The following is a 1,153,433-nucleotide window of genomic DNA, read 5'->3' on the forward strand; positions in this document are numbered from 1 at the left end:
TTGCTCTTCTCTTTTCTGTCAAAGTTGTCAAGAAAGAGGTGTGGGAAAAAGTATTGTGGCTGCCGGTCCACTAGCCGCCAGTGACAGCAACTTAGGAATAACCAGCTGATGTACCCGCGCTTTCCTATGGAATTCTACATTGTATGCAGAATTCTAGGTTAGGTAGTGTACACGTTGTGAGCAAGATTGTATTCAATTGCACAGCTCTTAACGTCACCCCAGAAACGCGGCGGTGAAATCATCAAACATCTTTTCTCATAGAAGACTGGATTAGGGAATTTTCATTGTAATGGTAGGCCCGCTTGCCTACCATCAGTCAAAATCAGGTTGGGGAGTATTTCTTATAATGGCAGACACTCACTCTCCACCTGCCTTTTTACATCCTCAGAAAGACTGACTTAGTTGTTTTACCCAACTGAAATGAACATAGGTCATTACAATGATGTCAGTAGGAATGGCAGGATTAAAAGCAATGCTTTCATATAAAATATTCTATCAAATGAAAAACCACACATTTTCTCACTTTTAACGAACAGTACTATGCTATGTAGGATGATAAAAGTGTTATTGTGCCCCCTTGTATTGAATAGGGGACACAATAAAACTTTTAGCATCCTACATATAGTATCTTCAATACGGATCAATAATGATATTTATCACTCGCAACAGTACTACGCTGCCGATCTAACAGTCCAAAGTTCTAGAGCTGGAATGACCAAGCCGCAGACAGCCTCAATCTGTTTTTTCGGCGGGGGAGGGGGGTCGAATAGTGGATAGTCCCAGGGCAAAGACTATGCCCTTTTACTAAATTTTTCCTCCAAGCTGGAGGAGAAACCCACTCTAATTTTGAATAAAGTGAATGTAGAATTTATAATAATGATAATAATGTTACTGGCTTTATAGGCCGCGCACCTTTTAGCGATATTATTTTGTACAGGGGTGAGGAGTAAGGAGGGAGCTCTCCCGGTTCCGGTTATACTGCCAGCTGAATGGAAATGAAATCTGAACTGAATGGATAATATGGTCGATCAATACGAATTTTCTAAACATTTATCTTACGTCAACAACTGTGTCACACATGCATTATTTAACATTATATACGGTAACATTTCCCGATGCGAATCTTGTTCCTAGCATGACTTCTATAGTTTGGCTTTGCTGCTTAAACAACAACAGTACTAGTACGTAAAGTGTACGCCAGATGTCGCACAGCGATGCATAAGCGATTCATAGTTTGTGTTTCAAAGGTTGTGAATACGAATCTTGAAGATAACCAAGGTCGACCAATTCACTAGGGTGTGAATGTATCACTAAAAGGTGCGCATACTGTACGTCCCACTAAGTACAATTTTACGGTTTTCGGAGACGCCGAGGTGCCAGAATTCAGTTTTGCAGACGTTCTTTCACGTGCCAGTAAATCTACCGACATGAGGCTGACGTATCTCAGCACCTTCAAATACCACCGGACTGAGCCAGGATAGAACTTGCCAAGTTGGGGTCAGAAGGCCAGCGTCTCAACCGTCTGAGCCACTCAGCCTGGCAATGTAGAATGTAATAAAAGTGAAGAGAAAGAAGCTTTTCTTAAGAAACGGCTCTTTTCAGTGTTGAACTTTGAGTTATTTAGTAAATTGTTGTGCTATAATTTGGAGTAAGCGAAAATTGTAATTCTAGTCCAGGGTATACTACTACTACTACTAATATTACTAAGTGAGCCTCAGTGCGTCAGAGTAGGGATCGAATAGCTGGAATACTATGATAAACCAGTGTGTTACGTACCAGCAGTATCAAAAAAGGTATGAACCTGAGGAATGGCACACTAAAGAAGAAAGTGTTCTAACACCCCAGCTATTTCCTGCTAGTATTCAAGCAGGCTCTTATACTCGGTACGCAGCAGTAATCCCATCTATCAGAGTTGAGTGGCGGCATCAATGACAATAAACAATGGTCAATGCAATGTTATTGTTGATCAATGTTATGCGCTTTCAATATTGCAGGCCTTCACATTTAGTTTCTGGTAAAACTGAATAAAACATAAATGATCGGAAATTGTATTCTCTATAACTTCAGTTATGTAGTACTTTCGATAGGACTAATAACATACGTAAAACTGAAGAACGTGCCATGGATACAAGATGTTAAAAATGATCTGGAAAAGGCCCAGATAAAACCATCAGAAATACTGGGCAGAAATATTTACCGTCACAAGATAAATAGTTGGGTAGTAAAGCCAGAGAATGAAGTCCCTAAGAGATCAGGGACTAAGTGGTCAGAAGAAAGGAAACAGGCACACAGTGAAAGAACAAAAGCAATATGGTCTGTTAGAAAGGCGAATCATAAATGTAATGCGTGATCCAACAGGGTCCACACGCAAATAAATAATAATTTTTTAAATGAGGGATTGTGGAAAATCTTCAAAAGACACTTGTGAAGGGTCCGCACTCCACGATGTGTATCATCACCCCAGAACCGCTCTCGCATTACTTCAGGGTGATATCGTGCTTTGTCTTTCAGACTTCTTCTTTCTTCATTTCTCCTTTATGAATGTTCGTACGCTTCCAAATCCTTCTTCTTCTTCTTCTGACGAAGGACATCCTCCACATACACTGCCAGGCCACCCCAGGATTCCTGGTTTCGCAGCATTGCAGAAATAATATTATCTGTTGTCAGTTCTCCTAGTTCAGTTTCCACGCATCTTCTCTGAATCGTCCAATGGCTGCACACAAAGAAGGTGTGAAATATATCGTCGATGTCATCACAGTATATGCATGCTGCGTCACTCGCTCGGCCCATTTTATGCAGGAATTTCCGGAAATATCCATGTCCTGTTAGAAGCTGCGTGAGGTAGCAATTTACTTAAATTCTAGATGCCTTCCCCTAAACTGCAATTTCATTCACGGTGAAAAAAATTGTTTATAGCTTAGACTGTAGTTTCTTATTCCCCGACTCTATATACCGATTTTCATTAAATTCTGTTAACCCATTTTCTCGTGGCACGGTGCTGATATGGACTTAGCAACAAAAATACATCATGAATATCTGCATTATCATAGCCAGTATGGTAAAAATTTACAAGACATAAATGATCAGAAATGTAATTCTATATAACTTTAGTTATGTAGTATTTATTGATAGGGCCACTAATAATATAAATATTTGAGAATTAAATTTTAGGCCTTCTCCTAAACTACCATTTCACTCAGCGTAAATAAAATTATTTATAGCCTAGATTGTAGTGTCTCATCCCCCGACTTTACATACCAATTTTCATTAAATTCTCTTGAACCGTTTTCTGTGATGCATGTACATACATACGAACAGAAATTAAGGAAAAGTAAAAAGTGCATTTTCTTGTTTTTTTTTTTTTGCTAGTTGTTTTACGTCGCACCGACACAGATAGGTCTTACGGCGAAGATTGGACAGGAAAGGGCTAGGAGTGGGAAGGAAGCGGCTGTGGCCTTAATTAAGGTACAGGCTCAGCATTTGCCTGGTTTGAAAATGGGAAACCACAGAAAACTATTTTCAGGGCTGCCGACAGTGGGGTTCGAACCTACTATCTCCCGAATACTGGCCGCACTTAAGCGACTGCAGCTATCGAGCTCGGTGCATTTTCTTGTTACTGTGGACATGACCGATGCAGAAATACCATTATTTTCCAATTCTGAGCAATGTACAAACAAAACTATTATTTTATATAGATTATAAACTACAGTGATCAAATTTTATTCAGATGATTATATGTGTGTGAGAAATAGTAGTATCGGATTTAAAAAAAATGGCCATATTTAAATCCTTTTCCACAACTAAATAATAATAATATATACCAAACAAAGTCTAATTCTATGAAAATAGGAGTAAGGCTAAAACCGACACAATGAAATGGATTGGTGAAATTAAAACTGATTTGAAACAGGCAGGAATTACACCAGCAGATGTCCAAAACAGGGTAATCTTCAGATCCAAAATTCATAAATGGCAAGTTGACCAAGAGGAAAGATCAAAGAAGGAGACTGGAACAACCTGTTCTGAAGACAGAAAGGAAGCCCAAAGTAAAAGAATGAAAGAAATATGTGCTCAGAGGAAGGCAAATGCACGCCTCTAAGTACTTTGCGTAGTCTTAATGGGCTTATTCTCATAAATAATAATAATAATAATAATAATAATAATAATAATAATAATAATAATAATAATAATAATAATAATAATAATAATAATAATAATAATAATAATTTGTCCCTGCTCATCAATTGTGTCTTTGAAAAAGTTATCCATGAGTGGCGCAAAGAAATTAAAAATGATGGGCTCCAAAGTGGTGTAAGATTGGGTTACAAGAACATGAACCTTTCAATTGATTGCCTAGCTTTTGCAGATGGTCTAGCAATTTTCTCTGATTCTACAAAGCAAAGGAATCACCCATTCAGGAGGAAACTCTAAAGCCGCTATTAGCTATGGCCGACTAGTGGCGCAACTACTAGTTGCCAGTGGATTTAAGTACCGGGCGATCAGTGGCGCAACTTGTGAATACTTGCTTGGTTCATACCGGGGAATAGTCGGTTGAGAGAATGGCGTCCTACGAAGTTCTTCTTGCTCTTCTATTAAAAAGGAAAAACCGAAGGGTTAGGAAAGTACGGAAACATCCTATATTTGTGTTTTGGCTGACTAGAGGATTATATTATACATTGAATAGAACCAACTTTTGGGTGGTTAGGCCGTGTGCATTTGCAGAGTTTCGCCCAGACGTGCCATTTGGACTCATCAGCTGGATTGGCACGCCCCTCCAGGACTCTGCTTAGCAGTGGCAGACCAAGCGCATGGTCTTGCCATGTTAGCAAATAGGGATTGCTAAACTGCTAAAGGAGAAGTGAATTCTCCGTTTCCAAAAAATGTTACTCCCCATGACCGTGAAAGCCATTTATGATATACACTGACTGACAGAGCAAATGCAACACCAAGAAGGAGTGGTCAGAACTTTATGCCAATTGCAGGGTAGACTGACGTCACTGAGGTATGCTCATGATGTGAAATGCGCCGCTGTGCTGCGCACGTAGCGAACGATAAATGGGACACGGCGTTGGCGAATGGCCCACTTCGTACCGTGATTTCTCAGCCGACAGTCATTGTAGAACGTGTTGTCGTGTGCCACAGGACACGTGTATAGCTAAGAATGCCAGGCCGCCGTCAACGGAGGCATTTCCAGCAGACAGACGACTTTACGAGGGGTGTGGTGATCGGGCTGAGAAGGGCAGGTTGGTCGCTTCGTCAAATCGCAGCCGATACCCATAGGGATGTGTCCACGGTGCAGCGCCTGTGGCAAAGATGGTTGGCGCAGGGACATGTGGCACGTGCGAGGGGTCCAGGCGCAGCCCGAGTGACGTCAGCACGCGAGGATCGGCGCATCCGCTGCCAAGCGGTGGCAGCCCCGCACGCCATGTCAACCGCCATTCTTCAGCATGTGCAAGACACCCTGGCTGTTCCAATATCGACCAGAACAATTTCCCGTCGATTGGTTGAAGGAGGCCTGCACTCCCGGCGTCCGCTCAGAAGACTACCATTGACTCCACAGCATAGACGTGCACGCCTGGCATGGTGCCGGGCTAGAGCGACTTGGATGAGGGAATGGCGGAACGTCGTGTTCTCCGATGAGTCACGCTTCTGTTCTGTCAGTGATAGTCACCGCAGACGAGTGTGGCGTCGGCGTGGAGAAAGGTCAAATCCGGCAGTAACTGTGGAGCGCCCTACCGCTAGACAACGCGGCATCATGGTTTGGGGCGCTATTGCGTATGATTCCACGTCACCTCTAGTGCGTATTCAAGGCACGTTAAATGCCCACCGCTACGTGCAGCATGTGCTGCGGCCGGTGGCACTCCTGTACCTTCAGGGGCTGCCCAATGCTCTGTTTCAGCAGGATAATGCCCGCCCATACACTGCTCGCATCTCCCAACAGGCTCTACGAGGTGTACAGATGCTTCCGTGGCCAGCGTACTCTCCGGATCTCTCACCAATCGAACACGTGTGGGATCTCATTGGACGCCGTTTGCAAACTCTGCCCCAGCCTCATACGGACGACCAACTGTGGCAAATGGTTGACAGAGAATGGAGAACCATCCCTCAGGACACCATCCGCACTCTTATTGACTCTGTACCTCGACGTGTTTCTGCGTGCATCGCCGCTCGCGGTGGTCCTACATCCTACCGAGTCGATGCCGTGCGCATTGTGTAACCTGCATATCGGTTTGAAATAAACATCAATTATTCGTCCGTGCCGTCTCTGTTTTTTCCCCAACTTTCATCCCTTTCGAACCACCCCTTCTTGGTGTTGCATTTGCTCTGTCAGTCAGTGTATTATACATTGTTTGACGATCTAAATGAGGATGATAGTAAATTTTTCAATTACCTGCGCATGTCAAAGTCGTCATTTTGCGAACTGCTTGGCCACATAAAAGAAGAAATAACAGGAAACGACATAGGACTAAACAAGTGTTTCCCAGTTGAGCTGTAATTAACTAATAGAGCCATATAATGAATCAATGGTACTTGTAAATGTAAACGATTATAGAATTTATATGGGCATTACATACTGTATTTCCATATAAGAGTAGTAAACGTTTTATAATACTCACACACCGGGCGAGTTGGCTGTGTGGTTAGGAGCGCGCAGCCGTGAGCTTGCATCCGGGAGATAGTGGGTTCGAATCCCACTGTCGGCAGCCCTGAAGATGGTTTTCCGTGGTTTCTCATTTTCACACCAGGCAAATTCTGGGGCTGTACCTTAATAAAGGCCACGGCCTTCCAACTCCTGACCCTTTCCTATCCCCTCATCCCCAAAAGACCTATCTATGTCGGTGCGACGTAAAGCCACTAGCAAAAAAATATTATAATACTCACCTAAAGTATTCTTCTCGCTTGCGGGTTTTGCTTCAAATTCTGGAATAAAGTTCTTTAAAATACTGCTGTTTTTATTTTGTCAGTGTAAGTTTAAGTTCTGGAATCCCAAGTGACCGGTTTTCATTCTAAGTCAAAAATGGTCTTCATTATTTATTTGACTTTCAAATTATTTTGCCATCTCCTTCATTTGCTGTTGTAGTTTATTTGATGTCTCTATGTTCAATAAATAAACTATCACAATAAGTAAAATATTCACTCTGCCACAGCACGAGACCAAACAAGGTAATGAAGAAAGATAATGGTTAGGTGGATTGCTGATTCAATTGCATTCCATCATCTGCATTATGTCAAGCTGGTGTGAGAACACAAACTTGAGTGACATTTCCGTATGCGCGGGGAGGTACACCGGGCGATTAGTAGCGCCACTAGTGCCCACGGCTAATAGGCTACATTTACTGCAATGCCCCGTCACGCATTTCAGCAACTAAAAGTCGCCAGAGCCGTTGCCGGCTCAGATGACGGCCGGCAACTAGTTGCTCAGTTGCGCCACTAGTCGCCCCTGGCTAATAGGCTCCATTTGATCCAATGGTACATGACTCGCCAGAGCAACTAGTTGCGCCACTAGTCGAACACGGCTAATAGCGGCCTAAGAGCACCAGTGATTTCAAGAAAGGCCAAAGATGGGAAAGACGTGAATGGAGGAAAGAAAGAATGAAGGAACACTAGGTAAAGATCAAAGCTCAAGATGACCGCTGAAATTACGTTGTCCTTTGTAGGCTGATACAAACAAAGAAGAAGAAGAATTCAGTACACTCATTCAATAGTAATTTGTATGTCCTGTTATATCCCCAAAAATCTTGTATAACACTATCAGTCCTTTGTATTCCGGCTCCATGGATAAATGGTGGTAGAAATATAGAGTCCACTCCGCAAGGATTATTTGATAATATGTTAGTTTCAGTGCTGCTATACTTACGTATAAATGACTATGGAGGAGAGATGCGTTCATTACGCCTGCCAGGGTCCAACTCACCCGCCCCTAGAAGTATATTTACTTTTATAATCTAAAGTAGTGGTCCAGGCGCCATTACCCATTGCTTCTGCCGAGGATCATGGGCAATGACCGACGTAAACAACTACTGCAAAAGAAAAAAGACTAAAGAGGCCTGCGTTGTTTGAAAGTGTCATAGTGTCGGATGATAACCTTACACTTTCTCAATTCCTCTTTTAATCTCAGGGCTTACGGCACGAAATAAAGGTAATTTATTAGCTTTAATGTATTTTTGCACATCCAGGCCAATTTCTGTCACGAGAATCATACAGACAGACAGACAGACAGACAGACATTATGGAAAAGTAAAAAGTATATTTCCTTATTACTGTGGACATGACCGATACAGAAATACCATTATTCTCCAATTCTGAGCAATGTACAGACAAAACTATTATTTTGTATATATAGATAATAAACTTCACCACTCACCTCTACTTATCACGGCAGAACTTTACAAAGAGGACCGCAAGAGGGCCACTAGGCGACGCACGTGAGTTCACTGTCCCACTAGTAGCGCAGACAGCAAGTGCCAAGAGGAAAGACAATGCTGCCAACTGTTAGTTGTTGGTTTCTTATGGCTATACTTTATTTTTCTTGCCGTGCGGACAGTATGCGCCGTGGCGCAATCTCATGACAGAGATTGGCCTGGATGTGAAAAAATATGTTAAAAGCTAATAAATGACCTTTATTTTTCACCGTAAGCCTCGAGATAAAAGGAGGAATTGAGAAAGTGTAAGGCTATCGTCCGACGTCATGATACTTTTAAACTTCGCTGGCCACTTAATAATTTTTCGTCCTGCAATGGTTGGTACCACAATCTCGGCCTCATCCTAGATGTCAATGACGTCATCTTCTCCCATACGTCAACCAATCACTGTTAATAGTACTGCATAAGCAATGAACTATGGTGTCTAAAACAGTATTTTTGGTTATAAAAGTAAACGTGCTTCTAGGGGCGGGCTGGTTGGTCGCTGGCAAGTGTATTGAACACATCTCTATTCCACAATCATTTTTTAGGTGAGAATAGCAGCATTTAAAGTAACATGTCATGTAATGATCCTTGCGGCCCTCTTTGTAAATTTCTACCCTTATCTCAGCACTACTAGTGGAAACCTAAGTATTAAACAAAACTCTATAGCTTTGCCCTCTTCAGAGGCCACACACCATTAAAAAGAAACGTACTTTATAGATAAATATTCTGAATTCACGAAATTTAGGTAAAATGTTAACTCTTAGTAAATGTTGGACCGCCCCCGAAATCCATTTCTAAATACGTGCCGCCGTGCGGCTAGGGGTGCGCAGCTGTGAGCATGCATCTGGGAAACAGTGGGTTTGAACCTCACTGTCAGCAGCCCTGAAGATGGTTTAGTGCTGCTTCTGTACCCAGTGTGCAGAGTTAGGGAATGTAAAAATTATGTTGCGACGATACCTCAAGAAGCAGAAAGGAGAGATCTTTCCTTTATGCTTGCTAGAAACCTACCGTCCTGCCCCACAAAGTATTCTTACTTATATAGCAGAATTACAACCGAGACTGTGTAAATCAGCTGAATGCGACCATGTGCTGTGTTCCTATTGACCAGACAAGCTTCGCATTGTCTCCGACAGAGCTCACATCGTGTGCAAGTACAGGGCTGCCGTATTCGCTAAAAATAAGAGAACCATATCCAGACCAATGGTTTTGTCACTAACCTACCCCAATCTATCCAGACCAATGATGGTGTCACACGGGATACTAGAGGCCTAAGGTCCGCTTTGCGGCTCTAACCTGGGGGCTTATGCCCGCAGACCGCCTTTGCTTGCCCCTGGTCTAGTTACTAGCCGGACCTAACAAATCCAGACCAATGGTTTGTCACTCCCCGGACCTAATCCATCCCGCACAATGGTCTTGTCACTCCCCTGACCTAACCAATCCAGCCCAATGTGTCACTAAGAATGCATAAGTTGGCCAGCCTGCCGAGTTTTACATGACGTCGCCCGAGCCGCGCCATGTTGGGCCTCTAACGTCATTTTCGCACACCGGGTACGGAAGTTTTACCGATGGTTTTCCGTGGTTTCCCCATTTTCACACCAGGCAAATGATGAGGCCATACCTTAATTAGGGTCACGGGTGATTCTTTACAACTCCTAGGCCTTTCCTCTCCCATCGTCGCCGATGAGAAGTAAAAAGTAAAACAAGTAAAAAACAATTCTAAAAATACGTGCCTGCTCGTGCCATAAAACATTTACATGAGAGGAATGAATATATCGGTTCTCTTAACTCTTGCAGCTTGTATAAAAACTAAATGTATTGCACCTCTATTAGTTTAACTCACTTTCTCTTTTAATCCATTGTAAAACATTATTAGATGCTCTGCCTATCAGCTGCCCTTTACGAAATAAATAAATAAATAAATAAATAAATAAATAAATAAATAAATAAATAAATAAATAAATAAATAAATAAATAAATAAATAAATAAACAAACAAACAAACAAACAAACAAACAAACAAATAAATAAATAAATAAATAAATAAATAAATAAATAAATAAATAAATAAATAAATAAATAAATAAATAAATAAATAAATAAATACAGAGGGTAGCCTAATTCAACCTGTTCTGATTGTATAGATTTCAAGTACCTACAGTATAAGCGACGAGATGTGATAAAAGCAAGATAATCGTTCTCATATTCTGCTTCTTAACCCCTATTGGCTATTTCATGAAACATTAATAAAAGTGAATTCTTACCGTGATATCAGTTTTATATCGCTTCAAATGAAGCCGTTGCGAACAGCATATGAAGACGTAGTTTACTTGTCACGTAGACGAGCTTCAGTCAAATACAGCAAAGAGAATAAGTAGAAATACAGTATTTGCTTCAGTACAGCGATTGCGCAGTTAGTTACCGAGCATCTCAATCATCAGACAGGGGAATCCCGCTCCCACTTTGTGAATAATCCGAAAGTTTCCAAATTTAAAAGCATTATCATAATAATCTTCCTAGTACTGTCGGTTTCTTGTTATAAGATTTTTAAAAGCCTACGTTCGAGCAACCTTAGAATTAAGCACACTTGTCTGTCGTCACATTCTGTCCTTCCGAGGCGTGGGTGTATGCAAGTAGAATTGCCAACAGTACGGCAGGGGCAGGAAGTTACCTTGTATCACGAGGAGGGAAGGGGGGATTGAGTTGAGGAGAGATACACCTTTTACGTACTATATGTCTGGTACATCTAATACACTGAACGTATGTTGAACATTAAAGCTTGAAATGTTCTTCACCAAACGAAAACGAAAAATAATTCATGCAGTAGAGGGTTAAGAACCTTGAGATGACGGGTGACGTAATTCAAATCTTGGGTATGAAGTTATCAGAAGTTATAGGCCTATCTCACGCGAGGTTATGACCTACTCCCACAACACAGTCTACTGCTACTCCCGTAATCTAAAGTTCGATATGTGCGTCGCATAGTTTCATGCATATTGCCAAGTATTTGGTATTGCGAAGAACATGCAGATATAGCTACTGCCTTCGTTATTGTATAATTATTTTCTTTCCTTCTGTACAGGCCGCACTTTCGAAAGCGCTCCAAGCCCATCAGCTGATCCGATCCAAGTGTTCGAGTTTGGATTGAGACGCTGTAAGCGAATGTTACAAGTTGTACTATAGTGATTGAGAGCATTGTTTGGATAATACATTGTGGCTGTTGAAAGATAGATCTTTAATTTTTAGTATTTTGCATGCTTACCGTATTCTCTAAATTTATCACATCAGGATGTACGTAAACAGCTCATATTGAGACTTTGGGTACCGTAGTGAGTACCGGTAATGAAAATTCAAGGGACAATAATGCTTCTCGTGGAATTTATTAATTGAATTATTACCGTGCAGCACTTACTTTTCTTGGAAATAAAATTTGTTGCGAGTTTCAGTAGGCTACAATGTGTCAAAGTTCGCAATTGCCACAAATTCCAAGAATTTGTTAACGGAGCGAGTTGGCCGTGCGGTTAGGGTCACGCAGCTGTGAGATTGCATTCGGGAGATAGTGGGTTCGAGTCGCACTGTCGGCAGCCGTGAAGATGGTTTTTCCGTGGTTTCCTATTTTCACACCAGACAAATGCTGGGACGTTACCTTAATTAAGGCCACGGCCGCTACCTTCCCATTCTTAGCTCTTTCCCGTCCCTCCGTCGCCGAAACCCTTCGATGTGTTAGTGTGACGTTGAAAAGTAGCAATAAAAAGTTGTGTGTACCGCGACGAAAATCCAACTACAGTATCTTCTTTTTCTACTGCTTTTCCCACACGTGTGAGGTCGCGGGTGCGAACTGCGTCGCACATGTGGATTTGGCCCTGTTTTACGGCCGAATGCCCTTCCTGCCGCCAACTCTACTGTATATGGAGGGATGTAATCACTATTGCGTGTTTCTGTGGTGGTTGGTAGTGTAGTGTGTTGTGTGAATATGAAGAGGAGAGTGTAGGGACGGACACAAACACCCAGTCCGCAAGCCAGAAGAATTAATCAGAAGCGATTAAAATCCCCGACCCGGCCGGGAATCGAACCCGGGACCCTCTCAACCGAAGGCCAGTACGCTGCCCATTCAGCCAACGAGTCGGACGACGAAAATCCAACTATACTGTACACCAATGTATTCATTTCCTTTGAATCAGCAGCGGCGATTGGGAATTGGACGTGGGATAAACATTTTTAGATTATATAACATATCCAGATCTGGCGGATAGATTATAGCGGAGGGGTGGAAGAGACATCAAATTTGAAAGAAAATGGTAAGATTTTTATGGTCTCTGAGCAAATTTTGTCAGAGAGGTAAAGGTTGACAGTTACCATCTTAAGTTGGTGTACTAATAATAATTGTTTTGAGATTTTAATTCAATACTATACCTGCAATGAAAGTTTCACCAAAGGAACAATTACAGATGTATTAGGCCTACAATTAAATGGAAGTACGGTGTGATTATACAATTAAAAAGTAATTTAGTATTTGCTAGGGGCTTTACGTCGCACCGACACAGATAGGTCTTATGGCGACGATGGGATAGGAAAGGCCTAGGAGTTGGAAGGAAGCAGCCGTGGCCTTAATTAAGGTACAGCCCCAGCATTTGCCTGGTGTGAAAATGGGAAACCACGGAAAACCATCTTCAGGGCTGCCGACAGTGGGATTCGAACCTACTATCTCCCGGATGCAAGCTCACAGCCGCGCGCCTCTACGCGCACGGCCAACTCGCCCGGTATTTAGTATTTGACTACACACTAAACAAATACCGTAACAGACACTGATAGAACTACATAGACATTGAGACTATCATACTGACGAATGTGCATTGCAAGCGAATAAATCAATATCAGTGTCCATGACCTTGGCAAACATGTACCCCTACTAACCTTTCCTCACAGCACATGCTGCATGTTGCTGTGCGAGTGTCCACTACTTGCTGTGGGTCTGTACCAGAGCCATCTACAGTTAAAGCCGGAAGGTACGCTTGGCAATGCTGTATCTATCTGCCAACCGGAGGCCGAGAGAAAAGGGGGCGTGTCCGACTTTGAATAACTTTACTCATATTCACTACATTTAGACCAACACGGTGATAATGATAACTGCATACTCGTCATAAAATTATGCTAAGAAACACACACATCAGTAAATGCATTCACTGAAGTTAGAAATGTACATTTTACATGAATAAAAACAAAACACTTTAAGAACAGTACTCACAAACTCAATTATTGTGGAGCATTGCTATCTTCCTCCGCTTAATGCTTTTATCCTCACTGCTGACATAACTTATTATTCATCTGCTTTCTATTTAACATGACATTAGAAAATATAGATAATGAACAATCTATCAGACCATTATTGTCACACCCACAATGACCACATTCAAACCAGAACTATTGATTTTTCATCTGTTCCTAAAGCAGCTCTGGCTAGAGAGAAGAGACATTCTTTATGATTTTCACAATCCAGGCAGTCTACCTTGTAGTCTTTACATACCAACAAGGTAAATATTCCTGTCACTGTTACGCAGATACACACAATACAATCTGATGGCACCACTAACCCACCTCTCTGTAGTTCTTCAAAATAGGTGTCATCTGTTTCATTTGTCTGGCTCCATGGCTAAATGGTTAGCATGCTGGCCTTTGGTCTAGAGTGTCTCGGGTTCGATTCCCGGCCGGGTCGGAGATTTTAACCTTAAATGGTTAATTCCCTTGGCTCGGGGACTGGGTGTTTGTGCTGTCCCCAACATCCCTGAAACTCACACACCACACTTAACACTATCATCCACCACAATAACATGCAATTCCCTACACATGGCAGATGCCGCCCACCCTTATTGGAGGGTCTGCCTTACAAGGACTGCACTCAGCTAGAAATAGCCACACGAAATTTAAAAAAATATGTTTCATTACTCTGCTAGAGACCTAAATATGTGTCACAGCTTATCCTTTTGGATATTGTTCTTACTGCATACCCAGAAACATATATTAACCCTGGCATCTCAAAATACCCACCAAAAAATTCACATGATAAAAGTGAGTCTAACTTGTGTATTACTTCCATATTGGGCCTAATATCACTTGTCTTGATGGAATCAGACATTTCTAATTGACTACAGCCAATTTGCACTTTTCCATACCACCACTACTGCAAGCCTTGTGTTGTATGAGTCATCAGTCCATAGACTTGTTTGATGCAGCTCTCCGTGCCACCCTATCATGTGCTAACCTTTTCATTTCTACGTAACAGCTGCATCCTACATCTGCTCTAATCTGCTTGTCATATTCATACCTTGGTCTACCCCTACTGTTCTTACCACCTACACTTCCTTCAAAAACCAACTGAACAAGTCCTGGGTGTCTCAAGATGTGTCCTATCATTCTATCTCTTCTTCTCGTCAAATTTAGCCAAATCGATCTCCTCTCGCCAATTCGATTCAATATCTCTTCATTGGTGATTCGATCTATCCATCTCACCTTCAGCATTCTTCTGTAACACCACATTTCAAAAGCTTCTATTCTCTTTCTTTCTGAGCTACTTATCATCCATGTTTCACTTCCATACAATGCCACGCTCCACACGAAAGTCTTCAAAAACATCTTTCTAATTCCGATATCAATGTTTGAAGTGAGCAAATTTCTTTTCTTAAGAAAGCTCTTCCTTGCTTGTGCTAATCTACATTTTATGTCCTCCTTATTTCTGCCATCGTTAGTTATTTTACTACCCAAGTAACAATATTCATCTACTTCCTTTAAGACTTAATCTCCTAATTTAATATTTCCTGCATCACCTGCCTTCGTTCGACTGCACTCCATTACTTTTGTTTTGGACTTATTTATTTTCATCTTGTACTCCTTACCCAAGACTTCGTCCATACCATTCAGCAGTTTCTCGAGATCTTCTGCAGTCTCAGATAAAATAACAATATCATCGGCAAATCTCAAGGTTTTGATTTCCTCTCCCTGGATTGTGATTCCCTTTCCAAATTCCTCTTTAATTTCCTTTACTGCCTGTTCTATGTAAACATTGAAAAGGAGGGGGGACAAACTGCAACCTTGCCTCACTCCTTTCTGGATTGCTGCTTCTTTTTCAAAGCCCTCGATTCTTATCACTGCAGGCTGATTTTTATACAGATTGTAGATAATTCTTCATTCTCGGTAGCCTATCTGACCCCAATCATCTTCAGAATCTTAAATAGCTTGGCCCAATCAACATTATCGAATGCCATTTCTAGATCTACGAATGCCATGTACGTGGGCTTGTCCTTCTTGATTCGATCCTCTAAGATCAGACGTGAAGTCAGGATTGTTTCACGTGTTCCTACATTTCTTCTGAAGCCAAATTGATCTTCTCCTAACTCAGCTTCAACTTGTTTTTCCATTCTTCTGTAAACAATACGTGTAAAAATTTTGCAGGCATGAGATACTAAACTAATGGTGCGATAGTTTTCACACCTGTCAGCACCGGCTTTCTTGGGGATAGGTATAACAACATTCTGCCGAAAATCGGACGGGACTTCTCCTGTCTCATACATCTTACACACTAAATGTGGGAAACGATAAGGAAAGGAACGTGATTGTAGCGGATGATCTCAATTTACCAAATGTCAATTGGGAAGGTAATGTGAATGACAGGAAGCATGACCAACAAATGGCAAATAAGTTAATATGGGAAGGGCAGCTGATTCAGAAAGTGATGGAACCAACTAGAGGGAAGAATATGCTGGATGTGGTGCTGGTAAAACTAGATGAGCTCTAGAGACAAACCGAAGTAATAGATGGTATTAGTGATCACGAAGCTGTTTTTGTGGTAATTAAAAATAAATGTGAAAGAAAGGAAGAGATTAAAATGAGGACTGTTAGGCAGTACCATATGGCTGATAAAACAGGCATGAGGGAGATTTTAATAACTATGATCGGTGGAAAACGGTAAATAAAAATGTAAACAGACTCTGAGATGGGTTTAAAGCAATTGCTGAGGAATGTGAAAATAGGTTTGTACCTTTAAAGGTGGTAAGCAATGGTAAAGATCCACTATATTATAACAGGGAAGTAAAGAGACTAAGAAGGTGCAGGTTGGAAAGAAATAGAATTAGAAATGGCTGTGTAAGTAAGGAGAAATTGAAGGAATTTACTAGGAAATTGAATCTAGCAAAGAAGTCAGCTAAGGATAACATGATGGCAAGCATAATGGGTGGCCATACTAATTTTAGTGAAAAATGGAAGAGTATGTATAGGTACTTTAAGGCAGAAACAGGTTCCAAGAAGGACATTCCAGGAATCATTAATGAACAAGGGGAGTGTGTATGCGAGGATATTCAAAAGGCAGAACTATTCAGCCAGCAGTATGTAAAGATTGTTGGTTACAAGGATAATGTCCAGATAGAGGAGGTGACTAATACTAAAGAAGTATTAAAATGTACCTATGACAGCAATGACTTTTACAGTCAGATACAAAAGTTGAAAACTAGAAAATCAGCTTGAATTGATCAGGTTTTGGGGGATATACTAAAGACAATTGGTAGGGATATAATACCATATCTGAAGTACTTATTTGATTATTGTTTGCATGAAGGAACTTTACCAAATGAATTGAGAGTTGCTATAGTAGCCCCTGTATACAAAGGAAAGGGTGATAGACATAAAGCTGAAAATGACAGGCCAGTCAGTTTGACATACATTGTATGTAAGCTTTGGGAAAGCATTTTTTCTGATTATATTAGACATGTTTGCAAAATTGATAACTGGTTCGATAGAAGGCAGTTCATTTTTAGGAAAGGTTATTCCACTGAAGCCCAACTTGTAGGATTCCAGCAAGATATAGCAGATATCCTGGATTCAGGAGGTTAATTGGACTGTATCGCGATTGACCTGTCTAAGGCATTTGATAGGGTAGATCATGGGAGACTACTGGCAAAAATGAGTGCAATTGGACTAGACAAAAGAGTGACTGAATGGGTGGCTCTGTTTCTAGAAAATAGAACTCAGAGAATTAGAGTAGGTGAAGCTTTATCTGTTCCTGTAGAAATTAAGAGGGGAATTCCTCAAGGCAGTATGATTGGACCTTAATGTTTTCTTATATATATATATCAATGATATGTGTAAAGAAGTTGAATCAGAGATAAGGCTTTTCGCAGATGATGTTATTCTGTACAGAGTAATAAATAAGTTACAGTATTGTGAGCAACTGCAAAATGACCTTGATAATGTTGTAAGATGGACAGTAGACAATGGTATGATGATAAACGGGGATAAAAGTCGGGTTGTGAGTTTCACAAATAGGAAAAGTCCTCTCAGTTTTAATTACTGCATTGATGGGGTGAAAGTTCCCTTTGGAGATCATTGTAAATACCTAGGTATTAATATACAGAAAGATCTTCGTTGGGGTAATCACATAAATGGAATTGTAAATAATGGGTACAGATCTCTGCACATGGTTATGAGAGTATTTAGGGGTATTAAGGATAGAAAGGAGAGAGCATTTCTGTCTCTGGTGAGACCCCAACTAGAGTATGGTTCCAGTGTATGGGACCCTTACCAGGTTTACTTGATTCAGGACCTGGAAGAAATCCAAAGAAAAGCAGCTCGTTTTGTTCTGGGTGATTTCCGACAAAAGAGTAGCGTTACAAAAATGTTGCAAAGTTAGGGCTGGGAAGACTTGGGAGAAAGGAGATGAGCTGCTCGACTAAGTGGTATGTGTGATACAAATTCTTATAATTTAAAAAATTGTATTGAATAGGTGGTAATTAACAAAATTATAAGCATTTGTATCACACATACCACTTATTGAATAGGTGGTAATTAACAAAATTATAAGAATTTGTATCACAAGTAGATCTTCAATACGGACAAAAAAGATGAATTTATAACCTGCAATAAGTGGTATGTTCCGAGCTGTCAGTGGAGAGATGGCGTGGGAGGACATCAGTAGACGAATAAGTTTGGATGGTGTCTCTAAAAGTAGGAAAGATGACAACATGAAGATAAGGTTGGAATTCAAGAGGACAAATTGGGGCAGATATTTGTTTATAGGAAGGTTAGTTAGGGATTGGAATAACTTACCAAGGGAGATGTTCAATAAATTTCCATTTTCTTTGCATACATTTAAGAAAAGGCTAGGAAAACAACAGACAGGGAATCTGCCACCTGGGCGACTGCCCTAAATGCAGATCAGTAGAGATTGATTTGATTGATTTATCTGAACCTTGCCATGCTGGTTTCTCCTAAGGCAGTCAGTAATTCAGAGGGAATGTCATCAATTCCTGGTGCCTTGTTCCTATTTAGGTCGCCCACAGCTCTGTCAAACTCTGACCTCAAAATTGGGTCTCCCATTTCATCAGCATCAACATCCTCTTCTTGTTCCAGAACCAAATTATTTACATCTTCACCTTGATACAACTGTTGGATATGTGCCTACCCTCTTTCTGCTTTGTCTTCTTTCCCTAGAAGTGGCTCTCCATCTGAGCTCTTAATATTCATACACCTAGATTTCCTTTCTCCAAAGGTTTCCTTGATTTTCCTGTATGTAGCATCTACCTTTCCTAGGATCATACAACCTTTGACATCCTTGCACTTCTCCTTCAGCCAGTCTTCCTCAGCTACCTTGCACTTTCTATCCACTTCATTCTTTAATCGCCTGTATTCTTTTCTGCCCTCTTCATTTCTAGCATTCTTGCATTTTCGTCATTCTTCAATCGGGTCTAGTATCTCCTGAGTTATCCATTGATTCTTAGTTGATCTTTTCTTTCTTCCTAACATTTCTTCAGCAGCCCTGTTGACTTCATTTTTCCATGACTATCCACTCTTCCTCTATTGTGTTTCCTTCAGCCTTTTCATTTATTCCTTTTGCAACATGTTCCTTGAAACAATCCCTCACACTATTTTCTTTCAACTTGGCTAGATCGCATCTTTTTGCATTCTTTCCTTTCTTCAAATTCTTCAGCTTCAGATGGCATTTCATGACCAGCAAGTTGTGGTCGGAGTCCATGTCTGCTCCTGGGAAAGTTTTGCAATCCATCACTTGGTTTCTGAATAACTGTCTGATCATAATGAAGTCTATTTGATACCTTCCAGTGTCCCCAAGTCTTGTCCATGTATAAAGCCTTCGTTTGTGGTGTTTGAACCAAATATTGGCAAGGACTAAATTATGATCAGTACAGAATTCAACCAGCCAACTTCCTCTTTCATTTCTTTGTCCTAATCTGAATTCTCCTACTGTATTACCTTCTCTTCCTTGGCCCACCACTCCATTCCAGTCTCCCATCACAATTAGATTCTTATCGCCTTTTACATATTTTATTAAATCTTCTATCTCTTCATATGCTCTTTCGATTTCCTCATCATCCGCTGAGCTAGTAGGCATATAGATCTGCACTATTGTGGTGGGCATTGTTTTGGTGTCTATCTTGACGACAATAATTCTTTCACTATGCTGGTCGTAGTAGCTTACCCACTGCCCTATTTTCTTATTCATTATTAAACCAACTCCTGCATTTCCTCTGTTTGATTTTGTGTTGATAATTCTGTAGTCGCCTGACCAGTAATCCTGTTCTTCCTGCCAACATACTTCACTTATACCAACTACATCTAACTTTTGTCTATCCATCTCCCTTTTCAGATTCTCTAATCTACCACAATGATTCAAACTTCTAACATTCCACGCTCCGACTTGCAAAATGTCAGTATCCTTTTTCCTGATGATCGCCCCCTCTCGTGTAGTCCCCACCTGGAGATCCGAATGGGGGACTAGTTTACCTCTGGAATATTTTAACCTGGAGGAAGCCATCATCAGTATGTCATTCATACAGAGAGAGCTGCATGTCCTCAGGAGTTAGTTACGGCTGTATTTTCCCGTTGCCTTCAGCCGTGTAACAGTATCAACACAGCTAAGCCATGTTGAGTATTATTACAAGGCCATATCAGTCAATCATCCAGACTCGCCCTTGCAACTTCTGAAAGGCTGCTACCCCCCTTTCGATGAACCATTCCTTATTCTGGTCTCTGAACATATACCCATCCGATATGGTTGCACCTGCGGCTCAGCTAACTGCTTAATTGGGACACGCAAGCCTTCCCACCGCGGCAACACTCAACACAATCCGCGGAATCGCAAAATTCAACGGCTTCAGCAATCATTTTATAGAAAGGATAATCAATAAACACAAACATCGCCCAAAAACTACCCTCAAAAAAGAAATAACCAAACCTCTAACATTTTCCACCTTCACGTTCAACAATGATATCTACAAGTTAACCAACATCTTTAAGAAACAAGGCGTTAAAATAGCCTTCAAAACCAACAATAAGAACATGAATGTTTTATACAATACTTCACACATCAACAAGACCAGCAGTTTTTTAAAATCAGGAGTTTATAGGATCAAATGTACCACCTGTAAAAAAACCTACATCGGGCAAACCGGGAGAAACTTCATTATCAGATACCACGAGCACACTAACGCAATAAAATACAACAAGTTTTCAGCCATCGGCCAACACATGCAAGATTATAACCATAATTTCACCAATATTGAACAAGACATGGACATCCTCGTATTAGCAAACAAGGGCCCTTTACTGAACATAATGGAAAATTACTACATACACCTAGACCAATACTTTAATGCCAGTCACAATCTCAATGAAATCTCAGAGAAACCCAACATACTCTTCGATCTATTTATCACTTTCCTCAGAAAAAATAATGCAGCCAACCTAAACTCAATCCTAAATTTAATCAAAGGTACTTTTCCAAGACAATTACACTTTCTCCCGCACCCTTCAGCCCCACCTTAAGCCCTCTTCCTAAGCCATATTTCATTTCAATACAAGAACTTACTGATTTCCATGATTATAATTTTTACAACACCCCATTTATACTTTATTCTTTGTTAAAAACCTCTTAGTATGTATATTCCTTGTATTATTAACTATTACCATAACATCTCATTTCACTTGTTATTCTTTAAAATAATATTGTCTTAGGATTTCGCCACAAATGATCTTTGCTCCAATACGGCTGATGATGACCCCTAGATGGGTCGAAACTAGTACCGTTTAATTTTGTAATTTTGTGAATATATTGTATTGAAAAGGTGGAAACATTTACGTTATTATTATTATTACTTATATATTAAGGTCACATGGTTCGCAGGGGAGGACTGCAAGCCTAGAACACTCTTAATCCTAACTTTCATCTCACTTACTAGAACTTAAATTGTAGTAACATTGTAGTTACAACCAGTACGGTATCGGTACTGACTAAACCTTCTTTTTCAAGTTATCACTTTGAAACTTCCCTAACAGTAAATAATTTGCTTTCACAGTTTCAAATATAAATTTTTGAGTAACTCTTATTATTTTTAGTGTAAAGTTCAAATTGTTCCCTTATTAATATAAGGTAGGACAAATAGTCTGTGCTTTCACTGCTTACCTAACGAAACTCTGTGGGCTTGTAGGATGCTAAATACAGTAGAGTCCCGTTAATCCGAAAGTCCGGTTAATCCGAACTGAAGTATTTGATTTTTTAAATCTCCTTATTGAAATGAAAGAACATATTATAGAATGAAGATTTCCTTGCATTTTACTAGTCATATTTTACTAGAATAACTTAATGTAAACATAATTACACATCATAAACCATCAATCACCGTTTATCTTTACAAAGTCTGTTGGTTTCTTTTGCCGTAGTGATTGGAACCTACTCGATGATGCAGTGTTAAACCAGCGTCTCATAAACATCACATCATTGGACGTAGGAGCGGAGTGTTGCTCGACGTAGCGTACGACAAGTTCTAAGGCGGCCGCGGCATCTGAATGTGACACTAGTTGTCCATTGTGGTCTTCTTCGTCGTCACTCTGTTGCTCATCAACTCCAGATTCTTTCTCCACCATAGCTACAATTCCTTGGTCTGTTTGTAATTGATGACAGTCAGCTTCCATCCACTCGCTAATGTCATTTTCACTGTCGTTTCCTCGTCTACGGGTTTTAAATACCCTACTGTAATTTTGTATTTTGTTAATGTAACTGCTAAAGAATGGACATTTCAAATTACAGTATGTACTGTACTGTATTGTAGAAACTATTTTCCTCAGACGGTGAGGCGCTGCCCTTCTGACCCTAACGTGGCAGGTTCGATCCTGGCTCAGTCCGGTGGTATTTGAAGGTGCTCAAATACGTCAGCCTCGTGTAAGTAGATTTACTGGCACATAAAAGAACTCCTGCGGGAGAAAATCCCGGCACCTAGGCGTCTCCGGAAACCATAAAAGTAGTTAGCGGGACGTAAAAGCAATAACATTATTATTAGAAAATATTGTCCGGTTAATCCGAAAATTTTGTAATCCGAACAGACTCCGGTCCCAATTAGTTCGGATTAACGAGACTCTACTGTAGTTTATTATGTCACCTATTCAATACATTAGAAATTTTAAACATTTAGGAATTTATCTTTATTTCCATATGAGACATGTTTCGCCCTTCTTTGAAGGCATCATCAGTGATAGTACTACCTCAAGGCATAAATCAGGCACCTGATTTGCAATTAAATTTTAGATACTAAGATATAATATTGACATATTATAGTAGGGACAGTCAAGAGAAAAACAATGTTCTTTGATAATATAGATACCAATATATCAACCGTTGGCTGTAAATTATCAGTTGTGAAGGATAACAGCGTCAAAATGTTAGGGTATGTCCTACAAAGGATGACTTAACATATTAACATAGAGCAGTCTAAGGGAAAGATAAGTGACTTGCACTAATAGGTAAGACAACAGGGTATTTGACAGTGTCCAGCAGCAGTGGTCCGTATGAAGTATTGACGTTATATTATCAGTAATGTTGGTAGCTGTTATTAAAATGTTCATTAAGAAACAATGTTCATTGAGAAAACAATGTTCATTAATCATGATTTGCAGTATGATTGCATCAACTAATGGCAGAAGTAATGTGATGCACATCCATGCCAGACATTTTGTATCCTTTCTCCCCAAACTGCTCCCTTGTAAATATGTATTATAAGCTTGTAATTTTTTCAACTGTTCAGTAGAATAACATCAATATTACTGTGTAGTTGCCCTGTCAAACTGTGATCATCAACCAACGGCAGTAATTATTGTTATGAACATTGGTGCCAGATACTTTGTACCCTTTCTCCCCAAACTGCTTCCATGTAAATATATATAAGCTTTATAATTTCCTAAGATTTTCTAATAGAGTAGCGTCAAAGATTCTTCGGACCACCACTGCTGGACACTGCTAAAATACCCTGTGGTTTTTACGCATTGGTGCCGACTACTGTATCTGTAAATAAGTTAATATAACCCCCTTTTAACTCCATATATTAATGAACATTGTTTTCTCAATGAACATTTTAATAACAGCTACCAACATTACTGATAATATAACGTCAATACTTCATACGGACCACTGCTGCTGGACACTGTCAAATACCCTGTTGTCTTACCTATTAGTGCAAGTCACTTATCTTTCCCTTAGACTGCTCTATGTTAATATGTTAAGTCATCCTTTGTAGGACATACCCTAACATTTTGACGCTGTTATCCTTCACAACTGGTAATTTACAGCCAACGGCTGATATATTGGAATCTATATTATCAAAGAACATTGTTTTTCTCTTGACTGTCCCTACTATAATATGTCAATATTATCTTAGTATTTACAATTTAATTACAAATCAGGTACCTGATTTATGCCTTGAGCTAGTACTATGACTAAATGTTTAAAATTTCTAAGGTATTGAATAGGTGACATAATAAACTATTTAGCATCCTACATATAGTATCTTCAATACGGATCAATAATGATATTTATCACTTACAACTATGTGAGCTTGTTGAGCATTTATAATACATTTATTTGTACACATTCAACACTAACAACACTAGCAGTGACTGTAGTATAATTTAATAAATATTCATTTAATTGACACCATTTGGATATTCCATCATCAGCTAAGCATGTCATTTCTTTTACCAACACCTGATAACTATTAACACATACAGACATTCATATCTTGGTGAATTTTGAGTAAATGGCTTACATTTTGCAAATCATCCATCTTCTTGGTTTCCCTACTTTTCATTTCCAGTCTCCTACTATTAGAATCTATTCTTTTAACACTTTTTGATGACAAATATTTTGGCAAATTTGGAAAAATTAATCTGACATGCATCAGGAAGGAGCTCATTAGATTTAGGTGGTAGTATAGTTACGTTGTCTTTACTATCATAAATTGTATCCCCTGTTGAAAATCTTTTGTCTGTGGAATGTCTTACGCACACGACTGAATCCTTACCAGGTTCCCTACTTACCCCGTTTATTATTTATTATTTATTTACATATTTTAGGCCCACATTGGAGCACTGAAATCAATACATTTGAGTTAATTTCTTCTTCTTCTCCCAGAACTTTTTCATCCTCTCCGACCTGGAAGCCCTTTGTGTGTCCGATATAGTATATTGTTTCCGTTCAACTGCTTTTAGTTTGAGACTTATGCTTTTGTTCTTCAAAATCCTCTTCTCTTTTCTGTCTTTGATTTGTTGCCGAGTTATACCCAATTCTTCCAAATCGTCCTGAACTTCTTTGAACCAATTATTATTGATTTTATTCTTCAAAAAGTAATCGAATAGTTGTTTCAATATCCTGGTGTCTGCTAATCTTGATATGTGACAGAAAAAGGAAATTCTTCTTTTACGCATTGTAGATATTATTGATTCACATTCACGATAGACAATGTTGTTAGGCAACAATCTCCACTGTCCATCAACTTGGTGTTTTTTATTAATAATTGTTCTAAGAATTCTTCTCTCAGTTTTCTGTAATTTGTCTGTTGTAGATTTTACATTTAATTTGAATAAAGTTTCACTAGCATAGGTTGCCTCTGGTTTAACTATGGAATTATAGTGTTTCAGCTTAGCGTTTATCGAAAGAGATTTTTTTTTATAGGTTGGCCAGGTAAGTCTTTGTGCTTGTTTAAATTTAGTTGTTCTGTGTTCTATTGCTTCTTTTTCATTTGTGTTCCATGTTATTATTTCCCCAAGATATTTGAATTTCTGAACAATTTTAATCTCTTTATTACTGTTCAGCTGAATAACTGGTAAATCAACTTTAAAAGTTGGCATCATTTCTGTTTTTTCAAATGAAATTTGTAATCCCATTTTTTTAGCTATAATTTCTAGTTGTTCAATTTGAAATTTAGCCTCTTCTATTGTATTTGCAAGTAATGCTAAATCGTCCGCAAAAGCAAGGCAGTTGAGTTTAATATTTCTACCGATCTTGATAGTTGGTTGGCATTTCTTGTTCCATTCACGCATAACCTTCTCCAATGCACAATTAAATAACAATGGTGAAAGTCCGTCTCCTTGTCGAAGTCCAGTTCTTATAGTGAATGATTCTGATAATTCACCTCTAAATTTAACTTTTGCCTTCGTATTTTTAAAAGTCATATTAATGAGGTTAACAAGTTTTTGATGTAAGCCAAATTCTTTAAGGCTTTTTAATAATGAGTCACGATGAATACTGTCGTATGCTTTTTTAAAATCTACAAACGTGATGACCAGACCCTTACTTCGAACTCTTTGGTGCTTCATTATCCATTTTAAACTAATGATTTGATCTGGACAGCTTCTACCTGGTCGAAATCCTCCCTGATATTCTCCAAGTTCTTGGTCGAGTTGTTCTTGGATTCTTGTGTATATAATCTTGGATAAAATCTTGTATGTTTACCCCGTTTAAAATGAAAAATCCATTTTTGTTTTAATTCCTCGTCTGAAGGAAACCTATCAATAATGATATTTATCACTTACAACTCTGTGAGCTGTAAAAAATAAGGTTTTGTTGCCTTACAAAACCTTATTTTTTATGTTATAGTTGCTATGATACAAAATTCAGTTTGCGCCTTCACAAATAACAATGTTATTTATTTAATGTCCCAGTAACTACTTTTACGTTTTTGGAAGACACCAATATGCCAGGATTGCCCTGTAGGAGTTCTTTAACATGCAATTAATCTACCGACACGAGGCTGACGTATTTTAGCACCTTCAAATACCACCGGACTGGGCCAGGATTGAATCTGCCAAGCTACACAGCCCTGCTGCACCTTCACATACACTTATTTTGATAATAGCTTCTACGTACTGTATGCTTATTCATTCCCTTACCTAATTATATATATGATAAAAATGTTGATTCCCATAGGGAACCTGAAATATTTGTTGCAAATGAGTAAATTTAAAATACCAAAATAGTTGGCCCGTTATTGGTCATTATAAATTTTCCAGCTAACTCATTCCTGGTTGCCAACCCAACTTAGCACACTGGGGTGAAACGCTAGCAACCAGGAATGAGTTAGCTGGAAAATTTATGATGTCCAATAACGGACCAACTATATTGGTATTATAAATTTACTCATTTGGAACAAATATTTCAGGTTCCCTATGGGAATCAACATCTTTATCATCTGATGGCCAGGCAGGCATCTGTTTTTGAAAATGAGACAAAGTCTCTCATAGTCCATTGGCACTGCCGGCGGCTCCAAGTAGACTACGCAGTGACCTCCTCAGTATGCACTAGCCAGGTGTCTTGGTAGGTGTGCTATTTACCAACTGATGAGCCCAACTTAGCACACTGGGGTGAAATGCTGGCAACCAGGAATGAGTTAGCTGGAAAATTTATAATGTCTAATAACGGAGCAACTATATTGGTATTATACAATTATATATACTCGAACATATCCGTGAAAAATAAAATGAAACACAAGACGAAGTTCACCACACATCAACATACATTGATAGCTCCCACACTTTCCCTGGGCCTCCACTGCACGTTGCCAAACTTACATGATTCCGGCTTGTAACTGTAGTCGGCTATGGGCTGTACGAATCAGTTGGCAGCGACAAATGATATTTTGTGCATATTTTCACTAAGTATTCTTTCTTAGCTAGCCTCGTGGTGTAGGGGTAGCATGCCTGCCTCTCGCCCGGAGGCCCCGGGTTCGATTCCCGGCCAGTCAGGGAATTTTTCTCGACCTGAGGGCTGGTTCGAGGTCCACTCAGCCTACATGATTAGAATAGAGGAGCTATCTGATGGTGAGATGACGGCCCTGGTCTTGAAAGCCCAGAATAATGGCCAAGAGGATGCATCATGCTGACCACACGAATCCCTCATAATCTGCAGGCCTTCGGGCTGAGCAGCGGACGCTGGGCAGGCCAAGGCCCTTTCAAGGGCGTTAATGTGCCATGGGTTTTTGTTTGGTTTATTCTTTCTTAATAGAGTCTCCGTGGTTCAGGCGGCAGCGTGCTGGCCTCTCACCGCTGGGCTCCATGGTTCACTCCATGTGAGATTTGTGCTGTACAAAGCGGAGGCGGGACAGGTTTTCTCCGGAAATGATACGGCTGATGATTCCCCATAGGAAAGGGCGAAACATGTTCCAACTCTCATTTTAATGAGGATTTAATTCTAACTTTAACATTTTGAGTTGTACAGAATAGGTGGAAGAGTAATAAAATTCTTACATTTATCATATAATACTTCCAAAACATATTCGCAATCATTTTCATTACTTGTAATATTCCGCTTTTTCCTGTCATTTTTCATTCCAGCAACATTCTTCAATATAATTTCATTTCATCTGTCAGTCACTAATTATTACCCTTGAGAAGTGCTACAGGCTTTGGCAGCTGGCACAGTTCCTACCCTTGCTGGTAGATGGGGCTTAACTCATTCCATTCCTGACCCAGTTGAATGACTGGGAACAGGCTGTGGATATTTATATTATTTCTTTTAATAATTAAAGATATTAAAGGAAAAAAATTAAATGAAATGGCATATGGCTTTTAGTGCTGGGAGTGTTCGAGGACAAGTTCGGCTTGCCAGATGCAGGTCTTTTGAATTGACTCCTGTAGGCGACCTTCACATGACGATGATGAAGACGACACATACACCCAGCCCCCGTGCAAGCGGAATTAACCAATTGTGGTTAAAATTTCTGACTCTGCCAGGAATTGAACCAAAGGCCAGCACGCTAACCATTTAGCCATGGAGCTGGTCATTAAAGGGGAAGGACAGGAGACATTTGTGGAAGATGGAAGTCCAAACCGAAAATGTTATGAAGAATACATGAGTACCATTATGTGTAATTTTTCCAAGCTGATGGAAGTTCTGCTTGTGAGTTTCTTCTTGTTACATGTATGGATTTATGCAGTGTGTTTTATTGTTGATGTAGAAAAAGCCTAAAAATAATGTAAATTGTCAATAGCGTAGCGAACCTACATTTGTGTTATTTCTTGGATTAGGTAATGTTGAGAATAAGATGCTTTCTTCCACCAAAATCAATGAGAAGTAAAATGCAAATCTAGCCTAAATTTTAGAACTAAAATGCAGTTTATAAAGCCCAACTTTCTATGAAATTATTTTGACATTCTTATACATACATTTTAAAAATGAAACTGTTGCTGATAGAAAATATTTAGGTGTTAGAAGCAATGCCAATAAATATTTTGGCAATTTCCCTGAAAGTGGCAAGCAATGGTAACATTTCCTATATAGTGCTGCTGGCTGAGAAAACTTGCAACATGTCTGCCATGTTTTTTAAAGGAACTTGCCAGCTGTTGGTTGTCAGCAAGCAAAACGGCCTATCGTGTTCTGCAGATAAAACAAGAAGTACATATTTTTTACATTTTGCTTTACATTGCACCGACACAGATAGGTCGTACGGTGATGATGGGATAGAAAAGACCTAGGAGTGGAAAGAAAGCAGCTATGGTCTTAATTAAGGTACAGCACCAGCATTTGCCTGGTGTGAAAATGGGAAACCACGGAAAACCCTCTTCAGGGCTGGGGTCTGAACCCACTGTCTCCCAGATGCAAGCTCACAGCTGCATCCCCCTGACCGCACAGTCAGCTCACCCAGTGAAGTATATGTATTATAGGTGAGTAGAATTGTTCCTTATTCTGAATGAAATTATCTTCTATTCCATATGTAATTAAAGTTGTAACTATAGAAAAATGAATGCAGCATCTGCCTATGTCCTAACTGTAACTTACCGTAAACATTTTTCCAGGTTTCCTTTACAAGATAAGGTCAGTGGATGCAGAGTTGACTTAGGCCGAACCGGTTACCACGACTGGACTGTGGCTCGACAGCTCTGCATTCTGACTGTCCCCATTTCTATCATCAAGGTAACTTGTCCCAGACTAGTCAGCCGATCCCAGGCGTGCTCAGTCCGATATATGTTAAAAATAATGCCCTAAAAATACATACACCCTGGATCTTGATGGGGAACATATAACTAAATACGGACACGGTGAGGTCAATTAAAACTACAAATAAAGCAAGGCAAAGCATGGCGTCAGTTTTGGAGGAAAATCTGTTTATTAAAATAAAGAAGATAAATATTTAAAAAATAGGAAAGTATCAAGTAATCAGATTTACATGACAGATTTTTTTTTCCAGCTGGATAAAGTCCATCTTGAGAATCAGAATATATAACAAATTTACAGTGTATGCCGACACACATACTGAACATATCAAATCAATATTTGAAGTTTCATTAATTTTAACACATGGGCTTGTGTGCGCGCAGCACGTTCCTGGCTTTTACTTTTTGTTAACACTTTTAACTGTAGATGGGTACGTTCCCCATTTCTGCACACTTGACATTGCAGTGGGGTCCCTAACCTTAAGAAAGGACGTGATCTAATGCGCAAAAGGGGGGGGGGGGGGGGAACTAACCTAACTGTACAATAACTATATAACACGCTGAGTGGTAAAACATCCTACGCACAAAATATATACATCTCGAGTCATGAGCAAACTCATGAGCACAGCAAACAATGTGGATTGGAACCACACAAAATCAAAGTCATATAAATGGCAATATATATATTCAAAGAAACAAACACATGCAAAGTCACACACAAGGACATATGTTCAAAGAAAATAGTGGCTCCAACCACGAATAAAAATGACACAAATTAACCAAACAAGATTAAATTATAATAAAATAATAGTGGAAAGCAATCCCAATTAAATGAAGTATATCAAGGGGAAAATACTGTAAACGTTCCCACTTAATAACAGAACACAGAAGCACACAACGGAAGCAACCATTTACCGATGCCAAGCCATCATCCCATAATAATCATCAAAGACACCAAAATTTAAAACGTGGCCATCAGATAAGATAAGATGAGATGACACATAACGTAACAATAATCAAAGGCAAGGAACCCCAAACAATGAGTAGTATGTGACAAGAAAACATAAAGAGAATGGCATATATTAAGTTAAATATCGACAAGCAAATTTCAATTTTTCACAGATTTGACGTTATTAAAAATAATAATAATAATTTATTCAAGAGGTGATAGTACGAAATTACATTAGCTTTTGTTAAACAGTTCACCTACAGCTTAGAAAATTTAGAATGAAAGGGGCTTTGGATTACGCTAGGATACGTACATGAGGTGTCATTAATTAAAGTCCCAAACAATGCAAATAATGATCACATCCAAATAATTAGCCATGAACGCAAAAGCAACACAGTTAGAAGACGCATTTAAACAGCGAAGAAAATTAGGAAGGAAAACACATCAAAATTAAATAACATAATAATAATAATAATAATAATAATAATAATAATAATAATAATAATAATAATAATAATAATAATAATAATAATAATAATCCCAAAGAATGAGCAGACAAACAAAGTATGAACGACAACACATTAAGTTACAACTCACACAAAATACAACCTCATAGACGCATAACTAGCGATACCAAATTCCCACATAATTTAGTTACGTACTTTCACGAATTTAGTCCATAACCGATACAATAAAATTTTGTTATCAGGCATTTACAGTTTTTAATTAACAAACCGATGTTTCCATGGGTATGCCTTATAATGTAGGTCAAATTTACGATAAAATCGCTTACTTTTAATCCGTGGCCGTACGAGATCACTTGAATTACTTATAATTTCCAGTACTTACTTGGAGTGGGTTATCCAATATTAAGACTTACAACACATTTAGAACTTGCCATGCTGGTAAACGGATAACACACACACGAAGTTTTCTTCTTACACTAATGAAATAATTAGGATGGAGCACACTGAGAAGCATTCAAAAGAGTAAAGGGCATAGCCCTAACATCCTCGCACTCATCCACCAGAGTCACGCTCCATTACTAACGCTCTCCCTCTACGCCAAGATGTCTACTTACGAGCTCTACTTAACAAAGCCATGTTGAACGGTGGCAGCCAACACACTGTCCCTTCGCTCACACAGACACGGCGGAAGTCAAACAGCTCCCAGCATTCAAAGTCCCCACTGCGCAACCGCGCAGCAATTGATCGATAATCCAGCGAATCAGATTAATCCAGCAAATACGTAATAATAGGAGATACAATTTTTGAATTAAATGTGCATGTTAGACGACAGTTCCAAACAATGGGCAATAATGTTAGATAACGTCTCGATACACAAGTAGACATGCCAGTAAAATAAATACTCATAGATGTTTTCATGTTACAATTCCATTATGCCAAATAAATATTTGTTGACATTTTCACGTTATAGTAAGGTAATATATTTTCTTGTGTGGCTTCATACACATACAGTATCTGCTGTACGTGTACATGCACCATTCTCTGTGACTCAAACAATTGCAGGTAACATTTTACCTTGTATTTCGGTGGCTTGCATGTCAGTGTTCCATGAAATTGTTGTAAGATGAGCTGACAATGTTTATTTGTTCAAAGTCTGCACCAACTGTAACACACTCTTGACAAAGATATTCGAACCCTGTTCCAGAAACAGTCATAAAATGACAGAGATCAGTTGCATTTTGACCCACTTCTGTGTAATGTTTCATTTCTTACAAATTGTACAAAATTGTGTTGATTATTCTCCTAGTCAATACTCAACATTACATCCAATTAAGATTCATTTTTTAATATATTAATATATTCATATGTTTTTTCTAGGAGAAATTATTGTAGACAACCTCTTACTTTTCAACATTTAAGGACACTTTTATTCTCTGTCCCGCATAGTAGGGAAAATAATAGTAATCCACCAGCTGTAAAAATCAAATAATCACGTTTCACGTGAGAATCTAGTGTAGACATGGTATATATTAGATAGTATCTTGCCTGCTATATTTCTCTGTGTCTTTGTGTACGATAACCCTTTCCATACTTCAGCATTTAACCAAATGGCAGTTTTCATTTTTAATAGAACATAGTAGGATAAAATAGTACTAATAATAATCTGTTTATGCATTTAACTTTATTGGTAATCCTTGTACAGTTCATGCAAATTTCAAACTTCATTTGCAATTTTCATTTCTGTTCGTGCTTGGTAAGAACCTATTGTAATTGAGATGCATCTGAACATAATTTATATATTATTGTAGTCTATTGTATCTTATTGGAAATTAGTTTGCTTATTTCATTATTGTGAAATATTTGTATAGAAGAAGTATCTGTAGAAACTCGCATACTAGAATTCTGTTGTTGTAATTAGGATAGGCTTAACTGCAGTTTAGAATTGTGTAATTGTTGTGTATTCCTTTTGATATTCAGTAAATGAAAGCAATTTTCATCCTGTTAGGGTGTTGTAGGATAAAAATAATGTATGACTATGTTGTAGTATGGTAGTGTATTAATTACCTTATTGTTGTGTGATCTTTGTGTTCTAACTTAGACAATATTCCTTTCCTTAATTTTATTGCACAGATTAAATTATTTTATTATTTTATTTTCATTATTCCATAAAGAATGGCTAGGGAGTGCAAGTATAGGAACTGTGGGTGTGGCCAGGCAATAAGGAGTATGAGGAAGGAGTTGGAGAGTTTGAGGGAGATAATTAAGATTCGCTCAGAGGACAGGAAAGAAAGTAAGCCTCCCACAAACAATGTACAGGGTACAGCAGGTGTAAAAGAAGGATGGGAAGGAAAGGAGGGAATTGTAGAAGACAGGTGGTCTAATGTTTTAAGGCAAAGGAGATTGCAGGCTAAGGGCTCTATTCAGGATCAGAATTCAGGATAGGTGTCTGTGAGAAATCAGTACGAGTCACTGCAGGTAGAACAATAGGGTGAAGATGAGGAACAGGGAACTGTTGCTGAGAAGTAGGAGGCAAGGGAAACGTAGAGTAGAGGATAGGAAAAGACAGGTGGAACAGGGTCATGGGAGGGAGAAAAGGGAAGAGAAAATAGCTTCTGCAGCCATCAGGAAAGAGAGGGCTGACCAGGAGGGGAGGGGATCACATGAGGTTGGTAGGGTTGAGGCTCTGGTCATGGAATATTTCATCGTTAGACATGTGGGGAAAGTGTGTGGAGGAATGGGAACCAGGGTAGAGTATTATCCAGGAATTAGGTTGAGGCAGATGTTGAGGAAAGTAGAAAAGAAGGAGGAGGGAAAGGAGAAGGTGGTAGTGTTTCAGGTTGGTACCTAAAACGAAGAGCAAGCTAGTATAAGTACCAACATAGTTGAGGATGTGTGGGATCTGGTAAATGCAGCACTGATGAAGTTTAAGGAAGCAGAGATTGTTATCAGTAGAATAATGTGCAGGAGGGATACTGACTGGAAGGTGATTGGGGATTTAAATGAGACTATGGAGTGGGTATGTGGGAAACTGGGAGTGAGATTTCTAGATCCTAATGGATGGGTAGGAGATAGGAATCTGCACTCAGATGGCCTTCACTTAAACCACAGTGGTGCAATTAAGTTAGGAAATTTGTTTTGAAGGGTTATAGGGAGGTACATTCATGGAACTGGGGTGGTCTAGGGAGTGGTGATAAGGGTACAGGGATCTGGAAGTCAAGTAGGGATGACATAAAAATGTTAGTGTTAAACTGTAGAACTGATGTAAAGAAAGGATTACAATTAAGTAATTTAATAGATACATACTTACCAGATATTGTAATAGGAGTTTACTCATAGCTGAGAAATGATATAATGGATTCAGAAATTTTCTCACAGAACTGGAGTGTGTATCGTAGAGACAGGATAGGAATGGTGGGAGGGCAAGTATTCATTCTGGTGAAAGAAGAATTTGTAAGCTACGTAAAAGTTAAAGATAACAACCATGAAATTCTAGGTGTAAGGCTCATTTCTAAATATGCAACTCGATGTTGTGATGTGTTCTGCAAGAGTTATATTTCACCTTTTCCAAGTAAATTCTTTATCATTTATAACTTTGGAGTGTACTGACTGGGAAAGGGTAGTGCTGATGCTGATTCAGAGTTTTTCATAAGATAATCAGCTATGGGGGAAACAATATGGAAAGGAACGTGATTGTAGCGGGTGATCTCACCAAATATCAATTTGGAAGTAAATACAAATGACAGGATGCATAATCAACAAATGGCAAATAAGTTAATATGGGAAGGACAGCTGATTCAGAAAGTGATGGTACCAACTAGGGAGAAGAATATACTGGACATGGTGTTGGTAAAACCAGATGAGCTCTGTAGAGAAAATGAAGTAATAGATGGTATTAGTGATCACAAAGCTGTTTTTGTTGTAGTTAAAAATAATTTGATAGAAAGGAAGGTCTTAAAAATAGGACTAGAGTAGTCATTTGATAGAGTGGATCATGCGAGATTACTAGCAAAAATGGGTGCAATTGGACTGAGCAAAAGAGTGACTGAATGGATGGATATATTTCTGGAAGATAGAATTCAGAGAATTTGAGTAGGCGAAGCTTTATCTAACCCTGTAATAATTAAGAGGAGAATTCCTCAAGGCAGTATTATTGGACCTTTTATGTTTTCTTATATATACAAATGATATGAGTAAAGAAGTAGATGTGAATGATGTTAAAAAATAAGGTACAAGATTGTGAGCAACTGCAAAATGACCTCGATAATGTTATGAGATGGACAGCAGGCAGTGGTATGATGATAAATGGGTTAAAAGTTAACAAATAGGAAGAGTCCTCTCAGTTTTAATTACAGTGTTAATGGGGTGAAAGTTCCTTATGGGGATCACTGCAAGTGCCTAGGTGTTAATACAAGGAAAGATCTTCATTGCGGTAATCACATAAATGAGATTGTAAATAAAGGGTACATATCTCTGTACATGGTTATGAGGTTGTTGGGGGGTTGTAGTAAAGATGTAAAGGAGAGGGCATATAAGTCTCTGGTAAGATCCCAAATAGAGTATGGTTCCATTGCATGGGATTACTTGATTGAAGAACTGGAAAAAATTCAAAGAAAAGCAGCTCGATTTGTTCTGGGTGTTTTCCGACGAAAGAGTAGTGTTACCAAAATGTTGCAAAGTTGGGCTGGGAAGACTTGGGAGAAAGGAGACGAACTGCTCAACTAAGTGGTATGTTACAAGTTATACATCTCATTGTTGGGTCCGTATTGAGCAATTTATATTTTTCCAAAATAACACTTTTTGAAAGTCCACCTTTTCAATACAATCATCATCATCATCATAATCATCATCATCATCATCATCATCATTTCCTATATCCAGTTTCCCGGGTGTGGTGTACAAGCGCTCGCCATCTCCTTCTGTCTTCATACATCTTCTGATCCAGTACATCCTCCCATTTGTATCCTCTCCTCCACATCTGATATTACAGTGTCTATCCAATGTTTTCTTGGTCTTCCCTGTGGTCTTCTTCCTATGAAATTAAGGTTGAAATATTTTCTGGCAGGTCTTTCCCTGTTCATTCTCATTATGTGCCCATACCACTGAAGTCTGCGTTTCTTTATGACACTGATAATAGGAACCTCAATACCAGCTACTTTCCTATTGACTTCATTTCTGATCTTGTCCTTTCTGGTTGTTTGGTTCATGGTTCTAATGAATCTCATTTCAGTTGCTTGGATTCTACTGAAGTCTTTGTTTAGTAGGGTACATGTCTCTAAACCGTACGTGAGGATTAGTACAAAGTAAGTGTGGTACATGATTGTTTTCGCTTTCTGTGGTATTTTGCAGTCCCAGAGGGGATTCCTGTCTTGACTGTAGAAGTTTGATGCTTTCTGTGTCCTGCTGAGTATTTCCTGCCTAACAGTGTTGTCTTTCAATATTGTGCTTCCGAGGTACTTGAAGTGAGAAGCTGATTCTATTTTTGCTCCTTCCAGAAATATATTTGAGCTTGTTCCTTCCCTGTTGATGGTCATTTCCACTGTCTTTGTTTTACTCATCTTCAGTCAAAAATTTTTGAATGTGTTTTTCCATTCATTAAGTTTCTTCTGAACTTCAGCTTTTGTCTCTCCCCATAAAAGCACATCATCAGCAAATACCAGGGCATTTGGTTCACTGTCCATTTTCTTGATAGATTTGATGACCTTGTCCATTACTATTACGAACAGGAGTGGTGACAGAGCACTTCCTTGTTGGACACCTCTCTTTGTTTCAAACCATTTTGATCGTCCGTTGCCTACCTGGACACAGCTGTAGCACTTTTGGTATAGCATTTTGACTTTGTCAGTTAAGTACTTTGGCACCTTTAGGTCTTCCAGACATTCTCATATCTTGTTTCGAGGAACACTATCATATGCTTTTACAATACACTCAAATGCAATCACAAGATTTCTTCCGTATTCCCAGTACTTTTCTGTCAGCATCTTTACTGCAAAGATAAGATCCACAGTACTCTGCTTTCCTGAACCCGCATTGTTCTTCCTCAAGCAAAGGTTCCATTATCTTCCTAAGTCTTGTTTCTGTGATCTTTTCCAGCAGCTTCAGTGAGTGTGACAACAGCGTGATGCCTCTGTAATTTCCACATTTCCGTCGGTTGCCCTTTTTGAACAGCGGGATGATGACTCCTTTACTCCAATCTTCTGGAATTTAGTTACTTTCCCAAATCACTGATAACACTCTAGGCCTATATAGCCAATTCAAGCCTGGTATTCCAGCTGCCTTTATCATGTCTGAGCTGAGATCATCAAAGCCTGGGGACTTCCCATTTCACATGCTCTTTAGTGCTATTTCTACCTCAAGCCATGTTAATGGGTATTTGTTGCTTTTGGCATCATCTACACTACAATCATTGGTGGTGGTGTTGCCCCCATCTCCATTTAACAACATGTTGAAGTACTTCTTCATTTCATCCCTGATCCCTTCCTCTGCTTGTATTAAGCTACCATCATCTGTTTCCAGTGCAAGGATGTTTATATTTTCATTTCTTTTACTGTTTACTATTTTGTATAGTAGTTTCCTACTTCCTTGACAGTCTTCCTCTATACTTGTAGTAAAGTCATCCCAGCACTTTTCCTTTTCTTCCTGGATCAGTCTTTTTACAGCCAGTTTCTTTTTCCAGTATTCCTGTATTCCGGTATTCCCAATACCTTGAGCTTACGCATCTCCATAAGGTCCACAAGTTCTTCATATTTGTTGGTGAGAGTAAGGATATTGAGTGTACCAATTTTCAGTTGCTCTTTCTTGGGAGGGTTTTGTGTCTTCTGGTATCTGCGATGAGCATCAAGCTTTTGGCCATCATAAATTCAGACGGTACGAGAAGAACTGTCATGTCCGGTATTTAATTTATTCTTCCATCCGAGGCTTGTTTTAGGTTTGAAAGCAATATATTCATACTCAACTGTTGACTTGCTAGGCCTAACACAAGTGAGGATTTTCTTTCAGGGTTTACTCCCTTAGCCTTTGAAGATCCCTCTTCAACAAAGGCAGTGGTGTCCTCTTCTAATTTTCCCCAGGGAGGATGGGTTGCCTCATCCGCCATCTCTACCATTCCGAAGGTCTCCTTCTCTGCCAAAGATGCCGTTAAGGTCTTCATCCGTAACCCTGGGCATGGGTTCCACGTTATACCCCGTGGTGCTGGGTCCCTGTCTGAACTTAGCCATCCTTTCACACCGGCCTACTAATGTGGAGGATGCCCACCCCCACAGCGTGGATGCGCTAGGCAAGAATTACTCAAGTGGAGAACAAGGAAGGTGACCCTCTCTCCCTTGATCCGGGTTAATGGTTGTGTATGATGCCACAACCAAAGGCCTTTCAATACAATATGGTTTTTTTTACATAAAAAAGTGTACATTAGTAATATTTTAATGGGACATGTTTCATCCAAATTTTTTGCATCATCAGCCGTTGTTCCTATGCTCAATGATCATAATATCCAGTATGCTGGATATTTGTATCCTGCTAAAACATTTAAATTTGCCATGCTAACTTGGATGTTTTTTAATAAAATATGTTTCTGTAATAATATATGATTTGTGGAAACAACTGGCTATTTTTGATTATTCTGACTGGTGGAATATGTTATACATAAAAGCAATGATATTATGTACAATTATTCTGTTAAAAGGCAAGTCTATACTTATTAAACAGTCAATAAAAAAAGATTTCTATGTTTCATATCTTATTATTTGATATTGGTTGTTTTAATTGTACAGTCTTTAAAGTCCAAATAACTTATTTTTCTGGTTAATTGAGATGCGTGAGCTTGAATGTCCAATTTTCTTGCTCCCTTGGAATGTTGTCGAACTTGGGTGTCACTTTGTGATTTAACTTCTGTGAGTGTATTTGTGAAACATTAAATGTTCTATTAGAATGTTACCTTGTTTTGCTAAAAAAAATGTGGAGTAACAAGCTGCCTGTCACTGTGGAATTTCGAATAGGGGACTTCTCAAAGAAATTAACAACAAAATGTTGTAATCTTGTAGCTTCAGTTTGAAGGTAGATTTTAGATTGTTGAGAGTCAGTAACGAGTAAAATTGTATGACCAAAATATGGCTTCCGATTTAGATAGCTAGAAATAAAATTCAGGAAACTCAATTGTCAAAAGTTACCAGTGTTTCGCCCAGAGTGCGGCATGAGCTCATCAGTTGGATACCGCACCTTCTCCAAGACACTGGCCGGGTAGCACGCCGGTAGCGACACCACTGCAAGCACAATGCAGTGCCGACGTACTAGGGAGAATTGCATCTCCACTTGCTATATTGCCCTTCCGGGCTAGCATGACCAAAATATGGCTTCCGATTGAGATAGCTAGAAATGAAATTCAGGAAACTGGGCGAAACACTGGTAACTTTTGACGATTGGGTTTCCTGAATTTTATTCCTAGCTATCTCAATCGGAAGCCATATTTTGGTCATGCTAGCCCGGAAGGGCAATATAGCAAGTGGAGATGCAATTCTCCCCTAGTACGTCGGCACTGCATTGTCCTTATCAAATGTATGGCTTGCAGTGGTGTCGCTACCAGCATGCTAGCTGGCCAGTGGCTTGGAGAAGGTGCGGTATCCAACTGATGAGCCCATGCCGCACTCTGGGCGAAACACTGGTAACTTTTGACGATTGAGTTTCCTGAATTTTATTTCTAGTAAAAATGTATGTCTTAGTTGTGTTTGGTTCGACTGGCTGTAGCTGACCCTGTGCACCTCATATTGTATCTGTGTGTAGTACGTGGAGGGGGATTGGTAGGAGAAAGGTGGGCGGACGATGTATTGGTTGTTCTCGGAGGAGTTTTTTCTGTGACAATTTGTTAAAGTTTTATAAGGTACTCTCTTTTATTTTTAATATTTTGTTTCGTAGATCGAGAGAAAGCATATGACAGGGTACCGAGGGAAAAAATGTTCACCATACTGGGGGACTGCAGGATTAAGGGTAGATTATTATAATCAATCAAAGGCATTTATGTTGACAATTGGACTGCAATGAGAATTGATGGTAGAATGAGTTCTTAGTTTAGGTTACTTGCTGGGGTTAGACAAGGCTGCAATCTTTCACCTCTGTTGTTTATAGTTTACATGGGACATCTGCTGAAAGGTATAAAGTGGCAGGGAGGGATTCAGTTAGAGCAAAATGTAGTAAGCAGTCTGGCCTATGCTGACGACTTGGTATTAGTGGCACATTGTGCCGAAAGCCTGCAGTCTAATATCTTGCAACTTGAAAATAGGTGCAATGAGTATGGTATGAAAATTAGCCTTTCAAAGGCTAAATTGATGTCAGTAGGTAAGAAATTCAACAGAATTGAATGTCAGATTGGTGATACAAAGCTAGAATAGGTCGATAATTTCAAGTATTTAGGTTGTGTGTTCTCCCAGGATGGTAATATAGTAAGTGACATTGAATGAAGGTGCAGTAAAGCTAATGCAGTGAGCTCACAGTTGCGATTAACAGTATTCTGTAAGAAGGAAGTCAGTTCCCGGACAAAACTATCTTTACATCGGTCTGTTTTCAGACCAACTTTGCTTTACGGGAGCGAAAGCTGAGTGGACTCCGGATATCTTATCCAAAAGTTAGAAGTAACAGACATGAAAGTAGCGAGAATGCTTGCTGGTACAAACTGGTGGGAACAATGGCAGGAGGGTAATCGGAATGAGGAGATAAAGGCTGAGTTAGGAATGAACTCGATGGATGAAGCTGTACTCATAAACAAGCTTCGGTAGTGGGGTCATATGAGGTGAATGGAGGAGGATAGGTTATCTAGGAGAATAGTGGACTCTGTTATGGAGGGTAAGAGAAGTAGAAGGAGACCAAGACGACAATGGTTAGACTCAGTTTCTAACAGTTTAAAGATAAGAAGTATAGAACTAAATGAGGCCACAACACTAGTTGCAAATAGAGGATTGTGGCGACATTTATTAAATTCGCAGAGGCTTGCTGACTGAACGCTGAAAGGCATAACAGTCTATAATGATGATGTATGTATGTTAATAATTGTGGGATTTAATCATATAGAGGGTTTTTGGTATCTATGGTATCCTTTAAATTGAGGTTTTTATTAAAAACTGATCTATAAAAATGTAGATATTTTTGTATTCGTTCATTAATTTGCCCCTTTTTATATTCTTTAGAATGGTTAAATCTTGTTCTATGGTCAGGTATATATGTCCAGTTTCTCTCATATGTACACTCATGGCTGAAAATTTATGAGGTTTATTAGCATTACAGTGTATTAAATATCTTGTTGAGGAACTTCGTCCTGTTTATCCAATGTACGAGGTGAAACATTGAGAACATGTGAGTTTGTAATTGCAGGAACCTGAGTATTGGTCTTTGTTGGAGTTGAAACTATTGTGATTTAAGTACATGCTTTGGTTTGTGTTTTGAACACAATTTTGAAATTACGTTTTTTGAATGGGTTCGAAACTTGATATATGTTGGACTTTTTGTTTTTCTAGAATTAATTTTGACATTTGTCTGTTTCTGACTTTTCTTATTATTCGGTTGCCCATATCTATATTAAATCCATTAAACTTGGCTATTTTCCTTATATATTGTAATCCCTTGTTGAAGTCTTGGGTAGGTGTGAGGGGTATTTTAAAGTCTCTATGTATTAAGCTATAGCCAGTTGTTTCCACAAATCATATATATGCATACAGAAACATATTTTATTAACCCTAGAGAACTAACGCTTTGTCAAAATTACGACGGCCATGATAAAATTTCTCTCCCCCACCCCTTCTCACAACCTCAGCCACTTGGATCCTTCAGTACCTTCATTTGTCCTTGAGCTGTGGATGATGTTACATCGGTCGGGTCAGAGACTTGTCTCGTTAGTGAGTTATGTGCTTTGCGTAGTCTTTCTGATGAAGCCTTAGCTTTGCCGTAAGTATAATCGCTATTCGACCGAAGTTGCAGGATTTTGTTTGCTGCTTTATTTGAACCAAGTTAACAAGAATCTTTTCTGCTCTCTGTCTAGGCATTGAATCACACATCTTTTGGATGTTTTCATCTGAATTTCCTGTTAACAAAGAGTGTCCATCGAAGCATTTGCAACAGTACAAGGGACAATTGGTTCACTTCTAATCCCTTGGAAACTGACCTATTGAAACCACCATATAACTTGACAATACTAGGCACTATGCATAAGAATGAACGAGAAATTCCATCTGCGTTACTGAATCATACGGCAAGAAAAGTAGGCACATCTACTGTCGTACAAAACCAAGCCGAACAATGTGGTCTTAGTTCTTTTGACCACTCGTGAACGAGCAGAGATCAATCCAACATCGAAGAAGCCGAAGAAGATGAAACGCTGGTTAATAGAGCAAACACCTGAAAAGCCATACATCTAATTTTTGATATGCTCTATTGGTGGAAAAATATATAATTCCCTCCATGGGAACTTAGAATTTCCATTAGGAATTGCTAGGCGTGCATTAATTCCATTGTGGAGTTTTATCTTCCGTATGCAGTAATCAGGCTGTGCCTCTTAAATAGGCTTCTGATAAGTTCATCTGCATACACCCCAGCGTCAGTGGGTAGGGTCTGATACATCCCACTCTGATGAGTCTAGGGTCAGACCTAAGACGAAACGCTGGTTAATAGAGCAAACACCTGAAAAGCCATACATCTAATTTTTGATCTGAGGATTATAACAACACAAAAGGTGGTGTGGACATGCTAGACCAGATGAACAATCAAATGAATTGTGGTAGAAAGACAAGATGATGGCCACTTTGTGCTTTCTTTGGTATGCTGAATATTATTTTAGTGAACTGTTATGTGATCTATGTTTACAATAAGTTCAACAATAAAGAAAAGCCTTTCACTAGGAGGCAATTTGCAAAAAAGCTGCTCAAAACTGTATTGTTCCAGAGCTATATGTGAGGAACATCAAGCAAGATGCTGTTTGGAATGCAACAATGGGCGATGAATGTAGTTAAAATATTTGTGTATGCTGACAAACTCTATCAAAGATATGCATCATATAAAATACATAAATATGTAGCAATAAGTCATTTTTACATACCAATAAATTTGTTTGTCAAAATGACTACGCATTAGCTTTAACGTTCCTTTTATACATTGGGACTAAATATTTGTTTTTGACTTAGCTTTCTAGGGTTAAATAACATCCAAGTTAGCATGACAATTTTAAATGTTTTAGCAGGATACAAATACCCACGATCCTGGATATTTTGATCATTGAGTATAGGACCAATGGCTGATGATGCCCAAAATTGGGCGAAACATGTCCCGTTAAAATATTAATAATGTAAAGTTTTATGTAAATAAAAACCATATTGTAATGAAAAGGTAGATTTTCAAAAAGTGTTATTTAAAAAAAAAAAGTGGTATGTTCTGAGCTATCAGTAGAGAGATAGCTTGGAATGACATTAGTAGATGAATAAGTTTGAGTGGTGTCTTTAAATGTAAGAAAGATCACTGTATGAAGATAAAGATTGGGGCAAATATTCGTTTTTAGGAAGGGGGGTTAGGGATTGGAATAACTTACCACGGGAGATGTTTAATTAATTTCCAATGTCTTTGCAATCATTTAAGAAAAGGCTATGAAAACAACAGATGTGCCACCTGAGTGACTGCCATAAATGCAAATCAGTAGTGATTGATTTATTGATCACAATTTTGTATAATTTATAAGAAGTTCAAGCGTCAGTATGGATCTAATATGAGATTTATAGTCTGTAATGTTTTATTTGATATCATGTGGTACTGTATTTGAAGGAAGCTCTGTATTAGGCTACACTTTACACATGTACGCTTTCTTACGGGTGGTAGTAGGTGCAAATGTCAATGAGGAAGCACAACGTTCATATGACACGTATTCTACATTTGACCATTCACAGTTGTTACCAGCAAGAATTATTCCCACATCTTTAGTAAACCATATTCCTTGATCTCAAATTTTCCTTTGACCATGTTTTTGGACTCCCGTTACATGTTTGCAATGAATGTCTTAGTGACTGCAAATGTGAATCAGCTGGACTAAATGTGGGATAATTGTTCAGACTGTCTTGTGCCAGGTGGTCGGACAGGTCACGCTCACATGGCATTGATCGGATTATGTCACAAGTGATATGCAAGAGTTGCCAATGTCAGAAAATGTAGAGGAGAGAAGGACATTGGTCTGGATAGGTTGGAATATGGTCTAGACAAAACCATTGTGTGAATAGGTCAGGATATGGTGTAGGGAAAATGACAAACTGGCGATAAGTAAGTTCATCTAGTGCACTCTTGACAAATTTAAACTGCATGATTTTACCAAATGTGGCAGTCCTGAGACCTTACATAATGCGAGCTCTTGTCTTCATCACAGCTGGCCAATAACAGCACATGTCACATCGCTCCATGTGTGTAACATTTCCAAGTCCAGCAACAGTTCACACACCAAAAGTGGCCATGACAGTTACTCACTGTCCGGCTTCTTGGCTGAATGGTCAGCACAGTGCTCTTTGGTTCAGAGGGCCCCGGGTTCGATCCCCGGCCGGGTCGGAGATTTTAACCTTAAATGGTTAATTCCCTTGGCTCGGGGACTGGGTGTTTGTGCTGTCCCCAACATCCCTGCAACTCACACAGAACACTATCCTCCACCACAATAACATACAGTTACCTACCTGGCTAGAAATAGCCATATGAATTTTTTTTTGCTAGTAGCTTTACATCGCACTGACACAGATAGGTGTTATGACTATGATGGGGTAGGAAAGGCCTAGGAGTTGGAAGGAAGCGGACGTGGCCTTAATTAAGGTCCAGCCCGAGCATTTGCCTGGTGTGAAAATTATTATTATTATTATTATTATTATTATTATTATTATTATTATTATTATTATTATTATTATTATTATTATTATTATTATTATTTGCTGTTTAAAACCAAGGACTACCAGGTGGAGTGGGGAACTGTTGGGAGGTATATCACCTCTGGACTTCTCAGCTCTTATTGTTTCTATCCCTTCAGCACCTCAGGGTTTCATTCCTGTGCCCCTCAGGGTCTGGGTTGTGTGGGTTGGGAATTGTTTACCCCTTCTTCGAGGGCTGAGTTGGTGGGGTTGGTTGTGCTCTATTTACCCCATTGACCATCGTGTCTTGATGGGCTTTAGCTAGTTAACTTTTATTTCTATAAGAAGTACATCGCTTAGGGATAAACTTTTGCCATCATCAGATACAGGATATTTTTCCCTCTATTTGGTTCCATCACTTTCTGAATCAGCTGTCCTTCCCATATTAGCTTATTTGCCATTTGTTGGTCATGCTTCTTGTCGTTCGGATTACCTTCCCAATTGACACTTGGTAAATTCAGATCTCCTGCTACAATCACATTCCTTTCCATGTCGTTTCCCACATAGCTGATTACCTTATCAAATAATTCTGAATCAGCGTCAATGCTAGCCTTTCTCGGTCTGTACATTCCAAAGACATCAAGTTGCCTGTTATATTTCGAAATGAGTCTTACACCTAGAATTTCGTGTTTGTCATCTTTAACTTTTTGTAGCTTACAAATTCTTCTTTCACCAGAATGAATACTCCCCCTCCTACAATGAAGATCTTTCCTTATATTAACACCTACCGTAGGTACTTACAATGATCCCCAAAAGGAACTTTCATCCCATCAATGCAGTAATTAAAACTGAGAGGACTTTTCCTATTTGTGAAACTCACTACCTGACTTTTAACCCCATGCATCATTATACCATTGCCTGCTGAACATTTTGCAACATTGTTGAGGTTTCTTTGCAGTTGCTCACAATCTTGTAACTTATTTATTCCTCTATACAGAATAACAACATCTGAAAATAACCTTGTCTGTGATTCAAAACCTTATGATCTTCGGTCTTGATGTGGGAAGTGTAGGAGGGGAATAAAGCTGATAAACAAAGGAAGAAGAGATCTCTAGATGGCAGTGTATGAAGATCTGGAGAGTGTCTTTCTCCCTCTGTTCATGCTGATCTGTTCCTGCCACATTTGATTAAGAACAAAAGATGTGACTTGCTTACTCACAGTGTTCTGTTTCTTCATGGCCACATCCAACTGCACAGCACCACCGCAACTTACCTGCATTTTGTTAGGAATCACTTATTGTCCAGTCTTGATTTAGAACCTAATCATTCTTTGCAGTCTTCCATCTGGAAAGGTTACTTGGTACTCATTATTCTCTTAAAGCATGTGAAATGTGAACATATGTTATTCATTACTGGTGGCATCATTCAAAGAGACGGGGATACAATGACTGATGCCTACTGAGAGAAATAATTTTTTAAGAAATGGTTGAAAGCAGTGATATATACAACCTTCCTTCAAGAATATCCAAGGTTGGCGAATTATCTGTGAAACGTATGTGCAGCGGGGAGTTCATATGTACAGTATTTGCTCTGAGTTGGTTGGAAACAAGAGTTCACACTTAAACATGTAACACTGTAGCAACGGCCTATTTACACAGTCCTGTGTAAATTAATTGGAACATGACAAAATATACACATGTTATGTTTCCTTTCTCCACTTGATAACCTATTATACTGTTGCTGATGATAAACAATCTCCTATGTGACAAAAATCTGATTTTACAGGAGGATGGAAAAACATCATCACCCAGTAATCATCATTCACCTGCTTGGCTTTTCAAGATTTTAGCACAGGGTATATAATGATAATTTCACTTCCAAATTCTAGTTATTGTTTGCACAATATATAAAAAAATAATAGAAACACCTCATATAAGGTTTTACATCATTGTTAAGTAGCACATAGCAGGAGTTCATTCATGTTTCAATACAGGTTGATGAATAATATGTCTTTTATTATAGAGCATTGCAACCTTCATTAAATTTAAATGGAATAAAACTTACTTTTAATAATAAATCATTACAGTGGGTACATCCAGTAACCAGTTTATTGTTTTTCCTTGTCTCGTTTATGGTTATCATAAAAGGTATCTGTTTTCAATTGCATCATTTGCCTCTTGCAGGTGTTAAAATTTACTTTCTCTAATTGGTATATCTGATGTATACATGGCCTTAGGAACTGCTGAAACACTTGTACTCTGCATCATCTTCTTCTTCTTCTCTGTGGCAATACAGTATAGTTTTCCACATCTGAGAGATATTTCAAAGCTTGAATACCTGTCACAATGTGATCTTCAAATTTTGTTCCAGGTTTGAGAGACTGAACATTTGTAGGCACTTCTTCAAAATTCAAGAAGAATGAGTAATCTGTGATGTTGACTCTATATGCATTTTGTGGCCTGGCTGTTCTCATTTGAGCAACAGAATCTGCTCTTCAGAAACCTCCTATGTCAAGATAAGCATCTGAGATAAGCAGTGACACCTATGAGTATTATCACTCATCCACTTGTTCCTCACATAGGAAGTAAATAGTAAACTCGTGTCATTTTCCCGAGGTGGTGCAGCTCTTTTCAGGCACACCCCCAATCGAGGTGAGCTGCATGTACCATTTCAACCACATACCAGCCCTCCTGCCATTCTTAAATTTCCGGAAGTACCGCGAATCAAACCTTGGCCCTCGAGGACGGCAGCTAAAAACCGTTACACTACGGAGGCGGACCACATAGGAAGTGCTCTCCATTGTATATAAATGGGAATCTGAATCCATTGATACCAAAATGACAAAAATGAATTTTCCAACACATAGGAGGTTGTCTGTCATCAACAATGATATACAGTAGAACCTCGTTTATCCGAAATAAAGGAGGTGGAGCCACTTCGGTTGACGCGTTTTTTCAGATGACACATGGCAAATATTTTTGAAAGTTAAATGTCAAAATAAAAATGCAAAGGTGCTTACTGTATATTAACATTAAAAGGTTTACATAATATCACTTATTGTATAAAATCCGTGATTTTCTTCTGAATTTTCTTGGTGCAGCGCTGTCATGCAGCTACATTGCGCCATCAACAATAGATCAACTGGTGTAGATTTATTGCTTTGTTCAACAAAGAGCAAGGCAGTCTGAAATAATGAAACATTTTTGCTACTTCTGAACTGAATATGGTATACAATAATTTTATTACAGTAGTGTAATTAAAGCGTGTGGTACTGTATTTTAATAAAATAATAATGTTATTTGTTTTACGTCCCACTAACTACTCTTTTACGATTTTCGGAGACGCTGAGGTACCGGAATTTAGTCCCGCAGGAGTTCTTTTATGTGCCAGTAAATCTACCAACATGAGGCTGACGTATTTGAGCACCTTCAGTACTGTATTTTAACAAAAATTTAAAATCAATCTTACCTCCAATGCATTAAATCCATCATCTGCTGCAACTCAATTCTCAGAACTGCTATTGTCAAAGTTGGAGTCGTCTGCATAATATTCTTGACGAGTAATACAGTAGTAATAATAATAATAATAATAATAATAATAATAATAATAATAATAATAATAATAATAATAATAATAATAATAATAATAATAATAATACAGTAAAAATAATTCAAGAAAAAATGTATCATGGAATGAACTAGAGGGTAAGAAACTGTTTGGTTTTATGCTACACATGCATTCTGGCATAAGTCATAATATTAAAATTGGGTTTGCCTAGTAGCTCTCAGCACGTATAGCAAGACAATTACTAATATCGACGGCTAAGAATGAGAGGGTAAAAACAAGATATTAAAATCCAATTTTACCAAAGCATTTCGGTTAAGTGAAGTTTGGTTAAGTGGGTTCTACTGTACCTTTAATCTTAAAGCCCACAGTTAGCACTGTTAGCTGCCGTCCTTAGTTCCTGGTACTCCCAGAAAGTAAGACTGGCAGGAAGGCTGGTATGTGGTTAGAAAGGTACATGCAGCTCATCTCAATCGGGGGTGAGCCTGCACCACGTCTGGATGAGGACACAAATTTACATTACATCTTTCTTTATAGCTTCCTTTCTGTTTTATAAGTTGCAAGCTTTGTGTGACTGTTGATGGCCTATAGAGCCTTCAGTTTAACAAGGAATCTGAACCACAGAGAGGTGACCTTTTATTTTAAAAATCTGACTTGCTTTGTCTCGGAGATTTGAGAGACTATGCCACTCAACTATCATGCCCCTACTTTATAAGTTGCATTACACAATTTGGCACAGATTTCACAGGCTTTAAGCACATATTTTCAAGGTCATCTATGGTTCTTTGGAGTTGTACCGTATCCATTGATGACTAATATTACAAATCTCACAAGGTAACATAAAAATTTCTCACATCATGACATTCATGGTACCACACTCCAATTAGAGACTCTTGTCATGTGTATTGTTGAAGAAAAGTCAACTTTTGTGAATCTCCTTTTTGCACAGCCCACATGTTTTCAATGAGATTATCAGAAGAGTGAGTTCCCTGGCCACTCTCCTATATGAACATTGTTATCACTAAAGAATTTTTTCACTTTCTGTAATAATAATAATAATAATAATAATAATAATAATAATAATAATAATAATAATAATAATAATAATAATAATACAGGGTTTTATGGTGGAGTAAGAAGACGGAGAGGCCCTTTACCAGAGAAGCAGAAGATAGCACTGATCAAAGGGCTCAAGAGATACTGGCAGGATGTCAACGCTGGCAGACGAACGAGACACAGATACTGAAAATGGGATTGGTTGTTAACACGCAGTCCGTAAAGGCTCATTTCAAAAAACAAAATAAATAAAAAATAAATGATACCACACTCCAATTAGAGACTCTTATCATGTGTATTGTTGAAGAAAATGTATTGGTTTTACATCCCAATAACTACATTTGACGATTTTTGGAGATGTTGACATGCCGGAATTTTTCCCCGTAGGAGTTCTTTAATGTGTCAATAAATCTACCACACAAGGCTGATGTATTTGAGCACCTTCAAATACTACTGGACTGAGCCATGATCTAACATGTCAAGTTGGGGTCAGAAGACCGGCACTCAACCGTCTGAGCCACTCAGCCCAGCTTCAGTTTCTGTGAGTTTGGCAAAGAGCAAATCTCGTTGAAAAAGTTCCGTCACCATCTCGAAACCTTTCCTGCAGCTCTCCTGTCGATCATGCCATGAATGGCACCAAGGTTCCTGACCTTCATTTATGGTCTCTTGCATATGTACTGAATTTCTTGACTCATTTTTCTTTTGGCACATGTTTTGAACATTGTGATCTTGCCATTCAAAGTGTCTTTCATCAGAAAAAATATTTTCTTCCAATTCTATACTCCACTTCTGAATATTCATGCCCGCAAGAGACTTTTTCTATGCATTTTCCCTGGTAAAAGGTGTTTCTTTGAAAATTTGTGGGTTTTCCTTCTGCCTGCTAGAAAACTGTGACAATTCACTTCCCTGTCACCTACTGTAAGTAGTGAGCCAAGTTCACAGCAGTGAGCCTGGGGTTAAATTTCTTCCTTTTGTGGAGAAAATGACTGTCAGTTGGCGTTGTTTTCTTTTCCCTGCCCTGATTTCCCTTTCTTTTGGGTGGAATTGACTTATTTAAATTGTACCGCTGAATAATTCGAATTACAGTGCCTGCATTGATGTAATATACAGTAGACTCCCTCTAGTTCGGTTTCAGTTAGTTTGACCACCAGGAAGTACGGCTGGCACCTGTCCTTGAATGAAGAGGGAAATATGAGTCACTCTGAGAGAAATGCAGCTTTTCAATCGACAGCAACTTATATCGAGAAGCAGACAGAAGCAACAGCAGTTGATGTAATGTTTATAAAGAAGTGGCATGATTTTGCTTCTAAGAAAGTAATCGAAAAAAAAAAAAAAACAAACATGACCAATTTCTTTTAATTTTTGAATTCTGCAGAGTTTATGACACCAGTACTACACTGTAATGTGAGTTCCTTTTGTTTACGACAGTCTGTGATGTTTATACGAAGTGTTAGCATATCTTTACAAATTGAATTCTGAGTTTTCGTAATATGTTTATCTGCATTTAATTTTCCACCACGAGTGTTCATCTTTCATCAGGAGACATCATAAAGACAACATAAACTTATTTCAGATTAGTACATTTGGTAAAGTCACATTAATGGTATTTGCCTTGGGTTCTTTATTTATGTACTTGTATTTCATTTAAGCTATTTATTGCTATTTATAACATATTGTCACTTAGTCCGGCTTTTCGTTAGTCCGGCCTAGGGTCTGGTCGCAAGGTGGCCAAACTAGAGAGCGTCTACTGTAGTAGCATAGTTCTCTTCCGCTCTTTGTGTCATAGAAGTATTCTGTGAAAATACAGCAGTCATGTATGCTTCCTTGGAGCTGCACGGTATCCATTGAAGACTAATACAGAGTCCGCCAGAAAAATGTATACACACTTTGTTAGACGATATCAGGATATGAACATTGTCAACTGTTATCATCATTTTTAAATGTTGTAGTATAGTCTTTCTCTCAACAGATGTCGGTACTTGCATCACGATAGTAGGAAAACAAAATGGCTGGAGCACACTTGACATTCGAGCAACGAAAGTACATTCTGAAGTGGTTTATCAGGTTTGATAATGCCGCTGAAGTGCAATGTCAGTGGAGGAGGGAGTTTGAAACAGAACCCCCAACACGCCTAACAATTAAACACATTACTTGGAAGTTTGAGTTGCATGGAATGATTTGTGATATTCACAAAGGAAGTGGGAAGAATGCATACAGCTACCAGTCTTGCTTTGTCGGCTCACGTGTTGGAAAGTTTTGCTAATTCTCCACAGAAGTCTGCTACACAATGTGTACGGGAAGTGGGAATTAGCCGTACAAGTGTACGACGAATTTTGAAAACAGCTAAGTGGAAAGTTTACATCCCACGATTACTGCATGCACTTAATGAGGACGATCCTGATCATCGAATGCAATTTTGCGAATGGTATCAGCAAATAGTAACCCAAGATGAACAATATCTGACAAAGTTAGAGTGGTCTGCTGAAGCCCTGTTTAAACTTAATGGAACAGTGAATCGACATAACTGTGTCTACGGGGCTCCGGAAAATCTGCATGTTCATGTGGACAAGGCGGTCAGTCTACCAGGGGTTAATGTCTGGTGTGGACTGTCGTCGAGGGGCTTACTAGGGCCCTTTTTCTTTGATGGTACTGTCACTGGAGCAGTGAACTTGGAAATGTTACGCACATTAATTTTACCAGCTGTACGTGCGCTTTATAGAGCTGATGATGAAGTCTTCTACGAACAGGACGGGGCGCCGCCACACTACCATGCAGTAGTACGAACTTTCCTGGATGACAATCTGCCGTGACATTGGATTGGACGACGAGGGCCCATTGAGTTCCCCCCACGGTCGCCAGATCTTACCCCTATGGACTTTTACTTATGGGGAACTGTGAAAAATCAAGTCTATCGACGTAAGCCACGTACGCTGGAGGCCCTTCACCAGGAGATTACAGCGGCATGTGCAGAGATCCCCATTCAAAAATTGATGGACGTAGTTGCAGTGACCGCTCGTCGTTCTGCTATGTGTCTGGCAGCCAACGGTGAACATTTTGAATGTATCATGTAACCATATGTTTAACTGAAGACAGTACTACTTGTGTAATCAAAATTTAAATGTAAAAAAAAAAAAATACAATGAATAGTTTTTGTTCCATAAAGAGTGTATACATTTTTCTGGCGGACCCTGTATTACAAATCTCGCAAGGTAATGTAAGAATTCCTCATGCAAATAAATGCAGTTGTAACCTAAAAGAGTCATCACTATTCAAACATTGCATGGACAGCACAGGATCTAAGATAAGTAATGTTTAATACATTGTTGTCAACCAGTGGGAAAATTGTAAAAAAAGGAAACCTTGTCCCAATTAATTCTCATGGAATTCTACCGTATTTACATTATAAATGCCAAATTAATTTCCTGCAGGAGTTCCACTATGCAAATGTTTCACCATAATCCAATCATCCAGTAGTTCCAGTTGCTAATAGTCAATCAGAACTTATTACTAGGTATATCTCATGCAGTCTGTCACTGGCAAATACAAGCAGATTTAAAACCCACTTATATGAACCATTCAATGTGGACAATAAAGAATTCAGGCAACTGTCATTCTACATTCACAGAATAAAAGATTAAGAAGGTGAATGGTAACACTATCTCTTCTTAACATTACACTCCAGGTAAAACATTGTAATAACACAGCCATATTGTCAAACTTTTTTTTTTATTGAACACAACATGTTATATCCAGATTTTGAGTCCTTTCATTAAATAATTCATCTTCTTTTTAATGAGTAAAACCCCATCAAGTACATTTAATATCGATTTGAAATTCATAATTAGACATTAAATATCAAAAAGTCTTGAGTACCGAGTCAAGAGAGGCACGAAGTTTATTAGTGAAAACAATAGACTCTAACAACAGAAAACAGAAATGCGATCAAACAGTGCAAATACTTTTTGTTTTATCTCTGTAACAAGTACCATACTTTATAATATAATATCTGTTTTTTATTTTAATATCGATATATTATTTACATTAGAAAAATCTGAACACTTGTTTTAAATATATATTTATATGTTATATACGATGAGAAAAGTGGGTAATATGGACTCTCATACCAGTGAGGGACCATATCGTTAGCATTTTGTCAACGAATCAGGATGACCAGATGTGAATTCTCTAGTTCTACAACAGTGTGGAAGACCGGAAGCCCCAGTTCACTCTGTATTGTGTGAGATCAGAGGTGCCTCGTAGATGCCATTGTGCGAGCCTTGTTCACAAAATAGCTATTGTCCATTAATTAGTTAAGATAATATGTAACTAGTCTAAGTATTTGTTCAGAAAAAATAGTTCTACAAAGTAAGATTATATTATACCATTGTTCAGATAGGCAGTTTGGCCTTCCATACAGGAGAACACCCCTGATCTTCAGAAATAGTTACTGTACTTTCTTTCTAATTCTTCATTTCATCAAGTGAATTAAGAATTTATCACATTACTATGGACCAGATTGTAATACTGAATGTAAAACAATTTCAATTAAAACTAATGCATCAGAATGAAGTGAGATTTCTTGATCTTTTTATTTACAGAGCATTTTCTATTAGAGATGGGACAGTACTGCTTTATCGATACTTTAATATTTGTCTTCACTGTAATATATTGTTTATATGCTAGATAATTGCTCCTGCTTCTTTATTTAAGCTGATAATAATCTGCTATCGCCCGCCACTCAGTTCGTGGAGTGAATGAAACTGAGGGAACTCTTACCATAGACCTTGGTACTTGAATCAATATTCCAGAAAGTAACAACACATTCCCAGCAAAACATTTGAATCACTTATTTCAAAAAGGTAACATGTGCACATTTTGTCATATTGCATTTTTTTCAGCCACACATCTGTTGTTCTCTTCCGGCACTGTTTCTTGTTAGAAAAGGTAACATATGATGTCTCCTGAATGTACAAACTGAAGCTTGCATCCAGTCGTTTGGTTCGAAACCGTCACATGAACAATATATGTTACCTTTTAAAACCAAGCTCAGCTTCTGTCTGCACGCAACATGGAAGCACATGCAGTGTGCATGTGCTAAATGCATGTGCTAAATGCTGTCCAAGTAACAGGTGATGTTAGGTCTCCAGTATGGAAACCATCGACTTCAGAAAATGGTGGCCACAGTACTACAAGAAGCATGTCTTGTCAGACAAGAGCATTGGGAAGAAGGTACCAAAGGATGAGAAAGTAACGTTCCAAGTGAGCACCTACAATGAAATCAGATATACTCCATAGGGTCCTCGTTAACTTACAGCACTCACTTTCATAGATGGAACACTTTCTGAAGACTTCACTCTTGTTACATAAAGCAGGGAGTTTACCAAATGCTGTTTCTTTTCCTGCCTACTCTAACAAAATATCTATTAATCATAAAAAGTTAGATGATCTCAGGTAACTGATCGACTACTTACCAGAAGAGGAAAAAGAATATTGGTCTGAAATCCTGAAGTGGCCATCCACAAGTTGAATTGTCAGAAGAAGACTTTTTACTGTGATTACCTCGGTGAACAAACATGTAAAGAACATATTCTCATTTCTTTTTGTCATGTTCATCCTTTGAAGCATATTTGTAAAAGAAATTTATCAGTTTAGTTTGAAAACATAACATGTACAGTTTGTCAATATTAATTTTGTGAGAACATATAGATATATCATCCAGTGCCACTCTATGGCTGTGATATCAAAAAGCTTGAGTGCTTCCACCAACAGAAAATGAGATTCATCTTGAATATTAAGTGGGAGGACCATGTGACCAACATGGCAGTTCTCGACAAAGCGCAGCTAAATAGCATTGAGGCAACAATCGTCGCTCATCAACTGAGATGGTTAAGCCTTGTTCACCGCATGGGTGATACCAGGCTTCCCCAACAAATTCTTTGTGGTGAACTTTGCTCTGGCAGTAGACCTCATAGAGCCCCTCTTCAGCATTTTAAGGACCAGCTGAAACACATCATGAAGACAACTGGTATATACAGACATGGGAAGAATGTGCTGTGGACCACTCACTGTGGTGGAACACTACATCCACCACTGTCAACTTGTTTGAAAGAAAACCTCGCAGACATCAAGAGGCCGAGCGACAAGCAAGAAAAACTCTGTCAATTACAGCCCCGCCCTCCTCCATCCATTCAGTGTGATTTGTGTGGGTGTAAGTTTTATGCCAGTATTGGTCTGTTTAGTCATCATAAACTGAGTTGAACTGGTCAATGTATGCAGGAAGAAGTTATATATACTCAGATCGAGTTACACCCGATGATCATCCAGTGCAAAAACCATCATAATAATGCTATTTGCTTTATGGCCCACTAACTACTTCTTTATGGTTTTCGGAGATGCTGAGGTGCTGGAATTTAGTCCCGCAGGAGTTCTTTTACGTGCCAGTAAATCTACTGGCACAAGGCTGATGTATTTGAGCACCTTCATATACCACCGGACTGAGCCAGGATCGAACCTGCCAAGTTGGGGTCAGAAGGCCAGTGCCTAGACCATCTGAGCCACTCAGCCTGGCGCAAAACCATCAGACCCCTTCATTCACACCTACACATTCACATTATAACAGTCAAACTATGAAGAGTGATGAATTTACTGGAATAAACAGTTTTATTTACCTCCTGTAAAATTTGTTTCTATGCATATATTACCTTTTTTGGAATAAGTGATTCATTTAAACCACAGAGGCGCTCATGTATCTCTGAATGGAACAGCCTTAGCTCCTTATCCTAAATTGAGGTATGATGGAATAACTATTGAATGGACGCTGTCCATCAATGAGCCTTTATCTTAACTTAATTTCTAAAGCAAGACACTTCAGAAACTTGCCAGATCAAGATGGGAAGATTCTGCGTCCACATTAAGCACCTCTCGACTAGTACAGTTCTGTTCTGCTGCTGACTGTTGAACCTTGGTAATCAAATTAAGAAGACTAATGAGGACTAACTGAATAACTTATAGTTGCAGTTAAGCCCACTTCACTATTTTGGCTATCGGTGTTATAAGATCTTCAAGTACAAGTAAAAAGACAAAATAATCTATTCAGAGAAACCAAAACTTTTTCAGAGAGGTTCTTTCCAGTCAGTTAGGATTTACGAGTAGCTGTAAGATTCCAATGCTTTGAGTCAAGAACACACACTATGAAAATAAATGCGGCAACTTATCTGCACAGAGTACTTGTACGGTATGTACTTGGAATGACTCAATGATTCAATTCTAAAATAAATGTTGATACTCTCCAGACTTTGATCTTTTTGTAGTTCTTGGAAGATATGACTCATGCAAGTGAAGCATATGAACTCCTCCAGGCCGGGACTGTTCATTATGCTATGTACACATGTAGAAGGGGAAGTCAAATTAAAACTTTAAAAATATTTTCAATTTATTAGCCCGCTGGTGGTGGCTACGATCGTTAAGGCATTGAAGTCTAAACGGTCTGACACTGTGGTTAGCCAGTTTGAGTCCCGTTGGTCAAAAAAGTATTCACCATCAGAATGTTGGCCAGCAGGGTAGGGGAGGTGGTGGTATACAATTTCTAATCACTAGATTGCGTGCCAAAACCCTGGATTAAATTCCAAACCTCTCTGCAGTGCTCACATGGAGTGGGGGCATATAATGCTGTTGATAGTGATTCGTATGTTGGATGGAGACATTAAGCCTTTGGTGCTATTCGACAGGAGTAGACTATGTACTGGCACTGTGTTTCACCCTCTCCCTTTCTACTATCATGTATCATGTCATTCACTTCATCTCATTAACTCCTCTGCTGAGGTTGACGTCAGGAAGGGCATCCGGTCATATAAAACCACCACAACAAATTCAACTCATACTCGACCCTGTAAAGGAACAGGACAAGGGTTGAACAAATACATTATTGTATTGAGTGAAAAAAGGTACACAACTGCATCATTTTTCCCTCATTGAGGGGCTGTCGTGACTGATGCAGGAAGTGTAGAATAAATATGAATGAAGAGATGAAATATAAGATGAACAGTCTTGGTTGCTCCTTTCCAGTATCTGTATCATTTTTCTACGTAGTCTTTGTTACATTCAATGCAAGTCCTCCAGCATTTACAAAGTGCATGGATTCCCTTAGGAAAAAAATTCTTTGACTGTCTGTCAGTTGCTTTGTACAGCCACTCGTGTATCACCATCATCTTCATTCAAATGGAACATCATTTCTTCCAGTGCCTGCTTGAGTCATTCAAAACCACTAAGGGAGAGGTGTGGTGAATATGGAGAACTGGTCACGGAAGACACTCAAAATACAGGTCTTCAATGGTCACAACCATTGCACGGGCAGTACGGGGCCAAGAATTGTCATGTTACGGTTGTGGCAAACATTGATCACCATTCTGAATCATCATTTGTCAATGAATTTCAGCAGGTTGGACACATTTACTACTCAAAACTGAATAACAGACCACTGTTCTTCTTTTATGCATGTCTGAAGTGGGGCTACCTTTGTTACGTAGGTACTTTGATGGTGTTTGCTTGTTGGCTACCGATAGGGTGTTCATTAAAGCCTTACCAGCAAATGTTACAACATTTGAAATTTTTATTTAAGGTTGTCATTTGACTCACCTCAACATAGGGCTGTCTCTGGGAGTGTGACTGTCTGAACCAATTGGATTTGGAACTTCAATATTTCTCTTGTATTCTGGTTCAGATTGTTGACATTTCTGCAATTTGAAAACAGTACTCACTGGAACATGAAAGGATACCATTTGAAGCAGTGAATTTCTCATTTGCTTCATTTGAAGCACTTAACAAACAATTGTTTGGAAGCTGTTTTGATATCAACTTGTTGGCTCCTGACACTAGCAGTTGTATCCATTATTGACAGGTTAATATTTGTAAAATTGCAGAAAGCATATGGTCATATTCTCTTCAACAGATTCTCCCTGGAAAACATTTACAGACTCTCTATGAGGAACATGCATGATGGCAGAATTGATGGGTCTGATTTGGGAGCAAGCTATCTAAAGTTGACTGTGAGAGAAGCACCCTTGACCAAGTGCAAGACAAGCAGTAGAGACGTTCTGGTCTTATAACTTGTCTATAGACATTACGAAGGAGATGCTAATCAGGAAATGAAGGTGCCATCATCCCTACACACTTCGGTATTCCAAACTGTGTACCGGTATTAAAATCAATGTTGTTATTGTGGTGGTTATAATAATGTGTGTTCCTTATAATTATGGCTAGGATTTGGGTTGTTGCTGCAGCAATTGCAACAAGGTACTATCTCAGAATTTCCCTGGGGAATGTGCCATATCCTGAGAGATACCTAGGATCAGACTTGCAGGGTGAGGGTGATCTTAGAACATGAGTTACGGCAGCAGGGTCAAGGTGGAGGGAAGTCACAGGTACTTTGTGTGACCGAAGAATGTGAATCCATCTGAGTTGAAGATCTACTAGACTGTTGTACGTCCAGTGGTGTATAGCCATGTCAAAGATTGTTACTCTTTGTATTGTTACGCATGATTTTCATTGTGATGTCTCATGGGCATTGCTCTATGCCGATGATGACATGCTTGGAGCTACAACTAGGGAAGAGCTCTAGCAACAAGTACAGCTGTGGGCTGATTACCTTTTGCAGTTTCAGCTTTGCCTTAACACTGCAAAAACAGAATATTTGGGAACAAATCCGGCTGATGGTTCCATCCAAGTTTATGGTGTAGATCTCGACAAAGCTAACTCATTCAGATACCTAGGATCAGACTTGCAGGGTGAGGGTGATCTTAGAACATGAGTTAGGGCAGCAGGGTTGAGGTGGAGGGAAGTCACAGGTACTTTGTGTGACCGAAGAATGTGAATCCACCTGACTTGAAGATCTACCAGACTGTTGTACGTCCAGTGGTCTTATATGGCTCAGAATGCTGGCCCATGACCAGAACTGACTAAAGTCAACTTTATGCAATGGATATACACATGGTTTGCTGGATGATGGATGTCTCTCTTTGAGATCATATCCGAAGTGACACTCTCAGGCAGTAGTTTGGTATCGCCCCCATTCAAAATAAAATGCGAGAAGAGCAACTACGATGTTTTGACCACGTCTTGTGGGCAGCACTTAGAACAATAGCCATTGATGGCTGGACAGTACCAACCAGAACCTGACAGTCTGCGGCATTCATCCAACTGATGCCCAAAAGTGAGTGAAGTGGCGATCGAAGATTCTAAAAGTTAATCCTACTCCTGTGGATGATGAAGGTGTCTATTTGTGCTTTTCAACATGAAAAGAACACATAGTTTTGTGCAGATGTACCTGTAGTGACTCCTCCTATCAGAATATTTACCCATTTTCATCATATGACGAGCTATGGTTGCACATAGTGGTTTGGCACATGAATCAAATGACGAGCTCAACTCGCAATGACACAGTGTCTCACTTATCTTTGTATATTAGATTCTCTTTGCAATATAATTTCTAACAATACATGCTGTAGGGAACTAGAGTCATGTACTGTTGGTAAATAATACTGTATGTATTTCTGTGAAAGTGAAATTGTTGAATAACAGTTTATTTTCGTCAGTATTCAGTATTCATTATGCAGTAGATGCGGTTTCACGGTAATATCGACGAGAGATTGAAATCGCTTGTAGACATTGATTTAGATGGCGATTGTGGCAATAATGATGGTTCAGAAAAGGAATCCAAGTTCGAGGATAGTGATAGCAACAGTGAAAGTTACTGAAGTGAGGAGAATATTGAAGGAAGGGCATGAAAATGAAAAAATTCCCTAGGATTTGCTAACGATCCTCCTATGGGGGTCAGAAGTTGACCAAGTGGGGATGGACAGGATAAATGAAAGTGGAAGCAATAAGGAGGACCCTGTAGTTAAGAGCCCTGGGGCAGGGGTTACTGTGGGTGTCATTCTACAATTTGTTCTGGGTGATTTCTGTAAAAAGAGTGGTTTTGAAAATGTTTCAACTTTGGGCTGGGAAGACTTGGAAGTAAGGATATGAGCTGCTTGACTAAGCAGGATGTTATGATATAGATGTTGATTCCCATAGGGAACCTCAAATATTTGTCTCGAATGAGTAAATTTACAATACCAATATAGATGGTCCGTTATTGGACATTATAAATTTTCCATCAAACTCATTCCTGGTTGCCAGCGTTTTACTCCAGTGTGCTAAATTGGGCTCATCAGTTGGTAAATAGCAAACCTACCAAGACGCATTGCTAGTGCATACCATGAAGACAAAGTCTCTCTTAGTGCACTGGCACTGCCAGTGGCTCCAACTAGCTTTTCATGTTTTTAATATGCATTGTGAAATTTAAAAATTTGGAAATAGAAAAAAGGATTTTTTAAAACTTATTGATAAAAGATAGTAGTTTGCATCAATTTTGAAAAACAAGGTATATATGCTTAGCTTAAATGTCACTGAATCCAAAATAGGTCTGTGACAGCTTATCAGTTATTTTTGTATAAAAATGTGAAAACACACAAAAATGTTCAGTACACAGTGTAAGACCTAACTTCACCTGCTCAGTCTTCAATGTGTTAAGAATAAAAACTGGAAAATATAAATTATATATTTTTCCTGCCCAACTCATTCTGATGTAAGCCTTCAAGACCTTCCACAATAAATCAGGCCTTAATATAAAGTAAACATGGCTGTTCATTAAGGTCTGGTATTGTAGATGATCTTCCTTCCATTACCTTCGAGTACCATCAGCAGTCAGTATGGCCAAGATTCTTAGGCTCTTATAAAAGCAGATTTATCCTTTTCCTATCATAGATTAGCTTCTTTGAGGCTATTCATTCCTATAAAATAGGAATGTTATGACAGATTTATGAAAATTGACATATTTGTAAACAAAATATTTAGGATGATTTCCATAATGACATAATTATGCTAATCTTTTATTGGACTTTGAATTTTATTGAATTTTAAGAACTATATTTAGAAAGTATAATTTGTTGTAAGGCAGCCTCTAAAGGAGAGGAAGTATTTCATAAATAAATAAATAAATAAATAAATAAATAAATAAATAAATAAATAAATAAAAATGCTGCTGTTGTTCATTAGTACATCAACTCCCGAGGGCAAAGGTCCAACATTGTGTTTTGGATTGACTTGTTTTTGACAGGTTTGGCATCACTGAAATTAGCATCTTCCCTAATCAAATGTGATATTAGACTTGGTTGTGAACACTTATATTTTGACATGTTGAATATGTTGCTATAAACTCCCCAAGCACTAGCTGAATTAATGGGCTTAATGATCTTCAGTATATACTTACCAGTAACAGAAAGGCGATGAGTAGTAAGATGCTACACAATTCCCAAAAGTGAAATTTAATTTTCAGTTTGTAGATTGTAAAGGCAAAGTTAATGGTCCACCCTACCTCATTCTGTTTTCAGGCAAAACTGCATTCCATTCCTTCGTATTCTGCCAGCAGCTCCCACAAAGTTTTGTGCTTTCATGCAACATGCAATAACTTGTACCTCCACATGGATTCGAGAATAAGATTAAAACTTACTTAACTGATTTTAAAAGGGACATATTAACCTATTTTAGGTCTTTAAGTCCCATTTATCCCTTTTTAAGTTCAATAAGATTCTGACATTAGAACACAGAATAATGTTCGAATTTTCTTATTAAGATGCAGGGAAGAAACTGATTAAAACATGATGATACGGGCCCCACTCGTCAGTAAACACAAACTTTCTGTCAGAATATTATAAAATAGTTTTATCTTAATTTTGTAAGAACAGTTCTTCCAGTGTAAATAGTTTTGACAAAAGTGGGGAAAAAGATATATTTGGGGCAGAAGAGGAAGTGTCCTGTAGGATTTTTGTGACATCAGCTGGTGCAATTTTGAGTTGGGTGAAATGAAAGATGCATTTGCTAGTCAGTTCAGTACAACTGTGTTTACAAGTGGCCAATTATAACTACAGTAAAAGGCGAATGGAAATTTTCAAGTCAATAAAAATAAAAAGACATTGACTGATTTTATCTTCACAGTTGTTACGTTGTTGATATTATTTATTGTGAAATAACTTATCTGGATTCAGGTGAAGTGAATTCCTAAATTAGAATGTGTTTAACAAAATGGGAGAACTTTTTTGTTTGCTATTTGTTTTACGTCGTACCAACACAGAAAGGTCTAATGGCGACAACGGGACAGGAAAGGCCTAGGAGTGGGCAGGAAGCGGCCGTGGCCTTAATTAAGGTGCAGCTCCAGCATTTGCCTGGTGTGAAAATGGGAAACCACAGAAAACCATCCTCAGGGCTGCCGACAGTGGGGTTCGAACCCACTATCTCCCAGATGGAAGCTCATAGCTGCGCGAGCCTAACCGCACGGCCAACTCGCTCGGTGGAAAACGTTTTAAACCTCTTGACTTAATATTAAGCACAAAAATGGTACTTCTTTGCTGCTATGTGTTTCCTTTTCTCTATTATGGCGTTGAAACATGGACTTCAACAAAATTGCACAATAAGAAATTAAAGGCCTTTGAGATGGGGCTTTACCAAAGGATGTTAAGAGTGTCATGGATGGATCATGTGACAAATGCAGAGATCTCTCAAAGGATTAAGAGTACTGACCACTAAAAAAGCTTTAGTATCTTGGTCACATCATAATAAACAAGCAGACACCATCTAGTGCAAGAAATTCTGTGAGGAAAGAGGTGTTAGAAGGAGATAAATCTCCTGGCTAAAAAGATCTCTCAGACTGGACTCTGAAGACATTGGCAGAATTATTCCAAGTAGCTTACAACAGAGAAAGTACACCTAAGATGATTGCTGACATCCAGAATGGATAGAGACTAGAGGAAGGAAATGAGGAGGTTCGCATCACAGATGGCTCATTACTGTATGTATCCCAGGCATAAGCATACAGTTTAATTCATTTGGTAATTTTCAACAGTTTTTACACTGTATAACTTCTGTCTTAATTAAACCACAGTAGTACTGTTACATTCTCCATTCATGGTACACACATTCTGGCCTGGTTTCACAGTATACGCTTAAGCCTTGGATCGGGCTTAAGCGGGAGCTTAAACTCTGGACGAGTTTCACAGTGGGGTGTGCAAGTGGTAAGCCGAGCTTATCTGTGACTGGCTTAAGCTGTATGAAACTGAGGTTTAAGCTAAGGATTCAGTTCAGATGGTAGAGCGCTGGCCTTCTTATAGCCCAACTTGGCAGGTTCGATCCTGTCTCAGTCCTGTGGTGAAGGTGGTCAGATTCATAGTTAGTGGGACATAAAACCAATAACATTAACTTATATTTCTGAATATATTTCGAGGCTCGTGAAATAATACAGTTTCCGTGTTCCGATATACAGTAAAAGAGACAAAAATGTCGGTCGGTCACTTGCTTTCTTGGCTTACGCTGCGTGAACCATCAACGATAGACCCCAAGTGTAAGCGTACGAAATGTAGAACATAGAAACCTCTACCAAAAAGTCCACGATGGTATATACCTATTTCCAACCGTTTGCCCTCTAGAAGCGATTTTATGCTATACTCAGCGGTAAAAATTATAACTCCTTAACATTAAATAAATATTTCGATATTATCCTCGAATTCCTCATCGAAATAAATTGTTTGACCTCCTCCAGTATTTTATAAGGATTACAATAACCTTGTCAGGACATTATTTGCATGAATGGTTCAGAAGTTATGGCCATTTTAGACTGTAGTGGTAATACGTGTCAGCAGGACGGGTGAGTGACCTTTTTTAAACTTTATTTTTGTTACTATTATTGGAATCACATTTTCTGTTCATTTTTCTAAATTATCTTGGCTGATAAACAATGTATAACCTACAAGTCAATCAATCATAGGCTACGGATGTAAACAAAGATGAGAATTGAATCATTGCGCATGCGCAAGCATTAACAACTTCGGAGATGTTCAGCTTAGTAAACCTGCACATGGTCCCCCTACTGTGAAACTTGTAGTGTTTAAGCCAAAGAGTAAGCCTTGCTTAAGTGGCGTGCGTGGCTTACTAAAGCTTCAGCTTAAACTCAAACTGTGAAACCGGGCCTCTGAGTCAGAAGTAATTATCAAGCAAAATGAGAAATTCTCGACATTTTTGACCTTGCATATTTCTCTCTAAGCTACATTGAAAGATAAACTGCTGGTGATGAGTGTGCCATGCTGTGACAATGTAGCTCTACGCAAACAGAAAACATTGCCTGAGTGTTCACAAGCAACACACTGTACGCCCAACTACACTCCAACACGACGCCTTGCAAACTGAACGTAGCCATGCTGATGCAGGCAGGTAGATCGCCCTCTTTCCCCATGGGAGATGGTAAGACCTCTCTAGCACGGGTACGGAATGCAGTGACTGACAGTAGTTGCAGCCCCATATGAGGGAGAGGAATCTACAAGAATGGTATGGGCTCATTACTCCCACTCTGTTCCGAGTTGCTGAGAACAAAAACCAGATCACTTTGATGACAGCCGACATCCAATGAGGACATGGTATGAGAAGAAGAAGAAAAAGAAAGAGAAGGAGTCACTGACTGACAAACTACTGTACTCTCCTATTCACTCTAAAGTAACTTATATAGATATAGGGATGTCCACTTATAAGTAAAACGAGACTACAGTCTTTTAAATTGGTTAATGTGCTCACACACTACGGAGTTCTGAAGTGCACTGAGTGCTCATAATCGAGTGTTCTAACTTTTTACAAGTTATTTTACGTTGCACCAGCACAGATAGGTCTTTTGGGGACGATGAGATGGGAATGATCTAGAAGTGAGGAGGCGGCCGTGGCCTTAATTAAAGTACAGCGCCAGAATTTGCCTGGTGTGAAAATAGGCTCGATAGCCCCAGTCGCTTAAGTGCAGCCAGTGTCCAGTAATCGAGAGATAGTGGGTTCAAACTCCACTGTCGGCAGCCCTGGAGGTAGTTTTCCATGAGCGTTCAAAGCACGAAGCCCCCATGCAAAAAGGTTGCAACGTCACACTAAATCTATCACTGTAGTATTTAATTGAGGCCTTGATTACCTTGTGTTATCGGAGTGTCGAATGTGATAAACAAGCTGGTTTTCGTAATGACAACTTTCTGTACAAGCAAGCCTGCTGTGTGAGATCCTAGTCTGCTCTAAGTAGCCCAGGCTCAAATCCCCCCACACTCAAATTTTTTGATTTTTTACTGATGAATGCCAAAAGGACTGACCAAAGAAATCATTACAGCTTAGAACTAATTCAGTCATGAGTTAATAGTAGCAATTAATTATGATTTAGAAGAAGTTTTGAAAGTTGTACCAGAAGATAAAAGGAAGTATTTAGTTCTGTGGCATCAGTTGAGTCAGGTTACATTTTAAAATATTTATTCTGTGTTGTGATTTGTATATTATATAGACTGTAACTTAACTATTTTGTGTTGTATTATCCATTCTATGAATATTAGCTGGAAAGAGACCACAGTGCTGAAGTTACTTAATTTTTGTTTTGACTAAATCTCCCTTAAATACTTTGCTGAGTGTTAGTCACCCTTACCTCATCAAATTAAAGGGAAAAAAATGTACCCAGTTTTCCCTTTGATAAAATCAAATATGTCCCTCAGTCGCGGCCATGCATCAACGGCAGCTAATTTCAGATGACCACCAGCCATAAAACATGTCGAATGCAGTCTTCGGTGAAACATCGGTACTATCATATGCTCCTAGACCATGGCATAGAAGCCTGGAAAATACAGCCATTCTTCATAGCCTGAATGGTTGCTAGGTAAAGTTGTCTGGCCATCCATCCATACCTTACATCACAGCCTGCACAGTTGCTAGGTAACATTGTCTGGCCATCCATGTATCACAGCCTGCACGGTTGCTAGGTAACATTGTCTGGCCATCCATGTATTACAGCCTGCACGGTTGCTAGGTAACATTGTCTGGTCATCCATGTATCATAGCCTGAATGGTTGTTAGGTAACATTGTCTGGCCATCCATCCATACCTTACACCACAGCCTGCACGGTTGCTAGGTAAAGTTGTCTGGCCATCCATCCATACCTTACATCACAGCCTGCACGGTTGCTAGGTAACATTGTCTGGCCATCCACCCACACCTTACATCACAGCCTGCACGGTTGCTAGGTAACATTGTCTGGCCATCCATCCATACCTTACATCACAGCCTGCACGGTTACTAGGTAACATTGTCTGGCCATCCATCCATACCTTACATCACAGCCTGCACGATTGCTAGGTAACATTGTCTGGCCATCCATCCATACCTTATATCACAGCCTGCACGGTTACTAGGTAACATTGTCTGGCCATCCATCCATACCTTACATCACAGCCTGCACGATTGCTAGGTAACATTGTCTGACCATCCATCCATACCTTACATCACAGCCTGCACGGTTACTAGGTAACATTGTCTGGCCATCCATCCATACCTTATATCACAGCCTGCACAGTTGCTAGGTAACATTGTCTGGCCATCCATCCATACCTTACATCACAGCCTGCACGGTTGCTAGGTAACATTGTCTGGCCATCCATCCATACCTTACATCACAGCCTGCACGGTTGCTAGGTAACATTGTCTGGCCATCCATCCATACCTTACATCACAGCCTGCACGGTTGCTAGGTAACATTGTCTGGCCATCCATCCATACCTTACATCACAGCCTGCACGGTTGCTAGGTAACATTGTCTGGCCATCCATCCACTTCCATTACACATTTTGTGATGGTAACTTTAGTAATGCAAATTTTCAAATGTTCCCCAGCCATAAGACATATTAACATCAAAATCAAATAATATGTTAATTTCCATTACACATAAGATTTAAGAAAATAATGATTAAGTTCATACACCTATTAAAAAAAGCATCATTACCCATTAAATTTTTATGACAATTGTTTTAAATATGGCATATCAAAGTACTACAAGTATGGATGTCCCATCTCTAATTTTAATCCAACTTAATTACGGTAATATGGTAATATTTTTATGGTAAAACTGAATAAATGAGCACAACCTTTTTAAAAGCTTCTAGTACATTAAAAAAATATGGTATGTTATATTTTGTCACTTAAATTTTGTAAGTAATGTCAACAGTATGGAAGGATTAATTAGCATATTTTAACTCCTTCCATTTAGAATATTATAACACAATATTTGAGTTTCTCGCATATATACATTTTCCACGTGCTAAGTTGAAGTTGTCCCTTGACCACTTCAAGTTACTACAGTTTTTTATCTGGTCACCCTGCAAGAGTCAGAAACTTTCAAACTGAACACTTTGTTTCGAATTCAATAGTACATCTAAAGTATTCATATTCAGTATTTTAATAGAAGTATGACTATGCTTCATGGAAGGTTTAGGAAAGTAATTGGTTCTCTTGGTTAAAATGGAAATGAGTGTTTTATTAGTGTACAGTTTAGTAAAGCAGTTACTGGGTATATGAGTTCAATATAATTTTTCACTTTTAAAGCTTGGGGTAGGTACATTATTTAAGTTTTAGTAAAAGCCTGTGCAGTTCAAGGAGCAGGTAACCGACTCTAAAAGAACAGGTGGAGGTACGGAAAGTGTTTGAGGGACTTGGAACAATTCTTTCTAGGCCATGTAGGCCATCCAGGTATCTTCTATTTACAATGCAGTTTGGATGTGGTATGCCTCCTGGCTAGTCATGCTACTTGATGTAGGTATATCAAATTCTAACAAAATTCTAGACCTTCTAAGTATGGGAATGACCTGCCAGTGACCTCCAATGTTAACTGGAGCAACTCTTGAGAAAAGATTGTCCGCTGTTTAATGATTTGTATAACACCTGGCTATCTAGCGTTGAAACTTCTGGGAAAGAGGAACAAATATTAGTCTATGAACTTGCATTTTCTGCAAGATGCTTATAATTTTGATTATACACTTTTTAAGTTCATATAAATATACTCTTCTGTGACCAAGAAGCATTAGACTTTAATGAACACTGACGCGTGATCCTCTCCAATGTCACCCCCACCCTTCTCGGAGTCTACCACAGTGCAATGGTCTTGAAACGTAGAAAGGTGAATGTACAGTGTATAGTGTATCAAGGGAAAGCATTTTGGGCATCCGACATTTAGAATGCATATCTGTGCAGCACCAGAAAACAAGTAAAAACAACTACAACAGGTCAAGAATCGTATTATATGAAGCAGACAAACTATAGACGTTCCGTTGTGCTCCGCTCTCTAATACATTAAAATAGTAAAATGGCACTAGAAGGAAACTAAATGAAAGGTCAGGAAAGACGGACAGTAATATTCTCGTCTCTGAAGAAGTTTAGTCAAAAATTACATATAAAAATATATCTCACTGTAATTTTAACCAGCTGAAACCACATATTCGAACATTACATACGATTAAGAACATTGTCACAAAAAAATATGGAGTCTCCTACAATGGTGTTTTTCTGTCGATGGCGTTAAAAGAACAAAAGAATGACAGCTAGAGAATATGCAAATATCCACTGGCAAATTGGGTTTGTAACCTTTCACCCGGTTGTTTTTGTGGGTGCAGCTTCCCATAATTCAACATCTAATTTGTAAAACTATCTGTTATATTTTGTTGGAAATGCAACAAAAATCTAGAAGCTTATCCACCAAATTTGTAGGTGTTGCACGCATCCCCTTCAACTAGCATTTCTGGTATACATAATAGAGACAAGTATCATATAAGTTTGGCAATGGTTTTGCTATGTTGCTCCAATCACAAATTTTATAGGAATGTAGTATGAATTAAACCGAAGTTTATTTTGTTATATAATTTACAGCTAAATTGATTGCACTGATTTCAGCAAACTGTTGTCCGGCAATTAATTTTGATATTACTTATGAACCATATTACTCCAAATTATATTGGAATATATGGAGGTAAGTGTGGGGGTACCATTGTTCCCACAACACACCAAAAGAATAAAAACACATACTGTAAACAATAAACTGTGCTTCCCTCACCACTTGAATAGTTTATGGGTAGTGGTTAACTAACTTGCTTCTCGACCACAGCTGTACTTTGCCAAACTTTGTACATCAAATTGGCCTTATTCAGGAGATAGGTGCTCCCAAACACCTTTGTTGATTCACCAGGTCAGATTGTCCACACTTGCACTTTCTCTGCAACCACACACCAGTTGGCATGATCGTAATATGAAGAGATGATGTGCAGGTTCTCAACATAACGTTCTATCAACTGGTCGAGTTCTCCCTCACGGAACACGTGATAGTAACGGTGGAAAGTGATCGCACCCCCGCCATTGTCAGACGGTAGGGATTCCTGTGAAGTAGAGCCACTGAGGGAAGACGCACAGCTTTCTGTCTTGGTCAGCATTTCTGGTGGCTCCTGGCGAGCAAGCATTGGACGAGGGGGCACTGGTGCTTCTTCGGATGAAGATCTACCATCGCAACGAGCTGTACGGCGATCAGCATAACGGACATCACGACTGCAATCTGAGCCTGCATCACTGGATTCCATCGAATTGGGACCCAGAGAAGCAGTACTTGCTGTTTTGTTACGGCTACAGTCACTACCGCTTGCTGTATCTCCTGCATCGCTAGACTCTATGGAATATCCAGTTCGTAATGTTGGTACATTTTCACTGGATTTTGGCTTCTCTGAATCTCCCTCTATAGCACTTGATGTGCTTGCATCACTAGCAGGAGCACTTGAGGTGCTTGCATCATGAGCAGGAGCAGCTGCTGCGCTTGTCGTTGTCACCTCTAAGTTCTCAACTACTGTAAGTGGTTGTTGGTCATCTTCGTCATCGTCAGCAGTTTCTAATTCTAGGTCAGGCTCGGGTTCTTCGAGGCATGTTTCCAAGTCCTCTGTTATATCCGCGCTAGTTTGTCTTGAATATGTTTCACACGCATTGTCCCTTTCAGGTATTGTGTCACTACTTAAGGGACCTGATGATAGTTTAGATTCACTAATAACCGCTTCACTAGTAAGACTAGGATTAGTATCAATTTCTGGATGTTCATCGACTTTATCAAATATTAAAGTCACTGAAGTGTCCTTCACAAATTCTCTGTCTAGTGTATCCCTACTTATAATCTGCGATTTCGGCGAAATTACTGTTTCAGTATCAACAGATCCACGTTTAGGTTTCCACATTGAGTCTTGAAATGATAAGTTCATATCTATTGGATCACTTTGAGGAGCTTCGTTTAAACTTGCAATGAAGGAATTCCTTTTCTGCAGTTCCTCACTGAGTTTTGTTAAGTCTTCTAGTTCTTCACTCAGTCGAGAAAGGTAAGGATCGTCTATATGCTCATAGCCTTCTGGCAGACCGGTGAATTTATTTCGTGACACCGGAAGAGATTGTGGTTGGCAGGTCTGTCTGCGATATTGATCGATCTCTTCCAATAGTTTCTCGCTGAGTTTCTCAGCGAAATCTGCCAAATGTTGTCGACAGCTCTCATCCCACGATTCATGAGCCTCAGTTTTCTCCTCCACATCTCGACGGGGGGATAGCTTACGACTACTGTCAGCTGATGCTTGCTGACTCCAGCTTCGACTACTGCGCCTGTCCGTCACAGGACTTATACCCGGAGATGAGAACTTGCCGATGCTTTCTGAACGATGAAGGCTACTGTTATAACCACCTTGGATCAACGCCAATGGATCTGTGCTCTCAAGCAACTGCAGCTTTCGACGACGTGCTCGTGGGCTCGATTGAATTACGGCGTCTACTGCATCCTCCAGTGTTGATGCTACATCGGCTGCTGCCTCCAGGAGACTCAGTGAAGACGGAGACACCCGGGGCTGTTCAGCAGCGGCACGATCCTCCTCAGTATCTGTCAGGTCGAGAACCAAGTCCTCCGTACTAGTGGCTACAATCTCCGGTGTTTTAGGAGCTGGTGGAGGCACAGGAGCTGGCGTAATCGTCGGCAAACTGGCTTCGGCTTGTTGTGACTTCACCTCAGCCTCTTCTTGAGGACCTTCTTCTACTGTTGTTGAGGACGCTGGAGCATCTGTGAATGAGAAAACGGATTATAAACAGTTACAAATAGTGAGACTTTCTGAAACTTTATTATAAGGATACACTGATACAATCTTTGGGTTGGGAAAACTTGTAAGTAAGGCGATAAGCTGTTCGATTAAGCGGGATGTTCAGAGTTGTCAGCGGAGAGATGGCGAGGAATGACATTAGTACACAAATGAGCTTGAATGGAGTTTCTAAAAGTAGGAAAGATCATAACATGAAGGTAATTTGGAATTCAAGAGGACCAATATGGGCAAGTAAATAATCATTTATAGAAAGAGGAATTAGGGATTGGAATAATATTCGTCACGGGAAATGTTCGATAAATCTCCGCTATTTGCTATTTGCTTTACGTTACACCGACACAGATAGGTCTTATGGCGACGAAGGGACAGGAAAGGCCTAGGAATGCGAAGGAAGCGGCCGTGGTCTTAATTAAGGTAGAGCCCCAGCATTTGCCTGGTGTGAAAATGTTAAACCACTGAAAACCATCTCCAGGGCTGCCGACAGTGGGGTTTGAACCCACTGTCTCTCGGATGCGATAATGAGTTTCAATGTATTGTGGGGAACTGAACTGAAGCATGTGGGGTTTATGATTCTCAGTGTCCAAAATGTTCCTTTGAAGCTAGCACCAGACGTCCCTGAATTTCTCCTTGTGTTTCACTGCAAGAGACTCTATTAACTGCAGATATTAGCAGACTTCATTTCACAAGAGAACTGGCTAGGTTAGACCAGACCTATTTAAATGGAACGTGGGTGAATGATCAATTAATATAGGTACCCTAAATTTGATGTTAGTAATCTTTTCGCGTAAAACCAGCGGTAATATGCAAAACCTGTACTTTACCCAAATGAAGGTCCCAAAATGACGTTTTTAACCACCAAACCAAATACACTACTGTATAGTGTATTTGACCAAAACTAACAACTCTCTCACATAAAAATTTTATGAGCAACTCCTTTCGTCCGAATCTTTCCTCTATACTTTCAATTACCTTAGAGTAGTTCTCAGCTGTTGGGAAACCTGTCCGCTGTTTCCCTAGCTCTGGATCCCTTCACAGTAGCTTGTATTAGATATTGGAATTTATCTTCATCTGGCATATTCTGCTAAACTGGCTCCAGAATGCCAGCCTCTTCCTCAAATTGCTTCAACTCAATTTCGGGGCAGTCTGAGCTTTCTGCCTGAACAAACAGAACACTAGAATATTGTGCAGCATTTTTATTCGGAAAAACTTCGTATCTTACTTTTGCTACGCATAACTTTTCCTTGTATTCTTCTATAATGGCACGTTTTCTTATTATTTTCCGTCTAATATTCATATTTCGGCTATGACTTTACATTAATGCATTGAAACAGTGTAGTGACATAAGATGGTAAACTTTCGGCTTCAGCACTTCCTAGCTACTCCTTGCCAGTCTATTTACTGTACGTCTGTTGTCTATGACACGCCCATAGATCCTTCACTTCCGAACATTTTCACGCCTTCCAAGATTGGGATTATTATTATTATTATTATTATTATTATTATTATTATTATTATTATTATTATTATTATTAATCTGGGAGTTATGACGTAATGTATTCCCTCCATGATGCGTGGAAAAATGATTGTCATTGTTGCATGAATCGCTCGAAATTGAATTTTTTAGCAGCATTTAGAAACAATTCAGCGAAAGTCCTGCAACATGGACAGACATCAGCCCCGGGGCTATCTGGACATGACATAATCTACCTGTCCTACCAATTACAAACTCCGAAACCAAGGTCGAAAATATTATCATTCAGGGACCTCAGACGAATTGACGCAGATAAATTAGAAGAAGATGCTCTTTCCGTGCCGTGGATGGAGATAAATCGCGCCAATAATCTACAGGAAATGGTCTCAACATTTAATAACCTAGTAACGCAACTCTACGATCGGCACGCCCCAGTGCGTACGGGAAAAGGTTCCAGAGCTCCTAAGCCGTGGATAAATGACGAAATTCGCCACTTAATGGCTAAACGAGACGCTGCTCATAGACGATACAAGCACTACCCAACGGAAGTGAACCACCAGACTTATAAAACACTGCGTAATAAAACGACCTCTAAAATTCGAAGCGCTAGACTACGTTACGCCCATAACTTGATTAGACCTGACGTACGCCCTGCGACGATGTGGAAATCTATGAAATATTTTGGTATCAATAACCAGAAATCTAACGATGAACTAAATGTTAACGTAGATGAATTAAACGACCATTTCATCTCGCCAACGGGAATTAATCCGGTCGTAAAGGAGAAAACTATTAATACATATGATAATACGCCATCTCCACAGAGAGATCAATTTTACTTCAGTCACGTCACACCGCAAGAAGTGATTGACTCAATAAAACGCATCAAGACCAGGGCTAGGGGCGTAGATAATATAGGCCATGAAATGCTCATGAAAATTCTCCACCACATCATTTATCCATTGGTGAATATTTTTAATTACTCACTGCAACAGGGGACTTATCCGGAAATATGGAAAATGGCCATAGTTCGCCCGCTTCCGAAAATAAGACTTGCGAAGGACGTCGGTGACTATCGGCCGATTAGCATCTTATGCATATTGTCAAAAGCTTTAGAATTCATAGTTCACAAGCAAATTACCGACTATCTTATTCAACACAATCTTCTTGATATCCACCAGTCCGGTTTTAGACCGAAACACAGCACCTGCAGTGCATTAACACATGTGACTGATGACATAAGGCAAGCTATGGACAACAAACAACTGACAGTTCTAGCGTTATTGGACTTTAGTAAAGCTTTCGATACTGTTGACAGGGACATACTTATATCTATATATATAAAAGCAAGTCGGGCTGGAGCGATGTATATATAAATATTTAAAAATGAAAAAAGACGTGAATTAATGAGGCACTTCCAGAAATCTCAGAAATTTGAAACTTGGTACGGAGGAAACTGATGCCCCCAGGATCCCTAGAAAAATCGGAAATTCTCAAAATTCCCTGAAGGGGGCACGCTGGGGGGGGCTCAAATTTTGGGCTCAGCATAAGAACACAGTCGTATAGTATATCCAAAACGATAACCTATAGGTTTCGTGGGCTTAAAAATTTTCGAGAATTTCCTCATTTTTATCCCCTATCCCCCCAAATCAAAATGGCGGCACAACCTGCCAGACGAAGTAGACAATTGAAATTTGGTGAAATTATAGCTTTTGGTCCCTAACCGACGGGAAAATTCCAAGATGTTCAAATTTTTCACTTTTTACCCCCCAAAGATATCGAAATATGGAGGCAATTTTAATGACTGTGCAGACATTCCTTTTGAGCTATTTTTTGGCTAAACGGTAAGTCGTATCACAAAACGGATGGCACAATGTCCCTTCAATTCGGAGTGATCTACAACTTTGGTCCTGTGACATTTTGTCGTATCTCTCTCCCTTATACGTTAAATTTGGCCGTATTTCTGGATTGTTCGTAAATTTGGTGATTTATACAAGTATATTTCATTGTTTGACACACTTATAAGAATGATAGGATCATCACGTTATGTGCGCACATTGGCACGATTAAGGGACATATGTGTACCAAATTTCATGATTCTAGCTTATACATAAGTAGGCAAAAAGTAATGTAAAATGTTAAAAATGCACCCAAATTTCACCCTATTCAAAATTTGATCTCAATTTACCCCCTTAATATGGGAGATACGAGGAAATGGTTTAGAAACAAACATGTAGAGCGATAAATGAGGCGTCTGATGGCGCAAACCGTTTCTTAATATCATAAACCGTTTAGGAGATATGAATCTCGAAGTGGAAGTCTGCACTTTTCAACGTGCTCATGCTTATCTGTCATCTATATATATAAAAGCAAGTCGGGCTGGAGCGATGTATATATAAATATTTAAAAATGAAAAAAGACGTGAATTAATGAGGCACTTCCAGAAATCTCAGAAATTTGAAACTTGGTACGGAGGAAACTGATGCCCCCAGGATCCCTAGAAAAATCGGAAATTCTCAAAATTCCCTGAAGGGGGCACGCTGGGGGGGGCTCAAATTTTGGGCTCAGCATAAGAACACAGTCGTATAGTATATCCAAAACGATAACCTATAGGTTTCGTGGGCTTAAAAATTTTCGAGAATTTCCTCATTTTTATCCCCTATCCCCCCAAATCAAAATGGCGGCACAACCTGCCAGACGAAGTAGACAATTGAAATTTGGTGAAATTATAGCTTTTGGTCCCTAACCGACGGGAAAATTCCAAGATGTTCAAATTTTTCACTTTTTACCCCCCAAAGATATCGAAATATGGAGGCAATTTTAATGACTGTGCAGACATTCCTTTTGAGCTATTTTTTGGCTAAACGGTAAGTCGTATCACAAAACGGATGGCACAATGTCCCTTCAATTCGGAGTGATCTACAACTTTGGTCCTGTGACATTTTGTCGTATCTCTCTCCCTTATACGTTAAATTTGGCCGTATTTCTGCATTGTTCGTAAATTTGGTGATTTTTACAAGTATATTTCATTGTTTGACACACTTATAAGAATGATAGGATCATCACGTTGTGTGCGCACATTGGCACGATTAAGGGACATATGTGTACCAAATTTCATGATTCTAGCTTATACATAAGTAGGCAAAAAGTAATGTAAAATGTTAAAAATGCACCCAAATTTCACCCTATTCAAAATTTGATCTCAATTTACTCCCTTAATATGGGAGATACGAGGAAATGGTTTAGAAACAAACATGTAGGGCGATAAATGAGGCGTCTGATGGCGCAAACCGTTTCTTAATATCATAAACCGTTTAGGAGATATGGATCTCGAAGTGGAAGTCTGCACTTTTCAACGTGCTCATGCTTATCTGTCATCTATCTATATATATAAAAGCAAGTCGGGCTGGAGCGATGTATATATAAATATTTAAAAATGAAAAAAGACGTGAATTAATGAGGCACTTCCAGAAATCTCAGAAATTTGAAACTTGGTACGGAGGAAACTGATGCCCCCAGGATCCCTAGAAAAATCGGAAATTCTCAAAATTCCCTGAAGGGGGCACGCTGGGGGGGGGCTCAAATTTTGGGCTCAGCATAAGAACACATTCGTATAGTATATCCAAAACGATAACCTATAGGTTTCGTGGGCTTAAAAATTTTCGAGAATTTCCTCATTTTTATCCCCTATCCCCCCAAATCAAAATGGCGGCACAACCTGCCAGACGAAGTAGACAATTGAAATTTGGTGAAATTATAGCTTTTGGTCCCTAACCGACGGGAAAATTCCAAGATGTTCAAATTTTTCACTTTTTACCCCCCAAAGATATCGAAATATGGAGGCAATTTTAATGACTGTGCAGACATTCCTTTTGAGCTATTTTTTGGCTAAACGGTAAGTCGTATCACAAAACGGATGGCACAATGTCCCTTCAATTCGGAGTGATCTACAACTTTGGTCCTGTGACATTTTGTCGTATCTCTCTCCCTTATACGTTAAATTTGGCCGTATTTCTGGATTGTTCGTAAATTTGGTGATTTATACAAGTATATTTCATTGTTTGACACACTTATAAGAATGATAGGATCATCACGTTGTGTGCGCACATTGGCACGATTAAGGGACATATGTGTTCCAAATTTCATGATTCTAGCTTATACATAAGTAGGCAAAAAGTAATGTAAAATGTTAAAAATGCACCCAAATTTCACCCTATTCAAAATTTGATCTCAATTTACCCCCTTAATATGGGAGATACGAGGAAATGGTTTAGAAACAAACATGTAGAGCGATAAATGAGGCGTCTGATGGCGCAAACCGTTTCTTAATATCATAAACCGTTTAGGAGATATGAATCTCGAAGTGGAAGTCTGCACTTTTCAACGTGCTCATGCTTATCTGTCATCTATCTATATATATAAAAGCAAGTCGGGCTGGAGCGATGTATATATAAATATTTAAAAATGAAAAAAGACGTGAATTAATGAGGCACTTCCAGAAATCTCAGAAATTTGAAACTTGGTACGGAGGAAACTGATGCCCCCAGGATCCCTAGAAAAATCGGAAATTCTCAAAATTCCCCGAAGGGGGCACGCTGGGGGGGCTCAAATTTTGGGCTCAGCATAAGAACACAGTCGTATAGTATATCCAAAACGATAACCTATAGGTTTCGTGGGCTTAAAAATTTTCGAGAATTTCCTCATTTTTATCCCCTATCCCCCCAAATCAAAATGGCGGCACAACCTGCCAGACGAAGTAGACAATTGAAATTTGGTGAAATTATAGCTTTTGGTCCCTAACCGACGGGAAAATTTCAAGATGTTCAAATTTTTCACTTTTTACCCCCCAAAGATATCGAACTATGGAGGCAATTTTAATGACTGTGCAGACATTCCTTTTGAGCTATTTTTTGGCTAAACGGTAAGTCGTATCACAAAACGGATGGCACAATGTCCCTTCAATTCGGAGTGATCTACAACTTTGGTCCTGTGACATTTTGTCGTATCTCTCTCCCTTATACGTTAAATTTGGCCGTATTTCTGGATTGTTCGTAAATTTGGTGATTTTTACAAGTATATTTCATTGTTTGACACACTTATAAGAATGATAGGATCATCACGTTGTGTGCGCACATTGGCACGATTAAGGGACATATGTGTACCAAATTTCATGATTCTAGCTTATACATAAGTAGGCAAAAAGTAATGTAAAATGTTAAAAATGCACCCAAATTTCACCCTATTCAAAATTTGATCTCAATTTACCCCCTTAATATGGGAGATACGAGGAAATGGTTTAGAAACAAACATGTAGAGCGATAAATGAGGCGTCTGATGGCGCAAACCGTTTCTTAATATCATAAACCGTTTAGGAGATATGAATCTCGAAGTGGAAGTCTGCACTTTTCAACGTGCTCATGTTACCCGTCATCTATATAAATAAAATCGTAACGACCGTGTGTCTGTACGTTGATTATTTTGGCGAAATTTCCGTACAGTTATCCGTTTCACCTGTAATTATGACCATCTGCATCATTTTTAGCTTTGGTGTCCGTTTGTCTGTTTGTTTGTCTGTTTGTCTGTTTGTTTGTCTGTTTGTCTGTTCGTCTGTCCTTCTATAACTTGAAAACTACTGGATATATTTCCACCAAACTTCATATTTAGAATCCACCTGTCCTTGGGTAGGTTTTAGCGCAAAAAATAAAATCGTAACGACCGTGTGTCTGTACATTGATTATTTTGGCGAAATTTGCGTACAGTTATCCGTTTCAGGTGTAATTATGACCATCTGCATCATCTTTAGCTTTGGTGTCCGTTTGTCTGTTTGTTTATCTGTTTGTCTGTTTGTCTGTCCTTCTATAACTTGAAAACTACTGGATATATTTCCACCAAACTTCATATTTAGAATCCACCTCTCCTTGGGTAGGTTTTAGCGCAAATATCGTTTCTAAATCCCTGAACTGAGTGGGGATTTTTACGAAACCGAAACCGTGATTTTGCACTCCCTCAAAGTATACACAACCGAACTTAATGGAAATCAACCTGCCTTAATGAAAATGTATTTCTAAACCTTTTTTTCTCATGTGCATCATTTCGATAACAGGATTTAGTAAGGGAGATATCATTAACGGACCGTTTTTCGGTACAAATCCCAGCGGGTGGGTGTAAAGCGTACTTCTTACAACTTGAAAACTAACAAGATATTTGAACCAAATTTTATATATAGCATCCATCTGTCCAGGGGTAGGTTTCCTTGGTGTCAGTTAGTTAGTTAGTTAGTTAGTTTGTTTCTTTGTTTGTTTGTTTGTTGGTCTGTTTGTCTTTCTCTAACTTGAAAACTGTCCGACTCGTTGGCTGAATGGTCAGCGTACTGGCCTTCGGTTCAGAGGGTCCCGGGTTCGATTCCCGGCCGGGTCGGGGATTTTAACCTTCATTGGTTAATTCCAATGGCCCGGGGGCTGGGTGTTTGTGCTGTCCCCAACATCCCTGCAACTCACACACCACACATTACACTATCCTCCACCACAATAACACGCAGTTACCTACGCATGGCAGATGCCGCCCACCCTCATCGGAGGGTCTGCCTTACAAGGGCTGCGCCCGGCTAGAAATAGCCACACGAAATTATTTATTATACTTGAAAACTACTGGATATATTTCCACCAAACTTCATATTTAGAATCCACCTGTCCTTTGGGGAGGTTTTAGGGCAAATATTGTTTCTAAATCCCTGAACTAATTGGGGGTTTATACGAAACCGAAACCGTGATTTTGTACTCCCTCAAAATACACACAACCAAACTTTATGGAAATCTACCTGCCTTAATGGAAATTAATTTCTAAACCTTTTCTTCTCATGTGCATCATTTCAATCACTTACAGGAAAGATAGTATGATCAAACTCTACACGAACATTGGCCCACCCAGTACCCATATGTGAGCCAAATGCTATGTCACATAATTATCCGAAAAGTAATGCAATGTAAGATATTCTTACACAAATTTCAACCTATTCAACGTTTTTGATTCAATCTGACCCATGAATAGATTAGATGCGAGAAAATATCATAGGACCAGCCATTTAGATCGCTAAATACTGCGCCTTACGGTACAATCCTTTGTCGATATGACGTACCGTTTAGCAGCAGTTAATCTGTAAATGAAGGTCTGCAATATTGTAAACATTCATATACTTTCGTATGTCCATCTGTATATATATTCATTGATGTCGATTTGTAGCGATCGAGAAAGGATGTGTCTGCTATTGTAATCAGTACTCCCTACACCGACTTTGACTGCTGGCAGTAGGAATGGGGTCCTTCTCCAACTCCTGTGTAACTGGCATTAGTAAGGAGGGCCTACCATTTTAATGAATAATTCACTTTTCGATTTGTCTTGCAGAAGGCAAGGGATCATGCAGTTTTGTTCGAAAGTCCCCTACTCTATTGTGTTTGGCTCTAGGCCAGGGTGCCCGCCATTATAAACAAATGTTCCAATCTAAAATTTGACTAGCATTAGGCATAGTGGCCTGCTATTTTCATGGAAACTCACTAATTCTGTGTGACTGGCAGTAAGCTGGCTAGCAGCAGTAAAAAGGGACTGTCATTATAATGATAACTGCACAACTCAATTTTGACTGGTGGTAGGGAAGTTGCCTGGTATTATAATAAAAACTCCTCAACTGTAACCTGTCTGAAAGTAGGAAATGGGTCTGCCATTGTAACTAAAACTCCCCAAATCGATTGTGACCGCGCAGTAGGCATTGGGGCCTGCAATTATAATGTAAACTTGCCAACTCGATTGTGAATGGCAGTAGGCAAGTGAGCCTGGCGTTATCATCACAACTCCGCAACACTCACTTTACATTGGAAACAACGTATGGGGACCTCCCCATGCTATTTCTCGGATAAGGCTAAGAGACATGCAATTTTAAAACAATCTCATTTGCTGCACGCACAGTATTTACGTCGATATCCGTATACAATGTAGAATACCGTAGCGAAGCACGGGTACATTTGCTAGTCCAAATTAAATAGTTTAAATTTCTCCGCGAGTGCACTCCAGTGGATCAGATCCTATCTCACCGGTCGCCAGCAGTGTGTACTTATCAACAATGAATATTCAAATTGGCGTACGGTCGACGTAGGAATACAACAAGGATCTGTACTGGGCCCCCTATTTTTCTCTTTGTATATAAATGGCATATCTTCCGGATTAAAACACTGTAAATACCACTTATACGCTGATGACCTACAGATATATATACACAGCAAACCCGAAAACCTACACTCAGAAACACGTCACTTGAATGAAGACTTGATGACCATAGATATATGGGCCAGAAATCACGGTTTAAAATTAAATCCATCAAAATCCCAGGCAATAATTATTGGTTACCCTAAATTACTTTGCAAGCTCAATCGAACAGCGTTACCACAGTTGTCCATAAGTGGTACTCCCATACAGTATAGCCAAAATGTTAGAAATCTTGGCATAATATTTGACGAACATCTGTCCTGGTCTGCCCAAACTATATCTGTGTGTAGGAAAATATACGGAACGCTGCGCTGTCTCAGTAAATTCAAATTAACTTTCCCTTTTAAACTAAAGAAAATTCTTGTTGAATCACTCGCATTACCTCATTTTGATTATTGCGACATAGTTTACAACAACCTAGGAGTAGACTGGGGAAGGAAATTACAGTGCGCTCAGAATGCCTGTGTAAGATTTATCTGTGGACTTCGTTACGCTGACCATGTCACACCGTCTTATATGCGGCTCGGGTGGCTTCGCCTGCAAGAACGACGCACACTTCATACTCTTTGCTTCTTGCATACTATTCTTAAAAGTTCTCAACCAGCCTATCTCCGTGATCGAATGAAGCTCCTCTCCACAGACCATAACAAAAATACCCGATCCTGCAGCACCATGTGTTTATCCCTTCCTGTACACAGAACAGCAATCTACACGAAATCATTCACCGTTACCGCAGCCCGACAATGGAATCTCTTACCAGTGGACGTCAGAAGCATGTCCAGCAGCTTAGCTTTTAAACATGCCTGTGTCGAAATACTAGGTAAACATGCATGAATCATCAAATTATGACCTGAAAACACCTACTCCTACCGCCTCTTCATCATCATTTCCCTCTTCCTTTCACAGATATTCTTCTTCTTCCTCTTCTTCTACTTCTTACTAATCCTTCTCTTCACCTCTCAACTGAAGGCGATATATCGGTGTACTGTAGAAATGTATATATTTTCTAAACTTTTTCTTAAGTAGTTGTTATAGTACTCATTATTCATAATGATATTCTTAGTACTCATTTTTCATAATTATATTCTTAGTACTCATTATTCATAGTTATATTCTTAGTACTCATTATTCATAATTATACTCTTAGTACTCATTATTCATAATTATATTCTGCACTTTACGTACGATTTATATTATATAGATGATATGATTTTTTTTTTAAGTGTGGTTACTTTTGTTAATGGTATTACTGTTACTATTGTCCATATTATCATATTATTGTCATCAGTAGTTATTATTAAGTGTTCTAGGTTAAGACTGGTTAAGTGTAAGAAAGGGAGTACATCCCTAACTTTGCCAGGATAAATAAAACATATTACTATTACTATTACTATATTTAAGGGTTGCCATTGATGCTTTCACGGCCCGTAGGCCCTACTTACAGACATGATATAGGCTAAGCCCAAAAGCCTATATCATGTCTATATTTACGGGTATTTCTCATCGTATGCAAAAGATGCTCCATAGCCCAGTCGATATCGTTTATGCTATTCATGCCGAAAGTTTTCATATTTATGTTGACATGCCACGTGTATTTATTATAATCCATATCATATGATCACGCAGTGTTTTAAGTGCCTATAGAGGTAATGTTTGCAATTATATGTAAATTCATTGCATTGTAACATGAACACAGATAACTTCTGAACTCGTTAAGCATATGGGTTGTGTAATTTTAGCATAAACGTTGTAATATATCAAACTTAACTTGAAGCGCGCCATCATGATTCAGCCATACTGATTATGCCATCAAATAAATGAGCGTCAAAACCACGATTCTGTAAATATTACGCACTTATATGCTCACAAACAGTTGCCACAAGTTTCTTTAAGTTTATTGATCTATACAGTCAGCAATCAACTCCAGGGCTATACAAAGCACTGCAAGCAATCTAAATGAAGCAACGCAGGCTGTGATCATATGGACACGCAAGGCGTTACAGAGTTGACTAGAAGTGTCAGTTAAAAGATTGATATATCCAAGCGTGGAATCGCAGTTCAGGTAAGATCAGTTTTCTTTGTTATAAATAAATGTTTAATTTTAAAAGCACATCACCGTCTGTTGTGGTATGAACCAAGTTAGGAGATAATATATTATCATATATATTATTTTTCAAAGGTGTTTCTTGCCGGTACGTCATGTCTTCATTAATACTTTATCAAAATTAATGGTTGAGACATAATTTTGAAGATTACGTTCCCCGATAATGACGAAAAACAAAGAAATAGTTTAAAATTAATGTTTTTATGAAACATAACTTTTGACAGTACACGACAGCTGTCGGTTGGAGTCGTTTACATTATTTAAAGAATGTAGAAGGCGCTGTTTATTTAACTATTGCCAGTTTCATATTGGAAGGGTATAAGGCATCATTTTGAGGATTTGGATGGAGTTGTTTACATTCTTTTCTCAAGTGTAATCTTGCCAAGAGGCACAAAATGCAGACCGAGAGGGAGACCTCGAACCAGAGGGCGTTCCACACCAGTGGAACGTGTCACAAGTCGCAGAGGAAGAAATTCCAGAAGTGACGAACAAAGACAGCTTCGAATTCAGAAAGATATAGAAAAGAAAATTAAACATATTGTATATTTATAGTGATTTTTTACAATGAGAATGATCTTTATTAATAACTTACTATTAATATTCGCACAGGTCGGCTAGTTTGTATTCTTTTTGTAAGTAATATTGTTGTATTTAGTCGACAAATTTCTGGGCTTCAGCAGGTTAAAACAAGCTATATTTGGATCAGATATAACGGACAAGGTAATGGTAGTTGCAGCAAACTCAGTTTTCCATTTTACTTGTAGGCAATAAATCTCAAGTCTGCTGACGAGAAAATAGGAGGGAGTGGAACAATGCCTGTTAGCGACGAAAAGTATGCACTAAATGCATGGCCGGTGTACGGTAATTACCACAGGGAGGTCTTCTTCCACTTCATTAAGCCAGGCCACAGGCATTAGGACTAGACTCCCTCGGGTCCCGTCCTTCTTCCAGTGTTCGTGATTACCAGCCCGCTCTGCCTTCAGGCCATGCTCCCTTATTGACATATATCACTGCTTTCTGTCGTCTCCACTCCTGTGTTCTGTATTTTGAATGTCTTATGGCTTATGGCAGGGATGCTCACTAACAATGGAAGTGTGTCGTGACGTGTTACGTAGCGCGCGCAGTACCTGTCTACATCTCCCTGTGTGTTCTAATATCAACAAAACACAGAGAATGTGCGGGGTTCGTGGACCTAAACTGATATACGGGTCCTAGACACTGTTTCATAAATTATCGCATAAGGGTAGTGTTTTTAATAAAAACACAATACGGTATTTCCTTAGATTGATTAGTACCGGTATGCTGTATGTTCGAAAATAATAACAAAACATATGAATAATTCTTCATTTTCGGAATCATAAACTTTTCCCGTACTTTCAGATAAACAAATTCACTTATCACATCGTCAAACTCCATATTGTTTCAAATTTCATATTCTGTACTCATTAATGCCGAGAGAATTGAATATTTCCTGTTGCAAAGTCCTTCAAAGTTCCTTTTTTTAAAAATAGATTTTAACTTGGAAATGCAGAAGTTATCAAACGTACCATCCGCTTCGAAATCTCAAGTATTCAACCTAAAGAGGTCGACAAGCAGAAAAAGGAGATTTATGAACCACGAATACCATAGGCCTAATGGTTCGACAAGTACTATCTAAACTACATCTAATACACAAGCTATATGAATCAACCAATCAATCAATCAATCAATCAATCAATCAATCAATCAATCAATCAATCAATCAATCAATCAATCAATCAATCAATCAATCAATCCCCACTGATCTGCGTATGGGGCTGACTAGTCATCTCTTAAATGACTACATAGAAGCTGGACATTCATCGACCATCTCCCAATTCCCCTTCTTATAAACGAATAACTGGCCGAATTTGCCCTCTTGAATTCCAACTTCATATTATGATCTTACCTACCTTTAAGAGTTGCACTCAAGCTTATTCGACTACGAATGCCATTCCTCCACTGACAGTTCGGAACATACCGCTTAGTCGAACAGCTCGTCTCCTTACTCGCAAGTCTTCCCGGCCAAAAGTTTGCAACGTTTTCGTAATAGTATCTACTCTTTTGAGGAAAAGCATCCAGAACAAATCATGCTGCAATCCTTTGGACGTTTCCACTTATAGAAAGTACCGTAATCCTTTTGTGGGTCCTATACACTGGAGCCGCACTCTAATTGGGGTCTTACCAGATACTTGTACGCCATCTCCTTTACATCCTTAGTACAACTCCTAAATACTCCCTTAATCATAATTATGAAGAGCTTTGTAAACTTTATTTACACGTCGCTAATATGCTGTAATGTTAATGTAGGCTAATTAACACCTGAGTAGGCCCTACAGTACTTTCAGTACTTCTTTCACCCCATCAAGATAGTAATTAAAACAGAGGAATTTTCCGCTTGGTGAAACTTACAACCTGACCTTTCATCTCGTCTACCATTATACCATTGTTTGCTGCCCTTGTCTAGGTCCACCTGCAATCGCTCACAATCCTGTAACTTATGTTACTGTCTTTTATGCAGGACATCATCATCTTCAAAATATCCGTGATTCCAGCTCATTACTCATATCATTTACATGCGTAAGAAAACACAGAAGTTCAATAACACTGTTCTGCGGGACCCACTTCTTAATCTGTACAGGATCAGATAATACTTCACCTATTCTAATTCTCTGAGTTCTATTTCCTAGGAATTTAGCCACCCATTCGACCACTCATTTTTTCTAGTCCAATAGCCCTTATTTCCATTAGTAGTCGCCCATGATTTACCCTGTGAAGAGCCTTGGAGCTATATCTTGCTGGAATCCTACAAGTTGAGCTTCACTGGAATAACCTTTCCGAAACCCGAGTTCCATTCTATCAAACAAGTTAGTAGTTTCGTAAATGTGTCTAATATATTAAGAAAGAATGCTCTCCCAGAATGTAACATATGACAAGCTGACTTTATGTTTATCACACTTTCCTTTGTACACTGGAGCTACTATAACAACTCTTCATTCATTTGGTATAACTTTTTAATGCAAACAGTAATAGAATAAATATTTCAGAAATGGCACTATCCCAACCCATATAGCCTTTAATATATCCCCAGAAATCTTACCAATCCCAGCTGCTCTTCTAGCTTTCAAATTTTGTATCTTTTTGTAAATAACCTAACTTTATTATCACGGGGAAACTTCAGTATTTCGCCAGTATTTGTAACCTCCTCTATTTGGACATTATATCCAACTACCTATGACGGAATACTTCTGTCTTTTGTAAATCCTCACATATACACTCCTATGGTTCACTAATGATCCCTGGAATGTCCTTTCTGGAACCTGTTTCTGCCTTGAAGTACCTATACATACCCTTCAATTTTTCGCTAACATTCATATGACGGTCAGTTTTGCTGACGTTTTTTGCTAAATTCAATTTCCTAGCAATCTCTCTTTGCTTCCATTATTTCTAACCTGCACCTTCTTCTTAATATCTTTACTTCTCTGTTATAATATAGTAAGTTTTGCCCATTCATTACCATCTTCAAAAGTACATACCTGTTTTCACACTCCTCAACCATCGCTTTAAACGCATCCCGTAGGAAGATTACGTTTTATTTTCCACTGCTCATAATTACTTTTCAAACACTTTCCCGTTCCATTTGTTACTGCGGTATAGTCCACTTTTACAACATTTATTTTTAACTATGACAAAACAGCTTAATGAACCCTTATGCCAGCTATCACTTCATTTTTCTCTATAAAGCTCTTCTGGATTTATAAGCACCACGCCAGGAATATTTTTCCATGTAGTTGGTTCCGTCACTTTCTGATTCAGCTGTCCTTCCCAGATTAACTTATTTACCATTTCTTGGTCAAGCTTTTCGTTATTTGCAATACCTTCCCAGTTAACCTTTGGTAAATCGACATCACTCGCTACAATAACGTTCCTTTCTGAGTCTTTCCCCACATAGACAATTAACTTATCAAATAATTCCGCACCGGGCGAATTGGCCGGTGCGGTTGGGGGCGCGCAGCTGTGAGCTCGCGTCCGGGAGTAGTGGGTTCGAACCCCATTGTCGGCAGCCCTGAAGATGGTTTTCCGTGGTTTCTCTTTTTCACTCCAGGCAAATGCTGGGGCTGTACCTCGGTCGCTTCCTTCCCACTCCTAGGCCTTTCCTGTCCCATCGTCGCCATAAGACCTATCTGTGTCGGTGCGACGTAAAGCAAATAACTGCGCATTAGTGTAAGCAGCACCCTTTCCAGATCTGTACACGCCAGAAACATAAGGTTGCCTATTATTTTCACAGATTAGTTTTACACCTAGAATTTCATGTTTTTATCCCTACATTTTTCGTAGCTTACAAATTATTCTTTTACCTGTGAAGGTTTCGGTAACAACCTGGAAATGCGGCATGGAAACCTTTCTGGACTCTGTTAAAGAATCTTACAAGGAGAGGCCAGACCCTGCGTCCAACCGATTTTGATGAGCTTCAGTGTACCTATATGTGGGGGGACTGAAAAGTAACTCGTGTATAAGGGTTTAGGTCAACACGCTTTCCTTTTCGAAAAACATGAGGTCAAATGTCATGACCCCGGATCCACCTCGGACCAAGTGGAAGTGATAGAAAATTACAAAACCAAACCAAACCAAACCCCATGGCACTACAGCCCTTGAAGGGCCTTGGTCTACCAAGCGACCGCTGCTCAGCCCGAAGGCCTGCAGATTACGAGGTGTCGTGTGGTCAACACGACGAATCCTCTCGGCCGTTCATCTTGGCTTTCTAGACCGGAGCCGCTATCTCACCGTCAGATAGCTCCTCAATTCTAATCACGTAGGCTGAGTGGACCTCGAACCAGCCCTCAGGTCCAGGTAAAAATCCCTGACCTGGATGGGAATCGAACCCGGGGCCTCCGGGTAAGAGGCAGGCACGCTACCCCTACACCACGGGGCCGGCAGAAAATTAAAAGGCGAACAAATTTTACTGAAACATTTCAGATTCGCTAACTAATAATAATTCTAGCTGAGTGCAGCCCTTCTAAGGCAGACCCTCCGATGAGGGTGGGCGAAATCTGCCATGTGTAGGTAACCGCGTGCTATTGTGGTGGAGGATAGTGTTATGTATAGTCTGTGAGTTGCTCGGATTTTGGGGACAGCACAAACGCCCAGCCCCTGGGCCATTGGAATTAACTAATGAAGATTAAAATCCCCGACCCGGCTGGGAATCAAACCCGGGACCCTCTGAACCGAAGACCAGTACGCTGACCATTCAGCCAACGAGTCGGACCGCGAACTAATAATTTCCGAAAATGTGATGAATCCCCGATTCGAATGCAATGCGGTGGCGGAGTGATCCCCGTACCTGCCTGCGCACCTCGGCGTCTCGTAGCACCTCCATCTTTTGTACAAAATAAATTATTACTTGAGGGAACGTGAAGATAAAAATGCGAACAAAACTATTACGCAATACGTGTTTAATAACTGGTCAGCGATTACTGCAGTGAGTGTTGCACTTATAGGCCAATCCGTAGTGAGCTCGAGGACGAGTAACTATCTTCCTGGCCTTTTCCTTTCCACCGGATGGGAGAGAGAGATCCAGCAGTAACTGTGAGAACGTTCAGGCCTATATTAATTTCAGGTAGAAAATAAAGTGTACTGCAATTTGCGCGATATTTTTGTTCTCATTTTTATCTTCACGTTCCCTCAAATAATAATTTACTTTGTTCTTTCTTTCTTAATCCGTTTACCCTCCAGGGTTGGTTTTTCTCCCAGACTCAGCGAGGTATCCCACCTCTACCGCCTCAAGGGCAGTGAGACTTTGGGTCGGGGACTTACAACTGGGAAGGAGGACCAGTACATCTCCCAGGCACCGTCACCTGCTATGCTGATCAGGGGAATGGGAAGATCGGAAGGGATAGACAAGGAACAGGGAAGGAAGTGGCGGTGGCCTTAAGTTAGGTACCATCCCGGCAAATACTTGGAGGAGAAGCGGGAAACCACGGAAAACTACTTCGAGCATGGCTGACGTAGGAATCGAACCCACCTCTACTCAGTTGACCTCCCGAGGCTGAGTGAACCCCGTTCCAGCCCTCGTAACACTTTTCAAATTTCGTGGCAGAGCTGGGAATCGAACACGGACCTCCGGGGATGGCAGCTAATCACGCTAACCACTACACCACAGAGGCCGACATAATCATTTATTTTGTACCAAGAATAAAGCTGCTATGAGACCCGAACTCGCGTCGTCGAGATTCGCAGACAAGTACGGAAGCCACTCAGCTACCGCACTGCAAGTCTCCAAGTATATATGCAATGAATTGGAATTGGGGATTCATCAGTTTTTCGGAAATTAGTAGGTTGTGGACCCGACATGTTTAAGTAAAATTTCTTCATCTTTTAGTGTTCTATCACCTCCACTTGGTGTGAAGCGGATCCTGCGTCATGACATTTGACATCAATGTTTTCGGAAAAGAAAGCGCATTGATCTGAACCCTTTTGGATGCCCTCCAATAGGTACACTGAAGCTCTCCTTGTTAGATAGGGAATAGTGGTTTCGGTAAATCAGGTGAATTCATTGGGAAATAACTAGACAGAAGGAAGAATTATATTGCAAAATCTTCTCTTCGAAAAAAATCGTCCTGGCGAAGTCGCTCATGACAGTGAAATTACGTTGTCAGAATGCAGCAGGACAGGTCACAGCATGTGCTCCAGATTTACATATCTAAGACCTGGCCGACAATCGAACCCAAGGCTACCTAGTAAAAGGCAGACACGCTATACGTACGCCGCAGGAAGAGAGTTGGGGTAGTTGATGGATGTCAGGAGGAGACCTGAACGTGAAACGCCACGTGATCGTTCAGTCAGAAGAAGGGTATACTTGGAACTTTAAAAACTTTGGAAGTAACGTTATTGTGTGACCTGTTTAGTATGTATTCCCTATCTTGCTTTTTGGCTCCGGTTTACTGGGTCAGACAAGACCTTGGCAGAGACAGCTGTATGGCCCAGTACTGCAGGCAGACAGCACGTGTCCCTGTTACTTAGACGATGTAATAGCTAGTGGTTTTAACGTCTCACAAACACATCGACAGTTTATGGCGATATAAGGATTGGAAAGGGCTCCATTGCTTGGAGTCTCTCACCACACTAGACGCAATTTACGCTGCATAATTTACGTGACACGATCCTACGCTTCCATGTATGAAATGTGCGCGGGCCATACTTACGCTTGTACGTCTGGGTGTGCCCGACTCACAGTGCTCCTGTAGCAGTCTCCACTTGCGATCCCCCTGTGGGTGGGGGCGGTAGAATAACACCCACGGTATCCTCTGCCTGTCGTAAGAGGCGACTAAAAGGGGCCCCAGGGCCTCTGAACTTTGGAGCGTGGATTGGCGACGACGGGGCCCTTAGATGAGTCCTGGCATTGCTTCCACTAACTTGTGCCAGGCTCCTCACTTTCATCTATCCTATTCGACCTCTCTTGGTCAACTCTTATTTTCCGACCCCGACGCTATTAGGTTTGTGAGGGCTAGGGAGTCTTTCATTTTCACGCCCTTCGTGGCCCTTGTCTTCCTTTGGCCGATATCTTCATTTTACAAAGTGTCGGATCCCTTCCACTTTTCCCTCTGATTAGTGTTATATAGAGGATGGTTACCTTGCTGTACTTCCTCTTAAAACAATAATCACCACCACCGCCACTCTCCACTTGCGAAGGTCGTACAGAGAGAGAAGAGACGTCAGTGTCCGTCTTACTCCTTCCAAACCTCGCCACATGCCGACCGGAGGTGCGTTTCCATTTGTATTCAGTATTCTGTTGAGTATTTTCTTTACATTTTAACACTATCCAATAAATAAATAAATAAATAAATAAATAAATAAATAAATAAATAAATAAATAAATAAATAAATAAATAAATAAATAAATAAATAAATAAATACTACGAGTGAAGATAATAATAATAATAATAATAATAATAATAATAATAATAATAATAATAATAATAATAATAATAATAACCCATGCACCATAGAGGCGGACATTAATTAATTTTTGCTAATGATTTAACGTCGTACTAACACGTGGAAGGTTTCAGGCCACGCAAGAATGGGAACGGGCTAGGATTGGGAAGGTAGTGGCTGTGGCCTTAATAAAGGTACAGCTCCAGCATTTGTCTGGCGTGAAAACAGAAGACGACGGAAAACTGTCTTCAGGGTTGCTAACAGTGGGATTCGAACCCACCATCTCCCAAATGCAAGCTCACAGCTACGCGACCCTAACCGCACGCCTAACTCTCTCGGTGATTTTAATCTTAAATCTTGGCGTACCTTGCGCGTATCTACTTAGCCTCTTCGGCGAAGAATCGCCGCATATTCCATTACAAACAGTGTAGCATAATATTTAAAACACATTCGGAAAGAAAGTCGCACAGATATTCAGAAACGACTTAAATAATTCCGTTTCCAGATTACGTCAGAATATCAGGAGATAACAACCGGACGGTCGCTCGCAGCATGTTCTTCAGCGCTACCCGTCTAATGCAACATCTTGGATTAGTGAACCTCGTTTACGACCGCATAGTACTACGCTGGGAGGTGTGAGGAGGAGTACATAACGCGACCTCCCTCGTATTATGCAGTAGAAAAGTGTGAATACGTCATACAAACATAGAAGCCTACGGTGCGGTACAGTAAGATTTATTTTCAGTAAGGTTCGGACGTTAAGGAAAAGTCATATTTATTTCCTGAGGCCGTTTTACCCGAATCCCGAAAAATAACTGTGAATGATGATTCCCTGACTCAGTTTAAAACAATTTTATGTTGCATATAAATGCACATTACGATCATATTTGTTCATTTTGGTGATGTAAGGTCATCTTCTTCTTAATCTGTTTACTCACCAGAGTCGGCTTTTCTCTCGGACTCAGCGAGGAATCCCACCTCTACCACCTCAAGGGCAGTGTCGTGGAGCTTCAGACTTTGGGTCGGAGGATACAACTGGGGAGAATGACCAGTACCTCGCCTAGGCAGCCTCACCTGCTATGCTGAACAGGGGCCTTGTGGAGGGATGGGAAGATTGGATGGGATAGACAAGGAAGAGGGAAGGAATCGGCCGTGACCTTAAGTTAGGTACCATCCCGGCATTTGCCTGGAGGAGAAGTGGGAAACCACGGAAAACGACTTCAAGGATGACTGAGGTGGGAATCGAACCTACCTCTACTCAGTTGACTTCCCGAGGCTGAGTGGACCCCGTTCCAGCCCTCGTACCACTTTTCAAACGTCGTGGCAGAGCCGGGAATCGAACCCGGGCCTCCGCGAGTGACAGCTAATCACACTAACCACCACACCACAGAGGCGGACAAGATATTTATGTTGCATATAAATGCATATTACGGTCATTGGTCATTTTGTTCATTTTAGTGTTATAAGGTCATACTTGGTTATATTCTCAGCATTTTTATTTCAATTGAGGCGTCGTTTTTAATAAGGTGTATGCTATGTTTGTCGATTTTCAAACACAGGATTTCAAAATATTGTACTAGTTTCTTTCTTTTCCCGAAAGAGATAGGTGGCAGGTTTAGAAGACATGATTCCGAGAAAGAGAGAACGTACACCGACAGATACCGCAAAGCAGGCTAATACTTCGCTTTTGGTTTTTTAAATGTTGAAAACATATCATAGCAGAGAAAGTAGGGGTCCCACACTACGAAAAACGTAAAATTAACCAATCTCCTCAATTGTGTCGAAAGTTGAAGGGTTAAAGGGTCCGAAATTGTTTCAAATTGTAAGTCTTGGATAGCTCTATCAAACTAAGAAAGCAAATTTCGAAAATCACTTCCGCCGGGTCCGAGAAAACAGCCTAAAATCGCTTGTTTTTTTACTCGTTTTATTTTTGATTCAAATCCCAGGTAAACTAACTCATTTACATAGTTCTTTCTGTAATGTCTTCTTTGGTTTAATAACTTCAGACGTTTTTTGATTTTTGACTGAATGCAGTTATTAGGGGTTAAGTGAAAACTGCATTGACTCACATGAGGTCCGTGATACCGTTTAATCACTTGACATGTACGACACCGTCTCACTGAAGGTCTCAGATATCTACACGTTTGAAGCTCTGACAAAACAGGATCTTGCGCCAACTCACGAGGCACTTTCTCGCGAATCTTCTTTACAGCATTTGCAGCTACATTCTCTAGAATTGCTTTTGGTAATGCCCTTAACTCTTCTTCAGTAAAAGTGTTTAGTTTTTTATTGTAAGAATAAAACTTTACAATAGCGTTACACGTCTTTACAAATGTTTCTTTCTATCGGCAGCCCTGAAGATGGTTTTCCAGGGTTTGAGGCAAATGCTGGGGCTGTACCTTAATTAAGGCCACGATTGCTTCCTTCCGACTCCTAGGCCTTTCCTATCCCATCTTCGCCATAAGACCTATCTGTGTCGGTGCGACGTAAAGCCACTAGAAAAAACAAAAGGAAATTGTTTCCGATAATCTCACATGTTGATGGTAGATACTCACGCAACCACTTCTTCACTCCACAACCCTAAAAAAAAAAAATAACAACGAAGATCAGCTCTTGACAAATGAGCGCCCATGATCACAGCTAGACAGCGATAAACCGGGCGAGTTGGCCGTGCGCGTAGAGGCGCGCGGCTGTGAGCTTGCATCCGGGAGATAGTAGGTTCGAATCCCACTATCGGCAGCCCTGAAGATGGTTTTCCGTGGTTTCCCATTTTCACACCAGGCAAATGCTGGGGCTGTACCTTAATTAAGGCCACGGCCGCTTCCTTCCAACTCCTAGGCCTTTCCTATCCCATCGTCGCCATAAGACCTATCTGTGTCGGTGCGACGTAAAGCCCCTAGCAAAAAAAAAAAAGAAAGCGATAAGAAAGGCAAACTGCTGATCTAATCTAATCGAACGGATAACGATGATTAACAGAAGATTGTAATTGTTAGGAATAAGTAATGAATATATTCCCATACTTTATTATATTTTATTTATCTACACTTCGTAGCTCATATCCCTTGGATGTTTTCAACATTGAGTTGCTTGCCTGAAGAACTGTGGATTAAAAAAAAGAAGCAGTATGAGAACTGTGCCTCAGGGCTGTGATACTGAATGAATGTATGACGTTTTAATTTCCCTACTGTAGCTCTGTCTGCTGTATTATCCCTTATCACTTTTAGACGCATTTAATGTTAGTAAAACTCTGATACTTGCTACCTATCCCTAAAATGCTTAAATAATATTTTACTTTTTTACGCCATATTTACCTAGTTTTTAGGGCATATTTTGTACTTATTTAAGTCATAAACTTCCGAACCCTACACATCAACATGGGAAAGAGAACCCAACGAAAAATGTTCTGATGGCTCCGTATTGTGTGTACTGGGGGGCGTGATCAGTGTTAAGGAATATCATTGTGGTCAGGGGCGAAACGTACGCGATTCGGGCCCCTCAAATAAAACCTAAAAACCTATGAATGACAAATGTAAATTTAATTATAGCAATTTTTTTTTGCTAGTGGCTTTACGTCGCACCGACACAGATAGGTCTTATGGCGACGATGGGATAGGAAAGAGCTAAGAGTGGGAAGGAAACGACCGTGGCCTTAATTGAGGTACAGCCCCAGCATTTGCCTGCTGTGAAAATAGCAAACCACGGAAACCATCTTCACGGCTCGAACCCACCATTTGCCGGATGCAAGCTCATAGCTGCGCGACACTAACCGCACGGCCAACTCGCCCGGTATTATAGCAGGTAGAAGTGATGCAATATATTGTCAAGTTACTGTATAGGAATAAAGGGATTATTCGTTATAATAAGATGATTAAAAATAATGTTTAATACGTTTTATTCCACTGCCTCCGTGGTTTCACGGCCACGCTGCTGAACTGCCGACCATGCACCACTAGATGTTCGCACTTGACTTTAATTGGTTTCAGTTTCCACTAACTACGGGGCAGTACTGTAGAATCGATACTGAAGTCTCGGTTACAATAATTTATTCGATTACAAAAACAAAAGGATCAAAATTAAATAAAAACTGTTCAAATAAAGTTTCAAAATATCAAACCACAGAACTGATAAGCATCATTAACTTCACGAGTTGACTGACTGTTACTACACCAACTTCTTATTCAAATTATACACTTGTCTAATAAATATGTATCATAAGTTAAATGTTCAGCAAAATTTGTGCATAATACGATCTTAGGTGCACTACACATCAAACTCTCATTTACTGACTAAAATGGGATACCTTGATATCAATTTTGTTGTAATTATTTTTCAATAATTTGATGCAGGTCTTTCATGAGGAGCGTAACACGGTATTGCGAGAGCTAGCGAGGGCAAACATGAACTGTTTACAGCTGTGTGTGTTCCACTCGGCGCAATAAACTGCTACTAGATGCAACCAAGTGGCAATTCCTCTACGTACAAATTGTAAAAACAAACAACTAATAGACTGGTTCTGCAGAACCGCCCTGATTCTTTCCATGCAGATATTTTAATTTTTTTTGCGAGGAGTCTGCGGGGCCCCTTATAGGTCCTGCAGGCCCTAACGTTAGGCCCCTGATTGTGGATTATGAAATACTTCTCCCGCAGCGACGATATGCAGAGTGTACGCGCCATCGTCAATTACATCACAACCACGCTCATAGTTAAAGACGTTCAGACGCTCTGAACATGTCGACTCGAGCTGCATGTCTGTTACGGTCGACGTAGGCCACATGACGGAGTTACCTGAGTGACACCTGGAAGCATCAGTACGATTTAAGGCCTAGAATTTCCGTATGCAAAATCCACAAAATCTTGGTCAACTGGTCTCTAAGTCCGGCGTAGTCACAGAGCAAATGATATGAGTTGTATTCCTTCCACTTGCAGCGAAAGCTCGGGACAAACCTTGACTAAAGACATGCAGATGCCAGTTGATTTACGGTCAGTGCCTTTCCTCCATAGATCCTCCGTGGCTAAGGAGGCAGCGCGCCGGGCTCTCATCTCTGGGTTCCAGGGTTCAGATTCAGGTAACTCCATGTCAGATTTGTGCTGTACAGAACGGAGGTGGGACACGTTTTTCTCCTGGTACTCCGATTTTCCCTGTCATCTTTCATTAGAGCAACACTCTCCATTATCATTTCATTTCATCTATAGGTTTCGGCAGCCGGCGTAATTCCTATCTTCGCTGGTCGATGGGGCGTCATTAATTTCATTCCTGACTCGGCCAAATGACTGGAAACAGGCTGTGGATTATCATTACCTTTCCTCCATGATATATACATTACCTTCATCTGTATTTCCTGCAGTTGCAGGCGACGCAGAAATGGTTTGAAGTAGCGTTATCCTTTAAAACGTTCTCTTTACACCGACGACGAATTCACTTTCTTTGAAGAACTGCAAACTAATTCAATTCGTATTGTGCCCTAGATATCCCTCTTCACGTGGTTATGAGGATATTTCGGAATGTAATGGAGAGGGCGAATAATTCACTGGCTATAATGAATGTCATGTGATATCCGCAGCCCTGGTGCATGCCCTTCGATTCGACGCACATGGGTAACTTGCGTGTGTATGAGGATGGTGTTCTACCTAGAATGAAATCTAACGTTAAAGATGCCACAAACAACGAGAAAAAACAATCAGTGAAGGTGAAAATCCCCGACCCGCACGGAATGAAACCCGGAATTCCTTGGACCAAGGCGAGCATGGTAACCAGTTATCCAGACAAGTCTCTGAGAATGGTTCCAGAGTATGGGATGCTCAACAGGATTACTTGACTCAGGAACTGGAAAAAATCCAAAGAAAAGCAGCTCGATTTGTTCTGGGCGATTTCCGACAAAAGAGTAGCGTTACAACAATGTTGCAAAGTTTGGGCTGGAAAGACTTGGGAGAAAGGAGACTAGCTGCTCGACTAAGTGGCATGTTCTGAACTGTCAGTGGAGAGATGGCGTGGGACGACATTAGTCGATGAATAAGGTTAGTGGTGCTCTTAATGGCGGGAAAGATCGTAATATAAAGGTCGAATTTAAGAGGACAGATTGAAGCAAATATTTTTCTATAGGAAGGGGAGTTGCCATTGGACACATCCCAATGGGGGCTTTATGGTTGGATATCGATCAAACAATGATCTGCATTTAGACGTGTCATTCAGGTGACAGATTTCCTATCAATTGTTTACCTGGCCTTTTATTAAATATTGTCAAAGAACTTGGAAATTTATCGAACATTTTCCAATCCCTTACTCCTCGTCCTATAATGAATATTTGCCCCAATTTGTCCTCTTGAATTCCAAATTTATCTTCACATTATGATCGTTTCTACTTATAAAAGCTCTGCTCAAGCCTATGCGTCATGTCATTCCACTCATCTGACAGCTCGGAACATACCACGTAGTCGAGCAGCTCATCTTCTTACTACCAAACCTTCCCAGCCCAAAGTTTGCAACATTTTCGTAACACTACTCTTTTGTCAGAAATCCTCCAGAACAAATTATGCTGCTTTCTTTCGGACCCTTTCCATTTCTCGTATCAATTAGTCCTGGTGTGGGTCCCATAACTGGAACCATACTCTAGTTGGGATCTTACCAGAGACTTACACGCCCTCTCCTTTTCATCCTTACTACAATCCCTAAATACCCTCATAACCGTGTGAAAAGATCTGTAACCTTTCTTAACAACTTCGTTAATATGATTACCCAAATAAAGATCACGGCTTATTTTAACACGTAACAGTGATCCCCATGAGGTACTGCCACCCCATCAACACCGTAACCCTCCTAAGTTTTTAACAAGAGCGCCAGTAATCCGCTTTATAAACTCGGTGACTGAGTATCTATATTACAGGTTAAGAACTTCATGTTTTATCCGTATTGACAGATAATCAGGAGAATAGATATGAGGTTATCCACCTTTCATAACACTACAAGTGAAGTGACAAAGAGAATTTAGATCATTTCACTATTTAAGGGACCGGTTTCAATCCAACCAGGGGTCATCCTCAGCCTTATAATTCTAAACATAGGCAAGTTATACAATCATTAAAATACCTTACAGTATGCATTACCACAAGACATAAAACACACATTGAAATATATAACGGCAATGTAGAAGACACTTAAAACACCAGAAGTGAAGTTCAAATACAAGTTATGATACATTGACCACTTGTGAACACGTTTTGTTGAATTGGAAGTCTGAAGTGTGTCGCTCAGTTCATATTTATTCGTTGTATGTGTCCTATTTGTTGATAGTACCAGTTTACACAGAGTTAAAACTTTACCTTCTTAAATAATGTTTTAAAATGTTGGCCGAACAAATGGGACACATCTTCTTTCTTTCTTAGTCTGTTTACCCTCCAGGGTTGGTTTTTCCCTCGGACACAGTGAGGGATCCCACCTCTACCGCCATGAGAGCAGTGTCCTGGGGCGTGAGACATTGGGTCGGGGGATACAACTAGCGAGAATGACCATTACCTTGCCCAGGCGGCCTCACGTGCTATGCTGAACAGGGGCCTTGTGGGGGAGGGGATGGGAAGATTGGAAGGAATGGACAAGGAAGAGGGAGGGATGCGGCCGTGGCCTTAAGTTAGTTACCATCTCGGTATTTGCCTGGAGGATAAATGGGAAACCACGGAAAATCACTTCAAGGATCTCTGAGGTGGGAATGAAACCCAGCTCTACTCAGTTGACCTCCCGAGGCTGAGCGGGCCGATGATCTCCGATGTTAGTCCTCTTTAAACAACAAGCATAATCATCATTACCGAGGCTGAGTGGACCCCGTTCCAGTCCTCATGCCACTTTCCAAATTTCGTGGCAGAGCCGGGAATCAAACCCGGGCCTCCGGGGTTGGCACCTAATCACACTAACCACTACACCACAGAGGCGGACAATGGGACACATACAAGGAATAAATGTGAACTGAGCGACACACTTCAGACTTCCATTTCAACAAAACGTGTTCACAAGTGGTCAATGTATCAAAACTTGTATTTGAACTTCACATCTGGTATTTTAAGTGTCTTCTACATTGCCGTTATATATTTCAATGTGTGTTTTACGTCTTGTGGTAATGCATACTGTAAGGTATTTTAATGATTGTATAACTTGCCTATGTTTAGAATTATAAGGCTTGAAACCGGTCCCTTAAATAGTGAAATGATCTAAATTCTCTTTGTCACTTCACTTGTAGTGTTCTGAAAGGTGGATAACTTCATATCTATTCTCCTGAATATCAATATGTTTGTAAAGTACAATACTGCTGACGAAGACACATAAAGTGTGAATACACATCACTTCCGACCATATAATGACGTTACAATAGCAACTGTAATGTGCATGCTAACTTGACCATTGAACTGATCGAGTTACGTACCGGTGTGCGTGGACTGCGCGTGCTGAACCTCCTCGGTCAGCACGCTGATGACGCTGCTCACGGAGTCGGGCGAGGACACTCCGCTCGAGTCGCTGTCCATATCATCCGTCTCGGGATTGAAGAGCTCGAGGGAGAGCAAGCGGGGCAATGGACGAGCCAGTACCATGGCGGAGGAGCGGCGCACCAGAGGGAAAGCCGACCGTGCTGTGCTCACAGCACCTGAAACACAACACACATACATTACAGACCGTTATGCCATTCTGTGTTCAGTCTGCAAGCCTCTGTGAATTAACTACGCGACTCCACAAACGTCTATTTCCAACTGAGGAGTGTCTGTCCAAAAGTTCCTATTTCCACCTTAAGATGTGGGAAAACGCAGATAACATATAATAAAAGGCACGTGGGACGTACCCAGGATCGGGTGTGGTACCGGTACTACTGTTAGAACTATGCTGTGATACTAAATGTACATGAATGGTGTTCTGTCATTAATCAATCAATCAGTCACTACTGATCTGCATTTTGGACTGTCACCCACGTGGCTGATTCCCTATCTGTTGTTTTCCTAGCCTTTTCTTAAATGATTGCAAAGACGTTGGAAATTTATTGAGCATCTCCCTTGGTAAGTTATTCCAATCCCTAACTCCCCTTCCTATAAATGAATATTTTCCCCAATTTGTTCTCTTGAATTCCAGTTTTATCTTCATATTCTGATCTTTCCTACTTTTAAAGACACCATTCAAACTTATTCGTGTACTGATGTCATTCCACACGATCTATCCACTGACAGCTCGGAACATACTATTTAGTCGAGCACCTCGTCTGCTTTTTCCCAAGTCTCCCCAGCCCAAACTTTTCAACAGTTTTGGAACGCTACTCTTTTGTCGGGAATCACCTACAACAAATTGAGCCGCTTTTTTTTTTGTATTTTTGTATTTTTATTAACCTCAATATAAATATAAACAAAGTGGAAATTGTTCCTTTTGATCGGGTATAAGTAGCCCTTCTTGTTTAGACACATAGGAAATAAAATCCCTTTTGAATGGGAATGAGGAAATGGCACACAACAAAACAGCAACAAATACATCATAGATTTACCTCCTTTTATAATAATAATTTGGGATAAGTTATACTCTAATTAACAAGGGAAGAGGACACCCTCTCGTCACCCACATCATGTTCAATGTGCTGACAATCCGTTCCTCTACAGTGTCACCCAAAACTTATTGTAATTAATCACTCAGTAATAAAACGAAAATACATTCTCGAAAATGCATTATCATAAGAATGGGAACTAAATTGTCTTGGATCGGACGCTCTGGTAGAGAGTGGCTCATGCAATTACCTAGGAATTCACATCAAGAGAGATCTAAAATGGTACACCCACGTAAGAAGTGTAATTCCTTACACTTCGTGATGAGGCTGCTAAAGGGCAGCAGTTCCCAGCTGAAGGCGCAGGGCTATATTATATTACTCCTTAGGCCAGTCCTGGAATACGGAGCCTAGCGAATGTGATCCATAGCAAACAGGACTCACTAAGGAGCTTGAGATGGTACAGCGAAGGGCTGCAAGATTTGTGCTTAACGATTTCAATCCTAGACGTAGTGTGACAAGTATGACAGAAAAAAAAGTGGGTGCAAGACACTGGGGAATACAAGGAAGCGAACACGGTTATGTGCCATGTATAAAGCCAGCTTGGGGTCAGTTAAACAATCGACTAGAAAAGCAGGACATATTATCCGCATAAACCAAAAGGTAGATAGCAGAAAACTAACTATGCTAAATACTCATTTGTAAATCGGGGAATTGATGATTAGAATTCATTACCAGCAGCTGCCTTAGAGCCTTTTCCCAAAAATGTAAGATGCTTCAAGAATAGAGTCCAGATTCTGTACATTTCTATGTGACGATGTCGTATTTTAAAGCAAGGCTCAACCCACTGCGAACTGTTTGAAACACTTAAGGTGCGTGTGAATTTGTATAGCCTATGACAGTGTTGTAATGTTAAGCTGGTAGTAAGCTCAACCCACTGCGAACTGTTTGAAACACTTAAGGTGCGTGTGAATTTGTATAGCCTATGACAGTGTTGTAATGTTAAGCTGGTAGTAAGCTCAACCCACTGCAAACTGTTTGAAACACTTAAGGTGCGTGTGAATTTGTATAGCCTATGGCAGTGTTGTAATGTTAAGCTGGTAGTAAGCTCAACCCACGGCGGACCCTTTGAAACACTTAAGGTGCGTGTGAATTTGTATAGCCTATGGCAGTGTTGTAATGTTAAGCTGGTAGTAAGCTCAACCCACTGCGAACTGTTTGAAACACTTAAGGTGCGTGTGAATTTGTATAGCCTATGGCAGTGTTGTAATGTTAAGCTGGTAGTAAGCTCAACCCACGGCGGACCCTTTGAAACACTTAAGGTGCGTGTGAATTTGTATAGCCTATGGCAGTGTTGTAATGTTAAGCTGGTAGTAAGCTCAACCCACTCCGAACTGTTTGAAACACTTAAGGTGCGTGTGAATTTGTATAGCCTATGGCAGTGTTGTAATGTTAAGCTGGTAGTAAGCTCAACCCACTCCGAACTGTTTGAAACACTTAAGGTGCGTGTGAATTTGTATAGCCTATGGCAGTGTTGTAATGTTAAGCTGGTAGTAAGCTCAACCCACTCCGAACTGTTTGAAACACTTAAGGTGCGTGTGAATTTGTATAGCCTATGGCAGTGTTGTAATGTTAAGCTCAACCCACTCCGAACTGTTTGAAACACTTAAGGTGCGTGTGAATTTGTATAGCCTATGGCAGTGTTGTAATGTTAAGCTCAACCCACTCCGAACTGTTTGAAACACTTAAGGTGCGTGTGAATTTGTATAGCCTATGGCAGTGTTGTAATGTTAAGCTCAACCCACTCCGAACTGTTTGAAACACTCAAGGTGCGTGTGAATTTGTATAGCCTATGGCAGTGTTGTAATGTTAAGCTCAACCCACGGCGAACTGTTTGAAACACTCAAGGTGCGTGTGAATTTGTATAGCCTATGGCAGTGTTGTAATGTTAAGCTGGTAGTAAGCTCAACCCACTCCGAACTGTTTGAAACACGTAAGGTGCGTGTGAATTTGTATAGCCTATGGCAGTGTTGTAATGTTAAGCTGGTAGTAAGCTCAACCCACGGCGAACTGTTTGAAACACTTAAGGTGCGTGTGAATTAGTGTAGCCTATGGCAGTGTTGTAATGTTAAGCTGGTAGTAAGCTCAACCCACTCCGAACTGTTTGAAACACTTAAGGTGCGTGTGAATTAGTGTAGCCTATGACAGTGTTGTAATGTTAAGCTGGTAGTAAGCTCAACCCACGGCGAACTGTTTGAAACACTCAAGGTGCGTGTGAATTTGTATAGCCTATGGCAGTGTTGTAATGTTAAGCTGGTAGTAAGCTCAACCCACGGCGAACTGTTTGAAACACTTAAGGTGCGTGTGAATTAGTGTAGCCTATGGCAGTGTTGTAATGTTAAGCTGGTAGTAAGCTCAACCCACTGCGAACTGTTTGAAACACTTAAGGCGCGTGTGAATTTGTATAGCCTATGGCAGTGTTGTAATGTTAAGCTGGTAGTAAGCTCAACCCACTGCGAACTGTTTGAAACACTTAAGGTGCGTGTGAATTTGTATAGCCTATGGCAGTGTTGTAATGTTAAGCTGGTAGTAAGCTCAACCCACTGCGAACTGTTTGAAACACTTAAGGTGCGTGTGAATTTGTATAGCCTATGGCAGTGTTGTAATGTTAAGCTGGTAGTAAGCTCAACCTATAAAATTGTAAGCCGCAGTGTTAAGCACTGGAAATACTTAAGTTGTGTTTGAATTTGTACACGATGAAGCTGGATTTAGAATGTTCAACTAGTAGTATTTCTTGTAATATTTCATTTCCATGGAATTGCTTGTTGTTGTTATTGGTAATTATGTTTTAACTTTATCATCACACTACTGTAAGTGATCATCGCCAATTGCGATGTGTTTGTTAATAATAATAATAATAATAATAATAATAATAATAATAATAATAATTGTCCACTCGGCCTCTGGAAGTTAACTGAGTAGAGAGTGGGGTTCGATTCCCTCCTCAGCCAGCCTGGAAGTGGTTTTCTGTGGTTTCCCACTTCTCTTCCATGCAAATGCTGGGTTGGTACCTAACTTAAGGCCACGGCCGCTTCCATCCCTCTTCCTTGCCTATCCCTTCCGATCTTTCCATACGCTCACGAGGTCCCTGTTCAGCATAGGAGGTGAGGCCACCTGGGTGAGGTACTGGTTCCTGCTACCAGTTTTAACCCCCGACCCAATGTGTCGTGCTCCAGAACACTGCCCTTGAAGCGGTACAGGTGGAATCCTTCGCTGAGTCCGAGGGCGAAACTAATCCTGAAGAGTAAACTAATTAAGAAAGAAAGAAAGAAAGAAAAGAAAGAAAGAAAGAAAGAAAGAAAGAAAAACGAAAAAAGAAATGTCTGTACTATAACTACTGCCTTTAAATCGAGCATACGGTTTTAGTGATCCGCTTTAATAATCAGACTGTAGAGCCCAGACTGGTCCCGCATTTCCCGAGGCGAACCAGTAAAACTTTGCGAGCTTTTAAAACTGAACCTCATTTTATTAAACTAACCAACTTTTCAACTTTACAGCGAAACAAAAAGTAATAACTCTGAAGAAAGATAGGACGTTGTGAATGGTGTATGATTTATTATGACAAAACCTGTTTATCACGCGAGTACACGCTACTGTCTTACAGTTAGCTCTGTAGTAGCCAGGGTTTGATTTCCGATTCTATCAGGAATAGATCTAGAACATGCAGCACTCAACACTCAGGAATACAACTCAGATAACTTGTAGGTTAAACTCCTACTCTCAGCCATGATAATGAGCTTTTGGACTTGTGATCTGTCAAGAAAACAAGGTGGGATTCTTTACGTTTCTCAGAGAAGTTTACTCCGCGTCTTCAGAAGTCCTCGACTGTTCACTCGACTGTTTGAATTTAAGAATGCTTTACCGCTTTGTTTTCTTGAGGCGGCAAATACCCAAACGCTTATTATCAGATCTACAATCACGCGCCGTGAAGGCATCAATCTAAATATTGAAAGCATTCCGTTATTTTCCACACGAGCACCAATAAGTGCAGGGATGGTACTTGATATATAAATAACGTCCCCTTTCCATCTTGATTAAGTACATTTTTTCAGTAGCCTTTGTAGTTACCATCTTCCTAGCCGAGGTCGTGAGGACGCGTTAGGTTTACCCGGACGAGTAGGGGTTCGAATCCCCAAAGGGAAGTTGAGAAATTCAGAACCGAGGCAGAATAAGAAGAAAAACATGGCACTGAGGTTCATTTAGCCTACAAGAAGTATGAGTAACAGATAAATTCCTGAGGGTAAAGATGTCCGAGCATAATGCTGACAGGAGATATGTATACAGGGTTTATCCATATTCCCATTACAGACTTCGAGGGCTTGCAGTGGCGGCCAAGACGGTTAATTTTAGCATAGGAACTTGTGTCCGGAAACGTACCGTCTGCCTACTACTCGTAAAAAACCACCACAGCACACGTTCAAATCTCCCGCACTGACTGGAGTACGTACTCATACCCCTACAGGTTTGTTGACATTCCATGCCATTCAGTTGAGTGCGTGACGTGTTGTACCTGCTGTTCTGTTTGGGATCATACAGCAGTAATTATTTGCTACGTAGACAGCGGTAAGCCGTACGTACAGTAGTTCATCTGCACCAAAGATTTGCCCCGATTGCTTGGCCTGCACGTTCACCCGACTTGACACCGCTAGACAACTACCTTTGGGGTCGTATGAAAACTTGATTTACGAGACCCCTGTGGAATCTGAGGAAGATCTACTGCCACAGGTTATTGGAGGACCAGGTATTGATGATCGTCTGTACGAGAACATGATATGTAGGTACCGTCCGTCTCTGTGTTGACATCGAATTAAGGCCACGGCCGCTTCTTTCCCATTCCTAGGCCTTTCCTCTCCCACCGTCGCCATAAGAGCTATCTGTGTCGGTGCGACGTAAAGCAAAATAGCAAGAAAAAGTGTTGACGTTGGTGGTCGGCACCGTAATTGGACCCAGACGACAAGCAGCAGAAGTCGGACAGAACGCCAAAAATGCGGAAGCTTTGAAAGTGTGCTGTGGTGGTTTTTTGCGGGTAGCGGGACGACGGTACGTTTCGGGACACAAGTTCCTATGCTAAAATTAACCGTCTTGGTCCCCACTGCAAGCCCTCAAAGTCTGTAATGGAAATTTAGAAACATTCTGTATATACTAGTAATGCTAACGTATAAAAGTGTGCACAGGATGTTCTGAAATAACGTGAACCGGGTATAGGAGTGTTAGAGGGTTGGCCATACTGATAAATAATTTGAAAATATTCGATATCTCACACCATTGTCACTTTATCAGTTGCCGAATTTCGCCAATGAGATACTTCGCGGGCGAATTGAAATGGGCTTTGTGACGCGGTGTTGCCAAATCTGCACGTGACTTAAGACCGGCGTAAGAGCACCAGTCAGAGAATAAAACTTTCCCATGAGGGGGATTTGAGTACGGACCTCCGGGCTGAGAGGATCGCGCCATAACAAGTAGCTATAGTGTGTTTGGGTTTATACTGATTTCTGTGCTTTGTTCTCAACCCGGTTTTAAGTCACGTGCAGATTTAAGAAGACGCCGCGCAAAGCCCATTTCAATTCACCCGCGAAGCGATCTGATTGGCTAACTTAAGCAACTGATAAAATGAAAACGGTGTGAGATATCGAATTATTTTCTTCAAATTTTTGATCAGTGTGACAAACCCTCTAACGCTCCTGTTGTTTCCGACCACCCTGTATACGTAACATAGAGAGATCTTCTTACGTACGGTAACCTATATTTTATCAACGGAGAAGTGTATGTGGGGTTCACTTTTACTCCATCTGCCGTCTACAAATTGTAGCAATAAATTTGAAAAAAAAACAGATAAATAAATAAATCATGCCGCCTCTGTGGTGTAGTGGTTACTGTGATTAGCTGCCACCCCCGGAGATACGAATTCGATTCCCGGCTCCGCCACGAAATTTGAAAAGTGCTACGAGGGCTGAAACGGGGTCCATTCAACCTTGGGAGGACAACTGAGTAATGGTGGGTTCGATTCCCACCTCAGCCATCTCGGAAGTCGTTTTCCGTGGTTTCCCACTTTTCTAGCCAAATGCCGGGATGGTACCTAACTTAAGGCCACGGCCGCTTCCTTCCATCTTCCTTGCCTGTCCCATCCAATCTTTCCAACTCCTACAAGGCCCCTGTTCAGCATAACAGGTGAGGGCGCCTGGGCGAGGCACTGGTCCTCCTTAGTTGTGTCCCCGACCTAAAGCCTCACGCTCCAGGCCACTGCCCTTGAGGCCGTAGAGATGGGATCCCTAGCTAAGTCCGAGGGAGAAACCAATCCTGAAGGGTACACAGATAAATAAATAAATAAATAAATAAATAAATAAATAAATAAATAAATAAATAAATAAATAAATAAATAAATAATAATAATAATAATAATAATAATAATAGTAATAATAATAATAATAATAATCTCTCTAAACACCACTAAACATCGTACAGGACGGATCACTATGCAGAATGCCTTCCAAGTGTCCCCCACGAGCAAAAAGAACACAGGCACAACAAGACCGAAGTGGACCGGATGAGTTGGCCGTGCGGTTAGTGGCGCGCAGCTGTGAGCTTTTATCCGGCAGATAGTGGGTTCGAACCCCACTGACGGCAGCCTTGAAGATGGTTCCGTGGTTTCTCATTTTCACACCAGGCAAATGCTGGGGCTGTGCCTTAATTAAGGTCACGAAGTGGATACCGGAGAGGAAGCCGTCATACAGCCGGAAAATGAAGACTTTCTGGGCCAAGAAGAAACAGCAGAACCATGTAAAGAGTTAAAACGAGCCCCGTGTCCTGAATGGGCCGAAACGAAAGAAGAAGAGTAACTACTTTGCCCGACTTTACGCCGAGATTACGCTTAATGGAGTATTTTAACTTCCACACTTCCAAGGGTCTTCATGGTTTTATATGGATGACTTCATCTTGTTTCCTTTGTGTTTTATTATTAGTTTTAGAGTGCGAGCCTACGGATCCCGGGTTCAAAACCGGCTGTGATAGTCGGATTTTGATAAGCTACTCAATGTCGTACGATGCCTGCATGTAGAAGATCTCAGGTGACACATTTGGCGTTCACGCGAAAACGTTCATGAAATCAACCATGGATCGCCCAAGGGAGATCTGGTTTACTCTGTCTTCTGACACGCAGGCTAATCGGCGTCACGTGATAACTGAGGCCATACGAATATTTTTCAATTTCATGTCATTATCCGTTTAAATTCTAGAGACCGGGCGAGTTGGCCGTGCCGTTAGGAGCCCGCGGCTGTGAGCTTACATCCGGGAGTTAGTGGGTTCGAATCCCACTGTCGGCAGCTCTGAAGGTTGTTTTTCCGTGGTTTCCCATTTTCACACCATAAGACCTATCTGTGTCGGTGCGACGTAAAGCAACTAGCGAAAGGATAAATTCTAGGGATGGTTTTTTCCCCCCAGAATCAGTGAGGTACCCACCTGTACCGCCTCAAGGGCTGTGTCCTGGAGTCCGGGTCGGGGAGGACCAGTACCTCGCCCACGCGGCCTCACCTGCTATGCTGAACAGGGGCCTTGTGGGGGATGGGAAGATTGGAAGGGATGGATAAGGAAAAGGAAGGAAGCAGCCGTGGCCTTAAGTTGAGTAAGATCCCGGCATTTGCCTGGAGGAGAAGTAGGAGACCACGGAAAAACACTTCGAGGATGGCTGAGGTGGGAATCGAACGCTCTCTACTCAGTTGACCTTCCGAGACTGAGTGAACCCCGTTCCAGTCCTCGTACCACTTTTCAGATTTTGTGGCAGAGTCGGTAGCCGGACCTCCGGGGGTGGCAGCTAATCACACTAGCCACTACACTACACAGGCGGACAGAGACGTTAAGTACAGAACAGAAATAGCCAACCGGACACCAGTGACTTTAGGAAGTTTATTTCGAGTACAATAGGGTCGTTGAGATTCTCGTAATTGGATGGTGGTGAGTGAGGACCATACACTGAAATGAAATTAAATAAAATGGCGTATGGCTTTCAGTGCCGGGAGAGTCCGAGGACATGTTCGGCTCGCCTGATGCAGGTCTTTCGATTTGACTCCGTAGACGACCTGCGAGGATGAAATTATGATGACGACGACACATACACCCAGTCCTCGTCCCAGCGAAATTAACCAATTATGCTTAAAATTCCCGATCCTGCCGGGAATCGAATCCGGGACTCCTGTGACCAAAGGCCAGCACGCTAACCATTTAGCTATGGAGCCGGACACCACACACTGAGTTGTAGCGCCATGCCATTGTTATTATTGTCGGCGGTCGGCTGCTCCGTGCTCCGACAGCTTTGCACAGTAGCGGAGGGGGGCGGGCTATATACTGAACCCATGACCTTTGTGCCCTAAGAATTTTAAGTATGAAAAGTTATTACATTTCTGAACATTTCTTGATACCACGGGAGTGACACGTGGCAAGGAGGTAGCTACTTTCCGTCCCACGTTCTGAGATGTGACGTCATCCGCACGTGTCGGCAGTGGAAGGATACAGAAGAAAGTTTATGTTGAATAAATATCATTAAATGAAAGAATTAATGGTGAACGCAATATAATGATGGTCCTGTATTTATCTATAAGACAATTGGTCTTTAGCAAGACAGATTTGAGACTGCTAAGGCATTTTGGTGGATTATTTCAGATGGGCGCGCGTGTCTAGCGTCCCCACGCGAAGTCGACAGAAAATAGTGCCTGTCAAATGAGGTCATTTAACCAGTTAAATTAATGTATAAATATGAAAAGTTCAGGATCACTACTGCTAGTGAGTTAACAAATATATGGTTACATCCAAAACTCTTTTAAATACGGTTCATTTAAGTCGAAAAAGTTACGCAAATTTTCTTGGCGGCAAAGGGAAAATGCCTAGAGAGAGGGGGTAATGGCTATAAATATAGAAGAGACGCCACGTTGAAACCCCTGCATTGTGTTATTGAATCTTGAGCGAGAGAGTTAGACTGTCCTGTAAATCAAGCGACAAAAAGTAGACTAAGTGAGACGAACAGATTTTGGCCGATGTGGCTGGTGACTTAAATCCAAGTGGATTTAGTTTGATAAAAAGGACGGTCAAGATACCGCAGAAGCATTACAAAGTTGTAAAATATTTTTGTGTTGTAAAAGTAATTCGGGTGCGGGCAGTAACTACCATCAGTCGAGTGCGATCAACGGAGACACGTGTGAAGGGTATTTCTTTTTTATGTTTTATTTCCAGGTAAAATAAATAAATATTATGATCTACAGCCAGAAATGTAAAATGGCTAGATAAGCGACGGAAGGTCGCGGGTGAGCCGAAAGATGGAATCCGACGTAAACCTAAGGTAGGTGCCTTGCCATCTTACCACCTATTATATCCTGTTTTGTGATGTCAAACTTATGCGCATTTGAAAATGGGTTTTTATGGCGCAATTGGTCACCCATATGTTTTTTGGCGAATGTCAGAAATATGACGAAAGGTCATTTGTTTTATTTTCTGCTTGGATAAATTTTTTAAAATATTGCGAGTGCCGTGTGACATGTAAAAAGTTATTAGTGAGGGTTTCGAAGTTATATCACGTCCAGAGTAGATCGTCATTTCCGTGAATTTATTGCCTATACTTTTGTGATGTATAATTAAGATATTTTATCTGACGTAAAATAAATTCTGTTTGAAATTTGATGGAATTAATGTAAGAAATCCATGGTTACCCATTTTCAATCGAGTGGAAGCGCGCTGTCGGGTTGAGAAATGTAGAGTGGTGAATTTTGTCACGAAGTGAAACGTTATTCTATGTCCATTTAAACTGTGTCTGACTGACAATAAAAAAATTGTAGAATTTTGACGGCCATTTTTGTGAAATCCAGTTTGGAAAATACGAGATCATTATGCGAAGTGTTCATTATTAATGTATTTGTGCGTATTATGCGTCGTGGATTCTAAGTATTTTTATTCCAGTTTTTTGTCAGTGAGAGCCGTCGAGTTGAGGCAAAGAGTTCAGATTTGTCGTATGAGTTGAGATAGGATTTGTAAATCAGGTGATTCGAAGCCTGTAAATGTGCCGGGATATGTATAAGCTAGAGAGAGATTTTGTGTAATGTTTGGGATGGAATGTAGAACTGGAGAATCCACGCCGGTATTAATTTGCGACGTGTACAATTATTGTAGGGCATTTTGAAGTATAATCTATGTGCATTTTGTTGGTCAGAAACATCGTATATTTTTAATTATGTCGGCGAAGTTAAAGGTGTCATTCTTAGAAGCCAGTCAGGCAAGACGAAAACAGATGTTTCATATCATAGCGGAGCGGGGGTCGTGTTTCAATGCCGTCAGCTGATAGGAGCTCGCAGAGTGTGTTACGCATTGAAACGAGATGGCATTTCTTGGCAGTGGATAACATTAACTACGGAATCTAGTTGAAATTTTCATCCGGGAATAACGTGTAGGTAATTAGATACTGTGAATTTGTTTAATTGAGATTGTAATGTATATCCGATACCCTAAAGTTAGAGTATAATGAGTAAGGTTAGCCAATTTCAGGGTTGTCCAAAATATAGAGCGATGGTAATGATGTTTGTTTTGTTTGTGAGGGGAGCACAAAGCTTCACGGAAATGTTATGACAAGATATGACATCGTAATCGGTTTACATTGTACGGCGAGTTACTTATGGTTTTGTACTTAATTATCAGGGTTATCCAAGCAGTAATAATGGTTAGTATTAGATGAAATTAAAGTGTAATGTCACGAAACAAGATACATACTGGAAATAAGTGATGTAAATTTTTTCCAGCTACAGGGATAAACAACCGACAATATACATCCAAAATGATTAAAAATGAATTACGTCAAGACTTGTGTAGGGACTTGTGAAAGAAACCATTCATCCGCATAGATAGAATTTGTTGTTCATTAAGATATCATTAAATCATTTGAATTTATTTAATTATTAAATTCAGTGGAAACATATTTTGAAATAACTTTAAATCAAGCGAATAACTTGAAGATGCATTCTGGAAATCTTAGTTTATTTTTCTGGGGAATATGTAAATGTTAACGTAACGATTAAGGTGACATATCCGAAGGTAATGGATTTTACTGCCACAAAGTATTGTGAGCATTATTGTTGTTGCATTATTTGACTTTGATTGATTGAGCACTGGGGTTAGTAAAGTGGAGACTTTGGTCATCAACCGATGTAACTTAATTGCGTTTAGCCTTCAGCTTAGAAATCCGGTGGTCATGGAGTCATCAACCTCAGTGACTTAGAGTAGGGCCACATGCCATCATAGCATCATTTTCCTTGCAGTCATCATCCACAATGACTTTAAAGTAACTTAGATGTTTAGATGTCGGTCCATGACATAGACGCAGGTCACATCGATTCAATTAAGGGTCCATGCCGTATAACCACTGTGCGGCACACACCGATTGGACTGCCTTAATTATACCCAGAGTCCCGAGTTCGTGTTACGAGGACTGGACCATAAAGAATCACTATGATGGTACATGTAGTCTCACATGGGAGCCGAATTTAAGGATTTCCAGACTTTCTTTTCTTTAATTAATAATTGAGACAATAGTTTCTAATACGGATGCCCATCAGGCAGTTATGTCAAAGGCTCACACCAGTGTTCTGACCCTATGTGTAAAATGATTGTGGTGTGCAGTGGACACAATTGGATCCCAATGATACCGATGATAAATGATTAATTCTTTAGAGATTACTTGAATAAATAGGAATATTTTTAAACGGACCTTTCATTTGAGTTGATAGTTTAGAATTACTGAACTCTACCTTTTACCTCAGCAAGTGACGAAGAACCCGATACGACCAAGAGACAGAGCTCATGAAATTTTGCTGATAGGTAAGGAAGGTAGGTATCCTTCATAGTGGACCAAAGGGTTCAATACTTTATATCAAAACAGAAAAAAAATAGCTACGAAGTTGTAAGTTTTTTTATGCTCTCTGAACGAATTTCGACAGAGAGGTAAAGGTTGACAATTTACCAACTTAAATGCGGTAATAGTAGGTTTTTGAGATTGTGATTCGATACTATACATTAAAACTTTCACCAAATGAACAATACACATGTATTAAATTAAATAAATACGGCGTGATTATACAAGTAAAGTAAACTTGTGTCCTAATCCCGAGGTGGTGCAGCTCTTTCCAGGCACACCCCCAATGGAGGTGAGCTGCATGTATCATTTCAACCACATACCAGCCCTCCTGCCATTCTTAAATTTCTGGCAGTACCGGGAATCGAACCCACGCCCTCGAGGACGGCAGCTAATAACTAGGGCCTGGATTCATATGCACTAAAAACTCCAAAAATATGCATGCACATATACACTAAAAAAAGGTTGAAAATTTGCAAGAAAAATGCACTAAAATAAAACAAATACACTTACAAACGCATTATTTAATTTTAACTCTGTGTTAAATTGATAAACAGTTTAATTACTTGCATAATGATGTATGCCAGTAGCTTATCAACTGTTTTTCAATGTTTTTAGGGGTCAGTGACTTTCTGTTGTCGGACAGAATTAATTTATTCGTTGAAAATGATCGTTCTACGTCGACGGACGTAACCGGGTAACACTTGTACACTGGCACTGAAAAATGAAATGTCGTATGGCTTTTAGTGCCGGGATATCCCAGGAAGGGTTCGGCTCGGCAGGTGCAGGTCTTTCTATTTGATGCCCATAGGCAACCTGCGCGTCGTGATGAGGATGAAATGATGATGAAGACAACACATACAGCCAGCCCCCGTGCCATTGGAATTAACCAATTCAGGTTAAAATCCCCGACCCGGCCGGGAATCGAACCCGGGACCCTCTTAACCGAAGGCCAGTACGTTGACCGTTCAGCCAATGAGTCGGACACTGGCACTGACTGCCTGATTCCGCTTATGTAACTGCTTAACTTCTTCAGTCCTTGGTTTGAGTCCAACACCGCACTGAGTTTCTTTTTAACTTTTTATCCAGTTTCACCAGGGACACAATGTAAACAACTAATGGTGTTTTGAATTAACTGAAGGGATTCGTGTAGGAGTTCACCGCGAGTTTCTAGGTCCTTAATCGCTATCTAAAGTGATGAATAATGCACATGGATGAAACTCATATCTTTATATACAGTTTCAGATTCAAAAGCGCACTTTGCTTCACAAAAACACGCAGTATGACTATCATCAATACTTTTAACTACATCTTTTACTTGATTAAAGTTCTCCTGGTAGAATGAAACTGCGGATAACCAAGTTCCCCATCTTCTGAGAACAGGTTCCGGTGGATATAGCTGTTGTGAAAAGGGTCATTGCGATTCTAAAAGCACTTTCCTTAATCGGGAAAGGCTTCGCGTATTGCCAGTGGATGTACAACATATAGAGTTAATTAGACTTTTCATTTCGTTCAGAAATCTTGGATAATCGATCACAGCACAAGAGAAAAATATATCCGTATATGCACTTAGTTCAAAATATGCACTAACCTTCAACATATGCATATGCGCATATGCTTTTCTTTAAATACGGCCCCTACTAATAACACTAACCGTTAGTCTACGGAGGGGGGCAATATACCGCTTAAAAACATTTAGTATTTGACTACACACTAAAAAACTAAGAGACATTAAGCGACTGCCAGACTGAGAAATGCCCGCGACAAGCGGGTGAACCATTCATCAGCGTCCTTGACTTTGGCAAAAAAAAAAAAAAAAAAAAAAAAAAGCCCTGCCACCCTTCCTCAAAGCACATGCAAATTCTCTGTTGCGCTATACGAATTGGTTAGCCGCGACAAACGACATTTTGAGCGTATTTCCGCTAATAATTTTTTTTACAACTAAAGAAAATAAAGGAATGAATTACCTGATAAGACAACAGGGCTTGTATATATTGCTTTTAAAAAAACAATTCCTATAATTTCTAGTTTCAGCCGGTTAAAATGGAATAAAAATATATTTTCTCCACAAATCGGCGGGGGTTTCGGTGCATTCGCGGGAACAGAGAAGAGCTGGTGGCCACCGTCGGCTGTTCCATGGTTTTCCATTCTCCTGCACTTGTCGTGACAGTTCTCCCTCACCTCCCCGGCGTTACCGTGTAACAGGGGAGGAATGAAAACGTTGTAGTCAATTATCACTGTGCAGAGAAGCCCAGGAAAGTAGCTCTGTTTGTAATAACACTAGCAGACGGTGATGTGATCCACCTCTGCAGAGTCATCTTCCTGATTCCTGGTCTCATACTTTCTCTTCATAGAAAACATTAGCACGTGATTGATGCACAATTTGTTTTGACTGCTGAAATCCGTAACGCACGCCGTGCATTCCCAGTCATTCCACTCATGTACTCATTTCATGACTGCATTTTTATAACATTTCATTATTGGAGCTGCTGTAGTAAATTATGGAAATTCCTAGTTTGTTTTAAATGGAAGCAAGATTTTTCTACAGCAGTTACTTGCTGAGTGCTCATCGGGTTGAGCTCCGGCTCAGTCGGTGGTATTTGAAGATTTTAAGGTAAGCCTGCTACGTATCGGCAGATTAGACTGCACGTAAAGCAACTCCCGCGGGGCGGAATTCGGGCACTTCGGCGTCAGTGAAACTTAAGGACAATAATACAGACTTGTATAATCTAATATGTCCGCCTTTGTGCTGTAATGGTTGGTGTAATTAGCTGCCAGCCCCGGACGCCCTGGTTCAATTCCCGGCTCTGCCACGAAATTTGAGAAGTGGTACCAGGGCTGGAACGGGGTCCACTCGCCCTCCGAAGGTCAAATGGGTAGAGGGGGTTTGATTCCCACCTCAGCCATCCTCAAAGTCGTTTTCCGTTGTTTCCCACTTCTTCTCCAGGCAAATGCCGGGATGGTACCTAACTTTAGGCCACGGCCGCTTCCTTCTCTCTTCCTTGTCTATCCCTTCCAATCTTCCCATCCCTTTCAAGGGCCCTGTTCAGTATAGCAGGTGATGCCGTCTGTTCGCGGTACTGGTCCTGCTCCCCAGTTGTATCCCCGACCAAATGTCTCACGCTCCAGGACACTGCCCTTGAGGTAGTAGAGGCGGGATTAGTCACTGAGCCCGGGGGAAAACCAAACCGGGACGGTAAACGGATTAAATAAATAAATAAATAAATAAATAAATAAATAAATAAATAAATAAATAAATAAATAAATAAATAAATAAATAAATAAATGAATAGATAAATACATAAATACATAAATAAATAAATAATTAAATAATTAAAGAAACAAATAAAGAAATAAATACATATATATATATAAATAAATAAATAAATAAATAAATAAATAAGTAAATAAATACATAAATTAAATAATTAAATAAATAAATTTTAATTAATTAGAACTGTGCTGTGTCGGTGTCAAGGCGTAGAGTACGTATCGCGTGATCGTCGGCGTGGATTAGGAATGTTGCTATTTCGCACTTGTTTTTAACAATTTGCTTTACGTTGTTCCGACGCTGGTAGGTCTTATGGCGGCGATAGTATTGGAAAATGCTAGGAATGGGGAGGAAGTGACCGTAACCTTAATTTAGAAGCCCCAGCGTTTGCCTGGTGTGAATATGGGAAACCACGGGAAACCACTATCTCCCGACTACAAGCTCACAACAATGTGAACAAAAGCTCTCGGTATTTCGTAATGCTAAACAAATGTAGTCCTACATATCTTCAATACCGCGACTTGCAAATCATTCTCCGTCCCTGGCGCAGTAGCTCAGCTGCCTTAACTCTGATCATCACCATCACTGATTTGAGAGTTTTTAGAATTTCGACAAACCACTCTATTCTTTCGAATGAGTTTTCAACGATTGTGAAGCCTTTATTACTGCGACACTTTTGAAAGAAATAATTTTTTAAACACTTCTTCGCACGGTAAATTTTCTCAAATATTTACTATTTCGTCCGCCTCTGTGGTGTAGTGGTTAGCGTTATTAGCTGCCACCCCCGGAGGCCCGGGTTCGATTCCCGGCTCTGCCACGAAATTTGAAAAGTGGTACGAGGGCTGGAACGGGGTCCACTCAGCCTCGGGAGGTCAACTGAGTAGAGGTGGTTTCGATTCCCACCTCAGCCATCCTGGAAGTGGTTTTCCGTGGTTTCCCACTTCTCCTCCAGGCGAATGCCGGGATGGTACCTAACTTAAGGCCACGGCCGCTTCCTTCCCTCTTCCTTGCCTATCCCTTCCAATCTTCCCATCCTTCCACAAGGCCCCTGTTCAGCATAGCAGGTGAGGCCGCCTGGGCGAGGTACTGGTCATACTCCTCAGTTGTATCCCCCGACCAAGAGTCTGAAGCTCCAGGACACTGCCCTTGAGGCGGTAGAGGTGGGATCCCTCGCTAAGTCCGGGGGAAAAACCGAACTTGGAGGGTAAACAGATGATGATGATGATTTACTATTTCATTTATTTTTGCTACACATAGAACTCACTAATACGAATCACGACGAGCTACCATGCAGGAGTCCAGAGCATGGCAGCATGGCACGGCGGTTTTAGTATATCAAGATGGCAGTGTTGTTGCGTCACCCGAATACGTAATACTGAGGTTGGATTCTTGTTCATAGGTACTCTGGTCCTTCCATTGCACAACGAGGTATTCATTACTGTCGTCGCACGTGCAACGGGCACGTATCTACGTTACAGTATGAGTGAATACTCATGAACTGTTCAGAATGTTATTCTTTTATATAACACCTATGTCTTTATGAACATTTTCTACCGGGCGAGTTGGCCGTGCGCGTAGGGGCGCGCGGCTGTGAGCTTGCATCCGGGAGATAGTAGGTTCGAATCCCACTATCGGCAGCCCTGAAAATGGTTTTCCGTGGTTTCCCATTTTCACACCAGGCAAATGCTGGGGCTGTACCTTAATTAAGGCCACGGCCGCTTCCTTCAAACTCCTAGGCCTTTCCTATCCCACCGTCGCCATAAGACCTATCTGTGTCGGCGCGACGTAAAGCCCCTAGAAAAAATGAACATTTTCTACTATTTTTAACTGTAACTTGCAAATTTGGAATACGCTAAACACCGGGCGAGTTGGCCGTGCGTTAGGGTCACGCAGCTGTGAGCTTTCATCCTGGAGATAGTGGGTTCGAGCCCCACTGTCGGCAGCCCTGAAGACGGTTTTCCGTGGTTTCACCGTTTTCACATCAGGTAAATGTTGGGACTGTACCTTAATTAAATCCATGGTCGCTTTCTTCCCACTCGTACCCGTTTCCAGTCCCATCGTCGCCATAAGACCTACCTGTGTCGGTGCGACGTAAAACAAATTGAAAAAAAAAACACTGAGCTAAATAAAACTTGATAAAACAATAGGCTGTTTGGCCCATAAATTGGAATCTTCAAGCTACTGCGATTTAAAAAGTGTTCCAGACAGTCGAGTGCGTATTAGTCCCATTAAGAAGCTTTTACTCTACTCTACTCTAGCCGTCAGATTGGCAAAAAGAAGAAACAAAAATATATATTTAAAAGTCTTTGCTACACGGAACATGGGGCTTACAAGACGAGAGAGTGAGCACAGATTCCCCTCTTAGTAGCCTCTTACGACCTGCAGAGGACACAGATAATGAATGCGCCCTGGCCTTCCACCCACCGGGGAAATAAAGAGATCCGATAAATCGAAATGACTAATTTTCTCTTCCTTACTTCCTTCAGAATCTTAATTCAAGTTTTCCCGTTAAAAGTGTTCGCCATTGCTTTGTTTACAGCCTCTCTTTATAGGTCAAATACGTCAACAACATCATCTTTCAAAAACATGACTTCCTGTCCACCAACAAGGCGTCGTTCTTTCTATATGACGTACACAGTTGCCTAGTTAAGCAAAATTGTTCAGGCTAATTTCAAATAGACCCTCAGTCAAAAAAGAAAAAAATCCCTGTTAAGAAAAGAAACCACTTTTCCCTTTGCGAAAATCAAATGATAATATATATATGTCTTTCGGTCATGGCCATCCATCAACAGCTGCTAATTTCAGATGGCAACCAGGCATAAGAGATAATCTGCACGGTTGCTAGGTAACAGTATCTGGTCATCCATCCATCCATACATTACGTCACACCCTGCACGGTTGCTAAATAACAGTGTCTGGTCATCCATCCATCCATACATTACGTCACACCCTGCACGATTGCTAAGTAACAGTGTCTGGTCATCCATCCATACATTACGTCACACCCTGCACGGTTGCTAAATAACAGTGTCTGGTCATCCATCCATCCATACATTACGTCACACCCTGCACGATTGCTAAGTAACAGTGTCTGGTCATCCATCCATCCATACATTACGTCACACCCTGCACGATTGCTAAGTAACAGTGTCTGGTCATCCATCCATCCATACATTACGTCACACCCTGCACGGTTGCTAAATAACAGTGTCTGGTCATCCATCCATCCATACATTACGTCACACCCTGCACGATTGCTAAGTAACAGTGTCTGGTCATCCATCCATCCATACATTACGTCACACCCTGCACGGTTGCTAAGTAACAGTGTCTGGTCATCCATCCATCCATACATTACGTCACACCCTGCACGGTTGCTAAATAACAGTGTCTGGTCATCCATCCATCCATACATTACGTCACACCCTGCACGGTTGCTAAATAACAGTGTCTGGTCATCCATCCATCCATACATTACGTCACACCCTGCACGATTGCTAAGTAACAGTGTCTGGTCATCCATCCATCCATACATTACGTCACACCCTGCACGATTGCTAAATAACAGTGTCTGGTCATCCATCCATCCATACATTACGTCACACCCTGCACGGTTGCTAAATAACAGTGTCTGGTCATCCATCCATCCATACATTACGTCACACCCTGCACGGTTGCTAAATAACAGTGTCTGGTCATCCATCCATCCATACATTACGTCACACCCTGCACGGTTGCTAAGTAACAGTGGCTGGTCATCCATCCATCCATACATTACGTCACACCCTGCACGGTTGCTAAATAACAGTGTCTGGTCATCCATCCATCCATACATTACGTCACACCCTGCACGGTTGCTAAATAACAGTGTCTGGTCATCCATCCATCCATACATTACGTCACACCCTGCACGGTTGCTAAGTAACAGTGTCTGGTCATCCATCCATCCATACATTACGTCACACCCTGCACGGTTGCTAAGTAACAGTGTCTGGTCATCCAACCATTCATACATTACGTCACACCCTGCACGGTTGCTAAGTAACAGTGTCTGGTCATCCATCCACACATTACGTCACACCCTGCACGGTTGCTAAATAACAGTGTCTGGTCATCCATCCACACATTACGTCACATCTGTATGGTTGCTAGGTAACATGTCTGGTCATCCATCCATACATTACGTCACACCCTGCACGGTTGCTAAATATCAGTGTCTGGTCATCCATCCATCCATACATCACACCCTGCACGGTTGCTTGGTAAATGTGTCTAGCCATCCATCCATACCATACATCACACCCTGCACGGTTCCTAGGTAACATTGTCTACCCATCTGTTAATACCTTACATCACACCCTGCACGGTTGCTAGGTAAGAGTATCCGGCCATTCATCCATCACAGCCTACATGGATGCTAGGGTTTCACTTCCGTTACGCTAAATTCTGTAATTTAATTTTTCATATGACGCCCACCCGTAAGACATATTTACGTCAGAATCGGGCAGGCTGGAGGATCTCTGAATAATAGTTAAATGCAATGTTTACAAGTGGTAACATTTGGATCCAACATTCGTTTCTCTCACTGAAGCTATTGTTGCGTACTTCAGCTACAATTGATCCTTTAATAAAAATATCATTTTCTTTCAAGGAGATGGATATAGCCGATGTATTCTCAGCCACAATGAATCCTTTCATAAACATATTATTTTGTTTCAGGAAGATATAGGTGATGTATCCTCAGCTACAGTAGATCCTTTAATAAGAATATTACTTCATTGTGCAGAGAAAGGTATAGTAAATGTATGTACCTGGTCCTGAAGGCAGTCGACTGGTACCGGGCAGCGCTCGAGCTCGTAGCATCTCCTGGATTTGCCGAAGACGCTCGTTGTGCTTGATTTCAGCCGCCAGTTCGCTGTCTTCCTCGACATCTTCAGCGGGTGGCAATGAAGGGGGTGGTGGAGGTGGTAGCGGCTCTACTGGAGCAGGTGGTGGGGGCAGTAGTGGTGGCAGCAATGGAGACTGCAGCTTTACCTTCGGCGAAGTGGGCTGAGGAGATTTGGGGGGTGATAATTGGGAAGGTAATCCTGGTGACGTGACGGATCCCGACGGCGTCGTCAACGTCGTAGTGTTCGTAGTCACAACGTCTGCTCCTCCTTGTTGCTGATCTGGTTTTGGCACAAAGATGACGGAAGCGAAGCTATCCTCTGAATCTACACTAGTGTCACTTTGGAGACTGCTGTCTTTCGATGAATCAGAACCATCCTCTCTGGAATGACGTCGTTCTCCAGGCTTGGTCGAGTCCTTCTTGTCGTCCATCGAACAGTTAGGCGGCCTCTTACTGTCAGGTGGAGGAGTCCTTGGCGAAAGACCTTCTGCAGACGTCGGAGTTGGAGGAGGTTTTGCCATTGGTGTCACCTCACTGCCCTTCCAACCTTGTAAGATTCGAACAAATCCGTTTTTGAAGGAGGTACCAGCCACCTTCTCAATTCCTGTCGTTGAACTCTTGAGTTTATTTGTAAGTCCGTTCTTCAACAGCTGGAACCTCTTCGCTGTCGACGTTGAGAATAGTGTGTCCCGTAAGGAGTCCAGTGTTCGATGTCTTCTGTATATTAACTCCTCATTAAGTGACGCTTGTTTTTGGATGTTCTGTCGAACTCGTTCTTTTTCTCTGAGCCTCTCCGTCGACATAAGTTCTTCATTCATAGAGCTCTGTTTGAAGACATTGCCGTACCGCCTGGCGCCACCGTGTCCAGACACTTTAAACTCCGGCAAGGCCTTGACAAGGTCCCGCATGTCCGTGGGTTCATCGCCATCCTCCTCCATTTCTTCCTCACACACAGACTTTTTCTGCTTCACAAGTCGAGGTTTGTTGCTATTACCGTTGCTGTTCGGAGTGCTGTCCATCCCAGAAGGTTTAGATTCCGATCCTGACGGCCCTCCTAGGCTCGGTACTGAAGACCGCGAACGCACCATTGCTCGTTGGCCGACAGTGAGGATGTCACTGAGGCTCTTCGACTTGTGGTTGAGGATGACCTCGTGTGGCGTGGCTCGTCGCGTGCACGCAAACGTCTGCCGCCTCTGCGGTGGTTCATGCTGCTCGTCTTCTAGGCGGCGCAGCTCAATCGGCAAGTCGTGGATGTCTTCACCATCGTTCTCCCCCTCTTCACAACCTTCAGGGTCATAACGGTGAGGGGGAGGCTCCTTTGTACAAGAACTCCACGAGTCCAGGAACCACGGCCGGTGACCCGATCCGCCTCGCTTACCACCAGCAAGTTTCTGCAACCACAAAGACAATTGTTAGTTCTATTTCGCAAATAATGCAATCTGTAAAATGACAATTTATTAATTTTATTGTTTCCAACCAAATCAAACAATATCCTGCAACATACACATCTTATCAAGACGATTGCTGTCCAGACAGGCAGACTGGGGGTAATGGAAAGTCACGTAATAACGCATAGACTGCCTCAGTTGTATTCTGTTGTTGCACAGTTACTCGTCTAAATTCAAGAGATGGAGTGAATCTGTTTTAAAACTCTCAGTACAGTATTTAAATACTTAGAATGGCCGGGAAACGAATATGAGGCTTTCGGTGGCTAATAGGCTGTCCGTGGTTTCCCGGGCAAATGCCGGTATTGTCCCTAACTTAAGGCCACGGCCATTTCCTTCCCTCTTCCTTGTATACACCTTCCAATCGTCCCATCCTCCACAAGGCCGCTGTTCAGTTTAGCAGGTGAGACCGCATGCGCGAGGTACTGGTCCTCCTTCCTTGCCCTACAACGTGCACGGCGCGGATGAAAGCCTTGAGACCTGTGCTAGGAGATAAGTATTCAGGTAAATATTTACCTAACATGTATCAAGCCCATCCTACTGTACGTTTGTGAGGCCTGGTGCTATATTGCTAAAACTCCACTCTCAAAATGGCAAGTTTTCAAAATAAGACACTCACAGTGATGATGAAAGCACCAGTACTGAGATCTAATAGTAAAATACAAACCGAATTTAGTATTTCGGCTATTAGATCCAGATTAATAAGCCATTGAACCGACCCTGGCATCTTACTCAACACGGATCGTAAGAACCGAGAAGCCGAACACACGTTATAAACACCGCGGCCTTTCGTTCACTTACGACCTCTTTTAATAGGCAATCGGAATTATTTCTTTTGGCCCTTTCCAAATTCAACTTCACTATCTACTAAATTAAATCAAAATTAAATCCCTGAAGGGGGCCGTTTGTTGAGAAGGGACGCTTTCCCCCGTGCAGCTCCAATAGCTCTCCGACTGAAAATTAAAATACAATGACTCAGTGAAGAGTGGGTTTCTTCTCTGACGGGAGGTGAATACCGCCTCTCATCCAAATGGTTTTTCCCCCGCCAGTGCAAAACCAGAGATTTTTAAGACTCATCGGCACGTCTCGGAAACAGATGAGTAAATGAACATAGTTTTCCCCTGGGGACTCTCAGATACTCTCCATCAAAAAAAAAAAAAAAAAAAAAAAAAACAACAACTCCCAAACTGTATCCCCGACCAATCCAGGACACTGCCCTTCAGGCGGTAGAGATGGAATCCCTCGCTGAGTCCGAGGGTAAGAAACCAACCCCGGAGGACAAACGAATTAATTAATTAATTAAATAAATAAATAAATAAATAAATAAATAAATAAATAAATAAATAAATAAATAAATAAATCTTTAGATGTGGCAAAGTTTGGCTCTAATTTTTTCTCTGTATAGTTTTGGTATACTTATTTCCTGTGCAAAATTTATTTAAATATGTATCCTAAATAGGCTACATTGTGACACGCACGAGTCAATGGACTTGTGAGCCAACATGAGAGAATGACCTGAAGGACTCTTAATTACGATTATTATCGACACGTAAATTTTCTACTTCGTGATATACATAACAATCTTTTTGCAATAGAAATGGTTTAAAAGTGTTTCAGATTGACTGTCACACAAGGGAATAGTAGACGATGAAATCTAATTCTCTGATTGAAATAAATAGCTACCCTTGACTTGTTCAGTTGGAGATCAGGGCGTGGCTGGATTGACTTTGGCCGTTTGCGAATATCCACCTGCAGAGCCTTGACTTAGTTCGAGTACCTGAAGGTAATCAGGAGCTAAGTGACAGTGGAATGATCATCGTATCAAGGTGCATTTCACCCCTCCCTTCCCATGGGGCTGCAGCCTTTATAGGATTGACCTACCAAGCGGCCCCTGTCCAGCTTACGTTGTGAAGCGTGGTCAGAACGACGCAGCTTCTCGGCCGTTATTCTTGGTTTTCCATGACCGAGGTCTTCATCTCACCGTCAGGTAGCTACTTAATTGTAATCACGTAAGCTGAGTGGACCTCAACCAGCCCTAAGATTCAGGTAAAAATCCCTGATTTGGCCGGGAATCGAACCCGCTACTCCTATGCCGTGGGGCCAAACCAGGGAAACAATCGTGAAATAGTATATGTGTAGTTGTCCCATGTTATGCATGCAGTCAACAAGCACGGAAAATGAAATTATTTCATTGTGGGCCAATTCACTGGATATAGAATATTCGTGACCGCAGTGCATTCGAAATAAACTTGCATGACTCAACAGTAGTGTGGGACCTTTATCTTCGAATAAATATCACGTACTGTAGGTCAACTGGTAAGAGCATTAATTGGAAGTCGGAAGGTTCGGATCCCATCGGTGTCCGGTTGGCTATTCCTATACTGTACTTTTCTATACAGAATGCAGAAAATTTTGTTTCCTAAATTAAAGCAGTGTTAGAGGTAAAAATAAAAGTATTATGAACACAACAATCATAGGTGTGTGGTAATTAATTCCGCTGCCGTCCTTCCAGACACTCGAGCGTTAACGAGCAACAACGTTTCGACATAAATATGTCTCATGGCTGGGGTCATCCGAGAATTAGTGTAACGTGAAGCGACAAAATGTGAGACGGTAGTGTAACCATAGCAACCGTGCAGGCTGTGATGTAAGGTATGGATGCATGGTCGTACAATGTTACCTAGCAACAGTGCAGGCTGTGATGTAATGTATAGATGCATGGTCATACAATGTTACCTAGCAACAGTGCAGGCTGTGATGTAAGGTATGGATGGATGGTCAGACAATGTTACCTAGCAACCGTGCAGGCTCTGATGTAAGGTATGGATGGATGGTCAGACAATGTTACCTAGCAACCGTGCAGGCTGCGATGTAAGATATGAATGCATTGCCAGACAGTGTTACCTAGCAACCGTGCAGGCTGTGATGTAAGGTATGGATGCATTGCCCGACAATGTTACCTAGCAACCGTGCAGGGTGTGATGTAAGGTATGGATGGATGGCCAGGCAATGTTATCTAGCAACCGTGCAGGGTGTGATGTAAGGTATGGATGGATGGTCAGACAATGTTATCTAGCAACTGTGCAGACTGTGATGTAAGGTATGGATGGATGGTCAGACAATGTTATCTAGCAACCGTGCAGGCTGTGATGAAAACATGAAATGGCGTATGGCTTTTAGTGCCGGGAGTGTCCAAGGACATGTTCAGCTCGCCAGGTGCAGGCCTTTCGATTTGACACCCGTAGGCGACCTGCGCGTCGTGATGAGGATGAAATGATGATGAAGACGATACATACACCCAGCCCCCGTGCCAGAGAAATTAACCAATGGTGGTTAAAATTCCTGACCCTGCCGGGAATCGAACCCGGGACCCCTGTGGCCAAAGGCCAGCACGCTAACCATTTAGCCATGGAGCCGGACACAGGCTGTGATGTAAGGTATGGATGGATGGTCATACAATGTTACCTAGCACCCCCCCCCCCTAGCTCGCAGGGAAAGGTAAACAATCTAATGTAGTCAGGTGTTTTTCTTTCAAGAAAATGATTTGAAAGCCGATATTACGTACGTATTAAGTGGTAGTACCGCCCCCCACCAACAGGTAGGGGTTACCGTGGATGTTATTCTACTGCGGAATACACGTCGCCATTCATCGTCCAAAATATTAAAAATACGACATACCCCCAGGTCTAGCACCTCCACCCCCACCCCTACAAACTGTCATATGCGCCCCCATGCTGGTGGTCATCTGAAATTAGCAGCCGTTGAAGGATGCTCATGACCGGGAGATATATTTTTGATCATTTGATTTTCGCAAAGGGATTTATTTTTCTGAGGTGCTGTTCGCGTAACTTTCTTCTGTCTGTCTGTCGCCATTCCTGCACATTGTGTCCGAGAAGCGCCGGGTATGTTCTAAGGTATACGTGAATCATTATTGCGTCAATGTGAATTGTGCCGCCAAGTTGGAGGGAGCCATTTCGAACATCTGTTCTGAGGTACATTTTCACGGTGTGCAGCTAAAATTTAAGTCAAAAGCAAACACAGCGTCACTTTTACGCTCAAGGACCTGAGAGGTTGGCAGCCGATCTGAAATTTTAAGCACGCGTAGGGGCAAAACTAATCACCGTAGACCTGTGTTTCCTATGTTCACAATACTTACATTCGTACCTCTAACACTCCTTTAATGTATGAAATAAAGTTTTCCTGCTATATGTACTGAAATGGACCTAATAAGATGAAAGTTTACTTCGAGTGCAATGGGTTCGTGAAAGTTCAGTAAGCACCAGAATATTTCAGAAAATGATGGTGAGGAGAACTGCGAAACAATAAAAAGAATAAATATTTTTGTCCCGGGCGGTACACCCCTAAGCCGCAGTTTTAAATCTTGCGCCAATAAATCCTCCTCTACAGGAGAAACTCTGAACTTTAAAAACTGGATCAACTCATAAGTTTCTCAGAAGATGTCACTACCGTAAATTTTGTGTTTACGAAGTTGTCAATACTGTGTGGATTTCAATTTGTTTTGTTTTCCATTAATCAAGAAGTGTGGACATTCTCTTATATATGTCTCTACAAAAAAAAAAAAAAAAAATACGATCATGCACCCTGGTGCGACGTGAAGGAACTTTTTTGAAGAAATTTTGTATTCATAAGTTTTCTCTTTACTAAATTTCGTTCATTCATTTGTGGGTTGGCAATATTAATCTTTTCTTTCCGCCAGTTTTGAATTGAGCCAATCCAGAATTTCTGTAATTAATTTTTGACCAATCATGTCTTTCTTCTTCGATTTTGAGTGTACCGTCTACACTGACCAATAAAATTGAGTGGGTGTGGCTGTTTTATTCATGAAAAGTCTCGAATTTTCCCCGAGGGTATAAAAACCGATGATTTTCTTGTCTCTCGACCACTTCATCAACTTCTAACCTAGTGTATGGACATGTATCAGGAGGCGGGAAGCGCCTTCTTCATCAGGCAGCAGCTCTTAAATAAGGTAATGGCCGTTTAACATCTTTATTTCTTGCTAGCTCAACAGTTTAACCCTCGGGAAAGGTCCGAATCCCCTTACTACGTAAACTATCTTTCCGATATGTAATTTTTGTTGCCGTTTGATGTAAAAACTTCATTAAATCTGTAACTGCAATTCGGGGATAGAGAGTGCTTTACCCTCTCGAGCTCCCCTTCATATTGGTTTGAGGTGACTACGTTTGGTAACTGGTTTTCTTCCCTTCTGTAATACTTTAAAATTTTTCTTATACGAGTCACCTCCATAGTTTGGGAATAGCCCCTGTTTCATCGGCCTAGTGCCTCTTAGGTTTTAAGAAGTTTCATGTAGGAGTGCAAGTACACGTCTCCATTCATCTTTGTATTTTGGGCAATTTACTTAACCTGTTCTTTTTTGCTAAGGCCCAGTAGGTTGGGTACAAGATACCCCTGTTTCCTTGTAAGTTGTGCCTTGAGGGCAGTTAATTGTAAAGTCTGTTATGGCCTTTAATAGGCTCAGAAAATTGAGAGCGGGCCAGCTCTTTTATTTGTGGTAAACGTGCCTCAGAGAGGCTTGATATTAAAAGTTGGGAGTAAGTGCTCCATGTATGAAGGGGATTTCTGCCCCTTTGAACAAATTGTGCTTTTACAAAACTAGGGGCGTGTAGCCCGAGAGTTCTGGAATCTTGGCTTTTCCTGGTCTTGTTTCTGATGGTCGGGTATTTGTTGACTTGTTATTTGTTAAATTTTTGAAATTCTATGTGAAAATTGTTAAGTTTTGTCATTTTCGAAAATATAACCTTTAATGAACTTTTAACTCATTTCTCGGCTTTGTAGTTAGACCCATTCACCCCGGCACCTTCTTTCACCTCTGCTAATCCACCAAACCTCGGTAACAATGTTATTCATAAAATGTTGTGGCATAAGGAAAATACATGGTTTCAAAATTATCGAATACGCACTCCCTAAAATAGAGTGACATCTGAATTCCAAAAGTTCAGTCTCGAAGTTAAGGTACGTGAGGGTCGTGAGGCGAGATCCTCAGCCGAACACATCTGAGTGGGGCGTGGTCTTTGTTTAGAATGTACATATAAATAAAGTTGTACGAGGTCCACTGTCTGTAATTTCGTTCGTTTTCCCAATCTTTTTAGATATGTATCCGTTTTAGGTCAACTCAAGACCGAATCAGTGGTTTTTAGCTTTCGTGTCTGTTTGTTCCACCATCAAGGCGAAACGGCTGGATAGATCTCGACCAAACTTCATGTTAGAGTATACTCATCCAGGTGAAGACTTTGAGATGCATATGATTTAGAAATCAGTGAATAGACTAGTGGTTTATAGGGAAGCCAGAACAATTTTCTTCCATTTTCTCTTATACTATTGATTTTCTGTTAAATACGTGTACTTTATGTGAAGCGTCCCTTCATTGTAAATAACTTTTGTTATGAGCATAATTTCGCTTACTCTTTAAATGACGGAGAAATTTATTATTTTCTGCGGCTTTCATGCTGTGCATTGAGTGACCGACAACGGACCTACCGGTTACCATGACAACGTCTCTAACTGCTTGCCAACAGGGAAGTAACGTGATACCATTTTCTTCAACATTCCTGTAAACTTGAGGTTGTTCCTTGGCTAGAAACCGAGAGAGACGTCAAGCTGCCATTTTGCGCGGTATTTCCGGAAAACCGTTGGGGGTTACGGTCATCCTCTAATAGCACTAAGGGGGCTGTTAATACTTGAACAGTTCCGTGGAGTGTAGCCCATTATTTAACACCGTAACGTGTTTTCTGGCATTTCGTGTAATTCTTAATTAATTTCTCTTCTACTTCTGTCTTTCGCTCTGCCTTGCCTCTTTAGGCTTAAGTAATAAAAACATAAGCCATCGTCTGGACACTCTTTCCATTGAGGAAAAATTCCAAACTGTTCACATGTATAACATTTTGGCCCCGGAAAATATCGAAATATCGAGGCAATTTGAATGACAGTGCAGATCTTCGTTTCAGGGCAACTGCTAGCTGAACGGTAAGTCATATCGCAAAACAGGTTGCACAGTTGCAGCTCAGTTTGGAAATATCTTCAAATTTGGTCCTATAACTTATTGTCGTGGCAGCGCGTCGGCCTCTCACCGCTGGATACCGTGGTTGAAATCCCGGTCACTCCACGTGAGATTTGTGCTGGACAAAGCGGAGGCGGGACAGGTTTTTCTCCGGGTACTCCGGTTTTCCCTGTCATCTGTCATTCCAGCAACACTCTCCGTTATCATTTCATAGCATTTATCAGCCATTAACAAATGACTTTGTGAGTGGCGACCCCATCGTACTAATAGCCTATATATGGTTCATTCATTACATCCCTGACTCGGTCATTGACTGGAAAACAGGTTGTAGGTTTTCATTTTCATTTTCAACTGATTGTCGTATCTTTATTTGTTAGATAGCGCTGCATTTCTCGACTATAATCAAATCTTTCCGACTTGATTGTGACTGGCAATGTCAAAAGGGGTCTGTCCTTTAATGAAACCTCTCCATTTCTATTGTGAATGGCAGGAGGAAATGTGGCCTGCCGTTATCATCAAAACTCCCCAACGCTCACCTTACATCGGAAACAGTGTATGACGTCCTTCCTGTTTTGTTTCTCGGATAACGCTAAGAGACCTGAAATTCACTATATTCTTACTAACTGTGTGTACAGTAATTTACATAGAAATCCGTGTACAAGGTAGAATGCCGTAGCGAAGCACGGGTACATTCGCTAGTTAAAAAATAAAATGCCAACTGTATGGCTTGGATCAAGTAGCTGTCAGCTTGGATTCGGGAGATAGTAGGCTCGAACCCCACTGTCGGCAGTTCTGAAGGTGGTTTTTCATTTCACATCAGGCACACGCTGGCGTTGTCGCTTCCTCCCCACTCCTATCAAGACCTGTCTATATCTGTGTGGCGTAAGGCAAAGTTGTCAAAACTGATAAAAAATTTAATGCAAAAAACACATTTAAAACACATATTCGAAAATACCTGCCGAGGTTTGCTCAGTTCACGTAGAAGGACGAGGGTGGGATTCCTTCAGGGGCCTTCATGGCGTCTACGGAGATGACTTTGCATTCTTCTTATAGCGCGTTACGTGTACAATGTCATTATTTGGAGACGTGATCCCAACACAGTCCCATACGCAGTCAGCGTTTCATAAGAAGTGCATTTTTTTCTGATAGGGGCTGCCTGGCCGAGGCGGAAAAGGCGTGCTCTGTTCGCCCGGAAGGACGTGAGTTCGAATCCCCATTAGGAAGTCGAGAAATTTATGAAACGAGATTTTCACTTCCGGAGGTGCACACGGCCCTGAGGTTCACTCAGCCTACACGAAAAATGAGTACCATGTTAATTTAATGGAGGCAAAGGCGGCCGGGCTTAGAGCTAACCACTCTACCTCATCAAGTCCCGAGGTTACGGATAGTAGAACACTTTACCTTCCACCCCTCCAAGGGCCATCAAGACCTGTAAGGAGATCACTTCGCTTTCTTTTTTAATTTGTTGATCACAAAGCTGAGTGTAAACGACTTATATATAGAAGATATCGTCACGATGCGCGTTGATCTTATTACACCTGTCGCTGAACCCTTAACTGCATGACTTTTTATCTTAAACGGAAATAATTGCCATGGTTAGCATTTAGTGACTACAAAGTAAAAAAACAAAATATTAAAATGTCTCTGACTAAAATTAAGGTGGATAATTGTATGTAACTCATCAGCTACATCATGCATTTACCACTTGCGACATTTTGTTACAGTAATGTGTTCACTCATTTTTATCTATTTCACAATATTAATCCTGAGGGATAGTTTCGTCCGCTCTGTGGTGTAGTGGTTAGTGTGATTAGCTGCCATCCCCGGAGGCCCGGGTTCGATTTCCGGCTCTGCCACGAAATTTGAAAAGTGGTACGAGGGCTGGAACGGGGTCCACTCAGCCTCGGGAGGTCAAGTGAGTAGAGGTGGATTCGATTCCCACCTCAGCCATCCCGGAAGTGGTTTTCCGTCCTTACCCACTTCTCCTCCAGGCAAATGCCGGGAAGGTACCTAACTTCAGGCCACGGCCGCTTCCTTCTCTCTTCCTTGTATATCCCTTCCAATCTTCCCATCCCCCCGCAAGGCCCCTGTTCAACATAGCAGGTGAGGCCGCCTGGGCGAGGTACTGGTCATCCCCCCAGTTGTATCCTCCTACCCAGAGTCTGAAGCTCCAGGACACTGCCCTTGAGGTGGTAGAGGTGGGATCCCTCGCTGAGTCCGAGGGAAAAACCGACTCTGGAGGGTAAGCAGATTAAGAAAGAAAGAAAGAAAGAAAGAAAGAAAGAAAGAAAGAAAGAAAGAAAGGATGGTTGCTCAATATGCAACACCAAACTTTATGCGGTCATATGAAAACCGCAAAAGCTGATGGTGGCTCAATGATCAGGCGTACAAGGCATGATGTGGGGGAATTTGCTTCATGTCGCACCGTCTTATGGGGACGATGGGATAGGAAAGTGCTAGGAGTGGCAAGGAAACGAGCGTGCCCTTAATTAAGGTGTGCCTGGTGTGAAAATGGGAAACCACGGAAAACCATCTCCAGGGCTACCGACAGTGAGGTTCCAACCCACTATCTCCCGGATGCAAGCTCACAGCTGCGTGCCCCTAACCGCATGGCCAACTCGCCCGGTATATGATATGAAATGATGTAGTTTGCCATTGGTTTCCTCAACGGGATAGTAGGCCTACTACAATTAATCCAATAAAGAAACAACTTTTTGATAAACATCCAAGTGAAATGCAAAGAATGGGATATAGTTGGTGTAATGAAAAGCGGTAGAGGGACTGTACCTCTACTGTGGATTTCTTGAGGAAGATAATAAACACTTGTATTCACTATCCGGGCGTTAGCAGATTCAGTGCTCAAACGTTCCTTAACAATATCAGTTGTATACCACGACATGACCATAGTATAAAATTCTTGTTGGTACCGGGACACCAATCAATCAATCAATCAATCAATCAATCAATCAATCAATCAATCAATCAATCAATCAATCAATCAATCAATCAATCAATCAATCAATCAATCAATCAATCAATCAATCAATCAATCCGCTGATCTGCCTTCAGGGCTGTCACCCAGGTAGCAGATTCTGTATCAATTGTTACCTAGCCTTTTCTTCAAAGAAATTGGAAATTCATTGAACATCTCCGTTAATAAATTATTCCAATCTTTAACTCTTCTTGCTACAAACGAATAGTTGCTGGAATTTTTCGTTTTGAATTCGAGCTTTATCATCATATTGTGATATTTCTTACTTTGAAAACTCCAGTTCAGTTCATTCCTCTACTAAAGTCATTCTACTCCATCTCTCCAATGACAGTTCAGAACATACCGCTTAGTTGAACAGCTCGTCTCTTTACTCTTTCTCTTTGCAACATTTCTGTAACACTACTCTTTTGTTGGAAGTTACCTAGAACAAATGGTACGGCTTTCCTTTGGTTACTTTCCTGTTCTCAAAGCAAGAAATGGTGGTGTGGGTCCCATACACTGGAACCACAGTCTGATTGGGATCTTACCAGAGACTTACACGCACTCTCCTTCACATCCTTAGTACAACGCCTAAATACATTTATGACCTCATGAAGAGATCCGTAAGCTTTATTTACCATCCCGTTAGTGTGATTACCCCAGTTACTATATGTTCTTATGTAACACTTAACAGTGATCCCATGAGGTACTTCCTACTGTCCGTCTCACGACATTATTGAGGTCTTCCTGTGTCTTATTTGTTACCCCATACGGTATAACATCACTAGCAAAAAATCTACAGTTCTAGCAACTCAATGTTGAAAACATGCTAGGGATATGAGCTACGAATTTCAGGCAAATAAAATATAATAAAGTATGATAATATATTATTTATTCCTAAAAATTACAATCCTTTTCTTAATCATCGTTAAATGGTTGATTAGATTAGCAGTTTGCCTTTTTCTACCACTACGAGCGTTATAAATAAATTTCGGGTGGCTATTTGTAGCCGAGTGCAGCCCTTGTAAGGCAGACCCTCCGATGAGGGTGGGCGGCATCTGCCATGTGCAGGTAACTGCGTGTTATTGTGGTGGAGGGTAGTGTTGTGTGTGTGAGTTGCAGGGATGTTGGGGACAGCACATACACCCAGCCCCCGGGCCATTGGAATTAACCAATGAAGGTTAAAATCCCCGACCCGGCCGGGAATCGAACCCGTGACCCTCTGAACCGAAGGCCAGTACGCTGACCATTCTGCCAACGAGTCGGATATTGTTGTTGTTTGAGTCATCAGTCCATAGACTGGTTTGATGCAGCTGTCCATGCCACCCTATCCTGTGCTAACCTTTTCATTTCTACGTAACTATTGCATCCTACATCTGCTCTAATCTGTTTGTCATATTCATACCTTGGTCTACCCCTACCGTTCTTGCCACCTACACTTCCTTCAAAAACCAACTGAACAAGTCCTGGGTGTCTTAAGATGTGTCCTATCATTCTATCTCTTCTTCTCGTCAAATTTAGCCAAATCGATCTCCTCTCACCAATTCGATTTAGTATCTCTTCATTCGTGATTCGATCTATCCATCTCACCTTCAGCATTCTTCTATAACACCACATTTCAAAAGCTTCTATTCTCTTTCTTTCTGAGCTAGTTATCGTCCATGTTTCACTTCCATACAATGCCACGCTCCACACAAAAGTCTTCAAAAACATCTTTCTAATTCCGATATCAATGTTTGAAGTGAGCAAATTTCTTTTCTTAAGAAAGCTCTTCCTTGCTTGTGCTAGTCTGCATTTTATGTCCTCCTTACTTCTGCCATCGTTGGTTATTTTACTACCCAAGTAACAATATTCATCTACTTCCTTTAAGACTTCGTTTCCTAATCTAATATTTCCTATATCACCTGCCTTCGTTCGACTGCACTCCATTACTTTTGTTTTGGACTTATTTATTTTCATCTTGTACTCCTTACCTAAGACTTCATCCATACCATTCAGCAACTTCTCGAGATCTTCTGCAGTCTCAGATAAAATAACAATATCATCGGCAAATCTCAAGGTTTTGATTTCCTCTCCTTGGACTGTGATTCCCTTTCCAAATTTCTCTTTGATTTCCTTTACTGCCTGTTCTATGTAAACATTGAAAAGGAGAGGGGACAAACTGCAGCCTTGCCTTACTCCTTTCTGGATTGCTGCTTCTTTTTCAAAGCCCTCGATTCTTATCACTGCAGACTGATTTTTATACAGGTTGTAGATAATTCTTCGTTCTCGGTATCTGATCCCTATCATCTTCAGAATCATAAATAGCCTGGTCCAATCAACATTATCGAATGCCTTTTCTAGATCTACGAATGCCATGTACGTGGGCTTGTCCTTCTTGATTCGATCCTCTAAGATCAGACGTAAAGTCAGGATTGCTTCACGTGTTCCTACATTTCTTCTGAAGCCAAATTGATCTTCCCCCAACTCAGCTTCAACTTGTTTTTCCATTCTTCTGTAAATAATACGTGTTAAAATTTTGCAGGCATGAGATACTAAACTAATGGTGCGGTAGTTTTCACACCTGTCAGCACCGGCTTTCTTGGGAATAGGTATAACAACATTCTGCCGAAAATCGGATGGGACTTCTCCTGTCTCATACATCTTGCACACTAAATGAAATAACCTTACCATGCTGGTTTCTCCTAAGGCAGTCAGTAATTCAGAGGGAATATCATCAATTCCAGGTGCCTTGTTCCTATTTAGGTCACTCACAGCTCTGTCAAACTCTGACCTCAAAATTGGGTCGGATATTACGAGCGCTAATGTGAGTCAATGAATTGTTTCACTTAAGCACCACTACGAGCGCTAATGTGAGTCAATGAATTGTTTCAGTTAAACCCTTATAACTATATTCGGCATGGGCATTTAAAAAAAAATCGAAAAATGTCTGAGGGTATTGAATCAAGGAACACATTACAGAAACAATTTTGTAAGCAAGTTAATTTGGCTAGGGTTTGAATAAAAAAGAAAACGAGTAAAGAAATGAGCGATTTTAGTTTTTTTCCGCAACTGCATTTAGGCCGGATGTGATTTTCGAGATTTGTTTTTAGTTTGATAGAGCTTTACCCCTTCAACTGCCGGCACAATTGAGGAAGTTGCTTAATTTTACATTTTTCGTAGTTTGTGCACCCCTACTTTGGCTGCTAAGAAATGTTTTTAACATTAAAAGACCTTATCTCTGATTCTAGTTCTTTATTCATATCATATGTTAGGGGAGTGTAGTTACCTGCAGAGCTCGGCGCACGAAGCTGTAGCAGGTCTCGTTAGGACTGGACAGGCTGGAGCTACTTTGGGATCCACTGGTCGGCCTCGCGGGGTCGATGGATCGTCCTTTGTGTCTGCTACGGCCCCTCTTCCTCTGCCCAGCTCCCGGCCTGTCACAAACAGCACAGGCTTTCAAGCACTTACAGGGTACATGCACACGTTCAAAGCTTTATTAGTAATAATCAGATTTAGGGGTTCATTGTTGCACAGCCTACATTAGGTTTACTTCACTTCATCAATAGGATTTAAAAGCTATCATTAGGATTTGAATTAGAAGGCTTTGTTTTCCTATAGTTTATACATGTACATACTGTAGAGCAATTAAACATCCAGTGAATTAATTTAACACTCTAAACAACAGTGAGTAATATTCTTAATAATAATGTTATTGGTTTACGTCCCACTAACTTACTTTTACGATGATGCTTGTAGTCTAAAAGGGTCCAAAATCCAGGTCATCAGCCCCTAGTAATGGTACTTACCGCTAGGAATGTAGAAGCATGGTATTCGTCATGTTGCGGTACTAATCAAAAGTAGCCTAGACTCGCTGTATTCCACACATTATGGTACTACTCACAGGCAATGTAATGCAGACATGTAACGCAGATCTATGGTGTTTCTCACATTAGAGCGCCATTTACAGGCAACGCAAACCTATGGTGTTCCTCACATAAATCACAGGGACTCGTACTATCCCGTGGTGTTACTCACATAGTGGGTACTAATCATAGGCAAGGCAGACGCATGGTGTCGCTCAATATAGTGGTAGTAGTAACAGGTACTGTAAAACCCAGCCGGAAGCACACACTGTCGCTAGTAATCACAAACCTATTGTGTACCTAACATAGTGGTACTACGCGAAAGTAAAAGTGATCCATGGTGTTTCCTGCGCGATGGTACTAATTACAAGTAGTCTCATGTTTCTAATTCGATCATCCCTTGGTCGCCCCTTTTAGTCGCCTCTTACGGCTGGCAGGAGATGCCGTGGGTGTCTCCCTCGTCTGCGTCCCCCACCTACAGGGGGACACGACGGTTTCTAGCCTGTCTTCGTTGGCAGTACGATGGATAGCGAAAACAACATGAATAATTCACCAAAGGGCAGCAAGAGAAAAGCTAATAACTGTGAAAGAAAGAGTAGCTGGTGAAACATATCAGGCACGGTGTCGGAAAGAAACACCCGTGAAGAATACATCGAGCAATGAGGTACAGTGACTTGCATGGTTTATTATATTTCCTCTGTATTAGTGGTTTCAATAATAATAAAGCACTCATATAAATTTCCATTGTATTAGTGGTTTCAGTAATAATAAAGCACTCATATAAATTAGATACAAGTTTCTGTATGGAATATAGAAACTAAACATCCATCATTCTTCTAATGAACACGTTCAATGAAAATATAATCATTAAAACAAAATCAAAATCAAAACCAATATTGCACAAAATTATTCCGACACTTGCCGTTTTACTTATGGTCCTAAAGGTTCAGTATCTGGTGGGCTTTCTTTTCATTATAATCACTTCCCTGAGTCGACTTGGCATGCTCTCCACTAATTTCCGGGTGTAATCGGGAGATATCTTCTGCCACTCTTCTTGAAGACCATTTTTCAGTTATTCTCTAGATGTGATTGTTGTTTTCCTTATTTCTTTATCCAGTTTGTCCTAAATATTCTCAATCCCCTTCAAGTCTGGTGATTAAGGGTGAGGATGAAGCACCTTTGCGCAATTAAACAATAACCACATCCTTACATTCCAGGTCATATGCTTTGGGTCGTTATCTAGATAAAACTTAAAATGTTCATCAATCCCCATCTTTTCGGCACTCTTTTTCATATTGTCCCTCAGTATTTTAAGGCACTGAAAGTGGTCTGCTTTACCCTCTATAAAAACGAATTCATCAGCTCCATTCGCCGACATGCACCCCCACACCATTACATGTCCACCACCATGCTTCACAGTTGCTTTCAGATTTTTCTCTTGAAGCTCAGTATTAGGACGCCGCCAAACTGTTATCCTCCCATCAGATTGAAATATGTTAAATTTACTCTCATCAGCAAATATAACGTCATTCCACCACTCATTGTCTTCTTTAACATGCTCTTTGGCAAACAGCATTCTCTTTCTTCGATTTACTTGATTTATGAAGGGCTTCCTTCTTGCAATATGGCCGTGAAAGTTACCTCTTCCGAGCACTCTCCGTATTGTTTGGGGATGCACTTTCTTTCCGGTGTCTGCGGCAATCCCCGTAGCGAGTTTTGGAGCACCTAACTTGGGTGCCTTTTTCATTTTTGTGATGATATAACACACTTCCCTCACAGAAAAAAGTTCTTGGACGTCCCGTATGCGGTAAATGTCAATCCTATCTTACTCCCGGAATCTTGTGATAATATCAGAGACTGTACTTTGCTTCATTTGTAAAATTTCAGCAATTTTACTACAACTTTTACCTTTAGCATGGCGATAAATTACTAGCTGCCGCTGTTCGATTGTGCTCTCTTCCTCTGCGGTCCATTTTCACCTGCGTTGTACACAGCACTCTAACACACTGAATGTTTACGTTCACACTGTCCGTGACTCTTTTCATGCGACCTCTGAACGGCAACTGACTTCTGTCCGAATAATTTTGTTGAAGCACGTTAACTGCGTTCTGAGGTTCCGTGGTCACTGGTTCTCTCCTGTTTTCTAAAAGTACACATTTGAACGTCGTGTTGAATCTGTCAAACTGGGTTCTGTCAGAAACTAGTTTGCGTGTATGATATTTTCTCTGAAATATAGGGCCAGTGTGTAGCAAAGACTATAGTTACTAACGTGTCCGAATAATTATGTGAGTCACTGTAGGTGTTTGAGAATTTCTTGTTTGCTTTTTATAGCCTACTGTTTAGGTAAGGGGTTGTTCTGCCCAAAGGCAGGTCCGAACCTCCGCAGAGGTATTCCTGAGGCGGAGTAGGGTGGCCAGTTCCTTTCCGCTCCTCCATTCCCTTACCCCCACCAACAGCGCGTGGCAACCCATCCAACTCCTGACCACGCCCAATGTTGCTTAACTTCGGAGATCTCACGGGATCCGGTGTTTCAACACGGCTACGGCCGTTGGCGTTTACATCTGGTGATTACTATTAGTAAACTGGGTATTGTCTTCTCAGATTCTGTATAACTGTCATCTAGATTGCACATCACTTGAAATGTTCTATGTTGAATGAAAGAAACACAAGGAACGTTTCTAATGGGATTGATTCACGTCATCCCACTGAATCGGAGACGAAATGGAAATAACCCAGAAGAAAACCGCCGACAAAATGCAAGGTGCGTCTAAAATGTTCGGTGAATATCACCATAGTCCGCCTCTATGGTGTAGTGGTTAATGTGATTAGCTGCTACCCCCGGAGACGCAGGGTACCAGGACTGGTACGGGGTCCACTCATCCTCGGGAGGTCAACTAAGTGGAGGAGGGTTCGATTCCCACCTCAGCCACCCTCGAAGTGGTTTTCCGTGGTTTTCCACTTATCTTCCAGGCAAATGGTTCCCAACTTAAGGCCACGGCCGGTTCCTTTCCTTTTTCTTGCCTATCCTTTCCAATCTTCCCATCCCCCCCACAAGGCCCCTGTTCAGCGTAGCAGGTGAGGCCGCCTGGGCGAGACACTGGTCCTCCTCACCAGTTGTATCCCCGACCCAAAGACTCACGCTCCAGGACACTGCCCTTGAGGCGGTATAGGTGGGATCCCTCGCTGAGTCCGAGGGAAAAACCAACCCTGGAGTGTAAACGAATTAAGAAAGAAAGAATGTTAACATAACACAAAGAAAACAAAATAACTTTTGTCGCCTTCAAAGTGTCACAATGCACTTTGGCACCGTGTTTACACATGCTGGAAACTGACAGGAAAGGCGTCATTTGGCTGCCCGGTATGTCAGCAGGATTCACTTGAGGCGAGGGAACTAAAGGAAGATCCCGGGAGTACGGTGTATGTTCAACATGTGGCAGATCATCAGGAAGCGTTTGAACCGGTCATACGGCTTTTGTTCCGTACACTTGCACCACCATCGCCGTTTGCAACAAAACTTGATGTTTATGCGTTACTCCATTGCACTGTGACACGAGTCTTCACACGCACTACGTTAGACTAGCCTGCTTCTACTCCGCGTGGCTCTTCTCGAGGTGTCCCTCTATTCACACGCATATGCACGCAGTGTTACCACACGTTGCCATTACGACATCAGTCCATTCATCGTACTTTTTAGACACACCTTGTATACAGGGTGATTCAGCAAAGTTGTCCAACTCAAATATCTTCTGATCCGTTAAAGCAGGGCCTCAATGCATCTGTGTATTGCGCGGAGCAAGGTGCACAAGACGACTTCGCTAGGTTGACCAGAGTGCAGACCCCCCACTCCTCGATTTTGAGCAATAGCTCTGCCTCTCCCTTTCCCTACGACTGTCTCGCTCACTCCGACTGTCTACCCCTCTTCCTCACTCACTCTGCAGCGCTCCACCATCCGAACCGAGTTGAGCCGAGATTAGCCAAGACAAAACGAGCCGAGTCGGACCGATGTACGGTGCACAGAACCTCTGCGCCTCGGTTTACACGCGTGAGATTTTGGGCGTTTGAGAGGTCTTGGGTTAAAGATACAGGCATTGTTTGCTTGTCCAACCTTTGTCCCGTTTCTCTACGGGGTCGGGTGTGAGGTGAGATGAATCTGTCGTTGCGGGTTTTTATGTCCGGGTGGCCTTCCTGATGTCAACCTCATCAGAGGAGTTAATGAGATGAATTGAATGACGGGATATATGACAATAGGGAGAGGATGAAACCCGTTGCCGGCACATAGCCCACTCCTGTCGAATAGCACCAAGGGGTCCGCTGAAGGCTTAACGTCTCCATCCGACGGACGAATCACCATCAACAGCGTCATATGCCCTCATTCAACATGAGCAATGCGGAGAGGTTTGGAATTTAATTTAGGCTTTTGGTACGCAATGCAGTGATTAGAAATTGTACACCACCACTTCTCCTACCCTGCCGGCCAGCATTCTGATGGTGACAATTTTTTCCACCAACTGGACTCGAACCGGCTAACCACGGTGTTATACCTTTAAGAGTTCAACGCCTTAACGATCATGCCTACCAGACTGGCTTAAAGATATAGACATTCTGTTTCCAAATTCGTAAATTGTATGAAGGGGCTCATAAATTACTGTCCTTTTCCTCTCGATCACACACGTAATTACCGAGAAACAGGCAGCAGCTTTTATTGTTTAGATAGGACTATACTAATTTCACCCAATAGAACAAGTAGGAGTTGAGATATAAATTCAGTTATGTGCTTATTTTGCAAACCCGACGAGTACTTTTGGAGATATTAAAGGATTTCCAATGTTCAGGCATTAGGCAGAAAGAGATGCGTCACTCGTCTGGATGTCGGGCGCGTAGTTCTCGTGGTTGACTCAAGCTTTGTCGATAAACACACATACCTCGATGGGGGGGGGGGGGGGAGGGGCATAGAAAGAGCAGTATGATGTAGGCGTACAGCATCTCGGAGGGCAAGTTTATGTTTCATTGCCGTTGAATCAGAAAAAGACCAGACAGGACAGTGAAATTGTAATAATTTATGTGTGTGTGGCTGACCATCAAACATTGTGACTGCACAATACCATCACAATATGCTGTGTATGGAATACGTTCTGTATGCTTGTTTATCAACAAAGCGTGAGTCATGGACGAGGACATCACAGCGAGAGGCGCATTACTTTCGGTCTAATACTCACACATAAGCAACCCTTTAATATTTGCAAAGTAAGCACATCACTAAATTTGTCTTTCGATTCTTAATTGTTCTGTTGGGTAAAATTAGTATAGTCCCACCTAGCAAAAACAAATTTGCTACCGGTTTATCGGTAATTACGTATGTGATCGAGAGGAATTGTAACAGAGTTTTATGAGCCACTTCATACAATTGACGAATTTGAAAACAGAATGTCTATGTCTTTAATGCATCAGAAGATGTTTAAGTTGGACAACTTAGCTGAATCCCCCTGTATATTGTACCTGGTGGCGAGGGAAATCATAAACGACTCTGTACGCGCAAGTGCATGGAATATTTTGCTATTTGCAAGAAAAAAATTGAAATCTCGGCAAAAAAGGAGAATGGCAAAACAGTACAAGTATACCGTGATGCTATAGGAAGAGTTCATGTTCACAAATTCTCACATCGTGACTTGCGCCTGATAAAAGAAGATCAGTTCAATACTAAGAAACAATGGGTACTCATCTCAAAATGTCCAGCAAGCAGCGTGCATCTGCTATGTTATAGAAGAGTCATCTGGAGTCATTTTTCACATCTGAGCTTTCAGAGCCCCAGAAGAGATAACATGTTGGAAGAGTGATCTGTATCATTAGCAGGGATTATCCACAGACCAAGAGGTTGCTAAAGCTACTTGGAATTTTACAAGAAGAAGCCTTGGTAACATGAGCTTCCGGCCGCTGCCTGCCACTGTTAGTTCCAACGTCAACGGAACGTGATTCGGACAACAGGACGGGATAAAGAGAAAGATTTCCCTTCATCCAATTGGTTTTTCTTTCGTCTTTCTCTTTCTCTTTCTGATAGTTTAATATTTCATATTCTCTCTTTCCAGACTTATCCACTTAACCGAATAAACTTGCAAACACTAGGCTATTTCACTCACCAATGTTTCCGCATTGGTTCAATAATCAGAAGCTATCCACACGAGTTCAAAGTCAATTTCAATGAACACGGGAAGTTCCTAAAACAACACGTCAAGTTTTTATATCAACAAGAATAGATTCACAAACACATTGTGAATTTTAACGGAACTCCCTATGGGTGAGGTAGAATAACACCTGCCTGTCGTAAGAGGCCCCGGGGGCTTTCAACTTGGGAGCGTGGGTTAGCGACCAAGGGGCCCTCAGCTGAGTCCTGGCATTGCTTCCAATTACTTGTGCGAATCTCCTCACTTTCATCTATCCTATCCGACCTTCCTTGGTCAATTGTTGTTCTTTTCGACCCAGACGATTGCGAATCCTAGTGAGTCTTTCATTTTCACGCCCTTTGTGGCGTTTGTTTTTCTTTGGCCGATGCCTTCATTTTTCGAAATGTCGGATCCTTTCCATTTTTTCTCTGTGATTAGTGTTAAAACAGAGGATGGTTGCCTAGCTGTACTTCCTCTTAAAACAATAATCACCACCACCACCAGTTTTAACGAAGGCAGGAGAAGAAGGTTTCATGACAGACTCTTCACTGAATGTTTTAATTAATGTTTCACCCACTCATTTCACTCATCATTTATTTGTCCATTTATTCATAGATTTTAAGATGTTCTCCAATGTTTTATTAATTATATACGACTGATGATGACCTCAAATGGTCGGAACATGTACTAAAATATAACATGACTAAACTTATTTCTCACCGAGCTCGATAGCTGCAGTCGCTTAAGTGCGGCCAATATCCAATATTCGGGAGATAGTGGGTTCGAACCCCACTGTCGGCAGCCCTCAAGATGGTTTTCGGTGGTTTCCCATTTTCACAGCACGGCCCCATCCTTCTCACTCCTAGCCCTTTCCTGTTCCATCGTCGCCGTAAGACCTATCTGTGTCGGTGCGACGTAAAGCAACTTCAAAAAGAACTTCTCTCTTCAATTGTTTGAGTGTTAGTGTAGGACAGAGGTGCTCAGCTGGGCGCCCGTTGAGGCTAGCCCAGTGCGGCCGGGGCTGGTATGACGTAAATGCAGGCAGCATACGTTACAAGTATACGTCACAGTGAAGCGAGAGAGTGAACACGCTTGGCAGGAAAGTGGAGCACGAAGCTCTCCTCCACTGCTCAGCGAAATGCTGAGTGAAGTACAGTATTTACGATGAAAATATATCCCTGTTTGATTTATACTGCGCTCGATGTAAACAGTCAGTTTTATTTTCTTGTATTTATACATTCAAGCAAATTATCACGTTATAATTTGTGTGCTACAATTTTAAGCATACAGGCTACGATTTATAATTCCATGGATGGGAATGACAGTATTTTCATTTCTTAAAAAAATAAAATTCCTATTATTCATTAAGCAAAAGGTAATATATTTACATAATTCAACAAGTTTACTGCTTTATGTTGCACAGTGTTGTTGTGTTGTTTGATTTTTCCCTGTTCACTCAATTTGAAAGTAGTATTTAAAACTCATGAGGTGTCCGATGATAATAGCCAGCCTCTAAATGGTGACGTCATACTATTATGAAACTCAAGAGAGAAAGAATCCACAAGGGGTATAGCTGCACTAGAACAAAGGGCACGGTACGGTAACAGCATCAAAGTGATCCGACAAAAGAGTAGCGTTACAAAAATGTTGCAAAGTTTGGACGGGGAAGAATTGGAAGAAAGAAGACGAGATGCTCGACTAAATGGTACGAGTATGTTCCGAGCTGTCAGCGGAGAGATGGCGTAGAATGATATTAGTACACGAATAAGTTTGAGTGGCGACTTGAAAAGTAGGAAAGATAAAGTCGGAATTCAAGAGGACAAATTGGGGCAAATATTCATTTATAGGAAGGAGACTTAGGGATTGGAATAACTCACCAAGCGAGATGTTCAATAAATATCCAATTTCTTTGAAATCATTTAACAAAAAGCTAGGAAAAGAACAGATAGGGAATCTGCCACCTGGGCGACCGCCCTAAATGCAGATCAGTATTGATTGATTGATAGTTGCATATCGAGTGGGGACATAGATATTTACTATCCAAGATTAATGTACAACAACAATGTAAATAAATGTACTATATACTTCAAATAAATAACCTAACTAATGTTATTCCCGGTAAGCATGATTGGATTGTTGGTGAGTTTATCAGATAATTTAAACCCATGCAACCACAAGCCATAACTTATCCACCTTTACTCTGTATTATATTAGAACCGTTTCTAAAGCACCTCTTCAAATGTAATAGTGAAGACTGTAATTCATTACGTACATTATAAGAATATTTAAGGTTGTAGGCTTAACTCTTTTTTTTATCCAGTACAATACATAAACTGCTATGAACATAAATAACTTGTTTCTTTCAACGTAAATTGAAAATGACGCGTATTTCTGCCCTCTTTCTTTCATTATTTTCTGTCTCCATTTCAAAGTCGTGTATCGCCGCGGTGATCGGGAGTGATTGAGAGAACTTCGCCCAACGTAGCCACGTCAGTGGCTGAGTAGTACACTCTCATCGCCTGCCCGCCCGTTTACATTGCTACGTGCCCGGGGACGAAGTGCCCAGAATGGAGCACCTCTTGTCTAAAGTATTGAAAGGAGGATCAAAAGAATAAAATTTTGTAAAATTCCAAAAATTTGTAAGTTACTATCGAACAGCAATTAAGTTAGTTCTGTGCAATGTTGGAACTACACTACAGCAAAGCTGAAGAGCGGTTGAATGTTTAAAGGAGGGCAGTGCCGATGCATGGATGCCTGGAAGTGCTACTGATATGAAACCTGCCTAAACTGAGTGTAGGTTACAGAGCATCTGTCTTGAGTCTGCGTGTAATGAAGAAAGTGCTAAGGCAAAATTGTCCTTCCTGCTGGTTACGTCTAACTGTAGTAAAATGTGGTTCATCTCATTAGAGTTACTGGAAGATTTTATCTGCTGCACCATAATATGAAGTGTCCACGGCAGACGTCTAGCACGCGTTTCAGTGGTTTCAATTGCACATTTTGTATTCGAGAATGACTGAACAAAGTTGTGGGACATTTTTCTTGGGTAGTATGGCTTCTTGAATTGCTATATACTCGTATGCGACCCGTTGCATGGAAAGGGACCCGAAGTCGGCAATGGAAATTTTACACCAGAGCTGAACAAAAGTGTCTATTGTGTAAACATTGTATTTCTGTGTTTTGACTTGTTGCGCTGCCTATGGGTCTCCTGAACAAACTAAGTTATGCAACAGTTCGAGTCTTCACCACTTGTTGTTATGAAAACTTTGTACAACTGGTAAGAAAATTAGTGCATTTTTCTCAAACTACAGTGTTCTTGAAAACAACAGGCAGTAATTAATGATTTCTGAAGTCTTGCACCTAGAAGCATGAACTCTTTTAAATGCTAAGTTTATTATGGCAATTTTAGAAACACAAAAACCTGAAAAATGAAAATTATCTTATGTTCCTTTCCGAGCAACGGGTCACAACTGCTGAAATTTTCCATTCTGCTGGAACGTGCATTCGGGATACCGACAGGGCTGATTTGGACAGTCACTGTCCTGAGAATGGTTTCCTATAGTTTTCCAATCTCCTACAGGCCATTCCTCTCACCTTCACAGTACATCTCCTTCACCGAGCCAAATCTCGCTGGCCTGGGAGACGGCGTTGCTGTCTAGGAGGCCCGCCGTCCCCTTCAGGGACAGAAAGGAAACTTGTGTGGTAGTGTCTCAAGGGTGCACTAGCCCATGGCATCTTGGAAAGGTGTAGCAATCCAACTAACGAGTCCGCTGTCAAACTGGGGTGAGACGCCGGTAATTTCACGACTAAAAAGGCTTAAGAGCTCGAATACTTGTGAACTTCAATTGCGGTTCCTTCTGGGCACGGAAACAAATTATTTCGAGTTTAGTGACTGTGGACTTACCTTGCCGAGCGGCACGAGTCGCTGTCTGAGGTCTGCGTGTAGGCGTGGTAGGGGGGAGGACCATCGTCCTCGGAGGTGGTGGTCGTGGTGGAGGTGAGCTCTAGAGACGGGGTGCTCAGGTGCTGCGGCCGATGCCAAGGAACTAGCACATCTTGCGATTCGAACTGAAACAAAACATCACACAGTGAGATGGCGACTGTTGTTCCCAGCTGCACACATCGAGTGAGGCGATGAAGGTAAATGTGGCCTGATTTGGGACAGCAGTGAGAAATGATGGTGGAACCCTCTTCATTTACTGTTTTGAAACATTGCTTGTGTTGTGTGTTGGACTTCTGAACTAAAAGGGAAAAATCTATTTACGAAATATTTTTGTGAATAATGCAGCTGTGAGTTTTAAAATGAATATGTATCTAAATTGTGAATCAGCGTTTACATGCAGGTGCCCTTTTAAAAGAAAATTTCTTGTGTCGTAAAAGAGCTCTCTCGAATATTTGTCAGCAAGAAAATGAAGAAACTTTATTGGACAAAATAAGCTCAAATATAATTGGTGAATATGAACATTTTTGGTTCGTCGTTTTATTAATATATTTGTTTACTTTAATGAAATGTTCAAGGGTAATTAGCATCTATTAATTCTTCATCCATAACGAATACGTTCCATTACCTCGAAGGGTCCACGCCATTTTTCACATCCATTTTGTAGTTGTCATGTTCCCCAACCTGTTGTTTACGTTTTATGATACTTCAATTCTATGAACTTTGAGTTTGTTTTGCAGTTTTTACTGCGTTCTTAAATTAATTAAATTTATCATAAAATTATTATTATTATTATTATTATTATTATTATTATTATTATTATTATTATTATTATTATTATTATTATTGTTATTATTGTTACTATTATTGTTATTGTGTAACCCAGCCGTTGAGCACTTAGAGTAAGAAATGAGGGCAGTACATCGATTTCTACCGCTTACTATCAGGATACTGAACTTTGAGTTTAAAAGCCATCGGCTGGTACCTTTGTTTGGGAAACTCGCAACTTGGCATTTCACCTTGTTTATTATCTCAGCATTGGCTGCTGTCCATCTCATAATATTGTCGACGTAGTTTTGCAGTTGCTCACTATCTTGTAACTTATTTATTAGTCTATACCAGGGCCTCTCAAACGCCCAAAATCTCACGCGGGAAAACTGAGACGCAGCGTCCCTGTGCACAGTGCATCGGTCCCTCTCGGCTCGGCTCGTCTCTGGACTACTCGGCTAAGCTCTGCTCAACTCGGCTCGGATGTAGAGCGCTACGGGGCAAGTGAGGAGGAGGGAGACAGGCGGAGCGAGCGAGACAGGGCAGGGAAAGAGAGAGACAGCGCTGTTGCTCCAAATCGAGGAGTGGGGGTCTGCACTCTGGTCAACCAAGCGAAGTCGTCGTTTGCACCGTGCACAGTGCATCTGCGGTGCACGCACTCTGACAGGCCCTGGTCTATACAATATGCAAAAAGCCTTACGTCTGATTTTAGTTCTTTACTCGTATCATATATATGTTATGAAATGGCGTATGGCTTTTAGTGCCGGCAGTGTTCGAGGACATGTTCGGCTCGCCAGGCGCAGGTCTTTTGATCTGACTCCCATAGGCGACCTGCGCGTCAAGATAAGTATGAAATGAAGAAGAGACAACACATACACCCAGCCTCGTGGCAGCGAAATTAACCAATGATGGTTAAAATTCCCGATACTGTCGAAAATCGAACCCGGGACCCCTGTGACCAAAGGCCAGTACGCTAACCATTTAGCCATGGAGCCGGACTTTGTATATATATAAGAAAACACCAAGGTCCAATAATACCGCCTTGAAGAGTTCCCCTCTTAATGATTACAGACTCAGATAAAGCTTCACCTACTCTAATCGTCTGCGTACTCAAAAGAAGGCGGAAAATGACGCTTGACCGGGCTGTAATGACTGTACGCGTCTGATTGATTGAACTCCGCTTGCAGTAACGTGAACATGGATGGCCACAGACATTATGCATCAGCGAACACCAAACTTAACCTCATTGAATTGCTTCTCCACCTGATTGCAGCACTGTGCTTTCACACTCATCGATATAAAAATGTCGTTTCTAGATTCCAAGCTCAAGCAATCTGCTGGCATTACCATATTGACTAATGTGTAGATAATCTATTTCCGATAGATATATGTCGCATTATATCAACAAGGTCGTTAATCCAGGATCGGAGGATCATCTTTACGACTTTGGTAGCTTAGTGGACTGTTCACTGCTTCGAATAACATTGATTCTGATCTTTGATGACCATATAACTGCACGCACACACCTCTTACATTTTACACAGCAACACACTCACAACAAAACAAAAACGTTAGTACATGAGGCAAGCATGGGTGATTTGGTAGCGTATCAAACAATGTTTATAATTAAATATTTACTTAAAAATAAGTAAATTTACGACAATATCAAAGCTGTCTCTGTGGATCAGTGGTAGAGTGTCAGCCTCGTGATCCCAAGAAAGTGGGTTCAAACCTGGCAGATCTAGTCGGATTTTTGAAGGGCAGAAAAATTTCCATTCGGCACTCCATGTCGTAAGATGTCGGCTTGTAAAAGATCTCTGGTGACACATCTGGTGTTTACCCCGAGGCCCTACACCGCTGGCTGCGCAGTAGCGTGTAACTGGGGAAGAGCTGTCCATGCGTGTACCGCCATCTTGCGGGCACTGCACAGCTCGCCGAGGAGACCGTAGTGTGGAATTCATGCATTAACTTCCATTACGCACGAATGAAAACACCTGTCGACAGATTATTTTTATTCCTGCGATACAGGATAATACGGTAAGAAAATATGTTCATTAGATACATCCAAAATAAAATGTTAGAAAGGTGCCGCATTAGAAAGCAGAAGCAGAAGATAGGTACAGAAATTCCCGTAAGTTCGCAAACCAAAACTACTGTACGAATTTTAAATGAAATACCTCGCAGAAGTTATACGGAGAAATAATCCTGAGGTCTGAAAAGTACAAGTAGACCGTGAATTGTGAAAGTCTGTGTGTTCTTTCACATTATTTTCCGGTAAACGTCTAATAGGCCTACTGTTACATTCCAAGCATCAGGGAAACAGACATTCCCAGGTCCAAATGGCACCGCCTACGCTGAATATACACGCAATAAATACACAAGAATCAAGATGGTAATAACACGAAAATGATACATATGCAAACAAACTGAACACATCTGCATTGTTATTGAACAAATCTGCACAAATCGTTTGGATAGCTAGCCTATAAGTAATAGACGTAATATAACAACATTTAGAAAACTGGATAAGAAGACACTAGAAATGATAGTAAATAAATACCTAGGTAGTTAAACACATCTCTTAAATTTAGAGAACACTCTCCAAAAACAGAAAAACATTGTATACCAGTACATTAAATTAATAATCTTCAAAAAAGAATATGTATGGTAGCTCACATTGGGCCTGCTATAATGATCAAGTTTGTGTTTACATATTCGGAATAGACACATGTAATAAAATCCTAGACTCTGCACTTAAGCTTTCATGAAAATACCAAGACATTTTCCAATCACAGCAGTTTACAACTTCAGTATGATTTTTACAACCTCAGTATGATTTACAGATCATAAGAAAAAAATTACCTGTGACTTAGCAGACTGAAGAACATCAATAATCCATCAATTCTTTCAATATTTACAGTATTTACAAACAGTTGTATCAAAACCAAGGATCTGTAATATTGGCAAAAAGAAAACCTGTGAAATAGAATGTTTTCTATGAAATTTACATAGCAGATCTTTCCTTTCTGATGAGTAGGTAATCACGGCAGGTATTATTCAGTACTATGAACAGATTGTTGAAAAGGAACATGACTGCAGAAATCTGTATTAAAAAAAAGAGCTATACCCAGTGTGCACTACAAGTAATTTTACTAATTCCCATCTGAATGAAAATTTTCCTTTTTATTATTTCCAGGGTATGAACTAATATATCAGGGTGAGTATACCTTCAATTATGATTTCTATATGGTTTGGAAAATAGATATCTAAAATCTACCAAGATATTCTTCTAATATAAGGAGTGGCTACTATCGATAAAAGTTAGCAGGGAAAAGGATTCTTACCTACTGGTTCATGAAGTGAATGGATTTAGTTAAATGCTGCCTGACAATCTTCTTGTGTAGACTCACACTGTATGTTTTAGCAGCATGGTGGAATCTCACTTTCATGTACATTTCCACAGTTAAAATTATAATCCTCAACACATGATTATCTAGGAATTCATTTTCCAGGATGTGATCTTGCAACTGGGGAAATAAGGAAGATACATTGAGCTGCTGAATTACCATCTTCTTTATAATGAGGGCAACAGGACCTTTGGGAGGTCTTCCCCCTGCTTCTTTCCACACTTGTCGAATTGCTACCTCACAATGATGACATATCTTAATGACATCTGGCGATGGTATTACAAGACCCCCATTATTTTTCCTAAGTAAAAAGGCCAGATGTATCACAGTTTCATCACCATAAAGTGCCTCCTTGCACTTATCGCAATAAACCCTGTCACTGATTTGCCTCACTATAAAACCAGCAATGTACACAATGACATTTTCCCCAGCAGATCTCTTAATTATCTCAAACATTACCTCAGAAAAGTTAGTATTTATAATTTCAAGAGTATGTTCATTAATTAAGTTCTGATCTTTTAATTCCTTGGTTAAGTTTTTAAGGTCACTGATTTGTATTCTGTGCCTGTCACACTGTTGTTTACTCCTAGATTTCTCTTTCTTCAATGCTGCAATTTGTTTATTTTTTATTTCAAGCCTTTCACTTAAAATTTTTATTTGTTTTGTGGGGCTTTCCGCACTACAATAATTATGCTCAGATGAAATGCACTGTGTAACAGTACTGACTGAACTACTACATGGACTGGGATCTATGGTGTTATTTTGTTGAGTCCCTCCAAAATCTAATTTCCTTTTTAAAATCCTACGGGGAACTTTTTCAGTCTGAAAAAAATAAAAATACATAGGCCTGTTCAGTCTACCATAAGCAAAACCTTATCATTGTTGTTTTTAAATATGAAGTAATACAATATCTAATCCAAGTTAATTGACCTACAAGTACCTTTCTTAGATGATCTGGAAAATCAAACAGTGTTGGCACTGCATCATCTTTCAAAATTTTGTTCCCTTGAGATTTCCAAAAACTTGCTTCTGAGAAGTGAATTGAACATAATCTATGGGAATAAGTTGGAACAAACTTGTCTCTTTTAACAGCAACAAGCCACTTTGACAGAAGTTCAGGCTTATTTAATGGAAACCTGTAAGCAGTATGTCTAAAAATAATAGCCATATATTCAAAACCAAAGAAATGTATAATACATTTCTATCCCTCATTTTTTTCTCAACGATTCCTGGTACAAAGACTCCCCCATTGATTTATCACAAAATATTCTTCTGCTCAATAAATAGAACCTCATGTGATATATTTCAGAACAGAGTGGTAGAGCCAGCAATCATTCACATTTCACTACATTATTTTACATTTTGAAAATCTTCTTCCTGAAAAAGCTCATTTACACTAGTGCTACTCTACCTCATAATTCTAAATGTAACAATGAAAATAATACCTAGCTTAGTTTGAGTTTCTATGAGTTTAACGTATTTTTAGCAGTTGTTTAAGTTTAACAGAGGAAAAATATATCATTTAGGATGCAAAATTCCCTCTCATAATATTATCATCTTAAATACCAATATTAGGCCTACTGATTTTATAAACTCGAACTGAAAGGAGATTTTCCGAACACAAATTAAAATTGAAAATGTGTTCTAACTTGTCTATTACAGGAGCATTATGATTCACATAAGGAAGAAGATAAAGGAGCTTGAATATTAAGCATATATGAATACAACAGTTAAACAGGTAATTTGATTAATGTGTTCTAGTGCAAAGTAGGAGTCAGCCCAATCAAACTTCTCTGGAACAGCATATTTAACAATTCTTTTATTATAAAAATGATATGAAAACATGGATAATTGTATCAATAAATCATTTTTCTCATAATTGTTAATAATTTGAAACCTTATTTTGACCTAAAATAGATGGGTTAGCCAAGCTTTTTATCAATCATATTTTCCGGATTCTAGGCCGTGTTACCGAAATTTTAATACGGGTAGCCCTACATAGTCTGTAAGAACAAAATGTGAGCTTTTTCAGAATAGCTGTTTAATTCTTAAGAACTGTCCCTAATGAAGTGAAAAACGCCAAGAAGGAGCCTAAACATTGAGAATGCCAGGTCCATACATCCTTGATCCACCACTCTATAGCCCATTCTCGATTATGGTAATTTTATAACATTTCAATTTGTACTCACTTGTGAAAAGAAATACCAGATCCTTTACGAAGCCGATTTGTACAATTGAAAGCTGCACAAGAGATCACCATCGTGAATACTTCTCCACTCCACACTTACGGCTTAACTTAGGCCTACTCTTTAATATCGCCGATCAATGTAAGCTCGCAGTTATCACTAAAAATAGTTGCCAATACTATATATTAATCACTTTATACATAACACAACCACAGATCCACTAACCGATAGGAAACACCATGAAAAATACACAACGAAATGTAAACAAAACCACGTGTTAACCATGCATTCAAAACTGAAGTGCCCGCAAGATGGCGATGCGCGAAAATGTTCAATTTTACGCATAACACCAGCGCACTCTGTGAGTCTAGATAATAATATTAATGTCTTTGGTTTACCCGACAACATTAATTAAAATCTCAGCCATAGACATGCAATAGAGATCCGGTTTACTCGGTCTGCCATCTAGTGGGCCTAGAGTAAAACGGGACGTCGAAATTGACGAGCAGATAGCGCCATACGATTATTACTATTATTATTACCACAACATGATATAAAATATACTCAACAGCCATAATAGTGATAAGCAGACATTGGATCTGTATGCAAATGTATATTTTGTTTGCCAATATGGAGACCTGAAAAACGGACAAGGAAGTGTGTCTGAACGTGAAATTGGCCGAATATATTAAGTTTAGTAGTGCATATCTGCACATAGTTGAGTTTAGTGAGTATTTTTCTAACTTCGGATTTATTTATATCATTTTTAGAGTTTTATCATGCATATTCTAATGTGTTTTACAAGCAGTTTTTTAAAGAAAATTTTAAAGCAATTAATGCCATGAACACTTTCGTCGATGAAACCACTTATCAAGACATAGTTCCAAATAATACCAGAATAGAAACTAGAAACACGTGGATTGCTTCTTGGGGATCCACTGGACATTATGGGGAACGTGTGAAATAGACGGTATCCCACGAAACCTCAGACTCCGTCCGCAAACAAAATATCGTGATGTTGTTAAACGAAATCCGGGGCACGGCATCATGCTAGGTATAAAAAACGTTTGGCTGATACTGATAATGTGAATCTACCAGAATGTTTAACAACTATACTCGCTCCCGAATTCAAGTACAGTCCTGTCACATTCTCCGATGGAAGCTAGTTTTAACAGACAAGCGCCACAGATTTAAACAAGAAGAGAGGACAGGAAAGGCAGGGTGTGCAGTGTACAATGAATGAGGAAACGAAAACCTACAACCTACTGTAATGTTCAGTCAGTGACTGGGTGAGGATAGGCGAGTATAGGAATTGTGCCGGCTGCCGAAGCCTGTCACACTCCTCTGGGGCAATGATTAATGACTGACAGATGAAATGGAATGATAATGGATTGTGTTGCTGCAATGAATGATGACATGTAAAACCGGAGAACCCGGAGAAAAACCTGTTCCGCCTCCGCTTTGTCCAGCACAAATCTCACATGGAGTGACCGGGATTTGAAGCACGGAATCCAGCGGTGAGAGACCGACGCTCTGCCGTCTGAGCCACGGAGGCTTTTTTTTGTAAAATGAAAGAGCAATGCGTACTTAAGTGTATTTCTTCATGTTTGGGGCTTTTTTTTACATGGTTTCCTTAAAAACTTACTGATTGCTTTATCATGTGTATTAATTAACACACAGTGTCTTATCTAGTAGACGTGTGCATATTGTTTTAACAGTGAATACGGATAGTTTAATGCATCTCACAAACTATACACGGATTGCTTGTACACTAGTGTCCAAAAGTTAAGCATAATCATTAAACCAGGCCATACCGCCTGATAGGAATGTCAGACGGATTGCTGAACGAACGGAAGCTGAATCACACACCATAGTCAAACATCTTCTCCGAAAACAGTGTCAGAAAGGCTTTGATAGCTAAGGAACACCTTTGACAACAACTAACAAAACTTGGCAATGTCTTCCACAACAAAATATGCTGTTAATAGGGTGTATAGTTACCGATAACGGCCATACATGCTCCTCAGCGACGTGGCATGCTCTCTATCAGATGGTCCAAGAGCTCTTGTGGCAGTCGATCCCATTCCTCCGAAAGTGCAATGCGAAGGCCTTGGAGGGTCCGTGGTGGAGGCTGATGGGATGCAATTCGCCTCCCCAATGCATCCCAGATATGCTATATAGGATTCACATCCGTAGACTTCGCTGGCCAGTCCATGCGATGAATGTCTTCCCCAGCCAGGAATTCATCCACCAGAGCAGCGCGGTGCGGTCTGGCATTATCGTCCATTAAGATGAAGTCTGGACCATCCGCACCTCTGAAGAGTCGAACATGTGGTCTCAGTACCTCATCCCTGTATCTCCGAGCGTTAACATTGTTCCTCGGACCACCCATGAAGACGTGCAGGTTCGTACGGCCATTCAACATGATGCCACCCCACACCATGATGCCGCCACCACCATAGTGGTCCCGTTCCACGATGTTTCTGTGGTTGTATCGGCTACCCGGTTCTCTCCAGATTAATGTGCGACGGGAATCGTTCTGCAAACTGAAGCGGGATTCATCTGTGAAGAGCACATTCCTCCATTAATTCATGGTTCATTTTCGATGTTGACGGCTCCACAGTAAACGGTCCCATCTCTGTGCTAGATTGAGCGGGACGCACACCGCTGGACGCCGGGCAAACATCCATGCTGTTCTGTGCGTCCGGCACACAGTTCGCCGGAAAACGGCAATCCCCGAGACGGCTGCAAGCTCCGCCAACATTTATCTTGCAGGTGCACTCCGATTTCGTCGGACAGTTAGGGCCAGATATCGGTTCTGCTGTGGGGTGATTACCGTTGGTCGACCTGGTACTGGCCTACGACTAACATCTCCTGTGTCTCGAAATCGTCTCCAAAGCCTGGAAATGACACTTTGTGGCACATTCAAGGATACGGCGACTTCGGTCTGTGTCTGGCTTGCTTCCAGGCAGCCGAGTATTATACCCTCCAAAACGGGGTCCAAATGGCGTCGTTGTGCCATTACGTTGTCACGTTCACCACGAGGCTACACTCCACACACTATAACAGGGCAAACACGAGTGAGGGAATATGGGGCGCAGGCACTGGCTGTATTTACCTTGCGGTTACGCCGCTAGTCAAAGCATAGAACACTCCTTTCCTATACAGAGCGAATATGTAAGGTTTGTAGGTGCATATCTCGTGCGATTTGCAGTCTATTTCCTGTTGCCCTGCTTACTCGTAACTTATGCTTAACTTTTGGACACTACTGTACTAGTAGAACAGCCGTAGCTGTAAGTAGAGCCTAGTAAAGGAATGTTACGTTTGAATTTCACACAAGTGTTTAATAGCATGAAAACAAGTGTATACTCAAGTGCATATTTCAAACTTACATTATACAGTATATAAATCTGATGTCTAGTGATAAGATTACCTTACTCGTTTCGATATTACGTGCTCGCCTGCGGCTCGGACGTAAACAGCTGATTGGTGATGTAAAATGTCCATTTCCGTGCCTGGTGCGTGTATAACATTTACTTCTGAAACGTTTTGAAATCGCTCGTATAATTTAGAGAACGTTTACTAAAATTTATTCATGTACAGTACGTGGTAGGAACCCAAAAATTCCGTCACGTGGTGTGAGTGATAAGTAAAAATACAACTAGTAGCGTTTAAAATGATATAAATAAGATGTACTTACTGTGTATTCGTGACATATTAGACTACGTACTCTTTCTTTCAGTTCACATTAACTCAGTCACACCGGGTGTTCACTCTAAACCGAGCGAGTTGCCCTGTATAGTTAGGGTAGCGCAGCTGTAAGCTTGCATTCGGGATATAGTAGGCCCGAATCCCAACGTCCGCAGCCCTGAAAAGAGTTTCCTGTGGCTTCCCATTTTCACACGAGGCAAATGCTGGGGCAGTACCTTAATTAAATCCACGGCCGCTATCTTCCTAATCCTAGTCCATTTCCACCTCCATCTCCTTCGCCGAAATCCTCGATGTTTTATTGCGAAGTTAAACAAGTAGCAATAATGTTCACTCTAACACTTACAAGTTAACTCGGACCCACAAGCTACACACTAAATATTACACCCTGTTACACTCTGTCACGTATACTCTAATATAGCTCCACAATTATACTTGATCAAACTCTTCAACCCTGCATCGAAAACACGGCGCTCACTCCACACCAGCTTGGCACGAGAGTCTCAACTCCTCGACGCCATACTCAGCTCCAAGGATGGAACACTCACTTCACGGCACTGACAGAACTCACTCGACGGATGCTGTACAATGACTGACTGACTGAAATGAACAAACTCCTTGAGCTCGTCCAGTCCGCCTTAAATAAGGAGGCCGGCTCTTCGAGGTACTTCTCGAAAGAGGAAGTCTATGGAGGCCTTTCGACTTGGAAGGCTCTGGGTTTGCCTTCCAGGACTTTCCTGTACAGTGGGAAGGCCTCCAGTGAGAGTACAGATACATGAGTGAGAAGGGCTGGCTAGTTGCCTCGCGCGCAAGCAGGCAGGGCCAATACTAACGTAATAATGTCAACCGCTCAGGCGGTGCCAAGCTACCTGGCCTCTCCCTTACAGAAAATGGCGGACACCATCACAATATTTTAGCGTATTCATCCTATACTCGTCCGCTAAAGGTTATCTTGATTTACAAGTAATTATTAATGACCTAGTTTCCGGTCAATACAATCTGGTCGTCCCTGTGGCTAAAGCTGGAGATTCCATGAGTGTGCGTCTTCCTTTTAGTCCCGTTTTCTGATACGGGGTGGCGCTGAGGTGAGATGAACCTTGGTAGACGAGAAAATGAGGATGAAATGAATGATGGTGAATGAAATTGGGTAAAGAGATGGAAAGAATTGACTGTAATCTATGAATAGGAACTGTCTGGGAGAAGCCACAGAAAACCATTCTCCAGACAGCCGATGGGGGATTCAAACCCACGCGTCTCCCGAAAGCAGAGCTTGGCTTCATAACCACAGCGCGTTCACACGCGCGGCCACTGCGCTTGGTCTGGAGATCCCATGAATACGACCAGAATACTGGTAGTCAAGTAAAACCGCAAGTTAGCTTGCTTGCCTTATGTACACCGTACCGTGAAGGTCTCCGCCATAGTGATTCCTAACCGAGAGGAGCGAGCTGTTCTGGCCTCCGTCCCTCCCCCACAAGTGAGTGACGTCACAGTGGGGCTATTGTCCGCTTCCTGTGCGTTCACTTAAAGAGGGTCTCGTAGTGGCATGTTCGGGCTTCTTTCTGATGTCTCCCTGGGTGCTTCTGGCGATTACTAGAAACCTCCAGACGACTGGGGGCCTAGATGTTTCTGGTTCTTCTCGAACCACTAGAGCTGTCTATTTGAGACGGACAGGTAGCCAGTCAGAGTGCTTGTGTGAGCTGGTTTCAGTTCTGTTACAGGTTCAGTTGAGCGATTGCAGCCGTGGAGCACTGGATACATCAGTGGACCTTGAAGACTGAGTGCTGCCAGTACTGTGTGTGACAGTGCAGCTGAGCGACGAGGGACAGTGAGTAAGATTGTGTTGCGCGCACGTAAGCTGTGAATCGTGTAAGCGCATTCAGGGCCTAAGTGACAACTGTAGAAGAGTCGCACACTTCACAGCACTGTCTCCGTTGACTGAATCACTAGCAGAACTGTGACGGCAGCTGCTCTCATCGTGGACAGAACGGGATATAGAGTGTACTGCCTCAGAGTACTGTGTATACTTCTGTGGACTGAGGACCGTCGTAGAGTCAGCGATTGGAGCAGCTATCATCATTGTAATTAGAACAGTGTTAATGGTTGTTTTGTGAGGAGTACTATCCTGCTATTTAGCATAGTTGAATTGTTGCTGTTTAGTTGTTCACTGTATGTGACTGTAAATGACTGGAATCGAACCAAGGAACAGTCATCAGCCCTGTTTTCAAACGTACCGGTCTGCAGGCAGCTCCGAACGGAGTGGCTGACTTGTGAGCGCAAGTGGAAGGTCTGTCAATCAGGATTACCCCCCCCCCCCACCAGACCTGCAGGAATTAGGATGTAACCAACAAATCAGCAATTTTTCAAGAGAGAGGAAAATTATTTGGCGGTTTATTTCAAGATATACACTACTTGAAACAATTGCATCTGCAAGTGTACAAATGAGTTGATCTATTAAAAACAATACTTTATTGTTATATAATAAGGTTTAAAAATAATGTATGAATTGGAAGTGATAGAGTGTAAAATTATCTGCAAGTGTGTCTTACGTTCTTATATAACAGAAGAGAAATCGTGTAAATGCACTTGAAAAACAATGACAGCAAATAATGTTAGCATAATAATACATCAATTACAGTAAAACTTCCAAGAACATATTTCAAAATATAGATGTAATTTCGTCCATGGTCTTTATTTAAGATCTATTACACCTGGTGATGAACCAACACACGTCCATCATTCTGACTGGTGTTCCATCCTCACACCACGGAGGACAAAGTTCTGCTTGAAGTTCAAATGTAAGACATACGATGACACCACAACGCAGAGGCGTGATGATACACACTATTTACACTGAAGTCTTACTTTTCAAAAATTTTGTTGTTTACATCCTTATTCCAGCTCGTCCAGTCCGCCTTAAATAGGGAGGCTGGATCTTCGAGGTACCTCTCGACAGAGGAAGTCTATGGAGGCCTTTCGAACTTAGAAGGATAAGATAAACTTGTAAATGGGCGGGAATTAGTGTGGTCATTGGTAGTTGAAAGGAACTCTGTGTGTGTGTGTGTGTGTGTGTGTGTGTGCATTTATTAGGTCGTCCTGAGAAAAACAGAGTATTAATACAGACGGAGTTTTATTCGTAAAAAAAGAAGTGTCGGAAGTGTCATTGTTTAGTTTGCAAGCAATGGAGCGAATAACAAGTGCGCTTGAATAATGAGGACAGACAAAGAGGGCGAAGTGGTGTAATTGAGTACCTGTGTCGTTGTGTAAGCAATTATTAGGCATTCAATGTATCTTAGAGTAATGTCACCGTGCTGGTTGCCCATTTGCCTACGTCACAATGCTCTAATATTGCCGAATGTTCAGCGTACTAACCTTCGCTTCAGACAGCCTCGGGTTCCACTCCCGGTGGGCCGAATGACTGTTCCTTGGTTCGATTCCAGTAATTTACAGTCTCATACAGTGAACAACTAAACAGCAACAATTCAACTATGCTAAATAGCAGGATAGTACCCCTCACAAAACAACCATTAACAGTGTTCTAATTACAATGATGATAGCTGCTCCAATATACACACACCGCACCGCAGTAAGAACCAATAAATATGTACGTCACTCCACGTAAGGTTAGCGTCGGTAAGGGCACCCGGCCGTAAAACTGGGCTAAGACCATGTCCAGTGCTTACCGCAAAGTTTTGGGAGAATGGTGAAAAAGCAGAAGAAGAAGAAGAAGAAGAAGAAGAAGAAGAAGAAGAAGAAAGAAAATGGTTTGCATTGACAGCCTGTTTTCGATTATTTTCATAAGTAACGATTGAACAAGCCAGCAATGATAAATCTCGTTTAGATTCTTCATAATTGTTCTTTAAGGACCAAATTTACTCGATTTCAACAGTAGAAGTACGAAGCGAATGGCTGCGCGGCTTGGATCACGAGACTGTCACCTTGCAGCCGGGAGATAGTGGGTGCGAGCCCCATTGTCGGCATAAGTCTTATCTCTGTCGGTGCGACGTGAAGCAGATTGTAGAGGAATCTGTAGATGTTTCTTCTTTCATATATTTTTCACGTTAAAGGTAATGAACGCAGAAGCAGGTCTCACTTAAACACAAAGATACACTTGGAACTACGATTTATTATCAAACTCTTTCAGTAGCTTTGAATGGTGGCCTTTTATACTGAGGTACAAAGAAAATCTGTGTGTACACACGGCAGAGCCGAGCGTGAGAAAGGGTGCAGCACCGATGGCGAAACGTTGTACTGCCATTTAACGTTAACACGGGCCATAACAAGTGCTTTATTCCCTGTTCTTTAGACTTCGACATTCGTGCAAACATGAGTTCTCTCTGCACACAAGAGCCAGGATACTTATTCTTCGCCTGAAATCAATTTATTTCTTCTTCTTCTTCTTCTTCTTCTTCCACGTTTCTCACACTTGGCCCTGTTTCACGTCTGGAGGGATGTGTTCACTATTGCAAGGTTTTGTCAGATCGAGCGGCTTGATTTGTGCGTCTTTTATTTCTACATTTGTAATTTAATGTTTAATAGCGTTTCGATCAAGAACATAAATTTTGAGTTATTCCTGGAGTATTTTGATAATGTTAATGGGAACTGAAAATAGTTTTTTCACACAACTAATAGTAAAATTTATGCGAATGAAGTAGAATAAATTGTACACGTATTTTAAATTGATATAGCCGAAAACATAATAGAAGAAAAGACAAATTTATGTTCAGCTAAATAATATTCGGAATTAAAATTTGAAATTGTAAAAAAAATATTTAGATCGATGCTTTCACGAGCCGTACTTGTAGATATGATAATACAGTGAAACCTTGCAATGCGAGTAACTTGGTCTACGAGTGTTTTGCAAGACGAGCAAACATTTTAAATAAATTGTTACTTGATAAGCGAGTGAGGTTCCGCGCTACGAGCATCACGTGTGCCTACGTTTTCCCCTCCCTTGTTCGTTCGTTGAATGGATGAACGAGGTCTTTGGTCCTGTAGTGAAGAAATATCGTTCAGAAAATAATCTGCCGCTCAAAGTCTTGCAGGTTATGGACAATGCTCCTGCTCATCCTACAGGCCTTGAGGCCTTGAGAACGACTTGCTGGAGGAATTTAAGTTCGTTAAGTTCCTTCCTCCTAACACTACTCCAGTTTATGGATCAGCAAGTCATTTCGAACTTCAAGAAGCTATACACTAAAGCACTATTTCAGCGATGCTTCGAAGTGACCGAAGAAACAAAACTTACCCTCCGGGAGTTTGGGAGAAATAATTTCCCGATCGTGAACTGCCTGAAGATCATCGATAAAGCCAGGGGTGGGGTCACCAAGAGAAGTCTCATTTCCGCTTGGGGAAAGCTGTGGCCTGACTGTGTTCTTGGACGTGACTTTGAGTGGATTGTTGGTGACAATTGTGTCCTGGAGGTGAATGACGTGCATATTCAAGAGCTGGTGGAAGAACATAGCCGGGAACTATCTACCAACGAACTGATGGACCTGCATCGCAAACAACAGGAGGAGGTTATGGATATCTCGTCCGGGGAAGGGGAGGAGTAAAAGTCAATGGAACCTCTCACTTCAACTGAGATTCTTGAGAAGTCCAAAATGTGTGAAATGGTGCAAAATTTTGTAGAAAAACACCACCCGAATAACGCTGTAGTGGTGCGAGCGATGAATCAGTTCATTGAAAATGTAATGTCACATTTTCGTGATATTCTCAAAAAGAGGCAAAAGCAACAGTCATTGTACAGGTTCCTCGTTAAAGCTGCACAAAAAGAAAACAATTCCAGTGAGCCAACAGATAGCAGTGATTCCGTTAGAGAAATTCGTGCTACACGTCATCTCTCGTCTCCCTCACACCAACAATGATTCTATTGTAAGGAAAAGTGTGCTTTAATTTGTTTTACGTTATATTTTGTTTTAGAAATGGTATGCGAATACATATTTTTGTGTTGTGGACGAATCATCCGCGTTTCAATTGTTTCTAATGGAAAAACTTGCTTTGATATACGAGCGCTTTGGATTACAAGCATGTTGCCGGAACGAATTATGGTCACAATCCACTGTACGCGTTTGGGCTTATACCATGTCCAGAAAACAAGGTGAAACTCTTCACCTTTCGCAGAGAACTTTGCACCGCATCTTCAGAAGAAAATCTCGACTATTCACGAGGAAGACTTCTACAATAATGAGGGTTTGAATTTAAGAATGCTTTGCCGTTGGTCGATAGTAAGTGATACTCTCGTTTGTCACTAGATGGCCCACTGTGCGCTAACCTTCCGAGCTCCAATTAAAATATTTCTTGTTCCATGCGTGCGAAGTAAACAGCAAGGTCATGAGGTAAATCAGGGACTAATCTTAACTGGAGCTCGGAAGGATAGTGCGCAGTGACGAACGACAGTACCACTTTCTGCATACATACGGTAAAGCATTCTTATGCCCGAGTGCACCTAGCTCGGTAGTTATCAGCTCTTACGAAACCGTGGTAACATTTTTACCATGGCATTGTCGTAAAAGCAGTGCACCATTACAGTCTCTCGGTTTCGTCATCGCGGTTGTTCACGCTTGTTTATCTCGCTATTATTCCCCTCGTAAGAAATTCGAAGTAGTATTTGGGAGGCAGTCATAATTTCGATAGTCACTTGTCTCTTCTTTACATTTCTTGTGGCAATATAATCCCTAGGTTTTTGTCTTCTTTCCTTGGTAACATAATCCCTAGGTTTTTGTCTTCTTTCCTTGGTAAACCATATTATGTTATCCATGTTTATCTTATTTCGCTGCTTATATCTTTCACTCACAATTTCACAACATCCCGCATACATTTGGATCTAAGTATTAAGACGATTAGTCGCGAAGCCAATTAAACAAACTAAGAAGAAGACGAAGAAGAAGTATTCTATTATAACATTGTTCTGCGGGGAGGTGGGATTTTGAATAGATGTAAGGACAAAGGATTTACATCGATAATCTGCATCACCCAAAAGATATGATAACATACAATCTGCTTTCCTTTCAGTGACCGGGTCAGGGATGGAATGAATGAAGCCCCATCTTGCAGCGAGGATAGGTATTGTGCCGGCTGCCGAAGCCTGTCCGACTAAGTGGTATGTTCCGAGCTGTCAGCGGAGAGATGGCGTGGAATGACATTAGTAGACGAATAAGTTTGAATGGCGTCTATAAAAGTAGGAAAGATCACAATATGAAGATAAAGTTGGAATTCAAGAGGACAAACTGGGGCAAATATTCATTTATAGGAAGGGGAGTTAGGGATTGGAATAACTTACCAAGGGAGATGTTCAATAAATTTCCAATTTCTTTGAAATCATTTCGGAAAAGGCTAGGAAAGCAACAGATAGGGAATCTGCCACCTGGGCGACTGCCCTATATGCAGATCAGTATTGATTGATTGATTGATTGACTGTCGCACTCCTCTGCGGTAATGATTAATGACTGACAGATGAAATGAAATGATAGTGGATAGTGTTTATGGAATGAAAGATGACAGGGAAACCGGAGTACCCCGAGAAAAACCTGTCCCACCTCCGCTTGGACCAGCACAAATCTCACATGGAATACCGGGATTTGAACCCCGAAACCCAGCAGTGAGAGACCGACGTGCAACCACCTGAGTCTCGGAGGCTCGCCATAATCCAAAAGATATCCATTAGCTATTTCTCTCGTCTCGAGATCCGTGAAATATAGTGCTGTCGTGAGTCGAACCTGGACATCTTGCTACTATATCTCTTACCGTGATGTTCGAATAGCTCACAGTTTGAACGTTTAGAGAGAAATAAACTTTCTTTTTTTCTGAATATCTCCCCATTTTAGCCTCCGGGAGACTGTATTCCCACATAAGTGCAGTCCAGCGCACCCAATATACCAGAGAAGCCAGCTATTCGATAACCTCTTTGTTCCCGTTGCGCCAGTGGTAGTTTAATGAACTGTGGCGAAAACGAAGCAGCTACATCAGAAAACTTATGCAGAAGTAGAAGGGCAAAGTATGTTCTAAAACAATGGGTGCTGAGTCTGTGTTTTCCCCACGCTTTTTCGAGTAGTAAAATTATGATGTAGGTTCTAGGTCATTGACCTAGTAGTAAAGCTATGTAGGTTCTTACCCAGGTTCAATGACCTCCCGGTGAGGTTAAGACGCGGAATAACGTCATAACATAGCCTACGAGAGCAAGTCTAACCTCACAGACTCCATTGGAGGGGCCTACTTGGCCAGGGAATGATCTGGTGTGCTTTTGACCCCTAGGCGAGGTTATGACGTCATACCCATACGTACGAGGGCAATGCTAACCTCACGGGCCACTTCGGAGTAGCCTAATCGGACGGTCCCCATTGGAGGAGCCGAGTCGGAAAGGTCACCGACCCCCTTGGACGAGCCACAAATCAATTAGGTGACCTGTGGATGAGGTTGACGTGTTAACCTAAGCTTGGGCATGAACGCTAACCTAACCTAACATAGGATTTTTATCGGTTCTTCTTGGAGGAGTCCAATCGGTTAGGTGACTGGTAGTTGAAGTTATGACGCCATGATAACCTGTTAACCTAACCTCGCTACGAGGAACGCTTACCTAAACTCAGATAGGCTATTTACGGGCTCCCCTTCGAGGAGCCGAACAGGTGAGTAACCTTGACCACGAACGCTAAGCTAACCTCACACAGGCTCTTTGCCGTCTCCCCTTAGAGGAGTGACGGAGCTGTGACGTAATATGCGCGGACGATTTAAAATGCATGTTAAACTTTACATAGCCGAACACGCAGGCCTTCTCCTGACAGAGCTGTGACATCACAGCGTGGGTGATTTGAAATGCGGACTGCTAGCTAAGTGTGCACGACGTTATAAACTAACGTGTGTGCATTCCTTGTCCCGTTTCTCTACTGTGTTGGGTTTGTGGTGAGATGGATCTCTCAAGATGGATTTTTGTAACCGGATTCCCTTCCTGACGTCAACCTCATCAGAAAAGAAAATAAGATGAAATGAATGACATGATATATGATAGTAGGAAGAGAGAGGATAAAACCCAGTAATGGCACAGCCTTCTCCTGTCCAATAGCATCGAGAGGTCTGCTCAAGGCTTTACGTCTCCATCCGACGGACGAAACACGATCAACGGTGTCATATGCCCTCACTCCACATGAGAACTGCGGAGAGGATTAGAATTTAATCGAGGCTTTTTGGCACACAGTCTATAACTAGAAATTATATACCACCACCTCCCTTACTCTGCCAGACTGAGCGGCTCAGACGGTTGAGACGCTGGCCTTCCATCGCAAACTTTAGGTTCGAGCTTCGCTCATCTGTGTGGGTGGGGTTAGGGGGAGATATATCAGCGCACTCTCGTGGCGTCTTCGTAAGTTACTGTAAACAAATATCCCGCTAGAGACATAACAGTGCACTCTTACGACGATTTCGTGAGTTACTGTAAACAAACGACTATCGGATCCCGCTAGGGAAATATCAGTGCGCTCTCGCAGCGACTTCGTGAGTTACTGTAATCAAATGACTAACAGATCCCGCTAGAGACATAGCAGGGTGCTCTCGCGGCGAATTCGTGAGTCACTGTAAAATGATGACTATTAGATCCCGCTAGAGACATAACAGGGGGAACAGCTAGTGCACATGTGCGGATGTACATCAGCTTGTGGAACACTCTGACGGCGAGTTTGCAAGTTACTCTGAAACAGATTATTCACGCACTCTGTTAGCCGTAGGAGAAAGTAGGATTGTGGGGGTCGCTATCTATCTAAAGAAATGACAAGCAGTTCTCCATCCTTCGGATAGGTGTCGCATGCCTGCATTCATGACGGATGACATAGGCGCTAATTTTAAACCTTTGTATGCATGTGTTTAGAAGGAAGGGGGTACTGTGCGCTCGACATCGAAAATAACAAGAGATGACTAAGGGAGGTTGGATAGGAAAGTGGTAAGAGACGAGTAACCATTGTGTCAAGCATTATGCTACTGAGGTAGTAGAATAACAACTGAACTGATTGTCACGTCAATACATCTCTCTTTCTTATGCAAGATAGCATGTTACAAGTAACCTTTGTACTTAACGCTCTTTATACTACATATTTCCTTTTATTTCCTTATCTCATCTATCTGAATATCCTCCTCCAAACAGAGAGAGTCCTATCCTCCTTAGAGAAGCGGTAGCTTTTACTACCTTCTCGTCCTCCTCCTCATCATAGACTTAGACTTCCTGCTTTCCTCCTCCTAGTTAAACGCAGCTCTACTTAGTTGAGCACCTGTGCCAGAGTCCATCGCCCGCGCTTATTGCGTCACAGCTAAATCAATCCTCCAACGGGTAAGAACCTACATAGCTTTACTACTAGGTCAATGACGTAGAACCTACATAGCTTTACTACTAGGTCAATGACCTAGAACCTACATAGCTTTACAACTCAAAAATGCTTCGGAAAATGCAGACTCAGCACCCATTGTTTTAGAATATTCGTTGTCCTTCTACTATGCGAGATGATATTGTTCTGTCAACAGAGGTCACCGATCACACCTTGAAATGAAATGAAATGAAATGGCGTATGGCTTTTAGTGCCGGGGGTGTCCAAGGACATGCTCGGCTCGTCAGGTGCAGGTCCTTTTATTTGACGGCTGTAGGCGACCTGCGCGTCGTGATGAGGATGAAATGATGATGAAGACGACACATACACCCAGACCCCGTGCCAGCGAAATTAACCAATGTTAGTTTAAATTCCCGACCTGCCGTGAATGGAACCCGAGACCCCTGTGACCAAAGGCCAACACGCTAACCATTTAGCCATAGAGGCAGACACTCCTTGAAATATTTCAGTTGCACGTAACCGCAGTGTTATTAGAAGGCGATATCGGATAGTTTCTCCCAATAGAGAATTCCAATTGTTGACCCATTATATGTAACATATAACTCACTCTTTCCTTTCATAAGCGAAATCTTCTCTGGAACAAAGTATCGCTTAGTTCTTCAAATAATTCCCGTCTCTTCTATAACTCTTCCTTCATTCCTTTCAAATATATTAAGACACTCTTTATATAACCTGTAGTTGTAAGCTCCATTTTAGAATCTTTTACCACAGAACACAAATAATTAAAAACATTGGCACGGTTTTCCTAGATGACCGCTCCTTCAAAGACGTTAAAAATTACTCCGCGGCAAAACGTCGGTAAACTCAAAACCGAGCTTGGTGCAACAGAAATACGACTTTACCCGGGTAAATTATGAAGTTTACCGCGGTATTTTCTTTATGAAGGTCGGAGCACGCGAGTATTCAAATAAAAACTTCGTTATTAGGGAAGTTTTCCTCGTGAAAAGTCGAGATTTTTCTGAAGACGCGGAGCAACGTTCTCTGTGAAACGTAAAGAATTTCACCTTATATTCTTGACACGGTAAAGGCCAGAAAGGTGATATCATGTTTAAAAAAGTTAACTTACTGTAAATTATACTCATAAATCAGTGACACTGTTACCATCTAACTGACATCCTTACGAGAACATAGAAAAGAAGTACAGTATGTACGTATTTGTGCCCAGCAACCTCTGGGCTAGTTTTAGAGCTTATCTGGTCCATAACACGGCAGAACAAGAGCAATAGCATTAGGGAGATAAACCTGTCTTTCTTCCACACAATAAAGAGTGCAAATGGAATAGTTCTGCGCGCTACTTAGCATGGGTTTGTGCAACTCGTCACACGGCGCTCGGCCGCCTTAACTTTGAGACGCTTTTGAGGCTCAGCATTCGGAATTATGATGAGCCACTCTATCCTATCGAATGCTGTTTCGATAAATATGAAGCCATTTGAATCTGTGAGTAAAGAAAAGGCTTCAGACCATGATTCATAGTTTTCAGAAAAAAAGAAAACACCGCAAAGCCAAGAAGCAAGCAAACAAACAAACAAACAAACAAACAAACAAACAAACAAACAAACAAACAAACAAACAAACAAACAAACAAACAAACAAACAAACAAACAAACAAACAAACAAACAAACAAACAAACAAACAAACAAACAAACAAACAAACAAACAAACAAACAAACAAACAAACACACAAACAAACAAACAAACAAACAAACAAACAAACAAACAAACAAACAAACACAAGTCTCTCGCTTCCGTTCATTGCAATTAATTAGTGAAATTTCCCACCACTTTTCTCAAATGATCATAAATATGTCTCCCGGTCATGGCCATCCATCAACGGCTTCTAATTTCAGATGACCACCAGCCATAAGACATAGGCTGTATGGTTTCTAGGTAACATTGTCTGGTCATCCATCCATACCTTACGTCACGACCTGCACGGTTGCTAGGTAACATTGTCTGGCCATCCATCCATCCATACCTTACGTCACAGCCTGCACGGTTGCTAGGTAACATTGTCTGGCCATTATTATGTTTCTGTTTGCTTTGGACTGAAATTCCTTTTGGCACAGTATAAGAATGACACTAGTTAAAAATCTTGCTTGCTTGTTGTTTAAAGGGGCCTAATATCGAAGGTCATCGGCCCAGTTAAAAATCAGTGAAAAAGGTACTTTAATGCACTTGCAATATTTACACGGTTTTGTTCAACAAAACTCTACTTAATTGAAGTTCTTCTTTACTCATTTGTATCCTCTTGATCAGCTAAACCTGTTCCAGACACAGCTACTGACCAGTTGTGTATCTCTTGTCGTGCTCACTAAGTATGTATGACATAAGCCGCCTTAGATATTTTATTTTGAGCTTATTTATTGGTACCTTTCTCTCAGAATGAACTTGCACAATTGGAAATGTGATTGTCTGGCCACTTGTGTGTTATAGTCGGAATATCTGGGTTACTATACTGTCTAGGAATTCATGGCAATGGTGCAATCTGGAATTAATGAGCGTGACCTGAAATGGTGCAAGGTGCTTGTTTGAAAGTGAATTTTGTTTTCTCCCCGAGACTGTTTGCTTTTGGTTATTTTGAGATACAGTTGTGGCTGTAAAATTCTGGCCACGACTAAATTTATTTAGTGCTAACTTCTTTTGCCATGAATTTTCCTGGCTTTGCACTGTGCATTACTATCTCCATGATATCATGAGATACGCTTCTTGGCTGAGTGATTAGTATTTTTATCTTTGTTTCTTAGGGTCCCGCGGTAGAATTCCCGCTTGGTCGGAAACGTTAACATTTAATGGTTTATTCCTTTGGCTCAGGGACTGGGTGTTTGTACTGTTCCCAGCATCCCTGCAAATCACACATTAAAAACACTATCTTCCACTACAATATCACACAGTTTCCTATACACAGTAGGTGCCATCCACCCTCGTCGGAGGGTCTGCCTTGCTAAAGTAGCCGCACAATATTTTTATGAGATACATAAAACCTGTCCTGTCACCTGATCAGAGCAAAGTCTCTGTCATGGCAGAAAGGAATGCTTGTCTTCTTGACCTAATGCAATGTTGAATTTTCCCTCCAAACTGCACAAGAATCGCATATTGCCAACACATTACAACAATGGCCAGTGGATGTTAATTCATTTAAATAATAAAGTGTGAAAAATGCATGACGTAAGATCTTTCTGCACAAGATCTAAAATTACAGCTTCCGTTTGCCCCGTTTTAGACTCGTGGACTGAAGTTTTTTGTTTTTTGTAGTGGATGGTGCATCTGGTGTTGAAATTGACAAATATTTGCACATATTAATTTTGGCGATTTTTGGACTGGAACCCTTTCTGCATTTACAGCAATTATTCGCTCAATAATTTTCACAAATGTTCATGACTTAATGTGTTTTTCACATTTAATTATAGAACTGAATGAGACGGAATCGAACGACACCTCATATGACTTGCTGCCAGGCCGGACTAATTGGTGGTGTGTTAGCGGCATCACCCCATGCCGCATGTGTTGTCTAGTTATTGTTTCGACTTTAAAACGTTCATATTCGTGTAATACTGAGCTATGTAAAACACACAAAGTGTAACAAATGGGCGTGCGGACCTAATACTTGATCCACTTCCCGTGTTCATTGGATTCTCCGCGATATGGAGTCCATCTCACTCTGATCGAGACCTTCCCAAACCCTGTGAAGTTGATCCCACAACTGGTCTGCATGCCTCGGAAGGTCGTAGTATAGACGTCGAGCCTCCTTCGTTTTAACGTCGCTCATATGTTGTACGATGCTCAGGTCTGGCGACTTCGGAGGCCAGTCTAAAATGAATTTTGGCCTCCTATGAGCAACTGCGGCTTGATGCTCCGGATGGTTACAGAGCTGGAAAACGATTCTTGGGAATAATGATTGGAGTTGAAGGAAGCAACATGTTCTCAAAACTGTCAATATACTACTACAGTCAATAAATTTGTGGAATGGCGCTTACAATGTAGGCAACACGGCGTACACTCCTGTACTACAGTTAATAAGTTCTTAGACTGGCACCTACATTGTAGGCGACACAGTGTACAACTGTGTACGTATTACAGTCAATATGTTCGTGGTTTGGCGCTAACAATTCAAGGATTACATAGTCTTTTGACCTGTCTTATTGTGTCTCTTCACATTGTGGTGATCTGGGCGATTTCGATTTCATCTCTTAAACATTTCGCTAGCGAATTTGCCTAATTTTGGCAGAACTGGACATTTTCCCCTTGCTCAAACGACGACGTTCACAAATTCTCAACTGTCTCTTGTTGGGACTGGCGAAGAACTGTCACGACAACATCCTGTGGTGCATACTCTCGGCTGCAGTACACCACCGAGACACTACACAGCCAGTCCACGGACTTAATGACTGTACTCACGGCCGACTGGATCCCTCGCTGCGCTCTTTTACCGGCCTTGAGAACCGCTTGTGAAGCCCAATATAAAGCTGTAACAAATTTGAAAAAATCACCATCTTGCCGCTGGAGCGCTGCCCCTTTAAGTCACTGGCTATATACCGCAAATTACCACATTATTTTCCAGTTTCAATTATATGGTTTTGTTGTCGTACGTATTGGTAATGTGCTCGTTACGTGGCGTTTGTTGGCTCGTTATTGAGAGTTGATAGTTATGCGTTAATTAGTGTATTTTTTGTGTAGTGTGATGATGTGATTTTTAAAATTGTGTTTACAAATCTTGGATTATATGATATTGTTGTGCGCCTTTTTATACTTCGAACGGAAATTTTCTGCAAACAAGAACAAATGTAATGAGTGGCTCAAAGTGATTTCTCGCCGTAACTTTGTCCTAAACAAGAATTCTAATTCGTTTCTTTAAATTTGTGTAGTGTAGTGATTTGTTTTTCGTTAACTATCTTTGGAAATATTTGAACATGTATTGCTGTGTGCCGTTTTGTACTTCGAACAGGGAAAAGAGCGAAGAGACATTATCAACTCACGATTTCCCAGTAGACCAGGAAAAAACTAAATAGCTTTGTCCCTAACACTGACTCTACTTCTTCTGTTGCCTGTAGCCTTCATTTCAAAGAACATGATTATTCAATTGTAGGCAAAAGTAGAAGAGTACTAAAGAAAGATTGTGTACCATCAGTGTTCCCTAAATATGCTGGTTATAAGGTGACTAGTACCAGAAGTCCTAGAAGGAAAATTACTAGGGCCGCACCACCCTCACCCAGCAACCGTAAAAGAGTTGAAGCTGCTTATCATTTTCAAAATCCTGATGCAAGCAATTCAACAGCCAAAATGAAGGTACAGGCAATTTTGCAAATTTCATTCACACTGTAGAGCAACTAGCATAAAGTGAAGATATGACTGAAGCACAAGGATAACCGAAACACCTACGTTTGTACGTACCATAGCTCCCTACAACAACCCTTGAATTAGCACTTTCATCTTAGTTTCCCGTTTCTATTTACGGGTATTTATTGCCCCTAAATTTTCTTTCATTGAATAATCCTTTCGTCGGAGTCATATTTGCCACATGACAGCAATACAACACATTTTTATCCAAGATAATCTAACCTTTAATATTTAAATACTGACAAGTAGGAACTATTACTGTTATGATAGTAAGGCCAACGTATGAAGCCAAGTGTTACCTGTGCTATGAGCAGATTACCAAGTATTTACTCAAAATACTTTTCTCTCACTTAATTTTTATTTAAAATTCTAGTGAAAGGTATGAATGAAATGAAATATGGAACTATATGTATTGAAATTAAAATTTAAATATGTTTCAGTCAAAATATTTAGGTTATCCATACACGAATATTTAAGTAGAAAAAATAAGACTTTTATGTCTTGACCGCGCCTCCTTCCTGACAGCAGCACTTGAAGTATTATAAAACTGTAATTGAACAATGATATCAAGATTAACATCAGAAGACAAAAGTATTGTGGTAAGTTCTGCTATGTATCTAAATGCTATGGATAATAAAATTAATTGCTATTATTCCTCACAGTTAAGGAACGCCAGTTGGACTACTCCATCTCTCCGTAGTTTTATTTCACGACATTATTTTGGCAAATATCAACGAAAGTGATCTTTAGGATTAATTATTTTAACAGTAACATTCTCCATATCTCTAAATTAAGATAAATCGGCAATCAAAGTCAATATCTTTTTCACTGAGGAGTATGCATTTCTACGGCAAAATCCCAGGCCATCAGCGCCACGTATCGAGCTATTACAGTGCTTGGACCCGATTGTCAAGGCCGGTAAGGAACTAGCTAGAGCGACGCATCAACTCGGCAGTGCTCTACTACGTACTTACTAGCGGTTAACCGGCCGTGGATTCGCTCCAATACGCTAGCGCCATTACGAGAGATCCAGCTCCAGAAATGCGTGCTTTTACATCTCTACCTTTGAGCCCAGTGTATCTTATATCTGGAATCAATCTCACGATACACTCTGCCAGTCAGTTGAGATGAACGTCTTGTCGGAGAAGACGACGTTTCCTCAATCTATATGCTCCCAGCTGTCGGCAGAGGTTTCGCTATCCACACCCTACTCCTCTGCCATGACCTTCTTCATAAAGGCCCTACGACTATGGAGATTACATTCCTCAAACGATTGATCCCATTCTGGATCAGTGCTAGAGTGTTGGCTTCCAGACTGGAAGATCTTGAGTTCAAACCGGCAGAAGCTCACATCCTAATGCCCATGTAAAGGAGAACGAAAACGTAATCTCATGTGTAATAGTAAAATGAAGTGATTGTATGTGAAATATTTTGTGAAAAATGAACAAACAATATTCAGTGTTGGGGCGGGGTTCACACCTTCGACGTCGAGGTTCATGAGCGAGCATGCCTCTACTGAGTCAGCTGGACGACCGCGGTGAAGCCGTACGTGTGTCTCTCTCTCTCAAACTAGACCTGACTCTTATTACTTTCGATGAGATGTGATCTAGCCAGCACACCGAGTCAGTGGCTGCACAGTTTGGGCCACGTAGTTACCACTGGGTTCGAACCCCACTGCCGGCAGCTATGAACGTGATTTTCCGTGGTTTCCCATTTCTCACACCAGGCTGTACCTTAAATAGCGTATAGCTTTTGGTGCTGGAAATATCCGAGAACGTGTTCGGGTCGCCAGTTCTGTAGCTGCTTTTCCCCATAGACCCCATAGAGGTGAGGATGTTGGTGTAATGTAGGCGGTGGACATCGCAGAATTTTTCTTGAGCTGAAATAGGAAACCGCGGAAAAACACTTCGAGGATGGCCGACGAGGAATACGAACCTACCTGTCATTCGAGTGCAGGGGTAGCGTGCCTGGCTCTTACCCGGAGACCCCAGGTTCCATTCCCGGCCAGGTCAGGAATTTTTACTTGGACCTGAGGGCTGGTTCGATGTTCACTCAGCCTACGTGATTACAATAGAGGAGCTCTCTGACGGTGAGATACTGGCCCCGGTCTAGAAAGCTAAGAATAACGGCCGAGATGATTCGTCGTGCTGACCACACGACACCTTATAATCTGCAGGCCTTTTGGATGAGCAGTGGTCGCTTGGTAGGCTATGGCCTTTGGGAGTGTGGATAAGGGTGTCAGAAATGTATTCTTCGAAGCCATCTGTAGAGTGCAATTGAACTTTTCAGGGTAGGTACATCTGACGCCGGTAGCTCGCCCCGACACCCTGAGCCATGCATCACAAGAACAAGGCAAAATCCATAATCTTAGCGCTGCTTTGAAAAACAATAAATATGAAATAAAAATTGTGCCGAGTTTTTATATTTCCACTACAATGATCCCCACATAGTTCTACAAGAACGTTTTGGTAGTGATACTTGCAACACAATTCTTGATGTTTTGGTGTGACTTTCCAACAGTTAAAAATGCATAACTTCCACAAAACTTGGCTTAAGTTAGAAAAAATGTACAGAGGTCGTGTGGCGCAATTTTTTGTTCGATGACATGACATGTGGCCGTAAACCTTTGACCAGTGCTGTACAGCGCATAACAGTCCAACATGTGTCCTTGTGTGCCACTACAGTACATCACATGAATTCACCACTGGGAATAGTTCATTCATTTTTAATTCACTCAGAGCTAACGCAGCTCTGACACATTCCATAAAGTTGTTAATTTTTTTCGCAACTACATTGTTTTCGAAAGACATTGCCGACCTATTACGTCATGTTAAGCACGTACAATAAATAGTGAAGAGATACTAAGTACAGAACAAGAAAGGCCCACCGGACAACAGCGGAATCCTAACCCACAACCTCCCCATTTCGAGTCGGTTGCTCTATCCAACTGAGCTATGGTGGTCTATGTCATAGTTGTTCTGTTGGGGGTCGTGCGTTCGGCCCTCTGAAGTCAAGGTCACTACGACTCTTTAACCTAAAAGCCGGAATTTTATGATTATTACAAAATGATTGCCGAGCGAATTGGCTATGCGGTTCGATGAGTGTAGCTGTTGACTTTGCATTCGAGATCCAGTGGCTCCTAACATGGCTTTGCGTGATTTCTCATTTTCACCCCAGACAAATGCTGAGATTGTACCTTGATTAAGATCAGTCCTTCGCAGTCCTAGCCGTGTCCCATCCCATCGTCACCCAACCACTTGTCTGCGTTGGTGCAAAAAAAAAAATTAAAATAAAATAAGAAAAGTAGATATGAGATATTACTGAGCGGAGAGGCTGCACGGCTATAGAGTCAAGCTCTGCATTCGGAAGACGAGAAGGTTCCGATGTCATGAGAATGGTTTTCTTTGGTTTTAATCTTTCACTTCCAGACAAATGACGCGACAATTTCTATTCGTAGGCCACAGCCGATTTCACTCATGATCAAGTATTTCGTCTTCATTAGCTCCTCAAATGAAGTTGGCGTCATGAAGGGCATCCGGCCGTAAAACAGGCTTTAACCCTGTGTAAAGGAAACGACGATAAGGCGAAGATATATAGTGCATACACAATTTAAATTCTTATAGGAAGATGTGGAAAACCCTGCAGTAAGTATCGATAGAAAGCACTGAAGCTCAACTTGGAGGATCCCAGCAAGATATGGCGGGTATCTTGGATTCAGGAGTTCAAATGGACTGTATTGCGACTGACCTGTCTGAGGCATATGATAGGATAGATCACAGGAGACTACTGGCAAGAATGAGTGCAATTGGACTTGACAAAAGAGTGACTGAATGGGTGGCTCTGCTTCCAGAATATAGAACACATAGAGTAGGCGAAGCTTTATCTGACACTGTAATAATTAAGAGGGGAATTCCTCAAGGCAGTATTATTGGACCTTATGTTTCCTTATATATATATATAAATTATAGGAGTAATGAACTGGAATCAGAGATAAGGTTTTTTGCAGATGATATTGTTCTGTACAGAGTAATGAATGAGTTACAAGATTGTGAGCAACTGCGAAAAGACCTCGGTAATATTGTCAGATGGACAGCAGGGAATGGTATGGTGATAAACGGGGTTAAATGTCAGGTTGTGAGTTTCACTAATAGGAAAATACCTCTCAGTTTTAATTACTGCGTTGATGGCGTGTAAGTTCCTTATGGGCATCGCTGTAAGTACCTAGGTATTAATATAAGGAAGGATTTCATTGCTGTAATGTCCGACTCGTTGGCTGAATGGTCAGCGTACTGGCCTTCGGTTCAGAGGGTCCCGGGTTCGATTCCCGGCCGGGTCGGGGATTTTAACCTTCATTGGTTAATTCCAATGACCCGGGGGCTGGGTGTTTGTGCTGTCCCCAACATCCCTGCAACTCACACACCACACATAACACTATCCTCCACCACAATAACACGCAGTTACCTACACATCGCAGATGCCGCCCACCCTCATCGGAGGGTCTGCCTTACAAGGGCTGCACTCGGCTAGTAATAGCCACACGAAATTATTATTATTATTGGGGTAATCACATAAATGGGATTGTACACTGACTGACAGAGCAAATGCAACACCAAGAAGGAGTGGTTCGAAAGGGATGAAAGTTGGGGAAAAAACAGAGACGGCACGGACGAATAATTGATGTTTATTTCAAACCGATATGCAGGTTACACAATGCGCACGGCATCGACTCAGTAGGATGTAGGACCACCGCGAGCGGCGATGCACGCAGAAACACGTCGAGGTACAGAGTCAATAAGAGTGCGGATGGTGTCCTGAGGGATGGTTCTCCATTCTCTGCCAACCATTTGCCACAGTTGGTCGTCCGTACGAGGCTGGGGCAGAGTTTGCAAACGGCGTCCAATGAGATCCCACACGTGTTCCATTGGTGAGAGATCCGGAGAGTACGCTGGCCACGGAAGCATCTGTACACCTCGTAGAGCCTGTTGGGAGATGCGAGCAGTGTGTGGGCGGGCATTATCCTGCTGAAACAGAGCATTGGGCAGCCCCTGAAGGTACGGGAGTGCCACCGGCCGCAGCACATGCTGCACGTAGCGGTGGGCATTTAACGTGCCTTGAATACGCACTAGAGGTGACGTGGAATCATACGCAATAGCGCCCCAAACCATGATGCCGCGTTGTCTAGCGGTAGGGCGCTCCACCGTTACTGCCGGATTTGACCTTTCTCTACGCCGACGCCACACTCGTCTGCGGTGACTATCACTGACAGAACAGAAGCGTGACTCATCGGAGAACACGACGTTCCGCCATTCCCTCATCCAAGTCGCTCTAGCCCGGCACCATGCCAGGCGTGCACGTCTATGCTGTGGAGTCAATGGTAGTCTTCTGAGCGGACGCCGGGAGTGCAGGCCTCCTTCAACCAATCGACGGGAAATTGTTCTGGTCGATATTGGAACAGCCAGGGTGTCTTGCACATGCTGAAGAATGGCGGTTGACGTGGCGTGCGGGGCTGCCACCGCTTGGCGGCAGATGCGCCGATCCTCGCGTGCTGACCTCACTCGGGCTGCGCCTGGACCCCTCGCACGTGCCACATGTCCCTGCGCCAACCATCTTCGCCACAGGCGCTGCACCGTGGACACATCCCTATGGGTATCGGCTGCGATTTGACGAAGCGACCAACCTGCCCTTCTCAGCCCGATCACCATACCCCTCGTAAAGTCGTCTGTCTGCTGGAAATGCCTCCGTTGACGGTGGCCTGGCATTCTTAGCTATACACGTGTCCTGTGGCACACGACAACACGTTCTACAATGACTGTCGGCTGAGAAATCACGGTACGAAGTGGGCCATTCGCCAACGCCGTGTCCCATTTATCGTTCGCTACGTGCGCAGCACAGCGGCGCATTTCACATCATGAGCATACCTCAGTGACGTCAGTCTACCCTGCAATTGGCATACAGTTCTGACCACTCCTTCTTGGTGTTGCATTTGCTCTGTCAGTCAGTGTAAATAAAGGATACATATATCTGCAGATTAAGAGGGTATTTAGGGGTTGTAGTAAGGATGTAAAGGAGAGGGAATATACGTCTCTGGTGAGACCCCAACTAGAGTATGGGACCTTCACCAGGATTACTTGATTCGAGAACTGGAAGAATCCAAAGAAAAGCAACTCAATTTGCTCTGGCTGATTTCCGACAAAAGAGTTGCGTTGCAAAGTTTGCGCTGGGAAGAACTGGGAGAAAGGAGATGAGGTGTTTGACTAAGTGGTATGTTCCAAGCTGTCAGTGTAGATATGGCGTGATATGTCGAATAAGTTGGAGTGGTGTTTTTAAAAGTAGGAAAGATCACCATAAGAAGATAAAGTTGGAATTCAAGAGTATAAATTGGGGGATTGGAGTAATTATCCAAAGGTGATGTTCAGTAAATTTCCAAATTATTTGCAGTTATTTAAGAAAAGGCTAGGTAAACAACAGATAGGAAATCTGCCACCTTGGTGAGTGCCCTAAATGCAGATCAATGTTGACTGATAGATTATTACGATTTAGATTCAGAATGTCATAGAACACTACTGGGCTGCCACTGGGAGGGGATACACATCAAGTTCATTCAAAATATTCTAGAAACTGTTTGGAGAAGTTTGTGATAAAAACTAAAACTTTCTAATGGATTTATTGGACTGCGTTTTATAAGATGTGTCTGAAAAGAATTCCTTGTATTGCCCCGAGACCTGCAGAAAGTGGGAATGTAGAGCTCTTAATGCTCAGTAAATGGACCAAGCGTATCTCGAGGCAGAATCAAATCAGTTCCAGCCTGCAGTTGTATAGAGCACGTTACAGAGTGGGCGGCTACCGTTCTCGGGGACTAGGAATGGAAGACAGTGATGAATGATATAAACCGCAGGCAAGCCTCTAATGGCTGACTGAAAACGGTGTAGACACTCATTGGGAGTACAACAACAACAACAACAACAACAACAACAACAACAACAACAACAACAACCAACAACAAAAACAACGTTCTCAGTACCATGTTTCATTCATCCCATTTGGCGATTTTCTGAAAGTTTCAGCAATGCCTGAAATGGACTAGCTAGTTCTTAAAATATTACGAAATACAGTATTTACAAAGTTACTGAACAATCCTGGAAGGGCAAAATTAATAATTGTTGCCTCTCTCGCCGGAAGTGAACAACACTGTGCGACCAGTTTCCACAGATTCATTCACTGTAAACTCGTTTTCACTATCATCATATAAAGCACAGTTGTCGTTATTGTTATTTATTTAATCCTCCAGGGTTGGTTTCTCGCCCGGACTCAGTGAGGGATCCCACGTCTAGCGCCTCAAGGCCAGTGTCCTGGAGTCGCGGGGATACAACTGCCGAGGAGGACTAGTATCTGGGCCAGGTGGATGTTGATCAGGGGCCTTGTGGGCCTGGGAAGATGGAAGGAAGCGACTATGGCCTTAAGTTAAGTATCATCCAGGCAACTTCCTGGAGGAGAAGTGGGAGACCACGGAAAACCACGGAAACCACTTCGAGGATGGCTAAGAAGGGAATCGAAACCCCATCTAGTCAGTTGACCTCACGAGACTGAGTGGACTCCGTTCCAGCCCTTGTACCACGTTTCAGATTTCGTGGCAGAGCCCGGAATCAGCTAATAACACTAACCACTACACTATACATACACTTGTCATCATTCCTGATATCAACTACTGAGTAGAGACATGCAGGAAGACAACTGTCAAAGTTGAAGAACACAAGACATAGAATTATGTCGTCTTCGCAGGGCACTGCCAAGAAACCTATCTGGAACGCGGACTGAACCGTACAGCATTTCCTTTTAAACTGACCGAAGTTTCTTTGCTTTATAACATTTTAATGTTTTGAATCTCCCACAGTGTTTCAAAGGTCAATAGTGAAGAACTTCCTTATCTAATCACTATTGCCAGCTGTATTTCTGCTCACACTGCTTCAGCAATCTCTGGAATGTGTGATATTGAATATTACTTCAAACTTTCAAACGTGACAGAACTTTTAATTTGTTTATTAACAGAAAAATTACTAGTTATTTTCAGTAGTATCGTTTCCGTATCGTTTCTTTCTTTCTTTCTTTCTTTCTTTCTTTCATAATTATGAATATCTTCACTGATAATTTACTTGCTTAAGGGAACTTCCATGAGGACATTGCTGTTAGTTAGTTGATGGTTATGTTTTCTGATTTCAATATGTAACTAGTGAAGTTGGCAGCAGTGATGAGCTGTTAAAAAAAAAAGCAGGGCGGCCATAGTGTATAGCCTTACGTACCGAGTGCTAGTCTACACCCAAAACATCAGCACCAACAGGAGGCAAACGACCTAGTTGGGAGAATTCTGTCTGTGCGCTGGGGAGCGCCATCTCACACCGTAAAGAGTTACACAGCTCTGCACGAACACCTCCTAATGACATAAGATGATCAGAACCTTAGTTTTAAAGAGCGTTAAATGTATAAAGGTCTCCGTCCTTATATTTGTTCACACGAGTTTGTGTTTAATCTAGCACTGATAATTGATGCCTTTTATGATGTTAGAATAATTCATGAGTTATTGGAGAATGATTCTACTAGTCTGACTGATGCTTATATCGGAGAAGGAGATGTGCCGAGAAGGTGAGAGGGTTAGCAGCCGTGGCCTATACTAGGAACTGTCCCGCCATTCGCCTTAGTGCAGCAGAATGGAAAACCACGGAAAACCATTCTCAGGACAGCCGATGGTGGGAAGCAGCCCTTCCCGTCTCCCGAGTACAGAAGCGTGGAGTCACGGTAGAGCCGTAGCCACCCATCCTCTGCTCGGTTGGCCGGTCAGAGTGCAGAGCCGTTGGAACACGGACCAGCTGTGGCCACTTGTACGCCGAGAGTCAGTCTGCATTCGCCAACGCGGGCGATGACTAACGCTCACGAAGTGTACAGTGGGTATTTAAAGCGATCATAATAGCTACTAGCACCACTCTTCGTCGTCTAGCGCCCAAATTTGAATAGGCGTCATCTTTCAGATGTGCAAACACGCCTCCCGAATTTCGTTTATCCACCACAACTCCTTCTTGCTGTAGGGCTTTCATTTTCTGCCAGTGTTCATACACAAAGGTTACATGTAGCATCACGCAAATGCAAATTCATCAAACCTTCACACAATGTGCAGCCATATTGGTGTTACAGCCGAGTACCAGATAAGAGATTCAACTGCCGCTCTATCTTCAACATAGCTAAACTAGAGAATATTCCTCAAAACAAAAACCAAATCAACCTCCATGGCTCATCAGACCCGAAGGGCCTTGGTGTACCAAGTGACCACCGCCCATCTCGAAGGCCTGCAGATTACGAGGTGTCGTGTGGTCAGCACGGCTTATTCTTGGCTTTCTATACAGGAAAATATTCCTCTACATTGCATATAATCAACAGTTGTAGTACGCGTTTTCAACCTAACTTCCGGATATGCAACCCGCCGGATAAATTTAAACCGTCGTACTACAGACCCTTTAAGTAGTCAGTGTGGAATGAAGAGGATGCTAGCTGCCATGTTGTACGGTGGGGCGTGTGCTTCCAAAAATAAAAGGAAAGTATGAAGAAGATATTCGTCGTCGGGATTTTAAAACTGAATTTTAAGAAGGGGAAGTCAAGCCTACTTGTGCTTGGCGTGTGGCAGGAACAAGCAAGCTTGCAGAATGACTTCCACCTGAGGCCAGGGGATTTCCAAGCTTCCGTGGAATCCATACCGCATGGACATGACCATTCTTTTAATGCATTCTCTGGGATTTTTACCCTTGGCACTTTTTTGGGAATATCTGCAATGATACCCCTCATTATTTTGGCACACACTTTCCTCAAATACCCTCAAATTTTAGTTTCATTTCACCCAACTCTCTGTGATACTCCGTGTCTAAATGACCACACGCCTACTCTAATCATTCCTAGGAAGTGCAGTACAGTGTAGCGTTCTGTGTTGTGCTTCAGGCATATCCCTGACCATTTCCACCAGGTGTGTAATATCCGTTCGTTGTGTCAGTGGTTTTAAAGGCCCATCATTTACGTGCTTTTGGCCAGTTGTAAGAACAGAAACATTTAGATGTATGTGGGAATGTCTTTAGAGATTTCGCTAAGAAGGAAGTACAACAGAACTTACTCTATGCTCCTCTTGGACCAGAGACAGCGAAGAAAGGTTCCGTATTTTCCTAAACAAATCGAAGAATTTCGAAATAACAGATCCGAAATCCAGAAATGCCTACAACTTTTTGGGGTTATCAAATTTACCTCCCGAAGAAATACATACACATACATTATCATTAAAGACTGTTATGCCTTTCAGCGTTCAGTCTGCAAGCCTCTGTGAATTTACTAAACGTCGCCACAATCCTCTATTTGCAACTAGTGCTGTGGCCTCATTTAGTTCTATACCACTTATCTTTAAATCTTTAGAAACCGAGTCTAACCATCGTCGTCTTGCTCTCCCTCTACTTCTCTTACCCTCCATAGCAGAGTCCATTGTTCTCCTAGGTAACCTATACTGCTCCATTCGCCTCACATGACAACACCACCGAAGCCGGTTTATGCGTACAGCTTCATCCGTCGAGTTCATTCCTAAATTAGCCCTTATATCCTCATTCCGAGCACCCTCCTGCCATTGTTCCCACCTGTTTGTACCAGCAATCATTCTCGCTACATTCATGTCTGTTACTTCTAACTTATGAATAAGATATCCTGAGTCCAACTAGCTTTCGCTCCCGTAAAGCAAAGTTGGTCTGAAAACAGACTGATGTAAAGATAGTTTCGTCTGGGAGTTGACTTCCTTCTTACAGAATACTGTTGATCGCAACTGCGAGCTCACTACATTAGCTTTACGACACCTTGATTCAATCTTACTTAGTATATTACCATCCTGGGAGAACATAATGCCTAAGTACTTGAAATTATCAACCTGTTCTAGCTTTGTATCACCAATCTGACATTCAATTCTGTTAAATTTCTTACCTACTGACATCGATTTAGTCTTCGAGAGGCTAATTTTCATACCATACTCATTACACCTATTTTCAAGTTCCAAGATATTAGACTGCAGGCTTTCGGCACAATCTGCCATTAAGACCAAGTCGTCAGCACAGGCCAGACTGCTTACTACATTTCCACCTAACTGAATCCCTCCCTGCCATTTTATACCTTTCAGCAGATGATCCATGTAAACTACGAACAGCAAAGGTGAAAGATTACAGCCTTGTCTAACCCCTGTAAGTACCCTGAACCAAGAACTCATTCTACCATCAGTTCTCACTAAAGCCCAATTGTCAACATAAATGCATTTGATTGATTTTAATAATCTACCTTTAATTCCATAGTCCCCCAGTATGGTGAACATCTTTTCCCTCGGTACCCTGTCATATGCTTTCTCTAGATCTACGAAACACAAACACAACTGCCTATTTCTCTCGAAACATTTTTCAGTTACCTGGCGCATACTGAAAATCTGATCCTAACAGCTCCTCTGTGGTCTGAAACCACACTGGTTTTCATCCAACTTCCTCTCAACGACTGATCGCACCGTCCCTTCCAAGAGGCCAGTGAATACTTTGCCTGGTATACTAATCAATGAGATACCTCGATAGTTGTTGCAATCCTTCCTGTTCCATTGCTTATAGATTGGTGCAATTACTGCTTTTGTCCAATCTGAAGGTACCTTACCAACACTTCATACCAATCTTACTAATCTATGAAGCCATTTCATCCCTACCTTCCCACCAGACTTCACCATTTCAGGTTTAATTTCATCTATTCCTGCTGCTTTATGACAATGGAGTTTATTTACCATCCTTTCCACTTCCTCAAGCGTAATTACACCAACATCATTTTCCTCCCCCCATGAGCTTGGCTGTTTGCAACACCACCAGGAAAATTTCCTTTTACGTTGAGAAGATGTTCAAAATACTCCTTCCACCTCTCCAGTGATTCCGTGGGATCTATTATGATTTCACCTGAATTACTCAAAACACTGTTCATTTCATTCCCCCCCTCCTAATATTGTTTATTACTGCCCAGAAAGGTTTTCTGCTGCTTGACCTTGCCTTTCCAGGTTATTACCAAAATCTTCCCACGACTTCTTTTTTGGATGCAACAACTATTTGTTTCGCTCTGTTTCTTTCATCTACGTACAAATCCCTGTCTGCTTCGGCCCTCGTTTGTTTTAAAGTTTACAAGCTGCTCTCACTTCATCATTCCACCAAGATGTTCGCCCTTTCCCATCTTTACACACAGTTGTTCCTAGGCATTCCCTTGCTGTTTTTACTACAGCATCCCTGTATGCAACCCATTTTCTTTCTATATCCTGAAGCTGCTTACTGTCTACTGTTCGAAACTTCTCACTAATCATATGCACATAGTTCTGTCTAATTTCCTCGTCCTGCAGATTTTTATCCTTAATCGCTTGCAGAGAGATTTCGCTTTCTCTGCCCTAGGCGTACAGATACTTAGTTGACTACAGATCAGATAGTGGTCTGTATCATCGAGAAATATCCGGAAAACTCGTACATTTCTAACAAATTTTGCTGAATTCGAAGTCGGTTAAGATATAGTCTATTATAGATCTGGTACCCCTAGCCTCCCATGTGTAGCGGTGAATAGCCTTATGCTTGAAGAATGTATTCGTAACAGCTAAACCCATACTAGCACAGAAGTCCAGCAAACGCTTCCCATTCCCATTAGCTTCCATATCTTCCCCACATTTACCAATAACCCTTTCGTATCCTTCAGTTCTATTCCCAACTCTCGCATTGAAATCGCCCATTAGCACTATTCTATCCTTCCTGTTGACCCTGGTCACGATGTCACTCAATGCTTCATAAAACTTGTCAACTTCATCCTCATCTGCACTCTCACATGGTGAATACACGGACACAATTCTTGTCCTAATTCCTCCAACTGCCTAATCTACCCACATCATTCGCTCATTTACGTGCCTAACGGAAACTATGTTGCGTGCAATAGTATTCCTGATAAAGAGCCCTACCCCAGACTCTGCCCTTCCCTTTCTAACACCCGTCAAGTACACTTTATAATCTCCTATCTCTTCCTCGTTATCTCCCCTTACCCGAATATCACTTACTCCTACCATATCCAGATTCATCCTCTTAGCTGACTCAGTCAGTTCTACTTTCTTTCTTCCGTAAGCCCCATTCATATTGATAGTTCCCCATCGAATTCCATTTCGTTCACCAAGTTGTTTCCAAGGAGTCCCTCGCCTGTAAAACTGGAGTGGGACTCCATTACTCCCATAGGTCCGAGGCTTGCTTAAAATGTTCTGAGCTCGGTAAATTCATGAAGCAGGAAGCTACCCTACTTGCACATAGTCCAAGTGAGGATCTCTCCTCTAACGGGTTATGGACCACCGGTGAATTGTATAGTCCTAGCCGCCTGAGCACAAGGAGGGCCATGACTCGGAATATGTCCGAGATGTCCACTCCCATTCCATAGCAAATAGTATCCCGACTCTCAGGACCACTTAGTAGGCCACTCAGTCGTTGCCCATGGTTCACGAACTAGGACGTGACTACAGTAACCCACACCATGAACCATCCCGAAGGAATATCTGATAATAATTGTTCCTTTGTGATTTTGTTTTTAGTGTATGGTTTTGTTGCCGGAAATGTCCGAGGACCATTTCAGCACGCCAGTTCGGCAGCTGTCTTTCCCCATGGAGGTGAGCTGCATGTATCGCTGTTTGAGGGTGTCTGTGGGCGTATGTGCAATTAATTGTATGTGGCCGGAATGGAAAGGAAGTGACCGTGATCTAGACCAAGGTACCATTCAGGCATTTCTTAGAGTTGAAAATGGGAAACAACGGAGAAACCTGTTCGATGATGCCGATGAGGGATTCGAGTCGATCTGTCTCCTAGGCTAGCAATAATAACCAGCCGTGTCGCAACGCACTGAGCCAACGTGTTCGGTTCTACATTAATAATAAATATTGATGGTTTCATGAAAGTCACAATTCACCTCCGTGGTGTAACGGTTAACACTATTAGTTGTCGTCCTCTGAAACGCGGGTTCGTTTCGCGGTACTTCCAGAAATGTCCAGTAATATTGTCATGTAGTTCAGCTCGATTGGGGACGTGCCTGAAATGCGCTACACCACCTCGGGACTAAGACATGAATTGTTAGGTTCGAGGGATAAATGGTTTACATGCGGGTTTTGTCCAAGAGGATCCGGGTTCGACACCATCCGACTGCATCGGGAATTTTAACGCTCATTCGTTGATGCCCGTGCCCTGGCCGTTTAGGTCGTATACAACATTAGATTACATTTTCAAGTACAGAGCCACACACCATTAATATTATTAGTCTGCTTTCCTCCCTTTTGGAAGATAAGCCTTAAATATTCACATTCCGAAAGCAGTCAAAAGTCACTCTGTAACGTTTCTGAATGAGAAGATCTTTACATTGTGCCAGCAACAACAACATACTTTAGCTCACAGCGCAGAATGAGCTGCATATTTCAATCAATCAATCAATCGATCAATCAATCAATCAATCAATCAATCAATCAATCAATCAATCAATCAATCAATCAATCAATCAATCAATCAATCAATCAATCAATCAATCAATCAATCAATCAATCAATCAATCAATCAATCAATCAATCAATCAATCAATCAATCAATCAATCAATCAATCAATCAATCAATCAATCAATCACTACTGATCTGCATTTAGTGTAGTCGCCCAGGTGGCAGATTCCCTATCTGTTGCTTTCCTAGCCTTTTCTTAAATGATTTCAACGAAATTGGAAATTTATTGAACATCTCCCTTGGTAAGTTATTCCAATCCCTAACTCCCCTTCCTATAAGCGAATATTTGCCCCAATTTGTCCTCTTGAATTCCAACTTTATCTTCATACTGTGATCTTCCCTACTTTTAAAGACACCACTCAAACTTATTCGTCTACTGATGTTATTCCACGCCATGTCTCCACTGACAGGTCGGAACATACCACTTATTCGAGCAGCTCGTCTCCTTTCTCCCAGTTCCTCCCAGCCCAAACTTTGCAACATTTTTGTAACCCTAGTCTTTGTCAGAAATCACCCAGAACAAATCGAGCTGCTTTTCTTCGGATTTTTTCCAGTTCTTGAATCAAGTAACCCTGGTGAGGGTCCCATACACTAGAACCATACTCTAGTTGGGGTCTTACCAGAGATTTATATGCCCTCTCCTTTACATCCCTACTACAACCCCCAAATACCCTCATGACCACATGCAGAGATCTGTACCCTTTATTTACAATCATATTTATGTGATTACCACAATGAAGATCTTTCCTTATTTTAAGATCTAGGCACTTATAATGATTTCCATTACGTTTTTCCATTACGAATGCTTTGTCACACGTGTAGCAATGTTTTCTACGCATTCGCATATTTGCAGAATGTGAAACACTTATGTACACGTCATCACAGCGAGCACAATGGTATCTGGTTCACAGATCAACTCATTACTACTTATTGTTGTCTGATGTCTGGGAATCCTTTCACCACTCAAGGTCCGCCTTCGTCTCTCACTCTCCTTCACCGACTACTTATACATGTAGCATGATGGAAAACTGCTCTGTCACTTTTATCTGCAATGACATTTCTAGTCCAGCTCCTTGTCTGGATCGTTCAACTCGTAGGGGACTGGGTTTGATTCCCAGCCAGCTCGGGGAATTTATCAGCATCTGGTTAATTCCTCTACACTACAGAGACACTCATTCTTGCACATAGAGCTGTCGTCAGGAAGAACATTAAAATTAGCGGTTACCCAAGATTACAAGGATTGCAATCTGATTTCTACTGGTTTCTTTACAGTTTCACCCCAAAAATGTATTTCACATTAATCGCACACGTTAAGCCAAGCCGGACCGAGAAATCCTATTTACACCTGTTCTCATTCATATACTGTACACCCTGTGATGTAATTAAGACCACATGAATTCTCATTCCTGGTTATAGGAAATCATTCGTTCACATTCTGCATGTTAGAAAGAAGGAATGGTTGTTCAAGAAATAAAAAGTTCTAGGAACTTGCTTAGAAATTGAATTAAGCCAAAAGGTCAGCTAAAGAAAACATGATGGCGAGTATAATTGGCAGTCAGGAATTTTAGGGGAAAACATGAAAGGCAGAAACAGGTTCCAAAAAGACATGCCAGCGATCATTAATCAACAAGAAGAGGGTGTATGTCAGGACTTGCAGAAGGCAGAAATATTCAGTCAGCAGTATGTAAAGTTACTTGGGTATGAAGATAATATCCTGATAGTGGAGGCGACTAATACTAGCGTATTAATGAAATTTACTTATGATAATAGAGACAATAGGATACAAAAGTTGAAAACTAGAAAATCAGCTGGAACTGATAAGTTTTCTGAGAATATACTAAAGGCAATTGATTGAGGTACAGTGCCGTATATGAAATAATTATTTGATAAAGGTTTGCTTGAAGGAGCAGAAACGAATGAATGGAGAGCTCGTATAGTAGCCCCAGTGTACAAAGGAAAGTGTAATAAATATAGAACTTATAATTACAGGCCAGTCAATTTGGGAGGTGTTGCTCGTAAGCTGCGGGAAAGCATTCTTTATGATTATATTAGACATGTTCGCGAAGTTACTAACTGGATTGGTAGAAGACAGTTCGCATTTAGGAAAGGTTATTCCCCTGAAGCTCAACTTGTAGGACTGCAGCAAAATATAGCAGATAACTTGGATTCAGGAGGTCATATGGTCTATATCGCGATTGACCTGTCTAAGGCATTTGATAAGATAGAACATGGTAGACTACTAGCAAAAATGAGTGCAATTGAACTTGACAAAAGAGTGACTGAACGGGTGGCTATATTTATAGAAAATAGAACTCAAGAATTAGAGTAGGTGAAGTTTTATCTGCTCCTGTAATCATTCGTGATCACTCGCGCATCGGCAAGTCACGCTATCATTCACGTTGTTAGGTGGAACCTAACATCTGTATTTCTCTTATAAAGTCGTTAATTTCTTATGTTTCTTTTAATGTTTTTATTGCATACTGATAATTTTAACATGATTTATGATTTTTATTGAATACTACATACTGTTAAACTTAAATATTACATTTATTTCAAATTAAATAGCACCGACTGGTAAAATTAGCCTATAAACGTATCAGCTTACTTACTAAATCACAAGTACAATTTGGAATATTAATGAAGTGTATAGTATATTGGTTTACGGTCTAAAATATAGGTTACTTTATCCTATGGTATTAATGTTATTTTCAGCACCTTTACACAAGCAACACATAATTATTCCCAGGAAACCTCATGTGATCAACGTAATTTCCATCTAACAACTAGCTGATAATTTTCTGTCTTTGACTTACACTCATATTTCCGGTTATAATAATAAATATCAATCAAATTATAGAAAATCACACACACGTGATCACTCGCACTGTGAGATAGCAACTAACACAACGCGTGACGTGCTTTTCCCCCCACTCTTTCCAATCCTCCAGAATATCACGGCTACTACACAAATACATCATGGCGTGTTCAAAGGACCGAATGAAGCATTTTCAAATGGACATCGATTCAAAGCTAAGGACAAACGATTTGTAGCAAAATTTGCAAAAAATGTTAGATTGAACCTCATAGCGCGAGTGATCGCGGATTAAGAGGAGAATTCCTTAAGGCAGTATTATTGGACCTTCATGTTTCTTTACATATATAAATTATGTAAGTAAAGAATTGTAATCAAAGGAAAGGCTTCTTGAGGATAATGTTACACTGCACAGAGTAATAAATAAGTTACTGGACTGCCAACGACCGCAAAACGACCTCGACAATGTAGCGAGGTGGACAGCAGGCAATGGTATGATGATACAAGGGATAAAGAGTCTGGTGGTAAGTTTCACCTAGATGAACAGTCTTCTCAGTTATAATTACTGTATTGATGGTGTATTATTAACTCATGGGGAACACTGTGAGTAAAATGAGTTCTTGAAATATTATTATTATCATCATCATCAGGAACGTATAATAAAAAGTGGCATAATTTTGCCCCTGTTAAGGAACTGAATACATTATTTAATAAAATAATACGCCACATTACTAATTGTATTTTAATATCATAATCATTCTGTACATCGAAAGATACTTCAGGTATATGGTTAAGGGCCCCTCTTTGGCCATAAAGAACTCCGGTCAGCCTAGTGTTACGTCATCACTGGGAATATCACATTCAAGATTCTGTAAATAAAGGTTACAGATCTCTTCACATGGTTGTGAGGGATTTTAGAGTTGCTGTAAGGATGCAAGGAGTGAACATGAGTGTCATTGGTAAAAATCCAGTTGGAGCGTGGTTGAATTGAATGGGACCTTCGCCAAGATTACTCGATTCCAGGACAGGAAAAGATCCAAACGGAAGCAGCATGATTTGTTTGGAATAACATGTGAGTAATTTTTCATTGTTATTGATATGCTTACTCCGCTGAGTCCGAACGATATCATCTCGGGTTATTGTTGCTTCATGTGGTTAAGATTTAAGGACCGTAACGCTACCCATTCTACCTTCAAGGAACTTGCGTTGCTTTAAGATGATAATGAATGGATTAGGTGCTTAAAAGAAGCGTCTGTCTTCAAAATGTCGCGTCAGCTGAGACAGTTATTTGCTCTTATATGCATTTTTCAATGTCTTTCGGTTGGGGGATACTTTTAAAGAATTTCTCAGCGAACATTACGTCTCTCTTTAAAAGCGGGATACGGTATACAGCAGCTTATCAGTGCAATCTGAAGTATTTCGAGTGAACACTTAAAATTTTATATGTGCAACGTTCAGCTACCAATTACAGACATTTTACCAGCAGCTGCGGTAACTGAATCTTCTGCAAATCCTAATTTCAATTATGATTCGATGGTAAACCTAGCTGATGGTGAACAGATTACCATCATTAATAAACTTTCACATTTCCTTCAGAAAAGTAATACAAATAAATGCTGTGCGTACTTTGTAGACGGACCAGGGGGAACCAAAAAGATATTTGTGTATCAGCATCTCATGCAAATAGGGGCTGCCTGGCCGAGGCGGTAAAGGGGCGCTCGGTTCGCCCGGAAGGACGTGGGTTCGAATCCCCGTCAGGAAGTCGTAAAATTTAACAAACGAGATTTCCACTTCCGGAGGTGCATATGGCCCTGAGGTTCACTCACCCCACACCAAAAATGAGTACCAGGTTAATTCCTGGGGGGCAAATGCGTAGAGCTAACCGGTTACGAATAGCGGAAGCCTTTACCTTCCACCACTCCTAGGGCCTTCATGGCCTGTACGGAGATGACTTTGCTTTGCTATCTCATGCAAATGCCCTGAGACTTAAATTTGAAAGTCCGGCAATGCCTACACGTTTGTTACTGAACGGTCGCACAGTACATAACACCTTTAGGTTGTTACTGAAGCTGCATGGCATATCTGCTTTATCTCTGAAAATAGCTGTTATCAAGTCAGCAAGACTGATACTATGGGATGAAGCGACGATGACCAATGTTTATGCATTAATGCGCTTTAACTGACTTCCGAAAATCCGGGCTGGGTGGCTCAGACGGTTGAGGCGCTTGCCTTCTGACTTCTACATGATAGGTTCGATCCTGGCTCAGTCCGGTCGTATTTAAAGGTGCTCAAATACGTCAGGCTCGTATCGGTAGATTTATTGTCACGTAAAAGAACTCCTTCGGTGCAAAATTACGGCACCTCGGCGTCTCAGAAACCGTAAAAGAAGTTAGTGGGACGTAAAGCAAATAACATTATTACTGAACTTCCGAAATGCATAATAGGCTTTGAGTTTTGTTTTAGAGGTAAAATAATTATTCTTTTGAGAGATTCTCTTCAGGTCTTGCAGGAAATACCACGTGCCTCAAGGGAAGGAGTAATTCAAAAGTGCATTAAGTTCTCTGCTCTTTGGTCGGAGTTAAAGTATTCCCTCTGATTAGGAACATGACTTCGTTCAGGGAGTACTGAACCACCAGGACCGTCAAATGTTAATCATTTACAATTCACTATTCTAACGAAAGAAGACACCGTTTCAGTAATTTTCGGAGACAGATTACTGACACCGGATCATGTTTTAAAATTCTCGAGTTTGCTGTTGTTGCTCCAAAAATGAACATTACAATAAAATTAATGATGAAGTCTTAAGATCTTGTTAGCGGAACCGAAAATGGTCTTAAATATGTTAATAGTTTAATTACAGAACAACAAAATGAAATACAGTAGCACAGTTTCCAACCTGCGAAATGATCTCAATAATGTTGCGATGCACAGTACGCAATGGTATGATGATAAACGGGGTTAAGTCAGGTTATGAGTTTCACAAGTAGGAAAAGCCTCTCATTTTAAATTACTGCGTTGAAGGGGTGAAAGTTCCTTATGGGGATCATTTTAAGTACCTACGTGTTAATATAAGGAAATGTTTTAATTGGGGTAATCACATAAATGGGACTGTAAATAAAGGGTACAGATATCTGCATATGGTTATGAGGGTATTTAGGGGTTGTAGTAAGGATGTAAAGGAGGGGGCATATAAGTCTCTTGTAAGACCCCAACTAGAATATGGTTCCAGTGTATGGGACCCTTACCAGGATTACTTGATTCAAGAACTGTAAAAAATCCAAAGAAAATAAGAGTGGCGTTGCAAAAATCTTGCAAAATTTGGGCTGGGAAGACTTGGGAGAAAGCAGACGAGCTGCTCGACTAAGTGGTATGTTTCAAACTGTCAGGGGAGAGATGGCGTGGAATAACATTAGTAGACGAATAAATTTGAGTGGTGCCTTTAAAAATGGGCAAGATCACAATATGAAGGTACAGTTGGAATTCAAGAGGTCAAATTGGAGCAAATATTCATTTATAGGAAGGGGAGTTAGCGATTGGAATAACTCACCGAGGGAGATGTTCAATCAATTTCCATTTTATTTGCAATCATTTAAGAAAAGGCTAGGAAAACGACAGATAGGGAATCTGCCACCTGGGCGACTGCCCTAAATGCAGATCAGTAGTGATTGATTGATTGATTGATTGATTGATTGATTGATTGATTGATTGATTGATTGATTGATTGATAATTCTCAGATAGTTTAGAATTTAGTGGTGTTCCACCACAGGTTCTTATTTTAAAACCTGGCGCTATTTTTATGCTACAAACATAAGTAAATATTTAGTAAGGCCTATGTACAAACATTGACTGGATCGAGAAATTGTTACATCAAGAGAAGAGGCCAAAGGGTGGAGCTAACACCATCATATACCCTTCTTCCTCTAAACGACGACAGTTTTCCCTTCACCTGCCATTTTTATAAACAGGCCAGCATGACAGAATTTAGATGGTGTTAGTATTTATTTAGCCACGGACAGTTGTGTGTTGCAACGTCTCGAGTGCGATCAGTGAGAAAACTTGGAAGTACAATTTCTGCCTAGAAAGTAACAGCACTCAAAGTTATGTCCTTTAACATGAGAATTGACGGTCGTGCATAAATTTCCATTGTGATCTTGTGCATCGTTAAAATTAAAGGGACTATTTTATAGAAAGAGGTATTTTTAATCAGAGTTTGTTTTATCACGTTTTCCCTATGGTAAAAACATTGTGTTGTTATTTTGACACCAAAAGGATAATACTGATGCTGATGAGAGAAAGTACATAGATCACTTCTTTTTCTTGCAATCTGCTGTACATCGCCATAGGTCTTACGGCGACGATGGGACAACAACGGGCTAGGAGTGGGAAGGAAGCAGCCGTGGTCTTAATTAAGGCACAGGCCCAGAACTTGCCTGGTGTGAAAATGGGAAGCCACAAAAAAACATCTTCAAAGCTGCTCATAGTGTGGTTCGAACCCACTATCTCCCGAACTGGATACTGGCTGGACTTGAGCGACTGCAGCTATCGAGCTCGGTGCATACGGACGTTATTGTGTAACTAAATTCATTTGAGGCCTGTCGGTTGACCTAGTGTCTGTATGTCCTTACTTTCCTGATCCGGCTTGTTAATTTAAGCGAGTATAAATGTTATAGTCCTCGATTCACGCCGGTGTGCCACGGGCAGTAGTTCACCTTCTCTCCGCACTGCTTCTTGGAACTCTGCTATTACGTATGGCCCAGTCAGCTGTAGCCCCAGGGTTTTCAGGTCTCATTTCTTGGCCCGGCAGAGAATTGAATGTGTAATCTTCCCTTTATTAGCTCTACGTTTCCTTTCAGCACTCAGTTGTCAAAAGTTCTTTGAAAATTAATTCCTTTGATAGTCCTTAATGCTTCTCAGTGTTTCCAAGATCCATATTTTCCATTTTCCACACTATGTTGATACATCGACTCCTTCTTAGCCGCGTAAGTGGTCATAAAAGGGTAGCTGAGCAAAAATCAAATAGAATCAGATTCGTAGGCTATAGGCTAACTAAATATTCGCTCTTTTCCCTATTATCTTCGTCTTGTATTAGTTTATTTTTCTCCATGATTTTTGCATTATTATACAGGGTGTATCAGAAATATATGGACAAGAACAATCAGGGATGCTCTGTGAGTTATGTTAAGAACGATGAAATGAAATGTCGTATGGCTTTTAGTGCAGGGATATCCCGGGACGGGTTCGGCTCGCCAGGTGCAAGTCTTTCTATTCGACTCCTGTAGGCGACCTGTGCGTCGTGATGAGGTTGAAATGATGGTGAAGACAACACATACATCCAGTCTCCGTGCCATTGGAATTAACCAATTAAGGTTAAAATCCCCGACCCGCCCGGGAATCGAACCCGGGACTCTCTGAACTGAAGGCCAGTACGCTGACCATTCAGCCAACGAGTCCGATGTTAAGAACGATGATGCAATGGGATTGGCGGGGAACATTTTTCTTTTCGATAAAATGAGATTATTATCGGCACCCTGGATTCAATATTCGGGATTCTTACTGGCAACCTTTGAAACACAAACTATGAATCGCTTAAGCATCGTTGTACGATATCTGGCGGACAGTTTACGTACTAGTATTGTTGTTTACACAGCAAAGCCAAACTATAGAACTCATGTTAGGAACAAGATTCGCATCGAGAAATGTTATATAATGTTATATAATGTGTATGTGACACAGTTGTTGGCTTAAGATAATATCGGTTTAGAAACTTCATATCGATCGATCATATTGTCGATTCAATTCAGATTTCATTTTCATTCAGTTGGCAGCACTACCGGAACCGGGAGAGCTCCCTCCTTACTGCCGTACACAGATAAAGTGTGCCGATAATACTCTGCTCCGAGAGCGCGATTCAAATTGACGAACTTGCTGTATTTGTTATGCCAGAGAGCTAGTCGCTGCTTGTTGCTGTGCGTCACAGGAGGGAAGAGGGAGACAGAGGTAATGCTCGTTTCGCATAGTCGCTTCCCAGCCACAATAGGCAGCGTACTACTCTGCGAACCCTGTAGAAGGAGAAGATGAACTTGTACCAAGAATACAGGCAGCTTTCTAGGTCGTTCACGACACCTCACACTTCTGAACCGAGTCCAAAAGTAGCGAACTGTGCATCTATTACAGGGGGGCATTTTGAACATCTACTGTATTGTTTCCTTCGTTCAGTATTTCATTCCATTTACAATGTTGCGAGTAGAGGAATACACATTCGTGTGGCGACAGTGTTGCATCTTCTTGCACTGATAAAGAATGTTACTGCGACCAATGGACGAGAACAGGACCGCTCTGGTACATTCCTTGACTGACAAGTGTACAATGTGTGTGCAGTTACAACAAACTGTGCCTGTAGGAGACAAGCACAATCCTGTGCGAGTCGAACGAGGAAACTTGTGCTGAGCATTATCTCTGTCTCCATCATACACATCACTTCCCTTCCCTTCCCTCCCCTCCTTTTCCCTGAAGCACGGCAGCGGATTGCGCCCTGGCATAGCAAATACGGCCAGTTCGTCAATATCAATCGCACGCCCGGAGGTAAAGTAGTAACCCCATGTTCTCCAAGATAACATTTTCTCCGACTATCCGATTGAACCATCTTTCTTATTATAACACGAAGGGCATACCTGGCCTGTTTGTTGGTATATTTCTGATACAGCCAATATTTATGTTCTGTTTTGATTTCTGAAACATGTTTGTCAGTGGCGTATGCTGGTATCAAGACGTGGGCTACCACTAGACTTAGGTTACACCTTTCGGATACTTGGTTTAGGGAACGTCAAGCCTTAAGCCTTTGGAGCTGTAGCCAATAGCCAACGGACCCTGGCCTCTGCCACTGCCAATAATCAACACCTGATCAATCGAGTTGGTAGCCTAAGATTTTTTTTTTTGCTTTACGTCGCACCGACACAGGTCTTATGGCGACGATGGGATAGGAAAGGCCTAGGAAGTGGAAGGAAGGAAGAAGGAAGGAAGCGGCCGTGGCCTTAATTAAGGTACAGCCCCGGCACTTGCCTGGTGTGAAAATGGGAAATCATGGAAAACCATCTTCAGGGCTGCCGACAGTGGGGCTCGAACCCACTATCTCCCGATTACTGGATACTGGCCACACTTAAGCGACTGCAGCTATCGAGCTCGGTAGCCTAAGGTCTAGCAAATAGCAGTTCAGCTTTGAGGTTAAATGGATTTAATGCTTGCCTTTGGCCCGACGGCCCCGGTTCAATTTTCAGAATCAACCCCTCATACTGTTAATTCGCCTGGCTTGGGGACTGGGTGTTTATGACGCCTTCGCCATTCATTTTATCCTTATTAGGTCACCACCAAGCCTACACAGATGCCATGCACCATTATTATTATTATTATTATTATTATTATTATTATTATTATTATTATTATTGTTAACATTATCATCATAATCGTTAAATAAACGTGTTGAATTTTACAGCGGTCGCACCCATCGTTCACTGGTTAATTATGTTCCTCGGAAGATCAGTGGTGGTGCCCGACCCATGATCACGGGTTCGATTCCAACCAACAAAAGAGAACACTAAACCCGAAAGATTGCATTTCATTTTAGAAGATCTACCTATAGAAATAAAACTAAATTACTATACTTGTATAACAGCAGTCCTGCAGTGTCTTCCTACAAGGATGTAGAAGTAAACGTGAGTGAACTACCAGCACTCTGCTATCTATGAGTATGAGGTGAAGAAGTATGGTTGATAGTTAGCTGTGGCGATCTGACGGACGGAAGCCTAGCTTACCTATCCCACCCGGTCCCCGCGCTTATCACACATACAGCAACACCCCGCGCTTATCACACATACAGCAACACCCCGCGCTTATCACACATACAGCAACACCCCGCGCTTATCACACATACAGCAACAAGCCGCGCTTATCACACATACAGCAACACCCCGCCCTTATCACACATACAGCAACACCCCGTGCTTATCACACATACAGCAACACCCCGCGCTTATCACACATACAGCAACATCCCGCGCTTATCACACATACAGCAACACCCCGCGCTTATCACACATACAGCAACATCCCGCGCTTATCACACATACAGCAACACCCCGCGCTTATCACACATACAGCAACACCCCGCGCTTATCACACATACAGCAACACCCCGCGCTTATCACACATACAGCAACATCCCGCGCTTATCACACATACAGCAACACCCCGCGCTTATCACACATACAGCAACAAGCCGCGCTTATCACACATACAGCAACACCCCGCGCTTATCACACATACAGCAATACCCCGCGCTTATCACACATACAGCAACACCCCGCGCTTATCACACATACAGCAACAAGCCGCGCGAGGTGAGTCGAGGGGAGAGGGACGAGAGTCTGAGCTGCAATATCAGTCTCCGAAGCGTTGTTCTCAGAAAAACGTGCGACGTCTTTTCTCGATTGCTTTCAAGGTTTGCAAATGGAACAATGTGTCAGATGCTTACAATATAATGTGCTTTAGATTTCCATTGCTCGCATTTGAGGTTTCTGTTTCACTGGTAGCCTTGGTAGCCCTCAGCATACGCCACTGATGGTCTTATTCAAAATTCCGCTCCATACGCCGTGTCGGCTGAACTAATGTTACGCTGGTTGGAGCCGTATCGAGTTATTGCATTCATCACCCCAGTGACTGCCCTTGTGCAATTTACTTCTGACGCTTATAATATGAAGCGGTTCATGTGGGTCAATTAAATAAATTTTACTATTCATAACAGTTGGCTTTCCTTGCTTTTACTGTTGTTCCTTCTCTCCTACTTCCCCGCCTTCGTGAAATTTGCATGGTGGTGAAAACAACGACATAGAAAAGGAACCTTTCTAAGGGAGATATCAACCCTTTCACTCATGAATTTTGTTGCATTGAGAAAATATATTTGTGCATTTCTTATTGAGACTTCATGTGTAATTAGGAGCCTCACCCAATTTCATGTTCATATGCCTTATGGTATACAAGATATTTGGAAGTCCATTTCTGTGTACATCATATTTGAGAAGTAATTTTGGTGGGGTCCGCCTCTGTGGTGTAGTGGTTAGAGTGATTAGCTGCCACCCCCGGAGGCTCGGGTTCGATTCCCGGCTCTGCCACGAAATTTGAAAAGTTGTACGAGGGCTGGAACGGGGTCCACTCAGCCTCGGGAGGTCAACTGAGTAGAGGTGGGTTCGATTCCCATCTCAGCCATCCTGGAAGTGGTTTTCCGTGGTTTCCCACTTCTCCTCCAGGCAAATGCCGCGATGGTCCCTAACTTAAGGCCACGGCCGCTTCCTTCCCTCTTCCTTGCCTGTTCTTCCAATCTTCCCATCCCTTCACAAAGGCCCCTGTTCAGCATAGCAGGTGAGGCCGCCTGGGCGAGGTACTGGCCATTCTCCCCAGTTGTATTCCCGTAACAAAGGCCTAATGCACGATCGCTGTCGTGTGTACTCCCCTTTCTAGCCATCCCTACGTTCCCTTTTGTGGTACACATCAAGACACACCCTCCCCTCCCCAGTCCCTTTCTTCGTACATTTCTATTCTACCACTACTTGTACAAACCTGCATATTTCTATTTGACATCTGGTAGAATTCAAGGTGAAATACAGAAGGTGTTGGCCTGTATTTACCAGTGCGACCTTCCAAAGCCATAAATTTGCGATAGTGCAAATCATGTGTGGATGCTTCTTATAAACAAGTCCTTCAATAAATACAGATCCACCACTCGTCAGGTTTTAACCTAAACCCTATATTTAAAACCCCCGGGTTTTCTTCGGGCAGTCCAACTGTGGTTCTACTGCACCAATTTACATAATGCTTTGTCTTAAATTAAGATGCTTCGCTAGAGGTCAATGACCGCACATTTTTGCCTGATTGTTGGTTTTATGTTCGATAAATTGCCGTTCCAAATATGAGTGGGTGGTTCGTGTTTACTTAGTGCGGTGTTTGGCCCAGAGATTACGCTATGTCGCTAAGTACCCCCACTTCCCATTCATACGCATTAAGCGCTAATGTCTAATTCAATATGCTGATTTGAGTTTATTTCACTGTGTTTCTCCGAGAATATTATTTTTAGATTTTTTTTCTATTTGCTTTACGTCGCACCGACACAAATATGTCTTACGGCGACGATGGGATAGGAAAGGCCTAGGAATTGGAAGGAAGCCATCGTGGCTTTAACCTTTTCACTCCCAAGTTTCTTTCAGCCTTATGCGTGCCCCATACCAGATTTTTCTGGGCATTTCGACAGTGGTTGTAATAGGCCAAAATACTTTGTATTTACACAGCTACTTAAAAGGCATGGAACGACAATATTAGCAATAGTTTTCTCCTAACACTTTTCCCAAAACTTGAAAGAACATAGCGTGGTAAATGTCGACAGCTTGTTTCACTGAAACTTATCTCCACCATATTCATAAAAAACAGACTCATCATCACCGCCTAAAATTTTAAAAATATGATATTTCGTTATGCTTTCTTTACACTCCCGTGCACCCATCTCAGAAGAAAATACAAGGTAGACAATTATCGACAAAAAACGGTAAGGCGATTTATGAATCGTCCGTCGTCTGAACAACAGCGTAGGACTGAACTCGGAAGTGAACAAGAGCGCATTGCTTATCCGAATTAACTCGTGTGTGGGACAGGGGGAGAAATATTGACATCCGAGTTAACTCGGGCATGGGATGGAAAAGGTTAATTAAGGTACAGCCCCGGCATTTGCCTGATGTAAAAATGGGAAACCACGGGAAACCTTCTTCAGGGCTGCCGACAGTGGGGCTCGAACTCACTATCTTCCGATTACTGGATACTGGCCGCACTTAAGTGACTGCAGCTATCGAGCTCGGTTTTAAATAATTTGCTTTACGTCGCACCGACATAGATAATTGCCCTGGCCTTAATTAAGGTAGTCCTACATCTCCAGTATTTGGCTGGTATGAAAATGGGAAACCAAGGAAGCAACCTTCGGGACTGCCACTATCTCCCGAAAGTAAGCTCACAGCTGTGTGCCCCTAACCGCGCGGCTAACTTGTTCCGTCCGAGAATATGTAGATTGGAGATTTTGTTCTTTCATTACGTTTCTTCTAGAACTGTCGTGTAATTCCAGAGTTCACAGTTTACTTTATGCTGTGGATCAAAACAAACAGCAAGAGCCAAGAGTTGTAACTGCTCTTTGATGCTATTTTAACAATGGAATTGCTTTAAGTGTTGGTAATTGTTTATTTCGTTCTGTTATAATTATTTATCCAATACGGACGAGTATCATCGTCAATTTCGGCTGCAAGTAATCGAAAATCATTAAGAATAAATAGAGTTACGACGACTTCACTGTCGGTGACCATTTTTTATAGACTGATTATTAAAAATTCAACGGTTTATGCTGCCTTTGGACGGCGAGTTAGATGGTCAGGTTGAATTGAACTGCGTTAGACAATCAGTAATCTAAGACGTCGCCGGTCGGTAAGAGGCAAGCACGCTGCCCCTACGTACTGCAGTTCTTTTGAGTGCGAGTTTTCAGCTGCAAGACACGGGGACGTATACGTGAAAAACAATTTACACACAAATATTGCCAGTGAAGCTGAGTTTCATCATTTGTAGGGAAATCATGTTAAGGCTTCCTGTTTTCTCTCTCAGTTACAAGAGCAGCAGTTGGTGGAGAATAGTGCGATGTCAGCGAAAGTGAAACTTTTACTTCTTACGACATAAATCCCGGATAGAAATGGAGATGTCAAAGGGAAGCATTCTGGACATCTGTTATTTTAATATGCTGCCTTCTCAACATAATGGCCACTGCTGTGGTTGGGGAATTCGTGGAAGTGGGGATTGTTGCTGCCTCAAGGAGCCGTATGACGAACTACTGTATTATCAACCTCCTCTAGTAATAATAATGGTAGAAGGAAGGGTAATGAATGGTGTTTTGATTGTTAGCTGAACACCAGCCACTGCCAATACACTTTTTGATCGCATTTTCTCGACCTACATACCTGTTCGGTCTCCTTTCTTTCTATTGCACGGAGCGAGTTGGCCGTGCGGTTAGGGGCACGCAGCTGTAAGCTCGCATTCGGTGGTTGCCATTCATTAAAGATTTGCGTACATAAGTTTCCTTCCTGTTCTTTCTATATTGTTATTTCCTTTGGGTGTTTTCCAAATTCGTACGTTCGTCATCACCAGTTGGTTGACTCCAAGCTATGCGTTATGTCATATTGGAGCTTAATGTTGTCGTCAGCTCCCGCTTGGAGCGCTGTGCCAGAATACAGAGCCACCTGGTGACGAACGAGCGTACCACTACAGCTGCAACGGTAAAGCGTTCTTAAATTCAAACCCTCATTATTGTAGAAGTCTTGCTCGTGAACAGTCGAGATTTTCTTGTGAAAACGCGGAACAAATTTCCCTGCGAAACGTAATGAGTTTCACCTTCTTTTCTTGACATGGCATAAGCCCAGAGCATGTTTACAAATAAATAAAAGTTCTCAGCTTTCGATCGTGGTGTGGAGGAGGACTTTTATTTTGACGTGAATATACATGCTGAGCCAAACGTCACGTGACAGCATTGTCATTGGAAAGGCTGGTGTGTTGGAAGTCGACAATGGCCATACTGGGTTGCGGCGCAAACCCAAGGACTCGTGACCACTCCGCCATCTTCAATCAACTAAAGTTTTTAAAATGGAACGATAGGCGTGCGGCTTATCATTTCCAATTGTTTCTTCTTGAGGAGGTCAATGACGTAAACCGTTTTGTATTATTGTTGACCTCTCATAATGTTGGTCTGTTTTATCTTTCTACCTTTGCAGGTTTCAGCGACTGAATAATGGAGCCGACGGCCGAAGGAACTGTGTAGATCATCCTCACGTGAATTCGCGTTCGCGCGTGGTGGCTGCAGAATTTACTGTAATGCATTACTGCCCCAATATTATAATAATAATAATAATAATAATAATAATAATAATAATAATAATAATAATAATAATAATAATAATAATAATAATAATATACACAATTCACGATTTCATTAACGTTTGTTGGACATTTTATTTTCATGATACATTATTTCAGTTTTTCTCCTCACTGACTGGAGGTCTGTTCAGCTACTGCGGTAGCAGCAGTCGTGCGTGGATTCAGATAATTAGTGAAGACATGCGAGCAGACTTTCCCTGCAGTGCTGCAATCACCATTACTCTTCTATAATAACTACAACTTTTAGTTATACAGCCCAACTTCGATATCCCCAAAGTGCTTTTTTGAGCTGGGAAAAGCTTCGCCTTAGGGGATGAGACATCGACAGAGAAATATTGATACACTGACGTTTCGACATCGATCTTCTTTCTGCTGATATTTTATTCGCAATTTTGAGGAAACAGAAAATTATAGACTTAGCTCTATCCCTAAAAACTGCAAGAATTGGCTAACAAAAATAAATAAAGACGTACAAAAATAGTTTAATAAAGAAACCATTGAAGATACTGCAAAACAAAATTCAGATCCTCAATAAACAAATATGTGTTTATTGAAAAACCTAAACGAATGGAAAATGGGATGAAAAGAATGAAAAGCAGGCGCGTAGTGTTCATGGATGTGTTGAAGCGCTGCTTCTGTCCGAATTTTAAATACTTCACGAATTTATTGATTTAGAATTTGTATGCGATATGATAATTTATTTTAATTCACGTATATCGGTTAAGTGAATTTTATCTTGCACTAGAGGTGAATTAAGTCTTGCAGTAGGCTGCGAACTAGCGTAGATGTATGTAAGTTAAAAAAATGTATTTGGCCTTTCGCTCCATCAACCATACAGCCAGCAAACCATTAACATTTACAAATCACACAACAATGTATATATAGACATGGCAGCCAGAAAGTGCCATCTGACACTGTCTCTTTCACAGCACAAACTCCCTGTATGTTGTAACATTCACAATTCCTGATTTGCACTTTTTTTAACATGACTAAAATCAGTACAAGTGTCTGATTAAATAAGAGAGGTAGAAACGATACAAATTATATATTTAAAACACTATTTTTGTGAAATTGGACTAAACTCGCATATACTCTCTGACAGGACAAAAAAGAACTGGCACGCTAGTTGGAGAGAGTCTGTTTCACACCATAAACTCCCTGGATGTTCTGACATTCACAGTTCATGATTTGTATTTTTTGAACGAGACTAAAAATCAATACCAATTTTTGATTAAATAAGAGAGATAAAAAATAGACACAAATTATATATTTAGATCACTATTTTTGGGAAATTCGGCTAAAATCTCATATACTGTCTGGTTGCCAGGAGAAAGGAGAACTCTTACACTGGTTGGAAATGAAGTTCCAATTTTAATCAATTTTGAGAGCATTACTGATCGTGCAGCGCTGTACAAACACAACGCGGTTCAAATCTGCGACACACTCACACGTGGGAGACGGTAGACATGATTGCGTAACATTCTTGTCCGAATCGCGTGTGTATGAGGGATGTGATGTGACGTCCGTCAAGCTAGATGCTGTCGAACCATGGTTTGTTAGGGATATTAGCTTGAAGTGCGGCGTAATATCGTTATTTGTGCAGATCCTGTGTATTCCATTCCGTTGACCATTTTCTTTTAGCTTTTATAGGGATAATGGGGAGAAAGTCTGCAACAACTTCCTGCTTGTATTACTCATTAGTTGGCTGCAGTTGTACTTTGTTTACCGAGGAGGTTTGTGTTCCAGCATGTCCCTTGACCCATAGACAGTGAACTGTTATTCCTCGGAGTTCTGCGCTTCTCACTAATTGCAGAATATCGTAGTTATTGGTCTTTATGATCCAGTCAGGTTGCAACACGCTGAAGCAGTCTGTTAGGAATTGTTGTGAGGTGCTATAAAGTATAGCTGCTCGAATTGCGAGCATTTTCGCTCTTTAGATGGAAGTTGGCTCTGGTAGGGATCGTTGTACAGTATCCGCTGTTAATGGGCAATCATAATGTATGTAAGCTGGAAACTCGCATCCTAATACTGGACCCAGCATGGAAGACTTGGAGACAGCGGGCAAAACTACGGACTGCGGTACAGAGATTACAGAAAGTTGCTGGAAGTGTTCAATTGAAAACTACTTAAGGCTCCTTTCTTTTTGTTACCATTTCACGGGAAATTAGATATTGTTGAAACTGATCCACCGAAACCAACTCTTCTTTTGAAAACAAAAACAAAGGCATTTACTCAGCGAGCGCATCTGTGTGGCTGTAAACAATTAAATAAAATGTATTGTTGGCCCAAAACAAAGGAACGTATGGAACACGCATGGGTACGATGATTTCAATAACATTTATAAAGCAAATAAAAGACACGAATCTAAACAAAGCTTCAATTATCTGAAAAAATACGCGCATTTAGTTTTGTTTAAGAGAGCAGTATAAAATAGCTGTGGAAAAGCGCAATGAAACTATTAAAGAAAGAGAATTATGTGTCTTTTAATAACTAGGCTCTCAGGGACTTGATTTTAGGGGTTAAAAAAGAAAGTACACTGACTGACAGAGCAAATGCAACACCAAGAAGGAGTGGTCAGAACTTTATGCCAATTGCAGGGTAGACTGACGTCACTGAGGTATGCTCATGATGTGAAATGCACCGCTGTGCTGCGCACGTAGCGAACGATAAATGGGACACGGCGTTGGCGAATGGCCCACTTCGTACCGTGATTTCTCAGCCGACAGTCATTGTAGAACGTGTTGTCGTGTGCCACAGGACACGTGTATAGCTAAGAATGCCAGGCCGCCGTCAACGGAGGCATTTCCAGCAGACAGACGACTTTACGAGGGGTATGGTGATCGGGCTGAGAAGGGCAGGTTGGTCGCTTCGTCAAATCGCAGCTGATACCCATAGGGATGTGTCCACGGTGCAGCGCCTGTGGCGAAGATGGTTGGCGCAGGGACATGTGGCACGTGCGAGGGGTCCAGGCGCAGCCCGAGTGACGTCAGCACGCGAGGATCGGCGCATCCGCCGCCAAGCGGTGGCAGCCCCGCACGCCACGTCAACCGCCATTCTTCAGCATGCGCAAGACACCCTGGCTGTTCCAATATCGACCAGAACAATTTCCCGTCGATTGGTTGAAGGAGGCCTGCACTCCCGGCGTCCGCTCAGAAGACTACCATTGACTCCACAGCATAGACGTGCACGCCTGGCATGGTGCCGGGCTAGAGCGACTTGGATGAGGGAATGGCGGAACGTCGTGTTCTCCGATGAGTCACGCTTCTGTTCTGTCAGTGATAGTCACCGCAGACGAGTGTGGCGTCGGCGTGGAGAAAGGTCAAATCCGGCAGTAACTGTGGAGCGCCCTACCGCTAGACAACGCGGCATCATGGTTTGGGGCGCTATTGCGTATGATTCCACGTCACCTCTAGTGCGTATTCAAGGCACGTTAAATGCCCACCGCTACGTGCAGCATGTGCTGCGGCCGGTGGCACTCCCGTACCTTCAGGGGCTGCCCAATGCTCTGTTTCAGCAGGATAATGCCCGCCCACACACTGCTCGCATCTCCCAACAGGCTCTACGAGGTGTACAGATGCTTCCGTGGCCAGCGTACTCTCCGGATCTCTCACCAATCGAACACGTGTGGGATCTCATTGGACGCCGTTTGCAAACTCTGCCCCAGCCTCGTACGGACGACCAACTGTGGCAAATGGTTGACAGAGAATGGAGAACCATCCCTCAGGACACCATCCGCACTCTTATTGACTCTGTACCTCGACGTGTTTCTGCGTGCATCGCCGCTCGGGTGGTCCTACATCCTACTGAGTCGATGCCGTGCGCATTGTGTAACCTGCATATCGGTTTGAAATAAACATCAATTATTCGTCCGTGCCGTCTCTGTTTTTTTCCCAACTTTCATCCCTTTCGAACCACTCCTTCTTGGTGTTGCATTTGCTCTGTCAGTCAGTGTATATCTTTGAACCAAGATATCTATGTTCAGATGTTAATTTAATATTCACTCTCTCTCTCCCTCTCAGAGGTGTTACTTATCTGTTGATGTACGTATTTTACAAGAAGTAAGGTAAGTAATATTTTACCTAAATGCTTTCATAACTATTCAGTAACTGTTAAAAAGCTAAGAAACAAATACTACTCTGTTAGTGTCAACGATAGTCGCAAATGAATACTGTTACCGTAGTTTGGTGGATTAGCAGATGTGAAAGAAGGTGCTGGGATGAATAGGTCTCAATATACGAAATTAAAGTTAATTTAAAATTTAACAAGGTTATATTTTCTTTTTAAGATCAAGAAATAACAAATATAACAGGTACTCAGTAGCCTAGCAACAAATCGAGAATGTACAATTACAGTATTACAGGATTTGGGCTCCGAGAGCCAGACACATAATTCTTGAGCAATTAGCCCAACTTTAGCCAGATACCAGGTTTGACAAGGGGGCAGAAAACCCCAATCATGCCCAGGAGCTCTTGCTCCCAATTACACAGTAAAGCCTCCTCGAGGCACGCAGAAACAATTTTTTTGGGAAGAGCAACCCGCTCTTAAAGTTCCAGCCTATCAAAGGCCACACCAAACTCCACCTTCAAGTTGACCTCCAAGCACATAAAAACAGGGGTAAAAATACCCAACCTACTGAGGCCTACTCAATAAAGAAACAGGACAATTACATGGCCGTCAAAATACCAACTTGAGAGGAGGCGTCCTTGCACTCCTAATACACTTTATTTAAAACCTATTTGGCACTAGGCCGCATATACAAGGGCTAATCCCATACTAAAGAGGTGACACTATAGGAAAACTTATTACATTACGAAACGAAGAAAAATGGTTGAGAAAACGTAGTCACCTCAAAAACAATATGAAAGGGAGCTCGAGAGGGTTAGGCACTCTCTATCCCAATTTGTAGTTTAAAGAGGTAGAATTTATACCAAGGGTCTATTACATTTTAGAGGAAAGTTACATGATAAAAGGTATCGAACCTGCCCCGAGAGTTAAACTGCTGAGCTAGCAAGAAAAGAAATTATTAAAAGGCCATTACCTTATTGATGAACCGCTGCCCAAAGAAACAGGCGCTTCCCGCCCCCTGCTACATAATTTACACAATGATAGATGTTACTGAAGTGGCGCAGGGACCCGAAAATCAGCAGTTTATATACCCTCGCGGAACATTCGAGACCTTTCATGAATGATAGCACCCGCCCACAACCATTTTATTGGACGGCCAAAAGATTACAAGTCAAAACTGAAGAAGACATCTAGGATTGGTGGAAAATTAATTACAAAAATTAATGATTGGCCAATTTCAAAACTGGCGGAAAGAAAGGGTTAACGTTGCCAACTTAAAAAATGGCAGAAAGAAATTTAATAAAGAACAAAGTTATAAATACTAAATTTCTTCAAAAAAAAAAAAAAAAAAGGTTCCTACACTTCGCACTAGAGTGCACAATTGTAGTTCGTAAGAGGTGCCATCTAGAAGAGAATGTTCACACTTCTTGCTACAGGGAAAACAAAAATACATCGAAAACGACACAGTTCAGAACACTTCAAAATTTACAAGTAGGGACATCTTCTGAGAAACTTGAGACTTAACACGGTAGTTAAAGTTCAGGCTTCCTCCAGTAGAGGAGTTTCAACTGGCGCAATGTTTGAATTAGCGGAGCCGAGGTGTACCGCCCGGTACAAATACAATAACATGTTTTAGTTGGCAGCTTCCTCTAAGTTACGCTACTCCCCTGATGAGCAGAGAATGTTAAAAGGGATTGGGAAGAAAACAAGAAACAGTGCGCTAAATAAGTTCATACGGGGTTCCTAGTTGGTCAAGAAAGAGACAAAGGAAATTAATCCCCAAACTGAATGAACCGCTGACGAAGGGCAGAGACTTGCAGACAACCTAGCACACTTAACTCGAGGCATTTTAAGACAGAGGATGTCGATCTCGAGTGTCATTTGACAAATAAAGTAAAAATGCCGTAATACCTGCAGCAAACGATCGCACAATTCATGGAAGCAAAATGCGGCAAAACTAAATGAATCATACAATTTAAAAAAGTCAGTGAAACCATTCGGGGGGAATGGAATAGAGAAAAATGTCACGGAAATTATGGGAAAAGCACAGCGATACACACATAGTTATTATTCTGTTAGTGATTTAAGCTCACTATGGAGAGCTCATGAGTAGTTATTTCTGGATGCTCATTCCCAATACCTCTTGAGTCTTGCTAGTAGTTTGTCCTTTCTTTACTGTGAAAGAGGTTTGCGATATTTAACAACCTTTCGTAGAGAAGACCACGAATTTATGAATTTACAAAATTTAGGGCAGTCTGAGATATCTGGGGAGGTATTAAAGACAATGGGGTGGTATATAGTGCCTTATTTAAAATTTCTCTTTGACTATGTCATAAATAATAGTGTGATACCAAAGGAATGGAAGGAATCTATAATAATACCAATTTATAAAGGAAAGGGTGATAAAAGGAAACCAGAGAACTATAGACCAATCAGCCTGACCAGTATAGTTTGTAAAATACTGGAGAGTTTAATAGCAAAGTACATCAGAGGGATATGTGATGATAAAAATTGGTTCATGAGGAGCCAGTATGGATTTAGAAAGAAATTTTCTTGCGAGGCACAACTGGTGGGATTTCAGCAGGACATATCAGATCAGTTAGATTCAGGAGGCCAGTTAGATTGCATAGCCATAGATCTTTCCAAAGCCTTTGATAGAGTGGAACATGGAATATTATTAAAGAAATTGGAGGGAATAGGATTGGATGTAAGGGTTATATGTTGGATAAGAACATTTCTAAATTCAAGGGTTCAGAAAGTCAAAGTAGGAAATAATATATCACAGGAAGAGAAAGTCTGGAAGGGAATTGCACAGGGTAGTATAATCGGTCCGTTACTTTTCTTAATATACGCAAATGATTTAGGGAACAATATAACATCGAAAATAAGACTGTATGCAGATGACATAATTATTTATAGAGAAATAAATAACATTGAGGATTGTTCAGAATTACAAAGGGACCTTGACAGTATCCAAGAATGGGTTGAAGAAAATAATATGAAAATTAATGGAGGCAAATCAACTGTTACAACATTTACAAACAGGAGCTTTAAAACTGAATTTGAATATACTTTGGATGAGGTAGTTATCTCAAAAGATGGCAAGTGCAAATACTTAGGCGTGAGATTTGAAAGTAATTTGCACTGGAAGGGTCATGTTGATGACATTGTTGGGAAAGCATACAGATCGTTACATGTCATAATGAGACTACTTAAAGGATGCAACAAAGAATTAAAAGAAAAAAGTTACTTAAGTATGGTTCGTCCATTATTGGAACATGCAAACAGTGTTTGGGATCCTCACCAAGAATACCTAATAAAAGAACTAGATGGTGTGCAGAGGAAAGCAGCAAGGTTTGTAACAGGGGATTTAAGGAGAAAGAGTAGTGTATCAGAAATGTTAAAGGAACTTGGGTGGGAAACTTTAAGTAAGAGAAGGGAGAAAACTAGACTTATAGGACTATATAGAGCCTATACAGGAGAAGAAGCATGGGGAGATATCCGTGAGAGGCTTCGGTTGGAAAATAATTATATTGGTAGAACTGACCACAAGTACAAAATTAGAAGGAATTTTAGCAGAAGCGATTGGGGTAAATTTTCTTTCATTGGGAAGGGCGTGAAGGAGTGGAACAGTTTACCAGGGGTAGTGTTTGATCCTTTTCCAAAATCTGTACAGATATTCAAGAAGAGAATAAACAACAACAGAGATAATAAATTAAATGTTAGAGGGCATTCGACCAGTGCAGGATATTTTAAATAATAAATGTGTGTGATTAAATTAATTCCATCCCCTGGTCTAAGGAGTTTGGACAGCCCAAGTAGGGGACTGCCTGTAGGGGTGAAGTACAGTGGGGACTTCGAGGGCCCTGGGACCGTTACGGTAGCTGTGAAGGCCCTTCAGGAACTCTGAAAAGTGGTGGCAAAAGGGGCTCTGGTTAAGACGCAACAGGTCGTTATGCTACTTAGGTTCCAAAATGGGTAAAATATAAATATGTAAAAAAATTCAGTGTTAATTTTAATCTTATACCAGTTGTATAGTATTATTAGAAGTAATTTCACATACCGTACTGTATATGAGTTGACTATGTTTGTAAGATATTATAAGTAGAATTTTGTAAACAATATAAATTTATTAAGGATGATGTGTGTGTTTAATAGAAAAAATTATTAGCGTAAATTGTATTCTAGGAAATTTTTCTTCGTCTCCTGTTAATTTAAAATTTAGTGCTTGACAATAATGTATTTTAGTGTACCATTTGCCACCGAGGTAGACACCTCATTTGCAAATAAAGAGATTTTGATTTGATTTTGATTTGATTTTGATATCAGCATCAGAAATCCTAGCGGAAGGTAAGTCTTTCTTTACTTCATCGATCCACATGCTTCCTGTCTTGTAGCTTTTGATGAGTGAGAAGATCATCGTAAGCCTGCCGTTGTCCAGTCGCGGAAGGTGCCTACGTCGCTTGTTAGCTATTTCCAACTGTTGGTAAAGTTCAGAGTTCGCTTTCAGTGGTAGTTTCCATCTGAGAGCACTCTTGGCCTATGAATTTTCCGGAGGATAGGTCTTTCGACTTTTTACCAGTCGTCCCTGGTGTTTCTGTTCATCAGTAAAGTGTCCGCAGCATATACGAACTGGTGTCTGACAACAGTTTTATAATGGTATAATAATAATAATAATAATGATAATAATAATAATAATAATAATAATAATAATAATAATAATAATAATAATGAGATTTAGCAAACCTTAAGTTTACATGAAGCTAGTCCATAATTTGTGTGGTTGCAGGGATACTTGATGACCGAAACTTCCAACGGATTTCCGAACAATGTGGGTATGCGATAAAATTTGAAATAAAGAAAGATGTCGTGTTCATTGCCATACATACTGAATTTACTTTTTACAGTTAAAGGACTACAGTTCCCCATCATCCCAATATATTTATGATAAGGAATAAAGCGCAAGGGCAATTCGTCAACAAAGTTGGTTCTTCTGTTAGAAGGTCTATTCTGACACAGCCAGCAATATGCTGTGATCAGCGAAAAAAAGTAAACAAGTTTTAAATATTTTCATTCAACAATGACTTACACTAGGAAATAAAAATGTATAAAATATTTTTAGGAGTTTTCAGGAAAAAATGATGCGTTGAAAAAAATTATTTCGTAACAATGAGACAACAACTTCTGTGTTGGAGTGTTTAGTGTGATTAGGTGCCACCCTGGGAGGCTCGGGTTCTATTCCCGGCTCTGCCACGAAATTTGAAAAGTGGTGCGAGGGCTGGAACAGGGTCCACTCAGCCTCGGGAGGTCAACTGAGTAGAGGTGTGTTCGATTCCAAACTCAGCCATCCTCGAAGTGGTTTCCCACTTCTCCTCCAGGCAAATGCCGGGATGACACCTAACTTAAGGCCACGGCAGCTTCCTTCCCTCTTACTTGTATATCCCTTTCAATCTCCTCACCCCCCTAACAAGGCTCCTAATCAGCATAGGAGGTGAGACCGCTTGGGTGAGGCATTGGTCTTCCTTACCAGTTGTGTCCCCCGACCCAAAGTTTCACGCTCCAGGGTACTGCCCTTAAGGTGGTAGAGGTGGGATCCCTCGCTGAGTCCGAGGAAAAAACCAACCCTGGAAGGTAATTGGGTTAAGAAAGGAAGAAAGAAAGAGAAAGAAAGAAAGAAAGAAAGAAAGAAAGAAAGAAAGAAAGAAAGCAAGAAAGAAAGAAAGAAAGAAAAGAAAGAAAAAATAACATGAGACTACATAAACTCTACTTCTTGGCCTTATCTCAATTACTTGGGGCCGGTAAGCTCAGTTTTATGGCAGGATGCACTTCCTCACGCCAACCCTGCGTGAAGACATGTATTCACCACTGTTGCGTGTTTCTGTGGTTCCTTCCAAGTCCTAGCGTTGTCGTCAAAAGACTTTTCTATGTCGGTTTGACGTAAAGCCGGTCATCATCACCATAATACTCACGCCCACCACTTGTAGCTGCAGCTAGTCGCTTCAACTTTGCCGAACACTTGCAGTTCATGGCTTTCAATAGGTTCCTGAAATAAGACTCTTGGTTGTCCTATTCTTCTCTACTTCTAAATTGTTATAAAGGAAACTGCTGTGCCGCAGAAGGTGGCCGAGAAACTTCACTTTCCTTTTCTTCATAGTGTTAATGCGCAGAGCCTGAACGTCGAGGCATTAATTGGTAGGAATGCGAACTGGCCGGTGCGCTTGCACGACAGATGTGCATTGTGAGCTGCATAAATATTAAGGAAACTGTCAGTTATGTTACCCCCTCTACACTAGGGAAGAGCGGGTCGCACGACACATCCTGACCTATTATTGCCTATACACCCGCCCCGGGTTCCACTGAGACTCTCCATATGCCCTGTGACCGGGGGTGGTACCACCTGCATGTCGTAAAAAGTGACTAATAGGGATTCCTTTCATCTTCGGAGCGAGTACTGTTTCTACTTACTTGTGCCAGACTCATCAATTTCATCTTTCCCATCCGACCTCCCTTGGTCAACTCTTGTTCTCTTCCTACCCCGACGGTATTAGGTTGCGAGACCTAGGGAGTCCTTCATTTTCACGCCTTTCGTGACCTTTACCTTTCTTTTGCCAATAACTTGATTCTTCAAGGTGTCGGACTTCTTTCAGGTTGCTCCTCATTACTGTTTTACAGGATGGTTGTGCAGTTGTACTCCCACTTCTCTCTGGACTTCATTATTGCGTTTTCTGTCTGTCCAAGTCGTCCGATTAAGTCCCCTCTCTCCCCATGTTTCTGCTGTTCTCGCCTTTCTCTGGTTTTTCTAACGCCCGCCCTTCACTCCGGTACAGAAGCACACTTCAAACAAAAGTAAAGTCGATAGAAAAGGAATTAAATTTTCTAGGTGTGGGCTGTTAGACCCTCAAGTGTTCTGCCGCGTGCGAAAGGAAGCCAATGACGGCCCGCGACAGGCACAGAGCGCGAACAGCTCACAAGCTACTCCGGGCACTGTTACCACAGCAACCCCGCAATAAATAAGCCATGGTTAGTTAAAAGGCTTGTCAACGCTATCCTTTTTATTGCCGAGACCAACATCGTTAACTAGGACACGTACTGCAGTACCTCTAACTTGTAGGGGAAGCTAGTAATCGTGTTCAGAACTTGTTCCAAAGAAATACGCAGCGCGGTGCTTCAGAGACAAGTGTGTATTTTGTTCTATAATGTTTCCCAGAAACGTCCTGACATTCAACATCTCGACCTTCGATGTCCTTTGTTTAGGTAGAATCTAAACGCGGGTTTATCGCCTGAAAAGGTGAGATGCTTGTCAAGGTTTATATAGAGTAAATTACGAGCACAGTGCTAGCTGAGAAGGGGCAAGAGTGCTTCACACTGCTGCAATTTCGTTCCTCACTTGTTCGTTTCCTGTCCAGCCCTGTTGCCAGATGCGTGTCAAGACTCGAACGAGGACATGTTGACAGTGCGTCCGCCAGCACGAAAATGAAATATTCCTAGGAAGACTTTCTTAAGTGGGGGTGCCTGTAAAATTTGTTCGTTGGATATGTTTATGGTCCATCTGGAATTAGTGTAATCAATTTGCCGACTCCCCTGTAACCATGGCAACCAGTGTACGTCATCTAGAGATATAATTCACCTGATAGCCGCCTCAATTACGGAATCCAAAGATCGGCCTCCTAATCAATTCACGTGAATAATATTTATTTTATATAATGTTTGGATTAAGCAGGGCTTGAGTCATAATTTAAGATTACTATTGCCACCATCAAGCAGATTGTCTCTCTCAGATTTTATTTGAGAAAAAATATACAATACATGCTTCTTCAGGTTAGGGAGTACAAGTGGTGTCTTACCATCGCCAATGAATTTTTTAACGCTTAGTCCACTATGGTCTGGATAACAGTGTCCGGTATTTTGTTTATTCTTGAGAAGTTCATCGTCTCCTTAGGAATCGTCTCTCTAGCGGCAGTCATAAGGACAATAACTTCCCACTTTGTAATTTTGCACTTATTTCTGAGATCCTGAAGGCTTGGTTCATATATGGCCCGTTTTTTCTCACACACTAATCGAGGCTGCTGTTCATTTTCCTCGAATCTTACAGTGAGATCAATCACCACACCCGTACGTTTCGCCTGGTCGATGACAATATCAGCTCGTCTTGTGGATCCATTCGTGGAAAGGCATCCTACTTGTTCATAGATCTCAAAATGTTGTTGATTACGGAGACTTCTAGCAATCAATTGACAAGCTGCATTGTACCTATGGATCCTCATCAGCTCTCCCTTACGACAGAACCTAATACATGAGGTAAGGTTTCGAACTCGTCACCTCTTCTGCAACGTGATGAATTAAGGCTCCTCTCAGGGAGAGATCGAACTGGGATGATATTACAGTTCATTTTAATTGCTTTTGTCCATTGTCCACATGACGTACCAGTCTTATTACTGATCCAAGTGTCTCCTTTATTCCAGTGGGACGGTAATGTGCACTAACTTCTAAAGGAATCTTCGCGGAGTACTTTTCGGATGAGCTTGAGAAGAGGATTTTCGAGATGTTCAACTTGTTCCTTGCTAAGCGGGAGGGCGATTTCAGTACAGAGTATTATTTACTACCTCTCCTACTTGGTGGTGATTTGAACATCGATCTGAAGTCAGCACCTGGTCAAGAGTTTCTGTCCTTGATGTGTAACACTTTCGTCCTGTAACGGTTCAAATCCCGTTACAAAGTGATATCTGTATTTTTATTATTATTATAATTATATTATGATTATTATGTCCGTATTATTATTATTTTATCTGTGAGATTACTATTATTACATTATCATTCTTATTCAATTCGATTCTGCAATGCTTGTCGCTTGCGTGATTGTAGTTAGATGTATGCATATATACGTGTGTGTAAATTAACACTAAAGACATGTACAGTAAAGAATTGCTGGATATCAGATGTTGGATATGACATTGCTACATTGTACAATACTGCTGGCATTTTTTCAAGATGGCGTCAGCGAAGGATGTAAGTGAAGAAAGCTCCCAGTTCTCATGCGAAATAATCGAGAATAAGTGTGGTGTAAAAAAGAAACGAGTGAAGAATGGTATCCAGTATGATAAGTGATTAATTTGGTACCATTTTGATTGTATATGTAGTGCTGGCTTCGCTAAAAATGAAGATGCTTGGACCTGTGTGAGCTGTGGCGGGAACAATTTGAATAGCGGTAACAAACCTAGGCTTACAACGGGCAACGAATCGCTGGCGTCTCATTCCTTGGAGGATGGAAGTAATGATAATGTACTTGTAATTCTCTCTTTATTACAACAGGATTTACAGGCATTAAAAGCGGAGAATGAGATTTTAAAGGAGAAGGTACGTTTATTGGAATCGAAACTACCGGTGCCAGTAAACACTCGGAACACAGGTGGCTCCGTGAATTCTAGCGCGTGGTGTCAAGTTGCTTCAGATTCTAGGAGGAAAAGTGTACAGTTAAATAAGGACAACTTTGTAATTGACACCAAAAATAGATTTTCAGCCCTGAGGGAAGTAAGCGATACGCACGGTATCCGTACGGGAAGCGGTCAAACGTATAGCGCAAAATCCGTTACGAGAAGCGGCAAAGTTAGGCCTAAAATCGCACACAGTGCACCGGCGAAAGTGTCGAACATTCTTATATTTGGTGATAGCCAGGCGAGGGGAATTGCGGAGAAAATGAACAATGAAGCTATTGCAGCATCAGCCTTCATCTATCCTGGGGCCCCAATCAAGAAGGTATAGGAAAACACCGAACAGGCAGCAAGAAATCTCGGAAGTCGTGATGCAGTAGTGATCATCGGCGGGACGAACGACGTAGCTCACAACGACGCTAAGAATGTTATTTCTGAACTTAACTGTACACTAGGTAAGCTGACTCACACTAACGTCTTTGTAGTGAACGTGACCCACAGGCATGATTTGATTAGAGACTCGTGTGTGAACATTGAAGTGGACAAAGTTAATGCAGATATGGTTAAAATTTGTAAACATTTTCGTAATACACAGGTAATTGATAGCAGCAGTTTCGAGAGACACTGTTACTCAAAGCATGGCCTTCATCTGAACAATTCAGGTAAACGAAAGATAGCAAATATTGTTCTAGATTTTATTAATCCTAAGATATGTACTGTAAATAAGGCAACTCGCTTGAGTTATAATACTGACCAGGAAAACTAGTAGAAAGAGCCAGCTGTACTTCAAGCTGGCTCAGTCAACTAGAAAATGAAACTCAGGAAAGTAAGGAATCTCAAGTTACCCAATTGCAACAGTCAAGTTTTAGCGAGGAAGGGGGTCTGAGATTGCTCTTGGTAAACTGTCAGAGTGTAGTAAATAAACAATTAAAATTCGGTACATTAATAGAATCTTATGAGACTGATGTGGTGATAGGAGTGGAAACGTGGTTGAGAGAAGGGGTGGGTAATAGAGAAGTATTTCCAGAAGGGTACACAGTCTATCGTAGAGACCGAGGAGATAAAAAGGGAGGGGGGTGTTTATTCTGGTGAAGGAAACTTATTGTTCACATGAATGATTTACCGATGAAAGGGATGAAATATTAGGGATAAAATTAGTTTGTGATAATATGAAGGAGGTGGGAATTATAGGAACATACAGGCCTGGAAGAGAGGAAAGAGACATGGAAATATTTGAGAAAATAGATTATACTCATAAAAACAATAATAATGATATGGTAATAATTGGGGGAGATCTAAACTTGCCTGAAGTGGAATGGAATGGAGCTGCAAGTGAAGCCCATGAACAGAAACTGGCAAATAAGTTAATTTTGCGAGGGAGGATTTACACAGGTAGTACAAGAACCGACTCGTCTCAATAACTTACTAGATGTGTTCTTGGTTAAACCATGGGAAATTGTTGATAAAACTGAGGTAATTGAAGGAATAGGTGACCATAAGGCTGTAATAATGGATGTAGGACTGGTACCAAAAAGGCTTAATAAGAGGGTCACACAAGACAAGAAATTGAACAGAAAAACTAAAGTTGATGAATTTGGGACTTTCCTTAAATCACAATTCAGTTGTTGGATAAGTGAAGGGAGTAATGTGGATACACTTTGGGCTAAATTTAAAGGAATCATTTGGGAAGGAGAGAAGAGATTTGTACCTGTTAAGAAGAGTAAAATGACCTCAGACCCTGTTTATTATACAAGGGAAATATGAAAATTAAAAAGAAAATGTAGAATAGTAAACAGGAAAATCAAAGAGGGTAGGGAGAGCAGAGAAACTAGAAAACAGCTAATGAGGGAACTGAATAGAGTGAAAAAGGAAGCAAAAGAGAATTATATGAATGGCATACTTCAAGAGGGCAATGACCACAAAGGGAAATGTAAAAAGCTGTATTCTTATATCAGGAATCAAAAAGGAAAAGGAATCCAAATTCCTACAATGGTGGGAGAAGGGGGTGAATACTATTTAACAGATACTGAGAAAGCAAACCTATTTAGTAGGGAATTCAGAGATTAAGTAGATGATAGAGAGGAAGAGACACAGAGGGAAAAAAGTGGCTTCTCATTCACAAATGAAGATATTTTCAGAGAAATCCAACTGCTTCAGCAAGGAAAAGCAGCAGGAAGTGATCAAATTACTGGGGATGTGTTAAAAACCATGGGGTGGTACATAGTGCCTTATTTAAAATTTCTGTTCGACTATGTCATAAATAATAGTGTAATACCAAAGGAATGGAAGGAATCTATAATAATAATACCAATTTATAAAGGATAGGGTGATAAAAGGAAACCAGAGAACTATAGACCAATCAGCCTGAGTTTGTAAAATACTGGAGAGTTTAATAGCAAAGTACATTAGAGGGATATGTGATGATAAAAATTGGTTCATGAGGAGCCAGTATGGATTTAGAAAGAAATTTTCTTGTGAGGCACAACTGGTGGGATTTCAGCAGGACATATCAGATCAATTGGATTCAGGAGGCCAGTTAGATTGCATAGCCATAGATCTTTCCAAAGCCTTTGATAGAGTGGAACATGGAATATTATTAAAGACATTGGAGGGAATAGGGTTGGACGTAAGGGTTACATGTTGGATGAAAACATTTCTAAATTCAAGGGTTCAGAAAGTCAAAGTAGGAAGTAATGTATCGCAGGAAGAGAAAGTTTGTAAGGGAATTGCACAGGGTAGTATAATCGGTCCGTTACTTTTCTTAATATACATAAATGATTTAGGGAATAATATAACATCAAAAATAAGATTGTATGCAGATGACATAATTGTTTATAGGGAAATAAATAACATTGAGGATTGTTCAGAATTACAAAGGGACCTTGAGAGTATCCAACAATGGGTTGAAGAGAATAATATGAAGGTTAATGGAGGCAAATCAGCTGTTACAACATTTACAAACAGGAGCTTTAAAACTGAATTTGAATATACTTTGGATGAGGTAGTTATCCCAAAAGATCGCAAGTGCAAATACTTAGGTGTGAGATTTGAAAGTAATTTGCACTGGAAGGGTCATGTGGATGACATTATTGGGAAAGCATACAGATCTTTACATGTCATAATGAGGCTACTTAAAGGATGCAACAAAGAATTAAAAGAGAAAAGTTACTTAAGTATGGTTCATCCATTATTCGAACATGCAAACAGTGTTTGGGATCCTCACCAAGAATACCCAATAAAAGAAATAGATAGTGTGCAGAGGAAAGCAGCAAGTTTTGTAACAGGGGATTTCAGGAGAAAGAGTAGTGTATCAGAAATGTTAAAGGGACTCGGGTGGGAAACTTACGTAAGAGAAGGGAGAAAACTAGACTTATAGGATTATATAGAGCCAATACAGGAGAAGAAGCGTGGGAAGAAATCCGTGAGAGGCTTCAGTTGGAAAATAATTATATCGGCAGGACTGACCACAAATATAAAATTAGAAGGAATTTTAGCAGAAGCGATTGGGGTAAATTTTCATTCATTGGGAATGGTGTGAAGGAGTGGAACAGTTTACCAGGGGTAGTGTTAGATCCTTTTCCAAAATCTGTACAGATATTCAAGAAGAGAATAAACAGGAACAGAGAAAATAATTGAAATGTTAGAGGGCATTCGACCAGTGCAGGCTATTGTAAATAAAAACATGTGTGAATAAATTAATTCCATCCCCTGGTCTAAGGAGTTTAGACAGCCAAAGTAGGGGACTGCCTGTAGGGGTGAAGTACAGTGGGGACTTCGAGGGCCCTGCGACCGCTACGGTAGCTGTGAAGGCCCTTCAGGAACCCTGAAAAGTGGTGCAAGAGGGGCTCTAGTTAAGACGCAACAGGTCGTTATGCTACTTAGGTTCCAGAATGGGTAAAACAGTAATAAAAATAATAGTAAGTAAATAAATGCAATGTAAATTTTAATCTTATACCAGTTGTAAAGTATCATTTGAAGTAATTCCACATACTGCATATCAGTTGACTATATTTGTAAGTAGTACAGGATATATTATAAGTATAATTTTGTAAACAGTATAAATTTATTAAGGATGAGATGTGTGTTTAATAGAAAAACATGTTAGCGTAAATTGTATAATATTGTATTATATGAAAATTTCTTCTTGTTAATTTAATATTTAGTGCTGGACAATAATGTATTTGAGTGTACCATTTACCACCGAGGTAGACACCTCATTTGCAAATAAAGAGATTTTGATTTTTTTGAAGTCATTGCTACGTCATGGCTACGTCATCGTGAGCATTTAGCGGTGCGCTCACTGCTGGGAGAGCTACTGCGAGCCCCAGGCTATTTCACCATTGTATGTAATATCCGTCGTGAGGTGGGAGTCGATAATAGTTATTTCTGGAGGTTACGTAGGTGCGTCAACCTAACGTCTATAAAAGGTGGCTGCATATTGTAGCGTCAGTCATTATTCAATTGGAAGGAGAGGCGACAGTTGGCCATTAAGTGAACGAAATGGAGTGGCCTCAGTCAGTCAACGGGAGTCAATACTTAAACGGAAGGTGAAGAGAGAAGAAGTGGATGGTGAACTGATGGAGTCATAGAAGGACACACTTACAAAGAGGTCATATGATATGGAGAAGAAGCAGTCACATGGATACATCACCAAATTAAGCGTGACACATCTACAGTAAACACCAGATCTAAGGAATACGTCATAATAACACTCAAAGTGTTGAAGGTACAGTCAAGTGAAACAGTGAGGGATATATTTCGTATAAATTGCTGAATGTCCGGTCAAGAAGAATTCAAATTCATGCTTAGTTTCTTTCAGTTGCAATGTCATAATTTCATATTCTCATCTGTTTTATCGCAACAAGACTCACTATTTTTTGATATGTTATTTAAAGACTATATATTGTTCTATCAAACGAATTCATAGTTTTATTTCAATGACAGTAAAATATCTTAACCTCAAAATTAATGGGGAAACCGAACGCCAATCTCCTTTTCCCAGAACTTATATGGTATGTTGTCAAAAGTAAGCTTATTACCCCACACCCTAGAGATAGTCAAGATTCTCATTCTATTATTGCTGAACTGAGTTGTAGCTGGCGCCCTTCAAATAACGTATGTGTAAGTAAGCAGGTAAGAAGTAAGTGTGAGTACAAGGTCCGATGATTGTGTATTTTATTTAAAGCATCCTCCTCTGCGAACCATGTGACCTTGCCGCGGTGGGGAGGCTTGCGTGTCCCAATGATGCAGATAGCCGAGCCGCAGGTGCAACCATATCGGATGGGTATCTGTTGAGAGACCAGACTAACGAATGGTTCATCGAAAAGGGGGTAGCAGCCTTTCGGTAGTTGCAAGGGCGGCAGTCTAGATGATTGACTGATACGGCCTTGTAATAATACTCAACATGACTTAGCTGTGTTGATACTGCTACACGGCTGAAAGCAACGGGAAACTACAGCCGTAACTACCTCCCGAGGAAATGCAGCTATCTCTGTATGAATGATGTACTGATGACGGCTTCCTCCCGGGTAAAATATTCCGGAGGTAAACTAGTCCCCCATTCGGATCTCCGGGTGGGGACTACACGAGAGGGGGCGATCATCAGGAAGATGGATACTGACATTCTGCGAGTCGGAGCGTGGAATGTTAGAAGTTTGAATCGTTGTGGTAGGTTAGAGAATCTGAAAAGGGAGATGGATAGGTTAAAGTTAGATGTAGTTGGTATAAGTGAAGTACGTTGGCAGGAAGGACAGGATTTTTGGTCAGGTGACTACCGAATTATCAACACGAAATCAAACAGGTGAAATGCAGGAGTTGGTTTAATAATGAATAAGATATTAGGGCAGCGGATAAGCTACTACGACCAGCATAGTGAAAGAATTATTGTCGTCAAGATAGACACGAAACCAATGCCCACCACAATAGTGTAGGTCTATATGCCCACTAGTTCAGCGGATGATGAAGAAATCGAAAGAATATATAAAGAAATAGAAGATTTAATACAATATGTAAAAGGTGACGAGAATCTAATTGTGATGGGAGACTGGAATGCAGTGGTAGGCCAAGGAAGAGAAGGTAATACAGTAGGAGAATTAGGATTGGGACAAAGGAACGAAAGAGGAAGTCGGCTGGTTGAATTCTGCACTGATCATAATTTAGTCCTTGCCAATACTTAGTTCAAACACCACAAACGACGGCTGTATACGTGGACGAGACCTGGAGACACTGGAAGGTATCAAATAGACTTCATTATGATTAGGCAGAGATTCAGAAACCAGGTGTTGGATTGCAAAACTTTCCCAGGAGCAGACGTGGACTCTGGCCACAACTTGTTGGTCATGAAATGCCATCTGAAGTTGAAAAAACTGAAGAAAGGAAAGAATGCAAAAAGATGGGATCTAGACAAGTTGAAAGAAAATAGTGTGAGGGATTGTTTCAAGGAACATGTTGCACAAGGACTAAATGAAAAGGCTGAAGGAAACACAATAGATGAAGAGTGGAGAGTCATGAAAAATGAAGTCAGTAGGGCTGCTGAAGAAGTGTTAGGAAGGAAGAAAAGATCAACCAAGAATCAGTGGATAACTCAGGAGATACTAGACCTGATTGATGAACGACGAAAATACAAGAATGCTAGAAATGAAGAGGGCAGAAAAGAATACAGGCGATTAAAGAATGAAGTGGATAGAAAGTGCAAGGAAGCTAAGGAAGAATGGCTGAAGGAGAAGTGCAAGAATGTCGAAGGCTGTATGGTCCTGGGAAAGGTAGATACTGCATACAGGAAAATCAAGGAAACCTTTTGAGAAAGGAAATCTAGGTGCATGAATATTAAGAGCTCAGATGAAAAGCCACTTCTAGGGAAAGAAGACAAAGCAGAAAGATGACAGGAGCATATCCAACAGTTGTATGAAGGTAAATATGTAGATAATTTGGTTCTGGAACATGAAGAGGCTGTTGATGCTGATGAAATGGGAGACCCAATTTTGAGGTCAGAGTTTGACAGAGTTGTTAGTGACCTAAATAGGAACAAGGCACCTGGAATTGATGACATTCCCTCTGAATTACTGACTGCCTTAGGAGAAACCAGCATGGTAAGGTTATTTCATTTAGTGTGCAGGATGTATGAGACAGGAGAAGTCCCATCCGATTTTCGTCAGAATGTTGTTATACCTATTCCCAAGAAAGCCGGTGCTGACAGGTGTGAAAACTTCCGCACCATTAGTTTAGTATCTCATGCCTGCAAAATTTTAACACGTATTATTTACAGAAGAATGGAAAAACAAGTTGAAGCTGAGTTGGGAGAAGATCAATTTGGCTTCAGAAGAAATGTAGGAACACGTGAAGCAATCCTGACTTTACGTCTGATCTTAGAGGATCGAATCAAGAAGGACAAGCCCACGTACATGGCATTCGTAGATCTAGAAAAGGCATTCGATAATGTTGATTGGAACAAGCTATTTATGATTCTGAAGATGATAGGGATCAGATACCGAGAACGAAGAATTATCTACAACCTGTATAAGAATCAGTCTGCAGTGATAAGAATCGAGGGCTTTGAACAGGAAGCAGCAATCCAGAAAGGAGTGAGGCAAGGCTGCAGTTTGTCCCCTCTCCTTTTCAATGTTTACATTGAACAGGCAGTAAAGGAAATCAAAGAGAAATTTTGAAAGGGAATCACAGTCCAAGGAGAGGAAATCAAAACCTTGAGATTTGCCGATGATATTGTTATTTTATCCGAGACTGCAGGAGATCTCGAGAAGTTGCTGAATGGTATGGATGAAGTCTTGGGTAAGGAGTACAAGATGAAAATAAATAAGTCCAAAACAAAAGTAATGGAGTGCAGTCGAACGAAGGCAGGTGATGCAGGAAATATTAGATTAGGAAATGAAGTCTTAAAGGAAGTAGATGAATATTGTTACTTGGGTAGTAAAATAACTAATGATGGCAGAAGTAAGGAGGACATAAAATGCAGACTAGCACAAGCAAGGAAGTGCTTTCTTAAGAAAATAAATTTGCTCACTTCAAACATTGATATCGGAATTAGAAAGATGTTTTTGAAGACTTTCGTCTGGAGCGTGGCATTGTATGGAAGTGAAACATGGACGATAACTAGCTCAGAAAGAAAGAGAATAGAAGCTTTTGAAATATGGTGTTACAGAAGAATGCTGAAGGTGAGATGGATAGATCGAGTCACGAATGAAGAGATACTGAATCAAATTGGTGAGAGGAGATCGATTTTGCTAAATTTGACGAGAAGAAGAGATAGAATGATAGGACACATCTTAAGACACCCAGGACTTGTTCAGCTAGTTTTTGAAGGAAGTGTAGGTGGTAAGAACGGTAGGGGTAGACCAAAGTATGAATATGACAAACAGATTAGAGCAGATGTAGGATGCAATAGTTACATAGAAATGAAAAGGTTAGCACAGGATAGGGTGGCATGGAGAGCTGCATCAAACCAGTCTATGGACTGATGACTCAAACACAACACATTTAAAGCATATTAATTCTCATATTTTCCATTTTAAATGCTGATATTCCATATTTTTCAATTTAAATGCAGTTTTATACTGTTAAAGTATATAAAGGAGTCAGGAACGATTACAGTCCTCAAATTAAACAACGAACCAGCCACTTCCACTACGAAGAGTAGTATGTGTACCGATGTTGTGTTCGGCAAAGTCATCTCCGTACAGGCCTTGAAGGTCCTTGGAGGGGTGCACGGTAGCTCGGCACTTGTTGGGTAGAGTGGTCAACTATGCTTGGCCCCCTCTGAACTCATTATTGATGTAGGCTGAACGAACCTCAGCACCGTATGCAGGTCCGAATGTGGAAGTCTCATTTCTTAAAATTTTCGACTTCCAGACGGGGAGTCGAACCCACGTCCTTGAGGGAGAAACCGAACACGGCCAGGTAGCTCCTATGTTGTGTTCAGTCGCCACGTAAACTACCTAGTATTTACAACCCAACTGTACGTTTCGTACTTTTTCTGTCACCGTCCTTTGCTGTGTCTGTACATTAATGTGTACATATATTCTTGCTTCATTCCATCAGCATTGTATTTTTTCTTCGCAAAAATAAATTCTAATTGATCGTCTACACTCCTGTATTCTATCGCAGACACTCGTACATTTTCTCCTTTCTTCATCCTTTCTCAGTCTGTTTACCCTCCAGGGTTGGTTTTTCCGCCAGACTCAGTGAGAGATAACACCTCTACCACCTCAGGGGCAGTGTCGTAGAGCGTGAGACTTTGGATCGGGGTGTACAACTGGAGATGAGGACCAGTGCCTAGCCCAGGCGCCCTCACCTGCTATGCTGAACAGGAGCCTTGCGCGGGATGGGGAGATTGGAAGGGATAGGCAAGGAAGAGGGAAGGACGGGGCTGTGGCCTTAAGTCAGGAGCCCGAGGTTGAGTGGACCCCGTTCCAGCCCTCGTAGCACTTTTAAAATTTCGTGGCAGAAGCGGGAAGCGAACCTGGGTCTCCGGAGGTGGCAATTAATGCCACCACAGAAGCGGTCGCTACACGTAAAAGCATGAACTCTCTCTCTCATTTTCTAAACCTCAAAACGCATCCATGCCGGCGGTGCTGAATATTTTTTCCACACCAAACAAATGCTGGGGACCTCGCGGCCACTTTGTTACCAATAAGAGCCCTTTCCGTCCATGTGCCAGCGCGACGTAAGAATCACCAAATATAATGCTCCCGTGTGCTTTAAGCTCGTTAAGTTCGTCCATTATGGGCAATGGTTAGCATACAAAGTTCAGGAGGTCCATGGGTCGGGTCGTAGATTTTAGCCGCGTCTGGTTTATTTCTTAATTTCGGAGATGGGGTGTTTTTGATAGTTAAAAGATAACACACCACACAACACGCAACTCTAACTCAATGCCTCGACCTAGGCTTGACATCTTGTAGCTCATCCGGCCGGAAAACTAGGCAACGAGCAAATGGGTGATATGAATAAAAATGAGATGTAACTCGGAGACAAGTCTCGAAGGAGGATTGAGACGGAAGTCACTTGCGAGACACAACTCGTCATGTATATGAATAAAGTTTGCTTCTCGCTAACGAGACTTGTCTCCTTCCGCTTCAGATGAGTCTCGCACACTGGCTCTGGTATCTGTCAGCTGACGAGTGAATTACTACAAAAAGTGGTTTTGTTGGGACAGATGAAAGTGTTAGATTTACAAGCGAAAAAGATTGAAAAGCGACAGTGTGTTCTCGAAAAAGCAGAAGAACTCATTTCAGTGCAAAAATAGATTTTGCAACTGCAAATGGAAAATCTTTTACATGAAAGGGAGAAAAGAGCAGAACAAACAAGTACAACCGAAATGGAATACCCACCGAATTTTTTTTTATTTAGAATAGTTCTTGACAGACTTTTCTTCTTCTTAAGTTATGTTTAACTTGGGAGCCTATTCTGCAAACTATAGGCTACCTTTCGTATTAATCAATATTCAATAATCACTCCAGTTATTATTTAAATTCTTTCTAGGCTTACATAAACGTAGTGGCTCGTGCACTCCAGCTTGGGAACGACTGATTTAAGTTTCCTTCAAAATATTGTGTAAGAAGTTGCATTGTATTTAGGATCCACATTCAAATGCATAATTTTCTGCGGTCATTGAAAGTCACTCAAACACTTTTTAAACACGCTTTGTACTTCATTCTTCACGAATATGAAGAGTTTATTGATCATACCTGTGCATAGTTAGGGGTGTTTCTGCATACAATGTACTTTTTCTACAATTTGTTTTACGTCGCACGGACACAGATAGGTCTTATGGCGACGATGGGACAGGAAAGGGCTAGGAGTGGGATGGAAGCGACCGCGGCCTTAATTAAGGTACAGTCCCAGCATTTTCCTGATGTGAAAATGGGAAACCACGGAAAACGATCTTCAGGGTTCCCGACAGTGGGGCTTGAACCTACTACCTCCCGGATGTAAGCTCACAGCCGCGCGCCCCTAACCACACGGCCGACTCACCCGGTATATAATATACAACCAATACCTATATACTGTTGCATAAACTGTCTAAATTTCAAACTTTCAAAACATAGAAATAATACAATATGCTATCCATATTCATTAACGAATATAACTAACAAGGGAGTTGTTTGATTTGGACCGGACAAATTGCAATGAAACTTAGTAACATCCGGAACTCAATGGTGATAACCGTTCTGCCGCGAAATAACATTTTCGTACCGGTATTTATTGACAGTAAATTTTTGCTCCAGTTTTAAATGGAACGTGGTGTGTAGATGGCAGCGATTTCAATGAAACATGGTAGGATGGTCAATTAAGACATCAGAACATCGCTGCATGATTGACGTTGTTATATAGGTTACCCGCAGTGTGACAAAATGAATCACTCTCAACAAGAATCCGAAAGTTTAAGGCTATTTATAGCATTCAAATGACGAGGATTTCATATTACATATTTTAGCCTCAATTGTAAACGACAGAGAAGTATTAAAAGCCTAATATTTTGAAATATTCATATACTGTGCATGTTAGTAAAATGGGTTTGACGAGCAAGACATTCTGTTCATGTTGTCAAAATCTAATTTTCACTCTAAAGCTCACTGTTTAATGTAACTTTAAAATAGAACTATCAGTGCATACGCGAGGTCAATACAGCTGCAAACCACCCAGCTGTTCTTTAGCAATTAATTATAACAATGTCGTTGATTTTATGACAAATTCATCGAAGTGTCATCGAAATCTGTCTGATCCAAACCAAATGCTTCCCTCGTAGTATTCGGCGCAAGTGAGATTTTGGTGCGATGGTTGAGAAAGAGCAGCACTCTTAGAGGCAGCAAATCATTGGCCAAATAATGTCATTATGCGAATCTGTTAAATGTTGTGAAACCAGTTACAGCATATTTTTCTCAAGGGCACGAGCCGCCAGTTGAAACTTTTAAATAAACTTAGAAACAGTGCAGAGAATTTTACGGCACTTAAACATAAATGGGATAGCTCACACCAGGACCAAAGATACAAGCGACCGCTGCTCAGCCCGAAGGCCTGCAGATTACGAGGTGTCGTGTGGTCAACACGACGAATCCTCACGGCCGTTATTCTTGGCTTTCTAGACCGGGGCCGCTATCTCACCGTCAGATAGCTCTTCAGTTCTAATCACGTAGGCTGAGTGGAACTCTAACCAGCCCTCATGTCCAGGTAAAATTCCCTGACCTGGCCGGTAATCGAACCCGGGGCCTCCAGGTAAGAGGCAGACACGCTACCCTTCACACGTTCTCCACGTTTTGTGAATGCCCATTATGTGTAATTATGATTGAACAAATTTTAACTTAAAACTAATTCCCAATAACTTATATCTGGGCGTTGCATGTCCTGAAAGAAAACTTATAATTTAGGTAAAGTGAGGCAAGTTAAAGAGGGGCTGCCTGGCACGGTAAAGGCGTGCTCGGTTCGCCCGGAAGGACGTGGGTTCGAATCCCCGCCAGGAAGTCGTAAAATTTAAGAAACGAGATTTCCACTTCCGGAGGTGGACATGGCCCTGAGGTTCACTCAGCCTACCCCAAAGATGAGTACCAGGTTAATTACTGGGGGCAAAGGCGGCCGGGCGTAGAGCTAACCACTCTACCCCGTCACGTGCCGCGGTTAACAATGGTGGAAGCCTTTACCTTCCACTCCTCCAAGGGCCTTCATGGCCTGTACGGAGGTGACTTTGTCTTTGTCTTTGACAGTATAGCGTTATGAGCCAAAGGCTTACTTCTGATTCCAATTCCGTAGCCACATAATTTAGTATACAAGAAGATATGGAGGTCCAATAATACTGCCTTGAGTAACTCGCGTCTTAATCATTGTAGGGCCGATAATGCTTCACCTCCTCTAATTCTCTGGTTCATTGGCTGAATGGCAAGCGTATTGGCCTTCCGTTCAGAGGACCTCAGGACCCAGATGATCGAGGATTTTAACAGAATGTCCTTAATTCACCAGGAGTGGTGACTAACGACAAACACGCCATGGCGAATATAACCCTACAAGAGGATTAGCGTCAGGACGGACATCCAACTGTAGAACTTAGCCAAATCCACAAGTGCCTCCTCCAATAAGTCTAGAAAAGACCAATAATAATAAGAAGAAAAAGAATAGTGTTGTGACCAAGCGAGTTGACCGTCCGTTTAGGCCCGAGCAGCTGTGACCTTGCATTCAGGAGATAGTGGATTCAAACTCCAATATCGGCAGCCCCAAAGAGGGTTTTCCGTGGTTTCCCATTTTCACGCCTGGTAAATACTGGGGCCGTGCCTTAAAATTAAGGATCATTGACTACATTTTAGACCTATAATGCTATAATAATGGATATTTTGACGCAAGTCTAATAGATATTGAAATATACTTATGGTATCATTCGTATTTTAATGTTGACAACTTTCCTTGGCAGACAAAGTAGAGGTTTTCACACCACGAAAAACGTAAAATAAAGGAATTTCCTCAATTGTGCCAAAAGTTGAAGGGATGATGGGGAGGGAAATTTTCAAATTGTGAGTCTTAAATAGCTCAATCAAACTATAGAAGCAAATTTGGAAAATCACTTCCACCCTAAATGCAGTTGTGGAAAACCAGAGCTTGTTTCTTTACTCGTTTTCTTTTTTATCCTAATACTAGGCAAATTGACTTATTTACAGGCCAGAGCTCGAAGTGTAGCTTCCACCGAAGTCCCAGTCTCATCCATGGCTGTAGTCCGACTCGTTGGCTGAATGGTCAGCGTACTGGCCTTCGGTTCAGAGGGTCCCGGGTTCGATTCCCGGCCGGGTCGGGGATTTTAACCTTAATTGGTTAATTCCAATGGCTCGGGGGCTGGGTGTTTGTGCTGTCTCCAACATCCCTGCAACTCACACACCACACATAACACTATCTTCCACCACAATAACACGGCAGTTACCTACACATGGCAGATGCCGCCCACCCTCATTGGAGGGTCTGCCTTACAAGGGCTGCACTCGGCTAGAAATAGCCACACGAAATTATATTATCCATGGCTGTGACAGTATGGAAGCTGCTGGGGTATGGGTGGTGCTGAGTAGTGACTAATGTCTAAGTGTTGCTCATAGGATCAGTCGTGCTGCAGTGGCAAACTACCTCACTCCTCATCTTGCCGCGAGTTGGCCGTGCGGTTAGGGTCGCGCAGCTGTGAGCTTGCATCCGGGAGATAGTGGGTTCGAACTCCACTGTCGGTATCCCTGTAGTTATAAGGGCTTAAGTGAAGCTCGTTGTTGACTCACATTAGCGCTCCTAGTGGTAGAGAAAGGCAAACTGCTGATTTAATTGACCGGATAACGATGATTAAGAAAAGGATTTTAATTTTACGAATAAATAGGGAATATATTTTCATATTTTATTATATTATTTTATTTGCCTAAATGCCTTTGTTGGCGCACCATTCCTTATCCAGCCAGTCCCTTTTATGATTGGTGTAAAAATATCACTCATAGGGTCGGATGGTGCATGCATTTCAGTGGGCTTGGCAGACTGATGTGTAATAGCAACTTCTGGCTCAGTGAGGAAAGCAACGGGAAAGTAAATCACCCTCATTTCCCTGGTATGCCTCTTCATTGACACCTAGGCTATCTGTGACATCTCTATGGTAGCTGTTGGTGGAGCTGTAGAGAATGAGACCATCCTTTGGGCTGAAGGACGAAAACTGTGGCTTTTCTAAGTGTAAATACTGTACCTTTAAATTTCTAAATACAGGATCCTAAAAATTCTCAAACATGGGTTGAAAAAAAAAAGGTAGCTTTATGGTGGGCGATCGGCTCAGACGGTTAAGCCCAAGTTGGCAGGTTCGATCCTGGCTCAGTCCGGTGGTATTCGAAGATGTTCAGATACGTCAGACCTGTGTCGATAGATTTACTGTCACGTTAATGAACTTCTGTGGGACATCATTCCGGCACCTCGATGTCTTCGAAAACCATACAAGTAGTTAGTGGGACGTGAAACGAATAACATTATTATTAATTTTATTTGTCAAAACCTAAAAGCCCGGTGTTTACTAACTGTACATGAGGCAGTCTGGATTGTTGGCACCGCGATCTACTGATAGTGAGTGTTTCTGTAGCAGATAAGGGAGTCGCCCATCGAGAGTGCGCTGCAAATGACACGGAATAAGTGAAAGTTGGCCAGCTGATCGCAAGGCCAGTGTAACCTGCTCGCTATCTGCCCCAGTTAACACGCAGGACACTTACGTTCTGTGGCGAAGGCCAAACACTTCTCAGACGAGGGCTGAAGAAACATACAGAACATCGTCTATTGGATCTACACATAACAGTTTTCCTCAAACGCTCACACATTTCAAACAGTTTTCCTTCATTTTCACGGGAGAATCTACGAATGTTGTAATAATACCGAAATGCTTTTTAATTAAGTTGGAGGGGCGATGAAATGAAATGGCGTATGGCTTTTAGTGCCGGGAGTGTCCGAGGACATGTTCGGCTCGCCAGATGCAGGTCTTTCGATTTGACACCCGTAGGCGACCTGCGCGTCGTGATGAGGATGAAATGGTGATGAAGACGACACGTACACCCAGCCCCGTGCCAGCGAAATTAACCGCTGATGGTTAAAATTTCTGACCCTGCCGAGAATCGAACCTGGGACCCCTGTGACCAAAGGCCATTAGCCATGAAGCCGAACGAGGGGATGATGAGTGCTGTTTTAAGGGGAAGGGCAACGGGGCAACTCTCTTCCCGTAATACTAGTTAGAAGAAAGCACTGGAAGAGGTCCTTAACTTTGAAGGACGGAAAAATGAAGGAAAGAACTGTAATTTTTTTTTGCTAGGGCTTTACGTCGCACCGACACAGATAGGTCTTATGGCGACGATGGGATAGGAAAGGCCTAGGAGTTGGAAGAAAGCGGCCGTGGCCTTAATTAAGGTACAACCCCAGCATTTGCCCGGTGTGAAAATGGGAAACCACGGAAAACCATTTTCAGGGCTGCCAATAGTGGGATTCGAACCTACTATCTCCCGGATGCACGGCCAACTCGCCCGGTAAGAACTGTAAAAAAGGAAACCCTAGGAGAGGTCAGATAGGGGAGAGGAACCTCGAGTAAGTTCCGTTCACTTCTATGTCAGTAGATGAATTTGATGTTGCTGCGTGAAACAAAATAACAATTTCATCTCGGTGAAAGAGACGCGTTCTCTCGAGAAAGAGTCCACCTGTGTAGTGTAGTGGTTAGTGTGATTAGCTGCCACCCGCTAAGACCCCGGTTCGATTCCCGCCTCTCCCACGAAATTTGAAAAGTGGTACGTGGACTGAAACGGGGTCCAGTCAGCCTCGGATGGATAAATAAGTAGAGGTGGGTTCGATTCCCACCTCAGCCATCTTCGAAGTGGTTTTCCATGGTTTCCCACTTCTCCTCCAAGCAAATGCCAGGATGGCACCTAAGTTAAGGCCACGGATGCTTCCTTACCTGTCCCTTGTCAGTCCCTTGCAATCCTCCCATCCCCCCATAAGGACCCTGTTCAGCATAGCAGGTGAGGCTGGTTTTCCTCCTCAGTTGTATTCCAGACACTAAGTCTCACGGTCCAGGCGGTAGAGGTGGGATCCCTCGCTGAGTCCGGGGAAAAACCAACCGTAGATGGTAAACCGTTTCAGAAAGAAAGAAAGAAAGAAAGAAAGAAAGAAAGAAGGAAAGAAAGAAAGAAAGAACCAAGCGTGTGAATTATATCTCACTTACAACGAAGCATTCACTATGGACATTTGTTACATGCCAATTCTCAAAATCTGCGTTGGGAGTTCTTCAGTAGTTGTGGTTATAGTTACATAAACCAGAGTGGCGAAGATGATACATTAAATTCACAGAAAGATGGTATTTTCCACGAAACATTTCAAATATGATTATCATCACTGCATTGTTCTTGTAGCGACAGTTTCACCCCTCCTACTGTTCTAGTTTCATCACTAATACCACGGATGGCAACCGAACTCAGGCTGTACGTAGTTGGAAATTATACCGACTTCCGGGGTTGCTTTCTACGTACCGAGCTCGATAGCTGAAGTCGCTTAAGTGCGGCCAGTATCCAGTATTCGGGAGATAGTGGGTTTGAGCCCTACTGTCGGCAGCCCTGAAACTGGTTTTCCGTGGTTTCCCATTTTCACACCGGGCAAATGCTGGGGTTGTACCTTAATTAAGGCCACGGCCGCTTCCTTCCAACTCCTAGGCCTTTCCTATCCCATCGTCGTCATAAGACCTATCTGTGTCGGTGCGACGTAAAGCAACTTGCAAAAAAAAAAAAAAAAAAAAACTTGCTTTCTACGTGAGCGGTAATCAAGTCACGAGGCTTCTCCTATCACTAGCTCCCAGCATCACTGTTTACTTGTTTACTGTTTCTCACAAACCACAAATGCTGTATTGCACCATCAATGTTTTACAGAATTCGAGTTACAGAGTACTTTTTGCTTCAAGGGAGGAAACGTCTGCTTCGAAAAATCGAGAAATTCGTCTAACCGAGCAATAGAGAAATAAATACACGTGAAGAATAGGACGAACGGCCGGGAAATTGAAGTTATTTCGAGATACTGGAGGTTCGACTGCATACGAACCGCGTGTAAATGCGTTAGAGTGTTGGTCATACTGATATCTCGCGCCATTGTCATTTTATCGCCAGTCAGAAGTCAAATGGCGCACCGACGCAGATAGGCCTTATCGTGACGATGAGAAACGAAAGGAATTGGAAGAAAGCGGCCGTGGCCTTAATTAAGCTACACACCAGCGTTTGCCTAGTATGAAAATGGGAATCCACGGAAAACCATCTTCAGGGCTGCCGACAGTGGGATTCGAACCCACTATCTCCCGGATGCAAGCTTACAACCGCGCGAGCTATTCAGTTGAATAAAATCTTTCTCACAAGGTGTACACTATTTCAGTGTAGAATTTCGTAGCGAAGCACGGGTACATGAGCTAGCCTTCTCTGGCAAGATCTAGTATTTACATTGCACTGTGTCTTCTGGTGTGGGTTACAGCAAGGTGCGTCCGCACTTGTAAAAACAGAGTTCTGTATCAAGATCCTGTAACAAATGATGGGATCGGGGATGTTCCCAGCGAGAGTCGTTGTTTGGCCGTCGCATGAAGCGTACAGATACGGCCAGTGTGGACGGAGCGCTTCCCCGATCAGCACTCCGTATCGTCGCCTCGTGTGGTGCGCATTCTCAGAGCCCCAGTCACTGTTGAACCCTACCCTATTCACCGTCCTTCAGTTTTGTATCAACCTTTGTTTAGGGATCTTCCGATTTGAAGAAAAATGGTTTCGGAGTGGTCCATGGAAAAAGTTTAACAGTTGGTAAATTATTATCAACAAAATACCGTTTTGTGGGATACAAAGGATCCGCACCATTGTAATCGGTTGAAAAACAATGACGCGTGGCAGGACATCGCGAAAAGACATTGGGAGCCCTAGCGAACAGTGCAAAAAGAAAAAGGATCTGATCGTGACTCTTGGAAGAGCTGGCAGCTCCAACCCTCAGCAGATGGTACGAGAGCGATGGGTGGATGCTAAGAGATACGTGATTGTCAAAAGACGTATTAATTCTTGATAAATATGCTGATCTGATACAAGTGTGGACGCACCTTTACTCTCTCTCATTGATCTGTCTCAGTCTTATCTTTAGCTTTGACGATGTGCAAGTGACTGAGGTATGAGCGATGCTTAAACGCCATTCCTTAAGCAGCCAGTTCCTGTTATGAATGGCGAGAAAATGTCGCTCATAAGGTCAGCTGATGCGTGCATTTCAGTGGGCTTGGCAGATTGATGTGAAATAGCAACATCTGGCTCGGTGAGGAAAGCAACGGGAAACGATATCTCTCCTCATTTCACCAAGAATACATCTTAAGTGTTGCCTAGGCTATCCGTAACAGCTGATGGAAAGGCTGTTTAGGCAACAGACAGCCTATTTCGCACCATTGTTGGGCGTTGTGCACTGGAATCACGCCAGGCTGTGAGCCGTGCCGAGCCACACCGTACCAAACGTGCTTTCTTTCGACACGTAATCCAGCTGTTTCTGTTATTTTCGTGGCAACATGATCATTACCCATATTTTACTTGCTCAGTTACCAAAGCCTGGTCGAACTGAAAGTGTTCCCTTGTTTGATCAGCCCATGGCGGTAGGGAGGGTTCCTGTCTTAAACCCCCACTCAAGCGCAAAATTAATCCTTAGTGCTCAGCTGGATCATTGTAAATTCGGAAAGTGAGATTAAAAATGGAAAGGAAATGAACAGAACGCTACCAGTATTGGCTGAAAACCTCTCCAAGTGGAATGACCAGTGGCGGTTCGTGACATGTTGCTCTTGGAGGCCTGTGTCGTGATCGCTTTCCTCTCCTCAGTCGGTCTAATTTTCACTGACCAGCGCCACGATACTTTTAGACGAATAATAATAATAATAATAATAATAATAATAATAATAATAATAATAATAATAATAATAATAATAATCCGATGACACTGGCTGAATAGAAATCTGCTTGCACTACAACATTAATCAATTAATTAACTACACTACAATGACATTTAATGCTCACATATTAACATGCCATCCCGACTACTACGGTACTGGACTGTTTCACTGATCACTATTACAAGTGATAATAATAACATTAAGATGTATTCTGCCCGAAGGCAGGTCCCAACCTCCGCAGAGGTGTGCCTGAGCCGGAGTTTACGTACAGTAGGCTGGCCACTTCCTTTCCGCTCCTCCATTCCCTTACCCCCACCAAAAGCGCGTGGTAACCCATACAAATCTTGACCACGCCCAATGTTGCTTAACTTCGGAGATCTCACGGGATCCGGTGTTTCAACACGGCTACGGCCGTTGGCAATAATAACATTCATGGAAACAAAATAAATAGTGCACTCCCGAATTTCTTTGTCTTTGCTCAAATTTCAAAGAATGACAACTTATTTAACAATTTGACCGTCACGTCAATCTTGAATCTTTATTGTAGGTTCTTTGTAGAAGTGAATTGTTTAAAAAATGAGTATAATGGAGCCATATTCTTTCACGGCCCGTACTTATAGACATGATCTAGGCTTTTGGGCTTATGGCGTATCAAGTAAATAAGGTGAAATTCTTCACGTTTCACAGAGAACTGTGCTCTGCGTCTTCGGAAGAAAATCTCGACTGTCCACGAGAAAGGCTTTACACTATTCCTTCCCATGACAAGTCCATATTGTCCTTCCAGGCTTCTCCCGCACCCCGCACACTTGTTTGCTATTTGCATTACGTCGCACCGACACAGGTAGGTCTTATAGCATCCCGCACACTTGTTAACTCCAGGGGCCTAGTGAGTGCTCTGCTGGACAGACCATACACCCGCCTGCACTCTTCCTTCTCCTGACTAGCCTACATCGGCCTTCCAGGCTCCTCCCGCACTCCGCGCACTAGCAAAGTCCTGGGACCTACTCAGGGCTCTGCTGCCACAGTCCAAGCGCCAAACTACTAAAGAGAAAACATCGTGCTTACTTGACAGCAGCCACGGTCTGATAGCCTTTGCCATTTTCTTGAAAATAGAAAAGCAAAATGTTTACAGCTGAAATAATAAAGATACCATTGTATGACTGAATATCACACCACATAAGTTCGACTTCGCTACATTTGTCCATCTCTTTATGTAATTACTCAGAGTGAAATAACGTTAAATGATTTTGAAAAGGCGGCGCCCAAAAGAACTTGATGCACGAACTGCTACTGGGAATGACAATGTGTATACGCAAGGCGACCCAAAGACCACACGCTCAAATAAACATATTTTTTTGGTGATATCTGAAGCAATCTCTGTTTCAGTTTCGATTCAGTTTCTTCAGTCTGCTGAAACTAATTTTGAATAAATACACTTATAAACTACATTGACAAGAAAACATATGGTACCATAATTATACCTGAGAAAGGAACAACTTAATTAAAATGGAATGGGACGTTTCGTTCTTGACAGGACATCATCAGATCACACTCAAAAATATTTAGTGGAGAGAAGTGAAAACATCGTTAAGAAAAGTTCGAAATTTCAAGTTTTTAAAGATTTAAACAGAAATAAACAAACATGTTTATATATTTCTAAATATTTGTGGTGTGATTTGATAGAATCTGATGATGTCCTTTCAAGTACGAAACATGCCATTCTGTTTTAATTAAGTTGTTTCATATTAATGTGGTTTATACATTTATTTAATGAAAATTACTTTCGGCAGATTTAATACCTTAACAGTTACAAACAAACATCGACAAATATAAAATGAGCAGATGCGTATTTGTTTCTCTTACCTTTGAAGCCCTATCACCAGTGAAAACAGAAGTATCCATGAAGTGAAGGGAAAACAGCCATGGATAGGAAAGACTTTCAAAGCTGAGCAGTAAGTAGGTGAACATAGCGACGAGGAAGAGCTTTATTGGATATTGGGGAGCCGCGAAATACAGTGATTGGAAGCAACGCAGATATGCATAGAGAGGAGAACGACTCGTACAAGTTGGATACAGAAGAAAAGTAACATCCAAGATGGGTGAAAACAGAAGCCTCATTAAAGAGATTGAAAGAAGGAAGGCAAAGTGTGGATTACATTTTAAACACGAAGGCTTCCTTTGTAATACCTTCGAAGGAAGAGGTAAGAGGCCGAGGAGAGTGGCGACTAGGAGCTCTGCTGCTCTTATTCAGAGCTAAAAAGAACTGCTCAACACAGAACTGCTTAGCTTTTATATCATGAATGAAATGGGGTTGCACACTGAAAGCCGACGTTCTCACATCAGATCTCACACGATACATGCCGAATACACGGATTTCTAATGTTAAATATTTTACAGAAAATCGGATGGCACCACAGCGAGCACCGTTAGACACATCATTCCTTCGCCCGGAAGATCGTAGTTTTGATTCCCCGTCAGGAAGTCGAACAGTCAAAGAAAGTAGATTTCCACTTCCGGATGTTCACTCAGCCTACATCAAAAATGAACCAGGTTAATTCCTGGGGGCAAAGGCGACCGGGCGTAGAGCTAACCACTCTACCCCATCACGTGCTGAGGTTACGGATAGTGGATTCCATTACCTCCAAAGGCCTTCATGGCCTGTACGAAGATGGCATCTTGCTTGTTTATATCATGTCAATGTATAATTTCTTGTACAATGGTAAATATGGCAAAGCAAAGCAGCGTACAGGCCAGGAATGAACCTGGTACTCATTTCTGATGTAGGCTGAGTGAATCTCAGGGCCTTGTGCAACTCCGGAAGTGGAAATCTCACTTCTTAAATTTTACGACTTCCTGTCGTGGAATCGAACCCTCGTCCTTCCAGGTGAACCGAGCACGCCTTTACCTTCTCGGCCAGGCAGCCCCCTGATGGTAAATATAGTTAGGATGAATTACAGTAATAAAACGTGTAGTGAAACAGTCACTTCTCCATAAGTGACCAGGGACACATTTAACTGTAAATCTAAGGATGGTGCGCCAGTCTCCAAATATAAGCGGAGATGAGGAAGTTATCCCCCTATTGGTAAGACATTTTTCAACGCAGGGCGCTAATTCAGCGTTGTTTACACTTCCCACACAGCACTGCCACCTAATAATCCTAAATTACTGGAAGAATGTATGAACATGAGGTACATACTCCATATGCACACCAAGACCTGAGAACAAAGAACTGGCTACCTATTTTATTTCCAACAATGTTAGCAGTGCGTTGCAAACTTACTTTACTGTCGGCTTGTGTAATGTGGGGATCATCTTTTCGTGAATCAGTTTAATGTTTTCAATTAATATTATATTGACGCCAATCAATATTTATTTTATGTTTTCGTCCAGAACAGCCAAATCTCTAGGTAGATATATATAGTATACTTTTATTCTTATGAATAACAGCTCACAAGTTACAATAAATCATTAAATTCTCTTTACAAATAAAAACTGTACTTTGTAGATAAACACATCATTTGTGAATGTAACATTTAGGAAGTTCACCAGATAGGTGAACACAAAGAGTTCTTTCAATATTAGAAAGATGGTTGTAATTCTCTTGTTAATGGAATATCGTCTTGGAAGGCACTCATCTGGGGAGAAGTAATTCGGATTTGTGCCCGAGGATGGTTAGTTAACACCCGTACTATACTCGTAATATTAAAAGAAGCGCTTTGACTGATAGTGCTGGAGGGTGGAGCATTGCACGGTGTTGTCACATTTCTGCGTTCCTTTCTCCTTCCCTGCACTTTCGGCTCAATTGTTTGTTCGCTCACACCGCTGTGCTCTGTTGTACGTAACTCAGAGGTGAGAGGTTTGGCAACTCCAAACAACACGAGCTGTCCAGCAGGCTTATCTCCATGGCAACCGCAGTGGGACCGCCCTCGTTTCCATGACAACCACACCTGCTATTCCCTTCTCTCCACCCAGGCACTCATCTTTCAGTATTACGACTATAGTCCTTTAAGACATCACCTCCATACAGGTGGTGAAAGTCGTTATACTAGTGAAAGGTAAAGTGTTCACCTTCCAGTAACCTGAATGGGACAGATTGGTCAGGTCTAGGCCCTCAGGAATTAACCTGGTATTCATTTTTGGTGAAGGATGAATGATCCTTCGATCATATATCACTCCAGGAGTGGAAATATCTCGTTTCCTCAGTTTTTCGTCCTCCCCATGAGGAATTGAACCCACGTCATTCTGGGTGAATCATGAACTCCTTTACCACATACATTCAGAGAAGTATTTACATACGTCAATATTCATCATCATCATCATCATCATCATCATAATCTGTTTACCCTCCAGGTTCGGTTTTTCCCTCGGACTTAGCGAGGGATCCCACCTCTACCGCCTCAAGGGCAGTGTCCTGGAGCTTCAGACTCTTGGTCGGGGGATACAACTGGGGAGTATGACCAGTACCTCGCCCAGGCGGCCTCACCTGCTATGCTGAACAGGGGCCTTGTGGAGGGATGGGAAGATTGGAAGGGATAGGCAAGGAAGAGGGAAGGAAGCGGCCGTGGCCTTAAGTCAGGTACCATCCCGGCATTCGCCTGGAGGAGAAGTGGGAAACCACGGAAAACCACTTCCAGGATGGCTGAGGTGGGAATCGAACCCACCTCTACTCAGTTGACCTCCCGAGGCTGAGTGGACCCCGTTCCAGCCCTCGTACCACTTTTCAAATTTCGTGGCAGAGCCGGGAATCGAACCCGGACCTCCGGGGGTGGCAGCTAATCACGCTAACCACTACACCACAGAGGCGTACGTCAATATTACAGAATAATATTCAAATTGCTTCAGTCTTTGCATTTTTAATAATAATAATAATAATAATAATAATAATAATAATAATAATAACTAATTATCAATCGAAAACTGAGTGCCGGGTTGAGTGGCTCAGACGGTAGAGGCGCTGGTCTTCTGACCCCAGTTTGGCAGGTTCGATCCTGGCTCAGTCCGGTAATATTTAAAAGTGCTCAAATATGTCAGTCTCGTCTCGGCAGATTTACTGGCACGTAAAATATCTCCTGCGGAACAAAATTCCGGCACCTCAGCGTCTCCGAAAATCTTGAAAGTAGTTAGTAGGACGTAAAGCAAATAGCATTATTATTAAACTGAGTAAACGCGAGAATGTATAATGGAAGTTATCGTGGTCCCTAGTTGGCCGATTAGCGAGTAATAAATGTTGTGTGTTGGTGGCTCATTCCACACGTGTACCCCTCTATATCCACAAAGAGCCATCTCCACGTTACGACGTGGCGTGAGCCACGCAAGGTACGCGGGCGGGTGAGTTCTATTCTTAGCTCGCTGTGAGAAAGTAGGTGAGGAGTGTTGATTATAAGAATACAATTTAGCCGTGTGCGCGCGGGGAACGTCGATATGGTTAGCCCACGTGACATTCCATTGCTGCGGCAGGGTCGAGATGTGGGGCATGCGATACAGACCGTGACCTCACACTGCTTGTTTACTTGCGACTGGGTGGGCACGCTACAGTGCAGCCGAGCACGGTGGCGCGTTCCTGGGGTGCTGTATATTACCACTCTTCTTCCCTCTGTTATGTACACTTTTCTTGGGGTAATGAAATGTCGTATGGCTTTTAGTGCCGGGATATCCCAGGACGGGTTCGGCTCGCTGGGTGCAGGTCTTTCTATTTGACATCTGTAGGCGACCTGCGCGTCGTGATGAGGATGAAATGATGATGAAGACAACACACACACCCAGCCCCCGGGCCATTGGAATTAACCAATTAAGATTAATCTCACCGATCCGGCCGGGAATCGAACCCGGGACCCTCTGAACCGAAGGCTAGTACGCGGACCGTTCAGCCAACAAGTCGGACTTTCTTGGGGTGGACGCCGTTCACCCACAGCTTTTGAGCAAACATCTCCAATTTTCTATTTAAGAAAACTCTGGTTCTCCGACTCTGTGGTTTAGTGGTTAGTGTGATTAGCTGCCACCCCTGGATGCCCGGGTTCGATTTCCGGCTCTGCCACGAAATTTCGAAGGTGGTACGATGGGTGGAACAGGGCCCGCTCAGCCTCGAGAAGTCAACTGAGTAGAGGGGGTTTCGATTCGCACCTCAGCTATCCTCGAAGTTGTTTTCCATGGCTTCCCACTTCTCCTCCAGGCAAATGGCACCTAGGTTAAGGCGGCGATCACTTCCTTCCCTCTTCCTTGTCTATCGCTTCAATCTTCCCATCTCTCCACAAGGGCCCTGTTTAGCATAGCAGGTGAGGCCGCCTGGGCGAGGTACTGGACATCCTTCCCAGTTGTATCCCCGACTAAAACTCTCACGCTTCAGGACACTGCCCTTGAGCCGGTAGAGGTGGAATCCCTCGCTAAGTCTGAGGGTAAAACCAATCCTGGAGAGTAAACGGATGAAGAAAGAAAGAAAAGTCTGAATAAATTTAAATTGCTTTTTATACACAATAAATAATTAACTATTTTTGTTTATATTGACGCTTTCACGGCCCATAATATAGAAAAGACATAAGCTTTTGGGCTTTTGGCGTGTCGAGAAAACATGGCGAAAATTCCTTACGTTTCGGAGAGAAGTTGGCTGCGCGTCTTCAGAAGCAAATCTGGGCTATTCACGAGGAAGCCTTCTCGAGCCCAGAAGCTTATATAATATCTACAATAAACCGTTTTATTTTTTGAACTGAAGTAACATGAGCATTTATGCGATTTATAATTGTTTAAATAATTAATTAAGCAAAGCAAGTGTGTTTAATGAGCACGCTTTAGAAGTAAACAGCTAGTAATTATCTTAAACAGCTCATACACTTTGCACTTACATTATTATTAATATTTGTTATTTAAAACATTGATCTTAAAAATAATGCAGAAGTTAAATAAATAAAAATGACTAAGATGCATTTGTTTTACCAATTCGATTGTCACAGAAGATAGATAGGATCCTGTCCCCACGGTGAACTGCTGAGTATTTCTCATCATCATACCATCAGATTTCTGCTTGCCCACAGTCTATGTCCAAAACGCTTCGCAACCTGTGAAGAGCAACAGACGTCATCGCCATCGACCCCCACACATCGACAGGCTACATAATCGACCCGGCTAGCCGCTTTGAGACAAATGAAGACCAATTCGAAGAAACTGACCTTGAGAAAAGACAAATCTATAAATACAAGTTTGAGTCCATGAACATCACTGGCCTCATGTTCGGTGCTGGAGAGACCATTCCCCGGCTGCTCATGGACTTTATGAACATATTTGGACTATGTCCTGACCTTTACCACTCAGTTGTGAAAACCGCATTAAAGGGGTCGACAGCCATCTTCAGAAACCAAACCTATAGATCATAACAACCACACTGATGCTATCCTCTTTTCATTCCAGCGTTAAAAAATCCACAGTTGTATCCCTTTAGGCGAGGAACTCAATGCTGAAAACATCCTAGGAATATGAGCTACGAATTTTAGGTAAATGAAATATGATAAATTACGAGAATATATTCTTCATTTATTCCAAAAATTGCAATCCATTCCTTAACCTTCGTTATCCGGTCGATTAGATTAGCAAAGCAAAGGCAAAGTCATGAAAGCCATGAAGGCCCTTAGAGGAGTGGAAGGTAAAGGCTTCCACTATCTGTAACCTCGGCACTTGATGGGGTAGAGTGGTTAGCTCTACGCCCGGCCTCCTTTGCCCCCAGGAATTAACTTGGTACTCATTTTTGATGTAGGCTGAGTGAACCTCAGGGCCATGTGCACCTCCAGAAGTGGAAATCCAGTTTCTTAAATTTTACGACTTCCTGATGGGGATTCGAACCCACGTCTTTCCGGGAGAACCGAGCACGCCTTTACCGCCTCGGCCAGGCAGCCCCGATTAGATTAGCAGTTTGCCTTTTTCTGTCACTACGAGCGCTAATGTGAGTCAATGGGGAGTTTCACTTAAGCGCTTATAACTACATTCGGCGCGGACATTTAAAAATAAAATAAATATCTGAAGCTATTGAACTAAGGAACACGTTAGAGTTATATAAATAAGATAATTAGGCTAGGATTTGAATAAAAGAGGAAACGACTGAAGAAACGAGCGAATCTAGGCTGGTTTTCCGGATCTGCATTTAGACCGGAAGTAATTTTCGAAATTTGTGTTTTTAGTTGGACAGACTTCAAGGTTCGGCACAGTTCTGGAAATTGCTTAATTGCACGTTTTCGTCGTACAGGGACCTCTACTTTGCCTGCTAAGAAAGTTTTCAACATTAAAACGAGAAATTCAATGAAAGATACTTCTAGGAATCCATTATGACACCTATTTATTGGACAGAGTGACTCAAGCCAGCTGCGGATCCACATGGACAAGGTCTAAAGTCTTACTGGCAGATCAACTGTGCGTTTTATCAAGAAATGGAAAGGGAAATAGGATTTCACGTAATTCCGTCTCAAGACATTCCTGTAATATGGTCTGATGCCAGGTGAGTGCATCAGTTCGAGTTTGGACTGTTGAAAAGACGTTTCCAGCATCGCTGTCGGTGCAAGCTGGGTGGTCTATGGAAATTTTTGGGTGGAGGAATGGGATAGAATTCCTATGTCTATACTTCGCCGGACTTGTTTCAACGCATAGTCCACAATGCAGTAGATCACGACCGGTGGTTGAGGCGAGGTACCTTTGGTAGAAACAGAAAGACATTCTGTACATTCTATAATCATGAGAAGAAGAGTCAAGAATGAGTTCGGTTACAATTCTGATTTTCGCACCATTTCTGGAGGGTTGTGACTGATGTATCACATTTTCGTTGAAACATAAATAAACTAGTGGCAATATTGATAGAACGAAACAAGTAGTTTACATTCCTTCAATGAGTCACCTTCCAAATGTTGGGAATCTCTTGGGGACCGTTGAAAAGGCGTTCTCTGGTAATGACAGCTACGGAGCATCCTACTGCACGGAGTACAGATGCTAGGTCAGGAAATCGGTGACCTCGGAGGGGTTCCTTCAACTTCGGAAACAGGTCGAATTCACAAGGACTCATGTCTGGTGAGTACGGAGGATGTTCCAAGAACTCATTTCGACCGGCATGGAACGTCTTGACCAATGGTGCAACCGTCCTGTACGGTAATGCATTCTCGCCATAGGCTTCACGTAATCCTCCATAACATTCTGATGCATTTTTGGCACGGACAGCCTTGATTTTAATACACCAACCCTGATCACCTTTTAAAAACATCCTTTAGAGCGGTGAAACCGATACTCTTCACTTCAACGCCACACAGCAACAACACTCCCAACTGATGCCCGTCAGATGCACACTACACATCGACAACAACGCCACCTGACCACTGCCATGCCCGATCTCCTGCGACTGTCTCGACTACGTTGCCATTACTTTATTTACAGCCCTCGTATGATAAGTTTTCCAATACTGAAATTATTGCCTTGCAAATCAAGTTGTCCTTTCGGTTGAAAGGACGTATGTCTTGTGCCCACTTGAAAGGTACGCAACACGCCAGACAGCTTAGATAGTTGGGTCACCTAAATATCATTTAAATAGGCGTGAGGGAGAAACATTAACCCTGTCTGTATTGTAACTTTAGAGCAGGTCTACTGTCACACTCTAATCAAACGTGAAGGCTCAAAGGGGCATGATGGACTACAGTTTGTAACCCACCCTCTCGCCTGAAACATGCACGCTCAAAGTCAATGCAATTTGTGGCGACAATTTCTCCGTCATGCATGTTCGGATGGAAGCAAGCAAAGTAGGATTATCATTTGCAATCTGAATTTCATTATAGCTTCTACTCATCTGGACCTCGTTCGGCTTTGGATAACGGGATGCCATGTTGGCCTATGGTCTGGTAGGGGGTCCTCGATTCGATTCCCGATCGGTCGGGGATTTTAACCTATATTAGTTATTTTCTCCGGCTCAGGGACTGGGTATTCGCGCCGTCTTTAGCATTACATTTCACTCTAGGTTTGATCCCATCCTACAGGATGCACAGGTTGCCCATTGGAGTCAACTCGCACCAGGCATTTACCGAGGCCACATACAATTATTATTATTATTATTATTATTATTATTATTATTATTATTATTGGACCTCAGTTCAGCTGTGCGGCAGCCAGAACAGGTCTTGACATTCGAACCTGTGGATCCCTGGATCGATTTCCGGAAGGATAGTGAGATTTGAAATATGATCGACTAATGTCTTGGGCTAGGGTCCTGGATATTTATACTATCCTAGACGCTACTTCAACTTAAATGCCTCATACAACGCAATCGTCTACCACACATAAAAGCAGGAGGCCCGCCCTTTGCGGAGATCTGTCCGGCTCCGTGGCTAAATAGTTAGCGTGCTGGCGTTTGGCCCAAGAAGTTCCGGATTCAATTCCCGGCAGGGATGGAGATTTTAACCTTAATTGGTTAATGCCTGGTTTGTATGTGTGTCGTTCTGAATATTAGAATTCATCTGAAGTAGGGCCCATCATCGCAGGTCGCCTATGGGCGTCAACTCGTAAGACCTGCATCAGTATTCTCCGGAGGCCATACGACGTTATTATTATTATTATTATTATTATTATTATTATTATTATTATTATTATTATTATTAGTTACCCACGGCTTCGCTCGCGAGGATTTCGTAATTTGTTAAAAGTAATCTCTCTTCGGTACTATATTAAGACATTATCTGAAAATCCCCAAAGAGTAAACGCTCATAAAAAAATTTAGTTTCATTTACCCCAGAAACTCTTTGTAAATCACGTTCGTGATATTGCCTTTTCGGGCTAAGATGACCATGCGACATAGAGCTTTGGATGTGACAGACAGTCTTATCTCAAGTCGAAAACAAGCAAAAAACATGTTTCTTTATTTTAAAAAGAGATTCGAAATACCTATTTCCACGTCTGTAACATCTTCCGTTTTTGAGGTATAAGTATCCCCATAAAAATAATTCAACTCCTTTATTTGTCCTTCTCCCATCCCCACCCCACCAAAGTGGATTTCCGTAAACTAAACAAAAATACATGTTCCGTTATTTTTAAAGAATATTCCAAATACCAATTTTCACGTCTGTAACATGTTACATTTTTGACATATACTGTAGATATACCGGTACTCATTTTAAAAGCTCACCCGATTTTTAAATTCTTTTCACCCTTTAAGTGGCTTTTCCGAAAAAAAATACTTGTTTCTCTATGTTTAAAGGAGATGCCTGAAACGTAGTATTCACGTCTGTAACATCTTCACTTCTTGACATATAAGTATTCTCATAAAAGGAATTCAAATTCGTCTTCACTTCTTTTCACACCTCTCCCCCTTAAGTGGACTTACTGGAAACAATAAATACGTGTTTCTTTATGTTCTAAAGCATATTCAAAATACCAACTATCACGCCTGTAACGTTTTCAGTTTCTGACATATAAGTATCCTCCAAAACACAATTCAACTTCTTGACTTTTGTTTTTGTTAGTGGCTTTACGTCGCACCGACACACATAGTTTTATGGCGACGATGGGGTATGAAAGGCCTAGGAGTTGGAAAGAACCGTCCGTGGCCTTAATTAAGGCACAGCCCCAGCATTTGCCTGGTGTGAAAATAGGAAACCACGGAAAACCATCATCAGGCCTGTAGACAGTGGGAATCGAACCCACTATCTCCCGGATTCAAGCTCACAGCCGCGCGCCTCTAACCGCATGACCAACTCGTAAGGCTTGACTTATTTTCACCCTCCCCCACTAAGTCGATTTTCCGAAAACAAAGAAATACGTGTTTCTTTTATTTTTAAAGGACATTCGAAATACCAATTTTCACGTCTGCATGATATTTAGTTTTTGTTAGATATAAGTACCATCATGTGTAATTCTACTAATTTTTCAATTCTTCCACCTCGGCCCTTAAGTGTATTTTCCGTGAACGAAGGAATACGTGTTTCTTTATTTTTAAAGCAGATTCCAAATAACAATGTTCATGTCCGTAAAATCTTCAGTTTTTGAGATATAAATATCCTCATACAAAGAATTCAACTGATTTTTCAATTCCTTCACCCCCCCCCCGTTAAGTGGATTTTATGAAAACAAAGAAATACGTGTGCCTTTATTTTAAAGGAGACTCCAAATACCAATTTTCACCTATGTAACATCTTCAGTTTTTGAGATATCACTATCCTAATAAAATAATTCAATCACCTGTTCAGTTCTTTTTACCCCACTAAGTGTTTTTTGAAAAAAAAATACATGTTCCTTTATTTTCAAAAGATATTAAAAATACCAATTTCCACGTCTGTAACATGTTAACTTTATGAGATGTTCTGCAGATATTCTCATTTTAAAAATTCACCCCCTTTTTTAGTTCCCTTTACGTGGATTTCTTAAAATTAAACGATCTATGTTTCTTTAATTTTACAGGAGATTTTCACGTCTGTAACAATTTCCATTTCTGAGATAATTATGCTGTAAATATAATAATTTTTTTAAATTCAGCCCGTTTGTCACTCCTGTTCACCCCCTCTCCAATAAATGAATTTTCCTAAAAATACGTGTTTCTTTATTTTGAAAGGAAATTCCAAATGCCAATTTTCATGTCTGTAACATTTTCAGTTTTTTAGTTTTGGCTGGGCGATGAAGAGTCAGTCAGTCAGTCAGTCAGTCAGTCAGTCAGTCAGTCAGTCAGTCAGTCAGTCAGTCAGTCAGTCAGTCAGTCAGTCAGTCAGTCAGTCAGTCAGTCAGTCAGGACATGTTATTTTACATATATAAGCTTAGATTATTATTATTATTATTATTATCATTATTATTATTATTATTATTATTATTATTATTATTATTATTATTATTATTATTATTATTATTACATCTATAATTTTGTCACAGTTCATCTCAGCGACCCTGAAAACTATGGGCCGACACTAATATCGGTCTTTCTTGATAATCTAGAATCTTTGATTTAACGTTGTCATGGTTACGGCGAGTCACTTCTTCAGCCGATTCCTAGAGCCGGGGTACTGAGGTGCTCGAAAACGGTTGGTTTTAGGGCCTTAAAATATGGTGTTCGGGTCCCGTGGGGACCTACCAAGTCGGTTTGTTCCTGGCAGTGCGAAGCTTCAAATGTCTCGTCCTTGTACGACAAATTCGATATTTCGCCTATATTAGCCTATTGTGATGTCCGGCTCCATGGCTAAATGGTTAGCGTGCTGGCGTTTGGTCACAGGAGACCGGGATTCGATTCCCGGCGGTTAATTTCGCTGACACGGGGGCTGGGCGTATGTGTCGTCTTCATCATCATTTCATCCTCATCACGACGCGCAGGTCACCTACGGGAGTGAAATCAAAGACCTGCATCTGGCGAGCCGAACTTGTCCTCGGGCACTCCGGCATTAAAAGCCATACGCGTTTTCATTTTTAGCCTATTGTGATGTGCCAAAGGGTCTAAATCTAGGGAATGGTGAGGACCTAACATGTCAAACCATTTTCATAACCCTCTCAAGAGCAGTAAGAACAAAGTATAAAATTTCCAGCGAAATGGATGCAGTAGTTTTTGAGTCTATAGAATACGATCAAACAAATATTCATTTTTATATACGGTATAAGACTATTATTATGATCAGATGACGCTTGTTATTTAGAGGGGCCTAACACCAAAGTTATCAGGTCAAGATGAAATGTAATAATAATTAAAATGTACCCACTGATTTGAATTTAAAAGATGATGAAGAGGATGATTATGAATGCTTTACGCCGCACCCACACAATCGATTTTATGGCGACGATCGGATAGGAAAGGCCTAGGAGCGGGAAGGAAACGGCCGTGGCCTAAATTAATATACATCCGCAGCCAGGTGTGAAGTTGGGAAACGACGGAAAATCATCTTCAGGGGTGTCGAGAGTGGGGTTCGAACCCACTGTCTCCCTAATGCAAATTCTCTTTCAGTCTCTAGCAGGAACTCGGGCTTGCGTTATATTAAACCTTAGGTTAATTAGACTGAGCTCAATATGTTCAGCCTAGGTCTTCTTGGATACTTTCCTTTCAACTTTCCACTGTGCAGGTTTTTAGAATCAAAAAAGTCATACATGGCCAAACCATTAAAATCTTCCCATCTGTATTATTCCTGTTCATCATGTTCTTTAACCGTACTGATATGCCTCCATACATAAAAATAAATAATTAGCTTTTGGTTTTAATGGATTAAGGAAACTTCTCGTGAGCCGTCATTTGCGTACCTCTATGCACGCAGTTTTTGTCTCCAATGCAGAGAAATATCCAGAAATGCGCAGTTCGCCCCTTGTAACTTCTAACTAGAAAGAGATGAACGGGATAAGGCGGATCAGACTTCCGTTCTCCCCCCCCCCCCCCGCTACTTTAATCTGAACACTGCCTGAAAGAGGGAAGGAGATGACAGCAAGAAGCTCATAAGAGGATATCGGAGACTACAGACAAAGGATAAGTCGCATGTCTTTGAATATACAAGGCTTTCACTGTGTTTAAGTCTTCCTTTACAAATAGGAATTCCAAGGCATTGTAAATCAATTCGACTTCTAGAACCATCTTCAGCAAAGTTTCAACATTGTGATAGTTCATGTTGACTATTGCAAGTAAAGATATTGAAGCTTCCTTTGCCGAAGTGGGGTTTGGTGTGGGTGAAGGCGAGCTTATAGAAACAGTTTGATTGATTTTTGGTTAATGATGTATTTATCGTGGGAAAACGAAAGAAAATTGGTCTTCTCTTGTATATAAAATGTTAATAGACTAGTTAAATGAAATTGTTTATAATTAAACATCAGTGGGTTCAAAAAGTTAGCGAACATGCGTAGAAACTTTCATTGGAACCTTTTACAAATCATCACTTGGAGCATGCGCAGTGCTTTGACTTTCGGAAATAGGTAGTAATTTGCTAGAGCACGCATGATGCCCAGGGCTTGGCCGTGAGGGCTTTTACGTCGCACTACATCGCGAACACGCCCAAGAATGGCAACAACGTACGTCTCCTTACGGTTAGTTCAACCTTCAGGAATTAATTCGAAATTTTGAAGTTCCTGGAATCGGACTATTCTCCGAAGATAAGCTTTCCGTTACACCTGGTTCTGTAGACTGCACTCCACGCAGACAAGGTGGAACTCTTCATTTACTCTTTGACAGTACTGGTGAAAATAACTTAATACTTTGTAATTAATGTGATACTTTAAATATAATATTATTATTATTATTACCTATGAAGGGTGATACGGCATTAATCTGATCGTCATTACCCTGATGGATATCTTAGTAATGCTATTGAAAGTTTTGTGTATACGAAATTACATGACAAAACATCATCAGGCAGTGTTTCCCAGTCTTCTTGCTGAAGGCCATCCTCTCTTGGTTCATCTTTAATGTGTCAGTTTCCTTTTTCTCATCATCATCGTAACTTGTTCGATGATTTTATAGAGTTATTGGTTCTATTTCAACCGGAAAGTACGTCGGTCTTTTGCCACACTTTTGGACCCAAGATTTTTCGGAGGAATTTTCTTTCTCTTTTTTCAAGGTCCGAGTGTGCCATCCCTGACAGTGTTTCCGGTCCGTTCTGACCGTTGTGCAGTAAAGAATTAATATGGTTTCAGTGGAGATGTACATGGACTTGTGAGTCTCATTGCATGACATGAACGCAAATCCATCCCCTTCACCGTTTCTATATGCCACACTTACATTCCCATTTCTCCCAGGAATTCAAATTCATGAAAGCGATAATAATAATAATAATAATAATAATAATAATAATAATAATAATAATAATAATAATAATAATAATAATAATAATAATACTTTCGGAAGACATCCCTGCTTATCTCTCCAGCAATTTTCGTCACCTTGGTTCTTTACATCTCCATAATACTCGCTCAGTGTCCCTCCTAGAAATACCTGTCCACCGAACAACCACATACCATCGATCATTTACTATCACCGCTTCGGGATGGTGGAATGCTCTTCCCAAAGACATCAAGGATGCTGCATCAAAAAGTATATTTAAAACATCTTACCAGCAGTTCCTCGTTAAGTGCTTCCAGCAAGGTACAGTACGTGTATGAGTGGAACGAGTGATTGTGTGCGAAAATGATATGAGATTATTGGACAATAAATCAAATATTGGTTTAATATGATAATTTAAATTAAATTAAAAACATCCATATTGTATTTACGAAGTAGAAGTAGCCTAAAAATAGCTAGTAGTAAGTACATTATTTAACTTAGATCTAGTCATGCAATGATACAATTAGTTAAATTTCATTTAACATTTTTATTAAGCTTACTAGTATTTTTACATTCGTATTTATTTCCTTGTTCTTCTTTGCGTGTATATATTCATATTTTTGTCTTAAAAATTAGTGTTATTTGTAGTTCTTGGTATTTTAACTTAATCAATGTCATTATATGGAATAATAACAATATGTGTGTGGTTAAGTGTAAGAAAGGGCCAAGAGCCCTAAGTTCGCCACAGAAAATAAAGGCTTTATCTATCTATCAATTTATCTATCTAATAATAATAATTTAATATTTAATATTTTTAATAATTTTCTTCTTCTTCTGCTTCTTCTTCTTCTTATTATTATTATTATTACGGAAATATCGTGGAACAGAGAGGTGTTATACTGCTCTGGGGTGAATGGGTGGACGGGGAAATGACCACAGCATAAGTTAAAGCACTAATTTTGAAATTTTATTTCTTTCCTCCTTTTTATTTTACTTTAAAAGCAGATTTGGGAGAAACAACAACAAATGAGCTCGTCAGCTCTGATAAGAACAGCGGGCTATAAGTCCAAAATCAGGTACAACAACAAGATAATATATAAGGTATGAGTCTTTTAGCTGTGAACAGCATGTTTGCTCCACCAATTTACATCCTAGGAGACTGAGCTCCAAAAGTTACTACAGTCCAGCCTCTCAGAGAGGCATAAGCTTCTTACAAAATTATGCCTGATAAGCTTCAAATACTGAGTTTACAGTCACTTCTGAACACGCTCACCTATAAACAATTACCAAACAAACAGGGACAACGACTGCCCATACTAAACGGTCTCAGTGTGAACGGTTTGACACGATCGGCCATGAGCAAAGGCCAGGAGGGGAAACACTTGCACTCCTTTTAGGAAAAGTTCTTAAAACCCTAAACGGGCTCATGGCCCGAAGTTGCCTGTACTACAGAGGGGTGACTAAACGAGAAATATTAAATGCCGAAGGAGTGAGAAGAATTTAGAAGTTTAGAAAATTTTAGTCACCCCATACCAAGTTGAATGGGTATCAACAGAGGGCGAACACTCTTTGTTCCCTTAATTTACAACTTTCCCAGCAGGGATTTGAACAGAGTCCTAAGTCTTGTGGAAAATCTACAATTAAAACCTAAAATTAGGACTTTATATAAAATTAAAGAAGTTTTCGGAAACTTCCCCTCACCCTATCTGCCATTACCTTGAGTAGTTAGGTCTTCCGAACGCCGCACTCACTAGACCGGAGCGATGAAGTTGACAATTCGGCCCCAAAGCCCCCAGTTTATATAACATTTACAAGGGGAAGTTTCCACAACTCTTTACAGATAGGCAGGATGCCTGTACAGACTCCCAATTTTAATCAGCTAGAGAAAATATACACAAAAATCCTGATTGTTAATAACTAAGGAAGAAGGAAGCCTCAGGAGTGTTGACAACGTTGATACATGAACAAAACAATCTACAAAAACTTAATTTTTAAAAACTTTGAAAATTGAAATTCCCTGAAAAATTAATTGTCCTTAATCCCGCCAGTGGGGGCACATATGCCGATGGTAGAGACATCTAATGGGGTAAGGTACAACTATCTTGTATAACATTAGTTCAAGATCCACAGTACAGGTGGCCTTCTAGAAGGCGCGCATTTCAACGGAACGGAGAAGGTGTACCCCTGTAAATTATTATTATTATTATTATTATTATTATTATTATTATTATTATTATTATTATTATTATTATTATTATTATTATTATTATTATAGATTGCCAAGCAAAGCCATCTCCGTATAGGTCATGTAGGCTATTGGATAAGTGGAAAGATATTCGTATCCTTGGCACTAAATGGGTTCCTCTATATCCCAACAATTAACGTGGTGCTCCTTCCTGGTGTAAACGAGCTTAATAGCTGCAGTCGCTTAAGTGAGGCCAGTAATCGGTATTAGGGAGATAGTGGGTTCGAAGCCCACTGTCGACAGTCGTAAATATAGATTTCCGCGATTTCCCATTTTCAGACTAGGCAAATGCCGGCCACAGCCACTTCCCACTTCTGGCTCTTTCCCGTCCCGTCATCACCAGTGTCCCGAAAGTTCGTATATGCGGATGATATTTGCCTTACAATTCAACGACCCAACTTCGCAGAAGCTGAAATAGTTCTTAACCGAGACCTTGAACTGTTGGATGACTACTTTCAAAGATGGTACCTTCATCCCAATCCACAGAAAACAGTGACATCTACATTCCATCTGAACAACGCAGAAGCAAACCACCATCCAAGGGTATTCTTCAAGGGCCATGAACTACAATATTGTGCCAATCCCAGTTACTTAGGAGTAACATTGGACAGGTCTCTTACGTACAAAAATCATCTGCAGAAAACCGCCAACAAACTAAAAAGTCGTAATAACATTCTCCAACGATTGGCTGGAACTTCCTGGGGAGCGGATGGAAACACATTAAGGACAACATCTCTGGCCTTAGTCTATTCTGCAGCAGAATACTGCTCTGGTGTTTGGCTTAACAGTGCTCACACACAGCTAGTAGATTCACAACTTCGTCAAACCATGCGAATCATAACTGGTACACTTCGTGCTACACCGACCCAATGGTTACCGGTTCTCAGCAATATACTACCTCCACATATCAGGAGACAGAAGGCCCTTTTTCAGCTATGGACCAGAATGCTAAAGAATGAGCGTCTACCTGTTCATGAGGATATCAGACAGAAATGCACACGCCTGAAGTCTCGCCAGCCTGCTTGGAAGACGGCCGTGAAGATAACATCTAATGAATTCAACCCCACCTCTAAATGGTTAACAGAGTGGTCTTTATCCCCACGTCGGGCAATAGTGGATATTAATAACCCATCCACAAAGCTGGCAGGCTTTGATCTGCCACGTTGCACCTGGAGTAGACTAAACCGCATGAGATGTGGAGTAGGTAGAACAGCATCTACTTTACACACCTGGGGCTGGTCAGTTTCTCCATACTGTGATTGTGGGGAGGTTCGACAAACAATGAAACATGTAGTGCAGGAATGTCCACTCCGTGCTTTCACTGGCACCATGGAAGACCTCAACTCAGCAACACCCGAAGCAGTGAAGTGGGTGGAGGGTTTGGACATTCACATTTAGTGACATGTACATCACTCGCACTCAGTGTGTATATGTGAACTGTCAGAGTTGATAGGTGGATAGCGATGTAAATATATTGTGTTTTCTTCTTGTACTTTCAAACTTTGTAAATTGCTTTCTTTGACTGTATAGATATGATAATTTGTATTTACTTTGTACTCATCTTTCACTGGTTGTGTAAATAGTTTATAGGTTGTCATTATTCATCATACTCCAAATAATAATAATATTCACCAGAAGACCTATCTGTCTCGGTGCGATGTAAAGCAACTTGTAAAGAAAGAACTTCCTGGTAGAGGCTCGGTGAATCTCCTAGCTATGTGCCTCTCAACAAATACAGGTCTAGTTTTAAGATGTTTCTGCTTCCTGCTGGGGGGAATTAGATCCCATGTCTTTCTCGGTGAACCGAGCACGCATGTACGGCCTCTCCTAGGCAACCCCCAATACTGTAGACAAGTGTATACATTCAGTGAAAATAAATAGGTGATGTGGTTTAAAGGAGAACTAATTTGACTTCCAGGATACATTTCTCACACGTAGAAGAAGAAATTATGTTATGGTCAAAGGTCCGGGAACTCTTTGTTTGCATGTTAGAACGCTTCTTCTACAACTTTACATACATACATACATACATATATACATACATACATACATTATCATTATAGACTGTTATGCCTTTCAGTGTTCAGTCTGCAAGCCGCTGAGAATTTACTAAACGTCGCCACAATCCTCGATTTGCAACTAGTGCTGTGGCCTCATTTAGTTCTATACCTCTTATCTTTAAATCTTTAGAAACCGAGTCTAACCATCGTCGTCTTGGTCTCCCTCTACTTCTCTTACCATCCATAACAGAGTCCATTGTTCCCCTAGGTAACCTATACTGCTCCATTCGCCTCACATGACCCCACCACCGAAGCCGGTTTATGCGTACAGCTTCATCTGTCGAGTTCATTCCTAAATTAGCCTTTATCTCCTCATTCCGAGTACCCTCCTGCCATTGTTCCCACCTGTTTGTACCAGCAATCATTCTCGGTACATTCATGTCTGTTACTTCTAACTTATGAATAAGATATCCTGAATCCACCCAGCTTTCGCTCCCGTAAAGCAAAGTTGGTCTGAAAACAGACCGTTATAATGATAGTTTCGTCTGGGAGCTGACTTCCTTCTTACAGAATACAGTCGATCGCAGCTGCGAGCTCACTGCATTAGCTTTACGATACCTTGATTCAATCTCACTTACTATATTACCATCCTGTGAGAACACACAACCTAAATACTTGAAATTATCGACCTGTTCTAGCTTTGTATCACCAATCTGACATTCAATTCTGTCGAATTTCTTACCTACTGACATCAATTTAGTCTTCGAAAGGCTAATTTTCATACCATACTCATTGCACCTATTTTCAAGTTCCAAGACGTTAGAGTGCAGGCTTACGGCACAGTCTGCCATTAAGACCAAGTCGTCAGCATAGGCCAAACTGCTTACTACATTTCCACCTGACTGAATCCCTCCCTGCCATCATCCATGTAAACAACGGAGTTTATTTACTATCCTTTCCATTTCCTCAAGCATAATATCACCAAACATCATTTTCCTCCTCCCCATGAGCTGGGCTGTTTGCAACACCACCAGGATGATTTCCTTTTACAGTGAGAATATGTTCAAAATATTCCCTCCACCTCTCCAGTGATTCCCTGGGATCTATTATGAGTTCACCTGAATTACTCAAAATACTCTTCATTTCCTTTTTCCCTCCCTTCCTAAGATTCTTTGTTCCTGTCCAAAAAGGTTTCCCTGCTCTTGACCTAGCCTTTCCAGGTTATTACCAAAATCTTCCCACGACTACTTTTTGTATTGAACAACTATTTGTTCCGCTCTGTTTCTTTCATCTACGTACAAATCACTGTCTGCCTCGGCCCTTGTTTGGAGCCATTTCTGATAAGCCTTCTTTTTACGTTTACAGGCTGCTCTCACTTCATCATTCCACCAAGATGTTCGCCTTTTCCCATCTTTACACACAGTTGTTCCTAGGCATTCCCTTGCTGTTTCTACTACAGCATCCCTGTATGCCATCCATTCACTTTCTATATCCTGAACCTGCTTACTGTCTACTATTCGAAACTTCTCACTAATCATATCCTTCTGTCTAATTTCCTCGTCCTGGATATTTTCTACCCTTCAAAGGTTTGGAAGTTGTTAATCTGTTAATGACAAAAATTTGTAGTCCCTTTGTTCTTTATTTTGTACATAAACGATATTTAATCTAATTTAAAGAAATTTAAAGAATTGTAGCTACCATTTCTGTGCGGATGACTTACAAATATACTGTCACTGTAAGATCTGTAATTCGCCTCAGGCCGTAACAGGCATCAGTGCTGACCTGTAGCGACTTAATGCTTACACCCTGAAAAATTCCCTCGCTCTTAACCCCTCCAGGACAAAAGCAATTATTATTAGCTCTCAACAATTGTTGACCACACTACGATACAAAACTATTCCTCCAGTTATACTGAATGGCAGAGTTATTCCATTCAGCCAAACTGTGAGAAATCTTGGAGTGACAATGAATGAAACTTTAAATTGGTCTGAATATATTAAACATGTTTGTAAAAATATTTTCAGTACTTCATTCAGTTAAAAGAAATAGCAATGTTTTGCCTTGTATTGTGAGAGTTCCTAGTGCTTCCCCTCCTCGACTAGTGTGCCGTCATTCTTTTAGACGCAACAAAAGAACAGATTTCGAGAATTCAGCGAGGGCTTAGATTTATATACAGTCTGAGTTATGATGCACATGTCACCCCATACTATCACACTATTTCATGGCTGAAACCTGATAAACGACAAGTGTATCACATACTGATACAGATATACCGACTGCTCTCTGAAGACAGACCACTATACATTTAATCCCAGCTTAAGTATTTGTCCTCCTTGCACAGCAGTTACACCCGCTCTGGTTCCTCCCTTTCTATTCCTGTTCACCGACCCTCTGTGTATAACAATTCTTTTGTTGTGACGGGTCCTAGACTTTGGAATTCCCTGCCGTTCAATGTCAGAAATACCACCTCATGCTTGCCGAGACTACCTGCTGAATGCAGCTGACTTGTATGACTGGATGATCGAATGAATGTGAGTTAGAAAAGTGTAATGTATTTTTGTGTAGGTAATTATTTACTATATAATGTTATGTATCCAAGCTCTGCTCCCAATGATGTATCACTACAGTGGTTAAGTGTAAGAGAGGGCCAAGAGTTCGCCACCTACAAAGGCATAATAAATAAATAATTTCCCACCGAAAAAATATCAACTTTCCTGAAAATTAACTTGAACCTCAATTTTAACATTGTATCATAACTTTCAACAATGGAAAGTTTATTTTTTCAAGCTTTATTATTGCTTCATTGAAAGGTACTCTAAATAGATAATTTTAACCATGTCAGAACCGGGCACTGTTCAGGATTGTCATCATCTACCTGACGGAGCAGCTGGCAGACCTGCCGTGGAACATTCTTTATGCAGACGATATTGTTTTTGTTGGTGATTTATATCGAGAGGTTGAGTCAGTGTTGGAACGATGGCGATTAATACTAGAAGCAAATGGATTAAGAATAATTCTCAAGAAGACAGAGCATTTGTTGTTCAAGTTTGCGCAGCCAGCGCAAGCGGGCCCACACAACACTCTTCCTTGCTGGGGAACCACTGATGATGACCGATAAGTTCAAGTATGTTGGATCAGTCATCGCAGCACCGCGTCAGTGTTGGTTGGATGAAATGCTGGCCTCTTACTGGTGTTCTGTGTGATAAGCGGATGCCACTCAAATTAAAGGGCAAAGTGTACAAAACCACTGTTGCTGCAGCTCCGAATGTTGGGCAAGAAGTAATGCATATCACAGAGATGCGGATGTTGCGGTGGTGGTCCGAGGGAGTCACTCTGAATGATAAAGTGCGCAATGAATATGTGAGAGGATCCTTGAAAGTTGTGTCCATCAGCGACAAGATGGAGGAAAACAGCTTCATTGGTATGGTCACGTCAGAAAAAGAAATGAACGCCATTTAGTAGCGAAAGCTCTTGTCATGGAAGAGCCGAAGGGAGGAAGAGGGAGTCCTAAGGCAACATGGAAACAAACTGCTGGAGCTGTGAAGTGCCGCTAGATCCGGTGCAAGAATGTCGGACATACTCTCTCCGAGTGAGACGAACCGACCCTGAGTGAGCTCGGGAGTGCCAGTTTTATTGGTGCATATACCATGTCAGAAGTGAGTTGTTTAATCATTGGAGAAAAGGGCATCCCGTAAGCTGTTAAAACGGGACAGTACGTTACAATAAGGGGCAACTGGCAACCCTAGCACCAACCCGCTGTCACACTGAATCCCGGGTGCGCTTGTGTATTGCTAACGGAGGGCATTTTGAACATCTCATATAACAAAGAGTTTAATTTTTTCGGCTAGTACGTTCTGTTTCAGTGTGTTTCCCGTGATAAGTGTACGAGGGCAAATCAATAAGTATCTGCAACTTTCCTCTAATTGTCTTCATGTGTGCTCACCTGCCGCTAGGTGGCACCGTTGTCTACGTCTGTGGTAGGTTTCAGCGCTATCAGATCAGTACAGCTTGCGCTGTTACGACACTCCCTGTTTGCACTCGCATGTTATTCAGGATCATATCACACACTTGTTCAATATTGGCATCAGTTAAGGCTACAGATGGACGCCTGGATCTTTCCTCACCCTTCAAGCTCGTGCGACCACTTTTGAACTGTTCAATCCACCGGTAAACACATCGCCGTGGCAAAACATTTGCTGAAAGTCTTCTGTGAATATACGGACAAAAACCGGATTGCGCAACACTGTTCTTCCTTGGTGCAAACAGAGAGGGGCGCAATCTGTACTGATCTGACAACGCTGAAACCTAGCACAGGCGTAGACAATGATGCCATCTACCGGCTGGTGAGCACACAACGCCATAGAGCCAACCTAAAGGCAATTAGAGGAAAATTGCAGATAATTATCGTCTTGCCTATGTACTGTCCGGGTTCATAGCTAAATGGTTAGCGTCCTGGCCTTTGGTCACAGGGGTGTCAGGTTCAATTCCCGACAAGGTCCTGAATTTCAACCATAATTGCTTAATTCCCCTGACACGGGGATTGGGTGTATGTGTCGTCTTCATCCTAATTTCACCCATATCACGACTTGCAGGTCACCTACGGGAGTCAAATCAAAACACCTGCACCTGGCGATCCGAAGTCCTTGGACACATCCCGCCACTAAAAGCCATACGCCATTTCTTTCTTTTTCTGTCTACATAAAGTTGTAGAAAATGACGTCTAACATGTTCATATAACATATTTTCTTGCGCATGTGAAGAATGTGTTCTGAAAGATTGGTCTGTCTTATTTTTGCACTCTGCAAAATAATAAGGGGTCGTTATCTCGAGCTGTATGTGTGTGATCTTTTCGCACATAAGGACGTAGGCACGACTTATGGACGGGAATACAAAGAAATTGGGAGTGAGGTTTCTACTTTTGGACAGGTTCACTCAGCCTGCACTGACAATGAATATCGGGGCCGATGACCTTCGATGTTAGGCCCCTTTAAACAACAAGCATCATCATCATCATCATCGACAATGAATATTAAGGATCAAGGCTGAAAAGCATTCAGCTGACCAATTACTGTCTTGGTGCCTACTCCTCCAACAGCCTGTGAGGAGATGAGTTTACTTTCAATTTCCTCAAAGGTTAGGATTTGTAAACAACTTATTCCAGCTGGGAAGGAGTAAGCATATCGGTCAGTGAAGGGAGACTGCTCCCACCGTGAAGTGCAATGTTATCTTTTGCATGCTGTTGATGATATTACCATTTCAGAGCTGTGGCATTGATAAGTAGAATGCACTTTCTCTGGACATGTTCCATTATGACAAGGATTTACTTCTCAAAGCCAACAAGTGCTGTACTTTCCCACCGAGTGTTCCCACGGCCCGTTCTGCTCATCGCCCTCACATACAGAGAGCATTTCTGAGTACAGTGTGTGTATACGATGCCGCTCACACTTTAGTTTTAAGCAATCCGTAGTTCATAGAGGATGTAAAGATATCGGTCCCTGTTCCTATTCCTATACATAAATATGTCTTGTAGCTGGGACCATCCGAAAATTTCTGTAACGTGACGCGACAAAGTATGCAACGGATATTTAAACATAGCAACCGTGCAGGCTCTGATGTAAAGTGTGAATTGATGGCCAGATAATGTTACCTAGCGGCAGCCCTGAAAATGGTTTTCCGTGGTTTCCTATTTTCACTCCAGGCAAATGTCGGGGCTGTACCTTAGTTAAGGCCACGGCCGCTTCTTTCCCACTCCTAGCCCTTTCCTGTCCCATCGTCGCCATAAGACCTATCTGTGTCGGTGCGACGTAAAACAACTAGCAAAAAAAAAATCTTACCTAGCAATCGAGTAGGCTCTGATGTAGGGTATGGATGGATGGCCAGACAATGTTACCTAGCAACCGTGCAGGCTGTGATGTAGGGTATGGATGGATGGCCAGACAATGTTACCTAGCAACCGTGCAGGCTGTGATATAAGGTATGGATGCATGGTCAGACAGTGTTAACTAGCAACCGTGCAGGCTGTGATATAAGGTATGGATGCATGGTCAGACAGTGTTAACTAGCAACCGTGCAGGCTGTGATGTAAGGTATGGATGGATGGTCAGATAATGTAACCTAGCAACCGTGCAGGCTGTGATGTAGGGTATGGATGGATGGCCAGACAATGTTACCTAGCAACCGTGCAGGCTGTGATGTAGGGTATGGATGGATGGCCAGACAATGTTACCTAGCAACCGTGCAGGCTGTGATGTAGGGTATGGATGGATGGCCAGACAATGTTACCTAGCAACCGTGCAGGCTGTGATGCAAGGTATGAACTGATGGCCAGATAATGTTCCCTAGCAACCGTGCAGGCTGTGATGTAAGGTATGGATGGATGGCAAGACAATGTTACCTAGCAACCGTGCAGGCTGTGATGTAAGGTATGGATGGATGGCCAGACAATGTTACCTAGCAATCGTGCAGGCTGTGATGTAAGGTATGGATGGATGGTCAGACAATGTTACCTAGCAACCGTGCAGGCTGTGATGTAAGGTATGGATGGATGGCCAGACAATGTTACCTAGCAACCGTGCAGGCTGTGATGTAAGGTATGGATGGATGGTCAGACAATGTTACCTAGCAACCGTGCAGGCTGTGATGTAAGGTATGGATGGATGGCCAGACAATGTTACCTAGCAACCGTGCAGGCTGTGATGTAAGGTATGGATGGATGGTCAGACAATGTTACCTAGCAACCTTGCAGGCTGTTATGTAAGGTATGGATGGATGGTCAGACAATGTTACCTAGCAACCGTGCAGGCTGTGATGTAAGGTATGGATGGATGGCCAAACAATGTTACCTAGCAACCGTGCAGGCTCTTATGTAAGGTATGAACTGATGGCCAGATAATGTTCCCTAGCAACCGTGCAGGCTGTGTTGTAAGGTATGGATGGATGGTCAGACAATGTTACCTAGCAAACGTGCAGGCTCTTATGTAAGGTATGAACTGATGGCCAGATAATGTTACCTAGCAACCGTGCAGGCTGTGTTGTAATGTATGGATGGATGGCCAGATAATGTTACCTAGCAACCGTGCAGGCTGTGATGTAAGGTATGGATGGATGGCCAGATAATGTTCCCTAGTAACCGTGCAGGCTGTGATGTAAGGTATGGATGGATGTCCAGACAATGTTACCTAGCAACCGTGCATGCTGTGATGTAGGGTATGGATGGATGGGCAAACAATGTTATCCAGCAACCGTGTTGCAGGCTATGTCTTATGGCTGGTTGCCATCTGAAATTAGCACCGTTTTTGGATGGCCGTGACCGGGAGATATATTTATGATCATTTGATTTTCGAAAAGGGAAAAGTAGTTTCTTTATTTCAACCGTTTGTTTCAAAGAATGAAATCATGTTGATTCACCCTAAGATACCATCAAGTGATTGGTTGAGGTCGAACCTTAATGAATGGTGTAAAACATGAATGAGATGTATGACACAGAAAGGTGACAAGGTGTGTTAAGTATAGTTTTCTTATTTAGCTATTGCAGCCCTTGTAAGACAGACCCTGCGCCGAGGGTGGTTGGCATTTGCCGTGGGTAGGAAATAGCGTCTTACTGTGGTGGAGGATAGTGTTGTGTGTATTGCAGGAATGTTGAGGACAATATAAACCCACAATCCGCGAGCCAAGGAATCAAACCTGGAAGAAATCGAACCCGTGGACCTCGAGCCGAAGAACACTACGCTGATTATTCAGTCAAGGTGCCGTACATTGAATTAAGTGATACTGGTATTTTAGCAACACAGGATAGACCGTATACTACAGGGAACTCGTCGAAATTCTAAGAAAGTTGTTAAAAAGAATCAGGCTATTTGTAACGATATATATAATAATATCCGCCTCTGTGGTGTAGTGATTAGTGTGATTAGCTGCCACCCCAGGAGGCTCGGGTTGGAATCCGGTCTCTGCCACGAAATTTGGAAAATTTTGCGAGGGGTGGAACGGGGTCCACTCAGTCTAGGGAGGTGAACTGAGTAGAGGGGAGTTCGATTCTCACCTCAGTCATCCCCGAAGTGGTTTTCCATGGTTTCTCGCTTGTTCTCCAGGCAAGTGCTGGGATAGTACCTGACTTAATGCCACGGCTGCTTCCTTCCCTCTTCCTGGCATATCCCTTTCAATCTTCCCATCCCTCACAAGGCTCCGGTTCAGCATAGGAGCTAAGGCCGCCTGGGTGAGGTACGGGTGCTCTTCCCCAGTTGTTTCCCTTTAGCCATATCTCATCCACCAGACACTGCCCTTGAGGCTGTAGAAGTGGGATCCCTCACTGTGTCCGAGGGAGAAACCAACCCTGGAGGCTGAAAGGGAAGAAATAATTTAGCCATTTATTTTGCATGATAAGTAACCGATCTCTTATTGATTGCATTCAGTGGTCCTCTGAAATCACCTCAGCACCCCCGAGAGTAGTATGACCTTCAGGAACAGTTTGCCATACATGGCAGCATATAACTGGCCATGGGCTGGGGGTGAGATACCAACACGATGTATAGTTCACCCCGGTGCTTTGATAATCGTCATGCAATAAATATGACGAATAGGATACTTCCTTCTTCTGGACAAAGGGGAAACCGTGTGTCAGGTGGTGTTAGAGTGATTCCGGAGATCAGAGTTCTTTGAACTATCAGTTGACCAGTCACGATTTCTATACGTGTCCTGTACAATTAATCGTGTTCCATTGAGAAGGTTTTACAAGTAAGATCATTATAGCAAAGGTTTTTACGGTGAAGTATTTGGTGCCAAAATACTTCATTCCACACTGTTTGAAAGTGCTATTGCATACTAAAAGAGTTATTTTTTATGTTTCATTATGTATATTAGATGCACATTTTTAGAAAAATGGATGTCGGCTGAAAACGTTGTTATAACCTATATCAAGAGGAAAGAAAATTGCAAACGTTGTGTTGTCTGTTGTGTAGGAGAAGTGACTGTACTCCGACGGAAACTAGCGGGTTGAATCTTGTTTACTTCCACTTTGCCTCATCTTCTATTCAAAGTCGCTAGTATTCCTTTCTGCATAATTTGTATAGTTCTTCCTAAGTAAGTCATTAAGTTCATATTATCAGAACTGCAGAGATCTAAGAACTAAGCTTGGAATTGACTAAATTCTTGATAGAGGTGATTTACTGGCTGTCGCAACAATCACGGAGCTTGGTATAGCTGTTTCAGCTGAGCATGTATATGTTAAACGTTTGAGTAAGTATCTCTTATTTGTGTGATATTCTTTTTGCCTAGTTCTACACTAGCTGCGTATAATGAATTTTACTAAGGTAATAAATCAAGTGGGAGCCTCCGTGGCTCACACGGCAGCTCGTCGGCCTCTCACAGCTGGATACCGTGGTTCAAATTCCGGTCACTCCAAGTGAGATTTGTGCTGGACAAAGTGGAGGCGGGACAGGTTTTTCTCCGAGTACTCCGGTTTTCCCTGTCATCCTTCATTCCACCAACACTCTCCCTTCTCATTTAATAGCATCTATCATTCATTAATAAATCACCTTGTGAGTGGTGACTCCATCGTACTAACAGCCCATATCTCCTTCATTCATTACATCCCTGACCCGGTCAATGACTGGAAAACAGGTTGTAGGTTTTCAATGAATGAAGTCTGGTTTTAAATAAGAAACATTAAGCACTATTAAGATAATTTAAAATATCATAAATTGCTGCAGATGACGAATTTATTATTGTGTACATCAATGCAAAACAACGTGATCTCCGTACAGACCCTGGGAGGTGTGCAAGGTAAAGACTTCCACTATTCGCAAAGAATGTGGTTAGCTCAATGCCCGGTCGCCTTTGCCGCCCAGGAATTAACCTGCTCATTTTTGCTGCAGGCTAAGTGAACCTCAGGGCTATGTGCAGAAACTTTCTGGCTGGGAATCGAACCCACGTCCTTACATTTGAACAGAGTACGCCTTTACCGCCTCTATATTGTGCACAGCGATACACGTAAATAATTTCTTGTATTTAATGGGATTAAAAAATAATGTTAACGTCAATGCTAATACAAGTGGCAGAACACCTCGTACTTATTGCCAAGTATCACTGCAATGATAATAATATTACAATGGCCCAAACAATAAAAGGGAGGGGTACGAGAGACCCACCACATCAGAATAAGTCACAAAATACTAAAAGGACCCACCCTAAAAAATCCCCCAACCAAACCGTCATGCCTCATTCCGTCAGAGGATACGAATAGATCCAGGGTGGAGGACAGGAGGATAGCCAGAATAACACAGGACGGAAGGTGGGTTCAAGCAAAAGAAGAATATTTGGAAGGCCGCAGAAACGCTGAATGGATAGGAGGATATCATCCTCAGAAACAGAATAGCATGTGTTGTTTGAAGTTATAGGTTTTAAGGCTGAGCCAAGAGGAAGAAATACTATGATTCTTCAGATCTGGTACATCAGACATTCATCTTAATGATGATGACGACGATGATGAAAATTGTCATTTTAAGTGTGCGAGCTTCAACTTGCCGCCTCTGTGGTGTAGTGGTTAGTGTGATTAGCTGCCACCCCGGGAGGCCCGGGTTCGATTCCTGGCAACGTGGTGCGAGGGCTGGAACGGGGTCCACTCAGCCTCGGGAGGTCAACTGAGTAGAGCTGGGTTCGATTCCCACCTCAGCCAAACTGGAAGTGTTTTTTCGTGGTTTCCAATTCTCCTCCAGGTAAATGCCGGGACGGTACCTTTCTTAAGGCCACGGCCGATTCCTTCCCTCTTCCTTGTCTATCCCTTCCAATCTTTCCATCCCCCCGGAAGGCCCCTGTTCAACATAGCAGGTGTGGCCACCTGGGAGAGGTACTGGTCATTCTCCGCAGTTGTATCCCTGACCCCGAGTCTGAAGCTCCAGGACACTGCTCTTGAGGCGGTAGAGGTGGGATCCCTCGCTGAATCCGAGAGAAAAATCGACCCTGGAGGGTAAGCAGGAAAAGAAGAAGAAGAAGAAGAAGAGCTTCAACTTGAGCTGTGTTTATAGTTCACCAAGTTGCAGAGCACACGGAGTGCGGTGGTGTATTGTTCAGGCTCGTTGGTCTGTCGTGGCCGAACAAGTGCAATCAGTTTGGCCAGAACCGTTGCATTTATATTGCCTTACTTTTCTGGGAAGTGTGTTAAGTCCCCCGGCTATACCCTGCTCCCAAACCACAAAGACTCACTCTGACGGAGAATAGTAAAGCCCCACTTGTTACGTCACGGATAGTCATTTCTCTCAAGGGATGTTGTAGTAATGTAAGAACTCCATTCGCTTCATTGCGAAACGCACTCTCTTTCGAGGACTTGCAGCGCTGTTCTGCTGTCACATGTACATAGCTTGGGACGATCAGTTTCGCCGTGCAGACTCCTCAATTGTGTGTGCGTGTTACTGGAAATGTATAAAGAATAATTCAGTGGGGATGTGTCCATATTTAATCTATTTTATTGGTAAGTTTACATTAACTGAGGGTCTCGGGAGTAAATAATGCTAAGGGACGTACCGATCTCGATAACTCCAGTGGCTCAAGTGCGGCCAGTATCCAGTATTCGGGACATAGTGGGTTCGAACCCTACAGTCGGCAGCCCTGAAGATGGTTTTCCGTGGTTTCCCATTTTCACACCAGGCAAATGCTGGGGCTGTTCCTTAATTAAGGCGATGACTGCTTCTTTCCTACTCCTAGCCCTTTCCTATCGCATCGTCGTCATACAACCTATCTGTGTCGGTGCGACGTAAAGCAACACGTAAAATAATAGGCACGGGACGTTTCCATAAAAGTTGGGTTAATGCATGTAAATAATGGTAGGGAACCTCCTAATCTCGTATTAGTTCCTTGATTGCTCAACAAATGACAGCAGAATGCAGTTTTAAGTATTTGAACTCATCTGCAGGTGACTCACTTTTGGCATCTAGACAGTGGTAAGAGGCAGCAAAATGGCTGGCCATAGCAGTCGAGTGTTTGACTCTTATGTGGACGTAATGGACTGTTTAGAAGAATCCGCGGAAGATATTGATGGTGGTGGCTTTCCAGATTATGCTCCTAACAAAGATGAAACATTTGAAAGGGGAAATTATCAGGAAAAATTATCTATAACTTACTCTCGTAAATACTGTTGAGTGCTGTACTTTAACATTGTTCACTTGCTGTACACACGCAGTAAAATAATTAAATGGCGTATGGCTTTTAGTGCCGGGAGTGTCCGAGGACATGTTCGGCTCGCCAGGTGCAGGACTTTGATTTGACTCCCGCAGGCGACTTGCGCGTCGTGATGAGGATGAAATGATGATGAATACAGCACACACACCCAGCCCCCGTGTCAGCGAAATGGTTAAAATTCCCGACCCTGCCGGGAACCGAACCCGGGACCCCTGTGACCAAAGGCCAGCACGCTAACCATTTAGCCATGGAGCCGGAAACATACTCAGTGAGAACTTACCATGAATGTTTAATAGGGTTACAAGCAATTTACATTTTAAATTTATTGTTTTAATATCATTGTGGGCAGAATGGATACAAAACGTGACCATAACTGTCACACATTCCATCTTGACCTTCTTTCGTTGAATTAAATAATCTAATTAGTGTGAAAGTGACATAGTATGATTTTCTTTTCTAGCACCATTAGCCAGTTTATAACAGTGATTGTCAACAGGAATAATGTAATAAAGATTATGGCAATACTGAAGACCAAAACGTTTTGCAGATCATCAGTATTTACAGATGTAAACAGCTTTAAATACACTCATTTATGACATAAATAATGTTAAGTACATATGAACATTTAGCTGCCACCCCCGGAGGTCCGGGTTCGATTCCCAGCTCTGCCACGAAATTTGAAAAGTGGTACGAGGGCTGGAACGGGGTCCACTCAGCCTCGGGAGGTCAACTGAGTAGAGGTGGGTTCGATCCCCACCTCAGCCATCCTGGAAGTGGTTTTCCGTGGTTTCCCACTTCTCCTCCAGGCGAATGCCGGGATGGTACCTAACTTAAGGCCACGGCCGTTTCCTTCCCTCTTCCTTGCCTATCCCTTCCAATCTTCCCATCCCTCCACATGTCCCCTGTTCAGCATAGCAGGTGAGGCCGCCTGGGCGAGGTACTGGTCATTCTCCCCAGTTGTATCTCCCGACCAAGAGTCTGAAGCTCCGGGACACTGCCCTTGAGGCGGTAGAGGTGGGATCCCTCGCTGTGTCCGAGGGAAAAGCCGAACCTGGAGGGTAAACTGATGATGATGATGACATATGAACATTAATTTAATTAGTCATTTTTGACACAAGAAAAAAAATGTTAAAATTGTTATTTGAAATAGGAAAGTTTTAAAAGCTTAAAGGGTTTTAGGAAAGTTTTTATTACCCTTGTGTGTTGAAGGAATTGATTATAAGATATTCCAGAAATTTATTCTCTTTATTTCTCAAAACATGCTACACGTCCCTTAATCACAAACTGGTTGTACAGTGGTACTGTAAAAGTCACAAGTAAAATTCATATGGGGAATGATTGACTTAACAATTATGGTAGAAAGATGGATATGGTCAATATTTTCCAAAGGTTGCCTTATTACTGCAAATATTTCTCTTTTCCTTTTTGTCTTGCTGTACTTTTAAATTTTTACAACGGACTCTCATGCGTGCGAGGTCATGAACGGCCAATGATACTGAATGCGCCTATCTACTTTATACCCCGCGTGCGCAGTATTGGCTGCTAATGGCAAGAGGGGGCGGAACCGTAGGTGAAGATGGGACGGCGAACGTATCACCAGGCGCGAGCAACACATCCCAAAACTTGTCCGGCCGTGGTGATAATGAGAGTTGTGAGTCGCTTTCTTTCCTCTGGACACAAGGTGCGCGTATCATGAGCACTGTCAAGAGCATGCTTGTCATATTTTCCATCGATTATTTAAGATGTTATCATTTAATTTATTCTTAAGAGGTCCAGTGACAACAGAGCTGTGAAGATTTCTGTTGGGGAATGAGGACTTCCATTTGAAAGCCCACTACCGTCATAAATAACCACCTACTGGGCACAGGCAAATGCAAAGGAGAAGACTGGGGTGATAAATATCCCACCCCCAGGAAATTGTGAATTTTAGAACTTGTGATTAATTGTGGCAACCATGTCAATGAAGATTTTACAGTAGGTAGCTCATTGTTTTGTTTTAATTTGAACTGCGGATTTGTTAACAATGTGTTGATGCTTCCATTAATAAACATAAATACACTCATGTTCATAGAAAACAGAATACCTTGAAAGACTAGAGATAGGAGGTTCATATTCGCAGGACATGTTCATTTGTATGTCCTGCAGAAACGATGAACATTTCAGTCACCCAGGTTCAGCATGTGTCCTGTTGCCTAGTAGGCACTGGGTCCTCCATGGGCACTGATAACTTGTTCCATGCGTGATGGCATCGACGCGTATAAGGCGCGAATGGCGTCCTGGAGTATCCATCCATGCAGCATTCACTTGGTTCCACAGTTCATCTTTGGGGTTGGCATGGGGTCACAGCGCCGCATCTGACATTTCACCATATCCCACACATTTTCGATTGGCGACAAGTCCGGTGATCGGGCGGGCCAGGGCAACAGTCTGACATCCTGTGACAACAAGATGGCACGTGGTCGCGCATTGTCCTGCTGAAATATGGTGTCTGGGGTGTCGTGCAGAAAGGGTATGGCTACCGGTCGCAGGATGTCATTAACGTAGTTCAAACTGGTCACACTGCCCTGGAAACGCGCCAACTGTGATTTGTGGTTGTACCCAATAGCAGCCCACACCACAAGGCCTTAAGTTAGCGTCGTATGTCTTGTGGGAATGCAGTCAATGTGATGCCTCTCCCCCCTGTCTGTGGCGAATCAGAATTCGGCCATCATTTTCAAACAAACAGAACTTGAATTCGTTCGAAAACACTATCTGCTGCCATTCCTATCCCCAGTGACGTTGTTCCATATACTATTTTAGTCTAGAATGTTTATGCACATCAGTAAAAGGTAGGCGGAGAAGTGGACGACGCGCCGGTAACCCAGACAGTAATAAACTGTCACTCCTGATAGTGTACTACTGTATGTGGTACACTGTTCCACTGTTGCGCCAGAGCCGAGGAAGACGCTGATCTGTTCTGCAATGCCATTCGGATGAGGTGTGGATCTTCTCGAGGAGGTGATCTGAGTGGTGTGACCAGACCCATCTCGTCTTCTGCGAAGCATTCTGTACACTCCCGCTGCACTGCCGACACACTTCTTCCCACACGAACAGCAATTTCCCGGATGGATGCATCATGTTCCCTCTTCCAAACTCACTCATTTGACGACACGGTTCTCGCATATACCTGCGAGGCAGGCATCCTGCTCGTCTGCTCAAGTCGCATTGATCCATTACATTTGGTTTATAGCGACAACAAGAGCCGCAGTCGGTGATGGTGCGCAGAGATATCGATGTGGACCTTGAACCTGAGGGCCGACATGGTTCAAATGGTAATCATTTCTTCAGAACATAAGACACAAGTCTTGTGAACGTGAAATTCCTATCTCTAGTCGTTCAAGGTGTTCTGATTTTTATGAAAATATTTTTTTTTTTTGCTATTTGCTTTACGTCGCACCGACACAGATATGTCTTATGGCGACGATGGGATGGGAAAGGCCTAGGAAATGAAAGGAAGCGGCCGTGGCCTTAATTAAGGTACAGCCCCGGCATTTGCCTGGTGTGAAAATGGGAAACCACGGAAAACCATCTTCAGGGCTGTCGACAGTGGGGCTCGAACCCACTATCTCCCGAATACTGGATACTGGCCGCACTTCAGCGACTGCAGCTATCGAGCTCGGTTTTATGAAAATATGTGTAAATATACAGGATATAAGATGTTCTTCTAAAAGCAATCATCCTGATCCAATGGACATCATTTCTGCACTTAACATTTGCGGCAGTGATGTGTTCCCAGCAGTACTCAAACTGTTTGTTGTCTTACGCTCTTTTTGTCCCTGAAATATTTGGAAGGTTATTTGCAGAATATGACTGCACAGAAAAGATTGAATGTGTTAGCTCTTCTGTGTATATATATCATCATATGTTTACCCTCCAGGATCGGCTTTTCCCTCGGACACAGCGAGGGATCCCACCTCTACCGCCACAAGGGCAGTGTCCTGGAGCTTCAGACACTTGGTCGGGGATACAACTGGGGAGAATGACCAGTACCTCGCCCAGGCGGCCTCACCTGCTATGCTGAATAAGGGCCTTGTGGAGGGATGGGAAGATTGGAAGGGATAGGCAAGGAAGAGAGAAGGAAGCGGCCGTGGCCTTATGTTAGGTACCATCCCGGCATTCGCCTAGAGGAGAATTGGGAAACCACGGAAAACCACTTCCAGGATGGCTGAGGTGGGAATCGAACCCACCTCTACTCAGTTGACCTCCCGAGGCTGAGTGGACCCCGTTCCAGCCCTCATACCACTTTTCAAATTTCGTGGCAGAGCCGGGAATCGAACCCGGGCCTCCGGGGGTGGCAGCTAATCACGCTAACCACTACACCACAGAGGCGGACTATATATATATATATATACAAAGAAAAATATGTGACCGTAGAAAATATAATCCATGCGCTGGCCAATACCCAGGAGACGTCTGCTATTGTAATCAACATGAATACAAACGTGTCTTAATTAAATTATTGTGTTATTTTGAAAGTTTTAATTTAGTGTTTATAATTTCACAATATGCACCCAACATTATTTTATAGAAGTCCTGATATTTTAATATTTTAATTTTCTGACTAACCCCTGATATAATCCAATAACTGCATTGTGTTTTGCTGATGATATAGCAATTGTTGGAAATGATAAAGAAACAGCCTCGATCTTGGTCACAAGCACCACCAATATACTGCAATTGATAGGTCTAGAAATCAATACTAAGAAATCTAGAGCTATTATCATCCAAAATGGAAAATTAATTTGTAACAGAATTCCAACAATCTGTGGCAATATCACAAGTGTCGATGGCGATGATGAAGTTAAATATCTGGGTGCGTCCTTCAATAAGACGCTGATAATAAAAAACAAACTTTATAAATCTAAGAAGTAATTTAGACAAGCTTGCTGCCTCCCATTTGCAGCAACCACAACAAAAATTAACTGTTATAAATCAGTTCATCGGCCCCACTTTAATATATCCTTTTCAATCAGCGCCTGTAGAGAAAATTCTCAACACATATTTAATAAAAACAAACAATTTAATCAAGGACAATTTTCAGCTACCGAGTGACACACCCAACAGTATGTTGTACACAAGAAGTAAATATAAAGGCTTGTCTATACTTCTTGCAACGTGGGAAGCATATCTCCAACAATTAAACATCAACCGCAAGCTTGAAGTAGTGAATGATCCTCATGTAAGTGCTATCAGACATTATAACGCCTTCAGTAATCATTGCTTCTCCGAGCTGCAGATAAATACTGACGACATGGCGGCAGAGTAAGAATGGTGTCATGATCGGCTCCTGAACATTGTGTAACATCCTGTGCAACCAGTGTAAATGTGAAATACTGCAAGCGTGAACGTATAAAGGTAACTAGAACTAGTTGAGAACGGCAGTTTCATTTATTATTAATAATTACTTTGTGGAGCCAACGAAACACAAGAACATGGCAACCTGCGCTGTGTGTGACAAGGAGCTGGGCAAGAAGAAGAAAGTACAGTGTGGACTATGTGAAAAATGGGCTCAAGGTAAATTTAGTGAAATGAACAATGGCAAGTACGAGTCAAAAGCAGTGCTATTCCATTGAGGACGTGGTAAAGTTGCTACTAGAGCTGCAAAGTGAAATAAGGGAACTCTAATCTGAGCAAATGAAGAGAGAGTGTGAGCTAGGGAAGTCTATAGATCTCTGCCATGAAAAGACAGACAGCAACACCAAGTCTATTGCTCAGGAAAATTAGTGAACAGATGGAAGCAATCCGAGTCCAGAATTCTAATCTCAGAGCTCAGCTGAAAAGTCTCGGTACTCGATTAACAGAGTCTGAACAATATTCTCGCAGGAACACACTTGAAATATTTGTTGTTCCAGAGAAAGCCAACGAAGACGTTCTGGAAACTCTAAAGGGCATAGGGAGAGCTCTGGACCTTCAAATAGAAGAACATATGATTGATACCTGTCACCGGTTACCCAGACTACCCGGCCAGTCTCACAGTGGGATCATCGTGAAGTTTGTTCGACGTTCCGACAAGGAGAACTTCATGCAGAGAAGGCGAGTTAAACACAACTTATCAACACGACACCTAGGACTTCCGGACGACAACATCATTTATGTGAACGAAAGCCTGGCGCCGGAGAAGAGGAAGCTGTTAGCACTCGCTCGCAGATTCAAGACGGAGCACAACTACAGGTATCTATGGGTAAGAAATGGAATCATACGACTAAGAAAGAGTGAAGGTTCCAAGATATGTGTAATTAATGAAACTGAAGTTTTGAATAAGTTGAATTAGAAATGCCAGCTATGAATTCAGTTATGTTTCATGTCCTTTGTATTGTCTGTAGTATTAGGAAAGTGAGTGTACTCCGAGTCAGGTATGTTCAGAGAGCAGCGGGCCTAATCTTCTTTACTTTCACTTTGCAAGGGCTTCTATTCAAAGTTACCGGCATTCCTCCCTCCCTTTCTTGAAGAGTTCTCTCTAAGCAAGTCATTAAACGTGTATTACCAAAACTGTAGAGGTCTAAGGACCAAGCTTGATTTATTTTATACAAACTTATTAGGTGAGAACTTCGATCTGTTGGCTTTGACGGAGAGCTGGCTAAATTCTTCTATTAGCAATTATGAGCTCTTTGATCAGAGATATAACGTATTTCGAGGCGATCGTAATAAAATATCTACAGGTAAAGAACTTGGCGGAGGTGTTGTACTGGCTGTCAGCAACAAATATAAGGCCTCACAGGTTGACATAGATGTTTCGGCTGAGCATGTATGTGTTAAACTTCTGAGGGAAAATCTTGATAGTATCTTTATTTGTGTGGTATACTTTCCGCCTAGTACTAAACTGGCTGCATATAATGAATTTTACGAAGGTATTGAAGCCAATCCCGTTTTAAATAGTAAACAGTTAGTAATATTAGGAGACTTTAATTTACCACAAATTATTGAAGAAAACGATATAACGTGTACATCCGTACGCATGAATAATTTCTTACAATTCATGGGATTAAGAAATGTTAACGGCGTTGTTAACAACAATGGCAGAATGCTTGACCTAGTATTGTCGAATATCACTCACATTACTGTCGACCAAAACTTTCATCCTCTCGTACCAGAGGACAAACATCATCCGGCCTTCAACATTACTTTTTGTTACCAAAAGAAGGGAGAAAAATGTAATGATGCGGGAAATAAAATTGTATACAATTATAACAAGGCAGATTTTGAATTGTTATACAGAGCACTTTCACACATAGATTGGAGCTTTCTGGACAATTACACTGATGTTAACCAGGCACTAGATATATTTAATTCTAAATTTTATTCTGTTTTAAATGTCTGTGTTCCGGCAACCGTCAGGAAAAATAAACGATACCCTTGTTGGTTTACGCAAGAGATAATAAGAAATATTAGGCGGAAAGCATACCATCACAGGAAAATGCGCGAAGGGCAGAGAAATCAGACTCCCATTTCTTGAAATTCAAAGAATTGAGAAGAAGTGTTAAGAAAGATATAAGCATCGCGTATAAAGCCTATATCGGGCAGGTAGAGCACGAAATAGGCGTAGATACTAAGAACTTTTGGGCATTCGTTAAAAGTAAGCAAAGGAACCCCTATGTCAGTGTAATGAAATACAATGGAAAAGAACTAATAAGCGACAAATCTGTTGCTGACAGTTTTGCAGGCTATTTCTCATCTGTATACTCAGAGAAACGGGCGCGGTATGATTTACCGAAATAAGAGAATACGGAAATAGATCCATTGATGAATGTACTAAATGTTAATGAAATTAGTACTACTGAAATTCAAAACGCAATACGCAAGATGAAACCTAAAAAAGCCGCAGGCCCAGATCTAATCCCTCCGTATGTAATTAAAGGCTGTGGAGATATTTTATTACACCCTCTCTCAATTATTTTTAACATTTCGCTAAAAACTGGAACTTTTCCTACAAAGTGGAAGACAACGCGAGTTAGTCCGCTTTACAAATCCGGAGATAGGTCAGTAATTAATAACTACAGACCAGTTGCAATTTCTTCCGCATTAGCAAAAGTCTACGAACAAACCCTATATCGGCATCTGTTCGAACATGTAGAAATTATCATCAGTGACACCCAACATGGCTTCAGACCGGGGAAATCGACAACGACAAATTTGTTGGAGTTCAGTCATGAAGTGTCGGCAGCCATGGATACAGGAGGCCAAGTGGATGTAGTTTTCACAGATTTTAGAAAAGCATTCGATAAAGTTGATCACGATGTACTTTTAAATAAATTAGCTTATTATGGACTCTCTCACACCTTAATAAAATTATTTGCATCATATCTCTCTGATAGACAACAATTTGTGTCTTACAAAGGATTTGAATCTGAGTATTACAATACTCGACCTGGTGTCCCACAGGGCTCAAATCTTGGACCATTACTCTTCTTACTACTTATTAATGATCTTCCTAAATGCGTACAGTATTCAAACATATTGCTATTCGCAGACGATGTAAAAAATTTCAAAACCATTCGTTCACAGGTGGACTGTAGATTTCTTCAGAAAGACCTCAATAGCATATCACATTGGAGCGTTATTAACAAGTTAGATTTTAACATTAACAAGTGTCATGTAATGGTATTTTCCAGGAATAAAAATAAAATTAGTCACTCGTATAATATTTTGAATACTAATCTGTCATCAGTGAATTCTATCAAGGATCTTGGCGTGCATTTTGACGCTAAATTGACGTTCTCTCTGCACATAAACGAAGTAGTTGCAGATGCTTACAGAATATTAGGATTTATTAAGAGATGCACACGTGACTTCACAAATCCCGAGGCAATAAAGCTATTATACAACTCCTTTGTAAGAAGTCGGCTAGAATATGCACCAACCATTTGGAATCCCACCTTTAAACTATATGAAAACAAAGTTGAAATGGTGCAAAACAAATTTCTTAGATACCTTACGTACAAAATAACTAATAATTATCCTAAATTTTATTCGTATGATGACTTAATGAAACAACTTGGCTATAAGTCCTTAGCAAAAAGACGAGTAATTGCAGTTCTTCTATTTGTCTACATATTATTTAACAATCTTATTGGTAGCTCTAACTTGCTCTCTCTGTTCAACTAGTCTGTCCCTAATCCATCTACACGCCCAAAATATGTTACTTTCTACTGCTCTAGATCAAGAACCCAACAACATAGTAATTCACCAGTGTTAAACTCAATGAAAATATTTAATAAATATAGCAATGAGTATAGAATAGATATATTTGCAACTACATACACATCCATAGTAAAACAATGTAAACAAATAGCTTAATTGTTTTCTGTTCTAAGTTAAAATCCCACTTTGCTGATTCCTATTGTTAACCTCATAACTTCAGTTAATATTCTAGTTTCTAGTTATACCATCTAGCTCATCATCATTATTATCTTCGATAACATCACTACCATCATGTATAATTACAGTACTAATGCAGCTTTAAAGCAGTTCGTAAATCATTATAATTGTAATATTTTAAATACCTTGTTATAATATGTGCATATGTAACTGAATATTTGTAATACTATGTTACTGAAGAAAAGTGTATTTTTTATTTCATTTATGACTTTATTTTACAAGGAATTTCATAAGAGGTATTATAATTTTAATTTAATATTTGTTTTTATCTAATGTAATAGTATATGTATATGTGTTTCACATCATTAGGTTTGTACCTGTCTGAAGCACAATAAATAAATAAATAAATAAATAAATAAATAAATAAATAAATAAATAAATAAATAAATAAATAAATAAATAAATAAATAAAGAGTGTTAAGAAGATCTGAGAAACTCTACGACCAAAAGAATTTGGGAGAGGAGTTCCATTTTTCGCTGAAGTACCATCCGCCAACTCGTGGGCGATGAAATGGAATGGAGAGACATGCTAAATATGTTGGAAATGGCCACCCCAGTGCACACCCTTCCTGGACAGGCCACAGCAGGCTCTGCAGGGAGTATGAAACCCTACCCGATGTGCTCGTGACCTGCCCTTAGGGAGAGTTACTTCGCACTGAGTGTCATAACACCGTGAGATCTTCGTTAGCGAGCAGTCCCTTGAGGTTCTTGAAGAAGTCCACTGTGTAGCAGAAGGTGGAAATAACCGTCGTATTGATATAATTGCCATCAATCGGAGACAAAACGCAGCGGAAATCATTGACCTAATGATAAGGTTTGGAGACTCTGTTTTCCAGCCAGATGACGTAGATAAAGGAACACAGGATATACGTGCACCAACAATACCGTACTTCCAGAGAGCCTACAGCGTCAGGAACATACGAGTAGGACTGCTCCTGGGTGCTAGATGGACCATCCCCAGAAATTTTGTTGAATACTGGCAATCGTACAGACTGGGCAGAAATATTCAAGAAAAATTCTTACAACGATTATAAAATTCTCAGTGGCAATGATGTGAAACCATTTGTACGGAAAACATAGTATTTAATTTCCTTCAGACAGCATAAAAGAATGTTCATATTCATTAGTACATTTATATTTCTTTTCGAAACCAACACTTCATTTTTTCAAATAACTTGTGAGCTATTCTGTGTCCTTTGGCAAACACGTATTCATATCGGAATAAATGAGGAAAGAAAAATAATTTTAAACGTATGCCGTTCTCTCTGCTGCCGGTTGAAGATCGGTTGCCCGTCCCAAAAGTGAACAGAGTGTGAGGCAATGAGACGCAGTACATCACAATAGTGCTATACGGCAAGTGGTATTGATGTAAACCAGTGAAATGGCAAAGCAAACATTCACTTACTGTATGTCTACAGCAACAGTTGCGGACGTTAACGTTCCGTCAGAAAGGAGCGTGCGAGTGAGAAGGAAGTGGCAGATGACATGTTAGATGAGACAATGACTCTGTACTATGTGGACACTGCACATGTCCAGGCATGTAGTTCATAGTCCATGTGAGAGCCACAACTTCCGGCTCCAGTGAAGCGTAGTAAAGACCAATCGTTGTCGAGTAAGCGGGTACAAGACACAATTACGTACATAAACGACTATCCATAACAATAGTAAAAACAAACAAAGCAATTAGTAACAGATTTCGAACAAGTCCGCAGCAGTATGGCCGTGTGGTGCATACGAAAAACGATGGTAGCCTACTTCAAGGGAGGGCAAGGCTAACCTGCTAAAAACGATTGTTGTTTGCACGATTCAAGGACGCTCGGGACAAGTTACACGTTGTGCATGATAGTCGTTAAGAGGTACCAAGAGAGTTACAGCACGAGCAACGAACATCAATGTCCTAACTCATTCGTAAGCCTACTCTTAGTCTGGGTGGCAAATTGACTGGGATGTTCTTTATTTTTCTGGAGAAGTCTAACTCCAACGAGACTATCCCGTGTCAGGGACCTAGCAAGGGCGTTATATAATGTTGACGTCACAGCGAGCGAGTGTGCGGAAGATACGTTTACCCAAACTACAGCTGTGTTATGAACACTGCCTTTGGCCCATAGCTGGTGAAAATATCTCGCTGTTGCTTCAATGCTGGTTTGCCTATCAAAATTGTACCATCCCTCCTGGAAAGTGTGTGCCATTTCAATTCATATCACCTGGAACCACGGGAAAAATTCAACCTCTGGATGCCTGTTTTCCCGTGCCTACAAAACATACTATCCCACCATCTACAGCTACAATAAACTGCACGACAGGCTGGTTCGCATTCGGTTGCACCTTTCTATCAGTTCCCGTCACCACGTTATAATAATATGATTATCCATGCATTCTGAAAGAGTAGACACCTAGATGATCGCTCTGAACGATTTATAACTCCCAAGGCGTTCGACTTTGAACTTCCTGGCGGTAACGTTTGTGGCCCATCATTTTTCATTCGGTATTCATGGTGTAAGTTAAGGGTTTGTTTTGAACGTCGATGAAGTCCATTTTGTGAAGTGTAATACATACGTTCCATAAAAGGTTGATCTCTGCGCCACCCAGACACTCACTCGCTGGCATCCTCCTATGCATATGGTGCGTCATTAGCGGCTAATATAGTTTCCTGTCCCAGTTGTTACTACAGCACTTTCAAATGCCCCTTACTAGACATCGCACCTGCGACCTCACACTCGTGTGGGTCCCTTGTTAAGAGTACTCACATCTGATGACATCCAGTATAAATATTCAATTCTCTTTTTACATTGTCTCCCTCTTCCTTTCATATCCATTTTTTGTCTGAATAAATGATCAAATTGTTCTATATTACCTGCGAGACCTCTTTGTACCTTTACTTGTTGAAAATTTTCTCACTGGCTTGTCTTTCTGTCTACCTAGTTATCTTTACGTAATATCCATAGTTACCTCTGACTCCTAAATCCCTTTGTCTTCTGTCCAACGTTTACAACCATGTAGCAATACATTCCAAACAAAACATGTTTTCTTCTTCCCATGGTGAAAGAGTTGTTTAAAAACAAAATTCTTTCCCTGAAAGCTCGTTTCGCTGTTGTTATTCTTCTTAAACATTTTGTTTAATTCTCAGCAAGAAAATTATTCTACCAATTTCCATACATCTCATGACTTTCGAAATGTAACTGCTTAGATGACAACATTTATTAGTGTATTGTATTGCGTCTCTTCCCATTTTATGGATTTACCATAAAGCACTACCCTATCGAGACAAATCAGCGAGGGAAGAGATGAGATTACCTCTACTGTTTGATATCTGGAGCACCTTTCTGAAAGAACTTGACGAGTCTTTATTCACCTCCACGACAAATACACACACACACGTAGCTGAAAATAAACTTAGCAAAGACTCTTTTCTCTCCACGTACCTTAAGGTAAGGACTCGTGTGAGAAGGAAGTCTTAATGTGTTTGGGGGAAATGTGAGTGTGGGAAACTTAAAAGATATATTGCACCATTGGCGAGACTCGCCTCTTGCCTCTCGCACCGTACATACGTGATTTATGTTTCTTGTACGTGCTGCGCCCTCTGTTTGTATAGAAGAGAAATATTCCGACTAATTTATAGCTACAAGGCGATAGAAAATTTGCGGCCCTACTTTATTCAAACTAAAATATGACTCACAAGTGCTCTTAAATACAAATATACATAGGGGCTCGTTGATTGAATTTTGAGCGTCGGGATCTTCGGGAAGAAAGACGAAGAAAATTATACCATTTCAATTTCCAAAGGAGATCTTGGACCTGTTACACTACAACTCCATTCAAAATTTGCGTGTGGGTAGCTGAGCTAATGTACATTCGAGAACTAAAAATCGTGAGTGCTCAGCTTAATAACTAAGACTGTTTATTTAATGCTGAATCTTATGGAAATACGTGCGAAGACTCGCCTGCAGTAGCGAATAACCAAGGCAAGGTTGCAGTCTCACGGTTCGAGAGTTGGAAGAAGAGCACTCGCCGAGGAGCAGGGGATATTGCACGATTGTGCAGCAGTGTGAAACTATAGCTCATTCCACTGAACACACGACCTCTGAAACACCCATAATTCCTCGTCATTAATATAATGTTTTATGAAAGACAGATGAAAAGTATGAGGCATTTTTGCCCATGAGTTATTAAAATAACTACAAAACATTTTCTTTTTCATTAATACATTTGTAGGGAGGAAGCACAACAGCAGGAACAGCCATCGCTTCGTTGCCTTCCTTCTTCTGTGCTGCTCTGGCACAAGTGTGTGTAGTCCGTCGCTCTGTGAACCGCCGGCAGCTCGCTTGTGTGCTTTGAGGCTTTAAATCAGTGCGCACTTGTCTTGTATTGAGTGAGAGCTGGTTGTATATTGCCAAGTATTTGTGTGTGTTCTATTATTTTCGTACTGTACAGAAGTTGTTACTGAAGATTTTGGTGTTGTGGTGTGCAGCGATAAGTCATGGCATAACTTTTACTGATAAAAATATTGCCATGTGTTTTATTTGTGCATGGTTTTGTCATTTAGTTGTTCTTTCTTGAACACATTTTAATTTTGGCACCTTTTTCACTACTGCATTTAATTTTTACTATTGTTTTTGCGAGCGATACGGCAGCATGGTAGTGCCCCGCGTTGCCTGGGGAAATGCATCCCTCACCCCTCCAGCCCATTCTCTATTTTCTCCCCAGTTTGCCTTACACTTCAATGCTGAAGTTTCTATGTGCCGTGGTTTATCTCTGATTCTGTAAAAACCATAAGTAGCCGCTTTATACTCCCCGTTTCCTTTAGTTCATAAAAATAAGTTGTTGCTTAGGTTTTTTCGCCTTTTATCTTGAACTTAAATACTGAATTTCACAAATTTGTGTGCCGACGTTTACCCGTTATGGCGTTGAGCAGAGCCCTCCGATATAGCAACCCTGTTGTCATAAGAGCAATACTTAACATGGAATGAACTGTAGAATTTATATATACATAGCAGCATCTGTTAATTATAAAAATGTATTTTATTTATACTGTGACGTAATTTCCTTCTTCCCGCAGTTAAGAGAGCACGGAAAATGGCACTTTACCGCACTCTAAATAATTATTTACTTACTGTTTAATTAGACATTGTTTTGAACTGCACAGTAACGTAAACACAGATAGTCAGAGAGGTCACGAATCAGAAACACCAATCTTACCCTTGTTGAATTGATTCTCCACCTGATTGCAGCACTGTTTTCCGTACCCATCTACACAAAAAAGGGCAGCTCAAGGAATCCACCGCCAATACAACACTGACTAATGTATGGGTTAATTCATTTCCAACAGATAAATTCACATATATCATAAACTTCGTATGACCTTCATTAATCCAGGACGAGAGGACCATGTTTACTACTCTGGTAACTTAGTGGGCTGTTCATTGCTTCAATTAACATTAATTTTCATCTTTTATAACTACATTATTCCATACGCACACGTCTTATATCTTTCATAGCAAGATATGAACAACAGAATAAGGAAATCTCTTTGCATGGATCAGACATGGACGATTTGCATCGCGATGAACCTAAACTATTTGTAATTGAATTGATTTAATTAAAAATAAGTAAATTCGTCACACGATGAAATAAAATATTGTACACAAAAGCCATTAAATTGGTAAGCTTACGTCACTCGTTTCGGAATTCCAAACATTTCGCTCGTAACGTAATAGATCAGTCTCCGTGGAAGTTGTGTAAATAATTTAATTTAATTATGGAATCTCCACTGTGGATGAGCTGTAACAATCTACAAAGAAAAACGAACACTAGTAGAATCATGATAGCCGAGTGGCATATCTACCGGCTGCCTACCCAGGCAGCCGCAGTTCGAATTCTGGTCAATGTATGGGGCATTTTGAAAATTCAACTACGCACACCCAAATTCAGTAACGGAACTGGTGTATAATGCCCAGAGAATCCCTCGAAAAGTCAAAGTTTCTGAAACTTCCCGATAGGATTCGAGGTTAGGGGTCAGAAACCAAACAGCTTAAGTAGGCCACAGTGCCATTCTTTTCACACAGTTTTCGAAAACGATGATCTATAATTTTGGTAGGCTTAGAAATTGACTGAAATTCGAAAGTAATTAAAGGAGGGGGAGCGGGGGGCAGGAGATTTTAGATTGGGAGCGGGAATTGGCAACCACAAGGTCCTTATTTGAGTCACGGAATTGCTACCAATATTTTTTTTACAGTTTGTATTATGTCGCGCCGACACAGGCTACGATGGGGTAGGAAAGGCCTAGGAGTGGGGAGGAAGTGGTCGTGGCATTAATTAAGGTACAGCCTGGTGTGAAAATGGGAAAGAACGGAAAAGCATCTTCAGGGCTGTCGACAGTGGGGCTCGAACCCACTTTATTCCGGTTGCAACCTAACAGCTACGCGCCCTTAACCGCACGGCCAACTCGCCCGGTTTGCTTCCAATTACTTGTGCCTAGCTCCTCACTTTCATCTCTCCTATTTGACCTCCTTTGGTGAACTCTTGTCGTTTTCCGCCCCCGACGGTATTAGGTTTGCGAATGATAGGGAGTCTTTCATTTTCACGTTCTTCGTGGCGTTTGCCTTTATTCTGACGATACTTTCATTTTTGAAGTATCGGATCTCTTCAGTTATTTCCCTTCTGATGTGTGATGATTGCGAATGGCTGCCCAGTTCCATTTCCTCTTAAAACAATAACAACCAACACCTCTACCACCACCACCTTTTTCTTTTCCGACCCCGACGTTATTCGGTTTGCAAGGCCTAGAGAGTCTTTCATTTTTCGAAATGTCGGACCTTTTTAATATTTTTCATCTGATTAGTGTTAATAGAAGATGGTTGCCTAGTTTTACTACCTCCTCCTAAAACAGTAATCATCACTACCACCTTGAGGAATATTAACGAAAATACTCGGGATATTAGCCTAACCAAATCAATTTCAAACCCATAAAAATACTGTTACTGTTAATTTAATCAAGGATGACCAATTAAAACACACACACAAGGTGATACTCGAAAATGAATGACAACACTTCACTGATTACTGACTATTTACAAGAGTCACTTGTCCTCACAGCGGGTTTTCGGCGGACAGTTTTTACATGGAACTGGAGATCTCTGTATTATTTATTGACTAGTTTCAACTCTGCATGCACTACTGTAACTTCATATAGCAGTTCCATGTAGTCAGATTCGAACACACGATCGATGGCCGTCATGACGGACATGAAGTGTACACTTGGCTCGACTCCAGACAAAACCTATAACTCACGTGGCTGCTCCATGCACTGAGCTATTCAACACATATCACTCGACAAGGCAACAACACAACACAACTCCTGTTCGACGGGAGCCTGCTTTTATACTGGAGACCCCAAGCCCCGTACCTTCTACTTATAAGTGTCCCGCATGCAATAGTGATGAATTGGGTGCCTAGTCATTGGTTTTCAAAGGAGCGCAACAACGTGTTATATTTCGGACGTGAAGCAAATAGCAGTAATTTTACTACACACGTTACAGGCTGCATTTGTAAATCCGCCAAAGATGCAGAAAATACAGTATAATAATTAAAAAATTTATACACGTACAAATATTCCACTCTAGTCTGACTCGTAGGCTGAAAAGTAAGTGTAATGTCCTACGGTCCAGGGGGCTCCGGGGTCGATTCCCTGGCGAGCCACGGATTTTAACAGCTTCTCATTAATTCTTCTGGCTTGGGGACTGGGTGTTTGTGTCTGTCCCAAAACTCAGCCCTTCATGTTCAGACAACACACCACAGAACCACGTAAAAGTGATTACATCTCTGCGGAACTTGGCGTGTTCTGGTGCAGCGTGGAAGAGAACATCAGATTTCAATATCGGGCTGCAAGTGAGGTTCTACCGGAGTGTTTGGACAGCGGATGCCATCCTGAAATTCAAGACTGACATTTGCTGGCTGTGAACTATGGACCGCGACAGCGCTAACGAGAGTAACTGTGTGACTGAGTGAAACTGCAGTGCTAGTGTCCGGCATCTGTGTGATTATGTGTGAATGAGCAGTAAGAAGTAACAAAGGGAGAGTGCGAACTGTGTAATTGTGTGTCATGTACTACGAGAGTAAATTGTGTTCTCGGTAAGCTTGTGTGTGTGATGGGTAGCTTTAGTAATCGGTAAATAAATGTTAGAAATAGAGCGATACCTGTTGCTGTATTAATTTATTTAACCAGTCTACAATACGTTACTTCAGGGTTATGGCATTAACGTATTAGAAAGACCACAAAACAACATTTAACTTCTAATAAATGTCCTAAATTAGATGCCCAAGAAGACCACTCCCCTAGGTACTTTGACCAAGACATCGCCTTCTAACTGCACAACACCTTATTCTGTAAGGAGTTTGTTAGTAAACGATACACGAAATTAATCGAGAAATTGTGCATTTATTTGTAAAATAAACATGTAAATGTCAAAATTTTCGAATTACGCGTTTTAACTCGTTTTACGACATACAATATATTAAGCTCCATACTGGGGAACCATCGGTACATAACATAGCCATCAAGGGAATTTCTTGACTCTTACCTTACGATGCCGTTGTTCCATGGCCCACACGGATATGATGAGGCGACCTCCTATACGAAGCACTCTCGCCAACTCCCGCAGCGCTCCGACGCGCCTCTCCGTTGTCGCGAAGTGGTGCACGACGGCGACTGAGAGTACGGCGTCGAAGCTCTCGTCTCGGAACGGCAACGACAGATTGTCACACATCAGCACCTGCAACACATCGTACATGGCGTGTAGACACAGCGGCAGATTGTGGCACATAGTATGGAGAGATACACTGAGGAGGATGTTGGTCGTCTAGTGTCGCACCACATAGTCCCAGCAAGAGGCATTTGATTGCTTACAGTATAATCAGATTCACGGTCTCTGTTATGAAGCGTAGCTGAACGACAGTGGTGGAATTTGAGAATGTCGTACTCTGAGTAACGGGCACATTTCAAGTTCTGCCAAAAATTATGCAAATCCTCCAGCGAAACGTTTGAGATGATCAAGTGGAAATCACCCGGATCACCACGACGGGAAAAAGACGCGAAAAGACAGGTCAGAAGAATATGTGATACTTGAGTTGTTAACACCAGTCCACAAACATATTGACTGTAGTACGTACACAGGTGTACAGTGTGTTGCCTACACTGTAGGCGCCAGTCCAGGAACGTATAGACTGTAGTACGTGAGTGTACACCATGTTGCCTATACTGTAAGTGTTAGTCCAAGAAGTTGGAGACTATCATACGCGAGTGTACGCCGTGTTGCCTATACTATAGGAGCCATTCCATGAACTTATTGACGTCAGTAGTATGACAGAGTAGTACGGGAACTGTATAACTGAAGACATGGAGGAAATAACTATGAGGCTGCATGAAAAGTGTAACAAAGTTAATTGTTATGTTCTAAAAGCTTTGTCGAACTATGGCATGGCATTTGGAGTGTCAGTGCATGTCATATTATTTCCACTGAACGAAATTATTGTTACTCATGGCAAGTAATCAGGAGGCATTAAAGGTCTGGTTTTTCTAGTTACACAGGGTAGTCGGAAACAACCTGAATAGGGAATAATTCTTGTTGAATCATTCGCATGACCTGATTTTGATTATTGTGATATAGTTTACAACAACCTACAGTAGGAGTAGAATGGGGAAGGAAATTACAGCGTGTTCACAATGCTTGTGTAAGATTTATCTGTCTCGGGTGGCTTTGCCTACAAGAACGACGCACACTTCATTCTCTTTGTTTTTTTGCATAATATTCTTAAAACTTCACAAGCCTCATACCATGATCGCATCAAATTACTCTCCACAGAGCATAACGAAAATACCTCATCCTGCAGCACCTTCCTGTACACAGAACGACATTCACCCTTACCGCAGCGCGACAATGGAATCTCTTACTAGTGAACGTTAGAAGTACGTCCAGCAGCTTTGGAAGATACCTGTGTCGAAATACTACGCAAACATACATGAATCATCAAGTTTTGACCTGGAAACACTTCTTCCTACCTCCTCTTCAACATTATTTCCCTTTTCCTTTAATAAATCTTCTTCTTATTATTGTTATTATAATTATATTAATTCTTCTCTTCAGCTCTCAGTTGAAGGCGATATCTCGGGATCGTCTTGAAATGTCTATGTTTTTGAAACTTTCTCTTAAGTAGTATATATAGTACTCATTACTAACATATTTTAATGTACTCTACGTACGATGTGTGTTACATGGATGATATGATTTGTTTCTTTACGTGTGATTACTTTTATTAATACTATTATTGTTAATGTACCGGGGGTACACCTCAATGCCGCGCATTCAAAATTTGCGCCTAAAGGAACTTAGAACTTTAATCAGAAGATGTCACCACCGAAATATTATGTAATTTTGTAATTGTGTAGTTTCCTAACCTGAGTGAATTTCTCCCGGTTTTGTTGCCATTCATTAAGAAGTTTGAACATTTTTCTACAGATGACACCACTAAAGAACATTTTTGATCATGCCCTCTGGTGCAAGGTGAAAGAACTTATAATTTAAAGAAAATTTGTATTTCTAGGTTTTTGTAACTGATTGATGCTCATTTATTTTTGAGTTGGCAATATTTCCTTTTTCTTTCCGCTAGTTTTGAATTTAGCCAATCACTAATTTCTGTAATTAATTTTCAACCTATCACAGGCTTCTTGTTCGATTTTGATTGTTACTTTTGAACTAAACCAATAAAATCGAGAAGGTGTGGCTAGTTTAGTCTTGAACGATCTCAAACCTTCCACGAGGGTTCATAAACTGCGGCTTTTCTCGTTTCTTGGCCAACTGATCGTCGTCTATCAGAGTGTGTGTGTTAAGCAGGAGGCGGGCGGTCTCTTTCGTCGGCAGAAGAACATTTATAAGGTAATGGCCACATAAATTATATCTTTCTTGTCATAGCTACCTACACAGATTATCCCAAGGGAAAGGTCCGAATCTTTAACCAAGTAACCTACTTTTCTAAAATGTAACTTTCTTTCGGCTAAGGTAAAAATTTCATAAAATCTTTAAGTGTAAATCGGGGATAGAGAATGATGTACGCTCTCGAGCTCCCCTTCATCTTGGTTTGAGGTGGCGACGTTTTCACAACCTTTCGTTTCTGTAATGTATTACAGTTATTTCCATCCGCGCCGCCTCAGTAGCTTGGGATTAGCCCCTGTTTCTTCGGCCGAGAGCCCTATTGGTTTTAATTTTTCATTATCTGGGGCGCAGTGTTCGCCTCCATTCAGTTTGTGTTTCAGGCCGTTTACTTAACCTGTTTCTTTTCTCAACGGCCCTGTAGGTTGGGTACGAGATACCTCTGTGTAATAATATTTCTATTTGTAAATAGTGCCTTGAAAGGCCAGAGTTTGTCACTTTTCATGCAATGTTGCCTTGAGTAGGCTTGGAAACCTGAGAGCCTGTTAGCTCTTTTTAAAGTTTTGTAACGGTAAAGTGTGCCTCTGGGAGGCTAGATATTGTGATTTACGGAGCAAGTGCTCTTGAATTAGGGGATTTCTGCCCCTCACTAAATAATACCTCTTCCTTTTTAAAATTGTAAAATTAGGGGCTTGAAGCCCAGAGTTTGTAAAAGTTCACTAATCTTGAATTTTCCTAGTCTTGTTTCAAGATTGCTTTTGTACCTGATATGTTTTTTATGTTCACCAAGTGAAAATTGTTAAGTTGTAGTTGTTTTCTGGAAAAATATAACCTTCAGTTCGAGTTTTAAATTAATTTTGATATTGCAGATAGGTCCATTCACCCCAGCACCTTCTTTAGTTTCTTTCTGCTCCACGGGTACATTTATTGTTAATATCGTTTTCATATCATTGTCGTCAGTAGTTATTATTAAAGTGTTCTAGGTTAAGACTGGCTAAGTGTAAGAATGTGAGTATATCCCTAACTTTACCAGAATAAACAAACCATATTCTTTTTCTTCTTTCTTCTTTCTTCGTTATGCCCAAACAAGGGGCAATGGAACTTATTTAACTGATGCCGTTGCCTTTTTCTTCTCCCAAAATATCTTCATCTTCTCGCTGTGGCTTTTCCTGTGAACTTCTGACCAGGTTTTGTTGGCGGTAGTGCTTGGAGGATGTTTAAAGTGTTGATCGTCGAATAATTTTCTTAACTTAGATCTGTCGAACACAATGTCATCTGTGATGTCTATTAAATAAAGATCTTTTCCAACTTCGAGCAGCCATTGACAGGACAAGGTTCAGAATTCTTTTGGTCAATCTCTAATTACTCATTCTGAGAATATGTCCATCGAATTTCCTAAATGTATCTGAGGTCTGAGAATTCTCCTGAGTGTGCAGGTCATGAGATTTCCTTATCACCCAAATTCCTCCTGTACAGACTGGTTCGAGAATTTCCATTAAGATTTTTATTTCCTGCCCTTCTACAACCTTAATCAATGATCTGCCCCCAATGATCAGTGTTGCAGATGCATGTAGTGCTTCAGGCTTGATTACAGTGTTATGATGTCTTAATTTTGATTTCGAGATATAGATCTTTTATTATATCTGCTCCAAGTGAGTCTGTGTGTTCTTTAGAGGTTAGGGACTCTTTCTTTGTTTGCTTATTATTATTATTATTATTATTATTATTATTATTATTATTATTATTATTATTATTATTATTATTGTGCCGGCCGGTACACCTCTACGCCGCACATTTGAATTTTCCGCCTTAAAGTACTCCTCTGCAGGAGAAACTCTGAACTTTAAAAACTGCATCAATTCATAAGTTTTTCAGAAGATGTCACTACCGTATATTTTGTGATTACGAAGTTGTCAATACTGTGTGGATTTCAACTTGTTTTGTTTTCCATTGATCAAGAAGTGTGCACATTCTCTTATAGATGTCTCTACTAAAAAACTATGACCATGCACCCTGGTGCGAAGTGGAAGAACTTTATTTGAAGAAATGTTATATTCATAAGTTTGTTCTTTACTGAATTTCGTTCTTTCATTTGTGGGTTGGCAATATAAATATTTTCTTTCCACCAGTTTTGAACTTAGCCAATCCAGAATTTCTGTAATAAATTTTTTACCAATCGTGTCTTTCTTCTTCGATTTTGATGTGTTACTGTAAGCTACCCAATAAACGCCTGTGGGTGTGTCTTAATTATTCATGAAAGGTCTCGAATCTTCCCCGAGAGTATAGAAATTACTGATTTTCCTGTCTCTCGGCCACTCTAACAACATCTAGCATGGTGTATGGAAGTGTAGCAGGAGACGGTAGCGCCTCTTTCATCCGGCAGCAGCTCTTCAACAAGCTAATGGCCACTTAACATCTTTATTTCTTGCTAGCTCAGCAGTTCAATCCGCGGGGAAGGTCCGAAACATTTGCTATGTAAAAAACATGTAATCTCCCATCGTTTTGCAAAACTTCAAATATCTTTAACTGTAATTCGGGGATAGAGAGTGCTTTACCCTCTCGAGCTCCCCTTCATACTAGTTTGAGGTGACTACGTTTTGTAACTGGTTTTCTTCCTTTCTGTAATGTCTTAACTTTTTTATACGAGACACCTCCATAAGTTTGGGAATAGCCCCTGATTCATCGGCCTTGTGCCTCTTAGGTTTTAAAAAGCTTTCACGTAGGAGTGCAAGTACACGCCTCCATTCTACTTGGTGTTGCGGGCCATTTACTTAACTTTTTCTTGTCGGCTAAGGCCCAGTAGGTTGGGTACAAGATACCCCTGTTTCGTTGTCAGTTGTGCCTTGATGGCAATCATGTGTAAATGTCTGGTATTGCCTTTAATAGGCTTGAAAAATTGAGAGTGGGTCAGCTCTTTCTTGTATTTGGATATGTGCCTCTAGGAGGCCCGATATTGCTAGGTGGGAGCAAGTGCTCCATGTTATTAGGGGTTTTCTGCCCTTTGATAAATATGTGGTTGTGAGCTGAGAGCTCAGAAATTGTGAAAAGTGGGGCTCGAAGCCCAGATTGGTAAATTATCTCTAGATCTTGGCTTTTCCTGATCTTGTACCTGATTTGTTAACTTGTTGTTATTGGTCAAACTTTGAAATTCTATGTGGAAATTGTTAAGTTTTGCTATTTTCGAAAATATAACCTTTAATGCAATATCTCAGCTTTGTAGTTAGACCCATTCCAGCTCGCACCTTCTTTCACCTCTACATTCCACGGGTATCCCCGTAACAATTATTATTATTATTATTATTATTATTATTATTATTATTATTATTATTATTATTATTACGAGCGTTAGAGGGTTGGTCATACTGATAAATTATTTGAAGAAAGTTTAGATATCACTCGCCATTATTATTTTATCAGCTGCTGAAGTTAGCCTGTCATATAATTTCGCGAGAGCGTTTAATGAGCTTTGCGAGGCGATCTTTCTAAGTATCCAAGCGGCTTAACCTCGGCTTGAGAGCGGTGCATCAAACACAAATACACCTGTTACTGCAGCGTACTTGCTAGGGCGCGAGGCTATCAGCTTGGAGATCCGTGTTCAAATCCCTACCCCGACGATTTTCTTTTATTAGTGCTCACATGCATATGCGATCCGTGAACACATCCGAGATTCATTGCAAAGATACACGTATCAACGCTTACTGAGGGCAGTTCGAACATTTCATACAAGAAAGAGTTTGATGTGTGACGCTGGTACGTTCTGTTCCTGCGTGTTTGAAATAAGACCTTCGAAGATTACCGCCTTTTTAACAATGTATCACTGTTTCCCATGAAAATTCTAATCTTATAAGGATAGTCGTACTTTCCCTCTTTAAAGTGTGTATTAAACCTCCACCTACAAAATGAACCTCAATCACTAACATACACTGTGCTTTTGTCGAGTTTTCATTCTGAGCACCTGGAAATATTATTTCTTTTGTAAATCTATATATATTAAAAGAGTTTACTGAAAACAGGTTTGAAAGAGCTGAGAAAGAGCGCTGCCAACATTCAGACGCGTAACAACATAATTCGAAAACTGTGTAATTCTTCTTGGGGTGCAAGTGCAACTACTTCACGCTGCTCAGCTCTAAGTCTGGTTTACTCTACTGCGGAGTACTGTTCCCCCGTCTGGATGAACAGTCCTCATGTGAAGAGAATAGATGTTAAGATAAATGACACAATGAGAATGATCACGGGCACGATCAGATCAACTCCAATTCAATGGCTGCCCGTACTAAGCCATATTCCTCCACCCCACCTCCGTAGATGCATTGCTCTGATGAATGAATACAATAAGATCCAGAATAATCACAGTTTGCCCATTCATGAGGATATCCCCACCTACATATAGACAGACTTAAGTCAAGACGTCCACCCATCTGTACGGCGGAGAACCTTGTAGCCAATCATTTCAATCTGACTGAGAGATGGTCTAATGAATGGAGACTATTTGCTTCAGCGGAATCCATAGATATTTCGTGTATTACACAGAAGGTACCTGGCTTTGAACAACCTCAGAAAGTATGGTCCAAGTTAAACCGGATCCGGACTAACCATGGTGTGTGTGCAGATCTGCTGTATACAGGGAGGAAAAAATCACCATCCTGCTGCGACTGTGGTGCTGAGAGGCAAACTGTGAAGCACAGCACACAAGAATGCCCACTGAGATGTTTCAATGGAGAAACAAGTGAATTTTTCCTGGTGACGCCACAGGTGATTACCTATGTAAATAATGTAGATATAAATCTGTAATTTATGTACTGCTCATGCCTCTGCCATAAGATAAATAAATAAATAAATAAATACTGGACCGATTTGCTTCATGTTTATTTTATTCTCTTCGGAATTACATAACGGTGAATCATGAGACACTGATAGGTCTCGACAGCTTTGCGTGATCATAAAATCAAGTCATTAAACGGTCACTCCAACAATTGCAGGCGAAAGCCTACGCTAACCGCAATACAGCAGGTTGCTAAGCGACCAACACTTGCATTAATATTCTGGTATATGTGATTTTCATCCTTAGTAATGTCATTGCAATGCAGCCATGTTTGATTACTACCTGTGAAGCCACAGAGTACACACTTCCTCTGATCGTGGAAGAATATTATTCTGTCCTATATACTCTTTCATTCTCTGACATTCCCCAGCTTCTAAATACCCAACGGATGGCAGAACTTTCCTAACAACTTACATGCTGCTAATAGAAAACATGGACGTGCGCACAGGCGGGAAGGTATCAAGTCGTATGACCATTACAGGGACAAGCTCTTGATAAAGTGCGTGTCTACTTACCCGAACCAGTGTTCAGTAACGGCCAGTTGTATGTTGCACCATCTCGGGCAAGATTCTTTGAAAATGTTAACATCCAAGTACGGCCGAATGGAGGAAGCACAGAGAGAAGTGTTCTAAGATGAGTCGCTTATTATCTACCGATATTATATATTGAAAAGGGTCGGTAAACAACATGACTACGCCAGGCCTATCCAGATGAGTTACCTCACCTATGTATAACGAATGCTGCGGATCCACTAGTAGATATGTTATATAAAATCTAATATAAATCCTATTCACCTGAATGAGGTACATATTGTAGTACAGGACGATGGGAGGAAACCCTGAAAAATTATCATTATTTTATTTCAAAATGTTATAATTTAAATTTTGACGTTATCGAAGTTGCTTCTCTTTGCCAGGAAGAATGCCAAGACTGGGATATGTGCAGCATTTGTCAACAATATGTGTGGCAGGGATGAAATGGCTTCATAGAGTAGTAAAATTAGCATGGAGTGTTGGTAAGGTACCTTCAGATTGGACAAAAGCAGTAATTGCACCTATCTATAAGCAAGGGAACAGGAAGGATTGCAACAACTATCGAGGTATCTCATTGATTAGTATACCAGGCAAAGTATTCACTGGCATCTTGGAAGGGACGGTGCGATCAGTCGTTGAGAGGAAGTTGGATGAAAACCAGTGTGGTTTCAGACCACAGAGAGGCTGTCAGGATCAGATTTTCAGTATGCGCCAGGTAATCGAAAAATGCTACGAGAGGAATAGGCAGTTGTGTTTATGTTTCGTAAATCTAGAGAAAGAATATGACAAGGTACAGAGAGAAAAGATGTTCGCTATACTGGGGGACTATGGAATTAAAGGTAGATTGTTAAAAGCAATCAAATGAATTTATGTTGACAATTGGTCTTCAAGGAGAATTGATATGTAATGAGTTCTTGGTTCAGGGTACTTACAGGTGTTAGACAAGGCTGTAACCTTTCATCTTTGCTGTTCGTAGTTTACAGGGATCATCTGCTGAAGGGTATAAAATGGCAGGGAGGGATTCAGTTAGGTGGAAATGTAGTAAGCAGTCTGGCCTATGCTGACGACTTGGTCTTAATGGCAGATTGTGCCGAAAAACTGCAACTTGAAAATAGGTGTAATAAGTATGGTATGAAAATTAGCCTTTCGAAGACTAAGTTGATTTCAGTAGGTAAGAAATTCAACAGAATTGAATGTCAGATTGGTGATACAAAGCTAGAACAGGTCGATAATTTCAAGTATTTAGGTTATGTGTTCTCCCAGGGTGGTAATATAATAAGTGAGATTGAATCAAGGTGTAGTAAAGCTAATGCAGTGAGCTCGCAGTTGTGATCATCAGTGTTCTGTAAGAAGGAAGTAGCTCCCAGACGAAACTACCTTTATATCGGTTTATTTTCAGACCAACTTTGCTTTACGGGAGCGAAAGCTGGGTGGACTCAGGATATCTTATTCATAAGTTAGAAGTAACAGACATGAAAATAGCGAGAATGATTGCTGTTACAAACATGTGGGAACAATGGCAGGAGGGTACTCGGAATGAGAAGATAAAGGGTAATTTAGGAATGAAATCGATGGATGGAAGCTGTACGCATAAACCGGCTTCGGTGGTGGTGTCATGCGAGGCGAATGGAGGAGGATACCTAGGAGAATAATGGACTCTGTTAGGGAGGGTAAGAGGAGTAGAGGGAGACCAAGACGACGATGGTTAGACTCTGTTTCTTTCTTTTTTTTTTTTTTTTTTTTTTTTTTTTTTGCTATTTGCTTTACGTCGCACCGACACAGATAGGTCTTATGGCGACGATCGGACAGGAAAGGCCTAGGAATAGGAAGGAAGCGGCCGTGGCCTTATTTAAGGTACAGCCCCAGCATTTGCCTGGTGTGAAAATGGAAAACTACGGAAAACCATCTTCCGGGCTGCCGACAGTGGGGTTCGAACCCACTATCTCCTGGATGCGAGCTCACTGCTGCGCGCTCCTAACCGCACGGCCAACTCACTCGGTGGACTCAGTTTCTAATGATTTAAAGATAAGAGTTATAGAACTAAATGAGGCCACAACACTAGTTGCAAGCAGAGGATTGTGGCGAGGTTTAGTAAATTCACAGAGGCTTGCAGACTGAACGCTGAAAGGCATAACAGTCTATAATGACAATGTATGTATGTAGGCTATTTATCAATCGAATGAATATTGGCCTTTTTTCCCTCTGTTACGATGGGTCTCCGCGATCCCCCGTATGTACTATGTAGTGTTGTAATAAATGAGTTTTAACGTGTAAATACAGCGTTTCTGGACTCATAAACATATAATATATTTTCTTCTTCTACGTGTGAGGAATGTGTCATGAAATGTATTGTTACACTCTGTATAGTCCATGCTGTCGTTCAATACAGTACCATTTTAGCCTGTAACCGACAGGTTCCGCAGCTAGATAAAAACAAAGATATTACACGGGAACAGAAGCAGTGTCAGCGCGTGACGGAGGTGCCTTCATTACGCAACGAAGAAGATAAATATGATGTGGCAACGGCACAATTATTGCCTTACCGCCTTTGTGAGAAGTAATTTGCTGACGCTCTTGGAACTTCACTGTTGTGGCATTAAGGTGTCCGCAAAGCACGACGAAACATGTAACTTCAATTGTGTTCTATCTTCCAGGAGAATGAGAACAGTCTATGCGTGAAATATGCGGATATTTTGTCACGGTGTGGTGAGTTTACCTTGAGTTTCAGGTTCACTGATAATGAATCATATTTCATGCATAAGAGACTTGGTGGGATAAACCTATCCCTGTGAAGAGGACACGGCAAGTGAATCACCTGGGGCAGGGGCTCATCTATAACAGGGAGTGAAATGTTTGTTGAAAGCTTGCCAACACTGTAGTTAATTTGTCGATGCACCCCATAGAGATGAGAAAATTGTACCGCTGTGTGAGGGTGTAGGTGTAATTGTAAGGGATAGGAATGGGAAGGAATTGGACGTTCCCTTGGGAAAGGAACAATCCTGGCATTTTCTTGGAGCTGTAATGTGAAGCCACGGAAAAAACATTTCGAGGATGGGTGACGACGGATTGAACCCACCTGTCTCTGAGTACAGAGCTGCTAGTTGGCACTTAGCACAGAGCTGGGTTACTCGGTGCAAATGTAGTGTTTACCCACTTCCCGGAGGCCCGAAGCTTGATACCTTCATACATTTCATCCTAGCTTGATGAGTATTATGACCGCCTCTGTGGTGTAGGGGTACAGTGATTACGTGCCACCGGTGGTGGCCCCGGTTTGATTACCGGCTTTGCTACGAAATTTGGAAAAGGGTACGAGGCCAGGAAAGGGGGTTCACTCAGCCTCGGGAGGTCATCCGGGTAGAGAGGGGTTCGATCCCCCATCAGGCATCCTCGAAGTGCTATTCCGTGGTTTCCCACTTCTTCTGCAGGCAAATGCCGGGATGCTACCTAACTTAAGGACACGGCCTCTTCCTTGCCCATGCCTTCCAATCTTCCCATCCCCCAATAGGCCCCTGTTCAGTATATCTTGTGAGCCCTCCTGGGTGAGGTACTGGTCCAGCTCACTAGTTGTATCCGCATCCAAATGTCTCACGCTCCAGAACATTGCCCTTGAGGTGGTAGAGGTGAGATCTCCCGCTGTGTCCGGAGAAGGGACCTACCCTTCGCGATTTTTGTGACGCAGCTATCAGCTTGCATTCGGGAGATAGTGTTCGAACCACACTGTCGACAGCCCTGAAAATGGCTTTCCGTGGTTTCCTATTTTCAGACCAGGCTGTACTTTAAGTAAGGCAATGTTTGCTTCCTTTCCATTTCCAGTCCTTTCCTATCCCATCGTCGCCAAAAGACCTATCTGCGTCGGTGCAACGGAAATACTCGCAGCCGAAAAACCGAAAGATTCCGGAAAATGTCGAAATGAAAGTTTAGGTGTTTCTTGAGTGAGGAACACTTGATGGAATACAAAGTATTGTTTTAATAGCAGCTTTTTCAACAGTAGTGAATGGGTACAAATAAAAGTCCACGTAAATCCGCACACAATCGACATAAAATTCACGTAAAGGATGAAGGTGTGTTTTTATCATGAAAAGTAAAAGATATTTACATTTTAAGTATATGTGAATTAAAAAGGAAGGAAGCTAAAAGATACAAAATATGTCCCTAAAATATTGATGTAAACATCTTAATAGTTCAGTTTTCTCGTAGAGTGATACCAAACAGAGCTGAAAGGAGCAAATTTGGCGTTTATTACTAATATAATGTGTTGTGTATGTATGTTGGGTATTCACCCTGAAGGCTGGTTTGATCCTCCACAGTTCCGCCAACAGCTGCCATAGATAGCCTAGGCGTCATTGAAGAGGCGTACTAGGGAAAAGAGGAGTGAGATATGTTGTCATTAATGCTTTCACGGCCCGTACTTAAAGACATGATACTTTATAGTCTTTTGAGCTTATGTCGTGTCAACAAAATAAGGTGAAATTCTTAACGTTTCGCCGAGAACTGTGCTCTGCGTCCTCAGAAGAAATCTCGACTGTCCACGAGAAAGGCTTCTTAAACAATGACACTTTAAATCTGGAACGTTATAATAGAAGTGGAAAATGGTACGTTCAATCGCCACCAGATGGCCCCCAAGACGTGGCATCGCCAGCGTTCGAAGCGGAAGCTGATCGAACCATCACAATCAGTCTAAGCGGTTCACATAACGTGTGAGGTGGTTTTCCATTGCTTTCCTCACTATTAATAATAATAATAATAATAATAATAATAATAATAATAATAACACTAATGGAGAAAAACTGAAATTCTTAAGTCTTGAGTACAAAATTTAAAATCTTTGTGGAACTTCTAGTTCTCACTCATAAAGAGTGTTCCTACGAACAGTCGATCGTTTGATGAAAATGTTCGCCACAGTTTCGAGCTTCAGTTTAGTTTTGCTTCTTCGTTATGGACATGGTTGATTGCATTGTGTGGCGTGAGACCTCTGGAGAGGTCTGGTGATGGTCTTTCGATTTGACGTCGTGGTAGGTGACGGGGACATATCTAAGATCAAATCTCATGATGAAGAGATCGGGAATCGAAGCCGGGACCCCTTGAACCAAAAGGTCAGCATGGAGCCGGACACTGCGCATGTAAGTTTTAAGTCTTCTCAAGGCGGTAAAATGACGTTCTCATTTACATGTATAAACCCATATATTTAAAGCCATCTTCAGTAAATTTAACATCTGAAATCAATTACCCTTCATCAAGTTTTGGATGAATCAATGTACATGAAGTGGCCATGTATGGTAGTTCGCAGAGAATTGACATCATAGTCTTTAAAGGACAACAGTTCTCAAGAATTCATCTTAGATCCTACTGTGAGGTTCGAGCACCATAGCAGTCAGCCAGAGGAGGTCAAATTAGAAAATATTAAAAAATACAAACCCACTGTCCCTTACTACAAGTCTAAATACCACCTTCATGGATAATGATTGGAGCTCGTGTACCGTACCTCGTCAATTTGTCGTCACGTGGGACCGTTTCCATCTTCCAATGAAGCTCATTCCCGGAATTGTGACTCTCGTCATCCGAGGCTCCTTCAAGATCCTGAGACACCATCTCTACAGCGCAAAACTGCCGCACTCGTTATACTGTTTCTTTATAATGTAGACTTTTCCTCACTTAATAGAACTGTACAGAAAATGTTATAAGTTTTACCTTGTTCTTAGTTAATACAGGAGGTTGATCCTAAATAAATTGAAATATAGTAAAAAACATTCACGTAACTCACTTGTTGTTGAGAATAAGGAAGCGAAACATTTTTTGTGGGCTCCTCAGCCTCCCTTACCCCGTTTGGTAGTGTAGATATAAAAATAACTTCGTAATGCCAGGGTTAAGAACTATGATTAAAATTCCCCTTATTTTTCATTTATTTTGCCACTATCTATTTTGTTCAAAGTTTCTTCTCTCTGTTTGTGGGGAGGGAAGTGTTGGGCACTCACACAAAAATGTCCGGGGGGTCCTTGAGCACCATAGCACCACTGGAGTCTCTATCCCTGATTACGGTAATAAATTTGGAAACGACAATTGCAGCCCCATAAAATTTATCATAAAATGCAACTTAAAGAAAAAAGTGGAAGTCATCCACTCTACAGTAGCTCCGATAGGGGAACCAAAACAGAAGTAATTACGACATGATGGTTGCCAACTTTCTGCGACGAAAAGGTACCGGGAGAAAAATTTACCATCCTGTCTTCTTGAAAAAAATTCGAAAGAGGAGATGCAGTAAAGTGTGAAAGAATCGTACGTGGTAGTGATGGTATAATCGAATACAAGTAATCGTATATTCGATTATTGCATTTTATTCGATTATTCGATTATATTTCCCATTCGATTATTTTTCGATTATTCATTCCATTGAATCAGGATATCGAATAGTGAATATTTTTTCCATCCGATATTTTCGATTATTTTTTGTTTATCTATCCGAAACTCGATTAGAATCCAGTAGTGGATTTTCCATTCGATTATTTTTTCGATTATTCATTCGGAAATGCATAAGAATGAATTAGTTCACTGCATTACTTTCAACATTTGTAGATACGTTTGAAAAAATACGTAATTCTACTTTTTATAAGAGTTCATCTATTCGCTTATTTGAATCGATTGTCTATCCGACACACTTAAACCGAAAAATGAATTTAGGACGCATCCGAATATTCTATACGACATAACTGAGTGATATTTGGAAATCATTCGATTACTTTATTTGATTATTTATTCCATTATCGAAATAATCGGATGGAGGTTATTCGAATATTAAAAGTATTCGATTTTGCCATCACTAGTGCGTGGGAAGGAGACACATAAAAACGCTTTCTTCAGGTTGAGCCACACATTTCTGAGGGCGCTGAAGTCACCCTGTGCTCTTCCTGCTCATATACTTTAATATTGCAAACATTTCTCAACAGACAAAGTAGGGGTCCACATACCACGAAAAACTTAAAACTTACTCAATTACTGCGCCGAAAGCTGAAGGGACAAGTCTCGGATAGCTCTATCAATCTACAAAAAAACAAAATTCAAAAATCACTTCCCGCCTAAATGCAGTTCCGGAAAAGCAGCCTAAAATCACTATTTTCTTTACTCGTTTTCTTTTTGATTCCAATCCTAGGTAAACTAAGGTATTTAAAAAAATTATTTCTGTAACGTGTTCCTTGGTTCAATACTCTCAAGCGTTTTCTGATTGTTTTGAAAAATATCCATAACGAATGTAGTTCTAAGGACTTAGGTGAAACTCTCATTGACTTACATTAGCGCTCCCAGTGGTACTTAAGTGAAACAATGCATTCACTTACGTTAGCGCTCCTAGTGGTGCTTAAGTGAAACTCTCATTGACTTACATTAGCGCTCCTAGTGATGCTTAAGTGAAACTCTCATTGACTTACATTAGCGCTCCTAGTGATGCTTACGTGAAACTCTCATTGACAAACATTAGCGCTCCTAGTGATGCTTAAGTGAAACTCTCATTGACTTACATTAGCGCTCCTAGTGATGCTTAAGTGAAACTCTCATTGACTTACATTAGCGCTCCTAGTGATGCTTAAGTGAAACTCTCATTGACTTACATTAGCGCTCCTAGTGGTGCTTAAGTGAAACTCTCATTGACTTATATTAGCGCTCCTAGTGGTGCTTAAGTGAAACTCTCATTGACTTACATTAGCGCTCCTAGTGGTGCTTAAGTGAAACTCTCATTGACTTACATTAGCCCTCCTAGTGGTGCTTAAGTGAAACTCTCATTGACTTACATTAGCGCTCCTAGTGATGCTTAAGTGAAACTCTCATTGACTTACATTAGCGCTCCTAGTGATGCTTAAGTGAAACTCTCATTGACTTACATTAGTGCTCCTAGTGGTGCTTAAGTGAAACTCTCATTGACTTACATTAGCGCTCCTAGTGATGCTTAAGTGAAACTCTCATTGACTTACATTAGCGCTCCTAGTGATGCTTAAGTGAAACAATGCATTGACTCACATTAGCGCTCCTAGTGGTGCTTAAGTGAAACTCTCATTGACTTACATTAGCGCTCCTAGTGATGCTTAAGTGAAACTCTCATTGACTTACATTAGCGCTCCTAGTGATGCTTAAGTGAAACTCTCATAGACTTACATTAGCGCTCCTAGTGGTGCTTAAGTGAAACTCTCATTGACTTACATTAGCGCTCCTAGTGATACTTAAGTGAAACTCTCATTGACTTACATTAGCGCTCCTAGTGATGCTTAAGTGAAACTCTCATTGACTTACATTAGCGCTCCTAGTGATGCTTAAGTGAAACTCTCATTGACTTACATTAGCGCTCCTAGTGGTGCTTAAGTGAAACTCTCATTGACTTACATTAGCGCTCCTAGTGATGCTTAAGTGAAACTCTCATTGACTTACATTAGCGCTCCTAGTGATGCTTAAGTGAAACTCTCATTGACTTACATTAGCGCTCCTAGTGATGCTTAAGTTAAACTCTCATTGACTTACATTAGCGCTCCTAGTGATGCTTAAGTGAAACAATGCATTGACTCACATTAGCGCTCCTAGTGATGCTTAAGTGAAACTCTCATTGACTTACATTAGCGCTCCTAGTGATGCTTAAGTTAAACTCTCATTGACTTACATTAGCGCTCCTAGTGGTGCTTAAGTGAAACTCTCATTGACTTACATTAGCGCTCCTAGTGGTGCTTAAGTCAAACTCTCATTGACTCACATTAGCGCTCCTAGTGATGCTTAAGTTAAACAATGCATTCACTCACGTTAGCGCTCCTAGTTTTGCTTAAGTGAAACTCTCATTGACTTACATTAGCGCTCCTAGTGATGCTTAAGTTAAACTCTCATTGACTTACATTAGCGCTCCTAGTGATGCTTAAGTGAAACTCTCCTTGACTTACATTAGCGCTCCTAGTGATGCTTAAGTGAAACAATGCATTGACTCACATTAGCGCTCCTAGTGATGCTTAAGTGAAACTCTCATTGACTTACATTAGCGCTCCCAGTGGTGCTTAAGTGAAACTCTCATTGACTTACATTAGCGCTCCTAGTGATGCTTAAGTGAAACTCTCATTGACTTACATTAGCGCTCCTATTGATGCTTAAGTTAAACAATGCATTCACTCACGTTAGCGCTCCTAGTGATGCTTACGTGAAACTCTCATTGACTTACATTAGCGCTCCTAGTGATGCTTAAGTGAAACTCTCATTGACTTACATTAGCGCTCCTAGTGGTGCCTAAGTGAAACTCTCATTGACTTATATTAGCGCTCCTAGTGGTGCTTAAGTGAAACTCTCATTGACTCACATTAGCGCTCCTAGTGGTGCTTAAGTGAAACTCTCATTGACTCACATTAGCGCTCCTAGTGATGCTTAAGTGAAACTCTCATTGACTTACATTAGCGCCCCTAGTGATGCTTAAGTGAAACTCTCATTGACTTACATTAGCGCTCCTAGTGGTGCTTAAGTGAAACTCTCATTGACTTATATTAGCGCTCCTAGTGGTGCTTAAGTGAAACTCTCATTGACTTACATTAGCGCTCCTAGTGATGCATAAGTGAAACTCTCATTGATCACATTAGCGCTCCTAGTGGTGCTTAGGTGAATCTCTCATTGACTTACATTAGTGCTCCTAGTGGTGCTTAAGTGAAACTCTCATTGACTTATATTAGCGCTCCTAGTGGTGCCTAAGTGAAACTCTCATTGACTTACATTAGCGCTCCTAGTGGTGCTTAAGTGAAACTCTCATTGACTTACATTAGCCCTCCTAGTGATGCTTAAGTGAAACAATGCAATCACTCACGTTAGCGCTCCTAGTGGTGCTTAAGTGAAACTCACATTGACTTACATTAGCGCTCCTAGTGGTGCTTAAGTGAAACTCTCATTGACTTACATTAGCGCTCCTAGTGGTGCTTAAGTGAAACTCTCATTGACTTACATTAGCGCTCCTAGTGGTGCTTAAGTGAAACTCTCATTGACTTACATTAGCGCTCCTAGTGATGCTTAAGTGAAACTCTCATTGACTTACATTAGCGCTCCTAGTGATGCTTAAGTGAAACTCTCATTGACTTACATTAGCGCTCCTAGTGATGCTTAAGTTAAACTCTCATTGACTTACATTAGCGCTCCTAGTGATGCTTAAGTGAAACAATGCATTGACTCACATTAGCGCTCCTAGTGATGCTTAAGTGAAACTCTCATTGACTTACATTAGCGCTCCTAGTGATGCTTAAGTTAAACTCTCATTGACTTACATTAGCGCTCCTAGTGGTGCTTAAGTGAAACTCTCATTGACTTACATTAGCGCTCCTAGTGGTGCTTAAGTGAAACTCTCATTGACTCACATTAGCGCTCCTAGTGATGCTTAAGTTAAACAATGCATTCACTCACGTTAGCGCTCCTAGTTTTGCTTAAGTGAAACTCTCATTGACTTACATTAGCGCTCCTAGTGATGCTTAAGTTAAACTCTCATTGACTTACATTAGCGCTCCTAGTGATGCTTAAGTGAAACTCTCCTTGACTTACATTAGCGCTCCTAGTGATGCTTAAGTGAAACAATGCATTGACTCACATTAGCGCTCCTAGTGATGCTTAAGTGAAACTCTCATTGACTTACATTAGCGCTCCCAGTGGTGCTTAAGTGAAACTCTCATTGACTTACATTAGCGCTCCTAGTGATGCTTAAGTGAAACTCTCATTGACTTACATTAGCGCTCCTATTGATGCTTAAGTTAAACGATGCATTCACTCACGTTAGCGCTCATAGTGATGCTTACGTGAAACTCTCATTGACTTACATTAGCGCTCCTAGTGATGCTTAAGTGAAACTCTCATTGACTTACATTAGCGCTCCTAGTGGTGCCTAAGTGAAACTCTCATTGACTTATATTAGCGCTCCTAGTGGTGCTTAAGTGAAACTCTCATTGACTCACATTAGCGCTCCTAGTGGTGCTTAAGTGAAACTCTCATTGACTCACATCAGCGCTCCTAGTGATGCTTAAGTGAAACTCTCATTGACTTACATTAGCGCCCCTAGTGATGCTTAAGTGAAACTCTCATTGACTTACATTAGCGCTCCTAGTGGTGCTTAAGTGAAACTCTCATTGACTTATATTAGCGCTCCTAGTGGTGCTTAAGTGAAACTCTCATTGACTTACATTAGCGCTCCTAGTGATGCTTAAGTGAAACTCTCATTGATCACATTAGCGCTCCTAGTGGTGCTTAGGTGAATCTCTCATTGACTTACATTAGTGCTCCTAGTGGTGCTTAAGTGAAACTCTCATTGACTTATATTAGCGCTCCTAGTGGTGCCTAAGTGAAACTCTCATTGACTTACATTAGCGCTCCTAGTGGTGCTTAAGTGAAACTCTCATTGACTTACATTAGCCCTCCTAGTGATGCTTAAGTGAAACAATGCATTCACTCACGTTAGCGCTCCTAGTGGTGCTTAAGTGAAACTCACATTGACTTACATTAGCGCTCCTAGTGGTGCTTAAGTGAAACTCTCATTGACTTACATTAACGCTCCTAGTGGTGCTTAAGTGAAACTCTCATTGACTTACATTAGCGCTCCTAGTGGTGCTTAAGTGAAACTCTCATTGACTTACATTAGTGCTCCTAGTGATGCTTAAGTGAAACTCTCATTGACTTACATTAGCCCTCCTAGTGATGCTTAAGTGAAACTCTCATTGACTTACATTAGCGCTCCTAGTGGTGCTTAAGTGAAACTCTCATTGACTTACATTAGCGCTCGTAGTGATGCTTAAGTGAAACTCTCATTGACTTACATTAGCGCTCCTAGTGGTGCTTAAGTGAAACTCTCATTGACTTACATTAGCCCTCCTAGTGATGCTTAAGTGAAACTCTCATTGACTTACATTAGCGCTCCTAGTGGTGCTTAAGTGAAACTCTCATTGACACACATTAGCGCTCCTAGTGATGCTTAAGTGAAACTCACATTGACTTACATTAGCGCTCCTAGAGGTGCTTAAGTGAAACTCTCATTGACTTACATTAGCGCTCCTAGTGGTGCTTAAGTGAAACTCTCATTGACTTACATTAGCGCTCCTAGTGGTGCTTAAGTGAAACTCTCATTGACACACATTAGCGCTCCTAGTGTGCTTAGTGAAACTCACATTGACTTACATTAGCGCTCCTAGTGGTGCTTAAGTGAAACTCTCATTGACTTACATTAGCGCTCCTAGTGGTGCTTAAGTGAAACTCTCATTGACTTACATTAGCGCTCCTAGTGGTGCTTAAGTGAAACTCTCATTGACTTACATTAGCGCTCCTAGTGGTGCTTAAGTGAAACTCTCATTGATTTACATTAGCGCTCCTAGTTATGCTTAAGTGAAACTCTCATTGACACACGTTAGCGCTCCTAGTGGTGCTTAAGTGAAACTCTCATTGACTTACATTAGCGCTCCTAGTGATGCTTAAGTGAAACTCTCATTGACTTACATTAGCGCTCCTAGTGATGCTTAAGTGAAACTCTCATTGACTTACATTAGCGCTCCTAGTGATGCTTAAGTGAAACTCTCATTGACTTACATTAGCGCTCCTAGTGGTGCTTAAGTGAAACTCTCATTGACTTACATTAGCGCTCCTAGTGATGCTTAAGTGAAACTCTCATTGACTTACATTAGCGCTCCTAGTGATGCTTAAGTGAAACTCTCATTGACTTACATTAGCGCTCCTAGTGATGCTTAAGTTAAACTCTCATTGACTTACATTAGCGCTCCTAGTGATGCTTAAGTGAAACAATGCATTGACTTACATTAGCGCTCCTAGTGATGCTTAAGTTAAACAATGCATTCACTCACGTTAGCGCTCCTAGTGATGCTTAAGTGAAACTCTCATTGACTTACATTAGCGCTCCTAGTGATGCTTAAGTGAAACTCTCATTGACTTACATTAGCGCTCCTAGTGGTGCTTAAGTGAAACTCTCATTGACTTATATTAGCGCTCCTAGTGGTGCTTAAGTGAAACTCTCATTGACTCACATTAGCGCTCCTAGTGGTGCTTAAGTGAAACTCTCATTGACTCACATTAGCGCTCCTAGTGATGCTTAAGTGAAACTCTCATTGACTTACATTAGCGCTCCTAGTGATGCTTAAGTGAAACTCTCATTGACTTACATTAGCGCTCCTAGTGGTGCTTAAGTGAAACTCTCATTGACTTATATTAGCGCTCCTAGTGGTGCTTAAGTGAAACTCTCATTGACTTACATTAGCGCTCCTAGTGATGCTTAAGTGAAACTCTCATTGATCACATTAGCGCTCCTAGTGATGCTTAGGTGAATCTCTCATTGACTTACATTAGTGCTCCTAGTGGTGCTTAAGTGAAACTCTCATTGACTTATATTAGCGCTCCTAGTGGTGCTTAAGTGAAACTCTCATTGACTTACATTAGCGCTCCTAGTGGTGCTTAAGTGAAACTCTCATTGACTTACATTAGCCCTCCTAGTGATGCTTAAGTGAAACAATGCATTCACTCACGTTAGCGCTCCTAGTGGTGCTTAAGTGAAACTCACATTGACTTACATTAGCGCTCCTAGTGGTGCTTAAGTGAAACTCTCATTGACTTACATTAGCGCTCCTAGTGGTGCTTAAGTGAAACTCTCATTGACTTACATTAGCGCTCCTAGTGATGCTTAAGTGAAACAATGCATTGACACACATTAGCGCTCCTAGTGGTGCTTAAGTGAAACTCTCATTGACTTATATTAGCGCTCCTAGTGGTGCTTAAGTGAAACTCTCATTGACTTACATTAGCGCTCCTAGTGGTGCTTAAGTGAAACTCTCATTGACTTACATTAGCGCTCCTAGTGGTGCTTAAGTGAAACTCTCATTGACTTACATTAGCGCTCCTAGTGGTGCTTAAGTGAAACTCTCATTGACTTACATTAGTGCTCCTAGTGATGCTTAAGTGAAACTCTCATTGACTTACATTAGCCCTCCTAGTGATGCTTAAGTGAAACTCTCATTGACTTACATTAGCGCTCCTAGTGGTGCTTAAGTGAAACTCTCATTGACTTACATTAGCGCTCCTAGTGATGCTTAAGTGAAACAATGCATTGACACACATTAGCGCTCCTAGTGGTGCTTAAGTGAAACTCTCATTGACTTATATTAGCGCTCCTAGTGGTGCTTAAGTGAAACTCTCATTGACTTACATTAGCGCTCCTAGTGGTGCTTAAGTGAAACTCTCATTGACTTACATTAGCGCTCCTAGTGATGCTTAAGTGAAACTCTCATTGACTTACATTAGCGCTCCTAGTGGTGCTTAAGTGAAACTCTCATTGACTTACATTAGCGCTCGTAGTGGTGCTTACGTGAAACTCTCATTGACTTACATTAGTGCTTCTAGTGATGCTTAAGTGAAACAATGCATTGACTTACATTAGTGCTTCTAGTGGTGCTTAAGTGAAACTCTTATTGACTTACATTAGCGCTCCTAGTGGTGCTTAAGTGAATCTCTCATTGACTTACATTAGTGCTTCTAGTGATGCTTAAGTGAAACAATGCATTGACTTACATTAGTGCTTCTAGTGGTGCTTAAGTGAAACAATGCATTCACTCACGTTAGCGCTCCTAGTGGTGCTTAAATGAAACAATGCATTGACTCACATTAGCGCTTGTAGTGGTACAAGAAAAGCAAACTGCTAATATAATCGACCGGCTAACGACGATTTAGAAAAGGATTGTAATTATTACGAATAAATAAAGAATATGGTATCACACATTATTATTATTTTTTACCTAAAATTCGTAGCTCATATCTCTAGGACGTTTTCAACATTGATTTGCTTGCCTGGTTTTTTTGCCGAGAACTTCAACCCAGGGTCGGCTGGGGAAAGCTCACAGCTGAGCCACTGAGCTGATCATGCACCCTATTCTTAGCGCCGCTAGGCTCTAATGAATCATGTGATCAACTGGAATGACTGCATATTAGCTAATTAACCCACATCCCATCCCGCCTCTACGTGTGTGCACTGTACGTCAGAGCGAGGAAAGAAGCAGTTCTCGCGAAACGAGGCAGGCAGTTCTGCGAATGACAGCACATCTTCGCACAAGAGGCACAACTGATATGGAACTCCTCAACTCTTCTTTGTGTGTGCAACTAATTAAAAGTCTACGAACATCAGGTTCCTCTCCAACGTCAGTATGGATGTGACAGAGAAATGTTCGACTTGAGAAAACGACAGCCATTATCAGTACAGGGAGCACAACAAGTATCCTGTTTGTTTGGGGCCTAACAGCTAGGTCCCGTCATGTATCTCCGACTAGAGGCATTGTAAAGTCAAACGCATTTTTAGCATGTTCGACACCATGATTGACTCTAGTCGATTACAACTGAGTTGTCCAAACTCCTGTGATCGACCACAGTTAATTACATCTGAGTTGTCAAAACTCTTGTAGTAAAATATGGTCAATTATATCTTTCTTTCTTAATGCGTTTATCCTCTAGGGTTGCTTTCCTCTCGGACTCAGTGAGAGATCCCAAGGGCAGTGTCCTTATGGGGGATGAGAAGATTGGAAGAGAGAAGGAAGCGGTCGTGGCTGTAATTTAGGTACCCTCCCAAAATTTGTCTGGAGGAGAAGTGGGAAACCAGGGAAAGCCACTTCCAGGATGGCTGGAGTGGGAATCGAATTCCCTCTCTACTGAGTTGACCTCCTGAGGCTGAATGGACCCCGTTCGTACCCTCGTACCACTTTTCAAATTTCGCAGCTGAGCCCGGAATCGAATTCCGACTTCCGAGGGTCGCAGCTAATCACACTAAACACTACACTACAGAGGCGGACCTCGATTATATCTGAGCTGACGAAACTCCTGCAATCGGCTATAGTCGATTACATCTGAGCTGTCGAAACTCCTGCAATCGGGTATAGTGGGTTAGCGGCCTGAGCTAAAGGAGATGTGAGAAACCTTGAATGTGGTTCATTGCATTTTTGTGAACGTGTCTGGCAGACAGCACTAGAATGTTGAATTGTTGCATTACATTTCTTTGTTGACAAGAATAGAGGACAATTGCTCATTCTTAGAATGTTTATGCAAATTAGGCGGTGCAGCAGTGGGTGGGAGAACGTGAGGTAACTGCGGACAGTAAAAGGGACAATCACAGGCGTTTTATTTGTGTCGTCACCTCTTTGCCGCCCTGCGCCCCGCCATTTGTTGGCCATCCAGGAGTGAACTGTGAAGTAAGGAAATAACGATGTTCGTTCAGCCTGTTGCTGATCAAACACACTGTACGCACACTGGGTGTCACGCCGCTTCACAACGTATTCTATACAATATTTGAGGAAATTTTCAGGCTTAGTGATCATCCCTGGCGTTGTACATGTGGAGATATTTTAGACTAACGATTCTGTCTTCAAATCTCCTATATTTTCTACAGTAATATCCTAAATTAGATTTGATTTTTTTCTCGAGTCTGTACATTTCAATGGCAGTAGTTTAAATTGAACAGAAAATGAAATGGCGTATGGCTATTAGTGCCAGGATATGTCCGAGGACATGTTAGGCTCGCCAGATGCAGGTCTTTTGATTTGACACCCGTAGGCGACCTGCGACGACACATACATCCAGTCCTCGTCCCAGGGGAATTAACCAATTATGGTTACAATTCCCGACCCTGCCGGGAATCGAACCCGGGACCCCTGTGACCAAAGGTCAGCACGCTAACCATTTAGCCATGGAGCCGGACTACACTAAGCCGATTCCAGTTAACTGTACACAACCGATTCGATTTTGAAATTAGAATGTAAGATTCGTAGTCTAAAATGACGGAGTGAGTTGGCCGTGCGGTTCGGACCGCTCAGCTGTGAGCTTGCAATCGGAAGATAATGGATTCGAACCGCACTGTTGGCAGCCCTTAAGATGGTTTTCTGTAGTTTCCCATTTTCGCACCAGGCAAATGACGTACAAAGCATATAATCTTAGAATGGGCAAAGATTCATTACGTACTGCGGAATATTAATACCACGAGTCACCGTTATATGGGAGATAGCCAGACTGAGTGGCTTGGACGGTTAAGCCGCTGGCACGTAAAAGAACTACTGCGTGACTAAATTCCGGCACCTCGGCGTCTCCGAAGACCGTAAAAGTAGTTAGTGGGACGTAAAGTAGATACTATTAATAAATCAGGGCAGATATTTAGGTGCAATTTCACTTTCATTTGTTCCTTTCTCGTGAACACCATGATCGGGCAGTGCCCAAGGCTGCCAACTTTTTAACTTACGAGCTAGTTGACCATTGTTAGGCACGGGAGCCGAAGGACTGCGTGCTAAGGTAGGTTGCATCTACGAAATGACCTTCTTTCTTGCCGTGCGGGCAGTATGCGGCGCTTCTCGAAGGGAGTGTCACTATTCTCATGACAGAGACTGGCCTGCGTGTGCAGAAATAGGCCTCCAGTACTTAGGTTTCCGTAGCGCGATAGGGGCGCATTCTATGTAGGATAGTGGGGAAGAGCTGAACTATTTCAGTAGTCAGTAGGTTTATACCGGATGGTGGTTACGTGCAGCAGGTTGCATTTAGTTGTGTTTCTATTGTGCGCGGGTTGGTGACGGAATGTATTTCTCTTGCTTGCTAGTAATCACACCATAGTAGATTATATCTGAACCAATGGAACTCCTAGTGCGTGCTTAAGCCATGGAGAATGGCGCGTTATACATTTAATTAAGTCATGAATGTGCAACGCCTTTGCTGGCGGGATCTAGTGTTTACAGTGCACTGTGTCTAGTGGTATGAGCTACAACAAATTGGTTACCTTCATTCCTTCCTTCTGTAATGACTGGTGTAAAAGTGTTGCTCATGGGGTCGGTTGCTACGGGAATTTCAGTCAGCTCGGCAGGCTGATTTGTGATAGCAACTTCTGGCTCGGTGAGGAAAGCCGCGGGAAACTACCTCACTCCACATTCCCCTAGTATGCATCTTCAGTGACGCCTGGGCCATCTATGACAGCTGATCTTGAGGTCCAAACTAGCCTCCCGGCTGCGCAGTCAAAATTCATGAAAGTAAATGTACTTCTGGGGCTGGCGGCTGGGTCTCTTTACATCTCTCTTCTACAAGGTATTTCGCTCATGAATAGTACTATTTCAAATCCATTATAAACTACAGAACTTCTGAAGTACACACTGAATTACTATCTTAACACTAAGATTACAGAGCATATTTCAGCCAGTAGACTACCTTGTGAGTGGATAAGGTCCAACCGGACACTCGAAGGCGGTATGACTGATTGTCAGTCGTTCACTTCAACAGTAACGTACAGGTGATTGTGTTATTCCCATTTTAAAGTCGAGCAAGCACAACATCCATGATGTTTTCTTATTCTGTTGAGACTCGTTCGTAGTGGACAGCATAGCATTGCGCCTTATTAGGGGATGCCACTGTGGAGGCGATATACGGACCGCTTGTAATCTCATTACTGTTCTAATTTAAGGTCGATCAAAGTTTGAAGTGCTTTAGGAGATAACGAATGGCTCTTTGAAGTTAGCCAATGAAACAGGTTCCTGAGTTATAAGTTTCAATTCATCAATCAGTCATCAATGATTTGCATTTAGGGCGATCGCCCAGGTGGCAGATTCCATAATATTTGTTTACCTCGTATTTATAATTGTTTAACTAGATTTATCTTAAATATTTTCAACGAACTTGGACATTTATCGAACATTTCCCTTCATAGTTTATTCCAATTCCTTACTCCTCATCCGGTAAATGAATATTTGACTTAATCTGTCCTCTTAAATTCCAACTTTATCTTGATAATATGATCTTTCCTACTTTTGAAAGATCCACTAAACTTATTCTTCTACTAATGTCACTCGACGCCAGCTCACCACTGACAGCTGGAAATATACCACATAGTCGAGCATCTCGTCTCCTTCCTACAAAGTCTTCCCAAACCAAAGTTTGTAACACTACTCATTTGCCGGAACACCCACAACAAATCGCGCTGCTTTACTCTGAATTTTTTTCCAGTTCTCGTATCAAGTGGTCCTGGTGAGGGTCCCATGCACTGGAGCCATAGTTTAAATGCAGTCTTACTAGAGACATACTACGCCCTCTCTTTTAAATCATTTCTTGAACCCCTAAATACTCTCATAACCATGTGAAGATATCTGTAACCTTTCTTAACTAACTCGTTAATATGATTAGCCCTTATATTAACACCTACGTGCTTGCATTGTTCCCAATGAGGTACCATTTATTTATTTTCTTTATTAGTACCTTTTTTACAGTGGCGAACTTAGAGCTCGAGGACTTGAGGGCCTTTCTTACACTTAACTACATACTAATAAAAATCTTCAATAAAATACTGAGTTACTTAAAATAGTTAAAACTACATAAATTAATAGAACTGAAAATAAGTTGAAATAAATTACTAAATTAATATTAAAAACTCCTAATAATGACTAAACCTCAGACACGCACACATTCATACTTCAACCATTCAATCATCTGTTCTCAGCAGGTAGTCTCGGATCAGAGGACTTTTCTTCTTCGTGAAGCTTACAACTGGACTTTTCATGCCATTTACATTCGTACCATTGTCTGTTGTCCATCTCACGACATTGTTTAAGGCCGCCTGCAGTCGCTCACAATACCGCATCTTGTTTACTACCCTATACAAAGTAACATCATCCGTAAATATCCTTATCTGAGGTTCCAGGCCTTTACTCATATCATTTATATACACAAGAAATTATAAAGGTCCTATAATGCACCCCTGTGGGACCCCACTCTTAATCATTACAGTTCTAACACGTCAGCATGAACTGCGGCCTGCCCTCAAAGAACGTTGTATATCCGTATTTGTACAAGTTTATATTTTCATGGAGTAACGCTGTATATCATGTAAGGAATATCTTGGCAGCAGAAGGTTACTTCATATTCAAACAAGTGAGAGAGACATTTATTTTGAAATTTGACTTCCCTGCAAGAACGTTGCACATCAACAAGCATGGCCGACGACAGTAATTTGTCCCCTTCATCGATGTTAACACCGAAAAAGAGCAGGAAGGGGGAGATTAATAAACTGAACTGGAAGGGAAGCGGAAGAAGCTATACATCAACACCGGGGCGTGTAGTGGAAGGAAAGTAACGTCCAGTGTAGGGAAGGGAAGAACGTTGTATAAGGAGTGATCAAAAAGTGTCCGTTTGAAGTCGTTGCTGTAGCGGGCATGCAAGGTAGCGCGACTCCGATGCGGGTGTATAAGCACGGACATGAAGGCAAAAGGTTTAGTGTGGCCGAGGTGCGTGTGTTAAATGCGGCCACGGGAACTACGGCAACGTTATTACCAAATGCGTCCAAACAGGACCAACGTGATGTTATTCTGTTTTTGGCTGCCGAAGGACAAACACCGATAGACATCCATCGAAGAATGAAAACCGTGTATGGGGCAGCATGTCTGTTGTGAAATGGTGCATTAAGTTCCGTGAAGGTTGTGTTTTGACACAAGACGCCGGTCAATGTGGGAGGCCAGCCTCGTCCATTACGGACAACAAGTGGACGGTGGATCCCTCCCCATGGCGCGCTCGGTCCCCTCAAAATGGCCTTGAAGTGTCGATGCTTCCTGTCGGACGAGGATGAGCAACAGGCGGGAACCGATCCCATGACTTTCTGAACCGTAGGCCTCAACACTGACCATTCAGCCAATGAGTCGGACAAGTAGATATACTTCATTAGACTGGTTAAAATGTTAAAAACATACCTTCTGGAGTGCTACCAGGTTTTGAAGTGAGTTGATCCACTGTGCGTCGCAGTAAACCTTCCTTTATCATTATTATTCCTTCTTTCCCGGTTAGCGTCTTGTAGGGACCACGTGACAATTTCAACGCTTCATCCTTTGTTGTTTCCTCTCCCTCCTCCAACACTCCTTCATCTGCTCACTTCCTTTTCTCAGACCGTGTTGAGACTGTTTTCTTTCCGTCGCGACCTTGGAATCCTTCCATTCTAACACTTTCCTTCTAAAAATCTCTCTCTGCTGCTTCTTCTTTCCTTATCTTGTTTATTTCCAAATCTTTCTTGACTTCATAAATCCAGGTCGTTGTCGACTTCCTGTTCCAAAGATTTGTTTGGTTAACCTGATGTCATCCATTCTGTAACTTCTACTTCTATTTCTTCCGCATTTTCACACACCCGTGGGGTTGCGGGTGCGAACTGCGTCGCACATATTGATTTGGCCCTGTTTTAAGGGTGGATGCCCTTCCTGACGCCAACCCTATATGGAGGGATGTAATCACTATTGCGTGTTTCTCTGGTGGTTGGTAGTGTAGTATGTTGTCCGAATATTAAGCGGGACAAACATATACACGAACACCCAGTCCCCGGGCCAGAAGAACGAATCAAAGGCGATTAAAATACCCGAACCGGCCGGAAATCGAAACCGGGACCCTCTGACCATTCACCCAATGAGTGTCATCCATTCTGTATAAATGTCCAAATAATATCAATCGCATCTTCCGCACTGTTTCTCTTATATTTTCTATGTTCCGGTATATTTCGTTATTACTTCTTGATTTCCAGAGTCTTGTAGTTCTTAGCGCACCGAGTATTTTCCGTATAATTTTTCTTTACAGTCCTTATAATTTATTCAGCTTGTAATTAGGTACTACACATTCACTCGCGTGTAGGTATTACGGTTTGATTACTGTGCTGTAGTGTTGTATTTTGAGGTTTCAAGATAAACACTTTTTTATTAGTATTATTATTAACAAATACATAGCCCGCCTGGTGGCCATGATCGTTAAGGCGCTGAAGTCTAAAAACGGTCTAACACCGAGGTTAGCCGGTTCGAGTCCCGTTGGTCGAAAAAATTTTCACCATCAGAATGTTGGCCGGCAGGGTAGGGGAGGTGGTGGTATACAATTTCTAATCACTAGATTGCGTGCCAAAAGCCTGGATTAAATTCCAAACCTCTCCGCAGTGCTCATATGTAGTGAGGGCATATGACGCTGTTGATGGTGATTCGTCCGTCGGATGGGGACGTTAAGCCTTGAGCAGACCCCTTGGTGCTATTCGACAGGAGTAGGCTATGTGCCGGCACCGGGTTTCACCCTCTCCCTACTATCATATATCACGTCATTCATTTCATCTCTCATTAACTCCTCTGATGAGGTTGGCGTCAGGAAGGGCATCCGGTCGTAAAAAACCGCCACGACAAATTCATCTCACCTCATACCCGACCCCGTAGGGAAACGGGACAAGGGTTGGACAAACAACATTAACAAATACATCGCAATTGGGAAATATCCCGCTGGCAATGGTCACTTACCGTAGTGCGATAATAAAGTTGAAGCATAAATAGTGGAGAGATGGCGTGGGATAACATTAGTAGACGAATACGTTCTTAAAAGTAGAACGGATTATAATATGAATATAAAGTTACAATTAAATTGAATAAACTGGGGAAATATTTGTCTATAGGAACAGGAATTAGGGACAAGAATAACATACCAAATGAGATTTTCGATAAATTTCCAACTTTCTTGAAGTGTTTTAAGAAACATTTTATTGAGAATCTACCACCTACATGGGTGACAGCCCAAAGTAGGTTCAGTGCTCAACAACATCAACAAAAACAAAGCAACAACAATAACAACATTAACAAAAACAGTTTAACCGATGCGAGTGGTTGTAATTTATCTCCTGTGAAGCAGACAGCAGCGATCCTGTCTCCAGGTAGTGCTGTAGTAATTTGTCACTGTCCTGTTCTGCGCCCTCGGATGTTTCAAATGTGCATGCAGTCTGTTTTTGAGGTCGTGCATCTGTGTGGCTGTTCGTGACAAGACCCTTCACTTTGCTGCGAGCCACACTAACATGCCCAGCTGATACCGACTTGAAGTATGGCGAGGACGGAAGTTCTATTAGTTTCCGGGCTATACCTCCGTATTTTCCCAAACTATTTCTCACAGATCACGATATCCTGCAATAACAATGGAAAAGTGTACCTCACTTGATCGAATTCCACGCTAGATGCCGTAGCTCTGGCAGAATTCCTCCTAAAAGCATCGTCACATTAGGCAACATTTTGACATAAAAAATAAACCACTTTTCCCTTTACGAAAATCAAATGATCATAAATATGACTTTCGGTCAAGACCTTCCATTAACAGCTCATAACTTCAGACGGCTACCGGCCATAAGACAAAGCTGCAGGGTTGCTATGGTTACACTTCCGTCACACACTTTGTCACGTCACAACAAAATATTGTTATCTAATGAAGTATGTGACGCGATGTTACCCAGCAACAGTATCTTGAGACCTGCACAGGCCGCAATACTTCAGATCACAGCCTGCAGGTTGCTAGGTCAAATCCGTCACTCGTTTGATTGAAAGACGTATTTATGATCGTTTGATTTTCCCAAAGGGAACTTTATGTTTCGACATAAACACGTCTTATGACCGGGAGTCATCTGAAAATGTATGTAACGTGACGTGACAAAATGTGTGGCGGATGTGTAACCATAACAACCGTGCAGGCTGTGATGTAAGGTATGGATGGATGGCCAGACAATGTTACGTAGTAACCGTGCTGGCTGTGATGTAAGGTATGGAATGATGAGCAGACAATGTTACCTAGTAACAGCGCAGGCTGTGATGTAAGGTATGGAATGATGAGCAGACAATGTTACCTAGTAACCGTCCAGGCTATATCTTCTGAAATGATCAGCCGTTGGTGGATGCCCACGAACAGGGGGCATATTTATGATTTTTTGAATTTCGCAAAGGGAATACATTTTTGTAGAATGCGTTGTTGCTGATCGTGACGACGTGCAGGGAGCGAGTTATCAACAGCTGTATAGAGCATGCGTGCCCACATTTACCATAAAATATTATCAAATATAATTTCATAGTATCAAAAGTAAAATAATCCTATTTCTTTCAGTAATAATGCTATTGGTTTTATGTCTCAGTAACTGTTTTTAAAGTTCTGGGAGGCTCAGAGGTGCTGGATTTTTGTCCCGCAGGAGTTTTTTTACGTGTTAGTAAATCTGCCGGTCCGTTCCCGCGATGTAGGGGGCAGATTTACTGCCGACTCGAGTTTGACCTATTTGTGCACCTTCAAATTTCACTGGACTGATCCGGAAGAGAACCCGTCTACCGGAGCTCAGAAGGAATAAACAAGACTTTGTAATTTGGTTGTTAGTTATTGTTAAGAAGTTTTGGTTGATATGGTAAATGCGATGAACATTAAACATTAGAATAATAGATAAGGTGAGAAATGTGTAGATAATAAAATATAGTTCCCATAGGTCTACCCTCTGAGCTACTCAGCTCTGCAATCCCTTTTTAAAGTGTGTATCAGAAATACTTGAAAATGCGGGTGGTTTTCCCGCACCGAGATCTGGAAAGAGTGCCCTATAAGTCGACACCTTCAAATGCTACATTTTGAGTTTATTATTATTAATATTATTGAATGTGTATTTTCGAGGTACATGCCAACAGTGTGTGTTAGAATAATTCATTTTGTCTCGCAATCAAGTGATGTTAGGAACAGCCAGCATAGGTGGGTACGTTGTTAGCACGTTGTACCCATATTCCCAATACCTTGTGTTCGATCCCGGCCGAGGTCGGTGATGTTCGTGAGGTTGCAATAACATAACGTGCCATGCCATGCCGTTTCCACACGTCAGTCTGTAATTTGGCAATGGACAACACCCACCCTCAGGTTTTACGACCGTATCTATGCTTACATTAGGTGTCGGCTGGAAGATTCATTTGAGTTTCCATGAGATTCCAGTGTTAAACAGGTAATGTGTCATTAATCTTTAAAGGAAGCCTTTTCGAATACATGTTTATAGAATACTTCCCCCTTGCTTTGGTGTGAGGATCCCGCTCCCAGTGCTTGTACAAGTATTTCTGATATAGTCTGTATATTACGTGTTTAGTTTATATACATGGCAAGCATTTACGAGTGGATTCCAGACATAGAGAGAAGAAAAAAGTTTATGACAACATGAGTCCGGAGACGTATACTTACAGATTCATTTACTAGATGTTAGGCTTCTGTAAACAACAAGCATCATCATCATTTAAAAGCAGGAAATATAATTTGAAGCTGAACTTTGAATTCAAGGGGAAAATTAGGGCAAGTATTAATTTATAGAACGAGGAACTAGGGATTGAAATAATTTACGAAGACAGATATTCGATAAGTTTTCAAATTCTTTGAGAACATTTCCATCGATCTGTTTTCAGACCAACTTTGCTTTACGGGGGTGAAATTCTGGTGGAATCAGGATATGTTATTCATACTTTTGATGCAACAGAAGAATCGCTGGTACAAACGGGTGGGAAGGAAAGGCAGGAGCGTACTCGGAATGAGGAGATAAAGGCTAAGTAAGAGATGAACTACACTGATGAAAATGTACGCGTAAAACGGCTTCGGTGGTGGGTCATGTGAGGCGAATGGAGGACGATAGGTTACCTGGGAGGGTAATGGACTCACTTAAGGAGCGTAAGAGAAGTAGAGGGAGACTAAGGCGACCACAGTTACACTCAGTTTCTAATGATTTAAAGATGAGAAGTATATAACTAAACGAGGCCAGAGAACTTCTTACAAATAGAGGATTACGGCGGAGTTTAGTAAAATCACAGCGGCTTGCAGACTGTACGCTGGAAAGCACAATAGTACCAAGATGTAAGCATGTGTACGAAATACTTTAAGAAAATCCTAGGTAAACAACTGGTAGGCTATCCACCACCTGGAGAACAGCCGTGAACTATGACGATGATGAAAATTATGACTTTTTCCTTCATCTCCAGTTGAATACTCGGACCGTAATGACGACATTCAGAGGCAACCGCGCGTTGATGAGGTAAGCGACAGTCGCGACAAAAATCTTAACTATTCTGGTTTTATTGTAATCATTTCTATATTATTGAACACTAGTGAGTGATATTTTGTTATTTATTTGCACATACTGTAGACCATGGGCGTAACGAATGCCAAAATAAAAATTTGGGCCCTCTCAAATAAAATGTAAAACTTATGAATAACTTAGTATACATTTAATTATAGCAGGCAGAAGTAATGAAATATGTTGTCAAATTATATGTAAGATTATTAAATAATATTTAATAGGTTTTATTTGCCCTCCTCCGTGGTTTAACAGCTAAGCTGCTGAGCTGCCAACAATGAACCACTTAGATGTTTGTACTTCATTTTAGTTGTTTTAATTTTTCACCAACTACAGAACTATACTCTGTAACCGATACCGAAATCTCCGACAATTTATTCGATTGTAACACAGAACAAAACTAAACCAATAACTGTTCAAATAAAATCTCGGAAATAGGATCAGCTTTTGGGTTTCGCCCAGTCGTGCCACTGCTGAGCAGAGTCTTGGAGCTGCGTGCCAATCGAACTGATGAGCCCAAATGGCATGTCTAGAAGAAACTCTGCAAACGCACACGACCTAACTACCCAAAAGCTCGTTCTATTCCAGAGATTTTAAGATCTGCGGCGGTGAAAGACATTGTTCAAATAAAGTTCGAAAAATATCAAGCCGTACAACTGATAAACCGAGCTCCTTCGAAACTGAGTTGATTGATTCTTACTACACTTGACAATGTATACTGTTGTTGAATAAATGTGTGACAATGGTAAAATGTTGTGCAAAATTTGATAATAATACCATCTCATGTACAGTACACAGCCAGGAAGTATAATTTTGTAGCTAAAATACGATATTTTGGTATCTATTTTCATTGCTATAATTGTTTTTAAATAATTCGTTGTTCCAAGAGGCGTGCAATCAAATGGCAATTATTCTATTAAAAGTGATAAAAAGCAAACTATTTCGACCGCCCTGACTATTTACGCGCAGAGTGACATTAGGCTAGATATACAAGACTTTTGTTTTTTGCGGGGAGATCGCAGAGCCCCTTAAAGGTCCTGTCCCACCTTCATTGCAGGCCCTACACATTGCAGAGGAGTTGAAATATTTAATCTATTCCGATAAATCTTCAGCTCGGAGACTTGTTGAACCTTAAAACATTACCATAAAAGGTTACATACGGGTCTCTCCCACCTCATAGCAAACCTGATCAGTCCGTAATTTCTCTCATTTGCATGTAAGATCTCCGATTCACAATCATTGACAAGTAAACAACATAAAAAATATATAGTACACGCAGACGCGTGGTTAAATTATTTGATAGAATTTACGGATGTTCTGAAAGAAGAAACCATGACATTTCTCGATTATTAGTGTGTATTTTACATGTAAGTTTTAGTGTTTATGCGTTATAATTAGCGTTCCGACAGACCGAAATGTAGAAAGCATTATCATCAAAAAATACCACCAGGAGAATATCAAAATATAAGTACAGTTTTGATAAGAGATTTGTTTTGAAACTTTGTCATCAAAGTGTGTTGCATTTCTTTAAATATTATGAGTGTCACTGTACATAAAGCAATGTCATTAAAAAACTACCTTTTTTATCAGGAAGTCCAGGAAGTTTCAATTTAAAATATCCTGTAGAACTACAGACAGGCTCTGGCTTATGTAAGTGCATTCAAGCGCCATTGGAAAGAGATGGGATCGAGCCCGTGACTCAGAAGGCCAATGCTCTATAGCCATTCACCGTGACATGTGGGGAGGAATGGCTAGAATAAAGTGGACAGAAAGGAAAAGTAATGATGATGTTGTTAAGGAAACAGATAGAAAAACTAAGTCTCGCCCTGAGAAGAAAGGAGCAGTGTCACTTCATCACACACAACTAATTTTACTTCCAATAACGCTGAAGAGAAGGTTATTGAAAAGGGGGTGGGGGGCGAGGGAAGAAGATAACCGAATATTAAAATTTTGACCAGTATGTTGACATGCAGCCTTTATGTGGAGATTAAATTTACAGCCTTGTTGGCAGCCCTGAAGATGGTTTATCTTGTTTCCTCATTTTCCCACTTGGCTGTACGTAAATTATGGCCATGGCCGCTTCCTTCCCACTACTAGCCCTTTGCTATCGCATCGCCACCATAACACATACCCGTGTCGGTAAGACGTAGAAAAAAAGAGAAGAGTCGACACTCGATATCTCGAAGCTCCATTCCTAGAATTTTACGTATCTGGAAGTAACTCGAACATCCCGAACGTACATCCTATTCTTCTTCTTCTTCGCGCTTGTTTATTTTCCTGTTGCCAGAAATTGGATGGCAAGAATTTCTCGTAGCAAACGTTCCCTCTCTAGAAGCTAACACTACTCTGTAGCTTTAACTGTGCAATACAACCTTTAAGGTTTGTGTGTTCGTGTTCTTTAAGCCCTACAGTGATCTATGGTGGCATTTTAAAGCAATCGAGCCAGAGGCTATACAATGAAAGCCGCTGAATGGATCATAATGTAATTACCTACGGTAGAAGTTGCTGTCCCTATAAGAGCGCTGAGGTCCTAAACTCACCACTGGAGGGACATGGGTGCACACCACGTTGATCGTCCACTGCACTCAGTAGTGCTGACAACAGTGAGGAGTAGCGAAGGGGCGTAGAGCGTTTGCTGACAGCAGAAGGAGTAGCGGGAAGAATGGCACAAATGTACCGAGAACACTGCATGTCCGTCGTAAGGGTCAAGGCACGGCACTAGCGATTCAGATAAGGATGGATGTCGCACGGTCTGGAACGTCACACCGCATTGCCGATGCCATTGTCCAGCAGGTGGATGCGCTCATCAGTAAGACGGGCGAGTTACGTTAGCAGACATTGCTGCAGAGGTCCTAGTGCGCGTCGGATGTGTTCACGTCATCCTTGACAGATTGAAGTTTTGCGCCCAATGGATGCCTCACAGTATTCAACCAGCGTAGGAAGCGTGTCGAATGGAGCTATCTCTTGAACATCTCATGTGCTACGCCAAGGAAGGGGACGAGTTCCTGTCACGAGTCTTCTTTAGCTCACATTGGATTGAAATAACGGTACAGCGTTCATTTAAGCCTCTGGCTCATTTCTTTTTGAATGGCCCTTATACATCTACTCGGTATGTTTACACAGCAGCTTACCTGTCTACCCCTGGTGCATAGGCAGTTTTAGCTGCACGAACACTCACCTGTACTGTCAGTAGACCAGGCGTACGGCTATTATTCGATCCTAGATACGGCTTCAGTCGAATGTAAATTATTTTGATTTCACAAGAAAAGCCACTGTTGAGAACCATGTGAAAAAAGAGAAAAATCGAAGAAGCTAATACATATTTTCGTAAGGTGTTAACGACGGTATGTTTTATACTCCTTTATTGTCTGTGTTCTCTCCTCGACGAGTGCTTATAATAAGTGTTGTAACTAAAATTATATTATTATTATTATTATTATTATTATTATTATTATTATTATTATTATTATTATTATTATTATTATTATGTGCGTATGGACCCAATGGATCATGCAAAGCTCTAGCGATTCTGTTTTCTGAGTTGCCAAACAGCTCTCATCCTTTCTCAGTGGATCATTTTTCGTTCTTCTGTCCACTTTGCTCCAGTCTTCTTTTTCACTTCGTTCTCTGGTTGCACTTTTCATCCATTAATTTTTTTACTATAGAGGTTTCTGTCCGCGGTTTCATTTGAGTTCATCTGGGCTTTTTCCAGACCTTTCTTCACTTCTAGTACCCATGGAATATTTTTCAGATGTTCTATGCAGGTGAGAATCTTGTGTGTCAGTCTACTTGTCGGCAATCTGCGGACGTGCCCATAAAATTTCAGACGTCTTTTGCGGATGTCTGCTGCAATGTTGGAAAGCTCTCCTGTCACTTTGCATGACCTCAGTCTATATCTATCTTCTGTTTTTCGGGGGCCGAGAATTTTCCTCAGGGTTCTTCTTTCTTCTTTTAAAATGTTTTCTAGGTCACTTTTATCATTTATTATTATTATTATTATTATTATTATTATTATTATTATTATTATTATTAAAAAGTATATCGAAGTTGGGAAATATCCCGCTGGCAACACTCTCCAATATCATTTCATTTCATTTGTCAGTCATTAATCATTGCTCCAGTGGAGTGCGACAGGCCTCGGCAGCCAGCACAATTCCTAGCTTGGCCACTAGATTCATTCCATTCCTGACCCGATCAAACTACTGGAAACAGGCTGTGGATTTTCATACTCTTATTGTAGCTGTCTTTTGTTGTTCTCTTGTTGTTGTTGTTTGTTATCACACTACTGTAAGCGATCATTGCCCGCCCAGCACTGTTGAGGCACTTGTCGCACTGCGACACAAGGTGGTGAATGGCCGTCTGGGGCTGCGTTGTGGACCAGTTCCGAACGTACTGCTTGACGTCGTCGTCCGTGGTCAGAGCCTTTTTTAGGTTTCACTGGAGACTTTCCGTTATGACTCGGGTTCGAAATGATGACATCATGTCTCGTCTCCAGCGACCACTCGTCGATCCGGACATGATGTTCTTGGCACCATCACATTCTAATTAGTTAGCACTGTAAATACAGCACGTTCATGCAAGCATTCGGATGCTTTAATGCAACAATTTCCACTGCTCTGTAGGTCTCCAGTATCAACCAGTGTTATATAATATACACGCTAAATACTGGAAATATCCGTATCCCAAAATTTCGATAACTCGAAATAAAATTTAGCTCCCGGCGTTCGACTGTATTGCAGCGAGAGAATGAAAGAATATATATGCAGAACGTGCGTTATGGCATATTTTACTACTTAATACTCCACTGTCATAGGAATATTTTACATTAAAAATTGATAATTCAAATGAAAATACATAGAGGTGAAAATAATTAGTTTGCACTCGCACTGCCTAATGCGTCATTGATTACATTAAATGATCCGATTTTATAATAATTTTGATTAACCAGCCTTTTCCGGCCGTATGCTATCAGTGTTGGTAGAAAATGATCAGTACTAAGCACGCAATAGGTAATTAAATGTATTTCATCACAAATACAGGAGTAGTGTCTGAATTTTTCAGCTGATTTTGTATTATCGAGTCAGTGAGTGACCAAGAGGGCGGCGTTGTCAGGTGGGCATTAGGCTGTGGTAATCGGACTAGAGGAGCGGATCACAGTGAAGTAGAATTGTTCCTGGATTCGCACCACTACGGCCGTGTTCGTATCCCGTCTAATACATGAAGGTTTTTTCAAATGGTTTATTACTTTCTGTTCCGGATTTCATGTAAACTGGAATTCCTGAGCCCATAACAGCGATATCAGCACGCACATAAAATTACACGCTTGTTACGTTTATACTTATGGCGGTACTGAGCGGATGTCCTGGCTAGAGAGGAGGCGTTACCGTCTAGGTGGCCCGCCCCACCCTCAAGGAAGGGGAATGAAAACTTTTCATGATGATGAGCGGATGCAGAGTGGGCTTCGTCCTACAGGTGGCCACGGCTGGTCCGTGGTTCGATGGCTCTGCACTCCGACCGGCTGACCGAGCAGAGGAAGGGTAGGTGCGGCTCTGTCATGGCTCTACGCCTCTGCATTTCGAAGACGGCGAGGGGATGGTCCCCACCGCCGGCTGTCCTAAGAATGGTTTTCCGTGGTTTTCCATTCTCATGCACTAAGGCGAATGCCGGGACAGTTCCTAGTATAGGTAACGGCCCAATCCGCTCAAATTCTTCGCACATCTCCTTCACCGTAACACGTCTCCGTCACGGTCTAGGAGGAAACATTTTAGTAGCAGTAGAGAGTGTGTATAACACCAGGCAACACATTTTTACTTTTTGTATTTTTGATCTTTTTGTTTGTGACTCGGTTCTCTTTACCCGGAACTGGTTTCTTTTGTCCTAAAGTAAATGAAACTTAATTGTATAATGGGCCTTAATTTGATTTTGCGGTCGGGACATTGATCTTTATTGCTTTCATATTTTTCCCAAGTTTCAAATCGGAGGTTGCTCTGGACGACGTATAGAAACTCTCTCCAGCCTAGGCGACCCTAAAGAGTCCATCTACAGTAGAATACTTAGTAAAATCATTGCGGAGCAAAAAATTACATTATTATAAAATTATGGTTTGAGAAAAACTCCTGTTCTTTCTGTTTTTGCACGTTTTGCTTGAAACAAAGATGTTTATGTTATCTTAAAATGCGAATGGATGGTTAAAGTGTGTTTTAATTGGTAACTACTAACGTATTCTAACGAGGGGATATCGGCGCTTCATTACAATATCCAGTTCTAGTTCATTTTTAGAACTAATGTTTGTCAGCTTTTATTAAAATTCGACGTACCCTGCTGTGCAAAACGTAAGGTTGAGATAGATAAAGCAACATAACCTATCAACTACTCGGTGAAAAAGAATGAAAGTGCGGTAAGATGTTGCCAAAGATCTCCTACAAGTGCATAGCAACCTGGCGTGAGGTCATCACATGGGTCTGGTGCCACAAAACGAGACAGTGTGAGGGAATCAACGAGCTGCTATGGTGCATTGTGGTGGTGTCTTCGCACGGGGAAGAATCACCGGAAAACTGGAAGAAGGACGAAGTGTGACGAGTGTAGCTCAGGAGTTTTGGTATTGCTCACATCACTGTTTCACGTGCTTGGAGAGAATTCCGAACAACAGGCACTGCTGCCCGAAGGAGAGGAGGGTGTCGACCACGATCAACTACAGCAGCAGATGACCGCTATATAATACAACAGGCAAGAAGAGATTCACATCAAACAGCGGGTGAAATTGCAACCTCATTTAACAGGACTGAAAGGCACCACCCAATGTCTCGCTCCACAGTAGCACGGCGACAGTTTGCCCGACGACCATTACGTTGTATTCCGTTGACACCCGCACATCGGCGGCATCAGGTCTGGACTGACGAGGAGTGGGGTCGCGTGCTCTTCTCAGATGAGAGGAGATTCAGTCTGAGTAGTGATTCTAGACAAGAGGTGAGAACATGTAATGCACCCAGGAACATTGTCGAACATGATCATTATGGTCGTCCAAGTGTTACGGTGTGGGGAGGCATAATGTTGCATGGAAGTACCGACCTCCAAATCTCTTGAACGGGGTACACTCACCGGTCAACGTTATTATCAAAGTATACTCCTTTCTCAAGTGCGTCATTTCATGGGTGCACTGGGCCCTGACTTCCTTTTTATGGGGGACAATGCACGAGCTCTTGGAACGATAGGATATTCGGCGAATGGACTAACCTGCCCCTTCGAGCACGTGTGGGACGTGTTGGGCAGGCGTATTGCAGCACGTCCACACAACAGTTATCAACCGCGCTGATGGAGGGATGAACGCCCTACTATAAGAACTCCTTACCAATCTTGTGGCCAGCAGGGGAACACGTTGCAAAGGATGCATCGCTGTTCGTGATGATCACACATCCTTTTAGGAACCATGTCCCTTCTTTTTTTATGTCCAGGGGACCATCATTAGTCGCACTGACTTACGAGTCATTTCTGTTCGTCTCAGTGCACATTCCTTTCAGTTGTCTACTGTACCATACTGTAGCAGTTTTTCCTACGTATATTTCAAGTTTCATCGAGCGATGTTACTTGGCAGTGACACAACATGCGAAAATTACTTTCGTCCTTTAGTTTTGCACAGCAGGGTACAGTAAATACACTTAAAATTACTTGTGTATACATAACGTGGGCTTTTTTTTGCTAGTGGCTTTACGTCGCACCGACACAGAAATATCAACCTGCAAGAAGTTAACGGGAAACAGGTTTCCATGTCCGTTGAAAAAGGTTTAACGGGAAATTAGCATTCATCACTGAATTAGCTCTTTGAGAAATTACACCGGACCGGAGGTCGGCGGATGCACAGTGTGCTTCCGCCTACAAGTGGCCACGGCTGGTCCGTGGTCCGACAGTTTTGCACTCTGACCGGTCAACCGAGCAGAGGAGGGGTAGCCACGGCTGGTCCGTGGTCTGACAGCTCTGCACTCTGACCGACCAACCGAGTAGAGGAGGGGTGACCACGGCTCTCTATTGGGAGATTGAGAGGGCTGGTCCACGCTCTGCTGAGAATGGTTTCCCATTCTCCCGCACTAAGGCGAATGTGGGGATAGTTCCTAGTATAGGGCACGATCGCCAACCCTCTCATCTTTTCCGCTACAAATCTCCTGGCCCGAGAGCGGGCGTAATCCTATATGAGGCTCTGGATTAAACTTTTGTAGCAATCCACCGAGGAGAGCGGCTTGGCAGAGAGTCGGATGGTCAGACCTAAGAATAGTTTACTGTGGTTTCCCATTCTCACTTCTGGCAAACTTTGGTACGGTTCTTTCATGCTCTCTCAGCCTTCAGCACACCTCACGTCTTCTGGCCAGAGAGAGGGCTAAACGTCTAAGTGGCCCACCATATCCCTTCACGCAGCTCTCCGAAGATGACAGTTGTGTACATGTAGAGTGTACGGTGGACAGAACAAGGACAACGGGAATTATCCAATACTTTCTGACATAACATTTCAGGAAACTTCTTCTTCTACCTGGTCTTTTCCACAATGTATTATCAGTCACGATATTATGGGGATTTGGCCCAATTTTACGTACGGATGCCCTTCCAGACGCCAAACTTATTAATTATTGCATATTTATTTGCTATTGACAGGTGTCGTATCTACACGAAGAGCAATCTATTGAAATGAGCACAAAGGTCCAGGCCCCGAGCAGTACAACTAAAAATCAGCGGCCCGGCCGGGAATCGAACACGGGGCTTCCTAAGTCGAAGGTCAGTAGCCAAAGCAGCCATACTCTCACATTCTTACTTTGTAACTAAACTGGAATATTTAAGTAATGCTGCAAAAGTTATCGTAAACAATCTGCTGAAAAAATTAAGAAGATTATGGATAGTGTAGAACAGTAATTATTAAGTCATATAAAGTAAGAAATGATTAATTAATAACTAATTTATTTCTAAGTAATAAAACTATAAAACATTAAACATAACTATTTGAGTCATGATTAAATGTTAATTTAGCAAGTCAGCGAGTTGCATTACGAGGATATAAGACTGATTACCGAGTCCCCTTAATAAACACCGTAATGTGTTCGAACCATCAGCAAACTGTACGTGCTGTACTTAAAACAAAGACACAGTCCAGCCATCAAAAAGAACGTTACAACAATCTGCAGAGAGTTAATTTGAAAACAGAATGTGCAATATTTATGTGATACGTGCTATGTGTTCTTACTTTTCTACGAGATATTATTTTGTAGGTCGTGAAGGAAAGTGGGAAGCATTAATAGCTTCGGAAGTCACGGAATTCAAGGTCGAAATACAGTAGTTGTAAATTTATCTTACAAGGATATTCAAGACAGCAATGATGGGCCTTAATGTGCGAAGCCATCTTCTTTATCTCGGCAATAAAAGCAGAATGGGAGGTGATAGCTGCATTCTGTTCCTCGATATGAAGAAATTAGACATTTTTAATAGTGTAATATTATCTTCGAGTTTCTTTTCATGGCTGAGAGAGGTATCATTAGAACAGGTTCTTGAAGGATATAATTTGTGATCGCTCAGCCATGACCACGTCCATTAATCGCGAACTGTTCCGGAACGGTTGATGGTGATACAATCATGAATGAAATATTTCAGTGGTGCAGGGTTGTTCTTGACTTAGTGGTGGCGTTCAGTGTAAGCTGGCGAATACTGCCTGGGGTTGGTGGATGATGTAGTTCCCTAAGAGTTTCACAGTGTATGTAAGAACCTCGATACTACGGGAGTTTGCTACGTGCTTTACGCTGTGTAGCTTCTAACTCGCGTTCGAGAGACGCTGGGCTCAAATTCCGCTATCGGGAGCCCAGAGGATGGTTCAGGCCCGTAGACAGACCGATTTTCTCGCATCGGCGTAGATCGCAAAAGAATAAACAAACCAAGAAAATACTTCTTCTTCTTTATCTATTTACCCTCCAGGGTCGGTTTTTCCTCGGATACAGCGAAGGATCCCACCTCTACCACCTCAAAGGCAGTGTCCTGGAGCTTCAGACTCAACTAGGGAGGATGATCAGTACCTCGCCCAGGCAGCCTCACTTGCTATGCTGAACAGGGGTCTTGCGGGGGATAGGAAGATTGGAAGGGATAAACAAGGAAGAGGGAAGGAAGCGGCCGTAGCCTTAAGTTAGGTACCATCAGGCATTTGCCGGGAGGAGAAGTGGGAAACCACGGAAAATAACTTCCAGGGTGGCTGAGGTGGGAATCGAACCCCCCTCTATTCAGTTGACCTCCCGAGGCTGAGTGGACCCCGTTCCAGCCCTCATACCACTTTTCTCAGTTTCGTGGCAGAACCGGGCCTCCGGGGGTGGCAGCTAATCACACTAACCACTACACCACAGAAGCGGACAACAAAAAGCTAAATTAATAAAAAATGGAAAGTAAATGAAGTAAGCCACCAAGAATGTCTGGTCGAACTTGCAATTCTTTACATTCTCGTGTTTGTAATATAATAGAAAAGGTTGTTGTCTACAGGGGAAGAGTGCGCGGTTGATAAGACTGCCTGTCTAACTCCCCCTCCTACATTTTTCTCGTCACTCTTCCTTCATTGTTGTAACGACGTTAATTGCTAATATTGTCATATACAGCGAAGTTCGTTTATCTGTTTTTTTTTTCGATCTTAATTTTCTAGTTGAGTGATCGCGTTCCTGAAGTAACTACGCCGTAGTAAGTTCACTTGTTAAAGTTTTTTTAACTGGTTGGTTTTCATTTTTGATTTTATTAGTGGCAATAGTGTAACATCAGTCAGCATGAACAACTACTATAGGCCGGAAGTTAAGTCGTATTTAGCCTGTCTTCAGTAGAGTAATAATGCATTCTTCTTTCTTTTTAATTGTAGTGCTAGGCCTACCAGTAAAGCATTAATAATCACGTTTTTGAGACAGTCTTTAAGGAACCAAAAATCATTAGTAACAGACCACGTGTATAATTTAGGTATGTTATTCTAATTTTAAGGCAGTTTTAAGTATTGTACTAAACTTTTGCATTGTACTGTGCTGTATGCTACGACCATGTCAGGTAGCTGTTATATTTTACCTCAGATCCACAGCCCGTTTCCAGTCAGTGACCGAGTCAGGTTATGGAATTAATGAAGCCCCATCTAGCGGCGAGGATAGGAATTTTGCCGGCTGCCGAAGTCTGTCGCACTTCTCTGGGGCAATGGTTAATGAATGGCACATGAAATGAAATGATATTGGAGAGTGTTGCTGGAATAATATATGACAGGGAAAATCGGAGTGCCCGGAGAAAAAACTGTCCCGCGTGCGCTTTGTCCAGCACAAATCTCACTTGGAGTGAGTGGGATATTAACCACGGAGCCCAGCGGTGAGAGGCCGGGGCGCTGCCGCCTGAGCCACGGAGGCTACTGTCTAGTGAAAATTACTTTCATTTCATTTAGAAAAGAAGGTATCCCGCACATCCACGTGGGCTCCACATTAAATCGAAGCCTCACTTTGCAAGTCCTCGTGAAATAAAAGGAACGTTAAGTTATACAAACAAACCTATTAGATAGAGCAGGGAGGAATGTACTCAAATTTTGTTTAATGTATATTATAATTATGTTGGGATGAACTAGTCCAGTGTGCCTATATAAAGACTTCGTTAAATTCTGAACGTTGGAGTAAAACAAGGAATAATTTTTAAGAAATTGAAAATCGTATTTTCAATATTTACTCATTCCAAAACAAGATACAGCGCATAATGAAAGGTTAAAAACTTAACTTAAGCTTTTAGAATTTTAGGTTTAATTTTATGAAAGTTGAGCTTTAAGAAATATATAAGAAATTTACCGAAAACTACTTAACTTTTTTGTAAGAGATGTCAACGAAATTTTCTTGCTCGAAGCATTTTTTGAGTAGGGCATGGGGGTGGGGTGCGGTCAAGTCATTCACCCGGGGATCGAAACAGCTATCTACGACCCTGGAATGATTATATGCTCGTTCTCAATATAACGCCAGGCGAATCCTGGGACTGTACCCTAAATAAAGCCACAGTTGCCTCCTTGATGTACAAACATTGATCTGGTTCAAAGCTTTCAAGTACTGTTTTGAGGATTATGGTGGATTCAGGCGTACGTTTTTATAAAGGTACTGGGGACAGGAAGGTCAACAGGGCCTTAGACTTGAGATTTATTCACTTACAAGAATGCTAATTTTTTCAGTAGGCAACTTTGAAACTTCGGGTATTGGACAGTCCGGCGCCAGAAGAAGAAAGCGTTCTACTGTCCATAATTGTCTATCTGGGTGAATTCTATGATCCTGAATATACTCCGATGCCATCGCTGTCAACAAACTGTCTGACAAGGGGAGCTTCAGTGACTTCACGCCGCAACATGTATGAAATTTCGATGACAGAGTAGATATAACATAAGATATCTTGCACCAACTATCGGTTGAGATTTCGAAGCCGGATTTCTTATATCAAGAGGCACTGTGACATGATCTATCAGCTTGTTTGGTGACTGAAGACCACAGTTCGCTCTTCGGGGATGAGAGCAAAACGAGTTGATGAATGCGGCGATTGCGTGCGAATGATCTATTGCACACCGCACGGACTTGCAAGGGCTGACCAAACCAACTGATTCTGAATCTCAGTAGATATATATGACTCTCTCCTAATTTATTGATAGTAAAGTCACCAACAGTAATAAAAAATGTTTTACCACATTTATTCCAAATATATTCTAAACATTTTAGAAAAACTTTGGAGAATTTGGTATGAGGGTAATATACTGCCATTAAGCGAATATCATACATAAAACCCTTTATCTCGCTTAATAATATACTATATGAAATAGCATTACTCTTAATAGATAACAATATATAAGCCTTATACGGTTCGTTTATATAAATGGCAATTCCATCACCCCTATTATGTGATCTAGAGCAAAAGCGACCATAATATCCAGTCAGTTCAAAATATTTTTCTTCCTCAGGAGAAACCCATGTTTCAACAATTACAATGATCAGGATTATGTGCTTCCTGTATTGTATAAAGTAAATTACTCCACTTATTATGAATGCTTTGGGAGTTGATATATAGAATTCTAATTCCATCTTTGTTTATAAGCTCCTGTAATTTAGTTGGAATTCAAAACCTTCCCTAAGAAATAACGTGGATTATTCATGTACCTGTAAGTAGATAGCCTACCTAAGTCCTAAGAGGAAGAAAGAGGTAAGACATCTTCTATGTTTCTGATATGTATAATGCCAGAGGTATCATTTCTCCTTACAAGAATTCTCCCTTCCCTTGACCACAAGTAGTAGAAGCCTTTAGCTCTAAGGTCTTCTTCTCTCTTAATGAGACCCTTAGATTTAGCTGGTAGGTGTCATTGTTATAAATAATATGGTTAGTGGCGTTAATATTAAGTGCAGTGGTTGAAGGTTGTCTAACATTTTTCTTTGCAATCATAAGATTATCCTTTTTCCATCTATTCACGAACTTATCCACAGTAGTTCTAAGCAGAGATTTATTTGATGACCTAAGAGGGATGTTTTCGATACATCGTGAAGAGTGAGTGATAAGTGACAGTCGTTTGTGGATGGGATGCTTTCTAAAGAAATTACAATTCTTTGTATTTAAAGTATTTATTTATGAGCATTAATCACTTTTTAATAAAATAAAATGTGTTTATATTAAAGAAGCAACCAAACCGTTAAAATAAATTACGAGACCAATCCAACCAACCAATCAACCAATCAATACTGATCTGCATTTAGGGCAGTCGCCCAGGTGGCAGATTCCCTATTTGTCGTTTTCCTAGCCTTTTCCTAAATGATTTAAAAGAAATTGGAAATTTATTGAACATCTCCCTTGGTAAGTTATTCCAATCCCTAACTCCCCTTCCTACAAATGAATATTTGCCCCAGTTTGTCCTCTTGAATTCCAACTTTATCTTCATATCGTGATCTTTCCTACTTTTATAAACGCCATTCAAACCTATTCGTCTACTAATGTCATTCCACGCCATCTCTCCGCTGACAGCCCGGAACATACCACTTAGTCGAGCAGCTCTTCTTCTTTCTCTCAATTCTTCCCAACCCAAACATTGCAACATTTTTGTAACGGTACTCTTTTGTCGGAAATCACCCAGAACAAATCGAGCTGGTTTACTTTGGATTTTTTCCAGTTCTTGAATCAGGTAATCCTGGTGAGGGTCCCATACACTGGAACCATACTCTAGTTGGGGTCTTACCAGAGACTTATATGCACTCTCCTTTACATCCTTACTACAACCCCTAAACACCCTCATAACCATGTGCAGAGATCTGTACCCTTTATTTACAATCCCATTTATGTGATCACCCCAATGAAGATCTTTCCTTATATTAACACCTAGATACTTACAATGATCCCCAAAAGGAACTTTCACCCCATCAACGCAGTAATTAAAACTTAGAGGACTTTTCCTACTTGTAAAACTCACAACCTGACTTTTAACCCCGTTTATCAACATACCATTGCCTGCTGTCCATCTCACAACATTTTCGAGGTCACGTTGCAGTTGCTCACAATCTTGTAACTTATTTTTCACTCTATAGAGAATAACATCATCCGCAAAAAGCCTTACCTCCGATTTTACTCCTTTACTCATTTCATTTATATATATAAGAAAACGTAAAGGTCCGATAATACTGCCTTGAGGAATTCCCCTCTTAATTATTACAGGGTCAGATAAAGCTTCACCTACTCTAATTCTCTGAGATCTATTTTCTAGAAATATAGCAACCCATTCAGTCACTCTTTTGTCTAGTCCAATTGCACTCATTTTTGCCAGTAGTCTCCCATGATCCACCCTATCAAATGCTTTAGACATGTCAATCGCGATACAGTCCATTTGACCTCCAGAATCCAAGATATCTGCTATATCTTGCTGGAATCCTACAAGTTGAGCTTCAGTGGAATAACCTTTCCTAAAAACGAATTGCCTTCTATCGAGCCAGTTATTAATTTCACAAACATGTCTGATATAATCAGAAAGAATGCCTTCCCAAAGCTTACATACAATGCATGTCAAACTTACTGGCCTGTAGTTTTCAGCTTTATGTCTATCACCCTTTCCTTTATACACATGGGGCAACTATAGCAACTCTCCATTCATCTGGTATAGCTCCTCCGACCAAACAGTAATCAAATAAGTACTTCAGATATGGTACTATATCCCAACCCATTGTCTTTAGTATATCCCCAGAAATCTGATCAATTCCAGTCGCTTTTCTAGTTTTTAACTTTTGTATCTTATTGTAAATGTCATTTTTATCATATGTAAATTTTATTACTTCTTTGGCCTTAGTCTCCTCCTCTATCTCGACATTATCCTTGTAACCAACAATCTTTACATACTGCTGACTGAATACTTCTGCCTTTTGAAGATCCTCACATACACACTCCCCTTGTTCATTAATTATTCCTGGAATGTCCTTCTTGGAACCTGTTTCTGCCTTAAAATACCTATACATACCCTTCCATTTTTCACTAAAATTCGTATGACTGCCAATTATGCTTGCCATCATATTATCCTTAGCTGCCTTCTTTGCTAGATTCAATTTTCTAGTAAGTTCCTTCAATTTCTCCTTACTTCCACAGCCATTTCTAACTCTATTTCTTTCCAGTCTGCACCTCCTTCTTAGTCTCTTTATTTCTCTATTATAATAAGGTGGGTATTTACGATTCCTTACCACCCTTAATGGTACAAACCTGTTTTCGCATTCCTCAACAATTTCTTTAAACCCATCCCAGAGTCTGTTTACATTTATATTTACCGTTTTCCACCGATCATAGTTACTTTTTAGAAACTGCCTCATGCCTGCTTTATCAGCCATATGGTACTGCCTAACAATCCTACTTTTAAGACCTTCCTTTCTATCACATTTATTTTTAACTACCACAAAAACAGCTTCATGATCACTAATACCATCTATTACTTCAGTTTCCCTATAGAGCTCATCTGGTTTTATCAGCACGACATCCAGGATATTTTTCCCTCTGGTTGGTTCCATCACTTTCTAAATCAGCTGTACTTCCCATATTAACTTCTTTGCCATTTGTTGGTCATGCTTCCTGTCGTTCGCATTTCCTTCCCAATTTACATCTGGCAAATTCAGATCTCCCGCTACAATCACATTTCTTTCCATGTCGTTTCCCACATAGCTGACTATCCTATCAAATAATTCCGAATCCGCATCAGTGCTACCCTTTCCCGATCTGTACACTCCAAATATATCAAGTTGCCTATTATCTTTAGAAATGAGCCTTACACCTAGAATTTCATGTGTCTCATCTTTAACTTTTTCGTAGCTTACAAATTCTTCTTTCACCAGAATGAACACTCCGCCTCCCACCCTTCCTATCCTATCTCTACGATACACACTCCAGTGCCGTGAGAAAATTTCTGCATCCATTATATCATTTCTCAGCCATGATTCAACTCCTATTACAATATCTGGTGAATATAAATCTATTAATTTACTTAGTTCTATTCCTTTCCTTACAATACTTCTACAGTTCAACACTAACAATTTTATGTCATCCCTACTTGATTTCCAGTTCCCTGTTCCCTTATCACCGCTCCCTAGGCCATCCCGTTTCCCTGAATATACCTCCCTATTACCCTTCCAAACAAATTTCCTAACTTATACGTACCACTGGGGTTTAAATGAAGGCCATCTGAGTGCAGATCCCTATCTTTTACCCACCCATTTGGATCTAGAAATTTCACTCCCAGTTTCCCACATACCCACTCCATAGTCTCATTTAAATCCCCAGACGCCAGAACGTTGCATATGGCGTTCAGTGTAGCTTTCTGTACTCGTTCCGCGGAGGGTTAAGTACTTTAGTAACTAATAAAGAACTAATCATAACAAGTACTTGTTGGATACTAACAGTGTAAAGGATGTTCCCTTTCTAATGATGAACTCGAACTTACTTCCCTATATGACAAGACTGGGAGAATTTACTATCGGGCTAAGTGCCTCGAGGAAGGAGCACTCGTTTCTCGATACAGTATGCGGTCGGGCTATCGACTCCCGATAAATCAATGCTGCACATATGGCGGTCATTAGCGTCCCAGATACAAGAACTCTCTCCTTGAGGCCGCATTAGCTCGCTCTACACTACTGCACCAGTTGATTACTCATTACCACTGAAACTGGGAAATGTAACCACGAAATGTTACTACTCTTTGTTGTTATAGGCTTATATTTGGTCATCTGAGACCGCACGTTGGGATCTAGGAAGAATAGCTTCCTAAACAAATTTACTGTAAATGAAAATTCAAAGAATATAATTAAATATGCTAACGATTAAGATTAGCGTTTTGACGCCGTCTGACGATTCTCGAATCTAATTGCAAAGGTTAACCTTACCTCATCCATATCAGTAAACGTTCTTCTGTGGATAGGTGAAACTGATTTATCTACTTAACATTGTATTATGCAACAAACCTATGATGCGCTTATTAACACCAATGTTTATTTACAAACCGAGCGTAGGCGAGTTTACCAATTACCAAGTGGACTTAGGTTCTGAGTTCGATAAATTGCTGTTGAAACTACATTCGAAACATAATTATCTAGGCAGCAAGTACAATAAATAAATAAATAAATAAATAAATAAATAAATAAATAAATAAACGAAACTTGAAACGAAATATTACGTATCTAGCCACAATCAATATAAACTCCTTGATCAAGACCGGAAAGCTTAAGCATACACTTGATGTACTGAACGACAAGAACATCAGTATAGCAGCTCTCCAAGAGACTAGGTTTCCGGACGAAGAAGCCATAGAGTCTCAAGGATATAGAATATATAAAGGGAAACCTGGTAATAGAGTAATGGAAAATGTACCATTCCTTGGGACTGGTTTCGCAGTACACCATCTACTGCTTAAAAGCATACTTGACTTTTCATCACCAAACGATAGAACATCGGTGCTTTCCTTCAGATGCAAGAATAGGGGATACTCAATGATTAACTTCCACGCTCCTACCAATGACTCTAACAGGAAAAACCCAGAAATGACAAACCAGTACTGGGATGCCCTTGAAGAAACCCTTGATAAAGTACCAAATCATCATACGACTATATTGTTAGGAGATTTCAATGCCCAGATCGGTAGAGAACAGAAATACCGGAAGATTGTCGGAAGATATCCTGCCCATAAGAGAACCAACAAAAATGGGGAACGCTTAATCAGTGTCTGCACCAAGTATGGATTACTTTTGATGTCTACAGCTTTCAAACACCTTCCCAGAAAGGCAATGACATGGCGATGCCCAAATAGCATGATGGGTGAATTCCAAATTGACCACGTAGCAATAGACAAGCTGCACCACAGGGATATTATGAATGTCAAAGTGATACGAGGAGCCAACATTGACTCTGATCACTACCTGTCTCTGGTTAAAACGAACCTGAAACCACTAATAAAGACCACGGGTATGTTAGCAAAAAACACGAAGATCCCTAGGTTTGATATCACCAAACTCAAAGAAGACAGCACTAGTTACCAAGAGAGGCTGATTCATAATACCAACAGGATTAACACATCTACAAAATGGGATCAACTTAGGGATGCCATAACAGTAGCGGCTCAGGAAACAATCCCCAATAGACCTAAAGGGAACAAGCATCCGTGGTGGTCCAGCGAATGTGATAAAGCTATAGAAGCTAGGCGGCTAGCGTGGATCAAATGGAATGTACATAAGAACGAAGCTAATTTACAAGCCTTCATTGCACAGAGGAAAACTACGTCGAGCATCATAAGAGGGGCCAAGAGGAAGCACAACCAGGAACTGATTAAGCAAGCAGAGGAGGATTTTGTAAGGAACAACTCTAGAGATCTATACAAGGGTCTCAAGCAACAAACAACCCAATTCGCTTCCCCTGCTTTACATCTCCAGAGACCAGATGGATCGCTGTGTCTTAATGACAGCGATTGTACCAAGACCCTAGCTAACTACTTCAAAGGACTCTTAAATGCAGAAGAACCTATTGAACGTCTCCAAGTTACAGAACCAACTAACCCCAATACTGAGTTTATCCCTCCTCCAACGTATGAAGAAGTCAGAGATGTAATTAAATTACTCAAGAACAATAAAGCTTCTGGAGAAGACGGGATAGTAGCAGAAATGCTAAAACATGCCGGAGAACACACCTTCAGGAGCATACATAAAGTAATTCTGGACATATGGACTAGTGAGAGGCTCCCAGATGATTGGACGTCAGCCATTATCCATCCAATCCACAAGAAGGGAAGCAAAACAGATCCCAGTAACTACAGAGGAATATCACTCCTTGCTGTTACCTATAAGATATTTTCCAAGATTCTGGAACGCCATGTCACAAGACAGTTGGATAAAGAGTTAGGAGAATATCAAGCAGGGTTCAGAGCATCGAGGTCCTGTACCGAGCAGATACAAAATCTGAAGACCATCCTTCAATACAGCAAATCAAGAGCTCGACAATGGGTAGCTATATTTGTCGACTTCCAGAAAGCATACGACTCAGTAGATAGAATTACTCTTTACAATACATTAAGAGAACTAGGACTTAACGACAAGATCAACAGGCTGGTGCAAGCAACCTTGCACAATACCACAGCCAGAGTAAAGTTTAGAGGACAACTCTCGGAGAGTTTCGCCATTAAAACAGGGGTGAGACAAGGAGATGGCATCTCATGTATATTATTTAACTGCGTTCTGGAAAAGATAATTAGAGAGTGGATGAGATTCCTTCCAGAGAACACTGGATTACGGATGGGGATTAAAGCAGACAACCTGAGGATACCATGCCTAGCCTTTGCAGACGATCTGACTTTATTGGCAAATGACATACAGGAGGCTACTACTCAGCTCCAAACACTGCACTCAATAGCGGCTAAAACGGGTCTTTTGATCAACATAGGAAAGACCGAGTTTGTTACTAACATCAAAGATGCCCCTGGAAAGATGAGAGTCAGTGATAATATCTACATCAAGAGAGTCAAAAGTGTAAAGTACCTTGGGGAATGGTTCTCAGAGGACCTCAGCGAAACAATGGCTCTTGAACACAGGAGACTCAAACTAGATAAGGCTTACCATGCCTGTAGAAAGCTGTATGCTTCAAAAAATCTGTCGATGAATGTCAAACTAAGACACTACAATGCAGTAATCAGACCGTCAGTCCTCTATGCAGCAGAGTGTCTATATTTAACTAAGAAGACCCCACTAAGAGCCCTCGAGGTACAAGAAAGAAAGTTCCTGAGACGGATAGTGGGACCAAGAATTTTACCAGATGGAAGCCGATGGTATCAACCAAATCGTGAGCTATATAAACACCAAGAAAATCTCATAGATGCCATCAGAAGAAGGCGACTGGCTTTTTACGGACACCTATCCAGAATGGACTCAAATAGATTATCTCATAGGATCTTCAAGGCTGCTAACAAGGGCAAAGCTACTGGGTTCGTGTGGATGAAGCAAGTGGAGAAGGACCTTTCGGAACTCCACATAAATCAAAACGACATAGCTGATCGGAGTAACTATCATTCAACTCTTAAAACTAAATCCTTTGTAACATCCCTCACAGAAGTTACCCACAGACCAAAAGACGAGACCAGGAAATGGTCTGAGGAACGTAAGATTGAATTTAGCCGGAAAATGAAGGACTACTGGGCCATCAGGAAAGCTCGAGGTACCAACAAGAAAACAGCTGCCAAACCAGCCGCTAAGAACACCAATTGTGGCAAACAACGACGATGACTTCAAGAAACAGCTAAAACACAAGCACCGTGGTCCATAGATGGCCCTAACGAATTAAAAAAAAAATAAATAAATAAATAAATAAATAAATAAATAAATAAATAAATAAATTCGATGTTTTGAAGGATTTCATGCACGTCTGCCCTTGAACATAGATCTGGTAAGTGATAGTAAGAATATTACAAATATTACAAATTTCACGTCATGTCTGTGCAAGATTATGCCACCTGGACTCCGTAGATTATTCTTGCACAGGACTTGAAGGTAATTTTAGTATGATTAATAATACTGGGGAACAATATTCCAAAACGGGATCTCATAATTATGCAAGCCACACTGTGCTTCTGTTCTAATATTTGTATAAACTGCAGGATTTATACAAGTGCGTCAGCGTTATGCAACCACTTTTGCATGTGCGTATGGAGGGTTACTGTTGTCATAACTTCCACAGCTCTCAAGAAAATTCCATTACATTTTCACGACTATTACTTAACGGTGTTTATAATTTGAATTTAAAATAATTAAGAGAACGTTTATTATAAAATATTTTCTGATGAAGTAATGCCATAATTTAAGTGTTGTGAAAATTATTTTCTAGGAATTCTTTCTTTATTCATCAACCCGTTTACCGTGCAGGGATAGTTTTTCCCTCGGACACAGCGACGGATCCCACCTCTACCGCCTCATGGGCAGTGTCCTGGAGCGTCAGACTTTCGGTCGGTTGGATACAACTGGATTGAGGGTCAGTACCTCACTCAGGTGGCCTCACCTTCTATGGTGAATAGTGGCCGTGCGGGGAGATAGGAAGTTTGGAAGGGATAGACAAGGAAGAGGAAAAGAAGCGGCCGTGGCCTTAAGTTATGTACCATTCCGGTATTTGCCTGAAGAAGTGGGAAACCACAAAAAACCACTTCGAGGATGGCTGAGGTAGGTATTGAACCCCCTCTACTCAGTTCACTTCCCGAGGTTGAGTGGATCCAGCTCCAGCCCTCGTAACACTTCTCAAATTCCGTGGCTGAGTCGGGAATCGAAGCCGGGCTTTCGGGGGTGGTTCTCGGAATGAATGTTCAAAAATGATGGTTTAGTGCAAACTTTACAATGAGAATTTTGAAAAGCTAGCATTCAAAAACCTTTCTGAATAAGGCAATATATTTTTCCTTTGGTTCAAGGGTAAGTTTCAAATTTCATTGTGACAGGGAACAACATGTGGTGGAATGTGTACGTGTCCCTTCAATTGAGTGAGTAGGAGGGCGGCTGGGTTGCGTTCTTAACAGTCGTAAATCCTCTACGTGAGAGGTGAGAGTGGCCTTGTGGGAGTCGTGATGGGCCCTGGTCTCCAGGGGAGAGACACTGTGAACGAGCGAGTTCTGTAAGAGGAGGCCTGGGACAATAACAGAGGTCTGACGAATGGACAAAGATTAATCAAAACTAGTTCTTTGAATTGGCGATTAATATCTGATTCATAGATATATTCTAATCTCCTGTCTTTGAATAGGTTAATGCACTGGTTTATAGAAAAATTCAGTTATCAGTCAGGACATGTTGGCGTAAAAGTGAGCAGTTTACTTGTTATTTCAACCTCTCGAGCCGTTCCATGTGCGGTTAATAAATATGAGTCCTTGGAAATTATTTAGGACTACTTAAGTTCACTTTCAGCCCCCAGGGAATTTGTCATTCTAGACCTTCTTCACTGATTCCGAATCTCTAAAAGCCAGATAAATATAATAACTGGTTTGAAAAGAGAAAGGTTCCAAGTATCTACTCCTACAATTATCAAAGTTATATGGTTCAACAAGGAGCGCGCTTATCCACCATGCTACTGCTAAATCGACGCTTGACGCGTGCGGTTAAGTTAGTATAACTCGGGAAGATGACATTTCGTTCATTTCGACTACGAATGATCTATCGAAAAAAAACCCCACCCCTTTGGCACTACAGCTCTTGAAGTGCCTTGGCCTAACAGACCGAAGGCCTGCAGATTACGAGGTGCCGTAGGTCAGCATGACGAATCCTCTCGGCCATTATTCTTGGCTTTCGAGACCGGGGCCGCTATCTCACCGTCAGATAGCTCATCAGTTATAATCGCGTAGACTGAATGGACTCGAACCAGCCCTCAGGTCCAGGTAAAAATCCCTGACCTGGCCCGGAATCGAACCCAGGGACTTTGGGTAAGAGGCAGTCACGCTACCCCTGCACCAGGGGGCCAGCAGATCTATCGATATCTGTAATAATATTGCTAAGGGAACGTCGTATAACTGTGTGAAAAATGGTTAAATATTTGACAATGATGTTAAATGTCTTTTATGTGTCAATATATTCATTTGAATACGATGCAAGTCTCCCGGAAATACAAAAAAAAAAAAAAAATTGAAGGAATTAGTCAAAGAGCAGTCAGGAGTTATCACCATCTGATTTTCTGTTATCGTTTGCCGTATTTGCATCACATCAACTACAGTAGTACAATCCTCTTGTTTGACACACTCCATGTATTCCGTCCCTGTCATGTTGTGATAGTGGTGCAGTCCTAAGCATCAAGCCTCGCTTTTCATTCATGGCCGAGCCAGTATTGGGTCTCACTTGCCAGCATAACGTCGGCAGCAGGGAACGGACTCTATTTGTGAAGAGTTTGCAGGTCAGCAGAAAATGTATCCATGAATAACACAATAGTGTAAGGCGGGTCCTTAATGGACACCGAGTCGGATGTTAAATGGCTCGCTGATGCCAGCAACGCAAGAGGCGGAGAAGAGCTGCACTGGACGGCGTAAGCTTCTGCTATACATTGGGAGCAAAGGCAGTACCAAAATAGCTCATTCGGGACCCGATCGAATGCCTGTTCCAAATCTAAGGTGGCTAGATGCTTTACTGTCTTTTTATGCTGTCTGTCTTTGTGAGCAGTCGGATGCCGTGGACCGCATTTGTTTTATCGTAGCCCCTCACGAAACCAGGCTAGTTCGATGTTGCGAAGACTCACATCATCGCATGGCAGGTGAGCCATATAGGGCGGTATGTGGCTCAGCGGTGCGTGCCTGCCAGGCAGGTGGGATCTCGTTGTTCTCGATGCATTTCTTTCTGCACGTTGCTCCATTCTTTCCCAGACTTCAGTAGGAATTCCATTGGGTACAGTCGCCTTGCCGTCGTCCACGGAACAAATGGTAGCCATGACCTCAGCAGGTGTGATCACTGGCACTGAATTCTGTTCAGCGGTGAGACTAACTGGATGTGCGAACTCCTAGTTGCGAATGTTATCAAAGTAATTCCTCCAACGCTTCAAATGTCTGTTCGTCTACGCAGGAGCGTTCCGTGTTCGTTCTTGAGCGATGTCCTGTGTAGCCCACTGATGAGACGAGTCCATACACACCATTGGCCCCCTCAGGCCTGTCTAGTCACTGGCAAGACTCATGAAGATGTATGAATTTGGTGACGGCAACAGACTGCTCCGAGAAAGAGAAACGCAGCGTGAATGAAATGTCAACCTTTCTAAACTATGGCCGTGATCTATCAGATCGGAAGGAAACAATTCTCCGTACACTTGGAAGCGTATATGAATCAAGGTCTTACCGTGGTAAGGTACAAGTACCATGAGCTGGGTGGCCTGATGTAACAGGTGCTTTGTAGAAGTCCCACTGTGACAGCACGATCTACACTAAATAAAGTATAATGCTACAGGTTCACGTTAGAATAAACCAGGTTTTCTACGACTCACTAGATGGCCGTTAAAACATCGTGCAGGAGGGGAAGGGTATCTCTTGACGTAACTATTTCGTTTACTGTAGAGAATTGGTAAACTTCCTCGCTGAATATTGTTGAATGATGTTGGTGTTTGGGGAATACGACGGGGCTCATCCGACGTAACTTTCAGCATTGCCTGATAAGAAGAACGATCTGGAAAGCCTTAGGACAGCAAATAAATGCATCAAAATTCTCAGATATTGATGGTGCAAGAAATCATATCAGGTATATAGTTGTTTCTGGGTATTTTGGACATGTTTTGTAAATACAAGGGTACTACAGGCAACTATATTACAGGCAACTATATTACACTCTTGATTTTTCTTCATTCGACTACTCGAAATATTCCCCTGCATAACATACCATCCCGCTGAACAGACAACGTAGAGAGGTTGCTGGAACATCTAAAGCTTGAACTGAAAATCCAGAGTTACTTTAGGCCACTCAACCTGCTGAGCTACATGTAATGAAGGATACCGTTCGGTGTACATTTTGTAGATCTTCCGGTAGGGTTTTAATATTCATTGTGACTATGATGGTGAGGTCTAAATGTTTAGGTATAATCCCGGCATTAATCTAGATTAGAAGTAAATACGGAAAAAATGAATGGCTGACTACGAAATTCATTCTGTTCCACTTTTCGTCTGAGTTGTGTTTTCCATTTTTGATAAATGTGTTAATTGAAACTTCAACATATGGAGAGAAAGCTACAATATTACCACTCATGCCATGAGTTCTCCATTTCACGTCAGATGAAAATTACAGTTCTGTAAAAATAATTGCAAGTTGCTTCATTCGCACCGACACAGATAGGTCTTACGGGGACGATGGGATATGAAATGGCTAGGAGCGCGAAGGAAGCGGCCTTAATTACGGTGCAGCCTGATGTGAAAGTAGGAAACAACAGAAAACCATTTTCAGGGCTGCTGACAGTGGGATTCGAGCACACTATCTCCCGGACGCAAGCTCACAGGTGAGCACCCTTAACCGCACGGCCAACTCGCTCGTTAGTTCTATGAAATTTTACGACTCAAACATTCAAGAATTTTAGAATCGTCATTTCTAAGGCTTGTCAAGTAAAATTTATGCCCGGAATGAAAATGAGAGACATTAAAATAACGACTGATAAGAAATAGTTTGAAACAATAATAATATGGCATTCGTCTTGAAATGAACGAGTATAGGAATAAAACTCTTCAATATAAAGGCTGAAGAGGTCATGTGAGGGGGTTGGAGAGGGTTACGACGGTAATGGGATCAGCTATAGATTGTAAGAAATCCAGAAGGTGTGACCCGAGTGATGATAGTTGGACTCGATTTATATAAATTACGAGAATATAGATCCAAAAAATGAAAGCGATACAGGTTCGGCTGTAAATAGAAGACCATTTAAACGCACAGTCCGTTCACATTGGCTTGCAGACTGAACGCTGGCTGTTATACTAGTCTAACATGAAAATACATACCGGGTTGCCCTCCAGCGTCGTACTTTCTAGTTATAATTGTCCCGCATGCAATAATGATGAATGGGATGCCTGATAACTTGTTTCCACAGGGGTATTGCTGCCTGCAGGCAAGTTACCTTAGAATACATAGAGATAACAACCGGACGGCCGCTCACTGCATGTTCCTCAATGATACCCGTCAAATGCGTCCCCAAGTGTTAGTGAGAATCGCTTTCGAACGAATAGTACTAGGCTGGTATTTGTTACAGTAGCCATAAAACTGCTGTTAAAATATGAACTACCGGGCGAGTTAGCCGTGCGCGTAGAGGCGTGCGGCTGTGAGCTTGCATCCGGGAGATAGTAGGTTCGAATCCCACTATCGGCAGCCCTGAAAATGGTTTTCCGTGGTTTCCCATTTTCACACCAGGCAAATGCTGGGGCTGTACCTTAATTAAGGCCACGGCCTCTTCCTTCCAACTCCTAGGCCTTACCTATCCAATCGTCGCCATAAGACCTATCTGTGTCTGCGCGACGTAAAGCCCATAGCAAAAAAAAAAAATATGAACTGGTGTGTTTAGTAACAACGAATACACAGACGTAATTTTAATCTATGGAGAATCTGGTAGGAATGCAGCCGAAGCTTGCAAACGGTTTGTGCAGGAGTCCCTAAGCAGCCGTCTGCCTTCTATACACGTATTTCGCTGAACAGAGCTGCAGTGAATATCTAGTGAATCGTTCTAGGCACATACCACGTATGAACAACTCCTTGGTAGAGAGGAATACCTGTATGTGTATACATTAGTGAGTTATTAAATCTTCGGCGTGTTTAAAAATGCACTCTGTTACAGGACGAGTGTAGTAAAATGACTGGTGTTTGTTTTAAATCCGAAATATAGCACGTTGTAGCGCTCCTTTGTAAACTAGCGATTGCGCATCGCAGTCATGCGGGACACTCACCTGTAGAAAGTGCGGGGCTGAGGGCCGCCTGGTACATATTCACTCATGTATCCATGCACATTCGTTGTATTGGATATATTCAAACAAACACCTAGAGATTCGACCAGGTCTCCTTTCGTGCCATCCACCTCAGATGGTGAAACTAGCAACGGAGCGGCCGAGCTATGGTGACTAGATCTTATAATCGGTCTTCGCTTGGCCGAGACCCAAGAATAGAATGTGGTTGGAGATGCTGATCCAAACTCTTTTCTGATCGTATCTGGGGTAGTTAAAGTGACTGCAGTACGGGTTCTGATTGGGTGTGGAGATAGTGGAATGTTGCAGAACGATCGAAGAGAATCTCTATAAAACAGAGATAACATTTATACACGTTTTGTGGCGACGTACTGGGAAATCAACTCAGCGAGGGCCAGTTCCCTGTTTAGAAGAAAGAGAACTCAGAGAGAGAGAGAGAGAGAGAGAGAGATTTATTAAAGAAATAAATTGTCCGTCCTCCAATGAGGGTGACCATTTGGATCCGGAATACAGTTTCAATTCCAATGGAGTTTAAAAATATTAAGAAATGAAGTTTTAATCGCTAATACTGTTATCTTCTTTTTCCCGGTGTTAGTGGGGGAGAAAAGTCAATCACGTTCTCAGGTACAGATGGAAGTGAATGATTTGCAGAGAGTTCCTCAGTATCTGTATTACTATTTCTTCTAACTCGCAGAATGGAACTTTCAAGTTTTGTAGGAAGTTCGATGTCTGACTCCGAATAGCAGGCCTCTCACAATCCACCGATCGATAGGTATTTTATACTTAGATGAAAGGTAAGACAAGCATGGAATATAAATAGCTTGCTTTTCTAGGTCCACATCCCGAGCCTGATCCAGGTCCCTTTCAAAGCGAATGGTGGGATCTAAGACCATCGCTTTATTTTCCTCTCTGTTGATGGCTACGATGTCCGCCCTCCGATTGGAGTCATCGGTAGAGACGCAGTGAACCTCCCATCCACGCTGTCTCAGGCCTTGAGCAATCGACGTTCTTACCCGGTGGTGGCGATGGTTGCGCATTAGCTCAGTGCTCCGGCAGAATTCCGGCACATGTCCAAGGGTTTCTGTCTGGTTGCAGCCATTTTGGCGGCAACCGGGTTGTGTTGAATGACCTACCAGGAGCCGGCCTGACTGCGGTGAGGTTGCATGTCATCTTCACTGCATTCATGTATTCAGAGGAGGATAGAGGTGATTTATGAGTCATCCAGGAGTTTGCTTTCGGGCAGTCTGAATATAACACTACTCCTTTTCCTTTATGTGGTAGCTGACACCACGACTGAAAGGATCGATTTCTCATAATTTCGCGTAGTTCGAGATGCCTGAGGTACCACCACCCACAACCGAGTACGTCTACTTCTCCCGGTGGAGAAAGATAGGCCTGAAGACAGTTGATTGGATATATTGGAACAAATAGAAGCAAGGAAAGTCACAACATCTGTGCAAAGTGATCTTTTAGTTTATGGGTGCGGTATTTGGAAACGAGTAACGTAGAATTTAGTGGCTGACGTGTAGAATATTTGATTTCATACCAATGTGAAGTTACTTCTTTAAAATTAAATATTGAATTAAAAATAATTTTGACACACACAAATTATCCATGTTCGACTCATGCAGTGACATGTTTTTGCTTTGTTGTGAGTTGTTAAGAAAGGTTTAAGATGTTTCTACATAGAGATATATGGTAATAAAACATAAAAATATTGTTACCTGAAGCATTTAACAGTCTACTAAGCTACCAGAGAGATAAATACGATCCTCCGGTCCTATACATTAGTCAAATATTGTGATGATGGCTGATTACTTCAGCTGGGAATGTAGAGACGGCACTTCGGTGTGCTGTAGATGAGTACGGAACTACGGTGTTGCAGTCATTCAGAAAAACAATTTAACAAGGTGAAGTTTGATGTTCGCTGATTCATAATCTCTCTGAATATCAGTATTTACAATTCTGTAAAAAGGAGTTCAACCGGTCAGAGACGATTTCTGATAAGGCAGTGTGGAAAGTGTCATTTCCGTACACTTTAGAGTGTGGGAAGAAGACAATTACGTTAAATTATGAAATAAAATGTTATTTCATACTATGACACACTTTCTGCACTTATATATTTGAAATCATCCCTGACTGGTTGAAATCCACTTCACAACAATGTAAACACGGACAATCAGAGAGAACGCCAAACGTAACCTTGTTGATTTGTTTCTCCGCCTGATAGCAGCACTGTGGTTCCGTACTCAAGTACACAAAATATGTCATCTCTACATTCCCAGCTCAAGCAATCTGCCGCCATCACAATATTGAATAATGTATGGGCTAATCCATTTCGAACAAATATATATCACATATATCATGAAGTTCTTATTACCTTCATTGATTCAGGACCAGAGGAGCATGTTTATGACTATGGTAGCTTAGTGGATTGCTTTAAATAGCCTTTGATGTTTTATTACCACATAACTCCATGCACACACCTCTCATGTCTTTCATAACAACACACACAGAAAGACAAACAAAAATATCGCTGAATAAGTCATGATTTGCGCGAAGACGTGTCAACATTGTTTCTCAATTCGCCATAGTTTGAAATATTATATTTCACGCGAAAACCGCTAAGTTTACGTTATTCGTAACGTACGTAAAACATTACTTAAATTCAGCAAATTCACTTGCTTCTAACACCCGCGTGACGTTTTATGCCCCGAAGAAGACACCTTCCCCTCTCCTACTGTAGTAATAAGAACGATGTTTGTAATTAATTTATCAACTCTGGAACCATTACAATATTCACCTGTGTTTACCATACTTCCTGAAACAAAGATTTAGTTGTGTACTCAAACGAGTTTTAGTCCTCGTAGTTTCCCCGCTGAGATTGCATAAATTATTTAATAGAAAGAATGAGTTAACAACATTAATAATAATGAACACAAAGCAGGACATTTTGTTGTTGGTGGAACATGAGACACACATCGTCTTATATTTTTAAATGATGCGACCTGTTCTATTACTGTCCATATCAGCCAAAGTAAGAACATCATTTGTAAAGGTTTTATTTTCATATGAGTATTGCGAAATATGTCTAATAAAGGCTGTACCCATGTAAAATAACGAATACTGGAGGTCCGAGCTTGAATGTGACCCCATGACTTTGTCACATACGTTACACAATTGTATGAGTTTTCAGGCTCTGAGTAACACCTGTTACGCAGTTCGTGAGGGAGCTACTATTTAGAGATGTGATTATCATAAAGTTTCGTTCAATGTTACATTCCATATTGAATTGTACAATTTATTTGCTTGTTTACTGTAACAGCTCCGCTTGTTTGATTAGCCCGCTTTTTTGATTGGATACGGGGTGTGTGGGCGTTGTTTACGCAGGTGATTTGGGATAATTTCCTCGCTCACAAATACGATAATGGACTTTACATTCGCTATTTATTCCACTTCCTGTCACTCTCGATGGTCATGTTGTTGCAGTCCAATTAGCTCCGTCAAAATATGTGATGCACTAAGTGCTGTTACTGAATGTAGTCTCTTTCGAGTGGGGCGTTCTCAGGTGTACTGTGCAATGTGAGGCTGAGTAAATCCAAAACTCTGGATCAAGAATTGTCAAATTGGGAAATACATATCATTAGATCTCGAATGTGTAGGTAGGAACAAGTTAGAATTCAAACTAATTTGTCGAGTAGGAGTTGTAGCCTAGCCCGTTCTTCTGTAATGTAACGATAGTAACATAACTGTCAGGGGCTTCTAAGAGGCCAAGCCCCTAATGTTTATGCAAAACTGATAACGTGTTTGTTAACCGGGTTAGAGCATACTTGGTCGAGTAGGAGTTATCGTGTAGCCCGCTCTTCTGCAGTGTAACGATAGTAACGTAACTGTCAGCTTGCACTCGGAAGATAATGACTGTCAGTAGATCTGTACACTCTGTACTCTGATTGCAGAAAGGATGTTAGAAGTGAATAGAGAAATGTATATATGTTTTATCGATTGGGAAAAAGCGTTTGACGTCGTGAACTGGTGTATTCTGATGAATACCTTGAAAGATATTGGTATAAATTGTAAAGACAGGCAGAATACTGATAAAGGAGTTGTATAAGAATCAGAAAGTGATGGTTAGAGTTGAAGAATATGAACAAGAAGAAGTGGGTGTCGGAAGAGGAGTTGGACAGGGATGGTGCCCGCCACCGTTGCTGTTCAACATATATGCCAAGAACTGTTTCAGAAAACCTTGAAAAAGAAAGGGCGATTTAGTGGGTGAAGAACCAATAAATACCATAAAATACGCGGATAATGTGGCGGTATTAGCGGAATCAGAAAAAAGATCTACAAGTCATGCTGGAAAATATTGAGTGAGTGGGCAAAGAGTTATGAATAAAGGTCAACATTGGGAAGTGTAAGGCGATGAGAGTAGGAAAGGAGAAAACTTCAGTTAATATAACAATAGAGGGAAAGAAATTGGAATAAGTAAAGTCATTCAGATATTTGGGAACTTTCTGTGCTCTTTCTGAGACCTTCCGGGCTGAGTGACTCAGACGGTTGAGCCGCTAGCCTTCTGACCCCAACTTTCAGGTTCTATCCTGGCTCAGTCCGGTGGTATTTGAAGGTGCTCAAATACGTCAGCCTCATGCAGGTAGACTTACTGGCACTGAGGGACTGAATTCCGGCACTTCGGCGTCTCCGAAAACAGTAAAAGTAGTTAGTGGGACGTAAAGAGAAATAATGTTATTATTATTATTATTATTATTATTATTACAATGTGTAAGGTATCTGGTGAGCCAGTTATTTAGATTTTAGTTCTGTAGCTTTAAATTGTGTTATGGAACTGTACTCCTGTCAAGTAGCTGTGACGAATTTCAAAGTGCTTCATGTGGACATAGTATTGGGGCGAGCGTACCCGCATTGACACCTTATAAAGCGTGGTTAAATCTACGTCTTGAAACTTTTAATCGAAATGTGATATATTTAGAGAGGACGTCATTCATTATCACTGTTCAAGGAATTCCCCATATAACAGAATGTTTGAACATTCCAGCCACCATTCACACTGTATATTTCCAAAACTACCAAAGACATCTCCCTTATAAACTGCAATATTACGGTATGTAAATGCTAGACATTAATCGTATACACATAGACAATGATTAAAAACTAGTATTTATACCCGTTGTTCGCATGGAAATTTGCAGTGGATTACATGTTACCTTCAGAAATTTGGGCCAAGTAACATGGCTCTATTCACACGTACAATGCGACATGTTAAAATAAAATTTTCCTACGACAGCCCGGAACAAGCTGAACAAATTCGAGACTGAGGACGATTTCCGAATTTATTGTACGGTACAAATTCTCCGTGCTTCTCAGGTTGCATTAGGAATATCCAGCCAGCCAGCCAGCCAGCCAGCCAGCCAGCCAGCCAGCCAGCCAGCCAGCCAGCCAGACAGACAGACAGACAGACAGACAGACAGACAGACAGACAGACAGACAGACAGACAGACAGACAGACAGACAGACAGACAGACAGACAGACAGACAGACAGACAGACAGACAGACAGACAGACAGACAGACAGACAGACAGTGTTCAGATACATTACATGGGGTTAATTTTCAAGCCGAGAGAAATATTAATAATCCTCTGATTTTCCCCTCTTATGGATTCTTCAAGTAACTCTATGTCTGCGAGATTGTCAGTCACTGGCTTTAGAATATGAAGCCCGTAGGAAATCGTACGTAGTATTTTGCTCTGTCATTTGAAGAGTGAGTGAATTTATGTACATAACAAAAATTATTTAAAATGAAGGGGCGTTTCACATATAGTCCACAGATTTTAAATATAATCAATAGCGTAAGAGGAAATTGAACAGAAACGTCTTCTTGTCTTCCTATAAACCCCAGTCTATTCAGTGATTTTTAAGTGATGTGCATATAAAAGCGTACTCCTGGGTGAGTAGACTCTAAATATGAAGTGCGTTTGAGGTCTATTCAGCCGTTTACCCGTGATGGTGGAACAAACAGACAAACAGACAAACAAACAAACATACAGACACGAAAGATAGAAACTAGTGATATGATTTCGGTTTGACCTTAAACGAATAAATATTTTAAAATTTGGCGAAATAAGTAACATTACATACAGCGGACCCCCTAGAATTTTATTTATAAGATGTTCACAATCTAAATAATATTCATATAAGGTGCACTACCGAAAAACCAGAGGAGTGGTATATCACAACTTCTGCAAGAGGTTTCGTATTACCATTGCCACCAAATTGCGCCTGGTCAACACACTGGTGTTCGCTATCTTTCTATACTATCTGAATGTTGGATACTAAAAGAGATCGATCTTCACTATATTAATGTCTACGAAATGTTCTGTAGGTTACAGATACTGGGAATTCCATGGACTCAGTGGTTATTTGATGAACTGTAGATCAAAATGAGCCTGAATTCCATAGTGAAGTAAATAATTGCGTTATATTTCGGGCACACTGTTAGGAAGGCTGAATTTGAAAAACTTATCGTGAAAAGGGATAATTGAAGGCTTGAGGGACCGTGGAAGACCTCCAACATTGCCGAAACTAAAAGAAGAGTAGCTATTGTAATGTTAAGCTAGTAATAAGCTCAACCTGTAGTATTGTAAGCTGTAGTGTTAGCACTGGAATTAATTAAGCTGCGTGTAAATTTGTATGTGATGATGCTGTATTTAGAATGTTAAAGTACTGGCATTTCTCGTAATATTTTCTATCAATGGAATTGCTTCTTGTAGTCTTGTAGTAGTAGTAGTAGTAGTAGTAGTAGTAGTAGTAGTAGTAGTAGTTTTGTTGGGTAATTATGTTTACATTTTACTTTATTATTACACTACTGTAAGTGACCATTGACACAGAAATATTTCCCAATTGCTATGTATTTTTAATAATAATAATAATAATAATAATAATAATAATAATAATAATAATAATAATAATAATAATAATAATAATAATAATAATAATAATAATAATGCCAAGAGTGCTACGGTGCAACCTTCAATATTGACTTACTTACAAGAGGTCATGGGAATGGCGGAAATATACTTATATGGCACAATTTACAAGTAGGATTTAAAATAAAATTTTCAATTTCCGTTTGGGAAAATGAAGTGGTCATAAATATGTCTTTCAGTAAAATGTGTGACGCGATGTTACCTAGCAACCGTGCAAGCTGTGATGTGAAGTACTGATGGGTGGCCGTGTCATACAGATCCATAGCTTATGCGTCTCTCAAGATACTGTTGCTAGGTAACATCAGGTCACACATTTTGTTACACAAAACTATTTCATTACACAAACTTTCGGATGTCCCGGCTATAAGACATATTTATGTTACAATAGTTCAAATTTCATGACACTCAAATCGGATGATCGGGAAACAAGAAGACCGATATATGTTAATGACCAGATGTTAAATATAGGGGCTGGTAATAGGAATCCATTACCTGTTCCAGTCTTAGAGCTCAAAACTATAAGTTCCTTCAAGGAAAGACTCCAATTTCATGAAGGTTTTCGGTAAATTTCTATGTGGTGATATTGTTTACCCTGTCAAGTCTACAGAAATGGTAGTATTAAGGTATTGGACGCATACACTATAAGCAGTGTGTTAATTAGAATGTGCTCAATCACTTATTAACTACTGATCTGCATTTAGGGCAGTTGCCCAAGTGGAAGATTCCTTATGTGTTTTTTCACTAGCCTTTTTTTGAATGATACAAAGAAATTAGAAATGTATTGAACGTCTCCTTTGGTAAGTTATTCCAATCCCTAACTCCTCTTCCTATAAACGAATATTTGCCCCAATTTGTCCTCTTGAATTCGAACTTTATCTTCATACGGTGATCTTTCCTACTTTTAAAGACACCACTCAAACTTATTCGTCTACTAATGTCATTCCACGCCATCTGACCGCTGACAGCTCGGAACATACCACTTAGTCGAGCAGCTCGCCTTTTTTCTCCCAAGTCTTCCCAGCCCAAACTGTGCAACATTTTGTAACGCTCCTTTTTTGTCGGAAATCACCCAGAATAAATCGAGCTGCTTTTCTTTGGATCTTTTCCAGTTCTTTAATCAAGTAATCCTGCTGAGAGACTCATACACTGGAGCCATACTCCAGTTGGGGTTTTACCAGAGACTTATATTCCCTCTCCTTCACATCCTTACTACAACCGCTAAACACCCTCATAACCATGTGCAGAGATCTGTACCCTTTATTTACAATCCCATTTATATGATTACTCCAATGAAGATCTTTTCTTATATTAACACCTACATACTTACAATGATCCCCAAAAGGAACTTTCACCCCATCAACACAGTAATTAAAACTGAGAAGACTTTTTCCTATTTGTTAAACTAACAGCCTGACTTTCAACCCCGTTTAACATCGTACCATCATACCAGGTATTTTTGCAGTTGCTGACAATATTGTAACTTCTTCATTATACATAATTACATCATCCGAAAAAAGCCTTATCTATGATTCGACTTCTTTACTCTATTATTTGCATATATATAAAGCACGAAAATTGAACAATACTGCCTTGAGGAATTCCCCTCTTGATTATTACAGGGTCGCGTACTCTAATTTTCTGAGTGGTCATGTTGAATTGTGCTAAACCTCTTGTGATGTATTATTTGTTCTATCTTTTTAAGCTTCGTGTTCATTGTTGTTTGATCACTACGCACTGGATTTATCTGCTGAATAAGTCACCAATATAAGCATGCAACTATGCTGGAAAAAGTGGAGATCTATGCATTTATGTATGCGCTTATTTTCATGCTATTAAACAGTTTTATGAAATTCGAAAGCAACATTCTTTACTATACTCGCGCGATTTAGCTACGCCAATACATAAAATCATGATAGCGGATAAATAACGGAATGAAAAGCAAAATTCACACCACTTACTTCTTCTAGTACAAACAATTCGTGTATAGATTGTGAGACGCATTAATCTGTCGATGTTCACTGTTAAAACACGTCTTCTAGATATGACACAGTGTGTTAATTAACTCACATGATAAATCAATTAGCAAGGTTTTAGGAAAACCGTGTAGAAAACCCAAAACATGAATAAATACGCTTAAATACACATTCCTCCATCATTTTACAGTGCACAACCTATTTTTTCTGTCCATAATTTACTTTGCAGCACACTAGAATAGTCTTATCAGACTTCTCTGGTTTAAATCTATGGTGTTTGTCTGTTAAAACTAGCTTCCATGCGGAGAGTGATCTCTCAACATCTGGGAATGTGGCGGGACTGTACTTGAATTCGGAAGCGAGTGTAGCTGTTAAATATTCTGGTAGATCCACATTGTCAGTACGAGCCAAATATTTGTGTATAGCTACCATGATGTCGTAGCCCGGATTTCATTTAAGGACATCACGATATATATATATTGCATACGGACTTCGTGGTTTACAGGGATACCTTTCATTTCACGGTTCACGTTCTCGATAACGTTCAGCAAATCATCAAGACGTAAAATAAGTGTTTCTATCTTCTTGATTGATTGTGGTGTGATTTGGAAGTGTGTCCTGATAAGTGCCAGTTCCCTTTTAAACGACTGAGTTCTTGGCATTAAATACTTAATATTTTGTTAAAGACTGCTTGTAAAACACTTTCAAATATGCATAATAAAAGGTGAAAACATGCAACTATAAAACTTAATATTTCGTCCAGTTTCAGGTCCATATGTCGGTAAACAAAACATATACATATACATATACATATACATATACATATACATATACATATACATATACATATACATATACATATACATATACATATACATATACATATACATATACATATACATATACATATAAATATACATATAAGTATGATGTCTGCTGGTCACGTAGTTGCTCTAAATTTAAGGGAATTTTAAAACTTATTTTCAATTCCTATCTGATTACTTGTAAGTTTGCAAGTAATTTTCGAATGTTACGTACTGTTGTGTTCATTCACTTCTCTTGTTTCGCTGTAATTACATTTATAATCTATCGTAATGACTGTTAACTTTTTGTGTTTCCTTGGACCAGATCACTTTAATGGCCTAAAATGACCCAATTTCTATTTCGAGGAAGCATCTTCATGGACGTGGCCGAAGCTTTGAGATACCTAATTAAATGGAAGAAAGAAAACTATTTTAAGAAAGGAAATATTTGGTATACTTCGTCTTGTGGTAACCTTTAACTTTGAGAAGTTGTTCTAAATAACTGAAAAGTTTTAACTTAATATCCTAGCTATGCTACTGTAAGGAAATTTGCACCTGGCATATCACCCAATTTCAAGTATTTGCTAATAATAATTATAGAGTCCTGAATCCCGTGGTTTGAAGAGTAGCCATTCAGCCATGGAGTCAGCATGTTAATATTGATGTAAGTAGGCATTTAATTCCTGCAATTCTTCTTGTGTTTCTAGCGTGGAGTGTTTAGCCACAAGCACGTGGTGAAGGCTATTTTGCAATTAGTTCACAAGATCGCTCCCTGCTCCAATAACATTCATTTCGAGAGCTTGTAGTATTGAGCACTGCAATGCGGTACCGGTCCAGGAAGTGTGAAGTGGGAACACTATAATGCAGGCTCATAAATACTGTGTGGTGGGGTCACCTTGCAGGTGGAGAAACAATAACAGAATCGGAGCAGATAATTGAATTTTTAGAATATCATAGATAGTTTTTCGTGGTCTCAGATAACCAGAGTATGGGGAAAGCGTGCTGTGTATTCGGACAGCCTCCTCTGCAGTCCTGGACAGGATTCGTCCACTCAAGTCAAGGAGAGCTGCTAGTAGTTTTATTTTCTCTGGGCAAGAACTGCGCAGCAGGTTGATACAATATGATGAACATTGCCTCTCACATCGACAATGGCATTAGAGCGACACTGCTAAAAAGGAATTTGACGAGCCAAATTAATGGGAGTGGTGATGGTGATTGTTATCTGAAGAGGAAGTACATTTGGGAAACATCCTCTATTGACATTAATCAGAGGGAAAAACGTGGAAGGGGTCTAACTCTTCGAAAAAGGAAGGCATCGTGTGAAGAATGACAAGGGTCACAAAGGACGTGCAAATTCAAGATACCCTGGGTCTGCATACGTAATACCGTAGGCGTCGAAAACAACAAGATTTGCCGGGGTGAGTTGGCAGGTTCGATCCTAGCATAGTCCGGTGGTATCCGAACGTGTTCAAAATAGTCAGAGTCCTGTTGGCAGATTTACTGGCACGTAAAAGAACTGCACGGGAACTAAGTTCTGGCACCTCGGCGTCTCCGAGAAAACCGTAAAAGTAGATAGTGACTAAAAACCATTATTATTATTATTATTATTATTATTATTATTATTATTATTATTATTATTATTATTATTATTGTTATTGCGTCTTGACAGATAGGACTGAAGGGAGATGCATTGCATGGTGTTGTCACATTCCTGTGCTCCTTTCTCCTTCCCTTCACTTCCGCCTCAGTTGTTCGTTCGTTCAGACCACTGTGTTCTGTTGTACGTAACTCAGAAGTGAGAGGTTTGACAACACCAAACACGAGGCGGCCAGCAGGCTTATCTCCATGCCAACCGCAGTGGGTCCACCCACGTTTCAATGGCAACCAAAGCCCCTAGTCCATTCTCCTCACCCACGCAGGCAGTAAACGAGCCTCCCTCTAAGAACTGTCAGAACACATCTTTCAGTATTACGACTATAGTGTGATCCGTAAGCCTGCACCCTTGCTTTACTGAGCCGCAAGCTAAGTTGTTTTTCTTATTGCAGAGCAGCTTGGGCCAAGCAGACCTAAAATAGAATTTGTACACCTTCGTCCTATACATGGTAGATGCCGCCCACCCTCGTCGAAGGGTCTGCCTTAGAAGGGCTGCACCTAGCAAACTGAGCTTGTCGTCGCACTCTCGCGCGACTAAATAAATAACAGTCATATTTATGACCGTCATACTATTGAAACTGCAGATGGTATGGAGTAGTGACATTCACAGCACGACCAGTGCGTTTGGATGTTATAAAACAAAGTAGGCCCGTTCATAGTGTCAGTAACACTTCCTGGCTCAGTGAGGAAAACAATGGCAAACTATCTCACTTCTCATGCCTTGTGAGACTTACTAAGGGACCAGCATCAGAATTTGGGATTTTCTTATAACTACATAATATTTAGTGTTGCTTTTTGATGATCCAACCAGCCTTAGTGCTGATTACCAAACTGGCGGACAAGTCACCATGATCTTTGTCGATCATCATGGACTTTGTGAGACAAATTGCGAGGAACGGGTTCTTTACTCGATAAGAAGCAAGGTGTTAAAAAACGTGTACTTAACGAGGTGAAAGTAAATGAAATGGCGCCTACAAAATCCCTAAGACGACTTGTACAAGAAGTCGGGGTTGCTAAGAGCTCAGCCTGGCGGACTACGAGGATACAAGATAAGTGTAGTTCATGAACTGCATCCACGTGACCGCGATAAGTGGACACCTTTCTTAACTGGATGTTCATGATAAATAATTGATCCAAACTTAATATTTTCCTCTGACGAAGCATGGTTCCATTTACACGGGTATGTTTCGAAACAGAATAACAGATATTAGAGTACAGAAAATCTCCATCGCATATTCGAAATTCCTCGACATGACGAACGGATCGAAGTATGGTGCGCAGTGAGTGGATACAGAATTATAGGACCTATCACTTTTCTGGGCACAATTAATGCACAATCATATATGGATAATATACTCAAACCATGTTTTGGTGAACTGACTGACACTGAATCTCGAAATGGATATTTTCAGCACGACTCTGTCACCACGCATAGGCTACAGCTAATGACATATAAAAATTAATTGAGGGAATGTTTGGATACCGTACGTATGGCCGTCACTGTCCCCAGATTAAACTGTGTGTGACTTTTATTAATGGGTGAGCTTAAAAAATAAAGTGTATGCCGAAAACCCTCACACGTTGGACGAACGGAAAGAACATATTCGGAGAGAAATAGCCTCAATTTCGGAAGACTAACTTATGCGTGTGAATCGGAGTTTTCCAGAAATGTGTGGATGCAGGAGGACATCTCCTGTCATAAGGTGCGAGTTTATTTTCATTAATTCTTAATTAATAATTTTGTTAATTTTAATGTTTATCTCATGTCATGCACGGATGAAGTGAACGAGGTGCGGAGCGGGCAGTGATGAGTCAAGGGGTGGCTGGGCGCCGCTGCCGGCCAACCGATAAGAGAAACTCACTGTCTATCTTCCGTGAAAGACTGAAAGTGGAGAATGATGGAAGGGAATATTGAGGACAGAGGAATGTTGCACCGAACAGAAGATCCTTGATTGTTTGTGATACGAGGTGAAAGGAGAATAAAGCGGGAGAAGAAGGCGTCTGTCTCTGCAGTGACTGTATCTAGCTTATCCCTGGGGAGTGTGTAGGCTGCATGTCTCTGATTGAAGAGCTGCTTGTACAAATCCGTGGCTTGCAACGCGTGGGTGGCAAATCTCGCAACCCGATACGAATGAAGTGCGTGGAACTTACCACTTCGCGGAACCGAGGCACGTGCGTTCGACGTCTACACAATATCAAGTCTTTATAAATCTCGTAATGTAAGTCGCCATCTGCTGTTCACATATATTATATAATATCGAAGTTGTATTATTCGTTGTTGTTTTTGGTCATCAGTCCATAGACTAGTTTGATGCAGACCTTCACTTCACCCTATTAATTTCATTTCTGCTTAACTACTACACCATACATCTATACGTGTGTGTCATTTTTATGCCTTGCTCTACTTCTGCCGTTCTCACCACTTACACTTCCCTCACAAGTCCTGGGTGTGTTAACACGTGTCCTATCATTCTACCCTCAGTACCTCTTCATTCGCGATTCGATCTGCTCGTCTCATCTTGAGCATTCTTCTCCAACACCACATTTCAAAGGCTTCTAATGTCCTTTTTCTGAGCTGATTATTATCCATGTTACACTTCCACAGAGGGCCATGCTCCAGATGAATGTCATCAAAAACATATTTTAATTGCTATATCACTTAGGGTCACGTAGCTGTGGGCTTGCATTCGGGAGTTCGCGGGTTCGAGTTCCACCATCGGCAACCTGAAGATGGTTTTCTGTGCTTTCAAATTTTCACACCAGGCAAATGCTGGGGCTGTAACTTAATTACGGCCGCTTCCTTCCCACTCCTAGCCCTTTACCTATCATTGCATCGCCAAGAACCATCAATGTGTTAGTTAAACAAGTAGAAAAAATCCTATATCATTGTTTGAAGTTAGCAAATTTCTTTCCTTAAGAAAGCTCTTTCTTGCTTGTGCTAATCTGAATTTTATGTCCTCCTTACTTCTGCCATCGTTAGTTATTTTACTACCCAAGTAACAATATTCATCTACTTTCTTTGAGACGTTATTCTCTAAGCTAATATTTTCTGTATCAGCTGGCAAACTGCGTTCCATTTATTTTATATTAGATTTATTTATTTTCGTCTTGTACTCCTTCTCAAAGATTCTGTCCATACCATTCAGCAATTTATTCTGATTTCTGCAGACTCACATAAAATAACAAATTACCGGACGAGTTGGCCGTGCGCGTAGAGGCGCGCGGCTGTGAGCTTGTATCCGGGAGATAGTAGGTTCGAATCCCACTATCGGCAGCCCTGAAGATGGTTTTCCGTGGTTTCCCATTTTCACACCAGGCAAATGCTGGGGCTGTCCCTTAATTAAGGCCACGGCCGCTTCCTTCCAACTCCTAGGTCTTTCCTATCCCATCGTCGCCATAAGACCTATCTGTGTCGGTGCGACGTAAAGCCGCTAGCAAAAAATAACAAATTTTCCGGGCTAAGTGGCTCAGACGGTTGAAGCGCTGGCCTTCTTAACACCATATGGCAGGTTCGATCCTGGCTCAGTCCGATGGTATTTGATGGTGCTCAAATACGTCAGCCTCGTGTCAGTAGATTTACTGCCACGAAAAAGAACTCCTGCAGGACAAAATTCCGGCACCTTGGTGTCTTCGAAAACAGTTAAAGTAGTGGAGCTTGCATTCGGGAGTTCGCGGGTTCGAGTTCAACCATCGGTAGCCTGAAGATGGTTTTCTGTTGTTTCCCATTTTCACACCAGGTAAATGCTGGGGCTGTAACTTAATTACGGCCGCTTCCTTCCCACTCTTAGCCCTTTACCTATCATTGCATCGCCAAGTACCATCAATGTGTTACTTAAACGAGTAGAAGTGGAAATAAAGCCAATAAAATTATTATTATTATTATTATTATTATTATTATTATTATTATTATTATTGTACCGGGCGGTACACCTCCACGCTGCTTATTTAAACTTTGCGCCAGTTGAAACTCACCTACTGGAAGAAGTCTGAACTTTGTCTTATGTGTTAATTTTCAAGTTACCCTGAAGATGCCACTACTTGGAAATTTTGAAGTTTCTGAACTGTGTTGTTTTCGATGTAATTTTGTTTTGCTTGTAGTAAGAAGTTTGAACTTTCTCTTCTAGAGGACACTATTGAAGAACTACAACGGTGCACCCTAGTGCGAAGTGAAAGAACTGTTTTTTTTGGAGAAAATTTAATTTCAAAAGTTTGTTCTTTGCTAAATTTCTTTCAGTCATTGTTTAAGTTGGCAATATTAACCCTTTCTTTCCCCTTATTTTGAATCTAGCCAATCCCGAATTTCTTTAATTAATTTTCCACCAATAATGTGTTTCTTCTTCATATTGTGTAGGGGTTTTTTTTATCCACCAATAAAATGATTGTGGGCGGGTGTTTTCCTTCCTGAAACGCCTCGAACTTTCCGCGAGAGTATATAAACTGCTGATTTTAGGGTCTCTGGGCCACTTTAGTACAATCTTTCAGTGTGTAAAGTACATAACAGGGGGCGGGAAGCGCCTCTTTCTTCGGGGAGCAGTTCTACACCAAGGTAATGGCCTTTTAATATCTTCTTTTCTTGCTAGCTCAGCAGTTTAACTCTCAGGGCGGGTCCGAAGCGTTTCTACCATGTAACCTTTTCCTAAAATGTAACTACTCTTAGCATCTATTATCTTTTAAGGCTACATATTGGGATAGAGAGTGCTTAACCCTCTCGAGCTCCCACTCATTTTGTTTTGAGGTGAACTTATTTCTCACAACCGATTCTTCCTTAATGTAAAGTAAATTGTTCTTTTCTAAAGTCACCTCTGTAGTATGGGATTAGCCCTTGCATTAGTGGCCTAGAGCCAGATTAGGTTTTAAAACAAATGCATTAGGAGTGCAGATCGCCTCCTCTCAAATTGTTATTTTAGAGGTCATGTAATTAACCTTCTTCTCCTTCAATAGACCTCAGTAGGTTGGGTATTTTACCCCTTTGTATATGTCCTTAGAGGACAGCTTGAAGGTGGAATTAGGTGTGGCCTTTGACAGGCCTGAATTTTGAGAGCAAGTTGCTCTTTCTTGAAAATTTTGTTTTCTGCGCGCCTCAAGGAGGCCTTACTGTGTAATTTGGAGCAAGTGCTCCTAGGCATGAATGGGGTTTTCTGCCCCTCTGTTGAAACTTGTGTTTGGGGTAAAACTGGGCTAATTGATCAAGAATTGTGAGGTTGGGGCTCGAAGCCCAAATCCTGTAAATATTGTAATTGTATTTTTATTGCCTTGCTACTCTGTACCTGTCTTTCGTGTTATTTCTGAATTTTGGAAAGAGAATATAACCTTGTTAAATTTTACATTAACTTTAATTTCGTAGTTTGAGACCCGTTCACACCCGCACCTTCTTTCACCTCAACCTACCACAAAAATACGGTAACAAGTGGTAGCAGAGCGTAGTTGAATGGGTCTCAATTTAGCCCCTTTTGACGGCTAAACATTGTTTTGATTCGAACTCTAACAATTTTCTCTGTTGCTGGAAGTTTTGACTTTTTTCCTTTTTCAAAATTGTTCTGTCATCATGCCCGGCCCTCGCGATGTTCTCCATCTTAATTATTTGCGCAAGGAGGAGTTGATCTATTAATTGACTATTAGAAATGTGCAATCTGGAGGCACGGTTGCAGTAGACACAAACAAGCTTAGAGAGTCCCTTGATTTGCCCATTTCCATCCCCCCTTTGGGAGAGAAAGAAATTGACGACTCTCTTTCCACGATCACCGAGAATACTACTGGGCTAGCATCTGTAGTTAGTTTTTTTTGACGAAAATGATCCTTCTCCGAATCAAATTAAGCGGGTGCAAGCCAGGCTATTTCATTTTTCAAATAGAGTTAACGATCTGTTGTCTCTGAAGTTGAATGACGTTCAGAGGAAGGAAGCTAGTACGTTGCTTGAAAGTATTTCGGAATTATCCAGTAAGGTTACCCAATTGTTAACTGGGGAAGTTCCTCCCAAAATCGATCAACCCACCACGGTGAATGTAGGTAGCGAGGAAGAGCCTCCTAAGGGAGAAGTCAATAGGATAACCGTTGGAGCTCAAACGATCTCTGCCCCATTGGACAACGAGTCTGAACGCCGTGCATCGTTGAATAATGTACGTTCTGAATTAACTTCTTTGCCACTGAAACCTTTACCTACTATGTCACCTGGGTTCAGCAGCTTGCCTCATCCATTGGCAATGTTGCTCAGAGGTATCTCGAAGTTTTCTGTTATCACCACCAGTGAAGTTATTTCTTTCTTAAGGTTTTTAGTTGAATTTCAGGATCATGCCCTTGTTTTTTCTCTTTCCCCATGTCAGATTTTGCAAATCATCTATCCCTATGCAATAGGTATTCTCTCAGACAAAATAGTTAGAGCCATTGCCGAGCAATCATCGATTGAAGACTTCCACGCCCACTTGCTAGCTAACTTCATCCCGGCTAGGGCAAGGTCCTCCCTCATTCAGAAGTACTATTATCGGGTACAGCGCTTGGATGAAAACTTGGCAGATTTCATCCAAGATATTAAGTTCTATACTAGGGTGTTTGCTCTTCACTTCCCTGAGGATCAGATTGTACAAGCTATTGTGGAAGGCATTTCACCATCCTATAGGTCATATTTGTGTTTCGCGGCGTGCCCGCAAACTTTCTCTGAACTTGAAGCATTGGCCGTCTCAGCGGAAGGAGTTAGATACGCCGATTCTTTGCGTGTCGCGAAAGAACCCCCTCCCTCTTTTAGTAATCTTCGGCCTCCACCTCGCCGACCAGACACACCCCGTAAATGTTATGCTTGCGGGTCGCCTGACCATCTTCGCAATAAGTGTCCACTGATCAAGTCTAGTAGGGCAAATAATGGAGCTGGTTCATCACAAGGCTGTTTTAAATGTGGGGCTTTCTCACATATCGCCAAGAATTGCCCAAACTCAAATAGCACCCCCTCCTGCTCAACTTCTGGTGCAAATTCCACCAATGCCAATAATAAAAAATGACTAGTGGCTTCGGCTGAGTCGACTAATCCCTCTTCCCGAGGCTCAGCCCCTGGTAAACAGGTCGAAAATTCAGGGAACGTTCTATCTTCAAATTCATCTTTTGAATGCCCCAAAGAATGTCTTAGGATTGCGGCGGATACCCCCGCACCGGTTCCTTTTCTTAAAATTGAGTTAAATAATGAACCAATAACTGCTTTATTAGATTCAGGCAGTGTTTGTTCAATTATTTCGGATCAATGGTATTCAAAATTGAAATCTGTTTGTAAACTACCTGACTATGGTTCATCTCCTGTTCAATATGTTTCGGCTAATTCATCTCCATTAGAAATTCTCGATTCTGTAAATGTCAAAATTCGTATTTTTAAATTTACATGGAAAATCATATTGTTTGTGGCTAAGCACTTGTCTTGCCCCATCATATTGGGAACCGACTTTATTTCTCACACTGGTCTTGTGCTCGATCTTCAGAGTAGGTCGTGCACTTTCAAATTTGCTTCCAATTGTAAAATCCCCTTGTTAAAATGTAATTCTGCATCATGTTCATCTATTTCGCCTACCCAGGATGAGAGGTTGTTAGACCTTAGACATCTACCTGAGGAGCAGGCTGATAGTATTCGTAAGTTGTGTCAGTCGTTTCCAGAGGTGTTCTCTGATACTCTTGGTGTTACTGACCTTATTGAATACAAAATTGAGGTCACGGATTCGATTCCTGTCCGTTTTCCACCTTATAGGCTATCTCCACCAAAAATGAAGGCTCTGAAAGAAATCATCGATCAGATGTTGAAGGATGGTATTATTAGGCCCTCTAAGTCGGCGTATTCTTCGCCTATTTTTCTAGTCCAGAAACCCCAAGGGGGCTTCAGGCCTGTCATTGATTATAGGGCTCTCAATCGGAAGGTGGTGTTACAATCTGTGCCCCTTCCTGACCTTCATTCTTGTTTTTCATGGTTTCGTAAGGCCAAATTCTTTACTATGCTGGACCTGAATCAGGCCTACAATCAAATTCCCCTAGCGGAAGAGTCTAAACATCTTACAGCGTTTGCCACGGATTGGAATTTGTATGAATACAACCGCGTGCCTTTCGGGCTCCCCACGGGAGCAGCTGTACTCACTAGGCTGCTAGATAGGGTCTTTTCTGACATCAAATTTGAGTACTTGTATCACTACTTGGATGATGTCGTCGTATTTTCGGAGACCTTTGAAGAACATCTAGATCATCTGCGAGAAGTTCTCAATCGCCTTCGTAAGGCTGGGTTAACTGTCAAGTTGTCCAAGGTGGCCTTTGCGAAGCCCTCTATGTAATTCCTAGGGCATATTGTGTCACCTGATGGTGTTGCCGTCGATCATTCTAGAACACAGGCCATCCGTGATTTTAAACCTCCCAAGGACGTTAAAGGTATCGCCAGGTTCATTGGTATGGTGAATTTCTTCAGGAAGTTTATTCCTAACTTCGCTAATAGAGCGGCGCACTTGAACCTTCTTCGTAGGAAAGGCATCAATTTGAGTGGGGACCTTCGCAACAAGCCGCGTTTGAAGATCTTAAATTAGCTCTCTGTAATGCCCCTGTACTTGCTATGCCTGATTTCTCGAAGAAATTCATCGTCCAAACCGACGCGTCGTCGTCGGCGGTAGCTGCAGTTCTTCTTCAAGAGACTGAACTAGGGAGGCGACCCATCGCCTATGCATCTAGGACGTTATCGGCTCAAGAAGCAAAGTATTCCATATATGAGCTCGAAGGTTTGGCAGTCTTATTTGCCTTAGAAAAGTTCCGTCTCTATCTGGAACATGTCAAATTCGACCTGGAGACAGATAATCAAGCCTTAAGCTGGGTCTTAGGTAGGCCGCGTCGTACTGGTCGTATAGCCCGTTGGGCCATCCGTATTTCCTCCTTCCAATTCGATGTCAGGCATATCAGAGGTACCGAAAATGTTGTTGCTGATGGACTCAGCCGTATGTTTTCCAACGAGGTCGAGACCCATGATCCGGACGATAGTTCTTCACCTCCCGAGTCCATGCTGTCTGATGTTAATGCCATCTTAACAGATGCTCCCATGCTCTTTAGGGATATCGAGAAATACCAACGTGAAGATCCGACGCTGGCTCCGATAATGGAAACCCTTTCTTCTGGGGAACATGTCGTCCCTTATGTTTTGAGGAATGTTGTTTTATGTTGCCCTTCGAGGCATGATAAGATGATGAAGGTTGTCGTTCCAGCTGTTCTTGTACCTATGATCTTCAAGTACTATCATGATACCCCATTAGGAGGGCATCTAGGCATCTTTAAAACTCGTGAGAAGATTCGTGAAATGTTCATCTGGAAGGGGATGGACTGTGAAGTCCGTGAACTAGTAAAAGCTTGTAAATCCTGCTTGCTTAGTAAACCCACCATGTCCACCAAGGTAGGCATGTTGTCCTCTCATCAGGCTTCGCGCCCCATGGAACGCCTGTATATTGATTATGTAGGACCCTTCCCTCAGTCGAAGGGAAATGCCAACAAGTTCATCTTTGTATGCGTAGATGGTTGTACAAGATTTTCCTGGTTATTTCCGACTAAGCTGGCTACCGCTCAGTCCACCATTACTTGTCTAAATTCTATCTTTGCTTCTTTTGGTCCGTGTCAATATATTGTATCTGATAATGCTAAGGCTTTCACATCTAATTTATTTCGTAAATTCTGCTTTGACCTGTCCATTTCTCATGTGACAACTTCTGCTTATTACCCTCAACCATCTCTGGCTGAACGGGTTAATCGTAATCTCGTGTCCGCGCTTATTGCCTATCATCATGAAGATCATTCTAGATGGGACACGTCCCTGCATTGGTTAGCTTTTGCTTTGAATTCGGCGGTTCATGAATCTCACAAGTTTACTCCAGCTTATTTGATGTTTAAGTTCGTTCCCAACACGCCGCTCTCTAACCTCTGGTCTCTGAGTGACATTCTACCCGAGACAATAGACCCAGACAACGTTAAAGATCTTTGGAAGAAGGCTAAAGCCAATCTTAAAGTCTCTCATGAAAATGTTAGGGAAAGATATGATCGTGGACGGAGACCCACCAATTTGAAGGTAAGCGACCAAGTGATGGTCAAGAATTTTGTTCCCGCGGGCAAGCTTGCCCCCAGATTTCATGGGCCGTGCATAATTCTCGATTTCCTTACGCCGGTTACGTTGTTATTAAGTAATCCAGCCACCGAGAGGATATTTAGGGTTCACCTGTCCCAGGTGAAACCGGTGTAATTTCTGTGTTAACTTGCTTCATATAATTTTAAAAGAAATAGGAAGGTTATATTTTTTTGAGGGGTTTCACTTTTAAGGCCTTCTGCCCTTGGGAGCTGTTTCCTTTATGTGTAATTATTTTGTGTAAACCTCCCCCGATTAGTTAAACTGCCATCCTGACCTTGCCACGGCCATTACCACGCTCCCGTCTCCTGCTCCACTATACACAGTGGCTTGCTTTTGAAAAGAATTTCTCCACGCCGCTGGCCCCTCAACCTCACCACCATGAATGTACCCTACTATCATTCTGGTTCAACAAAAATTCTGCCGCCGAGCTTTAATGTTTCAGTGCCCCCGCAGCCGCGCGGCGCCGTGCCGCGACTGGGATAGAGGAAAGGCCCCCTCTACTCCAGCGAGGACGACATGTGCACGGCGAGCCGGAGCTGTCCTCCCGGCCAAGGCTGGTGTGCGGCGCACAACCTGTAACTGGCCCGCGACCTGCATGTTCACCGCGGGCGCGGCGTGCTTCAACTCCACTGCTCCCCTCATAGTGCGGGCGAGCGGTATCTCAGGGTACTTGAGGGGTCCGAGCAGCCGCCTTGGAACACAAGCTGCAGCGGCCGGTCTGGCCATCCTATTTAATCAACTACATGGACATTTACTATCAGCAATTACTACACTTGGGAATTCAACAGCAATATTTGGTGGACTTTGAAAATTTTTCTTCACTTTCAAGTATTAAAAGTTTTCTTCTGAATTCAACTTCTACAAACATAAAGACATTACTTCAGCAGTTACTACGAGAATTTTTGAAACTGGATCAAAGCAAATTTCAACAATTTTGATAAATGCTTCTGCAAATAATCTCCATAGCATCATCATAACTTGGACCTTGTTTTCAGACAAAAGTTTATGTTATTCTGTGTTACCCCTTGGAGGAACTTTTGGGGGGGGAGGTCTGTACCGGGCGGTACACCTCCACGCTGCTTATTTAAACTTTGCGCCAGTTGAAACTCACCTACTGGAAGAAGTCTGAACTTTGTCTTATGTGTTAATTTTCAAGTTACCCTGAAGATGCCACTACTTGGAAATTTTGAAGTTTCTGAACTGTGTTGTTTTCGATGTAATTTTGTTTTGCTTGTAGTAAGAAGTTTGAACTTTCTCTTCTAGAGGACACTATTGAAGAACTACAACGGTGCACCCTTGTGCGAAGTGAAAGAACTGTTTTTTTGGAGAAAATTTAATTTCAAAAGTTTGTTCTTTGCTAAATTTCTTTCAGTCATTGTTTAAGTTGGCAATATTAACCCTTTCTTTCCCCTTATTTTGAATCTAGCCAATCCCGAATTTCTTTAATTAATTTTCCACCAATAATGTGTTTCTTCTTCTTATTGTGTAGGGGTTTTCTTTATCCACCAATAAAATGATTGTGGGCGGGTGTTTTCCTTCCTGAAACGCCTCGAACTTTCCACGAGAGTATATAAACTGCTGATTTTAGGGTCTCTGGGCCACTTCAGTACTATCTTTCAGTGTGTAAAGTACATAGCAGGGGGCGGGAAGCGCCTCTTTCTTCGGGGAGCAGTTCTACACCAAGGTAATGGCCTTTTAATATCTTCTTTTCTTGCTAGCTCAGCAGTTTAACTCTCAGGGCGGGTCCGAAGCGTTTCTACCATGTAACCTTTTCCTAAAATGTAACTACTCTTAGCATCTATTATCTTTTAATAAGGCTACATATTGGGATAGAGAGTGCTTAACCCTCTCGAGCTCCCACTCATTTTGTTTTGAGGTGAACTTATTTCTCACAACCGATTCTTCCTTAATGTAAAGTAAATTGTTCTTTTCTAAAGTCACCTCTGTAGTATGGGATTAGCCCTTGCATTAGTGGCCTAGAGCCAGATTAGGTTTTAAAACAAATGCATTAGGAGTGCAGATCGCCTCCTCTCAAATTGTTATTTTAGAGGTCATGTAATTAACCTTCTTCTCCTTTAATAGACCTCAGTAGGTTGGGTATTTTACCCCTGTGTATATGTCCTTAGAGGACAGCTTGAAGGTGGAATTAGGTGTGGCCTTTGACAGGCCTGAATTTTGAGAGCAAGTTGCTCTTTCTTGAAAATTTTGTTTTCTGCGCGCCTCAAGGAGGCCTTACTGTGTAATTTGGAGCAAGTGCTCCTAGGCATGAATGGGGTTCTCTGCCCCTCTGTTGAAACTTGTGTTTGGGGTAAAACTGGGCTAATTGATCAAGAATTGTGAGGTTGGGGCTCGAAGCCCAAATCCTGTAAATATTGTAATTGTATTTTTATTGCCTTGCTACTCTGTACCTGTCTTTCGTGTTATTTCTGAATTTTGGAAAGAGAATATAACCTTGTTAAATTTTACATTAACTTTAATTTCGTAGTTTGAGACCCGTTCACACCCGCACCTTCTTTCACCTCAACCTACCACAAAAATACGGTAACAATTATTATTATTATTATTATTATTATTATTATTATTATTATTATTATTATTATTATTATTATTATTATTATTATTATTAGTTAAAATAACAATCTTAGAGTTGTTGATTTAGTCTTCTTGGATTGTGATTCCTCTTTGATTTCCTTTACCACCTGTTCTATATACATGTTGAAAAGGACAGGGGAAAACTATAGCCTTGCCTTACTCCTGCTGTTTCCTTTTCTATAGACCTCCATTCTTAGGAATGCACACTGATTCTTGAAGTATTCTTAGTAACTGTGGCTGTCCGTTTTGAGTCCCGTTGGTAGAAAAAATAATCACTAGTAGGAATTTCACCAGCAGGGTAGAAAGGGTGGTAGTAAGCAATTTCTATCCACTAGACTGCGTGCCAAATTACAGGGCTCAATTCCAAACTTGTCGGCAGTGATCGTATGGAATGATGTCATTTAAATTCAAGCCACAGCTGTACCAGCCGCGCGGATCACATTGTTTCACTTTGATTTTTCCCATAGAGCGATTTTTCTTTCCTTCCTTATTTCTTTGGGAAACTAAAACAGCAAGATGCTGATCTATACGATTCCGCAGTGAGAAAGATACGAGAACTGTAAATAAAGTCGTAGCTATATTGAGATAAAGCAATATTTAATAAACTAACAAGTTCCTTCTCTGCAGTCATCCGCAAAGTCTGTTACCTTTTTCCAGCTATCGGGAAGCAGTTGAGGACCGTTTGCAAGGCGTTCTTGGTTGATTACAGCGACGGAGCTCAGACGCCAAGTCAGGAAATGGGCGTCCTGGGAGCGGTTCCTTCAACTTCACAAACAGGTCGAAGTCACAAGGACTCATGTCTGGTGAGTACGCAGGCTGTTCCAAGACCTCGGTTCTCCCCGCACGAAACGACTTGACCCATCGTGCAACCGTCCTAAAAAGTACGGTAATACGCGAAATCGCGAAATTCCCACGGTCAACTTCGATTTTAATCCACGAACGCTGATCACCTTTTGGTAACATACTTTGGAAGGCACTCTTCACTTCAACCCCACACAGCAACAAAACTTGCAACTGGACGTCTGTCAAATAGACACTACACTCAAAAACAGCGCCACCTGACGACTCCCATATCCCATTTGCGCATGCTCGATCTCCTGCAGATGTCTGGACTACGTTGGCACTACTGTATGTACAGCCCTCGCGTTTACAAGGGCGTGGCTCAACGCGAACTTAAACAATAGAAACGGAAGACCAGTAAGGAAATCAAATAATAACAAAACTAGCGGAAGAAAATGAAAGGAAACATGATAAACGTACGGAAAGAACAATCAACAATAAATATAATGTAAAATGAGTGAAATAAGGAAAATTAATGTTTAAAATGAAAAGCAGAACTTATAGCTAGGCACAGCATGAAAATGCTGATAAGATGCATATGCAACGGTGCAATAAAAATACAATAGAGGAGATAGCAATGAGAAGAGAAGAAAAGGAAGGTGAAGGAGAGGAGCTAGGTTAAATTAAGGAAGATTTAATTAAAAGAGGCATACAAAGATAAAACGTGCAGGTCCCTTGCAGGAGATAAAAGTTAAAGAGGGCTGAACAAGAGAGAGGCGGGAATACGCATTATGAACGGTAGATTTATCCTGGTTTTCCAATTCGGGACATGCAGGGAAAAGAAGGATACTGGTTCAGGAGAAGGAAATAAGCCGTTAACAGAGTTATATAGGAATTTTAATGTGGCTATTTTACCGCAAGAGATTGCGGGCGAAGGTTTAACTTTTCCGGTGTCCGATTGCTGCTCAAATTTCGACAATCATATACCCTGTCTCTAACAACGTTATATTTTTCAACCTTCCCTTATATTGAAATAAAAAAATTTCAACAGGAGACCATTACGGCCGAATCTCATTTTCATAAACCTCGTGAATTGGCTTGGGTCTTCCATGAACGGGAGGCGTAGGCTTCTCACGGAGCTCAAGAACGACTCACCAGAGGGCAGTGCTCTCTTGGTGCCAGGAATATTGCACCATTTGTTAATAATTCCCACCCTTCTTCACCATGCTTTCTCTCTACTTTTATCTCGTCCTGTCCTGACCAGTGCTGCTTTCATCCCAGAGTTCATATCTTAGTGCAATTGATTAATATTGTATCTGAATATCCATTGAGATGTTGTTTGAAGATGGGATAGGAAAGGCCTAGGAATGGGAAGGAACCGGCCGTGGCCTTAATTAAGGTACAGCCCCCGCATTTGCCTGGTGTGAAAACTGGAAACCACGGAAAAGCATTTTCAGGGCTGTGGACAGTGGGGTTCGAACCCACTATCTCCCGGATGCGCCCCTAGCCACACAGCCAACTCGCCCGTCGTGCTCCGCAGATAACTCGTCTTTATATGCCTTCCCTTTCCAATAGTTTAGGGGCTGCCTGGTCGAGGCGGTAAAGGTCGTTGGTTCGATTCACCGTCAGGAAGTTGAAAAATTTAAGAAACGAGATTTCCACTTCCTGAGGTATAGATGGCGCTGAGGTTCACTCAGTCTACACCAAAAATGAGTACCAGGGTAATTCCTAGGGGCAAACGCGGCCGAGCGTAGAGCTAATCACTCTACACCAGCACGTGCCGGGGTTACGGATAGTGGAAGCCTTAACCTTCCACCCCTCCAAGGGCCTTCATGGACTGTACGGAGTTGACTGCTTTTTTCAATAGTTTTATAAACATTTAATATCAGTATATAATAACCGATTTATTTGTAATGTAGCTTATAACACCTTCTTCCATACAATATTCACTGTGCTTCCACCATTCGGCTGTGTTTGGATCTAAACATTTTCAAACAATCTTGCCCGAGATGGTGCAGCATACAACTGGCCGTGACGGAACACTGGTTCGGGTAAGTGGACACGCACTGTCCCTGCGCTTTACTAATGGTCATACAGAAGGCCAGTCGACTTGAATACCTTCCCGCCTGTGCGTACGTCGATGTTTTCTATTAGCGGCATGCAAGTTGTTAGGAAAGTTCTGCCATCTGCTGAGTACATTTATAAGCTGGGGAAGGTTAGAGAATCAAGGAGTACATAGCACAGAATAATATTCTTCCATCATCAGAGGTAGTGTATACTCCTGACAGGTAGTAATCGAACATGGCTGCATGCAAGGATAGAATCAGATATATCAGAACATTAATGAAAGTTTTAGTCACTTAGAAACCTGCTAAGTAAAGTATGTATTGTGCGGTAGGGTGAGCCGTCGTCTGAAATTATTGGGGTTATCATTTAATGGTTTGAATTTATGATTATTCTAAATTGGCTGAACTTAGAGACCTATCAATGTCTCAGGATTCGCCAGCAGACAATTCCGGAGAGAATAAAACAGAAATGAAGCAAATAGGTCCAGTAGAATGGGCGAATTTGCCAAAACTGTTTTTAGTAAACTCTTCTAATATACCGTATAGATTTTAGTCATTTTATTGTCGCAAAGATCCCCTGAGCTAATGCTCATATTGGGGCAGTACAATGAAGAGCTGGCTCAGTTACAATATTAAAAACAAATTGAAATATTGAGAATACAGAGCTCATAAAAACGGATAATTTAAATGTAAAATACAATATTTTTCATGGATACAATTGAGTGTTTAAATCTATTATAAACAGGACCATATAGCTCGAAATGAAACCTGATAATAAGTTCATCTAAACAGTCTAAATCCAAGAGCATTAAATTTTGTCCATAAATGTTTCTTAATATTTCTGTTGAACTTACTGAAATCCTGACAAGCTTTTATAGAGAATGGAATGGAATTAAATGTTATTATAGCCCTATACAATGCACCATTAGTTCCAATCTTCACTGTATTCATTCTAGGGATATGTAAGTTTCCAGATTGCCGTGTTGCAAGAACACGAATACATGAATTACTGATGAATTTGTGTTTTACTTTCCCCCGAGCCAAACTATGTTTAATTTTGCACCGACACAGATAGGTCTTATTGCGACGATGGGACAGGGAAGGGCTAGAAGTGGGAAGGAAGCGGCGGTGGCCTTAATTAAGGTACAGCCTCAGCATTTGCGTGGTGTGAAAATGGGAAACCACGGAAAACCATCTTCAGGGCTGCCGACAGTGGGATTCGAACCCACGATCTCCCGAATACTGGACACTGACCACACTTGAGCGACTGCAGCTATCGAGCTCGGTGTTTAACTTTGAAGGCAAGTGTTACCAGACAGTGTGCAGTAAGACAACTATTGGTGTACTGCCTTAGTTCTTACTAGGAACAATTCTATATCGTTTCACTTGTAGCAGGTTGCGCACAGGATGCAACAATGCTCTGGACTATTCCTCTACTTCCATTATTATTATTATTATTATTATTATTATTATTATTATTATTATTATTATTATTATTATTATTATTATTATTATCATTTCTTAATCTATTTATCCTCCAGGGTTGGTTTGTCGCTCCTACTCAGCGAGGGATTTATCCTCCACCGCCTCAAGCGTGGTGACCTGGAACGTGGGACTTAGGGTCCAGGGGATAAAACTCGGGAGGAGAACCAGTACTTTGCCCAGGCGGCCTCACCTATTTTGCTTAACAGGCGTCTTTTGGAGGGATGGGAAGATTAGAAGGGAGAGGCAGGGAAGAGGGAAGCAAGTGGCCGTGACCTTAGGCATTTGCCTAAAGGAGGAGTGGGATACCACGGGAAACCACTTCGAGGATGCCTGAGGTGGGAATCGAACCCCTAAACTCAGTTGAAGGGTCGGGGGAAAAACCAGGTAAGTCACTTTTTCATCGAAATTGAGATATTGTTACAGTCCGCTTCAGAGTGATCATGCGCATCTATTGAGAGGTCCAAAATGAAAAAACAGCAGGCGAATCAGGAGAAATTAGCATTCAAATTTTCGCTTTTAGGGGAAAGAACTAGAGAAGTCAAGCACAAAAGTTGCTTTTTCTCAAGATGTACACATATTGACTCTCCTGCTTTTTTCCCCTGACCCTTCAGTTGACCTACCGAGGCTGAGTGGAGCCCTACCTGCCCTTGTACCACTTTTAAAATGTTGTGGCAGAGCCGGGAATCGAACCCGGGCCTCCGTGGGTGGCAGCTAATCGCGCTAACCACTATACCATGGAGGTGGACATTATTACTCATGCACTCATTCATTCTTTTATTCGATTAGACCATCTTGGGACCACATGAAACTGTCTTCTTCTTCTTCTTCTTACATTCCCAAAACTTCTCCATCCTTTCTCGGTGGTGTCGTTTACTTTATTCCGTCCATTTACTGTCTTATTTATTTTTGGCTTTCTCTGGATATTTCCCGTCAAATATTTCTTTCCTAACTTATTCTTACATTTGCAGTTTGTTGTTTTAATGTTTAGTTACTATTAAGTAGGTAAGGCATATTTGATGGTTAGGACGTAGGTATTTTTCGCTCCAATGTGAGATCTACTGCACAAATGGAAATATGCAGATGAGAGTGTGGAACGTAAGGAGCTGTGGATTGTGTGCATGATGCCGGGCAGGTTTACCAGGTGTAGAATATAAAACGAGCAAACTGTCAGACTTGAAATACTTGTCTTATATAATGTTCATTATTTATTCCGGTAAACCCCCAGACTAGTCTCCTAGTCACTTTGCCAACATGCGTGAGACGTCGGATCCAAGTAGCCGCACCATGTGTGAATTTTGCACTAGTATGTTGGCAATGTCCTCTTTTGTCCCAAAAAGTTTCCCACTCAATGGTTCTTTCACTTTGTGGATGAAGTCAAATCCTACGGAGACAGATCTGGTGAGTACGGTGGCTGTTCCACTACTTGCCATCCCTAGGATGAAGTTGCCTCCGTACAGCCTCTGCTGCATGTGGTCTGGCGTTGTCATCGAGAAGATCCAGGCATTTGTACTTAATGACACAACAAAACTGTCTCTGACGAAAGGTTGTGCAGTAAGTTGCCGTCGCCGTTGTAAATCTGGATGTCGCTATTCTGTAGACCAGTGTTCGTTTTCTGTACACGTCCATGCACTGGGTAATTACTGCATGTGGCACATCTACCCGGACACTAACAGGTCTTGTACGTCGCGTCTTGTTTCACGTCCTTGCTGTATCGCAATGCTTCTCCACAGCATCCACAAGCTCTATATGACATTCCCACAGGCCAGTGTGATGTATGCGCTCTGTTCTTGTCTCGTCACATGCATTCTCCACCAGTGGCGGCGATAAGGACACCGCAGACCCCGCTGGGTGGGGAGGCCCGCGGCTTGTAAAGGGCCCATCACCATTTCTTGCTTCAGTAGCTGAAGAGAGATTTTTCATATTGATAAAGCTACAGCACACAACACAGCATAATTTGTATTACAGAGGGTTATTCCAAACTTAGGCCGTCGTAGTGCAGAGTTTCCTTCGTCGGTAGGAGTACGGTGGTTATTTCTGAAAGAACATGGGTTTGCGAACCTGTTCCATAATAACTCACAACAATCAGCAAGGCTGTTTTTGTAATTAGCCAGATCTAAGAACCCAATAGTGAGCGAAGATGCGATAACGAAGACATCCTCCTTATCTAACACTGAATACTCAAGTTTACATCCTGTTTATAACTCTCGGCTGTCGGTGAAGCTAAGTAGGCCTACGATGGACTTTGATTTGTAAATAGTACTAAATTATTTGGTCTTGGGAACGAGATTATTTCTTAATATTGTGTCGGCCAGCGTGTTTTGGTTACTATAATTGGAATACGCATTTCCTGTGTGTGTGTCTCTGTATCATATTAATTCCATTGGATTTGAACACTACATTCTGACACTTATTATTATTGTTATTATTATAATTATCGCTGCTGTTCATTGTAGTAATACTACGAAATAATCTTGTAACTTTTGTAATCCGCAAACGATGGGCCCATTTTCAATTATTGCGGGGGTCCCCGAGCTCCTTACCGCCCCTACTGGGGATGACTCACTACAGCCATCTCGTGCTGTGTCCATGTACTATGAGTGTTATGCTTTCCATTGTACGGTAGCACTGATTAAATGTGAGGAAAATATATTTGCCACGACTTATGCCCCAAACCTCGTATTACTTGGATGTAAGAGAAATTGATACAAATACATCATCAGTACATAACGTGGCGCTTGGGTGGAGTAAATCAGTCTGGTTCCAACGGCGGACGAATAGCTGAGGTGCCTTTCCAATCCTCGCGCTACAACGGACAACTTATAGAAGACGAGACGGGATAGCCACTGCTGCCAACAGATGTCCCTCCGCGAGTGTGGAAGCGACGAAAATTCTGAACCCACCAGCGGCTTCTCCTTGTCCGGACAATTTCCAAGGGCAAGTCTCCCTATATAAAGGCGACGGACGTACGCGAGCGAGTTCAGTGTGAGCTGAGTCACTTAGCGGTTGAGAACGAGCGGTTCAGCGATCATAATGGTTCATTTCTGTCAGGAGAGCGCGGAGCAGTGAGTGCTGCAGCTGATCGGCGTGAGACTGAACATAGGAATTCACTGTGTGAATGTGTTGCTCTCTCGCACTCAACTCGTTCTACGCCCGTCCACGTCTTTTTGCGGCTGGGTGGCGCTCTTCTCTGCGCATCCTCAGCCGACCCACACAAGCAAAATTGGGCTGACGCCTAGTTGGTTGTCGCCTCCCCACTATGGCCTCTTCCTGTCTCGTCAAGAACGTGGACTCTGCCTATTCTCCCGAGGCAATCCGACAATGGCTATGTCACTCTGGGGTCGCTGTTCGAGTGGTTCTCCTCCTTCAAGATGCTTCCTCTGGCCAGCCCTCACCGGATGTCGTGGTCTTCTTCCACGACCCTCAACTGGCCTACTTTGCCGTCGTCCGTGGTGACCTTCAGCTCTTTGGCCGCGCATATCAAGCTCTTCCTACCCCAGACCATATCTTGTGCCAGTTGGCCTCCGATCCTGACTTCCCTATCGCTGTCACGGCTCCCTCCCGTCCTCCTCCCGTTCCCCCTCTCACACCACCGCTGTCCACCACCACTACCACCATTGTCACTACTTCTGTTCGTCTCTCCCCGTCTCCTTCCACTGCCACTCTTACCTTCAGTCATCCCTCTCCCATCATGTCTACCCCCCCCTCTTCCCGCGCTACGACCGTTCCGAGTCCCTCCCTGCCTCCTCCGGAGCTTATGGATACCGCCGCCCCTGCCCAGCTGGCCTCTGCCTCTGCGTCTGCTGAACCTGCGCCTGCTCCCCTATCTCACTCGTTCAGCTGTGTTCTTCGTGGCGTTGATCCTGCGATTGCCGAAAGCGACCTTTTGCACGATCTTCACCAAGCAGGGGTTCCGGTACGGCGTGTCTTCCGCATCCTCAACGCTCAAGGCCCGACGTTTATGGTTCGCCTTCAGCTGCCCACCACCGAGGACGTCCACCGCTTGCTGACTGATGGCGTTCATCTTCACCGGCGGACCTATCGTGTGGAGCCTTCTCGTTCCCCTCCCCGCACTGACCGCTCTCCTTCCCACCCCCCCCTCTCTCGCTCCCTCCCTCCCTCGCCCCCCGCCCACCCGCCGCCCCCCTCCGGCCTCCCGCCTCTCTCTATCCTGGAAATTCTCCGTCTCCTTGCCACTTCCATCACTAACATCACCACCAATCTCTATTATCTCCTTCTCCAATCCTACCCGTGTCCTTCTCCCTATACCTTCCCCGCCACCGCCCTCCCCGTCCCCCCACAACCAATGTAACTGCTGTAGCACCTCTTCACTTTAACGTTCTTTTTCTGTAATGCGCGCCCGAGGTACATTACTCTTAATAAAGTTCTCCTCTCTTTTTCCTCTTGTGTTCGCGGGGGTTGGCCTGTGCGGGGTTCTTTGGGGGGCTTCGCCCTGGGTCCCGGCTTGTTGTGATGGTGCCCTTGCGCCAGTCTATTTCTCTCACTTTTTCCTTTTTTGGTGTGTACGACACACGCCTCGGTTTTTCCGTTCACCTTCTCCATTCTTTTCCTGCTCTATGGCCCAAGAGCTCCTTGGTCGAGCTGATGGCCCGCCCCTCATCGCTGGGGGGAATGAAATAACTTCCTGACGACGACGACGAATGTGTTGCGGCCGTTAGAGTTTTCCAGAGAAGCCTGGGGGACAAGCCATAGCGTACAGTGCGTGTGTATGTGAACTGTTCAGCCTGTAAGTACTGGACTGAAATAGTAGTGTGACTGAGCACTGAGAGCACTAATGAGTGTAACTGTTCAGCCTGTAAGTACTGGACTGATACAGTAGTGTAACTGAGCACTGAGAGCACTAATGAGTGTAACTGTTCAGCCTGTAAGTACTGGACTGATACAGTAGTGTGACTGAACACTGAGAGCACTAATGAGTGTAACTGTTCAGCCTGTAAATACTGGACTGATACAGTAGTGTGACTGAGCACTGAGAGCACTAATGAGTGTAACTGTTCAGCCTGTAAGTACTGGACTGATACAGTAGTGTGACTGAGCACTGAGAGCACTAATGAGTGTAACTGTTCAGCCTGTAAATACTGGACTGATACAGTAGTGTGACTGAGCACTGAGAGCACTAATGAGTGTAACTGTTCAGCCTGTAAATACTGGACTGTAACAATAGTGTAACTGAGCACTGAGAGCACTAATGAGTGTAACTGTTCAGCCTGTAAGTACTGGACTGTAACAATAGTGTAACTGAGCACTGAGAGCACTAATGAGTGTAACTGTTCAGCCTGTAAGTACTGGACTGTAATAGTAGTGTGACTGAACACTGAGAGCACTAACGAGTGTAACTGTTCAGCCTGTAAGTACTGGACTGTAACAATAGTGTAACTGAGCACTGAGAGCACTAATGAGTGTAACTGTTCAGCCTGTAAGTACTGGACTGATACAGTAGTGTGACTGAGCACTGAGAGCACTAATGAGTGTAACTGTTCAGCCTGTAAGTACTGGACTGTAACAATAGTGTAACTGAACACTGAGAGCACTAATGAGTGTATCTGTTCAGCCTGTAAGTACTGGACTGTAACAATAGTGTAACTGAGCACTGAGAGCACTAATGAGTGTAACTGTTCAGCCTGTAAGTACTGGACTGATACAGTAGTGTGACTGAACACTGAGAGCACTAACGACTGTAACTGTTCAGCCTGTAAGTACTGGACTGTAACAATAGTGTAACTGAACACTGAGAGCACTAATGAGTGTAACTGTTCAGCCTGTAAGTACTGGACTGATACAGTAGTGTGACTGAACACTGAGAGCACTAACGACTGTAACTGTTCAGCCTGTAAGTACTGGACTGTAACAATAGTGTAACTGAACACTGAGAGCACTAATGAGTGTAACTGTTCAGTCTGTAAGTACTGGACTGTAACAATAGTGTAACTGAGCACTGAGAGCACTAATGAGTGTAACTGTTCAGCCTGTAAGTACTGGACTGATACAGTAGTGTGACTGAACACTGAGAGCACTAACGACTGTAACTGTTCAGCCTGTAAGTACTGGACTGTAACAATAGTGTAACTGAACACTGAGAGCACTAATGAGTGTAACTGTTCAGTCTGTAAGTACTGGACTGTAACAATAGTGTAACTGAGCACTGAGAGCACTAACGAGTGTAACTGTTCAGCCTGTAAATACTGGACTGATACAGTAGTGTGACTGAACACTGAGAGCACTAACGAGTGTAACTGTTCAGCCTGTAAATACTGGACTGTAACAATAGTGTGACTGAACACTGAGAGCACTAACGAGTGTAACTGTTCAGCCTGTAAGTACTGGACTGTAACAATAGTGTAACTGAGCACTGAGAGCACTAACGAGTGTAACTGTTCAGCCTGTAAGTACTGGACTGTAACAATAGTGTAACTGAGCACTGAGAGCACTAACGAGTGTAACTGTTCAGCCTGTAAGTACTGGACTGATACAGTAGTGTGACTGAACACTGAGAGCACTAACGACTGTAACTGTTCAGCCTGTAAGTACTGGACTGATACAGTAGTGTGACTGAACACTGAGAGCACTAATGAGTGTAACTGTTCAGCCTGTAAGTACTGGACTGATACAGTAGTGTGACTGAACACTGAGAGCACTAATGAGTGTAACTGTTCAGCCTGTAAGTACTGGACTGAAATAGTAGTGTGACTGAGCACTGAGAGCACTAATGAGTGTAACTGTTCAGCCTGTAAATACTGGACTGATACAGTAGTGTGACTGAACACTGACAGCACTAATGAGTGTAACTGTTCAGCCTGTAAGTACTGGACTGTAACAATAGTGTAACTGAGCACTGAGAGCACTAACGAGTGTAACTGTTCAGCCTGTAAGTGCTGGACTGATACAGTAGTGTGACTGAACACTGAGAGCACTAACGAGTGTAACTGTTCAGCCTGTAAGTACTGGACTGATACAGTAGTGTGACTGAACACTGAGAGCACTAATGAGTGTAACTGTTCAGCCTGTAAGTACTGGACTGATACAGTAGTGTGACTGAACACTGAGAGCACTAATGAGTGTAACTGTTCAGCCTGTAAGTACTGGACTGATACAGTAGTGTGACTGAACACTGAGAGCACTAACGAGTGTAACTGTTCAGCCTGTAAGTACTGGACTGATACAATAGTGTGACTGAACACTGAGAGCACTAATGAGTGTAACTGTTCAGCCTGTAAGTACTGGACTGAAATAGTAGTGTAACTGTTCAGTCTGTAAGTACTGGACTGATACAGTAGTGTAACTGAGCACTGAGAGCACTAACGAGTGTAACTGTTCAGCCTGTAAGTACTGGACTGTAACAATAGTGTAACTGAGCACTGAGAGCACTAATGAGTGTAACTGTTCAGTCTGTAAGTACTGGACTGATACAGTAGTGTGACTGAACACTGAGAGCACTAATGAGTGTAACTGTTCAGCCTGTAAGTACTGGACTGATACAGTAGTGTGACTGAACACTGAGAGCACTAACGAGTGTAACTGTTCAGCCTGTAAGTACTGGACTGTAACAATAGTGTAACTGAGCACTGAGAGCACTAATGAGTGTAACTGTTCAGTCTGTAAGTACTGGACTGATACAGTAGTGTGACTGAACACTGAGAGCACTAATGAGTGTAACTGTTCAGCCTGTAAGTACTGGACTGAAATAGTAGTGTAACTGTTCAGTCTGTAAGTACTGGACTGATACAGTAGTGTAACTGAGCACTGAGAGCACTAACGAGTGTAACTGTTCAGCCTGTAAGTACTGGACTGTAACAATAGTGTAACTGAGCACTGAGAGCACTAATGAGTGTAACTGTTCAGTCTGTAAGTACTGGACTGATACAGTAGTGTGACTGAACACTGAGAGCACTAATGAGTGTAACTGTTCAGCCTGTAAGTACTGGACTGATACAGTAGTGTGACTGAACACTGAGAGCACTAATGAGTGTAACTGTTCAGCCTGTAAGTACTGGACTGATACAGTAGTGTGACTGAACACTGAGAGCACTAACGAGTGTAACTGTTCAGCCTGTAAGTACTGGACTGATACAGTAGTGTGACTGAACACTGAGAGCACTAATGAGTGTAACTGTTCAGCCTGTAAATACTGGACTGTAACAATAGTGTAACTGAGCACTGAGAGCACTAATGAGTGTAACTGTTCAGCCTGTAAGTACTGGACTGTAAGTACTGGACTGTAACAATAGTGTGACTGAGCACTGAGAGCACTAATGAGTGTAACTGTTCAGCCTGTAAGTGCTGGACTGATACAGTAGTGTGACTGAGCACTGAGAGCACTAATGAGTGTAACTGTTCAGCCTGTAAGTACTGGACTGATACAGTAGTGTGACTGAGCACTGAGAGCACTAATGAGTGTAACTGTTCAGCCTGTAAGTACTGGACTGTAAGTACTGGACTGTAAGTACTGGACTGATACAGTAGTGTAACTGAGCACTGAGAGCACTAATGAGTGTAACTTTCAGCCTGTAAGTGCTGGACTGATACAGTAGTGTGACTAAGCACTGAGAGCACTAACGACTGTAACTGTTCAGCCTGTAAGTACTGGACTGATACAATAGTGTGACTGAGCACTGAGAGCACTAACGAGTGTAACTGTTCAGCCTGTAAGTACTGGACTGAAATAGTAGTGTGACTGAGCACTGAGAGCACTAACGAGTGTAACTGTTCAGCCTGTAAGTGCTGGACTGTAACAATAGTGTAACTGAGCACTGAGAGCACTAATGAGTGTAACTGTTCAGCCTGTAAGTGCTGGACTGAAACAGTAGTGTGACTGAACACTGAGAGCACTAACGACTGTAACTGTTCAGCCTGTAAGTACTGGACTGTAACAATAGTGTAACTGAGCACTGAGAGCACTAACCAGTGTAACTGTTCAGCCTGTAAGTACTGGACTGTAACAGTAGTGTAACTGAGCACTGAGAGCACTAATGAGTGTAACTGTTCAGCCTGTAAGTACTGGACTGTAACAATAGTGTAACTGAACACTGAGAGCACTAATGAGTGTAACTGTTCAGCCTGTAAGTACTGGACTGATACAGCAGTGTGACTGAGCACTGAGAGCACTAACGAGTGTAACTGTTCAGCCTGTAAGTGCTGGACTGAAACAGTAGTGTGACTGAACACTGAGAGCACTAATGAGTGTAACTGTTCAGCCTGTAAGTACTGGACTGATACAGTAGTGTGACTGAGCACTGAGAGCACTAATGAGTGTAACTGTTCAGCCTGTAAGTACTGGACTGATACAGTAGTGTGACTGAGCACTGAGAGCACTAATGAGTGTAACTGTTCAGCCTGTAAGTACTGGACTGAAATAGTAGTGTGACTGAACACTGAGAGCACTAACGAGTGTAACTGTTCAGCCTGTAAGTACTGGACTGATACAATAGTGTGACTGAACACTGAGAGCACTAACGAGTGTAACTGTTCAGCCTGTAAGTACTGGACTGATACAATAGTGTGACTGAGCACTGAGAGCACTAATGAGTGTAACTGTTCAGCCTGTAAATACTGGACTGTAACAGTAGTGTAACTGAGCACTGAGAGCACTAATGAGTGTAACTGTTCAGCCTGTAAGTACTGGACTGAAATAGTAGTGTAACTGTTCAGCCTGTAAATACTGGACTGATACAGTAGTGTGACTGAACACTGAGAGCACTAATGAGTGTAACTGTTCAGCCTGTAAATACTGGACTGTAACAATAGTGTAACTGAGCACTGAGAGCACTAATGAGTGTAACTGTTCAGTCTGTAAATACTGGACTGTAACAATAGTGTAACTGAGCACTGAGAGCACTAATGAGTGTAACTGTTCAGCCTGTAAATACTGGACTGTAACAATAGTGTAACTGAGCACTGAGAGCACTAATGAGTGTAACTGTTCAGCCTGTAAGTACTGGACTGTAACAGTAGTGTAACTGAGCACTGAGAGCACTAATGAGTGTAACTGTTCAGCCTGTAAATACTGGACTGAAACAGTAGTGTGACTGAACACTGAGAGCACTAATGAGTGTAACTGTTCAGCCTGTAAATACTGGACTGATACAGTAGTGTGACTGAACACTGAGAGCACTAATGAGTGTAACTGTTCAGCCTGTAAATACTGGACTGTAACAATAGTGTAACTGAGCACTGAGAGCACTAATGAGTGTAACTGTTCAGTCTGTAAATACTGGACTGAAACAGTAGTGTGACTGAACACTGAGAGCACTAATGAGTGTAACTGTTCAGCCTGTAAATACTGGACTGTAACAGTAGTGTGACTGAACACTGAGAGCACTAATGAGTGTAACTGTTCAGCCTGTAAGTACTGGACTGATACAGTAGTGTGACTGAACACTGAGAGCACTAATGAGTGTAACTGTTCAGCCTGTAAGTACTGGACTGATACAGTAGTGTGACTGAACACTGAGAGCACTAATGAGTGTAACTGTTCAGCCTGTAAGTACTGGACTGTAACAATAGTGTAACTGAGCACTGAGAGCACTAATGAGTGTAACTGTTCAGCCTGTAAATACTGGACTGTAACAATAGTGTAACTGAGCACTGAGAGCACTAATGAGTGTAACTGTTCAGTCTGTAAATACTGGACTGTAACAATAGTGTAACTGAGCACTGAGAGCACTAACGAGTGTAACTGTTCAGCCTGTAAATACTGGACTGTAACAATAGTGTAACTGAGCACTGAGAGCACTAACGAGTGTAACTGTTCAGCCTGTAAGTACTGGACTGATACAGTAGTGTGACTGAACACTGAGAGCACTAACGAGTGTAACTGTTCAGCCTGTAAGTACTGGACTGATACAGTAGTGTGACTGAACACTGAGAGCACTAACGAGTGTAACTGTTCAGCCTGTAAGTACTGGACTGTAACAATAGTGTAACTGAGCACTGAGAGCACTAATGAGTGTAACTGTTCAGCCTGTAAGTACTGGACTGATACAGTAGTGTGACTGAACACTGAGAGCACTAATGAGTGTAACTGTTCAGCCTGTAAGTACTGGACTGTAACAATAGTGTAACTGAGCACTGAGAGCACTAATGAGTGTAACTGTTCAGCCTGTAAGTACTGGACTGATACAGTAGTGTAACTGAGCACTGAGAGCACTAATGAGTGTAACTGTTCAGCCTGTAAGTACTGGACTGTAACAGTAGTGTAACTGAGCACTGAGAGCACTAATGAGTGTAACTGTTCAGCCTGTAAGTACTGGACTGTAAGTACTGGACTGTAACAATAGTGTAACTGAGCACTGAGAGCACTAATGAGTGTAACTTTCAGCCTGTAAGTACTGGACTGATACAGTAGTGTGACTGAACACTGAGAGCACTAACGAGTGTAACTGTTCAGCCTGTAAATACTGGACTGTAACAATAGTGTGACTGAACACTGAGAGCACTAATGAGTGTAACTGTTCAGCCTGTAAGTACTGGACTGTAACAATAGTGTGACTGAACACTGAGAGCACTAACGAGTGTAACTGTTCAGCCTGTAAGTACTGGACTGTAACAGTAGTGTGACTGAACACTGAGAGCACTAACGAGTGTAACTGTTCAGCCTGTAAATACTGGACTGATACAGTAGTGTGACTGAACACTGAGAGCACTAACGAGTGTAACTGTTCAGCCTGTAAATACTGGACTGAAATAGTAGTGTAACTGTTCAGTCTGTAAGTACTGGACTGATACAGTAGTGTAACTGAACACTGAGAGCACTAATGAGTGTAACTGTTCAGCCTGTAAGTACTGGACTGAAACAGTTGTGTGACTGAACACTGAGAGCACTAATGAGTGTAACTGTTCAGCCTGTAAGTACTGGACTGAAATAGTAGTGTAACTGAGCACTGAGAGCACTAATGAGTGTAACTGTTCAGCCTGTAAATACTGGACTGTAACAATAGTGTAACTGAGCACTGAGAGCACTAATGAGTGTAACTGTTCAGCCTGTAAGTACTGGACTGAAATAGTAGTGTAACTGAGCACTGAGAGCACTAATGAGTGTAACTGTTCAGCCTGTAAGTACTGGACTGAAATAGTAGTGTAACTGAGCACTGAGAGCACTAATGAGTGTAACTGTTCAGCCTGTAAGTACTGGACTGTAACAATAGTGTGACTGAACACTGAGAGCACTAACGAGTGTAACTGTTCAGCCTGTAAGTACTGGACTGTAACAGTAGTGTGACTGAACACTGAGAGCACTAACGAGTGTAACTGTTCAGCCTGTAAATACTGGACTGATACAGTAGTGTGACTGAGCACTGAGAGCACTAACGAGTGTAACTGTTCAGCCTGTAAATACTGGACTGATACAGTAGTGTAACTGAACACTGAGAGCACTAATGAGTGTAACTGTGTGTCTGCATGTAAGCAATTATTAGACTCAAAATAAAACATGAGTAACGCTACAATTTACGTATTTATTTATCCACCATCCAGTCATGACGTTACATTAACTTGCAAAATGTGTAGACCTAATATGCGCGGAGGAAACACAGATCTCACATCCTCGCCGCGTGTCTTGAAGACTCCGTCCCGTTTTAAATTTAGTGTGGTAGGTTCAAGTGACCATGTGCGACCTTTACACCTTCGACACCTTGATATGTTGGGAAGTAGATCTCGGTTTAGCAGCTAGCTTGTTGTGCGAAGTATAGTTAATCCAGCGGAGTAGGCTACGTGCCAGAACACGGTTTTGCCCTCCCCTACCTCATTATCATTATCGCATATCATGTCACGCATCTAGCCCACCGGCGTGTCGTCTGACACTGGTGGCATCCATCCATCCATCCATCCATCCATCCATCCATCCATCCATCCATCCATCCATCCATCCATCCATCCATCCATCCATCCATCCATCCATCCATCCATCCATCCATCCATCCATCCATCCATTCATTCCATCCATTCCATCCATCCATCCATCCATCCATTCCATCCATCCATCCATCCATCCATCCATCCATCCATCCATCCATCCACCCACGCGTCCATCCATCCATCCATCCATCCATCCATCCATCCATCCATCCATCCATCCATCCATCCATCCATCCATCCATCCATCCATCCATCCATCCATCCATCCATCCATCCATCCATCCATCCATCCATCCATCCATCCATCCATCCATCCATCCATCCATCCATCCATCCATCCATCCATCCATCCATCCATCCATCAATGCTGATCTGCACTTAGAGCTGTCACCCAGGTGACACACTGCCTATGATCCGTTTTCCTACCGTTTCTTAAACTATTTCAAAGAAATTAAAACTTTATCAAACATCTCCCTTGGTAAATTCTTCCAATCGCTATAAGAGAGTATTTACCCCTACTTATCCTCCAGAGTGCGAACTTTCTCTTCATATGGTGATCTTTTAAACTTGAAAAAACTCCACTCAAGCTTATACATCTAATAATGTCATTCCACGCCATCTCTCTATGAACATACCACTTTTTCTACCAGCTCGACTCCTAACACCTAAGTATTCCCAGGCCAAATTTTAAAGATTTTTTTTAACAATATTCTTGTTGAAAATCAGCGCGAAGAAATCGCACTGCTTTATTTTCGGTCTTTTCCAGTTCTCGAACCAACTAATCCTGATCAAAGCCCCATACACTAGAACCATAATCTGATTGGGGTCCACCAGAGTCTTGTACGCCCTTTCCTGTACATGCTCACGACAATCACTTAGTACCCTCATTACCAGGCGAAGTTATTTGTACCCTTTCGTAACAACCTCGTTAATATGATTACTTCAGTAAAGAACTTTCGTTACATTAACACCTGGATACTTACAGAGACCACCATCAGGAGCTCTAACTCCATCAGCAGAATGACATTGAGAGGAATGTTTTCTGTTAGCCAATCTTATAACCAGACATTTCATTCCGTTGAAATCATAGCATTTTTTGCTACCTATGGCTTTTTTTGGAGAATCTGAAGCCATCTGTTTTCAGCTTTGACGTAATAATTTAATTCGCTTACTATACGTTTTCTTTTCCGAATAGTTTATAATTTATTCGAATTTACAGTTATTAAAAGTTAAAAAAAAAAAGATTCCCAATTCATAACGTTGTCATGGTCTTCACTATCGTAACTCTCCAGACCGTTCACTATTTAATTCACTGCATTCTGCACAAAATGACTTTCATGTTACTGAAATCGTTAACCCGTGTGTTCGCTTCGCACTCTCAGTGTAGACAGGCCGCTCGAGATGTGTGAATTCCACGTCCTGACCTTGAATATGTTCAGAAACAGTTCTTATTACCCTACATTAGGGTGAAGAGACGTCCCTTTGTTTCGGGTGTCCTGCCATTATCCCCATGAAACTCAAATGGGACGCTAAATTGTTCCATTTTATTAATTCCGTACCATTTTGGCCTTTTTAAGATAATGGCATGACAGCAGTGGTTATATAATTTTTGAATGTTAAATACACTGAATGCCTTGCTAATAGTGCATTAAGTAATCGTTATATTCCGAAGTCGATTATATGAATGCTGCGCGATTAGCAACTACAAGAGATGGTGGATTATCCGGATTAATAATGGAAATTGCGGGCGTCTCAGTAACCAAATATCCGACTAATCTAATTCAAAATGTTAATAAAATGACTACACAATAGACACAGTACAATATATGAAACATTGGTGAACAATTATTTGTCAAAATTTAAACATTTGACTTTTGACATAAATATACAGTACAATATATAAAACGTCTATGAAAAATTGTGAAGCCTCAGATTTCAGGTAACATGTGGACGTAAGAAAAAAAACAAATCTCTGTTTTCGATAAGTTGATGCAACGTGAAGCAGTACGGCTGTATCAGCTGTCCTCGCAAAGAACGGCAAAAACGTCGCATTGAACGATCAGAAACCTTTGGACGAAATAGTTTCTTCAGAAAAGTATGTGAATAATGGCAGTCATAACTGGTAGTGCTATTCTCACTTCTGTGATTAAATCTACTGTATTTCTTCCAGTTTTCATATTTTAAGTCAGATATATCAAAGTATTATGGTTCGTAATTCATCTGAGTGATGTATTTTCGAACATATAATTTTTGAAACATTGTTAAAACCTTAATAAAACTTCAAAAGTCGATAATACACTTCAGCTCTTTGTTTCAAGTGGCAAATAACTTATTCAAGTGTGCCATATTCTGGTCAGGTACTGCTGAATATTAATGACATGTGTCTCGTTTTGACCCTACTTTCAGTCAAGAAAATCTTGCAATTTCACGTTTTATATGTTTTGAAAATCTGATCAGCCTTCTCTACATACATGAACATACAAGTGGATTGTACTGTGTGCAGTGTACTACATTTTACGTACAAGGTCGAAAATCCTCCCTATTTATGTCTCACTGAATTTGGTATCCTAATTTATGAGTTGCATTCGCTTCAAACAAATCAACCACGACAGCAATTAAAAGCAAAGTTACTAAGGAAACTCTACTTGAATGAGCTCACAGTTTGAGGTAAGCAGACTAAATTGAACTTGAACGTAACTTTGTAGAAGTGAATGTCGCTAGAGTGGAGCGCGCTTGCTAGCTCGGTGGTGGGCAAATAACTCAGAGTGACACTTGAGCGGAGAGAGTCAGTCACTGCGTTACGTGTCCGAGAATGAAGTCACTCAGATCTGTGGGCTGCTCTCACCTGCAGACAATGAATGACTAGAATAAAAAAGGTGGAGCACAAATAATTCATAGAATATTTATCGGTTTATAGCACGATATTTCATGGCATAAGTATGAGAACGCATTTTAAAGCGCAGTGCGGTATTGGTCTGTCCGCACCTGGTACACACGTCTTTCCCCTTGACGGGTCTGGAGGTTAGCTTCCCTTATTTTATACTGTGTTGAATTTCTTCGTCATCATCTATTCTGTGTTTCTTGGATCCAGTCCATGGAATGGTTTGACGCAGCTCCCAATGTCACCCTATCCTGTGTTAACTTTTCATATCTACGTATGCTACATTGTACAAACTACAGCGCCTTAAGGTTCCTAATTACATATAATTAGGTCATTATGTAGTTAAACTTAAATTATCGTTATAAACGACGGGTACATTTCTGAGAGTTGCTATAAAGAAACATTACATTATGTACTAATTTTTTAAGTCTGTGTACCATTTATGACATCTCGTTTAAACCTCCCGAGGCCCACGACATTTCTCTTTTGGTCAAATGCCATAAAAATGTATACTTCTTTAACGCTGCCTTGATGGGAGACAGTGAAGTGAGAAGCATATCACACCAAGATAAATGAATTCCCAATAAAATGGAACACCAACAAAAGGTCATTTTTAAATTTATTTTATTTTTAAAATATTTATTTTATGGGATATTACATTTTTAAACAGTGTCCTTTTAAAAAGACGATCCGTTCTCAGGTAACTTAGTGTGTCTGTACGGAGGGTGTTGTGGACAAGCAAGAGGCCAAGTGAAGGTGTTTACTCTGCCTAAAATATAACCACATCAGCTGTTCGAGACAGGACGACACATGGCAATACCTGGGCATATATTTAGAGCCTACACTTCCATCAGAAACCGACTGCACAAGTCCTGGGCCTCTTAAGATTTGTCCTGTCATTATGTCTTTTTTTCTCGTCAGATTTCACCAACTCGTTCTCTCCAATTCGATTCAGTATTTCTTCATTCAAAAGTCGTCCACCCATCTCACTTTAGCATTCTTCTGCAACCCCACATTTCAAAAGCTTTTAGTTTTCTTTCTGAACCAGTTATCGTGAAGGGGAAGGTTGTATGGTAAAGGGGGTTAGACAAGGTAGTTTCTTTCATAAACCTTGTTTGATATATAAGCTGAGGAAACAATTCAATGTTGCTATAAAGTTAAGCAACGTGTTATTGTGTGAGAAAAAAGAATGAATGCATCAGATTGGTTGATGACGTGGTCGTGTTAACGGAAACTGAGAAAACTATGAATGTCGTGCTGGAAAAATTGAGCAGATCGAGTGAAAACTTTGCTATGGAAATGAGCAGAAAAAAGACTAAGGAAATAGTCATGCATAGGTAGAAGGATGTAACAGCAAATATATTTCTCTCAGGTGAAGAAATAGAACAAGTGTTTGCAATCAGACATTTAGGAAGCACAATCAGAAGTGAGCTGTGTTGTTCTGGATGAGGATCGCAATAGCCAAGGAAGCAAAGCGTACTGATCAGTGGGACCTGTACAACAGGTTAGTGAAGTGAGCTGTGTTGTTCTGGATGAGGATCGCAATAGCCAAGGAAGCAAAGCGTACTGATCATTGGGACCTGTACAACAGGTTAGCGACGTGAGCTGTGTTGTTCTGGATGAGGATGGAGATGGCCAAGGAAGCAAAGCGTACTGATCAGTGGGACCTGTACAACAGGTTAGTGAAGTGAGCTGTGTTGTTCTGGATGAGGATGGAGATGGCCAAGGAAGCAAAGCGTACTGATCATTGGGACCTGTACAACAGGTTAGCGACGTGAGCTGTGTTGTTCTGGATGATGATGGAGATGGCCAAGGAAGCAAAGCGTACTGATCAGTGGGACCTGTACAACAGGTTAGCGACGTGAGCTGTGTTGTTCTGGATGAGGATGGAGATGGCCAAGGAAGCAAAGCGTACTGATCAGTGGGACCTGTACAACAGGTTAGTGAAGTGAGCTGTGTTGTTCTGGATGAGGATGGAGATGGCCAAGGAAGCAAAGCGTACTGATCAGTGGGACCTGTACAACAGGTTAGCGACGTGAGCTGTGTTGTTCTGGATGATGATGGAGATGGCCAAGGAAGCAAAGCGTACTGATCAGTGGGACCTGTACAACAGGTTAGTGAAGTGAGCTGTGTTGTTCTGGATGAGGATCGCAATAGCCAAGGAAGCAAAGCGTACTGATCATTGGGACCTGTACAACAGGTTAGCGACGTGAGCTGTGTTGTTCTGGATGAGGATCGCAATAGCCAAGGAAGCAAAGCGTACTGATCAGTGGGACCTGTACAACAGGTTAGTGAAGTGAGCTGTGTTGTTCTGGATGAGGATCGCAATAGCCAAGGAAGCAAAGCGTACTGATCATTGGGACCTGTACAACAGGTTAGCGACGTGAGCTGTGTTGTTCTGGATGAGGATGGAGATGGCCAAGGAAGCAAAGCGTACTGATCATTGGGACCTGTACAACAGGTTAGTGAAGTGAGTTGTGTTGTTCTGGATGAGGATCGCAATAGCCAAGGAAGCAAAGCGTACTGATCATTGGGACCTGTACAACAGGTTAGCGACGTGAGCTGTGTTGTTCTGGATGAGGATGGAGATGGCCAAGGAAGCAAAGCGTACTGATCAGTGGGACCTGTACAACAGGTTAGTGAAGTGAGCTGTGTTGTTCTGGATGAGGATCGCAATAGCCAAGGAAGCAAAGCGTACTGATCATTGGGACCTGTACAACAGGTTAGCGACGTGAGCTGTGTTGTTCTGGATGAGGATGGAGATGGCCAAGGAAGCAAAGCGTACTGATCAGTGGGACCTGTACAACAGGTTAGTGAAGTGAGCTGTGTTGTTCTGGATGAGGATCGCAATAGCCAAGGAAGCAAAGCGTACTGATCAGTGGGACCTTTAGAACAGGTTAGCGACGTGAGCTGTGTTGTTCTGGATGAGGATGGAGATGGCCAAGGAAGCAAAGCGTACTGATCAGTGGGACCTGTACAACAGGTTAGTGAAGTGAGCTGTGTTGTTCTGGATGAGGATGGAGATGGCCAAGGAAGCAAAGCGTACTGATCAGTGGGACCTGTACAACAGGTTAGTGAAGTGAGCTGTGTTGTTCTGGATGAGGATGGAGATGGCCAAGGAAGCAAAGCGTACTGATCAGTGGGACCTGTACAACAGGTTAGTGAAGTGAGCGTTGCGCTTTATGGTTCTGAGACTTGGACTTTGAGTAGGGACGAAGAAAGAAGATTGAAGTAATTTGGAATGTGGTTATTAAGATAAATGGAGAAGATCAACTGGCAAGGCAGATTAAGGAATGAAGTAGTATTGGAAAGAGTAGGTGAAGAAAGAACGACAATAATAGAAACCATTCAAAAGAGGAAGAATAATTGGTTAGGTCACTCTTTACGAAGGAAATGTTTGTTAACAGAGGTATTGGAATGGGAAGTTACAGGGAGAAGGATGGGGGGGGGGAAAGAGTGAAGAAAGTGTGAAAATTAGTGGAAGACACTGGAAGACTAAAAAAAAGGCAGAAGGCTGATCAGCTTGAAAAATACATGCGAGAATCTACTGATAGGCAGAGAAATGATGATGACCCTGTAGATTTAGTGTCGTGCTTGTGTGTTTAATGTTAAGTTTTCATTTAGTTAAAACTTTGCCTCATAATGTGTCCTCGTGACAGCCCAGATTTTCTGGGAAGTAGCTGATCCTTTCATAACCATTTGGCGCCAAGAAAGATTTATCTGTGGTCCCAGTCGGTGAAAGGAGAGATAATGACCGCCGACCTTGTCTACAGCCGGGGTCAGTAATGAGCGCTGTGGTGGGTGTGAGCTGTTCCCTTACCTCACGTGCAGCCGTCTCTTGACACACACTGCCGTTTATGAGTGTCCAGCTTTCGTGCAAGTCGGACTGTAGGTAACCACATCCTCTGAGTCCGGACAACATGTCCTGCATGCACTGGCTAGGGTTCGTGGTGAGAAACCTGTGACCATACACTCGTCTATCAGAACCCCTCACAGTTTTTTTGAAATGACATGTGTGAATTCTGATTTTAATATTATAGTGCATGGCTGAGTGGCTCAGACGGTTGAAGCAATGGCTTTATGACCCCAACTTGGCAGGTTCCATCCTGGTTCAGTCCGATGTTATTTGAAGGTGCTCAAATACGTCAGCCTTGTGTCGGTAGATTTACTGGCACATAAAATAACTCCTGCGCTACTAAATTCCGGCACCTTGGCGTCTCCGAAAATCATAAAAGTAGTTAGCGGGACGTAAAGCCTATAACATTATTATTAATATTGTAGTTTTATGGGTATTAGAGTGACTAAGTTCGTGCAATGACCGTTTTGTGTCGCTGTGGTGAACTGTAGCGGGTAGTTTGCATCACAGGATGTTGCTGTGCCAGTTCCTCGATAGTCTCAGCGAGGGGCAGTTACGTGCATACAGTATAAAAAGAACTACGATCTCTGTTGTGAAGGGCGGTTGAGAACTTGAGAATATTGTAGTTTGAGAAACGGGAAAATTTCAAGTTCTGCCATAAATTAGACAAATCTATTGGCGAAACGTTTGAGATGGTGAAGTCGAAATCGTCCGAATCACTACCACGAGAAAAAGACGCGAAAAGGCAGGTCAAAAGACTGTGATCCTAGAAATGTTAGCGCCAGTCCACGAACATACTGACTGTAGTACGTACATATGTGTGCACTGTGCGGCCTACACTGTAGGCGCCAGTCGAAGAAGTTCTTGACTGTAATATATGAATGTACGCCGTGTTGCCTAGACTGTAGGCGACGGTCCAAGAATTTATAGACTGTAGTACAGAAGCGTACGCCGTGTTACCTGCACTGTAGGCGCCAGTTCAGTAGTACATGAAGCAACGGTGGAATTGTATGAGTTAACTACTGTTTAGAGGTATGCTCGAACATTGTTCAGGCATAGCCTTGTTAAATTTTCAAAATAATGAGTATTTTTCGAGCCTCACGTTCTCATTATGTGTGATTTCAACGAAGAATCCATATTTGGAGTTAGATGTCCTTTCTGTTGCCATTCGAATGTGAGATGTCTTTCAAATTATGGGTAGTTTATGTCAAATGAAAAATCTATAATATAACGCTTCTCAAGAAACATTTCAAAATATTACAGCTCCTATATAGGAATTGTTTATATGCTGTTTTAAAGTACAAGAAGCGATCACGGTAGCTGAGGTGATGCCACCAAATAGACTTAATCTTACTTCGAAAATCTCTTGCTGGCGCAGTTACGTTCTCTCCACTCTAACATCGTAGCTTGAATATGGTTAATGCACTTATTTTCAAGAAATAGGGACAATTCGAATTGTTAACAGGAGCGTAGGCCATAGACTCCAAAATGAATCGCGAAAACACGAAACGTCTTGAAGAGGTTTTCATTACAATAGAAATTTTATAATATTAATGGAGGTCTTCACTAAGGAAGTTGTCTCCGCATATGTTCACTGAATATTCATTTTTGAACACTTTCCTTACATTTATGACGTATGTCTATGAGCTGCTATTATGATCCATTCTTCTTCTTCTTCCCTCCACATTACCGTAGTTCAGGAAACGACTGCAACATTCAGCCTGTCTCTCTCTCGTATCCGTTTTCTCCCTCAGGTTACCCACGATCCGCTCCCTCCGCCTCATCTTCTGCCTCCTCTTCTCTCTTCTGTCATCGTTTGATACTATGCTCTCTTCACGGTCTCTGTTTCCTCATTACCTGTCCATACATTCTCCACCTAACTTCGTTTATCTTTTATGTCTTGACAATCACATCCGTCCTCCATCCAAAATAGCCTGTGGCTAACGTCGGTTCATCACAAAACAACGCTAATATTTACATATATCGACTATAACTCTCAAACGGAAGTATCTGGATATTCGATGTTTCTGGTGTTGATAGATTCTGATTAGGCACATTCTGCCAACCTCTGCACATAAACATACACAATTATAGGGATTTAATTCATGGTAATTTTACTATAGTTAAAACGGTGTCCGCGATATAATGATTACTTCAATGTTGCGGTTTTCGAAGTTGAAAAAATCAATATATTTTCATTTGTGTAACGAAATATGGGACATATAGGCGTCCTGACAAAGTTCTACGGGAAAACAGGACAGGGTTACAAAAAACGTGGCGATCTCGTATTTGATGGTAAGTATACAATCCCTGAGCCAGAATACAAATTTCTCTATGCGGTGCCCATGGTACCTTGTTCATCTAAATTCTACCAACATACTCTTTGGCAGGTGGAGTATTCATGGGGCGAGCAGTGACATGATGTGTACACGCTACTTGTTTAGAAATCTGAGATCATAGCTGCCATAGACTTACGTTCTTACTGCGTCTGAAAACTGTTGTTTATATAATTCCGCTAATGATTTACTTTAGTTGTGTTAACGATCGGGAGCTGGGTTACAGCGATAATCTAGACGTTACAACCCTACTAAAATTTTAACATGTATTATTTACAGAAGAGTGGAAAGACAAGTTGAAACTGTGTTAAGAAAGATCAATTTGGGTTCACAAGAAATATAGAAACACGTGAAGCAATCCTGACTCTACGTTTGATCTTAGAGGATCAAATTAAGAAAAACACACCCACGAATATGGCGTTCGTAGATCTACAAAGGCATAGGATAATGTTGATTGGACCAAGCTATTTGAGATTCTGAAGATGATCAGGACCAGATATCGAGAACGAAGAATGAGCTAAACCTGTATAAAAATCAGTCTGCAGTGATAAGAATCGAAGGATTTGAAAAAGAAGCAGCAATCCGGAAAGGGTGCAATTTGTCCCCCATCCTTTTCAATGTTTATATAGAACAGGTAGTAAAGGAAATCAAAGATAAATTTTAAAAGGGAATCACAATTCAAGAAGAGGAAATCAAAACTCGGAGATTTGCCGATGATATTGCTGATTGGTATGGACGGAGTCTTGGGTAAGGAGTACAATATGTAAATAAATAACAAAAGTAATGGAGTGCGGTGCAAAGAAGTTAGGTGATGCAGGTAATATTAAATTAGGAAATTAAGTCTTAAAGGAAGTAGATGAATATTATTACTTGGGTAGTAAAATAACTGACGATGGCGGAAGTAAAGAGAGCATAAAATGCAGACTAGCACAAGCAAGGAAGAGCTTTCGCAGGAAAATGAATTTGCTGACTTTGAACATTGATATAATAATTAGAAATATGTTTTCGAAGACTTTCGTCTGGAGCGTGGCATTGTCTGAAAGTGAAACATGGACGATAAATAGCTCATAAATATAGGGGATAGAAGCTTTTGAAATGTGGTGTTACAGAAGAATTCTAAAGGTGAGATGGATAGATCCAATCGTGAATGAAGAGATACTGAATCGAATTGGTGAGAGGAGATCGATTTGGCTAAATTTGACTAGAAGAAGAGATAGAATGATAGGACACATCTTGAGACACACAGCACTTGTTCACTTGGTTTTTTACTACTTCTTTTACGTCGCGCCGACGCAGATAGGTCTTAAGCTATGGCAACGATGGGACAGGAAAGACCTAGGTGTGGGAAGGAAGCAGCCGTGGTCTTAATTAAGGTACTGCCCCAGCATTTGCCTGGTGTGAAAATGGAAAACCACGGAAAACCATCTTCAGGGCTGCCGACAGTGGGATTCGAACCCACTATCTCCCGAATGCGACCTCACAGCTGCGCGCCCCTAACCGCACGGCCACCTTGCCAGGTTACACTTGGTTTTTGAGGGAAGTGTAGACGGTAAGAACGGTAGGGGTAGATCAAGATGTGAATATGACAAGCAGATTAGAGCAGATGTAGGATGAAGTAGTTACGTAGAAATAAAAATCTTAGCACAGGATAGGGTGGCATGGACAGCTGCATCAAACTATCTATGGACTAATGACTCAAACAACAACGCAACCATAGTAGAACTTTCCCAACGTTAATGTAGAAGGAAGACCGAGCTCGATAGCTGCATTCACTTAAGTGCGGCCACTATGCAGTATTCGGGAGATATTAGATTCGAACCCCACTGTCGGCAGACCTGAAAATGGTTTTCCGTGGTTTCCCATTTTCACACCAGGCTAATGCTGGGGCTGTACCTTAATTAAGGCCAGGGCCGCTTCCTCCCCACTCTCAGCCCTTCCCTGTCCCATCGTCGCCATAAGACATATCTGTGTCGGTGCGACGTAAAGCAACTAGCAAAAAAAAAAAAGTAGAAGAAAGTGACTGGGGTATGAGCGATGGTAGTAATGCCATTACTTATGCAGCCAGTCACTGTTATGAATGGTGTGAAACTGTTGCTCATAGGGTCGGTTGGTGCACGCATTTCAGTGGGCTTGACAGACTGATATGTAATAGCAACTTCCGGTGCAGTGAAGAAAGCAACGGAAAACTACCTCACTCCTCATTTCCCTAGTACGCCTCTTCAGCGATGCCTAGGCCATCTATGACAACTGATGGCGGAGCTGTTGGGGATCCAACCAGCCTTCGGGCTGATGACTAAACATACATACAATGCAGAACTATAGTAAACATCGTATGAAATGAATTAATTTACTTTTTGAGGATAATTGAGGTGATTCAGCTTGAATGCCTAAGTGTTTCTACTCTTTTACGGTGTATTTTCTACGCTCAGCCTGAGCAATTCCTTTCTTTCTTGATTATAAGGCCCGCTAGTTATCTATGCAGCATCATTCAGCAAAATTATTGAGTATTCCAGCTCACACAAATGCTTGAATGGTACTAAATATACAGGCCTTAGCGTCCATCGCATCTTCAAAATTATGTGCTTAAATATTTAAATGAAGGTAATTTTTTCTACAGATATACTTAATATTCATCTTGCGACCTTTTTCCTCAGCACTTTGTTTCTATGTTCCTCCCACATTTTGAAAAATACTTTCATAACCGGCGAGACAATGCTTATTCTTAAGTACTTATGCTGTTTTGCTCTTGAGTCACTGTTTCGAATATCTCAGACAGCTCACTTCGCAGAGGTTTAAGGACCTTGAGGGTATCAGGATGAACAATTCTAGAGTGTTTGGAAGTGCCTAATGAAGAGTTGTGAGATGAATAGCCGACAATGGTGTGATTGTAAACCTGGCGAAATGTTAGGTTTTAACTTTCACCAAGAGGACGAGTCCCCTCAGTTTCAATTGTCGTGTTGACGGAGTGAAAATACCTTATGGGAGCCACTGTAAGTACTTCATGTAACGGAATATCTTAATTGGGGTAATCATTTTACGGAGGCTGCAAATAAAGGTTACAGGTTTCTTCGTACGCTCATGAGACTGTTTAGGGATTGTAGTAAGAATGTAAAGGAAAGGGCAAGTAAATCTCTTTTACCAGTAATTCGACCGGGTCAGGAATGAAATGAATGAAACCCCGTGGATATGATTTATGTTGGCTGTCGAAGCCTGACGCACACCTCACGGGCAATGATTAATGACTGACAGATGAAATGATATTGGAAAGTGTTGCTGGAATGAAAGATGACAGACAAAACTGGAGTACCCAGAAAAAACCCTGCCCCGTCTCCGTTTTCTCCAGTACAATTCTCACATGGAGTGACCGGGATTTGAACCACGCAACTCAGTGGCGAGAGGCCGGCGTGCTCTCGCCCGAGCCGCACGATTTGTTCTTGGTGATTTCTGACAAAACATCCGTATTACGAAAATGTTGCGAACTGTGTGCTTGGAAGACTTGGGAGAAAGGAGACGAGCTGCTCGACTATGTGGTATGTTACAAGCTGTAGACGAATAAGTCTGAGTTGAGCTTTTATAAGTAGAAAGGGTGAAGATAACATTAGAACTGAAGAAGGCAAACTGGTGTAATGATTCCTTTGTTAGAAGAGAAATTAGGGACTGGAATAATTTACTAAGTGTTATTTTCTATAAATTTCCAACGTTTTTGAAGACGTTTAAGAAAGGACTAGGAAAACAATTGCTGAGGATCTTCTGCCGGGGCGACAGCCCTTCATACAACCCAGGCTGATTTTTTATTATTGATTAATTTATTTTCATATCTGCCTTGATACACCACTTTACTTAGACTGCCATTTGTTAGCGTAGAAAATGAATGGTAGAACATTTTTTTTGGATCAGGTAATGCTAAAGTCGTACGTACTTATCAAAGCAGGTCATGGGGCATTTATAATATATGGCAGTCATTCCACAATTTGAAGGATAAGTGGGCCGTTTGATTAAATCATTCACGAAGGCCTTTTACTTTGTACGTTACTCCTGTCTACGATGTAAATACAAACACCAACTGTGATGTCACGCAATGTGATGTATGTCAGTAAACACCCTTAAGATTAATAATATAATTCCCAAGTTACTCTACATTATTGGTGGTCAAGTTCTGATGGAGCGATCTACGATGAATATACCTACGTCCAACTTTCTCACCCAATTAAAATTGTCTACAACTAATATGGACTCACTTTTAAACGAAGTGAGTGCAGTTCTACACTTACTCAGGAAGGACAGACGCAGGTTTTTATAGTTTCGTCCAAATGCTTGAAATCATGTATCACTACTTCGCGTCAGATTTCCACACTTAAATTATATTTCCTTCTCTGTACATCCTCTGCATATTCCCTCATTTCATTCTTCACACATAACTTTCCTCTCTTCTTTATTTTTTCTTTCTTTCTTTCTTTCTTTCTTTCTTACGTTCCTCCTTTTGTTATGTTTTAATCTTACCCATTATTCCTTCCTTTGTTTTTCTTCTTTCCTCTTTATTTTTATTGTATTTCTTCCTTTCGTATTTGCTGTCTTCGGTACCCATTTTACATATTTCTTTCTCTGTTCACTTTTTTCTGCTTCATTTTCCTTCTTTCTTCCTCTCTTTATTTCTTTGCTCTTCGTTTGATTTATCAATATTTTATTTCATGTTTCCAATGTCTAGTTTGTAATATGCGTAATTTTTATTTCTTTGTTTGGATTCTTTGCTTAATTCTTCATGATTCCTTTTTTCTTTCGTCTCTTCGTTACTAACTACCTTGAATATTGGGTTCATTTCTTTCTTTACTCTTCGCATTTATTCCCATTTCTTATTCCCCCTTTCTTCTCCAATGTTTTTGATTATTATTTCGTTTCTTACAACGATCCTACTTCCTCGACCTTTTTTTCTTAATCTCTTCACCCCGCCTACAATATCCTTCCCCCGTACCTTTCTTAACTCGGCTGGAAAATCATAGTACAAGAGTAACTTTTATTTAACGTATAATTCTATTTTGTGTTCTAATGCTCTCTTACAACTTTAGTGTTTATGTATCTCTTCAGAACTGTTTTACATTTGTGTAATACTGTATTATTTTCTTTTCAATTTTGGATCTTTTAATGTATGAATAGTTACAGTTAGCTACAGTTCAGTAGTTCTAGGGAGTCTAAATTTACGACTAGTCACTTTTAAAGATGTGTTAGCTATCAATCTAAATCGTGTTACTACTTAATTGTGAGGCAGGGACTGCTGTTGGCCCTATCTTCGGCAGTATAAATAAACTATCTATCTATATCTTGAGTTTATCGTTTTTAACAATAAATAGAAATGCGTGGTTTGGGAAGAGTGTCCCCAACAAGTGACTTCTAAGCCAACACCATGGTTTTTTTTTTGCTATTTGCTTTACGTCGCACCGACACGATAGGTCTCATGACGACGATGGGACAGCAAGGAGGAGCGACCGTGGCATTAATTGAAGTACAGTTCCAGCATTTCCCCGGCGTGGAAATGGGAAATCATCTTCAGAAATGCCGAAAGAGGGGTTCGAACCTACTATCTCCCGAATGCAAGCTGTTAGCTATGATACCCAAAGCGCGCAACCACATGTTCGGTGCGATTATTTTGTTGAAGTTGAAACACTGGATGCAGAATATGTCACCTGTTTCTTGGCTCAGGCCAGAGCAGAACGCAGCTTCTACTGAAATCTCGGTCTCATTTAAGCCTGTGCCAGTCTGGAAGCTGCTGGGGTTTGGGTAGTGCTAATTAATTACATTTGGGACACCAACAGTGTGTCTGAGTGTTATGAAAGGTGTTACTCATCGGGCTAGTCATGCTGCGATATCACTTTCTGGCTCAGTGAGGAAGGAAATAGCAAACTACCTGTCTCCTCATCTTGCCTAGCATGACTAATTTCAGCGCCGTCATTTGTTTTGGTACTATTTGAGGATCCAATCTTCCTGCGGGCGGATGACCTAACAAGCAGACTAAGCAAATTATTGATTCAGAGAATGTTTTGTTGCTAAATGATTATATTTTTCCCGATGTTTCTAAATATTTCACTACTATTTTTAAAAATAAAATATCAGATCGGGAATTCAAACCTGGAGCAGGTAGATCATTTTAGGTATTTAAGATATTATTTTCCTACTGCAGGGATGGCGAATCTTTTCCAACTAGTGTGCCATTTTAACTCTGGTTTATTATTCTCATCTATTGATTGTGCCACTTGTTGTTTTCCATTTCCATTAAGGGATGTCTACAACCTACACCCCCCCTCGCAACTTCCTTTCAATTTCCCGATTATGTTTCATAATACGTTATTTATTTATTCGTTGATTGATTCATTTATTTATTTATTATACATATTTGCATAACGGGTGCAATATATCTTGTAAATACATTTGATTGCATGTTCCGTAGGGCCGCGGCGGTTTCCTACCCACTCGTAAGCCTATCCCATCGTCGCCACAAGTCCTATCTGTGTCGGTGCGACATAAAACAAATTGTAAAAAAATTATTAGATATAAAAATCTAAAGTACTAATATTGCGAATGGACTTCACTTCCTCCATTAGCTTCATTATCTTCCCATGTTGTAGTTTGTACGCTCAACAATTAAACTAATTTCTCCCTCATCACATTTACTTAAGGAAATGTAAAAGGAAAAAAGCAGCTATCCTTGTTTGTAAGGTCACATTCAGGCTTTCATCAAAACATACTGCATATATGTGGGAGTTATCCAAATTAGCTTTCAACTGCTCCGAAATTTCTTCACTCATTTTTTATTATTCTATCCTTGACAACAGTTGAGCTGGCTGGGATTCCTTTAATCTTGTTAATTATTAGTTGTTTGTTAGGGAAGTTTTCAAATGATGTGTCGGACGTCAATAAGAAACTTTCTTTCAACAACTCACCGTCAGAAATCTGTATCCCATGCATGCTGTACTATGCAGTGAGACAGAGAGAAACAGCCTCACTGATATTATTCCTTGGCCGGAAAGATGATACAAAAGAACTAGTTTTTTTTGTGTAATGTTGGATATTTTGTGAAACGAACTCTCTTCTTTCTTCATTTGAAATGGAACAAACATTTGAATGGCCAGTCTCGAAATTGCGCTTTACATTAAATGTGGGGGATACAACTGTTTTCTAACACAGGCAACACATCTTTTTAACAGTCCAAATTCCCTTGGCCAGAGTTTTGAAAAATACGGTCACCACCTTTGTTAAGTTTCTGTTTTTTTTTCGGCACCGAAAACATATTTGCGATGTCCGTATACAAAACCACCAGAAAACGACACTATCTCACTTGACTTTCGGACGTATCAGTGTAGCAGTGTTGCCATATTGCAAGTCCGAATGGAACTAGTATTTATATTTTCGATATTTATTTCTTACACGTGAAACACTGTAAGTAATGCACTGTCTGCTGTACGAGACGTATATATAAAATACTGTATTATTATGTTGATGTGGCGTGCCACCGAAATCGTGTCCGCGTGTCACCTAGTGACACGCGTGGCATTGGTTCGCCATCCCTGTCCTACTGTAACTGAATGAAGGTGCAGAAAATGTATTGCAGTGGGTTAGCAGTTGCGATCAATGATATTCTGTAAAGAAGAAGTCAACTATGCGAACAAAAGGCTCTCCAAACTGATCTGTTTTAGGTCGACTTTGCTGTACGGGAATGGAATCTGGGTGGACTCACGATATCACATTCACAATGTATAAGTAAGAGAGATGAAAGTAGTGAGAATGATCGCTGGTAAAACAGGTGAGAACAATGGCGGGGGGTACTGGGAATGAAGAGATAAAGGCTAACTTAGAAAAGAGCTGATGAAACTGTACACAGAAACCTGCTTCGGTGGTGGTTGGAAGAGGAAAGTGTACTCTATGAAGGAGGAACAACATGGAAGAAAATGCAATTTTTAACCACATGTAGGTCTGCAGGGCTAATATGCAGTATCCGTCCTCTGTGCCTTGTGAGTGCTGTGTTACGCTTGACTATTACGGTTTCTTCAACGTAGATAGTTTTTAAAGCATTTACTCCGTAACCCGATGGAGGACTCTTCTACGGTGGCGCCCTGCTTATCGCCACGAGATTTGTTGCGGTGATTTGAGGAGTGGAAAATGTGAGAGGGGAGAAGCAGTGGCTTATAAGAGGAACGGTTCCATTACTTTCTTAGTGTGGAGAATTGGAAACCACGGAAAACCATTGTCAGGACAGCCGACGATAGGACCTGTTCACCGCCTTGTGAATGCAGAACTGTAGAATTGAAGCCACCGTTAATAAAAAGCAGTCCTCTTGATCACATCGGTTTGAAATTTTGAGCTATTCTTCCAATTTGGGATATTCACTTTATTTAGTTTTTAAAGTTATAATTGCTGTTGTGCTGGGTGATGGCCCCGAGTAAAAAACATACGACTGCCAAAGGAAAGCCTAAGGTGCAGTATGTATACACGTTTCGGACAAAAATCTATACTATTCAACCTGTTTGCTTGAGTTTTTACAGTGAAACGCTTGCATTTAGGGAAAATAAACTTTTCCGTAAGTTTCCAAAAATGATACTTTCCTGGAGAAAGTTAATTTAATGTATTTTTGTACAGAAATAATAACAGTAATAATTCTTATGATAGGCTAAACTGGAACAAAGTATAAGATATAAAATATAATGAATTATATGATCATTTTTCACGCATTTTTCATGGAATTTTTTCTTAAGGTTGCTTTTTATGGGCAAGCGTGGAGACATGGACACATACAATGACTTCTTCGTCTATCATCCAAAGGCAAATAACATCTTATATCTTCCAGCGCCATTCCCATAGACCTAACTCAGAAACATTTGTAACCACTAAGGTTAAGGTAAACTCGTCTCCTCATCCCGAGGTGGTGCAGCTCTTTTCAGACATTGGAGGTGAGCTGCATGTACGACCTCTACCACATACCAATCCTCCTGCCATCTTAAATTTCTGGCAGTGCCGGGAATCGAACCCGCGCCCCCGAGGGCGGCAGCTAATAACACTAACCGTTACGCTTCGAAAGCGGACAGAAAGTATGTTCCTGATGCTTAATTATAAAAGGGCCAATATCAAAAAACCTCTCTCCGAGTTGTAATGATTTAAATATTTGATTATAATTGTCCAACTATTTTTTTCAACAACTCATTAAAACGTATATAAAATCTTTGTGTAATTCAAATGATTGAATACTGTTTCTTCTATCGTATTCTTAAAAGAAAGTCTGTAATCTTGCAGTAATATAATATTATTAGATTAGGCTTATGTAATTAAATGTTATCTGTTCGCTTAATATTTATGTGATATATTGGTTCTGAAATATGTTTCAGGCTGGGATAAACAACTTTTGTGTCTATTATTATCTCAATTTCGTTAAGAGATGAGACTGGCCCATTTAGAACGAAGCCACAGATATATAAACATGAACACCTCAGTGGTGTGCAGTGGTATCAGCTGAGGGCAAAGTATAATGCTATGAGCTGCTTTAGTTTGGGAGATTTAGAAGACACACTGGTTCCATGTCTCCCTTTAGAACGGTACATATCCACGACTGTCTCACCTAATCAGTGACCGCACATCGGCACTCTGAAAAAACTCTCGATACTGCACATTAAAGAATTATGAGAATAATCCTGGAACACTTACCTATATGACGATAGCGGCGTGAAAAGATAGAAACACACACTGTTATTTATTTCATTTAACAACCACATATATATAGCACAGTTTATATTCATACTTAATATTCATTCCTCACATTAACAGAAGATTACGGTAGACATCACCTGGTGGGTTTCATATCATCTCCTACTATTTTCACAGCAGAATGCTTGAGGAAAACGTGATCAAGTTCACCTTTAGGACACTGTTTACACAATGCTGTGGGAAAGAGTGCGAAATAAGCAGGAAATGAAATTATTTTTGCAATGTTCACGTGATCACTCACAGAAAATGAACTTGGGACTTCAACATACACTTACCGAATGAAATAGCTATGCTACTTTTTACTTATGGCTTCGTCTGCACCATTGTAGTTCCCGATATAAATATCTCCTAGGTGGCTCGTCAGCGCCGTACTTTCTACTTATAAGTGTCCCGCATGCAATAGTGTTGGATGGGATATCTAATAACTGATTTTACAGGGGTATAATTGCTTCCAGGTGGATTACGTCAGAAGCGCTACCCGTCTAATGCGTCACCTTGAGTTAGTTATCGAACGCTGAGTAGTAGGCTGGTATTTAGTAGTGTAGCACTACAGTTGCTGTCAATATATCGAACATGACTGGTGTGTTCAGCAAATACGAATAAACAGACATAATCTATGGAGAATCTGGTTGGAATGCAACTGAAGTTCACAGACGATATGCGCAGCAGGAGTTTACAAATAGCCACCTACCTTCTATACACCTATTTTGCCGAACAGAGTTGCAATTAAGAATTAATGGATCGTACAAGGCACATACAAGCTCTTTGGTAGATTGGAATGTCTGTATATGTATACATTAATCACTTAATTTTCTGCAACTTTGGCGTATTTAGAAATGCACTGTGTTACAGAATGTGTGTAGTAAAGTGACTATTTGTTTAGGACGTTTTAGTTCTCCTTTAACCGGGCGAGTTGGCCGCGCGGTTACGGGCACGCGGCTGCGAGCTTGCATCCGGGAAATAGTGGGTTCGAATCCCACTGTCGGCAGCCCTGAAGATGGTTTTCCGTGGTTTCGCACTTTCACACCAGGCAAATGCTGGGGCTGTACCTTAATTAATGCCACGGCGGCTTCCTTCCAACTCCTAGGCCTTTCCTATCCCATCGTCGCCATAAGATCTATCTGTGTCGGTGCGACGTAAAGCAACTAGCAAAAAAAAAGTTCTCGTTTCTAAACCAGCGATCAGGCATCCCATTCATCATTAATGCATGTGGGGCACTTATTAGTAGAAAGTACGGGGCTTGGGCCACCTGGTATAGGTATGTATATCAAACATGCTGATTTGAATTAGAACGCATTGCATCCAGCATCTCGAGGATGGGAAGACAGTACTTAGAAATGATCAACCACAATCTATAAGTGTTGACCAATTGAAACTTAGACTTCAGTACGAACGTCGTTATTGTGAAAGAAATCGGGGGAGGCTGTGCCATTTTTACACGGCTTTTAATTTTAAAGACGCGTAAATATCCAAAATAAAATTGCAGGATCGTAAACTATGTCGCAACTCACATAAGAGCGCTGTTAATTTTTAAAAAATGTACTCCACTAAGGACATACGCACGGTAAGCCTACTTAATCCTCATGCACCAGGTCTTTCAGTCGTGAATGTTTTTCAAACACTGTACAACGTTTTAGGATTTATTTAGTACGGATTAATTCTCACCAGGCAACTCTTAAGTTACGGTTTCGTGATAAACAAACTTCGTGTAATTATTACTTAGGTTCTGCTTAAAAGGAAGAGAGATCATTAATTGTCGCTAGTGAACTTTGGGGTGACCACGGGATAAAAGTATATCATGTGAATAAATCTCCTGTCAAATGCTAAATGTACGCCAGACAGACAGCCTGTGACCTTGCGATACAGCGTTATCGATGGGCGAGTCTAACGCCCTGACGTAAAGTGTACAGGCAGGCAACTTATCGCCCACTGGTGTGTGGCACATTGCCTATCCATTCCGAACTACTGAACCGTGCTTCACGACACGGTGAAGCCCTGCTTATAGAAACTGCGTCGCAGTACTTGCCGCAGAACCACCGACACGGGCCTCTTACAGTGCTCAGGTTTAAGCTGGGTGATAGGATGTGTCCTTTTTGCACCGTTAAATATTAACAATGCTTCAGATTGGATTGGGGCAATCAGCTAAGACAGTGCGAGAATTTAAACCAATGAAAGCTGGATTCCCTCGTGAAATGAATTAGAGACCATCTGATTTAAACATATATACTATTAGTATTTACCTACGCCATAAATGAGTACCAGATTAATTCTTGGGGGCAAAAGGTAGCCGGGAGGAGTGCTGACCACTCTACCCCACCAAGTGGTGAGGTTACGGACAGTGGAAGCTTTTACCTTCCACCCCTCCAAGGGCCTTCATGGCCTGTAGGGAGATGACTGACTGTACGTCATAAAAATATTGCTGCTTGCATTGAGGTTAGTTTGTTATGGCAATGTTTAGTGATTTCAATGTGCAGCTGGTAGCAGTGACGATACATAAAGAAGAATGTTACACTTCTCTTTGTGAAAATAAAATGATCATAAGTATTTTTAAATACTACTAATGGCGTTAACCGTCTGGAGACCATGCGGCCAGCAGTTACACAGTGAGATAGCATACATTCATAGATATTTCTGGTTGGAAAGAGCCATAACTTTAACTTAATACTACAGTCTGACAAATACTGAAAAATTACAGCGCATAACGGTGAGTTAAGTTTGGTACGCAGATGATATCTGAAGTTTGCAGTGGGATATTTACCTGCACTAGAGAAGAGTACAGACAGTTCTGCTGTTGGGAGTACTTCCTACATGGCAGTAAGATGTGGTTCAAGTCAGCTATTTGTCCAGGGTATTCTGGGCTGTGGGAAGTGTCCAGTACCTTGATTCTCTGGTAATGACTCGGATAGCATCCATGACCCAGACTCATTATTATTAGAGATGAAAGGTGTCTGCGTGTTAGTTTCAACTTCTTGGGCTACATTTGCGTTGGGATCGTGGCTGTATTTTATCGTAGTGCTTGCAAGTTGTGCCGTCTTCTAGTACTTAGAATGGACGTTTGACTGTGGATATGAAATCAGAATACGGTAATAGTGTGTAAAGGTGGTGTTCACATGTTTTATGGCTTCTATCGCTAGCTGGTCTACTATCTCGTTCATCGTTATACCAACGTGGAAATGTACAGCACTTCCTAAGCGGCTCTCCGGGGTCTATAGATTATGTTCAAAATGTCTAATATATACTGATGAGAAGACAGGTCCCAACGAGAATTTTGTAGAGTTTGAAGGGCACATTCTGTGTCAGAAAGTATTAGAATGTTACGGAAGTGAGGGATCCCGTTGCTAATAGCTGAGAGGATAGCTAACATTTCTGCAGTAAGCATAGATGTCTCTTGTGGTAAGGAGTACTTTCTTGATTCATGTGGTGCAACACAGAAGATCACAGAGGTGTCCTTCAATAAAATGTGTGATGCGATGTTACCTAGCCACCGTGCAGGCTGTGATGTGAAGTATTGATGGATGACCGTGACATACAGCTCCCAAGGTACTGTTGCTAGGTAACATTGCGTCACTATTTCGTTATACACATTTTCGGGTGACTCCCGTCTCTAAGACGTATTTATGTCAATAACCGATCTACTCAAAACAAAGTGAAATTCAGGAAGTAAAATGATGACAATAAGGACTGAAGATTAATTGAAAAGCAATTGAAGGCGAAACTTCGGTGGTTAATGGGGTTGTCCTACGATAAAGATATAAGGAGTGGAAATAAGAAAGATGTATGCAATAAAGTTAAGAAAGCGGCGCATCTACTGTAGGTTGTGATCAGTAGCGGCGATTGGGAATTAGACGCAGGGGGCATGAGATATACTGGCAACATCAAAATGGGGGGAAAAGCTACAATGTCGTAAGATTTTTGATGCTCTCTGAGAGAATGTAGACAGAGTGGTAAAGGTTGAGGGTTTACTAACTTAATTGCGGTAATGAGAGTTTGGTAAAACTTTCACCAAAGGATCAATATAACACTTGAATTGCAATTAAATAGACATATGGCGTAAATATACAATTAAAATAATTTAGTAATTGACTACACACTTAGAAATTAACATACACTAAAGACTAAAGAGACTGCAGAATGAAAAATGCGGACAGAAAGCGGGTGAATAATGCCTTTCCGTCCATGACCTTGGCAAAAAACATACCCGTGCTACCCTTCCTCACAGCACATGTTGAGTGCCCACTACTTGCAGTGGCGCTACACAAATCAGTTGGCGTAAAGAAAGACGTTTTGTGTGTATTTCCGGTAATAATTTTGTTAATAATTAAAGAAAATAAAGGAAAAAATCGCTAAAAAGACAACAGGGTTTGTATAAATTGCTTTTTAAAAATAATTCCTATAATTCCTAATGTAATGAAAATGTATTATTTTCTCTACAAATCGACGCTACTGATGTCATCGAAGTAGGAATGATAATAAAATATCGGTTTTTGTAATAAAGTAACAGTTGGTTAGTGTGCTGTGTGTACGTGCGGAAGCAAGGTGACTAGGTACGGTTTTGCCACGAATTGCCTAGCACTAGTTACTTATGATGAAGATGGAGTTACGGGAGGACTTGTGTGTATCACGCTCTAGTACAGTGGAAGGAAGTATGCAGGCGCGGGAACGATTGAAGTAAAGTGAGGATTTGTAGGCTCTAAAATACTCGAAATAGGAAGGCAAGTGCATTAAAAATCTCTCCAAATTATGCACTAAGTTGGCAAAAATAGGGACTAAAACAATCCGAATATACCGTCCTCTTAGCATTTAAAACACTCAGCATTTGTGAATCGTGGAGCTTCGTTCACGGCTAAAGGTTTTACACCAGGACACGAATGGATTACTTGATTCAGGAACTGGAAAAAATCCAAACAAAAGCAGCTCGATTTGTTCTGGGCGATTTCCGACAAGAGAGTAGCGTTACAAAAATGTTGCTAAGTTTGGGCTGGGAAGATTTGGGAGAAAGTAGACGAGCTGCTCGACTAAGTGGTATGTTCCGAGCTGTCAGTGGAGAGATGCCGTGGGAGGACATCAGTAGACGAATAAGTTTGGATGGTGTCTTTAAAAGTAGGAAAGATCACACTATGAAGATAAAGTTGGAATTCAAGAGGACAAATTGGGGCAAATATTCGTTTATAAGAAGGGAAGTTAGGGATTGGAATAACTTACCAAGGGAGATGTTCAATAAATTTCCAATTTCTTTGCAATCATTTAAGAAAAGGCTAGGAAAACAACAGATAGGGAATCTGCCACCTGGGCGACTGCCTTAAATGCAGATCAGTAGTGATTGATTGATGGTCACCAAAATCAGAGAAAGGTAAAAATTATTATTATTACAAATAATAAAACAATTGAACACACTGTTATCCTTTCTAAGCAATAATTATGCCAACAGGACACATAAAATGTATCTTAGTCAGCACATTACAACCAGATATAGTTCCAAATTTTGAACAGTAATGTTTTGCCTGTTATATTCTTAAACTGAAAATTGAGAGAATGACCCTTCCACGTGACATGACGTCAGGGGAGAGTATGTAAGAGCAGCAATGGCCAAGGCGTCCTTCCAGCCGGGATTCCTCAGCATTACACTGCTCCATTGAGGTTAGATATTGTCGCCTCCACCTCATCAACAATCCCTGCAGCATTTACAAGAGGTAATTCTATCCCTTCCAGCTGTTTATTTCGGAAGGTAGCTGTTCAAACTTGGAATAAATATAGGTGAGTGCGCTGTAAATCTTGGAGTTGGCCAGTGCAGGGTGCACATTTAAGGCCAGCTCGTTCCAAGCAGAATCAGAGGACAGAAATAATGCTGTTGTCCCTTAACCATATTTCAGTGCCTGACTTTGGTAGCTACCTGCAAGGAATGCCTTCTTTTAGCGGCAATCTGGCAAGGAAAACCAGCAAAGCAGAGGCGGGTGGAAAAATACGATTTAAAAACGAAACAAATCTCGTTATAGGATCTTAACACGCAAATATTGAAAATACGCATTGAGAAACGAAATAGGAATTTATTGGCATTATGAAACCCATGTATTCCCTTCACAAATCAACTGAAACAGGTTTTAGACTTATGAGCTTGCTATTTTTAGTAGAAGATAAAAATAGGCATATATGAGAAAATCTGCGCTTTAGTTAATAGTTAACTATGGATATACAGAATGAACGAACAGTATTAAATTATGTATACATATACAGTACTATTTGAGTATTTTGTGAACTGTATAAATATTGAAGGTGCTGCCAGGCCGAGGCGGTAAAGGCGTGCTCGGTTCGCCCGAAAGGACGTGGGTTCGAATCCCTGTCAGGAAGTCGTAAAACTTAAGAAACGAGATTTCCACTTCCGGAGGTGCACATGGCCCTGAGGTTCACTCAGCCTACACCAAAAATGAGTACCAGTTTAATTCCTGAGGGCAAAGGCGGCCGGGCGTAGAGCTAACCACTCTACCCCATCAACGTGCCGAGGTTACGGATAGTGGAAGCCTTTACCTTCCGGTCCTTCAAGGGCCTTCATGGGCTGTACGGAGACGACTTTGCTTTGGTTTTTGTATAAGTATTGATCTCATCTTACGATAGGTCAAGGGAATATTTTCCTGCAGACCTTCCATATTTCTCAAAAGAACCGTGGAAAATAAATGAGACTAATACAGTGTTCAAATGGAACGAGGAATATTACATCTGGCCCAGTAAGGAAGTGCTCAAGCACAGTGGGGAGCCTGGGGAGAAAAGTAAAAGTAAGCAATCAAGGGCTGTCGGTTTGCAAGCAGTGGTCGGTCCGAGACGCTCCTGAAGAGTGTTCCGCTGCCAGCCATGGATGTTGTATCCGTTATGAAGTTATCAGGTGTTTAGTGTTAAACACTCCAAATAATTAAGCTGTGTGTTAATTTGTATATGATGGTGCTGGATTTACAATGATAAACTAGTAGTATTTCTTGTCATATTTCATTGCCATGGAATTGCTTGTATTCTAGTTGTTGTTGGGTAGTTATGTTTTAACGTTTTATTTTATCTTCCTTTACCTTACGTCGCACCGACATAGGTATGTCACGGTTGACGATGGGACAGTAACGGGCAGGAGTGGGAAGGAAGCGACCGTGGCCTTAATTAAGGAACACCCTCGGCATTTGACTGGTGTGAAAAAGGGAAACCATGTGACCCAAACTACTGAATATAAACAAAATGTAAATTTAACTTAGGGAAGAGAAAATAAAATGCACTTATAGATAAATAGCACACTGTATCTGGTCAGGATCCAATTCAAATTCTACTGAGGATTCCGTGAAACTGTTCCACGGTCGTGAACTGCAGATGGTTGTGAGAATGTAGGAATGTTGAGAAGGAAGGATTTATTAAACACTGACAAATCTATCGTTAGCTGAAAAGTGTCTAACTGGGAAATACCAAGTCTAAACGTACTCACTTCATGCCCCAGCCTTTCTCTACTATGCCTAACTTTCATCACAAAGGAAGTATTATAATTTACAGAGTTGCCACAAAACACGGTGTACTTGACAAGCACATAGCACATGAAATATCAGAGAGTGTGGTCTGTAGAATCAGTACTGATAAATCTATAACAGAGAGAAGGTAATCAGAACTGTGGGGAATGCAGAGAAAACTTAACCATTAAGAGTATGTTCAAAAATTCTCCTAAACTTTCCGCTACGATTAATGTTGGTACAATTAAATCTGCGTTTGGTAGGCGACAAAAATATGCCAGGGGTGCCATGGCACCCTCGGTCACCGCGTTGGACAGCCCTGTTCTAGGCTATATAACATTGTTAACGTCTAGGACAAAGAAAGTATATCTAGTGTAGTAATAATCAAATAATTGTTAGTAGGAGAATGTAATTCGTGTATCGAATTTAATAAATTGCAGTAGAATTCAGTAGATCCTGAACTAGGGGTCCCAATACTATGAAAAACGTAAAATTGAGGAATTACCTAAATTGTTGAAGGGCTAAAGGGCCTGAAAAGGTTTTAAACTGTGAATCTAGGATAGCTCTATCAAACTGAAAAAAAGAAAAATCGAAATTCACTCCCAGCCTAAACGCAGTTTCGCGAAAACATCTTAAAATCGCTTGTTTCTTTACTCGTCTGCTTTTTCATTCAAATCGTAGGCAAATTAACTTATTTTGCATAATTCTTTCTTTAGTGTGTTTGTTCGTTCAATATCCTCAGGCGATTTTTGATTTTTTGAAAAATGTCCACACCGAATATAGTTTTAAGGGCTTAAGTGAAACTCTACATTAACTCACATTAGCGCTCGTAGTGGTGCTTAAGAGAAACAATGGATTGGCTCACATTAGCGCTCGTAGTGGTGCTTAAGAGAAACAATGGATTGACTCACATTAGCGCTCGTAGTGGTGCTTAAGAGAAACAATGGATTGACTCACATTAGCGCTCGTAGTGGTGCTTAAGTGAAACTCTACATTAACTCACATTAGCGCTCGTAGTGGTGCTTAAGAGAAACAATGGATTGACTCACATTAGCGCTCGTAGTGGTGCTTAAGAGAAACAATGGATTGGCTCATATTAGCGCTCGTAGTGGTGCTTAAGAGAAACAATGGATTGACTCACATTAGCGCTCGTAGTGGTGCTGAAGAGAAACAATGGATTGACTCACATTAGCGCTCGTAGTGCTGCTTAAGAGAAACAATGGATTGACTCACATTAGCGCTCGTAGTGGTGCTGAAGAGAAACAATGGATTGGCTCACATTAGCGCTCGTAGTGGTGCTTAAGAGAAACAATCGATTGGCTCACATTAGCGCTCGTAGTGGTGCTTAAGAGAAACAATGGACTGGCTCATATTAGCGCTCGTAGTGGTGCTTAAGAGAAACAATGGATTGACTCACATTAGCGCTCGTAGTGGTGCTTAAGAGAAACAATGGATTGACTCACATTAGCGCTCGTAGTGGTGCTGAAGAGAAACAATGGATTGGCTCATATTAGCGCTCGTAGTGGTGCTTAAGAGAAACAATGGATTGACTCACATTAGCGCTCGTAGTGGTAGAAGAAGGCAAAGTCCTAATCTAATCGACCGGATAACGAAGATTAAGAAAAAGAATTGTACTCTTCAGGAATAAATAAAGAATATTTTCTTACGTAAGTGCAGAAGATGTGGTGAACTACGCGGAGTATAGAAATAGGGTGTTTGGTGGTAAAAGTCATTACAGTGTAAACACATAAGTGTTCAAATGTGTCATTAATCGCTATAGTTAGTGAGTGTGTGAAACCCAGCTTAGGAATAGTCAGATATAGAATTTATGAGTGAATTTGATGTCATTCGCTAGGTGTATTTTGTAGACGCCATCTTGTCAAAAAAACAAAATATCCGAGAACGACGTTAGTAAGTAAATACATGTGAATCCCGCGGCTTTGATATACGCATCTCATCAAGGAATAAAGGTGAAATAAATCCGCAAACATGAACAAAACAAAAGAAGATGGATCGTCGTGCAAGAAATGTGGCAGAGTTTTCAACAGCACGGAAAATGCAGTCGGATGCGATGGTGGATGCAATCAATGGTACCATAGAGATTGCACAAATATAACAACCACTGAATTTAATGCATTAAAAGGGAAGAAAGGCTCCTTGCTTTGGATGTGTAGCAACTGCCGTCATATGCTAGAAACATACGGAATCAACTCAGCACCGCCAGAACACACGAACTTTATCAAGGAAATGAGAGACGCTACAACCGCAAATACTAAAATGTGTGAAGTATTAAATGAAAAAATAAACATGATTAACGAAAATATGTTGCAGAAAATGCAACTACTATTGGACACACAACTTCAACTGGCAGCAACTAAAGCATGCACAAAAATAGAAGACAACGGGACATATCACCAACACACGACAAGAGAAGATACTGAAAACATAGACGTGAGCATAAGCTCTCAATCAAACAAGATAACGAAAGCGACAACTGGGGTGAACACATCACCGGAAGCAAACAGTGAGGCGGAAAAAGTAAGGCCAAAGGCACGGAAAATTAAACCGAACGAAGACACTCGAGAGCAAGCTGTTGATAACTCGCTGATATCAGAAGAGAGGACGAGCGAGAAAAAACAAGAAAGTGAATGGAAAGTTGCCACACATAGCCGTGGAAATAAGATTGCTACCAACATTAGAGATAGCAAAGCAACTAAAGTAGACAGAAATGACAAAGTGAGAGGCTCAAGAGAGGGGCAATACAGACTACAAGCTGCTGAGAAGAATGCATGGCTCTATATTGGCAGGCTCAACCCAGAAACCAAGAAGGAAGATTTGGAAGAATATTTGAGGGAAAACGGAATAGTAGGAAGGCTAGACTGCACGAAAGTCAGCGATACACCAACAAGTAGTGCTTTTAAAATAGGGATACCAATCAGTGAACTCGAGAAAGTGTATAGAGACAGCTTCTGGCCCTCCAATATAATCTGTCGGCCATTTCGTGCCCCATGGAGATACAGAGGCCCCAGAGAGTAATGTGATACGGATTTTAACCTGGAATGTGGAAGGTTTAAGAGGAGTCTTAAGCAATTCACCAAGTGATATATTCAGAGACTTCGATATTTGTGTATTAACTGAGACTTTTGTAACTAGAGAACAGAATACTGTGGTACAAGGCTTTTACAACATACTTGCTCCAGCCGAGAAACACACCAGGGGAAGACCATCAGGGGGCGTGCATTGTCTAATCAAGTCAAGGTTATCCCCGTTCCATGTGCTAATGACAGACGAGGACCTAGTGGTAGTAAGAACAAGAATAGGAGTCATCATCTGCGCATACTTTAGACCGGATTGCAGCTCAGTAGATATAATAGACAACATTCAGAAAGCATTTGATAGTATTACTAACAACCCCAATGTAATTTTAGCAGGTGATTTTAACTGCCCCTTAGACAGACCAAGCAGAAAAACAGAGTTAGTTCTGGAATATTTAACTGAAGTAGGACTAACATTAGTGAATGACCGGAAAACGCAAACATACATCTGCCACAACGGAGGAAGCGCAATAGATCTAGTCCTGGTAAAGGGCATAGAGGAGCAGTCCCAAACTCTTCTCACAACTACTGATGGCGCACTAATAAGAAAGCACATTCCAGTGATCACAAACGTGTACTGCAGTCCAGCTATAGAGACAAGACATAGTAATGAAAAGAAACTAAAGAGATGTCTAAATGTATCTCTACTACAGGAAAACTCAAATGAAACTGAGCATATGCTCCAAGAAATCAGAGCAGGAAAGATCGATGAAGCTGCACTTCTCATAGAGGACTACATAAAAGAAGCGACCGAATCGTGGAATGGTAATCGCAAAGCCAAAGAATGGTTCGACAGTGAGTGCTTCCAAGTAAGACAGGCAACTTTGAAGAAAATGCGAGTAGCCAGACAAAGTATGGACGTCGTCCACCTAGCAGAATATCAAGCCGCTAGAAAGACATATAAAACTCTTTTAAAGGATAAGAAAGCCAGTTACATAGAAGCTCAATATCAGGCGCTAATGAAGGAAATCAAGGAAAACCCGTACAAAGCAGTGCGCCCGCGCCAACCAAGATTCCCAGCAGACATACCAATGGAGACCTGGGAGGTATACATGGAAAATATACTTTGTAAACGGGGCTTAACACCTACAATGGAAGGAGAAGTTAAACCATGCAGTCCTTTCACTCAGGAAGAAGTAAGGAAAGTGATCTCAAGTGCAAAATCTAACAAGGCGGCAGGCTCAGATGGCCTCTACAACGAATTTCTGAAGACATCTCTCCCTTACCTAGAAACAGTATGGCTAGAGCTGATGAACAAGTGTCTGGAAACAGGAAACATTCCAAATGTATGGAGAAAATCAGTCGTTAAGATGCAATACAAAGGGAAAGGAGAAGTAAACAAACCGGAATCATATCGCGGAGTGGCTCTTGAATCAGCAGCTTTTAAGATTCTAACCAAACTGATAACCCAGAGAATCAATAGAATAGCAGACCCGCTTCTCCCTGACGAACAGTTCGGATTTAGAGCCGGGAGATCGACTCTGAGGGTAGTGGAATGCCTCCTCCAAGATATTCACGAAACAACCAGAGAAAAGCAAGGCAAAATGTTCGTAATATTTATTGACTAATCCAAGGCTTTTAATACAGTAGATAGACAGAAACTTGTTAGAAAACTAGAGGAAATCATCGGTCGTACCTGGCTCACTAGACTAGTTGCCAACATACTTGCGGAGAACTATATCCAAATAAGCGACAATCTCTGCACATCAAGATGGATTCGGCAGACAAATGGGGTATTACAGGGGGACCCACTAAGCCCTCTGCTGTTTAACATCTTCACACAGGACGCAATAAAAGAAATTAAGAAGCAAACACGAAAGGTTAACGCGTACATATATGCGGACGACATGGCTATTGCGTCTGAGAGTAAAGTGGAACTACAAGTTGCCATGGACTTAATTTTGAAATGGGCAGAAGATAATAAAATGGACCTTAATGCAAACAAAACAGAATTGGTTGTTTTTAGGAGGGGAGGAAAATTATCTAGAGGCGATTACATCCTGTGTAAAGGACAAAAATTACGAATTAGTAACCAGTACAAATATCTAGGGATCACAATACAGGTAACAGGAACAACATTCACAATACACCTAAAGGAGAGAATCATCGCAGCTATACGAAGCATTAGTGATATTAAACATCTTCCACAGCTATCTTTGGAGACAGCCATGGCTCTGTTTAATACGAAAGTTGTTCCAACAGCCATATATGGTCTAGAGCTAATATGGGAACATCTCTCAAAAAGACAACTGCAAGAGCTGGAAAGTTTGAAGGCTAGATTCTTGAAGAGAGTTTTATGCGTTTCTAAATATACATTATCAAGGCTAGTATACGTTCTGGCAAAGGAGACGTACTTCGTTGAAGACATAAGACTTAGATTGTTACTCTCAGCGACAAGGAGTTACAGAGAGCTGCTACAAGAACTGCAAGCAAAGAGGGCTATGATATGGGACGAGTTTTACTCAACTGATGCGATGTTAAACAGGGACTGGACACGTGGTGGATATGACCTGAGGCATACAGTGACCAGGTTTGCCGTACACGGGTTCCACCATAAGGTATGCAGAACCATGGAATTTCACAAGTCAGGACCGGGTTGCGTATGTGCCTTCTGTGACCAACGATGCGGCATATACCATGCTATCGAATGTGTCCATAGAAAAGGAAGCTTGACACAACTGTGTAAATAACTGATCATGTTTTGCAAGCATTGACTGCATATTATCACTATTAGTGATATACATCTAAGTGTATTTAAGTGTATATATCATGACCATTTGGTTGCAATACTATTATTATTTAATATATTCTCATACTTTAATATATTTTATTTACCTAAAAGTCGTAGCTCATATCTCCAGCTGCTTTTTTTAGGCTAGTGGCTTTACGTCGCACCGACACAGATAGGTCTTATGGCGACGATGAGATAGGGAAGGTCTAGGAGTTGGAAGGAAGTGGCCGTGGCCTTCATTAAGGTACAGCCACAGCATTTGCCTGATGTGAAAATGGGACACCACGGAAAATCATCTTTTGGGCTGCCGACAGTGGGATTCGGGCCCACTAACTCCCGGATGCAAGATCACACCCGCACGCCTCTAACCGCACGGCCAACTTGCACGGTCTCCAGATGCTTGCCTGAAGGGCTAGAACTGTATATTTTTGGTCAAGTCCAAATTCTGTTAAAACATTATAATTATTATTATTATTATTATTATTATGATTATTATTATTATTATTATTAGATCGATAAACATGCCTGTACTTATTTGAAGCGTAATGAAGAGTAAAGTTTGATACCAGTTTTATTTATATTAACATTATTTATCCGACCCTCCGAAGAAGGAACTAGAACTATTCTACATTGATTTCCGTGGCCGTATGGCGGTGTATCGCTTCCTGTCCACGGAAGAGGAGTGCTGTAGAGAGGGAGTATGATGCTCGTCTCTTTTCTCTACCGTAATTGTTTTTCTTTATCCCTCGTAAATAAATCAATACTCAACGGTCAGTGACCTCGGCCAGTTTTAGCACGTGATACAAACTCTGCTTGATAACGCAGGATGTTCTCAGGAACATCGCATTAATATTAATGATTGTGATTCGCGAACGCATTGAGCATTAGGTAAGTGGGTCTGACATCATAATTACCTATAAAATTAAACGTACGAGCCTTCGACCTGTAGGCTCAATGAGTGAGAGATTTTTTTGTTATAACCTGCCTTTGTCACATGCCAACACGGCCAGAATTTTGATGACTTCAAATGTTTAAAAGTGATCTACACAAATCCTGTAAAATGATCTGAAAACCTTTAAAATGACATAAATTTTTACAATTAATTTGCTAATCCAGTTGGTAGGCATATATTTATGTTATAGACATGAAAATAAGCTTTTGGGCTTACGCCGTGTCAAGAAAACGAGGTGAAAGTCTTTACGTTTAACAGAGAACTTTGCTCTGGTCTTCACAAATAAATCTCGACTGTTCATAAAGAAGAAGACTTCTCCAATTGGAGGTGTCTCCTAGAATGTGGACATTTCCAAGCAGTAACAAAGTTTCTTTAGTCTCCAGATTGACAAAGCGCTGTGAAGATTCTCATCTCCGTATTTATCCTCACTTTATCCAACACCACAAGTGTAAATGTCTCAGAATCCTCAAACATTCAAGAAAATGAATCACAAAGTATAAAATAGCCTAATAAATTCCTTAAAATTACCAGATAACGACGTATAATTTTAGGATATGAGCTAAAAAAAATTACAAAACATTACCTAATAAATGAGTATTTACAATGTGAACTATGATCAGTTAGAAATGTCTGTTTTGAACCAGTTAAAGGACGACATGTCAACAAGATCCTAGCCGGGCTTATCAAGTACACCTAACTAAGAGCAAGGACGGCTCTCCGGTGTCATCATTTCACTGCTGCATTCCGGGTTCATGTGGAATTTGTGTTGGACAATGTGAAATTAGGAACAGTGTTTTCCTGTGCAGCATTTAGGATGCGTGGGTGCGCATGTGTACATTTCATTTCATTTTACCAGGCGGTAGGGGGTCTGCTGCCATGTCCTAGTTGGTGAACCATGGGCGCCGGCTGAGAGGTATAGGTGGTTCCGTGTTGCAAAGCTTTTGTTTAATACATGATATGTTTTGCTCATGTATGTCTCCGTGGCTCAGCCTTTCACCGCTGGGTTCCATGGTTCAGATCCGGGTCACTCCATGTGAGATTTGTGCTGAAGGAGGGACAGATTACTCTCCAGGACTCCGCTTTTCCCCGTCATCTTTCATTCCAGCAGCACTCTCCAATATCATTTCATTTCATCTGTCAGTCATTAATCATTGCCCCAGAGGAGTGCGACAGGTTTCGGAAGCCGGCACAATTCATATCCTTGCCCCTAGCTGGCGGCTTCATTCATTACCTGGTCGAATGACTGGAAGCAGGCTGTAGATTTTCATATTGATGTTTTGTTTCTATCTTGAACGTAGCCTGTTTTAAATTCCTATAACTCACATTTAATATTTAATTATTCCAGAGCGTTGTACGTATCCTTCGCAGCTAGAGTAATTTCTGATACGATTAAAGAACTAAAACAGCAAAAGGCTGGCACATTTCCAGATGACGCATGGTTAGGGCAACGAAGTATATCGGGCTTTATCACTGACTGCAGACTGAGTCCATTATCTGACCTTCGGACACCCCCTGAGCTGTTCTCAGGTAGGCCTCACGTCAAACTCCCTGACTTTTCTTCCCACTTGTTTCACGTCGCACGGACACAAGGGAAGTTTTGGGTGACGAAAAGATCGTAAAGAAGTAGAAATGTAAAGGTAGCGATTAAGGTAATCTCCGGCGTTTAGCTGGTGTGAAAATGGAAATCCACGGAAAACCATCTTGTGGGCCGCGGACGGTGGGATTCGAACCCAATATTACCCGAATGCATCCTCACAGCTGTGCGACTCCAGCCGCATCGCCAACTCCCTCGTTAAGCTTCCTGGCCTGGCGGGAATCGGACCCGGGACCTTGGGTTAGAGGAAGGTTCACGAAAGGAAAGAAATGGCCTACCTAAATAGAACCTCGTATTACAATAGATGAAATGTTCACTCCTCAGTACCTGTAGGTTGATAGCATTAATTCATTCACTGACTTACCCATTCATTCAGTCAGTAATAAGGACTGTCTCCCCAGTTTGTAGTTATCCGTGATGGGCTGAGGGACTCCTTTCTCTTTTTTTCGTGCATGCATGAATTCATTGCATTCATACATACACTTATTCATCCACATTGTAATGATCTAACCGTATCTGCTGGTGTTCCGATGATGATGACTTACAGTAGAGCATTCATTCATTGCTTCATCAATTCATTCATCGATTCATCCAGTAATAAGGACTCTCTCCCCTGTTTGTGGTTATCTCTGACTGGGAGAGGTAGTTTTAAACTCAGCTCATTGATTTATACACACAGTATTTCATTCATTCATTCATTCATTCATTCATTCATTCATTCACACTGGAGTGTTCTGCTGATAGATATAGACTGAGAGCATTCAGTTCATCCAGTCACTTATTTAATTTTCATGAATGAATCCAATCCAATCATTCACTCTGTGGCATAGCCAAGCGGGGTTTAGTGGTTGTTAGAATCCCCCTCCCCCAATAGCAAATTTACAAAAGGAAAATACACAAACTGACAGTAAACAATAAACTAAATAAACCTTCAGAGACTAGAACCAAAAGATCTGTCAAATCTATTTTCTATGAAGCCTCGAAAATCGGATTTTACGTTGTATACTGAACACACCATTCGCCGTAAAAGTGGTAACCTTGTTCTATATTTTAATGTAAGATTGTTTAATGTCCTGCAATGTGAATGTCAAAATAATTCAGTTGTATCGGTGTCATTATAATGCGCGCACCACACTGCCACCTTCTCCCTCCCGCCCCCCTATCCTGGCTACGATAACGCATGCAGTAATCCATCCCTATAGTGACACAGTTAATTCACAATGTCTACTTTAAGTTAAGGAGAAATCTGTTTGGACTCCTAACAAAATGAGTACTTGCACTAATTAATAATAAGGTAAGATACATGTTGTCCTAGGCCAAGGATGGCGAACCTATGACACGCGCGCCACTAGGCGACATGCGAACACAACTTCTGCAGCACGACACACAACGTACTAATTGTTAATGTTTTTAACATACAATGAATTCGTGAACATTTTAATTTTTACGGACAGCCAAGCGGCAATCAAGGCACTAGAGGCAGTCCGGATAATATCCAGAATTGTCTGGTATTGCCACTCCCTTCTTCTGAAGCTCTCAAAGTACAACATTGTCAAAATAATATGGGTACCAGGGCATGCAGGTATAGAAGGAAATGAAAAGGCAGATAAACTGGTCAGGAAAGGGGCAGAAACACATTTTGTAGGTCCAGAACCTGTATGTGGGATTTCCTAAGGACAAGCCCGACACTACATAGGAAAATGGGTACAAGAGAAACAAATGGAGAACTGAAAAATACTCCAGGATGCAGGCTTGCAAATGAACTGATAAAATAACTAAACAAGAAGCATACTAAAGAGCTGTTGGTACTCTGCAGAGAAAATATATGTTGGGTACTAAGACTGTTGACAGGACACTGCCATCTGAAAAAACACCTACATAGAATTGTAGTAATAAGGGACAACATATGTAGGAAATGCAATGAAGCAGAGGAATCAGCTGAACACATACTTTCCGAATGTGACGCTCTGGCTAGAATCAGACTCTCCGCTCTAGAACTACCAGGTGAAAAGAGAGAAAAATCCAAGAAGACCCAATAAGAACAACCTGCAGCTTTGTGAAGGGAGCAGGCATGTCTAGGTGGGAATGAAGGAAAAACATGCATGGTAGCAGAAGATCTTAGAGGTCGACACTAATTAGGAACTAATATTTAGAGGCCCCATGAAGAAAAGAAGAAGAAGAAGAAGAAGAAGAAGAAGAAATAGGTCCTAAATCTACCAACGTAGCATATTTTAACATTACGATTTAATCAGGAAATATGTTACAATTAATTCTATGGCTATATTTTTTACACATTTTCTTAGGCTATAGTAAAATTCTTAAAATTTACCTGTTTCCTTGATGTAATTTTCAGTGAGGTTTGCAAATAATCAGTCGAATGGATTTATCTGTAATGCAACCTAATTTCTAAATGAAGTCAAATGAGAGGGTTTATGATAATTTTAAAGGAAAATAACCGATGAGACACTAGACGGAGAAAACTAATAAACAAGAATTTGATTGGCACGCTATTCGGAGAAGGTTTGCGTTCCTGTGCTAGACTATAAAACACTGTCAATGTCTAGGATAAAAATAAATCAAATTAAAAGAACTGAAATTTAGAGTCTGAGTGTAAATAGTGATTAGGTGTAATTGTAATGCTTAATGTAGTAGTAGGTGAATTAATTCTAAGACGAAAATCATTCCTTTAACAACACTGATATGAAGTGCAATAGTTCTGGAAGTAAGGCATGGGAGTACATTACTATTGTGATGGATGTGTGTATACTGATCAGTCGGACCCGGATGTTTATGCAGTAATAGGTTAGAATGCAAACTTACTGAGGCAACCAGCACGACGGTAATGCTATAAGGTTTGCATAAACATTAGGGGTTCGGCCCATTAGAACCCCTAGAATTTATGTTACTCCCACCACACTACGTTAGAGCGAGCTAGTCGACATTTTCTACTAACAAAATTATTTAGTAACAAAATTACTTAGTATTAAATGTCGACTAGTCCGCTCTAAGGTAATGTAGTGGGAGTAACATACATTCTAGGTATTCTATGGGCCGAACCCCTAATGTTTATGCAAACCTTATAGCACTACCGTGGTGCGGGTAGACTTTACTTCAGTAAGTTTGCATTCTAACCTATTACTGCATAAACTTACGGGCTCTACTGATTAGTTTGTATTGCAGATACTGACATTCCTTTTCCAGCAAAATGACTCTTCCTGTCATTTTCTGGGACAACGCAGTGTTACGTCTGGTCGAAGATCATGCGCTCGCTGCATTCTGCACGCTAGACGCGACTCATTGTCTGGCAAGACGGAAAAGCACAGCACGACGTTGGATGGCGCCAATCAATGGACCGGCGCCGCAGACTCCGACGCTAAATATAGAACAAATGCGCTAAATATAATATGTGCGCCTTCATCTATAATGCATTAGGCGAAGAAGATTCCGCCTGCACTGCAACCCACAACTCAGAGCTCTGGAGTTATTTCGGGAAATGTAAGCAAGTTTATAGTTTTGTATGGCTGTTGATAACTACGAGAACTCGTCTTTTACTTGGAATTCATAGAATTGTGACTTGAACTTTCAGTTCACATACCTCAAATGTAATGGCCGGTAATCGAATGGTGGACACTTTGATTAGAAGCTGCCCCTCCCTTCACAGTTCCAGAAACTGCTCCATTATTGTTGTGATAATGGAGAGTTCCGTTCGGTTCCTTGTGCTGGGCTGACAAAAATATTGCAAAGTTTGTGCTGGGAAGACTTGGGAGAAAGGAGACGAGCTGTTCGACTAAGTGGTATGTTCCGAGCTGTCAGTGGAAAGATGGCGTGAAATAACATCAGTAGACGAATAAGTTTGAGGTGTGTCTTCAAAAATAAGAAAGGTCACAGTATGAAGATAAAGCTGGAATTCAAGAGGACAAATTGGGGCAAAAATTCGTTTATAGGAAGGAGAGTTAGGGATTGGAATAACTTACCAAGGGAGATGTTCAATAAATTTCCAATTTCTTTGCAATCATTTAAGAAAAGGCTAGGAAAGGAAAAGATAAGGCATCTGCTACCTGGGTGACTGCCCTAAGTGCAGATCACTAGTGACTGATTGATTGATTGATTGATTGATTGATTGATTGATTGATTGATTGATTGATTGACCGAGGAGTCCTTATCAACCCAAGATGACGGCTACTCACATTCGTCTCATTCTTTCTTTTTTCTTTCTTTCTTTCTTTCTTTCTTTCTTTTGGAGACACCTACTGTCACCCAAGGCCCCGGGTCCGATTCCTGCCATTAGATTTCGATTATTTTTTACATGCCATCACTGGATAAGATACAACTTTGGAAGTCTTTTACAAAGGAAAAGTTGAAGACATGAAAATATTCGAGAGACACCCCAATTTGCATCAGAACGAGAGTAACATTTACTACAGACCAACGGTAAAGCTTTCTAGAATTCAAATCTTCATCACTAGAGAAATCTTCCTCATGAACAGTCGAGAAGCCGAGCAAAGTTCTCTGAAGAACGTAAAGTACTTAACCTTGCTTTCTTGACGCTGTAAAAACCCAACGCTACATTATTGGATTATCATGTCTACTGTATAATTGCGGGCCTTGAAATCATCAGTCTAATTTTTATATTAAACAAATAATAAACAGATATGGGGGGAATGAAACCAATCACTCTATACATTTGACTACATTACGACATACCTCCGTTTGTTCCAGTGCAAACTAGGTCGTGGTGCTGTTTATTGAATGTAGGGCTAGACAATTAACCCTTCAAAACACAAGAGTCATATACATCTTTGGAGGTCCGAAAGAGTGGTACACTGGAGAACAAACATTTTTCTCTCTACTTCTTAAAGCAATACTTGATTTCTAGGTTGCACTCTTGTGACATCACAGATTATTTAGATGTAGGGCACATGTGCGACGTTGTGGGAATCCTACTTGAAAGCAAAAACAGTCACTCATACAGTGGTGCTGTACGCAATTAATTGCTGAACAGCTAAAAATTAAATAAATAAATAAATAAATAAATAAATAAATAAATAAATAAATAAATAAATAAATACATAAATAAATAAATAAATAAATAAATAAATAAATAAATAAATAAATAAATAAATAATTATTCACTTCTATGGAGATGAAGGTGCTGCGATGAACCTTAAAACTTACATTAGAAAGTTTGATCACGCTGTCAACCACGATATTTGGTAAAATTTTGAAGTAACATTATTTGAGGAAGAGACGTGAGATAGTATGGGCATTCACTACTTATCGACGGAAATTCTGTAGCATAGAAGACACATAATAAGAATTTTGTACGCCTCCGACCTCAATAGAGTTCAGAAATGATTCTGTGCGACGATAACCGTGGTGTGTCAAATGGAAGTGGAACTTCACAAATTACGGTCTTCTTTGAAAATCGAGACAATTCCAAAGACACCTGCTTTGATGTTTTAAGTAAGAGATGAAAAGTATCGCATGTGCGTTTCAAGATATAAAATGGCGAAGTCACAAAATGCATTTTCTGAAATATCTCGCTTCTTATCAATTGATGTTACAACATTACGAGAGCATGGAAGTTTGTACCTGCGATGCTATTTGCACATTTTTACAACAAACCGTTTTTGAGATATTGCGCGGAGAATGCCAAACAAATACAATCATTCAAGGGGTAATGATGTATAAACTGCGGAGCGTGACATGCCATTAACTTCCAGACATTCATTAAATTGTAAAAAATTAAACAAAAGCTTTGACTAGTATCTTAAGTGTCAGGAGCACCTTCATTTCACTTTTACATTCCAACTTCTGTGCTCCTTCACAAAGGAAAATTTTAAGTCATAAAAATGTTCGAGAAAATCCCTAATTTTCACCAGTCAGCACAAGTATGTCATTAGGAAAATTAATCTCCAAGTACATTAACTGATAACGGAAGACGTTTTCTCCTAGCGATGTAAGGTCCTCAAAATCCGGAAAAAATCCATAGATATTTACAAGGTAGTTAAGCTAAGGTAACACAGCTCAAAAGTTGGGTAAAATTGTCATCTCTCCAACCCACAAGAGCAGTAGTTCATTAGCACCTGAATCAGATTTATTTACGGGGAGATAGTGGGTTCGAACCCGACTGTCAGCAGCCCTGAAGATGGTTTTCCTTGGTTTCCCATTTTCATACCAGGAAAATACTTGGGATGTTCTTTAATTGTTAAATGCAATCATATTTCCCTACCAGGATGTGGTTTTTGGGCAAACCGTACATATTGAAAAGAAGGACTGAAATGCTGCACAATGATGACTAAAGGCTTCTTAGACAAGTTCCGAATCACGTGATTTGGACGTCGAATCAAGTTTCAAACCTCTCGACATTTTAGCATCAAATGTGACTGGAATCGACGATGACGATTATAACCCAGAGATTGAATTTCATTGACCGGAAACTGAAGATGAAGAACTTTGAGAACAGACATTTCTGCCTACTGGTGTAGATATTTTCTAGCGTCATTCACTAGGAAGCTGTAATGTAACGCTTGACGCATTAATTTGAAAATGCTCAACTTGACAAATTATGACACTGATACAACGTGGATTAGGACTACCTCGGAAACCAGGTGACAGGGCTGCCGACATGGGAGTACGAAAGCACCATCTCCTGAATGAAGCGCACAGCTAATTGATCGCAAACATGTTGCCAACTTATTCAGTCAGAAGTGTTAGTGGAACGTTAATTCACAGTCGATAGCACAATAAACCAGTTACAGGCACTTTACAGAACTTTATAGATCTCTAAAAGTATTTGTAGGGAACAGAGTTGAGGGCTTCCAACTTGGAGCTCAGAAGCCACACAATATAATCACAAAGCCGCAATTATTTTTACATCCCTTGAAATTGTTTTTAGAAAACCATGAATTATAGATTTCGTTGACCCTAGTGTCCTGAAAGTCCAAATTAAATTTTATCACCAAATCCGGAGAAAGCGTTGAGGGAAATTTTCCATATATTAAAGTAGGTGAAGAGACTTGATTGCTCAATAAAGATGCTCCATCGAAATGATCCCGTTGGTTAGCGGTTGGTGAGAGCACAAGCTAGAACTTCAGTACTCACTAAAATAAGATTAATGTGGATTAATTGGGAGTATAACGTGACATTAACAGGTACAAGATTCCGACACGAGAGACATCAGACATACGTAGCAACAAAGCTGAAATTTTAGTTCGGCTTCTCCACTATTATCAGGACCTCGTGTTTTGCCTTATAAACATGTTAAACAATTTCAGTAGTTTATTGAAACATGTGGCCATAGATTTACCCTAGATTTTGCCATTAAGTACTAGAGGGCTCATAGAATGTTATAAATCAAAAGGCCAATTCAAGCAAAGCAAAGCAAAGCAAAGTCATTTCCGTACAGGCCATAAAGGCCCTGGGAGGGGTAAACGCTTCTACTATTCATAACCTCGGTACTTGGTGTGGTAGAGTGGTTAGCTCTACGCCCGGCCGCTTTTGCCCCCAGGAATTAACCTGGTACTCATTTTTGGTGTAGCTCAGGTCATGTGCACCTCCGAAAGTTAAAATGTCGTTTTTTAAGTGTTTAGACTTCCTGGCGGCGAATCGAACCCACGTCCTTCCGGGTGAACCGAGCAAGCCTTTACCGCCTCGGCCAGCCATAACCTTTTAAAAAAAGTGGGGTAAATTTTATATTCATTTTCACTACGAGAGGGATAAATTGATTAAATTGTTCGTTATGCTCGTGTTGAATTTACACGACACATTATGTCTGATTCTAGTCTGTTGTGAAGGGGATTATACTTCAGATTGTAAACGGCATATTAATGACATTAAATAATTTTTAAAGTTAATATTCTTACAGCCAATCAATACTGTTTATTATGCGTTCATTATTTCAGCATACATATCTCACCAAGTTTTATGGCTTCTTCGGGAAGTAATTTTTTCGATAAAACCCGAAAATCCTCAATGGTAAACCACCTTCTGCATTAACATACTTCAGTCATATAAAAACAAGTGTACACTCAGCTTCTGGAGGTCATCTGAATAGAGAAGGGTTTAATTCCCACCTCAGCCATCCTCGAAGTAATTTGGCGCGGTTTCCCACTTCTCTTTCAGGCAAATGCCAGGATGGTACCTATCTTCAAGCCACGGCAGCTTCCTTCATTCTTACTTGTCTACCCCTTCCAAACAACCCATCTCCCTACAAGGCCCCTGTTCAGCATAACAGGTAGTGATTCTCCACCCCACTTGTATCCCCTGACAGAAAGTCTCACGCTCCATGACGCTGCCGTTGAGAAGGTAGAGGTGGGATCTCTCATTGAGTTCGAGGGTAAAACCAACCCTGGAGTGTAAACGGATTAATAAATAAATAAATAAATAAATAAATAAATAAATAAATAAATAAATAAATAAATAAATAAATAAATAAATAAATAAATAAATAAATAAATAAATAAATAAATAAATAAATAAATAAATAAATAAATAAATAAATAAATAAATAATACGCGGTTCAGTGGGAATATTGCGATCTCATATGTACAACCTGTAAAAGTCAATTATATTCCACATTTGTATTTTTAGCCACCTTCAGGGAGCCTTCTCTTAATTCATGACAGTTAGCTTTATAAATTTACAAATTCATTAGCCTTTTTTAACACATTGTCGTTTGTTGACAGTGAGTACATGGGTAAGTTAATGGTTTTAATAAATAATATTTCTACCTCTATATGATGTTATCAAAATGTATTAAATTGTTAGAGTGTAATGTACTTTTCGTTGAGGTAACTCTAATAATCAGAGATGGGAATTACAGGCACGAATACGTTCGTTTGCAAATGTGTTTGAACAAGGCGCAAGTGTCATCTAACCCATCTACAGCTATGTCGGTGAGTTGCATACATATTAGTGGTTATGAGAGTTCAGGTCGCTACTCACTGCACAACTGTCGTGTGGGTACAAGACATGTGCGCCTTGGTTAAATACCTCATTCCATCTCTACTAATGATACTTTAAGTATTTAGCTTGATATAATAATTCTGGTCTGGCATATGCTGACAACTTTGTCTTAATGGCAGATTGTGCCCAAAGCCTGCAGTCTAATATCTTGGAACTTGAAAATAGGTGCAATGAATATGGTATGATAATTAGCCTTCCTAAGAAAAAATAATATCAGTAGGTAAAAAGTCTAAGAGAACTGAATGTCAGATTTGGGATAGAAATACCGGACAAGTTGACTGTGCGTTTTGGGCCGAGAAGCTGTGAGCTTGCGTCTGGGAATTATTGGGTTCAAACCCCACTATCGGCGGCCCTGAGGAGGTATTTCCGTGGTTTCCCAATTTTCAAACCAGGCAAATGCATGGGCTGCACCTTAAATTAAGGCCACAGCCGCTTCATTATCTTTCCTAGACGTTTCGTAACCCATCGTCGCCATAAGACCTATCTGTGTCGGTGCGACGTAAAGCCACTTGTGAAAAATGGGATACAAACAAGGAATTGATAGATAATTTCAAGAACTCTGCCAAAATGGTAATATAGTAAGTGAGTTTGAATGAAGGTGCGGTAAAGCTAATGCAGTGAGCTCGCAGTTGCGATCAACAGTGTTATGTAAGAAGGAAGTCAGCTCCCGGACGAAGCTGTTTTACATCGGTCTGTTTTCAGACCAACTTTGATTTATTAGAGTGAAATCTGCGTGAACTCGGGGTATCTTATTCATAAGCTAGAAGTAATACACATGGAAATAGCGGGAATGATACCTGGTATAAACAGGTGGGAACAATGGCAGGATGGTACTCGGAAGGAGGAGATAAAGGCTAAGTTACGAATGAACTCGATGGATGAAGCTGTATGCATCAACCGTCTTCGGTGGTGGGGTCATGTGAGGCGAATGAAGGTGGATGGGTTTCGTTGGAAAATAATGGAGTTTGTTATTGGAGGGTAAGAGAAGTAGAGGGAGACCAAGACGACAATGGTTAGACTCAGTTTCTAACGATTTAAATATAAGAGGTATAGAACTAAATGGTGCCGCCACTAATTAAAGGAAGAGTACATTTTTTATGGTTAGTAAATTCACAGAGTCTGGCAGACTGAACGCCCGCAAGGCATAACAGTCTATAACGAAGATGTATGTATGTAAATGTAATACGAATCACTGAACACACACGCGCCGACTGCAAAGTATTGGGAAATATGTCGCGAAGGCTCGCGATGAACAGAGGAACAGAATTTAAGCGATGGCTTTCTGAACGCACTGTGTCATTACTTTCTAAAGTGTCTAAACTCGTAAAGACTCGTGATAAAAATGTTTGTTTTCATTTTATTTTTATTTCCCGATTGAAATGGTTCTAATTAGGAAGTACTTGTGTAAGAGTTATCTCCAAGCAGCATCTTTTCTTGAGTTCGTCATGAATATGATGCTACTGCGACGGTAGTTAATGCTGAATGTGTATCAGACCGCTCCATTATCGTATTGAGAAATACGTAATAAAAAGTGGAATGTCCGGTTAAACGGTCAGCTGAGTGGCGTGCGAATCAGAGGATATTGGGTTCAGTTTCCAGTCTGGCCGAGGATTTTAACCACGATCAGTTTAGGCCTATTCTTCTGGTCGGGAACAAGCAGGGTTTCAAAAAAATTCATTAAAATATTTGCACACACTCATAGACGGAATTAGTTCGTCTCACTTTGTGATATAACGGTGCTGCTACTCGATGATAATAATAATAATCGCTGCTAAACGTCCTACTAACATATCGAAGGTTGTCGAATCCATGGCTAAATAGTTAGCGTGCTGACCTTTGGTCACAGGTGCCCCAGGTTCGATTCCCGGCAGGGTTGGGAATTTTAACCATTAATTGGTTAATTTCGCTGGCACGGAGGCTGGGTATATGTGCTTTATTCATCATCATTTCATCCTCATCATGTCGCGCAGGTCACATGCACCAGGCGAGACGAACATGTCTTCGGACACTCCCGGCATTAAACGCCATACGCCATTTCATCGAAGGTTTTCGGAAAATAATAGTCAATAGTCCATGGAGCAGCTCCCAGAGCCACTTTTTTAAAACATGGATATGTGTCTTGGGCTGCGGATCTACTTTGGAATCGCCCTCATCAATTCCCGCCACCATTGTAACCATGGCAACCAGTGTTGGTCAGTAGCGACATCTCCTCACTGTGCGCTTTCTTCACGTAACTAAGAGCTTGAGAAGATCTCGTATCAAGTGAACCCCGTTCTACTCCTCAGTCCAGAATTAAAATCCTTGTACTGGCAGGAAAACGAACCCGGGGTCTTGAAATAAGAGACTGGCAAGGTACCGCTTCACCACAGGACTGGATAATAATAATTAGATTAGTATGGTATTTACGAGGTCTCCTTCAAATGTCTTGAGGGTGCTCAGAAACACACAGCGTACAGTGTTGACATTGATGGTGGCGACTTTGCGGCTGATGTCTGATATTTCCTGTATTGGGTGTATTTGTTTCATACCCATTAAAGTTTCCTCATTGAAAAAACAGCAGTTGTTAGACCCGGAGAATGTGGTGCACAAAAATAGTTGCTAACCGTTCATTCCGAAATGAAGACATCATAGATTTGCTGCAGAGATACATTAGACTAATGGCACACCATCCTTCCTTTATGAAAGAAGCAGCTCTATCTTCCGTCTTCAGTCAGTTGATAAACAATGCCATATAGACAACCGTGTCGACGACAGTTCACAAGTTATCGATTCAATGGTGCGCGTTCCCAACACACCACGGCGAACACGATGAAATGTTTGACGGAGATACAACCATAGCAACCGTGCAGGCTGTGATGTAAGGTATGGATAGATGACAAGACACTGTTACCTAGCAACCGTGCAGGCTGTGATGTAAGGTATGGATGCATGGCCAGACAATGTTACCTAGTAACCGTGCAGGCTGTGATGTAAGGTATGGATGGATGGTCCAACAATGTTACCTAACAACCGTGCAGGCTGTGATATAAGGTATGGATAGATGACAAGACACTGTTACCTAGCAACCGTGCAGGCTGTGATGTAAGGTATGGATAGATGGCAAGGCACTGTTACCTAGCAACCGTGCAGGCTGTGATGTAAGGTATGGATAGATAGCAAGGCACTGTTACCTAGCAACCGTGCAGGCTGTGATGTAAGGTATGAATAGATGGCAAGGCACTGTTACCTAGCAACCGTGCAGGCTGTGATGTAAGATATGGATAGATGGTCCAACAATGTTACCTAGTAACCGTGCAGGCTGGGATGTAAGGTATGGATGGATGGTCGGACAATGTTACCTAGTAACCGTGCAGGCTGTGATGTAAGGTATTGGTGCATGGCAAGACTCAGTTACCTAGCAACCGTGCAGGCTGTGATGTAAGATATGGATAGATGGCAAGGCACTGTTACCTAGCAACCGTGCAGGCTGTGATGTAAGGTATGGATGCATGGCCAGACAATGTTACCTAGTAACCGTGCAGGCTGTGATGTAAGGTATTGGTGCATGGCAAGACTCAGTTACCTAGCAACCGTGCAGGCTGTGATGTAAGGTATTGGTGCATGGCAAGACTCAGTTACCTAGCAACCGTGCAGGCTGTGATGTAAGATATGGATAGATGGCAAGGCACTGTTACCTAGCAACCGTGCAGGCTGTGATGTAAGGTATGGATGCATGGCCAGACAATGTTACCTAGTAACCGTGCAGGCTGTGATGTAAGGTATAGATGCATGGCAAGACACAGTTACCTGGGAAACGTGCAGGCTATATCTTATGGCTGGTTGTCATCTGAAATTCTCAGTCGTTGATGTATGGCCGTGACCGCGAGACACATGTATGATAGGGAGAAGTGCTTCCTTTATCATGATGTACTCCGTATTCTGAGAACTCACGAGGCAGGTAAGACGAAATCGTGTCTCATCACTCATTATGTCCCGGACAGAATCAAATAGATCCGCGCTCATGTTATTCATAAGCCAGGTGCAGTAATCTACATGTTTGCGATTGTCAGCATCTTGCAATATTTACAGAGCCGTCGCATGATATGGCTTTTTAATATACTGATATTCCTCCCACTTACATGTGCTTGTTGTGCCAAGTTACGTGTGGACTTCTTCCTAATCCTTTGTCCAATGCCCTCAGTAACTTCTGGTGTGCAAATTGAAAGATTTATTCGCATTTCTGCCACTTTGCACAGATCTACCGCACCACTATTAATGAAAGCCGGTAGGCTATAACTCCCTTTGCCGTCTGTCCTCTAACCGAAAACTTCGGCCTGAACATCTGGCGCGTTTCCTTAAACGAACCTATTCGCACACATGCTTCCACAATGTTCACGTTCCATGTATCGGGTAAGTAATTGTGCAGAATGTGAACAGGCACGTGTAAGTCGAGTGGTACATTGCTGACTGGATGCAAAAAATAATCGATAAAGCTGTTAACTCAATACGTAACGACGCGATATAATACGGTAATAGAATTTCAGGAGGGTAAAAATCCACACTCATTTACAAATGGGAGGCTATTAATTTGTCGTGCACCGCCCTGTATTACCTCCTGTGTCTGCTGTAACCTTTTGTCATAGTAATACCTTCCCCTGTGAATACTGTTCTTACCCTCTACACTTCCCTCAAACTAACTGAGCAAGTGTTGATTGCCTCCCTTGAATCTATCAAGTCCTTTGTTCAAAATTCACCTAAATCGATTTATTACCATTTCGATCATAACCCGATCGACCCATCTCATCTTCTGTATTCTTCTGTAACACCACATTTCAGAAACTTGTCCTTCCTTCTTCCTTAGCTCTCTCGATTATTCTATGTTTCACTTTCACTCAATGATATGATCCTCTCAGAAGCCTAAATTAGTTTTACGTCCCAGTAACTACTTTCATACCTTTCAGAGACGCCCATGTATTGGAGTTTAGTCGGAGGAGCTTCCTGAGTGCCAGTAAATCTACCGACATGAGGCTGGCGTATTTGAGCACCATCAAATACCGCCAGGCTGAGACAGCAATAAACCTGCCAAGTCGCTCTCAGACTCTACCACCTGAGCTACACTGCACGTGAGAGAAGTCTTCGCATATGTGAGGTCAAACAATTTCTTTTCTTAAGAAAAAAACCTCCTTTTGTTCGTCTGAATTCATGTTCTCCTTACGTTTTCCACCGATAGTTGTTCTGATCCCCAAGTAATGATATTCATGTGCTTTCCTTCACAATAATTCCTCTAATCTAATATTTCCTGCACCATCTGACTTCATTTCGCTACTTCAGTACTGGAATTATAATTGTTTTGCATTTCTTTTCCAAGACTACGTCCATATCGTTCAGTAATTTCCTCGGATCTTCTGTAGACGCAAAAGGGATGACAAAATCACTCGTTCATTTCAGAATTTTGATTTTCTTTCCTTCAACTGCAGTTAATTTCCTAAATTATTACTTGATTACGTTCAGTGCCTGTTCTAGGTGAATATTAAAAGGAAGGGTTAAATTTACAGCCCTGTCTCACTAGTTTCTCAATTATTGCTTCCCTTACGTGGCCCTCTATTCTTAAACTGAAGTTTAATAATACTGACTAGAGGAACCGTGTTATTAACAGCCCACTTGACATAACGCGTGCACAATGCACTGCCCGGGTTCTTGTTCGAATGATTACTTTTATGATTATTATCACCTGTTAATTACGTGACGAGTGTATTTAGTAGATTTCTTTATTTGACGTTGATTTATATTTTGCGAACTATTTTGTAATTTAAGTCATAGTGTTACTTTACTTTCTTTTGGGTGGAAGTTCGGCCTTGTTACAGCCGATGTTGTCTCGGAAATAGATGATCTCTTCCAATAAATAATAAAAATAAATGATAACTGTTTTTTATAACGTTCCTCCATACCAGCTCCATCCCTAGGGGTGCTAGGTGTGTCTTATTCCCACAGCATCCCTCTCCAGTTAGTCTTGCGTGTACCAAACTTGACTGAAATGGTAGGTTTGTTTATAGTCACCTTCATTTATAATCGTTTAGCTTCGTCCATATCTTTGCGTGAAAATATAGTGCCTTCAGTGCATGCAACCCGCTAAGTACGGGATGTATTGCGGGATAGGAAAAGCCTTCGCCTGCAATTATTGGCGTGGTCATTTAGTGATATGATTTTATGATTAGTCGAACTTGACTGAGCTTAGAGACTTATCAGTGCCTGATGATTCACTGACAGGTAATCACGGAGAGAATAATAAACATGAAGCAACTCGGTCCAGTAGAACGGACGCACTGGAGAAATATGTTTTAGTAAACTTTTAAATATGTAGATAATAACACTAATAATAATAATAATACTAATAAATATGCACGACCTTCAGATATCTTTTGAAAACAGAGAATACATGAACCCCAATAAACATGCACCAAAATTCATGGAGAAACATAGCAAAACTAAACGATTATCACAATTTAAGTAAAAGGAAAGTGGACTCCAAACAAAAGCCAATGAAATTAGATGCCAGAAATTTAAAACTGCACATCGACTAATCCAAACTATCTACAACAAAAATGTATCTCCAAGCATACAACACTTAGACACTACAATATCTATTAAACCAAAATGTCCTTATGGATCAGAGACGCTAATTTTGAGTAGAAAAAGAGACATTGAAAACATTGAGGAAAAGGAACGCAAAATCATGAGAAAAATTCTACGCTTGAAACTCACCAACGGACAATACCAACTTAGAGGGAGACAGGAAGTCAAACAATACAAAAATATTTACAGCGATATTAAAAAACCTAGGATGAAATTCTATGGTCATATTAAAAGAATTCATCCAGGCAGACATAGCGATCAAATAGTCGAATTCTTTGAAAATATGAGTAAGGCTAAAACAGACACAATGAAATGGATTGGCGAAATTAAAACCGATTTGAAACAAGCAGGAATTAGTACACCAGAAGATGTCCAAAACTGGGTAATCTTCAGATCCAAAATTCATAAATGGCAACTTGACCAAGAGGAAAGATCAAAGAAGACTGGAACATTCTGGTCTGAAGACTGAAAGGAAGCCGACAGTAAAAGTATGAAAGAAATATGGGCACAGAGGAAGGCCTCTAAGTGCTTTGGGTAGTCTTAATGGGCGTGTGTGCATATATAAAAATATGCACAGAAACGTAACGGAAAATATACATAATGGACAGAAGAATGCAACAAGAACGAATTAAGACCTACTGGGAAGAAAAGAAGAAACTAAATAAGGTCAAACGCACTGCTTAGCTGGGCATAACGAATCAATGATAATAAGACCTGTACTCTGTCATTTTCTTTGAGGAAGGTCCGTGTCATGTTTTATGAACATCTCCGTCGAATGTCTTCTAGGAGAATATCTTGTGATGAAATCTACTACTCCATGAGGAACTGAAGTGAAGGAGGATGTGACTGGCGCCTCACTGCATTATTAGTCAAGATGAACAACTACTGGAGATCCACAAGGCCTGGCAATTGTTAACCGTAGTCTTAATTGACCAAAAAATATTATACCACCACTTATTGTAAGAATGAAATAGGGCATTCTATATGTGTATGGCCATTTGCGCTCACTGAGATGCATTTGTGCCGGCCGAGGTATCTGCCTCCGGAGAAGTGCTCTCATCACTGGAGTCGACCAAAATATTACGTGCACTCCAGTTTGAGCAGTAACACCGTCATATTTCACGTTAGGTAATTTAGGTTGTGGAATGTCGCAGGTGTCTTTCAACTATGCGGAAACTTTAAGACACTGTTCGTCTAAATAATGTTAGAAGAATGTTGTTCTCGAAGCGAGTGAGCAGGAGCCCAGGTAGGTTAGTGGAGATACACCGAGATTAAGCAAATTTTCTTGACCGCAAATATCCGGCAACCATCGTAAATCCAAAAAAAAAAAATTCACACACACAGAGACGAAAATTTCACGGCACTTTCAATGTAATAATGTCGGGTTTTTTGGTAGTGGCTTAACGTCGCACCGACACAAATAGGTTTTATGGCGACGATGAGACAGGAAAGGCCTAGGAGTTGGAACGAAGCTGCCGTGGCCTTAATTAAGGTACATCCCCAGCATTTGTCTGGTGTGAAAATGGGAAACCACGGAAACCATCTTCAGGGCTGCCGACAGTGGGATTCGAACGCTTTATCTGCCGGATGCAAGCTCACAGCCGCGCGCCCCTAACCAAACTGCCAACTCGCCCAGTAATGTCGGTTGCAAAATGATAATAAGTTTGACAGTCCTACGGAACATCGGTATTAAGGGACGTGTGACTGTGAGAACTTTGGCCTAAGAATAGGTTTCATTTAACCACTGCTCAACCCAAGTCCTTATCATGTGAGCACGACAGCAAGTGAACTACGCCATTTGTCTTGCTGGGATCTATATCCCTCGCAGTGAATTGCGGAGGTTCTTCATTAAAGTTGTCATACGTTGTGGGGAACCCTATTATTACAACATTTTGGCTATGAAATACACGAGTAACCACTTTAATGATGCCATGAGAAGAACTGAATATTGAGAAACAATGGAGGGAAAACTGTTTATATTTTATTGTTTGCAAATAATCCGTCTGCGAGGGCCAGGATCTCTGGGAACAAAGGGGAGACTATAATTAGCGGAGTAACGAGGTTGCGAGGGAAACAAATGAAGTCTCTTACGAAATGGAGCGTAATATTGAACAAGAGGAATCTTATAGGTTTCTGAGACATAAGAAAACAGGTCACTTGCTTGAGAGACCGGCTCCATGGCTAAATGGTTAGGGTGATGGCCTTTGGTCCAGATGTTCCCGCGTTCAATTCCCGGCCGGGTCGCGGATTTTAACCTTCATTTTTTAATTGCATTGGCTCGGGGCTGGGTGTTTGTGCTGTCCCCAACATCCCCGCAACACACACCACACGTACACTATCCTCCACCAAGACAACACGCAGTTACCTACACATGGCAGATGCCGCCCACCCTCATCGGAGGGTCTACCTTACAAGGCCTGCATTCGGCTAGAAATAGCCACACGAAATTATTCTTATTACTTGCTTGAGAGACATTGAGAATGCATCTGGGCTTAATATTGCACTGTGTTACTTCCTAAGGGACGTGATGGGCGGATGATTTAGTCACTGGCTTTTCATTACAACAGCCACGGCACGAATCCCAGCCATGAATGTGAAATCATGTGAAATGTAAAGTCAGAAAAATCAAGATAGATTTAGCAAAACCGACATGTTCGCTCTGTTACCCCTGATCTACATTTAGGGCAGTCACCCGTGTGGCGAATTCCCTGTGAGTTTTTACCTAGTGTTTCCTTAAATAATTGTAACCACTCAAACGTATTGTCATTCCACACCATCCCTCCACTGACAGCTAGAAACATCCCACTTAGTCGAGCACCTCGTCTCCTTTCTCCCAAGTCTTCCCAATCCAAACTCTGCACCATGTTAGTAACGCTACTCTTTTGTCGGAAATCATCCGGAACAAATGGAGCCGCTTTTCCATGCTTTTTTCCAGTTTTCGAATCAGATTTTCCTGGTGAGAATCCCATACACTGGAACCATACTCTAATTGGTGTCTTACCAGAGACTTATATGCTCTGTCCTGTACATTCTTACTACAACCCCTAAATATCCTAATGATCATGTGCAGAGATCTGTACCCTTTATTTACAGTCCCATTTAAGTAATTACCCCAATATAGAGTTTTCCTTAAATTAACACCTAGGTACCTAAAGTGATTCCTGTACTGGAGGTACACCCGCTCCGTGCATTTAAACTGGACGCCTTTTAGAATGCGTGTACTTCAAACTGTGTATTGAAGAAGTTTGAACGGTTATCGTCAGATGTCTCTACTGTCGACTTATGCGCCTCCTCTGGTGGGAGGATGGACAGTTAAATTTCAAGAGAATTTTGGTATTCACAAATTTTCTAAACTGAATTGTTTGTATATTGTTTTTGGTGCTCTAAGGTTTCTAGCACATCTGTCTATTTCCGCCTGCTTAACATTTTAGCCAGTCAGGAATTTCTGATATTGATTTAATTCTGGGACCTTCCTCTCTGCTATAGAGTCTGGGACGTTTTGGGCCATGTTGCCTTTTCGATCGCTCCAGTCAAGAGGCTTAGAGTATGTTCGTAGAGGAGCCTTGCTCATCATAGGAAGGCCCACCAGCTCAAGGTAATGGCAGACATCTTTTAATCATATAATAATCTCAGAAAGATAATTTGAGGGGAAGGTTTCAAAGTTCTTTCTTAATGTAAAACTCAGTCTTTCGATGTAAACTTTCAAACCGGTCTAGATACTTTATTCTAACTTAGGGAATACAAAGTGTGAACTTTCTTTTAATTCCCATTTAATTTGGTATTTGGTGGCTGTGATTTCGTAAACTTTAAACTTTATCTAGTCCTTTTGTAATTTAAAATTTTCCCTCCATCTAGTCACCTTTGTAATTTCGGGCCATAAGCCCACATAGAGTTTTAGAGTTTCGGTATGTAATGCCAAAGGAGTGCAAGTATGCACCTCCCAGCATTTTGGTTTACGGCCGATATTTAATCCTTTCCTTTTTTTCACTAAGACCATGTAGAATGGGCACTTATCGCCCCTGTTAAATGTTAACTGTCCATATTTAAATTTAGCTTAGGCTGCCGACCGAGTAAGACAGTGAAAACTGTTGGTATTTAATGTAATGTAAAAATAGAGAATTGGGCCTTGGAAAGGCTGGAATGTTATAAAGTTTGGAGCCCCGTCTCCTAAGTGATACTTAATTGGAGAAGTAGTGCTCTTTGTTTAGGCTAACATACTCATCTTTTAAAAGTCATAACGTCTATTGTACCTGAGTATTCTGAGGTTTGAGATAACTGTTGTTTCTTGAGCTAACGAGCTCTCCTTTTGTCTATCCACTCCTAATTGGTGCTGTTCATTTAAATTTGAATTGAGGAAAAACTTCTGCTTACTTCTCAGTCCTAAGATTGGTTGGCGGCATTTCGTCTCCTCCACTCTTCTCTGTAATCCGCTAATCTTTTCATTTCCACATATGAGACTGTTCCTACGTCATCTCTGATCTGTATTAAATATTTCAGTATAGGTCTTCCTCTTTTACCTTGAATCATTCCTTCCATGACATTAACTATGAAACCATTGTGCCTATAGCGATGGTCAATTAATTGGTCTCATCTCTTTCTTGTTGTTCCTCGAAGAACTTCTTCATTGGTGAGTTTTGCTGTCCATGAGATCTTTTCCATCCTCCTGCAGCACCACATCTCAAATGCTCCCAGACGTTTCTGAGCCACACTCCAGACAACGAAGGAAATAAAATTTCAAATTTGGGAGTTTCAAATTAAGATTTGATCTTTTCTCTGTCCATCCCTTCACGCCCGCACCTTCTTACACCCCTCTGCTCAACGGGAAGTGCGTGACAGTTCCCACAAGGAACCTTCACCCCATCAACACAGTAATTAAAACTGAGAGGACATTTCATATTGGTGAAACCCACAATGTATCATTTGATATGAATATCAGAATAGTTAAATGCTGAATTTATATGTTCGTCGCCATAAGACCTATCTGTGACGGTGCGACTTAAAACAAATAGAAAAAAAAAATATATGTGGAGTTGAGTCTTGAACACTGACCGAAGCGTATGAGGAGGAGGTCGAGGCCTTTGGAATGTGGATTCGGTTGTGGTGATGATTATTGTTTTAGGGGGAGTACAAGTGGGGAACCGTACTCTAATAACACTAAGTAGGAGGAAAATGAAAGATCTCCAACACTTGCAAGCAGGGAGGTATCGGCGAGTGAAGGGGAAGGGTTACGATGCGCGTGAAAATGAAACACACTGAGGACTTCGCGGGTCGGAAGAGAACGAGTGTCGACCAAAGGAGGTCGGATAGGATAGGTGAGGAACCTGACAAAAGTAATGGAAAACTCAGCTAGGGAACCCATGTTTGCGAACGAAGTGTGTGACTGAAGAATCTTGTGGACTTGTACGAGTTGAGCCAGATGTTCCTGTTCCATGTCGCTGAGATCGTCAACCTTCGCTGGAAAATGGTGAGCTCAGAAGAAGAAAATATATCTTTTATGTCTACTTACACTTTACTCACATGTGCTTAAGCCAGCTTTCAGTGAAACTCTGCTTCTCAAAGTGGAGGTACATATCTCCCCTAATGCACCGTCATTACATTATGCTAGAAAGCACGCTTGCAGTGGCGTCTCAACGGCGCACTAGCCACTACCACCTTGGAAAGAAGCCAAAATCATACCGAGAATGCGGCTGGCGGGAAGGCGGCGGAAACCCACGTAATTTCACAATGTTGACAAGGTCTAAAGAGATTAATACAAGGCGTGTTTTAAGTAAGGGCTGTTTGAAAATAACTACACAACGAAAGGCGATTTTCAAGCACCACATTTATTTGGAGATTCTACACACCTTACTCTATTTTCCAACACAGCCACCAACACTTATCATACCTTACAGCTAGGTTTTCATAGGCACTTTCCGCCTTCTCCGATAACCAAGAGTTCTTGATCTTGCGCTGGGACAGAGTCTGTTTGGCCTTCACCTTTACAGGCAAATGTGTGTGTCTCTATTCCATGCTCTGTTGCTTCGATTCCGGCGTGATATGAGAAATCTCTTGTTACGATCTGGCTCAACATGTCGTCACTTTCTTCGGCATAACGAGTCAAAAACGTCATCGAACACTCAAATCTGTACAAAAATAAAAGATGTGAGTGTTCGATGAGTGTTGTGTGTCCCAGCGCAAGATCAATATCAAGAACTCTTGGTTGTCGGAGCAGGCGACAAATGTCTAGGAAGAGTTATTTAAAACTTAGTTGTGTTGGTGGCTATGTTGAAAAATAGAGTAAAGTGTGTAGAATCTGCAAATTTATGTGGTGTTTGAAAATCGTCTTTCGTTGTGTAGTTATTTCCAAACGGCCCTTAGTTAAAAAACCACGCCTCGTACCTAAAATCACAATCGAGGGAACTGAATTATGGTTCCCTCTCGAGAACTTAATTTTTGATATTACTTGTTAACTTCACTGATGAACGATTTCCCAGGAACGATGAAATGAAAGGTGAAATAATGGACGTCCTTCTTTCGTCTGGGAAAGGAGAATCTCGTTTTACGACACGACAAATGGTTGAGTAATTTAAATGATTATAACCAAAACTAAGCTACTGTTGCCGTAATGATTGACCTTCCTTTATCTGCCCAGTTTTAAGGAATTAGTGAAACTTATTTTTGATATATCATTGTAAAGTGGAGAGCAAGAATTCTGCAGATATAGGAAAACTGTTTTGTATTGATAATATGATGTTACAACACCCCCCCCCCCCCCCAGGGCAGCCCCTTACTTACACTGTGTTGCTGTCAGCCCACCTGTGTTTGGCGGGTACAAGTTGCAGGGTGTAACGAGGTCAAGACAACTAATGACTAAGTTTTAACAATTTGATAGGCTGGAAATCTCACTCAGTATTCATAATTAATCGTACAACATCCTGGATCTCAGTGACCCCCTTCAGAGATGTTTACTTTCGTACTCCGTCGTATTAAGTGAAAAAAAATTCAAATGTTTTTTTGTTTTTTGTTTTGCTAGTTGTTTTACGTCGCACCGACACAGATATGTCTTACGGCGACGATGGGAAGGAAAGGGCTAGGAGTGGGAAGGAAGCGGCCGTGGCCTTAATTAAGGTACAGCCCCAGCATTTGCCTGGTGTGAAAATGGGAAACCACGGAAAAACATCTTCAGGGCTGCCGACAGTGGGGTTCGAACCTACTATCTCCCGAATACTGGATACTGGCCGCACTTAAGCGACTGCAGCTATCGAGCTCGGTAAAATTCAAATGTATGTCTACTACATGTGCATAAGTATAGATAAATACTGCATGTTTATTAAGGTTTAAATTATATAAATGTAGACTAATGCATATATGAAATAGCAGCTTGTTCACTAATTAATATACAAAGTTTGTAGTCCCTGTGCATGACTTCTGTTCACTTTCATTATTATTATTATTATTATTATTATTATTATTATTATTATTATTATTATTATTATTATTATTATTATTTCTGTCTCCTCACTCTAGGCGTATCGTGCCTACTTCCCCATCCGATGATCTAGAGTCAATTCCCGGTCGCGTCAGGAATTTTTACCTGGATCCGAGGTCTGGTTGGAGATGCACTCAGCCTGCGTGATTCTAAATAAGTGAGATGGAGACCGCGGTCTGGAAAACCAAGAATAACGACTGAGAGGATTCGTCACGCTGACTAAGCATCACCACGTAATCTGCAGGTCTTCGGGCTGAGCAGAGGTCTGTTGGTAGAACAAGCTCCTTCAAAGCCGTAGTGTCATAGGGAATTATTATTATTGTTATTGTGTGATATTGCCAATATTACCAAGTGTGTAATTTTTAGCTGTTGGGCAAGCAGGAAAGCTGAAGAAACGTTAATTGCGCCTGGCCCTAAGTGAGCTATTTGATCAGAAGATGAACAATATTTGATAGTAGGCCAAGAGTTCCTAACAAGTGTTTCCAGGAGGTGAGGAAGGACTTCAACAAGCCTGAGCTAAGGCGGGAGGACATCTCAGATCGAGCAGAGTACCGGTTACAAGTCAACCACTTCAAAGGCTTTCATGAAGAACAAAACAAAGCAGTGGTTGGACGATGAAAAGACGGCAGGCTATCAAGGAAAGAGTTAAGCGAATCTGGGCTGCATAACAGACCTCCAAATATGTGTAACAGTTATTTAATGCGGACTTTATTGGCCCTAAACGAAAACTACTAATCAATGTTTTTATCGTCATCTGTGTAGGTATGCTAAAATTGGGGACGTTTGTGACGTACTGTACGTCAGAACTACTAAAATGAACTAAAATACATTAATCTATTATGCAAATTCAAAGAATTTGCTAAAAACGGCTTGCAGTCTGTTCTACTGGACGGACTTGCTTCACTTTGTTTTATTCTCTCCGGAGTCACTTGCCAGTGAATTATGAGAAATTGATAGGTATCTAAGTTTGGTCAACATTGTGTAATAACAAAATCAAATCATTAAATGATGACCCCAATAAGTGCAGGCGAAGGCTTAGCCTAACCCGCAATACTTAGCAGGTTGCTAAGCGATTACCACTTTCATTAACATTCTGATATATGTGGATGTATCTTGGTAATGTCATTGCAATGCAGCCATGTTTGATTACTACCTGTGAAGCCACAGAGTACACACTTCCTCCGATCACGGAAGAATACTCCCTGCTACATATTCTTTGATTCTCTAACGTTTCTAAGCTTCCGAATATATTCAACAGATGGCAGAGGGTTCCTAATAAGTTACAAGCTGCTAAGAGAAAAACGTCTACGTACACACAGACCCCATCATGACATACACTTTAGACATTATCTGGGAATACCTATCGAAGGATAACCTAACTACACTAGAAAGAGTACAGGCCATGTTTTATAAAAATGTTCTCTGCCTGGAAATAATGCTCCTTCGACGCTAACCTATGAGCTCACAACACAAGACAACATTTCTATATAGAAGAACTGCGATCAAAAATACCGTTGCCTTCTACGACACAATACAGAATTGCAGGATAGCAAGGAGAATAAATGGAGAGATTTTTACCAAACAGATGACATGATGACGTCAGAATGGATGAATTCTCACTACGAACTGCGGCATACCATAACGAGCTTCTTACCAAATATTCATAAAACTATTGAATAGGACAGACTACGACAGGCCTATCAAAACGTGTTATCTGACCTGCTTGTGACGAATGCTGCGGAGCTGTGCTGGTCCTCTAGTTTTAATTAAATTTAATAAAATTAATTTAGTTATACGTCCAGTGTTTTGTGGAAACGAGGTAGTTTTCTATGTGGAATGTTTCGAGCTGTTAGTGGTGAGTTGGCGTGAAATGACACAAGTAGAATAAGCTTGAGCGGAGCTTTTAAAAGTAGAAAAGATCAAAATTTGTATTAAAGTGGGAATTCAAGAGGACAGGTTGGGGAAATACACTGACTGACAGAGCAAATGCAACACCAAGAAGGAGTGGTTCGAAAGGGATGAAAGTTGGGGAAAAAGCAGAGACGGCACGGACGAATAATTGATGTTTATTTCAAACCGATATGCAGGTTACACAATGCGCACGGCATCGACTCAGTAGGATGTAGGACCACCGCGAGCGGCGATGCACGCAGAAACACGTCGACGTACAGAGTCAATAAGAGTGCGGATGGTGTCCTGAGGGATGGTTCTCCATTTTCTGTCAACCATTTGCCACAGTTGGTCGTCCGTACGAGACTGGAGCAGAGTTTGCAAACGGCGTCCAATGAGATCCCACACGTGTTCGATTGGTGAGAGATCCGGAGAGTACGCTGGCCACGTAAGCATCTATACACCTCGTAGAGCCTGTTGGGAGATGCGAGCAGTGTGTGGGCGGGCATTATCCTGCTGAAACAGAGCATTGGGCAGCCCCTGAAGGTACGGGAGTGCCACCGGCCGCAGCACATGCTGCACGTAGCGGTGGGCATTTAACGTGCCTTTAATACGCACTAGAGGTGACGTGGAATCATACGCAATAGCGCCCCAAACCATGATGCCACGTTGTCTAGCGGTAGGGCGCTCCACAGTTACTGCCGGATTTGACCTTTCTCCACGCCGACGCCACACTCGTCTGCGATGACTATCACTGACAGAACAGAAGCGTGACTCATCGGAGAACACGACGTTCCGCCATTCCCTCATCCAAGTCGCTCTAGCCCGGCACCATGCCAGGCGTGCACGTCTATGCTGTGGAGTCAATGGTAGTCTTCTGAGCGGACGCCTTGAGTACAGGCCTCCTTCAACCAATCGACGGGAAATTGTTCTGGTCGATATTGGAACAGCCAGGGTGTCTTGCACATGCTGAAGAATGGCGGTTGACGTGGCGTGCGGGGCTGCCACCGCTTGGCGGCGGATGCGCCGATCCTCGCGTGTTGACGTCACTCGGGCTGTGCCTGGACCCCTCGCACGTGCCACATGTCCCTGCGCCAACCATCTTCGCCACAGGCGCTGCACAGTGGACACATCCCTATGGGTATCGGCTGCGATTTGACGAAGCGACCAACCTGCCCTTCTCAGCCCGATCACCATACCCCTCGTAAAGTCGTCTGTCTGCTGGAAATGCCTCCGTTGACGGCGGCCTGGCATTCTTAGCTATACACGTGTCCTGTGGCACACGACAACACGTTCTACAATGACTGTCGGCTGAGAAATCACGGTACGAAGTGGGCCATTCGCCAACGCCGTGTCCCATTTATCGTTCGCTACGTGCGCAGCACAGCGGCGCATTTCACATCATGAGCATACCTCAGTGACGTCAGTCTACCCTGCAATTGGCATAAAGTTCTGACCACTCCTTCTTGGTGTTGCATTTGCTCTGTCGGTCAGTGTATTTTTATAGGACGAGGAGGAAGGAATTTGAAAAAAAGTATCTAGGAAAATATTCGATAAAGGTCCAAGTTCGTTGTAAATATTTAAGAGAATGCTAAGTAATCTGCCACCTGGGCGAGCCTTAAGTGCAGATGATTAATTGATTTTAAGGAACTGAGCTGAAAGCGAATATTGCAATCCCCTCTTCCCTCCACGAAAACCTTGTTTTTTTTGTATCTGCTTGTCATTGGGATGAAACCGATTAAATGTGGATTATAGAATTAAACATTTTATTAAACACTTTACTGTAAAATATTTGAAATGTAGATAATTACATTTAAAATGTAGTTACACTTCAATGTGTAGTCTCTGTTTACAAGGCAGTGCATTTCAACCAGTCAAGTTTACCTTTTCCTTACTCTCAAATTTTACTTCTCACCTAGAAGGGATCTCTGCGAATGGTTTGCAGTTCATATGCCATAATTTACTTCAAAGCAATTAGGGACTGGCTTATCAAAGGGCTGGTGTGGCCAACATCAGATAAGAGAAATCACTTTTGGAAACGAGATTCCCTCCGCAGTAACACAGACTAAGTATTCTTGGATCCCCCTCGTAAGTGTGAAGCAATCCCCACCTTCCCAACGTAAGAAACAAACCACTGGCACGACATCTGGTATCTAATATGTGAGACCGATTTAGAAGCGTCCTAGAGAATGTGTGTGTTAGCGCGCATGTTTTGTTTCGTTCCTTAATCCTCCCTGGAAGTGTGCAGAGAAAATAGAGTGAGGAAAGCGAAGGAGGGTGAGGATCAATACGCAGGAGAGCGTGAGGTCGAGCTCTGGACCGGGAAACATACGTCTACACACCTCCTCTTCTCATCTACCAAAGAGAAACATAAAATATGACTAACACGAAACTTTCTATGACTTGTATATGGAGACACTTCTGTGGTGTAGTGGTTAGTGTGATTAGCTGTTACCCGGAAAATCCGGGTTCGATTCACGGCTCTGCTACGCAATTGAAAACTGGTGCGAGTACAGGAACGGGCCCACAGCCTAAGGAAGTCAACTGAGTAGAGGGAGTTCGATTCCCGCCTCAGCCATTCTCGAAGTAGTTTTCCGTGGTTTCCCACTTCTCCTCCAGACTAACGCCGGGATAGTACCTAGCTTAAGGCAACGGCCACTTCCTTCTCTCTTCCTTGCCCATCCCTTACGATCTTTTCCCTAATACCGTTCCTAGTTTTAAGGTAAAATTTTGTTTTATGTGCAGTTGACCTAAGTGGAGGCTGGTATTCGCTTCTGTATGTTACTACGGTGGATAGTATTGTTTAGGTGACGATGTGTATTCAGAAAGAATCCAAGGTGGATAAAATCCTCACCTGCCAGGATTCGAAGCCGTGACCATACGAACCCAAGTCTACGAGCCAGGCATTCGTATATATGTCAGCCATTGCCCCGTTTCTCTAAGGGGTCCGGTGTGAAGTGAGATGAATCTTCGTATCTTTTCTTTCTTTCTTTCTTAATAAGTTTACCCTCCAGGGTTAGTTTTCCCTCCGATTGAGGGAGGGATCTCACGTCTACCGCGACAAGTGCAGTATTCTGGAGCGTGAGACATTAGGTCGGGGATACAACTGAGAAGGAGAGCCAGTACCTCGCCCAGGTGGCCTCACTTGCTATGCTGAACAGGAGCCTTGTGAAGGGATATAGAAGGAAGGGGCCGTGGCCGGAAGGTGATTATTGGTGATTATTGTTTTAAGAGGAAGTACAATTAGGCAACCATCCTCTATACAACACTAATCAGAGGAGAAAACTGAAAGGGGTCCGACACTTTTTTTTTTTTTTTTTTTTTTTTTAAATCAAACACCTTTTATTACTCTATTAACCTTTTACAATAAACATGTATAATATATACACAAAAACTGATGACATACACTTTCCGAAGTTCATTGTCCTAGTTCCTTAATGATAAACAAATGTTGTCAAACACTGATCACATTTTAACTGTGGTTGTTTTTGTCGGTCTTTACGTAGTCTGTGGCACATTAACACCTTATAGCCTACTGATCTAATAATTAAAATATTCAAACACTGTTACGCCATGAATTAAAACTGATATAAGAATGAACCAAAACCTGTTGACATCTTCTCATTGCACTTATATGTCCATCTTTCCATCCGTATGTATTGCTGAAAAGATCGTAAGTTCAGTTGTCTTGGTTTCCGTCGGTGTTCCATAATGAAGTGAATGGTTGCTGCAGTGAGCCATAGAACTGCGTTGTTGACCGTGGCCGGGAGGAAAGCATATTCTATGTTGAGTAGTCGATATTCTAAGATGGGAGTTGGAGTCATGTGAAGTATGTTGCATATTTTCGCGAAAGACCACGCCCATATGTCCGCACTGACACAAGACTTAACACGATGTATTAATGTATCTCTTTGTTGACAATGTTCACAGATATTGCAGTCAGACCGTCCATGTCGAAATAACTTATCCTTTGTTGGTATAGTTTCATTTATTGTTAAGTATAAAGTTGTTTTCCACTGAAGAGGAATCCATTTATTAGCAATATTATTCCATACTAGTTTCCAGTGTCGCGAAGGATACTTTGCCTGTATTTGAGGTGGTTTAATATTCTGGTTCATTATATGGTTATAGATGGATTTTGTTGTTACAACTGAAGTTGGATCTATTAAAGTTCTTGTAAGGTTATCTACAAAGCTCAAAACTCGTTTGAAATGCAGTGGCAAATTATGATGGGAAGTGAGAAAGGCCACGCTTCGGATAATATTATTCAGAACCGCCTTAGCATAATCGCCATCAGGTCTGCACTCACAATTAATAAAATTTCGCGCGATAAGTGCAGTGCATTTAGCTTCTGCAGAAACTAGTCCTAACCCTCCACACTTAATGCTTTGGTACAATTGTGTTCTGGCTATCCTGTAGTGGTGTCCTCTCCATAGGTAATACCCTATAATTAGATCCATTTTCTTGACTATTATAGGTGGTGGAGGTAAAATCTGTGCGACGTACCACAGTTTGCTTAGTGCAAAGGTGTTAACTGTCCAGATTTTTTGACATATATTGAGGTTTCGAAGGTGTTGAGCAAATAGGACAGCGCGAACTGTATTGAGCATTTTTCTCCAGTTGTCATCTATCATCTGGGTCAAATTCGCAGAAAATGTTATTCCCAGGATTTTATGTGTTTCAGCAGAGGGAAGCCAGTGATCTTGTGTCGGCCAGGGCCCAAATGGTAGTATGGCAGATTTGTGGGGATTAATTTTCGCTCCAGAATGATGTTGATAGTCGTCGGTGACCAATCTTAAGTCGTCAAGCTGTTTGGGCTGTGTCAAGATAACAGTGATGTCGTCCGCATAGACATGTGCTTGTAAGGACGTTGCACCTAGTTGTATTCCTGGAAGCTTCAAAGTTAATTGTCTAATGAATGGTTCCACACTGATGGCGAAAAGAACTGCAGAGAGGGGACAACCTTGTCGAATCGATCTGCGAATGTGGATTGTTTTGGAGAGAAAGCCATTAATTTGTAATCTGGATGTTGCAATGTTGTATAAGTTTCGTAATGTTGTGGTTATCCTGTCGGGGAAAGCAAATCGTCGTAGAACGGACCATAGATAAGAATGTCTAACACGGTCAAAAGCTTGTTGAAAGTCTATACTGACGAGTGCGGCAGAGCTGTTGGGTTGAGAGGACATGTGCAGCACAAAGTTACGTAGAGTTGAGAGTCCATGTATGATGTTGGAGGTATTCAACACATTATGTTGCTCGGAACCAAAGATATGAGGCAAGGTGAGTCGTATACGTCTGGCAAGAATTTTTGCAAACAACTTGTAATCTGTATTAATTAGGGTCAGCGGACGGTAATCCGACAAGGATTTGGGTGATTTAATCTTAGGTACTAACACCATTATTCCTTCAGCGAAATTATTCATCTGTGCTTCACTTGTGAATAGTTCTTGGAAAAGTAACAGTAAGTCGTCCTTTATGTATTGCCAATAGGATTTGTAAAATTCGAAAGACAGACCATCAGGGCCGGGTGATTTTTTACAACATGCGTCGTTGATAGCTTGTAACAGTTCATCTTGGTGTATGTCGCTCTCTAGTTGCTGGGCGTCATCTATTGATAGTTGTTTCCGTAGAGGTTGCAAAAAGACTTGGACTGTTGTGTTTTGTTGAGGCGAGTCCTGAGCGAAAGCTAATTCAAAATGATTGGTTGCCATTTGAATAATATTGTCAGTTCCGGTAATGGACGCCCCTGTGATTTGTAGTTTTGAGATAAATGTCTTCCTATTTCTACCCTTCTCCTTGGCAATATGGTATAACGACGTCCTTTCGTCTTCATCTAAGGAAGGAATACGTGTGCGGGCCTGTACACCTTGTATATCAAGTTCTTTCAGCCGACAGAGTATATGTTTAATTTCTGTTAATTTATGCTGCACGTCATATCCGTGCTGTTGCGCGCGACTGTAGTCGTGTAAGGCTTGTTCGTAGAATTGCTGTGTGTGTCTTCGTTCCAGAGCTTTATGAAAGGACAAATTTCGGAAGAAACGTCGTATGGCAGGTTTAGCCGCGTGAATCCACCAAAGGAGTTGTGAGGAATAATGCCGTTTCCTATCGACCAATCGTTCCCACATCGTAGGAAAATGTTCTATAGCATCTGAAGTCTTTAAAAGGTTATTGTTCAACTTCCAATATCCTCTTCCTATCACTGGAACAGGCGTGTCAACACGTAATTGAAGGAGTACTGTTTGATGGTCAGAGAAAGGAACTGGGATGACGGATATTCTGTGTGTAATTGTGGACATTGAATGAGAGAGATAAACTCTGTCTAGTCGAGATGCTGAATTGTGGCGGAAAAATGTGAATTCAACATAATTCCCGTGTTTCATTTCCCAAGCATCTCTTAAACGGAGCTGCTGGACTAGTTCTGAGAGCGCTACCGAGTTGTTAACGTTGGGTCCGGTTTGATCCTTCGGGTGGAGGACGCAGTTGAAATCACCTGCAAGTACAATGTTGGTTCCTCGCGTGAGATGAATATTGAGGTCTTCGAGAAAAAACTTTTCTCGTTCTAATCGGTTTTGCGCTCCTGATGGACTATATATATTAATAAGTATGAAGTTTTCATAACGAGCGGAGAGCACTCTACCGTTTGGATGTGCAACAAAGTCATGAACGTCAAGACCAGGTCTATATACAATAGCTGTTCCTCGAGTATCCTCTCCTAAGTTAACATAGTATTCATATGGGCTTAATATATCTAAATTGTAGGTACACACTTCTTGGAGAAATAAAATATCAATGTCATGGTCTCTAATAAACTTCTTAATGAGTGCCCATTTCGTGATACTCAAAATGCCACAGATGTTTGCCGTAGCAACAGTACGCAGAATCATCTCTGGAAAGTAGGTGTCACATGTGCTCTGTGCACGGGTAAGGTCAGGATGACATGGTGAATCGGTCTTGGTGGAGTGCTGGTGCTGGAACACAATGGCCAGGAGACTAAAAAGTGTGAACAAGCTGTAGATCCGAAACATAGTGCGACCGTGATGAATTGAAAGGAGATTATTCTTTAAATTGGCAACTAAGAGCTGTATCCACTTCTTCAATGACCGACCTTCTCTTTACGCTGCAATGCTTGCATGTCCTTGGTCGAAAGGCTTTTAGTGGAATTAGGTTTATTTCGATTCCCGGAAGTTGGGTTTCCCTTAAACAACCGCGGGTCTTTGGGACTCACTTGCTGCGATTGGCATTTACGTGTTTTGGTTGTTAGAGAGCTATCGGAATCTTCTGATGTATCAGCTGGTGTATCGATCGTGGGGGTGTTAACTTCCTCCGCCAATTTAATTTTCTTGTGTGTGACGTGCTCTTTACTTAACTGGGCAGTAGTGTCAATATTAACGGGATCATCCTGTATTGTGGACTGATCTACTCTCAGTTGTGAATCGGGTTGCTCTGTAACCTCCATGTGTTGGTCTGTAGTGTGTTGTATTACGTGGCTTGGAGCCGGCTCTGATGTGGTGAGTGTGTGCATAGCATCTGTTGACACATGAACAGCTGTTTCGCTCTCAGGGTCAAGTTGTTCCCCAGCAAGTAAGGTGTTTACAACAGGTTGCGATTGGGAGTCCAGTGTGGCGAGGTCATCTCTGATAGACCTGTTTACGAGGGGAGGAAAGGCTCCACTCGTCAATTGTAAGTCAGATTGGAGAGTGGTGGCTGTTGTTGTGGGTACATAGGGGCGAAATAGTGTGGCAAGTGATGTCGTTTGTCTCAAAACATTGCCCGCACGACGGGGACAGTCAATACGCAGGTGATCCGAGGCGTTGCATATAGCACATGTTTTTTCTTGCCCCTCATATGTGACTTGTCCCCTGTACCCCTCTATGGTTACGAAGGATGGAATTTGCTGTTTTAACTGAATTTTTATTTGTCTGATACCATTGGGAACTGGTAGACGGTAGAGCTGAGACCACGATTCATCATAAATGTCTTTAACATGACCGTATTTCGTGAAAAAATTCCTGATTTTTTCGTTCGGCAATTCCGGAGGAATATTAAACAGACGAACTCTAGTCGCCTCAACTCCAGCTGCTTCAATAACTACCGGTACTGTCTCTCCACTAAAAAGTTTGAGTGTGCAACCTGTTTCAAATTTATGTAATATTCTCTCCATAATGGTTGATGAAATTACCTTTATGTATACTGCATTAGCCGGGGCATCCAGTTGGAGAGCTGCTAGCTGGTCGATGTTTACTTGCAGTGTTTCTGAAACCCAGGTGTGTATTTCCGCTGCTGTTGGCCTTGTATAATTCCTCTGGAAACTGCATTTCAGCGTATTTTTTCGAATGCTTTGCATGATTACTTTCAAACTGAACAATTACTAACTCAAAAACACTAATCACAGAGAATATTATCAAGACTTGTTGGTAAAAGTGCACTTATCACTGCGGTGTTCTTGTTGTACGTAAGACAAAACTGGCACGTCTAACTCGCTCCGCTCTCTGCGGACAACTGTCACTTCGAAATATGAAGATATTGGCTAAAGGAAGACAAGAGCCACGAAGAGCGTGAAAATAAAAGACTTCTAGGCCTCGAGTGCTCTAATACCGTCGAGGTCGGAAAAGAACAGGAGTTGACCAAGGGAGGTCGGATAAGATAGATGAACGTGAGAAGCCAGGCACAAGTAATTGGAAGCAATGTCAGGACTCAGCTAAGGGACTCGTAGTCACCAAACCACTCTTCAAAGTTCAGAGCTCCTCGGGCACCGTTTAGTCGCCTCTTACGACAGACAGGGGATACCGCGTGTGTTATTCTACCACCCCGACCCTCTGGGGGACGGTGGCCGTAAGTTAGGTACCATCCCATAATTTCCGTGGATGAGAACTGTGAAACCACGGAAAACCACTTCGAGGATGGCGGAGGTGGGAATCGAACCCCTCCCCTAATCATTTGACCTCCCGGGGCTGACTGTACCCCGTTCCGGACCTGGTACTACTTTTCAAATTTCATGGCTGAGCCGGGAATCGAACCCGGGCCTCCGGGGATGACAACTAATCACACTAACCACTGCATCACAAAGGTGGACTAAAAGGAAACATTAAGGCCCATTAATATTATGTTCCGCAACTCCTTAAAGATCAGATAATGCGTCACCTGTGTTCCATTTTCTAGAAATCTTCATCATTTCAACATCCATGATACAGAGTGTCTTCAGAAATCCAGTGCCTTAGCCATATACTTTTCCACTGATACACCGACGAACTTTTCATTCTTCATGACTAGTTCCGCTCGGTGCAGCACAGGCTGTTTGTGCATTGGTATATACTAAGGTGTTGTTATACCTGTCATAAGAAATACAACGTAAGAACGTGGAAATAAATGTGTAACAACTCTATTTCCAACTCATATCCTAATTTATTCCCACTGTCTTTTTAAAAACTGACGTCATTTTTTTCCCGTAGCGAGTATAAGCCTGGAAGCAAATACAATAATGTCCACACGAAATATTACTCGGGAGTTAATACGGCGATCCAGCACCGGCTTCTAATTCCGCGGCCTTATCCTGGCTAAATGAGAAAGTATTCTGTTGACTGGGCTGCTGATATATACCGCACGAGACATCTGCACTGTTATCTCCTCCTGCTGCAGCCAGGTCAAAACGTGGGCGGACTGACTGCTCAAAAGGTCGCAGGTTCAACAGCAACAATGTGTTTTACACTAGTAACATCAGTTGGCTGTCTAGGTCGAGCGTGGGTGACTTCATATTATAGATAGTCGTTGCGCAATGCAAACCTTTTAGTTTAAACAGGGGCGCAGATTAGCTCCTGCTTTTCTGCTTGACGGTACAGGTTTAAAACCCGGTGATTGTAAGATAGGATTTTCACCTGAAAAATGTCCGGCTCCATGCTGGCCTTTGGTCCAGAATGTCCCGAGTTCGATTCCCGAACGGGTCGGGGATTTTAACCTTCATTAGTTAATTCCAATGGCTCGGGGACTGGCGTTTGTGCCGTCTTCAGCATTAAAATTCATCACAGGTAGGGACCCATACACATAGACGCAATGGTCGCCTATACGACGTCAACTCGACAGACTTGCACCAGGCCTCCACGGAAGCCACACGCCAAAACTTAAAACTCCCACATTATTAAGTATTATTTAGTCGTAGCAAAGTTACAGCAAAACTACCGCGTACATGCGTGGAGCCCCGTGGAGGGGCTGAAGATAAGAGCCTGCATGTTCGTAACCTCGGTATTAAGATACAAAATTACGTGAACGGCATGAGGGAGAGCTCCAGTTTTTGCACTCTTCCTTTCAATATTAATGTAGAACAGGTGGTAGACCCTAAAGGGAATCGAGGAGGAATTTGGAAAGGGAATCTGAATCGAAGGAGAGGAAATCAAAACTCTGAGATTTGTCGATGTTGTTGTTATTATATCCGAGTGTGCAGAAGATGTGGAGAAATTGCTGAATTGTACGGACAGAGTCTTGCTGGTGGACCACAGAATGAAAGTTAAGAAGTCGAAAACAAAAGTAATGCAGTACAGTCGAACGAAGTCAGTGGAGGCAATAAACATTAGATGAGGAAATGAAGTCTTAAGGGAAGTAGACAAATATTTATACTTCGGTAGTGAAATAAACTAAAAATGGCTGATGTAAGGAGGACATAAAATTCGGACCAGCACAAGCAATGATGGCCTTTTGTCACTTCGAACATTGATATAGTAATTAGAAATATGTTTTTGAAGACTTTCGTCTGAAGCGTGGCATTGTATGGAAGTGAAACATGGATGGTAACTAGCTCAGGAAGAAATAGAACAGAAGCCTTTGAAATGTGGTGTTACAGAGGAATGCTGAGAAGGGTAGATGGAATCAGAAATGAACAGATACTGAATCGAATTTGTGAAGGAAGATCAATTTGGCTAAATTTGACGAGAAGGAGAGATAGAATGATAGACACCCAGGACTTGTTCAGTAATTTTTTAGTGAAGTTTAGGCGGTAAGAACGGTAGTGTTAGACCAAGGTATGAATATGACAAGAAGATTAGAACAGATTTAAGAAGTTTTAGTTTGGTAGAAACGGATAGATCACCACATGATTTTGCTGCATTAAACCAGTCTGGACTGATGACTCAAACAACAACAACAACAATTATGTAACCTATATTTATGCAGCTCATGGGTAAAAATGACCTTGATTTGCTCGGGTACAAAGAATCAGGTGAACAATATTCACACTCCCAAAAGTTTCAAATATAAGTTTATGTATTGCCGTTAAAAATAAATTATTTGCAATGAAACATAATTACTATGCTAATTTCTCGCCACATTAACATCGGATCTACCAGACAAAAAGAAATACAGGCCCTACCAGAAGTTTAAGGACACCTGCCTATTTCATGAACATGATTCCTGTCCTTAAACGTTTGATCTCAGACAGACGATTTTCTACACGAAACTAGCAAACAGTTAGAGGAACGCTTACTGAAGTCTTCATTAAGATATAACTCTTTGTTTTGTTGTTGTTACATTCTTGTTTATAATGGTTGGAAAGAAGATAGCTACTTATTAATACTTGAGGGGATTACAGTGAGAGGATTATATTAATAATGTTTTTATGGAGAAACACAGAATATTTATAATTGTAATAGAACAACAGAATGTGTCCCCCCCCCCGTCTTATTGCTCACAATAGAACCAAAGAAAGAACAAACAATCCTTGACCTTCGCTGGAGAAGAGACCACTCAAGTTACCGAGATCGTTTGTGTGTTTCGTTATAGTGTGAATACGCCGCTACCAACGTAACACACAAACGATCTCCGTAGCATGAGGAGTCTCCTGTCCAGCCAATGCTAAGTTTATTTTATGACCTCTCTGTGGTTCCATTGTGAACAAATTTTTTAATGGAAACATCTTCTGTTGTTCTATTACATTTATGAATATTCTACATGTATCTGTCTTTCTCCTTAACAACAATTATTAGCGTAATCCCCATATTGTAATGTCCAAATCTCCTCAAGTATTAAAACGTAGCTATTTTCTTTCCAACCATTCTAAACAAAAAATTGTAACTTAAACACAAAGAGTTATATTTTAAGAGATATTTCAGCAAATATTCCTCTACTGTAAATATTTCCTAGTTCCCTGTAAAAACATCTAATGCCTGATACCAAAAGTTTAAGGACAGATATCATGGTCATGGAATATACAGGTGTAGGATGTAAAGCGAGAAATCTGTCAGGCTTTTGATACATAATATTTACTCTCAGAGTGTACAGTAACCTTTCAAATTAGTCCCGTAGATAGTTCACAACACTTTGCCAACGATGCGGGACGCGTCGGATACCAATAACCGCACCAGGGTTGAATTCTTCAATCCCATATTTCACAGCGTTGTCAATGTCGTCCCATGTTCCAAACAGTCTCCCACACAATCGTTATTTTAGTTCGAGGATGAGATCAAAATCCCACGGGCCAGTTTGATGTAAGCCATTCTGCACGTAGCCTGACCCACTACTGCTGCCCCATCACCCTGTTCGTGGTAGCTGTGCAATACACCGAGATCGCGTACTGTATCCATGTACTACGAGTGTCATACTTTCCAGGACATATGCACATTGTATGGTAGCACCATGAACATTTGGGTAAAAATAGTTGCCATGACTTTCGTCACAACCGTCGTATTAAAAAAAAGATAAGCTTAGGTGCACCATAATTGCGTGTCTTTTGAAGGTCAGTAAGTATCCAGGGGAATAAAAGTTTAATTTGCATCACAAGAGCCAAATGTGAGGTTTTACCATTTGAGTTGAAATGTTTTTGTGGAGACCGTGATATAAGGTAGGGAGACCATATTTCGTCCCCTTAGCAGATTTGGACTTGCAGAAATTCAAGAGTACTGTGGACAAGGCTAAACATTGGTATATTACTGAATATACTCTCCACCTACGGGCAAGTTATAATGAAACCGTTATAAGGTAGTCAATATTTGACATAACCATAAACAATACAAAAGTTAAACTACCAAGAATATGTTCGTAATTTCCTCCCTCACCAAATTTATGAAAAGTACATTTAATTTTAATATAATTTTCCTTTCTAATGTTACCAAACACTTTCCCAGTAATGAATTACATAAAGTCTTTCAGCGTTGCTCGTGGGATGTTAAACATTTTACTTGCACGTTTGAAACGCATTATATTGTCCCGCACTGCCTTAATAGCCTTTTTATAGCCTCCTTATCCCACTGCTTGAGTTTTCCTATCTGATAATAATAATAATAAACTTCATAAATATAACAAATAAAATTTAACTTTAATAACAGTTCCATATTTCGTACTCGGGACGAAAATAGGAACGCTAAGGGGGACGAAATTACGAACATTCATTATAATGGCCGCTACAGTAAGTGACGCCAACTACCTTACTGTAGCGAATATAGGCCAGGAATTACACCACACGACTGAAATGCGGCCCAGTATTTCATACATATATCAAAGCTCGCTCTAGGAATAACAGACTCTTAATATGAATGCTATCGGGCGAGTTGGCCGTGCGGTTAAGAGCGGGCTGCTGTGAGTTCGCATTCGGGATATAGTGGGTTCGAACCCCACTGTCGGCAGCCCTGAAGATGGTTTTCCGTGGTTTCCTACTTTCACACCAGGCAAATGCTGGGGCTGTACCTTAATTAAGGCCAAGGCCGTTTCCTTCACACTCATTGGCCTTTCCTGTCCCATCGTCGCCATAAGACCTATCTGTGTTGGTGCGACGTAAAACAAATAGCAAAAAAATGAATGCTGCGCGAACTCAGTTCAACATGATTAATGAATCCACGTTGTACGCGGAAACTAAACATGGTGCACACAACCAAATGTCACAACAGATCAAGGGGTTGAGGTTACTTGTGTGAGCGTTTCTAAACATTAGGTACCAACTATGCAAACTGGAAATCCCTAGGGGGACGAAATTAGGTGCGGGGACGGAATTTTCCCCTCTCCCCTACCTTAAAGAAGCAGGTCATGTAGTGTGCGCGCATAGTTATTTACGAAACTGCCACCAAGAGTGATACTTAACGTTATGAGCGAGGTATTTAGAAATGAGTAACGTAAACTTATTACTTTAGTGGCTGTTGTGTGCAATATTTTATATCTTAATGTGATGAATTCACTTATTTTAAATTAAATTAAAGTCGTCTCGAAAAATCATCCATTTTGACACATGCAGAGACGTTTCTTGTTTAGTATGGAGTTATGTAGTATTAAAACACAGAACACTCCATTAAACTACCGCAGTCGTAAACATGGTCCTCTGGTCCTGGATTAATGAAGGTGATATGATTTGTTGCACCTGTTCAGTTCCCTGATTTTCCGTCTATTGAGTCTGTTCCTTCTCATAGTCTCAGTAATCTTTCCACCTCTGAGTCAGAAGTCTATTCGTTACTTTCCTCCCTGCCAGAAAATAAACCTACTGGTCCGGATGGTCTCAGTCCTGTCTTCCTTAAGAATACCGCTACGACTCTTGCCCATCCTATTGCTGTTATATTTAACCGTTGCTTCTTAGCCGGCTACTTTCCTGACGACTGGAAAATCGCTAACATCACTCCGGTTTTTAAAAGTGGAAAGAGGTCTGATGTCAGAAACTATCGTCCGATTTCTATATTACCCACTCTGTCACTCATCTGTGAAAAGATTATTCACCAGCGCCTTCTTTCTTTCACACTTCCTTAGATATCGTCCCAGCAGCATGGTTTTCTTCCTGGTAGCTCCTGCCTAACTAATCTGGCTGTTCTTCTCCATCGTGCAACATCTGCTCTTAACGCCGGTTCTCAACTGGACGTGTGCTACATTGATATTGCTAAGGCTTTTGATACCGTAGACCACGCACTTCTTTCCTATAAACTCTCAGAACGTTTTAATATACATGGTCGCTTGCTAACTCTCCTGCAGAGCTTCCTCAATACCAGAACTCAGCGTGTGGTTCTTGATGGGTTCAGTTCGACTCTTGTTATGGTACATTCTGGCGTCCCACAGGGCAGTGTCCTAGGTCCGCTTCTTTTTGTCTTATTTATTGACGATCTCATTAATTCTATATCCTCCGTTTCTTGTGAAATTCTACTATTTGCAGATGACTGTAAAATATTCAAACAAATCGATTCTTTATCTGACGTAAACTCCTTACAGAGTGGGCTTAATTCACTCTCTGAATGGTGCTCCACATGGCGTCTTAAGCCTAATCCTGCCAAGTGTTCCTCTATTTCGATCACGCTTCGTAAATCCCCTATTCTCAGTAAATACTCCCTCCTCGGTAACCCGTTCCCAACTCTAGCAGAACAAAATGACTTAGGAGTGATGTTTGACAGTAAATTGTTATTTGTCCCCCATATACTAAAGATAACCGCGCGAGCAATGTCACTTCTCGGTTTGTTGTATAGATTTTCTGACATCACCGATATCCGCGCCCTCCGAGCCTACTATGTATCTTGCATCCTACCGATTATTGAATTTGCGTCTCCCATTTGGTCTACCTCTTCACCCACTAATCTGAATCATATTGACCGCGTGCAGTCATTCTTCTGTGCCATTGTTAGAGCCAGAGTATCTGATTGTCGAAACTTGAGCAGTAATCAGATACTAGACAAGTTAAACCTTCACCTGTTATCTAGTCGCAGGAATGTAGCCGACCTTAGATTCCTATATAACGCTGTTAACGGTTTATTTCGTTCTCCTGAACCTGCATCCTTCTTTTCCTTACATGTTCCAACTCGCAAAACCAGGATTACTCCGCCCCTTCATATTCCGTATTCCCGCCTCTCTCTCGTTCAAAGAAGTTTATTTATCCGCATACCAACCCTCCTTAACTCTTTATTTCTGACAGGAACTTGGACGTTTTTTCTTCGTATGCCTCCTTTAATCGATTCTTCCTTAACTTAACCTAGTTCATTTTGTTCATATTCCTTTTTTCTCTTCTCATTGCTGTCCTCTCTTTTGTACATAATATAATATTTATTTATTTTTTACTGTACTATACAATTACTTAAGTGTTATATCTGTATTTATCTTATTGTGCCTAGCTATAAGTTCTTCTCTTCGTTTTACTTTCAACAATTTTTCTCGTTGTTTCTTTAGCCTTTATTTTTTGTTTTTATATGTTGTGTCTCAAATTTTGTTAGTTTTTAATTTTTTCCTCTATTTTTATCGTTACATGTTTTTTCGTCATTATTCTTCCACTTTTCTTTATGCTTGCCTTGTGCTATTCTATTGTAAATATGTATTTCATTGAGGAACTCTGTAATTCGGCTTCTCGCTGTTTTGGTTTCCCAAATAAATAAATAAATAAATAAATAAATAAATAAATAAATAAATAAATAAATAAATAAATAAATAAATAAATAAATAAATAAATAAATAAATAAATAAATAAATAAATAAATAAATAAATAAATAAATAAATAAATAAATAAATAAATAAATAAATAAATAAGTATTGTGATATTTGTCTCTTGGATGTACTATGCATTAGTCAGTATTGTGATATTTATCTGTTGGATATACTATACATTAGTCAGTATTGTGATATTTGTCTCTTGGATGTACTATGCATTAGTCAGTATTGTGATATTTATCTGTTGGATATACTATACGTTAGTCAGTATTGTGATATTTATCTGTTGGATATACTATACATTAGTCAGTATTGTGATATTTATCTGTTGGATATACTATACTTTAGTCAGTATTGTGATATTTGTCTCTTGGATGTACTATTCATTAGTCAGTATTGTGATATTTATCTGTTGGATATACTATACGTTAGTCAGTACTGTGATATTTATCTGCTGGATATACTATACATTAGTCAGTATTGTGATATTTATCTGTTGGATTTACTATACTTTAGTCAGTATTGTGATATTTATCTGTTGGATATACTATACATTAGTCAGTATTGTGATATTTATCTGTTGGATATACTATACCTTAGTCAGTATTGTGATATTTATCTGTTGGATATACTATACATTAGTCAGTATTGTGATATTTATCTGTTGGATATACTATACTTTAGTCAGTATTGTGATATTTGTCTCTTGGATGTACTATTCATTAGTCAGTATTGTGATATTTATCTGTTGGATATACTATACGTTAGTCAGTACTGTGATATTTATCTGCTGGATATACTATACATTAGTCAGTATTGAGATATTTATCTGTTGGATATACTATACTTTAGTCAGTATTGTGAAATTTTTCTGTTGGATGTACTATGCATTAGTCAGTATTGTGATATTTATCTGTTGGATATACTATACCTTAGTCAGTATTGTGATACACTGACTGACAGAGCAAATGCAACACCAAGCAGGAGTGGTCAGAACTTTATGCCAATTGCAGGGTAGACTGACGTCACTGAGGTATGCTCATGATGTGAAATGCGCCGCTGTGCTGCGCACGTAGCGAACGATAAATGGGACACGGCGTTGGCGAATGGCCCACTTCGTACCGTGATTTCTCAGCCGACAGTCATTGTAGAACGTGTTGTCGTGTGCCACAGGACACGTGTATAGCTAAGAATGCCAGGCCACCGTCAACGGAGGCATTTCCAGCAGACAGACGACTTTACGAGGGGTATGGTGATCGGGCTGAGAAGGGCAGGTTGGTCGCTTCGTCAAATCGCAGCCGATACCCATAGGGATGTGTCCACGGTGCAGCGCCTGTGGCGAAGATGGTTGGCGCAGGGACATGTGGCACGTGCGAGGGGTCCAGGCGCAGCCCGAGTGACGTCAGCACGCGAGGATCGGCGCATCCGCCGCCAAGCGGTGGCAGCCCCGCACGCCACGTCAACCGCCATTCTTCAGCATGTGCAAGACACCCTGGCTGTTCCAATATCGACCAGAACAATTTCCTGTCGATTGGTTGAGGGAGGCCTGCACTCCCGGCGTCCGCTCAGAAAACTACCATTGACTCCACAGCATAGACGTGCACGCCTGGCATGGTGCCGGGCTAGAGCGACTTGGATGAGGGAATGGCGGAACGTCGTGTTCTCCGATGAGTCACGCTTCTGTTCTGTCAGTGATAGTCACCGCAGACGAGTGTGGCGTCGGCGTGGAGAAAGGTCAAATCCGGCAGTAACTGTGGAGCGCCCTACCGCTAGACAACGCGGCATCATGGTTTGGGGCGCTATTGCGTATGATTCCACGTCACCTCTAGTGCGTATTCAAGGCACGTTAAATGCCCACCGCTACGTGTAGCATGTGCTGCGGCCGGTGGCACTCCCGTACCTTCAGGGGCTGCCCAATGCTCTCTTTCAGCAGGATAATGCCCGCCCACACACTGCTCGTATCTCCCAACAGGCTCTACGAGGTGTACAGATGCTTCCGTGGCCAGCGTACTCTCCGGATCTCTCACCAATCGAACACGTGTGGGATCTCATTGGACGCCGTTTGCAAACTCTGCCCCAGCCTCGTACGGACGACCAACTGTGGCAAATGGTTGACAGAGAATGGAGAACCATCCCTCAGGACACCATCCGCACTCTTATTGACTCTGTACCTCGACGTGTTTCTGCGTGCATCGCCGCTCGCGGCGGTCCTACATCCTACTGAGTCGATGCCGTGCGCATTGTGTAACCTGCATATCGGTTTGAAATAAACATCAATTATTCGTCCGTGCCGTCTCTGTTTTCTCCCCAACTTTCATCCCTTTCGAACCACTCCTCCTTGGTGTTGCATTTGCTCTGTCAGTCAGTGTATTTATCTGTTGGATATACTATACATTAGTCAGTATTGTGATACTTATCTGTTGGATATACTATACTTTAGTCAGTATTGTGATATTTTTCTGTTGGATGTATTATGCATTAGTCAGTATTGTGATATTTATCTGTTGGATATACTATACGTTAGTCACTATTGAGATATCGATCTATTGGACATACTATACATTAGTGTTGTGATATTTATCTCTTGGATATACTATACTTTAGTCAGTATTGTGATATTTATCTGTTGGACATACTACACATTAGTCAGTATTATGATATTTATCTGTTAGATATACTATACATTAGTCAGTATTGTGATATTTATCTGTTGGATATACTATACATTTGTCAGTATTGTGATATTTATCTGTTGGATATACTACACATTAGTCGGTATTGTGATATTTATCTGTTAGATATACTACACATTAGTCAGTATTGTGATATTTATCTGTTAGATATACTATACATTAGTCAGTATTGTGATATTTATCTGTTGGATATACTACACATTAGTCGGTATTGTGATGATGGCATATCACTTGAGCTGGAAATGCAGAGGCGTTACTTTTTGTGCGGATTATACGGAATCACAGTGCTGAAATCAGGCGGAGAAACAGTTAAACAAGGTTAATTTTGGTGTTCCTTGATTCATAATCTCTCCGATTATCCGTGTTCACGTTACTGTGAAGGGGAGTTCGACCAACCAACGTAACCGTGACAGTACGGAAAGTAATTATTACAGTACGGTAAAGTGGCATTTTCCGTACTCGTTTCAGTGCGTGAAGATGGCTATTACGTAACAGTATGAAATAAAAAATTCTAATGTCAGGCTGTTATAAAACGCCCAGATATTTTTTCGACAGTAGATAACAAAGGCCTCCGTGGCTCAGGCGGAAGGGCACCGGCCTCTCACCGCAGGGTTCCGTGGTTCAAATCCTGGTCACTTCATGTGAGATTTGTGATGGACAGTTTTTCTCCCGGTACTCCAATTTTCTTTGTCATCTTTAAATCCAGTAACTCTCTCCAGTATGATTTCTTTTCATCTGTCAGTCTCAGAGAAGTGCGGCAAGCTTCGGCAGTCGTCGCAATTCCTATCCACCCCGATAAATGGGGGCTTCATTCATTCCATCCCTGACCCTGTCGAATGACTGGAAGCAGGCTGATGATTTTCGGATAACACATATTTTTTCATATAAAAGGAAAATTAGAATATCGGGAGGAGAAAATGACGAGTTGAATGAAGTGACTCGAGTGAGTAAGAACCGCAGTTTAAATTTAAAATAAAAGATAAAATATAGAGCATGCTTTTATCCACAAAATGCTAAATTATCCACACATTTTCTAATTCACCGAACTCCTGACCTGTAATTTAGAGCAGTAATATAAAAGTAATTAACGACAGGTGATTTCTGTTACAACAGCGATATTTTTTCGGGACTGCTTTCTATGTTGATCCACGCGTCGGACTGAAAATGACAACATTTAATGGAATTGATGAGAAGGGGCATCAAAACTGGGAGCTGAGCATCACACAAGTGTGACCGAATGAAGCAGAGGATCGCTTGGGGCTGAATTACCTCCAACTCAGAAGAACGTGCAGCGGATTGGAAGCCGCATGAATACGTGACCGGAATGTTTCTTTACATGAGATCTGGATGTGGACCACCAGCCAGAGATTTCATCCTCATTAAGTTCTGAGATACATTTCGTTCGAGAAACCTTACCGAGAATTCGAGTTCGTTACCACAAATCAAATAAGAGAAAACTCACAGTCACAGGGTGGTGCAGCTTGTTTAACTTTCGTATGCTGAATACACTTGGTTGACAAATCTCCCTTACATGTGGAAATAAATAAATAAGTAAATAAATAAATAAATAAATAAATAAATAAATAAATAAAAGAATGGCATGATGTTTGTCTAAATCACTAAAATGGAATTTTATACAAACTCTCTCAGAGGTATCAGAAACATGAATTATTTCAAAATATGGATCTAAATATAATAATTGCGTGATCGTTTGCTAAAAATTGCATTATGGCTTACATTCAGAACAACTGTAATAATTACGTGAGCATGACAGTTTATCTGCTTAGCGTATGCAAACTGCATTTTTAAATTGTATACCACGTGGTACTGCAGTCCCCTACATTATGCTTACAAGTGTCCCTCATACAATAGTGTTGAACGGGATGCCTATCGCTGGTTGACAAAGGAGAGTTACAATGCCCTATCATTTCAAGGTGAAATAAATAGTTATTTCACTATACATATTATGTAACAGGGTGCATTTTTACACACCGAAGGTGCAAAAAATAACGTTTAATAACTCGTTGAATTATACACGTACAGACATTGTACTCTGCCAAAAGGTTGCTTCTATGTGGTACGTGGATTGAACGATTCAGTAGCTCGTAATTACATCTGTTCGGCAGGTAACTATTTGGAAACTCGTGGACATACCGTCTGCGAGCTTCGGCTGCATTACGACCAGATTCTTCATAGAATAAAATTATGTCTGTGTATTCGTTGTTGCTGAACGCACCAACAATTGTCGATATGTCGACAGAAGCTGCAGTACTACTGAACCAAATACTACTGAGCGTTCGAAAACGAGGCTTACGAATGCAAGGGGGCTTATGTGACGGGCAATGCTGAGGAGTACGCAATGAACAGCTGTCCGGTTGTTATCTCTGCATTTGTGACCGTTTGCGTGAAAAGGGACCTCAAGTAGGGCATTTTATATTTGAGTTTCTTGTGGTTCTAAAATTTCCATAAGATACTGAGCATTCTTAAAAATATTCATGCTTCTAGGTGCAATACTTAAGAAGACTGGGTGCGTTTTATCATGAACACAGTATTTTGACAAAATTTCAATCACAGTTTTCACTAATTTTCTTACCAATTTTACAAGTTTTATAACATCGAGTGGTGAAGACTCGAACTGCTGCGCAACTTGGTTTGTTAAGAAGATCCATGGCTAGCGCAACAAGTCAAAACATAGAGATGACATTTCTACATCATGGACACTGTTGTTGAGCGCTGCTGTAAAATTCCCATCGCCCACTTTGGGTCCCTTTCCGTGCAACGGGTCACATATTCCGACGTAGATAACCTGCAGTCAGTAACATCTCTGTGAAAATCAGTTATCAAGCAATCCGTTCGTCAAAACTGCATTCGGGACATTTATAAGTAGAAAGTAAGGCGCTGGTATATTTTATTCATTATTATTTTATTTATTCTTTCACGAAAGTTTGGGGTTACCAAACTGACAAAGAATATCGTTCAATACTAATTCAATAATCTGCGTAAAATTGATTAATAAACAAAAAATACCTACACAATATATCTAACGGTAATGTAAAAAAATATAGTTAGTGACAAAGATATATAGAGGAAGATAAAACACATAAACGTTCGATTGTTTAAATAAGAGGGGGGGAGCGTAGAGGCGATGCCTGCATGTCCGAGTTCACTTTGGTCTCATTCAGCACACCAAAGTGTCGTATGGCTACTTGCTTTTACGTCGCACCGACATAGATAGATCTTATGACGACGATGAGACAGAAGAGAGCTAGGTGTGAAAATGAGAAACCACTGAAAACCATTTTCAGGGCTGCCGACAGTGGGTTCGAACCCGCTATCTCCCGGATGCAAGCTCACAGCTGCGCGCCCCTAACCGCACGGCCAACTAGCCCGGTTCCTGATTATTTGTAGTAGGCAATTTCTACGTAACATACGACCTATCCAAGATGTCTTCCTCTCCTGAATCATCATCATGAAGTTCCTCTCCTGTCCTGGCCTGCTCAGCACCTCCTCATTTCTCACTCTATCGGTACATTTCACTTTCTCCATTCTTCTCCATAACCACATTTCAAATCTTTCTAAATATTGTTGTTCTTTCTGTCTGACTGTCCACGTTTCAGAACCATAAGAAACCACACTCCACACAAAACATTTGGCAAACCTCTTCCTATGTTTAATTTGTATGTTTCTAGCTGTCATCAAACCTTTCACTCTCCCGAAAACCCTCTTTGTCATGGATATTCTGCGTCTCACTTCCTCTGTACAAATTCCGCTGGAAGCTATCAAGCTTCCCAAATACTGGAATGATTGAACCTGCTCTGACATTATTCCATTTATTAATGTATTGATTGTGCCTTTTCCTTTTTTAATTTCATCACTTTTGTCTTGCCAATGTTCAGTTTCATTACACATTCTTTACCTACCCTTACAATATTTTCCATCATTTTCTGGAGCTCATCTTACGTTTCTGCTAGCACAGACATATCATCAGCATGTTTGAAGGTTTTTATTCTTTCTCCTTCCACTACACGTCCTTTTGAATTTTTCAAGGCCTTATTAATTAGATTTTCAGCATATATATTGAAAAATGTTGGTGGCATACAAAAACCCTGTCTCACACCTCTTCCAATATTTATCTCTTCTTTTACTTGAACTACCACTTTCTGGCCCATATAGAATTGCTTCTATCTTTACAATCTATACCAGTATCGTTCAGAATCAGCATAAGCATACACCAGTCAACTCTGTCAAATGCTTTTCCCCAGTCGATGAAACAAACATATATTTCTCTATTAAATTCCAAAAATCTTTCTGTCATTATCTGCAGACTCTCAACTGCATCTCTGGTCCCTCTTCCTTTCCTGAATCCGAACTGATCTTATCCTATATTCTCCTCTATTTTCTTTTCTATTCTTCTTAGCACTATTCTGGTCATAGCCTTAGTGATATGACATATAAAGCTAATTGTCCTTACATTGATTATGAGTATAATTCATACATAATTGACACCCTGAAAGTGATAGTGTTGTACGTCATTATTAAATCAGGCATTAATAACGTCTCATAAGTTTCATTGTCCTTGTTTACTACAACGCTAAATTCATATAATTCGATAATTAATTTTGTGGCTGATTCCAGATTTCACTTTTCCTGTACGAAAGTCCGAATTCTTTCCTGCGAAAAATATTAAGGGTAGTTGTGACTGAATGTTGAAACTTCTTCAGTGTAGATTCTAGTTATGTATAAATAAACACATACTTTACCAAATTAGAAATATGTAGATGTATTTTCCAGTTTTCTCTAATACAGTACTAGAAAGATACCCGAGCTTTGCTGCGGTTTTAAATTGAAAGTAATATTTCAATGTTTTAAATTTCGGGGTGTCCACTGTCGGCTAGCCTCACCCTCAGATAGCATATCAAACGGTTTTGGATCTAACATTCATTTGGACGCCATAAAAATGGATGGTTTTAAAACCCTTTGTTATTTAACATCTAGGGCTTAAATGCGACAAACCTGTGAAATTTTGACTTCGTGAATGTTTTGTTTTAGGAGTAGAATACTATTAAAACATCTAAGACATAAAAGACCAATCTTCGTGGAAAATTTTATGTCCATATTTGAAAGGTTTTTTGGAAAAATAAATATTGTGATCGTCAAACTCCTTAGGGGAGCAACATCATGGCTCAGATCGTTTCTGGTGCCCAAGTTGGCAGGTCAGTCCGGTGGTGTTTGAAGATGCTCAAATACGTGAGCCCGGTTTCGGTAGATATACTAGCACGGTCCGGCACGTTGGCCCCTCCGATATCATAAAAGTAGTTAGTGGGACGTAAAACGAATAACATTATTATTAACAATATTTTGAAGTTCATCAAATTTGACACCTAGGACAAAAAGTTACAACTTCGCACTTCAAACGGTTTTGAAGAGATGAATAATTTCGTTTCCGGAGCTAAGCTCATTTAATCCCTTAAGTGTGGAGTATTTTAAAATATTTCTTGTTTTACATCTAGGATTTAAAAATATATACCTCCACTTGAAATTTTGTCTTCGTACGTTATAAGGTTTTGGAGGAAGCAGTATATTCGTTTTCGGGTCTTAACCCCATTTTAACTTTTAGGGATTAATCTCCTTTCACATCAGGTAAATTCTGGGACTGTACCATAATTTAGGCAACGGACACTTCCTTCCCCATCCTAGCTCTTTCTACTAACACCTTGTGGGTGGCGGTGGTATAATAAGGCCCACGGTATCCCCTGCCTGTCGTAATAGGTGACTATAAGGGGCCCCAGGTGCTCTGAACTTTGGAGCGTGGGTTGCCGACCATAGGGCTCTTAGCTGAGTCTTGGCATTGCTTCTATTTACTTGTGCCAGGCTCGTCACTTTCATCTATCCTATCCGACCTTCCTTGGTCAACTCTTGTTCTTTTCCGACCCCGACGGTATTAGGCTCCCGAGGCCTAGGGAGTCTTTCATTTTCACGCTCTTCGTGGCCCTTGTCTTCCTTTGGCCGATATCTTCATTTTTCGAAGTGTCAGATCTCTTCAATTTTTCCCTCAGATTAGTGTTATATAGGGGATGGTTGGCTAATTGTACTTTCACTTAAAACAATAATCACCACCACCTTTCTGCGACTACTGTTAAATGTTTTCATTCCATCCCTGAAGGGGATGGCGGGCCTCCCAGACGGTAACGCCATCTATCAGTCCAGGGAGATGTGGTACGATGAAAGAGATGCTCTGAAAAGGTGAAGAGGTTGGCGGCCGTGGCCTTTACTAGGAACTGTCCCGGCATTCGTCTTAGTGTAGGAGAATGGAAAACCACGGAAAACCACAGGACAGCCAACGGTGGTGACCATCCCCTCTCCCTCTACCGAATGCAGAGGAAGAGCCATGGCCACTTGTAGACCGAAGCCTACTCTACAACCTCCTTTCCCGTCGGTTCGACGTAGCAATGATTTCTTTTTTCAACAGCTCCACACTACGCGGTAGAGTGGCATACTCTAGCTCTGCCTTATATTTTCTTGAATGACTGATTCATGTATCATTGCGTTATGCATTCATTTAAAACTCGCAGACTTGTGTAATATTTATTCTGACTTGGAAATCACACGTTCAATATGCTGTTGTTTGTTTGCATAAAAGTAATCATGGTTGAGGATGAAAATAAGAACAGTCCAACATTTGTTCCTTGCAGAAGCATTCGTTGAAATAAATCATTGCTGTGAAAGCTGAAACCCCAAATTTGAATGCGATTATCCCGCCAGCTGGCCACCGCGCCGCAGTGGGGGGCTGCCTACCGCGCTATTGATCTGGAGAAGCGCCAAATCTAACTGCCAGAGAGCGCTTCAAGTTCAAGGACTAAGGAAGGGAGAAAAGTAAATTATAACTCTTGGAAATTCTTTATTTCATCTTTCACTAGTGACTTGTAATTATATATTTTATCACTTATATTATAAAAGAAAGTAAAATTAAAACGAAGTAAAATTATCACCTTCCTCGGCAATCACCACATTGTGAGGTACCGATACCCTAACAAGAGGTACGTATTCCACAGGCATAGGCTACTAAATTCATATTTATTGTGACATCAAACGTGTAAAAACGTTCACCTTCGACCAACTGAACAAACCAAAAACCAGAGCTGCCAACTCCTCCACCTGAAAACTTGGTCTGTCTACCACAGTACAGGGCCGACGTAAGACATGTGAACAATACCATGTGGTGTAAAATGAATTGTTACAGCACCCTGCGACCTTTCAACGAACTAAGCGGTGGAGGTGGTTGTGATTATTGTCTTAAGAGAAAGTACAAGTTACCAACCATCCTCTTTAACACTGAAGTAAGGGATCCTTCATTTCCAAAAATGAAGGTATCGGCCAAAGGAAGACAAGGGCCACGAAGGGCGTGAACATGAAAGACTTCCGAGCCGACCTAACGTAATATCGTCGGTTTAGGAAAAGGATAAGAATTGACCAAGGGAGGTGAGATAGGATCCTGGTACAAGTAAGTGGAAGCAATTTCAGGGCTCAGCTGAGGGTCCCGTGGTTACCAACCCACACTCCTAAGTTGATATCCTCTGGGTCTCTTTTAGTTCCCTCTTACGGCGGGAAGGACACCGCCTCCATTCACAGGGGATTCAACACTACCAAGTGTCATAACAGCTTGTCACGATCGCTACGAAGCATTACCACAAATTTGTAATTTTTCAACTTTGTTACCCCGTAGAAGCTGAGTTTTCTAGAAAGCTTCTTATCTGTTATTTATAACGTAAGATGAACTTTCCATCCGATTGTTGGCTCCTAAAATATCGTCAAGTGTGTGAGAAATTTGTATACACCAGCTGTTGTGCCCGTCCTTCACAACTGTAACCTGGTGGGGCGGCGGAAGCGACAGTGTGCAGTTATTGAGGCTTATGGACTCGTGCTTTCACATGCAGAGACGTAATTACCTGGAAGAGTTGTTAAGAATATGCATCTGACCCTTTGTAGAAAAACTTGCCCAGTAATTCGTGCTGCTGATGTTTGTTGTTTAAAGGAGTTTAATATATAGGATATCGAACCACGCCAATAATTCGTTCAGGACGTAAAGTCCTCTCAGTTTTCGTTACTGTGTTGATGGGATGAAAGAACCTCATAGTACCTGAGTGTTAAAATAAGAATGACCTTCATTGGGATAATCATACTAACGAGGTTGTTAAGAAAGGTTACCGATCTCTTCACATGGATATGAGAGTATTTAGGAGTTGTAGTAAGGATGTAAAGAGAGGGCGTGTAAGTCTCTGGTAAGTATGATTACAGGGACAACATGATACGAGAACTGGAAAATCCAAAGGAAAACAGCACGATTTGTTCTGGCTGATTTCCGACAAAATATTGTAATGCTACGGAAATGTTACAAACTGTTAAGACTTGAGAATAAGGAAGGGAGAGGCTCGACTATGTGGTATGTTTCGAGCTGTCAGTGCAGAGATGGCATGGAATGACATTAGTAGACAAATAATCTTGAGCGGGCCTTTTAAAATTAGCAAAGGTTATAAAATGAAGATAAAGTTAGAATTCAAGAGGACAGATTAGGGCAAATATTCATTCATAGCACGAGGACTAAGGGATTGGAATAAATTATCAAGAGAAATGTTCGATAAATTTCCAAATTTTCTGAAAACATTTAAGAAGAGGCTTGGTAAATAACTGATAGAGAATTTGTCACCTAGGCGGCAGCGCTAAATGCATATCATCGATTGAATGATTGATTTATTGATTGATTGATCAATAGATTGTAGTGGACAAAAACGTGGAGAATTTCAGTAAATACCAAAAACTTTGGAAAAATTTATAGTGGACAATTTAAAAGATTCGATGACAATTTCAAATCATCACTTGTACTACTCCTAATGATAAATCATCTAGTTTTTCCTTGCTGCACAATAATTTTAATATTTTTGGTTATCATCATCTAAATTGTAAAAATCAGGATCCTTATTGTCGTTCACGCTTCGTAAACTGAATCCATTTGTAAAAGTCGCTATTTAGAAATGGAGAATTATTCAAATATCGTTTTGTGTTTGAGCTGAATACCTGGGATAAATCCATGCGAAGATTCAGCTCAATTAGTCGAATAGTTTAGGCATGAATGAGCGAGAAACAGACAGACACTATCTCACTTACATCAATTACGCGACTGTTTGCAAATAATTCCTCTATTAATATAGAGTTACGTGCCAGCCCTATCGCAGCCAGCCTGCGGACATCCCGGCCGGTCCTTGTATTCTGCTTTCGTCTGGTTTCCTGCGTGCCTTCTCGAAGAGAAAAGAGAATGTTCTGTCTCTATCCGAAGCTCTAAGATTCTAGTACTCCATCTTCAGAATACTATAAGTATCCTAGCCGCGGACATTTACGGACTGGTTGAAGTCGAAGAACAGTAGTGTTGGCTGTCGAGTTGTTGTGCGGGAATGTGGACGGTGTGGTTGATGTTCTACAAGAGTCAGTGTGTGTGTAGCAGTTGTTGTGAGTAGTATTATAGTACTCGTTAACGCTATTGAGCTGTAGCTCTTTAGTAGTTCACTGTCTGGAGTCACCACGTGAATTGAATATGTTGGTAGCGTGACTGGTAGACTTTTTCTGCGGTCGAATCAAGCAAGAGTCATCATGTGTTGTGTTGGTCAGCAATCCTGTTTTGAAACCTATCTGCGTGCAGCTGTTGTGCGTGAAAATGAATGATGATGCCTGGCAATACGGACCATAGCCGTAACAAGACAAAACTACCGAGCTGGAGTCCTGTTGTGAGAGACTTGTAGATAGTAATTTAGTGGAGCGTGGTCATTCGTGGTTGAATATAACTCTCTGTGTGTGTGTGTGTGTCCGACTCGTTGGCTGAACGGTTAGCGTACTGGCCTTCCGTTCAGAGGGCCCGGGTTCGATTCCCGGCCGGGTCGGGGTTTTTAACCTTAATTGGTTAATTCCAATGGCACGGGGGCTGGGTGTATGTGTTGTATTCATCATCATTTCATCCTCATCACGTGCAGGTCGCCTACGGGAGTCAAATAGAAAGACCTGCACCTGGCGAGCCAAACCCGTTCTGGGATATCCCGGCAGTAAAAGCCATACGACATTTCATTTCATTTTTTTCATTGTGTGTGTGTACTAATTAATTAAATTAGTTCGATAAAACAAACAATATTTCATTCATAAGTCTTGTGATAGTTGCATCGAGAAATGTTTGTGCAAAATGTCATAAATTTCCAGCCAGTAATTTAGATGTGATGGCGTTTCGGAAAACAGACAGACGCTATTTGATTTACACATATGTGTGTGTGTGTGTGTGTGTGCGCGTCCATAACTGTATCAAACTCGCACCTAGGCCTCTGCTGAGTTCAGCAAGCACATCGGGAAAGGCACTGCCTTTGACGAGCGACCTCGTATGCACTTCAATTAAGCTATCACAAACATGGCTTACTTCACGTATACAGAATTAAAAACCAGAATTATAACACTGAAGCACAAACCGGTAAGTCGTTTTCTTAAAATACAATACCATAATATTTTAAAATTAGTTTTGACCGAGCTCGATATCTGCAGTCGCTTAAGTGCGGCCAGTATCCAGTATTCGGGAGATAGTGGGTTCGAACACCACTGTCGGCAGCTCTGTAGCTGGTTTCCCGTGGTTTCCCATTTTCACACCAGGCTGTACCGTACTTAAGGCCACTACCACTTCCTTCCCACTCCTAGCCCTTTCCTGTCCCATCGTCGCCGCAAGCCCTATCTGTGTAAAGCAAATTGTAATTTAAAGAAAATTAAAACTTTAATTCAATAAGTTATCTGGTTTGATGTCACCTGAAACATGACATCATTTCGTTTGTGCTTCCTATGTATGTAACTGGTTCGAGTGCCGTTGGTCTAAAAAGTTTCACCATCAGAATGTTGGCCGGAGGGAACGTGGTGTTGCACAATTCTAATCACTAGATTGCGTTTTATTTCCAAGCCTCTTGATGTGGAGAGAGTGCGTATGACGCTGTCGATGGTAATTCGTCCGTCGGATGGTGATGTTAAGCCATGAGCGGATCCCGTGTTGCTATTCAACAGCAATAGGCTACACCGTCTCCCTTCGTACTATAATACGTCACATTTTTATTTCATTTACAACGTTTATAGTCGCTTTGACTCGATGAGCATATCGCGACTTACATTTTAAATGTATACATATTTTAAAAAATTACAATTTTACATAAACAATATACTTACGTTGAGCATAAAATCTGTGAAAAATAATCCTTAAATTTGAAATATATAATAAACCATCTTTAACAAAAATTAATTTTGAAGCATACTGAAGGAGGGTTCGGTGCTTTTGGAACCCATTAGGAATACTGTGGTACTTTCGCTGTTGATTGGACAGTTGGCATTCAGTAATTATATATTTGATTGTCAATGGAGAGTTAGATGCACTGCAGATGGGATGTTTGCACTTTTCTTAGCAGATAATTGTGGGTTAGCTTTGAGTGTCCAATCCTCAATCGTGATATTAATTTAATTATTAGGTCAAGCCCATGGAGGCCATTTTACAACAACAACAACAACAACAACAACAACAACAACAACAACAACAACAATAATAATAATAATAATAGTAGTAGTAGTAGTAATTGTTTCAGGGATACCATTAAACGCAGAGGCGAAAGAAGATTCAGGCATGAATGGCTGGATATATAAAAGATGGAAGATTAATTTAAAACATTAAAATTTATATTTCTTCCTTGTACCTTTAAAAAAAATTTAAACAGAATTAGAAAATAACAATTAATCAGGTACAAGAGTTTAGCTCGTAAGCTTGAGTAACACTTTTAGAATAATGAGATAAAAGTAATTTACAATATGAGCTTGAAGCTCCATAAATACAAACTTTGCATGAGATCTACTGCTCCTTTCAACCAACAGTGAAGGAGACGGATCTCCCAATTCTCACATCAGTGGAGAGCGTCTTTGCTCTACCAATTTACACTTTAGGAGACTATTCTCCAAAATTACAAGCTCCAGAACTATCAAAGCAGTATTCACTGCCTTATCGGTCCAACAGTCTGATTTTCCTTAAAATGAAATGAATGAAATTCAATTTAACAGCAGTAGCAAGCACCCACACTACATGGCCTTTGGTAAAAATGAAAGGTTAAAGTTACTGGCCGAAAAGAAAATAGGGTTAGGAGGCGAACGCTTGCACTCCTTGAAATTCGCATGATAATCCTAAAATCCTATGTGGGCTTATGGACCGACGTTACAGAGGCTAAGCCTCTGTACTACGGAGGTGACTAGATGCAGAGAAAGTTTACAAAATTAAGAGATAGATTTAAAAGTTACAATATCATAGTCACCTCAATACAACAGGGTAACTCACTCTTTATTTCCTAAGTTCTTCAGACTTGTCAGAGAATTTACATTAATAAATAAAAGTTTCATTGCGAAATAAATCTGAAACTTCACCTCGAGCTAGCTAGCGTTGTTAAACAGAGTCTGCCATTACCTTGAACTGGTGGACCTCCGTAAGATGGACGAGGGAGCCCTTTCCCCTACCTCCGCTACAAGATATTGTAAACCTCTAGACTGGAGCTTTTATAGCGGAGAGGAAGGTTCCAGACTGCTCTGGGCCTAGGCCCTGAAACACCCACACTTCCTATCGGATAATTTAATAAATATCAAAAATTTATTATTGATTACTTAAATAAATTATACACATTTTCCAATTGGCTAACATATTAAGTTGATGGGAAGAGATAGAAGTGTTGGCAACTTTTGAACACCAAAAACAAACTATAAACAATTCAGTTTAAGAAACCTTGATACACAAAATTACTTTGAGAATTAATAGTTCATCTTCACCCCAGAGGTCGCAACATAAGTTGATAGTAGCGACTTCGGCCGAGAAATGTTCTAACTATTTCCGAAATGAGTTTCAGATTTCCTGTTATAGATGACCTTCTACGAGGCGCTAGTTTTCAATGCATGAGGCGGGTGTAACTGCGGTACAATAATAATTTTAAGTAAGTATAAAAGTTAACAATCCATATAAAAACAATATGAAGTATCAACAATAAATTATTATCAATTATTGGCAATAACAATGTAACAACAATAATTAAAACTTGATCTTGCCTGCAAATATTCTTAACTTTACTGGGTACTGTGTTATGAAACTGGATGTTATTAATAATAAACACTTTATTAATCATCATAATTAATAAAGATACAGCACACAAATTGTGCATTGTATAAACAAAGTTTGTCATATGTACTGTCACTTCTCACTATTACAAAAGTTCACAATAGATAATCCCCGGTTTTTGCATGTGATTACGTGATATCGACTGCAATGTTCATTGTACAGCTTGCAAACACAGGTTTCGTCGGGGTCATGGAAGTACTCAGTGTTGCACAGTTTATGGTGATACCCATGGACGGCCATCGAGTAAACGAAATGTCGCATGTCTTGATTGGTCTTTGTTCATGTTCTATTCATCATCGCCTCCGCTAAGTAGAAATCGAGCCAGATTTCTTCTCTCTTCTTCACTCTGTCCTGCGTTAATTTTTCCCAAGCATCTGTGAATGGAAACCCTCGATTCATTCGGAGGTCCTCGATGAAGAAGGTTTCCTTTGCAAGCCTTGATTTTGTGTATTTTGATATTCCCAGTGTAGCTTTCACGGAGTTTTCTTTTTGAAGCGGCCAGCCATTCGATCTTCCATTGTTCAATCAATCAGTCAATACTGATCTGCATTTTGGGCAGTCGCCCATGTGTCAGATTCCCTATTTGTTGTTTTCCTAGCCTTTTCTTGAATGATTTTAAAGAAATTGGAAATTTATTGAACATCTCCCTTTGTAAGTTATTCCAATCCCTATCTCCCCTTCCTTAACGAACATTTGCCCCAATTCGTCCTCTTGAATTCCAACTTTATCTTCATATTGTGATCTTTCCTACTTTAACATTTTTCTGACATGTGTGACTATGTCTCGTAGCTTCTTTCACTGCCTGATCAGAAGACTCATTGCCTTAGATTCCACTGCGTCGTGAAGGTATTCACATTACGGTAACATGTTTTCTTACGTTCTTGATTTCTTGAAAAAACAACTGAATTTCCTTTATGAGAATGTGGGTTGATGAAGAGTTTCTAATTGCAGTTAATGCACTTTTGGAGTCAGAAAAGAATATAAATGAATTGAAATAGTTGGTTTGTAGAATCTGTAACATGGCCGGTTTAAGTGCGAATAGTTCGTTAGAAAAGACAGTATAGAAGTCAGGCAGTCTAATGAGCATGCTGTGATCAGGGTATATTATGGCACAACCATTTTTTTCGTTGCACTTTGATCCATCGGAATGAATTAGACTGTGTTTTGAGTGTCTGCTGCATATCTCATTGAATAATTGTTGATACGCAGATTTATTAGTTTGATCTTTAGCGTTGTTTGTTACTTATAGGTTGATTGTGCGCAGAGTCATTTTGCAAGGTGGAGGTATAAGAGATCGATGTGTGTGTGTGTGTGTGTGTAGTATAGGGGTATCGTTAAGGTTCAGATATTTAAGGTATTTAGATACCCTGAGATCGAAAGGCAATGATTGTGCATGTGAGACAGTAAATTTATTGCTATGTGTGTTAGAAAAGAGGGGCCGATGACCTTCGATGTTAGGCCCCTTAAAACAACAAGCAAGCATGCATCTGTTAGAAAAGAACTGAAAATTTTGTGAACGTCTATGATATCCATTTATTGAAGATTACCAAACACATTCCGCAGAAGGTTGTCTCTGTATCTGTTTCTTGTCGTTCTCCTAAACCCACGGTATGTCAATAGCACTTGTCACCATTGTTACTACCGATATTTTCAAATGGTCCTAACTTCTATTTTCGCACTCGAGTGAATTCCTGACTTCAGTGTTCTGTTCTTGGTCGAGATTTGCGTTTCTACGGAATCAATCTAGTGTCATGATAAATATTGGAGAGGTGAAACTCAAGGAATCATTCTATTGACGGCACATCAATTAGTAACCCACAAGGCAAGATGTTAGTCACTCTGAATCGCATAACATTCACAGGCATACTGGAACAACTTCAAATATCATTTATTGCCTCTATTTATGTGGATATTAAGGCTTATGTCGCTCTGTTGAACATAATCTCATAAAACTCATTAATAAGCATACAGCAGCTGCCACTTAATCTACTTCATAAACCACAATTAACTTTGACTAACCTAAATACAGGTAAGGGTTATTCTGCCCGAAGGCAGGTCCGAACCTCCGCAGAGGTGTTCCTGAGCCGGAGTTTACGTGCGGTAGGGTGGCCAGTTCCTTTCCGCTCCTCCATTCCCTTACCCCCCACCAACAGCGCGTGGCAACCCATCCAACTCTTGACCACGCCCAATGTTGCTTAACTTCGGAGATCTCACGGGATCCGGTGTTTCAACACGGCTACGGCCGTTGGCAACCTAAATATAAGTGGTTAAATATGACACAGTTACATTACAACATTCATACTATTGGTGGTAATTGAGTTATATAAATTATGTTTAAGAAACTCTTGTACTGAAATATTCCCTCACCAATTCCCGTTGAAAAGTTCATTTTGCACGGAGCCCTAATTCTATTTGACAGACCATGGATTCCTTAGAAACAACTCACATGGAAAGTTTGCTATCACTATCCACGTGGGGATACAGACGAGTGAGCAGATAGGATGAGCCTTTTTGTGTTCAGATTTATCGAATATAAGTCGAAGAAAAAGCAGGTGTTTTAAAAGATGCTAAAAGGTGGAAGACAATGTGTGGATTGAGACTGCTCATCATAAAATCTGCAGAATTTTCTTTTTAGTAGATTTGATAATTGGAGGAATAATTTTCCGCGGATTCCTTCACTGCACACTTATCTTCACTATCTTCAAATCTGTCTGTTAGATCATCATTCCGAAGGCTGGTTGGGTCTTCAAACTGGACCATCAAAGGTTATGCGGTCGTAGGACAACCACAAGTACAGATGGCGGTGAAAATATAGGCAGGATAAGGAGTGAGGTAGTTTAAATTTCTTTCCTCACTGATCTAGAGGGCGGCATTGCAACACGATTGACGCCACGAGCAGCACATTTCATAACCCTTAGGGGCAACATTTCTGGTTTGAATGTGATTATTATACCTCGGGTTTGTAGGTGGTAATAGGTTAGAATGCAAAGTAATTTGGTTTGTAGGAAGTGTCATGCAACCCGTTGTACCACAATGTAGTAAGCGTAGCATAAATTCAAGAAGTTCTATAGGCTGTACCCATAATATCTATGCAAATCTCATGGCATAACCGTTGTACAATTCTGAACCTATTTTATTGAGTTTCGTACCATAAAACAAAAAATATTAGACTAACAGTTTCGTATAATGCAATCAAAATTGTGTGCCTTATCTTCATCCAAAAATTTAGTTTAATGAAAAAACACATAAATTTTCAAAATGTCATAAAATTTCCAAAAATGTTAGAATCTTGAAATTGTTTTCACCAAGTTGAAGTATTTCATTGATAGAGTGTTGTGAACTAGGATCTTCTAATTATCAAAAACAGAAAGGGAGCTAGACATAATTTTTGACAAAAGTTTAAAAATAATTAATCACCCGTGTTACAATGGCTATAAAAATAATAATAACAATAACAATATTCACAATATTAAGAAAGTACTAGTTTACAACATTCCCACATTCATTAGCTTTAATATAATCTATCATTGATTTTTCTATCTCAATTTTAAGGATATTTAAATGTATTTGAAATGTGGGAAGGTGTGCAAAAAATTACATTCAAGAAAAACAGCACTGAAGTTTTAGGACTAAGTTATGAACATAACCCACTTGTTTGGGCACCTATAAACTTGCCTGTTCCATAGGCTGGACCCTGTTTTAGAAGTTTCTTGTCGTCGTTTAGTTTCCTTCTGCCTCTCAAGTACTGCCTCCTCTGCTTTTGTTCTGCAGTACTTTGATTTGCACCTTTGTGCAACCGTACTGCATCAGCTTCAAGTACACCAGATGATGTGTACTAGCCAGGAGCAATTCCCATCTTCTTCAGTATTTCCACTCTGTTTTCCCAGTTGAAATGGCAAACAGCATCCATCACTCCTAATTTTAAGGTTTCAAGCCCCACATATATGTCTCCTTAGGACACCTTCTCCATACCATGGCATTGAATGACTCATTATTTTGAGCCAATCCACATTTCTGGGTCGGTGAGTAGCTCATATATAGGCTTCACTGTTTGAAGAATGCCGAAGGACAGGCCTGGTTTGAATTAAAATTGTTCTATCTCATTCTTTGCTTTAGCTCACTGATATGAGCACCAGCTGTCAGTTCCTACAGAACTCCAATGGTGGGTGGGACGGTTCTTTGTTGCTGTCAAATGGTACAGTGTGGCCCATATGCCATTTGACATGGCGTGAATACTGCTTGTGTTGGAACGTAAAGCAATTCCAAATAATTTTGCATCTTATCGATGAGTGCTCCTGTCAGTTGCGGAATTCATAATCACAGTTGCTGCAAAACAATGCAAGGGACATTCCCCAACCAAATCTCAGAATTTCTAGGTTTTCTACAAAAACTGTACTACAGCTGAAGCAACTAGGGCAAGCTAATGCAGACAATATACGTGTAAAGCACTCTATGTCAATAATGATATTGTAAATGTCACTAACACTATCAGATTCAATATTTACAGATGAAAGTTTGGACTGAGAATAACTAGCAAATGATTCCCTTACATTAGGCCTACCTCCCGTCTCACTATTTATACTAATAGCACAAGTAACACTGACATTCACCTTGCTATGTCTGTTTCCATGAAATTTTCTCTTTTTCTTTGCTCTACATCGGCTTTTAGAACCCATTTTATACACACTCACAGAGAAACAAGCTCTTTGGTCACAATGTGAAAGACCACTTGGCCACAAGGAAGGTTTATTTATATCCGTTGCCTATCAATGGAATAAAAGTCTTTGGAATATACAAGTATTGACATCTGTTAGTCAGAACTATGAACTATGTACTCAGGAGGCATGTCACACCAAAGAGGTAAATTTGAATAAGAAAATCTGACAAGATGTTTACATGTAAGCAGGACACTGCAGCCACGCCCCTTATCACGCGCGCACGTGGCTATTTAAATCTTATTTTCGGATACTTACAGTTGGAATATATGTATGAATTATATCTCATTTTGAAGTATAGACTTCAAGCTTTCATTTCCAGTGAAAAAATTAAAATGGCATTTTTGGGCGAACTGCATTCTAACCTATCAGCACCTAATAATCCGGACTCTAGTGATTATACTCCAACTTCCACACTGTCTGCCATAAAAAAGCACTGGAGGCAACATTTTACTCTGGCCTGTGCCAAGTATTGTGTCCATAAAGAAATAGAAACAGGCCTAAATATGTTCATGTAAATCAGAATTACCCCTTTATTAAAACATCGTCTTTAGTCCTGCTTTACAGCAGATTATGTTGGAAAGAGAGAGACAGCTTTCGAAGTCCATTCAGGCTACGTTGATTATTATTGAGGAGATATCTGACGGTGAGATGGTGGGGCCGGTCTAGAATAACGACCGGGAGGATTTGTCGTGCTGACCACATGGCACCTCGCAGCTGTTTCTTGGTCTGCCATGGGCACAGACACCGAGCGAGCTGACCGTGAGGTTAGGATAGCGAGGCTGTGACCTTGCATTCGGGATTTGCTGCCTTCGAATCCCACCGTCGGCAGCCCTGAAGATATTTTACGTTCTTCCCTATTTCCGTACCACGCTGTATCTTAAAGCCACTTTCCTAATCCTAGCTATTCCACATTATTAAGTCGCCAAAAATCATCGATGTGTTACTAGTACATAGCGCTGCTATTGGTCGTTACGGTTTCCCCATAACCGTACAACTTTTGGTACATTTATTAGAGGATCCAGCCAGGCTCCAGGATGAACCTATTAGAGGCTGGCATCAGTCAGCAGAGTGAATCAGGAGTGGGAAATAGGTATATCAACAAGCCAATATCATAAATCTTAGGTATTTCATTTCACTGGCTTGAAATGTATTTCCTCCTCCCTATTTCCCTATGTCCAGGTCTCAGCTGCATAAATCAACTAGCAAATGTACCCGTGCTTCGCTACGGTATTCTACAAATTTACAGGGATATCGAAGTTAATACTGTGCGTGCTGTAAATGAGATTCTTTTAAAATTGCATGTCTCTTAGCCTTATCCGAGAAGTAGCATGGGGAGGTCCCCATACGTTGTTTCCAACTTAAAGTGTGTGTTGCGAAGTTGTAATGATAACGGCAGGCTCACTTGCGTACTGCCATTCACAGTCGAGTTGGCAAATTTACATTATAATTCCAGGCCCTATTTGCCTACTGCGCGGTCACAATCGATTTGGGAAGTTTTAGTTTTCTACTTTCAGACAGATTACAGTTGAGAAGTTTTTATTATAATAGCAGGCAACTTCCCTACTACCAGTCAAAATTGAGGTGCGCAGTTATCATTATAACGACAGGCCCTTTTTCCTGCTGCCATCCAGCTTACTGCCAGTCACACAGAAGTAGTGAGTTTCCATGAAAATAGCAGGCCACTATGCCTAATGTTAGTCACATTTTAGATTGGAACATTTGTTTATAATGGCGGGCACCCTGGCCTAGAGCCAAACACAATAGGGTAGGGGACTTTTGAACAAAACTGCATGCTTCCTTGCCTTCTGCAAGACAAATCGAGAAGTGAATTATTCATTACAATGGTAGGCCCTCCTTACTAATGACATTTACACAGGAGTTGGAGAAGGACCCAATTCCTACTGCCAGTCAAAGTCGGTGTAGGGAGTACTGATTACAATAGCAGACACACCCTTTCTCGATCGCTACAAATCGACATCAGTGAATATATATAGATGGACAAACGAAAGTATATGCATGTTTACAATATTGCAGACCTTCATTTACAGATTAACTGCTGCTAAGCGGTACGTCCTATCGACAAAGGATTGTACCGTAAGGCGCAGTATTTAACGATCTAAATGGTAGGTCCTGTGATATTTTCTCGCATCTCATCTATTCATGATTCAGATTGAGTCAGAAACGTTGAATAGGTTGAAATTTGTGTAAGATTATCTTACATTGCATTACTTTTCGGATAATTATGTGACATAGCATTTGGCTCACGTATGAATATTTGGCGGTTCAGTATTCGTGTAGAGTTTGATTATACTATCTTTCCTGTAAGTGATTGAAAGTATGAATTATGCAGGTAAAAAGTCCAAGTTTACTTAAAATCGAGAAATAGAGAGGAATGAAACGTATAAGCGATACAGATACGACAAATGTCATAAGACCAAGGTTGAAGATCACTCTTAATTCAACGAAGATTGTGCCATCCGTTATGTGATAAGACTTCCAGTTTATCCCACGAAATACCTCGAAACGAAAGTCTGCATCATCATTGAAATTTTCTCCATATTTCGATATTCTTCGGGGATAGAAAAATAATAATTTAAAGATCTTGGAAGTTTTCCGTCCGTTACAGGCTGAAGCGTATAATTTTGTCAAATTTTAATTTCCTTGCTCGTCTGGCAGATTATGCTGCAATCTGGATTTTGGGTGAGAGGGGTAAAAATTAGGACTTTCAGGAAATTAAACAAAAAAATATTCAGAAGATAATTATAACCCCTCAAACGGGTAGCTGTACGAAAATTTCACCAAAATAGTCAATGTAAAGGCACACACAGTCGTTACGATTTTATTTATATAGATAGATAAGGAATCTGCTCCACGTACAACATCTTTTGGCTACGTCCGCTGGACTTAACCTGCAAAACCAACCGTTCGTGATATTTCACTTATCAATCCTCCTGTCGAAAAATTCACATGAGAGAAAGTCTTGGAAATGGATTTCCGTTAAGGATTGTAGATTTCGACTAATTTCAGATGTGCATATTTTAAGGAAGTGCAAAATCATGGTTCCGGTTTCGGATAAACCCCCAGTAAATTTAGGTATTGAGAAATAATATTGGCCCTAAAACTTACACAAGGACAAGTGGATTCTAAATATCAAGTTTGGTAGAAATATATTCGGTAGTTTTCAAGTTATAAAAACTCATACAATCAAACCGACAAATAGTCACCAAAGCTTATAAAATATGCAGATGGTCATTACTACTACTGAAACGGCTAACTGTAAGGAAATTCCGCCAAAATAGTCAATGTACAGACAGACGGTCGTTACGATTATATTTACATAGATGACAGATATGCATGTGCACGTTTGAGCCTAATTGCAAACCTTCATTTCGAGATTTACTGCTCCTAAACTGTACATCATACCAACAAACGGTTTGCACCCTCAGACGTCCGTTTTATCGCTCTACATGTTTGGTGTTAAAGCATTTTCTCGTATCTCACATATTTATGGGTTCGATTGAGTTACGTTATTTGAATGGGGTGAAATTTGGGTACATTTTTATCATTTTACATTATTTTTCACATAATTATGTGGAAGCTAGAATAATGAAATTTGGTTCGCATATAGCCATTTGTCGTGTCAATGTGCGTGCCAAATTTGATGACTCTATCTTTCTTACATATGTGTCAATCTAAGTAAGAAAAGTGTAATAACCACAAAATTTACTAACAATCGAAATATACAGCCAAATCTACCCTATAAGTGAGAGAGAGAGACAACAAAATATCACAGGACCAAAGTTGTAGATCACTCGAAATTGAACGTAGATTGTGCCATCCGTTTTGTAATAGGACTTACCGTTTAGCCGCGAAATACCTCGAAACGAAGGTCTGCACCGTCATTAAAATGCCTATATTTCGATATTCTTCGGTAAAAAGTGAAGTATTTAAAGATCTTGAAAGTTTTCCGTAGGTTACCGGCTAAAATGTGTAATTTTGCTTAATTTCAAATTTTCAGCTCCTGTGGCAGATTGTGAGGCAATCTTGATTTTGGGCGAGGGGGGTAAAATTTAGGACTTCCAGGAAACTATAGCTAAAATATATGCAGGTGGTCATTATTACCCCTTAAACGGAAAGCTGTAGGAAAATTTTGCCAAAATAGTCAATGCACAGACATACGGTCGTTACGATATGATAAGATAGATAAGGAATCTGCTCCACGTACAACACCTTTTGGGCTATGTTCACTAGACTTAACCTGAGAAATCGACCTTTCATGTTATCTCCCTTATTAATCCTCCTGTTGAAAAATACACATGAGAAAAAATAAATTAGAATTGGATTTTCAAAAAGTTTGATCGATTTCCAGTCAGGTTGGTCTTGTACTTCATATATTGTGGGAGAATAAAATCACCATTTAGGTCCCTTATAAAACCCCAGTCCTTTCCGGGAATTTGAAATGCTATTGACCATAATACCTACCCTTGGAGAGGTGGGTTCTAAATATAAAGTTTGGTTCAAATATCTTCAGTAGTTTTCAAGTTGTAAGAAATACGCTTTACGCGCACCCGTTCGTGCGTTAAGTCCGGTGGGACTTGTACCGAAAAACGGTCCGTTAATGACAACTCCGTTATTAATCCTGGTATCGAAATAATGCTCATGAGAAGAAAAGGTTTAGAAATTAATTTCTATTAAGGCAGGTAGATTTCCATTAATTTGCGTTGTGTACATTTTGAGGGAGTGAAAAATCACGGTTCCGGTTTCGTTTAAACCCCCAATCAGTTCAGGGATTTAGAAACAATATTTGCCCTAAAACCTACCCAAGGACAGGTGGATTCTAAATATGAAGTTTGGTGGAAATATATCCAGTAGTTTTCAACTTATAGAAAGACAGACAAACAGACAGACAAACAAACAAACAAACAAACGAACAAACTAACTAACAGACACCAAAGAAACCTACCCTTGGACAGATGGATGCTATATATAAAGTTTGGTTCAAATATCTTGAGTAGTTTTCAAGTTGTAAGAAATACGCTTGACACGCATCCGCTCTTGGGTTAAGTCCGCTGGGACTTGTACCGAAAAACGTTCCGTTAATGATATCTCCCTTATTAATCCAATTATCGAAATGATGCACATGAGAAAACAAGGTTTATAAATTAATTTTCATTAAGGCAGGTAGATTTCCATTAAGTTCGGTTATGTATATTTTGAGGGAGTGCAAAATCACGGTTTCCGTTTCGTAAAAATCCCCACTCAGTTCAGGGATTTAGAAACCCAAGGACAGGTGGATTCTAAATATGAATTTTGGTGGAAATATATCCAGTAGTTTTCAAGTTATAGAAGGACAGACAAACAGACAAACAGTCAAACGGACAAACAGACAAACCGACAAACAGACACCAAAGCTAAACATTTTTCAGATAGTCATTATTACACCTGAAACGGATAACTGTACGGAAATTTCGCCAAAATAGTCAATGTACAGACATACGGTCGTTACGATTTTATTTATATAGAAGAAGAAGAAGATAGATAACGGATAATCATAAGCACGTTGAAAAGTGCAGACCTCCACTTCGAGATTCATAACTCCTAAATGGTGCATGATATTAACAAAAGGTTTGCGCCGTAAGACGCCCCATTTATCATTATATATGTTTCTTTATAAATCATTTCCTCGTATTTCCCATATTTAGGGGTTAAATTGAGTTCAAAATTTGAATAACGTGAAATTAGGGTACATTTTTAACGTTTTACATTACTTTTTGCCTACTTATGTATAAGCTAGAATCATGAAATTTAGTCCATAAATGGCCCTTGACTGTGCCAATCTGCGCACCCAACTTGGTGAACCTATCCTTTCTATAAGTGTATCAAACAATGAAAAATTCTTGTAAAAATCAGCAAATTTACGAACAATCCAGAAATACGGCCAAATTTAACGTATAAGGGAGAGAGATACGACAAAATGTCGTAGGACCCAAGTTGTAGAACACTCCGAATCGAAGATAGATTGTGCCATACGTTTTGTGATACGACTTACCGTTTAGCCAACAAATAACTCAAAGGGAATGTCTGCACAGTCATTAAAATTGCCTCCATATTCCGATATCTTTGCGGATAAAAGTGAAAAATTTGAACATCTTGGAATTTTTGCGTCGGTCAGGGACCAAAATCTATAATTTCACCAAATTTCAATTTTCTATTCCGTCTGGCAGGCTGTGCCGCCATCTTGATTTGGGGGGACGGGGGATAAAAATGAGGAAATTCTTGAAAGTTTTAAGTCCATGAAACCTATAGGTTGTCGCTTTGGATAAATTATACGACTGCGTTCTTATGCTGAGCCCAAAATTTGAGACCCCCAGCGTGCCCCCTTCAGGGAATTTTGAGAATTTTCGTTTTTTCTAGGGATCCTGAGGTCATCAGCTTGTCCCGTACCAAGTTTCAAAGTTCTGAGATGTCTGGAAGTGCCTCATTAATTCACGTCTTTTTTCATTTAAAAATAATATTTATATATACATAAGAGTCCACGGCTTGCCCGTAGTCCAACAGCTCTGTACTCTGACCGCTCAACCGAGCAGAGGAAAATCGGCCACGGCTCTACCGTGGATCTACGTCTCTGCATTCGGGAGACGGGCCTAGGGTACAGTGCCGGACTTCACGCCTGGCCTCACCCGTCGGCTGTCCTGAGAATGATTTTCTGTGGTTTACCATTCTCCTGCACTAAGGCGAATGCCGGGACAGTTCGTAGTATAGCCCACGGCCGCCAACCCTCTCACCTTCTCCGAGCATCTCGTTCACCATAACAAGACGGCGTCACCGTCTAAGAGGCCCGCCTCCCCCTTCAGGGGAGGAATGAAAACAATTAGTACTAGTCGGAGTTTTAATTAATAAAATCGTTGCATAACAAAAGTCGGCTTCAAGGTGTAAGGTGTAGCGTGCCTTCCTGTTACCCGGAGGCTCCGGGTTCGATTACCGTTCAGGTCAGGAATTTTTACCTACGAGGAGGTATCTGACGGTGAGATAGCGGCCCCGGTGAAGGAAGCCAAGAATAACAGCCGAAAGGATTCGTCGTGCTGACCACACGACACCTCACAACCTGCAGGCCTTCGGGCTTGGCAGCGGTCGCTTCGTACGACATGGCCCTTCGGAGCTGTTGCGCCATGGGGTTTGGTTGGTTTGTATTGCATGACAAAGGTTGCATTTTGTTAAATATCGTTCAACCCATTTTCGTACGGGTCTTAATTTCTGCATCTGCAATTGTGACGTTAGTAATCCAGCAGAAAATGGCTTATGTTAGCTGTTGACGTATATATGAAGCGGTTTCTTCTTTATCTTGCACATCCTATATTAGCTTACTGTTAACTTTTCAAATAAAGGATGAAGAACATGACATACAGCAGAGTTCCATTAAGCGAACTCTCCATAGAAGGTTTCCTGTAGCTAAAATAATCCCATCAGCTATGACAATGCCGGTTAGTCTGCTACATAAACTAATTGTCTGTCAAATTAGTTGTAAGCTACTGGAAAATCGATGAGTGGAAGCGCTTCTAGCGTGTTTCCAGTGGTTTCACTCGGAACACCGCCAACACGACCGTCAACTGTTCTGACATATCTCTCTGTTCATTTCCCTTCAGTAAGTAATCTGGAGCCCACCCCTGGTAGCCTCAGCAAACCATCAGTAATAACAGTGTAGACATTACTGCAGTGGACTTTCTACGGCTTTCTCTTCATACATGCAACGCATTTCTCTGTAGACAGGGGTTCAAGAACCAAAAAAATCTCATTTATGAGAACAATAATAGTTAAATACCTAAGAGAATAGATAGAAACTGGGCTGACAGGAAAAACGCAATGGGAGCTTGAATGTACAAAATGAATTTAGCATACAAACTAACAATGCACGTCTACAGTAAGAAGAATATTTCGAATAATAAAAAATTGAGACGGTAGCAAACAGTGAAGCATTATATGCAGCAGAAAATCTTAACATAGTAAGAACAGGAGTACTTAAGAGATGGAGCGAAACATCCAGAGGAAGATATTGGGAGCACAAGGAATAGAGGACGATCAATTTAGAACATGAGCGAATCAGGAACTGTATACCAAGATAGAAAAAGAAGGAGGGTGTTCTTCGGACACATCCTCAGAATGGACTAGGAAAGGTAAACACTGCAAAAAATTGTGAAAAAAATTACGCTGGGTCCAACATGTACAAAGGTTTCTAGAAGAAATGGGAATACAGGAAACAGAGATATACAACAGAGTGATTTTTAAATCAAAATTCAGACTTGCAGAGGTTTTCAGGACTGAACTAGGCCCAAAACGAAATAATCATGGACAGAAGAGCGGCGAAGAAGGTTGCAAAATACTGTTTGAAAATGAAAGGATAATGGACAAGGAGAAAGACTAGAAGAAAACGAACCTGAGATGAATTAATGTGATCCTCAGGAGGTCAGTACGAAAATAAGAAGAAGAGGTGGTGGTAGTGGTGATTACTGTTTCAAGAGGAAGTAGAACTAGGCAACCATCCTCTAATTAAGGAGGAAAAATGGAAGGGATTCGAAACTCCAAAATACGAAGATATCGGCCACGAAGGGCGTGAAAATGAAAAACTCCGTAGGCCTCGGAAACCCAATACTGTCGGGGTCGGAAAAGAACAAGAGTTGACCAAGGCAGTTCGGGTATGAAAGGTGAGAGCGAGGAACTTGACACAATTAAGTGGAAGCAACGCCGGACTCAGCTAGGGGAACCGTGGTTGCAACCCACGCTTCCAAGATGAGAGGACCTGGTCCCCTCTTTAGTCGCTTATTATGACAGGCAGGGGTACCGTTGTCATTATCCTATCACCCCACTTACAGGGGGACGTAAGGTTAAGTAGCAAAATGGGATGCAGATGTGCATTACCTAGCTTACATTAAACCATACTTGTTATTCTAGTGCCCATTTCTTTCATTATAAGTGGATATTTTAATTACTTTACTGACTATTTCCTAAATTTTATGTGTTTATTTGCAGCGTATTTTAGCCAAAGTAAAAGCCTGAACTACCGGGCTCTAGTTATATCCTTGACATTGGAGCACGGTATATTTCTCTTATTCGTAGATTCTGCGAGTCGCGCCAGCGCAGTAACTCGCGGTAAAGGCCTCGTACAGCGGCAGCCAGGCTGTGTTCAACTTAGGTTTTATTTGCCGCTTTGTGTGTACCCGTGGTATGTGAATTTATAAATTAAAATTATGATGATAATAATAAAATATTATTAAATTATTCATATTAATATAAAATCATCACAATGCCACTTCCAATTTAGATATGTATTAATATTAATTACACTAAATTAATTAAAATAGCATCCTCTGTCAGTCTGTTACATTTGTCGCAAGCTACTGTGCACGTAGCTCAACTGCATATTTCGCTGAATAATTACCCGCAGGTTGTTTGGCACTAGGAATCTATTCGCCCAGTCAATAATAATAGAGAATATACTACGGCGGAGAGTAGTGTTAACATGATAGTAGCTAATCGGCAGCATTGAGCCTGGGCCAGGGAGTAAATCACGGAGCGCTGTCCCTGAGAATGAGATATGCATTAATTTCTTTGTCTGATAAAATGATCCCCGCCTGCTGGTGGCAGAGATAAACCACGCTTGTGTTTTGTTGCCAAGATTAATGATAGTTCGCCACACTTGATACGAGCGCTAGCAGTGTTTTCACACCTCGCTCTCTGAGAACGGTGACAGATGGGACGAACGGACCGTCTCCGTGGAATTCAAGCCTTGGGGACAGAACCTGCTGAAAGACATACCAAAACAAAATGATCCAATCCTCAACTCGATAACTACTGACTGTTCTTGAGGGAAATGCTTCATTCCCGGGTAAGTCAGTGGCGTATTGTCACTTTTTGGCAGGTTTCCAAAAATAAATTCAGTTATATATACTAGTAGCCTGTCGCAACATTGGCTGCGAGCAAAAACTATAAATGGAACTCGTAATAAAAGAAGCGTGAGGAAAGTAACTGAAAATATACTGAACTCCGGAATACCGTATACAGGTAGACCTCGTTATACGCGATAGTTACGTTCCGCGAAATTGCCGCGCATAACGAATTCGCGCAAATCGAGTCATTTTATATACAAAATACAGGGTTAAGTTTCCGTTTACTCACATATTAAGATTAAAATATCAGAGATTCTAAGTATTTTTTTTACAAAAAATAACCATTGTCATGTTTCTAAAACGCAATTTTAATACACACTTTATACACAAATATTTAATGTACAAGCTTGAATAGCAGCTTCAGAGAGAGGCATGTGTTGTTGGTTGTGATGATCAATCCAATCCATTATTTCCATCGCTTCCGAGCGAGATTTGGTCACTCTAGTCACACTTAAGTTAGTGGCAGATTGACAGATTTCGAATTGATTCCGCATTCTCACGAATAGTTCTCACAGTGGATTCACTAACTCCCAAAGCACGCTGAATGTTTTTTTTTTTATTGATAAATGGGGTTCCAGAGAGCAAGAGCTCTGTCAAGAGGAACAATACATAGATAATCACAACAATGGCGGATTAACGCATAAGGTCTAAAAGTGAAAGAGTAATAATAGTGGTTTTACATATACTTTAAGTATCACAATTTATCTAATGGATAGGATTATATTAAGTGGATTATCATCAGAGTAACAATACAGGAGGAACAACTTTTTGACTTTTAAGATTTGGAAATGAAAATATCAGAGAAATAACTGTTACACATTTATAGTGCCTAACAGGTACTTCTTAAGCTTATTACGAAATGGCACAGTTTTAGAGATGATTGCTATATTGTCAGGAATGCTGTTATATTCAGATATTAGTAAGTGTTGCACTCCCTTAGTGCCAAACCTTGTTGTATAATTTCAACAATACGCTCACCTTTGTCATAGCGATCCAAAACTTCTCACTTGATTTCTAGCTTATACGACTTTGGTACACGCTTCTTTATTTAGATAGGCACTATTTTTTTCCTTTTACAAAGCATTTTAAATACGAAACCCGCCAAGTGCAACTTTACAGCTCTACTGAACGGAACTGATGATTCACGACAGAAGGTGCGTGTCCCGTTTACCCTGCCGCGCGACGTAATGTCTGTACCCGTCTTAAGGCATTACAGCTTCCACGTACTGTTAACAGATGGCATTACTAGACTTAAGTCCAAAATCGCGGATAACGTATTCGTGTATAACGGGGTTTACGTCTATTTGCTTTGAAACTTAGATTTTCGTTGCGACTATGTATATGGAATTTTTGAACCTTGGCAATTTATAAAATTGATAAAACGGATTCTGTCTGGCCGTATAGTGTTCGGCAATTTCCAGTAGGTAGCCAGTCCGAAATGCACCTACGAATCATCCCTTGAGTCTTGAAACAGTAACGGTCTAGTCCTGGAATGTGGCTACAGTCAGCAGAGGAGGATCAAAAGGACACTGTACTATTGTCCTGCCTCATGTGGTTCATGAAATCATTATCATGTATCATCATACCTTTAAGTTACTTGAAGGTGTGCGAAATAAACGAAACCATTGTGGCAACACGAATTAGAATGCCCATTTGAAATTTACGCAGTGAAATGTTGTGCTTGGCAGTGCAAACAGATTTCATTTAATAACCTTACAGTGAGTAATTCATTGTAAGTTCCATAACAAAGGACTTTTTGGAAGGTAGAATATCCTCAGATCGATTTATTTCTGTTCTTCATTGATTAGAACCAACATGGAGGAACAACTAACATTCTGGTGATAACCTGATTTCACTAACATAACTAGAAACAACTGCATTAATTCTCCCATGATACAGCCTTTTGGATTTATGGCGTGTCAAGAAAATAAGGACCGAGCTCGATAGCTGCAGTCGCTTAAGTGCGGCCATTATCCAGTATTCGGGAGATAGTAGCTTCGAACCCCACTGTCGGCAGCCCTGAAAATTGTTTTCTGCGGTTTCCCATTTTCACACCAGGCAAATGCTGGGGCTGTACCTTAATTAAGGCCATGGCCCTTCCTTCCCACTCTTAGCCCTTTCCTGTCCCATTGTCGCCATAAGACCTATCTGTGTCGGTGCGACGTAAAGCAACTAGCAAAAAAAAAAAAAAAAAAAAAAATAGTAAAATTCTTTACGTTTCGCAGAGAACTTTGCTCTACGTCATCAGAAGAAATTCACAACTGTCCACGATTTTCAGTAAAGGATGCTTCGCTAATTAGCAGTTACGTGTTATAGCGATGTTTAATTCATCCTGATCTATTCTCAAAAGCAAGTTTTCAAGACGGGTGATGTAAGGCCCACGGAACCATCGCAGCTGCATTCCCATAACATCAGACATGTCCTGACATGTATTAATTGAGATAATTTTAATTTCATTTGTTTAATACAAAGTTTATCTTCCTAGCATCCAGTTACATTTTTACGGTGACAATCAGTGTTCTACTCGGCTAGCCTGCGACGTGTTTGACCATGTTCAGTGTTTTGTATGCATAAGCTCTCACACAAGGTAATTTCATTTCCGCGCTAGATGTAAGCTGTCCGATGTCACGGGTAAGAGTTCATACAGGCTGGAAGTTCCGTCCCATACATCACAATGACTAACATTAACATGTATGATTGTATAGTTGCAGCAACTCAAACAAAGATGGCCCTCTCTCTCTTAATCATCCAGAACGAAACGCTTTATCGAATTCCAATTTATCTGCATTCATTATTTGCTCTTGGCTAAAGTTCTGTTGTGCATTCTGTCTGTCGAGGCCGTGAGTATATCCACAAACAAGGAAATGAGCTCTGTCTTCTGACTCGCAGAGTGCACGTTCAGAGTTCCTGTACCAGCTCGTTTTGTACCTTGGTCTGACATTCGTCTCTGCGCCGTATTTTGAGATCACTCACCTCCCGTTAAGGGGACACCCAGTAGGACAGAGAATGGGTTCGATTCCACGTCAGAAGTCAACAATATTCCGACTTCTGGAGGGCTGATATTGGTGCTGATTATTGATTGAAGGAAAAGTACAGCCATCCTCTACAGGAGCATAATGTTAGTCTCCTCGCGAAAAAATAAAGGTAATATACCATAGCGTAATGTCAGTCTGCATAGAAATGGTTTGGGTGGTTTTGTAGAATCAGTCGAAATAGTTCCTATTTTTACAATCTGTACGTACAGGAATTGCCAGTTTGTTGAATCTAGCAGCAGTTAATTGTGTTGTGTAACACAGCACAGCTATAAAAGAATACTTGCCCTTGGCGTCCCTAAAAACATCACGATAAGCTCTTCAGAAAATACCTGCACCAAAGTATTTTGAAATAATTACAGGAATGAAACTTATTACCAATATATCATATTTTAGTTACAAAATTATACTTTCTTAGTCTACGTGAGATCGTACTGTCCACAAATTTTGCAGAATATTTAACGTTTGTCACAGTAAGAAGTTGTAGTAACAACCACTCAGCTCAGTTTCGAGGGAGCTCTCTTTGCTTGAAGTTATAAACAGTTGTACAGTTTGATATTTTATAAGTTTTTGATTTAATGTTGTTCGTATGTTTTTTCTGTGTTGCACTTGAATACTCGGACTTCGGCATCAGTTACAGGTGCAGTTACTGAAAGTTAAGCACGAGTGGCTGGCTACTGAGCCACGGAGGAAGTAAAATAAAACTGTTAACGGCTCGTACTTGTGGGCTTATACCGTGCCAAGGAAAGAAGGTTTCACAAAGAACTCTGCTCCGCGTCTCGACTGTCCATGAGCAGCACCTTCACAATAATGAGGGGTTGAATGTGAGAATATTCTGTGGAAAACGTGAAGAGCTTCACCTTGTTTTCTTCACACGGCATAAGTCCAAAAGCCAATTTCATGTCTAAAATAAAACTATTAAGGGGGAGACCCAGCTTAACAAAGGGAAAAGAAAAGCCAATATTCTTTCGATTGTTAAATATGCTACAAAGGTGTCGACAAATGCTGTACTTATCCCAGTGTTGACATCGTTACTGGCAAACAGAACCAACTTTAATAATGTCAAAATTCTAATTAGTACATTTTAAAATTAAATGTTCACAATTTCCTGCCTTTTTAACAATATATCACTCTTTCCCTTATAAATTCCAAGTATATAAGAATTTTCATACTATTACTTTTTTTAAAGTGTGTATCAAACCTCCAACAAAAAACCAACGACAATCACTAACATAAACTGTGATTTAGATATTTTTGTCGAGCATCTATTCTGAGCACCTGAAAATATTAGTTTTTTTAAATTCATATATTATATGAAATATAATATAAATCCATGGAAAGGGAATCACAATCCAACGAGAGGAAATCAAAATCTTTAGATTTGCCGATGATATTGTTATTTTATCTGAGACTGCAGAAGATCTCGAGAAGCTGTTGAATGGTATGGACGAAGTCTTGGGTAAGGAGTACAAGATGAAAATAAATAAGTCCAAAACAAAAGTAATGGAGTGCAGTCGAACGAAGCCAGGTGATGCAGGAAATATTAGATTAGGAAATGAAGTCTTAAAGGAAGTGGATGAATATTGTTACTTGGGTAGTAAAATAACTAACGATGGCAGAAGTAAGGAGGACATAAAATGCAGACTAGCACAAGCAAGGAAGAGCTTTCTTAAGAAAAGAAATTTGCTCACTTCAAACACTGATATAGGAATTAGAAAGATTTTTTTGAAGACTTTCGTGTGGAGCGTGGCATTGTATGGAAGTGAAACGTGGACGATAACTAGTTCAGAAAGAAAGAGAATGGAAGCTTTTGAAATGTGGTGTTACAGAATAATGCTGAAGGTGAGATGGATAGATCGAATCATGAATGAAGAGATACTGAATCGAATTGGTGAGAGGAGATCCATTTGTCTAAATTTGACGAGAAGAAGAGATAGAATGATAGGACACATGTTAAGACACCCAGGATTTGTTCAGTTGGCTTTTGAAGGAAGTGTAGGTGGTAAGGACGGTAGGGGTAGACCAAGGTATGAATATGACAAGCAGATTAGAGCCGATGTAGGATGCAATAGTTACGTAGATATGAAAAGGTTAGCACATGCTAGGGTGGCATGGAAAGCTGCATCAAACCAGTCTTTGGACTGATGACTCAAACTATAAATCCTATTGACCTGAATGAGATAAAGATTGTAGTACTACACTATGGGAGGAAGCCCTGGAAAAATCATGATTATCCATGGAAAAGTAAGAGATTTATGAAGGAAACAGTGATATATTGTTAAAAAGGCGGGAAATTGCATACACTTTACTTTAAAATGATATAATTTGAATTTTGACAATAATGAAGTTGCTTCTGGTTGCCAGCAAGCACGGCAGTGCTGAGATATGTGCAGCATATTCAACAATCGACTGAATATTGGCCTATTTTCAGCCTCTGCCCACTTAAACATTACTTAATAATCGTCTTATAATAATGAATAAATATATTTTATCATGTAACTTCACAACTTACTGCGTTCCTTCTACAAGCAGTAATTAAATTTATATTAAGTTATTCGAAATTTGTACACTGATGACTCCTTCGCCGAATGGTCAGCGTTGAGGCCTTCGGTTACGAGTGTCTCCGCTTCCATTCCCAGCCAGGTCGTAGATTTTAACCGCATACGATGAATCCTTGTGGCTCTGAACCTGGGTATTTGTGCTTGTCTCAAAGCTCTCCTCTTCATATTCAGACAACACAACACACTGAACTACCGACCACCACAGAAACAGGCAACAGTGATTACTTCCCTGCTTATAGGGTTGGTGTCAGGAAGAGAATCCGGCGGTAAAACAGGGACAAATCCACCTGTGCGAGACAGCTCGCGTCCACGACAACACAAGGTGTGAAAAAGCTGTAGAAGTAGAAGAAGAAGATAGGATTTACATATCACATGTTTATTGTGGCTGGCGGCGCATATATAATTCGTTACGGCCCTGATCCTCTCTTAAAAATAATCAGAGGAAAAAAAGAACAGTTGCAACCTTTCGAAGAGTGAGCTTCCGGCAAGAGAAATAGAAGTAACACAAAAGACTCACCAAGCGAGAGGCTGCGTCGTTTGGGTCATATAGTTATCAGCTTGAATTCAGGAGATAGTTGGTTCGAGCCCCACCGTTGAGAACCCTGAAGATGTTTTTCTGTGGTTCCCGATTTCACACAAGCAAAATACTGGGGCTGTACCTTAATTAAAGCCATGACCGCTTCGTTCCCACTCCTAGGCCTTTCCTATCCCATCATCGCCATAAGACCTATCAGTGTCGGTGCGACGTAAAGCAAATTTTAAGAAGAAACCAATTTTCCCTTTGCGAAAATCAAACGATCATAAATATATATGTCTCCCTGTCATGGCCATCAATCAACGGCTTCTAATTTCTGACGGCAACCAGCCATAACACATTACTAGCACGGTTACTAGGTAACATTGTCTGTCCATCCATCCATCCATCCATCTATACCTTACATCACAGCCTGCACGGCTGCTAGGTAACATTGTCTGACCATCCATCCACACCTCACATCACAGCCTGAACGATTGCTAGGTAACATTGTCTGGCCATCCATCCACACCTTACATCACAGCCTGCACGGTTACTAGGTAACATTGTCTGTCCATCCATCCATCCATCCATCTATACCTCACATCACAGCCTGAACGATTGCTAGGTAACATTGTCTGACCATCCATCCATACCTTACATCACAGCCTGCACGGGTGCTAGGTAACATTGTCTGTCCATCAATCCATATATACATTACATCACAGCCTGCACGGTTAGTAGGAAACATTGCCTGACCATCCATCCACACCTTACATCACAGCCTGAACGATTGCTAGGTAACATTGTCTGACCATCCATCCACACCTCACATCACAGCCTGAACGATTGCTAGGTAACATTGTCTGGCCATCCATCCACACCTTACATCACAGCCTGCACGGTTACTAGGTAACATTGTCTGTCCATCCATCCATCCATCCATCTATACCTCACATCACAGCCTGAACGATTGCTAGGTAACATTGTCTGACCATCCATCCATACCTTACATCACAGCCTGCACGGGTGCTAGGTAACATTGTCTGTCCATCAATCCATATATACATTACATCACAGCCTGCACGGTTAGTAGGAAACATTGCCTGACCATCCATCCACACCTTACATCACAGCCTGAACGATTGCTAGGTAACATTGTCTGACCATCATTCCATACCTTACATCACAGCCTGAAGGATTGCTAGGTAACATTGTTTGACCATCCATCCATCTATACCTTACATCACAGCCTGCACGGCTGCTAGGTAACATTGTCTGAAAATCCATCCACAACTTACATCACAGCCTGCACGGTTGCTAGGTAACATTGTCTGAAAATCCATCCACAACTTACATCACAGCCTGCACGGTTGCTAGGTAACATTGTCTGAAAATCCATCCACAACTTACATCACAGCCTGAACCGTTGCTAGGTAACATTGTCTGACGATCCACCCATACCTAACATCACAGCCTGCACGGTTACTAGGTAACATTGTGTGACCATCCATAATGTATCTTACATAACCGCCTGCACCTTTGCTGTTTAACATTGTCTGACCATCCACCCATATCTAACATCACAGCCTGCATGGTTGCTAGGTAAAATTGTCTGTCCATCCAGCCATACCTTACATCACAGCGTGCACCGTTGTTATTTAACATTGTCTGAACATCCACCCATACCTAACATCAGAGCCTGCACGGTTGCTAGGTAACATTCCTGTCCATTCATCCATACCTTTTTTAACGCTATTTGTTCGGGGCGTCAAACCATGTGGATCTTTTGCCACTACTGGCAACATTTTGTATGATCTCGCGTGTAATTTGAATGGCGGTAGTGTGGAATGTCGTGTGTGAGGAAAGGAAGATTAGGGACGTCACAAACACCCAGTCGCCAGGCCAGGGATATTAATCATTACAATTAAAAATCCCTGACCCGGCTGGGAATCGAACTCGCGCCCGCCGGGTGACAAACGTACGCGTTGCCCCCTATACCGCGGGGCCGGACCAACCATACCTTACGTTACAGCGATGCACCGTTGCTAGGTAACATTGTCTGACCATCCACTCATACCTAACATCACAGCCTGCACGGTTGCTATAGTTGCACTTCAGTCACACATTTTGTAGCATCACGTTACATACAATTTCGGTTGACCCTCAGCCGTAATACATATTTATATCATAATAAAAGTCTCATTCGGTCTCGACAATGATAATGTAAGTGTTGGTCAGGAGAGGTCGCGTAAGGATGACCGTTTCTCCACTCAGCGGTCCTTGCCACAAATTTCCAGTCCTCATGCTTGCAAGTTAGAACTGCAAATACAACTCATCCCAAATGAAGGAAGAAAACTCCTAGAAGTAGAAATTGATGCAAAGAGCAATGCCGCATTGTACTCCCGCACTCAACTTTGCACGCATTCACAGGTGAGAAATTCTTAGTTGCAACATTTCATTCTCAAACTGGTGATCACTCTGTCAACATCTCCTCACACATCTGGCAACAGTGCTGGAGAGTGATGAAACAAGTGACAGACGAAATTGTAGCAGTGTGAAGCACCATTGCCTGTTTTCTACCGCCGATCATAACAGGTCGTCACGAGCGCACTGCTCGTAAATTGTTGGTATTAATGCTGTTAGGGTCTGTAGAAAACTGAATTCTTCTCTAGCATCTCTCTTATTGATGGTTGTGGTCTGTCCTAACCCGGGAACAAGTCGTTGAGTTTGAGATGTTGGATGTTCCTGGCGGAGTGGTAGCAATGTTTTTAGGATCCATAGTAGAGCCGAGTGTTCTCTTTCCCTTTCGTGCACCGCGGGACACATTTATTTGGAACGAGTTCTACGTGAATAATGGCCTCAATTTCCTCTCGAGCTGCGTACAGAACATAGCACGAGACAGAAGAGAGAATATCACAGGAACGCCAAAATGAGAAGAAATCTCCTCCTTACTCCATATAACTCTATATGTATGTGTTAGACCTCACATTGTGGTGGGGGGAACATTGCGGTCTATCACTGCAGCTAAAATCTGAGTGCTGAACATAAACTGACAATATATACTCAACACAGCCGAATAATTGCACAGGGTTTCTAAGCTATTTTTATTTTTGTTTTTATGAATCTATGTCAGGCATAGTACGTGGTAGAGTGGTAGCGTTCAGAGTCTAATTTGGCGGGTTCGAGCCTGTATCAGTCCAGGTGATCAAATACACTTGGTATTAAAACAAGTGGCACGTAATATAACCCTTTTTTCAGAGTAACTGAGTAACTGATCACATTGTAATAATAATAATAATAATAATAATAATAATAATAATAATAATAATAATAATAATAATAATTATTATTATTATTATTAATATTATTATTATTATTATTATTATCATCTATATAAATAAATTTGTAGGGTGTCCGCTGTCTGTAATTTCTTTTGTTTTTCCAATTTTTCAGATATTTATCCGTTTTAGGTCAACTCAAGACCGAATCGGTGGTTTTTACTTTTCGTGACTGCTTGTCTGTTTGTCTTTTCCACCATCACGTCGAAACGGCTGGATAGATCTCAACCAAACTTCACATTTAGAGTATACTCATCCCGGGGTAGGTTTTGATATGCATGTAATTTTAAAATCTATGAATAGACGGGAGGTTTATAGGAAGACCGGACCGGTTTTCCTCCATTTTCTCTTATACTATTGATTTTCTGTAAACTCCGTCGACCGTACGTGAAACGCATCTTCATTATAAACAACTTTTGTTACGTTCATAATTTACCTTACTCTTCACATGACAGAGAAATTTACTATTTTCTGCGAGTATCATGCTCTGCATTGAGTGACCGACAGACCGACAACGAACCGACAGGTTACCATGGCAACGTCTTTGATTGCTTGCCAGCAGGGAAGAAACATATTGCCATTTTCCTCATCATGCTTTTAAATTCGTGGTTGTTCCTTCGGCAGAAGGCAAGAGAGGCGTCAATCGGCCTATCTGCGGGATATTGGCGGAGTATCGTTGGAGGTTATAATCGCCCTCGAATAGATTAATAACACCATTAGTCATCTTCTTATCTGTTTACCTAAGAATCACTGGGCCTGAATTTCTCCTTTGTTACCGCTTTATTATATTCATAACTCACACTTGCATAATTTATTGAGGGGCATTTGATTTTCCAGTACATTCACTTGGCATTTACATATTTGTCGTTATCCGACTGTCCTCTGTTATAATCTACTTTCTATTAATTTCAACTTTCTTAACTGTATTAAATTAAATTAAATTAATTTAAATTAATTTAAATCTACCTGCCTTAATGGAAATTAATTTCTAAACCTTTTTCCTCATGTGCATCATTTCGATACGAGGATTAATAAGGGAGATATCATTAACGGACCGCTTTTCGGTACAAGTCCCATCGGACTTTACTCAAGAGCGGCTCCGTGTAAAGCGTATTTCTTACAACTTGAAAACTAATGAAGATATTCGAACCAAAATTTATATTTAGCATCCACCTGTCCAAAGGTAGGTTTTAAAGGTCAATAACATTTCATGTTCCCGGAATCGACTGGTGGTTTATAGGGAACCGAAATGGTGATTTTATTCTTCCACAATATACACAGTACAAGAACAACCTGACTGGAAATCAATCAAACGTGGTGGAAATCCATCTCTAAACCTTTATTTCATGTGCATTTTTTCATCAGGATAAGGGAGATATCATGAATGGTCAGTTTTGCAGGTTAAGTCCAGCGGACATAGCTCAAAATGTGTTGTACGTGGAGCAGATTCCTTACCTATATAAATAAAATCGTTTGGGGAAATTCTCGCACAGCTACCCGTTTAAAGGGCAATAATGACCATCTGCATAATTTTTGGTTTAGTTTCCTGAAAGTCCTAATTTTTACCCGCCTCGCCCAAAATCCAGATTGCGGCATAATCTGCCAGAAGAAAAGAGATAATTGAAATTTGACAAAATTATACGTTTTAGCCTGTAACGGACGCAAAACATCCAAGATCATTAAATTTTTCACTTTTTATCCCCGAAGAATATCGAAATATGCAGGCAATTTTAATGATGGTGCAGACCTTCGGAAAGTCCTATCACATAACGGATTGCACAATCTCCGTTCAATTTGGAATGATCTACAACCTTGGTCTTATGACTTTTTGCCGTATCTGTATCCCTTTTACGTTTGATTTTTCTCTATTAATCGATGTTAAGTAAATTTGGACTTTTCACATGCATAATTCATACTTTCAATTACTTATACGAAATACAGAATCATCAAACTCTTCACGAAAATTGGCCCACCCAGTAGCCATATGCGAGCCAAATGCTATGTATGTAGGTGTCACATAATTATCCGAAAAGTAATGCAATGTGAGATAATCTTACAAAACCTTTACCCTGTTCCACGTTTCTAACTCAATCTGACGCAAGAATAGATCAGATATCACAGGACCAGCCACTTAGGCCACTAAATCCGGCGTCTTATGGTATAATCCTTTGTCGATATGACGTACGTTTAGTAGCAGTTAATCTGTAAATGAAGGTCTTCAATATTGTAAACACGCATATACTTTCGTATGTCGATCTATATATATTCACTGATGTCGATTTGTAGCGATCGAGAAAGGGTGTGTCTGCTATTGTAATCAGTACTCCCCACACCGACTTTGACTGGCAGTAGGAAATGGGTCCTTCTCCAATTCCTGTGTAACTGTCATTAGTAAGGGAGGCCTACCATTGTAATGAATAGTTCACTTCTCGAATTGACTTGCAGAAAGCAAGCGAGCATGCAGTTTTGTTTAAAACTCCCCTACCCGATTGTGTTTGGCAGTAGGCAAGAGTGCCCGCAATTATAAACAAATGTCCTCATCTAAGATGTGACTGGCATTAGGCATACTGGCCTGCTATTTTGATGGAAACTCACCAACTTGGTGTGATTGGCAGTAAACTGGCTGGCAGTAGGCTGACATTATAACGATAACTGCACAACTCAATTTCGACTGATAGTAGGGTAGTTGCCTGCCATTATAATAGAAACTCCTCAACTGTTATCTGTCTGGAAGTGGGAAAGGGGGGCTGCCATTGTAACGAAACCTCCAAAAATCGATTGGGACCGCGCAGTAAGCAATGGGGCCTGCAATTATAATGTAAACCTCCCCATGCTGTTTCTCTAATAACATGCAATTTTAAAACAATCTTATTTGCTGCATGTACAGTATTACTTCGATATTCGAATACAATGAAGAATACCGTAGCGAAGCACGGGTACATTTGCTGGTAATAATAATAATAATAATAATAATAATAATAATAATAATAATAATAATAATAATAATAATAATAACAATAATAAATATGTTCTGGCGATACTAACAGAAGATGAGAAGACTGCCGTTAAACAGTCCGAGATACTTAAAGAATGTGCAGAAAATGTGGGACTATATATAATTCGAGAAAACTGATTTCTTTTGTTCAAAGACAGATATGAAGAGCCTGAGAATAAAATATGGTACCATTGACAGAGTCGCTTACTTTAAATACCTCAGAGAATTTATTGAACCGACCGTTTTTGGAAAGACTTCACAACACGCTCGTCTACAAAAAATTTAAAAAGCATAAGGTTTGGTCCAAAACAGCCACAACAAAAAATCCATGTCTAGACATACAAAAATTCGGCATTACAACAAGTCAAAAAAACCAACATTCCTTCACACAAGTGAAATATTGGTACTCAACAGAAAGCAAGAACTTGAAGAAATAAAAAAAGAGAGGAAGGTCATTAGGAAACTCTTAGGAGCAAGGTACACACAAGATGGTTACAGGATACAATAAATAAAAACAACAGAAACGTTCCCAAACATCGAAAATGACGTTAGGTAAGGACGAATGAAATTCTTCGGTCATCTGACTAGATTACCAGAAAACAGATTGACGAAAAGGATAATAGATTACGTAACCTCGCTTAAGAACTGAACACCCTGGCTTAACAAACTTCGAAAGGACCTCAAAAATCCAAACATAAGTTCAACAGACATCCTAGACACATAGTAAACCGTTGGGAAGCTACATCAGAGCAACCACAACGAAAACACTACAGACCGGAGTGATCGGGAGAACCTCAAATGGTGAAATATATTGGGGAGGCAGAGATAAAATGGCTTCATAGAGTTATAAGATTAGCACGGAATTATAGTGATCTATCGTATGACTGGACGAAAGCGGTCATTACACCTATCTAGAAACAAGAGAACAGGAAGGAGTGCAACATCAGTGTACTAGGCAAGGTGTTCACAGTCGTTTTGGAAGGGAGAGTGCTGTCAGTGGTTGAGTGTCAGTTGGATGAAAACCATTGAGTTTCCAGACCTCAGAGGGGCTGTCAGGATCAGATTTTCTGTATATGCCAGGTAATTCAAAAATACTATGTAAGAATAGAGAGTTATGTTTCATAGATCTAGAGAAGGCATATGGCAAAGTACCAAGGCCGATGTTAGCCGGACCGGGGGAGTGTGGGATTAAAGGTAGATTATTACAAGCAGTCAAAGGCAGTTATTCTGTCAATTTGACTGCGGTGGTAAATGATGGTAGAATGAGTTATTCTTTCAAGGTACTTACAGAGATTAGACGAGGCTGTATGCTTTCACTATTGTTATTCATGTTTATATGGATTATCTACTGGAAATTTGGTAAGCGGATGGGCCTATGCCGATGACTTGTTCTTAATGGCAGATTGTGATTAAAACCTGCAGTCTAATAGATTTCAGAGACCAAAGTGATGACAGTAGTAAGAAACCACAGAAAACTGAATGTCGGGTTGGGAGTACAGAGCTGCAACTCGTAGACCATTTTAGGATTTGTATTATTCCAGGATGGCAGTAACTGAGATTGGATCAAGGTGCAGCAAAGCAAATTCAGTGAGCTCGTAGTTGCTATCAACGGTATTATGTAAAAAAGAAGTCAGTTTCCGGACGAAACTACTCTTACACCGGTCTGTGTTCAGACTACCTGGGAGTGAAAGCTGGCTGGACAAAAGTTAGAAGCAACAGACATGAAAGTAGCGAGAAATATCGCTGGTACGAGCAGATGGGGAGAATGGCAGGAGGGTACTCGGAGTTGGGAATGAAATGGCTTGATGAAGATGTACGCACAAAACGGCTTCAGGGGGCTCATGTGAGGCGAATGGAGGGTGATATTTTACTGAGGAGAATAATGGACTCTGTCATGGAAGGTAAGAGAAGTAGAGAGAGAGACCAAGCGGACAATGGGTAGACTCACTTTGCAGTGGTTTACATATAAGAGGTATAGGACTAAACGAGGCCACGGAACTAGTTATAAGTCGAGGATTGTAGCGGCGATTAGTATATTCACAATGCAGGCAGACGGAGTGCTGAAAGTCGCAACAGTCTGTAAAAAGATGTATATATGTTTGTTTTTATTATTATTATTATAATTTTAATATTTCGTTTCGTCCTTCTAGGATCAAGGTTAACACTTATCAGCCTTTCCTTTACCTTGATGGAGAATTCAGTTCGGAGCACTTTGCGCCAGATCGTCTTCCTTTTGTTTTCAGAAGACACTTTATCCCGTGTACCCAGGTTCTGAACTTCCTTCCTTTACTGAACCAGTTTTTTCAGACATCATTATTAATTAATCTACTTATTTATATAAATATATTTATTTAGGATCGTTTCAAGCTCCTGTGGGTTACGATTACACATCTTCCTTGACTGTTGGTGTTCTTTCTTTTTACGCCAATACTCCTTCATTCTCTGGCTCGCTTTTGCTTTTTCCTCATCCGAGAACACCATCCTTGTTCTCTTGGGTTTCCCTTCGAACAGATCCGTCACCTCTTCAATTTTCCTTCTGAACACTGTTCTGTTTGTAATATCTCCCAACTCAATGCCACATTTTTTTAAGATCCTGATGAACTTCCTTCAGCCATAGTACTTGGGTATTTCTTCTTTGCTCGAAGATGAGGATCTTATTTGCTAGGCGTCCCGGTCCCATTCTTCTCAGGTGTACAAGAACTTTTTATTATTATTATTATTATTATTATTATTATTATTATTATTATTATTATTATTGTTATTAGCTCGCTCTGTTGAGCACGGTGTTCATCGTAGCATTTTCCACCAGTTGTCCATATCTCATTTCGCAATGTCACGATACTTGTTTTGAAAACATCTCGTTTGTGGGTGTCTTCTGGTTGTATGTCCATTCCTTCCAAGTTTTTCCTGCAGTTAACATACCAGAGAGTTCTCGGTTTATATTTATAATATTAATTATTATTAATGCTACTTCTACGTTCTAGATACGGTAATATAAGATATATGTTTTTCACACAGAGGAAATCAACGTGTGAGAATGTGACAACGTATGTTCAGAATCCAAACGATAAAATACATATGATACGTTAGCATAAAAATAGTAGGCTATATCATATTGCGTAGATGTAGGAGATTCATTTCTGGTACAGAAGCTTACAGGATCATATCTTCAGGAGGCTAGGCATTTTTGTCATGCATTGAAAACGGCGGTCTTACATGGAATAATGTATGTTACCAAGGATGTACCGGAAAGGAAGATTCCTGAAAGTTTGCACCTTTGCATGATTTATAATTAAAGAAAGTTGTTAATAGCATCACATGCATATTTTATAGAAGAAGTAATCTTATCCGCAGGTATTTTAATCAATATATGTCTGGAACGCCGCAAGGTGCAGTTCCTAAATTTTTAAACAAGTTGCCTGATGCACTTAAAATCGAAGTATCAGTTAATAGTACATTATGCCACAAGCCTACAACGGCAATAATTAAGACACGAGCATATAAATATTTATACATTTTTGTACAAGTGTCTCTTGACAGTTCAGATTAGTGAACAGAGCGCAGAGTGGATCAGAGACCTTGACAATGTCATATGTTTTAAAAACTTTGATAGCAGGTTACCATAACCTGACTTTATTTCAAACACAAATTGTTTATCGTACAGTTGGTGAAGTGAATTTGTGGGAATGTGCCGTGTGGTTGTGGAATATTGGAAGTAGAAAGTGCATTGATGTTAATATGTGTGTCCGACATGTTTGATTTTGCTATCCTTACCTAACTGGCCAAACAGTTGTATCATAATGAAAATGTGAACTCTGATTGGAGGATAGCCTGTATCATAAAGAGACTTGAGCCTCATTAAGATTCAGTTTTCTGGCATATAATATTTATATTTCGGCATCGTCGAGCATAAAGAAACATAAGAAGCTGTAGTTTATGGAAGATTACTTAGTCTGGGCATAAATTCTGTTACATATTGCAATAAGAATCTGCCGACTACATACATCTACTCACACTGGAGCAGCTACAAGCGGAGCGGTAACCTAGGACATGACACGCACCTAGTTTTCAGTTCTTTTTGTGTTCGATTGCTGAGCTTTATGCCACGTGTCTGACTGAGAGAGACAGCTGCTTCGCTTCTCCGTGCAAGATCATTTCTCACCCAGATTAATAAATAAAGCTCAGAGGTGAGCTGTGTTCGAACAGCTACTGAGTTACAAACAGCATGATTGTAATTACAGGGCACGTGACTTGTAACTCTAATAGAGGAACTGTGTATCAGTGGGTCGGTGACGAATATGACATTTATCGATCGAGTTCTGTAGTTCTTCATGAATACTTAAACTATGAAGTAATGCAATTATTACATCTGTAGTGCAGTAATTCAATAATTCGTAAAGAGTTATCTCCGTACAAGTGATGAAAGCCCTTTGAGGGGTGGAAGGTAAAGATTTCCATTACCCGTAACCTCGGTACTTGATGGTGTAGAGTGGTTAGCTCTACACCAGGCGGCATTTGCACCAGGAACTAACCTGGTACTCATTTTTGGTGTAGGCTCAGTGAACCTCAGGAAGTGGAAATCTCGTTTCTTAAATTTTACGACTTCCTGACGGGGATTCGAACCCACGTTCTTCCGGGCGAACCGAGCACACCTTTAAGGCCTCGGGCAGGCAGCCCCAATTTGCAAAGAAGGAAGGCATTTTTAGTGCCTCGACTTACTTAACATAACTTCAAGGGGAGTCATGACTGACAGGTTGCAATCCTTGTCCCAACAAATCGAATTTTCAATTTCACCTTAGTAATCCCCTTTCGATCCTCTTTCAAATGCTGTTATCAGTTTTTCCCTAACACTATTCGTAAACCTTTCATAGCCGGATTTAAATGGTATAAGCCCAGCTGCATAGTAAATTTCCAGTAGATGACCCTTTTTAACATGCATAACAAAGTTGAAAGATTACATCCTTGTCTAATCCCTGTAAGTACCTTGAAAGAAGAACTTATTCCACAATCAATTATCACAGCAGCCCAACTGTCAGGGCGTAAATGCCGAAGCGGTAGTTACACCTATATACGAACAAGGGAACAGGAAGAAGTGCAACAATTATCGAGGTATTTCATTTATCAGTGTACTTTTTTTTTGCTACGGGCTTTACGTCGCACCGACACAGATAGGTCTTATGGCGACGATGGGATAGGAAAGGCCTAGGAGTTGGAAGGAAGCGGCCGTGGCCTTAATTAAGGTACAGCCCCAGCATTTGCCTGGTGTGAAAATGGGAAACCACGGAAAACCATTTTCAGGGCTGCCGATAGTGGGATTCGAACCTACTATCTCCCGGATGCAAGCTCACAGCCGCGCGCCTCTACGCGCACGGCCAACTCGCCCGGTATCAGTGTACTAGGCAAAGTGTTCACGTGACTTGCAACATACCCCTTTCTTTCTCCCTGGCCGGACTGAGTGGCTCAGAGGGTTGAGGTGCTGGTCTTCTGACCCAAGCTAGGCAGGTTCGATCCTGGCTCAGTCCAGTGGTATTTGAAGGTGCCCAAATACGTCAGCCTCTTGTCGGTAGATTTACTGGCACGTAAAAGAACTCATGCACCACAAAACTCCAGCACCTCGAAAACCGAAAATGTAGTTAGTGGGATGAAAGCCAATAGCGTCATTACTTTCAGCCTGTCAGACAAAATTACCTTCAGAGTTCTTTCGGACTACCAATTCAATAATACCGCTGGAATATATTAACATTGTAGTAGACCTACGTTGTACGTAAGAGGAGAGAGACATCTGAGGGAGTAAGTTACAGTCCAGGGCAGTTTTAAAGCAAGTATGCTTCTCAAAACGTTCAATTGCTTTTGTCTACCTTAACACGTTTTTTATCTGAGTGCCATGCATAAATTGCTCCTTGCAACAGGGTTCTTATCGGACTCACCTGAAATTTTCAGAGAATGTGTGAATATGTAGATGAATTAAAAATAGTTCACGAAACTAGATTTTTGCCTATTGAACGAATACTGAAAAATTACAAAATGGTATCTTCAATAGATCATAACTGACTCCAAAACCCGCAGTTGTTCTTAAATATGTGAGAATATTTAACAAGGCTGCTAAAATAGAACGCAAAAACCTGAAAACTGTGCCGCAAAGAGAACATAAGAAGAACGTCCGCCTCTGTGGTCTAGTGGTTAGTTCGATTAGCTGCCAACCCCGAAGGCCCAGGTTCGATTACCGGCTCTGCCACGAAATTGAAAAGTGGTACGAGGGCTGGAACAGGGTCCACTCAGCCTCGGGAGTTCAACTGAGTAGAAGGGGTTCGATTCCCACCTCAGCCATCCTCGAAGTGGTTTTCCGTTGTTTCCCATTTCTTCTCCAGGAAAATGTCGGGATGGTACCTAACTTAAGCCCACTTCCGCTTCCTTCCTTATTCCTTGTCTATCCCTTACAATATTTCCATCCCCCGACTCTCATAGGACCCCTGTTCTGCATAGCAGGTGAGACTGCTTGGGCGAAGTCCTGGTCATCCTCCACAATTTTATCTCCGACCCAAAATCTCACTCTCCAGGACACTGCCCTTGAGGTGGTGGAGGTAGGATCTCTCGCTGAGTCTCAGGGAAAACCAACTCTGGAGGATAAACGGATTGAGAAAGAAAGAAAAGGAAAGGGAAAATAAAAATGTCAATAACTTTGCAACGAATTAATTAATCAACTCCAATTTTTTTGGCGAGGCCATATCTTATTAATATATGCTCGTGTTTTAAATTTGTTTTTGATAAGTAGAAAATTGTGGAAGTTCAAAATTTCAGTGGTGACTCCCTTTAAGGTTTGTTTAGTCTGTCGAAAACAATAATTGTAACACTATAACATACCGGTAACACTATTAAATAAAGAGGGACATGTTTCATTCAACAAGAACATTTTATCAAATCACTTTAAATCATACGCATATAGGTAAAATATTGTTTACATTGTATAAACTTTTCAATGATTGAGAGCTGTTGATATTATGAACAAATAGTAACAAATAATGTACAAATAATTGTATTAGTATTCAGCCGTCACCTTATTAACTTATAGAAATGTTTTTGTACTTACATAAGCTGCCATATAGGGTCTATCAGAACTATACCGAGAAAAAAAACTAGGGATGCTCATTGTGTTATTTTCAACACTATGGTGCAATCGGATTGGCGGAGAACATTTTTTTTTGAGAAAGTGAGGTCATTTTTTTTTACTTCCGGGCGCTGGATTCAAATTGACACCATGCCAGAGAGCGAGCCGCTGCCTGCTGGTGTGCGTCACAGTGGGCAAAGGAAGGGAGGGGAAGTGGGACAGAGAGGTAATGTTCGGTGCAAATGAACAATCTTCTCGTTCGTTTGGTATAGTCACTTCCCAGCCGCAGTAGGCAGCGCACAGTTTGTTCTACACAAATTGACTACTGTGCAAACCCCGTAGAAAGAGGAGATGAACTTGTACCGAGAACACAGGCAGCTTTCCAGGTCGTTCGCGATACGCCACACATTCTGAACACCGTTGTAAACTGTAGATCGAGGTAGGTGGCGGAATATTGAACATCTACTGTAATCAAACTATTGGGCGCACCGTTTCCTTCGTTCAGTATTTCATTTCATTTACAATGTTGTGTTTGAAGGAATACACAATCGTGGGGAGGAAGCACTGCATTGTTACTGTGACCAACAGACGAGAGGAGAAACGATCTGGTGCATTCTCTGACAGAAAAGAGAGTCTTTACTAGAGTGTGTTTTTGTGCTGTGTGTGCAGTTACAACAAACTGTGCCTGTGAGAGACAAGCACAATCCTGTGCCAGTCGAACGAGGAAACTTGTGCTGAGCATTGTCTCTGTCTTCATCATACACCCCACTTGTCCTCCCTTCCCTTCTCTTTCCTGAAGCATGGCATCAGCCTGCGCTCTGGCACAGCAAATACGGCGAGTTCGTCAACTTGAATAACACGTTCGGAAGTAAAAAAGGTAACCTCATTATCTAGAAGAAAAAATTCTCCGCCAATCCGATTGCACAATTGTTCTTAACATAATTCGAAGAACACCCCTAACATTTTTCGGTATAGATGCACCGTGTAGAGTAACCCGTTCCCTGCACTCACTGCTTCCGGACTGTGAGCGCGTTGTTGTAGGGTTGACTGGCTAATTGTTTAATAGTGCGTATATTGTAGGTGTTATAATTACTGTTTTCGACTGAATGAAACGCCTTGAAGTTACGTGTTTCAACAATGCAATTAGGAATTGAACAGGTACATTTTTAAGCTACGACGTCTAATGTATAATATTCCAATCGGGTTACTCTTCTTTGAACTATAAAACCAGCGACCGTAAATTCTCATTCCTATTCCGATTAGCCTCGCCGAGATGGTCATGCCGAAATTGAGCAATTTTTCTACGTGTTTCTGTGTTCGTTAGACTTTCGAGGTGTTTCGGATTTTATGACGTTATCTACAGCCACGGCCTGAATCTTCAAGATCATCATCATTAATAATTTCTTTACTTATTTCCTTCTTAATCAGTTTACCCTCCAGGGATGGTTTCTCCTTCGGACTGAGCGACGGATCCCACCTCTACAGCTTCAAGGGCAGTGTCCTCGAGCGTGAGAATATGGGTCAGAGTGTACAGCTGGGAAGGAGGACCTGTATCTCGTCCAGGCGGCTTCTCCTGCTATGCTGAGATCGGAGAGAATAGACAAGGGAGAGGGAAGGCAGTGGCCGTGGCTTTAAGTTAGGTACCATCCCCGCATTTGCCTGGAGAAGAAGTGGGAAACCACGGAAAACCACTTCAATAATGGCTGAGGGGGAATCGAAACCCCCCTCTCTAGTCAGGTGACCTACTGAGGATGAGTGGATTCCATTCCAGCCATCGTACCACTTTTCAAATTTCGTGGCAGAGCCTGGAATGGAACCCAGGCCTCGGGGAGTGGCAGCTATTCACACTAACCACTACACCACAGAGGCGGAAGATAATGATATTAATAGTATCACACAATATTGGAGATCACTGAGGACACAGTGATATGTTTATTTGCGACTTCACGGTATTAGTGGATATTTCCAGACAGTGATTTGTGATCGATGTTTGACGTGTTATGCGATGTGTTTTCGTCTTCATATTTTTGTGCAATGGTATTTTATTTTTATTGTATCCTGTCTTCTTTTTGATCATTTGCACAGCTTCATAGTGCTATATTCCTTCGCCTGTGAGTTTTACCAGTCCAGATAGTTATTTTTCATTATGATGTATTCAGTTTGCTAAATGATAAGTAAGATTTACTCTAGTGAGATAGAAATAATTTCTTTTGGTAACCAAAGTATCATCAGTCTTAAAGATATAAATCTAGTTAAAGTAATTTCATTGTAATTCGAAGTTATTTTCACAGTGTGTTAAGTTGTTCATTTCGTTTTCCAAAAGATTCTAAATTCTAAATTTGACGGGAATTAATCAATAATTAAAAAAACCATTCTATTCATACCACGAGTTAGTTCAAATAGCGGGGAATATTCTTGTAATTCACCCAATTTATTTGTTATACCATTTTGTAATTATCTTTGCCCACTTTCATGCTGTTCAGTTAGGAGTTACGTAGCGATAATTTATATAATTATTTAAGTGTTGGGGGACTTCTGTTGTTAATGAAATACATGTTTGTTTTGTTGCGTTTTAAATAAATTATCACTTATTCGGTTGAGCCCCGATATTAATATTTGAAAAATTTACCCCTTATCGAGACAACAATTCTTCCGCTCGATGCTCCCTGAGGTTATACACTCCCAGAGGGGCACGATCAATATGTACACGCGTATTTCTTCAATATTCATTGAGAAACTCAACGACTTTTAAAAAGTTCTGGATTGTCACAAGGACAAAGTTTAACTACATCAAGAAATGTAACAGAACATTTGAACATATAATATTGAAGATCATCTCATAAATAAATCTAAAAGATCGCATTAAAACATTTGTAAATATAAAACAATGAAAGAACAGTGTATTCGTGACGAGGACATTAGCGGGAATATAAAAGTAAATACTGAGAATATAGATGTGATTTTAAAATCCCCGTAAAGTAGCAACTAGGAAATGGTGGATTCCGGACTTATGTAAGCCGAATTATGTTCCAGAAATTATGAATAAAACTACTTCTTGTGGCACGTTCCCTACAATTAAACCCACTAGTTCCACCTCCTAAATGGTACTTCCCTATTCAAATTCGACTGTAGGTGTGTAGATGTTGTCCGTTTCACTTCTCAGTCTTCAAGCCTCTGTGAAATAATTATGTGCCTCCAGAACCATCTCCATGACCTTGTTCTACCGTGAACCCTCCAATTATAAATCGTAAACCCTCTTCTTCTTGGTATCCCTCTGCTTCTCTTACCCTTCATGACCGAGTACATTTCTCTCCTTCGTAACGTAACCTTCTCCATTCGCCTTACAAGACCTTATCACCGAATCTGGATTATACGCACAGCGTTAACAGATTTGAAAAGTGAAATACAATTTTTAGGTTTGAGAGAACATGAATTTGTACTAAGAATGTTAGCTTTACTTACACCATTCAAGATGTCCCCCTTCCTCTCGAACACAGGTCTTTATGTCACATACGATGTCCGGGAAAAGCTATTTACAACAGTCTTCTAGGTCGAACTTGGGCGTTTAAATCATATATCGTATGAGAACATGAGCTGAATAACGGTGAATGGTGAGGCGGAACTGGGATATCGCACAGTGGCACAACTCAACAAAAAGTATTTTTAAATAATTTGCTTTACATTGTACCGGCACAGACAGGTCTTACGGCGAAAATGGAATAGAAAAGAGCTAGGAGTGCGAAGGAAGCGGGCCGTAGACTTAGTTAAGCTTCAACCCTAGAATTTGCTTGGTCTGGAAATGGGAAACCACTAAAAACTATCTTCAGGGCTGCCGAAAATTTGGTTCGAACCTACTGTACCCGAATGCAAGCTCGCAGCTGAGTAACCCTAACTGCACGGCCACTTGCATCGTTGTCCTTTTCCTTAACTATGACATGCACCATATGCGAAAATAATCACTATTTCGATCTAGAAAACCGTCATAAGTGTAAATACTTTTATTCTAGCAAAAAATCACAAAATTCGTTATACCACTTCAGATTACTGAACATCGTCAATTAAGAGTATTGACACTTCTTAGCTGTGATTTATTTCATTGAAACTCTACAAAAATGTGATTTTATATATGTCAAATATTATAATGTTGAAATAGTCCGACTCGTTGGTTGAATGGTCAGCGTAAAGCCCTTTGGTTCAGAAGGTCCCGGGTTCGATTCCCGGCCGGGTCGGGGATTTGTATCGCTTCTTATTAATTCTTGTGGCTCTGAGACTGGGTGTTTGTGTATGTTCCAAAACTCTCCTCTTCATATTCACACAACACACCACACTACCAACCATCAGAGAAACACGCAATAGTGATTACATCTTTCCATACAGAGTTGGCGTCAGGAAGGGCATTCGGCCATAAAACAGGGCCAAATCCTCATGTGCCACGCAGTTCGCACCCGCGACCACACAGGTCGAGGAAGAAGAAGATTATAATGTTGAAATAGTCTGAAAGAGTATTATTCTTGCTTTGATATTGTGTTATAAATCTTAAAAATTGTTTCCTCGAAAATATTCATTTCTGATTTGTGTTATTATTCTTGTGGAGGTGGGATATGAACCATGAATGCTTCGAAATTAAATGCCTTTAGACGATGATTGAGGAAACGAAGTGAAATGAATATTTTGGGTAGGACTATTTATGCCGTATCATGGAAAACCTTTATGACGGTATGAAATTCTGATAAATGTTATCTTGACAGAAGGAACTTGTTTTCCTCTAGTCAATGGAGAATGCCAAGTGTGAACACAACTCCTCCTTCACTGGGGGTGAAGGTGATAGTAGAGGTGCGATCAGAAGTTCAGGTGAACCGATTATAACCTACAAAGAAACTGCAGCCATTCCGGAGCAAACTATCCCAATTAAAAGCCGATCCAAAGTCTAGATAAACACACGGATAAAATTGGAATATCGGTGGAGACACGAATGTCGAGCAGGTGGCTCTGATACGTACGAAAATATTCTGAAGTTGATGGGCTTGGTTGCTTAAGCAACCAGCAAGTCCTGTCCCATGTCTGAATTGGTGTTTGACCTCTGGCTGTATCGTATGCTACCCATACCAGGAGAGTTCCTGTTTCTCCCGGCTTGAGGCTAAAATTCTGTCCTCTAAAAGCAAACACGTTCTGAAATCCAAAGAATTATTCTGAACATATTCACTCGACGAATTGTGAAATGAAAGAATGGAAACAGCAAGTGAAACATAAAAAGGGAGGCAAGAGTTAACCCAACGTGGTGGTGGTAGTGATTATTGTTTTAAGTGTACATCTGGGCAACCAATCTCCATTAACATTAATCCGTGGTAAAACATGGAAGGGACCTGACACTTTAAAAAATGGAGGTATCAACCAAAGGAAGACAAGGGCCATGCAGGCGGTGAAAATGAAAAACTCCCTCAGCCTGGAACGGTGTAATATCGTCGGGGTCAGAAAAGAACGACAGCCGACCAAGGAAAGTAGGATAGGATAGATATAACTGTGGAGCCTAACACAAGAAAGTGGACTCAGCTAATGGCCCCGTTGTCACCAACCGAAACTTCCAAGTCAAGAGCCCCTGAGCCCCTTTTGGTCACCTCTTACGACAGGCAGGCTATATCGCAGGTGTTATTCTACCCCCCCCCCTCCAGTCCAGACCCACAGGGTGGTTAAACCAAAGAAAAATAAATATGCTGGCGTTCCTTTGGACAATTCATCGAATTCGAAATGCACGGAATGTAATAGTTGTTCAAATGAAATACAGACAAAGCCGGCAACACTGCAAGTAAGTGAAGGCACATCCAAGATGTGGCAACACGGAATGCTTGATTGTCGGCAGTAACAGCGCAAAAGTGGTGAGTCTGAGACATGCGCCCACTTAGTAGACGATAGTAATGGTTACGCCCAAACGAATACAACGTGACATGATTCAATTCCTGTGCAAACAAAAATCACGACGTGTGCTTGCGATTCCACGATACTTTTTTCAGGAAATCAGCAAAAACTGGGCCTTGGTATTTAACTAAGTGAAGTCAGTCCTAAGCTCGGCATTTTGGGGCCGATGACCTTAGTTGTTAGGCCCCTTCAAAGAACAAACATCATCATCATCAGCTAAACTGTGTTACGCTCTTCCAGTAAAAATATACCATAAAGTTGTTTAATAAGGAAATAACTGTATTGGGGTAATCAGATAAACTGAATTGTATACACAGGTTACAGATCTCTTCACATGGTTGTGAGAGTATTTATGGATTGCAGTAACGGTATAAAGGAGAGGTGAGACCCTCATTAGAGTACGGTTGCCATGTATGCGAGGGACCATCACCAGAATTACTTGATATGAGAAATGGGAACGATCGAAAGAAAAGCAGCTCGATTTGTTCTCGCTGATTTCCGACAAAATACGGTTAAGAAAACGTTGCAAATTTTGGGCTGGGAAGACTTTGAAGAAAGGAGGCGAGCTGTTTGACTAAGCGATATGTTTCGTGCTGTCAATGGAGAGATGGTGTAGAGAAACATATTAGTATGCGAATAAAGTGGTATTTTTAAAAGTAGGAAAGATCACAACATGAAGATGAAGTTGAAATTAAAGAGGACAGATTGGGGAAATATTCTTTTATAGAAAGGGGAGGTAGGGATTGGAATAATTTCCTAATAATGTTCTATAAATTTCCAAATTATTTGAAGTTATTTAATAAACGGTTAGGTAAACAACAGCTGGGGCTCCGTAAATGTAGGCTAAGAACATTCAATTAATCCAATCACTCATTTAATGATAAATGCTCCCTGCCCAGTTGGTGGCTATCCATGACTGGGAGAGAGGAATGTTTATTCATTCATGAATGCAGTCATTCATTCACACAATCATTCAGTTAATTCACAGTGTCTATTATAAGCTAATAATAATAATAATAATAATAATAATAATAATAATAATAATAATAATAATAATAATAATAATAATAATAATAATAATAATTTAGTATGGCTATTTCTAGCCGGGTGCAGCCCTTGTAAGGCAGACCCTCCAATGAGGGTGGGCGGCATCTGCCATGTGTAGGTAACTGCGTGTTATTGTGGTGGAGGATAGTGTTATAGTATTATAAGCTAAGGAGAAATCTCTTCGAACTCTTAACAAAACAAATATGTGCACTAATTAAATAAGGGTAAGGTACATGATGTCCTAAACTATAAAACACTGTCAATGTCTAGGACAAAAATAAATTAACATTTTAACAACTACAATTTAGAGATGGGGTGTAAACAGTGATTAGGCTTAATAGTTCTGTAATGTTTAATGTAGTAACAAACAAATTCATTGTAACAAGGAAATCATGCATTTAAAATAATTTGCACTTCAATACGTGATACTCTCTCCTCAGTTCCAGGTGGTCTGGAACAAGGGGATTGTTATCATCAACACAAATTCTCCCATGAAGAGGCTGCCACAACGACACGGTATTTGTCTTCTAAGTTATTGATGAGTTTGCTAGTGTGCCAGGTAGAAATAACAACAATCACAAGGCTCAGGAATAAATTTAGAAAGTGGCGTTCTTGCGCAGATGATTGCGGAGTATGGTTACTGAATCTCGTATCTCGGCTATAACGATGGCATGAAGTCGTGTCCGACTGAGACCGAGAGAATCCCATAGCTGTACAAGAAATTTAGGAATTGTGCCTCGAGTCCCGATCATGAGTCCATGGACGGAGATGTTGTCTAGGTAATATTTGTCTTTATAGTAGTTTACAGTTGGCTGGTAAATCGACTTCTTCTCGGCGTCCACCTCTCCGGCCTGGCCAATGTGGACCCTAAGCGTATTGTGGGATCTAAGATTAGTCCTTGCTTGCTATCATGTCAACACGCCTGTTACTCCCATCGGTAGGTAGGCCAGAAACCTGTTCTCTCAGCGAGTTCTATTCTAAACAACTGATAGGGTATCTGCCATCTGGATTACTGCACTAAATGTAGATTTATGGTCTTTTATTGATTGATTAGTCAGTCGGACGTAAGAATAATTAGATGATTATTTTGTTTTGTTAACTGAGTGTGAAGTAGGTTCAGTTCGATACTGGGTCGTGGAGAGTTTCTGATATATTTTCAAGCTGAAGACGGTTGTTTACAGTGATAGTAATGGTGGATAATAACTTCCTGCTCCGCTGCCACAGATGGTCATTGTAATCAATCATTAATACAAACGTAAGAGGAGAATGGCGCCCGAGGCGGTCACTCAAAGCGAGTTTCCTTTTTGTTAGGCGCACAGTGGCTGGTGATGGAGTTTCGTAAAGGGTTACCATTGTTCATTGTTATATCACACAGCAATTTTATGGCTGCTTGTTGAGTTCATGAGTAATGAGGAAGCTGGTGTAACATCGTGCCCTTCTGTTCAGAGGATCCCGCGTTTGATTCCCGGCCCAGTCAAGGATTGTAGCCGCTTTTGGTTTATTCCTGTCGCCTGGAGGCTGGGTGTTTATGATCATCAATCATCATCAATACACTCATCCCAGGGAATAACAAGATAAGTAAAAAATTGAAGTTCTCAGGGAAAGCAATTTTTAAACAATGTAAAATAACCGATGCACCAAATGTTGTCAAACCATTCTGCTTTATACAAAAGAGCTTTTCAAATGATGGCTTCGGTTTTATTTTGAATATTTCAAAATACGAATGACTTATCGGGTTTGGATCGTGAACGGAGCAGGCTTGCGCTGTATTGGCCAGGCACACCATTCAAAACCAGAGTATTTTTAGTGAAATTTGTGTATTGTTAGCTGTAAGAGCTAATAGTTCTCTTTAACAAAGGCTGCTGTGTAAATTCCCTACCAATAATGCATTTACAAGGTAATAATGTCCATGTCCACAATAACCACAGAAACTATACAACACACAAGTACACACAAGATAAGCTTTTATTAACAATATTCAGAACATTAACAGGATATCTCAACTTATCTGGTTTTTACCGGGGACTGTTTTGTATTCTTGAACAAAATGGAAGTAACATTAGGCTATTTCTTCAGTATTATGACGACATGACTTATCTTGTTAGTGTCAAAGGATAGCAAGTATTGACCTTAGTAGGCTACTGCAAAAATTAAGAAAACGGAAAAGACATGACTTATCTGTTTTTTCCCCGGGATGAGTGAATAGTACCCGGATGTTGACGACATGTGGTCGCGTGCATTGCTCCAGTATATACAAACTCTGTTTATGGCACCTCCATTACAAACATATCCTTTTTATTTTGCACTATTTGCATATTTTTGCATTTTAAAATGTATTTTAAGAGCATTTTCTTTGATTTTTTAGAATGTTCGTTCATACTTTGTATATTTTTGTCCCTTTAGGTCATTTTTTCCCTTTTGTCATGTTACCATACTATTTTAAGAAATTACGTCCGAAAACCTTCACTAGTACGTATAAAAATTCTGAAATAATATATTTCAATATACCGGTAATATTAAGTACTCTTATTCTTGTTCTTCTTGTTTGTGAATGATATTTATATTTTACACTTTTGTCCGTCTAGTTGGCTGAAAGATCAGCGTACTTGCCATCGGCTCACAGGGACCCGAATTCGATTTCCGGCCGGGTCGGGGATTTTAATCGCTTCTGATTAATTCTTCTGGCTCGGGGACTGGGTGTACGTGTCCGTCCCAACACTCTCCTCATCATATTCAGACAACATACCACACTACCAACTACCACAGAAACACGCATGAGTGATTACATCCCTCCATATAGGTTGGCGTTAGGAAGGGCATCCGTCCGTAAAACATGGCCAAATCGCACCGGAGACTCCACAGTTGTGAGAAAAGGCGGTAGCAAATGAAAAAATATTTAAATTTTACATTTTGTAGAAAATAATTTCTGAAGTTGCTTCTTTTATTTTTTAATATTTTTGCAGATTTTAATTTCACAAATCGTCTTTTATTATTTCGAGTTTTTTGGAACTGTTTCTTTTTCAACCAATATTCTTTGTATTGTGTATCCTTAGTCTTCGAGCGGCCTCGAAATAAAAGACCTCGATCATGTACCGTACTCTGTAAGTTTGTTTCTAACCTACTATTTTCTGAAGCGAATTTAAACATTAATTTCTTACATTTTATAATGCATTATCTTCATTTTTAGGTCCTTTATTAACATCATGTTTCTTTACATTTTTAAGTGTATATTTTCATATTCTTTACGTCATCAACATCCGGGCTTTACACATCTACACACCAAAATCACATTACCATCCAGGAAAGGATCACGAAACAGTGAATAAATACTTCCCTTCCTGATAGGAAGTGGCATGAACCTTCCAAACCGGGTTCAGGAGGCCAGCACCTCAACCGTCGGAACCACTGAGCCCAGCTTACTTAAAAGTTATTGGTTTGTAAAATGGTAATATTATTACGATATGAATGTAATATATTTGCAATTATTGTTGTGGTTATTTGCGACTGCTTGGATGCAGTTTCTCATGTCTCACGTTAACATTTTCATTTCTCCGTAATTACTAATCCCTTGACAAGTTCTTGTCTTGGTCTACCCTGATGTTCTTACTCCGTACAGTTTAAAGGGTAACTGAACAAGTATTAAACATCTCAAAATTGGTCACCTGTTAGCGGTAATCGTTAAGATGTCAAATCTATGAGTTATGTCAGCATGGTTAGCCGGTTCGACTCCCGTTGTTGGAAAAAAGATTCACCACCAGAATGCTCCCCGGCAGGGTATGTATATAATTTCTAGTCACCAGGTTGCGTGTCAAAGGGCTGGATTCAATTGCCAACCTCCCCGAAGTGTTCATGTTGATTGAAGGTTTTTAACGCTCTCTGTTTTGTCCATCGTACGGGGACGTTAAGCCTTGGTGTTGTTCGATACGAGTAGAATACGTGACAACACAGAGTTTCACCCACTCCCCACCTTATTATCATCACCATATCACACAGACTCGCAGGTCGCTCATGGGCTTAAAATACAAAAACCTGCACCGAGAGGGCAGAACATGTTTTCGGACACTCTCTGCAGTAAAAGCCATACGATAAATGAACTTCGAGATGCATTTTGTTAACGAATCCATCTCTTCTCATGGTCAATTTTCATCAAAAAATATCTTGACATCATTTCGATTCAGTATATTGACTTCGTTAAAAATGGCAAGAGTACAATATGATATCGTCATTTGTAATCCGACCTACGCATCTTGTCTTCAATACCTTTACAACACTTTGGAAGTTAGGTTTTCAATATTTCTACGCCATTTATCATCCATGTTTCATCCCTGTCAGTGAGGAACGCAGACGAAGAATACAGCCACGGTATCCCCTGCTTGTCGTAAGAGGCGACTAAAAGGGGCGACCAGGGGATGGTGGACTTAGGACCATAGACTAGTGTCTAGCGTGGGAAGGTTCCGAGCGCTGAGGTTGAAATATGTTGATCCCCCTGTGTTCAGAATGGTCTGTGTTACCTATGAGTAGTACCACTACTGTATGTGAGGAACACCACGAGTCTACGTTACCTGTGATTAGTGCCACAATAGGAGGAATACCATGGTTCTGCTATACCAGTGATTACTACAATTATAAGGGGCCGGTGATCTCGATTTTGGACCTCTTTGGACAACAAGCGTTATCTCAGAAAGCAAGGCATTGTGAATAGTATCCACTGACTGTCTTGGATTAATGGTCATTGTTATTATCATTCGTTTTAGATTTTAGTCAGTGGATACATTCTGAAGTTTTATTTGCTATTGGCTTTACGTCGCACTGACAGAGATAGGTCTTATGCAGACGATGGGACAGGAAAGGGGTAGGACTGGGAAGGAAGCGGCCGTGCCATTAATTAAGGTACAGCCACATTCTGAAATTTTAATTCTCATTTAATTTCGTTTCACCTCGTACCATTAGGGGCCGATAACCTAGCAGTTAGGCCCCTTAAACATCATCAGTCCACGTTTCAGACCCATTCAATGGCACGCTCCACACTAAAGTCTTCGAAACCTAAAGTATTTTTAATATGCCTCAAGTGAATCCATTTCTTTTCTTAAGAAATGCTTTTCTTGCTTGCGGTAAGGGCATTTTATGTCCTGCTCACATTGAAGTATTGGGATCGGGAACCATTCTGTCTGCTTTGGTTAGATCAACATCAGTCACGTTGGAAGCAGGCAAAGTAGTTAATCGGACGTATACCGAGTATCGTTATGTATTTCATACGATGACGAATTTCATAAGTGTGCGCTCTGCAAAATAATATGGAAAGTAGAACATAATTGCGCATGAAATGGGAAATATTATTTTCTAGGACCGGTAGTAACCGAAATATTTGAGAACTAATATTTTGACCTTCCCTTAAACTACCATTTCATCCAGAGTGAATGGAATTATTTATAGCCTGGGTTGTAGTGCCTCCGCTCCACCTTGACCTTAAATATCGATTTAGGCCTACATTACATTCTGTTCAGTCATTTTCCCGTTATGCGCGTACATTTTTGTATTTATTGTACAAAACTGCCTTCTATCGAAGGAACCCCTATAGGACTCAATATACTTACTTTACTAAGAGCTATAGAAAATTATGCTAAAATATTCGGACTGAGGTGGTGATTTAATATTTGGCAGGATTTCTTCAGCACCGCCATTACAATCTCATCTCTAAGACAGGATGGTACGTCGAATCTCTTCCTGAAATCTCCAAAAGAATCTCAATATGGCACCTCAGGCTCCCAAGATGATAATAAGCCTCGATTGACTCCAATGGATATTTATCTTTGAAGAAATTTACCGTGGGTCCATAAATCTTATTGTGGGATCCACAATTACACCTCGCTTGGAGTAAGCTATCATGTGAACCCTCCGAGTTGATCCATTCACAGCCAGGCAGGGAATTTCCCACGTACAGTTCCTCGTCAGAGAGACCTCAAAACGTGGTCACCAACATTGCTTTCAGTGTCACACTGTCCCAAGACGAGAGCCAGGGTGTCGATCTCCGGGCGGCCATATCATGTCATGTCATAACCAGACGTGGGACTTCGCTCTCTGAAGAATGTTGTATTAGGCACCTAAAATAGGCTTTCAAAACAAGTAAATGGACTTTTAAAGGAGAAAATTGGCATTTAAAACATACCTTAAAAATGTGTCTGGTCTAGAAAACCAAGAATAACGGCCGAGAGGATTCGTCGTGCTGACCACATGACACCTCGTAATCTGCAGGCCTTCGGGCTGAGCAGCGGTCGCTAGGTGGGCCAAGGCCCTTAAAGGGCTGTAATGCCGCGGGGTTTGGTTTGGTTTTAAAAATGTGTAAATAGACACAAAATAGACTTTAAAATATTTCAATATACACTTAAACTGTAAGGTTATTTTTATTTTACTTTAACAAGCTAGGCATACTTATTCTTAAGATAAAATATAATTAAAATTAAGACAGAATTTAAAAAATATTTATCGAAAAATGTATGGATTATATGAAAATTCATAATAGGTATTGAACTAAAACCTTACTACTAAAATCACTGAACACAATTATAAGCACTCTAGGCATCCCAAACGGTATAAACGCGAGCGGGGTATCTATTTTTGAGGAATATTCCTACAATACTTTCATTCTTAATTTGCTTCACAATGACTAATAATAATAATAATAATAATAATAATAATAATAATAATAATAATAATTGTTACCGTGTTTTAGCGGTAGTTAAGCATGAAAGAAGGTGCTGGGTGGTGAATAGGTCTCAAGCTACTAAAGAGAAATTAAATTTTAAAATTTAACAAGGTTATATTTTCTTTTCAAAATTAGGTAACAACAAATAGAACAGGTACTTAGTAGCCGAAATACAATTTGAAATGTACAATTACAGGGATTAAAGAATTTGGGCTTCGAGCCCTGAAAACACAATTCTTGAGCAACTAGCTCAACTTTACGATATACCAATTTCAACAAAAGGGGCAGAAGACCCCACTCAAACCCTGGAGCCCTTGCTCCAAATTACACAGCAAAGCCTCCTCGAGGCATACAACTCTCAGTTTTAGAAAAGAGCCACTCGCTCTTAAAGTTAAGCCTCTCCCAGGCCACACCAAACTCAACTTTCAAGTTGTCCTCAAAGGACATATACACAGGGGTAAAATACCCAACCTACTGAGGTCTATTAGGAGAGAAAAGATTAATACATGACCTCTAAAATACAACTTGAGAGGAGGCGAACTTGCACTCCTAATACACTTTGCTTTTAAAACCTAATCTGGCTCTGGGCCACTAACGCAAGGGCTAATCCCATACTACAGAGGTGACTTAGAGAAGAACACTTTACATTACATAAACGAAGAAAAGTTTGAGAAAATAAGTTCACCTCAAAACAAATGTGAGTGGGAGCTCGAGAGGGTTAGCACTCTCTATCCCAATATGTAACTTTACAAGAAAAAGAAGAAAAGAGTAGTTACATTTTAGGAAAAGGTTACATGATGGAAAACGCTTCGAACCCGCCGCGAGAGTTAAACTGCCGACCTAGCAAGAAAAGAAGATATTAATAGGCCATTACCTGGTAGTAGATCGCTGCCGAGGAAAGAGGCGCTTCCCGCCTCCTGCTATGTACTTAATACACTGAAAGATGGAACAGAAGTGGCCCGGAGACCCCAAAATCAGCAGTTTATATCCCCTCGCGGAAGATTCTAGGCGTTAGGGGAAATAAAACACCCTCCCACAAAATCTTTATTGGTTCGGGAAAAGAAACCCCTACATAGAGGAAAAAGAAACACATTATTGGTGGAAAATTAATTAAAGAAATTCGGGATTGGCTAGATCCAAACTAGGGGAAAAAGAGGGGTATACAGCCAACTTAAACAATAACAGAAAGAAATTTAACAAGAAACAAACTTTTGAAATAAAAATTTCTCCAACAAAATAGTTCTTTGATTTCGCACTAGGTTGCACTATTGTAATTCTTCAGTAGTGTCCTCTAGAAGAGAAAGTTCACACTTCTTACTTCAAGCGAAACAAAAACACATCAAAAGTGACACAGTTCAAAAACTCAAAATTTTCCACGTGGTGACATCTTCTGAGAAAGTAGAGAATTAATAGAATAGATAAAGTTCAACCTTCCTCCAGAAGAGGAGTTTCAACTGGCGCAACTTTTAAATAAACAGAGTAGAGGTGTACCGCCCGGTACAATAATAATAATAATAATAATCTTCTTCAAATTTTCCACAGTTAGGCTGTGTCTTTTGTCCATTAAAATCACTTGGAAAGCACTCACAGATGTTAGAGGGGCATACGAAAATTCACCTACGTTTTTCAGTTCAATTTGACTAGGTAAACTTAGTTATTCCGAATCCATTACCTGATGTGCCCTTTTCAGCACTGAATAACCTGGATTCTTCTGCAGCACACTAATCGACTTGTCCATATTTTATCCCCTACTTATTGAACACTGAAGTTTATAAACACTTCAGTTATTTTAAACTTATGACTTTTCATTAATTGAATTGAAAATATTGCTTTCATTATCGGCATTTTAGACACTAAAATGGTAAAACAGGCTCTAAAGGTCCAAATAAGCATTTTGAGGCGCTATAAAACTCTGTACATCTAAGGGATTTATAATGAAATATCAGATATTTTAAAAATTTCGTGTTATTTCTTAACGAACAAAATAAGCATTTGCCTTAAAATTCGAGATGTAGTCATAACATGCCGTTATTGTAGAGAAATTTAGAGAAATTTAGAAATTGCGATTCCTGTTTACTATAAATAATAAATCCTAATTTAAAACAAATATGATCAAACTGCAGTCCAAGTAATTATTATTATTATTATTATTATTATTATTATTATTATTATTATTATTATTATTATTATTCCATCATGGAAACACAGCTTCAACTCTGTCGTTATTGAATCAGCTCGTTTTCTTCGCCAGTACATGCAGACATTTTAGTATTCTCTTCAGGCTCGCGCATTGCGAAAGAGAAACCGCACGTGAGGACAGTGACTCGGTGTAGCGGGCAGGTCAAAGAGCGCGGGAGATGGGCGTGACACCTCATTCAGCGCTGGAGATCAATGGCGCACCAGCAGCCCTCAAACCACAGCTCGTCAATAAGAAAGTAAACACTTCATTGCGAGATGCCACCTCTTCAAATTGAACTTAGAATTGTAGCTGCATCTGTTAGTACCTCTAGTTTAGAGACCAGCGTTTTTTTAATCTCACTTGAAATGCAAGATCTTTATCATCATAATGTTTTCATTCTGCTCCCTCAAGGGGAGAGATTCGGGTGGACCGGGCGAGTTGGCCGTGCGCGTAGAGGCGTGCGGCTGTGAGCTTGCATCCGGGAGATAGTAGGTTCGAATCTCACTATCGGCAGCCCTGAAAATGGTTTTCCGTGGTTTCCCATTTTCACACCAGGCAAATGCTGGGGCTGTACCTTAATTAAGGCCACGGCCGCTTCCTTCCAACTCCTAGGCCTTTCCTATCCCATCGTCGCCATAAGACCTATCTGTGTCGGTGCGACGTAAAGCCCTTAGCAAAAAAAAAAAAAAAAAAAAAAATTCGGGTGGGTTCTGGAGAAGTGACAGATGAGAGAAGTGGGTAAAGGATGTGAAAACAGCAGGAGTTTGAAGGGGATTTATGGTCTGTTCGCAAACTGCTTTGTAACTCTATTTGATTACGGGAAAGAAATTGTGTGGTTGCTTGATCATGATTTGCATCTATACGTAATGTGAATTTCCAGAAATTGTGAATGGGCTGCATCAAGTATTGATTGTAACATTACGTACAACGTTTTAACATTCTTAAATGTTTTTGTGAATATATACCAACAAAGTTCACTTTTTCTTTTTTACATGGTCACAAATCTTGGTGCATCGAAGTTATGAGACCTATTTGAGAAAAACATCTTTTGTTATACGTGGTTTTTCGGACGGGCACCAACTCCACAATTCAGAAAAGGTCTAGGAAGTGTCCACTAATCCCCATACCCGAATTCCGCAACTTGCCCTTCAGGTAGGAAAGCCGATACCTGTACCTGGCGGCAAAGAAGAGAATAGTAGTGGTGAATCTAGGACTGAAGACGCTTAGGACAGTGATACTGAAGATGGAGAAGAGTGTAGCGAAAGGCGTCAGACACTCCTACTTCTTTTAAACTTTACATCCAGGCATTGTAGGGAATTATATAAACACAATACAATACAATACAATACAATACAATACAATACAATCAATACTGATCTGCATTTAGAGCAGTCGCCCAGGTGGCAGATTCCCTATCTGTTGCTTTCCTAGCCTTTTCCTAAATGATTTCAAAGAAATTGGAAATTTATTGAACATCTCCCTTGGTAAGTTATTCCAGTCCCTAACTCCCCTTCTGCTGGTGATCAGGGTTGCTATAAAGCCAGACTTTTAACATTGGGGAGTGACCATGTTTTGTCTAGACGCGTGGGAAATCACAGTAAAAAGTGAAATGGCGTATGCCTTTTGTTGTAACCAAGGTTGAAGTTTACAGAACACAACTTTTATTTGCTTCACTTTATAATATTTACACAAATAACTGAAATTTATTTTGAAGCAAAAAGGAATATTGAATCTTGAGAAAAGTCTGTCTTTATACAATATGTACAGGTTTGCAGTCTTTATATACACTTCTATCTTGAAAAGATAGTCTTGGTGAATTGACACGTTGATAGTCGAGAACTATCTGGCACACTAACGTAAATGCTCATGAGAGTCCTTGTTTGTTGAAGTGCCTGAATTCCTAAAAAGCAAGTTCAATTGATTGAAGAAATTCCACCTAGCGAAACTAAGGGAGCTTGCATAAGTTAGGGAATGAAAATGGCTTGAAAAAGAATTACGGAACATAGGCAGCGGAAACAGGTAAGGGAGCGGTGACCAGAGGTGAAACCTCGTACTGCCAGAAATTCAGTCCACCTGGTCGAAGCACATTTTCAAGAGGAGTAGCCTCCGTGCTCGACGTAGGGTGTATTCTGGAGCTGGACACCGGGGCAAGTGGGCAAGTGAGCTGGCAGGGAGCTCCTATTTATAGTACACTCGATGGTCAGGCACGCGCACTGAGGGCTGCGCGTCGAAGCTAGCAGAATGATACACAGGCGCGCGTGCAGCTGGCAGGCGGAGCGAGAAAGGGAGCGCCGGACATACAACACCCTCCCCTCCTAAATACGCCGGTACGGCGTGAAACGGCGGCGGCGCGGGCGGCGACTGCGATGCTGGGGCGGAGCTGCTGATATCTCTGTTGTATTGTCCGGAGCTGGAACTGGGCGGAGTGGCGCTGTCTCGTCCTGAAAGGAACCCATTGTTATTAAATGATCTAAGGCTCGTTCAGCAATAGATTTATCAGGTTTAGCAATAGCATCAATAGCTGGACAGGGGCGGTAGCGCAGACGTATCTGATCTTGATGGCGGCAGATACGTTTCTCCATAGTCTGTATCTCGTAGAGACGATGACCCAAAGATCTGCAGATAACTCCAGGTATCCAGAGTGGGTTGGATTTGAATGTCCTGGTGTAGACCTTGTCGTTGAGGGAGAACTTCGTTGGTGAGGTCTTATGCTGGGCCGGAAGAGGCTGTAACAGAGAAAGTAAAGTTCTGTGAGGTCGTCCATGGAGCTTCTGTGCAGGAGTGATATTATCAGCGCCGGGTAGAGTTCTGTAGTTGTTTAAGAGTTGGAGCAAGGCTTGGTCTTTAGTTAAGCCTGAAGAGACAGCTTTCTTCATACTTCTTTTAAATGTTTGTACGAAGCGTTCAGCTTCACCATTAGATTGAGGGTGAAAAGGTGGTGCTAGGATATGACGAATGCCATTATGTGTACAAAAGGTCTGAAAAGCAGTAGCTGTAAATTGAGGTCCGTTGTCTGAAATGAGTACTTGCGGTAAACCTTCTGTAGTAAAGATTTTCTGGAGAGCACGAATGGTAGCTTCGGTTGTAGTAGTCGAATGCATATCCACGACATATGGAAAGTTTGACAGTGAATCGATGACTATTAACCACATGGAATTGAGGAAAGGACCTGCGAAATCGATGTGAACGCGTTCCCATGGAGTAGTAGCAGGAGGCCATGAAGCAAGATCAGAAGACGGGGCGTTCTGATTCGTTTGACATTGCTCACAATGACGTATTAGCTTTTCGATGGCGGCATCAATACCGGGCCAGTAGCAGTGTTGACGGGCGAGTTGCTTTGTTCTGGAGATACCCCAATGGCTTTGGTGTAATAACTCGAGAACTTGTTTCTGTAGGCTAAGTGGGATAACCACTCGGAAGATGGTGCCTGCTTCTAGTAGTACAACTCCGGCACGAGTCGTGAGACGATGCTGCATACGATGATAAGGTGCCAGGTGGGCAGGAAGTGTGCTCTGAAGAGGCCAACCGTTGCGGATGTAAGTACGTACAGTAGCAAGTGTACTGTCCTTATCCGTAGCTTTAGCTATGCTGGTAGCATCAATAGGAAAACGGGATACAGTATCTTCAAGTTCTATGTCCAACTGAAGACATTCAGATTCTTGAGAATCGAAGGCAGTGTCAGGACCAACGGGTAAGCGGGAGAGGGCATCAGCATTACAATGCTGGGATGTGGCTCGATATACAATCGGATAGGAATAATCAGAAAGGAACATGGACCATCTTTGAAGCTTTCTGAGGGAATTCTCTGGGATCTTATTACCAGGATGGAATAAGTGTACTAGAGGCTTATGATCGGTAATGATCAGGAAATGGTTGCCATAAAGATATTCATTGAAACGGCGAATACCAAAGATGATGGCTAAAGCTTCTTTCTCTATCTGGGAGTATCGACGTTGATGGTCATTAAGTGTTTTCGAAGCGAAGGCGATGGGGCGTTCTTGTCCATGACGATCCTTCTGGGAGAGAACGGCACCGACACCGTAGTCTGAAGCGTCAGTAGCTAGCGTGATGATCTTGTCGGGCTGAAAATGAGTGAGTTGTATAGCTTGAATTAAGGCGTTGTTGATTGTTTTCCATGCCTGTTGGCATTGCGGAGTCCACTGAAACTTAACACCTTTTTTACGTAGAGCGTTTAATGGAGCGGCCACTGTAGCGAAGCGTGGAATGAACTTATTATAATAGTTCGCTTTGCCTATGAAGGACTGAAGCTGCTTAAGGTTCTGAGGTGCTGGCATGTTTACTATCGCTGAGACATTCTGTGTACTAGGACGAATTCCATTCTTATCAAGTATATGTCCTAGGTAGTGAACTTGAGGTTGAAAGAAGGTACATTTAGCGAGATTCGCTCGTAGGCCATTGTCTTTCAATTTTTGGAGAAGAAGGCGGAGATTGGTGAGATGTTCCTGATGATCTTTTCCAGTAACAATAATATCATCCAGGTAGTTAGCACAACCGGGAATTGAGGCGGTGAGTTGAGCCAAATAGCGCTGAAAAATAGCCGCTGAGGATGAAATACCAAATGGGAGCCGCTGGAGCTGGAGCAGTCCGAGAGGAGTGTTGAGTGTGAGAAATTTCTTAGATTCTTCGTCTAAAAGTAGCTGGAGATATGCTTCTTTAAGATCAACTCGAGAGAAGAATTGTCCACCAGAGAGACGACGGAATAAGTCTTCTGGACGTGGAATAGGAAAGATATCGGTTTCGAGTTGTGCGTTGACTGTAGATCGAAAATCGCCACAAAGTCGAACATTACCATCAGGTTTCTTGATTACCACGAGTGGAGTAGCCCATTGACTAGAAGTAACTGGTACGACAATTCCAGTTTGTATCCATCTTTCTAATTCTTTCGTGACCTGGTCTTGAAGTGCTAGGGGTACTGGACGTGCTTTGAGAAAGCGAGGCTTAGCTCCGGATTTCAGCTGTATGTGAGCTGTATAGTCTTTTGCTGTTCCGAGCTGAGAGTCGAAGACTTCAGGAAACTGCGCTAGGAGAGCGGTAACGTCAGAAGTAGGATGCAATGTAGATACGACGTTAATGTTGTCATGTATCTGGAAACCAAATAAGTTAAATAGATCCATGCCCATAATGTTTGATGCAGTGTAGTTGTTAACTACGAGAAGAGGAATGGCCTTCTGAATTCCTTTATAACTAGCCTGAAGCTTAATTTGACCTTTGATGTCAATTTTCTTCTTGTTAAATGTCACGAGCTGGATGTCAGCTGGAGAGCATGAAGGTGAACCTAAGTCGTGGTAGGTAGTCAGGTTAATAATAGAGACAGGTGATCCAGTGTCTAATTGAAAATCGACAGATCGATCAGAGAATGAGAGAGGAATGATGATTTTGTGAGAATCCTTTGTGGGAAGAATAAGATTGATCTGATCAACTTCCATGTCTTGGCGGGGCTGTATATGCTTCCGGCGCGCTGCAGTAGTCTTAGCAGGGCGGAGTGAACTTTGACAGACAGTCTGAATGTGTCCAAGTTTATGACATCGTTCACAAGTAGCTTTGAAAAAACGACAGTCACGACGTTCATGATGCTTGAAACAACCTCGGCAGGAAGGCAGGAGTTTCGAGGTGCTTTTAGAATTGGGCTTCCGTGTAGCATTACGAGAGGGAACCTGGCGAGAATGCTTGGTGGAGAGCGCCTTATCCGTACGGTTCACTGTAGCAGAGGACTTGCGGGCCTGAGGCGAGACTTGTGCAACTTCGTGTGGAGAAGCGATGGCTGCGGCAGTCTTGGTAGTAAGCTCATAAACCGTAGCAATACGCTGGACGTCTTCTAAAGAAGGGTTACTCTGCTTGACAGCGTCAAAACGTATTTTGTCTTCAGGAGTATGTAAAATTATCATGTCCCGAATGAGAGAATCAGTGTAGGATGAACCACAACCGTCCTTGGAGCAGATGAACTGGCAGGGTTTAGCGAGACCACGCAATTCAGTTATCCATTCAGTATGTGTCTGATGGGGTTGCTTTCTGCTCTGAAAAAATTTATAGCGAGCAGCCACTATGTGAGGAGCTTTGGCATAGTGGTCCGTGAGACGGGCCAAGAGCTGCGTGAAGGGTACCTCAGATAAGTGTTCCTCTGGACTTAATTTACGTAGTAATTCACACGTAGCATTGCCAACCGAACTAAGAAATAGTGCGCGGCGGCGTTGATCATCTGTGACAGAATGGCAGATGAAATGCTGTTGTAAACGGGCTAAATAAACTGACCATTCTTCCTTAGCCGGATCAAAAGCAGAGAACGGAGGAATAGCTGATGGCTGTGTAGAGACAGAAATAGCTTGAATAGCCTGAAGTAATGCTGCCTGTTGTTGTTGCATAAACTGTTGTTGTTGCTGTTGTAAGGCTTGGAAGACCGTAGCGAGTTGTTCCGCAGTAGCCATTGCGAGATGCGTGCAAGAAAGAGTAAGGTAAGCTGTGTGTCAGAACTGGTTGGAGTGTCGTTGTTGTTTAGCACGTCGCCGTAGAGTTGACAACTGGGCCTGTTGAATGAAGTGTTGGTTTCGTGTGTACCTCGTCGCTATAGAGTTGGCAACTGGGGCCGAAGAATTGTAGTTTGTTGCTTTTTTACCTCGTCACTATAGAGTTGGCGACTGGGGCCGATGAAGTGTAGTGTCGCTTTTTACCTCGTCGCCATAGAGTTGTGTTGTAACCAAGGTTGAAGTTTACAGAACACAACTTTTATTTGCTTCACTTTATAATATTTACACAAATAACTGAAATTTATTTTGAAGCAAAAAGGAATATTGAATCTTGAGAAAAGTCTGTCTTTATACAATATGTACAGGTTTGCAGTCTTTATATACACTTCTATCTTGAAAAGATAGTCTTGGTGAATTGACACGTTGATAGTCGAGAACTATCTGGCACACTAACGTAAATGCTCATGAGAGTCCTTGTTTGTTGAAGTGCCTGAATTCCTAAAAAGCAAGTTCAATTGATTGAAGAAATTCCACCTAGCGAAACTAAGGGAGCTTGCATAAGTTAGGGAATGAAAATGGCTTGAAAAAGAATTACGGAACATAGGCAGCGGAAACAGGTAAGGGAGCGGTGACCAGAGGTGAAACCTCGTACTGCCAGAAATTCAGTCCACCTGGTCGAAGCACATTTTCAAGAGGAGTAGCCTCCGTGCTCGACGTAGGGTGTATTCTGGAGCTGGACACCGGGGCAAGTGGGCAAGTGAGCTGGCAGGGAGCTCCTATTTATAGTACACTCGATGGTCAGGCACGCGCACTGAGGGCTGCGCGTCGAAGCTAGCAGAATGATACACAGGCGCGCGTGCAGCTGGCAGGCGGAGCGAGAAAGGGAGCGCCGGACATACAACACCTTTTAGTGCCGGGAGTGCCCAAGGACAAGTTCGGCTTGCCAGGTGCAGGTCTTTTATTTCACTCCCGTAGTCGACCTGCACGTCGTGATGAGCATGAAATGATGATGAAGACGACACATACACCCAGTCCCAGTGTCAGCGGAATCAACCAATTATGGTTAAAAGTCCCGACCCTGCCGGGAATCGAACCCGGGACCCCTGTGGCCAAAGGCCAGCACGCTAACCATTTAACCATGGAGCCAGACGGAAATCACAGTCATGATCCATCTTGAGAAGAGTACAAGCAGACTCTTGGACCATATTCAGCTAAATAGTGTCGGCTCAGGTTCCGTACCAAAAATCTGACAAGAAAACCACAAAACAACATGCAGACAAAAATGCTGCAATGGACTGGACAGATTGCACTTTTCGCAATGGGTTTTGTATAAAGATTTCATTTAGCTGACTGGCCTTGCTACGTCGACTATTTTGATCAGCTTTTAAGCTTTGAGAAAGTACAAATTTTGCTTCAGATATTAAACAATATTAATGTTTTTTTCTCCTCGCCGAGTGAATATGCATTGTTCTCGAAGAGGTGTGGCCGCGTGTCTCTACCTACTGGCCGAACCCCGCACAGCACAATCCACTGAGGCAGTGTACTGCGTCCACCACGCCTCTGAAAATATCTTCTCATTGAAAGTACTTGCAATTTATTATTGAAGCTCGTTAATGGCTTACTGACGTGTTTGGGAAGTGGCCAAGAGACAGGCCGGGCGCACATTGAGAAGCAGTTAGCCGCAGAGCAGGACAGCGCGAAGCTTACGAAACTGCGAACATTGCCACGCAGGGTCTCGTCGGTTTTCAGAAAGAACCTGTTTTCTTTAGCCTCTGTGATATTGAGGCATTCTGTATAAAGAGGCTCGGTTTTCCTTTTCTTCAAGCATTCGCGATTTTTCTCATTCTGATAGTCATCTTCACAATTACCATGGTGCTTATGACCACACGCTTGTTCAATCGCAATAAAAACAACCACCTTTGCCAGTTTACAAGACTGAACGATATTTCTATGTTAGCGATGTTCGGCGTTCATATGAAGCACCGACACAGATAGGTCTCATGGCAACGATGCAATAGGATAGGGATATGAATGGGAAGGAAGCGACTGTGGACTCAATTAAGATACAGCCCCTCCCCAGCATTTGCCTGGTGTGAAAATGGGAAACCACGGAAACCATTTTCAGGGTTGCTGACAGTGGGGTTTCAACCCACTATCTCCTGAATGCAAGCTCATAGCAAGGCGACCAACTTGCATGGTAAATTCATTAATAGGATCGGAGAGGGGGAGAGGGAGAGAATATTTATTTACAAATATACTGCTAGATTTTCATCTAGTTGCCACAAGACACAAGATACTAAAATCAGTCAACATTGACAATCTGCTGTGAACGCGTTTGCATTTATATTTGACAAGACATGATAAATTATTTTCCTTACTTGTTTCTTCACATAAATGTGATGGTGGATGATGGCGACGGAGTCGGCGATGATGCTCTCCATAATCAGCATTAGATCTTGGTGTTAAATACCCGATGTTGCGAGAACAAGGGCCACGGATTGTTTCATAGATATTTGAAGATTGCATTTTAGGCTTTCCTCTAAACTACCGGTACCTTGTTACCAAGCGTGAATAAAATGATTTATAGCCTACACTGTAGTGCCTTATTCCCCGAATTTACATACCGATTTTCATTAAATTCTGTTCAGCCATTTTCTCACGATGCGTGTACATACTGCATTGCAGTCCACATGATTCACATAGTACCTACAAAACATGGTGAGACCGAACGGCTGTGGTAATTTTCTCCTCCATTTCTTAACTAATTGCGTGACACGTGCGCAGGAAACTGTGTTTCGAAGACTGCGCGTGGTAAGCGGAAGTAGGTGCAGAACCGGCCGGCTCTGCTCTGCCCTGCCCCTGTCTGTCAACTTGCGATGGTGCAATGATTTGTGTGGATTACAAAAATCTGCTCTGCGCTGCGCTGCTTGAGCTGCTTCGCCTGAGTCCCAATGGGCGCCCGGCCTAAATCACACGTCTGCTGCAAGTTGTGGAGTTCATGTGAGCCGGGTTTTCCAATGCCGTCCTCCCGGTGTAGGGGTAGTGTGCCTGCCTCTCATCCGGAGGCCCCAGGTTCTATTCCCAGCCAGACGGGCGATATTTACCTGGAACTTAGGATTGTTTCAATGTCTACTCAGCCTACGTGATTACAATTGAGGAACTACCTGACGGTGAGATGGCGGACCCCGTCTAGACAACCAAGTATAACGGACGAAAGAATTGTGCGCACTGACTATGCATCATCTTATAATCTCCAGGTCTTCGGGCTTAGCAGCGGTCGCTTAGTAGGCCAAGGCCTGTAGGGTTCTAGTGCCACGGGATTGGGTTTGGTTTTTATAATATTAGCCTGGTCTTACGTCTACAGATACATAAATTCTAGAGTTTAACGAAGTATTTACTAGAAAATTTCCATTGATTCTTACGTCCAGTTGTACTACTATGGAGACATGCAGTGAAGTCTGTAAATATGCTACAGTTTGACATATTATACTACTGACTGACTGTCAACATCATCGGCTTGTGGAAGATGCAGTAATATGGTGCTTATTTGTTGAATTCAGAGGGCTGTGAGCGTGTTTAAAACAAGTGCACGCAATACACTCCTCTACAGCCGCGACAGAAGCACTACATAAAGCTGGCTGAGAGCCCGTGTGGCATAAGAGCGCGCTTCAGTCGGACAGTGGGACGAAGGGACTGCCTCGCTCTGTGACAGGCACAGTACAGTACTCCTCACCGGCTAGAATTAAACATTCCTTCATGAATTCTCCATCACCGACCGATTTAAGTTTCTTTGCAATTAAATATGAAATGTTAAAACTCAATCGAACTGCTGACTCACTCTTCGAATGTTCGACAGGGTTATGTAATTTATCTGTCAGATCTGCAATCACACGTACCCGTTCTTTGCCTTGATACTGATCATAATATGTAGCGTGACACAAACTGTACAGGCGTTGTAAATTATATATTTTTACACTGCGTAGCTCTTTTCTACAAACTAAACATTTAGCTTATAGCATTCCTATCATTTTCAGCAATTATATAGACATAGCCCATAAAGATAAAAATATAGGAGGTATAGATACAGTATTGTACCTATTCTATTCGCACGGACAGTTTGCGTTAGTACCTAAACGTTCTGCTAGAAAATAATAAACTGAAAAGGATTTTATTCACTGAGCACATATTCAAGAAAGCCTTCAGAAAACATATACCTACTATATCTGTGTACAACCATGTTTACAAAACATACAGCTTCTAATAAAGAAAAGCGTGCCCATAATCTTGTATCTTTCGTATTCGTACAAGCAAACTGAACACTTGAAGTAAACAGAAAGTAAAGGGTTCCTGGAACATGTTAGTTTCTAGTGAATGACCTCTAGCCTTTATAACTGCCTGACATCGTCATCACATAGAATATACTAATTTCTTGCACATGCCTGGGCTGATTTTCTGCCATTCCTGAAGAATCACACGTTGCCTTCAGAGTAGCCCAAAGATGTTCGATGAGATTTAAATCCGGAGACTGCGGAGGTGTTCTAAGCAGCTTAGGGATGTTGCAGATAAACCATATCTCATTAATGTCATCAGTGTGTTTTGGATCATTATCATGCTGAGCATATAAACAGGTGGCATCCCCATTATTCCGGACCGGGCGAGTTGGACGTGCGGTTAGGAGCGCGCATACGGGAGATAGTGGGTTTGAACCCCACTGTCGGCAGGCCTGAAGAAGGTTTTCTGTGGTTTCCCATTTTCATACCAGGCGAATTCTGGGGCTGTAACTTAATTAAGGCCACGTCTGCTTGCTTCCCATTCCTAAGCCTTTCCTGTCCCATCGTCGCCATAAGACCTATCTGTGTCGGTGCGACGAAAAACAAGTAGAGAAAAAAGCATTTTTCCTGCGCTCTGGTTCACATTTGCCCTCAGGATTGCATTATAGCCCTCCTTGTTCATTATTCCGTCAATGAAATGTATGTTACCCACACCTCTGGCTGACATACAGCCCAACCCACCACCGTATTTTACAGTTGGGAGTGTGTTTGCCACATCACTGTCCGTACCCATATTTTCTCCATTTTCTGTGGATGCCATCTGACCCGAAAAGGTTTAGTTTTGCCTCTTTAGACCAGATAACATCATTCCGGAATTCGTTCCCCTTATTGATACGCTCCTTAGCGAATGTCAGTGTAAGCCGCCCATTTTTTCAACTTACGTATGGCCTTTTTCCAGGGATTTTTGGATAGTACCCATACCGATGCAGGATCCTACGGATAGTGGAGATGCTCATCTCCTTTCCAGTTCGTTCCTCCGTAAGTCGCCTCAATACTGGTGCATTTAATTTAGAATCTGACTTTATCAGCCGAATAACAAACCGTTCTTCCCTTTCAGTTAAACACTTTGTCCTGGCGTGTTCTTAATAGTACCTTTGTATTTACATTTACCAACCACTTATTGCATTGTAAAATGTGTGCTATTGACGAGCTGCCCAATCTTTCGTGATGAAAATCCTTTCAATGCCAGTTTAAGTACATTATTCTTAAGCTTCGTACTTCACTCTGCACTCCTACCCATGCCCACCACATATACACTAGTCGTATGTTGTCACTGCGACTTTTCCGTGCATCGCAAACAAACGGTGCGCATCATCCTGTCCATGTGTACGAATACAACTGGTACACCCGTTTGTCGATGCGGGCACATGACGTACGTTATGAAGTAAAAAAGAAACTCCCAACATTGATTAATGAGATAACATCTAACAACGACCACAACGTCTCGAAACACATTCTAAACCTGAAATCCAAAATCCATAATAGCAACGTAGTAATGACAAAAGCAGATAAAGGCAACACCCTAGTAATAATGAACAAACACGATTATATAGATAAAACAGAAATATTTTGATTTTGATCGTTATTTTCGTCATTGTCTAATTGTAACCGCTGGTCGGTTAACATCTTACCACTTGTTTATAACAGACTGTTGCTTTGTTCATTATTATTATATTAGTAGCCTTCTAATGTCAATATTGCAAATACTTTCACCGATTGTAAACTCCTCACTCATTGCAATATCTTTAAAACTAACATTGTACGAGTCTTTTACTATATGTTAATTTTAGTTCAAATCTCTCCAAGGCTTTTAAAAAAATTAGTTTTATTTATATGTAAATCAGGTGCCTAATTTTATTTCAAGGTTAAGGCAATGGCTGATGATGCCTATATACAAGGCGAAACATGTACCATTTTAGTTAACATGTCAATGTAAATCAACAAACGCAAGACTTATTGTATTGATTAGGTGGTCAAATTAATAAATTAACTTATTGTTATTATTCCAATCAAATATCATCAATACGGACCAAAACTGATATTTATCACATGTAATAAGAAGCAGATGGTAAAATGTGAGTGTTGTGGGTGTCACTTTGCTGAAGGCTACTACCAGAGGAATTCGTTTGCGAGTGCTTTATCGTCGCGCGAGCACACTGGAAGGTGTCGTCGACGTAAGGATCGGAAATGTATAGAATTGGGAAGGAAGTGGGCGTGGTCTTAATTAAGGTACAACTCCAGCATCTGCCTGATGTGAAAGTGGGTAACTTAAACATTAAAACCATATTCAGGGCTGCCTACATTGGGACTCGATCCCACCATCTCACGAATGTATACTCACAGCTAGACGATCATAACCCCCTAGGTAAATATAGGATTTTGGATTGTCTATAGTGCAATGTTAATTATGTATGTATGTATGTATGTATGTATGTATGTATGTATGTATGCATGTATGTATGTACGTATGTATGTATGTATGTATGTATGTATGTATGTATGTATGTATGTATGTATGTATGTATGTATGTATGTATGTATGTATGTTTGTATGTACAAGATGAATGATAATAGAAGACCAGTAATCAGGGCAGTCCATCTGGCATCAGCTTGAAGGAATTAAGCTTCACAGAGTGTCGGTGAGGGAAGAAACAACTTGAGTGATAGCCAAAGCAGGTGGGTGTAATGTGCAGCACCAGGAAGCCTTCCTTGCCTTGAAATTGGAGCTTTCCACTCACCTCAGCCGTAACATGCTGCATTCACTTCAAGTCACGATGTGTCCTTGAGTAATAATAATCCGTATTGCTGTATCATGTTCCACCCGTATTAGATCAGGCTAGACTTTCCACTTCCGGAGAAAACACTCGTAGTTTCGCTGCTCCCCACGAAACATATGTTTGTCGTCGTCTTCCTGCTTGCTAGTGCCAAAGATGAAAGGTCCACTTATTTCCCTTCGCTATCCTCAAATAGCAATTAGTGAAACCAAGTACAAATTGCAATGCGCTTGAAGGAGAAATATTCGAAGTTTCCATGCAGATAGGCCTGCATACTTTTGAAATAATGTGACTAGTTCGTATAGGTTTGAATTATTACTGTCAACATTTTATTTCAGCACTGTGCCTAGTCTCACAGACCCATGGGTAGTTATTAAAATATTATTCTATATCATAGCAATAATAATGTTCTTAAGACTCAATTTTTCAATCGTGAAATTACCAGCGTTTCGCCTCAGTCTAGCAGTGAGCTCATCACATAGGCGCATGCTCCCCGTAGCGCACCGTCACTGTATTGTCCTACATAAGAGATGTCTCAACTGCACACCAACGCCAGCGTCTTGGGAAGTGTAACATTCCAACTGATGAGCCCACTGCTACACTGGGGCGAAACGCTGGAAATCTCACGATTGAGAAAGCCTAAAGTGGTTAAATGTTTTTTAACATTTGCAATCGGTGAAGATAAATTATGGTTTCCTTCTAGGAACCTTACTTTTTAAAATAATAATGTTATTGGCCTTATGTCCCACTAACTACCTATTCGGTTTGCGGAGACGCCAAGGTGCCGAAATTTAGTCCCGCAGGAGTTCTTTTACGTACCAGTAAATCTACCGGCACGAGGCTGACGTATTTGAGCACCTTCAAATACCACCGGACTGAGCCAGGATCGAACCTGCTAATTTGGGGTCAGAAGGCTAGCGCCTCAACCGTCTGAGCCACTCAGCCCAGCATTCTAAATTATTGTTATTATTATTATTATTATTAGTAGTAGTAGTAGTAATAGTTGCTACCACCGAGCTCGATAGCTGCAGTCGCTTAAGTGCGGTCAGTATCCAGTATTCGGGAGATAGTAGGTTCAACCCCACTGTCGGCAGCCCTGAAAATGGTTTTCCGTGGTTTCCCATTTTCACACCAGGCAAATGCTGGGGCTGTGCCTTAATTAAGGCCACGGCCGCTTCCTTCCCACTCCCAGCCCTCTCTGTCCTATCGTCGCCATAAGACCTATCTGTGTCGGCGCGACGTAAAGCAACTAGCAAAAAAAAAAAAAAAAAAAATTAGTTGCTACCTTTTTTGCTAGTAGCTTTACGTCGCACCGACACAGAAAGGTCTTATGGCGACTATGGGATAGAAAAGGTCTAGGAGTTGGAAGGAAGCGGCCGTGCCTTAATTAAGGTACAGCCCCAGCATTTGGCTGGTGCGAAAATGCTAAACCACAGAAAGCCATCTTCAGGGCTGCCGACAGTGGGATTCTAAGCCACTATCTCCCGGATGGAATCTCACAGCCACGCGCCTCTAACCGCACGGCCAACTCGCCCGGTGGTACTGGTAGTAGTAGAAGTAGTATTTACGATGAGGGATCACATATCAATTCCAATTCATCCTTCCTGTTCCGTTCTTTCCAGTACTCCTTCACCCTTTGTTCTTTTCTCCTCAGACCACTCTGGACCTGGTTTCCTTTACATTCTTCTTTAGAATCCTTCAATTTTTAAATTTTTCTTTTTAAAATCTATGTATACTTTCGTCTCTCTCTCATTTTATTTCTTTCTATATCTTTTCCTTACTGCTATTTCTTGATGGATTCAGGACTTTTACCCCTGTCTCTTGGCACAGGCCACAGCAGCGTGTAGCTTCCACGCAATTCCCAGCCTCATCTGTGGCTGCTGGGGTGTGAGTAGTGTTGAACAATAACATTCAGATACGAGCACTGCGTCTTAGATTTTCGGTGACACGAGGGTATGAAAGGGTTAAGAGTGGGAAGAAAGCCGCCATGGCGTTTTAAGGTACAGCTCCAGCACTTGCCTGCTGTGAAAAGAGGAAATATCGGAAAACTATCTTCGGGGTTGTCCACGAGAGAATTCGAACCCACCACGTGCGGAATGCAAGCTCACAGCTACGCTACGTTAACCGCACGTCCATCTCGCGACGCATGTAACCCAGATACTAGTACATATACTAGGTTATCTAGGTCATTGCCTAATTATTACTGTTATTATTTATTTATTGTTTACTTGCCGATATGAATGGTGAGGAGTTCCAATGAGGATAAGAATTTAAGCAACTCCAGTACTGCCCCCCCCACCCTCTCTCCCTCTCAGCTTATTTAGAAGATATTCCACAATTAGCTTGCCGCAGGCCGGGTTCAGCTAGTTGCATTACGTACTTACTGACATCTGTACCTCAGGTTGATCTTGATATTAAGGCCTTTTGACCTCTTTCACTTCTCCCTTGCTCTAGCGCGTGACTTGTCTGTTATATTATTATTATTTCCATTCACTCAGAAATTGCTCAGAATCGCCTCCTAAATCAGATCAGATAACAAGCAGACTTCGTAAGATCGTGACATGCCTGGCAAATTTTACGTTTGGCAAACGAGTTATTTTCTTCACCAGCTGACATTAAGTCATGTTTATTTCCCGATATAATTACTATTTATGCTGGTTCTTTTGTAGTTCTGCCTTTTGCTTCCTGGTTGAGTCTCTGGTCAGTCATAATGTCGTCAACGAAACGCAAAACTTCCGTCTGCTACGGAATTAATAAGTGGACTTTGCTTGGAAGACTAAACTCGCTCTATATTCAGGCAGTATGTGAAAGAAATCTGCTTGGATTAGGGTCATCTTGTTGATAAACTCGAAGTAATGACAAACCAGCTATGAAAGAACTCGCCTTGTTTTCATCATGATGCTCTGTTCCGAGATCTTTAAGCTGTTATTAAAAAAGCCCAATAAGTCTAGGATCACGTGAAAATACGCAATGCTTCTATCTAAACATCCAAGGTAAATATCGACTTGCACTTCCCATGTTAAATGGGGTGAAAAGCCAATTTTGTCCTCTGACTTTTAATTAATATAGTACATCAGGGGGATCACTGTAAGTACCTAGGTGTTAACATAAGGAAATATTTCAATTCGGGAAACCGCATCAACGAAGTTATAAATAAGACTGACAGATCTCAATTAGAGTGCGGTTTCAGTGCATCGGACCCACACTAGGACTACTTGATACGAGAACTGGAAAATATCCAAAGGAAACCACCACAATTCATTCTGGGAGGTTTCCGAAAAGAAGCGGTGTTACAAAAATATTGTAAACATCGGCTGAGAAGACTTAGGAGTAAGGAGACGAGCTGCTCAAATAAACGGTATGCTCCTAGCTGTCAATGAAGATATGGCGTGGAGTATTAGTAGACGAGTAAGCGTTGTGCTTTACTCACTAATTTAGAATGAAATGAAAATGAATGAAACCTACAACCTGTCTTCCAGTCAGTGACTGGGTCAGGGTTCGAATGAATGAAGCCCCCATCTAGCGGCGAGGATAGGAATTGTGCCGGCTGCCAAAGCTTGTCACACTTCTCTGGGGCAATGAATAATCACTGACAGGCGGAATGAAATGATATTGGACAGTGTTGCTGGAATGAAAGATGACAGGAAAAACCGGAGTACCCGGAGGAAAACCTGTCCCGCCTCTGCTTTGTCCAGCACAAATCTCACATGATGGGACCGGGATTTGATCGACGGAACTCAGGGGTGAGGGGCCGACGCGCTGCCGCCTGAGCCACGGAGGCTTACTTAGAATGAAACAGAATTAAAATATTCATGAAATAAAATACCCAATCGTCGGACTATGTAGTCTCACTTAGTGATTAATTACACATACAATTGTTGACGGGCGCCGGCTACAAATAAATGTAACGATAATAGAATGAGATTCTTGAATATCTCTAGGGTGTAGGGTAATAAGCTTACTTTGACAGCATAACATATATGTTCTGGGAAAAGGACTTTGCCGTTTGGTTTTCCAACTAAAATTTGAGGTTATCTGATCTACCATTGAAATAAAACAATTAATTGTATTTCATGCTAAACAAACCATATTCTTTAAATTTATAATTTAAATCATGAGATTTTCTGCGATAATTTAGATGATAATACGAAACTCTGAATTAACAACTTAAAGAAACTCAAGCCATTAAATTTGAAATCCTCTTGACCGGACATTTGAAAGTTGTGCAAGAAATTTATCCCTCACTCTTTTACTTAAAAGTAGCTTGAACACTTTGAGTGTTATTACAACGTATTCCTTTGAGTTGGTATCAGCTGTAGGTATCTCAAACCTAATTTGGTGAAGTATTCTTTTAGTTTCACAAACGAGATATAGCACGGCTTGATAATATAATTACACTTCACAATCAACTTCACAATTAATTCACTGATACAGTCTGCATTACGACGGATCACTGTTCGGCTGTCGCCAAACTTACACAAGAATTCGACCGAACAGATACACGAAACACACTCCGAACATATAATCCATTCGGTCACTGACGACTAAGTATCCATGTGGCTGCTGCTTCTCCATCTCACTGACTGACCAACTGTTGCCTCACTCTCCATATCACTACCAAGACTCCATCCAACTACGTCTGACTGACCGACTCACTGAGAGTCCACTTGCATGTGACTAGCTGGTATAGGATCCAACTCTTTATATGGACATTAGTTGTCACATGGTATAACACCCACGTCATAGTTAAAACAGCCATGATATTACTACCAAGTGTTACAGATTGTGTTGAATTAGCCTCAGGCAAATTAGGAACTCCCTAAATTATCTCATACTTCTAACTGCATACCATGACAGAGCGATGACTCGACAGTTACAATAACAGTATTGCATCATGCGTTGTAAAATCTTAAGTTGTTTCACAAATAATATATCCATATCCGATATTAGGCAACAAACCTCACTCTATATTATTTTAATGCTAACATACACATATATACATAATAAATTAAATACAATGAAGCAAGCGGTAATTGATCAATAAATAGCAAATCAGATGATATAATTGAATAAAACAATAATAATATTTACAATAATAATAACAACACAGATAATAATACAAATAAAATTACAATACAGAGGAATGCTTGTAACGGGATTTGAACCGTTACAGCATGAGATATATTTGGAATACAAGAGGACAAATTTGGGAACGAAGTGGAATTAGGGATTGTAATAATTTAGCATGGGAGATATTCGATAGGTATATACCCACGTTCTTTGAAATCAGTTAAGCGAAGACTATGTAAACAACTGATAAAGAATCTGTCGGCTGTGTGACATCCCTAAATGCAGATCAGTGGTGATTGGTTAAAATTAATTTATATTTTTGGAAAATGTTAGCGTAGTTAAAAAGAGGGAATTCACGTCAAACGTTCTATCACATTCAACTTTCAAATCCTGAATCATACGTACCAATTACAATTTGTCGTGACAGCAGAAATGAGCTTCGTTTTGAGTAAGCTACCTCTCTCTCTCTTTAGCCACGCTCCCCGACCGGTCCGAAAGTGAACGGGATACGATTCATTAACCACACAATCTCTGAGTCGGTATACACCACACCTTTGTGCTGTGTTGCACAATACACTATAGCTACAAAATTATTTCACCCTATTGAATTATGTTATTGTGTCATAACCAATTCGTTGGTTCATAACAAATTAGGTCAACCCAGGATTGATGACAACTGACAAAATGTAACATCTGGTTCTCCCAAAACGACATAGGATAGTATTGAGGGTACTGTGACCGCTTCGAGAGCTGTAAAGGCCCTTCAAGACCTCAGAAAAGCGGTCCCAAAAGGGCTCTGGTTTAGGCGCAGCAGATCGTTATGCTAGTTACGTACCGAAATGTTTAAAAAAATGCAACGTAAGTTATTATCATATAGCAGCTGAATAGTATTATTTGAAGTAATTCCATATACTATATATCAGTCGATTATGTTTGTAAGTACGTAAGTAAGTAAGCTTATAAATAATATAAATTTATTAAGGATGAGCTGTGTGTTTAAGAGAAATATTGTTAGTGTAAATTGCATAATACTGGATTTTAGGAAATGTCTTCTTTCTTTTAAAATTAAAATTTAGCGCTTGACAATCGTGCACTTTTTGTATAATTTTTTGCCACCGAGGTAGACACCCCATTTGCAAATAAAGTGTTTTGATTTGATTTGAACGATAGCTATTTACAATATTACAGAATGACTTGGAACTATTTCTGATTCAATATCGCTTCATGTGAATTTAATTTATTGGATATCATACCAATATACAACTGATCTTATCTCAGATATATTCCGGAGTTCTTCAAACAATGTGTTATTATTTGACCGTTAGAACGTGTCTCTTTGAATGTACATATATGCCACGATTGTATTTCTGTTCATATTTCATAGCCATATCAACAGCTGGTGTTTTACGAATATGTTTTGAATATGTTACCATTTTTACAGTTGGTCAAGTACAATAATTCACAATGCATATATAACGTCATATTATATGCTTTGCCATTTTGGTTCTAGGTTAAGTGTAACTGGTGATGATGACCCAACTGGTCCCATGTGTCCATGTATGTACTGCCATAGTCGTCTAATATAAATGTAAAACTAATTTACTTTGATATCTGATAAAAAAATTAAGGGAATTATTTTTGAGAATTAAGTAAAAGGAAGAAATGAGAATTTTGATCGTTTTTAACAATAGATTGATGAAAAAATTACTACACTGAGATATAAAAAAAATCAGAATTTATGAAGGGTTCTAAGTCCTACAAACATTTCATATGTTTCTTGTTATATTTATTAGTAACAGACGTGCAAATAATATCTTTATGATCTTCCTCGGCCAAATGGAATATTGGCTTTGAAATCGTCAATTTTTCGAGTGATATAGATCATACCAGCCACATGACTGTCTGATATAGCAAGAAATTAGCCAGCACAGACATCATCAACGAATTGGAGAACGTCTTACAAACTCTACACCTTGGTTCAGTTATTTGGAGTTCAGGAAGCTGTACTGCTGAGGTTAGAGAAGAAGAGTAATTCCAAAAATGTAATGAAGATATTTTCCAATTTATGGAAAGACCGCTCTATCTCGTCACCTCTGGAAATGAGAGTGGTATCCAGTCTGGTATTTTCAGTTTTCCTCTCTAGAGCAGAAACGTGGACTCTTCGTGCTGCTGACCTGAAGAAAAATCGATTCTTTTGAAATGTGGTGCTGGCGAAGAATGTTACGCGCACCTTGGGAAGCTTTTTTCACCAATGATTCCAATATTCAGGCAGGTTGTTTTACTCGGGACATATCAGTAAGCCCATCTATCGGAGATGAGTGGCAGCAGAAGAGATACATCACTGTTGTTGTTTGAGTCATCAGTCCATAGACTGGTTTGATGCAGCTCTCCATGCCACCCTATCCTGTGCTAACCTTTTCATTTCTACGTAACTATTGCATCCTACATCTGCTCTAATCTGCTTGTCATATTCATACCTTGGTCTACCCCTACCGTTCTTACCACCTACACTTCCTTCAAAAACCAACTGAACAAGTCCTGTGTGTCTTAAGATGTGTCCTATCATTCTATCTCTTATTCTCGTCAAATTTAGACAAATCGATCTCCTCCCACCAATTTGATTCAGTATCTCTTCATTCGTGATTCGATCTATCCATCTCACCTTCAGCATTCTTCTGTAACACCACATTTCAAAAGCTTCTGTTCTCTTTCTTTGTGAGCTAGTTATCGTCCATGTTTCACTTCCATACAATGCCACGCTCCACACGAAAGTCTTCAAAAACATCTTTCTAATTCCGATATCAATATTTGAAGTGAGCAAATTTCTTTTCTTAAGAAAGCTCGTCCTTGCTTGTGCTAGTCTGCATTTTATGTCCTCCTTACTTCTGCCATCGTTAGTTATTTTACTACCCAAGTAACAATATTCATCTACTTCCTTTAAGACTTCATTTCCTAATCTAATATTTGCTGCATCATCTGCCTTCGTTCGACTGCACTCCACACATCACAATGAATGTAATGCTTTTGTTGAACAGTTTTAAGAGCTTTTCATATTGTAGTCTTCACATTTAGTTTTCTTCCGACTCTGTGATATTAGGGCATGTCATGTAAAGGGAGTCCTTTCTTTATGACTCCATCTTTACAACATTTTATACTCTGTTTCACAATTTTCCTTGTCGATATGGATTGATGGCCACGCAGTATTACACTTTAAGACATTAATTACAAAATTCACCGGCACTATTACGATCAAGCAATATTTCCATGTTAGCAATGCTCGGCGTTGATATGGACAAAGAAACAAATGTCTAAATTCTTGAAATCTGTTCGTAAACCTGTATAAGACATGAGAGATCGGAACTTGTATTCTCTATAACCGGGGTTTCCAATTTGTACGGGCTCGAGGGCCGCACTTGAATAATAGGCCAATTTTCGTAAAATTCTGCAAATAGTACAGAAGTACCATTATGAAATAATGTTCGTAGTTCAATTGAAGTGAAGTTTTGATATTTTAAATTGTTTAAAACATTATTTTACAACTGGATAAAAGAGGGACATTTGGAGCAGAGCTGAGTGCCTCAGATTGTTGAGGCGCTGGCCCTTTGACCCCAACTTTGTAGGTTCGATCCTAGCTCAGTCCGGTGGTATTTAAAGGTGCTCAAATACGTCAGCCTCGTGTCGGTAGATTTTCTGGCACGTAAATGAACTCATGTGGGACAAAATTCCGGCACCTCAGCATCTCCGAAAAACCATCAAAAGTAGTTTTTTCAATTGGCTTTACGTCGTACTGACGCAGATAGGTCTTATGGCGACATGGGAAAGGAAACCGATAGGTGTGAGAAGGAAGCGCCCGTGGCCTTAATTAAGGTACAGCCTGGACTGAAAATGGGAAACCACGGAAAGCCATTTTCAGGCTACAGACAATGGAGTTCAAAAGTAGTTACTGGAACGTAAAAACGATAACATTATTACTTGTGTTTTAAATGTTTAAAAATCAAAAATAATATATTCAGATCGAGTGAATTCTTAAAAAAAGGAGGAAACAATATTACAGAATGAATTAGTTCTGATTTGGGTCTATTAGGGGCATAAAATTAATTCAAGGAAAACAAGGTGTGGCAGTTGGAGGAAAAAGAATTGAATGCACTCGATTTGCAGATGGCATGGTGATTCTAGCAGAAACTGAGAAAATGATGAATGCTATGTTGGAAAAATTGAACAGATCCTGTAAGATGTTAGGCATGGAAATTAATAGGAAAAAGACCAAGGCAATGATCATGGGGTCAAAGAAGGACTCAACCGCTAAAATAATACTTTCGGGTGAGGAGATCGAACAAGTCTCTAAATTCAAATATTTGGGAAGCATAATCGGAAATGATCTTTATTGCTTGGACGAAGTGAAGACTGGATTTGCAATGTTCAAGGAAGCATGTATGAAACAAAGAACACTGTTGAGTGGGCCTCTAAATAGGGGCCTTAAGAAGAGGTTAGTGAAGTGTGGCGCTTTATGGGGCTGAGACTTGATGTTGAGAAAAGAGGAAGAAAGAACACTAGAAGCATTTGAAATGTGGATCTGGCGCATGATGAATAAAATCAGCTGGCAAGGAAAAGTAAGAAATGAGGAAGTATTAAAAAGAGAGGGTGAAGGAAGAAGAACGATATTGAAATGCATTCAAAGACGTAAGAAAAGTTTATTAGGCTACTGCTTGCGACGGAATTGTTTACTAACCGAAGCATTGGAATGGAAAATACAAGAAAAACTGAAGAGAGGAAGGAAGTATCAGTTAGCAGACAGTGTAAAGGTAAATAGAAACTATTGGAAGAAAAAGAGAATGGCTAAAGACAGAACAGGGTGGAGAATTCATGCAAAGACCTGCAGATAGGCAGACCACCAGTGATGATGATGATGATTTCGATTTATTTGTTTACGCTATTATTATTATTATTATTATTATTATTATTATTATTATTATTATTATTATTATTAATCAACGTACGACAGGTCGTCAGTATGGACTTTATAAATCATGGTCGTATTATTTGTGTGCTGTATGATCTGTCTTGTGTAGCAGAACATGTGAGGTTATGTCACGATACTTCTGCTATATGTTTATTAATACGACTTTATTTCATGTTAGAACACGTAATTAATAGTATATAATTTATTATTACTTGTAAATATGATGCATGAATCCGATGTAGTGTTGTGCAACACAGGGTAAGGGTCTAGGACAATGCACCTTTTTCACTAGAGCTTTACAAAATGTTCTATTCACTTGTATATAGGTTATTGGAGACTCGAGAAAGCACGTTCTGTCATACTCTTCTAGAAGCCTGGCCAGGCAAGGTATATAAAGGACGGCCTTGGGTTGTATAGGCAAGTTGTTAGTGAGAGACATTAGTCGAGCCTATGCGAACTCATGTTGTGTTGGTACCGCATGTTTCGTAGTTGGTTGACATGTTAATGTGGCAGTCGATTGAGTTGAAGATGGTGGTTTATTTGATGCGCAACTATTAATGTGAATATAATTTGTAAATAAAACAGTTTACAGAATTGACAGTATCGCGTGTGTGCGTCTTTGTGATTGCGATAAGGTTTATCGTAAGTAGGCCTAATACGAAATGATTTTTGTTGAAAGAAAACTAGCATGATCCTTGGACCAACGAAAATGAAAATACACAGCCTGTTTCCAGTGATTTGACTGGGTCGGGAATAGAATGAATGAAGCCCCCATCTAGGGGCGAGGACAGGAACTTTGTCGGCTGCCGAAGCCTGTCGCACTCTGTTGCTGGAATGAAAGATAACAGGGAAAACCGGAGTACCCAGAGAAAATCCTGTCCCGCCTCCGCTTTGTCGAGCACAAATCTCACGGGATTTGAAACACGGAACCCAGCGGTGAGAGGCCGGTGTGCTGCCGCCTGAGCCACGGAGGCTCTTCCCTGGACCAATAAAAGTGTTAATTAATGACTTATCACAGACGAATAGGAGAGCTATGACAGTGAGTACTCAGTATCTTTGTTCATCACGCCGAGCGCGGGCAGTTCTAACGGGACGTACTGCATCTTGCTGGTTTAAATACTTGTGTCTTGTATAAGGCAATAATATTCATCAGACAGCTGCTTCAGGAACCATTAAAATCTTCTTCTTCTGGGAAGAATACAGTGAGTAATTTTACTTCAATCTTTGCTTATGGTAATGAAAGGATAACCCTTGAAATACTGTCAGCTGTCATCGGAGGCAGTGCAAGGCGCTTGTTTTAAAGGAAACAAGACAAAGGGCAGGTGGGACACCAAATTACGATAGTCTGCGATACATGTACTTCCAAAATAATAAAGCTTAAGGTGAGTATTCAGCGTGATGAAGTGTAAAGAAGAAAGAAGAAAATCAGTGCACACAGAAAATAGGAACATAGTGCAACTACTGCTATCCTGTAGAGATGTTACCGTACTCGTAATTATTCACCTAATTTTATGAAGTGCGAGTTCCAAAATTTAAGACAGTACTTAAAAAAGGCATAAAAAGAATTTAATTCTATTTTTAATAAATTCACTTTTAATAGTTCATTGTGAAATCTTAGGCTACGGTATGTTATTATTGTTATATGAAATAAAAATATATTGCTTATGTTGTTTGGTGTATTGTCTCTTCATTAAAAGTGGAAAAATCTGACTAGTGGATATGCACGAAGAATGGACTATCTTCTTCCCAATGGACGTAAGCCATAAAAATGAACTGCAATGTTGTCGCAGTTCGAAGTGTTTCCGGCAGAAGCCAGGATACCCGTTGCCGTGAAATCGCGACCCTCGTTCCTCCGAGGCTCCATTAAGATCCTGAGGCGCCACCTCTACAGCTAATTTTGAATTTTCTTTAATTACTACATATGTACATAAAATTGATATGTTTTGCCTTGTTCTTAGCGGCAGCCTGTAAATACATGAGGTCTTTCCAAAATAAATGGAAATTATATATAGATTCACAAGGTCAAATTGACTGTATGGCTATCTAAGGCTTTCGATAGGGTAGATTAAGGGAGATCACTGACTTGAAACAAGAGTGGTTGAATGAGTGGCTACATCTCTAGAAAATAAAACTCAGAGAATTAGAGTAGGCGAAGCTTTGACTGATATTGTAATCATTAAGAGGGGTGGGGGTCCCACAGAATAGTATTGTTCGACTTTTATATTTTCTTAAAGAGGGTTATTCACCTAAAATGTTACACGGAAATAACTTCTAAACCATTAAAATTATCGGCATTCTGTTTTCATATTCGTAAATGATACCCAGGTTCTTGTAAAGTAACGTGTTACTTATTCTCACGGGGTGAATAATAATAACCGAGATATTGATTCTAACTCCATATTCTTAAATGGAACGGCAGGAATGCTAGCCTAAAAGTTCAACTGCGTGCAAGTTAAAATATCTAAGTATTTTCAAAATCGGACAGTTACTTTTTGAGATATGAATAAGACCACATTTGGGCTTTTGCGTGCCGCATCAGACAGCGAACGGTCGGCCAAGGACGTTTTTTGCTGACCCTGCAGGTTTTTTAAACTAAATAATTTATTTTGAATTTTTAATATTACAGTTGGTTACATTTACTTCAGAAGTACCATTATACTATTTTTTCTGAAACGTTCATACAAGTTTAGTTTACTTTGTTATGTAATTGGATTTGATATGTATAAACATAAGTTCATCCAAATAGTTTGAAACAAGAACTTACAAACGTATCTAAAACACTCATAATTACAAGTATGCCATACAGTTCGGTGGCAAAAGACACTTTGACGAAGTTGGTCACCTATAGCTGGAATGTTCCCTCACTGATGTGACTTTCTAAGTCTCTAGCATCCTAGTTAGCCAACTGAAACATGTGCACTAAATGAACCAAGGCCGAAGGACATCCATTATATTGATCAAAGATCAAAAGTGATATAGATGGCGACCAAAGGCTGCATCAAGCTGTTGATGTCGGAGAAGTCTCCATCGTTCCTTCTTCAGATGATCCAGAAAGCCGGTGAGTGTGAGGAACATTGGTTGCTTATAGTTAGAAAGGTTCTAATGAATGGCAGCGGCTAGAAACCATAGGGCTGCGTTCTTCTTCTTGCTCGACCGTTGTGGAACGTCAAGTTGCAGAAGCGCTTGTTGGAGAGAATTATCAGACTCTGCACCCTGTATTTTTGTGATAACTTTCAACGTCCATTTCCATATGACAGTAGCATTTAGGCACGTAGTAATCCAGTGAAGCAAGGTGTCTGTAGAATCACAGAGAGGGCATCTGTCATCCACCAGCTGCTCATGTCTTATCAGTTTTTCACCTGTAGATAACTGTATACCGACACTCTCCATTCTAGGGGTAGCCACTGACTGCAGGTGTTTTGCCAGATTAGTTGCCAGTTCCTAGTGGGGTGTTTTAGTTGAATGTTCTATTTTGTTTATTTTGAAGCAGGAAGTTATAGAGCTGTTTCACGTGATCAAAGAAGCCGTCTAAGACTTGGTTATGCGGAAGCTGTTCAATAATTGCTAGTGCTCTCTTGTAACAATATTTAAATTCACGGGTTCTTTGGAAATTGGGATCTTCTCTTAGCCGACTGAAGTGACGATCGACGGATTCTCCCCTGATATGCATTGCCTTGATGACGTGTTTGACGAAGAGGGAACTACATTTCAGTCCCACTGTATACAGTCCCAGTCCGCCAAGATGTTCCTTTAATTTTAGCTGTTCTCGTCGCACACTGTACCGAAAGCCTTTCCAAAGATAGTAGCCAATTGACATTTCTATGCGTTGACAGATAACATGCGCAGCAGGTAGTATTTGTGCGACGTGTCAGATTTTAGATAAGGCGTAAGTGCTAATAAACCATGTTTTGAAATAAATTGAGACTTCGTGCGAGATTTTCTGCAAACTGGAAGCGAATCCCGTTCAAGAGAGCATTCCGATTTAATTCTATTGTCTCGAGTATGTTCTTGCAGGAGGTGATACCCAAGATTTTGCACTTGTTGGTCGAAGGAATACCGATCTCGTCTGCACGAATAGCACGTCGCTTCGATCCTAGTAGGAGCACGGAGGACTTTTCAAAGTTTACCCTTGCCCCTGATGCGCTTGAAAATTCCACCAGCACACGAAGCATGTCTGGTAGGTCATCGCCATCGGTAAGGAGTAACGTCAAATCGTCTGCATAAGCACGCAACGTAAAGTGTTCATTGTTTAAATGAAGACCATTCAGAGTGCTGTCTAGTCTCCGGATAAGTGGTTCCATGGTTAAGATAAAGAGCAACATTGACAGTGGACATCCTTGGCGTACAGACCTATTAATTGGAATTCGCCGGGACAAATGCCCGTTGATCAGCAGCCGTGATGTAGCCGTAAGGTACAAGGCCGTTACAAGTTGTTCAGGAAACCGAAGATGGCTTAGTATTTTCCAAATATAATTATGCGAAATCCTGTCAAAGGCTTCGCTGAAATCTATGTTGGCAATTGCAGCAGGCTCTTCAGGAAAAAACAGAATAATAAAGAATTAAGTCTTGGACTGCCAACGAATTATGCATAGTAGTCCTACCTGGAATACTACACGTTTGCCCAGTACCAATCAGTGTAGGAATAATCTGTTTTACTCTATTAGCTTACACTTTAGCAAATAATTTATAATCAGCATTTAGGATAGTTATTGGTCTATAATCCGACACATATCGGCAGCTTACTTTCTTCGGAATCATTATAATAATGTCTTCCGTAAATTCGGGCGGCAATCCTTCACGGAATGCGTAGTTAAGAACTTGGGTAAGGTCATCTCCAATCATAGACCAGAAGCGTTTGTACCATTCATAAGGGAAGCCATCCATTCCGGGCGTCTTATTAGGAGCAGCTTTCTTGAGAACTTGTTCTAATTCCTCTTTGGTGATAGTTCTCATGAGGAAGGAGCGATCTTCTTCAACGACGTACGTTTCCACAAGGGAAAGCATGTTTTCCACAACTATGCCACATTCGTCATCGTCTGCAAACATTTCGTGGAAGTATCGTTCACCCTCGCGTAGCAACTCATCTTTGGAGGTAAGAATGTTCCCCTGAGAGTCGATCCACTGGTGTATAAATTGTCGATTAGCAGATTTACGCATCTGTGCTACGTTGTGTAAAGATATCCTTTCCTTGTCCAAGAGGGAAGATCTTTTAACGTGTTGCTGAAGACGTTGTAAATTTTGCTCTTTGAGTCGTAAGATGGTCTGTTTAATCGTTTTCATTTAATTGAACACATTTTCTCCTCGCTTTTCTTTGGAATGTAAATAGCACATTACCTGCTCATAGAATTCTAGATGAATGAAGTTCCCGCCGGTGTTCATAATCTATGTTCCTTGCCACTGATTTCATAGTCGGTTTCAATTTCTTCATCCACCAGTCCATAATATTCCTATAACGCAAAACACTGCTTTTGCAGTGATGATACGTAACACTAAATCGCTGAACATCTTCCTCAGTCCTAAAAACATGTTTATTCATTTTCCAAATCCCCCTTCCTGGCTGAGAAATGGGTAATCTGGCAAAGTTTATCGTGAAGATTACGCTATGATGATCGCTGAATGCAACTGGTTTGACTCTGCAGTATTCTAGAATATTTGCCTTTGTTGCAGAGATATACGCTCTGTCTATCCTAGATTTTGTATCACCGCGGCAAAATGTATATTCAACACGAGGAGCATAAAGTGTCTCCCAAACATCAGCCAACTGCATTCTTTGTACTAGCATCTGCAGTCCTGGGCAGAAGTTAAAAACACCTGTTGAGTTGTAAAATGCAATTGAAGTCGCCCATCAGAAGAACAGTATTCGGTGTCGCTATATGCGGTAGAATGTCCTGAGTGAAAAATGAATTCCGTTCCTGTTTAAGCAGGGAACCAGATGGACTGTACACGTTAATGATTGTGATGTTATTAAAGGAGGCTGATAATATTCTTCCCGTGTGGTCCATTGTAATGTCCGTTAGGTTAATCCCTTTCCTATACACAATAGCAGTTCCTCGAGCACTATCACCAATGTTTACTACATAATCATAATTAAATAAATAGCCTAAATGACTGCTGTTCACTTCTTGTAACAAAAGAATATCAACATCATACTCCTTTAAGAAACGTCCCAACAGACCCAACATTGTGTCACTTCTCACACGTTTATGTTAAGAGTGGCGAAAGTCGCTAGAACTGAAGGCATAACAAGAAGACAGAGTAACGATAGGAACATGAGATTGATAAACATTTTGGTCGACTGCAAAAATCACCTTCGCCCAAACTATTTTTTATGTGACTTATGGTGGTCTTCCATCCGCTCAACACTTTTCCGAAGCGTACGCAAGCGAGGATCTCTCAACTCGGGTCGCTCCTCGTGGGAGACCGCCTCAGGTTGCACCTGTTGTGAAGTCAAGTTATGCAGGTTTGGTGGAGCTGTGCTATATTACTCTCTCGCTGTTCTACTACTTGATCAGTGTCCATCAGGTCCGACAGACGTATATTATTCCCTTGGGCGGTAGGTACAGGAGGAGTGCATACAGGAAGATTGGTGCTGTGAGTGATACCATCACTAGAGTGACGCGGATCAGAAGTTGATTGTTATCTACAAGTAATTGAGACATTCCCATATCTCGATTAGAGGATGGGATGGAAACATCAGTAGCCTGGGAAGAAGGTGCATGGTCACCAGTGAGTTCAGTTGTCGATGACAGAAAGGAATTATGGGAATGGGATACACTACTGTCGATTTTCATCCGTTTAGATGTTGTTTCTTGAAGAGTAGGAAACTCTGTGGGGTCAGCCACACGAACTTGTGTGTTGTTTATGTTCCGCACTTCGCCGGGCTGATTTGGGGTCGCTGTGTTGTCAGTCAAGGTTACTAGAGCAGGGTCCGGTTGTTTAGTCGCTAACCCACTTGAGTCACCTGTATTAGCTGCAGTGTTGACAAGCCTCCTTTCGGCTAACCTAGTCTGACGTAAGGGACATTCTGGTCGCAAATGAGTAGTGGAATTACAGGCTAGACATGTACGCACTTGCCCATCATAAATAATTTGCGCACGGTACCCTTCAATATAAATGGAAGATGGAATAGATGTTTTAATTTCCATTCGAAAAGCACGTATACCATTATCTACTCTGAAGCCATATTGCTGAGACCATTCTTCTCTCCTGTGCTCGATAAATTTGCCGTATTTACTAAGCACCGAGGTAAAAGATTCTATCGGGACTTCTGGTGGTACATTTAACACTCGAACCGTTTTCTGTACTGTTTCCCTATCCGACCACCCTGTAATGCCATATTGTGTGAACCCTGATAGTTACAAACCAGTCTTTCAAGAAGAGTAGTTGATATTACCTTGATGAAGGCGGCATTTTCTAGGTTGTCCAGCTGAATCATTTCTATCTGGTCCTCACTGAGTTTCAAGAAGTGTTGCATGCATTCACGAGTTTCCCATGCCGAAGGTCAGTTGTCGCGTTCGAAGATACATTTGAAGGTATTTTTTCGTGTGAATCTTGTTGCCCTGTTTGCTTTCTGCGTAGTTACACAATGAAATCACTTGAATTACAGTTAACTATCAAAGTTATTAAACTTGTTTACAGTACTGTTATACTGTTCAACACAACACGCTGAGAAACACTACACACACACGGAGCGCAGACACGTTACCTTCCTCTCACCGCGTGTAGCGGCCAACTGACTCGTATTGGTACGCAAGCTGTTTCCAGCCGCAGAACGGATACCAGGCATGTACTGTGAACTATCGTAGACATAATGTGATGTACCGTAATATACCCTTGGTGTGTAACGTTATTGTATGACTGGCGAACACACAACGGGGAAGGGAGATTATTCGGACATTATTCATTGTCTTTTATAGAAGGAGCTCCTCCGGTGTCCTGTATTATGTTTATTTCTCAATGTACTGTACACTCAAACCAGTGACAATTACAGCTTTCGTTATGTTCCTTTGAAGTCACAGTAATTACTTTATTCCTTTTAAAACATCACATCTCCCTGTCCTGTCATGAGTTCGTCTGTCATACAGACTTTGCTAAACCGTCACATGTGTACGATATACTTACATTCTTGGTATCCATTCTGTGGGTGAAGTCATACCCATGAACCTGCTTGCCCGATATCCGGATGATGTTATATTGTATGGAGTAGTCAATAAGTTGCAGGATTGTGAGCGACTGCAGGGAAGATGGACAGCAGATATTGATATGACAGTAAACGGGTTGTAAGTTTCACGAAGAGGAAAAATCCTCTGTGCTGATGGGTTGATACTAACTCATGGGAAACGCTGTCAGTGCCTTAGGTGTTAGTATGACCATCATTGGGGTAGATTAACGAGGTTCTTCACATTGCCGCTCAAGCCGGTTTGACGTGTACCTGTACGGACTGGGCTAGCGATGTTTTAGATGTACCCCTGCTTGCCTTCGTTTGGTTGTCAACGTGAGCATTTAGTACGGCTCGCAGCACAGGGTAACATTCTATGCACTGGAGTATCTTCTACCGTAATGCCGCATTGTGTTGGCGTAAAATCAATTTGTTTCATCAACGTCGGCGGCGTCGTCACGTGGTGTGTATTTACGTAATGCAGCTCTCAAATGCACACTTAAAAGACATAAAGTCAACAAATGTTAGAATTTAGATCTTTTTTATGTTCCCTCTCTCTCTCTCTCTCTCTTATCGTTTCCCCAATTCTGAGGACTGCGATCTCCGAGGGAGCTAGTGGTCAGTTGTCCCCATCTCTTGCCGTCCGCTGCCACAAGTCCGGCACCTTAGATGTTCAACCAAGTCATACTCTTGCAGCATTCGATCGTCTACGCCTACGAGAAAGGGTCTTTGATAACCTTAACATCGGTACTCGGACAAAACTTCATGTGCACCACGCTATTGTATAGTGTATCAACACTCCTTTATGGGTGTGAAACTTGGACCACTTACCGGAGCCACAGAAAATGCGGAATAAATATCATCCTGTCTGAAGAGGATCCTTAGGGTTAAATGGCATGATCACCGAAGTAACATCAGTATATTTGAAGAAGCCTGTTTATTACTTGGTATGCGTTTAACAATAACAACAAATTTCCCCGTAAATAATTTCGAACGGTTTGGACTACAAACGAATATTTTGAAAGTTATGCCTAAAGATCCTCTTCACATTTTACCAAACCAACTGTATAACATAAAATAACAGAATCCATCCGTGATATATCTACCCCAAAGTAATGAATACTGCGATTATTAACGTTCTTCAATGAAAATTAATTAAATATAGTTTAAATCTATTGTACTATTGCCACCTTAGAATCATCAGTCTTTGTGGTTATTCTCGTATGAGGTCAACTACCCGTAGTGGATTTTCATTTTTCTCCTCAATACCCTAAAGGGGCCCATTCACATTCGAGCGGATCAAGCGATAGTTACCAGACACTAGCGAACCGGCTGGCGCACCGGTCCGCCTGTCTGTAAGTATACCCCAAACTGGGAAGTTCACTACGATTTGAAAATAGTACGGGTACATTGCCCATATTTTCATCATGGCCTACATTGGCTGTAGCTGTTGCAGCATTACTGTGCGTTGATGAAGAAGAAGAAGGATCGCTTATGGATGAACAAACAGTTGAGACATAAACCGCCTTTTACTCATGTTAATCTCATAAGAACTGTGCACGAACAAGAGCCTGCAGGTTACAAGAACTTTTTGCGTATGCACAACAGTTTTTCCCGAATTGTTGGAGTTGATTCGGGCAAACATTGAGAAATAAGATACTCACGTAAGAGATACCATCAATGCTGAAGAAATGTTAATTATAACATAACGATTTCTAGTGATAAAGAGAAGTTATGAAGACATGAAATTCAGCATTGTAATATCTCTTCAGCTATTACGAAACAAGGACTTTCCCGGTACATTTCAATAAATTCTTCCCAGATATGCTTATTCTCCTCAAAAGTCATTTTGTAATTCAAGGTAATTAAGTTCACAAATTAACTCGCTCATAAATACTTGGAGACTAGATGAAGCTACAGACAAGAGCACGACGAGCCGGTGGGGCAGTTGGCCATACATACCATCTGGCAAAGCCAGTGTTATTATTTACAATTTCTTTAACCCGCCAGTGGTCGCGCGTTGAGCAAAATGCTCGCGGTATGATATGACTTTCCATAATAAATACCAACGGATTCCAAGCGTACATGTATTAACACATTAAATGAACATACGATGAATCTCAAATGGTTATAACTGTATCTGGGAAAATTAATTCCCAACTTTCTATAATTGTGTGTGCGTCTATCGCAATGCCCTTTACACAAGGTGGATGAGTCACTATATTTTCAGCACAAGTTGGCCTACGCGAGCGTGGATTTCTTCTTGGTGGATGTCTGTTCCACTTTGTCACCTGATCTTTCACTATATAAACATTGTCACTAAACACGAAATTCTCATTTACCTCCAATATATGTTGTTCGCCAGCTATGGATTTTTTTCCAGGTACGGTACCATCAGCACGTTCTTCTGGCTCGTACTGTTCAGTATCCGTAGTATGTTCGCTGTGTTCGCCCTCGAGTTGATCACTAGGAATTTCATCAAACCAGGGCAAAATATCACGACTTGAAGTCATCGTCACGCACTAATTACACAACACATGAATACAATAAGTTGCAAAGAACTGTTTCAACTATGAAACAACATACAACAGTAGCGAAACTATAACACGCGCACGTGACTGGTCGCGCGTGAAGCAAAATGCTCACCCTTGACGTCGCTGATAATTCCTACCTCCCTGTCCCTTCTCAAGGTCACAGATGTACGTCTCAGTGCATCCGTCCTTCCTTCAAAACTGCAGTGCGAAGGTACACCAGGGCTCAAGTTCGAAACTACACGCTGTTTAAAAGAGCAGATGATTTGCAATGACCGTGAGCATTTTGCTCATGGCGGGTTAAACAATACGCTAGAATTACAGTAAGTGTATGCTTTATTCACTGACATGTTAGGGGTTATGCCTCAGTTGGGAAATATGTCTTGAAACAAGTTTAGTCGCACTCATCTTATGGCTGGGGGTTATGTAACGTAACGCGACGCAAGTGACGTCACATTAGTCACCAAAGATGATGCAGCTACAATTTAAGTAACTTTGACGTTGAGTTGCAATTCTTCTTGATATAACATTGAGTTCGATTTATTGAAAGACATATTATGATCACTAATATTTTTCAAAGGGAAACTTCCTTTTTTTATTTTTAAAAGTAGTGTATTCAAAATATATTTATGCTAATATTGATAATCTGGTGCACAAACACCTGCCCATAGTGGCTGTCTGTTCCACTTTGTCACCCGATCTTTCACATTGTCACCAAACACGAAATTCTCATTTACCTCCAATATATGTTGTTCGCCAGCTATGGAAAGGTAACATGTTTCATGTCAAAATCACAATATCAGCAGTTTCTGTGATCATGCATTTTTCTGCCTATGGAGTCATTTATTAACAGTTACCAAGACGAATAAGGGGCGGTGTTAAATGTCGTTCTTCGTGAAAAATCCTTTATTCTCCTTTAAATAATTATGCACGTAGCCCCTAAGATCCTACAAGTCCACAAATGTCCTTTAAAGGTGTCTGAGTCTGCGACGGCTGCCTTGCACGTATCAACATTCCTAGTCTTGTTCAAATCTTCCTTCTCTACTCTTTCTTGCTACAAAGAAGGAAATACATTTCCCAATGTGAATTTATAAGAAGAGCTGAGTTTGATCGAGGGCTGAGCAGCACGTGTTAGCCGAGCATCCCTTTACGCTGTTTGTGGAGAACAATAAGACTGCTGCGACTTAATGCATTTCCGCTCAACTACAAATCCACTCTGGAAGCTGCTTCGTACGTTCCAAGGTACGCCAGATTTATCTCCCGTTTTACGGTTGAAAGGTCACGAAGAAAACTGGAGTTCTTTTTCGTGTCTTTGACTATGCCATCAGAACTTTGCTCTTTGGCTCAAAGATGTTGAAAATATTTCATTACATTTTTTTTTTTAAGTTCGAAGATGTAAAATTACGAGTAAAGTCCAACTACTGTGGGTTGCCTATCACCTCCGCGGTCGCTCGTTACTGCGATACCGTACTACGTTTCTCGTTTAACAGAGTTTATTTCTGTGTCCTTATCACTTTCGATTATAATTTGAACTATCTCTCTGCATGGCGGCCATGAGGCGCTACCGATGAACTTTTCGCCAGTAGTGTCGTTTGACGCAGCGTATGCAGCATGGCAGGCAATGAAGTGGAATCGGGGAAAGAATGTTTTGTTCTGTCGTAGGTATTCAATAGCATTCCTACGACAGATAAATACGTTTTTGAACATCTGAGAAAAGTGTTGCATGGTAAAATCCGTGTTATTCCTGTGTGAACAATCGCTGCACAACGGACCTAATCAACGCAGTAGCCTCTGACAGTGCGCTGCGATAAACGCAGGTAGATACGGCATTGTTTGGAGCCTATTACTTCTCTCGTTTGCACAATTCCAAGAAATATTGCTCCAGACACAAGCCTGGCTGTCCTGGACGCTCTCCACAGTAGTGGATGCAGTCGTGCGCCACCCCCCACTTCTAGCACTGTCTGCACGGCTTCCGCGATCTAGGCTCATTATCTTTAGCCACACATTTACTGTAAAAATGTGAAAATTTGTTCCTGTAGGCGGTGTGATAGATTTTGGGAGCTTACGAAACGCCTCCGCTGAGAAGGTCCTGGAACTATTGTCTGTTGACATCACAGAAGATTATGCCGAATTGCAACGACTACAGAGACAGAAACTGATAATTAACCTCATGCCCAGGCGGAGCATATGTTTAACAACATCTTAACAATGCACAGATGAGAAGTCCGCTTGTTTACATTACTCCTAGCGGAAATACTAGCTTTCGTTTTTGGCGTGGAGTGCGACACACGTGTGTCTTCATCGGCCGTGAACGCGCTAGAAGAGGTCATGAAGACGTGGCGGAAAGGCAAGGCGGTGAATGCGAGGCAGTAAAGGGGAGGTGGTAAAGGTAAGACGGTAAATACAAGATTGGAAAAGCGAGCTGGAAAAGATAAGCAATAAATACTAGGGGTAAAAACATGGCGGTAAAAGTGAGGCGGAAATACGAGGGATAAAGGGGTATTTGGTTCCCTGGAAGGCTGTAGTTTCAGTTCCATCTCAACAAGTAAGGAAACTTTGAAACAAATCATCCACTTCTCATGAAACACATTATTTGGCCTTATGTATAATATAACAGCTTAAGGTGATGAAAAGGAGACTGTTGTTTTATGGGCATATCAAAAGAATGAACCCTGAGAGATTGGCTAACAGGATAATTCTTCTGCAAGAAAAGTGGAAAAAACAACCGGGATGGCTTACACAGGTGCACAATGATTTGGCAGAAATGGGTATCAAGGAGGAGGATATAAAAGAAATGACATCATTTAGGAAGAAGTTTGCGGGAATGAGGGATGCGTCTGAAGAGCAACATGCGAAGCCACGGAACATCTCGGTGGAAGAGCGAGCAAGAAGAAGTGAAAGATTAAAGAATCTTTGGCGAAAGTGTAAAGAAAAGGGTACCGGTCTGTGTGACAGAAGGAAGAGTGTGTAAACGTGGCCCACAGGTGGCCGTATCGATAAATAATAATAATAGCTTAAGACTTTCACAGCCAGCGACATGATCATGTCATCCTCCTCCATAAAAGTCCAAGACCATATACAGCAGAGGCTGCATGGAGGTAAATGCATGCTGAGGGTGAGAAGTACTGGAAAAACCGCCATACTCACCGGATCTGGCTCCGTGCGATTTCGTCCCCAAACTGAAAGAACCATTGGTTGGAAGACGGTTTGGATCCCGAGAGGACATTGCCAACATACTAAAGCAAAATTCACACATGGTGAGGCTACTGAGGTGTCCCACATCCTTGGAAACTCGTTGTGGACAACCTAGGGGAATACCCTGGAGTTTACCGTAAGGGTTTCTGCACTCTGTGAGAGCAAACTAACCACTACACCACGGAGGCTGACTAACAATAACTCTAAAACTCTAAAATATCAAACAACGTCCTAATAAAGAAATCTACAAACAATCACTTCTCACATAAGTAACAGTTTACGCATATCCTAAAAGCAAACTTTCTGGCAGCGCCGGGTACTACTCAATGTAACAGAATAATACCAGAAATGGAGCGTGATTATTGTGCTTCTCTACACCACTACAGCCCTCTTTGTGAAAATATTCAACTACTACCAAGAAACCAACACAGCTGATATTACTCAGATTTCGGTACAGTGTCAGTTCCACAGCGAGCTGAGTCGCGGGTAGCGGTCAGTAAAGGAGACGGTTTGTACTTACCTCGTGCTCCTTCTCCCGCGCCACCTCCGTCAGAGTGCGACACCGGTCGGCGCCCACCTTGAACACGGACGGGTTCACGTTCAGGTACTTGCCGTTTCCGCAGCCTGGAACAATGGAAAGAAATCGAAAATTTTGTTGAAGAAGGAAAAGGTCAAATTGAAACAGACTCATATAATAACAGCATTGTGTAATTTTATATAAGGTCAACGGTTCATCCTTCCCTGTCTCGCGATTGTCAACACCGTAAGTAAGCCACGTAGGGCTGTTGAATAGGTGATCTGAACAGGTGGACGAAAGAAACTTCTGGAGTTCTCACCTGAGGACGCGCGAACGACTACCCCAGCTCCAGTGGATTCATCTGCTGTGAACTCCTTCCAATCTCCAGGAACATCAATAGACACCATGTTGCCTAGTCGCCTTATTGTATGGCCACCACGACTGGAACCACCACTACCAGCACCATCACCGAATCCAGCCAATCAGCCGCAGTTTCATATCACTCGGCTGTAATGTCCAGCTATGCAGCGCCTAATTACCAAACTAGATTCCTTCCGATACCAGCTCCACAAGAGGATAACTCGAGACTTAAGATTCAATTCACGAGGCTGGCTCCACGATCTACTCCAGAAGAAAAACAAGCTACAGAGTGCCAGGTAGCTCACCCGGAACAAGCACCTCCGCCAGCCCCGCCGCTCTCCTTGGTCGTCACCCTACACGTGTTACCACCACCAGCACTACCACTCCTTCGCAGTTCGCATGTTCGGCTATATCCGGTAATAGACGCCCTATCAATCAATCCCGTTTCCTCCAACCTACTCCACTAGGCACACCTTGCTTTTTAGTCACCCAGGCCTCCTCCGACTTCCAGTCACCCCCACGCCATATTCTCCACTCTACTCAGATTCAACATGCGCCTGAAGGGCATCGCAGATCTCCGAAGAACTGCTACAGGAGTCACCATCCAGCTCAACGCGCTGCTGCCGATCTGCTCGCCATTGTAATAGGATTTCACCACCTAGGATCAAGAACTCCCTTCCAACCGCTTCCACTCCCATCTATCAAATCTCCGCGCTATGGACTTCTCAACTGTGTTATATGAGGAGGAGACTCCCCCATTACTGAATACACTGTCATTGCGGAGATGAACGCTGAAGGCAACCCTGCTGCGAAGGCATTGTGGATCAAGAACGCACCAGGCTCCACCTAGATGATGCGGATTCTTCTACTATCACCCGAAGACGTCGAGCGCGTATTGGCCAGTCAGAGATCGCTACAAAGTGTAGCCGTCCCGTGCCCCGCCACCACAATCAATCCGGTGTGAGGGATGCCTTTTCTATAACAATCACCCCACCACCCTCTGCACAGCAATAAATTCCATCTCTGGCCACAACAGCCAACGACATTTTGCACCCCGAAGTCCCAACACACATCAATCGTCCCAATGTGTCACACCGGTGGCAATACACACCCAGTATTCTCGCGCCGCTGCAAACGTCACCCTGCAGCTCTCCCAAATCAACCTGAGGTCATAGCCTCTATTAGAACCATCGACAAGCCAACACCACCCACCCGTTCTGTTTTCTCGCCACCTACAAACGAAGATCTTATCCGTTTCTTTACCATTTAATTACTCAATATTCATCATTACAACAGATCTTTAGTCCTTCGTCACTTACAAGCAGCGGCAAATCACACTTACCTCACTTTTCAACCACTTATTCTGGATTAAATTCTCATTTCAGGTCACACCTCTGGAAATCCTTGTCTAAACCTACCCACAGACTGTCTCCTTTTATCTTAGTATTGCCAGGCGTACAATTCAATGCAATACTACCAGTCAATTCCTTGTTTAAAATGCAGAGTTTAGTTATGAATTTATGACACTGTAGGTCTATAAAAAATCTCTACCATTTATGTATAAAAAGACACAACCAAATTGTAACTATCAAAATAAATAAAACTATACAATGCTTAGCCAAGAGGGTAGAAATCCCTCCCATCTCCTGCTTCTTAACATCCTTTATCCACCATCTTCTTCCCTCACATCTCACATCTCTTGGTCGGAGAGAGGGCATAACCTTCCAGGTGGCCGGCCTCACCCCTTAAAGGTGGTGAATGAAAGCTTTTTGATGATGATACAGCTCTGCACTCTGGCCGGCCAACCGAGCACAGGAGGAGTGGTCACGGCTCTACCGCTGCTCTATGTATCTGTATTCGGGAGACGGAGAGAGGCTGGTCCCCACCGTCAGCTGCTCTATGTCTCTGTATTCGGGAGCCGGAGAGGGGCTGGTCCCCACCGTCAGCTGCTCTATGACTCTGTATTCGGGAGACGGAGAGGGGCTGGTCCCCACCGTCAGCTGCTCTATGACTCTGTATTCGGGAGCCGGAGAGGGGCTGGTCCCCACCGTCAGCTGCTCTATGTCTCTGTATTCGGGAGCCGGAGAGGGGCTGGTCCCCACCGTCAGCTGCTCTATGACTCTGTATTCGGGAGCCGGAGAGAGGCTGGTCCCCACCGTCAGCTGCTCTATGACTCTGTATTCGGGAGACGGAGAGGGGCTGGTCCCCACCGTCAGCTGCTCTATGACTCTGTATTCGGGAGCCGGAGAGGGGCTGGTCCCCACCGTCAGCTGCTCTATGACTCTGTATTCGGGAGCCGGAGAGAGGCTGGTCCCCACCGTCAGCTGCTCTATGACTCTGTATTCGGGAGCCGGAGAGGGGCTGGTCCCCACCGTCAGCTGCTCTATGACTCTGTATTCGGGAGCCGGAGAGGGGCTGGTCCCCACCGTCAGCTGCTCTATGACTCTGTATTCGGGAGCCGGAGAGGGGCTGGTCCCCACCGTCAGCTGCTCTATGACTCTGTATTCGGGAGCCGGAGAGGGGCTGGTCCCCACCGTCAGCTGCTCTATGACTCTGTATTCGGGAGCCGGAGAGAGGCTGGTCCCCACCGTCAGCTGCTCTATGTCTCTGTATTCGGGAGCCGGAGAGGGGCTGGTCCCCACCGTCAGCTGCTCTATGACTCTGTATTCGGGAGCCGGAGAGGGGCTGGTCCCCACCGTCAGCTGCTCTATGACTCTGTATTCGGGAGCCGGAGAGGGGCTGGTCCCCACCGTCAGCTGCTCTATGACTCTGTATTCGGGAGCCGGAGAGGGGCTGGTCCCCACCGTCAGCTGCTCTATGACTCTGTATTCGGGAGCCGGAGAGGGGCTGGTCCCCACCGTCAGCTGCTCTATGTCTCTGTATTCGGGAGCCGGAGAGAGGCTGGTCCCCACCGTCAGCTGCTCTATGTCTCTGTATTCGGGAGCCGGAGAGGGGCTGGTCCCCACCGTCAGCTGCTCTATGACTCTGTATTCGGGAGACGGAGAGAGGCTGGTCCCCACCGTCAGCTGCTCTATGACTCTGTATTCGGGAGACGGAGAGAGGCTGGTCCCCACCGTCAGCTGCTCTATGACTCTGTATTCGGGAGACGGAGAGAGGCTGGTCCCCACCGTCAGCTGCTCTATGACTCTGTATTCGGGAGCCGGAGAGGGGCTGGTCCCCACCGTCAGCTGCTCTATGACTCTGTATTCGGGAGACGGAGAGAGGCTGGTCCCCACCGTCAGCTGCTCTATGTCTCTGTATTCGGGAGCCGGAGAGAGGCTGGTCCCCACCGTCAGCTGCTCTATGTCTCTGTATTCGGGAGCCGGAGAGGGGCTGGTCCCCACCGTCAGCTGCTCTATGACTCTGTATTCGGGAGACGGAGAGAGGCTGGTCCCCACCGTCAGCTATCTAGCGAATGGCTTTCCGAGGTTTTCCATTCTCCTGCACTAAGGCGACTGCCGAGACAGTTCCTCGTGTAAACCACGGCCGCCAATCCCCTCACCACCTCACGTGCCATTTTTTATCAGATATCTCCTGGCCTGATAGCGTCACCGTCTCAGAAGCCCACCTCCGACTTCAGGACACTCAGTAGTAGTAGTCACTGATGAGGGACCGAAATAGCTGCGTGATGTAGTCGCAGTCTTCTCACTGTGTTGTCCACAGTCTAAAATATGAGCCTACCCATGTGATATATTTGAATTTCTGATATTCTGTGCTTATGTGACAATGGTCACGGCATGTCAAAAGATTTCATTACAAGCCTAGTTTGAGTTAATTAAATGTTTTGGACTATTCATTCACACATACGTATTGAACCCATGACCTTTGAGTCATAAGGAACGAGGAGTCCTAAAGTCGTTACATGAGGTCCCATACACATTTCAAGTCATGCGCTCTAGCTACATTTTTTAAAATATCTGATCAGAGACTGCATGTGGAAGAACAGGTGGCGATTCTCATTCTCACGCTAAAGAAATTACGTCACCCGCACGTGTAAAAGGAGCATGGATATGTTGGACTATTTATTCTAATAAAAGGTACATTTTAAGAAGTGGCGAAGAAACTGCCGTAATAAACGTTAGGAAATTGTAAGTGAAACAATTTGACCATTAATGATAAAGATTTTAGACCACTAAATAGCTTCAGAAGGAAATTTGTCAAAAGATGCGCCTGCTCATTCGAACTCTGTTACGTCGACCAAATATAGTGTCTAACTTATGACGTAATTTAACTATTCGATTGGTTAAGGGAAATCCTTAAATGTTTATTATCAACATCGCTGCTAAACTAAACAACTATGTGTTACATCATTATATGCATTCAGTACATTTTTATGAGGTAGAAAAAGTGTACTCTTATGTATAAATTTTGCTGGTAAATGAAAATAGCATGAGAGTGGGAGTAAATGGTATAAAGGAACGGTGCGCCATTTGCAATCACGCATTGTGTCCAGTGAATTCGAGGCTTCTCCACGTATTTCAGAGAATAACATTGCAAACCAACGTTTGAGAGACTAATTCCCAAAAGGGAAGATAGGTTTTGGCCAAAAGCGGCTGTAACACCATCGTCGGCAATTGCCGAAAGTTGCATAACATAAATCAGTCAACCGAAGTATTTCTTCCGATAAAGGTAATTGACGGTATTCCAAATGAGGAATCACCCCGCGATCCTGCAGTTCCTGCAATTGAAGCTGTAAATAGAGTTGTGGTGTTCCAAAGTGCTGCGTTTGCTGATCGGTGTTTGACGATCGTGTTCGGTTCGTGAGCAAGAAAACGTGCGAAGGGGATTTTTTGATGTCATTATTTTCAGGTGAATGGAAATGAAAACAAAAGAAACAAATATGTTTTGTAAAGCCACTATCTCTAGATATGTAATTATGGGAGACGACGTACGACTACAGGTATGTGAATTACCACATTTATCAGTTATTTAATTTATTTATTTCATGATGTCACCATTTTATTTGTGTGTATATCTGTGAGCATTTGGGCCACCCTTTTATTTCGTCAAAATATCAGAGGAATATGACAAAAAGGTCAATTGTTTATGTTTTTTGCATAATAGGAAAAATCACGAAACTAGCGTGTGAAGTGTGTAGAGTAGTTTGTAGATTTGATGGTTGTGTCATTTCCGTATGTTTAATTTCTATATGTGTGGTTTGTCAAAGTTAAGACATTAATTTATTATTATATTCTGTTCAGTGTAAAGACGACATTCATGTAAGCGTAACCCGTGGTTCTTCACTTAGAGCTGGCATAAAGGCACACCGTTAAGCGATGTAAAATTTTTGTCAAGGGAAGTTACGAGGCGAGACAGATAAAATTTGTTATAGAGGATTGCTACTCCAAAGTCTGGTGAAATCTGTGTAGAATTGATGAGAGGAAAATAACGGTAACATTTTTGTAAGTCAAGTTATGAATTTCGGCTTGAAACATTAGCTCAGATATGCGGGGAGAGATGCTTAGTTGTCACAGAGTGTTTTCTGTAACAGCATTATGGGTCATCCAAGAGAGATATTTCATATTATTGCCGTGTAGATAATTTAAGGGAAAGGAAGGAAGGATTGTGGATCAGCTTATTGAAAGCCTGTAGTATTGATGCTGGAATGTTCAGTGTAGGAAACCCGAGGAGTTATTTTTGTGTAATTTATTGAGATGGGAATGGCGTCAGTCCATAATTAGGATTTCATGTGAAACCGTAGCACCGTGATGGATAAGAATATTTGAGTGACGTCTTAAAGTACATCTCGTCGCATAATCTATGTGGGTGAAGAATTATATTTCATGTGATTTGCCAGTGAGGCATTTCTTCTTTCATTGGACGCAAGTTAAAATGCGAATAACATGTGTGCTTTGCCTAGCCATAACGTGGGGAGGGATCGCGTTCCCGTTACTCCATCCAGCTCTTAGGCTGTCGATGTCGCTCGCTACTAGAAAGAAACTAACTGTAACTGAGATTTTGTAATTTGTAATAAAACGTTTGGAATTAGATTTCATTATTTAGAAGGACTCGTTTTAGTAGGGAATTGAATTCATTCTTGAAGCGATGAAAATGAGACGATGGTACGATTTATTGTAAATAACCATTTTCAGGGATGTCAGAATTTGAGAATCGGTAGTGACTTTGACTGATATCATTTGAAAGTCACGAAGTGATGTGACGGGGATTTGTTTATTTAGCGTTGTGTGTTAATTTATGCCGATTGCAGGATTTAATGTTAGGATTATCCAAGCTAGTTTCCTAATAATTGTTATTGTTATAATGTAAGCTTGTTGAGTCACGTCATGAAATAAATAGTACTGGAAATTACGACAATATAAACGGTTTTCAGCGGCAATGAAGAAAGTACGAACATAAAACAATAATGTAATTAAATGGTTAGGGAGTTTAAGGAAACCATCCGCCCGCGATAGATAATATTTTGTTGGTAATTAGGAATACGAAATTACTTCTTTTCTTAATTAATTTTATTCAGTGAAAAAGTATTTTGATAATTAGCTTAAAACCAGCTGACTAATTTGAAAATGTATTCTGGAAATCTCAGTTTATTTGCTGGGAAATCTAAACTTCTTAACATAGCAATTAAGGGGACATTTCTGATGGCAATGGGACTTTGCTGCCACAAGTGTTGTGAGCGTTTGTTGTTGTTGTTATCATTTTGATTTTGATTCGTTGAGCATCAGATGTGCTGGGGATTTATTAATGTGGAAACCTTTGTCATCAATTACTGTAACTTAATTGTGTCCAGCCTTCAGCTTAGAAATTTTATGGTCATGGGGTCACCAACCTCAGTGACTTAGATTAGGGCCATCTGCCATTATAGCACCATTTTCCTTGCAGTCATCATCGACAATGACTTTAACGTAAATTAAAAATTTAGATGTCGGGCCATGGCATAGTCGCAGGTCACATCGATTCATTTAGGATCTATTAAATGAGAGGATTCATGCCGTAAAACCACTTCGTGGCACATACCGATTGGACAGCCTTAATTATACCAAGAGTCCAGAGCTCGTGCTACAGGGGTTGGATCATCACGAATCATTATGATTGTACATGCAGTCTCATATGGAAGCCGATCTTAGGGATATCCCGACTTTCATTACTTCACTCTTAACTTAAGACGGTGGTTTCTAGTAAGGATGCCCCTCACGCAGTTGAGTTAAAGTCTCCAAAGCCGTATCTCTCATTATCGTCATTATTGTTAGTCTTTTTTACGCACAAGACTGATTTCGTTGTTTAGGGATGGTACACTGTCATGTGTTTCTTTGATTTCATCGTCAACATTCAGTAAAATATCAATTTTTTTTTTACTCGATTCCTCTCATTTAGTAGATAGTTTACTGAAATCCGCCTCTTACCTAAACAAGAGACGAAGTACCCGCATACGACCCAAGAGAAAGATCTCATGCCGATTTGCTAACAGGTAAGGAAAATAGGTATCCTACAAAGGACTTAAAAGGTTCAGTATATAAATACAAATGGTGGTGGTAGTTATTGCTTTAAGAGGAACTGGGCAACCGTCCTCTATATAACACTAATCAGGGGGAAGATATTCAAGGGGTCCGACACTTTGAAAAAGATATCGGCCAAAGAATGGCAAGGGCGACAAATGGTGGAACATGAAAGACTAGCTAGGTCTCACGAACTAAATACCTTCGGAGTAGGAAAAGAACCAGAGTTAACCAAGCAAAGTCAAAGAGGATAGATGAAAGTAGTAAGGAGCCAGGTACAAGTAAGTGGAAACAATATCAGGACTCAGCTACGCGACCCGTGGTCGCCACCCCACGCTCCAAAGTTCAAAACCCCTAGGGCCCCTTTTAATCACCTCTTACGGCAGGTAGAAAGTTACGATTTGTGTTATTTTACATCCCGCACCCACAGGGTGTGTATACACATGCAATGTATAGTACGGGAAAAATGAAAATAAATCATATTACTATTTAAAAACTGTTTCCCGTTTGAGATCATCCCATCGGTCCCAGGATGCTCTCAAAATATATTTTTTACAATGAATCATGTAGAAAAAGCAGTTGTGTATGTGATGGACAAAGATTTGATGCGATTTCTTCAGCATCACCGTGACTACTACGTCCCGTAAAGACTGAGATAATTCGAATTTCTTCCGAAATGATTTAAATAATTTCAAAATAAAACCGCGAGACACTTCTTGATATTTTAGATGATATTTCTCCTTAAAATATCCAATTGTCGGATGGTACATGTTTTTCTTTTCAACATTTACTTGTTCTGCCTGATTTTTCCAGTTTTAAATCTAATTGTTGGGTCTATAATGAATCAATTTCTGGTGACCTTTGCTTAAACCAAGATGATTCGTCTAGTGGATCCGTATGTTGCAATACAAGATACTTCCTCCTCAATTTCCCGTGATTTGGCCTTCAATGCTGTTGCTATTAGTGTCCTTACTTGATGTTGTCGAGTCTTTCTGCCCTTGAAAGTGAGCAAGGGTTTAATTCTCTGGGCATCCATACCTTAATTCTATTCTTACCCAAACATCTATTTAAATAAATATGTATCCATTAAAAGAGGAGAAAGGTGTGACTGTGTATTGAACTATAGAAGTTTTCAATCAATCAATCAATCAATCAATCAATCAATCAATCAATCAATCAATCAATCAATCAATCAATCAATCAATCAATCAATCAATCAATCAATCAATCAATCAATCAATCAATCAATCAATCAATCAATCAATCAATCAATCAATCAATCAATCAATCAATCAATCAATCAATCAATCAATCAATCAATCAATCAATCAATCAATCAATCAATCAATCAATCAATCAATCAATCAATCAATCAATCAATCAATCAATCAATCAATCAATCAATCAATCAATCAATCAATCAATCAATCAATCACCATTATTCTGTATTCAGGACGGTCAACCAGGAGGCAGATTCCCCATCTGTTGTTTTCCTGGCCTTTTCTTAAATAAGTGCTAAGAATTTGGAAATTTTTTTATGATCTCCCTTGGTAAGTTATTCCAATCCCTAACTCCTCTTCCTAAAAACAAATATTTGGCCCAATTTGTCCTCTTAAATTTCAATTTCATCTTCATGTTGTGATCTTTCCTACATTTAAAAACAAAACTTATTCATTCACTAATGTCATTCCACTTCATCCCTCCACTGACAGCTCGGAACATACCACTTAATTGAACAGATTGTCTCCTTTCTCAAGTCTTCCCAGCCCACACTTTGCAACATTTTCGTAACGCTACTCTTTTTTTGGAAATCACCCAGAACAAATCGATCGGTTTTTCGTTTGACTTCTTTTTTTCAGTTCTCGGGGTTCCCAACACTAGAATCATAGTGTATATTGCGTCTTATCAGAAACTTATATGCCCTCTCCTTTACATCCTTACTACAACTACTAAATACCATCATAACTATGTGGAGAGGTGTATAATCTTTATTTACAGTCTTTTTTTGTGCTTGGACCAATGGAGATCTTTACTTTTATTAACACCCAGGTATGTACAATGATCTCTGTAAGGATCTTCCACACCATCAAGGCAGTAGTTAAAAATGCGAAGACTTTTCCTATTAATGAAACTCACAACCTGAATTTTAACCTCATTTATCATCCTACCATTGCCTGCTCTCCACTTAACAAGATTGTCGAGGTCGTTTTTGCGGTCGCTCACAATGTCTTAACTGCTTCATTGGAATGAACTACATAACTTTTGCCTCAGCTCTTTATGAACAAGTGTCTAATTTTCCACTAATACGATTACTTCAATGAGTTCATTCGAAGTCCCAGTAATGCCATTGTTGAATATGAGGAAGATAACTAATATAAAAGATCTTTCCTACCACGCACACACTTTACATAGCAAAACTTACACTTTAAAGTGTTTTTTCTACTCCGATATGAAGAAAGTTATCTTCAAATTTACCATTTTATGAAATCTTATATCCAAAGCTCGTGAGAGAAAGAAAAGCTGGAGTCAGTAGCGTTGGCCTTCTGAGCGGGTTCGATCCTTGCTCAGTTCGAATGTATTTGAACAACTTCAAATACATCAGTCTGGTGTCGGCACGTTAAGGAATTCCTGCAGGATAAAATTCCGGCACCTCGGCTTCTTTGAAACGCATAACATTTGTTAGTGTGAGTTAAAAAGGAGTAATATCAAGAACTTAAAATACTGAAAGTTATTAGACAGCTTTCAACGTGAAATTATCAACGTTTCGTCCCAGTGTGACACAAACTAGTCAGTTGTATAGTCATGCTTTCCGAGACGCTGGCGGCTAGTGCACCGTTGAGTCACATATGCAGGCCTCGCTTATTGAACATTACAGGGGGGGTGGGGAGGAGGATTTTACTGTAAAATAACTCCCCAGAAGGAAACCATAATTTAATTTCAGCGATTGCAATTACTAAACTGTTCAAGCCCTTCAGGCGTTTTCAATCGTTAAATTACCTGTGTTTTTCTCCACTTGAGCAGTGGGCTGGTTTCTGCTTTGTCCTGCAAAGAAACCCTTCAATGCTGCAAACTTCGTACCAGCCGCCAGCGTCTGAGAATACTTTTGTTATTGGCAATCGGTGAAATTACGTTAGAATCCATTCTGGGAACTTGACCGTAGGGGAGGGGACGACGTTAGGTTTCAATACACAATGAAAATCTTTCTTCGAGTTATTTAATATCATGTAGCATTCTTAACAGAGTTCGGATGTTGCGTTGCTATGTTCTCTCTCCCCTTCTGTTTGGTTTTGAAGACTGGGCACTGGAGAGGCGGAAATGTACTTGTACGGAAGAATGCTTCGAATATTCTGGGTAGAAAATAAGACCAAATAGGAAGCCCTCAACTTGTTAAATAGAGAAAAAGAGCTTCTAACAACGAGGAACCGGGCGAGTTGGCCGTGCGGTTAGGATTGCGCAGCTGTGAGCTTACATCCGGAAGATAATGGGTTCGAACTCCACTGTCGGCAGCCCTGAAGATGGTTTTCCGTGCCGGTGCGACGTAAAACAAATAGCAAAAAACATGAAAGTATGCAATCTCAGGTGCATCGGGCAAATCATGGGAGGTGAACTAATCATCAAGGGGAAAACTGAAAACGATCTGTGGGTAGACAGAGAAATTGCTGGCTTAGAGACCAGGTATGGACAAGCTTCCATTCAAACCTTTCCAGCCACTGTTTCACAAGTTTTCAAAAACAATTTTATCACCAACCTTTGCATGGAGACGGCTTCCTAAAAAGAAGTGTACTGAACATGGTGTGATAATTTTTATCGTAAGTCCACTCCAGGCAGTTCTTTAAATGTGGAGATTTAAAAATGCCGCCTGAGTACCTGGGTCACTGTGAGTACCTGGGTCACTGTGAGTACCTGGGTTACAGTGAGTAGCCTGCGAGTACTTTTGAATGTACACTGCTTTGATACCTTTCCTCTTTATCTCACTGGTTGTTAAGGACTTCCTAAGCGCCAGTGTGCTTTCGTCCATATAAAGTACTTTGGGGTAATATGGTGGCATGTTTACATGATTTCAAATGTGAGTTGCTGATAGATTGTTGCCTGAAATTTTCTGTTCTTGATGAGTTTTAGAAAATAATACAGTCCGCACCAAAAAAAGTCTGGAATTAAAAATGAAGGTTTTTGATAATAAATAAATAAATAAATAAATAAATAAATAAATAAATAAATAAATAAATAAATAAATAAATAAATAAATAAATAAATAAATAAATAAATAAATAAATAAATAAATAAAATTAAAATAAATAAACAAATAAATAATAAATTGTTCAAACTTTGATTTGGGAAATTTGGAAGTAAGGAGACAAACATTTCGAATAAGCAGTATGTTCCGAGCTGTCAGCGGAGAGATCGCATGTAATGACAAGGAATAAGATACAATGGGGTTTTTAAAAGTAGAGAAGTTGGAATTCAAGGAAATTGGGGAAAATGTTCGTTTATAGGAAGAGGAATTATTTACTATCGGACATCTGCGACGAATTTCCAAGTTCTCTGAAATATTTTAAGAGAGACAGGACAAGTAATTAATAGGGAATCTGCCACCCGGGTGACAGCTCTGAATGTCAAGATAACTGATGATGCTGTGAAGGGAATATGTTTTTTTTTCTGGTTGCTTTACGTCGCACCGACACTGATAGGAATTATGGCGACGATGGGATAGGAAACGCCTGGGGATGGGAAGGAAGCGGCCGTGGCTTTAATTAAGGTACAGCCCCAGCATCAGCCTTGTGTGAAAGTGGGAAACCATCTTCAGGGCTGCCGACAGTGGGGTTCGAACCCACTATCTCTCGGATGCGAGCTCACAGCTGCGCGCATCTAACCAGACGGCAAACTCGCCCGGTGAAGTGAATATTCTACAGTGTCTCAGTATATTTCAAGGAGATTGAAGTCTGTCATAAACGAGTGGAGCAATCGTGAAATCTGCAAGGATGACCGTGAAAAAGCGGGCAGAAAGCCGAGAGTGCGGAAAGTCACGAGCCGTAACCAACTACTTTGGAGCCTCTGGAGATGTACACGGTGGAGAGCACTCAAGATGATGTCATCAAGCTGATGGAAATCCCAATCAGTGTAAGTTCATAACACTCTCAGGGGGAGAGCCTAGTCAATACAACAACAACAAGAAAGTATTATTCAAACCTAAACTTTGTATATTCTCTCATATTCTTCAATCTTTTGAGCCACGAAATGTAACACTTAGAACGCTCTAACATACCTGTAAAAGGAGCCCATAGAGAACGATGTGTTCCGTTACACAAGATTCAGAAGAGTTTTCAACCATGCAATCCTTGTTCCTTTCCTGTACCGGTTCGGATAAAAAGTGAGAGGAAACTTCGTAGCGATCACATGCCATTTAAAGTAGTATGAAGGGAGAGGGTGAAAATCGGTGCCGGCACATAGCCTGATCCTGTCGAATAGCAACAAGGAGTCTGCTCAAGGCTTTACCTCCCCATCCGAAGGACGAATCAGCATCAGCAGCTTCATTTGCCCTCACCCCATATGAACACTGCGGGGAGGTTTGGAATTTAATCTAGACTTTTGGCACACAATCTAGTGATTCGAAATTGTCCACCACCGATTCTCCTACTCTGCCACCCAAAATTCTGACGGTGAAAATATTTTAGACCAACAGGACTCGAACCGCGTAACCGTGGTGTCAGATCAAATAGCCACCAGGCGGTTAGTTTCAACCATGCGTATGTTCACTGCAATTCTCTGTGATAGGTTGAACGGCCACCAGAGTGCATTGGTGCTGTTCGTGTTTGGTGTTGTTACAAGGTCTGGTAGGGTATGTAAGGGGCGTGAACGGCGCCATGTGTAGAGTGATCACTGTGAAGACAGCGTTATTATTAGCGTATGGTAACGTACACAAAACAATACAAAGACTAAATATACAACAACAGTAAGTACAAAATGCAAGATTTACACATTATAACATTGAGAACTACGCAAGCAAAAGGATTCAAAGTGTTATATCTACATTCTCTATCCATTGTATTGCCTCAACAGAAGCCACCAAAAAGTCCTGGCTGGATCCAGCAAATGCCCTTCTATCGCATTCGGTGACAGTATGGTCGATGGTCTGGTTAACTGCACCACAGTCACAGGCTGGAGAAGATCTCATACTCCATTTAAACATCATTGATCCAAATCTCCCGTGGTTAGTACGGACTCTGTTGAGGGCTACCCATGTCTTGCGGGGCAAATCAAAGCCAGTTGGAAGATTCTTACATCTGAACAATGTCTGTCATTGAGTCGGAGCTACGCTGTTCCATTGTTGTTGATAATCAGCTTTTGGATTGAAATCTCTCCTAACAAGTTCCTGCGCTGTTTGAATAGGCGGCTGAATATAACGTTAATATCTTCATGGATGAGGAGATCAGGATTGGTTAATACCTTGTTTTATTCTCTAACCAAGTCTAATTCTAGGAGGTTCTATGTCGCTGATCACTGGCAAACATAAAAGAGGAGTAGATTTTACATTGCCACCTACAGCACGATTTTTTCCTTTCAGGATATTGTCCACCTTTCTAGCACGAGAGCTGATGATCCAAACTGAAGAACAGTACTCAGCTGTGGAAAGCAGCAGCGCCATAGCTAAAGTTGAGAGAGCGTTAACAGCATCTGACACAGTTTGGTCTCCATTTGGCCGGCTGGTCGAGTTGTCCAATATCCAGATTAGTGGAGCATTCTAATGTGACAGTGGTCCTGCGATGGACTGCATGGCAACGTGAGGGAAGGCATACTCGTCTTCAAACTTCTGGTCGACCTCGTGTGACAAACACAACGGGGGATCACCGTATTGGGCACCAAGCACATCGTAATCCCTTCACATCTGTGACTGCCATCCCAGATTAGATAACGGACTCTCTGCAACATCCTCTGGTATCCCGTACCGTTGGTCGGAGATAAGCAGCAGCCGGACTAGGGAATTGCCATTAACACCACAACATAAACGGCTGCGTTTGGAGTGTTGCCGTGACAGCTATGAAAAGGCGTCACATTGTGTTCAGCGATTAATCATGTCTCTGCATGAGCCTGGATGACCCTTGTCTGCAAGTATGGTGGTGACCTGGGGAGAGGTCCCATTCTTCCAATGTTTGGAGAGGCACAGCGATGTTACTTGTGGAGTCATCGCCTATGGTTTCAGGTCACGGCTGGTAGTAATTGAGGGTCGGTACATCATTGACACCCTACGTCCTCATGTGCTACCTCTCATGAGGCAGTACCGTGGCGCCATTTTTCAATAGGACTATGCTCTTTCGCACATGAAACATTCCTTTATGAACCGTCTACGTGATATTGAGCCGCTCCCGTGACCAGCAAGATCACCAGAACCCCCTCCCAGAGCCAGTAATCAGGATATCAAGGACCAGTTACTACAGTTGTGGGCCAGCTTGCTTATGGAGAGGATACAATGGCTTTATGACACTCTTCCCAACCGAATCAGTGCATGCATCCAGGACAGAGAAGGTGCAAACTCATACTGGTAATTGGGCTCGTACATCCAAGTTCTTTGTAAATTTGGCTGGATTTTGTAATCACTGAGAAATATCTTATGCCCTCTCAACACTTGCAGTTTCATTTCCTGGGTGCTTCATCTTTTTTGTCAGGCAATGCATTTACTTACGTTGCATGAACTTGTCAATGATTCCGAATGGATGATATTTTGAACAAGCGTGGCATGTATGTTTAAGTCCTTTATTGACACTTCAGTAGATTTGAGAACATTTTGTGCACTTATTTTAAAGCAGGTCTGCTTTCACGTCCGTTGTCTCCAGTGACTGAGCTTGGACTGATTTCAGGTGAATGGCTTCGACTGTGGATTGCTAGCACGAACATGTCTGTGACCGAGCTCGATAGCTGAAGTCGCTTAAGTGCGGCCAGTATCCAGTAATCGGGAGATAGTAGGTTCCAATCCCACTGTCGGCAGCCCTGAAAATGGTTTTCCGTGGTTTCCCATTTTCACACCAGGAAAATGCTGGGGCTGTACCTTAATTAAGGACACGGCCGCTTCCTTCCCACTCCTAGCCCTTTCCTGTCCCATCGTCGGCGTAAGACCTATCTGTGTCGGTGCTACGTAAAACAACTAGAAAAAACATGTCTGTGGGGGGACGAGAGGCATTTCTGTTCAGCGAAGAGAGAAAATTCCTACGTGGCTCTACTCTGTTGTACGTGTATTAGTATATGAATGCATGATATTGATGTGCAGAAATTAATTAAAGGGTATTTTGTGTGATTTTATCATTAGTTATGTATTAATAGCCACAAAACGGTCCCCATTCGTAGCCGCCCCCTGAACTCATGAAATTCAGAACAGATAAGTATAACCTGCCCCGTATTTCAGACTATGGAGAAGAATGAAAAATACTGTGAACTGATATTTTACGAAAATTTCAAGTGATTTATTAATGCGAAGAGGAAGCAATTTTTCAGGTGTGTGTATTATCACTGCGTTAGGTTTGATTGGCACTTTTACCATGTGTAATTCTTTTGCCTCCTTTATTCCTAATGATGTGCTTATATTCTGGTGTCTAAAATTTGAACACGTGTGGTGATGTCTCTGAAATGGTGAGAGTTGTCATATACGTGTTCTCCGAAAGCCGAATGCCGACTTATCTAACAGGATGTTTTGCTCTTTGTACGCGATGTGGCGTTGCAGTGTACTACTTTACATTTTAGTTCATAAACACCTCATTTGGAGAAATATTGTGTTTTCTCTTTAGATTACTTTTACTGGTGTATCTTTCTAGCGTGTCGTTCGTCCTGAAGGCTATTTTAAGACCTGAATTTTTGAAAATGTTAGTCATCTTGTACATGATTTTGCTCATATAAATGACGGCAATGTATCTGTTGTCTTCAGGAATGGTTTTCCTTGTTTTCTTTTTATACCCTTAAAAACCAACTACAGTGTCACGTAAGTTGTTGTTTTCGCGATTTGTTTTGTTTTTGTCTGAATTTCGTTATTAAAATCTGTTGAGCTCATCGGTATAGATATTGCTGGGTGTATCATTGCATTCAGTCTTGCTAATTTGTACCTTTTAGGGTAGTTGGATTCATTGTGTGTGAAGTCTAACTTGGTTTCCCGTATATTTTCTCTGACAGGTTGTCATTATTTTGTCTACTGATAATGGTGTGTAAAATAATAATCTCCTCGTTTGTTTATGGCTCCATTCTGAATTTGATTGACCTGTGCAACGAATTCAGCGTGTTTAATAATTGCTGCACGTTTGCGATGTTATTATCATATAAGCATGTCACGCTATCTACGCATCTTCTCCACTATAAGATTCATTTAGAATGCTGGTTAGTTAAAAAACTATTGTCAATGCATTTCGGGAAAATGTTCATTATTATTCCTTCCTTTTTGAAAATAGATTTTCGCGTTGGAAACAAGGTGATTTGAAATTTATACCACCTCATTCTGAAGACGATCCACGATAATGAATTTGTAGTTTACGCTTTTCTGCTAGTTCTTAACTTTCTGGGTAGAGTGCACGTTATACTCCATTCTTATTATCGGCCGCCTAAGTGTGTTCCTACTTCATGGAAGTGAACCTCGGTGCGTCACCTGCTGTTAATTATCCCTTGTCTCTATAAACCTACCTTAGTGCTGCTTATTTCTGCTGAACAATTGACTAGACATCAGAGCTATCGTAAGTGATAACCACTTTGTTTTTTCTTTAGAATGTTTACGTACCTCACTTGGGAAAAATGGGTGATATGTTTTATCTACCACCATGTAAATATGGACAGTCGTGATTGTAAGCTATATTTTCTGTAATCCTTTGTGATGGAAATTATTTGACTCGATTTCTACACAAAACAGTGACCTAGAAATGATGTTCAGGTAAAGAAACCTAAGCCACATGTTTTATAGGATATACGACTGCAGAGTTCACTTCAGTAACCAGAGCGTCCAACAGCACGGCGCTGTGCCTAATGTAACACGAAGAACAAGCAAGTTCGCAGTATTCAGTTGCAAAACTACGGTAAAAACGAAAGATGTGTCCAAGATTTTCGCAAAGGTTAAGATAGTGTTGCTAGTAAATAGGGAAGCGTTGGAATATAGTTATGAATAGTTGTGTTTGATTTATTTTATTAGTGTATTTTTTGTTGTTGTTATCCTTTTTGCCATAAATGAGTATAATTAAATCGAATTTATTATTGTACTAGCTGTAGTACCCGGCGTTGTCCGGGTAGCTTTTGAATATTTACCTTTAGTATTTTTATCACCAGTTAGTTAAGTGTGAAGTGGATGCTTATTGATTTAGTTTTGAGATGTTGACATTACGACCTATTATGTAGTTTTAGAGTTATTTAGATGTATCTGATTTCAAGTTTTAGATTATTTAATATTCGAGTAAAACCTTGTTATTGTGGAAGCTAGAATTGACTGGGAAGTATTTGATTCATTCCAAAAAAATAAAAATATAATAATAATCTTAGCGACCCAGAAAATGATGGATTCGACACTGTTTTCGATTATTTTGATATATCACTCCCCCTCGCTCCCCACCCCAAAGGGGACAGAATTCGGACTTTAAAAAATTTCGGAGTGTCAGTATTCATCTCAGCGACCTACAAAAGTATGGATGCGACACTACTTTCGAATATTTTATGTCACCCCCTTGCGTCCCCACCGCCCTTATGGGGACATGGGGTGTCTTACCCCACGCGGTTTATCAAAAGAAATCCGGAATATCACTATTCATCTCAGCGACCAAAAGAGTATGGGTTCGACATTATTTTCGATCATTTCGATATATCACTCCCCTCATCCCCACCCCAAAGAGGACTGAACTTGGACTTTAAAAAATTCCAGAGTGTCACACTTCCTCTCAGCGACCACGAAGAGTATGGATTCGACACGTTTTCGAATATTTTATATCTCACTCCCCTCCCCCCTTCGCCTCAATGGGTACGTGGGTCTTACCCATCACGCGGTTTGTCATGAGAAATCCGGAGTGTCACTATTCATCTCAGCGACCCCAAAAAGAATGGATTCGACACTATTCTCGGTCATTTTCATATATCACTTCCCCCTCGCCCCCACCACAAAGGGAGCTGAACTTGGAATTTAGCTACCCCGAAAAGGATGGATTCGACACTGTTTTCGATAATTTTCTTATATCATCCTTCCCTCGCTCCTCACCCAAAAGGAGGCTGAATTTGGACTTGGAAAAATTCCGGAGTATTACTATTTATCTCAGCGAATCCGAAAACGATGGATTTGACGCTATTTTTGTATATGTTTATATGTGACCCCCCTCGACCCCCACCCAATCGGAGTTGAATTTGGACTTGGAAAAATTACAGAGTATCACTATTCATCTCAGCGTATCCGAAAACGATGGATTCCACACTATTTTCGTATGTTTTTATATGTGACCCCCCTGGCCCCCCACCCTATCGTCGGCTGAATTTGGGCTTGGAAAATTCCGGAGTATCACCTTTCATCTCAGCGAACCCGAAAACGATGGATTCAACACTATTTTCGTATATTTTATATGTGACCCCCTCGCCCCCCGCCTATATGGGTGCATGGGGCCTTACCCCCACGCAGTTTGTCAAAAGAAATCCGGAGTGTCACTATTTATCCCAGCGACCCCGAAAAGGATGAATTCGACACTATTTCCTATTACTTTGATATATCACTCCCCCCTCGCCCCCCCACCCAAAAGGGGGCTGAAATTGAACTTGGAAAAATTCCGGAGTATCACTATTCATCTCAGCGAATCCAAAAACGATGGATTCGACACTATTTTCGTATATGTTTATATGTGACCCCCTCGCCCCCACCCAAAAGGGGGCTGAATTTGGACTTGAAAAAATTCCAGAGTATCACTATTCATCTCAGCGAATCCGAAAACGATGGATTCGACACTATTTTCGTATATTTTTATATGTGACCCCCTCGCCCCCCTCGCCTCTAAGGGTACTTGGGGTGTCTTACCCGCACGCTGTTTGTCTGCTGATACTAAGTCGTAAGTGTACCAAGTTTGGTGTAAATCGCTCCAGTGGTTTAGGAGGAGATGTAATACATACATACATACATACTGCACCCATAAGCGAATTTGCCTAATTTAATTCATAATTAAATTGAATATTTCACATATGAGATACCACAGTGAGGCTGTGAAACTAGCAGTCACAAAGGAAATTTCTGGCGCCAGCCTGACGGCGAGAGAATCCATGGAACTTTTCTCTAGACACGACCAGATTGTAAACCACCCTTCAAATAAATTTTATGACACCGCCGGGGAGTGGTCACTTGCTGTCCGCTCTCACGAGAAAAGCACGCGGTGAAGCCTGACCTATTTAGCTAGGACAATAGAGGACCAACGACTGTAACCGCCAATTCGTGGGAAGAAGCGGATGCACCACGTTTGGAAGAGCGCGAAAGTCTCAGCCAATCAGAATATTCTAAATTTGAATGAGCTGTCATACCGGGAGATCTACTAACAGTATCTCGTGATCTGAAGCCCGAGGTGGTAGTGAAAAACAGTGTCCTAACTGCTTTATAATATTTGGTGAATTATCAGTGTCAATCCGTGGTTAATCAGTGCCTAATTAATAAAATTCAACTTCAAACGGAGGAGGAATAGGACCCGGAATGAGGAGTCAGCATGGCGGAACGAGGCCATCCCCCGGAAGAAAATAACACCAGGGACGCGCATCATCGTGTGGATTATCCTATGATCAGTTCCCACGGCGCAATATCACATGTGAGTCGGACAGAATTTAGGAAGTTTTGAGTACAAATTGTGAAAACCATAACCTACGGATGTACGAGAAAGCGCTCCCAAGGACTAGATCATTACGCCACATCCCTTCCACGGAACTATTTTCCAGGTGGTGGGAGAAATTTTTATAAAAACCCAGCGACCACAGGGTCGAACTCTCAGTTACTCTCAGTTACTTCTCAGTGTGAATCAACTCTCAGTTACTCTCAGTTACTTCTCAGTGTTTTGAGTCTTACTCAGTCATTCCAAGTTCGCAGTCGTTCTCAGTGTTTCTAGTTCTCAGTTATTGTCTTGAGTACTTTTAGTGATACTTCAGTATTCTCAGTGAATCTACGTTTGACAGAGTGACAGAGTGTGTCAGCAAATGCATTTTTAATCAGTTTTATTTTGGCTGGTAAGAAAGCGATTAGACACTTGGAGGCATTTTTTTTAGAAAGCCTGGTATTATTTACTTGGGAGAATATGTATTTCAGGAAATGAACACTTTCACAGACATTTACTGTAAATGCAGGAAGGGTAGGCAAGAATTACACTTTCAACTTAAATGAGCTCACATTACTAGTCGAGGGAAACAAGTCCATGTTTTCCAGCATAGACATAACAACATTTCTAACCAGCGGGGAGCGTTATTTGTGAGATCAGTATAAAATTTTCTCCACTACAGAAACTGTATATTTAGCTTGTTTCTACCATTCAATAAACTGTTTGGCAAGCGAGATGTTATGGGCAGAAACTAGTAAGACAGCCGGGAAGGTGTTTGACTTTCTTCAATGCAGACCGCAATAGCAAAAACTTGACGGAACAGTTATGCCCCGGTAGGGTTAATGTACTATAAGCTGTAAGGTAAACAAAGCTGAGGGATCGGCGACCAAACGAGCCAGGTGATCTTGCAGGTAGATAGCGAGGAGACCATCCGTCTACACAACAGGCAGTGGCATTTCTTCTAAACTTTCACTGGAGTGAGAGAAATACGAGTGTTTTATGCTAAGAATAATCGTGTGTCACGGCATGGCAAGAATGTGTCAAATTTGCGTGTGTATAAATTTGGAATACCACATCAGCTTGAAGATGGAATTCTAATTTCACCATGACGGGGGCCGGTGGGTGAACCGACCTGCTTCCTCCACCATCAGGTATGAGCATCATTATAATGTAAATAATATGTAGGACCGTGGCAAAATCGATGATCAGGGTAGTTTAGAGTACTAAGTAGGGTTGTAAATAATTCACAGTTTTATAATTCTGATAATAATAATAATAATAATAATTATAATAATAATAATAATAATTATGTTCCTGTTGCACTTTCAGATAGGCTTATTTTGTGCGCTTTGTCTAAGTAGATGTTTGTTTGCGTGTATTTTATGGTTGATTTTCTGTAGTATGTCATTCTGACAGGTAGGCAGCTATGATTTTGATCTACGAGTGTAATGTCAGTTTATTATTATTATTTCATCATGATTTTAGATCGATGGTTTTTGAGTTATATTTGTCTTTTGTTGGAGTTGTGATGTTATGGACACCGCCGCGATGTTTTCAAGGTTTATTTTTTTACTATTTTGCGCATTTCAGTTTGTTTTATGTTGCGGAATCATCCTTCAGATGACCGGTTTCGATTTGTATTTATCCCGCGTATTTTTGCGACGATTTTTGGGTAGACGCGAATATTTATTTCTGTAGTTGCGGTTGCGCACGTTTCAACATTTGTGTTTTGAGAGGCAATCTCGTCACTTGTTTTTTATATAGTAACTATGAGCGCCATTGATGAGTCAGCTCTGTGATTTTTGTGATGTGTTAACAGTGAATGATCGAGAGATTCGAGCTAGATGATGAATATCCCTGATGATCTACGTTGATGATGGAAATATGATACTTGAACCATGTCTTGAATTTACATAAGAAGTCGTAATGTGCACGACAGATATTTTTGCCCGCCGGATACGAGCGAGGCTGTACTGTGAGAATATGAATAATAATGACGTCGCGAATAAATGAATAAATAAGAATTGTGGAATGAAGAATTTAACCACGTGTGTTAAATGTGTTACGACATGGGTTATGATACTACAGGCAGGAGCCTGTATTTGTTTAAATAATTCCAGGGAGAATAGAGGCTCGACAAATAATGCTAGCCAGAGTACAATGTGAACAGAGAGACGAATCAATGTGTTTTGAATATTTATGTAGAATCACGGATTGACGTGAAATAACAGTAATTTTTCCATCAAGGTTAAATAATTTTATGTCCAGACATTTGTCGTCTGAAATTTGGGATTGCCGTCAAATTCGCAATATTTTGCTATTCGCAGCGGGGTATATTTTTTTCTGGTAACTCCGTGTTTGTTTTTGCGCATTTCTATCCTTATTTAATTTTCCAATAGGCCGCGATGGTGGGATCCAGTTGTTTATTTGTTTTCCTTTCGGATTGTACTTTTACCGTATATTTGTAGGACGCAAGCGTATGTGAATTATTTATTTTATTGTTGTAAATAGATCAGTGCAGCTAGGCTAGTTTGTTTTGATTTCTGTGTTCACTTCGGAGCAGTGTTTCTCCGTTAATTAAAGTAATGAGGTAAATACCATTTCAGATGTTAGGTTTATTGGGTCATCGATTATGTCACCGTCGAAGTAGTAGTGGTATGCTCATACCAGGCATATAAGTAATTACCAAACTTTCTTTTAAAATCCACTACATTTTTATTTGGAATGAAGCGATCTTTAAATGAATCAATTGTATAAAACTGCCGCAATAAATGGTAAATAAGATGGTAGCTGCCTCCATCTAGTGGTGATACCACAAATATGAATTAATGATGAAATGCAGTTAGCGGCAAAGTCAATAGAAATTTTAATGTACAAGGATCGCTATCATTCGATAATGTTAACATCAGGCACTTGGCCTAAATTTCTGCTTATATTTTAGGAAGTCCAGTCTATCACAGACACGTAAATGAAGAGCAAAATTTAAATGAGTGGTTGGATACACTCAGAGTGATGTGTCAATATTTGATTTTGTTTAACCAGGAGGTATTTGAATAAGACGATGGTCATGTAGGAAATGAAGTGATGTTCATGGTTGTTTTGTTCTGTTTTCTAAGAACTATTTTCCTTAAGTGATACACTTGCTTAATGCAGTCCAAGATTATGTAAATTTGGGTATTTTTCCCAAATGAGCCATGTGATAAACATTTAATAACTCTTATAAGTCAGTGGATTGATCGACGTAACAGAATTTAATTTACTTTGTTGTGAGTCAACTATGTTAAAGTTATTAATTTGAATATTTGAGAGACAGTTTCTCTGTTATGTAATTTTGTATTTCAAGAAGGTGGTTTTTCTGACCAGAGTTTAACGGAGTCATTTTATTAACTTGAAAATAGTGTCAAGATAGCCTGGAATATTTAATTAAGGTGTTTGACCTTCAGTCAGTTTATTCAGGCAGTTATGATTATTTTGGAAGGCAGACCTTCAATCTTTAATATTTTATTAGTCATTTATTTTCATTTAGTTTACACTTTTCACTAGTTCAATTTACGTTCAGCATTTTATTTGAATAAATTAGTCTTTTATTTTAAACTTTAATTCAGTCTTGGGTACCGTCATTTTAGTTAGTTTACCCCCTTTCTTTTCATTCCCTCACTCCTCAATCAGCAGGTGGCCTCACCGGGGATATCGAACGGGCACGACTGAGAATGAAGAGTCTACATGCAGCGGTGAGTATGTGTTATATGTCATTTATTACAGGAGCAGCCGGCGCATAGAAGAGAGAAGAGATCACCGCATTTGGTGCCTTAGAAGGGCACAGGGGCCGGAGTGAGGAGTGAAAAGCGTGTCGCCCACCTTTAGGGGCTAGTTTGCTTATTCCCGGGACTTTGCACTTTACATTTAATTTATTTTGTACCCAGACTAACAGCCATGAACATAGATTTACTGAGTGTTGATAAATATGAATGCTGTGATAGTACTGTTTGACAAGTAGTGGTATTAATTATAAATGATATGTTTTGTATAATTTTATCCAAATTTAGGATAAAATTGTTTTGTATTGGTGATTACTGTGTCTTGCATGTGATGGAAGTATGTTGGGGAACCTGAAGGTCTCAGTCGTATTCTCTCAGCATATAAAATGTCGATTAGCCAGGAGCAGTGGGACAGGTTGATTAAAACCATTAACGATTTAAGTGTAACAACTAGTGAGTTGAAATCAAGTCAGGCCGAACTGTCGAATAAGATAGAAACTAGCCAAACAGAATTAGCTACTGAACTTATAAACAAGGTAGAAAGTAGCCAAACAGAATTAGCTAACGAATTTAAAAACACACAAGGCGAACTGAAATCCAGCCAGGTAGAACTTGTAAATAAGATTGAGAGTAGCCAAGCCGAACTTGCGAATAAAGTAGAGGCAGTACACGGGCAGGTCTTGGAAGAATTTAAACAGTATGAAATAAAACTCGAGGAGAAGTTCATAAAAAGCCAGGTCGAACTGAAAAAAGAGTTACGGGAAAACCAGGATAAACTCATGCAGGCGTGTAATGCAAACAGGCAGTATACGATGGAAGAAATAAAGAAGTTAGCCGATGCACAAGTACAAATACAAGAGCAGTTAGACAGCCACAGCGCGACTGTTGAGGAAAGTATGAGGGAAACCAGGGAAATGGTGCAAGATCAAGGCAAGGACTTAGCTCGAGGTATGATACTCTTGGAGGAGCGGATAGATAAAATTGAGGACGAGAATAGGAAAGAAATGGATAGAGTATGCGTACAGATCGGAGAGACGCAGGAGAAAACGAGCCACGAAATCATGACCTTAAAGTCGGAGACCCAGGATATTACCAAGAGGTTAACCGAACTGTCAGAAAAGATCGCAGAAACTGAGGGTGCGATTACACTCAGCGAGCAGTCAGTAAGACAGGAAGTTAACGAGGTCATAGAGGGAAAAATCCAGGCAATTAAGACCCAGAGCGAAAACTTGTCGACCTTGGTCAAAATGCTAGTCGACAGACAAGCCGAGTCCCAGGTAGCCAGAGAGATTAGGATACAGCCGCAGCACGAGCCGACACAGACCGAGCCGATAACCCAAATATTTAACATGGAGAGGACAATGCCCGAAAGTACGCAAAGAACTGAAGCTTCCACGCAAATCATAAACATCGTGCGTACGAGTGACGATCAGCCGGAGAAATTCAGCGGAACGTCACAAATAACACCAAAAGTCTATCTTAGGGAGTTGAAACAGTATTTCCAAGACATTAAAGCCCCTGAAGAAAAGAAACTACGCATAGTAGAAAAATATCTCGAAGGACAGGCGAAGACCTGGTACTACGGTTTCGTAGATACTTTTAAGACGTTCGCAGATTTCGAGAAGGCTTTTCTCGAAAGGTACTGGTCCTTATCCACACAACAAGCACTCCGAATGGACTTGTACACTCGCAAGTACATGTCGACACAGCCCACACGATACTTAGACTTCTTTCTAACACAGCTCGTCAAACTGAGACAGTTAGATTCTCCAGTATCTGACGCAGAGATCGTTCAGACGATAATCAAACAATTTCCGTCGGACGTGCAGAGAATGCTCATTACAGCGAGGGTCGATGATCCAACCCAAGTTGAGGCTATTCTAAGGGAGCTAGACGCTACATCCACTAATAATGTACCGCAGAGAGTGACCAGGCAAACGCAGGAACATAGGGCTTACCTAGCTAATGCCACCAATGAAAATGTACGAGGCAATGCGCAGGTAAACGGCCCGAATTCAGGCGCTGTATCGCGGCGAGATACGAACACGAGACGCCAGGAGGAAGAAATCCAACGTCCGTGGTTTAGAAAACCTAACTACCCAGACAGGCGACCGCGCTACCAAGACAGGCAGCCGTACCAAAGGAGGTACCTCTCACGTGACAGAAGGCGATGGGAAGAGCGAGGAAGAGACAGGCCTTACTATCGCGATCCAGAAAGGAGATGGAATGAGAGAAGGAATTACCAGCGAGATAGGAACTCGGACCCGAGGTATCAAGAGGGGCGCCGATACATCAATGACCTGAGTAACAAACAGCAGCGCGATCCGTGGAAGCAGGCGATCGAATCCCAAGATATGAATCCGGACATCACAGGAGACGGAAGCCACGAATTCCAGCAGCCAGCCAGGAGAGAAACCCAGGACCGCAGACCACTAAACCCAGAAGCACCCGCACACAAGGAAACAGGTGCTAGGAAGAAGGAATATCTTCCTAATTGGAATTAAGGACTCCATCATATAGCTCGGACATAAGGGAAAAATCCCGAAATCACGGAGAGGCAACCAATTCATATTAGTCACCATGGATGTATTTTCCAAATTTACAAACCTTTCTCCAATGCAAAAGGCAAATACTAGGTCAGTTTTAAGATGCATTAATAGAGAAATAATTCCGGCCATGGGAAAACCGGAGAAATTATTGACAGATCACGGAACACAGTTCACCTCCGCTGAGTTTAAAACAGGTTTAAGGCAATTAGGAATACAGCATATTCTGAGTTCAACACGTCACCCAGAGTCGAACCCGGCAGAAAGAGTAATGAAAGTCATCGCAAAATTCAGCAGAATTTATATCCCAGAACAACATTGGCGATGGGTCGATATTCTCCCATTGATCACTGGCTGCATAAATAATACTGTCCATGAAGCAACAGCGAAAATCCCGGCCACAGTGCATAATGGCTTACAACCAGCCAGGACGTGGAGCCCAGTCGTCAGTTGTCCGCCTGAACCCCAATTATCTCCGGAACTATGTACACAGCAGGTACAGGAGCACTTAAGAGAGCAAGCTGACCGCAGGCTCAGGAGAGTTCGTAGAAAAAAATACCGCAAGCCATTAAGGGAAGGTGAAATGGTATTGATCCGTAGACCAGCCATCTCCGATCCTGAAAGGAAGTATTACGCAAAATTCGCACCATTGTACATCGGTCCTTACCGCATTGTCCAGGATCTGCAAAACAATGCATATAGAATAAGAAGTTTAGATGGAGAAAATGAAATGATCATGAATGCGGCAAATCTTAAAGAATACAGAATAGCACCAGGCGCAGCTCAAGTGAACCTCGTGGAAAAACCAAGGAGCTCAAACGCAGGAGAAGACGCAAGTTCCGGCACGGAAGGAGAAGATGATGAGGATGACCCATGTACCGAAGCAGAAGAAGAAGATGATGAGGATGACCCATGTACCGAAGCAGAAGAAGAAGATGACCAGGAAACCCTATCAACGAACCCAGGAGACGACAGTCATTTCGAGATTGAGACAGATCAACAGACAGAAGAGAATTGTCCGGAATGCGAACAGAGCTCAGCCGAGATACTAGCAGTCATGAAACAGATTGCAGATGACCTCGAGAAAGAGAACAAACTTTTAGAGAAAGAAATCAGAGGAAAACTCAGACATAAGCAGAGGTATACTTCGTAGTTAGGAGTATACATTCGCTTATGGCTGCAAGTATGTCTAGAATATCATTGGTTGAATCGAGAAATCTTCCACTATCGCGTAAGATTTCTAACGGCGTAAGGGGGCATTGCACCCATAAGCGAATTTGCCTAATTTAATTCATAATTAAATTGAATATTTCACATATGAGATACCACAGTGAGGCTGTGAAACTAGCAGTCACAAAGGAAATTTCTGGCGCCAGCCTGACGGCGAGAGAATCCATGGAACTTTTCTCTAGACACGACCAGATTGTAAACCACCCTTCAAATAAATTTTATGACACCGCCGGGGAGTGGTCACTTGCTGTCCGCTCTCACGAGAAAAGCACGCGGTGAAGCCTGACCTATTTAGCTAGGACAATAGAGGACCAACGACTGTAACCGCCAATTCGTGGGAAGAAGCGGATGCACCACGTTTGGAAGAGCGCGAAAGTCTCAGCCAATCAGAATATTCTAAATTTGAATGAGCTGTCATACCGGGAGATCTACTAACAGTATCTCGTGATCTGAAGCCCGAGGTGGTAGTGAAAAACAGTGTCCTAACTGCTTTATAATATTTGGTGAATTATCAGTGTCAATCCGTGGTTAATCAGTGCCTAATTAATAAAATTCAACTTCAAACGGAGGAGGAATAGGACCCGGAATGAGGAGTCAGCATGGCGGAACGAGGCCATCCCCCGGAAGAAAATAACACCAGGGACGCGCATCATCGGGTGGATTATCCTATGATCATTTCCCACGGCGCAATATCACATGTGAGTCGGACAGAATTTAGGAAGTTTTGAGTACAAATTGTGAAAACCATAACCTACGGATGTACGAGAAAGCGCTCCCAAGGACTAGATCATTACGCCACATCCCTTCCACGGAACTATTTTCCAGGTGGTGGGAGAAATTTTTATAAAAACCCAGCGACCACAGGGTCGAACTCTCAGTTACTCTCAGTTACTTCTCAGTGTGAATCAACTCTCAGTTACTCTCAGTTACTTCTCAGTGTTTTGAGTCTTACTCAGTCATTCCAAGTTCGCAGTCGTTCTCAGTGTTTCTAGTTCTCAGTTATTGTCTTGAGTACTTTTAGTGATACTTCAGTATTCTCAGTGAATCTACGTTTGACAGAGTGACAGAGTGTGTCAGCAAATGCATTTTTAATCAGTTTTATTTTGGCTGGTAAGAAAGCGATTAGACACTTGGAGGCATTTTTTTTAGAAAGCCTGGTATTATTTACTTGGGAGAATATGTATTTCAGGAAATGAACACTTTCACAGACATTTACTGTAAATGCAGGAAGGGTAGGCAAGAATTACACTTTCAACTTAAATGAGCTCACATTACTAGTCGAGGGAAACAAGTCCATGTTTTCCAGCATAGACATAACAACATTTCTAACCAGCGGGGAGCGTTATTTGTGAGATCAGTATAAAATTTTCTCCACTACAGAAACTGTATATTTAGCTTGTTTCTACCATTCAATAAACTGTTTGGCAAGCGAGATGTTATGGGCAGAAACTAGTAAGACAGCCGGGAAGGTGTTTGACTTTCTTCAATGCAGACCGCAATAGCAAAAACTTGACGGAACAGTTATGCCCCGGTAGGGTTAATGTACTATAAGCTGTAAGGTAAACAAAGCTGAGGGATCGGCGACCAAACGAGCCAGGTGATCTTGCAGGTAGATAGCGAGGAGACCATCCGTCTACACAACAGGCAGTGGCATTTCTTCTAAACTTTCACTGGAGTGAGAGAAATACGAGTGTTTTATGCTAAGAATAATCGTGTGTCACGGCATGGCAAGAATGTGTCAAATTTGCGTGTGTATAAATTTGGAATACCACATCAGCTTGAAGATGGAATTCTAATTTCACCATGACGGGGGCCGGTGGGTGAACCGACCTGCTTCCTCCACCATCAGGTATGAGCATCATTATAATGTAAATAATATGTAGGACCGTGGCAAAATCGATGATCAGGGTAGTTTAGAGTACTAAGTAGGGTTGTAAATAATTCACAGTTTTATAATTCTGATAATAATAATAATAATAATAATTATAATAATAATAATAATAATTATGTTCCTGTTGCACTTTCAGATAGGCTTATTTTGTGCGCTTTGTCTAAGTAGATGTTTGTTTGCGTGTATTTTATGGTTGATTTTCTGTAGTATGTCATTCTGACAGGTAGGCAGCTATGATTTTGATCTACGAGTGTAATGTCAGTTTATTATTATTATTTCATCATGATTTTAGATCGATGGTTTTTGAGTTATATTTGTCTTTTGTTGGAGTTGTGATGTTATGGACACCGCCGCGATGTTTTCAAGGTTTATTTTTTTACTATTTTGCGCATTTCAGTTTGTTTTATGTTGCGGAATCATCCTTCAGATGACCGGTTTCGATTTGTATTTATCCCGCGTATTTTTGCGACGATTTTTGGGTAGACGCGAATATTTATTTCTGTAGTTGCGGTTGCGCACGTTTCAACATTTGTGTTTTGAGAGGCAATCTCGTCACTTGTTTTTTATATAGTAACTATGAGCGCCATTGATGAGTCAGCTCTGTGATTTTTGTGATGTGTTAACAGTGAATGATCGAGAGATTCGAGCTAGATGATGAATATCCCTGATGATCTACGTTGATGATGGAAATATGATACTTGAACCATGTCTTGAATTTACATAAGAAGTCGTAATGTGCACGACAGATATTTTTGCCCGCCGGATACGAGCGAGGCTGTACTGTGAGAATATGAATAATAATGACGTCGCGAATAAATGAATAAATAAGAATTGTGGAATGAAGAATTTAACCACGTGCGTTAAATGTGTTACGACATGGGTTATGATACTACAGGCAGGAGCCTGTATTTGTTTAAATAATTCCAGGGAGAATAGAGGCTCGACAAATAATGCTAGCCAGAGTACAATGTGAACAGAGAGACGAATCAATGTGTTTTGAATATTTATGTAGAATCACGGATTGACGTGAAATAACAGTAATTTTTCCATCAAGGTTAAATAATTTTATGTCCAGACATTTGTCGTCTGAAATTTGGGATTGCCGTCAAATTCGCAATATTTTGCTATTCGCAGCGGGGTATATTTTTTTCTGGTAACTCCGTGTTTGTTTTTGCGCATTTCTATCCTTATTTAATTTTCCAATAGGCCGCGATGGTGGGATCCAGTTGTTTATTTGTTTTCCTTTCGGATTGTACTTTTACCGTATATTTGTAGGACGCAAGCGTATGTGAATTATTTATTTTATTGTTGTAAATAGATCAGTGCAGCTAGGCTAGTTTGTTTTGATTTCTGTGTTCACTTCGGAGCAGTGTTTCTCCGTTAATTAAAGTAATGAGGTAAATACCATTTCAGATGTTAGGTTTATTGGGTCATCGATTATGTCACCGTCGAAGTAGTAGTGGTATGCTCATACCAGGCATATAAGTAATTACCAAACTTTCTTTTAAAATCCACTACATTTTTATTTGGAATGAAGCGATCTTTAAATGAACCAATTGTATAAAACTGCCGCAATAAATGGTAAATAAGATGGTAGCTGCCTCCATCTAGTGGTGATACCACAAATATGAATTAATGATGAAATGCAGTTAGCGGCAAAGTCAATAGAAATTTTAATGTACAAGGATCGCTATCATTCGATAATGTTAACATCAGGCACTTGGCCTAAATTTCTGCTTATATTTCAGGAAGTCCAGTCTATCACAGACACGTAAATGAAGAGCAAAATTTAAATGAGTGGTTGGATACACTCAGAGTGATGTGTCAATATTTGATTTTGTTTAACCAGGAGGTATTTGAATAAGACGATGGTCATGTAGGAAATGAAGTGATGTTCATGGTTGTTTTGTTCTGTTTTCTAAGAACTATTTTCCTTAAGTGATACACTTGCTTAATGCAGTCCAAGATTATGTAAATTTGGGTATTTTTCCCAAATGAGCCATGTGATAAACATTTAATAACTCTTATAAGTCAGTGGATTGATCGACGTAACAGAATTTAATTTACTTTGTTGTGAGTCAACTATGTTAAAGTTATTAATTTGAATATTTGAGAGACAGTTTCTCTGTTATGTAATTTTGTATTTCAAGAAGGTGGTTTTTCTGACCAGAGTTTAACGGAGTCATTTTATTAACTTGAAAATAGTGTCAAGATAGCCTGGAATATTTAATTAAGGTGTTTGACCTTCAGTCAGTTTATTCAGGCAGTTATGATTATTTTGGAAGGCAGACCTTCAATCTTTAATATTTTATTAGTCATTTATTTTCATTTAGTTTACACTTTTCACTAGTTCAATTTACGTTCAGCATTTTATTTGAATAAATTAGTCTTTTATTTTAAACTTTAATTCAGTCTTGGGTACCGTCATTTTAGTTAGTTTACCCCCTTTCTTTTCATTCCCTCACTCCTCAATCAGCAGGTGGCCTCACCGGGGATATCGAACGGGCACGACTGAGAATGAAGAGTCTACATGCAGCGGTGAGTATGTGTTATATGTCATTTATTACAGGAGCAGCCGGCGCATAGAAGAGAGAAGAGATCACCGCATTTGGTGCCTTAGAAGGGCACAATACATACATACATACATACATACATACATACATACATACAATGACATTTATATGTATATAGATTGCATTGGTGTTCACTAAGGTTTAGCATATAAAAATAATAGTAAAACGCATTGAGTATATATTTGTTGAAAATGACACAGACCAATTGGCACAGTGGTATGTTATATACACCACCTTATGCCACCCACACCAAAACTCAAAAAAGTTAAAAATCATTATTATGATATTCTGCTAAGTGCATATAGAATACCGGCGAGGTGGCCGTGCAGTTAGGGGCCTGCAGTTGTGAGCTTGCATCCGGGAGATGGTGGGTTCGAATCCCGCTGTCGGCAACCCTGAAGATGGCTTTTCGTGTTTTCCCATTTTCACACTAGACAAATGCTGAGGCCGTACATTAAGGCCACGGCCGCTTCCTCGCCACTCCTAGCCCTTTCCTATCACATCGTCGCCTTAAGACCTGTATGTGTTGGAGCGACGTAAAGCCACTAGCAGGATATAGAATAAATAGACATATCCTGCAAATTTTCATAAGAAATACGCGTACTGTATTTCAAAGAGTTAACGCAAAAATGTTTTCGTTTAAGTTTGTTTTTGGAAGGTTAATTATTTCGTTTGTTTCTTGTGATGAAGTGTTGTCGTTTAGATGGTTTTCCATAATTTAAATTGACCCTTCAATTGGTACATTAGTGTATATATGGTAATTTATAATACCTTAAGCCATTTCTTTTCAGTTTCTGCTCAGTTAATTTGTAACTGTTAGATTCTTCAGTCTGCCGAAAGTAACTTTGAGTAATAAATTTATAAACGATTTGACAAACAAACAAGTTAATGAAAATAGACTGGCGTTCTTCGTTCTTGAAATAATATTATCAGATTCCATCCGATCAAACTCAAAATATTTAGAAATATATAAATATTTATGCTTATTTCCGTTTAAATCCTCGAAAAGTTCAAATGTGGAACTTATATTAATGAAGTTACCTCTTCTCTCCACTCCAGCATAGAATGCCATTTGTTGCAAAACCGTTGTTCTGTCGTTGGCTCGAGTCCAGCTGGCTAGTCAGTTTGTTGACCTTGCGCTATTCCACGGCCCCACTCTGGTTAGGTCGTTAACACGCTTTACTTTACTTTTAGGTGTTTTTATTTATTTAGTGCTCCCCTTATTGTTCTTGCTGTTATTAATAACCTCGTATTATAATAGTTTTGTTAACTATGTAGGGGTTATGTCATAAGATGAAATCATATGTACAATAGGAATCCTGCTAGATGCTCATTAAGAACCCCTGAATAATTTACAAAACAATTTTAATAAGAGGATAATAATAAAAGTAATAACAATAAGAGCTACTCTGTAAATAAAATACAGCGTGTCATTGACCTACCCAGGGTAGGGGGCATAGCGCAAGGTCAATGGACTTACTACCCATCTGGACTCACTCCAACGGTTTCCCAACAGTTCGCATTCTATGCTGGAGTGTTGAGAAGTGAGGGTATCATTAAGATAAGCACCAAAGTTCAAATTTTCAGGGATTTAAACAAAAATAAACACAAATATTTATACATTTATATTAAGTGCGATTTGATAGAATCTGATGATGTCCTTTCAAGAAAGAAACGTTCAGTTATATCTTAATTAATGTTTTTTTCAAGTATAATTCTCTTACTATATGTAGTCTATAAATTTATTTGCTCAAAATTACTTTCGGCAGACTGAAGAATCTAACAGTTATATTTTGTTTGCTGTTTTGCTTTACGTCGCACCGAGACAGGTAGGTCTTATCGCGACGATGGGACAGGAAAGGCCTCGGAATGGGAAGGAAGGCGCCGTCGCTTTAATTAAGGTATAGCCCCAGCATTTGCCTGGTGTGAAAGTGGGAAACCACGGAAATCCATTTTCATTGCTGCCGACAGTGGGATTCGTACACACTGTCTCCCGGATGTGAGTTCACAGCTGCGCGCCAGTAACCGCACGGCCAACTCGCCCGGTCTAACAGTTATAAAAATATTAAAATATATATTGGTAATGTCAAATAATATTATTCTTGTTCTTTCTCTTGTGTTTAGCTTGCAGTATTTAGTTCTAGAATTAGTTCTAGGTGTTTCAATCGACCTGTCTTCTTTCACAGAGATTTTATCTTTCATTTCATATAGTAGTTAGCTTATATTGTAACTTGTTGCGTCCTTAAAAATTACTATTCATCCGATGGGTGTTTATTCTTCGTGCGTTTTGAGAGGGCTTTTAGTGTAGGGAGTTTGAGTCTTTGACGGTAAGTGTTCCTTTTTCTTGCTTTCTCGTTTGATCGCTTGTTCTCTTTTTGAAATATATTTGTTCGGTAATGCTTTTTCTATGCACTCGTGCTCTTTCGTTATGACTGTTGTGTTAATTTTATCTGTTTTCGTGCGATTAGGTTCTCGTTTTTTATTTTGCTCTTAATGGTATTTAACACACAGTATTGGATTTTTTAATTCGGTCGTTCATTGGAATTTTAATGTCTAATTATAGTAGAGCTTCGTTGGTGGCTACACATTTGTTGTACAGTTATATTTTCCCAGGCAATTTTACACGTCACTGAGTGGTCGTTTCTTGTTGTTTCCCGTGTGATGTTCATTGTAGTTGAACCTGAAACCTTTTCCTAGCAGATTTATTTCCTTATTTAAAATGGTTGTGTTGGATGTATTGACTACTCTTGGTTGAATTCAATGACTTTGCCGTGATTGTTGCCTTCTGGCTTAGGTTACTGATATTGCCAGTGACTTTTGCTCTTTGACAGTTTCTCCTTCAAAGAGATCGTATAAAACATCTGTTTATTACATTCTTGTTTATTTATATATGCGAATTTATTTCACTTTTTATTTATAACAACTATGATTGTTATGTTTAAACTTTAGCTTAATTTGTTATGCATTCTGTTTTTACGGGTAAGCATTTATGGACGAGCTTTTATTCTAAATATTTCTTGTGTAATGCAATGGATTTGTAAATGTTCATGACTTTGATTTTAGGTGATTTGAGTTTTCTAGCTTCGCAACATGCCTCAGTGGGCAAATAATTTGTTAAGTAAACTAATAATGTGGCAAAAGATCTGCAGAGGTCGACGCCACGAACAAATAAAAAGAAGCCAATAACTGTCAGTGTCGACTGCGATAATATACCTCATACGATTTCCTATCCTTTAAAACACGAATTATAATATTGAGAGTGCTATATCACTCATGAAAGAGGTTTCGTAGGGAGGACAAGAAACGAGAGAATATGAAATCAAGGGATCAGGAAGTGTACTGGTGTTTAAAAATTAGATGCAAAGCAACCTGAAATGATATGGTCACATCCGATGAATAGGAAGAAAAAACGAGTTCCAAAGATTTTCAAAGGAAGTAACCACAGAGAAATCAACAGGAAATAGCAGAAAAGGAAGGAATCAAAAAAGGTGAATGGATGTTTCGAAGGATAACTTTCTTTTTCCAAAATCATCATCCACTTGGAGGTTACCCAAGACAAGGAACACACTAAAACAACTTCGTTAAAAATAAAATAAAATTCCAGATATAAGACCGGCAAGTACAAATGATATCTGAGTATCAAAACAGCTGATGCTAAAGGTCGCCATCAGCTCTATCGTCTTCTTACAGACTGTCAATCTAGCACCGATCATGAGACCCCTCACTTCTGCGTCATCCACCTCGTATTTATTCTTATAATTAGGAACTGTAAGCAGAAAGATGGATTTCTTTACTCTAGCTTCATCGTCTGGTTGATCAGAACGTGTTTCAAATCTTACTTGTATTATAATATATATCTTTCTTTCCCTTCAGTAGTGATCCTGTCTATCCTTCTCGTGCTTCCATTAACTCCGCTGCCATGGACTTCCTCATGTAGTTGAAATCCTTCCTCACGGAGTGACTGCACGACGAACGACCTGATGTTGTGATGTCTGATGTTTCTAAGAGCACAGGAACCCAAGACGTGAGCTAACCTTTAAGCCTCACTGCACCTTCTGCAGCGGTTACCATCAAGGCACCTATGCGACAGCTCTTACAGGTGCCATTTTCAGCGCGTCTCTCCACTCAGTGCTAGAAAGGCCATCCTGTTTTCTGACCCAGCAGCTTGCAGACCTGTACAGACAACCTCCCTAACCTTTGCTTCTCAGCTGGAAATTTACATTCGTGTAATTTATTTCTGGTTTTCATATCTTGAATTTTATCATCTACATTTATCTCAATTAAGGATCTGTCAATTTCTGCATCTAAATTTCCAGTGACTTCAATATATCGGTCCTCTACCCGTGTTAGAGTGTTGTATCTGTTTATTTGTTGAAGCATGTCTTCCCGGCTTGTCCTAAAACACCTAAACCTCTATATATTTTATTTGAGTAAATCACAAAATCCTAGGATTCACTAGGAAGGATCCCCTTTAACATGTTTGTCATTCTATATTCGAAACGCAGTGGGATAATAAAAGCTACTGAAGATTCAAATGGGATCCGTCCTTCGAATTTCTCGTGCCTATCGCACAATATCTGCACAAGCAGCACTTGTCATCGTTGGAATAGACCCCCTGTTCTTATCTGCCATTGGAACAGCCGAACTCACGCTAATGAAGAAAAACAGAACATCTACACCAATTCTTGAAACCACTCTGGTGAAAAACGGTCACTTCCTGCAGTCCGGTCATCCTACCCAGGTAGTATCTTCAAGACTTAACGTTTGCAATAGCTGTTCGCTCAACGATGACTACACCATTCACACAGACGGCTCTCGCACACCTTATATCGGAGAACCTGGCAAAGTGGGATGCGCATTCGTTGTCTATAAGAACAACAGCGAAGTGTTTTCAACCCGGTACAAATTGTGACTCGCAGGTTGTGTTGAACACAGCAACCCAATAGCTGCTACTATAAGATCTTCAACACAGCAGTACCCCAACACCTGTCTTTCCTGGATCTGAGGACACACTGATTTTCCAGGAAATATAGAGGCATACATCCTCGAAAATGCAGCCTCCTCATTCAACATATACATCGCCTACAACTAATCACCACCAAGGTACGAAAAAGCCCAAAATCAAAATGTATATAGTAGGTCAGTGAAATAACTTCTGGACATCAAGTAGAGTCTGTCACAAGAGAATTGTTGTTTCTCGACATTATAGCCGACTACAGAGCACAACATGAGTGCCCGATTCATTCTCACTCAGTTTCGTTTTGGCCATGGAAAGTTTATGTGCTACTTTGAACGCTTAAAAATGAATATTTGTGTTTTTAAGAATATTGTCAAACACTTGACCATTTACTGTTCGAATGGGCCATACTTTTAAGGACAAGGTTCGATGCTGACTGCTATGTAAACAATTGTAATGTGGAACTCCCAAAGCCCTTATGCCATCTGTTTAGAAGATCCTACTGCTGCAAACAGTTCCAAGTTCATTCACCACATATTCAATAATTCCTATTCCTAATTTTATGACAAGGAACAACAACTAATTAATTTATCATGAACTATAACCCTATTATACGCATGTACAATATGGTTCAAACTATTTGGATATTCAATACATGAATATACACTTAAGAAAATGGAAATTGCAACACCATGAAGGCATTGGTCGTTTTTTATTTTCAAGATATGGAACAACGCCATGTAGTTATATAAACGATCAAAGTTTCAGACCCATTGGATTGTTGCTACAGGTCTCCCCACATGATTGGTCGCGGAGGAATCAACTCCAGTATATGGACTCTGGTGTAGCGAAGTTGACTTGCAATCTGTATAGTGAAGTGTGCCCCGTCAAACATGCCTCGATGACAGAGAAGAGCACGCTATCAACAATTGTCGCCATTTGAGAGGGCTCGGATTATTGGGCTGTGTGAGGCTGCATTATCGCTAAGGACTGTCGCTGCACTTGTTGGCCGACAAGCATCTACGGTACAACGTGTATGGCAGCGGTGGTCAAATGGAGGTACCCACACTCGTAGACCTGACACAGGCCCAGCGCGACAGACAACTGTGAGAGAGGATCGCCGCATCATTCGGATGGCCCGGATGGAACCTATGCAACAGCAGCGCAAATTCGAGCAGCCGTGGCACCCCACGTTACACAACAAAGTTGGTAATCGCCTGTGTGCAGCTGGCTTACGAGCCAGTGTCCCTGCAGAAGGTGTTCCATTGACCCCGTAACAGCGACGTGTAAGGATGGCCTGGTGTCGAGAAAGATCGACGTGGGTCGACGAATGGCATAGGGTCGTCTTTAGTGATGAATCGCGCTTCTGTCTTGCCCGCAATGATCGCCGGAATCGTGTGCGCCGACGTACCGGGGAGAGGGGCCGCCCATATCTTATTATCGAGAGGCACACAAGGCCAAGACCAATCATTATGGTCTGGGGAGCTATTGGCTTTAATGTGAAATCACAATTAGTGCTTGTTGAGGGCACTATGACTGCTCGACAGTACGTTGATAGGGTACTCAATCCAGTGGTTGTTCCTATGATGGCGAACATTGCTAATGGCATGTTTCAGCAGGACAATGCCCGGGTTCACACTGCACGCATCTCCAGAGAAGCTCTCCACGACATCACAACCTTAGAATGGCCCGCCAGATCCCTGGACCTCAGTCCTATTGAGCATGTGTGGGACATGATGGGTCGACAACTGGCCAATAGTCCTCCACCATCCACAACTCTGGCAAAACTGACCCGTGCAGTGCAGCAAGCATGGGCCACAATTCCTCAGGAAGCGATCCAGGGCCTTATTGACTCCATGCCTCGACGAATTCATCAGTGCATTGCAGCTCGTGGTGGGCACATCCTGTATTGATTGTTGTCTAAACTTGCGGTCACAGGGACCTGAAAGTGTAATCATCGAATCACAACCGAATACTCGTCCTGCATGTTCAATTGCAGCAATGTAACACCACTCCTTCTGTGTGTTGCAATTTCCATTTTCTTCATTGTACACTCTGGTCCAAAAAAATATCCCCATTACGTATACTGGCCCAATATTTCAATTTCAACCTCATTTTCTAACAGATTTGCATTGGTACCAGCGTTTTCGTGCTATCAGTTTATTTCCTATTAAGTTAAGACACTCTTCAAGTGGTATTTGTTATTAAAAGCTCAGTTTTGATAGGTTAATTGGAGTAATGTGAATGATAGAACAACGTGATAAGATTTATGTTGATATTGGCCATATTCACGATACCAGCTTCCGAGGCACATTCAAATACGGCGCCTAGGAGACATTACAATATTTGGTCACAAGATAGCACGCACATGCCTGAAGTTCCCAAAATTCCCGCCATATACCTCTAGTTGTACTTCCGTCTGACTTCTTATCAGTTGTTCTTCAGTAAGCTGAAATGTAAAAAGAGAAGCCAATTTGGAAAGATTTTAGAGAGCTATTGTTCTGTTTCTCAATAGATAGAATTGTTTTCCCATAGCTTACTGGATTTTGAGAGATTTAAAGATTGCTATTTGATTTTTTTTAGGTTATGGGGAGGAAGAAAGACCTATCTCCAAGGAAGCATGGCATGATTCTTGCATTCAGTTCCCAAGGAATATCCAACAGGGAAATTGCTAGGAGGTTATTCATTGACCATAAAACAGTGGGTAATGTTTTAAAGAAACAAAAGGAGACAGGGATGACAAGTTTGAGGCATAAATGTGGTCGCAAGAAGAATGCCAGCCCAAGATTGTGCCGGGCACTGAAAGCAATGGCGAAACAGGGACGAATATTGAGCTCCAGGCAGCTTTCGTGCAAGTTGCAACATGATCTAGGCCATTCCGTTTCACACCAAACAGTGTTAAGACGTCTCTCAGATATGAACATAAAAAAGAAAAAGCCTGCAAAGAAGCCACTTCTGACAAAAAAGCATATCCAGGACGGAAAAAGTTTTTGTTGAGATGTATGAAAATTGGACAACTGAGGAATGGAGTAGAGTGATTTTTTCAGACGAAAAAAATTTAATGTGTTCGGTAATGATGGTGGTGTAGAACTGTGGATGGAGCCCGGAGAGATGTTAAAGAAGGAATGCGTTGTGGAAACTAAGAAATTTAGTGAATGTGTTATGCTGTGGGGAGCAATAACTTCCAAAGGGGTGGGAAGAATTAAAGTTTTCACGGGTTCAATGAATGGAACGGCATACTGTGACATCATTAAGAAGGAAGTTTTGAATACTGATAGGGACCATTTTAGTGGTGCAAACCTAGGACCGTTCATTTTCCAAGACGACAATGCCACTTGTCACCGATCCAGGGTTGTCCAGCAATGTGTCTCAGCGATTATGGTGGGCCCCAAATTCATCCGATTTGAACCCCATTGAGAATTTATGGGCTATTATGTCTGCAAAACTCAGGAAACATTGTTACACTACCAGAAAAGAATTAAATGAAAAAATTGTTGAAGTGTGGTATCATGAAATTGAGCCTGCTACTTGTGAAAAACTTGTTCAGTCAATGCCACAAAGAGTACAACCCCTAAAAGAGGCTAAAGGTGGTCACACAAAGTACTAAAGCATGTCACGTATATTGTAGAAACCCTGTATATTGGTATTCTGAAATATGTTTTTCCTTAAAACATGCAGGTGGGGAAATTTTTTTGGAGCAGAGTGTATAAATGAATAAATAAATACACACATATTCATTATAGACTGTTATGCCTTACAGCGTTCAGTCTTTAAGCCTGAGTGAATTTACTAACCGCCACCACAATTCTCTGTTTGCAACCAGTTCTGTCACTTCATTTAGTTCTATACCTCTTATCCTTAAAACGTTTGAAATTGTGTCTAACCATCGTCGTCATGGTCTCCCTCTGCTATTCTATACCTGCATAACAGAGTCCATTATTCTCCTAGGTAACCTAGCTTTCTTCATTCGCCTCACACGACTCCACCATCGAAGTTTATGCGTACAGCTCTATCTATCGAGTTCATCTCTAACTTATCCCTTATCTCCTCATTCTGAGTACCGATCTTCCATTGTTCCCACCTGCTTGTACCAGCAATAATTATCCCTACTTTGGTATCTGTTACTTGTATCTTATCATCGAGATGTCCTGAGTACACACAAATTTCACTCCCGTAAAGCGAAGTTGGTCTGAAAACAAATCGATGTAAAGATAGTTTGGTCCAAGAGTTGACTTTGTTCTTACAACGCAACTGCCAGCTCACTGCATTAGCTTTACTGCAACTTTATTCAATCTCACTTACTATACTACCATCCTGGGAGAACACACATCCTAAATACTACCTGTACCTGCATTGTATCCTAATCTGACATTAAATTCTCTTGCATTTCTTACTACTGACATCAATTAGTGTTGGAAAGCCTCATGTTCATACCATACTCGTTGCATCTATTGCAGATATTAAACTTCAGACTTTCAGCACTATCTGCTATCAAAACCAAGTCATCAGCATAGGCAGACTGCTTACTACATTGTGATCTAACATAATCCCTCCCTGTTTGTCAGCAGGATCTCTCAACAACCGCCATGGTATCTTTTCCTGAGGAATGTAATTGATGGAAGAAGTATTAGAAGCAGGAAAAGAGTGGTGACTCACCCACGTCGCACACGAGCGAGCCGGGCTCCAGCTCGGAGAGGAACTGCTTAACTTTGGGCCAGGCTCGACCCCGCGGTCCGTCCCCAGGGAACTGAGTGGCCGAGATCTGCTCATAGACCTCGTGGACGTAGGCTTTCTCCAGCGCGACCGAGCGGGCCTCGCGCTCTTCCGCCCCCGACATCCTCACCCGCACATCTTCGCCTGCAAACAGAACACAACATCTAGTAAAACCTGGAATTTTATGATCAGGGTGAAGTGGATACTAAGTTATGATGATGATGATGATGATGACACTATCATGAACAAGTCACTCAGTCAGTCATTCTCTCTAGCCCTTAAATGCCCAGCATTGCAGGTGCAAAGGGCAATTTACTTGCTTCTTATACTTGACTTAGGATTTTACAAGTGTGCTTTTACTTGCGCCTTGCAGACGAACTCGCCACGGGTCGCTAGTCTATTAAGAATGAACAATCTTTTATTTTATGGTTTTTCTTACTAATCAAGTGGAGTGAAGTGTAATATTCAAACAGTTACGACAAAACGACTAAAATGTTGTTAATCACAGAGAATTCATGAACAAGGACAACACTAAGATTGAAGTGTGGCAGTAATTGTACAGCTTTGGATATGCAAATAATTAAAACATTTAAAACTCGTAAACATTTTGATTAATCCATGTAAATAAATTCATTTTGACACATATTTTTAATACTTTTCCGATAATAACGAATGGAATGAAACTAAATAAAATGGAATGTATGAATGGAATGAAAAACCATCATATAAGAAAAATAACAAATAGCTTATTTACTAACAGTAAATCATGACCTGCGCTGGTAGGGCAACTTCACTGTTTTGTGGCAGCCATGGCAAACAATTCATTTATGGGTATCTTCCAACGTAATCTATTTAGGGTTGCTTTATTCAGTTGTTCCATCATTGAACGCACGGTTCCTGGTCCTACTCAGCTGATTCACGTGTTCTTTGCAACACTGCGTACAATTAACACTACTTTGTCTATCTGGTATTAGTGTCATAAGTTTCCCGACACAATTCAGTGTTCTTCAGTAGCGACATCTTCTCACTGTGCGCTTTCTTCATGTAACTAAGAGCTTGAGAAAATCTCGCATCAAGTGAACCCCGTTCTACTCCCCAGTCAGGAATTTAAATCATTCAACTGGCCGGAAAACGAACCCATGGCCTTGGAATAAGAGACAGGCACGCTACATGTACGAAAAAGGCCTTCCTAATAATAATAATAATAATAATAATAATAATAATAATAATAATAATAATAATAATAATAATAATGGCGTCTGACCTCGAAGAGGCCTGGTGCAGTTCTTTCTATTTGACGCCTTATCGGTGACCTATACAGTGTGAGGATGGGGCGCTACGTAAGATGGCACACGTCCGCCTCTGTGGTGTAGTAGTTAGTGTATTTAGCTGCCACCCCGGCAGGGCCGGGTTCGATTCCCGGCTCTACCGCGAAATTTGAAAAGTGGTATGAAGGCTGGAACGGGGTCCACTCAGCCTCGGGAGGCCAACTTAGTATAGGAGGGTTTGATTCCTCACTCAGTCATCCCCGAAGTTGTTTTCAGTGGTTTTCCACTTCGCCTCCAGGCAAATGCCGGGATGGTAACTAAAGGCCAAGGCAGCTTCCTTCCCTCTTTCTTCTCTATCATTTCCAATATTCCCATCCCTTCTACAAGGTCTCTGTTCAGTATAGGTGGTGAGGCCGCCTTGACGAGTTACTAGTCGTCCTTTCCAGTTGAATCTCAACCCTGGAGAGTAAACAGATTAGGAAAGAAAGAAGGGAAGATCATGGCACACACACACACACAGCTCCAAGCTATCGGAATTAACTAACGAAATTTGAAATCCCTCGTCCGCCCGGGAATAATACCCGGGGCTCCCAGCACTAAAGGCCAGCACACTAACCATTTAGCCATTGAGCCGATAATAATAATAATAAAAATAACTTTAATTGTTTTATGTTCTTTCCATTCCTCATCCGGCCCTATGGTCCCGGGGTGGGGAGCGCTACGGATCAGAGGTTTTTACCCGGAGATGTGGGCTGGTTCGAAGTCCACTCACCTTACTTATGAACCATGGCGGAGCCCCTGAGTTAGCGGCCACGTAGGAAGCTAATAATAACGGACGAGATGATTCATCGCATTGACCACGCATTAACTCGTAATCTGAAGGTCTTCGGAGCTGAACAGTGGTCGCTTGGTAGGCCAAGGTGCAATAGGGAGGGAGCTCTTGCTTTATAAGATTTTACAATTATTTCCTGCAGGAGTTCCTCAATATGCTGGAAAAAATGAGACGTAACCTAACATATTTGAATATTGTGAAATGCCCCGACCTCAGTAGGCATCCAAGCCGTCATGCCGGGAGCAGAAGAAGTTCAACAACTAACATTTTTCCGATATCGATAATACAATCGTAATCAGTTTATTAACATTCTACCTGTTACTGTAAACATCTCACTATTAATCATCAGTAATCCACGAATCAGAGTTTAGTATTCACTGCAAGAAAACTGGCTCAGTGAGAGGGTACACACCACACTCACTGTTAAGTAACTCTTTCCGTGGTCTTTCCAGCATTGGGTGACCATTCACTGTCTTCTACTGGAGTACGGTGAGAGGGCCTCCTGTACAACACTCACCAACATGTTATGACTCTCAGAATTTAAATATTCAAAATTATAACTTCGAAATAGCTGCAAATAGCATTGTCAGTACTCTTAGAACGCAGCTCCACAGATTTTCACTTTGCTAGTTGCTTAACGTTGCACTAACACATTGAAGATTTTCGCCGACGTAAGGATAGAAAGGAGAGGCGTTGTGGTAGGCCTTAACTGAGGTTCAACTCCAGTATTTAACTGGAGTAAAAACCACTGTCAGCGGTGGTGTTCGAACTCACTATCTCTCGCATGTAAACTCCCAGCTATGTGACCTGAATTGCAGAGTCAATTCACTCGCTTTTCCAGAATTACTGAAGATCATGTGGAACTGGAGGTAACACACTGCTCTACAGGAAATTCTACGCCTTAATACTTATTAAACCCGCCGGAACGGAAGCACTTGGTACACGTGGTCCGGTAACTGAGGCGTAAAACTGATAACCTGGAGGGTATGCAATCTTCTTTACATGCCAACATAGAGGGCTATCCTGATATTGTATTATCAGTTTGATATAACTCCACATGCGGTCGGGAATTATCACGGTGACAGGAAGAAGAAATATGAAGCAGGTGTGACAGGAGAGTGACGTGACATTAATCCGCTATGATTCACGGCCCCAGTCAGACAAGGAAGTGAAGTATGTTAGTCGTGGGCACACTTGGTACTCTTCAAGGGATTTTGTCACCTCACACAGTCAAGCAGCGATATCACCACCCGCCGTCAGAGCCGTGAGGCCCTGTGGTATAAACGAACAGGATCGGATGCAGTGTGTCTGAGATATCTGCCCCTTTATGCTTGAAAATCCTCAGCCTTTTTGCAGTCATTCCACGCGGTCAGGATTGGAATAAAAGAAGGCACATCTAGCGGTGAGGATACGAATTCTGCCGGCTGCCGAAGCCCGTTCCATTCTTCTGGGGTAATGATTACTGACTGACGATGAAATGATGTTGGTGAGTGTTGCTGGGATGAAAAATGACGGGGAAAACCGGATTACCCGGAGAAAAATTTGTCTCGGACAAATCTCACACGGAGTACCTTAGAGATGAAGCTTCCACGGTGTGAAGAATTATTTAATTTATTTTCCGGGTTGAACCGTGTTGTTGTTGTCTGTACATTACGTACAGTTTGCCGACGTTTCGAATACATTGCAGTATTCTTTGTCAAGGCGACTGAAAATACCCCTACTCGGTTTGAAGGAATATAGAAGGGCAGGAATATAACCATGTCAAGTCCGGTCCCATGGCTAAATGGTTAACATGATGGCCTTTGGTCACAGGGATCCCATGGTTCGATTCCCGCTATGGTCGTCAATTTTTACCATAATTGGTCAATTTCCCTGGCAAGGGGCTAGGTGTATGTGTCGTCTTCATTATAATTTCATCCTCATCACGACGTGCAGGTCGCCTGCGGGAGTCAAATCAAAAACCCGCATGCGGCGAGTCAAACTTGTCCTCGGACACTCCCGGCACCAAAAGCCATACGCCATTTCATTTCATTTACTGTACAGAGAAAGTTAAACAAATACCACCTTAAACACTGTTACAGTACATGTTTTAATGGAACATGTATGATTTGTCTAGCAAACTGACAACTAGAAGTAAAATTAATGATAACTAGTTGTCAGATTTATTTGCTGCATACATCACTAATATAGACCTGCATCAATGCTGCAAGAAAGTAGTGAAATATGCATTTATTTTCATACCATTAAACACTTTTATGAAATGCAAACGTAACATTCCTTTACTAGACACGCGCTATTCACCCACACCAACACATACCATCAAGAACATGAATAAACAACTGATAGAATAACAAAAACTCGCACTCTACTTACAGTTCCACTAATGTAAACAACCCGTGCATAGTCTGTGAGACATATCAGTCTGTCTGTTTTCATTATTAAAACATATGCAAACGTCTCCTAGATAAGACATAGACACATATTAAATTATAATTAATAAGGTTGTAAGAAAACCGTGTAAAAATAAAACACAAACGTGAAGAAAGACACTTAAATACACATTCATCTTCATTTTACACCGCACACCCTACTTTTTCTGTCCATGATTTCCTTTGAAGTATACTACAGTAATACTCTCCAAGTATTCTTGTATAAATCTGTGTGGTTTGTCTGTTAAAATTAGCTTCAAAGCGGAGACTTATCTCTCTACATCCGAGGATAAGGCAGTGCACGCTGAGTTCTTGTCTTGATTTTTCCCTGAAATTTTACGCCAGCTGTAATGTTCATTCAGAACAAGGCAAATCATTCCGCAAGAGTTCACGGCATTGATTACTTATATATTCTTGAATACTGCTTGTAAAACATGTTAAAATATGAATAATAAATTACAAAACATGCACAATAAATCCTAAATTTGAAATGTATGAACTAATCTCAAATATATGCACAAATAATTTGTAAAATAATTTGCAAAAGCCACCTATAATTGGAGTGTGTCTCTCATGGTGGCACATTTATTAAATAAATAAATAAATAAATAAATAAATAAATAAATAAATAAATAAATAAATAAATAAATAAATAAATAAATAAATAGATGAATTAATTAATACATTAATTAATAACATATATTCAGTATTAAACTTAATAATCTGTCCAATTTCTCCTTCAAACGCACTTCTTTTTCATCTTTGAAGGTCTACTTATCGGCAAACAAAATATACATTTGTATACATATCCGATGAAATGAAATGGCGTATGGCTTTTAGTGCCGGGAGTGTCCGAGGACAAGTTCGACTCGCCAGATGCAGGTCTTTTCATCTGATGCCCGCAGGCAGGACGAAATGATGAAGACGACACATACACCCAGTCCCCGTGCCAACGGAATTAACCAGTTATGGTAAAAATTCCCGACCCTGCCGGGAATCGAACCCAGGATCCCTGTGAGTAAAGGCCAGCACGCTAACCATTTAGCCATGGAGCCGTACATATTTTCAATGTCTAGTGATAACAGACTTGGTTTCACTTTTCTAACCATCAATCCTTCTGTAGTACGTCTTACGAAACTTGTGGAGATGTTAGTAATGGTACGAGGTGAAAGACCCCGCTGGTCTGGGTAGCGTACAGCGTTCAGCTGGGCTCGCATTTCTGTTACATTAAAATAATGTCTAGTGTTTCTTAATTACTGAAGACCCGCTTATCATCCACCCTAAATACTTATATATGCTTCAGGGACTCGCGGACAAGCTCAGAATCCACGAGATAAAAATATTGAGGCAGATATTAAGACCAGTCAGGGAGCGAGACGAATACAAAAGGTGACCAATTGAAGAGGTCTAAAAGTTACGAATGTGGCCAGGAAGAGACGCGTCACCATGGTTGATGGAAGTAAACAAAAATCTACAGGAACTGGGAGGAACAGAAAGAGACATTTCTCGTGAGAATGCTTAGGTTCCAGGATAAACCACCGAGAAGGAAGTCAGGTGCTCTCTGGACAACACAGCGAGAGGATGCGCAATTACCGGGCGAACATCAAAACCAAACGAAATAGCTGAATATCGTGGCCCATAGTCGGCCTAAGTTTGTCCAACCCTTGTCTCGTTTCTCTGCGGGGTCGAGTAAGGGTAAGTTGAATCTGTCGTGGCGGGTTTTTATGACCGGATGCCCTTCCTGACGTCAACCTCATCAGAGCAGTTAATGAGATGAAGTGAATGACGTGATATATGGTATTAGGAAGGGAGAGGGTGAAACCCGGTGCCGGCACATAGCCTACTCCTATCGAAGAGAACCAGAGTGTCTGCTCAAGGCTTAACGTCCCCATCCGACGGACTAAACACCATCAACAGCGTCATATGCCCTCACTCCATATGAGCACTGCGGAGAGGTTTGGAACTTAGTCCAGGCTTTTGGCACGCAATCTACTGATTAGAACTTGTATACCACTACCTCCCCTACCCTGGCAGCTAACATTCTGATGGTGACATTTTTATTTCGACCAAGACGCATGGTAAATTACAGTGCATGGTTTCGTGAACTCAGACAATCATTGCCACTGAAGGTTATGGAGTAAGTTGATCGACCTGCGACGTGCGGGCTGAGTTATACCGTGACGCACAGATTACACTCTGCGGGATTAGCCAATCAGTGTGGGCCCTGTCAATTGTAAGATGTCACAACTGTGACCGCTCGCAGCCTCTGCTCCATCATCTACTTTCAAGTAACTCATAATCATGTGGGAAAGTGTGGAAAGAAAAAAGTGATACGGAGGAAACTCTGTATTTGTCAGGGAGTACAACATATTAAGTAAGGAATATTTCATTGTAGGTGTAGCGCAGTTGTCACGGTATTGTCACCAACCATTACAGAGACGTGTAATAGTACGCGCCTCCTCATAGTGGTGGCCATAAACCTGGATCAAAATCACATGGGGTGCTGACTCCAAAATTAATTGCTAAAAGGCCAGGAATAGTAATAATATGTTTAATTACAATTTGCTTTGGTGGTGATGCGATAGGAAAGGGACGTGGTCTTAAGGTGCAGCTCCGGCATTTGCCTCGTGTGATGAAGGTAAACCACAAAAAAAAGAGTGTTCAGGACTTCCAACAGTGGGGTTTGAGCCCTCTATCTCTCGAATGGAACTTCACCGCTACGCGCTCCGAACCGCACGGCCAACTAGCTCGGTAAAAACCATACTCTTATTGGAGTCTTACTAGAGACTTAGACGCACTGTCATTTAGATCGTAACTACCCTCACAACCACATAAAGAGACCTGTGTCCTTGTTTAACAGCCTCCTTAATGTCATTACCCAAGTGAAGATCTGTCCTTATATTGACATCTAGGTACTTGGTGCTCCTCATCAACACTGTAATTAAAACTAAGAGAACTTCTCATTTTAGTGTAAACTAGAACCTGACATTCCGTCCTGTTTACCATCATACTGTTGTCCACCGTCCATTGTCTAGGTCCTCGGCAGTCACTCACGAGCCTGTAACATGGCTCTATACAGTACATTGTCTGAAGAAAGCCTCAACTGAGAATCTAGATGCATAGCCATGTTATTCATACGCATAAGCAGGATAAAGTTCCAATAATACTGCCACCATTATGTTCACTCCTTAATTCTATACAGAAGAACGTTTATGGTAGCATTTCGTCATGTAGGTATATGGGCAAGTCAATAAATATCGGCGATTTCTGTAGGTAGGGTCTATGGCATTATGTGCTCACCAGCCGATAGATGGCACTGTTGTAGGTTCCAGCGGTATCAGATCAGCACAGCTTACGCTGATGTGACATAAAGATGGCCGAGCCACTCTCTGTTTGCACAAGAACAGCTTTTGTGGTGTGAGAGTGCTCCAGGAGCGGAAATTCATAGAAGACTTTGAGCACAATACGGGAACAATGTTTAGCCACAGCGAATGCTCTGACGTTTGCTCTCTTCATCGAAGTGGTAAACATGTGACGGTCCAGTAGGTGCTGATAGATTCTCACTGAGTTGTTTTCGAACCCATCTCGAACAGACTTTGTGAAAGTTAAGCCTGCAGAACCATGGATAGTGTGCATGAGCGTCATCAACTGTTACTCGTCTGTTCTGATGACGCTGAAACCTAGACAGCGGCTGCTGAGCACACAATGCCATAGAGACAGTATAAAGACAATTAGAGCAACATTGCACAATATTTCAGATACTTGCTGACTTGCCCTCGTATAATTTAAATAATGGCCAATGCCGGATTATCCATTCACTTGCCTGTTACAGTGTCACGCAAAACGACAAGTTTGGATAGAAATAATAATGTTATTGGTTTTAAGTTGCACTAAATAAGTTCTTTATAATTTTCAGAGACGCCGAGGTACAGGCATTTTTTATTCCCGCGTGAGTTGCTTTACGTGCCACTAAGTCTACGGTCACGACGCTGATGTATTCAAACACCTTCAGTTACTACCGGTCTGATGCAGGATCGAACTTAGCAAGCTACTCAGTCTCCGGACTAGTTCGACATTTCATAAAACCTGGTATTAAAGGATATTAGGGTCTGCCTCTGTGGTGTAGTGGTTAATGGTTAACTGCCACCCCCGAACGCCCAGGTTCGATTCCCGGCTCTGTCACGAAATTTGAAAAGTGGTACGAGGGCTGTAATGGGGTCCACTCAGCCTGGGGAGGTTAATTGAGTAGAGGTGGGTTCGATTTCCACCTCATCTATGCTGGAAGAGGTTTTCGGTGGTTTTTCACTTCTCCTCCAGGCAAATGCCGCGATAGTATCTAACTTAAGGCCACGGCCGCTTCCTTCCGACTTCCTTGTCTATCCCTTCCATTCTTCCCATCCCCCTGCAAGGTCCCTGTTCAGCATAGCAGGTGAGGCCGCCTGGGCGAGGTACTGGCCATTCTCCCCAGTTTTATCCCCCGACCCAATGTCTCACGCTCCAGGACACTGCCCTTGAGGTGGTAGAGGTGGGATCCCTCGCTGATTCCGAGGGAAAAACCAACCCTGGAAGTTAAACAGATAAAGGAAAAGGAGAAGGATCATGTCTGCTCCTTTTACGAATGGTGTTAAACAGGAGGGGGCACTGAGATAATGAAAAATGTATATTAAGATCTCCTTAAGGAGAAATAATGTGTATTATTAAACTACGACAAATGTGCAGGATTTGAATGAAGCTGGAAGGGCTGATCCTCTTCTAATCATCACTTGCCCTTAGAATCACAGGGATTACAACCGGAAGTCTGCCGTTGGAAGCCGGGTGACTGGAGCACTACACCAGCACTTTCCCATTATTATTATTGTTAGGACGAGCCTACGTACTTGGCGATGTTCATTGCACCAAGCTATTTGAAATTCTGAAGGTGATCGCGTTCAGGTACCGAGAACGAGGAATTGTATAGAAAGGAGTGAGGCAAGGTTGCAGTTTGTCCCCTCTCCTCTTCGATGTTTATATAGAACAGGCACTCAAGGAAATAAAAGAGGAATTTGGAAAGCCGATCACAATCCAAGGAAAGCAAATCAAAAGCCTGAGTTTTGCTGATGATATTGTTATTTTATCTGAGACTGCAGAAGATCTGGACAAATTGCTGATTGGTATCGACAGAGTCTTGGATAAGGAGTACAAGATGAAAATAAATAAGTCCAAAACAAAAGTAATGGAGTGCAGTCGAACGAAGGCAGGTGTTGCAGAAAACATTCGATTGGGAAATGGAGTTTTAAAAAAAGTAGATGAATATTGTTACTTGCGTAGCAAAATAACTGAAGATGGCAGAAGTAAGGAGGACATAAAATGCAGACTAGCACAAGCAAGGAAGAGTTTTCTTAAGAAAATAACTTTGCTCACTTCGAAGATTGATATAGGAATTAGAAAGATATTTTGAAGACTTTCGTCTGGAGCGTGGCATTGTATGGAAGTGAAACAGGGACGATAACTAGCTCAGAAAGAAAGAGAATAGAAGCTTTTGAAATGTGGTGTTACAGAAGAATGCTGAAGGTGACATGGATAGATCGAATCACGAATGAAGAGATACTGAATCGAATTGGTGAGAGGAGATCGATTTGGCTAAATTTGAAGAGAAGAAGAGATAGAATGATAGGACACATCTTAAGACACCCAGGACTTGTTCAGTTGGTTTTTGAAGGAAGTGTAGGTGGTAAGAACGGTAGGCGTAGACTAAAATGCGAGTATGACAAGCAGATTAGAGCAGATGCAGGGTGCAATAGCTACGTAGGAATGGCAAGGTTAGCACAGGATAGCGTGGGATGGAGAGCTGCATCAAACCAGTGTGTGGACTGATGACTCAAACATTATTATTATTATTATTATTATTATTATTATTATTATTATTATTATTATTATTATTACAAAGGGTATAGTTTACCCACGTCTCGATTAAGAATTGCAAGGATGTGCGTTCGATTTCTCACCAGGAAATTGGTACCAGGTTCCGAGTTGTGGCGAGGCAGATGTCCCAGGGCAATTTCTGGGGCCAAAGGTGACGGAGGGTAGAACTAACCACTCTCACTTACGTAGTGCCGAGGAGGTCTTTACGTTTTACCCTTCTTGCGGGCTGTACAGAGAAAACCTTGCTTATATTATGAAATACTGTTTACAAATTCATTCATTGCTCAAGGACCTGCGCGTGAATAATCTGATGAGCCGTATTGTTGTATCGTAATTGAATTTTCCTTGCAACATGAGGTAATATTTCTATAGTTAAAAAGTTTACGCAAATTGCACACTTGTGACAGCAGAGAGACGAAATAAATTCGTCTTGGAATGAGACAAGATACTTTTTATCGTTGGGAAAGTACATTTTAATATTCTTGACTCCACATTTTTCAGAACTGACGTACGTAGAGTTTCTTGATTAGAATATTGATCATAAGCCAAACAGTCACTAAGATAACTTGGATTATATTACCAATTCACCAGTGCAGACACCACAATCGCATTGGTTATACAAATGCTGGACACAGTAGGCATATGAGTCTGTTGTTATCACGTACCGTGTTTATCTAGATTTGAACTGAATCCGAATCATGCGACGTGACTTCATTTCAAAAAATCCCACAAGCATGCACTGGCTTCCAGCTGCAGGCACCTGAATGATGGGTTAATTACAACGCCCCCTTCTGGGTGGGGGCGGTAAAATAACATCTACATTTCAGTTAAGCCAGCCTGGAGCTGGTGCATTTGACCACCACGTGTAAAGTATTGCGGCAGAAAATCCAGACATCGCGACCTCACCAAAAAGTGGTTAATGGAGTGAAATAAGTAATGGACCGCATGCTCTAGGCGACGTGCAGGTGTTGTGCACAAGTCCTGTGGCGGAGATGACTGAACACCTCACTGTTCCTCACAGTTTTCGAGCTTCCACTGCGAGGTCTGTGCACTTTTCAATTTCCTGGACTTAGGCCCGATAAGGAGGCCGTTACATACATATCAGTCTTCCTGAGATGTTCGTGAATAAGAAAAATATCCGGGGTGTTTGATTGTATTTCCTATTTGTCTGCAGAAATCGATTACAGTAGGCTACAGGTTGAACCTTTCATTTTAGAGCACATCAGATGGAATTTTCTTATCCCAAGTACCGACTCGATTCCTTGCTCTTGGTGAACAATATTCGCTACCTGATCATGCCGATGAGTATATTCTTTACCTGCCATGGCCTTTATCTCCCACAATATTCTCCACCATCTCAGCTGTTTCTCCGTATCTCCTGCACCTGTCGTTCACTTCTTCCTTCAATATATAGATACTTATGACTTTATCCTCGACTTATATCCTGATTATTTGTATTATATTGTACAAGACGAATAGCATGTTAGACAGTCATTATTCGTTATATTATTCTACTCCTACGGATGGGTCTCCAATTTAACATTCATTATGAAGCATGTGATTGCTTTTCACACACGATCTGTTGTTCATTATGTTGTATGTCCGGCGCTCCCGTCTCGCCCCGCCAGCCAGCTGCACGCGCGCCTGTGTATCATTCTGCTAGCTTCGACGCGCAGCCCTCAGTGCGCGTGCCTGACCATCGAGTGTACTATAAATAGGAGCTCCCTGCCTGCTCACTTGCCCACTTGCCCCGGTGTCCAGCTCCAGAATACACCCTACGTCGAGCACGGAGGCTACTCCTCTTGAAAATGTGCTTCGACCAGGTGGACTGAATTTCTGGCAGTACGAGGTTTCACCTCTGGTCACCGCTCCCTTACCTGTCTCCGCTGCCTATGTTCCGTAATTCTTTTACCAGCCATTTTCATTCCCTAATTTACGCAAGCTCCCTTAGTTTCGCTAGGTGGAATTTCTTCAATCAATTGAACTTGCTTTTTAGGAATTCAGGCACTTCAACAAACAAGGACTCTCAAAGACATTCATGTTAGTGTGCCAGATAGTTCTCGACTATCAACGTGTCAATTCACAAAGACTATCTTTTCAAGATAGAAGTGTATATAAAGACAGTAAATCTGTACATATTGTATAAAGACAGACTTTTCTCAAGATTCAATATTACTTTTTGCTTCAAAATAATTTTCAGTTATTTGTGTAAATATCATAAAGTGAAGCAATAAAAGTTGTGTTTTGTAAACTTCAACCTTGGTTACAACACAACTCTATGGCGACGAGGTAAAAACGCAACACCCTACAATTCTTCGACCCCAGTTGCCAACTCTATGGCGACGAGGTAAAAACGCAACAACCTACAATTCTTCGACCCCAGTTGCCAACTCTATAGTGACGAGGTAAACACGACACTACAATTCAACAGGCCCAGTTGTCAACTCTACGGCGACGTGCTAAACAACAACGACACTCCTACCAGTTCTGACACACAGCTTACCTTCCTCTTTCTTGCACGCATCTCGCAATGGCTACTGCGGAACAACTCGCTACGGTCTTCCAAGCCTTACAGCAGCAACAACAACAGTTTATGCAACAACAACAGGCAGCATTAATTCAGGCTATTCAAGCTATTTCTGTCTCTACACAGCCATCAGCTATTCCTCCGTTCTCTGCTTTTGATCCGGCTAAGGAAGAATGGTCAGTTTATTTAGCCCGTTTACACCAGCATTTCATCTGCCATTCTGTCACAGATGATCAACGCCGCCGCGCACTATTTCTTAGTTCGGTTGGCAATGCTACGTGTGAATTACTACGTAAATTAAGTCCAGAAGAACACTTAGCTGAGGTACCCTTCACGCAGCTCTTGGCCCGTCTCACGGAACACTATGCCAAAGCTCCTCACATAGTGGCTGCTCGCTATAAATTTTTTCAGAGCAGAAAGCTGCCACATCAGACACATACTGAATGGATAACTGAATTGCGTGGTCTAGCTAAACCCTGCCAGTTCATCTGCTCCAAGGACGGTTGTGGTTCATCCTACACTGATTCTCTCATTCGGGACATGATAATTTTACATACTCCTGAAGACAAAATACGTTTTGACGCTGTCAAGCAGAGTAACCCTTCTTTAGAAGACGTCCAGCGTATTGCTACGGTTTATGAGCTTACTACCAAGACTGCCGCAGCCATAGCTTCTCCACACGAAGTTGCACAAGTCTCGCCTCAGGCCCGCAAGTCCTCTGCTCCAGTGAACCGTACGGATAAGGCGCTCTCCACCAAGCATTCTCGCCAGGTTCCCTCTCGTAATGCTACACGGAAGCCCAATGCTAAAAGCACCTCGAAACCCCTGCCTTCCTGCCGAGGCTGTTTCAAGCATCATGAACGTCGTGACTGTCGTTTTTTCAAAGCTACTTGTGAACGATGTAATAAACTTGGACACATTAAGACTGTCTGTCAAAGTTCGCTCCGCCCTGCTAAGACTACTGCAGCACGCCGGAAGCATATACAGCCCCGCCAAGACATGGAAGTTGATCAGATCAATCTTATTCTTCCCACAAAGGATTCTCACAAAATCATCATTCCTCTCTCATTCTCTGATCGATCTGTCGATTTTCAATTAGACACTGGATCACCTGTCTCTATTATTAACCTGACTACCTACCACAACTTAGGTTCACCTTCATGCTCTCCAGCTGACATCCAGCTCGTGACATTTAACAAGAAGAAAATTGACATCAAAGGTCAAATCAAGCTTCAGGCTAGTTATAAAGGAATTCAGAAGGCCATTCCTCTTCTCGTAGTTAACAACTACACGGCATCAAACATTATGGGCATGGATCTATTTAACTTATTTGGTTTCCAGATACATGACAACATTAACGTCGTATCTACATTGCATCCTACTTCTGACGTTAACGCTCTCCTAGCGCAGTTTCCTGAAGTCTTCGACTCTCAGCTCGGAACAGCCAAAGATTATACAGCTCACATACAGCTGAAATCCGGAGCTAAGCCTCGCTTCCTCAAAGCTCGTCCAGTACCCCTAGCACTTCAAGACCAGGTCACGAAAGAATTAGAAAGATGGATACAAACTGGAATTGTTGTACCAGTTACTTCTAGTCAATGGGCTACTCCACTCGTGGTAATCAAGAAACCTGATGGTAATGTTCGACTTTGTGGCGATTTTCGATCTACAGTCAACGCACAACTCGACACAGATATCTTTCCTATTCCACGTCCAGAAGACTTATTCCGTCGTCTCTCTGGTGGACAATTCTTCTCTCGAGTTGATCTTAAAGAAGCATATCTCCAGCTACTTTTAGACGAAGAATCTAAGAAATTTCTCACACTCAACACTCCTCTCGGACTGCTCCAGCTCCAGCGGCTCCCATTCGGTGTTTCATCCTCAGCGGCTATTTTTCAGCGCTATTTGGCTCAACTCACCGCCTCCATTCCCGGTTGTGCTAACTACCTGGATGATATTATTGTTACTGGAAAAGATCATCAGGAACATCTAACCAATCTACGCCTCCTTCTCCAGAAATTGAAAGACAATGGCCTACGAGCGAATCTCGCTAAATGTACCTTCTTTCAGCCTCAAGTTCACTACCTAGGACATATACTTGATAAGAATGGAATTCGTCCTAGTACACAGAATGTCTCCGCGATAGTAAACATGCCAGCACCTCAGAACCTCAAGCAGCTTCAGTCCTTCATAGGCAAAGCGAACTATTATAATAAGTTCATTCCACGCTTCGCTACAGTGGCAGCTCCATTAAACGCTCTACGTAAAAAGGTGTTAAGTTTCAGTGGACTCAGCAATGCCAACAGGCATGGAAAACAATCAACAACGCCTTAATTCAAGCTATACAACTCACTCATTTTCAGCCCGACAAGATCATCACGCTAGCTACTGACGCTTCAGACTACGGTGTCGGTGCCGTTCTCTCCCAGAAGGATCGTCATGGACAAGAACGCCCCATCGCCTTCGCTTCGAAAACACTTAATGACCATCAACGTCGATACTCCCAGATAGAGAAAGAAGCTTTAGCCATCATCTTTGGTATTCGCCGTTTCAATGAATATCTCTATGGCAACCATTTCCTGATCATTACCGATCATAAGCCTCTCGTACACTTATTCCATCCTGGTAATAAGATCCCAGAGAATTCCCTCAGAAAGCTTCAAAGATGGTCCATGTTCCTTTCTGATTATTCCTATCAGATTGTATATCGAGCCACATCCCAGCATTGTAATGCTGATGCCCTCTCCCGCTTACCCGTTGGTCCTGATACTGCCTTCGATTCTCAAGAATCTGAATGTCTTCAGTTGGACATAGAACTTGAAGATACTGTATCCAGTTTTCCTATTGATGCTACCTGCATAGCTAAAGCTACGGATAAGGACAGTACACTTGCTACTGTACGTACTTACATCCGCAACGGTTGGCCTCTTCAGAGCACACTTCCTGCCCACCTGGCACCTTATCATCGTATGCAGCATCGTCTCACGACTCGTGCCGGAGTTGTATTACTAGAAGCAGGCACCATCTTCCGAGTGGTTATCCCACTTAGCCTACAGAAACAAGTTCTCGAATTATTACACCAAAGCCATTGGGGTATCTCCAGAACAAAGCAACTCGCCCGTCAACACTGCTACTGGCCCGGTATTGATGCCGCCATCGAAAAGCTAATACGTCATTGTGAGCAATGTCAAACGAATCAGAACGCCCCGTCTTCTGATCTTGCTTCATGGCCTCCTGCTACTACTCCATGGGAACGAGTTCACATCGATTTCGCAGGTCCTTTCCTCAATTCCATGTGGTTAATAGTCATCGATTCACTGTCAAACTTTCCATATGTCGTGGATATGCATTCGACTACTACAACCGAAGCTACCATTCGTGCTCTCCAGAAAATCTTTACTACAGAAGGTTTACCGCAAGTACTCATTTCGGACAACGGACCTCAATTTACAGCTACTGCTTTTCAGAACTTTTGTACACATAATGGCATTCGTCATATCCTAGCACCACCTTTTCACCCTCAATCTAATGGTGAAGCTGAACGCTTCGTGCAAACATTTAAAAGAAGTATGAAGAAAGCTGTCTCTTCAGGCTTAACTAAAGACCAAGCCTTGCTCCAACTCTTAAACAACTACAGAACTCTACCCGGCGCTGATAATATCACTCCTGCACAGAAGCTCCATGGACGACCTCACAGAACTTTACTTTCTCTGTTACAGCCTCTTCCGGCCCAGCATAAGACCTCACCAACGAAGTTCTCCCTCAACGCCAAGGTCTACACCAGGACATTCAAATCCAACCCACTCTGGATACCTGGAGTCATCTGCAGATCTTTGGGTCATCGTCTATACGAGATACAGACTACGGAGAAACGTATCTGCCGCCATCAAGATCAGATACGTCTGCGCTACCGCCCCTGTCCAGCTATTGATGTTATTGCTAAACCAGATAAATCTATTGCTGAACGAGCTTTAGATCATTTAATAACAATGGGTTCCTTTCAGGACGAGACAGCGCCACTCCGCCCAGTTCCAGCTCCGGACAATACAACAGAGTCATCAGCAGCTCCGCCCCAGCATCGCAGTCGCCGCCAGCGCCGCCGCCGTTTCACGCCGTACCGGCGTATTTAGGAGGGGAGGGTGTTGTATGTCCGGCGCTCCCGTCTCGCCCCGCCAGCCAGCTGCACGCGCGCCTGTGTATCATTCTGCTAGCTTCGACGCGCAGCCCTCAGTGCGCGTGCCTGACCATCGAGTGTACTATAAATAGGAGCTCCCTGCCTGCTCACTTGCCCACTTGCCCCGGTGTCCAGCTCCAGAATACACCCTACGTCGAGCACGGAGGCTACTCCTCTTGAAAATGTGCTTCGACCAGGTGGACTGAATTTCTGGCAGTACGAGGTTTCACCTCTGGTCACCGCTCCCTTACCTGTCTCCGCTGCCTATGTTCCGTAATTCTTTTACCAGCCATTTTCATTCCCTAATTTACGCAAGCTCCCTTAGTTTCGCTAGGTGGAATTTCTTCAATCAATTGAACTTGCTTTTTAGGAATTCAGGCACTTCAACAAACAAGGACTCTCAAAGACATTCATGTTAGTGTGCCAGATAGTTCTCGACTATCAACGTGTCAATTCACAAAGACTATCTTTTCAAGATAGAAGTGTATATAAAGACAGTAAATCTGTACATATTGTATAAAGACAGACTTTTCTCAAGATTCAATATTACTTTTTGCTTCAAAATAATTTTCAGTTATTTGTGTAAATATCATAAAGTGAAGCAATAAAAGTTGTGTTTTGTAAACTTCAACCTTGGTTACAACACATTACGTACCTTATAACAATCTTATATAATGCAGAGAAAGGTTTCATGTTTTTTTTTAGTACCAGCTGCCAAGGAAGCAAATGACTATGGAAAACGAACCAGCAAGTGGTGGTAAATGTTAGCCCAAACTAATGCATTAGATGTATCCGTGATATTTTATGCAGATGCTTTATTGTTTTTTTGGTTCAGTTGTGTAAATCTTGATTACGTTTGATATGAGTGGAGTCACGAGAAAAGTCCGGACTCGCCATTTTTAGGGATATTTCTATCCTTTCTTCAACACCTTGTATTGCGAGATATTCAATTATTCATTTATTATGTTTGCTGCTTATTACCGCGTCGTATTTATATTCATTATTTGTGTATATATTTATATAGAATTTGTCCCTTTACAGCATATTCTATATAATTTGATATAATTAATATTTCTCGAAGCATCACTCCGTCAAATGCGTGAAAATGTTTATTCCGATCCTGGCATAAAATAATAATGAAAATCCTCAGCCTCTTTCCAGTCATTGAACCGGGTCGGTAATGGAATGAATGAAGTTTCCCTCTAGAGGTGATGATAGCCACTGTGCCTGTCACACTCCTCCGTGGCAAGGATTAATGACTCACAGATGAAATGAAATTACATTGGAGAGTGTTGCTGGAATCAAAGATCACAGGGAAAACCGGGGTACCCACAGAAAATTCTGTCCCACCTGCGCTTTGTCCAGCACAAATCCCACATGCAGTGACCGGGATTTGAACCACCGAACCCAGCTGTGAGAAGCCGCATTAGCCACGGAGGCTCTCGTGACATAAAATAATAATCGGCTGAAAATGACTAAGTCTCCGAGTACAATCACGAGTGAAGAAAAGGAGCACTTTATGAAGAGCAGTTAATACAACAAGGCGTACGGCTCCATGGCTAAATGGTTAGCGTGCTGGCCTTTGGTCACAGGGGTCTCGGGATCGATTCCCGGCGGGGTCGGGAATTTTAACCATCATTGGTTAATTTCGCTGGTACGGGGGCTGGGTGTATGTGTCGTCTTCATCATCACCATGACGCTCAGGTCGCCTACGGGCGTCAGATCGAAAGACCTGTACCTGGCGAGCCGAACATGTCCTTGGACAACAAGACAATGTGAATGAATGGGCACACGTCGGGGCTTTTATCAATCTGCATGCAGGTGTAGCACAAGAAGTATTTATTGAGGAAAGACTATAGCGTGGGATGAGGAACGTCTAATTTGACATTGGTTCTTTCATACTGAATCTGGTCAGGTTTCTGCACATGGAAGACTCGACTTGTTTATTCTCTGCAGTTTCTTATGAAGACGAATTAAATTTCCTTATGTATTACTTATTTAGAGAATTGTCGGGAGTTTCCGATGATGTTCAGCTCGGCTGGTTAAAGTCTTGCTATTTGACGGCCACGGGTGAGCTGCGAGTCTGGATTTGGGATGATAATGAGGTGGGGAGAGGGTGAAACCCGGTGTCCACAGGAAGCCTACTCCTCTCGAATAACACTAAGTCGTCTGGTGAATGCTTTACGTCCCCATCTGACGGAATAATCGCCATCTATAAAATCTTATGCCCCCACTCGATATGAGCACGGCAGAGAGGTCCGACTCGTTGGCTGCATGGTTAGCGTAGTGGCCTTCGGTTCAGAGGATCCCGGGTTCGATTCCCGGCCGGGTCGGGGATTTTAACCTCAGTTGGTTAATTCGAATGGCTCGGGGGCTGGGTGTTTGTGGCGTATTCAGCATTATAAATCATCCTAAGTAGGGCCCTCATTTTCACAGATATGCAGGTCGCCTAATAGACCGTCTACGAGAAAAAGACCCGCAGCACCAGGCCTCTCGGAGGCCATACGCCATTATTATTATTACTGCAGAAAGGTTTGAAATTGAATCCAGGCTTTTGGCACGCAATCTAGTGATCATTAATTGTATACCACCACTGTGCTACCCTGCCGGCCGGCAATCTGGTGGTGAAAATATTTTCGACCAACGGGATTCAAGCCACATAACCACGGCGTCAGAGCATATAGACTTCACGCCTTAACGATCATAGCCACTAGGCGGCCGTGCTTATCTACAGTCACACTGTCAGTTTCATCAACGTATGCAAGATTTATTTTACAGTTCGAACTTTCACTGTTGCAACAAGTCCAAGTTGGATTCCTGGTCGAGGTGGTAAAATTTACTCGGAGGAGTGTGAGTTATGCCCCGATCACGGCCAGAAAGCCGAAATATTTAGAAACGACATTAATTTGACTGTCGAGAATCTCGTTGACTGTGACTCGTGGTTATCCTGCGCATGGTACATCTTTGAGTGCTTCATTCACAGTGTTTAAATTTTTAATTGATTATTAAACGACCAAGACCGTGACTGCATACAGCCACATAGGCTATGTGCTGTGTACGGTGAAACGAAAGGGAGGGAGTTGAACGGCTTGTATGCTTCAGTTGGCGGGGCAGCACTCTCTGCAATGGATGTTAGCTGTACATATTAACCACAAACACGTGACATAATAATAATAATTATAATAATAATAATAATAATAATAATAATAATAATAATAATAATAATAATAATAATAATAACTAACAAAAGATACATACAACAAGAAATCCCTTTCATGGCGGTCTAAAATTAGACAGTATAAAACAGTGATTAAACCAGAAACACTGAACATGAATTTCAAAGGCCAGATGGAGAAAATTGAGCTAAAAGAAAGGAAAAGATCATAGGACCAAAATTTCAGGACAATAAGATAGCATACATCAAGAATAAAACGCTCTACAAGAAAATTGAAGACTTTCAGATACTATGGGAAAAGGAGGATACATTTTTACGGTCATCTTCTCAGAATGAGCTAGCCCCGTGTTGTAGGGGTAGCATGCGTGGTCTTACCCGGAAGCCCCGGGTTCGATTCCCAACCAGGTAGGGACTTTTACCTGGTCCTGAGGGCTGGTTCGAGGTCCACTCAGTCTACGTGATTATAATTGAGGAGCTATCTAACGGTGAGATAGCGGCCTCGGTCTAGAAAGTCGAGAATAACGGCCGAGAGGATTCGTCGTGCTGACCACATGACACCTCGTAATATGCGAGTCTTGGGGCTGAGCAGCAGTCGCTTGGTAGGCCAAGATCCTTCAACCGCTGTCGTGCCACGAGGTTTGGGTTCTCAGAATGAGCTCTAGTAGATAAACCAAACAAATATTTGACTACTTCCGTTACCGCAAATCAAAGCCCAACTGGTTTAAAGAAACTGTAAAACTTAGTAGAATTAAAAATTACAGAAAATTCACTATTCGATCGAATAGCAAACATAATTACTAAAGACGAAAATATGAGGTTCCAAGACAATTCTACAATAAAAGCCAAACCTATTGTCTCCGAGGAAACGAATATCATAAAGAATGAAGAAATATTGGCCGCTAGGAAAAGAACAGCGCACAAAGAAATGATTGATTGAACATACCCCAAAGAGGGTGAAACGAAAGAAGAAGAAGAAGAAGAAGAAGAAGAAGAAGAAGAATGTAAAAAATCGAAATCACTCTCCTTTCAGAACAAATTCAAGCATTACAGTACTGTAGTCAAACATTAATGTGTATATGCGTCTGAGGCGATAGGTAGCAAGGGACTTTCACACGTAGAAAAGAAAGAAAGAAAGAAAGAAAGAAAAGAAGTTCCTTAGAAAGATTCTTGGACCCATGAAACCAACAGATAAAATCAATTCCTGCTTATGACCAAACGAAGAACTAATCCAAAGATGTGAAAATTTCACAACGGCCACATAGTCGCACACGAGTAAGTCAGTACGAAAGACCTGAAACGGGTGTCTCCGGAGACCATATGTAATTGTTTATTACCACGATAATTGTTGCTGTTCTTATATTTATGTGTCAATTGATGCTTGTGTGGTATCGCAATGCGTCCTGCTGGTAGGAGTAGCGCAAGGTGCGGGTCAGTGATAAGGGCAGCCTACATCGCGAAACCAGACGGAAAATAGCATTACATTACTTCAAGTATGTCAATGGCACATGGTGCACCTCACTAGGTCCTTGACCTCGGTGTGGAGGCAGACTAACAACGTGTCCCCCAATTTTCTCCTTTGGGTGGGGTCCGTACAATATCCCCTGGCTGTCGTAAGAGGCGACTAAAATGGGCTCCAGGAGCTATTAACTTGGGAGCGTGGGTTGGTGACCACAGGGCCGTTAGCTGGTTCCTGTAATTGCTTACACATACTCATGCCAGGCTCCTCACTTTCATCTATCTTATATGACCTCCCTTGATCAACTTTTGTTTATTTACGACCTCGAAGATGGTCTTTCATTTTCACCGCCTTCGTAACTCTTCTCTTTGTGCGGCCGATTTCTTAATTTTAGAAGTGTCTTTGCTTTTGTTAATCGACGATGGTTGCCCGGTTGTACTTCCTCACTCTCTGTGCAGACTTAGGGTACTCCCCTAGATTAACAAACTGGTCTATTTTATAGAAAATAATAAATATATTACAATAATAACGAAAACAGTCGTATGGTCTTAGCTACTGAGTTAAAGACTTGAAGTGGTGGATTTCAATATTGCAATAGTGCTTCTATCCACCAATGGACGTGGACTTTTAAGGACGTACTCTGCTGTTGAGGCGAGTTTTTTTCTGGTGACACCAGCGTTGCACCTGGCCAACAGGTTGTCCGACTCATGGTTCCACCGGGGTTGAGGTAATCGACTTCTACTTTCACTACATGTCATCCTTGTTGAGATGTCAAAGATCTCCGTGGACGTTAATAGTCAGACTTCAGGCAACTCGCTACCTGTGACCATACGACTTACTATTTATTTATATAGACCAAATTACTTCAGCTCTTTCAGTCCTGTCCCCACGATTCCCACATTCGTATTCGCTGAGCTTCCTATCGCTCCCCCCTGGCCTGTTTTGAGTTTGGGCTCTTTCTTCAAACCACGCCTTCCTCCTGGTTTCTTTAGAAGAGGATCATATTTCTTCATGATACCACGTGTGATCCCCACTTCAACTAGGGCCTTTTGTAATTAGTCCTAATTCTGTACATCTAGTGATTCAATCTTCTGGTTTATTTCTCGCCTAGTTCTTCTTGCCCTTTCCTGATGTTTCTTAGAAGGAGTTTAAATTTGACCGCAGGAAGATAATGATCCCAATTCTCAGCACTTCCACATTCTGGGTCAACTGTTGTGCTTTGCATACGATTGCAACAACATCCGAAAAATGCCTTATCTCCGATTCCACTTCTTTACTCATATAATTTAAGGAAACATAAAGGTCCAATACTACAGCATTCCTCTTAATGGTTACAGGATCAGATAAAGCTTCACCTACTCCTCTCCGCACAGGTCTGAAGTGGCATGTCACACTCACGCGGCTCATAAGCGGAGAGAGTTCTGTGTTTTAAAGTCGTTAACATCCGTTCACTGTTAACCTACGAAATAGTAACCACAATGGAATCGTCACCTGGAGGTATGCAGTTTAATATTGCGCTATGTTTAATTTCTGTTTATTTAAATAAATGGCGTCGAAATTATTAAGCAGACAAACTATATATCAAACCAGCCTTCGGGCTGAATACCGAACATTCATATGATTTTAGCGGGCACGTCCGGTCTATAATTTTAAATTTCTCTGCTACTCCAGATAGTCATATTGTGAGAACATTAATACAAGTTTGCTAATATTTTCGTAATTCAGCTGTGTAATACTTTGTTTGAGGCCTGCCTTGGCCAATTATTTTTGGTTATTAGGTAACTGCTCCGTTCGTTATTTTCTTCTTCAGAATCTGTATGTTCTAATATTTTTTAAGAGACCAGACCCTGGGTGATATAATAAAACATTCAGGGAAGGAAAAAGTAGAAGATAAATTGTGCGTCTTGAAGGAATTCGTGAAAACTTCACTATATGTACGGAAAATCTAACTTCTGTTCTGAATAAGAGACGTTCATATTCCTACCATCTATACGTCAAGTATTCAGTAGATGCTAATGAGCTCTACCGAAACTGTGAAGTCAGAGGTAAAAAGAAGCTGCAACGCTTCGCTTCTTGACACGCTGTCTTCCTCAAGATCGTTACCTCACAGTGAAGCCCACGTGAAGGGTTAATTGATTCAGAAAACGAAGTTACCACCTCTTGTCATCAGAAACTAAGAGAGCTAGAGGAAAGCAAGCCTGACGTTATGTATGCTTTTAGAATTTGCTTTACGTCACTCCGACACAGATAGGTCTTATGGCGACGATGGGATAGAAAAGGGAGAGGACCGGAAAAGAAGCGACCATGGCCTTAATTTAGGTGGTGTGAAAATGGGAGAGCACGTAAAGCCATCTACAGGGCTTGCGAGGTGAGGTATGCTACTTGGTTGCTAAGTCGTCAGCCTGGTGTAGGAAATCAGCTCCTTGGTAGGATTCCAGCCCGGGTTTGAGTATTAGAACAGGGCTCATTCAAGGTGGTGATCAATGTGTTGTAAAGTTGGTATGGTGACTGTATTGTAAACTCGGCAGGCAACCCTCTCAACAGTAGTGAGAAGAGGGAGCGCTGAGGTGCGGCGCTTCGAACAAGGAATGCATCGGTGAAAGAAAACAAGGCTCTCTAGGTTTCGAAACCACATACAATCGGGTTGCAATAAGGGGAGACAATGTGAGAACTCGTAGTTGCCAATCAACCTTCCCAATCCAAGTTACTCATTTGGCTTCACGAGGCTGAGAGACCCCCCCTCAGTGATCACAATATAGAATTAAAACTCTTAGATTGGTCGTGATTCACACCCAGGACATCTGAGTTAACAACTAACAGCCCCTGGGGATCCCATTTAGTACATGCAGGGATCACCATCCACACGCACATTACATCTGTGTGCTGTAAAAATTGCCACTCATAAGGTCAGTGGTGCTGCAATAGCACCTTCTGAATCGGGGAGGAAAGCAATGACAAACTACCTCACTCCTCATCGTGCGTTGTACATCGGTATCGTCATCGACTTTTGAGGTTTCCTTATAACACCACTATATCCGGTAGTCCGGCCAGCCTTCACGCTGATGACAGACAGACAGGCAGACGTACGACACACCACGCAGTCAATACATCTCCCCTCATGTGTTTGTCGTCAGGAAGCGCATACCGCCGTAAAAGGGGGCCAAGTTCGCGTCCAGTAGCAACCTCAGTAAATAGCGAGATAGGCCGAGGAAAATGAAGAAAAAGCCATATATATGTACAATTTTGGAAAAGCATAGAGTCATGGATATATTTTTGGACTTGGAAAATGAGACAGCGAGTACAATATTCCTTGGTTGTTTCCCTCTTAGTAGCCACTTATGACTTCCAGGGAATAAATTCACTCCACCCACTGGGGAGCTAAATGAAATAAAATGTCGCACGGCTTTTAGTACCAGGAGTGTCCGAGGATATGTTCGGCTCACCAGATGCAGGTCTTTCGATTCGACACCCGTAGGCGACCTGCACGTCATGATGAGGAAAGAAATGATCGTGAAGACGACACATATAGCCAGTCCGCGTTCCAGAAAAATTAACCAATCGTGGTTAAAATTCCCGACCCTGCCGGTAATCGAACCTGGGAGCCCTGCGACCAAAGGCCAGCATGCTAACCATTTAGCCATGCAGCCGCACAGGGGAGATAAATATTTCGATAAATAGAACAAAAATGTATAGCGTCATGATCTAGGACCAAAAATATGGCAGCTGATCCAGCACAAAACACAAGATAGCCCCACCTATCAAGATGTACGTCTACAATATGGCAGCCGATCCAGCACAAAACACAAGACAGCCTCACCTATCAAGATGTACGTCTACAATGTGGCAGCTCATCCAGCACACAACACACTATAGCCCCACCTATAGAGAAGTACGTCTACAATATGGCAGCTGATCCAGCACACAACACAATTTAGCCTCACGTATATAGATGTACGTCTACAATATGGCAGCCAATCTAGCACACAGCACACTATAGCCTCACCTATAGAGATGTACGTCTACAATATGGCAGCTGATCCAGCAAACAACACACTATAGCCCCACCTATCAAGATGTACGTCTACAATATGGCAGCTGATCCAGCACACAACACAAGATAGCCTCACCTATCAAGATGTACGTCTACAATATGGCAGCCGATCCAGCACAAAACACAAGACAGCCTCACCTATCAAGATGTACGTCCAACAAAATGCTAGCTGATCCAGCACACAACACAAGATAGCCCCATCTATCAAGATGTACGTCTACAATATTGCAGCTGATCCAGCTCACAACACACTATAGCCCCACCTATCAAGATGTACGTTCAACAAAATGGTAGCTGATCCAGCACACAACACACTATAGCCCCATCTATCAAGATGTACGTCTACAATATTGCAGCTGATCCAGCTCACAACACACTATAGCCTCACCTATCAAGATGTACGTTCAACAAAATGGTAGCTGATCCAGCACACAACACACTATAGCCCCATCTATCAAGATGTACGTTCAACAAAATGGTAGTTGATCCAGCACACAACACACTATAGCCTCACCAATCAAGATGTACGTCTACAATATTGCAGCTGATCCAGCACACAACACACTATAGCCCCACCTATCAAGATGTACGTCTACAATAAGGCAGCTGATCCAGCACACAACACACTATAGCTCCATCTATCAAGATGTACGTTCAACAAAATGGTAGCTGATCCAGCACACAACACACTATAGCCTCACCTATCAAGATGTACGTCTACAACAAGGCAGCTGATCCAGCACACAATACACTATAGCCCCACCTATAGAGATGTACGTTCAACAAAATGGCAGCTGATCCAGCACACAACACACTATAGCCCCACCAATCAAGATGTACGTTCAACAAAATGGCACCTGATCCAGCACACAACACACTATAGCCTCACCTATAGAGATGTACGTCCAACAAAATGGTAGCTGATCCAGCACACAACACCCTATAGCCCCATCTATCAAGATGTACGTCTATAATAAGGCAGCTGATCCAGCACACAACACACTATAGCCTCACCTATCAAGATGTACGTCTACAATAAGGCAGCTGATCCAGCACACAACACACTATAGCCCCATCTATCAAGATGTACGTCTATAATAAGGCAGCTGATCCAGCTCACAACACACTATAGCCCCACCTATAGAGATGTACGTCTATAATATGGCAGCTGATCCAGCACACAATACACTGTTGCCTCACCTATCAAGATGTACGTCTACAATAAGGTAGCTGATCCAGCACACAACACACTATAGCCCCACCTATCAAGATGTACGCCTACAATATGGCAGCTGATCCAGCACACAACACACTATAGCCTCACCTATAGAGATGTACGTCCAACAAAATGGTAGCTGATCCAGCACACAACACCCTATAGCCCCATCTATCAAGATGTACGTCTATAATAAGGCAGCTGATCCAGCTCACAACACACTATAGCCCCACCTATAGAGATGTACGTCTATAATATGGCAGCTGATCCAGCACACAATACACTGTTGCCTCACCTATCAAGATGTACGTCTACAATAAGGCAGCTGATCCAGCACACAACACACTATAGCCCCACCTATAGAGATGTACGTCTATAATATGGCAGCTGATCCAGCACACAATACACTGTAGCCTCACCTATAGAGATGTTGTCTACAATAAGGCAGCTGATCCAGCACACAACACACTATAGACCCATCTATCAAGATGTACGTCTACAATAAGGCAGCTGATCCAGCACACAACACACTATAGCCTCACCTATCAAGATGTACGTCTACAATAAGGCAGCTGATCCAGCACACAACACACTATAGCCCCACCAATCAAGATGTACGTTAAACAAAATGGCAGCTGATCCAGCACACAACACACTATAGCCTCACCTATCAAGATGTACGTTCAACAAAATGGTAGTTGATCCAGCACACAACACACTATAGCCCCACCTATCAAGATGTACGCCTACAATATGGCAGCTGTTCCAGCAGACAACACAAGATAGCCTCACCTATCAAGATGTACATCAACAAAATGGTAGCGGATACAGCACACAACACAAGATAGCCTCACCTATCAAGATGTACGTCTACAATAAGGCAGCTGATCCAGCACGCAACACAAGATAGCCTCACCTATCAAGATGTACGTCAACAAAATGGTAGCGGATACAGCACACAACACAAGATAGCCCCACCTAACAAGATCTACGTCCTACAAAATGGTCGCTGATTTAGTACACAATTTCATGGCCTTAATTCTTCGCAAGATACGTATCATGAGAAAAATCGTGCTGCGTTCGCTGACGGTACCGTGTGTAAGGGGCTTTGCTGTGACCTAGACGAAACGTCAATCAAAGGCAGTGGAAACTCGTTTAAAACACGGCGCCATTTGTACCTGCTGCAAATAGAAGGCGGTGTAATAACGTGAGGAAGAAGATGGTTGCTGGGTTACTACCTTGTCCACGCTAAACTGATGACAGTAGGCTCCCAGCCCAGAAATATATACGTTTTAATAATACCGCGTATACGTTCTTTATTATAACGGTTAAAATTTAGAAGAATGCCATAACATCAGTCTCGAAGTTCGCAGGATAAGAAAGTAATGTATTGAATGACCAACCATTCATTTCAAGTCCTGCACCACTGCCAATCTGATGGGATTATGAAAGCAGCGGAATATTGAACAATAGAGGCAAGCTTAACTATCGTTCGAAGTAATTGATGTCAAAGAAAACTAAATTATGAATGATGATGGAACAAAGTTTTCCACAACATTGTCTGGAGTGGTGATGCCAAGCAATAATGGCTGGGGCAATGCTGAGATATTGAACTTGGCAGTAATGACGTACGAAAAGAGGTCACTTTGAGAGTCTTACAGAAGAGCCAAGTACGTCCTCACATCAGGCTCTCTGCCCAGTCTTATTTTTATAATATCACTACCCTTTATTTCACCATCCATTCAGAAATTCAATCTTAGAACGTCCACTTTCTTCTCCTTATAATTGAAAGCTGCCTGCGATCAACCATCACTTCACAGAATTCCTTTAAAAATCTGACTTGCCTATTATCGAACTTCGCTAATTTGCTCCTCCACTAGTCCCTGTATTTGGAATAGTTCATCCACGCAAATTCGCAATAATTTTATCATTCTCTGTGCCCATGTTTTCTAAACAGATTTGTCCTAACACATATCTCGTTATCGATTATCAACTCTCGAGGTGAATATTGTCTGAATAACTGAACTGTACTCGTAATGTCACGGTCAAAGAACTTAACTTACTTATCTGTTTGCAGCATAGGGATTTCTTATCGTTTAACACATACTTTCCATCCCTCATTTCTCCGCCTCAGCGAGTGTACCCACGGGGTGAATATGGAGTGAGGCTAAATTACTACTTTGTCTATAAGGTATGTTATGTATTTAATAGAATTTAAAAAGAATGAACAGTATATTGCGGCAATAATTACTCTCATTTGCTAATCAAAAGCAAACACTTCTACTAATTTTTAAAAGAATTTCACATGTACAGAAGAGAAACCCTTCTGGCAGTTACCGCCCTCTCATGTCTATTCATAAAGCAAGAACAATTAAATCTAATCGTCAGTTAAAATAATATTTGCTACATGGAAATATTAATTTATTTACATACTTGTATTAGTTATATTATATATTATAATAATTAATTTATTTATTAATGACTAAAAAGCGCTCGTATTTCTTGGTATTTCGCAATGAGAGATACTGAAAAATACACACATACGGAAAATATAGTATTGAACCCATAATTCTACGATGAAAATAATTTTTAATAATTCCAAATATTTAATTCGGCTACAAACAACTTTTTGAGAGTAGCCATGTTTTTTTATTTCAAGAGCCTCTCTGTCTCGTGGGAACGAACTCTCCGTGACGAGCGAGCCGCGAGCTCGTGAAATGCCGGGACACTTCGGTGGACCTCGAGTATTGGATAATTCAAGAAATCCTTCATAGCGAGAGATTTTGACGACATGGTAAATCGAGGAATAAAGGATCTATATTATTTATAAACCATATGTGAAGATAGAATCCCCAGGGTAAATATAGATGCAGTTAAGCCTGGAGAAAAGTTTGCGTCCGGCTCCCGAATTAGCGGCACGTGGGAAGGCCAATGAATGACGAAAAACCCACGAAACGCCAGGAAAAAAGTTAATCATTTCGCACGTTGCAAATAAGGGAAAAATATAAAATTAACATCATCATGAATTATAAATCTGTCCGAAGTTATGGAAAAAATTTCAAGAAAATTGGTCCAGGGGATGCGGAATTAGCAGATTACATAACCAAGCCTCGTGTAGAGGGTGGCGCCCCTCCCAGAGGGTATAAAAGAAACTTACCTTCGCATATTTTACACACTCTGTCTGATTGTTTGAACGGCAAAGCCCACGTCATTCGTCTGCAAGAAAGTGTGGGGTTTTGTTCACAAAGTAACTTGTTACATATTCATGTCAATGGTTCAAGCAGAATATCAAAGTAGAAGGTGATAGAAATTTTCCTGAACTGCCTCAGATGATAACTTTGAACGTTTAGGTAGTTGGTTAAAATACGTAGCAGAGTTTCTCCCTGTAATACAATCAGGGACGTTTAATATTTGTTAAAAGTGAAGTTAGGAGGCTGGCAGCGAGGTCTGATTTTCTTATCTGTTTGGAACACCTAGCCAGGAGTAGGTTAAACGACAGCAGGGTCCTGAGAAAACAGTGGCAGTCGCCATTTGAGAGGTGTGCTCGTGGCGTGTTAAACGCCAATAAAAGTGTTAGTCGACACCAAGTTTAAAAGCTATAGCTTAAGTGTATATACACTGACTGACAGAGCAAATGCAACACCAAGAAGGAGTGGTTCGAAAGGGATGAAAGTTGGGGAAAAAACAGAGACGGCACGGACGAATAATTGATGCTTATTTCAAACCGATATGCAGGTTACACAATGCGCACGGCATCGACTCAGTAGGATGTAGGACCACCGCGAGCGGCGATGCACGCAGAAACACGTCGAGGTACAGAGTCAATAAGAGTGCGGATGGTGTCCTGAGGGATGGTTCTCCATTCTCTGTCAACCATTTGCCACAGTTGGTCGTCCGTACGAGGCTGGGGCAGAGTTTGCAATCGGCGTCCAATGAGATCCCACACGTGTTCGATTGGTGAGAGATCCGGAGAGTACGCTGGCCACGGAAGCATCTGTACACCTCGTAGAGCCTGTTGGGAGATGCGAGCAGTGTGTGGGCGGGCATTATCCTGCTGAAACAGAGCATTGGGCAGCCCCTGAAGGTACGGGAGTGCCACCGGCCGCAGCACATGCTGCACATAGCGGTGGGCATTTAACGTGCCTTGAATACGCACTAGAGGTGACGTGGAATCATACGCAATAGCGCCCCAAACCATGATGCCGCGTTGTCTAGCGGTAGGGCGCTCCACAGTTACTGCCGGATTTGACCTTTCTCCACGCCGACGCCACACTCGTCTGCGGTGACTATCACTGACAGAACAGAAGCGTGACTCATCGGAGAACACGACGTTCCGCCATTCCCTCATCCAAGTCGCTCTAGCCCGGCACCATGCCAGGCGTGCACGTCTATGCTGTGGAGTCAATGGTAGTCTTCTGAGCGGACGCCGGGAGTGCAGGCCTCCTTCAACCAATCGACGGGAAATTGTTCTGGTCGATATTGGAACAGCCAGGGTGTCTTGCACATGCTGAAGAATGGCGGTTGACGTGGCGTGCGGGGCTGCCACCGCTTGGCGGCGGATGCGCCGATCCTCGCGTGCTGACGTCACTCGGGCTGCGCCTGGACCCCTCGGACGTGCCACATGTCCCTGCGCCAACCATCTTCGCCACAGGCGCTGCACCGTTGACACATCCCTATGGGTATCGGTTGCGATTTGACGAAGCGACCAACCTGCCCTTCTCAGCCCGAACACCATACCCCTCGTAAAGTCGTCTGCCTGCTGGAAATGCCTCCGTTGACGGCGGCCTGGCATTCTTAGCTATACGCGTGTCCTGTGGCACACGACAACACGTTCTACAATGACTGTCGGCTGATAAATCACGGTACGAAGTGGGCCATTCGCCAACGCCGTGTCCCATTTATCGTTCGCTACGTGAGCAGCACAGCGGCGCATTTCACATCATGAGCATACCTCAGTGACGTCAGCCTCCCCTGCAATTGGCATAAAGTTCTGACCACTCCTTCTTGGTGTTGCATTTGCTCTGTCAGTCAGTGTATATAAGAAGATGATGTCAAATGTAGCCATGGAAGGCTACGTACGAGGTTATCTGGCTAAATGCAGCCAGAATCCATGATGATGACTACGATTGCAGGTCTGTAAATATCTTTGTATCAATGTTGTAGTTAGAAATTGTTTGTCCCAATAAACGTTCAGTACATGTGTCGAATTGATATTTAATAATGATCAGGCGAATGTGTTATATATCTGGTCGTCGTGTGAAACTCTTCGGGGCTGTAAAATTCACGTCGAGAAACTATAAAATGAGAAGTTTAAATAATGTGTTAATATTCTGTGAGATATTGTTCAAATTGAGTAAAATTAGGAAGGTGATAACGATCATGTAGTCGTGGTGAATGTCTTAATTTCGAATATCGTATGAGTTCAGAAAATTTTGGTAGAGATAATAATAATAATAATAATAATAATAATAATAATAATAATAATAATAATAATAATAATAATAATAATAATAATAATGTTTACCGCGGGATGAAATTTTCTCTTAAAAGTGTATTTAACAGTTATGTTCAATAAGGTGTGCGTGTGTCTCGAAATCCAGTGAACTCTGATAAAGTTGTGTTTAATTCATGGGATGTTAAATTTTGTGACATCGTGTATGTCGCTGATATAGGAAATGACGGTGTGTTGTTGTATTCCTGAGGTCCGAAAGTTGTAGCGAAAATAAATGAAACATAATTTTTATAGAAGTTGTTTGTCACGAGAAGATTGAGGTTTGAAAAGTCTTGGATCAGAAGAAAAAGAGGATTGTGTCGGAATTTATATATGTTGAGATAAGAGTTGTACAGATGAGGAAGGCAGAGGAAGCCTGTATTTCATGTGTAATACCGCCATGAGAGGCGATGAGAATGAATATTTGTGACGGGCTATATTTACTGATGGCGAAAAGTTTTTGAGACAGGCTGTATATTAAATGCGATATTTCTGAGGCAGGCTGTAGTATATTCCGCTTACAATCCGGAACAGCTGACCGAGCGAAGATTGGTTCGAGATGAGTATTGTTTGATGCACAGTAAGATTTCAAGTTAAGATCCTCAATGAAAAACAATTTCTGTTGAGGACTGTGTTCTTGACAGTAAAATCCAAGTGACTAGCTTACGTAAAGTTAGCATAATGAATATTATAGTATACGACCTGAAGGGTAGAAGAGCATTCTGAATACACGGTTGGTGTTATTTGACTGTAATGACAAATTTCCACTCAGAAAATTTCATAAATTACGAGATGATAATTTATCATTAAATCGGAAACATTGTTGGATGAGATATTGGACGTTATTAAAGCGATAGTTTGGCTGTGTAGATTCATTGAATTTCGCTTCACTGGATAGTTAAAGTAGATGGATCTCTAATGGTAGTCGTTGTTGTAAAGGAAAGAATTCCTAAATTTTTATTTTATTTTACCACGTGGACTTGTAATTTTATTAAGCGTAACGTAACCAGTTATAACCTGAAAGTTGAGTTTATAATAATATTTTTCAAGTGAGTTACCACTTTTTATTTAACTTAAGTGTTTGGCATTTCCTCCAAATGCGTGATGAATAAGTGTTTCCTGCATTTCGCAGTTTTGTCCCTTCAGAACGACGTAACGTAAATCCTCTCGGATCGTTTTGTTGTTGGTTCCTTCTGAACAGTTGTTTGGGTGATGCACGTTTCAGCATCGGGATTATGTTATAACTTAAGGGTGTCACGAGATGACAATACATGGTGGAATTTTATTTTCAATTGTGAATGCCGCTGTTAACTTGTAGTGAACGCCATGCTTTCCAGTAATATTTCGCAACCTATCCAAAGCAACTGATAGTCAATTTGGTTCGATTAAGGGTCCATTAGGCGGGTGTTCACATATCCGATAGGGTATTTGATTGGTGGATAACCTTAGTTAGGAGTATATCTGGCATTCTACTTGTTGGTCAGATTTTCCACGGATCGAGTGGATTAATTCTCAGTTATCGTTTAGATCAATAGGTGCCCGATTTTCAGGTTTTCTTTTCACTTTTTCAGTTTCGCCGTCCACTAATCTGTGATATTTCTATTGTTGTCCGAAGTAAATTCTTCAATACTCTAATCATGCAATGTGACTGCGTTTGAAACATTAAATAATTAAATATTTTCTTGGTCAAGGATTTTATATAAATGATTTTTTGTGCAGTTAATTGATTCAATAAAAGTTAGTAAGCACATATTTGCTCCTAATTTTAAGTAGTTAGGCTGTCTTCTGAACCCCATCGTTTGGTAAAGATCGTGACCGAATTATTCCCGCTACGACCCCAAGATTTAAGAGTTCGATATTGCTCTACTGCAGCAGCTGTGGCCGACCAACGATGGAATGGTAAGTTCAAAGGGTTCAGTATGAACAGTAGTTTTACAGCCCATCGTTATCGTTGTACGGTTTATGTGAAGACAAATCCGTGGAGCGCACTCTGCAAAATGTGTTTACCTAAAACAAGGGGATTCAAAGCGCAAAACGCGCCCAGTAAATATAAACCTTGAAGTGTTCCTTCGGTAGTCTGGTCAGCTACCTTTGAACGTCAGTGACAGGAACACTTCGGAATGTTTCATTCAGTTCGCATGGTTAACAGACTGCATGGACTTTGCCAAATATCAAGTAATTGAGATACGACTTGGCTAGGTTAAGTTCAGTTTCATTTGTTGAAGCTTTAGTATGTTAGTTTAAGTTATGTTAGGTTCCCTTAGGTTCCGTTAGGTTAATTTAGGTTAAGTAAGGTTATTTTAGGTTAGGTTAGGCTAGGTGTGGTTAAATGGTTAGGTTAAACAAGAATATGTTTGGTGAGGCTTGGATTAGTTAATTACGAACTAAATCTTGGATATTTAAGGAGAGGTCTGGTTAGGTTAGATTTATGTTTCCAGACATTACGTTCAAAGCTGAAGTATGGAAGGAAGCGAGTGATGGAAAGAACACGTTAGTGTGTACCTTTCAGGGTCTCACCTGCTGTGTACGATCTTAGGCATTAAAGGTTCAACTTTAGCTTCCTCAAAGTTTTCGTTTTGAGTGGGTAACTTCCAAAGGAAGGTCCCGTCGGTATAGGTTGTTTATGATAAAGTTACGTTTACAGTGTCGAGGAGAAATGAAATAGGCTACCGTATTATCTTTTTCCTCCAGTTTACATCTATAGACATCACTTAAATAATAGCAAACTTTCCAGCCACCAAGACATCCACAATTTCTTTTTTATTCAGTCTGATCCAAACCTCAGACACCAGTGCTTTCTATTAATGAACACGTTATCTGAAATAATAATGACGTGTGGCCTTCGGAGATTCCTGGTGCAGGTCTTACGAGCTGCACATCTACGAGAATGGGGCCGTAGCTAAGATGAGATCTAATGCTGAAAGCCTCACAAACACCCAGCCCCCGAGCCATAGGAATTAACTAATGAAAATTAAAATCAGCGTCCCGACCGGGAATCGAACCTGGGATACCTTGTATCAACGGCGAGCATGGTAAACATTCAGCTTCGAGCCGGACATCTCAAATCATGGGTGTTCCATTGACTCTGATGTTAATCCAGCGATGTGAAAGTTACCGGCAATGGGGTCAATCTTGTCGGTCCTCGGAGAACCTTCCACTAACGGTATTTCACGACAAACCACAGTTCAATTCCTGGAGAATGTTGGAATAGCGCTTCAGACATTTCTTTGTTACAATTTGCTTTATGCCGCACCGACAGAGATAGGTTTGCATGAACATTAGGGGTTCGGCCCGTTAGAACCCCTAATGTTTATGCAAACCTCATAGCATTGCCGTCTTTCAGGTAGACTGTACTTGTCACTCGCTTCAGTAAGTTTGCATTCTAACCCATTACAGCGTAAACATCCGGGCTCTAGTAATAATGTTCAACACTGAAAAAGTCAAAAGTTAGCAGTGGGCATGCGACGTAGATCGACTCCGACGCTGGTATATAATCACGGACAAGTACGCAAAGAGATTAATGTGCTAGTAGTTTCGTGCCGAGGTGCTTGCATTAAATTTGACCGCGTGAACTATGGCGACATTATTACCAAATGCGTCCAAACAGGACAAACGAGATGTTATTCTGTTTTTGGCTGCCGAAGAACAAACATCGGTGTACATCCATCGAAGAATGCATACTGTGTATGGGGCAGCAACCACCCATGTGGAATGGTGCGCCAAATATCGTGCCAGTCGCGTTTCGACACAAGACGCCTGTCCATTACGGACTACAACAAGCGGGCAGTGGTTGAGGCGATTAGAGCGGACCGGCGCATTACCATTCGTGCCATTAAGACGCCTTGGGTCCCCTCAAAGTTTTGAAGCGTCGACGCTTGTTGAAGAACGAGGATGTGCAGTAGGGCACAGTGTTTTCCCACACGGAGATGTTCATCCTGATGCATCTGCGGGATGATTGCCTCATTGCTCCCAGCGATTTTGCCTGTTTGGTATCCTGACTGAAACTTCTGATCGCTCCTTGTATAGCGACGTACATTCATTGCATCACAGGAGATTCCTTTTATACACTTGGCGTACATCACTCGGAATGTAATGTAATTCGGCAGCGAGTTGCCCAATTATGATCTGATTGCTCTTCTGCCTGTGGTGCGATGAATTTAAGAGGCCGAGCGCCAGATCCAAATTCTCGCATATCGTGCATCAGGTCTTACAATTAACTTATAACATTGCTGGGACGGTCTGCAATTCCCAACATGACAAAAAATAGTTCACAAAAATATCTCGTTTTGCCACATTTTTCAAGATGTCTTGCCTTGAATCACGCTATGGCTGGTTATCAGAGCCCTTACAACTAGGACCAGTACTCAGGGAAGTAGCGTGTTTTACTGTCCACAAATAAAACCAAAAGTAAGAGAGGAAAATTCTCAGAAATTCCAACAGTATAAAAATGGAATTTTGATTGAAAAGAAACCGTAGTGGTTAGTGTGATTAGCTGCCACCCCCGGAGGCCCGGGTTCGATTCACGGCTCTGCTACGAAATTTAAAAATTGGTATGAGGTGTCATGTCCAGGGACACGAACCTTCATCAAGTAGCAGCACATAAGTAATACATAGTGATTATTTTGGTAACTCAATCCATTGGCCTTGCTGTCGGGGCAGCCATGTGTTGGGGGTGATATAGAATGACAGTTAAAAACAGAGTTGTGTGAGGTCAAGAGGTCTCACGAGGAAGTCGATACGGACAAATCTAAAAAGTCACGTCCTGTCGTCTGGAGATGGCAAGAAAAGGGGGTAGTTTGAAGGATACCATACTTAAAATTAATGGGCGACCCAATTAAGTGAAACGGGACGCAGTGTCATGTTTATGATGACAAGTATTAGAAATGGGGGAGTTATTTTATGAGCATAGGTTTAAGGGCGAGAAGTCAAGTTCATGTTAATAAATATTGCCACGTGCATAGTGTGGGATTTGAGATACATGGGGGAGGTGGTAGCACCAATAGTAAGCCAGTAAGGCTTTATCTGAGAGGAGGGGAGAACCTCATATCATATTGCTAGTCCCTTTAAATACGTATGTAATTGAAGGAACAAGCGTCTTATTGCATTAGTCTTCGCTTTGGGAGCCTTGCCTTCCGCTCACGTTAGAGAGTTGCGATCAATTCTCCAAGCGGTCTCGCTACTTAGAATATTTCTTAGTAGATCAGGTTGAACGGTGGTGCTAACACTTGGTATTCACCATTCATACTTTGATTCTCGACTTAAGCCCGAGTTCTTCTGGGTTTTATCGTAGTTGGCAACTTAAAGCTTGAGGAATCTCTGTGAGATTTCACGATACTCTGTTTTTAACATCGCTTAGCATTTCAGTGGGACTCTAATGCTTTAGAGTCCACTTGCATTTACTTGGAGTAGCCGTTCTGAGGAAGGCTAGTTCCAGTACGTCACAATACGTGACCGACTTCAATTGTACGTGTATATTCTTTGTACATCATCTGTCAATATACGCACATATATAGGAAATCATATGAGTTTCAACTCTTAACAACCAACTTACCTAACGCCTATAATTTACCATCTTATATCCCTTTCGTTTTTAGTACTGTTGTTAGCCATCAGGTGATTCCACTCACCGCTCGGCGTCTCACCTGTTGGCCGGGATACGACAGGAGAAGAAAAACTGGTGTCAGATGTGGGGTTGGTCCTGAGTTCGACGTCCATCCAGGGTTGTTTAACTCTTAACCAGGCGTTGGTGGTTTCCTAAGCGGCTGTCTATCCTAGTAGACTGAGGGGCGGTCGGAAGAAAGAAGAAGAAGTCCGGAGGCTGTCTATCCTAGTAGACTGAGGGGCGGTCCGAAGGAGAAAGAAGAAGTCCAGCGGCTGTCTATCCTAGTAGACTGAGGGGCAGTCGGCAGGAGGAAGAAGAAGTCCGTAAGCAGACAGAGAGCAGAACCAAGAAGGCGCAAGGGCTGGCCCACGGAGTAGCAGAGGGATTCATAGGAGTCCAAGGAAGGAAGACGCAATCGACCCGGCGTACCTGCACGTCGTCAGCTCACCATCAGCACGCAGTAGAAGACCAAATATTGTAAGGTAAGCCAAACTCAAAATCAGTATGTCTAATTCTGAAGTGGGAAGTGCCAGTGATAATTCAGATAACAATTATATTAATATCAATCAAGCGTTCAAGTTAATCGGAGATCCTTTTGACGGGAGAAATCGGAGTAGGTTGAAAGAGTTCTGTGCAAATGTAGATTCAGCAATAGAATTTGTTCAACCAGATGAACATCCGCTGTTTTTTAAATATGTTCTTACCAGAATAACGGGCGAAGCTAGAAGCAAGTTATTAGTAAGACAGGATGTTACGAGCTGGCCAAAAGCGAAGGCAGCTTTGTTTGAAAATTATGGAGAGCGTAGGACTATTGATCACTACGCATGTAAAATGTTTAAAGCACAGCAAAATAAAGATGAATCTGTAATAGCTTGGGGTTCGAGAATGGATGCAATGGTAAGCGAACTTAAAGAAGTTGCCACGGCAAGAGTCGAACCGGAGGCAAAAGTTCATAGAGCGAATTTAATAGGAGAGTTAGGGATATCATGTTTTGTACAAGGATTAATTGATAAAAGCATTCAAACGATTGTCCGTAGTAGGAACATTACGGATGATTTCGGTTTAGCAGTTGAGGTAGCGGCCCAAGAAGAGTCGGCCGTACTCTCAAGTAAGGAAAAGCACGGTGAATCAGTTAGGAGAGATAAATATTGTAGTAATTGCAATAAGAAAGGACATTCGGCATCCTCATGTTTTCTTAAAATGCGACCAAAAGAAGTTAAGGCAATAACGTGTTACAAATGTAATAAGGAAGGGCACTATTGACGAGAGCGCAGAGTAATAGTTTGTAAACGTTGTAAGAGAACAGGGCATGTAGAGAAAAATTGTAAAAGTAGTAAACCGCAGCAATTCACTAATTTTAAGGGTAAAGGTTACGAGAACAAGCAGGCGGAAAACTAGAACAGGATCATGACGCAAGGCCGGTTATAGGTCCTAAAAGTGTTCACATAGGCCAAGTGCACAATAAGTGTAATAACAATGAAGGGACAGTTTTACTATCTATAAATGATGTACACGGACCTTTTCGATTTTTAATCGATACAGGCTCAGAAATAAGTGTAATAAAGAAACAATGCGTACCGAAGGAAATAAAGATAGATACAAGTGATAGATTAAAATTGCTAGGAGTTAGCAAAGGAACACTATTCACGTGTGGAACCGCGAAGGTAACTTTGGGAACATCTCAATGCAAATTGCATGTAGTAGATGATGAATTTCAGCTGTCACAAGACGGATTGATAGGTAGAGATTTATTGAAAGATTCGGTAATTAATTTCACGGAGGAATTCATAGAAATGGTGATAAACATAAAATAGAAATTAGAGAAGCTAAAGTAATAACAGTAAGTCCTAGAACGGAAACTATGTATGACATAGGAAAAGACGAAATTGCGCACGTAATGAAAGTAGAAAAAAGTGACGCACAGAAATGTTCACAATCGAGAACTCGAAGAGTAATCGAACTAATTAGGGCAGATCATATGTTAAATAGTAATAGAGAAAGGATATTTGAATTATGTCCAGAATTTAATGATAGATTTTATTTAGATAGAAAATTAAACGAGATTACGATCGGTAGCATGTACCCTATACCAGGTACTACGGAGTTAAGTAACTCAATAGGGAAAGCGAATTATTTCTCGACAATTGATTTAGCCAGTAGCTATTATCAAGCTGAAGCAGAGAAAATATATTGAAAAGATCACATTTTCGGTGTTAGGCATTTGATATAAATTTATGCAAATGACGTTCATGAGATTAATTAGCGGAGTAAATGGAACTAAGTGTTTATGCTAATTATATTACAGGAAACACAGTATTTTCAGCATTAGATCGGATTTTGAAAATAAACGTATGTCAGTGACGTTCATGAGATTAATGACAAATGTATTAGCGGAAGTAAAGTGAATTAAATGTTTATTAAATGAAATTAAATTATATAATTATTTTGGAGATTCAGTAAAATAATAATAATAATAATAATAATAATAATAATAATAATAATAATAATAATAATAATAATAAAATTATCGACGTTTGGGGAAGTTAAGAGAGATTTTCTCAACCCACGACCACGAAACAACTTAAGGGATTTTGGGATTATCGGGATATTACAGACGTTTTATACCAGATTATAGCAAAATTGCTAAACCACTGTATGAACTTTTAAAGAAAGAAGTAGACTACAAATGGGAAATTAAACAAGAGGAAGCATTTCAGACTTTAAAGAATAAGTTGATAACGTATCCGATTTTACAATATCCAGATTTCGAGAAGCCGTTTATTGTAACAACCGATGCAAGCAATGAAGCGTTAGGCGCAGTATTGTCGCAAGGGAAGGTAGGAAGCGATTTGCCAGTAGCATACATATCTAGAGTATTGCATAAGGCAGAAAGAAATTATTCAACAACAGAAAAGGAAATGTTGGGAATTGTATTTGCAGTAAAGTATTTTAGACCGTATGTCTTAGGACGAAAGTTCACTGTAGTGACGGATCATAAACCACTTAAATGGGTATTTAATGTGCAAGATCCAACCTCAAGATTGCTAAAATTTAGATTGAAGTTAGCAGAATACGATTTCGATGTTGTTTATGAACAAGGAAAGTTAAATACAAATGCAGACGCACTGAGCAGAATACACAAATTAGATGAGGTTGAACAAGAAGAAGTTTCAGAAATGGAAACAGATGAGAAATTCACAGAGAAATTAACAGAGGATGAAAAGAAAGAGATTATAAAAGAATTTCATGCATCTTTAGTTGGAGGACACCAAGGCATTACACGCACGTATGCTAGGTTAAAAGATTATATTGAGTGGCCAGGAATGAAGAAAGATGTAGAGCAATACATTCGATCATGTCATTCATGTCAAACTAATAAGTTTACGAAGCCAGATACGAAGGCGAGTATGGTAATCACAGACACACCGCGGATTGTGTTTGAGAAAATAGCGTTAGATGTGGTTGGACCACTTCCACTTACACTCGACGAAAACAAATTTATTTTAACGTGTCAAGATCAGTTATCGAAGTACTTAGTAGCAGTGCCAATGAAAAATCAAGAAGCAGAGACAATTGCAAGGGCATTGATGGACAATGTAGTACGAACATTTGGAATACCAAGTGTAATATTAACTGACCAAGGTAGCAACTTTTTGAGCGAAGTAATGAAGAAATTATGTAGATTATTAAATATTAGGAAGATTCATACTGCCGCATTTAGGCCACAGTCAAACGGAAGTTTCGAGAGGTCTCATGCAGTATTAGCTGAATTTTTGAGATACTATGTATGTGGAACCCAAGACGATTGGGATAAGTTTATTTCAATGGCAACTTTTGTATACAATACAACGAAAAGTACGTCAACTAATTTCACACCATTTGAATTAGTATTTGGAAGAAAGGCGAATATAGCAGGGACATTGCAGAGAAAACCAAACGAGAAGAATTATAATGAACACGAAAGCTATGTGGAGGAATTAGCTCGAAGGCTTAGAGAAAGTCACGAGGTAGCACGTAAAACTCTAATAGAAACCAAGTTGAAAAATAAAGTCCAGTATGATACAAGAATAAACGAAGTAACGTTTAAGATAGGAGACCAAGTTCTTTTAAGAAATGATTCAGTAAGGCGAGGTCGTAGCAAAAAATTAAGTCCAAACTTTGTTGGCCCGTACACAGTACAGGAAGTTTCAGGAGTGAACTGCGTTTTGAATATGAATAAGCGAGGGAAGTGCGTTACAGTACACAGTAACCGATTAAAGTTATATATTTAAATGAGAAGGAAAATTGTATGTAAATACATTGTGAACAACCAGTAATAAATTATAGGCAACGCAAGGTAACACAAATCTGTTACTTGCAGGTCAATGGCGCTGATAGCAGCGGCGATCGCAGTGATGGCGATATTTACGAAAGGAGGAAAGGCAATTGATTTCCAGCTCCAACCATATGAGTCCACCCCAGGGGTTTATTTCGACAAGCTAGGTGAAGTTCAACTCTATAACACTGAATGGAAGGTAGTAACTTATGTAAATTTAGAAGCGTTAAATGATGCGTATAATGTTGGTAAGAAATACATTCAGAGAACCATGAGATTGTGTTTAGAACTGGAAGTAAATTTAACATATACGTGTGAGAATGAGGTAAAGCTTTTAATTATGCAATTAAATAAAACTCAAAATTTGCGTGAATTAATAAGACAAACAACTAAGACTGAGGAGAAGGAAAATTCAGATCAGAATAGAATGAAGCGAGGAGTTCTTAATTTTGTAGGAAGTATTGCTAAAATTTTATTCGGAACCTTAGATTCGCAAGATGCAGCCTATTATCAAAGTCACATTAAGGATCTTGAATCAGAGAATTTGTCGATGTTAAAAGTCGCGAAAGAACAGATGATTGTAGTAAAAAGTACGTTACAATCAATGAATAGCTCATTGTATGACGTCGCTAAGAACGAAAAAGAATTAAGCGATAATATAGCAACAATACGGGGATATCTGAAGGATGAGACTGAGCAAATAGAAAGCGCATTTAGGAGAACGGAGATTGAAATCGCGGTCAATAGGCATTTAATTGACACGCAAGGATTCTTAGCGCAATTAAAAGATCATTATGAGATTCTGTTAAATGGAATAATGTTGGCTCAAAAGGGAGTCTTACAACCTCAGATTATAAGTCCTAGTGATATAATGATGTCGTTTTCAAAGGCACAGAATAATTTCCCACCAGGAATGACATTACCTGTTGAGTTGAGACTGGCTTATGGCTATTTAATAACTAGAATAGCAGAGATTGAAGTGTTCATTACTAAAGAGATACTTGGTTACATTGTAAAGGTACCTTTGGTAGATAAGGTAAAATATGATCTTATTAAGGTTATACCATTCCCAACAAGAGTGAATGGTGAGGTAGAAAACTTTGTTTTTATTAATAGTGAAAATGAATTTATTCTTTTGGACCAGAACAGGCAAAATTATGTAATGTTAACTGAAAATCAAATTAATAATTGTAAGCGGTTGAATGATAAACTTAAGGTATGCAAACAAGAGTTTGCTATCAAACTAGCTCATTCACATGAGGAATGTGTAGTAAAATTGTTGACAGGGGCACAGGTTATGCCACAAGATTGTCAAAAAATGTAATTAGAGTACAAGAAGTAATGTGGTTTCCCTTAAGAGAAAATAAATGGATTTATATCGCTCCACAGGAGGTAAAAATAACAGTAGTATGTCAAGAGTTGCACACAAGTGATGCTAAGTTAACAGGTACAGGAATAATAACAATGTTTAATAGATGTACGGCCTTTGGGCCAAAATCAAAAATTCAATCTTCAAATGTAATTAAAACAAATAGTACCAAAGATCAAGGGTTTGTACCTGATCTATTGTTACAGTATGACTGTTGCGATCATTTAGGAATTAACACTAAATTGAGTCAATTGCAGGATGAAGGAAAGATACCGTTGGTAAATGTGCTTCACCATGCAGAGGAATTAAAATTAGCAAGTCATAAAGTAGAGGCAGTTGAAAAATTAATACTTGAACAGGAGGATGAATTAAAGCAAAATCATAAATTGGATAAGTTGAATTTTCTGTCTTATATAGGTGGAGGAACAATTGCTGTTATTTTGTTATTATTATGTTCCTGCTGTTTTTGCAAAAGATGTTGCAAAAGATTTAGACTTACTCATAAACTGTCAGAGCTAGGAGATGAGTGTTGCGGAAAGGTATGTATCCGCCAAACTATAATTAATAGTCCTAACTCACATTGTTCAGACGAGGACGTCACAGTGCATTTTGATAGACAGGAGTATGTAAGAGGTAAGCGCGTAAATGAGCGCAGGGGTAGAAGTATGACAGATCTTACTACTTCCAGTATAGAGCTTAATGAAAGGTCTCTCATCAGAGAGCCAAGGAGGCAATAAAGAGGGAACATAACCACATTAGTAAAGTAAAAATTTCAATGACCATTGTATAAGTAATGAATCACTAGTAAGACAGTGTTAAGGCTGTAATGTAACAAATGTAACTTTAAAATTGTTAAAGTACGAAAAAAAAAAAGACTTGCCAAGGGGCAGAGTCGAACAGGCAAACTTATGTTAAGGTAAAATTTCATGAGACTGGCCTAAGGAGGCACAGTTCGGGCTTGTCGAGGGAGGCAAGACCCAAGCGTCCATTCCTATGAGTTTGGTACGGGTAATTTCAGTAATAGCTGCACAAGAATTTGTGAGACTGGCCTAAGGAGGCACAGTTCGGGCTTGTCGAGGGAGGCAAGACCCAAGCGTCCATTCCTATGAGTTTGGTACGGGTTATGTGTCAGTAATGACTGCACAAAAATTTGTGAGACTGGCCTAAGGAGGCACAGTTCGGACGTGTCGAGAGAGGCACGGTCCAAGCGTCCATTCCTATGAGTTTGGTACGGATACTGTGTCAGCAGTGACTGCACAAGTTTGTAAGACTTACTCAAGAAGTATAGTCAGGGGAACCGAGTTGCTATTGCAATCTCGAAGCCGGCCATTCCAAGAGTTTGGTACGGAAGTAAAAACCGACCAGAGAAGGCTGGAAGGTAAAGTTGTATGTACTGTGAAGCATATAAATCGATATGTGTTAATTACTGTGAAATGTGAAATGAAAAAAATGTGAAATGTAAATGAGTGATATTAAGTACTGTAAAATGAAAAAATGAAGTGTTATATGTACTGTGACATATATAAATTGATATGTATTAATCACTGTAAAATTTGAAATGTAAAATGTAAATGAGTTATATCAGTACTGTGAAATAAAAAATGAAATGTTATATGTACTGTGAAACATATAAATTGATATGTATTAGATGTTAAATCTAAACTATGTTATATTAAGTACTACATGTACTGTGGAATATATGAATTGAAATGTATTAATGCAATATGGTTTACTGTGAAAAAATATGTTAATTGTAATGTGAAATGTATTATGAACATTAATTGTATGAAGGGTAAAGAGAATTGTATTAATGTCAAAATGTAATAAGTTGAAGTGTATCTATGAAATGTAATGTAATATTGCTAAAATCTAATGTGCCATGTAAGGTACATGCGGTAATTAAACCTGTATGTACGTGTACTCAGGTGGAAACCAGTTGCATGTGTGGCAACTAGTTTCTTTCCTAAGGGGGGAGGTGTCATGTCCAGGGACACGAACCTTCATCAAGTAGCAGCACATAAGTAATACATAGTGATTATTTTGGTAACTCAATCCATTGGCCTTGCTGTCGGGGCAGCCATGTGTTGGGGGTGATATAGAATGACAGTTAAAAACAGAGTTGTGTGAGGTCAAGAGGTCTCACGAGGAAGTCGATACGGACAAATCTAAAAAGTCACGTCCTGTCGTCTGGAGATGGCAAGAAAAGGGGGTAGTTTGAAGGATACCATACTTAAAATTAATGGGCGACCCAATTAAGTGAAACGGGACGCAGTGTCATGTTTATGATGACAAGTATTAGAAATGGGGGAGTTATTTTATGAGCATAGGTTTAAGGGCGAGAAGTCAAGTTCATGTTAATAAATATTGCCACGTGCATAGTGTGGGATTTGAGATACATGGGGGAGGTGGTAGCACCAATAGTAAGCCAGTAAGGCTTTATCTGAGAGGAGGGGAGAACCTCATATCATATTGCTAGTCCCTTTAAATACGTATGTAATTGAAGGAACAAGCGTCTTATTGCATTAGTCTTCGCTTTGGGAGCCTTGCCTTCCGCTCACGTTAGAGAGTTGCGATCAATTCTCCAAGCGGTCTCGCTACTTAGAATATTTCTTAGTAGATCAGGTTGAACGGTGGTGCTAACACTTGGTATTCACCATTCATACTTTGATTCTCGACTTAAGCCCGAGTTCTTCTGGGTTTTATCGTAGTTGGCAACTTAAAGCTTGAGGAATCTCTGTGAGATTTCACGATACTCTGTTTTTAACATCGCTTAGCATTTCAGTGGGACTCTAATGCTTTAGAGTCCACTTGCATTTACTTGGAGTAGCCGTTCTGAGGAAGGCTAGTTCCAGTACGTCACAATACGTGACCGACTTCAATTGTACGTGTATATTCTTTGTACATCATCTGTCAATATACGCACATATATAGGAAATCATATGAGTTTCAACTCTTAACAACCAACTTACCTAACGCCTATAATTTACCATCTTATATCCCTTTCGTTTTTAGTACTGTTGTTAGTCATCAGGTGATTCCACTCACCGCTCGGCGTCTCACCTGTTGGCCGGGATACGACAGAGGGCTGGAACGGGGTACACTCAGCCTCAGGAGGTCAACTCCTCAGCCATCCTAGAAGTGGTTTTCCATGGTTTCCCCACTTCTCTTCCAGGCAAATGCCGGGATGGTACCTAACTTAAGGCCACGGCCGCTTCTTTCCCTCTTCCTTGTCTATCCCTTCCAATCTTCCCGTCCCACGACAAGGCCCCTGTTCAGCATAGTAGGTGAGGCCACCTGGCCGAGGTACTGGTCATTCTCCCCAGTTGTATCCCCCGGCCCAAAGTCTCACGCTCCAGGACACTGCACTTGAGGCGGTAGAGGTGGGATCCCTCGCTGAGTTCGAGGAAAAAAACAACCCTGGGGTGTAAACAGATTAAGAAAGAAGGAAACCGAAGGAAATATTTCAAGTCACAAATAGAGTTATAAAAATGCGTTTAATATTCAACAGACACATACACAGGATGGGTAACAATAGGATAAGAAAGAACTCCCAAACCTAGCACTAGGGATCTACCTCTGAAAAACCGCAACGATTGGTTTGTGAAAATAAACGAAGATCTAGAAATTGGTATTACCGAGAAAACCATTCGAAATGAAAAAGTATAACCTTAGTAAGCAAATACTCCTATAAATTTGCACAGAAATCTGAAGGAAAAAATACAGAATGGACAGAAGAATTCAGTAAGGAACACAGTGAATGAATGAAGAGGTATTGGGAAGAAAAGAAGAAACTTCATGCTAAATGAGTTCAAAAGCGCTCCTTGGTTGGACATAACGTAGCAAGAACAATAACGTGATATCGTGCAACCTTTGGATAGACGTGATTCAGATCTTCCTGCGCGTCTCTAATTGTGATGATAACGATGGTGATAAAAAATGGTGATGGTGACGAGGTAGGGGTGACAGGAGTGATGCTAACTTCTCTTCGCGAAATTTAACAAGCTGAAAGTAGCCTTTCGAACCCCAACTTAAAGAACCAACAGGAAGTGATACCTGTCACGGAATCTGAAATGAAGCAGTATAGAACCATCATCCGCATGGAAGCCCTTCATGCCATGGAGTGTCTGTCACTAAATAGAAATATTTTGATTAAAATACTGGAAATCAGACAGAGGAAAATATCTAGGCCTGCTACTGGATGTTGGTGCATACCAGAGAGGTCAAAATTCACAGCTCTATTCCTAGATAGAGATGCTCTCTGATTAAGCCAAGAAAAGGGTAGCTTTGTACGGTCAAGTGGCAACAGAATGCCAAACTACCTTTCACTTTCTGGCAAAACAAGAAATTGTCCATACGACATGGCTGACGGAGACTAGGAAGGGCATGGAGCTGACAGACTTAAAACTATAGACAGTCAGACACTGGGATGGAACCTGAAGAACGCCCGCGGTCTTCATAAAAAACTTGATATCTCGTAGTCGGAGGAAACGATGGAGCTACGCCGGGACAGGATAGGACAGTACTGGGCAATGACCAAAGTCGATGAGCTTAACAATCGTGGTCACAAGTACGCCTAGTCGAAGAAAGAAGAAATAGGGAAATCACTAAAGAGGCAATTTATTACTTATTTAAAGAATGTTTACCTTCTCATTACAAATATAACACATATTCATCAGAAAAAAGATGAGAAATATTTGTCAATTTAATGTAATACCATATTGAATTTTGAACATTTTTGCAGTTATGCAAACCTACGCAGTTAGCTACGGAGAATACTACTATGCTTCAGCCATAGTGAATGCCCATGTGCATCCCTCTCTAGGCCTATGATTCCAATTAAAATCACTAACTTTCACGTTTTCTGTTAGGTTGCTAAGCAATTCTTTCGTATTCTCCAATAACTGAAGACCTCCTCGGAATGAGGATGTTACCAGCAAATCAGTAATTTTTCAGGAGGAAAGAGAATTATTTTTGGAGTTTATTTCATGGTTTACACTGCTTGAATCAATTGATTATAAAAACATTTTACTGAATTGATATTGATACAATAGAAAATATTATGTAAGTATGTCTTACATTTTATCAAACAGGAGAGAAATCCTTTACAAGCACTTCGAACACAAGTGATAGCAAAATATATTAGCCATAATAAAAATGATAAAAGAAATGTCGAGAAAATATTTCAACATATGAATGTGGTTTCGTGTATTTAAATGATTTATTTATATCTGGTGATGAACCAACACAAGCACTGTACGTTCCGTCCTCACACCACGGAGGACGAAGTCCTGCTGGCTGTAAACCAACCTGAAGTTCAAATGAAAGACATAAGATGACACCACAGCAAGGAGATGTGATGATACACCTTATTTCCACTGAAATCACACTTTTTAAAACTTTGTTTGTTACATACTTAATTCGGAGAGGTCTTCGATACCGTTTGAAATCACAGTTCCATTTTCCTTACGTTCCCTAAAATGGTATGGATTTCTGCACACAAAACTTATTTATACCTATTTAAAGGGGATTTTCAAGAATGTTACTTCGTAAGTGTCAAATAAATTACGGCTGGAGAGAGTTATTGCTCTAAGATAAATGCACTGCTTAACAAAAACTGTTAAGCACCCAGAAGGAGTGGTCCAATACAATTCCATTTCGGCACATATGCATGCCATTGATATGCGAGTACATGGTTATATTCCTGTAATGTGTAGGACGCCCACCAGAGTGCACCATCCTGTCCACTGCTGTGAGGCAGACACGTACAGTACGAAGCACCCGCGATGTCCCGCAGACGCCTTGGATAGCCTGTCCACCAATAAGCAGCATTTGACGGAGGCCGCATTGTGGAAATGAATGAGCCTGGATGGTCGTATCGCGCAATTGCCAGCCATACGGGCCATTCAGATGTCACAGAGGCACAATGTTCGATTCAATGTGTACACGAGGGCACCCAATCACGCCGTGCAGTATCGGGTCGACCAAAAACACCACCCCGAGGGACGACCGTTTTATGGTGCGCCAAACATTGCGGCACTTCGGCACCCGTCATCCGGGAACATCTACTGCAGACTATACAACATCCTGTGACTTCACGCACGCTGACTAGATGACTCGCATCCGCCAGAGTGGGGTCTACCGCCTCATGCGTCGGTTGCCATTGACACCAGAACACCAACGCCTGCCTTTAGAGTGGTGCCTTGCCCGGTAGGCATGGACAGAGGACGACTGGCGCTGCATCATTTTCAGTCATTAGTTTCGCTTCTTTATAACCTCTGATGACCATCGTGAGCGGGTTTGACGTAATCCCTGGCATCATGGTGAGGGGAGCCATAGGTCACTTCTAATAGTGCTTCGGCAGACTTTGAGTGCATAGCGATACATCACACGTCTTACTCCTCATCGCACAGTGTTCAAACAGAAGAATGCATGCCCTCCCATGGCCAGCGAGATCCCTGGACCCCATCACTGAACACGTGTGGGATGAGATTGGAAGGGCACTCCGTCCCAGAACCAACCTGCTAGATCTGGAGGGTCAAATGCAACAACTGTGGACGAACTTCTCTCCGGGGAGGATTCAGACGCTGTTATCACCATTCTGAACCGCATAAGGGAATGCATTGCGGCCAGCGGGTATGCGACACCCTATTGACCTGGCGCCAACATTCCACCTGTAACTGCCAACAGCATTGTCTCTTTCATCCCATATTGTGATGAGTTCACAAGATTTTCAGCATATGCACTTTCATTCACTTTCAACCACTCCTTCCGGGCGCTTTTATCGTCAGACAGTGCTGATTTTAACTTCAGTTTTCAAAATGTACACTTCACTTCAAGTAGGTAGTTTGAGTAGTTTGGAAACAAAATATTAAGTTCGCGTGTGAGGGAGAATAAAAGAAAAATACTGACTATTTCTAAAACTTAAATAATAATTCTGAAATATCCAAAATAATACTTACGAAGGAAGTAAAGTCTTCTTTGTAGATATGCAAACATTTAAAATTGCAACATCAATAAGGGTGCATTCGATCAATGTGACGTGTGTTGTATGTGTAGATAAGGGGAGGATAATGACATGCTGTTTAATTAGCTCGTTGACTAGACTGAACCCAACGTATCAGAGAAAGCAGGAACCTCTGGACTGACACAAAACACTGAAACAAGTTCGTGACCATGAATTTTGAATCTTCTTCTTCCTCTTGTACTCCCACTTTTCTCACATCTGTGAGGGTTCGGGTGGGAACTATGTCGCACATATGGATTTTGTCCTGACTTACGGCCCAATGCCCTTCCTATCGCCATCCCTGTATGGAAGGATGTGATCATTGTTCCTGTGGTTGTTGATAGCGTAATGTGTTGCCTGAATTTGAAGAGGAGAGTGTTGGAAGAACACAAATACCCAGTCCCCGAGCGAGAAGACGCGATTAAAATCCCCGACCCCGCCTGGAATCAAACACGGACCCTCTGAATCGAAGGCCTCAACACTGACCATACAGCCAATCATTCATGTCCATGAATTTTGAATAATTTACGAGGGCGCGGCCGCTTCCTTTCCACCCCTAGCCCTTTCCTGTCCCATCGTCACCATAAAACCTATCTGTGTCGGTGGACGATAAACAAAATGGAAAAAATTTAAAAATAATATATTTTACGTATATGCAAAGCTTCACAGGAGACTCTTAATTAGTAAAGATATGTTTCCTTGTATTTCACGTGCTCAGAGATGGTATGATACCATCTGCCAGCAGTCCGCGTTGGAGACGCAAGTCGTGTGATCGGTTCAGTGAGCACTTACAAAGAAATGTCCTGGTTGTAGTGAACGACTGAGGAAATTGCGTAAAACTATTTACATTGATGCTTTCCCTGCCTGTAATAAACATGATAATCAGCTTTTGGGCTTTTGCCCAGTCAGAAAAAAAGGCGAAACTCTTTACGTTTCACAGAGAACTGTGCTCAAAGTTTTGTCTATTCATGAGGAAGACTTCTACAATAATGAGAGTTTGAATTCAAGAATGGTTTGCCGTTGGTCTATAGTGAGTGGTACGCTCGTTCACCACCAGATGGCTCACTGTACGCTAGTATTCCAAGTGGGAGTTGACCATACCATCTAAGCTGAAATTGACATTTCTTGTTACACCGTATGTGAGGGCGAAGAAACAGCAAGGTCATCAGACGACTGTGGTAGAAGTGTCGTGACACAGGTTTTGCCACGACGAATAGTGATGAATGATCAGATTGTTTCCCCAAGCGGTAGGGAGTGTTACTTCAATGGGCCTGGGTGATTTGCTACGTGTGAAGAGACAAGTCCTCTGCTTCCCAAAACCTTCCTTTAATTGTAGACTGAAGAATATATATATATAAAAGTATATACAGTATTTACAATCTTCTTCTTGACCTCGATTATTAAAATATAAGGAAGACTTGGCGTGGTCGAAGTACAGACGTGAATATTCTACGTCCAAACTCGGACCTGAATAATAATAATAATAATAATAATAATAATAATAATAATAATAATAATAATAATATCGGAGACCTGACTGACAAAGCTTCCGCCCGCACTTCTAGTAGAATTGTTCCAAAAATCCTCGAATAGGGTGTGTATCCCTGTTTTATACCCTCTCTACGTTACGCCCTTCTTCTAGAAAGCAATAGAAGTTCTCTTCCTATGGTAACTGTCCACAGACACACCAAAACGGAATCGCCTCTTTCCGTTCACTTACTTTCCACCTTTTCTAGGAACATATTACTCACTTTTAGCAGGGTGCAGCTTCCTGCTTCATGACGCACCCTACCTCGACCAAGCCATTCTTCTAATTGCACAATGTTGCTTTCAACATTTGTGTGCTTTCAAACTCTTAAGACCTATGTGGTTCTTAATTTTACTTTAAATCTTTCTCCCATTCTTATTATAATACCTTGGCTTCACTGCCATTACATAAATATGAATATTAACTCATAATTTCCCCATAATATCAATGTGTGTCTCAGCGACATCATTCCTCCTACGTTCCCGGTCACGAGTTTGAACCTCGGAAGAGTGAGTCGTGAGCTCGAACTGGGGCGGACACGACAGAAGAAATTTTAAAAAAAGATAAACAAAATGAAAAGTATAAAATTATATAAAGTGCCACGAAGGACTGCCAGGATAGACGAATAGAATAGAGACGAAGGTGGAAATAAAAGTGTGCAGCAGAAAAATCGAGAAAAATGAGAGTCAGACGTGAGGAAGTGGATCGGGAAGAAAGAAGGACATACTGCAACGAGGTTGAGGACACGGGAGTGAAAGTAACAAGTGCACACAAGTGAATAAAGTATGACCCATACCCTAGAGTGATGAGGATACCACGAATTTGGAAAACACTCAAACGGAATAACACTAGTGAAATGGCAGGGACGAGAACTACCTACGTAAACCCTTAATGGCTGAAGACCACGTATTATGTAACTGATAGTGACTGACCCTGTCCAAACTGTTAGGCTGTTTACGTGTTTCCACAGCTTCCCGTATAATCGTAGGCCTGTCGTATTTGGTGTGGGAACATCTTGGAACACGACATAATGAGGCGTTCATATCAGCTATTGCTGACTTTTCTGACTCGTTGAGACGGCTATTTCGTAGGTGTTCCTTGATACGAGTATACTCCCTGACACGCAGTCCTATACACTACGCGTACAACCCTACCCTTTCTCCCCTATTAATACTGAAGGTAGTGATTTATTGTTATTGGGTTCGTTTGAGCGTCACTAACCTCACAGTTTAGTAACCTTACTGGCCGATGTGACGTCTCACAGTTACTGTTAAGCTGGCACGTTGGCGTTATAGAGTCATGGTTCATTTGATGATTTGAGAGAATTAGGTATTGCCACGGTCATACTGCTAGTTTCGCTAGTGTTACATCTGCGGGTATAACTAAAGCATATTTTCTTTTTCTGTGGGATTGTAAATCTGTTTGGGTAACACCAGGTAAGTAGTATTGTGGCATGTTAATGACGTAGCTGCCGTGAAATCAAAATTACCTCCTCTATAAATATCCTTTCAGTTCAAATGGAAGAATATTTTGTTATCACGCTAACGTAACCTAACCTTGTCTTGTCTCGACTTTGGTACGGTCTGCAGGCTTAGCGTTAGTGTATTCTCATTGACTTGTATGTACATGTAATATATTTACTTTTGTGTGTTATTACAGCGTGGCTTCTCTTCAGTCCGACAAATGATAGCAAATTTGAAGAAGGGAGCTGAATTATTTACACACGGCAAGCACCAAAAATTATGGTTATAGTAATGCGTATATCAGAATAAAGACAGAAATTCATAACATCAAATTAAGTGAGGGTGAGAGAGAGAGAGAGAATGTGTATTCCCTTAATTCCTCATTAAGCTTGAAACTGACGTAATTATAAATATCTTGATTGATCGATTATTAGACTATAATTTATTTGGGGCAGGTAAGGGTAAGGTTGTATTCTGCCCGAAGACAGGCCCGAGCCTCCGCGGAGGTGTGCCTGAGCCGGAGTTTACGTACGGTAGGGTGGCCAGTTCCTTTCCTCTCCTTCATTCCCTTACCCCCGTCCCCGCCAACAGCACGTGGCAACCCATCCAAAAGTAGACCACGCCCAGTGTTGCTTATCCTCGGATATCTCACCGGATTCGGTGTTTTAACTCGGCTACGGCCGTTAACATTGTGTAAGGGAACCTCCATTGTTGAGTTCGTTTGCTGATGGTTATCTTTCGTGATTTCAGTATGTAACTAGTCAAGTTGGCAGCAGTGATGAGCAATGATATGCCCTTTAGTGTACAGAGTTTCGTGACTAGTACTATACCAATGGACTCCTATGTTTGCCCAATGTATATCCTGTAGCAAGTACAGAGAATTTCGTACACCCCAGGGTGTAATACTGGGGATAATTTGTCTTCCAATATATTTTCCAACGAATACTGGCTACTTCTGAATGCAACATCACCATGGCAATCACATCTGTGACGATAGTCCGATGGTTACAGGCTAGACCAGTGCGTACTGTTCCCCAGCACAGAGAGCGCAGAACTTGTGCAGCCATCATCGAGAATACCCAGCTGACTGCGAAGAGTCGGGTCAGTTATTTAGGGATCTCTCTTGAAACGAAGGAACATGATATGTGAGATTCCATCTCCTATAAGAGAACATAAATGCCATGTGATACTCGTTTTGAATAATGCATTGAAGCGTCACCCATCTCCCAGTCACAAGAGAAACACGTTACAGAGAATATATGCGACTGGTATTTCAAGAAGTAATGGCCCATTTATCTTGACAGTTCACAATATAACAAAAAAAAATGTCCCGATTATGTTATAGAATGTACGTCTTTGGCGAGACCGAACTGAAAGCAACAGGTTTATCAGCAAGAGCCGTGACATTTATTTTATTTCCCTCTCCTACTAAAGTTTATTAATGCTTCCGAACAATCGACATTTATAAAGAAAGCGTAGTTCATAAGGTTCTTGAAGTCAACAGTTGTCCAGTCAAATAGAGCTAAGTCATTGCAGTAAAGATGATCAGTGTTACCAACTGTTGTCCAGTTAAATAGAGCGCAGTCATTGCAGTAAAGATGATCAGTGTTACCAACTGTTGTCCAGTTAAATAGAGCGCAGTCATTGCAGTAAACGATGATCAGTGTTACCAACTGTTGTCCAGTCAAATAGAGCGCAGTCATTGCAGTAAACGATGATCAGTGTTGCCACAGCCTTCAAGGTAGCAGCAAAATCTCTATGGCACTTTATGGGCTAGTCACTAATTATCAAGGCTAGGAGTTTGATGACATGTAGTCTTAACAGACATTGCTAACTTGTACAGAAATCCCGAACATAGTTCACACTTTGTAATTTGTTAGGCCATTTTTGTCATTTTTGCATGTTATATTTTTAGGTCATTTTGTAAAATTATACGTCATTATTTGGCCATTTTATGGAATTTACTAGACTACAGTTCGGCGCCATGGCCAAATGGTTAGCGTGCAGGCCTTTGGTGCCAGGGGTCCCGAGTTCGATTACCGGCAGGATCAGGAATTTTAAGCATGATTGGTTAATTTCGCTAGCACTGGGAGTGGGTGTACATGTCGTCTTCATCACCATTTCATCTTTATCATGACGCGGAGGTCGCCTACGGGTGTCAAATCAAAGAACTGCGTCTGGCGAGCCGAACTTGTCCTCGGACAATCCCGGCACTAAAAGCCATACGCCATTTTATTTCATTTTTACCACTATATGTGGAACACCATGGCTTTGCGTTGCCTGAGAGTAGTACCATTATGTGAGGAACATCACAAGTTTTAGCGTTGTCTGGAATTAGTACCACTATATGTGGAACACCACGGGTTTTGCGTTGCCTGAGAGTAGTACCATTATGTGAGGAACACCACAAGTTTTAGCGTTGTCTGTGATTAGTACCACTATATGTGGAGCACCATGGTTTTGGGTTGTCTGAGAGTAGTACCATCATGTGAGGAACACCATAGGCCTGCGTTGCCTGGAAGTAGTACCATTATGTGAGGAACACCATAAGTTTGAGCGTTGTCCGTGGTGAGTACCACTATATGTGAAACACCATGGTTTTGCGTTGCCTGAGATTAGTACCATTATGTGAGGAACACTGTGGGTCTGCGTTGCCTGGAAGTAGTACCACTATGTGAGGAACACCATGGGTCTGCGTTGCCTGGGAGTAGTACCACTATGTGAGGAACACCATGGGTCTGTGTTGTCTGGGAGTAGTACCACTATAGCAGGAACACCATGGTTCAATTATATCAGAGATTATTATTATTTTTGGGGGCTGGTGGCCTGGATTTTAGACCCCATTGAACAACAAGCATCATCTCAGAAAATAAAGCTTTGTGAATAGGATGCACTGATTGTTCTGCATTCGTGGTCTTCTCTTCATCATCATTCGTTTCAGATTCTAGTAGGTGGATACATTTTGAAGTTTTAATTATCCTTTATTTTCGTTGCACCTCGTGCCATTAGGAGCCGATGACCTAGCTGTTATGCACCTTTAAACAACGAACATCAACCATCATTTCGTGTGGTTGTAGATGGCAGGAACTAATCAATATGACCACTTTTTAGTTGATTCACTTATGTGCGGAGGAAACCTTGCTGAATAAGGTAGTGCTTGGTAGAATCGCAGTTAATCCTTAGCACTCACACGGAGGGGATGCCCCGATATCAGTATTTTTTCACCTAGACTCAGCGCACATCCCACAAGGAATCTTCCTGGCTATATTTTTTGGTTTCACCAACCTGGATTGGCACTACAGTATCTCCTACCATGTGTCGACGACTCCAAAGATTATTTTCTCTTCAATAACAGGCCCTCGGGTCGTGCGGAAGGTGCGAATCTTGGAGAATATCAGCGTCAAAAATGGTTAACATTACGCTTGAAGAATGTATCATAGTCTACTGTGTTGTCAACCAAGCACGTCTCTTAACTATGAGCTTGCATTCGGGAGACAGTGGGTTCGATCCCTACCACCGGCAGGCCAGAATATGTTTTTCCGTGGTTTCTCATTTTCACACCAGGCAATTGCAGGGGCTGTTACTTAATCAAGGCCACGGACGCTTCCTTCCTACCCCTACCCTATCGTCACCATAAGATATATCTATGTTAGTGCAAGGTAAAGCAAAATTTGTAAGAAAATAACAAAAACTATATTGTTGTATTTTAGTTTGTTGGTGAATTGTTGAGCGGGCCCCGTGGTGTAGGGGTATCGTGCCTGCCTCTTACCCGTAGGCCCCGTTTCGATTCCAGGCCAGGTCAGGGATTTTTACCTGGACCTGAGGGCTGGTAAGCGGTCCACTCAGCCTACGTGTTTAGAATTGAAGAGCTATCTGATGGTGAGGTAGCGGCCCCGGTCTAGAAAGCCAAGAATAATGGCCGAGAGGATTCGTCGTGCTGACCAGACGACATCCCGTAATCTGCAGACCGTCGGGCTGAGCAGCGGTCGCTTGGTAGGTCAAGGCCCTTCAAGGGCTGTAGTGCCATGGAATTTGGTTTGGTTTTAGTGAAATGTTGGTGAATTTTTGTACATCGTTCATTAGGTATAGCATCCAGCTAACTCAAGGTATTTAAATGAACCTAGAGGCATTTTCGATGTATGTTCCTGCGCTAACTCCCCTCCCTCGAGGCAGGTTACAACACACCACAAAGCTTATTCACTGCCTCGTGATGTAGCGACGAGTATGTGGATATGTTACTACACAGAATGTATACATTTAAAACGCCTGTATCAAGAACGCTATCCAGTCAACAGACAACCGACAGCCATGAGATTCTGGAGTGTGGGCTACTGCATCCCTGCAAAGGACGTGGCGTGTTCGAGATCATTCCATGGCATCTGCTCACAATGAAAGGATTGTGATGGTCCTTATCCGGCATAACTCTCACACAAGCACACAGGCCATTGCACCAACATCAAATGGACGACTGTTCTTACACCAGGAGGTCCATGGTCATGATTTCGGGGCCCACGTGGCATTCTGTCAATGGACCCTACAGGGTGTGGGCACTGATCGTGTCTTTTTAGCGACCATCTTTTTTACGGACAAATCGCGGTTCCACAACAATGGAACTGTAAGTGTTGACAATATGTAGTACTGGAGTGTACGATAGGCAGCCTTTCAGATAGAGTAGGGTGAGAACATATCGCGCATGATCACTTCATTGGTCCCCATTACTTTGAGGGTAATGTGACGGGAGAACGCTGTCTGTGGTTTGTCTACGTTTAGCAACCACTGGTCTTGGAACTTGCGCCACTTCTTGAGCGCTGCAGGGTGTGGTTTCAACATGACGAGCTCCAGCGCACGCGGCGGTGGTCTTCCCGAACCATCTCCACACGACTTATTTTGGTAAATAGGCAGGAACTGAAGGACCTTCCCCTGGTCTGCTAGATCGACAGATCTTACATCCCTGGATTTTTCTGTTATGCGATGTCAACGAGCTGATGTATGCACAGGAGCCTGCCAATCCCGGCCATCTCAGACAGCTCAACACCTGGCATACCGAACCGTTACGCCGGAGATGTCGCACCAAGTCAGACAGTTCTTACAATATTGCGCGCAGCTCTGTATCGACCAAGCAGGTCGTTAGTTTGAGCTGACACTGCATTAAACGACGGACGTAATTGCAATCCTGTCACATGTTGCCTAGCCTCATTCAACCCACCTCTATGCCACGATACCACAAATCAGTGTGTGGAAACTAGTAAGTACGTAACGTTTCCAGCGGGAAAACAATGTTTGCGTGAGATTCAAACCTGCACACTTTTCAAGTTCGTCCTGTACCGCTCACCGACCTTGCCCCTGCCAAGTGACCTATTGCAAGGCTTGACATGCAGTGAGCACCTCCTGCGCACGTTTTACGGCTACATTTGAGTAGTGATCACGAACCCTGCATTATTGTAGCCCGTAACCACGCGTCTCGTTATGTTGCCGCAGGTTAGTATGTTAGTATGTAATATTTCAAGATTAAAACAAAGGCAGCGGGTTGCATAAAATTAGATCGCAAGGGACGAGCGGGTCCTCCGGCATGTTAAACGCTAAGGTGTATTACAAAACTCGAACCCCGTCACTACAGAGATGACGTTTGTACCATTATCTTCTAAATTTCCTGAATAGTGAATAAAACTGCTAAATTTCTTAGAAATTCGGTAGAAATATTTTATATTCATGAAATTCTACTTGTCCACCTCTGTCATGTAATCATTTGTGTTGAACATGAAATGTGAAATGTGGGACGAAGGCTGAGTAAAGGGGGATTCGATTCTCACTTCAGCCATCATCTAACTGGTTTTCCGTGGTTTCACACTTCTCCTCCAGGCAAATGCCGGGATGGTACCTAACTTAAGTCCACACCCGCTTTCTTTCCTCTTCCTTGTATATCCCTTCCAATCTTCAAATCCCCCACAAGGCTCCATATAATAGCAGGTGTAGCCGCTGGTCCCCTTCACAGTTCTATCCCCCCCAACCCAAAGTGTCAGGACACAGCCCATACGGTATTAAAGGTGGAATCCCTTCCTAAGTTCGAGGGAAAAACCAACCCTTGAGGGTAAAGGGATTAAGAAATAAAGTACTGTAGTCTGTGGGCATAGACGACATTTGTTCTTGTGATATGGTTTGAGTGATAAACTCTATGCCGCGCACCTCAACGTTAGGACTTTTAAGTGCTGCCAGTATCCAGTATTCGCGGGATAGAGCTTTTGAACCCTACTGCCGGTAACCCTAACGATGGTTTTCCGTGGTTTTTAATTTTCACACCAGGCAAATGTACCTTAATTAAGGCTACGGCTGCTTGTTTCCCACTCCTAGGCCTTTCTTATCCCATCGTCGCCATTAGACCTATCCGTGTCTTTGCGACGTAAAGCAACATGTAAAGAAAAGACATTAGTACCACAGTATCGCAAACATCTACGCGCGGAGAATGACTGGATTTTTACTTACCGCGGAGGACGTGCACAAGGCTGCCAACCTGTCCACTTAGGAACTAAGATAAGCACTAAATGAACTTGAAGACAGTATGCTCTTTTACATGTTCTGTTTACTTGTGCTTTTATTTTGCGAGGGTTGGTCAAGGGATGTAATTCTAATCTTCCCCGGAAATGACGTCACATCGCATTTTACGTTGGCCAATAGCAATGCTAGTAGCTGCTTCAGCAATGGAGAATAGCGTGTGCTACTTTCATTAGGTTATAAAAGTAAGTGAGGTATGGGCTGGTCAGCGAATACATCTCTCGTCTATTACACGTGGGATTTGCATCCCCTAGCTCCGGATCGCCAGGTACAGGGTAATCATTTATTGCAAGTTATTTGATGATTTTCTTACAAATACACCTACTCACTAATTTCACCCGATCTCTAAATTGTAGTTTCTGAGAATTTTTCTTTTTTTGTTATTTACTCTAGGACAACATGTATCTTATCGTGTTAATGCAAGAATTTATTTGTGTCACTAGTCTGAACGGTGTTACTCTTAGCTTAGAACTCATCCATCCATTATCTAAAGGCTAAGCCAGATCCCACGGTCTTCAGCAGTCCTTTTCATCGTGAAATGTGAAGCGAAACCCAGCTGAGTGATTGTGTTCTTAAGGAATTCTTTCTCTCGTCTCCTTCCCTAGCACCTTGCCTTCGAAGACGTATTGTCTTTGGACATGTCCAAGAAATTTTGCTTTCCTCTGATCTGTTGAATCAATTAAGGTCCGTTTCTCATGAACGTCATTCAATATTTTGATATTAGTCTTTCTTCTGTCCAACTCGTCCCTGTCTGTGTTCTCCAGAACCATATTTCAGCAACTTCTAGTGTTGATAGTGCTTGTTTTCCCAAAGTCCAGGTCGTACAACCATAAGTTAGCACACTCCAAACAAAGGTTTTAACAAATTTCTTCCTGGTTTCAATAGCTTACAGTAGACATTATGAATGAATAAATAAAGTGATTGGAGGATTTAATGAGTTGAATGTTTTCCCCATTCTTCTACATTCAATCTGGATGAATGCTTGACAATGAATGAATGATTAATGAATGTCCTGTATTCATGCATGCATGAAGAGAAGTCTCTCTCCCAATCACAGATAGCCACCAACTGGAGAGGGAGAATTCCTTAATGAGTGAGTAAATAAATAATAGAATGAATTGAATGTTCCCAGCCTTCATCTGTGACACTCAGGCAAATAGGCTGAGAACATTCCTTACGAAACAATAAATGAATGATCATAATTTCTATTTCCTGATAATGTTATAAAGCTTGCGGTGCACGGGGCGTATTTTTAACGAATACCACATAGCTTATTGAACTGACTTGCATGAGAAACATAATATAACGCCAAGTTTCCTTTAGTAAAATGGATGACTATTTTCTCTAGTTTGCTTCCACAGCCAGAGCTCTTGTGCCACATTCTTGTTTATTATTACTGGCCTAGAAACCCAGTTGGCAAGCATCCGCAGCCAACTGCGTAACGTAGCGAGTTAACACCCGAGGGTCGATCCTTCCGTACGACAATTTTCTTTCTCGTCGTGTTTTTGCTGTTTCGGGGAGTATGAAAAATGTCTGACATTCTCTTTGCGCCAGATCAGTGAGTTATGCTATGATGCTCTGTCTATGTACTCTGTGTATACCACATACTCGTAGCAAACAGTAGCCTATGATGTTTCTATTATAATTTTCATAATTGAACACGACCATCAAGTAAATTATTAATGCCCATAAAATAGAACTAATTGCACTTAGATATAATTACCATGGAACGGACACTTTGCGTTTATCGTTTTTTAAGATAGGACCGTGATCCCTGGGCGGCTGCAACTGAAGAATACTTGAAATAAAAAAGATAGCAACTCATACTAGACGTGGAGAAAGTTCTTTCTTTCTTTACCCATTTACCCTCCAGAGTTGGTTTTTCCCCGAACTCAGCGAGGTATCCCACCTCTACCGCCTCAATGGCAGTGTCCTGGAGCGTGGAACATTTGGCCCGGGATACAAATTAAGAGGAGGGCCAATACCTCGCCCAAGTGGCCTCATCTGCTATGCGATCAGGGGCCTGGTGGGAGATGGGAAGATTGGAACGGATAGACAAGGAATTGGGAAGGAAGAGGGCGTGGCGAGCACCAACCCGACATAAAGTGGGATACCACAGGAAACCACTTCGAGGATGGCTGAGGTGGGAACCGAACCCCCTCTATTCAGGCTGAGTGGACTCCATGCTAACCCTCGTATCGCTTTTCAAATGTCTTGACAGAGCCTGCGCGGGTGGCAACTAATCACTACACCACTGAGGTCAGGAAATAACAAACTGTACATTCAGACTGGTGACTGCTGTGAACGTAAGCTAAACTTCAAACGTGATTCTCTTCTTGAAAGGAGTAAGAATGCGAAAGAAAGTGTCTGTTAGAAGAAGATTTCTAAGCTAGCTAGGAAATGTTTGGCGTCGTACTTCTTTTAAGACTTCATTTTCTAATCGCAGGTACAACGCCCAGTGCGGGTGCCCCTGATCAACAACACCATTAGAGTGGCATTGTTGTTGGATGAGGTGGGGCCGGTGTCTTCTGCTGCCACTAGATGGCATTACTGCTGCAATTAAAAAAAATAACCTGTTAATTCGGGGCACACGGCAAGTAGTTGAAATAAATTACGTCATACACGTAGGAGTCTGAATATCTAACTTTAGGAAGAGAAGCTCCGAACAATCTTGTACTGTATTTACATAGAACACACCCCTCCCCGTCGAGCTGAGGCAAGCGCTCTCCAAATACAAACATTGATTTTCCACCTCGGAAATAGAGCACTGTTACTCCATTCGTCTCCTGATGAATTTCTTACTGCGGCTTAAACAACGTACGGGAGATTAAAGTCGCTACCTCGCCCTCAAAGAATTAAACGCGTTATAAAAGAAAGTTTTTAATTCCTTGCAATCCATCTTGCCACCACCAGAACTACTGCCGCAGTTCTAGAACACTGCTCCGCAGTGCATGCAGTGTATCGTGCTAGACGGAAAAGGCTTAGGGACTAAAGGGTGCTGAAATATGATAGCACAGTGTCCGTGGATTTACCGGCTCGTAAGAGATCTCCTGCGGGATAACATTCCGGCATCTAGGTGTCTCTCTGAAAATACGTGGGACGTGAAACTAAGAACTATATTATCATCGAAGTGTGAGCCCCTTCTCTTCAGTGTAACGGTGCGCTACAACCTGCCATCCTTGGAGGCTCGGGTTAGATTCTCGGTACTGCCAGGAATGCTGCCTGTAAAGAACTGCACTACCTTGGCACGGGAACGCGAATTTTTCTTACAGTGTATCGCAGGGTGGCCTGCCCCGCAGTGTAGGGGCAGTGTGCCAGCCTTTTACCCGGAGATCTCGGGTTCGATTCCCACGAATGTCAGGGAACTTTACGGGCATCTGAGGGCTGGTTCGAGGTCCAATCAACCTACCTGATTACAATGGGAAGCTTATTTTCAGAACGTACCAAATCCAAAATTGACATGATGATGGAAAACTTACGTTGGAAAGAAGATCCATAACATGAAAGAAAAAGGAACAGTGAAATCGGACCATAAAAGTCACCAAATATCACAAACTCGCCAGAACATAACATGCGTGCAGCCAATGAGGAGCCATTTCTGGGGCACGTGACCACCAGAAACAAAGTGTTTCTTTAATTTACATAGTTGTGTTCGATGATTTCATTTAATATAATTTAAGTAATCTAAGCCTTCATTGTAAATAATTAAATTCTAATCAATCAATCAATCAATCAATCAATCAATCAATCAATCAATCAATCAATCAATCAATCAATCAATCAATCAATCAATCAATCAATCAATCAATCAATCAATCAATCAATCAATCAATCAATCAATCAATCAATCAATCAATCAATCAAACAATCAATCGATCAATCAATCAATCAATCAATCAATCAATCAATCAATCAATCAGTATTTAGAGCAGTCACCCAGGTGGTGGCGGTGATTATTGTTTTAAGAGGAAGTACAACTGAGCAACCATCCCTTATATAACAATGAATGTATCGGCCAAAGGAAGAAAAGGGCCACGAAGGGCGAGAAAATGGGACTCCCTAGGCCTCGATTCGGAAAGGGAGAGTTGACCAACGGTGGTCGGGGGGAGCCTGGCACAGGAATCAGCGAAGGGCCCCGTACTCGCCAACCCAAAGTTCAGAGCCCCTGGGGCTGCGTTTAGTCGCCTCTTACTTCAGACAGGGGATACCGTGGGTGTTTTTAGCACCCCATCCACAGGGGGAAGTCACCCAGGTAGCATAATCTCTATATGATATTTACCTACTTTTTTCTTCAATAATTCCAATAATTTAGAAAGTTATTGAACATCTCCCTCGGTAAATTACTGCAATCGCTAACTCGTCTTCCTATAAACAAATATTTGCCCATTTGTCTTCATCTTTCCAACATTTAAAAACACCACTCATAGCGCTTTTGACACCTAGGTGCCTGTCGTAAATGAAGATCAATGTGATTGATTGATTGATTGATTGATTGATTGATTGATTGATTGATTGATTGATTGATTGATTGATTGATTGATTGATTGATTGATTGATTGATTGATTGATTGATTGATTGATTGATTGATTGATTGATTGATTGATTGATTGATTGATTGATTGATTGATTGATTGATTGATTGATTGATTGATTGATTGATTGATTGATTGATTGATAATATTGTTCCAATTTTAAAAGTACGTTATCCAGTAGATATCAATAACTTATTTATCTTACAATCATTCTTCAGACTTCTTAATATTTACATTCAAATGGTCATTAGCCAACGAGATGAAGTGAATAAGAAGTATGCTCAGACTGGGATTGGCTACTTTCGTAGCTTCCCTTCAACACTATGATCCTCCATTTTTAATGTTGTTAGTTGAGATATTTCTTGTAAAAGGAAAGCATCGAAGCCAGAGTTAAGAAGTAACAAATTAAATGTAATCAAGTTACGTCTAATGATTATATTTTTTAAATAAATGTTTACTTGTTATAACAATATTTTACAAAATAAATTTTCTCGCGATTTACTTCTCGAGGCAAAATTTGCAATCCTTACATTCCGGTCATGGATATAATCGCATGGAAGCAGAAATGGGAAGAAAATGAAGTGATGCCGAAAGCAAATTTTTCAGTTCTACTACCGTAGAATCAGTGATAGACAATGTACAAGAGTTTCTTATCTCTGCTTTAATTCCAAACACATCAAACTGATAGTACAATATTCATCATAGCTTGGGATTTAAAATTTCTTTAAATGGCCCTCTAGTGCGTCCATTCCCGTCTCTGCCACGAAATTTGAAAAGTGGTACGAGGGATGGAACGGGGTCCATTCAGCCTCTGGAGGTCATCTAAGTAGAGGAGCGTTCGATTCTCACGTCAGCCATCCTTGATGTGGTTTACCGCGGTTTCCCAATTCTCCAGGCAAATGCCGGGATGTTACCTAACTTAAGGCCACGGCCGCTTCCTTCCCCCTCCCCTTGTCTATCGTTTGCAATATTCTCTCCCACAAAGCCCCCGTTCAGTATAGCAGGTGAGACTACCTGGCGAGGTACTGGTCCTCTCCCCTGTTGTATCCACGACCCAAAGTCTCACGTTCCAGGATACTGCCCTTAAGGCGGTGGAGGTGGGATCCATCACTGAGTCCCAGGCAGAAAACAACTCTGAACGGTAAACTGATCCAGAAAGGAAGAAATTACAAATTACTTGAAACTTGGAGTCACTAACTAAAACATTATGGGAAAAAGTTCCATGGTACAAACACTAACATGGTGATGATAGCCACTCAGCCTCTCATTACAAGAAATAACGCACATTAAGTAAAGTAGAATAATATCAGTTTCGTTTCAAACATTTGTGTCATTCCAGCCCCTTGTGAAGATTTCCTTAAGACTAACTTTCTGTATAATAATTGTGATTTTAATGAATAATTTCTAAGAAAGTAATTTGTAATCATAATTGAGTAAATCATATCTCAGGTGACTGTAATTCAACCCATCCCTCAAGAAAGTACTTTTCCGATAAAAGAGAGAGTAGGAAAGTAGACACATAGAGGAGTATATCACCGGGCGAGTGTGGCTTGAACTTGTATCCGGGAGATAGTGGGTTCGAATCCCACTGTCGGCAGGCCTGAAGATGGTTTTCCATGGTTTCCCACTTTAACGCCAGGAAAATACTGGGGCTGTATTTTAAATAAGGCCACGGCCACTTCCTTCCAACTCCTAGGCCTTTCCTATCCCATAGTCGCCATAAGAGCTATCTGTATCGGTGCGACGTAAAGCCACTAGAAGGACGAAAGGAAGAGTAGCCTATATCCGGATATGCTGTGCAATTGTCGATACTGTGAATCAGTATACAGACCTTTGACCGAATCGAAGATTATCATTCATTTGAACACTTCTAAATAAGTTTGACGTGTTAGGCAAAGAGAATTTAGAATTGAGTCTCCTTCTCACAGCTGCAACTCCTCGATGCTGGGTCTGACATACTGCTCGTCCTCGAGCTGTCCGTCTTCCTTGTAATTGTCTCCTCAGCTTAGTTTGTCATTTGTCAAGACCTGTTCATTCCAACGTGACAAACTCCAGAACCACGCTGAAATTCGTTCTCCTTTCTGCCGTCTCAAGATGGATACAAGCTCCCCACACAGTGAAATTCTCGCCTTAGTAGGGGCTGGCTCTTGTACAATTCTGAGTGTTTTTGTTTTCCTATATAAACAATTGCATCAGTGACGCCATCTCTCAGGCATGTGTGGCAGCAGAAGAGACAGGGTACACCTCAAGTAACAGCAGTCACTGTTATATTATTATTGATTAGTTTTAGGAACTCTGAATATTCTACAGAGTGAGTCAGTTTGTACAGCACGGCCGCCCTCCACAGTGAGATAGACGGCAAATTGTAGAACTGTTGGTGGGAAGGGAGCAGGTGCAGAGTAAGCTTCGGCGATAAAGGTGGCCACGTCTTGTCCGTAGCTCTGGAGCTCTGTATGGGGAGACGTCGGCTGTCCTGAGAATGGATTTCCGTGGTTTTTTAATTCTCCTGTACTTAGGTGAATGCCGGGACAATTCATAGTATAGTGCACGACCGCCATCACCTCACCTCAATCAATCAATCAATCAATCAATCAATCAATCAATCAATCAATCAATCAATCAATCAATCAATCAATCAATCAATCAATCAATCAATCAATCAATCAAGCAATCAATCAATCAATCAATCAATCAATCAATCAATCAATCAATCAATCAATCAATCAATCAATCACGACTGATTTTCATTTAGGGCAGTCGCCCAGGTGGCAGGTTGCGTGTGCGTTGCTTAAGACGACTTTTCTTCAGCAATTGCAAAGAAATCGGTAATTTATTGAACATATCCATTGGTAAATTATTCGAAAAACTAACTCCTCCTTCTACAAACGAATATTTACTCCAATTTCTTCCCTTCAAACCCAACTTTATCTTCATATTGTAACCTTTCCTACTTAAAAAGAACCCTCAAACTTATTCCTCTACTAATGTAATTCAACGGCATGTCTCCACTGACAGCTCGGAACATACCACTTAGTCGAGAAGCTCATCTCCTTTCTCGCAAGTCTTCCCAGCCCAAACTTTGCAACATTTTGTTAACACTACTCTTTTGTCACATATCACCCAGAACAAACTGAGCTGCTTTTCTGGGAATTTTTTCTTCCAGTTCTCAAATGAAATAATCCTGGCGAGGGTCCCATACATTGGAACCATACTCTAGTTTGGGTCTTACCTGAGACTTATATGCCCTCTCCTTTACATCCTTACTACAACCCATAAATACCTTCATAACCATGTGAAGAGACCTGTCTTCATTTACAATCCCGTTTATGGGATTAGCCCAATGAACACATTTCCTCATATTAACACCCAGATAATTACAGGAACTGTCACCTCATCAACACAGTAATTAAAACTGAGAGGACTTTTCCTATCATCTTCAAGGCTTCAAATCTCCTGAGCTGGGAGAGGGCGGTACTCCTTCAGTGTAGGGAATGTAAACTTTAGTAGTAATAGTGCGAAGGAAAAGAAGAAGCTGTAATAGCAGAGGTGAGTACACTTGTAATGGATGCGGATGTATCAAATGAAGGAAGTGATAGCGAATGTCCAGGAAAACAGCCATCCCTCATGTCCGGACTCTTAGCCAGTAACAGGTGAGAATGCGAACTAATTTGGTTATTAGGAAGTGTCGTCTAGCCCGTTCTTCAGTAATGTAGCAAAAGTAACATTAACTCTAGGGGTTCTGATGGGCCGTACCCCTAAGTTATATGCAATGTTCATAGCATAACTGTTGTGCAGGGTAGTGTATATGTGTTACTCGCTTGAGCAAGTTTGCATTGTAACCTGTTATTGGCTAGCCAGCACCTCCAGGAAACAAACAAGTTATCTGAAGAATATCTTACTGATGCATACTAGATATGGACAAAATACTCACTGAAAATTGATGGAAATTTTTATCCCCCATCTGTGTCGTCCTGGATTGCCATTCATATGACACCTCGCCTGAAACTTACAACAGTCTTGAAACGGAAAAAAATAAAGAGTAGAAATGCGTCAATGAAACTTGGAGAACACGGTCATGCAGTAAGCACGACGAATCTTCTGAAAAGTTCTTCTTGACTTTTTAGCCCGAGGCCGTTATCTCACCATCACCCACCACCTGAATTGTAATCATATAGGCTGAGTGGTCCCAGAACTATCCACCAGATCCATGTAAAACTTTCTGAGCCTGCCGAGAACAGAACCCGGGGCCTCCGGGTAAAAGACAGGCACGCTACCCTTGCTCTGCGTTTCCCTAGCAACGAGGTAAAATCGTAATAACCGTGGGTCTGTACATTGACTATTTTGGCGAAAATTTCGTACGCCTATCCGTTTAAGGGGTAATAATGACCATCTTCATATGTTTAGCTTTAGTTTCCCGAAAGTGCTATATTTCCCTCCTCCCACAAAATCAAGATGAGCTATAAAATTGAAATTTGGCAAAATTATAAGTTGTAGCCTGTTACCGATGGAAAACTTCCAAGATCTTTCAATTTTCCACATTTTATCCCGAAAGAATCTCGAAAGATGGAGGCAATTTTAATGACGGCGGAGACTTTCCTTTTGAGGTGTTTCGTGGCTAAACGGTAAGTCCTATCACAGAAAAGGGCATGGCACAATCTTCGTTCAACTTGAAGTGATCTACAACTTTGGTCCTGTGAATTTTTGTCGTATCTCTATCCCTCATACGTTAGATTTGTCTCTATTTCTCGATTGTAAGTAAATTCTGCTGTTTTTATACGGATAATTCATACTTTGAATCACTTATAGGAAAGATAGAATCACCAAATTATGCACGAACATTGGCCCATCGTATAGCCAAATGTGAGACAAATGCTACGTTTGTACCCGTCACATAATTATCCGAAAAGTAATACACTGTGAGACAATCTTACCCAAATTTCACCCTATTCAATGTTTCTTAATCTGACTCAACTCCTGCATAATTAGTAAAGAGGGCCTACCACTGTAATGAATAATTCCCTTCTCGATTTGACTTTTAGAAGGGAAGGGAGCATGAAATTTTGTTCAAAACTCCCCTAGCCAATTGTGTTCGGCTGTAGGCAAGGGTGCCCGCCATTATAAACAAATGTACCCATCCAAAATGTGACTGGCGTTAGACATAGTGGTCTGGTATTTTAATGGAAACCCAGCAATTCGATGTGGCTGGCAGTAGGAAATGAGGCCTGCCATCATGATGATAACAGCACAACTCAGTTTCGACTGATAGTAGGGTAGTTGCCTGTCATTATAATAAAAACTCCTCAACTTTTTTCTGTCTGGAAGTAGGAAAGGGAGGCTGTCATTGTAATAAAAACTCCCCAAATCGATTGTAACCGCGCAGTAGGCAATGGGGCCTGCAATGATAGTGTAAACTTCCCAAGTCGATTGTGAATGGCAGGAGGCAAGCGAGCCTGCCGTTATCATCAGAACTCTGAAACTCACACTTCTACATTGAAAGCAACGTATGGGGAGCACCCCATGGTGTTTCCCGGATAACATTAAGAGACATGCTATTTTAAAAATCTTATTTACTGCATGTACAGTAATTTACCCCGATATCCGTATACAACCTAGAATACCGTAGCGAAACACGGTACGTTTGTTAGTTTATTTTATATAATCGTTTAATATATTGTGAATTCCGTGCTGCGTTGGTTTCTCCAATTACGGTTTTCACAACTAGCTGCCAGATATCCCTCATTTTACAGCATTTCCCGTTTGTGAAGGTCAGAACTACTGTTCCATTTTAACAGCCTACAGACGCCCTTTTTACTCACATTTAAACAACTCGCTTCTGCCGTGATTAAAATGGTCTGTTTGCACTAGAATCCTGCATCTCAGTTCGTTATTCTTCATCTAGCGATTCTGCACTATGATCGGAACGTGTAGTTGGCGAGCGAACCGCCGGCACAGAGCCCATGCGTGGGAATCGCGTGAGTAAAACGCAGAGACGTCTGGTTTAAGTTGACGCAACACTGCATTCTTTCGTCTTCAATTCCTTTTGGTAGAAATTGTTAAATTTTGAAGTTTATGTGATGCAAGAGAGTTTGTACTAGTATTCTTATAACCTGCGATTAAGGGAGATTAAGGATTATTGGATAGGGCTAGAAGTGAAGAAATATACAGGTTATATACTGTTTATGTAGAAAATGAAACGGAAAAATGTTCTAATAAACTTTGTGCCTACAATGTAATTACAGCACAATAAATTATATCTCAGTGTTTTCCTGAGCAAATGTCGTTATCTTGTGTTGACATGACCCGTCCCTTATTGATATTTAACCCTAGAATACTAACACGACGTAATTTTTACGAGTCAGTTTGGCAACGTATCCTGCTGCTCCAAAACCGGAAGTTCCTGTGCACTGAACTCCCCGCTACCGTCAGGTGGAAGCAACCTGTATTTATCCGTGATCCCAGTTGTTTTGAAAGTAGTATTCTTAATTTCATGGTAAAATGTACGAGACGTTAGTATTACTGCAAATTTTTGTTGACTGCGATTTAAATGTTTTCTTCGCCTTTCTTCGTAGTGTTTGGTATAGAATAGACTTTTATTGAAAACAGTACTATCTCAACTCCAAGTACTTCCCAAGTATGCCCACCGCGTTTCAGAAGAATGACGACCGATTTCTGTGAACACTGTCATCACGCGGTGTGTGCCCAACATCGTGCAATATTCTGTGTTTTGTGACGAATGGACAATCAAATCAGACATTTTGATATTAAATTTTAGCTTCGTACTTCCTGAGAATGCTTATATTGCTTTAACTTATAAAAAATTTTAATGTGTAGCGTCATAAAGTTGAAATAAAATAAAGTCGTATGTTTTACGATTCATTTGTATTTACGTAACTCTTAGGTAACGTTGGAATTCTAGGGTTATAAAAACCGGCAACCCTACTCACAACAGGGAAGAAGTTGTTTATCGTGGAACATTATTTCCAGTCATATGGAGTGTGGCGTCAGAATGGGCCAAGCTAAGGAACAGTACGACGAACGATTCAGTATGGACGCGACGCAAAATATAACAGAACAATGTTGACAGGTTCCGTCAAGCAGGATCATATTTGTGTCAATGGAAGGGTAAAACAGAGCACACAGGAACGTCCAATACAAGCGAGAATCATGCGTGACCTCTCTGAGAGGTGATAGACGCACCAAAGTTTGGCCTCCGATGCACATTGTTTTGAGCGGTAGATCTGTTCGGTGGATGTTGAAAGACCTTCCTGGATTTGCATACCGCATTCGAGTTGCTCAGCGATGAGGGAGCCCGCTTACAGAATCGCAGCTGAGTGTTGACTATGATGATCTGCAACATGCCATACTGTGTTCACGTTAATGGCTACATCAACCGACAACCAACTCATTCCTTTTAGGGTTCGTATGGCCTGATGTCGTTATATATAAACCACAACAAAGTAAGTAGGTTACGATTTGGTGCACCGCATCCGATCATGGAATCGAGGAATACATCAACTCATCTCTGATTCCATGAGATACCTGAGATATTGATGCATGTATCAATCGTAACGGAGGGCTTTACTTGAATATATTTTGGGGGGATCAGGGTTTTTACACCCTGAACAACTTACATCTGAGGTTGTGAACTCCAGCAGTTGTTATATTATGGTTCGCTACCGTAGACTGGCTGCCTTCCTGGACTATGGAGATCAATTTTTCCCGTTGTAGTTCTTCAGCCTTCCTTGTCGTTGAGATGCTAGCAAACATCATATTCCGCCTTGGAAACAGTTGACTAGTGTAGAAGTCAGACAGGGTGATGTTCTCTGGAGAAGGTTATCAGAGAATGGTAAAAGGAACCGGATATTCAGAGTTCGATTTACCTGAAACACAAGCGCGAAGGTTTCATTAGTGATTGCCTGGCTTCGACAGACTTGGCACTTCTTGGAAGCTCAATGGAAGTAGCAATAATGCAGCTATATTCAGACACCAGGCAGGCAAAGTGGGATTGCAAGTGGCGCAAGAGAAGACCAAATATCTCACTAATATCAGCGGAAGCCCCAGACAATTACAGTTGGAAGAGGGATAATTGAGAAAGTCAATAGGTTCAAATATTTAGGAGAATGTCTTGAGCCATTTCTGTCCGAACTGTAGCCTTAACATCCCGAATTAATAAGCTAGATCTGGCATACCATCTGATCAAGAACACGTACAACGAAAGGTGTGTCTTCCTTAACACCAAGCTCTGACACTAACCATGCTACCATGCTGTCATCTGCCGGGAAGCCGTGTATGCCTCCGAGTGTCTGATCCTTAACAGGAAAGGTGTAGCTGAAAAACTAGACATTAAAGAAAGGACGATTCTTAGGAAGATAATAGGAACAGTAAAAAACAGAGGTTGAATACAGCTTGTGACACAATCTGTGGTTCTATAACTACACGGAAAAGATCAAGAAGAAAAAACCTCTGACCGTCTATGGGCACATATGAAGGATGAATCATGGCAGGGTGGCGAATCGTATTCCCTCATAATTGCAGAAGAGAAATATTAAGACCCCGTGGCTTAAGGTCTTCAGGAACTAGGAATAGTTGAAAATGATATCCGAAACCTTTCACCAATCGGAAATATTCTGAGACAAGGGAGGTTCCAGGACAATCCACCCCCCAAGAAGACAGGTGCCCTGTGAACAATGGGAAGGAAGAAGAAACACAGAGAACGCCCACGTACTGGGCAAGCATCAAAGTCCTCTCCCATAGAAAATGTAGAATATTGTAGTCCTTAGTTGGCCTTATCGAAATAAAGACAGACAGACAGAGCTAACGGAAGGCACGTTGAACATTTCCTGTATACTGGTACGTTCTGGTCTTATGTGTCTCCCATGAGTGATCCACAGTAAATGGAGGTATGCTCGTGTTACAAGTCAATCATTCTACATTCTGTCTTACGGCAGGTCTTGTCACGGGATAAACATCTTCCACAAGTAAGATCGTAAAAGATATTTAAATAGGTATCGTGTGTTTGCTAAAGCGCAATGAATACCAATGCAGGTAGCTAGAAACATCTGTTGGCAACTCAAGTAACTTGAAACTTATAGTCTGGGGTAAGGAAGTTCGTGATATTCAAAGATTCATCAAGAACTTATCTGTGTCTCATATAAACCTCCCTTTACCGTATCATATAGAGTTGTATGAAATTAGTTCTAACATGAAAATAAATCGTTTATGGACTCATCTCCATGTAACGTGTTTTATTTTCCTACGTTGAGGAATGTGCCCTGAAGTCTGCACGTACCTACTTTATTGTTACACCCTATATGTGGTGATGGAGCAGACAGGTGTTCATTGTGGGAACAGAACCTGACTGGCTTAGCGACTACCGTACAGTAATTAACATCCTTATATAATCTTAATTCTAAATTATACCTTCGGTTAGATGTGATATTAATCTGTAATTGAGGGTGAAACTATTACCTTACAGCGCGCTAACAGTTACCTAATATGCCACTTAACCTTGGGCGAAACACTTTTCAGAGGAACCTTGTATTACTCAGAAGGATATCGTGACTGAACTCAGCCATTTCGACACTCCTGTAAAACATCATTAGGTACCGGATAGGAAGGAATCTAAATTAATTAATACCGTTGCGTGTAGTAATTAAACATAATCTTGCAGTGTTATCACATCTCATTTCAGATAACAGTCAACCAAGACACTGAATTCTGTAGGTTCATAAGGTAGACAGTCATATCGCTGGTAAATGGACGTGCTACGGTGGTATATGAGGTGTGTGTGTGTGTGTGTGTGTGTGTGTGTGTGTGTGTGGGGGGGGGGGGGGGGGACTCAGTACTGGATGAGGAAGTAAATATCAATAATGTGTTTGTTCGGTATTTATCCTGAAGGATGGTTTGGTCTTCAGGAACTCCACCAACAGCTGTCACAGATAGTCTAGGCGTCAATGAAGACGCATACTACGGAAATGAGCAGTGGGGTAGTTTCCCGTTGCTTTCTTCACCGAGCCAGAAGTTGCTATCAAATACCACTGAAATGCACGTACCAACTGCCCCTATGAGCAATATTTTCGTACCATTCGTAACAGAGATTGGCTGCATAAGGAATTGTATTATTAGTATCGCTCGTACCTCAGTCACGTTCATATTGTCAAAGCCCAGGATGAGACTGAGACAGTTCATTGAAAGTATCAAATTTATTCTAGCCCATACCAGAAAACATAGTGCACTGTAAGCACTACATCTCGCTAGCGAAGTCATATTATTATTATTATTATTATTATTAATAATAATAATAATAATAATAATAATAATAATAATAATAATAATAATAATTCCTTAGGGAATTTGCCTAATTTTTGGCAGACCTTTAAATTTACCAGTTGCTCAAACTAGGATGTTTTCAAGTTCCACGCTCACAGTGAATTACCTTTCATAACGGAGATCACAGTTCTATTTACACTACCTCCTGCTGAGACTAGCGAAGAACTGTCATGGTGTAGTGCACCACAGGGAGAATTTAAAAACTCTACTTCACAAGATTGCCTGTGTTTCTTTGGCAAAAAAGAAATCTTAAATGAGAGCAAATAAATTTATAACATAACCGTGAATACAAATAAATACCAACAATAATAATAAGCATAATTGGCCACATAGAATTCTAGGTGAGAAAATAAAAACACCAGACCTAGCGAGAGGAAAATAATTCTTATTAACTAAAACAATAACAACATAATACAAGCAAAGAAAAGTTTAATAAGTATACACGGTTAGATATGTTACTTCTTAGTTCCAATATAACTTACAAATATACTTCATTCCCGTTTCTTAATACACCCAAAGAAGAAAGTAACAAGAAAGTAGGTAAAGCTACTTTGGCGATGGAGGATCCCCATTAGAACGATGCATATTCGTATGTAATAATGAGAGGCAAATTTTACGATGTGACAAAGACACACATTCAACTAGGGCATAATAGCCCAATACTTCAGAGTTAACGGATAAAGTCAATACCCGTGTATGTCGAAAAGCAATCCCAACAGGAAAATGCATAGTAACATTCTAAGTGGGCATATTTACACAACAAAATAGGATCTTTTCTCATAAGAACCGCATCCGACCGAGACTTACGCCCAAAGGGACAACAAAAGATAAGTTTAGAAGCCTATAAAAAGAGGCATAGGATGAAAGCCTAGGAAACCCCAGTAGTATAATTGGACAGTTCTGGCGCCTCCGCCGCCTCCTCCGCCGCCTCCTCCGCCGCCGCCGCCGCCGCCCGCGGGAAATTTGAATTTTGGCGGGAGATTTGAATTTGTAAACAAAGCCACGTGCTTTTTGACAGCTGTCATCGACAACAACGCATCGCTAACCTCAGTACTGCCATCTTGACGGGCCTAAACCTCACTAGTGCCAACTTAAGCTAACTAGCATGAGGTAAACAAAGCCACGTGTTTTTTGACAGCCACGTGCTTTTTGACAGACAACAACGCATCGCTAACCTCAGTACTGCCATCTTGACGGGCCTAAACCTCAGTAGTGCCAACTTAACCTCACTAGCGCGAGGTAAACAAATCCACGTGTTTTTTGACAGCCACGTGCTTTTGACAGATTTGTAAACAAAGCCACGTGCTTTTTGACAGACAACAACGCATCGCTAACCTCAGTACTGCCATCTTGACGGGCCTAAACCTTAGTGGTACCAACTTAACCTAACTAGCATGAGGTAAACAAAGCCACGTGCTTTTTGACAGCCACGTGCTTTTCGACAGATTTGTAAACAAAGCCACGTGCTTTTTGACAGACAACAACGCATCGCTAACCTCAGTACTGCCATCTTGACGGACCTAAACCTTAGTGGTACCAACTTAACCTAACTAGCGCGAGGTAAACAAAGCCACGTGCTTTTTGACAGCCACGTGCTTTTTTGACAGCTGTCATCCGCCATCTTTGAACACTGTGCTGCCCTCTATATCGCAGTAGCTGTAAAATTCATCACCTGTCATCGACAGTGCTGCCATCTTGACGGACCTAAACCTTAGTGGTACCAACTTAACCTAACTAGCATGAGGTAAACAAAGCCACGTGCTTTTTGACAGCTGTCATTCGCCATCTTTAATCCAGAGAGCACAGTGCTGCCCTCTTTAGCTACTTACCTTTGACAGCTGTCATCCGCCATCTTTGAGCACAGTGCTGCCCTCTTTAGCTACTTACCTTTGACAGCTGTCATCCGCCATCTTTAATCCAGAGAGAACAGTGCTGCAATCTATGTGGTGGCGGTAAATTCCACATGCTTTACAAACCTATATGCTTTTCTGACAGCTGTCATCCGCCATCTTTAATCCAGAGAGAACAGTGCTGCCCTCTATGTGGTGGCGGCAAATTCCACGTGCTCTTGTTTGGAAACAAACTCACGCGCTTTTTTGACAGCCGTCATCCGCCATCTTTAATCAACAGAGTACAGTGCTGCACTCTATGTGGTGGCGGCAATTTGAAAAATTCTATGTGCTCTTGTTGGGAAAACAAAGCCACGTGCTTTTTTTTGACAGCTGTCATCCGCCATCTTTAACCAACAGAGCACTATGCTGCTGGCAATTTCGTCAGCTGTCATCCGCCATCTTTAATCCAGAGAGAACAGTGCTGCATTCTATGTGGTGGCGGTAAATTCTATGCGCTTTACAAACCTATATGCTTTTCTGACAGCTGTCATCCGCCATCTTTAATCCAGAGAGAACAGTGCTGCCCTCTATGTGGTGACGGCAAATTCCACGTGCTCTTGTTTGGAAACAAAGCCATGTGCAGCTGTCATCCGCCATCTTTAATCACCGTGCTGCCCTCTATGTGGTGACGGCAAATTCCACGTGCTCTTGTTTGGAAACAAAGCCATGTGCAGCTGACATCCGCCACCTTTAATCACCGTGCTGCCCTCTATGTGGTGACGGCAAAATCCACGTGCTCTTGTTTGGAAACAAAGCCATGTGCAGCTGTCATCCGCCATCTTTAATCACCGTGCTGCCCTCTATGTGGTGGCGGTAAATTCTATGTGCTTTACAAACCTATATGCTTTTCTGACAGCTGTCATCCGCCATCTTTAAGCTGTAAATCCCCGATTCTCGTGTTAGAAGTTGTAAAACAGATTCTTAATCCGAGTTGTCAGGAAGGGCAACCGGTCGAAAACCATAGTGTATGAGGCTAGATACTGCCAGTTTTGCATCAGGAAGGGCGACTAGTCTTAAAACAAATTCTTGCGATTTAAAAATCTTAGTTTTGCGTCAGGAAGGGCATCCGGCCGTAAAACAATAGTTCGTGATTTAAAATCTAAGAAGTGCATCTAGCTGTAAATCCCCGATTCCCGTGTTAGACGTTGTAAAACAGATTCTTAATCCGAGTTGTCAGGAAGTGCTACCGGTTGAAAACTATAGTGTATGAGGTTAGATACTGCTAGTTTTGCATCAGGAAGGACAACTCAACAAATTCATGTGATTTAAACACATTTTTATTCCCAAGAGAATCGAACCCGAGACTACCGGGTGAGAGGCATGCACGCTAAACTAAATTGTAGGCTATAGATTTGTTCTACAGTCCTCGAAGTATCGGCACAGTCATTCTGAGCGAGTTGTGTGGAATGCGTGTGTTAGCTGAAATTGTACACGTATCTTGCGGCTCGACCTTGAACGAGGACACGGCGTGCTGATAAGCGGCTTGTAACTCGCGAACGTCTTCTTAGCTGAGTAGCATGTAAGCTCTTAAAACACAGTACCAATTAAAGTTGTAAAATATTCTGAAATAGCCCTCCTCTGTAGTGCAGTAGTTAGTGTGATTAGCTGCTACCCTCAGAGGTCCGAGTTCGATTCTAGCCTACTCCTACCGAAGAAGTCTGCATAAGGCTTATTACCTCCATCCGACAGATGAATCACCACCAACACTCTTGTACTCAAAAATCATTTTTCGAAGGAGCCTGCACAAAGTTTAACGCCCCCCATCAACAACCCTTACTTAATGCTGGCTTTCTTGCACACCCCGCCTCACACCATAGTTTTATACGACCGGCTGCCCTTCCTGACTAGGATTTTAAATCGCAGTATACGCGATAAATTTGTTGTAGCGGGTTTTATAACTAGATATCCCGGTACCGACACATAGCCTACTCCTACCAAAGAAGCCTGCACAAGGCTTATTGCCTCTATCCGACAAATGAATCACCGTCAAGTCTTGTACTCAAAAAATCATTTTCGAAGGAGTCTGCACAAGGTTTAACGTCCCCATCAACAGCCCTTACTTATTGCTAGCTTTTTTTGCACACCCCGCCTCACGCCATAGTTTTATACGACCGGTTGCCCCTCCTGACTAGGATTTTAAATCGATATCCCGACATAGCCTAGTCCTACCGAAGAAGCCAGCTTAACACCTCCATCCAACAAATGAATCACCCTCAAACACTCTTCAATCATTCTCACTACTTCGGAAGATAGCGGGTTCGAACTGGAAGCCGTAAATGTTAGGCGAGGGACCTGCGCGATCGTCATAACATGATCTAGCTAGATGCCCTTCCCGACGGCATAAGTTACCAGGATTTGAATCGCGTACCCCGACTAGAAGAAGCCTGCACATAGCTTAACGCCTCCATCCGACGAATGAATCACCCTCAACACTCTTCAATCATTCTCGCTACTTCAGAAGATAGCGGGTTCGAACTAGAAGCCGTAAATGCTAGGCGAGGGGCCTGCGCGATCGTCATTACATGATCTAGCTTTAGCTCAATACCTACAGGTAAGGAATACCGCAGATGTACCCTCGAGAAGTCGAGGATCGCACGCTAACTTTCCAAGGCTCGAACTCTTAAATTTAGACACCTCGGCATCAACAGGAGTTTCGAATACGTCAGCCTGCAGGTGGGAGCTCTTGTTGCATAAACACTTCGTCCCGACTGTACCGCAGTTGTCAGCGATTTTTTCACATCCGCTTGGTAACAAGCAGAATATTTAGCCGCTGCAGTCTGCGCGAAGTGCTCACAGTTCTCTGTATGCGTTTATTACGTACACACACATCTCCCGTCTGCAGTGAATATTATTCTTCAGCCTTTATCTTAAGGTAAGGTAGAACTGTTAGTTACTTTTTTTATTTGCAAAGCAACTTCTACGCTAGACATCTACATTCATATATGTTCTTTTCTTTTTAGGTACCGTTCGAAAGTACGCAATTTTATTCATCCAAGTAACAGTCTGCAGCACGTGCATTTTTTTTAAAAGGTATGTTTTCGAACTTTGAGTTGTAAAGATAACTAGGTCAGATGATGCATCCTACACTACATTCATATATGTTTCTTCTTTTTTTTTAGGTACGACCAGAGTATTATCATTCGAGTTTCAGGCTTGAACGCACGCATTTTATACATCCGAGTAACAGTTTGCAGCGCGAAGATTTTAAGGTATGTCTGACCTCTATTCGTTGAAACTTGGTTTCTTCTAAAACATCGTAACTTTAGTCTATTGATAAATAGTTGTTCTCTTTAATCCTCACGCTATAGACGAGGTGCGCACATAGCTATGTCTGCCCTCAACAGGCTGAAAATTGGTTTCTTCTAAAACATCATAACTTTAAGCAAATCATAAATAATTGTTCTCTTCAATCCTCATACTATAGACGTGGTATAATTTCAAACACGCACACATAGCTATGTCTGTCCTCAACAGGCTTAAACTTGGTTTCTTCCGAACATCGTAACTTTAGTCTATTGATAAATAGTTGTTCTCTTTAATCCTCATACTATAGACGTGGTATAATTTCAAACACACACACACACACATACACACACACACACACATAGCTATGTCTGCCCTCAACAGGTTGAAACTTGGTTTCTTCCGAACATCGTAACTTTAAGCTAATCATAAATAGTTGTTCTCTTTAATCCACATACTATAGACGAGGTATAATTTCAAACACATGCACATAGCTATGTCTGCCCTCAACGGGCTGAAACTTGGTTTCTTCCGAACATCGTAACTTTAAGCTAATCATAAATAGTTGTTCTCTTTAATCCACATACTATAGACGAGGTATAATTTCAAACACGCGCACATAGCTATGCCTGTCCTCAACAGGTTGAAACTTGGTTTCTTCCGAACATCGTAACTTTAAGCTAATCATAAATAGTTGTTCTCTTTAATCTACATACTATAGACGGGGTATAATTTCAAACACGCACACGTAGCTATGTCTATCCTCAACAGGTTGAAACTTGGTTTCTTCCGAACATCGTAACTTTAAGCTAATCATAAATAGTTGTTCTCTTTAATCAACATACTATAGACGTGGTATAATTTCAAACACATGCACATAGCTATGTCTGCCCTTAACGGGCTGAAACTTGGTTTCTTCTAAAACATCGTAACTCTAAGCTAATCATAAATAGTTGTTCTCTTTAATCCACATACTATAGACGTGGTATAATTTCAAACACGCGCACATAGCTATGTCTGTCCTCAACGGGTTGAAACTTGGTTTCTTCTAAAACATCGTAACTTTAAGCTAATCATAAATAGTTGTTCTCTTTAATCCACATACTATAGACGGGGTATAATTTCAAACACGCACACGTAGCTATGTCTGTCCTCAACAGGCTGAAAATTGGTTTCTTCCGAACATCGTAACTTTAAGCTATTGATAAATAGTTGTTTTCTTCAATCCTCATACTATAGACGAGGTGCGCACATAGCTATGTCTGCCCTCAACGGGCTGAAACTTGGTTTCTTCTAAAACATCGTAACTTTAAGCTAATCATAAATAGTTGTTCTCTTTAATCCACATACTATAGACGAGGTATAATTTCAAACACGCACACGTAGCTATGTCTACCCTCAACAGGCTGAAACTTGGTTTCTTCCGAACATCGTAACTTTAAGCTATTGATAAATAGTTGTTCTCTTTAATCCTCATACTATAGACGTGGTATAATTTCAAACACGCACACATAGCTATGTCTGCCCTCAACAGGCTGAAACTTGGTTTCTTCCGAACATCGTAACTTTAGTCTATTGATAAATAGTTGTTTTCTTCAATCCTCACGCTATAGGCCTAACTCACAGCCATGTCTGCCCTCAACAGGCTGAAACTTGGTTTCTTCAGTAACTTTAAGCTAATCATAAATAGTTGTTCTCTTCAATCCTCATACTATAGACGTGGTATAATTTCAAACACGTACACATAGCTATGTCTATCCTCAACGGGCTGAAACTTGGTTTCTTCTAAAACATCGTAACTTTAGTTGTTCTCTTTAATCCTTGCGCTATAGACGTGGTATAATTTCAAACACGTACACATAGCTATGTCTGTCCTCAACGGGCTGAAACTTGGTTTCTTCCGAACATCGTAACTTTAGTCGTTCTCTTCAATCCTCATGCTATAGGCCTAACTCACAGCCATGTCCAACCTCTATACGCTGAAACTTGGTTTCTTCCGTAACTTTCACCTAATCTCTATCGGTCGTTCTCTTTTCAGATGTTCCCCTGCTGCGAGGAATGTAATGTAACGTTTGCAAGTCGTGATAACTTCATGCGCCATATGAAATCAAAACACCCTAGCATAACATCTGCTTTATGTAAAGTTTGTAGTGTGTATTTCGCTAACGTAGAGCGATATGAGGATCACTTAGCAGAGGTTCATCAAATATCTACTCGCCCTCAGGTAGTAGTAGGGAAAAAGCGTGCAGCTACTGATGTAGCTGTAGAAAGTACTAGTAGTAAAAAACCTAGAAAAAATCATGAACCACAAACTATTCACTGCGAGCACTGTAACACTGATGTTCCATCTTCGCATTTTCAGGGGCACTTACGGAGTAATGCGCATAAAAATAATGCGTGTAGAAGTGGTAGTAACGCAAACATCGAGGAAATTAATACAGCATTTAAAAGTAGGATTGCTAGTTACCGAATTCGCACCAGTCAAAAGTTTCAGAGCACTTCAAACTTTTTAAATTGCGTTCAACCGGATGTACAACAGCTTCTTGCTAAATCTTTGTCCAATCATAGTTTATTTAAAGTTAATTTTGAACTTTTCGCCTTGTACATTAAAAGCACGGATGAATCCGAAATAACGGACATTAAATCATTTAATACGAAGAATTTTGTCATAAGTGAGTCGACTAATTTTGGTGATGTACTTAGGGATGTCTCTAACATTATTTCAACTAAGAGCGAGGAATTTCAGGAAAAGGAATCAGGGTGGGCTTTAGTTGAGATAATGTATCTAGAAGTTAACATCAATAAGTACAATCCCATGCGAGGTTCATCGTACATCGAGCTGCCGACATGGATTCAGCGAAAAGAAGCTGTTGTAAACATCCAAAACAATGACGAAGCATGTTTTGCATGGGCGGTGATGTCGGCTTTAAATCCTGCGAAACGGAATGTAGCGAATAGAACATCATCGTATCCACACTATTCAACGCAGCTAAATTTCGATAGTATAGAATTTCCTGTACAGATAAAGGATATTAAGCACTTTGAGGAACTAAATAACATTAGTATCAATGTGTATGGTGTAGAGAAAAAGTCTGTAGTAGGTCCTCTGTATTATACATGTCATAAGAAGAGTACTCACGTTAATTTACTCTATATTGAAAACAGTGAGAATAGCCACTTTTGCTGGATTAAAAATCTGAGTAGACTTGTTGGCAGTCAGTTGTCAAAACATGATGGTAAAAAGTGGCTATGTGATGGATGCTTGCAGTATTTCAGAAATGAAGATCAGTTAACGAAGCATTCCAAGAATGACTGCAATCATGTACGTACAGAGATACCTACTACAGGCAATAATGTTTTAAAATTTACAAATTTTCACAAGCAGATGTGGGTACCGTTCGTGATTTATGCAGACTTTGAAGCCATCCTCACGCCATGCAACACATGCTCACCTAATCCTGACAACTCTTTCACTAATACTACGCACATGCATGTCCCGTATAGCTTCGCGTATTACATCAAGTGTAGTTACGATAGTACGCTTAACAAGTTAGAGCTGTATCGAGGACATGATGCTGCTAAAGTATTTTTAGAAAGACTTGAAAGTGATGCAGTTCGTCTCGGTCGTATTCTGAATAGTAATATTCCTATGAAGCCACTCACCGAAATTCAGTTAAATGATCATGAACGTGCTACAAAGTGTAGCATTTGTGATGGGGAATTTTCCGAAAATGACCCTAAAGTTTTTGATCATGATCATTTAACTGGTTTCTACAGATGTGCCGCTCATTATAGCTGTAATCTTAAGTATAGAGTTCCTAAATTTATCCCTGTAATTTTTCATAACTTATCTGGTTACGACTCTCATTTCATCATTTCACAATTTGGAGCTTCGGATGAAAAAGTAGATATAATCCCTCAGAATAAAGAGCGGTACATTGCGTTTGCAAAGTCTGTAAAAGTAGATGCTGAGCATTCTATAAAACTGAGATTCCTTGACTCGTTTCGCTTTATGGCGAGTAGCCTCGATAAACTTTCTAGTCATTTACAGCCTGAACAATTTACAGAAATTCGACGCGTTTTCCCCGAAGAAGCGCAGTTTAATTTACTTCGGCGTAAGGGTGTTTTTTGTTACGAATATCTCGACTGCTTAGACCGCCTCGAAGAACGTGCCTTACCATCGAAACAATCCTTTTACAGCTCGCTGAATTCAGCAGATATTAGTGATGATGACTATTTACATGCACAACATATCTGGGAGCAGTTCCACATTCAAACGCTGGGTGAATACTCCGATTTATATTTAAAGACAGATGTACTTTTGTTAGCTGATGTTTTTGAAAATTTTCGCTGTGTTTGCATGAACACCTACAGCCTTGACCCATGTCAGTATTTTACTGCACCTGGGTTAAGTTGGGATGCGATGTTGAAACACACGCGTGTGAATTTGGAACTGCTAACCGATATCGATATGGTACACTTCGTAAAATCGTCAATTCGAGGCGGTCTGAGTCAGTGCAGCGGCCGACATTCGAGGGCTAATAATAAGTACATGCCGAGTTTCGATTCCAGTCAGGAATCTCGGTATATCGTTTACCTCGATGCTAATAATCAGTATGTGTGGGCGATGAGTCAGCATCTACCGGTGAGTGGTTTCCGCTGGCTGACGCAGTGCGAAATTGATGCTTTACAGCTACACGCCCTAGGTGATGAAGCTGATAAAGCCTATTTCCTCGAAGTTGACTTACAGTATCCTAAAGAGTTACACACTTCTCATAATGACCTACCGTTCTGCCCTGAAAATATGAAGCCCCCGTACATTGCATCAACGACGAAAATGCTCATTGCTAATTTGTGCGATAAATCTAAGTATATCATTCATTACCGAAATTTAAAACAGTGTTTGCAGCATGGTTTGAAGTTATCCAAAATTCATCGCGTACTAGAATTTAATCAGTCACCGTGGCTAAAGCCATATATCGATCTGAACAATAATTTAAGAACGATTGCGGTTAACGAGTTTGAAAAAGATTTCTACAAGCTCATGAATAACAGTGTGTTTGGCAAGACTATGGAGAATGTTGACAAACGCGTTGATGTAAAATTGATTACAAACTGGGATAATATTAAGAAAAGGTATGGTGCTAACTATTTAATAAGTAAACCAAATTTCCACAGCTGCACCATCATACATGAGAATTTAGTTATTATACAGATGAATCGTGTCAAGGTTAAGTATAACAAACCTACCTACGTCGGCTTTGCAGTACTTGAATTGGCTAAAACACTCATGTATGAATTCCATTACGATTATATGATGAAGAAGTACGCGCATAATGCGCAATTGCTCTACACAGATACCGATTTGTTTATTTATCAAATCAAAACTGATGACTATTACAATGATATAAAGCCGGACTTGGGTAGGTTTGATACGAGTAACTATCCTGCAGATAATCAATATCATCTACCGCTAGTGAACAAAAAGGTTCTAGGTAAAATGAAAGATGAATGTGCTGGGAATATTATCGATTCATTTGTAGGTACTAAATCCAAGTCATATTGCATAAAACTCTTAAATGAATTACAAATAAAGAGATTGAAGGGGGTTAAAAAGAATGTCGTTCAGAATCAGCTAAGTTTTGAAAACTATAACAATTGCATTAAAAGTAATCCACCTGTTTTGCATAAGCAAATGTCTGTCATTAGAAGCAAGAAGCACCAGTTGTACACTCATTTAATTAGTAAGGTAGCCCTTAATAGCGATGATTGTAAACGGTTTGTCATCCCAAATTCTACCAACACGCTAGCCTGGGGGCATAGTAGTATTGATAGGTACTACTTTACATAAACATTATGCTAGAGATGTGTGTACTTACGTTACGCTGTCTTACATCACAATTCGGGGGAGGTACGCTGAGAGCGTAGTACAGCAAGTTTAAACTTGTACATTCAAGAATTGCATCGAGAAGTACGCAAAACATCACTAGGGTAAAATGATTCGAGATAAAACTTGTACATACAAGATGTAAATAAATAATGTAGAATTGGCATATTCTTTTATTTTAGGTTAGGTATTACCTTCCTCCCACTCCTTATTTGCAAGATAGAGTTTTTTGTTTATTACTCATAGAAGAAAGAAGGTGATGAGCGGATTCGTAAGTATAGTATCGTCTAGTTCGGTAAGTATCTCGAGAGCAGAATTTTTTTTGTCAGAAAAGCATATAGCTTTGTAAAGCACGTAGAATTTGCCACCGCTACATAGAGGGCAGCACTGTTCTCTCTAGATTAAAGATGGTGGATGATAGCCGTCAAAGGTAAGTAGCTAAAGAGGGCAGCACGGTGAATAAAGATGGCGGATGACAGCTGTCAGAAAAGCACATGGGTTTGTAAAGCATTTAGAATTTGCCACCACCACATAGAGTGTAGCACTGAGGTTTGTGATGCAAGATGGCGGATGACAGCTGCACATGGCTTTGTTTCCAAACAAGAGCACGTGGAATTTGCCGTCACCACATAGAGGGCAGCACGGTGATTAAAGATGGCGAATGACAGCTGCACATGGCTTTGTTTCCAAACAAGAGCACGTGGAATTTGCCGTCACCACATAGAGGGCAGCACTGTTCTCTCTGGATTAAAGATGGCGGATGACAGCTGTCAGAAAAGCATATAGGTTTGTAAAGCGCATAGAATTTACCGCCACCACATAGAGTGCAGCACTGTTCTCTCTGGATTAAAGATGGCGGATGACAGCTGACGAAATTGCCAGCAGCATAGTGCTCTGTTGGTTAAAGATGGCGGATGACAGCTGTCAAAAAAAAGCACGTGGCTTTGTTTCCCCAACAAGTGCACATAGAATTTTTCAAATTGCCGCCACCACATAGAGTGCAGCACTGTACTCTGTTGATTAAAGATGGCGGATGACGGCTGTCAAAAAAGCGCGTGAGTTTGTTTCCAAACAAGAGCACGTGGAATTTGCCGCCACCACATAGAGGGCAGCACTGTTCTCTCTGGATTAAAGATGGCGGATGACAGCTGTCAGAAAAGCATATAGGTTTGTAAAGCATGTGGAATTTACCGCCACCACATAGATTGCAGCACTGTTCTCTCTGGATTAAAGATGGCGGATGACAGCTGTCAAAGGTAAGTAGCTAAAGAGGGCAGCACTGTGCTCAAAGATGGCGGATGACAGCTGCCAAAGGTAAGTAGCTAAAGAGGGCAGCACTGTGCTCTCTGGATTAAAGATGGCGAATGACAGCTGTCAAAAAGCACGTGGCTTTGTTTACCTCATGCTAGTTAGGTTAAGTTGGTACCACTAAGGTTTAGGTCCGTCAAGATGGCAGCACTGTCGATGACAGGTGATGAATTTTACAGCTACTGCGATATAGAGGGCAGCACAGTGCTCAAAGATGGCGGATGACAGCTGTCAAAAAAGCACGTGGCTGTCAAAAAGCACGTGGCTTTGTTTACCTCGCGCTAGTTAGGTTAAGTTGGTACCACTAAGGTTTAGGTCCGTCAAGATGGCAGTACTGAGGTTAGCGATGCGTTGTTGTCTGTCAAAAAGCACGTGGCTTTGTTTACAAATCTGTCGAAAAGCACGTGGCTGTCAAAAAGCACGTGGCTTTGTTTACCTCATGCTAGTTAGGTTAAGTTGGTACCACTAAGGTTTAGGCCCGTCAAGATGGCAGTACTGAGGTTAGCGATGCGTTGTTGTCTGTCAAAAAGCACGTGGCTTTGTTTACAAATCTGTCAAAAGCACGTGGCTGTCAAAAAACACGTGGATTTGTTTACCTCGCGCTAGTGAGGTTAAGTTGGCACTACTGAGGTTTAGGCCCGTCAAGATGGCAGTACTGAGGTTAGCGATGCGTTGTTGTCTGTCAAAAAGCACGTGGCTGTCAAAAAACACGTGTCTTTGTTTACCTCATGCTAGTTAGGTTAAGTTGGCACTAGTGAGGTTTAGGCCCGTCAAGATGGCAGTACTGAGGTTAGCGATGCGTTGTTGTCGATGACAGCTGTCAAAAAGCACGTGGCTTTGTTTACAAATTCAAATCTCCCGCCAAAATTCAAATTTCCCGCCAAAATTCAAATTTCCCGCGGGCGGCGGCGGCGGCGGCGGAGGATGCGGCGGAAGCGCCAGAACTGTCCAATTATACTACTAACCCCACTAACTGAACGCCGTAGAAGACATACAGCCTAACGCCGCATGATTGTCCAGTGTTATAGGAACTAAGCTCATACAGTAGTGTGATATAGGCTAAAGGGAGGAAATTAATCTCCAAACACTTCAAAAACAAGAAAAGGTGACACGTATACTTATTTATTTTTTCAGAAAAGTAAATTAGAATATAGATGTATTCTTTAAATATTCGTATAGTTTAAATATTAATTCGATTGAGTACATTTGCACATTACTAAATAGGTAATAATGGGATTTATTACTATTCATTATCTCGTCCTACACAGTGCTATAAACTACATGTATTGATATACTATACTTCTCAAACATATTACTTGCCAAAACCTGACATATTCTCCCATTTACCTCTATATTGAAAGAAATATTAATTTGTCAATCACATCAATCACCACTGGCTGTCAGTAGTTTACCCAGGCTTTTCTTAAATGATTACGGAGACAAAGGAAATTTATCAAACATCTCCTTTCATAAATGAATCCAGTCCGTAATTCCTCTTCCGTAAACAATTCGTCCTCATGAATTCCATCTTAAGCTTCAGATTACAGTCTGTCTTACTTTCAGTATCTCCATTCAAGCGTATTCACCTACGAATGATATTCCACGTCATTTACTCGCTGACAGCCGGAACATACCGCTTAGTCGGAAAACGAAATCATTTCAGAATTAGATTTTACGGAAATCGGAAGAACATTTCGGACCTAATACAATTTGATCAGTGTATTATGGTAAAAGGAGTTTTTACATTTACATCCAACCAATTAAATTATGACGTTATTGTAACAGGAGGAAACTGACACGCTATCAATCAATCAATCAATCAATCAATCAATCAATCAATCAATCAATCAATCAATCAATCAATCAATCAATCAATCAATCAATCAATCAATCAATCAATCAATCAATCAATCTGCATTCAGGGCAGTCGCCGAGGTGGCATATTTCCTATCTAATGTTTCCTAGCCTTTTCTTAAATAATTTCAAAGAATTTGGAAATTTATTGAAAACCATCCTTGGTAAATTATTCCAGTCCCTAACTCCCCTTCTTATAAACGAATATTTTAGATACTTTCTATATTTCATATTATTATATTATTATTCATATTAGTAGACATATTTTATATTATTTATCGCGTCAGAATTACGAAGATAAAATAAAGAAAATACAGGTTTATTGATATCATTTTATACACGGGATGACCAGAAATTGCTACGTCAAGTGTATTTGTGTCACTCCCATCAGATATTTCAAGCGCATGTGGCTGCTTACTGCAGGAGACGGTCATTAGCCTGCGCATATGGACACTTGCGAAGAACTGACCCCACAGATAAGCCCCACATTTGCAGCTTGGTCTTCCATTTTGTGGTAGTAGAATGTAATCCGTTGAGAGCCTTGAATGTTGTCAACTTCTCTGAAAGACCAAGAGGAAGCTCTTCCTTTGGAACCCTCCATTCTCCTTAATGCCGACATTTTCACCGCCACTTCAAAACCGTTGCTTGCTGTGAGACTGGTGTGGTTCTTGATTTTAGCCGAGTGTGTGCTGCCTGATAGTCATGAAAATGGTGGACTTCCGTAGTCATAGCCTTACTTTTTCGTGCCTAGCAGCTATTTCGCATGCCAGCGAGAAAGTGGAATTTACCAACTGGTGTAGGTTTTAAGCAGCCCGTAATACTACGGTAGGGTTCGTTAAGTTTCTGGCATGGATGGATTTGTACACGTGGTGTAGCACAAGGCAAGTGCGCTCGCCCCCACGGTACGCGGATGGGCTCTGCGGGATTTACCGCACTATATTGTTTCTGGTAGTCACTTTCTCTTTCGTGTTCAGTCAATTTCTTTTATACCTCAGCGCTCGATCCTCAGTTACCGCCACGTATTTCGAAGCCGGACAATGTGCAAGAGAAATTCCTTCCCGATTGACTTGCAGAGTTTCATTTGACTGCTTACTCCTCAGATGAATGAGTTCTTAAAACATTCGGATTCAGGTGACTATCTTTGTAATGGGTGATTTAATATTTCAGGGCTTTATATAACGTCTGATTCACCTTCTTGGGAAATGAGCATGAGTCAGCTGTCAAGAGCGTAGATAAAACTCTGGGTTCCTTCAGGTAGAGGCTGATCATGAATATACAGCAGATGTTGCTACGAATAAAACTCTGTCTGTTTTATTACCATAACTGACTTCGGGGTGACCCAATAAAAGAGCACACGCGCACACAAAAAGCAACTGACACAACAAAACCTGCAGCCGGGAATCAAACAACATCACTTGTTAAAATGCGAGTACACCAGGGTCGAATATGAAAAGGTATGGACAAACTTCGAGTGTTGAAGGCTGACTGAGAGAAAGAGAAAGCTAGAAGGAAATCTAGGAACCTGAAGAGGGACAGGGAAGACTTCGAGTTTTATGGTGCAGGGATGTACTAAATGTGTGCAACATCTTTTAAGTTTAGTTTTCTCTGAAATGATTTTTTCGTACAAGTGTCCCCTTTCCTCCGAAGCTATGTCACAGTAACTTGAAATTTTAACACAATGTTGTATTGTGACTTTAAATGAGACTCAGTGATGAAACATTCCGGTACTTAAAATTGACAAAAAAGGACAATTCGGAAAAATTAATTAAAATATATTTCTATTCCAATATTATTAAAGATATGTTAGTAGATAACAAGGACATTAGTCTATAACTACACAAAAATTAAATAAATTTATTCAATTGTTTCTGAGGAAAAGGGGTACCAAATTTGTGAATTTAACTTGGAGGTTATAGAAAGTACGGTCTCCCACCTCCGAGACACGTCTGTCAATTCCGACAGCCATTCTCAGTAACAGACACTGTTCCGACCAGACGAAATGAAACTCTGTGTAGATATTACGTTCACTGAGAGAACGTAACCGAATCACATACTAATGTGTTCATAAGCTGACATGTACGATATGGATTTTGGACGGGACAGAAATGCGATTTTGAGTGTAAGAAGCTAACACAGTAACTGTTTGTAACACTCAAAGGATAATTACACAGCTGTTTAGTACCACTTCGAGGATCACGAATGAGTTGGAAGACCTATTACTTAATATGAGGAAACTAGAACCGTGGAACTCATACACAATCGAGACTTATTACTATACAATTTCAAGGCAGACACACCTGATGCTATGCTTCGAGAGTTCCGTGACTACCGAATGAACTGCCTGCCCCGTTCCCTAATTTCCATGACGTCTGCCTGTCTTCCAAACCGACTTCAGAGAATTTTGTGGCACTTTGCACTAAGATTCTGTCACATGTGTAACAGTGTTTTGCTTTAAAATACTCGTGTGCAAATATATTATTTACGGAAATATTTGGAGAAAAATTCCGTAATATATGTAAATGAATTGGTACTTTTATCTCTCAATCACATCTAAAGTGTTGAGCCAGTTGAGCTGAAATTTCGTGCGGATGTATCTTTGATATTCAGCTAAATTGAGAGGTATGGAATTATTCTCCTGGGCAACCTAACCTCCTCCATTCGCCTCACATGACCCCGGTTTATGGTTACAGCTTCATCAATGGAGACCATTCCTCATTATCTCCTCATTACGAGTGCCCGCCTTCCATTATTCCCACCTGTTTGTTCCAACAATCATTCTCGCCGCTTTCACGTCTGTTATGAATAAGATATCTTGATTCCACCCAACTTTCACTCTCGTCAAGCAAAGTTGTTCTGAAAAAAGGGAGGCCGTGGCCTCGTCGGACGGTGCAGGCAGGTACAGTTGGCTGCACTCACTCACACTCCAGTCGTACAGTCTTGTGGTGTTTAAATTGCTATGTTAACAAAATGAGCTATACACTCCCTTCAGAAATGTTTATGTCCGATTCAATCATAGACAATTTTGCCGATATTACAACTGACGGCGAAGATAATGAAGAGCATGGACCAGCAGAACTGATTTGGAGGCTATGTCCTAATTTACTGACGTGTTGCAGCGTCGCGTCGCTTACCACAGCACAGCGAGCATAGAAAACCAGTTTGATTTTGACGCTACTTCGCTGAAGTTCACCTGCTATGGAAGTTCATAGAGAGGAGTTTATTTTTCTCGTCCACACGAAATAATGTTTGTAGTACAAGAGACGTGGGAATTATAGAAATAGAAGAGCGGTAGATAAGACTTCGGAGGAAATCGCCGATTCGGTAGGATCTGCACTAAAGTGCAAATGTGTAGTTTTCAGTATATTTATTGACTAAAATAACTCTACAGTTTCAAAGTACTGTTCATTGCACAAAATATGTTTGAAATACATTCCAATCGATCAGTTACTGCTGTGCTTATTATTTACCAAAGGTACGTCTCACCAGTGCCTGTGATAAGGTCCTGGCGGGGCAGGGGAGTGGCATGGCTTATTAGAGGCCCACGACTGTTTCTTAATTCAGTAGTTGAAGAGTGAGTTTACATATTGATAAATCTACAGCAAACAGCACAGTATCATTTGCATTACGTAGGATTATTTCAAACTTAGGCCGTCGTAGTGCAGAGCTTGTTTCATAAATAGGAGTATGGTAGTTATTTTTGAAACAATGTGGGTTTCCCAACCTGTTCTAATAATAATCATCCCTCGAGGCCACTCACAACAATCAAGAAGGCTTTTGAAGTAATTAGCCAGTTCTGAGAACCAAGTAGTCAACGAAGATGCGATAAATAAAGACGTCCCCCTTATCTAACACTAAATACTGAAGTCTCCAGCTTGTTTATAACTCTCGGCAGTCGGTGTAGCTAAGCAGGCCTACGATAAATAGTAGTAAGTTATTTGGTCCTAGAAACGAGAGAGACGGTCAGCGTGTTTTCATTACTACAATTGGAATTCGCATTTCTTGAGAGAGTGTGTTCGCCATGTAAGTTTATCATTTTAATTCCTTCGGATTTGAGAACTAAATTGTGTAATATTACTATTATTATTATTATTATTATTATTATTATTATTATTATTATTATTATTATTATTATTATCGTTTTGGTTCATTGTATTAATACACAACCTTGTACTACGAAATAATCTTGTAAATTTCCTTTTTCAATTGTTGCTGGGTGGGCCGAGGTTCTTAGCTCCGCTATTGCCGTTCACGATCTCATATATGTGGAGGGGCTGTTCAAGTAAGCACAGCAATGATCTCTCACAGCAGTTGAAGGCCTGGTGCTAGCACTATTCACCATCGTGTTAAAGTTACTTTACCATTCATCTACCGTAGATTGTTCTACATCCGCATTAATCAAAATACCTTCGTTTAAACCTTCTAAATCGCTTAGGATATTGTGTAATATCACAGTACACTCAACAGTGTGAAACTTCTTTCATAATCGACAAGTACAAATTTGACCGTTCTGTTTTAAAATAGCAACACACGTCCTGCTTGGAAGTTTGTCATTCTTCTTATCTTACTCTGTCCAGTGAGAAGAGCGTAGAACCGCGCACACGACACGTGCTCACCGCATAGCAACGTGACTGTCTGGCTAGGATACTCTGCCGTACTGCCTCTCAGCGGCGAGTAGTGGGTGGCGGGAGCCAAAGGAGCCAACGGCTTCGGGCCGAGAAACTCCCTTAAGAGGGTGATGTTTCTTAATGAAATCCATCAAACGAAGGGGATGGTCAGCAACGTTTCTTGAATGTTATACTAGCCAGAGGAGGTTGGTATCACCACCGCGGTTGGCAGAAGATCATTTACGTGTTGGTCAATGGCTGTCGACAATATCCCGAGATGGGCTATAGGTCATGAGTAGTGCTCGGATGTTTGTGCAGTAATAGGTTACAATGCAAACTTACTGAAGCGAGTAATAAGTAGAGCCTACCCGCACGACGGTAATGCTACGAGGTTTGCATAAACATTAGGGGTTCTGCCCAATAGATTCTACTTATTACTCGCTTCAGAAAGTTTGCATTCTAACCTATTACTGCATAAACATTGGGCCCTAGTCATGAGGAAGGCAACAGGGAAACCACTGACTTAATATCCCAAGAAAATGTTGTAAATGTTTCACGGCAACTGGTCAATTTTTAGGGTGTATATGATCTGAAATTTATTCCCTAAGTTCCTCCATATTTTATTCTACATAGTGGGTTCATAGATTAATCTACAAAGAGTGTTATTTCTTGTTTTAGAAATCTTGCTCTGTTACCATATTGATTTACCAGTACCTCAATTGATGCCATGTAAACAACTATTTGCTCTCCACTAGTTCTTTTTGGTGCCCTACTTACGGGGGCCATTTGTCGAACGGACAGTCACTATCTCTTGCCCTATCGAGGTTATCGTTGCTGCACGTTCGTACTTTAAATGCCCTACACGTGACCCCTGGGCAGTGCCAAGATAGCAACCACATTGGCTTCTGGACCTAAAGCTTTGATTTATGGATATCCTGGCAATAGAGAATACTCCAATATGAGGTCAAAAGTGACTAGAACGAGAAATGGCTCTTTTCAGATCTCCACTGAAAACCTTGATCTCACTTTAAATATCCTACAGTTCAACACTGAAGATATTTAAAACTTCTGGTACTACTGACTTGTATACATTTGTACTATTATAATAGTGTACCTTTTGCCATACACATTGTATCTTGGGTATTCAGCCCGAAGGCTGGTTTGATCCTCCACAGCTCTGCCAACAGCTGTCATAAACAGCCTAGGCGTCACTGAAGAGGCATACTAGGGAAATGAGGAGTGAGGTAGTTTCCCGTTGCTTTCCTCACCGAGCCAGAAGTTGCTATTACATATCAGTCTGCCAAGCCTACTGAAATGCATGCACCAACTGACCCTATGAGCGATATTTTGACACTATTCATAACAGGGACTGGCTGCATAAGGAACGCTATTACTAGTATCGCTCATACCTCAGTCACTTTCATATCGTCAAAGCCAAGGATGAGACTGAGACAGGGCAATGAAAGTAACAAATTTATTCTAGCCCATACCAGAAGACATAGTGCACTGTAAACACTACATCTCGCCAGCAAAGGCATCACACAATAACTAAATAGATATATAAATAAATCCTAGAACTGCAAACCAATGATGATGATTGGGGATATGTCAGTGATCATAAATTCGCAGTGGAATTATTATTCATTACACTGACTCATGCGCGATCATGAGGGAGCCCAGTACGGTTGTGTCAATGTAAATCATAAATACTTTATTAGTTACTGACGCGAGCAGTGATCTTCCACGCTACGAGCGACGTGTTTACGACGAATTTCGAAACGAATAACGTAAGCTTATCACTTCAGTGACGGTTGCGTACAGCATTTTATTTCATAATCTGTTGAATTTACTGATTTTAAATTATTTATTTATTTATTTATTTATTTATTTATTTATTTATTTATTTATAACTAATTCTGAATCATTACGATACATATCGTTCATATCTTATCCATGCATTGACGTTTTCTTGTTGTTTTGTTTGTGAACAAGTTGTTCAGAAACGCAGAGTTATGTGATAATAAAATATCAAAATTAATGTTATTTGAAGCACCGAACAATCCACTAAGTTACCAGAGTCGTAAACATGGTCTTCTGGTCCTGGATTAACGAAGGTAATACGAAGTGAATGATACATCAGATGTTTATCTGTTGGAAATGGATTAACCTATACATTACTCAGTATTGTGATGGCGGCAGATTACTTGAGCTGGGAATGTAGAGACGACATTTTTTGTGTAAATGAGTATGGAACCACAGTGCTGCTATCAGGCGGAGAAACAGTTCAACAAGGTTAAGTTCAGTGTTCTCTGATTCATGATCTCTCTGACTATCCGTCTTTATATTACTGTGAGGCGGAGCTTAACCAATCAGCGACGATTCATAATAAATCAGTGCGGAACTTAATTACAGTACAGTAAAGTGTGAAATATATTCACATGTAGTACATGTAGAATTTACTATGTGTATAGGCAATATTTCGATAAAAATCCTCAAAAATCGAGCATGGTTTGTGTTTGTTATGCTGTACGTGTTTACTTGTCAATATTTCAACTCCCAATCCCTTAAAGAGGGATTTACGAGCATTTTACTTTGTTATGTTTCAAACGCAAGGAACTGACCAGAATGTATCATCAAGAAGTGATGCTGCATTTGCTGACCTACATTCCTTGAAATATTAGTAATTAGGCAGACGGACTGGAAAGAGGCTGGCTGATTGTTCGCTGGAAAGTAGAACATCATCAAAGTTATTTATAGAACGTACATTCTATGATAATTCTTTGCCGCACCCTCATAATTGTCGGGAGCTTACTGGTCTTGTCCGTGGTCGATACAGAGAGAAACCCACAAATTATACAAATGTTCTATTTCTACAGCGGAATGACAATCAACAACTAAAAGAGCGAGGAATCGTTTGCATGTGCAGTCAGACATGTTTCTCCTTAGATTCCACTTTGACCGCCAGCCTATGTTCTAGGAACTTTTCAGAATTAATGTTATGCTATTCAGCAATGGGGTTCAAGATGGCAGTAACCGACTTCTATCCCTTGCATTCTCTTATGACTAATAATATAGCTCCGAAAGGTCCCGAAATATCTTAAAAGCACAAACATAAATCACTCTACATTCATTAGGGGAAATTCCTTTCAAAATGGTTTCCTTCTACAGTGGCATGCTTCAGCGTCAAGTGTTTGCTGGGAACCATCCTTCGAAAGACACATCTTCTGCAGACTTGGGTATCATCGGCAAATCTTCGAGTTTTGATTTTCCACCCGTAGATTGCGATTCTTTTCCTAAATTCCTCTTTGATTTCCATTATCGTCTGTTCTATGTATATACTGAAAAGGAGACGGGAAAAATTGCTGCCTTGCTTAACTCCTTTGTGGATTGATGTTTCTTTCTTCACAGTATGCGATTCTTATCACTGCAGACTGCTTTGTACAGATTGTACATAAATCTCCTTTCTCGATCTTCTTCAGAATCTCAAATAGCTTGGCTCAATCAACATTATCGAAAGTTTTTCTAGATCTACGAATGCCACATACGTGGGCTTGTATTTCTCAATTCCATCCTCTAAGGTCGAAAGTAAAGTCAGGTTTGTTTGACGTGTTCCTACATTTCTTTTGATTCCAAACTGGTCTTCTTCAAACTCTGTTTCAAATTTTCCTTCCTTTCTTATGTAAAGTATGCGTGTTAGAATATTGAGAGCACGAGATACTAAACTAACGGTGCGGTACGTTTCCGCACTACGTCTGTGTGTATGTCAGAGTGCGGCAGTAAGACACGGCCGAATTTTCACGACACATTCCTTAGAATTCATTTTCTAAAACTCTACATGGTACATTAATCATGGGAAACAAAGAGGAACATTACGTACCAGCATATTGTGAAACTCTTTCTCTATATGAAATGCTTAAAACTCCCTCCGTTAGCATTGATATATGCATCAACCCTCCGTTCAGGGATACATAAGGGATACATAAGCGTATCTGGGACTCTCTGCGTGCTGAAGGCATTCTGAACATTTAATTTAACCCTCTTGCACTCATCCTATGTGTAGGGGTTTGCCCGAAGCAGCTCAAACTACTTTTTGTGATTTTGCAACCAAATTACAAAGGATCAACACGTAAACGGTTTAACAAATATTAAAATACATCACACTTATAGGTAACTATGGAAATTTCAGAAATGAATATACCTTGGACGTATTATTATTAATAAAACCAAAAATTTATTAAACTTTGAAAATAATTTTTGAAAATAAATAATAGATTTCATTGACACAACGATCAGACATTATTGTGTCTTTCTTCTTTACTCTTAATTCTGAAAGAAATAACATCTAACTCTCGATAACTTGATATCAATATTGTAACCGTTCATCACCATGCCGTAGGCATTTTAGGAGGTTTGGACAATCATATATGGCGTTTTCCGAAACATTCTGCGGCATATAATGTCGTAATTAGCAGTTTACGTTCCGAACCGGGACACGAGTTGCGAAACGCAAGCCCGAAGGGAGCAGTTTTCTGTGCTGTATCGAGAGAAGGATAGCGTATTTCCGCGTAAACTTGAAATTGCGCTCCCACTCGGTGCGAGAGAGGAGGAGAGATGACGCTACGCTTGAAAATATATTTTGTCAGAGAGTGGGGTGAATTAAACTTTGTTATCCCCCAAGAAATAAAAATCCTTACTGATTCAACACTGCATTCTTTGGTGCCAATTCGCCATATTTAACTAAAAATAAGGTATAGAAGAACACTTTTGTCTGAGATAATCTATGGAAATTTATATGTCAGGTCTCATTCGAACCGACATATTTAATGCAAATTGTTGATGCATATAAACGCAATACTTTAATAGTGGATCGGTAATGACGCATGTCATATAGTGGTGCGCACACTGAGGCCGAGTGCTAAGATTTGGCAACGTGAGGAGAAAAGTGGGAGCACTTACGAGATGAACCATGACGCGTGAATTTATAAAAGGACGCTTTTGATATTGTGAACGGCCCGCTGATCGGATGGGCTTAAAACTCGATCAGTATTAAACAGGGGTCAGGAGCTATAATTTGATTACTTTCACGTCGCTGAAAGATTCAGTTTATGGAGCCGAATATCGATTAGGGGCGCGGTTTACCACCTCTCCGACCACTCGGCCCAGACACTATGAATAAAACCCGGACCTAGATGCAGGATCCCATTGTAATTTGTGCAGCCGCAGTACTTACGTGTCAGTGATGAACTATGGATATCAGTGTGTGAAGTGCTGTATCGAAGAAAAACATATCGCGGTGTAAATATCGCGAAATAAGCCGTATGGTACGAGATAAATACAGTAGTGATTAATAGAGGTGTTATATCAACATTTAATCCTTTAAATATTCTTTAGACTTCAGTGACGGCTTATGATGCAATCATCGGAGAACGGACAAACGCATCAGGTTGTTTGGAAGTAGTGAGACAGCCGATTACATTCAGTAATTCATAGTGGCTGGTTTTGAGGTATTTAAACAGTGAGTGATGCTCAGTAAATTAAAACAACGGTGTTCGTGATAGGGAAAACGTTTGCATACTCCATAGACACTCGTGGAAATAACTAGTCAGGCTGTGTGATTAAAGGGGAAATGAATAGTGATTTATACAAACATTCCACTATTTGAGTTAGTCCATTTGAATTTATAAGTGGATTTAATCACCAGTAGGTTCTTTGAAAACACATGCATTAACTAATTTCCCATTTTTACCTGTACGTTCGTGAGTGATCGTCGAACCCAAGGATTGGAATCAACGAGAGTCTCGCCTAAGTGCCAGCATTCATCTCTTCAGGGAACGTCTAGAGTTTCCAACAATAAAAGACCACAATTTGAAAGATGGATGGTATAATGAGGAAGAGGAACCAAGGACTATTTAAGAGTGGAGCTGTTGTCATGAAGGTCTAAAAATACCAGATGTACCCTCGAGATGGCAGTAAACTACACGCATTATTGATAAGTATACCTTTTTAATATATTAAACCACGAGATTTGCATGTCAGTATCAATATTTATGTGTAAATAAAATTTTTTGTTTATTTTATGTAATTAATAATATTAAATGTAGGTAACACTATACCCGTGTGACTGGGAAAGATTATTTTATTAATTTGGATTTTTTTCTGTGATTTAAGGATAACCACTAATGTTTCAGCGGGTTTCTTTGCATGAATGAGTGCATAGATCCCATAAATATTTAGTGCATGTGAAGCACATATTTCAAGGGAGAATGGCCCTTCAGCTAAATTTATAATTTCTTCCTAATGTTAAATTTAATTAATTCCATCTCACTCGCGTATCTATATATTTCACAAATTGCACCTCGTCTTGAAAATCTTCAATTATCATATATTTATTATATGGGACTTATAAAATACATGCATTAACCTGTAACTGGTAAGGATCTTCATCATAATTTGAACATAGATTACGTGTTCGCTTTAGAGGGTGATGCATGTATTTTATAAATCCCATATAATAAATATATGATCATTGAAGATTTTCAAGTCGAGGTGCAATTTGTGAAATATATAGATACAGGAGTGAGATGGAATTAATTAAATGACTTGTGGGAATAGAGTCTTCCATATGAATGAATAAAATGGATTTGGCATGCAATAGCGTGACAATGGGGCAGATGAGACTTGTGAAATGTTTGAGAAGACGGAATGGTAAAGATTTAGAATAATGATGGCTGTCGCGATGTATTGAATTAGGCTCTCTATGGCCGGAATAATAAGAGATAAGAATTGGCGGCCCTTAAATAAATGTGTACTTGGAAACGAGCCAAGTTGGGAAGAAAGAAAGAAAGAAAGAAAGAAAGAAAGAAAGAAAGAAAGAAAGAAAGAAAGAAATAGAATGTGTTTTGTGGCCGCAAGTAGGGCACTGACAATTACCAGAGAGACAGATTTATGATGTAAAGGATTTGTTCGGTCTGGGCGGACCGAGTCGTCGCCAAGAGTTCTCAAAACGTTTGCCCTTGTAAGTTTCCTTCATTCACCACTGCAATATCAATCCCATGCTAATGATACATTATGAGTAGCGTTGACATTTTATGATTCTGCGAAGGACGTATTTCTCCCCATTTTTATTTATCAAATTAGCTCCTGATAGGAGTTTCAGATTTTGTACCTCGGAAGCTGGAGAACGTGGGTTCGACCCCGTCAGAACGATGGATTTAACCTGATACCATATGGCTTGACAAGACCATATCTTCAAGATGTATTGTATGCTATATGTTTAATATTTCTCTGTGTAATGTATTTATGTATTTCGTTATTCTCAAGTGTTTATGGTGATGGGTAGGATACCAACGTTGTGTTAATCCACTTTGAATATAACGGGGTCAGGTGAACCCAGGATACGTGCATGTGTTCGGTATAATATGTAATTTATGTGGTCAAATAGACCATGTGTTCGATATACGGCGACGTAATCTCGTGCGAGAAAAATTTATTAATTTAATATGCATAAATTCCACAACCATGACAGCTGTCATAATATGATATAATGAGAGAGTGCCATCCTGACTTGTGGTCAGTCCATTCAAATAACAGATACCATCGTACATCATTGCTCAGAGATAAATAAACTTGTTTGTGAAAATGACATAGTATTAGTGTGCGCTAATAAGGGATTTAAAGTATGCCAAGCGATAACCACAACAGTTTACGAACTGACAAAGACGTTGAGGCTTACTGTATACAAATGATTGCTTTACTATTGATTATTTTTATGTGTAGTTAAGGCATTATCTCATGTATTTATCGTGTTATCAGTTTAATAAAATGTTTTTGTAAATATTGGGAACAAAAAACTCTTCTCATTAAATACTATTAATGTATTCTTCTTACATTATAGAGAACCATACTTTCGTTATATTTAATGTATTGCCCATTTTTCATTTACGAACATTTCATTACTCGTATGCTTCTGAGCTTTAGCCGTGGAAGCAATTAAAGTGGGGTGGATGGGACTTCGAGCCCCGGAAAGTGATTTCCGAAGGGCCTCGTCCAGGAATTCCATTTATATATAAATATCTATCTATCCAGTATTCGGGAGATAGTAGGTTCGAACCTTACTGGCGGCAGCCCTGAAGATGTTTGTCCGCGGTTTCCCATTTTCACATCAGGCGAATGCTGGGAATGTACCTTAATTAAGACCAAGGCCGCTTCCTTCCCAGTCCTAGCTCTTTCCTGTCCCATCGTCGACATATCTGTGTTGGTGCGACGTAAAGACAATAGCAAACAATTTATATATTTGCTTGTGAAGCCGAATTACGCAATTGTTGCCCTGATATGCCCGGGATTGGTACAATAAGATGTGTGTGATAGAATTCACTCATGAAGTATGGCACAAAGTTATTCACTGTACACGTAACTCTCATCGATATGAGCTTCTTCACGGTCCGATGCATGGTGAGCACCTGTGAATATCGGAAATCTTCGGGAGTAAAATCATCACTCACTTCCCACATAACGAAAAACACTTTCGACCAAAAAGTCAGCATTGCCGTCTAAATCATCTGAAAATTCAATGATATCGGAATTATTCGGCCGTGAACATGGCCCAGTCGTGACGAGAAGAAGATGACGCAAGTACATGCAACAACAGAGTAATGAGTTGTAAAATTAGCGTATAGTTCGAGAAGGACAGCGGACACGCGATATACCAAAGAAACGAAATAAACTCCAAACTAAACTGATGGCAATATCAAGTTGTTGTATCATAAGCTAACCAAAAAACAGATCTACTGAATAACAACTTTGAATAACCACAACATAAACATTCATGATTACATGAGTCGAAAATACAATTATTTCGTGGGCCTGGTAGATATGCCTGTTGAGTAAAATGCAAATTCAGCGCTTTAAGTCAGTGTTACGATGATCTGTTACCATTTAACAGCCACTCAAATGACCAAAATCCCTAAACACGACAGAGCCGATGTATCGCCATAACCTCTCGCGCACTGAGTACAAGAGTATCATGTGATGTGGTGGTACGTTCAGTTCCTGTGTGTTTCCCATCATTATCTTACAGGGTGATCCAGAAGTTCGTTAACATTTGACGAGACAATACCTCATGGAATATTCGAGGTAAAGAGGTAACAATTGACACACACGACTGGCATGACATGGGATTTTATTGACCCCAAAATAAAATACACAAAATGGCACTTCATGCGACATGCAATAAATAATGTGCATAGCAATGGAGGTTTAGCAAAGACGATGTTCTTTATAACACGTTCTCAACATGTCGGCCATGAACAATACCTGCAGCCGAGATACAATGCTGAGAAAGAGCACTGTACAGCATATCCTGGGTATGGTGAGAAATTGCCGTCGGATGTCGTCTTTTAGCATTCCTCATGAGATCGGACGATCGCGGTAGACTTGCGACAACCAATAATCACACGGATTGAGGTCTAGGGACCGGAGAGGCCAAGCATAACACGCTGCGACTATGACGCCCTCTCTCACGAATACTCCTTTTACACCGTACACGGGTCTCATTGGGCATCACTCACGTGTTACTGTCCAGCCCCATCTGTGGTCCTGTTTGTGCACTCGTTGCTGGCGTCAATAAAACCCTAATCATGTGTGACTCTACCTCCAATATCCCGTGAAGTATTGCCTCGCCAAATGTTAACGGACTTTTGGGTAGCCCTGTACTATGTAGTCTTTTACAAAATAAAATCTATCGTGGAAATAAAGAGTTTCAGGACCCATGTTCTTTTGCTACTTTGAGGAATAGGTCACGAAAGTTTGGCCTACATTATTGTTACACTTCATGTTTTAATTTTGGGGAACACATTTCTAGCGATGCTTATTCTGGGTTTGATGTCTACATCTGGGCCCTGTTTCATAAAACTCGTCACATGAACAAATTCGGCAATTACGACATATCCAAAAAATGTTCATAATCTTAAGAATAGAGCCTGAATGTTTAGGCAGCATTAGTTTAGAATGCAAACTAATTTGTCGAGTAGGACCTAGCCCGTTCGTCTGTAACGTAACAAGAGCAACATAACTGTCAGGGGATTGTAAGAGGCCGAGCAACTAATGTCTATACAAATCTCATAACATGATTGTTAACCGGGTGAGAACATACTTGGTCGAGTAGTACGTATAGCCTAGCCAGTTCTTCTATAATATAGCGAGGGTAACATAACAGTCCTTGCCTGCTGCCATTTCTTGATGGATACAGTACTTTTGTATCCATCTCTTGGCACAGGCCAGAGTAAAGTGTAGCTTTCACTGAAGTCCCAGTCTCATCCATGGCTGTGACAGTATGGAAGCTGCTGGGGTATGGGTGGTGCTGAGTAATGGCATTCAGAGCACGACTAGTGCATCTGCGTGTTATGAAAGGTGTTGCTCATAGGGTCAGTCGTGCTGCAATAGCACTTTCTGACCCAGTGAGGAAAGCAATGGCAAACTACCTCGCTCCTCGTCTTGCCTAGTACGCCTCATTTTGGTGCTGCCATTGGTTTTTGCAGTTTCCTTATAACCGCATAACCTTTGGTGGTGCTATTTGAGGATCCAACCAGCCTCTGGGCTGATGACCTAACAGACACAACATAACAGTCACGAGATTACAAGAGGTTGAACCCCTTGTGTTCACGCAAACCTCATAACATGATTGTTAACCGGGTTTGAACATACTTGGTCTAGTAGGAGTTGTCGTCTAGCCCGTTCTTCTGTAATGTAACGAGAGTAACGTAACTGTCAGGGGAGTCTAAGAGGCTGAAACCCCTGATGTTTATGCAAACCTCATAACATGGTAGTTAACCGGGTGAGAATATACTTGTTACACTCAGGAGTAAGTTTTCATTCTAACCCCCCAACGTCTCGACATTCGCGCCCTAGTCGTCACAATTTTTCTGTTTCATAAATATTACAAGTCTCTCTTACGTGACAGGAAAAATATTGTAACCTGTCAAACTCAAAGAAATTTCTTAACCATGGCAATTCTATGTCAGATATGAAGTATGTTTTATTGCGCTGTAGATGGCTATGAGGAACCATATCGATCGTTAAATGCAATGCACACACGATCGGCTGTAATAAGGTAAAAAATAAACGGTAAAATCCAACCTAAATTTTGTTCCTGCTAACTAAGGCAGAAAGGCAAGTAATTTTAATAACATTAGTATATTAATCAGGCGATGCGGCTCCTGAGGTGTGAGTGAATAATTTCTTCATGTTTGTGACTGTAAATCCTGATCAATTGCATTTATAATGTATTCAGCTGATGTCTTAATAATACGAAATTTATTTTTAACTAAAATGTTACTGAAATCGAATGTAAGGTTAATCCATTATCTAAAAAGGCGCCCTGGCCTCATTTCAAAATCTTCGTCTCTATCACTACTGCTGCCACTTCTGTTATCCACAAGAGAATTTAAATTTCAAAACATTCAAGAAAATAAACTCCCCAGTTATGTACACATTACTGGCTACATATAAAGGATTAGGCCTACCTATCATTTATGCAATGCCAATTATACAAATATGCAAATAGCCTATGTCAAAAATAGTAACATAATATATAGTCTATAGTTTGAAAAATTTGTCAGATTTTTACCTGCCATTTGAACAGTTTTATGAAACACTTATTTGTAAAACTGTCTTAAAAATCCACAAAATTGCCAATATGTAAATCTATCTGACAAGATCCACTCACCTATCACCTGTAAAATTGTCATGTAAATGAATTACGTCCCTTACCTATACCTGTACTGAGAGGCATCATAGAGAGTTGAAATGTGTTACCCTTCGCCAGAGTGATAACAGCGTTGCTGATTTTGTGCTTCATTACTATGCGTTAAGTTTTCTGAATGATTTTAAAGCCCAAACTCCTCGCTTACTTCGCTGATTCTGTTGAGAAAGAACTCAAGGTTTTCTGAGATGTCAGGAAGTATCCGCTGTAATAGCTTCCCGTCCACCTTGAATACATTACGAACTTTATTTCGAAAAGTAGCTTCATAGAATAAGCTTAACAAAACCACTCGCACTTCTTACTCGGATATTTTTATATTTTCTCCACTACAGGGGAAAACATGAAATCATGGATATGTTTTGGGACTTATTAAACGAAATAGCAAGTTCATATCGACAATTGATTATATTTTCGCATGCAGCGGAGAAATTGCATGAGTGTCTGTAATGAGAGTATAGATTCAATTAAGTTATTATCGCGAAAAAAATATAATATGAAATATGAAATGAAATAAAAATGTATTTATTCATTAATACACAGGCATACAGTATTGGACGGAGATAGGAAAAGTACTAAACGTTCCCTCGTAGTAAAACTACTACTACTGCTAAAAACGTTTTTATTCTTCCCCTGAAGGGGGACAGCGGGCCACCTAAAATGTAACGCCGTCTCTCACGCCAGGGAGATGTTCGGAGAAGGTGATAGCGTTGGCAGTCGTGGCCTATGCTAGGAACTGTCCAGGAACTCCATGGAAAACCATGGAAAACCGTTGCAAGGACAGCCGACGGTAGAAACCATCCGTGTGGTCCAGCCCCTCCCCGTCGACATCATAGCGAAATGGATGGTCTTAGGTCTTAGCTTCAGGCGAGAGAAACTCTTGACCAGATGCTGACATCAGATCAGTCTAGGAGAGGGAGTAAATGGTACTCGTTCTCATAAAGGTTGTGGTCTTATAACAACTTGTAGATGACACTGGTATACGAGAGGGTACCCAAAAATAACCAGACGTATGTTTGATAAGGTTGCCCGAGAGTGTTCGGTTGAGAACGCCCGATTTGTGGCAGAGTGGGGACTGGTTCTTCCACCAGTTCATCCACCGTACTCACCATATCTCGCACCATGTGATTCCTTTTATGTTCCCCCGGATTAAAAGGGAGCTGAAAGGGAAGCGGTTTTCAGACATTTCGGAAGTGAAAACAGAATCGAAGGTCGTCCTGCAAGGCATCCGTAAAGACGAGTGAAAAAGATGTTTCACGGAATGGAAGAAACGTTTGAACAAATGTATTAGTGCTAATGGAGAGGACATCGAAGGTGACTAAGGTTTGTAACTCGAAAACATAAATTCTTGGTGTTTTGAATTGGTGTCCGCATGTTCTTCGGTTCTCCTTCGTGCATAAATGATTTATTTAATTTAATTTCGCACAATGTGCATAATTAGAGGACATACTCTTAAGCATTTTCACAAAAATGTATCAGAGATATTTCTCTGCGCTTACATGCCATTACGTGATATCTGTCACATGGGTTATCACAAAGTTTGCATACGCATAGTTCATCCAGTTGGTGGTAGATGTGTCTCGTGAAGATACGGTGGTGAAAACCACGAATAGCAAAACGCGTCATGAAGTGTCTCAATGCGTAATTGGCTTTTATCCATTCTCTGTTGACCATAGCATCTGTAGCGTAAAATTCAGGAAATATTTCTTCTCTATTTCCTTGCAGTTCTCGGAGTAGACTCTGGTATGCTACTGTTGATGGCAGGCATAGGTCGTATCTCAAATCCTCAATATAGAAGTATTCTCTGGCGAGAACATATCTCAGACGTGAGGGAGTATACTTTGAAATACACAAGGCCTTTTTCAGTGATCTTGCTTTTAATTTTTCTATTTCCTTCAGATTCTTCTTTCTTAACTGGTCCCAGATTGTCAAACCATATGTCACTATTGGGGTGAATTTTAACTTGATTCAGGGAATCAACCTGGAAACTTACATGTGAAGATAAAACCAATGCAAAACAATAAGAAGGTCCCCAAAAACTTGCATAAATAATGAAACCTGGTTACCATGGTTACTGCGGTGTCGGAAATTTGTTTACACGGTTTACATATAGGCCACCAGCCCAGCAATGACTCCACTTCCATAACTGTTTTCTTCCACGTTGTAGAAAAAATGAGCTAATGGTGGTTTTTATCTCTCAACAAACTCTTATAAGAAATCTCTTACCAATTTAATGGCTATACTTGCTCCTTCCCTGCGTAACTCTGCTTCAGAATTTATGAAATTTTTCAAAACTCTCTCCTTACACCATGTGTACTGCTTCAAAACTATCTCTTTCCCTACACGAACAATTTTCAGAACACCGTGCGAGTTGGCCGTGCGCGTAGAGGCGCTCGGCTGTGAGCTTGCATCCGGGAGATAGTAGGTTCGAATCCCACTATCGGCAGCCCTGAAGATGGTTTTCCGTGGTTTCCCATTTTCACACCTGGCAAATGCTGGGTCTGTACCTTAATTAAGGCCATGGCGGCTTCCTTCCAACTCCTAGGCCTTTCCTATCCCATCGTCGCCATAAGACCTATCTGTGTCGGTGCGACGTAAAGCCACTAGCAAGAAAACAAAAAATTCAGAACTTCTTCAATCTGTAAACAAGATTACTATTGTTTGTTGTTTGGGCTCCAAAACTCTCCATCCGTCTTTCAATTTTTCCTTCATGGTCAATTTACGTTCGTGTTTTCAACAATTAGAGTTTCCGTGGCTGAGACGGCAGCTCGTCGGCCTCTCCCCGCTGGATATTGTGGTTCAAATCCCAGTCCTTCCATGTGAGATTTGTGCTGGACAAAGCGGAGGCGGAATAGGTTTTTCTCCGGGTACTCCGGTTTTCTTTGTCACCTTCCATCCTAGCAACACTCTCCATTACCATTTTATAGCTTTTATCAGTCATTAATATTCACCTTGGAGTGGCGATCCCACTGTAATAATAGCGTATATATATGGTTCATTCATTACATCTCTGACCCGGTCAAAGACTGGATAACAGGTTGTAGGTCATTTTAATTTTCAACAATTTCTAATGCTGAATGGGCTATATTGCTTTCACTCTCTGGTGAAGGTTGAAAGAAACTGAATGATACGTAAAAATGGAGGAAAACCAAGAAAAATATAAGAGGCAAGGGTACTTATAATTTTTAATTCCGAAGGTGCGAGTCCTAATACTTTAGGCAATTTTGAGTAAATTGAATATTTGGCATAAATAATAAAAAATTATGCCAGCATTAATTACTTTTAATGTATTTCTTTTCAACAACAAGTGTAATAATAATAATAAATAATTGACTTTACGTCCAAATAACTATTTACGGGTTTTGGAGGCGCCGACGCGGGTAGCATTTAGTCCCACAGGAATTATTTTACATGCCACTAAATCTACCGACACGAGGCTGACCTTCAAATACCACCGGAGGAGCCAGGATCGAACCTGCCATGGTGGGATCTGAAAGTCCGTTCTCAACAGTCTGAGCTACTTAACGTGGCTATTTATTTTCAGATATAGGCCTGTTTCTCTCGCGAATCTTCCAGGATGTAATCAAAAGCATTGTGTTTACTGTTGTGGTGATTTGACAATGCAGGACATACAAAAATTCCATCTGCTTTTTATGCCAACCATTCAAAAATAGACCAAGATAAATTCATATTCTAGCACACATCTCAAACAATTCTTATAACCAAGTGTTTCTTCAAAGTCATTCGAACAGGAAATTCAGTTATACGCTATTTTATAAAAAATGACTTCAGTCCTGTAGTACTGCCTTTCTGAATTTACATGGAATCTCAAGATTGTCAATACACAATCTGAGTTGGGAATTTTTGAAGGCGGGCAACATCCCTAAAGAAAGTAGAAGTGGAGATGAACGTAGTAATGTTTCAAGAGGCATAAACAGCAGCTATTACTTTCATTTCCAATCTAAAATGGCTTGATTCCCAGTGTGATAGAGAAAGGTCTGCACGGCGATTTCTTCCTAGCGACTCTAGCATTAAAAGTTTGTGGAAAATTTATTGCACTGCCAAAAGGGATATGTCGGTTAAATATTAACTTTTTACAGAGATGTTTGTTACATCCTTCAGTATAGGCGCGTAATCTCCAGCAGTCTGCATCAGAATGTTCTAATTGTCGCATGCAAAGTGTCTCATGAAAACACTGAACCCATGACAAAGTGTACGATAAAAACGCAAAAAAAAAGCAAAAGCATTTTATAAAAACCTTAAAATCGTGAAGGAAAACAGTTCAATTGTCATTTATGAGAAGAATCAATCTGCCAATTTTTCTAGAGAGTTATATTTCTATGATTTATGATGTCTGCTTAAAGAGATGTATATAATTATAATATAACTTTAATCCAAATAATGAAATCAGTTTCAAAACTCTCACATGCCAGTGCAAAATTCGAAAACTTTGTACATTCAACCGAAATTTTTAATAAGTTCTCAAATATCGAGCCTAAGAAACGTGTGTAAGTTGGCCACTGCCTCCAAAAGGAGAGGAGTTATTAGATTTCCGCTATTTTTACAAAATCTTCTATTAAGGATTATTGGCAGTTTTGGAACTGCAGTCTTCATATCTGTATTAAAATTATTGCAAGGATGATATAACCTAGTCTGTGGACAATGGTGCTTGTAGAGGATCTCCATCAAGTATGTATTCCTCCGCGCGCTTGTTGACACTCGTCTGTTAATAATTCACCTATAGCAAGATGAATCTCATAACCGCTACTAAGTTAGACAGCTTCAGCGTGCTGCCTCCCGGAGGGCAATTTGCTTTGGATTTCATTATTAAATCTTAATGAATTCCAACCCTGCACCAACTGGATATTTCTCAACTTACTGTTATGCTAATGAAATAACTCCTTCAGACTGAATGTCCACACACAAGAACAAACATATTGCATTCACTTGAATATCAATGTCTTGTTTGAGACTCCCAACGATTGTAGCATTGACCGGGGAGAGGTTGTAACTATCAAACATTTCATTTCTAGGTTTTCTTTTAGAATATCTACCTGTGGGCTGTCAGATGTGGCAAAGCACCATTTGGATGACTATGGCACCGGGTGTTGACCGTGAGGACGAAGCTCTTGGTGTATGTTTGTGAAACATGGACGCTTCGCCGACGTGACTAGAAAAAGTTTGAGCGTTTCCACCAACGAAAACTTCGATCCATCCTAAGGATCAAAAGGGAAGACCATGTCACGAACATCGCTGTTCTTGCGAAAGCTCATGCCAAGAGCATAGAATCGTCCATCATTGGTCATCAGCGTTGATGAATTGTCCATGTCCGTCGGATTAGTGATACCAGATTTCCACGCCAAATCCTGTATGGCAAACTTTGTCTCGGCACCAGACCTCGTGGAGACCCCATGAGGCGCTACGAGGACCAGCTTAAGCACACTATGAAAGTGGTAGGTGTCAATCCATAAACCTGGGACACGCTTGATCAAGACCGTGCAATTTGGCGCTGGACCATCCTTGCTGCTATCAACCTGTTTGACGTAGAACGACGCAGATGTGAAGAGGCCAGAGAGAAGTACAAAAACGCGATGCAGCATAAGCACGCCCTCCCCACCCGCCCTCATTCTTTTGAACCCTGTGTGGACGCTTATTCCATGGTAGAATTGGTATATTTTGTATTAGAATTGATGAGCTAGTGCATATAAGTATGTGATTAGTGTCATTACTGTATCCACTAACTCATAAATCATATAAATCTATTGCTGGATTATCTTATGATATTTCGTAACTACCCATACGAATCCTGCCTCTTTAAGTCATAGGCCCCTAGTTCCAAATAGGCTTGTAACAGTAACATTCTTCTCCAAGAGGTACGATTTTGTGCGGTTCTCTGCCAGCAGTCTTCCTGGTACCTCTGTCCCATCTGTCTGGTGGTCTTCCTCTAGGCCTCCGATGTTCTTTCAAACACCAGTCCGGCACTGGCTTCGTCCACCTTTCATCGTTATGTCGTACAACTTGGCCAGCCCACTGCCATTTTAAAGAGCATACTCCCTCAAAGATGTACTTAATTTTAGTGATCGATCGGATGTCAACTGCTCTTTCTTCGTATAGCCCAGCATTGTCTGTTCTCTCTGAGCTGTCGTAAGTTTTCATTTCTTGAACTTGTTTAGTGTCCAAGTTTCACAACCATATTGTGGCGTGTTGGTGGAGAGAGCCTGGTAGATCCTACTTCTAGAATGTATTAGCTAATTTGTAAAACTACACACAGACAATTGCCGAGCTCACACAGGACTCACGCACAGAGTTTTCCATCACTTACATTACTGTCACTCAGACGCTCAGTCACAATCGTTAGCGCTGTCACCTGTCCGCAGTCCACACGTCAGTCTCGGGATAGTATCCGCTGTCCATTCAGTCCATCGAACTCCACTCACAGCTCCATGTCGTCCACATTGCACAGGACAGGCCACGTCCTCTTCCAGCAGCTGGTCCAAGACACTCACACGCATGACGAATGACACACAGGAGTCCTCGGCACCAACAGACAGATGTTCTAACAGACTGACACTTTAGCGCAGGCTGTCACTAACACACTGACTGCACTCTTTGCTAACTCACTGAGTCCACACACTAGACTCACGACATCAGCTGAGATACATCAACTAACTCACTCCGTACGTCGCGCCTGACTTAAACACCTGAGCCCACGCCATCGGGACGCTTCCAGAAGAGGCATGCCTCCCAGAGTCTTCCCGAAGGCGAATATTCTCCCCGCGCCCTCCAGATTCTTCCATAATGCTTGAGGCCTCCAATGAGCGAGGAGAACGATCCAGATAGCAGCGGCGGGGGCGCTGACCAGTCCGCAAAGGCTGTCCTCAGCCTGGTAACGGGACTAGGGAGAGTGTGAGACTTCCTTGGCGATGAGCGCGTGGTTGGACTTGGCATGGCGGATGCAGCGAGTCACCGTGTCAAAACATGTTAAAACAGGATGAATGCATTTATAGAAAACTGATTTCTTCAAATTTACTGGCATTTTTGATCTAAAAACTAATGAATTTCTTACAAAAACTAGCCATCCAAGCTTGATGCGCCTATAGATTTCTGGTTTTATATCTCTATTCATATTTAAAATCGGCAAGGAAAATATATTCACTGACCTCTTATAATGGCGTGTCATTAATTTTCACTATTCCAGCCTGGACCCATTTACTGGACATGATGTTCGTTTTAGAAAGGTTCATGCTTAAACCAACCCACTGACATAGCAATACAAGATCTGTAACTAAGATTTTACTGTGTTATCATTAATTTCTTCAAAAATATAGATGCATCATATTAGGCCTTTAAAATTCTCAAAGAAAATAAACCTACATGATTTTTTTAGAAAAAATATACTTTTTTCTTATGTTTTCAGTGAATACAAAGTCGAGATTGTATCCCTCTCTAAATGAAAATTCACGCACGAGAAGTTCGAAGCAATAATCTAATTGTTGTTAAGGATAACATTTCCCCTGGCTCTCTGGTTCCTAAGCCGATGGTGGATCAATAACACAAAAAATACAGGCAGAGAGGCTTTCTTTTGTACCTGACCGAGACTGCGGTGGTCGCCTGCAGCCACTTGAAGAAGCGGCGTGCCCTTAATAAGGTAACGGCTGAGTGGGGCAACGCTTCTCCGCCTGAAGAGCACTTCAGGTCTCGGAATACCTCCTCTCTCCAAAAGGCACCTGTTCATGTTTATATTATCTTCTCGCTTCGATGTTTGAAAACATTCTTCTTAGAAATAAAAAAAATATATCTAGGAGGAGTAGATTGTTTTTAGTAAGGGCTGCGTAGACCGCAATTTTCCTGAAGGTTGACATATATTCTTTCTGCTCACGCTGTAGTATTGTTACACATTTTACTCACAATTTCCACTCTTTTCACAGAGTTCTGCGGGAATGTGGATTAGGAAAATCAATTCACAACAGGTGCGGTCATTGCAGTTTTTAGGGGTGAAGTGTTCAGTCTTCGAAGTCACCTTTATAAAAAATCATTTTTTCATGAGGCTGAACCCATTCAAATTGAGAGGAATACTAAGACCCTGATTCAGTAAAGTATACTTTTCCGACACCTAAAATCTGTTGACTGACAGCATTTGCTACGTGTAGTTAGCAGTGGCTACATGCGTACTGATGTATGTAGTGCAGAAAAATGTAGGTCCAATATCTTTGAAATGAGTGCTGTCAGGACACCTCCTTGTAAACACTACATTTATTATCTTCTAGCTGGCTAGCACTATTTGTACTTTCAAACTGTCAAATAATCGAACTCGAGACTTTGCTGCGTACATCTGGCCATAGCTAAATATAGGCTGGGGTAAATATACACCAACACGGCCTACAGCCTGCCTTTGACCTTCGTTAATAGGAAACTGACTTTTACAGTTAAATGGAAGAGTAGTATCGGATGGTCTAAAACAATTCTAAGAATAAAAATTCTCTCTCCAACACTTAACCCCGTAATGATTTCGAGATCCAAAATACTGTCATGCATTTTTCTTACAATTAACATCTTTCCGTTTAGAAGCCCCTGTGAAGCATTTCAGTTTCTTAATAGCATTACAATTGCAGCACGTTTTAATTTAAGGACATGGGGAGGCAATCCATTTAATTCGAAGCTCTTTAGAAACTCTATGAGAAATTGGAGAGTTTAATTTTGATCTTCAGTAATGTTTATACTGACGTACGTTCTGGCTGTTCATTTTAGAATTGATTTGATCACAAAGTTCGTTTCCAGGAGCACGAATGGCTATTTTGAACAAACTTATACCATCTTCTGGTGACTCGAATTTATTCCCGTAAATTTCAGAGACGATGTCTTGATTCGCGATATTAGAGGGCAGTAAATCGATAACAGGTTGATTTGGCGATTCATGATTCACTGAAGGATAACCTCCATTACCATCAGCAAAGTCTAATTCTCCTGAACTTTCTCGCATATTTTTAAACAGATTAAATATTTTACATTCTGGCCAAAGAGGAGAAAATTTAATACAGTTCTGAATAACAGCTTGTTTGGAAGTATGTGGATCAACAGGGAAAACCTATCTAAAAATCTCCACCTAGGACAAGAACTTGCCCTCCAAATGAGATGGAATTACCCATGACGTCTTACAAAAGTCTGCTAACGCACATCAGCTATTGGCCACAGAAGAAAGTCGTGTCTACTGCGAAATACTTGTCATAGATACGTATGTATTTTTGTCTAATAATAATAATCCGCTAATTTAACGGTTGATTTACGTGCAAGAAATTATTATCCTCCGTTTAGGACAATAATAGTAATGAAAATCAATAGGTACAATTCTTTTACATATCCGAAAATAAAACACGATATCCACCTTAGTGACAGGATTATCGAATGTATACTATCGAATTATTCGATATTCGTCAAGTAACGTTACAAGTGATTGTTTTCTTTTGCATTTGGTTTTTCATTTAAATCGCAAATTCCAATTCTTACTACTTGTCAGCGCTGAAATCGGCTCGTCTTTCGCCATGGAGTAAAGTCAGAGTTGATAGTAAACTCAAATCTATTTGGCACACAACCCTTGACTGGCGCATTTATGATGTAAACATAAACTAATAAAGCGAATAATATGTTCGGATTTATTTCCCCCTTGCAGGAGTGAGCAAACTTGACTCATTTATTAGAAATAAATACATACCCAGCTCAAAGTTGCACAATGATGAAATGTACGTTATCAATGGATAATCATGTTATCGTTTTTATAAATATTTTCTTGGCCATGCGGTCAGGGGCGCGCTGCTGTGAGCTTGCGTCCTGGAGATAGTGGGTTCGAATCCCACTGTCGGCAGCCCTGAAGATGGTTTTCCGTGGTTCGTTTTCACACCGGGCAAATGCTGGAGCTGTACCTTAATTAAGGCCACGGCCGCTTCCTTCCCACTCCTAGCCTTTTCCTATCCCATCGTAGCCATAAGACCTATCTGCGTCGGTGCGAGGTAAAGGCACTAGAAAAAAAAATATTATAAATACTTTCCATATACTAACCACGAACCTCTAATGATTGAACATTAACCTTAAAAGGATGGAATTATTTTAAAATAATATATGCATTATTACTCTGTGGCTCAAGCGGCATCACGGCGGCCTCTCACCGCTGCGTTCCGTGGTTCAAATCCCGGCCAATCCATGTGAGATTTGTGCTGGACAAAGCGGAGGCGGGACAGATCTTTCTCCGGGTACTCCGGCTTTCCCTGTCATCATTGATTCCAGCAACACTATCCAATATCATTTCATTTCATGTGTCATTCATTAATCACTACTCCAGAGGAGTGCGACAGGCGCAATTCCTATCCTCGCCGCTAGATGGTGGCATCATTCATTCTGTTCCTGACCTGGTCGAATGACTGGAAACAGGCTGTGGATTTTCATTTTCATACGCATTATTACTTGATCCTAGGAAAATGTGTCGTCGTTTCATTTCGTTTCGTTTGCTGTATTCACATTAGTTTAATATGGGGTGTCATTACAATACCTTCGTCTGAGATCACCTACCAATTGTTATTTTATCAACATACGATTTTACGTTCATTAACTTGTCGTTACGGACACAAAAATAAATTTGATTTCATATGAAACATGATGACCACAACTACTTTAATCGGTTACAAGTGATTATTTTCATATTGACCGTATTGAAGTTTAATTATTAAATGTTAAACATTAATTTATTGAAACCACCTATTCAATACTGGTTGAGTCTTTATGACTATAACAATGTCATTACATTAAGTTTGAATATGGTACACGTTTCGCCTGGCATTGTAGGCATCATCAGCCATTAATTCTATCTCCAGGTCAGAGCTCTGAGTGGATGCTATTTTAGGATTAATCATAGTCAATATTATTTATATAACAGTGCAAAGGAGTGGTCAAGCTGTCCATGTTTTAAAGTTCTAATGTGACATTCTACTCTTGTTCACATTTAATGGAAATATATTGACTGTTAACTTTCATAATATCGGTAATGAGAACGGCTTGATGCAATTGGGATTAATCATCTGTACATTCTTACAACTTATTGGAGATTAACATGTGCTAGAACTATTCTTAAATGACTAGCAAAATATTAATGCGTTTATGTACATCCGCACTCTGGACACCAGCTGCCGCCTGGTCGTTGACAACCGCGCACTCAAGCGACCAGCAGTGCGGCTCCTTGGACAGAAGCAGAGTCCGACTTGTCAGTTCAGAGCATGGCGAGTACATATGACCATTGATATCGACAGTGTGCAGTTTATAGAAGAAATTGAAAAGCGACCTATGATTTGGGACCTGTCCTAGAAAGCAAATAGTGAGAGAAATGTAAATGGAAAAACAATGGAAAGAAATCGTTGAATTGTTTGGAAGCTACAATATTCCAGATAATAAACAATGTTTTTGTAAGTACTGATTATTTCATTCATCACTTATGCCATTTGTCGGACATATTCATTTTGCGATGGCACACTACCTTCACCTGGAAGTTAGAAGCTTCTCTTCGTAACTCTTCAGTTCTGTAAAAAAATAACAAACATGCCTTTTGATGATCTACAGTTAAACAGCGAATGCACGTAACAACATTTCTTGTGTTTGTGCTTTCTTTGGTAAAGATATAATAAAACAACGATCTCTGCAAGAGTCAAGACTGATGGTAACAAAGCCGCGCCTTGTCCACTGTTGTGGTTGGCTAGTGCGCCGGAAGCGTAAGGGTTCCGATAAATCTAAAGAAATACGTGCCCTCGTTATCTACGTCCAGCACACAACATTTTTATGCCATGTCGCTAGATTTACGTCCAACAAAATGGTCCCTCATTTAGGACACAATTTTATGGCTTTAAAATTAAAGATACATATCTCTACATTCCGCTTTTCTTCGTTGATGCTTATCACTTTAATATTAATTTTTCGTTATTCGGACGAAGCTTCCCCTTGGTTTCAGAAAGCAGTTATAATCAGTAACAGTGACGTATGCTGGGTACGAGACGTGGGCTACCACCAGACTTAGGTTACCACATTTCGATGGTTGGTTTAGTGAATGTCCAGCCCTAAGCGTTCTGAGCTGCTGTGCTGTTTCACAAGCTGGTCTCTGCTACTGCCAATACTCAACACCTGATCAATGCAGATGGTAGCCTAAGGTTTAGCAAATTAAAGTCCGGCTTTGTGGAGATATGGATAGAATGCCTGTCTTTGGTCCGGTGGGCCCGGTTCGATTCTCAGAATCAACCTCCTAGTACTCTGAATTCCCCCGGCTTGGGGACTGGGTATTTATGACGTCTTCGCCATTCATTTGATCGGCATTAGGTCACCACCAAGCCTATGCAGATGCTGTGCACAACTATTATTTATTTATTTATTTATTTATTTATTTATTTATTTATTTATTTATTTATTTATTTATTTATTTATTTATTTATTTATTTATTTATTTATTTATTTATTTATTTATTTATTTATTTATTTATTTATTTATTTATTTATTATTTTTAAATTTAACAGCATTACCAGCAGTGGTATCCATCGTTCACTGGTTTATTAGCTTCCCTGGGAGATCAGTGGTGGTGTCCGACTCATGATCACAGGTTCCATTCCAAAGAACCAAAGAGAACACTAAACCTGAAAGATTGCATTTCATTTTAACAGATCAACCTATAAAATATATATCCATAGTACTCCTATAACAGTAGATTGCTGTCTCTTTCTACAAAGATGTAGAAGCAAAAGGGAGTGAAATATCAGCAATGTGTTATCCCATGTGTGGAGAATTTTGAGACTTTGAGCTATCTCACCTTCGCTAGCAGTGGCGATCTGGTGCACCGAAGCCTAGCACACCTACATCCCCGGTCACTTCAACTATCTGGCATCCAGCAGCAAGCCATTGTTGAAAATAAGTGATTCACTTGCTCTGTGCTTTTTCATAACCTGCCTAAAGCAAAAATAGCATCAGTAGTTCCTTTCCCTGGAGCAAATTCCAACTGTTCTTCCCCTAATGCCGTCTACTTCCTAAGCCTACCTTAAACACCGTTTTCAGGTCTGATTGCAGAAATATGAACAACTAAACTACAGATGGGCGTTTGGCATAATAATAACGAAACAGCGTGATGAACGTATAAAGAATCAAGATCAGGTTACACATTAGTAGGAGAATAACAGTGATAATACTAATAAGCAGAATAAAAAGAGGAAGTATATTGATTATGACGACTGAAGTACATAATAGATAAGGGAAAACCAATTCACACAGCACACACACACCGACTAACACAACTCAGTTTTATGTGCCCAGGAAAATACTTCGGCAGGCAGATTTGAATGTATGAGAGGAAGTAAGGTGCTGAATGTCAACTGGGAGGGTATTTCAGAGTCTCGATGCAGTAACTAGAAATTATTAAATGTGGGAATTCGTTAGATTTAGTGGAATTTCATGTAGGTAACCAGAATGGGTACTAATTTTATGGAATGAGGAACGAAAATTAGAGGATAGGTAAGTAGGAGTGTTGGTAGAAATTTTCAATGGGTGAAACTTCCTTCGTGTAACATGAGCCTCATGTCGCAGTTGGATATGAATTTGTTATCTTAAAACGTAATTTTATTCGAACCCTAGATCTTCAAGTCATACTGCAGCATTAGTTAGTCAAATGCAAAGAGCGACCAAGAGTCAGAAAGAGAAAATCCAGTCAGGATAAAGAAAGAATAAAGGGTGGGAAAGTTACGGTGATTTAGTAAATAACAAGAAAGGCGGAGAAGTGTAATCTGGGAGCGAGATGACAAGGAGCTCGTGTTATATGGGTGGCACCGCCTTAATGACACTATTACCAAAGACTCCGCTTCACGATCTGATCTGAATCTCTTTTACACTTTCTTCAAGTCAAATGTGACCTGTGACTGCCGCATCGTCTCAAATTGTCTGCACCATGTACCTGTACATACAGTAATTTAAATATCGAAGTAAAGAATAGCAATTGCCAAACTAAACCATCCCGTAAAACGTAATGGGAGCCCTTGGTGAAGTGGAAAATGAGAGATTTCACTATTCGCAACTTCAGCTCTCCTTTCCCTAGGTTATTGCCTGACCCTCATTCCTTTTCGAGTGTCATTTCCCTCTCGAGAAGTGCAAGTTTCTGACTCATCGTATACATTTGTCTTACTTCGAGGTGGAATGAACATCGTTGAGGCCTTCGGTTCAGAAGGTCCCGGGTTCGATTCCTGGTCGGGTCGCGGATTTTAATCCCGTCTGATTAATTATTCTGGCTCGGTGATTGGGTGTTTGTGTTTATCCCAACACTCTCCTCTGCACATGCAGACAACACAGCACACTAACACCCACCACAGAAACACCCGGTAGTGATAACGTCATTCCATATAAGGATGTGTCAGGAAGGACCAACTCCTAATGTACGACACAGTTTGAACCCACGACCTCACAAGTGTGGAGAAAAGCGGTGTAAGAATTGTTATATATTTGTAAAATATTATTTAGAATACATTTTAATCAATAACGAGATTACACATCAGAGGAACCGTAAAATGTGTGGAAACAGCGGGAATAATTGAGGGTACTACTGCCACGAGAAGTGGGGAAGATTATGTTGAGGAGGAGAACCTACAAGAGCAGTGGACACTGGACAGAGATGAACCTCGTCAAACACAGAGACTATGCACAAAGACATGATAAGCTGGAAGGAGAAGTTCTATAAATTACTATTCATTGACTTACAAACAACATGAAGCATATCATAACATGATACGTAAAACAGTTGAGTGGCTCAGTGGGAGAACCACCCACACCAGCTCACAGTGGATTTTTAGTTCCATGCAGTAGAAGTGGTCAGTAGCTTAGACTTGCATTCTTACTCCTTACATGATGGCAGCTGATTTCTTTGGAACAGAACTTTTCAATGTTCTGCGCGAATGGAAGAATTCTCCATCCCACTGCCCACTTGCTCAAGTGACGAAGCGCAGCGGTCGGTTAGCAGCTGCGTAATGGCAGACGCGGTTGGACCTGGTATTGACGTGTATCGCGTTCCAAAGGGCAAAGAAGAAAAATAAAATAAAATTATCACATTATAGCAACAACGTCGCTTAAAGTTATTCGAAAGAAAACTCTGCTTCCCATTGAACAGTGCTGTCGGACTAGATATTGGTGTCATAGAGAAACTTCAAAGGAAAACACAAGTGGTTTAAACTGCTGGAAATTGGGCAGATTTGATAAGGAAGAGTTGCGTAAAGAAATTGTTCAAAGTTATGGTCATGAGGACCGAAGATAGCGAGAAGGGGTCGTGTTCCCGTTAATGAGTCAGATGTTAGGCGGTCGAACCAGTTTATTGTTAAAAAGAAACTGTAATTGAAATTCTGTAATTTCTAGTAAATGTTTCGAATTATATTTCATTATTTTAGTAGAGACTTGAGATTCATTATCGAAGCCACGGAAATGATGCGGTGGTATGTTATGTTGGAAATAACCATTTTCAGGGATGTCAACATTTGAGAATCCGTTAGTGATGTTGTTTGTGTTGTTGTGGGTTGTCCAAAGTTATGCGATTATTTTATTTGACCGTCACGATAGATTGTGTTCTTGTTGTTGTTGGGTACCAAGGCACACCAATAGGTTCATGTGATATGCGTTCATGCTTGTGGAGCACATGGGTGTAGTAGTTCATCCACCCTAGAGCTGGGTGAGGTGCATTACGACACTTGAATCTTATCGGCCTGAAATCATATCGAAGGAGGAGCCGGAATTTAGTCCAAGGGATAACATTAGGCATTATAAGCGATTGATGTGGATTGTTTTATTTTGCGTTGAAGGACTCTAAAGATAGTATAAAGGCCATGAGTAGTAAATTAGAAACTGTGGACCTAAAATTAGGTAGTACAGATGTGGAATTGAAATGCATGATGCAGGATACTTAAGATAATTGCAGGAAGACGAGTGATGGCATTAAGAAGGATATCGACCACCTGACTTTACAATTAAAACAGTGCTCAGGCTGTCTTTAAAGACGAGATTAACCAGAAGTTTGCAGAAACTCGCGAATTACATTGTGTACTAAGTGAGAATTGGGATTCAATTAAGGGGGATCTCGATAGGCACTTGACAGAAAGAAACAAATCGATGATAAATCACACTGAACTCAGGATAAATTTGGAAAAAAACGGTAGAGAATAATTAACACTTCACGTGAGGAGGATAAAGCCAAAATATTCAATGTGATGCAGGAGCAAAACGAGGCGTTGTCGAGAGAAATAGGAACGGTTAACAATAGAGTAGACCAGATAGCTGAAGAGGTTAAAGCAACTGTAAACCAATACGTCGAAATTGTCGAAAGGAAAATACTCCGAAGTACCGAGGAAGAGGTAGAAAAGATACGGGAATCTCAGGAGGAGACATTTAAGAATATCAAGGACATCCAAGCAGACGTGGAGGAAATAAGAAAAACTTAGGTGATACGAGGTTACGATACCCAAGATAGAGTTATAGTTCTGAGTGACGAACTAATAGCTGTTCATGAAGAGACAGACAAGAAATTGGACTCACTTAAGGGGGAGATCAGCGCACAGAAACTGCAGCTGAGATAGCTGTCTGCTGTAGCTGTAGATAGCTTTCTACCAATTATTTTTACCTAATTTTGTATTGTTAAAATGGGCTATTTATTGAAAACTAATGACAGTGGTAACAATGAAAATACATTTTTCGAACTTAACAATGAAATATAAGCCACCGAAAAGTTCATGTTCTAAAATCCCGAGTATACTCGTGATATTTTTTACGGGTTCTAAAATAAATAACACAGCACTAAACAGACGGCAAGTAATACAACATGACACTCAATACTGTTCAAATGTTTGTGGTTGTATGAAATGCCCTAAAACAATGATCAACACACAATGCTACATCGCACTCCTTACACATGTACCTAGATTCCCTCCGTGCCTTCTTCCCTCTAGCATCGCGCACACTCCTACACATCCTGCACATCCTTGTTGGGTTTTGCTTCATATCCGTCGGAGGAATTACCGAAGGAAAATGGCGGCCAATAAGTCACATTGGGGTTGCTGTTGTTGAAGGACGACCTGCTGCTTTCGGAGAAAATTCCTCTCTATGATGTTGTGCAATCATTTTCTCAACGAAAGCCACACGAAGGTCAAGAGCATTCGTCCTTCCTCCATGTTTTTGAAGAGGACAAAAGCATTCCATACTGCTAGTTCCAAAAGGTGAAAGAATATCTTCTTATAAAACTTTTTTCCTCTCTTCCATGGCAGGGGGTTAGTAGCAGTGTGTTGATCTACTTTATCAACCCCCCCCCCCCGCCAATTGTTTCGTTATACGCGAACAAAGATTTAGGTTTCACAACTTCCTTTTTCCGTCCTCCGCGTCTTTCCATTTCTGCATTATGGATGGTAGATAGGATGCAGACATGTCTCTTGTCTTTCCATTTTATTGCAGTCAGTTTACCTCGCTGGAATGCTGCAATCTCGCCATTCTTGAGTTTCGTGCTCGGGAAATTTGGAGGCATATCTGCTCTATTGGGGCACACAGTGCCTAACATGGTGCAACTGGTAATCAGAATGTCGGCCAGTTGAGGAGTACTGTTTTAGTTATCCACAGTTAGACAGTACCGCTTATTCAGCAGGGGTTTCATCAGTGTCATAACTTGTGATGACATGGGTAGATGTTTGTAGTCATCATCAAATTTAGAGACCTTGCCCGTGTATATGATCAGGGACCAAACACAACTTGTACCTGACTCAAACAGCCCAATCGTCCTTTATACAACAGCAAGCTTTCGTCAATTGTCACATGTGATTCAGGATAGGCCATATTTTGTTTAGTTTAGCTTGTGGATGATATTCTGCAACATATGTACTATTGTCCGAAAAATGTAGGTACCTCTACAAGTTAAGAAATCTTCGAAAAGGAAGAAGTTGACAAAATATGGGTGTAGCTAATATAGGTGCCTTGGACCAATACGTTTGATATGTAGGTTTCTTTACAATGCTTTGCAGTATTGTCAGCACGATAAAAATTTACATTTCATCAATATTGCTGTGTCCTTCCATTCCGGAGCATTAGTCTGTCTTGCATATCTGTTAGTCTCGGTCACCAAAATATCTAGAAAATCATCGTCAATGAACTGACTAATATAGTGCATAACATCCTCACAACACGGCTGGAAATATATTTCAGGATTAGCCTTGAAGGGAAAACGTGGTGGGGCAGGGGTTCGTGTTCCGAAAGTATCAATTTCACACCACCGTCTGGCACTTGCAATATCACAATCAGATGAACTAGAATTACAACGTTCTTCTTCTGAACTGTCCTCAAAAACTTCTTCAGAACTATCAGACTCACTAAACTCAAGGTCAAACTCTTCTTCACTCTCCATTTTCACCTAACAGACAAAGTACACTTAGATAGCAACAAATACGGGAAAGCCGCGAAAACGAACTGTGTGAATCACCGACATCCACTACGATTGAGTGAGAGACATAGGACATAGAACACTAAAGTAATAATTTCATAAACATCTGGCGGAAATATTGAGAAACAACAAGAAACGAGTGTATTCGGGCTTTTAAATTAGGTACCGATCAATGAGCGACATTCCCAAGTATACTCGGGCTTTCATGTTAAGAGGTTAAATAAATTTTGGAATTCAGAAATACAGCAAAATTTTAGTTTTGGAGGTGTACTGTCGCAGATATAACACTGCAGGTCCAAAGTCGACAAACTTGACCATATCGGTCCTTAATTGGTCCGTATTGACTCGTAATAACAATCACCCGTTGTACGTTATTGCTGCAGGTCCAACCAAATGTTCTGAATGTTTCGTAGGAAAATTATTCAAATTCCGTGAATTGGAATCGGCTCCAAGTCAACAGGAACTCTTTCAGGTGGTACAAAAAACAGTTCCCACCTGACGTATTAATCGCTGCTAAAGCTGAAACGCCTAAGCAGGCAGAGCCGATACTTCGTCAGTTACATAATACTCATCATCAACAATCAGTACCACGGATAGCAAGGCAAACAGAACACCATAGCCAGATAGGGAGGTTTCCGAGACATCTAGATTTTCAAACAATGGGCGCCGATTCGAAACGAATCCAAACCAAGGACGAAGAAATTGGGATCATCCTAGGTATCACCATGAAGAGTGGGACAGACATCGGGGACAGTAGGAACAGATTCTGGGCCGGAACCAAGGAAACTCAGATCGTAACCGTAGATACCATCGTGGAAACGAGCAGAATAGGAGATGGATTAGTTATGATAATTCCAGACGTCCTGATTGTTGGCATGAATCTGCGGAGAGAATAAGGGAAGGAGATCAGTATCTTAGAGAACTTATGTCAGGTACGGAACTAGAGAAGTGTAAGGAGAGTGCACAGCAGAGAGAAGGAGCCCAAGATCTATCTAATACAGGAGCAATACGGATACAGATCTTAATTCTAATGCACCTAATTTTGACAGAAATTCAAATTCGTCAAAAGAAATGAGAAATGAAATGGCGAATGGCTTTTGCTACCGGGAGATCCCAGGACGAGTTCGGCTCGCCAGGTGCAAGTTTTTGATTTGACGGCCTCAGGTGACCTGCGCGTCGTGATGACGATGAAATGATTGTGAAGACAACATATACACCCAGATCCCGTGCCAGGGAAATTAACCAATGATGGTTAAATTTACCGAAACTGCCGGGAATCGAACGCCAGACCCCTGTGATCAAAGGTCAGCACGCTAACCATTTAGCCATGGAGGCGGACAATTCGTCAAAGGATAGACATAAACCGCCGAATCTCCAATAGAAGTCGAGATAAATTCACTGGAGATGGACATGATAACGCAGGCCGACCAAGAAGCCGAGCAGATCAACCAATATCTTCACGCCAAGAGGTAGCAGCCGCAGAACAGGGAAGAACTACGAAGTCGGAGCTATAGTTGAAAGGCCATGTATTCATCAGACGTCGAAACTGGAAACTTCACCATCTGGATTATGTTAGTGTAGAACTCCTTATCTCTCCGCGAAAGGATTTGTCGCATTGTGGAAATATGAACCCATGACCTTTGGGTCATAAAGAGTCAGAGCCCTAAATTCATTACATGAGGTCCCATATAAATTGTACATCATGACGAGCTCTAGCTGCACTTTTATCTTTGACTAGAAACGACACGTCGAGAATGTGCAAGGATACGAAGATATTTGGCGGAACTATTTATTTAGTAAATATACATTTTAACAAGAACCGGCGACGAAACTGCCGTAGTTAACATCGGGATATTGTAGGTGAATCAATTTGGTTGTTAGTGGTAAAGACTTAAGACAGCTAAATAGCTCCAGAAGAAAAATTGTTGAAAGACGCGCCTGTTCGTTTAAACCCTGTTACATCGACCAAAATATAGTGCTAGCTTATGAGAGTTAATTTAACGACTCGGTTGGTTAAGATAAACCCTAAATGCTTATCATCAAAACCGCTACTAAACTAAGCAATTATGTGTTATGTTGTAATCGGGCATAGTTATAATTCTGTGGGGAGGAAAACATTGTCTGTAAATTTTTTGCGGTAAATGCGATGGGATAGGAGTAGGAGTAAATGTTATAAAAGAACGCCGCAACCTCGCAATGTTTTCCGTGAACTTGAGGGGACCGCGCGTTGTTCAGACTAACGTGAAAAATAGGCTGTGGAGGCTAAGTTCCCAGAAGAGCCCAGAGCTCGTATTACGGCGGCTGGATCATCATGAATCATAATGGTGATACATCTAGTCCCATATGGAAACCAATCTTAGAGATCGCCAGATTTTTATTTCATTCCTAAATTAAGACAGTGGTTTCTAGTAAGGATGCCCCTCAGGCAATTGAGTTAAGGCCTCAAAACCACCGTCTCTCATCATGGTTATTGTTATTTCTTTTAAACGGACAAGACTGAGTTCATTGATTTGATGTGGAGTAAAGTTACACGTTTCTTCGACTTTATTGAATATGGCCAATTAACATCCATTTCTTTTGACTCGACTCCTCTCATTGTAGATTTTAGTTGAAATTACTGAATCCCGCCTCTTACCTAAACAAGTGACGAAGAATCCGTCAACGACCCAATAGATATACCTCATGCCGATTTGCTGATATTTAAGGAAGGAAGGCATCCTACGAAGGATGTATGTATGTATGTATGTATGTATGTATGTATGTATGTATGTATGTATGTATGTATGTATGTATGTATGTATGTATGTATGTATGTATGTATGTATGTATGTATGTATGTATGTATGTATGTATGTATGTATGTATGTATGTATGTATGTATATATGTATTGAACACTTTGGTCCATATTGAGGGATACCTACCTTTCTTACCTATCAGCAAAGTTCATGAGATCTGTCTCTTGGGTCGTATCGGGTTTATTTATTTATTTATTTATTTATTTATTCACGAAGCACAAGATACAGCTACACTGAGAAAATTTCACTTGCACTGTCAACAGACTATTTAACAAACTACTTTCATAATAAAATATAACAAACATAACAAAATATAACAAGATCAGGTACACATCCTACTAATAACTGTCCAAATCGAAAACCATGAGAATGTCCATGTTCATAGCCAAGTCGTCGTGGGTCAAGATGGCGGTATAATCCCTTCACATCAACTTATCTTTAAGATACTATTTACACACCTCTCGAATACACTTTTATTTGATGATATATCAAACTCTTGGGAGGCGGATTAGGAAAGATCGTTGAAGTATTGAGTGCTGAGTGTCGGGAATGTGGAGAAGGTCTTTGGTTCTGGTGGAGCGGGAAGATATTTTTTTTAGATATTTTATTCTTCCACCATCAAGTACAGAAAATGTACACTAGGTATTGTCAGTATAAATAAAAATAATCTATATACAATATCTTAGTAATTATGCCTGAGTCATTAGAAAAATTATTTTAGCTACCTATATTACGTCAGTTTTTGAAATACCACATTCTAGATACTCTTCTACACTATAAAATGCCTTTTTACTTAAGAATTGTGACAGTACCCTGTTAAATGCACTATTGTCTAATGTTCGAATAGGTAGTGGAAGCTTATTGTACATCTTAAGCTGTTGATAACAGTGGCTGTTTGTGCTTTTACTAAGCCTGGAGTAAGGAGTATCCAAATCATTCTTGTATCGCGGAGAGAGAAGAGAGAAACAAGATGTTCCGAGCGGTAATGTACATTTAAGATCTCGTGGAGGAAACTCAGGTCAGCTACCTGTCGCCTGATGTGCAGCGGTGACATATTAATTGTCATTAATATCTGCTGCGTAGACAGATTTCTGAGCTTGGGGTTTCTGTTCCTTACAATTGACGCAAGGAAGGACACTGCTCTGTCTAACTGCTTGGTATTGGAGGGGGCGGCTGTTGTCCAAATCGGAGAGCAGTAGTTTAAGAGAGGTTGAACGATCGTGAGGAAGAAGTGGCGAAGAGCAACGGGGTCAGAAATTTCTGTGAAGCGATAGAGAATGCCTAGTAATTTCATAGCCTTGGTTGTATATGTTTTTATATGGGTCTTAAATTGTCATTTTGTATCGAATATTACACCTAGGTCACGCTGTTGCGTAACCACGGTGATGGGCTTGTCGAGTAGGTAATATGATGTCGGTAGAGGAGATTTACGCAGTGTTATGGTCATGTGGCTGCATTTTTGTGGATTGGGGATAAGTTTTCAAGTACGGCACCAGTTCGAGAGGGCATTAAGCGATGACTGTAGCAGAGCTGCATCTGCTGGATTCCTGATCTCCCTAAATATCTTGCAGTCGTCAGCAAAGAGTAGGGTATTCGCTGTTTCGTTGAGTTCGGACGGCTGATCGTCCATAAACAAAGAAAACAACAAGGGGCAGTGAGTACTGTCTTGTGCAACACCGGAGGTGACTGGTAACCATGAGGATGAAGTGCCTGATATTACCACTCTCTGCCAACGGTTACGTAGGAAGCCAGAAAGAAGGGTCAGTAGACTGCCATGTATATTAAATCGTTCGGAGAGTTTATGGAGCAACAGAGTATGGTCAACAGAATCGAAAGCTTTCGAAATGTCTACGTAGCAGATATCCAGCTGTGATTTAGCTGCTTCATCACTTGCTGAGGTAAAGGTAGGGTTCAGTAATTCTAATCTATCTACTGGAATGAAAGGTCTGTTTAAAAGATTCCTATTTATTCAGGAAAATTCTGAAGCAATCTGATATGTCAACGGTATCATAGAAGTCAATTGTGTCCACTGGACATCACAATCATTTTTACATAAAGGTCAGAACACTGGTGTGAGACTTTAACGTAACTGCCTGATGGGCATTCTTACTAGAAACCATTGTCTCAATTATTAATTATTTAAGAAAGGAAAGTCTGGAAATCCTTAAATTCGGCTTCCATGTGAGACCACATGTACCATCATAGTGATTCGTTAAGGTCCAGCCCTCGTAACACGAACTCTGGACTCTGGGTATAATTAAGGCCGTCCAATTGGTGTGTGCCACACAGTGGTTCTACGACATGGACCCTTAATTGAATCGATGTGACCTGCGTCTATGTCATGGACCGACATCTAATCTTCTAAGTTACTTTAAAGTCATTGTGGATGATGACCGCAAGGAGATGATGCTACAATGGCATATGGCCCTAATCTAAGTCACTGAGGTTGATGACCCCCTGACCATCCAAGTTTCTAGGCTGAAGGCTAAACACAATTAAGTTACATCGGTTGATGACCAAAGTTTCCACTTTACTATCCCCAGCACATTCACTGCTCAATCAAAGTTCAATAACTACAACAATAGCAATGCTCACAAACTTTGTGGCAGTAAAATCCATTTCCTTCGGATATGTCCCCTTAATCGTTACTTTACATTTTAATATTCCCCAGAAAACAAACTAAAATTTCCAGAATGCATCTCCAAGTTATTCGCTTGATTAAAGTTATTTCAAAATGCGGTTTCACTGAATTTAATAATTAAATAAATTTAAATGATTTAACGAAATGTAAAAGAACAGTAAATTTTATCTCCGCGGACTCTGGTTTCTTCACAAATTCCTACGCAGCTGTAATGTGAATTCAATCTTGTGATATTTATCTGGCTGGAAAAGAATTGTTACATAATTCCTGTCCAGTTATATATCTTGTCTCATGATCTCACACTTTAAAATCTAATCTAGTCCTAACCGTTATTAACACTTGGATATCCTAATAATCTACGTACAAACCAAACGACTCGCCATATAATTACGAGGTCATATGTCGTCATACCATTTATGAATTTTGCACACCCCTCACAGACAAACCAATCATCACAACCATCGCTCTATATTTTGGACAACCCTGAATTTGGTTACTCTGTTCCTTATACTCAAAGTTCGTGATTTCAAATGTTCATTACGTCCCCAATTAAACAAATTTTACAGTAATTCACAATACTCAGATTATTACCGGCTATGAATTTCAACTAAATCCAGCATTTTAACGTTCTCCTCGACCGAGAATACAGTACAATCTCATTTCCACGCCTGTCCCGTTATCACAATTGAGGCCTCTCGTCCCCAAGTTCGCTTGGCAGTAACATGAAACACCTGGTTTGTTCCAGTTGACTAGCTTCTCAAAATGCTCTCTTTAAACTCTGCCGACATAATTAAACAAATACGATATTCTAACCAACAAAATGCACAGATTATGCTTCAAGATGCCCACACTAAATATACGCGTCGCCAATTAATACCGCTATGGATTTCTATGAATTTCTTTCCATTCCCAATATTATAAAATATACCTCGGGCTATCATGTCCCGGCTTCAATGACAGGTCCAACCTGATTCGCACATCTCATCTCAACTCATATAAAACATTCCTCGGGCTTCCGTGTCCCGGCTTCAATGACAGGTCCAACCTGATTCACAAATCTCATATCAACAAAACTAACCTCTGTTTCCCAGCTCCACAATTATCATCGACAAAGAACTGGAATAAAATCCTTACTAGAAATGTCGACGTCTAATATCGCACAATGCATTAATCAAGAATAACTTCGCATAAATGATATCGTATTTAATAACTTGATTTTTACAAAAAAAATGACTGAAACATTCTACTAGATCTTTTTATTGTCAGTCAGACACAGTTTAAAATGGGCCTAGAAAAATGTTTCTCTCCGTGATTAAATTCATCACCTTAGATTCTCACCCGACAGCGCGCTTCCACTCGATTGAAAATGAGTAACCATGGATTCCTACATTATTAACGTCAAATTGCAGACAGGAAAAATTTACGTAGAATGAACATCTTAATTTGACATCACAAAATATAGGCAGTGCACTCAAACGGATGACGATCTACATTGGACGTGATATCACTTCGAAACCCTATTCAATAACTTTTTACAACATTATACGGCACTCGCAAGACTTCAAAAATTTTATCCAAGTGGAAAATAAAACAAATGACTCTTTTAGTCGTATTCTCACATTTACAAAACTTAGTAGGGGTGACCACTGCGTCGTATATCCCAATTCAAATACACTTTTAGAGATCATGAAACAGGATATAATAGGTAGTAAGATGGAAAGTCACCTACCTCATGTAGTCACACCATTGTTCGTCATAGGACTCACCTGCGACCCTGGCATTTTATTTAGCCATTTTTACATTCATGGCTGTACAGATCATTATTATCTTTCTTCAGGTTTCCTGGAATAAAGCATTAAAGAAAAGAGAATACCCTTCACTTGTTTTCTGAGCGCACACGATGGACTATAATTATTTCCGCACACGAATTACTTATTCACATTAGAATTTATTCAGTACTTTGACCGTCCTATCTGGTACAATTATTTCACTCAAGAAAACTATCTCCTCATGGAGTCAAGACCTAGCCACAATGGCTAAAATCTGCATTTGAACTCAGTCTACTTTTTTGTTTGATTTCGCAGAGCAGCTCAACAATTTTTCGTCCGCTTTGTATCACAAATGCCGGAGAAGGAGACTTCGTCATGGCGTCCCTTCATATTTATAGCAGTTACCCCCTCTCTTCGGATATCTCCCTTTGCCGCCAAGAAAATTTCTATAAATTTTCTGACTTAACTAAACTGTAATTTCAAGAGTTTTGAAAGTGACTACATGTTTGCTACATTTCTGGTGGCAGTGTTCATGGACATTTAAAATTTATACGGGTTCGATTTGTGAGATGATTGACCCCTTTTGATAGGCACTATATTTTTTCGACTTGGCTTGGGTCACGCCATGTACACGCGCTTTGAAATAGTTCACAAAAATGACTTGAGATTCTTCCGCTGTCGACACGTGTGGCTGACGTCACGTACCCCAGAGCGTGGGACCGAAGGTAATCACCTCCTCGTCACGTGTCAAATCCATGCTATCAAGAATCCAACTTTTTAAAATGATTGTCGATTTATGCATAATGTTCTTAGGGCACAAAGGTCATGGGTTTAGTATGTATGTATGTATGTATGTATGTATGTATGTATGTATGTACGTACTCAAAATACAGGAAAGAGACTCAACAGAATTTTATAAAAATTGGTTTTAAAGTCAGGGAAGAAGAAACTACAATAAAGAATATAAATAGTTGTATTCAAACAGGCCGAAAAATTAGTTTAGGAGATGGTCGAAAAATAAATCTGTGGCTTGGTTCTAAAAGGGCCAATATCCTTTTTTATCGAAATTGAGATCTTAACTGATACAAAAGCGCTTTATCCTGGCTTGCAACATGTTAAAAGGGCCGATGTCTCTGTTAAGTACTAAACGAACAGTTAACGTTTAATTAAACAAGCCCTTGCGAATAATGTTAGATTACCAATAAAGATTGGAGACCAGGCAATTTTATAAGAATACGATAGAAAAAATTAGCGTTTAATAAGGTGACTTCCACAAAGAAAGTATAAAGTTATTTAAAGTTAGTTGTTGAAAAATATAATTGGAAAACTATAAGCAAAACTTTAAATGCTCATAGCTCAAAAAGAGGTTTTTTGACATTGGCCCTTTTAGAACCAAGCCACAGAAATTGCTTAGAAACTCCGTTATGCTGGTCCCGTGAATAGGCGGAATGCAATACAACAAATATTGTCGAAAACGACATTTCCAAAATTATGCGTTATAAAAATTGATTTTACAACCATTAATGAAGAAAATATGCCTATTTCCTGCGTTCCACCGTTCTTTTTGGTAATATAACCGAATGCTCCTTTGTAATATTTATATTGTAGTAGAAAAGTTACCGTACTGTGTCCAATAGCGGGTCGTGAGCGAACACGTGCCTGCTGCGCTCTGCCTGACTTGGACGAGCTCGTGACGCGAGGGACACCGTTGTAACAATCGGAACGACATGGCACGAAGTGCGAACTTCAGTAGAAAATCGTGCCTATGGTCTTCCATTGAGAATCTTTTACTCGCAATCAAAATGTGTACATAACTTTGTGGTCAGGGAGGAGAGGAATTCAACTAGTTACTACGGAAAGTTGGAAATGGACCATAACTATACCATTCCTGACAAACATCGTTCAGAATGTGGATAACTTATTAACATACAGTATTTCTGAAGAAAGTCACAGTATTCACGTTGGCTGTGTGAACGAGATATTTCGGCTCAATGATATGGGCAAGTCACTAAAAGAAATGGGAAAACAAGGCGTGAATTCCGAGCGAAGAAAAACAACACTTGTCAGTCAACTCGGTCGTGAACAACAATCATGCGGTTTAGTATCTAGTTGAGTTCCTCTACCTTCTATTTTATGCACAGTTAATGACTTAAATTAACTATATTAATATAAAAAATGACATTATTGAAGTGAAATTAAGACTTGAAGTAAACACGCATTAACTGAGATCAAAGTTAGATAATGAGAAATATTGAAATCTTAAATTAAAATAAATGAAAATAAATTAGAACATTGCTTAACAGCAAGTATGAACACGCATAATACAAGCGGAAGAGATGGAAGGAAAATAAACACCTCAAAAACTAAATGTATGGTAATAACCCACAATCCTGTAAATGTACTGAGCAAACTGAACATGCGAAAACATCCCTGCGCGTGAGTTGGACAGAAAATTACTTAAGATGCAACACAGAAGTCAAGTGTAGAATAGCACAGGTTAACACAGCGTTTGTGAAGAAATGCCGAACAGTGCCCTCAAACAAACTAAGTCTAAATATTTCAATAAGAATGCTAGTCGCTTCCGTCTGGGTAGTGGCATTATATGGCCGCGATGCTTGGACGTTAGCCCTGGATTAAAAAGTAGATTTTTAGGATATAAACTGAAACATGTGGCACGAAGTACCCTATACTTTAAAAGACAATCTGCGTAAAGCATCCTGCTATATTACAACTGAAACACACTACAACACTACTTAATGGACGAAATATTACTGTCAAAAGTCATACTATCAACTATAATAAAACAAAGTCTGTATCAGTAACTCCATTACATTGTTGTCCAGCTTCATGTATAATCTGCTGTGCGAGGATTTCTCTTTTAGTGATAATATGAGGTGTATTGTCCAACATACCAGCATCGATAAACAATCCCAAAGCATCGGATGCTATTTTCACGACCTTAGCATGGCTTTGGGCCGGGTACAATGTACACAATGTCACATCTTGAGATTATTTCAGCTTTAATATGAGCTTTGAACGTTCTTTCCTTTCAGCCCCTGGAACATATACGCAGTGCTCCTCCTTCTAGTCCTCAATCACAGCGTCCTTCTCTTCGTCATCGAAGTGCATGATGTTCCTCCTACGCTCTTCCCCTGGTCTGACTTCATCGGTTCGTTTGGAAGCCGGTCATCAATTTTCCCAGAAATTAAAGTCTTTTCCAGTTATGGTAGTTTGTGATCGCACCAATGCAAGCACTTCAAGCGATTATATCAAACACGAGCTCAAATAGTTCTGGCAAGCCGGGTATACAAAAGTGCGGTAGACGATACTGTGCGACATATTTCTGCGAATACCTTGAATTTTCTTTAATTTCAGTTCGTAAACTCAGTTCATTGAGTGTTGTGCGCTTCAAACACGTACCTTACGTGGCTTTCTTCATTTAATAGTTCAGCATGACATATTTTTTCGTGCCTGGCTGTAAGTGCGGCTATGGTAAAGTAGTTGATCGTATGCGCAGGCTTTGAATGTTGGAGGAAATTGCGAACGTAAACGGGAGCTGGCCGTCATGTCGTATGCCAGCCCGGAATGTGGAAATACAGCCCAGGACAGTGAAACAATCAGTGGAAACTTGCATTAAGTAAAAAATTGTGGTTCAAGATGCAGTCAGTATCATAGACTGGGAAAGCTCTGTACATGAATTTGATAGCACAGTTCGAAACTCTTCCATTGACAAGTGTTTAGTGTACCATTTAGCCGGGACGTTGTTAATCACTCTTCTAAATTTATTAAGTGTTCGTCCTGTGCTCATTCTCTACGTAAGAATAATCAAAGTAAATTTTCAGTTCTCACCGAAATAAAAGACTATAATTCAAGCAACAATGAACAGTTTAAAAACGTCCCTCGAAAAGTGTATGAGACATTTTTTCCAGGCCGAGGAAGTAATTAATGGAAAACTCAACTCAGAATCGGTGTGGAGCGAAATATGTTTTGATTGTATTGATTCCGTAGAAAAAATTCAGTTGATCCTTCAGTACCTGGCTGTTGTCTTCAACAATATATGGATATAATCCCCAGACTTGTTTATCATTATCTGAAGTACCAATTTTTCTACAGAAAGAAGTAAATCCCATGAGATTTACAATCACGAACATCCGCCAAATCTTCTGCAAGCTTTCGAAAGTCGAGTAACCGACAAATTGAGTTGGTAAGTAGAGTATTAAATTTAAACACTTCATGGTTGTTTGTTTTAATATGCTGGGAGTTATGTGCTGTTCATCCGTATATGTACACTCCAGTAACGTGTGCCTTCCACAATATGTGATGAAGCCCGTAGCTCTTATTTCCATGTATGACTTTATCCATTGTACATGCCGTGGTCTTTTAATTGTAATCTCTCATTGCCTTTTAAAAGACAGTGTATATACTTATCAGTTACGAAGCGATACTTTTCCTCTGGCGTCATCAGTACTGTGGAGCTTGCTCACTCTAGCGCGTACTGCCGGGGCGCGGTTGAACTCGAGGAGTCCTCACACTTGTTCTTATGTTTGTATTGAAGGAGTCATAGAAAAAAAATCCATTATGTTTCTTGCCGGAGAAACAAGAACAGTTCTACAAACAATAAAAATCATTGAAGAACAACAAGTGTCCGCCTCTGTGGTATAGTGTGATTAGCTAACACCCCCGGAGGCCCGGGCTCGATTCCCGGTTCCTCCACGAAAATTTGAAAAGTGGTATGAGAACTGGAACGGGGTCCATTCAGCCTCGGGAGGTCAAATGAGTAGAGGTGGGTTCGATTCACACCTGAGCCATACTGGAAGTGGTTTTGCGTGGTTTCCCACTTCTCCTCCAGGCAAGTGCCGGGATGGTACCTGACTTAAGGCCACGGCCGCTTCCTTCCCTCTTCCTTGCCTATCCCTTCCAATCTTCCCATCCCTCCACAAGGCTCCTGTTCCGCATAGCAGATGTGGCCACCTGGGCGAGGTACTGGTTATTCTCCGCAGTTGTATCCCCCAACCCAATGTCCCACGTTCCAGGACACTGCACTTGAGGTGGTAGAGGTGGGATTCCTCGCTGAGTCCGAGGAAAAAACCGACCCTGCAGGGTAAACACATTAAAAGAAGAAAAAGAAGAACAACAACAAACTAACGTAAACTGAAGCATGGGTTGCTGCAGGCCCCAATACCCGTAATGGTGAGGGCGGTAGAATAACACTCATGGTATCCCCTGCCTGCTGTAAGAGGCAACCAAAAGGAGGCAGATGGTATCCGAATTTGGGAGCATGGGTTGGCGATCATGGTGCCCTTAGCTGATTCCTGGCATTACTTCCACTTACTTGTGCCAGGTTCCTCACTTTCATCTATCCTATCTGACCTCTCTTAGTCAAGTCTTTTTATTTTTCGACGCAGACGGTGTTAGGTTCCCGATTCCTAGGGATCCTTCGTTTTCATGCCTTTCGTGTCTCTTGTCTTTCTTTGGCCGATATCTTCATTTTTCGAAGAAGAGGATCTCTTCCATATTCTCTCTCTGATTAGTCTTATATAGGGGATGATTGCTTAGTTGTATTTCCTCTTGAAACAATAATAACTACCACCACCACCACCACCACCACCACCTGAATGCCCAAAAGCTACCACAAAACACAGAAGCAAACATCTTCACACTAAGGAATTGTTATATTCGAATTCTGACTCTTTCCGAGCAAAAGTCACATCATATCAGGTAGTATCAACATAAAATCACGGCGAAAAGAAATTTCTCTCGGGCAGTGCATGCCCCGTGTTTACATTGCAGGGTTAAAGCAGGTAGAAACCAAACGCCTAAAAGCCTTCGAAATGTGGTTCTCTCATAAAATGTTCGGAATATCTTGAACTGCAAAGGTATCAAATGTTAAAATTCCTCCACAAAGATAAGTGCTACTAGGATTCCTGTTGTGGGCCAGCGATGCGCCCCACATATCCGATTCTGGCGATACCGTAGGAAAATGTCCACCTCGAAGAATTCGAAACTCGGTCGTGAACCCGGCCATGAAACATGTTGGAGCAGACCACTTGTTGACTGTGAAGCGGAATGTTGAAGATCGTAAAACTTGGAGAGCATTCTTAGCAACTGACTGTGCACGAGAGAGAGGAGAAACGTTAAGAACCGGACTAAAATGGTGAGCCGGAAGGTTGTAGGTTCATTTACTGTATGTTCAGTCTGATAAGCAGACATTTTATTTCAAGTTGTCTAGAAATCTTGACATTTCAATTAAGACTTACCATTCGCTTCCTCAACTATGGTTATACTGAAACGTCAAGTAATATTTCTCGTTTTAATGTTGTTAGGCTGACTAGTACTATTATTTTTATGTCTAAGAATATTCACGCATTTCATAACTCAGTGATTGTGAAGTCCCAAGTCAAATCTACCTCACAACGTGCAAGTGAAATGTCACAGCAAAAATGAGGCACTTAGTTTGAAATTAAGTCTTTGTTTAATCCGAGGACACGGCACTTGTTCTCATGAGATGTCCATTTAACGTTGAGAGCGGTTCTCACATGTCCACGTAACACGTTGTTGTACTTTGTCTCTTAGGTAAGATGTTGTTCACTTCCTGTTTATTTACTTCACTTGGACGATAAATAGGTCGAGACAATAACGTGTTTTCTGATTTACCCACTGCCCCAAGAGTAGAATATAAGTAATATCCAGTCTGGAAGTTATAAACATCTCAGAAAGCTTACTACTGTTTAGTTTCGAGCATCGCGGTTAATGGCGCACTAGCCACCAGCATCCTGGATGGACGTTGCAATCCAACTGATGAGCCCACTGCTACACTGGGGCGAAACGCTGGTAATCTCTTCCTCTTCTTCTTCTTCTTAATCTGTTTATCCTCCAGGGTCGGTTTTTCCCTCGGACTCAGCGAGGGATCCCACCTCTACCAACTCAAGAGCCCTGGAGCGTGAGACAAGGCCAGTGTCCTGGAGCTTCAGACTCTGAGTCAGATAATACAACTAGGGAGGATGGCCAGTACCGCGCCCAGGCGGCCTCACCTGCTTTGCTGAACAGGGGCATTTCGGGGGGATGGGAAGATTGGAAGGGATAGACAAGGAAGAGGGAAGGAAGCGGCCGTGGCCTTGGGTTAGGTACCATCCCGGCATTTGCCTGGAGGAGAAGTATGAAACCATAGAAAACCACTTCTGCGATGCCTGAGGAGGGAATCGAAACCCCCTCTACCCACTTGACCTCACTAGGCTGAGTGGACCCCGTTCCAGGCCTCGCACCATTTTCAAATTTCGGTGGCAGAGTCGGGAAACGTACCCGGGCCTCCGGGGGTGGTAGCTAATCACACTAACCACTACACCACAGAGGCGGATATTCAAACATCATACCGGTGCAAAAATATTTGAACGATGCAGGATTCGAACCGCCGCTGGCACATTCTGTCGATTGCTAGACGAACGCTGCGCTGCTGGCAACATGGTAGTACGACGAGAGCAGAGTGCATACGCCATCCGGTTCCATGTTTAACTGTTACCGAGTTTTATGCATCGATACCCCTCTTCTTTACACCCGGTCACGAGGCACGACACATTAACTTAGTTTCATAGTAAGAGGACTTTGCTTCATGATTTCAAGACGTCATGTTTTTGGGAATGGATGATATAACATTTCGCTAAATTTCAGAATCATGTGCAAAATGTCCTCACCGAACATTAGCACCACACAGTACGCCTGCATGGGAATAGCACCCTTATAATTATGTGCACGTTAGTTGGGCTGCAGCAAACGATATTGGAAGGGGCTGCTGAATCACGCTGTATAAAAGCCCAAGATTGGCTCCGCTAGTACAGTGCCACTGCTTTGTGCATCAGAGGGTGCTCAATGGTGTCTCAACACCTTTCACTTTCAACAAGTGCCAGCACTCAGTGTGCTATGTAATGGCAAGTGGCCCCCGGGGACGCCAAGTTGACGCCCGATAGGAGACCTGCGTGTCTGTGAGGATGGGGCCATATCTATGAGAAAACGGCACATACACCCAGCTCCCAAACCCTGAGAATTAACCACTTAACGTTAGAATCGACCCGGATGGGAATCGAATCCAGGACACTTCCGGCCAAAGGCCAGCACGCTAACCATTTACCCATGGAAACGGACAATTACTGTATGACCGAGCTCGATACCTGCAGTCATTTAAGTGAGCGGCCAGTATCCAGTATTCGGGAGATAGTGGGTTCGAACCCCACTATCGGCAGCCCTCAAGATGGTTTTCCGTGACTTTCCATTTTCACACCAGGCAAATGCTGGGGCTGTGCCTTTATTAAGGCCACGGCCGCTTCCTTCCAGTTCCTAGCCCTTTCCTATCCCATCGTCGCCATAAGAGTTATATGTGTGTGCGACGTAAGGCAACTCGTAAAAAAAAAACTGTATGTGCTGAATTCCATGGAACAGAATTGATTATGAAGTGAAATTGCGGATGGCTTTCAGTGCCGGGAGTGTCCGAGGACATGTTCGGTTCGCCAGGTGCAGGTCTCTTGATTTGACTTCCGTAGGTGACCTGCGCGCCGTGATGATGATGAAGTGATGATGAAGACGACATGCCAGCGAAATTAACTAATGATGGTTAAAGTTCCCGACCCTGCCGGGAATCGCACCCGGGTCCCCTGTGACCAAAGGCCAGCACGCTAACCATTTAGTCATGGATCCGGACAAGACTGTTTGTAATAAACGGAGATAACAAGGGTTGTCTATGGTGGCTGTCGTGCGGGTCTCTTCTGCTGGCTACCCTTGATTTTGGGGTGATCTCAGCGCCGTTTACGTATATAAAATCATATCCTACAGCTTTTCACATACATTCTTATAATTCCTTTCCTCTGTCCCAAGAGCTGACGGTCCGCGTACTCCAATTGCGGCAGGAGCTAAAATGATTTCTTGCTTGGCTTGTCCAACCAGAGCTCTGCATGCGGCAGGCCGTGAGCTGGTCGCACCGTCGGCTGTTCTGAGAATAGTTTTCCGTAGTTCTCTATTCTCCTGCACTAAGACGAATGTCGGGACAGTTCCTAGTATAGAGCAGGGCAGCCAACACTCTCACCTTCACTGTATCACATACCCCTGGCCTGAGGCTCGCCGTCCCTTTCAGGGACGTATTTAAAACGTTTTTATTAGTAGTACTAGTACAAATCTAGCGCTCAAATCGAGCTTTAGTGATTTTCGTCATAGACTAGGCCTTGGAGACTGTAACACCGGTTGGAAAAGTCTTCCGTGATTATGTTGCTACCAACAGGCAACACATTACGTGTTCGCCTTTCTTTTTATTCTTCTTGAGATAGGTATCAACTGGTCAGCCTCCATGATTCTCTGTCCTGAGCATCTTGTTTCAGTTGTTCATAGCTTCTCCCTTGTTTGACATCTGTACATTCCGAACATTCTTCTTCCTCTTCCTTTTCTTCCGTCTATTTTTCCCTCCATCACACTCTTATGAACAGAATTTCTACGAAGTATGTCCCCAACCAGAATATTTTCCTCTTGCTTAGCGCTTTCATCAGGTATCTCTTATCTCCTACTTTTCTCAGCACTACATCATTTCTCGCTTTATCTGTCCACTTCACTTTTTCTATTCTTCTCGATAACCATATTTAAGGGTATATATTCCACAGTGACACATGTTACCAGGCTACTGGGCTGAGTGGCTAAGGTCTCAGCCTCGGAGTATTGAAAACGCTGAATAACACCAACATCAAATTTTTTTTTGCTATTTGTTTTACGTCGCACCGATACAGATAGGTCTTATGGCGATGATGCAATAGGAAAGGCCTAGAAGTTGGAAGGAAGCGGCGGTGGACTTAATTAAGGTACAGCCCCAGCATTTGCCGGGTGTGAAAATGGGAAACAACGGAAAATCATCTTCAGGGCTGCCGACAGTGGGATTCGAACCCACGATCTCCCAGATGCAAGCTCACAGCCGCACGCCCCTAACCGGACGGCCAACTCGCCCAGTCCAACATCGTATGGTACATTTACTGGCAAGTACAAGAACTCATGCAGGTCACAATTCCAGCGTCTAGTAGTCTTCGGAAAGCTTAAGAATAGTTAGTGGGACATAAAATCGATTTCTAGTCTTCAAATTATCTTTACTACCCGGTGTGGAAGTGGTCTCATCACTTCTCCAAGACTTTGACAGCTAGTGCGGCGTTAACTGACTACTCAAACCGGTCTTTGGAACAGAATACAGTGGCAGTGCACTCTTGTACTATGTTTTATGATGCTTTAATTTTGGATTCTATAAGGATTGAATATTCCCGAATTTAAAATAATTCATAAATAATTAATTTTAAGGTGCAGTAAAGATAATGCAGTGAGGTCACAGTATTCTGTAGGAAGGAAGTCATCTCGCAGATGAAACTATCTCTACATCGGCCTGTTTTCAGACCAACTTTGCTTTACGGGAGTGAAAACTGAAGGATATATTGTCCATAAGTTAGGAGTAACAGACATGAAAGTAGCGAGAATGATTGCTGATACAAACAGGTGGGAACAATGGCAGGAGAGTACAGTACTCGCAAGGAAGACATAAAGTATAAGCTCGACTAATGAAGCTTTATGCATAAACCGAGTTTGTTGGTGCGGTCATCTGAGACTAATGGACTCTGTTATGGAAGGTAAGATAAGTAGAGGGAGACCAAGACGACCATGTTTAGACTGGGTTTCTAACGATTTAAAGATAATGGGCATAGAACTAAATGTGGCCACAGCACTAGTTACAAATAGAAGATGCTAGCGGCATTTAGTAAATTCACAAAGGGTTGAAGACTGAACGCTGAGAGGCATAACGGTCTCTAATGATGACGTATGTATAAAAACCATTATTTTTCGTTGTGTGAATCTATTTTTAATTATATAGTGCAGTAAAATAAGGAGTTTGTAAAACAGAGGATGTGGTTTGGGGGTAAATCGTTCTTTATATAAACATCATAACGATATACAAAGCATTTCTTGCTCTTCAAAGGTACTTGAAATAAACTTACCGAAATTGACGTGGGTCTGCCAACCACCACAGATATCATACGTGGCTTACCTGTAACGAAACAGAATTAATATAAGCCATGAGACCACACTTATATACTAACAATTTGTCACATACATTTATTTTTCGTTACACTTCTAAATCACATAAACGCAGTTAGGTTTTCTTCAACGCTAGCACAGGCATGAGTTAGGACTGGGATGGTAAGAGCCCCGTCATGTTACCTCGGAACACAATCCTGAAAGTTGTCATTGTTAACTTTCAGCTGCACGACCCGTACCGAGCAGTTTTTCTGCTCGTTTTCTCCAGGATATCCAAACTACTTATTGACAAGAAATGTAGAATGACAGGGCCAATTTCATCAATAGCATTAACACATAGCTTACCCAAGTTCATGTGTGTACAGTAATCAATGGAACACAAATACTGAAAATACCTAGGACCCTCAGAAATATCACACCTTGAACCAACGAACCTAATCAATCAATCAATCAATCAATCAATCAATCAATCAATCAATCAATCAATCAATCAATCAATCAATCAATCAATCAATCAATCAATCAATCAATCAATCAATCAATCAATCAATCAATCTTGATCTGCATTTATGATGGCAGATTTCGTATCAGTTGTTTACCCAGTGATTTTTAAATGATTACAAATAATTTGGAAATGTGTCAAACATTTCTCTTAATAAATTGTAAATTTGTTCTCTTGAATTCCAACTTTATTTACATATTATAATCCTTCCTACTTTTAAAAGCTCAGCTCCACCTTATTCGTCCACTTATGCCATTCCATACCCCCTCTCCGCTGATACCTAGCAACATACCACTCAGTCGAGCAACTCATCTCCTTTCTCCCAAGTCTTCCCAGCCCAAAGTTTGCAACAGTTTCGTAACACTACTCCCATGCCGGAAATCACCAAGTATAAATCGTGTTGCTTTCCCCTGAATCTTTTACAGATCTCGTATCAAGTAATCCTGATGAGGCTCGTATACACGGGAACCATACTCTGACTGTGGTCTTACCAGTGGCTTATACACGCTCTCCTTAACATCCTTTCCCCCATGGCACTACAGCCCTGACGGGCCTTGGCCTACCACGCGATCGCTGCTCAGCTCAAGGCTAGCAGATTAAGAGCTGACGCCTGGTCAGTGTGACAAATCGTCTCGACCGTTAACTTGGTTTTCTAGACTGCGGCTGCCATCTCACCGTCATACAGCTCCTGAATTGTAATGACATAGGCTGAGTGGACCTCAAACCAGCCCTCATACCCGGGTAAAAAAACCTGAACTGACCGGAAATCGAACCCGGGTCTTCCGGACATGAAAGGCAGTCAAGTTACCTCTTGACCGCAGCAGAGGCTTCACATCCTTACTGAAACCCCTAAAACACAGGGAACCACCAACACTGCCCATCCAGACCCCCCAATTCAGATAACAATTCACCCATTCTAATTCTCTGAATTCTGAAAAATCCACAGCCTGTTTCCAGTCATTCGACCATGTCAGGAATGTAATGAATGAAGCTTCCATCTAGAGGCGAGAATAATAACTGTGCCGGCTGCCGAAGCCTGTCGCACTCCACTGGAGTAATGATTAATGACTGGTAGATAAAATGAAATGGTATTGGTGAGTGTTGGCGAAATGAAAGTTGGCAGAGAAAATCGGAGTACCACGAAAACCATTCCCACCTCCGCTTTGTCCAGCATAAATCTGACATGGAGTGACCAGGATTTGAACCTTGTACCTCAGCGGTGAGAGGCCGGGGCATTGCCACGAGAACCACGGAGTTTCTCTCTGAGTCCTATTTTCTAGAAATGTAGCCACCCTTTCAATCGCTCTTTTATCTAGTCCAATAGCCCTCAGTTTTCGTGAGTGATCTCCCGTGATCTACTGTACCTTTTCTAAGGCATACGTGGATTACCCTGTCGAAAGCCAGGTGTATGCATAAGTCTTTTCCGGTTTCACTAGGAGATGGCGCCAGCGAACAGTACGCAGCGTATGAATTTGACACACATGTCAGTTTGTTCGTCTGACATTAACCTCCAAACGTACACAAACTGAGTCTGCTTTAGCATCTGTGTTGTACCGTTCAGGGATCATGTCGATGTTTGTGCCTGGAAAGGAACATTTGGGGCACGCGTTGCTTTTCCTATTTAATCAAAAGGAAAAGGCTGTCGAAAAGTCATCGTTTGCTGTTGGAAACATATGCTGAACACACTCCATCGATTAGAACATACGATACATGGTTTCGACAATTTAAACGTAGTGATTTCAATGTAAAAAACAGTGCGCTCTGGTAAACCACACAAGCGCGAAGACGAGCAAGTGCAAGCGTTACTGGTTCAAACTCAACGCTATCGCCAACAAATGATTAATTTAAATCACGCATTGATCGAAAGACGACCGGAATGGGCCAGAAGACATGGCAAGGTGATTCTTTTACACGACAATGCACCGTCTCACACAGCAGAACCAGTCAAAGACACCTTGAAATCGCTTTCGCACCCGCTGTACCTCCCCGACCTGGCGCCATCTGAATATCACCTCTTCGCAGAGCAGCAATTCAGCAATTTCGAGGAAGTTGGAAAATGGCTTGACGAATGGTTTTGCCGCAAAGGAAAAGCAGTTTCTCCGGCATGGTACTCGTAACTTACCTGGAAGATGGGCGAAGTGTGTAGAAGACGATAGCCAATATCTTGAATAACAATAAGTGGATTTCCCTTGACAATTACATGTTTTCTTTACGACAAAAACCGGCAGGAACGTGTGCATACACCAGGCAGCTATGTAGTGAACAGATGCCTCGAGATGTGGTGCTACCAAAGCCCGCTCAGAAATTCTTACAAGGTATAATTGAAGAAGATGCAGGAGATTAAGGAGAATGTCTTAACTACGGAATCTGTGACAACAGTATGGACTCAGGACCCCCACTCTTTTCCGACAACAAGAACCACACTACCCTGATGCCAGACGAAATCCGATGAGGACATGGTGCAAGAAGAAAGTACGGTAGGCATGGGCTGGACACTTAGTGCCGAGGTAGCTCTTTCTACTCCTCCAAGAGCGTCCATGATCTGTATGAATAGGGCTCCTTCTTTCGCCTAGCCTCTACTTATACAACCGGCGAGTAAACTTCAGCTTCTCGTGCAATATGATACACGTTGATGTATAGTGAACTGAAAATCATACATTACAATGTCGTGGGTGAGGGAGACACACGACAGAACTGCCGGAAAGCGTCAGAAATAAGAGTATGGTGCGAACATAGTTTCACCAATCAACATGAAAAAAAACTGATCACAGAGCTGAAAACCTGAATATACAACCTGTGTCAATAAAGTCCTGTACGTCGACGTAGATGAACTATGCACAACAGTTGCCTCACTGTCCTTCGAAACAGTCCTCTCGCATAATCACACTGCTGAGATCGGCGATACATGTCCTGGAAACTTAGCAACAAGGCATCCTTTGGGATGGTGTACAAAACGTCGTTCACTCAGGTAGAAATTCCTTCTGGATAATGTCTTGACTATCAAAACAGATGATGAGCATGGCTTTGATGCGTAACATTTTGGCTTTGACCTTTTTCCGACGAGGTGATCCCAGAGAACGCCATTCCATGCTTTGCTATTTCGTTTCAGGGTCGTACCTGTGATACTAGGTTTCATCCTCAGTAACGATACAGTTCAAGAAATTTGGTGCCACATCCGCCATTTCGATGAAATCCTGTGAAGCCTCTAAACGTGCCAGCTTCTGATCGTCAATAAAGTGATGTGGCACAAGACGAGAACACGTTTTCCTCTTCCTTAACTTCTGGGTAACGATTTGCCTCACTGATTCGCGGTTAATCTGCAGTTCATCCACTGTCACGCGCGCAGTTCGTGATTAATGTCCTCACCTTCTCCATGTTTTCGTCACTGACGCCGGTCTTCCGCTACGGAGTTCGTCAGAAACACTTTCCCGGCCTCCTCGAAAACGGGTGAACCACTCGTACACACACTTCAAGGACAGTGCTCGATCTTCATAAACACGTACCAGCATCGCATGCGTTTCTTTCGGTGTCTTGTCAATCTTAAAAGAAGACTGTACATTGTACGTTGTTCATGCTCCTGTTCGCACTTCAGAACCAACGCACGAAAGACGCACTGTGTCATACATGTCTTACACGGAACACACACGATGCTCAACTGAACAATGTTGGGAGCAGGTGGTCAAAACCAGCAGACTGTGGACTTGTGCAGCGTTGCGTGTCACCAGTATTGCCGGATCGACCGTTCGGAATTCATTCACCGAAATTTAGTCACAGGTTGTATTCTTATGTTTACGGACAAAGGGAAACACTTTCATGCCTAGTGTACTTTGGACCTATCATAAATAGCAACCACAGCTGACTAATGGAGATACGTAGAAAGAGTGGCGTGGCTAAGTACTCCACCGTCTCTTATTTGGAATGATCACTCCAATTATGTAATATAAATACATCATTACTATACACCATTATGCCTTTAAGCGTTCAGCCTGCAAGCCTCTGTGAATTCACTAAACGTCGCCACAATCCTCTATTTGCAACTAGTGCTTTGGCCTCATTTACTTCTATACCTCTTCATTAAATCATTAGAAACTGAGTCTAACCATCGTCGTCTTTGTCTCCCTCTACTTCTCTTACCCTCCATAACAGAGTCCATTATTCTCCCAGGTAACCTATCTTTATCCATTCGCCTCACATGACCCCCACCACCGAAGCCGGTTTATGCGTACAGCTTCATCCATCGAGTACATTCCTAACTTATCCTTTATCTCTTCATTCCGAGTACTCTCCTGCCAATTACATATTAGACTGCAGGCTTTTGGCACAATCTGCCATTAAGACCAAGTCGTCAGCATAGGCCACACTGCTTACTATATTTCCACTTAACTGAATCCCTCCCTGCCATTTTATACCTTTCAGCAGATGATCCATGTAATTTACGAACAGCCAAGGTGAAACATTACAGCCTTGTCTAACACCGGTAAGTACCCTGATACAAGAACTCATTCTACCATCAATTCTCACTGCATGCCCATTGTCAACATAAATGCCTTTGATTCATTTTAATAATCTACCCTTAATCCCATAACCCTCCAATATGGTCAACATCTTTTCCATCGGTACCCTGTCATATGCTTTCTCTAGATCTACGAAACATGTCTGTAAAGTTGAATGTGTTCTGTGGACTTGACAGAGCTGAAGATTTGAGAAAGATCAACTCCTTTGAGATGTGATGTTGGAGAAGACTGCTTCGTATCCCTTAGACAGCATTTCATACAAATGGCTCAATCCTCAAGGACTTTATCATCAGTATTAGGCTATCGGTACTATGCCATCAAAGAGTTCTCCAATTCCTTGTTCACATCATGTGACCTGGATAAAGTAATATCGAACAACGTATAATTCCAGGAAACGCCTCTGGGAAGAGAGAACGTAAGCGAGACAATCAGGACATCCCTCACAGAGGCAAAGGACCGAGAAACGTAACACAGAAACGTCCTGAGGATCCAGAGAACGATGAGAGGAAGAAGAAGAAGAAGAAGAAATGAACCTAGTTGATAGGAGGAGTACGATTTGGAGACATTTGACGAGGAGAGACAGAGAGATAGGTCACATACTGAGACACACAAGACTTGTTGAGATAGCTTTAGAGAGAAGTATAGGAGTAAAAACAATAGGCGTAGACCAAGAAATTAATACGACAACAGATTAGAGTGGATGTAATCCGACACCTCAGCTGAATGGTCAACGTTGACGCATTCAGTTTAGAGGGTCTCGGTTTCGATTCCCGGCCAGGTCTGTAATTATTTTCACGTCTGATTAATCCTTCTGGCTCGGGGATTGGGTGTTCATGTGTGTCCCAAGACTTTATCTTCATATTCAGACAACACACCACACTACCAATCCCCACAGAAACACGCAATAGTAATTACATCCCTCAAAAGGGTTGGCGTCGGGAAGGGCATCCCGCCGTAAAACAGGGCTAAATACACATGTGGGACAGGAGTGGGAAGAAGCAGTAGAAAAAGAGGAAGAAGAGAATATCGTAGATGTACTGTGGCTTGGACAACTGGAGTGTGTTTCCGAAACAGGTTGTTTTTTCAATTTCATTTACGTCACACCGACAAGGATAGGTCTTATGACATCGGTGGGATAAGAAAGGGCTAACCGGCCGTGATCTTAATTAAGGTACAATGCCAGCATTTCTCCGGTGTGAAAATGGGAAAACATGGGAAACCATCTGCAAGGTAGGTGATACTGGGGTTCGAACCCACTATCTCCCGAAGGCAAGCTCACAGGCGCGCGACCCTAACCTCACGGCCAACCCGCTCGTTATTATTATTATTATTATTATTATTATTATTATTATTATTATCATCATCAACATCATCATCAATAGCAATACTAGTTTCTTTACAGGATAGAGCATTTTTTTCTGAAACATCAAGATTATTTCGTGCTTTTCTTCCATACGGCTTCAACTTAAGGGACTATCATTTTCACCCTGTTTCATTCAAACTCACTAGTACTTAATGTTATTGTACGAAGCCCATAAATCAATTATATTATTTTAAACTAACCGCGTTTTGAAATTCACCACAGAGCACCAACATTACATCAAATTAATTTCAGTCATACGGCAGCCTTTTAAAAGTTCAACACGGCTCTCCAGTGCACAACCACGATAATAAATGTGAATCAGAGAGAAATGCAGCACGTGGACTCAACACCAATGGCGATGCAGACTGGTACCGAATGTTATAACTGAACCAGTTTCACCGACGGAGTTCGCCGTATGCTTAGGAGCGCCGTTCATTCGGGTTGTACTAGGTTTGAAACCCACTGTCTCATGTCCTGAAAATGGTTTCCCGTAGTTTTCCATTTTCACACCAGACGAATGTCGGGGCTGCACCTTAATTCACTTATCCCAGGGAATAACGAGATCAGTAAAAGAAGTTAAAATTCCCAGGGGAAGCATTTTTCCTTTTTTAAGTAATACGTAATCACCGATCCACCATGAGGCTCCATGGCTAATGGTTAGCGACTGGCCTTTGGTAACAGGGGTTATGGGTTCGATTCCCGGCCGGGTAGCGAATTTTAACCATCATTGGTTAATTTCTCTGGCTCGGGGGCTGGGTGTATGTGTCGTCTTCATAATCATTTCATCCTCAACACGACGCGCAGGTCACCAACGGGAGTCAAATCAAAAGACCTGCACCTGGTGAGTCGAACATGTCCTCGGGCACTCCCGGCACTAAACGCCATGCGCATTTCATTCATTCACCGATCTACCAAATATTGTCAAACCATTCTGGGTCAAATGAAACAGCTTTTAAAATCATGGTTTTGGTTGGATTTTGTGTAATTTTAAAATTAATGAAATATCTGCTTCAGATCGTGAATTAAACTGACTTGTCCTATTTTGATCAAACGTTTTCTTATGTGGACCAGTAAATACCAAAGCGTGTATGTCAGCACACAATCATTCCATCTTTACTGTAATCAAGGTTAAGAAAGGGTTGGGTCGTACCTTTTGAAGAATGAATGTGGAGACAAAGTAAATGAATGGGACTCAAAGACCATGGAAATGAAATACACCACAGACTCTACTAACGAGTCGGAAGAGGACAAGAAGTGACTAAGTGTGGTCAGATAAGAAGTACGAAAGTGAGTGGCCCAGCACAAGCAGTGTCAAATCCAGCTAGTGGCCTCTTGGTCGCCGAGTCAAACTCCCAAGTTGAGAGCTTCTGGGTTGTCATGTTCCATGTCCCTCTTACACTGGGTGGCTTAGGGCACCTCTACTTTGTAAACAACAAAATAAGAATTCAACATTAGCTTTGTACAGCGTTTGAGGGATATTCCTAAAATGAGGGGAATCTTAAGGGTGGATGGCGCTTAACTTCCCACCCTTCACTCTAAAAAAGTTTAGATTAAAAGATTAAGACACAGAGATTTTTGTAACAATTTGCAGTTATGAGGTTGATAACCCAGCGAAGAGTGAGCTGAGAACGAGAAAAGTTTCTAGTCTACTCCAGGGGATTGTGAGATGGAATATTCAATATCCAAGGCAGAGTGTACTAACCACATTACAGGCGTTGTATAGGCACGAGCTATGGGCACAATAAGTAACACCAGGACGTGAGCAGTCGAGATTACAATGTGAAGAGACAATAATGAAATTCCTCAGCCTGTTTCCAGTCATTCGACTGAATCAGGAATGAAATGAATGAAACCCCCATCTAGCAGGGAGGAGAGGAATCGTGCTGGCTGCCGAAGCCTGTCACACTCCACTGGGGCAATGATGAATGGCATACAGATGAAATGAAATGAAATGATAATTGAGAATGTTGTTGGAATTAAAGAAGACAGGGAAAACCGGAGTACCCGGAGAGAAAGCTGTCCCGCCTCCGCTTTGTCCAGCACAAATCTCACATGCAGTGATGGGATTTGAACCACAGAACGCAGCGGTGAGAGGCCAACGCGGAGTCGCCTGAGCAACGGGAACACAAATAAATAACAATACGCTCATCAAAGTAAAGTTAAGCATAAAGGAGATTCTGTTGTGTTGAGGTGGAACCGATATCATATTATTTAATGTGAAAACCGGAGTAATAAATACAACGGAAAAGCACACTTCTCGGCAACAGTGGACACAGTGTGTAAGAAAACATTCAGTGTGTGACTGACTAAGCAAATTAAGGAACTTGCTCCGTTATAACTGCACTTTCTAATGAGCTACGTAAGTCAATAACGTGTATATCCTCCACCAGACCTGAGGTACACTTGAAAGCTTAGTACCAAGTCCATAAGCATTTCTTGAGCCAAACAGTTCCACTCTTCGCGAGCAGCAGGGCCCTAAATTGTTAGCGGTGGAAGTCAAGGTTTAGAAATTGCAATTTTAAGGAAGATCCACGAATACGCTCCACAGTTGATGTCTGGAGAAGGTGCCTACCAGCGGATCGCACGATACTCCAGGTAAACATTCACAGATTGCTCCACGATTTGATCATTCTGTAGACTAATCTACCTGCTACAGATTCTGCAAAACCACTTACAGTACTATGGATCGGAGGATGTCGAACACTGCGACCATTGTGTTAAACAATGGTCTACGGTGGCCAAAAATCACATTTGTCCAGAATGGTGCTGAACCTCTTGGTGACGTCTACTGAGAATGTGAGTTGTCATCAGGTTGTAAACCAGTGTTGTGGACCATTGACCTCGTGTTCAAGTCTGATGTGGTGGAGTTCTGAGGAGTCTTCTTGGATACAGTTCCCCATCATGGAGTCTACTGTACACAGTTTGGGTACTTACAGTAACACCTGTGGTGTGTGGTGCACAGTAGTAGCTGTGCGTATAGGCTGCCTATATCGATGTTGAACTGCTGTCAATTTTCGTAGATGTTCATCAGCTACTGAATGGGTGTCTGGGAATTTTTTCCACAATCTGGAGACAAAACTCTGATTTACGTGAAAAATGTCGGTAACGTCAATGTGTCTCGTATTTCGTTGGATCAAAGGGTTTATTTTGTTGCGATCTGCCACAGACGGCGTATGACGAGGCATTTAGAGCACAGTGTAGAGAAGCGAGGTACACTGACAATCTTGTTCGTCACCGCAGCTCTAGTGTACTGGATTTGTTTTTCAGTCGTTATTCGAGTGCTCCTAACTGTGAAGAACGCAGGATTGACATGATTTAAACAAAGTCGTTATTATCTAACCATAAACGTAGTAAAACCTGCCTTAAGCGGAACCTGAAAACTGTTCATATCGGAAAATGCGCACACTTCCGTGAATTATGGTTTAATATTAATCTAAGTTTACCTGAATTTAGCGGGACCGGTGTGACGCGGAAAAGGAAGGAAATTTGGCGACTACAATCTGTAAATTTCCTTCCTCACCCTCTTCACTACATGTGTATTCCAAATGGATCTAAGCTGGCCGAGATACTGATTGCTACTACAAATTTTCAAACAGTGCAGAAGATTTCATGACCGTTGATCTAGAAGTTGAGGTAAAGGTGGCGTTAGGAAACATCGAAGAGTAACAGAAATCGGTGGCGATGAAGACGACAACGCTATGGGCTTTACGTCGCACCGACACAGATAGGTCTTATGGCGACGATGGGATAGGAAAGGCCTAGGAGTTGGAGGGAAGCGGCCGTGGCCTTAATTAAGGTACAGCCCCAGCATTTGCCTGGTGTGAAAATGGGAAACCACGGAAAACCATTTTCAGGGCTGCCGATAGTGGGATTCGAACCTACTATCTCCCGGATGCAAGCCCACAGCCGCGCGCCTCTACGCGCACGGCCAACTCGCCCGGTAAGACGACAACGAAGAGGATGAAGAAGACAATTCTGGATTACTGGAAGAAGTAAACGACAACACCGTACAATATGACTATGGAACATATAATGTGTATTAACTGGGGACCAGTGCATTTGACCGATCAAGCATGCGATTTTCAATTTACTTTTCGTTTAAAATTGAGCTCTTCTGTTTATAACAGTGCTAAATGTTTGTTAATATCTCCAGTTCTTTCGGAGTTACGACCAAAATCGTGAAGCCCTGTCACCCAAGCAAGCCCTTGATCGGTAAGCTTGTTGCTTGTTTCCCATAAGTTTTGCTTTTCAGAACCCTTGCTCTGATAACTCTGAAAGTTTTTTAGATAATAAGATGAAATTTAGCGTGCTTGTATTTTTTATAGACAAGAAGAATATATACTAGAATTATTGAGCTTCATTGGTAAAGTTTACAGAAATATTTTGAAATAAAAAAATAATAAAAAATGGCTACTTGAAAATAACTTCATGAAAAAATATTATACTTGTATTGATTATAGTACATGCTATAGCTCTGTCTGTTAGGTCATCAGCCCAGAGGGTGGTTGGATCCTCAAATAGCACCACCAAAGGTTATGTGGTTATGAGGAAACCCCAAAAACCAATGGCAGCAGCAAAATGAGGCGTACTAGGCAAGATGAGGAGTGAGATAGTTTGCCATTGCTTTCCTCACTGGGTCAGAAAGTACTATTGCAGCACGACTGACCCTATGAGCAGCACCTTCATAACATTCAGATGCACTAGTCATGCTCTGAATGTCATTACTCAGCACTACCCATACCCCAGCAACTTCCATATTGTCACAGCCATGGATGTTTACTGGGACTTCGGTGGAAGCTACACTTTACTCCGGCCTGTGTCAAGAGATGGATGCAAAAGTAGTGTATTCATCGAGAAATGACAGCAGGCAGGATGCTATAGCTATAACACTATTAATCATAACAAAGAAATTATAATAGAAAAATATTCATCATCATCATCATCATCATCTGTTTACCCTCCAGGGTCGGCTTGTCCCTCGGACACAGAGAGGGATCCCACCTCTACCGCCTCAAGGGCAGTGTCCTGGAGCTTCAGACAATTGGTAGGGGATACAACTGGGGAGAATGACCAGTACCTCGCCCAGGCGGCCTCACCTGCTATGCTGAACAGGGGCCTTGTGGAGGGATGGGAAGATTAGAAGGGATAGACAAGGAAGAGGGAAGGAAGCGGCCGTGGCCGTATGTTAGGTACCATCCCGGCATTCGCCTGGAGGAGAAGTGGGAAACCACGGAAAACCACTTCCAGGATGGCTGAGGTGGGAATCGAACCCACCTCTACTCAGTTGACCTCCCGAGGCTGAGTGGACCCCGTTCCAGCCCTCATACCACTTTTCAAATTTCGTGGCAGAGCCGGGAATCGAACCCGGGCCTCCGGGGGTAGCAGCTAATCACGCTAACCACTACACCACAGAGGCGGACGAAAAATATTCATGTGTTTGCAAATTATCAGGGAAACAAAAAAATAGTGGGCATAATACAGAGCCATTTAGAATAGCTAATTATATATAATGGGATAGATTTATATGATTTCTAAATATGTAGGCATATTATTAAGGAATAATGTGTTTGTCATATTAAGTTTCCTTTTAGTATTCATTTGCACTGCTGCGGTAAAAACGTTTTCCCCCAAAATTAGTGTATATACTGTACTACTGTGCACTGTGAGGCAGTTCTAAGCCAGAGATGATTTGTGCGTGCATACGGCTGTGCGCGTAGTCGTTATCGTATCTAGTACCGCACAAAATCATATAAGAATACTGCTGGATTATCTACCGGAGGTATGTATTTAATATTTTATTGTAAATATTATGCCACGTTTATGAACTGGAATCTTGTCCGTCTCCATGGATACATGGTTAGCGTGCTGGCCTTTGGTCACATAGATCCCGGGTTCGATTCCCGGCAGTGTCAGGAATTTTAACCATCATTGGTTAATTTCGCTGCCACGGGGACTGGGTGTATGTGTCGTCTTCATCATCATTTTATCCTCATCACGACGGGCAGGTCGCCTATGGGAGTACAAATAAAAAAAGCTGGTCCTGGCGAGCCGAACATGGCCATGGACACTCCCAGCACTAAAAGCAGCACCTGGCGAGCCGAACATGACCATGGACACTCCCAGCACTAAAAGCTGCACCTGGCGAGCCGAACATGGCCATGGACACTGCCAGCACTAAAAGCTGCACCTGGCGAGCCGAACATGGCCATGGACACTGCCAGCACTAAGAGCTGTACCTGGCGAGCCGAACATGGCCATGGACACTCCCAGCACTAAGAGCTGCACCTGGCGAGCCGAACATGGCCATGGACACTCCCAGCACTAAGAGCTGTACCTGGCGAGCCGAACATGGCCATGGACACTGCCAGCACTAAGAGCTGTACCTGACGAGCCGAACATGGCCATGGACACTCCCAGCACTAAGAGCTGCACCTGGCGAGCCGAACAAGGCCATGGACACTGCCAGCACTAAGAGCTGCACCTGGCGAGCCGAACCTGGCCATGGACACTGCCAGCATTAAAAGCTCTACCTGGCGAGCCGAAAATGGCCATGGACACTCCCAGCACTAAACGCTGTACCTGGCGAGCCGAACATGGCCATGGACACTCCCAGCACTAAGAGCTGTACCTGGCGAGCCGAACATGGCCATGGACACTCCCAGCACAAAGAGCTGTACCTGGCGAGCCGAACATGGCCATGGACACTGCCAGCACTAAGGGCTGTACCTGGCGAGCCGAACATGGCCATGGACACTCCCAGCACAAAGAGCTGTACCTGGCGAGCCGAACATGGCCATGGACACTCCCAGCACTAAGAGCTGCACCTGGCGAGCCGAACATGGCCATGGACACTCCCAGCACTAAGAGCTGTAGCTGGCGAGCCGAACATGGCCATGGACACTACCAGCACTAAAAGCTGTACCTGGCGAGCCGAACATGGCCATGGACACTGCCAGCACTAAGAGCTGTACCTGGCGAGCCGAACATGGCCATGGACACTCCCAGCACAAAGAGCTGTACCTGGCGAGCCGAACATGGCCATGGACACTCCCAGCACTAAGAGCTGCACCTGGCGAGCCGAACATGGCCATGGACACTGCCAGCACTAAGAGCTGCACCTGGCGAGCCGAACATGGTCATGGATACTCCCAGCACAAAGAGCTGTACCTGGCGAGCCGAACATGGCCATGGACACTCCCAGCACTAAGAGCTGCACCTGGCGAGCCGAACATGGCCATGGACACTCCCAGCACTAAGAGCTGCACCTGGCGAGCCGAACATGGCCATGGACACTCCCAGCACTAAAAGCTGTACCTGGCGAGCCGAACATGGCCATGGACACTGCCAGCACTAAGAGCTGCACCTGGCGAGCCGAACATGGCCATGGACACTCCCAGCACTAAGAGCTGCACCTGGCGAGCCGAACAAGGCCATGGACACTGCCAGCATTAAAAGCTGTACCTGGCGAGCCGAACATGGCCATGGACACTCCCAGCACAAAGAGCTGTACCTGGCGAGCCGAACATGGCCATGGACACTGCCAGCACTAAGAGCTGTACCTGGCGAGCCGAACATGGCCATGGACACTCCCAGCACAAAGAGCTGCACCTGGCGAGCCGAACATGGCCATGGACACTCCCAGCACTAAGAGCTGTACCTGGCGAGCCGAACATGGCCATGGACACTCCCAGCACTAAGAGCTGTACCTGGCGAGCCGAACATGGCCATGGACACTCCCAGCACTAAGAGCTGCACCTGGCGAGCCGAACATGGCCATGGACACTCCCAGCACTAAGAGCTGTACCTGGCGAGCCGAACATGGTCATGGATACTCCCAGCACTAAGAGCTGCACCTGGCGAGCCGAACATGGCCATGGACACTCCCAGCACAAAGAGCTGTACCTGGCGAGCCGAACATGGCCATGGACACTCCCAGCACTAAGAGCTGCACCTGGCGAGCCGAACATGGCCATGGACACTCCCAGCACTAAGAGCTGTAGCTGGCGAGCCGAACATGGCCATGGACACTCCCAGCACTAAAAGCTGTACCTGGCGAGCCGAACAAGGCCATGGACACTGCCAGCACTAAGAGCTGTACCTGGCGAGCCGAACATGGCCATGGACACTGCCAGCACTAAGAGCTGTAGCTGGCGAGCCGAACATGGCCATGGACACTCCCAGCACTATGAGCTGTACCTGGCGAGCCGAACATGGCCATGGACACTCCCAGCACTAAGAGCTGTACCTGGCGAGCCGAACATAGCCATGGACACTGTCAGCACTAAAAGCTGTACCTGGCGAGCCGAACATGGCCATGGACACTCCCAGCACTAAGAGCTGTACCTGGCGAGCCGAACATGGCCATGGACACTCCCAGCACAAAGAGCTGTACCTGGCGAGCCGAACATGGCCATGGACACTGCCAGCACTAAAAGCTGTACCTGACGTGCCGAACATGGCCATGGACACTGCCAGCACTAAGAGCTGTACCTGGCGAGCCGAACATGGCCCTGGACACTCCCGGCACTAAAAGCTGTACCTGGCGAGCCGAACATAGCCATGGACACTGTCAGCACTAAAAGCTGTACCTGGCGAGCCGAACATGGCCATGGACACTCCCAGCACTAAGAGCTGCACCTGGCGAGCCAAACATGGCCATGGACACTCCCAGCACTAAGAGCTGTACCTGGCGAGCCGAACATGGTCATGGATACTCCCAGCACTAAGAGCTGTACCTGGCGAGCCGAACATGGCCATGGACACTGCCAGCACTAAGAGCTGCACCTGGCGAGCCGAACATGGCCATGGACACTCCCAGCACAAAGAGCTGCACCTGGCGAGCCGAACATGGCCATGGACACTGCCAGCACTAAGAGCTGCACCTGGCGAGCCGAACATGGTCATGGATACTCCCAGCACAAAGAGCTGTACCTGGCGAGCCGAACATGGCCATGGACACTGCCAGCACTAAAAGCTGTACCTGGCGTGCCGAACATGGCCATGGACACTGCCAGCACTAAGAGCTGTACCTGGCGAGCCGAACATGGCCCTGGACACTCCCGGCACTAAAAGCTGTACCTGGCGAGCCGAACATAGCCATGGACACTGTCAGCACTAAAAGCTGTACCTGGCGAGCCGAACATGGCCATGGACACTCCCAGCACTAAGAGCTGCACCTGGCGAGCCAAACATGGCCATGGACACTCCCAGCACTAAGAGCTGTACCTGGCGAGCCGAACATGGTCATGGATACTCCCAGCACTAAGAGCTGTACCTGGCGAGCCGAACATGGCCATGGACACTGCCAGCACTAAAAGCTGCACCTGGCGAGCCGAACATGGCCATGGACACTCCCAGCACTAAGAGCTGTACCTGGCGAGCCGAACATGGCCATGGACACTCCCAGCACTAAGAGCTGCACCTGGCGAGCCGAACATGGCCATGGACACTCCCAGCACTAAGAGCTGCACCTGGCGAGCCGAACATGGCCATGGACACTCCCAGCACTAAGAGCTGCACCTGGCGAGCCGAACATGGCCATGGACACTCCCAGCACTAAGAGCTGTACCTGGCGAGCCGAACATGGTCATGGACACTCCCAGCACTAAGAGCTGTACCTGGCGAGCCGAACATGGTCATGGACACTCCCAGCACTAAGAGCTGTACCTGGCGAGCCGAACATGGCCATGGACACTCCCAGCACTAAGAGCTGCACCTGGCGAGCCGAACATGGCCATGGACACTCCCAGCACTAAGAGCTGTACCTGGCGAGCCGAACATGGCCATGGACACTCCCAGCACTAAGAGCTGCACCTGGCGAGCCGAACATGGCCATGGACACTCCCAGCACTAAGAGCTGTACCTGGCGAGCCGAACATGGCCATGGACACTGCCAGCACTAAGAGCTGTACCTGGCGAGCCGAACATGGCCATGGACACTCCCAGCACTAAGAGCTGCACCTGGCGAGCCGAACATGGCCATGGACACTCCCAGCACTAAGAGCTGTACCTGGCGAGCCGAACATGGCCATGGACACTGCCAGCACTAAGAGCTGTACCTGGCGAGCCGAACATGGCCATGGACACTCCCAGCACTAAGTGCTGCACCTGGCGAGCCGAACAAGGCCATGGACACTGCCAGCACTAAGAGCTGCACCTGGCGAGCCGAACCTGGCCATGGACACGGCCAGCATTAAAAGCTCTACCTGGCGAGCCGAACATGGCCATGGACACTCCCAGCACTAAACGCTGTACCTGGCGAGCCGAACATGGCCATGGATACTCCCAGCACTAAGAGCTGCACCTGGCGAGCCGAACATGGCCATGGACACTCCCAGCACTAAACGCTGTACCTGGCGAGCCGAACATGGCCATGGATACTCCCAGCACTAAGAGCTGCACCTGGCGAGCCGAACATGGCCATGGACACTCCCAGCACTAAACGCTGTACCTGGCGAGCCGAACATGGCCATGGACACTCCCAGCACTAAACGCTGTACCTGGCGAGCCGAACATGGCCATGGACACTCCCAGCACTAAGAGCTGTACCTGGCGAGCCGAACATGGCCATGGACACTCCCAGCACTAAGAGCTGCACCTGGCGAGCCGAACAAGGCCATGGACACTGCCAGCACTAAGAGCTGCACCTGGCGAGCCGAACATGTCCATGGACACGGCCAGCATTAAAAGCTGCACCTGGCGAGCCGAACATGTCCATGGACACTCCCAGCACTAAGAGCTGTATCTGGCGAGCCGAACAAGGCCATGGACACTCCCAGCACTAAGAGCTGTACCTGGCGAGCCGAACATGTCCATGGATACTCCCAGCACTAAGAGCTGTACCTGGCGAGCCAAACATGGCCATGGACACTGCCAGCACTAAGGGCTGCATCTGGCGAGCCGAACATGTCCATGGATACTCCCAGCACTAAGAGCTGTACCTGGCGAGCCGAACATGGCCATGGACACTCCCAGCACAAAGAGCTGTACCTGGCGAGCCGAACAAGGCCATGGACACTCCCAGCACTAAGAGCTGTACCTGGCGAGCCGAACATGGCCATGGACACTGCCAGCACTAAGAGCTGTACCTGGCGAGCCGAACATGGCCATGGACACTCCCAGCACTAAGAGCTGTAGCTGGCGAGCCGAACATGGCCATGGACACTGCCAGCACTAAAAGCTGCACCTGGCGAGCCGAACATGGCCATGGACACTGCCAGCACTAAAAGCTGCACCTGGCGAGCCGAACATGTCCATGGACACTCCCAGCACAAAGAGCTGCACCTGGCGAGCCGAACATGGCCATGGACACTCCCAGCACTAAGAGCTGTACCTGGCGAGCCGAACATGGCCATGGACACTGCCAGCACTAAGAGCTGTACCTGACGAGCCGAACAAGGCCATGGACACTCCCAGCACTAAGAGCTGTACCTGGCGAGCCGAACATGGCCATGGACACTCCCAGCACTAAGAGCTGCACCTGGCGAGCCGAACATGGCCATGGACACTCCCAGCACTAAGAGCTGCACCTGGCGAGCCGAACATGGCCATGGACACTCCCAGCACTAAGAGCTGTACCTGGCGAGCCGAACATGTCCATGGACACTCCCAGCACTAAGAGCTGTACCTGGCGAGCCGAACAAGGCCATGGACACTGCCAGCACTAAGAGCTGTACCTGGCGAGCCGAACATGGCCATGGACACTGCCAGCACTAAGAGCTGTACCTGGCGAGCCGAACAAGGCCATGGACACTGCCAGCACTAAAAGCTGTACCTGGCGAGCCGAACAAGGCCATGGACACTGCCAGCACTAAGAGCTGTACCTGGCGAGCCGAACATGGCCATGGACACTGCCAGCACTAAGAGCTGTAGCTGGCGAGCCGAACATGGCCATGGACACTCCCAGCACTATGAGCTGTACCTGGCGAGCCGAACATGGCCATGGACACTCCCAGCACTAAGAGCTGTACCTGGCGAGCCGAACATAGCCATGGACACTGTCAGCACTAAAAGCTGTACCTGGCGAGCCGAACATGGCCATGGACACTCCCAGCACTAAGAGCTGTACCTGGCGAGCCGAACATGGCCATGGACACTCCCAGCACAAAGAGCTGTACCTGGCGAGCCGAACATGGCCATGGACACTGCCAGCACTAAAAGCTGTACCTGACGTGCCGAACATGGCCATGGACACTGCCAGCACTAAGAGCTGTACCTGGCGAGCCGAACATGGCCCTGGACACTCCCGGCACTAAAAGCTGTACCTGGCGAGCCGAACATAGCCATGGACACTGTCAGCACTAAAAGCTGTACCTGGCGAGCCGAACATGGCCATGGACACTCCCAGCACTAAGAGCTGCACCTGGCGAGCCAAACATGGCCATGGACACTCCCAGCACTAAGAGCTGTACCTGGCGAGCCGAACATGGTCATGGATACTCCCAGCACTAAGAGCTGTACCTGGCGAGCCGAACATGGCCATGGACACTGCCAGCACTAAGAGCTGCACCTGGCGAGCCGAACATGGCCATGGACACTCCCAGCACAAAGAGCTGCACCTGGCGAGCCGAACATGGCCATGGACACTGCCAGCACTAAGAGCTGCACCTGGCGAGCCGAACATGGTCATGGATACTCCCAGCACAAAGAGCTGTACCTGGCGAGCCGAACATGGCCATGGACACTGCCAGCACTAAAAGCTGTACCTGGCGTGCCGAACATGGCCATGGACACTGCCAGCACTAAGAGCTGTACCTGGCGAGCCGAACATGGCCCTGGACACTCCCGGCACTAAAAGCTGTACCTGGCGAGCCGAACATAGCCATGGACACTGTCAGCACTAAAAGCTGTACCTGGCGAGCCGAACATGGCCATGGACACTCCCAGCACTAAGAGCTGCACCTGGCGAGCCAAACATGGCCATGGACACTCCCAGCACTAAGAGCTGTACCTGGCGAGCCGAACATGGTCATGGATACTCCCAGCACTAAGAGCTGTACCTGGCGAGCCGAACATGGCCATGGACACTGCCAGCACTAAAAGCTGCACCTGGCGAGCCGAACATGGCCATGGACACTCCCAGCACTAAGAGCTGTACCTGGCGAGCCGAACATGGCCATGGACACTCCCAGCACTAAGAGCTGCACCTGGCGAGCCGAACATGGCCATGGACACTCCCAGCACTAAGAGCTGCACCTGGCGAGCCGAACATGGCCATGGACACTCCCAGCACTAAGAGCTGCACCTGGCGAGCCGAACATGGCCATGGACACTCCCAGCACTAAGAGCTGTACCTGGCGAGCCGAACATGGTCATGGACACTCCCAGCACTAAGAGCTGTACCTGGCGAGCCGAACATGGTCATGGACACTCCCAGCACTAAGAGCTGTACCTGGCGAGCCGAACATGGCCATGGACACTCCCAGCACTAAGAGCTGCACCTGGCGAGCCGAACATGGCCATGGACACTCCCAGCACTAAGAGCTGTACCTGGCGAGCCGAACATGGCCATGGACACTCCCAGCACTAAGAGCTGCACCTGGCGAGCCGAACATGGCCATGGACACTCCCAGCACTAAGAGCTGTACCTGGCGAGCCGAACATGGCCATGGACACTGCCAGCACTAAGAGCTGTACCTGGCGAGCCGAACATGGCCATGGACACTCCCAGCACTAAGAGCTGCACCTGGCGAGCCGAACATGGCCATGGACACTCCCAGCACTAAGAGCTGTACCTGGCGAGCCGAACATGGCCATGGACACTGCCAGCACTAAGAGCTGTACCTGGCGAGCCGAACATGGCCATGGACACTCCCAGCACTAAGTGCTGCACCTGGCGAGCCGAACAAGGCCATGGACACTGCCAGCACTAAGAGCTGCACCTGGCGAGCCGAACCTGGCCATGGACACGGCCAGCATTAAAAGCTCTACCTGGCGAGCCGAACATGGCCATGGACACTCCCAGCACTAAACGCTGTACCTGGCGAGCCGAACATGGCCATGGATACTCCCAGCACTAAGAGCTGCACCTGGCGAGCCGAACATGGCCATGGACACTCCCAGCACTAAACGCTGTACCTGGCGAGCCGAACATGGCCATGGATACTCCCAGCACTAAGAGCTGCACCTGGCGAGCCGAACATGGCCATGGACACTCCCAGCACTAAACGCTGTACCTGGCGAGCCGAACATGGCCATGGACACTCCCAGCACTAAACGCTGTACCTGGCGAGCCGAACATGGCCATGGACACTCCCAGCACTAAGAGCTGTACCTGGCGAGCCGAACATGGCCATGGACACTCCCAGCACTAAGAGCTGCACCTGGCGAGCCGAACAAGGCCATGGACACTGCCAGCACTAAGAGCTGCACCTGGCGAGCCGAACATGTCCATGGACACGGCCAGCATTAAAAGCTGCACCTGGCGAGCCGAACATGTCCATGGACACTCCCAGCACTAAGAGCTGTATCTGGCGAGCCGAACAAGGCCATGGACACTCCCAGCACTAAGAGCTGTACCTGGCGAGCCGAACATGTCCATGGATACTCCCAGCACTAAGAGCTGTACCTGGCGAGCCAAACATGGCCATGGACACTGCCAGCACTAAGGGCTGCATCTGGCGAGCCGAACATGTCCATGGATACTCCCAGCACTAAGAGCTGTACCTGGCGAGCCGAACATGGCCATGGACACTCCCAGCACAAAGAGCTGTACCTGGCGAGCCGAACAAGGCCATGGACACTCCCAGCACTAAGAGCTGTACCTGGCGAGCCGAACATGGCCATGGACACTGCCAGCACTAAGAGCTGTACCTGGCGAGCCGAACATGGCCATGGACACTCCCAGCACTAAGAGCTGTAGCTGGCGAGCCGAACATGGCCATGGACACTGCCAGCACTAAAAGCTGCACCTGGCGAGCCGAACATGGCCATGGACACTGCCAGCACTAAAAGCTGCACCTGGCGAGCCGAACATGTCCATGGACACTCCCAGCACAAAGAGCTGCACCTGGCGAGCCGAACATGGCCATGGACACTCCCAGCACTAAGAGCTGTACCTGGCGAGCCGAACATGGCCATGGACACTGCCAGCACTAAGAGCTGTACCTGACGAGCCGAACAAGGCCATGGACACTCCCAGCACTAAGAGCTGTACCTGGCGAGCCGAACATGGCCATGGACACTCCCAGCACTAAGAGCTGCACCTGGCGAGCCGAACATGGCCATGGACACTCCCAGCACTAAGAGCTGCACCTGGCGAGCCGAACATGGCCATGGACACTCCCAGCACTAAGAGCTGTACCTGGCGAGCCGAACATGTCCATGGACACTCCCAGCACTAAGAGCTGTACCTGGCGAGCCGAACAAGGCCATGGACACTGCCAGCACTAAGAGCTGCACCTGGCGAGCCGAACCTGGCCATGGACACTGCCAGCATTAAAAGCTCTACCTGGCGAGCCGAACATGTCCATGGACACTGCCAGCACTAAGAGCTGTACCTGGCGAGCCGAACATGGCCATGGACACTCCCAGCACTAAGAGCTGCACCTGGCGAGCCGAACATGGCCATGGACACTCCCAGCACTAAGAGCTGCACCTGGCGAGCCAAACATGGCCATGGACACTCCCAGCACTAAGAGCTGTACCTGGCGAGCCGAACATGTCCATGGACACTCCCAGCACAAAGAGCTGCACCTGGCGAGCCGAACATGGCCATGGACACTGCCAGCACTAAGAGCTGCACCTGGCGAGCCGAACATGGCCATGCACACTCTCAGCACTAAGAGCTGTACCTGGCGAGCCGAACATGGCCATGGACACTGCCAGCACTAAGAGCTGTACCTGGCGAGCCGAACATGGCCATGGACACTGCCAGCACTAAGAGCTGTACCTGGCGAGCCGAACATGGCCATGGACACTCCCAGCACAAAGAGCTGTACCTGGCGAGCCGAACATGGCCCTGGACACTGCCAGCACTAAAAGCTGCACCTGGCGAGCCGAACATGGCCCTGGACACTGCCAGCACTCAGAGCTGTACCTGGCGAGCCGAACATGGCCATGGACACTGCCAGCACTGAGAGCTGTACCTGGCGAGCCGAACATGGCCATGGACACTCCCAGCACTAAGAGCTGCACCTGGCGAGCCGAACATGGCCATGGACACTCCCAGCACTAAGAGCTGTACCTGGCGAGCCGAACATGGCCATGGACACTGCCAGCACTAAAAGCCATACGCCACTTCATTTCACCGGAATCTTGATTACAAGAAAATTAATATCCCGTCCCTTGGGTTTGTATTGAGAACAGTATTGGAAGTTGGTGGATAAACGGAAAATTATTACACATCCAGTGTTGTGATAATGAAAACAAATGTAACTAAAATAACATAAAACCAACGTATTTGGTTTTGTCATGGACTGGCTGTAATCTACTGAGAGAGCAGCACGGAAATATACTGTTTTATTTTTCCATTCAAACTCTTTGGACCGGAGTCAGCTGTTGGCTTCATCACAACAACAGAGTTACGCCCGGTTGACCGTGCACTCTGTACTACTGAGGACACGAAAGAAGCCATAAATCTGTTTCACTGCTCTTTTGGTCAATTTACATAAAACAACAAGTTCACATGTGTGCGAAAAAATGAAAGCGATAACACGAGAACGATAACAATGAGGCGACAGACGGCTGTGATTGGTTAAAATTCCTCTTATTCTTATACCGGGTCGGTCCCTCGTTCATGAGCTGAATAATCCAAAAATATTTTGATATGGATATCCTTTTGCGCTGAAGGTCTACTTGGAATTAATATTATCGTTCCCTGTAACTAAGAGCTTGAGAACATCTCGTATCTAGTGAACCCAGTTCTACTCCTCGGTCCAGAATTAAAATTCTTGAACTGTCCGGAAAACGAACCCAGGGCCATGGAATGAGGGACAGGCACGCTACATCTACACCACGGGGCTGAATAATGATGATAATAATAATCATAAAAATCCTGATTACTGGAGGCAGATCACTAACTAGAAATGTAGAAAAACGAGGAAGAAACCTTTGCAATATGTTTGACGCAGTATGCATAGAAGTAGTGTGTCCGGAGTTACATTACCATTCTGAGAAAATACCAGACACTATTAGAAAAAGACGATTGATATTTTATGGCCATATTCAAAGAATTGACAACGCAAGACTTACTAAACGGGTACTTCTCACTAAAAGTCAAAGCTAATTGCATACTTGGCATTGAGCAAGATCTTCCAGAAATCAGAATAACAGACGAAATTATATGGAGCTGAAGAACGTAGGCGAGGGGATGAAGATATTCTAGGAAGAGTAGAAAGCAAATTCAACTGCTAAATGAGTTCAATCTCGCTCATTCGTTGAACACAACGTGGTGAAAAATGTGTAATGATATTAATAATAACCAGTCATTCGTCCGGAGGCCCGGTATGCAGCGGAATGCCTTACACTGAACAGGAATGGATTAATTGAAAAGTTGGATGCAAACGAAAATATAGTAAGCAGTCCGGCCTATGCTGACGACTTGGTCTGAATGACAGATTATACCAAAAGCCTGCAGTCTAATATCTTGGAACTTGAAAAGAGATGCAATGAGTATGTCATGAAAATTAGCCTTTGTAAGACTAAATTGATGTCATGTAATGGAGTGAGCTCGCAGTTGCGATCAGCAGTATTCTGTAAGAAGGAAGTCAGCTCCCGGACGAAACTATCTTTACATAGGTCTGCTTTCAGACCAACTTTGCTTTACGGGAGCGAAAGCTGGGTGGACTCAGGATATCTTATTGATAAGCTGGAAGGAACAGACATGAATGTAGCGAGAATGATTGCTGGTACAAACAGGTTGGAACAATGACAGGAGGATACACGGAATGAGGAGATAAAGGCTAAGTTAAGAATGAACTCGATGTATGAAGCTGTACGCATAAAGCGGCTTCGGTGGTGGGGTCATTTGAGTCGAGGATAGGTTACATAGGAGACTCTGTTATGGAGGGTAAGAGAAGTAGAGGGACACCAAGATGACGATGGTTAAGCTCAATTTCTAACGATTTAAAGACACCAGGTATAGAACTAAAGAAGTCCGCAACTAATTATATATAGGGGATTGCGGCGGCGATTAGTAAATTCACAGAGGCTTGCAGACTAAACGCTGACAGGCATAACAGTCTATAACGAAGATGTATGTATGTACGTATTGTACCCGGATGAGATAGGCCCTAGTTTTCATGATTTAATTTTTATAAGATGAATGCAAATATATAGGAATATTAAATTGAATACAGTGTCAGTTTTGTGTGGACGGAAGGATTTCAACATATCGCGACAGTCCGTCGCCACAGTTAAGCTTGTCATTATGGGGAGAATGTTTCTTGGTCAGAAGCTAAGAGGATTAAATCTAGAGCTCACAACAACAAAAGTAATGACTACAAGGAAGTGAAAGAGTATGTATTTCGGAACAAGTGCGAGCCAGGTGTCTCACTGATACCGAGAATATGACGTACCAGTATTTTCCCACGCCTCGAGGCATTTTGTGTTGTCAAGTTGCAAGGAAGACATTTTAAACTAACCGATGCGGTGTTGACCAATGGGAAAATTTATCATAGGCCCACAGATAAACCAACATAAGAGAAACTCAGAGTGAACTCCAGTTAGCTTCTCCGATAACAATAATTAAATTATTCCAACCACAGAATTGAATAGAGGGGATTTTTGTAATATCATTCCCATGTTGATTAATAATAATTATAATAAATTAAAGTAATGAATTCTTGGAAATGACCCACGCTATCTCGCCATTGGTCAAGAAGAGCACGCCATCAGGGACGCCGATTTAGCGCGCGAAAGGTGGAGGACAGGAATTAAGTGATATTTCCATGATCACCGAACGATATGAGTTCAGAATACGACACATGAATGTGTATCGCAAGTTTATTAAGTGGGATAAATCAAGAGATCCAAATCCACCTGCATATGCCGATTTAGGATAACCAACCCCCCTCCCCATGAGATGACCGCGGATGACCTCGGCGGGAAACCATATCGTCCATAAATAACCAGTAATGGGACCTCACATCACCCAGTCGTTTCCAGTCACCAGTTGTGACCAGTCGAGCTTCACATCAACCAGTCGTTTGAAATAATTTGTTACGCTGACACGGTGACTCTGTAATTCGGTACCAGAAAACTCATTATAGATTCTGTTAGAGTAAAAGTACGTTAGTAGTCATGAAGGTGAAGACGAACAGTGATAATTATTCAGTACATCGAGTGTAAATTATCAGTATCACTGTATGTGAAATTAATACATTTCCCAACATTTCATGTGATGGAATTTAAAGGATCGGCAGGAACGCCGATAATACTTTTTGAAGGCAGTGTTCAGAGCCTGAAGTAAATATTTCATGATAGACGGTGTAACAATTACTGTAGCAGGGAACTGTTGGAGCGAGGCGATCGCAGGACGGCATCGTATACGTCAGGAAGTGCGGATTGAAGAACGCGATACGCGCCGGTTCGAATGAAACGACACTTCGTCGTAATGTGTCACGACGTGTGATTCGGGCTAAAGGAAGAATAATTGTGCAAATGTAATGGGTCTAGAGGCACCTATACGTGTTTTTTTTATAAATTAATGTAAATTCTGTAAGGAAGGTATTAATCATTGGTAGTCACCCACAAGTGTTTTATTGTGTTAAATTTATAAAGTGCGATATGATGGACGAGTAAATTACCATGGGGCCAGCAGGCCTCTCATCCGCTACGAGACAATGGAATTCTACATACAGTAGGAATGAGTACACAAATTTGATATTTGGGGATGTTATCGCGACTAAACAGGGTTCAGTGTAAATTAATTATGGTTACTTAACATGGTCCGCCTCCCGAATCCATGATTTTAATTTTTTTGTTAGACGGACGAACTAATTTATATTAACGTAATAATGGGTTACATTAATTAATGTGAGTATTTATTTGTTGTATATAATGTAAATATGGGATATATTTCTTTCAATTAATGCATGCTGTTTGTAATACTTTGATTTAAGTTCATTTCAAGTGTTAAATTACTCTTTGTGCTAACCCATTTATTTGATTTCAATCACTGCAGTGATTATTTGTATGTTAGTTAGGAATATTTTCTACCAGACAGCCAGATTATGAAAGTGCCAGAGTATGTAAAATTTGTGTTGCGTACGGAAGGTCATTAAATAATAACAATAATAATAATAATAATGTTCTATCTGCTTTGGGCGTTCGTAAGTTCTATATAATAATAACAATGCTCGGTGTCTTTGCGAGAAAGAAATAATAATAATGTTTGTGAGTTGGTAAAGGAAAGTAAATTAATAATAAAAATAATATTTTGTGCGTTTGCAAGTTAAAGTATAATAATAATAATGACAGTGCTGCGTGAGTTAGCCAGTGCAAATAATAATCAACGTGGAGATGGCATGTAGCGTTAAAGACTTTAATTCGCGTAGTCAGTTTGATTTTACGTAAATTGTTGATTTCACGTTTGGACTTTATTTTAACCATTAACATTTGTTTAAAAGCGACAGAGGCACGTGAATTAGAATGGTCACGATATGTTAAAAGCCCAGAGTGGTTTGAGCCCATATTTAGAGTTGGAAGTCATGAGGGACGAATATCCGGCTTGAAATAAATTGAGCCGTATTGTTTGTAATGATGAAATAGATGAATCTCAAGGCCTAAGATGAAATAAAATGCATATTCCGGTGTTATTAGTGGCAGAATCCACGCACCGAGGATTAATTTACGAATTAAATGTTTGCAGAGTTCCAACAAAAGGAAATGGACTTCAAATTGGAAGGAATAGTTTAGCAATCGCCGGCATTGGAGGTATTTGCCCAGTCGCGATGTGCCATAGGTTGTGAGATGTGTCTTGGGAGGACGTGTGTCCCCATATAAATTAACGGCAGTACGAAACTGAAGGTACGGTCCCGAATACCGTGTTGTCCCGACCGACATAAAGCAGAGCTTGGTGGTTCATAACGGGATTTAACATATGTGACTAAATTCTAAAGAGTGGAAATTAAAATATCATCTTTCCATTTTTAATAATGAAAATAATAATAATAATCCAAGTGAATCTTGTCTTGAGTAACTTGCCTAGTGCCAAAGTAGACCGAAATTGTAAAGGTTTATGTATTTAACCATAAATATCGCTAACGGAAGTGTAAACGTGAAATTAGGATACTATAATAATATTAATAATAATAATAATAATAATATGAAGAGGAATAATAATAGGAAGGATTTATTCGATTAATTTGAGAATAATTATGGTGAGATCAATGTAAGATATTAAATCCATGCTGAATAAGTGATATGAAAATGATAATCTCCACTGATGGAAATAATAATAATAATAATAATAATAATTATTATTATTATTATTATTATTATTATTATTATTATTATTATTATTAGGAAACTGGTCATTAAATTGTGCGGATAAATTACGAGGAAGAACGACCCTTCGTTTGAAACGTCGGCAAGGGCTGGCATATAATTATACCGGATGACAAATGATAAGAATCAAATCTAGGATTATAATTGAAATTAATGATAATAATAAATTAATTGATGGCAATCAAAGAATATAATAATGATCAGATAAAGAATGATAATTATATTATTTAATAATCATAGGAGGATATGATAGGGACAGTCGTCCTGTGTCGAACTGCTCAGAACCAGATGTTGGGTTATCACGGGGGAGATTGTTAGCGGTAGATACGAAGATAACCCACGGACGGCACATGTCTTCATTGTCAGAGCGTAGTAATGAACCGTTTCGTACGTCTTGTCGTATTGACAAGTGCAAATATTGAAATAGGCTTTGAGTTAATGAACTCTACCTGGCGTGTTTGTGAATCTGGAAATAATAGGCTAGAGTTTGTCCGTACTATAAATTCCCGTTTTTTTTCGAGGTGATAACATTTCCACGGTGGGTGTCCGGCTCACCAGAATGTACATACCGGAAGTGTCTCATGCCCAAACGGAACGAGGAGATGACAGTAAAATGTTACTGCCATGCCTTCGTCTCCGAAAGAAGATCTCCAGCGATGAAACGTCCACTCATACGGATGTGAATTCGACCCCCAGTAACCAATTGGGGAGAATTCACCAAATGTTTTACACTACCAGATTAGTGAGGTAAATCCAAGTAGTATGTCATTTGTTTTTCAGGGTTTAAGTGTCCCAATGTAATAATTGTAATCATGTGTAGTTTGCAAAATAAATAAGTGAATAAACTGCTCCTCATTGCAATTTCAATAGGAAACAGTTTCCATATCTTTTGATTGTAGTTAGTCAATTATGCCCATGGAATTTGAGTTCTCACTTCCCAGTCCTATTGTGGAGTCAAAAATTTGTATCCATGAATGAGTCGTCCCCCGTTACCTTAATTTGCATGCCCCGTTCATCCCTGTGTTCATATGATGCGCCGATATATAATTAGATTCTCTTTATTAAATTTATTTTTTTATCTTTTTCGAACTGATCACCCATAAGATTAATGCTAGTCTGGGACTCAGGAAGTGAGCGGGTGCAGTATGTATGTATGTATGAATAAGAACAATAGTAATTATAATAATAATAATAATAATAATAATAATAATAATAATAATAATAATAATAATAATAATAATAATAATAATAATAATAATAATAATAATATTCATAATCAGTCATTCGTCTAGGTGCCCGGTATGCAGCAGAATGCTTTGCATTGAACAGGAAGGGAGCAATTGAAAAGCTTGATGCCAATGAAAGAACAATCCAGAGAAAAATTCTCGGTCCAGTCAGAGAAAATGGTGAATGCAGCAGACGGCATAACAGTGAATTGTAACTGCATGTTGAAAGGATAACAGATACCATTCAGAAACGGGGGATTATTGTTTATGGCCACATAACACGTATGAGCTCGCGGAGACTGATCAAGCGGATTTTTTCCTACTTTTTAAACAAGAAAACCAAGGTCTCTGGTTCACCGAAGTTCAAATCGACCTTCAAGAAACGTGGATCATGTTTCTCTCCAGAAAAAAGTTTGACCATACCAGCGATTCCAAGAAATACCCAAGTTGAAAACAGGCAGGAAGTGGACAGAACGCGAATGTGGAAATACTGGCAAGTAATAAGAATAAGAATAAAAATAAGAATAAGAATAAGAATAAGAATAAGAATAAGAATAAGAATAAGAATAAGAATAAGAATAAGAATAAGAATAAGAATAAGAATAAGAATAAGAATAAGAATAAGAATAAGAATAAGAATAAGAATAAGAATAAGAATAAGAATAAGAATAAGAATAAGAATAATAAGAAATAAAAGAATAAGAATAAGAATAAGGTGTAGTGGTTAGCCGCCATCCCCGGAGACCTGGGTTAGATTCCCAGGTCTGCCACCAAATTTGGTAAGCGGTACGAGGGCTTGAACGGGTTTCGCTCAGCCTCGGGAGGTCAACTGACTAGAGGGGATTCGATTCCCTCCTCACCCCTCCCCGAAGTGGTTTTCCGTGGTTTCCCATTTCTCCTCCAGGCAAATGCCGGGATGGTACCCAACTTAAAGCCACGGCCCAATCCTTCCCTCTTCCTTGCCTGTCCTTTCCAATTACCCCATCCCTCCACAAGGCCCCAGTTCAGCACAGCAAGTGATTCTGCCTGGGAGCAGTACTGGTCCTTATTTCCAGTTGTATCCCACCGACCCGAAGACGCACACTTCAGCACACTGCCCTTGAGGCGGTAGAGGTAGGATCCCTCGCTGAGTCCGAAGGAAAACTAACCCTGGAGGGTGAACAGATTAAGTAAGGAAGTAATAATAATAATAATAATAATAATAATAATAATAATAATAATAATAATACATTTATGAGGTACAGAATATCTTATATTTTCTCAAAATGTATGTGCCTATTGTGGATGCACTCATTGTTCTTTCGATTCATCGGAACGTTTTATCTCCCCTGTGGGTGTTGTCCAAGTTGTTAGAGTCTAGTAAGGGCGGGACAACAGAAGTATCTATTCTGGCTCTCTCGTCTTATAAGCCGAAAGACAAATCCATGACTGTATGCTTTTCCGTGTAGCGCGTACGACACCGACACGCCGACAAGGATGTATCTTATGGTGACGATGGGATGAGAAAAAGCTGGAAGTGGGAAGGAAGCGACCGTGGCATTAATTAAGGTATAGCCACAGCATTTGCCTGGTGCGAAAATGGGAAACCACGGAAAACCATCTTTAGGTCTTCCGACAGTGTGGTTCAAACCCACTATCTCCCGGGTGCAAACTCACAGCTGTGCGCCCCTAACCGCACGGTCAACTCGCCCGGTAAGAAGTTCTGCTTATTTAGCATATCCCTGTTAGTGCAAGAAGTGTCCAAGTATATGTTCCGTTCCCCTGTTTTCCTGTTTGAGGCCCATGGACAACGTGCGTATCTGAGTGTGACAAGATGATGATGAGGTACCTACCCCTGACAATAAACACCAAGTTGTCTGCTCGAGGCTTAACGTATCCATCCGACGGATGAATCACCCTCCACAGTGTCACATGTCCTCACTCAATATAAGAGGTTCACACTGAATCCAGGCTTATGGCACACACTGTAGTGATTAAAAATTTTATACCAGTACCTCTTATACTCTACCGACCAACATTTTGACCCAGTCCGCTTCAGTGACGGGTGCAACCGTCACCGCGTACTTTAGTCGGAAATACGCCTGTCTGACCATTGATTTCCTTCGATTGTGATGTCGTACTTTGAATTACGTTCCTAGATAGTGCTAGCATGTTTCGTCAATGCATATTTTTCTTCTAAAGTTGGTCCTCTTGTTCATGGAATGAATGCTGCCGGGCAAATGTGTAAACATCGTAAGGAGGAACAGGAAAGAATTCTGCAGTTTCTTCTTGATAGTGGTGATGACGATAACTCAGAATTATCTGGTAGTAGTTTTAGCAGTGATAGTGCGCCTGAGGATTGTGACTCCGCCCATGAACAGAAAAGTAGGGATGGAGATAACTCCGTACATCACCTCACCAAATCGAGCAAATGGAAATGGAATTTGGCGAGTAATGTTCCTAAAGGCAATGCAGGTATAAGAAATTGTACTTCTACTTGTCAGATGTGAGACTGTATAATTCTAGCTACATACATGACACGTTGAGGGCGAGGAGAAAGAGAATGAGCTTCTCATCATTCCAAGTCAGCATTGCAGAGCAATGACACACCGTACCTGAATTACGCTCTAGAGGATGTTCATGTCATATAGCACACCAGTGAGACTGCAGGGAAGCATCGAGGTCATTTTCCTGAAAAGATTGCTCCTACAGCAAGTAAATCAGCCCCAATAAGGAGATGTAATTTAAACGTGGAATCCGGAAGGAATCTTGTTTCGAGTGCAACACATGCAAAGTTGTCCTCCATGTGGAAGGATGCTTCAAGGTGTACCATACACTAAATTACTTAAATTACTTCAATTAACTGTAGGAAATTGGACTGTAACGCAAAATGTTGTCAGTTTGATGCAGTATGATTTTGTAACCATTTCAGCATCCATAACTTAAAATGTAAAAGAAAACTCGCACTGAAACGTACATTTTCAAGGAAAATATTTGCATGGCAATGGGTTGATGGTGAGTTTTTCCGTTAACGGGACACGAACCGGATAACCACGGGATCAGAGCATAAAGACTTGTCACCTTAACAATCATGACTAATGAGAGGGTTTTAAGGTTGAGCACCTTTCCAAAAGTATAGGTATTTTCATAGAGACCGGTCAATATAGGTATTTAATAATACATTTTATTGCGCACAATGTACAAAATTTACATATCACATCAAGTAAATTACAATTCACTCAAGGAGCACTTTGTTCTGAGCAAAATTGATTCAGAGAGAGTGTTCTCTTCTTGCACTTCATTACGTGATATGCATCACACTGTTCATTGCACAATACACATACACACTCCTGGCTGGCCCGGTGGTAGGATTTCTTGGCACAGATACGGTGATGAAAGCCGTGTATTGCAAAGCGTGTCATCAAATGTCTCAACTCATATTCCTCTTTCATCCAATCCTTATTTATCAGTGCGTCTGTACTGTAAACGCTTTCCTCGATCGAGTCGCTTTCCTCTCGTAGTTCTCGTAACAGCTCCTCGTATGCCGGAGTTTACTGTAGAGGCATTTGTAGTCTTAAATCCTCTATCAAGAAGGTTTCCCTGCTAAAACATATAACTTACGTACCGGGATCGGGTGAATTTAGATACCCCCAGGACCCTCTTAAGGTATCTCGGTTTCATGCTTTCCAAATATATGTATTTGGAGACATGAAATGAAGAGAATTAAACAGAAATTGTTGCACCATTTTGTGATATTACTATATTTTGCCACTTTTTTCCTTCTATTTCACAATTCAGTACTTATTCTCCCCTCTCCTGTTCTTGAAAACAATTTTAAAATTTTGTTTAATCACAAGTCAAAAACAATCAAGAAGTAAACACTAAAATATAATTTATGGCAAACCACTAGTAATTCTTATCCTAGGAAGAACGGCCAACCTGCAGCTATGAAATCAGTGATACTGCAACAGTTTAAACCAAGTCCAGTTAGTACTGATCGACTACGTACTACTTTATAGCCGTGTTAGTGTTTTCAGGTCCAGACAAGAACTTTCTTCGCACACCACAAAATCATGCCGAAGGGTAAGAAGAAGAAGAAGTTGTAATTCAGAGTTTGGAAAAAGTTGATGAGTGTTACGGAGACCTTTGATAGATTTGTTTAAGACAAATTTCAATTAAATTGAAAGAACAATGCAGATGTGTGAAACCTTGCAACTTTGACTGAAGTCCATTTACGAGTGCTGAAAACGTACGCTTCATTGGTTTCTGCATTTGTCGAGTGGAGATTCTTTCTCTATATATAAGAGTCTATTGGGCTCAAAGTGCCAGCGTCTTACGATCAAAAACATTGAAATGTTATGAGTAGTATAATTGGACAGTTCTGCGGCACCTCCGCCGCCGCCTCCGCCGCCGCCTCCGCCTCCGCCGCCGCCGCCCGCGGGAAATTTGAATTTTGGCGGGAAATTTGAATTTTGGCGCGAGATTTGAATTTGTAAACAAAGCCACGTGCTTTTTGACAGCTGTCATCGACAACAACGCATCGCTAACCTCACTGCTGCCATCTTGACGGGCCTAAACCTCACTAGTACCAACTTAACCTAACTAGCGTGAGGTAAACAAAGCCACGTGTTTTTTGACAGCCACGTGCTTTTTGACAGACAACAACGCATCGCTAACCTCAGTACTGCCATCTTGACGGGCCTAACCTTAGTGGTACCAACTTAACCTAACTAGCGCGAGATAAACAAAGCCACGTGTTTTTGACAGCCACATGCATTTTTGACAGCTGTCATCCGCCATCTTTAAACTACAGTGCACCGTGCTGCCCTCTTTCGTCACCTGTCATCGACAGTGCTGCCATCTTGACGGGCCTAAACCTTAGTGCTACCAACTTAACCTCACTAGCTCGAGATAAACAAATCCACGTGCTTTTTGACAGCCACGTGCTTTTTTGATAGCTGTCATCCGCCATCTTTAATCTATAGAGCACAGTGCTGCCCTCTTTAGCTACTTACCTTTGAAATGTGGTGGCGGATAATTTGAAAAATGCTTTTCGACAAGCAGCCATCTTTAATCCAGAGAGAACAGTGCTGCCCCGGTGACGGCAAATTCCACGTGCTCTTGTTTGAAAACAAACTCACGTGCTTTTTTGACAGCTGTCATCTGCCATCTTTAATCTATAGAGCACAGTGCTGCCCTCTTTAGTTTGAAATGTGGTGGTGGTAAATTCCACGTGCTCTTGTTTGGAAACAAAGCCATGTGCTTTTTGACAGCTGTCATCCGCCATCTTTAATCAACAGAGCACTGTGCTACTATCATGCGGGCAATTTCATCACCTGTCATCCGCCATCTTTAATCCACAGAACACCATGCTGCCCTCTTTGTGGCTACTACCTTAAGCACGTAGTAGCGGGCAATTTGAAAAGTTCTGTTAGCTATCATCCGCCATCTTTAATCAAGAGAGCACTGTGCTGCCATCTTTAGCTAGATACCTTTGAAATGTGGTGGCGGCAAATTGAAAAATTCCACGTGCTCTTGTTTGGAAACAAACTCACGTGCTTTTTCGACAGCTACCATCCGCCATCTTTAATCAACAGAGCATAGTGCTACCCTCTTTAGTTTGAAATGTGATGGCGGGAAATTCCACGTGCTCTTGTTTGGTAAGCATAGCCATGTGCTTTTTTGACAGCTGTCATCCGCCATCTTTAATACAGAGAGCACCGTGCTGCCCTCTTTATCGTAGTAGATGTAAATTCGTCACCTGTCATCTGCAGTGCTGCCATCTTTAGCTAGATACCTTTGAAATGTGGTGGCGGATAATTTAAAAAGAAAAATTCTACAGCAGCCCTCTCTCGACGCTAATTGCATAAGATGGCGGCTATACATGACTCCTTAAGGGTGCTTACGCAAGATGGCTGCTATACACAGGTTCTTATGAGACGCCCTTGGGATGCTTGCGCAAGATGGCAGTTATACATGGCTCCTTATGAGATGCCCTAGGGATGCTTGCGCAAGATAGCGGCTGCTCTTATGGGACGGCTTAAGGGTCCTTGCACAAGATAGCTTGAGACGCCCTAAGGATGCTTGCGCAAGATGGCGGACACAAGATGGCGGCTATACACAACTCCTTATGAGACGCTTTAAGGGTGCTTGCGCAAGATGGTTGCTACTCTTAGCTTAGAGGCTAACGTGTCGTGATAGTTCGATTCATTAAATTTAGGGCTTAAATGCAAAATGTTAAATATATCGAAAACGGTGCACCGTAGAGCAAAACGGACAAAATTTTTCTGCCTAATACCTAGGTTCGCAGTATGAGGAACAAGAAAATCATAGTCTAATGATGGGATCAACGGTTCGGTTCCTACTTAGGCCCTTTGGCATTTGCTCTGTTTTAGCTTGTATTGAAGCGAGTCTTCGTAACATGATCAGGTCTAGCTATGGTAGAGAGTATAACGTACCGTGCAGGTTCGATTCATTAAATTTGGAGGCTTAAATGCAAAATGTTAAATATCTCGAAAACGATGCATCATAGAGCAAAACGGACAAAATTTTTCCGCCTAATACGTAGGTTCGTAGTATCAGGAACAAGAAAAAACATAGTCTAATGATGAGATCAACGGTTCGATTCCTACTTAAGCCCTTTGCCATTCGCAGCTATCTATTTCTACAAGATGGTGGCTGCTCTTATGAGAAACAAGATGCCTTGAGACGTCCTAGGGATGCTTACGCAAGATGGCAGACACAAAATGGTGACTATACATAGCTCCTTATGAGACGGCCTAGGGGTGCTCGCACAAGATGGCGGCTACTCTTATGAAGAAAGCTAGCTCAGAGGCTACTGCGCAAGATAACAGCTGCTGTTATGCATGTGGTGGAGGGCAATTTGAAATTCTATGTGCTTAATCAACAGAGCACCCTGCTGCCCTCTTTAGCTGAAATGTGGTGGTGGATAATTTGAAAAATTCTTTTGACAGCTATCATCTTTAAACAAAGGCGACTATACATAGGCTGTTAAGGCCTTATCATTCTCCTCCTCCTCCTCCTCCTCCTCCTCCTCCTCCCCCTCCTCCTCCTTCTCTACCTCCTCCTCCGCCTCTTATGTCAAGGCATAGCTTTATATCGAACAAGTTTAAACCTGCTTCGCGAAGGCAAGCGTGTGCAGCGATAACATTATTGTGCATGTTTAGACTTTCGAAACATAAGAAGAGTAGAATCAAACGCTGTACTCGATACGACATGTGATCAGAACATTGATTGATGCGTTCAGAAAACAAAATAAGTGATCAAGACTAGAATCGAACAATGTACTCAATACATCATGTGTTTAGAATATGTCAGGGGATACGCTTGTTCTAAGAAGATCAGATTGAAACATAACAAGACTAGAATAGAACACTGTAATCGATGTTGTTAACTTCAACATGTGATCAGAACATTGATTGATGTGTTCAGAACACAAAATAAGTGATCATGACTAGAATCGAACACTGTACTCGATACAACATGTGATCAGAACATTGATCGATGTGTTCAGAACACGAAATAAGTGATCAAGACTAGAATCGAACACTGTACTCAATACAACATGTGTTTAGAACATGTTAGGGGGTACCCTTGTTCTAAGAAGATCAGAATGAAACATAACAAGACTAGAATCGAACACTGTAATCGATGTTGTTAACCTCAACATATGATCAGAACATTGTTTGATGTGTTCAGAGCAAAAGTACAATTTTGATGATTTGCGCAGCTAACTCGCTCGGTAAACGATATAGCCAAAGTATATCTTCAAATTATTTACCTTCCATCATTCGTCTTGTGTGTAAAAATCAGTCGAACAAGTTATCGCATAAACATGGCTGAAAAAAAATCGTGATAGGGTATGGAACCCAGGGGTTACATCTTATCAGAAGGGCAAAAAGGATGAAAGGACTCTTCCTCCTCCTTACCGCACATTCCTTGGCTAAAGGGCTAATGGGCTAAAGGGCTAAAGGGCTAATGGGCTAAAGGGCTAAAGGGCTAAAGGTGCAACAACCTCATCGATCGCTATCAGCAAGAACGCTTGTACTTTGTTAAGTGTAGAAAATTAATCTTTATTGGTAAATGGTTTTATGTTCAGAACAAGGAATGGAACCTAGGGGTTACGTCTTACCTAATAAAATCCCCGAGGTGCGATGAGTTACGTTTTTCGAACTAGTGTTTGGAACACTGAACTTTTCAAGATGGCAAGAGTGAGGTTAGCAATGTTCTGTTGTTGGATTTTAAATTCCACGCTACAACATGCATAAGGTGGCAGCCCTTGAGGTTTACTCCCGTAAAGATGGCAAGAGTGAGGTTAGCAATGTTCCGTTGTTGGATTTTTAAAATTCCCCGCTATAACATGCAAAAGGTGGCAGCCTTGAGGTTTACCGCCGTAAAGATGGCAGCAGTGAGGTTAGCGACGCTCCATTGTCCTTCAAAGTGAGGTTAGGGTTCGTCAAGAAGACAGCTGTCAAAAAAGCACGTGGCTATGTTTACCAAACAAGAGCACGTGATCGTGACGTCACGGTCACGTAATCAATCCTTAGCTCGACGTCGCTAAGAGCAGCATTAGGATTAGCTATTCTTAAAAGTCATGGGAACAGAGCAGCAGTATGAATTGCTATGTTTTAAAGCGTGTACACATTACCTATCGACTTTGCATGTATCGACTCTCGTACTAAACTTCTGCAGGTAGATTGTGCTGCTATCTTAGCATAACTTATACGCATGAACTTAAAGTACAGAGAATAGCTATGTCTCAAAGCGTGTACACATTATTTATTGATTTTGCATGCTACAAATATCGTACTAAACTTCTTCCTCTAGATTGTACTGCTATCTTAGCATAACTTATATACATGAACTTAAAAGTAGAAAGAATAGCCATGTTTCAAAGCCTGTACACATTACTTATTGATTTTGCATGCATCAAATATCGTACTAAACTCCTTCCGCTAGATTGTGCTGCTATCTTAACACAACCTATACGCATGACCTTAAAGTAAAAAGGTGTGTACACATCACCTATCGATTTTGCATGCATCGAATCTCGTACTGAACTTCGTCCGCTAGATTGTGCTGGTATCTTAGCATAACTTATACACATGAACTTAAAAGTACAAAGAATAGCCATGTTTCAAAGCGTGTACACATCAGCTGTCGAATTTGCATGTATTGACTCTCATACTAAACTCCTTCCGCTAGATCGTGCTGCTATCTTAGCATAACCAATACGCATGACCTTAAAGTAAAAAGAATAGCCATGTTTCAAAGTGTGTACACATTACCTATCGACTTTGCATGCAACAAATATTGTACTAAACTTCTTCCGCTAGGTTGTGCTGCTATCTTAGCATAACCTGTACGCATGAACTTAAAGTACAAAGAATAGCCATGTTTCAAAGCGTGTACACATTACTTATTGATTTTGCATGCATCAAATCTCGTACTAAATTTATTCCGCTAGATTGTGCTGCTATCTTAGCATAACCTATACCAATGAACTTAAAGTACAATGATTAGTCATGTTTCAAAGCGTGTACACATCAACTATCGAATTTGCATGTATTGACTCTCGTACTAAACTCCTTCCGCTACATCGTGCTGCTATCTTAGCATAACCAATACGCATGACCTTAAAGTAAAAAGAATAGCCATGTTTCAAAGTGTGTACACATTACCTATCGATTTTACAAGCATCGACTCTCGTACTAAACTTCTTCCGCTAGATTGTGCTGGTATCTTAGCATAACCTATACGCATGGCCTTAAGGTACAAAGAATAGCCATGTTTCAAAGCGTGTACACATTACCTATCGATTTTGCATGCATTGACTCTCGTACTAAACTTCTTCCGCTAGATTGTGCTGGCATCTTAGCATAACTTATACACATGAACTTAAAAGTACAAAGAATAACCATGTTTCAAAGCATGTACACATTACCTATGGATTTTGCATGCATTGACTCTCGTACTAATCTCCTCCCGCTAGATTGTGCTGCTATCCTAGCATAACCTATACGCATGACCTTAAAGTAAAAAGAATAGCCATGTTTCAAAGTGTGTACACATCACCTATCGATTTGCATGCAACAAATATCGTACTAAACTTCTTCCGCTAGATTGTGCTGCTATCTTAGCATAACTAAGATGCATGAACTGAAAGTACGAAGAATAACCATGTTTTAAAGCGTGTACTCATTACTTATCGATTTTACATACATCGACTCTCGTACTAAACTTCTTGCGCTAGATTGTGCCGCTATCTTAGCATAACCTGTACGCATGAACTTAAAGTACAAAGAATAGCCTTGTTTCGAAGCGTTTACACATTACCTACAATGATTTTGCACGAAACGAGTATCATACTAAACATTTCCCACTAGATTGTGCTAAAATCATGTAAGTGTGCTGCTATCTTAGCATAACCTATCGATTTTACATGCATCTACTATCGTACTAGACTTCTTCCGCTAGAGCATGTAGCAATCGCTTTTGTGTATCCCTAACCCATGTGCACGAACTTAAAGCATAAAAATGAGCTATGTTCTAAAGCGTGTACACATCACCTATCGATAATGTATGTATCCAATATCGTACTAAACTTCTCCTGCTAGAGCGTACGAGTATCGCTTGTGCGTGCACGAACTTAAAGCATAAAGAATAGCAATGTATAAAAATCTTGTAAACAAAGCAGCAGCATTACGTATAGTCAAGATTAAATGCGTGCACACATCATGTATCCATGACGCACACAGTACTAAACTTATTCCATTAGAATGTACAAAGTTCGCATGTGTTTGTGCTGCTATCTTAGCATAGCCTATGTGAATGAACTTAAAGCATAAAGAATAGTGATGTACAAAAATCTTGTGAACATAGCAGAGTGTTAACTACGTAGGTGTAGACATTGAACTTTGCATGCTGAGGCAGCATACTACGTGACCGTGACGTCACGACCACGTGCTCTTGTTTGGTAAACATAGCCACGTGCTTTTTTGACAGCTGTCTTCTTGACGAACCCTAACCTCACTTTGAAGGACAATGGAGCGTCGCTAACCTCACTGCTGCCATCTTTACGGCGGTAAACCTCAAGGCTGCCACCTTTTGCATGTTATAGCGGGGAATTTTAAAAATCCAACAACGGAACATTGCTAACCTCACTCTTGCCATCTTTACGGGAGTAAACCTCAAGGGCTGCCACCTTATGCATGTTGTAGCGTGGAATTTAAAATCCAACAACAGAACATTGCTAACCTCACTCTTGCCATCTTGAAAAGTTCAGTGTTCCAAACACTAGTTCGAAAAACGTAACTCATCGCACCTCGGGGATTTTATTAGGTAAGACGTAACTCCTAGGTTCCATTCCTTGTTCTGAACATAAAACCATTTACCAATAAAGATTAATTTTCTACACTTAACAAAGTACAAGCGTTCTTGCTGATAGCGATCGATGAGGTTGTTGCACCTTTAGCCCTTTAGCCCATTAGCCCATTAGCCCTTTAGCCCTTTAGCCCATTAGCCCTTTAGCCCATTAGCCCTTTAGCCAAGGAATGTGCGGTAAGGAGGAGGAAGAGTCCTTTCATCCTTTTCGCCCTTCTGATAAGATGTAACCCCTGGGTTCCATACCCTATCACGATTTTTTTTTCAGCCATGTTTATGCGATAACTTGTTCGACTGATTTTTACACACAAGACGAATGATGGAAGGTAAATAATTTGAAGATATACTTTGGCTATATCGTTTACCGAGCGAGTTAGCTGCGCAAATCATCAAAATTGTACTTTTGCTCTGAACACATCAAACAATGTTCTGATCATATGTTGAGGTTAACAACATCGATTACAGTGTTCGATTCTAGTCTTGTTATGTTTCATTCTGATCTTCTTAGAACAAGGGTACCCCCTAACATGTTCTAAACACATGTTGTATTGAGTACAGTGTTCGATTCTAGTCTTGATCACTTATTTCGTGTTCTGAACACATCGATCAATGTTCTGATCACATGTTGTATCGAGTACAGTGTTCGATTCTAGTCATGATCACTTATTTTGTGTTCTGAACACATCAATCAATGTTCTGATCACATGTTGAAGTTAACAACATCGATTACAGTGTTCTATTCTAGTCTTGTTATGTTTCAATCTGATCTTCTTAGAACAAGCGTATCCCCTGACATATTCTAAACACATGATGTATTGAGTACATTGTTCGATTCTAGTCTTGATCACTTATTTTGTTTTCTGAACGCATCAATCAATGTTCTGATCACATGTCGTATCGAGTACAGCGTTTGATTCTACTCTTCTTATGTTTCGAAAGTCTAAACATGCACAATAATGTTATCGCTGCACACGCTTGCCTTCGCGATGCAGGTTTAAACTTGTTCGATATAAAGCTATGCCCTGACATAAGAGGCGGAGGAGGAGGTAGGGAAGGAGGAGGAGGAGGAGGGGGAGGAGGAGGAGGAGGAGGAGGAGGAGGAGGAGGAGGAGGAGGAGGAGAATGATAAGGCCTTAACAGCCTATGTATAGTCGCCTTTGTTTAAAGATGATAGCTGTCAAAACAATTTTTCAAATTATCCACCACCACATTTCAGCTAAAGAGGGCAGCAGGGTGCTCTGTTGATTAAGCACATAGAATTTCAAATTGCCCTCCACCACATGCATAACAGCAGCTGTTATCTTGCGCAGTAGCCTCTGAGCTAGCTTTCTTCATAAGAGTAGCCGCCATCTTGTGCGAGCACCCCTAGGCCGTCTCATAAGGAGCTATGTATAGTCACCATTTTGTGTCTGCCATCTTGCGTAAGCATCCCTAGGACGTCTCAAGGCATCTTGTTTCTCATAAGAGCAGCCACCATCTTGTAGAAATAGATAGCTGCGAATGGCAAAGGGCTTAAGTAGGAATCGAACCGTTGATCTCATCATTAGACTATGTTTTTTCTTGTTCCTGATACTACGAACCTACGTATTAGGCGGAAAAATTTTGTCCGTTTTGCTCTACGATGCATCGTTTTCGAGATATTTAACATTTTGCATTTAAGCCTCCAAATTTAATGAATCGAACCTGCACGGTACGTTATACTCTCTACCATAGCTAGACCTGATCATGTTACGAAGACTCGCTTCAATACAAGCTAAAACAGAGCAAATGCCAAAGGGCCTAAGTAGGAACCGAACCGTTGATCCCATCATTAGACTATGATTTTCTTGTTCCTCATACTGCGAACCTAAGTATTAGGCAGAAATATTTTGTCCGTTTTGCTCTACGGTGCACCGTTTTCGATATATTTAACATTTTGCATTTAAGCCCTAAATTTAATGAATCGAACTATCACGACACGTTAGCCTCTAAGCTAAGAGTAGCAACCATCTTGCGCAAGCACCCTTAAAGCGTCTCATAAGGAGTTGTGTATAGCCGCCATCTTGTGTCCGCCATCTTGCGCAAGCATCCTTAGGGCGTCTCAAGCTATCTTGTGCAAGGACCCTTAAGCCGTCCCATAAGAGCAGCCGCTATCTTGCGCAAGCATCCCTAGGGCATCTCATAAGGAGCCATGTATAACTGCCATCTTGCGCAAGCATCCCAAGGGCGTCTCATAAGAACCTGTGTATAGCAGCCATCTTGCGTAAGCACCCTTAAGGAGTCATGTATAGCCGCCATCTTATGCAATTAGCGTCGAGAGAGGGCTGCTGTAGAATTTTTCTTTTTAAATTATCCGCCACCACATTTCAAAGGTATCTAGCTAAAGATGGCAGCACTGCGGATGACAGGTGACGAATTTACATCTACTACGATAAAGAGGGCAGCACGGTGCTCTCTGTATTAAAGATGGCGGATGACAGCTGTCAAAAAAGCACATGGCTTTGTTTCCAAACAAGAGCACGTGGAATTTCCCGCCACCACATTTCAAACTAAAGAGGGCAGCACTGTGCTCTATAGATTAAAGATGGCAGATGACAGCTGTCAAAAAAGCACGTGAGTTTGTTTTCAAACAAGAGCACGTGGAATTTGCCGTCACCGGGGCAGCACTGTTCTCTCTGGATTAAAGATGGCTGCTTGTCGAAAAGCATTTTTCAAATTATCCGCCACCACATTTCAAAGGTAAGTAGCTAAAGAGGGCAGCACTGTGCTCTATAGATTAAAGATGGCGGATGACAGCTATCAAAAAAGCACGTGGCTGTCAAAAAGCACGTGGATTTGTTTATCTCGAGCTAGTGAGGTTAAGTTGGTAGCACTAAGGTTTAGGCCCGTCAAGATGGCAGCACTGCCGATGACAGGTGACGAAAGAGGGCAGCACGGTGCACTGTAGTTTAAAGATGGCGGATGACAGCTGTCAAAAAAGCATGTGGCTGTCAAAAAGCACGTGGCTTTGTTTATCTCGCGCTAGTTAGGTTAAGTTGGTACTACTGCGGTTTAGGCCCGTCAAGATGGCAGTACTGAGGTTAGCGATGCGTTGTTGTCTGTCAAAAAGCACGTGGCTTTGTTTACAAATCTGTCGAAAAGCACGTGGCTGTCAAAAAGCACGTGGCTTTGTTTACCTCATGCTAGTGAGGTTAAGTTGGTACCACTAAGGTTAGGCCCGTCAAGATGGCAGTACTGAGGTTAGCGATGCGTTGTTGTCTGTCAAAAAGCACGTGGCTGTCAAAAAACACGTGGCTTTGTTTACCTCACGCTAGTTAGGTTAAGTTGGTACTAGTGAGGTTTAGGCCCGTCAAGATGGCAGCAGTGAGGTTAGCGATGCGTTGTTGTCGATGACAGCTGTCAAAAAGCACGTGGCTTTGTTTACAAATTCAAATCTCGCGCCAAAATTCAAATTTCCCGCCAAAATTCAAATTTCCCGCGGGCGGCGGCGGCGGAGGCGGATTCGGCGGCGGAGGAGGAGGCGGGCGGAGGCGTGCGGCGGCGGAGGTGCCGCAGAACTGTCCAATTATACTACTGTTATGTGCAATGCAATATAACAAGTTTATTAATTATTAGAACCCAGTGAACGGGATCATGTAATTCGTTTAAACCTTAATAATGTGATTTCATCAACACATTTTTATTTTATTTTTCAGAACCTTTTCCCCCATATTCTGACCGTACTATTCACCTTATAGTCCTTTCCCTAATTTCGTGACCACCACGTGGGCTAAATACCTGTTATTTCTGGCAATATCCTGATCCGAATGCACTTAGTTGTATATAGTATTTAACAAGGGAAATTTTTCAACTTCTCTTGAACACTGAGGTTTTTATAAGAATCGGTTATTTATGAAAGGGCATAAGCTTAAAATGTCAGCCCAGAAATGGCAAAAAAGTAACCTAATAAATTCTCCCGATCATCATGGATGAAAATGAATGCCGTAAACGTTTCCCGCCACATGTTTGGCGAGTTTACACAATGGAAGTTTGATCCTTAAGAAAGTAGTTTAATAACATACAAACATTAAAAATTTTGAAGAATACTTCATTTGAGAGTTTTCATAAATAAACCTGTATATTTTTCTTTAATATTATTGAAATGACATAATATTTATTATCATTCATTTATGTATACGTCTTTGGCTAGTTTTAGCAACTCCAGTTTGTTTTTCAGTAGTGCAATATAAACTTTTTTATGCTTTTTCATAAACAGAGCTGTAAGCTTAACACCATCACTATCAACATTGATCTGCATTTAGGGCAGTCGCCCAGATAGCAGATTCCCCATCTGTTATTTTCCTAGCCTTTTCTAAAATGAACGCAAAGTAATTGGAAATTTATTGAACATCTCCCTTGGTAAGTTATTCCAATCACCAACTCTCCTTCCTAAATAAGAATATTTGCGTCAATTTGTTCTCTCGAATTCCAACTTTATCTTCATATTGTGATCTCCCCTAATTTAAAAGACACCACTCAAACTTATTCGTCTACTAATGTCTTTCCGCGCCATCTCTCCACTGACAGCTCGGAACATACCACTTATACAAGCAGCTCGTCTCCTTTCTCCCAAGTCTTCCCAGCCCAAACTTTGCAATACTTTTGAAAGGCTACTCTTTTGTCGGAAATTATCCAGAACAAATCGCACTGCTTTTGACTAAAATCCATACTTCTACACATGCAGTAAACTTAACCTTTCTCTTCATATTACAAAAGATTTAGCAGTACCCCAACTGCTAAACTGAAAACAGATGAGGAATGCAGATCTAATCTCCCTAACAATGAACACAGAAATGCCGTAAGTCTGCTGACTTATGTCATTTCATAAAGAAACAGAAAAAAGAGACGGAATGGTTTCGCACACTTCTAAGGGTCAGACTAACATCCTTTCAAAACTAAAAGTTGCGTGTACCTGCAAAAAATCGTTTACCCCCATAAACTTGTTTTCGTCAAAAATTGAATTGTGCCCTTTCATAAATAAGTGATTCATAATCTTAAGACTTTCTGAAACAAACTCTTTTTCACTTAGGAGCGTTTAACAATGGTGGAAGCTTTTACCTAGGCCTGTATAGAGATCGATTTGTCATAATATGTAAGGTAACGTAGGTGAGAGGCATTCAGTTGCGTTACTGAACGTCGCAATTAAAGAGGGATATTTGGAAATGATGAATGTGCAAAGTTGCGAGCCGTGACGGGACTTCCCCATGCGATGTCGTGACTAGATAGCAGGAACAGGGAACAGTGAAATCATTACCACAAACACGCCATTCGACCTCTGAGGCTCTCCGCGGCGTTTCCATTACGTATGTTTGACTTTCAGTTCGTGGACCGCTTTGATGAGGTCTCAGCATGTTACATCCCAGGTAATTTGTGTAACGAAGTCATTCTCAAACAAACAACCTCGCCATGCTGAGTGCTTCAAATGCTTGAGCATTGTCCTTCTGCCACCAAGTACGTCTGTTCCATCCTGGCTCAGACAGGTAAAATTTTGATGAACTCAAATACGCCAGTTTCGTGGCGGTAGATTTATCGGGGATAACGGAATTGCATCAAAATAGCTCATGAATAAGGCAAACTGGAATATCTTCATATACGCGCAATACGTACATACAAATTGGAAGATGTTTACGCGGAACTCATGTATAGAGAAATGATCAAAAGACACCATTCTCGCAGCTCAAGTAGCCCGGAAACCACATGCTATATGGAAAAACCCCCACGGAGAAAGAATGGCCCGCCTCTGGGGTGTAGTGTTTAGTGTGATTAGCTGCCACCCCCGGAGGCCCGAGTTCGATTCCCAGCTCTGCCACGAAATTTGAAAAACATGGTAGGGGGCTGGAACGGGATCCACTTAGATTCGGGAAGTCAACTGAGTAGAGGTGGGTTCGATTCCCACCTCAGCCATCCTGGAAGTGGTTTTCCGTGGTTTCCCACTTCTCCTCCAGGCAAATACGGGGATGGTACCTAACTTACGGCCACGGCCACTTCCTTCCCTCTTCCTTGCCTATCCTTTAAAATCTTCCCATCCCCTACCAAGGCCTCTGTTCAGCATAGCAGGTGAGGACGCCTGGGCGAGCTACTGGTTGTATCTCCCGACAGAATGTCCTACGCTCCAGGACACTGCCCTTGAGGCGGTAGAGGTGGGATCCCTCGCTGAGTCCGAGGGAAAAACCAACCCTGGAGGAGGTTTTTAACTGCTTCTTGGAGAGCAATTTAGAAACTCTTATGCCATAGTTTAAGGATTGGTTAATCATCTTCCTTTCCAAGTTTCATTCCAGACTCGACTGACAGTACAGTGAGGAGGAGCCAGAACTGCATTGTTGGTAGTCACACCTGAAACGGTGGTCAGTCTAAGACACGCGGCCGAGAAGTAGAAGAAGAAGTTGAGACAGTATAGTGCTTATATCCAGGCAAATATGACGTGTTAAGATTCATTTCTGAGACCAGAGAAACTCTCTAGAAGTCAGCTTGTTTTCCATGGTGTAATAATATTAATAATAGCAATCGTGTGTGGCCTGGGGAAAGGCCCAACGCAGATATTTCGAGCACACGCCCTATATGTGAGCCGCGCGTCTATAAAGATGGGGTTCTACTTAAGACGAATTGTAAAGTTAAATACTGCACAAATCACAGTCTCCAAACCAAAATAATTAATCAATTAAAGTTAAAATCCTCGGCACTTCCTGGAATCGAACCCGGAACCTGTTGAACCAAGCGCCACCATGCTAATCATGAAGCCATGAAGCCGCACCTGTTCCACGACAACGTACGATGTACAGGCGGTGCTGTTTTCGCTGGGGCCTTATGGATCACCCGCCTTATACTCTCTCTCTCTCCCTCTCTCTCTCTCTCTCTCTCTCTTTCTCTCTCTCTCTCTCTTTGCCACAGTCACGTCTTTGGTCTGCTGAATAAATCGCTCAGGAGTAACTGTTTAACTATCGATCAAGCGATCCTTGATGTTTTAGAAGAGTGGTTCAGTCACCAAGCAGCTTCCTTCATTGTGAAGTTTATAGAAACTCGTTCAGCGTTGGAACAGTTGCCTGAAAAGTAGGGTTATAATCTTTAGACTCTCACGAACAATTTTCAACATGATGTCACTTTGGTTTGATGTAGGTGTTCACATTTTTTTCTTTTCTTGCTATTTGCTTTACTTCGTGTACCGGGAGGTACACCTCTACGCCGCACATTTAAAACTTGCGCCTTAAAGAACTCCTCTACAGGAGAAACACTGAACTTGAAATTGGACCAACTTATAAATTTTCTCTGAAGATGGCACAACTAAAATTTTGTTATTGTGAAGTCTCCAGTACTGTGTGAATTTCAACTTGTTTTGTTGTCCATTTATCAAGAAGTTTGAACATTCTCTCATAGATGCCACCGCCAAAAAAACTATGATCATGCACCCTGGTGCGAAGTGAAAGAACTTTTTTGAAGTTTGTGTACATCAGTTTTTTCCTTACTAAATTTTGTTCATTCATCTTAAGGTTGGCAATATTTATATTTTCTTTCCGCCAGCTTTGAATGTAGCCAATCAAGAATTTCTGGAATTAATTTTCAACCAATCCCGTATCTTCTTCGATACCGAGTGTAAACTTTTCATCCACCAATAAAATTGTGAGGGTGTGGCTGTTTAATTCGTGAAAGGTCTCGAACTTTCCCCGAGGGTTTATAAACTGCAGATTTTCTCGTCTCTTGGCCATTTGATCGTCATCTAACTTAGTGTGTGTGTCAAGCAGGGGGCGGGAGGCGCCTCTTTCATCAGGCAGCAGTACTCCGACAAGGTACGGCCACTTAACATCTTCATTTTTGCTAGCTCCACAGTTTAACCCGAGGGACAGGCTCGAAATTTTAATTATGTAATCATCTTCCTTAAAATATAATTCTCCGTTCGGCTCATGTAAAATTTCATAAATCATTAACTGTAATCTGGGGATACAGCGTGATATACCCTCTCGAGCTCCCCTTTATCTTGGTTTGAGGTACCGCATTTGTTTCTGCAATGTATTGAAGTTATCTCCATGCGCGCTACCTCGGTAGTTTGGGATTAGCCCCTGTTTCGTTGGCCAAGTGCCCTATAGGTTTAAAAATTTTTTTTGGGGGGGGGGGCTCAATCTTTGACTCCATTCCGATTGTACTCGTGCCGTTTATTGATCCTGTTCTTTTTCACTAAGGCCCCGTAGGTTGGGTACTAGATACCTATGTGTAATAAGATGGCTATTTGTAAATAGTGCCTTGTAAGGCCAGTGATTATTAGATTCTCATATTGTGTTGCCTGGAATAGGCTTAAGAACTGAAAGCGTGTGAGCTCTTTCTCAAGTGTTGTAAAATTGCCTCTGGGAGGCCTGATATTGCAATTTTGGGAGCAAGTGCTCCAGGTATTAGAGGATTCCTGCTCTTTGGGTAAATGTATTGTGACCGTTCACGGTACTTTAGATACCATATCGTGGCATCCCATATCAATAATATGCCGTTTTCCGTGTCATTCTACGACGTTTAGCCGCAAGCTAGCAGACCACAGCGCTGCACGGAATACGAACGATGCGCTGCTACTTCAGAGGACAAGAGGCCCTGTGCGCGTAATGACAAGGGCGAGTCATACGCTAGCCAGTAATTAGGATGTTTCTCTCTCCTGTGCGAGTGAGTTGGAAGGAGTAAAAAGTCATGTGACAGTCCGAGAGCCATACTTAATAAGTCGGGTTAACTTAGGGAGAAGTAATTCCCTAAATATTTGTTGGTGATTTTAGTGATACCAACCAAAACCTTCATTTGTTTCAGAATTTTCAATATTAATGATAAGAATCATGTGATTATTGACTTACGCATCTAATATTCATGAATAAGAGCTTGTCATGATCAGGGAATTATTTAGTTAAAGATGACAACGAAACATCTTTCAGTTATTCAACTTATCATTGATTACGTGATCTGAATCGGTGCAGAGAATTACAGAACGTCGTCACAGGTCTGGCTGGGTGAGCCAATCCTGGAGTTTGGCAAGACGCAAGTCAATCATTGCACAAGTGGTAAATGACGCTTTGGCGATTATAATTAAACCGCCGATCCTAAGAGAATAAGATTCGATCAGTAAAATATGGAAGGTCAGAGCTATCTTTTGATATGCAGATCAACGCCGACAAACGGCTTTTTACGGAAGTGACCCACGACATGAAGGCGTAGTTAACTCCCACTCTTGATTTTTTCCTCTGTCTTACAAAAGAAATCGGACAGGAGACCACTTACCCATTATCTACTGTGTCTCCGTGCTGTCCAGACGTGTTGATATTTTGCACGACCTGTGAGATTGTGCAATACTTTCATTAAGTGATGAAGTACTGCAATCGTGAGATTTAACTAGCAGAAGTACTGCATAAATCATTATTTAAGCGCAGTGATTATTGGCGTGCACTTATTGTGTAAATTTTGTGTATTTATAACATTTTGTATCATGGTGTAATCACCGAGGATAGTGAACGAGGAATAACTCACCTGTTAGGAGCTGCGTAGCATTCAAGCTACTGTTATACATGTTCGATGGATTCGTGTGTGGCTAGATTAACTCACTACTAGTCAAATACAGTGTAGTGTTGCGGGAGCATTGTTGGAATTACATTTAGAACGTTGAAAAGGTGAATTTGTTCAGGAAATTGTGACTCACGCATAATAATAATAATAATAATAATAATAATAATAATAATAATAATAATAATAATAATAATAATAACTGGGCAGCGTCTGCTGAAAGTACAAACGTGGATGTGAGTTGTCTTACATTGTGAGGGGATGTGAAATAATTACATTAGTGACCCTTAACGTTGGATTACAGTGCAAGTGAATACGTGATAGTTCAGCAATATCGGGATAAATTTAACCATGCCTGAGTGTTGTGCGTATTACAAGATGACCCAATTATAACCATAGTGTTTTCCCCTTTGCATATTGGAACGAGTGATCGCTGATCTGGGAAAAGAATACACGAGTCACTTACCTACCCAGCATCTCATTGTGTTGGATACCTCCAGGATTATTATGCACTGTGAAGTCTACAAGATGATGGATCTCACCCCGGAAACGAATCAAGGACCTCACGACATCAAAGGCAGCAAGATGATGGCTTAAGCTGTTATGAGTGTGCTTCCTCGGACAAGAATTATCACCCTAGATAAGTGCATTTTAGAATTTACTATGTTTGAAAGTCATTTCCCTCCTCTACATAGTTAGAATTAGCATGTCAAGTAGATTAAAAATGTGAATGATGATCGCAGGCTGTTCGAAGGGATTAAAACTTTTAGTTTGCGTAGCAGGAAGTTTGTTACTGGCATGATGACCAGCAGTTAATTTAAACCCCCTTGAAAGTAATGCATGTTAGTTATAAGATTCTAGTAATGAATTTTTTGTCTTCAAGAAATGTTGTGATGGATGGAAGTGGTATCCATCTAGGTAATCTCAAATGTTATGATTAAATGAGATGTTCTGCCTCTTCAGAGAATACGAGGATGACTTGTATGTCATGCGTAAGACGGAGCATTTAAAGAGTTAAAATGATGTTTTTAGATGCGAGTATAATTTCTAGATCGTGAATTTAATATGTAAATTTTCTTTTGAATATCTTGAATTAATATCCCTTATGTAAATATATGCGAGTGTTTGTGGTATTGAGCCGGAAGTGATGGTCGGTGAATATTTGTCGATTTATAATCGAGGCGATATAAATATGTGCCAGAGATAATCTATGCAAAGCGTAAAGAATCGTACCACGCTAGTTATAATGGGATTAGGTCGAATAGAATCATGTGAGAATTAATATGTTAGCGTCGAGCTTGAAGGAGCCGTGTTGGCCCGAATTTTCTATCAAGGCAGCTTATTGAAGAGAGATATCTTCCCCCTGACTGTATGAAAGAGGGGCGGACGAATGTACCGTTACGCTAGGGAAAGTACCAGCTGGACACAAGGGCTGAATGAAGCTGTGGGCACGTTACAAGCCTTGACTGTGGAGCGTTGAGTGACCATTCACTTTCTAACAATATCCGACGGACATTTACGCATAGAGTAGTTAATTGTCACCGCAATTGAATTAATATATTAGGAACAATAGACTTCCCCCAATTTTATTTTGTTCATTCCATCCGATCTAGAAATTCAAAACATGCATCCTGCAGTGAGAATACCATGAGTTCGACCCCCATTTAGGGCAACGTGTATCATTGCTATTATTTTTGGTAATGGAAGGACCATTCCCTCCATATAATCTTGTATATATGATTAAGGGTCATATTATATGTTTGGTAGTAGTTGAGTGTATTATTACATGTAAAATGTCGTGTTATTGTCCACGCGTCATCCATAAGCCCAGTATTATTTTATGTTAAATGATTAAATGGTATTTTTTAAATCCCGGCGAAGTATGCCTATGCGATTAGTTACACCTTTGTGAATAATAATGAAGTTAGTTATTAGGGCTAAATATGACTTTCAGATATTTTGGAATGTGCTTGTCATAATTAACATACTGTCTTAATCCTTGATTGCCTAATGATATGATCACAAGAAATTATAATATTTCAAAACTCCAGTTCATGAATAGAAAGCTGGGATGATATCCAGAGGGGTGATCATTATAGTGCCGATTATTATGTATAATTAATTGATTAATTAATTAATAAATGCCTAACAATGTTGTGAATAATAGAGGCAGTAACAAGTGAAAGGTCTTTAAATATCGGGATTATTGGTGTGGAATACTAATTCTACAAGACAATTAAATAATAATTTCATTAATTTGAATCCCGCATTTTTTTTGTAAGTGAGATGATATACGGCACATTTCATTTTAGTTGTGGATGTTCTTTCTCACTTGATAATAAATTTGATATTCATAAAACCTTAAAACATCATTCTTCTGATTTAGTAGTGACGTTGTATTCCTCTTATATATTGAGATTCCTACTTATAAATACTTTATTTAATGCCCATTAGTCCGAACGCACCACAGACCTGTATGCTCTAAAATTATAGCCGTGGTTATTCTGAAGTAGGGATGATGAGAATTCGATTCTAGGGCCGTTCGTCGAAGATCTCATCACGTATTTTCCATTCGGCCGATGCACTCACGAATTATTATTATTATTATTGTGCACTGAAGCCCCGGACAGGCACAGTGTATTCTTTGTAAAATCGAGCTGGGTACCCAAAAATTGTAAAACTAGGGGCTTGTAGCCCAATAATGTTCAAGTTCGGAAATATTGGATCTTTCTAAGTCTTGTTTCTAATTTGCTATGTCATTATTATTTCACTAAGTGAAAAATTGTTAAAGTTTTGTTATTTTTCAAAAAAATATAACCTTTATTAAAATTTTAAATAAACTTTGACTTTGGAGTTAGACCCATTCACCCCGGCACCTTCTTTCACCTCTGCTGACCCACGGGTAACCCCGTAACACTTCGCACCGACAGAGATAGGTCTTATGGCGACGATAGGACAGGGAAGGGCTAGGAGTGGGAAGGAAGTGGCCGTGCCCTTAATTAATGTACATTTGCCTGGTGTGAAAATTAAAATATTTTGGGCTTTCAGTTTTCGTCTTCAGTTCCATAATAATCATCTTTGCATTTACCCATTTACGTGCGGTCTGCCTTCTTGCAATGTTTCCTCCATTTCAATCGATCCATAGCGTCCCGAGGACCGAGTCTGTTGAGCCACATGTCATCTCTCACCCGATCCAGCCAGCGTGTTTGAGGTCGCCCTCGAGGTCGGCGACCCTCCACGTTCAGTTGAAGGGCAGTCTTTGCAACTCAGGATCCACTGCTACGGAGTACATGCCCATTCCATCGCAACGTGATTCACTCATCTTCTCTTGATTGGACAACCTTGAACGTCTTCGGCACAGCACTGTTCCTGATATGGTGTATAGTCGCGGCCACCGAATTAGGCGGATCAGAGAAATTACGCTGTTGCCGAGGTTATGTAGCGATTGGCGAACAAAATTAATGTCTAATCGAACACATCACATCTGATGCGAGGCAGTTTGTTCTCTCCCAGAATGTAGCAGAACGAATTATACTACAAGTTCAGGAAAGACTGCTGATTTCAACGGTACAACTATTTTCCACGTAAACCAATTAATATAGTCATTAAGATTAAAAATCTTGAACAAGTAAATGTAAATCCGTAAAATCATGTAATGACATTTTCAGCAAGCAGCCATGTTTTGGGTTCTTAAGCCAATAAAATGACGTTTCTGGTAAAACTGTACAAAATTGTCTAACTTAAATTTGTATCTGAAGCATGTTTCCATGGGTCCTACAGGTTTCCTGGGAAATGGCTCGGAATGTGGTCATATAAATGTCACTAGCTGAAGTCGTTTGGGTTACGTGCGGCAGCGCAGGACACAGGACACGGCAAGTACTTTAGGATAACGTATTAATCTGTATCAATTTTATTAAAATACTAGCAAGTGTCCGCGGCTTCGCCCGCGTTTATTTATTCAACCGCTTTGATATTTCTAAACCGTTTAATCAAGTGCAAAAAAAAACTACATTTATTAACATACATAGTTTTCACTTCTAATATTGGTCGTTTACTATTACTTTAATATTTCACCCCCTTTCCACTCCCGCCCGTAGGGGTCTTACCCTACAGTTTTCTTTCCAAAACAGTAAGCCATATGAGTATCATGTTTGGTTGAGAGCTATGCTGGAATATGCACACATACATGCATGATCTCCGTCATTTTGGACTTTCCTCTCACTCCTTCTAACTCCAGTCCTGCCTGGGAATGAATTTTGGTTCTAACGGCATCCAGACTATGAATTCGCCGCTAATATCTGTCATTTTTCGGATTTTTATATTTCGCACCTTCTTTTAGGAGTGTTAGGGTTTTTTGCCCCTACAGTAATTTTTCCGGGTAGTAAGTTACAGTACATGTGTATCTAGTTTAGTTGAGAGCTATGCTGAAACAGACACCCACATTCACGCGTAATCTCTGTCATTTTCTACATTTCCTTTCGTCACTCCTTCTCACCCCTTGTGGGGACTGAACTTGGATATTTCATTTTATATACCGTACATAGAAGAAGAAGAAGATGTTTTAAGAATCACATCATAATCTTCGCGTACTGTTGGTTATGCAACCCACTGATGAGAGTTGTCATGCGGTTTACTTACCTTCTCCTATTTTCTTTTTTTTTTTCCATTCTTCTCACCCCGTATGCCGAACAACCCATCAGATTTCGTTCAAACCACTTCCTAAAACCTCCTAGGAGTAATAAGAAAAAACCGTGAAATTTTCAGCCAGATAGCTCCAGTAGATTTTGAGTCCATTCGAGAAATACATACAAACATTCATTTTTATTTAGACTTGTGTTTGTTTATGGTTTAAAATATAACATCAAATACTATATTCTGAACTGCGAAATATACAAAGGTCATCTCTATACTTTAAAAGAATACCTGGACCTGGAGCGGACTGGCTTCGACTAGACTAGACGACACTGCACTGTCAGCGTTGTTGTAGGCCAGCATTCAGCTAAATAAAGGGCCACTGTGGGGTAAAGTTTAGATTTTAGATGCAAAGGAATTTTCTTATGGCGTAATATTCCAACAGCTTGGCACCATTTCATACATGCGGGGCTGACTCTTTTCTTGACATCGGGAATCGTACTGCAGTCTGAGGTGATGCGTGACCCTGGGTATTAGAATAGTGTCACTTTATTAAGTTGAGCCCCAACCACAGTGATTGTGTTATCACTTCTGTTTACCGCATTCCAGGTACTGCGTCTTCTTCAAATTTTATTTCATCCGTAATTCTTGTAGGCGCATCTTGTACTTGCTGCCCGGTGCCCTAGCGTGTAATAGCGTCTACCTTTCAATTCCACGGTACATGATAAATAAGCACCTTGCATTTCCTTACTCTGTCCATTATGAAATACAGTAGTTCAAAGAATTCTTTTCGCTGGCTTAGTGACACTTTCTTACGACAATTGTTAAGGCAACATTTCTGTGGCTTGGTTCTAAAAGGGCCAATGTCAAGAATTATCAAAACAGGTTTTATTATTGTACGTCATACAGTTTCACGTGCTCTCCATAATGTTAAAAAGACCAGTGTCTGAGCCACATATGATGAGAGGATACGCGGCTTTAAGATTTAAGCCACAAAGTGTTTAAGCAAGTTTCTCATTACCAAAAAAGGGCCAATCTTGACTTTGGCCATATTATTTTACATTTGTTTTAAGAAGAGCCAATGTCAACAACTGAAACAGTGCTGTGGCAATGGCGGGAATACGCAATAATAAGAGTTGTTCCTTCAACAGTTTTCCTAACCATTCAGTGTACTATCAATGAGGAATCTGGATACTCTCTTATTGGGCACAAATATCGTGTTTCACAGAGGCCGTATAATGGTATCTTTGTATCATACGACAGGCTTTGACATCAATGGTAAATAAAGCTGTTCATTACAATAACCGCAAATCTCTTGTCTTACACGTAAGGTAGAGTAATTAGATTCATTTTGATTACATACTTGTAGTTCGATTTCTTATTTGTTATTACTTGTTTTTTTTTCTTTAGAGCAAGCTTCAAACGATTTACCAAAATATAATCGGTCAGATGTCACAAATGTAGTATGCGAGGAGTCTGGACAACAAAATGTACCAGATAAACCAAGACTTCACTCATCATTATGTTTTGAAGATGGGAGTTCAATGATAACGCTAATGATAACGTAAGGTTGAAGTGGAACGACACCAACATTTGGGTTTAGCCCAAGATGACCGAGCTCGATAGCTGCAGTCGCTTAAGTGCGGCCGGTATCCAGTATTCGGGCGATAGTGGGTTCAGCCCCACTGTCAGCAGCCCTGAAGATGGTTTTCCGTGGTTTCCCATTTTCACAGCAGGCAAATGCCGGGGCTGTACTTTAATTAAGGCCGGCCGCTTCCTTCCACTTCCTAGGCCCTTCCTATCCCATCGCCACCATAAGACATATCTGTGTCGGTGCTACGTAAAGCAAATAGCAAAGAAAAAAACAATTAACCCAAAATGCTTACGATCAGAAATAAAGTGATAAAAAGAAGCCGAGAAGAATTCAAATGTTGTAACCCTGGCCTTTGATTTGCAGAAATGCCTACCCACTCCTTTTCCACGTTGTGGTGTGCCATTTAAACCAAGACAAATTTGGACTTTCACCTTCACCATCTATGTAAAGAGACTTAAGGAATGTTCTCCAGTATATTATAGCTGGAATGAAACAGCGGTAGGAAGAGGTGGCCAAGAAATAGCTTCTTGGCTATATGATTATTTGATAAAACTGACCGACTAAATTGTTGATGTACACCTGTATAGCGATTCGTGTACCGGGCAAAGCAGAAATATATTTATTGCCACCATGTTTCTGAGAGTAATGTAAGAATTCATGATTCACGGAAGACATTTGGAAAACAACCATACGTTTCTTGAAGTTGGGCATACTCACTTGGAAGTTGATTTAATTCACGCAGCCATTGAGGAAACAAATGACATAACAAATGTTGAAGTAGAACTGTCAAGATACCTGTCCAAATTAATACATATGTTTCCCTGAAAGCCACTCATAATTGTAAAAGAGCGGGAACAGAAGTACTTTTACTGCTTTAAAGACTTTATGAGAAGTCATTTTTTGCACAAAAATACACACAGGGGAAACCTGTTGTTTGAACATGATAAAATGGACGAAGTATCATTTGCAAATGCCTGAAATTGTCTCCTGCAAACAGTTACTCCTCAGAAGAATCATTCAAGATGATAGATCTGAACAGAAAGAAAACTCGACGTTTGTCAATGCCAAAACTCACACCTGATGCAATCATTCCCATTCAAGAAAATAAACTAAACTACTTAAGGGATCTCCTTTCACACATCAACATAAGTAGTCGACCATTCTACACGCAGTTCATCCATCACATGAGAGCCAATCCACAGTCACGAGTAAAGAGATGAACTGATATTTTACGAAGGGGAGGATGAGGATGGTGATGAAACGCGTGATATATGTATTTATTTCTCCTTTTACAAGGTATGCAAATTACTTTTCTGATATTAAGAAGTGCGAATAAACAGTTCTTCCCCTGGTTTCGAGACTAAGTAGTGTTGTCCTGATTTACGGTAACAGAATGTGATATCCGCAAGTTGCTGTCAGTTATTAAGTTATTGATGAATGAATAAATCATTTAATTCATGAATATAAGGAAATATTTATCTTAAAATTACCTGTTTCTGTTTATTCAGTGGACCTGACTGAGAATTCCAAAGGGCCAATGTCAAATAATTTAAGAGAGTTCATGATATAAAAAAGGGCCAATGTCCCCTTTAGTCCACTTCATTCTGAAGTTGAAAATTCTAGAAATTTACTATTTAAAAATAAATTTTATTTAAGTTGATTTACAATAACGATAGCAAAATATGGCCCCAAATAAATTGTTAACATTTTTCAGAAATTGACAGAAAATATTCAAAGGCTTATAACTTAAAACAATATTTTTTGGAATTGGCCTTTTTAGGACCAAGCCTCAGATTTGTCAATTGGCAACAAGTTTTTGCCGAAATCTCAATTTCCCTACTATTTATACATTTCCCACTACTTGATCCCTTTCATTTAGCTTCTACTTTCTTCCAACTTCTGTTATAGTAAATGTTTTCCTTCACTTTCTATTAACTTCCACTTTACGTTTGTTTCTGTAAAATTATACTTTCACCAGCTAACAAAATCTCACAAGGCATAGCTGCTGCACAGCCATGCTCACAAGAGTCGTCAAAAAGTGCTGCCATTGACTGAAGTGGTTAAACTGAGAAACAAACATTGGAGAGTACAGTATATACAACAGGTGGTCCAAATAAAATTATATCCCGAAAAAGGGCTCATAGATCTATCTACAGGCCCTTCTCTCAGTCCTGAATAGTACAAAATGTTCAAGACATCTAATGTTGAAGAATCCAGTTGCTTCGTAACTTACTTTGTTGTAAGCCTCTGTGGTGTAGTGGATAGTGTGATTAGCTGCCAACTTCGGAGACCAGGGTTCGATTCCTGACTCTGCAGCGGAATTTGAAAAGTGGTACTAGGACTGACACGAGGTCCACTCAGCCTCGGGAGGTTAAAGGAGTAGAGGAGCATTTGATTCCCACTTCAGCCGTCATTGAAGTGGTTTCCCCTGGTTTCCCACATCTTTTCCTGGCAAACGCCGGGATGGTACCTAACGTAAGATCACGGCCGCTTCCTTCCCTGTTCCATGTCTAACCCTTCCAATCTTACCATCCGCACTAGAGGTGCTAATTATTGTTTTAAGAGAAAGTACAATTAGGCAACCATCGTCTGTATAAGACTACTCAAAGAGAAAGAATGGTAGGGGTCCGACACTTCGAAAAATGAAGGTATCGGCCAAAGAAGACAAGAGCCACGAAGGGCGTGAAAATGAAAGACTTCCTAGTCCTCCATACGCAATACGTCGGGGTAGGAAAAGAAGTGTTGACCAGGGGAGGTCGGATAGGATTAATGGAAATGACGAGCCTGGCACAAGTAAGTGGAAGCAATGCCAGAACTCAGCTAAGAGAGCCATGGTTGCCAACCCACGCTCAAAAGTTCAGAACCCCTGGGGGCGCTTTTAGTCGCCTCTTAGGCTACGACAGGCAGGGGATACCATGGGTGTTATTCTACCGACCCACCCACAGGGGGATCCCGCACAAGCCCCTGCTCAGCATAGCATGTGAGGCCGCCTAGGCGCGGTATTGGTTCTCCACCCCCTTGTATCCCCTAACCCGAAGTCTCGCGCACCAGGACACTGCCCTTGAGACGGTAGAGATGGGATCCCTCACTGAGTCGGAGGGAAAAGGCAACCCTGAATGGTAAACGGATTAAGAAAGATAGAAAGAAAGAAAGAAAGAAAGAAAGAAAGTTTGTTAAGAAGACCTATAGGTAGCGCAAAAAGTCAAAACATAGAATTGTAAGTATTTTTTACACTCTGACACTTTTGTTCAGCTCTGCTGTAAATTGTCCATTGCCGACTTTGTGTCCCTTTTCTGCACAACTGGTCGCCCTCAAATTAATCAAATTGCCATTGTTTGTCAGTGTTGATACATCCATGAATTTGAAAAAAAAAAACAGTCCAGTTGCCATGGTATCAGCCATTCACAGTCCTTATTTGGTTAACGGGCAGAGTAAACATTAATTGAAAGAGTTCACAAAACGATTATAGATTAACGATGCAATATATTGTGCGGTGTGGGTTTTACGGCCTCCTCATTTGATTAGCGTTCTACGAGCTCTAAACTCTGTTTATCTCCCAGGTCATTTAACGCATGCAATAAACTACACCGACAAGTAGTTACTGTCGTCTCTTCACTGCCATATCTACGCCCATTTCACAGCAGCTCAATTGACCTAAACTATAAGAAAATCAATTTATGCGCGCGAACCTCGTCTGAGGTTCCTACTTTCATATGCGTCTTATCAATGCACTTGTCTTGAAGAACGACTAACACTTCACGTGGGGTGCGCAGACGTTATGCGATAATCTCCTTCCCAGTGACGCACTTGCACGCAGCAGTAGCGGAGATTGGGAGTTACATCTGGGGGGGGGGGGGGTCACAAAAATTACCCGGGTCCGAGGGCTGTAGAGAGAGAGGGAGTGGGGAGGATGAGAATATCAAAATTGAAACTATATAGCCATAGAATGGTGGGTTTTAAATGCTCTCTGAGTGAATTTCTTTAGAGACGTAAAGGTTGAGTCTAACAACTTTAAGGCGGTAATAATAGCAGTATTCAAGAAAACTTTCACCACGGGAGCAATAATTATTCTACACATGTATTACAATTAAACAGACTTACTGCGTAATTGTACAATTACAAATAATTTAGTATTTGACTACACAGGCACAGACACTAGATAGAGCTGCACAGTGAGACTGCCAGACTGACTAATGCGCGCGGCATCATACCTCATTGTCCATACCCTTGGCAAATATATGTCCCTGCTTCCCTTCTTCACAACACATACAACGTTTCCACTGCTTTCTGTGGCGCTGTACGAATCGGATAGCCGCAACGAACCACATTTTGTGGCTATTTCCTCCAAGTACTTTTTTATTAATTAAATTATGGGAAAGAATTAACTGAATAAACAATAGGGATTCTACGAATTACATTTTTCTAATTCCTAATTTCAAGCAATTTTGTAAGTAACTGTTTGGTTCTTCAGTCTACCGACACTAAGAAAAGGCTAAAATGGAATAGCAATTTATTTTTCTCCACAAATTGGGGGCGGGGGGCTATTGCAACGCAGACGTCTTTTCGCATTCTGAAAGATTACTCGAGTTTCTCGTAGATGGATATGATGGCAGCGTACGATTATGCACATGACGGAGATCACTGAAGACAGTGAACAACAATTAAACACACACGATGGTGCACCGGTCATGGTTTAGGGAGAGATCATGGTTCATAGTTATACGGATCTCCTCGTGGTGGCTGTACGATACATCGCTCCTGGTGCCATTGGTTTAGGTCCGGACTTCGTGCTAATGGATAATAATGCGAGAGCCCATACTGCACATGTCACCTGCGTGGTTTGAAAATCTCTGTCGTGGAGTGGCCAGCGAGGAGCTCGGACCTCAACTCCCTGGAGTACATGTGGAATGTGTTGTAAAAGAAGAGAAAATGCTCCACAAATATTATAGAACTTCAGTGAAGCATTGTTTGAGGAGGGGTAAGACATCACAGAGACAGTTAACCGACTCACAGATCCATGCACGGGGTGGGGGGAGTTGCAGACCAGCTTCTCTGTATACCTTCCTCTCTCCTTATTCTATCCCGGGCGCCCATTGGGACGCAGGCGAAGCAGCTAAAGCAGCGCAGCGCAGAGTAGATTTTTGTAATCCACACAAATCATTGCACCATCGCAAGTTGACAGACAGGGCAGGGCAGGGCAGAGCAGAGCAGGCCGGTTCTGCACCTACTTCCGCCTGTCACGCGCAGTCTTCGAAACACAGTTTCCGGCGCACGTGTCACGTAGTTAGTTTAGAAATGGAGGAGAAAATTACCACAGCCGTTCGGTCTCACCATGTTTTGTAGGTACTATGTGAATCATGTGGACTGCAATGCAGTATGTACACGCATGGTGAGAAAATGGCTGAAGAGAATTTAATGAAAATCGGTATGTAAATTCGGGGAATAAGGCACTACAGTCTAGGCTATAAATCATTTTATTCATTCTGGGTAACAAGGTAGTTTAGAGAAAGGCCTAAAATGTAATCCTCAAATATCTATAAAACAATCCGTGGCCCAAGTTCTCGCAACATTTGGTATTTGACAGAAAGATCTAATGCTGATTGTGGAGAGCATCATCGCCGAGTCCGTCGCAGTCATCCACCATCACATTTACGTGAAGAGGTTAGCACAGAAAATAATTTATCATGTCTTGTCAAATATAAATGCAAACGCGTTCACAACAGAATGTCAATGTTGATCGATTTTAGTATCTTGTGGCAACTAGATTAAAATCTAGCAGTACATTTGTAACTAAATATTTTCTCCTTCTCCCCCACTGTGATCCTATTAATGAATTTACCATGCAAATTGACCGTGCGGTTAGGATCGCCTTGCTATGAGCTTGCATTCGGGAGATAGTGGTTTCGAACCCCACTGTCAGCAACCCTGAATATGGTTTCCCATTTTCACATCAGGCAAATGCTGGGGGTGGGGGGAGTGTACTTGAATTAAGGCCACAGTCGCTTCCTTCCCATTCCTAGCCATTTCCTATTCCATCGTTGCCATAAGACCTATCTGTGTCGGTGCTTAGTTCATACGAACGCCGAACATCGCTAACACAGAAATATTGTTCAGTCATGCAAACTGGCGAAGGTGGTTGTTTTTATTCCGATTATCTTAGAGTGAACAACCGCGTGGTCATCAGCACAAGGGAAATTGTGAAGATGACTATCAAAATGAGAAAAATCTCGAATGATTGAAGAAAAAGAAAGAAAGAGCCTCTTTATACTGGATGCCGCCAATATCACAGAGTCGAAAGAAAACATGTTCTTTCTGAAAACCGACGAGACCTTGCGTGGCAATGTGTGCTCAAGTGCACTTCGCAGTTTCGTAAGCTTCGCGCTGTCCTGCTCTGCTTCTCAATGTGCGCCCGGCCTAAGCTGTCGCTACATTATTGAGGAGCGGGACTGACTGCACGACACTTCCTAATACCAAAATTAGTTGGCATTCTAACCTATACCGCCTAAAATCCTGGGTTTAGTGATCAGTTATAGAACCCGAAATGATAGCCGCGTGTTACACACCTACACACTCTGCGAGCTTCAGGGCCTTAAAAGTACTGTTTGAAATTTCGAATACTTTCTTCCTGGAGGGTTTAGTGTGAACTTTAATATTAATGACATTTTGCTTCTGCACTATGGTCAGTGGAAATGAACGTGAACGTAGAAGACTGGGGAAGTGATGAAACCCTGATGAATCAGACAAGGAAGAGGAAGACAGTAAGACTAAGTACGATTGCAAATTTTATTTTCTTCTTCTTCTTCTTGTCGTTTGGGCCTACTGAGGACCACGGGGCTCGTTTCGACTCCTTGTATGGAAATTATGTTTTTTCTTCGCCCAGAAAGCTTTCATCTTCTGGCTGTGTGCTTGTTTCCTTTCCTCGGTCCACTTCAGGCCGGGTGGTGCCTGTACTCTGTCTGCTGGTGAGAGACACCTTGAAAGGTGAACTGCCGGAATAATACACGATCCTGTATGGTTTGTTCTGAAATCCCTAGCTGTTCTAAGTCGGACTTCACTGTGGTGATCCATTTATATTTGGATGCTTTATCTCTGCCTGTAGTGGTAAAAATCTTGCTAGTAAGTCTGTAAGTACTCATACGAGTCAAATGTCCATAGAAAGTCAATCGTCTCTTCCTCATGGATGTAACTATGTCTTCTTGATGGTCATAGATCTCATTGTTGTGCCTTATCCTGTAAGTAACATTCCCTTCTCTCATTGGTCCTAAAATCCTCCTTAGTATTTTTCGTTCCTTGAGCTCTTTCTTTTCTGTTCATCAGAAGACACTCAGAGGCGTACAGTACGGACGGTCTTACTACTGAATTGTAAAGTTAGAGTTTAACGTTCTTAGAGAGGCACTTGGATGTATAGATGCCCTTACAGGTATGGTACATCCTTCCCAACTTGGTGCATCTAGTGTTTATTGCTAATGTCTCATTCTCGGTTGCTGAAATCCACTCCCCTAGGTACTTCACGCAGGAACCTTACGAATTGTGGTGTTTTTCAATGGCATATTTATTTTTTTATTTATTTATTTAATCTTGACTTCCATTTGTAGCGGAGTTAGGGCTCACGGCCCTCTCTTACACTTAACTACTTTTAACAATAAAACCAAAGCCCATAGTTCAGTAGCCCCGAAGGTCCACGGCCTACCAAACAACCGCTGCTCAGCGCGAAAGCCTGCAGGTTATGAGGTGTGTGGTCTGCACGAATAATCCTCTCGGTCGTTATTCTTGGTTTCCTAAACCGGGGCCGCCATCTCGCCTTCAGATAGCCCCCCAATTGTAATCAGGTAGGCTGAATGGACCTCGAAACAGCCCTCATATCCAGGTAAAAATCCCTTACATTGCCGGAAAACGAACTCGGCGCCTACGGGTAAGAGGTAGTCACGCTACCCGTACACCGCGGCGCCGGCTCCACTTTCAATAATAAAGTTGAAAAACATAAAAATTAAAGTAAGACAGTACAAACAAGTAAATACTAAGGAGAGCTACGCTAAGATCAATTTACAAATAAGAGTGATAATACTAATGATAAAAAAGGAATAATAATAATAATCATGACTGAAGTACATAATACATCAAAGAAAACCCATTCATACAAAATACTCAGTTATATGTGCCCAGGATACTTTCGGCAGACAGATTTGAACGTATGATAGGAAGTAAAGTGTCGAGTGTATTCCAGGGCCTCGATGCAGTAACTATAAAATACAAATATAGGAATTCGATTTAATGTAATTTCATGAAACGAGAAGCAAGAACGAAAATGAGAAGACAGGTAAGCAGGAGTGTTCGTGGAAAGCAGGTAGTTGGAAAACAAGTGTCAGTAAGTGAAAATGCAATCATTCTTTTATGCGTAACCATCCGAACGTTTCGAAACAATGGTTTAACATGAGTCATGTCACCTCATTTGAAAGAAATGTTTTGTGTGTTATGCTGAATTTTCGTGCCAGGGATGTCGAATATCCAAATAGTTTATGAATAAGCAAATACGATGATAGAGTTTCAAGCCCAGAGCTATTATTTTTGAAGGAAACGGTTTGCATTTTGTCTTTTAAATATCGTTTAATATCAAATAGTTGCAAAGAGCAGAGGTCAGTATATTTTGTTGTGTAATGTACACACATTTACAGTAAGTATTAGCATCTTAAGTGCGTCTGAGAAATGTAGTTCCAAAGTTCGATTTATAAATTCATCTGTTGTTTAAAAACCATTAAAATAATATTCAAACTGTTTTTGTTATAATTTTAGAAACGCACATGTATCTGTGAGTCAAGGCGCCGGTACTGCAGAGTTCATTTGGCACACAGGTGAGCGGATGTAATTGAAGCTAGGGGACGTGCAACACTGGAAAAGAGCTGAAGCTTAGCATCTAAGAAAAGCATGTTTTATTTTGATTCTGATAATTTATTTGTTTTTGTTGAGCATTACGTAGCGCGTTTAATTGTTATAAGATGTATATGTATCTCTTAGTTAAATAAAGTATGTTACTTCTTCCGTAACATGGATTTTCCTTCACATATCCATATGTAGAAATCCTACAATGCCAAGCATTTTTATTCCCCTAATTTTTTCCCTACAACGTTATGTTTTCAGGGGTTCCCTTCAATGCTTTTGTGTAAATATGTGCCAAAAGCACTGGAAGGATCCCTATAGCTACCTCGTTATCTAGCAATATCGTATTAATTTGTAGCATAATTTCCTCCATAGATGTTATTCGACTCACACTAATTAATTAACTTCATTTCCATTATGATAAAGCATATAATTCACGTCATTGCGTCCGTAGTACTATACAGAGCTTTAGCTACTTAACAAGTCGTTACAGTCACGTCTGGAATGATACACGAACAAAATTTATTATTGCGGTTTTTATACGTGGTGTTTCATAAAAGACGAGATGGCCTGACAGGGCCAGAATTGCAAACTCCTGGCCTAATTGTTTCTTCAGGCTGAAAACTTGTGAAAAACTTAGAGAACATTCTGGGGTGGTGCCCATGCACCCTATCAGCAGCCATATTAACTTGGTTCTAAACACTTCTGTGGATTTGAAGTTTTATTTCTATAAGTAATCAGACAAAATTTGTTTAAACATTATGTATTATCCGAAAAATTAAATGTGTTGACATAAAGATAATTTTATCCAGATTCAAGTGCCCACTCTATCGACATGTGTTGCTAACAAACTGTTGAGCTGTGCGATGAGAGAACTATCCATCCGGTCAGGGAAGCCACACAGTACAGTTGAGGATGTCGTCGGGCTATTACAGGATATTAGGCTATGTTACTCATCCGCAATGATCTGAGCAGTACAAGGTCCTAATGGGCTGTTACGCCACGTTCATATACACAATGGATATTCTGTAAGTCTCCACGCAATGACTTTGGTGAAGAACTCCAGACAATGTGGCACATCATCTTCAGATGCCCTCATAGAGCCATCCAAGGAACTATCGACGACGACCTTCTGACAGCTCAACAAAGGCTGTTCAGTAGCTGCAACAACTAGATATCCTAGTTTAGTTTTCAATTGTTAATTTACGTATTTAATTATATTTGACATCATTTCTGTGTTTTTGTATTTTTGTATTTTTTTTCTTTCTATTTGTCTGTATTGCTCATATCTCTCTCAATTTCTTCTTTATGTTTTACCTTGACTTTTTATATTTACTTGTTGTTTTTGATAATGTTACTCCTTTGGTGCGCGGCTTAACTTGTACCATAATCTAAATAATAAATAATTCTCTAAACTTGCTAAGAACTGTAGAGAATACATGTTGTAGGCACACGGGAAAGAGATCTTTGTCCCGTACTCATACAGGAGCTGGTTTGGTGAAGGGTGTGCACTCCACAAGCAGGGCAGTGTCGAGTGGTAAACCTCATTAGTACAGCTGCATCTGTTAGTAAATAATAGCTTTCTACCTTCTTACCACTTCACCACATCCAGCGTGAACGTTCTTCTAATTACGCACCTGCATACGCCGCTAGAATGAGATACAAATAACTGAAACATACCGATTTTAGGGGATGAATGGAAATTGTGATATAACTGATCGAATTTGTGTAAAGTGTGATGTCTACCTGTGCCTCTCAGCGGATAACAACCATAGCTGCAGTAGGGTAAGTGCGGCCAGTACCCAGTATTCGAGAGATAGTGTGTTCGAACCCTGAAGATAGTTTTCCGTGGGTACCCGTCTTCACACCAGGCAAATGTTCTGGCTGTACTTCAATTAAGGCCATAGCCGCTTCCTTCCCACTCCTATCTATTTCCTGTACCATCGTCGCCATAAGACCTCTCTGCGTCGGTGAGACGTAAACCAAATTGTAAAAAAATATCCACTCGTACAATTTCTTCGCTACAGCAAAAGCATAGACGTGGAAGAGGACGGAGCGTGCCGATATCTACAATTCCATGCTTAAAGTTGGAGAGAGAGAGAGATGTGCATTTATTTCTGCTTCCCCCATTTGGAGGCTGTCAAAAAGTTGATTGTCAACTGCAAAGGTCGTGTAAAATAAGTTTATAAATTATTGGTATTTAACCCATCCCGGGCATATCACAATTATATAATTCGGTTTCACAAACAGATGTATAAAAGGAATTGTTGGATGAGAACCCTCGGAAGTCATTTCCCGGGCTCGAAGTCTCGTCCTCCCTACTTTTATTGCGTCAACGACTAGAGCTCAAAAGCATATGGGCAATGAAATGTTCGTAAGAGAAAAATAGGCACTACATAAAATATAACGAAAGTAGGGTTCTCTGTAATGTGAGAGGAATACACTAATATTATTAAATCAGAAGAAACTTTGTTGAGAATATTTGCTAAACATTTTATTATACTGATAAAATCACACGAGATGATGCCATATTACAATAAATAAACTAAGAAATAATCAAAATGAAGCAATAATTATATATATATATATATAGTATGCCTTAACGTCCTTTCAGTTTATTCGCAGTTGTAGTTGTCGCTTGGTATACCTTACATCATTTGATTAACACACACTGATATTATATACATATTTCACATACGTAGATTTATTTATGTATAACAGTGATACTCGATGGCATCTATTATTTAAATAGGCTGATCAAAGATGGCACCTTATTGTTAAATCATATCGTTAATTAACTATCATGGTTGTGGAATTTATGCATCTTATTAGTGCATTTCGTTTACACACGAGATTCCATCGCCGTATATGAAACACGTGGTCTATTTGACCAAAACAATTACATATTACACTGAACACATACGCGTATCCTGGGTTTACCTATTCCTATTATATTCAAAGTAAAATAAACCAACGCTGGCATCGAACCCATCACCATAAAACACTTGGGAATAATAAAACACGTATACACATTACATAGAAAAATATCAAACATATAGCACACAATACATCTTGAAGGTATGGCCTAATCAAGCCATAGTATCAGGTTAAATCCATGGTGCCAACGTGAGTCGAACCCACGTACTTCAGCTTCCGAGGTAAAAATCTGGAACGCCTATCACGAGCTAATTTAGTGCATAAAAATGGGGAGGAATCCATCCTTGGCAAAATCGTAAAATTATCAACGTTACTCAAAACGTATCATTAGCATGGAATCGATACTGCACTGGCAAATGAAAGAAGGCTTGCAGGTAGATGTTAAAACTCTTGTAAACAACACAGTCTCCCTTCAGACCGTGCAAATCCTGACATCGTAAATCCGTCATTCTATGACAATTGCTCTGTGTCCAGCTCAGTGGCTACAAATACACATTCTATTTTTTCTTTCTTTCTTTCTTTCTTTCTTTCTTTCTTTCTTTCTTTCTTTCTTTCTTTCATCTCGTTCTCAAGTACGCATTCCTTTGAGAGCTACCACTTCTTATTATATATTATCTGGCTGTATATTCAGCCTAATTCAATACATCACGACTGCCATAATTATTATAATTCTTTATCATTCCAACATCTCAAACATTTCACAAGCCTCACCTTCCTACATCATACAACTGTATCTCAAATCAGTTCTATTAATTTACAGAGAAGACTCCATTCTCACAGGTTATTTAACTAATTCAAATTCACTCGCGTATCTTCATAATTCACATATTACCTCTGTTTGAACATCTTCATTGATCATTTATTATTATATGGGGTTTATAAATACCTGAATCACCTTGAAGCAAACATATAGTCTATATTCAAATTACTATGAAAATCTTTACCAGATAGTAACATTACGAAGAAATTATAAATTAACCTAAAGCGCTATTCTTCTCAAAATACGTGCTTCCTATGCACTAAGAATTTATGGGATCTATATACCAATTCATGCAAATAAGCCCACTAAATGTCAACGATTATACTTGAATCACCCAGAAACTCTAATTAAAATAATACATCATCTTTTCCCAGTCACACGCGTATAGTGTTCCCTACATTTAATATCATTAGTTATAACATTTTAATATTTACAAAATAAAAATTGCTACTGGCATGCAAATCTCGTGGTTTAATATATTCAAAATAAATGTACTCATCGAATGCTGGATTATGGTTTGCTGTCATCTCGAGGTACACTTGGGATTTTAAACCATCATGATATAATAATTTATAATTTCGTGTGGCTATTTCTAGCCGAGTGCAGCCCTTGTAAGGCAGACCCTCCGATGAGGGTGGGCGGCATCTGCCATTTGTAGGTAACTGCGTGTTATTGTGGTGGAGGATAGTGTTATGTTTGGTGTGTGAGTTGCAGGGATGTTGGGACAGCACAAACACCCAGCCCCCGCGCCACTGGAATTAACCAATGAAGGTTAAAATCCCCGACCCGGCCGGGAATCGAACCCGGGACCCTCTGAGCCGAAAGCCAGTACGCTGACCATTCAGCCAACGAGTCGGACAACCATCATGATGACTGCTCCTCTCCTTGATAGTGCTTGGTTCCTCCTCATCCTAACACGATCCATGTCACGAACTGTGGTCTTAGTGGAGTCTCTGGACGTTCCCTCAACAAATGACTGCAGGCACTTAGGCGCGATTCTCGTAGGCTCCAGTTCTCGGGGTTCGATGATCACTCACGAACATTCAGGCAAAAAAGGGAAAATCAGTTACTGAACACTGTTTATGTGCTTTCATAGAATCTACTGGTGATTAGACCCACTAATAACTTTAAATAGATTAATCCAAATAGTGGCAAGTTTGTATAAATCACTATTCATTTCGCCATTAGTGACACAGTCTAACTAATTATCACCACGAGTGTCCATGGAGTATGCAAACGCTAATTTTATCAGGAATAGTTCTTTAATTTCACTGAACGTCACTCACTCTTAAAATGCTTTAGATCGGTCACTATTAATTACTGAACGTAATTAGCTGTCCCACTATTTCTAAACGACCGGATGTGTTTGCCCTTTCACTAATGATTGCATCATGAGCCGCAACTGACTGTCGTGTGATATTTAAAAGATTAAATGTTGAGATAAGACTTCTATTCATCAACACTGTACATTATCTTGTACCACACGGCTTATTTCGCGATATTTTACATCGCACTGATGTGTTTTTCTTCCTCGACACAAGACTTCATACATTGATATCCATCGTTCACTACTAACACGTGAGTACTGCGGCTACACAAATTACAATGGGATACTGCATCTAAGTCCAGGTCTTATTTATAGTATCTGGGCTGAGTGGTCGGGGAGGAGGTAGACCACTCTCCTGATCGAAATTAAGCTCCGGTAAACGGAATCCTTCAGCGACGTGAAATCTATCAAATTATAGCTCGTGACCCCTATTTTCTACTGATCACATTTAAAATCAATATGATCAGCGGGTCATTCACAATCTCAAAAGCATCCTTTTAGAAATTCACACGTCATGGTTCATCTCGCAAGAACTCCCACCTTTTCCTCGTGTTGCCAAATTTTGGCAGTCATCTTTAGCCTGCATACCACCATATGACATGCGTCATTACCGATCCACTGTTAAAGTATTGCATTTATATGCATCAACAATTAGCATTAAATACATCGGTTCGGATGAGACCTGACTCATAAATTTTCACAGATTAACTCAGACAAAGGTGTACTTCTTCTTCCTATTTTTAGTTAAGTATGGTGAAGTGGCACCAATGAATGCGGTGTTGAATTAGTAAAATTGGGTGTTAACACACCTTAATTCATCCCACTATCCGACAACCTACATTTCCACGCGTAGCGTCATCTCTCCTCCTCGCTCGCACAAGTGAGAGCGCGATTTCAAGGTTCTGCGCTAATACGTTATCCTTTTCTCGACAGAGTGCAGGAAACTGCTCCCTTCGGGCTGGTGTATCGCAACTCACATCCCGGTTCGGCATGTAAACTGCTAATTACGACATTATATGTCGCAAAATGTTGCGGAAAACAGCATATATGATCGACTAAACCTCCTAACATGCCTATGGCATGGTGATGAACGGTTACACTATACCATATTACAGCCTACTTATTAATAATTTTGAAATCCATGAGGAACTCCTTATAGCACAAAGATATAGCTAAGAGTATCAATGATTTCTAACTGCTCTTAACGAGCCTTTCAAGGCTGCTAACCCACTGTCCGTAATAAATTGGTTTTGCAAATTAAATTTCTTACACAAGTTGTGAAATGTGTGAGTTATGGTGCCTCTTGCTCCTATCATCAATCCTAAAACTTCTATGGAGTCCAGATGATATTTCTCAGCGTAATATGGAATTGTAGGTTTATATATATCACATGTATCCTTGTATACATCATATGGTTGAGTGGATCATGCCTCAATTATAATTGTGGGGTCTGTCATAAACCCTTTACTTGAACCCCGGTGGTATAGCTATGATGTCAATCCGCCGGCTTGATCCAGCCTGAGACAATCCATGTATCTCATCGTAGACTGCATAATGCTTTTCTCTTAGGGCTACAGCAATCATACATCTCATGCGATAATGCCATGAATTCCGTAGCGTGTCATTAAGTGGACAGGAACCCAAGACGTGACCAAGTGTTTCAGTCTCACTGTGGTAACGCTGATAGTGGTTATTGTCTTGGGACCTGTCAGGTAATGCACTTGGAACTACACTTCCTGTGAGTTTTATGGCATTTCTCCAGTCGCTGCTGGTTATATCTTCAGGTTTTCTTACCCTCTGATTGGCTGGTGTGTACTTCTTATATAGTATAACACCCTTACCATTTTGTGGTAAGGCACACCAGGCATCGAATTCTTTCTCACGGAGTTGTTGTCGTGGGAGCCAGACCATGACTGATTCGTATTCAGTATTCAGGAATAGGCCAAGTTTTCCGAAGCACTTCTCTGTTTCTGTATGGAGGTCTCTGGTGTAGTTAATGTGTATATTGTTTGATCGATGCAGAACTTGGCATGCATTTTTTGCTGTAGATAAGCCTCCCAACCACACTTGAAAAGGTCGAGTCTTTATACTTTTTATCCGAGTATAACATGCTGTCTGTATCAATTGGAAGTTGAAGAACTTCTTTCAAGGTGCTTTTGATAAGTTTGTTTAGGAAACTCGCAGATATTTGTTGTAAATGTGTATTGTAGAATCTGTAAATCAAAATTGGGCAAATTTAGTTTGATAGCACATTAAATTTCTGGTGTGATTGCAGTAGTGGAGTTGATGTTAATGAGTCTTAAGTTTTCCATCATCAATTTAGCATCAAATACACTCGCATTGTGATTGTTTACTCCGAGATAGCGGATTGTCCCTTCAGAAGTTATAGATGTAATTTCATAATAACCATCTAATGTCAGAGATTAGTACATAGGACTTCCTTTTGCTATGGAAATTGATTTAGATTTGTTGACGTTGATTGTTGGGCCAATTTATTCGAATCTTTTGTTGGCATTGTCAGTGATCTTTCTATGTGAAGTCTCTTTATTTGCTACAATCAACGTATGATCAGCAAAGCCTAGAATGGTTACGTTAGGAAGGCACGACATTATCCATGTTCTTCCTGGAACTCTGTTGATGAAAGTTCTTCTAAAATGTGGTTAGTTGCAATGTTGTAAAGCGCGGACGGCAAGGGAGAAACCTGCATTATATCTTCATTGAAAACATTTGGTTTGGTCTTCTTGTGATGGGATTCTATTTTAGTAGTATTATTAGTTTGTACTGCCCTTATTAGATCAAACAGTTTTGATGGTAGGGCGAGGGAGGTGAGGGCATTCTTCAAGTCTTTGTGCCGTACGTTGTCAAAGGCTTTAGTGATATCCAGGAAAACCAGGTTACTGTCGACCTTTTGGTGTTTGGCTCATGTCAGAATAGATTCCAAGATGGAAGTGTTGATATGAGTGCCAGCAGAGTTTGTGAAGCCACGTTGATTGTCATTAAAGCTCACGTAGCTACGTAGTCGTGTATCTAATATGCGCTCTATTACACTTCTCACTAGTGAATAGATGGTTATTGGTCTCCAGTTATCTATATCCATGGCGTCCCCTCCTTTATGGAGCTCTCTTAAGAATCTCGTACACCAGTGTTCTTGTTAACAGGGTTGTTGCAATCAATGCTATAATTTCGTAACACGTCTCATGTTTAAGTGCCCTCATCAATGTATGTTCAGGGCCAGGGAATGTGTCAACGGCTATTTTGTTGATTGCATTCTATACTTCTTCTTGAGGAATGACCGTATTCATTGTATCTTCTTATTCTACATATTCTACTTTAGTTATGTGTGAAGTAAATGATGGTCTTTCCTAATCATTAGGGATTGAAACTCGAGAGGAAAAGTAGTTGTGTGTTTTATATCTACCTTACAGACCTCTTTGGTGTCACTGATTGCCGCACGTACTGCTGGTTGTGGTACAGGAATTGAGTATTTGGTATTCATACTTCTTACGGAGCTTTAATCCATCTCCATTGGTCTCCCTTTCTGGTTGGTTTGATTGTGTAAATTTACGCTGAGTATCAAGTAACTTTTTTCTCTGCCGTATCTCATAAAATTTAACTGTCGGGTGTTTTGGACTCGGAAGTTGATGCACGGCTTTGGATAAGAACTCCATGAATTCTTTGACATGATTACAGAAGTCATCGTCATTACCGGTATTCTGGAACACCAACTTAAATTTTTGCATCGTTTCTTTGCATATCTCTGTGTTTTTATTTTGTATATAGGTACTGTGATTCCATTTGCCTGGCATGTTAATATTTTCGTTGATATTACCTGGAAATAAGATATCACTATCATTTGGATGTGGTGCACGACCAATTGTTGCGATTTCCAATCGGGCTGCTTAGCTAACAGTGCAGTTCTATGTTCTTGTGGATGCTCACTCCTAGCTCCCCTTTATAGAGTTTACCACAATGTGGACAGGCCGGGGCGTTAACAACTTCATCGGTGATAATCTGAGTTGTTGTGTTAGGTGATTCGTCCAAGGGTTCCATTTGAGGACGTCATAGCACCCTTATTCGCCAGAACGGAATTAATAATGGTACGGAATTTAATATATACGTATATATGGTATATTAACTTAATATGCTGTTATGATCACGAATTACCAACTGGGAAATTTTCACATATCGCCGTAGAACATGAAATCTAACAGACATAACCCAGTATTAAACCGTTGACCATATGATAGTTAATATGGACATTGGATCTCGCTGGACTTGGCTAAAGTAAATGGACACTTGAGTGGTCAGATTATCATTCATCGTTATATCTTGATGGCGTGACTGAGGATATTAAATAGTCTTATTAAATTATAGCTCTATCGATTCACAGCATCATCGTACAAGGTCCATCATATCAGATTCTGTGATATTGTGGAGTTCCTGTATGAATCGTGGTTTCTATGGCAAGTATCTTAAATCGCTCAAGATGGATGACACTTAGGGAAAGAATTTATGGGCAGATATAATAAATTGCCGTTCTATCTAGTGTTGTCTGTGGAGTGGTTGTAGCAAATCCAATATGGCTGTCATTTAAGGCGAAAAACGTTCACAAATATATAACTCTAATAACAGCAAATAAAGATCGTTAAACTACTAGATAATACCAAAACTAGGTCATCACATCATAAGAAGCCGCAAACATCCACCAGAAACCGCAACAGAGACATACTTCTTGCATATAGATCCATACATCATTCAACACAACTTCACTACAACCTTCGCCACATAAATAAATCATCGCCAACACGTCCTTCTTCCACTGCACCCAATACTGTATCGAGTTGGGAATCGATTTCAGGAACGAAAGATTCTGCTCGATACCGCCCTCCATAAACTCTTTGTTTTCTACGTCGACGCAAGTAAGGTTTGCTGTATCACCCGTGGTTTTGAACGTAGCGTACCAACCTTCGGTCAAATGGGTACCGATAATTTCATCGCTATGTGGAGAACATGCTCGCGCCTGTCTCGTCTTTAGCCGTCATGAACAGAGTGACGTGCTCGATGCTGAATGTACGCGGTTCACCGAGGTAGATACCTGGCGTGTATAACAAACTAATCGGTTTTTATGCCATGCCCGGTGCCACGTCAATGCACACATGTCTTGGAGTATTCGGAAGGGGAATTGGAATGCGATTTTATTATAAAGACCGTATAATGAAAATTTCCAGTATTTGTGTCTAATGTAGTCTGTCATTCTCCGAATTACAATTCTGAACTGCCGGACAAAGTAGACATCAAATAGCTGCAATAATCTAGTTGTCGTGCGAGCCCGCCTGGTACCCATGATCGGTAAGGCGTTGAAGTCTAAATGGTAGTTAGCTGGTTGAGTCCTGTTGCTCGAAAACAAACTTCACCATCAGAATGATGGCTATCAAGGTAGGAGAGGGGGGTGGTATACAATTTGTAATCACTAGAGACCGGGCGAGTTGACCGTGCGATTAGAGACGCGCAGTTGTGAGCTTGCATCCGGGAGATAGTGGATTCGAACTTCACTGTTGGCAGCTCTGAAAATGGTTTTGCGTGATTTCCCATTTTAACACCTTAATGAAGGCCACAGACGCTTCCTTCTCAATCCTAACCCTTTCCATCCCATTGTCCCCATAAGACCTATCTGTGTCAGTGGGACGTAAAACCAATTGTACAGAGAAAGCTAATCACTAGATTGCGTGTCAAAGACCTGCATGAAATTCCAAACCTCTCCGCAGTGCTCATATGGAGTGAGGGCATATGACGCTCTTGATGGTGATTCGCCCGTCGGATGGGGACGTTAAACCTCGAGCAGACCCTTGGTGTAATTTGAAAGGAGTAGGATATGTGTCGGCAACGGGTTTCACCCTCTCCCTTCCTACTATTATATATCACGCCATTCATTTTATCTCATTAACTTCTCTAATGAGGTTTACGTCAGTAAGGGCATCCGGTCATAAAACTCGCCACGATACATTCGTCTCACCTCATACTCGACCCCATAGAGAAACGGGACAAGGGTTGGAGAAACAATTTTGCAGTCGTGCGAGGAATTATTTGAGTTTACATTGTTTTATTGTTTAAAATAATATTTATTCGGGTTTGTTAAAAATGTATGTATGAGTCTGTTCACTCCACAAATCTTGTGCCATCCACAAGATCAGGAATGGACGCACTCATTAGCCATATCTTCGCATAGTTCTGGTTTGTTTGCCCGATTTGCTAGTGTCAACCTCAAGGTTGAAATGGAGATTTCCTATCCACATTCTTTTGAAATTTGTGCCCGAACTCTAATTCCTTCTTAAAAAAGGTAAAATTGTGTTTTCTTATTGTCAAAAACAAAAATAAATATATATGATTACGCATAGAATCTTGAAAATGTTTCTGGACCTAAAAGTCGAGAGATTGAATCCAGATTCTTACCAGCCTCTTACGACATGCATCCTCCACCCACAGAGGAAAAAAGAGTTCCGATAAATCGAAATAAATATGTATCCTCATGATCTGAGTCCAACAAAATGGCAGCTGATCCAGCACACAACACAAGATAGCCCCACCTATCAAGATGTACGTCCAACAAAATGGCAGCTGATCCAGCATACAACACAAGACAGCCCCACCTATCAAGATGTACGTCCAACAAAATGGCAGCTGATCCAGCACACAACACAAGATATCCCCACCTATCAAGATGTACGTCCAACAAAATGGCAGCTGATCCAGCACACAACACAAGATAGCCCCACCTATAGAGATGTACGTCCAACAAAATGGCAGCTGATCCAGCACACAACACAAGATAGCCCCACCTATAGAGATGTACGTCCAACAAAATGGCAGCTGATCCAGCACACAACACACTATAGCCCCACCTATAGAGATGTACGTCCAACAAAATGGCAGCTGATCCAGCATACAACACAAGATAGCCCCACATATCAAGTTGTACGTCCAACAAAATGGCAGCTGATCCAGCACACAACACAAGACAGCCCCACCTATCAAGATGTACGTCCAACAAAATGGCAGCTGATCCAGCACACAACACAAGATAGCCCTACCTATCAAGTTGTACGTCTACAATGTGGCAGCTGATACAGCACACAACACAAGACAGCCTCACCTATCAAGATGTACGTCCAACAAAATGGCAGCTGATCCAGCATACAACACAAGATAGCCCCACCTATCAAGTTGTACGTCCAACAAAATGGCAGCTGATCCAGCATACAACACACTATAGCCCCACCTATAGAGATGTACGTCTACAATATGGCAGCTGATCCAGCATACAACACAAGATAGCCCCACCTATAGAGATGTACGTCCAACAAAATGGCAGCTGATCCAGCATACAACACACTATAGCCCCACCTATAGAGATGTACGTCTACAATATGGCAGCTGATCCAGCACACAACACAAGATAGCCCCACCTATCAAGATGTACTTCCAACAAAATGGCAGCTGATCCAGCACACAACACAAGATAGCCCCACCTATCAAGATGTACGTCCAACAAAATGGCAGCTGATCCAGCACACAACACAAGATAGCCCCACCTATCAAGATGTACGTCCAACAAAATGGCAGCTGATCCAGCACACAACACACTATAGCCCCACCTATCAAGATGTACGTCCAACAAAATTGTGCCTGGTTTAGCACACAATTGTATAGCCATAGTTGTTCACAAGATATGTATTATGAGGAAAATTGTGCTGCCTTCGATGATGTTACCGTGTGCAAGGGCTTTGCTGTGACCTGGACGAAACACCAGGCTAAGACAGTGGAAATTCTTTTATGGCTACTGCATATATATAGAAGACACTGTTCTGGCACACGTATTATACGCGAACCTTTTCTTGAGCCCGATTTTCACGGGGTGAGGAGTAAGGAGTAAGCGCTGCCGGTTCCGGTTATATTGCCAACTGGATGGAAATGAAATCTTAATTGAGTCGGTAATATGATCGATCGTTATGAATTTTCTAAACATTATTATTATCTTACGTCAGCAACTGTGTCACACATAAATTATTTAACATTATATAACATTTCTCGATGCGGATCTTGTTACTAACGTGAATTATATAGTTTGGCTTTGCTGTGTAAACGACAGTACTAGTTCGTAAAGTGTACGCTAGATGTCGCACACCGATGAATAAGCGATCATAGTTTGTGTTTCAAAGGTTGCCAATATGGATGTCGATGATAACCGAGGTCTACCGATTTAGCACTAGGGAGCTCAGGGCTCAAGAAAAGGTTCGCGTGTGGTACTGACGTGAGGAAGAAGGTGACGAACACTGGTTGCCTGGTTACGGTGCCAGTCTTTTGTCTACACTAAATATTGGAGAGGTAATTCCAGACATACCCCTAGCCCAAAAATATATCCATTTTTAAAATTTACTTAAGCGACTATTATACAACATTTAACTTGTACACATTTGTATTTCAATATCTGTCGGTCAGTTGGATGGTTTCCGCATTATAGTAGCTAATATAATTCTTCGGGAGTTAATGGTATTAAGAGAATGAAGGGGTGAATAAATCCGGTGTACATGTAAGCCACTGCTTTTGACTTCTATTTAAGTGCCTGAGTACAATCAGTACTTCTGGCCGTATTCCTCGAAGAACTGTCGGCCCGTTGCTGCGAGCACTGATAATCCAGTAACTCGATACCACACAAAGGGCAACACATGCCAACATATAACTTAGCTGTTTATCTTGTGTTAACACACACAGCTCGTTCGCGCGTTATCATCTCCTGGGGAACGGGAAGTAGAACTGATTATACAATTCTCTATCCTCGGGATTAGCGAATGTGCCAAGTAATGAAAGCATTTTAACAATATATCGTACAAAAGCTGTTTATTGTATGAATCCTATTCCCTGGAGTTCAAAGCTAGAACTGTACATGACTCCATGGCCTACCTCACACACTTTCTGCAATATTTTTCTTCGTTCACCTTTTCTTTTCGGGAATTTTTTGGCATTAGAATAACATCATCCGCGCTACTGTTAAGCTCCTACAACTAATCATGTTAAGAAACAACGCAGCTGCTAGAAAGTGAATTCGTTCCAAAGGTGTAATGGACACCAGAATGACTGGAGGCAAATCCTGCTTTCCAATCAATCAATACTGATCTGCATTTAAGGCATTCGCCCAGCTGGCAGATTTCCTGTCTGTTGTTTTTCTAGTCTTTCCTTAAATGATTGCAAAGAATTTGAAGATTTATTGAACATCTCCGTTGGTAAATTATTCTAATCCCTAACTTTCCTGCCTACAAACGAATATTTTCCACAATTTGTCCCCTTGAAATCCAACTTTATCTTCATATTGCGATCATTCCTAATTTTAAGAACACCACACAAACTCATTTGTCTACTAATGTCATTCCACGCCATCTCTCCACTGAAAATGAGACAGCGTATGGCTTTTAGTGCCGGGAGTGTCCGAGGACATGTTCGGCTCGCCAGGTGCAGGTTTTTTGATTTGCCTCCCGCAGGCGACCTGCGCGTCGCGACGAGGATGAAATGATGATGAAGACGACACATACACACAGCCCCTGTGCCAGCGAAATTAACCAATGATGGTTAAAATTCCCGACCATGCCGGGAATCGAACTCGGGACACCTCTGACGAATATCCAGCACGCTACCTTTTAGCCGTGGAGCCGGACGTCTCTCCACTGACAGCTCCTTTCTCCCCAGTCATTCCAGCGCGAACTTTGTAATATTTTCGTAACACTAGTCTTTTGTCGGAAATACAAAAACCCAAACCAAACCCCATGGCACTACAGCCCTTCAATGGCCTTGGCCTACCAAGCGACCGCTGCTCATCCCGAAAGCCTGCAGATTACGAGGTGACGTGTTGTCAGCACGACGAATCCTCCCGGCCAGTATTTTTGGTTTTCTGGACAGGGGCCGCTATCTCATCGTCAGATAGCTCCTCAATTCTAATCACGTAGGCTGAGTGGACCTTCGAACCAGCCCCCATGTCAGGTAAAGATCCCTGACCTGGCCGGGAATCGAGCCCCGGCTAAGAGGCATGTACGCTACCCCTACACCACGGGGCCGGCTTTGTCTGAAATCACCCAGAACAAATCGACCTGCTTTACTTTGATCTTTTCCCTTTCTCGAAACTTTGTGAGGGTCCCATGTACTAGAACCATACTCTAGTTACGGTCTTAAGAGAGACTCATTTGCAGTCTCTTTTACATCCTTACTAGAACCTCTAAATACACTCATAACTACGTGCAGAGATCTCTACCATTTATTTACAATCCCATTAATGTGATTACCCCAATGACGATCTTTTCTATCAATCAAGACAGATATGGGTACACCACAAGTGGCATCATACTAGTCAAAGAATGTGCAAATATTCAAAGCAAAAGCGGGTTTCCCTTGGGTACAATCTGTTCAGTCCAGTCACTACACCACGTAGAAAAGAATACCGCAAAATGAGTTATAAGTCCTCCATAGAACGAATGCCCTGGAACTCGGTTACCTGGCTTTCAAACGTTCTTCTCTTAACATGTATCTTCTTCTTCTTCTTCTTCTTCTTTTCCTACCGCTTTTTTCCACACCTGTGGGGGCCCGGGTGGGAACTGTGTTGCACTTGTGGATTTGGCCCTGTTTACGGCAGGGTGTCCTTCATGACGCCAACCCTATGTGGAGGGATATAAGCACTAATGCATGTTTCTGCGGTGGTTTGTAGTGTAGTGTGTTGTCTGAATATGAAGAGGAGACTGTTGGGATGGACACAAACACCCAGTCCCCGAGCCAGAAGAATTAATCAGAAACGATTAAAATCCCCGTACCCGGCCGGGAATCGAACCAGGGACTCTCTGAACCGATGACCAGTACGTTGATCATTCAGCCAACGAGTCGGACTGGAACGTTATGTCTAGTGATATGAAAATCTACAGCCTGTTTCCAGTCATTGACCGGGTCAGGGATGGAGTGAATGAAGTCTGTATCTAGTGGCAAGCATATGAATTGTACCGGCTGGCAAAACCTATTGGCGAGTGTTTCTTGAACGAAAGATTACAAGGAAACCGGAGTACTCGTAGAAAAGCCTGTCCGACCTCCGCTTTGCCCAGCACAAATCAGACATGGAGTGACCGGGAATTGAACGACGGAACCCAGCGATGAGAGGCCAGCGTGGTGTCGCCTGAGCCACTCTTTGAATACCTCTAATATATGTTATTTTCTGTCATTCTCTGAAATAGTATCTGTCAATAGCTATAAAATTAAAAGGGTTGATTTTTAAATGTTTTAAAATCCATTTCAAACCCTGCCCGCACATACGTGTGGATCGCATTCCCTGGTAGACAGTTCAAATATTTACCATACGTTCATGTAAGCTTTGATGTCTCTATTACAACTGCGAGAGCTGTTATACTTTGCTGTAAATATTGACAAATTTCTCTCTATATCAAGAGATTTCTTCCATGCCAAATTCAGAGCGATATAATAATAATAATAATAATAATAATAATAATAATAATAATAATAATAATAATAATAATAATAATAATAAACCAAACCAAACCCCATGGCACTACAGCCCTTGAAGGGCCTTGGCCTACCAAGCGACCGCTGCTCAGCCCGAAGGCCTGCAGATTACGAGGTGTCGTGTGGTCAGCACGACGAATCCTCTCCGCCGTTATTCTTGGCTTTGTACACCGGGGCCGCTATCTCACCATCAGATAGCTCCTCAATTGTAATCACGTAGGCTGAGTGGACCTCGAACCAGCCCTCAGGTCCAGGTAAAAATCCTTGACCTGGCCGGGAATCGAACCCGGGGCTTCTGGGTAAGAGGCAGGCACGCTACCCCTACACCACGGGGCCGGCAATAATAATAATAATAATAATAATAATAATAATAATAATAATAATAATAATAAAAATAATAATAATAATAATAATGGTTGGAAACGGCTAACACTAGCATGCAACGTAGGCGGCTGAAGTATTACGGTCACCGTCTGAGAATGGACACGGCAGGCTTTTGAAGAAGAGTTTCTAATCCAAAGCTACAAGTCTGGAAGCATGTGGCTCAATGAATTCATAAAGGATATAGCTTCCGCTGGGATTTCTGTCGATAATGTTTCAGACCGCCCTAAATTTTTGTGTATTGGTAAATTCGTGGTCTCCTCTAACAAAATTTGTTAAATCTCGCAAATCTCTTTCACGGGAATTAAAGGAAAAATTAATAGCAGTACTCAAGAGGTACTGTGAACGGAAGTGAGCATCTAAAAATAATTAATCATAAGCTCTCCCTAGTGGGCTTAAATCACTTATAAGAATAAGAATAAAAATAAAGGGTGCATTAAAATAAAACGGCTGGAACTAGAACACACTGTGTCATTAACCTAGCCAGGGCGGGGGCATGGCATGGTGCAGGGTAAACGGACTGAGTAGCGCCACTGCCTTCGTAATGTCCAGGCCGTACTGTACCTCTGATGACGTCACGCTTTGGGGGGGACTTGAAGGCGATACGCATACGCTCCGCTTGAATAACACACTCGTTTAAATTACTTAAAGAACTGTTAACACCTTATAAAACCAAAACCTATCGTCAAATATTTTTTAATTCTGACATACAATGCATATCCTTCTCCGTAACGTTCTATTTATCGCGTATATACGTTCGTTTGCGTGAGTACAGCCTAACACTTTGAGACATATTCTTGCGATTTTATCCATTTTCTGGTCAACTGGAACATTCACACCATACCGACTGACAGAAAACATGCAGCCAATTACCATTACTATTTATTACAAATATAAGTTATTTCTGTACCTCAGTGTTTCCACTCCAGGAACACTGCTGCTTTCCTAGATCTCTTACAGGAAGTTACACCAGTATGGAGTAGGTCTGCTCTCTTTAAAGCACTTTGTTGAATACAAAAGATGTGAAATTTGGAAAAGTTATTTAAAACTATATTCACCCAAATATATATACACTGTCCGGTCAGGTCTTCCAATTTCTTCCCGCAGTCACAAATGACTAGGGAATCTGCCGACTGCATAGACTCCAAAGCCAAGGATTTTGTGACACACTTAGGATTGTCTGAATTTAGAAATACCATCTTATATGTATCTGACACCAACACACATAATACTTTGTACGCCTCAATTCCAAGTTCTATTGATATGTCTGATGGATACTTTAAGCCCCATCGATTTAGGAAATTGAGATATCTTACTTCTGGAGGTAATTCATATATAAGATCTGAATCTGTTAGAAGATAAGATTTACATAAATCACACTGCTCTTTGATACTCATATATATTTTTTAATTTGTTTTTTATTTGCTTTTCGTCGCACCGACATAGATAGGTCTTACGATGACGATGGGAGAGGAAAGGTCTAGGAATGGGAAGGAAGCGGCCGTGGCCTTAATTAAGGTACAGCCCCAGCATTTGCCTGGCGTGAAAATGGGAAACCACGGAAAACCATCTTCAGGGCTGCCGACAGTGAAGTTCGAACCCACTGTCTCCCGAATACCGGATACTGGCCGCACTTAAGCGACTGCAGCTATCGAGCTCGGTGATACTCATAAATAAGACTTGCATTTTCAAATACATCGAATTCAGATAAGTCACAGATCTGATTACATAAAAATATAGCACCTACCTAATGTTACCCATGTTTATGACATAATAAAAACATTTAACTCACCATCTGGACGAGACACTCTTATTTCTCTCAGGATGTGATTTTCAGGAAAGTGCTTGATACACACAACTGTGTTTTGATTAACTATTAAATTCTCCCTGGGAGTAGCCTTCTTGCATAACTTAACTCGTTCTTCATCAGAAGGAAACACAAAAACCGGAGTGTACTCTCCTTGTTCATAATTGGCTTTGCAGCTAGGCACACAGCAACTCCTAGGCATGGTGATTTCCCTCACTGATCATCTTAATTCAAGTATATACAATTCGTGGTTAGGCCTAATAATAAAACACAGAATGCACAAACTCCATTGATTTTACACTATAAATATAACTTTACACAAATAAACTACAAAATTAAAACACTGAAGAACGATCTTCTTAACATATAGCTTCACAAAAATACACGCTCACACTAAGTTTTCTACACTAATTAACAACTTTCCACTTAATAATGCAGTCGATGACGACTCATTCTCGCATATATCTGAGTGAACATGCAGCCATCGTTAAAAATTTCAATAAAACTGCGAAAATCTATGTTTAATTCTACTAACTCACGTGCTAAACTTCCCCCCTCACGATCAGCTGATTGCTTTCCCGCGCTCGTTACAGTACGGCCTGGACATCACGAAGGCAGTGGTAGCGCCAATGAAGGAGCAACTGTTTCTTCAACACCTCGCATTCTATGCTGGAGTGAAGATCCAACAGGACTTCAAATTCCAGATTTCAACAGAAATAAACATAAATGTTTATACTTTTTAAATATTTGAGTGTCATTTTACAGAATGTGATGATGTTCTTTCAAGAGAGAAATGTTGGTACTTTTTCAAGTAAAATACTCTTACCATATGCTCTTTATTTCAGATAGTTTATAAATGTATTACTCAAAATTGGTTTTGGCAATGGAAAAACCTAACCGTTATAATAAATCTATCTATAGACATAAACTATTTCAAGAATGTTCACGAATTAAATTAGATATAATTTAACTGTTTAAAATCTATATAATTAACGTGTATTAGGGGCGCGCAGCTGTGAGCTTGCATCCGGGAGATAGTGGGTTCGAACCCCACTGTTGGTAGCTCTGAAGATGATTTTCCATGGTTTCCCATTTTCACACCAGGGAAATGCTGGGGCAGTACCTTAATTAAGACCACGGACGCTTCCTTCCCAATCCTAGGCCTTTCCTATCCCATCGTCGCCTGTGTCGGTGCGACGTAAAACAAATAGCAAACAAAATGTTTGTTATTAGAGTTAAGTACGATCTGTCATAGAGCAATTAAATTGAGAAGATGAATATTTATAAGCACACATCATACACCAGTGCACATCATAAATTCGTTAAAAAAAATGTCTTTTATATATTTTCTGTAAGAGCCTGCGTTGCTCTGGTGGTAGCGCGCCGGCCACTCAACGCTGGGTTCCGTGGTTCAAATCCCGGTCGCTCTGTGTCATATTTGTGCAGGACAAAGCGGAGGTGGGCAAGGATTTTCTCGGGGTACTCCGGTTTTCCCTGTCATCTTTCATTGTAGCAGCACTCTCCAAAATCATTTCATTTCATCTGTCAGTCATTAACATTTGCCCCAGATAACTGCGACAGGCTTCGGCAGCCAGCACAATTCCTATCCTCGTCGCTAGATGGGGGCTTCATTCATTCTATATCTGACCTTGTCAAATGACTGGAAACAGGCTATGGACTTTTCATATTTCCTGGAATCTGTCACCCTTTCTTCAGCATGAAAATATATAGGACTCATCTTCTTCTACATTTGCTACCGCCTTTTTCCCACACCCGTAGTGTCGCGGGTGCGAATTGCGTCAAACATGTGGATTTGGCCCTGTTTTACGGCCGGATGCCCTTCCTGGTGCCAACCCTATATGGAGGAATGTAATCACTATTGCGTGTTTCTGTGGGGGATGGTAGTGTGGTATGTTGTCTGAATATGATGAAGGGAGTGTTGGAACGGAGAAATACACCCAGTCCCCGAACCAGAAGAATTAATCAGAAGCGATTAAAATCCCGGACTCGGCCGGAGATCAAACACGGGACCGTCTCAACCGAAGGCCAGGACGCCGACCATTCAGCCAACGAGTCGGGAAAATATGTAGGACTCATATTCTGTTGTAAATATTGAACCCTTTGTTCTGAAAGTCTATTTCGAAAACATATTTTACGCCGAATTTTTCTGTTTTTCTTTTTTCCTTTTTGCAAGTGATCTAACGTACCACAGGATTTCGGCGACACAATTATGCGAAAGGGTTACAATTTGGAAGGAGACGGCCGTGGTTCAGCCCCACTATTTGCCTGGTAGGAAAATGGGAAATCACAGATAAAATCATTTTTACGGCTGTCGACGATGGTATTCGAACCCACCATCTCCCGAATGCAAGATCACAGGTGCACGACCCAAACCGCTCGGCCAACTCACTCGGTTAAGCCGAATGTGCTGTGTTTAGAAGGAACGCAGGTGTTGCTGTATTTCCACAACCACCGCGGCACGAATGCATCGGACTAAGCTGCCAGGATTAAGACACGACATGATAAGCTTTCCTTCCTTCAACCTGCTGGCGCGTCCCCAATACTTTGTTCCAGAGTATAATCCTCAAAGCTACGGCTGCCACTAAATACAAGATAAACGATGAAAAGAGCACATAATGAAGTTTTTCTTACATTTTACGAACTGTTTTCATTGTTACTTTCTCATAAAAAAGAAAATACTCAAAGTGTATAAGAAAGGTCAAATTAAGTTGAATTCCTATGAAGGCTTTAATAAGCCGTGTGGATCTCCTAAAGAAATAATAATCTCCGTTTGATTCGTTTGAGCTTTGAACATTTGAAACACAAAGCATAATGAAGAAGCAATTCGTTTTTGTCTCTTTCTCTCCAGTTCATTAGAGGGACCAAATGTCAGCTGAAAAGTAGAAAATCTGTTCTCTGAAATTCAACTGATTCAATCGTTCTCTGAGCCAGTGAATTGCCTCTGAGACCTTAGCGATAACCGCATTACTGGAGAGACGAATACATTTTGAGACAAGTATATTCATTCTACAAGGTTTAGTGTAGAATGGTCTCTTAATAAACAGCATTTGCATCGAACAAGTTCCCTAGGCTTGACGGATCGTGCAGTTTTCACTTGAAAGAAATGGAAAATTTATCAGCCTTAGGCAAAGAGTGGTTAAATGTGGAGCTAAATTTCTCTAAAGTAGTATTCAGTAAACAAAACTAGGTGAAGCATTATCTTATCCTACCATGATTAAGAGGGAGTTCCACAAGGTAGTATTATGGGACCGTCATATTTTCCTATTTATGTATGTACGGTACACGATATGAGTAATGAACTGGAATCACAGTTTTGGCGGATTATGTTTTACTGTATAGGCTAATAAATAAGTTACAGGATTGTGTGACTACGAAATAAGACCTCTGAAGTGTTATGAGGTAGACAACAGGAAAAATGATGTGATGCTAAAGGGGATATAGATTGTAAGCTTTACCAAGAGTAGAATTCCTCCCAGGTTTAATTACTGTGTTGATGGTGAGATAGTACCCCATGGGGATTACTGTAAGATTGGTGTAATCTCATTGACAAAGTTTACATGTATCTTCATATTGTTATGGTGTTATTTAGGGACTGTAATGAGGATGTAAAAAATAGGAGTATAGTTCCAGTGTATGGGACCCACACCAAGATTACTCGATACGATAACTGGGAAATATTCAAAGGAGAGCACAAGGATTTGTTCTGAATGATTTCCAACACAAGAGTTCTGTAACAAAATGTTGTAAATTTTGAGCTGGAATGACTTGGGAGTTAGGATATGAGCTGATCAACCAATCGGTATGTTCCGAGCTGTCTGTGGGAAGATAACATTAGTAGACGAATACGTTTGAGTGGAGCTTTTAAGGACAGATTAAGATAAAATTGTAATTCAAGAGAATAAATCAGGGAAAATATTTGTTTCTAGGAAGAGGAAGTAGGGATTGGAATAACTCACAAAGAGAGAAGCTCAATAAATTTCCACATTCTTTTAAATCATTTAAGAAAAGGCTAGGTAATCAGTCACCTGAAAGACTGAAAGTTCTGGTTGGGAATTTCGGGGGTCATGAGTAGTTTGATCCCTTCATTTGACAAAAATCGTAGTCCATTCAGGAAGAGTTTGACATTGGAGAGCAGAAAAATGTCTCTCGGGGCTATGTCAGGTGAGTACGGTGAATGGAGATGGATGGAGAAGGCTTTATCCTACTTGAAGAGCCGGAAATCTTTCTTGACACATTTGTTCTTTTCCTGTTCATACTGCTTTCAAACGTCTCGAGACTTCGAGATGATACCATCGGTTCGTGGTTTTTTTTTTTGCTAGGGGCTTTACGTCGCACCGACACAGATAGGTCTTATGGCGACGATGGGATAGGAAAGGCCTAGGAGTTGGGAGGAAGCGGCCGTGGCCTTAATTAAGGTACAGCCCCAGCATTCGCCTGGTGTGAAAATGGGAAACCACGGAAAACCATTTTCAGGGCTGCCGATAGTGGGATTCGAACCTACTATCTCCCGGATGCAAGCTCACAGCCGCGCGCCTCTACACGCACGGCCAACTCGCCCGATTCGTATTTTTGACCCTCATGGTGCACAACACCAGTGGTTTCAACACCTCCACGTTCGACTTGGCTTTCCGAGGTTACTTTTGGTCTCTGAAAATTCCATAAACTTTCCTCATCGTTTGTTGCGTCTTTCCCAGTTTGAAGCGGAAGCGAGTGTTCATAAGCAGCTCGTAATATCCATTCATGTTGACAATCGTAATTCATGCTCAGCAAGCTGCCTCTGTGGATCAGTGGTAGAGTGTAGTGGGTTTAAATCCTACAGAGGTAGTCGGATTTTTGAAGGGCGGATTAAAGTCCATTCGATACTCCGTGCGGTACGATGTCGGCATGTAAAAGATCTCTGGTGACACATGCGGTATTTACCCGACAAAATTCAGGAAATCTCTGCCACAGACTCCCAAGAGAGTTTCGGTTTACTCGGTCTGCCATCTAGTGGGCCTAGAGTGAAACAGAACTTCGAAATTGACGAGCAGACAGCCAGATAGCGTCAAATTGAAATGTCTGCATAAGGTAGCTGAGGCCATGAGATGATTATTATTATTATTATTATTATTATTAGCATACGAGCAACCTTATAGCTGCTGAGCAGCGAATGGTTAAATTTGTCGCAATGTTACCACAATACAAACTGCTAAGACGTCACTTTTAAGCAGTCATTTGAAAGGTAGGTTTTTGGTGAACAGGCTCACTGAAAAAGAAAACACTTTTGCCTTTGCGAAAATCGAGTGGTCACAAATATGTCTCTCGGTCCTGGCCATCCATCAACGGCTGATAATTTTAGATGGCAACCAGCCATAAGACGTAGCCTGCACTGTCGCTAGGTTACACTTCCGCCCCACTAACTTCCCTCATGCTAAATTCCGTAACGCAAATTTCCAGATGCCACCGGACAGGTAACATATCTATGTCAAAAATACTGCTGGACCATTCGTCTAAGCGGAACGAACGTTATGAAGTTACTAATTTCACGCTCTAAATTAAATGTAGAAAACGAATAGCTTGGATTTATTTAAATTTGGATCCAAAATCTATGGTTATAGTTGTTAACATTGAAACAATGTCACTTCCCACACGTACAATTTCCCCGGTGTACGGGAAGCATAGAATCATGATTATGTTCTTTGGCTTAGAAGACGAATACAGATACTTTGTTTTCCCTCTTAGTAGACTCTTACAAATTGCAGTCGTTATGGGTAATACATCTTTGACTCCACTCACAGAGGAGATAAAGTGTTCTGACAAGCGGAAAGAAAAATTAATGTATCCACAAAACAATGATAAGGCTCATGAATTGTGAGAAAATGTAAGACATTCTACATCTCCTAAATAAAATACTAATCTCATTATTATTATTTCTTTCTCCTTCTTTTTTCGTAATCCGTTTACCCTCCAGGGTTGGTTTCTCCCCGGACTCAGCGAGGGATCCCCGCCTTAGAGCAGTGCCCTGGAGCGTGAGACTTTGGGTCGGGGGGATACAGCTGGGGAGGAGGACCCAGGCGGCCTCACCTGCTATGCTGAACAGGAGCCTTGTGGGGGAGGGAAGGGGGCGGGCGTGCCCTTAGGTTAGGTATCATCCCGGCATTTACCTCGAGAAAAGTGGGAAGCTATGGAAAACGGCTTCGAGGATGGCCGAGATGGGAATCGAACCCACCTCTACTCGACTGATCTCCTGACGCTAAGTGGACCCCGTTCAGACCTCGTACCAATTTTCAAATTCCGTGGCAGAGCCGGGAATCGAAGCCGGGTCTCTAGGAGTGGCAGCTAATCAGAGTAACCACTACACCACAGAGACTTACACTATTATTATTATTATTATTATTATTATTATTATTATTATTATTATTATTATTATTATTATTATTATTATTATTATTATTATTATTGTTGTTGAGCTCTGAGGTGCCAAGACCTTAGTTTCGTTTTGCGAACAGTTTAACGGTTTTAATTCTGGACTGAGGAATAGAAGGGGGTTCAGTTTATTCAGGCTTGTCTTAGTTACAGGAAAAAAGCGCACAGTGAGAAGATAACGCTGCTGACCTGGTATACATAGACAAACAGTGGTTACCATGGTTACAATGGTGTCGGGGAAACTGATGACACTAATTCCAGATAGACCAGAAACATATCCATGCTAAAAGGCTGTTCTCCAAGTACTGTAGTGCATAGAAAACAGAAGTTGTCCAAACCATGGACTCAAAGGATGGTGATGAGCAGCTCCCCGCCCACGAACGTTTACGCCTCCACCATCTGGCGCGAGAACGTCAACCCGGAACATCACCGTTTCCTACTAGTCACTTGTCTCAGTTTAATCGTGTCAGCTTTCTGCCGCTAACTTCACAATTTCATGCAAGCGTGACCATCCACAGGGAAGCGGTAACGACCCGCATTTCAAATATCGAAATGTCAACTGGAGAGTAGAGGATTAAAAAGAAGTTGTAGCCGTAATATGTGACTGTCTGAACCAGGGGCTCGCGATATTGTCCTCTAAATAATTCAATACATAAAGTAAGTTTCCAGATACTGGTCTAATTGAACAACCCTTATATTATCTGAAGATTCTCTCCAACTATCATTAGTATACTGCCGTTTCGATGTGTTAGATGTGTCCAAACAAATATAGTTTAACTTTTCAGACATCAGTGAACGTTTACGTTCAACAAAGTATAAAGAAACAAGTTATTAATAATGATTAAAATAAATAAATACTATTAAAATAAAGAAATAAATACGTGAACTGGATTAAAGCCGCTTATATATACTTAGCAAAGCCGAGCTTTCTGCCAAATTGTATTGGGCTTCGTCAGCGCAATGGAAGGACTGCCTCCGACAGTGAGCGAAGAAACGTAGAAGTCATGGCTATACTTCCTACGCCTCTCCCACTCCCCCGCCCACTAACTGGACTCGGGGATCGTCGCGCGGTGGTGTGGTGGTTGGGAGGGAAGTTCCTGATTCACCACCCATTTTCGATAGTTTCTTGAGTGAGTCACGCTCTTCCATCGTGGTGTTATGTATGTATTTCTGGAGTACAGGTCTCCACATATCTGATAAGTTGCAGCCATATTCCCTATTGATGTTCTTCGGGCATAGCTCTATCTCTATGGCTTGCTGATCTGATGAGCTCTTTCACCCTGGTGCTAACGAGCCTTTCCGTCATGCCAATCTATGAACAACAACAACCACATGGAACTTCGTAGACGCCCGGTGTTTCAAGAGGTGATTTTTACTTGACTGGTCGAAACAGGGATTTGAGCTTCCGGTCTGTGGTAAAAACTGGAATTATATTGCGCCCTATTCTGTCAGGTATACCTGCCACGTAAAGAAGGAACACGTTTCCCTTTTTCCTGTAGTCCTGGTTTGTACTTTTCATGCCATGCTCCCTGATCTTCACAGCTCGTGGCATGTCTCCTGATGTAGAGCCCTTTTTGGTCATACATGTTGTCAGTTTTCTTAATGCACTCGAGCGGTTATCAGCGTCTGAAACGTTATTCGCTCTAGTAAATAACGTTCTAAGCAGAGTTGATTTTTAGCAGGAGTGGTGGCGTAAGGACTTATGAAGGTATCTTTCAGAATGTGTAGGTTTCTCGTACATTGCATGGCCTAGTGTACCATCATTCTTCTTGTATATTAACGTATCAAGAAGAGGTAATTTACCTTCATTTTTTACTTCCATTGCGAACTTTTATCTTTCTGTTAATTGAATTTAGGTGCTCTAAAAGTTCGTTTAATGTTTCTCTTCCATGTGTCTAGACCGAAAACGCTTACATCAGACAATACCTGTCTGAGGACTTGACCAATCTGGCAGCAGTTTGTTTAAAATCGACTTCCTTCTACTACAAGGGGGAATATTATGAACATACAAAAGGAGCAGCAATGGGTTCACCATTGTCACCAGTGGCTGCAAACATTTTTATGGAACACTCTGAGTCTGCTGCATTAACTATTGCGCAACCGAAACCTAAGTGCTTCTATCGTTACGTGGATGACACATTTTCGGTCTGGCCTATTTTTAAAAACTCCACGTAAGCTTATTCATCTACTAATGTCGTTGAACGCCACCTCTCCACTGACAGCTCGGAACATACCACTTTGTTGAACAGCTCGTCTGCTTTCTCCCAAGCCTTCCCAGCTCAAATTTTGCAGCATTTTCGTAAGAGTACTATTTTATCGGAAATTAACCAGAACAAATCGAGTTGCTTTTCTTTGGATTTTCTTCTTTTTCTCGAATTAAGAATTCCTGTTGAGGGCACCATATACTGGAACCGTACTCTAATTAGGGTCCTACGAGAGACTTATTTGCCCTCACCGTTACATCCTTCCTACAGCCCTAAATATCCTGGTAACCATGTGCAGAGATCTGTACCCTTTATTTACAATACCAATTATGTGATTACCTCAGTGAGTATCTTTCCTTACATTAACACCTATGCATTGACAGTGATCCCCATAAAGAACTTTCACCCCATCAACGCATTAATCAAAACTGCGATGCCTTTTCCTATTATTAAAAGTCACAACCTGAACTTTAACCCAGTTTATCATCATACCATTGTCTGCTGTTCATCTCACAAAATTGTCGAGGTCTTCTTGCAGTTGCTCACAATCTTATAAAGTATCTATTGCTCTATAGAATACAACATCATCCACGAAAACCCTTATATCTGATTCCAGTTATGTACTCATGCCATTTTATATGCATATATGAAGGTCCAGTAATACTGCTTTGATGAATTCCTCTGACTTCTGTTATCTAGAATTGTAGCCACTCATTCAGTCACTCTTTTGTCTAGTCCAATTGCACTCATTTTTTCCAGTAGTTTCGCATAATCTACCCTTATATCGTCGATCGGGATACATCATTAATTTACACATTCACTTTATCCCGCCCATAAAAGTTGATCTAGTGGGATTTAGTTAAACAATGGGTTGTATACGGTAGCACTTTAGCAGTTGTAGTTACAGTACGTAGGTAATTTATTACGTAGGGTTACCAGACCTATTACATATGTATTGACGCCATTCGTAATCCTTTTAGGTGTGAAATAAGAGCAGTCGTATCACTGCTTTCTCTCACAGACGCCATATGGCATTTCCGTGTATCATTCACACTGACATCCGTACCAACATGGTATTGGCAGTAAAACCGGGTCAAACAATGGGCTGCGAAGTGCGATCTGTATTCTCTCAAAAAGGTATCACGTTTGTGCTACGACTAACATTTTACGTTTCATTTACCCATTATTCACGAAATGTAAGTTTTATTACAGTTCTTCCTTATTAATGGTAGTCAATTGCAAGCGCCTTTAATTTCCTTTACGGAGCCTTACTTCAATCCTTATCGGAAACCCCTGCTTGCGGTTGGCATTAGCGGTTGGTTTATAAGCAACAGTATAGGGGGGGATGGTCAGTTAACATTCCATGGATTGTAGCAATAGAGAAGCGCTATAGATCTTTGAAAACTACCAATGGCGACTCTGGTTCTAATCTCTCATCGAGATACGAACATCCGCGTGTGGGGCCTGTCAATGTCCGTCTCCCAGCATTATTTATCAGCAGTTTATATTCACACCCATCATGTGACAAACTGTGAAAATAGTATCTGGGTTATATTCAGAATGAGAGGACATTTTTAAGACTGCAAAGTGATGAGGAAAGTTTCGTAACAGGGCGAAATAAGAACCGTCTAACGCTTTGTTTGTGTACGTGTAGGCGAGTAGCCTGCGTCATTGGGTCTGCCTCGACCTGGATCAATGGCGAGCTCCCGAGACAGGACAAGATCATAACAAAACATTTGATAAATGTGCTGTGGAGTGGCAGCCACAGATGATTCATGTCTTGAGATCTTCATTCATAATACTTTGAATTACAGACGACTTTATTCTCCTCGCGCTATTCATACGATACAAGGGCCATCCTTAAAACTTCAAGAAATTCGCTTATTGCTCAATGGAACGTGGCAAGACTGGCGATGGAAGGCCAAATCACACATAAGTAATAATTTTTCCCTCTATTTTTATCATAAGATGATTTTTCCTCAGTGTTATACCACTTATTTTTTATGTTTACGTTGTGCTATTCCATTGCGAAACTCTGATTATCAACATCTCGATGCTTTGGTTTCCCAAGTAAATAAATAAATAATTCATAATTAATTCTTACTTGAAACATTGTCCGGCTCCATGGCTAAATGGTTAGCGTGCTGTCCTTTGGTTACAGGGGTCCCGGGTTTGATTCCCCGGCAGTGTCGGGTATTTTAACCATCACCGGTTAATTTCTCTGGCACGGGGAGAGGTTGTATGTGTCTTCTTCATCCTCATCATGACGCGACGGTCGCCTAAGGGCGTCAAATCGAAAGACCTGCATCTGGCGAGCCAAACATGTCCTCGGACACTCCCGGCACTAAAAGCCATACGCCATTTCATTTACTTGAATCATACTTTTCAGTGTGAATTCCGTTAATATAACTTCAAAGGTTTTCAGTCTGTCGAACACTAATTATTAACTGTAGTAAATTCCCTGAATTTACGCAGCGTCTTTGCCATTCTAGAGATTAAACATTTTTTTTTTGCTACTTGCTTTACGTCGCACCCACACAGATAGGTCTTATGGCGACGATGGGATAGGAAATGTCTAGTAATAGGAAGGAAGCGGCCGTGGCCTTAATTTAGGTACAGCATTTGCCTGGTGTGAAAATGGCAAACAACGGAAAACCATCTTCAGAGCAGCCGATAGTGGGGTTCGAGCCCATCCAAGCTCATACCTGTGCGCCCTAACCGCACGGCTAATTAGCCCGGTAGACATTTTAGTAGGTTATTACTTATCATTAAAGTTAATGTATTACGAGATCCCCTTTAGTTCAGTTTAATACTTTAATTTCATCACAACCATTAACTTACATTTACTTCCTAATAAATAATAATAATAGTAAAAATAGTAACAATAATAATAATAAACAAATCAATGATGTTTGGCTCGGGTCTCGTAGCTATCAGATTGCACTCAGGAGCCAGTAGGTTCGAACCCCACTGTCGGCTGCCTTGAGGGTGCTTTTCATTTGTTCCTATCCAATCGTCACCATGCGAATTATCCGTGTCGATGCGGCATAAAGGAAATTGAAAAATAAACATAAAAGCATAATATAAAAGTGCAAATACACTTCCATGAATGGCATTGATGGCCCCGGAAAATGACGTAAGATAATATGTCCGTTAAACTACCCACCCCATTTAATGCTCATTAAATAACTACTTCCTTCCAGTAAAGGCATTTTTTCTGAATATTATACTATTTTGAGTAATAAATATGTTCTTGGGTTGTGGGCAACTGCAAAGGTGGGTCCCACAAGGGAGTTGTATTGGACCTTTATACTTTCTTACTTATGTATATGAGTAATGAACCGGAATGGCAGTTTTTGCGCATGATGTTTTATTGTATAGGCTAATGAGTAAGTTACGGGATAGTGAGTGACTATAGAAAAGACCTCCAGAATGTTCTGAGATGGACAGCAGGCCATGGTAGGATGGTAAACGGGGTTAAAAGTCAGATTGTGAGTTTCATTAAGAGGAAAGTTCCTGAGTTTTAATTACCGCGTTGATGGGGTGAGAGTTTTTTGTGGAAATCACTGTACGTACCTAGGTGTTAATATAAGGAAAGATCCTCATTGGGGTATCACGGAAATAGGACTGTAAATAAAGGGTACAGATCTCCACATATGGTTATGAGGGTGTTTAGGGCTTGTACTAAAGATGTAAAGGAGAGGGCACATAAGTCTCTGGTAAGAGCGCAACTAGAGTATATTTCCTGTGTACGGGACCCTCATCAGGATTACTCGAGAACTGGAAAACATCCAATAGATAGCAGCACGATTTGTTCAGGATGATTTCCAACAAAGAAGTTGGTAACTCAAATCAGTCAGTCATTATTGGTCTGCATTCAGATATGTCACTAAGGTGGGAGGTTCGCTATCAGTTGTTTACTTTGTATTTTCTTAAAGGATTTTACACAACTTTGGAAATAAGAAAAAAGCAAAGACATACTAATTTTCAGCCGCAGATAATCGTAATATCACGAACGTATCAACTACACAATGTTGGAATACATCTGCACGAACGTAGATATTTGAAAACCGAATAACTTTGCACTGATATTAGTTCCAGCAGCAGTTCCAGTTGGACAGGCGTGGGATTTACAAAAGAAAACGTCAAAAGTCAGTGTTCATTTCTTCCTTTGCCAACGCAGAATATAGATCTTTCCAATGATCATGAACTTTGCGTTTAGGTGCTGGTATCGTTGCGTTTCAATGTACCATGACGACATAAAAGTTTAACTCTGCCACTGAATATTATTCGAAAGACTGACGGTCGAATCTACACAGATAGTTTGAGTTGAAGTCAAGAACCAGAACGTGCCCGCTCCTGCCTGTACGCAGCGGTATCCAGTACCAGCAGCTTCTATTCTGTATATTATATTGCAATGAGTTTTCGTGACAGAACATTAATTTTAAATATTCTGCAAATGTTACTGTTATCGGGCGAGTTGGCCGTGCGGTGAGGGGCGCGCAGCTGTGAGCTTTCATCCTGGAGATAGTGGGTTCGAACCCCACTGTTGGCAGCCCTGAAGATGGTTTTCCGTCGTTTCGCACTTTCACACCCGATAAATGCTGGGGCTGTACCTTAATTAAGGCCACGGCCGCTTCCTTCCCATTTCTAAGCCTTTCCTCTCCCATCGCCGCCATAAGACCTATCCGTGTCGGTGCGATGTAAAGCAAAGAGAAAAAAATGTTACTCTTCACGAACTGAATTTTCAGCTGTGATTCTTGCAAATGGATGGCATGCTTACATGTTTTATAGTCTGCATAGGATGGTAACGCAGCCGGATTGTTTCCAGTGTCAGATAACCCGTTCCATATCTGCTATACAAAATGAAGGTGTTCACGTGGGTTTTGAATTGCTCTACTGTAAGATTGAAACTGAAGAACATCTGAAGAAGTTGCTGAATGGTATTCTTCCGTATGGAGTACAAGATGAAAATAAATAAGTCCAAAAAACGGTAATGGAGTAACGATGGCAGAAGTAAGGACGGCATCAAATGCAGACTAGCACAAGCAAAGAAAAGAAAAAATTGCTTACTTCGAACACTGATATAGGGATTAGAGAGATATTTTGAAGACTTTCGTACGGAGCGTGACTTTGTACGGAAGTGAAACATGGACCATAACTAACTCAGAAAGAAAGAGAATAGAAACTGTTGAAATATGGTGTTACAGAAGAATGCTGAAGGTAAGATGGATATATCGATTCACAAATGAAGGGACACTGAATCGAATTGGTGAGAGGAGATCGATTTGGCTAAATTTGACGAGAAGAAGAGATAGAATGATAGGACACATCTTAAGACACCCAGCACTTGTTCATTTAGTTTTTGAAGGAACTGTAGGTGGTATGAACGGTAGGGGTAGACCAAGGTATGAATATGACAAGCAGATTAGAGTAGATGTAGGATGAAATAGTTACGTAGAAATGAAAAGGTTAGCACAGGATAGGGTGGCATGGAGAGAGAGCTGCATCAAATCAGTCTATGGACTGATGATTCAAACGACAGCGAGCTCTATTCATGAGCCACTTGCAGGAAGCCTCTACACGGCTATAATCATTTAGTTACCGACTCTAGAGGTGCGCGCGCCATTTGAATGGATGCCAGTATGCATTGTGAACATTAACGTGATGTGTTCCCAGTATGACTGCCACTGCTCTAGCATATGCACCAGTTGCCACGTGAAGCGCAGTCTCTTCTGAAACATACTGCGATCTGGATGTTGCTGAGCTAGTTGCCACTTACGACGGTGACACTCCCCAGATAAAAGGAGCATATCCCCGAGTTCATCCTTCCTAAAGCGTAGCAGATCCATTGTTATGTATTGACTAAACTAAATGTTTCCGCACAAGGGCCCTGAGTTATCGAATAATGTTCAGCCCCTGCAACATTCGGCAACTTGTCCGGCAGTACGCGGTTTCATGTACTACAGTGAAAACTCCTTCAGCGGACGAGGTAGACCACCCCTTCTGCAGCAGGATATCCCGATACACCGTGAGAAAGTGGAGTCACTCAAAGATCCCCCACTTCCGGTGGCGACTGTACCAGGGAAAGCAGCCTCGCTTTATTAGTCCGACTCGCGATTCCTAGTACACGGGTTCGATCGCGGCTGCTGTAGCAGGGTTGAGAATTCTGTGAATGTCCGAGATTTTTTTTTTTTTTTTTTTTGCTATTTGCTTTACGTCGCACCGACACAGATATGTCTTATGGCGACGATGGGATAGGAAAGGCCTAGGAATGGGAAGGAAGCGGCCGTGGCCTTAATTGGATGACATTATGCATCAGTAGACTAAGCGCCATTTCACGAAAATTGAGATTTTAGCGCCATCTTGTAGAGGAAGGCTTGAACTATTTATAAAAAATTCCCCACTGCATTACAAGAGGCCGTTAGTTGTTAGTAAACAGAAAACCTAAGCGACAAAGCGGGAATCAGTAAAAATGTAAATTGCATCAGTAGACTATGCGATCTTCCTGTTTGCATCATTACACCAAGCGCCACATTCCTCACATTGCGCGCGGATGACAGCGAGGGAGCCCGCGTTTTCGATAGTGCTAACATTTTTACGTGGTGACACATTGAGTGGTTTATCAAGTGACGAAGTTCAGCGATGTATCAAGTACTTCCAAAAGTAAGGAGAAGGACAATGCTACTAATGCAGCTTGCTAAGAAGGTTGCGTCTGAGAATCATTCTCTAGAATTTGATGGTGAAACTCAGGAAGTAAATCTAAATAAGTCAAGACAGGGACGACCACGGGAAAGTAGAGTTCCCTTTCACCAGGCATTAATACCTTTTTGGCCAAAAGGATAACCTATTATCTCTGAAGCCAAACTAAGAGACTTTGGTTCGCTGATGCACCTAATACCTGCAGATGCCAAACAATTTTACGAGAATCTTCAAGCAGATTCTGACATCGTAGATGACGTAGATAGGATTAATGGAGATCCTGATTTCGAGATTGAATGAACTGAGAGCAACAATCTTATTACCTGTCCAGTGATTTGTGTGAATTTATGGGAGAAAATATCTTTAATCACATTTTCTGTCTCAAGCAGAACAAAACAAGGCTTAACAACATCACATCAATACTGTACTCTCAGAATATAATAGGCCTATCGTGAAGGAAAATCCATTCAAAAATTGTACAGACTACAATGGCTCATGTCTTACCATTTGTATTTGACTCAGATAAGTTGAAATTCCTCAAATCAGTAAGTCGTTATAGCAACGACTTTAGAGAATAACTTCCCTTCTAGAATTTCTCCATCTAAAACTTGAATAATGTACCGGAGTTGTGGCGCGGCTCGTGGTGGATCAAGCACTTAGCGGGCCTTTTCAGACAGTAGGAGATTCAGTTTTTAATCGTGGCTGCCGCCACGTTATATTTTTGAAGTTTTACTCAGTAGATACTCAACAGTTGGGGGTTATGGTGTAGCATCGTGATACATTATTCGCACTTGAGAAAAACCTTAAATTGCATCAGTAGACTAAGCGCCATTTCTTCAAGAAAATCTATGTAGTGCAAGTATAAAAATGTTGAAATTTGGTGAGAAGGTACAATATATTATCCTACAACACCAGTAATACCATATTTAGCAAAATTATGTTCGCTCGAATTTACACATAGAACCAAATTTAAACGTGATTATCTCGCAACCAAGTTTTGGCGCTTGGTCTAGTGTTGCATAACGGCATCCAATTAACGTATAGCCCCAGCATTTGCCTGGTGTGAAAGTGGGAACCACGGAAAACCATCTTCAGCGCTGCCGACAGTGGGGTTCGAACCCACTATCTCCCGATTACCGGATACTGGCCGCACTTAAGCGACTGCAGCTATAGAGCTCGGTCCCAGTATTTTAATTTAAAGAAAATTAAAGCCTACTGCAAATGATAAAAATTGCATATAATAAGTCAACAAAAATCGAACAAGCACAATATTTCCGAAACTGCGTCCAGGAATGTCTGTGGACGAGGTAAGAAAGTGAAGGCGGATGAGTTTAACGGACCACAGACGATTAGGCCTTAGCACATTGTACTGTCTAGCTTATGAAAATGCAAAACACACAGCTAGACGTTATCGAGTCTGCGAACATAACAAATACTCGTAGTTTATTGTTTTACGTATAGAACAGGTAGATCATTTCAAGTGTTTTCTCTCAGGATGGAAGCAGTAAAGTGAGTGACAGTACTCTGTAAGGAGGAAGTCACCTCCGGACGAAACTATCGGTCTCTTTTCAGACCTACTTTTCTTTGTGGGAGTGAAAGCTGAGTGGACTCATAAGTTAAATGTAACTGACATGAAATTAGCCAGAATGATTGCTGGTACGAACAAGTGGTAACAACGGCAGGAGGGTACTCGGAATGACGAAATAAAAAAAAAGTTAAGAATAAACCTGATGAATGAATCTGTACGCATTAATCGGCTTCGGTGGTGGGGTCATGAGAGGCGAATGGAGGAGGATAGGTTACGTATAAGAATAACGGATTCTGTTATGGACGGCAAGAGAAGTAGAGGCGACGATGCTTAGGCTCAGTTTCTAACGATTTAAAGATAATAGCTGTAGGATTGTGGTGGCCGTTAGTAAATTCGCACAGGCTCACAGACTGAACACCGAAAGGCATGACAGTACATAATGAAGATGAACGTATGTTTTATCGTATGGGTTTTATACCGCCAGTGACTGAAGACATGTTTGGCTCGTATGGTGCAAGTTTTTGTGTTTGACGTCCATGGGCGACCTCCGCATCTGGTAGGGTGATGTTGAAAAAGTGAGAGAGTGAAATCCGATGTTGGCAGGTAGCCTATTTCTGTCGAATAAAATCACCGGGTCTGCCGAAGGCTTAATGCCCCCATCCGCCGCACGAAACACCATCAACAGCATCAGGTACCATTACTCCATGCCAACATCGTGGAGAGATTGGAATTGAATCCCGACTTTTCGTGTGCTAACTAATGATTAGAATTTGATATCACTTTCTCTGCTACCCTGCCGGCCAGCATTCTGATGGTGATATTTTCCAACAATGGGACTCAAATCAGGTAACCACAGTGTTAACACGTGACACCTTGAAGACCACGGCCATGAGGAGGGCTAGGAAATAGTGTGGTGTCGCAACATTCGCAAGAAGTCAGAGAAACCTTCTCTAAATTTAACTCTGCCCATTGTCTTGTTTCCAACTCCCAAGGTACGTGCAGTATTCTACGCCGAAAAGACTCTGACCATGGTTTGAACACAGCCTCCTTATATTCTTACGTGATCATAGACACAGCATATCTAGTTATAGGCTAAAGCCGAATCTTCCTTTTCGATCCGGCGTTAGGCATGTACTAGAGCTGAAATGTCACCAAACAATATTGATATGGATACGTTTTTTGGGCTGGGACCTGCCTCGAAATAGAGCCATTAATTTCGCGTGGAAAGCAACCCGACACCGTGGTAACACGACGACCAGTGTTTGCCATCTTGTTCCTCACATTACTGCCGTCTGCCAGAACTCTGCTTTCTATGTACAGTAGGTGCCAACGTTTTAAACGAGTTTCCACTGCCCGTGACTGGCGTTTCGTCTAGGTCACAGTGAAGTTCCTTAAGCAGAGTAACTTCAATGAAGGCAGCATAATATTCCTCACAATACGTATCTAGCGAATATGTATGGCCATAAAATTGTGTGCTAAATCAGCGACCATTTGTTGGACGTAGATCTTGATAAGTGCGGCTATTTTGTGACTTGACATGGGAATATTGTGTGCTGAATCAGCTGCCATGTTGTTGGACGTAGATCTGGATAAGTGCGGCTATTTCGTGAAATGACATTGGAATGTTGTGTGCTGAATCAGCTGCCATGTTGTTGGACGTAGATCTTGATAAGTACAACTATTTTGTGACATGGCATTGGAATGTTGTGTGCTGAATCAGCTGCCATGTTGTTGGACGTAGATCTTGATAAATGCAACTATTTTGGGACATGGCATTGGAATGTTGTGTGCTGAATCAGCTGCCATGTTGTTGGACGTAGATCTTGATAAGTGCAACTATTTTGGGACATGGCATTGGAATGTTGTGTGCTGAATCAGCTGCCATGTTGTTGGACGTAGATCTTGATAAGTGCAACTGTTTTGGGATATGGCATTGGAATGTTGTGTGCTGAATCAGCTGCCATATTGTTGAACGTAGATCTGGATAAGTGCGGCTGTTTTCTGACATGACATAGGAATGTTGAGTGCAAAATCAGCTGCCATATTTTTGGTGGTAGATTTTGGCAGGTGGGGCTATTTTGTGACATGACATGGGAATGTTGTGTGCTGAATCCGCTGCCATATTGTTGAACGTAGATCTGGATAAGTGCGGCTATTTCGTGACATGACATTGGAATGTTATGTTCTGAATCAGCTGTCATGTTGTTGGACGTAGATCTTGATAAGTACAACTATTTTGTGACATGGCATTGGAATGTTGTGTGCTGAATCAGCTGCCATGTTGTTGGACGCAGATCTTGATAAGTGCAACTATTTTGGGATATGTCATTGGAATGTTGTGTGCTGAATCAGCTGCCATATTGTTGGACGTAGATCTGGATAAGTGCGGCTGTTTTCTGACATGACATAGGAATGGTGAGTGCATAATCAGCTGCCATATTTTTGGACGTAGATTTTGGCAGGTGGGGCTATTTTGTGACATGACAGGGGAGTGTTGTGTGCTGAATCAGCTGCCATATTGTTGGACGTAGATTTTGACTGGAGGGACTATATTGTGACATGACATGGAATGTTGTGTGCTGGATAAGCTGCCATATTTTTGGACGTAGATCTTGATAAGTGGGGCTATTTTGTGACATGACTTGGGAATGTCATGGGATATTTGGACGTGTATTTGAAGCGACAGAAATGAGATACTAATGAGCGGATATAACCTTTTCAAGGGATGTCCAAAATAGAGTATTGGTGGTAGTTACTGATTTTATTTTTGAGGCATGCACAAAGCCACAATTTAAATGTCATGTTGGGATATGACAAAGTGTTGGCTTATTTTATGTTGAGTTCACTTGTACGTTATTTGAGTACTAAATAATTAGGGGTATCCAAGCGAGTATTAATAAGTGTTAGGATTCAGTTAAACTTGTGGTATGATGTCATGAAATAAATAATATTGGAAATAAAAATTTATGTTTCCAGCCTCCACGAAGTGACGTTAAAGATTATAATAAAAGGTAAATAAATTTGAATAGGGACTTGTTAAAGAAACCATTCGTCCGCGGATATAGAATTTGTTGTTAATTAGAATTTATAGAAATCATTTCAATTGATTAAATTATTAAACTCAGTGGAAACCGTATTTGAGAAATAACTTAAAACCAAGTGATTAACTTAAAAATGTATTCTGGAAATCTTAGTTAATTTGGCTGGGAAAATTCAATTGATAACGTAACGATTAAGGGGACATTTCCGCATGTGAAGGATTTTACTGCCAAAAACTGTTTAGGACATTATTGTTGTTGTTGTTGTTGGATTATTTGACTTTGATTGATTGAGCATTACATGTGCTGGGATTATTAAAGTGGAAATCTTGGTCATCAACTGCTGTAACTTAATTGTGTTCAGCCTTCAGTTTAGAAACTTGGATGGTCATGAGGATCATGACCTCAGTGACTTAGATTAAGGCCATCTGCCATTATAGCATCATTTTCGTTGCAGTCATCATCCACAATGACTTTAAAGTAAATTGTAAAATTAGATGTCGGTCCAGGACATAGTCGCAGGTCACATCAATTCAATTAAGGGTCCATGCCGTACAACCACTGTGTATCATACACCGATTTGACTGTCTTAATTATACCAAGAGTCCCGAGTTCGTGGTACGAGGGTTGGATCATCACGAATCATAATGATGGTACATGTAGTCTCACATGGAAGCCGAATTTAAGGATGTCCAGGCTTTCTTTTCTTCACTCTGAACTTTTGACAGTGGTTTCTAGTAAGGATGCCCATCAGGCAGTTGATTTGAACTTCTCTCCTCTGCGTTGTAATTATTGTTGATTATGTTGATCGAACAAGAGAATTTCGAGTTATAATGTCCGTTTTAATGTCTAACTTAAATAATTTCTTGAATGAACCACGATTTTTATAGATTTGATTTTCATTTCGTAGATAGATTAAATATTACTGAAAGCCACCTCTTACCTAAGCAAGTGACGAAGAACCCGTTAACGACCCAAGAGACAGATCTCATGCAGGTTGCTAATAAGTAAAGAAGGTAGGTATCCTTTATGGGCCTTAAAGGGTTAAGTATATCCGTGCATGTTAACGATATCGCCATTGTAATTTTATCGTTGCAAATAAGAATTCCTAGACTACATTTCGACACTAACAAACGTTTTTATGATGTAACCTGTCAAAGCAAGAAGATCACCAAATCAGACCCCGTTTTGACGGTACTATTCTCTTTCATAACATCGAAACCTTCAATCCTAATACGAAAAACAATTTTGTTTGGAAGCCTGTATACCACCATACAAAAGTTGGTGGAGCCATTAATGGTGAATGTTCCTTTGAAAAATGAATTTTGAGGAATTTTTTTAATGTCCAAACTTAAAACCACAACAAAGCAAGCGAGAGTGACCGACCACTCCATCATTGATAAGATGAATATATTTAAAACAACATGAGATCACCAACATAGAGTGCACAGTGATCATGTAATCACTAAATCTAACGTCTCATATCCTTATTTTCTTCTTCCCCTTTTTCTTAAGCGTTTGTCCCTCCTGGAGGTCGGTCCCGCTCCATGGATTCGTTCTCTCCATTTAGTTTTGTCCTGGACCATAGGAGGGTGCAGATTGCCGTTTTTATATTTTTGTGAACGTTATCACCCCATTGCTCTTTTGGTCGTCCTTCGATCTCGTACCGGCGTCTTCGCCCCTGTCCTCATTACATGTCCAAACCGTCATGGACGACTCTCGTTCATTTCTTCTTGAATTCGTGCAACGCGAAATCTCTCTCTGGTGGAGTCATTGCAGATGCACTCCCGTTCACTGACGCGGGCTGTCGATTTCACACTTCCAGTCTCCTCGACTTCTTATATCATTAGCCCGAATTTAATAAAGAATGTACCTTGAAATAATGTAACAAGCAGTGAATGAATATGTTCCTTCTTCGTGAATGGCTCACTTATGACCACGCGGATTCAGCATTTCTTGACATTTCCTCTTTGCCCTACAGTTCTTCATTTTCATCGATTGTTGTCATTTCTGTTTCTCCGACCAAGAACGTCGTGTTGGTTTCGTCTCGTTCTCCTCAAATCTCCTTATGTGAGCAATTTACCTGATTCACATCTTTTCTTCAGAACCTAATTCAGTGACGTCTTCTCTACTTGCTTATATCATTCTTATCTCAGAAGTCTCTTGTTATTCATATTTTCCAAATACCTTATAAATTTACTTCGTCGCTGTCTAATTGTATAAGTAAATATTTTTAAATATGTTTCTGAGTTTGGTTTGGGGCAATGTGTTCCATTTTTAATTCTGAGCCCTAAGATTTTTATCATTATTTCCCTTTATTTAATCTCGAATTGTTCCTTTAAATCAGGGCCTCTCAGGGTGCATGCACTGTGCACGGTGCAAAAGACGACTTCGCTTGGTCGACCAGAGTGCAGACCCCCACTCCTCGATTTGGAGCAATAGCAGTATCTCTCTCTTTCTCCATGCCTGTCTCGCTCCCTCCCCCTGTCTCCAAATCCGAGCCGATTCGAGCCGAGTTGAGCCGAGTTGAGCCGAGTAACCCAGAGACGAAGCGTTGGTCCGAGCCGAGCCGAGTGGAACCGATGCACAGTGCACGGAGCTCTTGCGCCTCGATTTGCACGCGTGAGTTTTTTGGCGTTTGAGAGGCCCTGCTTTAACTTTTTATGATGTAAACTGAGCTTTCCAGAAGCATAAAGAGCTTCAGGTTTTATCATCTCAAGTAATATATTGTTTGCTATATACATTTTCCTGCATGTCAAAAAGCAGTTTCCATTTTCTGAGTTCTTGAAGCTACTGATTTATTTTCATTGCCATTTTCAGCGATTGAGTACCTCAATCCCTTTAATATTGCAATTTTATTCATATCAGGGTAAATTCAGATGGAGCAGTTTTCATATTTGCCATAAATATGATAAAATATACATTACCGGGCGAGTTGGCCGTGCGCGTAGAGGCGCGCGGCTGTGAGCTTGCATCCGGGAGATAGTAGGTTCGAATCCCACTATCGGCAGCCCTGAAGATGGTTTTCCGTGGTTTCCCATTTTCACACCAGGCAAATGCTGGGGCTGTACCTTAATTAAGGCCACGGCCGCTTCCTTCCAACTCCTAGGCCTTTCCTATCCCATCGTCGCCATAAGACCTATCTGAGTCGGTGCGACGTAAAGCCCCTAGCAAAAAATATATATATATATTAATTAAAATGAAATGAAGAAACATGAATTATTTTGTACAACTTCACTCTTTCAAAGTTAAGGTTCATTAATTTAAAAAGTGCTACACGCATTTGGGAGGTTCTCCACCGTGCTGGCCTTGGAATGGCACTTAAGATGTTTCTCCCCACCCACTCGTGACGAGACTACTGTAGAACCGGCTGTCTAGACATTAACTATGTAGTCATCAAGCTGCATATCTAGAATTACCTCAGTTACTGTACATTCTGTGCCACAGCATGACGTGATATGGTAAACACGCTTGCCCTTGATAGACGGAGCTTCTGTCTCTTAACCTTGTGTATTACTGACAACACCTGATCTTCTAATACTTACGTTCTTTAAAATAACTTCACGATACTGTAGTATCTTAGCGCGTTAGATAGAAAAATGCCATCAGTAACTTTTGTTGGAGCATATAACAGGTACATAACAAAGGACTAGAGTTCGCCATGTGGGCGAATTAATTTACCTACCGTTTTGTTCGTCAATGATATCCATTCCCTGACACTGTTATATTTCCGAGGCTTACACAGTCTTTCACTTACACGCCTTCTCGGTTTCTCTCTTTTCTTCTGTTCTTATCTTCATTCTTCGAAAGACACTTCCGTTTTCTTCTGATTGTATAAATAAATAAATAAATAAATAAATAAATAAATAAATAAATAAATAAATAAATAAATAAATAAATAAATAAATAAATAAGTAAATAAATAAATAAATAAATAAATCGATCAATCAATCAATCAATCAATCAATCAATCAATCAACACTGATTTGCATTCTGGACAGTCGCCCAGATGGCAGATTACTTATTAATTGTTTATCTGCTCTATTCTTATATCATTTGAAAGAAATTCAAAATTTATCGGAGATCTCCATTGGTAAATTATTCCAATCCCTAATTCATATTCCTATAAACCAGTCATTCCCAAATAGTGGTCCGCGGACCCCTGGGAGTCTGTAACGATAATCCAAGAGGTCCGCAATAATAATGTATGTTTCCAAGTACTTAATGAGCGAAATTATTGTGGACACACAATTCATAGAACGTTATTCTATATTTAGGAACATATTTCATCACTGTTTATAATTTACATACAGCATATGTAATTCTTGACCGATAAATGATACACGTTGGTAGTGTCTTGTGAAGACATTTTACTGTATCACAAGTACACGTTTCTGATCGACTTCCAGGTCCATAGCATCCCCTATGCTCTAGAGTTTGTAGAAAGGAAATTCTGTGTTCAATGCTTTTCGTGACAACGTACCTGTTTGGGCTTTCACACGAATTAAAAATAAGTACAGAAACGACTCCAATGTTGAGGTTGATCTTCAGTTTGGGCGAGTACGCTTGTAAACCGCGTCATCTTTGGAAAGCAGTACCCTCCGTCCCATTGATCCAACAACTGTACCAAGCGAATTTTCTCGAGTAAGTTTCCAGATCCAGACTGTTGTAATTATTAGTCGAGTGTCTCAATATTTTGTAGTTTCTATGCATATATAAAGTAGGTTTATGTAAATGAAGTTAAGTTCAAAGGAAAGAAAATATCAGTCCTAAATTATACGAATAGAGTCAAAAATGGTAAATAAAAAATTCTGTTTTGTTCACTGAATTCAGTATTATGTTCTGTGGCTTTGGGGTCCTTGTACGTGAATGCGATATACTTCAGACACGAGATCTTCGAATGTTCTCTTCCAGAAGCCTCCATACGGAGATACCTTAAATTCCTCCCCCAGCCGGGCTGAGTGGCGCTGACCTTCTGAACCCATCTTGGCAGGTTCGATCATGGTTCAGTCCGGTGCTCAAATGTCAGCCTTTAGTCAGTAGATTTACTGGCACGTATAAAAACTCCTGCGCGAGAAAATTCCGGCACATTGGCATCTCCAAAAACTTCAAAAATTGTCAGTAGGACGTAAAAGAAATATTACACTGGAGAAAATGGAAATTGCAACACCCAGAAGGAGTGATGGTACATTGACGCAATTAAACACGCAGTACGAGTATTCGGTTGTGATTCGATGATTATACTTTCAGGTCCCTCTGACTGCAAGTCTGGAAAACAATCAATACAGGATGTGCCCACCATGAACTGCAATACATTGATGAATTCGTCGAGGCATGGAGACAATAAGGCCCTGGATCGCTTCCTGAGGAATTGTGGCCCATGCTTGCTGCACTGCACGGGTCATATTTTCCAGAGTTGTGGGTGGCTGAGGACGGTTGGCCAGTTGTCGACCCATCATGTCCCACACATGCTCAATGGGACTGAGGTCCGGGGATGTGGCGGGCCATTCTAATGTTGTGATGTCATGGAGAGCTTCTCTGGAGATGCGTGCTCCTGCTGAAACATCCCATTAGCAATGTTCGCCATCATAGGGACAAACACTGAATGGAGTACCCTATCAACGTACTGTCGAGCAGTCATAGTGCCTTCAACAAGCACTAGTTGTGGTTTCACATTAAAGCCAATAGCTCCCCAGACCATAATGCTTGATGTTGGCCCTGTGTGCCTCTCGACAATAAGATCTGGGCGGCCCCTCTCCCCGGTACGTTGGCGCACACGATTCCGGCGATCACTGCGGGCAAGACAGAAGCGCGATTCATTGGTAAAGACGACCCTATGCCATTCGTCGACCGACACCAGGCCAGCCTTACACGTCGCTGTTGTGGGGTCAATGGAACACCTTCTGCGGGGACACGGGCTCGTAAGCCAGCTGCACGCAGGCGATTACACTGTTTGTTGTGTAACGTGGGGTGCCACAGCTGCTCGAATTTGCGCTGCTGTTGCATGGGGTTCCATCCGGGCCATCCGAATGATGCGGCGATCCTCTCTCATAGTTGTCCGCCGCGCTGGGCCTGTGCCGTGTCTACGGGTGTGGGTACCTTCATTTGTCCACCGCTGCCATACACGTTGTACCGTAGATGCCTGTCGGCCAACAAGTGCAGCGACAGTCCTTAGCGATAATCCAGCCTCACACAACCCAATTATCCCAGCCCTCTCAAACGGCGACAGTTCTCTGTCGTCGAGGCATGTTTGACGGGGAACACTTCACTGCACAGACTGCAAGTCAACTACGCTACACCAGAGTCCGTATACTGGAGTTGATTCCTCCCCGACCAGACCTGTAGCAACAATCCAATGGGTCTGAAACTTTGATCGTTTACATACCTACATGGCATCGTTCCATATCTTGAAAATCAACACAAACGACCAATGCCTTCATGGTGTTGCAATTTCCATTTTCTTCAGTGTGTTATTCCTCCTTCTCCCTCCCACCCATGAGGCAAAATCTCCAAAGCGCCTTCCCCTAACAAGCGAGAGCTGCAGATTATGAGGTGGCGTGTGGTCAGCACGACGAATACTCTCGGCCGTTATTGCCTGTTTTCTAGACCGAGGCCGCCATGTCACCATCAAATTTCTCGTCAATTGTAATCATACAGGACCAACCGAGTGGCTACCCGGTCAAGGTCATGTAGATGACAGCATGCATTCGGGAGATACTGGGTTCGGGTCCCACTGTAGGCTGCCCTGAAGGTGGTTTTCCGTGGTTTCTCATATTCACACTACCTTAATTAAGGCCACGGTTGCTTCCGACCCACTCCTAAGCCTTTCCTCTCCCACCGTGGTGCGACGTAACGCAAATAGCGAATGAAAAAGTCACAATAATACTCTTCACGTACGCCGAGTGAATCTCGAGCCATCCCTTAGATCCAGGTGAAAATCGCTGACCTGGACGGTTATTAAACCGGGTATCTCCGAGTAGGAGACAGGTACAATTGATTTCACGAACTAAATTATCTTCGTAGCCAATACTCGAGCTCTCCATCTAAAAGAATGTTGTAACTTTCCATTCACTGATGAGTAGGGACTGGAATTTAAGGTGGATGATATGGCCAGAAAAGGCTGAAGCGAGGTTTTGAAAAAGGTGTTGATGAAATCACTTTATTAAGTTTGAAACCAGTTACGTGAGCAATAAACTTGTTATTTGGGTTACACACAACCTTTCGATGTTCTTGACACTCACTCAATGAAATGGAAGTGGCGTATGGCTTTTAGTGCCGGGAGTGTCCGAGGACAAGTTCGGCTCGCCAGATGCGGGTCTTTTGATTTGACTCCCGTAGGCGACCTGCGCGTCGTGATTACGGTAAAATGATGATGAAGACGACACATACACCCAGCCCCCGTACCAGTGAAATTAACCAATTAAGGTTAAAACTCCCGACCCCGCCGGGAATCGAACCCGGGACCCCTGTGACCAAAGGCCAGCACGCTAACCGTTTAGCCATGGAGCCGAACAGTCAGTCAATATTCACTTCACAGGCGGCACTTCGAACAATAATGCCGTCAGTTTGATAAATTGCGTCCTGAAAGTGCAATATACTTCTCCTTATTACTCTTCAGCATGCTTTTGTGTTGTACAAGAAAGAGTTCTTGTCCGGAATGGTAAAACACTATCATGACCAACAAGAGTGCACACAGTCGATACGTGGGACCGTTAAATCCATGCCAGTACTTAGTTTAAATCGTTGATGCATCATTGTTTACATATTAATTCGATTTCACAGCTGCAGGCTGGTCATTCTTGCTGAGATATACACTGCCGGCGAGAAAAGTTTCCGGACAAAACATATGTACCCGCACGAATATGTTTAATGACAAAATATATTCATGTAACCAAGTTTCGAAGGTTTTCGACCATCGGCGACTACTTTATGTTCGACGTGTAGCATCAGAAAGAATGCATCCTACTGTATGACACCTTCAGTGAAACATTGAGTGACTCTGTGATCGTTTGGGATCGTTTCACATTCAGTGGAGTTGGTAGAAACGTCCACCATGCCATGACCTTCCGTCTGGACAGCCACACGTCTCGCCATTGCATGCATTATCTGGAAGACAAACAAAACTCTGGGGAATTGTTTTTAATGGAATTTCCCGCCCTCCGCAAATCCCCGGACTTAAATCGAATTGAGCTGCTGAGAGAGGAGTTGGATCGGCAAGTCCGAAAAGGCTGTCCTTCTTCACCGGAAAATCGGTGGGTCCCTTGCTGAATGCGTGGCAAAATATACCTGCATCAGTGTTAGAAAGACTTTTTCTGAGAATACCGACGATAGTTAAAAGTGTACTTGCAGCAAAGCAGGGTTTCTTTGATGAGAACAGAGTTTGATGTGTTCTGGAGATCTGTGAGAGTAAATGTGTACATACTGTCTATTTCTTGCTCAGAAGTAAAGTAAAAAACGTAGTTTTATTGTAATATATTAGTTATCTAAAATATATTTTTTTCAATTCCTTACATAGGTATGTTGTTTTCTTTTAGCCTCCGTCCATTCCGTAACAGTTCACTGCTTGTCCGGAAACTTTTGGCCGGCATTGTAAATTAGTGGTGGTTTCGATAAATTGTATTTTAGTATTTATTTACCAACTCGTGTTGACTTCTTAGCAAACAAAATGTTAAACGTCTGTTCAGAAACTGAAAATAAAATCCTTTCTAATCTCTTAAAAAACGCAAAGAAAGAGGTGGAAATAGTTGCTGAAACACGAAATAGAAGAGGAAAGGGGACTAAACGTAGTAATAGAATACCCACATATATTGACCTATCTAAATACAAATATGTATATTTTTGGGAATCTTCCCCTACAGTGACGAGTAATGACTTCAGGTTAAGCTGTCTCTGACTCTTCTTGCCTTTGCCTACCTGAAGGAGATGTACTCCCAGAACGATACCTCCTATACTACCACTAAATCTGTGTTCCACTTCACATAGGCAATTCTGTACCACCGCTACAGCTGTCATTTCACGCTACTGGACAAATTACCATCCAGCCTCTCCACCTTGATGTAGAGCAGAGCCATGTAATCGCCGGTCCAGCAACCAATGAAGATATCTCGTTAACATCGCCATTTAGCGAGGGTAGATTTTCTTTACCTGGCTCCAAATTGTCTGAAATACCCTCGGGAGATGGAAGTCAGTTTGATCGTCAAAGCTGCGGTCTGTAGCACACCATATTACCTTCCCACATGATTAGTTTTAGGTTCGGAACCCGGATCTGTCATCGACGACCAATTTTTGTGGTGTAAATATTGTAATAAGTATTGAACAGTCAAAAACTCATTTTCTCAAAATGCAAAAATTGGACATCATCAAACTGCAATTAGACCTGAATAATTATATGCAGCAGAATGTTTAAACATTTGAACAAATAGCTTGCTTAAAAAAGTGGCAACTAAGGAAAGGAGGATTATACGAAAATAATCTTGGTCCCAACCTCAAAGATGGTGTTTACAGACTTCGGAGCAACACAGGAATATACGCCCACACCCAAAAAATATCAAGCGTAATCTGAAAAAGAAGGATAACTCTTAACACTCACCTCTTCAGATTGCCAGTTGAAAGAATCTGTAAGCGCTTCAGAGGTCTCAAAACGATTTCCCCCTGGTTGATGGAGATTGTTAAGGATCATTTACAGTATAGAATCACAGGAGAGTACATTCAACTACGAGCACCACTCAAACACAAACTTAGACTGGTTCACCAAGAAGAAGTCCCAACTCGACTGAAGCATGTCCATTCTGATGCATGGAAGAAAGCACATTCAGAAAGGATGAAAATCTGGGGGGGGGTCGCGTAAGAAGCCAAATCAGTTGAGATCTCGCGGTCCTTAGGAGCCCTAACGATGAATAATAATAATAATAATAATAATAATAATAATAATAATAATAATAATAATAATAATAATAATAATAATAATAATAATAATAATAATTGTTTTGCGTTCCACTTCATACTTTTACTGTTTTCAGAGACGCCGATATGACGGAATATTTCCCACCGGAGCACAGTGCGTAATTTCAGGAATCTAGCCGGCTAAAAATCGTATCTCGGAAACTAAGGGACCGATTTACATAAAACTTAGTATGTAACTGCTATTATTGGAGATAATTAAGTGTGTGGTCAATTAAGTACAAAGAACAAATTACTACGCCAGGAATAGAATTAGTAATCTTTGTAATTTTAATAAATTTTCGTTATAGCTTTAAGAAATTAAATAGATTATAATAGTGGAACATGCTGTTTAGAATGTTTAAAAACAGATACAGGAATACATGTACTTGCCAAACAATTTATTCATTAGATGAAGTTACATCAGAATCGCTATCGTCAATTTCATTATCTCCTTCGGCAGAACTAGACACGGGAGCGTCAGACAGTAACTTGAGCACTTCTCGTGAAAGCGGAATCAACTACCTACTTGATTTCCCTTAGCTTGTAATATAAGGGTCCGATGATATAAGCAGGTTATGGAAAAGGTCAGTATTTGTGTATTTCTGGAAGGTTTCCTATTATCATTATTCCTGGACTCCTGGGCTTCCTCGGAGAGGTGTTCAATAGATATATTACAGTGCCATTACCCAAGAGTTCGTGCAAAGTTACAGGCATGTAGTACGATTTGTATTTTTTGTAAGTATAATTGTATACAGTAGTTTCCTTTGCGTACATGCCAATGTTACTTTATCAATGGCATACCCACACGAAAGAGTTTCTACGATGACACGTAGATGGTTTATTAAATTTATATCTACTCCAGTAATATCAGCAGAAGTGAAAACCTCTCTGAAGAATCTTCTAGCGGTTTCCATCATTGGTATTGCCAACACTTTGCTTCGGATATCAACCAATAGACGCGTTTCCTCCCTGAACTTCTGTAGTGAAGTCATCTACAGTATTTATTTATTTATTTATTTATTTATTTATTTATTTATTTATTTATTTATTTATTTATTTATTTATTTATTTATTTATTTATTTATTTATTTATTTATTTATTTATTTATTTATTTATTTATTTATTTATTGCGTGTATATTTTAGGCTTTAAATCAGTGCGTAAATGTATTGTGTTGAATGAGAGTTATGCGATAAGCCTACGTGTGTCATTTATTTCTTTAACATTAATACTGTGATCTTCTGTAGTCATCTGCAGTATTTATTTACTGCGTCTGTTTTCTAGCTTTTTTTGTCTGGATAAATTTATTAAATACAATTAAATACATCACCCGTCCCTCAAGTCCATAAAAATTATTTGTCTATTTTCTCTCGCACTTTGCCTTATATTTCAGTGCTGAGGTTTCTTATGTGCCGTAGTTTACCCCTGATTCTGTACGAACCGAAAGTGGCCCCTATAAACCCCACGTCTCCTTCAGTTCATAAAAGTAATTTTTAGCTTAGTTTCTTCAGCCTTTTGTCTTGAACTCACATACTGAATTTCAAAAATGTATGTGCCGCCGTTTTCCCGTGATGGCGTTGAGCGGAGCGTTCGATATGGCAACCCTGTTGTCATAAGAGCAATACTGTTTTCTTAACATGGAATGAGCTATTGTAGGCTAATGGCAGGCTCGTACTGACATTGTTGTGATGCACGTCCTTCTGCAAGGCTGATTCTCTGCTCGAACCAACTTTTATTGTACTTCAGCAATTTGTCGCTTTTTCTACCATATTTTGTCCAGCGTGATCGAATTTTAGCACACAAAATACTGACAGATTTCCTTATTGACTTGGATATATCCTCGGAACAATCCTCAAAGCCTAAATGTTCAATTACAACATTCGCAATATCATCGTTCCGCTTATATTCCCTGCTGTTCCTCAACAGCTCGAAAACCGACCTCCGGGTTACAGAGTACATGGCTTCTGAAAAAAATTAATTACTCTCATGGTCGCGCCTGGTCGCAGCAAAAAGTCACAGTTTTCTATTCTTTCAAGTATAGATAACTCATCCAAAATACTTTTATTGCAGAAATCAAAGGCAATCTATTTTGAAAGTCAGCTCGAATTTGTATAATTAGCGCCTGGACACCGTGTACCTGAATTTTAAGTGCATATTTTGGACAACAATATAGTAATTTTCAGAAAATGCTACATACTATATAAAAATGCATACCTTTATATAATATAATTATATTGCAAGCTAAAGAAATATTTAGTTCTGATGTCTTTACTGAGCCCTCACATAATAATAACTGCGCGCTCGCCTGGCCAGAATATGATGCCCTAGCGGAGGAGAGCCACTTTAGGCCTTCGGTGAGATTAAATAATCAGACAGCGCGACTTTTCAATACTTAATTATTGTACCCAAGAGTCTTATAAACACGACTCACAGAAAATGCGCACCAAAGACAAGGGTTGAAAATATTATTTTTGGCCGGCTGGATGCTAGAAATTACCCACTGTGCGGAGTCCTTTATGTGCTGGTAAATATACGGACACGGGCTGAAGTATTTGAGCACCTTCAAATACCACCGGGCTGAGCCAGAATCGAAACTGATAACTTCGGCTCAGAAAGCCAGCGTCTTAACCGTCTGATTCCGGCTCACCAGAGATTAGTAATACTACCCACCATGTGGACGTGGTCATTAATGTGTAGGGTTTCTTGGTCTGACACCACCAGAATGTGGCCGCTTGGGTAGTAGAAGCGTTGATGTTCAATTTATAATCAGTAGGGCGCGTGCTAAAAGCCTAGATTTAATTTCAATAATAATAATAATAATAATAATAATAATAATAATAATAATAATAATAATAATTGCTTTACGTCCCACTAACTACTTTACCGTTTTCTGGGACGCCGAGGTGCAGGAATTCAGTTCCGCGGGCGTTCTACCGATACGATGCTCGATGCTGACGTATTTTAGAACCTTCAAGTACCACCGGACTGAGCCAGGATCGAAACTGACAAATTGGGGTCAGAAGACCGGTGCCTCAACCGTCTGAGCCACACAGCCCAGTGGATTTATTTTCTAACCTGACTGTAGAATTCACATGGAGTGAGGGCATTTGACGTACTTGGTGATGATTCGTCCGTCGGATGGGGACTTTTTTTACAAATTGCTATAATTTGTACCGACAGAGAGAGGTCTTACGGTAACGATGTGATAGGTAAGGGCTAGGAGTGGGAAGGAAGCGTCCATGGCATTAATTAAGGTACAGCACCAGACGGAAAACCATCTTCAGGGCTGTCGACAGTGGGGTTCGAACCCACTATCTCTTGTATTCAAGCTCACAGTTGCGCGACTCTAACAGCACGGCAACTCCCTCGTTAGTTTCACCCTCTCCATACCTCATTATCAACAACAACAACACGCACACACCCAGCCGTCCATGGATGTCAACTAGAAAGATGTCTGTGGAAGCCACAGGAGACTTCACATCACACTGAAGGAAACTCAGCATCCATTGTAACGTGTTTACCGCACAAAAAGCTCAATCTATTAACAGGTTTTGTCACTGATAACTGAATTCTCTTCATTCAGTTTGGAACGCGAGGTTGTGCGCAGTTGCGTGGCTCGATAAACAGGGAGCGATGACGTCGGTTGTGTTATTAATAGCCGGAACTCGAGCGGTCGATCATCCCCTCGGAAAACACTTCCAAGAAATCGGCAAATGGATCGCGTTCTATCAGACGAGAAAAAGAAATAAACTTGCCCTAGCAGACAGTCGCAACAGCTTATAATTGAGAACGAAGACACGACTTAGGTAGGCCATGGCAACGCTGACACATGATGTCCGGGGTAGCCTTACAATGATCGATAAAAAGGCAAACGCCATAACCTAGTAAATTTAAAAATACCCAATAGACTTCAATGTTCGCAGCTAGGAAATCTTGTTCCTGAATTAAGAGTAGGCAATAAATTATTATTATTATTAGTAGTAGTAGTAGTGGTAGTAGTAGTAGTATACCGGGCGATTTGGTCGTGCGGTTAGGAGCGCGCGGCTGTGAGCTCGCATCCGGGAGATAGTGGATTCGAACTCCACTGTCGGCAGCCCTGAAGATGGTTTCCCCTGGTTTCCCATTTTCACGCCAGGCAAAGACTGAGGGTAAGCTTGTTCAAAATGCAAATGATTAAGCATACAATACCTCATGATAGCTTAAAAATGGTTTATCATTAACTTGTTGAGTCACTTAAATCACATGGTGTAAGTGTATGGGGATCGGCTTCTGTTACAGACATAAACATGGAGCAAATGTTAAAAAGTCATATTGTCAAGGCATACTTTTCGTACAAAAACAGAAGTATACTTAGCTTAAATGAGGGTATGTTAACAGGGATGGACCAGAAGGAAACGTTCTTTAGAGTTAAACAACTTTATACTTACAACATAATTAAAGAAAATTACTGGAATCCACGATATGGAATTGTAAGTAAACATACTGCATCCTGGTGGGGGTGTTAGAGGCGTAATTCAATTGTAATTAATTATTGAGGAATATATATTTCATATTCATAAGCAAGAATATCTTACGTTATATATTGTAAGTATGGGCCAATTCGAATGGTATTGTGAAACCTACCACAGACTTGTGTCTCCTCTAAGATTAGGAAATACGATGGCCAGCAGAATTAGTTTTCTCAAAAATTGTGACGTGTTGGTAAAGAGAAAGGCAAAGTTATTTCCGAGTCAGTGGAAAAGTTCCATAGCTGTGGGTGATGTTATAGTTGGAACAACGAACGGGCCGAGAGCAGAACGCCAGGGGAACACCAGTGTACCAGCCGAGAGCTGGGCGCACAGTTGGTACCTAAAGAAAAAAATATGAAACTTCTCAGTCCTGCGTAAGCTTGGACCAATAGCAGTCACGACAACTTCGTATTGTAAGAAGCACTATCAAAGGGATCTCCACGGATTAAATTTATAGAAGGAAATGGATTATAAATTCGAGATAAGGTGAAATTTAGAAGCCCAACCATATAAAAAAATTATGAAAAGCTATTGAAGGAGATTGACTGGCGTAATTCTGAGAATTCATGGACGCTATTCGTTGATTGGCTGGAGGCAAGAGACGTCACGAACGGCGCGAAATATCACGCCCAGGATACGGGAGCTAAATTTACAATTATATTAATTACCGGCGAACGATATTAGTTGAGAATTGGCATATTATTACATCAGTGGATCCCAAGTTTAAGCCACTGGCATGTCCGCAAATAGCCGTATGAGGATGTTGGAACTGCTCAATCTAAGGTGACCTCTCATGAACTCGGAGGAGGGGGGATATTATTATAAATACATGGTCGTGGTGATGGACGATACTTACTCGTGGAGAATTGTTGGAGCTGTTAAGACGCAAGTGCGTGTAGAAACTTATTCGTGGATAATTGTTGGAGCTGTTAAGACGCAAGTGCGTGTAGATACTTACTCGTAGAGAATTGTTGGAGCTGTTAAGACGCAAGTGCGTGTAGAAACTTATTCGTGGAGAATTGTTGGAGCTGTTAAGACGCAAGTGCGTGTAGAAACTTATTCGTGGAGAATTGTTGGAGCTGTTAAGACGCAAGTGCGTGTAGAAACTTATTCGTGGAGAATTGTTGGAGCTGTTAAGACGCAAGTGCGTGTAGATACTTACTCGTGGAAAATTGTTGGAGCTGTTAAGACGCAAGTGCGTGTAGATACTTACTCGTGGAGAATTGTTGGAGCTGTTAAGACGCAAGTGCGTGTAGATACTTACTCGTGGAGAATTGTCGGAGCTGTTACTACGCAAGTACGTGTGCGTACTTACTCGTGGAGAATTGTTCGAGCTGTTACTAGGCCAGTGTGTGCACACACTCGTGAAATATTGTGTGAAGTGTTATTATGTTAGGTAACACAGTGATCCAGGATGTGATTAGTACGTGTTACAGACTTGAAGAGTCAGGAGTTCGAATATTTACGGAACTCATTAAATCGAAACCTACGGGTAGGAGTGAGAGATTCTATCTCGGAAATAGTATGTGTTAAGAGAGAACGGTCGAGGTTGTTCGACGTAATTGCACCAATGAACAGTCGATTACGAACTGACACCTGGTCAGCCACGCGAACGTGAGACGGGAGAATCGAGTGCGCGCCGGTACGCTGAAGGTGATACCGATGTATCCCATGTTCCTTAGTGCCCGGGGAAGGAATGAAGAATGTATATTTACATTAAGTGGGCTAGATAAAAAACCAATACGAGTGTAAAAATTTATTTGTTTCTCTAAGGTTTAAAATTTGTTGAAAAGTGTCAAGGATTGCCTCTTCAAGTTGGCATGAATACCAGTAGGATGCAGAGCTAAAAGTGGATGGGGCCGATGCTCCTCGTCCATTTTAGCAAACTACAGGGCTGAGATGAGTACCCCATGAATATAAATTTGTAGATTGCTAACGTTAGCGGGAGGAAATCATATTCTTTCATTATGGTAACTTGATTGTGAAACAAGCCGCTTCCCGTCTCGTATAATTTCAGAGATAGGTAGACAAAGGGACAAATTAATATGTACATAATTATATCAAGCACTCATAATTTTGATTATTAAATAGAGTAAATTAGGGTTGATTTGTTGGTTCAAGTGCTTGAAAGGGTCATAATTATATAGGATAACGTTTCACGTAAATATAAGATTAATATTCATTTTAGAAGTGCTCAAATGTGTTTCCAGTTATCGAAAACTTTACAGATATTAAGGCATATTGTACAAGTATCCAGAGGTAAAAGGTTGGCAGTGAATTTAATTGTTGTGGGACGGAATGAAGTCCATTGGATTGTCTGTAAATATCAATGATTAGTTGTGTCGCGAATTTTCACCAGTGGACAGAAATATAATAATCAGTAGAAGTATCGGAGTGATAAATGAATATGGGTAATGCGTAAATGAGTGTTTAATAATAATGCTTAGAGAATAATGGCATGGGCTTAGTTTGATAGAATGATTACAAGTTAAAGTAATTTACATGTGGAGATAACACGTTACGAGGAAGACTTTAATTCGGGCAGTAAATTTGATTTTGACATTAATTGTTGATTTAACGTTTTTAGACACGATAATATTCGTAAATATTTCTTTAGGAGCGATAGGGGCACTTGTATACGATGGCTGCGCTATGTTGAAAGCCCAGAGTGGTTTGAGCCCAATTTTGATGTTGGAAATCGTGCGGGACAAAAATCCAGCATGAGATTGAGTCGTACTGATTTTGATGAAGAAATAGATGTATCCTGAGGCCTACGTCTATAAAATATGCCGATTCCGTTGTTATGAGTGGCAGAAGAGTCCACGCACCGAGGATTAATTAGTGAATTAAATATTTGCAGAGTTCCAGTGGAATAAATGGACTTGAAATGAAAAAAGAAGGAATAATTTAGCACTTGCAGGGATTGGATGTATTTGTTCAACTGCGAGGTACCATGAGATTTGAGATTTGTCTTGGGAGGACATGGTGTTCCCATAAATTAACGGCAGTACGAAAATAAAGTTGCGGGTGCGAATACCGTTATTGCGTCCCGACCGATATGAAATCGGATCTTGGTGCTTCATATTGGGATTTAACATATGTGACTAAATTCCAAAGATTGAAAATTAAAATATAAAATTTCAAATTAATAATAATAATAATATTCCAAGTATATCATGCCTTAATTGATTGATTAGTGCCAAACTAGACCGGAATTGTAAAGGGTTATGCATTAAACATAATAGTAGTTAACTGCCTGTAACAAGCGAAATTAATTTTTAATAATAATAATAATAATAATAATTTCAAGTAGAAGAATTGATTATATAATTTCTGAGAATAATAATGGTGAAAAATGAAATTGAAATATTAAATCCATGATGATTTCGTGTTACGATAAGGATAATCTCCAATGATAATAAATAATAATAATAATAAAATTTATAAAATTAAAATATTTTTTGTCATTTCGGATGACGTTGACTGATACTAAGGAAGTCAGCTGGCTAAATAACGTAATAATGTCAAGTGTTGTAAATAATAAGTTAAGTTTGTTATTTGTAATGAAGATGGCAAATCCCTACATCTGGACCATTAGGTTAGAGTCGCTTCGTCGTTTCCTTCATTTAACGATTAGCATATCATGGTTAGGAAGCCGGGGACGGATTTTGTATTATCCCGGGTTAGTCTCATCTCAACAGGTGACCCATGCTTAAATGGCATTTTCACGAATGTGACGTTTCTCATATGCATATGGCTTCTTACGAGCCCGACTTAATGACTTATGTATTTCTGATAATGTACTTGAGAGGGCAGCACCTTCAGTTGTAAACCCAGAAGATCGTTCATTTTACGAGAGGAGTTCTATTGTCTCTTTGAAGCGACTCTTTGCCTTGTTTATGCGAGAGGTAATAACAACGGAGGCCGCGCTGATCGAAGCAGCCTTTCTATGTTTTAAATGGGTTTTTAATATATTCAAACTTAGCCCATACATGCATGTTACCTTTTATTTTGACCATTGATATTACAGGTATGTTGATCTTTGTTTTCGTTTTTGGTATTGTGATGATTCATAACTTTCCATTCATAGCAGATTGACACGCATCTTTTTTGCTCTGCTGCATGGAAGTGCCGTGTGTGTGTGGTTGTTATTGTGATCATGAAATGTTGGTAACTGGGTCTCAGATTGATTCTATTTGTGTGCACTGCGTTCTGTGGTACTTTACCATCAGATGTGTTTATGCCCTCCATCTCGACTTAAAGTTACATTCTTGTCGTACGAAGCGCGTGACCTGATGGATTTGAGCACGGGTGACTTTCAATCCCGTTATAAAATTGTTTGCGTGGTGCACGCTGCTGCTTGGTATATGCGAGACCCGTTGTGTGTGGCCATGTGAGTCACACTATATAAATTTATTTTGACATTAGTTACTGGAACGGCCGTTCATATTGCTTCCCGATACCTTCATATGTGTGAATGCTTGGATGTGTGTTGCTGAGCGAGGGGAGGGGAAAGATGCTATGTCTCTCGACCCCATTTGCACTTTTAGTCTGCAGTCGGTACCCTATGTTTGTTCTAGGTACAGTTTTATTTATTCTTGCCATGTCTATGTCTTGGGCGTTCGCTAGCCCGGGAGGCCGCCATGTTTTTCTTTCGTATATTTAGGCTATGAGTATGCCTGTGATACTCTTTGACTTTATTATTCGCTTGGAGCGGAGATGTTTCTCTCTGTCCCATCCCGATTTCCGCTTTGATTTTTCCCTGCTCGTTTTTATCCTCTGTGACGCGTGGGTCTTTGACTGCTATAGGTATTGTTGAGTGGATAATGGAGTGAGAAGAGTCGTGTTATTAATGAGACGTATCTCGTAAAAAGGACGATCTAAACTTGGCCGTGATAATGATAATAAAATTGGCATGTTATGTAATTGAGGTATTTATGAGACGCATTAACGGGGGTTTGTATATTAATAAGTTATTATTAATTAATGTACCTTTTCTATAGGAAAGTGTATCTAGAATGCAAAATAAAGCTTACAGTGAAGCATCTAAATTCAAAATTCTACCTTAAAAATCTACTTTTAAGCTTATAAAGAATCTATTAACTTTTATACTGGCTTCAATCCTCTCTAAAAAACTAGTGAGCTTGTAATTATATCTATTTGGGTCTTGAAATAATAGTAATTCTGCGCTCACGCGTCGAGGTGATGACATTCATTCGGGAAGGTACGTTTATATAAATATCCACTTGGTATTTTTTCTTAATTATTGGCTTCCTTTTGTGCTGTTTAATGTCTTTTGTTTAATTTTATCTTATCAATAAACCCTCATTTAATTTATTCTGCATTTCATTGATTGCAGTATTTGGTTCATATCCTTGTTCACCAACAGTGAGGGTCATTTCCAGCTCAGGACTGTGTTCTCTTGGCTTTTCCTAGTCGCGGTTTACGCCTCATTTTTCCCGGTGTGTGTGTTACGTTTGGTGTTATTTAATACGTTATCTGTGAGGGAGTTAGGGTTCGGCACACAGGTATTTGGTCTACGTCCATACATGGTCATTGTGTTCACGAGGTTCGAATTGCAGCCCACAGAAATCATCGTTCCACCACCCAAGTGGATGGGTGGTCAAAAAGTAAAATATTATGTGAAATTTTCAGGAATGATTTGCCAAATTACCGGTCAAATAAGGGTCAACGAATTTTGTTGTGCGTTAAATTTTTAACTTAAATAAAATGGTCCTTTAAGATTTGCAAGGAATCTGTTCCAGGTTCTTGTTCTTGTAGGATAGTAAACCCTTGGTGACCGTTTAAATATCTGTCCCCATTCCTAGGACGGAACCTTCAAATTCTTCCCTTGGATCCGATTTAATTTTTTTATGATGAGCCTTGTGCCTTTGCTGACAAGACCTAGTGTTTACAGTGCACTATGTCTTCTGGTATGGGCTAGAGTAATTTTGTTACTTTCATTGATCTGTCTCTGTCTTATACTTGGCTTTGACAATATGAAAGTGACTAAGGTATGAGTGATGCTAGTAATGCCATTCCTTCTGCAGCCAGTCCCTGCTATGAATGGTGTGAAAATGTTGCTCATAGGGTCAGTTGGTGCAAGCATTTCAGGGGGCTTGGCAGACTGATATGTAATAGAAACTGCTGGCTCGGTGAGGAAAGCAACGGGAAACTACCTCACTCCTCATTTCCCTAGTACGCCTCTTCAGTAATGCCTAGGCCATCTATGACAGCTGATGGCAGAGCTGTTGAGGATCCAGCCAGCCTTAGGGCTGAAGACTGAACATACATACATGATGAGCCTTAAAGTTAATGATTAGAGTGTCCCGTTCAACCCTGTAGTACTGATTAGATGGCGCCCATACATTTAATTGGAGATCTTATATCTTCATAATTTTGTTATTGTTTATTAGTTGCGATAGATTCGGAACGTAACACCTCCTGAGATAAATGCTGGTTGGGATTCAGGCTTTGAGCGGGTACAATACAGATGCAACAACACTGGGGCATATAAATTATTTTCAGATCATGAGGTACTACAATAAATATGGATTCAGAACACTACAAGTTGTAGTTCCTAAATTTTTTAACAAATTGCCCTCGGAATTGACACACTTGGAAACAAAATGTTAACTAAAAAATACACGTGACACTATGGATCATAGAAAATAAAATTACAGTTTAAATGTTTGTTCATGAATGTAAAATGTACCACATACGTATCTATTTTGAATGATACTTTCAGGTATTGAGAAAAACCCACACCACAGGACAAATTTACTATGCTATTGTAATGTACAAACTGTTAATGTTGTAAACAGTAAGGATTGCAACAATGTATGGAAATATGAAACAACTTCACCGGCAGAAAAACACATCAAGTGCTTTGCAGGTGTAAATAATTGCAAAGATAATGTATAATATCCTAATGCATATTTGCAAATGTATTTTAGATAAATTAAAAATAAATATAACTAAACAGATAAATTATTATTATTATTATTATTATTATTATTATTATTATTAATTTTATTATTATTATTATTATTATTATTACAGCCTTTCGAAGACTAAATTGATGTCAGAAGGTAAGAAATTCAACAGAATTGAATGTCAGGTTGGTGATACAAAGCTGGAATAGGTAGATAATTTCAAGTATTTAGGTTGTGTGTTCTCCCAGGATGGTAATATAGTAAGTGAGATTGAATCAAGGTGCAGTAAAGCTAATGCAGAGAGCTCGCAGTTGCGATCAACAGTATTCTCTAAGAAGGAAGTCAGCTCGCGGACGAAACTATCTTTACATCAGACATGAAACTAGCGAGAATGATCGCTAGTAAAACAGGTGGGAACAGTGACAGGAGGATACTCAGAATGAGGAGATAAAGACTAATTTAGGAGTTAACTCGATGGATGAAGCTGTACGCATAAACCGGCTTCGGTGATGGGGTCATGTGAGGTGAATGGAGGAGGATAGGTTACCTAGGAGGATAATGGACTCTGTTATGGAGGGTAAGAGAAGTAGAGGGAGACCAAGACGACGATGGTTAGACTCAGTTTCTAACGATTTAAAGATAAGAGGTATAGAACTAAATGGGGCCACAGCACTAGTTGCAAACCGAGGATTGTGGCGACGTTTAGTAAATTCACAGAGGCTTGTAGAGTGAACGCTCAAAGGCATAATGGTGTATAATGGTGTATGTAGGTTATTATTATTTATTTCCACATTTATTTATGTTCATTTCAAGCTCCTGTGGGTTACGATTACACAACTTCCTTGACTGTTCATGTTCATTCATTTTACGCCAGTACTCCATTCTCTGGCTCGCTTTTGCTCGTTCCTCATCCTAGAACACCCTCCTTGCTCTCCTCGGTTTCTCTACGAACAGATCCGTCACCTCCGCAGTTTTCCTTCTGAGCACTGTTCTGTTTGTAATATATCCCTCGTTAATGCCACATTTTTAATATACTGATGAACTTCTTTCAGACATGGTTTTTCTTCATTCCTGGAAGATGAAGATCTTATTTGCTAGGTGTTGCGGTTCCATTCTTACCAGGTGTCCATAGAAAGTCAGTCGCCTTTTTCTTACCAATGTTGAAATATTCTCGCATTTTTCATACAACTCTCGATTTGATCTCAAAAGGTAGGTAAACTCATTTCCTACTGCATTATTGGGTCCCGGCAGAGCCGGGAATGGAACGCGGATATCCGCGGGTGGCAGATGTTCACGCTAACCACTACACCACAGAGGCGGATAACAATGTTATTGGTTATACGTCCTTTTTACTACTTTTACGGTTTTCTGAAACGCCGAGGCGCCGGAAATTTTCCATCAGGAGTCCTTTTACGTGCTGGTAAATCTACAGATACGGGGCTGATGTATTTGAGCACCCTCAAATACCACCGGACTGAGCCTAGATCGAACCTGCCAACGTGGGCTTAGCAAACCAGCCCCTTAACCTACTGAGGCACCCAGTCCTTTGAGCTATTTGTATTGAATTATAATTTGTTCCTCTGGGTACAACCTGACTCTTCACTCCGTCTACCATCATACCATTATCTACTCTGCACCTCACAATCCCGTAACTCATTTACTATTCTATACTGTATAACAGTATTACCAGAAGGCTTTACCTGTGATTTCAGTTCTTTTCTCATATCATGACGTTAACCGTTCCTATGAGAGTTAGAGGGTTGGTTATACTGAAAGGTACACATCTTCATTATAGAGTGCTATACCTTTCAGCGTTCAGTCTGCAAGCCTGTAGGAATGTATTTATCGCCTACACAATCCTCCATTCGTAACTAGTCTAAAGACACATTTATATCAAAATAACAGTTAAATTTATTTGGGAGTACGACACTAATTTTCTCTCCCTTCGGAGACTAGATGTTAAAACAAATGTTGTGGCCGGGGGAAAGTTTGGGCCTGAAATGTTAATAAATAAAGGCAGTAGAAAAAGGGTAGGGTTGTGACATGACAAGGTTGACCTAATCGTTGTTAGTATATTCATTATCAAAGTAATCCTCAGATATCCGAGTTTAATTTTGTAACGTAACCCGGTGGTGTGCACAGCCGCTGCAGGAGTTGGACAAGAATCGAAGCTTATTCCAAGAGCGAGCGGGCATGCACGCTACTTTGACGTCATCGCTGGGGAAACAATAAAACTACAAGGGAATGTTAAACAATTACACAAAGAGTTAGTGCACAGAATTAGATTAGCATTATTGTGAACACTGGGACATATACTGAAAGCGACATCGCCGGGAAGAAAATCATGAATCTATTTGGACGCTTGAATCCTATTCTTAGAAGTGGTTTCCGTCCGTTTGAAACAGGATTTCTTCATAGAATTCCTATTACGTCACAGATATCACAGAACTAAAAGTATTTCTCTTAAAATGTTTCATGGTACTAGATTCGGGTAAAAGAGATGCAGAGGCTTATTCTTGAACGGAAAAATCTAATGAAACAGTATACCGCGCCTGACGGTTAGGCATCCCATGAACGTCACTGGTGTCGTTATGGTCTATTCTCCTCTGCCGTATACCAAGCACCATTCACTGCACCATTACCTTTGAAAAAACATGTACCGTATGCGACAGGCATTTACACAATGCATCAAACTGTCATACGGTTATGTAAAAAGTACGTGCCAATTATGACCTTTCATTAGGGTATGAAATGAACTCTAAAAGCGATGGCATCATCATCATCATCATCATCACCATCATCATCTGTTTACCCTCCAGGGTCGGTTTTTCCCTCAGACTTAGCGAGGGATCCCACCTCTACCGCCTCAAGGGCAGTGTCCTGGAGCTTCAGACTCTTGGTCGGGGGATACAACTGGGGAGTATGACCAGTACCTCGCCCAGACGGCCTCACCTGCTATGCTGAACAGGGACCTTGTGGAGGGATGGGAAGATTGGAAGGGATAGGCAAGGAAGAGGGAAGGAAGCGGCCGTGGCCTTAAGTTAGGTACCATCCCGGCATTCGCCTGGATGAGAAGTGGGAAACCACGGAAAACCACTTCCAGGGTGGCTGAGGTGGGAATCGAACCCACCTCTACTCAGTTGACCTCCCGAGGCTGAGTGGACCCCGTTCCAGCCCTCGTACCACTTTTCAAATTTCGTGGCAGAGCCGGGAATCGAACCCGGGCCTCCGGGGGTGGCAACTAATCACGCTAACCACTACACCACAGAGGCGGACTTTTTAGGCCAATAGGGCTGCTTATGTTGATGTTTTATAAGCAGGGCTGCACAAGGATAGGATGGTTGGGGGTTTGAATCCACGTGACTGAGCAACAGGCTGTTAGCGCAGTAAGTGAGAGTTCAAATGTATGTCCTTCTGCAGTAATGCACGTTTAAGCACGCCGTTGAACTGCCATTAGGGCTCTTTGTAGCATTGTAGATGTTACGGAATCACAGGCTTCCGTAATAAGGTTTCGAAGGCTTTCAGGATTTTCCGACTGCGTCCTTCAAATAGCACCAAAGGAGGAAGTCCAGTGGCGATCTAGCAGGCCAGGTGACAGGCCCTCCCCTCGTATCCATCGACCGGGATGTCTAACATTCAGGCGACATCGTCGTGTTGATACCACATGGTTACACACTCACCCAGGGGCACATCCTCTAGCAGCTATGGTAGTTGGTCTTCAAGAAACTGTAGGTACCGGCCTCCTGTAAAATGATCCTCAAAGAAATATGGTCCAATTAGGTGATTACCCAGTATAACACGCCAGACATTTACTCCCCACCGTACCTGAAATGCTGCCTGCCATACAGAGTGGGGCTTTTCAACACTCCAGTAGAGCCATTATTATGAAATCGCGCCTCGTCCGAAAATAAAATGTGAGACACAAACGCTGAATCATTTGCCACTTGCGTCAGAAATCAACACGTGAAGTTCTTGATGTAGTTTCAGGTGATACGGACGAAGAAAACTTGAATGCAATATCCTTAGAACAGACGACTGGCTGATGTTGGCCTGTTGTGCTACTGCCCGGGTACTCGTGTGAGGATTCTCCCGGAATATGTCCAAAACCATCTCAGCAGTTTCACGGGACGTAACTGGTGCCTCTCCAACAGGACCTGTTCGGGAAAATGACGAAGTTGTATGCAAACGTCGCTTCACCCTACTAAACATGTCTGCGTTTGGTTGTTGTCTGAATGGAAATCATTCCTGGTACAGGCGCTATGCTTCCTGTGCGTTCGCCGTAGATGAGGAGCATGTCAACATACTCACCTGCTGAATATAGCGAAAAATGACTAGGACTGCTAGGCTACACCATGTGTCAGGCCACTACACATTCAAGTGGTCGAATGTGGCACGAATGACCCCTTATTTTATCCTCAAAGTTTAAAATGTGAATACAAAATGTATCTCCCGTGGTATTCGAACCCACCTACCAAGGCAACATGCGTCAACACGTGTGCGGTTAGTCCACCACACCACGGTGACTGTTGCCTCCAGTTTATCACAGAGCTCACTTGGTGTAAAAATACGTCCCGCTTTAAAAACGCACACACGTTTTCTATCAGTATGCCATCGCTTTTAGCGAGAATTTCGTAACCAATCGAAAGCTTATAATTGGCATGTACTTTGTACATAACCGTATGACAGTTTGATGTACTGTGTAATACCTGTCGCACACATGCTTTTGCGTAAGTCGTGCAGTGATGACGCAGTAAGTGTTGTATAGGCGACTGTAGCTTGTTATACGTAAAAAGAAAAATCGACCATCACCCCACTGCCGTTCGTTGGGAAGCCTAAAAGCAGAAACGTCAGGCGCGGTTGACTCACCCGGTATAGGTACTGAGGTTTTTAGTATTAGGTGTATTTGTTCACATGTACTGCATATATATTTGTTATGTACTTATTGTATGTAACCCTATGTAAATTACACATGCATGAATTACATGTATATTCCGGGTGTTTTCTCTTTCTATAGACCACGTTAATTCGAATTCAGTTTCATCTGTTTCTGGGCTTTAATCCTCGTCCAGTTCTCCCTGCAATGCCCTCCTTTCTTCTGTCCACGGGGCTTGGGTACAGGATCTAACTTTTCCTTGAATCCTCTCGGTAGTGTTAATCCTCGACTTGTAAGCATCGCTGTTGCAGATTTCCGTTCCTTGTATTCCGATTTCTTCCAGATCCTTCTTGACCACCCGATACGAGCGCACCGTAGTTTCTCTGATCTCAAACATCGTCATAAGAAGGGTGTCGGGAGAACACAAGGAATGTCACAAAATTGACGTTTTTAAGGTTATGATGGCATCTGGTGGCGATAGTTGTGTACTTCACAGTGGTGAATTAGTTCAGGGAGAAAACAAGGACTGTCCGTGGCAGATTGCGAGAACACAGGGACTGTCCTTGACACTTCTGTGTTTGCACTGAACATGCAGTGTAAACATTAAGAATTTAAGATGCTGTGAATGTTACAATAGGTTATGTGTGTTCGTGAGTTACAGTCTCTTATTTTGATTAGTTCTGTGTCTAGTAATATCTAGTTCGGAGGTTTAAAAGGTTTAACGTGTGATACATTGTGTCTTCAACATCATCAACATCTGCCGGTGAAAGGGACGCAAAGCCTAGCTACAAACGGAAGAAGCAAGGAAGAATGTACGAGGTAATGAAGAAAATACGTTTGGGATCCCATGAACACGGTATATTTTGTTACTGTAAGAGACTTAAATGTATGGATACAGTGGGAGAAGATGACAGGAGAGATATGTTAACAAAATTCATACTTGTGCAGCCTAATATCTGTTAAAGTGGTTCTGAGATGTCGGTCTAAGAATCCAGAAGTAGAAGGAAAGTTTCAACATCAGTTTTGGATATCCCCGTAGCGATGCTTGCAGCCAGTGTGATGAATTTACAGCAAAGCTGAAAGTTGCTGAACATGAAGGCAATGAAGCTGAAATTACAGTTCTTAACAGAGACAAGGAACTTCACCTGCGTAAGGCTGAAAGTTTTTACAGAAGAAAGACAAGCAAACGTAAGAAAGCCCGAACATCCACGGATTTTGAAGCCATTACCTTAGACTACGGGAAAAACATGTCCGTACCTAACATTACAACTAATGACGTGTTGTCAAATGGTAATTCCTACTTTATATCGCTAAGCAGGGCTCCGATGAAGTTTGTTTGACTTTATTGTACATTTTCTCCCGACAAATGTACAGCACTTGCATATTTTTTGTGACGGAGCGGGTGGCCAGAACAAGAATTATACAGTTGTACGTTTCATACATTACATGGTTAATGTAGTCAGTGGAGGTAACTTTTCCAGTGCGTGGGCACTACTTCTTAGAATACGACAAATACATGTGACTTATAGACACAAGAAAGCGAATGGAAGTTCCCAAGGACTGGGAAGAAAACATTACCTCTGCTCGCTGTAAGCCTCAACCATTTGCTGTAATCTCTGTGCAACAGCAACATGTGAAGCAATGGACAGAATTCTTCAAACATAAGTATGTAAGAGCTTGCCCGTTTCCAATGCAAAAATGAAGGGAATTATGAGCACTGATGAATACCCACGACTTATTCTGCATCGAAGTAACTACAACGGGGAAATGTATAAAGATGCCATCCGCAGTCACACAAGCAAAAAACACATCTGCGGAAGGAAACTCACATTTCTTACGTATTCGCCATGAATTTCAAGTGCCTCTTCAATTTTACCTTGAATTGCTCCCAATCAGTGAAGAAAAGTACAAAGATGTTAAATTCCTGTCCAGATTTTGCTTGGTTGAAGCCAATAAGATGTTCTATCTTGACCTACCTCATGCTCCATCCAACAAGACTGCTGCTGGAAAGAGTGGAATATCCAAACGGAATCTTCCGAAGGAATAGTTCTATGCAGTAACTAACATTAAACGTGGGATGTCAGTGATCCTTCGTTATAATTGACCTTGGACATTCCTTGTTTCCAACCAACATATTTGTATGTTTTGTCAGTTTTTTAAACAGTATCACCTTTATGTAATACACTCTAGTACTTTTTATGTATTACTACATTGAATACTAATATTGCTTTGGGAAAATATTGTAGTCTGCACCTAATCCACACAGAATAGAAACGGCAGACTTGTGAATCTTAAATTTATTATTTCTCAAACATACAATTGTTGGACATTCCTTGTTTTTCCCCCAACACCATTCGTATTGTCTGATTGGTCAATCATCTCGGGTTCATTCCGTAGATATGTGCGGGAAAAAAAGGCTCTCCTCTTCTGGATGGTATCTGATATATTTTCCATCTTGAAATACAATTCTTCGTCTTTATTTTCGTATGATCCATCCGCTGTTCCTTGGGGTACCAGAATTTTCCTCAGGATCTTTCTCCTCACCTGTTCCTACTTCTTGACCAATCGTCTTTTTATCAGGTTCAAACATTCACTTGCATATCAAATCTCCGGGCAGATCACTGTCTGGTAGTGTCTGAGTTTTGCATTGATCGAGAAATTCTTCTTGTTGTAAGTGTTCATAGTTAGCTTATATGACAAGTCCATCTTGTTGATTCTCGATAATAGTGCCTTTCTTTCTGACAGGTTACTGTCTATCCACTCTCCCAGATATTTGAATTTCTCCACTTTTTTAAACTTTTCTCTCCCATCTATCATCTACCTGGGTGCTGTTTCGACGTTCGTCATGTATTGTGTCTTCTCCAACGAGATCCGTGGGCCCACCTTACTTGCAACTTCCTGGGGGTGGGCAGTTTGGCTCCGTACACCCTATGTTGACTCTGACAGAATCACAATGTCATCCGCAAAGGCTAACCAGTCAACTCCACTGCCTTTGTCCTTACATGCCATTCGTACACCGCCTAATCCTGTCCGACTCGTTGGCTGAATGGTCAGCGTATTGGCCTTCGGTTCAGAGGGTCCCGGGTTCGATTCCCGTCTGGGTCGGGGATTTTAACCATCATTGGTTAATTCCAATGGCCCGGGGGCTGGGTGTTTGTGCTGTCCCCAACATCCCTGCAACTCACACACCCCACGTAACACTATCCTCCACCACAATAACACGCAGTTACCTACACATGGCAGATGCCGCCCACCCTCATCGGAGGGTCTGCCTTACAACGGCTGCACTTGGCTAGAAATAGCCACACGAAGTTATTATTACCGCCTTATCCTTGCATTTTGCGGCGCCACTCTTTAATCACTTTGTCAAGAGTGCAGTTAAATAGAAGAGGAGATAGTCCCACTTCCTGCGTAACCTCTGTTTGAATCCCGAAATATTCCGATAAAATTCCTCTGAAATTGACCAGAGATGCTGTTTAACGAGTTCGTATATTATTTATTGATAAGTGATTTATTTATCCTGGCAATATGACTTATCTGACCACAAGTTGTCTATGACTATGTACAGGGTGGTCGGAAACAACGTGAAGTGGGTTCATGAGCGTTAGAGAGTTGGTCACACGGAAAATGAATTTGTTATCGATATCTCACGCCGTTGTCAGCTGCTGATATTATCCAGTGAGATCGCTTAGCAGGTGAGGCGATGTTGCTAAATGTCCCGTGTTTTAAACCCATCTTGAGAGCACCAATAGAAGGAAATCCTTTGCCAGGGCAGGGATTGGAATACGGACCTACGAGATGACACTATCCCGCCATAGCAAGCTTAACACTGGCTGAAACCCGCGGTGTGTTTGTATTTGATGTTGATTTCTCAGCATCGGTAGCTGTAGGTAGTCGGTTATTTACGGAAATATTCTTTATGCAGCCTTGTGCCAGGCTTACTGTCGACTTGGACTCACACAGCAACAGAGGCCTTTTTCGTTGCTGCTCCCAATCGGTCTTTAGCCAGGTGCGGATTTAGAACGACACTCAGCAATGTCTATTTGAATTCATCCGCGAAGCGATCTGATTGGGTCATAACATACGCTTTTCATGCTTTCTCCCACATCCCATATATACAGGACGAATGGTCAATATTCGGGTATGTGGCAGGAACGATCATTTGAAGCAAAAATCTTCATATGGGCATACGCCGTATTCGGAATTTTTTCCGAGATATCGGGACAGTTGTTTATCTACTCAGGGGATTGTCCCTCGCCCGGTCACCTGCACTGCTAGCTTGTCTCCCGCCAAGTACTTTGCCGTAATGCGGCCAGCGCTCGCCCGGCACTGAGACATAGAATGTTTTCCCCTAGTATTTCCTGTGCTTTATGAAGGCATTATGTATACACAAGCTAACGTAAAGAAAATGGCATTTGAACATCACACTCAGCACTAAACACGTAAGTATATGGCTAAACAGAGCCTTGCACTGATAAAGCTCTCAGCAGACGGCAAAGAGAAATTGTGGCGCCGACAAGCGCAGTGCGGTGAAGTGCTTGGCGGGAGACAGCCTCGCAGCCTGGGCTACCGGGCGACTCACACTCCCCTGAATATATATAAAAATCCCTAAAGAACACATTTAATGTACATTTGTCTTCTGGGCTACTGACGCGCACTTATGTATCTTACCCACCCAACCTCCTTGACGATTTATTCCAGCCCAACCTACCTCTTTGCTTTGCCACTAAACTAGAGGTTGACCATGGTGTGTTGTGAGTGAAGTAGTGCGAGTGTATCAGAGAGAAGCATCGGTTAACAGTGTTTGTACACATCTACAGTAATGAAGAATATACATATGTGGTCTATGTGTACGGCTTGTGTCGAGGAATACAGTCGGCGTTTTCCGACACGTCACACTCCTGATCGTAGAGTATTTACCGGAGTTTTCAGGACATTGTGTGACACAGGTATTCTTCCAAGTTCACGTTTTTCTTCTGAACGTGTAGTGCAACAGAGTGTTGCAGCGTAGTCCTACTACCAGCACACGTGTCAATGGCCCATGAACACATGCGGAGAACTTGTACCCATTTCTAAAGGTTAGAGGTTGCATACGTTCCCGTCACTAGCGCAAAAATCAAATGTACTTGGAATGTTTTTCTATCTCGGAAACAATTCGGAATAGGGCACATGTCCATATGAAGATTTTGCTGGAAGTGATCTTTCCTGTCAGATCCCTGAATTTGACAATTCCTCCTAGGACATTCTGTATAAGTACATTTGCTGACTGAGAAAGTGAACGCGCTGAAAATCGAACTGTACAGTGACGAGCAGTGCACCCGAGTGTTGTCCATTACGTATAAGTATCCAGATTTCCTCTGCAATTTATGCTTTACATAGAAAAGCAAGGTAACGGGTACCACTATCCGTAACCTCGGCACTTGGTGGGGTAGAGTGGTTAGCTGCTTACGTGAACGAATGCGATCAACGAAATATTTTACTCTAACATTTGTCGCACATAGAAGATAAAAGTTGCTTTTACTCAAATAAAGTCTCAAGTTAACAAATACTGTCGTTACTAGAGAAATATGTATACGTACTTACGGGCTCAATTATGTTGTATTCCGCTGTTCTCAACGCCTTTTCTTTCTTTCTTGAGGTCCAGGGCTGGCCCCGATGAATGGGAGTGCTATGTCTGTGAATTCTCATTATCTTTGTCCATATGTCTAGCGCGGGCTGTTCAAACAGCAAAATGGAGGTCAGCAGCATTTAGGAAGTTATCGCGTTCTTTAACGAGGCAGATGATCGTGTTACAAGGAAGCTACGCGACCTAAAGGAAAATAGCACGATCCCGCGACCAATACCTTTTTATCGGCAATTAATTCCTGCATATCGCGATATAATTCAGGAAATGATGCCAAATTTTCCTTCTTCCTTTGCAGCAATACCGTGAAGTGACAGCCCTTCAAATTACATCGAATGAGAAAAATCAATAAAACTACACCAAAGAACTTCAGTGAGCAAAGACATCACAGAAGACAGTGTTAGACAAACAAAACACTTACGGAAGCGCTGCGACGTAGAATAAATAGTTGTTGTAGGGCAGTAAATTATGTATCCTCTACAAATAAAATATTTCTAATTATTTCTTAATTTACCTCCGATTTGTGACTTTATTTGAGTAAAAGCAATTATTATCTTCCATTTGTGAATTTCGTGGATCACATTCGTTCACATAACCTACCTGGTTAGCTATATGCCCCGCCGTCTTTCCAGCAGGAATTAATCTGGTACAGTACTCATTTTTAGTGCAGGCTCAGTGAACCTCAGGACCATGTGCACCTCCAGAAATGGAAATCTCGTTTCGTAAATTTTTCGACTTCCTGGCGGAGAATCGAACCCACGTCCTTCCGTGTGACTGAGCACGCCTTTACAACCTCAGCCAGGCAGCCCCTATGTTTTTCATGTGGAAGCCATATTCAAATTTATCACTAAATCTACCGGCAATCAACGCAATTCTTGGGGTCTGAACGGCCTGATGTGTTATAGAGTTATAAGAGTGCAATGGCTCCGAATCGCTGTGCCGTGACCGCTTATAGAATATTGGGCCCTTATTTCGGCGAGAATGCTGCGCAGAATCCAGAAACCGTGGACCAGGTAGTCCACAGTGTCCTCTTTATTATCCCCATTCCTGCGGGATTTGTGGCATTTCTTGACGCGCCAGAAAATTACCCATCCCATGACAATGGATGCAGTGAGACGAAGGTATAGTCCACACCGTGGGGAGTCACTCACTTCTCTGACAGACTTTGCACATCGCCTGATTTCTCGTGAAACTCCATCCCTGTATCCCTCCTGCTCTACGGATCTCTCAGCGCCAGATAACTTCAGTTTTCAAGACAGATGCCAAGGCCAGGATTATGATGACCTAAAAATGTTTTTAAAATGAGCTGTAAAGTAACGGGAAGAGTCCTGAGAACTTTAAAACATGTCATCAGTTTCAAATGAAATATTACGATCAATTTACCAATCGAGCTGGTATAGCACACATTTATGTGTTTGAAATAATTTTAACACTCAAACAAATGCAAAAAAACCTGCCTCATTCTACAGTAACATAAATTTAATGGATACCGACTCTAATTTTATACTTTGATGAAGATGAACATAAATACTGGTTGACATTTCATCCCATTGTTTAATACTGAAAATTCAATTTTTATTTCAAGAATTATTTTTCCGTTAAGTCGGGAACATCTGAAGAACAAAACAAAACAAAAATACTTAATGTTGCCATGATATCCAATACCGCACGCTTAAATGTTTCCATATCCCTAAACATGTAGGAAATTGACTCAGAAAATAGAACGTAGTCTAATAAATTCTATAAAATGACCAAAAAATGACGTATAATTTTAGAAAATGACTTAAAAATACAAGAGTGGAGAAAATCTGACGGTAGGAGCAAGCGTAGAATATATAATCACAATTGCAATTGATCCCACTATTAGTTGTGAGGTCGACTCAAGTCAGCCAGCGAGAACCGAGCCATCTATGAACCAACCGTCAGCTACTTCACAACTTCCCCTGGGTAAAGTTTGCATCGGAGCAAGAGGAACCATATCATAATTCTTAGTTGTTTTTTTTCAAAAGTGTGGGCATTTCCGAGAATATGTACTGTGATTCAGCCGTCTTGGCCATTAAATGCTCCATCCAAATTGTCAGAAATTAACTTTATTGTACTGAATACAAGAAGGATTAACTCCAGAAAGCTCTTCGTCCATGCGCATACATTCAGTATTCAAGTGTTATGGTATATTTTGTCAGATTTAGACAGCCTGTCACTGTAGCAAGTACAAATAAATAATAACATGTCTACAATGTGTGAACTATGAACACAAGTTATCAGTGTCTGTTGTGAACCAATTAAAAGATGACATGTCAACAAAATTCCAGCCCTGTAGATGATCCACTCAGAAATATTCCCGATGTCGTCATTCTTGGGTCCTTACAGGGAACTTTGTTCATCAACATGTTCGGTAATCTTCAGAACCGTCTGAACAATGCATGTTGCACGTCTTGAACACAACTGTCAGACTCCTTGGTTGAATTATAAGCGTTGGACGCCTTCGGTTCAGAGGGTCCAGAGATCGATTCCCGGCCGCATCAGGGATTTGAATTGCGTCTGATTAATTTTTCTGGTTCGGGTATTGCATGTTTCCCTTTGTCCCCAAACATTTTCCTCTTCATATTTAGACAGCACACCACAGTATCAACGACAACAGAAACATGCAATAGGGATTACGTCTCCCATATTGTGTTGGCGTCAGGAAGTCCACCTGGCCATAAAACAGCGCCAAATTCAGATTTGCGACACAGTTGGCACCCGCAACCCCAGAAGCGTGGCCAAGGCGGTAGTAGGAAAGTATGAAGCTGTACCAACGCAATTTTTTAAATGCTATTTATTCTGGGCGTCGACTTGGGAAGATATCTTGCCCCTACTTTTCACCAAATGTTATGAACTTGCGTGTATTTGGAAACTGCGGAAGTGTAAAGTGTTGAATGTGAGGAAAGAAATGTTAAGGACGAAAAAACACCCAGTTCCCAGGCCAGGGACATTAATAATTTACAATTTAAAACGCCTGACCCGGCCGAGAATCGAACCCGCGGCCTTCTAGTGACAGGCTAACGCGTTGCCCCCTACACCGCGGGGCCAGACACCAACGCAAATAAGTAAAATTTCAGTATCGTTTGTTTGGCCGCGTACGGATATCTATTCTTAAGATATTATCTGATATAACAATAGTGAAAGGTGTAATGAATCATTTAAGATGTAATTTCTATTATTTGATTACTCCACACGTCATTCACTCATTCAATCAAGTCAACTGTACCATGTGGCTCTCAAGCCCCGTACTTTTTACCTACAAGCGTCCCGCATGCAATAATGCTGAACGGGATGCCTAATCGCTGATTTACAAACGAGCGCTACCACGTGCTATATTTCGGATGTGAAACAAATAGCCGCCATTTTACGGCACACGTTGTGTAACAGGGTACACATGTAAATACGCCAAAATGCAGAAAATAAAGTTTATAATCATCATCATAGTCATAATCATTATCATCCCCCTCATCCAGCTCCTGCCAGAGCAGAGAATCTATGGCACTTCTCCACCTTCCTCTCTCCTTCCATCATTTTGTCGCAATTCACGTTTCTTCCTCTTGCACTCCTCATTATTGAATCGATACACCTTGTTTTAGGTCTTCCTCTCGCTCTCTTTCCCTCAAACTTCATCTTCTCCATCTATTTTGGTATTCTTTCCACCTCCATCCTTTATACATGTCCTAACCATCTAAATTTATTCTTATCAATCCTCTCCTTTATGCCTTTTTTCCATGAAGTTTAATAACAAATTTGTACAAGTACAGACATTCCACTTCGCCACATTGCGGCATGTGCCTTGGACGACCCAGTAGCTCTGCAATTCTGTTCGGCAAAATACGTGTAAAAAAGGCAAGCGGTTATTTGGAAACTCCTGCGCCCACCCTCTGCGAGGTTCGGCTGCACTCCTACCAGAATATCCATAGATTAAAATTATGTATGTATAATCGTCGTTGGTGAACACATCAGGTATTATTGACATGTAGACAGCAATTGTAGAGCTTCTGTACCGAATATTACGTACTATTGAGCGTTCGGAAACGAGGCTTTCTAACGCAAGGGGGCAAATTAGATAGGTAGTGGAGAGGAACATGCAGCGAGCAGTTATTATGTCTTCGTACTCTGACGTTACCTGCTGCAGAGTATAATGCCCCTGTCAAAATCAGTCATTTGATAACCCGTTCATCACTACTGCATGCGGGGCACTAATAAAGTAGAATGTACGGGGTTGGCAAGCGACCTGGTATAAACACTGGGATAATTTATGGTGCTTGTTTTAAACGTACTAGACGAATTTGAGTTCTTAAAGTCTATTTCCAGCATGTCCCACAGACTCGGAGCACTATTTGCTCAGTTTAAAGTAATGAACTGGAATTGGCACTAAATTCATGAAATGATGATGACAGCCTATAATTAGACTGTTCACAGAAAACAACTGGTATACCGGGTTCACTTAATATTTGCCTGCGCTCGTCTAAACCCATTCATTCTAACAATTTGTAGTACGATATCACATGATCGTCATGTCGGAGCTGGGACGTGTATCCAAACCAAACCAAGCTCAGCCCGAACGCCTGCATAGTATGAGGTGTCCTGTGGTCACCACGACGAATGCTCTCGGCCTCCTTTCTCGGCTTTCTAGACCTGGGATGCTATCTCACCGTCAGATAGCTCCTCAGCCGTATTCACGTAGGCTGAGTGGATCTAAAACCAGACCTCAAATCCAGGTAGAAATCTTTAACATGACCGAGAATCGAACGCGGTGCCTCCGGGTGAAAGGCATGTACGCTAGGCGAACACCACAGCAACGGACGTGAAGCACTGTGTACCGAATGAGAGAATTCTGAGCACGTCATAGTTTTCCTGCTTGTTTACACGTTAGCTCGGCAAGTACACTGTCACAGTAGACAAAATGATGCCTGAAATTTTCTGTATACTTTACTTATATATTTACTCCATGCTAGAGCCTCATTTGTGGTGACCCCATGTTTGTTACGTGCCGGGCTGAGTGTCTGACACGGTTTTCTAAGCCCAACTTGGCAGGTTCGATCCTGGCTCAGTCCAGCGCAGGTTGGCAGATTTACTGGCATGTAACCAACCTCATGGCACTACAGCCCTGAAGGGCCTTGGTCTGCCGAGCGACCACTGCTCAGCCTGAAGGCCTACAGATTACGAGGCATCGTGTGGTCACCACGACGAATCCTCTCGGCCGTATTCTTGGCTTTGTAGACCGGGGCAGCTATCTCACCGTCAGGTAGCTCCTCAATTCTAATCACGTAGGCTGAGTGAACCTCGAAGCAGCCCTCAGATCCAGGTAAAAATCACTAACCTTGCCGGAAATCGAACCCGTGCCCTCCGGAGAAAGAGACAAGCATGCTACCCGTACACCACAGGGCGGGCGTAAATGAACTCCTGCCGAAGAAAGTTCAAAGACGTCGGCATCTCCGCAAACCACAAAAGTAGTTAGAGGGACGTAAAGGCAATAACATTCTTCTTCTTCTTTATCTGCTTACCCTCGGACTCAGTGAGGGATCCCACCTCTACCGCCTCAAGAGCAGTGTCCTGGAGAGGATGAACAGTACTTCGCCCTGGCCACCTCTCCTGCTATGCTGAACAGGAGCCTTGGGGGAAGGGGATGGGGAGAGAGGGAAGGAAGCGGCCGTGGCCGTAAGTTAGGTACCATCCCGGCATTTGCCTGGAGGAGAAGTGGGAAACCACTTCCAGGATGGCTGAGGTGGGAATCTAACCCACCTCTACTCAGTTGACCTCCAGCCCTCGTACCACTTTTCATATTTATTGACAGAGCCGAGAATCGAACCCGGGATTCCGGGGGTGGCAGCTAATCACACTAACCACTACACGACAGAGGTGGACATAACACTATTCACTGTTGCTTAACTATCCTGCAGTATGTACAATGGTAGCAGAGATGGTAATCGAAGGTGGATTTTGATTTCTTAGAGAGACAATACATTTAGTGTCTATAATGTTCGCACCCGCTATCTTTTGTACCGAAAAAGGATAATATGCATAACAATGAGTTTCTCTTAGAGACTGTAGTCAATGATCTCTGACAGCAGAAAGTGAAGTAGTGTGAACTAAGAGACCGGAAGCTCATCAGAACATCTAGAACATGCCTTCCAGTCTTCAAGTGAATGTTGGTGCTAGTACTTTCTCTACATTATGTACATAAAAGGAGACTGGATATCAGTACCTTCTGTGTTTCAATGATAGTAATTACGGCTAGAGAAAGGACTTAAAACGTACTCTAAGTCTAATGTTATGTAGTTCCACTCACCGCCGTCTCGTCCAGAGTGAGGCTAGAAAATTGTACCGCTTGAAGATCAAAACTACCGAGCGAGTTGGCCGTGCGGTTAGGGTCGCGTGGCTGTACCCTTACATTCGGATGATGGGGGTTCCAATCTCACCATCGGAGTTCTGAAAATCGTTTTCTGTGGTTTCCCATTTACACACCAGAGAAATCGTGGTTCAGTACCTTCATTAAGGCCACGGCGGCCCTTTCCAAACTTTCAATCCTCGAAAACTTTCAATATGTTAGAACAGCAACAGTAGTTGACCTGAGTGCCGGCTACCCAACTCCACATTCCTGCGTAGATCAGTGGTAAAGAATCAGTCTCTGGATTTCAAGATTACGAGTTCACATGCTGCAGATGTACAGTAGTTGGATTTTTGACAAGTGGAAAAATATCTGTTAGAAACTCCCTGTCGTACGGTGTTGGCATGTTAAATAACTCTTAGTGGTACATTTTGCGTTTATTCGACAAAATGAATAATCAGCCATACATCGCCAGACAGAGTTCCGTTTCTCTGTCGTCTGCTAGAGTAAAGCGGAACGTAGAAAATGGCATGCAGGTAGCCTATACGACGTCACCTCGAAACGCCCGTACACAGTTTCTGGTATCATACGATTACTATCATTATTATCACAACTCTTGTTGTAGCTACAAAGACGCACACACGAAATGCTGTGTACAGTTTTATTTACAAATTATATACACACACACACACTAATAACTGCCCTCTTGAACAAAACACTACTACGAAGAAGAAGAAGACTTGCATGTCAACCAACTACCAACCCAACAATGTTCCATACTTGACTTCAAACACTCTGCTAACGACTTCCACTACAAGTCTCGTTAAACAACTCCCAAGACTGCCTCTTCATATAAGTTGCCTAGCCAGGCTTCTAGAAGAATATGACACAACATGTTTTCTCGTAATTTCGAGAGTCTCCAACAGCCTATTTACAATTAAAGGAAATGTCTACACAATTCCAGTGGCAAGATGCGTTGTTCTGGCCTATTACAGTGTGTTGCACAACATAACGCTTCATTTATACACATCATATTTACAGCTAATAATGAAGTATATACTAGTCTATTAATTACGCGTTCTTACATTACGTCCGCCCCCTGGTGTAGGGGTAGTGTACTGCCCCTCCTCCGGAGCAGTCGGGTTCGATTCCTGGCCAGGTCAGGGATTTTTCTCTCGACCTGAAGGCTGGTTCGAGGTCCACTCACTCTACGTGATTAGAATTGAGGAGCTATCTGACTGTGAGATGGCGGCCCCGGTCTCGAAAACCCAGAATAACGGCCGAGAGGATGCGCCGTGCTGACCACACGACCCCTCGTAATCTGCAGGCCTTTGGGCTGAGCAACGGTCACTGGGCAGGCCAAGGCCCTTTCAAGGGCGTTAAGTGCCGTGGGGTTTGGGGGAGTAACCATAGTATAACAAAATTTAAGACGCGGATTAACCTGCTGAGCAAGTTGGCTGGAACTTCATGGGGTGCAGACGGCAATACTATGGGAACTACCGCCTTGGCCATGGTGTACTCTGCAGCTGAGTACTGTGCCAGAATATGGTTAAATAGCTCTCACTGCAACCTAATTGATATCCAGCTGGCAATGCGTATTGTATCCGGCACGCTGTACCCAACTCCAGTGGAATGGTTGCCTGTCCCTCATAATAGGAGACAACAAGCACTTACCAGCTTATGGTGCACAGTAGTGAAGACTGAGGCGCTTCTTATACATCACTGCAACTAGGCTGAAATAAAGAAAACGAGCGTGGAAGACAGCTTTGGACCTGTCTTGTCTCTGGTTCAATTCCAGGAATGCCTGGAGAGAAGAATGCAGGATGTCACCTCCCCGTGGCTTATGTGACATATCCGACCCCAGCACAAGACTGGCTGGCTTCAGTTTGCCCCCTGATGTCTGCTCAACCCTGAACAGGATCTTATGTTGTGTTGGTAGGACTGGCGCAGCCTTGCATCTACGGGGATGGGTAGATTCTCAATCCTGTGACTGTGGTGCTCACGTGCAGTCTATCAAGCACATAGTTCTAGAGTGCATTTCCTCGTTCCGTGGAGGAATTCTATAAAGTAACGCCGGAAGCGATTAGGTGGATGAAATATTTGGATATTAAAATATAAAAGTGAAGTCCTGATCCTGTTACCAACTAGTATATTTTGTACTGTTTTTGTGTATATTGACTGTGATGTACACGTCATACGCTAATAATAATAATGTTCGCATTACGTTCATTAATGCAAGACCAGAGGACCATGTTTACGACTCTGGTAGCATAGTGGACTGTTCGCTGCTTCATAGAGCATTAATTTTTATGATTTATTGCATTATAACACTATTACATAACTCTTATATCATACATAGCAGGACACGAACAACAAAACAAGAAAAATTAAATGCAGGGGTGAAATATGGACGATTTGTGTCCAGACGATTCAAATTTATTTGTAATTAAATTCAGTTAATTTATGAAATAAAATATTGTACACAACAGCAACTAAAGTGATAAGTTTACGCTAATCGTTTCGAAATTCCAAACAACTCACTCGTAACGTACAAGATCATGTTATAGGAGTGTTCTTATAGCAGAAGCACCCTCACACAAGAATAGAAATATGAACAGGTAATAACGCTGCCCAGTCTTCTCAGGTCCTCTAATACGCTCGCCATGTGTCACCAGCACATCAAGTTTTCGCCTGCTTTTGCTGGCGAGACCTAGTGTTTACAGTGCGCTCTGCCTCCTGGCATGGTCTATAACAAATTTGTTACTTTCATTGACCTGTCTCAGTCTCTTTCAAGGCTTTGACAACATGAAACTAACTGAAGTTGGACGAACTGAAAGAACATATTACGAAAGACGAACTTATGCGTGTGAATCAGCTTTTCCTAAGATTATGCTAGAAATGTATGTAAATTATCGAAAATAATAATGATTAACGGAAAATATGGAGAGGTTTACAAGAATGATATTGTCTCAGATCGTAACCATAATTGATAATAAAAGGAATACAAGAATATTTTTAGTAGTTACTTTTGGACATTTCTGCGGCAACCGGTGACCACTGGGAGAAGCCTCCACCATCCGGAATGTGCTGACTAAGAGTACATGCTTAACCTCGCATGATGTCACGAGGGCGGTTAGCTAAGAGTGCACCCTTAACCTCACATGCTGTTACACTGGCTACATGTCCAGGCTTAACCTCACAGAACCCAAGTTCGACCTTACAGACCTAAGTTTGATGCCAAAAAGTGCAAGCTTACATAATATCCAACGTGATTATGGCTAAGAGGGCAAGCTTAACCGTTAACCGTAGAGACCCTAGTTCGAAAACTAAGAGGCCCGAAGTTCAACACACGGGCTACCTAAATAAGAGTGGAAACTTAACAAAATAGACTTCAAGTTCGACACCCGCGCTAACTACAGGTCTAACGTTACGCTGACCACGCGTTAACCTAACATCACCACCCAGGACTTGGAGCTGAACTTGGAACAAGATTTGTCTCAGATCTTAACCATATGTGACAATAAAAGGAATACACGAACATTTTTGTAAACTAATTTAATGCATTAATACTACTACACATTTTATGTGTCCTCTGTGGTGTAGCGGTTAGTGTGATTAGCTGCCACCCCAAGAGGCTCTGGTTCGATTCTCGGCTCTGGCACGAAATTTGAAAAGTGGGATGAGGTCTGGAACGGGGTCTACTCAGCCTCGGGAGATCAACTGAGTGGAGGAGGGTTCGACTCCCACCTCACCCATCCTCGAAGTAGTTTCCCGTGGTTTCCCACTTCTCCTCCAGGCAAATGACAAGCTGGTACCTAACTTAAGGCACGGCCACTTCCTTCCCTCTTCCTTGTCTGTCCCTGTAAATCTTCCCATCCCCGCACAAGGCCCGTTTTCAGCATAGCAGGTGAGGTCGCCTGAGTTATGTACTGGTCCTCCTCCCCAATTGTATCCCCTGACGGAAAGTCTCACACTGAGGCGTTAGAGGTAGAGTTGGTAGATGTGGGATCCCACGCCGAGTCGGAGGAAAAAGCAAACTCTGGAGGGTAAACCGATTAAGAATGAAATAAAGAAAGAAAGGAAGACATATTTTATGAACTTATGATGTAAATATTGTATATTTGTACTAATTTTGTTTCCGACTAGGCTCTGTTTTGTTTGTTTTATCATTTGCTCCTTTATTAGTTTTTTTAGCATTTTTTCAACTTATATTATGTAAATTATTTCAAATCTCCCCTTATTTTTCAGTGAAGATGGCTCAAACGAGCCGAAACATGTTTGAATTTGTTTACTCCGTCTAATGACGGAATATTTATTGTATTGAATTAGGAGGATACTCTCATGTTTCACCTTTGTAAAGTGAAAACCGTCAATACGGAATGATTCTAATATCTTGTAATAATAAACATTTTATGAATATACATATATCACCCTTTGATATTACATAAAAACCTGGCTCTAGCGATAACCATGCCGGAGGTCCCAGTGAATAATACGTATTGTTTAAAGGCGAATTTTTGACGAACTAGGTATCCTGAAATCACGAAAAGGCAACAACATTAATACAAAAACCACCTACAACTTTTTAATAAGGTGTCTGGAAAGCATTAAAATGTATTAAATAAATTGAACTGTGGGAGAAAGTTCTTAATTTGCTAACAGCTACAGGAACTACGCCTCATTGCTGTGATTACCTCATCAAATATTACCGGTATGGGCTAATATCCGCTCACGTGAATACCAAGCCTCCTACAGTATCCAGAAATAGATCACCACCTGTTCTTATTACCCCACGTTTCATTTGAAGGTGTACATTTATTCCTCAAATAGCTTTCAATTTCCACCTATAATCGAACACTCTCTCTGTCCATGATATTGAAATCAAGTCGGCGGGCAGGTCCTTTCCATTTCGTCAGCTTTCGAAAATAAAAGCATGACGAAAGATGCCTCTAACCGGTAAGTGGGCACTGCTACGAGAGCAAGCTTTCTCGTTATTCCAGTTGAAAGGGATAGTGTGTTTCTTTATGGAACGAGTTCGTCATATCTCCTGCGGTGCTGCAGCCCGTTTCACAGCCTTGCGTGATAAGCGATCTAACAAAAGGCGTTCCTGACGTAATGACACCGGTGTTATGGGAGTACACAGTGCTGGACAAAGTCGAAAAATCTAAGAGCCAGCAAATTTCTTACGAGCCAGACAAAAAATCTGGTCTGGTAATAATATTACTTACTACATAACCTAGAATTTTTAGTAAATGAAGAACTTAACGGAGAAAATCTGCAGCCAAGGCCGACCAAGACCGATTGCTTAGCTCTTTGACATAATGGTTACGAACGGTCGCGAGATATGTCGGTCGCTCATGCCGATTGTACTCACCATTCACTTGTGCCCATGCTGATAATCCCTAATGAACCTAACAATCTCCCTCTTCAGATTACCTAAAGACTGGGTAGTAAAAACATAGGAAGTTTCTTTCTTGGTAGTGGTTTGAGGTCGCACTAATATATTGAAGGTTTTCAGCGACACAGGGATGGAAATGGGCTGGAATTGGGAAGGAATAGACCGAAGTCTTAGTTTAGGTACAGCCCCAGCATTTGCTTGGTGTGAAAAGGAAAACTACCGGAAACATCTTCATGCCAACCGAAGGTGGGATTCTAAGCCATCTCCCGAATGCAAGCCTATACGTACTCGACTCCCACCGGCATCGGTAAAGAAGGTTTCAAACTAATTTTATCGACCTTTTAAGACCTGCCTTCACGTTCAGGATTGAACATACGAACATCTCAGTGAGGTAGAGAGAGCTGGTGTCAGGCGACTGGAGCTCCCCTAAAACAAACGACACCGAGAGAGTCAGGAAGTCATTCCTCGTATCTGACAGCGATACATACTACATTATTATAACAAAGGGGAAATATATACATAATTTATTTCTTTATATTGAAAAAGTTTACTAAAACAGCTTTGGAAAATCCAGCCATCCATTCTACGGGACCGAGTTGTTTTATTCTCTCCGTAATCACCTGCCGGTGAATCATGAGACATTGATAGGTCTCTAACTTCAGCCAACTTTGAGTAACCATAAAAATGAAATTAAATGACCACTCCAATAATTGCAGGCGACGATTATCCTAAGCCGCAATACATTCTGTACTTAGCAGGTTGCTAGGCGACTAACACTTTCTGATACATGTGATTTTCATTCTTAGTAACGTCATTTATTGCTTGTAGTCGTGTTTAATTATTGCCTGTGAAGCCAGAGAGTATACACTCCATCTGATCATGGAAGAATACTACTCCCTGCTAGATACTCTTTGATTATCTAAACTTTCCCAGCTTTCAAGTAGATTTAACAGATGTCAGAGATTCCCTAATAACTCACATACTACAGAGAGAAAGAAGTCTACTTACAAACAGACCCCATCATGACATACGCCTTAGACATTATCTGGGAACACCTGATAAGCTAGTTGCACTAGAAAGAGTGAAGGCCATGTATCTTAAACAAGTTCCCTGCCTGGCAAAACCCGCTCCTTGGAGTTTAACCTACGAGCTCACGAGACAATACCAGGCTTTACATCAAGAACTTCAGGATTAAAAAGCGAATATGTGGATAGATAACGTCAGAACGGTTGAATTCTGAATACGAAGTGCGGCGTAGAATAACGCGCTTGTTATTAAATGTTCACGAAACCATTGAAAAGGGCAGGAAAGACAATGTGACTACGACAGCCACATTACAACCAGAATGCAGGGGTCCTCTAGACAATATTGAATATATACAACTGCATTCTGCTCGGAATAGACTTTCATCGTATTAGACCATGTTCAGTACAAATAATACTAACAGAAGTGATGTACATCAGCGGGATCCGGTTCATGTCGGTTACTCTTACCAGTTGAGCCATGGCGGCGTGGGTTATATTAGTTCTGGATCTAAGCTACCGCCGACACAACTCTAGAGTGTGTAGAAGTCGTTGTGGGACAATTCAAAGTATAGACAAGTAGAAATGATGCAAATCTTCTGTAGAATACCTTGGAGAGGAGATATGTGTTCACTGTGAGAGCCGGCCCCCAGAAGAGCATTTAATTTAATTGTATAACCTAATTCACTGTATCAGAGCCTCCGTGGTTCAGAAGGCAGCGCACCAGCCTCTCACCGCCGGCTTCCGTGGTTCAAATCCCTGTGACTCAATTTGAGATTTGTGCTTGACAAAGCGAATGTGGGACATGTTTTCCTCGAGGTACTCCGGTTTTCCCTGCATTCATCCATTTCAGTAACACTCTCCAACATCATTTAAATTCACCTGTCAGTCATTAATCATTGGCCCATGGAAGTGCGACAGGCTTCGGCATCCGGCACAATTCCTATCCTCGGCACTAGATGGGGACTTCGTTCATTCCATTCCTGACCCGAATGACTGGAAACCGGCTGTGGATTTTCGTTTTCAATTAAAACTAGCACACGCCGTTCTCCATTGGCTGAGATACAGTCGGATATGACGTCATTGCCAGCAATCAAGGCAGACACATTCAGCTACCAACCTGTGCACAACAAAAACACAACTAAATGCACCCTGTAAAGGAAACGATGTACCGCTTCGGGGCCTATCTTTACACATCCACTCCATTCTCTGTCATGAGAACAGTGGCCCTAGGAGTCACAACTCTGTTGGAGAGGCTTTTTTTCTATGACCGCGGGTCATACTGCTCGAACGACAAGAAAAAAGATCATTTAGCCTTCGGTCTTAACCTGGGTGCTTACGCAACCGTCTTCTCCCTAGTTCCCAATTTGGAACGTTGGCAGGCTTATACACCCCGCGATCACATCGTCTGCGAGAAACAAACGATGCTGAAATAGAAACAGATATCTGTGCTACAAACGGTGGTTCATGGTACTGATATTTCGTAGTTCATAGTAACATTTTGCTCAGTTCAATGAATATTGAATTTTCACGACCGCGTTGTAGTTGAAATAGACTTTCAACGTATTAGGCCTTTCCTTTTCAATAGAACAAATATGGCGTGAGTAACCATAGGTCAACAACTAAGAGCATCCGACGCTAGATCAGAAGGTTGTGGGTTCCGATCACAATGGTGTTCGGTTGGCCATTTTTGTTGAATGTACTACCAGCAGTGAACACGGCCTCGTATTGTGAAACTTTATTTTGATTGCAATTTTTTCATTCGATAAACTGCGTCTTCCTGTAGCATCCTCCTTTCAAAATATTTCTAGTTACTTTTTTTGACGTGTCGTATCATCCAACTTCATATTCTGCGACTTTTTCAGAACCTTCAACCACTCCAGAAGCCTTTCTCTCACCACCTCGATTCTTAGTGTATCCAGCCTGGTACGTCTAAATACAAAACGAAGCTTCTCTATAATCTTTTTTTCTATATGATTTTCAGTATTTTATTATATATTTTTAGTCACATATACTTCTAGTCTTCAAGGTGATGGGTTAAACAAAAGAACCTCCAATTCGATAACAATTGAAAACTATAAACTTCCATGAGAGGAAGAATTCCAGTTATTGCGGGCATCTCACGCTTCCGTGAATAAGTTCAAATAAATCATGTTGAATTAAGGAATTCACAAAGACTGTCTACTCAAGAAAACATCGGTGTGGGGAATTACGATCCACTCAGAAAGATATCGTTAGCAACACGTTAAACTAACAAATACGAAATCCCTTATTGTTCAGGAGAGAAAAAGACAGATTCGCTGTGATATTATAAATATGTGCCTTCCGTTAAGTACACTTCGACTCCCCTTGGCTTACTGTCATAGTAGTTTCAGTTTAATAAAGTATCAGTTACTCGTTACTTTACACTGCACATTCATTTTCAATTAGCAGCCAAAGATTGAGTGACAAACAAGTAAATTAATCCAGGATGTCCAGTTGTTGAAGCTGTCAGAAGATCGTCGATACTTCGCGGAAGTATCTATGTGAGCATTTCAAGGTGATGTGTCGCATTGTACGTAATTCTTCACCCCAGTCACAGCTTACAGAAAGTCGAAGGTCCCAAGAACGCATCACAGAGCCACTTCCTCCATGCCCAGTGCGCACTAGGTTTAGACCCATACACTCCGCTGAAGATGAAATCCGGAGTGGGGATGCGTAGGTTAAGATCGATCTCCATTCGTTGGGGGCCTGAGAAGTCCATTCTTCATTCCAGGTTCACAGTTCACACTAATTTTCTTTGATCAATTTTGAGACAGCATTGGAGGGAGGGTGTCTGCATTTCAGTCGAGTTGATGCGATACTATGGATGTCTTGGTGAATAAGAAGTGATTTATTGGCTTTTATCTTATTTTCTAGGACAATATTGTCCATGCGGCGCAGACCTGGACGAAGGATGTGGCTAAGAAATAGCAGCTAATCCAGTAGGGTTGTTTCGATGACACCGCTGATAATCCGCACGGTGTCAGTTTACTTCGTGTGGGTACTATTTATGTATTTACGTATATATGCATCATTTCCGGTTTTTTGTATCTTCGCATTTCTTCTTTTTCGCATATCTGTGTCGATTTATACTGTGTAATTTATCTTAACTTTTTATATTTATTCTGTTTTGTGAACTATTCGTTGTGTGTTTCATCATGTTATTCTTACTCAGCGTGTGCGGATTAATTTGTGCCATAGTCTAAATAAATAACTGACAAATACGCCAATATGCTATTTTCAAATTTAAAATTATATCACAGGCAGCATGAAAGAATGATTTTCCAGCATAGGTTTCCATTTTATCGAACTCCTCTCTACAGACCGTAACAAAAATACCTGATGCTGCATCACCATGTGTTTATCCCTCCTTGTGCACAGAACGATAACGTTACCGCAGCCCTACAATGGAATCTCCTACCAGTGAACTTAAGAAGCATGTCCAGCAACTCAGCCTTTAAATATGCCTGTGCCAAAATACCAGGTAAACATGAATGAATCATCTCGTTGTGTCCTCAAAACACTTTCTCACCTACTTACCCTTTATCATTGTGTCCCTCTTCTTTTCACAGATCATTTTCTTTCTTTTTAAGTGTAAGAATGGGAGTGAATCCCTAACTTTGCCAGAATAAATAAAACATTTTACCACGTGTATGCATAAGTTCTTGCCGGTATTTTTGGTAACGAAAACACGTAAGGTTTCAGATTTCTAGTGGTATTCAGTAAAATCCTTCAGAATGTTGCCCCCTCCCCACACTTTTCTACATTTCTTTTAATTATAGCACCGTAATATATAGCATAACGTAACATCTCGGGCAGTCTGAGGCACTGTTCTGCACTATTATATCGAATTGGATAGTTCAAGAAATATCCAATATACAGTCACAGTTTTTTCTCCTAAAAACAGATGTAATCATAATCTGCCTGATGGGGTACACTCAAATTATCATACCTCTAATGTTAACAAATATTCATGTGTTTCACTTCCTCAATATCAATTATTTTTCAACGTTTCTAGAGCATTTTCAAAAAGCACTGAACATCCAACGTACAAATTTCAAGAAAAAGGACTCATCGATAGGTACTATTTGCAAGAAATGCTTTGACAATTTGGTTACATTTCACTCAGTATCCACAATTGGTGAACTACTCTCATTATTACCCAGTTTCAGTGCAAGACCTTCGTAATCAGAACCAAAACAAATCTGCAAATAATGTAAACGTGGCGCATTTGTTACACTGCGGCATGTCCAAAGTGTGTAATAGAGTATTAAAAGAAACACAAAGTTAGAATATGTTATATTTCCTTTTGTATCATGGCCTCCTTAAGAATAACTTCATGTTTGTGACATATTCATTCTTTATCATGGCCTCTTTAAGAATAACTTCACATGTTTGTGTAATATTCCTTTCTTTATCATGGCCTCCTTAAGAATAACTTCATGTTTGTGTAATATTCCTTTCTTTATCATGGCCTCCTTAAGAATAACTTCATGTTTGTGTAATATTCCTTTCTTTATCATGGCCTCCTTAAGCATAACTTCATGTTTGTGTAATATTCCTTTCTTTATCATGGCCTCCTAAAGAATAACTTCACGTTTGTGACATATTCTTCCTTTATCATGGCCTCCTTAAGAATAACTTCATGTTTGTGTAACATTCCTTTCTTTATCATGGCCTCGTTAAGAATAACTTCATATTTGTCCGAATAGAAAGGTTCCTTGTAGCCCTTCACTAACAGCTACATATTCGGTAACTTGTCACGAGATGCGTGGCCCACAATAGCATTGGAAAATGTCAAAATCAAAAACACATTTCTGCACCTTGGTTATCATAACACAGTTCCGACATATTGCCACATAACGACTGAGAATGTAGCCAACTACTGGGAAATCTTTGTTTATAATTCAATGAGCTCACTGAAGGTAAAAAAGACTATGGTTATCAGCTACGCTGCTAATGAGACCCTACTTTCACGATAAGGATCTGAAGGTCGTTTTAATCATCTTGATTGTCACGCTGCCCCAGACTACGGCCTTGAGAGCTCACGCATGCCGGCCTTTCAGGAAATCCTTTCACTCAACAAAATACAGTGCATGGTTGTTATATAAAGCTTGTTCGATCCGCCCAACCCAGTTACTACCGGGACCAACGACTGCTGCTCAAGGACACAGTACATCCGTATGGATTGGCGAGCAGCGTCTGCTATTCACTTCTATCCGATAGGTAAAAGAGGAATCTAACATAGACTGGGGTTTTCTTCGACTCCAGCTGTATTCCTTTTATATTTACGTATTCTTTGGATTAATTATCACTTACATCTGTGTTGCTAATCTCTTGAATTGGAAAATATTTTAAATAGTTATTGTATGTATCATCAGAATGTTTATACAACCTTTCACAAATGTGTGAATACATTGGTCTTTTCAATGAGTTACCTAACTTTGTACTTACAAAATAAATTTTAATAATAATGATATTTGTCACTTACGCACAACTAACTGCATTTGTATGTTTTCAGAGACGCCGATGTGCCAGAATTTTGTCCCACAAGAAGTCTTTTACGGGCCAGAAAATCTACTGACAGGAGCCTGATGATTTTGAACACGTTCAAATACCACCGGACTGAGCCAGGATAGAACCTGCCAAGTTGCGTTCAGAGGGCCTGCCGATTACCGTTTGAGCTAGTGAAGCCGGCAAAATAAATGTTATCAGTTTATTATTTATTATACCGAATCATTGTTTATCGAGATTTATACGTCCATGAGGCCATTCGCGATCTTACCTGAAAGGAGTAACTAGAGCTATTACCACGGAAAATAATTAACACGTATTTTTTATAAATTGACTTTACTTCGCACCGACACCGATAGTTATTATGGCGACGACGAGATAGGAAAGGCTTGGGAGTGGGAAGGAAGCAGCCATGGCCTTCATTAAGGTACACCCCTAGCATTTGTCTGGTGCGAAAATGGGTAAGCACGGAAAACCATCTTCAGGGTTCCCGACAGTGGGGTTCGAACCCACTTTCTCCCGGATGCGCGCCACTACCCGCACGGCCAGCTCGCCCGGTGTTATTTATTTTTTTGTAACGTCGTGCTCAGACACCACAGGTTTAGGAAGTAGCGGCCGTGACTTTAATTGAGGTACCGCCTCAGCACTTCGCTGGAGCTACACTGGGAACAGGGCTGCTGACATTGGGTTTCGAAGCCACCGTCTCCCAACCTCACGGCCACGTGACCATCCATTGTGTACCATCATTCAGATCTGTTGAGCTCTCTTTAATAAAAGTCACACATAATATGGCAATTAGAAAATGGGAAAAGGAATATCAGCATTGCGAAGTAATCGTGTGTATCACACAACGATTTTTACCATTTAGAAGGAGAGAGAGAAAATTTTGGAAGAAAATTATTTAAAAATCAAGCGTGTCAGAATATCTGAGCACAGAGATACTGAAAAAAAATTACTTAGATTCTTTAAGCAGCAAAGAATAAATAATATATAACTCACTACTGATCTGCAGTTAGGGCACTCGCCCAGGTGGCAGATTCTCTATCTGTTGTTTACCTGGTCTTTCTCTAAACAAATAATGTGCCGAACAATGGGCCTGTTTTTCCAGTGAAAGCCGCGGTCCCACTGCACTGTGTAGCCTACTCCTTTCAGTTTCGTATTTTAAAGTTTTAACACAAAATCTGTTAATTAATCATGTAAGTGGCGTTTTCAGTAACTAACCAAAAAACCGGTTTGTGCGACTATCGATTATAACAACCGTCGAATGGCGGCTCGTTCGAAGGCGTTATAACCGGTTTGTGCGACTATCGACTATAACAACCGTTGATTGGCGGTGAATTCGGGGTCGTTATAACCAGTGTGTGCGACGCGACTGTTGGCTATAACGACCGTTGACTGGCGGTCAATTCGGGGTCGTTATAACCAGTGTGTGCGACTATTGGCTATAACGACCGTTGATTGGGTTAATGGGTTTGAATCCCACTATCGGCAGCCCTGGAGATGGTTTTCCGTGTTTTTCCATGTTCACACCAGGGAAATGCTGGGGCTGCATCTTAATTAAGGCGACGGCCACTTCCTTCCAATTCCTAGGCCTTTCCTGTCCCATCGTCGCCCTAAGACCTATCTGTGTCGTTGCGACGTAAATAAAATAGCAGAAATGAACGCTGCAATAACTCAGCTCGTACACGGAAACTAAACGGGGTGCATACAACCAACTCTCATAACAGGAATACGGGATGAGACTACGCCTGAACACGTGGCTAAACATTACGTACCAACCGTGCAAACTGGAAATCCGTAGAGAGACAAAATTAGGTGAATTAACGAAATTTGACACCCTTACTAACAGGTGGACAACGCAAATTATGTTCATGAAAAGAATTAATATCTGTTAAGAACTAAAGCGAACAATTGATTGATGTAGTGTGGCCACCAAAGAAAACTTGGCCAGATCTTTCTACTTATATTTCATGGGTGCCCCGCGGTCGGTGTGTGTGGTGGTAATGATGATGATGATGATTGATGATGATGGTGATGATGATGATGATGATGATGATGATGATGTGTTGGGTGGAGGATGATGTCTGGTTCCGGCACATAGCCAACTCTTGTCGAATAACACCAAGGCGTCTGCTCAAGGATTAACGCCTCCATCCGACGAATCACAATCAACAGCGTCATATTCCCTCACTCCATATCAACACTGGGGAGAGGTTTGGAATTTAATCCAGGCTTTTGGCACGCAAATTAGTGATTACAAATTGTACACTACAACCTCTCCTCTCCTGCCGCTCAGCATGCTGATGGTGATATATTTTCCAGCAATGCGACTCGTATCAACCAAGCACGATGTCAGACAGTAAATACTTGACTCCTTAATGTAACAATCTTGGCCACGGAACGACTTAATTCCTACAATAAAATACCAGAAAATATCGTAGTTAGACCATGTTCCAAAGAACATGAGCGGGTTTAACCAAGACAAAATACAGACATGTCTAGAGAGGATGAATTTTATGATTGGTAAGAAAAGAATATAAGAAGAAGAAGAAAAGAAGAAGAAGAAGAAGAAGAAGAAGAACCGCCTCTGTGGTGTAAGGGTTAGTGTGATTAGCTGCCATCCCCGCGTTCGATTCCCGGATCTGGCACAAAATTTGAAAGGTGGTACGAGTGCTCGAACGGGGTCCACTCAGCCTCTGGATTTCAATTGAGTAGAGGGGTTTCGATTCCCTCCTCAGCCATCCTCGAAATGGTTTCCCAATTCTCCTCCAGACAAATGCCGGGATGGTACCTAACTTACGGCCACTACCACTTCCTCCCCTCTTCCTCGTCTATCCATTCCGATCTTACCATTCCCCCACAAGGGCTTTCTTCAGCATAGCAGGTGAGGCCGCCTGGGCGAAGTACTGGTCCTCCTCCCCAGTTTTATCCTCCCGACCCAAAATCTCACATTCCAGGACACTGCCTTTGAGGCGGTAAACATGGGAACTCCCGCTGTGTCCGAGGGTAAACGGATTAAGAAATAATAATGATAATAATAATTTTATCCCACTAATAATTATACTTATCTTTAGAGAAGCTGAGAATGTTATCACGAGGAAGTTCTGAGGAAGATAAATCTACCGCCACAAGCACCTTCACATACCATTACTCTAAGCTGGGATTCAGTCCACCTTCTTGGGCTCATAACTAGAGTCCGGATTATTAGGTGCTGATAGCTTAGAATGCAAACTTACTTAAGCCAGCAACAAGTATACCCTACACTGTACAACGGTTATGCTATAAGATTTGCATAGATATTAGGGGTACAGTCTACAGAAATCCTTGAATTTGTGCTACTCTTCGTACATTATGGTACAACGGGTTGCATGACACTTCCTACAAACCAAATTACTTTGCATTCTAACATATTACCACCTACAAATCCGAGGTATACTCATAAGAGTACAACTTTTCTGCACTGCAAGAGACCACTATTGCACAGTGGGATCAAGTCGGTGGTATTTGACGGTGCTCAAATACATCAGCCTCGTGTCTTTACATCTGCCGACATGTCAAAGAACTCTTGCAGCACAATTCCGAAACCACATTTCCCCGGAAATCCGTAAAAGTAGTTAAGTGGGACGTAAAACCAATAACATCAGAACGCACAGGTTAGAGGAACATAACCTAGCAGTGGGAAGAGGAAAAGGAAAACACTGCTTCTACACAGTGTGCACCCCATTCTACTGGAACATCTTCGGAAGTATGTGCACACTGATGGGAGAACAGCACAGAGTCCGTGCTCTATGCTTCCTCAGCTCGGACCACACATCTCGTCTTTTAATGACTGTGTTCAACACCTGCAGTTTAGTATCTCTTGACTCTCATTCGGAGACAAGCGTTCTTCTTTAATGACCATTAAATCTTGACGACCCTCGGCTCTCAACCCGAAGGTTGGTTGGATTCCCAATAGCTACACAATCCTATATTACACCGCGTGCTTCAGTTACATACAACTCAGTAAGTTGGGTGGCCTAAGGTAACAGGACCTTGGGAGAAATATATTTACAGTAGCGGTACGAACTCCCCATATATCAGCAACCTCTCTAATTTATCTGTACAGCGGATAGTCTATTCTCTTACTGAAGGCGAATGCCGCAGATTCATAATATCAGAAAGGAATGAGTCTCTTCATGACAAGAGGAGGGTTATTTGTAGCGTAGTGAGTTGTTTGTTTGTCAGTTAGTCCGTTTGTTGGTTGGTTTTTAGCTAATTTGGTCTACGTCGCACCGTCGCAGACAGATCTTACAGCGACGATGGGATAGGAAAGGACTAATACTGAGAATAAGAATGAAGATGTGAAAATGGGACTGGTGCAAACTTATAGTTACGTTACCCAAGTCGCGTAGCCAACTCACTCCGTTCATAGTTCAACATTCCCGCTCAATGCTGTTTGTAGTGAATGGAACAGGGGTATTACAGTAACCAAGAGACTGGGCAAGTTGGCTGTGTGGTTAGGGACGCGCAGCTGTGAGCTTGCATCTGGGAGATAGTGGGTTCGAGCCCCACTGTCGGCAACCCTGAAGGTGGTTTTCCGTGGTTTCCCAATTTCACAACAGGCAAAAGCTAGGGCTGTACCTTAATTAAGGCCACGGACGCTTCCTCCCCATTCCTAGGCGTTTCCTATCCCATTGTCGCCGTAAGACCTATCTGTGTCGGTGCGACGTAAAGCAATACTAAAGGAAAGTAAGGTCGAGTTTGTCGATATCCTGCTAACGAATGAGCAGAGTCGAAGAGGGTTACAAGCAATATTACCTGATAATAGGGACAATTTCGTGCGGGATTAGAGCAGCAAGTGGCACAGTGTTTAGAAGCTGGTGAATTTGAACACATTTTGTGAATAAAGTGGTCTGTACAGTAACAAAATCGTGTATTTTATTGTCCTCTTCCTCCACTCTATTACTCGAGGCTTTCTCCTTGTCCCTATGCACAGATAAGGCAGAGAGGAGGGAGTCAGGACTGAAAATCTACTTCTCCGCAGCACCTGTTGCTTTAGGCCACCCAACTTCCTGAGCTGTATAAAAATATATGCAGTACGCTGCACAGGGTGTACACAAAATACAGTCCATTACTGCAGGCCATAACAATGGAAATCACAACAAAGAAAGTGAAAATAGCACCCAGTGCTCTCAGTTCTAGACGAGGTCTGGTGGTCAAAAATCCCTTGAAATTTAATTTGACTCAATTAAATTTAATAAATCTGGTATAAAACAAGGCACAATCCTATGACCCGGGCTGAATGGCTCAGACGGTTAAGGTGCTGTCCTTCTGATCCCAAATTGCCAGGTTCGATCCTAGCCTAGTCCAGTGGAATTTGAAAGAGCTCGAACACGACAGCCTCGTGTCGGTAGATTTTCTGGCACCATGGCGTCTCCGAAAATAGTAGAACTAGTTAGTGGGACGTAAAGCCAATAACATTATTATTAACAAACCCTTGATGGACAAAATGAGTGTAATGTAATATTACACAACAATAGCATTACATCGAGTACACCTACTGCTTACAATTACAATTGCACTAAAGTAATAAATGAAATTAACTAATGAACTAAGTGCTGTCTAATATGTATAAAACCAAACCAAACCCCATGGCTCAGCAGCTCCGAAGGGCCTTGGCCTACCAAGCGACTGCTGCTCAGCCTGAAGGCTTGCAGATTACGAGGTGTTGTGTGGGCAGCACGTCAAATCCTCCCGGCCGTTATCCTTGGCTGTGTATACCTCGGCCGCTATCTCACTACCAGGTATCTCCTCAATCACATAGGCTGAGTGGACCTCGAACCAATCATCAGATCGAGGTATTAAATCCCTGACCTGGCCGAAAATGGAACACGGGGCCTCAGCGTAAGAGGCATGCAAACTACCCCCACACTGCGGAGCTACGGTAGTATCTATATTACCTTTATTTAATATAAAATTAACTAAATGAGAATGCTTTATTTAATTATTTTCATGTACAAGGGTGTTATTAGAGTTCATCTGCATATGAAATTTTAATATTCAGGTGATAGAATTGAAAAATAAAGTACAAATTTCTGAAGGGGGTCACTGAGGTCCAGAGTAGGAATTTTTCTGAGAGCAGAGTTAAGAAACTTCGATATCCTGTAGAGTGTTGAGAAGTTGTGAGAAGACGCCCTTGGTACTGCGTCTACAAACAACAGAATGTCTAGAAATAACTCGAGGCACGTTGAAGTTAATCTGGGATAGAAAATACGTATTATCAATCAATTCATTTTTTTCTCCGCTGTTCTAAATTACTAAATTACTTACACTCAAGTTATATAAGAGGGGCTGCCAGGCCGAGACGGTAAAGGCGTGCTCGGTTCGCCCGGAAGGACGTGGGTTCGAATCCCCGTCAGGAAGTCGTAAAATTTAAGAAACGAGATTTCCACTTCCGGAGGTGCATATGGCCCTGAGGTTCACTCAGCCTACACCAAAAATGAGTACCTGGTTAATTCCTGGGGGCAAGGGCGGCCGGGCGTAAAGCTAACCACTCTACCCCATCACGTGCCGAGGTTAATAATGGTGGAAGCCTTTACCTTCCACTCCTCCAAGGGCCTTCATGGCCTGTACGAGGTGACTTTGCTTTTGCTTTTTAAAGTTATATAATTGTGTATGGTTAACATGATTTGTAATAATCATGAAATGACAAATCCCTACTTAGGAACCAGTGTTGAGGAACCAGAATGCAGTGAAAGAACAGAAACCCAGTCACAAATCAAGTTTCTTTCTCATAACCGGTTTTCGGAATTAAATTCTGTCATCAGTAACATATTATATCTTTAAATTATAACGTAGCAGAAAATGGTAAGACAACTTGGACATGTGATATATTGGTGTGAGTCAGCTGTTCCTGTGGTATTCAGTGTTTCGTTAGTGTTATTTATCGGTAATCCCGGCGTGATTAAAATGGAACGAATGTTGTAAGATATATTCAGCAACGAATTTATTTTTAAAAATTCAGGGTCCTTTACTTGGGTGAGGAATATTTCCATAGCTTCCAGAAAGTTACTCACTAACCTACAATTATTATTTTAACAACTATTTCAATGCCGTTTCTGATTCCATTAAAGTTACTCCTATTAAAATTGAGTTCATAGAAGTCGTAACATTTATTTTATAACATTCGAAAGTTTCAGAAATCTGACACAATCTGTCTCCACAGTCAATGTGATCTTTAATAATGTTGTTTGCTTTGCGTCCCACTGACCAATTTTTACGGTTTTCGGAGATACTGAGGTGTCGGAATTTCGTCTCGCAGAAGTTCTTTTATGTGCCAGTAAATCTACCGACACGGAGCTGACGAATTTGAGCACCTTGAAATACAAGCGAACCCAGCCAGGATGTAACCTGCCAAGTTCGGGTCAGAAGACCAGCGCCTCAACCGACTGAGCCACACAGCCCCGCAATTCGATCCTTAATCATACAGCAGCTCACAAGCAAGTAACATAGTTTCGTCAATAGAACATTAAGTATCGAAGTAGATGAAGAAATATGAAATAAAGAAAAACACCTAGCAGAAGCGAATGGTTACGCCCCTAAAGTGACTCATAAAATTATACACAGAAAGGAATTAAATAACAACAACATTAACAGAACCTCCGTGTCTCAGGCGGCAGTGCTCCGGCCTCTCACCGCTGTGTTCCATTGTTCAAATCCTGATTACTCCATGTGAGATTTGTGCTGGACAAAGCGGAGACGGGACAGGTTTTTCCCTGGTACTCCGGTTTTCCCTGTCATCTTTCATTCCAGGAACACTCTCCAATATCATTTCATCTCCCAGTCATTAATCATTGTCCCAGAAGAGTGCGACAGGCTTCGGTGGCGAACACAATTTCTAGCTTCGCCGCTAGAAGGGGGCTTCATTCATTCCATTCCTGACCCAGTCGAGTAACTGGAAACAGGATGTGGATTTTTAATTTAACATTTACGTATTTCGTAAATAAAATTTACAGAATTTCAAAAAACTATAGAAATTTAATTTTAAATGTTCCTTTTAGAAAAGCTACATCAGATGAGGTCCGCCTCTGTGCTGTAGTGGTTAGCGTGATTAGCTGCCACACCCGGAGGCCCGGGTTCGATTCCTGGCTCTGCCATGAAATTTGAAAAGTGGTATGAGGGCTGGAACGGGGTCCACTCAGCCTCGGGAGGTGAACTGAGTAGAGGTGGGTTCGATTCCCACCTCAGCCATCCTGGAAGTGGTTTTCCGTGGTTTCCCACTTCTCCTCCAGGCGAATGCCGGGATGGTACCTAACATAAGGCCACGGCCGCTTCCTTCCCTCTTCCTTGTCTATCCCTTCCAATCTTCCCATTCCTCCACAAGGCCCCTGTTCAGCATAGCAGGTGAGGCCGCCTGGGCGAGGTACTGGTCATTCTCCCCAGCTGTATCCCCCGACCTAGAGTCTGAAGCTCCAGGACACTGCCCTTGAGGCGGTAGAGGTGGGATCCCTCGCTAAGTCCGAGGGAAAAACCGAACCTGGAGGGTAAACAGATGATGATGATGATGATATCAGATGAGAGAAGATGGCCGCCGACACTTGGTCTATACAAGAGGAAGATATCTCAAGGCGACACTACAGTAGTCAAAACAGTGTCTGTATGCTAGTGAACGCCTGCGAATGACAAGAATTCCGGAACTATGAGAAGCCGAGAAATTTGAGAGGAAGATCCTCCGCGAGATAATGGGTCAATGAAGAAAACAGGAAGAATCAAATTTTATGGACATCCGTTTAGAATGGACGAGAAGATGCTGACAAAACCGATTTTTTAAACACTTGACAGTAGCTTCAGAGGCTTCCAAGACGAAAAGAAAATGAATAGAGGATGGACAAGTATTTTGGGCAGCAAAGAAGGCTTCCTGCAAAGTGTGATTGTTGCTAACCGAGGTCGGAAATGACCATACACAAATATAATAGTACATTTAGAAAAAAACGATATAATACTGTAGAAAATTTGCAAATTTAATGCATTTAAGGAAATGTATACTAGCTCGGCAGTAGAGGCCTACAGGCTTGCACGCAGCGATTTACGTAGATAGGCCTGGTCGGACGTTAGTTCAACAACATTCAGAACACATCAAGGCCATTCGATACGAGTAACGTCCAGCCTTTTGTGAAAATGAAAAAGCTCTGAAAACCAGCTTCGGAGCAGTCAGCAGTGATGAAACTGCGTAGTCAACTCGTTCAGTATTCTATGCTACAGTATATGTCCATCAACATATAAAATTTGTAGTCTGGAAACGCCAAGAGTCGCCAGCTCTAGTTAACAGACCAGCTCAACTGTTTGGGATCCAGGCATTGTCACTGTCAGCCACTCCATGATACACTTTTTGAAATGAAAAGTCTCGTACCCACGGTTCGGACTTTACGTAAATCTGAAGGTCCTGTATCAAGAGTCGCTAGCTTTTAATTCACTCGCGTGCTACGAGGCTGCTGTAGACACACAAGGTTTCAAACCAGTATCCCTTGAAGGTGCAAGTGCCGAATGTTTTCTCACGTTCATTGTGAGCAAGGCCAGGCAACATTCTCGTCGAAGGACGAGTCGGCTGACTGACCCTTCACTCGAGACAAGCACTGGGTGTGGACATTCATAACGGTTCTTTTGCTCCACCTTTCCCCTTACTCAACATCCTGATTAGAATATCAGCACTCCATAAGATCATAATGACACTTCCGCTTCGTTTGCCGCCAGTTCCCACATACGGCAGGGTGTAACAACAAAGTACCGCCAAACTGTCACAAGTAGAAAATATGACATAAGGTCAGCAGTACCACATTAATGGTGAAAACATTTCCTAGGGGTCGACATACCACGAAAAACGCAAAATGAAGAAATTTCTTTAATTTTGCAGAACGTTGAAGCGCTAAAGAGCCCTGAAAGGTTTCAGATAGCTCTAGCAAAGTAAAAAAATAACTTTCAAAAAATCACTTCCGGCCTAAATGCAGTTCCGGAAAAACATCTTAAAATCACTTGTTTCTTTGCTCGTTTTCTTGTATTCAAATCCTGGCCTACAATATTTACATAATTCTTTATTTAATGTACTCCTTGGTTCAATATCCTCCGGCGTTTATTTGAAATTTTTTTAAATGTCCACATCGAATGTAGTTGAAAATGAATAACTACAATCGGGTCAGGGATGTAATGAATGAAGCCCCCATCTAGCGGCGAGCATAGGAATTGTACCGGCTGCGTAAGCCTGTTGCACTCCTCTGGGGCAATGATTAATGACTGACAGATGAAATGAAATGATAGTGGGGAGTGTTGCAACAATGAAAGACGACAGGAAAACCGGAGTAACAAGAGAAAGACCTGCGGCACCTCCGCTTTGTTCAGCACAAATCTTACATGGAGTGACAGGGATTTGAAACAGGGAACCCAGCGGTGAGAAGCCGACACGCTGCCGCCTGAGCCACGGAGGCTTCGTCGAATGTAGTTATAATGGCATAAGTGGAACTCTGCATTGACTCACATTAGCACTCGTAGTGGTGGAAAAAGGCAGACTTCTAATCTAATCGACCGGATAACGATTATTAGGAAAGTGATTTTAATTTTTAGGAATAAAGAATATATTCACATACTTTATGATACTTTGTTTACTTAAACTTCGTAGCTCATATCCCTAGGATGTTTTCAACATTGATTTGCTTGCCTGAAGGGGTAGAACTGTGCTTAATGATAGAACAATGATTAGAGCATTGGAGTCTTCAGTTCCCTTCTCAGGAAATGCGGCAAACCTTCGCAAGACAGATGGAAAAACGTGGTTTCCTCGTGAGTGGAATTACCAGGTTTTCATTACCTAACAACGATATATACAAGTCCAATTATTATGCGACAGTTACTATTGTACTATAAACACTGCTTCTGAAGAAAAATTGAAACGAATGCGAGAATTTAGAAAAAAAAAGAATTTAAAAAAAGCATTGTGGCATAAGTAAGCTTCTTTACATACCAAGTCAATGGGAGGTACAAAATGACTCATATTTTAGAATGAATAGTTCCGAAAGGTGACTCTGTGTAGTGGTAGTCAAAGAAATCAAAACAACATTTATTGAAAATCAACAGGCTCAACTCTTTTCAGAACTGGTCACTGAAATCACAAGCTACGATAAATTTGAGAGGACCCAGTGTGCCACGCGTACCACAGAGCTACAGTATCCATTATTCAGCCATAGCCAAAATAGGACTAGCAATAACAGCAGTAGAAGAACATAACGGGCTGGCTCACTCTTAACACCTGGCCACCCAGTTAACTAGCCGTTCGCACCATCTGCTGCCCTTAGTGGAACTGCCCCGGTTTTTATTACCTAACGCCTAGCATCACAATTCACCTCAAACACTTCCGTAAGAAAATCATTGCACTAGTTCAGAACTCCTGAGTTATGTTCGAGCTAGAGAGGAATGATGAGCAGAACGACCTTTTTGAAAGGGTTCTTCAGTTGAAACAGTAACTGTACAACATTCACTATAGTAGGACAACAATACTGAGAGGTAAGAGATTAGATACAAATCCACAGCCGCAGCATCTTTGGCGACCAAGGCCTACGGTATCGACTAATGTGACGTCAATGACGGTGCTCGTTTTGTCGCGTCACGTTGCACAAATTTTTGGTGACCCCAGCCATAAAACATATTTATGTCAATATATAAATCGTCCGTCCTGCAATAAGGAAATATAAACATTAAAACATTAAAAGTGGAAATTTATAATTGAAAATACAGTTTTTGTCTTCTCTTTTTGGGAGAGGAGTGTTATTCATGTTCTTGGGTACAGACAAAAGTGAATGACGTGTAGAGAATCCCTCAGAATCTGTATTACTATTTTTTTCTGTTTAGAGAATGGAACATTCATATTATTTTTGTAGCAAGGTTGATGTCTGACTAGGGAGGGTGCCTCTTGCTCCAAATAGCAGGCCTCTGATTATCCATCGATCGACAGGTATTTCGTATTTTACTGACACGAAAGGCAAGCATGTTATATAAATAGCTTGTTTGTCTAGGTGCACATCCGTAGCCTGATTCGAGCGTCTTTTAAAGCAAATGGTGGGATTTAAAACCATTGCTTTACTGTCCGTTCAGGTGATGGCTATGATGAAAGCCCTCCGATTAGATTCTTCATTAAAGGTGCAATCAGTCTTCTCGTCCACATCCCATGCACTCCGCCTCAAGGCTTGAGCAACTCAGTGGTGCCAACTGTAGCATAGTAGCTCAGTGTTCCTTGCACGCGTAGAGCTATTTTGGAGGCAGCGACTTGTGCTGAATGACCTCACTGCAGTGAGGTTGCTCAGAAGACTTTGAGAGAGTCTACAGATAATCATTCCCACCGTTTTCGCACCTGCCCAACGTACACTTCACAATGAAGGACGCTGGTTGTTGGTTCAGCCACTTTTCCACACAACCAGGGCCGCTTTCTTCAACAGACCAAAGACGTAGTTGTGTTAGTGTCTGGGCCCCAGTGGAAACAGTACTGTGCCGGCAGCGTGTGCACGTGTGTTATCATGCAACACATGCTTGCTCGGTCAAACCACTTCTTTTGAAGAAGAATGTCATCATGTCACTTTTTATTCGTTTGGAAGTGACCATTAAACATGAATGTTACTTCAGCTTCTTCCTCTACGTAACGGGCGTTTCTCTTGACTAACCACGTTCTGAGCTGTTACTACGTGGTGTGCTACCACCTCTTGGTTGGTCAGATTACTATTTTTAGTGTTCCCAGCCCTGTCCGTGTTTCAGGTGATTAACTCTTAAAGATAATTAATAGCCGGAGTGAATAGAGTTGGAGCAGTATTAATGGTCATTGTTATGATGAACACTGTCCCGCTGGTTAGCACTGTTGAGCTGTTGCTCTTTAGTTGTCAGTGTTAAGTAGTTCACTGTGTGGAGCAGACACGTGAATTGACTGTGTGAATGGCGGACTTTCTCTGGAGTCGAGTTAAGGAGCAGTCATGAGTTGAGTGAGGCTACTGAATATGCGAAGCAAAGGTAAAAGGTGGGTTCTCAATCATGAGCACCACTTTCCAGGTAACACGGGAGAGCCGGACTACCTACTATGAGGGGGTCTGGTACTTTGTAAACAGACAGCAAGTAGTGGAGTGTGGTCATTCATGGTTCAATACAATAATGTGTGTGTTTACTAACTGGGTCATAATAAATTTTATCCACAAAACAGACAATGATCGTTTTTTCGTAACAAAATCTGCACATTTTGAGTACATTCACCCTGCCAACCTTTGAAGAACAGTTCGGTGGTAATTATCGTTCATGCCAATATGATAGCGCTCCGAGACGTAAAGCGGGCTCTGTAAGTCAATGGTTTAAATCCAAACCCCACGGTGCAAGAGACCCGAAGGGCCATGGCCTACAAAGCGACCACTGCTCAGCCCGAGGGCCTGCAGATTATGAGATGTCGTCTGGTCGGTACGACGAACCCTCTTGGCCATTAGTCTTGGCTTTCCGGACCAAGACCGCCATCTTACCGCCAGATGGCTCCTTAATTGTAATCACGTAGGCCGAACCAGCCCTCGGATCCACGTAAGGTTGACCTGTACAGGAATCGATTCCGGAGCCTCTAGGTAAGTAGCAGGCACGCTACCCCTGCATCGTGGGACCGGCGAAGCCAATGGTTTAAGAGTAATGATACTCTATATTTGGGCTGGCCTGCCCAGAGTCCCGACCTAGAACATCTGTGAGATGAGTTGGAACCCGCCCCGTTCAACATCAGCGCGGCTCTTCGGGAAGAATGGGAGGGCAGTCCCGCACGTGACCAGCACTGTCAGGGCAGAAGACGACACAACATCATATTAATGTCGACCATTAGATCGAGCGAGTTGGCCGTGCGGTTAGGGTCGCGCAACTGTGACCTTGCATCCAGGAGATAGCGGCTTCGATCCCCACTGTCGGCAGCCCTGAGGATGGTTTTTCCAGCCAGAAGCTGTACCTTAATTAAGGCCACCGTCGCTTTCTTCCCACCCCTAGGCCTTTCCTGTCCCATCGTCGCCACAAGACCTGTCTGTGTTGGTGCGACGTACAGCAAATTGAATATATATATATACACTCCCAAGATTCGTAAAAAATATTTATATCCTAAAAATCGCCGAGGGGATCAATCTGCGGGCTCCGAGATCGGGACTAAGAAGCAGAACGACGTAAGTGCGCAATCCGGAGCATTCTTTCACCTAGAGGTATATTTTTATTTACAAAGCGACGAACCACAGTACTCCCGCACCTAACATATTGCCGAATATTCAAACTGACTTCAATTTTATAAAACCACGAGAAATTTCTTGCGGAAATTTTCGATATATATATAATTAAATAAATATTTATAATTTTATTAGTTTTACGTCTCACAAGGTACATTTTCGATTTTCAGGTATTCATCGCATCAAATTATCACTTTCACTCCACACTTACTTAACATCCTGGCGTTACTGGCGTATGTTTACTTGCCTTACACACCTTTATTCGTGTTTCCTTGATGTTACATTCCGTCTTTATTGTTTGCTTTTTTCATACCTTTTACTCTTCGAACTAGACTAAGAACTATTGAAATTATATCATTAGGACAAGGTGAGGTTGGATAGTGTTTCAAGTATCATGTAACAAACTTCAAGTACAGTTAATTAATGAGCAGGTTGTAGCATGGCCATGATCTACTCTGAGCCCCACCTGATACGAGGAGAGACTTTACTCATTTCCAGCGGACGTATAAACATTGTTCACGAGCAGGATTAATGTTATTTGTGTAACATATTTCTAAGTCCTTACGAGGAACTTTACTAGCCCTCAAAATAAACTGAAAATTAAGGAATTTAAAATATACAAATATGAAGTAAATAAAAAAGAAAATAACACTGAAGAAATCTAAATTTATATTAAACCAAAGTGAGTTAAACAAAGTTAATTAAAGTGAACGCATAAACAGGCTTCGGTCGTGGGGTCATGTGAAGCGAATGAAGGAGGACAGGTTACCTAGGAGAATAACGGACTCTGTTACGGAGGGTAAGAGGAGTAGAGGGATACCAAGACAATGATGGATAGACTCACTTTCCAATTAGTTAAAGATAAGAGGTATAGAACTAAATGAGGCCACAGCACTAGTTACAAATTGATGATTGTGGCGGGGATACGTAAAGCCTCAGAGGCTTGCAGACTGAACACCGAAAGGCATAACAGTCTGTAATGAAGATGTAATTTAAGTGAACTGAAATTTAAAACCAACTGAAGTAAACTAAATTGAAATGGAAAACACAAATCAAAACAAACTAAACTGAACTAGTCTAAAAGAAAATGAATTATAATTAAACTATAATTAGTCAAATACTGAACTTGATGAGACAAAAAGGAAGCTGAAATAAGATGAACGAGAAACTAAACTCAGGAAATCATTCAATAACTTGAATACCCTTAAATAAACCAAAAAATACGGAGTGTTTTGGCCATGCAGTTAGGGTCACCTAACTGTGAGGTTGCATTCGGTAAGTGGTGGGTTCGAATCACACTATCGGCAGCTCTGAAGATGTTTTCCCGTAGTTTCCCATTTTCATGCTAGGCCCTTTCCCATCTTTGCGTCACCAACAACCCTGATGTGTTAGCGCGACGTTAAACAAATGTACAAAAATGTAGCTAACTAATCTAAAATAATATAAAACAAAATGAAACAATCAAAGAAAGGGGAAATAAATTCAAAAATATAATAATTCAACAACATAAACCTATATAAGACAAAACTGATCTAAGCATAAACACATCAATATTTTGAACAATTACCTAAACTAAAATAAAACTAACTCTTAACTACAGTAAATATAACTAATTTGAAAAGCGAAGCATTCCAATAAGAATAAAATAATTGAAAAAATAGTTTAATTAAATGGAATTAAAGGAAATAAATATAAATAAGCCGAAAAAACGGAACAGTGCCATACACACATCCGAAAATGAAGAAAATTGAAAACAGAGCAAACTAAACTGAAGGAAATTCAAACTAAAAATAAACGAAAAAAACAAACCAAATGAAACTAAAAAAAATTAATATGTTACTGAGTTATCAGATCGTGGTGTTGGAGTTTCGTGCCTGTCTGTTACGTGGAGGCCACGGGTTCGATTCCCGGCCAGGTCAGGCATTTTTGCCTGGATCTGAGGACTGGTTAGAGATCCACTCAGCCTTCGTGATAACAGTTGAGAAGATATTTGGCTGTGTGTCTCCGGTCTAGGAATCCAAGAATAACGGCTGAGAGGATTCGTCGTGCTGACCACACAACACCTCGTTATCTGCAGGCCTTACGGCTGAGAATCAGTCGCTTGATAGGCCATGGCCTTTCGGGGCTGTTGTGCCATGAGGTTTGCTTTGGTTTGATTTTGGTACCGGATTGAACTCGTGGTGCTGTGGAACGCAAGAACGTTGAGCATATCATCAAACTTACTAACACTGAAGGTGCGGACATTTCGTTCTTCTTCGCAAGCTGCACACTCTATATCATTAATATATTTTATCTATTTTTAATGTCATTGTTAAACGATTTCCACCAACATTCATAGCAAATTATTTTCACCGAACGTTATTGCGTGGTAATCCACTTCGATTAAACAAATTCCCATCGAAATGGTAAGCATGATGGATTTATTTTCTTGTAAACCAAACTACAGAGGATTATTTTGGTTACAAATGTCCTTCAACAAAAACCTAATCTCCGTCATTACGGCCTAAAAGGTACTATTGTTACCTGTGAGGGCAACAATTGAATTGCTCGCTAACGAACAACTGTACGGGCACCTCTCCGCGTGATCGAGGTGCACATGGCTCGCTTGTCACAGGGGTTCTCTCGGCTGTCATGACACAATATGACGGACGTTTGTCTGTTACAGAAAGATGCGTTTCAGAAAACACTACCGTCAGGGTCCACTTGTAAGTGTCTAATAACTGATTTTCAAAGGAGTGTGACTGCCAGCTGGAGAGTTATGTCAAAACATGAAGAGATAGCTATCGGACAGCCGTTTCCTGCATGTTCCTCGTCTACTGCGCTCTCTTGCGTTAGTAAGCCCCGTTTTCGCTCAGTAGTAGGCTGGTACTTGTCCGGCCCCGCGGTGTAGGGGCAACGTGGCCGCGGGTTCGATTCCCGGCCGGGTCCAGGGTTTTTAATTGTAAATGATAAATATCCCTGGCCTGGGGACTGAGTGTTTGTGTCGTCCTTAACGTTCCTTTCCTCACATTCAACACTCTAAACTTCCTTAATTCAAATCACACGCAGTTTCATATCGTATGGTGCAAGTTGGGGCAAAAGATCTCCATAGGTCGACGCCCCGAACAAATAGCATTTTATTATTTTAAAATAGGCTGGTATTTGCTACAGTGGAACTAGAGTTGATAACATATCAACAATGGCTTGTGAGTTCAACCTATGGAGAATCTGGTCGTAATGCAGCCGAAGCTTGCAGACGATTTGCACAAGAGTTTCCGAATAGCCACCTGCCTTCTATACACGTATTTCGCCGAACAGAGTTGTAATTAAGAGCTTGATGATGATGATGATGATGATGATGATGATGATGATGATGATTATGATGTTCGCGGTTTAAAGGGACCTAACAGCTAGGTCATTGCCCTCTTATAGTATGAGGTGAACGAAACGAACATTAAAACTTCACAATATATCCACTGACTAGAATCTAAGACGAATGATGATGAGAAAATGATCTTGAAACAAAAACATTCAGTGGGTCCAATTCACAATGCCTTCATTACTCCGATGTTACTAATTATCTAAAGAGATCCATGGTACTAATTACTGGTAATGCTGAACCATGGTGTTCATCCTATAGTGGTACTAATCACAGGTAATATAGAACCAGGGTCTGTCACACAGAGTGGCACCACTCACGGGTAACACAAACCATTTGAGTGTCGCACATAAGGGTACTTCTGACAAGCAACGCAGACCCACGATGTTCCTCACATAGTGGGACTAATCTCGGTAGATGGTGTTCCCGTGGTGTTCCTCACACATATACTCACGGTGTTGCTCACATAGTGCTACTAATCATAGGTAATGTAGACATACGATGTATCACACATTATGGCAACGCCCACAAGCAATACAAACCCATGGTGTTCCTCACATAGTGGGACTAATCTCGGTAGATGGTGTTCCCGTGGTGTTCCTCACACATATACTCACGGTGTTGTTCACATAGTGCTACTAATCATAGGTAATGTAGACGTACGGTGTATCACACATTATGGCAACGCCCACAAGCAATACAAACCCATGGTGTTCCTCGCAAGGTGGTACTAGTGGTAAGTAATGTCGACGCATGGTGTTCTGCACGTAATGGTACTAATCACAAATATTCTCATGATTCTAATTTCATCATCCCTTGGTCGCCTCGTTTAGTCACCTCTTAAGACTGGCAGGGGATACCGTGGGTATAAAACCCGTTGTATAAACTAGTGTTTAATCATTTGAGGAAGAAAAGAAGAAAAGATAAAACTTGAAAATATTACATTTATTTAGGTATTCTCATTCAATTTCATCAAAATATTAACATTTTATGTTATGATAATTTTTTATTATTATTATTGCTAGGGGTTTTACGTCCCACCGACACAGATAGGTCTTATGGCGACGATGGGATAGGAAAGGCCTAGGAGTTGGAAGGAAGCGGCCGTGGCCTTAATTAAGGTACAGCCCCAGCATTTGCCTGGTGTGAAAATGGTAAACCACGGAAAACCATCTTCAGGGCTGCCGATAGTGGGATTCGAACCTACTATCTCCCGGATGCATACTCACCGCCGCGCGCCTCTACGAGCACGGCCAACTCGCCCGGTTATGATAATTTTCATTATATTTCACTAATTATTTGTTTGTTCATCGATGGTGAATTATGATACAATACTTCTTTAAATTTTGGGTTAAACAAAAGATAGTGATATATTGCTTTTATTCTTTGATTGGGCTTCACTGATGAAGGGAATGTACTGTGCTCCTGAAACGTGTAGGAATGAATAGTTTTCACTTATAAAAGTGTATTGATAAAGAGGACCAAGCTAAAACGTTTTAAAAACTATAATTTTAATAGCTTTAGACAAGTGAATACAAATACCCATTATGGTTAAGTTTATGAACTGCTATTTTTTTCAAGTCCGAAATACAGCACGTTATAGCACTCCTTTGTGAACCAGCGACCAGGCATCCCACTCATCATTAGTGAATGCGTAGAAAGTATAGAGCTGCAGGACTACTTGGTGCAGGCATCGACACTTGAAAACACGCTCAATACTGACTCGAAAATCGCTGGTCTTCTCTGAAAGCACATAATCGTGTCAATTTGCATTCCAAAATTAAAATAGCGGACCCTGCGAAGTGATGCTCAGAAGAAATAACAGTTAGTGCATCAATATTAATATAAACGTATTTCCAAATTGAATACACGGCGACAATTGTAGTTCTCATTGCAGTATAATTTAAAAATTTAATATTCTTGAACTCGCCGTTATATGGTAATGCGTTAATTGATTTGGGGAGAAAACCTCAGCTCTCTGAATAGGAATATGCCCTCGCTTTACACGTCCGGGATGTCTCTCATAGCAGGATTGCGCCCACCTTTCAGGTCGTGTTCTTTTGTGATAACGGAGTCCTTGTCCCTGGCTGCCGTGAGTAGTGAAAGGGCGAAAGTGGGCCACGGAGGAACTCTTAAAGCTAATGAATGGAACAAGGAACGGAAGAAAGTGAAACCATGAGTAGGAAGTGAGTAATTAACACGTGAGACAGCATTTGATGTTCACACAATCACAGGAAAACATTATTATAAAACATCTCGCGAAGGCATTAACAATGCAATACTTTTTTGCTTAGGGGTCACAGAAAGTTAGCTGGACCACAGGAGTGGAAGCTTCGTATGAGAATACTAATCTTCCTTCGTTAATCATGATCTATTATGATTATTATTATTATTATTATTATTATTATTATTATTATTATTATTATTATTATTATTATTATCGAATCTCCCATGTACAGGTTAACATTTGACGAGGCAACACTTCACGCAATATTGGAGGTAGAGATGAAATAATGGACACACATGATTGGCATGACATGGGGTTTTATTGACAAGAAAATAAAGTACATAAAATGACCAACAGATGGCGCTTCATGCGATACACAGACATCAGTTAGCATAACAATCGAGGTTTAGTAAAGACGATAACATATGCGCAACCTGTCGGCCGTCATACATCAACAATACCTGTAGTCGAGGTACAATGCTGTGTACAGCACATCCATAGGTATGGTGAGGAATTGCCGTCGGATATTTTGTTTTAGCATCCCTAATGAGGTCGGACTTGAGACTTCAGGTAACCTCACGAACAATGATCACACGGATTGAGGTCGGGGACCGGAGAGACCAATCATGACTTGGTGCTATTTCCGGCGCATCTGACGCCCTCTCTCCCCCTTTCATACCGCCATCTCTTGGCCTGCTTGTTCATTCGTTGCTGGTATCAATAAAATACCATTTGTAGCTGGCGTGTTGTTGTCCAGCGCCATCGGTTGGACATTTTGTGTACTTTACTTTGGTATCAATAAAACAACATGTCATGTCAAGCATGTGTGCCCATTTGTACCTGACGTGTTGTTGTCCAGCGCCATCGGTTGGACATTTTGTGTACTTTATTTTGGTGTCAATAAAACATCGTGTCATACCAAACATGTGTGTCAATTGTTACCTCTCTACTCCAAATATTCCGTGAAGTATTGGCTCGTCAAAAAGCAACGGACTTTTGGGTCATCCTGTACATAAACCTGTAACACAACAAGTGCGTTAGGGTTACAGTTTGACAAAATAAAGTGAACTATTGCATACAATTGTCAGATGTTTAAAAAGCTGCTCCAAGTAACTCACACAAGCAAAAGAAGAACACAAGTTAGAAAATATATCTCTAAGTAGTGGTGAGACGTGAATTTTACAGCAGTTCAAATATGCTACTAAGTTGCGTCTTTTGCCATCAGGTGATGGACATTCAAACGAAAGACGAGCAAACATTTGCTTGACACTGACACTGCTAATTATCTGCTGTCTGTGTCTTGAATCTCTGAAAAAAGAACGTTTGAACTTGCTATGTCAGCTGAGCAGAGATGTATGTCTCCTCGAAGAATTTGAATTCAAGTCGCCAGAACATTGCTTGAAAAAAGAGGTTTCTCGTGTTGCTGCCGTTTTCACTGCTGGTCCAAATCATATTCCATTCAATTGTACCTTCGTTACAAAGTTCTCTTTTAACAAAACCTCAAGGAATTGCGTTGAAGCTATAATCCTCCTCATTTTCTGCTGCGCCTTTGGCAAGATTGTCTCCTCGTTCATTACCTTCTGCCCCTGCGTGGCGATGCATGCATGTGAGGAGCTCTTCAGCGCTATTCTTCTGATGTTTACCGACGTATGGAGACGAGTCCTGGAACATCGAATGAGAAAGTAGCAGATGCATTGCCACTGTCCTGGAAATAAGAGGACAAGAGCAAACACTCTCGTAAACTGGAGTCTATGATAGCCTGGTCTTTGCTAGAGTTGATGTAAAGGAGAGCTCGTATAAATCTCTGGTAAGATCCCAACTAGTGTGTGGGACCAAAACCAGGATTACGTGATTCGACAACTGGAAAACATCACCCCCCCCCTCAAGAAAAAAAGAAACAAGTCAATTTGTACTGGGTGATTTCCGACAAGGAGAAACGTCACGAAAATATTACAAAATTTGGGCTGGGTAGACTTGAAAGAAAGGAAATGAGAGTTGTCAGTGGAGTGATGGAGTGGAATAACATCACTACGCGAACAAGTTTGTGGGGTGCTTTCAATTTGAAAGGAGGAAAGTTCATAATATGAAGTTAGTGTTAGAATTCAAGAGGACAAATTGGGGCAAGGGAGAAGAGTTAGGAATTGGAATCATTTAACAAGAGTTATGTTCAATAAATTTCCAAATTTTTTGCAATTATTTAAGAAATAACTACGACAACAACAGATAGGTAATCTGCCACCTGGGCGAGTGCCCTAAATGTAGATTAGTGGTGATTGATTGATTGATTGATTGATTGATTGATTGATTGATTGATTGATTGATTGATTGATTGATTGATTGATTGATTGATTGATTGATTGATTGATTGATTGATTGATTGATTGATTGATTGATTGATTGATTGATTGAAACCAGACTGTCCACCGAAAGTACCTGGTATGAAAATGGAAAACAGTGGAAAACAATCTTCAGAGCTGCCGACAGTGGGGTGCGAACCCACTACCTCCCGAATGCAAGCTGATAGCTACGTGATCCGAACCACACAGCCAATTGCTCAGTATGTTGGAATTCAAGAGGACAAACTGGGGAAAATGCTCACTTATAGGAATACGTAGTTTGGGATTTGAATAATCTACCAAGGGAGATGTTTGATAGATTTCTGACTTCTTTGAAATTATTTAAGAGAAGACTAGTTAAACAACTGATAGGGAATCTGCCACCTGGGCGACTGCCCTAAATGCAGATGAGTGGTGATTGATTGATTGATTGATTGATTGATTGATTGATTGATTGATTGATTGATTGATTGATTGATTGATTGATTGATTGATTGATTGATTGATTGATTGATTGATTGATTGATTGATTGATTGATTGATTGATTGATTGATTGATTGATTGATTGATTGATTGATTGATTGATTGATTGATTGATTGATTGATTGATTGATTCTCCAAGGCAAGACAGAAGGAAAAATAATCTGGAAGAAGAAGAATCTCCTGACTAAAGGGTTTGATGACGTGACTCATTACAAATTCGGATGGACTTTTCGGATCAGTTACTACTACAGGATGTGCTGCTGTGTTGTTCGCCAACATCCGAAACGGAAAGGCACCACAAGAAGAAGAAATATGCATGTTAATGTAGCTTTGGGGCTTTTTCTGTGTCAAGAAAGCAAGGAGAAAAGGTTTACGTTTCATGGCGTCTTTGCTCCGGGTCTACAGAAGATTATTGCTTACTATTGCAATTTGCTTTACGTCGAACCGACACGATGGGACAGGAAAGGGCTAGGAGAGGGAAGGAAGTGGCTGTGACATTAATTAACGTACACCCCTAGCATTAGCCGGTTGTGAAGATGGGAAACACGGCTGCTCACGGTGTGGTTCGAACCCACTATCTCCCGAATTCAAGCTGACAGCTGCGTGCCAAACTCGCTTCTGTCAACGCGGCATACTTCTGTAATAACAAGAAGCCCAGTAGAACAAAGTCACCTCGAAAGGGAAAATAATAATTTCTCCTTCTTTTCTTGACTCGATATAAGCCCGAAGTCTACGTACTAGTATAACTTGGAAACAATTCTCTAACCCATGGGATCTCGAGCTCGATGATAATATTAATAATAACAATGACTTTTGAGATGTGGCTATGAAGTTATTCACGTCTATTAGTATTAGTATTATTATTATTATTATTATTATTATTATCTGTATTGTTATTCCTTATGTAGTTATGTCCGGACTTTATTTAGTATAAATCGTCATCTTATTATTTGTGTGTTGTATGTGAGGTTATGTCATGAAACATCTGCTATATGAATATTCGTATTAGTTTATTTAATTTAAGAACACCTAATTAATACTGTTGTGTTTGAGTCATCAGTCCATAGACTGGTTATGCAGCTCTCCATCTCACCCTATACGGTGCTAACCTTTTCATTTCTACGTAACTATTGCATCCTACATCTGCTCTAACCTGCTTGTCATATTCATGCCTTGGTCTACTCCTACCGTTTTTACCACCTACATTTCCTTCAAAAACCAACTGAACAAGTCCTGGGTGTCTTAAGATGTGTCCTATCATTCTACCTCTTCTTCTCGTCAAATTTAGCCAAATCGATCTCCTCTCACGAATTCGATTCAGTATCTCTTCATTTGTGATTCGATCTATCCATCTCACCTTCAGCATTCTTCTGTAACACCACATTTCAAAAGCTTCTATTCTCTTTCTTTCTGAGCTAGTTATCGTCCATGTTTCACTTCCATGCAATGCCACGCTCCACATGAAAGTCTTCAAAAACATCTTTCTAATTCCGATATCAATGTTTGAAGGGAGCAAATTTCTTTTCTTAAGAAAGCTCTTCCTTGCTTGTGCTAGTCTGCATTTTATGTCCTCCTTACTTCTGCCATCGTTAGTTATTTTACTACCCAAGTAACAATATTCATCTACTTCCTTTACGACTTCATTTCCTAATCTAATATTTCCTACATCACCTGCATTCGTTCGACTGCACTCCATTACTTTTGTTTTGGACTTATTTATTCTCATTTTGTACTCCTTACCCAAAACTTCATCCATACCATTCAGCAACTTCTCGAGATCTTCTGCAGTCTCAGATAAAATAACAATATCATCGGCAAATCTCAAGGTTTTGATTTCCTCTCATTGGACTGTGATTCCCTTTCCAAATTTCTCTTTGATTTCCTCTACTGCCTGTTCTATGTAAACACTGAAAAGGAGAGGGGACAAACTACAGCCTTGCCTCACTCCTTTCTGGATTGCTGCTTCTTTTTCAAAGCCCTCGATTCTTATCACTGCAGACTGATTTTTATACAGATTGTAGATAATTCTTCGTTCTCGGCAGGTAGCCTCTCTGATCCCAATCACCTTCAGAATCTTAAATAGCTTGGTCCAATCAACATTATCGAATGCCTTTTCTAGATCTACGAATGCCATATACGTGGGCTTGTCCTTCTTGATTCGATCCTCTAAGATCAGACGTAAAGTCAGGATTGCTTCGCGTGTTCCTACATTTCTTCTGAAGCCAAATTGATCTTCTCCCAACTCAGCTTCAACTTGTTTTTCCATTCTTCTGTAAATAATACGTGTTAAAATTTTGCAGGCATGAGATACTAAACTAATGGTGCGGTAGTTTTCGCACCTGTCAGCACCGGCTTTCTTGGGAATAGGTATAACAACATTCTTCCGAAAATCGGATGGGACTTCTCCTGTCTCATACATCTTGCACACTAAATAAAATAACCTTGCCATGCTGGTTTCTCCTAAGGCAGTCAGCAATTCAGAGGGAATGTCATCAATTCCAGATGCCTTGTTCCTATTGAGGTCACTCACAGCTCTGTCAAACTCTGACCTCAAAATTGGGTCTCCCATTTCATCAGCATTAACATTTCCAGAACCAAATTATCTACATCTTTACCTTCATACAACTGTTGGATACGCTCTTGCCATCTTTCTGCTTTGTCTTCTTTCCCTAGAAGTGGCTTTCCATCTGAGCTCTTAATATTCATACACCTAGATTTCCTTTCTCCAAAGGTTTCCTTGATTTTCCTGTATGCAGCATCTACCTTTCCCAGGACCGCACAGCCTTCGACATCCTTGCACTTCTCCTTCAGCTATTCTTCCTTAGCTACCTTGCACTTTCTATCCCCTTCATTCTTTAATCGCCTGTATTCTTTTCTGCCCTCTTCATTTCTAGCATTCTTGTATTTTCGTCGTTCATCAATCAGGTCTAGTATCTCCTGAGTTATCCACTGATTCTTAGTTCATCTTTCCTTCCTTCCTAACATTTCTTCAGCAGCCCTACTGACTTCATTTTTCATGACTCTCAACTCTTCCTCTATAGTGTTTCATTCAGCCTTTTCATTTAGTCTTGTGCAACATGTTACTTGAAACAATCCCTCACACTCTTTTCTTTCAACTTGTCTAGATCCCATCTATTTGCATTCTTCCCTTTCTTCAATTTCTTCAACTTCAGATGGCATTTCATGACCAACAAGTTGTGGTCAGAGTCCACGTCTGCTCCTGGGAAAGTTTTGCAAACCATCACCTGGTTTCTGAATCTCTGCCTAATCATAATGAAGTCTATTTGATACCTTCCAGTGCCTCCAGGTCTCGTCCACGTGTACAGCCGTCGTTTGTGGTGTTTGAACCAAGTGTTGGCAAGGACTACATTATGATCAGTGCAGAATCCAACCAGCCGACTTCCTCTTTCGTTCCTTTGTCCCAATCCAAATTCTCCTACTGTACTACCTTCTCTTCCTTGGCCTACCACTGCATTCCAGTCTCCCATCACAATTCGATTCTCGTCACCTTTTACATATTGTATTACATCTTCTATCTCCTCATATATTCTTCGATTTCTTCGTCATCCGCTGAACTAGTAGGCATATAGACCTGCACTATTGTGGTGGGCATTGGTTTGGTGTCTATCTTGACGACAATAATTCTTTCACTATGCTGGTCGTAGTAGCTTACCCGCTGCCCTATTTTCTTATTCATTATTAAACCAACTCCTGCATTTCCCCTGTTTGATTTTGTGTTGATAATTCGGTAGTCGCCTGACCAAACAACTTGTTCTTCCTGCCAACGTACTTCACTTATACCAACTACATCTAACTTTAGCCTATCCATCTCCCTTTTCAGATTCTCTGACCTACCACAACGATTTAAACTTCTAACATTCCACGCTCCGACTCGCAGAATGTCAGTATCCATCTTCCTGATGATCGCCCCCTCTCGTGTAGTCCCCACCCGGAGATCCGAATGGGGGACTAGTTTACCTCCGGAATATTTTACCCGGGAGGAAGCCATCATCAGTACATCATTCATACAGAGAGAGCTGCATGTCCTCGGGAGTTAGTTACGGCTGTAGTTTCCCGTTGCTTTCAGCCGTGTATCAGTATCAACACAGCTAAGCCATGTTGAGTATTATTACAAGGCCGTATCAGTCAATCATCTAGACTACGGCTTTGCAACTACCGAAAGGCTGCTACACCCTTTCGATGAACCATTCGTTAGTCTGGTCTCTCAACAGATACCCATCCGATATGGTTGCACCTGCGGCTCGGCTATCTTCATCATTGGGACACGCAATCCTCCCCACCGCTGCAAGGTCACATGGTTCGCAGAGGAGGAGGTAATTAATACTATATAATTTATTATTATTACCTGTATATATGATGTATAATCCAATGCAGTGTTGTGCAACACACTTTAATAGTCCAGATCAACGCATTGTGCGACTAGAAATGTGTAGAAAATTCTTTACGTTGTAAATAGACTATTGGAGACTCTTGAAATTACGAGAAAAAATGTTGTGTCATATTCTTCTAGAAGCCTGGCCAAGCAACGTATATAAAGAGGCAGTCTTGAGGGTTGAGTAGAGATGTTGCTTAACAAGAGTGTGAGGTCAAATCGTTAATCGAATACGTGGATTCATGTTGTGATTGGTAGTACGTTGACATGCATTTGGGACAGTATTCTTCTTCTTCTTCTTCTTCTTCTTCTTGTTCTTCTTCTTCTTCTTCTTCTTCTTCTTCTTCTTCTTCTTAACATGTTTTGTTCAAGAGCATAGTAGTCAAGCGTTCAAGATGGCAGTTTATTACTGCGTGTGTGTAGAATATGTATATAAGATAGCGTACACAGTTGACATCACTTCGTGTGGGTGTCTTTGAGGTAACAACACGTTAACAGGTGCGCGAGACGATCATTATAAAATGTTAGTTTCTGAAAGTATTTGTCTGGAACGTCCACCTCTGTGATGCAGTAATTAGAGCGATTTGCTACCAACCCCGGAGGGCCGGGTTCTATTCCCCGCAAAATTTTAAAAAGGGGTACGAAGGCTGGAACGGGTTCCAATTAGCCTCGGAAGTTCAACCGAGTAGAAGGTGGTTCTATTCCCGCCTCAGCCATCCCCGAATTGGTTTTGAGTGTTTTCCCACTTCTCCAGGCAAATGACGGGATGGTACCTAACGTAGGGCCACGGCCACTTCCTTCCATTTTCCTTGCATTTTCCATCCAATTATTCCATTTCCCATAAACCCCTGTTCAGCACAGCATGTGAGACCGCCTGAGCGAGGTACTGGTTATCCTCCCCAGTTTCATCCCCGACCAGAACACTGCCCTTGAGATTGTAGGGGTGAGATCCCTCGCTGAGTCCCGGGAAGAAACCAACACTAGATGGTAAACTGATTAAGTAATAATAATAATAATAATAATAATAATAATAATAATAATAATAATAATAATAATAATAATAATAATAATTTACATGGAATATGGCAATAGGTGGGAGTGAAACATACGCGATAACTGCTGCAGAAACAGAAGAATGCTTAATGAGAGACGGATCGATCGGCTCACGAACGAACAGGTACTGAACCGAGAGAAGAGAACAGTTTTGTGAATTCTGACTCGAAAGAGACATAATAATATGATGGTTAATCACGTTCTCAGGCACGTAGGCCTTTTTCATTTAGCTTTAGAGAGAGGCGTGCATGGCCGAGGGAAATCAAGGAATCAGTAGGACAAATACATTATGTATTGATGAAGAGATTAGTCCGGGACAGTGTGATGTGGAGAACTGTATCAAACCGGGCATAAGGCCGGGTGTTTACCTGAGTCGTGGTCAGGTGGTATGTGTGATGACCTATATGGTCATCGGCTTTCTTCGCTCGGAGGAACTGGCAGGTTAAATCTACAGTGGAAATGAAGAAGATTTAGATTAATAGGAAGAGTGGAGCGGGATAGAGTAAGGCGACATGGATAGGAGAACTACACCAGATAAGTCCAAGGACTGATGAAAACAAACGAGTTCAGTATCTTCAAGCAGCAACTAATATTCTCTTTAAAATGCTGGCTGCAGGTTATTACGTGTCCATCTACACACAGTCATTCTGAGAAGGCATTCGATTGAGTATCTAACAAAGCAATTGGAGGAGCTGTTAAAACAAAGTATTCAGAATGTTTATATCCAACACTTATTCTACTACGTCTTCAATTATTAGACTTCAATAAGCCAGTACAAGAACTGAAATCAATCAATCAATCAATCAATCAATCAATCAATCAATCAATCAATCAATCAATCAATCACTACTGATCTGCATTTAGGGCAGTCGCCCAGGTGGCAGATTCCCTATCTGTTGTTTTCATAGCCTTTTCTGAAATGATTGCAAAGAAATTGGAAATTTATTGAACATCTCCCTTGGTAAGTTATTCCAGTCCCTAACTCCCCTTCCTATAAACGAATATTTGCCCCAATTTGTCCTCTTGAATTCCAACTTTATCTTCATCTTGTGATCTTTCCTACTTTTAAAGACACCATCCAAACTTATTCGTCTACTGATGTCCTCCCACGCCATCTCTCCACTGACAGCTTGGGACATACCACTTAGTCGAGCAGCTGGTCTCCTTTCTACCAAGTCTTCCCAGGCCAAACTTTGCAACATTTTTGTAACGCTACTCTTTTGTCGGAAATCGCCCAGAACAAATCGAGCTGCTTTTCTTTGGATTTTTTCCAGTTCCTGAATCAAGTAATCCTGGTAAGGGTCCCATACACTGGAACCATACTCAAGTTGAGGTCTCACCAAAGACAAATATGCTCTCTCCTTTACATCCTTACTACAACCCCTAAATACTCTCATAACCATGTGCAGAGATCTGTACCCTTTATTTACAATCATATTTATGTGATTACCCCAATGAAGATCTTTCATATTTATACCTAGGTATTTACAATAATCCCCAAAGGGAACTTTCACCCCATCAACGCAGTAATTAAAACTGAGAGGACTTTTCCTATTTGTGAAACTCACAACCTGACTTTTATCCCCATTTATCATCATACCATTGCCTACTGTTCATCTCACAACATTATCTAAGTCATTTTGCAGTTGCTCACAATCTTGTAACTTATTTATTACTCTGTACAGAATAACATCATCTGCCAAAAGCCTTATCTCTGATTCCACTTCATTACACATATCATTGATATATATATAAGAAAACATAAAGGTCCAATAATACTGCATTGAGGAATTCCCCTCTTAATTTTTACAGGGACAGATAAAGCTTCACCTACTCTAATTCTCTGAGTTCTATTTTCTAGAAACGTAGCTCGTCTCCTTTCTACCAAGTCTTCCCAGCCCAAACTTTGCAACATTTTTGTAACACTACTCTATTCACACAAAGTAGTTAAGCAACGGATATCCCAGATCTCCAAAATTAATTTCCGCTGCACTGGAATAAATACTTACATCCCTCAATTAAACAGAAGAGATTCGCTTTGCGGCCAGCATTGTATTGACTTCACCAAATGCAGACGATATAGACAAGATAAGGATGAAACTTAAAAACAAAACTTAAAACGATGATCTAGAAATGTACGTATCACGGAAAGACGGGAATTTTGTTCAATGTACATGACCCAACGAAAGATGTAATGAAAAATTCAGTGTTTACAAATTCGGTCGATCAATGTGTAGGCTATACCTAGGCCAGTTGAAATCTTCATATGGGTGCTATACAACCGACATAAATCGGAGAATCAAGTCAACCGTGATTATCTTCACCAAAATTAACCTACCTCTAAACCTAATTGTAAATTTCCGTATTTTATCTGCTTGATGATGATGATGATGATGATGATGATGATGATGATGATGATGATGATGATGATGATGATGATGATGATGATGATGATGATGGTTGTTGTTTAAAGGGGCCTAACATTTAGGTCATTGGCCCAATACATTTTTAATAGTTTTTATTTGCTCTTTTATTGCTATTTGCTTTACTTCGCACCGACACAGATAGGTCATATGGCGACGATGGAAAAGGAAAGGCCTAGGGATGGGAAGGAAGCGGCCGTGGCCTTAATCAAGGTATAGCCCCAGCATTTGCCTGGTGTGAAAATGGGAAACCACGAAAAATCATCGTCGGGGCTGCCGACACTGGGGTTCGAACCCACTATCTCCCGAATACGAGCTCATAGCTGCGCGCTCCTAACCGCACGGCCAACTCGCCCGGTGTTTTTATCTGCAAGCAACATGTTCTGTGCAGTAAGTTGTTATTAAAGACCGCTCTCTGTGGTGGAGTGGTTAGTGTGGTTAGCTGCCACCACCGGAGGCCCGGGTTCGATTTTCTTCTCTTACACGAAATTTGAAAACTGACACGAAGACTGGAACAGGGACTTCTCAGCCTCGGGAGGTCAACTGAGTAGAGGGGGTTCTATTCTGACTTCAACCACCCTCTAAGTGCTTTTCCATGGTTTCCCACTTCTCCTCCAGCCAAATGTCGGTATGGTCCCTAACTTAAGGCCACGGCTGCTTCCTTCCCCCTTCCTTGTCTATCGCTTCCAATCTTCTCACCACCCCCCCCCCCCCAACAAGGCTTCTGTTCTGCAAGCAGATGAGTCCGGTACCGGTCCTCCTCCCCAGTTTTATCACCCGAACAAAAGTCTCACGCTCCAGGAGACTGCCCTTGACGTGGTAGAGATGGGATCCCTCGCTGAGTTCCATGGAAAAACAACCCTGGACAATAAACGGATTGCAATATTTTCTGAAATAAAAGTCAGGATTATCATATACATTTAAGATTACTAAATATGTTTTTCTACTTCTTGCTTTTCCAACTACTATTGCTTGTTTCAGAAACATCATATCGTCATAAAACATACTCTAGAAGTTGGTATTTGGTTGATTTTATTGAGCAGGATGTCAGGATATTTGCGCTTAGTAGTAAATAAAATAAAAACGTATTTAATTTGTATTTATTAATGACTTTCTCCACATGTTGGGACTCAGGCTACGAACCTTCTATATAATGTACACATGAATAAACATAATATAATGAGCATTATACCGACATAAAATTAAAAGTAAATTTAATATAATTTAAATTAAACGTAAAATGTAATTTAACTGAAATTTACATTATCATAAAAATATTTTTAAATTTATTAAGTAAATGTACAGTATTCACCATTAATAAAAACCAATCTCGAAAAAAACAAGCCATAGTGTTACTCAAAGGGTCCGAAATAAATTATATCTCAAGGAATGTTCGTTTTAATATCCTAGGAAGTGGAATAGAATAGAGAATAGTATGTTAATATTGTTATAATAATAATAATAATAATAATACCCCGGAGGGTAAACGGATTAGGAAAGAAGTAAGAAATAAGAAGAAGAAGAAGAAGAAGAAATTAACACTTCAGGGCGGGTTTTTTCCTCGGACTCAGCGAGGGAGGCCGCTTCTACCGCCTCAAGGGCAGTGACCTGGAGCGTGAGACTTTGGGTCGGAGGGAGACAACTGGGGAGACTTCACCCATGTGGCCTCACCTGCTATGATGAACAGATACCTTTTGGGGGATAGGAAGATTGGAAGGGATGGACAAAGAAGAGGGATGTAAGCGGCCGTAGTCTTAAATTAGGTAACATCCGGGCATTTTCCCGAGGGAGAAGTAGGGAAACCACTGAAAACTTTCTCGAGGATGTCTGAGGTGAGAATCGAAACTTCCCTCTACCGAGTTGACCTCCCGAGGATAAATGGACCTCGTTCCAACCTTCGTACCACTTTTCAAATTTCGTGGCAGAGCATGGAATCGAACACGAGCCTCCGCTGGTGGCAGGTAATCACACTAACGACTTCACCACAGAGGCGGATTATTATTATTATTATTATTATTATTATTATTATTATTATTATTATTATTATTATTATTATTATTATTACCGGTATTACTATTATTATAAAATGGGGTTACGCGGGCCGAGGTCGTAAGAACAGGTGGCAGCCTGGGTTACTGCGAGCCGCTGTGGCCCGGACCTGACCTGCTCCGCTCTGACGTAACACCTACTCTACTTACGTCATAGCTGCCATGCTCAGGTCAACCGGCGCTGCTGCCTGCATTAACGTTTTACCCACTCAGAGTGAGCTTACTGCTCGCGTTCAATGATTCATTTGTATGAAGCCCAGACTGGAAGTGGCAATGGAAAGCCTCTCCTTTGTCCTGATTAATGGATACTGGCGGTGTAAGTAGAACTGTGTGTTATCCTGGCCTTTCCGCAATTACTTGGGGTGAAGACTTCGTTTGAATTTAGCCCATTTTTACGGTCGGATTCCCTTCCTGACACCAAGCGTAAGTTTTTTTTACAATTGAGTTTACGTCACACCGACAAAGATCGGGTCTTATTGTGACGATGGGAGGGGAAAGGCCTAGGAGTAGGAAGAAAGCGGTAGTGGCCTTATTTAAGATAGAGCCCCAGCATTTGTCTGGACTGAAAATGGGAAACAACGGAAAACCACGTTCAGGGCTGCCAACAGTGGGGCTCGAACCCGCTATTTCCCGGGTGTAAGCTCACAGTTGCGCTCTCGTAACCAGGCCAACTCTAAGTATGTGCTTGGGTGTTAATATAAGGAAAGATCTTCGTTGAAATAATCAAATTAATGAGATTGTAAGTAAAGGTTACAGATCTCTTCACGTGGTTATGATGGCATTTACAGCTTCTAGTAATGATGTAAAGGAGAATGCCTATTAGTCTTTGGTAAGACTCCAACTGCCGGGCTGAGTGGCTCAGACGGTTGAGGCGCTGCCTTGTGAGGTTCGATCCGGGCTCAGACCGGTGGTGTTTTAAAGTACTCAAATACATCAGGCTCGTGTCGGTAGATTTACTGGCACGTAAAAGAACCCTGCGGGATTGAATTCCAGCAAATGGGTGTCTCCGAAAACCGTAAAAGCAGTTGGTGGGACGTGAAGCCAATATTATTATTATTATTATTATTATTATTATTATTATTATTATTATTATTATTATTATTATTATTATTATTATTATTATTATTATTATTATTAGGACACCAATTAGAATATTGTTCCAATGTATGAGAGCGACTCCAGTGTTACTTGATACGAGAACTGGAAAAGGTCTAAACGAAAGCAGCACGATTTCTCTGGATGATGTATGACAACAGAGTAATATTAAGAAAATGTTGCAAACTTTGGGCAGAGAGACGAGTAAGGACAAGCGGTATACTCCGAACTGTCAGTAGAGAGATGGCGTGACATGTCATTAGTAGACGAATAAGCTGGAGTGAAGCTTTTGAAAGTAGGAAAGATCGTACAATAAATTTGGAATTCAATTGGGTGAAATATTAATTTATAGGAAGAGGAATTAGGTACTGGAACAGTTTACCAATGGAGATGTTTAATAAATTTCCAAGTTCCTTGAGATCATTTGAGAAAGGACAGAGTAAACAACTGATAAGGGAATCTGCCACCTGAGCGATGTCTGTTTGAACCCCACGTGGAGGAATGTATTCACGATTGTGTGGTGGTTTTCAGTCTGATGTGGTGTATGTAAATGAAGCTGTACACGAACCCCAACACGAAGTCCTCCAGCTGGAGGAATTAACCAAAGTTAAGATCGCCTACCAAGGTCACTACGTTGGTCATTCTGCCAGGGAATAAGACGGAATGAATGTTGTAATGTTTTGCTATAGTACACGGTGAAACCCGCTGACCTAGTGGTTAGCTCCTCGTGTTATAGTTTGGTTGATTTGAGTTCGATTCCTTGGTCTGCCACGGAGTCCTTCAGTCCTAGTACTTCCAGTGGTGTGTTTTAGAGATTGGAATATTTGATTCGTGTCTAGGTTTGAATCTTACCTCTTCAAAAGTGCGGTAATAATTATTATACTTGGTGAGCTCAAAAGTCCGTTCGTATCCCCATTTAGAACGCCTGATAGGTATGCATAGCCTCATAACGGAGTGGAGGAACAAGTGGCCGGCTTAACTCCTAGCCATTCCAGTGCAAGCACACTGTGATATCACTGCTGTAGAGCGGGTTGTGAACTCCCTAGGCTGAATATCACTGCTAATGCGAACGGACTGACCTTCCCAGCAAACAGTTTAAGGGGAAGTAAGCCTGGGCAACAGCCCGCTCCTAATTCGAATCAAAAGAGATAAGTCCCTTTGAAAAAAAGCAGATGACTACTGTATATTTAAGACCAGGTCTGGGGCCCAAATCTCCCTTGAATTGCCTTCAATGTTGCCCCCACAGTGAAACCGACATTTTTAGCCAATGTAATATAAGGACGCGCCAGAAAGAGGATGTCGAGTACGGAGCGAATTGGCTTCGCAGTTTGGGTCACTTAGATATGAGCTTGCATTCACAAGATTGTGAGTACATACTCTACTGTCAGCAGGTCCGGTACGGTTTGTTCGTGATTTCTCATTTTCTTACCCGGCAGATTCTGGGCTGTACCTTAATTAAGGTCAAGCCTGCTCCAGTTCACACCCTGTATAGCCAGAAATCCTGTATGTGTTTGAGCGAAGTTAAACTAGCAGCAGAAAGAAATACAGAACTTCCTACACGCATTCCGTCGTTCGAAAGTGAATATGTACTGCGCATTTGTGCTATTGTTGTGTGGCGTTCAAATGAATAGTGTCAATTTCACCGCTCTAAAGCATGTTTTCAAAATGTGATCAGCGTTCGTGGATTGAAATCAAGGTTGCCGTGGCATAAATTCATCACAATGTTATCGAGGATTTCGTGAAGATTGTGGCGAGAATGTATTACCGTATAGTACGGTTGCAAGTTGAGTCAAGGCGTTTGTACGCTTCGGAGTGAGATCTTGGAATACCCTCCGTGCTCACCAGACATGAGTCCTTGTGACTTTGATCTGTTTCCGACGTTGAAGGACCCCTCCGAGGCCACCGATTTCCTGATGAAGCATCTGTACTCCGCGCAATAGGGCACTCCCTCGCTGTCATTAACAGAGAACGCCTTGTCAACGGCCAACGACTTCCCGACATCTGGCAGAAGGTAATAGACTTTGCGGGTGACTACAATGAAGGAATGTGATGAAAAATTGTAATTGTAAGTTCATTGAATATTGCGTTCTATCAGCACTTTATTTATAGCCCTCGTATTTTTACTCAACTGAAAGGCATAACAGTCTATAATGATAATGTATGTATGTATGTATGTATGAAATATTTTAAACTACTTTCTCAAAAATTGTTAGTGAAATTACAACTTCAAGGGATATGACACCAAAGTTTGAAAGGAAATAGTTATTTTCTCCACTGCCACAGAAAGTGGTCTTGTATGTTACGAGTGAGGTGCTTGAAACGGATCACTTTAGCGGCTACATTGTACAATACTTTGTATCATACTGCAGTAAATGTAATTATTTAAAGTTGAATGAATTTTATTATAAATAATTTGGACACAAATCGTCCATGTTTGTCAATGATCCACGCACCCGCGTTCTCTCGTTCTGTTCTTCACGTCTTTCTATGAAGGATATAAGAGATGTGTATACGAGTTTAAGCTGTATTAAACCTCAAAGATTAATGTTATTCGAAGACGCGTGTAGTCCTCTAAGCTACCAGAGTCGTCCTCTGGTCCTGCATTAATTAAGATAATTAGAACTTTATGATATACAGTAATATATGCAATATATCTGTCGGAAATTAATTATCCTATACATTAATCAGTATTGTGATGGCGGCAGGTGCAGGTGCAGCAATCTGGCGGAGAAACGATTCAACAAGTTTAAGTTTGATGTTCCTTGATTGAAGATCTCTCTTACTGTCCGTGTTTACGTTAGTGTGAAGCTGAGTTCAACCAATCAGACACGATTTCTGATTTCAAAAAGTGTGCAAAATAATTACAGTACTGTAAAGTGTCATTTTCCATATTCTTTTGAGTACGGGAAGAAGGCAATTACGTCTTCAAAGTACGAAATCAAAATAATATATGACTGGTATTTCATAATATGCACAGAGTCATTACGGCCGGTATTGTAATGAGGGTTTAAACTGAAGATTGAGTTAAACTGTAACTTGAGTTCAAACCTATGTTGAGTCTTATAATGGCAGGCCTAAGTTAAACTGAGGTGAAGAAAGAAATATACGATCTTGGTAGCAGTGACTTGCGACAAAAGATGACTATCGATAATGTTATGCAATGACTTGCAAGAAAAGATGACTATCGATAATGTTTTATTTACTTCTTGTAGGTAAAATGGCGGATAAAAGCTATAAACATTGTCCTAATTTTACTTGTAAGGAAATAGAATTGCTTGTGCAATTACTACATAAATATTTATATAATCCGTGAAACAATGGCCTTATGAATTCCTCCGAAATCTCCCATTGTAATAAACGTAGTATGGGAGGCATAAAACCGTAATGCTATCAGTAGCTGACTGAGGGGTTCTACAGCATGACTTCTGAAACAGAAGGAAGTTACTTTATTTTCTAAAATTTACACTTTTCACATTCAAACAGTTCAAAAAGTCATGTTTACATTCTTTTCTTTCCGTTGCATGTTTTATTCTAGCAGCAATTTGCTGAAATAGGAGTATGACAGCCTAAACTTATTTAAAAACTACTTTTCATTCCATATATGAAAGTGACGTGACCTTGCTCGAAAAACTCGTGATGACCGTGGTCGTTCAATAATTTGAACCACTTCTTCGTCATCGTTTAGTATTTCTTCAAACACCTCAAAAATATCTTCGAGATCCGTTTGTTCTGCCATGTTGTAAGGTAATGTATTCTTAAACTTCAGTTTAAACGGTAGATGAGTGGCAGTAAAATAAATCTCTAGATAAACTTAAGATTAAGTTTTATAATACACGACTAACAGATAAACCGAAGTTTAAACTGAACCAACAGTTTAAACCTCTATTATAATACCGGCCCTAAGTGGCTATCATCACCTCGTGAGGCTATATATGATGCTTTGGAATTTTCAAAGTTATTTTTCCCACAATTTGTATTTTAGTTGGTGACTCTTAGCATTCCAAATAATTTGCCTTTTTTTTCTTAGAAAATAATTAGTTTGTTGAAATTCTTGTGGGTAAATACACTTTTTTATTTTGGGAAATGTCTGGGGAATTTCATAGAATAGCCTATCTGAAGAACAGTAGGGATGGATATTGTGGGGTAAGTTTGGACAAGTATCACAGTACCTTATTCAGCACTGGTGAAGGTCTCGATGGGGTTGATATCGATTGCTAATATGTAGCTATTACAATTTTATTTCAAGAAGTGTACGAATAAAAATTATATTTTTTAAAAGTAACAATTACATGTAGAAACCACTAAATACATTCCTGTGTACAGTGTTAGCACCAGGAAGAGCATCCAGCCGTAAAACTGGACCAAATTTACACCAGTATCCGACATAGATAATTGGGAAAATGCCAACAAAAATAAATAAGCTTGAATGGAGCCACAAATGTAGGAAAGAATATAATTTGAAAACAAAAGATTTCGCATTCGTACATATTTTGTTCTACACTGAAAAGATTAGAATCATGTATATACTTTTAGCTCCCCTCATAGTAGCTTCTTACGACATGCACCCCCAGGGAAGACAAAAGAGTTCTGGTAAGTCGAAAGAAAAATGAGTGGATCCACACAAAAATTTACGGCTCGTGAATTGTGATATAATGTAAGATATTCTAGATCTCCTAAGTACAATACTAATGTAATTATTATTATTAGCCAGCGTTGTGGTGTTGAGGTACCTTATTCAAAGGCTCTGTGCTCCTTTTCCGTCCAGTTCAACGTTTCTAATTACAGACTGAGGAGTAGGAATGGGTTTTTCAAGCTCCTACAGTAGTTACATGAAGAAAGCGCACAGTGAGAAGATGTCGCTACTGACCAACACTGGTTGCCATTCTTACAAATGTGTCGGGCAATTAATGGCGCTAATTCCAGTTAGACCAGAAACATGTCCATATTAAAAAGATTTTTTAAAGTGACGATTACAATAATAATTTATTAAAAAAGCATTCATCTGGAGGCACTAGGCCTACTTGCAGGGGTCCTCTCCATTTCTCCTGGCCTTCCATAAATGCTGTAAAGGTTTTTATCGTGAATAATGAATGCCTAACACGATTCGCAGCTCAGCGCTCGTGCAGTGCAGTCCTGTAAGCATTAAGCTCCGGCTACCAAGAACCTAGCACCCAGAACGCTAGATACTCAGCCGCTAACTGCGATACCTACGCTCCAGTCAAGACATAGGGTACTACCTGAGAGCCCCTTCACCACGGGAATAGGCCACCTGCAATACTGCCTATTTCAAATTCAACAATTGCTAACTGCCACCAACAATAGGCAGAAACTGCAACCGCCTGCTAGCCAAGTTTACGGCAGGCCCAAGCAAATTTGTCAGAGCCCTCAGTGTGGTCACTGGTTCGAGGCTTGTCCCGTTGAGATACGGCAAATCTAAACCTGCTTCGACCGTGCCCACTGAATGAGCACCTAACAGCGCGCCGGTCCTCTCATTGAGTTTGACCGTTCCAGTGTTTTAACATAAACACCCAAGCTCCCCAGCCCATACCAGCCGTCAGGACCACCTTGGTGGACTGAGTAGCCAAGACACTGACGCTCCCATCTCCAACCATGTCCACGAAACCCCCAACCACTCCCAATCTCAAACAGCCATTAGAAATTCGCGCCAATAACCGAAATACCTGGTATGATCCTTTCATCTTTCCCATACCATATGAGGTCTACCTACACAGCGCCCGGCCCTTTCACCGCCAACGCATATATACAGCCATCCAGCCAGTCATACAACATGTCCAGCTCTTGCAAGAGCTCTCTAACGGATGTATCATTCTATTCCCTATGGATATCGAGGGCAGCTATAGCGCCATATTTGAACATCTCAAAACTCAGAACATCCATTACAGAGTGTGCTCAGGGTACGCGCCAGTCGCCGAAGCAGCTGCCCAAACTGAGCTGGACGCAACACATACAGAAACTCAAACCAACCCTACACCACTAACATTCACCAAAATCTCACAAACTCACCCAAACCATGCACACCAGACAGTACAGACAGACGACCCACCTATCATCACGGACTCCCCCCTCTCCCCCCCACCAGCATCCGAACCCGGGACTGAGACCCCATTAGTCTCACAACCGAGTACGGAAACACACTCCAGATACACTCAGACTAGGAGCAGGCGTAAAAAACCTGCCCCTAAGTCCAAGAAATCACCAACATCCAACACCAACACCACAGAGACTCGAACCCGCACCCCCTCCCACACAACACTCATCACACAGTGTTTCAATTGCCTTCGTCTGAACCACTCTGCAGCCTCGTGCTCAGAGGCTCAACGCTGTAATCGGTGTGGCGGTCCCCATCGTCACACTGAGTGCACTGTACCACGCAGCCAGCCGAGGTGCGCGAACTGCCAAGGCAGTCATGCCGCCTCATTTCCTGGCTGCCCGTTCCTGAAGAGGGCAATTCGGGACCATTACAGACACGCCAGGCACATACAAGCTCACCACAACACACCACAGACCCCACTCAGACACGACACTTTGCACCACTCGAACCCAGGACCACCTACCAATGCATACATGAGCCAGCCCTGCCAAGCCCCCCACGCCCTGATCAGCCTACTTACCAAGTTAATAGCAATTCAGGATCAGCCTCTACTCCCCACTATGCCTGCCAAGCAACTGATCCTAAACTAAATCCCGCCCAGAAAACCGTCCCCGCCAAGTAACAAGCAGCAAGAACCTGCCCTCACTTCCAAACTAAAGTCTCCAAGCAAAACACTGGAACACTCGGACACCGAGGCGGGTGCACTACAACGAACTGCCGCATTTTTTTATGCTGTCTACTTTCAAATTTAAATGCTGTATTCTCTAAATTAAAAGTATCAAAACCAGCCGGTACACAGGAATATAAACATATTCCAGCAAACAATCCAGTGGCAAGGCCCGGTCAACCACAGCAACACCGGGCGTGGTCAAAACATGGATGGGTGACCGTCCAAATTTGCCCTTGCCGCTGGCTCAAAGACAAATTTAGATATTTTATTTAACATCCAGCCATGGCACACAACGAATAAGGTTGAATTTCACCATAATACCACACAACCGCACCCACTTTACAGTAAAACTTCCACCATTTTATTATTATTATTATTATTATTATTATTATTATTATTATTATTATTATTATTATTATTATTATTATCACCCATATTTATTTTATTCTTTTTTTACTTATTTTCTACAACAGGCCAGGTGAGGAGCGCGGCATAGCGCACCGGTACTGGCACCGCAACCGGCAACCCCCTAAGGGGTGTCCAAACCGAAAATATGGGAAAATAATGAATGACTGAATGAATAAATGAATGAACCCAAACCAAACCCCATGGCGCAACACCCCGAAGGACCATGGCCTACCAAGCGACTGGTGCTCAGCCCGAAGGCCTGCATATTACCAGGCGATGCGTGGTCAGCATGACGAATCCTCTGGGCCGTTTTTTCTTAACTTTCTAAACAGAGACCGCTATCTCACCAGCACATAGTGGCTCAATTGTAATCACGTAGGCTGAGTGGACCTTGAACTAGCCCTCAAATGCAGGTAAAATCCCTGTTCTGGCCGGGAATCGAACTCGGGGTCTCCGCTTAAGAGGCAGGCGTGCTACCCGTTCACCACGCGGCCCGTTGAATGAAGGGATGAATTAATAGTTAGAAGTAACAGTGTTACTTTCACTCACTTACTTCCTAACTCAAATCTGGATGTTTAAGGAGTTGGTTTCCATCCTCATGTTCCCCACAGCCTGCCTGTATTTATGACTCAAGTTCTAGTTACGTAAAATGGCAATCCTGGTTGCAGGGACATATAACTCTCAGGTTTGTGTTGGGTGGTGCAGTGAATATGTCCACTTCTGTATATGGAAACCTCTATCCCAGCCTGTAGGCGACTGGTGACGAAATAGCAACATGTTGCAGGCCCGCCTATGCCGATGACCTACTTATAATGACAGCGTTTGATATCTGAGTGTGAACCAAGATGTAATGAGTTTTGATCAGTGTTGCCAACATCGTTGTTTCCCAATCAGGTCTAGTTGATAATTATCCTCATATGGCCGGAAGATTTATCTGCCTAGTTGGAAAGCTGGTTCTTTTCAAGTATGGATCCTTTCGGATCTTGTTATTTTATTAGGAAACATTGTACAAATTGCAAATGAACCTTCCTTCAAACTCGCCGTCGTATAATTGGAGTAATCCTGATCAGACACCCCGTGAGTAGCCGGGTACTCAGGTTAATTTCGTGTGGCTATTTCTGGTCGAGTGCAGCCCTTGTAAGGCGGACCCTCCGAGAAGGGTAGGTGGCATCTGCCATGTGTAGATATCTGCGTGTTATTGTGGTGGAGGATAGTGTTATGTGTGGTGTATTAGTTGCAGGGATGTTGGGACATCACACACAGACACAGCCCCCGGGCCAGTGGAATTAACCAATGAAGTTTAAAATCCCCGACGCGGCCGGGAATTTAACCCGGGACACTCTGAAACGAAGACCAGTACGCTGACCATTCAGCCAACAAGTCAGACGGGTACTCAGGTGAAAACCGAACATAATTGATGACGAGGTGAAGAAACCTTCTCACGTGAGCCGCCCGCAGTACTACCAATAAGAGGTTTTCCTGCTAAATCCATTGTTTTAATATCTGCATCACGAAAACACTTTCGTCTACTAAAGAGTGAAAATTCAAGTGCAGTTTTACGATAAACTAGTTTGAAAAATATTGGTTTAAATCCTACCAATTATTGGTATTACTCTCAGAGAAGCAGAAAATGGTAGGATGATAAACGAGCTGAAATGTCACCATGAGAAAAAGTTCTGTAAGTTTTGACTACCGTGTGACCGACTGATAGTACCTGCGGAAAGGAAAGGTCTTAATTGCGGTAATCACATAAAAATGATTATAAATAAAGGTCCATCTCCGCATATGATTATAAGTCTATTTAGGTGTTGTACTAAGTATCTAATAAGCCTCCGTGGCTCGGACAGCAGCACGCCGGCCTCTCACCGCTCGGTTCCGTGGTTCAAATCCCGGTCACTCCATGTGAGATTTTTGCTGGACAAAGCGGAGGCGGGATAGGTTTTTCTCCTGGCACTCCGGTTTTCCCTGTCATCTTTCATTCCAGGCAACACTCTCCAATTTCATTTCATTTCATTGCATTGCCCGAGAGGAGTGTGACAGGCCTCGGCAGTCGGCACAATTCCCATCCTCACCGCTAGAAGGGGGCTTCATTCATTCCATTCCTGAACCGGTCAAATGACTGGAAACAGGTTGTGGATTTTCACTAAGTATCTAAAGAAAAAGGCGTGTAAATCACTCTTAAATCCCAGTTACAGTATGGTTCCAGTGTATAGGACCCACACCAGCATTACCTGATTCTAGAACTGGAAAAGATAGAAAGGAAAGCAGTACGATATGTTCTGGGTGATTTCTGACAAAAGAGTAGCATTACAAAAATGTTGCAAACTTTGGGCTGGGAAGGCTTGGGAGTAAGGAGACGAGATGTTCCACGAAGTGGAATGTTCCGAGCTGTCAGTGGAGAGATGACTTGGATTTACGTTAGTATATCAATAAGCTTGAGTGGAGCTCTTAAAAGTAGGAAAGATTATAATATGAACATAAAGCTTGAATTCTTTCCTCTTTTTATAGTGTGCATTAGGTAGCAGCGACACAGATAGGTCTTATGGTGATGATAGGAGTGGGAAGGAAATACCCGTGATCTTAATTAAGGTGCCTGGTATGAAAATGGACAACCGTGGAAAACAATCTTCAGAGCTGCCGACAGTGGGGTGGGAACCCACTATCTCCCGAATGCAAGCTGATAGCTACGTGATCCGAACCACACAGCCACTTGCTCAGTATGTTGGAACTGAACAAGACAAACTGGGAAAATACTCATTTATAGGAAGACGTAGTTTGTGATTGGAATAATCTACCAACGGAGATGTTAGGCAGATTTCTGATTTCTTTGAAATTATTTAAGAAAATACTAGTTAAACAACTGATAGGGAATCTGCCATCTGGGCGACTGCCCTAAATGCAGATCAGTGGTGATTGATTGATTGATTGATTGATTGATTGATTGATTGATTGATTGATTGATTGATTGATTGATTGATTGATTGATTGATTGATTGATTGATTGATTGATTGATTGATTGATTGATTGATTGATTGATTGATTGATTGATTGATTGATTGATTGATTGATTGATTGATTGATTGATTGATTGATTGATTGATTGATTGATTGATTGATTGATTGATTGATTGATTGATTGATTGATTGATTGATTGATTGATTGATTGATTGATTGATTGATTGATTGATTGATTGATTGATTGATTGATTGATTGATTGATTGATTGATTGATTGATACCAGACTGTCCAGCGAAGGTAAACTTACAGAGTTCTGTTCAGGCTGCACAATCTTCTGGAGAGGAAAAGATGAGGGAGAACATCACATTCATGGAGTTGGATTCGCTGTGAAGACCACATTGGTGAATTATTATCAGCTAACTCCAAACGCTGTCAGCGAAATAATTATGACTCTCCGAATTCCACTCTCTGGAGCCAAATCTATGACACTCATCTCTGCATATCCTCCCACCTTGCATGCTGATGTAGAAGCTAAAGACCAGTTATACAACCTGCTGAGCACTACCATCACCAAAGTATCACCAAGAGACAAACTCTTACTACTAGTCGATTTCAACGCCAGAGTTGGGAAAGATCACCAATTATGGGGCAATGTGATAGGAAAACATGTACTTGGCAACTGTAAGGCCAGTGGTCTACTGCTCCTTGGTTTATGTGTTGAACATGAACACTTTATTGCTAATACTCAGTTCCGCCTGCCTAATCGCTACAAGACCACTTGGATGCATCCTCGCTCAAACCACTGGCACATCCTTGATTATATCATCACCAGGCAATTGGATAAAAAATCTGTCCTTGTTACAAGGACGGCAAGAAACGTCGATGATTGCTGGACAGATCACAGGATCCGTTTTGCCAGTTGAGAATCTCAATCTGTCGCTAACCAAAAAGATCCACCCACAACCTGCCCAGAAAGAAATTAGATTCTTGTAAACTTCAAACTGAATCCATTGCTACAGTTTACAGGAATGCAATCTCAAACAAACTAGTCATCCAGTCAACAGTGATAGTACAAATCAGGAGTGGGCCCCTCTTAGGAAAGTCATCACTGAGTCAGCTGAGGAAGCAATTGGTTTTGTGAGGAAGAAAGACAAGACCAGTTTGATGAAAATAATGCAGAAATTAAATGTCTGAACAATGCCAAACTGGAAACCCATCTATCATGTCTTTAAAAACCGTCTTCCAATGTGAAGAAATCACATTTCTTCGAAGTTAAAGTAAAATGTCAGGCACAAATTGGGGAAATCAAGAATAACTGGTGGCAACAAAAAGCTGAAGAACTGCCAGTGAGCTGCAAAACTTGTATGGTGGCATAAAGTAGATATATGGTCTACTTTGATATTCATGGGGCTGATTGAAGACTGTTGACAACTCCATCAATTTAACTGATATGGAGAAATTTTAGAGCATTGGAAGGAGCATTTCTCTTCACTTCTAAATCGTATCTCCAATGTTGCTGAGGACTTTCTTCGTAATGTCCCTCAGTAGCCCCAACAACCATGGATGGCAGTTCCGACTACATACAGAGACTTCACCAAAGCACTCAATCAGCTAAAACCAAGAAAGGCTCCTGGACCTGATAACATCCAATGGAACTGATAAAAGATGGAGGTATACCCTTAAAGACTAGACTTTTCACACTCCTCCTCTTGATTTGGGAAACTCGAGAAGTACCTGACTACTTGAAGAATGCTACCATCATCACTATCTTCAAGAAAGCCGATCGTAGTGTATGTGGGAACTGCCGTGGTATATCGCTCTTGTCAATTGCAGGTAAAATTCTCTAAGAATTCTATTAAAACGGCTCCAAGTTATGTCAGAGAGGATTTTTCCTGAGTCTCAATGTGGTTTTCGAACCTCCAGAGGCACAACAGATATGATTTTCTGAGCTAGACAACTCCAGAAAAATGCAGAGAGCAACAGAAGCCTCTGTGTTTAGTTTTCTGTGATCTGGAAAATGCCTTTCATTCAGTACTAAGATCTGCTATGTGGAAAGTATTGGGACATTTTGGATGTCCTGAACGATATGTGGAATTGGTTCAAACTCTTCATGATGGCATGTCTGGAGGGATTCTTCATGTTAACTCAGTATCAGATTCGTTCCCAATCACTCATGGATTAAAACAAGGTCGTGTGCTTGCTCCTACATTCTTTGCACTGTACATGGTCGCCTTGTTACATGAATAATCTGCAGACAACTTAGGTATGGATATTAAATTTCGTTTTGATGGAGGCCTTTTCAATCTGGCAAGACTTCGCTCACAAAGACGTACTCTGGGTGACAGAACTGCAGTATGTCGATGACACCGCATCTCCTGCTCTAACACCTGCAGAACTACAACAGTCAGTCAACTGCATGTGATCGGTTTGGTCTTGCCATTAATGCGAAAGAAACGAAGGTACTTGCACAACCTGCCCCAGGATTAACTCTTCGTGAGTTCAGTATTTCCATCTTAGACACAACACTGCAACAGGTTGGTCACTTTTCATGTCTTGGAAGCATCTTGTCTAAACGGTGTATCTGCGAACAATATGTTGGCAAAAGAATTGGGGCTGCTCATGCAACATTCGGACGGTTAATGCAGAGAGTCTTCATGAATAACGACCTAAAACTGCATACCAAACTCATGGTGTACAAATCTGTTGTCATTTCCACGTTGCTGTATGGCTGTGAAGCTTGGACACTCTATCGCCGTGATATCAAAAAATTTGAGCGCTTCCACCAACAGAAAACGAGATACATCTTGAATATCAAGTGGGAGGACTATGTAACTAACATGGCAGTTCTCGACAATAGCATTGAGGCAACAATCACCGCTCAACAACTGGGATGGTTAGGCCATGTTCACCGCATGGGTTGTACCGGGCTTGCCTGCCAAATTCTTTATGGTGAACTTTGCTCCTGCAGTAGACCTCATGAAGCTCCTCTTAAGCGTTCCAATCATATTTCAACAGTTTCCGAGTGAATACTACAAATAATTTTTCCACACTTCTTGCATGTTGCTTTTTAATATTTTGTCTAAACTCTTGGACACATGGAACATTTTTGCTCTTGCTTTGTTATTCTAGAAGGAATTCCACCTGGCAGTTCATAGTCGTATAGGAGAGCAAGAGGAGCACTCTTCACACCCTTCACAGCCAATAGTTGTCTTCCGAGCTGCGGCAGATATTTTCTCCTCTTCTGGTTGTAATGCCCTAGATTTTGTGGGTAATGTTGGCAGTAATTGCTGCAACATCTAGCATACTGTAGAACAAAACAAGGGGCCAGCGTTTGGTGTTGCGTTTTACGCTGTATGTGTCTGCCATCTAATTGATTTTGTCAACACTTTATTTACTACATTCCTAACTGCTCTTGTTCAATGGCAAGTATTGAAAGTTAGGTCAACAAAGCAGCATCTATAATACAAAGCCTAACTAACAACAAAACTTTCTAGTGGCACACTGCAAATACAACAGAAGAAAAAATACCTTGGGATCTGAAGCGGCACCGTGTATGTATGCAGGAAGAAGTTATATGTACTCGGATTGAGCTACGCCCGACAGCGACGATGCACAACATTTTTACGTCGGGTAAACTTGTCAACCGATGATGCTATGTACCAATAATTAATGTATTTGTCCTCTACCTGGTAAGCAGCCTACAGATCCAAAGAATTTCAGACCAATACCACTCCTGTGCCATCTATATAAAAATTTTGAAAGAATGCTTCTGAACCGTCTAACACCAGTGATCGAACCTCTTCTAATCCCAGAGCAGGCTGGATTTAGACCAGGAAGGAACTGCTATACACAGATCCTTAATCTGACACAGCACATAGAAGATGGATTTCGGCGTGGTGATATTACTGGAGTGCCTTTTGTTGATCTCTCTTCAGCATATGGTACTTTACAACACCAGATAGTTCTACTACCATCTTGCTCACGACGATTATTGCCACGCAGTTGCAAAACCGACGTTTCTTTGTTGAATTCCAAGGACAGCGGAGTAGATGGAGAATACAGAAGAACGGTCTCCCACAAGGTAGTTTTCTAGCACCAATGCTATTTAACATATATGCCAATGACCCATCCCTTCCACCTCAGACAAGGAGCTTCCTATACGCAGATGACCTGGCCCTGGCAACTCAGAGTAAAAACTTCGAGCCAGTGGAACAAAACCTTACTGTTGCGTTGAAGATGCTCTCAGATTATTATGAGGAAAATTACCCCAAGCCAAACCCATCGAAAACTAACGTGTGCGCCTTTCATTTAAAGAACAAAGGAACCTCGCGGAAGCTGCGTGTGAATTGGAAAGGCATGGAGCTGGAACGCAGCAATACTCCAGTTTACCTTGGTGTTACTTTGTATCGTTCGCTGACCTTCACCACACACTGCACCAAACTCAAGGCAAAAGTTTCATCACGAAACTGCCTATTGTGTAAGGTAACTGGTTCTGGATGGGGTGCCCATCCCCATACAGTAAGGACAACTGCCCTAGCACTCTGCTACTCTGCTGCTGAATATGCTAGTCCCGTGTGGTACAAATCAGATCACGCAAAGAAAGTCGACATTGCCTGCAGGCTAATCACAGGATGTTTAAAACCAACACCCACACAGAAGTTGTATTCACTTGCAGGTATAACCCCACCTGATATTAGACTTGAGGTGGCCGCTAATATCGAGAGACAAAAGGTTTGCAGCATCTCAGCCCATCCCATTCATGAACATGAGCCACCACCAGCTCGACTTGAAGTCTAGGAAAAGTTTTCTACAGTCTTCTGCTCCACTTGATTCTGGCCCAAAAAAGGCCAGGGTTAAACTATGGAAACAAAGGTACCCAGATCATCCGGAACGTGTTGAAATTGGAGAAAAGTTGCCACCTGGTCACGAAGAGGGGTAGTGTACAGACTGCGGCCCGGCGTTGCAAGATCTAAAGACAATCTCACGAAATGGGGCATCGTGCATGGTGGGGACTCATTATGCTAATGTGGAGACTTTTAGGCGTCTCTTGCACTGTGATCTATGCCCAGACTCTTGTACAGGTTTGGAATTGGCACTGGCTGGAAACAACACCATCAATATAGCCAAATACTGGTCACAACTTGTCTAAATAATGCATATGTAGTGTAGATATTTTCATGTAATACTTGATTTCTCTTTTTTGATTTTTATGTATGTTCTTCCATGTGTTATACTTCATATGCACATTTTTTCAAGTACTTCATTTATAACTATATACGATTAATTTGTTAATGTATATTTTTCATATTCAGTACCTCTTTCTTGTATATATTAGTACCTCTGACACGAATAAATAAATACTGTCATTTTAGCACATTATGGAAATTTCTCTGAACCTACCTTAGCTGCTATCGTTGGCTGCCTCCTGCAGCTGTGTTTGGACTGACGCACACCTTTTTGTCTCTGTGAATATTGCGGCGCATCCAGCCTGTTTTGGAAGGATTTCAAACGCTAGGAACTGGTCGCTGTAGACAGCATCCCCAGTGGAAAGTATATAAACTACAGCAATGCTCGAGAAACATGATGATCCCTCATGCCCTATCTGCTCTACACTGAGGAGAAGGATATTCGGCACTTACCAACAATGAACGGAAGATATTCTACCTGTATAATAAGACTGACGAGTGTTTTAGTTGTGATCGTGCAAAAGAAAACAACCTCACACGTTCCACCGGGTTTCAAGAATAATTTAAATACAGGCAGAACATTCTTAATCTTTAATATTCTCTTACATTTTTCAAGAACGTTAATAAATAATTGACACACATACCTGCTTCTGTGTGTTCATATTTTCCCAATATATTGTGTTTTCGCGGCACAACCAAGCAATTTCAAGACACATCCCTTGAGAAACGCTGATTAAAGAGAGAAAAGACGAGCAAATGGACACGAGACTGACATACTTGAGCATCTTGCAATACAGGGACTATAGTTTAAGATTCCGCACTTTTGGTCGCAGGCCGTTGAAATCCCCAAGCGAGCACTATACGGCTTGTGGGGTAGCAAGGAGTGTTGGCAGCTGAAGCAGCAGTTCGCTAGTGACTACTGGACGTTGTGAGGTCGTGATCGCAATGGTGAAGTATACTACAGCGCATTGATCGAGTGTTATTTGCACAAGAAGAAGAAACCAGTTAAAAGGTGACTTCGAATATTCCGTAGATGGTTTCCCGGTTATGCAGTGGCGTAGTCTTTCCATAATTAATAAGAAAAAACAGCGAAGGAGATCAGATCCCAAACAGGAGAGGTTAGATAATATCTAGGCAAGACTACAAGTCAGGCCACGTAATTCGCTTCGGAGAGTAACTCAGGAAACTGGTATTTCACATTCGCCAGCAGGTAATGCAAGAAAACGTTACATTAACGATCTTACCGGACTCATTCAATTGTGCGTTCACTTTCATTTACTAGTTTTCTTTATTTATTTATTTATTTATTTATTTATTTATTTATTTATTTATTTATTTATTTATTTATTTATTTATTTAATTGCCCTGAGCATGTGTTTACTTTCTATAGTCGTAATCATGCCGCTTCTTTGACAACCGCTCGCCATAGAGGGCACTGCGCACGCTGTCACCGCTTCTCTGCGCTCCTATGCCTCAGTACTTCGCGATGAATTCTTAAAGTATACCCCCTGTACCACCGGACTGAGCCGGGGTTGAACCCGCCACCTTGCGCTCAGAAAGCCAGTCACTCAACCTAGTTCATTGGACTTTATCTTGCCTGGCCGGTTGGTGAATGGCCAGTTCTGGCCTTCGATTTAGAGGGTCCCGGATTCGATTCCTGGCCGGGTCGAAGATTCTAACTGTTAAGTCCTCTTGTTTGGGAACTGGGTAATTGTGCTTGACTTAAACTTATCTCTCCTTCTGCACAAGTCAATGGCACATCACAATACCGAACACCACACTTCCACCTAATAGTGAATACATCACTCCACATAGGGTTGGAATCAGGAAGGGAACCTGACCGTAAAACTGTGCCAAATTCACGTGAAGTGGTGACCCAAAGAAAATTGGAAAGGAGGCCTAAAAAACAGTGATATCGCGTTGAACTTCCCTTTTAAACAATTATTACCAACAACGACACCCAGCATTAACTGTCAATTCAGTCCCTGTAACTTAAACTAAGAAAAGAAGTCGAGTAAACTGCCATCTGCCATGGGCTTGAAATGGATATCGGTGTTGAAAGTACTCGCACAGACACAGGAAATCAGTGTGTGAAAACAAAATGCTATAACATGTAAACTATGGACCATAATTAGCTGTAACTACAGTGTGCCTATAATAATACGACTTAGTTATTTTTTAAATGCAGAGAAAGAACCTTGAAGAACCCGTTTCCTTCACACAAGTAGCACTCCATATCTAATATGTTTTTAACAGTTCATGCACAGGCTTGAGTTACTTCTGAGCAACAATGGCAACAACAAATCGGCACAGCCAACCTACGAATTACATTTCTAATATCCGAACAACGTGGCACCGTGTGGTCCGGATAACAGAGTAGCATTGAAATAGCCGGGCTGAGTGGCTCAGACGGTAGAGCGCTGGCCTTCTGACCTCAACTTGGCAGGTTCGATCCTGGCTCAGTCAGGTGGTATTTTAAGGTGCTCAAATACGTCAGCCTCGTGTTGGTAGATTTACTGACACGTAAAAGAACTCCTGCGGGACAAAATACCGGCAACTCGGTGTCTCCGGAGACCTTAGAAAATAATTAGAGGACGTATAAACAATACCATTATTACTATTACTAGCAGTTTCCCGCTGGCTCCGGCCGCAATGTACAAAGTATGGTGTTGTTCTTTACTATCCTCATGGATGTATTTGCAAAGTTTCGACTTAATGAAATAAAGCACATTATCTTCTGTGGTAATAGAATGTAATATTATGTAAAAAAAACACTTGAAAATACATCACACAAATAAATTGAATTAAAAGCTCCTTGGAACAACACTACGCGCCAAACTGTTAAAAAGTCCTTCAAAGATCTTCGTCATGGAGACAAATGTACCCATAACTTTTCTGACAATCTACCAATTTAAGTAGTTATTACCTCAGAAGAAAGCGCTTGATCCATTGAGTGTTTTTAGACCAAAACAAACTGCATACCTCAATTAGAACGAAAGATTTAATTGCTTCATTGAGAAAAAATGTTGAAGAAATGAGACGTCAAATTGAATGTGCACTCATAACTTTCCTCAGAATCAACCAATTTGAATGGTTAAGAGCTGAAATGAAAGAACTTGATCCACTGGGTGTTCTTAGGCCAAAACTAACTCCGTTTCTCAATCAAAACCAAAGATATGATTGCTTGAAGGCGACAACGAATTGAAAAAATAAAATAATTTGAGGAAGGTGGAAGTTAAGTGATTTATAGTACTTGATGACAAATCTGTGCATGATACCTTTCAGTTAAAAAATCAAGGAATTCGAGCGGATAGAATGGCCGGACTGACTGACTTAAGTTTTCATAAAATATTTAATATATAGATTTCGCGACATGTGCACGCCGACATTTACTAGGATCTAGGCTTATTGTGACATCACCTATCTGGTTCTGCTGAGTATTACAGTAACAATATCAAATGTTGATTTATTATTTACTATTCCAGAATATGTAACGTGCCAGGTCTAATTCAGATGGGTACACGGTGCCGCTTCAGATCGCAAGGTATTTTTCTTTCTGTTGTGTTTGCAGTGTGCCACTAGAAAGTTCTGTTGTTAGTTAGGTTTTGTATTATCAGATGCTGCTTTGTTGAGCTAACTTTCAATTCTTGCCATTGAACAAGAGCAGTTGGGAATGTAGTAAATAAGGTGTTGACACAATCAATTAGATGGCAGACACATGCAGCGTAAAACGCTGGCCCCTTGTTTTGTTCTACAGTATGCTAGATGTTGCAGCAATTACTGCCAACATTACCCACAAAATCTAGGACATTATAACCAGAAGAGGAGAAAATACCTGCTGCAGCTCGGAAGACAACTATTGACTCTGAAGGGTGTGAAGAGCGCTCCTCTTGCTCTTCGATACGACTATGAACTGCCAGGTGGAATTCCTTCTAGAATAACAAAGCCAGAGCAAAGAATGCTCCATGTGTCCAAGAGTTTAGACAAAATATTAAAAGCAACATGCAAGAAGTGTGGAAAAATTATTTGTAGTATTCACTCGGAAACTATTGAAATATGATTGGAATGTTCTGGTAATAGTGCCCGCGACAGTTTTCTTTATTTTAGAAGTTTGTTTTCTAGTTCTTCAACAGTTGTACTGTTTTTGAGATTCCTGGAACGTCGCCAAGAAACGTTGACGTGTTCGTCTGACGTTAAACCACTACCAAATAAATAAATAAATAAATAAATAAATAAATAAATAAATAAATAAATAAATAAATAAATAAATAAATAAATAAATAAATAAATAACAATGTAGGGAAGCGCAACAATGTTCTTATTGTTATTCCATCAACTTTCTGATCACGACCAAAGAGGATTCCGAAATAAGAACCAATTTCCGAAACTCTCCAACAAATGTAAAAATCCCATGTGTGTTAAACGGTTTAATTATTTCTTTTATTTCAATGCTAAGATTTATTAATGATTCCAAACAAATGTTAATTGTGAATTTAGTCAAAATATAGAAAGTGGTTCCTTTCCTAAAGAAAAGTAGTACGGTCTTCAAAGGCCTCGAGTGCCCATTCATGTAATTTTCTGACGTGCCCAGCTGAGGGTTAAAATACAGCCCAATTCATACAAGGACTGCATAATACTTTATTTCGTAAATAATTTAGTCTATAATAACTTTACACATTACGTATTAATATAAAATACAGCGCTGCATTTAAATACAGTAGTCTATGAAACATAAGTAAAATATAAAAAGCAAACATAAAAATCGCAACAAGTTACTTAAGCCATAATACTGAAAGATGCGTTCGGACAGTTCTTAGAGGGTGGTCCGTTTACTGTCTGACTGGGGGGGGGGGGAGAAGGGAGTAGGTGGTACGGTTGCCATGGAACTGCGGCTGCCATGGAGATAAGCCTGTTGGCCGGCTTGGAGTTGCCAGACCTCTCACTTCTGAGTTACAACAGAACCCAGCGGTCTGAACGAAAGGACAAGTGAGCCGGAAACGAAGGAAAGAAGAAAGAAATGTGTCAACACAGCACGTGTAATGCTCGTCCCTCCATTTCTGTATGTGAAAACGCTCCTTTTTATATTAGGTACGGGTATAGCCAAAGTTCATGTTTCTTTTCTTCAGGTTTCTTATTTTAAGGATATTGCTATCGTAGCTTGTTTAAGTGGATGCAGTTTTCTTTCGTTTATCCGACCATGCTTTGATTGTAACACTAGTTAATAAGGCACAAACTTTGTACCTTAACTTTAGCCAGACAATCGCATTCACAATGAAAATAAATAAATAAATAAATAAATAAATAAATAAATAAATAAATAAATAAATAAATAAATAAATAAATAAATACATTAGCCGTATGAATCCCCTAAGGGCCATGGCCTCCTACAATGCAGGGACAGTGCTCAGTTTAGCGCATCAGGTGAGCAGGTCCTGAAGAGCATTATTATATTGATTAATCTGTAGTTTTCCATGATAACGTATTACCGCATATTGTACACTTGTGTAGTCTCACCCCCGAGTGAATGCAATGGTGTTTTTCTGGAACAACGATTCGCGAAAACGCACTGTTGCATTAATGACACGTGTACACTTTTATCCCAGAGAGGGTTCAGGTTGTTTCTAGGTAAAAGCGTAAACTTGCACTCTTCGTTCTTGCATAGCTTCTTCTCCGAATGTTGTAGACGTTTCTTATTGTGCTCTAACTGGCTAACACAGACTAAGGAAATACAATAAGTGCATGATTTTTTAATTCTTACAATCTTCTTTACGTCGTCCGACACAGATAGGTCTTACGGCGATGTTGCGATAGGAATGGGCTAGGAGGGGGAAGGAAGCGGCCAGGTTCAGCCCCAGAGAAGTCTACCTCAAGGGCTGCCGACATTGGTGTCCGAACTTACTATCTCCCGAATGCAAGCTGACAGCTGCGCGAGCCCTAACCGCACGGCCAACTTCCTCGGTCATTGGGCATGATATTTCTGAGTGCATGAGTCAACAATCTTCCCATCGCTCGCAGTTCTCCTGCGCACTTCCGCCTTATGCTACAGTCCAACTCAGAAATGTAGACCAAAAATATTGCCTTGTCTGTGTTTTCTTCTTGTTTCCGAATCTGGCCAACTGTGGACAGCAGAGAACTTCTTGACCTTTCTTCTTTTCTTTTCCCAGCACCTCTTCATACTGTCATCTTTTTGTTCATTTTCATCTCAACTTTGGTGATTTCTCTTCAAATGATTTTAGACTGTCCACTTTTGTTCTGAACTCTCTTCTAATGTCGATCATCTCTAGTGTAATTCCAAGTTCTTCCGCATCCCTGTTGTCGTCTTCTACCCACATGGAGATGGCCTTTGGTCACAGGAGTCCCGGGTTCGATTCCCGGTAAGGTCGAGGAAATTAAGGATTATTGTTTAATTCCAATGGCACGGGGACTTGGTTTATGTGCCGTATACATCATTTCATCCTCATCACGCTGCTCGAGTCACTTACCTGCACCTGGCGAGCCGAACATGTCCTCGGACACTCTCGGCACTAAAAGCCATACGCCATAGGTTTCCGCACTGTGTCCATGATCTTTTAGTGTCCTTGCAGAGCTTCTCATTTCGTTCTTTCTTCCAAGTCCCATCAGCAGTCTTCTGCGATTCCAGAATTTTCTTCAGAATCTTCTATTACTACCTCTGGAGTTCTTGCAGCTCCGCTTTTTTCATTTAAAAGAAGACATTCTGAAGCTAACAATCCACCAGCACTTCCCGTTCCTTGTACATCTCTTCCATTCTTCCCATCCCCCACAACGATTGAAGATGAGGCCGCCTGGGAGAGGTACTTGTCCTCTACACAAGTTGTATCCCCCGATCTAAAGTCTCGTGTTCCAGGACACTGCCCTTGAGGAGGTAGAGGTGGGATCCGTCTGAGTCCGAGGGAAAAACCAATAGATAAGTTATTGCCTGTTCTGTGGAAGCTTGTAGGCCACATGACCTTGTTATATGCATTTGAAAAACAAGGCCGGATATCAGAGGTTGTATTGTATCCCAAAACATATGCGGCAAAACGAATTCCCAAATTGATATCCTGGCAGTTAATAATGGCTCTTGAATCGGAAGTAACGCGACGTCATCGTCACCTGAGAAGAATGACAAGCGATTAGTTTATTGATGCTTGAGTGAAGCTTCACTCCCACGTTCCTGATAGTGGTGACGAGAAAGTGTTTAGAAAGTCCACATTCAGCAACATGGAGCGCATAGATAATTTACGACTGTAATCCAGTTTAATAAGTGCGGCATTGTTATGTACGCAGGCTGTTCCATGCAAATTAATTCACATGTGAAAGTAGTTGTTGGGATAATACATCAGTCAAATGAGTGCTCGTTGGAACAGATACACATTGCGAGTTGATGCAGTGGCTTGGGACATAGTGGTCAGTAGTCCGCTTACTTTACTATTGTTAACTTATTCAGCACCAAGTTTTATTCACCTTTGTGTATGCCCATTTCGGAGTTTTCAGGATGCCCTAGAAATAATAAAAGTGAACATTTCAATAATTCAATAAACATTACAAATACCGGTATTTATTAAGTTACTGATCAATTATGGAAGGGAAAGATTAACAATTGTTGCCATATAAAGCAATTTAATGTTGCATATAAATGCATATTTCGATTATGTTTATTGCTTTGGTCATATTTTGCTTGTTTAAGTGTTATAAGGTCATGATAATGATAACCCACGGCTTGTGTCCAATCATTCGACAAGGTCGACAATGGAATGAATGTAGCCGCCATCTAACGGCGAGGATAGCAATCGTGCTGGTTGCCGAAGCCTGTTGCATTTCTCTGGGGAAATAATTAATGACTGACAGATGAAATGATATTGGAGAGTGATTCCTGAGTGCAAGATAACAGGAAAAACCGGAGTACCGGGAGAGAAACGTGCCCCACCACCGCTTTGTCCAGCACAACTCCCACATGGAGTGACCGGGATTTGAAAGGCCGGCACGCTACCACCTCAGCCACGGAGACTGTCATATTTGGTTATATTTTGAGCAGGTTTGTTTAAGTTGAGGCGTCGTGTTTTACAAGGTACATGTTAGCTGCGTCAGGATTTCAGAATACTGCAGTAGATGTAATTGTTCTTTCTTTGTTTTCCCCAAACAGATAGGCGGCAGGTTTATATGACAAGAGTAGCTGAACGAACCTACACCGACAGATACCAAAATAACACTAATATTTCATTTTTGGTTTATTATAGGAAACCAGAATGAGAACTCCGACTCAGAATTATGATACTGATTGAAGTATACAGTTTTAATTTATCTACTGTAGCTCTATATCCACTGGTTTAATAGTTGTGATTTAAAGAAGACAGACATCGCATAGGCCATTTAGAGAGTTCTGCAACACGCGCGGCTCATATTATCAAAACTGTATTTTTTTGAAAATCCGTTTCCCTTCTAACTGCTAAATTATCCGGTGTATTACTATGATTCCTTTCTGTCTGCATGCAAAAACGTTACGAAAATACGCAATATTTAAGTAGATGTGGTTAGTTTTGCAGCTGTAATAAATTTTAGACAGGACATTTACAAAAACGCAATTGTACAGTAATATATTGATAAAAGGCCCAGCCTGATTGAAGCGGTGAGGACCGGCATGCAAAGAGCAGTCATTTTGAATAATTAATTGGCGAGTTTGATAACACCAAAATAAATTTTGAGATATGTGCTTGAAAACATGTAGTACGCTTCATTTAGAAATTTTAATCACTGTGCATATAGTAGGAGCTGATATAAAACTATTTTTTAAGTGCCCTAATTTTGAAGGTTGTTTGCTGTGCTGTTCCACTAAGCAATTTTCGAAATTCACGGAGAAACATGGAGCATGTGTGCACTGAAAGGTTCTCAGGCAACAGTTTGACTCGTGACACAATGCTACTGATAGAAAACCAGACGTGTATAGTGGGTGGTGTCCTTCAGCCGGTGATGACCTCGCATGGTAAAGCAGGATGCACAACGACTCTGGATCAGGCCGTCCAGCACCGCTTGTGGTAACGCATCCCGTTGCTGGACAAGCCCACTTTGAGGTCAACAATGGTCCGTGCTGGCGGTGTTACGGCTACAGTCCTTCTGCCTAGAACATCCCATGCATGGTCAATCGGATTTAAGTCCGGAGAGCGGGCGGGCCACTCTAGACTGTGATGTCCTCATTTCGCAGGTGTGTGGGCTGGTACGAACTGAACACAGGTCCATATGCACGTACGGTGTTATCCCTGTCACAGTACACTTACGAAACACAAGCAGTGGAGGTACGTGCTCCTAACATGAAACGTGTGGCCTCCGGAGAGGCATGTTTCAGGTCTTTGGATTTGACTCCCGTAGGCGACCTGCGCGTCGTGATGAAGATGACACATACATCCAGTTCCCGTGGCAGGGGAATTAAACAATTACTGCACGGTTAAAATTCCCGATCCTGCCGGGATTCGAATCCGGGCCTGCTGTGACCAAAGGCTAGCATGCTAACCACGTAGCCATGGAAACGGACTGCTCCTAAGACGATGCCGCCCCAGAAGAGAACACTAGCGGCGCCATATCACTCCCTTTCCACAATATTGTCAGGGTGATAACGTGTCCCAGAGGAGCGCTAGATGAACTGACGACGAGAGTCACTCTAAACCAGTGAGGACAAATCACGAGGAACCACGCCGTGCGTTTGTCTGAGAGTAGGTTGCCAAGCATACAGAGCAACCACTGGAAGCCGATGATGTGACACCCAGAGGCTGCTGCGAATCTCCAACCAGTGCAGAAGCTGTGCCGGGCTCTAACAATCGTAACGCTGGGACGACCTTATCCATATTACCGTTGAATGTTTCCTCCCTCCTGGAATCTTCTCCACAGCCTCGAAATGACGCTACAGGCAACATTCATCTCCAGGGTCACCTGGTGCTCACTGTGGCCGGTCTCTAATCTGCCAATTATCCGACCACGCATAATGTCATCCAGATGTGTTCTCTGTGCCATCGTGCCTCTCTACAATACGAATACTGTGTGCCAAACGCACGCAACACGCAGTCAGAACCGCTGTACCCAAGATCTCTGCCCACGCAGGCTGTTCACATACCGAGCTGCCGCGTTTGTCACGTGTTTTCGAGTTGTCCAGCGACAGTTTACTCCGCACATCATCGCCATGATGCAATTATTCCTCGTACATCTCGAAGATGCCTTAACTTATGGGCATCTATGAACACTATATTGACAGCAAAGAAGTGTATAATATTTGCAGAGAGTTGTACGAAGTAGATTTATGAACATTGGATGTAATAACAAGTTTAATATACTAGACGGAAACAATCTTTCCGTGTTTAGAATACAAAAAAAAAAAAAAAAAAAAAAAAACTCTCTACAAACGTCGCATCTACCATGCCTCTACAATATAAAATATTCAGTCTCTGTTCGTATGGTATGATATTCTGCTTTCTGTTCAGTTCTGAATTTGTCTTCTTCTTCTATGAACTTTTCTCTGATTGACCCAGTTTCATTGTAGTACCTAACAAGGCGAACTTCTTTTCATCCCTTTTCAACGTAAGTGATAAAGAATATCTTAACTTCCCTTCGCAGTGCCCCATTCAATACAATAGTAAATTTCTCATGTTAGTTTAATGGAGGTCCTTGATTCTGAGGCATAATTATGAGAGACATTTATTAACGTTGATTGGTTCAAGCACTTTGAAATCCTGAAAGTGATTCCAATGAAATTCAAAGAAAGAATGGTTACCTACAGTTTGTTGGAAAAGAAACTACAGTAGTAACATTCCAGGAATTGGAAAAAGAAGGAAGAATCTAGAGTGGGTCTCAACCTTAAAAGACAGTTCATGATAAAAGGGACGCATTGATGACAGATCTATTGCACATACAAACTTGTACAAGGCCAGGCACATGCTGTGAAAATACCCTTGTACAGGCATGCTTCTAGTGGAAAACCTCGACATCTATATATATAAAATAAGAGTTATGTCTGTACATTGTTCAGAATTTGAAAAGAATTGTATTTCTGTATCGGTCATGTCCATAGCAACAAGGAAATGCACTTTTTACTTTTCCGTAAAGTCTGTCTGTCTGTCTGTCTGTCTGTCTGTCTGTCTGTCTGTCTGTCTGTCTGTCTGTCTGTCTGTCTGTCTGTCTGTCTGTCTGTCTGTACACGTATCACAAGAAAACGGGTGAAGAGAATTTAATGAAAATTGGTATGTGGAGTCGGGGGATGAGCCCCTACAATCTAGGCTATAAATCATTTTACTCACGCTGAGTGAAATGGTAGTTTAGGGGAAGGCCTAAAATTTAATCATCAAATATTTATATTATTAGTGGTCCTATCGATAAATACTACATAACCAAAGTTATATAGAATTAAATTTCCGATCACTTATGTCATATATTGTTGCTGTACCGGCTTTGATAACACAGATATTCATGAATTTGTATTTTTGTTGCCAAGTCCACATCAACTCCGAGCCACGAGAAAATGGGTCAACAGAATTTAATGAAAGTTGGTATATAGAGTCGGGGAACAAGAAACTATAGTCTAAACTATAAACAGTTTTATGCGCCCTGTATGAAATTGTAGTTTAGGGGAAGACGCCTATTTTTTAAATACCTATGTTATTGGTCCTATCGAAAAGTACTACATAACGAAAGTTATAGAGAATACAATTTCCCACCATTTATGTTTTATTCAATTTTTTCCTACCGACTATGATAAGAGTGGTATTTCAGAGTCGGAAGAAAACTAAATGTGAAGGCCTACAATATTGAAAGCGCGTAGCATTGATCAACAATAACATTACATTGACCATTGTTTGTTGTGGTGGGCTTTGTGTCTTCTGTTGCTACACATCCACGATAGTTAGGATGAAAATTGCCTTACGTCGCACAGACACAGATAGGTCTTATGGCGACGATGGGATAGGAAAGGGCTAGGAGTGTGAAGGAAGCAGCCTTCACCTAAATTAAGATACAGCCCCAGCATTTGCCTGGTGTGAAAATGGGAAGCCACGGAATACCTTCTTCAGGGTTGCTGACAGTGGGGTTCGAATCCACCGGAAGCAAGCTCACAGTTGCGCGCCCCTAACCACACGGCCAACTCGCCCGGTCGTACCGAGTGTAACAGCCTGCCTGAATATCAGCGGGAACTGGGGAGTTGGATAACTTTCTTCTTTAGCATGCTATTCCTCTGGTTCATAAATTTACTGGTACATAACACACTGGTTCATCATAGCATTCGAGCTATTCAGTCCGCACTCTGAGGCACTGATTGGAATGAGCAGTTTGCATATTTAAGAGAATTATGGCAGTGGAGTGTTGACGGCTGTCTGCGGCCTGGTCATTCCAGCTCTGGAACTTTGGACTGTTAGATCGGCACCGTAGTACTGTTCGTTAAAAGTGACAAAATGTGCGGTTTTTCATTTGATCGAGTATTTTATACGATAACATTGTCTGGCTCCATGGCTAAATGGTTAGCGTGCTGGTCTTTGATCCAGAAGTCCCGGGTTCGATTCCTGGCCCGGTCGGTGATTTTAACCTTAAATGGTTAATTCCCTTGGCTCGGGGAATGGGTGTTCGTGCTGTCCCCAACATCCCTGCAACTCACACAGCACACATAACACTATCCTCCACCACAATAACACGCAGTTGCCTACACATGGCGGATGCCGCCCACCCTCTTCGGAGGGTCTGCCTCACAAGGGCTGCACCCGGCTAGAAATAGCCACACGAAATTATTATTATTATTATTATTATTATTATTATTATTATTATTATTATTATTATTATTATTATTATTATTATTATTATTATTATAACATCGCTACTTTCCTACTGACGTTTTTGTAATGGCCTTTGTTTACTTCAGTTAGGAAAATGACAAGGTCAGTCTTTCTGACAATCCCGTAGCGAAGCGCGGGTACATCAGCTAGTCTATATGTATATAGTTTGAATGTAGACTATAACACAATATTGTGAATAAATCGCAGTACTAACACCTATATATTATACGTCAAGAAAAAGTGTTCAGTCACAAGATTACTAGAAAATTATTATTTATTTCATTATATCCTTTATTTGTGCAAAACAGGCATTTATTCGAATAATGCGATGCTTAGTTCCACGGCCGACTGGATCCCTCACTGCGCTCTAGCTAGAGCGACGCATCAAGTCGACCGTGCTTAGTTCGTTGCAGTTAACTGTATTTGCCGGTAGATGAACCTATGAAAGTTGTTCATGCAGATCTTTCTATGTTAGTCCGATAGATGGCCCCGTGAAATCAAGTTATCGCCAGAATGCTATGTGTTGCTCCATGTTGGTTCTAATAATCAAGAAACAGAAACAATCTATCCTTCAGAAGTACTTTATTATGAAACTGACATTGAATTATTCAGTGTATGGTTAAATGAAATCTGTATGCACTACGGAAATGGTAAATCGATGTTTCAATTCATGTTGCTCTAATGGTTTGGTTTATTTTCGACAAGCTCAAGTAAAGGACGTGCTTAAAGGTATGATGCTCCATGATAATGATTTCATGAACCATACAAGGCAGTACATGCATGCTTCTCTGCTAACCATAGCCACATTTCGGTATTAGATCCTTACTGTTTTGAGATTCAGGGCATGATTCATAGTTACATTTCAGATTTACTGTCTACTGAAAGTTGCCGAGCATTATATGGCCAGCTTTTTGTGATAGATTCAAGTCCTGCAAACAGAATATGTTGTGAAAAATCTATAAATTTCCGACGTTCAAAAATTCCATACGTATGGTCACAACAAAAGTGTAAGTTTAAGGGCAAATAGATGGTCTTCCGGAGTTCAGTGTATTTTCCGTTATTTTTGTCACGATTCCTTTATAATCAGTTTCATTTTTAGTAATTTGCCCAGCTGAGTGGCTCAGACGGTGGAGGCACTGGCCTTCTGACCCCAACTTGGCAGGTTCGATCCTGGTTCAGTCCGTTGGTATTTGAAGGTGCTCAACTACGTCAACCTCATGTCAGTAGATTTACTGGCACGTCAAGGAAATCCTGCAGCCTGGCGTCTCCAAAAACTGTAAAACTAGTTAGTGGGACGTAAAGCAAATAACATTATTATTATTATTATTATTATTATTATTATTATTATTATTATTATTATTATTATTATTATTATCGTTCCGGGGTATTCTGTGCAACGCAGAGGAAGTGCGAACTGGAATGAGTCTATCTACTACATCAAAGATTAATTTAAAAACTTAAAATAAAGGTTATATTTCTTTTCAGATCTTAAATTTTTTTAAACACTTCACTTGGTGAAAGAACAAGATTTCAGATAGAGAGCAATTTTGGTACAAAACAGAAAAACCAGGAATTGGTAATTCACTATTTTGAGCTTCAAGCTCATAATTTACAAAGGTCCCAACATCGCTAATGTTGCGTTTAGTTAGATAGACAAGGAGAGATATCTCCAGAAACACAATTTTCAAGAGCACTTTGCTCCAAGTTACGGCCTTCCAAAGGCACCGCTCAATATCTATTACATGACCACAAAAGAGCTTACATGCTCTACAACTTCCACCAAGGAGTCAGCGCTCCCGAACTCTTACGGACTGCTCAAGGCAACTTTTAAATTTTACCTTTGCATAATACTTTGCAATGCCTGGCCTCTCTAGGCACAACCTACATTTGACTAGACTGTAGCAGTTGGATACAGGGGTATCGAGTACCCATTCGACCAGCCCTTCGTGGATTATAACAGGTTCAATTACTGGCCCAGGCGGACACTTGCGCTCCTCGCCTACTGGGGCTTGTGGCCCGATGATGCAGAGGCTAACCCCAAACTACTGAGGGGACTAGATGGATAAGTTAAGTTACAATTTACAAGAGGAAAGCAGTTACAACATCGTAGTCACCTCAAGATTAATTGGTAGGGAATTCGAGAGGGTAACGCACTCTCTATCCCCGATTTACAGTTTAAGTCCTTAGGACTTACATGAAATTTTACATGAGAAAAAAGAAATTTTACATTTTAGGAAATTAAAGACTGGAACCTTCCCCTCGAGTTCAGCTTGCAGAGATAACTACAGAGATAGAAAACTGGTGGTCATTACCTGGGCTGGTGTTCTGTCTGCCGAAGAATGAGGACCTGCGCCTCCTCTCTTATCACACAAACTCAGTAATACGACGATCAATAAGACAAGTTGACTCGAAAAGGTTTGAGCTTTTATGCCCGAGAGGAAGGTTCCAGAAGGCTCTGGACTAAATCCGGACACATCTCCTCATTTTTAATGGATAGTCAAAAAGTTACAAGAAGCCTGTGATTGGCTGAAAAACAAATGCAAAAAATGTATGATTGGTCAGAAACCAACGCTGGCGGGATGAGTAAGAAGGGTTGCAAATCTTGAAGTATCAAAAATAAGGAACGTCAATTCTGTTCATAAAACCTACAAACACAAAATTTGTTTAAATTTCTAGTTTTTGCACTTTGCACCAGAGTGCATGACATCAGTTCTTTAACCGAGACATCTATGGAGAAAAGTCCGAACTTCTTGTAATAGTTGTTGCAACCTGTGATACAAAAAAAAAAAAAAAAAAAAAAAAAAAATCCAGTCAGTTTAGGAAACTTTAAGACAACACATTACTCTATCACTTTAGTAGTGACGTATTTTGATCAACGTCCCAACTTCTTGCACTATTTGTTTCAGTTTTAATATGATAGGTAGCGTTCTTGAACGCGCTTCATTTAAATGCACGGGGATGAGGTGTACCTCCCGGTACCATTATTATTATTATTATTATTATTATTATTATTATTATTATTATTATTATTATTATTATTATTATTATTATTTGTTCGCAGCTATTTCAGCCACAGTTTCTGATATACTTGTTTGTTGCGTATAATTGTACCTCGTGCCTCACAGATCGAACTATGGTACAATTATTTAGCTATGATAAGGTAAACTATAGACCGCAATTTAAATGCACACATTATTCTTGGCTTTCTACACCGGAGCCACTATCTCACCCTGAGATAAGTCCGCAACTGTTCTCACCCATTTCTTCTTCAAATCTCAGCCACATTGATAATGTACAATATCGCAGCTTGAGCACTGGACCTCAAAACTCTTTCTGCTCGGAGGAAATTAGCCGACCTGAAGCCACTATACAAAGCAGCTAATGGTTTATTTAGGTCACTAGAATTAGTCTCCTTCTTCTCCGTCCACGTCAGTTCCCGCAGTAGCTGAATGAGCACCCTCCCCCATATTTCCCTTTACCACTTTTAACCTTTTACCCAGGATTTACCTCCATATTGCCCTGCACGAGTTCCCCGGGTTGTGCTAAGCGAGCAACAACACATCGGTGGCCAAACTATCAACAGTCGTTGATCTCCTGGCCAAATGGACTCAGAGAGAACTTCTGTTAACGGTCCTTCTCAGGACCAACCTGCAAAGATACTAGGACCTTCTTTACGAATATTCCAAATTACATCGAAGGCATATCCAGATCGAAGAGTGAACATCTTTCAAGAATCCTTCTTTAAAACAACATCGATTTAGTGACCATTCAAGAAACTCATACTGCGACTGAGGAACAGCTAAGATCGAGAGGAAAGATCCCTAGTTATATCGCTTTTGGGGCAATCGACCACCAGACGTATGGGGCAGCAACCTATGCTCTTTCAAATCTACGAGATGTTCGGCTCATTTCAGCAACGGTGACTGACGATGTTCACGTGGTAACTGTTGACATACAGGGTACCAAAGTGGTAAATGTGTATAAACCACCATCTGTAGCTTGGCCAAATGAAGTGCTCCTCACCCAGAATCATCCAGCAATATATGTCGGAGATTTCAATAGTCATCATCCGAACTGGAAATATGATGATACGGATGAATGTGGCTCTCAACTAGTCACCTGGGCTGAAGCTAATAATCTACATTTGGTTTTTGGTGTGAAAGATAGAGGAACCTTTACGTCAGCCCGTTGGAAGAGAGAATACAATCCTGATCTTTGCTTTGTCACTGAATATGTAAATGGTATTGTCCTTCCTACTACAAGGAAAGTAACGGAAAACTTTCCCCACAGTCAATACAGACCTGTCATGATAACTACAGGAATACAAATACCTTTCGTTAAAAGCACACCTCGACCACGCTGGAATTTCAATAAAGCAAAGTGGGATTGTCTTTCAGAAGATCTTGACAAATGTGTCCGATTCATACAGCCTATTCAGTCTAACTACGAATGTTTTGCTGGACTTATTATCTGAATTGCCAAGAAATATATTCCAAGAGGGCTGCAGAAAGAGTATATTTCTGGATGGAATGAAACTTTTGAGACACTCTATGAGGAGTATTTACAGAGTGGAGATCCTGAAATAGCAAGTGCTCTGTTACAGAGTTTAGATGAATCTCGCCAGCAGAAATGGAACAATACGGTTGAGACTATGGACTTCAAATGGTCCAGCAGAAAACCCTGGAGTCTTCTCAGGAAACTTACCGGAAACAGAACCTGCCACAAAAGAAATGGTTGCATCACCCCAACATAGTAGCTGAACATATTGTTAATATATCACGAGCGTCCTCTGATAAGAAACATACCGTCCAAGTAAAGTAGCCGCTCAAACATCAGAAAAGCAACTTTCAGGAGAACTCTATATACGAAGAACAATTTTCACATCTCGAAGTAGATACTGCTATTAAAAGCCTCAAACCTGGTAAAGCTGCTGATTTTGATGGGATATTTCCTGAGTTTCTGAACATAGTGGTCCAAACACAAGGCTCTGGTTGGCTAAATTCTACTCGAATATCTTATCGTCTGGACATCTGCCGTATGGATTCCGGGTAAGCAAGATCATTGGAATTCTGAAACCCGGTAAACCGGAAGACCAAGTCGATAGCTACCGACCAATAGCATTGCTGAATGTTTGCTATAAACTCCTTAAGAGACTTGTGTACAATAGGATTAGTTCGGCCATTTTGAAGTGATCCCAGTAGAGCAAGCTGCATTCACGCAGAACCGAAGCTGTGTTGACCAGGTGCTAGCACTAACAACTCACATTGAGGCTGGTTTTCAGAGGGGTACTAAAACATCTGCAGTCGTTGTAGATCTAAAGGCTGCATATGATACTGTGCGGAGGTAAGGATTGATGTCGAAACTGCAGCGAGTTATCCCTTGCAAAACTGTAACCACACTGATCAACAATATGCTAACCGAAAGGCTCTTCCGTGTCGTCATGTATGATGACATTAGTCGTCTTAGGAAACTAAAAAATGGTCTTCCCCAGGGATCAGTATTGACACCTCTTCTATTCAATTTCTACATATCGGATATTCCTGAGACAAAATCAGTAAAATTCCCTTATACAGACGACCTAGCCATTGCCATTCAACATCCAGATTTCAGCCATGCCGAGGCCATCCTGACGTCTGACCTGAATACATTTAGCTCTTACTTCCGAAACTGGAGACTACAACTCAGCATGAATAAGACAGAATCTGCTTGCTTCCATCTTCACAACAAGTTGGCTAATAAAAAACTCCAAGTATCCTTTAATGGCTCAGTGCTAAAGCACAATCCTTATCCAAAGTACCTCGGGGTAACGCTTGACCGAACCCTGTCTTATAGAAAGCATCTTGAAAACCTCGGATCTAAGTTGAGATCACGTAATAATATTCTGTTTAAATTGTGTGGAACTTCATGGTGTGCTTCAGCGGACACATTATGACGTACTGCGCTTGGCCTCTTGTATTCTGTAGCTGAATACTGCTCTTCAGTACGGCTTAACAGTTGCCACGTGAAGAAAGTCTATGTACAACTAAACAATAACATGCGTATCATCTCTGGTACTCTGAAGCCTACTGCAACGCACAGGCTGCCAGTCCTGCCCCACATTGCTCCGCCAAGCCTGCGACGTTCAAGAGCCCTTGTTCAAGAATATGGTAAGATCATGTCCAATCCAACACTACCCATTCACAGGGATGTTGCTGGTCTCTGGAGACAAAGGCTGAAATCCCGTAAGCCACCAATGAAAACAGCTAAAAATCTAATGGATGCTGGTTTCAATTTAAAAGAGGAATGGAAAGAGCAATAGTTTCGTCCAGCTCCGGAGTGGCCAAACCTCTTTAATCCAAACCACACCCCAGCTGGTTTCAGTTTGCCAAGAAGAACGTGGTCATCACTAAACAGGTTTCGCACTAATTGTGGAAGATCTCCATTCTCCCTACACCAGTGGGGCTTCAGGGACTCTCCAGCGTGTGATTGTGGTTCATTGGTCCAGACCATGCATCATATAATGGACGAATGCATCCTGCGTGCTTATAGTGGAGACCGGAAAGACTTTGTTGATGTCTCAGTTTCCCTAGTCCAGTGGATAAACAATTTAGTTATCCATGTGTAATTGTTCCCTACTTAGTACAATGTATTCTTTGCAGGTTTTTCTTTTGAATAATATTGTATATACTTGTCCATTGTGTAAATTCCATACGCTTAATAATACTAATCCCAAGGTCGACCCCTATATGTATTCCAGCAATGCATAACACGTCAACTCTCAGCATGAACCTATATATCTCAACCAATCAATCATCACTGATTTGCAGTCGCCCAGGTGGAAGATTCCCTATCTGCTTTTAATCTAGACTTTTCTTGAATAATTGCAAAGAATTTGGAAATTTATTGAACATCCTCCTTGGTAAATTATTCCAATCCTTAATTCCCTTTCCTATAAACGAATATTTGCCCCAATTTGTCCCCTTTAATTCCAACTTTATCTTCATATTGTGATCTTTCCTACTTTTAAAGACACCACTCAAACTCATTCGTCTACTAATGTCATTCCACGCCAACTCTCCACTTACAGCTCTGAATATACCACTTAGTCGAGCATATCGTCTCCTTTCTCTCAAGTCTTCCCAGCGCAAGCTTTGCAACATTTTAGTAATGCTGCTCTTTTGTCGGAAATCACCCAGAACAGATCGAGGTGCTTTCTTTGGATTTTTTTCCAGTTCTTGAATCAAGTAATCCTAGTCAGGGTCCCATACACTGAAACCATACTCTAGTTGGGGTCTTACCAGAGACTTATATTCCCTCTCCGTTACAACCTTACTACAACCCCTAAATATCCTCGTAACCATGTGCAGAGATCCGTACCGTTTAGGTGATTACCCCAATGAACATCTGTCCTGGGTACTTACAGTGATCTCCCATAAGGAACTTTCACCCCATCAACACAGTAATTAAAAGTGAGAGGATTTTTAGTATTTGCGAAACTTCTAACCTGAATTTTAACCCCGTTTATCATCATACCATTGCCCATCTTCCTATCGTATCCTTTCTTCTGTCATTATACATGTCACATAACTTAAATTAATTTTCCTTATATCCTGTTTCTTCTCTTGTATTTAATTGCATTTTCCTCTTTTTATGTAAACGTGTAAAGTATAGGATTGTACAGTTTATATTATGGGCATTTGTATTCTTTTTAAATGTCTGTATATTTTTAAATTTACATTAATAACTATTGTAGTATACATCTTAAGGACCCTTGCAATCCGTTGTTACGCTGTTGTTGATGCTAAATCAATAAAATAATAATTTCGTGTGGCTATTTCATCTGAGTGCAGCCCTTGTAAGGCAGATCCTCCGATGAGGGTGGGCGGCATCTGCCATCCGTGGGTAACTGCGTGTTATTGTGGTGGAGGATAGTGTTGTGTGCGGTGTGTGAGTTGCAGAGATGTTGGGGACAGCACAAACACCCAACAACCGGGCCATTGGAATTAATCAATGAAGGTTAAAATCCCCGACACGGCCGGGAATCGAACCCGGGACCCACTGAACCAGTACGCTGACCATTCAGGCAATGAGTCATCATCATCATCATCACAAATCGTTTTACTCACTTCTTATTGTCGTTGCCCCACTGGATTTCCTGGTCATGTCTCTACTGTAGCTTCGCCATTCCTCGGTTTTCCTCAGAACACCAGTGATAGACTTCACTTGGCTGTAGTCCTTCCCCGTGGTCTACTGCCCTCAAACTCCCCTCCGTGATTAACTTCTCTAGATTTTCTGCACCTCGTCTCACAGTGTGACCGAACAACTGCACTATTATTTCATTGATACGAGAAGAGATGCGTTTTAAAATCTTCATTTCACCCAGAATGGACGCGCTGGTTCATCTTGCGGTCCAAGATACACATGACATTTCAAAGACAGCGATGATTTTACTGTCCACAGCCTTATGAGTACAAGGGTTTCAACGAAATTATTTTTTGTATTATTAGTGCTTCTCCTGTTCGTCCAGATCTTAGTTAATTTAATGTCACGGGAATAACGAATGTTATACGGGCCCGCCTGCCAAAGTAAAACTGTTGGCACCCTCAAATAAAATGCAAAACCTATCAGTAACTAACATAAATTGAATTACAACAAGTTGTATATTAATAATCATACATATAATTTCAGTAGTATAGATCGCTTTTGCGGCGCTCGCAAGCAACCGATCGTGATAAATGAGCATTTAAAAGAAGGAAAATAGACATTAGCGATGATGAATTGCACTTTCATTTGACATAAATATCGATAATTTCTTTAAACAATGAGTTAAAAATTTTTACGAAGTGTGCGATTTGCAAATACTACTGCTGTAGGAGAATACGCGCCATCATTGTTGTCCATTTCACTTTTTGGCTGCTGGGACGCCTGTTTAATGTCATTATAATATGCTGTAAATATAAGTTAAGAAAATAATTATAGGAAAACTAAAAATTAATTCCGAAACTTTCGTCAATATAACAATGCACTTGCTTTTGTTTCTATTCAAGTGGATACCATAAATGTTAAACAATAAAAAATCACATTAAGTGGTAAGTGAGACCAGTAGTTCACCAGGGGGCTACTTCACGATATACTTTATAAATATGCGCGATTTCTCGCACGGGTCCCCTAGTGTAATATGTCAAACTGTATAAACGAAAGGTTTACTCATTATTGTAAGATTTTAAAAAAATAATGTTTAGTAGGTTTTACTTAACTGCTAATAGCTAAGCTGGTGAATTGCCAGCTATACATCACATACTTGTTAGTACTTAAAACTGGTTTCGTATTTTAGAAACTGCAGAATCTCAGTTATAGTAATTTATTCGATTACAACACAGAAAATTATACGAAACAAAATCAAATGAGACACTGTTCAAACAAAGTTTCAAAAATATAAAGCCACACAATATGAGCCTGTTATTACCTCACAAGCATTGTTGTCGAATAATGTGTGTTAAAAGTTTCAGTAACATTTGTGGATCATACGATCTCAGATACACTACACAGCAAGGAAATATCATTTTCTAACTAAAATACAATATTTTGGTATCAATTTGCCTTTCTGTGATTATTTTTTAAATAATCTGGTGCAGATCCTTTGTAAGGTGCCTGTCGCGGTGCTGCCAGAGGCGGCAAGAGTAAATACTGTACACATTTATAACAATTGCTGCTAGAAGCAACCAAGTGGCAATACGTACGAATTGTAAAACGAACTATTTCGATGAATCTACAAAATCGCCCTGACCTGCTCCATGCAAAGTGACATGTTTATTTATGATTTCTTTGCGAGAAGTCTGTGGGACACCTTAAAGGCCCAGGCGCAATACAGGCCCTAATGTTACGCCTCTGATTTGATCAGAGCTACTCGTCCTAGCAAAATCCTTCTCCTAATCTCTTTCTCTGAACTTCCCGTATCACTAATAGTTGAAACTAAATAAATAAATTAATTCATAAAATTCCACAATTTTAGCCCTTCAGCCAAGCAAAGAACTCAATGTTGAAAACATCCTAGGAATATGAGCTACGAATGTTAGGTAAATAAAATATAATAACGTATGAGAATACATTCTTTATGTATTCCTAAAAATTACAACGGTTTGCTTAATCATCTTTATCCGGTCGATTTGATTAGCTTTTGCCTTTTTGGCGTATGGCTTTTAGTGCCGGGAGTGTCCGAGCACAATTCGGCTCGCAGGTATTTTGATTTGACGGCCGTGGGCGACCTGCGCGTCGTGATGAGGTTGAAATGGTGATGAAGACGACACATACAGCCAGCCCTCGTGGCAGCGAAATTAACTAACGATGATTAAAATTCCCGACCCTGCCGGGAATCGAATTCGGGATCCCTGTGACCAAATGCCAGCACGCTAACCATTTAGTCATGGAGCCGGACGTGGCTAATGTGAGTCAATATATTGTTTCACTTAAGTACCCCTACCAGCGCTAACGTGAGTCAATGCATTGTTTCACTTAAGTACCCCTACGAGCGCTAATGTGAGTCGTAGCCTACCAGATAATCACGTAGGCAACGTGTGAGTCAATGCAGAGTTTCACTTAAGTACCACTACGAGCGCTAATGTTAGTCAATGCAGAGTTTCACTGAAGTACCACTACGAGCGCTGATGTGAGTCAATGCAGAGTTTCACTTAAGTACCACTACGAGCACTAATGTGAGCCAATGCAGAGTTTCACTTACGCGCTTATAACTACATTAGGTGTGGACTCTACAAAAAATAAGAAAATAATCGAGGGTATTGAACCAAGGAGCACAATACAGAAAGAATGTAATAAAGAAGTTAATTTGGCTAAGATCTGAATAAAAAAAAACGATTAAAGTAACAAGCGATTTTAGGGTGTCTTTCGGAAACTGCATTTAGGCCGGAAGTGATTTTCGATTTTTTATTTTTTAATTTTATTTTTTATTTTTTTTATCTTGACAGAGCTCTCCAATACTCACAACATGAAGCCTTCGGGGGCTATTTAGCCCTTCAACTTTCGGCACAATTGAGGAAATTGTTTTATATTACGTACTTCGTAGTATCGTGATCCCTACTTTGACTGCTAAGAAACGTTTTCTACATTAATAAGTAAGTAAATGCAGGTTGAGCAGTAAGAGACCAGCTTTCAATGCCCTTCACAATAATTTTTAGTTGAAAATTCCGCCAGGAAATCCACCCTCCTCGCCCCGAGAATCTACGTCTACCCCTTAGTCCTATTTCCTCATACGGGGTCGGGGATAAGGTGTCTGGTATGCTTTTACGGCCAGCTGCCCTTCCTGATCCCAACCTCAATAAGAACCTAATGAAGATGAAATAAATTATAGTGAATAGTAACGAGGTGGAAGGAATAGGTTCTGGTTTATGAATAGGAACTGTCACGATATTCACCTGGAAAGAAAAATGGGACACCACGGAAAACAATTTTCAGGACAGCCAACCCAGGAGCTCGAACTCATCATCTCCCGAGTTCATAGGTCAACACGCGCAGTCACTCCGCTCAGTGGCCCGAGAATAAAGCAGACAAACAATAACCATTACTCCCTCGTGCATCTAGCTACAGGACGTGGGTGGCTAACGTCATCGACTTTAATTGAATTGGGATGATGACCCCGTCCTCGTGTTATCACTCTTGTCATCACCCACCGAGGGAAAAGTGAGTGTGGGCAGTAATCGATCTTCTGCAATGAACGTAATTGTTATTCTGCATGGAGAGGACACGTGGGAGACAGTGGGCGTTCATTGCTATTCTGTGAATTCCACGGGAAGTATGAATAGCAGGACAAGTAAGTAATTACACATCTCCTCGTTTATCTTCAAGTACCTCTCATTAGCACACGGGATATGAAAAACTTCAATCTTCCACTCCATTCCGTTACAAAGCCTCATCACTCCTACATGTAACGTAAGTCTCTCGACAACAGATACATGGAAAGAAACATTCTAAGAAGATTTTAGTCTTTATCGTTGAGAGTATTTAACTTACGATCATATTTAATGTCTCAACTGGCAGATAAGAGAGGAAACTGCTTGTTGCAAAAATATTGAAAATATGAAATGTAGTGCTAAATATGTTGCATCACAAGTATGGTGCTGTGTTGAAACGTGCGCTCACTTGGAGGTTAACTGTCGTTGTGAATACATCGTCGTCAGTTGTGTGTGTTTGAGTCATCAGTCCACAGACTGGTTTGATGCAGCTCTCCAAGCCAACCTATTCTGTGCTAACCTTTTCATTTCTACGTAACTATTGCATCCTACATCTGCTCTAATCTGCTTGTCATATTCATACCTTGGTCTACCCCTACCGTTCTTACCACCTACACTTCCTTCAGAAACCAACTGAACAAGTCCTGGGTGTCTTAAGATGTGTCCTATCATTCTATCTCTTCTTCTTGTCAAATTTAGCCAAATCGATCTCCTCTCACCAATTCGATTCAGTATCCCTTCATTCGTGATTCGATCTATCCATCTCACCTTCAGCATTCTTCTGTAACACCACATTTCAAAAGCTTCTATTCTCTTTCATTCTGAGCTAGTTATCGTTCATGTTTCACTTCGTACAATGCCACGCTCCACACGAAAGTCTTCAAAAACATATTCCGATATCAATGTTTGAAGTGAGCAAATTTATTTTCTTAAGAAAGCTCTTCCTTGCTTGTGCTAGTTTGCATTTTATGTCCTCCTTACTTCTGCCATCGTTAGTTATTTTACTACCCAAGTAACAATATTCATCTACTTCCTTAAGACTTCATTTCCTAATCTAATATTTCCTACATCACCTGCCTTCGTTCGACTGCACTCCATTACTTTTGTTTTGGAGTTATGTATTTTCATCTTGCACTCCTTACTCAAGACTTCATCCATACAATTCAGCAACTTCTCGAGATCTTCTGCAGTCTCAGATAAAATAACAATATCATCGGCAAATCTCAAGGATTTGATTTCCTCTCATTGGACTGTGATTCCCTTTCCAAATTTCTCTTTGATTTCCTCTACTGCCTGTTCTATGTAAGCATTGAAAAGGAGAGGGGACAAACAGCAGCCTTACCTCACTCCTTTCTGGATTGCTGCTTCTTTTTTAAAGCCCTCGATTCTTATCACTGCAGACTGATTTTTATACAGATTGTAGATAATTCTTCGTTCTCGGTATCTGATCCCTTTTATCTTCAGAATCATAAATAGCTTGGTCCAATCAATATTATCGAATGCCTTTTCTAGATCTACGAATGCCATGTACGTGGGCTTGTCCTTCTTGATTCGATCCTCTAGGATCAGACGTAAAGTCAGGATTGCTACACGTGCTCCTACATTTCTTCTGAAGCCAAATTGATCTTCTCCCAACTCAGCTTCAACTTGTTTTTCCATTCTTCCATACGTGTTAAAATTAGGCAGGCATGAGATACTAAACTAATGGTGCGATAGTTTTCACACCTGTCAGCACCGGCTTTCTTGGGAATAGGTATAACAACATTCTGCCGAAAATCGGATGGGACTTCTCCTGTCCCATACATCTTACACACTAAATGGAATAGCCTTGCCATGCTGGTTTCTCCTAAGGCAGTCAGTAATTCAGAGGTAATGTCATCAATTCCAGGTGCCTGGTTCCTATTTAGGTCACTCACAGCTCTATCAAACTCTGACCTCAAAATTGGGTCTCCCATTTCATCAGCATCAACAGCCTCCTCTTGTTCCAGAACCAAATTATCTACATCTTCACCTTGATACAATTGTTGGATATGTTCCTGCCATCTTTCTGCTTTGTCCTCTTTCCTTAGAAGTGGCTTTCCATCTGAGCTCTTAATATTCATACACCTAGATTTCCCTTCTCCAAAGGTTTCCTTGATTTTCCTGTATGCAGCATCTACCTTTCCCAGGACCAAACACCTTCGACATCCTTGCACTTCTCCTTCAGCCATTCTTCCTTAGCAACCTTGCACTTTCTATCCACTTCATTCTTTAATCGCCTGTATTCTTTTCTGCCCTCTTCATTTCTAGCATTCTTGTATTTTCGTCGTTCATCAGTCAGTCTAATATCTCCTGAGTAATCCATTGATTCTTAGCTGATCTTTTCTTCCTTCCTAACATTTCTTCAGCAGCCCTACTGACTTCATTTTTCATGACTCTCCACTCTTCCTCTATTGTGTTTCCTTCAGCCTTTTTATTTAGTCCTTTTGCAACATGTTCCTTGAAACAATCCCTCACACTCTTTTCTTTCAACTTGTCTAGATCCCATCTTTTTGCATTCCTTCCTTTCTTCAATTTCTTCAGATTCAGATGGCATTTCATGACCAACAAGTTGTTGTCAGAGTCTACGTCTGCTCCTGGGAAAGTTTTGCATGCTAACACCTGGTTTCTGTATCTCTGCGTAATCATAATGAAGTCTATTCGATACCTTCCAGTGTCTCCGGGTCTCATCCATGTATAAAGCCGTCGTTTAAGGTGTTTGAACCAAGTATTGGTAGGGACTAAATTATGATCAGTGCAGAATTCAACCAGCCAACTTCCTCTTTCTTTCCTTTGTCCCAATCCGAATTCTCCTACTGTATTACTTTCTCTTCCTTGGCCTACCACTGCATTCCATTCTCCCATCACAATTAGATTCTCGTCACCTTTTACATATTATATTAAATCTTCGATATTTTCATATATTCTTTCGATTTCCTCATCATCTGGTGAGCTCGTAGGCATATAGACCTGCTCTATTGTGGTGGGCATTGGTTTGGTGTCTATCTTGACGACAATAATTCTTTCACTATGCTGGTCATAGTAGCTTACTCGCTGTCGTATTTTCTTATTCATTATTAAACCAACTCCTGCATTTCCTCTGTTTGATTTCGTGTTGATAATTCTGTAGTTGCCTGACCAAAAATCCTGTTCTCCCTGCCAACGTACTTCACTTATACCAACTACATCTAACCTTAGTCTATCAATCTCCCTTTTCAGATTCTCTAATCTACCACAACGATCCAAACTTCTAACATTCCACGCTCCGACTCACACAATGTCAGTATCCATCTTCCTGATAATCGCTCCCTCTCGTGTAGTCCCCATTCGGATCTCCGGAATATTTTACCCGGGAGGAAGCCATCATCAGTACATCATTCATACAGAGAGAGCTGCATGTCCTCGGGAGTTAGTTAGGCTGTAGTTTCCCGTTGCTTTCAGCCGTGTATCAGTATCAACACAGCTAAGGCATGTTGAGTATTATTGCAAGGCCATGTCAGTCAATCATCTAGACTGCCGCCCTTGTAACTTCCGAAAGGCTGCTACCCCCATTTTCGATGAACCATTAGTTAGTCTGGTCTCTCAACAGATAGCCATCCGATATGGTTGCACCTGCGGCTCGGCTATCTGCTTCATTGGGACACGCAAGCCTCCCCACCGCGGCAAGGTCACATGGTTCGCAAAAGAGGCGTCAGTTGTATTTAATAATTTAATTTAATAATGGAAAAAATTTACGTCACACGCATACTCTGTTATAAGATGGCGCTGTGTGGACTCACGCTGAGTTGGAGGTTATTTGTCGTTGTGAATACATCGTGGTCAGTTGTATAAAATAACAAATTTAAGAATGGAAAAGAAATATTTGATTTGGATTCGGCAAAAACGTTCAGAAGAAAGAGTTGAAACCAGAGAAGTGAATGATGAACGAATAAAAGAACGTAATAGTCGTTACTATGAGAAATTGGAACAGCGAAAACAATTTACAGTAAGTAACTACTTTGAAGTAAATGAAGATGCGCACATACTTCTCTGGTACTCCCTTGGATCTCATGCATCTCCATACTTCTTGGCGGGGCACACGATCATAAGCTTTCTCTAAGTCAATAAACACCATATGTAATTCTTTCCTCTTTTCTCTGTGTCTTTCCAGGAGCATCTATGGTTCCTTTCCCTGGCATAAATCCAAATTGTTCTTCTGCTATTATTGTCTCCTGCCTAAGCCTACTTTCAATGACTTTTTCCCAGATTTTCATAGTGTGCGACATGAGTTTTATTCCTCTGTAATTTGCACAATCCTGAATGTCCCCCTTTTCTTTAAAAATGGGGATTATGGTACTCTTCCGCCACTCATTGGGCATTATTTCCTGTTGGAATATTCGTTGGAATAGGTTTAACAACATATTTATTCCCTCTTCTCCCAGGCATTTCCAGACCTCTACAGGGATTTCATCGGGGCCCGTTGCTTTTCCACTTTTCATTTTCTTCATAGCAGTTTCAAACTCTATCCTGCATATGTCAGTGGTTACATTATAATTTGGAACGCCATCTTCAAACACAAGCCGTTCCTAACCCATTCAGCCAAACTGTGAGAAATCTAGGAGTGACAATGAACGAAACTTTAAATTGGTCTGAATATATTAAGAATGTGTGTAAAAAAATATTTTCGATACTTCATTCGGTTAAAAGAAACAGCGATATTTTACCTTGTATTGTGAGAGTCAAACTCATACAAACGCTAGTGCTTCCCGTCCTCGACTACTGTGACGTCATTCTGGTAGACGCAACAAAAGAGCAGACTTCGAAACTTCAGCGAGCGCTTAATTGTTGCCTTAGATTTATATACAGTCTGAGTTATGACACACATGTTACCCCATACTATCACACTATTTCATGGCTAAAACCTGACAAACGACGGATGTATCACATACTGATACAGATATACAGACTGCTCTCTGAAGACAGACCACTATACATTTCATCCCAGCTTAAGTATTTGTCCTCCTTTCACTGCAGTAATACCCGCTCTGGTTCCTCCCTTTCTATTCCTGTTCACCGCTCCTCCATGTACAACAACTCCTTTGTTGTGGCGGGTTATAGACTTTGGAATTCCCTGCCTGTCAGCGTCAGAAATTCCACTTCATTACTTAAATTTAAGACTGCTTGCCGAGACTACCTGCTGAATGCAGCTGACTAACTTGTATGACTGGAAAGAATGAATGATCGTATGAATGTGAGGTAGAAAAGTGTAAGGTATTTTTGTGTAGGTTATCATTTATTATATAATATGTACTCAAACTCTGCTCCCAATGATGTGTACAGTGGTTAAGTGTAAGAGAGGGCCAAGAGCCCTAACTTCGCCACCTACAAAGGCATGATAAATAAATAAATATATAAATAAATTAAGCAGCTTTTTAAAATACTCCTCCCATCTCTTCTTAATTAGGTTCTCATCTTGAATTACCATTCTTTGTTCATTCTTCATTTGCTTGATGTGTGTTAGATCTTCTGATGCTATATCCTGTGCCTTAGCAATTCTGAAGAGCTTTGCCTCGCCCTCTTTGGTCTCTAAATTTTCGTAGACTTCATTCCATGCCAATGCCTTTGCTCTTCCAACAACTCTTTTCGCAGCTTTATTAGCTTGTCTGTAGTGTTCTCTATCTTCGGCTATTCCAGATTCTTCCCAGGCTTTCTTGGCTTGTTTTTTCATCTTGATCGCATTCTGGACCTCATCATTCCACCGCCATGTTTCTTTATCAAGTGGAGCGCCTTTCCCAGATGTCATACAGAGGACTTCCATACCAACTTTCCTGATAGCTTCAGCGTTTACTGTCCACCATTTCTGAACACCTTCTACTAACTGTGCCTCTTGGATCACCTTTTCCTTGAATTCACTTCTCAAAATTGGATCTTCTAACCTCCACCATTTGATTCTTGGAGTCATTTTCCTTACTGCTCTCTTCTTCATCCCTGTGCATACATAATCAAGCATTAGCACTCTGTGTTGTGGAGCTACGTCTTCCCCTAGTATGACTTTGCAGTCCTTTACCTCCTTCAGATGCATTCTTCTACACAAGAGGAAATCTATTCGGCTTTCCCGTCCTCCACTTTTGTATGTCCATAGATGCCTCTCGCTTTTCTGGAAGAAGGTGTTACAAATCGCCAGATCTGAAGCTAAGGCAAAATTTATCACTCTCTCACCCTCTTCATTTCTTGTATCAAATCCCCAACCTCCAGGAATTTTTGCTCAATGTTTCTCCTTCCATACTGGTTCCAACGTGACCATTCATATCTCCACCTAAGAATACTTTTTCATTTGCTGGTATGCTGGAAAATTCTTCTTCCAGGTCTCTCCAGAAATCATCCTTTTCTTCCTCTTCACAACCAACTTGTGGAGCATAAGCAGTTGTAATTGTGAACTCTACCCCAAGGCACAGCTTCACACTCATTATTCTATCATTACTTCTGTTTACACTGACCAGGCAGGTTACAAAGTCATTTGAAAGGATAATTCCAACACCATTTCTACCTGCACTGTTTGCTCCACTGTACAGCAACTTAAAACCACAGCCAAGCACTCTTGCCTTATTACCCTTCCACCTAGTTTCTTGAACACACAGAATTCCAATCCTCCTCCTCATCATTAGATCCACAACCTCTCTACCCTTCCCCGTCATAGATCCAACATTCAGTGTTCCAATTCTCACTTGAAATTGCTTCTTTAGCCAGGCCCGCCCATGGTCCGGTATCCTTCGCTCATTTCTCACAAAGGGCAGGCGGAATCCTTGCGCGTCGCTTCTGGGGCACGTCCTAGCAGTTTCCGAGTCTAATATTGTAGAACTTGCCATATTTGTATGGTTTTGGCTATTTAGGTTTAAAGCCGGATGCCCTTCCTGTCGCCAACCCGTTTCCAACTTATCGGGGATAATTTATGTAACCTCTGTGCCCTAGGCAACGCCGTGAGGAACATAAAATGTACCTGTCTTCTTCATGGTTTCCATGGCAGTCTCAACAAATCGATTAATATGGCTGACACGTTAGGCAAAGATTGTAAACATGATATCAAGTGCCTTTCTTCGGACTGTTATCTATGGATCAGTTTTCAGTTAAAACAAGATGGCTGCCAGTTATGACACAAAAGTGATGTAATGTTTGTGTCTAAAAACACTATTAAACAATGATATACTTACAAGATAACATTAACCCGCCTTGAGTACACATTATATTGTCATGAACACTGCCAGGAAACCATAAATGAAGTACTGTTCTTACTTAAAGATGTAAATACGGCGCACCCAAGCTACACATGATCAGATGTCAATGTAAACAAGGGGTGCTAACATGGATCCTTTAACTTTCGTAAACTACCCTGCTTTTGGAATCCTCTCAGAAGTGCTGAAAGAACCTGATGCTCAGAATATCACCAGTTAGTTTGTTAAGTTTCAAGGAACAGATAAAGTTGTGAAGAATTTCCTGTCCCTGTTCTGATATAATCGTGGTCACTAATGGTTGCATATATTTGGGTGTGTGTGTATATGTGTCTAGACTACTGATTGAAACATCCTGAATGAAATAAGACCGGTAAAACAGCCTGTGTATAATTCGTAACAGTTATAAGAAGTCGTGGTATTCCGACAGCTTACCAATATTTATAGTAATAGAGCAAGGGTTCCATAATTTATCCTGAGAGAGTACTGATGTGTATTTCAATAATTAAAAAAGTGCTTTCGTAGCCTATAATAGAGCGTATAATGTTCGATTTCTCTCGCTTATCGTGATCTCCGACGAGGCTTTGGGTCCGTTCTCTGCATCTCTTGCGGTCATCGCGTAGAGCCCTGCGCGGATATGCAAAATAATATCCACATCCGCGAATGGTTATCCGTGGATAATTTAAATATTTAACTACAGTATAATACACCCAAGGTATTGAAACGCATAGATCTGTTAACACAATTCAATAGGCCTGACACCTGGCACTAGAACCCCTACAGTCGCAGGTTTATGAAGGATTTTCTCTTGCGATAACTACCGACGTATTCACCTTCGTTCCTTCCTTCCATTAATTGCGGGCAGGAACCAGTTAGGCTTAGGTCAGATTTACAGCTTTATGATCTCAAGGATCTTAGTATATAACCATTCTCCCACAGCCATGTCAAGGGTCGACTAACCACAGCAAAAACAAGACTATACCTGAGTGAAAATCAATAAACTTTATTATTTAGAAATTATCAGCAAAATTACCCGTACTGCCATAGAGTTTGTATCCGCCAAGACACTAACTGTGCGGATATCCAGACGTGCTGTACCAAAGAAGTAGTATAATTGGACAGTTCGGCCGCCACCGCCACCTCCGGCTCCCAGTGGCCACCTCCACCTCAGCCAGTGGCCTCTTCCAGTACTGCCAACTTAACCTAACTAGCGCGACAGTACTGCCAACTTAACCTAACTAGCGCGAAATTTGAATTTGTAAACAAAGCCACGTGCTTTTTGACAGCTGTCATCGACAACAACGCATCGCTAACCTCAGTACTGCCATCTTGACGGGCCTAAACCTCAGTAGTGCCAACTTAACCTAACTAGCTCGAGATAAACAAAGCCACGTGCTTTTTGACAACCACGTGCTTTTTGACAGATTTGTAAACAAAGCCACGTGCTTTTTGACAGACAACAACGCATCGCAAACCTCAGTACTGCCATCATGACGGGCCTAAACCTCAGTAGTGCCAACTTAACCTAACTAGCATGAGGTAAACAAAGCCACGTGTTTTTTGACAGCCACGTGCTTTTTGACAGATTTGTAAACAAAGCCACGTGCTTTTTGACAGACAACAACGCATCGCTAACCTCAGTACTGCCATCTTGACGGGAATAAACCTCGGTGGTACCAACTTAACATAACTAGCGAGAGTTAAACAAAGCCACGTGCTTTTTGACAGCTACATGCTTTTTGACAGCTGCCATCCGCCATCTTTGAGCACCGTGCTGCCCTCTTTCGTCACCTGTCATCGGCAGTGCTGCCATCTTGACGGGTCTAAACCTTAGTAATACCAACTTAACCTAACTAGCGCGAGGTAAACAAAGCCACGTGTTTTTGACAGCCGTCATCCGCCATCTTTAATCCATAGAGCAGAGTGCTGCCCTCTTTAGCTACTTACCTTTGAAATGTGGTGGCGGATAATTTGAAAAATGCTTTTTGACAGCAGCCATATTGCATCGCAAACCTCAGTGCTGCCCTCTTTAGCTAGATACCTGTGGTAGCAGACAATTCCACGTGACAGCAGCCATCTTTAATCAAGAGAGCACCGTGCTGCCCTCTATGTGGTGGCGGCAAATTGAAAAATTCCACGTGCTCTTGTTTGGAAACAAACTCACGTGCTTTTTTGACAGCTACCATCCACCATCTTTAATCAACAGAGCACAGTGCTGTACTCTTTAGCTAGATACCTTTGAAATGTGGTGGCGGCAATTTGAAAAATTCTATGTGCTCTTGTTGGGGAACAAAGCTACGTGCTTTTTTTGACAGCTGTCATCCGCCATCTTTAATCAATAGAGCACTGTGCTGCTATCATGCGGGCAATTTCGTTAGCTGTCATCCGCCATCTTTAATCCAGAGAGAACAGTGCTGCCCTCTATGTGGTGGCGGCAAATTGAAAAATTCCACGTGCTCTTGTTTGAAAACATACTCACGTGCTTTTTTGACAGCTGTCATCCGCCATCTTTAATCCAGAGAGAACAGTGCTGCCCTCTATGTGGTGGCGGCAAATTGAAAAATTCCACGTGCTCTTGTTTGAAAACATACTCACGTGCTTTTTTGACAGCTGTCATCCGCCATCTTTAATCCAGAGAGAACAGTGCTGCACTCTATGTGGTGGCGGTAAATTCCATGTGCTTTACAAACCTATGTGCTTTTCTGACAGCTGTCATCCGCCATCTTTAATCTAGAGAGAACAGTGCTGCACTCTATGTGGTGGCGGCAAATTCCACGTGCTTTACAAACCTATGCGCTTTTCTGTCATCCACCATCTTTAATCTAGAGAGAACAGTGCTGCACTCTATGCGGTGGCGGCAAATTCTACGTGCTTTACAAACCTATGCGCTTTTCTGTCATCCACCATCTTTAATCTAGAGAGAACAGTGCTGCACTCTATGTGGTGGCGGCAAATTCTACGTGCTCTTATTTGGAAACAAATTCTACTCGCTCTTCAGCTGTCATCTACCATCTTTAATCAAGAGAGCACCGTGCTGCCCTCTTTGTGGTGGCGGATAATTTGAAAAAATTCTTTTCGACAAGCAGCCATCTTTAATCCAGAGAGAACAGTGCTGCCCTCTTTAGCTACTTACCTTTGAGGCGGTTAATTTGAAAAATTCTTTTCGACAAGCTGCCATCTTTAATCCAGAGAGAACAGTGCTGCCCTCTTTAGCTACTTACCTTTGAGGCGGTTAATTTGAAAAATTCTAGCTGCCATCTTTAACGAAAAGGGCATCGTGGTGCTATCTTGCGGGTAATATTTTACGTCACAGCTGTCATCCACCATCTTGCATTGCTAACCTTAGTGCTGCCCTCTTTAGCTACTTACCTTTGACAAGCTGTCACCCGCCATATTGCATCGCAAACCTCAGTGCTGCACTCTATGTGGTGGCGGATAACTTGAAAAAATCTTTTTGACAAGCAGCCATCTTTAATCAACAGAGCACCGTGCTGCCATCTTTAGCTACCACCATCTTACATCGCTTACCTCGCTGCTGCACTCTATGTGATGGCGGTTAATTCGAACAAGTTTAATCACGCATCGGGTAAGCTAGAGTAAGCACGTGCTGCAGTGATGACGTTATCATGCATGTTTAAACCCGTTCGTTGACTAAAAGCTTTAGTCTTCGGGAAACAGTGATAGAGTGTGGAGTTCAAACATGACGAAAACATTAATAGTTGATGTGCAAGGCTTTAAAGTAAACGGAAACAAGTTTGTGTTTAAAGAGGTGGCTGTGTTAGATTGCTGTGTGTTGTGGGCACCAAAACTTGTTAGTTTAGTATTTAGTCCACCGTTCCCTTACTGTTTGCAAACAGATGAAGATAAAAAGCAGACTCAGTGGATTGAAAACCATTTAGGTTTGAAGTGGGAAGAAAAAGGAATACCTTATCGTTTTCTACCTTTAATGATGAATGCACATTTGTCAAGAGCAGATCTTGTTCTTTTAAAGGGTTGTGAAAAGAAAGAATGGTTGCGTGATTTTCTACCATCATCATGTGAAGTTATCGACATGCATGAATTGGGGTGCCCATCATTTAAAACTCTTCCGAAAGAGCATAGTAGAGAAACAACTAAACAGTCTTTACAACATGTATGCATGCTCTTTGATTGGTTGTGTCACAGTGCATGTCGGGAAGTGAACAACATATGTAAAGTGCAGTGTCGAAATAACCTTAGTGTAAAAGAAACATTTGTAGAGTAAAGACATCATGTCATTTCTAACAGATACTAAGTGTAACGCAGTTGAAAAGGCGATCGTAAAGTTTTATGCATGCAAAAAGAAACTAAACACTTTTACTGAAGAAGAGTTAAATGCATTACCAAAGGCATTTTTGGTCAATGTAGCTGCGAATGCTGTAAAGAAGATTTGGGATAAGGTGCCTCGTGAGTGGACTCAAGATCCTGTTTTGTCAGAGCTTCAAACGTGTAGTTTACATCATGAACACGTGAGTTTAGCTAGAAGACCTTCTGTGAGACAGTGCCGTACATGTCAACTAATTAAACTGTATCACGGACCTAAAACTAACGAGTTGTCTTCGCTTATAAACACTTATCATGGCTGTGGAGAGAGTAAACAAGGAAAAGGTGAAGAAACGTGCTGGGAGAAAGATGAGGAAGCATGTTGGGCGTGGACTCATCAATAGAGTGATTGATCTTCTTTTCTTCGTGCTTCATCTCCCCTGCGGTCCTAGAACACGTTCGCCTGATACGTAGTTACATGCTGCCTGCATAGAGTGTAGCTGTTAAAATCTGCTTCGTAAAGTTATGCTGTGTGTGTGTGTGTGTATGTGTTATTACCTAGTGCTTTAGCTGCTCAGAAGAATATAGCAGCACTTGTCGTTGTTGGTGCAATAAAACGAAAAACTGAGTGACAAAGACCGTAACATGAACAAAGGATAAAAATGTATGTAGATAGTCTAAAATAAATATGAATTGTCAAAACATATTACAGGTGTTGTTTAATCCTACAGCATGTCCTAGTGACTTAGAAGAAAGGAAACGTAGAGGATTAAAAGAAAACACACATAAGATTTAAAGTACATCCTCTTTATTAATCCATGAATTAAAGCTGTTATTAAAACCAAGCCATTTAACATACAGTTTATTACCACGACGTCGAATAACACGTTCAACTAAATAGTGATCAGGATATTTTGTTTTCTGCAGTTCTTCGATGTAGAATCCTCCTTCAATAGGCTGTCCTCTGAGATCGCGAAGTAAATACGTAACTGGATTAGTAAGCTTAACACTTCTGATTTGAAAAATTTCAGTGCTCCAGTTAGGTGTGTATCCTTTTGCAAAGATAGACTTGTGTTTGCTGATGCGAACGAAATCACCTTCTTTAAAGCGATAGCGACGTGGATCAGCTGTTTTGATTACAAGATGAATAGCATCTAGACGAGGTGTATTCTTTGTAACAAGACGTGGCTTTGTTCCGATAGTGCGATGAGGTGTATCGTTGTAGGTAGATAAAAGTCTAGGTAGCAGATCAATCCAACGGTATGAACCTTGCGCTGTAAATTCTCGCCACATCATTGTTTTGAGTGTACGATTAAAGCGTTCTACAACACTTGCCTTGAGATTACTGAACGTAGAGTAGTGTTGAATGCTAAGTAACTTGAGGTAAGAAGAAAATCCTTGTTGTAAAACTCTTTACCTTGATCAGTTTGAAGAAGCCTTGGGCAGCGTTTCGATTCTTCAACAATATGTTTAAATGCTTCTTTAACTTGAGCTGCTGTTTTAGAACGCACGGGTTGTGCAAAAGCAAACTTTGAGTACACATCGATAACAGTAAGTAGATACTTATAGCCCTTATTACTAGAAGCATATGGAATCATTTCTACTAAGTCTGCTTGCCAGAGATCATCTTTTCCTCGTGTAATAACGCGTCTGCGACAGTAGGTGCGACGTGCTGGTTTATGTAACTCATGTGCGATGTTTACCTTTACAGGTGAGATCTTCTCTTGACGAGCCATTATAAAATAATACCGGCATAACGTAGTTCTCTTTCTATTTCTAGAATTTCTGATCCGTGACCAGTGTGACCAGCCTCTTGCGATGCTCTTAAAAGTTGTAATCGTTCAACGAGTAAGTTTGGGTCATTCCAGTATCTTACATCCACATACGGCAACAAAGGCTTGTAGATAACGTCTAGACTACGTGCAGTCGGAAACAGCTTAGAAATAAACTCACGATACTTGTAACTCTTATTCGCATTTACAGCTTCTGTTCTCTTGTAATTACGTCGTGTTGCATCGGTAGCAAAAAGTATTGCTTTATACTTTTTAAGATCATCTTGTAAAATTATATCCTTGCCAGGTATTCGTGAGAAAAGAAGTTCTAAGAGTCCTTTCGTAGGTTTATAGGTAACACCTTTTACAATGAGTTTGTTGCTATTAATCTTAACATTTGAATTTCCTATCCGGAAACAGTCATCTTCGTAGCGAATACCATAGGTAGTGTCAGTTTGTCCTGTAAAAAGTTTTTCTATATAAGGTGCAAAGAGAGATCCATAGGTATCTTGAATAAAAGTTCTAAACTGATTGCGATATTCTGGTGTAATCATAACCTCAGACAAAGATGGTAGATTTTGCGTCGATGTAGTAGGTGTTTCTGCAATAACATCTGTAGTTAAAAACTCAACACGCTTAGATGGTGATGCTTCATTAAGTTCTTCTTCTTCTTCTTCCTTATCTTCCTCTTCTTGATCTACATCCTGCTTCTTCTCTTCCGTATCTTCTTCATGCTTTTCTTCTTCATGCTTCTCTTTATGATATGATGTTTGCATAGAAGCAAAACTTGAAGTAGACTGCGGTAATGAAGTAGAATTAAAAATTTCTTTGAGTGGTGTACTTAGTTGTGTTTTTAAAAATAAATCCGTGTCTGCTTGAATACGTTTAAGCTCTTTAAATTTCCGTCGAATATTGTTTCGAGCTTGGATGATATGTTTTGTGATCTCCTTGCTAGATGTTAACATGATGGTGGTTTTTAATCAAGTAGTTACTGTAATTCTGTGTTAATGCATATAAAATGATCGAAACCCATGCGATATCGTCCATGCTGTACATCACTTTCTTTATCAATAACTAAAAAGCTGTAACGGTGTAATGACCAACATTTAGCACACATACGTTTAAAGTCATCGAATGTCATATCAGTGTTAACATGATCGTTATACACATGTCGCATGTTGCGCTCATCTTGCCGAAAAAGCACAATAACATTTGCGTTGTCGCGTATCAACTGCTTGGGCACACGAGAATAGGTTTGGCACAAATAGATGCAATCAACATATTTATGTCGACCCATACTAAAGAATGCACGAATAACGTTTTGCTGTTCTGTTGCGACATCATCAAAGATCATTAGAGAATTAGGAAGCACATCGTCTGGTGATGGTACTTGCTCATGTGAATTAAATTTAAAATATCTTATTCCATCTTTAACTAGATCGTGCATTACAGTTTGTAGAATAGTATATAGCGGCTGATAGAGTGACTTTGCGAAAACGTAAATATTCTCGAAGCGTATACCATTTACAGAAGTAATAAGTGTGAGTAAAAGATTTGTTTTACCGCATCCCGACGGACCTGATATAATACATCGCACAGTAAAAGGAAACAACGTTCCATGACGTTTTCTTGTAGTTGTACTAGAACTAGGTAAGAGATGTGGTACAATGTCGGTAACAGGTAGCGTGTCTTGCTGCTTTATAATCTTCATGATAACTGAATCATAAAGTACGTAATAGTAATATATATATATTAAACGAAACAAGAGGCAACGGTTAGTTTATGATTTGCTCTTGACTAGTAAAGTCGTGTCCAGCATGGTGAAACAACGATATCCAAACGACATGAAGAAGAAGAAGAAAGTAAAAACTGTTGGATGGAAAGATGTTATAAAGGCTGCGCAAAAAGCTATTCGAGGGGAATACAATCCTCGTGTAGCTATTACTAAGGCGTTACGCGCAGCAAGAGCGAGAATTTCTCCAAAGTGCAGAGCAATATTTAGTAAACGTGCGCGAATTATTCCTGTACCAAAACGAGGAGGATTTCTTCCTGCGCTGTTTGCTGGCTTAGCAGCTTTAGGGTCATTGCTAGGTGGTGCTAGTTCTGTAGCGAGAACTGTCAAAGCTGTAGAAGAAGCGAAACAACAGTTGAAAGAGAGTGAACGTCATAACAAGACGATGGAGGCAATTGCGTTACGAGGCAAAGGTGTGAACATGAAGCTAGCGCCATACAAGAAAGGGCTTGGTATCTACATTTCTCCAAAAAACGTCTACTGAATGCACTGCCATATCGAGCTCTAACGCATGATGAAGTTTTTACGTTTGCTAAACAACTAGGAATTCATTATTTTCGAGGAGTGTATATGCGTGATCAACTACCAGCACGTCCACGTGAACGTGAAAGTGCCGTAATTAACTTGGACGACAGTCGTGGACCTGGAACTCATTACGTTGCTTATGTAAAACGTAAATCTAAAGTATGGTATTTTGATAGCTATGGAGATTTACCTCCTCCTTTTGAGCTCATACGTTATTTCGGAAGCAGTGCGGACATTGTTTACAATAAAAACCGTGTGCAAAACTTTAATACACGCATGTGCGGACGATTATGTCTTATGTTCTTATATCAAACCCAGACAGTAGAGAAAGTGCATTAGTGTATGCGTGATGACGAACAGTGAAAGAACGTTTGCTGTACGTGGAGAAGGACCTGAAACAACCGTCTATTTTAATCCACCAATCGAACTTGGTTATCAGCCGCATAGTCTTGGACTAGTATCGTTTGAAAGCTACAATAAAATCTATAATGTGCGTGATGGTTTAAACAAGTTCTATTACGATGAGTATGTGCTAACACTACCCTCAGGTAGTTATACAGTAGATGATATTTACGACTATATTGAAAGTACGTTAACTGATCAGTTTGGGGAAGATAGTTTTAGTAATCATAATTACAAGTTCTCAATCACTATAAGCAACATTACGCACAAATGTGTTATTGAATCATCATTTAAGATTGACTTCAAATCACAACCTGATTCGATTGGACCACTGCTTGGATTTTCATCGAGGGAGCTCCTACCGAACGTACGTTACGAGTCTGATCAACCTATAAAACTCTTCGATGATTATAATGTGAACATTACTTGTAATATTATTACAGACTTGAATAGTAATCTACAACCTTCGCACGTCCTGCACGACTTTATTGTTACAGAGGAACGTGGATATACTATTTGTGAGAAACCAGCAGTAGTTCTTTATCATCCTGTGTCTGTAAAACACATTAGCAACATTACTCTTAGACTTGTAAATAAACATAATCAGCTTATTCATTTAGATCAGCACGCGTACGTAGCTTACAAACTACATCTTAAACCAGTATGAAAACCATCTATAAAACACGGTGTACATTCCGAAGGCATACTACATACCCATAAGCAGATACTCCAAGATTTAGGATATACACTACTACAACAGAATGGAAGAAATGCTAGACATTACGAATACAGTAGAAAGTCGTGAAGGTGTAGTACGAAGTGAGCTTCATTCTTATCAACCTTTTACGTTTGGATTAAATAACAATGATGAAATTCATTTTATTATTAATCAACAAGATGTTTACACCTTACCACACGAAAGCTACCTCTATATTGAAGGACGATTAGAAAAGTCTGATGGAAGTGGACCAAGCACTTCACAACTAAACAACCATGCTCTAGCTTTTCTCTTTTCTGAAGCGCGATATGAAGTAAATAATGTTGAAATAGATCGAACGAAGAATGTTGGTATTACAAGCGCAATGAAACTCTACCCTTCTTTCTGTGATGAAGAAAGTAATCTTTTGCGGATGGCTGGATGGTGTCCAAAATCTACTAACAACTGGATGATTAATGAGGATGGAACTTTTACGGGTATGTTATCACTGAAACATATTTTTGGATTCGCAGAAGACTTTACACGTATTATAATCAACGTAAAACAAGAGCTTATTCTAATCCGTGATCGAAGTGATTACAATTCTCTTAAAGCAGTAGAAACACCTGTAGAATCGAAAATAACACTGCATCGTATACTGTGGCGGATCCCACATGTAACCTTATCTGATCGTGAAAAACTTCGATTGCTCAAGATTGTAGAAAATGATACACCATTACCTATACGTTTTAGAAGTTGGGAGCTGCATGAATATCCTGTGTTACCACCTACAAACAAGCATAGCTGGGCAGTTAAAACATCACGTTTTACTGAGAAGCCCTTGTACATTATTTTTGGATTTCAAACTAATTGTAAATTCAATCACGAAAAAGATAGCTCACTGTTTGATCACTGCAAATTAAGACACGTTAGACTATATCTCAATGGAATTACGTATCCCTACGAAAACATCGACATTAACTTTGAGAAAAATAAGTTTGGGATGCTCTATGACATGTTTTGTAAATTTCAATCATCGTATTATCAGAAAGAAGATCGTCCGCTATTTACACCTCAAGAATTTAAAAATAAAGCACCGATTGTAGTTATAGACTGCTCTTATCATGAAGAATCTATAAAAGAATCTCCAGTTGATATTCGTTTAGAATTTGAAACATCTGAAAACATTCCTGCTAACACAGCAGCCTATTGTCTTATTATTCATATGAGTGATGTTACTTACCATCCGCTAACGAATATTGTTACGAGACTATAAATAAGAATAGATCTTTATCATTTTCATTAGTGTGTGCTTCGACATCGTACGCTATGGAACAAAACTGTAAATGTGCATGCTGTTTGCATGCTCATACGCAACATCTTATTTATGTTTCACGAGTGAGTGAGGCTATTAAGATGTTCTATAAACGTAGATCATCGATGCCGAAACATCTTATTCAATACTTACCACCAGGATTTTTATATACGTACGCTGCCTCTTACGTACATAATTTTTGGGACATCCTTCCTCTACACAGTAAGATGGCAATCGAAGTAGCTTTATGCAGAACTTGTGAGCGACATTACAAGCATCGAGGAGAAAATGGTGATGATGATTGGGATGGACCAAATCCGAGGATTGAACACTGTACACAGTGTATGAATGAACTTTCTCTAGTACTTCATGATGATGATGATGATTCCGAAAAGGAATAACAGCAAGGTAAGAAGTACATGATCTTCTCTGTAAAGCATAACATACTTAGTATAATATATTTCTAAATGCTTTGTTTAATTTGAATGTTGCAGGAGGCATTTCGGAAGCATACGTTGTTAAGAAGCACACCAACCTTGTCAGCAGCAAAAACGAACACTGTTGTAGTACATTTGTAAATAAATATTTGATCGCATTCAAAAAATGTTGTACTTATTGCATTGCTTTACACCGACTTACTCTTAAGAAAAACGATCAGGTCTAAACATGCACAATGACGTCATCACAACAGCACTTGCTTACTCTAGCTTTCCCGATGCATGTTTAAACTCGTTCGAATTTACCGCTACCACATTCCTTTACATCGACTTACTCTTAAGAAAACGGACAAGTCTAAACATGTATGATGATGTCATCACAACAGCACGTGCTTACTCTAGCTTACCCGATGCGTGATTAAACTTGTTCGAATTAACCGCCATCACATAGAGTGCAGCAGCGAGGTAAGCGATGTAAGATGGTGGTAGCTAAAGATGGCAGCACGGTGCTCTGTTGATTAAAGATGGCTGCTTGTCAAAAAGATTTTTTCAAGTTATCCGCCACCACATAGAGTGCAGCACTGAGGTTTGCGATGCAATATGGCAGGTGACAGCTTGTCAAAGGTAAGTAGCTAAAGAGGGCAGCACTAAGGTTAGCAATGCAAGATGGTGGATGACAGCTGTGACGTAAAATATTACCCGCAAGATAGCACCACGATGCCCTTTTCATTAAAGATGGCAGCTAGAATTTTTCAAATTAACCGCCTCAAAGGTAAGTAGCTAAAGAGGGCAGCACTGTTCTCTCTGGATTAAAGATGGCTGCTTGTCGAAAAGAATTTTTTCAAATTATCCGCCACCACAAAGAGGGCAGCACGGTGCTCTCTTGATTAAAGATGGTAGATGACAGCTGAAGAGCGAGTAGAATTTGTTTCCAAATAAGAGCACGTAGAATTTGCCGCCACCACATAGAGTGCAGCACTGTTCTCTCTAGATTAAAGATGGTGGATGACAGAAAAGCGCATAGGTTTGTAAAGCACGTAGAATTTGCCGCCACCGCATAGAGTGCAGCACTGTTCTCTCTAGATTAAAGATGGTGGATGACAGAAAAGCGCATAGGTTTGTAAAGCACGTGGAATTTGCCGCCACCACATAGAGTGCAGCACTGTTCTCTCTAGATTAAAGATGGCGGATGACAGCTGTCAGAAAAGCACATAGGTTTGTAAAGCACATGGAATTTACCGCCACCACATAGAGTGCAGCACTGTTCTCTCTGGATTAAAGATGGCGGATGACAGCTGTCAAAAAAGCACGTGAGTATGTTTTCAAACAAGAGCACGTGGAATTTTTCAATTTGCCGCCACCACATAGAGGGCAGCACTGTTCTCTCTGGATTAAAGATGGCGGATGACAGCTAACGAAATTGCCCGCATGATAGCAGCACAGTGCTCTATTGATTAAAGATGGCGGATGACAGCTGTCAAAAAAAGCACGTAGCTTTGTTCCCCAACAAGAGCACATAGAATTTTTCAAATTGCCGCCACCACATTTCAAAGGTATCTAGCTAAAGAGTACAGCACTGTGCTCTGTTGATTAAAGATGGTGGATGGTAGCTGTCAAAAAAGCACGTGAGTTTGTTTCCAAACAAGAGCACGTGGAATTTTTCAATTTGCCGCCACCACATAGAGGGCAGCACGGTGCTCTCTTGATTAAAGATGGCTGCTGTCACGTGGAATTGTCTGCTACCACAGGTATCTAGCTAAAGAGGGCAGCACTGAGGTTTGCGATGCAATATAGCTGCTGTCAAAAAGCATTTTTCAAATTATCCGCCACCACATTTCAAAGGTAAGTAGCTAAAGAGGGCAGCACTCTGCTCTATGGATTAAAGATGGCGGATGACGGCTGTCAAAAAACACGTGGCTTTGTTTACCTCGCGCTAGTTAGGTTAAGTTGGTAGCACTAAGGTTTAGACCCGTCAAGATGGCAGCACTGCCGATGACAGGTGACGAAAGAGGGCAGCACGGTGCTCAAAGATGGCGGATGGCAGCTGTCAAAAAGCATGTAGCTGTCAAAAAGCACGTGGCTTTGTTTACCTCTCGCTAGTTAGGTTAAGTTGGTACCACCGAGGTTTATTCCCGTCAAGATGGCAGTACTGAGGTTAGCGATGCGTTGTTGTCTGTCAAAAAGCACGTGGCTTTGTTTACAAATCTGTCAAAAAGCACGTGGCTGTCAAAAAACACGTGGCTTTGTTTACCTCATGCTAGTTAGGTTAAGTTGGCACTACTGAGGTTTAGGCCCGTCATGATGGCAGTACTGAGGTTTGCGATGCGTTGTTGTCTGTCAAAAAGCACGTGGCTTTGTTTACAAATCTGTCAAAAAGCACGTGGTTGTCAAAAAGCACGTGGCTTTGTTTATCTCGAGCTAGTTAGGTTAAGTTGGCACTACTGAGGTTTAGGCCCGTCAAGATGGCAGTACTGAGGTTAGCGATGCGTTGTTGTCGATGACAGCTGTCAAAAAGCACGTGGCTTTGTTTACAAATTCAAATTTCGCGCTAGTTAGGTTAAGTTGGCAGTACTGTCGCGCTAGTTAGGTTAAGTTGGCAGTACTGGAAGAGGCCACTGGCTGAGGTGGAGGTGGCCACTGGGAGCCGGAGGTGGCGGTGGCGGCCGAACTGTCCAATTATACTACTCAAAGATGTTCAACCCAGTTATACTCTTGACAATGTTCGACCATCAAGTGCAAACTCGTCCACGATGTCTCTTGCCGTGAACATTTCCAACAATGATCAGGGTCTCCATGCAGTCACATAAAGTGTCCAAAGAAGTAATTGCTTTTTTTGTTTACAAGTTGCCTTACGTCACACCGACACAGATAGGTCACATGGCGACGATGGGATAGCAAATGGCTTGGAGTGGGATTGAAGAGGTGTTGGCCTTAATTAATTTGCCTGGTGAGAAAATGGAAAAACTATCTTCAGCACTCCCCACAGTGGGATTTGAACCCACTACATCCGGAATGCAACGTCAGAGCTGCGCACCCCTAATCGCACAGCCAACTTACCCGGTTAGAATTAATGATAAAACTCTTTGTTTAGCCTACATATTGATGATGGATGAGTCTGAAATTGAGGTGGCTTATAATAGAATTATTTTTGCGAAATGCTGCTCAAGGTAAGCACGGACTGGATACTACTCTCATTTTCAGTGTTAACGAGATAGAGCGATCCTTTTATAAAAGGGACAAATTCGTGTTTACATTTTTGGCCATAGCTGTCCTTCTGTTCTGTACTGTAATCGCACAAGTTCATTTGTTGCTGAGGTGAAAGTTGATTACTGTTGCTTTCAGCTGAAGAACATTGAGACAATATCATCGGCAAAGATCAACTTCCTGCATTACTTGTTGGTTAGACATGTGTGTCTAGGTTGTAAACAAGGGGTGCTAACATGGATCCTTTAACTTTCGTAAACTACCCTGCGTTTGGAAGTGCTGAAAGAACCTGATGCTCAGAACATCACCAGTTAGTTTGTTAACTTTCAAGGAACAGATAAAGTTGTGAAGAATTTCCTGTCCATGTTCTGATATAATCGTAGGCTGCCGCTCACAGTCGCTTTCTTGTTGATGATACACCGATGAAGTCACGAAATTCTAAATTATTTATGGAATTATATTTTTAAATGATCAATTTTTCCACTTTCATACATTTAATTTCATAGACACGCTGTTCTAAACATAGCAGAAGAATATACACTTCGATTTTTCCTATGCAATTTTTAAATTTAACACTTCAAAACCTAGAGAATACGAAACATTTCACTGGGAAATTAAAATCTAATATTTTGGAACTTGAAAATAACAAAGTCCTACCTTGACATCAGTGATACTTCAACGGTAAATTTCCAGATGAGATGCGAGCTAACATCTTGTAGGCTTACCTGAAACAGATACAATACACAATAATTAATTTACAGAATGATAGGAGGAGAATGCTGTAGGTTTGATTTAGGGACTTGGGAAATGGAAGTCAGTAATTCAGTGTATTTAGTGCGAAAGAAGGGTGTCCCTAAACCTGGTACACTACTGTCTGTTCTGGTGAATGTCTTTTCATTTTATTGGAGCTAGAGTTGAGCGCTAGCCTACGTGCATTTGAAATAGAAGTGGGAAATAATTGAAATTCACTTCCACTGTAAATGAGAGTGGTATTCTCTCTCTCAGTTGCGTTTCGCGGACCACATGCTGACCATTAAAACCGAGAACAAACCACTAGCACATACAGCCAATAACGACCCTGGCCTGTAGGAAAGTAGAAAAGATCAAAGATGAAAATAACGCTGGAATTCAAGACGACCGAGATCGATAGCTGCAGTCGATTAAGCGCGGCCACTATCCAGTATTCGGGAGATAGTAGGTTCGAACCCCACTGTCGGCAGCCCTGAAAATGGCTTTCCGTGGTTTCCCATTTTCACACCAGGCAAATGCTGGGGCTGTACCTTAATTAAGGCCACGGCCGCTTCCTTCCCACTCCTAGCCCTTTCCTGTCCCATCGTCGCCATAAGACCTATCTGTGTCAAAAAATTCAAGAGGACAATTTGCGGCAAGTATTAAAGAGATTAGAATAATTTATCAAGTTCGGTAAATTTTTAACAAGTTCTTTGAAAATGGTTAAGAAACTGCTAAGTGAACAATTGATGGGGAATCTGCCACCTGTACGACAGCCCTAAATGTACATCATTGATTGATTGATTGATTGATTGATTGATTGATTGATTGATTGATTGACTGATTGATTGATTGATTGATTGATTGATTGATTGATTGATTGATTGATTGATTGATTGATTGATTGATTGATTGATTGATTGATTGATTGATTGATTGATTGATTGATTGATTGATTGATTGATTGATTGATTGATTGATTGATTGATTGATTGATTGATTGATTGATTGATTGATTGATTGATTGATTGATTGATTGATTGATTGATTGATTGATTGATTGATTGATTGATTGATTGATTGATTGATTGATTGATTGATTGATTGATTGATTGATTGATTGATTGATTGGATTTCCGTAACAATTCACGCGAGAAGTCCAGGTCGTTATCAGCCCGCATGTGCTCCAGTGTGTCACTGGTGAATAAAACCTTCTGGGTCATCCTCCCTACAGCCCCGACTTGGCACCCAGTAGTTTCTATCTTGTGTGCGGGCTTGATCAAAGAATCGAAATATTATTTTTTTTTTCGTATTATGGCGATGACGTAATTGTCTTCTTCCTGCGCTCAAAGAGTACTTTACCGTACTCTAATTCCTTTCCCTGCTGTTTTAATAGAAACCTCTCTGCTCCGCTTCACAGCAATGTAAACACGGATAGTCAGAGAGATCATGAACCTTGTTGAACTGTTGCACCAACGTGGTTCAGTACCCATCTACACAAAAACGACTTGTCTGCATTTCCAGCTCAAGTGATCTGCCTGCAGTACTGATTAATGTATATCTTAATCCACACCCAACAGATAAATATCGTATACTAGCTGATTCACCCGTGCTTCGATAAGGAATTCGACATTGTATGCAGAATTCTAATTAGCTAGTCAGCACGTTGTGAGCAAGATTATATTAAATTGCGTAGCTCAAAACGTTACCCTAGAACGCGATGGGAAAGTCGCCAAACGTCTTTTATCATATGAAGACTGGCTTAGGGAGTTTTCATTGTAATGGTAGGACCACTTGCCTACCATCAGTCGCAATTAGGTTGGGGAGTTTTCATTATAATGGCAGCCACTCACTCTCCACCGGCCTTTTTGCATCCTCAGGAAGGCTGTGTTAGTGGTTTTCCCAACTGAAATGAATATGGGTCATTACAATGACGTCAGTAGGAATGGCGGTGATTAAAATCAATGCTTTCATATGAAATACTCGATGTAATATAAAACCACACAATTTCTCACTTTTAACGAACTGTATTACGCTGCCGATCTAACAGTCCAAAGTTCCAGAGTTGGAATGCCCAATTCCCAGACAGCCGTGATTCGTGAACACTTTTCTTCTTTTTTCCGGCGGCGGGGGGGGGGGGGGGATGGGGTGAGGGGTTGGTCGAATAGTGGAGAGTCCCAGACTATGCCCTTTTACTAATCTCTTTCCTAGGAGTACCCGACGAGTCCCAAAATCGCAATTCTATACACTGGCGGCAGAAAAATCTATCTGACTTGGAAGAAAATTTTTCCTGCAAGCCGAGGAGAAACCCCTTCTTCACTGCTAATTTGGAATAAAATGAATTTAGAATATAATAAAAGTGAATAGGAAGAGGCTTTCCTTAAGAAACGACTCTTTTCAGGCCTGAATTTTGAGTTATGTAGTGAATTGTGGTGCTATAATTTGGAATAGGCCCAAATTGTAATTCTAGACCAGGTCATACTACTACTACAGTAAGTGAGCCTCCGCCGTAAGTATGCACACTGCTCATTCAAAACAGCGCGTCAAAATAGGGACCGAAGAGCTGGAGTACAAGAAAATATATGAACCAGAGGAATGGCATGCTAAAGAAAAAAGTTTTCCAACTCCCCAGCTATTTCCCGCCGATATTCAGGCAGGCTGTTGCACTCGATACGCAGCAGTAATCCCATCTATCGGAGTTGAGCGGCAGCATAAGAGACAAAGAACATCACAAAAAACAATGGTCAATGTAATGTTATTGTTGATCAATGTTATACGCTTCCGATATTCAAGGCCTTCACATTCAGTTTTCTTCCGACTCTGAAATACCACTCTTATCATAGTCGGTACGGTAAAACTGAATAAAACATAAATAATCGTAAATTGTATTCTCTATAACTTTTGTCATGTAGTGCTTCTCGATAAGACCATAAACGTACGTATTTAAAATTAAGTTTTAGGTGTCTTCCCCTAAACTACAGTTTCATCCAGAGTGAATACAATTATGTATACCTTAGACTGTAGTTCCTTATTCCTCGACTTTATATACCGATTGTCATTAAATTCTGTTAACCCATTTTCTCGTGGCTCGGCATTGATATGGATTTAGCAACAACAATACAAACTCATGAATATCTGTATTATCATAGCCGGTGCGGTAAAAATGTATAAGACGTAAGTAATCGGGAATATAATTCTATATAACTGCAGTTATGTAGTATTTAGCTATAGGAGCACAAATAATAGAAATATTTGAGAATTACATTTTAGGCCTTCCCCTAAACTACCATTTCACTCAGCGTGAATAAAATCATATGTAGCCTAGATTCTAATGGCTCATCTCCCGACTTTACATACCGATTTTCATTAAATTCTCTTCAGCCGTTTTCTCGTGATGCGTATACATACATACATACATACATACATACATACATACATACATACATACATACATACATACATATATACAGACAGATTGACAGACAGACAGACAGAAATTACGGAAAAGTAAAAAGTGCATTTCCTTGTTTCTGTAGACATGACCGATACAGAAATACCATTCTTCTCAAATTCTGAGCAATCTACAGACAAAACTCTTAATATAAATATATACATATCACAGTATATCATGAAGTTCATTTTTACTTCACTAATCCCGAAACAGAGCACCATGTTTACGCGTACGACTCTGGTAGCTTTGTGAAGAATTCGTTGCTTCACATAACATTAATTTTTATTTATCTATTACCACATAACCCCGTGTACAGACCTCTCGTAGCAAAACACGTAGAACAAAACAAGAAAATGCCAATGCATGGATTGAACATGGGTCGTAACGAACCAAAATTATTTATGATTAAATGAATTTAAATTAAAATGGGTAAATTCAGCACAGTACGAAATAAAACACAACAGTTAAAAGTTCATGTTGCTCGCTACGAAACTGAGCCCGAGGCAGAGGCAAGGGCGTACACACCTCCCTCGTAACATAAAACCATACTTTATTGTTGTTACTCTTTGCTTCTGTCCAGAAAATCACTCATCACTACCGTTCCCAATCACATAGATTGTTCTTTACTTCACATTAGTTTTAGTCTGTAATACACATTTTATTCTAGTTTGTTTCCAATTATTATATTTTGTACACGTAGAAAAGACATATGACCGAATACCGAGGGAAAAATGTTAGCCGTACTGGGGGACTATTGGATTAAGGGTTGATTATTAAAGGCGATCAAAGTTATTTATGTTCACAATTGATTTCTGGGCTCAAAGTACTTACAGGTGTTAGAACAGGCTGTAATTATTTACCTTTATTGTTCGCAGTTTACATGGATGTAAGGTATGTAAGATATAAAGTGGCAGGGAAGGATTCAGTTAGGTGGAGATGTAGGCTAGTTAGTAGTCTGGCCTATGCTGACGACTTGGTCAATGGCATATTCCGCCGAATGCCTGCAGTCTAATATCTTGGAACTTGAAAGATGAGTATGGTACGAATATTACCCCTTTGAAGACTAAATTGATGTCGGTAGGTAAGAAATTCAGCAGAATTGAATGTCAGAATGGTGATACAAAGCTGGAACAGGAAGACAGTTTTAATTATTTAGAGTGTGTGTTCTCTCAGGATGGTAATATAGTAAGTGAGATAGAATCAAGGTGTCGTAAAGCTAATGAAGTGAGCTCGCAGCTGCGATCAACAGTATTCTGTAAGAAGGAAGTCAGCTCCCAGACGAAAGTATCTTTACATCGGTCTGTTTTCAGACCAAATTTGCTTTAGGGGAGCGAAATCTGGGTGGACTCAGGATATCTTATTCATAAGTTAGAAGTAACAGACATGAAAGTAGCAAGAATAATTGCTGGTAGAAACAGGTGGGAACAATGGCAGGGGGTACTCGGAATGAGGAGATAAAGGCTAAGTTAGGAATGAACTCGATGGTGAATCTGTACGCACAAACCGGCTTCAGTGTTGGGGTCATGTAAGGCGAATGGAGGAGGATAAGGTACCTCGGAAGATAATGGACTCTGTTATTGAGGGTAAGAATGGTAGAGAGAGACCAAGACGACAATGGTTAGACTCGGTTTCCAATGATTTAAAGATAAGAGGCCAGAGAACTAGTTAAAAATAGAGGATTATGGCGGTCGTTAGTAAAATCACAGAGGCTTGCAGACTGAACGCTGTAAAGCATAACGGTCTATAAAGATGATGTATCTTCAGTATTCGGCCCGAAGGCTGGTCGGATCCTCAACAGCTCCACCACTAGCACTCATAGATGGCCTGGGCACCATTGAAGAGTCGTACCAGTGAAATGAGGAATGAGCTAGTTTCCCGTGGCTTTCCTCAGAGCGCCAGAAGTTGCTATTACATATCAGTCTGCCTAGCCCGGTGAAATGTATGCACCAACCTATCCTATGTGTAACATTTCCACACCATTCATTGCATAAGGAATAGTATTATTAGCATCGTTCATTTTCATGTTGTCAAAGCCAAGGATGAGACAGAGACACGTCAATGAAAGTATGTAGCCCATAGTGCACTGTAAACAGCACGCACCATGGAGATGTATGTTTGTAACATTACAGAAGGTCATTCGCGATCTCTGCGGACGATGTTTGAAGGGTAATTACTGTAGCTTATGAAAAGCTATGTACTCACGAGCGAGCATTTGTAGCACGACGACGCAATTTCCATTGCAGTAGACTTTTTCGCAGAGCTAGCATGTCTATCTTTTTCCACCCCTCCTGACAGGCTTTCCAGAGACTATTGATAGTGCGTGAACATCTGTTTCCTAAGGCCCTGTTTAGGAGTCCAAATGCACGTACATCCTTGGTTGATCCACCAACTGCCTTAACCGGAATGTCAGTAAAAAGAATTGCACGTATTCCAGTTTCCATCTCCATTCTCTCTAAGAACAGACGAGTCGAACGAGAGGTGCGGCTGATGTACCCCATATCTGAGTTTTCGCCCTCATATACAGTGCTGGAATATCCGTGTTGTAAATGGCAGTTAAAACCTCTTGCGAATAGCTATATTTAGCATGGGAAAGGGCTGTCACGTAGCCCTCCCAGAAAGGGGCAATCAGCTTCGTCATCGTTGCTGCTAATATCACGAAACCCTACGCGTACGTTTTCAGTCCTGGTGTGTCCGCCTCCGTACCGTAAAGGTTAGCATTACTGTATTAGCTGCTGTCCTCGGAGGCCCGGGTTTGATTCCCGGTACTGCCAGAAATTTAAGATTGGCAAGAGGGCTGGTACATGCAGCTCACCTCCATTGGGGAAGGGGGCGTGCCTGAAAAGAGCTGCAACACCTCGGGATGAGGACACGAGTTTACCTTTAGTACTGATGTGAATCAGCACTCCCCGTTTAGACGTGCTCAAGTTCATAACAGCGCCTCCAGCGGCCTCCACACTCGTCACCAGAGATCCCGAAGGACCTTCTACATTTGTAACTTAATATTTATCTGGTCTCTTTTTTCATTCATTGTATGTCTGCAGTGTTTCATTTTGATGCTAAAAGATAAAGAAAACAAAGTGTTCCTTATTTGTTATCTGGAAATCTGGCAACTTGCGAGCTGACCAGTGAACTGTCAACTCGGATGTAACAAATGACGTGTTATAGAGGAAGAACTACGAGATGCTGCAATTTTTGTCTCTCTTGAGATTACAGCCAAAGCTTCATGTTCGCACAAATTACAGAAGTCGTGTCCAACTTGTTAGTGTACATTACAAGGTAATCAACTGGGTTGTTCACGCCCAGTCTTCCGACCAATCAATAGACGCACTTCCCTCTCTCGCCTCTTGGGTTGAATATGCCTCCTTCTCCTCCATCCCCCGGACAATCTCGGAGTCACGTAAGAGCCTTAAATCTACCGAGCGACTTCTTCTCTGTGGATTTTAACATTCAGAAAGGGAAAGCTCTAAATAAAGGGAACAGAAGTTACGAGAATTCCCTATTCACCGCCGTGGTATTGCCGGTTAGGACGGTAGCACTGCAGCTTCCTGTTCGATTAGCACAGGTTCGATTTCCCGAACAGTATCGATTTTAACACTGCTTTGAGTGACTACTCTGTCACATAATTTGAAATGAGAAGTTCAGCTGGTTAGATATGATCCTGTATCCTCCTCTTTCAGTCAGAATGGGGTTACTATTATTATTATTATTATTATTATTATTATTATTATTATTATTATTATTATTATTATTATTATTATTACACTGACTGACAGAGCAAATGCAACACCAAGAAGGAGTGGTCAGAACTTTATGCCAATTGCAGGGTAGACTGACGTCACTGAGGTATGCTCATGATGTGAAATGCGCCGCTGTGCTGCGCACGTAGCGAACGATAAATGGGACACGGCGTTGGCGAATGGCCCACTTCGTACCGTGATTTCTCAGCCGACAGTCATTGTAGAACGTGTTGTCGTGTGCCACAGGACACGTGTATAGCTAAGAATGCCAGGCCGCCGTCAACGGAGGCATTTCCAGCAGACAGACGACTTTACGAGGGGTATGGTGATCGGGCTGAGAAGGGCAGGTTGGTCGCTTCGTCAAATCGCAGCCGATACCCATAGGGATGTGTCCACGGTGCAGCGCCTGTGGCGAAGATGGTTGGCGCAGGGACATGTGGCACGTGCGAGGGGTCCAGGCGCAGCCCGAGTGACGTCAGCACGCGAGGATCGGCGCATCCGCCGCCAAGCGGTGGCAGCCCCGCACGCCACGTCAACCGCCATTCTTCAGCATGTGCAAGACACCCTGGCTGTTCCAATATCGACCAGAACAATTTCCCGTCGATTGGTTGAAGGAGGCCTGCACTCCCGGCGTCCGCTCAGAAGACTACCATTGACTCCACAGCATAGACGTGCACGCCTGGCATGGTGCCGGGCTAGAGCGACTTGGATGAGGGAATGGCGGAACGTCGTGTTCTCCGATGAGTCACGCTTCTGTTCTGTCAGTGATAGTCACCGCAGACGAGTGTGGCGTCGGCGTGGAGAAAGGTCAAATCCGGCAGTAACTGTGGAGCGCCCTACCGCTAGACAGCGCGGCATCATGGTTTGGGGCGCTATTGCGTATGATTCCACGTCACCTCTAGTGCGTATTCAGGGCACGTTAAATGCCCACCACTACGTGCAGCATGTGCTGCGGCCGGTGGCACTCCCGTACCTTCAGGGGCTGCCCAATGCTCTGTTTCAGCAGGATAATGCCCGCCCACACACTGCTCGCATCTCCCAACAGGCTCTACGAGGTGTACAGATGCTTCCGTGGCCAGCGTACTCTCCGGATCTCTCACCAATCGAACACGTGTGGGATCTCATTGGACGCCGTTTGTAAACTCTGCCCCAGCCTCGTACGGACGACCAACTGTGGCAAATGGTTGACAGAGAATGGAGAACCATCCCTCAGCACACCATCCGCACTCTTATTGACTCTGTACCTCGACATGTTTCTGCGTGCATCGCCTGCTCGCGGTGGTCCTACATCCTACTGAGTCGATGCCGTGCGCATTGTGTAACCTGCATATCGGTTTGAAATAAACATCAATTATTCGTCCGTGCCGTCTCTGTTTTTTCCCCAACTTTCATCCCTTTCGAACCACTCCTCCTTGGTGTTGCATTGTCACTGTCAGTCAGTGTATTATTATTATTATTATTATTCTTTCATCGTTATGCCCGTTTACAGAGCGCGTTGGAACTTGTTAGCTTGTTTATGGTTTTCCTTTCTTCTTCTCCTCCCAAAATCTCTTCATGAACTCGCTATGCTGTTTCTTGCGTTCTTCCGTCCATTGTTTTCTGTGGTTCTTTTAGCCTTTTCCGTGAACGTGTGCTTTGCAACCAGAGTTCCTAAAGCCTTGCGAACCCTGATGATATCATCTGTAATGTTCATTTCTTTCAAGTCCTGCTTTATTTCTTCTAACCAGCTCATTTTCACCTTCTTTGAGTTAATTATACCAAGTAGTCTTTTGCATGTCTAGTGTCGTCCATTCTACAGATGTGGCCATAGAATTTCAATCGTCTCCTGCGTACGGTATTGGTGAACTTGTCCATTGCTTTGTACAAATCTACAGTTTTTCTTTTCATCCATATACCATTTACAGGAACGGGGCCATATATTTTCCTAAGAATTTTTCGTTCTTGTTTTTAAATTTCATCAATTTTAGAGTGGCCTCCTAGAGATGTGGTATCTGAGGCATACAAGGCTTCCGGAAGAACAACAGTCTTGTAAAGCCGAAGTTTTGAATTTCGTTGACATCACTGTTTTATTGTAGTGATTCCATTTTATTCGGTATGTTTTCAGGAGTTTGGTGGCTCTTTTTAAATTAGCTTTCCTATCCAGTCCGGATGGTACAATGATTTCTCTTAGATATTTGATGGAAGGTACCTGTGTGAGTGTTCCACAATTTGTCTGTAGTGGGGATCATTGGATACTCTGGTGTCCTTTAGCCATGACATGAGTCTTCTCATACGATGTTTGGAGGCCTGTCTTCGATGCTATCTCATGTAACTTCTCTATGGCATAGCTGGTTTCTTCACTGGTCTTGGTAAAGATAGCTAGATCATCAGCAAAAGCTAGACACTTGACGTTTATTCTTTGTCCCCGAGTACCAATGTTAATACCTTCAATTCCTTTTCCCTATGCCCAAGGAGATCGCCCTCTGTGCAAGATATCGCACACAGAGGACACCGAAGCATGTACACTATCAGGAGTGACAGTCCGTCGCCGTTTATTACGGTCTGGGTTACCGGCGCGTCGTCCACTTTGACATGCTAGACTGCAATGGTGTATGGAAGGCCGTCACTGGAGACAGAAATGGCAACAGATAGTGTTTTCGGACGAATGCAGGTTCAGTTTATTTGAACGTGATGACCGCATTTTGATGCGCAGCAGACAGGGCGAGAGGCATCACATTGACCGCATTTGCACGAGACATAAAGCGCCAACTCAAGGCCTTATGGTGTGTGGGGTGCTATTGGGTACAACCACAAATCACAGTTGGTGCGTGTCCAGGGCACTGGGGCCAGTATGACCTACGTGAATGACATCCTCCGACCCGTAGCCATATACTCTGTGCACGACACCCCAGACGCCATATTGCAACAGGACAGTGCACGAACACGTGCCATCTTGTTGTCACAGGATGTCAGACTGTTGCCCTGGCCAGCCCGATCACCGGACTTGTCGCCAATCGAAAGTGTGTGGGACAGGTGGGGCGCTATGACCCAATGTCAACCACCAAAGATGAACTGTGGAACCAGATGGATGCAGCATTCGCCAGTCGCGCCATATACGCGTCGAAGCCATCATGCATGGAAGGAGTTACCAGTGCCCACGGGTGACCCAGTGTCTACTAGGCAACAGGAGACATGCTGAACCTAGGTGACTGAAGTGTTAATCGTTTCTGAAGAACATACAAATGAACATGCCCTGTGAATGAGAACTTCCTATCTCTCGTCTTTCAAGGTGTTGCTTTTCATGAAGACGAGTATACATTGGATCAAGTTATTACAAGGAGAAGATCCCGTGCAGCCATACCCTCACTTCTTTATCAAAAAATAGACATCTATACTGAGCAAGTGGCTTGGGTCAAGTAGCTAAGAGCTTGCATTCGGAAGATGGTAGGATCGAATCCTACTGTCGGCAGTTCTGAAGGTGGTTTTCGATGATTTCTCATGTCCACGCCAGGCAAATGCCGGGGCTGTACTTAAACAATTGAGACTATATTTCGCTTCCTTGCCACCCCTTAGCTCTTTCCAATCCCATGGTCCCCGTAAAAGCTATCTGTGTGGGTGCAACGTAAAACACCTGTTCAACTTCCTACCTTTCAGGTGCATCCATGTCGTGCTCATTGACATTATATTATAGACACATGCTAGTAAGGAAAGTTTTTCCGACTCCTTGGCTCAATGGTCAGCATTGATGCCTTCAGTTCAGAGGATCTCAGGTTCGATTCCCGGCCAGGTCGGCGATTTTAATTCCGTGTTATTGATTCTTCTGTCTCGCGGACTAGTTGTTATGTTTTCCCAATAATCTCCTCTTCATATTCAGACAACACACCACACTACCAACCAACGCATCCCTTCAAATAGGATTGGCGTCAAGAAGGGCATCCGGTCGTAAAAGAGAGCCAACAGCACATGTGCTACACAATTCGCACCAGCGGCCCTGCAACGTGTGGGAAAGGCGGTAGAAGAAGCAGAAGAAGAAGAAGAAGAAGGTGGCAGTAAGGAACGTTTAGACAAAAGATTTATTCATGAAAGCTTTAATATTAGAGAAGGGGCTGCCTGGCCGAGGCGGTAAAGGGGTGTTTGGTTCACCCGGAAGGACGTGGGTTCGATTCCCCGTCAGAAAGTCGAAAAATTTAAGAAACGAGTTTTCCACTTCCGGAAGTGCATATGGTCCTAAGGTTCACACAGCCTTCCAAAAAAGAGTACCAGGTTTTTCCTGGGGGCAAAGCAGCCGAGCGTAGAGGTAACCACTCTACCGCGTCAAGTCCCGAGGTTACGAATAGTGGAAACCTTTACCTTCCAGCTCTCCAAGGGCCTTCATGGCCTGTACGGAGATGACTTTGTTTTAATATTAGTGTCATGTTTTTTATTAGGTTGGTGCGTAAGTCCAAACAGTTTTGGTTTTCGAGTTGGTACTCCGGTCGCTATGCCTTTATTTATAGATTGCCAGTTTTTATTTGTAATTCAATGTTTGAATTTGAGGTTACATATTGAAGTTTTGTCATTTAGAGATAGTGGATGGACCTGTGGACGCCGGAAAACTTAGTGCCAAGTGGAGAAGTGGGAACATTTCTCACATATTCTTCTCTTTGAGTTCAATAGAGGAGCGAAAGTAGCGGAGGCTGCCAGAAATACTTACGCCGTGTGGGGATAATGCCGAGTGCACGGCAAGAAAATGGTTTTCTCGTTTTAATCAGAATCGTTTTGACATTAGTGACTCTCCACGTTCAGGAAGACTTTCGGAGTTTGACGAAGATCGTTTAAATGTATTAATTCAAAATTATCCACTTCAGTGAACTCGAGAACTGGCAAATGTGATGAACTCTGATCGTTCCACCATCGTGCAACATTTGCATTCAACGGGCAAGGTTCAAAAATCGTGCGTGTGGCTGCGGCACGTTCTAAGCCAAAACCACAAAAATCAGCTTGCTCGTCATCGTTTGGAACAACATTGACCAATCCTATCCCGTATCGTTACTGGGGATGAGAAATGGTTACTTTATGCTAACATAGGGAATGGTTGAGCCCAAACAACTCCCTGTACAAAGACCTGTGCGCATCCACTAAAGATGTCATCTGGTGGAACAGCGACGGTGTGCTCTACTAAGAATTGCTTCCCGCGGAGTAACCGTTACTGCTGGCATTTACTGTCAACAACTGAGATGTCTCGCAGACACAATCCAAGAAAAACGATCAGCAAGACTGGGTGAAGTGATGCTGCTCTATGATAAATAACGCCCGACCACACTCTGCTAACCTGTCAAAAATCACTATACAGGAGTTAGGTTGGGAAGTCACTCCGCACCCACCTTATCCACCTGATCTTGCGCCCTCAAATTTTCACCTTTCCCGCTCTCTATCCAGCAACCTTCAATAAACTTCCTTTCGGGATGAAAATGCGCTCCGAACATGGCTTGACGAGTTCTTCGACTCAAAACTACGTGATTTCTACAGGCGCGAAATCAAAAAATTACCACAGCGTTGCAGACTGTTGTAAATATTGAAGTAGAATATATTACTGACTAGGGTTCCCGTGCGAGAAATCTAGCATTTTCATAAAATATGTGGTGGAGTAGCCCCTGGTGAACTACTGGTGAACTAAGGAATACATAAATCAGTACTTACCACTTAATGAAATCTTCGATTTTTTTAACATTTAACATTTATGTTATCCACTTGAATGGAAGCAAATGCAAGTGCATTATTATACTGGAGAATTTTCCGGAAGTAAGTTTGGTTCCACCATCATTCTTTTCTTAACTGATACTTACAGTATATTATAATGACATAAAACAGGCGTCCCAGCGGCCAAAATGTGAAGTGGACAGCAGTGATGGCGCGTATTTCCCTTCATCAACAGTATTTGCAAATCGCACACTTCGTACATTTTAAACTATTTTTTAAAAAGAAATTATCGATATTTATGAAATGAGAGTGCAATTCGTCACTGCTAATGTCTATTATCCTTCTTTTGAATACTCATTTGTCACGATCGGTTACTTGTGAGTGCCGAAATACGGATCTACACTGAAATAATATATATATTGATTAACTTCCCTCTTATGTGTATCTGATATGTTTACTAAACTTATGGAAAAATGCTACGAACTTATGCACCAACCCAATAAATTACGTAAATCTGGTTACGCTATTCTGCATACGAATGCTGCCTGTTCAACGTCACAGCAACAGTGAGAGTCATAAGCAGGGGGGGGGGGGGGGAGGGGCAGAGACCGTGGCCTTCACCAAGGGACTGCCGACTGTGAGGCTCAACGAGAGTCATGCTTAAAGCGGTCACTTCGACTTGCCGGCAAACATTAATAGGACGGCCGTACTTGGTTAAGAATTTCACAGCAGACAGATCTTGTCACTGTGTATGGCGTGACTTACGAAACAGCACCGCATATTTGACAGAGTACAGACAAAGGTGGAGGTTCAATATCGCTCCTCTAGCATCCACAAATTATGTTTATTTTTCTTACATACAAATTAATGAGCAATTTCAGTACAAAAGACCAATTCCTACAACGATTTCTGAATCAATTTTACAGTGATACATTTTTCCCTTTTGATGTAGAGTTTTTCTTCTCTTACGTGGTACTTGTTCCTAAGTGATCAAATAGTGGAGGAAATAAAGGTATATTTCTTTCATAACAGCTGATAAGGCAGGGAGGGAAGGGATGGCTGGAAGAGGATCACTTCCTAGTCATCAGTTGCTCCACTCATTTTCAAAATTATTCTCTCCAGATTCTTGATGCTTAATTTTATAACTAAGGGATCTATTCTTATTCTACATTATTGAGATAATAAATTTTGTACATTCTCACTGTGTTCTCATGGCTGTGACAAAAATAATTGTAGTAATATTAGCAACAAATGTATAATAGCTGAAAGAGAAATATACACGTTCCTTATGACAGTGTTGTTGTTGGTAGTGATATTGGTAAGATTCTGTGACAAACAAAGGAATTACCTGAAGGGACAGGTTTGACAAAGGCAGAAAGGACCGATCATAAACAGACTCGTCTGGAATTTTCACACTCGATAATAGTATACATTACTGCTTCACAGAAACGTTTGGTGGTTTGCCGATATAGCTGGGTGTCAGACTATTTCGTACAATACTGCTTCGCAGAAATGTTTGGAGGTTTGCCGATATCGGCAGGCACAAGAAGACTTCATATTATGGTCTTCGTACTTTATACAGTACTGCTTCACAGAAATGTTTCGAGGTTTGCCTATATTGGCAGGCACCACACGACTTCATATGGTCTTCATACTTTATACAGTACTGCTTCACAGAAGCGTTTGGTGGTTTGTCGATATTGCCAGGCACCAAATTGCGTCATATGGTCTACATGATTTATACAGTACTGTTTCACAGAAACGTTTGGTGGTTTGCCGACTTTGCCAGGCCTCATAGTACTTCATTTAATCTACGGCCTTCATGCTGGGCCATAGAGCACTCTAGCCCGAAACCACCAGCTCAGCTACTAAACCAACTTTTCCGGCACATAGAGTGGCTCCGTGGGTCCTACATACTCGGACAGTGCGTGCCTCAGACACTCCCACGATAGCTTACACTTTCAGTTCTCTTGCCCTTATCCTCATAGCCAGCAGGCGATTTAAACATGAAATAAAAATGAACAGAACCCGTTTCATACCGTTAACTTTCCCCTTCGTTTGACATCTGAGCTGGTAACTCGTACGGAAAGCCTTAAGGCAGCTTACCTGTGAGGTAATTTATTTTAAGAGGACTTAAATGCCAGGAACCCGTATTAATTGATTAAGTGGCCAATTAAACAGCCACATCCGGGCTCAAGTAGCAACATCGCATAGCCATTCCAGTAACCCTTTTAGGACTTGAGAAGCGTTACAACCGAACGATTACTATTATTAATATTATTATTATTATTATTATTATTATTATTATTATTATTATTATTATTATATCCAGGACACGTACAGAGGGATATACACCACGGGACCACAATAAAACGAGAAAGTTATGAGGGTGTGATTTGTGTCAAAATGCTTAAGAAATTTCCGGAAAAACTGGAACACTTTCAACGGAATGGCTCGAGACTTTTTTAACTCTTAGGAATACAATTATATTATTCTCATAAGTGTCCTATCTTCTCCATTAGACTCACATCATTTCACCACCAAAGTATTTTCATACGCATTCATCCATAGAGTCACGCTATTCGACGTCCAGCTTAGACTTGAATCGAGAACATAACATATAACTAGGCCTAATACCTGCTTGAGTGAGATAATAATAATAATAATAATAATAATAATAATAATAATAATAATAATAATAATATGTTGGGTATTCAGCCCTAAGACTGGTTTGATCCTCTAGAGCTCCATCAACAGCTGTCATAGATAGCCTAGGTGTCACTGAAGAGGCATACTAGGGAAATGAGGAGTAAGTTAGTTTCCCGTTGCTTTCCTCAGTGAGTCAGAAGTTGCTATTATACATCACTTTGCCAAACCCAATGAAATGCATGCACCAACCGAGACTATGAGCGATATTTTCACACAATTCATAACAGGGACTGGCTACGTAAGGAAGTATCGCTCGTACCTCAGTCACTTTTATATTGTCAAAGCCAAGGATGAGACTGAGACAGATCAATGAAAGAAACAAATTTATTCTAGCGCATACCAGAATACATAGTGCACTGTAAACACTACATCCCGCCAGCAAAGGCATATAACCACTTGTTCCGGGGTTTCTGTGGAACAGCAGAGGTGAAAGAAGGTGCCGGGATGAATGGGTCTAACTATCAAATCAAAGTTAATTTTAAAACTTTAACAACGGTTATATTTTCTGAGTTCCAACAATTAATAACAACAAAAATCTAACAATTCTTGATTAGGTGAAGAAACAAGACTACGAAGGTTCCAAGATTTCAGAATTTAAACACCCTTGGGCTACAAGCGCCTAGTTTTATAAGTTTGAGCTCCTAGCTCCGCATTACCAAATGCAAATTTGTTCGAAGGGCAGAAATCCCCTAAAACATGGAGCACCAGCTCCGTCGTTTACAATATCAAGCCTCCTGGAGGCACTTTTACAACACAAAAAAGAGCTGACCTGCTCTCGGATTTTCAAGCCTATTAAAGGCCATACCACACTTTACAGTTAATTGCCATCAAGGCACAACTTACAAACATGACACGGGGGTATTTTGTACCCAATCTACTGGGCCTTAGCAGAAAAAGAACAGGTTAAGAAACTGACCCGAAAAACCAATAGGAATGGAGGCGAGTATTTGCGCTCCTCCACATGCATTCTTAAAACCTAAAAGGCACTAGGCCGATGACACAGGGGCTATTCCCAACCTATGGAGGTGACCCGTATAAGAAGGAAATTTAAACATTACGGAGGAGAAAATTTCAGTTACCAAAACGTAGTCACCTCAAACCAAAATGAAGGGGAGCTCGAGAGGGTAAATCCCTCTCTATCTCCGAATTACAGTTACAAATTTAATTAAGTGTTTACATAAGCCGGCAGAAAATTACATATTTAGGAAATTTGGTTCCATTGTAAAGGTTTCGGACCTTTCCCGCGGGTTAAACTGCTGAGCTAGCAAGAAATAAAGATGTTAAACGGCCATTACCTCACTGAAGACCTGCTGCCTGATGAAAGAGGCGCTTCCCGCTTCCTGTTTTACGTGCACACACTTTTTTTTTTTTTTTTTTGCTAGTTGCTTTACGTCGCACCGACACAGATAGGTCTTATGGCGACGATGGGACAAGGAAGGGCTGGGAGTGGGAAGGAAGCGGCCGTGGCCTTAATTAAGGTACAGCCCCAGCATTTGCCTGGTGTGAAAATGGGAAACCACGGAAAACCTTTTCCAGGGCTGCCGATAGTGGGGTTCGAACCTACTATCTCCCGAATACTGGATACTGGCGGCACTTAAGCGACTGCAGCTATCGAGCTCGGTGTGCACACACTTAGTTGGATGTTGATCGAGTGGCCGAGAGACGAGAAAATCCGCAGTTTATAAACCCTCGGGAAAGGTTCGAGACCTTTCATGAATAATCAAGACACGCCCCCAGGTTTTATTGGCTACATTAAACAGTTACACACAAAATCGAAGAAGAAATACGGGATTGGCTGATAATTAATTACAGAAATTATTGATTGGCTAACTTCAAAACTGGCGGAAGGAAAAGCTAAATATTGCCAACCCACAAAAGAATGACAAAATTTAGTAAAGAAACAAAACTTATGAGTACAAAATTTATTCAAAAACGTTCGTTCACTTCGCACTAGGGTGCATGATCATAGTTCTTCGGCAGTGACATCTATGAGAGAATGTCCAAACTTCTTGATAAATAGTAAACAAAAACAAGTCGAAATTCACACAGTGACATGTTCAGAGGAAAGGTGAACTAGGTCCAGTTTCAAGTTCACTGTTTCTCCTGTAGAGGAGTACTTTAAGGCGGAAGATTTAAATGTGCGGCATAGAGGTGTACCACCCGGTACAATAATAATAATAATAATAATAATAATAATAATAATAATAATAATAATAATAATAATAATAATAATAATAATAATAATAATAATAATGATGATAATAAAATGCGCTGAACGTGTCTTCAAATATTGATTTTAGGAGAAGCCGGAGTGCCTGAATTGTTCACCTCAATGATTTTAATGTATCAGTTAATATACTAACACAGGTCTTTCCCATAAAGCATTCCGGAATGGCAAGGGATTCGCCAGGGTTTGATTCCGGAACTTTGAGCATAGGTAGACTTATGGTCCGCAACCGGTCACTCAGTTGGGAAGTTCACTCTCACTATCACACAGACGAAAGATTTTCTTGCGAGACGTCCACTTCTGAAGCGGTGCATGCCCGCGGGGTTCGTTGAGCTTTCACTAGATTTATTCCTGGATACAAATGTGGTTGAAAATAGTTTCCCACTTGGTGCTGAGGTTACAAAATGTACATCAATTCCCTTTCATCCCCCCTCCCCCAAGGCTCTTCAGTGCCTGCGCTTCCACCTCCTGTTGAATGTAGGGATCGTACTGAACGTTCGAGATGGTAGTTGATTTATCTGTCACATGTTGTCGCTACATAGGCTCCCTTTTGGTCATGAGATGTGCGCGCGAAACGTTCAGAGTGAACTCAGTAGTACATAAATGATCTGCCGTCTCCCAAAATGATTTCTCATTTTATAACTTCACTTCGGTTCATTTTTTCAATGACAGATTGTGTTACACATCAAATTAAAATCAGTAGCCCGCCTGGTAGCCATGATCGTTAAGGCGTTGAAGTCTAAGCGGTCCGACACAGTGGTTAGCCGGTTCGAAAAAAAAAAAAATGCCACCATCGGAATTTTGGCCAGCAGGGTAGGGAAAGTGGTGGGAAAAAATTTTTTTTCATTAGAGTGGGTGCCAAAAACCTGGATTCAATTCCAAATCGCTCCCCAGTGTTCATAAGTAGGGAGGACATATGACGTTACTGATGGTGATTCGTCCGTCGAATGGGAACGTTAAGCCTTGAGCAGACTCGTTGGTGCCATTCGAAAGGAGTAGGCTATGTGCCGGCACAGAGTTTCACCAGTTTCACCTCCCTTCCTACTATTATATATCACATCATTCATTTCTTCTCATTCACTCCTCTGATGCGATTGTCGTCAGGAAGGGCATCCGGTCATTAAACCTCACCACGTCAGATTCATCTCACCTCATACCCAACCCTGTAGAGCAACGGGAGTAATCGAACTTCCCGAAACATTTCAAAATATACATTTTGTGGTGGATCTAATTTTGATATTATCCATAGAAATTTTGAATATATACTGCTAATACTTCCTTTATTATGCCAGAAGTGGGAGTAAAATAGCGCAGTTACTAGATACACTGCATTAGCGGAAAATGAACTCCGAACACAAAGAAGGACCTATACTAGATAAACAAAATTCGGGATGCGTGTTTGCACATCAGGAAGAAGACGCATATTCATATTTTTGCTCTAGTCAGTGAAAAGTGGTGCTAATAGCGCTACAACGACCTTGCACAGCAAGTTTGCTTTAAGTTCGCTCTGTAAACTTCGTGATCGTTATTCGTCGTCCGGTGTTGACGTTGTGAGGTAGGTGCGAGTCAAAAGTGCCTTTAAGGAGACGAAAAAGGCAGTGTCAGCAGCTTACTGAATTTGAACGGGGCCGTGTAATAGGGCTACGAGTAGGTGAATGTTCCTTCAGCGATATTGTAGAAAGGCTTGGCAGGGAAGTATGCATAGCACATCAGTGTTGGCAGCTATTGTCTAGGGAAGGCCACACCTCCATGGTGGATCATACTGCACCTGCAGCAGCCATTAGAAGTTCAGTTGGCACGCAGAGAACTGTAACAAATCAACCTACTTGACGGACAGCTCCGAGCCGGACGTCATGCAGCGTTCATGCCAATAACTCTGAATCACTGCCATCTGTGACTTCAGTGATGTCGAGTTAGAGCTCATTGAAGGGCGAAGTGGAGATCTGTTGTGTTCTTAGATGATAGCCGTTTGGTCTTGGTGCCAGTGATGGTCGTAGGTTGGTAAGAAGGAGACCAGGTGAGCGCTTGGAGCCTAGATGTCTGCGGCGTGGACACAGGAGCTACAGCAGGAGGGGAGGTGATTTCCTTTGACAGCAACAACACTCACGTCGTTGTCACAAGAACCTTAACAGCGCACTTGTGCGTGAGACTGGTGACTGAACCCGTTGTCCGCTGCCATTCACTCGCAGTATTCAAGCGGGTGCTTTCTAATAGCATAACGCTCGTCCTGGTGTCACCCAACCTGCTCTACGGGGTGTTGACCAGTTGCCTTGGCCTGCGAGATCACCAGACCTTTCGCCCACTGTGCACGTTTAGTACAATATAGGACGACGAATCAAGCGTCATTAAATATCAGCATTAACCCTTGCTCATTTGCCTGTCTGAGTGAAACAAGCGTGGAGATCCATACCACAAAATGGCATATGGCACCTGCACTTTTGCATGCTTGCATTCAAAATCGTGGTGAAAACAGCGGTAATTAACGTATCAACATGGCACGTACTTGAACATGTGATCTGGAAACTTTAATCAAATAAATATGTTAGCTAATTAATTGTTTAGCCTAACTTGCATTCCTCTAAACTAATGTACCGAGCTCGATAGCTGCAGTCGCTTAAGTGCGGCCAGTATCCAGTAATCGGGAGATAGTGGGTTCGAACCCCACTGTCGGCAGCCCTGAAGATGGTTTTCCCGTGGTTTCCCATTTTCACACCAGGCAAATGCTGGGGCTGTACCTTAATTAAGGCCATTGTTTCTAAGTAGTATTTTTTTCTAATGCTATTTGTTCGGGGCGTCGACCTATAGAGATCTCTTGCCCCTACTTGCACCAAATGATATGAACCTGCGTGTAATTGGAATTGCGGAAGTGTAGAGTGTTGAATGTGAGGAAAGAAACGTTAAGGACGACACAAACACCCAGTCCTCAGGCCAGGGATATTAATCATTTACAATTAAAAACCCCTGAACCAGCCGGGAATCGAACCCGGCGCCGCCGGGTGACAGGCGGACGCGTTGCTCCCTACACCGCGGGGCCAGACTTCTAAGTAGTTAATAAGTGTAACATAAGTAACAGTTGTTTCGGGTAAAAATATTCTTCAGTAATCATTCCCAAAATACATCATACTTCCAATTTGCCTTAGTTTCGCCGATTTAATCGAGTCCCTTCCCTTATGTTGCATCATACTTTAACATGAATTACTGTACCTTGGTAAAGTAAAACAAGGCCTGCATTTAGGTTTGTTTCGTCTGAGCTTAGTTCAATCCGCTAATCACTCCAACCAAAACTACTTTCATCTAAATCAGACTCGACGCATATCCATGATTAGGCTCTGAAATACTGGCTATCGTATTTCAAAGCAACGACAAATTGCGACCTACACCTTCATTTTTTTTATTTTGTTGTTACATCTCTCCGAGGATGGCAGTGCAGTAAGTGACATTGAACCAAGATGCAGCAAATCTAATGCACTGAGCTCGTACTTGCGATCAACAGTATTCTGTAAACAGGAAGCCAGCTCCCGGATGAATGTATCTTTTCACCGGTCTGTTTTCAGACCAACTTTGCGCTTCGGGAGTGAAATCTGAGTTGCCTCAGGATATCGTATTCATAAGTTAGAATAACAGGCATGAAATTAGCGAGAATGATCAGACGTACAAACAGGAGGGAACAACCACAGGGCTGTACTCGGAATGACGAAACAAAGGCTAAGTTACGAATCAACTCCATGGAAGAAACCGTACACACAATGCGGCTTCGCTGGTGGGGTGATGTGAGGCGAATGGAGGAGGAAAAGTTACTGAGGAGAATAGTGGACTTTCAGACTGAACTTTGAGAGGCATAGCGGTCTATTCTGAAGATGTCTGTATATTTTTACAATATGCTTTACGTCTCAGCGATACAGATAGGTCTTATGGCGGCAATTGGATAAGAAAGAGCTGGGAGTGGGAAGGAAGCAGCATGGCCTCAATTAACATACGTGAACTAATCCACGTGGCCTACTGTTCGGTATCTTAACCTTTAACATGGTGTTTATGAAACTGTTCAGTACATTTAACTTGTTCATGTAGCCTTTTCTGCTTGTGCAACATGGTTAGGGCATAGACTCAGCCAGGTGTCAGAATGTCTGACAACTGGAGACGTACGTGTTATAGCAGCGTTATATTTAAAAATACAATGTTCTATTTTCTAACCGATGAATTGAACAGTTCTCTTACTCAGAATAGGAATACGAAACCTCCCAGTAGTTTAACTCTCAAGTAGTTCAGTGGAATCAGAACACACACAAAAAACGCTGATAACTGAACACTACGAGTGTTTATTTTCGTGGATTGGCTGACCTGCTAAGAGTTCTAGTACCTTCATGCAACAGTTCAGCTTTTTCAGCGGCAATAGGTTCGTGTTCCAGCGTAAAACACGTGACAGCCAATTGGATGTATATCAGTAGCGGAAATGAATCTGAGGGCATGCGATTGGTGGCTTAACGGTTACTGTGCGGTACGTCCATATGGTGGCAGACCAATCCTGAGTACCGTGTTTGGAAGACAGGCTAAACGTTCATTTCGTTTAGTCTAGCTATAGCACATCTGAAAGCAGGGCGCGAGAAAAATAGAAATGTTTGTGACTAGTAATAATAAAGGCATGTGGTCTGCGAAGAGTCCTACTCCAGGTCTTTTGAGCTGACGGCGTATGGGCGAGGATGGGGCCCTACCTATGATGAATTCTAAATACTGAAAACGGTGCACACACCCAGCACCCAAGTCACTGGAATTAACCATTCAAGGTTAAAATCACCAACTCGGCCGCAACTCAAACTCGGGACCCCCTGGACCAAACGCCAGCCATGGAGCCGGACTTTGTGACTAGGGATAGTGTAAAATTCGCTTCTATAAACTTGTTTTACTTAGTTCATGATACAACAGTTTTAACATGATTTTCTAAGCCTGGCGTGTATTCTCTTGTATTTAATGTCCTTTTAATCTGGGTAAAAGAGTTTATAATTCATTCGTCAAAACTATTCAACCCATAAGGAGAAAAATTGTAAGCAGTTGTAAATTTCCATCATATCTTATGTAATGTTAATGTAGACGTTGTCCCTGAGTTATTAAATCATTTGAAAAGTTACCTGTCCCAATTTGTATTAATTTGTATAGCACAACGCGTTTCAGGTGTGTGTCAGAAGACACGGGTCATGAAGTCTCAAATATACGAAATTATCCCAGCATTTTACACACAGGCATCGAAAACGGATAAAACCGAACATTTCAGAGACGTATAGACATCGGTTAGTAGATTCTCAACACATACTAAACGATGAAATTGAAAATGAATTTTTACAAACAATATTAAGCTTTAGCTAAAAAGCTGCCGTGGCTCAGGTAGCAGTGCGCCGGTTCCTCACCGCCGGGTTCTGTGGTTCAAATCCCGGTCATTCCATGTGAGATTTGTGCTCAACAAAGTGGAGGCGGAACAGGTTTTTCTCCTGGTACTCAGATTTTCCCTGTCATTTTTAATTCCAGCAGCACTGTCCACTATAATTTCATCCATCTGTCGGTCATTAATCATTAATCATTGCCCCAGAGGAGTGCGACAGGTTTCGGCAGCCGGCACAGTTCCTATCCTCGCCGCTAGATGGGGCTTCATTCATTCCATTCCTGACGCGGCCGAAACTGAAAACAGGCTGTGGATTTTCATTTTCGTTAAGCTTTAGGTTCTCTTAAAGGAAATAGTATAATATTCTTCGAAAACTATTGTGTGTCAAAAAGAGCAACAATTAAATGTCACTTTTCTACCACCTGACAACAGAGTATAAGCTCTGAAACACGTTGTGGAATCGATATTATAAAATTTGGGCTTGCTATAATTATTTCATAACGAATATTTTATGAAGTTCAGTTTTCGTTGCATTGAAAGCAGTTTTTATTAAAGAAATGAAGTAGAGTTGGTGAATTCCATTCTAAATTAAGCACGTAGCGATGTTAGATGAAATGAAATGGCGTACGGCTTTTAGTGCCGGGAGTGTCCGGGGACAAGTTCGGCTCGCCAGGTGCAGGTCTTTTATTTGGCACCCGTAGGCGACCTGCGCGTCGTGATGAGGATGAAATGATGATGGAGACGGCACATACACCCAGCGCCAGTGAAATTAACAAATGATGGTTAAAATTCCCGACCCTGCCGGGAATCGAACCCGGGACCCCTGTGACCAAAGGCCAGCACGCTAACCATTTAGCCATGGAGCCGGACTGTTAGATGAAGATTAATTTAAACACAAAAATTCTAAAAATATATGGTGTTTTTTTTGGTACGCAATGACCCCATGCGACTAATAATGTTATTTCCGGAGCGACTAGTCAACTGTCAACCAAGTATAATGTAAAAAATTACTTTGAAAATTTATTTTAATGTCCTGCACTCTTCAAAATTATCAAAATAAAAGTAGGAAAGGTAGTGGTGGTAGGCCTAGTTGTTGTTTTAAGAGGAACTAAAACTTAGTAACTATCCTCTGTACAAAGAAGTAAGTATTTATGTGTGTGTGAAGGACAACGTCACCTGTCATACGGAGTGAAGTAATCGAATCTCACAGTTGTCGAATGGTGAATGGGAGCTAGGAATCTTAGGTCGTTAAAATGTTATTGTAAGTGCCTAAAATGAATAAATAGTTCTAAAATATTTACGTAGGCAGCTTCAATTTTACGTACTTTAAAAAGATTTAAACAATCAAAACACTGTTTTAATTTTGGTAAGTTGATAATAATTATTTACAGGGAAATAAAAGCACATTTCACTCACATCTTCGTTGCAAGTATCACAGAAAATAATTTTTTCATCTCTTAAGGAACGAATTAAGATTTTCCCCTAAAGCGCGAGTTCTAAAGCATCAACAGGAGCACTGTTGTGAAAGTCATTCAACAAAGAACATTCTCTTCGTCTGAAAACACTTCGCGCTCAAAAGCTTCATTTGTTCTCCGGATTGAGAGTATTTACTATTAAAACACTTAACACCACCTCGATAACGCGTGTCTCAAGGACGCTGGAATTCAACTGAAATATCCACAACTTATCCTCGCAATGGTTGCCGGTAAAGAAGACCTGTCGTATGGCCGGATGATCAATGTGCACACTTCGCGCTTTCGGAAAAGGGAGGGCCGTAGATGAAAAAATGATATTGCTGAGAAGATTGCAATGAAGAAATGTAATTATATATTAAAAATATATAAACTACTCATATATTGTTACGAATAAAACTCCATCTGTTTGACTACTCGTAACTTATTGCAGGACGACCCAATAAATGTACATACAAGTCTACTCAGCTATGAATGGCCACACTCACTAATTACTGTTTATTTACAAGTCTCTCTTCCTTACGGCACAGCAGGCGGTCCAGCCAGTTACTATACCTGGGGACGGTTAATCCTTAATTTCACTTCCCCAAGTCCAGTCGCCTCATACAGCAGCTGTGTGTAGATCGCTGGATCTGAACACAGGGCTACCGGCCACTCGTTGGTTTTACTCCAGAGACAGTCCAGTAATTCACCTGTTCACATGCGGTGAACAACCAAACAGCAACAGCTCAGCAGTATTCGACAGCAGGGCGATGCTCACAACAGCGAACATTAACACAGGTCCATTTATCCTCACACTTACGATAGCGGGTTTCCTCGCTAACTCACGGCGATCCTCAGTCCACAGAAATACACAAACACACGTCTTCCGTTCCGTGGTCTCCAGCCCACTCTGACACCACAACAACAGCTCATCGTTCAGACCTCGGTGGGACACGAGCGACAACCGACACCTCTGTCACCCTCAGTGCAGCCACACACTGACTCCACCACGGAGCCCAACTCTGACTGTTTAGTCCAGCACCAACACCAGCTCCACCGCGGAGCCCAACTCTGACTGGCCGTCCGCGGTTAGCCTCCCTTTTTGTAGCTCAGGTGATATGAAGCAGAATTTTCTCGAGGTGGCTAGAGGCAGAACATTCCCGTTGAATCTCCAAGAAACACACAGGTAAGCCGGCCGACGAAAACAATACGCGGAAAGGCCAGTCCCACCCCATCAGCCAGCTGGGATATCCGAGGTCGTCTGAGTCAATAGCCCCTTCCTGGAAGTAGCGAAAGTGGCTACCACGGGGCTGGCACGTAACAACATAAATATATGACATACGAGTATGTAAAAATATATACTTGACCTTTTTAAATTTTGCACTGCTCTTTTATCAGAAGTATCACTTTGTACTTGTGGCACTCTTCTTCCCAAGTTTCGATGTCGATTTACCGTCAACTAGTGGCTCTATGGTTAATGTATGAGGTACAGCCGTTCGTTTCACAAGCATAGCTCGAAATATAGATCTACACACACACACACACACACCAATACAAGTTACATACACAATATCCAACTCTCTTAACAAGTACTCAATGCATAAGGTCGTACATCACAGCGTCCTAAATCCTTTAAAAAATCCAACTACGTCTATATTTTCTGTATTTCTACTTCCTGATTCTGCCTATTGACATTTCTCGATTAATGCAGTACTTTTTGACTTAAATGTGTCTTACGACTGGAGGTCATCAGAAAATGTGTGTAACGTGAGACGACAAAATGTGCGATGGAGTTTGTAACCATAGCAACAGTGCATGCAGTGATGTAAGGTATGGATGGATGTCCAGAAATGTTGCCTAGCAACCGTGCAGGCAGTAATGAATGGTATGGATGGATGTCCAGAAATGTTGCCTAGCAACCGTGCATGCAGTGATGTAAGGTATGGATGGATGTCCAGAAATGTTGCCTAGCAACCGTGCAGGCAGTAATGAATGGTATGGATGGATGGCCAGACAATGTTGCCTAGCAACCGTGCAGGCAGTGATGTAAGGTATGGATGGATGGCAAGACAATGCTACCTAGCAACTGTGCAGGCTGTGATCTAAGGTATGGATGGATGGCCAGACAGTGTTATCTAGTAACCGTGCAGGCTGTGATGTAAGATATGGATGGATGTTCAGAAATGTTGCCTAGCAACCGTGCAGGCAGTAATGAATGGTATGGATGAATGACCAGACAATGCTACCTAGCAACTGTGCAGGCTGTGATCTAAGTTATGGAGGGATGGCCAGACAGTGTTATCTAGTAACCGTGCAGGCTGTGATGTAAGGTATGGATGGATGTTAAGAAATGTTGCCTAGCAACCGTGCAGGCAGTAATTTATTTATTTATTTATTTGGCGTATGATGAATAATGACAACCTATAAACTATTTACACAACCAGTGAAAGATGAGTACAAAGTAAATACAAATTATCATATCTATACAGTCAAAGAAAGCAATTTACAAAGTTTGAAAGTACAAGAAGAAAACACAATATATTTACATCGCTATCCACCTATCAACTCTGACAGTTCATATATACACACTGAGTGCGAGTGATGTACATGTCACTAAATGTGAATATCCAAACCCGCCACCCACTTCACTGCTTCGGGTGTTGCTGAGTTGAGGTCTTCCATGGTGCCAGTGAAAGCACGGAGTGGACATTCCTGCACTACATGTTTCATTGTTTGTCGAACCTTCCCACAATCACAGTATGGAGAAACTGGCCAGCCCCAGGTGTGTAAAGTAGATGCTGTTCTACCTACTCCACATCTCATGCGGTTTAGTCTACTCCAGGTGCAACGTGGCAGATCAAAGCCTGCCAGCTTTGTGAATGGGTTATTAATATCCACTATTGTCCGACGTGGGGATAAAGACCACTCTGTTAACCATTTAGAGGTGGGGTTGAATTCGCTAGATGTTATCTTCACGGCTGTCTTCCAAGCAGGCTGGCGAGACTTCAGGCGTGTGCATTTCTGTCTGATATCCTCATGAACAGGTAGACGTTCATTCTTTAGCATTCTGGTCCATAGCTGAAAAAGGGCCTTCTGTCTCCTGATATGTGGAGGTAGTATATTGCTGAGAACCGGTAACCATTGGGTCGGTGTAGCACGAAGTGTACCAGTTATGATTCGCATGGTTTGACGAAGTTGTGAATCTACTAGCTGTGTGTGAGCACTGTTAAGCCAGACACCAGAGCAGTATTCTGCTGCAGAATAGACTAAGGCCAGAGATGTTGTCCTTAATGTGTTTCCATCCGCTCCCCAGGAAGTTCCAGCCAATCGTTGGAGAATGTTATTACGACTTTTAAGTTTGTTGGCGGTTTTCTGCAGGTGATTTTTGTACGTAAGAGACCTGTCCAATGTTACTCCTAGGTAAATGGGATTGGCACAATATTGTAGTTCATGGCCCTTGAAGAATACCCTCGGATGGTGGTTTGCTTCTGCGTTGTTCAGATGGAATGTAGATGTCACTGTTTTCTGTGGATTGGGATGAAGGTACCATCTTTGAAAGTAGTCATCCAACAGTTCAAGGTCTCGGTTAAGAACTATTTCAGCTTCTGCGAAGTTGGGTAGTTGAATTGTAAGGCAAATATCGTCCGCATATATGAACTTTCGGGACACTGTTTCAGGCAGGTCGTGGATGTATAAGTTGAAGAGAGTAGGAGATAGAACCGACCCTTGACGCAGAGCATTGTTGACTTTGTGGAATTTGCTTCTGTTGTGTTCTGAGTGAACTTGAAATAGTCGGCTGCTTAACATTCTGTCAATTAGTGTAGTAATTTTTAAGCAACGAACAGCTTTAATCAGTTTAAGCATAAGACATTCCCTCCAGACTGTGTCATATGCAGCTGTAAGATCTAAGAAGACAGAGACTCTTTTCAATTTCTTCTCAAAACCAACCTCCAGATATGTGGTCAAGGACAGTACTTGGTCACTGCAGTCACGGCTGGGTCGAAATCCTGCTTGTTCAACTGGAAGGAATGCTTCGATGGCTGGTGCTATTCGGTTTAGTATCAGTCTTTCTAATAACTTGTAGGTGACGCAGAGTAAAGCTATAGGTCGATAGCTTTGTGGGAGAGTTGGATCCTTTCCTGGTTTCAGAAGGGCAATAATTTTTGACTTCTTGAAGATTGGGGGAAGTCTTCCTGACTGAAGATATAGCTGAAGAATGCAGCAAGCCATCTTCGTGTAGCTGGACCACAGTTTTTTAGTAGTTCTGGGTAGATTCCATCTAGTCCTGCAGCTTTGCCATTTCGGAGTGATTTTAATCCCTCATCGACCTCTTGTGATGTGAAAGGTTGTGAATAGGTTGCGTTCCGTTGTGTTTCTCGTTTTGCCTGTTTAAGCTCAGTTTTAGACCATTTCGTGGTCAGTTTATTCCTTGTTGTTTTAGAGGTGGAAACGAGGTGATTTGCTATTGCTTCTACCTTGATTGGGGAATGTTGCTTTGGTGGTATGGATGTGGAATCTAATTTCCGAATAAGTGACCATGCTTTTCTGCTGGAATGGGTGAAATTCATGTCTTTTACAGTCTTTACCCACTTCTCTTTTCTAGCAAGATCAAGTGATTGTAGTAAATCTGTTGCTTTCTCGTGACTGCTATATTCTTCGAATTCATTACTCAGTCTGCTGGACTCTTCACTCCATCCCGGTATATAGTCTTTACGGATGAATGGCCAGACAATGCTACCTAGTAACTGTGCAGGCTGTGATCTAAGGTATGGATGGATCGTCAGTCAATGTTACCTAGTAACTGTGCAGGCTGTGATCTAAGGTATGGATGGATAGCCAGACAATGTTACCTAGCAACTGTGCAGGCTGTGATCTAAGGTATGGATGGATAGCCAGACAATGTTACTTAGCAACCGTGCAGGCTGTGATGTAAGGTATGGATAGATGTTCAGAAATGTTGCCTAGCAACCGTGCAGGCAGTAATGAATGGTATGGATGAATGGCCAGACATTGCTACCTAGCAACTGTGCAGGCTGTGATCTAAGGTACGGATGGATAGCCAGACAGTGTTATCTAGTAACCGTGCAGGCTGTGATGTAAGGTATGGATGGATGTTCAGAAATGTTGCCTAGCAACCGTGCAGGCAGTAATGAATGGTATGGATGAATGGCCAGACAATGCTACCTAGCAACCATGCGGGTTGTGATGTAAGGTATGAATGTTCAGACAATGTTACCTAGCAAACGTGCAGGCTACGTCTTATGGCTGGTTGCCATCTGAAATTAGCAGCTGTTGATGAGTAGCCATGGCTGGGAGACATATTTATGATCAGTTGATTTCCGCAAAGCAACAAGTGGTTTTATTTTTGCATCTGTCTCCTGACACACGCCGGAACGAGTTGTATCTTCCAGCTCAGTCCCAGTCTCATCCATGGCTTGGGCATTATAAAAGCTGCTGAGGTGAGTATGGTGCTGACTAATGATATTCGGAGCATAATTAGTGTGTCTGAGTGTTATAAAGGGTGTCACTCATAGAATCTTTCGTACTGCAATAGTACTTTCTGGCCCAGTGAGGAAAGCATTCCTCATCTTGACGGGTACATTTCACTTTGCGCCGCCATTTGTGTTCGGAGTTTACCTCTTACTAGCAAAAGCTCTGGTTGTCTTTTTTGAGGATCCAACCAACTTATGGGCTGTTGACCTAACAGACAGACCTTTTGATGGCTGGAGCTACGTTCTACACTCTTCAGACAGGTGGTCACCACAAATGAAACAACAAACCAACACACCCATTACACTTACAGTCTGCCAAGGCGAATGCTGCACATGTTCAGTTTGATGATACGACTGTAATCTCTCTTGAAGCCTCTTTCAGTAGTTGAGTGAGTTAGGCTGGGGACCTATCGGCCGGCGTACGGGCACTTGGCAGCCTCTGCTTCTGCTGTCTGGTGTGTCCGTGAATCTTCAGGAAGGTGAAACTAGGACACCTGTATTCTGGTCGTAGCCCCATGATACTAGAAGTTCATCACCAGGTATATAAAAGCAGGCTCGCCTTGAAGAGAGTTGTGTTCTTGTTCACTGTCAGTTATGAGTCGTGAGGTGAGAGTTCAGTGTGTCGGTCGCATGGGTTGATTGTGTGAGTTATCGGTCTTGTCTAGAGTCGAGTCGAGTCGTGCCTTTTGATAGCCAACGAACGTGCGTTGAAACTGCTCCGTAAAGGAACTGTGGGACGTGTGCAGCGAAGTAAAAATAAAAGGTGAAACCTTTCAGTCAGGATTACGGAATATAGCTTCTCCAGTGAAAGACTGCCAGCCGAAGACCCGCTGTGGAGTGGCCACCAAGTAGTAAACTGCTGTCATTTATTGTGTGCGTGTGTACTGAGTGGGTCATGCTCGATTAAATTAGTTCCATACAACAGTCAATATTGTATTCGTAACATTGCCTTCAGCCGTATACACAAGTTATCTCCTATTATAAAGCACATTCAAGGACTGTCTCTTCAAAAGGGGCTGGTTCCACATCCAAACAGAAAATCAGTATTTCGTCCAGTACAGTAGCTGAGTGTTTTTGGTTGCTTTGAGCAAGAACTAATTCCTTGAACTTTGTACCAAACACGATCATGTGTATATTCCACGTCTATTTTATTTCACGTTTCTTGCGCTTTTCCCTCAACATTCTTAAGGTGGAAATAGCACCTTTTGAGCAGGCACTCCTCATTTGCTGGTTCTAAACGGGAATTGAACCTAGTACTTCCAGCTACGAAGTAATAACAATATCGCTCCACCACGAGTGTGACAAGGGTGAAAAAGGGAAGGTGTTAATATTTACTCTCAGTCCATCTTGTAGTTCGAACGGAGGTTCTATAAGCTTTCGTCCTTGGAGACCTCAACCTGATTCCGACCCTCGGCAGGTTTATAGTTGGCAAAAGGGGCTGATGAGCAGTTGGAAAAGTACACAAGATGGTGACGATGCCTGAAAAATACCTGCATCTCTCTCAGAACATTTTTACATTAACTTCATTTTAATTCAAGTTTTCTGCGAATTGTGAGGATGTAAAGGAGAAGGGATATGAGTCTATAGTAAGACCTCAATTAGAGTATGGTTCTAGTGTATGGGACCCTCAGCAGGACTACTTGATACGAGAACTGGAAAAGATCCGAAGGTAAGCATTACAACTTGTTCTGGGTGATTTCCTACAAAAGAAAAGTGCTACAAAAATGTTGCCAAATTTGGCCTGGGAAAGCTTGGGAGTAAGGAGACGAACTGCTCGACTAAGCGGTATGTTTCGAACTATCAGCGGAGAGATGGGATGGAGTAACATTAGTAGACGAATAAGCTTAAGATGAGCTTTTAAAAGTAGGCAGGATATGAAGATAAAGTTGGAATTCAAGAGGACAAATTTGGACAAATATTCATCTACATAAAGAGGTTTAAGGGATCTGAATAATTTATTAAGGAAAATTTTCGATAAATTTCCAAGTTCCTTGAAGGTTTGGTGGAAATTGAAGGGAATCTGCCACCTTGGTGACAGCCTAAATGCAGATCACCTGTGAATATCTGATCTGATATAAAGATCAGAAGGTCACATTCCATTCCTTGAAGTTCTTACTGCGAGAATCAGTTCATTTTCCCCATCATTTCTGCCTCACCTAATTAACACCTGTATCACGCTCCAGAGAACCCCACACAGGAACAAATAATTGTGCGCTATTGACGGCTCCAAATCGATGTGACGCTGATTTCCGCTGCCCTTCCCCAGCCCCACTTGTTGCTGATCGCCATGACAACGGTTCATGTTTCAGAATCCAGTGCCCTCCCTCGGGTTTAATATTTCAGCGCTATACATCGTACTTCCCTTCTGATTGCCACACTGATAAGTGAAGACGGGGATTTCTATAACAGTCTTCTTCACAAGTTTGTTAACGTCTTCACGGTGGAAGAAACATCTCCAAGAATCAAAAAGTATCATTTTCCATTTCAAAATGTATTTATAGAATACTAGCGATTCACCTCGACTTCGTACGAGAGTTGTTGAAGGGCTATTTCAAACGCGGCGCAACTCTACTTTCTTTGTATTTCATGCTGAATATGCAAATGTATTCCCACAATAGTACTTTATCATGTGAAGACGTTTTAATTTCCAAAGTCCTGCAACTCCAGATGAACCGCGCGCGCGTATCACGTGGACATCCTGCCATGCTTTCTTATACTTGAATTGCAGAATATCGAAACCCAGAAAGAAAAACTCTAAGCCCTCCAACTCGAATGTAATAATATTTAAAATTTTATTTTGCGAGTTGAACTTGTGAAATCTATGGACCAATAGGTATTTCCAAACGTTTCCTCCGAAAATTCGTGTATTCAAAAAATACGAGACATATTTGCTTCCAGGCATACGTTAGGTTTGGTAAATGAAATGTATGCTTCTTCACTGTACGCATTTTTATTTTGTATTCATTTTGAAATTCTTAAACTGTGAATAAAGACAGCATTAAATACATATTATATTTGAGAGTTTGAGCACATAAAAACTAACCTAGGCCAATAGCTGCGATTGGCCGGGGGATAGGGGGGCGAGGGGGCAGTCACATCAAGTAGTGGACACTTTGCATGTGCTCTGAGGAAGTGTAATAGGGGTATATATTTTTTTTGCCAAGGTCAAGGTGTGATTCAACACTTTGCCCCGCGCATTCCGGCAGTCTCTTAAATGTCTTTAGTGTTAGTTTCTTATTGTGTAGTCAAATACCAAACGTTTTGTAATTGTATCCCTTTCAGACCTGAAAGAAAACTGGAGGTGTGAATTTTTTTTTGTACGTCAAGAACTGACTAAAATGCTGCTCAATACAGATATTAATAGTTTATTTTACAAAATAAAAACTATCGTCCTAAAAACAGGACCCACACAATTGTGTGTATCAAAATTCAAAACCTCGTTGTATCACGTACGATGGTGTAGCTAAAAAATTTACGTTCACTAACCAATGCACACACTTCATTTAATATATTCCGGTATTCAGTAAAGCTTCTAGATTAATATAAACTCAGTAAATAAATACTTACTTTCGGCACTACTGCTTCCTGCCATCTCGCCGATCAACTGTGCTTTTTAAACTCTTCTTCCTTCGCCCTGGCGGTCAAGCGCATACTAAAATCAATTGAAATACATGCCACGTGTCCTGCACAATCACTGCAGTCCGGTGTAGCGCCGAAAAAACATCAAATGCGGTCAGGGATAACTAAAATACGAACCCGCACAATTGTGCGTACTCGGTCTGAAAGGGGTATAATCGCGCCGTATTTCTGTGTAATTGTAATATATGTGTAATATTGTTCCTTTGCTGAAAGTTTTATTGTACAGTGTACCGGAGGTACACCCACCCCGTGCATTCAAATTAAGCGCGTTTGACAAGGCCATCTAGAACTTGGTCGTCAAACTGTTCGATACAAGAAGTTTGGACATTTTTCGACAGATGTCTTCACTATCTACTTATATGTGCCCTCTGGTGGGAGAATGATTAATTAAAGTTTGAAGTAATGTTGTGTGTCAAGGTTTCCTAAACTGAATGGTGTATTGATTTTTTAGTGTTATAAAGTTATCAACACTTTTATCTCTTCCAGCCAACTTAATATGTTAACCAATGAGAAAATTTGTACATTTATTTAAGTAACCAATCACGATTTTTTGTATTTATTTGATTGTCAAATGAAATGTCAAATGTCAAATGTCAGGATTTTGACCCAGAGAAATCTGGAACCTTCCTCTCCGCTATAAAAGCTGGGCCATGGTGTCTTTGTGAGATATGGAAAGGAATGTGATAGTAGCAGGTGATCTCAATTTACCAAATGTCAATTAGGAAGGTAATGCGAACGATAGGAAGCATAACCAACAAATGGCAAATGAGTTAATATGGGAAGGGCACCTGATTCCGAACGTGATGGAACCAACTAGAGGGAAGAATATTTTGGATGTGGTGCCGATAAAACCAGATGAGCTCTATAGAGAAACAGAAGTAATAGATGGTATTAGTGATCACGAAGCTGTTTTTGTCGTAGTTAAAAATAAATGTGAAAGAAAGGAAAGTATTAAAATTAGGGTTATTAGGCAGTACCATATGGCTGATAAGACAGGTATGAGGCAGTTTTTAAAAAGTAACTATGATCGCTGGAAAATGGTAAATAAAAATGTAAACAGACTCTGGGATGGGTTTAAAGCAATTGTTGAGGAATGTGAAAAGAGGTTCGTTCCTTTAAAGGTGGTAAGGATGGTAAGGATCACTATATTATAACAGAGAAGTAAAGAGACTAAGAAGGAGGTGCAGACTGGAAAGAAATAGAGTTAGAAATGGTTATGGAAGTAAGGAGAAATTGAAGGAACTTACTAGGAAACTGAATCTAGCAAAGAAGTCAGCTAAGGAGAACAAGCATAATTGGTGGTCATACAAATTTTAGTGAAAAATGGAAGAGTATGTATAGGTACTTTAAGGCAGAAAGAGATTCAAAGAAGGATATTCCAGTAATCATTAATGAACAAGGGTGGTGTGTATGCGAGGATCTTCAAAAGGCAGAAGTATTCAGTCAGCAGTATGTAAAGATTGTTGGTTACAAGGATAATGTCCAGATAGGGGATGTGAGTAACACTAAAGAAATATTAAAAAATTACCTGTTATAACAATGACATTTACAGTAAGATACAAAATTTGAAAACTAGAAAAGCAGCTGGAATTGATAAGATTTCTGGGGATATACTAAAGGCAATGGATTGGGATATCTTACCATATCTGAAATACTTATTCGATTATTGTTTGGTTGAATGAGCTATACCAAATGAATGGAGAGTTGCTATAGTAGCCGCTGTGTATAAAGGAAAGGGTGATAGACATAAAGCTGAAAATTACAGGCCAGTCAGTTTTCAGCTTGTAGGATTTCAGCAAGACATAGCAGATATCCTGGATTCAGGAGGCAAAATGGACTGTATTGCGATTGACCTATCTAAGGCATTTGATAGGGTAGATCATGGAAGACTACTGGCAAAAATGAGTGCAATTGGACTAGAAAAAAGAGTGACTGATTGGGTGGCTATATTTCTAGAAAATAGAACTCAGAGAATTAGAGTGGGCGAAGCTTTATCTGACCCTGTAATTTTTAAGAAGGGAATTCCTCAAGGCAGTACTCTTGGACCTTTATGTTTTCTTATATTTATCAATGATATGTGTAAAGAAGTGGAATCAGAGATAAGGCTGTTTGCAGATTATGTTATTCTGTACAGAGTAATAAATAAGTTACAAGATTGTGAGCGGCTGCAAGGTGACCACGATAGTGTTGTGAGATGGACGGTGGACAATGGTATGATGATAACCGGGGTTAAAAGTCAGGTTGTGAATTTCACTAATAGCAAAAGTCCTCTCAGTTTTGATTACGGCGTTGATGGGGTGAAAGTTCCTTTTGGGGATCATTGTAAGTACCTAGGTGTTAATATAAGAAAAGACCTTCATTGGGGTAATCACATAAATATGATTGTTAATAAAGGGTACAGATCTCTGCACATGGTTATGAGGGTATTTAGGGGTTGTAGTAAGGATGTAAAGGAGAGGGCATATAAGTCTCTGGTAAGAAACCAACTAGAGTATGGTTCCAGTGTATGGTACCCTCACCAGGATTACTTGATTCAAGAACTGGAAAAAATCCAAAGAAAAGCAGCTCGATTTGTTCTGGGTGATTTACGACAAAAGAGTAGCGTTACAAAAATGTTGCAAAGTTTGGGCTGGGAAGATTTTTGGGATAAAGGAGACGAGCTGCTCGATTAAATGGTATATTCCGAGCTGCCAGTGAAGAGATGGCGTGGGAGGACATCAGTAGACGAATAAGTTTGAGAGGTGTCTTTAAAAGTAGGAAAGATCACAAGATGAAGATAAAGTTGGAATTCAAGAGGACAAATTGGGACAAATATTCGTTTATAGGAAGGGGAGTTAGGGATTGGAATAACTTACCAAGGGAAATGTTCAATAATATTCCAATTTCTTTGCGATCATTAAAGACAAGGCTAGGAAAACAACAGAGAGGGAATCTGCCACATTTGCGACTGCCCTAAATGCAGATCTGTCTTGATTGATTGATTGATTGATTGATTGATTGATTGATTGATTGATTGATTGATTGATTGATTGATTGATTGATTGATTGATTGATTGATTGATTGATTGATTGATTGATTGATTGATTGATTGATTGATTGATTGATTGATTGATTGATTGATTGATTGATTGATTGATTGATTGATTGATTGATTGATTGATTGATTGATTAGCGGCGTCTGGCTAGAGTTGTTCGTGGTGACAGACAAGGTACAGGGAGTACCAACAGGTGAGTGCAGCGTTCTTCAACGTCCGTGGAAGTTAGGAGTGGAGGTCCTACAGAGTGTCCTTGTTAACACCACGACGCCGGGCACGTTGCTAATTGGACCGTGAAAGAGTGGCGATATTTAGCTTGTTACGAAGAGTCACTTTTCCAGTTGTTTCGAGCTGATGGTAGGGTTCGAGTATGATGCAGACCCCATGAAGCCATGGGTCCCACTTGTCAATAAAGCACCGTACAGTTGGTGATCAAGCCGTAATGCTCTGGGGTGAGGTCCCGTGACATGGGCTGGATCCACCGTTCCTCTAGAACAGGTCATTTGCCAGTTGAACTGCTTGGTGACAACTTGCGACATTCATTGCCTTCACACACCCCTGCAAAGATGAGATATTACAGCAGAATAATGCACCGTGTCTTCGAGCCCAAGTTGTCCAGGACTGGCTCGAAGAGCATTCTGGGGAGGTTCAATAACTGCTGAAGCCACCTCGTTCGCCTGATGTGAACCCTGTCATTCATGTATGAAACGTGACGGTGAGATCCATTCACACCCAAGACCCTGCACCCTCAAATATCAGGAAGTTGTGTGTACTTGCCTAATTATCCCTACCGTTGTTACCACCTACACTTACCTCAAAAACGAATTGAATAAGTCTTGGGTGTCTTAAGATGTGTCCTATCGTTCTAGCTTTTCTTCTCGTTAAATTTAGGCAAATCGATCTCCTCTCACCAATTCGATTCAATATCTTTTCAATCATAATTCGACCTATTCATCTTATAAAAATAATGTTATTTGCTTTACGTCCCACTAACTACTGTTACGGTATCGGAGACGCCGAAGTGCCGGAATTTAGTTCCGCAGGAGTTATTTTACCTGTCAGTAAATGTACCAACACGAGGCTGACATATTTGAGCACCTTCAAATACCACCGGACTGAGCCAGGATCGAACCTGTCAAGTTGGGGTCAAAAGGCCAGCACCTCAACTGTCTGAGCCACCCAGCCCGCCGCCTATTCATCTTACCTTCAGCATTCTTCAGTAACACCACATTTCAAAAGCTTATATTCTCTTTCTTCCTAAGCTAGTTATAATACTGTACATGTCTCACTTCCATACAATGGCACGCTCCATACGAACCTGACATATAACCTTATTACATGACATTCAGGATCATTCATTTAATCATGTCACGTAGGATTACAATTCTTCTAAATCTGGTTTGCAGTATTCTGATTGAACTGTATGTTTCTTGATTGATCAGAGGGTCTAACATTCCCACTTAAGCTCACTATCTTACGACAACCTGTTATACTCAATACGCCCTATCCATTTAACTTACATTCTAAGTGCACCAATATTTCAATCAATCAATCAATCAATCAATCAATCAATCAATCAATCAATCAATCAATCAATCAATCAATCAATCAATCAATCAATCAATCAATCAATCAATCAATCAATCAATCAATCAATACTGATCTGCATTTAGGGCAGTCGCCTAGGTATTAGATTCCTAGCCTTTTCTTAAATGATTGGAAAATTGTTGAACATCTCCCTTCGTAAGTTATCACAACCCCCGTTCCTTGAAACGAATATTTGCCCCAATTTGTTCTCTTTAATTCTAACATTATCTTCATACTAGCTGATATACCCGTGCTTTGCTACGGAATTCTACACTGTATACAGAATTCTAGGTTAGATACTGTTCACGTTGTGAGGAAGATTGTATTGAATTGAATAGCTCTTAACGCTTCCCTAGAAACGCGACGTGGAAGTCTCCAAATCGACGGCCTAGACTGAATAACTCGTATCTCACAAAGTTCTTCCTAACCATTATTTTCCTTAAGACTGGTTACGCCTCCCAGCCAGGAAAATAAACCCAACGAACATTGTTCTGATGGACTGCATACCCAAATGTAGCTGGAAGGCGTGACCAGTCTTAAGGGAAATAATGGATAGGAAGAACTTTGTGAGATACGAGGTATTCAATCTAGGCCATCGACATGTCTTTTCTCATATGACGAATGGGGTAGGGAATTTTCATTTTAACCTATTTGATCGTATTGTTCCCAAATGGGAACATGATTTCTTATTCTTGTCAGGAAACAATAAGCTAGGTTAAGGCTGTTCTATTGTTACTCCCGCCTAGTGTTGAATTCCGTTTGAGAGTTCCAACTCCGTTCCAAGTTTTATACAGTACCGACATCAGTCATTTTTTTTCTAATTGCTTTACGTTGCACCGACACAGATAGGTCTTACGGCGACGATGGAATAGGAAAGGGCTAGGAGTGGGAAGGAAGCAGCCGTGGCCTTAATTAAGGTACAGCCCCAGCATTTGCCTGTTGTGAAAATGGGAAACCACGGAAAACCATTTTCAGGGCTGCCGACAGTGAGGTTCGAACCAACTATCTCCCGAATACTGGCCGCACTTAAGCGACTGCAGCTATCGAGCTCGGTAGTCATTTTGTTGTTGTATATTCATGCTGCAACCGAATATCTTCAGACTTCGTTCTTACTTACGTTTGAAGTAAGTTATAATATTTTTTAAAAACAATCAATGACAAATATATGTTTTTTAATCTCTGGAGTTTGTAATGTACCACAATAAATACACTGACTGACAGAGCAAATGCAACACCAAGAAGGAGTGGTCAGAACTTTATGCCAATTGCAGGGTAGACTGACGTCACTGAGGTATGCTCATGATGTGAAATGCGCCGCTGTGCTGCGCACGTAGCGAACGATAAATGGGACACGGCGTTGGCGAATGGCCCACTTCGTACCGTGATTTCTCAGCCGACAGTCATTGTAGAACGTGTTGTCGTGTGCCACAGGACACGTGTATAGCTAAGAATGCCAGGCCGCCGTCAACGGAGGCATTTCCAGCAGACAGACGACTTTACGAGGGGTATGGTGATCGGGCTGAGAAGGGCAGGTTGGTCGCTTCGTCAAATCGCAGCCGATACCCATAGGGATGTGTCCACGGTGCAGCGCCTGTGGCGAAGATGGTTGGCACAGGGACATGTGGCACGTGGAGGGGTCCAGGCGCAGCCCGAGTGACGTCAGCACGCGAGGGTCGGCGCATCCGCCGCCAAGCGGTGGCAGCCCCGCACGCCACGTCAACCGCCATTCTTCAGCATGTGCAAGACACCCTGGCTGTTCCAATATCGACCAGAACAATTTCCCGTCGATTGGTTGAAGGAGGCCTGCACTCCAGGCGTCCGCTCAGAAGACTACCATTGACTCCACAGCATAGACGTGCACGCCTGGCATGGTGCCGGGCTAGAGCGACTTGGATGAGGGAATGGCGGAACGTCGTGTTCTCCGATGAGTCACGCTTCTGTTCTGTCAGTGATAGTCACCGCAGACGAGTGTGGCGTCGGCGTGGAGAAAGGTCAAATCCGGCAGTAACTGTGGAGCGCCCTACCGCTAGACAACGCGGCATCATGGTTTGGGGCGCTATTGCGTATGATTCCACGTCACCTCTAGTGCGTATTCAAGGCACGTTAAATGCCCACCGCTACGTGCAGCATGTGCTGCGGCCGGTGGCACTCCCGTACCTTCAGGGGCTGCCCAATGCTCTGTTTCAGCAGGATAATGCCCGCCCACACACTGCTCGCACCTCCCAACAGGCTCTACGAGGTGTACAGATGCTTCTGTGGCCAGCGTACTCTCCGGATCTCTCACCAATCGAACACGTGTGGGATCTCATTGGACGCCGTTTGCAAACTCTGCCCCAGCCTCGTACGGACGACCAACTGTGGAAAATGGTTGACAGAGAATGGAGAACCATCCCTCAGGACACCATCCGCACTCTTAGTGACTCTGTACCTCGACGTGTTTCTGCGTGCATCGCCGCTCGCGGTGGTCCTACATCCTACTGAGTCCATGCCGTGCGCATTGTGTAACCTGCATATCGGTTTGAAATAAACATCAATTATTCATCCGTGCCGTCTCTGTTTTATCCCCAACTTTCATCCCTTTCGAACCACTCCTCCTTGGTGTTGCATTGTCACTGTCAGTCAGTGTATTAAGAACACGATAGATGGTAAAGATTATTTTTTGTTGTTCCCAAATGGGATCAATGGGACCTTGCATATAGTATATTTCTTATATGACACAGTAACATTTCCACTGATAACCTAAATATTTATCGAATTTGTATATATGTACTAGTAAGATTACTGAGAAATTCAAACGTGTTATCAATGCTCATTTTCTGCGGATTTAATCAGTAAAACTTCTATGACTTTTTGTACATATAACCGGTTAAATATAACACCCGCTTGACTTCACGTTTTTCATATACGGTAAGTTCGTTTCTCTCTTATTTGAGATGTCATTCAAGAAACTGCTGAAACTTGAAGAGATTTTAGAAGAATTAGAAAATGACAATCTACAGGGTGAAGTAGATATTGTTATAATCCCCCCTAAAGGAGTAGATGGGAACTTGACAGATGATGAAGCTGGTGACGATGACGTAACATGCACCGATGAGCAAGATCTGCCTGCAGAAGTGTGTGGAGAGGTGGAACTACACCATGCTACTGAAGATGATGCTGTTGATGGCGGTGAATCGCATTCTAAGAGGGCTAGGTCTGAAAAAGATCCGCACATTTCCAGTAACACGGCAAGTAGTAAAGGCAAGAGAGAGAGAATTACACCGTAATGGAAGAAGTCGGAAGAATATACAGCCAATCTACAAGAAACTCCTATTGACAGTTTGGAACAAAGTCATCCTCAACTTGTAGGACTGGAGCCGTTTCCCCTATTCCGTTATTTTTACAACAATCGTATTTTGGACATGTTTGTAAGGGAAATGAAAAGATATGCATATCAAAAAATGACTAATTTTTACTGTGATGAAACAGATGTGCTAAAATTTTTTGGAATAATATTTATGTCAGGGTATCATTATCACGAGAAAAACTGTATTGGTCAAAGGCAGAAGATGTTTCTGTTCCTCTTGTTTCAAGGCAAATCAGTCGTAACAAATTTCAGGCGATGAAAGAAAACATTCATGTTGCCAACAATGAAGAGCTGACACCTGGAGACAAAATGGCAAAAGCGAGACCTCTCATTCAGGCAGTGAATGAATCTTTACAACAGTTCGGGATTGTTGAAAGAAAATTGAGCGTGGATGAACAAATGGTACCTTACTATGCGCGCCATAGTTGCAAAATGTTCCTGCGTGGTAAACCGATCAGATTCGGATTCAAACTTTGGATGTTATGTTCTGCTTGTGGATATCCATTCAACATTGATCCATATTGTGGTAGAGACATCAACAATGAGAAATCTGGTATTCCTTTGGGCACTCAAGTAGTGAAAAATATGTTGAGCTGTGTACTCAACCCGTCATGTCATATTGTGTTCATGGATAACGTTTTCGCGTCATATGATCTCCTGGCTGAATTACGTCTTCTTGGATTCAGGGCTACGGGAACAGTGCGCGAGGTGAGACTCAAGAACTGCCCTCTCCAGAATATTACCTTAACAGACAAGTACATTAGAGGAACATACGACTTTAGAACTGATGGAAGGGTCCTCGCAACAAAGTGGAAAGACAATAAAGATGTTTGTGTTGCAACAAATTTTGACAAAGTGCATCCTACCCAGTAGGTGAAACGGTATAGCCAAAGTCAGAAAAAGCATATACAAGTTAGCCAGCCTCTTTTGATAAAACCTTACAACAAGTATATGGGTGGAGTGGATTTGCTTGACCATTTCACTTCGCAGTATAGGCCGGTAATAACGTCAAAAAATGGTACTGGCCTATACTCATGAACTACATCAGTATGCTGAGAATTGTTGCTTGGCGGATCCACACACTACGTTCTCCAGAGTCAAAGCTGGACCACCTTGCTTTCACCAGAATGCTAGTTAGTGGTATGTTTACATCCACTCCACCATCTCCCAGAACTGGACCTTCAGGATCACTCTCTTTTGTACAGAGAAGCGGTGGAGCACACCATCTCGTACCAGCAAAGAAACAAGGAAGATGCCGATTTTGCAAAAAGAACGCCCGTCTAATGTGTTCAACTTGTAGTGCACAGATTCCAGTCCTGTTGCACCTTCACTGATCACTGCTCAATCAATCAATCAATCAATCAATCAATCAATCAATCAATACTGATCTGCATTTAGGGCAGTCACCCAGGTGGCAGATTCCCTATCTGTTGATTTCCTAGCCTTTTCCGAAATGATTTCAAAGAAATTGGAAATTTATTGAACATCTCCCTTGGTAAGTTATTCCAATCCCTAACTCCCCTTCCTAAAACTGAATATTTGCCCCAGTTTGTCCTCTTGAATTCCAACTTTATCTTCATATTGTGATCTTTCCTACTTTTATAGACGCCATTCAAACTTATTCGTCTACTAATGTCAATCCACGCCATCTCTCCGCTGACAGCTCGGAACATACCACTTAGTCGAGCAGCTCTTCTTCTTTCTCTCAATTCTTCCCAACCCAAACATTGCAACATTTTAGTAACGCTACTCTTTTGTCGGAAATCACCCAGAACAAATCGAGCTGCTTTTCTTTGGATTTTTTCCAGTTCTTGAATCAGGTAATCCTGGTGAGGGTCCCATACACTGGAACCATACTCTAGTTGGGGTCTTACCAGAGACTTATATGCACTCTCCTTTACATCCTTACTACAACCCCTAAACACCCTCATAACCATGTGCAGAGATCGGTACCCTTTATTTACAATCCTATTTATGTGATTACCCCAGTGAAGATCTTTCCTTATATTAACACCTAGATACTTACAATGATCCCCAAAAGGAACTTTCACCCCATCAACGCAGTAATTAAAACTGAGAGGACTTTTCCTATTTGTGAAACTCACAACCTGACTTTTAACCCCGGATATCATCATACCATTGCCTGCTGTCCATCTCACAATATTTTCGAGGTCACGTTGCAGTTGCTCACAATCTTGTAACTTATTTATCACTCTATAGAGAATAACATCAACCGCAAAAAGCCTTACCTCCGATTCCACTCCTTTACTCATATCATATATATATATAAGAAAACATAAAGGTCCGATAACGCTGCCCTGAGGAACTCCCCTCTCAACTATTACAGGGTCAGACAAATCTTCACCTACTCTGACTCTCTGAGATCTATTTTCTAGAAATATAGCAACCCATTCAGTCACTCTTTTGTCTAGTCCAATTGCACTCATTTTTGCCAGTAGTCTCCCATGATCCACCCTATCAAATGCTGCAAAAATGTTGCAAAGTTTGGGCTGGGAAGATTTTTGGGATAAAGGAGACGAGCTGCTCGATTAAATGGTATATTCCGAGCTGTCAGCGGAGAGATGGCGTGGAATGACATTAGTAGACGAATAAGTTTGAATGGCGTTTATAAAAGTAGGAAAGATCACAATATGAAGATAAAGTTGGAATTCAAGAGGACAAACTGGGGCAAATGTTCATTTATAGGAAAGGGAGTTAGGGATTGAAATAACTTACCAAGGGAGATGTTCAATAAATTTCCAATTTCTTTGAAATCATTTAGGAAAAGGCTAGGAAAGCAACAGATAGGGAATCTGTCACCTGGGCGACTGCCCTAAATGCAGATAAGTATTGATTGATTAATTGATTGATACCATTTTAGTCAGCATGAATAAACCGATTTCTAGCCTAGGTTATAAGTGGCTTATCCCCAGAAGGTTTTATAATAGCTCTTCTTTACACATTGATAATCCTTCTATATTTACAGAAATAATTGTAATGATTGGCTCTGATACGAGCCTTTCCCGATTGTTGGAATATATCTTACTCATCTTATATGAATTGTATTGTTTCTGGAATGCTTTAGGTAGCGGAAATTCAATTCCGACCACCTATGCAGGGGCAGCACGAGCAGGAATCAGCTACCAAGGAAGTATGGTCACACCACATTTCATTAAAGTTGTATTTATGTAGAGCTTAATCACATCGTTACCTGCCATCATCAGAAATACTTAATTGTTATAGCACCAGATTTGTTATTGTCCTGATATTATTTTAAGATATAATGTATGTTTCTGACACTATTAAATAAATAAACATACCGATTTTCATTAAATTCTCTTCAGCCGTTTTCTCGTGATGCGTGTACATACATACGGACAGACAGAAATTACGGAAAAGTGAAAAGTGCATTTCCTTGTTACTGTGGATATGACCGATAGAGAAATGCCATTATTTTCAAATTCTGAGCAATGTACACACAAAATCTTATGTTATATACCTAGGTAGGTATATAAATTGTGATCCTTCCCAATTTTAAAGACACCACTTAAACTTATTCGTCTACTAATGTCATTCCAAGCCATCTCTCCAATGACAGCTCGGAACATACCACTTAGTCGAGCAGTTCGTCTCCTTTTACCCAAGTCTTCCCAACCCAAACTTTGCAAAATTATCGTAACATTATCCTTTTGTAGGAAATCATCCAGAACAAAGTGAGATACTTTTCTTTGTTTTTTCCCAGTTCTAGAATCAAGTAATCTTGGTGAGGAACCCATACACTGGGACCATTCTCTAGTTGGGGTCTTACCATAGAATTCTATGCCCTCTCCTTTACATCCTTACTACGACCCCTAAAGACCCTCATAACAATGCGCAGAAGTCTGTACCCTTTATTCACAATCCCATTTATGTGATAACCCCAATGAAGATCTTTCCTTATATTAACACCTAGATACTTATAAATATCCCCATAAGGAATTTTCACCCCCATCAGCGCAATAACTAAAATTGAGAGGACTTTTCCCATTTGTGAAACTCACAACCGTACTTTTAACCCCTTTTAACATCATACCATTGCCTGCCGTCCATCTCACAACATTATCGAGGTAATTTTGCAGTTTCTCACAATATTGTAACTTATTTATTACTCTATACAGAATAACATCAACCTCAAAAAGCCTTATCTCTGATTCCACGACTTTACTCATATCATTTATATATAAAACAAAATATAAAAGGTCGAATTTTAGAAAACATAAAGGTCCAATAGTTAAGACAAATTTCTATGGGGTAGGTGAAACATGAGCTGTAATTTCTTGCTTAGCCGATGGACTCGAGTTCTATCTGGTTAGGACCTGTTAAACTCGACGCTAATAGCCACTGAGATTACTGAGTGCGCGAGCCGAGTGACAATATTCCTTCCTCCATACCCACATCCGCTCTGTTCCAGCGATGATACGCATTTTGTTCAGAGACTTACCCAATATGTCTTTAGGTCATCCTACTTACCATTGTGACACGGGCGAGCAATTAACATGTCATTGTGCAAAGTGTACCGGAATCTGTTTTTCTCGAGTTGACCTCCTTTTAAAACTCAGGTTTTCGTCCTTGGAGACAGGAAACGAAAGGGCAGAGGGTGTTCTCATTTCATCCTGATGCGAGGCGAGTTAAATTACGTAACATTTTTCTAACCACGCACCTTTATTATTATCATCTATGTATTCTCGGGTTTCCCCGGTCTTCAGTTACGTTAGGCGGGATTACTATTAAAACATAATGAAACAGTTCTGACCTTCCCATGTTCATCCGTTATGAATCCTTCAAATGTGCAGCTGAAGCTCCTTCGACGACCATCCGAGGTAGTTACGCACTACTCCGATTATTATTATTATTATTATTATTATTATTATTGTTATTATTATATATCTTTTATCTTAATCTGTTTACCCTCCACGGCTGGCTTTTCCCTCGGACTCAGCGAGGGATCCCACCTCTACCGCCTCAGGGGCAGTGTCCTGGAGCTTCAGACTTTGGGTCGGTAGATACAATTGGGGATAATGACCAGTACCTCGCCCAGGCGGCCTCACCTGCTATGCTTAACAGGGGCCTTGTGGAGGGATGGGAAGATTGGAAGGGATGGACAAGGAAGAGGGAAGGAAGCGGCCGTGGCCTTAAGTGAGGTACCATCCCGGCATTTGCCTGGAGGAGAAGTGGGAAACCACGGAAAACCACTTTCAGGATGGTTGAGGTGGGAATCGAGTGGACCCCGTTCCAGCCCTCGTACCACTTTTCAAATTTCGTGGCAGAGCCGGGAATCGAACCCGGACCTCCGAGGGTGGCAGCTAATCACGCTAACCACTACTCCACAGAGGCGGACTATTATTATTATACCGCACGAAATAGTGCTATGTGTTTTGTACAATTGTAACGTGTATGTTGATGTATATTTGAATTGATGTATATGTATTTGTATTGTTTATAAAAAGCTCTGACACGAAATAATAATAATAATAATAATAATAATAATAATAATAATAATAATAATAATAATAATAATAATAATAATAATAATCGACTTCTTGGCTGAATGATCAGCGTAGTCACCTCCGGTTCAGAGGACCCCGTGTTCGACTTCCGGCCGGGTCCGAAATATTAACCCTTAATGAGTCGCTCACGGAGATTCCCTCCGGCCCGATAACATTTTTCACGGTACTGGACTTCCCAGTTGAACTGTAGCTCTCCCTATCCCTATACCTTTCTCCTTGTTCATTTGGACTCGTCTTGTCAGCATTTCGGCGCGATCGTACATCCTGTGTACGACTGACATCACCGGGACGTTTTCTCCGAATGCGATTAAATTAACTTATATTTTAGTGCTTTTTTGGAGGTCGATGACCTTGTTGTTTTGTTCTTCTAAACTTATTTTAGAAAAATATGATTTCATATTTCATATGATGTGATCGTCGTAGGTAATGGCGAGTCTCACGAATTTAATATCATAAGATCATTCGACATAGTTAATGTCTACAGTATTCTGCTTTTAGATCAAACAAACTATGTAAAAATAACCTACACGCACTTAAAAGGTTTTCTTTTAATTATACCGAAGGGTACTGCAAACGAACATGCCAAAACAACAATTCAAAGAACGAAAATGACGCGCATTTTTTACCCTGGGAGTTACCTCCGTGCGCGACTAGTAACGTAATAAATTTCGCGCGACTAGACAAGGGTTAACCTAAAATGTTTATTTATCCTAACCCGGGGACTGGGTCTTTATACTGTCCCCCAACATACCTGCAACTCACAAATCGTACATAACGACATCACCCACTAAAAAACAAACAGATCCTATACACGACAGATGCCACCCGCTCTCATTAATAATAAAAATGTTATTGGCTTTAAGTCCCACTAACTACTTTTACGGTTTTTGGAGACGCCGAGGTGTCGGAGGTTAGTCGCGCAGGAGTTCTCTTATGTGCCAGTAAATCTACCGACACGAAGCTGACGTATGTGACCACCTTCAAATACTACCGGACTGAGCCACGATCGAACGTGCGAAGTTGGGGTCAGAAGACAAGCGCCTCAACCGTCTGAGCCAATTAGCCCGGCGCCCGCTCTCGTTGGAGGGTTTGCTCTACAAGAGCTGCACCAGACTAGTGATGGCCACACGAAATTATAATATTATTATCTATATATTTAAAAACTTTCTAAAAACAACTTTAGCAAATGTATCCGTCCGTTCTACTGGACCGATTTGCTTCATTCTCTCCGGAATTACCTGCGAATTAGGAATCATTAGACATTGCTAGGTCTCTAAGTTCGGCCGACTTTGAGTAATCATAAAATCAAATCATTAAATGATAACTATAATAACTGCAGGCGAAGGTTTATCCTACCCCGCAATACATTCTGTACTTAGCAGGCTACTAAGCGACTAACACTTTCGTTAAATTCTGATATAAGTGTGATTTTCATCCTGAGTATGCACTTGCTCTGGTGATGAAGAATGCTATTCTCTGCTAGATACTCTTTGATTCTCTGACCTTCCCCAGCTTCTGAATATACTCAACAGATGGCAGGACGTTCCTAATTACTTACATGCTACTAAGAGAAAACAGTCTACTTACGTACAGAAAGTCGAATAGCCTTCTGTAGGATCATTAATAAAGAGTAGGGACAAACGTTCGAGATAGTGGGTGTCTACTTACCGGAACCAGTATTCAGACACGGCCAATAAATTGTATGTTGCACTTTCTCGGGCAAGAAACAAACGGAACATTTGAAAATATTAAGATCCAGTTACGCCCGAACGGTCGAAGCACAATGAATATTATATCGATAGAAGTGATATAAACTACGTTACGAACGAATCAGTTACTTTGTCCCGGTATTAAATGTTCATAAATCTATTGAAAACTGCAGGCAAAACAAATTGACCAAGACAGGCACATCAAGACGAGTTATCCGACCTGTTTATAACGAATGCTGCGGAACAGCGCGACTCCTCTAGTTATTATTAAAAATTGCATCGCAGTTGGGAAATATCCCGGTGGCAATGGTCACTTACAGCGGCGTGTATCCAACAACAACAAGAGTACAATAAGCAATTCCATGGAAAGAAATTATGGCAACGATGGGATAGGCCTAAGAGTGGGAAGGAAGCAGCCATGGCCTTAATTAAGGTCCAGCTGCAGCATTTCTCTGCTGTGAAAATGAGAAACAATCTTCAGAGCTGTCAATAGTGGGGTTCGATCCCAGTATCTCCCAGACGCAAGCTCACAGCTGCGTGCCCTTAAGCGCTCGGCAAACTCGCCCGGTATTATTATTATTATTATTATTATTATTATTATTATTATTATTATTATTATTATTATTATTATTATTATCCAATGACAACAAGTACAATATGAATCCGATAGCCGCCACTACAAGAGCAGAAGGTGAAGAATGTCCTCACATCTGTGTATCTTGGATTCACAGTCATATCGTTACATGATCTGATGGAAATGAAAGAGCAGATACTTTAGCAAAATTAGCCGCCACATCAAACATCGGAAGTACGTATGATGAAGCCGGACTTCTAGCTTGAAAGGATCTGTTACAAGCGAACTCTTCTTCCCCGAAGTTACAGATTGACTTCAGAGTAAAGTATTAGTGCCTAACTTTGTCCTCACGCAATTTCTATCGGGACATGGAAGATTTAAATCTTACCTTGAGCGATGTAAAATCCAAATTACAGATGGATATATATGCTTTTGTAGTTCAGCTCAAACAGTGGATCATCTACTTTTTTTCCTGCCCTGTGTTTGGAAGGAAAAGACTGATATTTGAGTACCACCTGAACAGTTGTGATCTTGTATTTACTAAACCATTGCGTGATATTTTCAACAGGTCTTGTTGTTATAAGCAATTATTAACATTCATTCAGCACATCATTAACAAATTGAACTCTTAAACTTTCTTTTTAAAATATTTTAAGATTATAAACTACAGCCCTAATGTACTCTTGTGAAATAGGGCTCAATGCCGTACTGGATTTTCAATATTATTATTATTATTATTATTATTATTATTATTATTATTATTATTATTATTTACTTACATCGACACAGCCTTATGTGGACTACGGTTACACAAGCAGGTTGTCTCTCTTTCTTAGTCTTACACCTTTTTGTTTACAATGTAAACAAAGGTCTTTCAACCTGACGCTCTGTTTTAGCCGTTCTTCCACCGAGATATCCCGCTGCTTAGCAGGTTCTTTCTCTGGATCATCCCTTAACCCCGGAAAGATGCTCTCTCCATTACGTCCTCTGGTTGTATATTATAATTGCCTTTGTGCACCTCCTTCAGCCACCGGGGATAAGATTTCCATTTCTTCTGGCCGCCAGTCTCTCCGGGTTCATTCCCTACAAGTGACCGTAATAGTTTAACATTCCTTTCTACATAACGGTGGTGAAGGTTTCGACTCTAGCATTCAGTTCCCTGTTTGATCTCAGGTGGAACCTCGAACACATTCTTAGGAACCGAAATCTTTCTAATAATAATGTCCTGATGGTGTGATGACAAACGGGGATAAAAGTCAGGTTGTGAGTTTCACAAATAAGAAAAGTCCTCTCAGTTTTAATTACTGCGTTGATGGGGCGAAAGTTCCCTTTGGGGATAATTGTAAATACCTAGGTATTAATATAAGGAAAGATCTTCATTGGGGTAATCACATAAATATGATTGTAAATAAAGGGTACAGATCTCTGCACATGGTTATGAGAGTATTTAAGGGTTGTAGTAAGGATGTAAAGGAGAGAGCATATTTGTCTCTGGTGAGACCCCAACTAGAGTATGGTTCCAGTGTATGGGACCATTACCAGGATTACTTGATTCAGGAACTGGAAAAAATCCAAAGAAAAGCAGCTCGATTTGTTCTGGGCGATTTCCGACAAAAGAGTAGCGTTACAAAAATGTTGCAAAGTAGCGATTGATTGATTGATTGATTGATTGATTGATTGATTGATTGATCGATCGATTGATTGATTGATTGATTGATTGATTGATTGATTGATTGATTGATTGATTGATTGATTGATTGATTGATTGATTGATTGATTGATTGATTGATTGATTGATTGATTGATTGATTGATTGATTGATTGATTGATTTTTACGTCCTACTAACTACTTATTGATGGTTTTCGGAGACGACGAGCTACCGAAATGTTTCCTGCATGAGTTCTTTTTCCATTTTCATTCGTCGTTGTGCTCACTGCTGAGCGTCGAAACCTCATAACTGTTATCATTTCTGCGTCGGAGGCTTGATGGCATACCTCCATCCACAGCGGTTTTCAGATTTCCTCAAGATAACTGAAGAGTGTTCTTCTTCACCTGATCTAACCTTCTACTTGATGATCTTCCCCGTGGTCTACTGGCTTCAACTTTGCCTTGCAAAATGTTCTTTTCCAAGTTCTCTTCTGCAAATGTGGCCAAGGAACTGGAGGTAAAACCCACTCACACGGGAAGGTAGACGTTTCTTGATGCTTAGTTCTCTCAGAATGGAGACATTGGGTCTTCTTTCCGTCCAGGGTGCACGCAGCATTCTCCGCCAACACCACATCTCAAAGGCACCAATTCGACTTTTGTCTCTAGCCTGCACAATGCAAGTCTCACAGCTGAGAACACTAGTGATTCCACCAAGCATATCATCATAGCTTTTGTTATTGCCCAGTTCTGAAAGATCTTAGTGAGTTTAACTACTGCAGCACGACCGAAAACAATACGTCTTTTGATCTCTATTTCACAGCTTTCCGTTTCATTGATGACTGACCCAAGGTATGCAAATTCGTTTACTAGCTCTAAGTTGAGTTTTGTTTTTACGTTCCAGTAAATCTACCGACACGAGGCTGACGTATTTGAGCACCTTCAAATACCGCCGGACTGAGCCAGGATCGAACCTGCCATGTTCGGGTCAGAACGCCAGCGCCTCGACGGTCTGTGCCACTCACCCCGGTCCAAAATCCTTCTAAGGAACTCCTTTTCGTTTTTCTCAATCGACATATCTTGCCGGTGTTTCTGCAGCGTAAAGGCATGCCGGTCTGACTACTACGCAGTAGTGTCTCAGTTTAGCCCGGTAGGAGATGGATTTGGATGTGTAACTATCATGGGTCACTTTAAATGCCAATTCCATCTTCCTTGCTCTCTCCCCCATTGCTTCCTTTCCATTTATTATTAATAATATTATTGTCTACTAGCATGTGTACCCAAACTTCGCACGGGAATTGGTAATCGATTTCACGACTCCTTCATGAATTTATTACATGCCTGTATTCAATCATATAATACGGCATGTAAAACTGATATTCTTGTACGAAAGCAAGTGGCAGTAACGTGAAGTAAGATAAAGCTGAACAAAGCGAAGACGGAATGGGTTAGATCACAGAGTTTATTGAATAGTACAATCCCTGGTCCGAAGTTGTGCGTAATTCTACCTATTTCTCGGTTACATCTGAAACCGGGAGTAACGCTGTGTCTGAAAACTCGTGAAACCAATCGTTGATGATAACCTCTCTTATTATCAATGGAAAGACCAATCACCCAATAAGGAAAATAGAACACAATGTCCTAAGAAACGAGGTAATGAAGTCCAGTAACCTATCCCGGTTATTTGAAATAACGGAATTACAGAAAGTGATACAATGTAGCAAAAATGGAAAAGCGGCAGTATTAGATGATATCACAATAGAGTAAATAAAACACTTCAGTTCAACCAAACAGGCATAGCTTTCGAACTTCTTCAATAACTGTTTTACTTCCCTGAAAATTCCACAAATAAGGAGAAAATCCAGGGTGATCACATTTCCGAATCCTGGGAAGGAACCTTCGAATCTCAAATATTTCAGACCAATCTTCTTACTCTTCCACCCATACAAAATAATGGAATTTATGTTCCTCAGTCCTAATCCCTCAGTAATGTGGCTTCCGCGCAGGAAACAGTTGCACAGCTGCTGAATGCGATGCGGTAAATCAAAGGATATTATTACACAAGCTTTATAGAATGATTACAAACATCAAGGTAACCAAGATGATAGCTACTCTCCTGGAAAGTCTTCGCTTTTTGTTGAATTCCAAGGACGCCGAAGCAGATCGAGAAATCAAAGCAATGGACAACCTCAAGGCAGTGTACTGGCTCCTATTATTTTCAACATGTACACTAATGACCAGTCATTACCAGAAAATACTAAAAGCTTTATCTATGCCGATGACCTTGCACTTACTAGTCGAACTGATAGATTTGATGAAGCAGAGATCTCTTTAAATGCTACATTAGAAGAGCTGGGAACCTGTTATGAGGAAAACCAACTGAAACCAAATCCAACTAAGACTTAAATTTGTGCGTTCCATCTGCGGCATTCACAGGCCTCTCAGAAACTCAAAGTACTATGGAAATGGAACTTACTGGAACACTACTTTACATAAAAGTGCCTGGGAGTATTGCACGATCACACATTAACATACAAGAAACATTGCCAAAACTTTTTTAAAGCTATTCGTTCGGGGCGTCGACCCATGTGCATCTTTTCCCCTACTGGCACCATATTGTATGAACCTGCGTGTAATTAGAATGGCGGTAGTGTGGAATGTTGTGTGTAAGGAAAGGAAGATTAAGGACGTCACAAACACCTAGTCTCCAGGCCAGGGATATTAATAATTACAATTAAAAACCCTGACCCGGCCGGGAATCGAACCCCGGGTCCGCCGAGTGAGAGGTGGACGCGTTGTCCGCTGTACCGCGGGGCCGGACTTGCCAAAACTTAAAACAAAAGATAGCTGCTAGAAAACGTTCTTCGCAAATGGTCAGGGACAATTTGGGGAACACACTCTGCCTCCCCGGTTTGGTACGGCTCACCCCATCGACATCGCTCTAAACGAAAGCTGCAGGATCATTACTGGATGTCTGAAGCGTAGATCCAGCCGGTATTGCTCCCGGTGAGACTCGTAGGGAGGTAGCAGCTAACAAAGAAAGGCTCCAATCATCTTCTTCAGAAGTACATCCTCTCTATGGATACCACCCACCAAACAAGGCTAGAATCTAGAAAAAGTTTTCTCCAGAGAATGCTACAATCAAAATGTGGAAAGAAAGAATCAACCACCTTTCCAACTGGACAGAGCCGAAGGAAAGTCTTCCGTGCGGACACCAGGAGAAGTAGACAATCTGGAAAGCCCTTAATATAAAGTCGGCAAAACAAAAGTCAATTTTCGGATGTGGGGTATGAGTTTGTGATTGCGGAGAGCAGCAGGCGATGCAACATCTATGTCCTTCAATATGCTCTATGAAAGACTTGATTGCAGCCTCCCCCAACGCTATTGACGACGCCCAATACTGGGCAAGAATTATCTAGCTTTATCTGTGACTGTTTCTGTAATACACCTGTATATTTGTTTAGTAGGAATGTAGATATTATGTTTTTAATATCTGTATGTAATGTTGGTACTTCTGACACGAATAAACAAACAAAGACCTACCTTATTACCTGTTCTATCGAAAAGAGTAAAACAGCTCTTTAGTTAAACCATTTAACCCAACTTGAAATCACACGACAGCGTGTAAAGCAGTCCATTAATGATAACTCCCTCGTTATCCTCCTCTCTAACAGGTAGAGATGAGAAAAACACTTTTAGAAATAGATTTCCATTAAGGCTGGTAGTTTTACATTAAGGTTGGTCATACCCTATATATTTTGTGGGAGTAAAAAATCACTCTTTCGTCTTCTTATAAACCCCTAACAAATCCGGGATTTGACCTAATAGATACTCAAGGACAGACTCGTTGGCTGAATGGTCAGCGTCCTGCCCTTCGGTTCAGAGGGTCCCGGCTTCGATTCCCGGCCGGGTCGGGGATTTTAACCTTCATTGGTTAATTCCAATGGCGCAGGGGCTGATATTTGTGCTGTCTTCAACATCCCTGCAACTCACACACAACACATAACGCTAATAACACGCAGTTACCTACACATGGCAGATGCAGCCCACCCTCATCGGAGGGTCTGCCTTACAAGTGCTGCACTCGGCTAGAAATAGCCACACGAAATTATATTATACCCAAGAACAGATATAAAGTTTGTTAAAAATATATAGAGTAGTTTCCCAGTTACAAGAACTAAACAAACGGACGAACATACACATCGACAAAAAGCTAAGAAAGACAAACACAAAAAGACAACCAAAGCTTAAAAGTACGCAGATGGTCATTATTACGCGTAAAACGGTTAACTGAATGAATATTTCGCTGAAATAGTCAATGTACAGACACACGGTCGTCACGATCTTATTTATATAGATACGGAATCTGCTCCAAGTACTTCTTTTGTGCTAGGTCCACTGGACTTACCCTGTAAAACCGTCCGTTAATGATATCTCCCTTATTAATCATCCTATCGATAAAGTGCACATTAGGAAATGTTTTAGGTGTGGATTTCCATCAAGGTGGGTTGATTCCCATCCAAGCTGATCTGGTATATTTTGTGGGAGAGTAAAATCACTGTTTAAATTTCCTATAAACCCCCAATCTACTCCGTGTATTTGAAATGCTATGGACCTTAAAACAACCTTTGGACAGGGAGATGCTAAACATGAAGTTTGGTTAAAATATTTAAATTAGTTTTGCAGTTATAAGAGATATGCTTTACACGGACCCACTTTTAGCCTAAGTCCGGTCGAACTTAGAGTGAAAAACGGTCCGTTAATGATATCTCACTTATTAATCCTCGTATCGAAATGATGCACATGAGAAACAAGTTTTAGAGATTGATTTCCTTTAAGGCAGAAAGATTTCCATTAAGTTTGGTTGTGTATATTTTGTGGGAGTGCAAAATCACGGTTTCGGTTTGGTATAAACCCCCAGTCAATTGAAGGATTTAGGAACATTATTAGCCCTGAAACCTATCCAACTAAAGGCCGATTCTAATGATAAAGTTCGGTGGAAATACACTCATGTTCATAAAAACAACACCTTGAAAGAGTAGAGATAGGAAGTTCATATTCCCAGGACATGTACACTAGTATGTTCTGAACAAATGATTAGCATTTGAACCATATCGGCCCTTAGGCGCACCACCACCGACTGGTAAAATGTGCCTGCGGCTCTTGTTGTCGCTATAAAGCAAGGCAATGGATCAGTGTGACTTGAGCAGATGTGCAGGATGCCTCCCAGACGTATGCGAGAACCGTATCGCCAAATGAGAGAGTTTGAAAGAGGGCGCATTATTGGCATGAGAGAACGTGATGCTTCCATCCGGGAAATTGCTGCTCGTGTGGGAAGAGGTGTGTTGGCAGTGTGACTGGTGTGTACAGAATGATTCACAGTAGGCCGTAAAACGCGACGAGATAGGTCTGGTCGCACCACCCAGACCCCCCCCCCCCCCCTCCCAGGAGATCGACACCTCGTCCGAATATCATTGCAGGACAGATCGTACAGTGTAACACATCGTACACTATCAGGAATTACAGTCCGTCGCCGTTTATTACGGCCTGGGTTACCGGAGCGTCGTCCACTTCTCTGCCCACCTTTGACTAATGTGCATAAACATGCTAGACTGCAATTGTGTATGGAAGGCCGTCACTGGGGACAGGAATGGCAGCAGATAGTGTTTTCGGACGAATCCAGGTTCTGTTGTTTGAAAATGATGGCCGCACTTTGGTTCGCCCCAGACTGGGTGAGAGCATCACATTGACTGCAATCGCACAAGATATACAGCGCCAACTCAAGGCCTTGTGGTGCGGGGTGCTACTGGTTACAACCACAAATCACAGGTGGTGCGTGTCCGGGGCAATGTGACCAGTTTGAATGTGCCCTTTCTGCCTTCTAGTTATCACAGGATGTCAGACTGTTGCCCTGGCCCACCCGATCACCGGACTTGTCGCCAATCCAAAATGTGTGGGACATGGTGAAACGACGGGTGTGACCCGTGACCCATTGCCAACCATCAAAGATGAACTGTGGATCCAGGTGAATGCAGCATGGATACCTATAAACCAGGACGCCATTCCCGATGTTGTCACTCATGTAACAAGTTATCGGTGCCCATGGAGGACCCAGTGCCTACTAGACAACAGTACACATGCTGAACCTAGGTGACTGAAATGCTAATAGTTTCTGCAGAACATACTAATGAACATGTCCTGTGAATATGACCTTCCTATCTCTAGTCTTTCAGGCGTTCTGTTTTAATGAACATGGGTGTACAGTACAGTACAGTTTTCAAGACAAACAAACAGACAAACGGACAACAAAAAACAAAAAATATGCATATGGTCATTATTACACTGAATGAAAATTTTGCCAGAAATGTTCAATGTAAAGACACACGGTCGTTACAATTTTTAGCTAAAATATTACACAATTTGACAAGAGGATGAAAAACTACAGCATCTAAAAATGCCCCGTTTGATTCGTTATCAACTCAAGAATTAGACAGAAATTGCTAAAAACTCGAACTAGTAATTTATAGATTTAAAAAATAAAAATCGAGTTTAACGGCAATATTGACAACGCGGTGCGAAGTGGATGCATCATCCGTTCCTAGAGGCTATTTTATTTTTTTATTTCATGTCCCGTATCACAATTATAAGGCTAGATTTCGTCATCAGTACGGGATACAAAACTAATAAACTATAAGGTAAATTTAAAACAACAAGAACAACAACTTTTAAACTTAGAAATAAATCGTCCTAACCTTAGAAGAAGTAATGTTTAACAAAACAAAAGTACAACAAGAAAAGTGCAACAAGCAATTCCATTGAAAGAAAACATTACTAATTTAACATTCTTAAGTATATCCAGTGTTTAACATTAGGTACAAACCAAATCGAAACAAACCCCATGGCACTACAGCTCTTGAAGGGCCTTGGCCTACCAAGCGACTGCTGCTCAGCCCGAAGGCCTGCAGATTGTGAGGTGTCGTTTGGTCAGCACGACGAATCCTCTCGGTCGTTATTCTTGGCTTTTGAAACCGGGGCCGCTATCTCACCGTCAGATAGCTCCTCATTTCTAATCCCGTAGTCTGAGTGGACCTCGAAACAGCCCTCAGGTCCAGGTAAAAATCCCTGACCTGGCCGGAATCGAACCCGGGGCCTCCGGGTAAGAGGTAGGCACGGTACCCGTACACCACGGGGTCGGAGTTTAACATTACACGTTACAACAATGTAGGTTGTGCTTACTACTAGCTTAACATTAAAGTGATAATAAAGCAGCTGAATTACTAAAAAATGTTCTACGTACTTTAATATATATGAAAGTATTGATTAGGTGGGAATCTAACAACCAAGTAGGGAAGATGAATTACTTAAATAATGTAAAAATGTATTGTTTTTTGTTTTGTTTTTCGTTATTCTCAGTGCTGACAGCGATCGGTTTCGCCGTAGGGGAATACTGAAGTGCATAATGAATGATGTAGTTTGTTGTTTAAACCCGACAGTGTTCAAACAGTGAAGCTTGTAACAGAGTTTAGAGTGTGATTTAGTTAAAGAACGTAGAAAGAGTAGCTTGTTCATGTTATTCTCTCTGCTGCCAGTGATTTCTCTCTAATAAGAGAGCGATAGTGTAGTGCTTAAAGAGTAGGGTTAGAAGAAGACGAGGTCACGCGAGATTGACAACAGTTTGAGAACACACATGTCGCAAATACAGTAACTGTAATGGCGAGCAGACATTTGAACGTTCAGACCAAATATCGTAATTGAACAATGAATATCCAGTGGCATGCTGTCCATTATGCAGATGAGGAAGGTCTGATCCTAAAAGTGTTTTGTGTTTGAATCAAATGCACCCTTCAGTGACATAACTCAAGGGTATTCTATTCCAAACAAATGTTTCACTTACTTCGGTATAGTTAATTTATTGAAGTCCGCCTCCGTAGAGTAGTGGTTGGTGTGATTGCTGCAACCTCCTGAGGCGGGAGTACGAATCCCGGCTTTGCCGAGAACTTTGAAAAGTGGTACGATGATTGGAACGGGGTCTACTCAGTCTCGGAGGTCAACCGAGGAGAGGGGTTTCGATTCCAACCTCGGGCAAACTCGAAGTGGATTTTCGTGGTTTCCAAGGCAAATGATGGGATCGTACTTTAAGTTAAGACCAAGGCCGTTTCCTTCCCTCTTCCTAAATTATCCCTGCCCATCTTCCCATCCCCCGTAAGGCCCGTCTTCAGTCTAGTAGGTGAGGAAGCGTTGGTGGTTCTGGTCCTCCTCCCCAGTTGTATCCCCGGCCAAATGTCTCACACTCCAGGGTACTGGACGGTGAACTGACTACGCACTAAAGGTTAAGCCTTGTCGCCGCAACCATTCTCCTCTCAATCCCGCTGTTCTTGTGGTTTTTACATCCCATCAACTTTCTCACATTCTCGAAGTATGTCTACTACAATTTTCTTTACGTCGCACCGACACAGACAGATCTTACGGCAACGATGGGATAGGAAAGGCCTAGGAATGGGCAGGAAGGGGCTGTGACCTTAATTAAGGTACAGTCCCAGCATTTTCCTGGTGTAAAAAGGAGAAACTACGGGAAACCATCTTCAGAGCTGCCGACAGGGGGACTCGAACCCACTATCTCCCGGACGCAAGCTCACAGCTGCGCGCCCCTAACCGCAAGGCCAACTCGCCCTGTTCTATTTGTGTCTTTCTTGGTCTTCCTTTCTGCCCCACTATTTTTCCTTCAAAGACGTTTATTAGGATGTCATTATGTCTCAGGACATGACCGACAATTTTTATCTTCCTTCTTTCCATATCCTTTATCAGTCCCCGTTGTTCAATGATTTCCTTTAGAACATCTAGATTCGTCTTCTTTTTTCTTTCAGTCCAGCTCTTCCTCGCAATTTTCCTCCAAATTCACATTTCACTTGCTTCGAATGAATCTCTCTACTTTTCTCCAATAGTTCACCCCATTGTCTTCAGTTATAATGCTTCGTAAGTAACAGAAACGTTGCACGTTTCCATTTTGGAATTTCCTACTCTTGTGTTTGTATTCACTTTCCTGCCATTTTTGCTCACAATTCTTATTATTGATTTTAAGTTTGTAATGTTTTAAGCGTCCGCCTCTGTGGTGTAGTGGTTAGTGTGAATTGCTGCCACCCCCGGCTGCCTGGGTTCAATTCCCGGCTTTGCTACGAGATTTGAGAAGTAGTACGAAGGCTGGAACAGGGTCCACTCAGGCTCGGGAGGTCAACTGAGTAGAGGTGGGTTCGATTACCACCTCAGCCATCCTTGAAGTGGTTTTCCACTTCTCCCCCAGGAGAATGCCGGGATGGCACCTAACGCTTCCTTTCCTCTTCATCGTCTATCCCTTCCAATCTTTCCATCCCCCCACAAGGCCCCTGTTCAGCATAGCAGATGAGGCTGCCTGGGCTTGGTACTGGTCATCCTCATCAGTTCCATCCCCGACGCTCCAGGACACTGCCCTTGAGGCGGTAGAGGTGAGATCCCTCGCTGACACCGAAAGGAAAAACCGACCCTGGAGGGTAAACAGAAAGAATGTTCTGCAGCTATTGCAACTTTAGGTAGTTAGAGGAAGACAACATGGAAACGTGTTCGGTACGATTTAATACTTCTGTTCCTGGTTCCCGTTAGATTGACTGCATATAGGTAATGAGTTCCAATGTCTCGCGTAGTCATCAGTTTTAATTCCAATCCAATATATTTCAATTTAGATGCTCGTTTCGCTAGATACTGACGGTCACATTGACCAATTGCTACTTTGTCCTGTAATTAAAGTAGATAATATATAAAGTAGTTGACAAACGAACTAATTCCACAAGACATAAGAAGATACACAGCAAAGCTATAAAAGGATTCTGTGCTATACAGTATGTATCACAACTATACCGACGAAATAATGAGGAATTCTCTTCGTGTTATGTTAAGAACAATGGTGCAATCGGGTTGGCTGGATCTCTGTTAGGTGGGCTACGGCTGAGTTTTAATTAATTTTTTTGGGTTGCTATTTGCTTTACGTCGTACCGACACAGATAGGTCTTATGGCGACGATGGGATAGGAAAGGCCTAAGAGTGGAAAGGAATCGGCCGTGGCCTTACTTAAGGTACATTTGCCTGGTGTAAAAATAGGAAACCACGGAAAACCATCTTCAGGGCTGCCGACAGTGGGGTTCGAACCCACTATCTCCCGGATGCAAGCTCACAGCTGCCCTATCCGCACGGCCAACTCGACCGGTAATTTTTTCGGGTGAACACCAAATGTGTTGCTAGAAATCTTTTACACTCAGACATCGTACGACATAGAGTGTCGAAGGGATTTTTTTCCGTCCTTCAAAAATACGACTACTCCTTCAGAAATGAATCCGCGATCTTCGAATCCGGAGGGTGATACTCACCACTACAGACGGAGAGCTTATTTATTTATTTATTTATTTATTTATTTATTTATTTATTTATTTATATTCATTGCATCGGCTCTGGCTGAGTGGCTCAAACTGTAGAAGCCCTGACCTTATAACCTCAACTTGGCTGATTCCTTCCTGGCCCAGTCCGGTGGTATTTGAAGGTGCTCAAATAAGTCAGCCTCATTTCGGTAGCTTTACTGGCACAACTCCTGCGGGACAAAATTCCAGTACCTGGGCGTCTTTGAACATTGATCAGATTTCTGGGGATATACTAAAGACAATGGGTTGGGATATAGTACCATATCTGAAGTACTTATTTGATTATTGTTTGGTCGGAGGAGCTATACCAGATGAATGGAGAGTTGCTATAGTTGCCCCTGTGTATAAAGGAAAGGGTGATAGACATAAAGCTGAAAATTACAGGCCAGTAAGTTTGACATGCATTGTATGTAAGCTTTGGGAAGGCATTCTTTCTGATTATATTAGACATGTTTGTGAAATTAATAACTGGTTCGATAGAAGGCAATTCGGTTTTAGGAAAGGTTATTCCACTGAAGCTCAACTTGTAGGATTCCAGCAAGATATAGCAGATATCTTGGATTCAGGAGGTCAAATGGACTGTATCGCGATTGACCTGTCTAAAGCATTTGATAGGGTGGATCATGGGAGACTACTGGCAAAAATGAGTGCAATTGGACTAGACAAAAGAGTGACTGAATGGGTTGTTATATTTCTAGAAAATAGATCTCAGAGAATTAGAGTAGGTGAAGCTTTATCTGACCCTGTAATAATTAAGAGGGGAATTCCTCAAGGCAGTATTATCGGACCTTTATGTTTTCTTATATACACTGACTGACAGAGCAAATGCAACACCAAGAAGGAGTGGTCAGAACTTTATGCCAATTGCAGGGTAGACTGACGTCACTGAGGTATGCTCATGATGTGAAATGCGCCGCTGTGCTGCGCACGTAGCGAACGATAAATGGGACACGGCGTTGGCGAATGGCCCACTTCGTACCGTGATTTCTCAGCCGACAGTCATTGTAGAACGTGTTGTCGTGTGCCACAGGACACGTGTATAGCTAAGAATGCCAGGCCGCCGTCAACGGAGGCATTTCCAGCAGACAGACGACTTTACGAGGGGTATGGTGATCGGGCTGAGAAGGGCAGGTTGGTCGCTTCGTCAAATCGCAGCCGATACCCATAGGGATGTGTCAACGGTGCAGCGCCTGTGGCGAAGATTGTTGGCGCAGGGACATGTGGCACGTGCGAGGGGTCCAGGCGCAGCCCGAGTGACATCAGCGCGCGAGGATCGGCGCATCCGCCGCCAAGCGGTGGCAGGCCCGCACGCCACGTCAACCGCCATTCTTCAGCGTGTGTAAGACACACTGGCTGTTCCAATATCGACCAGAACAATTTCCCGTCGATTGGTTGAAGGAGGCCTGCACTCCCGGCGTCCGCTCAGAAGACTACCATTGACTCCACAGCATAGACGTGCACGCCTGGCATGGTGCCGGGCTAGAGCGACTTGGATGAGGGAATGGCGGAACGTCGTGTTCTCCGATGAGTCACGCTTCTGTTCTGTCAGTGATAGTCACCGCAGACGAGTGTGGCGTCGGCGTGGAGAAAGGTCAAATCCGGCAGAAACTGTGGAGCGCCCTACCGCTAGACAACGCGGCGTCATGGTTTGGAGCGCTATTGCGTATGATTCCACGTCACCTCTAGTGCGTATTCAAGGCACGTTAAATGCCCACCGCTACGTGCAGCATGTGCTGCGGCCGGTGGCACTCCCGTACCTTCAGGGGCTGCCCAATGCTCTGTTTCAGCAGGATGATGCCCGCCCACACACTGCTCGCATCTCCCAACAGGCTCTACGAGGTGTACAGATGCTTCCGTGGCCAGCGTACTCTCCAGATCTCTCACCAATCGAACACGTGTGGGATCTCATTGGACGCCGTTTGCAAACTCTGCCCCAGCCTCGTACGGACGACCAACTGTGGCAAATGGTTGACAGAGAATGGAGAACCATCCCTCAGGACACCATCCGCACTCTTATTGACTCTGTACCTCGACGTGTTTCTGCGTGCATCGCCGCTCGCGGTGGTCCTACATCCTACTGAGTCGATGCCGTGCGCATTGTGTAACCTGCATATCGGCTTGAAATAAACATCAATTATTCGTCCGTGCAGTCTCTGTTTTTTCCCCAACTTTCATCCCTTTCGAACCACTCCTTCTTGGTGTTGCATTTGCTCTGTCAGTCAGTGTATATAAATGATATGAGTAAAGGAGTAGAATCGGAGGTAAGGCTTTTTGCGGATGATGTTATTCTCTATAGAGTGATAAATAAGTTACAAGATTGTGAGCAACTGCAACGTGACCTCGAAAATGTTGTGAGATGGACAGCAGGCAATGGTATGTTGATAAACGGGGTTAAAAGTCAGGTTGTGAGTTTTACAAGTAGGAAAAGTCCTCTCAGTTTTAATTACTGCGTTGATGGGGTGAAAGTTCCTTTTGGGGATCATTGTAAGTATCTAGGTGTTAATATAAGGAAAGATCTTCATTGGGGTAATCACATAAATGGGATTGTAAATAAAGGGTACAGATCTCTGCACATGGTTATGAGGGTGTTTAGGGGTTGTAGTAAGGATGTAAAGGAGAGTGCATATAAGTCTCTGGTAAGACCCCAACTAGAGTATGGTTCCAGTGTATGGGACCCTCACCAGGATTACCTGATTCAAGAACTGGAAAAAATCCAAAGAAAAGCAGCTCGATTTGTTCTGGGCGATTTCCGACAAAAGAGTAGCGTTACAAAAATGTTGCAATGTTTGGGTTGGGAAGAATTGAGAGAAAGAAGAAGAGCTGCTCGACTAAGTGGTATGTTCCGGGATGTCAGCGGAGAGATGGCGTGGAATGACATTAGTAGACGAATAAGTTTGAATGGCGTTTATAAAAGTAGGAAAGATCACAATATGAAGATAAAGTTGGAATTCAAGAGGACAAACTGGGGCAAATATTCATTTATAGGAAGGGGAGTTAGGGATTGGAATAACTTACCAAGAGGGATGTTCAATAAATTTCCAATTTCTTTGAAATTATTTAGGAAAAGGCTAGGAAAACAACAAATAGGGAATCTGCCACCTGGGCGACTGCCCTAAATGCAGATCAGTACTGATTGATTGATTGATTGATTGATTGATTGATTGATTGATTGATTGATTGATTGATTGCAAATGTAGTTATTTTGGAACGAAAAACATTATTATTATTATTATTATTATTATTATTATTATTATTATTATTATTATTATTATTATTATTATTATTATTATTATTATTATTTAGGACCGTTTGATCGCCCTATGGGTTACGATTACACAACTCCCCTGACTGTTGATGTTCTTTCTTTTTACGCCAATACTCAAATAAACAATATCCTAAATAATAATAAGACAGAACTGATCTACTTGCATTTAATTAATTCAGGTCTGGGTAATAATGATCAAAATTCTGTCAAATTATTGGGATTGTATCAGGATTGTAAATTAACCTGGAATACACACACGCAAAACTTATGCACAAAACTGGCTAGTGTGATATATTTGCTTCGCAGTCTCAAAGGATCAGTTAGTAGTAGTCAGATGATGAATGCATACTACACCTTTTTTCACTCACTCTTATCATATAGTACCCTGTTATGGGGTAACTCAACAGGGGCTCAAGATGTGTTCAAGTGGCAAAAGAATGCAATACGATGTATTAAAGGTAAGGCCTCAAGGGAGTCATGTAGACCAATGTTCCAAGACCATGCAATTATGACTCTTCCCTCATTATACATTTATCATAGTCTACTCAATACAAAAGAAAATCTCATCGACCTAACAGCTTGGAGAAATGTACACTCATATGGCACAAGATATAGGAACGATTTAGATTTACCACATGTTAGGCTGAGGAAAACGCAAGAAAGCTATAGATGTAATGGCATTAAATGTCCGACTCGTTGGCTGAATGGTCAGCGTACTGGCCTTCGGTTCAGAGGGTCCAGGAGTAGTATAATGCAGGGATTCGGCGCACGCCTCCTCCTCCGCCGCCTCCTCCGCCGCCGCCGCCGCCGCCCGCGGGAAATTTGAATTTTGGCGGGAAATTTGAATTTTGGCGGGAGATTTGAATTTGTAAACAAAGCCACGTGCTTTTTGACAGCTGTCATCGACAACAACGCATCGCTAACCTCAGTGCTGCCATCTTGACGGGCCTAAACCTCACTAGTGCCAACTTAACCTAACTAGCATGAGGTAAACAAAGCCACGTGTTTTTTGACAGCCACGTGCTTTTTGACAGACAACAACGCATCGCTAACCTCAGTACTGCCATCTTGACGGGCCTAAACCTCAGTAGTGCCAACTTAACCTAACTAGCGCGAGGTAAACAAATCCACGTGTTTTTTTAAAGCCACGTGCTTTTTGACAGATTTGTAAACTAAGCCACGTGCTTTTTGACAGACAACAACGCATCGCAAACCTCAGTACTGCCATCTTGACGGGCCTAAACCTTAGTAGTACCAACTTAACCTAACTAGCATGAGGTAAACAAAGCCACGTGCTTTTTTGACAGCCACGTGCTTTTTGACAGATTTGTAAACAAATCCACGTGCTTTTTGACAACCACGTGCTTTTTGACAGCTGTCATCCGCCATCTTTAAACCACAGAGCACTGTGCTGCCCTCTTTCATCACCTGTCATCGGCAGTGCTGCCATCTTGACGGGCCTAAACCTTAGTGCTACCAACTTAACCTAACTAGCGCGTGGTAAACAAAGCCACGTGCTTTTTTGACAGCCACGTGCTTTTTGACAGCTGTCATCCGCCATCTTTAAACCACAGAGCACTGTGCTGCCCTCTTTCATCACCTGTCATCGGCAGTGCTGCCATCTTTTCGGGCCTAAACCTTAGTGCTACCAACTTAACCTCAATTGCGTGAGATAAACAAATCTACGTGCTTTTTTGACAGCTGTCATCCGCCATCTTTAATCTATATAGCACAGTGCTGCCCTCTTTAGCTACTTACCTTTGAAATGTGGTGGCGGATAATTTGAAAAATGCTTTTTGACAACAACCATCTTTGAGCACCGTGCTGCCCTCTTAAACAAACTCACGTGCTTTTTTCTGACAGCTATCATCCGCCATCTTGCATCACAAACCTCAGTGCTGCACTCTTTAGCTAGATACCTTTGAAATGTGGTGGCGGTAATTTGAAAATTTCTACATTCTCTTGTTTGGAAACAAACCCATGCGCTTTTTTTTGACAGCTATCATCCGCCATCTTTAATCCAGAGAGCACCGTGCTGCCCTCTTTAGCTACTTACCTTTGAAATGTGGTGGCGGCAAATTCCACGTGCTCTTGTTTGGAAACAAAGCCATGTGCTTTCTTGACAGCTGACATCCGCCATCTTTAATCTATAGAGCACCGTGCTGCCCTCTTTATCGTAGTAGATGTAAATTCGTCACAGCTGTCATCCGCAGTGCTGCCATCTTAACGGGTCTAAACCTTAGTGCTACCAACTTAACCTCACTAGCGCGAGATAAACAAATCCACGTGCTTTTTTGACAGCTGTCATCCACCATCTTTAATCCATAGAGCACAGTGGTGCCCTCTTTAGCTACTTACCTTTGAAATGTGGTGGCGGATAATTTGAAAAATGCTTTTTGATAGCAGCCATCTTTGAGCACCGTGCTGCCCTCTTTAGCTAGATACCTGTGGTGGTAGGCAATTCTACATGACAGCAGCCATCTTTAATCAAGAGGGTACCGTGCTGCCCTCTATGTGGTGGCGGCAATTTGAAAAATTCTACATGCTCTTGTTTGGAAACAAACTCACGTGCTTTTTTTCTGACAGCTGTCATCCGCCATCTTGTATCACAAACCTCAGTGCTGCGCTCTTTAGCTAGATACCTTTGAAATGTGGTGGCGCCAAATTCCACGTGCTCTTGTTTAGTAAACAAAGCCACGTGCTTTTTGACAGCTGTCATCCACCATCTTTAATCAATAGAGCACTGTGCTGCTATCATGCGGGCAATTTCGTCAGCTGTCATCCGCCATCTTTAATCTACAGAGCACCGTGCTGCTCTCTGTAGTAGCAGGTAATTTTAAAAGTTCTGTTAGCTGTCATCCGCCATCTTTATTCAAGAGAGCACCGTGCTGCCATCTTTAGCTAGATACCTTTGAAATGTGGCGGCGGCAAATTGAAAATTCCCACGTGCTCTTGTTTGGAAACAAACTCGCGTGCTTTTTGACAGCTGTCACCCGCCATCTTACATCGCAAACCTCAGTGCTACACTCTATATGGTGGCGGATAATTTAAAAAGAAAAATTCTACAGCAGCCATCTCTCGACGCTAATTGCACAAGATGGTGGCTATACATGACTCCTTAAAGGTGCTTATGCAAGATGGCCGCTATACATAGGTTCTTATGAGACGTCCTAAGGATGCTTGCGCAGGATGGTGGTTATACAAGGCTCCTTATGAGGCACCCTAGGGATGCTTGTGCAAGATGGCGGTTGCTCTTATGAGGCGGCTTAAGGGTCCTTGCACAAGATGGTTAGAGACGCCCTAAGGATGCTTGCGCAAGATGGTGGACACAAGATGGCGGCTATACACGACTCTTTATGAGACACCTTAAAGGTGCTTGCGCAAGATGGCTGCTGCTCTTAGCTTAGAGGCTAACGTGTCGTGCTAGTTCGATTCATTAAATTTGGGGCTTAAATGCAAAATGTTAAATATCTCGAAAACGGTGCATCGTAGAGCAAAACGGACAAAATTTTTCCGACCAATACCTCGGTTCGCAGTACGAGGAACATGATAGCATAAGTCTAATGATGAGATCAACGGTTCGGTTCCTACTTAGGCCCTTTGGCATTCGCTCTGTTTTAGCTTGTATTGAAGCAAGTCTTCGTAACATGATCAGGTCTAGCTATGGTAGAGAGTATAACGTGCCGTGCAGGTTCGATTCATTAAATTTAGGGCTTAAATGCAAAATGTTAAATATCTCGAAAACGGATAAAATTTTTCTACCTGATACCTAGGTTTGCAGTATCAGGAGCATAAGAAAAACATAGTCTAATGATGAGATCGACGGTTCGATCCCTACTTAGGCCCTTTGGCATTGGCAGCTATCTAATTCTACAAGATGGCGGCTATACATAGCTTCTTATGAGACAGCTTAAGAGCGCTTGCACAAGATGGCTGCTGCTCTTATGAGACACCCTAGGGATGCTTGCGCAAGGTAGCAGTGACAAGACGGTGACTATACACAGCTGCTTATGATACGGCCTAGAGGTGCTCACACAAGATGGTGGCTGCTCTGATGAAGAAAGTTAGCTTTGCATCGTGCAGGTATCTTTACAGCACTAAACCTCATACCTTTGAAATGTGGTGGCAGGTAATTTGGAAAATTCGACGTGCTTTTTCATAAGCTGTTAAGGCCTCCTCTTATGTCAAGGCATAGCTCTATCGAACAAGTTTAAACCTGCATCGGGATAGCTGGAGTAAGCGCGTGCTGCAGTGATGACGTCATTATGCATGTTTAGACTTGCAAATCACAGAAGAAACGTAACAAGGCTGGAATCGAAAACTGCACTCTATGCTGTTAACTTTATCATGTGATCGAAACATTGATTGAAGTATTTAGAACACGCAATAAGTAGAACCAAACACTGTACTCGATACAACATGTGTTTAGAACATGTCAGGGTATATCTTTGTTCTAAGAAGATTAGTTTACCGCACATTCCTTGGCTAAAGGGCTAATGGGCTAAAGGGCTAATGGGCTAAAGGGCTAAAGGGCTAATGGGCTAAAGGGCTAAAGGTGCAACAACCTCATCGATCGCTATCAGCAAGAACGCTTGTACTTTGTTAAGTGTAGAAAATTAATCTTTATTGGTAAATGGTTTTATGTTCAGAACAAGGAATGGAACCTAGGGGTTACGTCTTACCTAATAAAATCCCCGAGGTGCGATGAGTTACGTTTTTCGAACTAGTGTTTGGAACACTGAACTTTTTCAAGATGGCAAGAGTGAGGTTAGCAATGTTCTGTTGTTGGATTTTAAATTCCGCGCTACAACATGCATAAGGTAGCAGCCTTGAGGTTTACTGCCGTAAAGATGGCAAGAGTGAGGTTAGCAATGTTCCGTTGTTGGATTTTAAATTCCGCGCTGTAACATGCATAAGGTGGCAGCCTTGAGGTTTACCGCCGTAAAGATGGCAGCAGTGAGGTTAGCGACTCTCTATTGTCCTTCAAAGTGAGGTTAGGGTTCGTCAAGAAGACAGCTGTCAAAAAAGCACGTGGCTATGTTTACCAAACAAGAGCACGTGGTCGTGACGTCACGGTCACGTAGTATGCTGCGTTAGCATGAAACGATCAATGTCTACACCTACGTAGTTAACACTGCTATATTCACAAGATTTTTATACATCACTATTCTTTATGCTTTAAGTTCATTCACATAGGCTATGCTAAGATAGCAGCACAAACACATGCGAACTTTGTACATTCTAATGGAATAAGTTTAGTACTGTGTGCGTCATGGATACATGATGTGTGCACGCATTTAATCTTGACTATACGTAATGCTGCTGCTTTTTTACAAGATTTTTATACATTGCTATTCTTTATGCTTTAAGTTCATGCACGCATAAGCGATACTCGCACGCTCTAGCAGGAGAAGTTTAGTACGATATTCGATACATACATTATCGATAGGTGATGTGTATACGCTTTAGAACATAGCTCATCTTTATGCTTTAAGTTCATGCACATGGGTTAGGGATACACAAAAGCGATTGCTACATGCTCTAGCGGAAGAAGTCTAGTACGATAGTCGATGCATGTAAAATCAATAGGTTATGCTAAGATAGCAGCACACTTACATGATTTTAGCACAATCTAGTGGGAAAAGTTTAGTATGATAGTCGTTTCGTGCAAAATCATTAGGTAATGTGTAAACGCTTTGAAACAAGGCTATTCTTTGTACTTTAAGTTCATGCGTACAGGTTATGCTAAGATAGCAGCACAATCTAGCGCAAGAAGTTTAGTACGAGAGTCGATGCATGCAAAATCGATAAGTAATGAGTACACGTTTTAAAACATGGTTATTCTTCGTACTTTAAGTTCATGCGTATAGGTTAGGCTAAGATAGCAGCACAGTCTAGCGTAAGAAGTTTAGTACGAGAGTCGATGCATGCAAAATCGATAGGTGATGTGTACACACTTTGAAACATGGCTATTCTTTGTACTTTCAGTTCATGCATCTTAGTTATGCTAAGATAGCAGCACAATCTAGCGGAAGAAGTTTAGTACGATATTTGTTGCATGCAAATCGATAGGTGATGTGTACACACTTTGAAACATGGCTATTCTTTGTACCTTAAGGTCATGTGTATAGGTTATGCTAGGATAGCAGCACAATCTTGCGGAAGAAGTTTAGTACGAGAGTCGATGCTTGCAAAATCGATAGGTAATGTGTACATGCTTTGAGACATAGCTATTCTTTGTACTTTAAGTTCATGCGTCTTAGTTATGCTAAGATAGCAGCACAATCTACCTGCAGAAGTTTAGTACGAGAGTCGATACATGCAAATTCGATAGTTGATGTGTACACGCTGTGAAACATGACTAATCATTGTACTTTAAGTTCATTGGTATAGGTTATGCTAAGATAGCAGCACAATCTAGCGGAATAAATTTAGTACGATATTTGATGCATGCAAAATCAATAAGTAATGTGTACACGCTTTGAAACATGGCTATTCTTCATACTTTAAGTTCATGTGTATAAGCTATGCTAAGATAGCAGCACAACCTAGCGGAAGAAGTTTAGTACAATATTTGTTGCATGCAAAATCGATAGGTGATGTCTACACACTTTGAAACATGGCTATTCTTTTTACTTCAAGGTCATGCGTATTGGTTATGCTAAGATAGCAGCACAATCTAGCGGAAGGAGCTTAGTACGAGAGTCAATACATGCAAATTCGATAGTTGATGCGTACACGCTTTGAAACATGGCTATTCTTTGTACTTTTAAGTTCATGTGTATAAGTTATGCTAAGATACCAGCACAATCTAGCGGACGAAGTTCAGTACGAGATTCGATGCATGCAAAATCGATAGGTGATGTGTACACACCTTTTTACTTTAAGGTCATGCGTATAGGTTATGTTAAGATAGCAGCACAATCTAGCGGAAGGAGTTTAGTATGATATTTGATGCATGCAAAATCAATAAGTAATGTGTACACGCTTTGAGACATAGCTATTCTTTGTACTTTAAATTCATGCGTATAAGTTATGCTAAGATAGCAGCACAATCTACCTGCAGAAGTTTAGTACGAGAGTCGATACATGCAAAGTCGATAGGTAATGTGTACACGCTTTGAAACATGGCTATTCTTTGTACTTTAAAGTCATGCTAAGATAGCAGCACAATCTAGCGGAAGAAGTTTAGTACGAGAGTCGATGCATGCAAATTCGATAGGTGATGTGTACACGCTTTGAAACATAGCTATTCATTGTACTTTAAAGTCATGCTAAGATAGCAGCACGATCTAGCGGATGAAGTTTAGTTCGATGGTCGATGTATGTAAAATCGATAGGTGATGTGTATACGCTTTGAAACATAGCAATTCATACTGCTGCTCTGTTCCCAAGACTTTTAAGAATAGCTAATCCTAATGCTGCTCTTAGCGACGTGGAGCTAAGGATTGATTACGTGACCGTGACGTCACGACCACGTGCTCTTGTTTGGTAAACATAGCCACGTGCTTTTTTGACAGCTGTCTTCTTGACGAACCCTAACTTCACTTTGAAGGACAATAGAGCGTCGCTAACCTCACTGCTGCCATCTTTACGGCGGTAAACCTCAAGGCTGCCACCTTATGCATGTTACAGCGCGGAATTTAAAATCCAACAACGGAACATTGCTAACCTCACTCTTGCCATCTTTACGGCAGTAAACCTCAAGGCTGCTACCTTATGCATGTTGTAGCGCGGAATTTAAAATCCAACAACAGAACATTGCTAACCTCACTCTTGCCATCTTGAAAAAGTTCAGTGTTCCAAACACTAGTTCGAAAAACGTAACTCATCGCACCTCGGGGATTTTATTAGGTAAGACGTAACCCCTAGGTTCCATTCCTTGTTCTGAACATAAAACCATTTACCAATAAAGATTAATTTTCTACACTTAACAAAGTACAAGCGTTCTTGCTGATAGCGATCGATGAGGTTGTTGCACCTTTAGCCCTTTAGCCCATTAGCCCTTTAGCCCTTTAGCCCATTAGCCCTTTAGCCCATTAGCCCTTTAGCCCATTAGCCCTTTAGCCCATTAGCCCTTTAGCCAAGGAATGTGCGGTAAACTAATCTTCTTAGAACAAAGATATACCCTGACATGTTCTAAACACATGTTGTATCGAGTACAGTGTTTGGTTCTACTTATTGCGTGTTCTAAATACTTCAATCAATGTTTCGATCACATGATAAAGTTAACAGCATAGAGTGCAGTTTTCGATTCCAGCCTTGATACGTTTCTTCTGTGATTTGCAAGTCTAAACATGCATAATGACGTCATCACTGCAACACGCGCTTACTCTAGCTATCCCGATGCAGGTTTAAACTTGTTCGATAGAGCTATGCCTTGACATAAGAGGAGGCCTTAACAGCTTATGAAAAAGCACGTCGAATTTTTCAAATTACCTGCCACCACATTTCAAAGGTATGAGGTTTAGTGCTGTAAAGATACCTGCACGATGCAAAGCTAACTTTCTTCATCAGAGCAGCCACCATCTTGTGTGAGCACCTCTAGGCCGTATCATAAGCAGCTGTGTATAGTCACCGTCTTGTCACTGCTACCTTGCGCAAGCATCCCTAGAGTGTCTCATAAGAGCAGCAGCCATCTTGTGCAAGCGCTCTTAAGCTGTCTCATAAGAAGCTATGTATAGCCGCCATCTTGTAGAATTAGATAGCTGCCAATGCCAAAGGGCCTAAGTAGGGATCGAACCGTCGATCTCATCATTAGACTATGTTTTTCTTATGCTCCTGATACTGCAAACCTAGGTATCAGGTAGAAAAATTTTATCCGTTTTCGAGATATTTAACATTTTGCATTTAAGCCCTAAATTTAATGAATCGAACCTGCACGGCACGTTATACTCTCTACCATAGCTAGACCTGATCATGTTACGAAGACTTGCTTCAATACAAGCTAAAACAGAGTGAATGCCAAAGGGCCTAAGTAGGAACCGAACCGTTGATCTCATCATTAGACTTATGCTATCATGTTCCTCGTACTGCGAACCGAGGTATTGGTCAGAAAAATTTTGTCCGTTTTGCTCTACGATGCACCGTTTTCGAGATATTTAACATTTTGCATTTAAGCCCCAAATTTAATGAATCGAACTAGCACGACACGTTAGCCTCTAAGCTAAGAGCAGCAGCCATCTTGCGCAAGCACCTTTAAGGTGTCTCATAAAGAGTCGTGTATAGCCGCCATCTTGTGTCCACCATCTTGCGCAAGCATCCTTAGGGCGTCTCTAACCATCTTGTGCAAGGACCCTTAAGCCGCCTCATAAGAGCAACCGCCATCTTGCACAAGCATCCCTAGGGTGCCTCATAAGGTGCCTTGTATAACCACCATCTTGCGCAAGCATCCTTAGGACGTCTCATAAGAACCTATGTATAGCGGCCATCTTGCATAAGCACCTTTAAGGAGTCATGTATAGCCACCATCTTGTGCAATTAGCGTCGAGAGATGGCTGCTGTAGAATTTTTCTTTTTAAATTATCCGCCACCATATAGAGTGTAGCACTGAGGTTTGCGATGTAAGATGGCGGGTGACAGCTGTCAAAAAGCACGCGAGTTTGTTTCCAAACAAGAGCACGTGGGAATTTTCAATTTGCCGCCGCCACATTTCAAAGGTATCTAGCTAAAGATGGCAGCACGGTGCTCTCTTGAATAAAGATGGCGGATGACAGCTAACAGAACTTTTAAAATTACCTGCTACTACAGAGAGCAGCACGGTGCTCTGTAGATTAAAGATGGCGGATGACAGCTGACGAAATTGCCCGCATGATAGCAGCACAGTGCTCTATTGATTAAAGATGGTGGATGACAGCTGTCAAAAAGCACGTGGCTTTGTTTACTAAACAAGAGCACGTGGAATTTGGCGCCACCACATTTCAAAGGTATCTAGCTAAAGAGCGCAGCACTGAGGTTTGTGATACAAGATGGCGGATGACAGCTGTCAGAAAAAAGCACGTGAGTTTGTTTCCAAACAAGAGCATGTAGAATTTTTCAAATTGCCGCTACCACATAGAGGGCAGCACGGTACCCTCTTGATTAAAGATGGCTGCTGTCATGTAGAATTGCCTACCACCACAGGTATCTAGCTAAAGAGGGCAGCACGGTGCTCAAAGATGGCTGCTATCAAAAAGCATTTTTCAAATTATCCGCCACCACATTTCAAAGGTAAGTAGCTAAAGAGGGCACCACTGTGCTCTATGGATTAAAGATGGTGGATGACAGCTGTCAAAAAAGCACGTGGATTTGTTTATCTCGCGCTAGTGAGGTTAAGTTGGTAGCACTAAGGTTTAGACCCGTTAAGATGGCAGCACTGCGGATGACAGCTGTGACGAATTTACATCTACTACGATAAAGAGGGCAGCACGGTGCTCTATAGATTAAAGATGGCGGATGTCAGCTGTCAAGAAAGCACATGGCTTTGTTTCCAAACAAGAGCACGTGGAATTTGCCGCCACCACATTTCAAAGGTAAGTAGCTAAAGAGGGCAGCACGGTGCTCTCAGGATTAAAGATGGCGGATGATAGCTGTCAAAAAAAAGCGCATGGGTTTGTTTCCAAACAAGAGAATGTAGAAATTTTCAAATTACCGCCACCACATTTCAAAGGTATCTAGCTAAAGAGTGCAGCACTGAGGTTTGTGATGCAAGATGGCGGATGATAGCTGTCAGAAAAAAGCACGTGAGTTTGTTTAAGAGGGCAGCACGGTGCTCAAAGATGGTTGTTGTCAAAAAGCATTTTTCAAATTATCCGCCACCACATTTCAAAGGTAAGTAGCTAAAGAGGGCAGCACTGTGCTATATAGATTAAAGATGGCGGATGACAGCTGTCAAAAAAGCACGTAGATTTGTTTATCTCACGCTATTGAGGTTAAGTTGGTAGCACTAAGGTTTAGGCCCGAAAAGATGGCAGCACTGCCGATGACAGGTGATGAAAGAGGGCAGCACAGTGCTCTGTGGTTTAAAGATGGCGGATGACAGCTGTCAAAAAGCACGTGGCTGTCAAAAAAGCACGTGGCTTTGTTTACCACGCGCTAGTTAGGTTAAGTTGGTAGCACTAAGGTTTAGGCCCGTCAAGATGGCAGCACTGCCGATGACAGGTGATGAAAGAGGGCAGCACAGTGCTCTGTGGTTTAAAGATGGCGGATGACAGCTGTCAAAAAGCACGTGGTTGTCAAAAAGCACGTGGATTTGTTTACAAATCTGTCAAAAAGCACGTGGCTGTCAAAAAAGCACGTGGCTTTGTTTACCTCATGCTAGTTAGGTTAAGTTGGTACTACTAAGGTTTAGGCCCGTCAAGATGGCAGTACTGAGGTTTGCGATGCGTTGTTGTCTGTCAAAAAGCACGTGGCTTTGTTTACAAATCTGTCAAAAAGCACGGGGCTGTCAAAAAACACGTGGATTTGTTTACCTCGCGCTAGTTAGGTTAAGTTGGCACTACTGAGATTTAGGCCCGTCAAGATGGCAGTACTGAGGTTAGCGATGCGTTGTTGTCTGTCAAAAAGCACGTGGCTGTCAAAAAACACGTGGCTTTGTTTACCTCATGCTAGTTAGGTTAAGTTGGCACTAGTGAGGTTTAGGCCCGTCAAGATGGCAGCACTGAGGTTAGCGATGCGTTGTTGTCGATGACAGCTGTCAAAAAGCACGTGGCTTTGTTTACAAATTCAAATCTCCCGCCAAAATTCAAATTTCCCGCCAAAATTCAAATTTCCCGCGGGCGGCGGCGGAGGAGGAGGCGGGCGGCGGAGGCGCCAGAACCATCCAATTATACTACTTCCAGGGCTCGATTCCCGGCCGGGTCGGGGATTTTAACCTTCATTGGTTAATTCCAATGGCCCGGGGGCTGGGTGTTTGTGCTGTCCCCAACATCACTGCAACTCACACACCACACATAACACTATCCCCCACCACAATAACACGACACGCAGTTACCTACACATGGCAGATGCCGCTCACCCTCATCGGAGGGTCTGCCTTACAAGGGCTGCACACGAAATTTATTTATGGCATTAAATTATTCAACAAACTGCCTGCCCATGTAAAGGATATGCCCCTATGTAACTTCAAAAGAACGCTTAAAAATTGGTTGACATCCAATAGCTTCCACTCAGTATCTGAATTTGAAGGAAAAATGACACTGTTTCAAGGTGGGTAATAAAGGCCAACGCCATCCTAACACGTTGGTAAATTAGTAGTTATTTAACACTCTTTTGGACGAATAGTGTTATGTTTATTTTAACCCTTGTGTATATAGTTGTATGTATTTACTGCGCTTAATGAGATACTTGTAATATTTTGTTTCTTGGCATAATCTGAATACAATATTATTATTATTATTATTATTATTATTATTATTATTATTATTATTATTATTATTATTATTATTATTATTATTATTATTATTATTATTATTATTATTGTAAAGCTATATTTATTCTACGACCACCGTCAGTTCGTTTCCATATACTGTAATATTTCAGACATAGAATTTCGCTGCATTCAATATCGAAGGAGGCCGTTCACACTGAAGGAACGCCTATTATTCACATCCATTCTTGGCACACACGTGACCTAGTAAAATATTTAACTGGTTAGCGCATTAACCTTCAACCTTTCAAATAGCCGCCGTCGATTCTTGGTAATATGTATTCCTGGTTGCGCGCGCGCTACTTCCTTTGTCTCCCCCAGCGCGCCACAAACAAGCTGCTCATTCTGGTAACTAATGTAAACAAACGAGCGGCAGGAACATAGTAACAATAAGCTAGGTAAAGGTTAATGATGTTCGCCGCTTTATCCACTTCCTCGAAATATTTATCTCTCCAGAAGGAGTACTGCGTTCTCTTTAACTTGCCTACGTAGAAACAGTACGTATAAACTAACTTCGTTTCATAATGTACTTCTAGACGTGTTATAACTTATAACTAAGGCGAGAATTTTGTCATAAATGCCTATTTTTATCCTCTACCGAAAATCGCAAGCTCATAAGTCTACAGTCTGTTTCAGTCGATTTGTGAAGGAAATGCATAGGTTTTATTAGTGCCAACAAATGCCTACTGTATGTAATAATGCATATTTTGAAGGTCCGACTCATTGGCCGTATGGTCAGCGTTGAGACCTTCGGTTCAGCGGGTCCCGGGTTGAATTCTAGGCCGGGTCGGGGATTTTAATCGCGTCTGATTAATTCTTCTGAGCCGGGAAGTGGGTGTTCGTGTTCGTCCCATCACTTCCCTCTTCATATTCAGACAACACACCACAGTACCAACCACCACAGAAACACACAATAGTGATTACATCCCTACAACTAGGGTTGCATCAGGAAGAGCATCCGGCCGTAAAACAGGGTCAAATCCACATGTGCGACGCAGTTCGCACCCGCGACCCCATAGACGTGGGAAAAGCGGTAGAAAAAGAAGAAGAAAAGGCAGCATATGTTGAAGATATTTGCATGTTAAGTGGCTGAACCGACAAATATAATGTTTTTAAATCGTATTTTTCCACCCATCTGTGCTTTGTTGGTTTTCTTTACCAGATAGCCGCTGAAAGCAGGCATTATTTGTAGGCAGCCACCAAAGACAGGCACTTAAATGTGATTAAAGGGCAACAGCATCCTTTCTGTCCTCCGATTCTGCTTGGAGCGAACAGCCCTTGAAGCTGCACCCTGCACTGGCCAACCGCAAGATTTTCAGTGGTCTCACGTACATTTTTTGCAAGTTTGAAGAGCTACGTTCCAAAATAAAGCATCTGAAAGAGTAATAATTACCTCTTGTGAAGGCTGTAGGGATTGTTCGAGATGTGGAGGTTGACCACTGCTAACCTTAATCGTGCGATAGGAGATGAGATCAGAGCCAAATTTCACAGTATCATGCAGAGGAATCCGGCTGGAAGGATGTTTTGGCCATTGCTCCTGTTTTCGAAGGGAAAGACGTAGCGCCACCACCAGCTTTCACCCCTGCAGAGCTAGCTGTCCCCTGACCTCATGAACAGTGGAAAGGTCATTTTCTTAACTTAAAAATATATTAGCCGACAACAGGCAGAGTTGTTTTTTTTTTTTTTTTTTGCTAGTTGCTTTACGTCGCACCGACACAGATAGGTCTTATGGCGACGATGGGAGCAGGAAGGTCTAGGAGTGGGAAGGAAGCGGCCGTGGCCTTGATTAAGGTACAGCCCCCACATTTGCCTGGTGTGAAAATGGGAAAGCACGGAAAACCATTTTCAGGGCTGCCGACAGTGGGGTTCGAACCTACTATCTCCCAAATACTGGATACTGGCCGCACTTAAGCGACTGCAGCTATCGAGCTCGGTAGGCAGAGTTTTACTGTTCAAAATTTTGGACAGGTTTTTCTCTCGGACTCAGCGAGGGATCCCACCTCTACCGGCTCAAGGGCAGTGTCCTGGAGCGTGAGACTTGGGTCGGGGATACAACTGAGGTCGAGGACCAGACCTCGCCCAGGGGGCCTCGCCTGCTATGCTGAACAGGGGCCTTGTGGAGGGATGGGAAGTTTGAAAGGGGTAGACGAGGAAGAGGGAAGGAGCGGCCGTGGCCTTACGTTAGGTACTATCTTGGCATTTGTCTAGAGGAGAAGTGTGGAACAACGGAAAACCACGTCAACTCAGCTGACCTCCCGAGGCTGAGTGGACCCAAATCAAACTCTCGTACCACTTTCCAAATTTCGTGGCAGAGACGGGATTCGAACCCGAGCCTCCGGGGATGGCAGCTAATCATGGCAACCACTACACCGCTGAGGCGGACATATAATAATAATAATAATAATAATAATAATAATAATAATAATAAAACTTTTCCTGATTTTGGTCGGCACTTCTTCCTTGGCGTAGAACTTTTAGCAGAGAACGAAGTGGCATGATTCACAAATGCTGAGTAATTTTAAATGCTAAGGAGATGGAATATTCGGTTGTTTTTAGTGCCAATTTTTGCCATTTTAATGCCTATTTTGGGTATTCGTAGAGCCTATAAATCCTCGTCATAGTTATAACATTAAGGAGACACTGAAAATGGCATAAATCTTGAACTAAAACAGTCCGGCCCTATGTGACTATTATTGAAACTAAAGCATAGGAGGATAGTTTCTGTTTCATCTGACTGTATCAGTCCATTTCGCTAATAATAATTTCATGTGGCTGTTTCTAGCAGCCCTTGTAAGGCAGACCGTCCGTTGAGGGTGGGCGGCATCTGCCATGTGTAGGTAACTGTGTGTTATTGTGGTGGAGGATAGTGTTATGTCTGAGTTGCAGTGATGTTGTGGACAGCACAAACACCCAGCCCCCGGACGATTGGAATTAGGTAATGAAGGTTAAAGTCCCCATCCCGACCGGGAATCGAACCCGGGACCCTATGAACCGAAGGCTAGTACGCTTACCATTCAGCCAACGAGTAGTTCACTTCGTTACACTTGTACAAATCGCAATGAGTCTTAAGAAGATAGTTCAATTAATATTGCGTGGTACAATGTTACTGTGTTAAATAATAATCTTAACAAACAGGTGAAATTGGTTGTTAGCTCTTTTCACTTTGACGGCCAAATTAAATGCAGTAAGATGTGAATGTGCGTTGCTTTACTAAACACCAGAGGGATTTTGGTCGCTACGCTCTTCGGGCGCTACTCCAGCAGCAAACTAACGGAAGTCGCAATGTTTCTTAGCATGGACATGTTTTGGTTATCTGAAATTAGTGCCATCAATTACCCGACACCGCTGTAACCATGGCAACCACTGTTCGTCTCTGTACAATCGATCAGTAGCGACATCTTCTCACTGTGCGCTTTCTTCTGTAACTAAGAGCTTGAGAAAATATCGTATCAAGTGAACCTCGTTCTACTCTTCAGTCCACAATTAAAATTCTTGAACTGGCATGAAAACGAACTCAGGGCTTGGAACCAGAAACAGTCTCGCTACCTCTACACGACAGGACTGGTTAATAATAATAATAACAGTAATAATAATAATAATAATAATAATAATAATAATAATAGACTAATAATAATAATAATAATAATATTAATAGACATGATATAGGTTCATGGGTTTATGCTGTGTCAAGAAGACAGTTGAGATTTTCTTCTGAAGACGCAGAGCAAAATTCTCTGGGAAACGTATAGAATTTCTCCTTATTTTCTTGACACGGCATAAACCCAAAAGCCTATATTATGTGTATAAGTACATGCCGTGAAAGCATCAATGGCAAGAATAAGAATAAGAATAAGAATAAGAATAAGAATAAGAATAAGAATAAGAATAAGAATAAGAATAAGAATAAGAATAAGAATAAGAATAAGAATAAGAATAAGAATAAGAATACCGGGCGAGTTGGCCGTGCGGTTAGGAGCGCGCAGCTGTGAGCTTGCATCCGGGAGAGAGTGGGTTCGAACCCCACTGTCGGCAGCCCTGAGGATGTTTTTTCGTAGTTTCCCATTTTCACACCAGGCAAATGCTGGGGATGTAGGGCCTACCTTAATTAAGACCACGGCCGCTTCCTTCCCATTCCTAGGCCTTTCCTATCCCATCGTCGCCATAAGACCTGTCTGTGTCGGTGCGACGTAACACAAATAGCAAAATAATAATAATAATAATAATAATAATAATAATAATAATAATAATAATAATAATAATAATAATGTAGTCCGTTGGATAACAATATTCTAGTTGGATAATAATAATCTAATGGACTAGATTATTATTATTATTATTATTATTATTATTATTATTATTATTATTATTATTATTATTATTATTATTACTATTTCGTTGTGCCAATTCATAGAACACGTTGCAATTTCCTCATTGGCTTCATGACTTTCTCCTTCCTATTCCTCCAAAATCTCTTCATGAACTCATGGTGTTGCCTCTTTCGATCTTCTGGCCACTTTGTACCAGTCCTGCTGCTAGTTTCCACCACGAATGTCTATTTTTACAGAGGTCCTGAAGACTTCGCGATTTTTCATGATGTATTCCCCAATGTTCAGTTCCTTCCAGTCCCCTCTTTTCCTCCAGCCAACGTATTCTCCGGTTTGGGGAATGTATTACATTAAATGACCTTCTTGTGAGTCTATCATTAACCATCGTAGAAATGTGTCAAAATAGGTCAAATGTATCCTCCGTACAGCATTGATGAACTATATTATTATTATTATTATTATTATTATTATTATTATTATTATTATTATTATTATTATTATTATTATTATTATTATTATTGTTGTTGTTGTTGTTGTTGTTATACGAAGTCTAGATTGTCCATTTTCTCACAGTTCATTAGTCTTGCCACACTGTTGTGGATAAATTCACTTTTCTTTCAGTTTATCTGAACCATCACACCTGTGGGTGGAATCAAAGGAAGTACCCCTGTATGTCTGAAGAGGCTACTAAGAGGGGAACCGAGCTCGATAGCTGCAGTCACTTAAGTGCGACCAGTATCCAGTATTCGGGAGATGGTAGGTTCGAACCCCACTGTCGGCAGCCCTGAAGATGGTTTTCCGTGGTTTCTCATTTTCACACCAGGCAAATTCCGGGGCTGTACCTTAATTAAGGCCACGGCCGCTTCCTTCCCACTCCTAGCCCTTTCCTGTCCCATCGTCGCCATGAGACCTATCTGTGTCGGTGCGACGTAAAGCAAATAGCAAACTAAGAGGGGAAAGGCCAAAGGATCTGTAATCCCTCTCTCGTCTTCTGACCCAAAAACATATCCACAATTCTATGCTTTTCTATGTAGCGGAGAAAATATGCAAGTGCGAAGGATTTTTCTTTCTTTTTTGTTTTTCCTAAACCACGTTCGCCAGTACAGGAAATGTTCACTCTTCCTCCTGACGTTTTTTCCAATTACTGGCGACTCTGTCTTTTCTGACACCAGCCCTGTGAGTAAGGGTGTATTTACTATTGCGTGTTATTCGCGCTATTGCCTCATCTTGTCCTTCCTCATAAATTCTTCCTTACGTTACTGTTGGGTTAGACACTCGCACACTACCCGTGTCACAGATCCTTGCACCAACATTAAAAAACTACAGAACGTCATCTATACATGTAAACACAGTTCTAAACACAGAACATACTTTCACACGAGATTTAATTCTCCAGACATCTGCAAACCTCAAACAATCACACCATTTTCTTTTTACACACTCCCCGAGTCCTCCATTTCCAAAGAGTACATAACCAAGTTCAAGGAAGTAAACAGCACAAAGAACACATATTACTGGTTTCTCACATCCTCCCCCCTTGATTGTTGCACGAAGCAACAATCAACTATGCTCAAAGGTTCAGTTTCTCAGGAAATTTTACTCTCCTTCCGCTTCTCGTCAAATGTACCTCCCTCAGTGGAGACATTGAAGGTTGTCGGTCTCTGTCATCAACATCAGTGACAGGACTAACATCTGAAGGTGAGGATCCCTCCAACAAGTAGAGTCTCTGTAAAGGGCGGGTAAGTTCACCAGAAGAAGTCTTCAACCGTACCACTCGTACCACACCATCTCTTCCAGGATATACCTCAAGCACCTTGGCAATAGGCCACTCGATCCGTTTTTTCTGGTCGCAACCAACGAGCACAATGTCCCCTTCCTTGATTTTTGTAGTTTCACCACTTGACTTCTGATGACAGTGTACAAGCTGACCCAGATATTCATCCCTGAATCGCTTCCTCAAGTCCTGACGTAGTTGCTGGATATATCTCATCCTTTTTGTTAAACACTTCTCATCTATCAAGTCCAAATCAGGAGTACTCACATTAGGCAGGTCTTGTAGAAACATGCTAGGCGTGACTGGACTCAAATCTTCAGGATTTTCTGACATGTAAGTGAGAGGTCGAGAGTTTATCAGAGCCTCGCAGTCACATATTATACTCAGTAGTTCTGCGTAGTTTAGAGACGCTCTTCCCAGCACACGACGAAGGGCTCTTTTGATTGTTTGGATGATCCGTTCCCACCAACCTCCCCACCAGGCAGCGGTTGGAGGGTTGAACTTCCACTGGATTCGTAGCAACGAGGCATCTTATTCTATCTTGCTCCAGTCAATGGATCTGAGCAGGTTATTACTCCCAACAAAGTTGCTTCCATTGTAGCTGTAAATTATCTTTGGCCTTCCTCTTCGCGCAATGAACCTACGAAGACTCATAATAAATCCATTTGTTGACAGAGTGGTTATTAGTTCTAGATGAACTGCCCTATACACGGCACAAGTGAATAGTACAATCCACGACTTCTATCCTCCCTTGAGGATTAGTGGACCTGCAAGGTCTGTTCCCACAACTTCAAACACCGATGCATCCTTCACTCTATCTTCTGGAAGAGGGCACTGCACTTCTGGAACCATACCTTTGGCTTCATGTCGTCTGCATTTCTTGCACGATTCAATCACATTTCTAACAGTTCTTCGACCTTTCAGTATCCAGTATCTCTGGCGCAAGTGAGCTAGTAGTATATGAGTTCCACTATGAAGCAGTCTTTCATGTTCCACCTGAATCAAAAGCTGAACTATTTTATGCTTGTTTGGCAAGACAACGGGACATTTGAAGTTATCATCGTCCTTCCTTTCCACAATTTTCGTCTTCACCCGCAGGATTCCTTCTGCATCCTTGAAGACACACAGAGTTTTCAAACTAGAAACCCTTTCTTTGGTGAACGTTTCCTCTTGTACCAGTTGTATAAGCTTCTTTTCAGCCCTTTCTCTCTCTTGCACTGTTAACTTCCCTTTATACCTTTCATTTCTTTGTTTTGCACTATTCTTCACAAATCTGAATATCCATGCCACCATCCTCACTATCTTGGTATATTTCGAAAAGTACTCCAGAAACCATGAGGTAGTAGTACCAACTGTCATCACTACCCCTTTCCCCTCTTCCTGACAAGAGGACTCCATGCCCACAGCCATATTACTAGGCCATTCCTCCTTAGGTAGCCTTAGCCATGCTGGTCCCTCCCACCAGGCAGATTCTAAGAGTTCTTTAGCCGAACATCCTCGCGACGGGAAGTCAGCAGGATTTTGTTTCCCAGGAACGTGGTTCCACTCATCCCTTTGTGTGAAGTTTAGTATCTCCTTTATTCTGTTCTCTACGAAGGTTCCCCATCTTCCATCCCTCCTAATCCAACTCAATACAATAGTCGAATCAGTCCAACAATATTGAGGAGTCTCCATGAGACCTAAACTGTTCTTGACAGTGACTAGCAGTCGGACACCAATGCAGCAAGATAACAATTCTAGTCTAGGCATAGTTACTTTCTTCACCGGTGCAACTCGTGACTTCGCTAGTAACAACTGCACTGTCATCCCGCAGTTACTTTCACTTCTTAAAAATACAACAGCAGCATAGGCTGAAGCACTAGCATCACAGAAGACATGTAAAGTGTATGATGTTCGATCGCTGCTTGAAGTAAATCGTCTAGGAATTTCAACATCAGCCAAACAATGCAATTCTTCTAACCACCTCTCGAAGTTTCTTTGCAGATCTTCCGAGACCTCATCATCCCAGCTTGTCTTCTCTTTCCAACTTTCCTGCAATAGTTTTTTCGGTACAACAGTGACAGGACATGTATACCCTACAGGATCAAATACTGCCTGACAGACAGACAAAATCTTTCTTCTTGTTACAGGTGGCTCTATATTTTGTATTTTCCCTACACAAGACAGGCTATCAGTTGTTCTGTTCCATAGTAATCCGAGTACCGGTATGGTTTCTTGAATCACATCGCTTTCATTTAGTGCAGTACTCGCCCAACCTCTTAACTCAAACTTTGCCGTGGCCATCAAACGAGAAGCCTCTTGTATGAAAGAGTTTAATTCTTCTTCCGAACTTACTGAAGCAACACAGTTGTCCAGATAAAATGAATGCTTGAGTTTTTCTGCAGTTTCACGGTACCCAGCAGGACAGTTATCAAGATGATGCTCTATAACAGCTCCTAGAATGAACGGGCTGCAGTTTACACCAAATACCACGCGACAGTGGCGAAAAATCTTAATCTTCCTGGTCGCATAATCATCCCACCAAAGGAATTTCAGATAATTACGGTCCACTTCGTTCACGGAGATTTGCAGAAATGCCTTCTTTATATCTGACACTACTCCTATTTCCCTCTCTCGAAATCGCAGCAGGATGGATGGTAGAAGTTCCAGCAAGTTGGGGCCTTTCTCCAAACAGTCATTTAGGGACAGCTTTCCTCCTTGTTTACTGGAAGCATCAAACACGGGTCGGCACGTCGTAGTTGAATCACTCTTGAAAACTCCACGATGAGGCATAAAGTATCCCTGCTTGTTTCCAATGTCATCATCAACTTCTTCAATTATATTTTCTTTTAGCCAGTCTTGTAGTACTGAATGATATTCTTCGTATCTGTTCTCGGAGACAAGTTTTGAAGTCATCGATGCAAGTCTTTTCTCTGCCACCATTCTGTTATTCTCAAGATCCTCTCTTCTTTCACACCAGGGTAGGCAGACTTCATATCTACCATCTTTGTTAACAGCGACTGTTCTCTTGAAATGATTCAGAACTGCTAACTCCACCTCCTCTCTGTTTTTCCTGTCTGCTGGGTCTGTAATCCCGAGCACATCTAACCTCCAGAGTCTTGCCAGATCTCCACTATGTGTTAGTAAGGATGTTACCAGGTTAGCCATGTTACCATGCCCTGTAATTTGTGTTGATCCCATTATCATCCAGCCAAGACGAGTTTCTTGTGCCACTAAGCCACACTGTAGTCCTACCATATTTCCCGTGAATAAGCTTCCTGCATAATCAGCTCCAATTAAAATTTCAATAGTAGGATGACCAGCTCCTGTGTCAGAGACTACAATGCCCTTCTCTTTTAATTCTTTTTTTTTTTGCTAGGGGCTTTACGTCGCACCGACACAGATAGGTCTTATGGCGACGATGGGATAGGAAAGGCCTAGGAGTTGGAAGGAAGCGGCCGTGGCCTTAATTAAGGTACAGCCCCAGCATTTGCCTGGTGTGAAAATGGGAAACCACGGAAAACCACTTTCAGGGCTGCCGATAGTGGGATTCGAACCTACTATCTCCCGGATGCAAGCTCACAGCCGCGCGCCTCTACACGCACGGCGCTCTTTTAATTCTTGCAGGCAAGCACTTTAATTAATGCGAGGAATTGAACCACATATAGAAACTTGATCTAAGGCTTCAATCTCACATGAATAATTTCCTGTCATGCTCTGAAGTGATACTCGATATCTCTTGTGTACTTGTCTTTGCGACGAGATTCCCCCAAACAGAACTTGTATGAGATTCTCAGATCCAACACAAGAACAAGCCATTTCCAGAGCAGTCTTCTTTAGAATATAGGAACGCTGGGATCCAGTATCTATTATCGCCCTTATCACACGTTGACCACCCTTAGCTGTGATAACTACCATTAGAGTCTGCAACAGGACGTTTGGAGAACAACAGTGGATTGCACCAACAACACTCGTGTTTTCTCTCCTATTTTCTTCTGACAATATTGGTTTCTCGTTATTTCTAGGCAGATCAGAACACATTATCGGATAATGTTTTTTTCCCACAGATCAAACATTTTAGTGAGGATTTACACCGGTGTCCGGGTTTTAAACATGTGAAACAAGCCCGTTTAGATTTTAACATGTCTGTCTTTTCCTAAGATACATCCTTTGGGCTTTAAAACACTCCTTACTCTCATGAAACTTCTCACAAAATACACAAACATTTGATCGTGTATTCTGTTTTTCACTAGTCAACAGATTATATGCAGTAGGTACACTTTCATCCTCTGAATCTTTTCTTTCGTTGGAGGTTTTACCTGATCTGTGAGTCAATTTAAACCCAGTTTTAGCTAACATTATCCTCTCCTCTCCTTCCACCTCAGCCTTTAGAAATTCTAGCAACATCTTCAATTTTTCACTGTAATCACTTTCCTGAGTCACACTTGAACTACTCCTCATCCAGATTCTCAAAAGCTCCTCTGGAATGCTTGATTCAACAAGTGGAAACAAAATTGCCGCATGCTTCTCAAAAGTCACTTCAATGGATTCCAGCGCTCTTAAGTAACACTCAAGTTTATCGTACAGTTGTAAAGTATGTTCCTTACCTTTCACACTGGTAGCATTTTTTATGAAAAAACCTAGGAGCTCTCTGATGTAGAACTCTGTCAGCAACTTCTTCTTACCAAATCTTTCAGTCAGTCCGTCCACTGCCTTCTGATAGTTTTCTGCAGTCGGTGGATAGCTGTCGATGATCTCTCGTGCTCTTGTTCCTGGAACTGTCGCCTGGATCAGGTACTGGAATTTGTCTTCTGCGGCTATGTCTTCATCTTCATGAATTCTGCGAAACTGACTCCAAAAGGAAAGTCAGTCCTTTATGTCACCGCTAAATTTAACGAACTCTATTTTTGGTAATTTCATCTTCTTTTTATGTGACTCAACAGAACATGCCATCTCAAACCTATCATTTTCTTGGGTTACATCTAACCTCTGAGTGTGTGCTTCTATTTTGAATCTCACATCGTCCATTTTATCCCTATATTCTTCAATATTGGCATACTCATCTTCATATTTCTTATCACTGCCTTCTTCTTGCAAAATCAAGTCCAGTATTTGCTCATCTAAGATCGAAAGTTCTTGAAATAACCGTTCCAATTTTACGGACATTAACCTAACATCTTCGTCATTTATCGCGTCTTTATTTAGCTCATCTAGTAAAAGTCGGGAGGTTTTTTTGAATGATATCCTCACAGGTTTCCGTTTCTTACACAAATTCTCCATTGTGGCACGTACAGTTATACTTATCACGTCGGGGTCACCAAATTAAATGTTGGGTTAGACACTCGCGCACTACCCGTGTCACAGATCCTTGCACCAACATTAAAAAACTACAGAACGTCATCTATACATGTAAACACAGTTCTAAACACAGAACATACTTTCACACGAGATTTAATTCTCCAGACATCTGCAAACCTCAAACAATCACACCATTTTCTTTTTACACACTCCCCGAGTCCTCCATTTCCAAAGAGTACATAACCAAGTTCAAGGAAGTAAACAGCACAAAGAACACATATTACTGGTTTCTCACAGTTACTTCTTTCTTTATCTGAGCACCATAGTTGTAATGCGACAATTGTTAGGATGAAAGTATACTATAATGAGAGTTCTTAATCGAAGGAAGATTTCGTTTCTTCACTAATTTTGATTGCAATACATTTTTATTTTTCTACATTGAAAAGTTCTGGAATTTGAAACATTCACAGCAGTTCATAATTAAATAATTCGTACTATAAAAAAAGTCAGAATTTCATTGAAAAATGGAAATCCTCAGCCTTTTTCCGATCATTCAACCGGGTCAGGAATGGAACGAATGAAGCCCCCATCTAGCGGCGAGGACAGGAATTGTGCCGACTGCCGAAGCCTGTCGCACTCCTCTGAGGCAATGACAGATGAACTGAAATGATATTGGAGAGTGTTGTTGGAATGAAAGACGACAGAGAAAAACCGAGTATACAGAGAAAAACCTGTCCCAACTCCGCTTTGTCCAGCACAAATCTCACATGGAGTGACCGGGATTTGAGCCACGAGCCCAGCAGTGAGAAGCTGGCGCGCTGCCGCTTGAGCCACGGACGATCTCAGAATTTCATATTTCATACCGAATTAATTCACAATCACAGCGAAGGCTTACTGTAAAAAGTTGTTAAGATTATGAAAAATAAGTTTTAATTTTACGTGACTGTTGATATGAGCCCAGCACAGGACACATTTCACGTGCATAGGTCGGGTATCAAAGTGCGGCCACCACTTTGTGCGAGACAGTGGCGATAGACAAGGTCTGCTAATGGAGGATAAGACGACGCGGGAGAAATGTACCCAAATTCAGAAAAGAACGTTGTTTGCGGACGGACCTAGGCTCATTCGGCCGCCCAGAGAGGTGCTGAGTGATTGTCCACTACCACATTATAGCGCAGAAACGTTACTGAAAATGACATTTTTTATTATTTCACAGGGGCAGTGAGTGGTATTGTAGCAGTGTTGTACAACTTCCAATAATTTTACACTTCATTTGTCCACTTTTCTCCTAATTTTGTAGTTTAATAAACCTAACATATATTCTACAATTAACAATATTTGGCCGTTCGATGTACTAACGCTGCACGAGACGAGCAGTGCCCTACTGATAAACAATTCCTAATGCCCCGTTTACATTGCACCATCTCCGGAGAAGACTTCATTTCTGCTTCCTTTCCTCTCGCAACGGTCATTTCTTTTCCACGCTACTAGGGTATGCCATACCGGACCACCCGCAATATTACCAGCTTTTTTCATCAATGAAGAGCAGGACAGCAAATTTTCGGTTCAAGTAAGGTAAGAATAACTTTAGTTATGCTGTGTAAATAGCCTCTTATTTCCTGTGTTTTAATCTTTCTTAATCTGTTGACCATCCAGGGTTGGTTATTCCCTCTGACTCAGCGAGGGATCCTACATCTACCGCCTCAAGAGCCGAGGATTGGAAGGGATAGACAAGGAAGAGAAAAGGAAGCGGCTGTGGCCTTAAGTTAGGTAGTCTACCATCCCGGCATTTGCCTGGAGGAGAAGTGGGAAACCACGGAAAACCACTTCAAGGATGGCTGAGGAGGGAATCGAACTCCCTATACTCAGATGACCTCCCGAGGATGAGTGGACCCCGTTCCAGCCCTCGTACCACTTTTCAAATTTCGTGGCAGAGCCGGGAATCGAACCCGGGCCTCCGGGGGTGGCAGTTAATCACGCTCTACCACTACACCGCAGAGGCGGACCTGTGTTTTTAATTACCGAGTATATTTCAGTTTTAATAGGAATGTAGTTCACTACTTAAAGGAAATAATGAAATGAAAATCTACAGCCTGTTTCCAGTCATTCGACCGGGTCGGGAATGGAATGAATGAAGCCCCCATCTAGCGGCGAGGATAGAAATTGTGCCGGCTGCCGAAGACAGATGAAATGAAATTATATTGGAGAGTGCTGGTGGAATGAATTATGGCAGGGATAACCAGAGTACCCGGATAAAAACCTGTCCCGCCTCCGCTTTTTCCAGCATAAATCTTACATGGAGTGACCGAGATTTGAACCACTGAACCCAGCGGTGAGAGGCTGAGCCACGGAGGCTCAAGGGTAATTGTGTTTATAGTTATTTCTGTAAGTTTCTTATATAAACATGGCCGGGCGAGTTGGCCGTGCGGTTAGGAGGGCGCAGCTGTGTGCTTGCATCCGGGAGGTAGTGGGTTCGAACCCCACTGTCGGCAGCCGAGAAGATGATATTCCGTGGTTTCCCATTTTCAAATCAGGCAAATGCTGGGGCTGTACCTTAATTAAGGCCATGGCCACTTCCTTTCCACTCCTAGGCCTTTCCTATTCCATGGTCACCATACAATCTGTATCGGTGCGACGTAAAACAAATTCTAAAATAAATCATATACAAATGTGACATGGAAACATTTGTGCAACACCCAGCGTCAGACACCACCAACCGCCACTGTTATTTTCGACGACTTCCTTTGCGTAGAAGCAGCGAATATTTTGCTTGAGGACTTTTCTAAATAGATAGTAAAAGTGATGAAACTATAATGAGTTAGGGTTCAAACGTAACAAGATTGAACATTCTTGTGTGAGAGGCAGTGCAAGTAGGTTCTGCAGAGAATGTCCGCAGTTTCCCGCGCTGAATGCACCCGTCCTCTCACCATGCAATATTTAACGGGCAGCTCCTTCCTGGGCCCTCTCCATATTTATATGCAGATGTGCTGCATAATTCAAGAGAAATCTCGACGTTTAGGCCTTGTTTCACTTCAAGCGATGTCTAAAGTTGGAAAAAAAAGAGGCCATAACTGCAGGGGCGGCCGTACCGTATGTGTTGAAGTGCTGCAGCATATTGTCTATTTGAAAATAAATTAATTTAATAATATTATCTGCATTCAAATACAGTGCAATGAAAAAGACGCCAGCCGAAGAATAAGAAATCATTTAACTCCCCTCACAACCAGGTAACTAGTCGTGCGCTCCACGTCGAGTGCTGTGCAGATCATAGCTCAGTGAGAATTTCTAAGCCTTTTGCCAGAAAGCAAGAACTCTGCCTTTTGCGCATGCGTGCCCAACTTTTCCGATGTGCTGTGGAAAGAACAGCCAAGACAACATTTCACAACCATCCTTCGTTCGACCACAGAGAAGCAGCACTGGTCACACCAGCATTTCGACAATATTTTATTTCATACATACTGTGGTGAATTTACTTATTTCAAATTAAATTATTTATAATAAATTTTGATCCACCGCGACGCAAATGTTTGATGCATGCATTCATGTTTTCCTATTTTGTTGTTCGTGTCTTGCTATGAAAGATATAAGAGATGTGAATATGGGGCTATATTGCAATAAAACATAAAAATAATGTTATTTGAAGCAATTAACAGTCCACTACGCTATCAGAGTCGTAAAAGTGGTCCTTTGGTTCTGGATTAATGAAGGTGATACCAACTTTATGAAATGTATCTGTTGGAAATGGATTAACCTGTACTTTAGTCAGTGTTGGAATGGCGGCAGATTGCTTGTGCTGGGAAATCGGAGAAGACATTTTTGTGTAGATGAGTACGGAAGCACAGTGCTGTAATCTGGTGGAGAAACAATTCAATAAGGTTGATTCATCACGGCCGATTTGATGCATCGCTCTAGCTCGCAGCGAGCGATCCAGTCGGCTGTGGATTCATAATCTCTCTGACTATCAATATTTACATTGTTGCGAAGCGAAGTTCAAGCAATCAGAAACTCTTCTAATAAAACACTTCGGAGAGTAATTACAATATTGTAAAGTGTCATTTTCCATAGTCTTTTGAGTGCGGGAAGAAAACAATTAAAGTATTGTGGGCCTACTGTTCAAGAACTGAGTGAAGATAACACTAACAGGCGTTTGCGAACATTTGTGTTAAGGGACTGTAAAATTGACGAATCTTGGTACAAAAAATTTCATTTTTCAGACGAATCTGTGTTCCAGGTGAATGGGAATGTTAACCGACACAACTGACATCTTATTATGTGAGAGCAAATCCTAAAATTATTGAAGAGAAACGTATGAAATCCGGTTGAGTGACCGTTGAGCAATGATTTGATGTGAAGGGTTGTAGGCATGCGAATTTTGTGACAGACAGATAACGGTGAACCGCATCGTGAAATCCTCGATGAAGTGATGCTGCCAGTGATGCCAACTGTTCAGCACCCACTCACTACACTATTGCGGCGAAGGAAATTTTGAATCGCGAATTACCAAACAGATAGGTGGGAAGGAGAAGATCGACAGAATGGCCAGCCTGCTGTCACGATCTCACAGCCTGTGATTAATAGTTATGGCGCCAGTTGAAGCAGAAAGTTGACGCCCGAAAACCACGAGACATCGACATGCTGAATATAGTAATTGAGGAAGAAATCCGTTCTTCAGGTATCAGAAAGCAATGAGTGCTGTCGACTATGCTGTGATGTTAACGGCGAATATTTGGAGGCAATTATGTGACGTCCACCTCTGTGGTGTAGTGATTAGTGTGATTAGCTGCCTCGGAGGCCGGGGTTCGATTCCCGGCTCTGCCACGAAATTTGAAGAGTGGTACGAGGGCTGGAACGGGGTCCACTCAGCCTCGGGAGGTCAACTGAGTAGAGGTGGGTTCGATTCCCACATCATTCCATCCTGGAAGTGGTTTTCTGTGGTTTCCCACTTCTCCTCCAGGCAAATGCTGGTATGGTACCTAACTTAAGGCCACGGCCGCTTCCTTCCCTCTTCCTTGTCTATCCGTTCCAATCTTCCCATCCCCCACCAAGGCCCCTGTTCAGTATAGCAAGTGAGGCCGCCTGGACAAGGCACTGGTCATCCTCCAAAGTTGGATCCCCCGACCCAATGTCTCACGCTCCAGGACAATGAATTGCTAGAAAAAACTGTATACATGCCAAAACCCAAGACTAGAATATATTCTTCTATATTACAATTGAGTTCATATACTGCCTCCATTTTTATTAGCAAGACGATGTGCAAGTGGCTATATTACTGTTAAGATATTGACATTTTCCTAGCAGTCTCTAGTATGTGGCGCTGAAGACTTCGAGTGTCAAGTATTGAAACTAACACACCTTACCTAAGCTAGCTGGCCTGTCGCCGTAAATTGCTGTCGGGGGAGGGCCCACAGCTTCGCCTCGAGGATGCTTCAAGTTCATGCGTCACCCAAACGACCTAAAATTTCGCAGGGGGCAGCTCTCTATCGCGCACGCAAGGAGACCCAGCTCGCTGGAGAAGCTGAACTGTGGTAGTGCGAGCGCATTGTTGATACAGCTGTACTTGGCTTGGCTTAGGTGTTCGCAATTTTTTAAATATTATAAAACGTGTTCTGAGGAATAATTAGAAAATGTTAATACAAAGTTCTTTACCTCCGCAGCGCTGTGGTAGATAAGGTTCAATGTACGCCTCTGGGTTTACCTTGCTTTTCCATTCTCGTGCACTAAGGCGAACGCCGGGATAGTTCCTAGTATAGGCCACGGCCGCCATCCTCTCACCTTCTCCGCACATCCCCTTCTCCGATACAAATCACCTGGCCTGAGAGACGGCGTCACCATCTAGGAGGCCCGCCACCCCCTTCAGGGAAGGAATGAAAACATTGAGTGGTAGTACAACCTGAACTGGACAGCACTAATCGGCAGGGAACCAACCAACCATCACGGAGAACATTCTGAGGAAACTGAAGTCAAATTTAAACCAATGGCTCATGCATGCTGAAATTATGTGGATAACGTTAGTGCACATAAAGGAACAACTGGCTGGTGCTTGAATGTGATGACTAACTGACTTCTTTCTCCTAAAATGAACATGCCGCATTCATATCTAAAAAATGAATCGGTTTAGGACTTGATCATTTTGCTGAAAATAGGCAATGATAAACCACAGTCGAAATTCTTTGGATTGATTGCTATCTGCTCAATGCCGTCCAATTGTCTTTATTTCCACTATTCTCTTAGAGTACTCTGCTCTGTGATAGCCTATGGGACTGCAGATTTTCCAAGGTTTCCATCATTCCCTTTGTTGTAGTCTTTTCTAGACCATCTCGTCCTACAATGTGTCCGAAGTACTTTTTGGTTCATATTTCACCATTGCACTAAGCCGTGTTTTCGAATTGGGCTTCTTCCAGAAGCCCAAAATACTCTCGACACTCTTCATCATGAGTACGTTCCAAAGGCATGAAAGCACCTCAGGTCATCTATTTGGAATACTCAGAATTTAAAAAATTGCAAACATTAAAGCGATGTATCTTAGCATCAGATTCCATGTTAGGGCTCCTCCTGTTCAGTTCATCATGCCACTGCAGGGATCTTCCTTCGATTCCTTCAGTATGTCAGTGAACCAATACAATCTGATTCGTGTTTCAGGCATAGGTGTGGTCGGCGTGTGGCCTCCTGAGGGGGCTGATGCAGGTCTTTCAATCTGACGCCCTATATGCGACCTACGCCTGTGAAATGACGGGGTCCTGCCTAAGATGTAGTCTAATGTTGAAGAGCGCAAAAAACATTTGACCATCGAACGAGAGGAATTCACTAATTAAATTCAAAAATCACGACGGGAATCGACATAACGAGCCAAACACACTGCACCAGGGGGCCATGATGTCATTATGTCATAATGTACATCCCTGCAGGTATTCTGCCTCCTATCCAGCAGTCTGATTCAGGGCATGACCCCGCTCCTGTAACGTGAACTGAGTAGATAAGTGTTAGAGGGCTGGTCATGCTGATGCGTTTCACGAGAAGTCGCGGCAGCTTGTAGGAACGGCACTAAGCTACAAACATTAGCCGTGACAAAAAGAGACGCGTATTCATTATGCAGTAATACAGTAAATGTGTAACTAACGCACAACTGCATCACCAACTTGAAAATCCACAGCAGCACCTTAGTTCACAAGAATCACCGTGGACGGAACAGGTGTTTATTGTCAGGTCTTGAGACTTGCAATAGGCGCATGTGAGCCGTATCCTGCCGGCTCATAAGAAATATTGAAAGTATTATTTGACAAAATATATATAAATTTTATTCATATAAATTACAGTTAGAAATGTTAAAGTATTGAATCCCAAGATAGCTGAGACAGGAAGTCGATGGAGACATCAAGTCGCTGGGTATTGTCTAACACTTCCTTGTGACCGTGAAAATAGCTTAGCGTAACCAAGCGTTGGGAAGAATCGGCACGTGTACAAGGTGATGACCAAGCAATATTTCGGCCAATGAGAACGTGAGGATTTGGCAAGTATGGAGTCTACATCGCGCCAAGTCTTAATTCCCAGGTTGACCAACGTGTATAGTTGCTTGAGTTAATTTCTGTCATTCATCAGTTTTCCATAGGTCTAGAAGCAAAATATAATCAGAAATACGATATAATAATTAGAGGAAGAGATTTGCTATTGTTTGAACTGTGTTTCATAAATGTATTATAATTAATATTGTGTCATCATACATAGCAAGCTTTCTGATTGGTGGTTTGTTTAGACAACCGGGAACCCCAGAGTTGAAACGGCGTTACCGAAGCTTCCTCAGTACCCGAGCTCTGGAGAGCGTCATTCTGACTGGATAGTTTGGAGAGTGTGGAAGTGATTCTGACCGAATAGCTTGGATAGTGCAGAAGTGTATTCTGATCGGGCTGCTTGGACAGTGTAGAAGTGTTATCGGGATCGCGGATATTGAAGTGTTATACCAATAACAGTACATGATTTCAAACAAGTGTTTCAGTCGTGCAGCTGGAAGATATAACTGTTCCAGAGTAAATTGCAAATTACATTATTTTATAATATGAAGTCAACATAGACGGTGATAATTTTATTAGCCGCAGTGTAGCAAGTGCAGGAGAGACGTGCCATTGTCTCACATTTTCGTATCGGTTGCGTTTCGCGAGGAACTATCGTAGCGTACCGCATGCCGCTCTCAAAACTGTGTATATGCCCTCAAAGTTGAAGTTTGCATTATTAATGTGACAGTGTGTTTGGATCATTTCGTCACCAAGGGTTGTTCGGCACGTGTAGCAGTGAGCGGTGAAGAGATATTCATCAAAAGCTTTCTGTGTTCCAGTGTAAATAACTTTCCAGCAAGAAGATGGCTTCGCTTATGGAATAAGGAAGTGCATTTCCACGTGTTGAAGCTGTGATCGACATGGAGTAGATCCCTATATATAGCAGGGATGTGAGCTGCTACCATGTATCCCGGGAGTCGCCACAAATTTAAGATAAGACGCATGTGTTAATTATGGAATGTTATATGAATTATGCTAAAGTACTAGGGCAGTTTAGATAGGGTTTTTATTTCATGTAAAGTAAGCCTGACGGCATGTGTTTGATTCATTTTGATATTGTTGTATATACGGATAAGAGAAAAATGCATGTACTTTTCATTTTCATTCTGATTTTTGACTAGATAGTTGGGATAATGAGGGATTTGTTAGGATTAGTTTGTTGTTTAGTTATGTATGTTACTTAGTGTAGATTATTCCGAGTTTTCGTTATATATATATATATATAAATGCTAGGAGGATTAGATTGACAAATTCATCCAAGATTAAAATTATATACTTACTACGTCATTTTATTTTGGTTATTCAAGGAGATAAGTATAGCTAATTGCATGACGCATGGTATTTCAGAAGCTGTCCGAAGGAGCTGCATAACAACATCGAAAGAATAGGATCTTCGAATTTAGGTTGGAATATGTTTTTGCCCAATGATTTGCACAGGGAACGAACCGGATCTCATAATGTAGAAGGCCAATGTGATTCATAAGAGATATGAGAAATAAGAGTGCATGCGGAATGATAAAGCGTTTATGCAGGCCGACTGCATGCCTGATAGGTGAGAGAATAATGTGCAGTGGATATGTACCTGCAAATTGTCTTCTGAGAGTATATTGTTATCAGAAATGACGGAATTAATTCCAGACTAATGAGTCTGATGTGTGTAAAATGGTAAAAGCATGCTAGGAAGGAATAATTATACGTGACTTTCCGTATAGCCGACGAAAGAAGTTATCTCATTGCAAGCTGATATATTGGCCGTGTTTGTATTAGACGGCGCGAATGAGATGGTATTTCCCTGTGACAATCTTGGGAGACAGAATCCATACTTTAGCACAGTGTTGAGTTCAACTTTTCTTTTCAGCTCGCAGCCTACCCGGAAATACATGACGCATGTTCGGCTGTTGAGCGCTCAAATGCAGCAGAAGGAGGCAATGTTGCCCATTGCTTTCTACATGATATTGGTGGCTATTTAAATGTTTTTCCCTTTCAGGATGATGTTGTATATTGTTTCTCGTTGTTTGAATACCTTGTCTCGTTGTTTTAATGGGGAACAGCCCGAGTGCTGAATTTTATTGATGGTCAATCTAGTTATGACTAGGTCCTTTGTGGTGAACCGCGATTCACGTAGAATCTGTGCAGCACGTAAGACTTTTTCTCTTTATCCGATGTAAATAGATGTGTTTAGTGTCGCTTATTTGATCTGTAGTAAATATAGCGTAGGAAATGCCACTAGTATTTTACATAGTTCATACCACGTCCCATAACGTCTTAGTTTTTCTTTTTCATCGTAACTTTTGTTTTTATTGTAAGTTTCTTTAACGTTAGAATTTTTGGCGACTCTCGATTTAAATTAAATTCATAACCGTATCGTTGTGATGATTTAGAGTGTGACTCCATGCGAAGTAACTTCATAGCAGTGTATGCGTACACGTATTATCATATATCCCATGAACCATGGACAAATAAGAAGAAGATCAGTTTGAAAGTATACAAGTATTCAATTACTTCACTTTTGTTTCTTTAAATAATTAACGTTGTAAATGTTTAGATAATTCTTTTATTTTGAAATTTTATAATGCTATTATATTAGTTGATTTTATTAATTTTCAAGTAGAATGATTTGGGGATATTTATAAATAAATTCATCTTACCCCATATGATTGTTTCTCATTCGTGTTATACCTCCATTTTCCTGTCATTTACTTATATTTAGCGTAGAACTTCGACTTTTATCCTGACCCAACCGACAACCAACCCACTCTCTGCCCAATCCTGAGTTAGTCGGATGTTCATACAGGAATGGAGGCACCGTCCTAGAGGGTATTTACCCTTGGGTACGGTACACATGCGCAGCAGCCAAGCACGCGACTGCTCGTCAGACGACCATAGTAATTCGAAAGATATAATTCGATATCTCGCGCCGTTGCCATTTTATCAGCTGCTGAAGATCACTTGGCGAGCGAATTCAAATGGGCATTGCGAGGCGGTGTTGCACGTGACTTAAGATCAGTATAAGAGCACCAGTCGAACACCTCCTAGCTGACAGGCTCGCGCTACGGTGGCACTGACTGAAAGCAGCTGATTTCTCGACCCGGATCGCAAGCCGTTCTTAAGTCACGTGTAGATTTAGTAACGCTGCCATGTAAAGCCTATTTGAATTAACCCGCGAAGCGATCTGATTGGCTAAATTCAACAGCTGATAAAATGACAACGGAGTGAGATATCGAATTATTTATCAGTATGACCAACCCTCTAACGCTCATAAACCCGGGTCGACCACCACCCCGTATTATTATGTTTCGGAAAATGATCTGTACCGAGCAAATGGCCGTGAGGTTACGGTAGCATAGCTGTGAGCTTTCAATCGGGAGATAGTGGGTTTTGACGCAAGTGGGATAACAGATATAACTTGAAAACAATATTCTCTCATTCATGGGTGATAATGCAGATAGCGAGCTCTTATTATTATTATTATTATTATTATTATTATTATTATTATTATTATTATTATTATTATTATTATTATTATTATTGCTTGTATACACAGCTATGAAGTGTTACATCCATTTAGTATTAGTATTATTATTTACGTAGTTGAATTATCGTATTGTGTGTGAGGTTATGTCGTGATACATGTGCTGTACATAGACATTTATATCATTTATACCTGTACATAATTCATCCTTACCTGTATATATAATTTGTAATCCATAATTATTGTGAAACGCACTGTAACTTCCAGAAATGTAACAGGCACTAGAACGATTGAGAATATTCCATACATTAAAATCTTTGCATTAGGCACTCTAGAATTTTCACGAAGGTATTGCTTGTAACGTATCCTTCTGGAAGCCTGGACAGGAAATATATAAAGAGACGATCTTGACGGTGAAGTTAGTTATTGAGAGTTACTGTTTAGTGAGTTGTTGGAAGAGAGTTATTGTTTAGTAGGAGTTTCATTGGTGAACACGTGCTGTGGTTAGGCTGACATGCCGATGTAGGCAGTCGGTAGTCATCTGTTCCAACTGTGGTTCAAGGTTGTAACCTCTATGTGCTGTGTTATTCAGTTGTTTTAAAATGGCGGTTTGTGATGTGAGTGTTTTGTTTGTGCCAACAGCGATTAAGGTTATGTGTGTGTTTAATTTGTAAATACATGTAAGTAAAAATAATTGTACCAACTGACAGCATCTCCTGTGCGTCTTTCTGGATACGTTAGTTTGAACCCCACTATTAGTAGTCATGAAGATAGTTTTCCGTGGTTTCCCATTTTCATACCTTCCCATCTCTAGCCTTTTCCGATCCCATTGTCGCCATAAGATCTATCTGTGTCGGTGGGACGTAAAGCAACTTGTAAATAAAAAGTCTTTCATTTTCACGCCCTTCATTGCCCTTGTATTTCTTCATTTTTCGAAGTATCGGATCCCTTTCTCTTTCCCCTCTTATTAGTGTTAACAGAAGATGGTTCCCTAGCTGTACTCCCTCTTGAAATAAGCATCACACCACCCTACCACCTGCTAATACAGGTACTGTAAATATTTCAAATGTCCACAGGTTTTGTTTGTTTATTGCGCCCCTTCTTTTATTAATCTAGTTAACTGATTATTTCCCATTTGTTAATTCACGGCTGAAAGAGAACATGAGACTTGTTGCAAAAATCGTGATATGAACTAATTTTGGGAATATAATAGTCCACAGTGTGTCATCTGGTGGCGAACGACAGAATTACTTCATCAACGGAGTAACAGTCAATTGAATATAAACCTAGACTGTCTTGATCGGCCGTGGTTCGCTTCTGAGGAAGTCTTAGATAAACATTTCCTTACAATTTATGATTTCGACACTGCATGAATCCAAACGAGTGTCATGTCGAGTGTAGTTATTGCTTCTTCTTTAAAACCGTGCATCATCACCGGTGTTATGGCCTCCGTCGGTGGTTGCAGAGGTGATGTAGCCTCCACATTGCTCGAACATACTGGAACAACATGTCCGCGGCAGGGATGGAACGTGAGTGATACGCCAGCACACACTGACAAGCAGTTCCTGTTCATATGAAACAACACACGCAGAGAGAAACGGAAAATATCCACAAACAGTTTTCTGAATAGAAAGAGACAATGAAAAGTATTTATGAGAGTGTCAAGATTAAAAAGAAAACCAAGCCAGTAGCTACGCGGTTTGAATCACGTAGCTGTCAGCTTGAATTCGGGAGATAGTGGGTTCGAACCACACCATCGGCAGCCCTGAACGTGTTTTTCCGTGGTTTCTCATTTGCATACCAGGTTATACCGTAATTAAGGCCACGGTCACTTCCTTCCCTCTCCTAGCCCTTTTCTATGCCATCGTCACCGTAAGAGATATATGTCTCGGTACGACGTAAAGCAAATTTAGAAAACTGAAAATAAGACTGTTTTAGCAACTGTTCGAAAATTCAAAACATCTCAGCAAAAAGTGAGGCTTATAGTTAAGGCACTTCAGAGAGATGAGCCGCTAAGACACGGAAATGCGGGAGTTCGTGATCATACCCACTCCAAATTCAGCAAGTGCTTCCTGTTCCTGTTCATTTCAAACGCAGTTATACAATAACATCACTCAAGAACACAAGGGTTGTTACTGGACGGGATGTTACTCCTGACACTACCGTAAGGCCCAGAGCATTGGGGTTACGGCTTTAATTTCTGTTCATGCATTCCAAGCGGAGAGCTGGAGATAGTAGATTTTGCCAATGGTGTGTAACATAAGTATTCATTGTTGTAATTTATTTTCGTTATTTTGAAATATAAATTGGTCATCGGCAAAAGGCATTGCATTTACATCGTAATTGCTATGCAGTTTCATTTCAGGATGCATAGTTTCCTTCCACTTTCCAATTCTTCGTCCGTGTGTACATTAAGCAATGCTGAAGAGAGTTTACAACCCCGAGCGACCTCCGTTATTGATAGGTATTTCTTCAGTAAATTTGTATTCCAGATCTGACACAATTGTAATCCACCTTTGGCTAATACAATTAACGACAATTAACTTAGTTCTCATACTGTTTATAATCCACGGAAAATTTAGTAGTCGTAAGGAATTCTTCTGAACAGAACCTAGGTGATTTTTCAAGCATTTTCTGGGAAGTGGCTGTGGTACAAGAGTGGTCATTGCCCTGTTTCTTATCTCCAACTTATTCATTGTAACTCAAAAATGTGTGTTAACCACACGCAAAGAGATGGATAACACTGAGGCACGTGTACCCTAGAGACATTAATATAGATTAAAAAGAACAGTGGGATTAAAACTGACCCTTGTGAAACACCCAAGTTCTGCAGAGCAGGATAAACAATAGCTTCGCGTGACAGGTACCTAAGCCCCCCACGTGTCCCGTAGTGGAGCTCCACGTGGCTAGAAGGCGAACAGCCGCATGCAGTGTGGCAATGCGGGGCAAGCAGCGAGCTCTACACCCCGGGGGCCTTCTCTCTATTGATCGCCTAGCGCTCGCTACCTGCATGTGCCGTCTTGTCAACATTCGGCCCTGCTCGCCTCGCCTTCTCTATCATAGTATTTCATCAAAATTAGATATTATTTACCATATCTGTTTTCAAGCTTTATGTAAAGAAAATGCAATAGATATAATATTTGCTTGCGATTTCAACCGGAATCCACTCCTTTCCTTATCAGGTAAGTTGAACAAGAGCACCAAGAAAACCAGACAGGCTTGTCTTATAATATGCTTCTCTCAAAATGATTGATGGCAAGCAACTGAGGAGAGCGTATTGATTTATTTATAATCAGCTTATAGGCTGCTGAAGATATGCTAAAAAACAAAAGGTTTCAAAAATGGATTTAAAGCATAATTTGCTTATATCCTAGAAGTCTATTCTTTTCAATGTCGACTTAGTTGACATAAGCTTTAATCTTCGGTCTGTCTGTTTATTGGACTTGTTCGTAACGTCACCGTCCATAAGAAGCATTGAGTTCAAGCAACGTAAGCAACTGTGTACTAATATTAAAGTGATTTGCTGCAACCTGAGGAAGTTCTAGTAGGAAGAAACATGTTATTATATTTTTAATAAGACGGATTCTTTTCCAGGCACAGTATAGTGTTTCTTATTTTGTACCTTGTGTTCGCAAACTTACGATCGATCTTTGCGATATTTTCTAGACTAAGTTATGGAGTTTACCACCTACTACAAGCTACATGCATCTTCTCTGTTTTCACCTTAGATTTCTTTTCTCACACACCTCTGATAATATTGCATTCTGCCTAATGTCTTCCATTCCCAGTTTAATAAACTGACAATAGCGTAGAGTTCACTTCATTTGCAACCTCACCTCTTTCTCATCGAAGTATTCTTCTCTGAATTTTCTTGTTACTTTGCTGCATTTTGGGAAGTGTGCCACTTCCATATTTTTATTGCAAAACGAACATTGGTTTTGTTTATTTTCTTGTTCATTGGATATATTCTCATATATTCCCATCAGCCACCAAATTATCCCTCTCTTTAGTTAATAACTTACATCTTTAATGCCATATTTGTACTTATTTCACAGATTTCTACCAGCATTCTCTTGCTATTACATGATCCGTACTGTTTGTTTTTCTCTATATTTTTTAAGAACATTCTTAAACAATCTCGTGTCATCCTACAATACATTTCTTTGCCCATACCCACGTTATTTAGTAGTTTTTCACCCCACTCACCGTGTAGTCCTAATTTTGATATTTCATTTGCTGATGATCCGCTACTCTTAGTATTGTACTAATTAACAGAGTTTCCTTCAATTCATCGCAAAGAACTAGAAATTAATTTAACCTTTTATGTAAAGCGTCCGTGTCTGACGTTGCACTCTCAAGGATTTGTATTAATACATCGGATAAAAGAGTCTGAATGAAGGGAAATACTAAACATAATAAATTATTGATATTTATTTGTACTGGTAAGGTAGATACATTTTATGTGCTACTCTATGTCCAAACAGTGATGTAAACCAAATTTAATTTATGTCATACTAAGTCAGTAAACCACCGATCTGCATTAGGACCGCCGCCAGAGGTGGATTCTCTGTCACTTGTTTACTTAGACATTTTTCAACTAATTTCAAGGAACTTAGAAATCTATCGAACATTTGCCTTTATAAATGATCGTAGTCCCTAATTTCCTTTCCTATAAATGAATATGTGCACCAGTTTGTCCTCTTGAATTATAACTTTATCTTCATATTATATTTCCTACCTTTGTCCAAGTTTATTTCTATTCTCTACGACACGTAGATACTTGCTTCATTCGACTTCCACCAATATAAAAAAATATTTCCGTCGGCAACTTGTTTCAATGTGTACATCTAACTCAGTTACTAAGTTACTTATCTGATGCCTACATTGCGTCATGTCTTGAATGATATTGATTCCTTCACAGACGGCGTCGACTGTGGGCCATGAGTTGAGCGCAGTGTGATCATATTATTATTTATTTGTCCTCAGCAGTGGCGAAGTTAAGACTCATGCTCCTCTCTTACACTTCACCACATTATAAAACAGAAAATATAATGGAGAATATTAAATATTTAAAGGGAAATTCATTTGAAATATAAATTAAAAATAAATACAAGGTAATAATTATACTAATATGTACATATCATTAGTCAAACTACTAAATGAAAATTCAGTTTAAATTAAGTTTATGAAAATTACTAAATTACACACACACCCTCATTCACTCGTCATGATTCACAGCTTTGGTTTATCCACCTGAGAGATACTTTCTCTATATTAATATCTTTTAAATTAAATAAACAATTTTGACACAGTATAAAGTCAAAAGACTCGCGTATTTGTTTCGAAATTCTGGTTGAGCCGTAAAATCTCACTTTGGGCTCGTCTAAAGTAAATCACTATTACGTAGATTTTTTATTTCTGAACAAAAGAGAAGCAGAAATTAGTGGTTGTGTAATCTCAGCCTTAAGGTAGTTCCAAGACTAAGGAAAGGTAGTTTACGGAAAGGAAAGCTTCCGAAAATCTCGAAAATGACGCTGTAACTAGTCGAGAGCAGCACATGAATTCGCCAGCCACCAAGTGGCACACTATCATTCCTCCACAACGTTAATTAGGCAGCTGACAATGTCTACAGGTGTTCCTAGCCAGAGTTGTTGACAGTGAGCGGTGTTCTTGGAGAATGTTTGTTTTAAACACCAACACAGTATGTCTCGAATTACTGGTGGCTTAAGCAAGGTACGCTTTTCAAATTGTACTTTCTTTCTTTCTTAATCTGTTTACCCTCCATGGTTGTTTCCTTCCCCGGCTCAGCGAGGGATCCCACCTCTACCGCATCAAGGTCAGTGTCCTGGAGCGTGAGACACTGGGTCGGGGATACAACTGGCGTGGGAATATTGTAAAGGATAGACAAGGAAGAGGGAGGAAGCGTCGTGGCCTTAACTTAGGTACCATCCCGGCATTTGCCTAGATAAGAATTGGGAAACCACGGAAAACCACTTCGAGGATGGCTGAGATGGCTGAGGTGGGAGTCGAAGCACCCTCTACTCAGTTGACCTCCCGAGGCTGAGTATATCCCGTTCCAGTCTTCGTACCACTTTCTTTCAAATATCGCAGCAGAGCGGGAAATCGAACCCGGGCCTCCGGGGTTGGCAGCTAATCACACTAACCATTACACCATAGAGGTGGGCACGGTTTAGAAACAATTTATGAAAAGAAATTGAAGTAATATATAGGAACGAAATGAAAATATGAAAGTTAAAGAATCATGTTTTAAAATATACTGTAAACAGTAATTCTGTAATATCCAGAAGGAATCTAAGTACCTTACTAATCACAAAGGTATACAAATAAATCTTGTACATTAAAGTATTGTACATTTCAATGAGAGGCTGCCCGGTTAATATGTCGTAATTGATGATGATGTTGTTTATAAAGGGGCCAAACATGTAGGTAATCGGTTCTGTGTAGTAATTAATTTCACAGCACACTTTATAAGGATCTTCTATTAGATACAATGTAACAGTAGGTTATAACTTATTTGCATATTTTACTTTTTGCAATGTGTTCAGTTTCATACCAAATAGTTTGAAAACGGCCATTACCTGAGGTGGATTTCTAACCCACCATCTTCCGAAATCAAGTGAACAGCTAACGTTGCAGCCAACTCGCTTGTTATGTTTAGATTTAAATTTATTAAATAAAGATAGCCCTTCAGTTCTCTTTTTCATTCTCTAGTGTTAACACATTTAAAATTAATTTAATTTTTAAGGGTACGCTTTTGACATGAATATGGCTTAGGGTGGAGGTCATCCGAAAATTTCCGTGACGTGACCTACCGCGACAGAATGTTTAAGGGAAGTGACGTCAGAAAATGTCTTACCTAGAGGTGCACGGGCTGTCAAATACAGTAGAGACAATACGCGACACTGGGCGAGACATCGAGGGACAGCTATTAGAGCTCTCTCTAGCGAGTAGACCTGAAAACTACTGATTCTGTCATAAGAACACGTGTATTTGTGTGTGAAGTTTTTGGTGTTATTCATACGTTTTCAGTGAGTTGACATAATTAAATAATAGCGTGCGTCATTCCTTGATATCTCCTCTCAACATGAGGGGAAAGGTATGAGCTGTGTTTGGCTGCAGTAACTATGAAGTAGAGAAGAATGCGCTGTCTTTCTTTCGCTATCCTCGTGACAAGAAAATGTAAGTAATATTGTGTTTGCATATATATTCTTCCAGTGACAAAGAGATTTTTATAGTACTTCATAATCTTCTGACCTGCTCGACCCGTATTTTAACTGGCATATTTTATTGTATAGTGCAGCAGTTAACCTTCAATACCGATGTGTTGTAGGCGTGATCTGTGGGTTTTGAAATGTCACAGAATTGATTTGGATAAGGTGTACGAGAAAGAAGGGACGTTACACTTATATAAGAATTATAAGATCTGTTCAGATCATTTCCAGGCCAGCGACTTTAAAAATCCTCGACTATACAGCCAAGGGTGTGTTACATTTTTACTCTAATTGTACGTAAATATTCCTCAAAGCATCACCATTGACAACATTTTCATACTTTTCTTTCTTTTATCCCTCTTCTCAGATTAAAGCCGGGATTTTATAGATTTTCTTTCTGTTAGTAGGCTTCATGTTAAGAGGAAAATTGTCCAGCTTTTAAATGTTAATTCATTGTATCATGTGTGTAAGGAATGTGCCAATATGTTTATTGACAAGTGTCTTAATGTGATGATACAATGTTTTTAAATGAGAAAAAAGATAAATCTAACCGTAAAAGTTCAGGCAGGAATGCTAAAGCAAAACAGAAGTAATGCATAAATGAAAGACCAACCCATTTCACAGCAGTCCATTTCACATCTTCTTTATATGTCTAATTTCAGTCTTTAAATAACAACCTTTTAAATAATTCTTCATTCATTTATCCAGAATTGCTTTAGCAACTTCGAAGTTAATATCTCAATAATACTTTCTTTCTAGACGTAATTTATTAATCCATTTTCGTATATGCATTTCCATTGATATTTGAATTTAGCGCGACTTTTCAGGTCAAGTCACTAGGAGCGCCACCGTCGAATTATCTCCCATTTTATCAAAGCTAAATCTGTAAGTGTCGCGTATTGTCTCTACTGTATTTGGGGCTGTATAGTGTGTGTTCAAATAGAAGGCACTGGTGTAGTACCACGGCCAACTAGATCTCCGCTGCATCAAGTGGGCCGTGGTAAAATGAACACTCAGGTCAAGGCCTCCCTTTTGCGGAACACAATGTAGAACGAATATGTATTTTGTGCTCATCCATCCTTCACTCCTTCGTGATTGCGAATTATTACTTTCAATCGCGTCTTATAACACTAGGATATAGCAGATATCTTGGATTCAGGAGCTCAAATGGACTGTACCGCGATTGACCTGTCTAAAGCATTTGATAGGGTGGATCATGGGAGACTGTCCGACTCGTTGGCTGAACGGTCAACGTACTGACCTTCGGTTCAGAGGGTCCCGGGTTCGATTCCCGGCCGGGTCGGGGATTTTAACCTTAATTGGTTAATTCCAATGGCACGGGGGCTGGGTGTATGTGTTGTCTTCATCATCATTTCATATTCATCACGACGCGCAGGTCACCTACGGGTGTCAAATAGAAAGACCTGCACCTGGCGAGCCGAACCCGTCCTGGGATATCCCGACACTAAAAGCCATACGACATTTCATTTCATGGGAGACTACTGGCAAAAGTGAGTACTATTGGACTAGACAAAAGAGTGACTTAATGGATTGCTATATTTCTAGAAAATAGAACTCAGAGAAATAGAGTAGGGAAAGCTTTATCTGACCCTGTAATAATTAAGAGGGAATTCCTCAAGGCAGTATTATGGGATCTTTATGTATCCAGAAGAATGTGCTGGAAGTTTTACCTACACTGAGATTAATTACTGTAAGAAACACCCTCAGATCTTAGATTATTAAATAAATAATATGTAAATGGAAGTTTAGTAACATTATCGTTTACATTTTTCGAGATTTAGTTTTACAGACAGTAAATACTGTACAGTCATTTAATAATTTTGAAATTACTTTTATAATAATTTAAAATGCAGTTCGTATGTTAATTTTCAATTATATTAAATTTACTTTTAATTTTAAGCATTTATAATGCTCAATATATTATGTTCATATATATTTATATATTATGTTCATAGCTAAATCCCGCCATGTACAGAAAGTCATTAATAAATAAATTTAATAAATTGCAAATTTAAAACCTTATTGAAAAATGAAATGGCGTATGGCTTTTAGTGCCGGCAGTGTCCTAGGACATGTTCGGCTCGCCAGATGGAGGTCTTTTGATTTGACACCCGTAGGTGACCTACGCGTCGTGATGAGGATGAAATGATGATGAAGACGACACGTACACCCAGCCCCCGTGCCAGCGAAATTAACCAATTAAGGTTAAAATTCCCGACCCTGCCGGGAATCGAACCCGGGACCCCTGTGACCAAAGGCCAGCACGCTAACCATTTAGCCATGGAGCCGGACTAAAACCTTATTAATCTGCATTATGAAATGCATGTAGTAACAACGGTGGATGTTCTTATTACATAGGAATATGACATTGTACCTGTTACGGTACATCCCAATGTGTGGATCGGACCGTGTTATGTCCAGAACGTTTTTCCACTTTTCATGAAAACCAATTTTGAAGTGATTTCATTTTTAGGGTTTTCTTGTTACACGCCTGGTGTTTAGAGACCACTTACATTGTTTGCTCACAATCAGTTTGTTGTTGTTTCTGTTCTGTGGACATAACACGGTTTGCAACAGTACTCCTCTATTAACGCAGTAGACACTGAAAAGCATGTGGGATTCCTGTGGTTCAAGAGGTCATGTTGCTATCAACTGCTCCGTAAAGGTAATTCAGAAACTAGCTCCAAGGGACAGCCTACGTTAAAAAGACTTGCGAAGAAGACACGACCCTGACTTGAAACCTTTTTTAAATGTTAAAAACATTTCTTATGAGACAAACAAAGGGTAACGTAAAATTAAGCAATTTCCTCAATTGTGCCGAAAGTTTAAGGGCTAAAGTGCCCGGAATTGTTTCCAACTGTAAGTCCTGGATAGCTCTATTAAAATAAAATAAAAACAACACATTTCTAGAATCACTTCCGGCCTGAATGCAGTTCCGGAACAAAGCTTGTTTCCTTGCTCGTTTTCTTTTCTGTCCATAGCCAAATTAACTTATTTAGGTCTACATCATTATTTCTGTAATGTGTTCTTTGGTTCAATACCCTCAGGAGATATGTTGAACAATGTCCACACCGAATGTAGTTACAAGGGTTTAAGTGAAACTCTGCATTGCGCTCGTAGTGGTAGAAAAATCTAGTCACGGCCGATTTGAAGCGTCGCTGTAACTAGCTCCAGCGCAGCGAGGAATCCAGTCGGCCGTGATCTAATCGACCGGACAACGATGATTAAGAAAAGGATTCCAATTTCTAGGAGTAAATAAAGAATGTATTCTCATACTTCATTATATTTTATTCACCTAAAATTCGTAGCTCATATTCCTAGGATGTTTAGTCCACTTCTGATGCGAACTGTCTAGCTCCAGAATATTACTGATACTACTATATTTCAGATGCCAGACAAGTAGTGTTTCAGCCTGGTGTCAGAGATAAGATAATTGTGATGACGTGATTCTATTCTGTAAACAGGTTATCTGTCAATTTGTATTGTAAATTTCCTCACGTTTTGGGTTCCTGTCGCTTTGGTGAAACTCGTCTGGCAATCATCCAAAGGTTTGGGTTCTTTCGCCTCGAATAAATCAATAGCCTAAGAACGAATAAAAGTAATGGAATGATTGACATAGCCATCATCAAAACGAGGGAGGAAAAGAGATATATAATATTTCAGACACCGCAATAGAACAAGGGCGCCCATACAAGGGGGCAAGTTGGGGCCTCGGCCATCCCCCCCCCCTAGCTCTCAGGAAAAGGCAAAAATCTAATGTAGTCAGGTGTTTTCCTTTCAAGAAAATGATTTAAAAGTCAGTATTACGTAGAAGTGATAGTACCGTCTCCCACCAACAGGCAGGGTATACCGTGGGTTATTCTACCGCAGAATACAAGTCGCCATTGATCTTCCAAAATATTAAAAATACTACGTACCCCCAGGTCTAGGAACCCCCCCCCCCCTTACAAACTGTCATATGGGCGCCCATGCAATAGAACTCATAACTATAAAGAACTTACCAAAATAAGTGGACACCCAAGAGAAATCAAATTCTCACCTGATGTATCCTTTAATAAAGAGGCGAATTATATTGAATAAATAGCACGTAGTGGCCTAACATTGGGCAAAAGGGGAGTATTTTAACAGAAAATGGTCCAAAAAAGAGTATATTATTTTAGTGTTATAATCTACAAAGACCTCCAGACACTTAAGATGAAGTACAAATGAACAAGCATCCTCTCCTGGCAATAATGGTGGTGGTGACTATTGTTCCAACATGCGGTACCACCCTGTATTAACACTGATAATGGTGGTGATTATTGTTGTTTTGTTTTGTTTTTTACAAGTTGCTTTACGTCACACCGACACAAATAGGTCTTATGGCGAAGATGGGATAGGAAAGGGCTGGGTGTGAAAAGGAAGCGGCTGTGGAATCAAAACTAGACTACCATCCCCTCTTAAGACTAGTGGTGGTGGTAATTATTGTTTTAAGAGGGAGAACAACTGGGCAAGCATCCTCCATTAACACTGATAATGGTTGTGATTATTGTTTTAAATAGAAGTTCGACTGGACAACGATTTTGTATTAATATAATTCCGGAGAAGATGGGAGAAGTTCGACTCCTGTGCAATCCACTCCTCACTGTAGCCAGCTGGAAGATGTTCAAGCGATCCCGTACAGTCTGGATGATTTCATTTCCACAAGAGAAGTTTGGTTTGCCTTAACCCCATTCCAGGGCCTTAGAAGTACCGTGGAAACTTTTTCTAGCGTTTATTCGTGAGCGAGGAAGTCAGTAAACATGCAGTGAGAGAACTTCGTTGTTGTTAGCCGTAAAGCGACCCCGGTCAGCTGGAACATCTCGACAAATGCTTGGATATGCATACGGGCAGGATAGAGTATCTTCTTCACGGAAATTGGTGCTATCATCTTACGTGTGCCACGGAGATCGGAGTCTATATTCCTTGCATGAGATGATTTCTAGCATACAGGTCAGGGAGAATGTGCTGGTGTGCTAAGAACTTGTAGTTCGGGGTATCAATCAATCAATCAATACTGATCTGCATTTAGGGCAGTCGCGCAGGTGGCAGATTCCCTATCTGTTGCTTTCCTAGCCTTTTCCGAAATGATTTCAAAGAAATTGGAAATTTATTGAACATCTCCCTTGGTAAGTTATTCCAATCCCTAACTCCCCTTCCTATAAATGAATATTTGCCCCAGTTTGTCCTCTTGAATTCCAACTTTATCTTCATATTGTGATCTTTCCTACTTTTATAGACGCCATTCAAACCTATTCGTCTACTAATGTCATTCCACGCCATCTCTCCGCTGACAGCTCGGAACATACCACTTAGTCGAGCAGCTCTTCTTCTTTCTCTCAATTCTTCCCAACCCAAACATTGCAACATTTTTGTAACGCTACTCTTTTGTCGGAAATCACCCAGAACAAATCGAGCTGCTTTTCTTTGGATTTTTTCCAGTTCTTGAATCAGGTAATCCTGGTGAGGGTCCCATACACTGGAACCATACTCTAGTTGGGGTCTTACCAGAGACTTATATGCACTCTCCTTTACATCCTTACTACAACCCCTAAACACCCTCATAACCATGTGCAGAGATCGGTACCCTTTATTTACAATCCCATTTATGTGATTACCCCAGTGAAGATCTTTCCTTATATTAACACCTAGATACTTACAATGATCCCCAAAAGGAACTTTCACCCCATCAACGCAGTAATTAAAACTGAGAGGACTTTTCCTATTTGTAAAACTCACAACCTGACTTTTAGCCCCATTTATCAACATACCATTGCCTGCTGTCCATCTCACAATATTTTCGAGGTCACGTTGCAGTTGCTCACAATCTTGTAACTTATTTATCACTCTATAGAGAATAACATCATCCGCAAAAAGCCTTAGCTCCGATTCCACTCCTTTACTCATATCATTTATATATATAAGAAAACATAAAGGTCCGATAACACTGCCCTGAGGAACTCCCCTCTCAACTATTACAGGGTCAGACAAAGCTTCACCTACTCTAACTCTCTGAGATCTATTTTCTAGAAATATAGCAACCCATTCAGTCACCCTTTTGTCTAGTCCAATTGCACTCATTTTTGCCAGTAGTCTCCCATGATCCACCCTATCAAATGCTTTAGACATGTCAATCGCGATACAGTCCATTTGACCTCCAGAATCCAAGATATCTGCTATATCTTGCTGGAATCCTACAAGTTGAGCTTCAGTGGAATAACCTTTCCTAAAACCGAATTGCCTTCTATCGAACCAGTTATTAATTTCACAAACATGTGTAATATAATCAGAAAGAATGCCTTCCCAAAGCTTACATACAATGCATGTCAAACTTACTGGCCTGTAATTTTCAACTTTATGTCTATCACCCTTTCCTTTATACACAGGGTCTACTATAGCAACTCTCCATTCATCTGGAACGATTTCCAATACCTATACCTATATCCCACATCGTTCCATCTTAAGCGATGGCTTCTCCACCAGTTCCGGTCTCTGAACTTCTCTCCTTCTTCGATGCTTTCCAAAGTATATCCTCGCTGTTGAATGTAAATCTTCACCATGTCCTTTTACCTGAGTCTTGGTCGCCCTCTTCGTCTTTTGTCTTCAAGGTTTAGATGATATATTTGTTTCGGTAATCTGTCATCATCGCATATGTCCATACCATTTCAGTTCGCTGTCCTGCAGTCGTGCAACTCGAGCCTGCTTGCGGATTTCCTCATTGCAGACACTGTCTCTGCGTGTTTTATTGATCATGCTACGGACAAATCGCATTTCTGCTGCCTGGATTCTACTGACATCTTTATTTCTCAATATCTATGTTTCGCAAGCATAGGTCAGGACTGGTACGTAATAGGTTTCATATATGACTCTCTTATATTTTGTTGGTATTTTCTTGTTCCATATTATATCTTTAACTATTTAGTAGAAGTCGCTACCTGTCTAAATTCTGTGGGAACTTTCCTTGTCTATAGAACCAGTATCAGAGATAACACTTCCAAGATTTTTGAATTGATAGTTCATCCGTAGCTGTTTCCCCTCCATTTCAATGTTTCCTACTGGATGTCCGTGACTGTTCATGACCATAACCTCACTTTTCTATTTGGCTGAAGATGAGTCCATATTCTTTAGCAGTTTCTGATCAGGAGTTTATTTGTTCTTGAAGGTCTTCTTTAGAGTCTCCTCACAAGCATATATCGTCCGAGAACAAGATAACTTTCATTTTTTTACCTCCAATGGTTTGGTGAACTTTTCTCTGAATTTCGTTCATCACAATGATGAAAATGAGAGGAGACAAAATACCACCCTGTCTTACCCCAGATTTTATATCAAAGGTGTTTTGACTTTCCTGTGGGTAAATATAAAATAAACAAATATATAATATAAAATCATATTGCAGATATTTCTTAGTCCCATTTCCTTATACGGGGTCGGGGATGAGCTGAGATTAAAACATGCCACTTTTACGGACGGATGCCCTTCCTGACTCAAACCTCAGTTGAGGAGCTAATGAAGATCAAATGAATGATGGTGTGTGAAATTAGGTAAGGAGGCGGTAGGAATCCGCTGCGACTTATGAATAGGAACTGTCCCAGCATTTCTCTGGAAGTGAAAATGGGAAAGCATTCTCAGGTTGAGTTCGAATTCACTTGTCTTAGCTCCACAGCCGCTCCGCTCGGGAGATGCAGAGTGGGTCTCGGCCTCTGTGTTCAGGTTGGTCCACACCGTCCGCTGTCCTGACAATAGTTTTCCGTAGATTTCCATTCTCCTACACGAAGGCCAATGCTGCTAAAGCCCTCACCTTTTCCATAGCATTTCCTTCATCGGAAGAAATCTCCTGGCCAAAGAGACGGCGTCACAATCTAAGAGAACCACCTCCCCTTCAGGGGCTCTTTACCTGTGAGATAAATTCTCCTCTTTATACCCTGACGTTTTCACTATGTTGAGTTCGCCAACGATTATGCATTAAGCCCAGTTTTACGGATGGATGTTTCTCTAAGCTCCTACCCAATGTGGAGTGATGTTTTCACTAGAGATGGCTGAAAAATAACGTAGCAGTTACTTTGTCACAATTACATGCCTGCCACTGTTACAAATGTAATGAGGACAAAAGAATAACTGGTTACCGAGTAACGACAACAGAATAACGTACTAGTGAAAACAATAACTCGGAAGTGGGAACTGTCACTAGTAGCAGCTTACAGACACAGACTGTGACCTTCAGGGTTCAGATAGTACGCATGTCTACCAAGTGAGAGCGCTTTCGTACGAGATTGCTTTAAGTCAAATACACAATATACTCCATAGTGTATATATTTAAGTTGCTGCTGTCATCTGGTAACTAAAGTGTAAACTGTTATGACATATTCGACTGCTCAGGGGTAATCGTTGACTCGAACATCGCGCAGGGCTACCTATTGTGACCGTTCACAACGTCACCTATGGTATGTCATGATATCCAGGAGATGAAATATGCCGTTTTCCGCGTCATTCTACGATAAAAACTGCCCAAGTTGGAATTTTTCCACTCGCTCCGGGACTCGATTTGCGGTATCCAGAGTCGCGCGACCCAGCTCTAGTTGCTGGTATTTAGCAGCAAGGCGGTGCAAGAGCGCTTGTACTCGAAGTTTTCTCACTCCAACCGCGAGCGAGATGAAAAGAGACGCGTTATCACGTGACAGAGAATCTAGGTCACTAGGCAAGCCCAGAGAGTATATCCAACGGGAGAACAAACATTATACCCTATTTCCCTCATTCTTTCACCACTGCCAACTCATCGAATTCAACTGTTTTTTCCCTGTTAATTCTTATAAATCGCAAGATACTCAATGGATAATCAGTGCAAACACTCATTTGAATCAAGGAATTTTATGTATAATTACGAGACCGAGAAGTGCTCTACTTAACTGACAGAGCGGTAACTACGCCGTAAACAAGGGCGCGTCTTAATGACTACCAGATGTCGGACCCTAACCGTGCCAGCGAACACAAGGAATCCCCTAGTGCTCGTCATCATTCACCGACAGAGACAAAAGGACGCTTTTAAGATTGCTTGAGAATCTACGAAGATATTTCAAAAACATTCACTCAGTGAAAATGGGAATACAGGAGCTACATTTTGAGACCCTGTTCGTCAGTCTACGTTGCATATTACCGGAGCGAACTCTGAGAAGGGGTTGCATTTTTCCCCCACTCTAGGCATCCGAGCATCTCGCCTATATAGTTAGGAGCTGAGAGGCAGACACCACCAGTGCATTTTCAGTTCAACGTCAGTTCGGTGCTAGCTCGTCGCGACTGTGAGTGAGTCCTTTATGAAGAATTTTTTTTTTCTGTGAACAGTGTAATGCAGTGACTTATTAAAGTCCGTGAATATATGTGGAAATAACCACAATCCAAGTAAGCTGTTTGCGAGTACAGTGAGCCGCTAATTAATATAGTAGGAACAGAAAACCGTAATGACCGCTGTCCGTGTGTCGAAGAGGTCGTGCGTCGAGCCTCATATATGCCTAAACTAATGCGGCTAAATTAACATAAATAGGCACGTATTTAGCAAAGTGTGTGGAGCGAGCGAGCTCGATATAAATGTGAATTACCAAGAAAGTGAATGAATGACTCATTGTCGGCATAATTAAGGGCAGTGTCACGTTAAATCAATTTCTAATGCTGTAGGGAGCTAGACTTACGACTAAGTGCAATAGAATATGCCTGAACTCTCGTCGTGAAATACGAGAATGTTAACGCATTAGTGGTCTAACCAGTGACTTGTTCTAAGTGACCCAGTGGAATTTCAGGGCCTAGAGTAGCTGTCCATAAAAAGGATGGGTAGATGAGAAGGGAACAGTGCCGGGTTCCGGAGACATACCGGCATTGGGTTGGAATGCTCGCGCCATTGAGCAGATCCAACCATGTATTTAAATTGTGATGTGTAATAAACTAACGCATTCACATGAGATAATTTCCCCTCATTTACATAAGGAGTCTACAAGAGCGTCGGAGTGACGGGATATCCAGCTGCATGCCAGAATTTGCCTGTGTACCAGAGAGAACGAGACATCTAGCTGTTTGCCGAAATTTCGCCTGGTGGCAGAGAACGTCTGGAACGTCGCCATCATGTTCGTGAATTGCCAGTTGGTCACCAGAGAACTTCATATCGCTGACTACATTATGGGTTTCAAGTAAACTCATGGATGTGCCCTCCTGTAATGCTGTGAACGTGGCATGCTGAAGGCTGAGTACATTTCCAAGTATTTGTAGCTTTGAAGGTCGTTACCCATTGTGACTATGTAAATTTGCATGTTGACGTAACGTAGATCGCTAGTATGCCATTTCAGAGGGATAATAATAATAATTTCATTTTTATTTGGGTCTTTTATAGAATACTTTCTACATGGTTTGGAACGACCATATTTTACATCCATTTTTTATATAAAGATTTGGTAATGCATGACGTAATTATAAGGACCTTAGATTAATTAAGTGTGAAGCGCTGTCAAGCAAAGAGGGCTTAAATATTCTGTAAAAATGACTCCAGTTATCATCTTTCCATAGCATATATGAGTCATCAAGATTTTTCAGTAATTCATTTTTTGTGCACTTCACCTGGTAGAGATTCCTCCCAATTAGTAATTAATGCATCTGAAGGATGGATCGAGACAGTGGGGTATATTACGTCGAATTATTTAGCTCGCGAGTGTGTGAGGTAATTTGGACCCGTGTGGTAGGAATTCATCATTAAATATGCATCATAGTCGATGTACCGAAAGGAGAAACGAGATGGTTGAGCAGGCTGTAGCCATAATATATAGTGTGAAATTAAAATGTGAAGTTCCCTTGGAATCTGTCATTAAGATACTCGAGGTGGATATCGCGATGTGAATATGTTGATTACGGCCGGATATAGAGTCGAGATTTGTTGTGATGCCATTGTGGCCGGTATTGAAAGAAGTGAGATAGATTATTTGCCGTGAAACCATTGTCTGAGAGGGCTTAGTGGACCGCTCTTTGGAAGTGTGTCACGGGCAGCTAACAGCTGGAGTTTTATGAGCCCCTTTAAACGGGGGAGTAAAAGTGTTTTCTTCAGTGAAAGGGAACAAATACAAGTAGCCGGTTTCTTTCCTCTCGACACAACGATTACGTGCATCAATTTAAATATTGCCAACGTCGCACAGATTCCAATATGCATTAAAAGAAGGATCCCTCCAATTTCTGTTCTTAATTATTTACAGCGTGCAGGGAATTCCAGGTTAGATATACCCCGTCTCAGAAGATCCTGGGTTCGTTCCAGGAGACAGTGAAAGTTTATGTTCACTGTTACCAACAGCGGGTGGCTTGTGCCATCTGTGATTCGAGTGAGTGTGTGAAATGTATATGTTCTTGTCCATTTCTTGCAGGAGGTGCTATGATACTCTGTGTATGATGTTTGGTATTGGAGTCGCTCTATGATTTGTCCACAGGTAGCAGCTTTGTGTAAATAATGTCCTGTTAGGCGTATTGATAAAAATCCTAATGAAATGAGCGTGTTTATTACATGGCCTATTAAGCAATGATTAAGTTAGGGAAATATTGTGGTACGACTTTCAAATGCTTGGGAGTGTACACTTAGGTTACCTTCGTATATTTCAGTTCATAAGTGTTCGTAGGCCTATATCACAACCTGATATAGTTTGAGTATATTAATTCTCGGCAAATAAACAGGATTACAGCAGGGTATGTCCATACTGAATAGATTTATGTGTAAAGTGAAATAATTAGAAAGAAAACGCCTCTCTAAGTCTGAGATAGTGTAAATAGTTCAAGAGGGAACGCCTCGTAAGTTTGAATAGTGTAGAGAAAGACTACCGAACATTAACGTCAAGATAACCTTCAATATCACATGTACAATGTTGTATGGCATACCCATGTAAATAAGGTGTGTTTCACTAGTATATTAAAAATTGTTATACAAGATATAGTTTCTCTTCTCATTAGTAATGAAACAGTGTTCCTCTCATAAATAATAGTCCCCTACTATAGAGAGTATTATTGAAGAAATTACCGCCCCATCGGACGGTCTGCTGACCCGAAATGCGATACCGGCTTAGCTAGCGAATCATTCTAGTAGGGGAGGGTGAGGCTTCGACGACCGGGCTGAGTTCGAGGCTCACCGATGGTGCTCCATTCTAACGTCATATATATGAACCACGGTAACTTGTTTATGTACTGAAGCCTTGGACAGGTACACTATATTATAATATTATTATGAGTTTCATCCATGTAATTGTTCTTGTACCATAAATAACTTATTATGCTAACTTTCCATATTGATATTATAGATAACTCGACATTACTTCATTTTACTTAATCGATCTTCTTGTACCGGTTTGTGTCGAGGTTTGGCAGACAGATCATCATGTTCTCTTGTGTTCTATCCTTGATCGGGGTATTATGAAACTCACACCTTTAGATTTCAGAAAATACGCTATTTTGTCTTCTCATTTCATCCGTTGTCTGCCTCTCGTTAATAGGAATGCATGTTTTGCTGCACCGACTTTCAACAGTGTAGTGATGCGTGCGAGCATGTGCGAGTGAATGAATGGGACTTTGCAATACAGCTGTAAGGGCACAAGCTTGAAGCCGTGACCAGGCTGTGACCAATAAAAAGTGAGTGACGTTGTGCGTTATTTTTAACTGTTACTTTTCAAGTTACTTTATTGTAGCCGTGACAGATGTAGCAGTTATACAAAAATAACCGTTTGTCACACCTCTAGTTTTCACTATTAAGGCTCCTGTGGTGATCTCTACTGTGCAGTTCTGTTTGTAAATGAAGATGCCTAATAATACATAAACTGGCCCGGAAAATATTTATAAGACTGACGTGGAACTGACCCTTGTTAATGAACAGGATAACTGCTCATCACAGGAAATGCTGGAAACCGTTATTTCGATGCAGTAACCGGTTGCTGTCACATGACTGCTCATGCGCATCTCCCGCATCTCCGGAGTACGTCGCTGTGTCATCACGAGCGCTTGAGAGGAGCCACCAGTTGAACGCAACACAAAACAGCGCGTGTTCATTGTCGAGTGTCATGCAAACCACGATTCGTGGATAACCTGTGCGCAAGAGTTTAAGATTGGAAGTGTTTTGGTAAAACCTCCAGCGAAGTCTGCAATGCAAAGTTAGCGGCGAAATGGTGTGAAAAGGGCTCTGTAGTGAATTAAAGCAGTGACTATCCGAAAAGTGTTCGAACACCAGAAAACATTGCACCAGTGAAGGAAGGCCTGAAACGAAGTCCGATAAAATCTCAAAGCCGTTTATCTGTGCAAGTGAGAATTAAGAGATCCTCGAGTAGAAATATTATCAAAACGGACCTGGATCTGTATCCTTACAAATTTACTGTTGTGCACGAGTTAAAATGTCCAGACGCGTGTTGAGTTCTGCTGGTGGTTTGTGAGTGAAACGGAGTCAGGACTTTTAGATCCTCAGTTTTCCTTTTCTTCAGATGAGGCTATTTCCAGCATGTTCCTCAGCAACAAGGGTCAACCCCGCGTCTGTCCTATTGTAAACATATTACGGGGCAATTTCATTTTGCTACCCGGTACAAACACAAACATGCAACCCCCGAGCTGAATGAATTAACCAGATGTGGATAAAATGCCGGCCCACCCTGGAATAAAACCTGGTACTACTGAACAACATCAAAGAAAGGACAATAAGTTCCACCTTTTCAATAGTCTACTATATATTGTGTGAAAGTTTTACATTACAGTTAAAACATCACAACTTTTGTACATTCGGTACCGGTTTCGACGGATTCCCTGTCATCATCAGCCGAGAATAATTAAACAAAGACAAGTATAGACCATGATTCTTATGGTGTGATTACAATGGTGGATTAAAAATATACATTATATGATTAAAATAGTATATATACATACAAATTAAAGGTAAGAAAAATAGGAATGGTCATTATTCTATGAGGTGTACACCTTAATATTTCTAATTAAAAGGTTAATTTGTTGAAAGAAATTTTGTTCTTGTAATATACAATTAGGGCCTATAGTGAAATTTGATTGTAGGCTTAAATCTGTAATATTTTAACTTTTTGACCAGTCAATTCATTGAAGTTATGTAGCCATGTTTGACACATTAAAAAGGTAAACAAACATTTAGTCGAATGGTGTTCCACATAAAATATTATGTACAATAAAATTCGATTGGAGCTTCAACTTGGACTTAAGAATGGAAGAATTATATTAATGTTCAATGCAAGCAGAAATACATGAGTTAATTGTTTCACTATGTATTGATGTTGATAGTTAGATCCATTGAACAGTTCAATATGTCGATTTGTATTCTGGAATGGTTTACATTATTTTGAGGAATAGTAACTGAGGTTCTTGCTAAGGTGGTACTTGAAGATCTTGTGTTGTAAGTTGTGAATACATAATTGATTTGGAAAGATCCTGATCCAAGTCGTCCGACTATTCCTCAAAATAATGTAAACCATTCCAGAATACAAATCGACATATTGAACTGTTCAATGGATCTAACTATCAACATCAATACATAGTGAAAAAATTAACTCATGTATTTCTGCTTGCATTGAACATTAATATAATTCTTCCATTCTTAAGTCCAAGTTGAAGTTCCAATCGAATTTTATTGTACATATTCTATGTGGAACACCATTCGACTAAATGTTTGTTTACCTTTTTAATGTGTCAAACATGGCTACATAACTTCAATGAATTGACTGGTCAAAAAGTTAAAATATTACAGATTTAAGCCTACAATCAAATTTCACTATAGGCCCTAATTGTATATTACAAGAACAAAATTTCTTTCAACAAATTAACCTTTTAATTAGAAATATTAAGGTGTACACCTCATAGAATAATGACCATTCCTATTTTTCTTACCTTTAATTTGTATATATATACTATTTTAATCATATAATGTATATTTTTAATCCACCATTGTAATCACACCATAAGAATCATGATCTATACTTGTCTTTGTTTAATTATTCTCGGCTGATGATGACAGGGAATCTGTCGAAACCGGTACCGAATGTACAAAAGTTGTGATGTTTTAACTGTAATGTAAAACTTTCACACAATATACAGTATTGAAAAGGTGGAACTTATTGTCCTTTCTTTGATGTAAATCTTGTTTCAATACGGAACCTAAATATGAAATTCTTAACGTTAAACTACTGAACAAACCATTCAGCCAATGAGCTGGACTGTATGATAAATTATGAATTAGAGAATAACAAATAAATGATAAAAGAATATTCTTGATAAAGATACTTCATTTATAAAGTTGGCGGCAAATCTGTAATCATCATTTCAGAGAATCCAGTTCTGTTCGAGCCTCGTAAGCCTAGCAAGTTTCGTCCGCAGTGTGTGTGTGATAGTGCTGATACAAGTATTCCCCATATATCAGGTCTGCTGTTACATGCTCTATTGTTCCCGATGACCGATAGCAGTCCCTATTCAAGTCAGATATCGCATTTCATTCGTTTCTTTTTCGTATCTATTCTTACTGATCTTGAATGGCTTTAATGTTGACTCCCTTGTCCCCTCCCTTTCAGCAAATGACCAATCGAAGTCCTGTTGCCATCTTCAGTTGAATACTAGATTCCGTTTTTAAGATACGAGAGTTAAATATGTACAATGGAACTCTTGCTCAACTAGATTTATGAGTGTGTGGAAAATTCGCGTTTGTCGGGGTAGATAAATAAACACAGGAAACTGGTACCACTTAACTTCTAAGATTTATTAACTAACTACGTATTCTACACATTCGCGAGTGCGGCACACACAATTTCACAGTTCGCGTTCTTCGTCACTTTTCATTAATTCACTCAGTCTTCGTTCACTAGAACTCACAGTCCCACTCAGTCACACAGTTACTTCGTTGCCACTGTCACGGTCATCAGTTCACAGCCCGCGCACGACAGTCTCACAGTTCAGAAATACGCACGCTGCCCATTCACTCCAGTAGAATGTTGTTCATCGTCCCGTGCATTCACTCGGTGATATCTTCCACTTTGCACCAGAACACGCGACGTTCTGGTCCGAGAGAAAGCTCCAATACAGTTCCAGGGATACGACACCCCAACAGGCTGCTTCCACAACCATAGGCTGTCAACTCTCCGCACGGTCTCGGCTAGACTAACTCACACTGAACTCTCAGGTCTCAAGAGTCTTATATACCTGAGTGGCCCTTCGAGATACATCGGGCACTAGAAGCCTGTGGAAGGTCTCGGTTCGTGGTTCTCGTCGTCTCTGCAACTCTCGTGGCCTCCAGCGACATGGCAGCCAATTACAGTAACTGTAGCAGGGCCTAACCAATGCGCGCCAGCCTCTCCCTTCAGGTTGATTGTGAGGCGAGTAGCGAGGCTCTAGAGCGTTGGCGTTATTCGTGGCCGGGCCATAATGGATCTCTCCTCTTCCAGTCTTGCTGCCCGAAATTGTGAACGTGCCACACTAGTAATAATAATAATAATAAGAAGAAGAATTGCACCGCTTGTCTCAGACCTTGCGGAGTCGCTGTTGTGAACTGTGTCGCATAAGTGGATTTGGCCTTGCTTTACGGCCTGATGCCCATCCTGACGCCAATCCCATATGGAAGGATGTAATCACTATTGCCTGTTTCTGTGGTGGCTAGTAGTTCAATGCGTTGCGTATATTTGCGTATCAATACGAACTCATTGAAAGAGTATCTTGGTATCAAATATATGTATTCTATAAAGTTGGCTAATGAAATAACATTTGTATAGCAAAGTAAGAGAAAGCCGAGGGTTGGCCTTTCTACCCTTTTGTTCGAGCTTCGCATTTTCCTTGACCTAAAATCTATCCGTCCCCTCCACGTTGGTTCATGTTCGTTGTGATTTTATAACTGGGCTCACTTGTGTTTCTTTACTAACTTTTTATAATGTTTTCGTCACACTTTTTGGCCATCGTGGGCCTGGATATCGAGTGTATTGTTCCCTCTAGCCTTTTGTCTTGCCGTGCGCCAACCCTTTCTCGTCCTTCGCGCACGTTTCTTAAGAAAATTTATAACTGGGATGTCATTTTCACCACCCGGTTGTTCTCGCTCAAGCCGAGGTGAAGCGTAACCTGAAGGCTAAGTAGTAAATACCATTTGAATTATGTAGTACTCTACATAGATATTTAGAGAGGTTTTGTAGTTAGTAGTCTTATTTTGTTTGAATTTTCATTTCTAAGAGGCAACAGTCAGTATTATTAGAGTCAAGAATATATAATTGGTTAATGAATCGGATCCATTTCATGGCATTTCATCTTGTTTTGTAAGGGAAGAATAAGGCAAGATGCATGCCATTTTGAAATAAATGTAAATAAGGGAAGATTATTGTTCACAATTGTGTTTCATTCAGAGAAAATTTGATTAATAAATGCGCAGACAAACCTCAAATATACTGTCAGATCTAGTGTAATCGAGTAATATGCATCCTTTTGAAATGAATTATCATATGCATGGAAATGTGTGGAATTTCTCCGTATGTTGGAGATTGAAACTGGTTGTTATGTCCATGTTGTCAGTTTCCGATATTAATCGATAGGAAAATCGTTAAGTCAGTGTTAAATTAACTCAGAAAATGTGTTCGGTTGTCAGGTGTGCTGATACTTATTAAATGTATGTCATCAAGAAATGAACCTGGCAGTGAGACAGAAATTCAGTAAATTCAATAAATGTAGGCCCAGGCGTAGTAACTGTCCGCATCGTCATTTAATAAGTTGGAGACTGTGGCGAACTTGATCCCGTCGATAAGCAGCGCGAGGGAATGTTTTCGGTGTTCGCAACCCGGGAAGGGGATATTCCAAATTCATATCAATGTTAATCATTGTCGGAATGCTGACAGGCGAGGAGTGTTTGATGGCTGAGTGTCAATGTTGTGCATTTTGGTCTGTATGTGAGACTGACGTATTGTGAGTGCATTATGTATTATTTGATGATTTAATTTGTGTTGTTAATAACTTGTGTCCATGTTGAATTGAAATCCACGTGAGGGATACTATTTGTGATTTTAAGATAATGTGTTGTGCATAATAATTTACTTAATGCGATTCATTTAACCAAATATTAAGAGTTTAGTTATTAGTAATCCCCTAAATATTCACGTAGAGGTTGATTAAGATTTCACCACAATGTTTTGCGGATATGAAATTAGCTACTCGTGTGTTCAACGAGAAATAAAATACAAGTTGACTTCGATTAAAACTCAACACCACGTATGTTAAAGCCAAGAATTTAGAGAAAACTTTCATGTTGATAGCAGAAAAGAACTCTGGACGTTTACAAGCGCAGTGAAATTTTGATTGAGATTTATTGGGTTCGGGATTTTTATTCATTTTTATTGATTTCCTTGCCTTGCTATAGTTTGTAGACATTTTTTAATAAATTAGGAATTTGTTTTTACCAACTGTTGTCCATTATTTTAATAGATAACTTCACCCGTTATACAATGTTCGTCTGCCGAAATATATGTTCCCCAAAATCTGTATTAGCGGTAGAATTTAGATTTTGCTTAGAGTCAGGACCGGACACACCTGAGTGACTGGCCAGTTTGGTGATGGCGATGTGGGGACAGTGTCTTGGAGAGGCCTCTAATCAAAAGAATTAGCCGGAGTGAGTAGCTCAGACGACAGAGCCTACCCCAACTTCGCAGGTTTGATCCTAGCTCAGTCCGGTGGTATTTGAAGGTGCTCAGATACCTCACTCTCGTGTAGGTAAATTTACTGATACGTAAAAGAACCCCTGTGGGACCAAATTCCTGCATCTGCAAAAACCGTAAAAGTAGTTAGTGGGACGTAAAATTATTAACATTAGTATTATGAGAAGAATGAACTATTCGCGAATAAAATCTTCGACCGGGCTGGGAATCGAGCCCGGGACCGTTTCAACCGAAATCCGACATGCCGTCCATTCAAACAAGGATAATAATCATTGTTGAAGTTGTTGTATTTTTGAAAATAGTATACATATATCAATTTGCTTTACGTCTCGCAGACACAGATAGGTCTTACGGTGACGTTGGGATAGGAAAGAGCTAGGAGTGGGAAGGAAGTGGCCGTGGCCTTTATGTTAGGTAACATCCCAGAATTTGCCTCTAGAAGAAGTCGGGAAACCCACGGAAAACCACTTCGAGGATGAATGAGGCGGGAATCAAACCTCTCACTACTGAATTGACCTGCCGAGGCTGAGTGGGCCCCATTCCAGTCTACGCAACAATTTTCAGATTTCGTGGCAGAGTAGGGAATCGAACCCGGGCATCCGAGGGTGGCAGCTAATTAGAGTAAACATACGCCACAGAAGCGGACTAAATTCATTTTTTCATTTTAACTTTTTTAACACAATGTGGTGAAGTGTAGGAGAGGACCTACAACCCTAACTTCGTCACTGAACAAGGCATTAATAAGCAATAATCATGGTACTGACACATGTACAGTATATTCCCATGAATCCGACAGTCGACTAACTGGTAAGGTGTTGGTTTGCGATGAAAGTACGTTGGCCTGTGTACAGCTGTCCTACACTCTATAATGGCGTTTTACCTGTCGAATGTGATAAAAACTGTCCGGTTAAAATATCCAAACTCTATGCAAGAAGAAACATATTTACATCACGTAGAACTCGAACCGCTGAGCGTGGAACGTTCTGATTTGCACTCCGCTTCTTATCTAACTAGACAAGAAACAGATGTGTAACAGCATATGTTACGGATATCTAGCGCGCGGCACGATCAGAAACTCCATAATATGTTAGATTAACATAGAACAACTGATCGAAGGAATGTCACATTAACATGGAAATATTTTAGGGCAGTGGGTGTATCTGGAATAACTGTCATCTATTTCCCCACACCATTGTAACCGTGGTAACCAGTGCTTTTACGTCAGTAGTGACATCTTATCACTGTGCACTTTCTTCCTGTAACTAAGAGGTTGATTTCGAGTGAAGCTGGTCTAATTCATCAGTCCACAATTAAAATCCTTGAACTACCCTTAAACGAACCCCGGGACTTGGAATAAGAGTCAGACACGCCACCTCTACACCACAGGGCTGCCTAATAATAATAATAATAATAATAATAATAATAATAATAATAATAATAATAATAATAATAATAATAATAATAATAATCTTTCATTATTTCTTAAGCCTTTACCCTCCATAGTTGCCATAGTTGGTTTTTTCCTCGGACTGAGCGAGGGATCCCAACTCTACTGCCTCAAAGGAAGTGTTCTGGAGCGTGACACTTCGGGGTTGGTGGATAAAACTGGGGTGCAGGACCAGTAACTCACCCAAGCGGCCTCACATGCTATGCTGAACAGGAGCCTTGTGGGGGGATGGAATCATTGGAAGATATAGATAAGGAAGAGGAAATGAAGCGTCCGTGGCCTTACGTTAGGTAGCATCCCGGCATTTGCCTGGAGGAAGAGTAGGAAATCTTAATTAAGGCCACAACCACTTCCTTCCCACTCCTAGCCCTTTCCTATCCGATCGTCGCCGTAAGACCTATCTGTGTCGTTGGGACTTAAAGCAAAGTGTAAACAAACAAAATATCTTCCCCAAATAAAGGGGCAGCTGGTTCATTTGATGTAAGCCTACTACCGTAAGATGATTTTCTTACCTACAGTTTTTTTACACCAGTTTTACGTCGCACAGACACAGATAGGTCTTATGGCGACGGTGGGATAGGAAGGGCCTAGGAGTGGGAAGGAAGTGACCATGCCCTTAGTTAAGGTACAGCCTGCTGTGAAAATGGGAAACCACGGTAAACCATCTTTAGGGCTGCCGACAATGGAATTCGAACCCACTATCTCACACAAGCAAGCTCACAGCTGCTCGCCCCAAAACACACAGCCAACTCGCCTGGTTCTCAGCCACATTTCAGCCTTGTTGTTAATAGAGAATATGTATGTTCTGAAAATGAATACGCGCATTTCTCTACCAATATGAAATGAAATTCGTTTCATTGCAGCAATGCCGAATTGAATAAATCCTTGTATAAACACAGAACGCTATTGCCTAACAGTAAATAAACACATCTCTGAGCGGCATTTAATTAATATTGCTTCGTTCAAAATTTGTTTACTCCCACAATTTAATCAATGTTTACATTCCCTTCTTAACAAACACCAGTTTTAAAATTAAAATACAGAAATTTCTATTTATTCGTTAATTCAACTCGTTTTTTCAATGCTTTAACTAAATGAGAAACGCAGGTTATCAGTGAAATACGTTGTTCAAATATTTATTTTACGTCTGCTGTCGGTTGTGATAGTAATGTTACACCATATTAGAGGAGCCCTTGAAGGCTTCCGGTGCAGAACCGTTGGTCATAATCTCTTCTCCACAGAATACCCAATTTACGTCAATCGAAATACCTTTCTTCACAGTTTAACTTCCTCTCATGAAATCATCGCCACACTAAAATACAAAACCAATATTTCGCAATCCCTGTTACCAGGAAACGCACAGAAATATTCCGCCATTACTCACAACTCTCTGTTATACCTGTTGTACACCATCAAATGTTTCTTTCAATTCAATACGTCACAAGAAAAGTTGTTAAATTTTGTGAAGGATTGTTCAATATTGCTGAAGGTTTGACAAGATTTAAAAAAAGGCAAGGTTTGACAGCATTTTGTTTTAACATAGACGAAAGGCAAACAACAGTTGTGGTTCTTGGACTAGGAGGGGGATACATTCTTAAAAAGAAGAGAAACACTCAATATAGCATCATTTATACGGGTAAAATATTAATGTGGTTAGCTTCAACGTAATTTTTACGATATATTTACTGCCATAACATCATTTGCAGGGGTTAGGTTATATTGCATTTATTCACATTAATTGAATAAAAATTAAAGCATTGCAGTGGAAATTCATATCTTATTACATGAAAACATATTATGCATTTAATAATAATAATAATAATAATAATAATAATAATAATAATAATATGCCTGTATGCCAGTGAACGCCTGTCCATGAACTACAAGCTAGACAAGCTAGAGGTCCTGGAAAGAAGAATCCTCAGAAAAGTTATGGAAGCTGTCCAAACTGAAAGCGGATATAAACTTCGGAGCAACAAGGAAGTTTACCAGAAGGCGAAAAGAATCTCAGAGACCATGAAGAAAAGGATACTGGCGTTTCTCGGACATCTGTACAGAATGAACGCAAACCGACTTACCAGGTATTGATTACTTCTGAAGAAAAGAGACCTCTACAGCATGGTTTAAGGAAACGAAGAAGGATATGGATAGGTTAAGCATCTCGGAAGTCCAGCTGTTAGAAAGCAATACCTTTAGAAAAAACAGTGAAGAATTTGGAAGTGGTTCAAGCCACAGGAAGGACTAAGAAGACCGGAAGAGCCTGGACAGATGAACAACGGAAGCAGGCCAGCAGGAGTATTAGATATAGAAAAAACTGGAGCTGTAGCGTGATACTTAGGGGTCCATTCGCTTGTAAAAATAATGTGCGAAGGTCGTCATAAGTCGAACATTGCTAACAGCGTTTGCTTATAGGGGACCGTACGGTAATAAATATAAAAAATGTTCACTTCCATGAGATATATACCTTGCAGTCTCCTCGTACGTAGTTGTTTCATTCAGTTTATTGGGGTAGTCTACAGAGCCCACTGAATATATGCAAGGATGTACCTTATACTTAGAAATTCATATATCATCCATACGTCATGAAGACGAAACCAGGATGAAGCCATTTTTGTTGTTTTGATTCCCGTCCCGACAATCCCAGCATGCCGAGTGGCATAGCGCGCACCGTTAATACTCAAACAGTCAATACTGATCCGCATTTAGGGCAGTCGCCCAGGTGGCAGATTCCTTATCTGTTGCTCTCCTAGCCTTTTCTTAAATGATTTCAAACAAATTGGACATTTGTTGAACATCTCCCTTGGTAAGTTGTTCTAGCCTCTAACACCCCTTCCTGTAAATGAATATTTGCCCCAATTTGTCCTCTTGAATTCCAACTTCATCTTCATATTGTGACCTTTCCTACTTTTAAAGACACCACTCAAACTTATTCGTCTATTCATGTCCTCCCACTTCATCTCTCCACTGACAGCTTGGAAGATACCAGCTCGTCTGCTTTCTCCCAAGTCTTCCCAGCTCAAACTTTGCAACATTTTTGTAACGCTACTATTTTGTCGGAAATCGCCCAGAACAAATCGAGCTGCTTTTCTTTCGATTTTTTTCAGTTTTTGAATCAGATAATACTGGCGAGGGTCCCATACACTGGAACCATACTCCTGTTGGGGTCTTACCAGAGACTTATATGCCCTCTCCTTTACATCCTTACTACAACCCCTAAACACTCTCATAACCATGTGCAGAGTTCTGTACCCTTTATTTACAATCCCATTTATGTCATTATCCCGATGAAGATCCTTCCTTATATGAACACTTAGATACTTACAATGATCCCCAAAAGGAACTTTCACCCCATCAACGCAGTAATTAAAAATGAGAGGACTTTCCCTATTTGTGAAACTCACAACCTGACTTTTAACCCCGTTTATCAACATACCATTGCCTGCTGTCCATCTCACAACATTATCGAGGTTACGTTGCAGTTCCTCACACCTTGTAACTTATTTATTACTCTATACAGAATAACACCATCCGCAAAAAGCCTTACCTCTGATTCAACTTGTTTACTCATGTCATTTATATATATATATATATATATATATATATATATATATATATATATATATATATAACATAAAGGTCCAATAATACTGCCTTGAGGAATTCCCCTCTTAATTATTACAGGGTCAGATAAAGCTTCACCTACTCTAATTCTGTGAGATCTATTTTCTAGAAATATAGCAACCCATTCAGTAACTCTTTTGTCTAGTCTAGTTGCACTCATTTCTGCCAGTGGTCTCCCATGATCCACCCTATCAAATGCTTTAGACAGGTCAATCGCGACACAGTCCATTTGACCTGAATCCAAGATATCCGCTATATCTTGCTGAAATCCTACAAGCTGAGCTTCAGTGGAATAAAATTTCCTAAAACGGAACTGCCTTCTATCGAACCAGTTATTAATTTCGCAAGCATGTCCAATATAATCAGAAAGAATGCCTTCCCAAAGCTTACATGCAACGCATGTCAAACTTACTGGCCTGTAATTTTCAGCTTTATGTCTATCACCCTTTCCTTTATACACAGGAGCTACTATAGCAACTCTGCATTTATTTGGTATAAGTTCTTCATCCAAACAATAATCAAATAAGTACTTCAGATATGGTATCGTATCGCAACCCATTGTCTTTAGTATATCCCTAGAAATCTTATCAGTTCCAGCCGCTTTTCTAGTTTTCAACTTTTGTATCTTATTGTAAATGTCATTGTTATCATACGTAAATTTTAATACTTCTTTAGCATTAGTCTCCTCCTCTGTATGGACATTATCCTTGTAACCAACAATCTTTACTTTCTGGTGACTGAAGACTTTTGAAGATCCTCACATACACACTCCCCTTTTTCATTCATTATTCCTGGAATATCCTTCTTGGAACCTGTTTCTGCCTTAAAATACTGAACCATTCTGTTCATAGATTTTAGTATTGGGTATTGGGATTACATAAGACCACCCACGAAGTTATTGTCTTATAGTATATTTCATAAAAGATTCCAGAAGAAGCGTTCTCGTGTGAAGAGAGCTAGAGCGTCATTATGAAAATCTCCAGAACCTCATTAAAGGGAGTTATGTCCCAAGCCAAGCCTCTTAATGAGGATTGGGGACGCTTCCCGGATCCCGGCAAAACTTACCTTCGGTGGGAAGAAAGAATTAAATTAATATCTTTGGTTACGGAAGAGATGCATTGGATCTGATACAAGAATTGCAACCTGCATAATTTCTGCTTAATTTTGATATGCATTAGGGCTGCAATCATAAATGCATTCGTTAAGTAGGGTACTTGACGTGCTTGGTGCGGGAAAACTTCGAGTCGCGGGCGCGCGTATCCTGCACGCGATCAAGCGGCGTGGCTACGCTAACCTGATTATAAATGCAAGGCCGCCTGGCACATCAGCCTCATTCTTTGACCGTAAGGCTGCTTGAACGAAGTCGTCATGCTACAAGTCGGCACCGCGAACAACATTTTGTCTTCGAGCTGCACATACAACTAGTACTACTGAATCTGCGAGGAAGTAAGTAATCAACTTGCATATTCAGCTAAAGTCTTGATATTACCTGTGTTGATATGCTATGGTGAGATGAGGTACTGCCTATAATAGACTGATGAACTAGTAGCTTCATATTTCTGTGAGGTCAAGTTGTAACTGACGTAATGCTAGAATAAATATAGGCTCAGGGTAGTTCTTCCAGAACTACATGTTGTCCGAGTGAAAGGATGGAATAACAGTGTTACTAAGAGTGGTGAAGAAACTGTAGTGTACCAGGTTTAAAATTCAGAACAAGACTTGGTCAATGTAACGTGTGAGGCACGATAGTAGTGGAAACAGGCATCGAGTCTGGACAGTCTGTAATAAATGAATTTGTTTTCAGTTACCCCTGCATAAAGCCAGAACGAGCTTTTACATCATCATTGCGAGGAAGCCACAACCGGAGCTGAAGCCGACACGACATCGGGAATCGATCCAGGAACGTTGGGCTTACCTGATCAGCGCGACGTCGAAGGGGACATCTTCCCACCATCTAAGGAGCTGTACGAAGGAGTCACGCAAGAAAGAATGTCTCCAAGTGTTCACCAGTATCTGCTGCAAGCGTCGCAGTTTGTCATGATGTGGTAAATTCAGTGGTCCACAGGAAGGGCCGCTCCGTCATGTCATCAATCATATAAGGTCAGAGCTTTCCAATTCTGTTTCAAGAATGTCATTTAAATTTAGGTAGGAATAGGGGGGCCGTCAGCCAACAGGTTAGTTATGGTAGGAAAATTCTTGGTAATAAAGAGCTAGGCCTCAAGCTCGAACCCCGTACATTAGGATAGATGATAGTTTGTAGATTCCTTGTTGGTGTGTTTATATTTCATTTCGATAGTATTATATTAGCGTACGTGTTATCTTCATGGGTCAGGTCGAACTCCCTTGGTCATGGTAGGTTAGTCTAACAGGCAGGCACTATTTATTGTGTCGCGTTCAGGCATTTGTCTCTGCAGACGTAGGCTGTATAGTTGAGACCAGGATGGAACCCGTAATTCACCTAGCTTTACTGACAGGGCGAGCGAGTCCGAATGTTTGAGAGATGTGAGCATTATGCATGTAGCTGACTGTATGTATTGATATGAGAAAGCCCAGCATAGTTTGAGAGTGTATTGGATGTATTTGAGATGCCTTCTTATGGCCATGTGACTATAGCTTAATGATTTGTGCCTTTGTATTATCAAGGTTGAGCCCATGGGAGGCGGAAATAAGATTTGTTATATTGCTGGTGATATTGAGATGAGGGCGGATAGCCCAGGTGTATTTAAAAGAGTGCTTTTAGCACCCAGATTACGTGAGGTGTTTTAAAAGGCGAGGTTTCTTAGCCCGCAGTCAGCTGAGCTCGTAAATTGTGTGGGCTGCTGCGTGTCGAGTGTTCGAATGGTGAGGGTTGTTGTGCCTGACGTCACAGTCTTGAAACTTGGTTATATTGCTGTCTGCAGCTTGTCGAGTGTGTAGGGGGGAGAAGACGACCTTGATGTTTTGAACGCAGGGGGAGATTTTTGTTCTGTTTGTTCTACTTTAATTTTAACATTGGCCCGCTTGATATTGACCCCTTTGACATGTTGGTTGTGTTCTTTTTATATTGTTTGTATATGAATATTCTACGCCTTACTCTTCATGGGACCAGGGTTCGTGAGCGAGTCAGGACACTGTACATTATGTGTTTATATTTGTTTGCACCGGGGTTCGATGGTACGAGGCATAGTAAATTTTAGGGGAATTACTGTTAGATGTGTATTTCAGCAGATATCCATTTTTCTAGATTTCATTACTTACACAATTGTAACATGCTTGTCGTGAAGGCAGTGAATTGGTTGTCATCGGCTCAACATTATCTTTACCCCAAATCATATTTGAAAGCTCTTATATTTGTAAATAGTTTTGTTTTATGTAATAAATTCCTTATTGTAAACTTTGAATGCAGCGATGTTTTCTGTTAGATTTTTTTTTTATTTTAGCTGATTCTTACCTGATTTGTCACATATCCTAGTGTTTTATCTTAATATTGCCTTTTGTTCACCCATGTTATCCCTGAGAAGTGCGCTATTGTGCGGCCGAGCAGGGATATGTGTTCAGGTAAGACTATGTGCACAAGCTCACGTTTGTGAGAGTTCTTTCACTACTGTACTCTGGGTTCGAGACCGGCTTTCGCCTGGCCGGAACCATAGGGTCCTGTAGGGCACAATACCTACACATAACCTTCCATTTTTCACTAATATTTTTATATATTTGTATAATTCCATTGGTCAATTCTGCCAAAGACTTGCAAATTCTTTGATCGATTAGAACTATTTCTACTTCACTTTCAAAACTTCTGAAGACTTCTGAAGACATGTCAAGTATTGCAAGCGACTTGACATGTAAACTTGTGCAATACTGACAATTGTTGTGAAGACTTGTAAAGTCTTGAATTTGATCGTGTACCAACACCAGCACCGATTGCACTTTATAAACATGCCGTCGCTCGCAGTTAGACGAAATAGCCAACTTCTGCTCGTTGATGGATCCTAAGAGAACAGTTACAAATTCAAATGCGTCGCGGCCATCAAGAATGTGGGGTAATGGCTGACACGAGACAGAGCCGACGCGTTGCCCACGTAGATTCTTTTCGCTAAGCTCTCCTGACGTGTTAGACCAATAGTTTTAACGTAGACTTACGTTCCTCGACAATGGGTATATGTAAGGACAAATTTTAAGATGCTTTTAGTGTTGCGGTAGATCGCGTATATCCCCGAGAGTGTTTAATTTACGATGATATTTAATGTCTTAGTTGACAGATAAGAGAGGGGGCTACCTCTGAAACACAGTTTCCATGAACTAGCGCTTCAAAGTAAGGCTTCATGTGTGACGTCAAACGCATACTCTGTTATAAGATGGCGCTGTGTTGCTCAGTTGGAGGTGAGCAGTCGTTGTGAATACATCGTGGTCAGGTGTACAGAATAACAAATCTAATAACAGAAAGGCAATTCAATTATTGATCTTACTTTTCCTCCCGAGCTCTTAAATGATGCCTTTTATTTCTCTTATGACAGACCAATGGTACACCGAGTTTTTGCGTACATTCCAAGTTTACCGCGTTCTATTCAATAAAATTGTTTACATGCCAGAAAACTGAATCTCAATGAGGCTCATTATAGTTCAAGTTCCATTATGATACAGGTTCTCCACCAATCAGAGTTCAGATTGAATTGTGATACAGGTTCTCAACCAATCAGAGTTCAGATTTGAATTGTGATACAGGTTCTCCACCAATCAGAGTTCAGATTGAATTGTGATACAGGTTCTCAACCAATCAGAGTTCAGATTTGAATTGTGATACAGGTTCTCCACCAATCAGAGTTCAGATTGAATTGTGATACAGGTTCTCCACCAATCAGACTTCATATTTGCATTATGATACAACTGTTCGACCAGTTAGGTAAGGGTAGCAAAATCAAACATATCGGACACACATATTAACATCAATGCACTTTATACTTCTAATATTCCACAACCACACGGCACATTCCCGCTAATTCACTTCACCAACTGTACGATAAACAATGTGTATTTGAAATTGAGCCAGGTCATGATAACATTTTATCAAAGCTTTGAAAACATATGACATTGTCAAGGTCTCTGATCCACTCATGGAAAATCAATAACCCAGCGCATGCGCTCTGTTCAGTAAACTCTATGCCGAGTGACATCTCGACAGAAATGTATGAATATTTAAAAAATAGAGTTATAATTATCGGCGAGCATAAACAGTCGTATGCAACTCGCCTATAATGATAATTAAGACACGAATATGTTTATAGGCTTGTTGCATAATGTAGTATTGCCCACATAATATCTCTCTTTTATTTCTAATAAGTAAGTCTGCGAAACTCTCAGAACTACGAGGCCGTTACAACAGTGACAGCTACCACCAATTGTTTTGCCATTTGCTAGGGCCGTTACAATAGTGACAGCCTACCACCAAATTTTTTGCCATTTGCTAGGGCCGTTACAATAGTGACAGCCCACCACCAATTGTTTTGCCATTTGGTAGGGCCGTTACAGTAGTGACAGCCTACCACCAATTGTTTTGCCATTTGCTAGGGCCGTTACAGTAGTGACAGCCTACCGCCATTGCTTGTTACTTGCTAGGGCCGTTACAGTAGTGACAGCCTACCGCCATTTCTTGTTACTTGCTAGGGCCGTTACAGTAGTGACAGCCTACCGCCATTTCTTGTTACTTGCTAGGGCCGTTACAGTAGTGACAGCCTACCGCCATTGTTTGTTACTTGCTAGGGCCGTTACAGTAGTGACAGCCTACCGCCATTTCTTGTTACTTGCTAGGGCCGTTACAATAGTGACAGCCTACCGCCATTGTTTGTTACTTGCTAGGGCCGTTACAGTAGTGACAGCCTACCGCCATTTCTTGTTACTTGCTAGGGCCGTTACAATAGTGACAGCCTACCGCCATTGTTTGTTACTTGCTAGGGCCGTTACAGTAGTAACAGCCTACCGCCATTGTTTGTTACTTGCTAGGGCCGTTACAGTAGTGACAGCCTACCGCCATTGCTTGTTACTTGCTAGGGCCGTTACAGTAGTGACAGCCTACCGCCATTGTTTGTTACTTGCTAGGGCCGTTACAGTAGTGACAGCCTACCGCCATTGCTTGTTACTTGCTAGGGCCGTTACAATAGTGACAGCCTACCGCCATTTCTTGTTACTTGCTAGGGCCGTTACAGTAGTAACAGCCTACCGCCATTGTTTGTTACTTGCTAGGGCCGTTACAGTAGTGACAGCCTACCGCCATTGTTTGTTACTTGCTAGGGCCGTTAAGATAGTGACAGCCTACCGCCATTGTTTGTTACTTGCTAGGGCCGTTACAGTAGTAACAGCCTACCGCCATTGTTTGTTACTTGCTAGGGCCGTTACAGTAGTGACAGCCTACCGCCATTGCTTGTTACTTGCTAGGGCCGTTACAGTAGTGACAGCCTACCGCCATTGTTTGTTACTTGCTAGGGCCGTTACAGTAGTGACAGCCTACCGCCATTGCTTGTTACTTGCTAGGGCCGTTACAATAGTGACAGCCTACCGCCATTTCTTGTTACTTGCTAGGGCCGTTACAATAGTGACAGCCTACCGCCATTGTTTGTTACTTGCTAGGGCCGTTAAGATAGTGGCAGCCTACCGCCATTGTTTGTTACTTGCTAGGGCCGTTACAATAGTGACAGCCTACCGCCATTGTTTGTTACTTGCTAGGGCCGTTACAGTAGTGACAGCCTACCGCCATTGTTTGTTACTTGCTAGGGCCGTTACAGTAGTGACAGCCTACCGCCATTTCTTGTTACTTGCTAGGGCCGTTACAATAGTGACAGCCTACCGCCATTGTTTGTTACTTGCTAGGGCCGTTACAATAGTGACAGCCTACCGCCATTGTTTGTTACTTGCTAGGGCCGTTACAGTAGTGACAGCCTACCGCCATTGTTTGTTACTTGCTAGGGCCGTTACAGTAGTGACAGCCTACCGCCATTTCTTGTTACTTGCTAGGGCCGTTACAGTAGTGACAGCCTACCGCCATTGTTTGTTACTTGCTAGGGCCGTTAAGATAGTGACAGCCTACCGCCATTTCTTGTTACTTGCTAGGGCCGTTACAATAGTGACAGCCTACCGCCATTGTTTGTTACTTGCTAGGGCCGTTAAGATAGTGACAGCCTACCGTCAATTATTTCGCCACTTGCTAGGGCCGTTAAGATAGTGACAGCCTACCGTCAATTATTTCGCCACTTGCTAGGGCCGTTAAGATAGTGACAGCCTACCGCCATTTCTTGTTACTTGCTAGGGCCGTTACAGTAGTGACAGCCTACCGCCATTGTTTGTTACTTGCTAGGGCCGTTAAGATAGTGACAGCCTACCGCCATTGTTTGTTACTTGCTAGGGCCGTTAAGATAGTGACAGCCTACCGTCAATTATTTCGCCACATGCTAGGGCCGTTAAGATAGTGACAGCCTACCGTCAATTATTTCGCCACTTGCTAGGGCCGTTACAGTAGTGACAGCCTACCGCCATTGTTTGTTACTTGCTAGGGCCGTTACAGTAGTGACAGCCTACCGCCATTTCTTGTTACTTGCTAGGGCCGTTACAATAGTGACAGCCTACCGTCAATTATTTCGCCATTTGCTAGGGCCGTTACAATAGTGACAGCCTACCACCAAATTTTTTGCCATTTGCTAGGGCCGTTACAATAGTGACAGCCCACCACCAATTGTTTTGCCACTTGCTAGGGCCGTGAAGATAGTGACAGCCTACCGCCAATTATTTCGCCACTTGCTAGGGCCGTTAAGATAGTGACAGCCTACCATCAATTATTTCGCCACTTGCTAGGCCCGTTAAGATAGTGACAGCCTACCGTCAATTATTTCGCCACTTGCTAGGGCCGTGAAGATAGTGACAGCCTACCGTCAATTATTTCGCCACTTGCTAGGGCCGTGAAGATAGTGACAGCCTACCGTCAATTATTTCGCCACTTGCTAGGGCCGTTAAGACAGTGACAGCCTAGCGTCAATTATTTCGCCACTTGCTAGGGTCGTTAAGATAGTGACAGCCTACCGCCAATTATTTCGCCACTTGCTAGGGCCGTGAAGATAGTGACAGCCTACCGCCATTTTTATCACTAGCTAGGGCTTGCGGAAACCAGTAAAGGAAATACGCACCCACAAAACCATACGCAGACAATTATCGTCGTTGCCGGGACAAAACCTCCTATGTGATAATATTTTTGAAGATGTACTGACCCGCAGCACATACATTATGAAGAGTGAGAATGCCTTGACAATTTGCACACAATATTGCACCTTAGATGACAAAACCTTACCGGCCAAAGTTCTAAGCTAAAATATTTCACATAGTAGGTTTTGTCCCGGCAGAGACGATATGTTAGCAAAGCAGAGTCTCTCCGTTCAGGCCATGAAGACCCTTGGAGAGGTGCAAGGTAAAAGCTACCACTATCCGTAACATCGACACTTGATGGGGGTAGAGTGGCTAGCTGTACGCCCGGCCGCCTCTGTCCCCAGAAATTAACCTGGTACTCACTTTTGGTGTAGGCTGAGTGAACCTCAGGGCCATGTGCACCTCCGGAAGTGGAAATCTCGTTTCTTAAGTGTTGCCACTTCCTGGCGGGGAATGGAAGCTACGTCCTACGAAGTAAACCGAGCACGTCTTTTATCGCCTCGGCCAGGCAGCCCTAAACACATGTGTTAGGAAAGGAATATATAAAACCTACCTCAATGCAGAGAAGGGTGGAGATCTGCGGATGCTCGCAGCAAATGGGGGACTCTCTCTTTTAAAGAAAATGAACTTTTGAACAGGAATTCGACAAGATAGTCTTCAAAATGCCCCCTTTTTCTGCCAAATACCGGAATCGAAAAGCTTCCATGGTTCAGATGCCGCCAGGTATTTCTTAAATTCTGAGTGTCTATCAGGCAGTCCAACATAGGACGGCAAGGAGAGTTTCGACTGCTCGGAAATGTTTTTCCTCACACCAGTCTTCCACCCTCTTTTTCCACACCTTCCCTCTTCTCGCTATTCCTCGCTCATTATCAACCTGTGCCGTTCGCAAAGGTTCAGCAGATCTTCCACATTATTCTCGAAAGGAACGACGTTACTAAACTTTAACTTGCAGCCTCCACACATACATTGTTGAACGAAACCTCCGTGTAATCCAACAACAGCTGATATAATCTAACGACGCCCGTAACGGCACTCTCGTGAAGTAAAAACGAGGGAACACCACCCTGCACAGAGGCTAATCTCTACGTTCCAGTCGTAGGATTGTACCCAATTGCTATACAGCCAAACTGCTTTCAGGAGCGTGTGGACCGCACTCGATGGACTCTCGCATGCGCAGACGTGCCTGCGAGGAACCCATTTTCCTTTGAGTGACTGTGCGTATTCGATTAGGCTATAATTTAATAAGATTAATAATATAATATATTATTATTATTATTATTATTATTATTATTATTATTATTATTATTATTATTATTATCATGAACTGCCTGGATACCACAATATTGAAGATAGAGAGCCTAGATGGTGAGGGTAAAGGTGTGCCCGGTTTACCCGGAAAGACGTGGGTTCGTTTCCCCGTCAGATGGGGCTCGTATTCCTGTGACATAAATACTGTGGAAATATGCAGGCACTTAGGCACTAAAAATACCATTATATTACCTAAGAATTTGGAAACGAAACCGGGAAATAAATAATATATTGCCTAAAAATTTGCTAGGAAGGTTTTTTTATTCGGACGACCGACCAGCAGCAAGCTAACCACATTCTTAATGATCTGTTGTCCCTTAAACTCGTTCCAAAATCAGTTACCTTAAAACTTTTTTTTGCAAGTTGCTGTATGTCGCACCGACACAGATAGGTCTTATGGCGACGATGGGACAGGAAAGGGTTATGAGTGGGAAGGAAACATCCGTGGCCTTAATTAAGATACACCCCCAGCATTTGCTCGGTGTGAATGTGGGAAACCACGGAAAACCATCTTCAGGGCTGCCGATAGTGGTGTTCGAACACACTATCTCCCGAATACTGGATACTGGCCGCACTTAAGCGGCCGCAGCTATCGAGCTCGGTAACTTAATATAAATACAAAATATTTATAAAGAAGGGAAATTGCAAATAATCACAAAACACATTCATTTTTTATTTACAACTGATCTGCATTTAGGTCTGTCGAACAGAGTTTTCTTAAATAATTTCAAGTACGTTACAAAATGATCGAGCATCTCCATTAGTAAATTATTCCAAACCTTAATTCCTATTCCTATAAATTAATATTTGCCGCAATTTTTCTCTTGAATTCCAACTTTACTTTCATATTAAGACCTTCCTATATTTAAAAATTCCACGCAAGCTTATTTGTCAACTAATGCCATTCCATGCCATCTGCCCACTGACAGCTCGGAACATACCACATAGTCGAGCATCTCGTCTCGTTACTCGCAAGTTTTCCCAGCGCAAAGTTTGCAAAATTTTCGATGCACAACTCCTTCGTCGGAAAACACCCAGAATCAATCGTGCTGCCTCCCTTTCGATCTTTTCACTTGGAGCAAACACACAATTGACGGAATGAGGGTGTAACCTACAAATCAGGAAATTTTCAGGAGAGAGGAAATTTATTTTCGGGTTCTACTTCATGGTACACACTACTTGAAAACATTGGATATGCAACTGTATAAATTAGTTTATTTATTATAAACAATCATTTATTTCTCGAAGTTAAGGTTTTAAAATTAATAATGCAAGTGATAAAATGGAAAATAATCTGCAAGTTCGTCTACGCTTGTATATAACAGACTCGCTAGTGCTCATTGGGGGCTCCGCCCCAAACCCCCAGTTACTCTTCATGAGAAGTGGGTGTTAACTGCGTAATTCCACTGTTCTTTTCATGTATCTGAACCACATCGAGTACACGGCTACGTTCTACAAACATGACGGACCCATCGAAGTTGGTCCTATCACATCTCGGATCTCATTTCATTATAAAGTAGACACATAGAACTAGATTGTTCCACCTAAGGAAACTTGCTTACTTTTCCGCTTGTCTTAAGCCTTTAACTCCACCTAATGGGCGTCTAAATTTCATTAACTACCCAAGCGTATGTAAGACGTAGTGAACGCAATTTTGGTCTTGTTACGTTTCGTAGTATCTCCATCGGTTGTACCTTAGATTGAGCGAGATGTTTAGACTTAATGTAATTTCTTTTTAAATTTGTTACATATTCTAATATATTTATCATGCACGTCCGAGCTGCAGTGATCGAATTTGGCACGCGTATGCCAAGATGCCTGCCAACTTTCACGATTCTATCCGTCATGTAAGCTGAAAAACAATGCAACAATATGTGGGAAAACTACTAAATTTTGTAAAATCAGTCTAAAGTGCAACCGATGGAGATACGACAAAAATTCATAGGATGTAGCTCTCCTCAAATCGATATCAGCGCCATCATTAAAATTGCCTAAATATTTCGATATTTTTCAAGGGTAAAAAGTTGAACAGTTGAACATCTTGGAATTCCTCTTTCGGTTACAGCATAAAGGTAGAACTTTGCAAAATTTCCATTTTCTAGGTCATTTGTAGGGCCCGGACTTTTAAAAATTGCATACGCGCGTATGCAAATGAATATTTTGAACGTTAGTGCATATTTTGAACATTAGAACATATACAGACATATTTTTCTCTTATGTGTGATGGATTATCTAAGATTTCTGAACGAAATGAAAAATTTAATGTAATCTGTATGTTGCACATCACTTGGTAACATGAGAAACCTTTCCTGATCAAGGAAAGTGCTTTCAGTGTCGCAATACAAGTAACTAGATGGATAATGACGTTTTCCACAACTGCAATTTCCTTCTTTCTTACATTCCTTCCTCCTTCTCCTTACAGTTGCCTGCCAAGGTTTGCTTAAACAAGTGCGTTCATCTGTTAACTTGCTCTTCGTCCATTGCAATGTTTTACCAGATTAAACTGCAAAAATGCCTAAAGTCTTTGCCAGAAGGATGTTCCGAGCAGTCAGAGCCGGTGTACAAGTATTGCCCAGTTACGTCCGTCGACGTACAACGATAATTTTCAGCTTATAAATTACTTATGTCCGACAACAGAATGTCATTGACTCCTGAAAACATTGAAAAACTGTTGAAGCCTACTGCCATGTATCATTTTATGAGTGAAACTTGTTTATCAATTTAACACTGAGTTAAAATTAAATAATTTGTTTGGTAATTGCGATATGTTTTATATTTAATGCATATTTTCGTGCATATATTCAACATTTTTAGTGCATATGTGCATGCATATTTTCGGAGATTTTAGTGCATATGAATCCGAGCCCTATTGGAAGATTGAGTCCGACATACTGATAATTGTGGGTAGTTGTGAAAATGAGCCATTTGAACTTCTTGGAAATTTTCCGTCGGTTACAGGCTAATAACGATCAGTTCGCCAAACTTCATTCGGAAATTTATTTCGGTGAAGCGGTTCGTCGTATCCACAAACGGATTGCACAATAAAACGGCCCTCTTAGTGCCCTACATGTTTGATCCTAAAACATTTTCTCGTATTTCGCAACTATTTGTGCTATAGGTAGAGGTAAAATTGTCGATCTAAGGCAATTTTCGTACCTTTTTCACAAGTTGAGGAATTATTTTCCTCACCTAACGGACAGATACAATCTTGAAACTTGGGAGGCTTATCGAGGATGAAACGATCTACAATTCTATTATCTCTATCGGGTACATCTTAGGTTGGTTTAGAACCCCAGATTAGGCTGAAATTTGAGTACAGTTTCCACACATTCCTTTCGTTAGAATCATGTAATTCGTCTTGCATATGGCCAATGAGCCCTGCCGAGTTTCATGATACTACCAGTCTCACAAGTGTGCCAAACAACAAATTAATTATGAAAAATGTACAAAATTGACTTAAAATCGGAAAATGTACCTGTCTCTAAGGCACAAGGGATGACTAAAAGCTATTGGATCAAAGTTGTAGATCGCTTTATGATGGCTGTCGAATGTGTTATCCGTTTTTCGATACGACTTGCCCTTTAGCCACAAAATACCTCTAAACGAAGGTCTGCATCGTCATTAAATTTGCCTTACAATTTCTGTACTTTTTGGGGGGTAAAATGTTAAATATTTAAACATCTTTGAATTTCTCCGTGGGTTACAGGCTAAGAGCTATAACTTTGCTAAATTGTCTATGGCACTGCAACATAGCATCTGCAATTTTATTTTGGGGAGGAGGTAAACATTTACAACTTGAGCATTTTGGAATTTTTCGTTAGATTACACCGTAATAGCTATTAGTCTGCCGAATTTCAAGTTCCTGTCTCATCTGGAAGTGGGTAAACATTAATGTCAGTAAGTCAGCCAGTTAGCCTTGTGCTTTATATAATAGAAAAGAGAAACCCTGTACATGCAGTTGGAACACAAATGCATAATATAGATATGATTCCGTCCGCGGCCTTTATTTAAATGATCTATTACACCTGGTGATAACCAACACAAGCACTGAGCACCATCTTCAGTGGTGATCCATCCTTACACAACGGAGGACAATGTCCTGCTGGGTGTAAACCAGCTTGAAGTTCAAATGTAAGACATAATATGACACGACAGTATAGAGGTGTAATAATGCACCCTATTGCGACTGAAAATCTCACTTTTCAAAAAAATTGTTTGTTACATCCTTATTCCAGGGAAGTCATCAATTATATATTTTTATACAACTTTTGATTAAACATTACTTTAGGATAATAATGTAGTAAAATATGCATTTAAATGACCAATAAATGCCGTGTCTTTGTAGACATGATATGGGCTTTTGGGCTTACGCCGTGTCAAGAAAACAAGGTGAAACTCTTTACGCTTCGCAGAGAAATTCGCTCCTCGTCTTCAGAAGAAAATCTCAGCTGTTCACGAGGAAGTCTTCTATAGTAATAATGGTTTGAATTTAAGATAATTTTACCGTTGGAGAATTGTAGTGGTACACTCGTTTGTGACCAGATGGCTCGTCGTATGGTGGCACCTCCAAGCGGGAGCTGACGACAACACTAGGCCCGAAACACGGCCGACCGGATTCCTCCCTGCGCTCCTAGGTAGCTAGAGCGACGCATCCAGTCAGCCGTGCCCGAAATGAGATGCTTTCACACCATGCGTGCTTAAGAAGTAGCAGAGAGGACATCTAACGAATCAGGGACGAATGTGGTAAAAGAAATAGAAACTACTAAAATAAAAGTAACGAAAGACATCAGGACAGAATAGAACAGACTGAAGAATGGAAAGAAAGTATGTGGAGAAAACCAGCGGATGATGATGATGATGATGATGATGTGCCTTCGTGTTCGCAAAGGACAGAGATGTGTGTAATTCAATATGTTTGTAAAAAGAGATCAGGATAAAATTAAGACTAGTCGTAAAAATACGAGTCTTCTTATAGAAATACCTCCCTTCACCCAGTTAAGATTAGAAAATCTCTTGTTTGTGTACACTTACTCTTCCTTCAACTACAAACACTTCAAGAATTGCAAACTTTTATAAACTTGGTTACTTAGGAAGACGTTTGATTAGTAGAGAGTAAGGATGAATGTAACTTTTCCCATTTGTAATAAAAACTCATTCAACCTGTCATTCCTGACGACTTGTTTGTTCGTCGTAGATAACAAGCTGCTTACGCCACAAGAACCGTTATTCTCACAGTAGGAGAGGACCAGATCAATAAAATAACATTGGAAATGGCTTTATAAGATACAAGTGAAAATTGAAAATCCACAGCCTGTTTTCAGTCATTTGACCAGGTCAGGAATGGAATGAATGAAGCACCATCTAGCGGCGAAGACAGGAAATGTGCCGGCTGCCGAAGCCTGTCGCACTCCTCTGGGGCATTGAGTAATGAATGACAGATGGAATGATATTGGAGAGTGTTTCTGGAATGGAATATAACAGGGAAAACCGGAGTATCCGACGAAAAACCTGTCCCGCCTCCGCTTTGTCCAGCACAAATCTCACATGGATTGACGGGGATTTGAACCACGGAACCCAGCGGTGAGAGGCCAGCGCGGTGCCACCTGAACCACGGAGGCTCCTTTGGCAATAAAAATGTATCCGAAACATTGGGACAAAAATATTTTTGATAATGAAAATAATTGGTGGTAGGCTGTCATTGTTGTTCCTTGCTTTACATCGCACCGACGTGGCTTTAACTAAGGCACAGTCCCAGCATTTACCTGTTGTGAAAATGGGAAACTACGGAAAACCATCTTCAGGGCTGCCGACAATGGGGTTCGAACCGAATACTGGATACCGGTCTGCAGCTATCGAGCATGTGTAATTATTGTAACGGCCGCAGGGTTTTGAGGGCTTCCTAGACTTACTTATACCTGGCTAGTTGGCCGTACGGTTAGAGGCGCGCGACTGTGAGCTTGCATGCGGGAGATAGTGGGGTCGAATCCCACTGTCGGCAGCCCTGAAGATGGTTTTCCGTGGTTTCCCATTTTGACACCAGGCATGTGCTGGGGATGTACCTTAATTAAGGCCACGGCCACTTCCTTCCAACTCCTAGGCCTTTCCTATCCCATCGTCGCCATAAGACCTATCTGTGTCGGTGCGACGTTAAGCCAATAGCAAAAATAAAGACTTACTTATCAGAAATAGAAGACAAATATTATGTGGATAATCAATTTTATTCAATAGAATGTGGTACACTTGGAATGTGGGTAATGACTGGGATACGAGAAACAAGATACATAATTTAAGAGTTCGGGAGTAATATTATTACGAGTAAAAGTAAGACTGACCACGATGTATTCACAACGACAGGTGACCTCCAACTGATCAACACAGCGCCATCTTATAACAGAGTATGCGTGTGACGTCACATATTTACCAGGTCCATGTATAAATGTTTTCCGGTTTCACTAAGAGATGGCGCCAGCGAACAGTACGCAGCGTACGTCAGTTTGTTCGCCTGATATTAACACACACAAGTTGAGTCTAGCGTCTGTGTTGTACTGTTCAGTGATCACGTCAACGTTTGTGCCTGGAAAAGAACATTTGCGGCACGCATTGCTTTGCTTATTTAATCAAAAGAAGGCTGTGGAAAGTCATCGTTTGCCGGTAGAAACATATGGTGAACACGCTCCATTGAGACATGGTTTCGACAATATAAACGTGGTGATTTCAATGTGAAAGACAGTGCGCACTCTGGTAGACCACGAACGTGCAGAGACGACCAATTGCAGGCGTTGCTGGATGATGACCCAACTCAAACTCAACAGCAATTGGCACAAGAAACAATCAGCAGACGTTCGTTTACGAGCAATGGGGAAGATCAGTAAACTGGGCAAATGGGTCCCACACGACTTGAATGAACGGCAAATGGAAAATCGCAAAGTCAGTTGTGAAATTCTGTTTCAACGCCACGAAAGAAAATAATTTCTGTACCGAATTTTGACGGGGGACGAAAAGTGGATTTATTTTGAAAACCCGTAGCCGAAAAAATTGTGACTGTCATTTGGCGAAGCCGTTCCTTCAACACCAAGGCCAAATCGCTTCGGCTGGGACCAGATTGTGTATTATGAACTCTTGAAGCCCGGAGAAACCGTTAATGCACAACGCCATCGCCAACAAGTGATTAATTTAAATCGTGCATTGATCGAGAAACGACCGGAATGGCCGAGAAGACATGGTAAAGTGATTGTGTTATACGACAATGCGCTGTCTCACACAGCAAAACCAGTGAAAGTCACCTTGAAATCGCTTGGATGGGACATCGTTCCGCACCCGCCGTACTGCCCCGACCTGGCGCCATCTATCACCTCTTCGCAGCAATGGGGCACGCGCTCGCAGAGCAGCACTTCAGCAATTTCGAGGAAGTTGGAAAATGGTTAGACGAATCCTTAGCCGCATAAGACAAGCAGTTTTTCTAGCATGGTATTCATGACTAGGGCCCGGACTTTTTAAAAATGCATATGCGCATATGCAAATGCATATTTTGAACGTTAGTGCATATTTTGAACATTAGAGCATATACAGACATATTTTTCTCTTATGTGTGATGGATTATCTAAGATTTCTGAACGAAATGAAAAATTTGATGAAATCTGTATGTTGCACATCATTTGGTAACATGAGAAACCTTTCCTGATCAAGGAAAGTGCTTTCAGTATCGCAATACAAGTAAGTAGATGGATAATGACGTTTTCCACAACTGCAATTTCCTTCTTTCTTACATTCCTTCCTCCTTCTCCTTACAGTTGCCTGCCAAGGTTTGCTTAAACAAGTGCGTTCATCTGTTAACTTGCTCTTCGTCCATTGCAATGTTTTACCAGATTAAACTGCAAAAATGCCTAAAGTCTTTGCCAGAAGGATGTTCCGAGCAGTCAGAGCCGGTGTACAAGTATTGCCCAGTTACGTCCGTCGACGTACAATGATAATTTTCAGCGTATAAATTACGTATGTCCGACAACAGAATGTCATTGACTCCTGAAAACATTGAAAAACTGTTGAAGCCTACTGCCATGTATCATTTTATGAGTGAAACTTGTTTATCAATTTAACACTGAGTTAAAATTAAATAATTTGTTTGGTAATTGCAATATGTTTTATATTTAGTGCATATTTTCGTGCATATATTCAACATTTTTAGTGCATATGTGCATGCATATTTTCGGAGTTTTTACTGCATATGAATCCGAGCCCTATTCATGACTTACCTGAAACCTGGGTGAAGTGAGCAGAAGCCGATAGCCAATATTTTGAATATTCAAAAAATGAACTTTCCTTGCAAATGACATGTTTTCTTTACCACAAAACCAGCAAAAACTTATGTTTACACCTGATAGCACAAATTTTGCTTTACTTTGAAGCGCTATTTCACGAAAACTACATTTCAAATTTTCGATTCCGTTTCCTCTTTTTTACAGATAGCCTCCTCGTTTACCTCTCAAATGAAACATCAAACATAACCGTAAGTTAAATACACTCTGCGATTTACGCGTTCAACCCAAACACTAAAAGCGTCTTAAACTTTTTCTTTTCATGTACCCGTTGTGGAGGAACGTAACATCTGGCATACAATTGCAGTCCAGAATATTAGGTAGACGTGCACTGAGTATTATTATTATTATTATTATTATTATTATTATTATTATTATTATTATTATTACAAATTTTTAAACAATATTGTAGACTTTTTTTACAGTTTGCTTTATTCACGACACAGATAGGCCTTAGGGCGACGATGGGACAGGAACGGGCTAGGAGTGGGAAGGAAGCGGCCGTGGCTTTAATTAAGGTACAGCCCCAGCATTTACCTGGTGTGAAAATGGGAAACCATCTTCGGGCCTGCCGTCAGTGGGTATCGAAACCGCTATCTCCGGAATACTGGATACTGGCCGCACTTGAGCGACTGCAGCTATCGAACTCGGTAATATTCTAGACAGTCACATGACGTGAATTATGCGCTTTCAAAGTGAAGAACTGAGCTAAATCCTGTCATTGTCAAGAAGAGTTACGTTTACTTGAACGGCAGTGATACATCTTGGGGATCTGTAAGTTAGTTATTGAGCCGTGTTACTGTAAACAGTCTGAATTCTTAAATTGTTCCGGTTGAAATTGTAAGGGTCACGGAATGCTGTTTGAACGTGAGAACCAAACGAGGTCGCATAGGCTACTCCAGCACACAAACGAACCAAGGCTTTATCAAGGACTAGCAAGATACCTGTGCTTTGCTACGGTATTACACTAAAATTTATAATTGAATGCTTAACGTTTTATATATAGTCCGCCGAAATTCGCGATCTGACTGGTTTTCTGAGAGAATCCGCCAAAATTCGCGATCTGACTCGTTTTCTGAGAGATTACAGCAATGTTCCTCCCGTTTATCAATCTTTCTTTCCAGCAATCGATTTCGTACTTCCCGGGCTAGGTCCAGGTAATCCACCCGGTCAGTTGGGTCCCTCAATCATTGCCTTCTTTTCCTATAAGCATTTTTAACATGGATCAAAACGTGAGGAGATCCAGCGTGGTGTAGTCTTGGGTGCCTTGGCAGTACTGAACCCACGGCCGGCATGCATTCCTAGTCATCCGTCCAGGACCCGTTTCCTGCGCGGTCCGCATAGTTTGACGATGGTCTAGAACATTATTATTATTATTATTATTATTATTATTATTATTATTATTATTATTATTATTATTATTATTATTATTATTGATGTTCTGGAACCCACAGCAAGACGAAAGACTGCTACTTGGCGGTAAATTACATCTGCTGCCATTGTCATTGCTGACAATGTGACCAGCACCACTGTCGTGCGTAGGCAAATGCGCAGGATTTTTGGAGATACGAATTACATACTTACGTGCATTATTGACATTATTATAATAGTGAAAAATTACACGGCCAATCTCATTCCTACCGTTATTTCAAATGTGTTTAAATTTTTATATATATGCCTGGAGAATCTACTGTAATCTCAGAACGTTCTCCAAAGGAAAAGCAGGCTCTTGAAAACGAACCCAGGAAAGATAAAAAATAATCGCTTTATGATCAGAATAAGTAGGCCTACTTTGAAAATCCACAGCCTGTTTCCAGTCATTCGACCGGGTCAGAAATGGAATGAATACGGCCCCCATCTAGCGGCGAGGATAGGAATAATGCCGGCTGCCGAAGACTGTCGCACTCCTCTGGGGCAATGATTAATGAATGACAAATGAAATGAAATGATATTGGAGAGTGTTGCTAGAATGAATGATGATGACGAAAACCGGACTACCCGGATAAAATCCTGTCCCGCCTCCGCTTTGTCCAGCACAAATCCCACATGGAGTGACCGGGATTTGAACCACGGATCCCAGCGGCGAGAGGCTGGTGCGCTACAGCCTGAGCCACGGAGGCTCCTTATAAGTACATTATGAACAGTGAAATCAATTGGTCACACCTTCTTTTTCACCCCACCGCCGTTGATTCCCCCACCCCCAACCGAAGAAAGAAGAAGACATCTTTCTATAAGTTTAAAGGAGATTCCAGATACCAATGTTCACGTCTGTTACCTTCAGTTTTGAGATATAAGTATCCCTATAAAAATAATTCACATTTCTTCAATTCCTTTCACACTCTCCCCCCCCCCCGAGTGAATTTTCCGGCAAAAATACTTTTTCTTAATAGTAAAGGATCTTCTCAAAACCAATTATCACGACTCTAACAACTTCACTTTTTGAAATAGGCCTATATGTCCTCATGAAAGGAATTCAACACCTCTTCGCTCCCGCCCCCAAGATGATTCACCGCCCCCCCCCCCAAAAAGGTTTTTTTAAAAGAGATCTAAATACCAATTTTAACGTCTGTAACAACTTTAGTTTTTATTAGATGTAAGTATCCTCATATAATTAATTGAATTAATTTTTCAATTCTTTCACCTCCCTCCACCACACCCCCCCCCCACCTCCTTCATTGGATTTTCCGAGAATACGTGTTTCTTTACTTTCAAAGCAGATTCCAAATACCTAATTACACTACTGTAACATCTTCAGTTTTTGAGATATCACTATTCTAATTAACCCAAGTGGTTTTTCCGAAAACTAAAAATACACGTTTCTTTATTTTTAATAGATATAAAAGTACCATTTTTCACTTCTGTAACATGTTAAGTTTTTAGATATACTGTAGAAATTCTCATTTTAAAATTTCACCCACCTTTCAGTTCCCCTTAAGTGGAGTTTCCAAAAACAAATCACCTATGTTTCTTTACTTTGACAGGAGATTCCAAATACCAGTTTTTTTTGTAACATTTTACGTTTCTGAGATATACTGTAGATATATAGTCTTTCTAAAAATTCACCTCAATTTGTCATTCCTGCCTAACCCCCATTAATTGGATTTTCCAAAAACAAAAGAATACGTGTTTCTTTATTTTTGA

The 1,153,433-nt window shown here is 41.4% G+C and overlaps 1 protein-coding gene across 1 annotated transcript; it reads right to left on the minus strand.

The window, feature by feature from the left end:
* Positions 1-69,642: 69,642 nt before the first annotated feature.
* LOC136866960 (uncharacterized) lies at positions 69,643-609,646 on the minus strand. The gene is made up of 11 exons (XM_067144049.2): positions 609,466-609,646; positions 567,268-567,371; positions 285,529-285,720; positions 146,303-146,466; positions 135,667-135,814; positions 120,870-122,337; positions 99,783-99,958; positions 85,691-85,722; positions 71,903-71,910; positions 70,704-71,456; positions 69,643-70,625 (listed from the first exon to the last, which is right to left on the minus strand). The coding sequence occupies exons 1-11, from the start codon at positions 609,644-609,646 to the stop codon at positions 69,643-69,645; spliced, it is 4,209 nt and encodes a 1,402-aa protein (XP_067000150.2).
* Positions 609,647-1,153,433: the final 543,787 nt, after the last annotated feature.

This window comes from Anabrus simplex, chromosome 3 (assembly GCF_040414725.1).
Source record: "Anabrus simplex isolate iqAnaSimp1 chromosome 3, ASM4041472v1, whole genome shotgun sequence".
Taxonomy (NCBI): domain Eukaryota; kingdom Metazoa; phylum Arthropoda; class Insecta; order Orthoptera; family Tettigoniidae; genus Anabrus; species Anabrus simplex.

Coding starts and splice junctions, on each gene's coding strand:
- LOC136866960 (XM_067144049.2), bottom strand. CDS start 609,646: ATGTCGGGGGCGGAAGAGCGCGAGGCCCGCTCGGTCGCGCTGGAGAAA. Junction 146,467..285,528: donor TGGAACAACGGCATCGTAAG/GTAAGAGTCAAG, acceptor GTTTTGTTTCAG/TTCGAATCGCAAGATGTGCT. Junction 99,959..120,869: donor TCGACTGCCTTCAGGACCAG/GTACATACATTT, acceptor CTGTGAGCACAG/CACGGTCGGCTTTCCCTCTG.